Source organism: Sinohyriopsis cumingii, chromosome 3 (genome assembly GCF_028554795.1).
Source record: "Sinohyriopsis cumingii isolate HCF-2022 chromosome 3, ASM2855479v2, whole genome shotgun sequence".
Lineage (NCBI taxonomy): Eukaryota > Metazoa > Mollusca > Bivalvia > Unionida > Unionidae > Sinohyriopsis > Sinohyriopsis cumingii.
The window spans coordinates 63,370,000-64,401,759 of record NC_142963.1 but is presented as its reverse complement, the minus strand read 5'-3'; the positions used below and the strand labels follow the sequence as shown (position 1 = coordinate 64,401,759).

The window sequence follows — 1,031,760 nt, the reverse complement described above, 5'->3', positions numbered from 1 at the left end:
GTCTCCTTAGACGTAAAAAGATATCTTTTCAGTTTGTGTGTGACCTGTGCAGTTCTAAACCTGAGGTAAGATCTCATTACAAACAAATTATTTTAATAATAAAGACATCTTACAGTAGCTGGTTCCCATTAGCAGCAGAGAGGGCGAACAGACCATAGAATTCCGACAAAACAAATAAAACAAACAAAAAAAAAAAAACATCTGTAGAAAGGTCCAGATTTTTACAAATAAACGTTTCCTGGGAGGTTTTTATTTTTTGTTGAAACGAACCCCATCAATAAAACCCCAGTTCGAAAACGTAGCTGAAAAATAAAGTACTCTACGTGTTTATTTATTTTTTTTTGTTTAATTACTGGACGACCAACGTTGGTAGGCGCCCTCTCTGCTGCTATTAATTAAAAAATTGTTATATTAAAAATAATGGTACATCCAGAATCTCATACTGCAAGAATAGCACGAGAACGATTAGAAGCAATTAAAAAATTTCTTCCCGTGCGAGATTCATTTAGAAAAAAATCTACAAGCGCGGCAAGAAGCACGAGTTGAGTACGAAGAGGACACTAAAAAGCTGTTTAAGCCCGTCACTGCAGCTACTGAGAAAGTTACAACAGTCATCAAAGAGGATCTTCTTCCGGTATCAAAACAAACAGCAGAACAAACCGAAAAAATAGCAAGAAGAACTAAACAAACAAAGAAGATTTTACGAGATCTTTCACCTGACACAGCCAGGGAAATAGCTGCGGCTCAACCTTCACCTGTTGGTGAGGAAACACTTGAAGAAATTGGAAAACTTCGTACTGAAGTCGCCGACGTGCAAAAAGAGCATGCACCTGAACCCGAACTACTAGAAGTAAACGCGGAATTGATTGCAAAATTTAGGGAAGGAGTTGTTGAAGAAATTAGAAATACTAAAAAAGAACAATTACCCGAGGTAATATTAAATAGTATATTTAATAAATCTAGTATTTTAAAACCCCGTCATGAAAAAGTAAATGATGATAATCTTATTAAATATATATATATATCGCGTATATTACAACAAAAACAAGCTAGAGGTCAAAAATATGAAAGTAGTGAAGGGGGATATTATAGGGTCTATGGGACTTATCATTAAAAATACCCTTGGGACAATATAGGGTCTATGTAAATTTAACATGGAGAAAAATCGTGGGACAATATAGGGTCTATGGGAATTAACATGGCCAAAAACCCCTGGGACAATATAGGGTCTATGTAAATTTAACATGGTCAAAAACCCCTGGGACTGTATAGGGTCTATGTAAAATTGAAACAGGGAGGGTCTCTATTTTTTTAAAAAAACAAAATAAAAAAAAGGGGTAGGCAATGGAAAGGCTATCTCTTTTCGAGAAATATGGCTGGCCCTGAAAAGGGCCTTTGGGTTTATGTTAATATTAATATTAACATAGATGGCATCTGTTACATCTTCTTCTTCTTAAACTCCTTCTAACTGCCGGGCCATACACAAGTACCCTCTTGAGACATCCTTGTCTTTCTATATAAACTCTCCTCATCCATAGACTTGTATCTGTCCTATCAACAACAGTCCACTTGGACCGGACATACATGAGCATGTCCGTCCTGAACATCATTGTTGACACAAGGGTTGAAGATTGAACGTCGGTCCACATCTTGAGGCTACTAGAAACAGGTGAATCAATGCACTGAACTGCGCTTATTTATAGGTATAGGTAGGATTGAAACGGATTGAGTTCATTCACCAATCCGAACACGCGTTACAAAATTCAGCCAGCCTCATCCAATCCGAAGAGAGCAGTCTGTGACGTCACGTAGTCAATATAGATCTGATAGCGCTTTTGTGCAGTCAATCTATGCGACAGTGATTCAACATGACGGAAACTCAGAAAGCGATCCAATGGGGTGCACCAGCAGCGGAGACCGCCCAAGGGAACCCGGACTTACTTTCAGAAGAGGTGAATTGGGATTTTGTGGATTTTCTCTCCTCGCAAGAATTTGTTCCGGAACCTTCGTTACCTTCTTCATTACCGCAAGTGGAGAATTTTAGACAGAGACAGAAAGAAGAATTGGAGAAATTTATACAACGACAAAAGGAAGCGGAACAGGCTTTTCTCCTACAGCAACAGCAACAAGAAGAAGAGGTAAGAAAAAAACAACAGCAGCAACAGCAAGAAGAAGTAGCAGCAAAGAAACAAGAGGGTGAGAATCAAACGGTCACGGTACTGTTGGACATTTTAGCGGAGTTAAGAAGTCTGAAACAAATGTATCAGACTTCTTTATCACGACCGAAGAGAATACGACCTTCCCGAGCTAAACACGTCAACCCTGTGACTAAGCCTACCGTACCACCCTTAGTGATTTCAACCCAATCATTATCATCATCATCAACATTACGCAGTCCAGAAGTAGGCCTTGGCCGTGGCAAAGGCATAAGGCAGTTAAAGTTGATTGCTTAAACTTACCCCTACCCCTACATCATAAAGAGAAAAAGGCCCTTTTCAGGGCCACCCACATTTCTCGAAAAGAAATACAATTTCAATTTGCCAATAACTCAAAAAAATAAACCCCACCCATTTTACCCTTATAGTACGTGTCTGTGTATGAGTGCGTGAGTGTAACTTCTTATTTTAAAATCAAAACTCAAAGACACTTACCTTATATCATTAATTTATTCTTTTATCCATTTTTTACAATCCAATTCACAATTCACAACACAAAACTTTAATAAAAAGTTCATTGACTTCTTCTTTCTCCTTGTTTAGTCTCTCTGTTTTTTAAATTTCTTCACCGTCTTTTCCTCATTTTCTTCCCTTCTTCTTTTCTTCTCCTGTTTCTTTGCCTCTTCTAAATAGAATTGTCTTCTTTCTTCCTCTTCTTCCTCTGAAGAATCCCTCTCTTCTTCTGAAGAATCCCTCTTTTCTTCTGACTCCTCTTGTTTCTTTTTTGGGCAATCTGGAGACCAATGTCCTTTTTCTTTACAATAATAACAGGTATCTTGACTTTTGTCTTTTTTAGTCCCTGTTTTTGTTCTTTTTTGACGGTCTGGACACTCTGAAGACCAATGCCCTTTCTTCTGACAGATATAGCAAGTATCTTGACTTTTATCTCTAAAGGAAGGAGAGTAGTCCGTAGGCTGGTCTGAAGAGAATTTTCTAATGACCCCTCGCAAAGCTCTGACGAAACGTTCCATCTGGTTAGTCTCTTCCATCGTTGTGCTCGGCTTGAGAGTGAAATGAATAGTGAAAGGACAAGACACACACCCTTTTATATACGCTGGTCTGCTATGACTATAAAGAAGCTCATGGTGTTTGAACTTGAGTCATTTGACTTTTTGCTTTCAAGATGAAACGATCTAATTCATTCGAGAAGAAAGAAGAAGAAAGTAAGAGGCAGAAACGTGATCTATCGCCTCGAACCAGGGCTGAAATCTTGGCACAAATTCATGCCAGTGATTTTGAAGAGGACATGAGTGAACCAGAATTTGAAACCTCTAAACCAAGTTCACCACCCTTAGTCAGCCCTGAAAAATACTATTCCATTCGAGAGACGGAAAAGCGTTCCTCTAGAAAATTTAGAACCACGGCTTACAAATACACGGTGAAGTTTAAAGATTTCAAGTCCGAAGTACCGTTAGAGAAAGCAGAAGGGTTCATCACCGGAGTGTGGGATTCTCTGCTCACTGCACTCAAGCGACAATGTCAACCCAAAGAAGACGATCGCTTGAGACTTTCCATACAACACGACGGTTTGAAATCCCCTGTTTGGATCGAGTTTAGCACCCCTGCAGAATTGACCGCTTCCAAAGTCATGGACAAGATTCAACACGTGCAACAATCTAATGACCAGTTTGACATCACCGATGGAAAAGCCACATTGGACATGACCCACGTCTCTCCTCCTCAAGGGACCGGACGCAAAAAGATGTTATTGGTGAACGACCTTCGCAGCATTAAGCGTAGCCTTGTCCAAATTCACAATCCTCATGACCAGATGTGTTTAGCCCGTGCCATCGTGGTGGGACGAACCTATGCCAACAAGAACGACACGGCAGAATGGAAAAGAGACTGGGAGAACATTCGACAATCGGACCGAGCCAAACAACGAAGTGAAGCAGAACTCCTGTTACGACAAGCTGGCATGTCCAAAGACACACCCTGTGGCATTCCTGAGATGCAAAAATTGCAAGATGCCCTAGCTCCACGATACACTTTGAAAGTGCACCCTCAAGAAGTGCGCGGGTCTCTGTTGTTTCGAGGGCAAGATTTTAAGGACGGAAAATACATTCACGTTTATCATCACGATGACCATTTCGATAGCATTACCAGTATCACCGGATTCCTGGGATACGGTTATTACTGTGAGAAATGTGACCATGGTTATAATAATCGAGAGCAACACAAGCATTATGGATCTAAATGCACAGGATGTTTGGCCTCTTCACCCTGTCTGAGCGAAGAACCAGTGCCTTGTTCAACTTGTCTGCGCACGTTTGTCAGCCCTACCTGTTACCAACAACATTTGAAGACGCAAGGTTCACAGAAGAAATGCGCTTGTCAACTGCTGAGATTGTGCTCTACGTGTGAACAAGTCATACGAACCAATAATACCAAGGCACACGTATGTTCAAGAAAGAAAAAATGTCACATTTGTCACCACATCGTGGACTTGGAACACCAATGTTACGTGCAAAAATACCAACCCCCACCAGAGAAAGAGGACGGTCACAAGAAGAAAGGCAATTTCATCTTTTTCGATTTCGAATGCATGCAAGAGACCGGCATTCACATTCCTAATTTCTGCGTGGCTCATCGAGCGTGCGAGAAGTGCATTCAAGAACCTATCTTCAGTCATTGCCCTCACTGCAGCAAGATTCCCGGAGGGCGTGAAAAAATCTTTCGGGGGCCGAACACGTTAGCCGATTTTGCCCAATGGGTCTTAGACCCCGTCGACAAGACGTGGAGCCAAGAGGATATCGAACGTTACGGAGATTGTCATCGTCATGCCACGGTGATGGCTCACAATTTCTCCGGATACGATGGACAGTTTCTTTTGAGGTACTATACGGAACAAGGCACCGAGCGTCCTAAAGTGACTTTGAACGGAGCCAAAATCATTTTCATGCAAGTGGGACAAGTACACTTTAAAGATTCGATGAGTTACTTGGCCATGCCTTTGAGTCGAATGCCTAAAACCTTTGTCCAAACACCAGAAACAATGCTTAAGCAAACATCGTCACGTTCTTCGCCAAATGGTTCGAAAGAAAATTCCCATTCGTCAAAAAAAGATGTTGGTCCAACGTGGAGGCATTTTGCCTCTCTTGTTAGGCCCCATACTGAAAGGAGTCTTGGGAACCATGTTGGGAGGACTAGTGGGAGCAAGATAAAAAGGCCTTCGAAAGTCCCAAGATCTCAGAATCGACCCCTGACAACCCCATGGAAGGACGAAAACTAGCTTTAGTGCCTTACAAACGATGGATGGAATACCATCGGTGGCAAGAACAACGCACCCCGCATTTACCTCCCAATCCCAGTTTGAGCGAGATGTCCCAGTTACAACACGAATTGCAGTCCTTGATGGATCGCCAAGATTTGTCCGAAACAGAAAAATCGCAAAAGTACGGTCAACTCTTGCAACGATTGCAACTCTTTCACCAGAAAGCTTTAGACGAAACAGCTCTACCCACTCTGAAAGATTTTAAGACCTTGATGAAAAGTCCAGCACCATCACCAGTACCAGTACCAGTACCAGTGGTCAAGACAGAAAAAGAAGAAGAGGAAGGGTTTCAAACTCCACCAGAAAAAGTACGCAAGTTAACAACACCACCTACCTCCAGAATTGGATGGATTAAAAAGATGATGGCCACCCCTTCTTCATCACAAGAGAAAAAGAAAGTGAAGACAGAAATGAAGAAAGAAGTGAAACAAGAACCGATATCCCCCGCTCAGACATCCTTCTCCTCTTCGACACCTATTGCTGGCCGCACACGCAAACCATTGCAATCCAAGAAAATACCCCAAGAGAAAAAGAGTAGCCTCTTCCAAGAGTGGGTGCCTTATTAACACACAAACACAAAAAATGGAAAAAGTCTTAGCTAGCATTTACTACGATCCCTCGCATCCTGCAGGTTACGCAGGAGTTCAAAAATTGTATCGTGCTGCCAAAACGCGACTGAAAAGTCTCCGTTTACCTCAAGTGCAACGATGGTTACAAGAACAAGCTACCTACACTTTACACAAACCCATTCGACGCAAGTTTGCCAGAAGTCGCACCCGAGTGGAAGGCATCGATCATCAATGGCAAGCCGATTTAGCCGATGTCAGCTACAATCGTGGCTACAAATATTTGTTTTGTGTCATCGACGTCTTTTCCAAATTTGCCTGGGTCGTGCCCTTGACTTCCAAATCCAGCAGCGAGTTAGTGCGAGCCCTGCAACGGGTGTTGAAACAAAGCGGTCGTCACCCTCTTCGATGGCAAACGGACAAAGGCACCGAATTTCTAAACCAAGCTTTCCAAAAAGAATTAAAGAAACGTGACATTCATTTTTTTACCACCGAGAATCCCGAAACCAAAGCCAGCATCGTGGAACGTTTTCAACGCACTTTGAAAGAACGCATGTGGAAATATTTTACGCATCACCACACTCTGAAGTACATCGACATCTTACCGCACCTGGTGCAAGCGTACAACCAATCTTACCATCGAAGCATCGGACGTGCCCCGCAAGACGTGACTCCCGACAACGAAGTGCTGGTGTTCGAGCGTCTGTTTGGTACGTCCCCGACGAGGGCTGTCCCCAAGAAAAGTGGAGAGTTGACCGTAGGAGATTGGGTGCGCATTGGCAAAACCAAACGCACTTTTGACAAAGGTTACTTACCTAACTGGACGACCGAATTGTTTCGCGTCACTGGACAAGTGCATGGCCGTCATCCTGCCGTCTATAAATTGGAAGACATGAACGGAGAAGTGCTCAAAGAAACGTTTTATTTGCCCGAGTTACAACGTGTCACTAAAAAAGAAGACGACGTGTACGACATCGAAAGCATTCTGGAACGCAGAACCCGTAAAGTGGGCAAACGACGTGTCAAAGAAGTCAAAGTACGTTGGAAAGGATATCCACCCAGTTTTGATTCTTGGATCGACGCTTCGCAAGTCATCGACTATAAAAAGAAGTGACCATCATGCCCTTTCACACAGCAGACGCAGCTACGTCGACCACTCCTCCTTCACCTAGTTCTTCTGTGCAACATTTACAAAAACAACCCTTGTGGGTGTGGTGTGGAGAACGTGTGCCTAAAACGCAAATCGTCTTTTTCTGCCAAATCTTCGTGGTGTATTGTGTCATCGGGGCAGCCATTGCCAATATGAGTTTGCAACAAGGAGACAAACAATTGTGGACCATTTTATTGAGCAGTTGCATCGGTTACCTGCTTCCTAATCCCTCCCTGAAATTCTCCTCGAACGGGAACCTTGTGTCCAGTGCCAGTGTCAGTCACCACTCCAACAACAACCACAACCCCATTTTGAGCGGAGACACGCCTCTAACGTCCAGTAACCCCTCGGACAGCCACAGAACTCTGGAATTATGAGTCACCAAAACCAATTTTACTTAACCTTACCCAGTGACAGTTCCATGGAGGTGTTTCCCCACAACAAGTTGTGCTGTTACACAGCCAAATTACCTCAAGCCATCCCGTTAGATCACGAAGCCCATTGGGAAGTGGCTTTGGTAGAAATGATTCACCCTACACAAATCCAAAACATCACTGAAACGCAAAACACTTTTGAGGTGGAAATCATGAGCGAACAATTACAAAACTACATGAATGACATCGGGTTTTCAGGGATCACAAGACCAGCCAACAATCCAGCCTTCAAAATCTACACCTTGAAAATTCCGGCAGGGTTTTACTTTAGTGGTGAACATTTGGTGGACACTATTGCGGACAGGTTCGAGTTAGCCTTTGGCAAAGCCCTGAACAAACTAACTAAACGTGTCACCCTGGAGTACCATAAAGTGGCTCGTCGCTTACTGATGAAATTTCCGGATACCCAAACGATGTCCATCAGTTTCAATCGTGACTTGTTTGATATTTTAGGTGGAGACACAAAAATGGCTCCAAATTTTAATCCGAAGATCAACAGCAATATGGAATTTTACAAGTATTTTCGATTCCCTGTAGAACTGAACCAAGGACTGAATTTGATGTTCGTGTACTCCGATGTGGTGGAGTATAACGTGGTGGGACACACCTCCGTACCGTTACTGCGTGTCATTCCTTTCAAAGTGGATAGTACCACGACCAATGACCAGGAAGGTGGAAACACTTACCACGTTCACCGCGAATTTGTCCATCCTCACTATTTGCCTGTCAGCAAGTCGTATTTGGACACGGTCAACATTGCTATAAAAGGAGATTTGGGACAAAATATTTCATTCACCAAAGGAAAAGTCACGGTGAAACTCCATTTTCGAAAACGGTTCTCTCACGATTCGTAAGTCATGTATCCAGTGTACCGAGGGGTTGCACGACAGCGAGGACACGGTTTAGGAGATATGTTAAAATCGGCCTTTCGTTCGGTGGCCCCTGTGTTGAAACCGATGGTGACACGCGTATTGCACGCCTTGAAAGATGCAGCACTGACACAAGGCAAAGAATTTCTCCAAAATGTCATCATCGACAAACAAAACCCTAAAGAAGCCTTCATGAGGGCAGGCAAAAATGTCTTGCTGCAAACGGGCAAAGACATTTTGGGTCGCCGAGATACACCTATAAATGCCCTGCACGCTACCGAGTCAGGTATTCAGCAAGGACAAGGCAGAAAGAGACGACGAAGAAAACACCCTTTCACCAGACTTCAAGCTAGAAAGGCCAAGAAAAGAAGAACCTTTCGAGACTTAGACGTTTTCGATTATTGAGAAAGAGAAAAAAAATGATGCACCGAGAGTCATGTGCTTGTTCCAAGTCGGAACTGGATCTGTTTGCCATGCCCCCCACCATGATGACCATGCAAGAATCCCAGTGGGTGGAATTTCATCCCGTTTCCTCATTGACAGATTCAGCTCCCATCGAGTTTGAAATCAAGGGACAGCCCGAAGATTACATCGATCTGAATAGCAGTTACTTGTACTTGAAAGTCAAAGTAACCGAAGTGGACAATGACCCTCTCATTGATACGTCCAGAGTAGCTCCCGTCAACAATTTCATGCATTCCTTGTTCAGTGGAGTGGACTTGTATTTGAATAACAAACTAGTCAGCAGCAGAATGGATACTTACCCTTACCGAGCGTACCTGGAAAATCTCTTGACGTACGGAAAAGAAGCCAAGAATACTCATCTGGATGCTTGCGTGGTATGGAAGCCTGACGCATTAGGTGCAAAGTTCGACAGCACTACAATTGCTGGGGATGAACAAAATTTATCGGGATTTATAGAACGAAGAAAGAAAATTGCACTAAGTCGTAGTTTAGAACTGATGGATCGTTTACATTTGGACATGTGGTTGCAAGAAAAGTTTTTGCTGAACGGAGTGGATGTCCGCCTGAGACTGAATCTCAGCAGTGCCGCTTTCCATCTGTTGTCTAATGCTAACGATTACAAAACTGTCATCCAAGAAGCCAGACTCTACGTGCGACGTGTGGAAGTGTTACCTAAAGTAGGTAACGACATCAGTCAGACGTTGAGCAGAACGACCGCCAAGTATCCGATCCGACGAGTGGAAGTGAAAACCTTCACCATTCCCGCTGGACAGCGATCCATGAACGAAGATCATCTGTTCCAAGGACAGCTACCCAAACGTTTGATCCTTGGTATCGTCGAGAATACAGCCTTCAACGGAGCTATCGATAAAAATCCTTTCAACTTTCGACACTTTGGCGTGTCCAAGATCGAAGTCAGTCGCGATGGCAAGACCTTGTGTACCCGACCTTTCGAACCTAACTTTGGTGTCGCGAAGAATTACTTGAGATCGTACTTGTCCCTGTACGAAGCCACGGGACAGTTAGGAACCAACACCAGTCACGGTATTACGTACGAGGATTATGCAGGAGGCTATGCTTTGTGGGCTTTCGATTTCACTCCAGACCAAGGCAGCGACGAGGGACATTTCCACCCTATAAAATCTGGCCAGATTCGTGTGGAAATTCAGTTTGCAAACCGAGACCCTGATGTAACGGTGAACGTCATCCTGTATGCAGAATTCGATAATACCATAGAAATCAACAGTTTGAGAGAAGTCATTCTAGATTACTAGAAGCCATGGAAGACTGTTATCCCTCTTTACCTAGTGGAGAAACTTTGGAGATGAAATGTGAGGAGACCGTGGAAGAAGAAGTGATCATGATGAAGTCGAGATGGCCAGAACAAGAAGCCCATTTAGTCTCCTGTTTTGCCAAACACTTGGTCGAAAAAATGACGGAATTAATCAAGAAAAATTGCTATGGATGTCAAAACGATCATCCCAGTCAAATTCAACACGATAAATGCCTAATGTTAAGTCAAGAAGAAAAATTGGACGAGTATCTGGACGAAGCTTGGAGTCTCATCTCGGACAAAGACGTGTTGCGCCAGTGGTATAAAGACTTGCGTGAACATTCTTGTCCACCATTAACCACTCAAGAGATCCATCGTATCGAAGCTCTCCTGAATCAGAGTGAGGAAACAGAACGAATAACCGTTTATTCGTCAGACATTTTCAAGCAAAAAGTCAGGATCGAATTGACGACTTATTATTACCTGTGAAGAAGAAAAAAACCACACAAATGGATACCTGGGAACTTTATTACCTTTTGAACCACAGTTCGTATACAGCTTCTTGGAATCCTGTCGTCTGTGCTAAAGATGAACTCCCTCATCGCAAACCTAAAGACCATCAAGCTTACGTGATCAACACGGACGACAGTCATCTCCCAGGAACCCACTGGGTAGCCGTTTACTTTCCTCAAGAAGGCTGTGTGGAATATTTCGATTCGTACGGATTGCCCCCTTTGGAAGACGATATCATCGACTTTATGAGAAGAAATGCTCAAACCACCCGATTCAATAATGTGAAATTACAAGGCACAGATTCCTTGGTGTGTGGACAATATTGTGTGTATTTTCTGCATTATCGCAGCCTGGGCTATTCCTTAGAACATTTAGTGACTCATTTTGATCCTCGTTCTTCTGCTAGAAACGATGTGAAAGTAGATCGATGGTTTTGTGACCATTATGCTTATCTTTTGTCTCAAGCTAGGAAACGTAGTGTCCATCAATGGCCTAATGATTTCAAACAGTGGAAATCACAATTTCATTCACAACGTTGTCAGCCCTGTTTAAAGTAGGTTGTAAATTGAAAAAAATGTTAGTGATTTGAAAAAAAAAATTGTTTGATGTTATAGTGTTGGATTATTGTTAAAAAATGTTAGAGTTGTTGTTTAGTGTTAAGTGATTTTTTGAATAAAAAATGTTGTGTTATGAAAAAAAATGCCTTTGTGGTTTGTTTAGCTATAAGAATGTTGGATTGATGCTCTTTTTTCTTACTATCCCTCTTATGACACTCACTAAACGTTGCGGCTCGAAAACCGTGTGGGGGATGTTTTCCTTCACGTCCGCGCTTTGATTTTAAGAAACGGTTTGTTCCCAGTCTAACCATCCATTGTCGACTCATCCTCCTACGAAGATGTGCTCCAAACTAGCTAAGCTCAACGAAGCCTACGTGAATTTGCATAGGGTCAGACACAGTCTGATACCAAAGCCAGAAGAAATAGAGAATGTGAGAATGTTAAAAATCACTGAAGACCTGATAGAAGAACTCTTCAGAGAAGAAATGAACAGGGAGAAAGAAGAATGGAAAGAGAAGTACAGACTTCAGAGACAGCAGCAACAGCAGCAACAGCAGCAACAGCAGCAACAACAGCAGCAGCAACCTGAAGCTGACAGAGGCTTTGTCGATTGTCGTATCGACACCAAAGAGTTCTTCTTCTCTTTCCGAAGAAGCAGACCTATCGCCAGAAAGTCTATCCTCAGAGGACATCGCATTCTTAGAAACTAAAAAAGAATGCCATAGCAAAACAAAAAAACAGCCCTTTTCAGGGCTACCCAATACTCTAGAAAAGAAATAACTATTAATTTGCCAATGTGTGTAGGTAGAGTAATGTGAAAATAAACACTAACTCTTGCTTTTAAAAATGTGAGGGTATGAGTTGGTGTGTTTGTGTTAGTAAGAGCTAAAGTAAGTTGGTGTGGATAGTAGATTAAAATGATATCTTTTCTTAGTGATTGAGGTGTATATTTGGGGTTAGATTGGATTCATTTGCGTATGTGGATAGTCTATTGAAGTGATTTATAAAAAATTTTAAAATAGTAATGGGCAGCATAAAAAGTGAGTGAGTGTTTCTTTTAGGTCCGCGCGTTGTTGTTGTTTTTTGGTCATGATCTAGGTAAGATGAATTTTATGTTATTAGGGGGATGTTTTCCTTCACGTCCGCGCTTTCAGTATAAATTGAAACTCGTTCGGCAGTCCAGCTACCCTTGTTGATTGATCAACACCAAAAAATGAACACGAGACTTGAGAAACTGTTGGAGCTTCATGTGCATCTGGAATATGCCAGGCGCATATTAAATGAACTGGCCGCGGAAGCCATTGTCGAGGAGGGAAGGATAAGAGAGGAGGAAAGAAGAAACAAAGAAGAAGAAGAAAGAAGATATAAAGAGGAAAGAAGAAACAAAGAAGAGGAGGAGGAAAAGGAGAGAAGAAATTTCAAAATCCCAGAGAGCGAAAATTGGGATTCTGAAGCGACATATCCTGCCTCTGCTCTCTCCCCCCAAAAGGTAAAAAGTAACTGGGGGATAAGATGTGTATGTGGCGCCAGGCCTGGAAGGTGCCACCATTAACCAGGTGTCCATGAAGTTCCAAACAAAACAGCCCTTTTCAGGGCTACCCAATACTCTAAAAAAGAAATAACGATCGATTTGCCAATGTGTGTAGGTAGAGTAGTGTGAATATAAACACTAACTCTTTATTAATAGTGGAAGTGTATGTGTTTGTGTGTTTGTGTTTGTAAATGATGAAGTAAGTTTGTGTGAATAGTAGATTATGGGTTTATTTATTGATTCTTAGAGTATGTAGAGAGTAAAGTTGTGGTTGTATTATATGAAATGAGAAAGTAAGGGGATGTTTTCCTTCACGTAAGCGCGATGTTCGGTCATGATCTAGGTAAGATCCATTATATGTTTTAGGGGGATGTTTTCCATCACGTCCGCGCTTTTACTATAAGAACCCACCATGTTCGTCGTTGGAACCATTCTACAAAGAAGATGGCTTCGAACCACCTCGATAAATTCCAATAATTGCAAGACTCCTTGACAATTTGGGAATGATAGAACAAATGCTCGTACGACTCAATGAAGACCATTATTCTTATAGTCCGCATAGAGTAAAAATGGAAATTAACAATTTAAGAAAAGCAAAGGATATGATAAGTGGTGTAATGAAGGAAATAAAGGAGGAGAAGGAGGATGAAGAGGAAAAGATAAGAATAAGAACATGGAATGAAAAAATTGAAAAAGAAGAAGAAAATGAAAAGAGGAAGAAAGAAGAGGAGGAAGAGAAGAAGAAAGAAGAGGAGGAGAAGAAAAAAAAGAAAGAGAAGAAGAGTGTAGGAGATAAAATAAGAACTTGGTGGAGGAAAAGAAGAAATTAGAAGAAGAAGAAAACCCAAAGGCCCTTTTCAGGGCCAGCCATATTTCTCGAAAAGAGATAGCCTTTCCATTGCCTACCCCTTTTTTTTATTTTGTTTTTTTTAAAAAATAGAGACCCTCCCTGTTTCAATTTTACATAGACCCTATACAGTCCCAGGGGTTTTTGGCCATGTTAATTCCCATAGACCCTATATTGTCCCACGATTTTTCTCCATGTTAAATTTACATAGACCCTATATTGTCCCAAGGGTATTTTTAATGATAAGTCCCATAGACCCTATAATATCCCCCTTCAATACTTATGAAATTATTGATGAAGAAGTAAAAAGACTTTATAGAGAGAGGCTGAAACAACTAGAACAAGAACAACTCTCCCAGTATCAGCTTCCTCCACCTATGCGACAAATAGAACAACAACAATCTTCTTCGCCGCAGCAGAGGTTGATGTCAAAACTTAAAACAATTGAGCAAGCAAGAAAACAAAGGGAAAGGGAAGATCTGGAATTGGATGAAATTAGACGAAGGAAAGGATTATACTCACCAGGTAAGGAAGAAGGAGCTACTGGCAGTGGTCTGGGAGATAATTTTGTTTGTCCTGATAATATCATTAATGATGTGTCACGGTTAGAGGTTCTCATAGGAGGAAAACGTGCCGGAAATAATTCACCAGAAATAATTAATGAAGCATCTGATATTTGTCGGCGATTATTTCAAGGTGGTATCATGGACATCGGCGTTTACCGAGAACTTATCGATGAACTTGCTGATGACTAGTTGTTAGATAAATGGTAAATAAAAATAAGATGATCATACATAATAATCATCGCAAACCTGTACAGGTCAGAGCGGTAAACTCACGATTACCAATCTACAGAGCTACTTACGGAGATGGACTTGGTGATGTTGTACGGGGATTATTTACAAGGATAGCTCCAAAAGTAGCACCCGTTGCAAAACAATTATCGATGAAAGCTATTGATATTGTTCGTGATAAAGCGCCTGGTGCAATTGTCAATGTTGCTGGTAAGGCGTTCTCGGCGATCAAAGAAAGATTAGCACGATTATTGCGACGAAAATCACAACCACCAGTAAAATTACCAAGTACTGAAATTATGCCAGCAGATGTCAGCAGAATAATAAATCAGGCTGCAAATCAAAAACTAGCGGCGTTAGCAGATCAAGGACCCGGTGAATCAGGGAATAATATTTCAAGCATGATATCAGGGAGTGGAATTTCTAAACCCGGTTTTCGTGTTAGACGAAAATAATTATAATAAAATGTTTAAGCGTGAATCAGACACAGCATTTGACATGGAAGCACCTGTCCTTAAAGATGAATCGGTACGTGATTATCAGTTTTATTCTTATGAAGCACGAATACCAAATCAACGTGGAAGAATTGAACTACAAGTTCATGATACAAGTAGATACTTTTTACCCGCTGAGGCTTTTCTTGAGGTAGAAGGTACAATTATAAAAACGGATGATACTAATTATGTAGATGTAGTAAAAATTGGTTTTGTCAACAACGGGATCATGGCACTGTTTGATAGCGCCACTTACATGATCGATGGAAAAAATATTGAATCAATTCAGAAAGATGTCGACGTTGCTACAACAATAATAGGATTAACAAGATATTCTGATGATTATACAAGATCAGCAGGTCCTACAATGATGTTTGTGAAAGATAACTCCAATCACCCTGAAAGCGATCCGTATAATATAAGACGACCAAGAAATTTTGCCAATAACGCGGAACACGACAGTGTGTACAAACTTTTGCGAAAGGTTTTCGCGCTCCCCCTATTACCAGCAGAAGACATACCGCCGTCATTTGCAGAATTACAACGAAGAGTTGATCCAGAGGCAGTGAATGTGCAGTCATTCCTACGATATGTGGATGACACCTGGATTCACAATGACATATGGACTGTTGACTCCTGGTTAGTTTATGGCAGAAGCATCCGAACCAATAATGATGTGGAAGGATGGCATAATCGTATGAACAGGAGAGCAAGAAAGGGAAATTTGCCTTTCTATCTCCTCATAACTTTACTTTATAAGGAAGCCAGAGAAGTTGGATCTGTAGTTCGTCTGTTGCAAGAGGGGAAGATAAGACGACATCAAAAGAAACAGACAACAAAAGTTCAGGGTCGCCTTATCAAGTTATGGGAGAAGTATGGAAACCACCAAATCAGCACGAACACCTTGCTTAAATGCTGTGCCAGATTGTATGGTCCGACATAGCAACAGTAAAGCTGGACGGAGTAATGCTTTCCAAAACTGGACATATTTTATATACACGTGCCTTGTGCGTTGTCCATATGTTGAAAACGTTATACTTCAGTAGAGATAATATGTATATTTGCATTTCAGTTTCGTATAGCAGTAGCTGATGTTTTACTTGCATGCATTAAAAAAGAAATCATAGATAGTTACTGTTTAGAAGTATACTTTTGCACATCATAATTTGACACCTATACCTTGTCATGAGATGTAATTTTGATTAGTGATGTGTTTTGATTTAAAAATGCAAATACATGCTTCATATTTCAAAAATATAACTCTCTGAAACCATTTTTATATCTCTTTATTGTTAATTACAATTAACATTCCTCGTCCCTCCTCCTGTATTTTCATTGCTCGCGATATGTCGGGCTATTCTGTTCACAGCTTTGAAAAGATGTAATGTATAACGATCGGGATACAGAAATGAAATACATTAATTTGGACTGTTTCTGTCAGCAGTTCAGTCGAGTAATTAGGACCCGATTTATAGCTAGTTTTACAAAATTAAAAGTAACAATACCAATAAATGACAGGAGATAAAAAGTCAATTAACCCGAGCTTAAAAAAAATGATTAAAGTTCAACATTTAGAAAAAAGTTATTTTGCTGGCGACCACAAGTCTTTAATCATCGTAGCTTTTGTTTCGCGAAAGGAATATATCTAACTACATATGTACGATCGTGATATTGACTGTTAGAATTACAAAGCCCCCTTTTAAGTTGTGTCTAATGTACACTCGCTGATTGGGTAAACGAACATCATGATAAGTGGAGATATGCCAATTTCCTACAAACAGTAAAAGTGGTTTTCATCAGTATGTGTAACAGCGAAAATAAAAGTACTGTAAACGATAGATTAATTTTCTGATCAGTCTTATTACATAAATGAAGAAAGAAAGAAAGGAAAATATTGTCTGATATAACGGCACGCTGAATGTAATTGAAATGGATGAGAGTGATGGGATTATGGGGCATGAAATTAAATCATAACGACAGGCCCCTAAAGTAAAATGAAGATAATGGTGTAATGCTTGTGAATTTCTATAAATGTCCGATATTTCCAATGATGTGGGGCGAAACGTCCATGGGCCGAAACGTCCATGGGGCGAAACGTACATGTACCATGTGGGGCGAAATGTCCATTGAAGTGGGGCGAAACGTCCTGGGCCGAAACGTCCATGGGGCGAAACGTCCATAATCCATTTTTATTGTACGGACTTAAATACATAAATCATAAATAACAAATGTGGTTGTGATATTGTTTTATTAGTGCACATAATACGCTTTAATTGAAATAATGCCAAAACTTGAACAACTCTCTCTCTCTCTCTCTCTCTCTCTCTATATATATATATATATATATATATATATATATATATATATATATATATATATATATATATATTCTTCACTAAAACTGTCCACCTTTATTATTTTGTTCTCGTCTTACTCCGTTCAGCTCTCATCCTTTTCTCTGGTGAGTTCTTTTCCCCCTCCTGAAGGTGTCTTTGGTATAGTAATTTTACCTTTTGTCGACCTTCCTGTTAGTTTATATTAGTACTAATATTAGTACCCTTACTCGTACCTCGTGGACAGGGTACTAACATGAGCATATACGTGTTAATGGAGCAAGCCGGGTGTGATTCACACCCGGCGCTCTCTTAGCCTAATAATATCACATTTTAAACATATTCTTTGCATATAATCCAATAAATTGAGTGGTCCTCTTATTTAATACCGGAAATATCGAAAATCATTGTAGAAATAGTTGAAAAATCTCGTTTACCTTTTTTAGCCGATATTTTCGTTTAGATCGTCCTCCATATTATTTCAAATAATGATTACTTCCGTTATCAGCCTCGTTTGTTTGTGTGCCATATAAGGACATTGGCGCCTTATTTGGAAATGTAAACAAATCTTAGTAAAAATTTGGCGCCGTTTGGATCAGAAATTCTGCGCATTAAAAGTAAATACGGTTTATCGGCAACTTTGAAATTCACCAAGAAGCGATTATTCGCACTTGATTGATAATAATATAGCGTAGAATATCCAAAATATGGTCTGGCAAGCCTTACGTAGAAAAGGGGTCACGGCGAGAGTCTCGCGTTATCTGTCATGGCGTACAGTATAAGGTTAGAGTAACCATGCCAATTTATTTTATCGTATAAGGGCTTAATAAATTCAAAATAAGCCAAACTTCTTTCACAGCATGATTATACTTATGTAGTTGATTTCTATACTGTTTGTTTTCTGACTTTAATGATGATATTTTTTGCTCCATTACCTGATATGGGATCAGTTCGTAGCCTCAACCACAACAAAATCAAGTTGAGGCTACGACATCGTAGCTAAGCTTATATGTACCCTTGTCTTTGAGAAACTTTCTTTAAAACAAATGCTTCTCGTTCAGTTTCTATTTCTTGACACCACACGTCAAAAGAAACTGTGGTGCATATAATTTGATGCCAGCTTGAAACTGCCTCTTCCAATCAATGATATGTTAGCGCCTATATACTGGGAACTGACAATCGATTGTAGTACGTCTATCAGATCGGATATATGTTTTTGCTTCCAGCCGGTTCCAGTCATCATGATATTATTGGCAGACTCGGCATTATTATTTGTCCAGTGGGTGTCCACATTTGTCACCCTCGCAAGAAGTTAATATGATCTTTCCGAATTGGTAGCATTCGTTTTTCAAAGCATGACTGGAAACCCGACGCTTTTTCCGAAAAGAAAAACTGTTGCAATTTTTATTCATGTTTCTAATACTACAGAATTATCGGCCTGTGCAATTCCTTCGTCACCAAAAAGGGTGTTTACGTTGACGCCAACCCTATTTTTTAAATAATCAGTGACATTTTTCCTTTAAGTGAAGTGTACAAACAATCTGTGTCCCTACAGGGAATGACCACTTTAAACTGTTACGAATCGCAGTTTCGTCATCTGAGCCGACAATCATGATTTCTATTTCTTCGTCTGTCAAATTACTGGCAGTTTGTGAGAAGAAAGCATTGTAAGTTTCAAAGTCAGTTTTACCGTGTAATAAAGAGGGGCCGACAAAAATAGGACACTCTCCGGTATCGTTTTGTAAAAGTGCTCTGTTTTTTTAACACTGTTGGTGTTAAATACATTTCTCCAAGATTATGTTGTTGTTGTTGTTGTTGTTGTAGGGCTTAACGCCATTTTTCAGCACAAGATAGGCTATACATGGCGGCCAGTATTAATGGTGGAGGAAGAACCCAGGAAATCCCCGGAAAGAACCACCGACCCACGAGAATCTCCAAGATTAAATGTTTTGTCGCAACAATCGACGTGGGACCCTCGAAGGCTGTCGGACATTTCAATCCCAAGACATTTCAACTCCAAAGACAATCGGCCCATACAGTTCGACCCTAAGGACAATTCGACTCCAGCTTCATTACTGTGTTTATGTGTGGGTCATATAATAGTGATGCACGGTCAATGGCCTACAAACAAGGTCAGTCAAATATAATGAAGACAACTGGGGGTAATCAAGACACCTACAATCCTGGAAATCGTGGACATCCGAATTATCAATAGGATCAAAACAGGATTTTGTTAAAACTCCGAAACAGCTTTGGGAAACATCTCAGGAAGGAATTGAACCAGACTACTAACTGTCCACATTGATCTGCTGCAGAAACACTGGACCGCGTATTCAATACCTGTCCCAGATACCATAATCAACGAGTCTGTTTCCAGGATTACCAAAATAAATTTAATTCCCCATCAACATACCCTGAATTTTTGGACAAGGTACGCAACAAAAAATCGATACCACATACATGAACATAATAAGGTACCTCAAACAAATTAACAAACATGGCAACATATAAATACAACCACAAGTAATTATAATACCAATTAATACAAAGGCTAAAGCAGTAAGGTAAGACTGCTAGCTGAAGCGTATGCCCATGGTTGTTGTTGTTGATGAGTGCTTTTTTTCTTCTTCTTTCTTCTGCATGTAGGCATGCAGCTAACACAATACTAACCATCATGGTCTGAGAAAAACAACATATATATTCCCATAACTATGCATACATATTATAAGGGTGGCAAACCCCCGCCATCAGGCCCAGATACACACGACAACAAGAGTGGTAAGATATAAATAAACACACAAAATCCTTAGACCCCAACCATCTTAAGACTATAAGATGACCTAAGCCCAGTCATCAGGCCCCCCACACAAGGCGGAACTAAATAAACAATAACACAATCCCCATTAACACGACATGTAAATCCAACACTGATGCTCAGACCAAACATGCTAATTTGTACAACAAAAAGGGGCACAATATACCTTCCAAATTCAATATAGCTATTAAACAAAGAATCGTGGCGATAAAAGACCAGTCGCAAACCTCGGCCGGACATGTTCATGAATTAAAAAGTGCGACATTCGCACATAACAGCGGGACTGTAGTGGTTCCATTCCTACAGTCCCGATCAATTGAAAATCTCGACCCTCGAGACTTAACCAGTCGCGAAAGCACTAGTTGCATAAGCGACTTAAATCCTTTAATTGATTGATTGAAGACAACTGGGACAGTCATTCAAATTCCACACAAAAAAAGCAAAAATGTGTCGCTGCATGCATTTTGGGAGGAATTAAAATGGAGCTAAACATTAACAATGTTAATGGTTAAAGAAACGTATGTTCGTTTATGATATATAATTAAAAGAAGAAAAATTACCATGCAGTTCCAGTACCATAGAGACTACTAGCCTACACTTTTCAAGAAATCAATGTAACTGTTGGAAAGATATTCTAGCTGTAGTATACAAGTAAGGTGTAAGAAACAGCAAGGTATTTAATGGCTTACGTAATTCATACCTCGTTAATGTACAATTAACACAATTCAGTTAGTATTATACCAAAGTATACCTCATCGAAATGTCACAATATCAAATTTATTTAATATAGATTAATATTTATATAAAACAATACATACAAGTATAACAAACACCCTTGTGAAAGCCTAGAATAAAAATTAGTATGGAATGAAAATCTCCGGCTCTTTCATAGTAAAATAATAAAATAAAATAGAGGCAAACAGTTATACATATAGTTTTATTGTTATAAAGTATATACAATATATCAATTTAAATTATACAATTTTATTTAGTGCAAAGGCATTAAGTCCATTAGGATACAAAATATCTAACTTATGAATCCAGTCAGTTTCTTTTATGAGTCTATTCATGTCACCATGCAAAATATCTATTGGCATGAAAGAAAAATCGAGTTGAGAGTGATTATTGGTGCCTGAAGAAGCATAAATTAAAAGCGAAACTAGTTGCACAGAATTATCGGTGTTTGTGTTGTTGTTTTTTATCACTATTCGGCTCTTTCATACAAATTACCAGTGTCTTTCGTTTGATTTTCATACATCTTTCTTTACATTCAAATTAGCGTACTAATTAAAGTAATTTTAAGCATAAGTAACTGTTGACATCTTTTTTTTTTGTCGGCTTAACAGTTTTGTTTTAATTACGATTATCAAAGTACTAACTTGAGATTAAAGACCTCAGTGGTGTCGGCATCTTCTTTAATGACAGAAATAATAATAATAATGATAATAATAATAATAATAATAATAATGAGGACTTTGTATAGCGCCTAATCTTTAGAAGCTCTAAGCGCTTTACAACATTAGACAACACCTATAAGATAAAAAAACATCTAATAATATTATTACAAAAACAAACACCATGAAATTAGAAAAAAACATTTTTAAAAAATAAAAAACATGCTGAGAATATTTCAGGTAGGAAACATTATTAAGTCTTTAAGTTTGTTCTTGCAGTGGAAATAAATGAGTTTTGAGAGCACTCTTGAATGGGATCACTGTGTCTAAGTTCAGTGGGCAATTCATTCCACGTTGCTGGGCCCTGGTATGCAAAAGAACGCTGTCCATATGACTTTGTTTTCATAGTGGGAATAATGAGTATACTATTGTCAGAAGAGGAGCGTAATTATCTTGCTGGTGTGTACACATGGGTGAGGTCGGATAGGTATGTTGGACTAGAGTCCGACTGTGAAATATAGCACAGAGAACAAATTTTGTGTTTGATTCTGGATCGAATGGATAGCCAGTGTAGGGTACAGAGCAGCGAGGAGGTGTGCTCTGATCGTGGTACTCTAAGTATGATCCGAGCAGCTGTGTTTTGAACTTTTTGAAGTTTCTGGAGTAGATATTGAGATGAACCAGACAGAATTGAGTTACAATAGTCCAGTCTTGAAAGTACTAATGAACACACAAGTGTTTTAGTGGCATCAGCTGAAAGATATTTGCGAATTGAGCTGATGCGTCTCAGCTCAAGATATGCAGCCTTGCATATGTTCATGACATGTTGGTACAATGTGAGAGTACTGTCCTGAGTAACACCGAGGATTAGTACTGATTGTGTGCATTTAATGTTGGCGTTGCTGATATTTATTGTTTGAGGAAAAGGATGTGAATGAGAAAGTCTTTTTGTTGTGATCAGAATGGCCTCAGTTTTATCATCATTCATCTGCAGCTTGTTACATGTCATCCATGATTTCACATCAGAAATGCACCTCTCTACACCTTGGATGGTAGCATCAACTTCAGCTGGGTGGCTAGATTTGTATATTTGGGTGTCATCAGCGTACAATTGGTGAGACACTGGATCATGAACTATGACACTTGAGAGCGATTGGGTGTATAGAATCAAGACAACAGGTCCAAGAACAGACCCATGTGGAACACCAGAACATAGATCAACTGGGCTGGAGTGTATTCCATTTGCAGATACAATTTATGTCCTGTTGACCAAGTAGGACTTGAACTACAGTAAGGCTGTATCATGAATGCCAAATACATGCTGGAGACGGTGAAGTAATATATCATGGTCTATTGTGTCAAATGCTGCAGACAAATCAAGGAGGGTGAGGACTGTAATCTTTCCGCTATCCAAAGCAGAGAGAATGTCATTAACTACTTTTAGAAGAGTAGTTTCAGTACTGTGGCAAGGACGTTATGCATATTGTACATTGCTAAAAAGACTGTTTGAATTCAGATGAGATACAAGCTGGGATAGAACAACCTTTTCTAAGATTTTTTTTTATATGAATGGGAGATTAAAAACTGGGCGGTAGTTCTTTAAATCGTTATGGTCTAGTGTCGGTTTCTTCAGCAGAGGCTTTACAATGGCAGTTTTGAAAAATGATGGAAATTCCCCTTATGAGAGAGAGGTATTAATAACATCAGTTAGTGAAGGCAATACTGGATCTAAGCACTCAAGCAGCAGTGATGTTGGAATTGGATCAAGTTCACATGACTTTGGTGCACTCTTCATCAGGATTGTAAGTACGAAATCCATAGAGACAGGTTCAAATGCTACTAATGGTTGCCACTCAAATTCTGTATCCCAACTGTATGGTGACGACGAGTCAATTAAAATTGTGGTGTCAAGCTTGTCTCTAATGGTTTGTACTTTGTCACGGAAGAAATTTGGAAACATGTCGACTGGAGAGAAGGTAGTTTTAAGTGGTGTAGATTTATTCATTGACATTAGCTTGTCAGTAATCTCGAAGAGCTCTTTGCAACTGGAACTTTCCATGATCTTAGTAGTGTAGTGGGTTGATTTTGCTGCATGGACTATATTTGTGACATTCTTCTTAGCGGCTTCATAGATTTGCTTATGAATAGTGAGTCTGGTGGAAAGCCAAAGCCTTTCAGCTTTACGGCGGTCTCTTTTAGCAGTGCAAATCTGGTCCCTAGCACTGCTATACAATGGAGAACACTTTTGAATTGATACTCTGCACTTGGTAGCTGAGGCATGTTTGTCGAGCAATGAACGAAGGCAGTTATCGAGTTGTTCCGCTGTAGGAGGTAAGCAAGTTGTTAGGTTTGCGTGGATGTCATGCATTAGTTTGATTCTATTTATCATACAGAGGTTTCTCTTAGTAGCAGATAAAGGTGGAGGGTTAGGGTCTGATACGTCAAGATGGCATATAATGCATAGGTGATCTGATGCAAGTTCATGGGATACCAGGGAAGACCGTACAATGTTAACATCAGGTCTATGAAAAATTCAGTCTAAAATTTGACAATGTTCTGTTTGAGGTTGAAAACATTAATGGAATCTATGAGTTTTAATTTGCTTGGGACAGTCAAAGTGAAAGCTGAAATCTCCAAGAATAATCAGATTGCCACCTATCGAATTTCCATACTCCAAGGAATTCGGAAAATGCCCCAAAAAGAGAGATTCAGTCAGCGTGTTTTTTCTACTACAAATATATATATATATATATATATATATATATATATATATATATATATATATATATATATATATATATATATATATATATATAAACAACGATTCAAACAAAGATCAAATGCAGGTGGCTTATGATAGGCTCTATAACTCCTTGTGACAAGGCATGTGTAAACGAATTCTACGATATCATTTACAAAGTGTACGGAGAGGGAGTTTAGGACCTAAACCGTATCAGAAGTATGGTGTTGGAGTTAGAGGAAATAAGCAGTTATGTGTGAAATGTGGCAGTATAAAATACAGAGCTCAAAAGATATTATGATAAAAAAAAACCAACGACAATAAGTTATAAGAAATGTGAAAGATTATCTAGTTAGATTTTAAAAATAACGATTTAGACAAATAATTATTTAAACAAATGATATTATATATAAATGGAGCATACAGAATTTGTGAGACCTCCCATCATCAAGAATTATGAAGCATCTCGTGATGGTATCATTATGCACTGTCGACTAAAAAACCAGTCTGTTATGTCACTAATACTGATTATCTCATGATCAGTACTGAAGATAATAAACATTATTCCAGTCATAGGTTCGTCTACGAATGTTTCGAGGGGTACTAGAAGACGGTCTTGTGATCGATCATATTAGTAAAAAGAAACTCGATAACTCTTTATATAATTTGCGAGCTATTACACAAAGCCAGAACAGTAGATTTGGAAATACTGGTAAACATTCTAAAACTGTTAAGACTTGTTAAATCTGTAAATACAGAAACTGTTGAAGAAAATATATTTCAGTCAATGAACGTAGCTAGCAGATAGTTTGATATTTGCCATCTCTCGGTTCAGTATGTAGCGAATAATATTACCAAATTGGCCTTTTCGAAAAAAATAAACAGAAAATAAGTTTTCATTACTGTATCTATCTATCTATCTATCTATCTATCTATCTATATATATATATATATATATATATATATATATATATATATATATATATATATATATATATATATATATATATATATATATATATATATATATATTTGACCTTGTCAAGGATTATTATGTAATTTTGTTTAATTTTTTTTCTATTTTTGATTAGATTTTTATTATTTTGAGTAACATTTACCCCATTAATATAATGAAATTGACTAATAATCTGGTTTAATTTGGGTAGTATACCCATCAATTTAATGAAATTGTTTGATAATCTGAAACATTATGGGTATATATCCATCAATTTAATGAAATTGTTTGATAATCTGAATTAATTCGGGTAATATAACCATCAATTTAATGAAATCAGATTTTTTAATTCAGTATTAGACAATATTTTTTAAGCTGATCAAATTTAATACAAGATAGTACATAATTCATAATCTGATCTCTATCACACGTGATCATGATAATATGTTCTCGCCACAGTTCATTTAGTTGTTCCTGCGTCAACAAAAAGTCTTCGTTGCAGTATTCATCATAATTATATTAACACTAAATTGTTCTGTATTGACTGAGGGCTGTGTCATCATTGTTCTGATGGCTTTTTCAAGTACGTCTTTGTCGTGCAAACTCTCATATGTTGGTACATTGTATAATACCTCTTGATTAAATAATTAATTGTAAAATACTCTACAAAAATATCTCGTTCATAGTTTACGTATAGATTAATATTTTAAAATTCTTCCGTAAATCGATTAAATAACAGGAATGGTCAGTAAGTTTGAAATGTATTCTTGACAATAAATTATTATGACATCGTAGATAAACCGGATTGAGCAGTTCATGTACAATCAAATATCCAGGAGGCACTTGCGGTGTAAATGCATATAAAATACATCCTTGTTGAGCCTGACTAGTTTTTCATGATCTATTTGATAGCTGCCATCAATTGCGTCACGTACAAGATTGACTGCGATTTTTGATGTTATATTTACAATTCCTGGTGAAATATGTCTGCCGCCACCGTACGGATTATTGTCACGGTTGAGAAGAGATGCTGGTGGGGCTATTTTTCTCCATGACTCAACAATTTTAGGAAAGTTTTCGTTGATAAGATCGTTAAGTGATTTTTTTTTAGCTCATCAGCGTTAAGTCCTGGTAGTACAAATTTCAGTTGACCTGCCTCGGTTATGTTAAAATGATTAAGAAAATACTGTTTTAGCGTTATTGTATTAAAGGAAGGATCAATAAATTCACCACCACAGAAATTTACCACTTCAACGATAATTTTATTGATATATTCAAGGTCTGATGTAACATGGTTTAGATGGTGTATTGTTTCAATGACCTGTTGTTTTATACCATCATCATAATACTGAGATAGAGAAGAAAGAAAACAGATTTTGAAGACCTGAAAGTGATTTAGAGTGTTCAGACATAATATCTTCGAAAAAAATATATTTTAGTATAATTTTCATCAATGATTAGTTTTCTCCTTTCATTTGTTGCACACACAAAAAAAGTGCTCCTAAATCAATAAGTTTTGTACCATCAGAAGCAATGAAAGTTCTATTAATTCTCTTTTCCGATATTCTGGAGTTGTTATAAATTTCTTTTCGTTAGTGGAAAAATCATTTAATATTGGTTTGGTGGTCCATGATACTCTAGTGGAATTTCAGGCCACCCTAACATATTTCGGATCGATGATTGATAAATATCAACGACGTAATCTTGCGAATTTATTTCTATCGCAGCTGATAACGTCGGTTCTTAAATTGTTATAGCTTTTTTGGATTCTTTTTCGATTATAGATTTTATCCTGTGCTGGAATTCATCGTTGCGTTGTTCGATTTGATAACTACCTGTGGGAATTATAACAACATTCCATCTTTATTTTTATTTGCAAATACAAGCGAATTATTCGCCCGTAATCCACCGAATGATTTTAATCTGATATTTGGACAATTATGGTATAGTCGTAATTGTGCTAGTACGATTTCTTTCACTGGAATTGCAGTTGAAAAATTAACATTAAATTTAGGATTAGTTGAGCTCACTAATATCGTGATAGTTTTTGACGGAGTTGTATTAGCGACAATCTGCTGAAGTAGCTCCCCTGACGACGACAGTGGAATTGACATTCTTATTTAAATCCTGATTTTCTCAATCAGGCGTGGATTCTATCAGAGTCATTACTTACTTGTAGATTTTAATCATCTCCGTGAACTCATAATCTGATTTTTTCCATCACTAAGACTTGTTGATAATAACGAGGAAAATTTGGAGTATGCTAACGTCGCTGTGTGTAGTTTTATTATATAATCATGCAATTTTGCATTTGTACACGTGCATATTTTTTGCGATTATATTAAGAATACCGGCAATTGTTGTTGCAGCTGAAACACAAATTGTTACAACTCATGGTGATGTCATTGTTATAGTTGATAATAATACACCGGTTCCAGCAATAACAGCAGACCTGAATAAACAATTATGTTAACGGTAACTAATACACGTCTGCGATACTGGTTTTACTTTTACTGTATACTTGTCAACGATATTTTTTAATTTTGTTTGCCAATCACGTGCTTGATTGTATCTAAAACGTTGAACGTTGATCGGAAGGCTCATTATATTTTATTTAGTAATCATTTGAGGTGTTTCAACTACAAACTCCAGACACCACCAGCAAGACGCTGCGATTACTTTTTTTCAAATAATTCCAGCACAAACGTTTCTTCGTCTCCTTTATTTTACACAATAGACACGTTTCCAGAAAATTATCGGTTGAATGACGCCAGGGATACGTGGTAAATATACTAAATTTTGCACCGCTGAACACGGACAGCCTATACACACCAGTGACTTCTGCGGTTTGTTTTATAGTGTTATTTTGCTCTGACCATGTTGAGAATCCTGTTGACACTGTTTATACTATGTTGGTAATCTGTTTGTGGGGAATTTTAATCAGATTACATTTTTTAACGATATCATGAATTCCACTTATAACATCTTCTAATTTTTTTCTAATAACTGTTTTAATATCGCCGAGGTTTGTGTTAATTTCAGAACGTTTTACGTTAGCAGTCAACGGACTTCCAAAGAAAGTTTCTACGAAGATTTGAAAACATATTTACGTGAAGATCATAGTCAGCTGGCAGCGTGGTTAAGTTAGTATCCACTGTATTATAGTTATTTTCTACATATTGTGTTGTTGCGGCATCTTCATCAGATTTTGGATCTTTTAAAACAACTATTTTATTTCCATTCATGCTGAGTTCACCTGTCATTGTATCACCGTTAGATCGTAAACGATTGGCAACACTTCTTGCAATTTCATTTTTAATAGTTGCGATTGATATATTTGAGTCTCTGAGTCTACCGCCGTCAGTAAATGCTGGAATATTATTTCTAGTAGCACCGAGAACTCTACGAACTATGTCATTCCATTTGATATTACCCGTCTTTAAAACACCGTATATATCCTGAAAATAACAACTTCATATCAGTCAACTCCAGAGCGGTTCATAATATAGGAAAGTTCATCATTAGTCGCGTAATTTGACAAATCAATATCATCTTTTTTCTTGTCTTTGATAGAAGATCTTCCTTAAATATCACCCATTATACTTTAAGATCTGTTTAAAACGATTAACGGCTACTTGTATACTCGTGCACGACTTTATGAGGTGGTAATGTTGATAAAGATATAGCATTTAATACAGCAATTGATTCTCGCCCGCATATTGGCATATCGGTCATTGTCTGTGTTTGTAATGTTGAATACCAAATTGGAGTTTTTATTGTTCTTACGTAACTTATAAATTCTTTTGATGGAGCCAACCCATACGAATCAAAATAAACAATTCCATGCGGATCAGTTGCGTATGCCACCGAATGAGTTCCTGGACCAGAACTATTATCGAGATTAATAATGGCTGTTTCAATATTGTTTGGTTTGAAAGGTAACTGATCACGCATAAATGCACCTCTAAAATATTTTATATTTAATTTTTTTTGCAGCATCAAGTAAATCAAAATTTTACATTGGAAGAATTAGCGAAGTGTTCCTGGAAGTCTCAGATCTTTTCCGTACCAATAAGAGGTTCCTGGTCATCTTGGGCCTTTCCCCCTTTTTAAAATTCCTGTCCTGTTGCTATCTTTAATGCCATTCCAGCGGCGTTTCCAACAGCACCAAGTGCAGCTGCTTTTGCTACAGCTGGAGCTACAGCGGCTATTAACGCTGGTGTAGCCGCAAGAAGTGAAAATATACCGCCTGTTTTAATTGTCTGTAATGGAACTCGGAGAAAGATGAAGTTGAACTCATTTTTTTATATTCTAAAGCCTTATTAAAATGTTTGAGTTGAGTCTTGGTTAATGATAATTGTTTGTACCGCCACTAGAAATTTTATCTTTTTTAGCGTTATTTTTGTTCCGCATTTACTTGCAAGTTTTGATTGCAATTATGTCACCTGACAGGAAGTCAGAGTGACATTAACGTGACTATATGACATTATAAATATCATGAGCGATTTAATTACATGTTTTCTACTGAAGCGTTAATAATTCTCATTCGTCCACCAACACCTTCAAGTAACATTGATTTGTCGCTGAGTATAAGAACGATTGCTTTATAGCCACCAGTGGGCAGTCGAGCTACACGAACTCGGAAGTGTATATCAACGACAGATTGTCTGAATAAATATAAATGTTCCAACGAAAAGTAATAGATAGGATATAATATTGTGAAATCCGGCTGAAATATTTGTAAACCAGTGTCAACATTTTGAGCACACCCCATAAATGTCATTAACCGACGATAAGCACGTGCAACATGATTTTGATCAAAATTTAACAAAACTTCTTCAGATGGTTCTTGATGTCCGTTTGTCATCAAAGCAACTTCAGAAACTCCAAGTGTGTCAAATACCACTGGATTTCGTTCCTGTGAATATATTCTAGCATTTTCCTAAAATGCGATGAATATATGTTGTGCTGCAGAAACTCCTTGCTGTGATGCTATTTGCCATGTGAATAAGCCAGCCGCATTACTTTGAATGCTATCTGTAGTTATCGTCAACCATGATAATAATGATTTACCACCTGAATTCAGCAAAGCAATTAGTTTTTCTTCAGCAAACAATGGAGTCATTACCGGCATCCATAGTGACAGTTTTGCTAGTATTACTTTACCAGCATCAACTGCGTTAGGTCGCCAGATTGCATCATTGTCAGTGGCTTTTCTCACAAGTACCACAGTGTGGTTAGCTCCAAATATAACTTTTCTAACATTTCTACAAAATCCAAAAATATGTGATAAAAAGGAATCACACATGAACGAACAGTTTTCTTCTCCATTTAACATTGATCTACGTGCGGCAAATCCTAAGTTGAAATTTTCATTCATCGATGCAACTTCAGTTCCAGCTGCATTTAGTGTTACGTTATTACTCTCAGGATGATCAGTAGTATCATTTTCCTACAATCATAATTTCTAATATATCTACGTCAGAAAGAACATTGTTAGGACAAGCAATTAAACCACTTTCTTGAGTAAAAAAAAAAAAAAAACACTTTCGGTTGCTCCTTCTTCGTCACTTATTGTTTCATCCGCTTTTTTCTTCCATAATCTTAAGAGCGATCTTTCTACTTTTCTTTTTTTAAGTTGTTGCTTCATTTCTTTTTCCTTTTGTCATGTATCTTTTTTTTTTTACTTCTTTAATACACTCATCTACTTTATTCTCAAAGACCTCAAAGTTTATAAATATCTTCCTTAGATTGGATTCGCGGAGTATTAGTAGCGACATGATATACATCTTTTCTCCAATCAGCAGCTTTTAGAGTTTTAATATACTCGGGTTTTACATACTTATCGCTTTCATAATATCCAAACGCGGTAATATCAAATATTTCTTTTGGGTCTTTGATAGCGGCAATACCTTCAGGCGAAAATTTATCCATCATTTTAGTTTTGACTCTTGTTAAAGGTTCAGGTTGAACTTCAGGTTGTGGTTGAGGAGGTTGCTGGGTGGTGGTTGAGCTGCTTGAAGACGGCCAACAGTATCAACAGGTAATGTTTCAAGAGCGTTTTGAGTCGCCTCAGTTGCTGTAACGATTTTCTCTGTTGGTTCGACAATTAGTTTAAATAATTGTTCTGAACCTTCTACAAATTCAACTTGAAATTCTTGACGTTCTTGCAGTTTTCGTCTATCAGAACCACGAACAGGAAGAAATATTTTTAATTGCTTCTGATCTTTCTCTAGCTAATCTAGCAGTATAAGACTCCATAGCTGGTGTCATTATTAATATAATAATGATTTAATTATTGCAGCAGAGAGGGTGCGACCTCAACGAAACGTCCCGGTAAACGAAAACACACATACAAATTTAGAAGAAAAAAAACTAACGACAAAAATAAAGTAACAAAATAAACTAATCCAATTAGAGAAACTCTCGGTGAAGTTAGAGGCTTTGGTTTAGCGTTATTACGCTTATATATTTTATTTTTTCGTATGAGGTCTTAGTTTTCAAAATAACGTTTCAGCAAAAGGTCTGTTCACCTCTCTGCTGATAACAACCCTGTGATTAGTGGAAAAGACCATTAGCAATGTGCTACTTATTGTTTTAAAACTTTTCGGCTCTTTTGTACAATTGTACAGTGTGTGGTACGTTTGATTTTTTTTTTCTTCATTCAGATTAGAGTGCATTCATCAACTTAATAAAAGTGACTTTGATCATAATTAACTAACGAAATCTTTTTTCAGTGACTTAGCATTGTGTCTATATCTTCTTTAATTGCAGATATAAATGAATAACCTTGTGATTAGTGGCAATGACCGTTAGCAATTATTATTTTTAAAAATGCTTGAGTTGGGGTCGAATTGTCCCATGGCTGCAGTTGAACTGACTTTGGGTCAAAATGTATTGGGCAGTTTCTTAGGGTCGAAATGTCTCCCCCCACCACCACCACCACACACACACACACACAGTCGACGCTGTGCTAAACAGAGCAGGGAACAGGATTTATGGGCCCTAGGAAGAACTTTAAAGTAGGCCCCTATGAAGAATTATAGATTATAACAGCGGTGAACCCCTGACTGTTGTGGTCCCCATACAATTTGTCCTAGTTGTCCTACCATGTTCGCGACCACACACACACACACAACTTAAATCTATTTTACTCGGAATTATGTGAACACTGTATTTAAGTACTTCATGGAAAACATGAAGAGATTTTAAAATGTATGTGCCTGTTTGCAGGCGAAGCTGTAAAATTAAAAAGTTTTATTCAGTCCTACGTGAATGTTAAAAATAAAGTGAAATTGGATCTTGAAAATTACTTGTATGTTGTAGAACCTGTACATTTCCTACATGACTAGTATCATGAAATTTATATAATTATCGTTCAGAGTATATGTAATATACCGAATAACTTAATTTCATGCAAAAAGACACCAAAAAACACAGATAAATTAGTACTTACGAATTAGGAAGCTGTCTTCTGTCACTTATTACTTATTCCTTGTTACCGATTCAGTAAGGAATAATCAGTTACCGATTCATTAAATAAGTAATTAGTAACCAGGTACTTATTATTGATGGAATATTTCTGACACCGAGATGGTTAATGGTTCTTTATTCTAGATTCAATAAAGAATAGGTTAGTCTTTTCTTATCGCCGATTTAAAACAAATTGGAACACCCAGCAAAATATGCATAGCTTATGGTCCACACCGACCCCTACAATTTGTTGAGACGACATAGTTTGTTTAACCCCATCTTGTCTCTACAATCACAACTCTTTCCCATGCCTCCAGTCTCAACAGAGCTTGACGTGTCTTACAATTTTAACTGTTTTTGTAGCGATTACTGAGACACTCCTGACTGAAGGACCCGATACCTAAGGTATCAAATATGGTACTTCTGCCTCTTTCTTCTCTTCACTCATAACGTTTTATCCATCTTCATTTATACCTTTTTTCCATTTCATAATTTTTTGTGATCTTTCCTTATTATCCGTTTTCTGATATTTTCAATATCTTTTATATGGATAATTTATGTATCTTTCAAATTATTGTTTGGATTGAAACGTTTTCAGCGTTGATTTCATCTAAGGGTTCAGAGTCTGAAAATACTGACCTTGAATTACTCCAGTGGGAGGAGAAAACGTCTTTCACGTGACCTTTTGTCTACTCCCACAAGGTATTTGCTGCATGAGGAGTAACAAATAATAAGATAATTACAACACGAAATTCGTATATAAACGGAAAAATCTTTACTGGTGATCACTGATTCAGGTACTTCTGATTTATTTGTATATTACCAGTATTACAACCTATTTATTTTATTTTTAATATTTTATTGATTATTGTATTGTCTTCTTCAACCTGCTTTGTAAAATTTATCTCAAATTTTTGGTAGCTATTGTTTTTTCTTGTTTGTCCGTAATCTGTTTCCCATACACGTCTATTAATTTACTGAGACTTATAAAAAGATAAGCGATCCGTATGATGGCGTATATTCAATGTGTTTATTGTAATCGGGAAGTTTGGTTACGACAGCATACGATTGCTTTTGACGAGTGTGGTTATTGGCAACATCGCACATACAACACTGGTAAGCAATTTTTAATATATTCATAAAGTTTGATATTGATGAATGTTTCAACTCTAAAAGTCATATCCAATATTACTACCAATGTCAACAATATTTTATAACATATATGATTGAATTCTTTATTTTTTAATGGGTTCATTTTATCACCTTTTTATAGCTATGCTATTTTTACATTTATTCTCTGCAGTAATGCAAAAGTAATATATGACATGCTGTAAGTTTAGATTTGTCAGCCAATTGTGCAGTAGCATGTTACAATTAATTTCTCGATCACTAACGTACGGATGTGCCATACTGCACAATAAAAGGTAAGGGTTGATATTTGTATTATTTTTATTTGTATTTATGATAGTAGTAATTAGTAATTGATGCAGAAATGGAACTTTTTGGGCCGGGCATTTAGGACCGGCACTAGTCCGTTTTGGCCAGCCATGGACCTTTTTTGGTAGCAGACCGATTTGACAGTGAACCATCGGAGAAAGATCAGTTTTAGAACAGTCTTATTTCAGTCTTAAATCTCGAATAAGTAAACAACGAATAATCAGGATAAATTTATTGGTTATTTTCATTACCTTCTTTTCTGGTTTCTCTCGACGAACTTTGATAATACTTCATCTGAAGATCGAACATAACCTCGATACAAAATATCATAGAACGATCCATGTTGTAATCATACAAGGAGGGGTCATTACGGCCGGTACAAAGATGTAAGATTTAATCCACTTTAATCCACTTAAAACCTGTGTTATATTCTACCCAACCCACCCAAACCATATATTGAACCCCACCCCACCTCCATCCCGATTTCTCGAAATCCGTTCGACGAATTTTTATCCAACTTTAGCTTTTGTTTAAGCAGATCACTAACTAGGAAGTCTTAAACAGGTAATGAATTATAAATTCTCTAAATAGGGGTTCATCTATTAAAAGTTTCGGATATAATCGATCCAAACTCTACCAGTTTAATACTGCCAGTGCAAATAAGATCCATCCTATTCCATAAGTTGCTCCCAACACGCTTCCTCAATACATCATTTGGGGTCAAACATCCGTAGGTACAAAATATCAGAAATAGTCATGTTAAAGTCATTATTAACAGTCGAATTAGCAGTTCATCTATGGACTTAAGAGGAAATCTTCCAGATTTACTAGTATTAAAATATGTGGGTATTGGGAATCATATAATTATACAGGAGCCAATAGACTTAGATAGAGGGGCCCCGAGTGACCGAGTGGTCTAAAGCGCTCTCCGTTACGGATCACTGCCATCTCACCTCTGCCTGCGTGGGTTCGAGTCTCGGATTCGGCTAATGTGGGTATGTGAGAAAGCCTGCCAGTAGCTTCTCGTGGGTCGGTGGTTCTTTCGGGGGTTTTCCGGGGTTCTTCCTCCACCATTAATACTGGCCGCCATTAATGGCCTATCGTGTGCTGAAAAATGGCGTTATGTTGTTGTTGTGGGGTTTAACGCCATTTTTCAGCATACGATAGGCTATGCATATCAGCGAAACAGTATCGATGAAGAAATTCAAAAGGAGAGACAGAGTGAAAGAAGACGAAAATGGACTTTAATGATGCGTTGTCAAATTTTCACTGTGACTTCAATAAAAAAAAAATAAGTATACCAAAGTAAGTTGCTCTTTATCTTGACTTTTTATAATAAGAATAAACACACGCACACGCACTCACGCATGCTCACCACTTCATCCACTCTAAGCTAACATAAATGGTTTTGGATAGTGTGTGTATGTGATGTGGAATGGTATAGACGATGTTTGATTGTATGTTTGTGAGATTTCATGTTCTTCTTTTACCCTTTAAGTTAGCACAGGACGTTTTGGATTGTATGTACATGTGTAGGAGGTGTTGGATGGTTTAGGTGGTGTAATGGATAATATGTTTTAACCCTTGTTGGTTTGATATGATAGTTTGTGTGTGTGCGCACGTGTGTGATTGTATGATTTTGAGATGTCATCTTTTTTTCTTACACTACGCTAACCCATGGCGTTATGGATAGTGTGTGTGTGTGAATAGGGTGATGGATGATGTAGGTTCTAGCTATAAATTTATGCGACGACTTTCATACGAGACAAGACTATAAATAGATACTAGGGTTTCTCCATAGGATTTTCCTACAAGACGAGGCTATAAAGTGATACTTGTGTTTTTCCATAGAAATGTTCTACAAGATGAGGCTATAAATAGATACTATCGTTTTTCCATTTCTCTCTTGCCTAGAAAAGATATAATCATTATTGCCAAAAAATCTTGATGGTGTATACGTTATTGTTTGTTTGTTTATATATGTCTATGTTTTGTATGTCCCTATAAAGCCCTTCTACCCAACCAAAAATGTTGTCCCTATAAACATTTCTCATAGTCTTTTCTATACCTACCTAGAGTAGCGCGTATTGAGGTCATCTCGAACACTGTTACTATGTTTCCGTCCGAATGAGGTCGGCCACTTGTAACACTGTTGCAAATTTTCTTCAGTTTCCAGTACCGCGAAGTCACCAATGTCAAATTCTCGTATGACTCCCAAGTGCCATTCCCATGTTAATTTCCCTTATGTCCCCCAAGTGGCATTCCACTGTTAATTTCTCGGAAGACTACATCAACGAAACAAACAAAGAAATAAGCGACGTTATTTTCCACGAAGAACTAGATGAAGATCCAACACTGGGCTCTGCAAAGACTATTACAAATATTATTGATGAAGCGTTAAAATCTGGATACATATGCCAGCAAACCAATACTACTTATCTCCAGAAAACTTAAGAGCTAGAAGGTTTTATCTTCTTCGTAAAATCCACAACCATGAAAACTCGTGTAGATCAATAAGTTTTGGTCATGGGCATCCCACAGAAAGAATATCAGAATATTTGTATCATTTCACGAGACATCATATTCACACATTACCATCCTATCTCCTGGACATAACATATTATCTCCAGGACCGGCTTTTGGACAAGGTGAGCAAGGCAGTTGCCATGGACCCATCGTCTATGGAGTCCGGCGTTCCAATTCATAAAAGAAAATTAGGCATACTACAGTAACTCCACAGGTCGGGTCACGCTGCCAGCGTGACGCCTTGGTCATGCAAACTGTAAGGCCGAGTCTGAATATTTCATTAGAAGCAAAGCAAGTGAATCATTACCGCCAGATACAACGCCTGTTTCTTTAGACATCAGATAATTGTATACTGGACAGTGACGGGATACAGGGGTGTAAAGATTCGTAACAAGAGCTGTGCAAGAGACGCCCTTTCATTTCCTGCGTAAATTTCTGGAGCTGAGTCTTAAAATTCAAAATATTGTTTTGAATTTTTTTTTAAAAAAATACCACCAAATCAATTGAACTGCCATGGTTACAACGATGGTCTCTTTACAGGCTAATATCTTTATGGGGAGACTGGAAAGCTAACTTTTGGTATCGGTGAGACTTGCACCATATGTTTAACTGATTACAGAAATGAAAATAAACTCTTGGTGATATTTAGATCAAAAGCAAGAAATTTTCACCCTTCAATAAACAGCAGAAGTCTTCAATCAAACCACATATTTCTAAACACAACAAGCTTTTTTTCAAGAAAACAAACCTCGCTCAGACACCTGTCAAAGCCAACTGAAAACAACCAGTATTGTTTCCTAGTCAACTGTCACACAGAGCAATGCATTCGGACATTCAGTACAGCCAGGTACTTGGGATACGTATCTTTTGCTCCAACGATGAAACATTCTTAAAAAGGTCTAAGGAATTGTCTGAACATTTGACAAACTCAGACTACGACAAAGACCTGATAGCGGATGCAACAAACAAAACAAAACAAAAAGCAATAGACAGCATCATCTTAATCAGAGTCGAATTCACACCAGGCACAAACCAAGAGCATACTGGCACATCTGAGCTACGTGGTGTTAAAAGGTGCAAAACATGTCAACATATGTTAGAGACAAACACATTCTCTTGAACTGGGAAGGAATTTAACATAGGTGGGCCAAACAAAACATGCAGAACAAAGTATGTAATTTATTTCATCACATGTAAAATTTGTGGCCTTCATGTCGGAGAAACCTTAAAATATCATCCACACAAAAAGTTCAGTGTTCACAAATCTGACTGGATGACATATATTTTTTTAAAAAAGTAAATAATTGGTTAATGTGGTTCGTAATTTATTCACTTCCCTATGCTTACTAATTCTTGTTCTTGTTCTTTTTATTATTATTATAATGTCACAATATTTGATGCAGTACCGGTTAGAATGCAGTAGACGGTCCATATTTACGTATCCTAACATGTCACTTTCACCACTTAACATTAAATTGTTGCCATATTCATTAGAAAAAGGATTTGCTGGATGCAGAAATTCCCATATTTACTGTAATGTATTTGTAACCGGATATTTTCAGTATTTGACTTGGAACAGCTGACTACAGAATATGTAAATAAATTTCATTTTCGCTCGGAATTGCATCACATATTTACTGTGTAAATATGCAGTGGTTGGATAGGCTTCTGTTGGATAAGCTTCGGTTTATGGCCACGTTCTTCTGTGAACAAAAGTGAGTTTATGTACTTTTGGAAGCTAACATTTAAACCACGCTTGTATATAGGATGGATTCAATGCTTCAGGTTTAACTCCCCTCTCCAACCCCAAGTTACATATTCACTATGAACTGAACAATATCTTAAGTTTTTCTTGTTGTTGTTGATGTTTTGTCTTGGAATTTCATCCATTTTTCATATTATGGTATGTTATAAATGACATAGCAAGCCCATGCGGTGGTAAATTGCCCACGATCGCAGCCAGCTTTCCCACGATCTCAGCTAATCAGTAAAGAGAATACAGCACAATAAGTTCATGGGTTTATTTGAGTCAGTCAGAATCACATCAAGTGATATGTTCACATGTTAAAATATCGAAAGTATGAAACTAAACACATTAGAAAAAGTGTACCGACTACGTGACGAATCTTAGTTATAAATGAGATAACTCGTATTTTAATCTAATATGACATATGAACAGTATAATATTATATAATATAAACAATATACAGTACGGCCATAAGAAATCCACTAATAAAACATTCAGCAAGCTCAGACCAAGTTTTGCCTTTATGAGAGAATAAGCTGTTATTTTGGACACGTGCGGCACATTTTCTGACACTCCCTAAGCAGAGAACTCAAATCAAAATAAGCTTAGGTTTTTCTTAACATCTATGTGCTTACTAAATATTATGTTAACGATTTATGTTTTCTTTATATTCATATGTGCTAATGCTAACGATATATTTTAGTGTGATACTTGATATCGATACGACTAAACTTTTCATGACCAAAATGGAACATCACCACCATTAATAGATTTTGTTATGTAATACTCTCCACAATACCTGAATAGTTTTTTTTTTATTATATAAATTTTATTCCAGAAATATGGATATCATGTGATTAATAATTTGCCTTTAAAATTGAAGAATATACCTTTGTTGCTGATTCTCATAAACAGAGTTTAGAGTTTAGTTTAGGCTCAAAGGGTTGTAGCGGGACTTTGTAATAAGATATTCAAATGGGGTTTTCGACTTCTTGCAGTCACCATTGAAAGATGTTGAGCCTTTATGAATGGCATAACTGTGTAGAATACAAGGGAACCGGACACGTTGGATAACTCTTTGATTTGCGGTGAGATTTATTTCTACAGTGATTGTTGGTGTTCCTTATTTCTTTATTTTTATTTATTTTCGTAGGTTAGATTTATTTATTTATTTATTGTTGTAGGGTAGACATAAGTGGTGGCTATCCTTATATGTTTAAGTACTGATTCCATAATTGCCATATATATATATATATATATATATATATATATAGAGAGAGAGAGAGAGAGAGAGAGAGAGAGAGAGAGAGAGAGAAAACAAATTTTCTTTTCATCCAATTCATGCATCTAAATAATTTGAAAAAGTCACATTTTCACTTCTATCGAATATAGCAGAAGGCATATCATCATAGTCAAATAACTGAAAATCCTCCTTGTAAATTTTCCTTATTTTCTCTAAGTTAGATAAAGGCACAGTTCGATACAGCTCTTGGAAAGCTTCCTTTTTTGCTTGATTTCTTTCCTCTGGTGTGGATTTTGCACGAGCTGCAAGTGCAAGTGATTTGAACTCTTCTTGAGTGGTATTAGCCCCCATTCCCATAATAACAGGAAAGTGTTGCTTTCCAATAATTCCTCGAATCTGAAGAATTCTCCAGGACCTTTTCAATGCTTCTTCAACAGAAATGCATTTTATATATTTATGTTGAAAGAAAAAGGGATGTTTTACAGTTTCCAAAAGTGCATCCAGTTCTGCAAGAGAATTACCATTCTTTTTCAGGAATTCCAAGGTCGAGTTCAGACCAAGCTTAGACACAACTTCCAAATGATCTGTAGAGAAACTTTCCATCTTCCCAATCATTGTGTACTTCATTTCACAAGGATTACACAGGACGTGCATTTTTTGAAAATGAGGATCGACTGCCTGCTTGTTTTCGAAAGTATTTATGACATGCTTGATGAATTCTGAAAATGTCAGGTCGCATCCACATTGCAAGCTATGTTCGTTTGGCTTTTCTCGAATGGAGCTGATTGCAGCCCTACCCACGATTTTCCAGTAAACGGGATTTGGCGAGAGTAATTTATCAACATAAAAAGAAAGTAGACGCGCGTAGGGATCCCTAGTAAACATGACCTTCGTCATCGCCTGGGCAATCGTTGGATGTTGTATATAATACACTTTCGCATAAGAATTCGCATCAAAAGGAAATGCATAGGGGTTTATCGTGTTTTTTAGATGCGGAGCATTTTCCATATAAAATACTCTTCGCCAAAACGTAGACCCAATTTTGAATATTGGACACAAGATAACAGAATTATCAGAACTCTTTCTCAGAGTCACTTCTTTTATTCTCCTCGACTCTAGAGTCATATTTGTACATACTTTCAACATCCTTCTGGCTCGCTCATAACCCTCAGTCTTGGCGTCTTCTCGTCCTTTCTGTAACGAGAAAAGAGCGGAAAGAAGTTTTTTTTTGTTGTTGACTGCATATTTAATGGTGTGAAATATAATAGGCGCACCAGCTAGCAAGGATGCATTAGTGAGGTTAAAATTCGATTGAAGTTGACTTACGTGCATGTATTAATTGACTTAATTCCTGCCGTGATTGCCATCAGAACATCACGCTTTTCTGTCCTGCATCAGCCAAGTCAGATCTCTCTCGGTTCATATAAGTTCCTTTATTTCATTTACCCCTATTTAAATTGGGGTATATCCCATTGCTCTGCATGAATGCAAAGTAGTAGTATATAAATTGACGTTAGGTACAGTCGCTATTCATTTCTTTGATTACTTTTTCACTTTAAAAATGTAATTACTACAGTTAAGTTACAACTTTTGAAAAACACTGACGCTTTACAATTGTGTAAATGCAATAAAAATAAAAAAATTACTCGTTATTAAAGAATGAAAAGCAAGAGATAACCTTTGAAAAATTAAATCATGAGATGATAATTTCAACTTTGGAATGATATTTACGCTTTAAAAAAAAGTTCAAATGCAGCATGTATCAAATAAAAATAATAAAGTTACACTTACTATTCAAGAATTGAAACCCATAAAACTGTCTTCAAAAACTTTTGGAAAACATTGTAATATTAAAGCTGTAGTCCAGGGAAGCAGTAGACTGCTGATAACTATAATTACATAACGTGGTGTATTTATAGATATCCAGGAAATTATATTATCGGGTTGTGAACATTATTTGTACTTTAAATTAGCACCATATAACCTTCACTGTGCTCATAACCGTAACGAAAAGAGACAGGGATTAATTTAGTATGTATGTATGTATGTATGCTCATGTATGACATACGTTGTTGATGTATATACAAAGATCACTGTTGGTTACATTTTGAACCTGCTATTAGCGATTAAACATATCAAGTACACACAATTACGGTCGTTACTGTACAAAAAGAACAATCAAATGCAATTCCAGAAGAACAGATAAATAGAACTGCAACAAGCAAGGATCTGGAATTTGATGATTTTTGGAATTCTTGCCATTAGTGTCATTATAGAAGCAATATTAGTATTCGATTATATCTACATATTGAAATAAATACTTGGAGTAAATATTGATTAACCTTTACACTACAAAGATACACCTAAACCTAAACTAATTTAAACATGGGAATATATATTTTATTAGAAGAAAGTACACGACGAAGGCTAATCTTTTTTAGAACAAGAAAAAAATATGGAAAGTTGAACAAAATACACTGACCAAAGGTAACTGGAGCAAAACATCGAATTAATACAATTTATCAATCGACATTAAGTTTCACGATAATACATGGTTACATTTTTATGATTAAGACGTTTTTAAAATAACAGCAGAGGCAGAGAGCAAATTTAATTTGCTGTTAATAAACCTATTTCAATTTTACTATCATAATTTACAAGTGACTACATGACAGTATCGAAAACATTACCAGAAAAGACTTGCTAGCTACAGATATACTAATGTACCTAAGGATAAATATTCATTTATAAAAAAAATGTAACTAATTCAATGTTAGCTACCCATTTCTTGCATATAAATAGAAGGTAAAATATCTACACGTCCGACATGAAATTGTATGAATTCCAGGTTGCAAAAGATCGACGAATTTAATAATGACATGCTTACAAGAGATCGAATATTACCGAGGTGTCAGAGAGAAATACAGAATAGCGTGTAAAGTTTTAAACTGTGTAGAGGTTAGCACTGTTACAGATTTTGATGGAATGGGTGCAAGAGCTATTGGTTTAGAATAACCGCATGAATATCAATATGAACTATTATCCATCTGGCTTTTAGTAGGCTTGGTGCAACTTCGTTGGTTGTTTTTGATGCAAAACTTTAGAAGCAATAGTTAAATTACAACAAAATTTTTAAACACGATGAGACAGTGATGTCTACCATTGGCCAGCAAGACAGCATCGACGATGCCTTGAACAACAACGAAGCTAGTCTGATAAATCAGACCCCCCCCCCAAAAAAAAAAAAAAATCTGTGTTGATACTGATGGACGAAAATCCAAATCATCACGGATGAAGGGCTCATTTATCGGCCTACAACGAAGCTAGCTATGACGAGTTTAATTTGGTAGTCAACGATTATACCAGATATAATGATGCAAAGAATTGCAGTTGAGAAGGAAAAAAAAAAGAGTCTAATCACTGAAGCTATAAACAAATACTTTTCTTTTATATGTGGGATCTCCATATCGTCAGGTCAGTGTTGTCTGAATTTAGTCGGAACGTCTGCTAGTATTAAAATATTTCCCAGTTTGTGACCATATGAGCAAATGAATATCTGCGAGTAAACATATATGGTGATTATGTGTGAGGCCTTCAGTTCCAAAACACGAGACATGTATGCACCAATCAATGTTTTTAAAACAAAAATGCATGCCCCAACGAAAGGGAGTTTCGCATCGTAAGAGTATCGCAATTAAGTTGCAGGCAAAGCAGCTATTTACTTCCGTACCATGAACATTAAAGTTGACCCCAAGCTATAAACAACATAAATGATATCTGCTTAAAAGGTATTTGCATACCAGCATTACCGTAGTTTTGCCCATGATACAGAGTTCTTATTATGCAGCCAGCAAATAATCACCCAATACAAAAACAAAACCCAGCGGCGTGTAAACCAAGTACAGTAGAAAGACAAGGACAGAGAAAGATGGTACACTAAGGAAAAATATGCAATAATTTCAGTGAAGCAAAAGGTTCCGTCAGATTAAACTGCCTCAATGCTCACGTGTGATTCAATTGCATAGAATCACGTCACCTGTTCAAATGAATCCTAGTCAATAGCCCATTTCATACCGAATTTAACCGAGTTGCTCCGTAATTATCCGAATAACCTCCCGAGTTACTTTATACTCCAGCCAATCAAACGCTGGGGGGGGGGGGGGGTACATGTACATAACAAAATAGCGTCCATTGATTAGAAATATTTCAGAAATAAAATTAATTAAATGATTTAAATTTATATGTAATTTATCCACAGACTTTCGAAAACAAATCTGATAAACTCAGATGAAACGCATTTTATTATAGTGACGTTTCGGATGCACATAAATAGTTTGAACAACTTGCTCTCTGACTGTCAGGATTAAATTTGTTCACTTCGACACCGTTTCCTTACTTACATGTACATATCCAGATGTAAACAGTTCAAAGCTACTCTCTCCGCCCTGGCTTCCAGAAAATAAGACAGGATGGTTCCAATATTAAATTTCGTTCCGCAGAAATGTAACATTATGTCCCACCCAGTCACATTATCTTGACACCAGGAAGACCAGTCCTAACACTAACCCCTTAATGCTGAGCACAGCTGCTTGTACCATTTTTATAAGCCTTTGATATGACTCGGCCGTGGTTCGAACACACGACCTGCCGCATCCGAGGCTGACGCTTAACAACTTAGACCACCGGAATGGTCCACTATAGAGGAGATTTTCAGCTTTAGAATCCTTTGTGAAGAATATCTGCAGCTTTAACAGGACCTCTATTATGTCTCTGCTGACTTCAAGGAGGCTTTCGACAAAGGTATGGCATACAGCCTTGTGAGCCACCATGCGGATATGCAACATAAACGCAAAACTAATCAACACGATAGAAAACCCGTATGACAAGGAGACTAGCGCAGTTCTCGTAAATGGCAATATAGTAGATTGGTTAAAAACCACAGTCGGAGTTAGACAGGGGTGCCTGCTCTCACCCACTCTCTTCAAAATCTGCCAAGAAAGGATGTCTTGGAAGACCACGAGGGCTGTGTCAGTGTTGGAGGCAGAGCAATCTCCAATCTGCGCTTCGTAGATAATATCTATGGATGAACAGGAGATGAACAAAAACTGGAAACCTTAGTGTATCATCTCATTTAAACATCACCAACGTATGGGATAGAGATGAGTTCTGAAAAGACCAACCTAGTAACAAACAACTCTAGTGGGATCCAGAAGGAAATAATAGTGAATGGACAGAAGCTGGGCATATTGACAAGCTTCAAGTACCTAGGTGCTATCGCCTCTGATGAAGGTTCAGAACCTGGGGTTGTATACAGGATTGCGCAGACAACATATGAACTGGCTGGGCTGAAGCCCATTTGGAAGGACAGCAACATCACGCTTGGGTCCAAGATCAAGTTTATGCGCTCCATCGTCATGTCCATATTCCTGTATGCATGTGTTACGGACCCTGACAGAATAACTAGAGAGATGAATCCATGACTTAGAGATGAAATATTATCGAAGGATCCTGAAATACCATACTTAGACCACGTATCCAATGAGGAGGTGCGCATTAGGTGCAGTTGGACCATATTAATTGAACCACATTAAGATCTGCTCTCCACTGTAAAGAATTGTAAACTAAGATGGTATGGTCACGTACCACGCTTATCTGGCCTATCAAAGACAATCCTACAGGGAATAGTGAGAGGAAGGAGAAAACGAGGATGACAGAATAAGAGATGGAAAGATAATATCATGGACTTTGCAAAGTCCCAAAGAGCAGTGGAGAACATGGCAAAATAGAGAGAGATTGTCGCAAAGTCATCAGTTACGCCCCTACGACCAGCCAGTTTACCGGAAAAACGAAATAAAAATGAATGATTGGTTCATTTCATTTTAAACAAACTATTTTTAAAATAGAATTTCCATTACATTTACTAAAAACCAAAATCCCGAATTCGTTCATCAATAATATTTTTTTCTTTATTAGTCGTATCTTTAATAATTTTTCAAAGATAGCTATTATTCATAATAACAATTTGATTTTTCCCATAGCTATAATTTCAATTATAATGGGAAAGACTGTTAAAGTTATTTAAAATTGTGCTAACATTATTATTAAAATTAAATGCTTTTCCCCCATGTAAATTAATTACATAGTATAAAAGATAATTATCGTATTTGAAACAGAAATGAAATTATCAATAGATTTCACAGATTATTTCATCTCTAATTTGAAAAATGACAATACAGTATTCCACATCCAGCTGTTGGCATATACATTGTCCAGTCAAATTGATTCTGCCCGACTGCGCACTTGCCATCAGAGTTAACACTGTCCGATTTTAAAGAATAGTTATGAAAAGTGTTTTATGGTTTGCATGTGAAATATTTATTTACAGTGTTATGAAATGTGTGTATATTTAATAATTTTGCAATAATTATTTGGAGTGTTAAAATTGTGGTGGTGGTGGCGTGTAAAAATAAATAATTTTTTTATTTTATATATGGTATTTTATATATGGTGACCTAGAAAAACATTACTAAGTATATGTTTTAGAATTTAGTAGTGCTTGAAGCATAAATAATTTGTGATTTCAAAAGAATAATCTTTTGTTTATTGTGCCTGTCTTACATACAACTTACTTGCAAACATCAACTGATTAGACAAATAAAAGTAATATACAGGCAGTCTCTGATGGAAATGATTATATCTTATTACAAATGGTGTGTTTTTAAAGTTTGAAACTGATCAAATATGCCATAATCGAACGAAGAGAGAGGGAGGAAGAGAAAATTTTCATCGAAAGTAACCAAATAACAATTTTCTTCAAATGAAACCCTTCCACGAACAGAATTTGTTACAATGACATGTACAGTATTTGCCGTTATCAACATATCTGGTTAGGATACGTTTTTCCACAACATTTCATGTCAGCCCTCTCAGTACAATGTATATCGTATTTCAGCCTTCTCAGTATAATGTATATAGCATTTCAGCCCTCTCAGTACAATGTATATGTATATAGCATTTCAGCCCTCTCAGTACAATGTATATGTATATAGCATTTCAGCCCTCTCAGTATAATGTATATAGCATTTCAGCCCTCTCAGTATAATGTATATAGTAAAACACGTACAGAAAGTGGCACACAAACAGCTAATTTTATACATTAATGACTTACCAATACAAAATAATGAAAATAATGTAACATCAAAAACAGGAAAAAATGAAAATATAAAAGGAAAACAAGATGGTAACTTTTGCTTACCTTAGATATATTTAATACGAATAAACAGAAGAAGCACAAACTGAACGTCGTGAGGTACAGAATCCTGCTGTTGTGGTATAAGAGGATTCTCGTGCGAAAACGTTTAGCACGTGACGAAATATGCATGATGTCTGTGTAACTGACGAAGTAGTAAAAAAATCCTGTATATCTGTTGCTTCTATGTAGAAGGCAAAGTGAAGACTGCTTTCCGCAAAGGCAATTTTAATTTTCTTGTCTAGCACTGCGAACCTTTGTTTTAGATAAAACAAATTGCCCAGCTTACATGTCATAAATACTAGGATTCGAATCACAGGTTAGCAGGTAAAAGAGTAGTACATGTGACTATAGTGCAGAACTTGAAGGACATGAACTTTGTCACTGGTATACTGATTTTTCACATTAGACTGGGACACTATCCTAACGCCTTGCCCTGGTGACAACAACATATCATGTTTGTACATAAGCGATATAAATGTGCTCAGGAAGTCAGTTTTACGGAAAATATACTTATACTTCTAATAAAATGCCTGACTCATCATGAATCATAAGTCAACATATTATGCTGTGTTTGAACTTTCTGAATAATTTGCTTTGAAACACTCTAGTATGGAATACTACATCTTGAGACGTTTTAAGAAGGAGGAACCTGGAATCATTCTACTTCCATTCGGAGGACTTCGCCACAAAAATGGTCGTTTACTTCCTTCTTTTAAGTCCGAAATAAATTATCTATACCAAAGAAAACAACCACTTCCTCTTCCTGTATACATGCCGCAACAATTTGTCTGAAGGCAGGGAACTTAAGTGAATCGTGTTCATGCAAATACAAAAGTCTCTACGATCCTGGTGGATGTAGATCTTTTAAAAATTAGATGAGCAAATGGCTCTGAATTAACGTTCAAGATTAAATGTTATTTTATCCCCCTTATATATATATATATATATATATATATATATATATATATATATATATATATATATATATATATATATATATATATATATATATCCTCGAGTCGATATCGATGTTAAAAATGCAGAAAACATACATGAACATAGTTTAACTAATTTTCTTAATAGCTGTATTAAGATAGCCACAGGCTAAACAGCAAATATGAACTGTAAACACCATATCTAATATGACGAAACCTGAAATGTTTTCGGTTCACCTTTCATCCTCTGTATGGTAAGCGATCATCTGGTGTTAATTTATTCAATGACCACCCATCGCAGTCGGTAAGTGGCATATTGTCTCATTTCAGACAAGGGGTTCTAAACACACATTTACGGGAAGGCCTTTATTGGACAGTGATCACAACGGGATATAGGCATAGGTCAGCTAAGCCCCTACTGAATTATCATAGTTTTATTAGACACGAGACCCGTCCATCATAACGTTTCATTTAGTTCCAAACCTTATTCAATAATATTTTGATCAATCTGAATAAACTGCATTGCGAAGTAACACACTACGGCATCCAGCCAGAAAACTTTGAACTGTTACCTCTCTTGTATCGGTTTGTCACGTTAACCAGAACGAGTACGGCCCCTGTCCAATTAGAAATGTTGCGCAGTTGTATTTTTGGATTCTGAATTAATTTCAATATCTAAGATAACATTAAATACTTGAAATGCCGAGTAAAACGTATTAGACCAGAATAAATATGTAGTAAGAACTATACCAACCAAGATCAAATTAGAACTGAAAGACATAAACTACCTTCTAACTGAAGTGCTTGTCATCGTGTAGTGTTGTATCCAGCAAGCATGTCGCCTAGTCATCAGGATCGTCTTGTGTGATATTCAGTTTCTTTTTACACTTATAACAAAATTTTGAATTTTCGTTTTACAAAGTGTAAATAATAAGTAGTTGAATATATATTTAAATATTTATATTTTAAAGAAATAAAAATAAATACTTCAATGCTTGATGAACCAATATCGAACCAAACGAAAGAAAATATTATAAGGACCATTATAAATAAAGCTAATTTGAGATATCCGCAAATGTGGATGAGATATAGAAACAGAAAGACAATGGATTGCAGCCGAGATAAATACGACAATACTGTTAGAATTGAAACAGTGGGAGAAATACGCGTTGAAGTGTTATTTATATTTCAGCATGGTGGACCTGATTTCTATAAAGATATCAGTTGACACTATTTGAATGCAATGTCTTTCAAATTCGCTCTCAGCACTTCCAACAGAAGAATATCAAATACTTTTTTGTTCATAATTATTCTTCCTTTTCACAGTAATCCATGCAAATATCAGAACACAAGAGACTATGTTACCACATAGATAATGCTGTAGATATAAAGCTTAATGAAGGCTCAGTTTGAAAGTGTTAAAACCGTAAATGTCAATGAAATATTTCGTAAGTATTTATTGTGATTTCGAAAGTATCATCATACCACATACATAAACGATTACTAATCAACCTGACATATTGGACAACTGAAACAACTAAACAAATTCCATCCGGGTTTTGTTTGTACACCAAATCAATATACAACAGATAAACCAAATACTGGTTACGTCGTATGACGGATGGGCCGGGTGACGTGTCGTCTGCATTCATGAAAAGCATGTTACTACGTGGATATTTAGGAGAATCCATTATACTTCCATGACTATTTCATGAACTACCCATAAGTTGAGAGAAACTAATTCCATATAAAAATGATTGATCAGTGCTGATGATAAATGATTTATAGGGATACAACACCAACTTATCAAAACTATTATGAGTCTTTATTCATTCCAATAACCCAGACGGACTGTGAGGATACAATTTTCGATTCATTGAACTGATTGGCGGATATTACAATACACAATAAGATAACATAATCTATATTATACAATATACAAAAATAAACATAGTAAGAACCGATATTACATATGGATGCTGATGCAGGTCATTGTAAATGACGTAAGCAGGTTAGTTTACAAAATATCCCCAAATATCAAACGACAGTACATTACTGAGAAGGGACTGAGAAGCAATAACATAATATATTAAACTACAGCCACCGTGTCCAACATATATATATATATACTTGGCAATATTCTGATCATCAGCTACATTACCAGCACGCCCATTCATTACACGTTATACATAAATATGTTTGCTTGCAAGAATCAAGTAATCTAATTCCATTCGAGTCTAGCTGTACATCTTGTTAAACACGTTGTTGAATATTATAATCATCAACAATATATTCGTCGGGTAATTCACACACACACACACACACACACACACACACACACATACATATATATATATATATATATATATATATATATATATATATATATATATATATATATATATATATATATATATATATCATTGTCGTCAACGTCAAACACTTGGCGTGCTGACGTTCAAGCACTAAAACCAACACATATAATAAATTTACTATCTTTATTTGAATCACTTCCAGTACTTACCAATGTCTAAATTAGCGTGTAAAACATATTTATATCCAGTAGAGAGTGCCTACCACCAGTACAATACAGCATGTGCGTTGGAAAGACAAGAGTTACTACAAAAACGTGAAGCTTTACATACGACTAGGCTTTTAACAAAACAGTAAGCAAGATTTGTTTATTTTGATAATAATCTGGTCTTAAATCGAACACCGAACTTAATACAAATTTTAGACCAAAAACAACAAACAAATTTGAGAGAAAAAATTTCAAATTGATGAATAACAGTTTGTTTGGTAAACAAATGGGAAAGTTGCAGAAAAGAACAACAGTGAAACTATGTAAAGACGATTCCTTTAAGTATCAGAAGGATCCTTTATTTGCCAGGAGGGCAGTTATTGAGGATGATTTAGTACTAATTTACAATGGATTTACGATGTTTCCCAATTGGTCTATGCCTGTATTTTACTACAACAAACTTAAAAACAAATACGGCGATAGAATGAGAGTGTTAACAATTGATATTGTTTCACAGTATATTACGTTGAAACAGTACATGTGACATGGACAATCACACGAATTTCTATGACAATAGTGCATATCGAAATGATAACATATTTAGTATCCCACAAATGAATTAGAAATTTGCCGGACTATTGAAGGAATAATTGAATGGTGTTCAATTAGATTTTTGAGTTAATGTCAAAAATGTGTTCATTCATGACCGCCTCCTAAATACAAATATAGTCAGTTGGTGAATGGGTAAAATAAAGCGCGGTCAAAACAAAATTAAAATATACAGAAATGGTTTATTTAATAACAAGAAAAAATGCAATAAAATTAATTCAGTCAGGTCATCTGGTCACAAAATATCTGAAATCAAAATGAAAAAGCAGCTTGATATATTTGTTGACAACTTATCGGCACTCTGCAGCCAAACGGAAATTCGAAATGCATTAAAATTTGTTAATTTGTCTCTTTTTGGCTTATCTACAATCTCCCTTTTGTTCTTCATCTGTGACGATATCATTTGTATTGAAGATAGTTTTAGTGGCGTTTAATCTTATCCATAAAATCGTAACATTCTCATAGAGGTACTTCACAGCAGAATTGGCCTTTTGCAGGTCATCCAAACTGATATTTCGAAAAGTCCGACCATAAAACCTAACATTGTTAGGTTAGCTTCTTTCTGTCAAGATCACAAGTCATCAATTATAAATAAAGCCTTTTGCGCTCTGACAGATTTCAGCCAGTAGCTCTTACCACTTATTTAAATTATCATTTGTGAATTAACACTGTTACCATTTTATCAAGGAATGACCAGTTTACATCAAAAGTATTGTTGAACAGAAAGTTTGACAGATAATAATTACGTACTTGGATGTTTCTGTATTAGGCCTAAGTGTCTATCAAATTTAGTGTAAACATTGTTTTTACTGGACGTTTTCTCTCGACAGACTATCATACTATATACATGCCAAAACATACATATGAGTATTCATTGTTTTAAATGATTATCTGAACATCGGAAACAAAATAATTATATACTCTGTGTGCATCTACGTTTGCTTTTCTGTGTATTGGAAAGTGACTACCATGTAATCTGTTATCATGTGTACATCTCAGATCAAGCCAGATGCAGTTATTTTTAGTAATCTCTGTTCGTGATTTCTATCTGCTTTTGTCGTCATCAAAGAGATGCTTAGTGACTTTCCTATGCAAGGAATACTTTCTAGTGCAAACTATTTCAGATGGTTAATATATGTACAACATTATTATGAGGGCGATATTGAACAGATATAATGACGTAAAAGTTAAAGTGTTTGGAAAGAGAAGAATCTTGATTATATGGCAAAGAGACGTGAATAGATTCAAGCACTGGTCAGATTTAATTGTTTCGTAACTTTAAAATATTTATGTACAACCAAATATGTCAATTATATTTACTACTTTTCACGTTTTCTAAAAGATTTAATATCGTCATATGACATTCCCAAAAAGCAAAATATTTCGTTTGAAGACAATCAGATTTTCTATAAAAATTGGAAGAAAATATCGAGAATGCTGAACATTCAATGCAGTGCGTGCATGTAACACTTTGGAATCGGGTCATTAACTAGAATATCGATGTTCTAACCTTATTTCAGAAGTCAACGTTCATTTAGTTCTATTTACGGATATCTCTTATTTGTACAATGTAGAATGTATGCCTTGCTGACATGGATCTTGACTTCAACTTTTCACTCTAATGGATCTTGACTTCAACTTTTCACTCTAATGTTATTTTTAATATGTATGATTTGCTCGTGTTATTTTAAATCTAGGAACATAAAGCATCTTTACGTCTGACAAACTTTCTAATAAAAATCTATCATTTGTGCTAACAACTAAAATGTCAGTAACAGCCGAAGATAAAGAAAACAAAACAGAGAAAGGGGAAGGTGGTCGAGCTTCTTTTCTCTTACGATTAGTTTGTGTTTGTGTTTGCTTAGGGAGGGGATCGATTGTTTAGATGTCGTTAGAGTCATTGTTCACGAGGAGGCTGAGAAGAAGGCAGGGCGGTGAAGGAGGACGATTTAATTAATAAGTATTCTAAAAGTGGTAAGGAAAATGTTGCCCATAGAGATGTCAGTTTTCGCCGTTAAAGGTTTCAAACATTTTTAATTCACGTGAACCACGCCATGAGAAAGGTTTCCATCCAATTGCCAATAACTTCATATAAAGGGTACTCGTACTGTTAAACTTTGGCGTTATGCCGACAGCACACTCTGTACCATCGCCGCTGTAGTAAATAATTTTGTATCTAGAGATTTACTATTCAATTTTCGATTTTATTCCTACGACGACCAGCTCAGAGGTCACGTTTGTATGTTGAAAGTAACAAAATAGTTAGAGCGTCCGCCTCGGATGCGGTAGGTCGTGGGTTTGATTCCCGGCCGAGTCATAACAAAGACTTACAAAAATGGTGCTAACAGCTGCCTCGCTGGGCGTTCAGCATTAAGATGTGAGTGTTAGGACTGGTCGGCCTGGTGTTAGGATAATGTGACTGGGTGGGACATCATGCTACATGTCTGCGGCATGATTCCCCAGTGCTAGACATTACTATAAACTGCCACACTGCAGACATCGTAGCGATATGACTGAAAAATCGTTAAAGCTACGTTAAAAATCCAAATCATATCACATCACATCACAAAATAGTTTCAAACACTTGTTCCTATTACTTAGCTTATAATCCCCCCCCCCCCCCCCCCGTGTCCATATGGTCTAAAGCGCTCGCTTTTACCGATCACAACCATTTCACCCCTGTCGGCGTGGGTTCAAGTCTCGGGCTCGGCCAGTGTGGATATGTGAGAAAGCTTGCCAGTAGCTTCCCGTGGGTAAATCAATAATTTTCCCCTGACTAAGCAGGTCTCATTTGCTATTGAGAAAACGACACGGAGATTCGTCTCAATTTTTGTTATTTCACTAATAAGAACCGCTTTTCACAACTAATGTTTTTTTGGTTCTTTTAGCAAAGACTGGTACATTTTTATGAGGTCATGACATTTTTTAGAAGACCAAAGCACGGCTTGAAAAACTAATTAATTAAAGGGTTTAATATAACAATTATTATATTATATATGAAGATTCATATTCTTGGTATATTTATAGTCATTTTACGTAAAATTCTCCTGCCTCATTTTACTGGAATTATGGAAGCAAAAGCATACAATATTTTTATAAAAAGTAATAACGTATAATTTTGATCACAATGTAGCAGGTTAAAAATGTATAATTATTTTTCAACTGTGTTTATCTCCTATTTATCGATTGAAATAATTCAGTGATAGACAAAATTATGCAAGCACCCGTTGCAGCAATAAGAGATCGCAGTAAAAGATTTTCTTGGAACACAAATGACGTCACACGTTCGTCATGCCGAAATTTAACATGCACTCCTGATTCAGCCGTCTGTAAATTACTGTGTTACAAACATGTTTTATTTTTAACGTCTCTACCGTTCGATGAATGATACCAGATCAGGACAAATATAGAATATATTTAGAGCCCAATGAGTTCATATAATATAGGTTGTATTTACAATGAATTTGACCTTTAAACAAATTCTTGCTGTGTTAAAATGCGAGGGCAGATTAAGTTTAGGTTGTAAACAATATAATTTTATTTTACTCGACATTTGTCTGCGGGTAAAATCTGTGGTATTTATTAGCTGGCAGAAAGTTAAAGCAACTCTAGCATTCTTTAGGGTCTTCTTATTTTTCTTCCTTAAATGCTCAGTTTTGGCTTTTAAAATAATTCCTTTAAACATTTTCCAAGCTGTCTGCCAGGTTCAACTCTACGAAGATGTTTTATCCTTGGTGAAGTTACCGTTTCACGTTCTTCGCTAAACATGTTTTCATGTCCATTTTTGTCTTCTTCTCCTTCCATTTGTTTATTTCATACAGAAATGGAAAGATAACCAAACATGATTTTAAGCTGCTAACAGTTTATTTTTAAACTGACTTACAATGTTACTTACAATCAGTATAAATACTTTTAGTATAATTACTTAAATTGAAACCTGAATTTAAAGGTATGTTTAAAATGCGGAACAGAGAAAGACAAAACCAACCTTTACATCAATCAGTTATTATAAACCTTTTCATTGATACCACTAGAAAAGTGGTTAAAGAAAATACATTGCACTGTAAACAATACAACAAATGGTGGTATAGAAAAAAAGTCAATAGCATAATAAAGAATATATTAACAAATGGAAAGTTCAAAAGAGAGTACTACAAGAAATAGTTAAATACAATAGTTTATGTCATTAAGAAAAGTACTATACATCTACGAGAATTTCAAAATAATCACTATAAGAAGAAGAATTATACCTCTATTAGGAGACAACATTCAATTAAATACGACACTGAAAATAGCTGGTTTATTGTCTACGTACTTGTATCCAAGAATGCTATTTTTATTTTTTAAAAATCTGAAGGTGGGAGTCATGGTGTTTTAGATATAGATAGTTTCATTATACGCTCCACTTAAAATTTTTTCGACGCAGAGCAACAAAGTAAATATTTTCATTGGCCGGACGCCTAGCTTCATCATTGAGGACATTTGTTAAAATTGGTGTCAATTTTTTATGATTTTTTTACACGGTAAGCAGCCACTTCTAAAAAGACAGGTATTGTAACGATTGCTGAAAGGCACAAATAGATCAACAACTAAGCAAACCTTGTACTTTTTATATATACAACTTTTTTTCTCTCAATATTTTCTATTCTCTCCTAGTCCTCTACTGGCTTTTTAAAATTAATATTTCGGATTGTTATAAAAACAGCAGGCATGGCAGGTAATGGCAAACAGCTTTAACAAAAAGGAAGGAAACAAAACTTCTACTGAGGTAGCAAAATCCTATTGATGTCTTATACTTGTCCTTTATTTTGAAAACATAATTATCAATCCAACAAATATAATAACCAATGATGCCAGAGAATAAATCGCAACATCTCACGACAATCTGGACGTTTGAAAAGCTCTAGCATTGAATAAAGTTATATGCGTCCTTTTTATTTATTTTTCAATCAAGTTTTTCAACAAATTCTTTACATAAATCTGAACCGTTATCTCTCTGTATATTCCATCTGCCATATCCTTGCTTTATTACCGTGTGTGTACTTTATTTTAGTATAGGTGAATTTATCCTTTGTCTTCTATTAAATCTAATTCTTTTTTTTTTCAAGCAATGATTCGTTCATTTCATTGTTATTTAAATAACTGAATCCGGGGCCTTCGTGGAAATAAGTTCACTCACATAGCTTCACCTGCCTAAAACAGCCAAACGTAAGAGCAGATGGCCATGAAATATAGCTACACCTGCTTAAAATAGTCACATGTAAGACCAAATGGTCAGGAAATCTAGATCCACCGGCCTAATATAGCCAAATGTAGGACCTGATTGCCATGAAATCTAGCTGCACTTGCCTAAAATAGCCAAATGTAAGACCAGATGGCCATGAATCTAGCTACACCTGCTTAAAATAGCCAAAGGTAAAACCAGATGGCGAAGAAATCAAGCTACACCTGCCTAAAATAGCCAGATGTAAAACCAGATGGTCAATAAATCGAGCTACACCTGCCTAAATAATCAAAGGTAAAGACCAGATGGACAGGAAATCTAGCTGCATTGCCTAAATTAGCCAAATGTAAGACCAGATTGCCTAGAAATCAAGATTAGTAGGATGCTTTCTATTGAAATTTATTCCAGTTCTGTTCATTCCAAATGTTATGAAAGGAATGGTTTCAATGTTTCTCTGTTCTTTTTTATATTTATCCACATCTGATGCCACATCGGCATCACTTTTTCCAGTATTCAAGTGCTAGAACGCAAGAATGATTTTGTGTCAAAAGTTGGTGAAATTATGCTCAGGTTTCTTTTTAGCATCATTATTATAAATTTGTAAAGCTCCTAAGATCCTAATGGTAATTTGATCAAATGATGACGAGTAGTTACCGAGACGTCGTTAATGTTATTTTTTCTTTCTATTTTCAGTTATGGTAGCCATATTTGATGGTGGACTACCATCATTTGTATAAACTTTAAAGCCATTATTGTGCCATGATTTTTTTTAACCAAAATTTTTCAAATTCTGTAAAAGATTTTATTTCTTTTAGTAGAAGTTGTGTTTACATTTGTAGAAGTTGCTTTTATATTTTAAGTACAGATGGGCATATTTAAAGTCAGATAGGCACCAGTTTTAAAAATTAGAAAACCCTTTATATCAGGATGCTTTTTGTCAGATTCAGTAAAATTCTGTTGAGTGGTTTATGTTGAAAAGTCATTAATTTTTTGTTATATTTTTAGTAACGGTGGCCATATTTGATGGCAGATCATCATCATAAAATATACAAGGTCTTAATACCTGAATAATATCTACTGTCAAGTTTGGTCAATATTTATACTGTTATTAACTGTGACCATATTTAATGGCGGAATTACACCCTTTGCATAAATTTGAAAGAGTTCTAGGTCTATATAGTTTCTGTCCGTAGACCTTTGAGATTTCAGTTACAGAGGATCCCAAGTGGGTAATGATTAACACAGAATTTATTAGACTTGGCGGGCAAAAGCTGGACATTATTCAACGAGTTTTATAAATTTATATTAAATCCTTGTCCATTTGAGATTTTATTTATCACATAGTTTTATTTTAATGGAAACAGTTTAGAGAGAACGAAGAAGAAATAATTTAGTTCATACTGGTCCAAACCTGCACCTTTCATGTTAGCGCGTAAAAAAAAATTGCATTAATAAATGCGTAGTTTTATAACAAGTGACATTGAAAAGTAGATGTTTTACAAATTATAATTCAAAGAGCAACTGTCTTTCCAAATTAAAGGAACAATTGACAAAGCATAAGTTTTCAACACTGGATAGAGACTCCTTTGTGATGTTACATAGTTGACCCGGGTTAGATTAGTCAAGCCATATACATAGATTTCTATGAATATATTTGCCAGGCCCGGCCCTAGAGCAAAGCGAACAAGGCAACTGCCTTGGGTCCCGCGCTTACAGGAAATCAACTCCGCAATGCATTTTATTTGCTTGGGGCCCCGGTCATTGCTTGCTGCCTTGGGCCTGATTTTTGCAATGTTTCTACCTAAAGTATGTCAGTTCTGCTACTAATGATTCTATTTGTTGGATATTCATAAGACGGGATCTTTACTGGAAGCAGAAATTCCAGATTTACTGTAATGTTTACGTGACTGAATGTTTGCATTATTTGGTTTGGAAAATTAGATATAGACAAATTTTATACCGAGTCGGAATTGCATCACACAATAAGAAACATTAACTCGTTGCAGCCATTTTACTGCCTAAAAAATGATGTGGTTGGATAACATTCTGTCCGTTGGAAAACCGCATATGTCCACATTCTCTTCTAAACAGAGGCGCGTTTACTATTGGTATGCGGAGAACTCGCCCCATGGAGAACTCGCCCCAACGTATCTGGAGAAGTCGCCCCAGAGTGGTTGGAGAAGTCGCCCAATTGGTTGGAGAAGTCATCTCAAAACCTGTCACCCAAATAACCTTTTTATAACATAATTAAGTCATCTTTTACGTGATTCATATTTAGATTATATATATATATATATATATATATATATATATATATATATATATATATATATATATATATATATATACGCGATCACAAAAGAGATATTAACTGGTAATCATAAAAAGCAATATCATAGCAATATTTCTAAGGACGAAATTAAGTCATTATGTAATCTAATGAATGACGACAGTATAGTGATTAAAAAGGATAAGTCAAACACTATTATTATTATGAATCAAGATGATTATGTTAAAGAAGTTGAACGTCAATTAGAAATTAAATAAAAATTTCAACATGCATTAATGAGATCGCTAAAAAAAAAATTCCGTATATGAGGAATTTGATACTTTCCCTCTTAACATACGTACACCTCAATTCTACATATTACCCAAAACTCATAAAAATCTTGACCATAATTTTCCTTTAAATTATCCAGGATGATCCATTATATCAGTTTGTAATTCATATACTGAAAACCTATCAAAATTTATTCATAGTGTTTTACAACCTTTAATGAAATCACTTCCTTCATACATTAAAGATACAACTACTTTCATTAAAAAGTTGAAGTCTATTCCACAGCTATCTGATAATTTCAATCCTGGTATCATTAGATGTAACATCAGTAGTGAATAGGGACGGTCTAGGGACTAGGGGACTTCCATGTTAAAAAGGGTATATCCACTCTGGGGACTATGTAAATTTAACATGGGAGAAAAAAATATCCACTCTGGGGACTATGTAATTTAACATGGGAGAAAAAAAAATATCCATTCTAGGGACAAGCGGAATTTAACATGGGAGAAAAAAAAACAACTGTCCACTCTAGGGACAAGGGGAATTGAACATGGGAATAAATCGTGGGACTGTCTAGGGACTAGGGGAAATGGAACAGGGTCGGGACCCTATTTTAATATGGTCCCGACCTGATGGGTCTATGGAAATGGAACAGGGGAAAAAAATTGAAACAGGGAGGGGTCTCTATTTTTTTAATTTTTTTAAAAAAAAAAAGGGGGGTCTAGGCAATGAAAGTCAAGGTCTTTTCGAGATATAGGAGTGGCCCTGAAAAGGGCCTTTGGGTGTCTTCTTCTTCTTCTAACTCCTCCACTTCTTCCACCAAGTTCTCACTTTTTCCATTATTCCTTTCTTCTTCCTCTTTTCAGTTTCTTTTATCCAGTCAGGATGACCCATCGCTCTGAATTTCTGTTGGATCTTCATCCAGTTGTTATTCAATCTTTCAAACTCTAATTTCTTCTTCTTATTCTCTTCTTCTTTTCTCTCTTTGCTCCATTTTTTCTTTTATCTTCATCACTTCTACTTTCATTACCTCTCTAATTAGTTCTTCTGCTTTTATCAACTGGTTAAAACCCCACTTTACGTACCACCAGTCAGTCCAACAAAAGCTATTTTCTAGGAAGCTCCTGACTTCTATGACATGATCCAAGGCTTCCTTTAAACTACCTACTCTCACGTAAGGTGGGTCGATGAATCCTCTGGTTCTTTCTACTTCTTCCTCAATAATTCCCCTTATTAGATCTTTTGCTACTCCAAGACTCTTCACATTGTTCAGGCTACCTTCAAATCTTCTTTCCTTATTCAATCTTTCTACTACATAAGTCCCATCCATGATCCAAAAATAGCTATGTCTCAATCGTTAAATAATTTTGTCACCTCCATCTTCTTTGTTTATTCCGTGGAATGGTGTGAACGACGAATACTGTGGGTTCTTAGAGTTCAAGCGCGGACGTGAAGGAAAACATCCCCTAAGACCCAAAACTTACTTACTTAGTTGGATTATAGTGGTTTTCGTTCTTTTGAACATGTACCACTTGTTTATTCACGCACTGCGTGATTTTTAATTACTCCTGGAGGAAGGAAAAGGAGCCTCATCCACAAGGCTTTTATGTACTCAAAGAGTACTTTTTAATTTAGCCACTCAGGTGTAGGACTAACTAGTCCTTAACAACCTGACTGAAAGTTGTTGTTGTTTTTCTAGGGTTTAACGCCATTTTTCAGCACAAGATAGGCCATATATGGCGGCCAGTATAATTGGTGGAGGAAGAACCCTGGAAAACCCAGGAAAGAACCGCCGACCCACGAGAAGCTACTGGCAGGCTTTCCCACGTACCCAGCTAGCCGAGCCTTGGACTCGACCTGACTGAAAGGCTAATAAACATGAGTGGGAATAGTCACACCACACACTCGTGTTTCTTAGTTGGATTGAAATGCCCCAGGTGTCAAACCAAGCAGCATGTGACTCCCGCTACGATTGGTCGGCGGCGATGACGTCACATTAGGACACCTGGTCTTGTGGCATTGACGAAGTGGCCCGCTTTTTTGATATCATCAATTGCCTTTCCCAGTCCCATATTCCGGTAGACAGAGCCTTCCTTTTTTCCACTCTGTTTAGGTGGTGCAGGTTCGTCAGCTTCATCGCCGCTGGATGATGATACTTCCAGGGCCGCTGCCAGCGTGGAAGTTTCAAATTCTTCCGGGTCGTCTGCCAACATTGCCTGGATTTGGCTGAGTATGTTAGTAGAAATAGCTGTGGAAGCTTGATTTAAAAGTTCAGCCAGATGTTGTTTAAGAGACAAGGTTACGGTTAGGAGTATTTTTTTTTCTTTTTCTTTTTTTCTTCTTCATGAATTCCTTATTTATTTTGATTCCTTCTCTTATTGGTTTGGAATGAAAACTTGTTTTATGGTTGTTTGTATATTATTATGGAGTCCTGTTTTAATTAATTCCTATTTTCCTATTTTAATTTTTTGTGGCCTTAATTGGTTTTTATTATTCGGGCTATGAACGGCTGTGTCAGTTTGTGAACCTACGAGACCTAGCAGGCCGTCATGATTCCCAAACAGTGATTTTGTAATATTCGTCCTTAACTGGTTTTCTATTATTCGGACTATGAACGGCTGTGTCAGTCTGTGAACCCACGAGACCGAGCCGGTGTAGTGTTAAATTTTGACCCTCGTTGAATTCTGACCCGCCGGGTCATTTTTCAACGACCGTGATCAAAATTTCACGTTAAAATCTGACCCTTTTTTAAATGTTCTGTTAAATAACGACCCAGATGTAGTATCACATTTTGACCCTCGTTGAATTCTGACCCGGTCGGTAATTTTTCAACGTGATCAAATTTCACGTTAAAGGCACAATAGTGCAGAGTAGCTGTAATTTTGTGAATGTTACAGATCATGTAACTAGTGAAATGTGTCGACTTATAAGCTGAAATAATAAAAAAAACCCTAGAGTTTGAGAAGATTAAATTGGGCAATTGATAAAAAAACGAGAGAAAATGAATATTTGTGGGGGCCCGCTTTAATTGGAACTTGTAGGTCACGAACTGTTACGGAAGCCTCACGTGACCACATAAACTTATACGTCATCTTCGTCCAGTGGGCGGGTTATGAGTCACGTGGTTGTAATTTAAATATCTACTATAAACAAAAATGGCGGACACACGTGAGAGTCAAAAACGTAAAGGTCGTCCGCTCTTGTCGCTTTCCGGGAAGAAACCGAACGGGACTTATCAAGGATTCGTCTTGGGGACCAGTTTGTTCAATGGAGAGCATTGATGTAAGAGTTAGGACTGGCATCAGACACTGAAATGGCGAAGTTGTTGTTGGACAGGTAGGCCAATGTCTGTGTTATATGATAGTGATACACATTAGTTTCCCCAGAATCAAGTGCCTTTGATGTCTATGTATAAGTGTTCTCCATTTTTCAATATCTTGTTCCTACTGTATGTTTGAAAGCACACTGTTTTATTAATTCAATGTTTGCACAAGGACTTGCTTTGTAATATTTCCAAAATAGATGTGATCGGCTGATCAATATTTCACTCGATGACTGTATTGTATGTTGGGGTGGAATATATTTTTTTTATTTTTTATAACAGCGTGCTCATAAAGGTCATTTTGTACACCGGTCAATTATCTTCGTGAGACATGTTTTTTAAATTCAGCGAGGGAACTTAGATAAATTTACAAGCGTTATCAATATTTATATCATCTCTATCCCTCTCTCTCTCTCACACACACACACCTTAGGTTAATGTGACATGCACATTACTTGCATAAAAGTTTAATAAGCTTATCATGTAAACGTGATGGAACAATTAATAATATTTTATTGTACATCTTTCAACTACTAGTAAATCTATTATAAAGCACTCTATTGACTACAATTACAAAAGGATCTCTAGTCATGATAGGAAAGGATGTTGTAGTGCTACCAGAATATATGGCTGGCAGATTGTTATCAGTTAAAGTTATGAGTTGCAGTCAAGCTAGTTTTACTGATGTGATTTTTTTATAGATCTATAATGTATTCTTGCTTAAATGAAGTATTTCAGTTCTAATTGTTTAACACAGTGCACAGAAACAGATTTAAAACATAACTTACAATACAAATGAATATTTAATTCATATTTTTAGTTACAAAGTTACAAAGAATATAGCAAAAGATGAACCCAAGCATACAGAACCGATGGCCAGTACATTTTCATGCTTCACTTCAACACCTGCCAAGTGCTTTTGCAACATACTGAGAGAATGAAGACACCTTCAGTATCTGAAGTATTTCTACTGAATCAGGAAGGTAAAAATGACAAATTTCTTGCAGATTTTGTGTGTGTGTGGGTGGGGGGTTGTCTTACAATTGTCATTCTGTTGAAAACAATGATGTAACAAATCCAACACTGATAAAGGACATTATTATAACTACCAGCATGTTGAGTTCCCACTTCATGCTTTTCTTAGTTTGAGTTTGAGTTCGAAAAAGGCCTTTAATTTCGCTTTCTCAGAAGTGGGGTTGGGTATTTCAACTCTGCCACTTGATGCATAGAAAAAGGCATAATTTGAACTGTCATTGTTTTGGTTATGCAAAAAAGATCCAGTATACTGTGCTGGCTAACCCAAAAATCACAGCTGTTTTTTCCCCCCACTCAATACTTAGAGGACCAGTGATTGTATATTGAAATTGTGTCTACATGCCTCATATGTTTTCTTTATGCCATTTCCCATTTATACATGTATCCACATGCAGTTCTTGCTAACACCCTCTTCCCATCTATCCACTTAGCTCATGATGAATGCACATAAGACAAATTTAATTTAAAAACAAAATACTGAGATAACAGTTGAAGTTTGTTTTTGGAAACCACTGGCAGTTCATTAGGACTGGTGATATAACTTTTTTGGGATTTAATTTATAATACTGTAAGTTCTTTTTAAATTTCATTTTTTATTCTTGGGAATTAAATGACTTGTTGGTTTTCACTCATTACTGTTATAAAACTTTTGGAATTGAAAAGCTGTTTTTGTTTTGATGATTGCTCTTCATGCATTTTTAACTTTATTTTATCTACCTACTTTTCAAGGTTGCCAAACAAATGGATAATATGGCTTTATTACAATGGTCCCAGGACATGAACCAGTTTTGGTTTTCATGCAAGATTGCTAGCAGCTATGGACAATTTTTTGTGAGTTTTCAGTCCTTTTATTTGAAACATACATGTAAACATTTGCTATTGTATACTTTTGTATGAAATCAAAATTACAGTGCATAATACTTATCTTCTGATTTCTTTTAATGTATATTTTATCCATATATATATTCATCACCAAATCTTCTAGGTATGTAGTTTATTAAAAGCAATTTGTTTGAAATGTCAGAGTAATGAGGAATATTGAAGGAACAATGATCTGAGCAAAATTTAAATCCTGCTACGTTAACTATTAGCCAGTTCTACAATGTAGCTTTTGCTTTATGATCACCATGACGAAAGAGACCAGCTTTAGGTGCTAAAGGTATTGATTGTGGCATTCTTTCAGAGTATCTTGAGAAGTGTCCTACATCACATCACCAATACACATGAGTAGAGCCTCTGACATGGCCAAGGCATTAATAAATGTCTTCGTGAACCTTACCTGGAGAATGGAGAGTAGACAAAGCCTTGGCTTGATGAAGTTGATCCCAAGAAGGAAGCCAAAGTGCTGAAAACCTTGGCACAGGTGCTCTTGGACCAAAGGTTCCTAAACAGTGGGTATTACTTAAATTTCAGGTATGCCATTTCAGGATTGCAACAATTGCATGGTATTTAAAAGAAAAATGTGAAGACCACGTTAAATGTTTTTATTCTCAACTTAATAATAAATTACTGTATATATTTACCTTTGAAGATCTGAATAAGTTAGAATTCATAAGATGTGTGCACATGATACATGTATAGTGAATCTCCTTCTCAAGTCTTTGGTAATTTCAGGTATAATACATGCACATCAGGTATAAACAATTCCATGACACTCTATCAATAAACACTTCAGTAAAGATTTTATGTATGCAAAAATTACCAACAGTAATGATTATTTAACAATTGTATTAATCTGTTAGCAGATTACAAATAACACCTGTTACAAGATACATGTTTTTGATAATTGCTGAGCTTGAAAGTTTTTCATCAGCAGATCATGATGTACAGTGCCAAGAGATTTTCATACATCCCTCCTGTGTACAGGATTAGGAATGAGCTAACTGCTTTGGATCACAATATCCATAGTGGCTGAGGTGTAATGAGAAACAAAGAAGGGGAGATAGTGTAAGCTTGTTTCACTACAGGAAATTAGAAATAATTTTATATATTGATTGTACATTATGATCCCTACCTGGAGATCAGACGAATGGAATATTATTCACATGTACAAGTCATGAAAACTTTGTATTAGATACAAATCATTTTGCAACAATCAGCACACATTTATATATGTGGTAAGGAATCTTAATATTTTCATGCATACAGATCTTGTAATTAGTATTGTTATCATTCTAGTGGATATTTATTTTGATTTGAGCAATGCAAGTCTAATAATTAGATCCAGTGATATGTATAGCACTTTCCCAGGGGACTGACACACTTTATTAAGGATATATTGGGTTTATGGAATGTCCTCAGGACATTTGGGGTAGATGCTGTCATCATGATGATTACTAGCTAATACCTGTTCATGAAAACATGTTGCTTTCTGAAGGAATGGGCAAAAATGCATCCTGTCTCACATAGTATTTTGTGGATAGAACAAATGAGAGCAAAAACAACATCTTGGGAACTAATCATGAGGCTCTAATATTAGGTAAAAAGTTAATATGGGTTAGCATGGGGATGCTTGTCACAAATGTTAACAAAAAAATATTTTCTATAAAACAGGCATCGATGTTACAACAAAGAAAAGCAGCAGATGGTCCGTCTACCCTCGCAAGGAAAAGGAAACATCCCCGCATCAGGGAGCTTATATAAAAAGCACTCATCTGTCAACTTGAGGGAAAGCAGGGTATGCAGAGGAGAAGAGAACTAAAGGAAGATGATCCCAGGAGAATTTGTAGAAACCTGGCACCTCAAGAACCACCATCAACTATAGTTTTGGTGTGGGGAAGGAGATTTCTCTATTTTAGTTATGTAAAATATGAAACAGTGTCTGATATATGGAGGTGTCTGCTAAGGCAGGTTACACTTTATATAATATCCTGAAATAGCAGTAGTTGAAAATAAAATAATGTATAATATTGTATCTGCAGTTGCTGAAAACTTTTTATAATGATTATTTATGATCTTCGTGCCCACATTGTTTATAGGCAGAAATAAACTGCTGTTTAAAAAAAATCTGAAAGCATTATTGTTTGATGCAATAGTATGTGCATTTATAAGAAAACAATGAATAAAATCAATTGTATTCATTATATACAAACTCATACATGCAAGAAAGTGTTTAAGTTCATGCAAGCCTAGAGGGGATGAAGCCAGTGTATTGTCCATCTGGATATTTGTCATGTATCTGCAAGAAACAGCAAGAGGGAATTACATGAATGTTTCTGTCTAAAACCTGATTGAATAGGGTGTAACAGCAACTGTTTCATTAAATATGACATGAACGAGTCATGGACATCTTTTTCAATCAATTTTGACAAGTTTTGGTTGTATTGAAATTGGCTGGTAGTTATCAGCATCGTTCTTAGAACCAGATTTGTGCATATGCATTACTTTTGCAGTTTTCCATATTTTGGGGACAGATGAGGTTGCAATATTTATATTGATTATGAATGTTATGCTATCTGAAATAGCTGTGGCAGAAGTTTTAATGAGTGGTGGACCAATCTGATCAAGTCCTGTAGCTTTCTTGATATCAAGTTTACTGAGACATTTTTTTTAGCAGTTTTGTTGATACCTGTGGGATAGAGAAACATACCTCCTTAGGGATTTTTTCAGTTCATTATAGTTGTTTTCTATCACTGGTTCTTTTAACTTAGTGGTAACATGAGTGAAAAAAAATCACTCAAAACATTTGCAATGTCAGTGTCATCAGTGACTTTTGTGTCATTTACCAGAAGTGAGTGAATTTTATTTGTCTCATCTTCGTGTGTTACCCCAATGAGTTCACTGAAGACTTTCCAAATGGAGTTTGTGTTGCTCTTTGTGTTTTCAAGCATTGATTGATAAAAAGTTTTTGTTTGTTATTTCTCCATACTTGATATTGTGCATGGTTTCCCATAGCATTCAATTGGCCTCATGTCTTCATAGTATCTAGAATTTCAGTAGTCAATCAGTTAGGTTGGATTTCATACTTTACTCAATGTACTTTTAGTGGTGCATGCTTAGAGACTACATCCATAAATCAGTCCACACCTTAGAGCTTCACATATTTTGGATAATATTCCATGAACTTTATATAGGTCATCTTGAAATTGTTATTTACTTCAATTTTGGAAAGATCTGTAAGTGATAGTTTTGTGTGTATTTTTCCTATTTCTGTTGCATTTAACCTTTGTTGTCAAAAAAGTAGGATAGAGGTTACTAAGACCAACATTTGGTACATTAACATAAGCCACATTGTTTGGTAGCTTGGTATAAATGTGATCAATAAGAGTGCTTGATATTTCTGTTACCCTTGTGGGCTCATTTACCAGCTGGACTAGGCCTAATGATTCAATAAATTCCATCCAGTTACTCCTTATTTGAGTATTGAGTAGGTCCTTATTTATTCTTGCCAAGTATATGTTTCTTTCTCCTGTGCAAGAACATTTTCTATTTGTTTCAAAAAGTTATCATTCCAAATTGCTCTGGAGGAAGGTGGCCTATAAATGAAACCAACTAGGAATGATTCTGCATTATTTTGTGAAATTTCTACCCAAATACTCTCAATTTCATGTGACCCCAAGTCAGGTCGCCTTTCTGCATTTACATCTTGTAATGTATACAAGACCACCCCCACCCACCCCGTCTCTCTGTCCCTGCATAATGGTTTATTGTAGCCTTGACAGTGAAATAGATTATCATTGTGGTTAGCATTTAATTTGGTTTCACTGAGTCCTAAAACATGCATATTATTTTCCTTGGAAGACAACATTAACTTAATCTGTTCTATTTTTTCCACTATACCTTGTACATTTAAATTTTAAGTGACCCATGTTAAAACCTTTTGTATTTAGTTTCATATCAATTATATGTATGTCATCATGCAATGGGGTACTCAATGAGATTGTCTCCATATTACTTTTAAAATTTTGGTATTATATAAGGTGGCCATATAAATGAGGTGGCCTCTGTATTTTCTGTGGTATCTGTGCATGGTCTTCCTTTATCAAACCATATTGGGGTGGGGTGTTGAGTAGCAGCAAAAGGTAAAGTAGTTTAAACATACATTGCTTGGTAAAATAACTAATCCTTTAATACAAGTATGCATTTTCTAAGTTGTGCAAAACACTACTGACAAAGATATTAGAGTCTTTGCCAAGTTACTTAGTACCAAACATTTTTCAATATCTATCAATACTTGTTTTGCAAGATATAAATAAACAATTACCCTCATTCTTGTCTGCCTTGTCTGAACTAAGTGTAGAGCTTGGTCAGCTCAGTTTTTAGGCTGCACAGCATGTCTTCCTCCTCTCCCCCATCTGGTTTTTCAACTTCTTGCTCCATATCTCATCTGTCCTCTCCCTCTTCCTCTTAAAGGTCGCTCTAGAATTGAGCATGAAAGTGAGCTGATTTAAGTCTATCTAATGAATTTTAATATGTAAAAGTATTTCATAATTTGACAACTAATATATTCATGATTACTTATCAAACGTATAGGAATATAGTGCTAACTTTGGATCAAAATTTAATACATGAGAGGTTGTGATTTGATGGAAGTTTTTTGGGGCTGGATCAGGTCAAGTGTTGTGTGGGGTGGGGATCCAAAATTTAAAAAGGGCCCCTGCTTTCCTCGAATGGGCACCAAAGCAAAGTCTGTGTGTCTATTTACTCAGTGTGCATAATACCCAATAAACATGTGCAAGAATAAAGCTGTGGTCAAACTTCAACTGACAAGTGACTGTACGTTTGTGTGTGTGTGTACTTTTTTATGATCTGGCCCCGAATTTTGAACCTGGATTCCATATTCTAGTCGCAGATTTTTTTTAAAAAAAGCTTATTTAAAACCTTGTGTATGTAAAGTAGTAACTTGGAGAAGCACACAAATTCTTTTCCGCTTTGTTTGAAACGTGAGAAAGATGGATGTTAGGGGTCCACTGGTGACAATCTGGTTAGAATTTATAAATTGATGAATGAAATTACTCAGTTTTTGAGCATTTTTAAATATCCTGATGCTTTTCATTTATAAATTTGAGTGGTGGGGACGTGAGGGAGTACGAATTCTACTGGGCAAGAAATAAGAGTACCTGTGGGTTTTTGCAATACTGTACAGAGCACGTCGATTTAAATTATTCTCGTACCACAAAAACTTTGAAATATAATTATAAAAGTAGTTCTACATATATTTCATTGTTTCCTCTCAAAATTATAATTAGAAAGGACAAGGATAAGAAGAAAGAACGAGATCAGAAGGAGATCGGACTCACCGTTGTTGACATTATGGGCGGTCTCGAAGCGTGGTTGTGTTTTACGTCATCATCTTCAGTGTTTACAATGTGGCCTATAATTATGCAAATTTCGGTCACCGGAATTATGTGTGTTATTCATTCGGGATCTGCCGATCACTGCCGAGCGGGATTTCAACATGGAGACGATATATTCGTTACTCTACGTACGAAGATCTCAGAGAGCTTGTATTTCATAACGAGAACCCCTACGTACTTTATATTACCCAAGAATTGCCTTTTAAATAGTATTTAATCAGTTGATATACATAAATGTCCCAACATTTTTGCAAGAAAATTCACCCTCAGCTGCACTATTGTGCCTTTAAAAACTGACCCTTTTTTAATGTCCTTGTAAATAACGACCCGTTCAGGTGAAATTATGACCTTAGGGTAAAATGTTCTGTTATCAAAACTCAACGTTGATTTTTGAACCTCACTGAGCTGTGTCTTTCTTAATTTTCTTTTTTTTCTTTTAAGGAAACAATTGTGTGCAATAGAATGTTGTTAATCTGTCACTATCGTAATTCTCTCCGTTATACTTTTTTTTTTTTAAATGTCCCAAAATGCGGAACATTTTCAAAATAGCTGAACTTTGCTTTGGACAAATTGGACAAACTGATAAATGAATGACTATGTTTCACTTCGGTAAAGTCGCATGGTTCAACAGGGTAGGTAATCAACTGAACAGTATATTAGCGATGATCAGGAGCGTAGCTGCCTACAAGGCAGCTGCCTACACAGAATTTTGACGATTTTTTTCAATGGTTTAAGTTTCACTCACGAAACCGATATGAAATCTATATTTATATAATACAATACATACGGAAAAGAGGATTCATTAGAAGCAAAAACACGACCAAGATAGTAGCAAACTCGATTTTATTGAGTCTGTTCATAAGAATTTGATGTTTTCTTTTTATTTTTACAGTATTAAAACAGAACCAAGGTTCAGAAAGTCTCAACAAGATGCATGAAATGCTATCTCAGAGTCTCTAGATTGTAACAATGTTTCCCCGTACCCACACACCCACACTCCTCTAGCAGTTCGAGGCTTCGCCGTTCAACATGCCTAATCATCAATGATATACTAGCTACGTCACTGAGGATAATTATAACAGTAAATAAGAACCCGTGAATAATGAATAAACCATCTACAGTCGGTTTAAAGATGCATACTAATGATCGACTTTGTCTATTTGTTACTGTAGGTAAATCGGGTAAAAATAGGATTTTATTAAATGAAAATGCAGGTTATAAATATATATATATATATATATATATATATATATATATATATATATATATATATATATATATATAATAATTAACGTTCAGTTTAAAGTTTGTGATGGATCAATTGTCAATTGCCTAGGCGGTTCAGCGTATTATTTAAGAAAACCATATATATATATATATATATATATATATATATATATATATATATATATATATATATATATATATATATATATATATATATATATATATATATACATACATACATACATACATACATACATACATATGTTTAGTATGTGTATAAGCGTTCGAATCCCTGTGAGGGCACTCTTTTATTAATTTATTTCAAATCGAATTTTGAAGTATTGATATGCAATTTGTTCTAACGTTTTCTAGTTTATAATGTATTTTTGAAATTATTTTTGGGAAATGCATATTATTTTATTTTCATAAACATCCTGCATTTTAAATTACAAAATAATATTCAAGCGATACAACAAAAAACGCGTGGCGATGTAACTCTTGTTAGACCTAATATGCCGTGTATGTTTCTGAAGTGACCGCGCCTTCGCTTGCGGTTTATATATACGTGCATTTAAGACATTTTGATACGATCATAAAATTGCACACCGGTACTCTTAAAATCGATAGTGCTAACTGTTTTGTCATGATATTACATCAAATAAAAATCTCAGATATGCATCGACATGTATTATGCATCATATATATTTTTTTAAAAATCATATCGATTGGGAATAGAACCAATGACCCTTTCTTGATAGACAAGATTTTAAAAAGCTTACAATGGCATGCATCTTAATGCGAATCATTTCAACTGTTATCAATATACATGGGTATAACTTATCTCCCTATAAATACACCAATGTTTATAACGGTTATCATGTAACTATCGGCCGACAATACAGAGAAGCAGAGATCAATTGACAATGTTTACGTTTAGACCAAATGTAAACAATATATATATTTAAATTTTAAAAATACATTTCTTAATTTTATTACAAGAAAAACGTAAAACCCGCGGCCGTAAAATATCGCTAATTTAGCACGATTTACCTGTATTAAAAGATTTCCAAAAATGGCTTCCTTCACTTGGAATTAAATTATATTGTGCTTGGGTAGCGAACATTCCATTAATCTTTTAAATTCTGACGAATACAATTGAATAGTTGGGAGCAATCAAGTTTCCAAAAAGCAAGCAAAATCTCTTAAGTTTTTGCAACATTCAAACCAGTATTATGTGTTATTTGTTCAAAATCCCTCAACATCTAAGGGTGATATGGAGCGGAAACCAAATATATAGTCTACTGGACCATCACTAACAGGTGTATGTGGAGTTCCAAAAAACAGACCTTTTCAGGGCTAACCAAAAACTCTAGAAAAGAAACACTATTCAATTTGCCAATGTGAGAATGTGGAGTAGTGTTTATATAAACACTCCCTCCTTTCCTGGTGTGTGTGTGTGTGTGTAAGCGCTCACGTACGTTTGTGGGGATGATAGATTATTGGGTTTTGTAAGCGCTGAAGTACGTTTGTGTAGATACTAGAGAGTATGATTTTTAAAACCTTCACGTTTATGGATAGTATATTATGGTTATGTTTCTGCTTTTCCGTGTGTGGATAGTGGATTGTGGTTATGTTTTTAGCTTTTCCCGTGCGTGGATGGTAGATTTTGGGGTTTGATTTGGCATCTCTGCGTGTGTGGATAGTAAATGGTGGGTTTGTTTCTGCTTCTTGACGTGTATGAATGGTAAATTTTGGGTTTGATTTGGCTTCTTCTCGTGTGTAGATAGTATATTGTGGTTATGTTTTGGCTTCTCAGCGTGTGTGGATAATATATTATGGTTATGTTTCTGCTTCTCCGTGTGTAGATAGTAGATTGTGGTTATGTTTTTAGCTTCTCCCGTGTGTGGATGGTAGATTTTGGTGTTTGATTTGGCATAACTGCGTGTGTGGGTTGTAAATGGTGGGTTTGTTTCTGCTTCTTGTCGTGTGTGGATGGTAGATTGTATGGCTTGATTTGGCATCTCTGCGTGTGTGGATAGTAAATGGTGGGTTTGTTTCTGCTTCTTGACGTGTGTCAATGGTAAATTTTGGGTTTGATTTGCCTTCTTCTCGTGTGTGGATAGTAGATTGTGGTTATGTTTTGGCTTCTCAACGTGTGTGGATAGTATATTATGGTTATGTTTCTGCTTCTCCGTGTGTGGATAGTAGATTATAGGGGTTTGTAAACGCTCACGTAGGTTTGTGTGGATAGTAGAGTGTGTGGTTGTTTAACTTTCCTTTTGTGTTAATAGTATAATTAGGTTTTGGTTTTGCTTCCCGGTGTGTGTGAATAGTATAGTTAGGGTTTAATCTGGCTTCTCCCCGTGTGTGTATAGTATAGTATGAGTTTGATTTGACTTCTCTGCGTGTGTGGATAGTAGATTTTGTGTTTAATTTGGCATCTCTGTGTGTGTGGATAGTAAATGGTGTGTTTGTTTCTGCTTTTTGACGTGTGTGAATGGTAAATTTTGGGTTTGATTTGGCTTCTCAGCGTGTGTGGACAGTATATTATGGTTATGTTTCTGCTTCTCTGCGTGTGTGGATAGTAGATTGTGGTTATGTTGTTAGCTTCTCCCGTGTGTGGATGGTAAATTTTGGGGTTTGATTTGGCATCTCTGCGTGTGTGGATAGTAAATGGTGGGTTTGTTTCTGCTTCTTGGCGTGTGTGGATGGTAGATTTTGGGGTTTGATTTTGGCATCTCTGCGTCTGTGGATAGTATATAATGTGGTTAGTTTTTGTCTCATTATCTTTGTGTGAATAGTAGATAATATGAGAAGACAAAAGTAGGGGATGTTTTCCTTCACGTCCGTGCTTTAGATATAAATGTAAAAAGGGCCCGTCTTTCGCGCCATTCTACGGAATAAGCGAAAAGAAGATGGTAGCAGTATCTGACTTGTTTAACCAGTTGAAGGAGAGTTGGTATTGGATGATATCTCCGGAGCATGTAGTGGAAAGACTTGAAAGAGAATGGAAGTTCCCTACAGCTTGGACTTTGCAAACAATCTGAAAATAGCCAGGGAGAACATTAAAGGGGTGATAGAAGAAGAGGTAAAGAAGTTGAGAGGTTTCATCTCGCCTGAATATGTAAGAGTCGGAACATTGAAGCAGTCTCTTGAAATTTTTATCAAAGTCAGGTGTTTTTTGGATGATATCTTCAATTTGACAGAGTGGGCTTTTGTCAAAAGGGGACGGGACCAAGTCCATAAAGCAGAAGAAATTATGAAAAGGGTCTTGGAAGAAGAAGTCAAGAACGTTAAAGACACATGGGCAAAATATAGGAAAGAATAAGAGAACAGAAAGAAAAAAGAAGCATTTGAGAGAATGAACAAAAACTGGATGAATGTCCAGGAGAAATGTAGAGCGATAGGTCATCCAGACTGGATTCCTGAGTCGGAACACAAAAAGAAAGGAATTTTTGGAAAATTTAGGAGATGGATAAAGAAATGGAGAAAGTAGAAGAAGAAAAAGCAGAAGAACCAAATGACTGTCATGCCTAACCCTCAAAAAAAAAAATTTTTTTAAATGTGGTATCAGTGTTTATAATGCACGATATATTCCCATGTTTATTTCCCTTTGATGCTAGGCAGGCCCATGATATATTCCTATGTTAATTTTCACTTGACGCTATACAGGCCCAGGTTGTACTTCAAAGTACTTGTCGCTATATCGTCCCACGGGACCTTGTAATGGTAATTCCCATTGTCGCTATAACTCTTGTCTCCATATCGTCCCAGGGTGGTTTGTAATGCTAATTCCCATTATCGCCCTATCGTCCCACTATACTACTCTCATGTCTTTCTTTAAATGTTGGTCTACATCTGAAAGTGCTCTATAGGCGTAGGCAATAATCTTTCCATTATTAGTTAAGAATGTGCCTAGACCGACAGGAATTGCATGTACAAGTAATTGCGTTTCCTTGTTAGGATCGAATTACGCTATTATTGCGTTATTTTATTAAATTCTCTTTGAGTTTTTCAAACGCTTTATCGTTTTTCACTCCATTCCCATGATTGATTTTGTTTGGTTAAAGCTCGAAGAGGGTCATTGATTGTTTGATGGAACGCAGCAGGCGAAGTACAAACAAAATTACATTATATCCATTTCAAATATGGAAGATAACTATATTCATAATTTCATTACTACATGTACTGCATTACATTGCTTTTGTTGATTGTATACATACGAAGCATTTCCTTATTGACGATTCATAAACTCATGTATGCATGACTTAAAACAATATCCGTTAAAAAATGACCCTGAAATCTGATCAAAATTCAACGCTGCGATCAGTTTTCAACGACTGTGAAAATCAAAATTCAACGTTAAGAACTGACCCTGGGTCAACTTTCAACGTTAAAAGCAGACCCGGAGGGTCAGAATTCAACGAGGGTCAAAATTTAACACTACACCGGCCGTCATAATTCCCAAACAGTGATTTGTAATATTTTTAACTGGTCTTTGATTTACTTTCTTAGATTTTTTTTATTAGATTGGATTCGTGTATAAAACTTATGATATTTTTGAATGTTAGGTTAATATTGGGGTTTGTGTTCATCAAGAATTCTGGGTATGTTGCAGGGGATCCAATATTATGCTGTTTAACTTTAAACTTAGCCCTTTCTTTTTCAAGTGTATGGCAGTTGTTAAAAATATGCTCTATGTCTTATGGGACCCTGCAGTGGTAGCAGTTAGGGTTATGCGGTTGTGGTCCTATGTACTGTCCGAAGCTCTTAGCCAGCTTGGTTTTGCCCGTGAGTATTCTATTTATGAATTTTTGTTCACTGCCTTTTGTTTTGGGTGGTTTCCTATTTCTACATACTTCTTTAATGATGGTTTTAGTTTCCTGCCTTGAGTGCTTGTGTTCCATAATTCCTGCCATTTATTATCAATGAGGGTTTTAGATATGCTGTTGAGTTCGCATATGCTATAATCTAGGTTGATATGAGTGGTTTCGTTTAGTTTTTGTTTAGCTGTTATATCTGCCATATCGTTACCTGGTATGTTAATATGGGATGGTATCCACATAAATTCTACTTGTAAGTTATTATTGTTCAGTATTTTTAACAATAAATTGGTTTGCCTAAGATAGTTTTCTCTTGATTTGGTGTTGTTATTAAGTATTGAGTTTATGACGCTTAGCGAGTCACTTATTATTACCGCTTGGGGTATTTTGTTCTCTTTGATCCATTTGAGTGCTTCATGTATGGCCCAGAATTCAGCTGTGTATATGGAGCAGAGGTTAGGTAGTCTTCGTCCTACTTTAATATTAAGTTCGGGGATTACGTAAGCTGCTGCTGTTCTGGGTGGTTCTGTAATTTTGGATCCATCAGTGTAAATCTTAATGTAGTTGCAATATTTTGAGTTGATTTCTTCTGTACAGATTGTGTTTAGTTTGAGTTCCTGTTCGTTTTTATTGCCATATTTCGTAATGAGGGTGTTAACTGAGGGGTTGATATTTATCCATGGTTCTTTGTCATAGTGATTTGCAATTTCTGCTTGGAGGTTGTCTATAGGAAGTTGTTCAACTAATTGATGGACTAATTTCCCTGCTTGTATGTTTTGTGCTAATTTAGTTCTAAAAGGTATGTTGCATTTATTTATAGCTAGCCGGGTGGGGTGTGTGTCGGGGTGTGTTGTTAGCCTGGCTGCATATCTGAGGGTGAGTTCTTGTCTTCTAAGGTGGAGCGGCAGTTCTCCAGTTAAGATTTGAAGTTCCACTAGTGATGTGGATGGTAGTGCTCCAGTGCAAATAATTAGGACCTTTCTTTGTATACTATCTAGTTTCTTGAGGTTATTTTAGGGTGCCGAGTTGTAAATTTGGCATCCGTAATCTAGTTTAGATCTAATTAACGATTTATATAATGCTAGTAAAGTTTCTTGATTGGATCCACAGGTGGTTCCTTTAAGGGTTGTAAGGTGGTTAAGGTCTTTATTGCACCTTTTGACTAGTTCGTTTATGTGGTGTCCCCAGTTTAGCTTGGAGTCATAATGCATTCCTAAAAATCGTGCTACTTTTACGAATTAATTTCTTGATTTTGGATGGTGAGTTTGGGAAACTGATTTTGTAATTTACATTTGGTGGTGAATAATACTGCTATGGTTTTTTCATGGGATAATTTGAAACTCCATTTATCAGCCCATTTCCCTATTTTGTTTAAACTTGTTTGAATATCGCTGATTACTTTGTGGTTGGAGGGGTTTCCTGCTCTAACCCAAAACTTATATTACCTAGATCATCACTTAAAACGCGCGGACGTGAAGGAAAACATCCCCTACTTTTCTCATTTCATATTATCTACTATCCACATACGTGAAGCAGCAATAAACAAACCCAAAATCTACTATCCACACGCGCAAAGCATTAAAATGAAACCCAAATCTACTATCCACACAAACGTACGTGAGTGCTTACAAACACAAACACATACACTCACACTAGGAAAAAAGAGTCAGTGTTTATATTCACACTACATACACACATTGGCAAATGGATTACTATTTCTTTTCTAAAGGTTTGGGTAGCCCTGAAAAGGGCTGTTTGTTTTGAACTCCAGGGCACCTGGTTAATGATGGCACCTTCCAGGCCTGGCACCACACACACATCTTCTACTCCAGTCTCCTTTCACTCTTTTTGTTGGGAGTGCAGAGGCGGGATGAGTGGCTTCAGAATCCAATCTTCTGTCTCTGGGATTCTGAAATTTCCTCTCTCCTTTTCCTCATCTTCTTTTTTTCTTCTTTCCTCCTCTTTCATCCTTCCCTCTTCGACGATGGCCTCCGCGGCCAGTTCATTTAGTATGCGCCTTACATATTCCAGGTGCATCTGGAGTTCTAGAAGTTTAGCTTGTCTGGTGTTCATTCTCTAGTGTTGATCAATCAACAAGGGTAGCTAGACTGCCGAGCGATTTTCAATTTATACGAAAAGCGCGGACTTGAAGGAAAACATCCCCCTAAGACAAAACTTATATTACCTAGATCATGACTTTCATTTTTGCTTGACTTGTTTACTGTTTAAAACCGGCTTGGTGTATAATTTTAAAATTTCTACTGAGTGCGGCCACCACCAACACCAATTAATATAGAAAAAAGGAACAGGACAACTTGTGCAAAGAAATAATGCTAAGAAGAGGAAACGATTAGCAACCCGGCAAGCCGTGAACAAAGGAAGTGCACAGATCTAAGGAACTCTCACAAAGGAACGATAGGAACACGCAGTAAGATAGTAATATATCAGACAAAGGAAATCCAGCCAAGCAGCCCGCCACGCAGCCATTTTGGATCATACCACCTCGTATAAAAGCTAAGTACTTTAGTACAAGGTAGGAAAATTACTAAGCCTGCGGGCAATTAAAACTCTATGCTGTTTACATCTCACTATAATATATTTTACCTTACTTGTACTAAATTCCGTATCTACTCAATTTGCCGCCTATTCTCTTAAACAGTCTCTAAGAAACATACTAGAACCGACTGGATTGAACCCACACATGATACAAGCACCAAATATCATTGTGTGATTTTCAATCATAGAGAATAAATTCGACAAATTACACAACTAACCACTACCTTTTTCTTATAATAACAACTCTAGCTGTTAGCACTGTTCCCGAAAACAGGCACTAGGAAACACACTGATACCACGCCTGGTCAGAATCTCACAAATTACAAGCACAAGCTAACCGCTGTGAGATTTTCCGATTCACGGAACGTAACATAATCTCATCTCTCATTGTTTCTTCATAACCACAACCACTATTAACAACAATAAGTAACCTAAACCTTATTCAAAACCAAAGTAGGAATGTCTCAATCAATCCCAAACAAACTTAACTTTAACACTAGAAAACAAATTCTGAGAAACAATAGGCTTGAAAAGGAAATGAAATCACATAAACCTCCCACCCCTATGACACCAAACCCGCAAATAATCACGGGGAAATTGGATCTCAGTGAAAACTCCAAGCACCTTGAACTTTGCGAGAAGAATCTCAACTTCTCATCCACTCCTGAAAGGAAAGATTTAACAACACCGCATCTAACCACCCCTGAGAGAAATGAACTAATTCAAATATCAGCAGCCGACTTAAGTATCAACTCAACTGTAAGTTTCAAAAACTTACTAGATCCATCGGCAAACAAGGACCTGCATGATACAATACCTATAGAAACACCAATATCGCCACTCCAAAAACAAGACCAGCCACCCACCCCCAAATACATGGTCATTGCACAATCCCCGGAAAAAAAACATATAGCCATGATAATAAGAAACCCACCGAAAATAGGGCCCAACTCATGTAACAAAGGAAAAACTACACCCAAAATGGGGCCCATGGTAACGATAACTCCACCCATTCATATCAGTAACAACAAACCGAAATATCATAACAGTCAGACCCCTGGACCATCAAAACCCTTAACTGAAGAACAATTACTCAGCAGCCGAAACAAAACACAAGCTAACCCAACCACTAAATCAAAACCTAACAGTCAGACCCCTGGACCATCAAAACCCTTAACTGAAGAACAATTACTCAGCAGCCGAAACAAAACACAAGCTAACCCAACCACTAAATCAAAACCTAACGTGTGGGATGGCAAGGGTAAAGGGAAGGGACCCATGTTTACCAAGAACAAACCTGCCCCCCAAAATAATTCAAACTCACACCCCCACAAAGAACCAAAGAAACAGGCCAAATTTTCATACCACCCCATAGAACACACACTTTATATCAGTAGCAACTCCAATAAACTGATAAACTTAACTGTTAACAGTCTCACACAGGCCCTCCTTAGGGTTCATCAAGGACAATTCAAAATATTTAGGCCAAACACAAGATACATAATAGTACACTGCAGCACTCGCAGTCAAATGGCCAAATTCCTAGAAATTGAAATTATTAACAACATTAGGGTTAACGTCGAAAGACACAAACAAATAGGGACAAAGAACATAATAACCAAAACACACAATAGCAACCAGACCCTCATGGCAATAAACAATAACACACGAACAAATGACTTAGCCACATACTCCCGCACGAACACCCCCACATTTAAAGCAGTTCTAAAACTCACAGGACAAAATAAAGGGATAAACAATGAAACCCTCACTGCCAAACTCAAAGACAGTGGTACCCCCATAAATAGGGCGTATAAACTCAAAAATCATTTAGGACAGGAAACCAATACAGCGATACTAGAATCAAATTCTCCACTCTCAACCATGATAAGACTAGATCACTCTGGGGCACGCCACCGCCTTGAGACATACATAAACAAACCCAGGTTCTGCAGCAACTGCCAACACTGGGGACATTTCTCTAACAGATGTAGATATACCCAACTATGCTACAAATGTGGGGGAAACCACAAAGATGTATGTTGTAGAACCACACCCAAATGTACCAACTGCAGGGGCCCGCACCTACCTAAATCCCACGAATGCCCCAACACTATCAAGGAATATCAAACCATAGATATCATGAACAACAAGCAAATCCCGTATCATGCGGCGAAAAAACTAACCCCCAGTAATAAAAATTACCACATCATGACCCCAAACAAACCAGCAACTGAAGCAACCACAGCCCAAACACCCAACCTACCAAGGTCAAACAAGGTCAAACAAGATCAAACAAGATTAAATAAACAAGATACATTCTTAATCAAATCCCACAAAGACTCACAACTCCACCCCGAAGAATCAGATAACACTAACACCAAAAACAAATCACTGTCAAACCCGACAATAGAAAAGTTACTCACAGAGATCAAAGCCGAACTTATCAACAACCACCACTACATCGTGAAAAAAATAACACAGATAATAAGCATAATAAGCAAAATCGAATCAAATTTGAAGTTAACATAATAACCCTCAACACAAAAGAATCAATAAATGACCACCCCAATAATGGATTATACAACAAACCGGAACATTATAATATGGCAATGGAATGCTAGAGGCTTAATAAGTAATATCAGTGAACTCAAAGCCAAATTACAAAGCTTAGAACACAAACCAGATATTATATGCATTCAAGAAACAAAAATAACAAGTAGAACCAAACAAATACCCAAACTCCCAGGATATGCCCCAGGTCACTTCAAAAATCGAACCACGGGACAAGGAGGTGGGGGTTTAGCCATCTATATAGCAGATAACATCCCGAATGTAACAACAATAACCATAACACCAACCCCAGGTAGCAACGAAGCATTCGAAATTCAGTCCCTCATAATTCATACAGGCAAGGGTCAAATACAAATATTCAATATTTATGACCCAGGGGGAACATCAGGCACAGCTAACTTAATTACTTACAAACAAATAAATGATCACAAACGAGTAAATCAGATCGTCATCTGTGGAGATTTCAATGCCCATAACGAGCTATGGGGGGGGGGGGGCGGTGTGACGGACAAAAGAGGCAAATTGATTGAAGAATGGACCGCAGAATCTAACTTAGCCATTTTAAATGACGGTACAAAAACACGCCTTAACCCAGAAAACGGTCTCATGTCCGCCATCGACCTCACCATTTGCTCGCCATCAATAACCCAGGTGGCGGACTGGAGAGTGGATCAAACTGACCCCTTGGGCAGTGACCACTTTCCAGTAATAGTCACCCTGCAGATGACGGTCCAATACAACTCGCTAAAAAGAACCCCTAGATGGATATATTCAAAAGCAGATTGGACCTCATTTAATGAAACACTAAGCAAAATAGACACCAAAAACATAGAAAATGATAATATTAATAAATATTACGAAGACCTGATTGATACCATACTAAAGGCAGCCACCACTAACATACCCAAAACCAGTGGTAACCCACATAAACAAGGAGTCCCATGGTGGAATGATGAATGCAAACAAGCCATCACTGATAAGAAAAAAGCCCTCAATAAATTCAAACGCACTAAAAACTCTATTGATTTCACTATATATAAACAAAAGGAGAAAAACCTTAAAAACATAATTAAACAGGCAAAGGAATCAACTTGGCATAATTACTGCACGAATATCAATATCACAACTAGTACCAAACAAGTCTGGGATAAGATTAGATCAATTAGAGGAAAGACAACTAACACCACTCCAAAAATAGCTGGAGCCATTACTAATAAAGAAAAGGCTGACCGACTAGCTCAGCATTTCTCAGATATGAGTAGCAACACCAACCACACCCCAGCATTTCAATTACATAGGGACAAAGTAGAAAGAACCTATAGTAATCTCTTTAAAGACCTCGGTCCCAAAGTCTCGAACCTAAATAAAGACATTACAACTTACGAATGGGACCTAGCATTGAAAACCAAAAACGAAACTAGCCCAGGGGAAGATCAAATAGGATACACAATATACAAAAATATCCCAAATAACATTAAACAAACAATTATTAAATTACTAAACCAAATATGGACCTCAGGCAAACTACCCGATAAATGGAAACACGCAATAGTAATTCCAATACCCAAGCAAGGAAAAGACCCTAACGATATTAGCTCCTACAGATCCATTTCCCTAACAAACAACATTTGTAAGATCATGGAAACCATAGTCACCAACCGACTCAAACACCACCTAGAGAGCAATAATTTAATCTCCGATAATCAATGCGGATTTAGAAACAAAAGATCCACCACGGATCAACTAATACGATTAGAAACCCCAATTAAATTGGCGTTCAACTCCAAACGCAAAGCTGATAGGAATTTAATTGCAGTATTTATTGACCTCGAAAAGGCATTCGACCTTGTATGGACCAAAGGCTTATTAGCCAAACTCAACCACTACGCCATCACAGGTCGAATGTTTAAATTCATTGAAAACTTCCTCGCTGACCGTAAAATATCAACCAGAGTCGGCGACACCTACTCTGAACCACACACACTTGAAAACGGTACACCACAAGGGAGCGTACTCAGCCCAACCCTTTTCAACATCATGATTAATGACTTGGACACCAACTTAACATCAAAACTAATTGAACTCTCACAATTTGCTGATGATAGTGGATTATGGAGAGCAGGAAACCCTTCCAACCACAAAGTAATCAGCGATATTCAAACAAGTTTAAACAAAATAGGGAAATGGGCTGATAAATGGGGTTTCAAAATATCCCATGAAAAAACCATAGCAGTATTATTCACCACCAAACGTAAATTACAAAATCAGTTTCCCAAACTCACCATCCAAAATCAAGAAATTAAATTCGTAAATGTAGCACGATTTTTAGGAATGCATTATGACTCCAAGCTAAACTGGGGACACCACATAAACGAACTAGTCAAAAGGTGTAATAAAGACCTTAACCTCCTTACAACCCTTAAAGGAACCACCTGGGGATCCAATCAAGAAACCTTACTAGCTTTATATAAATCGTTAATTAGATCTAAACTAGATTACGGATGCCAAATTTACAACTCGGCACCCCAAAATAACCTCAAAAAACTAGATAGCATACAAAGAAAGGCCCTAATTATTTGCACTGGTGCACTACCATCCACATCACTAGTGGAACTTCAAATCTTAACTGGAGAACTGCCGCTCCACCTTAGAAGACAAGAACTCACCCTCAGATATGCAGCCAGGCTAACAACACACCCCGACACACACCCCACCCGGCTAGCTATAAATAAATGCAACATACCTTTTAGAACTAAATTAGCACAAAACATACCAGCAGGGAAATTAGTCCATCAATTAGTTGAACAACTTCCTATAGACAAACTCCAAGCAGAAATTGCAAATCACTATGACAAAGAACCATGGATAAATATCAACCCCACAGTTAACACCCTCATTACGAAATATGGCAATAAAAACGAACAGGAACTCAAACTAAACACAATCTGTACAGAAGAAATCAACTCAAAATATTGCAACTACATTAAGATTTACACTGATGGATCCAAAATTACAGAACCACCCAGAACAGCAGCAGCTTACGTAATCCCCGAACTTAACATTAAAGTAGGAAGAAGACTACCTAACCTCTGCTCTATATACACAGCTGAATTCTGGGCCATACTTGAAGCACTCAAATGGATCAAAGAGAACAAAATACCCCAAGCGGTAATAATAAGTGACTCGCTAAGCGTCATAAACTCAATACTTAATAACAACACCAAATCAAGAGAAAACTATCTTAGGCAAACCAATTTATTGTTAAAAATACTGAACAATAATAACTTACAAGTAGAATTTATGTGGATACCATCCCATATTAACATACCAGGTAACGATATGGCAGATATAACAGCTAAACAAAAACTAAACGAAACCACTCACATCAACCTAGATTATAGCATATGCGAACTCAATAGCATATCTAAAACCCTCATTGATAATAAATGGCAGGAATTATGGAACACAAGCACTCAAGGCAGGAAACTAAAAACCATCATTAAAGAAGTATGTAGAAATAGGAAACCACCCAAAACAAAAGGCAGTGAACAAAAATTCATAAATAGAATACTCACGGGCAAAACCAAGCTGGCTAACAGCTTCGGACAGTACATAGGACCACAACCGCATAACCCTAACTGCTACCACTGCAGGGTCCCAGAAGACATAGAGCATATTTTTAACAACTGCCATACACTTGAAAAAGAAAGGGCTAAGTTTAAAGTTAAACAGCATAAAATTGGATCCCCAACAACATACCCAGAATTCTTGATGAACACAAACCCCAATATTAATCTAACATTCAAAAATATCATAAGTTTTATACACGAATCCAATCTACTCAAAAAAATCTAAGAAAGTAAATCAAAGACCAGTTAAAAATATAACAAATCACTGTTTGGGAATTATGACGGCCGGCTCGGTCTCGTGGGTTCACAGACTGACACAGCCGTTCATAGCCCGAATAATAAAAACCAGTTAAGGACGAATATTACAAAATCACTGTTTGGGAATTATGACGGCCTGCTAGGTCTCGTAGGTTCACAAACTGACACAGCCGTTCATACCCCGAATAATAAAAACCAATTAAGGCCACAAAAAATTAAAATAGGAAAATAGGAATTAATTAAAACAGGACTCCATAATAACATACAAACAACCATAAAAACAAGTTTTCATTCCAAACCAATAAGATAGGGAATCAAAATAAATAATGAATTGATGAATAAAAAAAAAAAAAAAAAAAAAAAAAAAAATACTCCTAACCGTCTCCTTGTCTCTTAAACAACATCTGGCTGAACTTTTAAATCAAGCTTCCACAGCTATTTCTACTAACATACTCAGCCAAATCCAGGCAATGTTGGCAGACGACCCGGAAGAATTTGAAACTTCCACGCTGGCAGCGGCCCTGGAAGTATCATCATCCAGCGGCGATGAAGCTGACGAACCTGCACCACCTAAACAGAGTGGAAAAAAGGAAGGCTCTGTCTACCGGAATATGGGACTGGGAAAGGCAATTGATGATATCAAAAAAGCGGGCCACTTCGTCAATGCCACAAGACCAGGTGTCCTAATGTGACGTCATCGCCGCCGACCAATCGTAGCGGGAGTCACATGCTGCTTGGTTTGACACCTGGGGCATTTCAATCCAACTAAGAAACACGAGTGTGTGGTGTGACTATTCCCACTCATGTTTATTAGCCTTTCAGTCAGGTCGAGTCCAAGGCTCGGCTAGCTGGGTACGTGGGAAAGCCTGCCAGTAGCTTCTCGTGGGTCGCCGGTTCTTTCCTGGGTTTTCCAGGGTTCTTCCTCCACCAATTATACTGGCCGCCATATATGGCCTATCTTGTGCTGAAAAATGGCGTTAAACCCTAGAAAAACAACAACAACAACAACAACTTTCAGTCAGGTTGTTAAGGACTAGTTAGTCCTACACCTGAGTGGCTAAATTAAAAAGTACTCTTTGAGTACATAAAAGCCTGGGGGATGAGGCTCCTTTTCCTTCCCCCAGGAGTAATTAAAAATCACGCAGTGCGTGAATAAAAAAGTGGTACATGTTCAAAAGAACGAAAACCACTATAATCCAACTAACTAACTAAATAACGCGCGGACCTAAAAGAAACACTCACTCACTTTTTTATACTACCTATCCCTATTCTAAAAAAATTTTATTAAACAAATAATATACTATCCACATACGTAAAGCAGTGAAATCAAACCCAAATCTACTATTCCCACACTTCAAACAACAAAAAACATTATCATAACCTACTATCCACACAAACGTACGTGAGCGCTTACAATGACACAAACACACACGCATTTTTAACTAAGAAAAAATAATTCATGTGCTTATACACTCACTTCTATCTTTTTAACTTATTATAGGCAATGGATTGTTATTTCTTTTCTAAAGGTTGGGGTAGCCCTGAAAAGGGCTGTTTTTTTCTGTGCGAAGTTGAAGCCAGGGCGATCTTTTATATTCTAAGAATGCGACGTCCTCTGACGATAGGCTTTCTGACGATAGGTCTGCTTCTTCGGAAAGAGAAGAAGAACTCTTTGGTGTCGATACGACAGTCGACAAAGCCTCTGTCAGGTTCAGGTTGTTGCTGCTGTTGTTGTTGCTGTTGCTGCTCTCTCTGCTGTTTCTGAAGTCTATACTTCTCTGTCCATTATTCTTTCTCCCTGTTAATTTCTTCTCTGAAGAGCTCTTCTATCAGGTCTTCAGTGACTTTTAACATTCTCACATTCTCTATCTCTTCAGGCTTCGGTATCAGACTATGTCTGACCCTATGCAAATTCACGTAGGCTTCGTTTAGCTTAGCTAGTCTGGAGCACATCTTCGTAGGAGGATGAGTCGACAATGGATGTTTAGACTGGAGTTTGCCCCCGGTTTTAAAGTCAAAGCGCGGACGTGAAGGAAAACATCCCTACACGGTTTTCGAGCCGGAACGTTCAATGAGTGTCATGAGAGGGATAGTAAGAAGTCAAAGAGCATGAATCAAGATTCCTATAGCCAAACAAACCACAAAGGCATTTTTTTTCAAAACAACATTTTTTAAAATTCAAAATCACTTAACACTGACAAACAACTATAACATCTTTTAACAATAATCCAACAATATAACATCAAACATTTTTTTCAAATGACAAACATTTGTTTGAACTAACACATTATTTTGGACAGGGCTGACAACGTTGTGAATGAAATTGTGATTTCCACTGTTGGAAGTCATTAGGCAATTGATGGACACTACGTTTCCTAGCTTGAGACAAAAGATAAGCATAATGGTCACAAAACCATTTATCTACTTTCACATCGTTTCTAGAAGAAGAACGAGGATCAAAATGAGTCACTAAATGTTCTAAGGAATAACCCCGGCTGCGATGATGCAGAAAATACACACAATATTGTCCACACACCAAGGAATCTGTGCCTTGTAATTTCACATTATTGAATTGGGTGGTCTGAGCATTTCTTCTCATAAAGTCAATGATATCGTCTTCCAAAGGAGGCAATCCATACGAATCGAAATATTCCACACATCCTTCTTGAGGAAAGTAGACGGCTACCCAGTGGGTTCCTGGGAGATGACTGTCGTCCGTGTTGATCACATAAGCTTGAAGGTCTTGCGGTTTGCGATGAGGGAGTTCATCTTTAGCACAGACGACAGGATTCCAAGAAGCCGTGTACGAGCTGTGGTTCAAAAGGTAATAAAGTTCCCAGGTGTCCATGTTTTTTCTTCTTCACAGGTAATAATAAGTGATCAATTCGATCCTGACCTTTTGCTTGAAAATGTCTGACAAATAACCGTTTCTTCGCTTCGCCTCCCCACACTGATTCAGGAGAGCTTCGATACGATGGATCTCTTGAGTGGTTAATGGTGGACAAGAATGTTCACGCAAGTCTTTATACCACTGATGCAACACGACTTCGTCCGAGATGAGACTCCAAGCTTCGTCCAGATACTCGTAAAATTTTTCATCTTGACTCAGCATTAGGCATTTATCATGTTGAATTTGACTGGGATGATCGTTTTGACATCCATAGCAATCTTTCTTGATCAATTCCGTAATTTTTTCGACGAAGTGTTTGGCAAAACAGGAGACTAAATGGGCTTCTTGTTCTGGCCATCTTGACTTCATCATGATAACTTCTTCTTCTTCCACAGTCTCCTCACATTTCATGTCTAAAGTTTCTCCACTAGGTAAAGAGGGATAACAGTCTTCCATGGTTTCTAATAATCTAGAATGACTTCTCTCAAACTGTTGATTTCTATCGTATTGTCAAATTCTGCATACAGGATGACGTTCACCGTTTCATCAGGGACTCGGTGTGCAAACTGAATTTCCACACGAATCTGACCGGATTTTATAGGGTGGAAATGTCCCTCGTCGCTGCCTTGGTCTGGAGTGAAATCAAAAGCCCACAAAGCATAGCCTCCTGCATAATCTTCGTACGTAATGCCATGACTGGTGTTGGTTCCTAACTGACCGGTGGCTTCGTACAGGGACAAGTACGATCTCAAGTAATTCATCTTCGTGGGACTAAAGTCAGGTTCGAAGGGTCGGGTACACAAGGTCTTGCCATCGCGACTGACTTCAATCTTGGACACGCCAAAGTGTCAAAAGTAGAAAGGATTTTTATCGATAGCTCCGTTGAAGGCTGTATTCTCGACGATACCAAGGATTAAACGTTTGGGTAGCTGTCCTTTGAACAGATGATCTTCAATCATGGATCTCTGACCCTTGGGAATGGTGAAGGTTTTCACTTCCACGCGTCGTATCGGATACTTTGCGGTCGTTCTGCTCAACGTGTGACTAATGTCGTTTCCTACTTTAGGTAACACCTCCACACGTCGTAAGTAGAGTCTGGCTTCTTGGATTTTGGTTTTGTAATCGACACTATCAGCCATTAAATGGAAAGCGGTACTGCTACGATTCAGTTTCAGGCGAACATCCACCCCGTTCAGCAAATATTTCTCTTGCAACCACATGTCCAAATGCAAACGATCCATCAGTTCTAAACTTTTGTTGACTCCCATGATTCTCTTTCTTCGTTCTACAAATCCCTCATTGTGTTCATTCTTTGTTTCAGTTTCGATTATGTCAAACTGGTTCGCATCGTCAGCTTCCCATACCACACAGGCATTGAGATGAGTGTTCTTGGCGTCTATTCCGTACGTCAAGAGATTTTCCAGGTAGGCACGATAAAGGTAAGTATCCATACTGCTACTGACTAGTTTGTTATTCAAGTACAAGTCCACTCCAATAAACAAGGAATGCATGAAATTGTTGACGAGAGCTACTGCTTCAGTGTCTATATCACGTCCTGTCTTATTTAGAACTTTGACTTTCAGGTACAAGTAACTCCTGTTCAGATTTATGTAATCCTCGGGCTGTTCTTTGATTTCAAACTCGATGGGAGCGGAATCCGTCAAAGAGGAGACGGGGTGAAATTCCCCCCATTGGGATTCTTGCATGGTCATCATGGTGGGTGGCATGGCAAACAGATCCAGTTCCGACTTGGAACAGGCGCAAGACTCTCGGTGCATCATTTTTTTTTCTGTTTCTCAATAATCGAAAACGTCTACGTCTCGGACGGTTCTTCTTTTCTTTGTCTTTCTAGCTTTAGACGTGTGAAGTCTGGTGAAAGGGTGTTTTCTTCGTCGTCTCTTTCTGCCTTGTCCTTGCTGAATGCCTGACTCGGTAGCGTGCAGGGCATTTATAGGTGTTTCTCGTCGGCTCAAAAGGTCTTTACCCGTTTGCAGCAAGACATTTTTGCCTGCCCTCATGAAGGCTTTTTTGGGATTTTGTTTGTCGATGATGACATTTTGGAGAAATTCTTTGCCTTGCGTCAGTGCGGCATCTTTCAAGGCGTGCAATCCGCCTGTCACCATCAATTTCAAGACTGGGGCCACCGAACGAAAGGCCGATTTTAGCATATCTCCTAAACCGTGTCCTCGCTGTCGAGCAACCCGTCGGTACACTGGATACATGACTTACGAATCGTGAGAGAACCGTTTTCGAAAATGGAGTTTCACCGTGACTTTTCCTTTGGTGAATGGAATATTTTGTCCCAGATCTCCTTTTATAGCAATGTTGACCGTGTCCAAATACAACTTGCTAACAGGCAAATAGTGAGGATTTACAAATTCGCGGTGTACGTGATAGGTGTTTTCACCTTCCTGGTCATTGGTTGTGGCACTATCCACTTTGAAAGGAATGACACGCAGTAACGGCACGGATGTGTGTCCCACCACGTTATGCTCCACCACATCGGAGTACACAAAGATCAAATTCAGTCCTTGGTTCAGTTCTACAGGGAATCGAAAAAACTTGTAAAATTCCGTATTGCTGTTGATCTTCGGTGTAAAATTTGGAGCCATTTTTGTGTCTCCACCTAAAATATCAAACAAGTCATGATTAAAACTGATGGACAACGTTTGGGTATCCTGAAATTTCATCAGTAAGCGACGAGCCACTTTATGGTACTCCAGGGTGACACTTTTTTGATTCTGTTCGGGGCTTTGCCAAAGGCTGACTCGAACCTGTAAGCAATGGTATCCACCAAATCTTGGCCACTAAAATACAACCCTGACGGAATTTTCAAGGTGTAGATACTGAAGGGTGAATTGTTGATTGGTCTTACGTCGCCTGAAAACCCGATTTCATTCATGGCTTGTTGCAATTGTTCGTTCATGATTTCGACCTTAAAAGTGTTTTGCTTTTCAGTGATGTTTTTGATTTGTGTTGGGTGAATCATTTCCACTAAAGCCACTTCCCAATGGGCTTCGTGATCTAATTGGATGGCCTGAGGTAATTTGGCCGTGTAACAGCACAACGTGTTGTTGGGAAACACCTCCAATGAACTGTCACTGGGTAAGGTTAAGTAAAATTGGTTTTGGTGATTCATAATTCCAGAGTTCTGTGGCTGTCCGAGGGGTTACTGGACGTCAGAGGCGTATCTCCGCCCAAAATGGGGTTGTTGTTATTGGAGTGGTGACTGACACTGGCACTGGACACAAGGTTCCCGTTGTTCCCGTTGGAAGAGAATTTCAGGGAGGGATTGGGAAGCAGGTAACCGATGCAATTGCTCAATAAAATGGTCCACAATTGTTTGTCTCCTTGTTGCAAACTCAAATTGGCGATGGCTGCCCCGATGACACAATACACCACAAAGATTTGGCAGAAAAAGACGATTTGTGTTTTAGGCACACGTTCTCCACACCACACCCACAAGGGTTGTTTCTGTAAATCTTGCAGAGAAGAACTGGGTGAAGGAGTGGTAGCAGTAGTAGCTGCGTCTGCTGTGTGAAAGGGCATGATGGTCACTTCTTTTTATAGTCGATGACTTGCGAAGCGTCGATCCAAGAATCAAAACTGGGTGGATATCCTTTCCAACGTACTTTGACTTCTTTGACACGTCGTTTACCCACTTTACGGGTTCTGCGTTCGAGAATGCTTTCGATGTCGTACATGTCGTCTTCTTTTTTGGTGACACGTTGTAACTCGGGTAAGTAAAACGTTCCTTTGAGCACTTCTCCGTTCATGTCTTCCAATTTATAGACGGCAGGATCACGACCATGCACTCGTCCAGTGACACGAAACAATTCGGTCGTCCAGTTAGGTAAGTAACCTTTGTCGAAAGTGCGTTTGGTTTTGCCAATGAGTACCCAATCTCCTACGGTCAACATCGGGGACGTACCAAACAGGCGCTCAAACAGCAACACTTCGTTCTCGGGAGTCACTTCTTGCGAGGCACGTCCAGTGCTTCGATGGTAAGATTGGTTGTACGCTTGCACCAGGTGTGGTAAGATGTCGATGTACTTCAGAGTGTGGTGATGCGTAAAATATTTCCACATGCGTTCTTTCAAAGTGCGTTGAAAACGTTCCACGATGCTGGCTTTGGTTTCAGGATTCTCGGTGGTAAAAAAATGAATGTCACGTTTCTTTAATTCTTTTTGGAAAGCTTGGTTCAGAAATTCGGTGCCTTTGTCCATTTGCCATCGAAGAGGGTGACGAAAGCTTTGTTTCAACACCCGTTGCAGGGCTCGCACTAACTCACTGCTGGATTTGGAAGTCAAGGGTACGACCCAGGCAAATTTGGAAAAGACGTCGATGACACAAAACAAATATTTGTAGCCGCGATTGTAGCTGGCCAAATGAGAGACATCGGCTAAATCGGCTTGGCATTGATGATCGATGCCTTCCACTAGGGTGGGACTTCTGGAAAACTTCGTCGAATGGGTTTGTGTAAAGTGTAGGTAGCTTGTTCTTGTAACCATCGTTGCACTTGAGGTAAACGGCGACTTTCCAGTTGAGTTTTGGCAGCACGATACAATTTTTGAACTCCTGCGTAACCTGCAGGATGGGAGGGATCGTAGTAAATGCTGGCTAACACTTTCTCCATTTTGTGTTTGTTTGTTAATAAGGCACCCACTCTTGGAGGATGCTACTCTTTTTCTCTTGGGGTATTTTCTTGGATTGCAATGCTTTGCGTGTGCGACCGGCAATAGGTGTCGCAGAGGAGGATGCTTGAACAGGGGATATCTTTTCTTGTTTCACTTCTGTCTTCACCTTCTTTTTCTCTTCAGATGAAGAAGGGGTGGTCATCATCTTTTTAATCCATCCAATTCTGGATGTAGTTGGTGTTGTTAACTTGCCTACTTTTTCTGGTGGAGTTTGAAACCCTTCTTCTTCTTCTCCTTTTTCTGTCTTGGTCACTGGTAGTGGTGGTGGTGGTAGTGATGATCGTGCTGGACTTTTCATCAAGGTCTTAAAATCTTTCGGAGTGGGAAGAGCTGTTTCGTCTGAGTCTTTCTGGTGAAAGAGTTGCAGTCGTTGCAAGAGTTGACGTATTTTTGCGATTTTTCTGTTTCAGACAAATCTTGGCGATCCATCAAGGACTGCAATTCGTGTTGTAACTGGGACATCTCGCTCAAATTGGGATTGGGAGGTAAATGCGGGGTGTGTTGTTCTTGCCAACGATGGTATTCCATCCATCGTTTGTAAGGCACTAAAGCTAGTTTTCGTCCTTCCATGGGGTTGTCAAGGGTCAATTCTGAGATCTTGGTACTTCAGAGGGCCTTTTTATTTTACTACTATCAGTCCTCCCAACATGGTTCCCAAGACTCCTTTCAGCAATGGGCCTAGCAAGAGGGGTAAAATTCCTCCACGTTGGACCAACATCTTCTTCTTTTGACGAATGGGAATTTTTTTTGAACCATTTGGCGAAGAACGTGACTATGTTTGCCTAAGCATTGTTTCTGGTGTTTGGACAAAGGGATCGTGCCTTTCAAGACGTTCAAACAACATTCGCACACGGTATCGATAACCTCTTTGGAGGCTGATTGAATGAGTTTTTTTTTTCGTAGGGGTAGAGAAGCTTTGGACATGACAGATAACATGTCCCCATGTTTGACTAAACGAGGAGGCAGTCCTTTCCTTTTCTTTCCTTGGGTTTTAGAAGAGGGATGTTTTCTGGAGGAAGACATCTTTGAGTCTTCAGCACCAAAAACACTAATACCCCTACTTAGTCACAGGCCTTTTTTATACTGGAACGCGTCGCCACTGATTGTCTTTACGTCGTATCAACTTGAGGACAGGCATCACACGTCGTGCAGGGGTACGCAACGGACTAAATCGAGCCAGTTCTTGCTTGGACAAATCCAGTAAACTTTGTAACATGCCCGATCTCTCTTGGACTTTGATTTTGGGAGAAGGTACTTTGTGAGCAGCGGCCGCTGCCGCTAAATTGGAGGGTCCTGCCACTGGGGAAGCTCTTAGGGTCATCAACGGAGATGTTCTTGGTGTGATCAACGTCTCCATGTACTTTTCAGTTCTTGGTGTCATGAACGGAGAAGTGAATGAACCTGAGACTACCTGAGACGCGGTTACCGCCGTTGCAGGTCGTGGTTTGCGAGTGTAAGGTTGCGTCCTGGCCGAAGTGCCTCTCTTGCGACTAGTTTTCTGTGGGCTTTTCTTTTCTGGGGACTTTTTCTCTGCTTCTTTTTCTGGGGACTTTTATTTTTTCCGGGGTGGTGACTGGTAAGAGGAGGGTCCCGCCACTGGAGAAGTTCTTGGAGACACGGGTCTCCTTGGGGACCTGGTCTTGACACCGTGGCTCTTTTTCTTCTTCTTGGAGCTTCGTTTGACTTTCTTCTTGGGGAGAACTTTGGGAGCATTAGGATCCCATCTTAAGAGGGAGCAAATGATGACCCCTCCTAGAGTACCGCTCCCTCCAGGTTTCAAAATGATTTGATTTTTGGTTTGAGTGTCGATGCGGGGATCGGCCAGTTCGGTCAAAGCTACTTTGTTTCGATCAAAAAAGCGTTTGGTTTGATGAGGAATCTGAATGATCCCTTGCAGTAATTGACGTGCGGTCACTGTGAACCATCGTAAGACTTCTTTGAGACTAGCTTCTAAGACACGAGCCCGTATTTGTGGATTTTTTTCTCGACTTATGCCATACAAGGCACGAATCAATTTGACGGGAAGATGCGACTGAAGGGACGTCATGTTCAAAATGTGTGTGAGACAGACGAAAAGTGTCTGAGGTTTTTATAGATTTTTTTGGAGTGAAATTAAGTCGAGGACGGAGTCGTGTACAGGACAGGCCCTCCGTCTTGGCACCAGTGGTGAAACAATTGGGTACGAAATATCAAATCATCGGGGGTCGTAGGTTTCAAATCGACGAGGAAATAGGCGTATGGAGTTTGAGTGGCATCGTCGTACGCCTGAGTTAGCCAAGGCGTTCCTAACTGTTTGGCTAAGACTTGCACTTGCGATTTATCTCGAGGGCTTTTAAACAAGACTACGTAATGCGCATTGAGACTGATGGTGCGATGGGCTTTGTTGAAACAAATTTTGGGTGATGTAAACGACACTGGCATTACGATGATGCCTTTTGCGCGTAAACCACAGTTTAATTTCTTCTTCGTCTTCTCCTAACATGTCGAAAATGACCAAATGGGTTTGACGGGAGTCAGAGACGATTCCGTCGTCTTCTTTAGGAATGCCTTCCACAAACACGATGGAATCGCCTTGACTTTCTCGCAAGAGGCTGTACGCCGATTGCCACTCTTTGTAACACCACACGATGCGTTGAGGTGGACGATCGATCAAATGATGTTTATGTTCGATCAAACGTTTGACAAATTCGGTTTTGCCTGAACCGCTAGGTTCAGCAATGAGCATGTTAAAGGGATGGCGAAGATACAAAGCCTCCCAACTGGCACGATCTAAGTGTTCGTCGATGACTTTGACAGTAGAGGAAGAGGGAGCAGAGACAGCAGAGGTAGCCATAGTGTTAGGAATGTCACTTGTGACACGAAAACAGACAAGACAAGAGTTTATATACCTTTTTCAGGACACGTTTATTGAATGTTTTAAACATGAACACGAAAGACAAAAATGCATAAAAGCCAAAGGCTTAAGTACAACGATAAAAGGCACATGAAAACCATCAACGTGGAATAAACACAAGTGTCTGTACAACATGTTTTGGGTAATGTTCTGACCAGTTCTATAGGGGGTAAGGTGACACAAGTGTCCTCCCGAAAGGGTCTTTCAGGCATGTTCACGACAGTCCTGTCCTGGGTGACGGGTTCTTCTTCTGGTACGGTCACTAACACAGGTTGAAAAGTAACTTTTTTCCTTGAACAACTCTCGTGCATACTGGGCCACTTGTTGGGTCCAAGCCTCAAAACCCCCTTTTTTCCAGTCACGGACATCTGTCCAATGGGGGTGTAAGTCACAAGCTACACACACATCGTCATACGCGTCTTCGGTAGCTACAAGTTGACAAATCTTTTTTTCCCGTAGAGGTCGAGAAGTGTCCAGATGAAAACGCAAGGCTTTGAGCAAAAGGAGTCTTTCGTGACCATTTAAGACCATTTGGATGGTAAGTACTGTTCGTAAAGAGTCCACAAGGAATCGGCTGGTAAACGAAATCCAGAAAACAAGTCACTAAGACACACACTATGCGTCGACCCAAATTGAATGGATACAGTTCTTGTAATAATTGATGGTAACACTGGTCAACAGTGAAATCATTACTGACTTGAAAAGGCCCTAATCTGTAGTATTTTGGTGTGCCGAACACGAATATAACCGTGAAAAATTTGTATTGGCTCTCGTTTTGAAGATATTCATATACCTCATTTTCTATGTTTCACTGTGTAAATTTCTCCAGTAGGACTGCAGCAACATCCGGAATAATGATGTAACATTGCATAATACCATCATGCTCACATCATCCACAGTTGATTGCATCATTTTCTGATGCAATGCAATACTAATGCCATGCGGCTGCTGAAGTAAGTTGACGTCAGCAGTGTACTATACATGTGTAGGCCTATTATACTAATGCCAGGCGGCTGCTGAAGCTGACGTAAGCAGTGTACTATATAAAGCCCAATCAGATAGGTTCAGCATTTAAAATATTTTAGACGTTGTGCGAGACAGTTCAAGCTACTGTTACATAAAACTTATTATTTTATCCATTTACGTACAATAAAGAACAGTAATGCCTCGAAAGTGTGTTAATACCGCGGACAATTTTTGCTATATTTGTGGGGAAGTGACATTTGCCAACCAGAAGAAAAGTATCAATTCTCAAGTGAAGAAGGCATATCATCTTTACTTCGGATGCAAGGTTGGTGACCAAGACAAGCCTTGGGCTCCGCATATATGCTGTGCTACATGTACAACACAGCTTTCACAGTGGTTGAATTGCAAAAGGTCATCAATGCCGTTTGCAGTCCCAATGGTGTGGAGAGAGCCAAGCAACCACCTAAATGACTGTTACTTCTGCTTGGTTCCTCCTCTTTCCGGCGGAATAACGAAGCGAAAGAAGTCGAGAATAGTCTACCCAAACATTCCGTCTGCATTGAGACCAGTTCCACATGGTGAGGGACTTCCTATTCCAGAACCTCCAGCAGAATATTCTCTTGATTCATCTGACGAAGACAAAGGTGAGTCGACCTGTTCTTCTCCTGGTCCATCAGCATGCAGTGATCCAGATTTTCACTGTGGTGCATCATCAACCCCACACAGAATAACACAGGAAGAACTAAATGACCTGATTCGTGATTTGGACTTATCAAAGAACAAGGCAGAATTGCTAGGATCAAGACTCCAACAATGGAATCTTCTAGAAGAAGATGTCACAATTACTGCATATCGAAAGCGCCACCAGCAATTGGAGCCTTTCTCCAGAAAGGAAAGTAATCTGATATTCTGTTCCGATATTGAGGGCCTCATGAATGCTTTAAAAATCACTCATGACCCACAAGAATGGAGACTATTTGTGGACTCTTCGAAACTGAGTCTCAAGGCTGTGCTTTTGCACAATGGAAACATTCTTCCATCTATTCCAGTAGCGTATGCTGTCCACATGAAAGAGACATACGATAACTTAAGGCAGCTACTGAATTCCATTGAGTATAACAAGTACAGCTGGCACCTCTGTGGTGATTTGAAGGTAGTTGCCCTTTTAATGGGACTGCAGCAAGGATATACAAAATACATGTGTTTCTTATGCGAGTGGGATAGCCGAGCAAGGGAAATGCACTACATGAGGAAGGAATTGACTCACAGGCAGAATGTAGCCATTGGAGAGAAGAATATCCAACACCCAGCTCTGGTTGAGGCTCAGAAAATCTTGCTACCACCCCTTCGCATCAAACTAGGTTTGATGAAGAACTTCGTGAAAGCCATTGACCGGACTTTGCCAGCATTCCGATACCTGCATGAAAAATTCCCTCGACTCAGCGAAGCAAAGATTAAAGAGGGAGTTTTTGTGGGTCCTCAGATTCGAGAGCTTTTCAAAGATGACCGGTTCAACAACTTGCTGGAAGGTGACGCGAAACAAGCATGGAATGCTTTTCGCCTAGTTTCTACAAACTTCCTCGGAAATGTTAGGGCAGAAAACTATAAGGAACTAGTAGAAGACATGTTGATGAAGTATAAGAAACTTGGCTGCAATATGTCTCTAAAGATTCACTTCCTTCATTCCCATTTGGATTTCTTTCCTAGCAACTGTGGTATTGTTAGTGATGAACACGGCGAACGTTTTCATCAAGATATCGCAACAATGGAACAAAGATACCAGGGAAAATGGTCCACTACAATGCTGGCTGACTACTGCTGGACACTCCTCAGAGATGCTCCCGAACAGCTGTACAAGAGACAGGCGAAGAAATCTAAGATGTAGTCAGTGACTTGATTTTTTATAGGTAGGCTATTACAGTTGACCTTTTACTATTGGAATGCATTTCGTTATGTAAACATTAATTTCTTGCAGATTACAAAAAAACTAGAGCCAATTTTGCAATTTGACTGTCATATTCGTGTTCAGCACATAAAAATTGATAAGAATTGACTAATTTTATTTCAGTAACATGACTTTTGTAAAAATTTGTTGTCCAGTGTAATGATCCACGGTTTGAATATGGTCATTGAGTTCCTTCCACCGAATCTGTTCAATCACATGTGATAAAAGTCGTGGCATGGATTCCTGTTTTCATAGTCTCTTTCTTTCGGAAGCAATACACGTACTTTCTACCCAGAGATCTTCGTTCTTCAGTGGGTAATTTAAATGCTCCAAACTGTAACCTAAACTTCAGAGTTCGATTAGAAGTTTCCTCTTCCTCTAAGTAGATTCCACGTAAAATATGTTGGTAATCCTTTAACTTGTCTTCCTCAATGCGTTGCACTAGGTGAATCTCGAAGTAACCAAAATGATGAACATTTCGTTCATTCATTAACTCAAAGTGTTGAACAAGGTCTGACCACTGAAACAATTTCTGACGAATCAGTTCTCTTATACCATTCAGGTACCAGTGGTTAAACATCTGGTGACGTAACGGATGCAATTGTTCTTTACGTTTGACTTGTATTTTGACCAGTTCTCGGTAAATGCGTTCTCTCAACTCCACAGGCAAAGCACGAATGTTCTCTTGTAAAGTATCCATGAATAGGTCATACTAAATTCTCTTTCTGACACAAGAAATGTACCGTTTGCACAGACATGGTTTTAATTCATTGTCGAATCTAAATCGTTTAATCACTAATTTACACATTACAATTCGTTCAGAAGTTTCCTCTTTCACTAAGTTGACATTGTGTAAAAGATGTTGGTAATTCGTTAATTCTTCCTCTGGAATTTGATGCAGTAAGTTTACAATGTAGTAGATAGAATCATCAATAGCAAACCAATCCTTTTTATCAATGTCTGTCCAATGGAACACTTTCAACTGAATAAGTCCTTGTATAGCATTCAGGTACCAGTGGTTTGAACACCGGTGACGTAACGAATGCAACTGTTCTTTACGTTTCACTTGTATTTTGACCAGCTCTCGGTAAATGCGTTCTCTCAACTCTACAGGCAAACCACGAATGTTCTCTTGTAAAGTATCCATGAATAGGTCAGTCCGTACAATTCACAATCTTCTCCTAGAGCAAAAGTAATCCACATAGTGAGTAATTTCTGACCAATGCCACTCAGGGTAACGTCCAAGAATCTCTTTGAACTCTTTTGATGTAAACGGTCTAGAGTGATATAATAGGTTGAATGCACACTTGACCCAGAGAAATCTAACACACTGGTTGACTTTTTTCACTTTCCTCTTGTGAATTTCTCGACACAAAAGTTCTACAGTTACTCATTGAGATTTCACTCTGGCAAGTCCCTGCCAAACTTCCTTGTAAATCTTCTCTTGCAGTTCTTTAGGTAATGATTCAATATCGTTTTTGAAATGGAGTTTAAATACTGGTCTCGGTGATGTATAACATTTGACTCCTAACCAATCTGGTTTCTTCTTCAACGACATGGTAAGTTATTTCAATGTCTCGGTCCCACTAATGGTAAGTAATGACAATTCGGTGACCATCGAGCATGTTCTATGTAGGCCGAATCTTGTGGTTCCAGTGGTGAAGTGACACACCGCAACTGAAGCACTTGACTTTATCCCCTTCGCCCATGTAGAAAAATCCGGCTCTGGCTAATTTTTCGGGGGTCGGTCCTCCCAGATACTTAGGCCATTTTCCTTTGAACGATTGAAGACGATTTTCAAAGTCGCAGAATTCCGACAAACGCACAGGAAACGAATATTCGTCTTTCACAGGTTCGTTTCGATGAGGGTTGGGTGACATGGACAGGAGTTTGCTCAGGGCTGGATGACATCCGTAGGGAGGTAGACGTGAAGGTGGACATGCACAATTAAAACGAAACCCAGTAAAGTATCCAAGAGGACGAGCGGCATCGCTTTCGCATCTCTCAGGTTTGACACGCACAGCATCACTTTCCATGATAGGGGTAGTGACACTAAAGTTCCCATGATGCTTTACGGCATCGCTAAGGTCACAGCGTACAGCATCGTTCCCATCGCAAGGCTCACAATCGCATTCCACTTCAGAGGCCCCAAACTTGAATTGTGCCTGTCTGAACTTGTTTTGTGTTTCTCTGAAAGTATTCATCTTGTTCGCTTGGTCTTGGTAGTCACAATGAACTATCGATCTTGACCATAGCCCCCTTTTTATACTAGTCGCAATGAAGTCTCAAGCTTGTACATCATTCCTTTTTTATGTCTAGTTTTGGAAGGTACCATCTCTAAGGTACCGTCATAATTGTACCGTAGTGTAATGGGTGGAAAGGCCATAGAAAGGTAAGGACAGTGCGGAGACCATCGAGTATGTTCCAGAATAGCTGAATCTTTATAGATACATAGATCCATTCGTAACTTCAGGCCACAACTGAAACACTGTACTTCGTATCCCAATCCAGTCTCAGGTCCCAAGTAGACAAATCCTGTTCTAGCTAAAACATGCGAAGTAGGTAATCCTTTCCTATCTGTAGGCCATTTTTGAAACGTGTCCAATCGACGGGCACACTCACAATAGTCAGGCAAGAAACGCGGAAAATGGTAGGGTTTGAACTTGGAGTTTTCACTGGATTCTTGCTGTGGCGAAGTCATCCTTCTGGTGAGTGGCTATCCTCTTACAACCAATGTTTTATACCGACATGTCCATACGGCAATGTAAAGTGGTTGGGAAGCCGCACTCGCTTCTGGTACACGATTTGATAGACTTTTTCCAAGGGTCGACTGACGATGTGGTGAGTGGGTAAACGTACAATTTTGTTGGGCTGATAGGTGGTCACTTTAAAGTGTTCATCTTCTCTAGACTGCAAGGCTTCTTTCAATACGTCAAAGTTGACCACTCGACTGGTACAATAATTCAGAGTCAGTCCTTTCACTTTGCACTTCGTGTGCACTTCTCCTTGTTTGTCCCGGTATTGGTAGCCGTAATTTTTAGGACCGCCACTGGCGAAACTTAGAATCTAGTCGTCGGGGTGTTCGTCTGTCCAGGCTCCTAAACGGTCTCCTTCGATGTCAGGGTGATGTTGACTCGGGTGATCGATGTAAATGCAACTGTCCGTGTCAAAGTACAGGACACGTTCCCCTAACAGTTCTAAAGCTTCGTACAATTTTAAGCGAGCATGAGCTGTCAGGTAAGCCGCAATGATGACATTTCCAAAGGGGTCGTCTTGTACAAAGTCCAGATCTTATTCGTAATTGACTAAGACCAAATTCTCGCGAACGACGTCCACGTGTTTCATGAATTTGGTTTTGTCGTCAATCATCTGCAAATAGCGGGAAGGTTCGGTCAAATATTCCGTCTTGGGTAAACACGGTCGTTGTGCCATTTTACCCCACAAGCAATTTAACATCACTTTGGCAAACGATCGCCTGCCTTCGTTTTTCTCGATGTGATCTAAAGTAATGCCTTCTTGTGCCCAGTATTTCTCTTTGAATGTCTTTTGGTCATCGGGAGTGTGACACCAGGACGGATAGCCACTGGCTTCTTGCTTCAGTTTCAAAAAGGCATCCACGTAATCTGCGAAAATGCCTTTCTGCGTGGAGTCACCCTTGTGGTATTGTTCTGTCTTGGGAAAGTGGCAAATTTCGTACACTTCTAACAGTTGGTATCCCATGTCCAGAGCTTTAAACAATTCTACGCTGACCCACGTCCCCGTCAAGGCCCGTTCTTCCTGGGTGTGATGACAAGGTTGATCTTGGTTGCACGTTTCAGCACAAGTACGGCACAAAGGAAACATCAGTTTGCCTTGGCAATGGTGAGGTAAGACGGGATGGTATAGGTTCGTGGGAGGCAAAACTTTGCACTTGATCAAGCCTTCGTATTGTCGAATATTTTTCAGGTCAGTGTGTTCCGTTAGCAATTGCGGGTGCCCTGCAGGAAAGTGACAATATTTGCACACGTAGGGATACAGCGAACACACGTCCAAGTATTTGATTTCTTCTCCTTTCTCTTCGTCGGCTTGGTACAGCAAACAGGTGGCATTGGTCCTTCCTCCGTACAAACTATCCCTCGGGTTCAGGGGATCCATGAACTGGTAACTTTCCACGAGGCGTTTAAATTCCGGATCAGTTTTCAAACGGTGATCGTATTCGTGTTCCCACATTTCCACCACTTGGTATCCTTGCTGTTCTAACTTTAGGCGTCGCTGACAAGTGGTCTGGTACAAGTCTTCCATGGTTCGTTGTAAAAACTGATTTTTATTGCCACGGTCAGGGTAACAGACGGGACATCCGTGAAATAAGCAACCGTTAAACTCGTACACGATCTTGGGGTTTTCTAAGTCCCAGCCATCGACCGAATGCGTTCCGATGGTCTTTTCGCCTCCTCCGTTGCGGGCATGCTGATTCCATTTGTCTTCCTTGTCGCACAAGTAATGTAACCAGCGTAGGGCTTTGACCGAGTATTGACGTTTGACATAGTTGGTCTTTTGAGGACTGATGACAGCCACGGTGTTTTCAGGCATGAATCGTTGTCGGTACACTAAGGAACACGCTTTGGGAATGGTGCAAGCTTCTTTCAAAGGATCGACCCCTCCGTGTTCCATGAACAGTTCTCGAAATTTTCCACAGCATCGCCGTAAAATGTCCACGTCGGAACGACAATACTTTAGCATTTTTTCCTGAAAGTCGAAAGGGTCGGAGGTGTGATCCTGCTACCAAGCGTAGAAAGCTTCTCGTTGTTCGGTACGCATGTTGTCAGGGTCGTAATAGTGAGCCTCAAGCAAATGGGGTAGAACGGCGTGTTGATTGGCTTCCGTACTGAAAAAGTGTGGAAAGTACCCTTTAGTCATTTTTGTCATTCCAAACGTTTTAGGCATTCGACTCAAAGGCATGGCCAAATAGCTCATCGAATCTTTAAACTGCACTTGTCCCACTTGCATGAAAATGACTTTGGCTCCGTTCAAAGTGACTTTAGGACGCTCGGTACCATGTTCCGTATAGTATCTGAGAAGAAACTGTCTATCGTATCCGGAGAAAGTATGAGCCATCACCGTGGCATGACGATGACAATCTTCGTAACGTTCGATGTCCTCTTGGCTCCACGTCTTGTCGATGGGGTCTAAGACCCATTGTGCGAAATCGACTAGCGCGTTCGGTCCTCGAAAGATTTTTTGACGCCCTCCAGGAATCTTGCTGCAGTGAGGGCAATAACTCAAGATAGGTTCTTGAATGCACTTCTCGCACGCTTGATGAGCCACGCAGAAATTAGGAATGTGAATACCGGTCTCTTGCATGCATTCGAAATCGAAAAAGATGAAATTGCCTTTCTTCTTTTTCTTCTTGTGACCATCCTCTTTCTCTTGTTGGGATTGGTATTTTTGCACGTAGCATTGGTGTTCCAAGTCCACGATGTGGTGATAAAATGTGACATTTTTTCTTTCCTGAACATACGTGTGCCTTGGTACTATTGGTACATAGACCTTGTCCACACGTAGGACACAATCTCAGCAGTTGACAAGCACATTTCTGCTGTGAACCTTGCGTCTTCAGATGTTGTTGGTAACAGGCAGGGCTGACAAACGTGCGCAGACAAGCAAGACAATGCACTGGTTCTTGCCCTTCGCTCAGACAGGGTTGAGAGGCCAAACATCCTGAGAATTTCGATCCACAATGTTTGTGTTGCTCTCGATTATTATAACCATAGTCACTTTTCTCACAGTAATATTTGTATCCCAGGAATCCAGTGATAGTGGTAATGGTATCGAAATGGTCATCGTGATGATAGAGGTGAATGTATTTTCCATCCTTAAAGTCTTTCCCTCGAAACAACAGAGACCCGCGCACTTCTTGAGGGTGCACTTTCAAGGTGTAGCGTGGAGCTAGGACATCTTGCAATTTTTGCATTTCAGGAATGCCACAGGGTGTGTCTTTGGACAGGTATGCTTGTTGTAACAGAAGTTCTGCTTCACTTCGTTGTTTGGCTCGGTTCGATTTTCGAATTTCTCCCAGGCTCTTTTCCATTATACCGTGTCGTTCTTGTCGGCATAGGTTCGTCCCACCACGATCGCTCGGGCTAAACACACATGGTCTTGAAAATTGTTAATTTGGACGAGACTTGTTTTGGTAATGCGAAGGTTGTTGACCAGTAAGGTCTTTCTGCGTTGTCCGGTCCCTTGAGGAGGAGAGACGTGGGTCATGTCCAGTGTGGCTTTTCCATCGGTGATGTCAAACTGGTCATTGGGTTGTTGCACGTGTTGAATCTTGTCGATGACTTTGGAAGCGGTCAATTCTGCAGGGCTGCTAAACTCGATCCAAACAGGGGATTTCAAGCCGTCGTGTTGTATGGAAAGTCTCAAGCGATCGTCTTCTTTGGGTTGACATTGTCGCTTGAGTGTGGTGAGCAAAGAATCCCACATGTCGGTGATGAACCCTTCTGCTTTCTCTAACGGTACTTCGGACTTGAAATCTTTAAACTTCACCGTGTATTTGTAAGCCGTAGTTCTAAATGTTCTAGAGGGACGCTTTTCCGTCTCTCGAATGTCATAGTACTTTTCAGGGTTGACTAAGGGTGGTGAACTTTGTTTAGAGGGTTTGGATTCTGGTTCACTCATGTCCTCTTCAAAATCACTGGCATGAGTTTGTGCCAAGACTTCAGCCCTGGTACGAGGCGATAGATCACGTTTCTGCCTCTTACTTTCTTCTTTCTTCTCAAATGAATTGGATCGTTTCATCTTGATAGCAAAAAGTCAAATGACTAACGTTTAAACACCATGGACTAATTTATAGTCATAGCAGACCAGCGTATATAAAGGGTATGTGTCTTGTCCTTTCACTATTCATTTCACTCTCAAACCGAGCACAACGATGGAAGAGACTACCCAAATCGAACGTTTCATCAGAGCTTTGCGAGGGGTCATTAGAAAATTTTCTTCAGACCAGCCGAGGGACTACTCTCCTTCCTTTCGATATAAAAGTCAAGATATTTGCTATATCTGTCAGAAGAAAGGGCATTGGTCTTCAGAGTATGCAGACCGTCAAAAAAGAAAAAAAGGGGTTAGAAGAGACTAAAGTCAAGATACCTGTTATTATTGTCAAGAAAAAGGACATTGGTCTCCAGCTTGCCCAAAAATGAAACAAGAGGAGTCAGAAGAAGAGAGGGATTCTTCAAAGGAAGAGGAAGAAGAAGAGGAAGAAAACAGACAGGTGAAGAAAAAGAAACAGGAGAAGAAAAGAAGAAGGGAAGAAAGTGAGGAGGAAAAGGCTGTGACGGTGAAGAAATTTAAAAAAAACAGAGAGAGTGAACAATGAGACAGAAGAAGTCTATGAACTTTTTAAAGTGCTCTGTTGTGAATTGTGAATTGGATTGTAAATATTTATAAAAGAATAAATTAGGTATAAAAAGGTAAGTGTCTTTGGGTTTTGATTTTAAAATAAGAACCTACACTCACACACGCATACACACGTACTATAGGGGTAAAATGGTTCTTTTTGAGTTTGAATGGATGTTGGCAATTGAAAGTCTATCTCTTTTCGATAGACGTGGGTGGCCCTGAAAAGGGCCTTTCTGTTTGTTTTTTTTTTGTTTTTGGTGTAGGGGTGAGTTTAAGCAATCAACTTTAACTGTCTTAAGCCTTTGCCACGGCCAAGGCCTACTTCTGGACTGCCTACTGTTGATGATGATGATTTGGTTGAAATCACTAAGGGTGGCACGGTAGGCTTAGTCACAGGGTTGGAGTGTTTAGCTCGGGAAGGTCGTATTCTCTTCGGTCGTAATAAAGAAGTCTGATATATTTGTTTCAGACTTCTTAACTCCGCTAAAATGTCTAACAGTACCGTGACCGTTTGATTTTCACACCCTTGTTTCTTTGCTGCTGCTTCCTCTTCTTCTTGTTTTTTTCTTACCTCTTCTTCTTGCTGCTGTTGCTGTAGGAGAAAAGCTTGTTCCGCTTCCTTTTGCTGTTGTATAAATTTCTCCAATTCTTCTTTCTGTCTCTGTCTAAAATTCTCCACGTGCGGTAGTGAAGGAGAAGGTGACGAAGGTTCCGGAACAAATTCTTGCGAGGTAAGAAAATCCACAAAATCCCAATTCACCTCTTCTGAAAGTAAGTCCGGGTTCCCTTGGGTAGTCTCCAGGGCTGGTGCACCCCAATTTATCGTTTTCTGAGTTTCCATCATGTTGAAAAACTGTCGCATGAACTGACTGCGCACAGGCGCTAGCGAATCTATAAAGACCAGGTGACGTCACAGACTGCTCTCTTCCGATTGGACGTGGGCTGACTGAATTTTGTAACGCGTGTTTGGATTGGTCAACGAACTCAATCCGTTTCAATCCTGCCTCTCCCTATAAATAAGTGCAGTTCACTGCATTCCTTCACCTGTTCTCAGCACCCCAACATGTGGACCGACGTACAATCTTCCACGCTTGCGTCTTCGATGATGTTCCGAACGGACATACCAATGTATGTCCGATCCAAAGGGCAGTTGTCCATAGGACAGACACCAGCCTATGGATACGTAGGATATATGTGGAACGTCAAGGATGCCTCAAAAGAGTGTTAATCTATGGTCCTGCAGTTAGGCGCAGCCTAAGGACAAGAAGAAGATGTCACAGATGCCCTTTACGTTAAGGGTATATTAACATAAACCCAAAGGCCCTTTTCAGGACCACTCCTATATCTCGAAAAGACCTTGACTTTCATTGCCTAGATACATTTTTTTTTTTTAAAAATAAAAAACTAGAGACCCCTCCCTGTTTCAATTTTTTCCCCTGTTCAATTTCCATAGACCCATCAGGTCGGGACCGTATTAAAATAGGGTCCCGACCCTGTTCCATTTCCCCTAGTCCCTAGACAGTCCCACGATTTATTCCCATGTTCAATTCCCCTTGTCCCTAGAGTGGATAGTTTTTTTTCTCCCATGTTAAATTCCCCTTTTCCCCAAGAATGGATATTTTTTTTCTCCCATGTTAAATTACATAGTCCCCAGAGTGGATATTTTTTTCTCCCATGTTAAATTTACATAGTCCCCAGAGTGGATATACCCTTTTTAACATGGAAGTCCCCTAGTGCCTATTCACTACTAACATCACAATATACCAACATTCTGCATGCAGATGGTATTGAAGCGTGTAAATATTTTCTTGATAACAATCCTAATAATAGCACACTATCTAGTGAAGATATTTGTAAAATAATAAAACTTATCTTGGAAAAAAAAATATTTTCAATTTAATAATACGAATTACATACAAATAATGGGTATTTCAATGGGTATTAATATGGTTCCTTCATACTATTCCCTTGCATGTGTAAATTAGAAAAGGATTTTCTTCAAAACGAAAAGTTTAATCCATCTCTTTAGTTCAGATTTTTAGATGACATATTTATGATCTGGAAGCATTAAACTGAAGAACTGAAAAAAATGTATTGATCGCCTAAATCATTTTCACCCGACTATTAAATTTACTTATACTGCATCTAGTACGCATGTTTCATTTTTAGATGTAAATGTAATTTAATAAAATATTGATAACACTATCTCTGCAAATATTCATATCAATGAAACTAATATCCACCAAAATGTACGCGTGATCATGGTGTTTTTATATATAATAAAATAACGTAATCTTGTTTAGTTTGCATCGGTAATTTAGTAGTGAAATATTTTTTAAACTCCTCGTTCAACTTGAAATAGTTTGGTATTATTGAGAAATAATAAAATTACGAACACTGACAAAAAAGAAGAAATAAACTAAATGATGGGCATAGTACAAGTGATCTTTCAGAAACCGTTAGAATTCTGCGCAATAGCCATGATGATGATGAACTCGGTAGCGACCGCATTTCCTGAGTAGGCGTCAATGATGCTTTTTATCGAGTTCAAGTATCATTCGTCAATGGTTAGCAAATCTCAATGAACAATCAGATTAAATTGTTCAGTTAAAGAGATGATAGTATAACCCTTTGGCTTATTTACGGTCATCGCCAATTCAGTCGATTTCGGGTTATAGAGGTCCATGCCATAAAGTCACCTCAGGATGACTTAGGTTATTAGGTTGAAACCCTTACTTATATAAAACTGCAGACATCACATCATGCTTACACCCTCTTTATTTTTCCAAATAAAATGCGTCTAATGATTTGAAGAGCAGAGCAAAAGGGACAGATAACACTTACTTTTCGTTAAGTACAGAAGCGGAGTACATCAAACGGAAAAGTTGAAAAATTGCAAATTATATAGATTTAATAATTTATTAAGTTGAAGAAAAACAACAATAAATAAAGCCTTAACAACCATGTGGCGATATCTCAGAATTACTATATATGATCCTTGGGGCGACTTCTCCAGGCGAAGTGGGGCGACTTCTCCGAACACCATGGGGCGACTTCTCCTGACACCTGGGATGAGTTATCCCAGGGCGAGTTCTCCATGGGGCTAGTTTTCCGCTATCCTTTAGTATTCCTGCACAGTGTTAACATTTAAACCATGCTTGTTATATGGCGGGGGCCATATTACAGCCCCACCTCCGATTAACAGATACACTTAGTTTTATTTGTAACAAGCCCCGGTCATATAAATTGGGCGTATTCTGACAGATGTAACCTTTTCTTCTCATGCCCCATGTGCAACCAATTTGAAAGATGGCGGTCAAAATCTTGCTATTAATAGTTTTAAAAAAATTTCAGAAGGCGAGGTAAGGAAAATTCCCACAATCGAAGCTAATCAGCAAAAAGAATACCAGGCAACAATTTCATGGGCTTATTTGGACTGATCAGATTCACATAAAGTGATATGTTAACATGTTGTCATGTCAAAATTATTAAACTGCACACACTATACGTAAAGTGTATATACTATATGATAAAAGGAATCATTAACTTTTAGTAATGCATTTGGAGGCAGAACAGTGTAATTTGTACACAAATTTTTAGACCTTCCAGCCGGATGCCCTGCGCTATGTTTGGTTGAAATTACTTTGGTTGTTTTCAAGTGGTCAAACACTGCTTTTGTTGGATTACCACAAACATGTTTTCTATTTTTAGTAATGATATCCTTCTTTGATGGTGGAACAGCATTATATGTACATATTTGAAAACGTCTTCATCCTGAGTGCTTTCTTTAATCCTGAACGCTATTAAATTTGGTCAAATTTTGAAGGCAAGTTTTTGAGAAGAATTTGTTTAAATGTATTCTTATTTTTACTTAAGGCGACCATATTTTAAGGCAGATCGTTATCGAAAACGCTTCATGCCAAGATGCTCAATGAAAAAATTTTGTTAACACTGGTCCAGTGTTTTTGAAAAAGTTACACAAGAGGAATGATGATGTTCTATGTAAATGCTATAAATTCAAAACTAGAATCTATGTAATATGATGCTTAAATGTATGAGAAAGTGACTGAAGATAAAAAACATGACATGAGCAAAGAAATAGATCTAAACAAAAATGCTGTATTAGTTATGCAGCTTACATTCAATGGAACTAGTCAACGGATTGGAATTCAATTTAGAACATTAATTTTGTCTTGGAATTCATGATAAAACCTGTAAATGTAATACCTGCAAATAATAACCCCTGGCATGAAGACAATATCTGCATTACCAGTTTGTTTTTACTGTCCTTGTCATATGTACCATTAAGTGCCTTACTGTTACCTCCTTTCAGTCTAAGGTAGGCTAAATGTGCATTTCAGCATGTTTTTAGTCCGAAATTGGTGCTTTTGTTTTAATTTAAATTTAAATTTTACCAGATATTTAAAATTATCTATACATTTTTGGCACCCTTCAGGTCCTACCCTGTTTTTTTTTTACTTACTGTATTTGCTGGCTGTAAGTCGATGTGGAGTACAAGTCGAATCAACAAATTTGTCAAATTTTCCATCCTTCATCCATGTGCAAGTCGATGCTGAGTATAAGACGAGGCCAGATCAATACCTCGGATTGTCTTTTTAACTTTGTTCCACACAGCATCGCAAATTTTATCTATCTGTAACTCAGTAACCTTTCCGGTCTGAATCATTAAATGTAATTAAAAGTACCTAATTTGTTTCACACATAGAATTTTAAATGTATTATGTTCTTTTAGCTACATATAATGTTGCTGACCTGAAAATTTGGCGAGTTATATATAGGATAAACTGATGATGCTGTACAGAATTAAACTAATAACTTCCGGTTTAATAAATATTAAAAGTATCACTTTATGCTATTTCAGATTACCAGCAATAGGGCAATTGCATCATTAATGCTAAAATGCTTATTCCAGTTTCTTTTGGAGAGCGATATTAAGGTAATAAGGTCTGATATATATGAGAGAGAGATTTCAGCTCTTTGTGTGCGTTTTTTTTTTTTTTTTACCTTATTGCCCACGTTTAGGTGAAGCTTTTGTCAAAGAGAGAAAACATTAATAAATGAAACAGTTAATGTAAACTATGAAAATACATACCATATTCCTTCAATGTTTAATATTCACAATAGTTATATCCATATACACACCATGTAGTTTAAATCCCAAGAACGACTATTTCGCATGCTGTCTATGCTATTCTTTGCGACTATAACAACCTCTCCAATCCCAACAAATAAGATGTTTTTTAAAAGTGCATGTACTCTTCCTGAACTTAGGCGGCAATTGTTTTTTTTTATCTTTGCTCATGCAAGATGTTACTTTAAATTGCTGTCAGTTCCATCACCAAGTTCAAATGATGTCACTGGCTGGCATTTCTTTTCATTATATGGTATCGTATTCATAATACCCGGATAGCCTCATTTCCCTATTGGCAGCCTCGCTAATCTGATCTGGTCTGCAGAATCTTGACCTCAAACAGGTGTTAGCTTGGAATGACTGAATACAGCTGTAGCATGTTTAATTAGCATGTAAATACCACTACAAAGCCATGTAGGATAATACCACTAAGCCATGTTGGATAATGGAAGTGGCAATATTAACTAGAAGAAACTGCTTACCTAGTGTTATTAATTGATAATGGAATATGGTACTGCATTTGTCCATGATTAAGATCAATCAGACAAGTGAACAATAAAATACAGATTTACAATCTTGAAGATATCTTGCTTCCTCTCTCTCTGTCTGTCAGACTGTCTCTTTCAATGGGGCATAAGTTTCATTTGATCATTTGGTGCAAAAAGAAAATTGGGAGGGAATACGTCTTTGTCATGGTTATAATCTTCTAACTTGTCAATTCTAATGCACATATATGTAATCAAATTTAAACAACATCTATTACAAACAACATACATTACTGGTGCATGCTGCTTTAGCGTGATGTATATTAATTTTTAATACTGATGATCATGTAATTGTTTAAAATACTCATTGTGGGATCCTATGTTTTGTCATACATGATCTCTTCCCCAAAATGAAATATTTTTTACACATTATTTTTGGAGAATTTTTTCCATAAACAAAATACGATAAAGCTATTCAGATGACATAATCCATATATAAGTCCATTCAGAGTACAAGATGAAGCAGAGATTTTCAGGTCCAAAATTATCGTCTTATAGGCTGGCAAATACGGTACCTAAATACTAAATTCACTTTTGATTACTGCTTTTTTTAAATGCCTTGCTTCCTTATATTTAAAATTATGCACTATGTGATTTGTCCTATTATATCTATGTATTATGCTATGTTGTTATGTCTTGCAAGTCATGATAGAATGAATGACTATATTGTTTTTTTTTTGTCAAGCCAATGAAAAGATCATTGAAGATTACGTTGATTTGTTTTAAATCAAGTTTGTCCTAAATGAAACGGGTACCAATCTTACATCCAACATGGCTCCCACAGTTGCTTATTTGAAAATTCTTTTGTTGCTCAAGTATATCAGATATGGTTTCAGTACTCAGCGATAAAAAAGTTGTCTTATCTTGAATTCCAGGAAATCCTTTCTGGATAGTAGAACAGAGATTCTTGTTTAAACATTGTTTCATCTTCTCATCTAATGATTTTTTTTGGTCTAGCTTTTTAATTTTTTTAAAAAATATTTCTCTTAAAACCATCCACAACTGTATGTATGCTTTGAATCTATTCCAACTGTTCTTAAAATAAGATTTACTACATTTACTAACTTTGTCTTTCCTCTTTTCCTGTACAGTTTCTTGCTCTACTGTCAAAAATTGTATATCCTATGGAATTTCACCCACAACATGTATCGGGCTTGGAAGAAGGAAATCAAAATTTTGGATTTTTTTAAAACTGATCCAACAATACTACTCATTTTCATAACCATGTCACTTGTTAATAAAACAAGATGCCCAAGTGGGTCAGATATTGCTTACATGACTTGCATAACTGAACAGATCACCTTTTCATTAAGCTGACTTATGTAGTTTTATAAGAACACATCCTACGGAACAATCTCGTAAACATTACTAAATCACGATAAAATTCTTTCTAATGATAAAGGCATAATTAATATTCAGTCTCCTGTTCAAAATTAAGCTATCCAAGATGTTTACGATAAAACCCATTTAGCAAATTTTATTTTGTCTCTTTATCTAGAGAACATCTTTACCAATCAGATGCACGGTATCCTTGATATATACTGATCTCACTTCTTACAGAACCTGTCTCTGGTAATATAATATAAGCTTTAGGTGGAACAAATTTGATTTCCAGAGTTGTCACAACCTCAGCGAATGAAATATGTACAGATCTTGTTTATACTCAAACCCATCCAACATCTTAATATAAAACTATTAAACAAATTTAATCCAAATGTGACCAAAAATGAAACTGCCACACTGTTGACAAGCTCAAGTGATCTGATGTAAGGTCATATCATAAATATGCATGAATTTCATAATCAGACAGAGATATGATAGACAGGTGAAAGGATACATCAACTGATGGACAAAAGGGTGGACATATAGGTAAATGGTGTTAAGGTAGAAATCCCATTATAAAAAAGTTTGTAAATGTTTACTATAACACAGGTCAGGTGCTCTTTATGGTAAATGTGTGCATAATGAGAGAGGGAGAAAGAGAGACAGAAAGAGAAGCAAAACTTACCAATCACTAATCTGAGATCTTGTTAATGCAGATGTATATATCATGTCTTATTTCAAATATTTCCAAAAATAAAGCTTTCACGTTGGTAATAAGGTTAGTCAATCAGATGCCAGATCAACTAATCAAAGTCTGGCAGCAAAGTCAGTCAATCTGATGCCAGATAAACTCATCAATGTGGTAGCAAGGTCAGTCAATATGATGCCAAAAACAACTCATTAATGTGGTAGCAAGGATAGTCAATCTGATGCCAAAAACAACTCATTAATGTGGCAGCATGAATAGTCAATCTGATGTCAGATCAACTCATCAACGTGGTAGCAATTTGTCAATGTCAATAAAGTATTTTAGGTAGGTAATAAGGTCAGTCAATAAGAAGACAGATTAACTCATCAATATGCCTAGAATTTGCTAGTTATCAATCTAGTCCAAGATTAATATGGTGGTAATCCAAAAAGCAAGGTTTCTCTGTATTTCTAATCTGGTTATGAAGACAGTTGTTAACTCAAGTCTGCATTGATTCACTATATGTTCGACTTTCACTAGTTATCAAAATCAGGCAAGATATTGTTGATACAAGTCCAAAATCCAAGTTAGTTCCATCTACGTATGTTTATAAATAAAGCCTCTGGAGCATCCATATGATAAACCAACCACAGACTAGGTCAACAACTTAATATGCAGTAGTTGCTAGTTACAAGAGTAATCATACTACCAAAACAAATGTCATGGTGCCACCATGTTGGTAGACAAAATCATAATGAGTTGATGACACTGGCTATAAATAATTCTCAAATTTTGTTACAATGAATGATTTTTTAAAATCTAATCCATTCAATTTTCCAAAAGGAAGGTTTTTTAAATATGTCATCAGATAAAGTACCATCATTATTTATTGGTGTTGTGTGTGTGATTTTTAGATTTTTAATGTAGCTTTAACAATTCTAGTCATATTGCTATGTCTGCAGTGTGGCATATTATGGTGATGTCTAGCACTGGGGCATCATGCCACGGGCACATAGCATCATTTCCCATCCTATAACATTATCCTGACACCAGGCCAACCAGTCATAACACTAACCACTTAAAGCTGAGCACCAGTAAAGCAGATGCAAGTACCTTTTTTGTAAGTCTTCGATGGATGGTATTGATTTTGAAAAATCAAAGTGATTAAGGAACTTCAAAATTCAAAACTGTCCATATTTATCTGCCCATCACCTATACATCCAAATGACCAATATGTGACCACATGACACAGTTACTGATTACTCTTACTGGCCTCATACAAGAACTTGCTGACATAACTCACTTAGCGAGTTTCATCACAATATGTTCATGATTAAGTCTATACAGCATAAACAAGCAATTGCTGACTGGTGTTCAATAAATGCTGGGTCACACCATAAATTCACTTTGTCAATGGTCAAAGCTAGCTACTGGCCATATGAGCTAAAAACAACTACACAATTTGATCATATGTGATTATATTCTTTTCCACTGATAGGAGACAAATAAAAATTGAGATGGACATTGTATGCAACATAAAAATACAGCCAGACTAAGATATAATAATGATACTAGTACAACATGTAAAACAACTGTAAAATAAGATACTTTTTAAATACAATTTTAAAATATTTATCAAAGAAAATTTTGAATACACTTCATTTTTATAGAAAAAAAGTGAAAAAGATTCCATGCAAATATTCTGACATGGTTTCATTTTCATAAAAATTCATTAAATTTTTTTTATAAGCAAGCTTAACCTAGCACAAGAACTACACTGATACCTTAGAAAAGTACCAAGAAAGAATGCAAGTAAAATTGCATTAAAACAGTTATTCTTCATTTCCCATCAATCCATTCCATTAAATCGATCCCAAAAAATAAAAATTCTTTTATGCTTGAAAATGATAAAATTCTGTCTCTTGCATTAATGAAAAGAGTTTTAACAGGTCCTATTTCCAGAATATTTTACAAGGTTTTGTTTGTCAACTTCATTTTTGTACTTCCTGTGCTGCATCTTCATCTCTTATTTAAGGTACAGTTGGAGATATGCTCAATTTTTGGTACAGTAGAGGACCATGCTGAATTTCAGGTACAGTGGGGGGAACATGTTGAATTTTAGGTACAGTATGGGGATATGCTGAATTTTAGGTACAGTGGGGATATGCTGAATTTTAGGTACAGTGGGGATATTCTAAATTTTAGGTACAGTGGGGGGAACATGTTTAATTTTAGGTACAGTATAGGGTTATGCTGAATTTTAGGTACAGTGGGGGAACATGCTGTATTTTAGGTACAGTAGGGGATATGCCAAATTTAAGGTACAGTAGAGGATATGCTGAATTTTTAGGTACAGTGGGATATGCTGAATTTTTGGTACAGTGGGGGAACATGCTGTATTTTAGGTACAGTAGGGGAACATGTTGAACTTTAGGTTCTGTAGGGGATATGCTGGATGTTAGGTACAATGGAGGAGCATGCCAAGTTTTAAGTACAGTAGGAGAACATGTTGAATTTTAGGTAAAGTGATGATATGCAGAATTTTAGGTACAGTGAGAATATGCTGAATTTTAGGTACACTATGTGAACATGCTGAATTTTAGGTACACTGTGTGAACATGCTGAATTGTAGGTACACTATGGGAACATGCTGAATTTTAGGTACAGTGGGGACCATGCTGAATTTCAGGTACAGTAGGGGAACATGTTGAATTTTAGGTACAGTAGGGGAATGTGTTGAATTTCAGGTATAGATGGGGAACATGCTGAATTTTATGTACAGTAGGAGAACATGATGCATTTTAGGTACAGTATGGTAACATGCTGAATTTTAGATACAGTAGGGGAACATGCTGAATTTTAGATACAGTAGAGAACATGCTGAATTTTAGGTATAGTAAGGGAACATGTTGAATTTTAGGTACAGTAGGGGAACATGCTGAATTTTAGGTACAGTAGTGGAACATGACCTCCATGATATTAGCCTGCAACCAGTATTTAAAAACAGTAAACAATCCTGCCTAGAGACTGAGAATGCATGTAAAACTATCCCCAGCCTTTGTCACTTAGGCAATTAAAAGGTAAGGAGGTCAGGGATAAACCAACGCCACCATTTCACAGATTAATTAAGTGGCTGAAATAATAGCATGCACACATCAAGTTTTGGCCTATGGTGATTTTAAATTTCATGTGTACATAGACAAAAGTGTCTGTGATTACAGTGACCTACTTTCACCAATAGTTACAAATATATATACCCAACCAGGACTGACCAGAGAACTAGAGACTAACTTTTCAAGAATATGTCACATACTTGGCAGCCCATTTTAACACTGCTGCATAGATTCAAGTCTAATTAAGTCAGACTATACTTTGATGTCTTTTTCTCAATGGAATTAAATTCAGCCACAACTAAGTGGATGCATTTTAAAGAGCTGTTGACAGTGATTTGAGTTTACTGAAATGCGATCGTAGCTAAGGAATGCAGGAGTTGGTTGAAAAAGAGGTCAAGTTTCTTTAACAAATCTAGGCAATGGTGTAGTACCAAAAGTGATTAGGCAGTTCTGTTTGTGCTGGCAGCAAAATGTTGACCCCTCTCTATCATAAATATCAGGGTTCCAGTCTTACTGTCAAAGACTAGCGATGATCGTATTTACCAACTTCGATGACAATCCATCAAACACCGCAAAACTAGTTTGTACTAATGAAACTATGTCATGGTACAATAGAACAAGGGCAATAACTCAAAAAAAAAAATTCCAAGAACAAAGTGATTTGTTAATTGGATAAGTTCAGGTGATAATCATAATACTTAACATGTTTCATAGCAATCCAAGAAAAAGTGCACTTACGAAATTAACCTGAACTCAAATAAACATTACCATATACTCTTGCTTACAGAGGCAAAGGTATAAAAACTAAAATAAGAAAATATAGTGCATTCTATTGCATTAGCAAAGCCACAGCTGGCAAATGATGTACATTAATATTTTTAAACTTATATAAGTCACAAATAGAAAATGATTATACCAAGTGCTTATCTTGGTCAAAAATTATTGCTAATAACTCTTTGTGAATAGAGAATAAACTGTATTTAACCAAGATAGAAAAGAATGGAAACAACCTTATTGTGTTGCCTTTTAGCTTGTCACATCATTTTTCATCAGGTTTTATTTGATATATATGATGCAAGTATTTCTTTTTATAGTATTTGCACTTCCTCACATTTGTCTGTACCCCATAGAACAATCCATTTCAATAAAAAAAACTGTCCCCTGATTATAAAAATTGTTATGTCCAGCTTCAATATTTCTAAAAGAAATGAACAAATAAAATGGAGGTACACTTGTATACATGTGTGCAAAGAGATTTAACTCCATAACTTATGAAATAAATTGAGATTATCATTGACAGTAATCTACAGATCATCTGTTGCTTGAAAACATTGATGAAGTCTTGTTTAATACATTTTAGATGTACAATTATATGTATGTTGAACAAAATCAACTGGAAAAAATCTTTGAATATGTAATAATTAAAAGTCTGATCAATTTTCTTTTCTATTTGTGCTTTCCTTCACATTTATAAACATTAAGTTAATGTCTGTTTAGCTAAATTAAATATAAACATTTTTTGGGATTTGTCATTCTGTAGGACTTCACATGTATTAGATATATTTAAAAAAAAAAAATTCTTCCAATTTTTAATGCAGTTCCCATTTTTAACTGACTCTTGTCAATAATAAAGCATTTTATTGCATTTTGCTTGTTGAACAGACCAGAAAGGCATCTTTATTAGATTTAATTTAATAGATACTTGTATTTTGATGGTAATTTTGATTTCTTGTAAAAGAGTAGTACTTCCTTTTAGGAATGACTTTCTCATATTTATGCAAGAAAGGTTGACTCTTAATAGGAAAATGGTATACCAGGAACACAATGTTAATAGGAAAATGGTGTACCTGGCACACATAATGTAAATAGGAGAATGGTCTACCCAGCACACATAATGTAAGAAGGAGAAAGGTGAACCCGTCACACATAATGTAAGCCGAACAGTGTGCCTGACAATATTGGACTGTCAGAGTTAGCTTGAATGTCAAATGCTGTCAAAGTTAGCTTTAATATCAGATATGGAGAAAATCTTCATTTATCAAACTTTTATTGCATTTTGTACAGTGTGACCCCGCTGCAGCGCGCTCCGTTATAACATGAATTCGGATATAACATTGTTGTGGTGTGGCTCCTGAAATTTCATATACATATATTTTTCTTGTACACAAAAAAAAAATTCTTTCTTAAAAGTACGAAAAAAACCCTGTAAAAAGTTTGTTATCATTTTGGGGAAGAGATCGTGTATGAATGATACAAGACGATCGTGGCGTGGCTCCTGAAATTTTATATGCATTTTTCTCATATATGAAAAAGTAGTTTTTTCTTCTAAAAAGTACAAAAAATAACGCATAAAAAGTTCTATCTGGGGTCGCGTAGGTCTTCACCAATGTCACAAACTTGGATTTTTTTTCCTTATTGGTGGCAAAGTATACCATGTGGCGATTTTTTTATTGGCCACATTGTTGGCTGTTTGAACTTTTATATACAACCATTGGTTTGGAGTGCAGAAATTCAGAGGCCCCATGAAAGGAAGCCGCAAACTGGATATAAAATACACTGAAATTTATCTATTGTTACATAAACAAATTCTTTGTCCATATTGACAAACCATCTAAACAGTGCATTGTTATAGCATAATCCACTTATCTTGACATCCAGCATGAGTACTGTATGTTGTGAAATATCTGCTTTTGCTGCTGACATTTCTGGTAACGTAGATCAACCGGACCGGGCATTATCTCGTACTCTTTCTTTCCTCGGATTTTTGGCCGCTCGCTAGTAGCTAATATATTTGCAAGATGGATGGTAAGTAAAATTCCTCTTCTTTTCACTCAGAATTAAATCCTACAGAACACTCACATTTTCTGTAATAATCCCTGTCATCAGACCAGAACACCAGCATCTCTATCGTCCGCTGACCCTCTGTTAATTTTTAGACACATGTGTGGAAGGCAACATCACGCTGCTACCACAAATGTATAAAAAAAATAATATTAAAAAAAATACATCTTATTTATTGGTTTCTTCAATAGGCATGGAGGGACAGTACCTAGAATAGTCCAAACAACAGCGAATTCCTTTTTTAAAATGTACCAAGATAAAATTGTTTACTGAAATTTCAAAGGAAACAGAATACCTTTGAAGCACTGATTGTTATAAAAATGTACTCAGCAAATGGGAAAAAAATCCATCTCAATCATGCAATACAATTATCTGACGTTGCCGCCACAATAAGAAATGGGCATTTGTTTGGTTCTCCAAAGCTGTCCTTTAGCGGTGACTTCAATAATGCATGCACCCTTCATCAAAGAAAGTAGACTACAATCTTTCAATAGATGCTTCCCGATGAGGTCACTAGCAGACGATATTCTGCCCATTTTACCTAGACGACAGGCAACCTGGCAATTTCTCCTATATGGGATTACCAAAATTTACCATATTTAACAAGGCACACTGAAGCAAGGTTAACTTATAAATCACAAATATAGATATTAACAGAAAGACTGATTTGCATTCTGTTTATGTATGTAAATTTTGTAAAAGTATCTAGAGATTCAGTGAATTTATTTCAACTTCCAAACGCCATATAAAGTCAATGGTCAATCTGCCAAATGACCACAAATATGGTGGCTGATGACATCATTCGGGAACTATCTATAAAAACAAGAATTTTTCTTCAAAGGAAGTCAGTACTAAACTTAAATAAAAGTGATGGAATCTGATGGATTTTTGCATTTTCCAACGTGACTGGAACACGTTAACTGTGTCGTGAATGTTTCCTTTTTGTAGGGAAAAAGTTTATGCTTACGAACACTACATATGGCGGCTTAAAACGTAAACTAACTTTTACCGACTTGGGATGTACTGAAAAGTAAATGTGCTTCGTCATTCGTTACGTGATTATGCTATGTTTTTCTACTTAATTCAGATCAATATGACCTGTGACAAAATTATTGAATATTTTAAAGCTGTGTGTGTGCATATTTTCGATGGAATCACTTGTATTGTGGATTTAATGTATATGATGAGGTTTGCAGATGAGTACACGATGTTGATACTCTATTCATGCTATACATTAGACATGTATATATAAACAGTATTCATGTATATGTACCAATTCGTGGTTCTCTAAATAAAGTAAACTATTATATATGTCTTCTCTGTTTTCACTAAAGGTGTATTTCTCATATAATATGCATCAATTTAAGATGGTAACTGCCGATGAAGCACGTATTTCACTGCCCGCATTTATTACCTACACACCCCCATCACAATTTTTTGGGGGTACATGCATCATTTTCTTTAGCTAATTGACCTGGTTGCCTATAACATGGTTCGGTCTATAACGCGGTCTGGTCCTATGGCTTCCAACTACCATGTTATAGTGGGGTCACACTGTATATATAAAAAATTTAAATTACTAAAATTATAATGTCGAATACTAAATCCCACAATTCTCCACTTTCAACACTAACTTAAATAGGAAATATTGATATGTGATAGATCACCTCACCACCTCCACATTATGATACACTCAATATAACACAAATAACTTTACCATATATACTCAAGAATATGCTGGATCCAACTGCAAACAACACACACACACACTAACGTGCCAGCACTTTATATGATGACAGATTAGGATCTGTGCTGCTTATTCAACTGATTAGAAATAACAAACTGCACAGAACCCAATCTGCTACTGCATTGTGCAATGGCAGATCTGGGTCTATGCAGTTTGATCCAACTTGTGAGTAAATATGGTATACGTAATTATGTAACATGTAAAACTGTTGACACCATGTTATCTCTTCTTTTCAACCTTTAGAAATATAAGCGTAACTTCTGACAATGAACATTTCTTAAACTGTCTGAGAAGTAAAAATGCAAAAATAAACTGCGATGAAAAATTCCAGCATTTATTTCCAGAGTGAAAGTCAATGGACAACAGAACCCCTAATGCTGTCAATTAGCAATCTGGCTCTTTTAAAGCTGCATTTTTCCCCAAGACCAATTAAAATCTAATATTCAGAGCATGTGTTTGGCAACATCTAGAAATGTGAAAAGAAAAGGATGGACTTAGCAAAATCCACCCAGATTGTCCAGTTTGGGATGTTTGGTCTTTGGAAATCTTTATGTTGTGGTCTACAAATAGCATTATTTGCACTAAATGATGTAGGAGTTTGATATAGTTGGAATTAACTCAAATTCTGAAGTTCTGGTAACTGACATAAAAAAAAAATTATGATTAATTAGGAAATAATTTCTTATGCAAATGTGTGTGAATGGAAGTTGGAGTAAATCATGGAACTGTCAAAATAATAAGATCAGACTGTATTCAGGTTGTGGGCAAATGTGAACCTGATATTTGCTTTGTTCCAAAAAATACAATTATAGATGTGTTTATTAAGTGTGAAAATATGGCACACCAAGTTCAATAACAAAGTAATGGTACCAGTATCAAATTATATTAGTCAAAGCTGTCAAACTTACATATATCATAAAAATGTTGCAGAGACAAACTTTCCCAGATTTAATAAAACGGAGAAGCTTGCCAATGCCATTTGTTGCACAAATCTATTGCTATATGTGTATCATCGTCAATCACAACCTTTATAATGAAAACCATTTTCATAAATTCACTTTCCTCATTATACTCTCGAACTTTTACATTTGATTGACAGTCCACTGCATAAAAGCATTCCTATTAATGTTAGTTACTAAACACTAATTGATTCCTATGATGACATGTTGTTGTTGTTGTGGGGTTTAACGCCATTTTTCAGCACACGATAGGCTATATATGGCGGCCAGTATTAACGGTGGAGGAAAAACCAGGGAAAACCCCGGAAAGAACCACTGACCCACGAGAAGCTACTGGCAAGCTTTCTCACATACCCACATCGGCTGAATCCAAGACTCGAACCCACACAGAGGTCAGATGGCAGTGATCCAAAACGGAGAATGCTTTAGACCACTCGGCCACTTGGGACACCCCTAAGATGACATGGAAGTCTAAATAAATAATTATAAAACTGCTTCATCAACTGAAAATCAAAGATGTACATAATGTATTCAACAGAATCAATGATACTAGATAAAAAGTCATTCCCCATCCCGATTTAGTGTAAAAAAATCAAAGACATTGGATTAAAAAAATCACCCATTTTTATGTAATAAAAAATAGAAGATATTGGATGAAAAAAGTCATCACCCATTTGAATATGATAAAAAATCGAAGATATTTGATGAAAAAGTCATCACCCAATTTAGTATAATAAAACATCAAAGATATTGGATGAAAAAAGTAATTATCCTTTTAGTGTAATAAAATTCAAAGATATTGTATAAAAAAAGTCATCACCAATTTTAGTGTAATAAATAGTCAAAAATAGTAGGAAAACCAGTCAAGATTGCACAATGTAGCAAGACTTGCCAAAGAGAATAAGAGGTTCATCTGTTCTTACTTTGTCAAAATGCATGTCATCCCCCACCCACAACAATTAACATAATGTTACCACAAATAAAAAAGCAGGCCATAAAGAGGTCCTGTGTCTGCATTTAGAATTCTGCTACCAAAACCAAACATAACTGCTGGAATTAAACTATCAATAATAAAGTCACTGCTTAATGCAAAAATAGTAGGCAACCATGACCTATTTTATCCTGAAAAGGTAATAAAATGAAATAAAGAATATTCTGACAAGTGTCTGTAACTTGTCATGCCGGGAGATTAAAAATGTAAAAACATGATTAATCTTAAACAGCCATGTCATTAGAAAATGGGGCCAACATTCTTTTAAGGCCGGAGTAAAATGATACCAGAAACACAATGAAGAAGTTTAATAGCAACTCATGCCCAAAGCTGGAGGCAGGGTTGCTAAACAAAACTTTAACACCTGACTGTGGATGACAACAATGCTTATAATTAAGGATATTTTTATGTATGACAAGGCACAATGTAGGCAAGAAGAGAAATGAGGTAGAATAAAACAGTCAACTTATTCACACATCAAAAGAACTACACTAACTAGAATATCTTTAGCAAGTAAACTGAAGCTAAAACACACTGACCCACTTTTGTTAAAGTAAATGTATCAATAATTTCTCTTCTAACTGTATCTTGTTCTTGTCATGTAAAACCTCATCAGCCGTCACAGGATGGTTCATGATGGGTACAACAGTTTTAAGAAGTAATTCAGGTTCAATCACATTTTGATACATCCCTGCAACAAAAAATGACATTAGCTGCATTTCTTTTATTCAACTATCTACTCATCTATTTATCTATCCTTCTGTTCATCATCTATCTATTCAGCTATTTATCAACCCTTCTGTCCATCATGTATCTAATCTTCTGTTCATCATCCATCTACCTATCTATCCTTATGTCCATCATTTACTCATCTATTTATCTACCCTTCTATCCATCATCTATCTACTCATCTATTTATCTACCCTTCTTTCCATCTATCTACTCATCTGTCTATTTATCTATGCCTTCTGGCCATTATCTATCTACTCATTTGTCAATTTATCTACCCTTCTGTCGATCATCTATCTACTCATCTATGAATCTATCCTTTTGTCCCTCATCTATCTACACATGTCTATTTATCTACCATTCTATCCATCATCTACCTACTCATTTATCTATTTATCTACCCTTATGTTCATCATCTATCTACTCATCTGTCTATACACAGTGTTCTGTCCATCATCTATCTATTCATCTGTCAAAATATCTTCCCTTCTGTCCATTGTCTATATATGTCTATGTATCCACCCTTCTGTTCATCATCTACCTATTCATCTGTCTGTACTTCATCTTCCCTTCTGTCCATCATCTATATGTCTATGTATCCACCCTTCTGTCCATCATCTACCTATTCATCTGTCTGTACTTCATCTTCCCTTCTGTCCATCATCTACCTATTCATCTGTCTGTACTTCATCTTCCCTTCTGTCCATCATCTATATATGTCTATGTATCCACCCTTCTGTCCATCATCTACCTATTCATCTGTCTGTATTTCATCTATCTCCTCATATGTCTATTTATCTACCCTTCTGTCTGTCATCTATCTCCTCATCTGTCTATGTATCTACTCTTCTATCCATCATCCATCTACTCATGTGTATCTGACCATCTATCATCTATCTCCTCATCTGTCTATTTATCAACCATTCTGTCCATCATCTATCTACTCTTCTGTCCATTATCTTTTAACTCATCGATCTGTCAACCCTTCTGTACATCATATATTTCCTCATCTGTCTGTCTAACCTTCTGTCCATCATCTATCTCCTCATTATCTACTCTTCTGTACCTCATCTATTTCATCTGTCTATTTATCAACCCAATGTCTGTCATCTATCTACTCTCCAATCTATCTTTCTGTTCATCATCTATCTACTCATCCAGTATCTACCCTTCTGTCCATCATCTATCTACTCATCTGTATATCTACCCTTCTGTCCATCGTCTATCTCCTCATCTATGTATTTAACTACCCTTCTATCCTGTAATCTATCTACTCACATGTCTATTTATCTACTGTTCAGTCCATCATCTGTTTCCTCCTCCATCTATTTATCTACCCTTCTTCCATCATCTGTCTTTTCATCTGTCTATTTATCTACTCATCTGTCTGTCATCTGTCTACCCTTCTCTCCATCATCTATCTACTTGTCTGCCTAAGTATCTACCCTCCTGTTCATCATCTATCTTCTCATCTATGTATCTACTCTTTTGTCCAACATCTAACTACTCTTCTATCTACTTATCTACCCATCTGTCCATCATCTGTCTACTCATCTAAGTATCTACCCTTCTGTCCATCATCTATCTTCTCATCTGTCTATGTATCTACCCTTCTGTCCAATATATATCACCCATCTGTCTATTCATCTACCCTTCTGTCCATCATCTATCTACTCATCTGTCTGTTTATCTAGTATTCTGTCCATCTATCTACTCCTCTGTCTATTTATCTACCCTTCTGTCCATTATATATCTACTCATCTGTCTATGTATCTATCCTTGTGTTTGATATGGCAAACCAGCCAGCTAGGTGGCCATCCTTAAATAAAACAGTCTTTGCCTTTGATTACTACTGCAAAGACAAACACTTCTATATCCTACAGATTATTTTTATTATCTATTTTATGAATGGATACTGAAATGTGTCAGTGCACAAAATATTAATACCACTGCAGTATCCATAAAAGTGGTCCTTCCACTGTGGCAATGTCACTTCTGAAACATTTTTCGCCCATTTGATATAAATGACATTATGCACATTTCCATGTTTATGTAATCAATGAGGAGGTGCCATAATGAAATACCTAAAACAAACTACATTATATCTACTACAGTAATGTACGTGTACTCTGTATCCCAAACAAAAGTTCCCTTCTAAAGGAGCATACAAAGCTAATTCATACTTGACTCAGGGATGTGGCTGCATTTGTTCTAAATCTTCAATTCTTTGGGCTGTTCCCAAGGAAATTCTGGTCTTCCAAAGTGTCCATAGCATGCAGTTTTCTCATAGATTGAGTTTTTCAAATTTAGATCTCTGAAACCAAAACAATATGATGCAAATAATCAAAAGCTTATGGATGACATGTTTTGTTTTCTTCTAAATATTTTTATTAAATAGAAATATCTGACCCACTAGTATGTGTGTGTGTGTGATCTGGATTTTTAACACAGCTTTAACAAATTTTCAGTCATATCGCTATGATGTCTGCAGTGTGACATTTTATAGTGATGTCTAGCACAGGGGCATCATGCCGCAGACATGTAGTATGATGTCCAAACCAGTCACATTATCCTGACACCAGGCCAACCAGTCCTAACACTAACCTCTTAATGCTGAACGCCAAGTGAGGCAACTGTTAGTACCATTTTTGTAAGTCTTTGGTATGGCTCATCTGGGGATCAAACCCACAACCAACTGCATCCAAGGCAGACACTCTAACCACTAGACCACTGGAGTGGTCCTGACCCACTAATAAATAAAAAAATTATAACAAGAGTATTTCAGAGAGACTGATGATCTATTGGCATTTCTGTAAATGTTATACATTTTGTTAGTGAAGGCAATCTTGAATAGTTTAGGAGTTATGCTTTCAAAATTTAAGTGTGAATGATGAATAGATGGATAAACCAACAAATGACAATGTTAAAAGTAACAAAACTGAAAAACTGTGAATAGCAAAAGGCATATTTAGACTTCTCATACGCCATATATAACAATGGTCATAGCAATACCATCTAAACTCACCAAAAAGTCAAATCCAATTACAAACTGCATCAACCTGCCACTGCATGATAATCCAGATCTAGGTCTATGCAGTTAGTTAGGACTAATCAGTAGAACAAAGAGACCATGATTTGTGAGCACATTATGATATGACAGACCAAGGTCTATGTTGTTTGCATTTGGACCTGACCAATAAGCAAGCATGAATGGTACTTTGAATGGTTTAAGAGTAATGCTCTGGAAAAGAATGTGTGGATAATGGACAGATTATTAGACATCAAATAGTGATCCATCAAAAACTTTGGGACTAGTTGTATTTACAAGGTTCTGCAATACACTGCATTTAGCTGCAAGATAAGAAAAAGCATTAGCATTTAGCTGCAAGATATGAAAAAGCAATAACAAAAATTCCAAAAGGACAGTAATTTTTCTATATGCACATCTTTTAAAGAATAGCCATAAGATGTACAAAGCTTCATGGAGAGCCATAAAACAACGTAAGACTAGTTGTGTTTATTTTGTCATATACATCAGACACCATGTTCAAAAGAGCAATGACTCTACAAACAATAAAAGCAGCGAAGTGATTTGTTGAAATGTATATCTTCAGTCAATGGTCATAACATTTCCCAAGTTTCACAGCCATCCAATTTAGCAAGTAAGAATACTTGACTCCACAATTTTTTTTTCATAAACTGCATTCAGCTGCAAGTTCAAAAGAGAATAATTTTTTTTAAACTGCCTGAGGAGAGCGAATAATCAACATGCTTATCTTCAGTTGATGACCATAACATCTACCATCACTATCCATCAAAACCTGTGTAACTGTCTGCACTAACAAGACTGTGTGCTTGAAAAATGGATGGTCAGAGAGAGTGACACAAGAATTCCTATATACTACCAACTCTAATGTGGCTGTTTTTTTTCTCAGGACCCATCAATATAAAACTGCATGCCAGATATAGTTGAAATCCAACAATACTTGTTAAAGTAATACTGATGAAACCTGAGTCATGCTTGATGAACAATAAGAGCCCAAAACTTCTTTAAATGATGTCAATGAATATTAGAAATCAAACCTCGCTTAAACTCTTATGAGCATAAAAGAAGCATACCAAATTTGACTGAAATCCATCAGTCCTTGGTAAAGCAGTGCTGCAGAAACCAAAATTAACATGATGAGATCAAAGGCCAGGTCTCCTATAAAAGACACTGTGAAAGACCTCATCAATATATACCTGCATGCCAAATAACATCTTAGCTGGCCAAGGTTCCAATATGTTAACCTACCTACACCTTGGCAGATCAATCAGATACTTCAGCGCTTTGCACTAGTAACATCTACTGGATTTCACAAATTGCATCTATTAGTATGTAATGCCAACTAAGCTATAGCATGTAGCTGTGGTGTACTGCACACTGGCCGAAAATGCTTAAGGCAAGTGACTTCAAAAGGATACTTTGTAAATTTAATATTAAAAGTCTGACTACATATCAGAAAGAAGCCATTAAAGATGTATTTGGGGGAAAAGATGTATTTGCGCAAACATCTACTAGCAGTGGAAAATTGCTTATTTATGAGTACATTCCAGTTGTGTGTACCTCTTTTCTAGATCATGGAGGAACAGTGTTGCAGTGGCTTGTCAATAACATTAACAGACCCAAAGTACTGAAATATTGTATCGGTCCACCAAGATGTAGATAGGTTATCATATATTGGCTAGCAAAAATGATCAAATAAGGTTGAAATCCAACAATCCTTGGTAAAGTAATGCTGCATCAGCCAATGTCATGGTGAACAATCTATCATGAGACCCAACTTCTGTATTAAAAATGAGATCATTCAAAGTCTAAATAATATAATGCAGCATACCAAGTTGGTTGAAATCGAACAATTCTTGGTCAAGTTAAGACATGGAAACCCGACTGGGAATAGAGGACCATAAGACATATAAGGCTGTAAATAAACCTATCTGGAGGTCTATTTAATATATAGCTGCAACACAAATTTGATTAAAACCCAACAACTCCCTGTTTAAAGTTATTATGCAGAAATCTAACTGTTAAATGGGAGGATGACATAATATATGAACCTGAAGGGTTGCATCGACTTCATCAAGCATATGTCAGAAAAAGTGTAGTGGTATATTCAAGGTATGAATACAGAAAATATATTTTCAGTTTTCATTCATTGGAATATGCTTGTGAAATCTGCTGAGTGTGATTTTCAATACATTTGTCATATTCAACACTGATGCTTATCTTTTAGAATCATGTAAGTGAACAATGCACAGATTACCAACCATTCCCATGTATTCCTCTTTCTCAAGGATGACCAGAGAAATATAAAGACACAGAAGACCAATTATTCTCTCTTTCTAATGATGACCACATTGACATTTTGTTACTTTTAATTCTGAGAATTTATCCAATAAATGGAACTCATGCAAAATCAACTCACTTAACAATTTTTCCAGGTCTGAGATCAAATTTTTTCTGAATTATCCTCAAAAGTTCAACATCAGAAACTTGTGATGTTCCAAAACTGTGCACATTGATAGACAAGGGCTGGGATATACCAATGGCATATGAAACCTGAAAGCAAAAAACATTCAGAACACCAGTAAAGACCATTGCTTTCAGAAACAAATGAAGCGAGAGCATGACATAAAGTCAAATTCAGGATACAATAACATAATTATATTATGTCAAGTCATGCAATAAATATAAGTATCCTTCTTACTTCTGAATTCAAAACTAAATACCATAACTGTTAATTCAAAAAGCTCATAGCAATCTGCCACAGATTTAACTTAAATGTTAAAATGTGAAATTCCAACTGGCCAATATCCAATCTCATTGCTTGATACAAGTGAATTATTATCTAATCAAACCTTAAGTGCTCCATTTGTCTAACTTAAAGCAGCATCATTAGGGACCTATGTTGTTTTCACTACATAACAAGTACATATCAAATTCCAACTTCAGTTTCTTTCTTCCTCTATAAGTAAATTTTTAACTCCAAAAATATATTAATAATTGCACAGCAATATTTTTAACTGAAAAATATTTATTCTAAAAATAAAATGCAATGCATCAGAGTATAGGTCATAATCATGGTTCAGGCAATTTTTTTAAATGCACTTGTCATAAATGGTCAATTTCCAATGGTCAATTTCCAAAGTTCTTATTTCATCTAATTCCAGAAAAAAGACAAAATTCAAATTGGTCAGAGTTATCCACCCACAGACTTTTTAACATCAATAATAGAAACTTGACAATCTGACAAGTCTGGTAGAAGACCAAATTTACCTGTACTAGAACTCTTCTACAAAGTCCAGCATGGACAAGAGACTTGGCCACCCATCTAGTTGCATATTCTGCTGATCGATCCACCTGAGAATGCTCCCCCTCCATGTGAACCCCATCCACCATAGGTGTCCACAATGATTTTTCTTCCTGTCAATCCTGTATCACTCTGAGTTGGAAAAGAAAAGGAAACATTAAGACCTTCCAAGGCCTTCTAGCTGCTAATGTACTGTAAACAAGAGAAGCACAAATAGCACATAATATGCCCAGTTTGTTTACTTTTTCCCTTCTAATAACACTGACCTCTGAGCTAGGGACTTGATCAATGTGTGTCAAGATTTGGATATGGGAAAGTTTCATCCATATATCTGTCAAGGTTAAAAAGTGACAGCCTGGATAAGTAAAGAGGTCACTGCCTTACATTGTTCCTTCTTGTGACCTTGACCGTTGGGAAGAGTATGGCTGAATATGTGAGATGCTTTTAAGTCAGGATATATAAAAGATTAAAGTTCCCCAAAGAATCTTTGTTGATTGAAAGGTTATACATGGATACAGATCATGGGTTTATATTTTCTTTTGCCATGACCTTGGTCTCGAAGCAGAGGACATGGCACTGGTAATTAACTCACTTTCTAGTCATGACAAGTAACAGTTTATCAAGTTATACTCTAGACAAGGATACAAGTCAGAGTGACATTTCACACCTTCAAGTCATGATACATAAATGGGATAAATGGGATAGTCTCATTAAAATTTCTTCAGCAGTTCAAATGTTATAATCTGACAAGGATACAAAAATATACAAAACAAAAGTACCAGAAATTGCACATGATACACCCTGTCTTGTGACCTTTTCCCTACTAATAACCTTGACCTATGATGCATGAGATTTGACTGCTGCATGACAAGATGTGGACCATGGTTAATATTTCATCAAAACATCTATCTGGGTTAAAAAACCAGAGTGCAATCAACAATTACATAGCTCACCTAAATTAAGCTTTTGGTAGTCACCAGTAGCCTTACAATCCATAATTACTGTGCAGAAAATAAATTTAGACTAAAGTGATCCTGACAATGAAATGCTGGCCTCTGTGACTTGTCTGGGGGTAAAATAAAAACAAAAAAACAAATCAAAAAGATATTTTATTTATGATATAACTGGCCCTAAAAATTATGATGGTCTAAGGTCCAGGACCGATTTTTATTTTAGCAGCAGTCATATGTAAACAGAACTTGAATGCCTGACCTTTAGTACTTTTTAGTTGTTAACATAAATTGAGGAAAATGTGTTTTTTAATCTTTATAACATTTGAAAGTGCAATGATATAAGCAGAAGTTGATCGATAGCAAGAGACTGGTACTGTAAATTTGACAGAAAATCTGCACATTTAGCATGCAATCTGCTAATCACCAGTCTAATCATGATCTTCCTCAAACATTTGTCTGTTCTCAACCATAGCTAAAACTAAACTTCAATAGTACTGGATTACTGTATGTTCTAGATTCTGTGAGTGTGTTAAGTATGGCTAAGTGCCAGAATCAATCACAGGAAATTCATCTGTTACAGGACATGTTGCACTGCTGGGCTTTAAATGTCCCAAGTTCAGAAAGGATGGAAATTATGATAAAAATAAATGTTATCAGACTTTCAAGGATCACCAGAAAAAGGCTTTGCCATGGGCTGAACATGATAAAAAGAGGTTGTTTATATTTTGTTCATCATGTATGGCATACCCCAAGTCAGACAATTGTTCGAGTGCCTTATTTAAAGGCACATCTAATTTTATATCTAATCCATTGATAACACAAGAAACAAACAAAAATCATATTACTTGCACCGGACCAAGTTACTGATAGTAAACAAACATACCTCTCTCAATTAAAAAAGGCCCCTGATTCCCTGAGCCTTCACAAAGTTGAGTGCATAATGAGTTATTCACCATGTCTGAGGGATTAGAATTAGGATTTTTTGTCCTGATGAGACCACTGCCCAGTCTTTTATTCTGTGAAAGCATGGCATGTGACACATATACTCTGAGGACCAAGGCAATGCTCACCTGATGCTGAGCAATCTGTCAAGCAGTCTGAGTTTTCCTGATCTTTCCCATCCCATTTTAGATATTTTGACAACAAAAATGTTACAATATCTCCAGTGGGATATGAAAGGTCAGAGGAAACTTTGAGTCTCTGCCAAGTGAACTGTTACCATTGGAGCTAGTGACTGCAAACAGATTGACTTTATGGGTGTTTTCCCTACTGTTTCACTGAACAAACTTTGAATGGCAAATGTGTTCTATATTTGAGGGTGGGTAAGTGTTTGATATCTTTTATTTTTGAAAACAATTAATTTGAAGTTTAAGCCTATTATGAGATAAGGATGAAGTATTCAATCAAATGCATCCCCTCACCTAGTTTCAAGATTCTAGATATAACTTATATAGGCATACAGGATGAAAAGAAAAAATATTTTGTCGCCAGCTAATGCAAAGACTTAACCCAAACCAGTCAAATGTGAAATGTTGATCACTGTGACCTTTTTTGTATGGGTATAATGCTAACAGAAATATATGGGCTCATCTAGTTTGATGACTCTAGCAATGAACATAGCTTTTGAAAAATAGACTTAAACACAAAAGTTAACCAAAGATACTGAAGTGTGAAAAACTGGTCATGGTGTTTTTTGTTAAGTTCTTTTTTTTAATTTTAAGTAACGGTGGCCCAAGATTTGATAGCAGATCTGCATCTTCTGTATAAATCTGAATGCCCTTCAAATCATGATGCTTTCTGTCAATTTCATTCAAATTTTGTAACATTTGTACAAAGTTTAAAACCCTTTAAGCCATAAAGTGTTGTATAGAATTTGGTCAAATTCATACATGCCAACCCCTGGCAAGGAAAAAGTGTAACCCAAGTGGACAAAAAGAGTAATCCGAGCAGAAAAAGAGTAATCCACATATAACATGATAAAAATTCAATGAACATATGTACAAAATGACTTATTTATCCATCTGGACTTTTAACGTCAATTACTGCTTCATGTTTTCGTATATAATGCTTTGAGCTTTAAAAAGCAACAGACTCTCATATTGCATTTCAAAAGACTTTGTACCAGCTGAGACTTTGAATGTTTTGCACACCAGTAGAGCACCAAGTGCTGGGTTACAGAGCCTGGATCTGAATTCAGTTTTAGTTTTGTTAACAATACTGAACAATCTCTCAGTCAGCATTAGAATGGTAAAGAACCAATATTCCTTTCATAACCTGACAAAGAAGAGGAAAATGTATCTTACAGTTATTGGGTCTTTAAGCTGTAAAATAAGATGAAAACAATCAACTCTGTCTGCGTGAAGTACATTGTCAGGTAGAGTGCCAACTTGATACTTCAAGAGTTCTCCTAATTTATCAGCAGCCTTTCCTGCAGCATGGTGCATCATACGACAGAGACAACCTGATATGTACAATGATGGAGACATTTTTGAAAATATAGAATGCAACTCCTTTATGAATTCCAGTCATCACTGATGCAGTATCAGCTGAAAACCCCATACAGTTCTGCCAACTTATGTTTATTCAAAGCATTATCAAGCAAATAAAAAAAAATGTTTTTTCCAGTGGAATCTACTGTTAATTCTGGTAATGAAAGAAGAGCACTCTGGCTTTGCCCTTTTCCTTGTCAAAGTCTCTTACATAGACTGGGTACAACTTTTTGTCATAATCACGACTCCTGTCTGTTGCAATACTAAATGGCCCAATTTTCATGGCTTCTGCAATTTTAAGTGAAGTATCTTCTGCTAAACACCTAACAATATTAGATGATTTTGTTCTTGCACATGCATATTATCTGCAATTCTGGAATCGGGAAACATCCGTTTGAACAAAGGACCAATGTAGTCTTCTACCGCTAGGGGTAGCATGTGCTCTATTAAGAACTCAGTAGATAATGCCTCTGCATTCATAAAATTCATGTCCACAATTAAGTTCTGCTGTAAAAAAGAAGTTACCTTAGTAGTGGAGTTAGTAAAATGAGTTAATTCAAGTTTTCTTTGTTTTACCACCATGACAAATATTAAAATCCTTTCCACGTAGCCTGCAAGGGGTGTGAATCTGCCCCAGAATGGAACGCTGTATTGTGTAATTCATGTATTCATCTCTGAATCCATTTTTCATTTTTTCCTAACCCATCTGTGAAATTATTTGAAAAATATTTTTGCTCTAACACGCATCAGCTAGAATAATTCTGACTTGACTTTTAGTGCCAAATACCTACAGACTGGTTCTGTACCAGATATGAATTAGAACAAAGAATCTGCGAGCAAAGATTAAAAGTAAGAAAACCAGTCTGTTCTCTCCTAACTAAGCCATAGAAGTTCTATAAATAGAAACCGAGGTCAAAAGTAGAAACCAGCATGTTTCTTGGAAATAGGGGCAGCTGCTATAACTAGAACATAATACTGTCAGGAAAGTGCATGCAAGTCTTCGGACAAGCGTACTCTTATGTCGTAGTTACATAGAAGTCGTCCTTTCTAGAATACGGTCTGTGGGATTAATGGGATGTTAATAAAATGGAGAAAACAAATTATTAATTTTATTTGGGAGGGGGATATACCAAAATCACATAGTCCGAAAACGGTTACGTGTAAGGCGTAATTTAGTGGCATAATTTAGTGAAAAAAGCGTAATGATTGGCATGTATGCAAATTCTGTTGAGCAGTTTTTGACTTGTTAAAAGGTTTTTCTATTTTTAGTAATGATGGCCATATCTGATCACTGTCATTTGAATAAAATGAAAGCCCTTCTTGCCCAAGTACTTTCTGTCAAGTTTGGTCAAATTCAATTTAGTTTTTTTTTTTGAAGTAGATTAAAAAGGCTTAGCTATTTTTAGAAACTGCAGGCATATTGGATGGCAGAACAGCATGAGCTGTACAAATTTGCAAACTTTTCATACAAAAATGCAATCAGATGTAATCAGCTTCTGCTGAATGGCTTTAAGAACTTCTTCAAACATTTTTCCATTCTGGCAACAGTAGGCATAAATGATGGCAGGTCAGAATCATTTGTAGAAACGTGAAGGTTCTTCTTAACTTGATTCTATTATATCTGGTCACATTCTGCTGCGAGGTTTCTATGATGAAGCCGACTCATTTTAGTAATGATAACCATATCAGTTGGCTGATCAACATCATTTGTAAAATGTGACAGCTTGCTTGCCAGGCTGCCTTCTGCCAAAATTGGAAAAATTCTGTCTAGAGGGTTTTGAAAATTATTTAAAGGGTTTCTATTCTTTGTAATGACAGGTATATTTGACGGTGGATAAGTATCACTTGTAAAATCTGATAGGCCTTTTTGCCAGATTGTATTTTGAAGAATTTGGTCAAATTATGTTGAGTGACTTTTAGAAAGAAGTTGTTTCAATGTATTCAATTTTTTGTACCAGTGGCCATATTTGAAGGCAGATAAACATCATTCATATAAAACTGAAACCTCTTGATACCAGGATGCTTTGTCAAATTCTGTAAAGTGTTTTTTGTCAAGAGTTAAAAAAAAAGCTTTTTCTAGTTTGAGTAATTGCAACTATATCTGATTACAGATTGTCCTGGCATCATTTGTACCCTTTGTGTCAGGATGTGCTCTGTCAAATTGTCAATTCAGATCGGTGGATTGTGAGAAAAGGTTTAAACTAGTAAATATTGATGGACAACGATGACGCTTTTTACAAATTTTGTGAAATCATGTTAAATAGCTTTTTTATATAAAAAAATGTCATTTAAACATTCATCTATTTTTAGAAATGATGACCATATTTGATGGCTGATGCATATCATTTTGTACAAAATTGAAAGCCCTTTATACCAGAATGCTTTCAGTCAGATTTGGCCAAATTCTGCAGAGGGGTCTTTGATAAGCAGTAATGTAAAGGTTGTTTATTTTTCTCTTTCTATTTGAAAGCCATATCTGAAAACAGATTGGTATCATTTGTACAAAAGTGAAAGCCATTCAAACCAGGTCACTATCTGTCAAATCTGGTCAACATTAATCCAGTCGTTTCTTACAAGTTTAAAACAGATAATGTTGATGGATGGACACACAACAGGCAATGCACAATGGACAAAGAACTATATCATAAGCACACTTGGCTTTTTGCCTGACTGAATTAAGACTTTAACATAGAATCATAGTGTTGATTTTGCTGCTATAGAAATATATCACCTGTGTCACACAATTTGCTTTTACAAGACAAAAGTGTTCTTTCATAGTTCCTTAGATTCTTACCTGTGGTCCTCCAATGATGAATTTCCCTGATGGCTGCAGATGATAAATGGTCTTGTCATCCAGATATTTACTTGGTACCACCACTCTGATGACCTTCTCCATTAAGTCCTGGCGAAGCTGCTTTAATGTAACATGCTCATCATGCTGGATTGATATCACGATCGTGTGAACACGGAGTGGTACACATGCACCATTGTCATACTTGTACTGAACTGTTACCTGTAGTATAATATATGAAGATAAAGAAAGACCAGTCTGTGTATTCTAAAGCAAGTCAGAAGTCATGCAGGGAAAATATATTTCATATTCTCAGTGGGTTGGAATAGAAAAATTATACCTGCAACATTACACATGACTTTTTTTCATGACTTGTACACAATATAGTTACATTATAAGATATTTTCTGCCTAATGGCAACCATAACAAAATAAGTTTAATTTCAGAATGAAGTAGCCTGAATTACTCATAGTTTGACCCAAGAGTAACCTCTAACCTTAACTATTCATTAAGACTATCTTTAACCTAACTGCATAATTTTGCTTGTTCACAGCTTACTCCAGACTGGCATAGCTTTTACAAGATCAATAATAATGTCCACACTCACAGTCACACAGACACTTGGATCTGCAATTGAAACATGATCATGTCATTCCACCAATGACTGGAAAAACTTCCTGGAATACTGGACCCTAAATTACACAAGTCCACATTAGCCAAGGAGTTGAGCAGAGGTTGCCACTGGACCTTGGTGACCAAATTACATTATGTACAAATCAGAGCTTTGTCATGTATCTGTTTGCCTAAATAATATACCCTTCTTATCTAGAGTTCTGTCATGTATCTGTTTGCATAAATAAATATACCCTTCTTATCTAGAATTCTGTCATGTATCTGTTTGCCTAAATAATATATCCTTCTTATCTAGAATTCTGTAATGTATCTGTTTGCCTAAATAATATATCCTTCTTATCTAGAATTCTGTCATGTATCTGTTTGCATAAATAAATATATCCTTCTTATCTAGAGTTCTGTCATGTATCTGTTTGCATAAATAAATATATCCTCCTTATCTAGAATTCTGTCATGTATCTGTTTGCCTAAATAATATATCCTTCTTATCTAGAATTCTGTAATGTATCTGTTTGCCTAAATAAATATATCCTTCTTATCTAGAGTTCTGTCATGTATCTGTTTGCATAAATAAATATATCCTTCTTATCTAGAGTTCTGTCATGTATCTGTTTGCATAAATAAATATATCCTTCTTATCTAGAGTTCTGTCATGTATCTGTTTGCATAAATAAATATATCCTTCTTATCTAGAGTTCTGTCATGTATCTGTTTGCATAAATAAATATACCCTTCTTATGTAGAGTTCTGTCATGTATCTGTTTGCCTAAATAATATACCCTTCTTATCTAGAGTTCTGTCATGTATCTGTTTGCATAAATAAATATACCCTTCTTATCTAATAATAATAAATACAGACAATCTTCAAATCTAGAGCAATGCCATGTATCCAGTTGAATAAATACAAACTTCATATCTACAGCTATGCCATAACCATTTAATAAATACACAAACTTCTTATCTAGAGCTATGCCATGTATCCATTTGAATAAATACACAAACTTCTTATCTAGAGCTATGCCATATATGTTTGCATAAATGTCAACTTATAGTTTATCTAAAACTATGCCATGTATTGGGTATTAATAGCAATGGGTTTATTTTGGCTTTTTTAATGGACAATAAAAGAAAATCTCAATATTAAAACCCCAAAACTTTCCTCATGTAGGTTTTAAACAAATCACTTCCAAATATGCCAAAATAAAAACAGCTAAAATAAAACCAAAACTTTAAAAAATGCACACACCATGATAACCCAATATGTGCTACCAAACAAAGAAGACATCAATTCAAGATCTACTTGAAAGTGCACAAAACTATTCTTTTCAAACAAATTTTATCAATCTTTTAAAATTTCTTGTGGGCAAACAAATACTCATATTTAAGGTGCAACTACTGCTTTGATCAAAGTAAATGCCAGGTATTTACCGAGTTTTAGAATCTGGTCTGGCCCATGGCAACTCCCCACTTCTGCGAAGTTCAGTCATCTTGGCATTTAGTTTGTGTGAGAGAATCACAGTCAAGGGCATTAACTCTTCAGTCTCATCTGTGGCATAACCAAACATCAACCCCTGCATTTATAGAATAAAATCTTCAATAAATCTCATCATACTACAGTGCTCAACAGGCGATACCACCTTCTGGTCTCAATGACCTTGACCATGGATCCAGGTATGTGGTCTTAAACTAAATTCTTTCTGTAGAAAGCACAATTTTTTTTATCTGACTTAACAATACTGTGACATCTGACCTTTAGGCCCCAAAAATCTACGGATTTATCTCTTACCCAAGACATTTGTTATTTGCTGTTTTATTTTAAGTGAGAAGAACAATACCAAGGACCTAAATTAAGATCAATTACAAATGATTATTGTAGAGTATCATTTCCCTAAACAAATACTTTTAAGATATCATTTGCTCACTCTTGGGTCCTATTTTGTATAGTGATCACCCCAAAACCATAAGAGAAGAACAAATCTATGTGTTCAAAACAAAATTTTGTGAGAATTACATGTATCTCAAAAGTCAGTTTTCAATGCATAACCTGTATAGTGAAATATACGTATTTCTATTCTGTTAATGCATAACATACACTCTTCATACTTTTATATCTAATGTATTTAAAACTCTATTATTTCTTATTTACAACAATTTATCAACCGTGAGGACCTACAGGGGAGAATATTGACAGAGTCACCTATATAAAGTTATTATTATTATTATTATTATTATTAAGTATGGACATGGAAATTACTCATGAAGAAATTTTACTGTGAAGAAAGAAATAAACATTTTTGAGTTACAATGTCCCTGACCTTTGACCCCAAATTCAATAGATTTCTTCCATATCTTAAGTGTAAGCCATCCACAAACTTTGGTCAACATACATGTATTTGGACTGGAAGTAAAGTTCTTATGCAAAATTCATTTTTCTTCTTTTAGTCACAGTGAATTTGCCATTCTACATTTAAACTCCAAAACTGATTCCTTCACAAAAGTGGAGATAAGTTGATGGTCAAATCTGCATCATTTTCATTCAGAACCAATGAAATATTGCATGAAAACTACATTTCAATGCCATTATTTCACACAAAAGTACATTTTCATTCAGAACCAAAAAAATATTGCACAAAAACCCCATTTCAATGCCATATTTCATACAAAACCAATGAAATATTGCATGAAAACTACATTTCAATGCCATTATTTCACACAAAAGTATATTTTCATTCAGAACCAAAAAAATATTGCACAAAAACCCCATTTCAATGCCATATTTCATACAAAACCAATGAAATATTGCATGAAAACTACATTTCAATGCCATTATTTCACACAAAAGTATATTTTCATTCAGAACCAAAAAATATTGCACAAAAACCCCATTTCAATGCCATATTTCATACAAAACCAATGAAATATTGCAAGAAAACCCATTTCAATGCCATATTTCACACAAAAGTACATTTTCATTCAGAACCAATGAAATATTGCATGAAAACCCATTTCAATGCCATATTTCACAAAAAAGTACATTTTCATTCAGAACCAATGAAATAATTGCATGAAAACCCCAATTTCAATGCTATATTTCATACAAAAGCACATTTTCATTCAGAAACAATAAACATTGCATGAAAACCCCATTTCAATGCCATATTTCACACAAAAGCACATTTTCATTCAGAACCAATGAAATATTGCATGAAAACCCCATTTCAATGCCATATTTCATACAAAACCAATGAAATATTGCATGAAAAACTCATTGCAATGCCATCTTTCATACAAAACCAGTGAAATATTGCAGGAAAAACTCATTTCATGCCATATTTCATACAAAACCAGTGAAATATTGCAAGAAAACCCCATTTCAATGCCATATTTCACACAAAAGCACATTTTCATTCAGAGCCAATGAAATATTGCATGAAAACCCCATTTCAATGCCACATTTCATACAAAACCAATGAAATATTACAAGAAAACCTCATTTCAATGCCATATTTCATACAAAACCAATGAAATTTATGCGGGAAAACCCCATTTCAATGCCATATTTCATACAAAACCAATGAAATATTAAAAGAAAACCTCATTTCAATGCCATATTTCATACAAAACCAGTTAAATTTTGCATGAAAACCCATTTCAATGCCACATTTCACACAAAACCAATGAAACTGTGCCTGAAAACCTCATTTCAATGCCATTTTTCATACAAAACCAATCAAATATTGCATGAAAAGCTCATTTCATGCCATATTTCATAAAAAAAACCAGTGAAATATTGCAGGAAAACCCCATTTCAATGCCATATTTCACACAAAAGCACATTTTCATTCAGAACCAATGAAATATTGCATGAAAACCCCCATTTCAATACCATATTTCATACAAAACCAGTGAAATATTGCATGAAAACTCCAGTTCAATGCCATCATTCATACAAGACCAATGAAATATTACATGAAAACTTCATTTCAATGCCATATTTCATAAAAAAAACCAATGAAATATTGCATGAAAAACTCATTTCATGCCATATTTCATATAAAACCAGTGAAATATTGCAGGAAAAACTCATTTCATGCCATATTTCACACAAAACCAGTGAAATATTGCAGGAAAACTCCATTTCAATGCCATATTTCACACAAAAGCACATTTTCATTCAGAACCAATGAAATATTGCATGAAAACCCCCATTTCAATGCCATATTTCAAACAAAAGCACATTTTCATTCAGAAACAATGAAACATTGCATGAAAACCCCATTTCAATGCCATATTTCACACAACATCACATTTTCATTCAGAACCAATGAAATATTGCAGAAAAATCCCATTTCAATGCCATATTTCATACAAAACCAATTAAATATTTCATGAAAAACTCATTTCAATGCCATATTTCATACAAAACCAATAAATATTGCATGAAAACCTCATTTCAATGCCATATTTCATACAAAAGCAGAACTAGCCAGATTACTACAGAGCTATCAAAAGCCCAATGTTGATATGATCATCTGTTCAAGAGAAGCAGCAATATAAAGATGTTTGAAATGGCCATCAAACAGCCATATTAGAGGTCACAAAACTATGAAGTTCGATCAAAATTAGATCCATAATAGTAGCCTTAGATTGGTACCAAGCTGTAGTTGACAGATGCACAACAGGCACATGACCAAGCAATAAGCTGACATGGTCTTATTGGTCACTGAGTTGATAATTACAGAAAATTTTCTCATGTGCAATACCTTTGATGAAAAGAAGGGTTGGTTTCTACATCATGAATATTTATTTTTTGCTTATTTTTTTGTCTTGTTCTTCAAAATGTAGATTATTATATAAGATCAAGAAGCTATTCCCTAAAGCCATGGACATTCTACCTATAATTAGGGATGTAAACTAACCATGAACTTGTGCATATAAATTTCTAGATAAGCATCAAAGCACCACTATTTACATTGGAGATAGTACTCTTAGGGCTTTTAGGTTGTTGTTTTTATGACTAATGAGGGAAAAGCTGATTATGCTGTGAAAATGACTGACAGTGTGAGATGCAAATCAAAATGGTCAGCAGACAAAATTACTGGCAGCAATCACCAAATGTGTAGTTTTCATGGAATTAATAGCCATATAAAAATATGAATTAGCTATTGCAATTCTGGTGATTGCCAATGCCAAAACAGAACATACATGCATGGCAATGTCTTGCTTACCCTTAGTCATTATAAGTAGCAACAGAGCTAATTCAGTGCTTTAGTAATGCACTAAAAGTCTAACTGCACAAAGGTTAGCCCTCAATAGCACAGACAGGCATACAGCCTATATTTAATAATGATTTTAAGGTCAGATAATAATTTATTTAGAAAATTCATGACAACCTGATCTCCAGCTCCAATTTCATCCTCTTCTCTGCCCTGATAAACACTCTGAGCAGCAGCAGGGGGGGGGGGGCGAATCCGACATTTTGTCCAATCGTCATTTGGCTTAATTAATACTTTTTGCACTCAGCGGATCCGGTGTCGTCAGCGCCCGGTAAAAAAAAAACGACGTCGGTCCATCCTACACGACGGTGACGTCATTTGGTTCTGCGCGCCGATCCCAGCGTCGTCAGCGTCCGGTAAACACAGCGACGACCGCGTCGATGTCATTTTCCCCCCTGCTGCTAAGAAGTTATTTACAATGATCTCACAAATAGAGTAACCACTAACTCCTCCTCTTGTAGATCAATTAGGTTATTTGACTGATCGGTAAGTCTAAAATTAATTCTCGTTAAAAACCGATTATGGCATCGCATATAGACCGGATTAATCGGGCTCTCAACGATTAAGAATCCGGGAGGGGCTGTTGGCGAAAATGAATAAAGGATATACCCCTGTTGAGCTTGATTTGATTGCTTGGTATCTACCTGGTAACTCCCTTCGATAACATCACACACCATATTGATTGCTATCACCGATGCGATATTTACGTTGTATGGAGCAATATGCCTACCACCATCTCCGTTATCGTGTCTGAGGATAATTGATGGACCGAGAAAATCATTAAGAGACTTTCTTAGTTCTGGCGCGTTGTATCCTGGAAACTTGAAATCGGGTAAATCGGCTTCTGTGATATTATACTCGGTTAGGAATTTTTGTTTATTACCATCGCTGTTAGCGGATATTATTTTAACGATTCGTTCATTGATATATTCCATGTCTGATATAAGTTGATTTAACACCTCAACGTGTTTTCGTGCTTTTGTTTTCCGTAGTTGTTCTAGTTGCAATTGGTAATTACGATTAATCTCGATAAAAAAACTATTGATATCATTTAAATTAACTGTTAATATGACGTGCGATTCAGGAGTTTCCTTATACTGAAAATACCACTGCATGGTATTCCTGTCTTGAAATATAAACCAACTGGGTAATAACGTGTTTTTCATAATAGACAAACTATCTCGATAACTGGGATTAATTTCATGATACGATTGCGCATTCGTGTGCAAATCCGCGGGGATTTCATTAGGTGGATTCATGGGCCAACCTAGTATGGTTCTTATTGAACTGTTATAAATATCAACCATATACCCCGGTGTGCTTATTTCAATCGTCGACGATAACGTCGGTTCATGAACCGTAATAGCGATTTTTGATTCTTTTCCTGTGATCGATTTTATCCTGCGTTGAAATTCTTTATTGATTTGTTCTACTTGGTATGACCCAGTTGGTATTGTAACCTCATTCCAGTCTGGGGTCCCATCGGGTTTATTTGTCCATGCAAAAACCAGCGAGTTATTAGGTTGTTGTCCGTTAAATGCTTCCGCTCGGATATTAGGCCAACTGTGATATATTCGCAATTTTGCCAGCGCTATTTCCTTCACTGGAATCGGAGAAGGGAAGTTTACACTGAATTCTGGCTTCGTTGATGTTATCGATATCATATTTGTTTGTACCGGAGTGGTGTTCTCCGCGATCCGTTGAAGTAATTGAAACCCTTCGGGGTTCAGCGACATTATTATTATTCGTCGTTTCTAGTGTTTAATTTCAACACCGAATATTAACAACCTGCTTGTTTTCAGGAAAATGTTTTAAGCCCATTGAAGTGGTTTCAGGAGAATGTTTTAAGCCCATTGAAGTTGTTTCAGGAGGATGTTTTAAGCCCATTGAAGTGGTTTCAGCGACGTGGTTTCCAGCTTCCAGTTGAAAATCCTCGATTTTTGACATCGCGGAGTCATACAACTGGACCATCGTGGAGAATTCAGCATCGGATATAAACGAATTATCTATCGCCAACGAGATCAACCCGGATAATTTCGAGTACGCGTCGGATACTATTTGATGTTTTACTGTATACTCGTTGAGTTTTTTCTGAGAACACGATGATATCTTTCTAGTGATTGCGTTGGCGACTCCAGCAATTGTTGTCGCCGCGGAGATAGCGATTGGAACAGCGATCGGGGCCATCATGGTCACCGTGGATAAAATAACACCGGTACCGGCTACTATACCCGACACCGAGTACACGACCGCGTCGATGGTGGTTATTTTTCGACAGTATTTTTTTATTTTTACACGGTATTGTTCGGAAAGCGTTTTCAAATTCGCGGAGAATTCTTTTACGGTATTGAATCGATATTGATGTGACGTCGGTGATACCTCTGATTCAATTACCTTGGTGGTCATTTTTATTTTAAAAGAGCTAGTGTTTTTAATTACTTAGATCCGCTACAAATTCCACACACCATGTAATGTCTGCCCTGGTTAAATTTCTATCAACGGCTTTAATTGTAAACGGTTCAGTTGCGTCCTTGTCTATAATTGTTAATATTGTATTGTTAAACCCGAATGAACTTGACGATGTTATATTAAATTGCATTATTGAAACCAGTGTCAATCGATAAATGCCCTTAACAGTTGCGGTGATATTTACTATATTCTGTGTAGGAGTCCAAGTTAATAGTCCATGCCGAATCGTGTATACTGTGTTGATGGTGTTCCCATGAGGGATTTTTATTTTTGTCATTTCCGGTAGTCTGTTTTTAATCGCTGCAACATCATTTTTGACTGTTCCTATTTCCAGTGTATGCACGTATAAACCCCTTTCGTTCGTTGCAACATTAGTTTTGATTGTTCCTATTTCCTGTATATGAACGTATAACCCCGCTTTGATCGTTTCAACATCAGTTTTGATTGTTTCTATTTCCTGTCCATACGCAGTGATATCATAGTTATTGTAATTTCATCCGGTCTGGTATTTTTTTTACCAAAGAATTTATCAATGGTGTTATCAGCCCTGTTAAAATTTTTTCGTAACATGTAAAATTGGCCCGACAGCGTTGTAAACTCCGAAATAGTACTTTTTATCCCCACAAGATTCGGTTCGGTTACCGTCGGGGTTCCAAAAAAACTAGCAGTAGTGAGTTGTATATCGGTGACAGACTTTTGTATCCCCTCGAACTGATTTGCTTGCGCGTCAAATTTATCATAGAAATTTTTTAACGAATTCGACATGGTTATATAATTGTCGCCAAGTGTACTTATTTTTCCATTTATCGTCAAGATGGATTCACCTGATTTAAGTCGTCCGTCATCGGTATACAACACGATATTGTTCTCGGTGGCATCACGCTGTCGTATTAAAACGTCATTCAGCGACACATTACTGGATTTCAATTTACCCTGGCGGTCTTGAAATACAACTATTTCGCCCGGGTCAACACTGGTTAAATTTAACGTATCAGCGATTTCATCCTCGATTAGTTTTTTTATGTCATCGGTGGCGAGCGTTTTCGTGGATTCTTTCAGCGCCGAAACCGGTCGTCCCCAGATATCAATCATTATTATTGTAAAAAAAACCAGTGTTTTTAATTAACCCGCCGGGCCTCTACGACCCCACTAGTGTATTCGTTTACAACCACATGAGGTGGTTTCCGCGATGATGAAATCGCCGCGAGTACGTTCAATACCTCACGGCCGCATATCGGTAGGTCACTTAATTGCTGTGTTGGCAGCGTGGAATAAAAAACCGGGGCTGAACACGCCCGGATATACCGCATGAACTCGTTTGGCGGGGCTAACCCGTATGAATCAAAATAGACGATCGCACGCGGATCAATTGCGTATGCAACCCAATGAGTCCCCGCTCCGGAGGATTTATCGAGGTTAATTATACCGGTTTCAATATTCCTTGGTTTTGTCGGTAATTGATCCCTCATAAAAACACCTCTGAAGTTTTTTATCGCTAACGCGTTTGCGGCATCTATTAAATCAAAATTAGACATAGGAGTCATTAAACGGTTCCCGGTAGTCTTAGACCCTTCCCCCAGTACCATGAATACGGGGTTCCCGGTAGTCTTAGACCCTTTCCGGCTACGGGTCGTTTTTTTTTTATAGCCTTTCCCGGTTGCCTTCTTCAATGCCATTCCCGCCGCGGTACCAACGGCTCCTAACGCCGCCGCCTTCGCCACTGCTGGGGCCGCCGCGGCAATCAACGCTGGAATCGCAGCTAACAGCGGAAATATCCCACCGGTCTTTTCCATGTTTTTAATCGCTGCGGCCGAAAAATCTATTTGAACACCCTTTTTATTCTTCATCGCATCGTTGAAATGTTTTATTTGACGCGCCGTCAACGATATCTTATGATTACCACCTGCCATCTGTGACGGCTTCAGCGTTATTGTGGTTCCGCATTGTTTAGCCGACTTTGATCGTAATTTCTTGACTTGACCATCGGTTAACTCTACATCGACAACATTATACGACATTTTTATTGTAAACGCGTTTATGTTTTCAATTACATGTTTTCCACTGGCGCATCAACGATTCTCATTCGTCCACCAACGCCTTCTAGCAGCATTGATTTATCGCTGAGAATGACAGCAACCGCTCTATAATTGGCAATAACGCCGCGAGTTACATTAGCTCGGAAGTGTATATCAACGACGGATTGTCTTGTTAAATCAAGATGTTCCAGCGAAAAGTAATAGATCGGATATAGTTCTTTGAAATCATGTTGTGATATTTGCAAACCAGTGTCGACGTTTTGATCACGACTCATATACGACAGCAACCGATGGTACACGCGTGCAATATGGTTTTGACCGTAATTAAGTTGTATATCCTCAGATGGTTCCTGCTGGCCGTTTATTCTCAGCGAGACGTCAGTAACGCCTAATCGATCAAATATCATATGGCTGGATAGTTGATTATCAACTCTCGTCATATCCTGCAACGCAACAAATATATGACGCGGAGCCGAAATGCCTTGTTGTGATGCCAGGTTCCATGTGAATATACCATTGATATTTGATTGCTTAGTATCTGTTGTTGTTGTTAGCCAACTTAGTAATGATTTTCCTCCCTGCTCCATAAAGGATAGCAATCGTGCCTCTGTGGTAATGGATGGAGTCATTACTGGCATCCACAATAATATTTTAGTTAAAACGACTTTACCAGAGTCATTATTTGGATTCGCAAGATCCGCTGGAATTCTCCAAATTGCATTTCTATCATCACCTTTTCGCACAAGCACCACGGTATGCTTTGCTCCGTAGATAACTTTTCGCACGTTCCTACAAAATCCAAATATATGATGCAGTGGAATCGCGCATGAGAAAGATCTACGCGGCCCTGTTAACATTGATATGCGTGTTGCAGCTCCGATGTTAAAATTAGGATCGCTGTTTATAATCATATTCTCAATATCAGCGTTAGCGTTATCAGCACTATTTCTTGGTCGTCTTACCACAAATTGCGAGTTTCCAGCAGTGTTTCTAGTATCCTTTGCAAACATCATAGATGGACCCGTTGATCTTGTATAATCGTCGGAATATCTTGCTAACCCGATTATTGTTGTAGCCACATCAACATCGCGTTCTATAGACTCGATCTCTCTTCCATCAATGAGATATTTTGCGCTCTCAAATAGCGCCATTACGCCGTTATTGACTAAGCCAACTTTGGTATCATCTGGATACGGTGCTGGTACAGCAGGAGTATCGGCCTCTGTTACAAGTTCTCCTTCGATTTCAATAAACGCTTCACACGGCAAAAAGTATTTACTGGTATCATGGACTTGAAGTTCAATTCGCGATCGTATGTTGGGTTGTACTGCATGATAGGAATAAAATTGATAATTACGGACAGAATCATCCTTGTGCACTGGTGCGTCCATATCAAACGCCGGATCAGCTGTTCGTTTAAACATTTTATTTAATAATACGTTGATGCATCTAAATCATCGTCGTCGTTTTAAATTCTTCGAATTTTGTCGTGGTTTTAAACCACTTCCCGCTATTATGTTTGCGATGTCATCTTGATTATTGTTTACCAACGACGCTAGTTTTTCTTCCACGGCGTTATTTATTACTTTACTGACATTTGCAGGCATCACTGTCGTTGATGGCATCACCGGTGGTTTCTGTTTTCTTTTTCGTGAAAATCCCTTGGATTTTACCAACGACATTAGTTTATCTCGTGCTGCAGAAACCACCCTTCCGGCAACATCTCCAATAGCGTTGATTCCCTTATCACGAATAACATCAATAGCCTTCCTTCCTAATTGTTTGGCTAACGGCGCTACTTTTGGAGCCATTCTTGTAAATAACCCCGCAATGGTGCTACCGAGACCGTCTCCGTACCACGCGCGGTATACGGGCAATCGTGAGTTTACCACGTAGACGCTGACTGGTCTATCATGGTTGTAGTGTATAATCATCTTTATTATAAAAAAACACCAGTGTTTTCCAATTAGTGATTGATCACCAGTGATTGATTAATCGCTGTAATGACCGTGGTCCACGAGTTCGTCTATGAGCGTTCGATATACACTAATGTCCATGATACCACCGGCAAATAACCGCCTGCAAATATCAGCGGCCTCATTGATTATTTCCGGAGAGTTATTTCCGGCTCGTTTTCCTCCGATTAGTATTTCTAGCCGTGATATATCACTGAGAACACTACCAGGACAAGTAACGTCTTTACCAACAGAGTATCCTTTTCCGTGCTTTGGTCTTTCACTTTTTACTTTATTGTGGAATATTATATAATTATTATCACGCGGTGGTAATTCATTTTTATATTTATTTGCCAAATACACTATTCTTGTCCAGTCCTTTAACGACCTTATATTTTTCTCGTAGCCGCTATTGATATGCTCATCTCGTGTGTCCTTAGCAAAATTTGTAACAGTAAAATTAACTAATTCTTCGTAGCCAAGATTTCTAATTTTATCTATTGTGCTCTTTTTAAGCACATTACGGGGTATATTCCCCTCTTTCTCTATTTCTTCCGGTATTTCTTCCGGTATTTCTTCTTCTGGTTCTCTTGCGGTGGCGCCTAGTTCTTCTTCATCGGCTATTGTAACATAAGGTTCTTGTGGGTCCGTTATAGCGAGTGGTGGCGGCCTCCGTGTTGTAGCAACCGCTATTTTCGCAGGGAGTGTTTCCAGAGACTCTTTTGTTTGCTCGGTCTGAGCCGCTATCTTTTCAAGCGCACCGAGGACGGGCACAGTTGCCGCCGTAACATCTTTGGTCGCTTTAGTTACCGGAGCAAAGAGCTGTTCGCTTCCAACAGCAAAATCAGTTTGTAGTTGTTGCCGCGTTTGAAGTTGTTTTCGGACCCTGTCTCGTAACGGTATGAACTTTTTAAGCGCTACTAGCCGCTCTCTGGCTAGCCGAGTAGTAAGTGATTCGCCTACCATTATTGCAATTGCTCCGTAATTTCTAATTTCCCGCCGAGTGTGGCGGGGATATGTCCCAGGGGCTCCACGGAGTTTTCGTCTATAATCCTTCTAATGTTTTTAATTTTATTAGAGATTTCTCGACGTCGTTCAAAAGCCTATCAGAGTTTTTTTCGTACTGTCTCAACGGCAGTAAATAGTCCAATAAATGCATTTACGTCATTGCCATACAAGTTTTCATTGATCGTATATTGTAATCGCTTTATAAAAGAATACTCGCGTGGCAAGGTATATCGACCTTTCTTTGATTGCTCGTTAATAATTTCATAATCGGACAATATTTTTTGGTTATCAAGCTTATCAGATAATACAATTCCTTGATTTTTTAATTTTAAAATCTCGGTTAATATATTATTGATGTCTTCGATATTCATATTCTTATAAAACATCTTATTTTTAAATTACAAAAAAAATTATTTTACAAAATGAACCCCGCGTATCAATCTCGAGGTGTGTTATCTAGTATGAAGTATTTCGTCATGGCGACTTCGTCACGGTGACAAGGATTTATTTATATACGAAAATCGAATTCTGTGACCCGTCTTTTTTGAGATCGCTGAATTCTGTATTCCTTCTGCAACAAATTGTATTGAGGCTCTACAAATATCGAAATATTTTCCTGCCTCATTCATCGACTGAAATATTTTTTCCTCGTGAGTTGTTGTATCAAACGATTTGACACCCCTTGCTTTTTTTGCGTGTTTCCCTGTTTTTCCAAATTTGGCATTTTGACTCGGTGTAACAGCTCTTAAATTACACAGTCTGTTATTTTGAGGGCATCCATCAATGTGATCAATAACGAGACCGTCCTCGATTAATCCGTTAAATACTTCAAATACCCCTGATTATTTACGGTACCAATCGGCTTCTTCAGTCTACAATTTCTAACAACGCCGTCGCGAGATGCCTCGTAATTAACGAGTACAGGATGCGGCTGAAATTCTTGGTTCATTTGTATAATAATACTACTTGTCTAATTCATTATTTGGTTTAATTATAAACCTTGCAATGTAGTCCTGAGGAGTTTTGATGACGAAGTCTGCGGTGGGGTCAATGACGGCGTTTTTTATTCGCTTGTCGTAATAGCGTTTTAACTCTCTGTATTGCTTTCCGCCACAATTGATACACAACTGCGATTTTCCTCTTACACCAACGTGGCAAACCAAGCACGGTAGGGGGCCAAGAGAACCATTACGAACGCTTTGTAAATGATACCCGCAGAATTCACCTCTACATGATTTATTGCACGGGGTTGTCGACCCAATCATCAACCATTTGCAGTGATTCATTATACTATATTCTTTCATTTAAATACTTGTTTTAATTATATGGAAGAGTTTGAGAGATTAGCAGCAATTAAGCCCTGGAAAAATATTAAGTTCAATCTCGATAGAGTCCTCAAGGACGCACCAAAAGCGTTAATAAACGATAGAACCCTGTTGAATAAAATACGCGACTGTATCAATGAATTCAAGCGTGATGGCGCATCTCATAGTTGGTCAACATTTCGAATTGATGGCGTTGTTGATGCTACCATGAACGACAACCGCGCAGCAACGATAATATCACAACTTGACGGTAAAAAGTATTTCTTCAGAGTAAAATTCATTGTCCGGGTGGAATCAGGTAATTGGATCATACGTGATAAGTTTGAACCGGTTCTCAGCGACAAGAAAACAGTTATTGTTAGCCGCGACTCCAAGCCAGGGCTGTTAACCGGAATTGACAGACCATACTATGAACGAGCGTATCCTGAAACAGCAGTTGTCTATGGAATATACCCGTTAAATAAGAAACCTGATATCGGAAAACTAGCGCCGATGAAACAGTCAACGGGGATAAATTGTGTAGCAGAACGAGTAATAGAGCATTTTACAAATGCGTGTCGAGGAAACAAACTGACTGATTTACGACGTAGTAAAATAAACCAATGGGAGGAGACAGTGCGTGAGCGAGGAGCAACCATCAGCGACATAGCGAAATTAGAAACGTCGCTGAGATTTCCAATAACCGTTACAACGATAACCGGTGAAGTATTATATGAATCAAAGTATAAATCAAATGGAGCCCCAATCAAAATTATTGATCATAACGAACACGCGTGGACGCCCGCGGTCACAATATTTCCACGGGATAGAACAGTAAAGTATATCCCCGGGGAATTCCTGGGAGAGGATGGTTTTCTCGCGGAGAGGAAACTATTTGATGCTATTGCCTGCTTGTGTAAAAACGACCCTGTATCAGTGTGGTTACTTCGCAGCGCTGAAAACGATGTGGATACCTTTGATCAGTTTGTAAGACCAAACGGTGAATTATATCGCACTGAAGCGTTTCACAACAAGATGAAAAAAACCGCCATGGAATTTGAAGAGCATGATGAACAACTGCTAACAAATTGTTTTACGATTCCATCGGTTGCGGCTCATGTTGCAGCAAGGAAAAATGCGTGGAGACCAACGCGCAAGGAATTTCTACCGGATGTACAATCCAGTTGTTTGGAATATTATCACGGTGGACTATGGAACACTGAATACAACCGCGACGCTATGATTTCCGTTGATATGGTTGCCTGTTATCCAGCGAGTTTTCTCGGGTATGGATCCGCCGCTGAGTACTTCAAACGATTTGGACACCCCAGACATGAAATGACTCGTGTTGCTATTAATGGACCACTGCCTGATTTTGATTTAACCGGATTCGCTCGCATAGTATCATTTGAATTCGCGGCAGGACTTCATCGCTGTTGTTATATTTGGATCGGTAGACACATGGCTGAAAAGAAGTGGCTGCCAATAGCGCTGCTACGGTATATGATTGATTGTGAAATGCTAGTTTTGTTGATTGTCAGTGACGCGATTATATCATATCGGGCGCAGACTGAAGTCTGGTTACCAGAACCGGAGCGTCTAGATAGCATAATTGACGAATCCAGAAAACACATTGATGCCGACGAGGAATATATCATCGAATGGTCCAAAAAGATATTCAACCAACGAAACTGCGAGGCAAAAGATCTCGGTAGAAGAATAATCGGTAAGTTCACACAAGGTGGAAAAAACTGCGACTACAAACGATATTGCTCACGGCTGATTATAGATGACACAGAATATGATTTCGTAATCAAGGACGCAGTGGCAAAAAATAGATACGTGAACTGCAAAACAGCTTTCTTGTCCAATGGAACAAAGTTGGGTACAGTTGTTACCTACTTCGATGGAGACAGCCCCGCGTATCCACATTTGAGGGCGTCTACGCTGGGTTACGCCGCTATCAATTTATTCTCGATGATAAATAGATTTCCCGACACCGCGGTTAGAGTAGCCGTTGATTCATTTTACATAGACGTAAAGTATAAGGGAAACATAGCCGAGTTTACTAGTCCCGACGAGAGTTGGGGTATATGGAGAATTAAAAATGAAATACGACGCGATTATTCCCCATCAGCAGATGTCACCGCTGAAAACAATTACTTACGCGGTGATAATTTATCAGAATGGTCTAATGCACCACCGTGTTCTGATCCAATTTGTAGATACAAAACAGTTTATTTAAGCGGCTGTGGCGGGTCAGGAAAGACGACTCGGGCAATTGAATTATTTCAAACGCGGGCAAGTATAATCGTGCTTACACCGACCCATAGACTAGCGCGAGAGATAAAACAACGAAATGTTGACGCCGTTACTTATCACAGCTTTTTTCGATACAGCGGCGGTGAGTGGACTCCTGATCGAATGGGGGAAAAATTTATTCCTGAGGTTATCATCTGGGATGAGATATGTACTGTTTCGTTAGATACTTTACAAATGTTTCTTGAGTGGTTGTTGCGCGCGAATACAGCGGTAATCATGTGCGGAGATCATGGCCAACCACCACCATTTGTCGGCGAGGGTCCACATGATTGGTTAAAGGGTTTTGTGGACTATTATGAAGAAACCGATACTGATTACCGAGCACTTGATGAACAACTGCGCGAGGTTAAAAAATTAATCAGATTACAGCCGGATAGAGTTCAATGTGAAATAATCCGCGAGGTGATTCCGGAAACGCCGTTAAATGAATTCTGGGAAACATGGAGACCAAACGATTTGATTGTAGCGAGTAGAAAGATAGTCAGAGACACACTTCAGCGGAAGTTGTTTGCGTTGCATAAGGAAAAGTTTCCAACGCGTCCAGTGCCGTTATGTTATAGACCCACGGATACACGGCGGCAGAACATTGAAGTTGAAATCCCGGGCCCGACAGCGTCAGGGACAAAAAAACAAATTCTTGTGCTGAATGATATCGTGCTCGTTGATATCAGCGTCGTCGAGGACGCGCTACGTGCTGATAAATCCCCGTGGACGCTAGGATACGCAACGACAATACATTCCTCGCAGGGATTGACTATCACGGATACAATTGTTTGGATGGTTGATAATCGCATCGAATGGTCAAATCTAGTCTATCTTGCAGTGTCCAGAGTACGGAGAATGAATCAGCTTCGAAGAATTGTTATTGACGAAGCCACCGACGAAGCCAGTGACAACGATGACATTATTGATGCTAGCGTCATTGATAGAAAACTCTCGGGTTACCGCCAACAGGATAAAAAAAAACAGCGGCGTTTTGATATTGATGCCGAATTAATAATTGCGTTATGACAACAACAGAATAATCACTGCGCGAGTTGCAATTGTGTAATGCGCTGGCGTTATTCGGATAAAGACGCTCGCCAATTTACCGTGGACAGGATCGATAACAGTTTCGGTCATATCCGTGGTAATGTGAGGTTAACTTGTCTTGAGTGCAATAGACGCAACGGCGCTAGTTAAGGCCACGTGGGGGCAATTGAGTATCATCAGGTATCACTTGTAGTTGCTCGCGAGTAAATCCGCGCTGAGGAGCAGTTGAATCCAGTCTATAGATCGGTGGTCTACCAGTTGATCGTGTTATCGTTGATATGTTATGTGTGGTAACACTCCAAATAGGATCAGTAGCTCTTGCTCTGCCGCCTTCAAGCTCTCCTGGTTTATACAGATATCTGACAGTGACATTGCCGAGAATCGGCTTGGAAACGCTATCTATTTTTGATCTTCCGGGTATATACTTTTTTTTAATCGCGTCGCTGGGCTTCATGTTGATTGCTCAGGTAATCTCGTTATTTAACGCTGCAATTACGCCTGGCAACCTTTTAACCCATTCACGAGATCGTTTTTCCTGGATGAATTCCTTCGCGTATTGATACCCAAATAACCGTTCAGCAAGAGTCCGATTGAATCGTTCAACAATTGCCTGATCACGATGTAGCGCAGTATGACCTCGTCGTATCGCGACGCTATGATGTTTCAGCGTTGATAAAACAGCGCCGCGAAATTCATTGCCAGGATCAACTTGTAATAGATTTGGCCAGCGCAGAGGACCCCTTCGGTAAATCCTCTCAAACGCATCGGCTACTTCAGTTGCTGACTTTGTTTTTAACGGCTCCGCTTGTTTGTATCGACTCGCAACATCAACTACGGTTAGCGCGTATTTGTAACCGTTGTCATGCGGCAGAAATAATATGTCAGCTTGATGAACTTCATTGGGTACGGTAACATCAAAGCGCGAAAAGTTGATTTGTTTAGGCGGTGGTAGATAAATTTGCCATATAGCCTGTTTGGATAACCAATTAGCCGCAACGGCCTTTGTTACCTTTGCAGCGCTTGCGAGTTTACCAATTGCGGCCTTCCCCTTCCAGTATCCTCTCGGAGAATAATAGATGGATTCCATGTTGTTATTATAAACGCTAGCGTTTTCAATTACCAGCGCGAGAAGCTCCGCTTCCAATCATTAATTTACCTTTCATAGCCGATTTTACCAACCATGAAGCCAATTTTTCTTTGAATGATTTATCAGGAATAGCATTTAACGCGTGAATTAATTTTACATCCGCGATATGACGCTGTTGCAGATCGCTACTTTTGTAGTAAGCAACATCATGAGCATGACACGCCTTATCGATAGCGTTTATTGGATACTCACCGGGTTTGGGCTGATTTTGATCATCGAGTCTGATATCTAATCGTGTTCCGGGGCCACAGTAGCTATATCCTGGGAGGTGCTTTTCTCCTGGATACTTTGCCCACGGTGTTCCGGGGAGTTTTGATAACTTGGCTGCAATATCACCTCCTCGCTTTTTTTTAAAGCATCCCCGGGTCTAATAGAAATAAATCTAAATTTCTTTGTACCGCATTGTACACACTTACCAGTAAGCGCCGATCTGTTATTTCTTGTTGTAACGGTTGTCATATCATTTGTGCCAGTACGCACTCTACACTTCACACAATATAGATCCATAATTTATGTATAGAGATATGAATATAATTGATTTTTCGGCGACTAAAACGAGAGAACCAGTTAAGCATGTTGCAGCGTTACCAAACTCGATCCGGATGATTATCATCGGACCATCTGGATCCGGCAAGACGCAATTGTTACTCAATTTAATAATGAGATGGATGAAGTGGGATAAGTTGTATTTAATCGCCCCTAGCGTAGATGATCAACGATGCTACGAGGTGTTGAAAGATTTTAACGAGAATGCATCAGCGATCGCTGAAAAAAATGTTATTGAGTTTATTACAGATATCAATGATGCACCAGGCATTGATGATATTGATGGCGACGTTAACAATCTAGTCGTGTACGATGATGTTATGTTAGACAATCAAAAAAACCCAGCTAGGATATTTTCCAGAGGCAGGCATAAAAACACCGACGTGATATATGTCACTCAACGATACACTCAGATTCCAAAAGTAATCAGAGACAACTGTAATATTCTTGCTGTATTTAACGGTGTTGATACACACACGCTACGAAATATCTGGCAAACTTGGTGTGGCGGTGACATGGACTTTAATGGTTTTCGAAACTTTTTTAGTCATGCTCAGTCGGCCCCACATGGATTTGTAACGATAAATTTACATGATCCTCGGACACGATATCGTATCGGACTTGACCAAATATTCGGTTAAATTGTAACTAATTTTCATTGTAAATAACTTCTTAGCAGCGGGGGGGGGGGGGAAATGACATCAACGCGGTCGTCGCTGTGTTTACCGGACGCTGACGACGCTGGGATCGGCGCGCAGAAAAGTGTATTAAACCAAATGACGTCACCGTCGTGTAGGATGGACCGACGTCGTTTTTTTTTTACCGGGCGCTGACGACACCGGATCCGCTGAGTGCAAAAAGTATTAATTAAGCCAAATGACGATTGGACAAAATGTCGGATTCGCCCCCCCTGCTGCAAAGGTTAGCCCTCAATAGCACAGACAGGCATACAGCCTATATTTAATAATGATTTTAAGGTCAGATAATAATTTATTTAGAAAATTCATGACAACCTGATCTCCAGCTCCAATTTCATCCTCTTCTCTGCCCTGATAAACACTCTGAGCAATGTCAGGGCTCTGTTGCTGCATCGCAATAATAATGTTACATGTCTTGTAATCGAACCCTGGGAAAAAGAAACAATTACTATAATCAAATCTGCAGATATATCAATACAGTATAAGCCCATTAATATGATGTGTCGCCCCAAAAACTGCTTGACATATATGATATAAATGATATGAATGATCTGTTTCAACTCATTCAAACTCTTTCTTTACCTGTGGCCATGAAAGATGGCAATTACCTGATCCAACTACATGTAGCTCAGAAAAACCTACATTCATTCCTGGGCTAATTAAATTTGTTTAACTTAAAAGAAGCCCAAGTTTTAGACAGAAAAAGAAAACAATAATTCTGTTTTTAATTCCCTTTTTCTGTACCATCCAGGAGCTGCAGGTGGCTCAGCAGTTAGCAAGCCAGACTTGCAAATGAAAGGACATTGCTTCAGATCTTACCATCAGATCAGTCCAGCTCAGTGGTGTGTACACTCTACACCAATTCCTTTGTCATCAAATAACTCATTACCGTCACTGTGCTGCAAAACACCAACCCACATCTGCAGCAACCATGTCTGGCTAATAGATAAAAATTGTAATTTTGCTCCCTGGAAGATGTATGAGAACTATGGGTGATTGTTTAGTGTGTCCTCGGACAAGGCACATTACTCCAATTTCTTTGGCAAGAAATAATCTACCCGTGTTACTGTGACAAACAACACCAAAACAAACATGCACCATCCTTACTGAGCTAGTAGATTAAAATTGGAATGTTTTCCCCTGAAAGATCTATGAAAATCAAGGTGCATTGTTGTTGATGATGTTAGTTTAGTGGATCCTGGAACTTAATCTTGTAATCAAGCATTGGGACAAAAAAACATCACAGCAGTGTGGGCTCAAACCACCACCACCCAATTTCAGACTAAGTCCTTCTGAAGCAATGCTCTAAACCTCACAGATATCAAAATTATGTCTTAAGAAAACACTGTATACCGTATTTTCACGTATATAAGACGCGTCTTATACCATATTTTACTTACCCCGCACCCAGAGTGCGTCTTATATTAATGGGCGTCTTATCTAAGTATTTTTTAACACAAACGAATGGTACAGTGTGTGATATTGAAGGACGATTATTGCGGTCAATATTCACGTTTCACGATTTTCATTCCTAGTTGTAAAAACAATTGGGTAAGTGTTCAGTAATTACCACGTGTACCAATCCAATGCAGGCCACTTCAAATTTCAAATCCTTTCATTTCAATGTTTTGTATACTTATTGCAGATCTAAGTTTAGTAGGAGTAAATGTTTTAAATTTAAATTCATCTTCTTAATCTCCTCTTCCTCCAACCTCCAATCACGTACATTCTTCTCACTGCAGCTAAATTCTCTTCCAGCAGCTCTGTTGCCACGCTCCTTGGCAAGCTTGATGACATCTAATTTAAAGTCGGCCGTATATGATTTTCGCTTTGGCATCGTGACAATTTTATAAATTTTAAAAATGCTAAGCAAATTGATCACGCATTTATATATACCGGTAATAAGAGACTGTTCCCACGTTTACCGGTATATATGCTAACCGCATACATCGGGCATTTATTGGTCTATGTACGGTACTAATCCCACCCGCTGAAGACTTGGCCTAGCAGATCAATGAAGCCGCCTTTACATCTGGCGTTTATTGTTCCAGAATCTAGATACCAGGTACTCAACCCATCCGCTATTGGCCCAGTGGGAGATAAGAATAAACGATAACCGTTGTGGTCCTGCCTCAGACAATTCTTTGATCTCAACTAAAAATGGTAATGAAGCCTTGTTTACATCCGATGGGTGATGAAACAGTGGACAAATTTTCATTTATGATAAAGGAAAGGAAACCACTGGAGATAAATTGCTCAGTGCGGCAGATGGCTAGGCCGCGTACGTCTTATACTTGTGGGCGTCTTATGTAAAATATTTTTTACACAAATCGTCAAAACCCGCGTCTTATATATGGGTGCGTCTTATAATTAGGTCCGTCTTAAATGCGCGAAAATACGGTACTATGAATACAGTCATAGGCACTATACAGTCTGTGTCTTCCATACTTGGTACTTAACCTTCCTTGTTATACAATTGCTTTAACAGTGATACTGAGTTCCCACATGTGTTGTGAAAATTCACTAAATTTAGTACACAAAAAGGTCACATGGCAATTATCTACAACTGAGGTATCACTGATGGCTCTCTCCCTTGGGTTTCATGAGGTCAGAGGTCAAATGTAAAAAAAATGCCATAATGAAACTTTGCTCATGCAGAAATAACAGTAGGACACATACTATTTGATGAAATCTGGGTAACGATGACACTTAGGTCACTATCCAGGGGTGGGTAGGCCATGGTGGTGGTGGTGGTATATAATGCAAAACCTGGGGATTCAACATTGCAAGCTATGGAAAAAGGTCTTGTCCTATGTTGTCATGGCAACAGTTTGAACTGGATCAAAAAAACTAGAAGGAATATTAAAAAATAATGAAATTCATGTGCTCACAGTTAATTTTCAAAACAGACTGGTCAGTACAAAAAGACAAAAGCAATGACAGTGTGTATGTTGTGGCCATACAAAAGGTCTAGCTTTGACTGATGAACAATTTCAGCAGAGTCTGATTATTTTGAAGTTCCAATGTACAGAGACATTATTTTCATTTTCAAGACGCTATTCAAAATGACAACAGAATGTACAATAAAATCAGAATAAAAATTGAAGAACTGTCGACTTTTCATTAAACATGACCCTATAAATAAAACTGCAAACACAGTGAAATACTTAAAAACAAGTTCAAAATCAAGAAATTCCAGTTTGCTTTTAGTTTTCTCCATTTTACCATTTTGATTAGGCATCATTCTGTTTTGATTTAACAATAGTTGAAGGATTTAATGGCATATCAGCACAATACTGGCCATATGGTTTGAATGAGAAGTACAGCTCCAAAAATGCAAATATGAAAAACTGCATTAAAAAAATCATATAGGGAGAGATAGTCTTCTGTACACAAAACAAAACCATCAAGCATAAGATAATAAAAGTTAATGGGTAAAGAAAATTCTGTAAAACATACATAAAAGAGACAGATAAAACATATTTAATATTAAAACTTTAGCATTATTCTGCCTATTTTTGGAATAGTGTCTAGTTTTCCTGAGATATTTTCATATACTATTTAGGAGATAAATGCCTGCTTTTTGTGTCAGGTGTCAAAATAACCTGGTGACACTACAGATTTTGAAATGTAAGAATGTTTGTGAAAAGAATTTCTTGAAGAGACATTCGACCTTGCTTATACACATATGATGGAGCCTGCACATTTTTCAATGACACCTCTCCTGGCAGAAAACAGGGTCATGTGCTGCTGCATACAGCACATTCCTTAATTAGGACTTATCATTAATCGATGATCCCTACATGAAGAGTAGATGCCATCTAGATGAATAAATATTCTGACTATACATAGAAAATGTTTATTACTTAACTCCCTTGGTACATTTTGCTGCTGCATGCAGGATGGCATTCTGTAATTCACTGTTATATGCAACAAAGTCAAAAAGTGTGTGTACAGGATAAGGACATTTTAAGTATTTGTACAATTTAACAGCTGTTGATTCAAGACTTTTATTCACCAGGATAACTGTCCATTCTTCAGGACATCATTTCCTCCACCCTTCCCACCACTTACATCCTCTAATGGTGTGAATGGAGTCAGATTGCTGACAAATTCCCCTAATACTGATTCTCCAGCATCAGGTTTGTCATTTGAAGTTCAAGTCTATTTCTGATTATGTTAGTTTTATCATGGTAAGTTGCAACTTCACTTTCTGAGTCAAGATGGCCCAATTTGTTTTACCTTTTCTGAAAGAGATGACTCCTTAATGACTCAGTTTTTAAGCCAAGTTTCCTGAGTTTGTTGAAGGCAAAACCAAGTCTGTGAAGGTGTTCTTTAAATGTCCCTAAAAATGCCAAAATGTCATCAAGATAAATCAAAGAATAAGAAAATCTGCATCATCAAAACAAACTTCTGTTAATACAAACTTCTGTTAATCTTCTTAATATAGCTGGACTATTGCAAAGACCCTTTGATAAACTTATGTATTAATATTAGCTCCCATTCTGACAACAGCAGCAGTAATTTAACTAGATCATTCATCTACAGTAACCTACTAGTAACTCTGATAGCCCTCAGCTACATGTAGATCATTGGCAATAAAGAATTTTGAACCATGTAGTCCATCCAAAGCTTCTTGAATTCTTGGTAATGGATATGCATCTTTGATCGCATGTTTGTTCAAATGTCAATAATCAATGTAAAATCCTACCAGTAATACTGTGGGGCCCCAAGTGGCCAAGTGGTCTAAAGCACTCTCCGTTACGGATCACTGCTATCTCACCTCTGTCTGCGTGGGTTTGAGTCTCGGATTCGGCCAATGTGGGTATGTGAGAAAGCTTGCCAGTAGCTTCTCGTGGGTCGGTGGTTCTTTCTAGAGTTTTCCCAGGTTCTTCCTCCACCATTAATACTGGCCGCCATGAATAGCCTATCTTGTGCTGAAAAATGGCGTTAAACCATACAACAACAGCAACCAGTAACAGTGCTGTCCTTTTTCTGAACAATAACAACTGATGATGCAATAGGACTGGTTGATTTCCTCATAACATTTTGCCTCAGCAATTTCTGAATATAGTCACTTATCTTGTCCATTTAATGGGGTGGTGTTGGGGCATTGTTCTACACAACACTTTATTTGCTACATCATCAGCTGCATGTATACAACGTGAAATGGTAGACTAAAATCCAAGACCATTATAATTATACAGTCATTCTGCAATCTGATCCTTTTTTGCTCCCTACTCATATCTCCATCATCTATACTATTAAATACCATTCCGTGAAGCAGACTAATCAACAAAACAAAAAGCAGTAATGTAACACACGTATTTGAGTACAAGTGATGGTTGTTGAAACCAGTTGGAACGATCTTTCACATGTTGGACATTTTGAAAAAAAATGTTATTTATAAAGAATAATGAACAACTTGATTAGAAATAGAACATTAACAATTATTATCGACATGATTGTAGAACAATGATTCAGTCACTAAACAGTTCCCTTCTAACCAGCATGGTTTTGTTGATGTCTAAGTGGATGTTTTAAATTTTTGGAGATGCCTCGGTAACTCACGTTTTCATATATAGTGCGGTCTACTTTCGTGGACCCTGTTGTGTGTGGGTTATCAAAAGAGAGGTGTATGAATCTCTACCTATGTATGCTTTTTCATGATAATTTTCATTGAAAGAACCACAGTAAAACAGTATTAAGAGGGGGACCTTGCAGCAAAGTCTTAATCAACAAAATGTCTGCTCCTTAAATTTTTTCATACAACAGAAAAATTATAATTGATCTTTTAACCCCTAGTTACTTGTACACCTAATGTAAAAATAACTTAATAAAAATTCAAAACTAGAGATAGAAGCAATAGTCAGTATCCACATTATGTTTGATTCAATTTTAAACTATGCCAAACACCACTTGGACTGCATCAATGATCAGATTGCTTTACAGACGATGCTCTCAATTCTCTTGAAATGCCAATGTTGCCAAAAGTTTAAATTATCAAACTTCTTGCAGAAATTGCTGCTCTTGGTTTAACCTCATTTTTCAAGGAAATCTCAAAAAATGAAAGAAAACCATATAAATGTTTTGATTTTAGGCCAGCAACTCTTGCTCTGTCATTGTTAACTTCTTCTATTTTCATCAAATTTCAAAATAAATATATATAAAACGACAACTTAAGATGAGACTGACCATGGGGTTAACCGGTCTGTGCAGGCAATAGTATTGTTTGCCTACCGTGTGCAACCTAACCTGGATCCGAAATTTTAACATTTATCTTATCTGTCTTGTCAAACATCATGCAAAATGTCATAATCCACTCTCCAACAGTGCACATGGAGTTCAGATTACAAAGAGAACTAATAGACAGACCAATGGTTGTAAAAATAATATATCCAAAAATATGCAGGTCCATATTATATGTTATTTACCTTTGCTGGAAGAGTCATATCCGATGCGCTTGACGGTGTCTCGAATGATCTGTGGATAGTTGACTTCAGCAGTTAATGCAACCTCACCACATATTAGGATCATACCAGTTTTGGTTACAGTCTCACAAGCAACCTTAGCATTTGGATCTTTTCTAAGGAATGCATCTAATACAGCATCACTGACCTGATCACAAATTTTGTCTGCAAATAAAAAGCGCTGACATTTAAATTTTTTGGATGCTTGACGTGTTCTTGGGAAATGCACTTAGTTCCCATTTCTTTTGGGGTCTTTCCACTCCTACTTCTGGATTTCACATCTCCCGATTTTTGCAGAGAATTCCTGATTATTACATTATGTCTACTGATTTACATTTCTCAAAAAAATTTTATACATAAATAGGTGTATCTTATGCAATCCATAGAAAGCATGTTCTATTTTATTACCATGAATACTGTTGTGATGAAAAAATTCTTATCACACTACAAAGAATTTTTTTTCTTCAGTAAACAGAATGTTAAGTTTAAACATTATTCACATCAACTTATAAATTTTTGTAACCTTACAACAATACTAAAATCAGAAAATAAACCACAAAAGTAAAACTGTCACCAATTATTGTAGTTTCAATCCCAAGAATCATCAAAATCATCACTGTGAATGCTGTAGCATCTCCATTACCACCAAAGACACTTACACGAGTAAACACCTGGCATTACTCTATGGTATATACAAATGTTAATTTCCATTGTTAAATTAAAAGAAGGAACAAAAAAACATACCAAGCAACTTATGTGCCCTCAAGAAACTAATTCAGAATAAATATATTATTTAGTAAACATTGTCAAATGCCTTTCAATTTGAGAATAAGAAAATAAGATATTATATAAAACATGGTAAAAACAGTTGCCACACGCACAGTAGCTTGAGAATGTATTTAGGCACTGTTAGTTGCCCAAAAAATAGGGCCAATCAATTGCTGGCACTTCATAACACACAATGCAGAACATGGTTTCTTTGAATTATGTCAGAAGGCCAGTCCTTTTCACAAGAAAACTGAGAAAAAAAAGGATTAAATGTTAAAGAATCATGATGTCTTTCTTGCTTGCTTACTTATGACTAACCTTTAGCTATTGTGCAGTTTGGCCACAGCTGACCAGAATATGAAAAGAGGGGACAACCTGGGGGAAACAAGACAAGTCACATAGAGCAATGATGCATCCTTTGAGCATTTCATGCATATTAGACCCAGATTATCAGTCAGTATTAGTGAAAACAGGGCTTAAAAATGCCACAACAAAATCCAGATTTTAGGTAGTAATCTCCCTACTTGGCTTTTGAAAAGATGGCAAGTAAGTTCGTTTATAAGATAGAAATATCTGAAATCTGAAAATACTCCCTTTTTGAATTTTTTTAAAAATCTCCCACAAAATGGGCCAGAGGAAAAAAGCAAAACATTCAAACTTTTAAAGCAGCATGGGAGATGAAATATCCTTTTTCCACAATTTATGAGATTCCTCCAAAATGGACCAAAGGAAAAGAAAAACAAGATTTATGCACATCTACATCAAACCACACATCTACCCCTTCACAGTTTGAATAAATTCCTCCAAGTGGATTAAAAGTCATGATGAACTCAAGATCATTTTGATAATTTTGGACCAAAGGAAACCAACAAATCTTTCTTGTGCCCATATTGTGTATCTACTTCAACCACACATCTAGCCAACAAATTAAATGTCTTTGACTTAAAAGTAAAACAAATACTAATCTCCTTCCAAAAATGTCCAAACTCAATCATGATAAAAACACCCCACCTACCATAAAACTGATTTTGAATGCAAGCTTTAACAATATTTATGTTACTGACTGATGTGTTTGTTCTGCATTCAATGAACAATGAAAGGTGTTTAAATAAATGTAGCTAAAAGTACCTAATTAGTTTCATATGATGTAAATAAAACGAATAATAATATTAGGTACTTTTAGCTACATTTAATGACGCCGAATGCACACCTATGATGAAATTTGTAGCCATGGTGGGTAATTGCACATATATTTGCGGTAGATGACAAGGGCAGCAGATATATATATATATATATATATATATATATATATATATATATATATATATATATATATATATATATATATATTGCAATTCCAGGATCTAAAATGTGAAGGAAGAGTTTCCACACATAGGAACGTTGTATGCAAGTTATCTCCCTTGGCCGATTTCACGCTCTCTTATCCTTTTCCGTTCTGAACTGTAAATGGTAATTTGTTTATGAAAAAATAAAATCGACGATATTATATTTTAATACCTAACTGAAACAGAAAAATATATAAGAGCTAAAATGTTAATATGAACTATATGAACAAATAAATTGTACAAATTACTGATACCGGGATGACCCTCTCCAACTGATTCGACGTAAAGAGGAATGTATCTCCGTCTTCAGAGTGCTGAATTTGTACGGGGAACTACATTTGCCACAAATAAACAGCTTAAACTCACCGTGAATGACGCTTAATACTTATTATCTTTTTTTAAAAAAGAAAATTTGCGTTACATTCACGAAACTCACTGTTTTACGGTTGAGGTGGCGCTCACCAGATAATAAGTACTTTTGAGAGAGTGACGTATGTAAGGTGAAGTAGTTCGCATTTAAAACATGCACAGTGGAGAGAATGTTTGCATACCTCTATGCTACATTAATGTAATGTGGATGATATTTCTTTTGGATATTGTACTTTTTGAAATTTTACATGATTTAAGCACACTGCTAACTAAAATGACTGCTCCCTTGTGTTAAAAAATCAGTCTGAATTAGTCTAAAGTACACTATACATAGCAGCTATTAAAATAGGGAAAATGAATTTTGCCAGACTAGACAATACCAGCTTCTGAAAGTGCAATGAATGAATTACCAAATATATAAAATGTAAAAAAAGTTATCGGCTCTTTTTTATACAAATGACCTCTGAAGTTCAGGAAGTGAAAATGACCAAGTAGAGCTAGCACTTTTTTGAAAGGTGCACATTTGAAGTAAGGCCAAGCTGTATACTCTATAACCCATAGTACACCCATCAATCATACACCAAAATAAAGGGAATTAAAGGTTCTTTGCATTATACCTAAGATATACAAGGTCTTTTTTAAATAGCCAGTATAACCAGTGAGGAAAGCCGGGGACACTCTTTTTCTTTAAATTCCTAACCTATGCAAAATGCGAAACTGTATAGCGCCACCTGAATAGATGGTGCGACTAACTTATTTCCTGTTTTTATGTGTAGAGAGAACAGTCACGTGATCTTCCATAAAGGCACAGACAGTATATGTTTAAGGTAGGGGTTCGTTGCTTGAGGCGCCGTGGCAGACAAAAGCCGGTCGAATGAAGTTGCAGTTGAAATTTCAGTATCATACGTCGAAAATTCCAATTTTGCACGTTCATTCACATTGTTGGTTCATAGCGATGGTTGAGAGTTCCATTTTCTGTGTCAAGTTATTACATTTTATCTGTTGAATTACATAGCGGTGGTTACACTTTCAGTGCTGCATTTTGAGAATTCCACTTTCAAATGTTGAGTCAAAGTGTTTGTGTTGAAAAATCTATTTCATATGTTGCGTTTTTAAATTGTATTGTTGAATTAAACAGCGGTGGTTAAAAACTTTATTTTGCATGTCGAGCTTTTAACATTTCAAAATTGAATTACACAGCGTCTTTTTTTTTTAAATTTTAATGTTGTATGTTGAGAATATCAATTTCACATGTTGAGCAACAGAGGGGGTGAACAGACCACTTAATGGAAGGTCCATTTTTGAAAACTAAAACCTTATACGAAAATGAAAATAAAATCAATAACATCAAACCGAAGCCTCTAACTAATACCGAGAGTTTCTCAAGACCTATACGATATCGCGATCGAGGATCGTGCAAATTTATTGCTATAAACCCGTGTGGAGCAGATTGTGCTTTTGAAAAGAAGTTTTTGAACTTAATCATGTCCATGTCTCCTGAACACCAAGTCTGATGAATGTTTCGCTGAGTATGTGTATCAACTCCATCAAACACAACCAAACTATTACAGTTACTTCTGATCACTTAGGTATTTGTCTATATCGCTGAGCAACATAAATCACATCTGTTTTTGAGTCTGCATCGAGAAAATATTCTTGCTGGATCTGAATATTTTTCCATCATTACATCATCGTATACTACTAGATTATTAATAAATACATCGAGGTCATCTATAGATGGGGCTTCATCAATATCGGTAATAAAATTAATAATATCAGTAGTGTAGTGGGGCGATTCAGCGTCAAGGGGATTCTCGTGTTAAAATAGTGTCCCGGCCCTTTGGCGTCTATGTAAATTTAACATGGGAATTTTTTTTTATGGTTTTTGGCGTCAAGGAGAATTTAACATGGGAATATATTGTGGGCCTGTATAGCGTCAAGGGGAATTTAACATGGGAATATATTGTGGGCCTGTATAGCGTTAAGGGAAATTGAACATGGTGGGTCTGTATAGCGTCAAGGGAAATTGAACATGGGAGATGGATATAACACAGACAACATTTAAAAAGAAAAGAAATTAGGAATGAAAGTTAATTTCTTTTCGAGGCATATGAATGGCCTTCAAAAGGGCCTTTGGTTTCTTCTTCTTCTTCTAATTTCTTCTTTTTTTCCCACCAACTTCTTATTTTTTCTCCTTCACTTTTTCTCTTCTTCTCCTTTTTTCCTTTCTCTTTTTTATCCTTCTTCTCCTTCTCCTCCTCTTTCTTTATCTTCTCATTTTCTTCTTCTTTTTAAATTTTTTCGTTCCATGCACTTATCCTTATTCTTTCCTCTTCATCCTCCTTCTCCTTTTCTTCTTTTAGCAGATCCCTTAGCACTTCCTTTGATTTTATTAAATTATTCACCTCCATTTTTACTCGATGGGGACTATACGAATACCTATCCTCCTCTAGTTTCACTAGCATCTCCTCCATCATCCCTAAATTGTCTATCACCTCTTGTAGTTTCACGATCTTGTCAATTTGGTTAGAAGCCATCTTCTCTGCGCTAATTCTGTAGAATGGCGCGAACGACGAACGCTATGCGTTCTTATATGAAAAGCACGGACGTGAAGGAAAACATCCCTTACTTTTCTCTTCTCATATTATCTACTATCTACAGTAATGACTAGATAAATAACATATCCATATTATACTATTCACACACGCAAAGCATCAAAATCAAACCCAAAATATAATATCCACACACGGTAAGCAGCAAAATCAAACCCAAAATATACTATCCAAATACCCCAAAGCAGCAAAAAAAGCCATAATCTACTATTCACACACGCAAAGCAGCAAAAAGAAAATATAATCATAATCTACCATCCACACAAATGTACGTGAGCGCTTACAAACAGATAAACACACAAACACACATAATCACACCAGAAAAGAGTAAGTGTTTATATTCACACTACTCCACACTCATACATTGGCAAATTGAATAGTATTTCTTTTCTAGAGCTTTGGTTAGCCCTGAAAAGGGCTGTTTTTTTTTATATCTAACTCCAGATGCATCGATCTAATGCTGGCACCTTCCTGGTCTGGCACCGCACACGCATCTCCTATTCCAGTCTCCTTGCCAATTCACCCTTGTCACTGGGAGCGCAGAGGCGGGTTGAGTGGCTTCACTATTCCAATCTTCTGTCTCTGGAATAGTGAAGATTTCCCTTTCTCTTCTTCTGTTCCTAACTCTTTAATGAATTGGTATCCTTGCCTCCTGTTGTGGTTGTGGCTGTGGTACAGCTACTGGTTGTGGTGCAGCCATTGCTTGTAGAGGTTCCATCACCAATGGCTTCACCTCACAACATGGTCTCATTAACAGGTGAGACCGGATCCCTCTCTTTTTTCCTCATCTTTTTTGTTCCTTTTTTGCTCCCCCTCCTCTTTTATCCTGCCTTCTTCGACGAAGGCCTCCGCTGCCAGCTCATTCAGTAGACGCCTGGCATATTCCAGGTGTATCTGGAGTACTTACAGTTTCGCTAGCCAGCTGCTCATTTTTACTGTTGATCAATCAACAAGGGTAACCAGACTGCCGAGCGTTTTCCAATTTATATAAAAAGCGCGGACGTGAAGGAAAACATCCCCTAAGACCCAAATCATGGTTGGTTGGTTAGTTGGATTATAGTGGTTTTCGTTCTTTTGAACATGTACCACTTGTTTATTCACGCACTGCGTGATTTTTAATTACTCCTGGGGGAAGGAAAAGGAGCCTCATCCCCCAGGTTTTTATGTACTCACAGAGTACTTTTTAATTTAGCCACTCTTGTGTAGGACTAACTAGTCCTTAACAACCTGACTAAAAGGCTAATAAACATGAGTGGGAATAGTCACACCACACACTCATGTTTCTTAGTTGGATTGAAATGCCCCAGGTGTCAACCCAAGCAGTATGTGACGCCCGCTACGATTGGTCGGCAGCGATGACGTCACATTAGGGCACCTGGTCTTGTGGCAGTGGAAATCGTTCCACATACTGCCACGTGTACGTTGTCCGAGCGTGGTAAAGGAGGAAAGGTACTCGGAAAGCCAGCCATAGATGTCATGTACTCCCCAAAACGCTGAGCGAGTCGTTATTATTAGTGTTTGGGGTGGATTGTTCTTTTCTACCCATTCTAGTGCTTTTATAATTGCCCAGAATTCTGCTGTATAAATGGAACAGTGGTCTGGTAATCGGTGACCATTTTGTATATTTAGTTTAGGTATTACGTATGCAGCTGCTGTTTTTGCAGGTTCTGTGGTTTTCGATCCATCTGTGTATATTTGTAAATGGTTTGGATAATTGGTTGTTAATATTTCTGCTGTTACAGTGCACAGCTGCAGTTCTTGATTTGTTTTATTGCCGTGTTTGGTGATGGTACTGTTGATATTGGGGCCTTGGTTAGACCAAGGTTCATTATCGAAGGTATTGATAGTTTCTGTTTGTTTTATTTCTATGGGGAGTAGTTTGGCTAGTTCGTGAACTAGTTTTCTTGTTGGTATGAGATGCTTGAGGGTGGTTCTGAATGGTATATTACATTTCTCAGTTGCTAGTAGTGTAAGGTGTGTACTGGATTGAGTTTGTAATCAGGCTGCATATCTCAGTATTAGTTCCTGTCTTCTGAGATAGAGCGGTAGTTCTCCTGTTAGTACCTGGAGCTCGACTAGCGATGTTGATGGTAGTGCACCAGTGATTGTAATCAGGGCTTTTCTTTGTACTTGATCTAATTTTTTTAGATGGTTTGTTGGCGCTAGGTTATATACTTGGCACTCGTAATCAAGTTTACATCTGATCAATGCCCTATATAATGCTAGCAGAGTTTCTTGATTGGACCCCCAGTTCGATCCTTTAAGGCTTTGTATGAGATTAAGGTCCTTATTGCATCTTTTAACTACTTCTTGTATATGGTGTCCCCAATTTAGATGTTCGTCGAAATACATACTCAAGAATTTTTTGAATTTGAGATATTTTATTTCTTGATTGTTTATAGTAAGTGTAGGTCGTGGTTTGTTTCGTTTGTGTTTGGGTGAAAAAATGATTGCTTCAGTTTTGTCCTGTGATAGTTTGAAACCCCATTTGTCAGCCCATTTTCCTATGTTATTGAGGCTATCTTGTATGTTTTTGATAGTTTTTTGACTGTTAGGGTTTCCAGCTTTCCATATTCCGCTGTCATCTGCGAATTGCGAAATTTCAGTTTGTGTGGTTGCCAGGTTTTTGTCAAGATCGTTGATCATTAGGTTGAATAGAGTGGGACTGAGTACACTGCCTTGTGGAGTTCCGTTTTCTATGGAGTGTATTTCGGAGTGTGTGTCGCCAACTCTGGTTATTATTTTGCGGTCTGTTAGGAAGTTATCGATGAAGTTGAACATTCGACCTGTAATGCCATAGTGATTTAGTTTGACAAAGAAGCCTTTGGTCCATAAATAGGTTGAATGCTTTTTCTAAGTCTATAAATACCGCTATTAGGTTCCTATCTGCTTTCCTTTTTGAATTAAAGGCTAGTTTGATCGCAGTTTCTAGTCTTAAGAGTTGATCCGTAGTGGATCGTTTGTTTCTAAATCCGCATTGGTTTTCGGATATTAATTTGTTTTGCTCTAGGTGGCATTTCAATCGATTAGTTAATATGGTTTCCATGATTTTGCATATGTTGTTGGTTAAAGAGATAGGTCTGTATGAGCTGACATTGTGGGGGTCCTTATTCGGTTTCAGGATAGGGATAACTATAGCAGTTTTCCATTTATTGGGCAGTTTACCAGTTTTCCATATTTTGTTCAGTAATTTTATTATTATCTGTTTGATGTTATTTGGTATGTTTTTGTACATATTGTAGCCTATTTTATCCTCTCCAGGGGAAGTTTCCTTTTAGGAGCTTAATGCTTTGTCCCATTCGGCAGTTGTGATATCTTTATTAAGGTTGAAATCTTTGGTTCCAAGGTCAGTGAAAAGTTTGCTATGGATGAGCTCTACCTTATTTCTGTGTTGTTGGAATGAGTTGGTGTGGTTTTTGTTACTACTCATTTCAGCAAAGTGTTTAGCTAGTTGTTCAGCTTTATCTTTGTTGGTGTTAGCTCCTGAGATTTTTGGGATGGTGTTGGATGTTTTGCCTCTAATTGCCCTGATTTTATCCCAGACCTGCTTAGTGCTGGTTTTGATGTTAATACTTTTGCAGTATTCTTGCCAAGTTGTTTCTTTGGCTTGTTTTATAGTTTTTTTTTAAGTTCTTGTTCTTTGGTTTTGTAGCTGGTAAAATCCAAAGAGTTACCTGTTCGTCTAAATTTGTTAAGAGCTTTTTCTTATCTTTATGTGTTTGTTGGCAAAGTTTGTTCCACCACGGGACTGGTTGTTTGTTTGGGTGGCCACTAGATTTGGGTATGCTACTTGTTGCGGCTAGGTTGATGGTATTAATCAGATTGTCATAGTATGTGTTCAGATTTTCATTTTCTATGTCCTTTTAATCGATTGCGCTGAGTAAAGTTTTGTACATTTCCAAATCGGCGTTTTCGTATTTCCATTTGGGGTGGTTGTGTTGTGAATTGTACTGAGTAGTCATATGCAGGGTGGTTATCAGTGGAAAGTGGTCACTGCCTATGGTATCAGTTTGATCCACTCTCCATTCCGCCACCTGTGCTATTGTTGGAGAGCATATGGTTAGATCGATGGCGGTTAGGGTTCCATTTTCTGGATTGAGGCGTGTTCTAGTGCCATTGTTTAAGATGGTCAGGTTGGATTCAGCTGTCCATGCTTCGACCAACCTGCCTCTTTTGTCTGTGAGCTCACTACCCCATAGCTCGTTATGTGCATTAAAATCGCCGCATATGACTAATTGGTCCACTCGTTTATTGTCGTTAATTTGCCGATATGTATCTAGGTTCGAGTCCTTGGTACTGCCTCCTGGGTCGTATAGGTTAAATATTTGAAGGTTTTCTACTCCTGTGCTTATTATTAAGGACTGTATTTCTACTCACTGATTTGTGTCTGCTTTTGGTGGTATGGGTACTGGTGTTACATTTGGGATGTTATTTATGACAAACGTAGCTAGCCCCCCTCCTTGCCCTTTAATTCGATTTTGGAAGTACCCTGGGGCGTAACCCTGTAGTTTTGGTAGGGCCCTGATTTTGTTGGTTATTTTGGTTTCTTGAAAGCAGATGATGTCAGGTTTTATAGTTAAGTTTGTAATTTAAGTTTTAACTCATCTATATTACCTGACAGTCCTCTAGCATTCCATTGCCAGCTTGATAAATTTCTATTAGTTGTACTACTCATGTTTGTGTTGGTCGTTTATTATCTTATTATGTTGTATTGGTGTGAGTCCTACTTTTTTTAATATTGATCGTAATGTTGTATCCAATTGTTTGATCTTATTCTCTAGTGTGTCTAGCTTGTTTTTTAGCATAGTTACTTGTTCTTCTATTTGAGGGGTGTTAATGATATTTGACCTATGTGGGGAGGGTGGGTTGTGAGTGTTCTATCTGGCTGGAGTTTTTGGATTGTCTGGTTTTGGATTTGTTGTTGCGGTGGTGTTTGTGCTGTTAGATTATTGTGGTTTGTTTTTGAGTATTTCCTGTTTGGCTGTTTGATATCGAATGTTTTTATGTTCATTAGGTGGATGATTTGGTTTTCTCTGATAGCATAGGGGCAGTTGGGTGAGTGGGGTAGGTGGTTACCTTTGCAATTGGTGCATTTTGGGGTTAGCCTTCTACATTGCCCCCTTTGGTTCCCCCCCCCCCACACACACACATTGTTTGCATATAGTTTGATATTTGCATTTGGAGCCGTAGTGGCCCCAGTGTTGGCAGTTGCTACACAGCCTGGTTTTGTTTATGTACGATTCCAGTTTGTATCTAATTCCAGTGGGGTTTAATTTTATTATTGATGTAATTGGCAAGTTCGATTCTAGTACTGCCGTGTTGGTATCGTATCCCTGGTGATTTTTTAATTTAAATGCTCTGTTTATTGGGGTTCCACCTTGCCTGATTTGTGTGGTTATTTGTTCATGATTAAGTTTTTGTAAGTTTCTAGTTAGCTTGAGGACTGCTTTGAATATTGTTTGTTGTGGTACTGATTTCATTTGTTTAGGGCTGGTTATTTGGTTTGTGTTTTTTGTAATTGTTTGCTGTTTAGCACTTGAAATTTGGATATTACTTTGAGTGGTTTTTGTGGTTTTGTGGTGTTTCTCTGCTTGGATAGGTATTGAGTTGATATTATTAATTTCCAGGTATTTGGCCATTTGTTTTTTGAGTGCTGCAGTGCACTATTATATAGCCTGTTTTTGGTCGTATTATTTTGAATTGCCCTGAGTGGTTTCCTTTGGAGGGCCCCTACAATACTGTTGGTTGTCATGTTTAAGAATCTAGGGTTTCTGCTTTTGATATATATATATATATATATATATATATATATATATATATATATATATATATATATATATATATATATATATATATATATATATATTCTCAATTCGATTGGATGGTAGTCATTTTTTGATGCCTGATTTTTTCAGTGGCGTCGCTAGTGGGGTGCGGACCGCACCGGGTGACACCATCTCAGAGGGGTGACATCAAAATGAAAAATTGCAAATTTTACAGAGCACACACTGCTCGGTCTAGTCGGATTTCATAAGCGGATAACCGATCATAGTTAAATACATGACTAGCAGGCACAGCAGTGGCGTCGCTAGGGGGATGTGGGGGGTGCGGACTGCACCGGGTGACACCATCACAGGGGGTGACACCAAAATGACATTACTAAGGATTCTGTATGGTCTGTTACGGAAGGAGGACCATGAGGGTGACACCATGAGCTACCGCACTGGGTGACACCAACCCGAGTGACGCCACTGGAGTTTTTAGTTGGGTTTGTTTTGGGCTGTTAATTGTGGGGTAGGTGGTTGGTTCTTGCTTGTTTAGAACTTTTGTTTGAGGTTTTTGGGTTGTTAACGAATTGTTTGTATTTTGTTTGTTTGTCTGGTTGTTGTGGATGTTTGTGTTTTCAATTACTGGTTTTGATTAGGTTTTCTTATTGCCTGTTTTTGAAATTTGTTTTAAGGGGCCTTTTCCTTTTCCTGAATATTCCCTTTTGATTTTTGCTTTGTGATTGGGGGTGGGGTTCCTATCTTTGTTGTGGCTGTTATCTGTAACGGTTTGACTATATAGTAAATCTTCTTCCGTTAGTGGTTTTGTTGGTCCCCGGGTTTGACTATTGTGGTATTTGTTTACATAGCTTGTGGTCTGAATTATGGTATTGTTTGAGTTTGTGCACTTAGGCGTCATGGGCGAGTTGCTTTTGCCTGCCTGCCTGTTATCAAGTTGTGTTTTCCCGCTATAGACTTCCGGCCCTGCTTTTTTGCTCTCATTGTGTACAGTTAGTGGTAGCTTTCTAGGGGATTGTGCCAAAGTTAGGAAATTGGGGGTTGGTGTTCCATGTAAAGTTTCGGTTGTGGGTCGATCGTTATTTTCCATTGCTACGGTCATTTCTAGTACTTCTTCCACTGATTCGTCATAAAGGTTAAATTGAATTGGAGATGCAGGGTTAAGTGTTTTTGCCTGTTCTCTGATTAGTTCAAAATCTGGGGTTGAAGATGGTCAGACTGGAGACTTACTTACTTACTTTGATTAAAGTGATTTTCGCTCCAATGGAGCATGTATCACTGTTTAATGCACGCACAACGTGCTATTTAATTACTCCTGGGGGAAGGAATGAGAGCCACATCCCACAGGCTTTTATGTGTTCATGGAACACTTATTAATTAGGCCGTTAGATCGAGGTACAATTTAGTTCCTAGCGATCTGGATGTATGGCCGGGGTGAGTGGGATTGGATCCAGCACGCACTCATTGCTTAGGTTGCATTGCTTTGTTGATTGAGACGAGTGGGATTGGACCCAACGCGCACTCGTGTATGGGGGCGTGCACTGCACGCGTGAAGTTTTGATGTCCGGTCGTGGTAGAGGAGGAAGAGGCTTATGGATCGGGAGGCGGTTCATGGCACATTTTTGGCGTTTCTAAGTTCCAGAGTATAGTTTCTAAAAGTGTCGTCCTGCATAATTTGGAGGATAACTCTGTGCTGTTTTTAGAGCAGGTTAAGGATAGATACCCAGGTTGACAGCCATGGGTTTTGATGTTGCCACCTTGTGTAGCGGGCCCTGATGGTCTTGGGTATTTGAGACCACCTTGATTGGTACTGGTGTTTAAGGTCTTAGTATTCTAATTAGTGTTGTTTTTCGTTGCAGCTTTGTGCTGCTGGATCTGATGGTCTATGGGTTTTAGATCACCTTATACGTGTTAATTTGGGGTTATACTTCCTTAAACAGAGAGTTTATTATTTTGCAGCCTTGTGCTGCGGGATCTGATAGTCTTTGGAGTTTAGACCACCTTATATATTGATAATTTGGGGTCGTATTGTTCCTGATCTGTTTTAGTGAGGACGATCCTGATGGTCTGTGTTCAAGACCACCTTATATGATCTGATTTAGGGTCCTGTCGGTAATTCTAGTTATTTGTTGATTGATGGCTGTCACCTGGGTTAGAATGTGGTCGTAGAGGTGTTAATTTTCATGCCAAGAGACTATAAGATGGTTAAAGAGTAAGGTATGAAGAAGGTATAGATAATTAAAAAATATTGTTATTATTTTTTTTTATTTTTTTTTTAATTTTTATTTTTTTTTCAATTTTTTTTTTTTTTACTTTAATTTTACGTCTTGAATTCCTTATTTATTATGATTCCTTGTCTTACTGGTTTGGAGTGAAAAATTATTTTATAGTTATTTGCATGTCATTATGTAGTCCTGTTTGAATTAATTCTTATTTTCCTATTTTAAGTTTTTGTGGTCTTAATTGGTTTTAATTATTAGGGCTATGAACGGCTGTCAGTCCGTGAACCCACGAGACCTAGCCGGCCGTCATAATTCCCAAACAGTGATTTTGTATTATTTTTGACTGGTCTTAATTTATTATTTTTGACTGGTCTTAATTTACTTGTAGACTTCCCCGTTTTTATTGTCAAAGCGCGGACGTGAAGGAAAACATCCCTACACGGTTTTCGAGTCGGAACGCTAAATTAGTGTCATGGGAGGGATAGGGAGAAGTCAAAGAGCATGAATCATGATACCCATAGCAAAACAAAAGACAATGGCATTTTTTCAAAACACAACATTTTTTGAATTCAGAATCACTTAACACTAACAAGTAACAAATTTTTAACAATAAACATTCAATATAACATTAAACATTTTTTCAAATAGCAAACATTTTTTCAACTAACAGTCTATTTTAAACAGGGTTGACAACGTTGTGAATGAAATTGTGATTTCCACTGTTGGAAGTCATTGGGCCATTGATGGACACTTCGTTTCCTAGCTAAAGACAAAAGATAAGTATAATGGTCACAAAACCTTCGATCTACTTTCACATCGTTTCTAGAAGAATGACGATCAAAATTATTCACTAAATGTTCTAAAGAATAGCCCAGACTGCGATGATGCAGAAAATACACAGTACTGTCCACACACCAAGGAATCTGTGCCTTGTAATTTCACATTATTGAATTGTGTGGTCTGAGCATTTCTTCTCATAAAGTCAATGATATCGTCTTCCAAAGGAGGCAATCCATACGAATCGAAATATTCCACACATCCTTCTTGAGGAAAGTAGACGGCTACCCAGTGGGTTCCTGGGAGATGACTGTCGTCCGTGTTGATCACATAAGCTTGATGGTCTTGAGGTTTGCGATGAGGGAGTTCATCTTTAGCACATGCGACAGGATTCCAAGAAGCAGTGTACGAACTGTGGTTCAAAAGATAATAAAGTTCACAGGTATCCATGTTTTATGTTGTTTTTTCTTCACAGGTAATGATAAGTGATCAGTTCGATCCTGACTTTCTCTTGGAAAATGTTTGACAAGTAAAAAGCGTTTAGCTCCAACTTCTTACTCTTGTCCAAGAGAGTTTCTACGCGACGGATCTCCAGAGGCGTTAATGGAGGGCAAGAATGTTCACGCATGCCTTTATACCACTGATGCAACACGACTTCTTTCGAGATGAGACCCCAAGCTTCGTCCAGATACTCGTCCAATTTTTCTTCTTGACTCAACATCAGACATTTATCGTGTTGAATTTGACTGGGATGATCATTGTGACATCCATAGCAATCTTCCTTGATCAATTCCTTAATTTTTCTGCCAGGACTGTAGCAAAACAGGAGACTAAATGGGCTTCTTGTTCTGGCCATCTAGACTTCATCATGACTTCTTCGTCTTTGTCTTGGGATTCTTCTTTCATGGTCTCCTCACATTCCATGTCCAAAGTTTCTCCACTAGGTAAAGAGGGATAACAGTCTTCCATGACTCCTAATAGTCTAGAATGACTTCTCTCAAACTGTTGATTTCTATCGTATTATCAGATTCTGCATACAGGATAACGTTCACCGTCTCTGTTAGATTTGAAGCAAACTGAAGTTCCACACGAATCTGGCCTGATTTTATAGGGTGGAAATGTCCCTCGCCGCTGCCTTGGTCTGGAGTGAAATCAAAAGCCTACAAAGCATAGCCTCCTGCATAATCCTCGTACGTAATGCCATGACTGGTGTTGGTTCCTAACTGTCCCGTGGCTTCGTACAGGGACAAGTACGATCTCAAGTAATTCTTCTTGTCAAAGTCAGGTTCGAAAGGTCGGGTACACAAGGTCTTGCCATCGCGACTGACTTCAATCTTGGACACGTCAAAGTGTTGAAAGTGGAAAGGATTATGATTGTGGACTCCATTGAAGGCTGTATTCTATACCATACCAATAATCAAACGTTTGGGTAACTGTCCTTGGAACAGATGGTCTTCGATCATAGATCGCTGTTCAGTGGGAATGGTGAAGGTTTTCACTTCCACGTGTCGTACTGGATACTTGGCGGTCGTTCTGCACAAAGTGTGACTGATGTCGTTTCCCACTTTAGGTAACATTTCCACGCGTCGTACGTAGAGTCTGGCTTTTTGGATGATGGTTTTGAAATCGGCACTATCAGCCAATAAATGGAAAGTGGTACTGCTACGATTCAGTCTCAAGCGGACATTCACCCCGTTCAGCAAATACTTTTCTGGCAACCACATGGCCAAATGCAAACGATCCATCAGTTCTAAATTTTTTTGTCTCCTATGATTTTGTCTCTTCGTTCTACAAATCCCTCATTGTATACTTTTTTTTTTATCAATTTCGGTTTCGTCAAACTCACCCGCTTAGTCAGCTTCCCATACCACACAGGCATTGAGATGAGTGTTCTTGGCGTCTATTCCGTACATCAAGAGATTTTCCAGGTAGGCACGATAATGGTAAGTATCCATGCAGCTACTGACTAGTTTGTTATTCAAGTACAAGTCTACTCCACTGAACAAGGAATGCATGAAATTGTTGACGGGAGCTACTTTCTCGTCACCGTCTATAGCACCTCCATTCTTATCTTGAACTTTGACTTTCAAATACAAGTAACTGCTGTTCAGATCGATGTAAGCCTCGGGCTGTTCTTTGATTTCAAACTCGATGGGAGCGGAATCCGTCAAAGAGGAGATGGAATGAAATTCCACCCATAGGGGATTCTTGCGTCATCATCATGGTAGGTGGCATGGCAAACAGATCCAGTTCCGACTTGGAACAGGCGCAAGACCCTCGGTGCATCATTTTTCTGTTTCTCAATACTTTAGTAATCAAAAACGTCTAAGTCTCGAGCAGTTCTTCTTTTCTTTGTCTTTCTAGCTTTAGAAGTGTGAAGTCTTGTAAAAGGGTGTTTTCTTCGTCGTCTCTTTCTACCTTGTCCTTGCTGTGGCGTCAGGGAAGTAGGAATGCCTGACTCGGTAGCGTGCAGGGCATTTATAGGTGTTTCTCGTCGGCCTAAAAGGTCTTTACCCGTTCGCAGCAAGACATTTTTGCCTGCTCTCAAGAAGGCTTCTTTAGGGTTTTGTTTGTCAATGATGACATTTTGGAGAATCTCTTTACCGTGTGTCAATGCCGAATCTTTCAAGGCGTACAATCCTCGTGTCACCATCGGTTTCAACACTGGAGCCACTGAACGAAAAGCTGATTTGAACATATCTCCTAAAACGTGTCCTCGCTGTCGAGCAACACCTCGGTACACTAGATACATGACTTACGAGTCGTTAGAGAACCGTTTTCGAAAATGGAGTTTCACCGTGACTTTCCCTTTGGTGAATGGAATATTTTGTCCCAGATCTCCTTTTATAGCAATGTTGACAGTGTCCAAATAAGATTTACTGACGGGCAAATAGTGAAGATCTACAAATTCGCGGTGAACGTGATAAGTGTTTCCACCTTCCTCGTCAGCGACCGTGGCAGAATCCACTTTGAAAGGAATGACACGCAGTAATGGTACGGAGGTGTGTCCCACCACGTTATACTCCACCACATCGGAGTACACAAACATCAAATTCAGTCCTTGGTTCAATTCTAACGGGGAACGAAAGAACTTGTTGAAAGAAGCGTTGTCGGAAATGACTGGTAATTTGTTTTTCTTGATCATGGCCATCCTCATGTCCATGTCTCCACCCAACATGTCAAACAATTCAGGACAAAATAAAAAAGATAATATTTTGTTTCACTCAGGAAATTTCATCAGGAGGCGACGAGCTACTTTATGGTACTCAAGGGTGACACTTTTTTGACACTCTCCAAAGCTTTAAGAAACACGACATTAAACCTGGAGGCAATGGTGCTCACCAAATGTTGACCACTAAAATAATAGCCTGAGGGAATGATCAAGCGATAGATGGACTTTTGAGTTTCTGAGTTATGTATTTTGTTATCATATTTTACATGGGTATCCAAGTACTGCTGCATTTGCTCGTCATGAACTTCCACTGAAAAAAAATTTTGATTGGGAAGGACATTGAGGACTTGGGTCGGGTGAATAATTTCTACCAAAGCCACTTCCAAATGGGCTTCGTGATCTAATTGGATGGCCTGAGGTAATTTGGCCGTGTAACAGCACAAAGTGTTATTGGGAAACACCTCCATGGAACTGTCACTGGTAAGGTAAAGTAAAATTGGTTTTGGTGACTCATAATTCCAGAGTTCTGTGGCTGTCCGAGGGGTTACTGGAAGTCAAAGGAGTGTCTCCGCCCAAAATGGGGTTGTTGTTGTTATTGGAGTGGTGACTGACACTGGCACTGGACACAAGATTCCCGTTGTTCCCGTTCGAGGAAAATTTCAGGGAGGGATTGGGAAGAAGGCTGTACCGATGACACAACACACCACGAAGATTTGGTAGAAAAAGACGATTTGCGTTTTAGGCACACGTTCTCCACACCACACCCACAAGGGTTGTTTTTGTAAATCTTGCAGAGAAGAACTGGGTGAAGGAGCAGTGGTAGCACTAGCTGAGTCTGTATGAAAGGGCATGATGGTCACTTCTTTTTATAGTCGATGACTTGCGAAGCGTCGATCTAAGAATCAAAACTGGGTGGATATCCTTTCCAACGTACTTTGACTTCTTTGACACGTCGTTTGCCTACTTTACGGGTTCTGCGTTCGAGAATGCTTTCGATGTCGTACACGTCGTCTTCCTTTTTGGTGACATGTTGTAACTCGGGCAAATAAAACGTTCCTCTGAGCACTTCTCCGTTCATGTCTTCCAATTTATAGACGGCAGGATCACGACCATGCACTCGTCCAGTGACACGAAACAATTCGGTCGTCCAGTTAGGTAAGTAACCTTTGTCGAAAGTGCGTTTGGTTTTGCTAATGCGTACCCAATCTCCTACGGCCAACACTCCACTTTTCTTGGGGACAGACCTCGTCGGGAACGTACTAAACAGGCAATCAGAAACCAGTACTTCGTTGTCGGGAGTCACCTCTTGCGGGGCACGTCCAATGCTTCGATGGTAAGATTGGTTGTACGCTTGCACCAGGTGCGGTAAGATGTCGATGTACTTCAGAGTGTGGTGATGCGTAAAATATTTTCACATGCGTTCTTTCAAAGTGCGTTGAAAACGTTCCACGATGCTGGCTTTGGTTTCAGGATTCTCGGTGGTAAAAAAATGAATGTCACGTTTCTTTAATTCTTTTTTTTCTTTTTGGAAAGCTTGGTTCAGAAATTCGGTACCTTTGTCCGTTTGCCATCGAAGATAATGACGACCACTTTGTTTCAACACTCTTTGCAGGGCTTGCACTAAACCGTTGCTCGATTTGGAAGTCAATGGCACGACCCAGGCAAATTTGGAAAAGACGTCAATGACACAAAACAAATATTTGTAGCCGCGATTGTAACTGGCCAAATGAGAGACATCGGCTAAATCGGCTTGCCATTGATGATCAATACCTTCCAATTCGGTGCGACTTCTGGAAAACTTGTGTCGAATGGGTTTGTGTAAAGTGTAGGTAGCTTGTTCTTGTAACCATCGTTGCACTTGAGGTAAACGGAGACTTTTCAGTCGAGTTTTGGCAGCACGATACAATTTTTGAACTCCTGCGTAACCTGCAGGATGGGAGGGATCGTAGTAAATGCTGGCTAACACTTTCTCCATTTTGTGTTTGTTTGTTAATAAGGCATCCACACTTGGAGGATGCTACTCTTTTTCTCGTGGGGTATTTTCTTGGTTTGTAATGCTTTGCCTGTCCGGCCAGCGATAGGTGTCGAGGAGGAGGATGTCTGAACAGGAGATATCGGTTCTTGTTTCACTTCTGTCTTCACCTTCTTTTTCTCTTGTGATGAAGAAGGGGTGGTCATCATCTTTTTAGTCCGTCGAATTCTGGAGGTAGGTGGTGTTGTTAACTTGCGTACTTTTCTGGTGGAGTTTGAAAGCCTTCTTCTTCTTCTCCTTTTTCTGTCTTGGTCACTGGTAGTGGTGGTGGTGGTACTGGTGATGGTGCTGGACTTTTCATCAAGGTCTTAAAATCTTTCAGAGTGGGTAGAGCTGCTTCGTCTAAAGCTTTCTGGTGAAAGAGTTGTAGTCGTTGCAAGAGTTGACCGTACTTTTGCGATTTTTCTGTTTCGGACAAATCTTGGCGATCCATCAAGGACTGCAATTCGTGTTGTAACTGGGACATTTCGCTCAAATGGGGATTAGGAGGTAAATGCGGGGTGCGTTGTTCTTGCCGACGATGGTATTCCATCCATCGTTTGTAAGGCAATAAAGCTAGTTTTCGTCCTTCCATGGTGTTGTCAAGGGTCGATTCTGAGATCTTGGGACTTCAGAGGGCCTTTTTATCTTGCTCCCATCAGTCCTCCCAACATGGTTCCCAAGACTCCTTTCAGCAATGGGCCTAACAAGAGGGGTAAAATTCCTCCACGTTGGACCAACATCTTCTTCTTTTGACGAGGGGGGATTTTCTTTTGAACCATTTGGCGAGGAACGTGACGATGTTTCTGGTATTTGGACAAAGGGATCGTGCCTTTCAAGTCGTTCAAACAACATTCGCACACGGTATCGATGACCTATTTGGAGGCCGTTTGAATGAGTTTTTTCGCAGGGGTGGAGAAGCTTTGGACAGGACAGACAACATATCCCCATGTTTGACTAAACGAGGAGGCAGTCCTTTCCTTTTCTTTCCTTGGGGTTTAGAAGAGGAATGTTTTCTAGGGGGTGACATCTTTGCTTGTTGGTTACGGGACATTCACCAAAAATACACTAACGTCGATGTCTAAGCACACGCCCATTGATCTTTTTTTTTTTTTTGGACTATCGCTTTGTCATAAAGGTGACAATGTGTTTTCCAAAATCGCCAAGGAATCCTCCCCTTTGGTGACTCTTTTTCTTTGAACGACTGTATCTGTTCTTAGGGTAACGTCGATGCTTGGGTAAGCGTTTTGTCGGATGACGAGTCTCTCTTTGTCTCTTTCTTTTTTTGGACAGGAGAATGACGATAGTGCACTTCTTTGAGGTGACATTGTTTGGGACTTCACTGATACCCCTGCTTTGTCGCAGGCCCTTTTTATACTGGAGTGCGTCTCCACTGATTTTCTTTACGTCGTATGAACTTGAGGACAGGCAACACACGTCGTGCAAGGGTTCGCAACGGACTAAATTGAGTCAGTTCTTGCTTGGACAAATCCAGTAAACTCTGTAACATGCCCGATCTCTCTTAGACTTTGATTTTGGGAGCAGGTACTTTGTGAGCAGCTGCCAATGTAACTAAAGAGGAGGGTCCGCCACTGGAGAAGTTCTTGGAGACACGGGCTTCCGTGGTGTCATCAACGGAGAAGTGGATGAACCTGAGGCTACCGGAGGCGCGGTCACCGTCGTTGCAGGTCGTGGTTTGCGCATGTAAGGTTGCGTCCTGGCCGAATTGCCTCTCTTGCGACTAGTTTTCTGCGGACTTTTCATTTTCGGAGTTCTTCTCTGTTTCTTTTTCTGGGTACTTTTTTTCCGGGGTGGTGACCTGGTCTTGACACCGTTGCTCTTTTTCTTCTTGGGGCTTCGTTGGCTTTTTTCCTGGGGAGAACTTTGGGAACATTAGGATCCGATCTTAAGAGGGTACGAATGATGACACCTTCTAGAGTACCGCTCCCTCCAGGTTTCAAAATGATTTGCGTTTTGGTTTGAGTGTCGATGCGTGGATCGGCCAGTTGGGTCAAAGCTACTTTGTTCCGATCAAAAAATTGTTTGGTTTGATGAGAAATCTGAATGATACCTTGCAGTAATTGACGTGCTGTCACCGTAAACCATCGTAAGACTTCTCTGAGACTAGCTTGTAAGACACGAGCACGTATTTGTGGATTTTTTTCGCGAATGATGCCATACAAGGCACGAATCAATTTCACAGGAAGATGAGACTGAAGAGACGTCATGTTGAGACTGTGTGAGGCAGACGAAAAGTGTCTAAGGTTTTTATAGATTTTTTTTTGGGGGGGGGGTTAAGTTGATGACGGAGCCGTGGACAGGACAGGCCCTGTGTCTTGACACCAGTGGTGAAACAATTGGGTACGAAATCGCAAATCATCGGGGGTAGTAGGTTTCAAATCGACGAGGAAATAGGCGTGTGGAGTTTGAGTGGCATTGTCGTACGCCTGAGTGAGACAAGGCGTTCCTAACTGTTTGGTTAAGACTTGCACTTGCGATTTATCTCGAGGACTTTTAAACAAGACCAGTAATGAGCATTGAGACTGATGGTGCGATGGGCTTTACTTTGTTGAAACAAATTTTGAGTGATGTAAACGACACTGGCATTACGATGATGCCCTTTGCGCGTAAACCACAGTTTAATTTCTTCTTCGTCTTCTCCTAACATGTCGTCGAAAATGACCAAATGCGTTTGACGGGAGTCAGACACGATTTCGTCGTCTTCTTTAGGAATGCCTTCCACAAACACGATGGAATCGCCTTGACTTTCTCGCAAGAGGCTGTACGCCGATTGCCACTCTTTGTAACACCACACAATGCGTTGAGGTGGACGATCGATCAAATGATGTTTATGTTCGATCAAACGTTTGACAAATTCGGTTTTGCCTGAGCATGTTTAAAGGGATGGCGAAGATACAAAGCCTCCCAACTGGCACGATCTAAGTGTTCGTCGATGACTTTTAAACTAAAGGAAGAGGGTACAGAGACAGCAGAGGTAGCCATAGTGTCAGGAATGTCACTTGTGACACGAAAACAGACAAGACAAGAGTTTTTATACTTTTGAGGACACGTTTATTGATGTTTTAAAAATGAACACGGAAGACAAAAATACATAAAAACCATAGGCTTAAGTACAACGATAAAAGGCACATGAAAACGATCAACGTGGAATAGAAACAAGTTTCTGTACAACATGTTTTGGGTAATGTTCTGACAAGTTCAACAGGGGGTGATGTCACACAAGTGTCCTCCCGAAAGGGTCTTTCAGGAATGTCCATGACAGTCCTGTCCTGGGTGACGAGTTCTTCTGGTACCGTCACCAACACAGGTTGAAAAGTGACTTTTTTCTTTGGACGTTGAAAGGAAGGATCACAACTCTCGAGCATACTGGGCCACTTCTTGGATCCAAGCCTCAAAACCCCATTTGTTAAAGGCACGTACATCTGTCCAATGGGGATGTAAGTCATAAGCTACACACACATCGTCATACACGTCTTCGGTGGGCTAAAAGTTGACGAATCTTGTTTTCCCGTAGAGGTCGAGAAGTATCCAGATGAAAACGCAAGGCTTTTAGCACAATGAGTCTCTCGTGAACATTTAAAGGCACCACTTTCATGTTTAATTGGGTGGTAAGTACTGTTCGTAAAGAGTCCACAAGGAATCGGCTGGTAAACGAAATCCTAGAAAACAAGTCACTAAGACACACACCACTTGTCGACCCAAATTGAACGGATACAGTTGTCGTACTAAGTGATGGTAATCATCCACGGTTTGAATTCCTTGCACGGAATCTGTTCAATCACTTGTGATAAAAGCCCTGGCATGGCAGCCTGTTTTTATACTCTCTTTTTTTCGGAAGCAATAAATGTACTTTCTGCCTAGAGAGATTCGTTTTCCAGTCTGGAATCTAAATACTCCATGCACAAACCTCTAGTCCGGAGTTTGTTCAGAAGTTTCCTCTTTCGCTCAACGAATGTTGCATAAAAGATGTTTGTAATCCTTCAATTCGCCTTCCTCAATTCGTTGCAGTAGGTCTATCTCAAAGTAACCAAAATCATGAACATGTCGATCATTGTGACCTGGAAGTATTGAACAAAGTCTGACCACTGGAACACTTTCTTACGAATTAGTTCTCTTATAACATTCAGGTACCAGTGGTTCAAACACTGGTGACGTAACGGATGCAATTGTTCTTTACGTTTGACTTGTATTTTGACCAGTTCTCGGTAAATGCGTTCTCTCAACTCCACAGGCAAAGCACGAATGTTCTCTAGCAAAGTATCCATGAATAGGTCATACTAAATCCTCTTTTGTCTGACACAAGACATGTACTGTTTGCACAGACATGGTTTTAATTCATTGTCGAAAACCACGAATGTTCTCTTGTAAAGTATCCATTCAGGGATTACTGATATCGTCCTACTAAAGGTAAATAGTGACAACTGGGAGATCACCGAGCATGTTCCAGGTACGCCTAATCTTGTGGTCCCCAGTGTTGAAGTGACACGCCGCAACTGAAGCACTTGACTTTATCCCCTTCGCCCAAGTAGAAAAATCCGGCTCTGGCTAATTCTTCAGGGGTCGGTCCTCCCAGATACTTAGGCCATTTTCCTTTGAACGATTGAAAACGATTTTCAAAGTTGCAGTATTCCGACAAACGCACGGGGAACGAATATTCGTCTTTCACAGGTTCGTTTCGATGAGGGCAAGGTGACATCGACAGGAGTTTGCTCAGGGCTGGATGACATCCGTAGGGGGGTAGACGTGAAGGTTGATATCCACATTGACCATGAAAACCAGTAAAGTGTCCAAGAGGACGAGCAGCATCGCTTTCGCATCCCTCAGGTTTGACACGCACAGCATCCCTTTCCATGATAGGTGTAGTGAGAACAAAGTTCCCATGATGCTTTACTGCATCACTGAGGTCACAGCGTACAGCATCGCTCAGATCGCAAGGCTCAGCATCGCATTCCACCTCAGAGGCCCCAAACTTGAATTGTGCCTGTCTGAACTTGTTTTGTGTTTCTCTGAAAGTATTCATCTTGTTCGCTTGGTCTTGGTAGTCACAATGAACTATCGATATTGCCCATTGTCCATTTTTATCCTAGTCGCAATGAAGTCTCAAGCTTGTACATCGTTCCTTTTTTATGACTAGTTTTGGAAGGTACCGTCTCTAAGGTACCGTCATAATTGTACCGTAGTGTAATGGGTGGAAAGGCCATAGAAAGGTAAGGACAGTGCGGAGACCATCGAGTATGTTCCAGAATAGCTGAATCTTTATAGATACATAGATCCATTCGTAACTTCAGTCCGCAAGCGAAACTCCGTACTTGGTATCCCAATCCAGTCTCAGGTCACAAGTAGACAAATCCTGTTCTAGCTAAAACATTTGAAGTAGGTTATCCTTCCCTATATGTGGGCCATTTTTGAAACGTTTCCAATCGACGGGCACAATCACAATAGTCAGACAAGAAGACAGGAAAATGGTAGGGTTTGAACTTGGAGTTCTCATTGGGTTTCTCACTCGAATCTTGGTGTGGCGAAGTCATCCTTCTGGTGGATGACTATCCTCTTACAACCAATGTTTTATACCAACATGTCCATACGGTAAAGTGAAGTCATTGGGAAGTCGCACTCGCTTCTGGTACACAATTTGATAGACTTTTTCCAAGGGTCGACTGACGATTTGGTGAGTGGGTAAACTTACAATCTAGTTTGGCTGGTAGGTGGTCACTTTAAAGTTTTCATGTTTTCCAGACTGCAAGGCTTCTTTCAATACACCAAAGTTCACCAGTCGACTGGTGCGATAATTCAGGGTCAATCCTTTCACTTTACACTCCGTGTGCACTTCTTCTTGTTTGTCCCGGCATTCGAAGCCGTAATTTTTAGGTCCGCCATTCGGGAAACTTAAAATTTTCTCGTCGGGGTGCTCGTCTGCCCAGGAACCTATATGGTCTCCTTCGATGTCGGGTGATGTTGACCCGGGCACTCGATGTAAATGCAACTGTCCGTGTCAAAGTACAGGACGCATTCCCCTAACAGTTCTAAAGCTTCGTACAATTTTAAGCGAGCATGAGCTATCACGTAAGCCGCAATGATGACATTAACAAATGCGTCGGCTTGTACAAAGTCCAGATCTTCTTCGTAATTGACCAAGATCAAATCCTCGCGAACTACGTCTACGTGTTTCATGTATTTGGTTTTGTCGTGAATCATCTGAAAGTAGCGGGAAGGTTTTGTCAAATACTCCGTCTTGGGTAAACACGGTCGTTGTGCCATTTTGCCCCACAAGCAATTTAACAACACTTTGGCAAACGATCACCTGCCTTCGTTTTTCTCGATGTGGTCTAAAGTGATACCTTCCTGCTCCCAGTATTTGTCTTTGAATTTCTTTTGATCTTCGGGAGTGTGACACCAAGAAGGATAGCCACTGGCTTCTTGCTTCAGTTTCAAAAAGGCATCCACGTAGTGTGCGAAAACGCCTTTCTGAGTGGGGTCACCCTTGTGGTATTGTTGTCTCTTGGGAAAGTGACAAATTTCCTGCACTTCTAACAGTTGGTATCCCATGTCCAGAGCTTTTAACAATTCCACGCTGACCCACGTAACCGTCAAGGCTCGTTCTTCCTGGGTGTGCTGACAAGGCTGGTCTTGGTTGCACGTTTCGGCACAAGTACGGCACAATGGAAACATCAGTTTGCCTTGACAATGGTAAGGTAACACGGGATGGTACAAGTCAAAAGGCAAAACTATACATTTAATCAAACCTTCGTATTGTCGAATGTTTTTCAGGTCAATGTGTTCCGTCAGCAATTGCGGGTGCCATGCAGGAAAGCGACAATATTTGCAGACGTAGGGATACAGGGAACACACGTCCAAGTATTTGATTTCTTCTCCTTTTTCTTCGTCTGCTTGGTACAAGAAACAGGCGGCATTGGTCCTTCCTCCGTACAAACTATCCCTCGGGTTCAGGGGGTCCATGAACTGGTAACTTTCTACGATACGTTTAAACTCGGGATCGATTTTCAAACGGTGATCGTAATCTGTTCCCACATTTCCACCACTTGGTATCCTTGCTGTTCTAACTTCAAACGTCGCTGACAAGTGGCCTGGTACAAGTCTTCCATGGTTCGTTGCAAAAACTGATTTTTAGTGTTACGTTCAGGGTATCAGACGGTACATCCGTGAAATAAACAACTGTTAAACTCGTACACGATCTTTGGGTTTTCTAAGTCCCAGCCATCTACCGAATACGTTCCGATGGTCTTTTCACCCCCTCCGTTGCGGGCATGCTGAATCCATTTGTATTCCTTGTCACACAAGTAGTGTAACCAGCGTAGGGCTTTGACTGAGTTTTGACGTTAGCCAAAGTTGGTCGTTTGAGGACTGATGACAGCCACGGTGTTTGCGGGCATAAAACGTTGGCGGTACACTAAGGAACACGTTTTGGCAATGGTGCAGGCTTCTTTCAAAGGATCGACCCCTCCATGTTCCACGAACAGTTATCGATATTTTCCACAGCAACGTCGTAAAATGTCCACGTCGGAACAACAATACTTTAACATTTCTTCCTGAAAGTCGAAAGAGTCAGAGGCATGGGTCTGGTACCAAGCGTAGAAAGCTTCTCGTTGTTCGGTACGCATGTTGTCGGGGTCGTAATAGTGAACTTCAGACAAATGGGGTAGAACAGCATGTTGATTGACTTTGGTATTGAAAAAGAGAGGAAAGTACCCTTTAGCTATTTCTGTCATTCCGAACGTTTTAGGCAATCGACTCAAAGGCATGGCCAAGTAACTCATCGAATCTTTAAACTGTACTTGTCCCACTTCCATGGAAATGATTTTGGCTCCGTTCAAAGTGACTTTAGGACGTTCGGTGCCTTGTTCCATATAGTATCTGAGAAGAAGCTATCCATCGTATCCCGAGAAATTGTGAGCCATCACCGTGGCATGGCGATGACAATCTCCGTAACGTTCGATGTCCTCTTGGCTCCACGTCTTGTCGATGGGCTCTAAGACCCATCGGGCTAATTCGGCTAACGTGTTCGGTCCCCGAAAGATTTTTTTCACGTCCTCCAGGAATCTTGCTGCAGTGAGGGTAATAATTAAAGATAGATTCTTGAATGCACTTTTCGCACGCTCGATCAGCCACACAGAAATTAGGAATGTGAATGCCGGTCTCTTGCATGCATTCGAAATCGAAAAAGATGAAATTGCCTTTTTTCTTGTGGTCCTCATTTTCCTCTTGTTGGGGTTGGTATTTTTGCATGTAGCATTGATGTTCCAAATCCACGATTTAGTGACAAATGTGACATTTTTTCTTTCCTGGAGATACATGTGCCTTGGCATTATTGGTAAGTATGCCTTGTCCACACGTAGGGCACAATCTCATTTTGTAAACTAGCACCTCGACGTTGATTACATTCAAGACAGGTCAGCATTACATTTTCGCGTGCATGACCAATATTACTATTAATTCTGTCTACAGTAAATTGTATTGGATTATTATTTGAATATTTCCACAACATTACTGTGCTACAGCTCGCACAATGATCATTCTGTCGTTGTTTTAATGTAATGATAAGTTCAACATCAAGATTGAAGTCACCATTATTTGTTTTGTCACACTGTTTATAGCTAATTTTTTTCTTACCATATCATCGTTTGTTTCCTGAATTAGATTATTATTTTCTGTGAAGTATATGATAACCCTCCGCAACTGAGACATTTTTCTGACTCGAGACACTGCGAGATAAACAAAGTTTGACCATTCGATACGATCATCGACGATCCAAACATTTGTATCAGAGATGGTTAATCCTTGTGATGAATGAATTGTCATTGTGTATCACAGCGTCCATGGAGTATTTTCCATAGTTAACGGCCTCTCAACAACACTGACAGGAACTAAGACAATATCATTTAATACAAGATTGTGTTTCTCTGACGATCCTGGCATATCAAGGTTGATATTTTGTCATCGCATATCTGCTGGTCGATAACACAATTGTACGGGTAGGCTTGAAACTTTTTCTTTATGTCACATAAATAATTGTTGTTAAAGTGTATCACGAACTATCGTTCTACTTGCAACTATCAAATCAGCTGGTTCCCATATATTCCAAAAATTGAGTATCTGAAATTATTTCACGTATTATTTCACACTTAACTTTATTCGGTTGTAATCTGATTAATTTCTTAAACTCTCTTAATTATGGATCAAGTGCTCAATGATCATCAGTTATTTCTGCATACTGATCTACAAAATTCCCCAGCCATTTATGTGGAGATAATCCAACAAAAGCTGGCGGCTGACCATGATCGCCGTACACTATTACAGCAGTAATTTTTGTCAACAAGCAATCCATACATATTTTTAACTTTTCTAATGAAATGGTACAATTTTTCATCCCAGACAATAATCTTTGGAATATATTTCTCGCCCATTTGTTCAGGAGTCCATTTATCTCCATTCCATAGAAACATTTAGTGATAAGTACATGATTTAATATTTCTTTCTTTCATTTCTCTTGCAAGTCTGTGTGTATATGTTAATACAACTATTTCTGAATAACTTTTCACACGAGTGTTTTAACAGAACTCCAGGCCCATTGAGATAAACTGTTTTATGTCTAGCTACAGAATCATATACCGATGGCGCAGATGACAATTTTAATATTTCTTTTTTGTTTGTTAATTAATATCCTTAATTTCAACGTCGGCGGATTCAGAATAATTCAGTATATTTTCTTGTTTTATTCTCCATTCACCCCATGATGCATACGTGTCAATATGTGGTTGTTCTAGCAATCTTGTAATTTTTCTTGGTATAAAATGAATGCGTAGCGACTCTGACAGAAAACTCAGAAACTTAATTTATCACCGATGGTATATTTATCGAAGCGTACGCAGACATTGAAAATCTTAAATTGGTAAACTGCGGTGACTCACTATCAATATAACTCACAATTGTATCTAATTTAGTTCCGTCTGATAAGTTAACATTACTTCGACTTATAAATGTGTTTCTGTTCGTTGTATCAGCAATTATAAAATCGAGTTCAGCATCATCTATAATTAATCTTTTACAATGTCATTTATGATCATATGATCATCCTTGGGTAAATTTACCAATTATTTTTCTGAAAAGTTCTTTTGCCATATTAGTCTCAAAATCAGTCATATCAGGATTTTCATCATCGGAATATTTCTTTTGTTGTGGTAACCAAACTTGTTTCTGCGAACTATATTATATAATTGCTTCACTTACAATCAACGATATTAATATTTTTACATCGAGCATATATAATAAGTAATAATACTGTTCTCACCCACATTTTTCTGAAAAATGTTTGCCAAACCAGACATAACAAATCCGATGAAGACCTTCGGAAGACGTAAATGACTCGATACGAGTGAATCCAGTCAAATCAAAATATGGTAATGGTCCATTTATCGATACTCTGGTCATCTCGTGTGTTGGATGTCCAAGTCGCTCAAAATAGTTCCAACATTCTCCCATTCCAAGAAAACCATATCAACCAAGATAACATCTTTATAATTGTATTTGGTATTCCATAATACACTGTGTCCGTATGTATGTTTATATATAGATTCTGTTGCTATTTTCCTTGTGTAATTTTTTTAAATGAAATTGTTTGATAGTTTGAATGTACCCATCAATTTGATGAAATCATTAAGATTTTAAGTAGAGTTTTATATTCAGATTTTCATTTCTGAAATCAATTAAGTGTCGTGTCTGGTCAGTAAGTTTGAAATAAATTTATTCTTGATAATAACGGATTATGACAACGTAGATAAACATGATTAATAGACTCTTGTACGATCAAATATCCAGGACTTATCTGAGTTGTAAATGTATATAGAATATATCCTTGCTGGGCCTGATTTGATTTTGAAGATCTATTTGATAGCTGCCATCAATTACCTCGCATACAAGATTGACTGCGATTATTGAAATTATAATAACAATTCCTGGTGGAATATGTCGGCCGTTACCGTATGGATCATTGTGACGTTTGATAATTCCTGTTGGTGGATTTATTTTTCTCCATGACAACGATTGTGGAAAATATTCATTGATAATATCATTGACCCGCATTTTAGTTCGTCCGTACTAAATCCTGGTAATATAAAATTTTGTAAATCTGCTTCAGCTATTTTATAATGTTCAGCAAATATTTGCTTAAAATATATTATTTTCCCCACGTTTCCTAACTGAACACAACTAACATTTACATGCTGAATAATAATTTGATTAGCATACTCAAGGTCTGATACAATTTGATTTAAATGTGGTGTTTCAATTATTTTCCTATTTAGATTATTATTACTATACTCCAAAAATTAATTTTAAATAATTGTACTAATGTCGTGGACATTATTATATGTGACATCATTTTGGTCCACATTTGCAAGACTCAAAAGATTAGCGAGTTCATACTTGACCTCATCAAGGGTTGCATATTTAGAATAGTCGCCTTGCTGAGTCTTACTCAGGCGAGAAGATCTTCCATAAATATCTACCATTATACTTTAAGATCTGTTTAAAACGACGCGTCTACTTGTATACTCGTGTACGACTTTATGAGGTGGTAATATTGACGATGACACAGCGTCGAGTACATCAATTACTTCATGGCCACATGTTGGCAGATCAGTTATTGGTTGTGTTAGTAATGTTGAATACCAGTCTGGAGTTTTTATTGTGTTTACCTAATTTAAAAATTCTTTTGGTGGAGCCAGGCCATACGAATCAAAATAAATAATTCCACGTGGATCAATTGCATATGCCACCTAGTGAGTACCAGGACCCGAACTTTTATCGAGATTAATGACACCGGTTTCAATATTGTTTGGTTGTTTTGGTAATTGATCACGCACAAAAACACTTCTGAAAATTTTGTCATATTTAATTTTTTAGCAGCATCAAGTAAATAAAAATTCTACATCGAAAGAATTAACGAACCGTTCCCGGAAGTCTCAGACCTGTTCCATATCGATAAGGGTTCCGGGTATTCTATGACCACTTCCCCCTTTTTTAATCCTTTTCCTGTTACTTTATCCATTGCTCATTTAGCAAGTTTACCAGCAGCACTAAGTGCAACTGCTTTTGCAACAGCTGTGGCGGCAGCGGCTATTAAACCTGGTATAGCTGCAAGAAGTGGAAATATACCACCAGTCTTGATTGAATCTTTAATGGCTCTCGCAGAAAGATTGAGTCTTACACCGGCTTTTGATTTTTTGGCGCTATTGAAATGTGTGAGTTGACGTTCTTACAACGATAGTTTATTTTGACCACCTGTGAACTGATCCTTTTTAGTGATATTTTTATTCTTTTCTTTGTTGAATTTGATTGAAGCTTTTTAATCTGACTAGGATTTAGACTGACACTAACATGATGATATGACATTTATATATTAATTAATTGTTTTAATAAATGCAAAATACTCTAGTTACATATTTTCAACTGAAGAGTCAATGACTCTCAGTAGTGAACGGGGATACTTTAGCGACAATGGGACTTTAATGTTAAAATATGGGGGTTGTACCCTGGCGACAATGGAAAATTTGACATTAGAGAAAAAAGTTTTTACCCTGGCGACAAAGGGAATTTAACATGGGGAATAAATCGTGGGACTGTTTAGCGCCAAGGGGAATTGAACATGGGGAATAGAGTTTGGGACTGTTGAGTGACAAGGGAAAATGGAACAGGGTCGGGATCCTATTTTAAAAAAAAATAAAAAAAAAATAAAAAAAGGAGATAGGCAATTGAAAATCTATCTCTTTTCGAGAGATTGGAGTGGCCCTGAAAAGGGCCTTTGGGTTTATGTTAATGTATCCATTAACATAAGGGGCACCGCATTGGTATTCTTCTTGTCCTTAGGCTGCGTCTCACTGTAGGACCGTAAATCAGGACTCTTTTGAGGCATCCTTGTCTTTCTACGTAGATCCTACATATCCACAGACTGGTGTCTGTCCTATGGACAACTGTCCAGTTGGATCGGACACACATGGGTATGTCCGTCCGGAACATCATCGTTGACACAAAGGTGGAAGAGTGTACGTCGGTCCACATGTTGAGGCGCCGAGAACAGGTGAATCAATGCAGTGAACTGCGCTTATGTACAGGTGGAGGTAGGATTGAAACGGATTGAGTTTGTTGACCAATCCAAACACGCGTTACAAAATTCAGTCAGCCCGCATCCAATCCGAAGAGAGCAGTCTGTGACGTCACTTGGTCTATATAGATTCGCTAGCGCCTGTGTGCAGTCAATCTATGCGACAGTTATTCAACATGACGGAAACTCAGAAAACGATCAATTGGGGTGCACCAGCAGTGGAGACCACCCAAATGAACCCAGACTTACTTTCAGAAGAGGTGAATTGGGATTTTGTGGATTTTCTTACCTCGCAAGAATTTGTTCCGGAACCTTCGTCTCCTTCTTCATTACCGAGCGTGGAGAATTTTAGACAGAGACAGAAAGAAGAATTGGATAAATTTATGCAACAGCAAAAGGAAGCGGAACAAGCTTTTCTCCTACAGCAACAACAGCAAGAAGAAGAGGTAAGAAAAAAACAACAACAACAAGAAGCAGCAAAGAAACAAGGGTGTGAAAATCAAACGGTCACGGTATTGTTAGACATTTTAGCGGAGTTAAGAAGTCTGAAACAAATGTATCAGACTTCTTTATTACGACCGAAGAGAATACGGCCTTCCCGTGCTAAACACGCCAACCCTGTGACTAAGCCTACCGTGCCACCCTTAGTGATTTCAACCAAATCATCATCATCATCATCATCAACAGTACGCAATCCAGAAGTAGGCCTTGGTCGTGGCAAAGGCTTAAGGCAGTTAAAGTTGATTGCTTAAACTCACCCCTACACCAAAAAAAGGCCCTTTTCAGGGCCACCCACATTTCTCGAAAAGAGATAGACTTTCAATTGCCAATAACTCAAAAAAAATATTTTAAAAAAAACCATTTTACCCCGATAGTACGTGTCTGTGTATGAGTGCGTGAGTGTACGTTCTTATTTCAAAATCAAAACCCAAAGACACTTACCTTTTATACCTAATTTATTCTTTTATAAATATTTACAATCCATTTCACAATTCACAACAGAGGACTTTAAAAAGTTCATACACTTCTTTTGTCTCATTGTTTAGTCTCTCTGTTTTTTAAATTTCTTCATGGTCACATTCTTTTCCTCCTCTTCCTCCTCACTTTCTTCCCTTCTTCTTTTCTTCTCCTGTTTCTTTTTCTTTACCTGGCTGCTTTCTTCCTCTGAAGAATCCCTCTCTTCTTCTGAAGAATCCCTCTTTTCTTCTGACTCCTCTTGTTTCTTTTTTGGGCAATCTGGAGACCAATGTCCTTTTTCTTGACAATAATAACAGGTCTCTTGACTTTGTCTTTTCTAGCCCTTTTTATCTTTTTTGACGGTCTTGACACTCTGAAGACCAATGCCCTTTCTTCTGACAGATATAGCAAGTATCTTGACTTTTATCTCGCAAGGAAAGAGAGTAGTCCGTCGGCTGGTCTGAAGAGAATTTTCTAATGACCCCTCGCAAAGCTCTGATGAAACGTTCCATCTGGGTAGTCTCTTCCATCGTTGTGCTCGATTTGAGAGTGAAATGAATAGTGAAATGACAAGACACACACCCTTTTATATACGCTGGTCTGTCATGACTATAAATTAGTCTATGGTGTTTAAACTTGAGTCATTTGACCTTTTTCACTCAAGATGAAACGATCCTATTCATTTGAGAAGAAAGAAGAAGAAAGTAAGAGGCAGAAACGTGATCTATCGCCTCGTACCAGAGCTGAAGTCTTGGCACAAATTCATGCCAGTGATTTTGAAGAGGACATGAGTGAACCAGAATCCGAACCCTCTAAACCAAGTTCGCCACCCTTAGTCAACCCTGAAAAATACTATTCCATTCGAGAGACGGAAAAGCGTTCCTCTAGAAAATTTAGAACCACGGCTTACAAATACACGGTGAAGTTTAAAGATTTCAAGTCCGAAGTACCGTTAGAGAAAGCAGAAGGGTTCATCACCGGGGTGTGGGATTCTTTGCTCACCACACTCAAGCGACAATGTCAACCCAAAGAAGGCAATCGCTCGAGACTTTCCATAGAACACGACGGTTTGAAATCCCCTGTTTGGATCGAGCTTAGCAGCCCTGCAGAATTCACTGCTTCCAAAGTCATGGACAAGATTCAACATGCACAACAATCCAATGACCAGTTTGACATCACCGATGGAAAAGCCACACTCGACCTGACCCACGTCTCTCCTCCTCAAGGGACTGGCCGCAAAAAAGTCTTATTGGTGAACGACCTTCGCAGCACCAAAAAGAGTCTCGTCCGAATTCACAACCCTCAAGACCAGATGTGTTTAGCCCGTGCCATTGTGGTGGGACGAACCTATGCCAACAAGAACGACACGGTAGAATGGAAAAGAACCTGGAAAACTATTCAACAATCCGATCGAGCCAAACAACGAAGTGAAGCAGAACTCCTGTTCCAACAAGCCGGCCTGTCCACAGATACACCCTGTGGCATTCGTGAGATGCAAACATTGCAAGATATTTTAGCTCCATGCTACACCTTGAAAGTGCACCCTCAAGAAATGCGTGGGCCTCTGTTGTTTCGAGGGAAAGACTTTAAGGACGGAAAATACATTCATGCCTATCATCACGATGACCATCTCGATACCATTACCAGTATCACCGGATTCCTGGGATACGGTTATTACTGTGAGAAATGTGACTATGGCTATAACAATTGAGAGCAACACAAGCATTGTGGCTCGAAATGCTCAAGATGTTTGGCCTCTCCACCCTGTATGAGCGAAGGCCAAGAACCAGTGCATTGTTCAACTTGTCAGCGCACGTTTGTCAGCCCTGCCTGTTACCAACAACATTTGAAGGCGCAAGGTTCACAGAAGAAATGCACTTGTCAAATGCTGAGATTGTGCCCCGCGAGTGGACAAGGCATACGTGCCAATAGTGCCAAGGCACACGTATCTCCAGGAAAGAAAAAAATGTCACATTTGTCACTAAATCGTGGACTTGGAACATCAATGCTACGTGCAAAAATACCAACCCCAACCAGAGAAAGAGGATGGACACAAGAAGAAAGACAATTTCATCTTTTTCGATTTCGAATGCATGCAAGAGACCGGCATTCACATTCCTAATTTCTGCGTGGCTCATCGAGCGTGCGAAAAGTGCATTCAAGAACCTATAGTGAGTCATTCCCCTTACTGCAGCAAGATTCCTGGAGGGCGTGAAAAAATCTTTCGGGGGCCGAACACGTTAGCCGATTTCGCACGATGGGTCTTAGACCCCATCGACAAGACGTGGAGCCAAGAGGACATCGAACGTTACGGAGATTGTCATCGTCATGCCACGGTGATGGCTCACAATTTCTCCGGATACGATGGACAGTTTCTTTTGAGATACTATATGGAACACGGCACCGAATGTCCTAAAGTCACTTTGAACGGAGCCAAAATCATTTTCATGCAAGTGGGACAAGTACACTTTAAAGATTCGATGAGTTACTTGGCCATGCCTTTGAGTCGAATGCCTAAAACGTTTGGAATGACAGAAATGGCTAAAGGGTACTTTCCACACTTTTTCAATACGGAAGCCAATCAACACGCCGTTCTACCCCATTTGCCTGAGGCTGACTATTACGACCCCGACAACATGCGTACCGAACAACGAGACGCCTTCTACGCTTGGTACCAGACCCATGCCTCGAACCCTTTTGACTTTCAGGAAGAAATGCTAAAGTATTGTCGTTCCGACGTGGATATTTTACGGCGTTGCTGTGGAAAATTTCGAGAACTGTTCATGGAACACGGAGGGGTCGATCCTTTGAAAGAAGCTTGCACCATTCCCAAAGCGTGTTCGTTACTGTACCGACAACGATTCATGCCTGAAAATACTGTGGCTGTCATCAGTCCTCAAACGACCCACTTTCTCAAACGTCAATACTCGGTCAAAGCCCTACGCTGGTTACATTACTTGTGTGACAAGGAAGACAAATGGATTCAGCATGCCAACGGAGGGGGCGAAAAGACCATTGGAACGCATTCGGTAGATGGCTGGGACTTAGAGAACCCCAAGATCGTGTACGAGTTTAACGGTTGCTTATTTCACGGATGTCCCGTCTGTTACCCTGATGGTGGCACTAAAAATCAGTTTTTACAACGAACCATGGAAGACTTGTACCAGGCCACTTGTCAGGGTCGCCAACAGTTAGAACAGGAAGGATACCAAGTGGTGGAAATGTGGGAACACGAATACGATCACCGTTTGAAAACTGATCCGGAATTTAAACGCCTCGTGGAAAGTTACCAGTTCATGGACCCCCTGAACCCGAGGGATAGTTTGTACGGAGGAAGGTCCAATGCCACCTGTTTTCTATACCAAGCCGACGAAGAGAAAGGAGAAGAAATCAAATACTTGGACGTGTGTTCGCTGTATCCTTACGTGTGCAAATATTGTCGCTTTCCTGCATGGCACCCGCAATTGTTGACGGAACACATCGACCTGGACCACATTCGACAATAGGAAGGCTTGATGAAGTGCAAAGTTTTGCCTCCCACGAACCTATACCATCCCGTCTTACCTCACCATTGTCAAGGCAAACTGATGTTTCCTTTGTGCCGTACTTGTGCCGAAACGTGCAACCAAGACCAGCCTTGTCATCACACCCAGGAAGAACGAGCCTTGACGGGGACCTGGGTCAGCGTAGAATTGTTCAAAGCTCTGAACATGGGATACCAGCTGTTAGAAGTGTGCAAGACAGAACAATACCACAAGGGTGACCCCACGCAGAAAGGCATTTTCGCAGACTACGTGGATGCCTTTTTGAAACTGAAGCAAGAAGCCAGTGGCTATCCGTCCTGGTGTCACACTCCCGAATACCAAAAGACATTCAAAGAGAAATACTATGAATAAGAAGGCATCCCTTTAGATCACATCGAGAAAAACGAAGGCAGGCGATCGTTTGCCAAAGTGATGTTAAATTGCTTGTGGGGTAAAATGGCACAACGACCGTGTTTACCCAAGACGGAATATTTGACCGAACCTTCCCTCTACCTCCAGATGATTCACGACAAAACCAAATTCATGAAACACGTGGACATCGTTCGCGAGGATTTGATCTTAGTGAATTACGAAGAAGATCTGGACTTTGTACAAGACGACCAATTTGGAAATGTCATCATTGCGGCTTACGTGACAGCTCATGCTCGCTTAAAATTGTACGAAGCTTTAGAACTGTTAGGGGAACGCGTCCTGTACTTTGACACGGACAGTTGCATTTACATCGATCACCCGAGTCAACAGCACCCTAACATCGAAGGAGACCGTTTAGGAGCCTGGACAGACGAGCACACCGACGACAAGATTCTAAGTTTCGCCAGTGATGGTCCTAAAAATTACGGTTACAGTTACCGGGACCCACAAGGAGAAGTGCACACGATGTGTAAAGTGAAAGGATTGACTCTGAATTATCGTACCAGTCGAGTGGTGAACTTTGGCGTATTGAAAGAAGCTTTGCAGTCTAGAGAAGATGAACACTTTAAAGTGACCACCTATCAACCGATCAAGATTGTACGTTTACCCACTGACCACATCGTCAGTCGACCCTTGGAAAAAGTCTATCAAATCGTGTACCAGAAGCGAGTGCGACTGCCCAACCACTTTACATTGCCGTATGGACATGTCGGTATAAAACATTGGTTGTAAGAGGATAGCCACTCACCAGAAGGATGACTTCGCCACAGCAAGAATCCAGTGAAAACTCCAAGTTCAAACCCTACCATTTTCCGGTTTTCTTGCCTGACTATTGTGATTGTGCCCGTCGATTGGACACGTTTCAAGCATGGCCTACGGATAGGAAATGATTACCTTCTTCGCATGCTTTAGCTAGAACAGGATTTGTCTACTTGGGACCTGAGTCAGGATTGGGATACGAAGTACAGAGTTTCGCTTGCGGACTGAAGTTACGAATGGATCTATGTATCTATAAAGATTCAGCTATTCTGGAACATACTCGATGGTCTCCGAACTGCCCTTACCTTTCTATAGCCTTTCCACCCATGACATTACGGTACAATGATGACGGTACCTTAGAAACGGTACCTTCCAAAACAAGACATAAAAAAGGAACGATGTACAAGCTTGAGACTGCATTGCGACTAGTATAAAACGGGGCTATGGTCAAGATCGATAGTTCATTGTGACTACCAAGACCAAGCGAACAAGATGAATACTTTCAGAGAAACACAAAACAAGTTCAGATAGGTACACTTCAAGTGTGGGACTTCTGAAGTGGAATGCGATTGTGAGCCTTGCGATGGGAACGATGCTGTACGCTGTGACCTTAGCGATGCCGTAAAGCATCATGGGAACTTTGTTCACACTACCCCTATCATGGAAAGTGATGCTGTGCGTGCCAAACCTGAGGGATGCGAAAGCGATGCCGCTCGTCCTCTTGTACACTTTACTGGGTTTCATTTTAAAGGTGGATGTTCACCTTCACGTCTACCCCCCTACGGATGCCATTCAGCCCTGAGCAAACTCCTGTCCATGTCACCCAACCCTCATCGAAACGAACCTGTGAAAGACGAATATTCGTTCCCTGTGCGTTTGTCGGAATACTGCGACTTTGAAAATCGTTTTCAATCGTTGAAAGGAAAATGGCCTAAGTATCTGGGAGGACCGACCCCCGAAGAATTAGCCAGAGCCGGATTTTACTAATTGGGTGAAGGGGATAAAGTCAAGTGCTTCAGTTGCGGTGTGTCACTTCACCACTGGGAACCGCAAGATTCGGCCTACGTAGAACATGCTCGACGGTCACCGAATTGTCATTACTTACCCTTAGTGGGACCGAGACATTGAAGTAACTTACCATAACCTGTTTATGGATACTTTACAAGAGAACATTCGTGCTTTGCTTGTGGAGTTGAGAGAAAGGATTTACCGAGAGCTGGTCAAAATACAAGTCAAACGTAAAGAACAATTGCATCCGTTACGTCACCGGTGTTTGAACCACTGGTACTTGAATGCTATACAAGGACTGATTCAGTTGAAAGTGTTCCATTGGACAGACATTGATCAACGATCCCCTAGTTTTAAAAAGGATTGGTTTGCTATTGATGATTCTATCTACTACATTGTAAACTTACTGCATCGAATTCCAGAGGAAGAGTTAACGAATTACCAACATCTTGTACACAATGTCAACTCAGTGAAAGAGGAAACTTCTGAACGAATTGTAATGTGTAAATTAGTAACTAAACGATTTAAATTCGACACTGAAGCAAAACCATGTCTGTGCAAACGGTACATTTCTTGTGTCAGACAGAAGAGGATTTAGTATGACCTATTCATGGATACTTTACAAGAGAACATTCGCGCTTTGCCTGTGGAGTTGACAGAACTCATTTACCGAGAGCTGGTCAAAATACAAGTCAAACGTAAAGAACAGCTGCATCCGTTACGTCACCAGATCTTTAACCACTGGTACCTGAATGGTATAAGAGAACTGATTCGTCAGAAATTGTTTCAGTGGTCAGACCTTGTTCAATACTTTCAGGCCCCCGATGATCCACGTGTTGATCATTTTGGTTACTTCGAGATTCACCTAGTGCAACGCATTGAGGAAGACAAGTTAAAGGATTACCAACATATTTTACGTGGAATCTACTTAGCGGAAGAGGAAACTTCTAAACAAACTCTGAAGTTTAGGTTACAGTATGCAACATTTAGATTCCCCACTGGAGAACGAAGATCTCTGGGTAGAAAGTACGTGTATTGTTTCCGAAACAAAGAGAGTATAAAAGCAGGCTGCCATGCCACGACTTTTATCACATGTAACTGAAACGATTCCGTGGAGGGAACTCAATGACCATATTCAAACCGTGGATCATTGCCATCAATTATTACAAGAACTGTATCCATTCAATTTGGGTCGACAAGTGGTGTGTGTCTTAGTGACTTGTTTTCGGGGATTTCGTTTACCAGTCGATTCCTTGTGGAGTCTTTACGAACAGTACTTACCACCCCAATGGCCTTAAATGGTCACGAAAGACTGCTTTTGCTCAAAGCCTTGCGTTTTCATCTGGATACTTCTCGACCTCAACAGGAAAAAAAGATTCGTCAACTTTTAGCTACCGAAGACGTGTATGACGATGTGTGTGTAGCTTGTGACTTACACCCCCATTGGACAGATGTCCGTGACTCGAAAAAAGGGGGTTTTGAGGCTTGGACGCAACAAGTGGCCCAGTATGCACGAGAGTTGTTCAAGGAAAAAAGTTACTTTTCAACCTGTGTTAGTGACAGTGCCAGAAGAACCCGTCACCGAGAACAACCACTCGCTTCAGGACAGGACTGTCATGGACGTTCCTGAAAGGTCATTCCGGGAGGACACTTGTATGACAATAACTGATGAAGAGACTGTAAGAACATTACACACTGTCCCTAAGACATCTTAGTTACCCAAAACATGTTGTACAGAGACTTGTTTATATTCCACTTTGATCGTTTTGATGTGTTTTTTATTCCTGTACATAACTATTTGGCTTTTATGTATTTTTGTCTTTCGTGTTGTTCATATTTGAAACATTCAATAAACGTGTCCTGAAAAAGTATATAAACTCTTGTCTTGTCTGTTTTCGTGTCACAAGTGACATTTCTAACACTATGGCTACCTCTGCTGTCTCTGCTCCCTCTTCCTCTACTGTCAAAGTCATCGACGAACACTTAGATCGTGCCAGTTGGGAGGCTTTGTATCTTCGCCATCCCTTTAACATGCTCATTGCTGGACCTAGCGGTTCAGGCAAAACCGAATTCGTCAAACGTTTGATCGAACATAAACATCATTTGATCGATCGACCCCCTCAACGAATCGTGTGGTGTTACAAAGAGTGGCAATCGGCGTACAGCCTCTTGCGAGAAAGTCAAGGCGATTCCATCGTGTTTGTGGAAGGCATTCCTAAAGAAGACGATGGCATCGTCTCTGACTCCCGTCAAGCCCATTTGGTCATTTTCGACGACATGTTAGGAGAAGACGAAGAAGAAATTAAACTGTGGTTTACTCGCAAAGGGCATCACCGTAATGCCAGTGTCGTTTACATCACTCAAAATTTGTTTCAACAAAGTAAAGCCCATCGCACCATCAGTCTCAATGCGCATTACGTGGTCTTGTTTAAAAGCCCTCGAGATAAATCGCAAGTGCAAGTCTTAGCCAAACAGTTAGGAACGCCTTGGCTAACTCAGGTGTACCACGATGCCACTCAAACTCCACACGCCTATTTACTCGTCGATTTGAAACCTACGACCCCCGATGATTTGCGATTTAGTACCCACTTGTTTCACCACTGGTGCCAAGACGGAGGGCCTGTCCTGTACACGTCTCCGTCCTCGAATTAACTTCATTCCACAAAAAAAATCTATAAAAACCTCAGACACTTTTCGTCTGTCTCACACAACGTCAACATGACGTCCCTTCAGTCGCATCTTCCCGTCAAATTGATTCGTGCCTTGTATGGCATCAGTCGAGAAAAAATCCACAAACACGAGCTCGTGTCTTAGAAGCTAGTCTCAAAGAAGTCTTACGATGGTTCATGGTGAGAGCACGTCAATTACTACAAGGGATCATTCAGATTCCTCATCAAACCAAACGCTTTTTTGATCGAAACAAAGTCGCTTTGACCCAACTGGCCGATCTCCGCATCGACACTCAAACCAAAAAACAAATCATTTTGAAACCTGGAGGGAGCGGTACTCTAGGAGGGGTCATCATTCGCTCTCTCTTAAGATGGGATCCTAATGCCCCAAAAGTTCTCCCCAAGAAAAATGTCAAACGAAGCTCCAAGAAGAAGAAAAAGACCAGGTCCCCAAGGAGAACTTCTCCAGTGGCGGGACCCTCCTCTTACCAGACACCACCCCGGAAAAAGAAAAGAAGCCCCCAGAAAAAGAAACAGAGAAAAAGTCCCCAGAAAAAGAAAAGTCCACAGAAGAAAACTAGTCGCAAGAGAGGCACTTCGGCCAGGACGCAACCTTACACTCGCAAACCACGACCTGCCACCGCGGTGACTGCGTCTCCGGCAGCCTCAAGTTCATCCACTTCTCCGTTGATGACACCAAGAACTGAAGAGTACTTGGAGACGTTGATCACACCAAGAACTTCTCCGTTGATGACCCCAAGAACTTCTCCAGTGGCAGGACCTTCCAATTTAGTGGCAGTGGCTGCTGCTCACAAAGTACCTTCTCCCAAAATCAAAGTCCAAGAAAGATCGGGCATGTTACAAAATTTACTGGATTTGTCCAAGCAAGAACTGGCTCGATTTAGTCCGTTACGTACCCTTGCACGACGTGTCATGCCTGTCCTCAAGTTGATACGACGTAAAGACAATCAGTGGCAACGCGTTCCAGTAGAAAAAAGGTGTGTGACCAAATAGGGTATCAGTGTTTTAGTGCTCCTGAAGACGTCACCCTCCAGAAAACATCCCTCTTCTAAACAACCACAAGGAAGGAAAAGGAAAGGACTGCCTCCACGTTTAGTCAAAGCTTCTCCACCCCTACGAAAAAAACTCATTCAATCAGCTTCCAAAGAGGTCATCGATACCGTGTGCGAATGTTGTTTGAACGTCTTGAAAGGAACGATCCCTTTGTCCAAACACCAGAAACAATTCTTAGGCAAACATCGTTACGTTCTTCGTCAAATGGTTCGAAAGAAAATCCCCCTTCGTCAAAAGAAGAAGATGTTGGTCCAACGTGGAGGAATTTTACCCCTCTTGTTAGGCCCATTGCTGAAAGGAGTCTTGGGAACCATGTTGGGAGGACTGATGGGAGCAAGATAAAAAGGCCCTCTGAAGTCCCAAGATCTCAGAATCGACCCTTGACAACACCATGGAAGGACGAAAACTAGCTTTAGTGCCTTACAAACGATGGATGGAATACCATCGTCGGCAAGAACAACGCACCCCGCATTTACCTCCTAATCCCCATTTGAGCGAAATGTCCCAGTTACAACACGAATTGCAGTCCTTGATGGATCGCCAAGATTTGTCCGAAACAGAAAAATCGCAAACGTACGGTCAACTCTTGCAACGACTACAACTCTTTCACCAGAAAGCTTTAGACGAAACAGCTCTACCCACTCTGAAAGATTTTAAGACCTTGATGAAAAGTCCAGCACCATCACCAGTACCACCACCACCACTACCAGTGACCAAGACAGAAAAAGGAGAAGAAGAAGAAGGCTTTCAAACTCCACCAGAAAAAGTACGCAAGTTAACAACACCACCTACCTCCAGAATTGGATGGATTAAAAAGATGATGACCACCCCTTCTTCATCACAAGAGAAAAAGAAAGTGAAGACAGAAGTGAAACAAGAACCGATATCCCCTATTCCGACATCCTCCTCTGCGACACCTATTGCTGGTCGCACACGCAAAGCATTGCAATCCAAGAAAGTACCCCAAGAGAAAAAGAGTAGCATCTTCCAAGAGTGGGTGCCTTATTAACACACAAACACAAAACGGAAAAAGTCTTAGCCAGCATTTACTACGATGCCTCCCATCCTGCAGGTTACGGAGGAGTTCAAAAATTGTATCGTGCTGCCAAAACTCGACTGAAAAGTCTCCGTTTACCTCAAGTGCAACGATGGTTACAAGAACAAGCTACCTACACTTTACACAAACCCATTCGACGCAAGTTTTCCAGAAGTCGCACCCGACTGGAAGGCATCGATCATCAATGGCAAGCCGATTTAGCCGATGTCTCTCATTTGGCCAGTTACAATCGTGGCTACAAATATTTGTTTTGTGTCATCGACGTCTTTTCCAAATTTGCCTGGGTCGTACCCTTGACTTCCAAATCGAGCAGCGAGTTAGTGCGAGCCCTGCAACGAGTGTTGAACCAAAGTGGTCGTCACCCTCTTCGACGGTAAACGGACAAAGGTACCGAATTTCTGAACCAAGCTTTCCAAAAAGAATTAAAGAAACGTGACATTCATTTTTTACCACCGAGAATCCTGAAACCAAAGCCAGCATCTTGGAACGTTTTCAACGCACTTTGAAAGAACGTATGTGGAAATATTTTACGCATCACCACACTCTGAAGTACATCGACATCTTACCGCACCTGGTGCAAGCGTACAACCAATCTTACCATCGAAGCATCGGACGTGCCCCGCAAGAGGTGACTCCCGACAACGAAGTGTTGGTGTTTGAGCGCCTGTTTGGTACGTCCCCGACGAGGTCTGTCCCCAAGAAAAGTGGAGTGTTGACCGTAGGAGATTGGGTACGCATTGGCAAAACCAAATGCACTTTCGACAAAGGTTACTTGCCTAACTTGACCACTGAATTGTTTCGTGTCACTGGACGAGTGCATGGCCGTCATCCTACCGTCTATAAATTGGAAGACATGAACGGAGAAGTGCTCAAAGGAACGTTTTACTTACCCGAGTTACAACGTGTCACGAAAAAGGAAGACGACGTGTACGACATCGAAAGCATTCTCGAACGCAGAACCCGTAAAGTAGGCAAACGACGTGTCAAAGAAGTCAAAGTACGTTGGAAAGGATATCCACCCAGTTTTGATTCTTGGATCGACGCTTCGCAAGTCATCGACTATAAAAAAATGTGACCATCATATCCTTTCACACAGACGCAGCTACGTCGATCACTCCTTCACCTAGTTCTTCTCTGCAAGATTTACAAAAACAACCTTGGTGGGTGTGGTGTGGAGAACGTGTGCCTAAAACGCAAATCGTCTTTTTCTGCCAAATCTTCGTGGTGTATTGTGTCATCGGGGCAGCCATTGCCAATCTGAGTTTGCAAAAAGGAGACAAACAATTGTGGACCATATTATTGAGCAGTTGCATCGGTTACCTGCTACCCAATCCCTCCCTGAAATTCTCCTCGAACGGGAACAACGGGAACCTTGTGTCCAGTGCCAGTGTCAGTCACCACTCCAATAACAACAACAACAACCCCATTTTGGGCGGAGACACGCCCCTGACGTCCAGTAACCCCTCGGACAGCCACAGAACTCTGGAATTATGAGTCACCAAAACCAATTTTACTTAACCTTACCCAGTGACAGTTCCATGGAGGTGTTTCCCAAGAACACGTTGTGCTGTTACACGGCCAAATTACCTCAGACCATCCCATTAGATCACGAAGCCCATTGGGAAGTGGCTTTAGTATAAATCATTCACCCGACCCAAGTCCTCAATATCCTTCCCAATCAAAACTTTTTTGATGTGGAAGTTCATGACGAGCAAATGCAACTGTACTTGGATACCCATGTCAAATATAACATCAAAACCCCCGGAACACAAAATCAAAAGTACACCACCTATCACTTGTTCGTTGCCGCAGGCTATTATTTTAGTGGTCAACATTTGGTGAGCACCATAGCCTCCAGGTTTAATGTCGTGTTTCTGAAAGCTTTTGAAAGTGCCAATAAAGTGTCACCCTGGAATACCACAAAGCAACTCGTCGCTTCTTGATAAAATTTGACGGGAGTAAAATCGTGTCCACTTTATTTTGTCCTGAAGTGCTTGACATGTTGAGCGGAGACATGGACATGAGAATGGCCATGCTCAAGAAAAACGAATTACCAATCATTTACGACAACGAGTCTTTTAGCAAGTTATTTCGTGCCCCGGTAGAACTGAACCAAGGACTGAATTTGATGTTTGTGTACTCCGATGTGGTGGAGTATAACGTGGTGGGACACACCTCCGTACCGTTACTGCGTGTCATTCCTTTCAAAGTGGATTCTGCCACGGCCGTTGACGAGGAAGGTGGAAACACTTACCACGTTCACCGCGAATTTGTACATCCTCACTATTTGCCTGTCAGCAAGTCGTATTTGGACACGGTCAACATTGCTATAAAAGGAGATCTGGGACAAAATATTCCATTCACCAAAGGAAAAGTCACGGTGAAACTCCATTTTCGAAAACGGTTCTCTCACGACTCGTAAGTCATGTATCCAGTGTACCGAGGGGTTGCTCGACAGCGAGGACACGGTTTAGGAGATATGTTAAAATCGGCCTTTCGTTCGGTGGCCCCGGTGTTGAAACCGATGGTGACACGCGGATTGCACGCCTTGAAACCGGCAAAGACCTTTTGGGCCGACGAGAAACACCTATAAATGCCCTGCACGCTACCGAGTCAGGCATTCAGCAAGGACAAGGTAAAAAGAGACGACGAAGAAAACACCCTTTCACCAGACTTCACACTTCTAAAGCTAGAAAGGCAAAGAAAAGAAGAACCGTTCGAGACAGACGTTTTCGATTATTGAGAAAGAGAAAAATGATGCACCGAGAGTCTTGCGTCTGTTCCAAGTCGGAACTGGATCTGTTTGCCATGCCCCCCACCATGATGACCATGCAAGAATCCCAGTGGGTGGAATTTCACCCCGTCTCCTCTTTGACGGATTCCGCTCCCATCGAGTTTGAAATCAAAGGACAACCCGAAGATTACATCGATCTGAATAGCAGTTACCTGTATTTGAAAGTGAAAGTGATCAAAACGGACAACACCAATCCAGGAGGCGATGCAAGAGTAGCTCCTGTCAACAATTTCATGCATTCCTTGTTCAGCGAAGTGGACTTGTACTTGAATAACAAACTGGTCAGCAGCAGCATGGATACTTACCCATATCGTGCCTACCTGGAAAATCTCTTGACGTACGGAAAAGAAGCCAAGAATACTCATCTGGATGCTTGCGTGGTATGGAAACCTGACACGGCAGGTGTAGCCACGTTTAGCGACACAGTCCTGACAGAAGATGACAATCCTCACAATGTGGGGTTTAACGACCGTCATAAGAAAATTCTGCAAGGGCGAAGTTTAGATCTGATGGATCGTTTGCATTTGGACATGTGGTTACAAGAAAAGTATTTGCTCAACGGGGTGGATATCCGTCTGAGACTGAATCGTAGCAGTGCCGCTTTCCATTTGATGGCCCATGCCAATGCATACAAAACTATCATTCAAGAAGCCCGACTTTACGTGCGTCGTGTGGAAGTGTTACCTAAAGTGGGAAACGACGTCAGTCAGACGTTGAGCAGAACGACCGCCAAGAATCCGATACGACGCGTAGAAGTGAAAACGTTCACCATTCCCGCTGGACAGCGATCTATGATCGAAGATCATCTGTTCCAAGGACAGTTACCCAAACGTTTGATCGTTGGTATCGTCAGGAATTCAGCCTTCAACGGAACCCACGATCAAAATCCTTTTGAGTTTCAACAATACAATGTGTCCAAGATCGAAGTCAGTCGCGACGGCAAGACCTTGTGTACCCGACCCTTTGAGCCCAACTTTGGTGTCGCGAAGAATTATTTGAGATCGTACTTGTCCCTGTACGAAGCCACCGGACAGTTAGGAACCAACACCAGTCACGGTATTTCGTACGACGATTATGCAGGAGGCTATGCTTTGTGGGGTTTTGATTTCACTAAAGACCAAGGCAGCGACGAGGGACATTTCCACCCTATAAAATCGGGTCAGATTCGTGTGGAACTTCAGTTTGCAAATACATCTCATCTCCAAATCACACAGTGAACGTCCTCCTGTATGCAGAATTTGACAATACCATAGAAATCAACAGTTTGAGAGAAGTCATTTTAGACTATTAGAAGCCATGGAAGACTGTTATCCCTCTTTGCCTAGTGGAGAAACTTTGGAGATGGAATGTGAGTAGACCGGGGAAGAAGAATCTCAAGAAAAAGACGAAGAAGTTATCATGATGAAGTCAAGATGGCCAGAACAAGAAGCCCATTTAGTCTCCTGTTTTGCCAAACACTTGGTCGAGAAAATGACGGAATTGATCAAGAAAGACTGCTATGGATGTCAAAACGATCATCCCAGTCAAATTCAACACGATAAATGCCTGATGCTGAGTCAAGAAGAAAAATTGAACGAGTATCTGGACGAAGCTTGGAGTCTCATCTCGGACGAAGTCATGTTGTATCAGTGGTATAAAGACTTGCATGAACATTCTTGTCCACCATTAACCACTCAAGAGATCCATCGTATCGAAGCTCTTCTGAATCAGAGTGGGGAGTGGGGAGACGGAGCTAAACGCCTTTTACTTGTCAGACATTTTCAAGCAAAAAGTCAGGATCGAATTGATCACTTATTATTACCTGTGAAGAAGAAGAAAAAAAACCACACAAAACATGGATACCTGGGAACTTTATTACCTTTTGAACCACAGTTCGTACACGGCTTCTTGGAATCCTGTCGTCTGTGCTAAAGATGAACTCCCTCATCGTAAACCTCAAGACCATCTAGCTTATGTGCTCAACACGGACGACAGTCATCTCCCAGGAACCCACTGGGTAGCCGTCTAGTTTCCTCAAGAAAGATGTGTGGAATATTTCGATTCGTATGGATTGCCTCCTTTGGAAGACGATATCATTGACTTTATGAGAAGAAATGCTCAGACCACCCGATTCAATAATGTGAAATTACAAGGCACAGATTCCTTGATGTGTGGACAATATTGTGTGTATTTTCTGCATCATCGCAGCCGGGGTTATTCCTTAGAACATTTAGTGACTCATTTTGATCCTCGTTCTTCTTCTAGAAACGATGTGAAAGTAGATCAATGGTTTTGTGACCATTATGCTTATCTTTTGTCTCAAGCTAGGAAACGTAGTGTCCATCAATGGCCTAATGACTTCCAACAGTGGAAATCACAATTTCATTCACAACGTTGTCAGCCCTGTCCAAAATAATGTGTTAGTTGGAAAAAAATGTTGTGATTTGAAAAAAATGTTTGATGTTATATTGTTAAAAATGTTATAGTTGTTTGTTAGTGTTAAGTGATTTTGAATAAAAAATGTTGTGTTTTGAAGAAAAAATGCCTTTGTGGTTTGTTTGACTATAGAAATCTTGATTCATGCTCTTTGACTTCTTACTATCCCTCTCATTACACTCATTGAACGTTCCGGCTCGAAAACCGTGAAGGCATGTTTTCCTTCACGTCCGCGCTTTGACCTTAAAAACCGGGGCAGTTTCCAGTCTAACCATCCATTGCCGACTCATCCTCCTACGAAGATGTGCTCCAAACTAGCTAAGCTAAACGAAGCCTACGTGAATTTGCATAGGGTCAGACACAGTCTGATACCGAAGCCTGAAGAGACAGAGAATGTGAGAATGTTAAAAGTCACTGAAGACCTGATAGAAGAGCTCTTCAGAGAAGATGTGAACAGGGAGAAAGAAGAATGGACAGAGAAGTGCAGACTTCAGAAACAGCAGAGAGAGCAGCAACAGCAGCAACAACAACAGCAGCAGAAACCTGAACCTGACAGAGGCTTTGTCGACTGTCGTATAGACACCAAAGAGTTCTTCTTCTCTTTCCGAAGAAGCAGACCTATCGTCAGAAAGTCTATCGTCAGAGGACGTCGCATTCTTAGAAACTGAAAGATTGCCATTGCAAACAAAAAAAAAAAACCAGCCCTTTTCAGGGCACCCAATACTCTAGAAAAGAAATAGTAATCCATTTGCCAATGTGTGTATGTAGAGTGGTGTGAATATAAACACTGACTCTTTTTTATAGTGTGAGTGTATGTGTTTGTGTATATGATTGTGTGTTTGTAAGTGCTCACGTACGTTTGTGTGGATAGTAGATTAAGATCATGGTTTTTTTTGCTGTTTGACGTGTGGGGAGAGTAGATTTGGGGTTTGATTTGATTGCTTTGCGTATGTGGATAGCATATTATTGGTTTAATAAATTTTTTAGAATAGTAATGGGTAGTATAAAAAAGTGAGTGAGTGTTTCTTTTAGGTCCACGCGTTGTTTGGTCATGTTCTAGGTAATATCAATTTTGTTTTGGGGATGTTTTCCTTCACGTCCGCGCTTTTAGTATAAATTGAAACTCGCTTGGCAGTCTAGCTACCCTGTTCATTCGTTAACAAGACAATGAATACCAGAATAAGCAAACTTCTTGAACTCCAGATACATCTGGAATATGTCAGGCGCCTGTTAAATGAACTGGCAGCGGAGGCCATAGTAGAAGAGGGAAGAATAAAGAAGGAAGAGGAGGAGAGAAGACAGAAGGAAGAGGTTGAAAAGAAAATAGGAGAGAGGATGGCTTACAAGATACCAGAGACAGAAGATTGAGGTGCTGAAGCCAATCATCCTCCCTCTGCGCTCTCAAGAAAAAAAGTAAAAGGAGACAGGAAGAAGATGTGTGTGTGGTGCCAGGCCTGAAGGTGCCATCATTAACCATGTGTCACTGGAGTTCAAAAACAAACAGCCCTTTTCAGGGCTACCCCAATCTCTAGAAAAGAAATAGTAATCCATATGCCAATGTGTGTATGTAGAGTAGTGTGAATATAAACACTGACTCTTATGTGGTGTGAGTGTATGTGTTTGTAAGAGCTGACGTACGTTTGTGTGGATAGTAGATTATTGGGCTTTGTAAGTGATCACGTATGCTTGTGTGGATAGTAAATTTGGGGTTTGATTTTAATGCTTTGTGTGTGTGGATAGTAGATTTTGGGTTTGTTTATTGTTGCTTCAGGTATGTGGATAGTAAATCATAAGAAATGAGAAAAGTAGGGGATGTTTTCCTTCACGTCCGCTTGTTTTAAGTGATGATCTAGGTAATATAAACAAATACCCAAACTCCCAGGATATGCCCCAGGTCACTTCAAAAATCGAACCACGGGACAAGGAGGTGGGGGTTTAGCCATCTATATAGCAGATAACATCCCGAATGTAACAACAATAACCATAACACCAACCCCAGGTAGCAACGAAGCATTCGAAATTCAGTCCCTCATAATTCATACAGGCAAGGGTCAAATACAAATATTCAATATTTATGACCCAGGGGGAACACAGCTAACTTAATTACTTACAAACAAATAAATGATCACAAACGAGTAAATCAGATCGTCATCTGTGGAGATTTCAATGCCCATAACGAGCTATGGGGGGGGGGGGGGGGCGGTGTGACGGACAAAAGAGGCAAATTGATTGAAGAATGGACCGCAGAATCTAACTTAGCCATTTTAAATGACGGTACAAAAACACGCCTTAACCCAGAAAACGGTCTCATGTCCGCCATCGACCTCACCATTTGCTCGCCATCAATAACCCAGGTGGCAGACTGGAGAGTGGATCAAACTGACCCCTTGGGCAGTGACCACTTTCCAGTAATAGTCACCCTGCAGATGACGGTCCAATACAACTCGCTAAAAAGAACCCCTAGATGGATATATTCAAAAGCAGATTGGACCTCATTTAATGAAACACTAAGCAAAATAGACACCAAAAACATAGAAAATGATAATATTAATAAGTATTACGAAGACCTGATTGATACCATACTAAAGGCAGCCACCACTAACATACCCAAAACCAGTGGTAACCCACATAAACAAGGAGTCCCATGGTGGAATGATGAATGCAAACAAGCCATCACTGATAAGAAGAAAGCCCTCAATAAATTCAAACGCACTAAAAACTCTATTGATTTCACTATATATAAACAAAAGGAGAAAAACCTTAAAAACATAATTAAACAGGCAAAGGAATCAACTTGGCATAATTACTGCACGAATATCAATATCACAACTAGTACCAAACAAGTCTGGGATAAGATTAGATCAATTAGAGGAAAGACAACTAACACCACTCCAAAAATAGCTGGAGCCATTACTAATAAAGAAAAGGCTGACCGACTAGCTCAGCATTTCTCAGATATGAGTAGCAACACCAACCACACCCCAGCATTTCAGTTACATAGGGACAAAGTAGAAAGAACCCATAGTAATCTCTTTAAAGACCTCGGTCCCAAAGTCTCGAACCTAAATAAAGACATTACAACTTACGAATGGGACCTAGCATTGAAAACCAAAAACGAAACTAGCCCAGGGGAAGATCAAATAGGATACACAATATACAAAAATATCCCAAATAACATTAAACAAACAATTATTAAATTACTAAACCAAATATGGACCTCAGGCAAACTACCCGATAAATGGAAACACGCAATAGTAATTCCAATACCCAAGCAAGGAAAAGACCCTAACGATATTAGCTCCTACAGACCCATTTCCCTAACAAACAACATTTATAAGATCATGGAAACCATAGTCACCAACCGACTCAAACACCACCTAGAGAGCAATAATTTAATCTCCGATAATCAATGCGGATTTAGAAATAAAAGATCCACCACGGATCAACTAATACGATTAGAAACCGCAATTAAATTGGCGTTCAACTCCAAACGCAAAGCTGATAGGAATTTAATTGCAGTATGTATTGACCTCGAAAAGGCATTCGACCTTGTATGGACCAAAGGCTTATTAGCCAAACTCAACCACTACGCCATCACAGGTCGAATGTTTAAATTCATTGAAAACTTCCTCGCTGACCGTAAAATATCAACCAGAGTCGGCGACACCTACTCTGAACCACACACACTTGAAAACGGTACACCACAAGGGAGCGTACTCAGCCCAACCCTTTTCAACATCATGATTAATGACTTGGACACCAACTTAACATCAAAACTAATTGAACTCTCACAATTTGCTGATGATAGTGGATTATGGAGAGCAGGAAACCCTTCCATCCACAAAGTAATCAGCGATATTCAAACAAGTTTAAACAAAATAGGGAAATGGGCTGATAAATGGGGTTTCAAAATATCCCATGAAAAAACCATAGCAGTATTATTCACCACCAAACGTAAATTACAAAATCAGTTTCCCAAACTCACCATCCAAAATCAAGAAATTAAATTCGTAAATGTAGCACGATTTTTAGGAATGCATTACTGGGGACACCACATAAACGAACTAGTCAAAAGGTGTAATAAAGACCTTAACCTCCTTACAACCCTTAAAGGAACCACCTGGGGATCCAATCAAGAAACCTTACTAGCTTTATATAAATCGTTAATTAGATCTAAACTAGATTACGGATGCCAAATTTACAACTCGGCACCGCAAAATAACCTCAAAAAACTAGATAGCATACAAAGAAAGACCCTAATTATTTGCACTGGTGCACTACCATCCACATCACTAGTGGAACTTCAAATCTTAACTGGAGAACTGCCGCTCCACCTTAGAAGACAAGAACTCACCCTCAGATATGCAGCCAGGCTAACAACACACCCCGACACACACCCCACCCGGCTAGCTATAAATAAATGCAACATACCTTTTAGAACTAAATTATCACAAAACATACCAGCAGGGAAATTAGTCCATCAGTTAGTTGAACAACTTCCTATAGACAAACTCCAAGCAGAAATTGCAAATCACTATGACAAAGAACCATGGATAAATATCAACCCCACAGTTAACACCCTCATTACGAAATATGGCAATAAAAACGAACAGGAACTCAAACTAAACACAATCTGTACAGAAGAAATCAACTCAAAATATTGCAACTACATTAAGATTTACACTGATGGATCCAAAATTACAGAACCACCCAGAACAGCAGCAGCTTACGTAATCCCCGAACTTAACATTAAAGTAGGAAGAAGACTACCTAACCTCTGCTCTATATACACAGCTGAATTCTGGGCCATACTTGAAGCACTCAAATGGATCAATGAGAACAAAATACCCCAAGCGGTAATAATAAGTGACTCGCTAAGCGTCATAAACTCAATACTTAATAACAACACCAAATCAAGAGAAAACTATCTTAGGCAAACCAATTTATTGTTAAAAATACTGAACAATAATAACTTACAAGTAGAATTTATGTGGATACCATCCCATATTAACATACCAGGTAACGATATGGCAGATATAACAGCTAAACAAAAACTAAACGAAACCACTCACATCAACCTAGATTATAGCATATGCGAACTCAATAGCATATCTAAAACCCTCATTGATAATAAATGGCAGGAATTATGGAACACAAGCACTCAAGGCAGGAAACTAAAAACCATCATTAAAGAAGTATGTAGAAATAGGAAACCACCCAAAACAAAAGGCAGTGAACAAAAATTCATAAATAGAATACTCACGGGCAAAACCAAGCTGGCTAACAGCTTCGGACAGTACATAGGACCACAACCACATAACCCTAACTGCTACCACTGCAGGGTCCCAGAAGACATAGAGCATATTTTTAACAACTGCCATACACTTGAAAAAGAAAGGGCTAAGTTTAAAGTTAAACAGCATAAAATTGGATCCCCTACAACATACCCAGAATTCTTGATGAACACAAACCCCAATATTAATCTAACATTCAAAAATATCATAAGTTTTATACACGAATCCAATCTACTCAAAAAAATCTAAGAAAGTAAATCAAAGACCAGTTAAAAATATAACAAATCACTGTTTGGGAATTATGACGGCCGGCTCGGTCTCGTGGGTTCACAGACTGACACAGCCGTTCATAGCTCGAATAATAAAAACCAGTTAAGGACGAATATTACAAAATCACTGTTTGGGAATTATGACGGCCTGCTAGGTCTCGTAGGTTCACAAACTGACACAGCCGTTCATACCCCGAATAATAAAAACCAATTAAGGCCACAAAAAATTAAAATAGGAAAATAGGAATTAATTAAAACAGGACTCCATAATAACATACAAACAACCATAAAAACAAGTTTTCATTCCAAACCAATAAGATAGGGAATCAAAATAAATAAGGTATTGATGAATATAAAAAAAAAAGAAAACGAAAAAAAAAAAAAATTAAAAAAAATAAAAAATAAAAAAAAAAAAAAAAAAAAATACTCCTAACCGTCTCCTTGTCTCTTAAACAACATCTGGCTGAACTTTTAAATCAAGCTTCCACAGCTATTTCTACTAACATACTCAGCCAAATCCAGGCAATGTTGGCAGACGACACTGAAGAATTTGAAACTTCCACGCTGGCAGCGGCCCTGGAAGTATCATCATCCAGCGGCGATGAAGCTGATGAACCTGCACCACCTAAACAGAGTGGAAAAGAGGAAGGCTCTGTCTACCGGAATATGGGACTGGGAAAGGCAATTGATGATATCAAAAAAGCGGGCCACTTCGTCAATGCCACAAGACCGGGTGTCCTAATGTGACGTCATCGCTGCCGACCAATCGTGGCGGGAGTCACATACTGCTTGGTTTGACACCTGGGGCATTTCAATCCAACTAAGAAACACGAGTGTGTGGTGTGACTATTGCCACTCATGTCTATTAGCCTTTCAGTCAGGTTGTTAAGGACTAGTTAGTCCTACACCTGAGTGGCTAAATTAAAAAGTACTCTTTGAGTACATAAAAGCCTGGGGGATGAGGCTCCTTTTCCTTCCCCCAGGAGTAATTAAAAATCACGCAGTGCGTGAATAAAAAAGTGGTACATGTTCAAAAGAACGAAAACCACTATAATCCAACTAACTAACTAACTAACTTTTGGGCTTTAGGGGGATGTTTTCCATCACGTCCGCGCTTTTCGTATAAGAACCCACAGTATTCGTCGTTCAAACCATTCTACAGAGAATAAAAAAGAAGATGGCTTCAAACCAACTTGATAAAATGAAAACATTGCAAGACGTCCTGGACAATTTGGGTATGATGGAGCAAATGTTAGTTAGGCTAAACAAGGATCACTATTCTTATAGTCCCCATCGAGTGAAGATGGAGATCAACAATTGAAGAAAAGTAAAGGACATGATCAGTGCACTGATGAAATAAATAAAGGAGGAGAAGGAGGATGAAGAGGAAAGGATAAGGATGAGAGAATGGAACGAAAAAATTGAAAAAGAAGAAGTAAACGAGAAGTGGAAGAAAGAAGAGGAGGAAAAGCACAAAGAAGAGGAAAAGAAGAAAAAGGAGGAAGAAAAGAAAGAAAAGAAGAGAAAAAGTGTAGGACAGAAAATAAGAAGCTGGTCGAAAAATAGAAGAAATTAGAAGAAGAAGAAAACCAAAGGCCCTTTTCAGGGCAACTCCAGTCTCTCGAAAAGAGATAGACTTTCAATTGCCTACCCCTTTTTTTTATTTTTTTTATTTTTTTAAAATAGGGTCCCGACCCTGTTCCATTTTCCTTTGTCACTCAACAGTCCCAAACTCTATTCCCCATGTTAAATTCCCCTTGTCGCCAGTTTACAAACTTTTTTCTCTAATGTTAAATTTTTCATTGTCGCCAGGGTACAAACCCCCTATTTTAACATTAAAGTCCCATTGTCGCTAAAGTATCCCCATTCACTACTACTCTCTTTCGTCCACCAGTGCCTTCAGGTAACAACGCTGTATCGTTGATTATAACTGCAATTGCTCTGTAATTAACACCACCTTGGTTTATACGAGCTTTAAAATGAATATCAAAACAGGTTGTTTAAATAAGTCTATATGTTCCATTGAAAAGTGATAGGTCGGATACAGATTAGTAAAATCTAACTGTGATATTTGCAAACCAGTGTCTATATTTTGATCACGTCCCATAAATGTCATTAAACGATGATATGCACTCGCTACAAGATTATTTTCAAAATTTAGCAATATATCTTCAGATGGTTTTTGATGTTCGTTTATCCTTAAAGAAACTTCACTAACTTCAAGGTCGTCAAATATCATATGACTATGTGTTTGTGAATTTAGTCGTACAACATATTGTAAAGCAATAAATACATGTCTTGGTGCAGAAATTCATTGTTGTGATGATATATGCCATGTAAATAACTAAACAACATTACTTTGAACACAATCGTTGTCATTGTCAGCCATGATAACAATGATTTCCCACCTGAATTCATAAAAGTAATTAACTTTTTTTCTTCCATAATCGATGTAGTCATTACTGGCATCCACAATGAAAATTTTGTTAATATTACTTTACCATCATCAGCAGCAGGAGAAACTTGTCTCCAGATTGCAGCATTAGCATTGCCCTTTTTAATAAGTACAACTGTACGTTTCGCTCCAACGATAACTTTTCTGACATTTCTACAGAATCCGAAGATATGTGACAGTTGAATTGCGCATGAAAATCTTCTATTTCCACCTTTTAACATAAATTTACGTGCAGCAAATCCTAAGTTTTTTTCTGGATTGCCTCTCTGAACCACCGGCCACACAGCAGAATCAGCGGTGTCGTCATTGGTTCTTGGTCGCCTTATACTAAACGGTCTATAATAAGGAATGTCAAAATTATCTTGTGCAAACATCATTGACGGACCAGCTGATCTTGTATAGTCATCTGAATATCTTGCTAAATTTAATATCGTTGTGGCAACTTCTATATCTTTTTGAACTATTTCAATATTTCTTCCGTCAATCATGTACGTAGCACTGTCAAACAACGCCAAAATACCATTATTAATAAAACCAACTATGTCATCAGCTCCATATGGTGTATTAGCGACGACATTTGTTACAATGCCACCTTCTACTTCAATAAACGCTGCAGCAGGTAACAAATATCTGCTTGTATCTTGAACTTCTATTTTCAATTCGACCACGCTGATTTGGTACACGTGCGTCGTAAGAATAATACTGATAATCACGAACAGATTCATCGTTGAGAACTGGTGCGTCCATATCAAATGCTGGATCGGATATACGCTTGAACATTTTATTATTATTGTTATCGTCTAACACGGAGACCACTTCCTGCTGCCAGACTTGTATTTCTATTTTTTTTCTGACTGGGGTATACTAGCCAACTCTACTAGTTTCTGATTTACAGCTTGATTTATTATTTTACTGGTATTTGCAGACATAACTTCAGTGCTAGGGAATTTTACTGGCTGTGTTTTTTTCTCTCTCGTACTAATCGAGTTAATCTTTCCTTAATTGCTGAAAATGCTTTACCGGCAACATTACCAACAGCACTGATACTTTTATCTCGAATAGCGTCAATAGCTTTCATTCCTAATTGTTTTGCAATCGGTATTACTTTTGGAGCTATTCTCTTAAGTAAACCTTGAACAACATCACCGAGTCCATTTCCGTAGATCGCTTTGTACGTTGGTAATCGCGAATTTATGAATCTGACTATTACAGGTCCACGTTGAGCATTATGCACGATCATTTTTTAAAATAATCAGTCTACTGATCAAATTATTCTCAGTCACTGTAATCATCATCGGATATTTCATTAATGAGAGAATGATAAACATTACGATCCATAATACTGCCCGTAAATAATCTTCGGCAAATATCAGATATTTCATTAATAATTTCTGGAGAAGTATTTCCTGCTCGTTTTCCTCCGATCAGAATTTCTAATTGTTCAACATCAGAAAGAACACTGTCAGGACATGTAATCTGATTAGAAAAGCCACTTCCAGTTTTTGGACCGGAGCTTTGCGTCTCTTTAATCAAGCATATTAAGGTTTTAAATAATTATCTCTTTCATCACAATTTACCGCAAGATCTATTGATTTTTCATAAGAGAAATATTTTAAATTGTCTAAAGCCTCAGGTGTAAATATACTTCTTATTTCAGTTTCGGTTACAATTTTTTGCTTAGGTTGAGATTGTTGAGGTTGTTCTCTTTTTCTTACTTCTTCTTTACATTTTTGAAAATCAGGATCATCAACTTTGAGAGAACTTTGTTTAGTAAAGAGCAGATATACATCTTTGACCCAATCATCTTTTGTCCAAGATTTAGCGTGTTTCGTTCTTACATATTTTCCAATTTTATCATAATTTTCAGCAATATGATAAATTTATTCTGCTCTTGCATTCGCGATAGCATTAAAACCCCTTATCGTCAAATTATCTTTAAGAGCAACTTCATTTTTGGGTTGTTTCTTTTCTCTTTTCTTTCGGTTCAGTCTTAGGAGGTTTGGCTAATCTTTTAGATTTAAAAGGCCGCTCTATCTCTAAATAATAATTATTCATTTCATCTAAATATGTATATAATCAAGATCATCATCCCTGACTTGTTTGCCTCCCTTTTTATTCGAAATATCCATTTGAACCAGGTGTCTTTTGACAAGTTAATCCTGATACTTTTTGATATCCTTTTATTTTATCCATACCTTCTGAGGTAAATTTATCAAGCAATTCAACTCCTTCTTGTGCTGATTCTGGTTCAGCAGGAGGTGGTTGAGCTTCGCCAACAGCACCTTCAAGTTCTGGTTGAGCAGGAATTTGTGGTTGAGCCGGTTAAGCAACAACTATTTCGCCTGGAAGATCTCTTAAAATCTTTTGTTTGTTTAGTTCTTCTTCTTCTTCTTCTTATCTTTTCAGTTTGCTCAGCTGTTTGTTTTAATGTTGGAAGAAGACATTCGGTAGCTTCTGCAGCTCTTTCAGTAACTTTCGTGACAGGCTTAAATAATTGTTCTTTATCTTCTACATATTCGACTTGTGCTTCTTATCGTTCTTGTAGTTTTTTTTTGAGAGCATCACGAACAGGAAGATATCTCTTTTGATTGCTTCTAATCTTTCTCGAGCTAATCTACTTGTATAAGATTCCATTATTGATATAACAAAGATTTAATTACTTATACAATACCGAAGCAGTGTCACGGTGGATAAACAAAAAACACACAAATTTTGAAAAACACAAACGACAAAGATGAAGTAACAAAAAACCTAACAATTAGAGAAACTCTCAGTTTTAGTTAGAGGCTTCGGTTTGACGTTATTGACTTTTTATTTTCGTTTATCGTATGAGGTTTTATTTTTCGAAAATGGACCTTCCAACAAATGGTCTTTTCACCCCCTCTGGGGCTTGTTGAATCAAAGTCTTTGTATTTAAAGTTCTATTTCATATGACGATTCTATTTTAGATTTTCTCTGTTGAATTACACAGCGGTGGGTGAAAATTAAATTTCAATATGTCGAGAAATTCCTATAAGTATGGAAGACATTGCTATATGTGTACTTCTGTATTTATTCTTTCACCTTTTTTATTTAGTTGATTACATTACAGATATTTTTAATGCTGTCATGCGATAACTATCTGATCTTGGGCGAAATGACCAGTTCCCTTCACCACCAAAAATACTTGCCGACACAAGGTCTCCAATTACATTATTTTTTTAAATTTCGTACCTGAAATCTTTATAATGAGTGGCTACTTTCATTTCCTTTTTGGAGAGTGGGTGGGGTAGGGGAGTTCCTTTTCCATTGATAGTCCTCGAGCAGTAAAACTGTGTATGTAGATGCATATAGGTGAGTACCACAAATATCAACTAAAAGTAGGTCACTGTAATCTTTTTTTTACCTTTCAGAACTTAACGTGATTTCTATTTTCGAGCCCATGTTAGTTTGGAAACGAGACATAGAAGTCACTTTTCCGAAGGCGGCAACTACTTTTTCAACAGTTAAGGGATTTTCGCTACAATTTTAAATCTGCGTACATTTTCTAATTAACCTGTGCGGGAAATACGATATTACCAAAGCTGAGTTCACCGAAGTGCTGCATGTTTATTTTTAGGCTGGTTTTTGGTTTTATTCTCGCTAGCAGCATTTAACGAGGAAAAAATCGCACATTCCAAACAGCTGTTGTCAGCGATATGTAACAACGATATGATTCCAGGAATCATTGGTGTTAACAATTCTCGACCTGGTTTGTATGTGCGTAAAATAATTGCCACCAGATTTTGTAACTCACCACTTCGCGTATGAAGTTTGAATTCATGTACTTTTGATTCCTTTGCTCGGTCAAGAACATACACAGCATATGCAGGAAGTTTTTATTTATCTTTAATACGATGACGGCGTTTTTCATCCTAAGTAGACAATACGGTGACAGTTTTGTTCAAACGCGTCTACTATCTGAAGTATGTCAGCTTTTCCTGCACATCTTGTTGTACCGTTGTTACTGTATAAGCAGCATCCGGTGGTGGATTAGTGACCGTTGGTGGATTCAGTGCAAGTACGGGTCTCAATAATTCAATTATGTGAGCCTTTCGCATACGACTTGGTATGCGTATTCTATGTTGTTGTGTGATAGGCATTCTTATATTAGGGAAAATATTCTCTAACTGAGAAATCCATCAATAAATTGTTTTAGTGTTTGTATTTTACTAGGATCCAACGCTGCAATTGATTTGACCGTAGTTATTATGTCAATTATATCTTCAGGCCGTAGAAACCGATCACGGGCCCTGGGGTAAGAAACACGCAGGGGTCTCCTAGTTCTTGTTCAAACAAAAAGTTTCTTTATAAAAAAAAGTTATATCCCGGGCCCCAGGGATATATCCCTGGTTATCCCACCCTCTTGTCGGCCCTGTATATCTGTATCAGTTTGTGCAACCACCAGGGGCGTATTAACCATTAAGCAGACTAAGCACGTGCTTAGGGCACCAGGGCCAAAGGGGGCACCACAAAGTTGAGAAAAGGGTGAAAAGAAAAAAAAAAACGAATGAAGATTTGTAAAACAAATTGATAAAACTAGTGCAAATTGATCATAATGTTCCGTTTTTTAATCATGGTGCACCTAGGGTTATCTTCCCAGGTGTACGTGGAAAGGAGGGAGGCACCAAGATTTGTCAGTGCTTAGGGCACCAGTGAGCCTTAATCCGCCCCTGGCAACCACAGATGTTGATGCAACCACAGTGTTTGAAACAGGTACCCGTATTTTGACCGGTAGAACTGATTACGTGATTTACAATTAAGACACAGCCTAACGCCTATGTATGTATGTATGTATGTATGTATGTATGTATTGTTGTTGTTGTTCTACGGTTTAACGTAATTTTTCAGCACATGATAGGCTATACATGACGGCCAGTATAACTGGTGGAGGAAGAACCCTGGAAAACCCAGGGAAGAACCACCGACCCACGAGAAACTACTGGCAGTATGTATGTATGTACGTATGTACGTACGTACGTATGTATGTATGTATGTATGTATGTATGTATGTATGTACGCACGCATCAAAGTCTTTTTTTGTATATAAGACGTCGTTGTCGTCAAGGGATCATCATTCTCCTTTTAGTTTTCATTAGTAGCAGAAATATTACGAATTATGGTTCGGAACAATAATGATATTAAAGACATATGTATAAATTAGACATATGTATAAATGGATATGTAAACTGACACAATATTAAATGGATCAGGGAACTCTTTGTATGCCTTTGGTGGAAACCTTAGACGTATGACATTAATGTAGGGACTAAAAGTGAATATCAACTAAACAAACGTTATATATAAGAATTCATAGGCACAATTGTGTAATTTTTTTTGATTTTATTAGGTTTATTGGGTCTTAAATTTCTCTTTACAAGGAGTTCAGTTACCCGTGAATACAGAATAGATTGTGGAAATGAATTTTGAAAACAAAAAATTCATTTGGGAAATTTGTTCTAAAATCAGTGACTTTTTCGAAAATGACACATTTATTCTTAATGTTACTAATTCCAACAGCATGTGTTCTAAAACAAATTAAAAATGTGTCATAAATTTGTGTGGAACAACGGTCCTGATAAAATCAGAACAAGAACACAGTAATGAGCTAGAAGAAAGTAGATTGGTAGAATTAACCAAAATATACCGACTGCAAATAGCTTCCTATTCAAAAAGATTTTGTAGCTGATAAAGGGTGATCTTTCTGTAATAGTGAGGAAGAAACAGGGAAACGTTTATTTTGCAACTGAGTTGTAAAATAATTTTGGCGTCGTGTTTTACATTTTTGTAGAACTGGGATTGGAGTGGATTTCAGTATTTCTGAAAATCTTAATTTTCGAATAATGTCATATTTTGTATGTGATCACTGAATGAAGTGTTGACTTTGAGAAAATAACACCTTCTGTCTCACTCTCCTGTAGGTATGCGCATATATGTATTTGTATATATGAATATGTGTATGTATGCGTATGTGCATGTTTTTGTACATGAGTATGCCTGTATACACATGCTCCGATATTCGTTTAGCAGAAATGCTAATATATATATATATATATATATATATATATATATATATATATATATATATATATTATCTCGAAAATATATATGAAAACAATATTTCTTTTCATATTCTCCATTTTCTCTCTTCTTTATTACCTTCCCTCCTTCCTTTCATCTTTTTCTTGCATCTTAAAGTGAGGAAAAATCATTGTGTAGTTAATTTTTCATGCTTGTCTTATGATTGTAATATTGAACCCTGTATTACATGTCCGTATTATCTATCATTATGTCAAAATCTTATAAAAAGCATATTTGGAATAATATAATTTCTAAATACATAAGTTCTTGTGATATCTTCATATTTACGAACAAAAAGTGTCCTTAAACAACGTATGCATGATTTTCAAACAATGTCAACACACATGACTCGATATAGGAAATCGAAGTTCGAACTATCGCTGTGTAAAGAAGCAGATTATATATAACCTCGACATAGAAAATATAACTTTCCACCACCGCCTTGTAAGTGAACAAAGAAAATCTAAAATCTCAATATATAAAATTAAATGTCAGCACAAGCAATTTCATTCAACATGCGAACGTGGAATTTTCGATATACAACATTGAAATAATAGAATTTTCAACCACAATAGTGAGTGGGGATACCGTGGGACATATGAGAACATAGTCTATGGGAATTGAACATGGTGGGACTATCTGGGACACTAGATATAAATTGAACATGGATGGGACTGTATAGGGACAAGGGGAATTGAACAGGGGCGACGTCACGGTGCTGGACACTGGGGAAACAATGGTAACAGTGGCTGACCTCAATCGGGCGGAGAGACATAGACATAGAGACTTAGACGCAGAGACAGGGTTAGATACATATACATATTACACATAGATTTATAAACAAAATCGACTAAAATGTTTTAGGCCAGAGATTATAGGTATCTTTTCGAGGCCTTTGTTATTTGTTTCCTTCTAAACCATTCAGTTAACATAGAGGGAATCGCACGGATCTGCTTCTCTTCCTCAAACTTCGTCTGACCTCTGGATCGTAGATTACGACTCGCTTCAGACAGCCTTGTCTATCTACATAGATCCTTCGTTTTCAAAGGGTCGTCTCTGTGATCTGGGTAATTGCCCATGATAATCTGACATACATGAGATAGTCGCGTTGAACAGCATCGACGATAGGAGGGTAGCCGATTCAACGTTAGTCCACATCTTGTGACGAGAACGGGTGAATGGAATGAAGTGAACCGCGGTTATTTATTGTGGAAGAGCGGATCGAAACGGATTGAGTTTTCTCACCAATCCTAACACGCGTTACGAAATTCAGTGACAGGGCGGAGTTTGTTTTCCAATCCTAATAGAGCTACCCGTGGCGTCACATTCCCTATATAGGTGAGCTAGCGTCTGTGCACAGTGAATTGATGTGACATTGTTAGAACTTGACGGAAACTAGGAAGACGATCATTTGGGGTACACCGGCCGTGGAGACGAGAAGTGATGGCACAGCAGCGGCTACCAAAGCAAACAAAGTCCTACTTCCAGAAGAGAACGATTTTATTTTGGACTTAGTGGATTTTCTCTCTTCTTCACAAGAATTGGTCAGGTATCAACACCTTCAGCGGCTCCTTTTTCCTTACCGTACGTCGAGGATTTTAAACAAAGGCAGAAAGAAGAATTGGAGAAATTTTTGCAAGAGCAGAAAGAAACAGAACAAGCCTTTCTTATTCAACACAACAGCGAGAAGAAGAGGCAAGAAAGAAACGACAGAAAGAAGAGGATGAAGAGAAGAAACAAGGTTTATGAGAGAAGGAGGACAGTGAAGGTCAAATGGTGACGGTACTCTGAGACATTTTGGCAGAGTTAAGGAGTTTGAAAGAAATGTAACAGACTTCTTTAGTACGACCCAAGAGAAAAAGACCTTCCCGAGCCAAACACTCCAATTCCGTCCACACTCACACTACGCCTGAGATACCAACACTAGTGATTTCTACCAAATCATCGACAGTAGCAGGTCCAGGAGTAGGCCTTGGCCAAGGCAAAGGGATAAGGCAATTAAAACTCATTACTTTCCGTTCCTGAGTTTGTTTTCTTTAAACGAAAATAACACTTTACGGTCCATTTCAGGGTCACCCACCTCTCTCGAAAAGAGACTACTCAATGTTTGCCAGAACTAAATAAAATTCAAATCCCTTTTTTCCCTATGATGGACGTGTGTGAGTGCAAGAGTGTAGGTCCTTACTATAAACCAAAACCATGAGACACTTACGTTTTTCTTTCTGTTATATTCTCTGTAAAATTTCACAATCCACAATACATCACTTTAAAAAGTTCATAGACTCCTTTGTCTTTCACTCTCTCCTTTTTTAAATTTCTTCACTGTCGTTTAGTCTTCTTTTCTTCTCTTTCTGAACGTGACTGGGTTCTTTCTTTTCGGAGGTTACCTCTTATTCCTGTTCGAAACCCCTCTCCTCCTCCCTGCTCCTGAAGACCAATATCCTTTCTCTTGACAATGATAACAGGTATCTTGACCTTTGTCTCTTTTGACGCTTGTCTTACTTTGACGTTGTGGACATTCTGAAGACCAATGCCCTTTCTTGTGACAGATATAGCAAGTATCTTGCCTTTATCTCATAAGGGAGGGGGAGAAGTCCGCCGGCGTCTCTAAAGAAAACCTTCGTATGACACCTAGCAAAGCTCTGATCAGAAGTTTGATCTGTGTTGGCTCTTCCATCTTTCTAGTAGGATTGAGAATGAAATGAATACTTTGAGGGAAGACACTAACCCTTTATATAGAGAAAACACTGGCCTTACATCGATATATAGGGGACCATGACATTTAAAATGTAGTCATTTGACATTTTGCAATCAAGATGAAACGATCACATCCTTTCCAAAAGAAAGGAGAAGAAAGTAAGAGGCAAAAACGTAGCATAACGCCTCGCACAGTAGCTGATGTCTTGGCTCAAATCCATGCCAGCGATTTTAAAGATCACATAAATGAGCCAGAATCCAGACCTAGAGAGACTACGTCAAGCCAAGATTCACCACCAGTAACCCCTGAAAACTACTACCACATTCGAGAGACGAATAAACGCTCCTCTAGAAAAAATTACAACCACGGTCTACACGTACACGGTGAAATTTAAAGATTTCAGGTCAGACGTACCGCTGAAGAAAGCAGAGGGGTTCATCACCGATTTGTGGGATTCTTTGTTAACCAAACTGAAACGGCAATGTCAACCAACGAAGACGATAGCTTGTCACTTTCCATTTATTACAACAGTCTGAAGTCCCCCGTTTGGATCGAGTTTAGCAGGCCATCAGAATTGACACCTTCCAAAGTCATCGACAAGATTCAACACGTTCAGCAGTCCAACGATAAGTTTCATATCACTGATGGAAAAGCGACATTGTACATGGCCTACGTTTCTCTTCCCAATGGGTCCGGTCCCAAAAAGGTATTACTGGTGGACGACCTTCGCAGTATTAAGCGCAGTAATGTTCAAATTAAAAACACTAAAGACAAGATGTGTTTAGCCGGTGCCATTGTGGTGGGACGAACGTATGCCGATAAGAACGACACGGTAGAATGGAAAAGAGCCTGGCAAACTGTTTGAAAATCGAACCGAATCAAACAACGAAGAGAAGCAGAACTCCTGTTACAGCAAGCTCGCCTATCTAAAAAATACCCTATTGCATTCCTAAAATGTAAAACTGCAAGACGTATTGGCTCCACGCTACACGTTGAAGGTACACCTCAAGAAGTGAGCTGACCTCGAGGCAAAGCTTTCAAAGATGGAAAATACATGCACGTCTTTCATCACGATGAACATTTCGAGGCCATTACCACTATCACCAGATTCCTTGCATAAGGATATTACTGTGAGAAATGTTGACTATGGGTATAACATTCGAGAGCAACACAAGGATTGTGAATTGAAATGTCCAGGATGTTTGGCCTCTAAACCCTGCCTTGACGAAGGACAAAAACGAGTGCATTGCTCAGCTTGTCAGCGCACTTTTGTCAGCGCTACATGTTACCAACAACATCTGAAGACGAAAGGTTCATAGCAGAAAAGTGCTTGTCAACTCCTGAAATGTTGTTCTGTTTGTGGACATGTCATACGTACCAATAGTGCAAATGCACACATTTGTCCAGGAAACGTGCAACCAAGTCCAACCTTGTCAACACACCCAGGAAGAACGCGCCTTGACAGGAACGTGGGTCAGCGTGGAATTGTTTAAAGCTCTGGATCTGGGATACCAATTGTTAGAAGTGTACGAAATTTACCACTTTCCCAAGACAGAACAGTACCACAAGGGCGACGAGACTCAGAAAGGCATTTTCGCAGACTACGTGGATGCACGTTTTGAAACTGAAACAAAAAGCTAGCGGCTATACTTCCTAGTATCACACTTCCGAAGACCAAAAGAAATTCAAAGAGAGATACTTGAAGCAAGAAGGCTTCACTTTAGACCACGTGGAGAAAAACGAAGGAAGACGATCGTTTGACAAAGTGATGTTGAATTTTGTTGTGGGGAAAAATTGAACAACGACCGTGTTTACCCAAGACAGAGTATCTGACAAAACTTTCACGCTACTTCCAGATGATTCACGACAAAACCAAATACATGAAACACGTGGACGTCCTTCTTGAAGACTTGATCCTGGTCAATTACGAAGAAGAACTGGATTTTGTACAGGCCGACGAATTTGGAAATGTCAACATTGCAGCTTACGTGACATCCCATGCTCGCTTAAAATTGTACGAATCTTTCGAACTGTTAGGAGATCGTGTACTGTACTTTGACACGGACAGTTGCATCTACATCGATCGCCTTGGTCAAAGTCACCCTGACATCGAAGGAGATCGTTTAGGAGCCTGGTCCGACGAGCACCCCAACGACAAGATTCTAAGTTTTGCTAGTGACGGTCCCAAAAATTACGGCTACAAATACAGGGACCCACAAGGAGAAGTGCACAACGAGTGTAAAGTCAAAGGATTAACTCGCAATTATCGCGTCAGTCAAGCGGTAAACTTTGGCGTGTTGAAAGAAGCATTGCAGTCTGGAGAGGATCAACATCTTAAAGTGACCACCTACAAACCGCACAAGATCGTACGTTTACCCACACACCAAACTGTCAGTCGACCCATAGAAAAACGGTATCAAATCGTGTATCACAAGCGAGTGCGGCTTCCCAATAACTTTTCCGTACGGACATGCCGATATTGGTCAGCATATAAAAAGGGAAAACGTCCAAGACCGATAGTTTATTGTGACTACAATTGCCAAGCAAGAAAGATGAATATTTTCAAACAGACACCATTCAAGTTCAGTGATTCTCAAGTGTAGTGCGATGATGTGCCTTGTGATGACGTATGCTGTGACCTGAGCAATTCAGCAGGACATCGTAGAACTTCGCTATGACTACTACAAAATCTACCATGGAAAATGATGCTGTGCTTGTCAAACCTTACCGATGCGAAAGATATTGCCACTCGTTACAGTACACCTTATCACTTTACTGGTTTTCATTGTCATTGCCATCCTCAACGTCATACCACTGTACAGCTACCACCCTACGGACGTCATCTATGCCTGAGCAAACTACTGCGAGTTTCACCGCCGTACCCTCATAAAAAAGGGCCCGTGAAAGAAGAATATTCGTTCCCTGTGCGTTTGTCTGAATAATGCGAGTTTGCAAGTCGATTCCAAACGTTCCAATGAAAATGGAGTAAATATCTGGGAGGACCTACCCCCGAAGAATTCGCCAGAGCCGGATTTATCTACTTGGGCGAAGGTGATTAAGTCAAGTGCTTCAGTTGCGGTGTGTCCATTCACGAGTGGAAGCAGAAAGATTCAGCTTACCTAGAACATGCTCGATGGTCTCCGCACTGTCACTACCTACCTTTAGTGGGACGACCTCAATAATCTCTTGATCGATACTTTACAAGAGAACATTCGTGGTTTGCCTGTGGAGTCGAGAGAAATCATTTACCGAGAGTTTGTCAAAATACAAGTCAAGCGCAAAAAATTTCATCCTTTACGTCATAAATGTTTGAACCACTGATACCTGAATGTTATAAGAGGACTGATCCTGATGAAAGCGTTCCAGTTGTCAGACATTGAACACCTCCTCAATTACCAAAAGGATTGGTTTGCTGCTTATTCTATTTACTACAAGGTAGACTTACTGCAACGAATTCCAGAGGAAGAGTTAGAGGGTTGCCAAAATCTTTTACACAGTATAAACTTGGTTCAAGAGGAAACTTCTGTATGATGTGTGATTTGCAAGTTAGTTACTAAACCATTTAGATTCGCAATTGGAGTACGATCAACAAAATAGGGTATAAAAACTAGCTTCCAAGCCACGAATGTTATTGTTAGTGATACAACAATTGCTGTGGAAGGAAATCATTTACAGTATACAGAATGCGGAGGATTACCATCACTTTTTACGAGCACTGATTCCAATCAGTTTTTTGCCGTCGTGTGGTGTGTGTCTTAGTGACTTCCTTTCTGGGATTTCGTTTACCAGCCGAATACTTGTGGGCTCTTTACGATCTGTTCCTCACAGTACCACCCAAACATGAGTGGTTTCTTTAAATGTAAACGAGAGACTGATTATGTTAAAAGCCTTGCGTTTTTTTCTCGATACTTCTGTACCTCTGCGAGAAAAAAATATTCCTCAGCTTTTAGTAACTGAAGATGTTTACGAAGATGTGTGTGTAGCTTGTGACTTACACCCTCACTGTACAGATGTACGTGACTAGAAAAGTCTTGGTTTAGAGGCTTGGAAAAAGAAGCGGCTAACTATGCCCAAGATATGTGATCATAAATTCAAACGTTCAATGAAAAAAATAACTTTTAAACCAATGTTAGCCACAGTGCCAGAAGAAGAACCAGACACCGAGAAAAACCACCCCCTTCAGGATAAGACTGTCATTGACATGGACATCCCCTGTGTGACTGAAGCAAGTGTAGAGACTCTAAGAAAATTACCCTTATCCCTTGCACACCGCACCTTCGTCACGAAAAATGTTATACCGTGACTTGTTTATATTCCACTTTGGTCGTTTTGATGTGTTTTATCGATGTTCTTAACATTCTGGCTTTTATGTGTTTTTGTCTTTCTCTTCCATTTTAAAAATGTTTTGAAATAAACGTGTCCTGAAAAAGTATAAAAACTCTTATCTTGTCTATTTTTGTTTCAAAAATGACATTCCTGTGCTATGGCTACTTCTGCTGAATCTGCTCCCTCTTTCTCCATTTTCAAAGTCATCGACGAAAACTTAGATCGTGTCAGTTCGGAGGCCTAATATCGTCGTCATCCTTTTAACATGTTAATTGCTAGACCGAGCGGTTCAGGCAAAACCGAATTTGTCAAACGTTTGATCGAACAGAAAAATCAATTGATCGATCGTCCACCTCAACGTATTGTGTGGTGTTACAATCAGCGTACATCCTCTTGCTAGAAAATAAAATCAATTCCATTGTGTTTGTGAAAGGCATTCCTGGCGAAGACGACTGGATCGTGTTTGACCCCACTCAAACCCATCTGGTCATCTTCGACGACATGTTAGGAGAAAACGAAGAAGAAATTAAACTGCGGTTTACGCGCAAAGGGCATCATCGTAATGCCAGTGTCATTTACATCACCCAAAATTTGTTTCAACAAAGTAAAGCCCATCGCACCATCAGTCGCAATGATCATTACGTAGTCTTGTTTAAAAGTCCTAAAGAAAAATCGCAAGTGCAAGTGTTAGCCAAACAGTTAGGAACTCCTTGGCTGACTCATCCGTACGATGATGCCACTGAAACCCCTCACGCCTCTTTACTCATGGATTTAAAGCCCACTACCACCAATTATTTGCGATTTCGTGCCCATCTGTTTCACCACTGGTGCCAAGACGGAGGGCCTGTTGTGTACACATCCATGTCGACTTAAAATAAAAACTATAAAAACCTCGGGCACTTTTGGTCTATCTCACACATCGTCAACATGACGTCCCTACAGTCTCATCTTCTCGTCAAATTGATTCGGGCCTTGTAAGCACCAGTCGCGAAAAATATCTACAAATACGTGCTCGTGTCTTAGAAGCCAGTCTCAGAGAAGTCTTAAGATAGTTTATGGTGACAGCATGTCAGTTACTACAAGGCATCATTCACATCCCTCATTTTGAGAGAAACAAAGTAGCAACTGGCAGATCCCTGTATTGACACTCAAACCAAAAAGCAAATCGTTTTGAAACTTGAGATAGCGTTTCTCTAGAATGAGTCATCATTCGCTCCCTCTTAAAATTGGATCTCAATGCCCCCAAAGTCATCCTCAAGAGAAAAGCCTATCCCCGACCCAAACGTACCCAGAAGAAAAAAAAAGCAGTGGTGTCAAGACCAGGTTACAGCCCCAGAAAAAGAAATGTCCCCAGAAAAAGAAAAAGAAAAGTCCCCAGAAAAGACCCCAGAAAACAGTTTCTACCAACAAGAGAGGCACTTCGGCTAGGACGCAACCTTACATACCCAAGCCACGACCAGCAGCGACAGTGACCGCGTCTCCAGTAGCCTCAGGTTCTTCCACTTCTTCGTTACTGGTGATGCCAACCAAGCCCAATTTAACACGCGTCTTTCCTAATTTGATGAAAAAAATGGAAACTCGTGTCTCCAGGAAGTTATCTTACAGCGGTGACACCCTCTACCTCTTTAGCTTCTGTGGCAGATGCTAACCAAATACCTAATACCAGAATCAAAGCCCAAGAGATATCGGGTATGTTACAGAGTTTACTGGATTTATACAAGCAAGAATTGTCCCGATTTAATACGTTGCGAACCCCTCAACGTCGAGTGATGCCTGCCATGAAAACGATACGACGGACCGACAATCAGGGACGACGCATTGCACTATGAAAACGACCTGTGGTAAACGATGGATATCAGTGTTTTTGTGCTCCGGAGCAATCAAAGACGTCGCCTAAAAACAAGTGCACACCACAATCTTCGTTCTTTTGTCCAAAAGGAAAATGAAAAAGAAAAGGACATTCTCATTGTTTGACCCCGCATCCGATAAAACGCTTAGCCAATCATTGACGTCTACCCAAGAAAATACCCAGTTATCCAAAGAATAAGAGTTTGTTGCAAAGAAGAGGATTTGTATGCCTGTTTTGTTACTACAGCTTTTCAAAAGTTTTCCTGGTCTATTACCACCAGTAAAAAAAAAGAGAAAAGGACACATGTCAAGCAACAGACTTCAGTTTTTTTTATCCTGAACCCAAAAGATGCCCCCTAAAAGAAGTGCACACCACCATCACTCTCTCACCAAAAAAGGAATGGAATGGAAAGGACTTCCTCCTCGTTAGCCATCCACTGGGACGTGTTGTCCGTCCGTCTAAAGCTCATCCACCCATGCGAAAACAACCTTCAAAGATGTAATCGATACTGTGTGCGAATGTTATTTAAATGTCTTGAAAGGGACAATACATTTGTCTAAACACCAGATAGAACGCTTCGCCAAACACCGATTCGTTCTTCGCCAAATGGTTCAAAAGAAAATCCCCATTCGTGATAAAAAAAGATGTTGGTGCAACGAGGATTTTTACCCCTGATAGGTCCCATTGTCCAAGGAATAGCGGGACCCATGCTGGGAGGACTCCTGGGAGGTGTTTTACCCATGGGTCGAAGATAAAAAGGACCAAGAAGATAAAAGGGATCTCTGCGCTCAAAAGATCTCAGATGTGACCTTTGGAATCTGATGGAAAAACGAAAACGGACTTTTGTGCCTTACAAGCGATGGGTGGTAAGAAAAACACACCCCACATTTACTTCCCGATTCTCATCTGACCGAGATGTCCCAGTTACAACACGAATTTCAATCGTTGATGGATAGAAGAGATTTGTCATAATCGGAAAGATCCAAGTAAGAACTGGATCTCTTTGCCATGCCACCCACCATGATGACGATGAAACAATCCCAATGAGTAGAAGCTTTAAGAACCATCGAAAGAAAATCCTGCTAGGACGCATTTTAGAACTGATGAATCGTTTGCATTTGGACACGTGATAGCAAGGAAAGTATTACCTGAACGGGGTAGATATCCTCCTGAGACTTAATCTCAGCAGCACGGTTTTCCATTTGATGGATACTGCCAACGAGTACAAAACCAACATCGAAGAAGTCAGACTCTACGTGCGACGTGGGGAAGTGTTACCTAAAGCGGAAAACGACATCTGTCACACTTTGAGCCGAGCGACCTCCAAGTATCAGATACGACGCGTGGATGTAAAATCTTTCACCATTGCCGCTGCACTACGATCCAAGATCGAAGATCATCTGTTCCAAGGGCAGTTACCCAAACGTTTAATCATTGACATCGTTAGCAATGAAACCCTCAACGGAGCGGTCACTGCCAATCCTTTCCAGTAATAATGAAAGAAGAAGAAAACGAGAAGAGGAAAAGATAAGGAGGAAGAATAGGAGGAGTAGGAGGAGGAGGAGAAGGAGGACAAAGATGACAAAAAGAAGAAGAAGAATGTAGTGGAGAAGATAAGGTGTTGGTGAAAAATAATTAGAGAAGACAGAAATTAGAAAAACAAGAAGAAGAAACCCAAAGGCCCTTTTCAGGGCCCCTCCATTGCCTCGAAAAGATATCTATTCTCTCTTGCCTAAAAATTATTAGTCGATTTTTTGTGTGATAGAGTTCATAAATCTGTGTTTGTGTAATATGTCAATGTATCTAACCCTGTCTCTATGTCTGTGTCTCTATTGTCCCTAGAGTAACGCGTATTCAAGTCAGCCCCATGCCACACTGTTCCGCCGAATTGAGGTCAGCCACTTACAACACTGCTGTCATTGTTTCCCCAGTGTCCAGTACTGTGACATAACCCCTTTTCAATTCCCCTTGTCCCTACACAGCCCCATACAAGTTCAATTCCTATATAGTGCACCAGATATTCCCACCGTGTTAAATTCCCATAGACTAACCCAGGGTAACACCCCTGTTTTTCCTTATATGTTCTCATATGCCCCACTGTATCCCCACTCACTACTAACCACGGTTGTATAATTCAACAGATAAAATGTAAATAAAAGAACGACATATGAAGTGGAACTTTCAACGCAAACAGTTTGACTCAGTATGTGAAACAATACTGAATTTTCAACTACCTCTGTGTAATTCAACTGATAAAATGTAAGAACTCAAAATAGAAAAGTGAATCTTCAACTGAATTCAACATATAGAATTGACAAAACTCAACATACAAAATATAACTTTCCACACCAATACTTTGATTCAGCGTGTGTTTCAACGTGTAAGTTTGAATTCTTGAAATGTGAGATCGAATTTTCAGGTATTGCTTTCTAGCTAAGCCAAAAGCGCCTCAAATTATCATGTTATTTGTTTTGTTAAACCCGTTGTCCTCTTTTCTTAACCCAGTTTAGTAACTGGCAACCATTGTAAACGTCCATAGCAATCAATAATTTTATTCTGGTAGAGTTTTGATGACATTTAAATGTACAAAGCATCACCGATCAGGATTGAATTCACCTGGGTTAATGTATATATATATATATATATATATATATATATATATATATATATATATATATATATATATATATATATATATATACACATACATATATATATACACACACACACATATATATATATATATATATATATATATATATATATATATATATATATATATATATATCAGTATTACATTTGAATACGTTTGACATAAACTTTAATTAACTACAAGAGAAAACAGCTGACAATAAAAATCAAATGTTACATTTTTTCCTTTTGATTTCATGGTGTGTGTGTGTGTGTTGGGATTTGTAACGTAGCTTTAACGATATGAGTCATATCGTTATGATCTGTGCAGTGTGGCAGTTTATAGTGATGTCTAGCACTGGGGCATCATGCTGCAGACATGTGGTATCATGTCCCACCCAGTCACATGATCCTGACGCAGGCCAACCAGTTCCATTACTAACCTGGTTCATATTTTGTTCGTCAACAACTTTACACTAATTTTCATTTATCAAAGTGTGTCATTGGGAAAAGCAATTAATCGGCATGATATAGCCAATACAATGTACTAAAAGTGCAAATAAAATCCACAAAATTCAACAAGGACATGCAAACCACTAAGAAAGGTTATATGCATCATACATTACAAAATTTACATTTTTTGCTCTTGGTACATTGGGAAAAACCGTTCTAATAATTTTAACTCAGCCATGTACTACTTTGACCCATTTTGATAAATTTATTACATTTACCCATTCTAATAACTTTATTACATTGACATATTCTGATAACTTTAAAATTGAAATTAATGTTAACTTAAGCAGCAATAATAAATCTTGTCAATGAAGGTATGATTATCCTAATTAGTAGTTCCATCTTGTTCATGCGTTAATTGACGCAGCATCTCTTAGTTTTTCACTTTGCTTTTTCCTATTTCAAGATCATGTACCATCCTGAATTTAATACACGTAATGTAATATCTGTTTAAGAGGAAATAATTTCAGTCATTCAGTAATACCCTGTCAGTCATACCGTGTGTGTGTGTGTGTTTGTGTGTGTGTGTGTGTGTGTGTGTCTAGTTGGTGTATGTAGCATTCAGCTCAAGATAGCTGTTCTTACCTGACCTCTAAAATAGAACAGTAGAGTTATCGAAAACAGTACACCTTTTTGGCAAAGAAATACAAGTACTAGATGTCAAAGGGAAAACTAGGCAGCTGTCATAATTTGCATAACTTGACTTATTCGACAGTAAAACTATATCCAGACTGTTCCAGTATCAACAAGGACAGTATAGATCTAAACATCGCTCGGCGAATTCCAAGAGGTCGTGAAATGACATAACGGGGATGGCCTAGCGATATTCCGATTGGGACAGTATATGGACATAGAACACAATTAATTTTCCTATATGTTCTCTACATTTATTTCTCATTACTGACCTTCCCACTGTGCGACAATCAATAAAAACCATGTGTTAATCTAAAATACCTTCAAAGATGACTTCACGGTGAAGTTCTTGTCAAAGGTTCACCTGCATTTATTATTTTGAGAGGTTGGGCTGTAAACAAAGCTGCTTGCAATGGAACACAGATTTCACTTCCGGATCATCACCAAGGCTTTATTACTCACTGTGCACTGTCGCCGAAATACACACAGACAACCACACCATAAGCTCATATTCTCAATAATAAACAATTACCTTTAAATCCCTACCAAAAATGCATAAATATAACTCTTCTATCACCACCAAAATGAGAGAGGAAAAAATGTTCTAAAAGTAGACTAGAACTAAATTCATGGGTACTGAACTGGAAGTACTAATTGTGACCTGATTCCATATAGGTGGCAAGGGGTAGTTTTATCAGCTGTCCTTGGCTATGCGGTGACTTTTTCATATATTATTGTTAAATAATCAAAATGTGGATATTTTTCTGGATTAGGTGTTTCGGGCTTGTGTTAATGAAATTGATGTAAAACATTACACCTCCAATAGCAGGCCGATAAATCAGCCCCTCTCCCGTGCTGATATTGACTTTCGGTGTACGTGTCATCCATAAGTATCAACACAGACTGAGGGACGGATTGATTTATCGGACTACTCCCATAATTACTTCGCAGTCAAGTCAGGCATCGCCTCCTACCGTGAACATTAAGGTGGAAGTATCTGTGGTTGTTGACCCAGAGGTCATGGTCTCGTATCGTTGCTTACAATGTAACTGTCATACATATATTATAAAATAATACCGACAGTAACAGTGTAAGCAACGATACGAGCCACCATGACCCAGAGTGGACAGCTACATCTGATTCCCTCTGGTAAGTTCTTCTAGTGGATCAGGCAGCCAACCAAACATGCTCATCCTCCAAAAGTAATGGCAGATGGCAAGAGCTGAAAAGACAGCACATGGCATCAATTCAGGGACAGGAGGATCTGCTGGCTATCCATTACATGCGGGCCGGTCTCCAGACGTCTCGACACTATCGTGCCACTGGATTGAGACAGGACTGAACAAGAGATTGAGGGCGACTGGGCAGCTTTGCTTCACGTAACTCCAACTCATGCACAAGCATGACACTACTCCCCTCCTGCACCATATGTTTCCTTTAAGTCTTCTGGCGATGGGCGAGCGGAAAAGCAGGAGGTGTGGATACGCTGGGAGCTGTAGGTGCAGTCCTGCATACAGGCGACTCGATGCATTGGGTCGCCTTTCACTTGACTGAACCAAGTGGAACTCGGCAGCCATCTGGGTGACTGATCAGCCCTTTTTAGGATCATAATGCTAGGCTGAGGAAGGGCTATGCAATGTGTCCTATGCATTGCCTAATTCACGTTAACCTTGACCAGTATACCGCTGCTGACGGGAATCCCTCCTAAGCGGTCAAAAACCTTACAAAAAGACAAAGGTGTCGAACTCATCATTGGTGTGTGAAACGTTCGCTCACTAATCGACCGTGCGACTACTCCTTTTATGGAGTAACAAAAGTAACGAAAATCTCAGCTAGTTAGAAAGCTAACAAATCTTCCAAAAGGCGTAAATGACTACTGCAAACGAGACTCCAACAATCAGGAATACTTGCAACTATCATTAACGCCAATGCACCTACAGTGAACAATCCAGATGAGCTCAGGGACAAATTTTATAAAGAGCCTTTTTATAGAACCCTTTGTCACATGTACATGGTAACGTGAATGAATCAGCCAATGCACGCGCAGAATTGATGTCACTGTTAATAATGGAGTACAACAAAATTAGAATGGCCCTTTCTCTTTCACGGGGAATATATAATTTTGTGCAAATCAAAATGTTATTGTTCATCTTCCATCGCAAAATTGCTTATTTTAACAGCTATTATTTTAAATAGGAGTTGGATTAAGCCAGATATATTCATATTTTCTATGCTGTATGGAAAGACAGTTATACTGTTTTGTTGATGTCTCGAGATATTATAATCATACTTTAGTAGCTCGTCCGATTTTACAGTACATTTCCGAAACTGAACAATTTTGTTTTTCATAAAGCTAAAAATGTATAGATATATCTATCACAAAACACCTATATTGATTAATACACTGATTTTGCTAAAATCAATAGTCCGTGTTTGTGTTATGGTGTAACTTTTAATTTCCTGGTTTGTTTTCTTTCATATCACTTCAGGCAACAATGGATGAAGTTTTAACTTTATAAAAAATGCATTGAAAAAAACTAATCATTTTTTTATAAGCTAGATTAATTTTTTTTATTGGAACATAAATAAAATTAAGGAATAAATTACCAATTTTCTGAACCATTTCCCATTTTCTCTTCTTCAAAAATGTCTAATCTCCAAAACAAAAGTTACTTGCAGACGAAAGAACGAAAAGGACGGACAAACAAAAAAGACCGACAAACAGACTGAAAGATGGAAAAGTCACTGATTGTCAGAGTGATCTTATGGATATCATTGCTTGTTATGACATGAATAGTCAATGACGGGCAAATTGGTTGCCACCTTTTTTTCCCCGTACGAGTACCAACTTATGTAGTATGTGTAGTACACTGCCAAATCGTATTAGATTAAAAACTATGATATATTCCAGCAGACCAGACCCTGCTGAACATAATTTTCTTCAATCGATCACCTTCTCTTTTTCGAGTGCTTCCAGACGCTTCCATCGGTGACTATGAATACTCTCGAGTGTATAGCAGCATAGTTTGAATGTTATTTATTCAGAAGATTACTTACCGTACAATAACGAATAATCGGAAAGCAACAAGAGATATTGCATATAGTTTCGGTATCATTGGATATACGCTGTAAGAAAACCATCATGGAGTACCTTGTAATGAAATCATGATCATCAAACAATACATGCAAGTCCCCTTGATCTGAAATTTGCTAGGATTACGTAGGGTACATGGTAAGGTGAACATGGAAATGGCGCACGGTTTTCGATCTTATTCTCCCCAAAACTGCAAATCTTTGTAAATGAGGACAATTTAAATGGCACAGATGCCAACTCATTATCAATTTTACAACATAACAACGAGGTATGCATCATTAAGGTAATTAAAATAGAAAGATTTACTCTAATCTTGTGTCTATTAACATATAACGGTTATTTGAATGTTCTGAATATCGTGCTATAACGCTTTTATTTTCTTTGAAGCTGTGACAAGCTGTCAGTATATTAAATGCCAATCGATAGTCGAAATAGTGTTCTATAAAACGATATGCAGCAGCACGTACCGCACGCAGAACAACTACAGATATATGCACGTGACGCAACATAGGCAAATGAAAGTAACTTAAAAATGTCAAAGGGGAACATTTCTGCTACTGAGCAAAAAACATACTGTAAAATTCAAGCGCTCTTAGGATAAAGATGGTCGCAAGTACAAGGAAGACGACCCATCTTCTGGAAGAACGTAATCTGCGACAGGTCAGCAGGCAGAGGCTGATGTGAAGGGGACAGTTGATGAAGATATTCGATACGCAGTGGGCGATGTTTCTATTATCAAGCGTAATCATCTGTAAGCAGCTCTTAACATGCTGAATAATAATCTGAATCTCAGAAAGGTTTGAGCAAGACGTGTCACGCATTGTTGACTGCTCATCAAAAACATTTTGTTTAAACTGCCAAACAGCTTCTCATCAAATATGAAAATAGTGACCACTAAGGTCTGAATGAGATGTCACAGGCTGTGAAACATGGCTTATTTTTTTAAAAACCGACATATGAGAATAAAATTTGCGTCGGAGAAACGAGCACTGATTACAAATCGCTCGAGGTAGTCGGCTTTTTTCTACGTATCATTTTTCAATGAAATAGGCCCGATCGTTCATATACACATGCTGGACCCTACTAGACATGTTTATGCTTCCAAAGTGTCGTCAAATAGCATGGAACACTGTCGAACCACCCGTCCAAGCAGCGGTACCCGAGCCACCCATCTATTTCATGGCAATGCACCAGCGCATTTATCCACCGTCATGACAGATTTCTTCCAGTACGACGTCCAAACTTAGCCACATCCCCCATACAGTCCTGATGTAGCTCAGAGTGGTTTTTAGTTCAATACCAATATTAAACATTCACTGAGATGAAGATGACTTGAAAGCAGCAACGCGGTTGGAAGTGCAGTTACCACTGCATGAACAATACATGCAAACAAATGTAATACAAAATGGCATTTAATAATTGGATAAGCAAACTGAAAAGGTAGAGATGTATGTGCCTGACCATGCATGTGTCATTGGACATGCTTATGCCTCCAAAACGAATGAACTAATGTACATGTTCACTATTACCACTATTTTCTTCGTCGTTTATTTGTGGTACAATCGTTACCAGTGCATTTGATGCTTAATGACCGTTATGCTCTAAAGTTAGCCTAAGGTGTCATTACTTGTAGGCAGCGAGCATAAAGTTCGTTGTTTTTAATGGCTGGGGACTTCAGCATTAGTGACAGTATGGTAATATGGACAGTATGGAAATTATAATAGGGTGGACAAAGAAGACTTGGAGACAGACAAAGAGACACCTAATTACTGGTAATACTAATGTTTATAATCCCACGTTCCATTCTTACCATCCATCACACATTTCTTACCACTGAACACCCAAACATAAATACAAACCGGAAGAAACAAGCTGGAGGGTATGTAATTGCCAGTATCTCACTTTTATAAAGACAAGGGTGCAAACAAACTTATGTGAAAGGTGGGCGTAAATTAGAAGGTAGAGTTATGACTAACACCTATTTTATGTACGGGCACGCACACTGTTAAAGACGAGCACCCACACATACAAACGAACTATGTGGGAATGGAGAATTATGTGACTGTTACTAACATACCTTATTACAATCCAACACCTACAGCTACCTTCTAACACCCATCCTTGCAAAGCAATGGAGGAGATAAAAGTGAGCTTTATGATGGTCATTAACACACCTAATTTAGAGTCCAACTTGGATCTTTTAATGTAAAATCCACTCTTGCAATAACAAATGTGATAGTCACTAAAGCACATATATACAACTCGTCACCTATATCTTCAATTCCTCACCCACCGTTAACATACAATACTTATCCTTGCATACAAGACGGATGAAGGAATGGAGTTTTGTGTTTCGGTCAGTAACATATATCCCTACTGACCTACATTTTCACACTTAAAGGTGTAGATAAGGGTTGGAATAGGGAGAAGGAGTGGATACTTGCATACTCACACATGTATACAAGCACTGACGTTTCTATAGTCCCCGATGTGTACCAATGCTTGCCGTCACATTCCATAAAATTGACGTGGGGAAATGTGATAGAAACAATGACTGAAAACAGCGATGTACTATATGCTTGCTGTTTAAAAGTCTTTGACAGGTTGCGCCAAAACTAGAATTTGAAAGTTTATTTTCACAAAGTGTAGCAAAACTTACCTTCATGTTCTTTGAAATCGACCTGGAGAAACATTAAGAAGCAGCAATATATTTTATACTTGCTGTTTAAAAGTACACGAACCTTACACGGAATTGAAATCTTGCGAGTTTTTTTTTTTTTTTTTTTTTTGTTCTCAACAAAGTTTTGAAATGCTTACTGTCAGGTTCCACTATAGCGACATGGACAAACAGAACAACAGCAGAGATTGTACAGAACAATGTACTTTTGTTTGCCGTCTAAAGGCACAAAGTGTAACAATGCGTGATGTTGCGTACCGTAATATCGCCGTGTAGAAACATATTAGAATCAGCGGTTGAAAACAAGTTACTTTATGCTTATTACTCGAATATGCTCAATATCTTTTTATACACAATTGTGACCTTGTTTTTCACAAAGTGCAAAAAAGCATGCTATCGTGTTATAAACAGCCAATGTTAAATTATAGTAGTTGGACCATATAATTACAGTGGCTAATTCTCCCAATGGCTATATATCGCTGCTTTTAAGTACGACAGAAAGCTAATGTTACTTTCCTGGGACCCATAGTGTCCCAGGAATATTAATTTTTATTCTAAAAGCGCTAGCGCTAAGTTGTCGTACATGTTCATGGTGCCCTATAATGTTAATCCCCATACATCTGCATAGTAGCTCATATTGTAAAATTCCCATACATCTTCGTAATGGCCCAATAATAGTTATTCACATGCATCACCAAACCTTCCCAATAAATGTTAAATTCCCACACATTGTATCGTGGTCCAGTAGTTTCAATACATCCCAGTAAACTGCTGGGTGTAGACACACTGGTCAGTCAGAACGTAGTGGTAACGATGTCAACGAACCGATAACAATTTTCCAACGCACAAGCAATAAAAATATGGCCTAAACTGAAGACAGAGAAAGAGCATGTAATAAAGTTTCAGTTTTAGTCATATACAGAAAGCAGTAATGCCGTAGTAATAGTCACTTAGAATATATCTGAACTTATAATTTCCGTAATTATAAATGTACATATCTAAGATTTTTATTGTAAACCTGACCCGATCTGAGTTTTAGATCCATGCTTTTAAATTGGCCGATTCGCTAAGATTTTCATTTTTCAGCATTTTTTCAGCAATTTTTTCGAAACCTATGAACCATTTCCATCTGTACTATGAGCGAGTTCATGACTGCATAATCCTAAGCAGTTTTTGAATACTGATGACTTGTATAAATTGTTTGATGACTGTGTTTTCTTATAAGAGTAACGCTGATTCAACGATGCTCACATTTTATACGAAATATATCTGGTTACCTGTCTATCATTTGTCATTATAAAGTAAAGAAATCTTTCAAAAGAGCGATGTATACGGCCATACTCATGGGTACTTCTAGTCACTAACGAGAATCGCATGGCAGCACCAAGTAAAAATACTGCAAAATGGCCGATAGGAAGGAAAGTTAAGTTTTAGCAGGGTCTTCTCTAACAGAATACATCACACAATTTTCCGTTAAAGTTGAGTATGGTATTACAAATTATATAACACCAAAAAATTAAATGCAAAAAGATTAAGAACAGTTGCTTCTGATCGTTTAATGTTTTATATTACTTTTTTGCTAATTTAAATTCCTAGAAATATTTCATATTTCAGAAAGCCTACTTATGTATTGAACTGTCGCTGCGAATATATTATGCAGTACAAACTTTATCCAGTGTTACCTAAATGCTATTAAGGGAAAAGAATACCAGGAAGTCAAAGCCATTCCCTGAGTTGTCGGGAAACCGGGTGGCTGCATTGTCTAATGCGCTCGCCTTTATAGATCATTCACACATTTCACCTCTGTCTACGTGAGTTCGAGTCTAAGCTCGACCAAAGTGGGTATGTGAGAAGCTTGCCAGCAGCTTCCTGTGGGTGGTGATTCTTTCCGGGTTTTTTTCTTTCACTGCATCTACAAATATACTGGCCCCGATATACATCAGACATGTCCTGAAAAATGTAAAACCACACAAAACCAAACTCTGACCTTCCATTTCGAATCGTGTCTGATGAAAACATCTTATGACTAACCAACATCCAGACCTATGTTGAAGTGAGTATGAAGTATTATCATCACATGCTCATTGTTTTCTCCGTTAACTTTACATTGTCAGAATTGTGCAGTATTTTTCCATACTATCACGGCTTATACTGCACGACACTTTTATCTAAAACAGTGGAATGTATTAGGAACTACTTTGTAAACAAGCCATGTACACTCATGAAGTAGAAGCTTTACCTTTTGGTTGGTTAGATTTGCTTGTGAATGAACTAAGCAAGCCAAGGGCTGTTACTTATCTATCAGAGAAGTACTATTTTACAAGTCAGACAAAACACTAAATTGTAGGGGAAAAATGCAACTGAAGGTTTTGGTTGGAAACTAAGAACAATAGAGGCAATAAGTCAAGACGCGATAAAGTATTTTCCGTTGGCTAAATGGACTGTCATACAATAGCTGCTGTGTCATTTCTCCGTTTAACTATTTTGATGCATAAACATATGTCTTTAGCTAGAAATAAGAATGGCAACAAATATACTTACATTTATGTATTTTGAATTTCTTCAAAATGTACTTTCTTAGTTCTGCAAACCCGAATGGCATGACCCATGTCATTCGTTCCAAGCTTGATATTTACAGGGAAATTTTACTGTAATTTCGATAACATTTACAACTGAAATACAATTATCCTTACTGCACTAAAACGAAATCAATGTGGTATTCCATAGCGGCTTTTTGACAATTTCAACTAAAAGAATTAATATGCTTTGCATGTTATGATTCCATACAATCAATGACAGAATAGAAACAGAGGCGCTGTTGATTCAATGCCAGTCCACTGTTTAAATCACGCGTATATCGTCCGGAATTAATGCAGCTATTTAAAAAAAAAATCATCTCCATCACAAGCAGAAAATCAACATTAAATTGGATCAATCAAAATATAAAATCCATATATTTCAGACCAAAAGGAAAGGTCGTTTCAATGCGCATTCGTTGACAATATGAGTCTATACTTATATTTTAAATAGACCAAAACAATAATTTTTTAAAATAATGTCGAGCGTGGGACGAAGTTCAAAGGTCGCTGGGCAGTGTTATATGCACATTAATATTGTAACTGTGTATTGATGAATCTACTATTTTTTTGGGTGAAATACGTCATAAATTCAATTACTGTGTTTCATGTAGTGTATTTTTTTATTTTCAAGCCTTAGGTAGAAAATCACAATGAGTATATAATAAAAAGGTCGTGCAGTATTGTTCATAAAACATCATTCATAGTTATCCATGTTACCCATACAAAGGCAGTTATCTATAATTGTCAACCAGTAAACATATCATACTGACGTCCGCTTTATCTCAACAAAAGCCAGTACTTGCACAATGGTGAAATCAATGGGGATATCAAAAGACATATCACATGTTTAAAATAACTCATACTTTACCTGTTATCAATAGTAACCATTTGTTCTATCCAATCATCAATAAATGGTGTTCCAGGTTAAGAAATAAATTTTAAACAAATACAAAATCTGTACTTTAAGCAACAAATATTAATTTTAAAAAGTTTGATTTCTTAATGCATAGTTGGCTTGTTGGGTTTTAGTGGCATGTTTAACACAGTATTGGCTATAACAATCTGGTACAATCGCACATCATAATTTCACATAGATATATTGTCTTAAATTAATTTTGTTTTCGCACGAGTTTAATATCGGAGCTTTAGTGTCAGTATCTTGAGACAATGCGTATTTGGTCTCAAAAATAGATGGGCAAAAATACTATGGTCAAAATTAGCTGTGTTGAAAAATTGTATACATGAAAATATATATATTAGTTTGTCGATATCAGACAAAAAGATGTCATACGGTGCTTACAAAGTAAGGGGATTTGCATATCACTGTGAATGATGAAGTTGTTTCTCTAGAAGATTTTGACACATAAGCTTAATTACCAAGTTAATCAAAATTTTATCACGAACATTGTCTCTAGAGCTGTAATAAGCGCAGGCAATCCGTTACAAAATTTCCTCGTTAATATGTATAGTCTCACTCATAATAAAACTCATCCAACATCTCAATAATATTAGCCAATTACCTACGTCTGATTAAAATTCGGTCAGAAATGTCGTTTCTTTTGTGTAAAGGAACTCAGTTTAAGATCAAGTTGTTGATATTCTGAAATCTCGCTCATGGACGAAATAAGAATGTTTGCCACTTTTAATCAAAACATAGGACCAGAAAACACAATCTCAAAAGTGATAAAACAAACGTAATGAGATCACAATCACCTTATTAGAATGCAGTGACTTCGCTTTTTTGTAAACATGGCTTAGTTCTTGATAATGCAAGCTAAAGTTTCAAGTTCGATAAAAATCGGATGAAAATATAGCCAGAAGAGCTGTACAAAGATCAACCAATCAGATCACCTCATCTTCATGCCTAGATTTCTCTCACTATCGATCTAGTACGAGATATTGAATGAGATAAACTTATATTAAAAGTTTAATACAAAATAAATCAGAAATATGTCCTCCAGAATGGGAACATGTTCAGAAGATGAGATGCATTATTACCTTGGATCTCGCTCATTATCAAGTTGTGCTGAAATCTCGATGCCACAAGCTTAGATGCCAGGTTTGGTCACAATCATTTAAGTATGTTGATTTCAGGATGCTGGGGGAGAGGGATGTATTGATTAATTTGGGGCAGAAGCGGTTTTTCATCATGTTCCTCTTGCAAATATACTGTTATAAACAAGTATATGATCTCACGTGTATCAGTGCTTTAATTGCATCCATAGTCAGTGATTACCGTTTACCGTGAATGTGTCAGAGTGCCTTATCACCTAATTTTATAACACACTTCCCATGCCATACCCATCTCAAAAAATGCCAAGGAAACCACATTATATACAGCATTGATACAAAACTTATTGCATATATTTTTATTGGAATATAGGATAGATGAAAAGTCTAGATTTGCTTCAAACGTTATATCTGTGCATTTTTAATGTTAAAATAAACAAGACAACGAACTTCTTTGGGATTTTTTTTTATGAGCCAATGTGCACATTCCCCAATTCTAAAATTCACGGCACACTACTGTGCAGACAGCATAATGCCAGTCGATGTTTCATGGCTAAATGCAAGGCCAATTTTGGTGTACTCCAATCTATGCTTCACGTTTTGTGGAATACATACATTTTTCCTTGGAGGTGAAAACATTTTAAGTGTAGTGTAGCTTAATTATGGAATGGTATTAATCCAGAAGATGAGACGTCAAACGGTTAACAATTTGTGGTGTCGGTGCATGTGCGAAAAAATATGAACTCGATCAAATTACGATATATGCTAATTATTCAATATCTGAAAAATTCCAACATTCGAAAAAGCTGTCTACATTTAGTGTTTGTTTAAAAAAATGAGTTGCTATGAGTATGTAATGTGTATATATATATATATATATATATATATATATATATATATATATATATATATATATATATGTGTGTGTGTGTGTGTGTGTGTATGTGTATATATATATATATATACATTACATACTCATAGCAACTCATTATATATATATATATATATATATATATATATATATATATATATATATATATATATATATATATATATGTGTGTGTGTGTGTGTGTATATATATATATATATATATATATATCAGTTGGGCCCCAGGTTTCCTCAGGACTAATTGTAAAACTTATGTTCTAAATATGGAGTATATACTTCTCAATGCATGCTACAGAGAAAACGGTAACAACTGGATAAAAGTTATTTTATTTCTGATTTAATCCGGTTGAGAATTCGGGAATTCGTGATTTTGTGTGTGTATGCGGCGTGAATCCCTGAATCGCTATCGAGAGTCGTGAAATTGACGCCAAAATCGTACGGACTGGCAGGTTTGATAGTGGTCATAGGCCCACATTGTAATACCATCTGGGCCAATCCACATTTTGGTGTGCAGCAGACTAAGGCTTGTCTTTATGCGATACATTCCCATTTTGTGGTGGTTACTGGCGTATGGTGGTCATGTAGTGTCAAAACATTTTCTCTTGTAGGGAATCTAGGTAGTGATGGTACCTAAGTTCGGTCTTTACAACTGCTATTGAAATGATAGTACTTTTGCCTTGCATATCTCGGTTGTTCCGACCAGTGCTGAGTACATCTTGGGACGGAGGCGGACGAACTCGACGATGGGCTTTCCTGAGCATTTACAAACATTTTGTTCGCTGTTCCGTATATTGGATGTTATTTACGGCAGTAGCTCATGTCATAAAGGTGAGCGTTTTGAGCCATATCACATCCACTGTCTTTAGGTTAAGCAGCAAAGTGTCAGTGTCCATGATGCAGCAAGTAATGAGCTGAATGTTGAAGTCATGCATAAGGTGTTTGCTCAGGTCAAGAATTGTCTACTCAGTACAATTGGACAGTGCTCACTGGGCCTGTGATCAAAATGCCTTCTTTGGCTTTCTGGCAACAAGCTTTATGAGGTCTGTGGATACATGCTGGGTATTTTCGCCTGTACTACTGTAGTCTTTGGATAGAGATTCCAAATATGCATGCCTGAATGAAGACATTGAGACACTGGCAGCAGATATGCTTTTCCTAATTGTGCTTTTTGTGAAGTCATTCTAGACAGCTTAGGTTCCATGTCCAAACACAGCAGCTCCATTCAAGCATCTCAAATATTGCCTTTTGTTTTGCGACCCACGTATGCATAGTGGCTATATGCCCTTTTTCCAGTCAAAGCCATTAACTGGCAGCTTGGTCGAGATAACAGGAAAACAATATCAAAATGACAGATAGCAGAGCAATAATATAAAGCATATAAATAAGTGAAAGTGTCAATCCAAGTTTTCATTTCTTCATATTCAGCCCAACCTCGCTACTGTGGTGGCAAAAGAGAGAAATGTACTTCAGCTATCATTGCCCTGAGAATCACTAGGTCCTATTTGTAACTGCCGATTGCATTAGCAAGTGACGGTGGAAAGTTCCTGTTTGCGAGATACCAAGTTTGGAGCTTCTGTAATAACACATTACATATAAGCCAATACAAAAAGCCAACTAAATCTTTACCAAATGACAGTTAATTTACTGCCTGTCATAAAACCTGTACTATCATCGGTTCCATTGTACTTCGTCCTAAAACACATTTATCCAAGAATCAAAGAGGCATCTGATTTTCCAGTGTTACATCCCCAACCAATCATCATTATAGTTACATGCCTTCCATCCACAACCTCCAATGATTAATCTTTTTAATAAGTTACACTTGAACTTTTAGATCTTTCTTTTATTGCAGCAAAGTTAAAAACCAACAAAATTTGCAATGACTTTGTAATCCAGATAACACATTTGTCTCTTCAAGTTTACTGATTTCTTTGTTGTGAAAGAATATCTTGGGTGATAATGTGTTCTCCAGATATCTTGTGGCAAACAAGGGCAGATTGTTTAAAATTTTTAAACCCTGTCACATAAGGATTATTCACTTTTGCAGTCTTTACGATCACACAATCAGAAGTCACATCTGTAATCCAAGTGGATGTGCCGTATTCCAGTCAAGGCAATTATTTTCTCCATTTTTCATTAAAGTTAAATCCACTGTTACTTTTATGTGTTCTACTTCTTTCACTTTCTTGGCTAATGATTCTAGTGCAAGTCGTTTTAATCTGGAGATCACTTTCTAGCGCAACAAGCATTGAGGCTAAACATCTGGACAACATCTTGCTGAGCTCGATGGAAATCGCATGAAAGCCCACAAGATCAGAGGAAGATGCTCCGTAATAACATGCCTATGCTAGTCTGGTTCCCGGTTTAGTATGCTCCCTGTGTTGCACTTTGCTATACAAATAGTGGAGAGCAAAGCAGGGAGCTTAATTAGCAGGGAACCCAACTATGCCTATACTCGAAGTATACACAATGCCATCCCTCATCCAAAGGATTGGATGTTAAATCCTGAGTGCATTATGAGACTCCTTTGCATTAAAAAAATCCCCGCATGTTAGCAAAACATGTACATCAATTTTCTCCAGCATGCTTCCCCCTATGCATAATTGTGCATAAAGGGAAACACTGCAGGTACACTTATATTTTGTCCCACAACAATTTAAATCTGCAGGCATTATATCAAATCAAAACCAAAACCTCCCATTTAAGCTGGCCTAATAACCTCTGATTTTCCACTGTTACATCCCCAACCAACCATTATAGTTACATGCCTTCCACCCACAACCTCCAACTTGCCTTGCATCTGGCCTCACCAGGAGTGGATTCAGAAAGCTCTTCTACAGCTACTTTCTTTATATACAAATATCTCTATTTTCCTTTTCTTAAATGCATTTCTCTTTTAAATAATTACAACAAAAGGCATTTAAAAAATAATTCCCCATCTATCAAAAGTTCTCATTTGCCACATAAATAACATTTTTAACGATCAAGTGGTAAACTGCTGGATCACACATTATGTTATGTATTCTTGCTCAAAAATTTAATATGATCTTTATAATATATACAGCAACCAGTATCTGCTGCAGAAAGAACGAGGGAAGACCCCCCAACAACCATCTACCCACAGCAAGCTGCTCAAGCCAAGACTGGAACCCCAACAGACTGAGGTGAGATGTCAGTGATCTGTAAAGACACTCCTTAACGCAACCTTGAGCTTCAGACAGGTGCATGTCTATGGAATGCGAAACAACTAATCATGATAAAGACTTGGGCAAAGTTACATTGAAAAATATCTTCAGTGGTGCACAAGTTTTACTCTGAACCTTGCCTTGCCCTTAACCTTGAGGCATGTGGCAACAAAGTCTAGTAATGATATATGCATTGGCAAAGTTTCATGAAAATCTCTCCAGTACTACAGTAATAGATGGATATATGGAAAGACTAGCAATGCCACAGCATAATACTTGACATGCGACAGGCATAAAAAGGGGTTATGAAAAGCACAAAACAAGGTATCGGATATTGATTAAACTAATTACTAAGCTCATCAAGAACTATTTTAATTGCAGTATTCCCTGTAAAAATATTGTTTGAAAATGTTTGAATTGGATCAAAGTCATGATACGGGCAAATGCCACCATAAAACTGAAAACTTGATGAAGATTTTTAAATGCTCTTGAACTTGCCAGAAAAGGTGGGAGTGTGGATGATTTTTTACATGGCTTTAACAATTTTTCAGTTATATTGCTATGATGTCTGCAGTGTGGCAGTGTCAGCATTGGGGCATCATGCTGCAGACATGTAGCACCATGTCTGACCCAGTCACATTATACTGACACCAGGCTGTGTCTTTGATATGACTTGGCTGGGGTTCAAACCCACAGCCTCCTGCAAGGCAGATGCTCTAACCACTGAGGTCAAGGAAGCAGTCCTGAGAAAGAAATACATGGAAATGAAAGGATAATGCATACTTTGTGTATGCTCTGGACAGGCCAACAAACCCTGCAAGTTTTCATCTTCCAATGAAATAGGAATCCTTCAATCAAAGCCACAACTTCTGTCAATGCAAAGGAAACAATTATCTTATGATCTAAGAATATTTTTGTGTGTATGCAAGCCTTTGCATGCAAGAAGACACAGGACTGAGAAGGAGAAGAGTACTGACCCTAAAGGTTGGATAACTTATATATAAAGATAAAACAGACCATTTGATTGACTTTATTTACCATTTTATTATTTGATCCATGGTTTATTATATAAATGGAATTCATTACAAAGTGCATTGGTCATGTAATATGTAACATCTATATCTATCACTCTCAGTCATACAATCTCTCATAAGCATTTCAAGTACAGTAACTAATATCAAAACATTAATAGCATCATAGGACAAATATCGCGGCAAAATCAAACATGCTTCTATGTAAAATACAGAAGAACCCTCTGAGGGCATCATGAATCCATGAAATATATACAACACAAAAACATGTGACAATAAAACATCTGTAAGGTCTTGCCTTGAGCACAATGTTATGGAAAAAGTAGGCCCGAGTGTTTATAAATAGTGCTCTTTTCCAATTAATTTTTATAAACACAAGACAAGAACGCTATTTCAAAGATTCACGTACTTGCACTAGCTAAAGGGTGAGCAGATTAAGACAAGCTGTGACATGAATCTAGTCCCTAAAGTGGACACGTTTTCAAACTAGTCCATCAGTGGTCATGACAAATCTCTGTGTCAATCTATCCCTCTAACTACTGTAGCCCACTTGGAATGAATGTTGTTTTCCTTTCTCCACAACATGTTTTAAAACCATTTTTTATACAGGGTGTTGTTGTTGTTGTTGTGGGGTTTAACGCCATTTTTCAGCACGATAGGCTATACATGGCGGCCAGTATTAATGGTGGAGGAAGAACCCGGAAAACCCCGGAAAGAACCACCGACCCATGAGAAGCTACTGGCAAGCTTTCTCACATGCCCACATTGTATACAGGGTGAAAAATCAAATAAAAATTTAATTGTGAAATCATTTGTGTCACATAAATAGTGGTAAAAGTGATATACAATGAAACCCATCAACACCTTTGGTATACAGAAACTCTCAAATCAAAACCCCACAACTCAGAAAACCAAAGTAACTTTGTCCCAAATCTTAACTTTACCCTAAATCTGCCTATATAAAACCAAGAAAATATATTTAGGCTTCTAAGTTCCAAAAAATGTTACTAGTTAATGGGTCAAGAAAAACACCTGTCACATCCTGGGCTAAATTATTAATTATCAACATATACTGTAGTAGGCTAATTAGCATCTCGATCTCGGGGGAAAAGTCACATGCGCTTGCCAAATAAAAATAATACTCTATAAGCACAGACAGATTAATGCCGACAACAGGCTAATCTCGTGTCTTTGTATGTTAAAAAAGCCCAGCTTTTAAGGTAAATTAAAATAACAAATTGCTTGTAGATGAGTTGATAATAGGTAATATTTTGTCTGCTTATTTCCTACTCATATTGATGTTTCTTTGCATAAATGAACAGAACTTTTTTTTTTAAAAAAAAAAAAAGAAAAATTAAATACCTGAGCTTTAATAACCTTGCCTGTTGCCTTCACTTTCAATACTTTACCAATGGAGACCAACAAAAAAGTATTTGTAAGGAACACATTAAGCTAATGTTTCATTAAATATAAAAAATAAAACAGTATTCTCAGTTGTTTGCACTTGTACAGTTTAAAAAAGTTGCTAATTTTGTTGTCTTAAAATTTATGCCTTGTACTGATGATGATGTACTTGTACATCAACACGTATGTATATAAAAGACATTTTTTCATGCACGTGATCTAATCAGTAAACTGAAAATATCTCAAACTGAAACTTAAATCTGGGCTATAACAGGGTTTTGGTTTTGAGAGGTTTCACTGTAATCTAGTCCCCACATTCAGAAGATCAGTTTCTTGGGCTCTTCCCAAGTGAATCCAGGTCTTCCAAAATGTCCATAACAAGCTGTCTTCTGGTAAATCGGATTCTTCAGGTTCAATTCCCTGTGAAATTGAAAAGAAAATGTCATGTAAAGTGGGATAAACGTGGGTATGATCAAAGCCAACTTGCACACTATACCCTGCCCACTTCATTTCACATGACAGGGCTTTATACAGAGGAAATGGTCCTGGGACACCAAAATCAAAGGAAGATGTACATTCAGATATTCGTTTGAGGTCTCATCAATAAAAGTGGCATGTCAAATCTGCTTAATATACAATAGTCCTTGGTGAAGTAATGATGCATAAACAGAAGTCTGGGTGATGGACAATAAGGGTTAGAAAGCTAGAAATCCAACTCATTCATGGTCTTATTAATACAAAGGTGCATTTAAAATATGGTTGAAATCCTCAGCTGAGTTATGCCATTGAAATGAAGTGAAGAGGGAGGGGAATCGATAGCCACAACTTTGCTAAATGACATTTTGAAAAACTAGAAATTGAACTAGTTCAAGGTCTTGTTAATGCAAAGCCACAAGACCTTCACAGTTGATGCCAACCCACATACATTCTTATCAGGAATTATAGTGTAGATCTAGTCTGCCGATCACAATGGATAATACATTCATTAAATTTTAGATTCCTAAGAGCAAATATATACCCATCTACAGATGGTAACAATTAAGATCCAACAATGATGCTTATCCATTCATATAATTCTACCTTTGCAGAGATGCTGGCAGGATTTTATTTAAAGGCGGGACCTGCCCCCACCCCCCGTAACAAAATAAAGTGGGGGTTGAGGGGGTGTAGAAAATAAAAGGCAGGGGAGGAAGAAACAGCTATAGTTCAATATTTACTTAACAAGTAAATATCTTTCTTCATGTTGGACTCTTAAGAGTGCTATTGAAATCACAACTGTTTAAAGTTGCTTTTAGTTGTACTAGTATTAAAGAAGCACTACTACTGCATAATATGAATAAATTTAACATTCCATCCAATAAAATCAAAAAGTGTTGTCATTGTAAAAAATGCAACTTTATGACCAAAAAAGTACATGTGAAACATTTAGAACTGCACACAGATAATCCAAGTCAAACATCCAAGATTGGAAAAACAATGATGAAAGCACAGAGTTCTATCATTAGCACACAGGACTAAAGTATACATATCTGAACAACTGCGATTGTTACTGTAGCTCAAGATTCCATATTAAGAATGAGATGAGATTAGACATAAAAAACTAAGACACAAAAGAAGAGAAAGGATGTAAGACAAAAGTTCAGTTCCAGAACAGTCCAAGCTAAAATCAGACAAGGTCTCTTACTAAACTATGTGGTAAACATCAGCCAGACCCCCCACGGCAAAGGTAATTTCCAATGTTGAGATAAATGTTCACAAAGCCAAAATTGATAATTCTGATTAGGTAGAATATGAACATGATTATGGACAAGGTCAGCTACAAGACAATTTTACAGAACCCACAGCATATACTAAATAATAAAAAAAGGCAAATGAAATGTACATAATACAAAACCTTTTAAAACATTCACATCAGCATGATACAACACCCTTCAAAATATATTCATACCTTTCTGATTACAATGACCTTCAAAACATTCAAAGCTTGAATAGCATTGGCAAAAAACACTAAACCTAACAGAAAAAGTTTTTAATTTCCAAGGACATGACTCTCAGCACTTGTACGAAGTAGAAAATCTGATACAATGCATAGAATGCTCATTCCATTTTAAAATTACAACAAACATAGTAACTCCTAAAAAGTGTGTATACATTTCAAACTTACTTGACAATTTTTCCGGGTCTCAAATCGAAGTTTGCTTTCACGATGTCAAGCAGTTCTTTCTCCGACTTCTTTGATGTACCATAGCTGAACACAGTTACTGACAGTGGTTCGGCAATTCCAATGGCATAGGCAACCTGCAAATGAAGCCAGCAGGTGTACTTTGGATATTCAAGGAGCAGCTAGGCTCACCAAATGATGGAATACGACTTTAAAAAGGATTTATTAATGCATAGCGACTCAAGAGGAACAAGCTTCTTTAATGAATTTTTTATTTCCTGCAATGCTACTAGAATAGCTGGAGATGGAAAGCTCTCTTGGTTTATAAAAATTCAAGAGTCAAGAGATTTTCAGGGTTAAATAAATCTTACCCACCCAAAACACCTGGACATGTACCAGAAATTATGTTCTAACAATCTGTACTGCCAACACCATGACCTTTAAAATTCAAATTCATATGTATCTTCTTCTTAGATCAGCACCATTTTAATTTAGGATTCTGATGACATTACTTTCTGTTTTGAGGGAATAATAACTGGATTTTCCTGACTATTACCATTGTGGCCATATTGGATATCAAATCAAATGGACTGTATTGAACAGCCATCTAGAAATATCAACAAGATTTTACAGATGGTGGCCATATTTGTATATTTTCATTTACAATCAACCAGACAGCACAGAAAATGTTTCAGTGAAAATCCCATGCTGATACAATGATTTCTTCAGGAATAAATATCAACTATTTTCATGATGGCCACTGTGGTGGCCAAAGTGGCATCATTTTCATCTAGGACTAACTAGACACAAATTAGTCTTTTAGACACAAAAAGTATTTTACCTTTAACCCAATGTTAATATGACCATTCATTCAACAGTAGCGATAACAACTTTGTCATACAACTTTCTCTTCAGGAGTAGTTGTAACATTTTTACAATGACCAACTTCAAGGTGTGGCATGCAGACAGATAAATATAAAAATATTTTTCATAACCAGTCTTGGTGGGACATAATAAGTAGAATTTCAAAAAAATAAAATATTTGTCCTGTTTGGTTTGACCAGGATGATTTCTTTCAACAAGAACTTGGTTACGTCAAGAAATCTCTTAACAGACTATTTTGGTTGTAGTAACAGACTCAACCCTTTCTGCTGTACTATCAAATGTGCTATAGAAATTCTACTGCAGTCCATTTACCTGAACAAGGACCCTCTTGCAAAGTCCAGCCTTGACCAGTGACTTGGCAACCCAGCGAGCTGCATATGCTGCAGAACGGTCCACCTTGGTGTAATCTTTTCCAGAGAAAGCACCACCACCATGTGCTCCCCAGCCTCCATATGTGTCAACAATGATTTTTCTACCAGTCAAACCAGCATCACCCTACAAGACAAATGAAATTTATCATGGTTCCACTGATCTCCAAGTCTTGCTTCAAAAACAGTGCTTCTCTATGTATATCTCTGTACAAGGCTGATGTTGAATCTACTGTAAGTGTTGGAAAGTGCTATAGCAGACATGCAGTCTAATGTATGCATAGTGCTTACCAGTATATCAGTACAAACCTGGCTGAGATTAGGCATGCTCTATGAAGTTTATTGAACAATGATAAACAATAGGTTCACAAATACACGCCTGATTCCTTTGCATTCCACCTATATCAATGATGGAGACACGTCTGAACTTGAAAACAGAGGTCATGATGTATAAATTAAGCTGATAAGCAGAATGTGTACGAAGTGTCACAAAAATCCACCAGCAAATGAGATCACTCATCTGACAAACAGCCATCTGAAAACCAAATGCAAAAGCAGCTGGCTAATAAAACTATGTACTCTCTTGCCTGTAAACTGAAAGCTTCCATGATCATGATAACTAATAAACAGGTCAAAAATCAAGATCACCCCAATAAAATTTATTGATCCTGCTTACTTTCAAAAATGCCCAAGATCTAGATTATACAACATATTCTAAGTTTGACAGAAATATGATCAAAATTATATCTTCCAGTCTGTTATCAAATTCAACAAATCACAAGAAAGATCAATTCACAATAATGTAAGGCTCAGGCTCATTAATGAAACAGTTCAAGATCCTGAAGTTACAAGCACATACATTGGTTCTCCTCTAATTGGCCAACCCTTCTGCTTTGTGAAGTGGACATGTTGCCTTTCCAGAGAGGACTATATTTGTGAAAAGTATGTTTATGTATATGCAACCGCATGCAGTAAGATAGCTACATACAACTTCATTTAAAAGTAACATTAATTATCAGATGGTGATTCTTGTACCAAGAACAGACTTATTTCAAGTAAACATAGATTAATAGTTCTTATTCTTAAACGTGAAATGTGTCTGGGGTATTGTTGGCATGTGCACGGCAAAAACATTAAAAAATATCATTTAAATCTTGGTACACAGACTGCTTGGCATTTAAAATAAATTATTTATATTTCCTCCATTCTCCCATTGCTGCAGAATATTCTCCTTATCTGTGACAATGTTGTTTGTTCTAGTCTTTCCAAAACAAGATTTGTTTACCAACAAATCTTGAACTCTACCCGTTGTCAAGTTCAATCATTTTTACTTTTTCTTCAGTCCAACAGTCACATTATCCCGACAGAAGGCCAACCAGTCCTAACACTAACCTCTTGATGCTGAGCGCTAAGCGAGGCAGCTGTTAGTACCATTTTTTTAGCCTTTGGTATGACTCGACCGGGGATTGAACCCAAGACCTCCCGCATCCGAGGCGGATGCTCTAACCACTAGAGCGGTAGACAAAGAACTTGATACTATAACGATTATAGTGTTGAGTTTTGGGACAGGTCATGAAATAAACAATGATCTTGTGGATAATGGCAAAATTAAACAGACCTGTGGTACAACTATTATCAATACAGATCTCTTGGAGGGTTCTTGGATGATGACCATTATGAGAGAGAATTGTGAAAAAACTGCATTTGCTTGGTGTATTTGCCAACTTTTATATTATCCAACTCGCATTTAGAAAATAAATCATTTGATATTTATTTCAAATCCAAATTGGAGACAATTCTTTGAAAATGGTACATGGGGGGGGGGGGCCATACCTCCTTGAAAAGAAACCACTTCTCTCCTAACAAGCTGGGGTTGTGGGGGATAGTGGAGGCCAAAATTTAATTATGTAATATTTACTAGCTTAGCAGTATCTCTTCCAAGCATCTATTGTGATCAAACAATGTAAAACACAGAATATACATTGAAACAAAAAACAAACCCTGCTCTACCATAGGATACAATTCATTTCAAACAGATGCGAGAATTTTGCAAATGGATAAACTAACTCTTTCAACTGCATCATTCTAACTCTTTTACAAAGACACAAACTGAATCATGACATACATCTTTATCATCAGAAATATACCTGTGGTCCACCGATGACAAATTTGCCAGAAGGCTGAAGATGGTAGATGGTATTATCATCCCTGTATTTCTCTGGAATGACTGGAATAACAACTTTCTCCATCAATTCCTTGCGCAATTCTTCTACAGTGATGTTCTCATCATGCTGAACAGATATCACTACAGTGTGAACACGAATGGGAACACATGATCCTTTCACGTATTTGTATTCCACTGTCACCTGTAAAGAAGATAAATAAACACTTTGCAAAACAACAAAACCTGAAATGAATTTTGTAAGTAATATTTACTTTTTTATACATATTTCTGTAAGAACCCCAATGCCTTCTAGAATCCAATGTAAATGTATGTGTTTGGACCAATGGTTCATGAACTCTTATGAGGCCCACTTTTGGTGAACATACATTTACACATATCCACAAAATAGGCTTGAAAAAAAAAATCCATTCATACTTTTTATGCTTACAAGAGTAGTAATTATGTCTGTTGAACTTGCAATCAGTGTTGTAGGTTTACTTTCAACTAACAAAATCTGCTCAAAAACAAATATTGCAGGAAGAGTTTAAAAAAAAAACCCCATGTCAATGCCACCTTCAGGCAAGATTTTCTGAGATGGCTACAGTGCTGTGTTGGTGGTCAGTGAAATCACTGTACTAGATACATATTGCTTTAATTTTTAATGAAAAACTAATGCTGTTCTATAGAAGCTGTCCATAAAGATTTTCAGGTTGACCATCAAAGCAGCCATTTGATGGTTCAAATGACTTTATTTTTATACAGGAAGAACAACATACTGGAAGGTGTGCATGTGCGTGTGCACAATGTGGATTTTTAACCTATCTTTAACAATTTTCCAGTAATAATGCTATGATGTCTGCAGCATGGCAGATTTTAGTGATGTCCAGCAGTGGGGCATCATGCCATAGATAAGTAGCATCATGTCCCACGAAGTCACATTATTCTGACATACCAGTCTGACCAGTCCTAACGCTAACCTCTTAATGCTGAGTGCTGATCAAGGCATCTGCAAGTATAATTTTTGTCAGTCTTTGGTATAACTCTGCCAAATTTAGAACCTGTGACCTCTTGCATCCAAGGCTAACACTCTTACCACTTAGGCCACTGGAGTGGTCAACAACCAGAAAAAAGTAATTTTTAAAAAAATTGTGGGAAAGTCATTCATTATGGAACAGTAGCTTTTACAAGATTTATTAAATTCTGGCATCATTTCATCAAGTTTTAATTACATCAACAAGAACATGCTTTAAAATGGAAACCATGGCAATTTGATGTGGTCTGTAGAGCTGTAACAAAATCATCAAGATGACCAACAAGCTTGCCATACTGTATCTCAGCTTAGCATCTCATTTGTTTAGTATTAACAAAATCCCATGTAGCTAGCGCCATCCAGTTAGGGGAATTAATGGCAATTTTTTATATTAAAAAAAAACACTAATCAAATGAAAAATTGAATATTTACATGAGCATAGTTTCTTTTGTCATCATTTTAACCCTAAAATAACCTGGATTGTCATCACAGGGTGACTTTAAAAGTAACAAAAACATGTTACATGCATGACAGTCAAACACTGACAATGTAACTAGTTAAGACTACCAAAAACCTTGAATGTTTTCATTGCCAGATACATTGTTGTAAAATGTATATTCTTTGCTAACATCTTCTGTGACTTTGGCCATGCGTCTGTGTGCGTCTACAATGATGTCTACACATGCACACACAAAATGTGAGCATATCTGCCGAGTATAAAACTTGCAAACAAAAAGGCATCACAAACTCCCTTAATTTTACAGACTTGCCTTTAGGCAAGCACTGCTAACTTCGGCTTGTTAAAGGCCCAGAATTTGCCTTCTGGACTAAAGAAACTAATATTTTATAAACATAATTTTAAACCCATTTCCAAAAGTATGCATTAGAATATGCTGAATGATTTCTATGCTATGCAGGTTACAAGGATCTGCTAGAGTGGAATTTAATCCCAATGGAAAAAGGGCAGCAGCTCTATCAGAATTGGACCCAAAAGTTTAAACCTTTAAAAGGCATATGTAGATATGATTGAGTGAACAGATGTATAGGATTATGCATCCTCATGAAATACAGTGCAACCTCGCTATAATGCAAATTTGGAAATAACGCGATTGTGGTGTGGCTCCCTGAAATTTCAAATATTCATTTGCACATGGAAGAATTTTTGTTGTTCAAAGTATGTAAAATAGTGTATAACAAAATTATCATTTTGGGGAAGAGATCATGTATGAAACTGAATATAATATGAACATGGCGGGGGCTTCTTGAAATTTTAAATACACCTACATGTGTTTTTCTCGTACCCAGAAAAATATTTTCTTTCTTAAAGTACGAGAAATGGTGTGTAAAATGTTTATTATTATCTTATAAAAGATTTCTCATATGAATTTGAATATCATATGATTGTGGCGTGGCTTCTGAAATTTAACAATTTCACCAGGTTCTTGAAGTGTTATGCCAAAATAACATTATTGGAAATGTTATTTATTTCTGATCTATGAGTAAAGCCAGTAAATCATCTTTGTGATTGTCTTCAATTAATTCTGTATACAATCGTTGTTCAAACAATAGCCGACATGCGTTTCTTCTTTAACTGCATATACAACCAAGCAGCAGGCAATGCGATGGTTGATAAAAGATTCTCACAATTTAATAAACGTCAAAAAATGAAAGCTGCCAACATGTTTGCTGGGCTTGGCGGTGTTATTAGATGCAATCAGTTGACAAATAAATAATGTCCACTTTATTAGCTGGAAATTGAAAGGGTATGAAATTGTACACGTGTTCAGCCTTAACAAATCTTTATAAAAGTATTTTTCACATTTCTTTTGACATTCACTAAATCTGAAGCAAAAGTTGTATGCACACCGAAAGCATGTGTTGCTTGTTAATTATTCTTGCTGTAGTCATTCAAATGAATAGGCGTACAAGTGTTAATTACTGGGAATTTACAATGGATAAAGGTACACAGAAACACGAGAAAAAGTTTAGCAGTATGAAATTTTTTACAGACACTGTTCATAGACCCTGGAACGTAATGAACCCTACACGTGCTTAACCTAATTTTGCTGTCAATTTTTCCCACTGAATTCAGTCACATAACGATCAGTGTCAAAATTACTGGAAAGTTTAAATATGTATGCAATTTTTGCAATGGAATTATTATATGTATTATGGATTAACTGCATGCCATGATGGTACAATATCAGACAGTAAGTAAACGGTGTAAATACTCTATTCATGTTATATACGAGATATTGAATTCAGACAATGATCGGTGACAAAATTATTGAATATTTTAAATATGTGCAATTTTTCAATGGAATTATGCATTATGGATGAATTGCATGCCACAATGGCACAAAAGTAAATGGTGTTGATACCCTATTCATGATATACATTAGACATGAATAAACATAAAATACTGTAAAACCCAGCATTTTTTTGTATGTAATAATCTTGTGCCTGGGATGTGCATTATTGTCCAACTGTTTTTATAATCAAATGTCTCAACTTGCTATCTTTAAATTCAAAATGTAAAGAAATATAAATATATATAACTAAATTACTGTGATCATGGATTTATATTTGTCAGAGTAATGTCTTTGCTACCTGTGTTTTAGAGTCAGGTCTGGCCCATGACAACTCTCCACTCCTTCTCAACTGTGCCATCATGGCATTCAGCTGGTGAGACAGAACCACTGTGAGAGGCATGCATTCTTCAGTCTCATCTGAGGCATACCCAAACATCAAACCCTGCAAAATCAGCAATAAATTAAATAATATTCAGTGACATAAAGATGTGGATACTAAGACACTCTTTATTACAGTTGTATCTGTGTGTGTGTGTGTTTGTTTGAATTGGACTTCGAATGCAGCTTTAACAATTTTTCAGTCATATCGCTACAATGTCTGCAGTGTGGCAGTTTATAGTGATGTCTAGCACTGGCGCATCATGCTGCAGACATACTGCATGATGTCCCACCCAGTCACATTATCCTGACACTGGGCCGACCAGTCCTAACACTATCCTCTTAATGCTGAGCACCAAGCGAGGCAGCTGTTAGTACCATTTTTTTAAAAAGTCTTTGGTATGACTCAGCTGTGGATCAAACCCACAACCTCCTGCATCCGAGGTGGATGCTCTAACCACCAGGCCACCGAAGTGGTTACAGGTGTATCTAACTGTAACAAATTCTCATCCTCTCCATAGTAATTGCATGGAGTCAATAATCAAGTTACTGAACTTGTTTGTGCTTGGAAAATTTTCATTTTGCAACTTTTGCCCTGTGTCTGACTTCAAACTCATTTGCAATGCATATATTTTATATGATTTAAAGTAAATATAAATTTGAAGACTAAAAAAGAAAACAGCTAAAAAAAATTATGTGACGCTTCAAATTCTGTGCATTCATACACTCTGATGACTTCCATGCTCTACATGCTGAATGTACTTCCAAATTTTAAAGTCTTCCCAAATTGTCTGCACTAAGGAACTGTGGTATCGGTACCAGTCCAAGATATTGCTGGTCAAGTACTTTCCTCTCTACCTGTATCCACACATCAAACTTCTGTCATAATGAGAACCCTGGCAGCACAGCAATTTAGCTCCATTAATGTACTTGCACACAACTTTCCACTGCAACATTATTCGTTACTTACAAATTGTTGCACAGATATTAGAAATGTGGTTCTTACCTGATCTCCAGCACCAACTTCCTCATCCTTTTTATCAACATGAACACTCTGGGCTATATCTGGACTTTGCTCCTCAAGGCCAACAAGAACATTGCAAGTTTTGTAGTCAAATCCTTTAAAAATTTGAAAAAAGATGCTGTTTTCATTTCTCTTCTTTTAAAATCTTTAAAGCAAAAGAAATGCAATAACATGAAACTGACATTATGTCATGAATAGTAACTGACTGCTTAAAGTGCTTGCTAAGGCATGCTGTTTTTCAGGCAAACTATTTACATATCCAAGTACTTCATCTTGCCATAAATGGTTGTAAAACTAAATTTGACTGGTACATTGGAGCCTGGAACAACTATTCATTACAATTTTACCATAATTTTAGCAAAGTTTTATAAATGATGGATAAATCATGTGATATCTGGACAATTCAAAATGCCAGACTCCCACACGACAATTTAATCTGGCAGACACTGGTTGATGATTGTGTGCGTGTTATTGGGATTTTTAATGTAGCTTTAACAATTTTTCAGTCATATCACTACGATGTCTGCAGTGTGGCAGTTTATAGTGATGTCTAGCACTGGGGGCATCATGCCGCCGACATGTAGCATGATGTCACACCCAGTCACATTATCCTGATACCAGGCCAACCAGTCCTAACACTAACTTCTTAATGCTGAGTGCCAAGTGAGGCAGCTGTTAGTACCATTATTGTAAGTCTTTGGTATGACTTGGCCGTGTTTCTAACCTACAACCTCCCACTAGGCCACCTGAGTGGTCGGCTGATGATTGTAGTACCATTATTGTAAGTCTTTGGTATGACTTGGCCGTGTTTCTAACCTACAACCTCCCACTAGGCCACCTGAGTGGTCGGCTGATGATTGTAATGATTGTTAAAGCTTTTTAGACATAATTTGAGCTGGTAAAGGGTTCATGGAAATACCAATGAGCAACTTCTAGCCTGTAAATGGTGCTGAATATAATGTGCATGCAAACAGTAGGCTGGACATCCCTCCATTCGCTGCTCTAGGCGCTGTCACCTGTGATGCCAAGCAGGGTTGGAGGCACACGCTGGTTACTGCACACTGAACGAGCTCTTGACAGCTTTTGGATACAATATATAAGAACCACCTCGAACAGATATTATTCTTTAATTTAAAATTTAAATACCCATTGAAAATATAAAATGCAGCTTTAAATGCACAGCTCTTTCACTCACATAAAATGCAATTAAACTAATGTAACAACTTTTAATATGAAAATATGTTCCATCCATAAGTTTAATTGTAAAAATTGCTTTCATTTTATTGCATTAAAAGGGCATGTTTATTACTGCTGCTTTTTTTAATCCAAATTATATTAATTCGTCCATAATTTTTAAACTAGTATGTTTATCAACTTCCTTCGCAGAAAGGAGCTATATTAGAGATGCACTTGGAAAGGCCAAATGTTTATTGAAAATAATGACAACCTGCTGTGTTGAAATTTATGCTGTTCATGACATGTTATATCATTTCTGTCCAAACTGTCACTAATGCAATAAGACACAAGTGCTTCAGTTGCTGACATCTAGAAGTTGTGTGCCAACATTTCGAGTTTGAAGATGTACAAATTCAAGTAAGTCAATTTATCTTCCTCATCGGCACACTGTTACATTACTTGAATCATACTGATTAGATTATATGCAAAATTAATTTTATAGTTTGTCTCAGTGTTTATTATATTGATCTTTACATATTGTAACTGCAATTTTGTAATCAATAAATATAAACATCATTAGGTAAATACAAACAGCTATGGTTTTAATATTCATATCATTCCAGCTGTTCTCAGATTATAATTTGTCATAGCACACTTTTACATTTTTATCAGAACAGTCAAGTACGTTGCTAGGTCCTGCATACTTTACAGGGATGGCCCTCGACTTAGACAGCTTGGCAGTATTTCTATGCTGGCAGGTGTAGACCTCAGTGAAGATGATTTGATCCAAATTACCAGGAAGGAAGTGACATCCTTAATCTCATGTCTTGAGAACAGATTTAGTGATGCTCATGATGGTGTTACAGGTGCATGCAAGATAGCAGACTTCAAGATATGGCCAGCTTCACTTGACAGTTCAGGTAATCTCCAATTACAGTTTTCATCAGACAGTTGATGTTTTGCCCATTTTCATATATCGATTTATGCAATTATTTAGTTTCTCATTTATGGAGCAAGTGTTTTATATTTACTGGCTCTCTGATATTATCTTGCAAGGGTCTTGGCATTCCACTAAAGTTTCCCTGTCCACTATATCAACAGTGTAATAAGTAAATAGTAGGGGCGAGTATTGCCAGGAAAATATGTATTGCAATATATTGCAATATGGCATGTCTGTATTGTGATACATATCAATACGTATTGGTCATTGATAGCATTTATGACTGGAATGTTGATATTGTATATTTTGTACTGAAATAATGAGCAATTTCCTTGCATTTAAAATAAAATATGAAGAAGAAAATGAAACCATCTTGCTTTTAATTCAACCAAAACACCCAGTAACTGTAATAATCACATCACTAGTTTAGAAAATAAAAATTATATCAACATCTGAAAACTTCTACAAGCAAGAAACAAAATACTGGAAAAGAGTTGTAGAATTATTTTGCCCGATTAAAAAGTCTTCAAATCAAAATGATTCTAACGATTCATTTCTTGTAGTACAAAACATGACAAGGGATAAACACAAGAAAAACAACACATAATCACAAATTATCACGTTGATAAATATCCTACTTTGATTAGAAAAATGAATAATATAGTAAATTAATAACATCAGTGATTCCCAACCTTTCTTGGTTGGAACCTGAGAGACTAATTACTTAACACCGATGCCATGTTTAAAAATCCTTTGTTTGATACAACACGGTATGGCCGCAAATCGTGAACGATGAAACTAGCAATGGCACGAGTGATAGCTGTGGACCTTGGTGATGAAGATTTGTATTTAGTCTGTGCACCCAGCATAACAGCAGTCTTTGGTTGTCGATCTGAAACAATGCGTACACTTTTAATGGAACCTTCCACTGTTGCATTAGAGGTTGTGTCACTCTGTTGCACAGTACTTATGGAAAGTAATGATCGATGGTGACGCCGTAAATGAGTCGAGAGTTTCGTCGTACCATCTGCGTGCTTGATTTCAGTTTTGCACATATTACACACAGCAACAGTTTTGTCAATTATATTAGGGCCAAACTCCCTTTTTAGTGAAAAATTATTCCAAACAGAACTCTTTGCTCTTGGGTTCTTCACTAGCTCATACACAGAAGTCGCCATTTTGGTAACTACATTAAGACTAATAAAAGACATTGGTGTGTTCAAAGCTAGTTATGGACTGGCTAATGTTGGTGAAGAAAATAAAACCGATATACTGGTATTACTAAACTCGTATCGCAATATACTGTTTCAGGCATTTTGTATCGCAATTTACCAGTAAATCAATACATCGTTACACCCTTAGTAAATAGTAGGCTTCAGTTTCAAAACTTCCTTTTTTAAATAATGTCAGCCCAATGTCTTTCACATGGTGTCACCTATAGTGTAGGCATAATTATCCATTTGAGTTTTAGTTTTCAGGTTACAACTTTGACAAGTAGACATAGCAAATTCATCTACTATTACCTAATTTTAAAGAAAGGAGGCTAATATTTCTTTTGAGCTGTGATATTTTAATTTCTTTTATGTCTAGATAACTTTTTTCAAATAATCTAGTGGATATAATAAGCTGTTATTTTATATTAAATCAGTTCAAGATTTTTTCCACAGCTACTGACGGATTCTCTTTTATATTAAATAAGTGTCAGAGCCAACCCCCAGAACATCAAATTGTTGGTCTCTAATATAATTGCAGTATAATATGGTACATATTGCCGTATGTTCTGAAATGCTGCAGTATACCAAGGTACAAAGTTTTGCATCATACCAAGTTGTAGTATATATTCTGGAAAAATCAATGCTCTCACAAAAACACTTATTTGTGTTACTGTTAGCAAAGCATAAAATGTAGGTCACATTGACATTCTTTAGTTGTAAGGGTGTAGTACTAATAGTGATGCATTCAATTATCAAGCTTCATGAACTTTTAACTCAAAATTTAAAGATAGCTAAACAAAGCATAAAGAAAGCACAAAATATAGACCACAAAGACCTATTTTTCTATAAGAATACAGACCTCATCAAGATGCATCTACTCGCCAAGTTTAATGATTCTAGGCTGTATAGTATGCATTTAGCATGCCAAAAACTTGTGGTCACATGGGTGTGTTGGTAACAGATGCATGTTGTCATGAACTCCATAATTCTGGTATGAACACAGTACTTGAGAAATGAACATGAACTAAAATATTTAACCTAAATGAGAAGCACAAAATATGAGCTATAAATGAATGACCTATTAAAATCAAACACTGCTCATCGAGATTTCATTATTTTAGATAGGGTAAGTATAAAGGATGCAGCATACATGTGCTCATGAGTTAAATGCAAAAACTAGATGAAAGCCAGTAAAACTAAAATGAAGGTCACTGACCTGTTTGTATGGGTGTAGTACTAAGAAAGATGCATACAATCACGAACATGAAAAACAAAAATTTAATAAAGCTAAATGAGGCAGGAAATATGGATTACAGCAATCTTTTCAGATGGCAGACATGATTTTGGTCCTCCATAAAACAAAAAAGCTGAAAATATTTTAAGGGGGGTTTGAGGGTCCTCCCCCAAAAGGGCCTTGAGGGGCAGTACCACCGATCTGGGGGGGGGGGGGGTCAAGGCCCAAAATTGCACTTTACACTCATGAAAAACTGCTCCTGGTGCAAGTTACCAAAAATGCTCAACTTGACTTCAATAATTTCACAATATTTATTGTCACATGAATTTGTTCTCCAATAATATTGATGTTAAAAGTTATTTCATGTGCAGATCAGTGTTCACATTGTAATTAAGATGCAATAATTGCACTTTACACTCATGAAAAACTGCTCCTGGTGCAAGTTACCAAAAATGCTCAACTTGACTTCAATAATTTCACAATATTTATTGTCACATGAATTTGTTCTCCAATAATATTGATGTTAAAAGTTATTTCATGTGCAGATCAGTGTTCACATTGTAATTAAGATGCAATAATTTCTAAATTTTTGCAGCAAATATATTATACTCACCTCTTTTCATAACAAATCTGTAAAATAAACACCCAAATACATCAACTGTATGCAAATAATCCCATACATTCACTTGTCTTTTTCTCCAATGGACACAACCTGTTGATATGCCAGTTGAGCTATTTTTTTGCAGCTTTATCAAAGATTTCTTTAGCCTTTGTTTTTGTCACCGTTGACTTTCCTGGCTCAATGTGCAATAGTTTCTTTTCCTTCTCAATGAGAGCCTTTTTCCTTTCAAGCTGGTGCTTGTATTGGCAACATGCAGTGCACATATTCTGACAGGGCTACATATGTTGTCTCATGCAAATCTTTCTTATAGTAATTAACTGTACTTTTTCCAGATGCCTTCTGAGCTTCAATTTTTCTGTATGCAGCTTGCTGTAGGTGCTGTTTCAAACTTTTCCAATCATGATTACCATAGAGAAGAGGTCACAAAATCAGTCCTCTAGTGTTCAGTTTTCTTATAAACTGACCAACTAAATTTCTGTCAACTTTTCGCTTCAGCCATTCCCATTTCCACAGGTTTTTTAAAAAACCTTTATCTAAACTGTTTGTGTCATGGTCTCTCTAAACAACTCAGGACGCTATGTTTTGCAAGCATGTTTCTTCTTTCAATTGCCATCAGTTTCCATTACTCAAAGATTCATTGGATGAATTTGAACTTTTGACCAATCAGAATACTCCTTACGAGAGTCATGTGCTAATATATGGAATGAATAAGGGTCGTTGCGGAATGGCAGCAGACAGTTTTTTAAAAACTGGATCAGAGATACAAAGCAAAATTCCACTTTAAAACTGAGAAAAATCATGTCTGATGTATAATGAAAACCAGCTACAATAACCAATTCTTATTAACTTTACCCACCTTTTTTGGAATCGTCATATCCAATCTGTTTGATAGTATTTCGGATGACCGATTGATAATCCACATGACCTTTGGATGAGATTTCACCCACCACCATAATCATGCCGGTTTTGGCCACTGCCTCACAAGCAACCTTAGCATTTGGATCCTGCTTCAGATGTGCATCAAGGATTGCATCACTGACTTGGTCACAGATTTTGTCTGAAAACAGTCAAACATTAGTCATTGAGAACACAAACTGAAGAGAAAAAAGGGTGAAAGAAAGGTCAAGTGAAGCAGGGACTATTCTAGAATGCAGTTGAAGGATTCATGCATATTTCTTAAATAATGTACAAAAAAAATCATCTTGATTGTATTTTCGAGCTCTAAATTACTGTATTACAAAATCTATTTGAGAAACGTATCATATTCATATGACAATCCATTCAAAAAAAGCTATTGTTTTGGGGGTTTAATGCTATTTCTCAGCATAAGATAGGTTACATAAGACAACCAGTACAAGTGGGAGAAGATCCCTGGAAAAAAAAACTCAAGAACTACCAATCAATAGGAAGTTACTGGCAGCATTCACATGTATCACAAGACTCAAACCCACACAAACAGGTGAGATGGCAGTGATTGGTGAAGGCGAACGCACAATATTTTGATAAAAACCACTATGGTCGCATACTGGATGTCAAATTGGCACCATTTTAATTTAGGACCAACTGGACAGACATCACAAACCTAATTCATGACTGCCACAGTGGATATATTGATCGTCAGAACTGTGCCAGTTTAATCAAGACCAACTGGATATAAAGTCTTCTGGAGACCATCTATCCAGGGCAAGTAACATGTTTTATGAAAAGGCTAATGGTATGGCCATATTGCATGCCTATGCAGCGCAATATTGTTGTTGTTGTGTGGTATAGCGCCATTTTTCAGCACACGATAGGTTATACATGGTGGCCAGTATTAATGTGATATATTGTGCAATATTGTGACATAGGAGCAAGCAGACCTGGGAGTGAATGCGTTTGTGTGAAATATCAAGACAACTGGTAGTTTACACACAGTTTTGAGAAGAAATCTGTGCTTATGGAGATGATGTATAACTGGCCATCTTTGTAAATATATTTTTCTATGTAGCCAGAACCACACATTTCTTAATTTGGCTCAAGCTAACTTTTTTGGCTACATCATCTAAAGTAAATTAAATGGAAATGTTTATACACTTAATAATATGGGCTAGTAAATTCTGTTGTGGTTTAGAATACATTAGTGGCTTGTCCCCACCCCCCCAGGACACCCAACGAGAATAGCTATCTGTACAATTCTGTGTTAGTTCAGAAGTCCTGACCAACTTGTGTGCTACTCCAAATATCAGTCCGTTTTAAATTCGCTATTCCATGGTACATCTTGACTATGGCATTAATGGTGACAATCAATATGTGAAAATATGAAATTTTTTAAAACCCCAACCTGTGTCATCATTTACTAAATGGCTGCAAGACCATCAGTTCAGCTATTGGAAAGCAAAGCCGGAATGGTTCTAATGATCATTTTGCCATAAACCTTCTGAAACTGAAGGTTTGTCAAGATTCAAAATGGTTGGATGTTTGTTATGCATGCACTGTTAAAGCCCAACACAATAAAAACAGTCACTCAGTCCTGAGGGTGTCGATTTGTGCCAAATCTTATGAAAGTTTGCTCTTGTCCCCATGTAGAGATAATTTAACAAACTTTGTACAGAACTCCTGTGTTGTTAGTCTCCGATGTCTCACAGAGCTGACATCCGTAATCAATAAACCAAGCAAGCAGAAAAAAATGTAGTGTAGCAAAGTCATAAAAATACATTTCCAAAGGCAGAGGAAACTGTCAAATCAAAACCTTTCTTGTGACGTTGAGATCTGGAATATATGAACTTTAAAATTCTGTGAAAATTAAATGATCACGATCAAATGCACAAAACATGAAGAATTCAACTAAAAACATTGTCAGTGAAGCATTTTAAACATAACAGATGTCTGAACTTGCAAAATTATTTTTAGCAAATTCTAAAGAGGATTTGCAACTTCAATTTATCATTACCAGGTGATACAAAAATATGAATGACAACTAGCTGTGCCAAGGGGGGGGGGGGGGACGACTTTAGGCAGCTATCGGAAAATAACATTGGATCCAGAGTCCAAAAACGGTTTTTTTTTATGCATTTTCTTCTCTCTTGGAAATGTTGGTATCTGCTAAAAAGAAAACCTGAAACTGTGTACCTGGCCTTGTTATACTTTTGGTGCAAGTTTAAACACGAAATTACATTGAAACCTCTAAAATTTGCCAAAGTCACACTCAAAACCTACATCTTTAGAAAGAAAAATAAAATTGAACTTTTATTAAGACACTTAATTGATGCAGCCTTGTCAGAAATTTAGTTTTGAATGAAGTGGATCAGACGGAATCAAAACCAGAAGATGCATTGCCAACATGGCAGAAGTAGTACAGTTATGTCATTTTAAGACTTTGTTGCATTATAAAACCGTTTCACAAGTTTTCATTTACTAAGAATGTAAATAGATTTGATTGCCAGCTCAAGATAAACATGGATTAACCCCTTGATCAATGCAAGGAGTGTTGTCAACTCTTGTCTACCTTTTTAATTTACTACCATTTTTGGGTACAAGAATATGTGAAATTGAAACTATGAAAAATGCATTTTTATTCTTTGATTTGCCTCGTACTTTTAGTTTGGAGCAAAAGTGCAAAAGTGAAACGAATTCCAATGTACAAAAACGAACAATTTTATCCCAAATTATTACATACCTTTAAATGGCAGTTATTCACCTTATTCTGGATCCTCGTACATCCATATTCCTTTGGAATGTCATTATTTAAACACTCCCGACAAGTACCTACGGCCAAAATCAATGTAAAAATGCATCGTCACTTTGGACGAGACCAACCTACAGGTGTAATCCATTACAATCTGGATTGAATTGTCGCGCGCTGTGATGCCACAATGAAAGCCACGTATGTTGATCAACAAAATATGTACTACCTTTTACTGCGACGATTAGACGTGTTCTTTTTACTGACCGGTTTAGTACCTGGCCACTATTGTAAGTCATCTGCGATCGATAAATTTCGTCTGGACACTTAAGGTACAGAGGCATTCAATAATCAGGATAGACTTCGTTTAATCAAACTTAGTATTACATTTTATAACATTTTTATATTCAATTTAAGACTAATAAAAGCGCATACACGACCTGTATGAATTTTACTTGTGCAATTTGAACAGTAAGTTATAATAACAATTGTATATCAATAGTTTAATTAGAAGAAATGTTTAAATTTTGAGCAGAAGAATTAATGTTTAAAACTGATAATAATAATAATGATAATGATAATATGAATAATAGTAGCTTAGCAGCTCAAGCAATTAGAAAGCGCGTCGTAAAATATTAAAAAAAAGTACCGAAACTTAATATAGCAGTTTAATACCGTCGTTACAAGTTGTGAAAGGTATATGGCACTGCCTGTGACGTCATTTCGAAAGAACGAGTGCTCTATTTAGGATGTAAACAAAAGCACGTGACCAAAACTTCATCGCATCCGTAACAAATCTAACTTGCTGGCTGAACACTGTATGCAATTACCTGGGTGACCCTCTCCAACTGATTCAGATGTGAAAAGAAATGTTCCAACATCATCTTGGCTGCATTCTTCTGCATAATGGTCATTTATTTTTTTATAGTGGTTTCCATTCATTCCGGTTATTAATTCGTTTGCCATAGCTTTTTCCCTGTCCTACTCACAACCAAGTATAAATGGAAAAGAGGCTGTTTTAAGTAGCTGTGGAGTTTTATACTCTATATCACGTGATATCGTGATATTACATCTGCTTTGTGATTGGACAACCGATTGGAATTTTCCACTGTTAGGGATAGGCATATTGTTGTTTAAAACGAAATGTTTTTTCACCCTTTGAAACAGATGATTGACAAGAAGATTAGATTTCAATATTATTTATTTCGTATATTTATTACTTACTTAATAGAAACTGAAATGAAAACTTGTATGTTTTTAAATAAAATGATTATATGTAAGAGAGATCCTCCCTATAAGGGTCATACCATATTAATACAGTCGTGTACAGAGTATTCGGGGATAAGAGAAGATGAGTTATAATGTCTTTACAGGGTGGACATTGTTTTTTGCCAGCTCATTAGGACTTGCTGGCATGTCATATTTGCAAATTGGTAAATAATGTTATTTTTTTTATACAGAAAAGTCATTAAAATTGACCCATTTTTCGAGATTCAAGCTCTCGAAGTGACTACTGACACATCGTGTCACACGGCATGGCACGTGTTTTCGACTATAGCCTAGGCACTGAGTTCTTTTAATTAGTCGCGAATGTTTTCTTGTATTGATGAGCAAAGCCCATCTTCGTCTTAATATAGATTAAACTTTTAAACTGCCAATATAGCTAATATGGCTGACATTTGCGATCATATCACAGGTCAGGCGTGTTTAGGGAGAAATATTCAAGATGTGATTCATTTCACGAATACTAGGAAAAGCAGGTCTCTTCATAACTGGATCTATTTAAATTAAATGTTGGGGTTTTTACGTTTTAAAAAGAAAGAGGTGGAAAATCGATTTCCTCAGCATCTTCAAAACATGGGTGATTTTGTCTTGCATTATCCCTACGTTTTTTCTTAATTTCTAATAGGTATTATACATGAGGTAAAATACCATTGCTTCCACTCTCTGTCCATTCTTCTCAGTGGTAGATATGCTAAATGGTATAGTATCTATAACTGAAGATACATCAAACTCGTCTATTCACATATTAAGGTGCAAAAGAAAATGGTAAATGGTTTTATTTATAAAACTGAGTACCCCATTTAATAATTTCGACATGACATTATTCCTGACATTCAACCAAACATCACTATCTGACTCATTTGAGTAACTGATTCTCTCAGTTTTTATACTTTTATACCTTTGGCTTTGATAGCGAAGAAAATCATTCTATCCTGCTAATTTTTTTATTAAAACTAAATAATTAAAACCAATAACAAACTCCAATGTATTCACAAGACGTTCCAAGATTCATTTTGAGAAATTCTTTGATGACGAAATTGGACACTTGTAAGGCAACAGTTTATATTATAATTATATGTATGACTGTTTGTCTCTGTTTTATTTTATTATAGAATGGAACCATAATTTTACCATTTTCCTTACCAGAAATCCTCTTAGTCTTACAAAAGCATGGAATAGGTTGTAAGTGTATTTAATCATAATATCTGGATGAAATTACTTCTCAAGCCAGAATTGGCTATGTTGGCAAAAATAGGGTTAAGTAGGTGTAGAAAGTTAAAACTAGCTGAAATAGACTAATATTTTGTAATATTTTCATGTGAGATCATTAAAATGGTGATGAAATGTTATTGAAAGTTTTATTAATGCTTTTTATTTTTAACTTCACCACGGATGACATGTTGTATAACGTGAAATGTGAATCTAGAAAATAGGAGATAGTCTAAAATTGGCAACATCTGCCATAGAAGAAGTCCTTATTTCATTTGTTTGTGCAGTGAACTATTTGATAGAATGGTTAATTTTCTGAGTAATGAACCTGGATATATCTACTGAGTCATATGCTTCAGAATGGGTAACCAGGGGGCCCTAAGTGGCCAAGTGGTCTAAAGCGCTACCATTACGGATCATTGCTATCTCACCTCTGTCTGCATGGGTCTCTGGTTCAGCCAATGTGGATATGTGAGAAAGCCTGCCAGTTGCTTCTCGTGGGTTTTTTTCTCCCAGGTTCTTCGTGCAACATTTATACTGGCTGCCATGTATAGCCTATCTTGTGCTGAAAAATGGCGTTAAACCCTACAACAACAGCAAAAACATCAGAATGGGTAACCAAAGTTCCATTTTGCAATTTTTTTAAAGGTGTGTTTATATGAATTTGTGAGTGGAATTCTGTAGCATGCAATGTTGATTCTGGGTATTTGTGATCATACAGAACATAAAACTTTATTTTCTGTCTTTATACTTTCCTGTTTAAAGGAAAAATGACACAAAAGTCATCATTTTACTTTAATCATTAATGCATTGCATTGAAACAAAAAAATGAGGTTCGGGTACTGTCCTGGAATCAATCCAAGGCAAATTTTGGGGCAGTTTAGGGAGACCATGACACGAATGATGGACTGGAAGGTGACCGTTTTGCCAGGATCACCCCCTTGCTTAGACCGTGTAAGTGTTGGGATTCTCCAACATACATGCATTATGAAAAAACTGACAAGAGAGTAGACATCTCCCCATTTCTATAATGATGTGCATTCCATCCATAATTAGGAAATTATTGTTGACTAGCTGTTGGAAAGTTGACAGTACATATTGGTAATGGTTCACACGCAAGTTTTGTTCTTTGATTTGCCTATTTTATCAGGGTTCCTGCACAGGTTTAAAAAAATTGAAAAGGTCTAAATTTTGAAAATTGCTTTTCCAGGTCTTGAAAATGTCTGGAAAAATTAAAAAATGACTAAGTCTTAATTTTGGTTATATCAGAAACTGGTAACATGATATTCTTTTGCATTTGGGAGAAGTTTAAGTATACAGATCAAATTTATTATAATTGTTCATCTCTTTTCATTTTACTGGCTTCTCATGGGTCGGTGGTTCTTCCCGGGGTTTTCCTGGGTTCTTCCTCCATCATTAATACTGGCTGCCATGCATAGCCACAACAACAACAAAAACATTTGACCTGCAGGTTTTATGTATTTTAGCCTCCTGAGGTCATTCAACTTGTGGCATTGTTATGTCTGGAAATTTGTATTTGCCTGGCTGATAAAATTATCTGTTATGGTAATAACATTTGGTACCAGAACATGACCCCTAAGCAGTCGCTGTTAGATCTTGTAGGACAGTGGAGATCTGATTTTAATCAGAATGTGAAATACACAGTTCTTTTACAGTTTTAAAAAAGAAGAAGATTCCAGCCCTTTTCCAGACCAAACGCAGATGAAGTCTTATATATTCAAGTTTGGGAAATTCAGAAGTGTGGCTAAATAGCATCAGTGTGTGCAGAATTTGATTTATTTTCAGATTTTTGAAAGCTGCATTTCCATTGACTAATTCAATGGTCACCAGAACATGATCCCAAAGTGGTCACTGTCAGATCTTCAGGTAGGACAGTGGAGATCTGATTTTAATCAGATTACCTGTATTCACAGCATAAACTGCGATAGATCAGCCACAGTATAATAATAATAATAATAATGCTTCATTTATAGAAGGTGACTCAATAGTCAAGGACTATTCTTCCTTAAGGCCCTCGTAAGGAGAGTATAACAATGCACATTATATGAAGATAGCAATAATTACTGTTTTTTTTAACATGTTTAGTATTAAAATACTAAATTCCATTATTTATTAGAAACACATACATGCTCATGATATCTCTTCTTAAATACTCTAATATTTTCAGCAGATTTTACATGTAGTGGAAGCTTATTCCACAGAACTGTATCAGAGTATTGGAAACTCTTTTTAAATTGCTCTTTTCTTGGTTTTGGTGGTAGAAGGTTTCCATGTGATATTGATCTCAACTGGTATTGTGTTGAAAAAGGCCTGAATAAGTCCAGAAGATACTCTGGTGCAGTTCCATGTAGACAAAAGAACTGCCTTGTGAAAATCTATCCTGTCATGTATTGTTAACCATTTGAGTTCTGTATAATGCTTCTGAGGGATGATCAATAGACGCATCTAAAATTATGTGTGCTGCTCGTTTCTGAAGTTTATAAATCCTGTCAGGCTCAGATTTAACACAGTTTCCCCATACATTAAAACAATAATCCATTGTTGGAAGAATATGACTTGTAGTATAGATTTCGAGTTTCAATAGGTAAATGTTTCTTGATTCTGCTGAGAAGGGCAATTTTTTGATGACAGTGTTTTACAAAGCTTATCAATATGGTCATTCCATAATAAATTATTAGTATTCTTGGTCGCACTTATTAGTATTCTTGGTCTCGTGTGAAACAGAAGATCTCTTTTCAGCTGCTTTACTTTTAATGAATCAGATGTTTTTTTTTATGACATTCTGTTTCATGCTTTTTTATATTGAAAATGGAATATAATTTTATTATGCTAACTTAATTTCTATTATGGTAGCTGATTAAACAGATAAATTTGTTTCATATGAATGAGTGGTGAGGCTTAGGAAGTTAGGAACCAAAAGTTTGTGTTTAAAAATTCCTCAAAATGACATTGTTTCACAGTGAGAAAAAAATTCCAACGATGCCAAATTTTGTTTTGTTGAAATGTGCCAAAACAAACCAGAATGAGCTCATATTGTACAGTAAACAGAAACTTTTACAAACATGTGTACGGTTCTGCTTATATTAGTATATACTTACACAAAAGTGCTTCTAAACTTGACCGCTCAAGTGGCCCTAGTGGTTAGAGCATCCACCTCAGATGTGGGAGGTTGCGGGTTTGAACCCCAGCTGAGTCATACCAAAGACTTATAAAAATGTTATTAGCAGGAACCTTGCTTGGCACTTTGCATTAAGAGGTTATTGTTAGGACTGGTTGGCCTGGTGTCAGGATAATGTGATTTTTGGGATATTGATACTACATGTCTGTGGCATGATACCCCAATGCCAGACATCACTATAAACTGCCATACTCGAGACATCATTGTGATATGACTGGAAAATTGTTAAAGCTACATTAAAAATCCAAATCACACATGCTTCTAAACTGTTTTCCCAGGTGACATCTGAACTATTCCATAGGGACATAACTCAAAAATCTTTTAGGGCAATATGTAGGTTGGTCTATTAAATGACTATTTTAAATGTGTTCAAGAGTAGTGCACATGGTCAGGTGGACAGATACATGCCTTATTTAGACCTGAATGGCAGCTAATCTTGTCTTTAAAAGTAAACTATGTCTTAAAGTTTGGAAGTCTTTCTGATAAAAAATGAATGATATTTAAAAAGGATATAAAATTTTACAAAAAGAATCAAAGCTTGTGATATAAAGGCAAAATGATTTTATACTATTATGAGTTTATTGATGTAAATAATAAAAATGTATTCCAAACACATAATGTTTCCAGAAATATTCTCAGCATGTTTTTATTTTATTTTATTGTTTAATGTTTTTCTAATTTCATATTGTTTGTTTTTGTAATAATATTATTATGTTTCTTATCTTATAGGTGTTGTCTAATGTTGTAAAGCGCTTAGAGCTTCTAAAGATTAGGCGCTATACAAAGTCCTCATTATTATTATTATTATTATTATAAATAGTAAAACGGCACCTTGTGCAGTATATCTTTCTACGCAAAGTGTATGCTAAATATGTGAAGGGGAATTCATGAGTAATTGATAGTGTTAAAGTTCTTAAATTGGGCTTCTAAGGAGGGAGGACAATAATATTCTTATTAACTTATTTGGCCTTGGAAGTTTTTGTCATTTTTGCCTGAAATGCGAGTAGGAAAGACATTTTGGGGGCTATTTCTGAATACATTCTAATAGTAATACATTGACTTTCAACAGATTTTCCATTAGAATAATGCCCAGTTGTATTAGAAACATTGTTTTCCATTGTAAAAGATGGAGTTCTTTTATAATTTTTTTTTTTTTTGCTTAATGGACCCATTATTTTCATATAGAGACCACTCTTTATTCCAGATGCCCACCTTATTCTAGTTTTTGCAAAGGTTTACCTGTCAGTGTATTTCAGACTGGTCTGCCTTAGATCTGAGGCCAAAAGGTCTAAAAATCCTGACACAAAATCGAATTCTGACCATGAGCAGATTTTGGGTGAGGAAAAAACCGGGTAAAAACAATTGTTTTTCCCTCTGTATTTTGAAGTGCAACTAGAACACCCAGATTATTTGGAATTATTGTAGAGCTATATCTGTCTGCTTTTTTTTGTAATACCACCCACTTTGGTGTATCTTAAATGACCTTGATGCTGCAGAGCTTGGAAGTAGGGTACAGCCTCGGCATGCCTACAGGCAGGATTGGGGCTGAATGAGTTAAGCAGATTTTAATATTTATGATTAACATAATAAGTAGTATAAAACAATGTTAATCTCTAGTTTTTATCATCTCTTTATAAGTACATCATCTTTGAAAGAAAGAACATAATTTTTTTAATTGTTTCATGAGTTGTTTTTAATGTTTTCTCATAGGGGGTCATTAGTTTTGTAGGTAGGTACTGGATATATATTGCCAATGTAACATTTATAATTTTAATAGATTAAAAAGTTAAAATGTAAAGTGTAAAAATAGAATATATTGCAGAGTGGCTGATATTTCATTATTAAGGTCCCTTTAATCGGAACTTACTACCTGCATAGAGTTGAGCTATGTAACAATTGATTACACTTGTTTTATCTTTTTACTCAAATAAATTTATGTGTTTCTGTTCACATGAAGTGACTTTTTATGTTGAAAGTAAATGAAGGATATACTTGTTGAAACACTCACACATTAAAACAGTAAATTACCAGTAGGGCAGATTTATCTGCAGAAATATTGGAAGGGAAAGTTTATTTTACAGAATTGCCCAGTAGGGCAAGTTGTCTTCAGAATTACCGGTAGGGCAAGTTTATCTACAGAATTTTCGGTAGGGCACATTCATGTAAAGTTATAACTTTTAATGATAAATCACAATGCATTCTCTGTTCAGTTTGCAAGTAAATATGTACTATTAACATATTTTTTTCACTTTTAGATTTTGGGACCCTCTTTCAGTTTGGTCTCAAGACACTGCTGATGCTGGGATTGCTGACCTTCATCATCCAGTATCTTGTGCTCCCTCTTTTGAAGAAACTCAAAACTAAGAGTACATTACAGCAAGGTAATTTCATGTAAATGCAGATTGTTTTGCAAATTCAAAAGGGCTTTTTAAAGTTGTGTCCTGCCTGCAGTAGCATGATGATGCATAGGCATGTTTTTTTTTGACATGGCAGTGATAATGTCATTGCTGTCAATGTTTAATTTTTAATTTTTGTGTTAATGACATGTACAAGTCTGATATAGTTGTGATAGATAAGTGTAATTTAAAAGAAAACTGACCTGCCTACCCGAATTTTAAAGCCAGTGCCATAGGAAGCACAAAAATATATTTTTAGCATTAATGGTCCTTGTAAGACTAATAAAAAAAATTGGTTTCTGCAAAGTAATTTCATATTTTGTGTAAGACCACATATTACGGAATAAAGACCCCAGTCATTTAATACCCACTAGTCAATAATCTTGTGAGTCAAATAGTGCATATACACAGGACTGTTAAATAGGACTTAAGCATATAATGTACGTTTGACAGTACTCTGATTTCATTTGTTAATAGTGAACATTTTAAATTCATTTATAAGTAAGCTCTGTTGCTCAGTTGCAGACAGATCCAGAACATTCACTGAACTTAGCTGATTGTGTTGAAAATGTGGTACTGTTGATTTATGCACAATTTTAAACTTTAAAAATAAATAAATAATGTTGTAACATCTTTGCTTTTCCAAGTATTTATGTCAGTGCTTTTCTGTTTTATGTCGGAAATTCACTCAAACCCCTGAGCTCTTGATAAACTATATATTTACATAATTGATGAAAATATATTGACTAAAAATGCGTACAGATTTGTTTAGTTGCATTCAGAGAACACTGACCAGTTAATTAAAATGTTATCTAGAGCTTGTAAGATCTTTTCAGTATACTTCAGTTGGTATTTTTGCATCATTGCCAATGTTTATCTGATGTACAACTTTCTTTTAATAGAATAATTCTTGTTTTTAGCTCTATTTTCAATGATATGAAAGACTCGTGTGCTGAGAAGAAAGTAAATATAATCTATATAATTTAAGTACAATGCTGATAGGTGTTCTAATTTGCATCATATGGGAGAATATGTTACCTGGAGTTGGGAAGGGTACTAGGCTAAAATGGCCTGCAATTTCATCAGAGAGCTGAAGCTTGGGCATGATAAAATAAAGATTTGTTGTAAAACGTCTGGTGTGACAATGCTGCTGATATCTCAGAGCCTGGAAATAGTGGTGGCCCAAGAGCATGTTTTCCCTGTCAGACCCAAGAGATATGTCAGACCTCCCACTGTTCCAAAAATTGGAAATTAAAAGTATTCCTCTGCAGTCACAGAATTGTTTTTAAGCAAATTGTAAATTGGCAACAAATATATATGTTACTCAAAGTCTAGTAACACTTTTGCTGTGTACATGATAGAAGACTAGAACGTGTATAAAGAAGTGAACCAGTGCTATTTTATCTCAAAATTCCAGTACCCTTCCACATCAGTACCATAGTCTCAAGGCCTAAAGTGTAATTTCATTGAAAGGGGCTTCACCTTATTACTAGGAAAGAGACAATTCCAAAGTCATCCGCTTGAAGCATCATTCAGTATTTCTGATGTAATGGCTGGCTGAAAAAAAACAATGGAGCTCACATGTATTGCATGATTGGTCCTTACCATAAGGTTGAATGGGCCACTGACTACTACACTAAAATGCAAACCGACTTTCAACACTTTGTTTTGCACCAATGAACATAATAGATGATCAGTAGGATTCATGAACTTATTTATTTTAACTTTTGTTTCTCGTTGATCGGCAAATGAAAAGCTGCAGGAAGCAATAAAATGAAGAAATGGACCCCCAGCAAAAAATGATACGCCAAACAAGGATGCAAAGTATGATTAACATTTAAAGAACAATGGAAAACAAATTGGCCATGGGTCGAATATGATCAGGATACAGGAAAAATGTTTTTATCCTTTTTAAAGTTCCTGGTTTAGCAGATAGATCCAGTGCCCAATACCATGGTTCAACAAAGTTGAGGTTGATTTGATCTCGCTTACCATAATATCCAGTCCTGTCAGCGTGAAAACAAAGGCCATTTAAGACTACTGGATGTTTTTTTCAGATCAGTAAAGAAAGGAAACTGCATGGTTTAAATAACTTCTTTCATTTAAAGCTTGTACATATAACTATGCTTTGGTATTAATTTGATGTTCCTCACAACAGCTCAACAACTTGGATATGTTTATATTCATGTTGGACATGGCTCCCTCAAAAGGCCACTCAACACCACTATATCAAGTCCTGTATTTTTCACAGGTGAGACAAAAGGGATACCATGACATCACATATAGGGATAGAGTTACAAGGAAAAAGTATTTTTGTAGGAAAATAATACAGTTTACTTGAAAAAAAAATACGCAAAAATTCCATTTGTTCAGATTGTTTAAATTTAGACTGGTATTATCTACACATGACTCCTGTATGAACACACACACACATATTATCCAGCAATATATATTATATACATTTGAAACACCCTCTCAGCTCAGTTCAGAGTACAAGTGAATTCTCTTTATAGTAGCAATGCTTCCACCTTCCCGTCATTGTGTAAAATCTATCATTTAAAGAAAAATCAGGACACTTTCTATGTCCCAGCTATATACGCACTTAGTGTTTGTACTGGTTACTGAAATTGCTATGCTTCTTAGATATTACTTGGTACACTCTGATCAATCTGACACTTGCATGCCACATGTATAGCATATAGATGAAATTTATTCAAAGCATCTTAATGATCTGGCAGTCATAAAAATAGTGGGTGCAAGATATTTCATCAACAAGGAAATTCTATGAGTACTTAAAAACTTGACAAGTCTAGAAGACAGAGAAATTATAGCACAAGTGACAAGAATCTACATATTGCTTATGATTTGTTGAAAGATTATATAAATTTGTTGATGTTGGAAGAGTTTAGGTGTTTGTGAATCTCACTTTTAGAAAATGAGATGGTAAATAATTTACTTTACTTCTCAAAGTTCTGCATTTGTACAAGTATGATGTTGTTTGTCGTATTTCAAATGGTTATATCTTCAATCTGTCGTAATTTTCATTGTTATTGAGGTACAACACTCCCATGATAACTCGCGCCCTGATAACTCACGAACCTGCTCATAATGTGGGGTCAGGCATGAATCCCATTTTTTTAAAACCAGTAGATACAAAGAAATGATCCCTATTTCTTAAAACTTGAAGATCAAAATTGGTAACTGAAACATTGATATATCGCTTGTTTTATAGTTGAAAACGGTAGATAGGACCTCAAAATTTTAATCAACAGTTTGAATTTATCATCTTTTAAGAATAATTCATGTAAGTGGTTACATTTTCTTTCCAGACGACATTCTTAGTACACCATAATAAAAAATATTAAGGAAATTTTGATCAATGAAAATGTCACTTATGCCTAGTGTATGTAGTACAATAATACTTAAATACCAATTACATAATTTTTTTATAGTGAAATTTGTTTTAATTGTATCGTTTAGTTCCTCTTAAGTGTAATCATCATAAATGCAATGTGTATTTAAAAAGCAAAATGTGTCAATCTGCCGTAACAGCTATGTCCACAAGCTTTTCCTTGAGAAACTAAAACTAATAAGTGCCGACCATGTTTTGATAACTGACATGCAGAAGTATTTGTTGTAGTGTTGCAGTGAATCAAAATCTGGCCTCCTTTGTATTGTCACGTTAATTATGTCTTTTGAATCAAATAAAGGAGGTGCATTAAAAGAAAAGCTAAAAGGCGTGCAAATCCTACAAACTTGTATCTAGCAGCCCCTGTTGTATGTCGGTTGAACTCACTTTATGGATCAATCAGACACTGTTAAAAATATTATTGTGTATGTAACATAAACTACCTTAAATTAACTGACTCGTTCATAACTGTGATCAAAGATAGCAAGACAACCAAGCTAAAAGAATACTTCGTTTAAAAAAAAGAGCTTGCTTTCACAGATAAAGACCATTGTGGGCAAGCAAGTTTCCGAAAAATCCTGAACTGGCACGAAGAGATATCCTCAAGGATGATAAGAAGTTTTACTGTTACTTCCAATGAAATCATGACATCAGTAATGTACTAATTGAACAAATCGATGTAGATGAATCTCATGAAATAAATGTCGCTTGTTTTTTAAGAAAAAAAGGAATCTTGTTTGGTGGTGTATCAACAGTCAGTCTAGTTCCCTGCTAACAGACTCAAGATTTGGCAGGATACTATTAAATACCATTCTGGGAACCAGACTTAACAACAAAGCAAAAAGTAGTGACGTAATACCAGGATGTTTTCATGTACGCGTGATGTTGGTTCAAACCAATTATAACGACCTTTCACATGTTGGACATTTTGAAAATAAATGTTATTTATACAGAATAATGAACAACTTCATTAGAAAAAGCATGTTATTAACAATTATTATCAATGTGATTGTAAAATGAGGATTGTCATTAAATAGCCCAGTCCCCCCCCCCCTTGCAGTTTTCTGCAGATCTTTAAGCAGATTTTTTTCAATTTTTGGATGTCGGCAACTCACACCCTGGCTTATAGTGAGGTCAATGTTTGTAAACCCCATGGTGCGCACATTATCGAGGGAGAGGTGTACATTGTTATTTAGATACCTTGACATGCTGACATGCTTTTTTTCAGACACTGTTGTCTTAATGTCTTCATTTTGATGCCTAAAATAAAAAATCCTGAGGATAGGTATTTACTGACCCAGTCTCAAATCAAATATAGTAGTTATTAGATATGGGTAGCAAAATAATGTTTCAAGATTATTCCCTGAGTGGACATGTGGGTTCAAGTCTCGGGCTCAGCCAATGTGGGTATGTTAGAAAGCTTGCAGGCATCTTCTTGTGGGTCAGTGGTTCTTTCCAGGGTTTTCCCAGGTTATTCCTCCACCATTAATATTGGCCGCCATGTATAGCCTATCTTGTGATAAAAATTGGTGTTAAACACTATAACAACAACAACAGTACAGTATATCGAAGTAGAATGAATATATATATATAGAGAAAGGGACCAATATTATATTACTTTCTGGTATGAAAGCAACAGGTAGAAAATAATGTTATGTTCTTTACTGTGCATAGATAGTCGTAGTAATTGGATTATGCTCTTAAATTATGTACATTTATGCTAACTAGTCATATACCTGTCAAAATTCATGTAATTATTACTCTTTTGATATGCCCGTACATTCATATTTGCTTGTCTAGCCCATATCTTTGTAATGGGTGGAGAGATTTTGATGAAATTTTGTCCAGATATACTTCATATGTAGATAATGTGCCACAGCACATAGCCAAGCTCTCTTCCTTAAAGTTAAGGCGACAGCAATGGAAAATAGAATGTTGTGGCTTTTATCCTTCTCTGAAGTATAACATTTGAACCATTGAAGATATTTTGATGAAACTTTGTCACATATCACATCCATGCATCCCCCATCAAGGTTAAAAGTCACAATAAGGGAAATTATAATTCTGAATTGTATCCTTGTCCAGAATATAACTTTTGAATTGCTGAAGATAATTTAATAAAATATTGACCAGTTATTGTGACTAGATAGTATGAAGCAGACTGTATTCGTACCTCAAGGTCAAGGTCATGGGAAGGTAAAATATAAATAACTTTCAACCAATGAAGATATTTTAATGAAACTTTAGCATGTTATGACTTCACTCTGACATTTTTAGTCATAACCCCTGCACCCAAGGTCATGGTCACAACATGGGATAATGTAAGTCATTGGTCTGTTTTTTTTTATACAAGCTCTCAATGTTTAACCCCTATAGATATCGTGATGGAATTTTACTCACACCCTCAACTTATCATACAGTAGAGAAGTACCTAGTGTAAAGTTCAAGGTCTTAAATATGGAAAGGTTACCAGACTGTCATATCATTTGCTTCTTGATGTGTATATTAAAATTTTAGTCATTAATATTTTCACATTTTTAAGTTAAATCTGCTAACATAATATTTTGACCATTCTAGGCTGTCATATGTAACATGTTTAATGTTATAAAAAAAATTATTGATGGGTCAAAATGTTAAAAATGTAAGATTTCATTTTAGATTGAGAGAGACTGCACATATTTGCCAGATAGTTTGCTTTTTTCCCTCAAAATACATAAAGTGAAAAGACATCTTTTTGCTATTTTAGACACACCTGAACTGGAGCCAGGAAATGTCCAAAAGCTAAACCAGGCCAGAAAAACTGTACAGGAGAAATATTCCTTAGAGGTACATAGTGTTCCAAAGCTTTTTCTTACTTCCCTTCATAGTTTGACAAGAGTGAAATGGCCACTTGAAATTTATTAAATTTAACAACCAACATCACATAATGTGTAGTTCGGGAAGAGTAACTGATTGACGATTTTGAAAAACATACCACATCTAAGGCATGTTTTTACCTATAAATTTACTTGGTCAGTGTTTTGTTTAAATGGCTGAAGACACTGAAGTAGCAGATATTTATTCATGCTAGTTTCTTGTCTGTGCAGCTCTTGATTATAATACTTTGATCAAATGGTGGATCAAATAATCTACTCTGAATTACATCCAGTGATGTATGATGTTGATCTAGCTTATCACTGATTTACCTTCTCAAGACTTGGGGATACTCTGGTCTTTGGTATATTTGATATTGACAAGCTATCCTAGTACATGGCTTGTGATCATAGAATGTCTGAGCCATAAATAGCTGATTGACCCACTAAATAAAATTATCTATGTCAATCTGATGTAAAACTGTTGTACTTTGTATATGTTGAAATTGTCAGTTTTTATTGCTATGGGGGGTGTGTGACAGAGGCTTGTCCTCCCCTAGGTGCCAGATTCATCAAGAAAATGATATATGAATTAGGTGATGTTAGCAGATATCTCCTTTCAGGTAGAAGTGTTAGGACTGGTTGGCCTTGTGTCAGGATAAAAAATGTGACTAGGTGGGACATCATGCTACATGTCTGCAGCATGATACCCCAGTGCTAGACATCACTATAAACTGTCACACTGCGGACATCATAGTGATATGACTGAAAAATTGTTAAAGCTACATTAAAAATCCAAATCACACACACTCACTCTCAGGTAGACCACATGTCTGTCGTGTTTACAGCATTTAATATGCTTCGAAAAAATAGTAGACTTATTGAACATCATCACCATTTACATCTGTGTACTCACTTAAGCTCAACGATACTGACATTAAGTAAAATATACACACAAGTTCTGTCCTTAAAATCAATTGGATGGCAAAATATTGGCTTAATTAGATGCAGTCTTTGCTGCTGTCAGTAGTTCAAAAGGGTGCTTGAAGGTAACGCTAGCATCATTAGTGTTCATCATTGCACTCAGTAGAGACTGGATGGTACCTTTGTCAAACCGCCCAGCTTGAGTTATTGAGCAAATCACAAAATAGTTGTTCTTGATGAATATAACATAAGCAATGTCAGCACTGTATCTGATGTAATTTGACCATGAGATGTGTTTGTCATCATAGAAAAATGAATATTCATTACATTTAGGACTGATCATTTAATTGGGAGAAGGGTAGGGACATGATATTTTCAGGTTTAATGGGGACAGCTTTACAGATAATTTAGCAGTAATAAATGTCTTTGTCCAGTATGGGTATTAATGCTCAGTCAGCATGTGCTTTAATATTATTGTCTTTCAATCAGTCTTTTTCATAGTCCGAATCATCCTGAAAGACATTGGTCAATTAATATTTTTTAACAAGATTAAGATGATGAATAATAATAAAAAAATAATCTGAATGTTCAATTCATTGTGTTGGAATATGTTACATACAGGTGGATAGGGGATGTCACACATTCTAAAATGACTTACATACTTGCTGTATGTGTTAAGAATGAAGTGATCTTCACAAAGTAAAACTCCATCAATCTACAATTTTCAAATTTAGTTTTGCTGTACTTCGCTGATAGCTTATAGATTACTGAATCAGTTTTAAAAAATATATCATGCTCAAACCCTATTCCAACAACTAAAGTAATAATTCATTTTTTATATAGAGTATAAATCCAACTTCAAAGAAACATTGCCCCTGTTCACAAACTTGCCAATAATCTTTAATAGATGGCTGAAAAATTCTATATCAAGGCAATGATGTGTAACAACATTTTCTTCAACAATAACTTTTGGTTAACATTCATCTAGCTTTTACATGATTTATCTAGAGCTTGAAATGAATTTGGTTGTTCCACTTTGTGAACATAAAGACGATGGGTTCCCTTGCAGCAGTCTTCAAAGTAATTAATACATCACCCCTAGCTGTTGTCAGCCAATTAGGTAATACATAAAATGGTGGTTCATGAAACATTTCCCCTTTATCTTTAATTGCCTCTATGACAATCTGCTGTATAAACTGCCATAAGAATAGTTTTACATAAGCTCTAAGCAGGGCTGTTTACTGTAAGTGTTAATGAGTATATGTAGGAGTGGTGTTTCTTTTTTCTTCTTTTTTTAGAAGAGAACTGAACATCATGATTTTGTGTTATTTGTCATGGGAGGTATGTGACCTCTGACACTGTTTTAAAAGATCTGCTTTTATTGGCTGTAGCACAGATAAATTCGGCACTGACAGGTTCCTGAAAACGCACACTGGTGTCCTCCAAGAAAACTACTCTGATTATATGAACAATTACATTTTAAAAACATCTCTTAATGCGGGTGTAATGAGGATTTGTTATGCATGCCAGGAAAAGTTTGTTGAAAATTTATGTATACAAGAACAGGGAAAGAAACTTGTATGTTATGCTGAGTAGATGATAATTAAAGTGAGTTTCAGAGATCAATGCTTGTTGGAAATAATCACTGAAATCATCAAAGATGATCAAAGTTTTGAATGGCATTGTCATAGCAAACAAAGGGTTTTCCATATTCTCCAGTTGTAAGTAAATTCTAACATTTCTGCTGTGGAAAGTCAGTCAGCTGCCATTGTAATGTATTTTCACAATTTCCACACAATGCACTAATTATGTATAAAGTAAAATATTTAATGCATGCAGTTTAGAAAAAAATGGTTCATGAGCATTAATAAATGTAGGGCAATAAAAATGAACAATGGTATGCCTGTCCCAAAGAAGTAGGCCACTGAATAAGAAGCAGTTCACTGTATGTCGTACCTTATGATCTGACAGCCATGTTAGTGCCAAGGTTCTTTATAAAAGTTTGGGTTTAAACTCGTCTACTGTAGCTGTACATAATAATGTTCCTTGCAAGTGAGATACAGTATTCTGTGAAACTCCTGCTCTTAACATTTACTGCAATAGACTCTAATTTCTGGTACATTTTTTTAATTTATTTAACTTTTGTGTATAATTGCAGCCTAAAAAATACCATATACACTTGCCTATAACTTAATTCAAACTGCAGACAACAACGATCCTGCTCTGCCATAGCATAATGCACCTGCAGATCAGGGTCTGTTTGTTGTTCTGTTGATTACTACTAACAAACTGCACAGACCCAGATCCACTGCCACATTATGTGCTGGCAGATCTGGGTCTGTACAGATTGCAGTTGAATTCATCTTATTAGCGAGTATAGATAGTGAAGAGGTTTCTAGATTCCTGACCTTCCCTAATTTGTGCATTTGGACTCTTATGTGTTGCTTTCCTGTCTTTTAAAATAAGGTTTTTACTGCATGTTGTGATCAAAGTAGATTGAGTGTCATTGGTTCTGATTTAAACTATTAATTGGCATCATCACTAAGCAGCTTTTCATTTATTGCATTGTCTATGAAACCTTCAGTATGCAAAGTCTTCACTGCAAGATCCAAATAAATTGACTTCCTGGCATGATGTGTATGAATCATTATCAACTTTACGTGATCAAGCAGTGCAGTAATAGATATGACAACGATTTCATTTGGCATGTAAAGACCTTGTTGAACTTGAACATTGGGCTTAGGAATACTGCAAACAACTGTTGAAGGAATAGTTGCAGTTAAGAAAAGTAAGTTTAGTTTCCCTGCCAAGTGCTACAATTATTGATGAAAAAAAGACACGGCAGAATGAAATGTTAATCCACGACTGATAATAATTTTGTACAGTATAAGAATTAAACTTGAAATACACAAATTACTTAGGCCTAAAGGTTGAAATAAAAATAATAATATTTCACGGGGTGACATTGTAGATTTCGTTTAGCCCAGGTCCATCAGAATATTTTTTAGACCCATTTAACCTTTATTTCAGGAAAATAGGTGTGCCTGCTTCTAGCTTTTCTGGATCCATAGACACATAATTATTAAATTTTGTGTGTTCAGATAGCGTGCAGTCACACTTCATTCAGCATTGGAAGTTGATGGTCCTGGTTTGGGTGAGACAGACATATGTACTCCTGAAGTGAGAAATTACCATTGCTACTGACCACTCCGGTGGCCTAGTGATTTGAGCGTCCACCTTGAATGCAGGAGGTCACAGTTTTGAACCCTGGCTGAGTCATGCCAAAGACTTATAAAATGGTACTAACAGCTGCCTTGCTTGGCACTCAGCATTAAGAGGTTAGTGTTAGGACTGGTCAGCCTGGTGTCAGGATAATGTAACTGGGTGGGACATGTCTGCGGCATGATGCCCAGTGCTGGACATCACTATATGACTTAAAAAATTGTTAAAGCTACATTAAAAATCCAAATCTCACACACACACACACACAAACTGGTTTGCCACAAATTATTATGCCATAGTTGTAAAAACAAAAATGTGTAGTTTGGAGGTGGGGGTAGGTTGGGTTGCTGCTTGAAACAGACGAAATATGATAGGCTAGCAGATGCTTACATGTACAATATACACATGTTATGTTGAACATTGCGCTTACATTTTTGACAAAACTCTTCAGGTGAGGTAAAGGCACATGATGAACATAGATTTCAGCCAGATTTGGTATGAGACGTTATTTGAGTTAAAAATGCATGTACTCCCATTTTGACCAAGGTGTTAATCCCTACCGGCTGTAGAGTATGTAATTGTTATATCCAATAAAGTTCTCTATCTTTCCTAAAGATTGTGCTGCTGGAGAGCTCAGGATCAGCTTTAATAATTTCTATTATCTGATATTTAACACAATCTCTGTTGTGGTCAGATAAATTAAAATGCATAGACACTGGGGAATCTTTATGATTATGGATATCCCTCAAGTGTTCTTTTATTTTCACATGGAATTTCCATTTAGTCTCGCCTACATATATTTTGTGCAAGTGAGTAAATATATGACTTTGCATGTAGTACAGTGTTCTCTTAGTTTGGAGGCTTCTGGGAGGATGGTGTTCCAAACACTGATGAAATCAGCAGAATTAGGGAATCTCGGACATAGATTAATGTCAAATCCTCGAGCAATTTTTCCTTTTTAGGCCACACTCTTGGGGGTAGTCAGACATCTGTTTAATATCACATATTTGGAAAGAAGTTTTCTCACTTCTTTATAAAGCAGAATTGATTGGGGATAGTAGTAGCAATTCTGGGTGTTCTGTAACTAGTTTTCTCATTTTGTTTGAAGTTTCATTTCTTCTGACGGCTGTATGTGTAGAAGAGCTGGACAAGAGTACTGATGCACTCTCATATAGACTCATTAGGCTCTCATTGGTTTTGGGATCTTGTAGGCTGGATTCCCACAGAGGGTTGCCTTCACTTCCGAAACAATATAAACTTAGGGAAGATCATGCCAGTTTGGATATGGGTTGAATCATTTGTTTATTTGATCAGTTGAACAAACCAATCAACCCATATTATTTCCTCTGATGAGTTACAATAGTAACAAAAGCAGTCAGGGTCAGGGGATGACAGGGCACCCAGCAAATGGGTTGGTTCACTTCCACATCCAAACAGTCATTATCTTCCCTGAGACCTTGGTTGAGTTTGTTTGCATTTTTTGTCATGTAATAGTTATAGCCCATAATTGTTGGATCCACCCACTTTTGCTTCCATATTTCACCTTCATTATATAATTATGGATTTCTACCAAATGTGTTATGCAGCTTAATTTTTTGAAGTAAATATCAGCCTTCTACATACATTTAGCAGGTACCAACCTGGATTGTCAGGCCCACCCACATTCTTTGCCACATAGTAGATTCCTGAGTTGTCAGGTTTGAAGCGGATTTGATGTGCTGTTTGATATTGACAAGGCCTTGTGTGAATTTATTTGTCAGAATTCAGCATCATCATTTCAAGGAGTTGTAGGCCTAGATTGTAAGACCCACCCACTTTTGTCTCCATAATAACTCCTTTAATTATTATTTGATTTCATCCAAATTTGCTATGCAGCTTGATTCTCATGACACCATGGTTGATCAGTTTTCAGCAAAGTTACAACTCATGAATGTTAGACCTGACCACTTTCATTTCTGGACAATAACTTCCTGGATGGCCAAGAGGTAAAAACCGCTTGCCTTGCAGATATCTGCCCTCTTACGTCTGTCAACCTGGGTTCAAGTCTCTGGCTCAATCAATGTGGGTATATGAGAAAGCTTGTCAGCAGCTTCCTTTGGATAGGTGGTTCTTACTAGGATTTTCCTGGGCTCTTTCTCCACCAGTTATGCTGGCCTCCATGTACATGTATAGGATTCTCTCATGTGAGGGAAAATGGCAACAATAACTACCTTAATTATTTGATTTTAGCCAGACTTTATAGGCAGCACAATCATGATTAGTTCGATTGTCTATATTTGGCATCAGCATTCAGCAGAATTATAGCCCTTGATGGACAAACCCACCAACTGTCTAACATGGACGAGTTTGTTTATCATCATTCTGCATCATTTAGTATAGTTAAAGTGGTTGTCAGATCATTTCATTCTAACTACTTAATTGGATTTCAACTAAATTTTGAAGGTAGAAACCTCAGGGAGGTTAAATGTCATCATTTTATATCTTCAAATAGTGGAATTAGTGACCCTAATTGACAGGCCCACCCATAATCTGTTTTGCACAACATCTCCAGTATTTACTACCCATCAACACAATATGGCAGACAATTTGACATTGATAGGACTTGTCTGAGGTTGATTACCAATCATGTAATTATTTAGCCCAATTTAACCCCTGGTTATTGGATCCATTCCTTTCATTTCTGTACAGTTAAACTGCATTATTTTGGATTCAACCAAAAATTCTGTATGCAGTGTGATACTAATTAACGAATTAATATTGCTTGTAATAAAAAGTTTGCATCAGGCATTTCTTACATTATTTAGTTGTATTTAATGGTTTACATTGATCTTTGGTTTGCTCATTACAGGACAAAACTGTTAGGTCCAGCATAAGTAGTGAAAGATTTTCTCCTGCACAAAGCCTCCTCCCCTAAGCTCTGTCATCCCCCCATCCCCCAAAGAGCCTGAATGGTAGGGTCGATTAACCAGGATCGTACCTCCATTGTATGCTGATAGCTGCCATTTGGATCACTTTAACTATTTACAAAACAAGGATTGACTACGAAGATGTGAATGCATTGAGATCCATTTTTTTATTCATTATATTTATGATAAACAATGCATGGTTTTACTGTAAACATACTGCGGACAATAATTCTGAAGCATATTTCACAGAAATAGCTGAGGTGGTCCAGATGTGATAGGGACATATAGATACATCCATTCTATCTGTCCATTTGTCAGTTGATTGATCTCTCACTCCATGGTTTAGTTGTGGTAAGGTCATTCATCATTATATGACATCAATATTCCATGAACCTATTTCTAGTTGTCTGTTATTACATCCATCTATATTTATAGTTATTATAGGATCAGTGTTGGCTATTTATCCAATTGTACATGAAAAAAACATAATGTCAAGAAATACTTTGTTAGCTTTGTGAGTAATTAGGTAGAATTGACACTTCGATAAATACAAAACCATGAATTATATCTAATTTATTGTATTGATCTTTGGTTTGCTCATTACAAAAACATGATGCCTCCGATAAATATGTAGATAAACTTGTCTCTCTAAACATAGACGCAGTTAGTGCTGTCAGCTTACACATGTAATTCCAGTTGTTTCTCCACTCATAAATCTGTTCCATTAACACATTTGGTTTTAGGCAACATTTAGTTTTATTTCTTTGGTATTTTCTCATGGGGCCAGAATCTACACCCTCACTAGCCAAGGGTCATTGATCTACTTTTTCATCGCTGATGTGGAACTCTTTGCTCACTAAGATGATTCTTGAGCTATCTAGTCCCATCTTCTCAGCCAAGGGCCATCAATCCAATTCATACATCACTGATGTTGAACTAAGTATATCAACAACACTGTGTCATCTAGAATGGCCAAGTCTCTGTAGAATCACAACAGTATTATTGATTGAGCAAATATATTTTACATGTTTAGCATTCATTGTTCTTGCTTTCTTACACATTTTGATCTTTCAAGACAAATATGACCAAACGAGATCCTCAGCTCCTTGCAGCATATGACCATGGTATTGCACAACTGATCTAAGCACATTAATGAAGCAAATGTACAATAATTTATGAACATTAAAGGTGCTCATGAAATGGCTACCGTGTGTTTTGTTTGGCTACAGAGATGAGTATTGGAGTGCAGGAAGTACTTTGTGATTGCAATTTGAACTTATTATATATACTTGCTTGTAAGTCGAGTAAACTGCAAACAACAAAGATCTAGATAAGCTGTATCATAATGTGCCTGCAGATCAGGGTTTATGTTGTTTGTTCTACTGATTACTCCTTATGAACTTCACACACCCAGATCTGCCAGTGCATGATGTGAGAGCAGATCTGGGTCTGTGAAGTTGGACTCATATTAAAAGCGAGTATATATGGTACAGTTTTATGTTTGGGGTTGCAGATTTTGAACTGAACACACAGGGGAGTGGGGGTGTGTGCATTTTTGATGATGTTACTACGGAGTTGATGTGGACAAATTGTGTCCTTAATTACAAAGCAAACCAGCTGGGACACAAAAGTTATCCCAAGAATTCATCATTATCAGAGCAGTATGATATGACAGTTTACAGTGGTCAATCACATGTCAGAAAATAGCCATTTCATAACAGTTGGAACTATTTAATGTTCTATGAAAGTGTAAACGCATGTTAATAATTTACAGCAAGCAAATCACATGTCTGGAAACAGAAAATTCAGAACAGCTGGAATTGTTTAATGTAATACGAAAGTGTGAATGTGTATTGATAGTTTACAGCAAGCAAATCACATCTGAAAACAGTAAATTCATAACAATTGGTCCTGTAAGATGCATGTATGAATGTGTATTGATAGTTTACAGCAAGCAAATCACATCGGAAAACAGTAAATTCATAACAATTGGTCCTGTAAGATACATGTATGAATGTGTATTGATAGTTTACAGCAAGCAAATCACATCGGAAAACAGTAAATTCATAACAATTGGACCTGTAAGATACATGTATGAATGTGTATTGATAGTTTACAGCAAGCAAATCACATCTGAAAACAGTAAATTCATAACAATTGGTCCTGTAAGATACATGTATGAATGTTTATTGATAGTTTACAGCAAGCAAATCACATCTGAAAACAGTAAATTCATAACAATTGGACCTGTAAGATACATGTATGAATGTGTATTGATAGTTTACAGCAAGCAAATCACATCGGAAAACAGTAAATTCATAACAATTGGTCCTGTAAGATACATGTATGAATGTGTATTGATAGTTTACAGCAAGCAAATCACATCTGAAAACAGTAAATTCATAACAATTGGTCCTGTAAGATACATGTATGAATGTGTATTGATAGTTTACAGCAAGCAAATCACATCTGAAAACAGTAAATTCATAACAATTGGTCCTGTAAGATACATGTATGAATGTGTATTGATAGTTTACAGCAAGCAAATCACATCGGAAAACAGTAAATTCATAACAATTGGTCCTGTAAGATACATGTATGAATGTGTATTGATAGTTTACAGCAAGCAAATCACATCGGAAAACAGTAAATTCATAACAATTGGACCTGTAAGATGCATGTATGAATGTGTATTGATAGTTTACAGCAAGCAAATCACATCGGAAAACAGTAAATTCATAACAATTGGTCCTGTAAGATACATGTATGAATGTTTATTGATAGTTTACAGCAAGCAAATCACATCTGAAAACAGTAAATTCATAACAATTGGACCTGTAAGATACATGTATGAATGTGTATTGATAGTTTACAGCAAGCAAATCACATCTGAAAACAGTAAATTCATAACAATTGGTCCTGTAAGATACATGTATGAATGTGTATTGATAGTTTACAGCAAGCAAATCACATCGGAAAACAGTAAATTCATAACAATTGGTCCTGTAAGGTACATGTATGAATGTGTATTGATAGTTTACAGCAAGCAAATCACATCTGAAAACAGTAAATTCATAACAATTGGACCTGTAAGATACATGTATGAATGTGTATTGATAGTTTACAGCAAGCAAATCACATCAGAAAACAGTAAATTCATAACAATTGGACCTGTAAGATGCATGTATGAATGTGTGTTGATAGTTTACAGCAAGCAAATCACATCAGAAAACAGTAAATTCATAACAATTGGTCCTGTAAGATACATGTATGAATGTGTATTGATAGTTTACAGCAAGCAAATCACATCGGAAAACAGTAAATTCATAACAATTGGTCCTGTAAGATACATGTATGAATGTTTATTGATAGTTTACAGCAAGCAAATCACATCGGAAAACAGTAAATTCATAACAATTGGTCCTGTAAGATACATGTATGAATGTGTATTGATAGTTTACAGCAAGCAAATCACATCAGAAAACAGTAAATTCATAACAATTGGTCCTGTAAGATACATGTATGAATGTTTATTGATAGTTTACAGCAAGTAAATCACATCAGAAAACAGTAAGTTCATAACAATTGGTCCTGTAAGATACATGTATGAATGTGTATTGATAGTTTACAGCAAGCAAATCACATCTGAAAACAGTAAATTCATAACAATTGGACCTGTAAGATGCATGTATGAATGTGTATTGATAGTTTACAGCAAGCAAATCACATCGGAAAACAGTAAATTCATAACAATTGGTCCTGTAAGATACATGTATGAATGTGTATTGATAGTTTACAGCAAGCAAATCACATCAGAAAACAGTAAATTCATAACAATTGGTCCTGTAAGATACATGTATGAACGTGTATTGATAGTTTACAGCAAGCAAATCACATCTGAAAACAGTAAATTCATAACAATTGGTCCTGTAAGATACATGTATGAACGTGTATTGATAGTTTACAGCAAGCAAATCACATCTGAAAACAGTAAATTCATAACAATTGGTCCTGTAAGATACATGTATGAACGTGTATTGATAGTTTACAGCAAGCAAATCACATCTGAAAACAGTAAATTCATAACAATTGGTCCTGTAAGATACATGTATGAACGTGTATTGATAGTTTACAGCAAGCAAATCACATCGGAAAACAGTAAATTCATAACAATTGGTCCTGTAAGATACATGTATGAACGTGTATTGATAGTTTACAGCAAGCAAATCACATCGGAAAACAGTAAATTCATAACAATTGGTCCTGTAAGATACATGTATGAACGTGTATTGATAGTTTACAGCAAGCAAATCACATCGGAAAACAGTAAATTCATAACAATTGGACCTGTAAGATACATGTATGAATGTGTATTGATAGTTTACAGCAAGCAAATCACATCGGAAAACAGTAAATTCATAACAATTGGTCCTGTAAGATACATGTATGAATGTGTATTGATAGTTTACAGCAAGCAAATCACATCAGAAAACAGTAAATTCATAACAATTGGTCCTGTAAGATACATGTATGAATGTGTATTGATAGTTTACAGCAAGCAAATCACATCGGAAAACAGTAAATTCATAACAGTTGGACCTGTAAGATACATGTATGAATGTGTATTGATAGTTTACAGCAAGCAAATCACATCGGAAAACAGTAAATTCATAACAATTGGTCCTGTAAGATACATGTATGAATGTGTATTGATAGTTTACAGCAAGCAAATCACATCGGAAAACAGTAAATTCATAACAATTGGTCCTGTAAGATACATGTATGAATGTGTATTGATAGTTTACAGCAAGCAAATCACATCGGAAAACAGTAAATTCATAACAATTGGACCTGTAAGATACATGTATGAATGTTTATTGATAGTTTACAGCAAGCAAATCACATCGGAAAACAGTAAATTCATAACAATTGGTCCTGTAAGATACATGTATGAATGTGTATTGATAGTTTACAGCAAGCAAATCACATCTGAAAACAGTAAATTCATAACAATTGGTCCTGTAAGATACATGTATGAATGTTTATTGATAGTTTACAGCAAGCAAATCACATCGGAAAACAGTAAATTCATAACAATTGGTCCTGTAAGATACATGTATGAATGTGTATTGATAGTTATACTGTACAGTAAAATAATAGGATCCAAATTTGTGCCTTCAACTGTTCATTCCTTTGTCATAAAAAATCCTATTGTATTCTAAACAAATTTTCATGTGGTAAAATGTTGCCCACTTTCCAACTCTTTCCAGAATTTCCTAGTTGGAGCAATGCAGACATTTTTAATAATACAAAAGTTTACAAGTTAGATGATTTCATAAAATATGTCATATGACTAGATCTTCATAAAACATGTCTTATGAGTAGATTTTCATAAAACGTGTCATATGACTATATCTTCATAAAACATGTCATGTGACTAGATCAGAAGGGTTTTCTTACAACATTTTAATCATCTTACTGAGCATAAATTTCAGTTAAAATGTTCCGTATTGTTTTTGAGCTTTACCATGGTATTGTGGAGAACTGAGGTAATAAACAGTATGCTCTACTGCATTCAAACCAGTAGTGCGTATGAGATATATGTAAGATACCATATACACTTGCTTATAAGTCAATCTGACTCTTAAGCCAACCACTCCCCCAAATTTATCTGTGACCCTCCTCTAAGTCAAGATGATTTTTGCAATTCAAACCAGACTGCAAGATGTGACTTGGAGTCAGTGTGTCAGACTTGCACTTGTGGAAAAATAAACAAGTCAAATTTGATAGATGGACAGATTGAGATAGGACAAATAAAGACAAAGCCAATGCTGAATAAATACATTTGTATTATTGATCTGAATATATATAAATAAATTGACAACTTACATTTTGCCTTTCTTCATTTAATAAAATCCATGACACTTAACATTATTAATCCGTTTATGTATAGTGTTTTATCTACCCATGCATCATGCATCAAATATGCAAACTTTTCCAATTTGATGCACAAAAATTGTTGCCGGTATGTAAATTGATGCACCTCAATGTTGTTTCTCTGATTAACACAAAACAGAAGTTTGTTCTAACTACTTTAATGGCTAGGTCACAATTCTCCCAAACAGAGAAAACATGTGCACACCAGTTTCTTATGTTAATGTTTATCATAAGACACAGGGTTATAACTGAGTGTAGAGCCTGGAGTTGACATTATGTAACCTGTAACTGTCAGATCATTTGTAGAAACAGGATGTTAGAACCATATATTACCACACTGAGGAAAGAGTCAGAAAATAAACACATGATTTTAAAGTGATTCTTATGAGAAACTGTTTTTTATGTGCACCCTTGTCACGCAATAAAACAACAATTTCTGTTCACACAGTTGTATGCCTTGTGTTGTTCCAAGATACTGTCAGCGTTTGACTGAAATGGCATCAAAGGTAAAAAGTAATCAAAATAGATCTGAAACAAATGAAATTATCTTTTGGACCCCATTTACGACTGACCAATGATAACAGTAATGTTATTGAACCAGTGAAGCCATCATCATCCAAAGATATGATAATGGTTACTTGTCAGATAAAACATAATTTTGTGCAGCAATGGTTGAAAACATACAGCTGGCTACATTTTCAGAAAGAAGTGAAGTCGATTCTCAGTCCAGAACAGGACCTTAAACACCTTTAGGAATTGGCTTGGGACTGAGAAACAGAGAAATCTGATGCCTATCAAGATTGATGGGGAAGACAGAAATACCTTCAGTTTTGAGGAAGCTTTGAAGAAATGGAAGAAAACAGAAGAGAGAAGAATCTATGAACTTAAAAACATGAAATGATTTGTTAAATTGTGAACAGTTTACTAAGTCAGTTACATTCAGAAGACTTCCTCATTGAAAACATGGCATGATGTGTAGGAAAAGCTCTCTTCTTTGCCAGCTAGTCAGATTAATACATTCCAGTCACTTCAACCTAATTTAATGTTTTCTTGTATAAAAATATTTAGTAAACATGCCTTCGCTTTACTTAAGTTATATAATTAATATTTTTGTCATGTATTTAAACAATATAATTATTTTTAAAAACTACTGAAGACTGGCCATTGGCTTGAATAAGACTTATAGGTTTGGATTTTGACTCACTGTTTTTTGCCTTGATGAGTCAAATGACGTGCATGAAGCCATTTGTAGATAAAACACTATGTTTTATATTCACGCATTGAATTAAATGTCATATACAGGTGTAAAAATGGTAATCCAGAATGATGCGATTCTCAATATCATGTAATACGTTAATTCCAAAAGTATTATCATAAACAAAGTAAAGTCTCCACTGCCTAATATTGCCTGGTTCAAAACCCAAGAATTCATCATGATATCATAGTTACCAAATAAATTTCCAAATTCTTCTACTGTCATCCAGTCATTGTAAACATCAGCTGACTCAGATTCCTGGTAAGATTATCATGAATGAAATCACTAAAGAGTTTGTCCTCCTCCATCTCAATAATTGCATTGGAAATACCGCATTTCTTAAACGATTTACCACCACCTCATTTGGAATTTCATCCCATGCATTATACACCCAATGAGATTCTAACTAAATCCCTGGATGCTTCACATTTCCTGCCTTTGTAAATTCTTTGGCTCCATCTACAGTCTACTTGTGCCACTATTTATGCATATTTACCTTGATCAGCTTGTTTAGGCAAAGATCAGTCAGTTACAGTACCAATGTAGTGCTGCCAGGTATTGAAGCTTTGTATGCCCAGAGACAAGCCACAGTAACCTATATGGACTGATCATAAGGTGGGAAAGAAACCTGCACCACATCTTGTCATGAGTCCAGTGCCTTAACATTGAGTCAGCCTGGCATGTGGAACAAGTGGGATGGGAAAATAATAACAATAATAATAAAAATGTCTTGTTGATTTAACCTTAATTAGGTGTGTATAACTAGGGTAATATCTTTTTGGCCCACTATACTATTCTAAAATTTTAGCTAGCTACAGATGAACTGCTTATAAATTAACTGTCCATTTTCCAGTTAAGTTTTAATTTATCCAACTAAAACATGAGTGCAGTAACTAACGTTTTGAAACAAGTTGTTCAGTATGATTGGTATCAGGCATTACATAAGTCAACATTTTTAATTGTGCTGAGTGGAATTTAAAAATTCACAATCAATTACCATGTATGCTGCACAGACACAGATCTGCTGTCGCATAAAACACAGCTATTTATTTGCATTGACTTATAAGCAAGTACAGATGGTACTTCATAGTTAGTCTAATTTTGTTTTCCTCTTTTCACTGAATTTAATAAAGGCTTGTTTCTGTCAGTTATCCATAACTGTAAATGTTGAGCTTTAAGGTTTGCAACTCCATCTCAATTTATGTGGCAGGATATGGATAGCATTATATATATATATATATATATATATATATATATATATATATATATATATATATATATATATATATATATATTTAATCTTCATGGAATATTCATTGAGGGCTTGCATTTTGCTTGAAAACATAATGGAAAAAAATCAATGACACTTACAGTAGACATCATTAGCCTTGTCAACATAGGTATGGCATGATCAAGTTCATATTAGCTATTGATTGTCCTAATATACTGTATGTATGCTTGTATGAAATGGGAGAGAGTGCCAGCCATTATTGCATCTAAGACTTGCCACCTGTACTTTTGATCCAATTTACTGTATATACCTGCTTGTAAGATGAATCAAATTGCAAACAACAAAGATCCTGACCTGCTGCATCATAATGTGCCTGCAGATTAGGGTCTGTTTTATTTGTTCTGCTGATTACTCCTTACAAACTGCACAGACCCTGATCTGCTGGTACATTATGCATAGGCAGATCTGGGTCTGTGCAGTTGGACTTGTCTTATAAGCTAGTATATATAGTAGTGTTTGACCTCTAACATTCTGGATCAGTTCTGATCATACTTTATGCATAATTAACTTCTAGGCAACCACTGTTCCATGGATTACCATGAAACTTGGTAATATTTTTGGTCAGAACCAAACGTAAAGAAGCACATATCGACATATCCTTTTTTTTTCATGCATTTTTTATGAGTTGTTGCTGTTTTTTACTACAAGCATAATGCAGTGTATGCCAGACTTTGTGAATGTAACTAGTCTTTCAGTTTTCAGTGGAAGACTATGAAATATAGTAAATGGTATGTGCATGTCAACAAATCACCTTGTCCCTGCAATTTTTGTTAATGTAATTAGTCTTTTTGTCTCAGAATGTAGCATATGACATTAATCTTGTGAACACATTTCAGTTTTGATGGTTCACTGGAAACTTATTGCATATTAAAGATGCACACATTGACAAATCTCTTTGCTCTCATGATTTTCAGAAGAGTTATTGACCTTTTTGACCTCACAGCTGATGCTGTAAATGTATTTGACAGAATTTTCTGAACTAGGTTCATATTATGGTCGCCATCAGAAGAACTGCATGTTGACCAATTGTTGTATTCTATGTGATATTTATCAACTTCTTTTATGATAGATTTATCTCCATTATAAAGGTAGATATGGTATGTGGGAGAGACTTTTCTCCCACATTAAGTTGCTGTGGAATATGAAAGAGACTTATTTCCATGATGCAGTAATTGTGGGATGTGTGTGGAGAGATTCATCTCCTTCATGGAGATGGCTGTGGGATATAGGAGTGGGCTGTGTCCATCATAAGTGGTCTGTGGGATGGGGGAGACAAAGGGTCATATTTATCAGATTGCTGACCATGCCTCTAGTCATTTAGATGAACTTCAGCCCTTCACCATGGGTATAGGACAAAATCCCCATAGGACAAAATTCCGCAAGGATGAAATCACCCCAGGACAAAATCCACCTTGAACAAAATACCCTCAGTGAAATGAAAGACAGGAAATAATCCCCTCCCCTAGTCTGATTTTAGCCCTTTTTAACCTTTTTAAACCCTAACATATATGCAACTTTGTGTGTCTGCTTTGGCCCTTTGAAGTTTTGTGTTGGCTTTCCTTCAGTAGATAAAAGACATCTAGTGTGTGGGTTAAATATTAGATATAGAAGGAGATTAAGATGCCTAATGATCAGTTTGATCGATAGACTAAAAACTTGACCGTAGTAGGAGATTTTGTCTTTAGAGGATGTTGTTTGTCCCCCCATCACCTTATCATGGACTGAATTTCTAGACAGTTCCACTGCTGATAATATTGCATAGCAATCTGTCTTAGAAAGCATCCACATATACCTTCAAGGAACATGAGTTCATAAAGAACAACATTTATTTATTTCATTTCATATATAACCACTGCATCAATGACTCTCACTAAAAAAGACATTTTTTGTGATTATTTTAGTGTTCTTTATATTCAGATTTTACAGCACTTTAGCTCCATTTTTAGTTTTATTATTTAATTTTTAAAAACCACGGAGATAATATGGAGGACACAGACTCAGCATCAGTGTCCACTTTACCTTATTTTCATAAGAGTGGCTGAAGTGAGTTGATGTGTCATACCATATATATTTACTTATAAGTAGAGTCAAACAAAAAACAAAGATCCAAATCTGTGTTATCATAATGCACCTGTAGATCAGGGTATGTGTTGCTTGTTCTACTGGTTACTCCAAACATAATGCACAGACCGAGAGCTGCCAGTCGATTATATGATGGTAGATCAGGGTCTGTACAGTTGGCAATTTGTCTCATCTTATAAGCAAGTATATACAGTGGTTGAGATGCTTTGAATCTTTCCTTGAAAGATAAAGAATGAAGTCAGGATGTCTACAGACTGTGAGGAAAACTTGTAAAATTTTCCCCTTGCAAGGACTCTAAATATGTGATGACAAGTTAAGTACCACTGAGTACACCATATTAACCTATTTTTGATGACCTTTTTTCATTAGTTTTTTGTAATAGTGGTGAGGACATTTGGGACAGTGAGGTTGAAAATAAAGCTATGAATATTTGCTATGGCAACCATCTCTTGTGTAAATTACATGCACCACCAAATGTACAAGTGATGCGAAAATCATATTTCAAGATTTGCATTTACATCTCTTACTGTGGGAGTGGATACCATAGGGGTCGTCCATTAATTATGTCAACAAAATGGGGGGGAGGGGGTTTGATGAAGTTTGACAATTGTTGACATGGGGGACGGGGGAGTTCAAGATAAATTGATGTCAACAGTGTTATTTTTTTACAATAAATTTAATAAATCAAACAAATAGGAAATTAGTCGGTGCGTTGGTATGGCACACACGCGCTCGCCCGTCAACAGCCCACCAGTTTAATCCTAAACCGGTTGAGCTCTTGCCAAGGAAGTCATAGTCTTGCATCATCATATTTTGTTTTTATTCAATGTAGATTGTAGACTGTTGACAGATTTTTAAGGGAAGCTGTTACTAAATTCAAAGACTGCACTGAGCCATAGACATCTAAATAGTATAGCTATCCATGGACTTCTATTAAATAGCATCTATGTTATAAGTATAGATGCTATATATATTGAAGTCCATGAGCTATCTCTTCAAGGATGGATAACTGAGCCTAGGAAACTTGAGAGCTTGACTATTATACAGTCATCTTTAACATAATACATAAAATAAATTATGTAGCCTACACAAGCATACAACTTCTTCAACCATATGCAGTAACCTTAATGCCTTACAAATATTGTACACTTTGATATTAGGGGGGTCACTGAAAGTTTGACAGTTGTTGACAAGGGGGGGAGGGGGGTAAAAAAATTGCCTAAAAATTGTTGACATAATTAATGGACGTCCCTCAAATATGTATACTTTATATAGACCTTCACAGTAGTTTACATGAATAGGCAGCATCATGTATATTTCTGACATTTTCCTTGAAAAAAATGGCAGGGACAGAAATAACCTTGTCAACATAGGTATGGCATTGCATAATTAAATTCCTATAAGAGTTCGTCTACTCTGTTATAGTACAGTCTGTCCACACTTAATTGGGTGTGGTAAAAGTATCTATTTTTGACATCCTGGATTCATTCTGTTCATAGTTCTGCCTAATTAACCTCTGGGCAGCCAAAATTTCATAGCCTACTGAACTGACTAAGCTTGTTGTTTTCATAAAATTTTTGTTTACATATGTAAATTTGTTCATGTGTGTAATGGGTCACTTGTATGGGTTATGTTCAACACCATGTACGATTTCTTTTCTTCATAACCTCAACATCACTATTTTTTACATAACATTTTCACCACATACAGAAACCTCCAGAGACTATCATGTAACAGAATTGAAACTGAGTGGGCTTTGGACTAAATGAATAACACAAATACAATGTGTGTGAATTACGAGACTTGTGTATTGTACGATAAGATGATGGCACAAAAATAATAAATGAAACAATCTATGCAATGCCCTACTCTCGCACACACCCTACACACATTCACAAAAGATATATATATATATATATATATATATATATATATATATATATATATATATATATATATATATATAATGATAATGACAAGGATTGAGATGACAACATAGTGCTGAAATTATCAATGATAATGATGACAATGGTTCATATAACTGATACGCTATATAAAATGAAACAAAACAAAATATCATGGTTCCAACCTATGCCGGGTGCACTGTGGTTCAACTTCCCACTTTGAATGAAGAAAAAAACTACAAAATATGACAGTTCCACTATGGCCCAACTTCCCAGACTCATACTGGCTCAACTTCACCATCCACCAGGTTCAGTCTGACTCAGCTACACCCTCCACCAGGTTCAGTCTGGCTCAATTTCTCTCTCCACCAGTTTTAGTCTGGTGCAACAACACCTCCCACCAATTTCAGTTTGGTGCAATAATACCTCCCACCAGTTTCAGTCGGGAGCAACAGTGCCTCCCACCAGTTTCAGTCTGGTGCATCACCACCTCCCACCAGTTCCAGTCTGGTTCACCTACACCTTCCACCAGTTTCAGTCTGGCACAAAAACACCTCCCACCAGTTCCAGTCTGGTTCACCTATACCTCCCCCTCCACCAGTTTCAGCCCTATGGCTGAAGTTTTGTGGTTCTAAACCAACACTCCATAACAAGATCCAAGCAATGATCTAACGTTTGTAGTAAAACCTTACTATTTATACTATTTAAAAACAAGATATTCAAGACCCAAGGGTAAAGTACCAGTGCATGTCGAGAAACATGGGCATCACACTACGAGCGACTACGAGATGTACTTGTTTAGTAATTATATGTCAAGGTAATAAAAACAAGCTACTCTAGTTAACGCTGTACGCGTTGACAAAGTCAAATATACATTGTCATCATTTAATGCAAAGCCAAATTATTTTCTTACCTTATTCCGTGACATATCATTCACCAAGATTTTCCAAGGAAATAATCTGAATTAAAAAAACATGACTATGCCAATTAGTGTTTGGTGCATTCTCATTAAATGCAAGAGATCTGTTGGTATTAATTATTGTACCTCCCACCATCTCTGGAGAGACTGGGGTATATAAGAATACCGTACCCTAATACAAGCATACATTCAGGAGGAAAAGCAAATAACAATATTTTCAAGATGGCTTATCTTTCTGTCCATCCATCCTTCCATCTGTCACATAATCTTGTGAATGCACCTAGTTTCACATTTAATGCTTTTAAATATGAGTAAAACCAACAAATAATATTTCTATATATTATTGGCAAGCAGACCATTGGGCCCTGAGTGGCTGAGTGGTCTAAAGCACTCTCCATTACGGATCACTGCAATCTCACCTCTGTCTGTGTGGGTTTGAGTCTCGGATTCGGCCAATGTGGGTATGTGAGAAAGTTTGCCAGTAGCTTCTCGTGGGTCAGTGGTTCTTTCTGGGGTTTTCCTGGGTTCTTCCTCTACCATTAATACTGGCAGCCATATATAGCTATGCGCTGAAAAATGGCATTAAACCCTACAACAACAACAACAACAACAACAAGCAGACCTTATTTCAGTCATGTGATAAGTCATATCATTTTGGAAACTGACCGCTTCGGTGGTGTAAGTGGTTAGAATGTCTGTTCGGATGCTGGAGATTGCGGCTTCAAGCCCTGGCCAAGTCCTATCAGAGACTTGTAAAAATGGTACTAACAGTTGCCTCGCTAGTCTCTCAACGTTAAGAGGTTAGTATATGGACCGATTGGTCTGGTATCAGGATAATGTGACTGGATGGGATATCAGGCTACATGTCTAGCATGATGCCTTAGTGCTAGACATCACTATAAACTGTCACATTGCAGACATCAAAATAATATGACTGAAAAATTGTTAAAGCTACTTTAAAAATCCAAAATATCATGCACACACACTCTATTTGGAAAGTTGAGCATTATATTTATATGGAATACAGTGTATTTTTATGATACATTTAAGGTACATTTAATTATGATCTAGATAGTCCTGATCCAGATCTGTCTGAATTGCAATAACGTACGGTACATAGTTCTGGTGCTATGTACCATGTACATGCCTATAAGATGAGACCAACTGCAAACAACACAGATCCAGATCTGTCATCACATGATGCATCGACAGATCTGGGTCTGTGCAGTTTGTTAGGAGTAATCAGCACAACAAAATAGACTGATCTGCAGACATGTTATATTGTGGCAGATCTTGATCTTTGTTGTGTGCAGTTTGACTTGACTTATAAGAGAGTATATACAGTACCATTCCTTGAAAGATAAAGCATGAAGTCAAGTGGTCTACATAGATATGTTGCTATGATGGTAACTTGTACTCTTGTCCCCTTGTTTATGACTAAATTTAAGTGATGGTAAGTTAGGTACCATAAGGTACACTTTATTCAACCTACATCTGGGACATGAAAGGTGTATGAAGATTAGATTCCAATAATTGGACTGTGTATGTGCACGTATCTACAATGTACACACAAACAAATACAGTATTTTCCATAAATACTATGCACTTTAAAACATAATTTAAGCAAATTTAATGAATTTAAAGTTAATTGTGATAATGCTATAAAATACTTTGTTAGCTGTCAGTATTAGATGTTAAGTCTACAAACGACATAGAAGATACAAGAAACTGTGTGTAATGTTGGTAGTCTGGGTAACATATAAACACAAGCTCCAGATGAGCTTTCTTGCTGAAGTGAAATAAAACAAATGTGACACAAATTAATGTAGCAAGAAAGCTCAGATAATCTAAAATACCAACAATTATAACACGTCCAAAGACAAAGCATGTAGATAAAGATTGAATTTTTATATTTTAAATAAAAGCTAATGACACATCAAAGAAGGTCATCATTTAAAAATTTAAATAATGGCTATGATAAATTTATTATGAAAATGCACATGCAAAATTTGTACATATTTGTATTTAAGATACTTGGAAATGAGATTGCTAAAAAATTTAAACCTTAACTAAATTAAATGAGCAAAAATAATAAATGAAGCAGTAAGGAACAGAATTTCAACCAAAGAAGCTCATACAATTACAACATAAAGCTGATTGCCACTGACCAGTCTATGGAAAGACACAACATTTAAATTGAAGCCCTGACCATGTCCAAATCAGTCAGCCTGCGGAATTCTTTGGGAAGGCTGTTCTAAACTCTCTGGGATCATTAATTTCAAAGAAAGCTCATTGTACCTTTTGATCTTCTTGGAATTGTTGCCAGATTTTGGTATCTGAAATTATGGTTGTATTCTTTGAATATGACCCAATTATTCAAGTAACTAGTTAATAAAGAATTCTGTAAGTATCTTGTATAATCTGTTAATATGCTGGTAAATACATGTGATTCTACTTGTGGTAGGACAGAAATGCCATTTTAAAGACTACCTACTACACACAGTTTTATAATTGAAATCTACCACTTCTAAAAATGTAAAGAGTTTAAAAGTTGGAGAAAAAAATTGCATTTTTACATGCTATATCCAAACATTATAGAAACCCTTTTACCTTTTCATTGTAGTTTGGAGTGTGTAAGGCCAATGGTAGAATATTTATTAAGGTGTTATAACTAACAGAGGGATCAAAGATGATCCAAGATTGTTTATAATGTCACTGATATGATGTCATATTTTAGCTTGGTGTTTCATTGAGATATAAACTCCTGAGAAAGATTGGATATAAAATGGGATAGTAATGGGTTGTGCTCTTGTCTCATAAATATTGAAAAAGAAACATTCATCTTTAGTTTAAATGAAAAGTATATGAAACCTTGGAAAATATTTAGTGATTTATGACCTGCCATTATTTGGTACACTGAAAAATAATAACTTGACACCAAGTTGTGTATTTCTTAAGTGGACTGTTTAAGTGCATTTTTCAACCTGATTGAATTGATGAATATTTAAATACTTATTCAGCTATTATTTTATAGACAGTAAGTGGCAAGGTATTTTTTCCCATACTTTTGTATGTATTAACCCTTACTTTAGAATACATATTCGGCTAAACATTTTAGTGATTTTAGATTGCTTGGACTGTTACCTATATATAGAATAAAAGTGTTTACAGAAGTAAATACTCCAAGATTGCACAAGTAACTTTCCTCAGAAACTATTTAATTATCATATTTGCACATTTATAGCTCCTTACATGGCATACACCTGACTGCCACAGGATATTGCCTCTTAGGATCATAATCTACTGTACTCACGGGCTGTTGTTTTTGAAAATATAATAAGCTTTTAAATGACTTCTCAAAAGCTTCTCAACAGAATTATACCAAATTTGAAAGAAAACATCCTGTTCTGAAAACCTTTCTAATGAATACAGACGAGGCAGATCTGCGATTGAAATGTGCCATCATTACTAAAATACAAAAACTTTTAAACACAACTTCTTAGAAACTGCTGAAGAGAATTTGACCAGATTAGACATGAAGCATCCTGTAATGAAGGGCTTTCAAATTGTTAGAAATTTTGCCAAATTGCCATCAAATTTGGCTGCCATTACTGAAAACATAATTTTTTTTTATAAGATTTATTCTCAAAAATCTCACATTGTAATTGAACAGAAAGCATCCTGACATGAAGGGCTTTCCATTTTATAAAAACTGATGCTTCATCAGATACCGTCAGTGTTATTAAAAGGAAAGGGAAAAAATATTTGAATGACTTCCTCAAAACCACTCAAAAGAATTTGAACAAATATCACAAAATTTATCCTGGCATCATGGATTTTTTTTTTTACATTTGTACAAATGATGGTAATAAGCAATCAAAAAGGCCACTTCTACAAAAAATTTAATTTTTTTAAAGAAACTTGTCAAAAAAGATCACTAACTGAATTATATAAACTTTGACAGAAAACATCCTGTCATAAAGCTAGGCCTTTCACTATTGGGCAAATGATGTACTTTTGATAAAGATGTGGGGAAAAAAACTTGAAACAACTGTTTTCATAATGTATGCTGTCAACAGCATTGGAAGAAATTTCTTCAGAAGCCCCATAGTGACCCAGATTTCTTGGCCAGCTGCTCTTGTATTTGTTGGTTTGACAGATATAAGTGAGGTGGAACATTTGTTTAAATAAACATTTCTTTAACTTAAGCATTTTCTTGAAACATTAATAGCCAGTACTTCTGCACAAACTTCCCAAATAAGCTGATATAATTTCAATTTCATTATTTTACAATACACTAAATAGAACCTGTGTAAACAGAGTATTAATTAAACAGTTTAAAGGTGTATTGTGCCTTGGATTAAACAGTTTAAAGGTGTATTGTGCCTTGGATTAAACAGTTTAAAGGTGTATTGTGCCTTGGATTAAACAGTTTAAAGGTGTATTGTGCCTTGGATTAAACAGTTTAAAGGTGTATTGTGCATTGGATCTAGATGAGTAGACTACTTGCTTTTGATGTGGGGTCTCATTTCTAGTGGCTGATCAAGGTAATTACTCATGTATAAACTATGCTTATAATACAGCTGTCTAAGGTAATTACTGTTGTACAAACTATGCTTATAATACAGCTGTTACTTTACTTTCACCCTGTAAAATCTGACTTCTAGGGGTGGACAAGGATCTATATATATATATATATATATATATATATATATATATATATATATATATATATTGCCAAAAGAGAATTGTTTGGAAAGGGGCCAGCATTTTGCAGTCAAGATATATATGATAATTACTGCACGCAGTAGTTTTTGTAGACTCCTGAAAGCGCTAGAGGCAAGCTTTTTAATCATTTGATTACATTCCATATTCGAGGCATTGTTGTGGGGCATCTTTTTCTGTAAACACATTTCTAGTTTTAACTTTCTATAAACATTTGTTGCTTTTTTTAATGGCTAAATTTTTTTATAAAAATTAATCTGTTTAAATTATTTCATATTTTAGGCCATTATAGTCACAGGAAATAAGCTTAGTGATAATTTCTGACTTTTAGCTCCATATCCAAGGGATGGATGCTGTAACCAGGGTAACTGCCAGCCATCCAACCAGTGTAGTCAACCAGGAGATGGAATATTCATCTACAAGGGAAAGGAATGGACACCTTTCAACCTGCGACTATGGAGCATGGCTGCAGCATTTTGCTGAAGACAGTGGAGGTCATTACTTCTCACAAAGAACACCTTTGACTGCTTTCTGTCATGATTTGCATTGTATTGTTCCAGTTAATTTTGAAGCTTCCGGTGATTATAAAAGAAACACTCATTTAGTATGTGAAATTGAAAAATGTTCACGGTTGGTGGGTGGTGGTGGTGATGGTGATGAATTGGTTGAGAATGCAAAATCTGCAAACACCATATCAGGAACAAAACAGTTTGGACTCAACGCAACTTTTGAAACCTTTGAAGAATTTCAAGAAGCTTTCGAGAAATGGGCACGAGCTGGATCACATAGCATGAGAATCAAGGACAGCAGGAAAATGAAGCCATTCTATGAGAGCACTCCCTATAGTTACTGTACATACATTTGCAAGCGCTATGGCCACCCTAGAGTTAGGTCAAAACTGATTAGACCGAATCAAAGGTATATTGCTTGCAACTGTCAGGTTGTCGTTGGTATTCACTTGAATAGTGATGGAATTTACCAGGTTTTTAAATTCTTTGACCAGCACAATCATGAACATAATGCGGAAACATTTAGAAAACTTAGCCAGCCAAAAGTGAATGATGAAGACAAAGAAACCATCAAGAGGCTTTTCCAAGTGGGATTTGAAGCAAAGGATATCAAGAAAATGATAGGAAAAACTGGAGTACATGTTACATCAAAAGATCTCAGCAACTTGAAGAAGAAATTTTTGACAGAAGAGTTACAGGGTAGGACACAGGGACAGTTGTTACTTGAGGAGATGCAGTTCTTTCTGGAACAATATCCTGGCTGTTGCTTTCATATGGACACAGAAGATGGTGGTTTGGATTTTCTATTTATTCAAACAACAGAAATGCAAGGAACTTTCAGGGAATTTTCAGAAACTGTATTTTTGGAGGTTACATACAGATTGAATTCTGAAGGGTACCCCTTGTATACTATTTTTGTGCAAGACCAAGATACGGTCATAAGACCTGTTGTGTATTGCTTCCTTCGTTCAGAGACAGAGCATATCATTGACAAATTCTTTAATTATTTCTGTGAAACAAACAACTGTACAAATGTAAAAGTTGTAATGGTAAAGAAGGATTTCTCTGAAATCAACAGTATAAAAAAATGTCTTCCGAATGCCAGGATTCTTTTGAACACATTTCATGTTATCCACTATCTGAAGAACAAAGTCAAACGTGAAGACGGACTTACCGCAGATCAGAAGCATCACATAATGAATGTCATTAGACAACTGATTTACTCGCCAACTGAAATTGATTACACCTTTAAATATGCAGAGTTGACAGCATTGCTACCAGAAAGGTTCAAAGAGTATTTTGACTCCATTTGGCACGAGTGTCGGGAACAATGGGCATATTATTTCAGAAAGGATTTAATCAATATAGGCAAAATGAGTAACAGTGTCAAAGGAATTGACTTTCATTATCAGAAGTTGAGATGCTGTTCAGATGATAAAAATCGTTTCGCCAGATCAGTACGAAAACTTTCCATACTTATGAATAAATGGTACACAAATGAGGCAGTAAGCAGATTTAAAGAGGAAAGGACACGAATAAATAATCAGTTTATGGATGAAGTTTTCCATGACATAGGACAGTTCATAAATCCTGAAGGCCAGGAGGTGTTAAGGAAAGAAATCCAAACTTGTCTTGATCATTCCTATGATTTTTACAAGAGTCGAAATGGGTTAACTGTTGTTTGTGGAATGGATGGTGAATATTCTATTAGTACAGATATATGCCAGTGTACCTGTTCTTTCTACAAAACACATTTCTTGCCATGTCAGCACATTCTTGCATATCGAAAGGAGCATGGAAAGTCCATAGTTGATAAAGATTGTATTCCAAAACAGTGGAAGCAAGAACCACCAAAGTTTGAGGAATGTGAACCAACACCAATGAAAAGAAAATTATTAAGATTGGAAGAGATTGAGCCTCCATCAAAAAAAAATGCAGCTATTCATTTAAAAGATGATGCAAGTACCTCAAACAAAACAGACAAAATGGATAAGATTCTGCAAGGCAATATTATGTCAGAACATCAGAAATACAAGACTGCAATCAACTTCTTAACTGATTTTGCTGATTATCTCTCAACATGCGAGCAGTCTGAATTTAACAGGAAAATGAATTTCTTGAAATCCATCCAAGAGAAGTGGATGAGGAACGATCCCTCTGCAGACTGGAAAAATAGTGAAGCCAGTGTTGGTTGGGAATACCAGCAGCTTCCTGCTAGAGAGTCCATAGAAATTGAAGTTCATCTGACCAACAGTCATAGTGTGAAGGTGCCAGTCAACATTCTGTTAGATGATCACAGCTACAGTTCAAATGACAGAGAGTATGAGGCACAGGAAGCTTGTGACGCTGGGACAATCCGACTGGACGACAAATCAAAAGAGGTATCTACTGGAGCAAATTTTAACAAGGATGATCTGACCAGGTTAGCTTCAAGACAAGATGGAACGTATGGACCTCTCTTTAGGTTGGCAGTTCGAAAGCGAAAAATTACTGATATAAAAGATGACAGCTACAGAAACTTGAAGCCTGTGTCAACAGTTTCAAAAATTGAGGAAGAAGATGTTGTCCCATCAAGTGAAGAAAATGGTGTCCAAACGAACAGTGGGAATGATGACATCTGGATGAAAAAGAAAGAATTTACTTTGAAGAAATCTGCCAAAGAACAGATATTGCAAGGGAAAGCACTGACAGATGAAATCATAGATGCTGCACAGATATGCATGAAGGAGCAATTCGGGATAAAAGGGTTTCAGTCAACAGTTTTCAAATCCAACCCAGGTAATTTTACTGTGGAGAGAGATGGAATGGTACAGATTCTTTTTCAAGGAAATAACAATTTTGGTCATTGGGTTGTGGCTACTACCTTGAATTGCCGGCCAAAAACAGTATCATATTATGACACTCTAAAGAAGAACATTAGTAGTGATGTATTGCAACAGCTGTGTGCCATCTTAAAGCCAGAAGATCCTGTATTAAAAGTTAGACATATGCCAGTCCAGAAACAAGTTGGCATGGCAGACTGTGGCCTCTTGGCAATTGCAAATGCTTTGGCAATATGTACTGGACTTGACCCATCCAATATACTTTTCGATCAATCAAAACTGCGGGGTCATTTGATAAACTGTTTCGAGACTGGTCACTTTAGCATGTTTCCTCATACGCCACACAAGAAGAAAACAACTCCTGGCACGATTGATTTTAAGTTGTTTTGTGTGTGTCGATGTCTCGATGATGGAACCAAGATGCTAGCTTGTGACAGTTGTGGAGAGTGGTTCCACCTCAGCTGTATCGATGTTGACCAGAAAATTCTAACTAATGAAGCTTTGAAATATTATTGTGACAAATGCAAAGGAAGATACAGCAGTGTAAAATGTAAAGGAGAAATCAGTGAATAAGAGTGACAGAAAGGGGAAAATGTTTTAATAACATTAATAAGGCATCATCCATTGCTTATCATTAAAAAAAATGCTCTGACAAAATAAGTAGCCACCTTTTTTGCAGATTGTTTGACTTTGCTTACATTACTTGAGTCAAAGATATCCTTTAAGATGTGAATTTGTGAAGAAAAATGATATTCTTAATATAACTGACAATTGTTCATATTTTTGCCTCTACTGACTAAAAGAAGAAAAATGGTTTCAGAACAATAGTATCAGCCCTCTCATCTTAGATCTCTCCACCAAACTCTCTGGCTGGCTTGCACATAGGGTAAGGAAGATGTCTGTCAGTTTGGGGGTCAGAAGTTGAGCTGAAATATTTACACTTTGAAATGGCTTTGTTTAGTGTACTGCCTGTAAACATTTACAGAATTGGTAAACATGTAAACAAACATGCATGTGACTATTACTGAACCATTCCAGTTTAAATTGTATATTTCCACCTCACTGATTAAGACAGCATTTCTAAAGCCTCAGGTCGCAAGGCTGTTCTGGAAGGTCATGGAGGATCACAAGGAATGTTTTTTTTTGAATAGCAAAACAGATTTTGGAAACGGGATCATGAAGTTCAGAATAACTATTTTTTTACGGTTGTATTCAAAAATGGTTGGGAATCACTAGTTTATGATGACTATATTTAGTAAGACTTTTCTGTAATTTCTTTTCTTAAAGTACATATAATTTTCACACCAACTGTGGCATCTCAAGGAAATAATCAGAGTTGACACGAATCTACTATATTACACATCATACAACATTATTACGTTTGGAAAACATCGTCTTTCTAGAATCTTCTATTAGTAACATATTTTTAAAGAAACCTTGTTTCAAGTTTTCAAACCTCTGAACAATTTCTTAATGATTGTAGATATTACAAAAGCATCCCATGTGCATGTCTACATGGTACATTCAGTTCCATTACATATTAGTTTTATTATGTACATGTATGCACCAATAGGAAACAGCATGATGATCCTAGGGATGTTTTACCTAAATTGTTGAATATGTTCAGCAAAGACATCAGACATACTAAATCCTGTCATCCTAGGTGGTAAATGACAGGGCAAATGAAACTACTGCAAGCATTATAATAGCAGTAAACTTTTCAGTAAGCTTAAAAAGTAGACTGTTGGAAAGGTTGAATTTAAGTTCTTTGGTTTCTGTACAATAGGTTTTGTTCAAGACTCCATATCTTGACCAAAGGTCAAGATTATTCAGACCAGTTGGCCAATAATCTCAAGAGTCAGCAATGTCTATCTAGTTCTTGTACAGAGGACCATTAAAAATGTTGTTCGCTGTACACTTTACAGTTGAAAAGGGAAATGTTTATATGGATGAAAGTGAGGAGGGATGGAATGGCAAATATGTGTTTCTTTAATAAACAGCACATCAGCAATAAAAGAACAACAACAACAACATTATCAAGTCAGTTCTGACGTTAGTACAGAAAGGAAAGATTAACATCGATGGTTCAAAGTTTCAATGAGCTGCATGAATGAAAAATATTCCACACATACGAGTTGGTGCCATGGTCAGATGCAATATATTGGTGCATATTGTTACAAAATGCTTTGATTGTTACATGATAGTCACTGATTTACACGAGTATCTCGTTTATTAAATTTGTTGCTTAGATTTGGTTTTGGATTTCTTAAGATGTTAGTGATATTAAGCTTTTCATACATGACTTTTCTCAATATATCAAAATTTGCAGGAAAACAGAAATCAGTCAACAGTATGTATGTATTATAAGGAATATAAGTCATTGACTTTTTTTAGAAATATCTATGGATAGCACAAGTACATTCTTACCTTTGTAGGGCATTCAGTACTTTGATATTCTCCCTATAAAGACAGGTTTAAATGTAGGTGATGTTTTTTGCTACATAATAATAATAATATTAATTGACAACATATTTCATGCATTTTTTAGAGAATAAAAAATGTTTGTATACGTGTACAACTTTAACAGAAAGCTTATGAAGCTTGTATTCCTGACGAAATCTGCATTTTACATTTTATATGAGGCATTTTATAAACTTGACAACAGTCTGTACTTAATACGTGAAAATTAAGCTATAAAGGTGTATTGAATTCCAGTATAATCACATTTTTAGCTCTGTTGGTCCCAGACCAGAAGAGCTTATGCAATGATCTGGCTTGTGTTGGCACCAGTTTATTGTTGTTACTTCTCCTAAATTATTGAGTGTGCATGATATTGGGTTGTGGGCACTGCCAGTGTGGGTATGTGAGAAAGCTTGCCAGTGGATTCCTGTGGGTCGGTGGTTCTTCCTGCATTTTTCCCAGGTTTTTCCTTGACCATTTTACTGGCTGCCATGTATAGCCTATTTTGCATTGAGAAATGTTGTTATATCTCAAAACAACAACAACCTAAATTAAAATGGGACCAATCTGATTTCCAGTATGACCACAACAGTGGCCATCTTGAAAATCTTGTAATTGTTACTCATCATACATGGATGGTCATATCAACATGGTATTTTAACTAAAAGGCTTATTATGATGCCTAGTTGAGCCAAAATAAAAATAATGCCATTCTGATATCTAATATTTCCACAAAGTCAGCCATCTTGACATATTGTTATCACAATGCCATGTTAACAGAAAGTCATTTTGATGTGGAATTTTCACCACAAGATTACTTATGATGTCCTTTTGGTCTGGGACAAAAATGGTGATGATTTGACATCCAATATGGCTACCACAACAGCCGTCTTTAAAATATTGCCACTCCTTCTTAATGGAAAGTCATATTGACATGGTGTTTTCACAGAGGACATCTTATGATGTCCATTTTGACTAAATGAAAATGTTTCTGATCTGATGTCTAATGTTGCTGCTAGAATGGCTTGTGGGTATCACAAAATATTATGTACCATGGTATTTCTGAACATACTGCGATATGTGCCATTGTATTCAGCAATTATATTAGAATGTTTTGGTGCGGGGGTCTAGCACTTTTTTAATAAAATGTTTCAGTCTTTATAGCAGGAAAAATATATTTTGCTGATTTGTAGCAAAAATAACAGCACATTTATACCTATTTACATTTTGGGAAAAAGAATATCTTTAAATAAAATAAAATGAAAAGTGCTACCCCCACCATTGCCTAATAGTAGATGAATTTGCAATATGTATGGTAATAGTTGTACAAGTTGTAATGTAAAAATTGTAACTAAAGGGGGATGAATGCACTATTGCAGTCACCCTTTAGTTACAATTTTTACATTACAACTTGAAAATCATTGTGCCTATATTAGAGAGCTTGTTGATAAAAATGGGAGGCATGACAATAAAGCCTACAGTTTACTGTCTGTACTGTTGATGAAATAGAGAGGAATCTGAGATGGATGTCAATACTCAGACATGATTTTTGTCAAAGAGAGCAAGTAAACATCCAGTAAACAGAAAACACACTCAGCAGACAAGAAAATATGTAGTCAACTTAAGAAATTGTGCATAATATTCAAACAAAAAAGTGCTCTATCAAAATCCCAACATGATTTGCATTCTTACAAGGGAGTCCGTGTACTTCACACATTAACATATGCTTGTAAATAACTATGAAATGACTTTGTTTTTTCTAAATCCAAAATATTTCCAAAAGTTGCTAATGGTCAAAATATCTTCACAACAACCCATTTGACCATCGTGTTTCTATACATGACACATGTCAAACTTGTGATGAAAATATCATAAATATAATTATATTTGTAATATTTCACATCAATTTGTGACAAATACAATTGTAAAAATAGAATCTTTCAATATATTTTGTCATGAAAAATAAAACCATGCATTTAATATAAATAAATGCGTAACAAGATTAAGTAGGAATTTCCATGTATTCCGTACTGATGGAAACTACTGATCTACTGGTACATTGAAAAAGTACTGTGGTATGTACCACTGGAAAAATTACCTTGGCATGCCAGTATACCGGCAATACCACATGCCTCACGAGGCCAGCTTGAAAATCTTGTTATTACTACTTGTGAATGATTGGCCATATTATCATGGAGTTTTCTCTAAATGACTTATTTTAATGTACTGCTGATCCCAAATTAAAACGGTGCTGTTCTGACATCCAGTATGTGGCCATCTTGAAAATCTTTTGTTTGCAACATTTTTTTTAATTGAAAAATTATTTTGACATGGGCTGCTTCATCAGAAGAGTTCTTACAGTGTCAGTTTAATCATAAACAAAAATGACTAAGCCATAATATGGGCACTGTGTTGGTTGCCTTGAAAATATAGGTATTTCTGATCATCCCTGAAATGGATGACTATATCAACATGGAGTTTTACCAGTAGACTTATGATTCCTCGATGGTCTTGAATGAAAGTGGTGCCAATCATACTTCCATTCTGGCTGCTATGAAGACTGACTTCAAAATTAATCTGTCACTACATCCCTTGAATGGATGATTATTATGACATGGTGTTTTAACCAAGACACTTCTAATGGTGTCTGCTTTGTCTTAAATGAAAATGGTGCCAAGCTGACATCTACTATTCAGACTGCAGCAGCTAATTTGAAAACATTTTTATCGTTGAAGAATATCAGATGATTTCAATGCTCAGTAGTTAAAAGGAAGATGGGGTCTTTCTTATCGGATGGCAGGGATTGGTCAATACAGTTCACAGCTGGGTGATTGTTTTATAAAATCAAATTTGGGCTTTATTACTGACCTAGATGTCACCTCATTACCACACCATATGGCAATAGATTTAGCCACAGTAATATGCTCAAAATCTTTTAAAATGGGACAAAATTTCAGATATTTTTGTCAAAGTGCCAGAAAAAGTTGGGCTTTTAAAACATTTCTACCCATTAGAGAATTTGAAAATATTATTAGTGTGTTTTAAAGGCAGAGACAGCTATAATGTGTGTAATCCAAATTGGTAACTTCAAAATCTAAACATAAATCCCACTTATCCTAAGTCTTTATACCTGCTTCCCAGACATTGTTTGGAAGGAGTGGTCAAAGATCAAATATATTAAACAAAAATTGTAGATATGGTGCAGTGTTAGTTCTTTAAAGCCACTAATGTGATGTAGCAAATAGTTGGGTGGGAGATATCATCCCTACTGTAGGTCATATTATAATTATGGTACACATGTACATTGTCCTTTCCGACTACCTATATGTACACCATGCAATGTCAGTGATAGATAAACATGATCTAGGTTATCAGCTAGCAGTGTAATACCACTGACAGCTGATTAACAAGCTTTAAATTGACCCAGATTTTTTCATATTTAGACCAGTGACCAATAGTCAGAAATTGGTACTCTAAAATATAACACTTTCTTAAAAGAAAATTCAGGGGAGCTCATGCCTAAACCCACTTTAACTGTATATTATAAAATTGTTCTCATTATTGTTTTACATGATTAGTTCTTGTGTTTATGTTACTAGATATAATTCTCCATTATAAGCCATGCATGGTGATAGATGCACCGCTTTCCTCCTTTAGAAAACTTGGACAGATATTTCTGTAATAAATCTTATTCAGTTATAAACCCATCCCCATTGTTCATGTAGTTTACAAGACATGCATTTTGGACATGTTTTTTGAAAAATACTGTATTCAGACATTGATACATGTGTTTGCATGCCACTTGACTGAGCACTTTTGTCCATGGTGACGAAAGAAAGTCATTGTAACCCACTTTTCATGTCCGAATGGCAGTATTTTAGTTTAATTATATTAATATTTCCCATATTTGGCAATGTCATCATAAAGTTTGATAAATGCATCTAACCTGAAAGATAGCTTAAAATTCTACCTGAAAGAGGTCTCTGTGACCAACTTCCAAGTTCAGCTTTTATTTGTACAAGTCCTTTTTAGCAAATGTCAACATAAAACAACATTGTGGTCTGTGGAAATTGAGCATTGTTTATCACTGGAGCATTGTAAGCATGCCCATGTAAGCTTATGGTATGGCCTTTGTGCAGATTGTATTGTCTCTAAAGCACCATGAATCTGTCTACATTCACTATTTTGTATTCCTGAAGAAATAATACCAGGGCAATTTTTTATACATCTTAAGACATGTTATACCAAAAGTTTGGTGGGCTGGCCAAACTTTTGATGGGATGGCCTCTCAAATGGTGGCATACTTACATACCAACCAATCTTATCTTGAATTCATGGAGATTCTTTTTGAACAGCAGTATCAGCCCCTTTGCAGAACTCTTGTACAAATAATTTCTTTAAGAGGAAAGTAGTCAAACTTCTTAAGTTCTAGTGTTTCTCAGAACATATCACTTTTGTTTGGGCAGTATGGATTTGTGGATGACAAGCAAGATTTAAGTGCATTTAATCATAAATACAGGCCTCAAGTTGGACCCTAATATCTGAACAAAATGACCTTTTCTCTAAAATAGGCAAAGTTGGCAAAAAATAAAATTTGAAGTGCATGTAGAAAGTTCACAATTGATTCTTGTGATTCTCATGTCACATTATTAAAATGATGAGGAGGAATTATTGAAAGTTTAATAGAGAGTTAAAACCTTTATTTTGCTTCACCACAGTTGTAATATGACATAAAACAGCCACCTCAAAACTAGGTTACAATAAAAAATATCAGCAACATTTCCATGGCAAAGTCTTTTTGTATGTTTATATGATGAAATATTGGGTGAAATGATTAGAAATGGACCAAGGTACACTGTGTGTCCAGAGTCATAACTTTCCTCAGATTAAGTAAAACAAATTCAGTGCTTGTTTTTCAAGGTATCTGTATAATGTGTTTGGCCAAATTTTGTACAATAGCAGTGTAATTTCAGTTATTTATGAACATCAAATTAGTACCACAATGAACAACAGGACATAAGACTTCCATCTGCCACCTTCCTCTTTGATGGCAAGATTGACATAAAAGTTGACATTTTACTTTAATTATTAATGCACAATATTGAAACAATGGGGTTGATGGTAATATCATGAAATCAGTGCAATGTGCAGTGACAGACTATAGCCTGACTATGTAGCCAGCACCACATCCTTGCATGGATGTCTAACCATTTCCATAAGGACAGAGAGGTATTTCTTCCATAATTATATTTTTGTTTGTTCACTAGCCATTCTATAGTTGACTATACATGTAGGTTATGGTCAATACCCAAAATTTGTTCTTTGAATTATATTCAGCACATGGCCTGAGATTCATTTACCATGATATGCTACGTCTTGTGTGAATCACTAAATGTTTTTATATGACATTCTGTTTCATGTTTTTAAAAATTGAAAATGGAATATATTGACCAAAGATGCAGGGGATTATAGTGATGTCTCTCCACCCATTCACCAAGAAGTCGATTTCTGCAACAACTTACTTTTGCTGTCATTTTTCTTTCTAACTTCATATGTGTCCTTAGCATGAGTAGAGGAAGAAGCCTATTGATTTTGGTGCTGCTACATCCAGCGTCAAAGTCAGAGGAGCTGAAAATGTGATTTTCCTTTTTGCAAGATAAATCTAATTTCATTGGCTGATTCTTCATTTGACTTTGTAGGCAGACTACATTTGGACAGAGGCTGCCTGTCAGGTTTTGAGGCCAAAATTTTGGGTTTTATTTTGTGGGATTGATGCTATTTTTCAGCACTTTATAGGCTATACATGGCCAATATATTTGATAGAGGAAGAACTTTGGAAAATACTGGGAAGAAGCAACGACCAATGTAAAATTAATAGCAGGGTTTCTCACATACTCACATTGGCAGAGTTGAGACTTGAACCCATTCGGGCAGATGTTAGATGTCAGTTATATGAATGGATGAGCACCTTAGAACTATTTGGCCACCCAGTCTTCAAGCCATGAGGTTGAAGCACAATGTTAATAAAGCAGACATTGTAAGATTTTGGTTTCTGCTCAACATTTCATTCCAATTCTTATCAATCTCTAAAGGATCACTACACTTGGGTAATGGCAGCTTGCTATTGATTCTTATCAATCTCTAAAGGATCACTACACTTGGGTAATGGCAGCTTGCTATTGATTCTTATCAATCTCTAAAGGATCACTACACTTGGGTAATGGCAGCTTGCTATTGATTCTTATCAATCTCTAAAGGATCACTACACTTGGGTAATGGCAGCTTGCTATTGATTCTTGATATGAGGTCAAAAGGAGCAAACATTTTATCATTTTGTGTTTCTTGTGATAAATAAACTTTTTTTAAAAAGTATCCTGCAGTTATTTATTGTGAATTTCATAGTTGCATTACATTTGAGAAAGAGCAGTTCTCTATCTATTAATAGCTCAAAGGTGAGGATCACTAGACATTAAATTGCTGTTAAGTGATGTTAATTTTAGATTTATAATAGTTTTGACCTGTCAGAAAGATCAGCCGTTCTTCTGATTTTCTATGGGTAGGTGTAGGAGGTAATAACTTTCATGGTTATGTTGGTATGTCCATTCATAGTTGTGGTAGAAGTTCCATTATTTCCACAAAAGGATCATTGTTCATGGGGTCTTTACATTCTTGGTTTGTAGTAATCACAAAAGTTGGTATCCCAAGAAAAAGAGTAAACTTGAAATATCTGAATGTAATATTTGAAAAGTGTAAAGAGGATCAGAATCTGGAAGCACTTTTAAAACAAGAAATTATTACTGTTGTCATAGTTATTGCCCTGCTTAATGAAATCTGCAGAGCTTTATAATACTTACATTGTCCATCCATCCATGTAGCAATATGCAATTGAGTTTCCACAGAAAATTTTCACCAGGAATTTTTTTAATTTTTAACCAGATTTGATATGTAGCATGTATTGTGGTGGAGACTTAAGCGAATTTGATTTCCTGCCTTCTGTGTCATCACTGAGAAAAAGTATGGCTGCTAATTGCCTGTCACCCAAACTTTTCATTTGCACAGCTTAATTTTACTTAGAATTGGCATGCAGCTCAATATTGATCCATGTTGAGAACTTGCTTTATTTCCAGAACATACACAAGGGGTATTCTCCCTGATTTTCCATTTTCCTGCCTTTGGTTTCTGCAGAGTAACTTTACCAAGGTTTCTTCGATTTCAACCAGATTTATTTTGCAGCATAACTTTGCCATGGTTTGTTGGATTTCAACCAGACTTATTTTGCAGTATTATATGGATACTTGGAAATAATTTCTATTTTTCTAAAGTTATTTTAGATTATTTGCATGAGTCATGCCCTGTGATTGCCTGTCATGGCATACAATTTTACCTGGATGAGGTCTTGAATGGTTTTAATTGCTAGTGTTCCATATTATCATTTACAGAAGTCATGCCATTTGCTTGCCTATCATTGCATACAGCTTTAACTGATGAGGTCTTGAATGGCTTGAATTGCCAGTGTTCCATATTATCATTTACAGAAGTCATGCCATTTGCATGCTGTATGCCTATCATTGCATACAGCTTTAACTGATGAGGTCTTGAATGGCTTTAATTGCCAGTGTTCCATATTATCATTTACAGAAGTCATGCCATTTGATTGCCTATCATTGCATACAGCTTTAACTGATGAGGTCTTGAATGGCTTTAATTGCCTGTGAGACATTATTAATTGGATGGTTTAATGTCTTGCTTGCCTGTCTTCCTTACCTTTGTTTCCACAACATAACCTTACCAAAGAAGGATTTTAACCATATTTATCTGCACCTTCATATATGTAAGACCTTGAATGAGTTGGATTTCCAGCATTCCACATCATCATTTAGAAGAGTTATGGCCCCTGATTGATTGTTCTGTTGATGGGGGTTTCCCATTACAATTTCCTTTGTCTAAGGCAAGCTTATCCATTTATTCAACCATCCTTCTAGGCATCTTTTCAAACATGATGCATACACATATTCATTCTCGTCCAATACACACACACACACACACACACACACACACACACACACATATATATATATATATTATGGTTCAGATGCAAGCCAACTATATGTATTTGTATACACCTATGCATTATAATACAGATATACACCCAATTACAAATGCTTATATACCCCTATATTTTAGTATTTAAAAAAGAAGAAGCAAAATCACCTGTTTAGATGCATGTGTTCTGATACACATGTATACCAATTATCACACATAGGTATACATGCTGGTGTGTGGGTATATATATATATATATATATAGATAAACATAATGCATTCAGGTGCAGATATATGCTAAATATTCATATGCATTCTATTACAGACATGCATCAAGTACACAGTATCTATATGCTCAAATACTATCATGACCTTATGATAAGACCAGAACCCAGATTTATAATAGTTCTGAAAGTGAAGTGGTGGGTGTTATCATTTTAAATGGATTTTTTAAATAAATATTTCAAAAGTTTCAAAATGTTAGGAATGTACTAAATGACACATTGCCTCATCATTTAGAGAAACAGACATCGCTGTTCACATCTACGTAGTAGTTGCAAACATGAAGCATATCATGGCATTTTAGCAATGGAGATATTTTAGCAAGCTAGCCACATGAAATTGAGATTGAAAAAATAAATCCTATCAAATTGTAATATCTACGGAAACAAATATGAGCAGAAATTTGCCCTTTTCATGAAACTTTGAAATTCAAGGTAAGAAAAGAGTCACCCTGTCATTTTGGTCAATGAAAGGCTTTGCTGTTGGTCTCCATTCACATACTTATGAATAGTCTCAGGTTCAAATGTTGCTTTTATTCTGAGAGTGCCTTACCTTTGCTACAGATACATAAATTACAACAACAAAAAAATGTCGTGCCTGCATGATAATCAAGCAGATTTCCTTGATGCTGTGCATAGAGTTGGAGGGGGGATGAAAGTGGCTGCAGCCCTTAATGACTGGAAAATATCAAGTCTAATTATGCCATGTGCTGTGACTGATATTTGTCAATACACAATCTCAAAAATTCTTCATAGTCCCACTCAACAGATTAGCTTATTTTTTCATCATTGAACCACTGTGAATTGTTTGCCCATACCACCATGAGGCAGATGTTGTCTATCAATTCATTTGTCTGCCCTCCATCTGCATTTATCAGTCTTTATGGACGGCTTGCATGGGAGGTGGGTGGGTAAGGAAGAACCCTATCAAGTTTGCAGTCAGAGATCTAGGTTACTGTGACTAAAAGAAGGAAAATGGTCTCCACACATTAACAGTAGTTATCATCACTTATGTGGACCAAACTCTTGGAATTGTTTTGTACTTGGAGTTAGGAAAAAGCCAATTGATTTCAGGTAAAAAGGTTTAAAGATTCAAAGAAGATGGTTTCCGAGTATAAACACTTATTCTACATTGCAGACCTGGACCAAATTGTATTGATAGCTTGCACTTGAGGTAAGGAAGCCTGGTGATTTTATGGTAAAAAGGTGAAAGGTGAAGTTCATTGTGACTAAAAGAAAAAAATGTTTTCAGGACACAACTTTCAGTTCTTGACTGTATACCTTTACCTTAGTTATCCAAAATTAAAGCCCATTTATTTTTGGATTAAATGGTAAAAGGTCAAGGTCACTGACAAAGAAGAATGCTTTTTTTGCATAATGACTTCAGTTCTAGACCACATATTTTGACTAACGTGTGTGGTGGGCTTGCACTTTCAAGGCACCGAAGAGGCCTTTTGATTTTGTGTTCAAAAGGTCAGGTTCACTGTGGCTAAACAACAAAAATCTCTACTGTTCAAAGGTTTATTGGCCAAACTTTGTTGATGGCTTGTACTTAGGGTTAATAAGGAAACCTATAGACCAGAAAGCAGTGGTTTCTGCAAAATCAAGTTCACTGTGTTACGTGTCTGTTTAGAGGATTATTTTACGTCGGTTGGGTGTATGTTCTGTTCACAGTACTCTTGTTCCTAATTGGACAGATTGACGATGATTTTTAGCTCTATTGATCGTCGAGTAGAAGAGATTACGGGATAGTCTATTGTTCATTCGTCCGTTACCACAAGCTTCTCATAGTTTACTGCTCTGAAACTACTCGGAGGATTGCCACGAAACTATGCACGCACATTCATCACATAGTCTAGTTGCTCCATATTGGCTGCCGCAGTGGTCATCTTGAAAGTATTGTTATCGTTATTTCTTCTGAATATATGTACATATGGAGTTTTCACTTGACTTTTTAAGATGGTCATAAATGAAAATGGGGCCGACCTGATATCTAATATAGCACCCAAAATGGCCATTTAAACAATCTTGTTACTCCTACTGAACAGTCATATTGAAATGGATGTTTCACTTGAAGACTTTTTACGATGTCTAGTTGGTCCCAGATTAAAATGGCGCCGATGTAATGTCCAAAATCGCCGCTACGGTGACCATTTTGAAAATCCTGTTTTTGTTAATCCTCCTGAATAAAAAGTAATAGTTTATTTGGTGTTTTTTTTTGTACGAGACCTTGAATGAGTTTTATTTCCAGCTTTCCAGAACATCATTTGCAAGAGGTATTCCCCCAGAATTCTTATAATATCTAGTTGTTCGTAATGATGACATGCAGCATTCATTCAGTATGCCTGAAACAGTGGCCATCTTGAAAATCTCGTTAGCACTATTTCTCCTGAATGAACGGTCAAACCAATATGGGTTTTTTTACCGAAAGACCTCATGATGTCTTGTTGGTCATAAATGAAAATGGTGCCAGTGTGACTTCTAATATGACTACCACAATGACCATCTTTAGAATCTTGTTATCACGAATTGTCGTAGCTTGCTGGTCATATCAACATTGTGTTTTCTCCAGAAAGCTTCTTAAGATGACTAGTTCGTACTGAAAAGAAATGGTACCAGTCTGCGCCATCCACGCATAATTACGAGGCGATGTTGCATCTCATTGGCTGAGCTGGTGAACATTCCCAATCAGATTTGTTCATATTTCTAATCAGATTTGGTATGTAAGCTTGTATCTGATGAGTTCGATTATGAGCGAGATCACGTAAATTAATAAGGATCAAGCTTAAACAGATGGTGGCAATTTAACCCACATCATTCTGGTCACGAGTCCAAAGCCTCAATCACTGAGTCGCCACGGATCCCTTTGGTGGCGATCTAAATGGTTTACAAGTTACGAACACCAGGGGTTGACCCTAAGGGTTAACTAAAGGTCAAATCCATGAATCCATGCTGCCTGTATAGATTATGTCTCCTTGAAATCCAAGTAATTGTGTATTCGTGGGCTATGGTATGGTTATATATATATATATATATATATATATATATATATATATATATATATATATATATATATATATATATAATAATAATAATAATAATAATAAACATCAACATAATAGATCAGGAGTGCACAACCTTTTTCGACCAAGGGCCAGATTGCATTTTGTAAGACCACTCAATGGCCGCAAACACGACGCGACATGTTCTATACAACAACGACTTGTTAAACGAAATTAACGTTAATAAATGTTGTAATAAACTACTGCTTGACATGAAGGTTTGATATAATTTTAGTATTAATAGCCCAATCGATTTCTAATTTCTTTAATATAATTACTGTTCACGGGCCAGATTTCTGTGTTGTTTTAATTTGCCCTGAGGGCCGGACAGAACACGTTCGCTGGCCGGATCCGATCCGCGGGTTGTGCACCCCAGTAATAGACAATGCAGCAGCAGTGTGCTCCAAGCGTTTATTTCCTCACTACAGTTTTAAAATGTTTGCAAATTTGCAAGTCACTAGCTGGCATGTTAACTGCAAAGGTGCTCTAGTTTATTATTAAATTCATTTCAGCTTCCAGGGGTAGCTAGTTGGAAATGTCGTATTCGTAATCAGAGGGTCTTAGGTTCGATACCTGCCCAGTCACAGTCCTAGAATTTAGCATAATTTCTTCATAGCCAGAATGTTTAGTAAATTGTTCTCCTGCTAAATCTTCGCTATAGTATTCGCACACCTTCTCAATTGTTTGTACTCCACTATCGATTTAAAAAAAAGAGAAGCATCAAGTATAACGAAAAATACTCAACATTTAGTACTTTTCATTCATCAATTTATAATTTATAGCCTGTCTTCCACCAGGGATGGCTTCCAGAATAGTCAGTTTCAATAAAAACGGTGTCTTCTGCGTCTAATATTTGAATGTCTAGTTTTAATATTTCTAAAACAAATTGAAGAAATAAAAACGAGAAAATCTTGCTTAAATATGTTCAAATAGATTAACTCCAAAATTTAATAAATGATTGAGATTATCCAAGACTGTGAACTACATCACATCTATTGCTTGAAAACATAGACTCGCCCATGCACATATGGCGACCGCATTACTAAGAAAATCCCGTTTGATTCTAAACAACAATAAGCTGACTTTGTTTGGCATCCCATGGCGACAATCAGATTAGAAATTATAAATTGATGGATGAAAAATAACTAAATTTTGTACATTTTTTTATATCCTTGATGCCGTTTGACTTTTAAATCGGGGGGGGGGGGGGTTACAAACAAATGGGAAAATTTGTGAATACTATAGTCCTTCCCACAAAACAAGGTCAGACACATTTTGAGATTACCTATCCATTTGGCTTTCGAAATTATGAGAACTACTAGTCCGGCAGAAAATTTATAAGCTTGGGAGTAGCGGACTTCCGTTAGTTCCCAGTCCTCAGTCTGATCAGCTGCTTGGTGTGTCTTTGGGAAAGGCACATGCGTGGTAGCTTCCATTTCGTCCCGGGTGGCCGAGTGGTCAGAGGCACTCACCTTTTCAGATCACTGACATCTCGCCTCAGTCCGCGTGGGTTCCAGTCTCAGCTCGGTCAAGATGGAAATGTTAGAAAGCTTGCCAGCAGCTTCCCTTGGGTCGGTGTTTTTTCCCGGGGAGATCCCCCCTTTTTTTTTCCTCCAGCCAATATACTGGTTGCCATGTATAGCCTATCCTGTGCTGAAAATGGCGTTGAACCCATAACAACCACAACAGCAGCATTTCGTCAGCATGGTGTAAACAATAATATGCTATGAGTGTCGTTAAACAACAATAACAGCAACAACAACAACAACAGCAATAAACTATCCAAACTATTATATTGATAATGATTGGACAAATTGTTTTGAAATGAATAAATTCCACTGAAGTGTTTTAGTATGCATAGTATTGATTGAATACGTTGTAATGAAAAAAAGAGTGCGGTCTTAAAAATGATTTTCGAAATTTGATAATGAAAAATTATGTTGTTTATAAAGCCGAGGATATGGAGTTCAGTGCCTTCCCCAATGACACATTGAGGCAGTCTACCTGGGCGGGTATTGAACCAACGAACCTTTTATTACAAGCCCGACGCTCAACTGAGCTATATGCCTCATCTCCTTCATGAAAAATGTGGACACCCCCCCCCCCCCGTAATAAATAATTCCTGTTCAAACTTGATTCGCTAATATAATTAAATTTTGTGCCCATTACATCCATGAGATGCTACATTTTCCTTATTCAGCTGTGTCGGGGCAAAAGTTAGAGCACCAATCCTCACTCTTGCCGTGCCCTTAAGCCACTTTTCAAAATAATAATAATAATAATAATAATAATAATAATAATAATTAAGTACAAGTTACAGTATATAAATACAAGACCATTCTTTCATTTCGAGGGAAAAGATCATTTGTGTCGACACATTAAGGCTGACGTTATATGAATACAGTACCATGCTTTTACTTTGAGGGATGGTTCATTGGTGTCAATACATTAAGACTGATCAACAGGTTCTTGTTATTTCTGAGGTCAACGATACCCATTAGTGGTGCTTTGAGGTATTGTATGTACATACATGCAGTTATGTGGTCATTGTGGTGAATATTTGTTGTCAAAAAAGGAAATTATCCTAGACTTTATTGGTGTGGCTGTAGTAAATTGTCCGCGACTTTATTGGTGTGTCTGTAGTAAATTGTCCCAGACTTTATTGGTGTGTCTGTAGTAAATTGTCCTAGACTTTATTGGTGTGTCTGTAGTAAATTGTCCTAGACTTTATTGGTGTGTCTGTAGTAAATTGTCCTAGACTTTATTGGTGTGTCTGTAGCAAATTGTCCTAGACTTTATTGGTGTGTCTGTAGTAAATTGTCCTAGACTTTATTGGTGTGTCTGTAGTAAATTGTCCTAGACTTTATTGGTGTGTCTGTAGTAAATTATCCTAGACTTTATTTGTGTCTGTAGTAAATTGTCCTAGACTTTATTGGTGTGTCTGTAGTAGAGTGTTGTATGATGGATAGGCAGATTGCTGTATAAAACTGAATATGTTTTTGTAATGTTTTCCACACAACACCACACCTTTCTGGAATATGTTTTTGTAATGTTTTCCACACAACACTACACCTTTCTGGAATATGTTTTTGTAATGTTTTCCACACAACACCACACCTTGCTGAAATATGTTTTTGTAATGTTTACCACACAACACTACACCTTGCTGAAAGAAGTTTTTGTAATGTTTACCACACAACACTAAACCTTACTGAAAGATGTTTTTGTAATGTTTACTACACAACACTGCACTTTTGTGCAAGATGTTTTTGTAATGTTTACAACAAAATACCACACCTTTTTGCAATTTTCCAGATCACACAGTGTGTGTGTGTGTGTGTTATTTTGGATTTTTAACTTGACTAGGAGGAAAAATATCAGTCATATCGCTACGATGTCCACGTTTATAGCGATGTCTAGCACTGGGGCATCATTCTGCAGACAAGTAGCATGATGTCCCACCAAGTCACATTATCCTGACACCAAGCCGAATAGTCCTAACACTAACCTCTTAATGCTGAAAGCCTAGCTAGGCAGCTGCTGGTACCATTTTTAAAAGTCTTTGATATAACTCGGCCGGGGTTCGAACTCGCGACCACCCGCATCTGAGGCGGACGCTTATACCGCTTAGGCCACCGGAACGGTCATATATTTTTGTTCATATATACTGTGTATTTCATACAAAGTCCTGATTTTAGCTAGCTTTGTTTGAAATGAATTTAAATATACACCTGCCTAGCATGGACTGAGGTCACAACGTTTCCTCAATAATTTATTTTATTGCTTGTAGAGGACACAATATTTTATCTCAAATTAAACCTAACTTATTGAAGGACCGCTCCGGTGGCCTAGTGGTTAGAGCGTCCGCCTCGGATGCGGGAGGTCGTGGGTTCGATCCCCGGCCGAGTCATACCAAAGACTTACAAAAACGGTACTTACAGCTGCCTCGCTTGGCGCTCAGCATTAAGAGGTTAGTGTTAGGACTGGTCGGCCCGGTGTCAGGATAATGTGACTGGGTGGGACATCATGCTACATGTCTGCGGCATGATGCCCCAGTGCTAGACATCACTATAAACTGCCACATTGCAGACATCGTAGCGATATGACTGAAAAATTGTTAAAGCTACGTTAAAAATCCAAATCACACACACACACACACACACACACACACACTTATTGAAGTCTTAGATGCGTGCCTTTCCATTTTTCGACTACAGTTCGCTTATAAGACGAGTCCAACTGCAAACTGTACAAACCCAGATCTGTTGTCTCCTTACCAAATACTTTTTTAAGAGGTCAGTTCTTACGCTAATTCTTATAAATGGATGAATAACATAAAGAGCACTGATAACTGTTGGGAGACCTGGCCTCCTATACTTTGAATGTATTAATAATCAAAAAGGAACTAAACGCATGATAACAGAAACTTAAAAAGACTTTTAAATACAGGTAACCTTACCTACCAAGTGGAAATATGCCATTGTTTAAAAGAAGACCTAAATATAGAAAGTTACTTGTTACTGTTACCTAAGAATCAGTATTTGCCATTGATAAAGTTCAGGACTTTCAATCACTGACTCCCCGCTGAAATCGGTCGTTGCGACAATACACCGTTTGAGGAAAGAAAATGTAATCATTATGATACAAATGACAACGGGAACAAATGCTATGATTTATTTATTTGTCCAAAATATCACAAAAAGGGGTATGTTTTAAAACCGTTCTATTACCTTTGGAAAGTTACAAGCCTTATTTGCCACCAAAAATAGCAAAATTCTCAAAGATCTTACAAAATTTATTACCGTAATAGTTAAACAATTTCATAAACTTTCTGCTATCTGGAGAAGCTTATATGTATGTATGTATGTATGTATGTATGTATAGGGGCCCCGAGTGGCCGAGTGGTCTAAAGCGCTCTCCGTTACGGATCACTGCCATCTCACCTCTGTCTGCGTAGGTTCGAGTCTCGGATTCAGCCAATGTGGGTATGTGAGAAAGCTTGCCAGTAGCTTCTCGTGGGTCGGTGTTCTTTCCGGGGTTTTCCCGGGTTCTTCCTCCAACATTAATACTGGCCGCCATGTATAGCCTATCGTGTGCTGAAAAATGGCGTTAAACCCTACAACAACAACAACAATATATATATATATATATATATATATATATATATATATATATATATATATATATATATATATATATATATATATATATATATATCTTGTCTTGGCATCCGTCCGTCTACGAGAGACGATGGCATAGCTCCAAAGTACGCTTTTGCTTATCCTTCTTTTTAGCTCTCTTTTCAGCTTGCTTTATTGTTCTCTTTTCCTCTGCGTTTTGGACTCCCTGCCTGACAGCTAGACGCCAGCTGGAACGGTTGTTTGCACAGCTCTCCCAGTCGTTGACATTGATGTTTGCTGTCTTCATATCCTTCTTGCAAACATCTTTGTAGCGCAGATGTGGTCGTCCAGTTGGTCGTGCACCTTCTGCTAACTCCCCATATAACAGGTCCTTGGGAATGCGACCTGGGTCCATTCTCTTGACATGGCCGAGCCAGCGAAGGCGCCTCTCGCTGAGTATGGAGAACATGCTGTTCATGTTGGCGCGTTCTAGAACCTCTGTGTTGGGTACTTTGTCCTGCCACTGGATGTGCAGAATGCGCCGCAGACATCTCAGGTGGAAGCTGTTGAGTTTCCTCTCGTGTCTTGCATAGGTGGTCCATGTTTCGCTGCTGTAGAGAAGTGAGCTGAGCACGCACGCTTGGTAGACACGCAGTTTGGTCTTCTCTGTGAGGTTGGGGTTGTTCCAGACCCTCTGGTTAAGTCTGGCCATCACTGCTGCTGCCTTGGCAATCCTGCCGCCCACCTCAGAATCAATGGAGAGTGAGCTGGAGATGTTAGACCCGAGGTATGTGAAGTTCTCGACAACTTCCAAATTGTACCCATCGATGGAGACAGAGGGAGGGGAGTCTGTGTCCTGTGCCATGACATTTGTTTTCTTCAAACTGATCGTCAGTCCAAATTCATTACATGCATGGGAGAGGCAGCATACCAGCTGCTGAAGTCCATCTTCCGTGTGTGATGTCAAGGCTGCATCGTCGGCAAAGAGCAATTCACGGATGAGTACCTCTGTGACTTTAGTCTTAGCACGGAGACGGGCGATGTTGAACAGCTTGCCGTCAGCCCTGGTATGGATGTACACTCCCTCGCTGCAGTCCTTGAATGCGTACTGGAGAAGCATGGAGAAGAAGATGGCAAAGAGCGTCGGTGCAAGGACACAGCCTTGTTTGACTCCGCTAACGACTGGGAATGCTTCAGATGTTGCGCCATTGAAGCACACTGTGCTGTGCATGTTCTCGTGGAACGACATAATGACAGCAAGCAGACGTGGGGGGGCAGCCGATCTTCTGCAGGAGTCTGAAGAGTCCACTCCGACTAACCATGTCAAACGCCTTCGTCAGGTCTATGAAGGCAATGTAGAGGGGCATCCGCTGATCGCGACACTTCTCCTGCAGCTGACGTAGTGAGAAGATCATGTCTACAGTTGACCTGCCGGCTCGAAATCCACACTGGGATTTTGGGTAGACGCGGGAGGCTAGGATCTGCAAGCGTGCCAAGGCAACACGGGCGAAGGCCTTTCCGACGATGCTGAGGAGGGAGATGCCCCGATAGTTGTTGCAGTCGCTACGGTCTCCTTTGTTTTTGTACAAAGTGACGATGTTGGCATCACGCATGTCCTGTGGGATGTATCCCTGTTCCCAGCAAAGGCAGAGGAGTGTGTGTAGGGGCTGGAGCAGTGCTGGTTTTCCGCTCTTGAGGACTTCAGGCGGAATGCCGTCGCTTCCAGGAGCCTTCCCACAGGCAAGGCAATCGATGGCTTTTCCGAGCTCTTCCAGGGTGGGCTGTGTGTCTAGCTCCTCCATGACAGGCAGGTCTGGAATGGCGTCCAGGGCAGTTCCAGTGACATTGTTTTGGGTTGCATATAGCTCAAGATAGTGCTCAACCCATCGCTGCAGTTGTTTCCCCTGGTCTGTGATGACTTCGCCCGTCTTGGACTTGAGGGGGGCGATCTTGTAGCTGGGGGGGCCTGTCGCTTTTTTGATACCCTCATACATTCCTCTTGTATCCCCGGTGTCAGCAGCTGTCTGTATACTGTTGCAAAGGTTCAGCCAGTAGGTGTTGGCACAGCGGCGGGCGGTCTTCTGGGCGTTATTCCTTGCAATCCTGAGGGCTTGTAGTGTTCTGGGGCTAGGTGCAGCCTTGTATGCCAGAAGGGCTTTCCTCTTTGCCTCAGTCACGGGCTCCATCTCCTCCCAGTTTGCCTCATACCAGTCGACATTCTTTCGCTCCCTCTTCCCGTAAGCTGTGATGGCTGATTTGTACACAGAGTCACGGATATGGGACCACTTGGAATCAATGGTGTCATCAGGTGTCACTTTGGTGAGGGCTTCCTTCAGTTTGCTGATGAACTGCTGTGTTTTCTCTGGGTTGCTTGCACAGTAGGTGTTGATACGTGGGTGACCCTTCTTCTTGGCGTGGTGCAGCTTCTTGGGTAATATTCGCACCTTGCTGGCCACGAGGGAATGGTCCGTGTCACAATCGGCACTGTGGTAGCTGCGGGTAAGGAGGACACTGGCCAGTTCTGCACGCCTGGTGATGACGAGGTCTAGCTGGTGCCAGTGGCGTGAACGTGGGTGTCTCCACGACACCTGGTGGATCTCCTTGCATTTGAAGAAAGTGTTTGTCACACATAGGCTGTGGGAGCAGCACATCTCCAGCAGTCGCTGACCATTCTCGTTGATCTTGCCCCTTCCGTAAAAGCCGAGACAGGTGGACCAGGCCTCATGGTCAGCTCCCACTCTAGCATTGAAGTCTCCTAGTAAGTAAAGGCTTTCATTGTTGGGGATACTGGATATTGCCTGATCCAGAGCCTCATAAAACTTGTCTTTCTCCTCGTAGGTGGAGTAGAGGGTTGGGGCGTACACACTGAAGATGTTGACCGGGCCTAAGGATGTTGACAGCCGGAGGGCAAGGATTCTCTCAGTACCTGATGATGGAGGTTCAATGAAGGCGATTAGCGTGTTCTTGACGGCAAAGCCTACACCATGCTGCCTAGGTTCATCCAAGGGCTTCCCCTGCCAAAAGAATGTGTAATCGGCTTCCCTGATGGTGCCGCTGTCAGCCAGTCGGGTCTCCTGGAGGCAGGCAATGTCGATGTTCAGTCGGGAGAGTTCTCTGTCAATGACGGCAGTCTTCCGTGCATCGTCGATCTGCTGTAGGTCAGTGGTCAATCCAGGACACATGGTCCTGATGTTCCAGGTTGCAAAACGAAGAGTTGGAGTCTTTTTATTTCTTCTTTTAGTCTTTCCTGGTGCAGAGTTTTGTGGCCCACTTGTCGAGATGGTTCTCTAAGCTCCACGCACCCAGTGAAGCAGGCAGGCCATGGCGGGCAGCACCTTACTGACTGGGGGCTGCCCAGCTTGAGGCGGGCGGTAGCTGTCCAGTGAGACCTGATGATCTCTCCCACCGTCAGAAGTAACCCCTGGCGCCAAGCTCTACGCCAATCGAGCTTTGACTTAGAACCGGTAAACTGCTACTTCTCGTGTTGTGCCGACGCCGTACGACGACGCTGGAGTGTCCTCTCCAGTGGAGCTATGAAGCCTGGGCAGGGTGGTATGGAGAATCAGCTGTTGCCCATGCAGCAGATCCCCCCTCTCCACGCAGCTGGTGTGCCCAAGGGAACGACGAATGCCGATACAGCTTGGCACCAACGGCATCGCAGGAGTTGCCGGAATGACATTGAAGTCAATGTCATACCGCCTTAGGGACTCCATCTCCGGATTTTCTGTCGGGGTTTACTCCCTTAGCCTTTCCCATGAGTGGGTATAGCCACAAGGCAGCAGAGGTTTGGAATCGGAGTTTTCCTTCTCCTAGATGAGCTACCATCCAAGGTTTACGAGTCCCATCTACCCGAAGCAACTGGTTTTAAGGCGCCAGTGGGCCGCCTTCACCCCTTCTCCTGTTAGTAGAAAACATGGTCTGCCGGGCTTCAAATCTAAGCCACTCGCGAAGGCCAGGAGCTGGATTTTAGTTGACAGAGGCAGTAAGAGACGCAGGCCGTATGGGGCATTTTGGAGGATTGGGGCGCTTGTCTCCCACTCCCACCCCGGGCAATGTCAACCTTAGACCATATATATATATATATATATATATATATATATATATATATATATATATATATATATATATATATATATATATATATATATATTCTGTCTCAACTATCGTACACATCAAGAGAGATATTGTGATGTGCGAAAACAATGTTATATTCATATACCCAAATGATGTCACAAACATCCGAATGTTTACTCTTTCTTTGATTGTAAAAGTTGACCCATGATGAGTTTTATCCCCATATGTTAGTTACGTCGCCTTACAATGTTGTAGCAGTTGTGGCATTCTCATATGCCGCCTATGTGTGGCCTTTGATTTATTTTCGGTAGTAAGAATTTTGTTATGTTCAGTATTCAGTAGAACAAACAATGTAGACCCTGATGTGCAAGCGCATTATGCTACGGCAGATCGGGATCTTGGTTGTTTGCAGTTTGACGCGACTTAAAAGCGAGTATGGACGGTATTAACATTTTATAGAATCACGTAGCGTATAGAGTTAAAAAAAATATACAATCCTTAAGAAGATTTTTTAAAATTAAAAACTGAGTATCGGACAATAACACACAATATACGTGTACATGTTGAGATATAATTTTGTTTTTACAAGAGCCTTCTCCATACAGAGGGCACATGTCTTACCTTGGAAAAATGTGTCGTGCCTCAAGAATTTTGTTTATATTCTCAGAAATGTATACAGGTTGTACAGGTGTTTAGAACCAGTGGAATATCTTTGTACATGTGTTAGGCATCCATGCAGTATCATGAATTGTACTCGTGTTAGAACCAGTGGAATATATTTGTACATGCGTTAGGCATCCATGCAATATCATGAATTGTACTGGTGTTAGGACCAGTGGAATATCATTGATTGCATTGGTGTTAGGAATCAATAAAATATCGCTGTTTGTATATGTTAATAAGCAGTGGAATATCATGGATTGCGTCATCATGCTACGGATAAATATGCAGGGGAAAGTACTTATTTGTGTGTGCTAGACAGGAGGATACTTCACGATAGAAGTGATAAGTACTCAACTACAGTCAAACCTGCCATAAGTGTCCCCTCTAGCAATCACCGGCCTAATAATAACCTTTATTAAAGAAAACAATGAAATTTCCGCGAACTGTGTAACCTTGGCCTTGGCATTATATCTAGTATAAACATTTGTGATATTATTGCGATGATATAATAAAAAAAAATGTTGCTAAAACGCAGCCCCCCTCCAAAAAACCCCCCAACAAAATAAACATTGACGTCAACGTTTTGCTGACAAATAAAACCTACTTACCAAACACTACAATACAGGTATGTTGACTGTTTTAAATGTCTGTTTTCGTTCATTTGCAATATCCGCGACACTCCCCTAAAAAAAAAAAAAAAAATGTAAATGAACGATTTTAACACTTTTGTCACGGTGGGTTTTGGATTATTAGCATAATAACCTGTTTCGAACCTAAAAATATGTTCCCAAAACACGCTGACCGATCCCATATAAAAAGGCGTGATCTTATATACCAGTTGTTTACACGACAGTGTATAGTATAATACCAAGAAATTGCCCCCCCCCCCCCTTTCCGGAATGAGCACATAAATAACAATAGAAAAAATGGTGGATGTTGTTTTCTAACACGTTTCTTTTATGGAATAATTCATAAGTTAGCCCAATGCATGACCTCAGCTTTAATATTATATATTATGATAAGCTTGGTAAGTATCGCCATTTTCTTTTATATATACGTGTGGGTCAGGATGGCAGTCTGCAAAGGACTTGAAAATTTTGAACAGATCTGAAGGGTATGTTGAATGAAGAAAAAAAAAATAAACAAAAGCAAATGCGAAAAAATAATAGGCAAACTCATTAGCGCTTTTTTTAAAACAATGATTTTGAAGAAAAAATGCTGAAAAACATGAAAGTAATGAAACGGATCTCAGATCCAATCTATTTGCTGCTGAATTTTATTTTTAGGTCTTTAAACATTGGATGCGATATGAAACATTTTTCAGAATTTCATTGATGAGGAATCTTTACCTGGATTCCAAAACAAGATAAACTCGAGATTTATATTTCAAACACGGATTTGGAGACAAGTCGCACTGCTAAATGTTGATAACTAGGTTGCTACATGGTCGGATGCTTCTCTATTGTTTGTCACTGACCGAAGAGTTTTATGAACGGGAGAGTTATTGGTGTCAGTGCAAACATTTTGTGTGACCTAATGCACTGTTTTTCAAGAAAACCATAAATTTGGTCTTCTCTATTTTAATAGACTGACAAAGTTTTTGATTTTCTTAAATGGGACCTTGTTTAAATACATCATATATATATATATATATATATATATATATATATATATATATATATATATATATATATATATAATACTGTAACAGTTTGTAGTATTGGATACTCCATTTTTCACTGGTTCAGTGTATTTTGCAAGAAATAAGACTTGTCATTAATAACGAAGACTTATCTCCATCTATTCGTTGCGAGAGAGTTTGTAACCATGGAGAACCTTTTGCAACCTACTTATTTATAATAGGAATTCGGCTTCATGCAACGGGCCTTACAAAGAATACAAGTAATACGTGCGTTCTTTTATCATGAAAACAAATTTAAATTAGGGAAGTATGCTTTCCTATTATTAGCTGATTTTCTGTTGTCCTTCAAGATAGCCATGCGGATTTTTTTAATGACTTTGCCTTGGTATATGGTCCGTACAGTACTGTTTTTTTATATTAAATGCTGTTTAGATTGTAAATTTAAACTATTATAAATGAACTAAAAGGTCCAGAATTTGATATTAATTGGTTATATAACTGAGGGTTGACTTCTTTTGGAACTTTGAATTATATATATTCTGGTCGTTGGAGGAAATAAACAACCTGATTACCTGGTGGAAAAGTAATTTGTGTTTAAGTCATTGGTTTTGCCTAAATTCATTCATTTTTTTCCCCTTCTCAACCAAATCGTCCATCCGATATAGAATATGAACTGAATAAATAATTGTTGCCCATTTCTCAAAGATGTAGTGAAGTGGAAAAGGAATGCAGTGAGGTTTATTTTGAACGTGGAAACAGTTTTCATGTACTTTACGACAACACATCATGTCATAGGGTTTAAAAAAAAAACAATACTTTATAAAGACATGATAAGAACTAAAATACAAATGGTAAACGTGAAATTTGGTCCAGTCAGAATGTGCTGTTGGTGCAGATAAATGGACCATCCCTTTCGTTTGGGCTAAATTTTACACAAACTTCACAAACTCATTAGCATTAATTTTAGATTTATTCATAGAAACAGCACGAAATGGTTAATGAAAAAAACAAAAAACACACAACAAAACATTTAAGTGACCACAATATATGCTCCGTTTGTGAGGGAGGGAATAGAAAATGTTAAGTATTTATTCTATGACTCAAGTTATTGAACGGTTTTGGAGATTATTTGTGGAATGGATTCAAACTTATCACCTGAGTTTCAGAATTACACATGTTTGTTATTTTGTAAAAAGGAAATAACAATTATGCTAAGCTTATTAATTATTTTTTAATTTGGCTAAACCAAATACAATTCATGTTTGCTGTCTTTTGAAATTCCCAGTCAACTTATTTTTAAGAGCCTATCAGATAAATCGTTACAGCTCCGTGTTATGGAGACTTTTCGTCGTTGTCGTTGGTAACGATATGTTCCGAATGACACGTCACTTTTAAAACTTGTAAAGTTGTGATTGGTTGTTGTTGTTGTTGTTGTTCTAGCGTTTAACGCCGTTTTTCAGCACAAGATAGGCCATACATGGCGGCCAGTATAACTGGTGGAGGAAGAACCCTGGAAAATCCAGGGAAGAACAACCGACCCACGAGAAGCTACTGGCAGGCTTTCCCACGTACCCACGCTAGCCGAGCCTTGGACTCGAACCCACGCAGACAGAGGTGAGATGGCAGTGATCCGGAACGGTGAGCGCTTTAGACCACTCGGCCACTCGGGGGCCGTTTGTGATTTGGTTGGTGAACTAGAAGGTCTACTGAACATGACCTCTTATTGCGGTCCATCAGATCACGACGTAGGACTCGGGAGATATGATTTTAATCAGATTGGGGTGGTGGTGTATATTAAGCTGTTTCACGCATATATATATATATATATATATATATATATATATATATATATATATATATATATATATATGCAATGGAAAGAATATCTCATTTTAAGAAAAGATAAATTTTAATACCACCTAGGTTTTCTGTGTTTGCGTCTGTGTCTTTAAGAAAGCAGAAATACGTAACGGTGACTATACGAAATAATCTGAGTTAATCCCATGTACTGCGCATGTGGTGATTTAGGGGAGTAGAAAATCTGACAAGTGTTGATAAATAAAAAAGAACACATTTTTGATTATACTTTTAAACATTACTTTGCATACGTCTTCTGTAGCCATTACACGTGAGAAATTGTATTTTTTAAAAATTCTTTTTAATTTACATTGTATTGTGCTCTCTCTCTCTCTCTCTCTCTCTCTCTATAGATAGATAGATAGATAGATAGATATAGTTTTGTAATAAGAGAGCGTTATTGATACTACAGATGATAAATATGATTGACGGGGAATACAAAGGGTAATATCTTGAAGTCCACTTAGTATGTAAGCATTAAAGTCCCACGATATTGAATAATTTTGTTGAATAGCGAAAAATAACATAGTTCGTGTAACTCACGATCGATGAATCTGCTATAACAAACAGTTGATCTAGTCCATCTTAAGTGTAAATAGGAAGTATGCAAATAATTTATAAAGAAATTCACCGTTACAAGCCAGAGGCAAATCCCCGCTACGCTCTATCGAGTCTGTCTTCTACTTTGTACACATACATCGAATAATGTAGGACTTGTTTGTTAAGGGTTATGTGTCAGTCTCTGTCATTGCGCCATGTATTTTGGCCATGTGACTTCAAATGAACACAAAAGGAACTAGACATTATAATTTATTCTGACACGAGTACATAAATTACATTGTTGTATGTACAGTAAATCTAAATAGTTAATTAAATAATTTATTAACATTTTTCAAAACCTTACAGAATACTGACTTAGTCGAAAACGATCAAGACATTGTTTTGAAGTTTTCCCATAAACATATAGTTGAAAAGTTACTCATTCATAACGTCGGTGACCATTATGATTTGGAAACTTTAAATAGATGAGCAGTATGGTATGAACTGGGAGAACAACTGTGCTTTGTGCTCTCATCATATCTATTAAGCTTGTTTCAAAGGTAGTTTAAATGGTTCTCTCGATTTTATCATATTCCGGTTAAAGTTTTAGAAACTAGCAAAACAAAATGCATGTTTACGTGGCATTTGATTCAATATTGGTGCCTATTTGTAATTAGACTATTGTAATCTATGTGCTCTTATCAGTGACAATTAATTACAGTTCATAGTTTCTGCTGCGTTTATTGAAAGTCATATGGCCAAAATAAACGTTGCAATGTCCAGAAAAGGCACATCAATCTTGACCATGGCTCACCTAAAAGTTGGATCACATGACCCTGTGTTTACAATATTGATATTCATGACTCAGTACACTCAAGTGGGATTTCTCCACTGACGATTTAGAACAATTTGGGGACAATCGCGAATAACATCTAAAGAAGTCTCGACCTTGTTTGTTTTTCATGAATAATTATTCTGTTGCCTCATAACATTTTAATTTGGGGGGGGGGGAGATTCAACTGAAAGGGAACTATTACATTAGAAAGAAATCCTGACAATCAGTATTTGTGTACTGACTTGAAGTGGTTAGATCACTAACACATATAAATAGATACATAATCAGAAAATATCTTCAATATTACGAAGAAATCCTGACAATCAATATTTGTCTACTGACTTAATGTGGATAGATCAGTCACACGCGCGCGCGCGCACACACACCAACACATAAATCAATTCTAGCATATATAATTAGGGGTGATCGCAGAAAGGGGGGGGGGGAGCATGTAGTAGTCAGTTACGTTTACTAATGTATACCGAAAAACGTATACAGTTGCAGGATTAAAACCTGTGGAGGCCATTAGGAAGTCGAAGTCTTGGGGACCCACTCGCAAATTATCTCCCAATATGTTTTATTAATATTATTTTGATCCGTTGTCGCGGGGCCCATATGGCCCGTGCCTACTCTGCCTGTTTGATAATCCGGCACTGCACTTTTAGAGATTAAATTTACCATTTTCCCCTGTGTACGGGCCCCCATATATGTAATAATTAATAACAAGAATATTATATATGTTGTGTGTTATAATTGTATCAAGGGTCTGCACTATAAAAATTAGAATACGTGTAATTACCGAATAACAGTGTCTTAATTGTAAACCACTAAGGTAGTGTAAAAAGAATACGCTGTCCTTAGCGAGGTAAAATGGTGTTCAGATGAGGCATTATGCCCGGATGTACGGTGCTTACTGCTATTTTGTTTATGTATGTTTATTTGATTTAATTATATCTGATGTAATATATATTTATTTCAGTTATATTGTCAGTTTTTTATTTTATTTTTCATTACATGATATTGTAATGTAAATTTATTCACTAGAGATGATACTTTTTTCAGAAAATAGTTTGACCTTGACTGTTAGTTTATAAACACCAGATGTTGATCTAAATCCTGACCTTGTTTCAAAATTTATGGCAGCCACGTAAACAAGTTCTGTCTTTATTTTAAAATGATTGGTTGTTGTCGAGTAATGATGGGACTTCGTGCTTAAGATATAAACAATTTGTTTTATTTTTTATTTCTTAGAATAAAATTATTGGTTTTCGTCAGGTCACACTGGGTGTACGTGATCTTTAATAAGTATCTAGTTTCTATGAGCTTCAAGAACATGATCACTTGACCCCCTGGTTACGTTTAGAAGACGTTATAATCTATGTTTTGGAGAATTATTCTCAGTAAAAACTGGGCATTTATACTGGAAGTTGTATATTGTGCAGTCTGGGTATATTTCAATTTACTTGGATTGGAATTATTTCAAATTACTTGGATTCAAAAGGATTAATTCTGTTATTTTACTGGAAAATACGTGTGCTGATGTAAAATTGTTGAACAAGGACAGTTTTAAAAAAAAAAAAAAATGTATTCAGCAATCAGAAACCGGAGTGATCTTGTTTCTTCAAGGAACTGTAGAATTCAACTCTACAGATTGCAGCATACGTCATCGTCTTCCATCTTGGATTTTTCATCTGGATTCGAACTTGAAATCAGTAGAACATTTGTTTTTAGGACTACTAAAATTTTATTCTTGGATTATTCTTGGATTATTTTTGGATTTGATTCTATAAAACCGTAGGTTGATTTTGTTTCATTTTTACATACTTTTTCCCAGGGAAATAAATTATTGTATTTTTTTAAAGCTTGTTGTTTTCAATCTTGTGTTACTGTTTATTCGAGCCTAAACACGTGATATAAGATATGATAAAATAAATTTCTACCCACTATTATCCTAGTTTTACTACTACTACTACTACTACTATTTGCTGAGGATAATTCATTTGGTTCAGAATCAGCAAATCATACGTGTAGTCATGGAAAAATAGAATATTACAACTATAAATACAGCGTGTATATACAAATAAAACTATTACTAGTGTCTGATGCACTCACTTGTAATTATAAAGTATACACACACACACACACACACACACATTAAATTAAACAACGTAAGATATACATGTAGGAAGATGGGAAAGTAATAAAGACATCGAAGAATTAACTCAGTCGACCAATTGTTGTGACATCATTGAGACATGGTTTCGAACTTACGCTAAAGGCAGTAAATGGAATGATTGTATGGACAAAGGCATTGCTAATAAGTCTAAGCTGTGAAACGATTTGTACCATCTCAACTAACGTTATTCAGATAACTTGGTAGGTGATTGAAGGATTAGAAAAAGGTTTTAACGAATCTAAATAACTTAGTAAAGTAGACGATTTAAAGATAAGTAAGGGGTTATATTTTATACATATTGACTTAAGTACACATCTACTGTGGATTATCCATAAAAATAATAGTTGAAGAGTCCATTACTTACAGTTTATTTAATTCCATTAACAAAGCGGAATGCATACATTTATAACCACAACCAATTATCGTATCCGTACTAAGTGGAAATAATAATGGTGTTAGTACATGGTTTAGAGTGTTACAAATTAATGACTGTACTATTATAGCGGATAGTAAATGCTTGCAAGAGAACTTTTTTGTTGTTGAAATAATTAATTAGCGTTTATTATAAGTTAACAAATGAGCGAGCTCCTCAAACACATACCCGGGAGTTATAGAACATAAAGCTATACATATATTTTGTTGATTATACATCGTGAGTGAATATAGTTAGACTATTTCAGTGTTATTTGTAAGGAAAATGTTATAGCATATTCTTTTTACATTAGGCAAATGAATAGTTAGCACATTTGTTTCCACGCTAGTCTAATGAGTAGTCAGCAAATTGTTTCCACATTAGGTTAACTAATAGTTAGCAAATTGTTTCCACATTAGTATAATGAATAGTTAGCGATTGTTTCCACATTAGAATAATTCATAGTTAGCAGATTGTTTCCACATTAGATTAATTAATAGCAAATTGTTTCCACATTAGTCTAATGAATAGCTAGCAGGCTGTTCCAGTATTAGGCAAATGAATAGTTAACATATTGTTTCCACAGTAGGGAAATAAATACGCGCCTCGCGGCTTGTATTATTTCAAATAGTTTAGAAGATTCTTTCCATATTAGTCTAACGAATAGCTTGCAGATTGTTTCCGCATTAGGCTAATGAATAGCTAGCAAAGTGTTCCAATATTTGGCAAATTAATAGTTAGCAGATTGATTCCACAGCAGGCAAATGAATGCGCGCCTCACGGCTTGTATTATATCAAAATAATCTTTCATAGGGCGATATGTTAGTTTGAGGAGTATGAAATGAACGCATATAAATGGCAAAAAATGTAACGGAAGGATAAAACTGTTATATACGTTTCTAAGATCTTATGGTGTTTCGCTACTAGTGCAGATTAAAGGCCGGCAGGAGCAGTACCCACTTATAAACTATGAGTGTGCATAACGACAACAGTTATGGTGCAGATTAAGCGTAAGCAAAAGCTGTACCCATAAATACACAATTATTGAGTGTGCAAAGCTACCAAAGTTGTAATTTGACCGATACTGGCGAATATGTTTATGATTCTTGAGGTGAAGCTAGTAGCGTACAAACGGGGTGGGGTGGGGGAGGGATGACGTACAGGGCGCCAGAGGTCTTGGGGCAGCAAAACCTCAGTCGTCCGAGGTCTTGGGGCGCCAAAATCCCTTTGGGCCATCATCGTCGTCCCAGGCGACATTTACCCTTGGTACGCCACTGGGTGAAACTCAACAAAATTTAACGTTTTAAGAAACCAACAATGTGTCAAGTTAGGACGTCGAGGACACACACACACACACACACACAGAGGCATACAATTTGTACCCGGGGTTCAGTCCAGGGATGTGAGTAGAATAGGGAAAACGGGAAGTATGTGACGACCCTGCACCTGGCCTCGTGTTTATACCGAAGGACATGAGTACTATATGGAGAATGCAGCGCCGGATTAGGGCCTTCCATGGCCATAAGCACTGAAATATTATTGTGCCCCCTTCCCACAAAATGTGAAACTCCCCCAAAAAATATTAAAGATAACATGTGGTAAAATACAAGTGTTGCCATCATTCCTAATCAAAATACTTGTACATGCAGGTCGAAATGGTTTCGCATAATTCATTCAAATTTATCATCAACAATTAATTTGAATTCTGGTGCCCCTGTTGGGCTGGTGTCCTAAGCACGTGCTTAGTGTGCTTAATGGGTAATCTGACACTCGGAGAATGGGAAGTATGTGATGACCCAGTACTTGTCCCAAATGGTTCTACCCAAGGATTTGATTGGTTTGGTGGGGGGGGGGGGGAAGGGGGTAACACAGTTTTTCAGCATACATGGCTGCCAGTATATTTCGTGGAGGAAGAACCCGGGAAAAGGACAAGTTGCAGTTGGGTATATGAATGGTGCTTCCAACATTCTAAGTACAAACTAGCACAAGTTTATAGTCGTACTGCATAGCTTATACGGAAAACTCAGACAAAAGTTGAAAATGTTTGTCCTAAACTTTAGTCTATGACAACTTCAACAAATATTTTCTTACCGTTCATCAGACAGCCTTATTTATGACCATGGTATAGTACAGCCGCTATTATTCGATTTTATATTGCTTTTCAGTAGATATCCGAGTAAAGGATGAAATAGGAAATTCGTAGTTTACATTTCTTAGCACAACAGTTAATACATATAAAATTACGGATCAAAGCACTGAATGTCAGTAGTAAATGGGGCCACCCTAGCGTCAAGTGGGACTTACCATGCAAAGGGTTTTTAGGGACAAACATAGACATACAGAAACAAACAAATACACATCCAAACACACAGAAAAGAGGACAGAAATATTCTTAAGAAAGACACAGATAGAATAGAGACTCTAAAAAGAAAAGTCTGTTGTATGGGTTCAAAACATTTATTCAAGTATATACATGGGCTCTCTAGCCTGTGCTTTGGTCTAAGCACTATCCATTTAATCCATAAACATTTGGACATAAAACAAACCTATTTACGAGTTGTTTAATTACTGACTCTAGTAAACTAATGTTTAAAATTAACGTTCACGCCTTTCTAAAATCACTTCATACGCAACAAATTTACATTAAAAGTTCGTTTATAAGAAAAAGCTAAAACAAAACAAGTAACAAACAATCAAATAAGAGAAAGTTCATGTTTGTCTCTCTATCCATCACACACGTTGTTAAAAATCTGGTCAGCTACCACTTCTGTCCCAGCATAGATGTTTCCCATCACGTACTCCCTTTCAGTCGTAAATCTGCTGTTACGTCCATCGTGCTAGGTACACTTATCGGTAAGCAGATCAAGAGCAGTCATCGTCTTCTTCCCATGGAGGTACAACATATGCCATATGAATAGTCACTTTTCCATTGGTGATGTCAAAGTTTTCTCTCATCGACTGCACGTCTTCAATAGCCCTCAAAAGTTTGGAAGAAGTTATTTCTGCAGGTGTGCTAAATCCGAGACATACAGGCGAGTTCAAATTGTCGTGATACATAGATGGGCTCAAACGACCTCGATCTTTGACTTGGCAATGACATTTGAGTTCCTCTAACAGTGAGTCAAGTAGATCCGTAATGAAACCTGATACTTTCTCGGCTGGAACGTCATACGCGAAGTCTTTAAATTTCACCGTGTAGGTGTAAGTTGTCGTTCTAAATTTTCTCGAGGTCGCTGTCTGAGTCATTTGGATGCTAAAATACTCCTTTAGGTCTATTGAATCCTTTCCCTTTTTGAACGCACTTTGCTCTGATGATATGGTGGTGAAAGAGGTCAATGATGTTTGTTCCTTCTCTGTTTTCTTCTGTGTAGAGTTATTCATCTTTCTCGTCGCTTGTCCTCGCAATGAAGTGTCGTTCTTGGAAGTTGTCTCTTTTTATATGCTGACCAATATCGTTGTGACCGTACGGCAACGTAAAGTGATTGGGAAGTCTCACTCGCTTCTGGTACACGATTTGATAGACTTTTTCCAGGGATCGACTGACGATTTGGTGAGTGGGTAAACGTACAATCTTGTTCGGTTGGTGAGTGGTCACTTTAAAGTTTCCATCCTCTCCAGATTGCAAGGCTTCTTTCAATACCCCAAAGTTGACCACTCGACTGGTACGATAATTCAGAGTCAGTCCTTTCACTTTGCACTCCGTGTGCACTTCTCCCTGTTTGTCCCGGTATTGGTAGCCGTAATTTTTAGGACCGCATCTCGCGAAACTTAGAATCTTGTCGTCGGGGTGTTCGTCTGTCCAGGCTCCTAAACGGTCTCCTTCGATGTTAGGGTGTTGCTGACCCGGTCGATCGATGCAACTGTCCGTGTCAAAGTACAGGACACGATCCCCTAGCAGTTCTGAGGCTTCGTACAATTTTAAGCGAGCATAGGCTGTCACATAAGCCGCAATGATGACATTTCCAAATGCATCGGCTTGTACAAAGTTCAGATCTTCTTCGTAATTGACTAAGATCAAATCCTCACGAACGACGTCCACGTGTTTCATGAATTTGGTTTCATCGTGAATCATCTGGAAGTAGCGGGAAGGTTCTGTCAAATACTTTGTCTTGGGTAAACACGGTCGTTGTGCCATTTTACCCCACCAGCAATTTAACATCACTTTGACAAACGATCGCCTGCCTTCGTTTTTCTCGATGTGGTCTAAAGAGATGCCTTCTTGTGCCCAGTATTTCTCTTTGAATGTCTTTTGGTCTTCGGGAGTGTGACACCAGGAAGGATAGCCACTGGCTTCTTGCTTTAGTTTCAAAAAAGCATCCACGTAGTGTGCGAAAATGCCTTTCTGAGTGGGGTCACCCTTGTGGTATTGTTCTGTCTTTGGAAAGTGGTAAATTTCGTACACTTCTAACAGTTGGTATCCCATGTCCAGAGCTTTGAACAATTCTACGCTGACCCAGGTTCCCGTCAAGGCGCGTTCTTCCTGGGTGTGCTGACAAGGTTGATCTTGGTTGCACGTTTCCGCACAAGTACGGCACAAAGGAAACATCAGTTTGTCTTGGCAATGGTGAGGTAACACGGGATGGTACAAGTCGGTGGGAGGCAAAACTTTGCACTTGATCAAGCCTTCGTATTGTCGAATGTGGTCCAGGTCGATGTGTTCCGTCAACAACTGCGGGTGCCCTGCAGGAAAGTGACAATATTTGCACACGTAGGGATACAGCGAACACACGTCCAAGTATTTGATTTCTTCACCTTTCTCTTCGTCGGCTTGGTACAGCAAACAGGTGGCATTGGTCCTTCCTCCGTACAAACTATCCCTCGGGTTCAGGGGGTCAACCCACTGGTAACTTTCCACGACACGTTTAAACTCGGGATCGGTTTTCAAACGGTAATCGTATTCGTGTTCCCACATTTCCACCACTTGATATCCTTGCTGTTCTAACTTTAGGCGTCGCTGACAAATGTCCTGGTACAAGTCTTCCATGGTTCGTTGTAAAAACTGATTTTTAGTGCCACGGTCAGGGTAACAGACGGGACATCCGTGAAATAAGCAACCGTTAAACTCGTACACGATCTTGGGGTTTTCTAAGTCCCAGCCATCGACCGAATGCGTTCCGATGGTCTTTTCGCCTCCTCCATTGCGGGTATGCTGAATCCATTTGTCTTCCTTGTCGCACAAGTAATGTAACCAGCGTAGGGCTTTGACCGAGTATTGGCGTTTGACATAGTTGGTCGTTTGAGGACTGATGACAGCCACGGTGTTTTCAGGCATGAATCGTTGTCGGTAGACTAAGGAACACGCTTTGGCAATGGTGCAAGCTTCTTTCAAAGGATCGACCCCTCCGTGTTCCATGAACAGTTCTTGAAATTTTCCACAGCAACGCCGTAAAATGTCCACGTCGGAACGACAATACTTTAGCATTTCTTCCTGAAAGTCAAAAGGGTCTGAGGTGTGAGCCTGGTACCAAGCGTAGAAAGCTTCTCGTTGTTCGGTACGCATGTTGTCGGGGTCGTAATAGTCAGCCTCAGGCAAATGGGGTAGAACGGCGTGTTGATTGGCTTCCGTATTGAAAAAGTGTGGAAAGTACCCTTTAGCCATTTCTGTCATTCCAAACGTTTTAGGCATTCGACTCAAAGGCATGGCCAAATAGCTCATCGAATCTTTAAAGTGTACTTGTCCCACTTGCATGAAAATGATTTTGGCTCCGTTCAAAGTGACTTTAGGACGTTCGGTGCCATGTTCCGTATAGTACCTCAAAAGAAACTGTCCATCGTATCCTGAGAAATTGTGAGCCATCACCGCGCCATGGCGATGACAATCTCCGTAACGTTCGATGTCCTCTTGGCTCCACGTCTTGTCAATGGGGTCTAAGACCCATCGGGCAAATTCGTCCAGCATGTTTGGTCCTCGAAAGATTTTTTCACGTCCTCCAGGAATCTTGCTGCAGTGAGGGCAATGACTAAAGATAGGTTCTTGAATGCACTTCTCGCATGCTCGATGAGCCACACAGAAATTAGGAATGTGAATACCGGTCTCTTGCATGCGTTCGAAATTGAAAAAGATGAAATTGCCTTTCTTATTCTTCTTGGGGTTGGTATTTTTGCATGTAGCATTTGTGTTCCAAGTCCACGATTCGGTGACAAATGTGACATTTTTTCTTTCCTGAACATACGTGTGCCTTGGCACTATTGGTACGTATGCCTTGTCCACACGTAGGGCACAATCTCAGCAGTTGACAGGCACATTTCTGCTGTGAACCTTGCGTCTTGAGATGTTGTTGGTAACAGGCAGGGCTGACAAACGTGCGCAGACAAGCAGGACAATGTACTCTTTCTTGTCCTTCGTCCACACAGGGTTGAGAGGCCAAACATCCTGAGCATTTCGATCCACAATGCTTGTGTTGCTCTCGATTGTTATAGCCATAGACACATTTCTCACAGTAATATCTGTATCCCAGGAATCCGGTGATGGTATCGAAATGTTCATCGTGATAATAGACATGAATGTATTTTCCGTCCTTAAAGTATTGGCCTCGAAACAACAGAGGTCCGCGCACTTCTTGAGGGTGCACTTTCAAGGTGTATCGTGGAGCTAGGGCATCTTGCAATTTTTGCATCTCAAAAATGCCACAGGGTGTGTCTTTGGACAGTCCGGCTTGTTGTAACAGGAGTTCTGCTTCATTTCGTTGCTTGGCTCGGTCGGATTGTTGAATAGTTTTCCAGGTTCTTTTCCATTCTACCGTGTCGTTCTTGTTGGCATAGGTTCGTCCCACCACGATGGCACGGGCTAAACACATCTGGTCTTGAGGGTTGTTAATTCGGACGAGACTTGTTTTGGTGTTGCGAAGGTCGTCCACCAATAAGACGTTTTTTGCGTCCAGTCCCTTGAGGAGGAGAGACGTGGGTCATGGACAGTGTGGCTTTTCCATCGGTGATGTCAAACTGGTCATTGGATTGTTGCACGTGTTGAATCTTGTCCGTGACTTTGGAAGGGGTCAATTTCAATTCTGCAGGGCTGCTAAACTCGATCCAAACAGGGGATTTCAAGCTGTCGTGTTCTATGGAAAGACTCAAGCGATTGTTTTTTTTGGGTTGACACTGTCGCTTGAGTGTGGTGAGCAAAGAATCCCACACCCCGGTGATGAACCCTTCTGCTTTCTCCAATGGTACGTCGGACTTGAAATCTTTAAACTTCACCGTGTATTTGTAAGCCGTGGTTCTAAATTTTCTAGAGGAGCGCTTTTCCGTCTCTCGAATGTGGTAATACTTTGCGGGTGATACTGGTGGACTTTGGTTTGGAGTAGGCTCTCTATGTCTGGTCGCAGACGTGGAAGGTATTGGTTCAGGTTCGCCCATGTCTTCTACTTGGGTGAACACTTCTTCTCGTGTGTGAGGCGATACGTCACTTCGCTGCCTCTTACGTTCTTCTTCTCTCTCACTGAAATCGTGCGATCGTTTCATCTCAATTGCTGATTCAGAAATGATTTAACCAAGTTCATTCTCTCCATATATACCCTCTATACCTCTTGTTGTCACAATGACTTGGTATATTTCACAAGGGCAAGTAAAAGCCAAGCATATAGGAACCCAACGACAGCGGTGCGTCTTAAACACATCATGCATCTTGACGACCCTTCGATTCAAACCCTACCACGAAAGAAAAAAGTTGCAAGAAAAAACCCCAGACAGTTGGTGTCTTCAAGAGAGCTAGAGACGGTGGCACTGTGTCGCTGGGACACGTACATACTCCAGAAACTACGCCACTCGACAACGATGTCTCCTTCTCTCAGTCACTTCTACTTTTGTCGCTGACTACGATTCTACCAACCCTGTTTTAACACACGTTTTTCTTCATCTGATATTTTTAAAAAATATACTAAACTCATTTTTAAAAGAACAACCCTTTTTCGACAGCAGTGATGGCGTCTCCTCCTGCTGTTACCACTGTTGCTGCACAAAGGTGATCTTTCCTTAAGATCAAAATATGAGACAGAGCAAGTAAGTTGTGAAGTTGAGCGGAGGTGTCCAAACAACAATTGTCAAGCCCCTATGTTCCATTTCTGTTTGTGATAATAACTTGTGATACTTCACATTTTCTAAAGTGGAAATCTTTACAAAACGTACAAAAGTTATATGACTTCGGCTTCTGACAGTTGCACAGACTCTTCACTTTATAAGCGTCAATTGAAAATTGTGTAACCAATTTTTACCATTTTCCAAAACACGCACACACTTGCAACGTGACCAGAAATCTGTACTTCTTTATTTGTGGATATCCCACAGACCAGTCCCAGCATATAAAGCTGGTTAAGAACTGTGGGAATATCACCTCATTTTTTCAGAAATATCAAAGCTTTTATGTGTATCTTCCCTGTTCCACCCTTTATTAGTGCTTATGTTCCCTAAAGACACAAGCAATTTGGAACAAAATTAAATTTTGAATTAAGGTTTCTCTCTGTTCATACATTTTTTTCAAGTTGTTGGTGCATGTCAGATTACATCCAAATACCTTCTCAGAGTGAGAGGCATTTCTACACATGTCACTGCCTTTGTTAAATTCGGTTTTGTTGGTTAATCATCGTTAATCTTTAATTCTATATTTTGACGTATTTCTTTTTTTTTTTTTAATAGAAGATGCAAGATTATTTATTGTTGAGGTTCACTGTACTTTAGTTTATTTACTTCATACAAACCCCAAATTCACTAGTTTGAATGGGGAGAAAAAAAACCCCAACAAAAACTGACACCCGGTACTGTAACACTTCTGTCTCTATTGATGTGAGTGTGATTGTCAAAATGTTTGAGGAAGATTAAAAATGTTTGTCAGTTTCAAAAAAAAAAAAAAAAATACAGCACCATAACGCTCGTTGTTCTGTCCACAGTCTAAATGAGAGAACATGGTTACAATTTTTTTTTCTTCTGAACCCATGTTTTGGCTTTAGAATTCAGAGTTAACCATGGGCAGGGTTATACAGTGCAATGCCACTTGCGTCATTCTTGAACATTGTTACATTTTTTTCTGAACATGTTGGTTTTAGATTTCAGAGTTAACCATAGGCAGGGTTATACAGTGCAATGTCACTCGCGTCATTCTTGAAAAAGCCTTGTGCTTGTTTCCTTTCTTGAAAAACGGTAGATCTAATGTTAGAATTTTTTCCGTGACACATTGCAGTGCCAAAATAAAGAGAAAGCTACGATGCCTGAATTGTACAAGTTCGTCAACTCAGAATTTTATTTCATCCAATGATTACATTTTTACAATTTGTAAGGATGTAAGTGTTTGAAGAAAAAAAATTAAATGAAAAACGGACAAGTTCACAGAAATAGGGTGACTACTGATCACAATTTTGGAGAGGTATCTTCAAACAGGAACAGATACCCTTAAGATTTCAATCAAAACTACAATGACGGAGAGAGAGAGAGAGAATGTATTTCCTACTTTAAAAATATCACGACACGTACGTTTGTTTTTATGGTATATTTTCCTTATGAAAGTTTCAAAGAAACACTCATTCCACTTACGTATAATAAGATAAGAATTCTTTATTTCAGACTTCATAGTCCATACATCTAAATTAAAATATAGATATAAAGTAAAATCATTGAAAACATAAAAGAACATATAGAACATAACATAATCACATCCATAAAAAATACACCATTAAAAAAATATCACAAGAGTGAACTGAAGACGCATGTGATTAAAAAGTGACCACAGAATAGTACATCCAAACAAGTGATGTATTTCGTAATATGACTAACATAATTTCCATGAGTCGCCCATGGCGTGATCGTTTGTTTGTTAGTTTTATTGTTTGTGAAGTGACTAGTGGTCAGGTACAGGAAAACGCGTCTAATCATCTCGCGGTGCGAATACTGTAACAACTGAAACCAATTTGAAGCTAAAGCGGTGGAAAATATCAGTTAGCCAATGAAGTCACTTACAATGTGTAACACATTGTTTGGTTGTAAATTCAGGGCAAGTAGTGTAGCGGCCAGACGCAGAATTAGAAAAAAAAACACAAGTCCGAACTTGTCCCTGTGTGAAAAGGTACTGAAGTCAATTCGAAGCGAACGCGGTCAGAAAATAAGTCTAGCCAATGAAATCGTTTATGATGAGTGATGCATTGTTTTTTTCTAAGGTAGTGTGGCAAAATAATGCCAACGCAAGAGCATTGATAGCATTGCAGTGCAGACTGACTGGAGTGTGAACTTGCAAGCCTGTGTTGTGTACTGTACCATTTTTTTCTTGCCACATCAAATATTAAACGACCAGAGTACTGGTTCGCGTTTTGAAACTGACAAACATTTTAAATCTTCCTCAAACATTTTGACAATCACACTCACATCAATAGAGACAGAAGTGTTACAGTACCGGGTGTCAGTTTTTGTTGGTTTTTTTTCTCCCCCTTCAAACTGTCGTTGGGTTCCTATATGCTTGGCTTTTACTTGCCCTTGTGAAATATACCAAGTCATTGTGACAACAAGAGGTATAGAGGGTATATATGGAGGGAATGAACTTGGTTAAATCATTTCTGAATCAGCAATCGAGATGAAATGATCGCACGATTTCAGTGAGAGAGAAGAAGAACGTAAGAGGCAGCGAAGTGACGTATCGCCTCACACACGAGAAGAAGTGTTCGCCCAAGTAGAAGACATGAGCGAACCTGAACCAATACTTTCCACGTCTGCGACCAGACATAGAGAGCCTACTCCAAACCAAAGTCCACCAGTATCACCCGCAAAGTATTACCACATTCGAGAGACGGAAAAGCGCTCCTCTGGAAAATTTAGAACCACGGCTTACAAATACACGGTGAAGTTTAAAGATTTCAAGTCCGACGTACCATTGGAGAAAGCAGAAGGGTTCATCACTGGGGTGTGGGATTCTTTGCTCACCACACTCAAGCGACAGTGTCAACCCAAAGAAAACAATCGCTTGAGTGTTTCCATAGAACACGACAGCTTGAAATCCCCTGTTTGGATCGAGTTTAGCAGCCCTGCAGAATTGAAATTGACCCCTTCCAAAGTCACGGACAAGATTCAACACGTGCAACAATCCAATGACCAGTTTGACATCACCGATGGAAAAGCCACACTGTCCATGACCCACGTCTCTCCTCCTCAAGGGACTGGACGCAAAAAACGTCTTATTGGTGGACGACCTTCGCAACACCAAAACAAGTCTCGTCCGAATTAACAACCCTCAAGACCAGATGTGTTTAGCCCGTGCCATCGTGGTGGGACGAACCTATGCCAACAAGAACGACACGGTAGAATGGAAAAGAACCTGGAAAACTATTCAACAATCCGACCGAGCCAAGCAACGAAATGAAGCAGAACTCCTGTTACAACAAGCCGGACTGTCCAAAGACACACCCTGTGGCATTTTTGAGATGCAAAAATTGCAAGATGCCCTAGCTCCATGATACACCTTGAAAGTGCACCCTCAAGAAGTGCGCTGACCTCTGTTGTTTCGAGGCCAATACTTTAAGGACGGAAAATACATTCATGTCTATTATCACGATGAACATTTCGATACCATCACCGGATTCCTGGGATACAGATATTACTGTGAGAAATGTGTCTATGGCTATAACAATCGAGAGCAACACAAGCATTGTGGATCGAAATGCTCAGGATGTTTGGCCTCTCAACCCTGTGTGGACGAAGGACAAGAAAGAGTACATTGTCCTGCTTGTCTGCGCACGTTTGTCAGCCCTGCCTGTTACCAACAACATCTCAAGACGCAAGGTTCACAGCAGAAATGTGCTTGTCAACTGCTGAGATTGTGCCCTACGTGTGGACAAGGCATACGTACCAATAGTGCCAAGGCACACGTATAATCAGGAAAGAAAAAATGTCACATTTGTCACCGAATCGTGGACTTGGAACACAAATGCTACATGCAAAAATACCAACCCCAAGAAGAATAAGAAAGGCAATTTCATCTTTTTCGATTTCGAATGCATGCAAGAGACCGGTATTCACATTCCTAATTTCTGCGTGGCTCATCGAGCGTGCGAGAAGTGCATTCAAGAACCTATCTTTAGTCATTGCCCTCACTGCAGCAAGATTCCTGGAGGACGTGAAAAAATCTTTCGAGGACCGAACACGCTGGACGAATTTGCCCAATGGGTCTTAGACCCCATCGACAAGACGTGGAGCCAAGAGGACATCGAACGTTACGGAGATTGTCATCGCCATGGCGCGGTGATGGCTCACAATTTCTCAGGATACGATGGACAGTTTCTTTTGAGGTACTATACGGAACATGGCACTGAACGTCCTAAAGTCACTTTGAACGGAGCCAAAATCATTTTCATGCAAGTGGGACAAGTACACTTTAAAGATTCGATGAGCTATTTGGCCATGCCTTTGAGTCGAATGCCTAAAACGTTTGGAATGACAGAAATGGCTAAAGGGTACTTTCCACACTTTTTCAATACGGAAGCCAATCAACACGCCGTTCTACCCCATTTGCCTGAGGCTGACTATTACGACCCCGACAACATGCGTACCGAACAACGAGAAGCTTTCTACGCTTGGTACCAGGCTCACACCTCAGACCCTTTTGACTTTCAGGAAGAAATGCTAAAGTATTGTCGTTCCGACGTGGACATTTTACGGCGTTGCTGTGGAAAATTTCAAGAACTGTTCATGGAACACGGAGGGGTCGATCCTTTGAAAGAAGCTTGCACCATTGCCAAAGCGTGTTCCTTAGTCTACTGGCAACGATTCATGCCTGAAAACACCGTGGCTGTCATCAGTCCTCAAACGACCAACTATGTCAAACGTCAATACTCGGTCAAAGCCCTACGCTGGTTACATTACTTGTGCGACAAGGAAGACAAATGGATTCAGCATACCCGCAATGGAGGAGGCGAAAAGGCCATCGGAACGCATTCGGTCGATGGCTGGGACTTAGAAAACCCCAAGATCGTGTACGAGTTTAACAGTTGCTTATTTCACAGATGTCCCGTCTGTTACCCTGACCGTGGCACTAAAAATCAGTTTTTGCAATGAACCATGGAAGACTTGTACCAGGACACTTGTCAGCGACGCCTAAAGTTAGAACAGCAAGGATATCAAGTGGTGGAAATGTGGGAACACGAATACGATTACCGTTTGAAAACCGATCCCGAGTTTAAACGTGTCGTGGAAAGTTACCAGTGGGTGGACCCCCTGAACCCGAGGGATAGTTTGTACGGAGGAAGGACCAATGCCACCTGTTTGCTGTACCAAGCCGATGAAGAGAAAGGTGAAGAAATCAAATACTTGGACGTGTGTTCGCTGTATCCCTACGTGTGCAAATATTGTCACTTTCCTGCAGGGCACCCGCAATTGTTGACGGAACACATCGACCTGGACCACATTCGACAATACGAAGGCTTGATCAAGTGCAAAGTTTTGCCTCCCACCGACTTGTACCATCCCGTGTTACCTCACCATTGCCAAGACAAACTGATGTTTCCTTTGTGCCGTACTTGTGCGGAAACGTGCAACCAAGATCAACCTTGTCAGCACACCCAGGAAGAACGCGCCTTGACGGGAACCTGGGTCAGCGTAGAATTGTTCAAAGCTCTGGACATGGGATACCAACTGTTAGAAGTGTACGAAATTTACCACTTTCCAAAGACAGAACAATACCACAAGGGTGACCCCACTCAGAAAGGCATTTTCGCACACTACGTGGATGCTTTTTTGAAACTAAAGCAAGAAGCCAGTGGCTATCCTTCCTGGTGTCACACTCCCGAAGACCAAAAGACATTCAAAGAGAAATACTGGGCACAAGAAGGCATCTCTTTAGACCACATCGAGAAAAACGAAGGCAGGCGATCGTTTGTCAAAGTGATGTTAAATTGCTGGTGGGGTAAAATGGCACAATGACCGTGTTTACCCAAGACAAAGTATTTGACAGAACCTTCCCGCTACTTCCAGATGATTCACGATAAAACCAAATTCATGAAACACGTGGACATCGTTCGTGAGGATTTGATCTTAGTCAATTACGAAGAAGATCTGAACTTTGTACAAGCCGATGCATTTGGAAATGTCATCATTGCGGCTTATGTGACAGCCTATGCTCGCTTAAAATTGTACGAAGCCTCAGAACTGCTAGGGGATCGTGTCCTGTACTTTGACACGGACAGTTGCATCTACATCGATCGACCGGGTCAGCAACACCCTAACATCGAAGGAGACCGTTTAGGAGCCTGGACAGACGAACACCCCGACGACAAGATTCTAAGTTTCGCGAGATGCGGTCCTAAAAATTACGGCTACCAATACCGGGACAAACAGGGAGAAGTGCACATGGAGTGCAAAGTGAAAGGACTGACTCTGAATTATCGTACCAGTCGAGTGGTCAACTTTGGGGTATTGAAAGAAGCCTTGCAATCTGGAGAGGATGGAAACTTTAAAGTGATCGCGCACCAACTGAACAAGATTGTACGTTTACCCACTCACCAAATCGTCAGTCGATCCCTGGAAAAAGTCTATCAAATCGTGTAGCAGAAGCGAGTGAGACTCCCCAATCACTTTACGTTGCCGTACGGTCACATCGATATTGGTCAGCATATAAAAAGAGACAACTTCCAAGAACGACACTTCATTGCGAGGACAAGCGACGAGAAAGATGAATAACTCTACACAGAAGAAAACAGAGAAGGAACAAACATCATTGACCTCTTTCACCACCATACCATCAGAGCAAAGTGCGTTCAAAAAGGGAAAGGATTCAATAGACCTAAAGGAGTATTTTAGCATCCAAATGACTCAGACAGCGACCTCGAGAAAATTTAGAACGACAACTTACACCTACATGGTGAAATTTAAAGACTTCGCGTATGACGTTCCAGCCAAGAAAGTATCAGGTTTCATTACGGATCTACTTGACTCACTGTTAGAGGAACTCAAATGTCATTGCCAAGTCAAAGATCGAGGTCGTTTGAGCCTATCTATGTATCACGACAATTTGAACTCGCCTGTATGTCTCGGATTTAGCACACCTGCAGAAATAACTTCTTCCAAACTTTTGAGGGCTATTGAAGACGTGCAGTCGATGAGAGAAAACTCTGACATCACCGATGGAAAAGTGACTATTCATATGGCATATGTTGTACCTCCATGGGAAGAAGACGATGACTGCTCTTGATCTGCTTACCAATAAGTGTACCTAGCATGATGGACGTAACAGCAGATTTACGACTGAAAGGGAGTACGTGATGGGAAACATCTATGCTGGGACAGAAGTGGTAGCTGACCAGATTTTTAACAACGTGTGTGATGGATAGAGAGACAAACATGAACTTTCTCTTATTTGATTGTTTGTTACTTGTTTTGTTTTAGCTTTTTCTTATAAACGAACATTTAATGTAAATTTGTTGCACATGAAGTGATTTTAGAAAGGAGTGAACGTTAATTTTAAACATTAGTTTACTGGAGTCAGTAACTAAACAACTCGTAAATAGGTTTGTTTTATGTCCAAATGTTTATGGATTAAATGGATAGTGCTTAGACCAAAGCATAGCCCATGTATATACTTGAATAAATGTTTTGAACCCATACAACAGACTTTTCTTTTTAGAGTCTCTATTCTATCTGTGTCTTTCTTTAGAATATTTCTGTCCTCTTTTCTGTGTGTTTGGATGTGTATTTGTTTGTTTCTGTATGTCTATGTTTGTACCTATCAACCCTTTGTCCCTACAAGTACATTTCACCCTATAAAAGGTTTTGACCCTATAAACCTATGACGTCACCAATGTTTAATTCCCATTGATCCCCAGGTGACATTCCCATGTTCGATTCCCACTGACGCCAAAGTGCAAACCCCATATTTTAACGTTAAAGTCCCACTGACGCTAAAGTACCGGTCCTGTTCAATTTCCATGCTCAATTCCCCTTGACGCTCTACAGTTCCTTCCATGTTAAAATTCCCCATGTTAAATTCCCCTTGACGCCAGAGTGCATGGACCGTTTTTGCATGGTAAGTCCCCCTTGATGCTAGGGTGGCCCCATTTACTACTAATGTCATATAAATTATATGTTATCTATTTGAACGGAACATTAAGTTAAACACTTGAGAAAAGTCCATGCTCACTCTAGTGGAATTGTATAAATATGTTAAATTATACTTGAGAAAAGAAAGGTATAGATATATATGCGTTGCTTATTTAAATATGATCAGACTTGTTGTTAGCGTTATTTGGTAATCAATCTCATAAAATGTGAAAAAGTGATGCATGTTAACACTATAGGGATCTCCAGTTTCATAAAACCAGCGCATAATGCACAGCTTGAAAGGCATGATAATTGCATATCATGTCATCAATATTGCGCCACTTGGTAAGTAACTTATTTGAATCAATGGGAGTCGGAAAGGGGTGTGTAGATGAGGTGTAGTGGACAAATTAAAATATATAGAAGTAGAAATCAGCTACACCTTCTTCTGGAGTGGTGGAAGTAAAGAAAAGTGACATGTAACTGGTGTTGCAGCTAATTACGAAGATACCATGAAAAAAGCAATGCTGATAAGACTTTCACTGTTGGGAAGAAGACACGCAACTACCATCAGCGCGTATGCACCCATCATGACCAACAGAGATGGTATCTAGGACAGATTTTATGAAAACCTTAAGTCTTTTATTGCAGAAGTACTGCAGGCAGACAAGCTCATCATGGTGGCACAGATCACCAGCCATGGCCTGGTGTCATCGTCAAAATTAGTGTTGGCAAATGCAACTACAACAGACTACTCATACTGAGGAATTCGCTGAACATTACATCAAAATAACCGACACAGTCTCCTTGCTGCCAAACCAGAACAAATTGACTTGGAATCCTCCACGCTTCAAGCACATGGCATCTTATTAACTACTTCATCGCCAGGAGAAGAGGCAGATGTGATGTCCGAGTGGCAAAGGCCATGAGAAGTGCAGAATGCTGGACTGAGCACAGGCTGATAAACTCCAAGCCCATCATCCATATTCAACCTAGCAGAAGACCACAAGACGAAAATGATTAATGTCACCTAATTAAAACAGGAGAATGTAAAACAGGCACTGTCAAAAAATTGTGCAGCCAACTTGATACAATCGATATAAGCTTCGACAATATTGGAAAAACTTTGAATCCTTTTGAGACTCGTTGTGCTCAACTGCATATAAAATCACTCTGTCCCACAACACGTAAATATTTGAATGAAAAATATCAGCTACAGACTGCCAGCTCAGAAGACAGCACTTCATCATCTAAGAAGGTTGCCTTCAGCAGCATCAAAAAGACTGTCCAATGCAAACTCAGAGTTACAAGACTCGTGGCTGGGCAATAAGGCAGATGACATCATTCAGTCATACGTAGATAGGAATGACATAAAGAACTTATGTGATGCTTTGAAGACAATCTACGGACCAGTCATCATGAACATCTCTTGTACTGAGAACTGACAGTGCCACACTGCTCACTGACATAGTAAAGACACTTCAAAGATGGACAGTTCAATATCATTCTCAATCAGCAGTCATCTATCAGCAAAGAGGCAGTTCATGGACTACCTAGTGGTATGCTAGCAGAAGTTTACAAAGCTGGATTTTTGTACATGGCACAGAAATGTACTAAACTCGTCTAATAAATATGGACTTGGGGACCCAAAGAGTATAAGGATGCAGCCATCATCCACTTGTGCAAGGCAACAGGCAATCATGTGACAACCATAAGGGTATCTCTTTGCTGTAACAAAAACCCAAATCTTTGGCACAATTCTGCTGAATCATCTTGTGCATCACATTGATCAAGGACTACTGTTAGAGAGTCAGCATGGCTTCAGAAAAGGATGAGGAACCATAGACATGGTATTACAGTTCATCAATTCCAGAAGAAATGCCATGAACATAACTCCATCCTGTGCATGACATTCATTGACCAGAAAAAAGCCTTTGACACAGTCATCCATTGAGGCATAGGAAAATCATGGCAAAATTTGGTTGTCCAGAGAATTTCTTTATGATCATTCAGCAGTTCAGCGATGGCAGGCTAGTCGTGTTAACCATTCCCAATCACCAATAGAGTCAAGCAGGACAGGGTGTTAATGGCTCTTATCTTCTTCAGTATGATGTTCTCCACCATGCTTACTGATGCCTTCCACGACTATGATACTGGGATCAACATTAGATACTGGACTAATGGAAAGCTCTTCAATGTGAGGAGACTACAGGCAAAGACAAACTTACAGGAAGTGACTTTGTGTTCTCCGATTCTCTGTTGACTGTTACCTGAATGCCAAATCTGATTCTGACATGTAACACAGTATGGACCATTTCTCTACCATCATTTGTGTCAATTTCAGTCTCACAATCAGTATCACAAAGACAGAGGTGATGCACCAACCTATACCAGGAAAACCTTAAACAGAGCACACCATCACAGTCAATGGCCAGACCCTTCTGGCAGTGGACACATTCACTTATCTTGGCAGCTTGCTGTCATATGCAGTCCACATTGATGATGACACCAATGTCAGAATTGCTACAGCAAGCGTAGCCTTTGATACACTATGTGCAAATGCATGAGAGCACAGAGGGATCAATCTACAAACAAAACTTGAGGTCTACAAAATGATTTTGTTGCCAACATTGCTGTATGCATGCATGTACAGATGCCATACCATGAAGCTGAATAATTTTCACATGGTTTGCCTGAGGAAACTGACAAGGATATAAAATCACAGATAGTTCAGAGCACAAATTGCTTGATTGGGCATTCACATACTCACAGAAACCAAAAACAGCTGGTAATGTCATTGTCATCTTTGAACTCAAAGGATAACAACAGCACAACCCACTGCAAATCAGATGCACACACTTCCTGGTGTGATAAACTGATGGTGTCTTAATAACTGTTTTTTTCACAAATTCACTAACCAATATACACATTTATTTGTGCATTTGATGAGAGAATTATATGAATTTCAACTTGTACATATTGATAAATTTTAAATACTTATTCAGGATTTTAAAAGAAATTAATTTACAATCCATTACATTTTGTATTGATATTGAATTCTTGGGACTCTTAGCATAGTAAAAATATAGATATTTTAGAAAGTTAAATACTCTAGCATATCACAAGCAATCATCCATAACACTTATCTGTAGTCAAATGATACGACACGTATGTTAGCTACATGATCCTAATGGATAGAGGAGTACAAGGGTTTCAAAGCAAGTATGTAATGGTTCTATATTATTTTTAGCTCACCTGGCTGTAAAGACCAGTGAGCTGAAGATGGGAGCATTTGTTGGCCGTTCATTGGTCCATCAAGACTGGCCTTTTAACACTCCATTTTCTAAAATACAATTTTTTGCAAACTTGGAATATATCATCAATGTATGAGATGATTTCAAATATTAGCAAGATCTACTGTATGTACTCACATATAAGTCAAGTCAAATCTAGCATCCTTATATGCCATAGCAAAATGCACCTGCAGACCAGGGTGTATATTCTTTGTACTATTGATTACTCCAAACAAACTGCACAATCTTGGACAGATTTGATTATGAGCAATATCCTTGCATATTAATGACATTATCTTGCACATGATTATCTGGGCTTGTTGCCACTCTGTATTTCTGATCCAGGTTTGATCAGAGTTAGAAGATCTCAGATAGATTAATTAATGAGGAAGACTGGCCAAGCAATTGAACACTCTAGAATCCATATATTTGCTTAGATTTTGGTCAAACATGGTCTGTAAGCTTATGCCATTGAGATCTTGGATAAATTTGATTATGATTGATATCTGTTTCATATTAATGAGATGGTCTTGCTTCTGATTGGTGAACACTGTAGAAGAAATAATTTTGATCATATTTTGATTAGATGTGGTTTGTTAACTTATGTCATCAAGATTTTTGATGGGTTTGACTAAGAATATTCTTAGTACAGTAATGAGGTACTGTATATATAGCTTATTTATGGTCAGGTTTTGATCAGATTTGGCCTGAATTGTTCATGTAAAATTTGTATTTTCAAGATTTCACATGAATTTGGTTTTGAGCAAGATGCAGTTGAGACCTTAGTGCAGTGGTGGTTTTATCTGTTAATTTGCATCATATGGTATGGTTTTACAAATCACTTATCAGGCCTGTGCCCTGAAGGAAAATGTCCATGCCTACTATAGCTTGAATCCAATCCACAACATTCTGGTCGTGAGTCCAGTGCTTAAGTACTGAGCCACCACATGTCCCTTGGGTGGGGTCTTTATTGTTTCCATGTTATGACTCCAGGAACTGTTCACAGGGTTGGGGGTTGGGGTGGGGTTGGTAAACATAGACCCAGTTATCTATGCTGACTCAATAGATTAACTCCCTTTATAAAGTCAAGTAGGTTGTCATACTTTAAAGATTGGGATATAATTAGTTACTAAGTTATAATCAGGGTCTTTCCACAAGGGCAGTGAGGGATCCAATGGAGAATACTGGTTTTAAAAATGTATTAATGACCTGTCCTTTTATGTCAAGATAGTGATCATATAACGAAGATACATGTACATTATATGATAATTTGCAGGCATAATAAGGTATAAAAACTGATTTTACATGATTGGCACAATATTGTGTACTATTTGATCAAATTTTTTCTGTTTTCATCCATGTGGAAACTGTCATGATAGATCATTCATAAGCTTTGTTCTTTTTGCTTAGCTATAGTTTACTGGTTGCTCAGGACACGTGTCTAAAACTATCGTCTGCAATGTTGGAGTAACTGAGCATGTTCAAACTCTCCATTTGTTATTTGTTACTCTTTCAAATCTTAGTCAACAGGTCTGCAATCGGGTGACTATTCTTGTTTGACTGGTCTATATTCATTTTTTGTGTTAAGGATGATCGTTTGCGAAATCTTGGAGTATATGATGAAACTAAGGGTACAAGTTTTTTAAATTCACAAAAATAACAGGTTGGTGTGCATTTGTGCTACTCTTAACTGAATATTAATCACCATGGAAAGGTCATAATATAGAAAAGTATGGAGAAAGAATTATGGGAAAAGTACCACATGGGTAAGAGGAAATCCATTGCCCAATAGCCCAGGTTAATTTAAACTTATAAATAAACCAGCTTTGAATGACAATTATTTAAAATAAGTGTCTTTGTTCTGATGAAAAATCAGTCAAATGGGTTTCTCTGCATGAAATAACAGATTAAAAAAATGTTTTGGCACTAATTTGCAAGAACATCTGTGGTAAATGTGAAAGTTGAGTAATAATTTGTTTCTTAAAGAAGAATGCATTAATTTTTGTTATTTCTTTTTAACAACCAAATGTTTTTGCTAGGCAACCATATTTTTCAGTATTTGTTATCCAGTGGGCATCAGTGCTTTTTGAAAATCTGACTAACTGTACCTGTACCCTGTCACTAATTGCCCATAAAATAATAGCTGGATGAGTAATGATTAAAGTCCCATTATCAAGGACACAAATAAAAGGGTATTGATTAAAGTTAATTATCAAGGACACAACTTAAAGGGTATTGATTAAAGTCCCATTATCAAGGACACAAATAAAAGAGTATTGATTAAAGTCCCATTATCAAGGACACAAATAAAAAGGTAATGATTAAAGTCCCATTATCAAGGGCACAAATAAAAGAGTATTGATTTAAGAAATAAAAAGGTAATGATTAAAATCCCATTATCAAGGACACAAAAAAGAGTATTGATTAAAGTCCCATTATCAAGGACACAAATTAAAGAATATTGATAAAGTCCCATTATCAAAGACACAAGAATATTGATTAAAGTCCCATTATCAAGGACACAAATAAAAGAATATTGATTGAAGTCCTATTATCAAAGACTCAAATACAAGGGCAATGATTAAAGTCCCATTATCAAGGACACAAATAAAAGGGTAATGATTAAAGTCCCTTTATCGAGGACACAACTAAAATGGTTTTGATTAAAGTCCCATTATCAAGGACACTACTAAAAGGGTATTGATTAAAGTCCCATGATCAAAGACACAAATAAAAGGGTAATGTTTAAAGTCCCATTATCCCATTATCAAGAACACAAATAAAAGAGTATTGATTAAAGTCTCATTATCAAGGACTCATAAATAGGTATTGATTAAAGTCCCATTATTAAGGTCAAAAACAAGAGGGTTATGATTAAAGACCCATTATTAAGGACACAACTTAAAGGGTATTCATTAAAGTCCCATTATCAATGACACAAATAAAAGGGTCTTGATTAAAGTCTCATTATCTGGACTCATAAAAGGGTATTAATTAAAGTTCCATTATCAAGGACACAAATAAAAGGATAATGATTCAAGTCCCATTATCAAGGTCACAACTAAAAGGGTATTGATTAAAGTCCCATTATCAAGGACACAAATAAAAGGGTATTGATTAAAGTCTCATTAACAAGGACTCATAAAAGGGTATTGATTAAAGTCCCATTATCAAGGACACAAACAAAAGGGTATGTAAGTGAGTAAATTTTTTTCAGTATCTCACAATTATTAGGATCATATTTGTTTCAACTACAGAAAGCTTGCATAGCTATTGCAGGTCATAGAGCTATAGATTCCAAATGTTTTGTTTACTTTTCGTTAACTATAAATTTTCTTTCCTCTCAATGCTATTGCAGTTATCAAAATTGTTTAAGAATGTTTAATTTTCATTAATTAGTGAGAGATAGAATTAAAGACCACACATATTGTGCTCAATCTCTCCCAGAGTACATAGCGCTATGATATGCTGACCATCAGTACTCGCTTATAAGTTTAGTAAAACTGCAAACTGCACAGATCCAGATCTGCCAGTGCATTATGCAACAGCAGATCTGGGTCTGTGCAGTTTGCATTTGAACTCATCTTATAAGCAAGGATATAAATAGGTAAAAAGTGATGCCATTTCAGTGATGTCATATATAATGTTCACATCATTTCAAGCTGTACAGTGAGTGTTGATGATTCAAAAGCAGACTATGTTAAAGTCATTTTTTAAACAGGCAGCAATTTTATCCGCACTGTTATTACCATATATAGTTGTTGATAAATCAAGTTCAGTTGCAAATAGCACAGACCCGGGTCTACCAGCACATCATCAGGTCTATGTCTATGCAGATTGATAGGCATAATCAGTAGAACAAACAATATATCCCCTGATGTGCTGCCTTGACCTTGCAATTGCAGACCAGGGTCTGTGTTTGCAGTTGGACTCAATTTGTAAGTTAGTATATACAGTATATATCTTTTTTGACCTTTAAAATTTGACCTTTTATATCAGGCAGGCAGCTACAAAGAGAGAATACTGAAACCAAGAGAAGATGCAAAGAGAGCTCAGAATGAAAGGGAATTGTACAGATTGATGGGGCCTGCATGGAAAGGCAAAGGAGATGTACTAGGGGTAATAATATTCTCTTTGATCGCTGTCACCCTAAGATTTATCGACATCGTTTGTCAATATGCATTGAAATCTGCATATTAAGGACACTAAAGCAGCCTTGGAAAATAAATAGTTTGCATTGTGGATATGTGCATAGAGAATAGTGAAATAATATTTTTTGCAATATGATTAAAATCAGATCTCCACTGTCCTACATGAAGATCTGACAACAACCACTTAGGAGTCTTGTTCTGGTAACCTGTGTTTTTACCATAATCACTATTTTATCAACTAATCAGATGAGGTCTTATATCTTCACATTTGGAGACTGATGAAGAGCATGAATGTGTACCAAACAATTTGATTCATTTTCAGATTTCCGTTGGCTTAATTCAAAGGTCACCAGAACATGACCCGTAAGCGGTTGTCGTCAGATCTTTACAGGCAGCGGAGATCTGATTTTAATCAGATTGTATTTTATTGTAGATGTCTGTTATGAGCAAGAGTCCTTTATATGGTGTGTCTGCATAGGTTTCACTTTAACATAATCAGACATTTTCATCGATGTGTCTGTGTACTCATCAGTGAACTTACTAGTTGGTTAGTTCCTTTTGTAATCTGAACTCTGTAAGCACTGACTGTATGAGAGTGATTCTATGTAGTATGATGTTATGGGTTGATGACAACAGATATCTAAAATCATGATTAGATGCTTCATAGATGGTAGTAAAAGATTATCCCCTCCACCAAAGATAGGATATTTGCAGTGGCTTCCATTTAGTTTTATATGCATACCATAAGGCAGAGTGTATTATGTTAAGATGTTGTCTATTTGTCTGGCTGGCTGGCTGGCTGGCTGGCATCTAACCATCTGTCCATCCAATCATCTGCTTACCAGTCTTGTTCCTGTACAATAAATCAAGTTGTCCATCTGTGGTTATCAGACTTTGTGGACAGCTGAACCCTATCAATTTTAGATTAAAAGGTCAAGGTGACTGTGACTCAAAGAAGACAAATAGTTTCTGCACAATAAGTTAAGTTGTTTGTCATGAACAGTTACCATACGTTTTGGATTTGGGGTCAGGAGAAATGTATAGATTTCTGGGTTACAGTCCAAGGTCACTGTGACTGAAAGAAGACAAATGGTTTCTGCACCATAACTTGATTTATAGACCATGTACAGTTACCAGACTTTGTGGATGGCTTGCACAATGGCTAAAAGAGAAGCATAGCGATTGTTGTTTTGTTTTGTTGCTTTTTAAAACAAAATATCAATGGTAAAGGTTGCTGCAGCTGAAAGGAGAAAAATGGTTCAAGCACAGTAAGTCAAATTCAACACCATCTACAGTTATCAAACATTGTGAATGGCCTCAACTGGCATAATGAAGAAGCCTGTTGAATATAAAATCAAATGTTCAGGTCATTGTGACTGAAAGAAGAAATATGGTTTCTGCAAAATAATCTTAATTCTACATCACTTACTTGGACCAAACATTGTGGATGACTTGCACTTCTGGAAAGCAAGAAGTCTGTACATTTTTATGGTTCTTCTTGGTGTGGGTTTAATGTCATTTGTTAGCACCTGATCCATGGCATCTAGTATATCTGGTGCAGGAAGAACCCAGGAAAGCCCCTGGAAGAACCATTGACCCATGGCAAGCTACTTACTGGCAAGCTTTCAGAAATACCCATATAGGATAAGCCTGAAACTTGAACCCATTTGGACAGAGGTGAGATGTTAGTAATCAGTAAAGACACGCACCTTAGAATACTCTGCCACCGAAGACCCCTAAATTTTGATGGAAAGATGGCGCTGTGTAAAAATTCCATTAAGTAAGCACCTTGGTAATTTTGGATATTATTTCTTTGCTGACTCTCTTGGTAGACATAAAAGTATCATAAGAACGTAAAAGTTGTTCCAGAAACTTTGCTCATTTACTTGGTTTGTTAAGCTCATCTGTTTTGAAGGTAAGGAAATCTTGCACGTCATCTGTCTTTTTTATGCTGCCTCAATGGAAGTGATTGGTTTTGAAAAAGACTGGAACATATTATGTTTTCAGAAGAAACCTATCAGTTTTGGGGTTGAAAGGTCATATGTCAGTGTGTGTAAAAGAAGGCAAATGGTTTAATATTAGGTCTACAACACATAACTGGACCATACATTGTGGATGACTTGAACTTGTGGAAAGAAAGATGTTGATATATTTTTTATTGGAATAAGCCTATCAGATATTGGAATCACAAGGTCAAATTCAAGGTCACTGGCTGAAAGAAGAAGAATGGTTTCTTCACAGAATTTAAGTTATGTACCATTCACCTTCATCAAAGTTTGTGGATGACTTATACAAGCATAACTGGCTGGAACTGTGTCCCTGATGTCATCAATGACTAGAACTTTGTTCCTGATTTCATCACAGCCTGGAAGTGTCACCGATTTCATCACTGACTGGAACTTTGTTCCTGATTTCATCACAGCCTGGAATTGTGCCCCTGATTTCATCACAGCCTGGAACTGCTTCCCTAATTTCAGCACAGCCTTGAACTGTGTCACCGATTTCATCACTAACTGGGACTGTGTGCCTGATTTCATCACATACTGGAACTGTGTTCCTGATTTCATCACTGACTAGAACTGCGTCCCCAATTTCATCACTGACTGGAACTTTGTTCCTCATTTCGTCACAGCCTGGAACTGTGTTCCCGATTTCATCACTGACTGGGACTGTGCCTGATTTAATCACATACTTGAACTATTCCTGATTTCATCACTGACTGGAACTGTTCCCTGATTTTGTGACTGACTGGAACTGTGTCCCTGATTTCATCACAATCATCACTAACTAGAACTGTTAACTGATTTCATCACTGACTAGAACTGTTCCCTGTTTTCATCACTGACTGGAACTGATCCCTGATTTCATCAGTGGCTGGAACTGTGTCCCTGATTTCATCACTGACTAGAACTGTTAACTGATTTCATCACTGACTGGAACTGTTCCCTGATTTCATCACAGACTGGAACTGTGTTCCTGATTTCATTACAGACTGGAACTGTGTATCTTTTTTCACCACTGACTGGAACTGTGTCCCTGATTTCATCACTAACTGGTACTACGTATCAGATTTCATCAGAGACTAGAACTATGTCCCTGATTTCATCATTGAATGGAACTGTGTCCCTGATTTCATCACTGACTGGAACTGTGTCCTTGATTTCATCACAGCCTGGAACTGTGTACCTGGCTTCATCACAGCCAGGAACTTTGTCCCTGATTCCATCAGCTGCATTTTTCTTAGGATTTTGGGACTGGGAGTCTCTTCAGGGGGCCCACTGCTCTTTCTAATGCTACAGTGCTTTTGGAAAAATGAGTCCTAATTTGTTTTCATATATTTCAGAGAGTTAGGAACTCCTCTTGAGACAATTGAGAGAAACCTTGCATAGCTGCTGAGAAAATGCTTGTTTCAAGAAATTAAGTTTTAAAAAAAAATTATACCTATTAAAGAAATTACTTTTATGGTTATATATTTGTGGGTCATATGGATTTCACTTGCTTTATTCCCATTGTGTCCATTAAAAGGTATATTTGCAGATTCATGAATGCTTTTTTTATATTTAACAGGGTGAAAATACACCAAAGTCTCCAGATACAGACCGGGCAGATCGTGATGCTGCTGTCCACAGACAGCTACCAGAACCCTCAGATGAGATCAGCAGAAATATTGCAAACCAGCTCAAGCAAGCAAGGTCTAACAAAAAGACTAAAAAGGTAAGTTGTATGCAATCTGACAGGTAGAGACATAATCAGCTCTCATTATGGCACTCTGATTGGCAAAGACACAGTCTACTATTGTCATGGCACTCGGATTGGCAAAGACACAGTCTACTCCTGTCGTGGCACTCTGATTGGCAGGGACACAGTCAACTCTCATTATGGCACTCTGATTGGCAAAGACAAAGTCTACTCTTATTATGTCATATCTGAGTGGCAGGGACACAGTCAACTCTCATTATGGCACTCTGATTGGCAAAGACACAGACAACTCTCATTATGGCACTCTGATTGTCAGGGACACAGTCAGCTCTCATTATGGCACTCTGATTGGCAGGGATACAGTCAACTCTCATTATGGCTCTCTGATTGGCAAAGACACAGTCAACTCTCATTATGGCACTCTGATTGGCAGGAATACAGTCAACTCTCATTATGGCACTCTGATTGGCAAAGACACTGTCTACTATTGTCATGGCTCATTGAAATTGTTGAAGCTCTATAGTAATTATATCCATTTATCAGCAGTTTAGTTTCTTTGTGATAACTCTTCTGGATTTTGTGGATTTTTACCAAATTTAGCATGCAACTTGATATTGATGAAATTTTGAAAATATTTCATTTTCAACCACGTCTTTAGAGGATTCACAGCCCCATATTGCCTGTCACCCTAAATTTGGTTTCTGCAGCTTAATTTTTCCAAGGTTTGTTGGATTTTGACAAGATTTGGCATAAAACTGTGTTGGTGAGACCATGAAAGAATTTTTTTATTTATAGGTTTTATTACCCCTGATTGGTTGCCAATCTGACTTTGGTTTCAGCAGCATAACATCAAAAAGGAATTGTTGGATTCAACTATATTTGATATACTGGTTTATGTTGAATGAAGGGACCTTTAATGAATTTCATTTCCAGCTTACTACATTATTATTTACAGAAGTTATGCCTCTTTTTGCCTGTCCTCCTGACTTTGGTTTCTGCTGCATTATTTTTCCCATGATTATTGGATTTCAACCAAATTTTACATCTTGCTTATGTTCTTGACATTTTTAGTAAGTTTGATTTTCAGCATTCCATAAGATCATTGTCTTCATTTGAGGAGTCCTGACCCATGATTTTGTATCCTTCTGACTTTGTTGTCTACTTTACAACTTTACTAAAGATTTTTGCATTTCAATCAAATATAACAAGTACCCATGTATTGATAAGACCTTGAAATAGTTTGATTTCTAGCATTGTGCAACATCACCTGCTTGAGTTATGCCCCCCCCCCCCGATTGTCAGTTTTCCTTTGACTTTTGCAAGGAGTTTTTGCTTGTAACCTAATTTGACATCCAGGTTTTTATTGAGACCTTGAATGAGTTTGGTTTTCAGCACTGGCATTATCGTCTTGAAGAGTTATGGCCCCTGAGTACTTGTTCTCTTGATGCTGGTTTCTGCAGCATTACATTATCCAGAATTGTTGGGTTTCAACCAAGTTTTGTGTGCTATATTGATGAAGCCTTAAATGAGTTGAATTTTCAGCATTTCTTGTCATCATATAGGTGAGTTACAGCTCATGAATGCCCATTTCGAGTTGCTACAGTCATCTGCATAGCCAGGCTTTTATTCCTAACACAATTTCCTCATTTTAAGGCCCAATGGAACAAATTGTTGTGAGTGGGGTCCTTTACAATGCACATATTGGCAATTTATTTTGCCATAGTATATAAAGCCTTCAGGGTAGTGAATCTTGTAAGTGATTTAATAACTTAACCGTTTAGCCCACAAATGAGTTTGTTTTCATTTATTTGATGTGAATGTTTCATTTAGGGAAAATATTACTTGACTTTTAACTAAATGCCCCGAATGTTGATTCATGGTAAAGTACCACATGAGTTTATATCAGATCTTATTTTCAGTGGTTTTTTTATGTTGTGCCATGTTGTGTCAGGTTGTGCCATATTTGTGCCATAGTTGTGTCACGTTGTGCCATGTTGTGGCACTCCTACTTTTTAAAACTTTTAGCTCTACTGGAATGATCTGTTATCCATCATCCATCTGTCAGCAGAAGTTTGTTCTCTCTACTCCTACCTTCAGGATTGCCATGATAATTGTATGCACATATTTATCTCATGGTCTAGATAATCCTAAATGAAAATGGCGGTGCTTACAGATCTAATCCAGCCACCACAGTGCCCATCTTGACTATTGTGTTATCACTACTCCTTCAGAAAAGATGGTCATTTCAGCATTGAGTTTTTACTGAGGTCTAGTTGGTCCTAAATGAAAATGGCTGTCATCTTACAGTCAGTATGGCCACAGTGACATGCGTCTTGAAAATCTTGTTATTTCTACTCCTCCTAAACACAAAGTCATATTAACATGATGTTTTCTATGCTGTTGAGCTAGACCTAAAGGAAAATGGTGTTGCTTGGACATCCAATATGGCCACTGTGGTACTCACATTGGAAATCTTGCAATTGCTATTTCACCTAAAAATGGATGATCACATCGACATAGTGTTTTCATTTAAAGATTTTGTTGATGTCTAGTTGGGCTAAATTAAAATGGGGACAGTCTATTGTCTAAACTAACCACCAAAGCAACCATCTTGAAAATCTTGTTATCATTACTCCTTCTAAGTGTAAAGTCAGCATTGGGGTTTTTACCAGAAGACTTCTTATAATGTTTTGTCTGTCATAAATAAAAATGGTACTAATCTCACTTTCAGTATGGCCACCATGGCAGCTACCTTGAACATATTGTAATCACTGCTTGTCCAGGATGGAAAGTAATATTGACATGGGGATTTTGCCATAAGACTTCTTATGATGGAAAGTTGCTCTCATATGAAAATGGTCATCTTGAAACTACTCCTTCTTGATGGATGGTCATATCAACAAAGGGTTTTTACTAAAAGACTTCTTGTAATATCTAGATGGACCCAGTGAAAATGCTGCATTGGTGACATCCAATATGGCCACCACAGTAGCCATCTTCAAAGTCTTGTTATTGCTGCTCTTCCTGAATGAAAAGTCATATTGACATGGGGTTTCACAAGAATCCAGATGATATCTAGTTGGTTCTAAATTAAAATGTTGCCAGTAATCATCCATTTGTGTCCATTTTGAAAATCTGAAAAGCTTGATACTGTTACTCATTCGGAATGGCTGGTTATATTGACATGGGGATTTTCAGCAAAAGACTTATAATGATACTGTAGCATCACTAATTTTCATGAGGTAACAATTTTTGTGGATGTCTTTGTTGCCTCAAACCACAGATTTAAAGACTCACAAAATATTAGTCACATATGACTGATTAAGGGCAATGTTCCTACTTTCTTACTGTGTTTCATTCCTAGAGATCATCAAAGTTATTATATAAATCGATATAATTTCTGTAATCTGGTAACAAAATATTAGCATATACATATGTTTGTTTCATTTTAACACTTTAGTAAAAAAAAGAATTATAATGTATTTTATATAGTTTCAATGCATACATATTTGGTAGATGCAGTTTCCACTAACTGCCTTAAATCAGCATGTTATGATATAAGTTAGGTTGGAGAAACAAGAAAAGCATAAGGTATTCATCACTAGTATTACTGAAAATGAAATGAAGAATAATAAATGATTCTAGTACAGTATATCAAAGTTATATCTAGTACTTCTTCAAATTGATTCTGCATTCAAGTGAACCTGTTGTTGAAATATTTAAGTCTTTATGAAAACATGTCTGATTTTACCTATGCATGCTTAAGTATGCTTGGAGCACAATTACTAATGAAACACTAGGTATGAATTGGTTTACTTTGGAGCACAATTACTAATGAAACACTAGGTATGAATTGGTTTGATTGAAAAACTTTTTTGTAAAGTCCTGTGGTTGAAATTAAATTTGTACATGAGGTATGGCCATTATGGCAGCTATTGCTACAGTTCCTGAATAGAAAATCATTTTGACATGAGGTTCTCATTAGAAGACTTCTTATGATGTCTTGATGATTCCCATTGATAATAATACTGATTAGATATCCAATATGGCCAGCATGGCAGCCATCTTGAAAATCTTGTTGTCACTACTCCTGAACAGAAAGTCTTATCAGTATGGGAGTTTCACATGAAGATGATTGTCTAGTTGGTCCTAAATGGCAATGATGTTGATCTGAGATTGAATATAGCCAACATAGTGGCCATCTAGACACTTTCTCATCCTAAAAAGTGTAATCATTATGGGACTTCCACCAGAAGACTTCTTATGGTGTCTAGTTCTGCCTAAATTAAAATACTACAGGTCTGACATAAAATATGGCCATGGTGTTGGTCATTTTGAAAATCTTGTTATTGATACTCCTCCAGAATGGATGGTCATATTTACATGGGGTTTCACCAAAAGATTTCTAATAATGTCTACTTGATCCTAATATTATGTGCTGCTAATTTTAAAATCTTGTTATTGCTAAAAATTATCAGTGATGGTTTAGGCACTCAGCAGTTAAAAGGAAGAAATGATCCTGTAAATTCTTTTCAGTCAGTAGAGCATCAGTCTCTTCAGGGGACTCTTGTTTGGTTAGAATTTGTTTAACCTATCCTCATTTCTGTCCATTGTTGTATCTTATAAAAAATATTAGATCAATAAAGAGATTTTAAAAACAATGGAAAAAATGTAGTATACTGTTCCAACTATTTTATTCTGAGAGATTTGTATCTATGATTAAAAGGGACAGTATTAAGCTTGGTCTACATAATAATTCTGGGAGATTTGTATCTATGATTAAAGGGGACAGTATTAAGTTTGGTCTACAATATAATTCTGAGAGATTTGTATCTATGATTAAACAGGACAGTATTAAGCTTGATCTACAATATAATTCTGAGAGATTTGTATCAATGATTAAAGGGGACAGTATTATGCTTGGTCTGCAGTATAATTCTGAGAGATTGTATCTAACTATGATTAAACGGGACAGTATTAAGTTTGGTATACAGTATAATTCTGAGAGATTTGTATCTATGATTAAAGGGGACAGTATTAAGCCTCATCTACAGTATAATTCTGAGAGATTGTATGTGTGATTAAAGGGGACAGTATTAAGCTTGGTCAACAGTATAATTCTGAGAGATTTGTATCTATGATTAAAGGGGACAGTATTAAGTTTGGTATACAGTATAATTCTGAGAGATTTGTATCTAACTATGATTAAATGGGGAAGTATTAAGCTTGGTCAACAGTATAATTCTGAGAGATTTGTATCTGTGATTATAGGGGACAGTATTAAGCTAGGTCTACAGTATAATTCTGAGAGATTTGGATCTAACTATGATTAAAGGGGACAGTATTAAGCTTGGTCTACAGTATATTTCAAACTGAAATGCACTAAACCCAGACATTTCGTATCAGGATTCTAAAAGAATTTTAATTTATTTAATTATTTATTGACTATAACTGAATTATTGAATCATGAAAAATAAACCTTGAATCTGATTGTTCTCTGTTGTTTTATCAGTTTTGTTTTAAATTAATAGTTTTGTTTCGTTAGTAAGAGTCTATTTATTACACCATGTCTTTTGCCTATACCATTTCTACTTGTGTATAAGTTGAATCAAACTGCAAACAATAAAGATCCTCATCTGCCATAGCATAAAGAAAAAAAGCAGAATAGGAGTAAATCCTTAAAAAGTCAGAAACAGAAAATGAAATAATGAACTTTTAGTTCAACCACTGTGCAGATGATATATGTTTTATGTTGCTTCACTCACTTTTAACTGAATCTGTGAAGGCAAGCATAGGATCCACATGAAACTGGGAAGCGTGATCAGTAGTTACATTTCACTATTTTGTTATACACTTATACAGTTGGAACTTGGAAGTGTGATCAGTAATTACATTTCACTCTCTTGTTATACACTTATACAGTTGGAACTTGGAAGTGTGATCAGTAATTACATTTCACTCTTTTGTTATACAGCTATACAGCTGGAACTTGGAAGTGTGATCAGTAATTACATTTCACTATTTTGTTATACACTTATACAGTTGGAACTTGGAAGTGTGATCAGTAATTACATTTCACTCTTTTGTTATACACTTATACAGTTGAAACTTGGAAGAGTGATCATTAATAACACTTTACCTTTTTAAATTTGAAAGATAGTCCTGAAAATAAGAGTTTATTGTTCTGTCATGTGGGGATGATTATATAATTTTTAAAAATCTAAATGATCACTTTTAAAGCCATGGAAACCACACACACTGGAGCTCTTGATTTCACCTTGCAGGACAATGTGATATGGTTTCGGACTTACACACACTGTGTATAGCATTGCAAAACAGATTCTAGAAACCTGACTTTTCATCATGTATAATTTGCTGACGCAATGAATAGTCCTTGGTTTGGCCATTTCCATTGACAGAATTGGATATGGACTTAAAATAAAAATAGGGCTATTTGGTAAAAATAATGGTCAAATGGGATATCGGAAACCTATTTTTTTCATTGGCCTTACTTAACCTTAGAGTGATGTGTTTATGTAATGAAACATAAAGTTATTTCATATGATAATTATATGAAATACAGAAAATTATAAGGTATTAAAACATGATAATATATGCAAAATCTCTGATGAATGAATGATACACAATAGGCCTGTTTGTATTTTGCCTTCCCACACACACACACACACACTATCCAACTAGATGAACATATTTTTTAATCTCTCTTAGTGTGTTTTCCTTACATAATCATTTAAGCCTTCACATTTACTAGCCATGGCTGGAGAATGCCAATACATGGTATGTTGATTGTAAATCTATCCCATAATGCATTAATTTTTCAACCACTTGCTGGAAACTTGCCAACTTTCATTTGATTTTGCAATACAGAATTGAAAAAAAAAATACTGTTAAGAAAAAATAATTCAATGTAATCAAGCACAGTGAATCATATTTTTAGGTGATTGTATTGCCAGATGAGCCACCAGATGGCACCACAGATAGCATAGTTGTGGTGCTAAGAACTCCTATTGGAACAACACACAGGAGGAGATTCCTTGTCTCACATACAATTCAGGTACAATTACTTAATATGCATGAGATTTTGTATGTCCCAACTGCTTGATGCAGGGGCATCTTGATTTAGTCCTGTCTGTCTGTATGTCCATGTACCCCTCCTTTTGTCTGTTTGCCCATCCCACAAAAATTCTTAGTAATATCTTACCCTCAAAACTTAACATAGAAAAATGAAATTGTCCTAGCTTATTTGGATGCATGTAGAGATGGCCTAATGAAATGTTCAGGCTTGTTTTTATATAGGTATGACTGGCTGAAGAAAAATGTTCTTTTCATGCCATAACTCTAGTTCTGGATCACTTTGTGAATAGTTTCCACTTGGGATAAGAAAGAAGCTTCTTGAATTTAGGATACAAAGGCAAACAGTCATGGTCCCTGTGACTGAAATAAGAAAAATGTTACCTGCCCAATAACATTAGTTCCACATCCAAAAATACCTGGATCAAACTTTGTGGATGGCCTGCACTTTGGGTAAGGAATAAGCTTATACAGTTTACAATTAAAATATGTCAGAGGTCATTGTCATTGTATCTCAAAGGAAAAATGGATTTAGCAAAATTTCTTTTATTCTAAAGCATGTTTCTTCACCAAACTTTAGGAAAACTGACACTTATGGTAATAAAGCAACTTATAAATTCTGAGGTCAGGGATCATAGTCATGGTATGTCACAAAAATGGTTTTGGCACTGTAACTTTCTTTAAGATGACATACCTTGACCAAAAGTCAAGGGCCCAGTTTTGCTATACATCTAAAAATGTCTGCCTCAAATTGAGATTTAAAAATTGTTTTCTTATTGCTTGGTTAGCTACAATGATTTCTTTTTGTCTTGCTCAATAGTCAGCATGCTTCAGTGTGTAAAAGACAGTCATAGAATCATGAAATTTCATTCAAGGAAATTTTGAGGATTTCCTCACTTCTTTCTTCAAGATTAAAATAGTTTCAGGGCGCTAAACTTTAGAACATGAAAGTGATTTTATTTCCATCTCTGACTATTGATATTGTCATAAGTTTTGTTGGCAAGATAATGTAAAATCTCAATCTGGGAAAAATGTTCAGAACTGTAAAATCAGGTCCTTTAGACACGTTGGTCATTAATTTAGAAACCAAGGCCAGGTCATGTAGACTTGTTGTTCAGTAATTTAGAAAATGGGGACAAGTCATATAGACCTGTTGGTCATTAATTTATAAACCAGTGCCAGGCCATTTATATCTGTTGGTCAGTAATTTAGAAACCAGGACCTTGTCATTTAGACCTTTTGGTCAATAATTTAAAAACTGTGGCTTGGTCATTTAGACCCATTGATCAGTAATCACCAGAGTCAATCTTGCCCTATGAGTTGCTATAAAGGGACTTATTAAATATTATTAAATCTGGGGTGGGCATATAATGTGCTGTTCATGGTACTCTATTTTATGTTTTTACACATTTTTTAACCTACAGAACTTCAGACTTTTATGACAAAAATCTTTTTAGCACAGCCAACCAATATGCTCTTTTTTTGGTGGTGGTGGTGGGGCACCAGACAGATGCCCCCCCCACTTCCAAAAACAATAAAAGTGGTTTTATATGTTTTTACCCCCTAATGTCTGTAGTGATGTGCTTTTTATTAAAAAGAATTTTTGTTCAAAAAATTTATTTAGATATATTTTCGAATGGGATATTTTTGGTCCCTAATGTGTGAAGAACCCAGGCTGATTCTTCTTAGGGGTTGTTCATCAGACCTGGGGCTTCACTGACCGAGGCGGAGTCCCTTCCCCTGTATTATTCAGTGATCTTTGCCAAGGATCTCCTAAGTCATATGTTTGCTATGTGTGTGTTTGCTACATTGTTTGTATGCTATATATGTTGCTGTAAGGACAGCATATTTATCCAATTTCACCCAGGTTGTCTATTTATATTATTGTTATTTTAAAAAGAACCAAAGAAAAAAAGGAGAATTTTTTTTAATTTGGAGTTTTTTCCCCCACATTTTTTCCCCCTCTCTTCCTTACTTTCCTGGGATGAGTACCATTTATCTATTCTGCAAAATTAAAGAACAACCTAATTTTTATCCTACTTAAACCATTAAATGGTATCTCATTCCTTGGATCATTTATTTTGACGTGATTTGACTACACCCTGCATATGGAGCTGCATTATCTTTATTGTATTTATCATGCTACTCCTTGTTTGTGTGCTTTAGCATAATATATAGACATCTACAGATATAAAAAGCCAAAGATAAAAATAAAGAGTAAAAAAATACATGTGCTGGTTAGGGAAACCAATGGTGTTAGTATTAGTCCTTTGTTTCCCATGTTTTTGTATTGTCTGTCCATATACTATGTCAGCAGCAGAGGGGGTGAACAGACCAAGGTGAATCCCAAATTTAAAAGCTTCTACAAGAAAATTCTCCGTGGAAACCTTTATTTTCAATTCCAAAGGCTGCTACGGGTGGTTATTTTTGATCAGACGGACTACACATGACCATGCGTGTATCATAAAAACATAGGTGCGCAGGCAAATTTATTTTTTAAAATATTTGGTCAAGACCAATCCGATATCGTGATCGTGGATCATGCAAATTTATAGTTATAAATCCATGTGGAGTTAACTGAGCACGACTAAATAAATTTTTAAACTTAACAATATCCATGTCACCATTGCACCAGGTTTGATGAATATTCCTTAGCGTGTGCGTGTCAACGCTGTTAAATACCACCAGAATGTTACAATTATCCCTGATAACTTTGGGAATCTGTGTATATCGCTGAGTTACATAAATAATGTCTGTGTTTTTATGGCGCCCGCGAGAAAATATTCTAGCTGGATTTGCTTGTTTATCTAACATCACGTCGTCGTACACAACTAAATTATTTATTTCTCCGTTAAGATCTTCAACAGATGGTGCCTTGTTGATATCTGTGATAAATTCAATGACATTTTCGCTTATCTCGGACGCGTTTTCATTAAAATCTTTTAGTACTTGATAACATCGCTGATCGTCAACAGATGGTGCAACTAGATACATTTTGTCCCATTTTAACCATCTCATTATCAAATTTAACAATAACTGAGTTTTACCTGATCCTGATGGGTCTATTATTATCATTCTGATCGAATTTGGTAATGCTGCGTGATGCTTAACCTGTTCACATTTTTTTGTGGCTGAAAAATCAATTACATTTATGATATAATTATCATGGATCTATATTGTGTAAAATGTCAATCACATACTCCAATGATAGGACTAAGTGAGGTTGTTACACGCAATAATAAACCAGCAATGACGGGTGCATGTGCGAAATGTGGAACAAAAAAATTTTGATTTGTTTCAAAAAAAAGTACGGCGGTGATATTGCATCAGCATTAGGAAAATTACCAGGTCTTCCTTGGGCAAAATATCCCGGAGAAAAACATCTACCTGGATATAATTATTACGGTCCTGGTACTCGATTAGACATTAGACTTAACGGCGATGATAATCCAAAACCAGATGAAGATCCGATAAATGCCATCGATGATGCATGCCTTATTCATGATATTGCTTATCGAAGTGGAGATTTACAACAAAGGCATCTCGCAAATGTAAATTTAATTCACACGCTAGATTCTTTTCCTGATAAATCTTTCAAAGAAACATTAGCTACTTGGTTAGTCAAAGGTTCAATGAAAGGTAAATTAGTGTTCGGCACTGGTAATAAATAACATGGATGTAATTTATTATTCTCCGCGGGGATTTTGGCGAGGAAAATCAGCAAGTAGCAAAGTTGCAAAAGCCGCTAAAGTAAAAAATCCCGTGGCGGCGGCGTGGTTATCAAAGCAGGCCGTTTGGCAAATTTATCTTCCTCCGCCTAAACGAATTGAACACGCACACTTGGATGTTAGTGTACCTAACGAGGTTCATCAGGCCGATATTATGTTTCTTCCTCATGATACCGTTAACGGCAAAACTTACAAATACGTGCTAACGGTTGTTGACATCGCTAGCAGATATAAAGAAGCAGAGCCGCTAACAACTAAAACAGCTACTGAGGTCGCAAACGCATTTAACAGAATTTATCAACAAGGACCCGGACCACAACGTGGTCTAACTTGGCCAAATCTTCTTCAAGTTGACCCAGGTAGGGAATTTCTTGGTGCTGTTTCGTCGCTGATAAAAAAAAATAATACAAATATACGGCGCGGTCACACTGGAATTCATTGAGATCAGGCAATTGTTGAACGTTTTAATAAAACATTAGCTGAGCGATTATTTGGATATCAATATGCGAGAGAATTTATCTCCGATGAGCGATCTCAGGAATGGGTAACAAGATTACCTGATGTAATTGATGCAATAAATAACGAAATAACAAGAACAATAAAAATGAAACCAGCAATAGCAATCACAAAAACAAATATACCGATAATAAGGCGAGATTTTTCAACTAGGCCGATATTAGGCAGTATCATTGTTAGGTATTTATATAAACCCGGTGAGGCTGAGGGTGGCAGAAAAAGAGCAACTGACCCCGTTTGGAGCGTTACATCACATAAAATATCCGCAGTAACAAGGTCAACGGGAAGACCGGCAATTTATATTCTTGATTCATTAGCTCCTCAACGTTGATTTACTCGCGAAGAATTACAAATAATTCCCGCTGATACTCAGTTGCCACCTAATTCACTTAGATAACTAATTCGTCATAGTTGAGATAATTTTCTAACTCTAGATACGGCTAAATAAACTAAATTTGACCATTCTATGCGATTGTCGACGATCCAAACAGTTGTATCTATAGTTAATCCTTGCGACGAATGAATCGTCATAGCGTAACCTAATTTCCAAGGAGATTTTCTGCATTTAACGCCTCTTCGACGAGATTAATATCAACGGCAATGATGTCATTTAATACTAGATTTCTTTTTTCTCCTCCCGGTATATCAACGTCGATATTTTGTCGTCGAGTATCTGATAACACAACGGCACTGGCAATAATGGAAATTTTTCACGTTGTAGATTAAATAATTGTCGCTGAAGATCATCACGAACAATTTTTCTACTTGCAACTACAACTTGATCAGGTCTCCATAAATCTAAGAAATCTTTCATCGATGTTTCGTTAATTACCTTTCTCATTACGTCACATTGGATTTTATTTGATTGTAATCGAATTAATTTTTTAAATTCAGTTAATGATTCATCAAGAGATCTATAATCGGTGTTAACTTCTTCGTAATAATCAACAAACTTCTTTAGCCAGTTATGCGGCGATTCACCATCAATAGGATTTGGTTGACCATGATCGCCGTACATTATCACGGCGGTGTTTTTCAACGACAACCAGTCAAGGAATAGTTTTAACGTCATTAGATTTACCGTGCAAACTTCATCAATAATTATAGTTTTATTTATATATTTTTCACCCATACGCAAGGACGTCCATGTGCCGCCGCTATATTTAAAATAACTGTGATAAGTACAAGAATTAACGCCGCGTTGTTTCATCTCTTTCGCTAATCGATGTGTTGGCGTTAGCACAATCAAGTCCGAGTTTTTAAATAATTCGATTGCTCTGGTAGTTTTTCCTGAACTACCAGGTCCATTTATGTACACGAATTTATGTCGTGATATCGGATCATGCACGGACGGCGCTAAGGAAATTTCTAGTACTTTACTACGATGATATTCATCACTATCTGCGACGTCGGCGGATTCACAATGACCAAGAATATCTTCATCTTTTATTCTCCAAGTGCCCCACGCACCGTCACCAGTTAAATTTTCTAACAACAATGAATGTTTTTCGTCGATGTAAAACGAATCAGTAGCTACTCTGACTGTAGTATCAGGAAATATATTTATCATTGAAAGTAGATTAATACTTACATATGCAAGCATCGATGATCGTAAATGAGTGTATTGAGGTGATTCTCCATCAAGATAACCAACAACGGTGCCTAATTTTACTCCATCAACGTTAATATTTTCTCGGTTACAAAATATACCCCTCGATGTTGTATCGGCAATTATAAAATCTAATTCAGCATCGTCCATTATTAATCTACAATGATGCCGTTGATGATCATACGCGCCACCTTGAGTAAATTTACCAATAATTTTTCTACCTAAATCTTTAACGGTTTTTTCATCAAGGTCAGTTGGCAACCAGACGCTACTTTGTTTTTTATACGAAATAATTGCCTCACTGATTATCAACGACGTCAGCATAGATGAATCTAACATATATCGAAGTAACGCCGTGTGAACCCATCGTTGATTTGCAAAGTGTTTACCAAACCAAACATAGCATATTTTATGTAAATTTTCAGCAAATTCGAATGATGTAACGCGAGCAAATCCAGTTAAAGGAAAATCTGGTAATGGACCATTTATTGACACCCTAGTCATCTCGCTGCAAGGATGACCAAATTGAGCAAAATATTTAGCACACTCGCCTAATCCTAGAAAACTTCCAGGATAACACGCTGCCATGTCAACATATATCATATTATCGCGATCATATTTAGTATTCCATAATCCGCCATGACCATATTCGACACAACTGCGCTGGACGTCTTTTAAGAAACTCATTTCTAGTTGGTTTCCAGAGATTTTTCTCTCTAGCAGTGTGAGCAGCAACAGAAGGAACAATAAAACAATTAACAAATAATTGTTCAGAATTTGTCGAATATTTATCTGCTAATTCACTCATCGAGTCATGTAATGATCTATTTCTATAAACGTCACCGTTGGGTCTCACAAACTGATCATATTTATCTTCGCTGCGAAATAACCACACCGACACCGGATCAGATTTACTTATTTTGTGAATAAATTTAAACATCTCCGTGGAATTTTCCGTAGAAATTTCTGCCGTAGAATTCTCTACGGGATAACATTTAACAGTACGGTCTCGTGGAAAAATTGTTACCACGGATGTCCAAGCGTGCGAATTATGATCAATAATTTCTATAGATGCTCCTCTGGATTTATACGGGGAATCATAAAGAATTTTCCCCGATAACGTTTTAACTACCATTGGTAATTTTAATTTACCTGATAACGCAGTAACGTCATTCATTGATGCGCCGTTAACGACCGACCGCGCCCAAGTATTTATTTTTTCCAACCTTAGCGCGGTTAAACCGGATCCACGTTTTGTATTTTTTAAATGTTCCATCACTCGCTCAGCTACGCAGTTTATCACCGAAGAAACTTTCATTGGCGATAATTTTCCAATATCTGTTTTGTTATTTAGTTTGTAAATTCCATAAACAACTGCACTTACCGGGTAAGATCTAGCGTAGTACGGTTTATCTATGCCAGTTAATAATCCAGGCCGGCTGTTCGCGGATAAAATAACATTTTTCTTTCCATCGATTACGGGGTCGCGTTTATCACGGATAATCCAAACGCCGTCGGGCATCTGTACGATAAATTTTATTCCAAATATAAACTGCTCATTTTTATGATTATCTCGAATATAGTCAATTATTTTTTTAGCTCGTTTGTCCGTCATGGTATTATCGATAGAAGGAGTTTTCAAAGTTGACCAAGTATGTACCGCTCCATCGTCGAAAAACTCCTTCTTGGTTTTATCAGCGTCAGGTATATCGTATTCAACCTCATCAATGTCAAATAGTTTCATACTATATTTTAAACAAATATTTAAATAATAATGAATCAGTGCAAATGGCTATTGGTTGGTTCGTTAACCTGCTGCAGTAAATCATGCAAACGTGAATATTACTGCGAACATATGCCAGCTATCCGTGGTGGTAGTTTAGGACCACAAAGATGTATAAAATACCACGTTGGAGTTCGAGGGAAAACTCGATTGTGCATAAAATGTGGCGGTAAACGCTATCGAGAGCTAAAGAGGCACTATGACAAAATAACTAATGACAGTGACAGAATAATTAAATGTGAAGAAGATTATCTTAATAGATTTCCAACAAACATTAATTTAGACAAATGATAATTACTATATGGATTCAATATTCAAGAAGCATCCAACTATTGATAACAAACGAGGCATCGTGCGACGGCGTGGTTAGAAACTGTAAAACAAAAAATCAAGTTGGTATTGTTAGTAATACTGGTTATCTCAGATTTAATACCGTAGAGAAACATTACCTAAATCACAGATTTATATATGAGTGTTTTAATGGTCTAATAAAAGACAGTCTTGTAATTGACCACGCTGACGGAGAAAAACTCAACAATAAGTTATCTAATCTTCAAGCAATTTCTCAAAGCGAAAATTTAACACGCGGAAATACCGGTAGGTGTTCTAAAACTCTCAAAGCTGTTAAATCAGTAAATATGAAAACTAATGTAGAAATAATATTTAAATCAATGAAATCCGCTGGAAAACATTTCGGTATTCACACCCCTTCAGTGCGATTTATTGCAGAAAAAATATATAAATCGGCATACTCGTTCAAACTTGATACGTGGATCAAATTTTTCTACATAAATGAATAAAAAAAAATTACATTTTTAATTTCAACAAATAAAATATTTACTTTATTAGAAATATAATATTTACTATAATGAATGAAGAAAATATCAATAATGTCATTGACACCATCGAAAAATTGAAAAACAAAAAAATATTACTATCCGCAAAGTTAGATACTGATAAAATCGTCTCCGACTTTGAGATACTCGCACAAAATAAACACGAAGGTAGATACATTTTACCAGGCGAATATAAATTTATAAAGAGAATTCAGTCAGCGATGTATCAGTCGTTGGCATCTGTTAACGAGGCACAGATTAAAGATTTTATTGCGTTATCTACCACTGTCGAGAAAATCAGATCAGAATTATCTGACGAGTACGAATCAAGAAAAGTAATAAATACTCGAGCAAGATAAGTAAGAAAAATGGTAAATGTAAATGAAAATTAAGAATTTTACAAATTCTAAAAATTATTTATTATTTTACTGAAAATATTTTTTTTTACTGAAATTATTTATTATTTTACTGAAAATATTTGTTTTTTTACTGAAAATGTACAAGTTTCCTAACTTTGACTGGTAAATACCCCCTCAAAAACAATAAATTCTATAAATTTCAGATTATTCTGCGAAATTGTACAAATTTCCTAACTTTGACTGGTAAATACCCCCTCAAAAACAATAAGTTCTAGATTATTTCAAATATTCTAGATTATTTCAAATATTTCAGACTATTTTAAATATTTCAGATTATTCTGCGAAATTGTACAAATTTCCTAACTTTGACTACCAAATACCCCCTCAGAAACAATAAATTCTATAAATTTTAGATTATGCTGTGAAATTGTACAAATTTCCTAACTTTGACTGGTAAATACCCCCTCAAAAACAATAAATTCTAGATTATTCTGTGAAAATTATACAAATTTCCACTGAGAATTAAAAAAAATATATTTTTTGCTAATTTTTATTGTTTTTTATCTATTTTTTCTGTCATTTTTTTTACCGTGGCAAGGTTTAAAAATCTCAGGATTTCACCAATAAATTAATATTTAATGTTTCTCCGCGCATATCAAGTAAATTTCCATCCTGGTTGGTTAATCTAAAATTAATTCTTGATAATAATCGATTATGACACCATAGATAGGTTGGATTGATCGGTTCTTGCACAATCAAAGATCCTGGTGGAGTTGTTGGTGAAAACGAATAAAGAATAAATCCTTGTTGAACCTGTTCTGACACTGACGTGTTTGCGCTATAGCTGCCATCGATGACGTCCTCGTGAAGATTAACCGCGATGACGTCCGTTATATTTACGACATCTGGTGAAATATGTCGTCCTTGTCCGTGTAGACTATTATTATGCACAAGTAGGTATGCTGGCGGTAATATTTTTATCCATGCGGCGGGTAATTGAGGAAATAACTCATCAATGGTGTAAGTGGTAGATTTTCTCAATTTGCCAGGTTCAGTATAACTAGGAAATCTAAAATTTGGCAACAACGCCTCGGTCTGTTCATATGCAGTCATAAATTTTTGTTTGTTGCCTGATTTATCATCAATTATTATTTGAATTATTTTATCGTGCACATACCCAATATCGTGTGCAGTCTGATTCAACATTTCTACGGTCTTGATAATCTCGTCACATGAACCTGATACGTTAAAAATACACTCATGAAAATATTGTCGTAGTTGATGCAATAATTCCTTATGTTTTTGATCATATAATTTTGATAATTCATTAATTAAAGTTAGCTCGTACAATCCTGCTACTAATCCTGACTTAGAAAACATCCATATCATGTCATCTTTTTTCCTAAAAATAAAAGTAACTTTATCTGAATTCACCATGCCAGATAATATTTCCTCGTATTTTTCATTTCTAAGCTTATGATAAGATTTTTTGTCCTTGACATAGTCAGATTTTATAGGTGGTAGTGATATTGGTAGATGATCCAGCGCAATCTCAGGCCAACCTAATACGGATCTGATCGAAGATTGATAAATGTTGACGACGTATGGTGATTTTATCTCAATTATCGAAGTTAATGTTGGTTCATGTGCAGATATTTTTATACCCGGTTCTTCTCCGGTTATATTTTTTATTCTAAGTAGTAATTCTTCATTGATCTGTTCAATCTGATAACTACCTGTTGGAATGCCAACAACGATCCAATCATGTGTACCATCTGGTTTAATTTTATTAGCGAAAACGAATGAATTATTTGATAATGAACTACCAAATGATTTTGATCTGATATTGGGCAAACTGTAATAGACTCGTAATTGTGATAACGCGATTTCGTCGACGAAAATTGCTATTGGAAAATTAATACTAAATTCTGGCTTAGTCGAGCTCACCGAGATCATTGTTGTCCTTGACGGTGTTGTGTTCATCACAATCTGTTGCAGCTCCGACATTATTAATATCTGTAACTTTAATATCGGCTTGATCATAAATTTTTATCATCGACAATAATTCAGAATCAGATATATTCCCGTCGTTGAGACTTTCTGACAATAACGATGATAATTTCGAATACGCCGCCATTGCCGTGTGTAATTTATTTACGTACGAGGACAATTTCTCATTCGTGCATGAAGATTTTTTTTTACAATAATGTTAAGGACGCCTGCGAGTGTCGTAGCTGTACAGATGGCAATGGTGACAGCGACCGGTGCCATCATTGTTACCGTGGATAATATTATTCTGGCGCCGGCAACTGCCGCCGATACTGAATAAACAACTATGTCAATGACAACTAATCGACATTGATATTTTTTATCGTGTATATATTTATGATATTTTTTAATGAATCCTGCCATGATCGTGCGAGAATATATCGGTAATCGGACGCGGTCATTATTATCTTATTAATTAAATAATTGAGGTGACTCAGTGATAAATTCAATGCACCACCAATAATCTGTTGACGCTGTTGTCGCTCGCTCAGATGGTTCTAGCTCGAACGTTTCTTCGACGTCTTTATTTAGGAAAAGATTTAAAAATCCAAGAAATCTATCTGCGGAGTGTCTCCATTTATATTTTTTAGTAATTATTCTGAATCTCACCGAGGAAAAAATATATAACTGATACACGCCAGTAATCGGCGCTGTGTATTTAAAACTATTATCTTCTGGTGTCCACGTCGCTGATCCACATGCGATTGTAAATGTTATATTAATGACTTGTTGCAGTGTTATTGTTTGTGGAATATTAATAAAATTAGTTTTACCAATAATTTCTGGAAACTGTCTTCCAATACCCTCAAATAAATCAGTAGCAGCTTTATGTTAACGATTTTTAGGTTAATTTCATTGATTTTTCTATCCACTTCGGTGGTTTTTAGATTCATTTTTACTATTTCTCTATCTGCTTCACTAATTTTTCTATTTATTTCGACGTTTTTTTCATTAAATTTTTTAACAGTTTCCTGTAAACCAGTAAAATTGCCTGCGTGAGTGCTGTACTTGGTTCGCTGGATTATATCAGTTAATTTGACGTTACTTGTTTGTAACTTTCCGTGTTGATCCTGAAAAATAACAACTTCGTCAGGATCTATTCCTGATATTGCCAATAAATTATTAAGGTCATCTTTTGTCGCATATTTAGATAAATCAATATCAGCTGGAGTTTTTTTTACTCTTAGTAGAGATCTTCCATAAATATCAACCATTATTTAATCGAGATTGATTTAATTTATCAGACGTATAATCAAGTACGACTTTGTGATATGGTTTGACTGATCTCGATATTGCATCAAAAACATTAATTTTTTCAACGCCACAAATCGATGGATCAGTTAACGTCTGCATTGGTAACGTTGAATACCAAATTGGGATATTTAATTCTTTTGCATAATTTAAAAATTCTTTCGGCGGCGCTAACCCATATGAGTCAAAGTAAATTATTTCGCGTGGATTTATCGCGTAAGCGACCCAGTGTGTTCCTGGACCAATACTTGAATCTAGATATTTTATGCCCGTCTCGTTACGGTTTGGTTTGACAGGTAATTGATGTTGCATAAATACGCCTCTAAAGAATTTTATTTTTTTATTTTTTACTTCGTTAGATAAATCTAAATTTGACATCGGTGTCACAGGTATGTTCCTGGTTGCCTCAGGCCGCAACCATGTTGTAGATATGTTCCTGGTAATCTCAGGCCTTTTCCCAGATATGTTCCTGGCAATCTCAGACCACGTCCTTTTTTTTTACTATATTTTCCTCCTACTACTTTCTTTAGTGCCATTCCACCAGCTGCACTAGCAGCACCTAATGTGGCCACTTTTGCTAAGGCTGGCGCAGCTGCAGCAATTAATGCTGGAATAGCAGCGAGAAGTGGAAAAAATCCACCAACTTTGACCATGTCTTTGATGATGCTCGGACTAAGATCAACGTGGACGCCAATATTTGCCGATTTAGCTTTGGTAAAATGTTTATGCTGAGTTTTAGTTAACACTGATTTATTTGGTCCACCTTGAATCTGCGCATTTTTAACGTTAATTTTACCCAGCAGGTTTTTGTTATATTTGATTGAAGTTTTTTTATTTGACCCGGAGTCAGAGTGACACTAACGTGATCGTATGACATTTTATAGTTATCAGGTTGATGTAAATTTAGATCACATTTTTTCCACCGGTGCATCAATGACTCTCATTCGGCCGCTAATACCCTCAAGAAGCATAGTTCTATCTCTAAGAATAACTGCGATTGCCCTAGCTGCGCCAGCCGTATTAATTCTAGCTTTAAAATGTGTATCAACGACAGATTGTTTTATCAGATCGAGATGTTCTAGTGAAAAATAATAGATCGGGTAACGAGTTATACAATCTAACTGCGATATTTGTAATCCTGTGTCAATATTTTGATCTCGCCCCATAAAACTTAACAAGCGATGATATACATGAGCTACTGAATAATGCTCAAAATTTATCGATATTTCTTCAGATGGTTCTTGTCCATTTATTCTCAATGATACTTCGCTAGCGCCAAAAGCATCAAATATCATGTGACTATGAAACTGATCATATCTGTTAGCATTTTGTGTCTGGGTGCGGAAACACCCTGTTGTGATGCAATACGCCAAGTAAAAATACCGTTAATATTTACATCAGCAGGTTTAGCCACGACATTACTGATTTACCACCTTGATCCATAAAAGAAAGTAGTTTTTGTTCTTCAATTATTGATGGAGTCATTGCTGGCATCCACAGGGTAAGTTTAGATAATACTACTTTACCGGCTTCACCACCTGTTCGCCAAAGTGCTTCATCACTGTTACCTTTTCGAAAAAAGACAATTGTGTGTTTGGCTCCAAAAATTACCTTTCTAAAATTTCTGCAAAATCCAAATATATGAGATAATGGAATTGCGCAGGAAAATCTATTATGAGCACCTTGTAACATAGCTTTGTGTGTAGCAAAACCTAGATTAAAATCTTTGTTAATATTTTTAACCACTGGCTCCACATCAGCGTCAGCGTCATTAGCATTATTTCTTGGTCGTCCTACAACATACTGCACATGATCAGCCTTATCAATATTATCCTTGGCAAACATCATACTTGGACCAGCCGATCTAATAAAATCATCTGAGTACCTAGCTAGACCTATAATTGTCGTAGCAATATCAACATTATTAGTAATTGATTCAATTTCTCTTCCATCAATCATATACGTGGCGCTTTTAAATAACGCTATAATACTGTTGTTAACAAATCCAGTTTTGAAATTTGTGTCATAGGTGGTATTGTCAAGTTTTAAAATTTAACCTACAACCTTGGTAAATGCCTCAGATGGTAGAAAATATCTGGTTGTATCATGAACCTGAACTTCAACTCGATTTTCAGTGTTTGGCGTCACCGCGTCGTACAAATAATACTGATAATCACGCACTGACGTATCTTTGCTTATTGGTTCATCTATGTCAAATGCCTCATTAGATGTCCGTGCAAACATTTTATTATAAAGATCATCTTCTAAAACGAAGACCGCTGCCTGATATAAAGTTAGTATTTATTGGTTGATTGATTTCTCGATTTACCATTTTATTAACTTCCTGATTTATTATTTTATTAACTTCCTGATTTGTTAATTTATTTGTTTCCTGATTTGCTAATTCTACTAATTTTTGATTTGCTGCACCATTTATTATCTTACTAACGTCGCTAGGCATTACCGCAGTGCTAGGTAATTTAACCGGAGCTGCGATTGGTTTTTTTCCTTTACCTACTAAATTCATTAATCTGTCTTTGATGGTACCAATAGCTTTACCAGCAAAATCACCAACAGTAGAAACAACCTTATCATGAACAACTCCCATGGCTTTCATGGCCAATTGTTTTAGAAAATCTCCAGCTTTAGGAGCTATTCTCGTAACAAAACCTTTAGCAACTTCACCAAGTCCATTCCCGTGAGTAAATTTGTACATGGGCAACCGAGCATTTACCACTCGAGATTGTACTGGTCTACGATGATGCTTGTGAATGATCATCTTTATTTAAATAATTCTTTATTTAACAATTAGTCGCTGTAATCATCGATGATTTCCGAGATAAGATTTCTATAAACGTGAACATCTACGATGCCACCGCGAAATAATCGTTGACAAATATCAGCTGCCTTGTTGGTTATTTCTCGTGAGTTATTTCCCGCTCGTTTTCCTCCAATAAGAACCTCTAACCGAGATACATCGTTGACAACACTGTCGGGGCAGATAGAATTGTAACCACTGCCGGTAGCACCCTGTGATTGTTCTTGAAGAATATCTCTTGATAAATCATAAAATTCTTCTTGGGTTTTATCTGGTGCATCTTGAAATTCTTCTTCCTTCTCAGGTTGTTTTTGTAGCCCAATTACTTTTTCTTTAAATTGTTTATAACCTGGATCATTTGGGTCAACAGTTTTCCTCATAGCAGCAAAATATGTGGCAGAGATCCAATTACTAGGTTTTACTTTTTCACTATATTCTGATTTTAAATATTTATCTTTTTGATCATAACCATGCGCGGCAATTTGAAGTAAATTTTCCCGATTTTCAAAAACGTCTAGAGCATCTTCGGTAAAATATTCTTCGGGGTTAGGTAGTACTTTTCCAGGTTTTAATATTTGTTTTCGTTGGATTTATACAGGTGGAGGTACTGGTTTTGGTAACGATAATGGTTGAGGTTGTGATGAATAAAAATTTACCGCATTGATAAAACCAACGTATTCAGGATCAGATTGAGAGACACGATTAACACCTTTATACACATAATATATCCATCTTGCCCATTCTTCACGAGATACATTATCGGCTTATTCAGATTTGAAAATATCTTTTCGTTTATCATGATCATAATTATCTCCGATATATTTAATTAAATCAGCAGGTTTTAACGATCTTATTTTATTAATAGCATCATCGGTAAATTTTTCGATTCCAGAAATTTTACCAGTGGTTTGTTCCTCTATATCTTCAAATTCTTCTTCGGCCTCAGCTTGAGGTTTACCAGATTTAGGTTTAAGTCCAGCCTTAGGTTTAAACTTAATTTTAGGTTTAAGTTTAACCGCTAGTCCATGCGCAGGTGCAGGTGCAGGTACAGGTGCAGGCTGAGGTCGAGTTTGTTCTTCAATTTGTTTTAACACCGGAAGAATACCATGTTTTCTTACTTCAGGATCTTTGACATCTCCAAGTAAAACTTTTTCGGTGGTTTCAGTTACTGGTTTAAATAATTCTGTCGATAGTTCTCTGAATCCATGTTTTGTATCCTCAATTAATTGTATTTTTCTTTTAACTGACTCTCTCACATGAAGGTACTGTTTTATTGCTTCTAGTCATTCTCACACTAATCTAGCAGAATGTGGTTCTCTGACACTCATGAGTATTTAATATGCAAGTGATTTTAATTCAATAATGATAAAAAAATTACGGGTCGGTCTCGATCAAATATTTTAAAAAATAAATTTCCCTGCGCACCTATGTTTTTATGATACACGCATGGTCATGTGTAGTCTGTCCGATTGAAAATAGCCACCCGTAGCAGCCTTTGGAATTGAAAATAAAGGTTTCCACGGAGAATTTTCTCGTAGAAGCTTTTAAATTTGGGATTCACCTTGGTCTGTTCACCCCCTCTGCTGTTCTATGTGTGAGGTTTTCTAGAACTTCTCTCCAGGCCTTTCCACTTTACATAGTGCCATGTGACATAGCTCTGTAGTATCTATGCTCTATACTTCTCCCAAGGTTGCAGTTCCCTGTAACCCATCTGTATTTTGATTTAGAGAAAAAGAGAGGGAAAAATAATAATTTTTTAAAAGTTCTTTTGGTTAGCATCTTTGGTTTCCCTGTTTGTTGTTGTTTTTATTTGTTAGTGTTTTAATATTTATAGTGAGACATAGAACATTTACTATATTTTAAAATTTCTATTTTCTCCTTGGAAGTCCTGAACTCTCTGCATGTGAGGAAAGGGCCTCGGCCCATGCTTCGGCTGGTACTGCCCCTAAACAGCCAGTCAACCAAGTCCCATTGCCCACAGCGGCCCTCTCAGGTCCTCCTAGGTATAGGTCCATATTGTTTTTATTTGTCTTTTGAATTATTTATTGTCTTAGTCTTATCACTTGCCCACATTTAAACATTGTCTTTACTATCTAATTTATTACCTCTAAATTCAAATTCTTATCTTTTAGTCCATCTAGGTATAACAAATTGTCTCTTCGATATCTCCTTTTTGACAAATTTTAATTATTAAATTTATCCTTTCCTCCTTTCTTACTTCACATTGTGTTATTGTGTGATATTTTGTGAAATTGGCCATTTTGTACACCTGGGCATTGTCCATATCATGTGTCTTGTTATTGCTACTTCTCCAGTCAGTCAAACATCATGGGGGTATTTGTACATAATACTTCATATACCTTAAGGGACTTAATCTCTGCCTGTATCTTCCATGTGTTTGGCCAATCTATTCTTGGTTTTTTTCTTCAACTTTGCATTTGCTATTTTTACTTAATTCAGGTCTTATAACTTCAGATGCTTTTCATTTTTTTTCTCCCATATTTCTTTTTTTGTCCCTCATTTTCATTATCATTTTTTTGTATTCTCTATGTATGTATTTCCTTGGGGTTTCTAATTTTTTGTTAATTGCTTATTTCTGTATATGTCAGGGCATTTCCTTAGAGTGAATCCTAGCCACAATATATACAGTGCCTCCCAAGCAAAAGTTGGGTTCATTTTTAATTTTTTAATCCTGTCATTAATATTTGCTGTTTTAATTATTATGGGGTCAGGTATTCCCAAACTTCCCCTATAGGTAGCCTTATATAGTGTCTCTTTTTTCAAATAGTGCATCTTTTTATCCCAGATATGTTGCATAATTTTTTTGTCCAATTTCTTTTGTTTATTATCGAGATCTAATGATTTCATTATAAAATTGACATTGCTAGACATATATGTTTTGACCATTTGTGCCCGCTCTATTGAACATAGTGGCATAAGTGCCCAGTTGTCTATGTTTTCTTTCATTTTTGTTTTCATATATTTATAGTTTTCTATATGTGCATGATGGCTGAAGGTTATCCCTAGGGCTTTGACCTTTTCTTTGATCAGGTGGGGAGGGAGACCAGTGTGTTTCCCTCGCCAGTTTCCTGTTGTGAATATTTCTGTCTTCTCATGGTTAATTTTTGAGCCAGAGGCCTTTCCAAATTTTCCAAATTCTTTTCTTAAGTGTTGGATTGAGTTTTCATCTTTGATAAATTTTCTACAATCATCTGCATGTTGGATCATTTTTATTTTATATTTTAGGTTTTGGATTTTAATTCCCTTAATATTCTGGTTATTTCTTATTTTATGACTTAAGATTTAAATTGCTATTATGTATAATAGCATCAATAGGTGGCATCCCTGTCTCACCGATCTTTGTATATCAAATTCATGCATTATTGCCCCATTTACCTGTACTCTAGAGGTTATTCCACTGTACAGGATTTTTGTCCATTTTACAAAAATATTTCTGAAGCCGTATTTTTCAAGACCCTTCTGTACATATTTGTGTTCAGTTCTATCAAATGCTTTCTCCTGATCAAAGAAGACCATTGCCCCCTTTTGCCATCTCGTCAGTTAAGTTTTTCTGAGTCCATTGTCAGCTAACCAAACTGCAAGCTAAAACTGACAAGGTGATTTATCAATCAATGAGGATCATGCTTTGGTCATTTGTAGTTACAAACAAAAAACAAAGCCTGGTGACTTGGTCACTTCCTATTATCACTGTGTTAAGTTATGATAGGTAAATGCAGAAAATTGCCTTCAGGATTGGATGAGGTACCTCTCAGTCAAATTTGTGTTGTCCAGAGATAATACATACCTGCCACATTCCCAGATAGTGTCTCTGTGTGTGTGTGTGTGTATGTGTGTGTGTGTGTTTGGGGTTGAGATTCAAAATGTGTCCCAAAAAATGTGACACCGTTCCATTGAAAATACACTTTTATTTTGTATAATCCTGTAGAAAATGACTGGAAATTCAAATCAGAAAATAAAAGAAATGACTTGTCTGTTTTCTTCAAAGCATTTAATACACGTACAAAGAAAAAAAATAGATGGCAGTCATAGTATCATTACACATCATCACAATATTCAAACACTGTATAATTGCAACCACACTGACATTAACTATAAAACACACACCAAGTTCTGTCATTCTAATTCATTGGACATTATATATATACACACACACACACACACACACACACACACACGCACACACACACATACATACATACATACATACACATGCATGTAGGCTTAATTAGATGCAATCTTGGCTACTATCACTAGTTCATTAGGGGGTTTGGAGGCAATGCAAGCGTCATTAGTGTTCATCTTTGCAATCACTGAGAATGGAAAATACTCATGTTCAAACTTCCCTGTGGATTCTCTGAGCCAAACCTGTCCAGAACTGTTGCTCTTGACTACAATAATGTTAGCATTGTGGGTACTGCATTTTGATGTATTAGACTGATAATGAGATTTCCATGACATTTGGCACTGACCATTTCATTTGGGGAAGGAGGGAGAGGTGACATAATATTTTCATGTTTAATGGTGGATTTACAGGTAATACATCAGTAATAAACACCTCAGTCCAGAACTGGTGTTAATGCTTTATCGACACAAATCAACTGTGCCAACATGAGCATGTGGTTATTTTTATCTTTCAATCAATCTGTTTTAAATTCATCCTGAAAAGCATGCATCTGTTAATAGTTAGTATTTTAACAAGATTAAGATAATGAATAAAAGTAAAGAGAACTAATCTGAACATTAAATTCAGTGTGTTGAATGTGTTTTATACAGATGGTATCACGGTACCAATTGTTTTTCCATATACCTCAATGCTAATGTTTTGTGAAATAAATATACTTTCTGTCCTACTTGGGCATGCATGTCACACACTGTTATATAGAACAATGCTAGATTGTCAATTTGACAATGACATAACCAGGTACTCCATTGCATTTAAGAGAGATAACTCTACTGGAACTAGACAGGGGTAAGAGTTATCTAGTCACAACAAGCACATTTTCAGCCATGTGTACCATATTTTAAAAAAATCATAAAAAATACAAAATATGATCTAGATAGAAATTAACACAAACTCGCATGTTGCCAAGAGGCTCAACATTTTTTTAAGCCAAACAGAAAGTACAACTCTTACATAATGCACCAATCACAGCTAGTGTTGTTCTTTAATTCTGAATACAATGTTCCATACACCTTAAGCTCCGCCCACCTGGACTTGCGCAATTGGTACCGTTATACCAGATATTGTTGCTATTTTGATGGACGCCATATACTCCAGAATGTGTTAGATCAATATTTCCAGATGTGCAAAGAATTAAATGCTCCTCTTTACTACTTTGCTTCACAAAGTAAAACTCCATCAGGCAGGAGTTCTAAAATGTATTGCTGTTCTTGCCTATAACCTTGAATACAGATGACTGAAACATTCTCATTCAGGTCGATGATGTGTAATAACTTTTATTCTTAAGCACAGAGCTAGCATCTCATTGATTTACCTATAATTTAAAATAAATTACATGTAGGTTTGTTTTACTTTGTGAACTTCACAATTAGGACAGTTGGCTCTCCCCCTACCTAGTGTCAGCCAGGTGGGTAATGAATGAAATGATTGCTGTTTATATCTCGTTTTCTTGCCTCTTAATTGCTTCAGTGACAAAGTGCTGTATAGCCAGCACCAATACTAGTTTTAGATGACCTCTAAGCAGGACTGTTTACTGTTTATACATGCAATGGGCATTTGAAGTGGTATTTTGTCCCCCCAAAGATTACTGAAAATCATTTATTTTTAAACATACCTTTCAGAGGGCTTGGGAGTAAAAACAATCATGTTTTTAGTATGACACACTGTTATGGTAGGTATGATAATAATATCCACATCAAAATCTTGTTTGATATATCGATTTATTTTGAGAAAAGTTGTATTTAAATGGTGTTACATCAGCAGTCACCTTAAGATGCTAAAAAGTGATCAAATATTCATCCAGAAGTATGCCATTTTATTGTGTCTAACAAGGGATTAGCTCTTTTTCCTGAAGTATACCACTTTATGATGTCTAACAAGGGACTGGATGTTTGTCCTGAAGTATGCCACTTTATGATGTCTAACAAGGGACTGAATGTTTGTCCTGAACTATGCCACTTTATGATGTCTAACAAGGGACTGGATGTTTGTCCTGAAGTTTGCCACTTTATGATGTCTAACAAGTGACTGGATGTTTGTCCTGAAGTATGCCATTTTATGATGTCTAAAAAGGGACTGAATGTTTGTCCTGAAGTATGCCACTTTATGATGTCTAACAAGGGACTGGATGTTTGTCCTGAAGTATGCCACTTTATGATGTCTATCAAGGGACTGGATGTTTGTCCTGAAGTATGCCACTTTATGATGTCTAACAAAGGACTGGATGTTTGTCCTGAACTATGCCACTTTATGATGTCTAACAAGGGACTGGATGTTTGTCCTGAACTATGCCACTTTATGATGTCTAACAAGGGACTGGATGTTTGTCCTGAAGTTTGCCATTTTATGATGTCTAACAAGGGACTGAATGTTTGTCCTGAAGTATGCCACTTTATGATGTCTAACAAGGAACTGGATGTTTGTCCTGAAGTATGCCACTTTATGATGTCTAACAAGGGACTGGATGTTTGTCCTGAAGTTTGCCATTTTATGATGTCTAACAAGGGACTGAATGTTTATCCTGAACTATGCCACTTTATGATGTCTAACAAGGGACTGAATATTTGTCCTGAAGTTTGCCATTTTATGATGTCTAACAAGGGACTGGATGTTTGTCCTGAAGTATGCCACTTTATGATGTCTAACAAGGGACTGGATGTTTGTCCTGAAGTATGCCACTTTATGATGTCTACCAAGGGACTGGATGTTTGTCCTGAAGTTTGCCACTTTATGATGTCTAACAAGGGACTGGATGTTTGTCCTGAAGTTTGCCACTTTATGATGTCTAACAAGGGACTGGATGTTTGTCCTGAAGTTTGCCACTTTATGATGTCTAACAAGGGACTGGATGTTTGTCCCGAAGTATGCCACTTTATGATGTCTAACAAGGGACTGAATGTTTGTCCTGAAGTATGCCACTTTATGATGTCTAACAAAGGACTGGATGTTTGTCCTGAAGTATGCCACTTTATGATGTCTAACAAGGGACTGGATGTTTGTCCTGAAGTATGCCATTTTATGATGTCTAACAAGGGACTGGATGTTTGTCCTGAAGTTTGCCACTTTATGATGTCTAACAAGGGACTGGATGTTTGTCCTGAAGTTTGCCACTTTATGATGTCTAACAAGGGACTGGATGTTTGTCCTGAAGTTTGCCACTTTATGATGTCTAACAAGGGACTGGATGTTTGTCCTGAAGTTTGCCACTTTATGATGTCTAACAAGGGACTGGATGTTTGTCCTGAAGTATGCCACTTTATGATGTCTAACAAGGGACTGGATGTTTGTCCTGAAGTTTGCCATTTTATGATGTCTAACAAGGGACTGGATGTTTGTCCTGAAGTATGCCACTTTATGATGTCTAACAAGGGACTGAATGTTTGTCCTGAAGTTTGCCACTTTATGATGTCTAACAAGGGACTGGATGTTTGTCCTGAAGTTTGCCACTTTATGAGTCTAACAAGGGACTGGATGTTTGTCCTGAAGTTTGCCACTTTATGATGTCTACCAAGGGACTGGATGTTTGTCCTGAAGTTTGCCACTTTATGATGTCTACCAAGGGACTGGATGTTTGTCCTGAAGTTTGCCACTTTATGAGTCTAACAAGGGACTGGATGTTTGTCCTGAAGTTTGCCACTTTATGATGTCTACCAAGGGACTGGATGTTTGTCCTGAAGTTTGCCACTTTATGATGTCTACCAAGGGACTGGATGTTTGTCCTGAAGTTTGCCACTTTATGAGTCTAACAAGGGACTGGATGTTTGTCCTGAAGTTTGCCATTTTATGATGTCTAACAAGGGACTGGATGTTTGTCCTGAAGTATGCCACTTTATGATGTCTACCAAGGGACTGAATGTTTGTCCTGAAGTTTGCCACTTTATGATGTCTAACAAGGGACTGGATGTTTGTCCTGAAGTTTGCCACTTTATGATGTCTAAAATGTGGTCATAACTTTTTATTTCACAGTGATAATTATGTATTAACATAATTCTTATTTTCTCTGTCAAGTTGTAGCAGTTACCCCAATACACACTAGGTTTAATTATGTATTCCTTAATATTTTGTATTAACATTAGATAAAAACACACATGAGAAATTGTCATTTTTAAAGTAATTTGATCTTTTTCTGGACTTTATAATGAGATCAAGTTTGAGTGATGAAACCATTTCACTTTGAAAATACCTTCTGCTTCTTTTAAAAATGTAACCATAGGGTTTTTCTCCCAATTTTAAGGGTATCTCCCATCCATTCTGTCAGTCAATGAAATCTCCCAAGGATGCAAAATTATATGTGAAGATGTAATTTTTCCACATTTTTTTTTCTTCACATTCTGGTTACATTGTGGTATATTTATAGTAATACTGCCTGTGATCATGTGACTGAATTTGCTTCAGCATGGCAAAATAATGTAGTTGCTATATTCACCCTTTGGGGCCCCGAGTGGCCGAGTGGTCTAAAGCGCTCTTTGTTACGGATCACTGCCATCTCACCTCTGTCTGCGGCGGTTCGAGTCTAAGATTCAGCCAATGTGAGCATGTGAGAAAGCTTGCCAGTAGCTTCTCATGGGTCGGTGGTTCTTTCCGGGGTTTCCCGGGTTCTTCCTCCACCATGTATAGCCTATCGTGCTGAAAAATGGCGTTAAACCCCACAACAACAACAATATTCACCCTTTGATCCTGTTGGCATGGTCAGCAGGCTTCATTGTTTGAAATTCATCTTGGTGGATTATACTGTATGTGAGCAGAGTAATTCAGAAGGATTAAAGACATTAACTGATTATGATTGAGTTATAAAAGAACCCAATCAGCACAAAACAATAAACATTACAGCCACAAGGTATGTTATGCTTTGGTGCTTAAAGGTTTTAAGATGGATTAGAGTCTGTACTATATATAATGAAAAGTAATTTTGACAGGATTAAAGATGTTAATTGATTTCGCTTGGATTACTCAGGAGCTCAAGAGGTATAAAATTAAGTTGGTTTCACTTTGAAAATTTATCTTAGTATGCCAATGTCATTTTCTGGAATTTATTGTCATTATTAAAAAGTGATAGTGATGATAATGATAACAACAAAGGTGTCTGTATATTAGGCTTAAAGTCACAAGGGTATGATGGTATTATGTTTGTACATCATATGAGGAATCTAACTGACATTAAACCAGTATTAGAATTAGACCCAGACAGTAACAGTATTGAGTGGTTCTGGCAAGCAGTCATCAGTCTGAATCTATGCAATGGCTGGAGACAATTTAAACTTACACTGAAATCTTGTTTTGAAAATTTTCAAAATCCAGACTGTCAGAAATACTGAGGGTCAGTTATGGTTAGAATGCTCCCTGGCTACTGTCATGAAATGGGGTGGTTTGTACCTTGAACTAGATACTGTTAATAGTTACAAAATAGCAATAGACAGATAATTAAATTAAGGAACAATATCAAAAGCTACATTACTTTAACTTCAGATAGTTTGCAGATTGTCACAAAGTGATGAATTCTGGGCACAATGACCTTAACAAAAAGGTCTATGAAACCAAAGAACAAAACCTTCTGAACTTTGCACCCATTGATCTCTTTCCCACACAGAGAAGAGATATTGTACATATAAAAGTCCTAAATGGCTCATTTCTGCTTTAGAGTTTACAAAATATGGTCTGTGGATTTAAATATTTTGTATAAGAAGCAGGTTTAAATGGAGGAAGATTCAATTTGAGTATTAATATTTCTGAGGAATAAGGATTAAACTGATGAAACGTGTGCTGCATAAAGGTAGATGTATCACAGAAAGCAACAGCAGCAGGATGATTTAGAAGAATTAGATATCATTATGATGTTGTTGGGACTTATTCATCACTGAGACTTGAACACAGAAGTGTATATTTGCATAAATTTGAAATGTTTCCAACTGTTCAAGTAGAAGATAATATGTTGCCATATTCCATTTGGGCTACTGTTATATTCCATGTGGACTATTTTATTGCCATATTCCATATGGACTACTGCCATATTCCATATAGACTATTGTACTGCCATATTTCATTTGGACTACTGCTGTATTCCATATGGACTATTGTACTGCCGTATTCCATTTGGACTACTGCTATATTCCATATGGACTTTAGCCATATTCCATATGGACTACTTCATGGTTTAAAAAATCCCCCTATGTTCCATTTCGTAAATAAGGAAAAAATCCATTTGCCTGTGACTAGTTTAAATCCATTCATCTGTCCCATACAACGTTGTTTTAAAAACTCAAACACCATATCAACAAATCAGGCAGATCAATGACACAACTGCAAAATATATATGCCTCGATCAAGTTATGTGCCTCACATGGAGATTTTTCTCAGGGATTTACAATATCTTAATTCATAAAACACCAAAATGCCTAATTCCTTTTTTAAAAGTAAAGATTTTAAAAAATGAAAATAATGTAAAAAAAGGGAATATGTAATAAATAAAAACCACAGAAGTACTTTGTTCCATGTTGGGTGAAAGAAGTCATTTGATATTGTATAGGAACATCTGAGTCTGATGGCCTTGGCTGTATCAAACTTGTTCTTTCTGTCCAGTCAGAACAAAACACATGTAGTTTCATCTATGTATTGCTCAACATTTGTAATATGTATGCTATGTTGTTGTATCCATGTTCCTTGAGTGTGCCATATCACTGTATCACTCAAAATGTTTGTAATACGTATGCTGTCTTGTTGTATCCATGTTACTTGAACGTGCCATATCTGTGTATCACTCAGTATTTGTAATATGTATGCTATGTTGTTGTATCCATGTTACTTGAATGCACCATATCAGTGTTTGTATCACTTAGTATTTGTAATATGTATGCTATATTGTTGTATCCATGTTACTTGAATGCACCATATCTGTGTATTACTCAGTATTTGTAATATGTATGCTATGTTGTTGTATCCATGTTCCTTGAATGTGCCATGTCAGTGTTTGTATCACTCAGTATTTGTAATATGTGTGCTATGTTGTTGTATCCATGTTACTTGAATGCACCATATCAGTGTTTGTATCACTTAGTATTTGTAATATGTATGCTATATTGTTGTATCCATGTTACTTGAATGCACCATATCTGTGTATTACTCAGTATTTGTAATATGTATGCTGTCTTGTTGTATCCATGTTTCTTGAATGTGCCATATCAGTGTTTGTATCACTCATTGTTTGTAATATGTATGCTATATTGTTGTATCCATGTGCAATGAATGCGCCATATCTGTGTATCACTCAGCATTTGTAATATGTATGCTATGTTGTTGTATCCATGTTCATTGAATGTGCCATATCAGTGTTTGTATCACTTAATGTTTGTAATATGTATGCTATGTTGTTGTATCCATGTTACCTGAATGCACCATATCTGTGTATTACTCGTTATTTGTAATATGTATGCTATCTTGCTGTATCAATGTTCCTTAAATGTGCCATATCAGTGTTTGTATCACTCAGTGTTTGTAAGATGTATGTATGCTATGTTCTTATATCTATTCTTGAATGTGTGATATCAATGTTTATATCATCCAATATTTATTATATTTATGCTATGTTGTTGAGTAAATGTTACAAACATGTACTTGACAACATGCTTATGAGAATGAATTATTGAACTGAATTTCATTGATTTTATGTCAATATGCAATACTGTAGACAGGTAAATTGGTAGGTAAGTAGATAAACATTCATGCACATTACACATTTATATGAAGTACAAGCAGGATATACAGACATAACATACATTTACAGGCAAATCAACACACATAAGGCAGATACATAGCTGAAATATGATTTGTTGGGCTTATATTTTTAATAAATTTCTATATATGTGGAGCAGGCAGGTCAACATACATATGGACAGACAGATAGCTAAGATAAGATTTGATGGCATAATATTTTTAATGAATTTTTTTATCTATGTGGAGCAGTCATAACAACAGAAACACACACACACATATACACAGAGAGAGAGAGAGAGAGAGAGAGAGAGAGAGAGAGAGAGGTCAACGTAACATGCAGGCTGACAAACAAATTATCAAAATTCCCAGCTGAACAAGATAAGATTTGTTTATCCAATATTGTCAGTGAATTTATATCAAAGTGGAGCAGATTCCCGACTCTCTGGGCACATGGTATGATAGGCTGGATGTTGATTATTGGTTTGTAAGACAAACGTGATCTCATTAATGATGCTCATGATAAGCTGACTTCTTCCGTCAGGTGTTACACTTGTATATCAAATTCTTCCATCACTTTGTGTTGATGACATACAGCCATACTTTGAATATACTCTCATATAAGAGATACTAGGTGACCTTAATTTTATGGGCAAGGTCCAAGATGAAATGAAAGGGTATAACTATATTTTGGTTGGTTTGATCCAACTTTTCATACTTGCATCCTATTAGTCACATTGTGGAGACAAATGAGCTTATAGTGTCATGAAGTTTTTATACGTAATGAATTTCGTGAGTAAACTCGAAGATTTGGAAACTGTATGCAACCTGTCCATTTTCAAAAAATTTGCAGCTTGAGTACTTATGCAACTCCAAAAATGTGTCCATTTTGTAATGTTTTTATAAAGATATTTTTAATGTCAGCATCATGATATCAAAACCCCAAATAAACAGTTTGTTCCAAAACAATCACTCACTAGTTTTAATAAATATTTCCTGTTGTACTTAACAAATAACTAGCATGCAAAATTTTAATTGTATTTTGAGAAGTTGTATTAATGTGATACTTGGATGATGCAGTAAACTCATCCACTTAATGTGTGACCATTCCATCGAATGAAGGTCAAAATAGGGATATTTAGGGTCAACTTCCAAAATTATTTCATGCTTTCTGTTTTGACAAGGAAGTTAGATGACAGTATCATTTGTTTGATTAGAGTTGACATATTTACAGTCAAGATTTTATAGGTACTTTCTTTTTTGTTTTGTAAATTACTTTTTACAGGGCTTAAAATGTATCTGACATAGATGTATATGATACCTCCAAATCTAAGCACAATATTTTTATTCAGCTTGTGATATTTCCATATAGAATGGACCAGTTTAGAAAGTTGACGTAAAAGATCTATATTTTCTCAGTAAAAGAATTGCTGAATCACCAACTCACTCCACTTTGGGTAAATCAATCACGACACTGGGGGGGAAAAATGTCTGGATTTTGTGGTGCTGCCTGTACATACATAATGTTGACCAATTCCTCCTACATCATTTATAATGGTTGGTTGGTTGGTTTTGAATGGCATTTGAACACATTTTTTGCGATATCATCCAAAAGAAAAGGAGTTTAGTGCCTTTCCCAATGACACACTATGAGGCAGCTGACCCTGACTGGCCTGCATGGGTCTACTTACAATATGTAACCCTTGATTATGAGCCTGATGCTCTGACAACTCACTACAGCAGCTTCCACCACTGAAGACAGATTTCAAATTTTGGGATTTAATGATTGGTCTATACATGAAATTTTGGGAAATTTTTCCACTACTCCTTGGGGTACAACCCTGGGGGTAGGGACACATGTACATATATGCATAATTTGGGGGAGTAATTAGTGATAAGTGAGAAAAGCAAGGAAATAAATACTGCTTTGCAGCAGACTTTATTCTAGTTTCATGATTTTAGTTCCATCAAACTGCTATGTATTTCTGTTGTAGGCATATTTTTTTTTTTATGGTGGGGTCACGACACCAGATTGTTATTTTGGTTGCATAACAAACACATTCAATTTGTTTGTAACATTAGCAGTGATTATTAATGGACTTTAATGCATCCTTTGTAACACACTTCTTTTGCACCTTATAGCTTCTGGGTTCAGTCCTTTGTTTTCAGCACGCATTTAAGGTAGAAGTATATTCATGAACATAACCAGATTGTGACAGGCTTTACAACAGCAATATAGTGGACAAAACAATGCCATTTTTATCTTATAGTTTTGGACAGAAATAATCTTTCTTGGTAAGATATCAATAAATTGAATTTATCTGTTTTAAATAGGTTTTTAAAGGTCACTTTATGACATACTGTAAAATGGTCTATGGCAAGTGTGGCTGCAGTCTATTTCTCTTTGACACAGAAATACATAATTATGGAATCACAATGATACACTGGAGTAACTGATTTTTTTATATTTCTCTATAAAATTTTGGAAATGGGTAACAGAATGTAATAAAACTTATGATTTTGGACCTTGTTCATGAATGGGTTCCCCCACACATTGCTGGTGCTGCAATGGCAGTAGCTATGCCCATGGACTTATACGAATGTAAAAGTTTACTAAATGTTTCATTTTCAAAATGGCATATTATGATACTGCATGTGGTGAATTAAGATTATGATATTTCCATATGTTTACTATACTTATGTTAATATTATTATACATTAAAAATTGTTGGTTTATTTCAAGCACAGTGATCTATTAAGTTTTTGTAATTTCAAAAGCTACATAATAATTTTTAATATCTGCAAATTTCAAAAATCAGTATAAGGAACAAGTAAAATATTGTAAAAGCATCTTAATTAGTACCGAAAATCAGTTGAATCCTTTGTAAATTTGATTGAGATGGTTATGGTATCATAATGATCATTGTTATAAAACTTAGTATGGTGACCACCAGCTTTGTTCCCAGCTAATGTATTTTCTATGGCAAAATTGAATTAGTTGAATGTGAACACTACCTGGATTTAAAATAGTTAAGTTCTCTTAAGTTCAGTCATTTTCTCAGACTGACTGGTTCCTCTGCTAATTTCCCCTTCAAAGTCAACTCATTTCACTAACAGGAGCTGGAAGTATTTGGTACAACAGGAAGTTGTCAGACTCGGCTGTATAAAATCAATTTTAAATGAATCAAGTTTAATGATCGTCTTTTTTTTAACGAAACATAAGTTTTTTTGTCGTTTTTTCACATACTTGAAACATATATAAAACTATTGGCATAATAATTTCCTAATAAAATATGTAATAGAATGGAATATTCTTAGTGAGGTTTGGGATATATATGTTATTTGCAAGTAGTTGCCCAACTGTAGAATATTTAATCAGCAAATCTGTATTTTGGGATATGTGTGTAATTTATACAAGTAGTTATCTGCCTGTAGACAATTTAATCAATATCTTGAGATATGTGTGTAGTTTTTACCCAATGGTATGACTATAGACTATTTAATCAACATTTTAGGATATGTGTGTAGTTTGTACCTAGTTATCTGCCTGTAGACAATTTAATCAATATCTTGAGATAAGTGTTTAGTTTTTACCCAATGGTATGACTATAGACTATTTAATCAACATTTTAGGATACATGTGTAGTTTGTACCTAGTTGTCTGACTGTACACAGTTTAATCACCATTTTAGGATATGTGTGTAGTTGTCTGAATGTAGACAATTTAATCAGTATTTAGGGATATGTGTGTAGTTTGTATCTAGTTGTCTGAATGTATACAATTTAATCAGTATTTTGGAATATATGTCTAGTTTGTACCCAGTTATTTGAATGTACACAATTTAATCAGTATTTTGGAATATGTTTGTAGTTTGTACCCAGATGTCTGAATGCAGACAATTTAATCAGTATTTTGGAATATGTGTGTAGTTTGTACCCAGCTGTCTGACCATAGACTATTTAATCACATGTGGTCAGATTGTGTCATCATTATGTTGACATTGTTTAATCGATAATTGTAGTCAGTTTAATTAGATGTGGTCAGGCTGTGTTAGCATTATGTAGACATTGTTTAACAGATAATTGTGGTCAGTTTAATTAGATGTGGTCAGACTGTGTCAACATTATGTAGACATTGTTTAAGAGATAAATGTAGTCAGTTTAGTTAGATGTGGTCAGACTGTGTCATCATTATGTTGACATTATTTAATCGATAATTGTAGTCAGTTTAATTAGATGTGGTCAGGCTGTGTTAGCATTATGTAGACATTGTTTAACAGATAATTGTAATCAGTTTAATTAGATGTGGTCAGACTGTGTCAGCATTATGTAGACATTGTTTAAGAGATAAATGTAGTCAGTTTAATTACTGTGTCAGCATTATGTAACAGATAATTGTAGTCAGTTTAATTAGATGTGGTCAGACTGTGTTAGCATTATGTAGACATTGTTTAACAGATAATTGTAGTCAGTTTAATTAGATGTGGTCAGACTGTGTCAGCATTATGTAGACATTGTTTAAGAGATAAATGTAGTCAGTTTAATTACTGTGTCAGCATTCTTGGCATCCGTCCGTCTACGAGAGACGATGGCATAGCTCCAAAGTACGCTTTTGCTTATCCTTCTTTTTAGCTCTCTTTTCAGCTTGCTTTATTCTTCTCTTTTCCTCTGCGTTTTGAAGTCCCTGCCTGACAGCTAGACGCCAGCTGGAACGGTTGTTTGCACAGCTCTCCCAGTCGTTGACATTGATGTTTGCTGTCTTCATATCCTTCTTGCAAACATCTTTGTAGTGCAGATGTGGTCGTCCAGTTGGTCGTGCACCTTCTGCTAACTCCCCATATAACAGGTCCTTGGGAATGCGACCTGGGTCCATTCTCTTGACATGGCCGAGCCAGCGAAGGCGCCTCTCGCTGAGTATGGAGAACATGCTGTCCATGCTGGCGCATTCTAGAACCTCTGTGTTGGGTACTTTGTCCTGCCACTGGATGTGCAGAATGCGCCGCAGACATCTCAGGTGGAAGCTGTTGAGTTTCCTCTCGTGTCTTGCATAGGTGGCCCATGTTTCGCTGCTGTAGAGAAGTGAGCTGAGCACGCACGCTTGGTAGACATGCAGTTTGGTCTTCTCTGTGAGGTTGGGGTTGTTCCAGACCCTCTGGTTAAGTCTGGCCATCACTGCTGCTGCCTTGGCAATCCTGCCGCCCACCTCAGAATCAATGGAGAGTGAGCTGGAGATGTTAGACCCGAGGTATGTGAAGTTCTCGACAACTTCCAAATTGTACCCATCAATGGAGACAGAGGGAGGGGAGTCTGTGTCCTGTGCCATGACATTCGTTTTCTTCAAACTGATGGTCAGTCCAAATTCCTTACATGCTTGGGAGAGGCAGCATACCAGCTGCTGGAGTCCACCTTCCGTGTGTGATGTCAAGGCTGCATCGTCGGCAAAGAGCAGCATTATGTAACAGATAATTGTAGTCAGTTTAATTAGATGTGGCCAGAGAGTGTCAACATTATGTAGACATTGTTTAACAGATAACTGTAGTCAGTTTAGTTAGATGTGGTCAGACTGTGTCAACATTATGTAGACATTGTTTAACAGATAATTGTAGTCAGTTTAATTAGATGTGGTCAGACTGTGTCAACATTATGTAGACATTGTTTAATAGATAAATCATAGTCAGTTTAATTAGATGTGGTCAGACTGTGTCAACATTATGTAGACATTGTTTAATAGATAAATTGTAGTCAGTTTAATTAGATGTGGTCAGACTGTCAACATTATGTAGACATTGTTTAACAGATAATTGTAGTCAGTTTAATTAGATGTGGTCAGACTGTGTCAACATTATGTAGACATTGTTTAACAGATAATTGTAGTCAGTTTAATTAGATGTGGTCAGACTGTGTCAACATTATGTAGACATTGTTTAATAGATAATTGTATTCAGTTTAATTAGATGTGGTCAGACTGTGTCAGGTTATGTAGACATTGTTTAATAGATAATTGTACTCAGTTTAATTAGATGTGGTCAGAGAGTGTCAACATTATGTAGACATTGTTTAACAGATAATTGTAGTCAGTTTAATTAGATGTGGTCAGACTGTGTCAACATTATGTAGACATTGTTTAATAGATAATTGTAGTCAGTTTAATTAGATGTGGTCAGACTGTGTCAACATTATGTAGACATTGTTTAACAGATAATTGTAGTCAGTTTAATTAGATGTGGTCAGGCTGTGTCAGTATTATGTAGACATTGTATAACAAATAATTGTAGCCAGTTTAATTAGATGTGGTCAGACTGTGTCAGTTTATGTAGACATTGTTTAACATAAATTCTAGTCAGTTTAGTTAGATGTGGTCAGAGAGTGTCAACATTATGTAGACATTGTTTAACAGATAATTATAGTCAGTTTAATTAGATGTGGTCAGACTGTGTCAGCATTATGTAGACATTGTTTAATAGATAATTGTACTCAGTTTAATTAGATGTGGTCAGAGAGTGTCAACGTTATGTATACATTGTTTAACAGATAATTGTAGTCAATTTAATTAGATGTGGTCAGACTGTGTCAGTTTATGTAGACATTGTTTAACAGATAATTGTAGTCAGTTTAATTAGATGTGGTCAGACTGTGTCAACATTATGTAGACATTGTTTAACAGATAATTGTAGTCAGTTTAATTAGATGTGGTCAGACTGTGTCAACATTATGGTCCAAACTGTTATTAGATAAGACCATAGAGAATTTAATTATGTAGGAAATTATTTTTAGATAATGCTGTAGACTATTTAACCTCCTGGGATTAGAATATGCCACCATTAGGCAGAAAACAGTCACTTCTTTACACTGTTTAACCAGCTGTGGCAGACTGTGTCAACATTATGATCCAAGCTGCTATAATATAGATTTATCTGATACATTGTCTTCTTGATGACATAATATGACCACATTCAGTTCAATAGTGTACAGTCATATTAAAATCAGTGTGCTTGTGTACATATTAAAGCCAGTGTGAATGTTTCCATATTAAAGTCAGTGTGCTTGTGCCCATATTAAAGTCAGTGTGATTGTGTCCATATAAAAGTCAGTGTACTTGTGTCCATATTAAAGTCAGTGTGCCTGTGCCCATATTAAAGTCAGTGTGCTTGTGTCCATATTAAAGTCAGTGTGCTTGTGTCCATATTAAAGTCAGTGTGCTTGTGTCCATATTAAAGTCAGTGTGCTTGTGTCCATATTAAATTCAGTGTGCTTGTGTCCATATTAAAGTCAGTGTGCTTGTGTCCATATTAAAATCAGTGTACTTGTGTCCATATTAAAATCAGTGTACTTGTGTCCATATTAAAGTCAGTGTGCCTGTGCCTGTGCCCATATTAAAGTCAGTGTACTTGTGTCCATATTAAATTCAGTGTGCTTGTGTCCATATTAAAGTCAGTGTGCCTGTGCCCATGTTAAAGTCAGTGTGACTGTGTCCATATTAAAATCAGTGTGCTTGTGTCCATATTAAAGTCAGTGTACTTGTGTCCATATTAAAGTCAGTGTGCCTGTGCCCATATTAAAGTCAGTGTGATTGTGTCCATATTAAAGTCAGTGTACTTGTGTCCATATTAAAGTCAGTGTACTTGTGTCCATATTAAATTCAGTGTGCTTGTGTCCATATTAAAGTCAGTGTGATTGTGTCCATATTAAAATCAGTGTACTTGTATCCATATTAAAGTCAGTGTGCCTGTGCCTGTGCCCATATTAAAGTCAGTGTACTTGTGTCCATATTAAATTCAGTGTGCTTGTGTCCATATTAAAGTCAGTGTGCCTGTGCCCATGTTAAAGTCAGTGTGATTGTGTCCATATTAAAGTCAGTGTACTTGTGTCCATATTAAAGTCAGTATACTTGTGTCCATATTAAATTTAGTGTGCTTTTGTCCATAGTAAAGTCAGTATGCTTGTGTCCATATTAAAGTCAGTGTGCTTGTGTCCATATTAAAGTCAGTGTGCTTGTGTCCATATTAAAGTCAGTGTGCTTGTGTCCATATTAAAATCAGTGTGATTGTGTCCATATTAAAGTCAGTGTGCTTATGTCCATATTAAAATCACTGTGATTGTGTCCATATTAAAGTCAGTGTGCTTGTGTTCATATTAAAGTCAGTGTGCCTGTGCCCATGTTAAAGTCAGTGTGATTGTGTCCATATTAAAATCAGTGTATTTGTGTCCATATTAAAATCAGTGTACTTGTGTCCATATTAAATTCAGTGTGCTTTTGTCCATATTAAAGTCAGTATGCTTGTGTCCATATTAAAGTCAGTGTGCTTGTGTCCATATTAAAGTCAGTGGGCTTTTGTCCATATTAAAGTCAGTGTGCTTGTGTCCATATTAAAGTCAGTGTGATTGTGTCCATATTAAAGTCAGTGTGCTTGTGTGCATATTAAATTCAGTGTACTTGTGTCCATATTAAATTCAGTGTGCTTTTGTCCATATTAAAGTCAGTGTACTTGTGTCCATATTAAATTCAGTGTGCTTGTGTCGATATTAAAGTCAGTGTGCTTGTGTCCATATTAAATTCAGTGTGCTTGTGTCCATATTAAAGTCAGTGTGCTTGTGTCCATATTAAAGTCGGTGAGCTAGTGTCAGTGTCAGTGTCAAGTAAAATGTACAGTACAGTCACTGTGGAACTCTGATGAGACACAATACTCAATGTATCAAGAATTTGGGCAGAAAAGTTCATCTCATGTTGAAAATTCATGTATCTTAAAATCATAATTACTGTTTCTAACAATGAAAGGATTGAATTTAAACATTGTTTTCATGTTGGCATAACATGATGTAGTTAATTGTTTCAAGAAAGTAAGATACTTTCAGTGAAGATCAGTAAGTTTTGAGTAAGGGATTAATGATCATAGTCATTGTGGATCAATAAGTTTTGAGGAAGCAATTAATGTTCACAATCATTGTACATCTACAAGCTTGAAGGAAGGGATTCATGTTCACAGTCATCGTGGTGATGAAAAAATGCTGTAGCACCCACCCCCCACCCCCCGCAATAAACATACTGAAAAATGACATCAGAATTATAAGATTGTCTGGCATTCAAAATTGATTTCTTGTATTTCACTACATTTTCATGAAATGATAGGTTTTATTTATTTATTTTTTGTTTAATGCTATTTCTTTTATAATTCTGATGTCATTTTTGCAGTACATTTTTGGGGTGGGTGGGTGTGCTACAGCATTTTTTCATCACCATGATGACTGTGAACATGAATCCCTGCCGTGAAGCTTGTAGATCCACAATGATTGTGAACATTATTGTCTGGGAGTCAAAATTGATTGCTTGTTATTTCACTACATTTTCATGAAATGATAGTTTTTTTAAATTTATTTTTTGTTTAATGCTATTTCTCAGCAAAAGAGAGGTTATACAGGTACAGCTAGTTAATATGACTAAGTTGAGGAAGAACCCCAGTAAGAACCACTGACCCACAGGAAGCTACTGGCAAGCTTTCTCTAATACTCAAATTGGCCGAGCCCAGGAATAATTAGCATAAGTGCTGACAGAAATCATGTTCTCATTTCACAGGTACATTGTATATAATACAGCTTAAATGTCTCCATGGGTGAATGTTGAAGAGAGCGAATAGTGCAGGCTGGTTGAAATCAATAAAACCCACATACACCAATGATGTAGGTAGATGATTGATGAGGTTGTTTCAATTTTATATCCACTGACAAATAGTCTTAGAGTTAAATAATTCAGTTAAATGAGAGATTAAATGGATGAAACGAAAGCAACCTCAGACACACATACAACTAATGTAGGTAAATGACAAAAAAGGCATTTTAGATTTATTGTAAACTTGAAAAAAGTCATGACATTATGCAATCCAGTTAAATGATTGGAGGAGAAAGTGATGGGTGAAAGACGCTAGATAAATGCATACATGGATCAGCTCACCCAGCGACACAAAGACAACACTATACCATATATACTCTATTACAAGTTGAGTCCAACTGTAAACTGCACAGACCCAGATCTGCAACCACATAATGTACTGGCAGATCCAACCCACTTGGTCTGTGCAGTTTGTTTGAAGTCATCAGTAGAACAAACAACATAGACCCTGATCTGCAGGTGCATTATGCTATGGCAGATCAGGATCTTTGCTGTTTGCAGTTTGACCTGATTTATAAACAAGTAAATGTAATTGCTTATAGTACCTAAATGAGTGAGAGAGAAGATGCATGCATTGTAACTATGGTAACATACTGTCAATGTAACTGGTACTTGTAACAAATATATATCAATGTTTCATGCTCGATTTTCAAAACAAAAATTTTGCTTTACATACATGTAAGTATGAAAAAAGAACATGATTTTAATCAGCATTTTGCATTAATTGTAAAATGTGGCACCTTGACAGATAGATGCTTAAATAATGAAATACAAATTTTATGGGGATTATAAAATTATATGACAATCAAAGATTTCTACAGCACTTGAACCAGAGAATAAATGCTTAAGTAATGCATGCAAATTATGGGTGAACTATAAGATTACCTGGCAGTCAGTACTTCTACAGCACTTGAACCAGTGAATAAATGAAATACAAATTGTGAGTGAACTGGTATAAAATTATCAGGCAGTCAGAATTTCTACAGCACTTGAACCAGTGAATAAATGAAATATGAACAGTGTGAACTAGCATAAAATTATCTGTCCATCAGAATTTCTAGAACAGTTTAACCAGTGAATAAATGAAATACAAATTGTATGGGAACTATAAGATCATTTGGCAATCAAAATTTCTGCAGCACTTGAACTAGTCTGTGAATTACTTGACTTATGAGGCATGAGGTGGAAGTTTATTTTGTAGACAATGAAACTCAATAAAATATAAACTGAATTGCTGAAGTCTTGTTAATTTCTGTCATGGAAAAATGCTCTGTGACACAGTGTTTATAATCTCATAATCCTTGATATTTACATTAGATTTTACAAAATGACTAAGCGTGTTTTGGGTTAAAATCAACACCGTGGATCATGTACCATAAAAGCTCCACTGTGACCATACTTGTACATCTTCTTAGTACCGGTAAGTCTGATCCAGAGTATTTGTCTTTTCAGCTATTTCTTTGTTACTTCCTCAATATTTGGGACCCTATGTCGCTTACATGTATACAGATTTTTATATGGAAATATCTCGATGACAGTAATTCAGCCATACCAAACGTAGGTCATAGTAACTTACTTTTGTATACTTGAGTGACTTTCATATTTTCAGTTATCTTTTAATTACACTATCAATATCCTGAACCCTATTTTACCTACACTCATGAAAATTGGTGTGTAGATGAATCTACAAGAGAGTAACTCAATCAGACCACTGTGGTCCAGTTTGTTTGGTTGTATGTCATTTGTTTTTGTCCATTTGTTTGTCACATTTTTTTGAGGGAATGTAGCATGTAAAACAGATTTTGACCAAATGTATCAAGGATTTCATACACTTTTTAGCATATTTATCCTTTATATTCCATCTTGTTGTACCTGGTACTTCGTTTATTTGAAGGGTTTATCTTCCTAGGGTTTTTGTGCAGTTCTTCATTTTTATATTTTTATAATTTTATTGGTACCATGTCATGTTTACTATGTCATGTTTAACCCCACTACAGTGGTTTTCCTGCATGGCCATTGTTTCTGCACTGATAAACTGTCTTATAAAAAGGGTATCCTTTCCTGAGGGGGACAAAATGATAAACATATATTATTTTGATGTTGGGGAACATGGCCTTTAATCAGGGGTGATCCGTCTTGAGAAGTGTCTCTCAAGTTTAAATTCCCTCTTAACCAGCATGGATCAACAGTCATGCATATCTTTTAAAAAGTCTCTTAACTTCCTCTGCCACTGCATTGATCCCCCATGTCAATCTCTATATTGTCGGCTATTTCAAATGCACACCTGTTGGCAAAGAGATTCTTATTTATTAATAGACACCTTGTTTAGAAGCTAAATCCTGAATATGGCAAGTTTTATCTTAGATTGCAAAGTATGGGTGTCAGACATGGGTATCTTTTCTGCAACAGCATTGTTGTTGTTATAATCATTGTTGTTGTTGTTTTGGTTATTGGTATAGGCCTCAACATACAGGTTTTCCATTTTGTTCCATTTTTGATGCAGTGGGTACATTCATCATGAGCTGTTTCAATTAAACAGGTCACAGTTACCTACTTTCATAATGCATTAATCAGGTTACATTTTTGTATTCATCCTATTTATTTTATATAGTTGCATGTATAGCTATTAAAATTGATGGGTATTTTTTCATCTCAAGGAATACCATTCACCACTTGCACAAGAAGGTAACAGTGACTGAATTTTCATTCTCCAGTGATTGCATTTAGTAGACATTCATTAAACTTGATAATTAAAATGCATTAATATGGGGGACTTGTGTGTTTACACCCATGCAAAGGTTACAGTAACCTGTTTTGCTAGTTTATACTAAATATTTTGGATAATGCTATAAAAAAACAGCCATAACAGAGCCTTCTAAAAAACAAAAAAAATTTCTCATTGCAGGTACTGTTAGATTTCATGACAGTCATTGGTTTCCATCAGAGTGTGTACACCATTGCCACGTCATACCCCAGACAATTGCTAGGCAATCAAGCAGATTCCACCTTTGAAGAACTGGGTTTCATCCATCAAGTTGTCTTAAATATAGAGGAAATAGAACTGTAAATAAATATTACGGCACTAAAGTTCAGCTTTTCATTGAATAGTTAACAAATTAAAAGCCACTTTAAAATATTATAAGCTTCATGTCATCCATCTTGTGAATCATGCTGGGATTTACTTGAAACTAGTGAGGTAAATATTGTGATTCCACAACAGTCAACAAACTACCTTTCACTATTTGTTGGTCAGTGCTGTATATTTTAAACCCTGAATGGCAGTTGACTAGCTTTTAAAGAATCATTGCCATCACACCTGAATTCATATTCTTAAAACTTTCTAAGCAAGCTCACACTCTGAATTTATTTTGTAAGTCTCATCACAAAAATTCTCAGCACCATGGAACTTGTAGGCTGTTATTAACTTAGTTGCTTCTACTGGCATGCTTAATTTCAATGATAGAGTTAAATAGGGTGATATGCAGGGCAGCATGGTTGTATCACTGGATAAATTTGATTAGACAGCATGTACATCCTCAATTTGTTATAATTATACCATCTTTCCAGCAATTAATAATGGCTTCATATTGTCCCTCAACAAAAGCCATCACATATTGATCTAAGCATTGTGAATCTGGTTAAAAAAACAATGGAAGGTGGTTTCCCAAAACAATAGTCTTTTATGTTTTGCTGTAAACTATTAATGCACATGAAAATTAGTTTCGAAATGACATTAGCAAATGTTTCCATGTCTTGATGTTTGGGTATCTCAAATTTATTCAGCTAAAACATTTCAAGAGTTGAATGGCAAAATTTCTTAGTATTTTGTTTTGGATTTGTGAGGTGGTTGTGGTTGGGTGGAAGGGAGAATGGTTGTTGCATGCAAATAGTGCACAATTGGAAAATAAAACTGTCAAACCTTTTCATAGCTTCCACCCATGGGAATATTATTATTATTATTATTTCTCCAGGAAATTAGCATAATTTCCTATTCCAACAATTCAACATATAAATTTATCATTGATAGATTCCAAATAGAAAATGGTTACATGCACAAACATACTCAAGCTCTTTATCTATTTTCATGTAGAACATACTGTCTGTTATTATATGGTCAATTTTTTCTCTGTTAAATTCACATTGTCAGAATCATTCATTATTTTACAATATTGAACTTGTGCGCACTTCATATTGCACTCATAAAGGAACCACTTTCTATTGTAAACAAACAAGGTACGCAAATGCCAGCACTTTTTGTAAACAAATCATGTACACTCACATAGTAGGCGATTTACATTTTGGTTAATTACATTTGTTTCTGAATGATCTTTTGTGGACTGTCACATTCCAGCTGCTTTTCTCATTTCACATTAACTTTTTTGATACAATGTTTCAGATTTAGGTGGAGGATGCCAGATTTAATAAAATTGCTGGGTACCTACAAATAACATGCAAGTGACAATGCATAAACTGTCTTCTTTAGCTGGTAATAAGAATGGCAAAAATATACTTAGTTTTACATACTGAATTTTCTTTTCTTAGATCTGCAAATCCGACTTACATGAGCCATGTCATGGGTTCTCAAGCTTGATTACACATTTCAAAATTGTACTATAATTTCGACTATATTCCAATTGCAATTACATCCTCCTTACCTCACTCAAAATGAAATAAACATTAAATTCCATAGCATCTTTTTGATAATTGCAATTGAAAGACTTCATATTTTTCCCACATTATAATTTCAGATATTCAATGACAGAACAGAAACACACTCACAGATATCAACACGCTTCTCCCTCACTTTTTTCAGTCAGATGTATTTCATGTAGAATCGACAAAAATACCAAAATGTATTCTTTCCAGATCAGATGGAGAAGTTGTTGCAATCCACATTAATTCATAATAGGACTCCAAATTTAAATTTTAAGTAGACCAAAATGCCATTTTCTTTCGAAAGGGAAAGTTATGTCTAGCATGCGACTAAGTTCAAATTTATCTAGCAGAGTTATGTGCACATTAATAATGTTGTTGTGTAATGATGAATCTGCGCTTGTGTATTTAGTTTGGAATATGGCATACATTCAGTTACTTTGTTTCTTGTAGTGTATTTTTGTTGGTATTATTAAGTCTTATGAAGAATAAGAAGATGAGCATATAATAAAAAGGTTATTGTATTGGTATGGGAAAATATGAACTCGTTTTGTTGGATGGATATACTGCACTCCCAAGTTTGTGCAGTATTTCCATCTGAAAAACTCCTTCATATTTTCCCATACAAATGCAGTAACCTATAAATATACATGGTAAGGAGGTTGCTGGCTTATCTCTTTATATATTGCATCTGGAGTCAGCTGTCTCAGAATTAACAGACAAAGGCAAGATATTTAAAGTTAAAATTAAATGATAAGACAGGTCACCTTTTTTTTAGACTTGTGATGCGTTTTAAATTGAACACTGTTCCCATCAATGTGCTTGAGTTTTTGTCCTTAGTTCTTTGTTTATGCAGAATTTGGCACAGCATTCCTTGAACATTGTTAACCAACATAATAGCTTGTAAGAAATAGTGACTTTATAGTTAGTCCATTATCCATTATTGGATCAAATGCCTGTTAACATGGATGGATATTTAATGATGATGTGGTATGAACATTGTAAGTACATGTATTTGTTTTTTTCTCAGACCACAAAGCATTTTGTACATATCGATTTCTGAAGACTTTTCTGTGTTATTGTAATACTTACCCTTTCTTTGAAATTCTTTTGCTTACAATAATTACAATCCACTTATCTGACAGAAATGAGATTGAAAGCTGAACTTTATATTTCATATTATAAAGTATACACAGTAAGAGCTTACAACAGTCTTGATTCCCAAGCTACCATTATCCAGTAAACACTGGCAGAAAATGTTGAATGGGTAAAATTTGATAAACTCAAGCAAATTTGGTGTAAAATTATTTTCCTATTAATATTTTGGATTAATACATTTAGTAATGGTAATCAGTGAATCTGTCCAACCCCCACCCCCCCCAAAAAGGGGAGGGGCCTGTAAGAACATAATTTTATCTTAAGTATTTACTACAGCAACATGTTTCTTAAAATTATAAGCAAATGCATTGATATTCCAAATTTAAAGTTACACTTTTTAGTGACGGACCATTGTATACAGTTGTTTTTTTAAAGAGTGAAAGTTCATTTATCCAAATTGACCAGGGACACCAATATGCAGAATGTTACTAACATAATTGTTCAAGTTGAAGGACATGGCTTCAGTTTGGATCAAAGGGCAGTTCAGATAGCTTGCCTAACAATAACTCTGCCTTCAAGCAATAAACAACCAGTGAAATCAGTCCATTTCATGCACTTAGTCCTTATCAACTGGCCGAGTCTGGTATCCTTATCATAACCTCACGTTATTACATTGTTCAATAAAGCAGCATTTCTGTGGTTACAAATTATTGAGAAGGAACTATTGATTTCATGCATTTATTATTAGAGAATAAGATGATCAATTATCCAATAAAAACCCTATCATTTGTTAGCACAGTTTATTATGCCAACCAATTGTTGCTCAGGTCTGTGTACCATGGATGGTCAATAAAAGTACAGATCATGTGGTGTTTTTAATTTTCATGCTGGGCAATATATAATTATGTTCTTGATCCAATGAATCATATGAAATTTAGTAAATATACCTGTATCAATTTCAATATGTGCCTAAACTGACAACTGCTAGGGATATGTAAGTAGGTTGAATATGTAGTATTGTTAGTTTTTAATAAATATGTGTATTGTGGTAAATTTTCTACGTTGAACTTTGTAAAGAAGGCTTTTTTTTTGTATCTTTGTACACTGTATGGGGTCAAGGATGCATGTGGTCTGAAGTGAGCAATACATATTCAAATATGTATAACACATTTTTAATGGGAAAGATATTATATACATGTAGATACATGTATATAGGTATAAGCTTGGAAAATAGGTCATCTGTTTAAGAAGATGACAGGTGAATGTCAATAAGATGACAGGTAGATATTGGGAGGTACACAGCATAAGGTGACAGTTTGCTAGCTGGTTTTGCACATGGTAAAAGCTCTTGTTGTTTGAGTCATTGTAAGTGAGGTATCACTGTCTTAAGATTGTAATGTATGTGTGTTGATGAGAAAGTGAAAGAGAGAGAGCAAGATTAAATATTGCAGCTTTCTAAATCCTCTGTAAATTTTATTTCACTCAAGGTTAAAATATTTGATGGTAGAAAGGATCAGCATGGATATTAATCAATATATTATTTTTTTAAATTCCTAAACTCATAAGTAAAATTGCTCAATTTGTGACACATAACACACCACATACATTAAAAATAACACAGCTTTCAAAGTGTTGTTATGAATCAATTTGATATACCAAATCTGGTATATCAAATTGTGATTCGCCCATGACACTTAGCTGGTGTCACCTCTGTTGATTATCCAAGAACGAAACTTGTAAACAAGACTTAATCATCAACACCTTTATTATCTGACAAAGAAACACTACGTAAACTAGTCATAGTGACCTCTGGATGTCTGCGTTGAAGTGTTTGACAGATGGATAAACAAATCAAAGATAATCCGATAAATGGATACTTGGGATATCTTACAATCAATGTCAGGTTGCTCAGAGTATGTGTTTTTAACAAATTTGGAAGTGCCAGACATCATCTAGCAGATACAGCGACTTTATGATCTTGATATATATCAGTGATCCTGAAAATGTAATGGCTTTTGCCAAACATTTTTCTGAAACTTAATATGACAGCTATATATGTTAAATTTAATAATAAAGCAATCAAAGGATATATAACAATATGTGACAAAAAGAAACTATTTACATATCTAATTATTACATATATTGTAAAATATGTCAGTTTCATTTCTGTATCTTCTGCTGTATTACTTTTGATCCTTTTTCCTTTTAAACACTTCACCATAGAATTTCACCCAACAATAGTATTTTATTACCCTATACTGTTTTACAAATTCATACTGACAACAAGCAGACTTGTTACCTTGGAAACCTAACTGATGATCATATTCTTGATAGTCAGAGGGTGAAGTTTTCTTTTCATCATGTCCCCCAAATACAGTAAGTCTTGGACGAGGAAGATAAAAATTAGTTGTTATTGCTAGTATTTTTTCTTCTTTGTGCATCAAAATATAGTTAAAAAATATAAATGAAAACTTGTGTGATTCAATATAGATAAAAAAAACATGGTATGAGGGAATGATGTATAAATGTCTATGGTACAGACCTTGTGGCAATTGTTAAATGATAAGGTTTTCAATGTGTCCAAGAGATAACCTTTCACATCATGTTTGACACCTCCTGATTATCCAACAAAGAAATAATGTGTAAACAAGACCTAGTCACCTTTGAATTTAACTTAGCCAGCAACACCTTTATTGAATTTCCAACAAGGAAAACTAGACCTTGTGACCTTTGAATTTTACTTTGTTATTGTGCTTATTTGACTGTATAGATGTGTGTGTGCATTAAATACTTTCTTCACTATTATGACACATCTATGTTTGGCCTGGAATAAGAAAATACACGTCTTAATTAATGAGAACTGTTGATACAGCAATTACTATTTTGTCACATTATAATGTATGATTTTATAACTTTTTCATTTGTTTCTTCATTGATCTTTGACTGTGCTTCCTAATTATCAACCATGATTCACTTTTCCTACTTACAAATTGTCGTTACATGAACACACTGGTCATAGTTTTTTAGTGGAGTATATCTCTGCAAATACAGATTTTATGCGAGTTTGTAAATAAGATTTTAAAATGCTTCTTTAAGTATCATTTTATATTGGTCTTACGCCATGCATATGAAAATCCAAGTGTTATAAAGCAATCAAACATTTTAAATATTTTGTGATCTACAAAATTTCAACTTCTTGAGAAATTTTAAGATTTTTTGTTTTTGATGTTACTAATAAAGTTATTTATACAATCAGAGCAACCTGTTTTTATATTTTCCTTTACATGATCTTCAGACAGAACTGGTAACGCAGGAAGGATATTAATGATCTGCAACTTGAGTATAACAAATTCATTTGTCAATTTAGCTTTGGACTTCCACATAAATTTAGAAGCTGTCAAAATAAAAATAAAAATGTATATATTGTGGACAGGCAGTTTGGCAGTACAGGTAAATGGCGCTATCACGAAAGAATTTGACATACAAAGATCGTTGAGGAAAAGCTGCCCACTGTCAATGCTATTATATGCAATAGCAATTGAAATCTTAAGCCACAGGATAAGAAACAAGAAAGAAACTGAAGGGATAAAAATCCTCAACTTACGGTACGAGTTCAAGATGCTCCAGCATGCAGATGATTGCACCAACTTTATGAGATACCAGATCCTACAAATACCTAGTAGAAGAATTTGAAAATTTGGCAAAGCATCTGGATCTAAGATAAACCATGATAAAACTGAAATATTAAATTAGGCAACTGGTGGGGTAACCACCCAGGACTACCACCACACCTAGTGAAAAAGAGGGTAAAAGCACTAGGAGTTCACTTTGGGGAAAATGATGGTGAAGAAAACTATAAGAGTATGCTGAGGAAAATAAAAGAAAATATAAACTTCTGGGCACAAAATGCCATTATGCATAATGGAGCGGGCCCAAGAGACCAAAACATACTTCTACTTGAACATGAACTGCATCATGAAATCTGTAGATATAGAAAATAAAGTATAGAAAAAAATAAAAAATAAGGAAGTAATAAACTTTATAGGGGCTTTAAAACACACTATATAATAAAGGAAACTCTGTATAGATCAAACAGAAGGTGGGGTGGGTGGGGGGGCTAGCACTACCAAGCCTGCTACTAAAATGCACAAATATACTGAACAGATTAAAAACGATAAATGTAGAGCCAAAGACTCCATGGGAAGTCATATATATATATATATATACACTGGTTTGGTTTTAGCATAAAAAACAGATCAGATATTTGCAAAAACAATCAATTAGTGAAAAAACTGGAGGCACCCAGAAAATTTTGGAATATTAAAGATATAATTAAATCTGGAGAAAAAAAGGATTTGTGGAAAAAAAAGAAAGAGGAAACATATAACTGGATAAGGGAGGAAATCACTAAAAACAGATGTAAAATAGAACAAGAAAACTGGGGGGGTTAACTGGCCAAGAGTGTGGTGGCACTGGTCCCAAAATCAAATCACTAAGATTACAAAGGCTAATTTTTAAATACCTTCACAGTGCATGGCTAACTGGGGATGTTGCATTAATGATACATATAATAAAATCAATACCTAAATGCCCTTTGTGCAAAAGAGCTTATTTTACTAAAGACCATGTAATCACACAATGTGAAAAAAGGAGAGCTCAAAGAATACAATCAATTATAGAGATCTGCAAAAGAGAATGGTACCTAAGGAATTACATACTCTTCCTAAATGGAGATTTTGACAAAAGCACAATTTCTAATGTCATTGAATACATAACTGAGATCATGATGGCATGCAGGCAAATAATACTAATAAACAAGTAGGCTAAATAAATCGATGTATAACTTGTATGGAGGGGGTTTGAGACACCATGAGGGGAAGGGAGCTTTGGTTTGCTACCCATTATGGGTGTGCTACTGCCAGTGTGCGGGCCAGAGTCCCCACCTCATCCCTCAACTCGGACATATGTTCTCACTCTCTTCAAGTAACCAAAATATCAGATTAAGAGCAAATTTGAATCCCGATGGTAATATCTCAAATGATAAAATTACTGAAATAAAGAAAAGGAATAGGAGGGGGGATGGGAGGGGGCTTCGGTTTGCTACCCATTAGGGGTGTGCCACCGCCAGTGTGCGGGCTGAAGCCCTCACCCCATCCCTTAACCCGGACCTAAATTAAAGTTTTATTAGGTTAAAAGAAAAGAAAAAAATGGATGGGACAGGGAATCTACATGTGGGAAAGTATGAGGCAATGACATCATGGGGCTATGTCACATGGCACTGTGTGAAGTAAACGGGCCCATGAAGTAGTCTGGGAAAAACACCCCAAGTAGAACACTAGCAGACCATACAGAAAAACCAGGGAATAAGCTAGTAAGCAACTAATAATCTTCTATACGTTTCCTATCTAACTATACAGCTCTCTTACTTTATAGTTCTTTTCCTTCCTATGTAAATTTCTTTAAACCCTTTTGGATCTTTTGGTTAATAGGTTAAATAATAAAGAGGCGGCCAAACTCAAGTCAGAAGAAATACAATTAAATAAAGAAAGTGTGGACCCCCACTCATGCACAGATGGCCTCATTCTAGAATTTAACTACTGTGAGGAACGACATATACCAACAATATATCTTTTTTAAATGACTCGCCTGTAGCACACCATTCACTTGCCGAAATTCATAATTAATTGAATAAAATTTTAAATATCTACATTTTATCAAAATTATCAAATGGATCTGTGATATCCAAATATATATATATATATATATATATATATATATATATATATATATATATATATATATATATATATATATATATATTAAGACAACTGGGGTGAATTGAAAAAGTCGTGCTGTCCCTACATGAAAGCTATATAGCACACACATAATACAGCATATATACACATAGCATATACAGGATGTAGGAGACCTCAAGCCAAGGTCAACTAAGAACTCAAACAGGGATTACGAGTAATGTGATAGAAACTGAACTCGGATGAACAACCCAATAGATAACATGACGACATGAAAAATTTTGATCGAAATTACTTTTTATAAAAATAAACAAACAACATACCTGAGGGAAACAACTCATAAAACCCCTTTTCTTTTTTTTGGGATGGGGGCATCTGTCTGGTGCCCCAAAAATGATAACAACCTTCCATTCCTATAATTTTTTAAAATCAAACAATTCCAAAACCTTACAAACCATCATAAAGATGTTGGTGAGCAGCAAAAATTAGATATAAATACAAAACAAAGAAACAAAGAGATCAAACCACACTGTTTATTCTCTTATTTTGCTGGTCAATATGTAATGCAAGTCATACAATCTTAGCTTACATGTACTGGATTGATATACACCTACATGTATTTTGTTAACCATCAAGAAAGCTGATGTTAATCATTACATGAAGTATGACAGTGTAAATAGAACTGTACACATACAAATTCAGGTCTAGTTTTTACTGAGATTCAAAATAGAAGATAAGCACATACTCAACAAACAATATTAATTTCAGCAGTCAAGTCAGAAATTAAGTACCAGTAAACATGACCAGATCATCAACAGTGTTAAGAGTACCAAGCATGTATTTTTGTTAGTCCTTTGTTAAAATATCATGGCTTTATACATGTACCCACACATACTCGCTTTTAAGTCGAGACAAAGTGCAAACAACAATGATCCTGATCTGCTGTAGCATAATGCACCTGCACATCAAGGTCTATGTTAAATGTTCTACTGATTATTCCTAACAAACTGCACAGACATTATGTAATGGCAGATCTGGGTCTGAGCAGTTTGCAGTTGGACTTGTCTTATAAGCGAGTATATACAGTAGTTTTAAACAAATGTTATTTGTTATAACAGTGTCAGTGATTTAATGAATCGTCTAAACATCATTCTCCCAATTTTATTAGAATCCAATTCATAATGTAAAATGTCACGATTATTCCCAATGATGATAAGCGTCCTATTCCTCTACTTCTAAAAGTGATCTTAGCCTGCCTTTACAGTCTTATCATTGCAGAAAACTAATTGTGTCTGACATCAATGCATAAATAAAATTTTCAATTATGTTCAAAAGTTACAAAGTGTAAAAAATTATTTTGGCATAAAACATCTTTATCTCTGAAAACTTTCTATAAAGACCTGTATAACATGGTAATAGGTCCGGTATGAGTCCTGCTACCAAAGAATCCTCTAACAATGTAATATGTAGTTTATATCATAAGTAACATGCAGCTGATTTCTGTGCCTGAAAGCCACATAAAATTATTGAAAAATGTCTTTTTACAATATCCATTTTGTAAATCACAAGTCTGTTTAATTACTAGCATGAATTGTTTCGGGCAAAATAATTATTACCTTACCATTTGAGGATTTTACAATAATGCCAATAATTAAAAAAGGTATATTTCATTTGAAAAAGCATCAAGTGTTTTATTTTTAACACTTTTGAATCAATGAAGAACCTATGTTACCAGTAAACTGAAATAAGTGGGGTGCTGTAAATCCAACTTAGCCAAAACTCTACCTTTATAAGGCAAATGCATGGGAATAATGAGCTTCAAATTGTATTTATTCAAGGACAGTGTTCACTAGGTTAGCATGTTTGCGAATGGTATCGGTAATTTATCACAAAAAATCATCAGACAGATCACCTGCAAGTTATCTAAAAAGTTTAATCACTGTTTCTGGGACAGAACTAAAGCATTTTTAAAAAAAGTTTTTCTTTCTTTGTAGTTCCCGTGACTCTGACATTTGACTCTGAAGTAAATAGGTATCTTCCGCACCTCAAATACAGGCCCTGTACAAAATTTGGTCAAAGTAGGTAATAAAGAAATCAGTTGTGTGAAAACAATTCTCTTCTTAGAGTCAATGTGACCTTGATCTTGACATTTTTACTCCAAAATCAATGGGTTCTTTCTTAAGTTGAAAAAGGTATCTGGTATACAATTCAAATTATTGTATGGACAGGTTTCCTTCTTTCAGTACCTGTAACCCTGACCTTTAACCGTTTTGGTCCCAAATCAATACTACTTCCAAAGATAAGTAATGGTGGATGAGAAAAGCTTGAGTTATACTGAATGGAGATAAGACGGATGATTGTTGGAACTGATAATTTGGGGTTTTATGGCACACCAACACAAACATATTATTTCGTGCATAGACTATTAAAGTGACTTGTCCAAGAACACGCCATGGTAACCAACCCAAGTTGATCAAAAGGTAGGATTCAAACCAGTACTCCTTCAATTGTAAGTCAAGCATGCTAATCAATGTGTTGCTATGCTTCCAGGGAACAAATGGACAGATAATGAACAATAATTATGCTCCATATTATAGTGGGTTTATAAAGAAAACAACACTCTTACAATAAAAAAATTACTCTTTAATAGTACTCTTGCAACAAAAAATTGACACTTTTAGAGGACTCTTGTAACTAGAAAATTACACTTTTAAAGGACTCTTACAACTAGAAAAATAAGAATTTTAGAGAACTTTTACAGCTAGAAAATGACACTTTTATGGTACTCTTGCAATTAAAAAAAGGCTGCTAGTCTAGTACTCTTGCAGCTAGAAAATTACACTTTTATAGTATTCTTGCAACCAGAAAATTACACTTTTATAGTACTCTTGCAACTAGAAAATTACACTTTTATAGTACTCTTGCAACTAGAAAATTACACTTTTATAGTACTCTTGCAACCAGAAAATTACACTTTTATAGTACTCTTGCAACCAGAAAATTACTTTTAAGGTACTCTTGCAACTATATAATGATACCTTTATAGTACTCTTGCAATGACAAAATGACACCATTAATGCCTTAATATTACTGTTGTAACTTGAAGAAGACGCTTTTTCAGTAACTCTGCAGAGGGTGCTGGTGTACAAAAGACACAACACCACCATCAATAATCCTCTTTAAGATAACTACTAAGTGAAGCATTCCAGACAGAATATTGTCTATAGTGAGTTATTACAAGTGAAAAGACCAGTGTATGTTATTTGCTAGCAGCAAGCATAGTTGTAAGCATGTCTGTGAAAACAGATAAAGCATTATCATTCCTTTTGGCTTTCTTATGAGGCAAAGCAAACAAATGTGGCAAAATTAGGTTTTCATAAAAGAATTGGAGAAACTAATGTGCAACAAAACCAAAGCCATTTATGTGCAAAACAGTGGTCAACAATTCACTAGAAACATAGGTATTGTGAGATATGGAAGCATGTGATCATTTTTGTTAATTAGCATGTTGGCAGGTAATAATTTTACATGTGTTAACTAAATGTAATGATACCAATTTAATTTAAAGTTATTGATTTATAGCTGCAAATTTATACCAGTCTGTTAAAACATATGCCCTTAAGAATTTTGTTATGATGGAATTACACTTGTACTTTTGTTTGGAGGTTCATTCTGGCAGATTCTTATTTATTGGCCTGTTGTATCTGGTATATACAAGACATTTGCAGCCTTGATTATAATACATATGGTATATGATTCATGTGAAAATATGAATATAATTGATTTGCAATTATGTTGAAATAATGTGCTTGACAAACCAGTAAATGTGATGATCACAAAACAAACAAAAACGCTCAAACACTCAAAACATATTTTTTTTAACTTGACTCTAAAAAGTTTCAAATATCCTGAAATATATCCACATATCCTCTCTTTTACATGTAAATATTGTGTTTCATTTAGAAATTTTAATACCTTTGCTAATTTGTTTTTATTTTGATGGCTTTAAATATTTTACCTAATTATAATCTTTACTAACATTCAACTGGCAGAAATAAATCTCAAATATAAATTTTGTGCAACATTTTGCTTAAGCTATGGTGTAAGATAAAACATATTTATGAATATTTCTATTATTAATATTTAATTTATGATTTCATACACAATGATCAATATCAAAATTAATTAGTATAAAGGATGTTCATACAAATTAACAAATATTAGTATTAATTACTGTAAATCTACTTTAAGCATACTTGTGTAAAATATAAAACAAACACGGATAGGAATCCTATATTTTCCTCAGACATATGTTAAATAAAGTTGAAGCAGTTTTGCTGGCAAAAACATCACCTAGTTCCCCCTGGTGGCTAACACGCGTATCTATCAGCAGCAGTAGCTTTTCACAGACCTCCTGAAAAGAAATCAAGTGTAATGTAGGGGAAACAACTTCTTGTTAAATGATCTTAAACAGAAAAGAGTTCTGCAGAACACCATGCCTTGCCTATAAACCATGCTGTTTAGTACCCCACCAGTGACTTAAAAAATACTTAAACAAACAATATATCTTTACACAGAAGTTTAACACTGAAAGGTGATAGCTATGTTCTGCTATCAGCTAATGTAGACAAGTTTTTATTAAAAAAAACAAACATTCAGAAATAACACATTCACTTTTATACATGAATCAATACTGACTAAAATTTTGACCAAGCCTGCTCTTTATTCATTGAAGAGCTGCAACAGTCAGAGGTCATTTGGGGTAAAATGATCTTCATTTAGAAGTCAGTTCAGCATTTATATTATGAAACAAGCAAAAGTTTGGGACAATATTTATAGTGAAAAGAGACCAAATTCTTTAACATTTTGTGCATTCATGCATTTTCTGACATATGAATGAAAAGATTATAGTGCCAAAGCATTTTTGAACCAAAATGGCCTTGTCTATTGCAAACGTTGAAAGTTTTATCTATACATCAGTAAAATATCTAACCAATACATACATGTCATCTTTCATGGCATGAAAAATGAGAAAAAGCAACTACTAACAGGATGCCATTAATATAATGTTTCATTAGCTCTAATATTTTCAGTATTACATGTATGTAATATCAAGTTATAATCTCACACAAGGTGGAAATATATAAACTAATTGTGATTAGAATTGTACAACAAAAGAATTTTTTTGCAGTTAGTTAAACAAAATATGAGCATATTTTATCATGTCATGAAAATCTTATATCTTTGCTACTTTCCTTTGAAATTTATGCCAAAATCATTCAATATTTATAATTTTATTCCACTCCTTTCATAATTTCATAAACAAAATCTGTTATTTTCTATGACTGGTGCAATCCTTGTTTATTACTTTCCCCATGGATGTATATTTCACCAGTTTTCATATATAGACATGCAATCCACTCAGCAATCAGTAATATATTGAATAAATGAATACAGTATATACTTGCTTATAAGTCAAGTGCAACAACAGCAATACAGACCCTGATCTGTCAGAATGTGCTGACAGATCAGGGTCTATGTTGCTTGTTCTACTGAACACACCTAACAAACTGCATAAATGGGTATCAAGATCTGCCAATGCATTACGCAAGGTAGATGTGAGTCGGTGCAATTTGCAAGAGAACTTGACTTATATGTGAGTAAATACAGCTGATATATACATTTGTAAATTTGATTTTTAAGGAAAATGGAAGACAGCAAATATGATTAATAGCAAGACAACAAAATAGTGGCTTTGCATGTACAGTAGAATCCGTCTTGAAAGATGACTCCTTCTGCCAAAAAATAATGGTCTGTCAAGACAGGTGGTTTCTCATAACACTATAACCAATATATCTATGCAAGGAGAACCTAGACTCTCAAGACAGGTGGTCTTTCAAAGTAATGGACTCACTAAACAAGTTTTACTGTAGAAAAAAATAAACCAAAGTAAAGTTTGGTAAAATATACAGGTAAGTGATGGAGACAAGGATGAGAGGCAGTAAGATGATATGGCTTTCAATGTAATCTCTTTAAATTATGGGTTTCTACAAATAAAAAAATTTCGTTAAAATTCTTTTTAGTTACCCAATATATAAAAGCTAAGCCGGAAAGACAATTTCCTCAGAAAAATATTTAAATACCCCCAAAACATCATTATGCAAAGCCATGAAAAGTACTAAGCGAGAAAAAAAAAAGCGTTGCTGCTTCTTTTCCAAAAGTACTCTACGATATGCATAAAAGATACTAATGAAAAGTGTACCATACTTTGGTCTTCATGACTTTAGTATGGGAAATGGTATCATAAAAGAAAGAAAAACAGATCAATAAAAAAGGCTGCATTAAAAGAAATAGAGCATGCAATTGATATATATCAACATCCACGCTTAAAAACTAAGTATCAGCATAAAATGAATAAAAACTACTGACTCATACCGTGAATGTAGGCATGAAAAAGTGCGCTTAAATAATTTAAAAAATGTATGAATTGAAGAAGAAAAAAAATGTATATAAAAGATTTGACACTGTATGATGCATCTTATGTACAAACATGATTGTATAGTATAGGTAAATTAAAAAATACAGATATATATCATTTACACCCAGCACTGCCAAACTTACACTAGATTGCTCTAAACACATAGAGTATAAACATACAAAATTAAGATCTACTTTGTCTACTGTATTTTATCTATCTTAATCTCTTGTGACCAGTCTAATTAATTTGTGTAATTAATTTTTTTACAGATGTTTTGGTATTTTTGTTTCTCTTTTTCTTGGTGAGAGATGAAGTTACCACTGATCATCAGCTTGTCAGAGGAAGTTTATGACACCTATTTAATTCAAAATTTGTTTCTTCCTGAGATGAAAAACCAGGAAGATCCCAGGATTTAAAGACTCAAAAAAAATTCTCCTGCAGTCACAGTCTGGATGTTGCACAAGAAGGGATATATTGTCTAATTAAGTTTCACAACCATGGTCAATAATGTATACAAAACTAGATACAATAATCAAAGGCAAACAATAAATCACAGGTGGGCTGCTCATATATAGGGGTGGGTATAACCTAAATGTGAAAACTGACACAATCCTTATAAAATTTATACAACGTTTTTCTTCCATATGTCATGGTTCATAATACATAAAATATCACACCCTGTTAAAACCATGTATAACATAATAAAATTCAATGCAGCATACCTACAACTCCACCATTTCAAACTGAATTGTAAACAAGAGGCAAGAATGTGACACATTCACTCACAACATCTTAGGTAACACTTCAAGAATATTTTTTACAACATAGTTCCAGGTACGCTGAAATTCTGATGTATTAAATGCTGCATAGCCTCCTTGAATGTAAATAGCACATCTCTAAATTAATTACTTTTCAGTTCCTAAATATATTGCAAACAGAACAAATATCTTAAAAATAGTGTGAAACACTCTTGCTTTTATGTACTGCACAGCTTAATATAACCTACCATATATACACACTTATAAGTCACATCCAACTGCAAATGGTACAGACCCAGATCTGCCTTCACATAATGTATTAGGAGATCTATGTTGCTTGTAGTACAACTTATAACTGAGTATATTTGGTACTTATGTTGTACAGGGTCCAAACATCTCAACAGAATGTAGTTGTAGGTATTATCTCTCCTTTTCAATAATGGAAGAGCTTACACTCTGGCAATCAGCACACAAATGTAGTTTTTCCAAGAGAAAACTGAAGTCTACAAAGGAATATTTAGCTTTTGAGTGAGATATCATGAAACCACAGATTTGTGAAAAAAATAATTCTAACAAAAAATAGCTGAAAATTACAAATATTATTTCATATACAAATTAATAAGATGTATATATTTCTAGGCTGCAGGAATTAACATAATAAATGATGCCTCATCAATAAAACCCATGTAAACTTTGCAGCAGTTATTACATTTGTGGTTAAATTTAAATAAAATAACCAGAAAGGTGAGTTATACAAAAACAGAAGTTAAAACATGCTTAAGATACATCAAAGTACTGATAGGATTTTTAAAATTTTAACTCATTAACCCCTGGTGCCACATTTATGCATCAGGAAGTAGTACTCTACTTTCAAGCTCTGTAGCATCAAGGTTATTTAAGATGGGTGTTATTACAGAAAAGTAGATGTAGCTCTATAACAATACCAAAAAGTCTGGACTTTCTACTCACATTACAAAATACTAAGGAAAAAACATCTGTTGAAACATGATATTTTTATTAAAAAAATTAGCCCATTGTTGGAATTGGATTTTGTGTCTGGATTTTAGACTTATGGCCTGAGATCAAAGGTAGACTCGTCTGAACTGCACACAGACAGGTGAACCTTTGCAAAAAGTAGGATAAGTTGGGGATAGGGAGTAAAAAGTGGCCAGGACACGAAAATGATGGGTCCAATAAGCAAGAAAAGAAAAGAACTCCAACTTTACCCTTTTGCACATGCATGAGCAAAATAATGACTGAAAAACAAACTTTCTAACACAACTAGGCAGCAGGCTAAATAAAAATCTCTTGGCAGCAGATGTATTTGGATGTATTCAGAAATAGCCCCAATATGCATTTTCCTACTCCCATTTCAGGCAAAAATGACAAATCTCTCCAGGGTTAATGAGTTAATGGGTGAATATTCTTTGCACATTTGATCATTTGTGCATCAATATTTGCATCATATTCACATAAATTACAAGATTACCCATTCCTTGACAATTTGTGAGAAATTTCCAAAACCCTTGTTAACTATTTCGCCCCTGGCACCATGTTTATGCATCAAGAGCTAGTACCCAACTTCTGAGCTCTGCAGAGTCAAGGACATTTAAGATACACCTAAGTGAGTGGTATTACAGAAAAGTATATAGATTTAGCTCTACTATGATACCAAATAATCTGGACTTTCTACTTGTGTTACAAAATAATGAGGGAAAAACATTTTTTGAAGCCCAATTTTTTAACACAAAAAATGTGCCTGTTGTTGGAATCAGATTTTGTGTCCAGATTTTAGATTTTTGACCTGAGATCAAAGGCAGATCAGTCTGGCTGCACATAGGCAAGTGAACCTTTGCAAAAAGTAGGATAAGTTGGGGATCTGGAGTTAAAAGTGGCCAGGACATGAAAATGATGGGTCCAATAAGCTATAAAAAAATCCAACTTTTATGCTTCTGCACACGCATGAGCGAAACAGCCAATGAAAAACAACATTTGTAACAGAACTAGGCATCAGGCTAAACGAAGATCTCTTGGATGCAGATTATTTGGATGTATTCAGAAGCAGCCCAGAAAATGTGTATCCTACTCCCATTTCAGGCACAAATAACAAAAATCTCCAGGGTTTAATGAGTTAAAATGAATTTTATGTAAACACAAAATGCCAGATTAATGTATAGAAAATATGTTTTGTTGTGTTAAATAGTGAAAATCTAATTTAGGTGACTAAAGTAACAAATATGATTTATAACAATTCCCTTTTGGTAACAACCTGATTTTATCCTGATTTTGGTACCAGTAAATGTTGGACAAAAAGGAATCAATAAATCTGCCATGTACACAAATGAACATTGTCTAATATAATGTTTCTTTAAAGTTACAGTCAATTTGATCATTTTGAAATTGACAGAAACCTTGTTTAATCTTTTAAACAACTGTTTTAAAAGAACATTAGATGAAAAAGAATGATACTAGGTTAAGAGCTATATAGTATCAAGTATGGTGAATAATTTATGATACAATAGAGCTGCAATATCGTACATGACACATAACGAGTATAGTTATTTTTGTTGACTTGGAGGGATGGTAATACTAATAGTAATAAAGTATAGATCCACTAACCTTTTAGATTAATTGTATGTCAATTAAGGCATGTAAAATAAAGAAAATTAAGAATTTTTTTTAGAGCAGTATGTTTACTATAGTAAACAGGGCTATCACTAGCAATGTATCTGGAATTATGTTCTGCCATATGATCTTATTTCAAGCCACCATCAGTATTTACCTGGTGGGAACAAACTTATCCTTTCTCCTGACCTTTTCCTCATTTCCCAGTAGCAATGGAACCCTGCCATTCATGTAATGGTGCTATCTCTCAGATTTAATAAAATTCTGTTGAGTGGTGTTGAGAAGTCATGCCTTTAATATTTTTCTATTTTTAGTAATGGCAGCCATATCTGATGGTGGATCATCATGATCTATATAAATCTGAAAGACATTTATGCCAGCATACTTTCTTTAATATTTGGTCAAATTCTGTTCAACTGTTTATGAGAAAAAGTTTGTTATATTTTTATTATTTTTAGTAATGGTAGCCATATCAGATGGCAGCTGAGCATCATTTGCACAGACTATGAGGGTTTTTATGCTAAGCTGTTATACATCAATTTGGTTGAATCCTGTATAGTAGTTTTTAGAAATTGTTTAAAGGTCAATTATAGAGGCTTCTGTTTAAACTTATTGTTTAATCTTCAATACATAAAACCTCTATATATGTTATTATTATAAATTTCTGTTCCATTATTTAAGAAAAGCTGTATTACTTAATGCTAATTTGTATAAGTGACATCACAAGAACAAAGAACTTAATAATATATATACTACAGGGCAAGGAATTTATGACAGGCTATGATATTAACAGTGATCTAATGGAAACTGAAGAAAATGGGTAATGCTGCATCTACATTTAAATATGGCTGTTGACAGATCAAGACAAAAAAATGCAAAACAAATGATGACAATTGCTGTAAAAGAATTCAGAAAATACTGTGCATTCAAACACAGAAGCATGATCTTGGCATATTTCTTCACTTTTATATTATATAAGCCACACTGAAAGGACAAATACATCAGTTCCACATTTGGAGTTAAAACTTGTTGGTAATAACTGTAAATTTTTTTAGGAGTTCTTGAAATTGGTACGTGGGGAGTCCAACCCCTTTAAATGCAACCTTAATCTCCTAAGATAATATACCATGTTGTACTTGATATATGATGTTCTTATTTCTCTATCATAAATCTATAAAGCAAAGATTTAATGAAGATATGTGTCCACATTTCACATTTCTGTAGCCTGTGAAAAGGATGTTGTATTTTTCATGATTCTTCTTCTTTGTTTCTCATTCTCTCTCTTTATGACCATGCAAATCTCACAGAATTTACAAAACTCTCATAAAATATTTTGTAAGAAAGCTGAATGTCTGAATATTTTGATGTGTTTCAGATATATCATACTAAATCTACACAATGATGCTGGACGTATAAAGGAGGTTTACTGCAGTGAAAGATTTAGCAGGTATATTCAGATGGAAGCAAAGCAGAGTAAAATCATCTTGTCTCATCTTCAGATGCCATATTTAAAATGCAGCTGTTGTCTGCTTCTTGTTCTTTGTACACTATCCTTCCTTCATTCTCTGAATCATCAACATCATCCACATAGACATTTATTCTGTGCTCAAAGTACACAGTCTGCCGTGTGGGAGATGAAGGCGAGACAGCAGCAATATCATCTGAAAAAGACCGCTCTTGTTCAGCTAGATGAGAGATAACAGTAACAGGTTCGATACCATTATCTGGAGTGTTGGACTCCAAATCGACTTCCTCCATATCCCGGATATCCACATATGGAAGTTCCTTTGCAGCACGGATCAGCTGCTGACAGTACACATTGGAAAAGTCAATTGGTTCTTGGTCATTCTCTCTGCAAAGAAGAAGATGAAGACAGGTTATGGTGTGTTCAATATGGCATATCATTTTAGTCTGAAACGTAATGGAATGGTATACATCAGAAGTCCCGAAATTGTAACAGCTCTTGGGAGACATTTTCTCCGAAAATTAACATGGCATCTAGGTATTTTAGAAATTTAAAATAAAAATATTCAAAAGGGGTATAACAAGTTGTAACAGAAAAGAAAACATTTATATATGCAATTATAGCATGTTCCAGAAACTGTGTCATTTTTGGTTCTGGGTTTGCAGTTGCTTCATTTGTAGCATTATCCTTCTTTGCTTCAATGATTTTCTTCAAACTATTTATTGATAAAAATGATTTATTCATTCAGAAAACTATACCAAAGAATTTCACCGGAAAAAAAGGTATTTTATGCCTCTCAGTTTTTTAACATTTTTATGAACTGTCAGCAAGCTGCCTTACTACCTTGAAAATATACAGCATTTAAGTAATGGGCATTTCTGGACAAGTCTGATTGTAAAGTGTTGGCAGATTACAGTAGAAGTTATTGCTGCTGACATCTTTTTGCTTATTTAATTAGGACAGAGTGTAGACAAATTTTGTTCTAATGGACTTGTATGTGCTGCCACACTTTAACACGAGATAAAAGTCCATGGTGTGTGGGACTGATGTGATGTCACTCAATCATAAGGTTGTGGCAAGTCATGGTGACAACTTTCTTGCTTCTTTTTCATTCTACTTTGTGGCTATACTGTGTTTAAACAACTGAGAAAATATAATGATCAAACTATTGTATGGAATAATTATGGGCACCTTATGTCCAATGTCCAATATGCCAAGCTAGCTAATGGTCATGTTATTTCATTTGTCAGTCACATCTGGCAAATATGTCAATTTTAGGATCTATGGCGTGTATATGCTTGTTCCTTATCATCACTGATGCTTATCCTGTCATCTTTATAAAAACCAAATTGCTTAGAGTAATATGCTTAAATCATACAAAAACATTGTCTTAAAAGACACTAATGTGAGTAAAATATTGAAAGTACATAAATAAGGTAATCCTTATTGGTAGAGATGTTGAAGTTAAAAATCAATTTCAAATTCTGCAAATTAAAGTCCTTTAGAGTCCAGTGCTGAAAGAGCTCTCAACATGTTCAACCAAATGAATAATGAATAAGCAATTTCAAAATCTAAAAAAACCCATTATTTTAGCTTACTATATTGAATTTAACTGAAACACAAACATTGTAAAGAAGACAATTCATGTTTATAAGTATGCTCATAAACAAGTTTAGCCTCACACTGGTTATCATACAGGTAAATCAAAAGGTAAGTTAAAGGCAATTTTCATGATATTCAATAAAAAATAGTACATGAAGCATTTAGAGAGTAGTATGCGGTGTCTGTATTTGATCAAATGTCATACTGTTACAAATCATGCCTTGAAAAAATGTAACAGTATGTCACATTCACGAAAAGCCACATGTAGGTAAAAATACATGTATTTTTACAGGTGTTAAAAAAAACATTGTTTTATGGTCTTCTTTATGAAAATAAATATGAATAAAAACATGTGCTTTGACTCTGATTACACTAGATTAATTTAACAAATGTCCAAGGTAGTTCTTTGGGCAGTTTGGCTGGCAAACCATTTACCAGTAACATCATTGAAATACACTTAGCATTTTACCCTGACAAGTATATCACATGACAATTTCTCCCAAACTGGATCCAACAAGCAAGAGTTTTTGGTCACTTTTTGACTAATATAGTTAATGCTCTTTCAAAAATCATAACTTATATCAATATATAAATGCTATAAAAAGCCTGTATTTCAGCTAACATGACAAAAGTTCAAGCACCTTTGTGTTGTTTTGGGTCAGTCTCTTTCTTTTGGTGTGCATTCATGTTTAAAAATCGTGCTATTTTTAAATTATGCAATAACTATAAAATATCTTAAAATATTCAAGAGGTGTTCATGATCCAGAAATACTTGTGCTGGGCCTATGCATTTGGAAAATGTGAGAACATTACAATCCAACTGAGATTTAGACCACTGATGAAATTCAGGTATACTACACATCTACAAGTTCAAAGCCTTTGAAGTACTCATTGTCATCACTACTGTCAACAATTTCCATCCACATTCTTATTGCAAATGTTCCATTTCTTCTTTGTGTATATTTACATGACCAGAATTTCTGTATTTTCAATTATTTCCTTCCCAGACAATTCAGATTCATCAACCGACAATTCTGCCATTTTGGATGTGCTAGGGTGACTTCAAAGATTAACACTTAAAGATTGGAAAACGGCCCTTTCTTGTTAACTTAAGTTAACTTATCTTAAAGTTTGAATATATGCAAACAGCATACAAATGAATCATTTTACAAAATAATTATTTACTTATGGGGGTCCCCTGATACTGACCAATCTGAGAATACATCGTCAAAATGAAACATGTGAGATGGAATACTGGTCTGCAATGTTGAGAGGAGTTATTGTTCATGGACTGCTTTACTGGTTAGATGCTATTCTGTATGGGAACTTGAAGATCAGAGAATACTGGCCAATGACTAAAAAAGTAAGTCTAATCTGACAATCAGTTTTAGGGCTGTGCACTTTATGTGGTAGCATCAATTATTTTTTCAAAAGCATACAGACAAACTCAACACATCTACTGTCAATATCCTCAAAGTGAAAAAAATTAAACTGATGATCAAAAAGCATTACAGAACTAATTGCAGTCAGTAAAAAAAGTCTGGAAAAAGTACAGGACAGGAAATTCTGTCAAAATCAATTGCAATATTAATATGACTGTAATGACACTGCAATGCTATAAGCAGAGACAAGGGCCAACAAGCACCATGTTGATGCAGGATTCTTACTTCTGACATTACAACTGAAGGCATTACTTCAGCTCAATGATCTCCTGTTTTGGTGGGAGCACTTGCTCCCAGACACATTCCTCTAAACCTGTTGCATTTTCTTCTTCTGAAGGAAATGAAACTTCCTGTTCTTCTCATCTTTCTTCTTCTTCTTATGGAATTCCAGTACAGCCATCACCACTCCTTAGAGGAGGCTCTAATTCCTGGAGGAAGCATCTGCTCCTAAACTATTTTATCTTATCCCATTATTTTTCTTTCTTCTGAAGGAAGTGCAATTTCCTGTTCATCTTCTACCCTCTCTTCTTTTTCTGTTATTCCTCTCCATTCATCACCACACATGGGGGGGGGGGGCTCTGTATCCTGCAATAACACCTACTACCAGACAATCCATCTGCTCCAGAGATACATACAGTAACTGGCTGAGGACCTAATATATAATGCCTTGTCCTCCCTCCGATACCAGTATATCAAGTGGCACTACTTGTTTACATCAAATGGGTTAAGCAAGGACAGGAATGATTTGCACTTCAAACTGCCCTGACACATATGGCAAGCAATGAGAGAACAGAATCCCAGGACTACTCTAAGTTTAATATTTCTGTCCCCAAAGATGAAGTGGTGGAATTTCAAAAACAACCTGATTGAACTCTCTATGCTGATAGACATTTGACAATGGGAACACTAACATTTACTGAAAATCTACCCAGGTACCTACTGGAAACTTACACTCTGATCCAGGACGAATAAATGAATCAGTGACATCAGGTATCTCACATGACTTCAGGTACCCCATAGAACCTTACACCCTCAGCCTGGATGAATAAATTAACCAGTGACATCAGGTACCACATTGAACCTTACACCCTGATCCAGGAGGAATAAATAAACCAGTGACATTAGGTACACCATAGTGCCTTACACCTGATGCAGGAAGAATAAATGAACCAGTGACATCAGGTACTCCATGGAACCTTATACCCTGATCCAGGAAGAATAAATGAACCAGTGGCATCAACAATAACATCTGATGAATTAGAATCTTGTTACATTTCTCCTGCTGTTGAATATGTGGATTTAATTATTTTGTTTTTTAATGGATTATACAGTTTTACTTCAGATATTATTTCAACTTCTAAGACTGTGCTCACGTTATTCATCTCAATGTAATTTTTTAATAAAGTCATAATGTGTAAATATAGTCATGAAGTAATATCAGGATGTAAGTAAAAGCTATCTGAAGTAATTTACACATATTTAATTTTCAAGTATAAAGCATTCCTGATATAACTGGTAAAGTGTGTATTAGGATAGCACACATGTGATATACATCCATCCCTTATAATAATTTACAATAGCATTAGTGTAATTCACAATCTTCGACACTTTGAACCTTTGTGTGATTCTTGAGTCAGGGAACATTAGACTAAATCTGAAAAATAATCAGCAGTAAATGGGAGGTTATTGCTGCTGATTTTGCAAACATGGATTTCAGTAATGGTGTCCTTGCGTTTAATAATCTTTATTATGCAGCATTATGTGCAATGAGATTCTTGCTACCATAGCACATTTTTAAATCAGTTTCATAGGAATGACAGAATATTTATTCATATCCTTTGAACTTGATTCCATCCAATGAAATCACTGTTTCAACCCATCACTGAATTTCATGTGATATTTTGGTTGCTTAGATTTTAGCATTCTAGCATGTGGAGATAGTATACACTAAGACATTTTGACAAACTTTAAACACCAAAGCCAAACTGTACCTGTTTTATGCTGATTGAGCTCTTTAGTAATCCAATCAAAATCAATTACTCCCTTTAATCCTTTTGGCATTACTTCTAATCACATAGTATAATCCCTGCCAATAAACTTCAAACACTGAAGACAACTGAATATGCTGACAGAATCAAAGGAGTGTTTATTGCTCTATACTGTCTGAAATTAGCAGCTAATAGTCTTGCTCAAGCCAGTTCTGTCATGTGATCACATGCAGTATTTTTATAAATTTGCCACAGTGAAAGTAAGATGTAAAACAAAATGGAATAAGAAAATTCATTAATTATCTTGTGTATACAGGCGATTTCTGGGAGTCAACCCAAATCTCTGGAGCCAACCACCCCACATACCCCCAACTTGGGAGATTCAAATGTATGATCAGAACCCCCACTGATTTCAGTTAATCATGTTAATTGCTTACTGGGGTGAAGATAAAGGAGAAAGCCCTAAATATCAGTTTTATGAAGAATTGTTCCTCCCCATTAAAAAAAATCAGTATGTACTTAATTCGTCTCTCTAGCTCAAATATACTCATTAAACAAAAACCACCTGCAGTATAAAGAGCAAAGTTAATGGGAGGGGATCCAAACAAAGAAAACAAACAAAAACATTGTGGAAACAGCTGATACTTCATAATTTACATATTTATATTATAAAAACTAGAAATATGTCATATCACATGGATCGCTCAACCAATATGACAAGTGAAGGGAAAATTTAAGTAAAAAAACCTGGGGCAATAACTCTGAACAATTACATCAGAAAAAAGTGAAAATTCAACCTGATTTAGATCTTATTTTAAAGCCTCATACTCCTCAATTTGGTTTCAGTGATCAAAGTCCATGAATTGAGCAGAAACAAAAATTCTGATGCAAATGAAGAGCAAATTTCTGTCAAACTGGAGCTATAATTCAGTAGCATTTTGTTGGAAAATTGTAAAAATAAAGCCTCACCTACTTTTTCTTGATGTAAGATCCTCATACCAAATTTAGTTTGAATCCATGAAGTACTTCAAATTTTTTTGAAGCAGAAATTCAATTGCAATTAAAGAACATAATTCTGTCAAACAGGGGAAATAACTCCCTTAAATTTAGTTGGAGAATTGTGAACATTTAACTTACCTATGTCTTTTAATTTAAAATCTCATTCTCAGATTTGGTTTAAATTCACTAAGACCTTCAAATGTTACTCTGTGGATACAAAATTATAATGTAATAGAAGGTCAAAATTCATATAAAAATTCTCAGTTAAACAGGGACCATCACTTCATCAAATTCTGTTGGAAAATCTGAGTAATGAACTTGATGTAGGTCTTTGTAATGTAAGGCTTCATAATAAATCTGATTTGAATTCATTGAATCTGATAAAAGTTACTGAGCAGATCTGAAATTATAATGCAACAGAAAGGCCAAGTTCTAAATAAGGGCCACTGCAATAAAAAGGCCATGTTCTAAGTCAAAAAAGGGCCATAATTCTCTTGAATTTGTTGCAAAATGGTTAAACATGAACTTGATCTAGTGACAGACATGGATAACATGTAATATGCCTCACCATAAATATGGAGTCAAACTCTTCAAATTAAAAAATGGGGAATACCGTAATTCCACTAGCAACCCTACCTGTTGTATATGGAGACTGCAATGAATGCTGGGTGAGGGATAGGCAGTGGGATTTCTAGCTTGTCAAAATAAACCTCATCACTGACTGGTTTCCACGGAAACTTCCTTCCCCTGGAGTAAAAAAATTCTAAATTAAGTACAGGGCATACGAAACCTTTAAACCAGTTCTATTACTGTTCTATAAAAATGTAATCAAATAATGTCTTAGTCAAGCTCCACTAAGCTTTTTCTAGCCTAAATAAAAAACAATGTTTAGAATCTTTTGGTAAAGATGGAAATTATTATAGAAACATTTGGATTTAGGCACCACTAGTCAAATGATTTACCACCAATATCACCAAGAGAATAGTAAAACGCACATTATAAACCTGCCCAATGTTTACAAATCTTAAATGTAGGCATTTCAAAGGCATGGCTGACTATAAAGATTATTGACCAATGGATCTCAATGACCTGGACCTTTTGTCAGGGTACATGTTTTTAAACTAAATTTATTGTGCAGAAAACATTATTTTCTTACCAGATGTACCATAGCCATGACCTCTCACCTCAAGATCCCAGAATCTATAGGTTTCTTTATTACCCTAAATGCAAGCCATTTACAAATTCTGATCAAGGGGAACTTACTCTAGAACAAGTCATTCTGCAAAACCCATTTTTCTCTAAGCCTCAATTAAACTGACCTTTCATCTTTTGATCCCAAACTCAACAGTCCTCTTTCATATTTTTAGTGCAAGCCCTCAACAAACTTTGTTTATGGTACACAGTCTAGAACTAAACTTACACAAAGACCATTTGTCTTCGTTCAGTCACAGTGACCTTTAACCTTTGACTCCATAAATGAAAGACTTTTTCCTCATATCAAGGACAAGCCATCCACACAGTTTGATCCACATCTGAGATATGAAACTAATGTTATTATGGAGAAACAGTTTTTCTTTTTTCAGTCACAGTGACCCTGACCTTTGACTTTTTGACCTCCCAATCAATAGGTTACTTTAGCCTATATACATGTCATCCACAAAATTTGGTAACTGTAGAAGGTAGAGAACTCAAATTATTATGCAGAAATGACCTTTCTTCTTTAAGTAACTAACTATGAACTTAAATCTTTTAAACCCACAATTAATCCAGTTTTTCCTTAATGCAAGTGTAAACCATCCACAAAGTTTGGTAACTGAAGATGGTGGACAACTTGAGTTGCAGAAATGAAATTGGTGGTAGACAGAGAGAGAGAGATAGATAGCCAACATAATAACACTGTATGCTCTGCCTCATGTCAGACATGTAAAAATGTGTCAAATATACAACAAAACTGCTGCCAATGGCTGTATGGTCATATTGTAAATCTTTAAATAGAGATCAGTGTGACCTATATTTCTCCAATGACTGCAGTACCCCTAAAGACAATCACATACCATGTTATCTGACAACATTTGGAAATGGTGTCTTAAAAAAAGCTAAACACTGAGGAAACATAAATCAACTGTCCTGTGAAATATAGTCAGGGACCTTGCTTTCAATGAAAGATGCAGTATGCCACATGATACATCTAAATGCTAGATTATGTGACCCTATCAGCAACAGTGTTTGTGAAAATGAATTAAACATAAACTGCAACCTAAAAAGCTAAGCTAAATGTTAGGGAAGCGAAGATCAGTGATCCATGAACTGTAAGTCATAGTATAGTAGTTTATGCTGATGGCTGCAGTAATCTTTATGCCATAATTACATGCCAAGTTATGTGACTTCTGATTCAACAGTGAATGAGAAAAAGAGCTAAATGTAAATGTTCACACAAATCACCTGACCTTTAAAAATTGACCACAAATATCTAATTTTTACTGAAATGTGTAGTAATCCACACTGCACATCTAAATTACAAATTATGTGATTGTACCAGCAAAGTATGTCTGAGAAAATGACCTAAACACAAACCCTAAAATCAGTGTTGATGCAGTGACTTGCTTTGCAATCTGGACAATTGTTTTTCCAATAACCTGAAAACCTAATCAGGTCATTTACATACAAATACCAATATGCCAACTGAATTTCATTTGTGTACCTCAAGTGGTTTATGCTGCCACTATTGAAAAAGTGATCCTTGTGTCTCTATCTCTTCCTATATGTGTATGATACAATTTGCCCATGTGAGAAGGCATGTGAGACAGGCTTATCACACATGAGTGCATGCATGGATACTGTAGATAATGTCATTATGCTTACGAACCATGACAATCTGCAATTTTTCAGTTGTCTGCCATCTGCAGTTATCAAAGTTTGTAACGAGGAATGACAGGGTTACAAACAGAGACAGATGCAGAGCATCATAAAATTGCTGATACTAATAACACTGGAAACCAACTGGAAGTTAGTATTGGGATAGTCAATGCACAGAAAGACCTGGGTGTAAAGAATCTGCTTGTAGGCATAATCTTCTGGTCAGGGTTGAAGTAAGCAGCATCCAGATGTGGGGCTCTGGTCTGAACATCTCCTGAAATATGCATTCATAAATAAGCATAAAAACCAGGTAAAATATTTTGGTGAAGCACTTTTTAAACAAAATATATACTTTTTGAACAGCATTTTTCAGAACAAAAAGTCATGTTAATGTGGCATAGTGTATGTCCTTCTACATGAAAGAACAACTTAATGATTCTTATAAAATGTTCATTACTTTAATCACTGGTGGCAAAGAATACTACAGGTAACCTTTGGAGTTTTAACAATTAAACACAATAATTTGGATTGGAAGAAATCAATTTTTTTTAAATAGCAGAAACTTTTTATTTTAAATGACTAAAAGCAATAACTATTTTTTACACTCCTGTCAAAAATAAGAACTCATTGTGAATAGTGGCTACTTAAAAGATACATCCATTTCTGTGGCATAAAGCAGTATCTCTGAATCCGTGTTATAATACCTTGATAGTATGGCAAACCAATATAGTAACCTTGCAAACCAATGTGAGACACCCCTTTATCCCAAGATACATACCAAATGCAAATTTGGTGGCAACAGGTGAAATTTTATTTCAATAAGAGTTTGGCAAGAATTTTAAGAAATAATGAATAAACCTTGGAAATTGGTCGCAGTGACCTAGTTTTTCTTTGTGACTTATATTTACCAGAAAATGCACCATACAGTCCAAGACTGGTGACAAGAGATGAACAAAAGTCTTGTGAATGGCATATTATATGCCTGCCTTGTGATTAACATTCATGTATGTCAGCACTGGTAGGGTACTGAAATGCTGATGCTGAGGGCATGATTGAAGATTGACAAATAGGTCTCAATGCCCTAGACTTTATGTCAAGGTATATGAACGTAACGTAACTAAACTTAATATGCAGAAACCATTATCTTATTAGACTTACCATGGCTCTGACCTCTAATTTGTAGACCCAAGAATGTAATGATTTTTTTATTAACCTCAGTGTATGCCCTCCCCAAATATTTGGTCAAGGAACATGCTTTCAAACAAATGTTATTCTGCACAACCAATTTTTCTTTGAGCCACAAATGATCCTTACCTTTTACTCCAAAATCAAGCCATTTTCCATACCTTAAGAATATACCCCCTCCACAAACCTGATCAAGGGATATGGATTAAAATTATAGTTATTACAGAAAAACAATTTTTCTTTTATTAATCAGTGACTTAACCTTGACATTTTGATCCCAAAATCAAAAGGCTTCTTTTTTACCCAAAGTGTAAGTCATCCACAAACATTAGTGAAGGAAGATGGTCACTAACCAGAATTTGTTTTGTTTAATCCATTTATGTTCTTTTAGTCCAATCACCATAATGTTTGACCATTTTATCCCAAAATCTAAAGGATTCTTCCTTACCCAAAGTGCAAGCCATCCAAATGGGTTGGTCCAGGTATGTACATGTATATAGAACTAATGTTTTGTTTGAAACCATTTTACTTCTTCCATTCACAGTAACAATGAACTTTTGACAATAACATCAACAGTGCAAGCCATCTACAAATTGTGGTTCTCATATGTGATGTAAAACTAATGCTATTTTGTGGTCTGTGTGTGTGTGTGTGATTTGAATTTTTAATGAAATGGTAACAATTTTTCAGTCACATTGCTACAATGTCTGAAGTGTGGCAGTTTATAGTGATGTATAACACTGGGGCATCATGCCACAGACATGTAGCATGATGTCCACCCAGTCACATTACCCTGACACCAGGCCAACCAGTCCTAACACTAACCTCTTAATGCTGAGTGCCAAGCGAGGCAGCAGCTAGTATCATTTTTATAAGACTTAGGTATAACTCGGCTGGGGTTTGAACCCACAACCTCCCACATCCAAGGCAGCTGCTCAAACTACTTAGGCCACTGGAGCAGTCCGTTATTTTGTGTAAGAAAATTTTGATCTTTCAGTCACACTGACCTTAACCTTGGACTTTTGACCCAAAATCTAGGGGCAAATGCAACTCACCCACAAAGTTTGGCAACTGTAGGTGGTGAAGAACTTGAGTTATTGTGCAGAAACCATTTTTTTCTGTTAGTTACAGTGAAATTGACCTTTTAAGCCCCAAATCAAAAAGATTCTTACTTTACCCAAGTACAAGCTATCCACAAGTTTGTTAACAAATATGGTGGAGAAAGTGAGTTATTCTGTGGAAACCATTTTTATAATTTACTTTAGTGACGCTGACTTTTGACCTTTTACCTAAAATGAATACATGTAATACTGACACAGATCTGCTGTATCATTATAAAATGGCATATGTGAGTACATGGTGTTTGCAGATGTGTCCACCTTATAAATGAACAACAAAGTGAAATTGTTTGATCCAAATAGTTTGCTGTTGTTTTGTCAAGACAGATTGCTGCTTAAAGAATAATATACCAACTGCATTTGACATAATAAGAGTCTACAGCACTTATTTTATTTGTTAATACAGGCGGTACATTGCTGTTGTTTTAGGTCCCTTCCAACCCAAAACTTCAGCTGCACTGATGATTGTACAATATACAATCATCAGTATAGTTTTATAGAGATCTATTTCTACCTTGAAAAATTACTTTTGTTAGTGTGTAATGTTAGATACACCACTTGTTAGTCTGTGCCTGGACAACTTATGAATCTGCTTGTAACAAACTAAGATCCATTTCTTAACAAAAATCTGACCCAAAAAAATGTAATAGACAATAACAAAGTAAAATTTTATTTTCTAAAGTCCAACCATCCTCAGCATACAATATTCACACATATGAACATATAAATGTTGATAATGACACTAGACTGCTTGGTCTTACATCTAATGTCACGGGCATTGAGAACACTGTCATGTCAAAAGAATAAACTGACACTAGACTGCTTAGTCTTATGTCTAATGCCATGTGCATTGAGAACACTGTCATGTCAAAAGAAAAAACTGACACTAGATTGCTTTGCCTTATGTCTAATGCCATGGGCATTGAGAACACTGTCATGTCAAAACAATAAACTGAATTTGACTGCTTGGTCTTATGTCTAATGCCATGCACACTAAGAACAAACACTGTCATGTCAAAAGAATAAACTGACACTAGACTGCTTTGCATTATGTATACTGCCATGGGTACTGAGAACACTGTCATGTCAAAAGAATAAACTGACACTAGACTGCTTGGTCTTATGTTTAATGCCATAGGCATTGAGAACATTGCCATGTCAAAAGAATAAACTGATACTAGACTGCTTGGTATTATGTCTAATGCCATGGACATTTAGAACACTGTCATGTCAAAAGAATAAACTGCACTAGACTGCTTGGTCTTATGTCTAATGCAAAGGGCATTGAGAACATTGTCATGTCAAAAGAATAAATTGAAACTAGACTACTGGTTTTATGTCTAATGCCAAGGACATTGAGAATACTGTCAAATCAAAAGGATAAACTGACATAAGACTGTATAGTCATGTGTCTAATGCTTTCAGCATTCAGAACAACAACAGAGCAAACTCACTGACTAAGCGTTGCTTATTTTCACAATTGCAAAGGGTTTAATGGTATTTGGATACGACACATGCTAATTATCACAAGCAAATCATTCCATAGTCAGGAATTTGGTTCAACTACAATAGCATTACATTTTAGAAGAACAATTAATATTTCATCTAAAACCCATAATGCAGCTGCACTAGAGTTGGATAATGTGAAAAATTCTGTATAATGGTATACTGCAGTATTTCTGAACATGATGCAATATGTACCATGGTATACCACAATTATATTAGGGACTAACAATTTAATGTTATTGGCAGCGGCCTGTCACTGTTTTTAATGTCCATCTGTCAACAGCTGAAAAGATATCTTGCGCTAATTTATAGGAACATAATACCATATTATATCCATTATATTGTTTGTAAATTTTTTTGTAATTATTAAGAGATTATGGAAAATAAAGAGCTCAAAATTAAATGGTCAGTTCCTTATAGCAGATGAATTTTCTATGTATATGTTAATTGTTGAATAAGTTGTGATTTAAAAACTGTAACTATAGTGGGATGATTAAGCTTCCACTACAGCTGACACACTGTGAAAGACATCATGCTGACATTAGAGTACATGTTGATAAAAAATAGAAAAGTGTGGACTTTAAAGCCTACAATGTACTAGATACACTGTTGATTTAATAGGCAGGGACAAGATATTTATCAGTGAGGGCCACTAAACATAAACACACTCACTCAACAAATGAGAAAATATTTACTGGACTTCAGAAATTGTGTAAATTCAAACAAAGAACACCTGCTATCCTGAAAATCAAAGGAACACGTGTGCTCAGAATAGTAACATACACTAATAGATAACCAAAAAATATTACTTTTTTTAAAAAAAAAGCCAAAATTAATCTATAAATTGTAAAATATCCAGAATATCTTTCACAACATCCCATTTGGCCACCACACTGAAATATGTGAAATGTGTCAAACATTTCGTTAAAGAATCATAAATTTAATTATACATGTACATGTATTTATATATTTAAAATTAATCTGTGACAAATTCAATTGTTTTGTAAAAATAATAATAATTCTCAAAATTATTTATCACAAATGATGAAAAGATGACTTTAATATCATTCAATTCATAATAAAATAGAATTTCTGGATATCCTTTGCTGATGGAAAACAAACAAAGTACCGGTAAAACTATATACGGGTAAAACCATGCATCTCTAATGACCATTATATACATATACTATGTTTATTGTTTGTAATGCAAAAAATAGAATTAAGATTTCAGACATTTTACAATTGCTCATTACTGTTAGATAAAGGCATTAGAATTAGTGTACGTAAACTAAAAAACCAACCAAAGAAAATCAAAAATAAAACAACTCCACAAGGACTAAAACTTCCCAACACTATGAAAAGAGTGCAAAAGTCTTTTCCATTTACGATCTTCATTTGGTTTCATTTATTTAAAGTAATTATATGCCCCATTTGTAAAAATAATAAAATGGTAAGGAACACATGTGCACAGAGGAAAACCCAGTTATAACACACATTGCTATAAACATGAATTCAGATATAACACAGTCATGGCGTAACTCACAATTTTTTTTCTTCTCTTTTAGTTTCTAAAACTTCACCCAATAAATGACCAATCACAAAATATTCACATACACATAGAACTGCCCCTTCAAAATGTAGTGGTAAAAAATTAAGGTAACTTGCTTATAATAACATCAGTGATTACAACTCAGTATGGTCTTAATACGTTCACACTACAGTGTCAAGACATTTGTGCATGTACTTTCCTTAACATTTAATAGAACTGTTAAAAAATAACTCAATTTCTTGGTGAAATTTCACAAAAACAAAAATTACAGATTGTTTGGTCTAGTGGAAGTTAGATATTTTTTTATTATTTTTAATGACCATAATATAATCTAGGTACAATTAGAATTCATGACATTTCATATACATTTTGCTGTGTTCATCTGAAGCAATAGGGCCAAAATACATTGTGTAATGACTAAAGTGGTATTACAAACCAAGGGGTGGATATTTTCAGGTTGACTGAGACCTTATGTGATAGTACGTCTCCAATGTCCTCCCATTCATTTAACTGATCAGTCATGACAGCAGGATTTGAGTGCTTTCTTGGAGAATGTGAAAGATTTATCTGAATGTTCCATGCATGTAGCTGGCATAGTGGTATGATGCTGTTTTCCGTTAAATAGATCAGCAGCCATTCCTTGCAATATGCCTTAAAATCCTCAAAGAGAGCTACCATTTTCTGTTCATACCAAGGGGTGCCAGTCATGTACATAGTTGATAAAGTATTAGGATCCAGTCAAAAAAACTGATGACTCTAAAGGCAATTAGGCAGATCCACAGTGGTAGGAGATTTTATTTCAAGTTTCCAGCTCTTTGAACTTGGTGAAAACAGTCTGTGAGAGCTAAGAGAGTAAAAAATGTAATTGTTTATATACTCGAAAAAGCCCATCTTGCTGTCAACGGCTTTTTATTACTTAACTTTTAATAACCAAGAGCTTTATGTTTTGATAGCAATCTTTCTAAGAAACCTAACTGCAATTTTAATTTGTAACTGCTGTGGAATTGAATATCTGGATTTTAATGGAATCTAGCACAGAAAATTCTAGAGGTATGAAATGAATGAAGTGACTCTGACACATAAATGTACATGCTGAAATGTAATTGTGTTAAAACTATCCTGATGTTTTTTTCAGATTAATTACTGTAATTGGTCATTTGATCAGTACACTATTCATGTTATTCAGTTGCTAATTTTCCTATACTTATTTCTAATGAATGGTACTAAGATAAAATATTAAATATTAACTAAATAATAAATGTCTGAAGTATTTCATATTTAATATGCAACCACTGAGACTGATTTATTTCTTGTTTAGTATGAAATAATAGTGTTTAACATACTTCTTGTTTAATATTAAATCACCATGTTTGGCATGTTTCTAGTTTAATATGAAATCACTGTGATTGATGTATTTCTCATTTATTATGAAATAGTGATTAACATACTTCTTGTTTAATATGAAATCACTGTGTTTGACATGTTTCTTGTTTATTATGCAATCCTTTGACTGGTGTAATATGACATCACAGTGATTAACATACTTCTTGTTAAATATGAGATCACCATGTTTGGCATGTTTCTTGTATAATATGAAATCAATGTGATTGACACATTTCTTGTTTAATATGCAATCATTGTGACTGACACATTTCTTCTTTAATATGCAATCACTGCGATTGACACATTTCTTGTTTAATATGCAATCATTGTGACTGACACATTTCTTCTTTAATATACAATCACTGCGATTGACACATTTCTTGTTTAATATGCAATCATTGTGATTGACATACTTTTTATACAATCACTGTGATTGACACATTTCTTGTTTAATATGCAATCACTGTGATTGACACATTTCTTGTTTAATATGCAATCACTGTGATTGACACATTTCTTGTTTAATATGCAACCACTGTGATTCACATATATCTTGTTTATTATGCAATCACTTTTTGAAGTATTTCTTGTTTAATAAACAATCAACTGACGTTGGTAACTGCATCAATGAAGCCTGCCATTTTGTGCCCACCTAACCCCCAACTGGTATAGCCAGCAGGATAAACATTCAACATTTCTTTCAGTTAAATGACTTCTCTGAATGTTATGCAGAGCTGCCACAGGGCAATACATTTCAGCATGTACATTTATGGGTCAATGTCACTTCATTCATTTCATACCTCTAGAATTTTCTGTGCTAGATTCCATTAGAATCCAGATATTCAATTGCACCCTAAGCAAACAAACATTTGGACCCCCCCCCACCACCATTATCAAAATATTTGCTAAGAAATAAGAAACTGATGAAAGTTATGACCAAATAAAAAGATTTTCATAAGAAGAAGAAACAAAGGTTTTGTTTCAGTTTATCTCCCATGTCAGATTTTTGGACCTCTTCTCTCCTCCTATTTGATGCCCATCTGAAAATGGCTCCCTAAGCAAGCATACTCCTCACACATACCTTGTTCTGGCCCTGATATTATGCAATGTGTTCATTACATGTTGGCACTCTGTGACTCTGATCATCCCGATAAAAAGATGCCAACCATAAACAATTTTATCAGAAATCTCAGAGTCAATTTTGCGGATCAAGTCAGACTATCTGAAATGGTTAACATATTCATTAAAAACAAACACCCATACAAACATACTGCATCTTCTTATGAGTCTATACATACTGGTACACATGCAAAAACAACAGATCTAACAATAATAAATGGTGAATCCATCCTCCAATTCCAGAATCTTGAATTTCTTCAACATTTTTATTCAAAACAATAACCATAAACATCAGTCCTCATTAATTATCTGCATCTTTATTATGCTCTTCATCTCCACCACCATTTTTCACCTAATTACAGGCTAATCGACTAGATTTTTGTGATGTACATACTGTTTTTCAGAGAAATTACATTATGTGTATCAGTCTATCCAACTGATGTTGAAATACGTGAGTCCCTAACTGTGTCTACATAGAAAATGTGTTCACAATTTTATGCCCCAAAATTTAGATTTTCAGGAATTTCATCAATACAAATTGAAATGCAGAATATAAAAAAAAATATTCATATTAATTCTCCACAATCCTTAATAGGCGGTATCTCTGCATGTTATAGTACCTGACAGCAAGTACATGATCAGAACTGTGTTTTGAGTATATTCCTCTTGAAAGATCTGGATTGACACTAACTACATGTGACCTAGGACTGTTACCTCCGAAAAAAGTATTTACAGTTGCAATACACAATCAAGTTAAAGCTGCCTCCTTTGCCATATACATGATCCAAAGACACTACTTAAAAAGTTGCCAAACCCTGAAGAAATCAATAAGCAAAACCTATTTTGCACTGTAATCATAAAATTGTAAATTAATGTTTTGGACTGGAATGTATGCTTACTAACTACAAAATTTGACAAATGGGTGCAGGGTACTTATAAGGGAGAAGGGTTTATTAGGCAGAATTCACTAAAAATAAGCAAACCAGGTGTCTTACAGAAATGTTCTAAAATGTCTGCTGCTGTCCTCTTACCTTGTGGTGTGTGTATCTCTGTCACAAGGTCAAGGTCATCATGAAAGTCGGCTGAATTCAGCATGGCAACATACTTCTTGAGGTTTAGATGATTAACCTGTGGAATGGATTAATACCACATTCATTCAAATGTGTCACAGAAAACAGCTTTAATGGTGACAGTTAATAATACAAAATGGTGATGATATTCCCAGTGCTCAACCTTTATGCATGTAAAAGTTCAGCTAGTTTTTGCACAGTAAAATTTCTTCATCGTCAATGATCAAGAAAAAGGCAAATCAATATTTGAAATCTTTCAGAATTAATTTTGTTTTTACACTTTTCAAGCTGGTTATTTTATGTTCAATATGTTCTGGGAATGTTTGCCATCTTAAATGACAATAAAATTACTTTGTTTGGAGTCCTCCATATAAAAAATAGAACTAAAACAGATACCAAAGCAATGAAATTAGCAGCTAAGATAATGTGGTACTCATTAAGTAAATAATGACTAATTTTTCAATCTTTCTTGTAGAATAATGAATGAAAAATGTACATTACTTGCCTAGTTGTTGCATCAATAAAAAAAACACTGCCATACATGTATCAGAGGCATAATGTTTCAACAGAACTGCCATGTTAGCAATCTCCCAATACCCTCCACTATACTGAGTGTGGAAATCTAGCCAATAAACTCATTCAGATTTCATCATTGTTTTAAAGAAGAAATGAAAACAAACTAATTATGATTTTGACATGAAAATGTATTATTTGGTATCAAGAGTAAAAATACATGTATGTTGGTCAGTAATAAGCAACAGCAGTGATAAGACTCCTTTGGCGTATGTGCTGTACACTGATATGGGAAGGTTAAATATCACAAGCAACTAGTAATATATAATCAGAATTATGAATATGATCATGGTAACATGTGAAGATTATAAAATAAACATGACCAACAAGTTGTCATTCCTTTTTTCTTTTCTATTGCTCTCGTTTTTAAAGTTTACATGTTTATCTATTAAGACCTGACTACTACCATATACACTGGATTGTAAGACGAGTCCAACTGCCTACTGCACTGAGCCAGATCTGCTGCCACATAATGTGCCGGCAGATCTAGGTCTGTGGAGTTTGTTAAGAGTAATCAGTACAACAAACATATACCCTGGTCTGCATGTGCACTATGCTAATGCAGATCAGGATCTTTGCTGTTTGCAGTTTGACTTGACTTATAAGTGAGTATATGTGGTAAATCAGTGGACAATAGCTACATTTAATTCATTTAACATAATAGTTTCAACAAGGATAAATGTTTGTTCTATTTCAAGATTTATCTCAATATACATGCCTGTACCCACTTTTTGATGTACTGTTTAATGAAATACATTAGGGGATCATGGCTGCTAACTATAATACATACACATGTTACTGTTAGTTGTTGTGAATCAAAATCATAACTGTCACAACCAATTAACAACACCTTAATATCAACTATAGTGTAAGTGTTTTTGTTAAATTTATTATCTTGTTTCCACTATTTGATGTACTGATTAATGAGAAAAAATAGGCGATCATGGCTGCTAACTATAATACATACATGTTACTGTTTGTTGTCATGAATCAAAATCATAACTGTCACAACTGATTAACAACACCTTAATATCAACTATAGTGATAGACTTTTTAAAATTTACTAACTCGTACCCACTCTTTGATGTACTGGTTAATGAGACAAAATAGGCGATCATGGCTGCTAACTATAATACATACACATGTTACTGTTAGTTGTTGTGAATCAAAATCATAACTGTCACAACCGATTAACAACACAAAAATATGGACTATAGTGTAAGTGTTTTTGTTTTTTTTAAATTTACTAACTCATATTGACTTTTTGATGTACTGGTTAATGAGACAAAATAGGAGATCATGGCTGCTAACAATAATACATACACATGTTACTGTTAGTTGACTTAAATCAAAATCAGAACAGATCAACAACACATTGATATGAACTATAGTGTTACAATGTCTACAATGACAACTTATCATATTTCTACTATCTGAATCAATCAATTAAAACAGAAATAATGATAAATAATTGTCCAATAAATTTTGATAACCATTTATAATACTGAAATCTTCCAGACATCATTGCGCATTCACTATGATACACATATTTTGTACCTCATACAGAGCCTTGCTGCTTGACAGAAATGCTGTTACAAGATGGCCTGCACGAAATGGTGGCCATAACAAAAAGACAATGGGGAAAATCATTTACAACCAGGAAAACAAAAGATTTACAATTATGTCACTTATGAGAAAGTTCAGGATGACAGTAAATATTTCTTGCTTAAAGTGTTTTAAGAGATAATTAGGGACCAATTCATGAATGACTTAAGTCTCACCTCTTTTTTAATTACCAGCAAAACAAACTGAGACTTTTACTTCAAAACGATATAATATATCATGTCTCCTTAGATTTTGACCATATTAATCATAAATTCAGGAAAACATATTATAATAAAACAACGTCTAAAAATTACAAGGTATTAAACAATGATTCTGGCAAACAGTTTTTAGGTCTAAAAACAAACTACTGTATTTCATGTATTTATGTATATTTGTTAATTTTTCGTACACAATCCCATATCAAAATAATAATTATTTAAATGTATGATAATTTGTCATTTATATCACTTTGTATTTTTTTATATAAAAAATCCATTAAATTATTGGACATAAAATTTCTACTAAGAAAATTTACGTTTGCAAAAAATGTTTTAAAAAACCTATTGCCATTTTGTTCAGCATATGTCATGGGGAGGGTCACATGACACTCCCCCCCCCCCCCCCGGAAATCATACTGCAAATATATATAAATTCTGACAAGTTTAATCATGCAAATGAAACTGAAAATATGTCACAAAATTCCGTTCAAAACGCTTAGCAGATATTAGCTTTAGTTTCAGACTGCTTACTATACTAACTCTCCCAGCCTAGACCGACTGACCCCCCCACTGCAAAAAATCCTGCAGGTGCCCATGTGCATAAGCTCTCTTACTGTCATTACATTATATACTGGTGTTTATTAACAACTGGACAAAGGAATTCACATACCATACCTTTAAAAATTATCGTTTATTAGTTCTTCTTATTAAGTCTGTCACCATAACAAAACACCACGTGCATTTTAAAACTAGTTTGGAAGCCCTTTGATGTTTTCTTATCCAACAAAAGTTACGTTTCAGTACATGCTAAAGTGAAGACCAAAGACCACTGGTCAACTAGTCTTATTGTTCATTATAGTCATACAAACATAAAATATAAAAACTTTGTCATTTTCCATCATAAATTTAAAAGTCAAGAATTCCCTCTGTTAAATCAATTTGTATATATACATATACTATCTTTTAAGTGCTTGTTCTATTTTGACTTGGATATAATTAACATTTTATTGCAAATCTATTATATGATATACCCTCCTATTATCTTTATTGGCGAGTTCAAATAACAATGCGTATGATCGCTTGTCCTTTTAACATCTGCTGTATGGACAATGGCTTCAATAGCACATTGACAGATTTTCATTTCTCTAAAGAGAGACTACTGGTTGCCTTGCTGATTTGACCTCTTCTGTCCATTCTTGCCCTCAATCTGGTTTCAACTGGAATAACCAAAGCGCTAAGCATGTTTAATTAATATGTAAATAACACTGCATAGCCATGTGGTTGTTGTGACAATGTACATCATAATTAAAACAAGAATGAATTGTTGATTTAGCTGTGTTTATTGATAACAGAATACAGTAGGGTCGTAATACCAGAGTATTATCCAAATCATCAGATAACTGAAAATAGTCTTTTTTCTCTTTGCAAAAGCTACAAATAAAAACCACCCTGAATAAATATGGTCTTGTACACTGACAAAATATTTTTTCATCTCTTACTCTCACACACATGGGTGTGCGCATGCATGCTCATGCACATTAATTAAAACGTGACTTCAGGTTCTTTATTTTTTTTTAGCAATTTGATAATGAGATTATTGTTGCTGTAAAAGTACAAGCTGCACTTAATTTCTTGACAATGTGGTCTCGTATCGTTGCATACAATTTACCAATAAATAATACCCATAACTAATACATGTTCAACCATCTTAATCATTTTGCCAACATTACACAACATAACAGCAGCATATGCTCTAAATGCAGACAAGCTTGCACACTGAGACATAATCCTCTCTCTCTCGTTCATTAATAACAACAAAACAATGAGACAGAAAATACACATTTACTTTAAACATTTGTACGATTGCTGAGTAGCTTGTGTTCCGTAGAACTTGTTCAGGTAGATCCCTTTATTTTTTGTACATGGTCAGTACCAACAAATGATAATAGTTTATTTTACATATAATTTTTTGTACATTGAAAGTAATAATTATTTTTTTGTGTACATGAAAGACAGTAGATTAGAAACCAAAGGAAAAAGGAATTCATGAAATTAAAATAACAAGCACATGTATAATGCTAAACTGTCACTCTGAAAAAAGTGATTTATCCCCATCTTTAGAAATACTGGCATAACTAAGTTATCTTAGAAATGCTGGCATGACTATCTTCAGAAATACTGGCATAACTAAGTTATCTTAGAAATGCTGGCATGACTATCTTCAGAAATACTGGCACAACTAAGTTATCTGTATAAATACCAGCATAACTAAGTTATGTTTGCAGGAAAAAGTGTTGAATTTCAGTTGAATAATCCAAAGATACCTGTAAGTGAAAGTGATTATCTGCCTCTTCCAATGGGACAAGGAAAGATGGTGAAAAAATTTCGGACAGCAGCCTGCTTGCAAGACCTGCAATGGAGTGAATTTTCATTCAATATCTATACATGGAATAAAGAAGGCAAGAAAAAAAAAGAGTATCTGAAGTTCTGCCCTGACATGTTGGAAAAAGAACTTATAGCTGAATTGCAATAAATTATCTTTGGCTTTCCCTTTTTTAATTACTTACATGTTTTTCGTGTAGTAAAACCCATCCTTTCTTCTATGAACATTGAAACAACTACAAATAGATCACTGTCATCCACTTTAAATTCATGGAGTACCAATTTGTATGGTTTTCATGGGTAAGTTAAGCCTCAAATTTAAAGTCACAATGAAATATGAACCAAAATGATTTTCAAAGTGCACCAACTTACCCCTCTGCCTTATGTCATGGTAAAGCATCTTTATTCAATGTGCCCCACCTCACCCCTCTGCCTCATGCCTTAGTAAAGCATCTCTATTCAAAGTGCCCTCCTTACCCCTCTGCCATATGTCATGGTAAAGCATCTTTATTCAATGTGCCCCACCTCACCCCTCTGCCTTATGCCATAGTAAAGCATCTCTATTCAAAGTGCCCTCCTTACCCCTCTGCCATATGTCATGGTAAAGCATCTCTATTCAAAGTGCCCCACCTCACCCCTCTGCCATATGTCATGGTAAAGCATCTCTATTCAAAGTGCCCGACCGCACCCCTCTGCCTATTGCCATAGTAAAGCATCTCTATTCAAAGTGCCCTCCTTACCCCTCTGCCATATGTCATGGTAAAGCATCTCTATTCAAAGTGCCCCACCTCACCCCTCTGTCTTATGTCATGGTAAAGCATCTCTTTTCAATGTGCCCCACCTCACCCCTCTGCCTTATGCCATAGTAAAGCATCTCTATTCAAAGTGCCCTCCTTACCCCTCTGCCATATGTCATGGTAAAGCATCTCTATTCAAAGTGCCCCACCTCACCCCTCTGCCATATGTCATGGTAAAGCATCTCTATTCAAAGTGCCCGACCGCACCCCTCTGCCTATTGCCATAGTAAGGCATCTCTATTCAAAGTGCCCTCCTTACCCCTCTGCCATATGTCATGGTAAAGCATCTCTATTCAAAGTGCCCCACCTCACCCCTCTGTCTTATGTCATGGTAAAGCATCTCTTTTCAATGTGCCCCACCTCACCCCTCTGCCTTATGCCATAGTAAAGCATCTCTATTCAAAGTGCCCTCCTTACCCCTCTGCCATATGTCATGGTAAAGCATCTCTATTCAAAGTGCCCCACCTCACCCCTCTGCCTTATGTCATAGTAAAGCATCTCTATTCAAAGTGCCCTCCTTACCCCTCTGCCATATGCCATGGTAAAGCATCTCTGTTCAAAGTGCCCCACCTCACCCCTCTGCCTTATGTCATGGTAAAGCATCTCTTTTCAAAGTGCCCGACCGCACCCCTCTGCCTTATGCCATAGTAAAGCAATTCTCATTTGTTCTCATTTTACAAAGCAGCATCAATTAAAATAAATTTATAAAAGTTGTGTAACAATGGAAATACATGTATGTTATTTATGATTTATCTGCATTCATAATAATGTTAATTTTGCAAGCTCTGTAATGACTCTCTGGTGCTATTGTAGTAAATGCAAAATTAGTCACAGTTCACCTTTCTTCACTTCATGAAGTATATATTGTACCATTTAAAATGCTATATATGCTCGCTTATAAGATGAGTTCAACTCAAACTGCACAAACCCAGATCTGCTATAGGTAGGACTGTATTTTCTGAAAATATATTACCCTGGAGGTTTACTTCATTTGCAGAAAATTTGCTTGTTCCCAGCATTCTGAATTTGCAGAATTTTTTTCATGCATTATGGTTACTCTGATAATGCTGTAATAAGTGTTTTTCCTTTAAGTAAAGTGGCAAAATTATCTGCTTGTTAATTATCTTCTTATCAACTTGTTGGATTCCTCATGCATAGCAATATCTATACATATGATATCATTAAAGCCATATTCACCTCTCCAGTCTTTGTATTCTAAGAGTTTATCTTCCCAGAAGTCCTCTTCTTTCACGCCACTAGGCTTGATCACATGATCAGGATAAAACTTCTCCAACATTTTGGCAGTCTGGAGTATAGTTATCTGAAAATACACAAATTACTTGGTAAACAGCCTGTCTCTATAGATTTGATCTTGAATCTGCCTTCTTATTATATTTTGAAAATTAAATGTATACGGCTAAGTCAGAACAACTAAATAACAAAAAAATGGTCCAGTGTTGTTAAGTCAGACACTTACAGTGCAAGTTTTTGAGTTAGCTGTTGGCAGCTAATGAGAAGGCTGTGAATTACTGTGACTTATTTTCTATCCTGAAACTATGCTGGACTGTACATCTCTCTAGAAAGAATTTTTTTTAGAACATGATGCTTCCCTGATAATACGTACATGATCACTTTACACTGGGATAACTTTCTCTGCTACCTATGAATCCAGTGCTCCCAGAAGAAAACATATCTTTGTGTTTATATATTATATAGACAAAAGGAAGCAACTCATACAGGTAAACTCCCCTTTCAACCTGCTAGATGGTTACTATTATACCTGGATGTACCAGCTTTTACTTAATAAGTGAAAACTTTTTAAGGATGCTTGCATAGCAGGCAAGGGTGGATGGGATTATTTGTAATATCTAAGTATTATTGAAGAAACATAATTTGCTATAAACATTGCTTTGTTCGTCAAATACATTACCTGACACATTACATTAGAAGAATAGGTAAGAGAAGGAGGAAAAATGTTCAACACCTTACCTCTCCCTGTGTCACCCAGTAGGAACATGACTAATCTACTAAACTGATGAACTTCTAACATTGGTTTAGCACCACAAAAGATAATTTGTTTTATACATGTGTACAGGAGATCCCATATGGATTCCACATTTGGTTATTGTCTCACCATCAAAAGTGTTCCAGTGAAGTCAAACAAAAGTGACGGATTCATACCTACGGTTGTGCTTTCATGAATGGGGTGTGGTCAGTGTCTGTGCAGCTGGCACACTGACAAAAGAGCACCAACAAAAGAGCAACCTTTAATTGCCGACAAAAGAGTGCCAAATTACAGACAAAACAGCACCAGACACAATAGCGCAGGTAATACAAATAATATAATATTAAAACATTCTAAATAACTTAGATGAAGTGTAAAAAGTTTGAAGATTTGAAAACACTTTAATAACATATACATACTTTGACTCATAGTTAAATTTCTAAATTGTGGGCAATGCCTCGTAGATAATCCATCACGTTATCATTAGCATATGTTGGAATAAGCGCTTGTAACCTTCTGTTGAGCTGGACATATTTTTTCTTAGAAGCTTGTGGCTGATGACATTCCATTTCTATTTCGACATGATCTTGCTCCAATTTGAAAATCGATGGATGATTGCAGTCAACAGTTTGTTGGAATGCCCGATGCCAGGCTTCAACAGAGTTATTTGTACATGGAAGATTTTCATTAACGCGATCATGCACATTCCACATATCCACAGCGAAGCGAGGATTAGCTCTACGGTTTCTCCTTCACCTTCCTATGTATGTATCATCCCAATAATCTGCAAGTGTCATAATTTCTTCCGGACTAGCCTCCACCAAATCGTCAAATGAAGCAACGACATCATTTGCAGGCACAAAACTCAAGGCCAGTATCATCTTCACTGCCATATGGAATTCCTCACTGCCGTGATAAAGTTGGGAGAGACCTAATCCTTGCACTCTTCTCCAGATACATTGCCCGAAGTGAAAAAGACAACCGATGAGATGCGCACTGGGAAAAATGTGCCGAATAGCATTATGTGTCACTTTTTCAAAATCACACATAATGTTTGCTGGATTCAAAGCAGGGTTGAAGTTCCTTAATTCTTTCCAAAACTCATCTATATGTTGCTTCTGCTTTATTCTGGATGAGGCAATAAATCAATGGAACTGCCTTACTATCACTTAGAACACGGATTGTAAAAACCTGATAGAAAAGTGCTGGTGCGACTCTGAAAGTTCCATCCACAAACCAATGTTCGTTTGATTAGAGACGATTTATATTTTCCATTGTTGCAAACATCAGGATTCTGTCTTCATTATTCACTCCCGAATCCCACAAGATAAAATTAGATCCTTGTGTTGACATTTTAAGAGTCTCAGGAATCGTTATTTCCGCAACGTTCTGTGGATTAGGGTATGGCAGCTGTTTGTGTTTCCTTATTGTACACTGCGATGCAGTATATGATGGTAAATGACGTGCAACTTCCATCGACGTTCCTACTCTTGTCTGTTGTATAATCTGCCTTGGTTTATCCACCCCTTCCACTGCTCGTCTACGTATAGCAGACACAACCTTTGCTGCTTCGTTTCTAGCTGGATCCGGAGCGTGACTGTGTCCCAATGATGACAGAACATTGTCGTTTTAACACTTTCATCCTTCCACAGCAACCATCTTTCCTGCAGCATCTCCATGACATACTTCCATCAGCATTTTCTTTGTCTTTGTGATATCTGTAGCCGTCAACCAATAACATAATCTTTCCTTTCTGTGATTCGATCTTATCCATGTTTCTTTATTAATAAACTTTTTACAAATAAAGTTTGTACTACACTTTTCACTATATGTGCAAAATGACATCGTTAATTCTTAGCTCAATAATTAACTTCTACTCAAAACTTTGAAAAGAAACTACACTTTATTGCGCTTAATTGTCCGCGCTCTTTTGTCGGCGCCCTTTTATCGGTGTCCTAATGTTGGTGCTCTTTTGTCGTGTGCTCTTTTGTCAGGTCACCTGTGCAGCTACCACAAACCCCAAAAGATTCATTTCTCTGTGAGGACATGCCATACAAATGAAACTAGAGAAGGCACACTGGGCATGGTGGTCAACAGACTCTGCTATATGCTGAACTGATATGTTATGTTCAAGGCTAGGTTGATGGAAGTCGCTCATATTTCATGAGCTGAAATTTTCATTAGTGTACCCAATCCTGTGAGAGTTCAAAGTACACTGATTTAATAACTCCTTTAGTCAAACGACCAGTGCTTGTGGTGCTGTTTTGCATTCCTGCCTTCAGTGGTAAGAATAGTCTTTACACAGTTGATGTAGATGTTGTCTGTGTATCTCTGGTAACATATGTGGGTATTACAGGGTCCTGAAGCTGTGTTTCTCTTTAAAGATTTATCAAGGAAAGGGAATTTTGTTGTTGTTGTAGGGTTTAATGCCATTTTTCAGCACAAGATAGGTTATACATGGGGGTCAGTATAAATGGTGGAGGATGAACCCGGAAAGAACCAATGACCCACAAGAAGCTACTGGCAAGCTTTCTCACATACACACATTGGCTGAACCTGAGACTCGAACCCAAGCAGAAGTGAGATGGCAGTGATCCATAACGCTGAGCTCAGAATGAGAAGTTGTTATTGCTTCAATAGTAATTTGATGGCCACCTGTTCTTTGGAAGGAAACCAGGTTGTGTCATGAGAATGACTGAATGCCTGAATCGTCAGGACAAAATTGTGTGTAATTTTGATCTATGGATATCATATGTAGTTCATTCACTCTGTATGTCAACTTTAGCATCATTATAAATTGCAAGTCACAAATGATAGCAGTTTCTGTGAGAGGGGAAGACAGTGGCTCAAACTCACATAAGTCTGGCTATGTCAAAAACCCAGGAGAGATTACATATGCGAAAAATGTGAATGAGCATGGTCATGGCCAACATCTTCTCATCTGTGAAGTCTGAATGTGTTGAGACCATGGAACAGTATCCAATGACTGTGAAAAGGGGCTAACTTCTTGTCTTCGAAGAAAAAGAAGTTTGCCACCAGGGAATGGGTGCTGAGAGTGATATGTATAATTCCATTGATGTGACACCAGTCACTGACAACACATAGTTTCCCCTTGTAAGTCCTAAAGGGGACACTCTTCAGCTCTTGTGACCCTCTCTAGGACTGAGGCTCCAAACTCCTTTTTGATCAGGGCATCTCAGAATGGTTACCAGGCACAAAGGAAGAGGTTCTTGGACATGGATGAGTTAGGGGCAATCCCAACTGCTTGAGCAGAGTGGAAGTCATTATCACTTGTCTGGGTATGCTTGTCACTAAATCTAGAAGACTGTTGATCCAGGATGTTCCATTTTAGTGGGGCAATCAGAGCTATTACAGTCTGTGCCCCTCATTTCTTAATTATATTCATAATAAAAAATGATGGAGGGAAGATGGATACCCACATTCCAAATGACTGAAACAGCATCTACAGCTCATGCTTCTGGGGATGAAAGGAAAACTGAAAAAGAAATCTCAAGCATCAGACAGCCCCAAAGGGCACAGACCTGATGGAAGGTTCCTGGAGGGACAACTATTTACAAAGCAGTTGTTATCCTTTCATAATGAGTTAAGCCAGGACACTAAGCCAGCCAGGAATGTGTTGGACTTGAATATTACCTAGTACTGGAGGTACTGAAGAAGGTATTCCCATAAAATGAGGCAAAAGTTTGGTGACTGTCACCCCTCCCCCCCAAAGAAATACATCTTCACAACCAAACTGTTCAATATTATCCAGACCATATTACCATCAATATGTTCCACTCATATATGGAAGTCATGGACAATTTCATTCCCAAGAAGATGACATGAACAGGCTTTTCTTGCAGTATCCACATATCACTGACCATCAAAAGTTCAGTGGTAAGCGTGTTCAGAAAACCCAAGAAACTGGCATTGTAACAGTTCAACCCCTTCATTGAGTTACAACTTTAAGAAAATTCTTGACTTAAATAACACCTTCTTTTATGGTTTCTCAATCCATCTGAGAGTAGTATGCCAAGTTAATGTGTTAAGAGTTCCATGTCTAGATGGACAAAATTACAGACTTCTCTACATTGACTATACACCCTGAATCATGAATAAGAGAAGTAAGACTGTGCATGTCATGAACCAAAATCCATAGTTAACAACTGCTTTTGAAGAATGTCATCAAGGAGCACTGCCTTCTCCATGGAGGTCATTTTAAAATGGGACATGATGTTCTCTAACATCTTAATGAGAGTCCAACTTCAATGTCTTTGCTGATGCCTTCTCTGACACATGAATAATGCTCTTGATGCATTTGGGAAGACACTAAGCTGTTATGTTTTAAGGGTTTCATACCTAGAGGGACAAGGTCACACTTCTCTACATTAATTATCCACCACACAATCAGGGAGAAGTATGGTTGTCCATGTCATGAACTAAAAATAACTTACTGAATATGTTTGTGACATGTTGTGTGTTGTGGATGAATGTTGCTGTCTCTGCAGCAGATAGCCTAAACTCTTCTTAGGGAAGGCCCAAGAGCTGTATGAAACAACTTCCTTGATGGGACCACCTGGGAGTTCCTTCATGAAGGTAGGGGCTCAGATGACAAACTCCAGAGACCATCTCACATAGTTTGGACCAACCATTGTTTTCCAAGAATAGTTGCTCCAAATCTGATGAAAAATGAGTAGTTAAGTACCTAAGGTGGGTTGACAGGTTGAATAATGGGTGACAACGTATCATTGATGACTGATGGAAGACATGGAGAGAGAAAAAACTTTGTTCCTCCCTTTTCCTTATCTGCCTGTCTGTGAAGACTGGGCATATGAATGCCTGTAAGTTGCTTGTCAAGGCACTGCTGAAAGGCAACTCGCATGCCTGTTGCTTTCTCACCTCCTCAATTCAGTGCCCTAACAGAAGTGGAGAACTGAATGGAAGGAAGTGCAACAAAAAACAGACATCAATGTTAGTGGCATTTTCGGCTAGATGACAAAAACCTTTAGAGTTGGGAAGAAGCTGACACAAAGTTCCTGAAAAACTTTGACTTATAAGTGAGTAAAGACAGTAAATCTTCCAAGACCATTTAATAAAACTTTCCCAAATTTCAATAAAACTGTTACATAAAACCTTTTCACTTGTTATATTTCCCCTGTATCATCACTGATATCACATACTGATTTAAGGCAGTTAGACTGTTTCTTCATTTTAACTGCTGAGTGCTGAAAACATCTCTGCTATTCTTGCTCAAAAACATTTTCAAAATAGCTTCTGTGGCAGCAAGTTTGGATATGATATCAGTACCATTTCCATTCAAAACAAACTAGATAACATTAGAAGACTTTTTGTGAAAACACCCATACCAATATTACCAACCATTTATGAGAATTAGTAACAGGATTTACATTATGTTCATTATGGACATTATATTCATTATGGTGGCCTTATTAGATGTCTGCAGGGAACCATTTTCATTAGGACCAACAAGAGATAAGTCTTTTAGTGAAAATCCTATGTCAATATATACTGGAAGAGCAGTGGTAATAAGCTTTTTAAACTAGCCAGCATTTTTCCATAATGAATGTCATATCAGGTTCAGGTTTATTTAAGACCAACATTTAGGTTGACCTGATTTCCATTTTTCAGGAGTAGCTAGCATTAACATTTTCATGCTGACTGTCATGTTGTCCATATTTGAGGTCAAATCAGCACCATTTTCATTCAGAACCAACCAAAGATCTTAACTGGTCTTCCGGTGAAACCTTCATGTCAATATGACAGTAAGAAGGTTTAGCAATAACAAGATTTCAAAATCTTTGCCAAGCTGGTCATACTGGATGTCAGATTATCAACATCAGTTTCAACTGGAATTATTAAAAAAATCTTCTGGTGAAAACCAAATGTCGTATAACTTTCAGTATATGAAGAGTGGCAAATAGAATTCCAAGATGGCTAATGTGGTGACCATATTGGTTAACAATTTAGCACAATTTATTTTATATCAGCTAGACCTCATAAGAGACCTCCTTAATGCTGATAAGGCTTCATGTTTAGAAGGAATATCAATAACAAGATTTACAAGAAAACCCCATGTTAATATGACCATCCATTAAGAATAGCAATAACACAATTTTTCAAGATGGCCATTATGGTGGCCATAATGGATGTCTGAGGGAAACCATTTTCATTTAGAACCAACTAGATATAATATTCAGTCTTCTAGTGAGAAAAAAAATGTTGATACAACTTTCCATTCAGGAAAAGTAACGAAAAAGGTTTTCAAGTTGGCTGCTATGGTGTCTATACTGGAGGTCAGATCAGCAACAGTTTAATTTAATTTTAGCAAAAACTTCATGCTGATATGACCATCCCTTCTGGAGGAGCAGATTTTCAAGATGGTCACTTTGGTAGCAATATTAAGTATCTAGGTGGTACCATTTTCATTTAGACATCATAAAGAAGTATTCTGGTGAAAACACCACTGTCAAAATGTCTTTCATTCATGGGGAGTAGTGATAATATTTTCAAGATACTGTAGTTGCTGTGGTGGCCATAGTGGATCAATTAGCACCTACCAGACCTTGGGATAAACGTATGTTCTCCAAGTAATTTAGAAGAAGTAGTAATAACAGATGACGGACAATGGAAGACGGATAACTGGCCATCCTATACGCTCTTCTGGTCTGTGACCAGTTGAAATAAAAACACATTTAAAATACATTATTATAGTAACATAATGAAACTGAATTATCAAATAGCTGAGCTCTGTTGATTGATAGGAATGTAACTGAAAGAAAATGGAGTGAGATCTTTCTGTAATATGTTACTTATTTTATGTCTGGTCTACACATTTGTGGTTCAAAGTGACCACACAATCCAAGAAAACTGGTACCCTATTTAAAAAAGTCAAATCACAGTATTTTAAACATGGGTTTTCATTTTTTAAAAACACCATCCCCAACTCCAAAATTTGTATGGAATTTTTCAACATTCCATTGATTCTTAATGTCATTTTAGCTGACTAAGGACATCAGCTCAAATAGACCAGGCAGCTAAGTATCTGAAAATTGTGCTTTTCGAGAAAATACTGTGTTGAGGGGTGTGGAAAATTATGTTTTATGCATGACACACCATGTTCTAGCAGGTTTCCCAATAGTTTAGATGGTAGAGCACCTGTCTAGTGATGGAGAGACCCTTGATTCAAGTATCACTCTGGTAACTTCCTGATGACAACTGGCAACAATTGTGAAACCATATTTTGACCAGTGTTTACTAAAATTGATATTGTCTTGGTTTCTACATTATGGATTGAGAGAGACACATGGACATGTTATTGAAAGGGAGGGAGAATCACATAAACCAACTCAAAGCTCTGGTGTGATTCTAAGTTCAAATGACAGAGTACCCACCTACAGCTACAGTCATCTCAGTTTTAAGCTCTGGTCCAGGTTTTATATGCAGCATTAATAAAATAATTTCTGAAAGTCACTGATTCATTTTAATTTAATTCACACATTTACAAAATCAGATTTCTCAATATAGAAAGCCTTATCTAGTCCATTTAGAAAGACTTGCTTATTACAAGTACAACAAAAAGTTTGACAAAATTACCTTCAGCTCTCTTTCTGGAAGTTTGATTTTTCCCTGAACCTCTGGATGCAGACTAATTTTCAGAACTTTTGCTTTGCTGAAAGAATAGAAAAGTGTATGTGTAAATGTGACTTTGCATGCTGTGAGAAAATGGTCTATCTTCAAATGTTAAATACTTGCAAAAACAAACATCTTTTTGGGAACCAATACTTACTGCCTGACAGGTATTAAGTGTGTTAAAGTTCTTACGAAGATAATCATCAATTTAATCCTTGGGTATTACTGACACTAACCAGGAAAATACAAAATCATTAAATCCTTGAAGGTTTTTTTTTTGCTTTTATAATAACTATTTTCAAGATAATCTACAACATTGAATAAAAATAATTTAAATGTGCATTATTGGTTAACATTTCATATTTTTAAGTAGGCCATAGGCTCTGGTTTACATTGCATATGTCATTATATATTGTATGAATGAAGCAAGATAAAAAGGAGTTAAATAAAAATTAAATTGATTCAAAACTAAAAAGATATGAACAATCAAGTAAAAACAGAATCAAATAATTGTGAGCTAAGCAGATCAATAATAAAAACAGGGCCTTGATAACAGCTCAGGTATGTCCATGATGGCCACATGAGACAGGCATCATAAAAATTCAGTTTTGACAAGAAGACATTTAATGGGTTTATTTTATACTATTTTAAGAAATGGCATCCATTATTTGATGGCAGATCAGCATTCTTTGGACAAATCTGTAAGGATGCTCTGGTCAAAATTGGTCCAATGGTTTTTAGTGAAATTTTAAAATAAATGTTTTTGATAGATACACAACAGATGATGCATGATGGATGCCCATGTTTCATGGCAATCCATCAAAATCTGTGAGACCAGCTGCGCTAAAATAATTGTCATACACTGCATTAAGCTAGGAGAAAACAAAGGTAATAGCTATGAAAATATGCAGAAGCAAAGCAATTTGTTGATGGTGATGACCCCAATACTTACCAAGTTTTATTGAAATCCATAAAAAGATGTAGAACTAGTTGCACAATGAAGATTGTGACATATTCTTCATTAAGCTAAAAGACCCAAGCAATGACAACACTAGCAATGTTTGCAAGACAAAAGTGAATTATTGATATGTACAACTTCAGGTAACAAATATAATATTAATCAGGTTTTATGACCAGCAATAAATAGAAGAGGGACTAGTGGTACCAATGTGACTGTGATGTACACAACATTTAACCAGCAAACAAAATGGGTAATAACTCTTAAGAAAAATTGCAGGAGCAAAGTGATCTGTCTCTACAGACATCTTCAAGTCATGACTATAATATTTACCAATTTCATGGTAATCCATCAAAAACTGCAGGACTAGTGCACTAATGAGATTGTGTCATATACTGCATAAATTAAAAGATGAAAAGAGCACTGACTCTAACAAAAGTTGCGAAGCAAAGTGATTTATTGACATGTGCATCATCAGGTAATGACAACTGCTGTTGTTGTTGTTGTGGGGCTTAACGCCATTTTTCAGCACACGATAGGCTATACATGGCGGCCAGTATTAATGGTGGAGGAAGAACCCGGGAAAACCCCGGAAAGAACCACTGACCCTCGAGAAGCTAAGGTAATGACAAACATTCATGGCAATTAATCAAAACATGAAGGACTAGCTGCACTATCAAGATTGTGTCATACAACATGAGAAATGGTCTAAAACTTTAACAAAAATTGCAGGTGAAAAGTGATTTGCTGACATAAACATTTTTGGATGATGACCATAATATTTACCAAGTTTCATGGTAATCCAATAACAAAGTTTTTTGATGGGGATATAATTTCTACCATCAAAAACAATTTCAAGGAATTCAACCATTTATTCTTTTTAACCAATGGGTATTGAAATCATTGCTAATATTCTCAAGCAGTAAGATTTTCTAACTAGCCATGGCGACAACTGTATTAGATGTAAGAATGGTACCATTTTCATTTCGGACAAACTAGACACCATTAGAAGACTTCTGATGAAAACTTCATGTTGATATGACCATCCAGTCAAGAGAATTGATGTATATGTCAGATCAGGACATTTGGGACCAACTAAACATCATATGAAGTCTTTGAGCAAAAGCTCCATGTTGATATGTCAATTTACTCAGGCGGAGTTGTGATAAAAAATTTAAGATGGACAGATGGAGATCTGAGCAGTAGCATTTTCATTCATACCAACTAGATTTTTTGGGATGTGAATGAATGTATGAAATTTCATGGCAATCCTAAAATAAGTTAAGGAGGAGAAGTGAAAATAAATTTGTACTAACAGATGGATGGACATTAGACAAGAGATGATGGAAGAATGACACTAGACCAATTCATAAGCTTTTCTGGTCTATGATCAGTAGAGCTAAACACTGTGTGTGTGTGTGTGTGACTAGATGTATTAATGGGACTATACCATACACTGCTACAAGATAAAAATGGCAATAACTAAAATAAGTGATTTCTCAATATGTGCATTTTCAGGTGATGATTACAATATTTTCCAATTTTTTAAGACAATCCATCAAAAACTGCTGACTATAGTAGCTGTTCCAAATGAAATTGTATCAAACACCGCTATAAGACAAAAAGGGTGATAACACTACAAAATAACTGCATGAGAAAGTGCTTTGTGCTTTGCACACCTTCAGGTCATTCATATTTAACAAGTTTTGTGACATCCATAAAATTACTGTGGGCCTAGACATAGTAATGAGTGCCTTACAAAAGGATTGATGGACTGACAAAATAACACAAGGAGTACCATACATTCCTTGCCTTCAATGAAGCAGGGATATAAAAATCTTACTCATTGACTTTCTGAGTCAGATGTGTGTCATATTCAGCTGTCTCCTCTCTGAGACGATTGAAGACTCCCTCAGTAATAAGTCCAGCTGAGAAGGGCTTGAAACAGCTACTGACAAATGACCTGAAAAAGAGAGAGATTATCAATCTAAATTTCTGTTGCAAAAGTCCAGGAGATGTCTGGCTGTGCAGATTTTACCAAACTTGGTGTCAAAAAGTTGGGGATATCATGGTTCAGTTTGGATCAAGGCATTCTGCTTTTTCAATATTCTGGGGAAAACAGGTCTCTACTGTATTTCATTTACATAAGGCCTCCAGTACGCTAAACATAATGGAAACATAATGCACATATCCTGCATGCATAAGAGTAAATATCGTTAACATAATTTACAGCAGTCATTGATATATACATTGGCTGCTTGCATATATGAAATATCTGCCTGCGTGTTCAAATAATGTATGTATGTATGTATGTATGTATGGGTAATCCGTATGTATGAATGTATGTATGTATGCATGTACATGTATGTATGTATGTAACAGTATATAATGAAGATGATTGAGAAATGATGGTCACTATGAGAACATGGTTATTTTTTATGCCAGCAATTCTGAGTAAAAGTTCAGCACTAAAAACGTTTAAAATAAACTGCAACAGCGGCTACGAAACATTGAAAGGGATGTGAATATGTTACCCCAAAAGTAATATCAATTTTGAGTTGTCTCCCATGCAGTAAACTTAATTAAGATGATGTACTGCACGTTTGTTTTAGGATCCATTAAGCTGATCATAAAAAGTCTTAATGCATCAAACTTTTCGGTCCAAACTCCTAGTTCAACGTTATAACTTTCATAAAATATTATGTATATCTGTATGGAAGTATCCCATCAAAATGGAAAATAGTCATTAAAAAAGTACTGAGCAAGTCATCATGGGCATTCAAACAAAATGGCGGCCTATTCAAATGTATGATCCACAACAACAATAGAAAAATGTTAACTAAAACAGTACAGCATGGTTTTAAAGACAACATTTCATATTATGACTCTCTCTGCTTGGGCTCTATTTACTCCAGCAAGGTAGGTAAACATTTTGTATGTGACAGATGACTTGTATGTATTAAATACGTACTGAATTAATGTCAATATTTACATTACAACCTACTCGGTAAAAACAGGCGTTTGTTTCGGGGAGGGGTAATAATAACACACTCCCAATTAACACTTAATAATTGGGACTGCGTTATCATTGGTTTACCCCTAATCAAGTACCTGTATTAGTAATTATAGCAGCTGGATCAATTTAGGTATGATTCAAAATAATTAAGAAATCAATGACTATGATTACCATTGTAATCTGCCCCATGCCCCATGCCTGCTGAGACCAAAGTTCTTGAAGACTCAAATTATTTTTTTTGTTGTGATGTCTGAAGTTTAGTCTGTATTATTTTTTTAAATACATACCTGAGAACTATCCGAGCATGAGTAGTCAAAAGGGAGACCGAATCAAGGCAAACATAGTTTTTTCTTTGAAGGTGAGACAGTTGCAATGTCTGTAACGAAATCTCGGACACGAACTTCCTTTTTAATAATGTTATGGGTTGTAGTTTCCCCCATTTTAATGTTATGTCAGCACAATCCCTGTTAAATTGTGCTGACTCAAAGTTTACTTATAAAAATATAAGAGGAAAATTAAAAACAGCTTCAGGAAGAGACAATGAAAACCAACTCAGATAAAGAGTAACTTTTTATCTGTCTTTGAAATATATCATTTGTGCGTAACCAATGTTTATGGTAAAATTACAGGCAAAACTATGCCTCAGCTGGGACGAGTTTTTAATGAATTCATCACATCCCATGAAGAATGTTTTTAACATTGATTATATTAAGGCAGAAGACTGATCAAAATTATATACATCTAGAAATGCTCACATTGATATAAAATGAAGGCTAGACAGTACTAAATTCATCAGTATGAAAGATGTGGATGGGCATGTCACTAAACAAGGTTTCTTACTATGGAAATAAATGTAAAATGATTTTCTTGACCTGATTTTACATACAAGTTCATGGGACTTTGCTTTGAATTACACAATTTTCCAATATCATATCTATTTGTCTTATACAGATTGTATAAATATTTTGCAGAAATACTGTACTTTGAACAAAATTTGCTGTTGAAAAATGCACGAAATTCAGCAGTCATCATGGTGAAATAAACTTAAAGTAATCTTTTTATTCAGAATTACAAATGGAAGTACAGGTATATACTGAATGTTAAGGGCTGAACCAAGACACAGAGTAGAACATTTTATAAATTTCATCAGGTACACTTGACCTGATGAGACATTTAATTTTGAAAATGAATCTGTGTTAAAAAAAAAAGAAATTACTAACTGTCTCAGTCTGATCTTTTTCATTAGGTTGTGTTAGTCTGGAAGTCATACTCACTGTCATAATGGCATGTGATGCAGCATGATGCTTCCCTTAGACCACTTTATGACTGTTTTTAAAAAGACAGGCTTGACTTGAAATCATGAGGCGAATATTAATTTGATTTTTGTATGAAATAAATTCCAACAATGACACCAAGGTAAACAAAAAGTATGTATGTTCATTTTTATTAATGTTGTAAAATCTGCAAACTGGCTGTCCATTTATGAATAAAATCTGCACTGAAGGAAGGATAACAACTGTTTTTGGACATTAAATGATGCCATTTGCACAATGTTATGTACTTCAAACTTTATTGCAATTTATTATTTTATAATAGCTTTAATCTATATGACGTTTGCACACATTGGGGTGGGGTTCTTCCAATATATATTAATTAAATTATGATGAAAGTTCCACCCAGGCTCGTGGGGTTATAAAGTTAAATTAGTGACGAGGTAGATTTACAGCTCTGAGCCCCCAGTCAGCAATGCCAACGGTTAAATTATAGAGAACACAAAGATGAAATTCAATTAATAACAATTTAATAAATTCGATAATTTAAAACAATAAACTCTCAATCACCCGTCTTTCCCTCAACCAAGTGACAGCCTAATTGATCCCGTGATTTACAGTGTGAGTTCGATTTCCCCCCGTCCTTGCGTCTACTCATCTCTTTCTTTCCCGCTAATTCCTTCCTTCCTTCTGTTCCTCCAACACTCCTTCGACTCCGTTTCCCTCTTGACTATCTCCTCCTCCAATTTCCTCTTCCTCCCTTCTCTCCCCTTTTCCTCCTAGACTTCAACTTCTCCTGACTTCTCTCCTTTCTTCTCCTTTCCTGTGTCTCTCTATCTGAGACTATGGGACCAAACTGTAACTGGTCTGCCCCTCAAAGCTTCCTTATTTGAAGCTGTCTGTACTTAGAATTTCCTGTTCTAAGATATTCCCGCCAATAACGAATTGCGGTTCGGAGTTGTGCTATTTTCCTCTGGGCAAACTTTCTAGCGAACTAATTCTTGCCGGAAGACGCGGAGATATCATTCTGGCCAAATCAGGGTCTCTCCCCATCTCGATTCTGATTGGGTGGCGCTGTGACCCTGTCCAATCGTCTTAGCGGCCAGTTCAACCTGGCTGTCTGTCTGCAGGGAAAAAATGTTAAGACACTCCCACTTCTTCGGGCAACTTCTTTTGATCTGGACAAACGTTTTCACATCTAGGTGATAATTGACTATCTGGCGGCCTCGCAGCTCCTAGGTCTGGCTCTCCACTTCTAGCCTTGGCAATCTTACATAATGGATTAGTGGTATCCTGCGGCAATGTTTAACATCAAACAATGGCTTGTCAGAATTACCTTGATTATACATGTTTCAAACTGGGGCTACTCCGGGTCGGGGTAAACGTGACAATCTATTACATTTTGTTTAGAAATCATTATTAACAAAAAACTGTTTAATGATATGGGTAATCAAATACTTGCTTGAGAATTACAATCACTAGAAGTATATGAATTGTTAATATTCTTTGAGAAGTTTTAGTATTTCTTAATTGTCAACTCAAGAACTTGTTCAGCTTAACCAAAAAGTCCCATGGCCTAACCCCCCTTTAAAATGATGACATTGCAACATAAATATTAAATGAAATCAAAAATATGATTCTCTTTATTAACATGATAAAACTCATACTTTGTTCAATACATTCTCTGACAATTAAATAGTTTCAAAGAGGCTTTAATTTTTACAGAAGTACAAATTGTGACATCATAATATGATGCCTTTATTGATATGACACATTTTACTTGTTAAAATATGTAATAGATGATAGTAAAGTCATACTGATGACATATTGTAACAAGATTTACATTCTGAATCGTTGATCAAAGAATAATACTGGAAAATAATCATCATATGGCAATCCTAACATGTTGATTCAGATTGAACATATACATATACTGATACAATCCTACACATTTGTTTTCTTCTTCTCACTGATCGAATTTGATCAAGGCAAAGTAAAATAAATACATAGCAAGGATGATTAATGGAAATCATTTTTTTTAATGAAGACTGCTTAACTGTAAATAATCAAAAGGTGAACTGCATGAACTGAAATTACAAAATATTGACAGTGTCCCTAAGTGCAAAATACCCTTTAATTACTTCTTTAATTCTCAAGTGTTAGCTTTCATGTTAATGACAGACTACTGGCCAATTACTGGCTATTAAGCAATTTTTGCAAGAGTTACCTCTCTTAGCAAATTACAAATTACATAATTTGCCCTCTGACAAGACAAGTTTCATGGTTAATGTTTCAGGCACCAGTTGAATTTGTGATGTACATTAACAGCTATATGAATGTTATACTGAGTATGTTACATAATGTAAGCATAAATTTTCAAATGTTCCCAGTGTCTGACAAAAGTGGCTGCCTGAAAGGAAATGAAGATTTTTTCCCTACTTATGGGCAATATCTTTTGATAAAAAAGGTTCATGAGAACAATCACTCTTGTAAATTTTTCTAAATTATCGACTGGTGCCTCAATCAATATACAGTTGTCTTTATCTATTCTTATCTGCCTAAAGCCTTTGGATACCAAAGTGCCAAAATGAAGGGTGAAAAACAAATTATTTCAAATGTTATTTTTACAGTCAAGAGGTGATTCCTTTGCCCTGTGTGGCAAGTTTTAATCATCTGTTGTGTAACTGAAATTCAGATCAACCACCGACCAATTCAACTGCTGGAATCAGGTCACAATTAGTTCTTCCAGTTTAGTCCCCACTGATGTAATTTTAGTCTATATTTAGAGCATTTTTTCCTCTCTCATTTTGGTGGTAATAGAAGAGTTATATTTATGCATTTTTGGTAGGGATTTAAAGGTAATTGTTTATTCTTGAGGATATGAGCTCAGGGTGTGGTTTTCTGTGTGTATTTCGGTGACAGTGCACAGTGAGTAATAAGGCCTTGGCGATGATCTGGAAGTGAAATCTGTGTTCTGTTTACATGCTGCTCTGTTGACAGTCCAGCCTCTCAAAAAAGAGGCAGTTCAACCTTTGACAAGAATTTCATCATGAAGTCATCTTTGAAGGTATTTTAGATTACCACATAATTTGTATTGATTGTCACCCAGTGGAAATGTCAGTATTGAGATGTCCTGCATGCTAGGTATGAATCAGTATGTAGTTACATCTACATTGTAACTGTTCATGCGGTTGGACAAGACTGAGTGGGTAACCTAAGTGACTTTTATTACTAAAATAAAATGTAATTTCTTTGTCACTATGAAATTTTTCATCCAATTTCCTGAAAAAAATTGTATTATTTACCTAAATAATAATTTCTTGTTCATTATGATATTATTCAACAAGAAAAACACTAATTTGAAAGGAGCAGTTTATGCTACACTGTATGCAGAGCAATCTGCGTCTATCATGGGGATCAATTTGACATGGTTCTTAAATTGTTTGTCAAAATATGGGGTTTTGATTTACCATGAGCTGTACTTTATGCCTTTTGTATTGGTAGCTAAATTGTTTCCTCTGCAAAAAGGGGTTAATTTAAGTATTTATCATAACCAGAAATATCCAGGGAAAAAAATACAAGTTTCAAATTTACTAACAGATGCTATCAAACTGGAACAAGTTTACTACAGCAGAATAACATTAGCAACTGATAGATTGTATCAGCTTGAGTGTTCTACTGTTTTGGTTTATCCTAAGTAGATGCAGGAGGGCTGTTAAACCAAGTATGTCAAAGTGTGTGGTGTCTCCAATAGGATTAATGCAAATCTACAGTCCAAGTACTTATCATACTTGTTTGTGAATCTTGCCACACCCACTCCACTAATGGTGTAGACCCAGATCTACACATGATTTCAAGGAATACTATAGATGATGGTATATGTCCATGCAGTATACAATATCAGATCAGGATCTGTGTGCAGTTTGTTACACATATAATTTCAAGTGAGCATTTACCATATTACTTGACAATAAGTCATGACTAACTACAAAAATAAACAAAGATCCTGATCTGCCATAGCATAATGTGCCTGCAGATCAGGGTCTGTGTTGCTTATTTTACTGATTACGAGACACAAGGAAATCTTAAAAGATAGTGTTGCACATTTTCGCTTATGGCTTGCAACCATGTTTGTGAATAAGTGTTTTTCGGTTTGATGCTATATGTCTCAACACAAATAGGTTATCTAGTGCCAAGGAAATTAAAGTCAAGTGCCAAGTACACACCAAGGTAGCTGACCAGTGTTGTCCAGTGGTATGATTCAAACCTGCACCCTACTAGTTGAAAGTCAGGCACACTAAACACTGAGCCAGTGCAGCTGTGGAAATCAGTGTTAATAAGTGGTGCACAGTCACTCTGATATTTTAAGACAAAATGTTTGAGCAATTATGCAACATTCCAAATTCAGTTAAATTTGATTTGTCAGTTAGATTTTGAGACAATGTTTTGTGCTCAAATGATTTCATTAAGGATTCTTTCTGTCTTATTCTCTTTTTACCCATGTTTACTAGTTCACGTAATAACTTAAATTTGTTTTCAATGCAATTTAGTAGGTCATTTTTCAAAATAAAAAACTTTTTTTTGAACAAAATTCCCCAATGCTCTAATTTAATTTGCATGTCTGCCAGTATCTGTTTCTCATGACATGAAATGAAGGTCTTTTTTCAACAGAATTAGGGTTACTGGTCTGACATCCAGCCTTTTGATCACCATTCTCCATCTTCACTAAACAGTTTTATGTAATCAAGTAAAAGCTTGAGAACAACTAACATTCATTCATACTCCCACAATCAGAAAATCAGCTTTAAAAAAACATTGAAAAAAGCACGCAACTTTTTCCTTTCAACACAGCTTTTTTGGTACTAAACATATTCAAAAGCTACTATTGTAAATTTCTCATCAAATTCATAATGCAAGAGATATGGATTAAAGAAAATCCACACAAAACAAGTACCATTATGTGATATGTCTGTATCCTGTAAAGCATCTTCAGTCAGAAAATTGAACTGCTGTAACTTGAAATTCATTTAGCCTGTGTGTGTGTGTGTGTGTGTGTGTGTTTTGACACCTATCTACCCAAGAGGAAAGTGCCTATCCCTATGTCCCAAATTATATTTTGGGATACATGATTATATGAAAGACATTAATATATAATTACACCAATATGTGTGATTTTTATTTTAAACATAGCTTTAACAATTTTTCAGACATATTACTACGATGTATGCAGTGTGGCAGTTTATGGTGATGTTTGGCACTGGGGCATCATGCTGCAGACATGTAGCATTATGTCCCACCCAGTCATATTATCAAGACACTAGACCAACCAGTCCTAACACTAACTCTTAATGCTGAGCATCAAGCGAGGCAGCTGTTAGTACCATTTTTATAAGTCTTTGGTATGACTTGGCTGGCGATCGAACCCACGACCTCCTTCATCCACTAACAGGCAAGAAAGTTATAATTTGTTCCAAGCAGGTACTGAACCCATGCCATGAATAATGACAACTATTGCCTAGCTCTCGTGTACCAGCACCCAAATCCAGTGTTGTTTAATACTGATTCTCTTAAAATCCTTTAATATTTTTTTCCTTAATAACGGTTAAAAGTACTAATAAGTCTTGATGCACAAATTCCTTATATTCCCCATTATTCTTTATCTACCATTCAAACCTTGAACTATATGCTATGTGTATTATGTATGCTGAACAAGAAATATCGAGTCATATTCCATATCAAAGTTACTAAATAACTACCCATAAATTGCTCTTATGATTTCTACAAATCTGCATGGAAGTATTACTGTGCCAATAACGAATCTCAGAAACAGTTTGCATGGCACATCATTTGGTCTCAAGGTGTTTTCAAGGCAAGGAGTTTGGTATCTCAAGGTGTTTTCAAGATGACAAATTTGATATTTAAACATCTGTAAACTAAACTAAGTACTGCCTTAAATGCAACAGCACAGGGGTACTGCAACACGTGTTTGGTATGGCAGCTTTTAAGGGAAGGTGTTTATAAATTGTATATCCATTTAACTATAAATTCATGATTTCTGAAAAAACTTGGGCCAACTTTGGATGCCCTGGTTGCCTCATTCTGATTGGCTTAATTCATTACACTTGATGGCATCAGTGTTTTAGGTGTCAGAATAAGTCAAGTTTGCATTAACCACTTAATGGCAAAGCATTTCAAGGTTTTACTCTGCAGGCAATAAAATTCAATAAAATCTTAAAGGCAGCTAATGCTGGGAAGTGACAAACGTGGTCTCTTTAGATGGGTGACTTCTTAAAAAAATTCAATAAAATCTTAAAGGCAGCTAATGCTGGGAAGTGACAAACGTGGTCTCTTTAGATGGGTGACTTCTTAAAAGTTTATTTCCTATATATATATATATATATATATATATATATATATATATATAATAGTACAATGGTAGATAATAGATACACTGCACAAAACTTGCTTGTATCTAACTGATGTAAGCAGTACTTGCTTGCTTTCCTACATGTACATTCTTTGATAATAAGGACACAATACAAGTTTGCTTTCAGCACATATAAAGAGAAACACTGGAAAATTTTCATAAAACATTCAACTTGTTTTGCCTCAGACGTATGTTCTCACATGAAACAGGCTAAAGGAATACAGTCCTTCATTTCTTCCAAGAGAATGACTGACTTTGATACTTACTGGCTGGTTTCATATATGCAAGTTTGGGATTACGGCAACTTTGTCGTGACAAATACAGAGGAGTGAAAATGAACCAAGTGTTTTTTAATTTGTGGTAGAAAATATTGGCTTTCTGGTCCCAACTTTAGACAAATGTGAAAACTATCTTCTTTTTTTTGTTGCAAAGCTCAATATGTGTGATAATGTTGGACTAAACTGATCTAGATTTTATTAGGACTGTCTAAATTCTAGACCTGCAGTCTGATCCTAGATCTGCAATTGTTTTTTAACTCTAAAAATTTGGTCTAATAATTTGGCTTTTTTGACTGGAACTTTGTAAAATACACAGAAAATTAACATTACTTATCATTATTGAAAAGCATAGTCTGCAATTGTTGCAAATGTCTGGAATATGAGAAACTGTTGCCATGAAACAGCACTTGGAACAAGGGTTCTATGTACTGCCATGTCATGCAGTCATCATGCTGGTTGCATTTATTAACATGTCTCTCAGGTATTCAAAAGTTGTAACTTAATTTGGCCTAGAGTTTTACACCTTTAGAAATATTTCTCAGAAAAATTCCATAATAGGATTATTTTCGCTCTTTTCACATGTATATTATATATTAATGTCAAGAAGTTTCATTAACAATGAAAGTATTTGGTATGGAAAGGATGAAAAATATCACTTGGAAAATAACCAAAATGAGTTTATTCTGAAAGTCCTAAATCCAACCTACCTGATCTCTCTCTACCATCTGAAAACTGGAAGCTTGAATATAAAGACCGTTGTTTTTTTTAATAGCAATTCAAATGTTTTATTGTTGGGGTTAAACAAGACTGAGGATAAAATCAAACTCAAAACAAATATTCCTCTTGTAAAAGAGTAATTAACTGCTAAAGATGTATTGGTACTTTGTTTGCACATTTATTTTCACTGCAGTTTTATGGTAGTAAAATTAATTTTTTTTAGTAATTAAGTTGCAGAAAAACAAATTTGTCTTGTTTATTGCATTTTGTGGTGTAATGATACATTTGCTGCAGCATGTTGATAGTTACATCAAAGCAATATGTACTTATAGTAGTTTGCATTGGCAAAATTTAATGAAAAAAATCATTGACACAAGAGACCATAAAGTCTTCTATCCAAGAGGTGCCGCAGAGCAGTGACTGCCACATTTTATTAGCAATTTAACTTATGCCATGAAAATGAGTTTTTCCTTTAGAAATTCTGCCAAATAATTTTAAAGCTTGTGTATACCAAAAAGTATAATGAGCATTGGATGAAATATACTTGGTGTTTTTTGCAGTTCAAAATTGTATTAGTTACATTAAAAAATACTACCTATGTGTCAGAGCTACATCCACCAGTACAAAGTCTGAGTGTACAAATTTGACTATGATCTGATATGCTACTTGCTCGAATGTACAGACTGTCTTCGGCGCATAACTGGCCCTGTATTCTCATAACATTTTTAGCACAAAACTCAAGCTCAAAATCTTTAAATTTTGGCATTAAGTACTTTACTTAATAAAGCATGATTTCAGTCATTTTCAAGATTGTCATAATCTCCTATCATGCTTAATTGTAGTGATGCGGTTGGTTTGTTTTTTGGGACTTTCAGCAATTTATTTGGCTGTATCAAGCCAAGGAACTACAGTGATCTCTCCCTATAAAGACCCTCAATTATACTGACATCCCTCTTGCAAAGTGAATTTGGTCATGAATGCCAATAAATTATATTGTGTGTTGATGTGGTCATGTAGGCACATTTACTTATTGTAAATTTAAGCACTGATTGTTGTTCTAAAATTAACTACCAATATAGTTTAACCAAAGTCTATTAACAATCCTGATTATTGAATGCTCTGACTGCACATAAACTGTCATCAAGAAAGTTCCAGATGCTTTATTTATTATTTCTATGGACTTTTACAATGCTGGCTGAAGATGTCAACGGGTAGCTGGGTAATCAGGTACCTGCCCGTTAATAATAACCCGGGTAATAAAATGAACAACTGCATACCCGTTTAAAAAAGTATTTAAAGTTCAGATTGAGACACAAAATAATGATTACAGTTCGAGGCTCGTGTTTTATGCACATTTATTCACCATCACAGGGGCTCATATAATTGCTTACAATTTACTTGTGATACGTGTACTATATAATAATACATGGGAAGACACTTCTCGTGCAACCTATTTAAGAATCAGTGCTGATATTTAAAGCTAGACCATCCTAACTTAGTGCCTGCCCATTGTTCGTGCTCCATATTTCTCATGACTTAAACACGCTTGTTTTGAGATCCTGATGACATTAACTATGTCAATACCTTTTGTTGACAGCAACAATAAGTACTGATTAAGAAATATTCAACAAAATAAAATTTAAATACATACTACCATTCAGATAAAAGAAAGGACAATATAAATTTCTGGTTTAACTAATGCCATTTTTGCCTCAAGTTTGAATCCCTGGAGCTAGTATTAGCTGTTCAAGTCAGGGCCGCTATTCATGTTTGTTTACAGGACTCTTTTTTTAAATTCTTTTTTTTATTAGCAGGATAACCCAAGATTAGATATTTTTGTCATGGCAAAGGCAATACAAAAACTTGGTTACTATAACATTCACTTCTTATACCATGTGAACGAAATGGACAACTATACAGAATTAAAGTTTTCAGTGAAATATAAGGGAAATCTTTGTTATTTAATAACACTGGGAAAAAAAACTAATAAAAATTGACCATGTATGTAAATATGATAATTTTTCCATTAGCTTTATTGAAATAGTTCCAAAAAAACAGACAGGATTCTTGACTGAAACCACGTTATAGATTCGTTCTAGTTTGATACTACATACATGTATGTAGCAGACCAGTCTAAACTGAAAATAAATGGTACAAGATATCATTAAAAAATGGACTGTATTGATGTGACTGTTGGATGTTATATATGTTTGAAAATTGTTAGATAAGAGAGATTTTATTAAACTTATGTATGTCAAATAAAATAAATGCGTTTTTCATACAGTTATCTGTAATTTATAGCATGCAATTTACAGATTGCCCTTTTTATGCCCAGATTATGCTTTTTGCCACTTATATTAGTAATAAATTACGCTTATACTGTACCTCTTTTGGGAGTTGGCATGTGTGAACCTACAACAAAGCAGTTCAAGTTCACATTTAAAACAATTTCCATTTGATCGGGTAACCTTTAGGATTGATGGGTACCCAACAGATAGTTGCAAAAATGTTGACATCTCGGGTACTAAAATGGGTTGGGAAAAGAGCATGTTGGGTCTAATAATCACAATATAGGGTATAATATTTGCACACTCTCCTGTTTATTTGTAACCGACCCTTACCAATTTTAAAAATGAAAAGCATCCAAAATATATCCAATGCACAAAATTTAGTCAGTTCATTTACCAATTTATAATTTCTAACCTGAATGTCACAAGGACATTCTTAACACTGTCATCATATTCATATTTCAAATGAAATGAAAGCTCTCTGTGTAAACATGCAGAATGACTGCTCACTGATCTTTTCTTGTTTCTAGAATGGTCCAGATTTAAAAAAAAACTGTGCTGTCTGTGTCCAATATGTGTAACGTATAGTTTTAGTATTTCTAAAATAAACTGAACAAATAAAACAAATTCTTGTATCAAAGAGATGCAGCTCCAAAATGTACATAATTATTGAGATTATCAAAGATGGTCATCACATATGTTGCTTGAAAACAGACACACCCATGCAAATATGGCGATTTTCTTACTAAAGAAACTCCCATTCAGTCTTAAGAATTGCCATTTAAAGGTACTGTAATCAAATATTAAAAACAAAACTCATCGATGACAAAGCTGGTACAATATGCATACATTACCTGGATGACTTTATTACAGTCAATTTTGTTTTTTGATTGATGCTTGATTTATTCTGTTTCAATCTAGTTTCTGGCTAATCTGACCCAATTATAACTGTCCTAACATTGTAACTGTCCTCATGTCACTAAATATGTTAATTAGAATTTGTGCACTACACTTACTTATCTCTCAGAATAATACTTCCTCACTTATAACATCACTTTTCTGGCTCCCATTAAAAGAGAGAGAATTGTACTAAGATTTGCCTTGTTTTACAAATGCATTTATATGCAGATATTGTATTTCCACATAATCAGAAAAAACATCAAAAGTATCTCTGCAATGGTCTCTAATCATGGTCTTCAAGATTTTAGTATCAACTCTTATGAAAGATCACATTCCACCCCCCACCATCCCACACAAATGTCCTTTTGAAATCGCCACGGTGCACATGTAATATCCAAGATACAAGAGCACTTGCTAAGACTATAATTGAAAATCTCTTACAAGCATTTCTGGTCAACAAACTATGCTGGTGCTAGTGATCACCAAAATCACAACTGATAGTCAAAATTATCATTAGTAGATTCATCTCAATAAAATCTTACATATGGTGTTTACTGAGATCTGATATTTAGTTGACCAGTAAGGGGGCAGTATTCCATTTAGTGTATTGCACTTGCATAAGAGGGTGCAGCTAAGACCATGTCAAGTGGTAGTACTGTAAAATGATCTATCCTTTAAGGTATCAAAACTCTGTGTACGCATACAAAGTTGAATACCTCAGCTAAACATGGGTATCAGATTTATTAGGCTGCGCAGGGCATAACTTGTAATATCAGAGTTGATTCTCATATACGCTGTGCAAGAAAGAGAGTGTCCTCCCTTGTAGGATTATATAGTACTGTATATATATTTTTTTTAAGTCAAAATGGATCCTAGGAAGTTAATTCTGGTGACAGCATTTTATTAATACACATATCTGATATTTTTCACTACTGTTATATAAATGTCCAACCTATCATCATTTTAACAAATACTGAAAGAAACCTGACTAATGTTTATTCGGAGAGTTCATCCTTCTTTTTTTTTTTTTTTTTTTTTAACCCCGTAATAGGTTGACCAATGGACATTTCTGGTTATCAGATAATCTAGGGATAATAAATATAATCTACAGAGAAAGTAAAAAAGAAAACACATACACATACACACGCATATACACATGCATATGGCACACAATCTAGGTGACATGGCCTTTGTGATATTACAATATTTTGTTCCTGTTTACCATCAAGTCAGAGACAAGTTAAATGTTCATTGCTGAGGTCCATTTTTGAAGAAATTGGTTCTCTTTTTTATTTACCTTAGCATTGTATTTTTCAATGTTCTTATGCATTGCAACTATTTGCTTAAAGGCAAAAATAGAAGGATTTTTCATATTGAATCTGCAAGTATAAATATAATATTTTGCCAAAATAAGCAGAAAATTACCCAAACTGTCCAGTTGTTCACTTCCTAAAAATGTTTCTTTTTTGGACAGATGTACAATATTTGGGCAAAAAGGTGCAAAATCTTCAATAAAACGGTACCAAAACTGTCAAGTAATACTGCAGACATAAAAGAGATGCTCAATACTTTCAGTTTCACTCTTACAGAAAGTACATTTGTTGTCATCAAATATGTTAATTCTTTTAAGAAAATCATTAGTAGCGATTATTCTATGGATTAATTTAAAGTTAAAAGAGATCAACTTGGTATCCTTGGTACAGCATTTTGCTCGGCTATATATATCAGACCACTCCTCACTACTTATATTTTTATTAAATACTTGCATCCAAGCTTCGCAGTGTGTTGCCTTTTAGTTTCCTGTAAAAGATCTTTGTAAACAAACTTGAGTGAATCTTGTTTTCGCAAGTTCGTTATTTTATCCTCCTGCTTATGAAAATTATTATGTACTAGGTGGTTTTTTATGGCATCTTTCCATGCTTTAGGAATTCTGGATATTAAGGAGAAGTATTTCAAGAAATCATCACTTCCAGTTTTTTGTTTTATTATCTCAAAAGGTATTAAATTACCGTGATCATCTACTAGATCGTTCTGAATTTCAAAACCAGCTTCTGTCCAGGATTTGTATTGATAAATCATTTTTGGGGGGACAAAATTTAAAATACTCATGGATATATACTCGTAAGGACTTTGTGGTTCTTCTTTCCATTTAGATACTGCCAAAATTACATCTCTCCAAAAACTGTTTTTAATGAACTTACTAAATTCTTCTAATTTCCTTCTCCCTAAATTCCAAATATCCTTTTTATTTCTGAGTATAGTTGTATTGATTAAGTTCTGCCACGTTCCATCTTCCTTTTCCAGCAATCTTATGGATCCTAGGAAGTTAATTCTGGTGACAGCATTTTATTAATACACATATCTGATATTTTTCACTACTGTTATATAAATGTCCAACCTATCATCATTTTAACAAATACTGAAAGAAACCTGACTAATGTTTATTCGGAGAGTTCATCCTTGCTGCTGGAATTGCTTACAAATTCATCAACACTCGTCCGACAGGTTATCATTGAAAATGTCTATTAATGGTGCAAGATGGGCAACAATAATTTCCTTATTTCCTGCATCATCGTCATCTTTGTCATCTCAAACATCCTCAGACTGCTGCTAAAGTTGTTCATTTTACTGAAGTATTCCAACCTTGATAAATTCATTGTGAATGGTTGCTCTCATAATTTTACTCCAAGCAGTTATAAAACATTTGCACTTCCATGTACATTGTGATGTGGCACTTAGTGCATGTGGTTGTTTCCCCTAATATTGTGTCAGAGTTTGCGTGGGGTATAAGCATGGAAGGGGTATGCTAAATATGTTTTACAAGATTACCGGTAGTGACTTTGTGTGGGTTATATGCGTGGACAGGTTATACACATTGGCAGGGTATATATGCATAAAAATACAGTATGAAATAAAAGATAAAGGTAAAAACTATAACATCCACAAAAATGAACCACATTACATGAAAAAGTCCACACTTTTCTTGGGTAGTATATCATACAAGTTTCTTAATTGAATGTGGAAAAGAATGTAATCTGGTTGAGGTTCATCCATTGGCATGTTCATGTATATTTTAGTTAGATATAGGTGTCCTATATATTATCCTCACACAATACCACATTATCTGTGATTTGTTCTATATGAGGGATTCCACTTTACAATAATGGGTACGATGCTACTAAGTTTTAATTCTGCATATTTTGCCATGTATATATAACATGTACATTTATACAATATTTAAGTCACTTTATGGTATAACAGTACCAATTGTACAAGCCCAGGTGGAAGGAGCTTAAGGTGTAGGGAATATTGTATTCAGAAATAAACAACAACACTAGCTGTGATTGGTGTATTATATAAGAGTTGTACTTTCTGTTAGGCTTAACAAAAATTGAGCGTCTTGGCAACATGTGAGATTATGTTAATTCATCTCTAAAACATTTTTTGTGATTTTTAAAAATGCTGAACACATGGCTGAAAATGTCTGTTGTGACTAGGTAACTCTTACCCCTGTCTAGTTCCAGCAGATTTATCTCTCTTAAATGCAAAGGAGTACCTGGTTTTGTCCTTGTCAAATTGACAATCTAACATTGTTCTCTATGCCAGTATGTCACATGCATGCTGAGGTAGGATAGAAAGTATATTTATTTCACAAAACATTAGCATTGAGGTTTATGGAAAAATAATTGGTACTGTGATATCTAATAGTCATCCATTCAGAAATAGGTGTCTGCAGAGCAGCTCAGATTGCTTTAACTGCTGTTTTATTACCTTAATATCAATGTGACAAGGCAACCAACGGAACAAAGTACTTTATCTAGATTGTACACAATCATGTTTTATAAGATCTGGGATATTAATGGGTCTTTGGAGCTGATATGGTGTGGAGAGAGCTTCCACTCTGCAGAATACCATTTCATTTCATGGGGGACTGGGAATCAGCTAACAGACACCAGATTAGGGCAGGAGATCAGATCATCATTCCTCCCTTCTCTATTATTCCTCTGCAAGGAAACAATTGGCCCATTTTCTACACGCAGCCATGTACTTCTGGAGCTGGTCTGCATAGTAGTACTGATAGACCTTCCCTAAAATACTCTAGGTTGGTGTGAAATCGCCTTCTGTCATGATCAGAGGATACTGCTTTAAACAGTTGGTTAACCTCATGGGAGGAGTTACTGGATCAAGTTTCTTTTTTCACTAAGTCTCCTCTTAAGCAGAGAGACACTGGATCACATAGTCCAGCCTCACGGGACAGAATGCAGGATGATGTCCTTGCTGAAGCCAGTGAATCAGACACAAGTGCATGCCAATGTGGTATCCCCTTCTTTTGGGTCCCCTACCCTTTCTCATCCTTTATTTAAGGAGGCAGAGGAGCAGGAATCCTGGTCATACGATAAAGCAGTGAATGAGGTTTATAGCCTCTTGTCTGACAATCTCTGTCCCAAACCTTTAGGTTCAATTGATCCAAAATTGTTTCTAAACTGGAGAAACTTTCTAGGGTAAACTCTCAACCATATTTTTTGCTTCTTCTTTACCTGGTTACAATTAAGCAGCTTTCTCAACGGTTTAGTAAGGGCCAAGCTTTCACAAGATAACATGGGGGTTATTTGTCCCTCCCTCTAAATTGTAGCTGCTTTCAGCACTAGAACCTCCAATTGGACACAAAAGCATCTCAAGTGTGTATTTCTATGGGTTCTGGGCTTGCCTTCCATACATGCAATGTGCATAATGATAGCTGCATCCTAAACAATTTCTTGGCAGCAAAACACAGATTGCCTGGAATCCTTAGAACAAAAGCTTAGGCCATTAATGACCATAGCCTCATACAGTGATCAGCAGCCTAGTTCAACCTCCCTTTAAGTGCAGTAGCTGATTTTCATCTCTTCCTTTTTTGAAGAGAATCAATGCTTGGTTTCTACTGTTAAGGACTCTTGTACAGCTCTTTCCAACATGTTAAACTTGTCAAAAGGCCCAACTATCAGGAAGGATTCTCATTTAGCAGACATTTGTGTGAAGCTTCTTTTGAGAATCTTTCAAAATGGTTTGTTATAAATTTTTTTGCTTGCCTCATTGTCTGCAAGATGAAAGAGCGAGCTCCAATTGCCCCATCCATAGAGCAGTGCTGTATCAGGTTCACTGGGAATTATGAGTCAGTTTCTCACCTTTGCTAATCAAGTTTTTTTTAGGAAAAAAATCAGCTTCCTTCATTTGCTCCTCTCGAGACTGAGACCCCAACTGTATCTGTGCTGGGGATGAACAATATAGACTCTTATGTTCATTTAGGTCACACTTGGCAGCCTCTCAAGGAAGAAGGAAGGGAAGGAAACATCTTTTCCTACCCATTAAAGGTTCAGCTGATATTTCAGCTTCCACCATTAAGAGGTGGAATGCATTAACTGTAAAGAGAGCTTATCAGTCCCTTACTGATATGGACCTTTCATTCATGAAAATTACAGCCCACGAGGTTTGTGCCACTGCTGCGCTGCCTCGTGGGCCTATCTAACTCATCCATCAAAATGACTGCATTTCATCACTGAGCCCAACTGGTATTGCTCAAAGAGTGGCTCATGTGCCTTCCAGCCTGCATTAGTCTCCTGGATGTCTGTGAGGGTGAGTATTCCTTGAGTTCGTTGTTTATTCGCCAGATTTGCAATCATCAGACCTCAAATCAAACTAACAAATTCAGCCATGCAAAAGCAAGTGAGGTATAGTAAAATTAATATTAAAATGCAGTTCGGTGGGTGGTTCAGGAAAACTAATTTTGATGATATAATACTTGTTGCTATTGCCAGATCCATCCTCCCTCCATGCACTGATGTCCCACTAAATTAGGCTGCTCCAGAAAAATAATGACCAGTGCCTACATGCATGCCCAATTTGCCTGCGGGGGGTAGATCCAATGTTATGGAAGATTCTGGTTCACCCTTATGAGAAGACATAATTTCTGTCATTTGATCTGCTAATTTTCTCCTAGAAAATTACTAGCTATGCAATAACAACAGTTTTTTGTTGTTGTTGTTATTGTGGGCTTAGTGCCATTTTCAAGCACAAGATAGACAGTCAGTATATATGCTGTTGGAAGAACCTCCAAACCAAGGAAAGTTACTGGTGAGCTTTCTCACGTATGCAACAGATAAGTATTACATCATTAAAATTGGTTTTCACCTCTCCCCAACCCCCAACATTTTAGAATACAATGTATATTGCAAGCACCTATAGTTCTTATTAAATGAACCTATCTACTTTAAAGAGGGAGTGACAAATTCAACATATATGTCTATAATCAATCTGCAACTTGCCTTTGGAATGAAGTCATTTGTTTGAATAATGGGGCCAGAACACAAACTGTTGGGACCAGCTGACTCATTTCAGTTTGCTAAACCCTCCAAAATCTGGAGAGTCGTGCAGGGAAAAGATCTTTGTCCTTTTCTTGTAAAAACATTGTATACCATACTGCAGAATCCATGAATATGATCAACAAAAATGTGGCTGCATCAGACTGGCATGCAGGAAATGTGGGTTTCCTAAGCCGATTATGGCTGTTAAGAATACTTTAGCGTACTTATAATGGTAACAAGGCAAATATTTATTGATCAGTGATTATTGTTAATGGGTGTTTATCCCTGTCAAGTGATTGTGGAAAACTCAGTCCACCAAAAAAGTGTGGTTTGATTGTGCATGCAAAAGAACTTTTTCTCAACATTTTGTGCATCTATGAAAGCACAATACATCTTCATTATTTGCCAATAATCCTTATCTGGCCATAACATAAAATGTCTGTTCATAAAATAAAATGTCTGAATTTAAATTATGAAAATAAAAATATATTATCAGAACATTCTATGTGATTTATTAATCATTAAATTTGAAGGTAATGCAATGAATGTAATACTTGCATATACTCGCTTATAAGCTGGGTTCAGCAGCAAACATAGACCTTGATATGCCGAATGTTGCATAAAGCACTGGTCGATCAGGTTTTTTTTTTTTTCTTTCTGGTGATTGCTCTTAAAGCATTGCATTGACTCAAATCTGCCTGCACATTCAATGGCAGATCTTGGTCTATAAAATCTGCAGTTGGATCTGACTTGTACATGAATATATATGGTACTATGGTAGATTTGAAAAAACAAAAAGTTTACTTTCTATCAAGAACTAGATCATCATAATATAAGTTATAATCTAAATGTTTGGAGTTTTACTGTTCTTACAACCTAGTGAACAACTGGGTAAATTTAACTTCATGGAAACTGCATTATCAATGAGCCATAATGGAATAAAATAATTTGCATATTTTTAAATAAAAAAATTAAATAAACTATTCAAAACTGGTTTGTTTGCTAAAATGTAACAACACAGAAATTTCTGTCTACAACATTTCTGTGGCTTTCACAAAGTATAATCTTAGTCTGAACCTAAAGAGCGATTAGATTTTTAAAAAAAGATTAGCTAAAATAAGCAAATACGCTCCTTATCTAAGTCTCAGGACTAATGGCATCAGTTTGGGACAGGTGCACTCCTCCAAATGAATTAAGGAAAGATAAACAAACCTATCTTGAATGATGAGTCACCCACATATCTGACACAAATATATTATCTTGAGATCCCTATGTCTTTTTATTTTTCCTTTCTTTTTAACCCTCACTATTTTCCAAAGGAAAAAAAGCTATGACTCAGACCATCAACTTTTGGTGATATAGTTTCAGTTTGGTTAATCTGATGATAAGATGGTGACAACTGCTATTTCATAGCATGCCAAGTTTTAAAAAAAATAAATATCATTTTTGGAATTTAAGTAACAATTTACCCATTCTCAGTTCCATACCCATGAAAATAGAGGCAGTTTTCTGTAGATGATACCAAACAAAAAATATGGATTACAGTTATACTTGGGTGATGGCTAATGAGAGTTCTGGAACACTGAAATTTCAAAACATCTGAGTGATATTTAAAATACTTTAGTGAAATTTGAAATGTGAGACTACTTTTCTCCAAACTACTGAAAAAGGAAGAAAACAAAAACAACACTGGAACACTTTCGAAACTACTGTATAAAAGTAAATAACACGAGTCCATTTCCCATGCATACTACTTTATGAAAGAAAGAAAGAAAGAAAAAAAAAAAAAACACCAAAAAAACCCACTGGAAAATTTCCTAAACTACTGCATAAAAGCAAAGAAAAAAAAATCTACGAATAAATGTACTGCATTAAAAATGTGAGACTACTTCCATCCCATACTACCGGGTGTCAAAATAAAAGAAGAAAAAAAACCAAACAAACTGGAACACTTTCTAAACTACTGCATAAAAGCAAAGAAAATGAGTCCATTCCCCTTACTACTTTATGAAAAAGAAAACAATTAAAACAATCCACAAGAAAACTTCTTCAACTACTGCATAAAAAACAAATTACTTTAATTACTTCAGTGTGAAAAATGAACAAACAAATATGGTAATAACCACTAGAACGTTTTCTAAACTAATGCATAAAAACAAAAATATGTACAGAATAGGAGCCTACTTCCCTTACTAAAGTATGAACAAAAACCTCAAAGAAACAGTTTAAACTAGTCGAAACTACTGTCACTCCCAAACATGATCTCACTCTCGGTATTATGTGTCAAAGACAAAAACAAATGCTGACACCTGCTTTTAAAGAGGGAAAAAAACACCCATCCACCCACCCCATACTTATGTTCCTTGACCTTATTACTGGATTTTCAGATAGTTGTTCCAAAGCCTTGGGACACCTTACTACTGAAACATACAAATATGTGAATGATAGCACTGGGCCAGAGACTTTTCTAGAATGTAATGGTATAAGAATTTATACATAATGGAGTGTCTTCATGTACATATTAAACCAGTGATTCTCAAACTGTGTGCCTCGACAGATTTGCTGGTGTGGTGTTTGAGTTTTGAAAAATATTTAAAATTGCTAGCGTTTTGAAACCTTCAACATATCCAAACATTAAATGGTAAATCAATGTCGCAAAAGTTAAAAAAGTAACATATATAAAACGCAATCTCTGTCAGTCTGTCATTCATTGGTTCCTTTCGTAATGCGAAACTTGTGCGAGATCTCGAGAGAACTCGATCGCTCTAATTATAATAATAGTCTAATAATAAATACATGTAGCCCATTATACAATGTTCTCGAATTTTCCATGCTAAAATAATAAATACACGACGTAGCAAATCTGGCCACTAGGGGTGGCAGATATACAATGTTCTTGTATTTTCCATGCTAAAATAATAAATACTCGACGAAACAAATCAGACCATTCCATTCCAACTTTGATGCTTATAAATAAAGTTTGTTCATTGTTTAGCCATGGAAAAATACTTAATCAAGTCTGGAACTTTGAAAGAGAAACTGTTAAATGAAAAGCAAGGAAGCAAGCGAAAGTACAAAGAAGATTACATTGAGCATGGTTTCATCGCTTCGGGATCTGAAGATGCTCAGTTGCCATTCTGTCTGATCTGAAAGATTTGTTGTCTGTTCTGAACCAAGTTATTCAAGTTGTAAACTTCATCAAATCTCGACCGCTTCAATCTCGACTTTTCTCTCAACTCTGTGAAGCGATGGATTCAGACTACAAATGCCTGCTGTCCCATACTGACGTTCGTTAGCTTTCAAGGGGAAAAGTGTTAAAGCGTCTCGTCCATCTCAAGATTGAAGTGATTTCGTTCTTGGAGGTTGAAAAAACAGACTTTGGATTCTCTCTTCATGACGAAATCTGGTGGCTGAAGGTTCATTTTCTCTCCAATTTATTCAACAAATTAAATTTGCTGAATTTAAGTCTTCAAGGACCATCGGAAAACATCATCACTGCAACATCAAAACTGAAGTCATTTGATGAAAAGTTGTCACTGGGGCAAAGTAAGGTCTCGAAGGGAGTCCTCGACTGCCTTCCTACTGTCAACGAATCTCGTTCAAAGAAGAAAATCATCCCCGAAGTTCTGGACACACTGAGACCTACAATCGGCACTGCAGCATTACTTTCCATCACATGCAAGCGATGAACATGGATGGGTGATCAATCCATTCGGAAACAACGAAACTACAAATCTTACAACCAAAGAAGAAGAACAGCTCTTTGATTTAAAAAATGATAAATTTTTTCAGTCATTTCCCGAAAAGAGCCTGGATGAGTTTTGGATCTCAATCAAAAAGTCATATCCTGCAATCAGTTCAAAAACAATCAAAGTAATTCTGCCATTTGTGTCTTCATGGTTTTGTGAGTTTGGATTTTCAGCATTGACTGAAATCAAATTGAAAAGGAGAGAAAGACTTCTTAAAATCGACGATGAAATGAGCGCTTGTTTGTCGACTTTGGAGCCTCGCTTCAATCTGATTTGCTCTCGAAAGCAGGCACATCCTTCACAATAAATTTAAAATTAAATATGTATGTAAAAATAAATAAGTTCTTCACCACAAAAATTGTTAAATCTTTTCAAGTGTGCTGTGAAATTTTTTGGATCTTTTTGGTGCGTCGCAAGACAAAAAGTTTGAGAAACACTGAATTAAACAGACAGAAAGGTTTTATTCATAACATTATCAATATTTATTGCTGAATTTAAATTGGCTGCTAATATGTGAGACAGGTAGTCATGTACTAACATCAAAACACTGACAGCTTAGGAATAAATAATAGCATTCATTTAGACACAGATATAAGGCAAACAGAGAAAACCAATCTTCATTTATACACTTGTTGCAATATTGAAAATGAATGAATGAGCTCAGTGGTATAACTGTTGGATTTGTAAACCCAAAGTCGAAGGATCATGTCTTACTTTTGCCAAAATATGTTGCATACCACCTAAGTACCAAAATGCAGTCACAAAAAAAGATCAAATAAATACCCCCATATTTGAAAAGCTCAAGACAGACTCTAAATACAATAATACAAATGACATATTATAAAGCATAACATAATCTCATGTATGCAAAAATAATTTATAAAGTTGAATGGCATGTAAAGACAAAATTAAAATCATTCTGCTTTAGCATCATATAGAATCTCATGTATCAAAAGCCCCCCAAAATAAATGGAACACAAATCTCAATACTGGTAGGAGTGTAGGAAACAGATCTGCAAATGAAATGCAGACACCCACCCCACCCCCCGAACACTACCTCCTTGTGGGAGGTGACTTTTTTTTCCTATCTACTGTCCACAGTGGCAAGGGCTTTACTAAAATTGATGGCAAATATATCTTTTTTCATGCACACCTATTTAATTTTAATGTACTTTAAATAATAGAACAAATTTTGGGAATAGGTAAATCATCTACACCATATCAGACAAAATTGCAATTATTTCAGCAAATATCATTTCAACATCATATGCAAGCAAGACTGTGAAAGAAAAGAATTCATATGTTGACTAAATGGAACATGGGCAGTGTACAATACATGATGTACTCTTGGCAAGAAGTTAAAAGATGCGAGCACTGCAACATGGGCTTCAGGAATCTGGACTATTTTTAATTTTATTATTGTTTTAGAACTCCCATTATCCATCTACTCCAATTTTCAGTTCAGGGTCTACACTATCTGCATTTACAAAAATTCTTTTTTTAAATTGGGTATACTGGGGCTGAAAGCTGGGTTAAGTCCCAATGCAAATATGCCAAATCCTAAAATGAAATATTTCAAATTATACAGAATTCCTAATTTTAGTAACTCAAAATATTTACTTTCCAACTGATGTGATCTTTCCCAGAAACTGACTGGCCCTATCCCATTCTTGATTGTGGAAAATATAAATATACCCCCAAAACCCAAATCTTGTTAATAAGTTCATACAGAATCAGTTCTTTGGCACATGGGTAATGAAAAGCCCAGTCAATTTACAAGATTATATTTCACAGTAAATCAACAGCTCCTGATAATGTCAAGTTAATAATTACCACATACTTTTATGAACCAAAAGTCTGATCAGTCTGCATGGTGGAACAACCACATGTACCCACATATAATTGTCAGTATTAATTGCTTGTATGAATTTAAGACAGTGCTCGATATAAATTTACGATACAGTTCTCCATATGAATTTGAGATACTTTGTATACATTTAAAATACAGCGCTATTTAAATTACTGTCTGACAATTATAACGAGAACCTCAAAACAAAAAATCTATTTCCTGCAGTGGTTATTTTAGGCCCTTAATAAGCATATCTATGAAACCTTCCCACATACACAACACTCTAATAACTTGTCTATCACCTAAAATCTATTGAATTGTAAATAATACCTGCAATGAATACATGCATAATTATTATTCTTGTAAATTTCATGAAGCTGAACCATATCAAAGTAAGTACACATAGACTATGATGTAACAGTTTCTCCTCCATATGTATGTACATAATAGAGAGATAATGACCTTAGTCTCCACTTTTAAACACCTGCCATATCATGGCATGGCATATTAAACGTTTTTACTCCCAGCATACCAGAGTTAGTGCCCTTAGTCCATGTTGAGAACTCTGCTTTCATACCTGCTATATCACAGCCTGTCACATGAAAACACAAAATTTTTGCTCCAAACTGCCTTACATGGTTGTTGTTCTATTGGTTGTGCTTATAAAAGCACGATTTCCAATGAATCTTATGAAACGAAAAATGAGAGAGGGCCATGACTTTGTGATACATGCCCTTAACTTGTGGCCTGTATAAACAGTTGCTATTTGCCTAACTTCAAACCTCTCTAGTTAACTGTCATAGAGAGAGTTAAAGGTAAAGGTGGTCAGATACAGACAATCATCATAACACAGATTATTTCATTGACAGTCAATAGTGATTTTATTTTTTAGGTCCTTTGAGCATTAGAATAATTTGCAAAGGTAAGGTATATGAAGTGTTTGAAGTTAGGTAAATCAGAGATGCATGTTGAAGAAACAAGAGTTATCACACTTTGTTGCCTTGAATGAGAATGTTTAAAGTCAGCTGTATTAAAGATTTGCTGGCTAGTTTGTGATCAGCACCAACATTTCTTTGAAACCAGTTTTATGATTATTTTGATGGTTGAAATGGCAAAGTTAAAAGCAGTATGGAAGTACGATTCATTTTTGAAGGTAAGATGACAAAACAACTGTGATTCAGGGAAGGATGAGCTTCTGCAAAGTGAACAAAGCACCGCAAATCTGTTTACTTGTCTGACTTTGTGAAGTACAGTAGAAAGGGGAGAATTTTAAATCTGCACATACTGAAAACACAATACTGACATTAGTTATTCTGGGATATAAAAGATCTGTCGATACTATCATACCACCATGCAACAAGCCAATGCATGACTGCAGAACTCAATTTCAAAAGTAACTAATATATTTAAGCAACAAATTAAGAAACACTTAAGGTCCAGGGATAGATAGTTCCAGGAATATTGTAATGTGGGGGGGGAGAGATAAAAACAAGTAGGCAAGGTATCAGTGAGATGGATCCCGGGGGGGGGGGGGGGGGGCATAAAGGGGAAAGCCCTTGTAAGTTCCTCCATTTTAATTATTTCCAGAGCATAACTTGAACCATCTAACTGTAAGGAAAACACATTCTGCAAACACTGTGGTTCATTCATGCTCTTGGCTGGGGGGGAGGGGGAGCACCAGGTTTGCAGCCCCAGCCCCTCCCCAGATCCATCCCTGCAGATGAATCACGAGAGCTAATGTGTTTTTTTTATATATACAATACCATCCAGTCTTTAATGAGTACAGAGATGAACAATGAAGATACCTGCCTTGCCTTTAGACTATCCAATGAACTTCTTTGCAAGCAGCAAAGTCTACAAGCCAACAATGCATTCCACTGTCCAACTGAAATATTTTTATTAAATGCTACAAGAAAAATATATTTTGTTTTCTGTTATTCAAATATGAATTTCCAATCATTTTCTAAAGGCTATATTAGCAGGCAGCTTGATCTCAATTGTACAAAGTTGCTTATTTGGGTCATAAGCTCTGATTTCCCTTAGGACCTCAAAACACTGTCTGAGCTCCCCTTCCATACCCCACCCCCTTGCAAAAACATGGAGGATATTTTGTGCAAGTTTCAACTCTAAAAAGGATTGGTGGGTTCCTAATAAGGCATACAGTATACACTTGCTTAAAAGTCAAAGCCCAACTGCAAAAACCCAGACCTATCAATGCATAATGTTGTTGTTGTTGTTGTGGGGTTTAATGCCATTTTTCAGCACACAATAGACTATGCATGGCGGCCAGTATTAATGGTGGAGGAAGAACCCGGGAAACCCCCAGGAAGAACCACTGACCCACGAGAAGCTATTGGCAAGCCTTCTCACATACCCACATTATCCGAATCCTAGACTCGAACCCACGCGGACAGAGGTGAGATGGCAGTGATCCGTAACGGAGAGCACTTTAGACCACTCGGGGGCCCCATTGCATAATGCAGTTCGTAATAAAAAGAAAGCATAGACCCTGACCTGCAAGGGCATTATCCAATGGCCTATCAGGGTCATTGTTGTTCATATCTGGGCTTGACTTATAAGCGAACATATACCATATACAAAGATCGTGTCTAATATTATAAATATCACTTGAATGACAAATGGCATACTCAGTACTAATGTACATCCATCTCTTGTTTTCAAGGCTGAAAACTTGAACCAACTGAAAACTTCAATATATTTAGCCCACAGCACTGAGTTTTTGAAGTCTACAACTTCTACTGTATATACCAGAGTCTAATTTCCTTATCTCAAGTGGTGTCAAAAGAGTTGCAGAAGAACATTATTCCTACTTGCTAATGCCTGTATATCTGCATTAATGGTTATTCACTCATATTTTAATAGGCAGTCCAATATAATGTCTTGGGATTCTTTTTATCAAAATGAAGACAAACATATACAACAAAGACTCTAGCCTGACTTGCTAAAATGCAATGCAAATCATGGTCCATTCCAGTGGTTCCCAACCTGTGGGCCATTCACCCCTAAGGGCTCACAGGGTTATTCTATAGGATCCTGGACTTACTGACTAAATAATGTTTTGCATATATGCTACTATTTTTCAAATGTGTGTATTTGCTGTTGTGATGAATATAAAAAGTGAATTCATTTACAACGGTTACCGAGTTCATAACTGTTTTTGTCATTATGTATTTTCTCCGTTAATGGATTATGAAAGTACAGTTATCATGTGGAGGTCAGTGAAAGTTTTTGATGTTAAGAAGGGGTCCTCATCCTTGAAAAGGTTGGGAACCACTGGTCTATTCCATTCACATCTCGTTTTTCAAATGAATGTATAGGGTGAACTTGACAGACTGAATTACTTGACTGTCACACAATACTGCCATCTTGGTGTATCCGAGGCTGTGATCAGTTCCTGCCAAACTCATTATTGTTTAAAATATACATGAAAGTGTCACTGACTGGCCCTACAGACAACAATAAAATCTTCTATGCCCTCTGGACATATTTTGCATGTTGTGCAGCACTGGACATAAAATGCATAATCTTGTTCTGGACAAACATGTCAGTGCTAACTGACATTTTTATAGCTGATGGCATTTTTACAGCTTTAAATAATTTTCATCTGCTGCAATTACCCTATATTATCTGATAAGGATCAAACTGAATCATAATATAGACCTCTTACATATATATATTTAAACAATTATATTTTATCAAAGGCTAAAAGTTAGAAATTTCAAAAAGTCAATTATATATCCTTATTATAATTATATATTAGGAATAAAAGGAATTAAATTGACAAGAAGTTAAATATACTTGTGATTTTGTTATAAAAGAAAAGCTGACTGTAAACAAATTATCTAAAAATGTAGTTTCTCTTTATTTCTTTGCATCTTAATCAAATGAACTGTAATATGTAATTAGAAAGCTTATTTAGAAAAAGTATAACTAGTATTAAAGGTTAATATAACAATATAAATTATTACAATACTGCCATACAGTGTCAAAAATGTACAAACAATTTAAAATACTATATATCTGCACTACAAATAACAATTTGGATTAATCTGAAAGGCTCATGATTGCTGTAAATCAATATTTAAAAGCCATTAAATGTTATTTAAAAAAAAAAAAACAACATACAACACATCTGGGGGAAAACATACATATAAACACTTTCCTTTTTTTGGACAAGATGGGGAGGGTGATCTGTCTGGTGCCCCCCCCCCCAATTAAATGTTAGTGAATTGTAAATTTTGGCATATTAGCAACATTGAATCTTAAGGATTAACAAAATGTAATTTTTTGGTGCTGGTTTTTCCAATGTATATGCTATATATTGCATAATTTTTAACAGATCAATGCAAAAAAATCAACCAAATGTACAAAAATAAAATTTCATTTTTTCAACCCATATCTTAATTCTTTATTAGTTAGCTTCTGTATTTGAAAAATTTCCTCTTTTTTCAATGGAGAAGAGACCCCCCCCCCCATTTTAAATTCTAGAATAAACCAAAGAAATGAAGCGTGATTTCTGTTTCAACACAAGGAATTATCAAACAACATATAATACAAAACTCTACCAGCTTTATGTCCAAAACAAAATTACAAACAAATCATTAACTGGAGTATTTTTAAAAGCACAAGTCCACAAACCACTCTATTCACTCATTGCAAAACATCCTTATTTTCATATGGCACTTAAGAACAGTTTTGTTTGGGTTTCATTGGTTTTAATGGCATATTTAATCCATTATTGGCTATATCATGCTGACAAAATGGTAGGTAAATGCCTTTACCAGGATACACCGAGGCTGCCTATCTGGGTTGACCTGAATGGGTATTGAACTCGCAATCCTTAAATTAAGAGTCTGATACCATACCAAATGAGCAGCTGTGGTCACTGGCTACTAATATCTCATTAAAGGGTCCACAACCAACCATCCTTGTAGATGCTGGTATTTTAATTATATAAAGTTTCAGTACACACAAAGTTGTAGCAAAAATATGCTTCCTTGCTAATTTTACTAAATTTATTTGAATACCCCACCCCTAAAGTATGCTTGCCAAACTTACCCAATTTACACATCAAAAATTGTGCAATTACTTTTGAACATGATACCAAATTTTCAAAAATGTGGCTTTTGTCTGATGTGAAATTTTAATATAATTACATTTACAAGTTTGATGTACACACATTTTTGCCAAAAAAAATTTTTTAAAAAATTGCAACAGTAAACCTTTCTGTTCTTCTGATAAGGAAAGAAAAAAAAAACAATACAAAAGAGAAAATGCTTGAACATTCCAATATAAATATTTTTTTTATCTGCTGTTCTTTTTCTGTAAAAAAATAAAGTTTATCAAGGACCTAAAGTATCCAAAGTTTTGATTTTAGTCTTTTGACTAAGTTTTTATTACCCACTTAATATGGTCATTGTTGTAGACACAGTTGTTCCCAACTTGTTCAGAATCGTTGACTGTCTTAGGTCTGACAGTGTGTCTGCCTGAACCAAACCACCTGAGTCACATTTTGATATTTTATGTTTCAAGAGTCTCTTCTGTGACCCAAAGTATTGTGAGTGAGACTGTAAGGTGTTAAAGGAACAACGTGTGTCTACCATGTTGGAGGCTTTGTATGAATGTAGCGGAGCCAACTGTCTGTCCACGGCTTAGTGGACTGTTCCTCTAGTTATTTTTATCCATTTGGGCCTTATCTATCTACCTGTATGCTTTCCACTGACTGTTTGATAGTGTTCGGCATTGTAGTAGCTCAACAGGCATGGAATAATTCAGCTCAAGAGGAAACACCACACAATTACAGGGAAAAAAGAAAAGACTTTTGCTGTTCACTTCACTCTATAATTAGTTCCAAATCAAACTGAATGACATTTGTGAGGAACATTTATTTGTGACTTTGCAAAACTCCAGGAAGAGAAGGGATATAATTTGTCACAGAAACAAGGCCTGTCAGTAAGAAAGGGACTGTGATGGTTTTTATCATCCATTAGCAGAGAAGAATCTTGTGGTAGCTGGGAAACTATGGACTTGGTAGGTAGGTTGAATGGTAACAAGGGCAGTGATAAGACTGAGTGAGTACAAGTTAAAGGAAGTAGTTAAAATCACAATAATGTCAGGCTCATTAATATCATAACACACAATTTCCAGAGTGAGACCAACATATATGTACTGCTGCTGGTGTACCATAATTTCAGCTGTCAAACGGACATTGACCATCATTTTTTATTCTTTTATATGGACTACAAGGCTTACATATAACAAAAGGCAATCAGTGATAAAGTTATATATATATATATATATACATATATATATATATATATATATATATATATATATATATATATATATATATATATATATATATATACCTTTTCTAAGGTAATGTCTACCATATGCTCATGAACAAATTTTCTACAACATATTTTGGAAATATTAAGGTCAACTATACTAAAATCATGTTTTGAAATTAGATGAATGATAAAGCAAAGTGTTATATGGTTATATAGCAAAAAAACAGTTATGTGTCACAAAAGAGAGTTGTTAGTAAATAGTATCAGGTACAAGGAAACCAACGTAAGGATTGATTTTTCTTAAAGGATGCTAAATGTTATATGTTGTTCAAACAAAGTTGTGTGTGATTTGAATTTTTAACACAGCTTTAACAATTTTCCAGTCATATTGCTATGATGTCTGCAGTATGACAGTTTATACTGATGTCAAGCACTAAGGCATCATGCCGCAGACATGCAACATCATATTCCGCCCAAACACATTATCCTGACACCAGGCTGACCAGTCCTAAAACTAAACTCTTAATGCAGAGTGCCAAGCAAGGCAGCTACGAGTCCCATTTTTATAAGTCTCTGATTTGATTTGGCTGAGGTTCGAACCTGTGACCTCCCACATCTGAGGTGGATGCTCTAACTACTCAGGCCACTGAAGTGGTTCTGTGTGTGTGCATGTGAATATATAATTTATATCATATGTAATATATACTTACTTATAAGATGGATTCAACTGCAGACTGCACAGACCCAGATCTGCTGACACATAATGCACTGGCAGATCTGGGTCTGTTCAGTTTGGTAAAAGTAATCAGTAAAACAAACAACATAGATCCTGATTGTTATGGTAGATCATGATCTTTATTGTTTGCAGTTTGACTCCACTTAATAAGCAAGTACAGATGGTATGTGATTTCACATTATATGCTTTTTCTGTTTTGAACTATTTATATACTGCTTAGAAATTCACTGCAAAAGTTTTAAAATGTCATACCGGAATGATTGATGATTTGGTTTTGGAACATGCCTGATCAAACCATAAAGGTTAACAAATATTTAAGGTTGACAACTCTTGAAGCTCATGTAAACCTATTAATTTCCTTTTATCTGCCCTTGTAAAAAGCATACATGTTACAGTCTTGTAAGGTCAAATCAGTAGATTTACCAAATTTAATCAGGAGAATTGACTTAAATTAGGAGGAATTTCATCAACCCATATTTCTAAAACCCAGTAGTAAAAGGGACAAAAGAAGCAATAATGATATGAAATGTTTATTTGATTAGGTACCATATAACCACAGCAGTAGGAGTTAATGAGCATAATAAAATTATCACTGCTCTCTGTCTACTGTAAAACACAAAATTCCTGCTTTCTGAAATAACTTTGGTCTCTGCTTCTATTTAAACATGCTACCATAGATATAATTATTCACAGATAATCAATCATATCTCCATTCTTCTAAAACAAATATGCATTACTTCAACTTTCATACTAACAGGGCACTTAGAAGGCATCCACTCAAGCATTTAAGGGACCAGCCCAATCTGATTAAAATCATATCTCCACTGTTAAACATGAAGATTTGACCAGTGACCGCAAAGGGGTGATGTTCTGGTTACCTGTTATAACCATAACTGCTAATTTTATCAACCAATCAGATGAAGTCTTATATCTTTGCATTTGGAGACTAAGCAGTGCAGATGAAGAGCATGAATGTGCACTGAACAATTTGACTTATGTTCAGATTTTTTAAAGCTGCAATTCCACTGGCTAATTCAAAGGTCATCAGAACATGACCCTTAAGCGGCTGTCGTCAGTTCTTCAAGTAGGAGAGTAGAGATCTGATTTTCATCAGATTGGGGACCAGTCAACCCATTTAAGGGGGGGGGGGCTAAAATTTTCTCTGAAACCAGGATTAACTTACTTTTGTTATACCTCAATTGCTTTTGCCAACATAATTAATAGACAAAATTTGTTTCTCTAAAAGTCAGAGCAGTATTAATTTTTTCAAGTTATCTGGGGGCTGGACATTTAATTTTTCCTTAAAAAATTGCTGCCTTTCCTATCCCCCTATCCTCAATAAAAGAAAAATGATAGTGTCAGTCCCTACTGTCAGAGGAAGAAAAGCAATTCAAACAAACAAAAATCTGATCAGCTGATTTTGCTTTATCCTGCACTGCAAGCTGATGAAACAGATTGAAGATACAGTTCAAACAACAATAGCAAGAATGGTATAATACAATATGAAAGAAGCAAATAGTTCTAATTATCATGTCCTGTTTTGACACCATGATGCACTAAATTGATGCAACACTAAAACAAATTTCATTTTGTGGATAAATTTACATCAAAATCTTGTTCACCAAATTGTCAAGTTTCTTACTACCATACTTCGCTTGTCATCCACACTCATGCCAAAATACTGTCTTTTGGATTTAGTAAGTTTTAGTTGAAACATCACCCAGTTTGAGGCTCCTTCACTTATGTATGAAGGGTGCATTATATAATATATATATATATATATATATATATATATATATATATATATATTGGATCATAGGATAGAGGTTGTTTACAATCTGTCCACTCATAATATTGTGTTATCTAACAAACACACTATAAACTGCACTATCTGTGTATGTGCACTAATTGAAAAATAACTCACTGAAATGAAAACGTTAAGTGACCTCAAGATCAAAACAATTTATATTGAAGTAGTAAAAAGTTTATGTTGCCTTTCTTATAATGCTTGCATCTGCCCTTGACTACAAAAAAGAAATTTATGTACAGATTTGACTAATTTAGTTTCACTATGCTTACCTGTTTGGACTACCCTCCCAACTATTTAAGAACAATGGCTGCTGATGGAACTCAAGAATGACACTTTTCTTTTTGCACAAACACAAAAGTAATCATATTAAGAAGGGACTGACCAACTGAAAACCACATGAATGGCCACCCTAAATTTAAGCCTCTTAACTATACCACTAAGGGTAAGGATGTACCCAGGGGTTAATGATAGCTGCATGTGTGTTAACTAGGGAATACAGAAAGACACTATGACCAATAGTTGTTGCTTTTCTTGACGCTCAGTAATTGTGTAGGTATGGTTTGCTTTGGTGTTTTATGGCATAACAACACAAGAAGCCTACTTAGTGCCAAGGCAATCATAGCAAATAACTTGCGAACACTCTAGTTTCTAAAATATCCCCAAAGGGCTAGTTCCTGGGGAGGGGGGGGAGTATTTGCTCCCAGTTGCACATTTTAATTTGCCTTTTCATACTCAGTGTTTGTATTAATATAGGGTGGGGATCTCAAATAGTTTTCAAATTAAAACCAAAGGGCCAAGACAAACTCAGAGAACAATCTTATTTGCACATCTGGTTTGTCTTTACATTCCCACTAAGTTCATATGATTATAGGGTAAGGATCTCAAACAATTTCCAAGGTTGACCATGGGACAAAGTTCCAATGAGCAAGTAGCCAATGCAAACATCAAACATCGGCTGCATATCTCAATTTGTCTTTCATGAATGAAAAATTTTGTGTACATGCTTGTAAGTTCCATGTAAAAGTTATAGCTGGAAACAAGACCAGTACTCCACCATTGTAATATATAAGGAGACTATTTCTCTCAGTTTTCCTGAATGTTTTGTCAAAAATTGTTGGAGACAGAAAACTTTGAAGAAGAAAAACTATCTTATCTGACCATCTAAGCTAAGATGGTCTCGTCCTTGTTTGTAAATATGGGCACACGTAGCACTGTCAGTATAGCATTATAAACACAGCTTAAGCTGATTGATAAACAGACATTCCAATCTGACACCTTCTCTTCTCTCATTTCAGCACAGATCCAGATACAACTGAAGTACCTGTGATGGATCACAAAAGAGAAGTCCTTTACTGAATACATGACACATTAGGTGAGACAACAGAAATCTAATGCTATAGTGTGCTAAGAGTTGAGTTTCAAACACTTTGTCACTGCTTCGAACAAGCCTATCCAGTTACTTTGTAACAAATACACCTCAGAAACATGCCCCACCCCCACCCCACCCTGTTATTACTATGTCAATGAGATAAATATTCTTATCCTAAAGGGTACAGACTCAAATATCAGTTTTATACACCAGTAATCCAGTTATGATCAACACAACACTGGCAGCAAAAAATTAGTGTGTTTGTGATATTTAGATATTCAATGTAGCTTTAACAATTTTTCAGTTGTATGGCTATGATGTCTGCAGTGTGGCAGCTTAGTGATGTCTGGTACTGGGGCATCATGCTACAGATATGAAGCATCATGTCCCACAGAGTCACATTATCCTGACACCACGTCAACCAGTCCTAAGACAAACCTCTTGATGCTGAGTGCCAAATGAGGCAGCTGTTAGTACCATTTTTATAATCAGCAAAATGATTTCTATGGCAACATTAAGTACTGCATTAAGCACCCTATCAAAGAAATTTGCATATAAAATGTATGCATACAGAAAAAATGCATATTCATCAGTAGTTGATAAAGCATCTTAAGTTTCAGTATCAGTTGATTTGTTTATATATTCACTTATAAGTTGAGTCCAACTGCAAACTCCACAGACCCAGATCTGCTGATGCATAATGCGCTAACAAATTAGGTCTCTGCAGTTTGTAAGGAGTAATCTGTGGAACAAACAACATTGACCCTGATCTGCTGGAGAATTATGCTACGGCAGATTAGGATTTTTTTCATCTCAATTGGACTCGTCTTATAAGCAAGTACATATATGTACAATATCTATCTATCCACCTACTTGTACAGGGAAATAAATGCTTGAGATAATTCATTTCAACGCTACCATTGGTCTCAAGTGAGGATGTCTACAACACAGTGACAAGACATTTTAAATTACTATATGATTGACATATTGATGTTAAGTAAACAACCTATAATGATACCTGCTGCAATGAAAGCAAACAAGGAATCCATTTCACGAATCTTCATAATTACAGAAGAGCAGTCGTGGATAACATTAGTAAAAATCTGATCATCCCTTTGATCTTCACTACATTCTGGATCAGACTATGATGAAAGAAAATTATCTCATCTTAAATTATCAATCCATTAAAATACATTTTTTTACAGGGTGTGCCTTAATTGATGTTATAAATCAAAATTCACATTTTGAAACATGAATGCATTCTTTTCGTATGCATTTTGAATACTGAACTTTTCATTAGTCATACTGTAATGTACAGTTTAGATTGTCAGATCATTACAATATGAATCAAGGTAGTAAATGCAATGAGTAAACACTTTATCTTCTGTTTGGTGCTTTGTAGCATAGCAACACAAGTAGGTTACTTAGTGAGGAAATTGGAGTAATGTGCCTTGCCCAAAGACACACCACAGTAGCTGACATAATGAGGCTGGTCCAATGGTAGGATTTTTTGGCCTTGGGTCTGGCATGCTAACAGTGTAGCCATGGCTCACTCAATCTTTATATTGAAATGAATCAGAATTTTGTTTGCTTGCAACATGGCAGCTTTACTCAGTTTATCTACTCAAGTCATAGCCTTTCTGAATCATAATTTTTGGTCAGATATTTTGACTTATTTATTCATTAGTTTTTCAGAGTTATACTTTTAGCTTCACTTGCTATGTAAATTATTCAAGGTTTATTTTTTTAATTGTTTATCTTTAATTTATCGACAATATGTATGTATCTATGTATGTATGTCTGCATGCATGTACATATGTGGATTAGCAGCACAATCCTGGCGATATAGTTCTATGTAAAAGATAAGTATCAAAAGTGGTAAAGGCAATAACCTTGTCAAAATCCTCATACAGAGCCAAGATAAGGCAGGAAAGATAAAATCCTTAAAATGTTTCTATATAAAGTGCAATCTTTCAAAAGAGTTTTGACTTTCTCATTAGAAATATCATGGGATGCATCTGATGTCAATGAAGTTGCCTCCATTATTGGCCTCTAACAGTTTGAAGGAAGACGCGTTGGACTAAATATCCCATTTATTTGATATACTGAATCTTAAAAGGAACTCTGTATTTGGAAACAATGAAAAATGTATTATGAAAAAACACTAAAAGAATGCACAATATGCAAGACCAAAACACTTTCTGAAGTGAACTTGTTGTATACAAGGTTAAATATTGTATTTTATTGGACTAATTTTACTTTCATTAGTAATCAGCATCATCTTTTGTTTCGAATATGACAAATCCAATTTTTTTAAAAGAACTAAAGTATACCAATTTATATCAAATATAATCATTTTGTTTTTAGATTTAGACAGACTTTTGAAGCTTTGTAATCTAAAATGAAACTACAGATTAAAAAATAGCTCATGCATAACCTCTCAAACACTGCACATTAGTGAAGCTGTCTAATTCATGTTTGACTGGTTTCAAGCAATACAAGGTCTTATATTGTGGCCTGCTTTATTTAACACTGGCACTTTCTGATTTATAAGATCAAGAAAAATAGGCACAAATTATTTTAGACATCAACTTTTCTTGGAAAAGCATGTATAGTATATTTTTTTTTTACTTTGAAACTGAAATCATGGTCAAGTAATGAGTGAACAATCTACTGCCAAAGTGTGAAATGAAGGCCTCATCACAACTATCTAATTTGTGAAGCTCATAAAATTAAGTATCTATGGCAGACAGCTTAAGGATGGGGAACAATAAAAAGGAGCCAGGAAAGTAGATGAAATAATAATGAACACAATACAAAAATACAGTAAAGTAAATCAAGAATGGTTCCATCTTTGATAGGGCAAAACTAGGCTAATTTGGAGTAAAATATAATTTGAAAATAAATAAGAATTTAAGTAATTATACAGAAAATGTCAAAGGCAAAGAAATTCTGCCAGGTTTTATCAAGATGAAACTTAGATCAAGCGACCCTGCTTACTGACTGCAAAATAGGATCTGATAAAAAGACATCAGACCCTTCAGGGGCTACTCCAAAGTAAGAATACATACAATATTTTTAACCTCAGTTACTGATGTGACCAAATATATTTAGTTCTTAGAATCATGACAAATACGGTAACACACATCATCAAAAGCTGCTGTAATCACCAGCTTCCTTCTTTTCTTTAATACATTTCAGAAAAAGAATTTTTAAAAATGGAATTTATCTTTGAGAAATCGTCCTTGAGAAAATAGAATCTACAATTTAGCTAGAGAAGTCTTTATACTCTGGCATATTTAAAACTAACAAAAAAAAATTGCCCAGGGGCAGGGGCTCAAGTTTCATATAACTGTTCATTAGTATACCAAGGAAAATTCTTGATGTAATTTGTAGACTGAGTGATTCATTCCTCCTGTGCAAAAATATTTTTGCAGTGTCCATTTAACGCTGCACCACTGATCGTATCATATATATTTTATATTTGCTTGCGCAAGAAAATTGTCAACAGAAATCTCTTACCAGTACATAAAAGATCTGGAATCAAGTATAAAAGATTGTTATGGTTGAGTGTACCACTTGCCAATAGTATAAAGAATAAAATGTGTTCCATACCAAAAACAGTGCATGACAATGTTTTATTGGCTGAAAGAAATTAATACAGATTTTGATTGGCTTAAGTATTAATTTATAACACACAGTCTATTATCATGGATAGGAAATGTAATGACCAGCAAATGAAACCTTCACTGAAAATGCTGTTCTGTTTCTTTCTAAGCAGTGTAGATAGATGAAAAATGCTAAAAATATTCACTTGAGTGTAAGAAATTTGATGACCGGGAAAGTCAGTCACTCAGTGGTTAGTGTACATGACTAGCAACCAGAAGGGTGCAAGTTTGAATCTTACCATCAGCCCTGGTCAGCTACCATGGTTTGTTTATGAATAAATCACTTTACTCCAATTAATGTACATGTGCCATGGCATTAGTTAACCTTCATGTGTTGCTGTGCCATAAAACACCAAAACAAAACCACATAAAATGAAACTAAACCAATCAATGATCTGGGGCAAGGGGTGGAGATGGGGTTCAGATGGGCTGAGACATGAATGGATTACCACTGAAACATTTCTGTTGCTGGACAAGATCAATTCTTTCAAGAATAAGAGTAAGCTAGATATTACTCACCTTTTTTATGTATGGCCAGAAAACACTGTGTTTCCTATTGCACTGGTTTTTAAAATTACGGTACATAAGTAGGCTTTTTTCAAACATATTATAATGATTAGTATATATAATGTACTAAGCACTTCAAGTACTGGGCTAAACCAGCTCAGGGTAGATGCACAAACCAATTTTGGGAATTTAAAATTATTTTTTTAAACATTATATATATTATAATGATTAGGAGATACGTACTAAACACTTCAAGTACTGAGCTAAACCAGTTCAATTAGATGCATAGATCAATTTCAGGAATTTGTTTGGAATTTTTTTTTAATGGGGTGGGGGTGGATTAGGGGAGTACTAGGGTCGGCAATGAAAAACAGGGGAGGTTGGCTGACCAGAAACATTTTAAATTTTTGACTAACTGTGACCCACTAAGTGGGCTTATGATGCATTGTAAAACCATAACCTTATGTAAACTATCCACCAACCTTTATATAATGTAAATCTGACCTATTTTAGCAGTCCAAAAATAATTTTTTGCATAGATAAAGGTAAATGTCACAACTGAAGACCATGGTGATATATCAACATATTAACCAAGATTTGTCCAAATCAGATGAAAAATATAGTCTCTTGAAAAGTAACAATCACAAACTGTCAAAGATCATGATGATATGTAGTTATTTACTAAATCTGAAGCAAAAGCCATTTAAATTTGATCTCCAGGAGGTAACAAGCTAAGTCAGATACAAAATTACCTCACCAATATTTGTAGATCATGCTCACTCTAAAATTCATCAAATAATAAAGGACTATTAAACAGCTTTGATCAAGATCTAATTATAAAGTTTCCAGTGTTGAGCCAATCGGATAATGATATCACCTAATTACTGTATTTATCTGACTCGTCAAACTTGTCCCAGATCATGATGATATAGCCCATATTCCAAGTGTGATAAAAATTAGAAACCAAATATGGCTTCCAGAATGTTAACAAGCTCAGCCAATCAGATGCAGGATCATTACACTTGTATGCGTGGATCTTGCTCATTATCAAAATCATCTGAAATCCTAATGAAATAAGCCCATGTTTAAGTTTGATTCAAATCAGACCAGAAATATTACCTCCAGAATGGTAACAAGCTTAGTCAATCAGATACAAAATCACTTTAATTTTAGGCAAGGAACTTGCTAATTATCCAGATTGTTAGAGATCATAAAAATCATCAATGTTAAGTCTTTGTTTCAGATTTGATTAAAATCAGATCAAAACATGGCCTTCATTGTGTTCTGAAACATGGCCTCAAGAGCGTTAACAATCTCAGCCAATGAGATGTTAGGTCACCTTAATAAATATGTGTGGCTCTCACTTAATATTAAACTCATCTGAGACCTTGAAGCCTGTATTCCAAGTTTGATCAAATCAGATAAAATATATGGTTTCCAGGGTGGTAAGAAACTTAGTAAATCAGATACATTATCACTTTATTAACATGCATGGCTCTCGTTCCTTAATAAATTCATTCAAGATCTTAATGATTAAAGTATTTTCAAACTTGATCAAAATCAGATCAGAACTGTGGCCTCTCGAGTGATAACTAATTCAGCCAATCAGATTTAAAATCACCTCATTAATATACGTAGATTTTGCTCATACTCAGTCTTGTCCAAGATATTGATGATACAAACTTTTATTCCAAGTTTGGTTATACATATCAGAAATACAGCCTCCAGGGAGGTTAGAAGCTGTCAGACACAAGAACACCTCATCAATATGTGTGGATCTTGCTTATTATTACCTCATTTGAGATCTTGACAATGTAATCATACATTCCAAGCTTGATCAAAATTTGACAAGAAATATAGCTTCCTGGGACTGGTAACTCATTCAGCCAAACAGATGCCGGATCACCTCAATAATATGCATAGATGTCTCCCATGTTCAAACTGATATGATTCTGATGATATAAACTTAAAGTTTGATAGATCAGAAATAAGTCACTAGGGTGGTAACAAGCGATTGTTGAATGACGCTGCATGATGGGTGCTGGACCAGGTATGGTAAAAATGGCTACAATCTTACCTATGGTTGCATTACAAACAAAAAAAATATTTTGTGACCTATGGTTTTTCATGAATGACCCTAGTATCTGACTTGGTTTGTTACCCAAGACTACTCTTTTACTTTGATTAATGTAGAATCATCACTGTTCTGGTGCAGTATTAATAATATTGTTTTGTAAGAATAAACCATAAAAAGAAAACAACTATTCCCACTTTTTTCTTGCACATAATACATGTACCTCCTACTGCATCCCAGAAATACGGTAAATATAAATTGGGTGCCCTTGGTGGTCAAATCTGTCTTTAGTTAGTGTGAATCATGAGATGTATTTACATGTAGTTTTCTCCTCCATTACTGGAGTACAGAAAATAACAAATTTTAAAAAAATACATTAGGTGTGTTCAGAAATTCGGAATGAAAATCACAAAGCTATTCTTAGGACTTATTGATAACTAAATTCTCCATTGAAGCTTCTATTCTAATTATTACTACCTATTTATCATGATAGATGCTTTAATAAAGGGCAAGTTGAAACTGATTAATGTGGATGACAAGATAACAATGAATTAGGCAGCAGATCAAGATTGATTTTGAAAATAACGTGTGTGTGTGTGTGTGTGTTACCTCCACTGTACATTTAAGCAACATTTTGAAGTTTTGCAGCCTTTAAGGTCAGCCTGGTACTGTATTTAATCACTTATAAGCTGAATCCAACTGCTAACTGTACAAACCCAGATCTGCCGGTGCTGGCAGATCTGTGCCAATGCAATTTGTTATGAGTAGTATCAGTAGAACAAACAACACAGACCCTGATCTGTATGTGCATTATGCTATGGCAGATCAAGATCTTTGTTGTTTACAGTTTGACTCGACCTATAAGTGAGTACATACAGAATACAACTAATACACTGGGATGATTGTTTAAGTTCTCCTCTTAAAAGACTTATTGGGAGGTTAAGTATCAGCAAGTCTTTGTTTAATAGTAATATGTGTAGACATGCTGGCTAGTTGGGCTCTTTACTACAACCTACTGGAGTCAGCCCAGTAACACTGGCTTGTTGTGCCTTATCTCTCTGGCTCCAACTGTCTGACCAGACATGAACTTTTCATGCCTCTAGGGAGGGGCAACAAAAAAATATCCTTGGAGTGTGCTAATATATGGGAGGGGGTCTTTGTACTTGGCTTAATCACACACAGTGAGCCTACCTTAATAAAGGAGTCACCTGTCATGGGAGAAAATCAAGACGGAATGCAATTTTTATTATACATCTATACATACCTTTGGTTTAGCATACAGAAGGGAGGAAAATTGTTTTTTTGTCGCTCTATGACAAGAAAGCCTTCAAAATAAAAAGGGAGCTGTACCTTGGCTATGTGGTTAGATTGCCACACTCAAAATAATTTTATTGCAGGTTCTTATCTTGTCCATACAAGCCAGCTGTCATGTTGTGCATCTGGACAAGGCACTCTACTTCTTCTGACATGGCACCAAATCATCTTCCATGTGTTGGGTGCAGGAATCTTGCTGAACCAAAAATTCTGTTTGAGTTAGTACGACCTTGACTTTCTGACCTGTGGGCTTTGAAATCAATAGGATGGTGTCTCTGTCCATTATGGGACCTTGGGTAGCCAGGCAGTCTAAGGTGCTTGCCTTTACAGATCACTGCAATCTTGCCTAGGTCCAACTGGGTTCGAGTCTTGGCTCGGCCAATGTTGGTATGTGAGAAAGCTTGTCAGTAGCTTCCTGGAGATTTCTCAAGCTCTTCCTCTTCAAAATATACTGGCCGCCATGTACTATTCTGAAAAATGGCATTCAATGGACAAATCCACAAATGTCTGCCCAGGTGAGGATTTCCCAAGAATTTGGCTTGAAGATCCAAAGACTCTATGTCTTTTGCAAAAACCTTCAGAATTACATCACAAGCTACAGTGACCATGACCATTCACCTCATGGATACAGACTGAAAGGAAGCTGGACTTGTCCAATTGTTGTGTTAACAAATAGTCTGATGAAAAGCAGTTCTGGGAAATTTTACTTAATGTACAAAAAGGAAATCGAATTTCAGCTCCAGTGACCATCGATAGGCTTCTGCCTCTATCCATGGGCAATCCGCAAATGAGGTTTCGGGTCAGGTGGGATTAATGTATATTGTGGAATCTACCCTGCCTACAAATAGACTGGCATCACTATCGCTATATTCTACCCACCACCATAAACACCTTTCCACACCTTCAGTGGGGATAACAAAGAAAATATTTAATTCATGTGACTTTACAATAATCCTGTTCATCATCTTGAAAGTACTGAAAAAATTACAAATGCATGCAAATGTTCTATAAACCTAGACATAAAAAAATGTTTCTCTGGAATTAGATTCCAGACTGGATAAATTACAATGCCATGTATAGGGACTTGTCATTTAAACTTAAGAGGAGAGACGAGGGGGGGGGGTCTGGGATTTTCTTTCCAACCGGAATACTTCTCTATTGACTTTTTGATAATATTTTTCTTCAGCAAAATTATTTATAAATTATGTTTTTTTTTTCTCTCTACAAGACAGGACTATTAATATTTTTGTTTTCTTTATTTAGGAGGTAAATATAATTGAAACGCGTCAGCTGAGTTTTCTTTTAATTTTGTTCCTCAATTTCTAATAAAAGTTTGCCTTAGTTTTAATGTCTTTCACTAATTTACCCATTTAAACAAAAATGTATTTCTGCAAAGTGCTACAAAAGACGTTTATACTTTTTTGCTCCAAATACCAGAGAAGAATCCTGCTCCGAGGCAGTGACACGTCAGCATGGACCACCCTAAAACACAAACCTTAATTCGCCTATAAATGTTGAAATTTATGGTGTTCAAAAAAAATTTTTAAAAAATAAAATAAAACCACACGCTTTTGCGTTTAGGACCGGTAGCCACCATAGCTCATTTATTAGAATTCCAGATTTGTAGTCCAAAGGTCGGTGATTCGATAACTCCCAAGCCATCCCGGGCAGGCTGCTTCGGTTTTACCATGGGCAAAGACCTCTACCCCCATTCCTCGGCAAGATCTTTTAGAAGTGTATGCATACTACTAAAGTATTAGCTGTTTTTATATACATGTATATATCATATCATACACACGAGGGGAACACTGTAGATTACTTAAACGGGATTTATGTGAGATATGATAGTTTTTGGTTGGGAAACGAAGCTTTTTCGTATAAAAAATTTAGGGTTAAGTTTTATGATGTGGGTGCAAGGTCTTAACAGTCAGCATGTACTGAACTATCACAAGCGAACAGTGATAAAGATGTTGAATTCTTTGTGTAAATGATGCATTTTTTTAAAAAAATAATATGACCAGGTTTTAAATGTATAAGTATATTCCACACTTTTCTTTTTCTTTTTCTTATGCTGATTTACAAAACAAATAGAATCAGAAAACGGATATTAATTTCAAAGAACACTCCCAAAACAATTATTCGTGTGATCTGATAACTCCGCCGAAAATGAATTCAAACACACACGAACAATTATATAACTCATTCTCTGTGCCCTTTTACGTTAGAGTATACTAATTTTCCTTCACCGATACTTTAGAACTCTACTGAAAATACTGAAAGCGAAATCGTTACGTTTCCTCTCTCTTTGGATAGGATCCGAGGTCAACCAAGTCCAGATACTGTATCAACCCGTACACGAGGACCTCACACTTGTGAACACCAGTGACCTCAATAGCGGTACGTTTGAATATTCAATTCAAGGTCCTCAATATTACAATTTTGTATATAAAAATATGAAGATTTACTCAACATTTCATCAAGGCAGCAATGTGAAAGCAAAATAGTGTACGTATTCCAACTGCAAACACAGATCCTGATCTGCAGTCGCGAAATGTGCCTGCTGACCAGGGTCTATGCTGCCTGTCCTGCTGATTACTCCTATCAATATGTATATACCCAGATCTGCTAGCGCGTGACGCGACGGTATATATCGGTTCGTGCAGTTTATAGTTAAACATGACATATATGCGAGGATAGACGGTAGAAATGGTAGTAAATTTACATCTACTGCCTTAGGCCGCAGTTAGTAGGGCGACTCTCAACATGCTTATCATGATAAGAAAACAATAGCCGAGAGGCAAAGTGATCTAGGTTTGACATTACTCTCTGTTTAAATACACATCATGCAAAGTTTTTTTGAGAATAATGCATTGCAGTTGGTTTGAATCAGGTGGGTAAATATTTAGGTATGAGCAGTTCAAGTTTTTCTATCACTGTATTTTTGTTAAAGTGACTGGTATTGTAAAGCATGCCATAGTGAGATAGATGGTCACAGCTGGACATTATACAGGTAGGTAATATTAAAGGCGGGAGGGGACACTTGCTAAAAAAGTATTCTTTTAAAACCAAACTAAAAGATAAACTTCTGCGATGAGTAAATATGTCTACATGAACATCGACATACATTTTGAGTGAAATTATCACTGTTATTGTCGTCAGCATCTCATAATCTTTGATTAGCATTAATCACAGTGTTATGGCATCTAACTACTTGTATATAAATTATACTACTAAAGCCTCCTCCTCCTCCTCATCATCATCATGACCTTTAAAGTTATCTTGACCAGACAGATTCATCTGTCCAAAAGTTTTTGGGAATGAATGTTCCTAACCTGGCTACTAAGTCATATTCTTCACTGACTTGTAATCACTATGTCATGACAAACGACTAGTCGTCAGTAATAACTAACCAGCGACCTAACGACTGCCAATAATGATAACTTGTGAATGCCAAGCTTCCCTCATCGTTAAACCATGGGCTATTAAATTTTGTTGACAGTTCCGTCTGCAAGACAGGTTCTATTTTCAACTGATTGTGATCAGTTTCCTGGAGTGTGCCAAAATGCACGAGTTTTTCACCCACTAGATGAAATATATCCGTTATTCACTCGGAACAAGAAATTTTTAAAAATGTTTTTATTATATACTCAAGCGTACTGGTAAGCAGTATGTACAACAGACTGAAGTAAACGATATCCCACGCGAAAATATAAGCTGTTTGGTGTTATGTTTTGTTTTGTCCTGTTTATTATACACACACATAAAACATCTGTAGTAACATGTTTCCTTTTCCTTTTTTAAGGCAAAATAGCATATAAAACACTAAAGGAAGAACAAACACAAAACAAACAAAAAGTAACAAGCATGTTATTGGATCTCATACGGATACTTCTTGATAATAATGTTATTGGTAATTGAACGCAGTGGGGAAAATATTTGCAATTATTTAATTTAATTAATTATCAAATTTATTTCTGTTGGAAAATCCACTACTTCACGGGTAGCATAAAATAAACAGTATTATTAGCAATCGTATGCGTCTGTTTCAAACAAATAACGCTAACATCCGTAGTTTTGACTATTATAACCAATTTCAAAGAGTCTCCTTTTTCTCCAACAAAAACGAAAAATCTGTTGTTTCTGTAAGGTATATATAGTTTATATTTTAGACCAAGATTCTCAAACTCAAACCATCCAGAGGGCCGCATGAGGGCATTTTCGATGGCCCAAGGGCCGGACTACCTTTGTTACCTCAAGTCAGTTTTGACGCCAGTCATATTGCAGGCCACATAATACGGTTTGGCAGGCAGCATGCAGACCGCGGGCCGCGTGTTTGAGACCACTGTTTTAGACTTGAAAGAAGACTTTGAATCCATGTTTAAAATTGATCAATTTTAGCCGTGGAACAAGTATAACACGTTTAACAAGGATATTCCATGATAGCAAAGACATGCATGGAGTAGCCGAGTGGTCTAAAGCGCTCTCAGTTACGGATCACTGCCTTCTCACCTCTGTCTGCGTGGGTTCGAGTCTCAGATTCAGCCAATGTGGGTATGTGAGAAAGCTTGCCAGTAGCTTCTCGTGGGTCGGTGGTTCTTTCCGGGGTTTTCCCGGGTTCTTCTTCCACCATTAATACTGGCCAACAACAACAAGAAAGACATGCATGAGATGTGTCTGTGTTTTCTGCACGTGTATTTGTCCACGGGTGAATTGTAGCATCAATCAGTATGAAAAATATATTTCCATTGCAAGATGTGTATTTTCTCTATACTTTTTTGTTTTAAAGATAAATCTCTTTTTGAGGCAAAAGATGTAATGCACCAGTGCTATGAGTCTATGAATTATAGAACGAAATATCAAGTCGAGATATCAATCTCGTCATTATACATTATACAGGATACTTTGGTGTTTTTGACAGTGTCTTTATGCCTCGACCAATCTCAACAACTAGCCCTGGTGCGTGAAGAAATCACAACCGCTTAGGCAAGAAAACCGTCTGCGATAAATAAGCCGTTTAATGTTTTAGTGTCTTGGGTGTGATAGCGTTTTTGCGAAATATTTCTTTCCGCAACATTACCAAACTTGCTTCAAATCGGAGACAGCCGTACTTTTAAAAAAAAAGTCCTCTTTGAGGTAAGTTTTCGCCTGCAAGTTTGATTATAAGCAATGATTTATGAAAACAATTTAGCATACCAACGACGCTGAAGTAGCATCTATTTATGTCGGCTTGTTTTCTTGTCTGAGTGGCTGTTTTATAGTTTTTTTTTTTTTCGCCAAACACATCAAATAAATGTATCAATTGGCTGATGTTTAATAAGTCTGGCTCCAAATTAATAAGAGTATACACATTTTTACATTCTCTAATGCATGTTAGACAGTCATTTGTAATTTGGTTAAGTGTAGTGGTTTGTGTCTGCCATTCAGGTTTTTGATGATTGACTAGTACACTTAGTATTTATGTCATTTGTGTCCATACTGGAGTCTTCTGATGTTTTATGATGTGTTATGGTCTGCCAGATCAGAGACAGACTTCTTTCAATGATCTACTTATTCTTACTTCAATCCTCAACCGTATATATCCACTTAAAACCAAACCCTAAAACTTTCTTCGATCATATATATATATATATATATATATATATATATATATATATATATATATACACCCCTCGAACTATTTGCTTAATTTCTTTACCTCAAAACTCTACATATTCGCATGGAATCTGCATCACAAGTTACCTCACTACTTTACAGCACATGTCCACATAGACTTGCATCTGCTTTGGACACACTACCCTCCGCAACTAGTTACTTTCCTACCTCATTATTATACCGTATATATTAACCAAAAGTTACATTTCTACTTGCCTTACTCCTTTATATATCGGATCATATATTGACTTCTATCGCCAGTATATTGATTACCATGGTTGGGGTATTAGTGGTAACCGATTTCAAACTCTGCTATCTGGTCAACCGCCCCCTCCCCCCTTAACACTGAGCATATTTAGTAAGCTGGGATAATAAAATTGAAAATGTAACTTGATCACTCCCAGTCTCTTTTGTTTTAAAGTTTAAACATAACTGAAACTTTTTAACACACATGCAGGTGCTGCCCAATGCCGCAGGTACCATAAGACATAATACAGAAGGTACTATGAATTGCATTATTTCTTCGCGTAGTGTCTGTTATTTTTACGCATGCAAAGAACTAGTTCAACACTTTTAATTTGAGTGACCCTAACAATTGACCTGATTGGTAACGATTAATGCATGAAATGACAAAGAACATATTTAAAAAAATCAAGTGGAATGTATACGTTTAGTTCGTGCCAAAAAAAAAAAGAGCGGAAACTCTCCATATCAGGTCGTCGAGGAAGATCTTACAAACATGAAACTAACTGATTGCCCAAATTTATATTCCCAAAACTCAGATGACGTTTATATTAATTAAACTCACATCACGCGTGCACGCGCACAGTGGTTAGCACTTTTTCCTCGATTTAAAAAAACAAAACAAATATAATAAAAAAGCTTTTGCATAATTAGTGGTAAAATTAACTCAGTGTATTGAAGTTGTTCTGCTTGTGGTTCTAATATGCATCTACCAATCACCAGTTTGGCTAGATCAGTACATGGGCGTATACGGCTACATAGTTCTGTCCACACAGATGACAAATGGGGATCAGTCAATACATCATACAGACGAGAACAGGCTGTTGGTAAGCATAGGACTAATGAAATGTGATTATAGTATTTGTTGTGCACATCGAGATAGCATTAAGGACTAAAGGATGTTCAAACGTAACAAATCTGGGTAAGTAAAGATCACACAGAGGAATTAAACAATATTTGAAAGAATGAATCATTATACAAGATAACTTAGTACCTCTCCCGACCAAACTAAAGTTAACGTTTACATAAAGAAATGGAAAATACCCGAAGTATACATTTCATCTGAAGTGGTTTGAACCTCCCATACTGATAGCGGAAAAAAGTTTATCGATCACAAAATGCTACACTAATTAGGAGTGCAGTCAAGATTTAAAACGTCTTGGACCAGTTGTAGTTATATTGAATTCATTCTTGTTGTAATGAATATCGGAAACCATAGCCCACCTTTCGCAATTTATGATGGTAAAAGTAATAGCTTACAGAAAGACTAGATTTTAATTTTATTTTAATATGAGGGGTGGGTGGATAACATAAAACTGGATGTTTATTTGCGAGTTTAATTATGTGGCACATATTGAGTGTTTGTGGTCCTATTTGCAGTATATAAATTCACACAAGACAAAGTACAGTAAACCAGCCATAATGACCTACTAAATACACAGACACATACATATTGATGCATTATGCGATGGTAGATCTGGGTCTGTTTATTTTGCAGTTGGACACAAAAGCAAGTAGCCCCTATATACCGTATATAAAGGACAAGTTACATGGGCTGCATTCTTACCACCAAGCATTTCAAAGCTTTCCTGTATATAAATTTGCAATCATATACCAATCAATTAAATTGCATTCTTGCATATAAAGATGACCTGTGTATTAAGATCGCCTTACAAGGTAACCCCCCCCCACAAGTAATTTATATACTGTATGTAGATTTGACTGTAATTGGAGTAAACCTTTAGCTCATGAATAATTAATTTAAACTTTGACGGCGTTCAAATTTTAATTTTCAGAATACGATATATGGAATTGTTGTTGGATGGGATTGGCTTTTATTATTATTATTATTATTCCAATTAACTTTACCTACCTCAAGCATCATGGTCTTAAGCAGTAAAGTATTCCTTTATATTGGGTGCTTTAGTATTATTATTATCAAACACTTTCTTTTAATAAGTAGGGAAGTAAGTGTGATTGTGTATGTGTGTGTGTAATATATATATATATATATATATATATATATATAGTTGCTATCGTGTTCCGTTTTTTTTTTCTTTGCATCCTTATTGTAAAGTTATGAAATGATGCCAGCATTTAAATATAAATAATTACTGTAATTAACATACTAGGTAATGGGTCTGCAGCCTGACATGGCCATATGTATGATCTTAATGAACTGTGTGTCTTTGGGACAGGATTTAATAAATCAGCTGAAGGTTATCTTTGTTTTCCATTAGATTAATTAACAGACCTAAACAGCCCCACTTTCAAAGAGGGGGGTAACATTTTGCATGAAACTCCAATTTTTGTACTTGTTAGAACTTCCTTTGATGCTACTGGTTAGACTGTTGTGTGTCTTTACAATATTTGTTACCTGACCTTGCCCAAAGAAATAAGTGACCTGCAGTAAAACATCCGAGAGAGATGGTAATCTGTATGTACATATTTTTAGATTTTTTTTATATTTAAAATCATTATCTCCCATAGACTGGTGCCTCCCTTAGTTGATCTAGTCAAAACAACTTAGACTGTATCTCTAGTTACAAAGAAACTGTATATGGTTTGTCTCAGATGGGTAGATAAAATGTATTCCCAGATTTCTGCCTCATTTGAAGGCCTCTGGAGAGGCCAGATGAGGGATCTACTGGCCTGCTGATTACATTGTGGGAGGATTTAGACAGCACAATTGTTTTGTACCACTATGGTACCAGGTTCAATTCTGTCAGATTTAAGGGTAAGTGCCTGACCATTCAAGATAGTGATTTCCTCCATTTTTTTTTTTTACCCTACATCTTATGGGCAAGTGTTTGGCAAATTGGCATATCGCCTGTAAACAGGATAACTATTACCAAGTTTTCTGCTTAAGCAGGCAAAACAGGAAAGCTAGATTTTAGACTATCTTTTACTATATTAGTAATAATGGCCAGTTCCAGTTGAATACAGAAACTGATGCAAAAGTTATGTAACTTATAAAAGTAAACTTGAAAATGCATTCTTCAATGGATGCTAAAGTTAACATGAAGTTCCATAGATAATTTTGGAATGTAAAATCTGGGCATAAGAGAATCTTGAAATGAAAAATTATATACATGCTTAATAAATAAATTTGCCACTTTTTATTAATGTGAAAAGTGATTCTACGCATGAATTCTTTTATGTCAGTCACAACTAGTAACTTGGACAGCCACAAATTTAATTCCAAACATTTATTGTCATTGGCTGTTGAACCCATTTATGGTTTGGTTTGGTTTTGCAAACATAGCAAATTAATATTGGGAATATCTTTACATTTTTAAAAAAAAATTTATGACGAGTACATCAGAACTGACCAATCATCGACTTTAACTGGTTAGATATATTTTCTCTGTTTTACATGGAAAAGGTCATTTTCTGCATACTTGAGAACATTTCTTTGTATCCTTAAAGTCACAATTTGTCACTGTTGCCAGGTAATCTTAAAAAACCTCTGGATGGATAGTCCTGGTAATCTGTGATCAATCACAGTACACATCTAAAATTGTTTATCATGGATCTGAAACACACTGGATTGTGATGCAGGGAAGCCATTCAAATTAATGGTGCAAAAATATTTCAAAAAAGAAAAACATCAGGCCATTTATAATTGATGACTAAAAATCATAATCAAATGCTAGGTCATTTAGTTTTTCTGATTGATCATCAATGATCTTGATCAACTGTCACACCACTGCAGCAAATATATTAAAGTCATTTAGTGTTAAGGTAACTGAGGTTAAGTGCTATGCCCTGGGACAAACCATGGTCCACAATTGGGACTGGTCAAACTTGAACCGGCACATTGCTGGTCAAAGGTCAGCAACACTAATGTGAGCCACTGCAACTCATTTGTCAAACCATTCATGTACATTATTAATAGCTGATTCTGCATTAACATATTGATTCAAGTTTTATGATTAAATAATTTGTAAAATTTGATAAACACATATGGACCCCAGACTGTTTATGGGTAGGCATGTTAAAGTTAACCTGTAACTATTCTGTCCACCATGCAGTATACATTTGGTTAAACAGAAGAAGAAATTGGTAGAAACTTACACCACCCAGTTATTTCTATCACCCAATTTACTTCAGTGGTAGTCAATACCCATAATTATCACTTTGTTGGAATTCCGAAATCCAAAAAGCTGTCCTGGATGAGTTGTTAATGCTTTTGTTGAAACATATATAATCAGCTGCATACACTTCCATTTCTAGTTTATAGTAGGTGATTTATGAGCGTCTTTGACCAGTCACTTGTTGGAAAGAAATGAATAGAAAATTGACTGGGTATTTTCACAAACAAAATTGATGACGTTATTACTGGCTGAATTAAAAAAAAACCAGTCACTTTCCTTTGACTGTGCTTTTAAATGAACAAAAAAGATTGGAGGTATAATGTTTCTCACAGACTGGGTTGAAGGATAATCATGTTACATTCTACAGCTGTGGTTCCCAACCTTTTCGAGTAGGAGGACCCCTTATTAACTTCAAAAAATTGTGTGCAGACCCCCACATGCTAATAGTTGTGCTTTTAGGCTCACAAGGAATAACCACATGGCCCACAGATTGGGAACCACCCCTCCACAGTATACGACAGCTTCACCGAGACAGGTAATCATGGAATACACCTCAAGTTTATGGTATTATAATTAGGACTGCAGAGACATTAGAATATTTTGAATAGTATATATCTCCTCTGAAAGTAGTTTAATCCTAATTCTTTTGCTGTCCAAGTTTTAATACTGTACATTATATTGAGATAATTGATTTGATACACACCATGAATACTAAAGAAAATGGATGCCTCTCTCTCTCTCTCTCTACACCCCCTCCCACGTTTTTTCTTTCTTACAGTTCAGCTGAACTATTTATGTTTTGATGTTAGATAGAGTATTGAATTTCCAATTAGCAAATAATCCTTATTAATGATTCTTTAAAATACATGGCAACTTTTTTTTAAGATTTGTGTAACATAAACTGCCTGTTGTTAAAAAAGGGACTGAAGACTATTCCTCTCTCTAATTTTCTTCTCTCAACTTTGTACAATACATACATACATACATACATACTAAATGTAAATAAATTAATGCAAAATGTCCATTCAACCAGACCAAGTGGTTTTTGTTTTAAAATACTTGTATCATTAGTGTCACCTTTATCCCCAAGCCCTTTGGGTACATTAGAGAACCATATCTGTTAATCCTTGCAGGCCTTGAAAACTAATAATTACACATTAACATCAAAGGAAGCCCTCCAGAACATATTCTACAGACCTTAAATGTAAAAAGCAGACACCAACTATTTTCTATTCAAGCTTGTCATGCTTTTTGTTTCTACAGGAAACAGTCCATATTACATTTTTTTTAAAATAAAAAAGATAATCACCAAACAATTCCCTCTGGACAAATCTGAGTGCTGATATATATAGATTACTTATGTCCATTGCTTTGGCATGCATTTACATACAAACAGTAATAGTGGTGTGATCCCTAGTTTTCTTCCTAATTTATACATTGCAAGTGATAATAAGGGTGCAGCCCCTCTAGGCTACAACAGAAATACCTGAAATAACTAAATTCTAATTTCCTCTCTCATACCCACTTTCTGTTTCTACTCAAAGGAACATGTTTTGCTTCATCCATTATGTAATCTGTGTGTGTGAGTATAACATGTACTCACTTGTATGATGAGTCCAACTGCACAGACCCAAATCTGCCACTACATAATGCACTGTCAGATCTGGGTCTGTACAGTTTGTTAGAAGTAATCAGTAGACAAACAGCATAGACTCTGATATGTAGGTGTATTATGCTATGGCATATCAGGATTTTTGTTTGCAGTTTGACTCATCTTACGAGCAAGCATAAATGGTGTGTGTGTGTGTGTGTGTATACATATATATATATATATAGAGAGAGAGAGAGAGAGAGAGAGAGAGAGAGAGTGCAGTTAGCAGATGCCTGATCACACCTACCAAGGAATGAATACGTAACACATTGCCAAACTGTTTGGATCAGTGTAAATTAGGTGTGTTACTAATACAAGAGAAATCCGTTGAGAAAAACATTGAAGACAGTATTTAATACCATGCTTCTGATGTTGATAAACTGATTTGCTCTTTTATGTTGAACCTTGCTGTAGCAGCCATTCCCAGTGAGTGAACTTGGGCATACATATTGACAAACAATTTTGAATTGTGCAGTGTTAGTACACATCAGATACACCTGTTGGGAAAACACTGGAGCCAGTGTTAGAAATGCTGCTGATGCTGACAGCCTGATTCAGCATGATTTTGGTTTTAGCTGTACATCTGAGGTTGCAGATGTACATCAAAAACTATGGATTACACGAAAATGAAAACATTTATGTAAAGTCTTTCTGGATTAACTGGAAATGGAGCAATTTAGTAATGGATTTACAAACTACTGTGCACTGCATCTGGTAAGATCTTTTTGTAAATACAAATGTATGTAATTTTAAGGTATAAGTTTTGTAAATATTGCTTGTGAAATTTGTTCTTGATAGATTGATATCCTGGTCAATGATATATAATGCAAGGGGGAAAAAAAACCCTATGTAATGGCAGTTTATCATTTTTTAAGAAATTTGTCGGAAAACATCTCTTGAAATGTTGCAAAGCATTAGGTTTCAGAAACAAATGTTTATCTCAGGTCTTTTAATTTTAAATCTGATTTTGAAGCTTTATCATGCAATTTACTCTGAAATGTGAATGAACATCAACAATCAATATTATCACGGTCATTAAAATTTGAAATGGGTACTTCTACTTCTGCTTTGACTCTGTTGCTTACCATATTTCTTGTTTGAAAAGACCACTGTTTGATGATGAGCCCATTTCTCTTACTGATATAAACTTTAGTCATATTTTGACTGATGAAAACTTTAGACAAGCCTCTGTTCCTGCACCTATTCAAATTTTTTTTTCAAGACATCCCCACCCCATGTTAATCACAGCAGAAAAACAAACCATCATATCTTTTTAGAGAAGATACATAACAGTAAATCTATGTATAACATTCCTTAATGTGGAATGACTATCTGCTAAATCTGGTGTACTTTATCACACTTCTGGGGAAACACATTTGTAAACCAAAGACCTGACCTGGCTTAGAAACCACTTGAGATCAATCAAAAGGAGCACCTCTGTGTTAAATGAATATGTAATAGCATATAAGTCATGTAAGTGAAACACAAACAATTATATGTAGAAAAAAACTGCCATGATTGCAAGCTGAGGGTGGGGGAGTAACCACTCTTTTTATTTTAAAAGATCAATCAGTATAAGCCAAACAGAAAATCAATATTATTTCTAAAAAGACCAGGCAGACGTTTGCTTGTGCCTTGAGAGGATGAAATCTTCATTCTATAAAAATTTCGGGGGGGGGGGGGGTAAATGGAATATCATTCTTAGAAAGTGTAATCTTTCAGAACAGTGACAAATAGCATTCAATCAAGAACATGCCAGCCTGATATTTTTCACAATTATTCACTTTATATTTGCAGAACTTAACTTTGAATCAGCGCTTTGTAGCCAGAATTGTGTTGATATGCTGTTAACCCTATACATATTTACACAGTACACTATCTGGGCATGAGGACATACCTGCCCATTGCCAACTTAAATGACCCCTCGAGCGTCTTTCAACTGACAGTATGGAAGTGCTGTTTTCACAAGCTCATAATTTCCTGTGTATATTTAAGTGAATAAAAAGGGTGACCAACCTAAGCTTATAACAAGTGATAAATGGAGACGATTTACTGTTCCTAACATGACTTGATAGTTATGTGTGTTTCTTGTCTAGTGAACAACCTGTTAGCTGTCCCTTCCCTATAATTTATGATGGAAGTCATATTGACCTCTGTAGTGTCCTAAATAGCACTTGTGTGAGAAAAATGGTGGCAATTCAAGCATATTAAGAGAGTTATTAGAAAATACCAGGAAATGACAGCTGGCTCACTGGATATAATGTTTAATCTAAGATCAAAGTAGTTATATTTGTAAAGCCTTCTGGGCATGGGCATTTCCAGGGACTATTTAGCTCCTCACTTTGGTTATGTCTATAGCCACTAGCTTCCATGCATTGTGTTCTCATTCCAGCAGATCAAAGTTAATGTTTCTTCTACCTAGGAATATTAGCAGACTGCATAGATCCAGATTTGCTGGTGTATTATGCAACAGCAGTAGAGTTCTGGATCTTTGCAGTTGGACTGGACTTGTAAGCATGTATATGTGGTTTGGTCAATCTAAATTCAACTCTGATGATTGATATACTGTTGCTGATGAAAGGTGATGACAAAATCTTGTATAGGGTCAAGCAATTTTTATACATTCCATGTAAATCCATTATATTAGTAGCATTATTGTGAAAAACTTTTTCCCACTTTTTAATCTGTCAGTATCAGATTCCTGGGGTGCCTTTAGTACTAAATTTTTTTGAGGTGCTGAATAATTTTGTATTTCTTGACAGAGTTAAACTTTATGAACTTAATAAGACAGGCATGCCAGAATGGCAGTTTGTGAATTAAAGATGGGTGTCATAAAGCTTATATCTCACTGTTGATGTTTTGAACTAAATCCCTTGCTAACTTTAACCAGTGGTGTGTTGTTGAGCCTATATCAAACTGCAGACTTTGAATCAGTGTTGTGCTGTAAGGCCTATCACTGCTAACCAATCTGAAACAAACAGTCAAGGATCCCATTAGTTTCTACTAAAAGATAAATATTTACTACAGAGAAAAACTTTTAAATTGTGTTGCAAATATTCAGTGATATAGATCGTCATTCCCATTGGGGAACTTATTCAACTTAACTGTATGTGTGTGTGTGTGTCTGTTGTACAGGTAGTTCTGAATATGGTTTGTAATCGTAGAGGCTTATCTTAATTAATTCAAGCCTTCTAACTAATTCATTGCACTCTGCTATACAAGTGACATGTCTGTGGCATTCATTTGTCTTTCTTGAGTACAGGTACATTACTGTCACCTTTTCCTACTCAAGACCAGTCTTGAAAGTAGCTCATTTTCCATCTCCATATCTAATGAAGTTTCTGTATTCCAACAGAACTCCATGTGATAAGTTTGTTATTATTATCATTATTAAATAGCAAATACATCAAATTCGTGCTCTCTTTACAGATGATGTCGAAGAGCTAACTACAGAATCCAATTCTGATGCAAGAATATTCTGAAGGCAGCACATTCACCACTTTAGAGATCAGGTTTTCACAGTTCAACCTTGCTGATGCCTTTAAAATGTGGAGTGGTAGATCAGAGAATGAAAAGATTCAGCCCTAGCAGAAGCCAATACCCCGATCCTTCAAAACCTCCTGATGGTGAGGAGACAGATGAAAATCGTACGGAAGGCAGCAAGAAGGTAAAAACCAACCAGTCATTTGAATCTCTTTTTGACAACGAGACACTCAGTGATGTAATAATTAAGATTAATAATGGACAGTATGTGTTCAATGCTCACAAGATGATTCTGGGAATGAAAAGTGATTTTCTGGCAGCTAAGCTGAATGAACTGCCGCCATGTGAGAAGGATGAGAAGCCTGTCTTGTGCATTGAGGAGCCTCCCGAGTGCAGTGAAGTGTTCAGCAGATTTCTTTATTTTATCTATAGTGGTGCTGTATGGCTTCACCGGGATTATGTGATAGCGTTACAAAGACTGGCTGATAAATACGCTGTACGACCACTTTTACAGCATTGTGAAAGCTACATTACACAAATTCTTAATGATACATTGTGTGATTGTGATAATTCGCAAGGGTTTCCAATGGAAGTTATATGTGACATACAAGAGGGTAACTTTCAGTCAGAGGAGGTGAGGAATCTTGCATTCCAAGTGCTATGTGTTCATTTTCGTCGTCTGGTACGATCTGATAGATGGAAACAATGCAGCTTCAATCTAGTCTGCAATCTATTGAAAAATGACACTTGTCAAGCAGAGGAAAATGTGATACTTACTTCTGCAACAGACTGGATGAAGAAAAATAACTTAAATGATAAGTCACGAATTGAGGACATTCTCATCAACATTCGTTACCCAATGCTAAATCGACGAGTTCTTTATCATCTGCAAAAGAATGGTGCTTTTAGTAATTTTCCCCGTGTCCAAGAACTTGTGAACAATGCAATAAAATATCATTGTTTCAAAGATATTCCTGAAGCTATGGATGAATTTGTTGGTACACAATACCAAGCTCGAATACATATTGCGCCAATGACAACAACAAGCAATAACAACCATCCTGCATCCCCAGCAATGCGATACACAAACTTGGACACAACAAATTCCAGGAGTCAAGAAAATATGGAGTTGCTTAATGGTAATGAATCTGTAAGTGAAAACACAAATGTAAAAGATAGGTGATATCTAACTTGTGATATGTGCTGGGACAGAGAACAGCATTTGGCCAACACAAGTCAATGGCTGTCTGTAAAAATTTATGCATCCAAAGTGATTTAAAAAAGAAGAAATCATCAAAATTTTCTAAAGAATTGTCTTTCTGCTAAAACATCTTTAGTATGAATTTTTGCCAAGAAATATATGTACTACATTTTGACAAAATATTGAGGGGCCTGAGTTTGAAGACAAGTCAATTGGAGCCAAGGAGACGAGATGGAAAAGTCATTGTATGCTGTTTAAAACTTGTGCTGTGAGTTTATGATGGACACACAATATTGTGAATTCATTAATTTTTATGGGTATCTATTTTTTCCTGATTTTTCACAAAGAAATAGTTTTTTATTAGTACTGTATATACTTACTAAGAAGTCAAGTCCAACTACAAAAAACTTATCCCCTGATCTGCCATTGCAAAAATCACCAGCAGACCAGGGTCAATGTTCTTTCTGTTCAACTAATTATTCCCAGCAGAGTCAGATCTGCCATGCATTATGCCATGGCAGATCTTGCCAGTTTGCAGTCAGACTCAGCATATAAGAAAGTTACATATTAAAAATGTGGATTGGGAAATGGGCTTCCAAAAAATAATCATTGTTCGTATAGTTTTTAAATTTGTGGATTGCAGCAAGAATGAAGTAAAAAAAATTGTGTTCCTTTAAAAATGTAATGAATTTGCAGTACATTGACAAAACTATGACATCAATACATCACTCGTTAATCCAGGACCAGATAACATATGAACCCACGTAAATGTGACAAGGTTTTTGTTTTAAAAATTGGGAATAAAAATAAAGAAATGGATTATGACAGAGTAAAACTCTTTCTTTTTTTTTGTTTTGCCCAAAACCATTTATCCTGAATATCTAACATTCACTGACATTAATTGTTAAATTTCTCATTATCTTCTGATAATTATGGTGAATAATAGAGAAATTTATGAACACAAGCATATAATCATTTATTCTGACACAAGACTGCCAAGTTGCTTGTCTAAGAACCATGGCATTGAAAGCATTGTAAAATTAAAAGAATGGTGTTTTTTTTAATAATTCTACTGAGTGGCTAATTTGGCATTTTGACAATGGCTGAGGATCTTATTTGTCTGATGATAAGATCAAGAAACCTGCCTAGTATATGTTTCAGAAAGTAGGGGACATGCTTATTTTTGAATATGACCTTGTCATTTTGGAGAGAAATTTTAAAAAATTGGGTGTACCATGCTTTTATGTTCAGTAGGTTTCAAAAATAATAGTAAGCCTTTCCTGCAAACTGCTATGTAACTATCAGACAAAATATCTTCATCACAAAAATATTTAGAGAGCATATAACTTTTTATTTAAAGGAATATTCTTCAGTGTTGCATCTTGATTATGAGTTCTTGGGTTTCCTGCAAATTTATTTTGTCCTAATTGTCCCCCAAATCATAATCCTGTACAACCTTCTGGACACACTTTAAAACATTTTAAAAATAAACATTTTTTTCTTTAGTGCACATCCATCCACATCTAGGTTGGTTCCAACAATGGCAAATGTTGTTAAAGACAATATAAATGTTAAGATGATAGTTAATCTCCATTTTAAAGTAACAATGTTGGCAATCAAAACATCAAGAATTTGGTTTGTAGTTATCTGCCAAGTTTAAATTCTTCATGGCCACTAGTGTCAAATATTTTTGAGGTTTAAATTGGGGGGTGGGGGTAAAAAACTTGGAGAAAATTTGGCGTTCAATCAATAAATTATTTGTTTGAAAAGAAAAATAATGTTAAAAATGGGAATTATTATAATTAAATGCTGATAATGAGTGAAGACTACAGTTAAATAAGAGCAAGATCCAGAAATAAAAATTCCATAGTCTAATGATTCTGGTAAACCATGGGGGTGTTTACTTCTGCACTTGATAAAAATGTTTTTAACAGTAATATAGATGTACAAGGAAAAGATGATAGTGTAGTGCTGATGAAAAGTTATGGTGGCAAAACTCTCAGAGCAAAAAATATTGTCTTAATTTTTACCATTTCTAGTGCAATTATTACAATCCAGTAATTTTGTTAGTCTCTTTGAAATGATACATCCCTCAAACATGGAAAAGTGAGGGACACAAATGTCCCTAGCCTTGAAGATCCTAGGGTCAGCACTGTCCTTTCAAGTTCCCAGGCCATGGTCATGAAAGCTGTGTCCAATCCTTCACTGAGGAAATTATTTAATTAATAACCAGACTTTAAAATCTCCTCTCAGTTATGTGAAATTTAGAATTTTTGAATTTACAAGTTTTGGAATGTAATTATTTTTTTTCATTAAACAAATCAACCAGAATAGGCTGGCATGTTAACTATGAACAATCATTGTTCTCCAAGACTCTCAAATGATTTTAATTATAAATTTGACATTTCAGGTATGACGACAGGAAGCTCTTGATAGTCCTTTGAATAAAGCTGAGATGAACTAATTGCTAGAATTGATCAACAGGTTGTTTAATGCCAGCCTTTTGTTGTTTTTGAAATAATTGCAATTTTCCTCCTAGAAATAAACAATACAGAGATTACTGACATGTTGCTGTTTTGTGCTAAAACTTGGTGATACATATTTAATTCACTTTTAATAAATTCTATACTGCAGACAGGTTTTGAAATTAAATGTTATTTTTTTTACTAAAATCTTTTTGTTAATATAGCAGTGTTAAATAGAACGAAACATTTGTAAGCAGCTTTTGAGTGATTTAATGAACAAATATTTTCATGCCTACAAGAATACCAAAAAGCAAGAAAATTGTTTGTTCCCTCTCTTGAATTAAATTACAAAATATTACGAATACCTCCCATGAATAAAAGTTGGAATAAGTTCACTTTTGGGGACCATACTGTCTTAATACAATATGCTAAAATATTCTCAAAGTGCAGGGTAGGCTTTTTTTTGATCATGGGCAAGTCATCAGAGGAATATTGTATATGAATGTCACTAACACAAGATTATTTACTGACTCAGTGTCTCCAGCCAGAAACAATTTCAAAATGGTGATAACACCACAGTAACATGTGGTTATAGGTAGGGCTTGTCGGATTTCTTGTGAAAATCACATACTTACCAAGTAGTTAAGCTGGCATTTTGATAACTGGTAAGGACTGAAGGATCCTTTGATGCTACAACTCAAAAGTAATTAACAGATTGTCTCTAGTCAGTAACAATAAGAAAGGTGCCACATCACAGTAGCATCCAGGTGTAGGATCAGCCTAATGTTCTGTGAAAATCGTAGACTCATAAGATTTTACAGCTGGATAATCCCTACATATATGTAGCCCTTCAAATCTGCAGCGACAAATTAAAAGTAAGTTCTAATAAAATTAAATGCACATATTTTTGTCTTCTTCCTTTCTGGTAGAATTTTTAAATGTTCTGGGTGTCATATTGTGCGACAGTATGTCTACCGCATGTGTTTATTAGTACATAAGAAACATTTTATTTACTCTTTATCATGTGCTGCCAACAAATATATAAATACGCAAACATTTAATCTCACTATGTTAAGTAATTGACCAGCACATGTGCATTTATGGATTTCAGCTGCAGTGCTTTCTGAGTATAATCCAAGTTATGAAGCTTTTATTTGCTTTATGATGGGTTCACGAGTTCTGACCTTAAAGGGAAGCAACGCCTAACTTTAACAAGAAACTAATTTGTGAGTACTGCATGTCAATGTCATCTATATTAACAATCATCAATTTACTGATTTTAATTAACTTCTTAAGATCTAATATCCATACATTTTAAAGCCATTACTTATTTCTGCAAACCAATGAAGATTACAATTTTCATATAATCACTCCACCCCTCTTTCCCTCATAGTTAACCAAAATTTGTGTCTTCACTGTTATATCGTGCCCTCACATGTTGCACAGATGATTTGTTTTATGGGCCCCATCAGTCATAAGCTATTTAGGAGAAATGTAATAACAGCTTAAACAAAGCTGGAATCATCAGATTCATTAAAAAGAATATTTTGTTGGCTTTTCATGCTTGATGAAAAGTACAGAATGATCAGCTGTTTTTAATTTCTGCATTTTTCAAGTCCGTCAGTTTATAAATTCAGTAAATCTAGTCTATATTTGGATTTAGAAAAATTATATTCTAGGAATTAACCTCAGAGAAGTTTATACGGGAACTTTTTTTTTAGGGTTTGTTGTTTTTCCTCCACATCTTGTGTGTTCAGTTAATCACTGCAGATAAATTTTAGTACATGTATTTCAAAAATGATAATACAGTAAAATCAATTTGTGACACCTGATGTTTCAATACATGAACTAATCTGTTGTATAAATAAATTAATTCCAGTACTGTACCACCTGTACTAAGAAGCCATGTTTTGTTGGCAGAATGTGTGGTCTGCTAAAACTGGCTCTGCTGTACATATTTCAAGTTAGTACTATAAAATGTGGATAGTAAAAACCAAAATCTGTCATCACACATTATGATCTGGCTGACTGGGCTATGTACAAGCCAGTACACCATGAAATTGGCACATGTATTCTACTGTGACAGACCTGGGTATGTTAAGTTTGTATTATGGGGCACTTTTTTTTAAAATGGATGACCTGATCTCAATATATTAATAATATTTGTATACTGATGAGATCAGATAATCCCTGGATACTTTACAGGGAACATTATTTATGGCAGTGATGCTAAAAATCAAAGTTAATGAACTGCAATTTTTATGATTGTTAAGAAATATAGCAATACAAAGTAAGTTATATTAATAGTGTTTTCAAGAATCTAAAAAGTCTATTAACCAGAGCCAGATGCATATCAAGTTATTAGTAAATTGGTATTTTGGTGAACATAGCAGTCAAAGTTTCACATTATTATGTGATCATACGAGTCAAAGATTGCATGAAAATTATTGTTCATACTGATGCATTTTCATCTGGTTTTTGTTGTTGTTAGCATTGGCTGCAATAAACATATCATTATTATGCTCTTTCTTGTTTTATTTAATGAGACCTTTATACCAGAAACACAAATGTTTATTTTCTAATTGTTTCATTGATATTTCATTTATCCTGAGACACATTTCAATGCAGTACATGACAGCACTAATACAATCATCTGACATGTAAAGAGTGTACATACATGAAATATTATACAAGGTATGCACATCACACAGTGAAACTAATAATAGAAGACAAGTGACACCTGGCAAGTGCAAATTCTTCTTCTCCTGATCACCTCTGTCTGCATGGGTTCAGCTAATGTGGGTAGTGAGAAAGCCTGCCTATAGCTTCTCGTGGATCAGTCCAGGTTCTTCCTGGGGTTTTCCAGGGTTCTTCCTCCACCAGTTATACTAGCCACCATGTATAGACTATCCTGTGCTGAAAAATGACATTAAACCCTACAACAACAACAACTCTTCTCCTGAGTGCAAATGGGTGAAACTAAAAACTCTGTGCAACAAAGTATATAATTCTTCACGAGTTATGAATCATATGTATCCATATGACAAGAAATTGCCACTGCCAGTATGATGCAACTGAACGGCACAGATACAAGTGAAACTGGGGCCATAACTCCATATAATTTTATAGGAAATTGATTAAAAAAATCAAACTTCACCTAGCTCTTCTTAACTCAAAGCCTCATAAAAAAATTGGGTTTTAATCCACGAATTTCATCAAATGTCATTGAACAGAAACAGAACGGCAGGTTTCAAAATAATTAATGGGCCATAACTCTATAATTTTGCCAAAATAAGGTAAAAATCAAACTTGACTCAGTTTTCTTCATGTACAGCCTCATACAAAATTATTTTTCAATCCATTACCGGTAAGTCCTTCAAAAGTTACGGAGCAGAAAGGAAGTTCTAAGTTAAACAATGAAAATACCGGTAACTAGTTTTGCCAGAAACCTGTTAAAATCATATCTGAGCAAGGTTTATGACTGAAAAGTCTAAAATCAAATTTAACTGAATCCTTAAATTCCTTAAAAAAATTAATGACCATAAATGCAACTGATGGGCCAAGTTCAAAAGACAAACATGGCCACAACTCCATAAAATATTAATTGAAAGCTCTGAAAATCATGCCTAACATAGGCCTTCTCAAGCTTGGATTGAATCCAGCAAGACCAAAAATTTTTTTATTACTGAACAGAAAGAAGAAAAAAAAACATTGGGGGATATGACATGACAAGGCATGAAGAGATGGGGCAGACAAACTTGGATATCTCTATCTGCCCCATAATACATAGATATGGCTGGGGCATTAAAAACTTGAAATTTCATGCACAATTCAAATAACTGAAAACATGGTACAAAACATATGGGATTAAAACACCTGTATCCCACCTTGTTTATTAAAAATATGAAATCAAAGCTTCAGTTGTCTCAAGAAAGGAAAGCGCTGTTTAAAAGTAGAGTAAGTTTTTTCAGTGTAATATTACTATCCACATCTCCCTCTATACTTTAAGACCTTTCTCCCTACCCAGGTTACTTGATATGGTTCCACATTCTCTTCCCATGCCAGTTTATTACTAAGTGCCACTTGCTAATTGCCTACAAGCAGAGCTTTAAAACAAGCTTCAAAATGGCTATTGAGTCTGCATATATTTTACAGCTAATTGGCTGTGAAATTAGGCACTGATCCATTACACAAATTCCCACAGTTGCTAGTGGAACCATATGAACTCACTTATAAGTCAAGTCAAACAACAAAGACCCTCATCTGCTGTAGCATAATGCACCTCCAGATCAGGGTCTATGCTGTTTGTTCTACTGATTACTCCTAACAAACTGCACAGTCTAAGATCTGCTGGTACATTATGTGACAGCAGATCTGGGTCTGTGAAGTTTGCAGTTGCAGTCATAAGTGAGTGTATACAGTAGTTAATAAACATCAACAGCTCCTCCACAGAAAGCTTCTGCATGATAATATGATCCATTAGTTATAGTTTTTTTTTCTCTTATCTTATGGCTCATTAATCTGCAAGAAATAAAATAATTCAATTGGAAGAATATGAACACTGCAGAAGAGTGTATATCTCTAATTTATAGAAGCTTTGTTCAATGTGCAAATGAAAATAACACATGAAGTAAAACCAATTAACCAAAAAGCATGGTTCCAGCATGCACAGATTTTGCTTCTTTAACATGCTGGAAAAGAGTCCCATATATTTTCCTCTAGAATATCTGAAACTATCTCAAAGTTGTTCAGTACTGGACTTTTGAAAGATCCAAGTGACCTTTTAAGGTTGACCTTAAAGTTTAGGATCAATGAATTTTTTTCTTTATGTATTATGGCAAATTACAGTTAACATGTGTAAACAATACTATATAAACATTCATCTGGCCACTTTCATTTATTTTGGGCCTTTTCAATTTATGGAATAGTTTCAAAAGGATCATCAAAGATTAAGCAAACAGCATCTGAATAATACAGTTAATTTCAAATAATTCTTTGGGGCCACAGGGGCCAAGCAGCCTAAAGTGCTGTCCTTTACTGATTAATGCAATCTCACTTATGGGCTCAGGTAATGTGGGTATGTGAGAAAGCTTTCTGGTGGCATTTTAATGGGAGTTTCCCACCCACCTAAAGTTTATCATGAACCTGTTATACTGGTCACCATCTATAGCCTATCTTGTGCTGAAAAATGGTATTAAAGCTAACAACAATAACATCAAGTAATTATGTATACTTTCAAGTCTAGTTTTTTGTGGTGTAAGAAATCTGATTGTGACCTTTTATGCCTGCGTTTACAACCAAATAAATTTTATCCTAACTTTTGAAATGAACACTACTTTGTTTGGTCACAAAAACAAGCATCTTCAAATCTGGCAAAGCTTGACCCTCCCCACCCCCTGTGTACACATACATACTTTTTTTACTACCCTGCACCTGTGTACATATGCTTGATGCACCCCTCTCCTGAATTCTATAGAATGATCTTTATTTAATCCATGCAGAAACGATCAAGGATTAATAATATTAACGTGTTTAACAAAACAGTCCACATGATGTTGAATGTCTGGCTGCATCAAAGAAATAAGCTGCATAATTTTAAAAAGTTTATCTTGTGTTTGCATAAATTCAAATGCTAACTGAACCCAGTTGAACAGGTTATGTCTTAGACAAATTATTACAGAGGTTTCACACACACACATTTCCTATGCATACGTACATTACCAGTAGACCCGCCATACGCAAGCGTATGCATTTGGGTTACCCCCCTCCCCCCTCCGTGCATACATACTAAATGGATGGCCCCTTACTTTAAATAGAAGACACACTGAAAAATTGCAAGCTGGAGTAATGATTTTGCAAAGAAGTATGTATAGTTTATATGTAGAGAAAAGCTGCCAGCCCCATATTTTGCAATGTGATTATACTGATTTATAAATCCATTACTAAAAGCTGGCTGTTGTAAATCCTCATGAAAGACACAATTAGCCATGAAGACTCAAGATGCAGGTGCTCTTGGAAGCACTGACAGCCAAATGGCTGTGAAACTAGTCATTAACCCTTTTCCTATATAATCTATTGGAAAACAAACAGATAAATTTGAAGACTGGTGAGCAATTTGTTCACATAAATATTCATGTGTCAAATGAACCCCACCCCTATCGCAGAATGGGGATGAGTCCATAGCAGGGGTTCACAAAAATTTTCGGCCAAGGGCCAGATTGCATTTTTCTAAGATAACTTAAGGGCCGTAAACACTAATTTCTTTAATGTAATTACTGTTCACGGGCCAGATTTCTGTGTTGTTTTAATTTACCCTGAGGGCCTGACAGAACATGTTCGTGGGCCACAGGTTGTGCACCCCTGGTCTATAGTAAACAAAACGTCATAACTTGTGTGAAATGTTTTCGTAATGGCAATTGGTTAAAATGCAAATCCTCAGATGATGACCTTAATATATACTAAGTTTCACAGTAATGCACTAAAAGTTGCAAAAGTAGTTGCATTCACAAAATTATTTTTGTCATTTTCGCCTGAAATTCGAGTAGGAAACACATTTTGAAAGCAAAAAATGGCAGAATCCCTTATAAAAATCAAGGAGTCACAAAGATTGTCAATATGTGCATCTTTAAATGTGACCATAGCATGTATTAAATTTCACAGCAATCCATAAATAAAAATCCATTGTAGGCACTGATTTTCTACTGGCCAGAAAAAAATTCAGGTAAGATCATTTCTTCCTTTTAACACATTAACCCCTAGCGCTGAGTTAACGTGGCAGGAGGCAGTACCCAACTGCCGAGCTCTGGAGCATCAGGGTCATGCATGATACACTAAAGTGGGTGGTATTATAGAAAGGTAGACAGATGTAGCTCTACAATGATACCAAATAATCTGGAATTTCTAATTCACTACAAAATACAGAGGGAAAACCTCATTTTTTGGAACCGATTTTTTTCTACCCAAAACTGGCCCATGGTTGGGATTCGATTTTGTGTCTGGATTTTAGACTTTTTGGTCTCAGATCAAAGGCAAACCAGTATGAGCTGCAAACAGACAGACGAACCTTTGCAAAAAGTAGGATAAGATGGGCATTTGGAATAAAGAGTGGTCTTGTTACAAAAATAATGTCTCTGTTTAGCCAAAAAAATTATAAATAAATAAAAAAAGAAGTCCAACTTTTACCCTTCTGCTCATGTGCGAGTCAAACAGCCAATGAAAAACGATGTTTCTAACACAGCTAGGCAGTATGTTACTGAAAGATCACCTGGGATTAGGTGTTTTCGGATCTATTCAGAAATAGCTTTCAAAATGTGTTTCCTACTCGAATTTCAGGCGAAAATGACGAAAACCTCCAGGAGTTAATGTGTTAAAGAGTGCATTTTGATGACATCACCAAATCTGAATATTACTTGCATATTTAATCACTTGTGCATCAACATTGCACATAAATGACAAATTTAGCCATTCCTTGACGATTTGTAAAAAAATTAAAAAATCCTTGTCTAGTAGTGTTGAAACCATCTAGTATATTCTTCAGTGATAACAAGATTTTCAAATTGGCTTCTGTGGTGGAGATAATGGGTCTAAGAGTCAGACCATTTTCAGTAAGGACTTAGTCAACAAGATTAGACCCTATGTCAATATGACTATACATTGCAGGAGGATTAGTGAGGACATGATTTTCAGGGAAGTCATCATGGTGGCCATACTGGATGTAAAACTGGTAACATTTTCATTAAGGACCAAATAGGAATAATACAAAGTCTTTTGGTGAAAATCCTATGTTGATATTGCCTCCAATTCTGGAGTACATGTAGTAGCAAAAACATTATTTTCAAGATGGTAACTATAGTGGACATATTGAGGGTCTTAATGAAAGATATTCTCTGGTGAGCAAATAGACACCATAAATGATTTTCCCATTTATGAGGAATATTGATAACAAGATTTCCAAGATGGTCATTATTGTAGCCATATTGGATGTTCGAGTTTCACGGTTTTCATTTATAACCAGCCTGAGTTTGTAAGAAGTCGTTCAGTAAAACACCCATGTTGATATGACCCTTCATTCAGAAGAAATAGTGTGAGCAAGATTTTCAAGATAGCCAATGTAGTGGCCATACTCCATGTCCATGTAGCACCATTTTTATTCTGGACAAATTACACCAGAGGATGAATGTGTGTGTGTAAAGTTTCATGACAATCTTCCAAGTAGTTTAGCAGGAGAAGTGATAAATTTGTGCTGACAGATATACAATGGTCAACAAGCCATCCTATTAGCTCTCCTGGTCAATGGCTCGTAGACTTAAAACTGCAAGACACATTATATTCACAAGATTCTGTGTTACACACTACATACAACTAATTACGTGCACCAACTTTAATGGCAATCCATAAAAAATGTGGGGAGTAGCCGTGCCAACAAGATGTGTTGTGCTACAAAATGGCAAAAAATCAAGGTAATGACCTTAATACTACCCAGTTTCATGTGAATCCATAAAAAACTAGGGGTCGAGTTGCACTAACAACAGTGTCATGCAACACAATGAAAAAGGGAATAGCTCTTACAAAAAATTTTGGGAGAAAACTGATACTGTCAAGGATCTAAAGCTGACTACCATAGTACTTAGGTTTTAAAACAATCTATTAAAAACTGTTGGACTACTTGTGCAAATTAAACTGCCAAATGGAAGGATGGCTACATGGGCAGATGATCACAAAGATTATCATTACCCCATACCCCCATATAATAAAAGGCCCAGTTGGGCCTGATATATTTTGCACTGGTTACTGGAATGCTCAGAAGAAAGCAAATGTAGTAATAAGGCAGTTGCATTGTGTTGGAAGCGATTCATATCAGAAGAATTGCAAGCTATTTAGTAGAAATACTAATTTTTTTTATTTTATATCTTAACTGTTTTTATACTCTGAGTAACTTCTGCTGGTATCTTTTGTGTGAATGTGACTGATCCTAATGCAAGGTCTGATATGGTAAGGCAATTCTTCAAAGCAAGTCTTCGATAATTTGTTTTAAATATATTTATTAGTAATGAAAACCATATATTTGGGGAGATGGGTATCATTTGCTATTGGAGGCCACATAAATGATCAAAAGTGGCTATCCAGCTGATTGCTATGGTAGCATCACTGCTGCTAAGGTGGCCACCCAAGCAAAATTTTTATTGAGAATATCGCAAGAAACATTCCTACCAATCAAAATTTACTAGGCTATTCATGGTTGCTATAGAAGCCACACTACTGTTAGGGAGATACCTCTGAAACCATTTTGATGGTAGTATGTCCAGAAATATATTCCTACTAAGTCTGATAAAAAAATCAGTCAAGAGAAGAAGTAAAAAATATGTTTTCCTCTCAGTTACTAATTAAATCAAACTATTTCATACCAAAGACATATAACAATGGTACAAACAGCTGCCTAGCTTGGCACCCAGCATTAAGAGGTTAGTGTTGTGACTGGTCAGCCTGGTGTCAGGATAATGTGACTGGGTGGGACATGATGCTACATTATTTGCGGTGTGATGCCCCAGTGCTAGACATCATTAAAAACTGCCAAACTGTAGACGTTGTAGTGATATGACTGAAAAATTGTTAAAAGCTACGTTTAAAAAAAATCTAAATCCAAGTCCAAAACCAAACTATTGCTTGGAAAGATACCCTACACTATATTTTGATAAAGCATCCTAAAAACAATCTTGCCAAATCTGATCCCAATTACCCACCTCCACCCCCTTTTCCAATAGCACATGTCTTCACAAACATTCCTACCAAGTCTGATTGAAATTGGCTCAGCCATTCTGGAGAAAAAAGTAAAAAGATGTTTGCTATTAGGAACACACACTGTTGTTATTGGAAAGACCCAAACACAAATTGATATAACATGTCCTAAGAAAGATCTCTACCAAGTATGAAGCAAACTGGCAGCTTTTTCCAGAGAATATGCTGAAAATAGGTTTTCCATATGGTTGCCATAGAACCCATACCATTGTTTTGGGAACCACCCCTGATCTAATGTTGATCATTCATATTCTGATAAACACTCCTACTACCTTTGACTGAAAACAGCTCAGTCAACTAGAGAACTGAGAACAAGTTGAAAATAGGTTTTCCAGTTGGCTGCTAAGAAAGCAATACTGCTGCTATATAAGTCAACCTGGAAAACACTTCTAACAGGGCAATCATTCCTACCAAGTTTGATCAAAATTGGCTTAGCAATTCTGGAGAAGACATTTTTTTTAAAACCTGGGCCTAAGGGTCAGATTTGCTAAATATGAATGTACCTGAATACCTTGTTTAAACAATTTCATTCAATACCCTGTTAACATTTTATCAACAGAGGCATATGCATTATATGAAATTAAAACTTCATTTATTTTACCTTAAGTGTAAAAAAAATTCATTTACATAAATCATAAAACAGATAGTGACCACTAATGCCATATGATAATTAACTTTGGATTAATTGCAGACACTTACTTTAGTACATGTACTTAAACATCATCTGGATTACAGACTACTTAGATCTGAAACATTCCAATGCTATTTAATTGCCCTTTTTCAAATAAACTGGAGAGTTAAGCTAGTTAAATAAGTAAGCCAAATAAATGTATTTGCATATTATCTCAAGCAACTTTCATAGTTAAAAAGGCAACGAACTCTGCCTTACCTACTCTTCACACAGCCAATGTTGCAAGAAATGATTGTAGAATGTAAATGTGCAGTTATTCCTGTTAGTACATCTCATTTTCATGTTTCTTTAGTATCAGAAACTTATTTTTTGGTAATCCTGAATCCTCTAAAACTATGAAACATGTTGGACACTGGTTATAATGTCATGCATCTAAAACTAGAGGTCGGGTTGACATTCAATCTAAAGGAATCATTAGCTGCCATTGTATATAATGCTGGGTTAGGAATAAGGCTGTCCAATAAAATAAAAAAAAATAATGTACACATTTACACAACAACTGGAGCACGAAAGAATTCCATTTAGATTTTTGTAATAAGCTAGAAAAAAAGTATTTTTTACAATAATTCTGATTACTTGATAATGCTATCCACTTATGCTTCTGCTTGAAATTTATTTACAGAATGACAACTGCTACATATATAAAACAAAAACTCTGGTAAAATGAGGTGTCATTATATTTATTTTGTGTGCTTGACCTTTGTCCATGACTGGGGACAGTTTTGGTGAGTAGCTACTTTTTGTCTTGTTGCAAAGTTATAAATAGCTGTTTACTCAGGATTGAGTTCAAGACTTAGCCTAATTAAGACCTATGAAGGTTCTACAAAATGAACTTATTTACAGTTTAGGATAATTTTCTATTAAGATGACTGATTTTTTTCTTAAGAAATGCTAATGCAACATAAGGTCAAGTGGGGATGTATATAAAGTTGAGATTATTCATTCTTCCTTTAATTTCAGTCTGATAAAGTATTTATTGATGTGTTTAGACATAATCTGAGAGGAATAATTTATTTAAAAATATTATTCATTTGAATTACAAAGTGCTCATTATGTTTTGGAGTAAAACACTTTTTGGGGAATACTGAAGACTCATTCAAAGACATACTGGATTTTATCATTGTGATACATCTAGACATCGATACATCAACACTTTCAAGATTGGAATTAATTTGTAATACTAATGAAATTCATTTGGAACACTCTATACTTCTGGTCTTGTGAACTTTACGGATTATTTGGAATTTAATTCACAATACTGTGAGTTCATTTTAAATTTTCATTTTATATTCTAGGGAAATAAATCATTTGTTGAACTTTATTAAACTTATTACTTTTTCCAGTTACTTAGGCTAAGACCATAGAGTTGTAACATAAGTCTATTACAGAATACAGACTGATTCATTGCTCTAATGACTCCCTAAACAGTATTAGTATTATCAGAATTAAAGTAAGAATCAAACTTAACTTGCATTTCCAACTGAGCTGGATCTGTCCTGGTGCATACATTCCTTTAAAAAATAACTCTACATATAGGCAGAAAGTTAAAAAATGTGTATCAGATTACTACACTATAATGCCTTCCACAATACTACCTCACATAATACAGACGTGCAAATTCAGACACTTGGAATTTACAAGTGAAATACTGCCAACATTTTCTTCATTGTCCCTTTTATTATTCATGAAGCCAGTCTGAATAAAAGTCAGTTAGCATTATGTTCTGTATATTTGATTTACTTGTATCTGATTTAATATATATTTATTTCAATTTAATTGTTTGTCAGTTTTAATTTTTTTATTTTTCATTACATGATATTGTAATGTTAATGTATTCACTAGAGATGATACTTTTTTCAAAAAATGGTTTGACCTTGACTGTTAGTTTATAAACACCAGGTGTTGATCTAAATCCTGACCTTGTTTCAGAATTTGTAGCAACCATCATAAACAAGTTCTATTTTATTTTAAAATGATTGGTTGTTTTCAAGGTCGTGATGGGACTTTGTCTTTAAGATGTAAACAATTTTTTATTTTTATTATTTCTTAGAGTAAAATGGTTGGTTTTTCGTCAGGGTCACACTGGGTAAATGTGATCTGTAACAAGTACTTGCTTCCATAACCTTCCAGAAGATGATCATGTGACTCCTTGTTTACGTTTTAGAAAGACCATATAACCAATGTTTTGGAGAATTAATCTCAGTAGAAGCTGGGTTGTTAAACTGTTAGTTGTAAGTTGTGCTGTTTGGAGTTATTTCAAATTACTTGATTTGGAGTTACAAATGTTTATTCAGCTATCAGAAACCGGAGTGATAATTCTTGTTTCTACAAAGAACTGTTGACTTAAACACTACAGATTGCAGCATATGTCATCGTCTTCCATCTTGGATTCTTCATCGGGATTCAAACGTAAAATCAGAAGAACATTTTGTTATTAGGACTACTAAAATTTATTCTTGGATTATTTTTGGATTTGATTCTATAAAACTGTAAGTTCATATTTTGTCATTTTTACAGAATTTTTCCAGGGAAATAAATTATTGTATTTTTTCAAAGCTTGTTGTTTTCACTCTTTCTTATGTTACTGTTTATTCAAGCCTAAACAAGAGACATATGAATTGCCACATATGCAAAAACAGCATGCACAGCATTAACTTTTTCCCCAACAAGTAAAGTCATCACAAGCAGTGGAGGTCATCACACCAATTATGCCCTGGTATAATTGGTCACTGCAAACAGAAATCATATTTGGAAATTGTTGATTCTCCTGGCATGCTTCATAAAGAGTTTAACTGAGCACAACAATTTCAGATTTGAATACTGTTGTTACCACTGATGATTTAAATGTAGTCATTGGTTGTCGTGTGATTAGTTTTTTGCTAGAGACTACATGCTTGATTTTAAGAGACTTGTTTATATGTTTCAAGTAGTTGGTCATTGCATTTGTGGCTACCACCACTGTAGGAATCCTATGTCAAGTGTAGGTTATATTCAGCAGGTTCTGCTGCTGGCATCAACAATTGTGAAATTCCTCCAAACTGGGGATCATCTGCCATGCTTTCTTTCAGTAATTTTTAAAAATAAAATCAAGATACAAACTTACATCATGTTATTAATGGAAGGCAGCTTTTGCAAACTTTTATGGGGCTAACATGAAACAATCTTGCTTACAAATGTAAATATGACAGCCTTAGATGTTCTCATGGATGGGTCAAACTGGAGAAACCTGAGAAAGTCATCAAACTTGGAACAGTGATCAAAATTCTTGCTTTTACTGGAAGCAGGGATCAAACTCGGAACTAGAGGTGCAAAGTAAGTATGCTGCAGCTACCTACACTATCCTGGGGTGGGTACAGGTATTTAAATGTAGTTCCACAAAATGCAGTCATTACTGTTGTGCCTTTGAAGTAAAATGCAAGGCATTAATGAAACTGAAGTAATCAGGTGCACTGTCAAGTCAGTGTCAAAGTATTTGAACAAGCACAGTCAAGTCAATGTCAAAGTATCTGAACAAGCACTGTCAAGTCAATGTCAAAGTATTTGAACAAGCACTGTCAAGACAATGTTAAAGTATTTGAACAAGCCTGTAACTTGGAAACTGCTTATATGAATTTGATGAAACTTGCGATACTCAATATTCAGGAAGCTGAGAAAGCTTATTTTCATTGACAGTAATGGTCGACTATCACCTTCTAATTTCAACATATTTTGACTGAATCCAATGCACATTTGCTATAAAGTATGCTTTTTAAAATGGTTGTAATGTTGTATAATAGGAAGATAACTTTCTTTAAAACTAACACTGTCCGTGGGATGTGGAGGCCACTAGAAAATTTATTTTCAACTGAAGCGATGAATAGAATAATTTCTTTTTTTCTACAAATTAAAGCAAGAGAACTTTTTTCAAGCTTTCAGTAAGTCAAAAGTAAAAATTAAAAAACACCCACACAGACCTCCAACCCCTAACCCCCATGAAAATTAAATGGTCTGCCACAGTACAAGCACTGACCCTGGATCTCATCCTATCCCTGGATCTTTAGGCACATGGGATGTTTTTTCAAAGGCTTTTTTGTGGATTTAATGCCATGTTTCAGCACATGATTGGCTATATATAGTGGCCAGTATATTTGGTGGAGGAAGAACATGGTAAAACCCTGGCAAGAATCACCAACACAATGGAAGCTCTGCACATGGGAACAAATTTGAAAACTATTTAGAATCTCATCCTGTACACTAGAAAAGTCATTTCATAGCAACCTGCCTATAGGCAGTAGACTGAGACTGGAAAGTAGCAAGACACAGCCTGTTTCATGGAACCCCTGTGGTCTGCTATTAATCTAGTACTAAAAGCTGCATGTTGTAAATTGTTATGGAATACACAATTAGTGAGTAAGATTCTAGATGCAGGTGCAATAAGACTGACAGCTAAACTATTCAAAACCAACAATTAACTCTCTTCACTAAAGATCTATCTGAAAAAAGAGATGGAAGCAAAGTTATCTGACTCACCAAACTTTGACAGTAACATTTATAACCCTGTTAACATTGTATTTATAGAGGTATGTATATTTTTTAAAGTTTAAATTTTACTTCTTTCAGGCTGCTTATTCAAGTTGTAACAATGTATGACAAAGAATATGTTAAAAATGTCTCGGAGATAGAAGTCCTAAGAAAATCTATCAACATTATAGGGGATATCACTTATCCTTGCACATGTCAGAACTGGGATCAAACCAAAGATTGCAGTGGTGCAAAGCAAGCATTACTACTGCATTATCCAGCCTATATACCTACCTGTGTACAGTGAAATCTGCTTTATATGATACCTCAATATGATATTCAGGTTATCAAATAGGATATTTGTGTTCTTTCACTTGTTTATGATTTTGGTCTCTATATCAAGAAAGCATGTCCATAAAGGACAAAATGTACAGGTTCCTTTTATGTATATGATTTTAACTTCCATGAAAGGAACACGTCCATAAATGACAATACTGATCCATTCTCTAATGTTTATGATGATTTTCCTTGCAATATAAAGGACACTTGCTCAATAAGGACACCATTTATATGTCCTTTTTCATATATTTATGAAGGTTTTGACCTCTATATAAAGGACATCTGTCCAAAAAGAACAATACTGTATGGTTCCTAGAGTTCTTTGAAGACAAGCTTCACTTTATTTATGTTACACAACAATGACCTTTATTTAAATTACAAATTAGATGTGTATTGTCGAACTGCATGTACTCAAAATGAAATAAACTTAGGATAAATAATGAGAAGCTGTCAATAATAAATGCCAGGTTTCTACACAGTCCATAGAGAGACAATGGAGTAGAAACACACAAGGAACAGTGATGCATCCCTAACATAATGTTTCTGACTCAAATTCAATATAGGGCATGAAAAGAATAAACAATAGTACCCTAAATGCATACATGTTACATTTAGGGTACTATTGTTTATTCTTTATGTTATGTTATGTTTATGTTATGTCCCATGTTGAACAGTCCTCTAGGTAGGCACTAGTGTGTATGTGTATGTGTGTGTGTGTTTTGGATTTTTAATGTAGCTTTATCCATTTTTCAGTCATATTGCTATGATGTCTGCAATGTGGCAGTTTATAGTGATGTCTAGCACTGGGGTATCATGCGAGGTAGCTGTCAGTACCATTTCTGTAAGTCTTTGGTATGACTCAGCCATTGATTGAACCCACGACCTGCATCCGAGGCAGACACTCTAACCACAAGGCCACCGGAGCGGTTGTAGGCACTATTAGTGATTGAAAGACTCTGGGGCATTACTGAGCATAATACCATATGTGGTTTTAAATGAAATTTACTCTGCAGAAATCATTAGTTTCTTATTAGAGTCTCAGGAACCTTGACCTTTGGTCTTTAGACCCAAACATTGATAGGTTCTTTTCTCAGCCTAAGTACAAGCAATCCACAAAATTTGTTCAAAGAGCATACTCTAGGACAAATATTACTGTGTAAAACCCATTTTTCTCTGAGTCACAATGACAATGACCTTTTATATTGATATCCGTAATTCAACAGGCATCTTCCTTAAGTGCAAGCCCTTCACAAACTTTGGTCAAGGTAGCCGGTTTAGAACTATATTATGAAAAATAACATTTCTTCTTTCAGTTGGTGACCATGACCTTTTGACACCACAATCACCAGACTTCTATTTTACACAATGTGTAAGCTGTCCAAAAATTTTGGTGAAGGAGCATGGTTGAGGAATGGAATTTTTGTGCAAATTCAATTTTTCTTTATTTAGTCACAGTCACAGTGACCTTTGACCTTCCTGATCCTAGCAATGACATCTTCTTCCTTATCCCAAGTGCAAGTCATCCACAAAGATTGGTTTAGGTCTGTGATGTAGAACTAATGTTATTGTGTACAAACCCTTTTCTTCTTTCAGTCATAGCAACCCTGACCATTGACCTTTTAAATCTGAAATTGTTAAGCTTCTTCCTCATTCACAACATGAGAGTGTGCGTGTGATTTGGATTTTTAACATAGCTTTAACAATTTTTCAGTCATATCACTATGATGTCTGAAGTGTGGCAGATTATAGTGATGTCTAGCACTGGGGTATCATGTCACATGATATCCCACCCAGTCACATTATCCTGACACCAGGCTGACCAGTCCTAACACTAACCTCTTAATGCTGAGTGCCAAGCGAGGCTGCTGTTATATATATGTCTTTTTATACAAGTTTTTATAAGTCTTTGGTATGACTTGGCATGGGTTGGAACCTGCACCCTCCCTCATCTGAGGAAGATACTCTAACCACTAGGCCTTATTCACAGTAAGAAAACTATTACTGAGGACTGGTTACAATACATAGTAGTGAACATGAATTATTGTGCAGGAACAAATGGATGGACATCATAACATAATATGCTCTGCCTTATGCCAGGTGTCTAAAAAACTGGCAGGTGAAAAGTAGATTAAGTCAATGTGTTCTGTCTTTGTGTTATTGTGTAATCTGCCTTATGCCAGGTGTCTAAAAAACTGGCAGGTGAAAAGTAGATTAAGTCAATGTGTTCTGTCTTTGTGTTATTGTGTAATCTGCCTTATGCCAGGTGTCTAAAAAACTGGCAGGTGAAAAGTAGATTAAGTCAATGTGTTCTGTCTTTGTGTTATTGTGTAATACTCTGCCTTATGCCAGGTGTCTAAAAAACTGGCAGGTGAAAAGTAGATTAAGTCAATGTGTTCTGTCTTTGTGTTATTGTGTAATACTCTGCCTTATGCCAGGTGTCTAAAAAACTGGCAGGTGAAAAGTAGATTAAGTCAATGTGTTCTGTCTTTGTGTTATTGTGTAATACTCTGCCTTATGCCAGGTGTCTAAAAAACTGGCAGGTGAAAAGTAGATTAAGTCAATGTGTTCTGTCTTTGTGTTATTGTGTAATGCTCTGCCTTATGCCAGGTGTCTAAAAAACTGGCAGGTGAAAAGTAGATTAAGTCAATGTGTTCTGTCTTTGTGTTATTGTGTAATACTCAAAATGAATTGAAACCCTGTGTTTCATACTTGCAAATGCAACAATCATTTCAATTCATTTTGAGTATTACGTAAGTGTATCGTTGTACATCCCTATACCTCAAATAGCTTTTAAGATATCATGCTGAAAGAAAAGAAACCTTAGATTATAGACCTGTGACTTTGATGATGAGACCACAAATATTCAGTGTAATACATGTTCTGGTGACAATATATAAGTACATTTATCTTATACAACTCTTAAGTTGGAATGCAGAAGAGCAAATATGAGTGAAATATTTTGTGCAACTTTGACCTTGAAGATAAAACCCCAATGTTGAAAGTGACACATCTTTTAGTGACATATAGTTATACTGAGTTTCATTTTTGATGACTCCAAATTATAGAGTGGAAGGGAAAGTGTAATGGAAAAATCCATCGTATAGCACCATGATGTTTAAGATAATATCTCAATGTGTTGTACAATACACCTGTTAATGAGGACATCTGTGCATACTGGAGCTGCATCCTTTCATCCCTAACAGCTGTAAAGTTAAAAAATTTCAACCGATGAACTGTCACTGTATCCTATAAGCCACATGGTGGTTCACAGCACATCTTCTAAGATATATATAGTTTCCTACATTCATCTGAACGACTCTAAAATTATTGATGCTGAAGGGAAAGGAAGATGGAAAACTTAATACTAACAAACAACACTGACCTTCAAGATAGAACCTCAAAGTGGTAACTGACATACCTTCCATTCCTGATGCATAGGTATACAAATTAACATACCTTAATCTTTGATGACTCAAAAGTTACAAAACCACAAGAACAGTGTAACGGATTGCACTGTGACCTTGATGATAGGAACCATATTGTCACTCATGACATACTTTCTAGAGATAATCTCTCTCTTTCTCTTTATATATACATGTATATACACATACACTAGTAGACAAAGTTTGACTCATTAATCACAAATGGCTTTCAAGTTAGAAAGCAGATCCAAAAGGATGATGGAAACTTAAAATACTGAACCATGACCATGACCCTGAAGACAGAACTCCACCCCGAATGTGATACATGACACACCCTGTGATGATGTACAACACCTTGATCTGAAATAGGTTTAAAGTTATACAGTAAAATGGAAAATACTAAGTTGTGAATTTGATCTTGATGATGGGACCTCCAATTTGACATGCAACTTGGCTTCTAATAGTGATTTATAAAAATGACAAGTTTCATTCATTAATCACAAACAGTTTTAAAGTATTAGAACATACATAGGGGTGTGATGGCTGTGCAGAAATGTAGATACTATGACTGCAACTTCTTTTTAAAAAAATGGCAGCTGACAATAGCATCAGAGAAATATGATGGGGGGTTTAATGAATAACATCATTTTGATGCTGCTGATGCCAACCAGCCGATGATGATCAAGCCATCAGAATGAGATACTGCTGTCTCACTTAACTGTTTCACAATTGAGACTGAAAAATCTGCTCTTTGCTATACATTCTTTTCGATAGGGAGAATTAACAATTAAACAACATGTTTCTTTATTCCATAAAAATGGAGATGATGCATGTTATGCTAAGAATGTCTGTCATTATTATCACTCAACTAGTAACTTTAAAATAACTTCATAAAAAGCTTTCACACAAGTGTCACACTATTGGCTTTAGCTGAATGGGACTTTGACTGGATCATGAAGCAAATACCTAAAGCACTTCTGATGGTAATACAACTGTGAAGTATACCAATGGATTTACTTATCAGTCTACTAACAGTGATCAAGGCATGACTTCAGAAGCTTGGACACAAGAAGATTATAGGCACTAATATTCTGATCAGCTATTCACAAATAATGTGTGCTATAAAGCAGACTGATTTGCCTCCTAGACAGACTGTCTGCATAATAAATATCCTACTTCAGAAGTTTGGATCTGTAATCATAAATTGGTGCCAGTCTATGAGACACACTGACTGATTAAGTAGGGAAGGGCTGATTTTTTGTCCAGTGGCTGAAGATTAATTGGAGAACATGCATTATCTAAAATGTCAAATTAATGGACTTGGCACTGTGTCTAGGCCAAGCTTTCTGAATGTCAATTATGATGAATGATGGACTGGTGCTCTTTTTAGATACAAGACAAACATAATAATGCATTCTGACAGAAAAAGATAGAGGACAGTCAGCCATTACACAAAATAGTAGTCTTGTCTTAATACAAGATAACATATCATAAAAAGGGGACATTTGAGACTAATTAATTAAAACATTAATAAAATTGAAATATTAAAACAAATGTATCTTCTTTAAGATAAAATGAAATACAATATTTCAAGATAAAACTCTCAACCAGTTAAGCAATCAAAACTAAATGATTTGTAATCAATTTTCATTGGACAGCCTTTTTACTTAATTCCCAAAGCAATTCTCTCAAATTAAAAAAGCAAAATGCCTTAAAAACTAGCAGTCAGAAAGCAATCTGCAATGCAAGTCGAATTGTGTTTTGCTTTCTTTGGATACAGTTCTTAAAATGTTTGTTTACTTCAATTAACAGAGGCCATAATTGACAGCAGACTGGCATCATTTGTAAAAATGCTAAAGTCCTTCAACACTTTCTGTTAAATTTAGTCACTGGATGTTCTTGGACAAATTTAGTCAAAATCTTTTGAGTGGGTTTTGCTTGGGTCATTAAAAAAATTATGTTACTGAGTAACAATATACAGTAATAACACTTGCATAAACTGGACAACCTTTCATGTCGTTGTTGTTGTTGTTGTTGTAGTGTTTAACGCCATTTTTCAGCACAAGATAGGCTATACATGGCGGCCAGTATTAATGGTGGAGGAAGAACCCTGAAAAACCCAGGGAAGAACCACCGACCCACGAGAAGCTACTGGCAGGCTTTCCCACGTACCCACGCTAGCCGAGCCTTGGACTCGAACCCACGCAGACAGAGGTGAGATGGCAGTGGTCCGTAACGGAGAGCGCTTTAGACCACTCGGCCACTCGGGGCCCCGCTTTCATGTCTAGATGCTTCAGGTCTAGGTTGGTCACATTTTGAGTGGTTCTGAGAAGAACTCATTTTAAAAAAATTCACTGTAGTAATGACAACCATATTTGATGGTGAATTTGTACCATTTCCATAAAGCTAAAAGCCTCATATACCAGGATGCTTTCCATCAAACTTTATCAGATTAAATCGGGCGGTATTTGAGAACAAGTCCTTTAAAGGTTTTCTATTTTTAGTAACCATTAGTGACAGTATTTGGTTTCAGTTAGGTATCTGTATAAATCTGAAAGCCCTTCATGCCATGATGCTTTGTGTCAATTCCGGTCAAATTCTGTTGAGTGGTGTTTGAAATATCGATTAAATGTTTTATAACTTTAGAAATGGCAGCCATACTTGATGTTGAATTAGCAGCATTAACATAAAAAAGCATATCAGGATGCTTTGTGTCAAATCTGATTGAATTATGTTCAACAGTTTTCAAGAAAAAGTTACTTCAATGATTTTCAATGTTTAAGGAATGGCAGCCATATCTAATGATGGTTCAGCATCATTTGTATGAAACTGAAAATCCTTAAGCCAGGATGATTGCTGTCAAATTTGGTCAAATTCTGTCTCTAATTTATTTTCAGAAGAAACCCTTTCAAATGATTTTCTTTTTTTAGTCATATTTGCTATATTTAATGGCTGATCAGTTTTTGTAAAAATCTGATTGTGCTCAGCATGAGGATACTTTTCTGTCAAACTTGGTCAGATTTTGTTAAGAAGAAAGTTGGAAGAAAAAAAAGCAGCCTGTTGATGTATGCAGAGCCACATAATTAGCTCACTTGGCCTTACAGCCAATTAAGTTAAAATTTATGTGGTACATTACTATCTTCTCATTTGTTAGAGATATGATTAAAAAGGTTACACAGGGGCCCCGAGTGGCCAAGTGGTCTAAAGCACACTCCGTTATGGATCACTGCCATCTCACCTCTGTCTGCTTGGGTTTGAATCTAGGATTCGGCCAATGTGGGTATGTGAGAAAGCTTCCAGTAGCTTCTCATGGGTCGATGGTTCTTCCCGGGTTTTCCCGGGTTCTTGCTCCACCATTAATACTGGCCGCCATGCATAGCCCATCGTGTGCTGAAAAATGGTGGTAAACCACACAATAATAACAACAAAAAGGTTACACAACAAGGTGTCGAAAAGTAAACATAGTTTTAGCCAGTCTGGGTAGTTTTTGGGATCCCATGTTTAATGGCCAGCTACAACATAAAGAAGCAGTATGCACAGAAACTCACAATGAACAAACAGGTATCAAACAGTTGAAAACACGTTCCTTGAATATGAGGGCCCCAGGGGCCCAGTGGTCTAAGGCGCTCACCTTTACAGATCACTGACATCTCACCTCTGTCTGTGTGGGTTTCTCAGGCTCTGCTAACATCAGTATTTGAGAAAACTTGCCAGTAGCTTACTGTGGGGTGGATGTTCTTACCAGGATTTTTCTGGGTTCTTCCTCCACCAAATATACTGACCACTATGTATAGCCTCTTGTGTGCTGAAAAATGCCATTAAACTGAATGCAGCAACAGCAACAACTTTGGTGTGGGATCATAATCAGCAGTCTCTCTTTAATTAGACTGGTGGCAGCAGTGCAGTCCAATATTACTTCTGGTTGGTTTCTATGTCACAAAGATTCATTAGAATCCTGATCTTGCTTTAAAAATGTCTCAGTCTTACAGATCATAGACATTATTGTCACTCAGAGGAGTTTTAAAAAATTGAAGCCAATGAAGAGCAAATTATTTGTTTAAAGGAATTAATTGATTGGTAGGTATATATAAAATATAATTATTGTGGAAAATGGAAATCACATATTCTGACATCTGCATAAAAATGGAATATGCATTATTTTTGTATTATCTGTTGGTTCTTTTACAGAATTATGTTTTCAATAGATGCATTTCCATAATCCTTGTACTATACAATGATTTATTGTTAAGAATTCCTTAGATATCTGGTGGGTTGTGTAATTTAGTCATTAAACATGACTTGAGGAACATTTGGGTGATTCTGAGACTGGTACTAAAGTTTCTGTGACTGGTACTAAAATTTTTGTCATGACATACTACTTTACAATGTACTCACAATGATGACTAGCCTCTTTTGTTACCTCTGTGCCTAAAATTGTATAACAGGATATATTTAGCCCTGAAATCAGCTAAGACCTTTATCTTTCAGTGAAGTAATATTTGCCAAGGTTGATTTTACCACTATGAAAAACACAATTGTGATTCTGAGACTGGTACTAAAGTTTCTGTGACTGGTACTAAAATTTTTGTCATGACATACTACTTTACAATGTACTCACAATGATGACTAGCCTCTTTTGTTACCTCTGTGCCTAAAATTGTACAACAGGATATATTTAGCCCTGAAATCAGCTAAGACCTTTATCTTTCAGTGAAGTAATATTTGCCAAGGTTGATTTTACCACTATGAAAAACACAATTGTGATTTTTTTTTTAATTTTTAAGACTGATTAATAATTTTGACTTTTTAAACAAGAATACGTATACATACATAAGCCAAGATATTAATCAATAATAAGTACATACTGAAAACATACAAACTGAGAGAATGGGCAAAATGTGTTCATACAACGTTGTAACAGTTCAGTACAGAAATAGAAATGTGTCATGAGAACGATGATGACAAAACCAATATGAAGCATTGATTGCAAACCTTACAAAGTATTTTAAGGGAAGCATTTATTTATATAACCTAATACAAAATTTCTTGATATCTAGCCTCACATTAAATTTGTTTCCAATACATTAAATCCTTCCATTGCTATTGAGCAAATAATGCATGTACAGTTAAAATCAACAGAGGCCATAACCAAGGTTAATCTTCATGGAAATGCCAGTAAATGTAAATCATATTTAACCCAGACATAATTAATATTAATGCCACCTACCAAACTTGATTTCAATTTATCAAGGCCATAAAAAATTACTGAGTGATAATGAAACTGACGATTTATAAACAGACATGGGCAACATTGTATGCACCACCACCATGCCTCATTTAGGAGCAGCATTGACTCAATGATTATGGTGTTGAATTTGGACGAAAAGAGTGTCGGTTTTGTTTCCCACCATTTGATAAGCCTGTATAAGCAACCAAAGTGTGTCTTTATGCAAAGCACTTTACTCTGCTTGCCTCATCATGATATAACCTTTAAAGTGTTGATATGCCATAAACTCCTAAACCAAAAATCAACTACATCATCTGGCAGGGTGATACGAACACTCTTAAATAAATTTAAAAAAACAACAACTTTCAAATGCATGACATACAAGTATTTTCATTTGAATCTGAATACAATTTTCTACAAGACTCTTTTGGACACTGCTTTTTAATGTTGTGGCTGACAAAAGTGTTGTGCTTTGTTTTTGGTCAGTTATTACAGTGCTTTCAGTTGCTGAATTGGACTTTTGTACCCATCTATTCTTCTTATTAAAATCTCAACTTCCCAAGGTAAAACCATAGTCACAAGCCACAGGTGATATTATCCTTCATGCAACTTTTGTCACCCATGGCTGCTTATGCTGCGATTTCATAGCTTTTAATGGGTGCATATAGACAAAAATACATCAGCGACACAATGTAACAGTCTCCTACACTTAAATGAAAGTGCTCTTTTATCAATCGATAAGTGACTGTTAGATGAAAAACTCTGAATTGTTCATTCCAATATGAAAACGAATTAGATCTCTGCATAGGCACTCATAAATGATAAAGAAATGAAGCGGGTTATCACCCATGGTTTGCAACAATGAAGTTAAATTAGACACTGAAATTAAGAGCATTTATACACTTCAGTCTTCTTACTTTTCATGATTTTTTTATTTAAAAAAAGTTCGAAAAATATAATTAGCTCTAAATGAATGCCAAGTTGTATTTTTTCTTAGTTTAACATTTTTAGAAAAGTTTAAATATGCATACAATTGGTTCCATATGGTTCCCAAAACTGATCTGCCATTAATTTTTATGACTTTGCAAACAAATGAAATTTTTGTTGAAATGTAATTATTTCTGGTTATGTCCTCTGATGGGAATGGTGGCAATCATTTTCTAACAAGATGGATCATATTATTTTTTTTCTTCTTTTGTTTGGTTGTTTGGTTTGTGTTTTGGTGCCTTATGGCACAGCAACCCAACAAGGTTATTGAGTGCCAAGGCGACTGGAGTAAAGCGCCTTGCCCAAGGAGAAAACAGAGTAACCGACACAAGCTGATCCAAGAGAAGGATTCAAACCTAATTCCTTCTGGTTTCAAATCCACTATGCTAGCCACTGGTGCACTGCACCTTATGCATTCATTAACTACCTTTTCTAACATACAGGAATTTGTATGACCTATGTGTACCTATATTGTTTTTCCTCAGAAGTCATCAGAAGGCAAACAGAGCATAAATAAACTGTATCAAAAATTATAATCTCTTTTCACAGTCAGACACCGAGATCTGTGTACCCTTTAAACTGATTGATTGTCTATGCTAAAAAGCATTAAAACAAACTCAACATGACTTTATAATTAGACACCTTCCTCTCAGGTGATAGATTCTGACAGGCAGATAAGTGATCATTAATTCAGCTATTCTTGCCCCAGCAAACAGTCATTAATCATGAATTTTAACTGCATTTAAGGAAATTTACAAATCATTGCATGGGGCAAATGTATACATTCATGTCTTAACTTTGACATAAATCTTGAAAAAAGAAGTGGAATGTTGACTCATCAACCTTGAAAGTGTTATTCATGAAAGTAAACACACATTTTAAAAAATACAAAATTAATTAGACACCCGATGGATTTTTCATTTTATATCTCAATTTACTTCATCAAGTGTCAGACTTTCCTTAAGTTTTCAATGTTTTTGTCCCTAATACAGTATTTATCCTGCGGTAAGTCAAGAGGCCTAACCTTAATACAGTATTTATCCACAAGTCCAGAGGCTCAAACTTAGTGCAATATTCATCTTTTTATAAGTCCAGAGGCCCAACCTTAATGCAGTATATATTTTGTCATAAGTATCAAGGCACAACTTCAATACAATATTAATATCCTGTGCTATGTCCAGAGGCCCGACCTAAATACCGTACTTATCCTTAAAGTTCAGTGGCCCAACCTTCAATACCATATTTATCCTTAAGTCCAGAGGCCCAACCTTCAATACAGTATTTATCCTTAAGTCCAGCGGTCAAACCTTCAATATGGTATTTATCCTTAAGTCCAGGGGCCCAACCTTCAATACGGTATTTATCCTTAAGTCCAGAGGCCCAACCTTCAATATGGTATTTATCCTTATCCTTAGAGCTTCTAAAGATTAGGCGCTATACAAAGTCATCATCATCATTATTATTATTATTAAGTCCAGAGGCCCAACCTTCAATACGGTATTTATCCTTAAGTCCAGAGGCTGAGTATATCTCATGTGACACAAAATTACATATAGGCTGATTTACTGATAATGCTGATTATTATTTATTAACTTCTAAAGAAAACAACAGATTTTATTTTCGAGCAACAATACCAAAAAGAAGACCATTTAGCTGATGTAACCCATATCCTGGTTAAAAAAGGGAAGCAATCCAATATTCATGGTAGAAATAAAGAATAATAGGAAAATGTGCAAACTACCTACATGGTGTACTTCATTAGGTAAAATCTAAATTAGATAAATGAATCAACTTAAAATTATTTCGACTATAAATGGATTAAATAACTGTCAAATAAATTTAGCACAATAAAAACTTAATTTGTTTCTCAATCTTTAAACACTATTTCCCTGCATTATCTTAAACTTCAAATTTAACAGTTCTATTCACTATTATTTCATTACTGGGTAAATGTTGTGCAAGAATGATTCGTCTTGTACTATATCGTCACTATCAATTGTAAACACTCCCCACCTCTGTTAATTCCTAGAGTACTTGAGTTTAATTTAGACAATTTTGAAGATTTACTTATTTGTGATGTTATCTGTGTCATATGTAGTTAATTCCTTTTATATCTTTCTGGTTATTCATTCAGGAGAAGAAAAAAATCATCTGATCCAACAGTAACACAGAAGAATGCATTGATTATGCAGATATATAGGCAGATACATGTTGATAGATGAAACATTTTTACCGCACACATTAATTATACAAATCATCAATATCCTCCTTTAATTATGTACTGGACATACCACAGTTATTCTAAGCAGCCCCCTCTTCTAATAAATGCTCTGTCCCCCCCATCTTTCACAAAAAAGAGAAATTCCTACATTACTCAGACTAACAAATCCTTATATATTCATTATGGTATGTCCAAATAATTAAAACAGTACAGGAGTAATGCAACAACTCTAGAAAAATCGAAACAACTTAATTTACAATCATTTTCAGTTAAACAGTGATATAAAGTATTTACCCTCCCCTTTGGGAATTGTACCACCCCCGGGGCATCTATTAGAATAACTATGATATTAAACATCAATAATGTTAACAATCAGCAACCTTAATGTCTCCTGTATATTCAAAAGAACACAGTTATTAAACTGTGTGAATTATGCACTGGATGCAGACAATCCAAGGGTGAGAAATTTGTGTATGGAGGATTCATATTATGAACATTCAGGGACGTTTTGTGGAGGGTACAGAATGGAAAAGAAAAAGGTACTTAGCATGTAAAACTGGTTTCTGTAATGTGCTGATAGAATGTGTAAAAATACCATTTTTGTTTCTTAAAAATTTAAAAATAGCATTTTTCAAAACTGAAAAGAAAAATCTTTTTAATTTTCAAAAGCGGTAGATTTCAACAATAAAAGTGTATGTGGAGTAGACAGCATTAAAAAAGGTATTTTTGTCCTACCACCAGTAGAATCATATGTAAAATACTGAGTCTGGTCTTAATAAAACCTATGAAAGATAAACATCAGTGAAACAGTGACAAGTCAATTATACCCGAAAAAGGTTGAGTTTCTAATCAAATCACTTACAGTAAACCATTTACACATAAACACTTCAATCATAACTTTGGGAATCAAAGAAAATATTATGATAGGTGTCCTCTATAGAAAAGGCAGCCAATATTGTGAGATGACACTTACATGTTACAAATATACAGTGCTCCCTCATTATAATGCTGTCCATGGAATTCATGAAGTATATACTGTGCTACAGCAAGACCAATTCAAAATAAAGTACATGATTGATATAATTTTACTCCTGCTTAATGAAATGGGATTAATGACCATACATACTTTATAATTGGAACTGTGTTGTAATGAAGGAAATTATAGCAAGGGAGTACCGTATATATTTTACTGCATACACTGTCACCAAATAAAATCCATGAACTATCAAATATAGATGATTTCTTTTAGCTCTTTTTGATATTACTGTATAAGTTTAGTTTTGGGACTTGAATGATGTGATGAAGTTTTGTCAAAGACAATAAAACAAAATTTAAATTGTATATGTGAAGTCAAAGTGCATTTAAAACTTCTTTTGTATTACATGACACCTGTCCATAACGAACAATTATTTCCATGAAACTTGACTGTTCTTTTAAGAAAATTAAAATAAAGTTAGAATTTCAGAATCTCACAAGCCTTGGTTTATTCTACATTCTACATGCTAAACTTTTAGAATGTAAATTTACCATATACATTCACGTACATATCAAGTTCAAGTCAAGACCCTGATCTGCTGTCAGATAGTGTACTAGCAGGTCAGGGTCAGTGTTGTTTGTTCTGCTGATTACTCCTAATAAATCTATAGACCTAGATCTTCGAGTGCATTAATGATGGCAGATTTAGGTCTGACCAGTCATCAGTTGGACTTGACTCATAAGCATGTATATATATATATATATATATATATATATATATATATATATATATATATATATATATATATATATATATATATATATATATATATGGTACTCAAAGTATCATATCTAGTTTTGTAGTATTAGGTTTGAGTCTTAGTTTCCTCAAATTGTTGCCTGTGATCCAGACTCATAAATTTGTTGAAAATGAAGCAGACTGCCAGGCCAGTGACCAAGTCTTTCCCCAATAAAATATTTGGCAAACTGCTCTTTAATTAGAGAATAGGACTATTGTTAAGCATGGACATACCATTGGGAGATCTATACAGTACAATCTCAATTTCCATAATTTAGCATGTAACTATGCCTAGGGATTTAAATATCCTTTTTTTTCCCTTCAAATTTTATACTGTAAACCTGCTAGCAACATTTATTGGGTCAATAAAACGTTATCTGGATAATTGATTATATATATATATATATATATATAATTCAATATACAATTTCCAGTCTGAGGGACATTCAGTAATTTAAAAACTACAAAAGTATGCATAAATAGGTAGAGTATTCATGACTTCTAAAAAAATGACAACATTACTATACTCATTACCTATATGAATCATATCACCATGTACTATGGAAGAGATCTGACATAAAATGACATGGTTGTGACATCTCTTATTAAATCAAAGTATTGTGAAAATGACGGCTTGGAGGGTTGGAGTGATCATAATTTACATAGATAACATTATATCACATGGCAACTAACATAACTCCAGTGATATTTCTATTTATGATACATTTTACTATCACTAACAGACTATTCTTAATATGTGTAATATTTTTCTCTATTTACTTTTCTTTATATTTCACTAGGGATTTGTGTTATGTTAAAATTTGAAACATAATCTCCAAATTATTGTGACTTACTTTCAAATGCATTATTTAACTATTACCATCAGTATAATTTTCCACAGGGTGGGTGGTGGGTGGGGGACTAATAAACTAATATCAGGACTAGTCAGTTACTTAAATATGAATTGCTTCCCGTGATATATAAAATCAACATACAATGCCAGTGGATCTAACCTCTCTGGTTAATAATTTTAGTAAAATCATAAAGTTTGTTGCTATTATTAGCAATGCAAACTGTATCTAGGACAAAATAATGAAAATGATGCCATAAGCATGGAGGGACTGAATTTCCTCCAAATTAAATTAAAAAAAGGAAAAATGCTCATACAGTTTTAATGATCTCAATTGTCCTGTAAACAAAAATGACGAAATGTATGTGAGACCTTGGGACATATTTAGCACTGTATGACTTGCCAGGAAAAGGACTTGCAAGCTCTCTGTTGTGAAAACCAATAAACCAATGTAATCTAAAAAATGTACTCACCAACATAACTTTTTTCTTTGTGCATTTGATAATAGCTGCATATGATCTTCCATTTGAGCTAATTTGATGAATTTTATATATCCTCGTTTGGCTATCATTTGATGGTTAATTTGTTAGTAAATACTTTTTCCCCATAAATTTTTAATGTAATATCATAATTGCACATATTTATTGGATTTTACAAATCAAAGTAATTCTTTCTGTATCCAGAACTAGTCAAATATTTTTCAGCCAAGCATTTAATGACTGGTCATGTGACCATATGTAAGGTAGTTCAGGATTACTCATATTATTGTATTTTCTGAGGTGCCAATGACCTTTTGTTGACCATGTGATCACCAATTCCCATGAAATCTGTGAAATTATAATCGAAATGTATTTGAAATTCTGAAAGGTCATGGTGATTTTACTCAAAATAAACATCCGTAGTAACACAGTCTTTGTACATGACATAAGAGTCTACATATAATGTCTTAAAGCTCAAAAAAGATGTATGATCTGTTTGTTCCAAGGTCAAGTGTTAAATGATACAAAAACATAATTATGATAATATTGGTGATGATTATATGCCAAGCCCAAGGCAATCAAAAACCTCAGATGGTGATTAGTGAGAAAAACAATGAATATGGAAATTCAAATTTGTGAGACCTATCCAGGTATCTACTGATTTATGTCACTGAATGCCACTGCATCTACCGCAACATATGGCTAACTAATTCCATAAATTCAAGTTGCAAACATGAATTATTTAGAACAAGTCCAATATTAAATGGTTGTTAAAGAAAAATGTAACAGATAGAAGGCAATCATTAAGGTAATTACTATAGGATAATGGGTAAGGACTAAATGTACATGTGAACAAGATCTATAATGAGTAATTCCAATTAGCAGCCATTTTCTGGTACACTAATCAAAAACATTTAAGGCAAAATCTGTTGACTATTTTGAACATTCTAGCATCATCCTTCCTAGCAATGACTGATTAGTGAAGTGCATAGAAAATTAAATTAATTTGTGTACAGATGATTATAAATGTTTTACAAACTGTAAATCTTTAAAAACAAAAATTTAAAGTGACAAAATAAAAAAAATAAGGTATTTGTCACAACAAAAACTGGCACACTAGTTTCTGGATGCTTTATTACTTTTAAATTTAAAATTTTAGACTTAAATAAACTTTTATCCATTTATTATTTTCATTCCATGATAAGCTCTTGGTGTATGAGAAGTGAAATCTTAGTTTTACAAAAAGTAAATTCTGATCAAAGAATGATTTTTGCCAATTATAAGACCACCTTCCACTTCTTCTAAAAATTGACAGGCTACATGGGCTTATATTAAAGAAGAAATACTGTACAACAATTGCAAAACCTGAATGCAAAGATCTATCAATAGATAATTAATGTTGCACAGACTTAAGGCAACTGGAAAAAGATTGTTGGTCCAAAAATGGCATCAGATGAATGGTTGTTTTGCTAATCCTGGATTTAATCAAACACATGGTGTGAGAGTTTGTCATATTATATGTCTAAGTTAGAGACAGAAAATTGATATTTCCTTATGATATGATCATGCACAAGACTTCATGGAACCAGCTGTTACACAGATAAACCAAGACTTAATTCAGAGTATTGAACTACGATTTCCACCATTTTTTTTCCACAATCAAAACGAAAAGCAAACCAAACCCACTTTGTTGTACATCATGCTGTACAATTTGTACTTTTCAAGTTTAAAAGCAATACCTCTAAGAACTATTCAGTGAAATGGGAAACTCGTATAAATACACCATTTTTTCCCCATACATTGTTAAGCGATATTGATAGGGAAGGATTTTCTTTGTGTGAGTGTCAATGAAACACACTATTATCAAATTTGAACAGCAAATCTTTGGCTTGACAAAATGTTATCAGATTTTGTTACACTCCTGGCTCATTAAAGAACAGCAATATCCACATAAAAACACTGCCAATTGTACAAACCATTCTGTATTACCATATTTGCCTATGTGGAACATGTGCTGAACTGCAAATATCAAAGATCCAGATCTACCTCTGCATCGTGCAACAGTGTATAAGGTTATCTGCACAATGTTTTATGCAATAGTACTTACAATTTAAAAGAAACAGCCCAACAGTAGACCTTGACTTGTGGCATATCTACAGTGATCTGCAGTTGGGCATATACTATATATCATAAATATGGTTAAAGAAATTGTGATATCCTTATAATAAGGCCTCCGTCTTTAATTATAAATTATACTGTATGTAATCACTTATAAGTCAATTCAAAATACAAGCAACAAAACTCATGATCTGTACTAGCATAATGTGCCTGCAGATCAGGGTCTATGCTGCTTATTCTATTCTACTGATTTCTTCTAACAAGCTGCACAGACCCAGATCTACTGTTGCATTATGTGATGGCCTCAAGTAGGAATTTTGACTAAACTTTGATGGTCACAAAAGTGGGGCATCTCTCTAATTTTCATAGGAGATCACCAATTTTAAAAATGAAAAACGTATTGAAAAGTAAACATGTTTATGCAAACCTTTTGAAAATGGAAAATTAATCTTTCTTTATTCTATACTTTTAATTTAAAAAAAGTTATGTCTTCCTTCCAAATGCACAGTTTTCTTTCATTTATCCTTCACCATGTTGGGAAACATAAAACTTAAAGTACAGATGCACATAACTGATTACTATTTAAAATACTGTTTGTATCCAATGACAGGTCCATGTGAGTGTATCATTTAAAGACAAAAAAAATTAGTTAAATTTACAATGTGTTATGTCAGTGAATTTTTAAGTACTTTACAACTCTTGGCTCTTCTTGCCCACTAGTCACAAAAACAAAAAACATCACTTAACTTCTGGGAAGCAAACATGCTGAAATGATTTTATCTTCCAAATAAACCCATACAGTAAGTGAGTTGCAATGGCCAAGCCACCTAACACAACTTGTACGATCATGCTTTGTTCTTAAATTGTCCCTTTCTGTATATCATAAATATAATAGAATCTAAAGTACTGATATTTTTCACATGTGGATGTCTAAGGAAGGAACTATTCTATTGTGTAAAAAGCCTAATGCAATACCCATATGTGGATTCTGCTATGTAACACACACACATACAGTTTCAGATCTTTATAACTTCAACAGCTTTTATCCAATTTTACCAACAGTTTCATCACAGATGTACAAGAATAATTCTGATTTGAACAAATATTTTTTCCATGCCCTCAATTTACCGTAAACAAATCACTGCAATATATCAAGACAATTTGTGAAAGAGTCTTGGACACCAGCTTAGACAAATGACCTGTAAGGCTGTCATTGTCCTCTGAATGCTTGCACACATTATGACAAAGTGAAGGGAGTGGTGGGAGGGACATTCCGGGACAGTGACTGCATTCTTGATCTCAATGTAAAATCAAAACAAGCAGTGTAAACTGATTTCTCTTTTAATCATTGATCCTACATTAATGGGATTGGTTTGGTTTGGTGTTTGAAGACAACTGGAGTAAATTTCCTTTTCCAATGGCACACCAAGATAACTAACATACACTGATCCAATGGTAGGATTCGAACCAGCACCCTTTCAGTTGCGAGTTCAGCATGCTTAAAACTGAGCCACCATGGATCCAACATAAAGTGAAAATCCAGCTTTCAACTTTGTTATCACTAAATTAGTCCTCAAACATTTCAAAGCTATTAATTCTCAAACATTTCTAAGCACTTATACCAATTTCCAATGTTATGATCAATCAGGAAATCAAGATACAGGGCAAAATTTAATTATCACAGGGCCATGCCGTATCAACTCTATCCAGGTACTCCAAAACGAACTGAATTAGCTCTGAAAAGAACTATAGCTCCCCTGCTATTCTGGTGATGTTGGACTGGCATGTCACGCTGGTATTAATAGCTGGGATTTGTGTGCTTTTGCACAAGTCTATTTTCCTTTGATAGCTTTGATATTTTTGCATTTACTAAATTTGTGCACACTACATTTATTACGATGGTTATTAAAATAGATATGTAAGCATAGGATTGCACATTTTTATAAGCAGTAAATCAATTCTTTACACACAAGTCATGCAAAATCCATACAAGATCCACTTTACTTGTTCAAAATCCTGTAAATGTTGGTGACTGAACAAAATCAAAACTAGACAAGTTCATTTATGCATGAATATAACAAACAGTTTTAATACTATCATCTATGCTCATTTACAAGTCTAGTCAAACTGCAAACAACAAAAATCCTGATCTGCATAGGCATAATACGCCTAGAGGCAGAGGCATAAATTGTTACATGTATTAATTCTACTGAATACTCCTTACAAACTGCACAGACCCAGCTCTGCTAGTGCATTAAGCAACAGCAGATCTGGGTTTGTACAGTTTGCATTTGAACACATAAGCAAGTATAAACAATATTTTTCCTTCTTTAAAAAAAAAGAAGTTATGATCAAGGATAGAACTGTTCTTTTGACATGGTTAATTTCTATAATCATATGTCCCTCATCAAAATACAACTTTATTTTAATAATTATAGGAAATAATGTACTCTATCCCTTTCTCTTTTTCTCACACACATGAACTGGGTCAATTTCAATAGACCTGACAGTGCTAACAAAGCATTAACAAGAATTGCCACTTACAAATTACAATGTTACAAATGCAGTGACTTAGAAAAAATGGTGAACCTCCATCTCAGAAAAGAATGAGAAGTTAAAGGTTGATCTGTTCTAAACTTTACAGCTGTTAAAAATAAAATTAACTAAATTAATTAACTATATATTATATGCTTGCCCTGATATTCCCTTTAATATAGCTACACAAAAGTAGACACATCTTTTAAAAAAAAATAAATTAAAACAAAAATACTGTAGCTCAAGTACAACTTCCCTAGATCACATTAGTTGTATCAAGTGCTATTTGTCATGTCAGTGAAATCTGAAATTTAGTATGTTGGTACATGTTGTCTGATCAAGGATTAGGAATTTATCAATGTTACACGAGTCCAAGTCACTTAGTATCAACATTTTCAGTCTGAGTTTGCACCTGATCTATGAGCTTAAAGGCTTCGAGTTAAAAAGGCTAGACCTGATGTAATTTAACTCTTCATGTGTTTGTGTGTGTGTGTGTGTGTGTGTTTAAAATTGTCAATTTTTTAAAAACTGTATTTACAAATATCTTAAGATTAAAGTATTCTTTTAGAACTTTTAGATAAAATTTTGTTCATTCATTGCATAAGAAAAAGTTATTATATGCATTTTGAAAACTTTTAAAAGCAAATGACACAAAAGAAACTGAAGCTTATAATTTTTTCCCTTCATGAAAAAACCAACACGAAATAAACAAACACTAGCTTACCCCCAAACTTATCCTGTAAGATGGGTCTGATGGTACAATGCCAAAGATGGTGTTAATGGTTAAGTGCCAAAGATGGAGCCAATGGGTACTGTGTTAACTTTGTAAGATGCAGACATCTCTTGTGAACAGGGTCAGAAGAGATAGTGCTGTACTTATACTATTTCAGTTCAATTCATGGACCAGCATGTACAAAGTCTGTGACTGCCACCAATGGCTAAAGTATTATCAGTTCTTCCACTGTCACCACACACAAGGGCTTCAATCATAAGCACAGAAAAACAAAAAAAAATTCCACATTAAATGAGATAATGTATTTATTTTCAAGTCTGACTATTGCTATATCCTTTTTCTTATTTCCATTTGTTTTGAAATTTGGTCTTAGCTTTCACATGACTAGTAAATTCAATTGTGGTATTTTTAGTAAACATATTTCATTAAGATTGTTCAAGGTTTTTGCTTGTTTGCTCATTTTTCAGCTATACTAGACTTTACTTTTCTTTCTTTAATAATTATCAGTATACAGTTTTCACTCGCTATAAAGTCCCTCCATATACCATTTCTCTTTATAACACAAATATGGTCATTGATCATATTAAATTCATTTAATTTAAACCTAATGTTGTTGCTATTTTATTAATTTTAATTCATTGTTATCCTCCAGTATGTAATAGTGGGGGGATACAGTTATTGATATAGGTTCGGTCAGGATGATGTCACATGCTTAGTGACCTACTTTCCACCATATTGCAAGGTGAAAACAATATTTAATAACAGTACTGCAGCGTTATATATGTTCAATATTGTAAAATGTTTTATTTTACATTTATTTTGTTTATTATTTCTTTTTTCAGTTAGGAACTGCTGTAAAGTCTTCTTTAAAAGCAGGATATAAAACCACAAAAAAATGTGTGTCTATCTAATTATTATTGTAGGTTAAAAAGGTGTTGGACCGCAGTGGTGTGTACGTGTCGTGCACATTTGTACATGACAATATCGGTCAATTAGTGTCACTCACGACAGTTTGAAGACTGTTATCAGTATATTAGTTGGTATATTCTACAATTTTCATTAATAAAATGATGACTATAAATACAGCGATCATAAGATCAATTAGTCATTCTTGCAATATCTTATGGTTACAAAATATGTATGTGCACGCTATTTACAGAAACTTAATGTCGTTGAATTTAAAGAATGTCCTTATAAATTTCCAGCAGATATTAGGATAAATAATTAAATAAAATGGCCTAAAGTGACGTGGCCTGATGTGTACAACTATCTCACCGACACACCTGTTTAGTTTTTTTTAATTCTTTATTTATAATACTTTATTGAATTAACTATACACATTTTTGTATAACCTACTTTTCTCTAAATAAGTCAACTAGATCAGATTTTTTAAAAATTAAGTTGTTATTACTTATCATTCTGAAGATAGAAATCGTTTTAAAAAAATGCTATACTGTTACTACTACTACTACCAATAATAATAATAATAATAATAATAATAGTAATAATCTTTATTTGTAGCTTAGGCCATTGGCCCAAATTACATGCATTTATTACAAATATACTAAAAATTCTAGGATTAACAAACTGATTATCTCACTTTCAAAGATTTTGCTAGATAAACAGCAAAATTACATAGGATATTAATGTTAATAATTATTCTTTGGATATGTTATTTGTATTACAATGAATATATGAAAGCATGTAGGCCTCTCTCAAATCATCATAAGTTGGACATTTGACAGCAAAGTAAAACTCATCTTCTATATCTCCAGAAAAAGGGCACAATCTATCAACACAGTGGACATTTAATACCTACCAATATTTGCCATTATGGGAAAGCTTCCATTTTTTAAAAACATGCATATCAGGAGAAAACTGTTCAAATAATATATATAGTATTGACAAATCAGATTGTTCTTGATCTTATTATAAAACTGTAATCTATCCATGGAATTTAGCTCTCCATTTAGGTCTTGTTGAAAAATATCTGTACAACGTTGTTTAAATATAACAAAAAAGTTTCCTCCCCCCCCTCCCAATTAACCCAAACTTCTAACATTCCATATGAAAACAGTCCTAACTTTATTTGCCCAACAGTCGCACTGTTCACTGCATGTCAGTTGCAGGTTATAACTTTGTTTTGGGAATTTATCATCAGTCATCTTTAATAATTTGAACCAGTACTTAAGAATTATTAGATATCTTGCTACTTGCACTGGCATTCCACCCAACTCATTATAGATAAAAGCACTCTGTGCGTGTTTTGTAGTATCAATAATATATTTGCAAAATGACGTGTGTACAACTTCAATGTCAACTGCATTGTACAAACCAGACTTGCGACCGATATTTAAAAATTGGTGCTATTTTAGTATCAAATAATTGGAATGGAGTTTCCGTAGCTACTGGTTTACTAAACCGATTAAGTCTAGTCTTCAGATTATAAGCTGACTTTTCTGCTTGTGTCGCTAGCATTTTTTGATTTGTACCATGAATATTTAGAAGAAAATACAAATCCAATCTATAATCTATATCTATAATATAATAGCAATAACATCAACACTGTAGTAGTAGTCTGTTGCAAAGTTTTAATCAGATTATTATGAAACATGTTACAATTATGTTCTGCAAATCTTTGGCACATCTTAATTTTTTAAAAATAAATATATCTCTCACATGCTATGCATATCACTTAGAATAATGGCAGCTGTTTTCAACTTGGCGGTCGTAACTATGCACTGAAAATGCTCGGACTGAAAAAGTGCCAGGATTTCCGATCCAACCTGTCAAGTTCAACTATTTGTCTTTCAATAAACATTTTGATTCCAAACACACGTCTCAAGCTGTTAAAGGTAATTCAACCAAACTTGGTGCCCATGTCTAGCAAGCTGCATACACATGCCTTTTCATACTCAGAGATTTCCATGAATAATATTTTTTGTATGTTACCATGGAAGCAAAGTGCATCAGGAGTAGAACATAAATTAAAGGTATTAGACCCCAGAGCACTTAAGCATACACAGTGTACCAAGAATGTAAATAATAATTACATAGCTGGTTTGTTTGGAAGCTTAGCAGACCTCAACAGGCATTGCTAACATTAATTATCATGCAGAAAATAAATTCAGCCAAAAGTGTTCTTGTCAGGGCATAAATGATATAAAACAATAAATGAAAGAAATCACATGTACTAAAATAAGTTGATAAGTCTGTGATTAATTGTAGTTTTCTTTCATTATTTTATAATTTATTGTTATTACATCTAATTCGAAGCCAATATTTACCCTAGGAAGCCAGATATTACATGATGATGGCCAAAAGCTTTGAGTAACCTTGGAGTCACGGTATAACCACTATTACAAACATATTCATGCCTCAGAATTTACCTTGATGTACCACTATAGCCGAGTCCTCACATGCAATGCAGGCAGTTAACTCATCTAATTCTTATTCTCATTTACAAGTATAATATACAGCAAAACCTGTTGAGGGTAACTATCACTATATATATATATATATATATATATATATATATATATATATATATATATATATATATATATATATATATATATATATAGAAAGTTACCACCAATGAGGCAATTAATTAATTGATCAAGAGCTAAACACAAATACCTTATCTATATAAGTCTGTAAGAATGGTACTGACAGAGATGCACCAATTAACAAGTTTCAATTTTCTAATATAAATAGCATCCAATAAATGACTTAAACAACACTGTTAAAAGGTAACTGATACAGGAACCACTTTTAACTGCATATCTGAATTCACGTTATCATTTGTAGTTAGTGTCACATATATGGTTAAAAGCTTTGAATCCCTATAATTTCCAGGTTATGGCTCAGGCTAAGTCCCTAAGGGTCAGGATGGACACCAAGTCTAATTTCAGTTGCATGCACAAATTTGTCTTTTCATGCTCAGGTAATGCTTGTAAGGTTATTGGAGTGGGGAATCTTAAGGGTTTATAAATTATGACCAGAGATAAGAACTAAAGGCCTCATTCTAAAACTACTGAAAATGTGTTTACACCTGGGATGGTGATCACACACATAAATTCTGAGACATGCTGATATTATTATTAAGGAATTACTTAAAACATTTTTTAAAAAATTCAGCCATCATGCTCCAACCTCCTAGATGTACAGAAATTCTAAGCCACCTGTATAGGCATCATAATAGAAAAACCCAAATCATATCCAAAGGTTTGAAGTTTCTGTCTGGAACTGTTAAGGGGTTATGTGCATTACACACGCACGCATGCACGTACGCGCACACACACACACACACACACACACACACACACACACACACACACACACACACACACACACACACACATAATTCCTACCCTTATCTATAAAAATGCAATAATAATAATAATAATAATGCCCTGATTCATCATTAAAGGAGCTTAAAGGATAAATATATAGCAAATCAGTTTTTCAAATGCACAAACAACCCATTCTAACTCGTAAATTGACCAGGGTTTACTGTTGATAAAAAAACTACAGATATCAGTAGAAAGAACTGAGCTCTATTTAAACCCACAACAGATGAAAGAATGTGTGTGATGACAATGATAGATAGATTAAAGAAATTAAGACCCTTTCTCAAGCATGGGCAATTTCCTCCAAGGCACATTTCAGATAAATGATTTTTCAAGCCCTAAGATGTAAATTAATGAATAAAACCAGGTCAGGGCCAAATATTGCCACATAGAAAGTCTGACATTACAGTTTCACTAATTACTGATATTTTAACTTTTAAAGATACTTTTGAGACTGTATAATTCACCCCCCAACCCCCCCAAAAAAAACCAAATTGACATTGCCAAATCCAGATCTCTTATACAACACCTCAGGAACAAGTCAGTGTTGTAGTGACTGAATCGTGATCAATACATTGAATTTTACATCTGTTCTCATTTCATACCTAATCTGGAAATGAGCTAAGCAATTCCCATGTTTTACAACCCTTAATTTAGAATAAATTCTGAAATTATTGACTGCATTCCACTGACAGAAATGCAGGTGTATAAAAATGAGAGTGTGCGTGATTTGGATTTTTAACGTAGCTTTAACAATTTTTCAGTCATATCGCTATGATGTCTACAATGTGGTAGTTTATAGTGATGTCTAGCACTGGGGCATCATGCCACAGACATGTAGCATGATGTCCCACCCAGTCACATTATCCTGACACCAGGCCGACCAGTCTTAACACTAACCTGTTAATGCTGAGCACCAAGCGAGGCAGCTGTTAGTACCATTTTTGTAAGTCTTTGGTATGACCTGACCAGATAAAAGTGTGTGTGTGTGTGTGTGTGTGTGTGTGCAAGATTTCTTTAATTGTGGTATTTGAATGACTGGTAGCTGACCTTGTGATACTATCTGCTTATTTTGATTTTTGAATTTATGCTTTCATCATAAATTAAAAAGGTCAAAGGTTATTAATATCAGGAAATTAAAATCATTGACCACATAGAAAATAAGCATGTTTCATGCCCTGCAATTAAGCAAAAGATAATAATAATAATGATAATAATAATAATAATAATAATAATAATAATAATAATAATAATAATAATAATGTTTTAATTGATAGAGGGAATCTCAATTAGCTTATAGCCCTCTAAACCATACCAAATTTAGACAATATTATCATCCATATAAGGTAAAAAATACTAGTGTATTCTCTCTCTCTCTCTCTCTTTCTGTATTTACAAGTAAAAACATATGCATAGATATTATAGAAATATATTTGGTCAGCTGGAGGGTTTAACTACATCAATAAATTATTTTTATCTATATAATACCAGTTTTGAAATGCAGCAATACAGACTGCCTGTTTAATTACAACATCATAATATATTAACATGACTGGATGGAAAACATGAGCAACTTATTCCATTTACTCTTTTTATGTTTTCACAATCTGAGTCCACTTTGCATTTTTGTGCATTATCATTTCCATGATCAAGCAAGTTTTTATAAATTCTCTTCATATATCAATTACAATCAATTAATGTCCTATCCGCAACCTTATAATGGGATAAATGCAAATGGATAAAACATCTGCACACTGTTAAATTAAGCATGAAATATGAAATTATCTCGACAGCATTAACAATACTGCCATTACCTCACGCTGAGGAAATGTGTAAGAGGCTTTCAGGGTGCAATAATTATAATACTGAACCACCGTGATCGAGGATACATGGTAAGCCTACTCAAAATTAGATATTTTTATTTTCTTTTTTACAAATATTAGGCCAGTTACATGATAGTGTATAAGACCAACACTAATTTTAAGTTTTCTAGGCTACTGGGGCACAGAAATGTTATCCTAAGGCTTTTAAAGTTGGCAGGGTACTAGAACAACAATAGTTAACTACCAGAAGTCTCAACTGACAGAAATCCCAAAAATGTTTCCAAAGAATAAACAGCATCACCTGTAGGCCAAGTCAATGGTTTCAACACTTGCAGGGCAATGCAACGATTTATGTTAGCCTTCATTATGTGGGCAAATGTTCAGTATATAAGTGATTACCATATCCATATATATATATATATATATATATATATATATATATATATATATATATATATATATATATACTCATAAGTTGAGTCAAACTGAAAACAACAAAGATCCTGATCTGCCATAGCATAATATGCTTGCAGATCAGGGTCTATGTTGTTTGTTCTACTGATTACTCCTAACAAACTGCCCAGACCCAGATCTGCCATCTGCCGACACATTATGTGACAGCAGATTTGGGTCTGTGCAGTTTACCATAGAACATCATCTTATGAGTATATATTGTAACATCAGCTTTATTGCCAAATAGCGGCACAAAATACATGTTTGGAGATTTAGATGTACTGATGAAACTTCATTTAGACGGGGCATTAATAGAAAGTTGGCAAAACCATTTGTAGAGGATTAAGCTACAGTCTATCCCCCTGTTGGATTGGGATATTAAATAGACCCAACATGACCTCCTGGATGTCATAAGAGGCAACTAATGGAGGCACAGATGCAACTTTGTTTGCTGCTGGAAGTGTTATATTTTCTAACTGAGGTCTTAAACTTCTAAAAGTGCAGTTTATATATAATATTTTGTTCTACTCATTTTAGTCCTTGGTTTGTATCCCAATGTGAAGTTTTTGAAAGATCTTTAGTTCATTGTTTGTTTGTTAAATGGTGCATACAGTATTTGTTTCTAATTGTAGGGTGTTTGTCAGCCAATCTTTGTCTGTCTGTCTCTATGCATAGTGCCTATGCACCTTCCTTCAAACAGCTTCAACCCATTACATAATGCTGAGGCAAACAAGGGTCAATGGTATTTGTCAGCTTACAAATTCATGTGAATATGGTAGATACTGAACTGGTGGCACATAATGCATGGTCAACAAAGGTCAAAGGTATTTGCTGGTTTAATATTTAATATCAATATTGTAGACCCCAACCTGCCATCAAAAAGTGAGGGTCTATCGTACATCAAGTCTTAATGAAAGGTAACTCTTTCAATTTAAACAACCTTGTGTTCATGACTTCGGTTTTTTAATTTTGTTGATGCACATAACAATAAATACTGCAGTGGACATAATAAAATGTTGTTGTGTTGGGTTTACCACCATTTTTCAGCACATGATACATGATGGCCAGTGTATCTGGTGGAAGGAAAACCTGGAAAAAGCTCAGGAAGAACCACTGACCCAAGGGAAGCTTTTGGCAAGTTTTCTTACATACCCATGTTGGTGATCTGTATAAGTGAGTACTTTAGACCTCTTGGCCACTCTGGAACCCTCAAAACAAAACATGTATGACTGTACAACTCATGATTGTGTCAAGTATAATGAGGTGAAAAAAATACAAATAAAGGCAAATATAAAAAAGATCTGCATATCTGGCTGGAAGATAATTTTAGTCAGGAAAATAAATTAACTTATCAAGTTTGATGACTTACCCCAACTTCACTAGCCAAGAGTTATTGTTATTTTCTGGGTTTAATGCCAGTTCTCAGCATAAAATAAGTTATACATGGTGGTCAGTAAAATGGGTGAAGGAAGAACCCAAGAAATCCCTGTAAGAACCAACAACCCATCGAAAGCTAATGGCAGCTATACCTAGACTGACTTTGCCTGTGACTCAAACTCTATCACATACCTAGACTGACTCTGCCTGTGACTCAAACTCTATCACATACCTAGACTGACTTTGCCTGTGACTCAAACTCTATCACATATCTAGACTGACTTTGCCTGTGACTCAAACTCAAGTGGACAGAGATGAGATGGCAGTGATCAGCAAAGGCATGCATTTTTGCAACTATTTGGTCACCCTCTAGCCAAGAGCAGTTGATTCAATTCATTTCACAAAAATGTACAACAAAGCAGATAAAAGACTCTTGGTTTGCAAAGATGGATATGCCCTTTATGCAGCAGTTTCAGATAGATTAAGCAACATGAAAAATGATAAAATTATCACTGGAGTGAAAAAAAGCAGGTCAGTGTGTGAATATCAGACATCAAAATGAATGCATTTATAAAATTTCCTGACTGCATGCAACAGTGTACCCCCAAGAGATGGACCTAAATTTATGCACTTTATGTCAAAAAAAAGAGTAACAACACATCAATGAAAAAAACAAGGCCTTTACCTATGTCTAACCTGTTCTGAAAGCACAACAGAAACATAATCAAGCAATTCTGAAATGTCTATCATGTGATTTCCTCTCTCTGCATCAACCTGGCCCATATAGATCTATTATTATCAGCCCATTTTATACCAAAAAAATAACTGAGGCAGGGGATGGAGATGTGATTTGGATGGTAGCTGAAGACAGTGCACAATTCAAGTTTTGAATGGTAACTTAAGATGGCTGACAACTCAAGTTATTGTGCAGGAAAAAAAATGGTAGGTGACAGAAAGATGAATGGACAACAACATAATATGCTTCATCTTAATGTTGGAATATAGAAATTTCCTATTTAGTTTGCATACAATTATAACCAACACCTGCTTGATGTAATGTTTTAATCCCATGGAACTTCTTGTATTGTGCATACAGCAAGTGGTTATTATTAGAGGTGAATGTCTACCTTATCCATATCTATAATAAACAATTGAAAGATATAATCTCACCTAAGAATTGTACATAAGCATCTATGTGACATCTACCTATATACTTAAACTTCATGGTTTCATTTACATAACTTGTACCTGTATATAGAGAGCACCCCTCTATAAAGACCATTTGTGTGTGGTCCCCTTAGTGGTTGGTTCTACACCTTTAATAAAATGCTAAATCTGGCATGAAAATCTGCAGAATCTCCATCAATGCCACTTTATAATTCTTGGATGGGTAAAAATTTATTTCAGGGATGTGAATCTTCTGTCCAAGGCAAAAATTCCCTGTACAATGTTTATTCTGGTAGAAATGGACTGGATAATGAACTTAATTACCCATGGGAAGTCTACTTCTAGCTGAAATGTCATACTCCAGTTATCTACCACAGACTTCAACTCTCTGCATACAAAAAATGACCCAGATTACATCAACAGTGGAAATGAAATTTATATAAATTAAAATTTCATGTGATGGGATAATTGCTTCATCTGACTGGAGACAGGGATCTGTATACCAGACCTTTTGGTAAATTCCCACAACTGATGAGCTCCTTAGCTTTTAAAAATAAGCCACATTTCATACTATTGTAAATTCTAATTTTCAACAGATGCCTTCAAATGGATGGTTTGGTGTTATATGGCACAGCAACACAAGTAGGCTATTTAGTGCCAAGCAATTAAAGTGACAGATATGGTGGATAAAAGTTAACAAGAAGATTAGTTTTAAGGTAACCTAAACTATAAGACTGATATGATATATACTGTTTACAAGAACACTAGTTTTACTCAGTTGGTTGTCATGAATGCCTTTATCTCTCAATGAAAAGTACTGCCATAATCAGTAATTTATATTTTTATTTCCTTTATCATTTTTCCATTACAAAATTCTGGTAACTGAAGAATTTTTAACATAATTAAACCAGAAGTACTGGTGTGCATAATTGGTGAGAGGATTCTTTCTGTTAAAGCAGTTTTTATTTGCATGTAATTGAAACTTAAGGTGTACTTGCTGTCTTTCCCAGCAAAATGAATGAAGGGTCAACAACCAATCTAAAGGGTCAGTGCTAATATTTTCATTTTGATTTTAAGTTTTGTTCCCAGCTTACAATTAATGTTTCATTTATCTAACACCAGTTGTCTCATTCAAATCTACACATCTGGTAATAAATTTGTTCTATAACTTAGCAAGTAGATTAATTTTTACATTTCAATGCCAATTTTATACTTTATATCAATTGTGTTTGCTTCTCGACATTTATAAACCAATGCATGAAAGTTCTCAAGTTGCATTTATTTGTAAAGGAACAATCCATACCTTCACTTTTTTATATAAAGTGGCATTTTCATAAGTTATGTAATTACTATAAAAATTCAGCATACCAGCTGCTTAAGTTAAAACTACCAACCAACCGTTTCCACCCACCACCAACCTGAGAAAACTACTCAACACCACCATCAATATATCAACTGAGGGCAAATTTTATGTCTGTGTAAATTTATAATCTTTGGTCAGGGGAACTGAGAGAATTTTAAAAAAAATGAACATATTACTTTTTATCATTCTATAATTTAATTTCTTTACAGTTTGTGCCCTGCAACCATAAAAAAGGAAAACAAACACATTTTCCATATTTCTTAGATGTCAAAATCTTGAAAATATTTTAAGCTAACCTTAATTCCACACTTAATTTCCTGTGACAATTGACACACAAAATGCACTTGGGTGTTAAAAAAAAAGAGGTTGGCACTGGAATTTATTAAGGCAAACAATTTAGTAACACATTATCAATTCATCTGTGAAAATTTATAAAAGTTTTAAACTCTTATAAAAATATAAGCAATACAGAAAAATAGCAACATTTTAAAGATTAACAGTGTAATAATTAAGCAAGAAAACTAATATTATGAAAATATTTTTGTGTGTGTAAGACTAGGAGGCATGTTAACAGGCATATATATATTTATCTTTGATCATTAATTAACACAACACCATATTTATAATTGCAGAATGTGTAACAAACTGTGAAGGTTTGTAACATAGACACATTTTTGGCCCATGGTTAATTCTTGAACTTGTGAACAGTATAGACCATTATCTGCTGTAACATAGTGCACCTGCTGATCAGGGTCTAAGCTGTTTATTTCAACAGTAGAAATAGTAGAATGAAAAGTGTAGACCATTATCTACTGTAACATAAACACACTAGCTGACACTGTTTACTTGAAATCATGAAAAAGAAGTGTGCGTGTGTGTGTGTGTGTGTGTATGATTTGAATTTTTAACGTAGCTTTAACAATTTTTCAGTTATATTGCTACGATGTTTGCAGTGTGGCAGTGATGTCTAGCACTGGGGCATAATGCTGCAGACATGCAGCATGATGTCCCACCCAGTCACATTATTCTGATACCAGGCCGAGCAGTCCTAAAACTAACCTCTTAATGCTGAGCGCCAAGCGAGGCAGCTGTTAGTACCATTTTTGTATGTCTTTGGTATGACTTGGCCGGGGATCAAACACACGACCTCTCGCATCCGAGGTGGACGCTCTTTTCACAAAAGCCACCAGAGTGAAAAAGAACTATTTAGACCACTATTTGTTGTAACATACTGTGCCAGCTGTTTAGGGTCCTTACTATTTACTTCAAATCAATAGCATAGTGAATGATTTAGACCAATGTCTGCTGTAACATAATGTACTGGCTGATTAGGGTCCATGCTATTTATTTCAAATCAATAGCAAAATGACCCATTTAGACCATTATCTGCTGTAAGATAATGTGCCAGCTGTTTAGTTGAGGTTTCACAATATGATTGTTTTTTCCCGGTGGTACGTACCTGACGGTACTTTTTCACTTTACTGGTACAATGATAGTCTCTGTCAGCAATGATGTACAGAAATTGCCAAGAAATCTTCTTATGACTTCAATAATATTAACAGCATAATTTCATTATTTGTGACCAAATAGTGCCAAACATTTTTTTTTTTAAAACTGTTGTTATCTGTCACAAACTGATGGGGAATAGTACAAACATAATTATATTTTATGATCCTTTAATAACATGTTTGACACATGCCACTTATGCCAATGTGGTGTCTGAATGAAATGTTATGAAACATATTCAAGTTAAATCCAACATTCTGGGGAAAAAAATAGGTCCCCCCCCAAAAAAAACAAACCCAATAAACAACATGTGTCATGTTCCTTATTTATTTCTTAGTGTATGTGAATGTGGCAAGTATATGTATTCCTTTGTAAGACTGCAAATCATCCTACAATTTTCAGGAGTGCACTTGTTTTCTAACTGAAATTTACATAATTTCTTGAGTCCACTAAAAATGTTCTTATCTATTCAGTGTGTGTTTACTGGCCCTGTCTGTCAAATATCTTGCCCAGATGATGGCATCCCACTCAAAGTTTCCCTGCCTATTGTATCAACAGTGTAGCTAGAACACTGTAGCATTCAGTATCAAGACTTCCCAATTTTATCCAATGGCTTTTGAATATCAGCAAGATCTTTCACAGTATCAGCTATAGTATAAGCAATCATCCCACTTCAGTTACAGCTTTTCAATTACAACTTGTACAACAATTAACATACAAATAACAAATTCACCTAAAACAATGTACTGACCATTTAATTATCAGTGGAGGGGACTGCTCTGGTGGCCTATTGGTTAAAGCGTCCACCACAGATGAAGGAGGCTGCAGGTTCCATAGGAGGCCTGCGGCATGATGCCCCAGTGCTAAACCTCAGTATAAACTGCCACACTGCAGACATTGTAGTGATATGATTGAAAACTTTTTAAAGCTATGTTAAAATTCCAAACCAGATGCACACACACTCAGGGAAGGGGGGGCTGTGATTTTCTCTTGAGCTGGAATATTATCCTTTCTTTTATCACAAGATAATAAATAAATATTTTTCCCATATATATATATATATATATATATATAAATATATATATACACATATTTACTTAGGATCATGGATACAAGGAAAATTAAAGACTTTTGATTTACTAACATATCATGTGATGTCTGATCTGGTTCTATGCTTTTGCAGTTGGGTGTGCATTATGTTTATTGTGAAATTTAATAATGCTTAAATATGATTATCTGTTGTTGTTGTTTTTTTTGTTTCCTGGCTCTGTTAGAAACATGTATGTGATTTAAAAGATAACTATAGCAATGAGACTAGAAGACCGCACTTTAGCACAGCTGACCTTTACCAATCTAGCTTGTAAACCTCACACTGGACAGTAGTATTTGATCTCAATGAACATCAAAGTCCCTCTGGATGAGTAATCTGCGTTTCTTCCCTAAACTAAATTTGAAATTAGTGAATGATCTTAAAGCTGGTCAGAAAACTTTCAAGCAAAATTTCTACATCTCCAACTGTACTCATAGTCCCTATCCATATTCTCATGGTAAAAATAAACGTAATTTTGGCACAGAAGACCAATTAAGATGAAAGGTTATAGTGATGTCTAGCACTGGGGCAACATGTGGCAGACATGTAGCATGATGTCTCACACATGTCTGCGATGTGATGCCCCAGTGCTCGACATCACTATAAACTGCCACACTGCAGACACTGTAGCGATATGACTGAAAGATTGTTAAAGCTACGTTAAAATCAAATCTAAATCACATACTAGTATTAAGTAACTGTAACCTCTATAAGGGTTTTGTCTACAGCTGTTCTTTAGGGCAATTATATTATTTTTTGAATATGTATCTTGTTATTGACTGTCTGATGAATTTATTGATTGACTGATTGTCCTGCAATTAGATTTTAGTACGACGTAACATGCTTCAGACTAATCCACTGCTTTGGAGATCATACTGTAATAAATTTGGATTATTGGAACTTGGTGCAATGGAAATATTCCTTAGCCCAAAATAATTAGCCAATTAGTAGGAGCAAATGTCATGGAGTGAAGTGTTAGTGAGTTTCCATGATGCCATGGTTGACTTTAAGTGAATTAAGGTAAAAACCGCATAAGTGTCCCTTGAATAATATAGTCCCTATTAAAACCTAATGGCATACATTGGTGGTGTGACTGCAGTGGTAGTATTTATGGTAGGAGACTGGTAAAATCAACAAGAAGGGACTCAGCAGATACCATTTATGTCGCCATGGTGGCAAATATGACGCAGATGTAGGGGCGAAATGTGCCTTGAAACCATGAATTGACTGGCCTAAGGTGGCACAGTAAAAATAGTTCACTGTGTTAGGGAATAGTTGTATAGTTTCTACGGCATGAACTGCTGATGGTATGGAAAGCAGATGAAGAGAAACCATGCAGATGTGCAGTTTTGATTGATTAGCGAAAAATTATATATAGAATGGACACATCAGGCTTTCAAATTTACAACTTAAGTTGTATAGAAGTCTGCAAATTTGGGGTAAACTTATGACTTATAGTGGAATCGTACCAAGGTTTGACACCGCTCGGTCAAGCAAATAGTCCCCTGGCATGTAACAATACTATTTTACTGAATTTTAGCATTTATGGCAGGTAACTCACCTTACTGCCAATGGATATTCGCTTTTTGACAAAATAGTGTAATATCTTCGTTGCATAATACACATACAAATCTTCTCTCTCTCTCACTTGGGCATGTGCAGATGTAATGTTGAAATTAAGAACGAATGTTTGTGTTACCCATATTGTGTATTTCACATAGACTTTCTACTTTTCAAGTCACTTTGGCTGAAAAAATTGATGATGCATACAACATTATTTCTGTTGTAATCCGTTTAGTGTTTTATCTCAACCTCAACACATAGAATAATGATAGACTAAAAACATCGATAACAACAATAACAACTTATCTATGTTAACTAAATTGAAACCTCCTAAACACAGTAAGACACTGCTAAAGCACATTCCGTTATAACACAAATTTGGATAAAACATGGTATTGGCATGGCTCCCAAAATTGTATATGCATGTATTTTTCTTGTACACCAAAAATATTCTTTCTTAAAAGTACAAAAAAAAACTGTAAAAAGTTTATCAATTTGGGGAAGAAATCATGCATAAATAATATAAGACGATCGTGGCGTGGCTCCTGAAATTTTATATGTATTTTCTTGTACACAAAAAAATAGTTTTTTCTTCTTAAAAGTACACAAAATAACGTGTAAAATATTTATGCTGGGATCGTGTAGGGCTTAGCCAATGTCACAAACTGCAATTTGTTTCCTTACTGACAGCAAAATATACTATCTTGTGATTTTTTTTATTGGCGACATTGTCATAATTTGCTTATGTTGACATCGAGCATGAGTACTGCATGTTGTAAAATCTCTGCTTTTTTTGTTGTTAACATTTGTGGTAGTGGAGATCAACTGGATGAGGCATTATCTCATAATCATCGTAATTTCAGCCACTCGCTAGTAATTAATATATTTACACAGACTGACATTTGTGTCTCGATGATAAATAAAATTCCTTGTCTTTTCACTCAGAATTAAATCCTTCATAACACTCACACCTTCTGTAGTAATCCATGTCATCAGACCAGAACACCTCTGTTCTATTATCCGTTGACCCTTTGTTACATTTCTGACGCATGCGTGGAAGGCAGCATTACTCCGCTACCACAAATGTAAAAAAAAAAAATCCCACCCCCCAAACAAACAGCATCTTACTTGTTGTCTATTCTCTATTCATTAGACAGAGAGGAAGGAATCGACCAAGCAACGGCCAATTCCTTTCTAAAAAATGTACCTAGATAAAATAGTTTGCTGAAATTTCAAAGAAAACAGATTACCTTTGAAGCACCGATTGTTATGAAACTGTACTAAACAAATGGAGAAAAAAAAATCAGTCTCACTCATGCAATACAATTATTTGATGTTGCTGCCACAATAAGAAATGGGCATTTGTTTGGTTCTCCAAAGCTTCTGTTTAGCAGTGACTTCAATAATGCATGCACCCTTCATCAAAGAAAGCCAACTACAATCTTCAGTAAAAACGAAGAACTTGTCATCAAAGGAAGTCAGCACCTAACTTAAATAAAAGCAATGGAATCTGATGGATTTTTTTTGATTATCCAATGTGACTGGAACACGTAGACTGTGCCATGAAAGTTTCATTTTTGCAGAGAAAAAGTTTTTGCTTACGAATGCTACCTTATAACACAAACTAACTTTTACCGACATAGGATGTACTGAAAAGCAAATGTGCTTCATCATTCATTACGTGTTTGTGCTACGTATCCCACTGAATTCAGACCTATATGACCTGTGACAAAATTATTGAATATTTTAAATCTCTGTGTGTGTATATTTTGATGGAATTGCTTGTGGATTCAATGTATGTGATGATATTCGTGGGTGAGTACACAGTGTTGATACTCTATTCAAGCTATACATTAGACATATATATATAAACAGTATACACGTATATGTACCAGTCAACGGTTCTCTAAATAAAGTAAAATATTATATATTGCCTTCTCCGTTTTCACTACTGGTGTATTTCCCATTTAATATGCATTGATTTAAGATGTTAACTGTGCCAATCAAGCATGTATTTTACCGCCTGCATTTATTACCTACACCCTCTTAAAAATTTTCGGGGGTAAATGCATCATTTTCTTCAGCTAACTGACCTGGTTGCATAACATGGTTCTTTCTATAAACACAGTCAGGTTCTATGGCTCCCAACAACTGTGTTATAGTGGGGTCACACTGTAGCTTTAAAGTTCAGTAATTGCAGAAGTGAAAAACAGTTCTATGAGTACATGTATGTATAGAGTTAGTGGATGGGATAATTTTCTAATACCTTTTAACAAACAGTTTATCCTGTTTTATTGCTTTGGATTTTTAAATGATCATACATATAACCATCTGTATGGCGCTAAATAGTCTAACAGTGCTGGTGTGCTGGAAAATAACAATCAATCAATCATTGTTTTGGAGCCATGAATGAACAAGAATATACTTAAATGGTACAACACTCTCTTGGTTCACCTTCCAAATCACTAAGTTTATACATTTGCTAATTCAAGGTACCATGTAAAGGTGTTTTGTATCACTGATTGGAAGTTTGAAAGTTTTTTTTTCCACGTCGCCTTCTGTATAAAACATACTGAAAAAAGATTAAATGAGTAAGAATATTACAGTCTAATGCAGCTCTAAATAAATGTTCTTTTAAGTTAAAAATACAAGTTAGTCCAGTAGAACATCCTGAGCATTTTGGCTATTGTTAAAAACCTCTTTAAATTTGGGAAAACAGTAAAGATTTATGCCTTGTTTTTACATTCTGTGTGTTGTTTTAATAAGACTTTGTTTACAACAGAACTATCAATGCAAATATAATTCATGATATGTTAAGCAAAGTCATCAAATCATCAACTGAAGCAAGTATATACATTTAAAAGAACAATGAATGCATTCAACAGTTTATGACTGTTTGCACATGTAGTCACAGGTCTTAAAAGCACAATAATGAAAAACATATTGCTGTAATTGTTTCATTTTGGGACTGATCATCTTGATGATAAATGTTTGACCTCTGTATAATATATTTATCATTTTATATATTTATTGAAGTTCTGTGCATGTAACTTCTAAATTCGTTATTGATAATTCGATCTCATGTTAAACAGAATTTTTCACTTGATTCACATCTCTCCTGTTTGAATGCTAAAGAGGCAGATGATGAAATAGGGGTGGATATAGCTCATTTATTAATCATAAAATAAATTTTGCATATCAAGGATGTCTTTTCAATATCTTTATGTGTAAAATCTTGCTGCAAACATGACGCTTTAACTTTACAGATGAGTTGGATAATTAGGCAATTTCATTACAACTCTACAATGAATTCATGCATATTTCCAATAGCATTTTTATGTACCTCTTTCGTACATGTCATAGATTTATTTGCCTGTACTGGACATGTAAGGTATGAATGTATCATGAGTTTCCCAACACAATTGTCTCACATGTATGAAATATTAATAAATAATACCAGGGACTGTTATAAGTACCAGCTTATCTTCTTAAAGTATAGCTAAGTAGTTGGTATCTGATGCTGAATCTAAAGGGAGATAATACATTTTTTTCAAAGTGTAATTTGATACCGGGGATCTCTGTACAAGTTTTCCACCAGGCAATAGAGGACATGGTTTTATGTGTGTGTATCACCAGCTTTGGAAGAAAGACACACTCCAAAATCGCGAAATGTACCAAGCGTGCAAACGGAGACCTTCCTACAAATCATTATTTTACATTATTCTTGGCTAAAATAGTTGGGAGAAGCAAGATTTTACCATTTTTCCAACTGAGGATGTCTTCAGTTGGAGGTGTGTCCTCAGTAAGTTGGTGTGTTATCTCATGAATGTCCTTGGTTTACACCAAATACAAATGTACACTCACACAGACACACAATGGAACCAGCTGCATTTTGTACCGAGTAAATTTACTGCAGAGTAATCTTGGAGTGTCTGGTAACTGGTCTAAGATTCAATTTTAAACTAAATTACATTCAATTAGAATTAACTATTCAATGACCTTTTCCTAGTTATCTTTCATCTTAGCTGGCTCCATTTTAGTTTTCATTTATCAAAAGCTATTTTCCTTATCCATGCCATGAGGCAGTGTGGGGTAAACTTTTATTTGACCATTATTGTACACAGCCAGTTTATCTCATCACCACCACCCTTAAATTACACAGGTAACAGTGTTACAGCCCCAAACTGACCTATGTGCCTCAAATGAGAGCCCAAGAAGCATCCAGGCACACTGAGGTCAAGCATTACTCCTTACCTACTGTTCTCAAAATCTATCAGCCTGAATCCATCTCAAAGGTTAATAATTTCCACGAGAAGAGTGGGTCTTCTTTAGGTATTTAGCAAAAACAGTACTGTTTTATGACTGTCACTATCAAAAGATTATCCTGATAGTTTGACTTTGACAAAGAGACAAATTATTTTTTTTGGGTCTCACGGAAAATGTAAATTTGGCACAAAAAGGTCAGACTCTCAAATGAATAAGTTGCACTGAATTCTACCAGTGGAGAGACAGATATCTATGACAGTAATTGTTGGAATTACAAAAGGGGCCCAGTAATACTGTCCAAAACTATTACCACAAGCACTGGCTTGTGTAGCCCACTACTTGTGTGTGTGTCTGATTTGGGTTTTTAATGTAGCTTTAACAACTTTTCAGTCATATCGCTACGATAAATGTAGTGTGGAGTTCATGATGATGTCTAGCACTGGAGCATCATGTTGCAGACATGTAGCATAATGACCCACCCAGTCACATTATCCTGACACCAGGCCGACCAGTTCTAACACTAACCTCTTAATGCTGAGTGCCAAGCGAGGCAGCTGTACCATTTTTATAAGTCTTTGGTATGACTCGACCGGGGATCGAGCCCATGGTTTCCCACACCTGAGGCGGACACTCTAACCACTAGGCCACCAGAGTGGTCACCCACTACCTGTGATTACTAATAACACATGCTGGAAAGTTATATGAAAATACTGTGATTCAAAAGTATATCCAATTACAAACAAGCACAAAATCATATCTATCAGCATGATAAACAGCATTAGATCAGAATCAATGGTTATGGATCAGTTACTGATTAACAGATCCTGATCTGCAGGCACATCATATGACAGGAAATAATAACAATGGACATAAGTTGACTGCAATAATCCTTATCCTATGTTTTCTCAATTGTTAAAATACTTTACAGCCACATAACAACAAAAGATTTGTGAAAGCATATATACTGGACTTGAGAAACACTATGATTGCCTCAGGGCCTATACTAATAGACTTTACAATAATTAACTCTGTCCGCATGGGTTCCAGTCTTTGGTTCAGCCTATGTCAGTAGCTTGCAATTAGCTTCCCCTGTGTTAGTACGTTTATTCTCAAGGGGAGGGGGTGGGGTTTGTGGGGTGTTCTTCCTTCACCAGTTACGCTGGTCACCATGTATAGCTATCATGTGCTGAATAAATGGCCTAAAGTCCACAACAGAAACAACAATAATCAGCCCCTCACACCATGGCAAGGGCTGTTTAACTGCGTGGTGTGTTAGTACCCATCAAATCTAAAGAGCAAAATATGTGTAGCACTGGCCTTAATTAAAATAAACAATTATACAGGCAACAAGAACTAAGCTTTATTTAAATCTTGTAACTCATGTATGGGCCTGGTTATTAAAAAACAAAACATTACCATGTGACTTGACCTGAAATGCCCATCAAATGGATGTTGCATATTTTAAAAAAAGAAATATCTTTGTGTAAAGTAGAGTGTGAAAACAAAATATTTTTAGACCGGTATAAAAAATGTTTTCAGATGAAATTTCAAAGCATACATTTTTGAATTTTTTAAATACATTTAAATAAACACAAAACAGAAAACAAGTGAAGTACATAAGGATTACGAAACTGAATCAGCAGTAATCCAGAACTGAAATAACAACTTTCCAGTACATTAATTGTGCAATTAGATGTTTTCTTATTTATAAAAACATTTTATGTCATTTGAATGTTTTTATGTTAAATATCTTGGACATAATAAACACAATGTCATCAAGGACAAACAAGAGAAAATGATCCAAAAACAGTAAAAGTTAATTTCTTGATCATATAATAGGCTGAACAAGTGCCATTTTGAATAAACACACACACACACACACACACACACACACTCAGATTCCATTAGTAAGTAATGGCAAATGGAGATGGGGAGATACGCATTACCTTTACATATAGCGGTATTTTAAAGTGGCTAGCTGAAGGGGACTTGAATGGTTCACTTTTTAATGGGACTAAATTTGTGGTATAGCTTATCAATGAGAAATACACAAATGGCACTGTCAGGAATTGGCAGTGTCCTCCAACAGAAAAGAGTGTCCTTTTTGGTTTTCTAATGTTTTGTAACAAGTTGAAATTAAATGTTTACCCCCAAAGAATCTTACTGCAGACAGACAGACAGACACACACACACACACACACACACAGACACACACACAGACACACACACACACATAAGCAATACCAGTGAGTGCATACAGTGCAAGCAAACGCTACATGTTTTTCTCAGGCATAATAAACACAATGCCACCAAGGACAAAAACGAAAAAATGATCCAAAAACTCAGATTAAAACTAATTTAATTTCTTGATCATATAATAGGCTGCACAAGTGCCATTTTGGCATGATTTTTTTTCTTTTGGATCTGATTTTTCAGGCAAAGTAATCTGGCTTTGTTAATGCAGTCTGCATACAGAATGGAAACTAAACCCAATTCAAAATTACACAATCTATTCAATATCTTTTACTTAATAAAAAAGGTGTTGATTTCAGTTGCTTTCTCTCTTGACTTGATTGTGCTGAATTGAAGGCAAAGTGTTTTATATTGCATCAATTAAAGAGCGACTTAAACAATGTTATCACACCTTACATCTTGATTTATCTGCAATCGCTGCAGGAGTGTTATTTAAATTCAGATCTTCAATTACAGTGGAAACAAATACCCATATCTGCTAATGTATTTGTCCCAGTGTGACATCCAACTACCGTACAAACAGTGTAGACCCAGATCATCATAGCATTAATGTACAGTGTAGACCCAGATAACCATAGCATATTCTGCAGTGTAGATCCAGATCTCCATAGCATAATGTACAGTGTAGACCCAGATCAACAAAGCATAATGTACAGTGCAGACCCAGATCAACAAAGCATAATGTGCAGTGTAGACCCAGATCACCAAGGCATTAATGTACAGTGCAGATCCAGATAACCAAAGTGTAATTTACAGTGTAGACCCAAATATACCTAGCATAATGTACAGTGTAGACCCAGATAACCATATCATTAATGTACAATGTAGGCCCACAGCATAACTTACAGTGTAGATCCAGCTCACCATAGCATAATGTACAACCTAAACCCAGATCACCATAACATAATGTACAGTGTAGACCCATATCACCATAGCACAATGTACAGTGTACACCCAGATCACCATAACATAATGCACAGCATAGACCCAGATCAACTTAGCATAATGTACAGTGAAGACCCAGATCACCACTGCATTAATGTACAGTGTAGATCCAGATCAACACAGCATAATGTACAGTCCAGACCATGATCACCATAACATAATGTACAGTGTAGACACAGATCACCATAAAAAGCAGTGTAGATCATGACTGGCTGCCACAAAATGTGCCAGCAGATCTTAGTCTATGTAGTATGTAAGAACTAATGAAATGAATAAACAGCAAAGGACCAGGCCTGCAGGCCATTAATGCAATGATGGATCAAGAGCTCTATTATTTCAGCTGGGTGCCTCAAACACAAGTATAAACTTAAAGGACTTTGATTTTCAGGCATGTTATGCAATAACAGATCAGGATCCAGTTAGATCAGACTTGTACGCAAGTATATATGTAACAACTTGATCTGCACACATATTAAGCAATGACATATCAGGATTTGTTGTCCTGCAGTTGGGCGCCTCACAACTACACAAAAAAAAATGAGTATTTCCATACGAGCACCTCGATGATTGGAGTAAGTTTTACGAGACGGTTACCTGACTTTAATCTGCGTGTACCTTATGTTATGACAGATCTGAATCAAAGCTCTTTGTAGTTTGGTGCATATAACACACTGATAAATACAGTAGCAAAATGCTGACTGTTATAACTTTCTTCCTATGCAAGAAAGCTTGCCAGTAGCTTCTTGTGGGTGGGGTCTTCCTCCACCATTTATACTGACGTCATGTATAGTCTATCCTGTGCTGAAAAAATGGCGTAAAACCCTATAACCAGAACTTTCTTCGTTTATAATTTTAAATTTAAATGAAATGGCTGCCTGCTTGAATTGTTAGGACTTATAAAATGATCACAAGTTCATACATTTGAGCCTTGACTAACTTAATAAAGTAATGAAGCAATATATAAGACACACTGAATACCATACTATAAGCAAACAACAAGATCCTAATCTGCCATAGCATAATGCACCTGCAGTTCAAGGTCTATGTAGTTGCTGCTACTGATAATACCTAACAAACTGCACTTTGTGATTGCAGATCTGGGTCTGTGCAGTTTGCAGTTGGATTCAACTTATAAGCTATTATATAAGGTACCCATTTTTTTCTTCTCCCTGTGGTTTAATATGGGTTGATCATATGGGGAGGCAAACTGTATGTGCATACAAATACATAAAATTTGTCAGGAAGTAAGGTAGGTTTAGCCTATATAAATCACACATATACTGACCAAAGAAAAAAGAAACATCAATCTTTTAAATTCAAAACTTTTTTATCCAGAAAGTAATTAATATAAGAAATTTACTGTCATTTGCAATTTTTCTGAAGGCTGTGGGTGATTTTCTCTCCTAGCATTGAAAATCCTTGCAACAAATTCATTATGGTAGAAAAAATGATTTGTCCAAAATGACACATTTCTTTCATGTTGGTTTCAGTAAAAGGTCAATGATCTGGATTAAGATTTTCTGGATTATCTCTTGTACAAACCTCTGGTATGTACTCCTTAAATATTTACTTATTACGAAACCGCACTTTAATATTTTCTTAATTATAAAATATACACCTGATGGGTTTAATCCAGTTACTTACAGTTGACCAAAATTTGATCATCTGGACGACTGATTATTCTGGATAAAATCCATCCCCCAATGGGTCTGGATAATCAATGCTATACTGTATATATCTGAACCAGGTGGAATATTGTTTTATTTTTTTGAGACAAGTTTCTTATAGCTAATCAAAATTTATCAGCAGTCATGAAACACTTAAATATTTTGTTTACTTCATAATCTTGGTTGAAAATCTGGCCTGGACAAATGATATTTAGGGGAAAATTTTTTACAAAATGGGAGTACTTTAAACTTCTAGCAGTATAATGCTACATACTTAATTGTAAAAATGATCTTAATATATATCACACTGAGGCAAGAGCTCCCTGAACATGGTATAAAAATGCTCCAATGAGTATCAGCAAACTTTTTATTGATATAAATCTGGATCAAGTTTTTATCCACCTCTGATGTAGACTTAAGCAAGAAAATTCCAAGTTGAAACTTTTGCTGCAGGGAAGAAGATTTATTTAATACTGCAGAGAAGAAAAAAAAAGATTACTGGCAACAACAAATCAAATCTATCAACGTCTGTTAAGAATGAAGTGTTTATGTTGAGTTTTTAGATTAGGTATCTAACTCTAAAGACTAGATAATATTTGTACTCCAAAATTAATTTCCTTTACTGTCATGGAGGCTTAGGAACAAATTGCTGTGGAGATATGCATTTACACAGGGTAGTTTTATGTCAAAACATTGTTAGTGCCAGAAATAATACACAAGTCAAGCTTGATAAAAATGTTTACCTAATATAAGGTACACAAGAAAACAAAGATAGCTACAAAAGAACCAGTGTAGGAAAACTTCATGATTTATTGTTTAGATCTGCTGAAAAGCAGATGAGACATTGTAGAATTGAGAAGAGATTTTTTTTTGTTCTTCTGTTTCCATCATTAAAAGGAGCTTAAGACAACTTACATAAAAAGTAAATTGTGGAAGCAGAAGTTTTATGCTTAGCCCCATATATCCTCCCACCCTCATAAATTTATCATTATACCTGTGCCAAAGTGGCTCTAACCCTAGTAACACACAACCTGTGACCTTGAAAACACCTTATTCCCATGCTAATATGTAAGACATTTGATGATACATGTATGGAAACAAAAGATATGGTCTCTTTATACTGATCTTTGCAATATATCAGAAAAACTAAACAACAGTTCTGTTAACCCTGACATTTGATGTCTGAATCCATTATCCCCAAGAATGTGCCAAGTACATTTGTGAATATGGTAAAAAGTCTCAAGATTTTCAACAGATGTCAAAACTTTATCTTACCAGAAAATATCTTAGAAAGAAACTGACTACTGTAACCTTGACCTTTGGTCTTATGACCTCCACAACGGCAGTATTATTTATTTTCCATATTAAAAACCTTTGTTTTGTTTGATGACAATTCATCTAGATAACAAAATCTAACCACTGACCATCCATTAGATTTACACAACTGCTCTCTGCAACCTTGACCTCTGGCCTCTTTTAATTTCAATCTCTTGTGATATTTCACTCCTACCGACCCCAACACACACACACACACACTTCTAAAGCATTTATTTTGCAACATCTTATAATGATCCACATGTAAAAATAGGAGATAATGTCCTTTAAATTTACAGGAGTTCCATAAAAGGCACATTATACACCAACCTTCTTTACCCAAGTCCAAGACATCCACAAAGTTTAGTAAATGTACATAGTTGATGACTTGAGTTATTGTGCAGAAACAAAATTGTTAACAGACAGCTTGATGGACAGATGGACACACAATATAACATGATAGGCTCCACCTTTTGACAGGCATCTTAATAAGTTGATGAAAGATGAACAGACAGACTCATGGTTGGACAGTGTTACCACTAAGTCTTATGCTTGTGATATTCTGCTGCAAGCAAGATAAAATTAAATTCAGATTCAAACCCTGAACGTTTTGACTGTCTGGAACCTACATGTATTTTTTTCATGTTAGCCAAAATCATAGGATTTTAACAAATACATGTCCTTGTTTCACTTTGATGCCTGTGCATTCTTAACTTCTGTGAAATGGAGAGACCCAGGATTGTAATTTTCAAAAAATAAACTTTCTCAGCTTTTGAAATGAAAGAACTTGGAATCAAATATGTGAATGAACCCCCACCTTGCACACTACTGCCCTGGTATGTTAAAACAGAGCAAAACACTAATTCCATGCCGTCAGTATGTCTACTCTATATAAACATGTACTTAACTAGAAGCATAACAAAGATTTATGAACACAGCTCAGGAGTGTGTGTGTGTGTGTGTGTGTGTGGTTTAACAGCAAATCAGCACAATCCTGGCTATATACTGCCAAGTAATAACTTGCACTGAAGACACATTCCAGTCAGCATTCTGACTACAGACAGGATTAGGATTAATTTTTTTTTCAGACCTTGGTCTTCAAAAATTTCAAATGGTATGGTAGAAAAATTAATGTGGTATTCCTTAATCCTCAATATGAAAAGCCATAAACCATGCTTAGGACTTTTATAAAAATTAATGTTTTTTAAACAGCTACTTAACACATTATTGGCATTATCATGCTGGGGCATTGGGAGCCAAGTACTTATCTCAAGAACAAAGTGAGGCAGCTGCCTTGGCTGGTCTGGGTAGGTATTGAACATGCAACCTCTGGACTGTGAGTCCAACACTCTACCAACTGATCTACTTTTGCTCCTTAATGTTTACATGAATAAAGACCTTTTGAAATCTGAACTGACTGGTTTAGTATGTCTTCAGTTAACTTTCACTCTTCAGGGATTTTTTATAGATTCTCAGGCATAAAACAATGGGTCCCCATGTAAATTGTCCATTACCAAAATTTAAGTATTTTAAAACTATGTAGAATTCCCAGTATATCAATAAGCAATTTACTTCTAGAAATTGTAACCAGAACTGATCAAATTTTTACCCCCCAAAAGACAGCCAAACATCATTCCAAAAATCCATCATATGGAAACTGAGTTAATGCACACAAATATGTGTGTATATATACACAGTATACACACACAAATATTGATTTATTGTATCATTTTCTCATAAATTACATTCTTTGATTTTATGTGCACGAATCAGATTTTTTTGTTCCAAATTAATGCCAAGAAATGGGACCAACTCAAAAATTAAGTGTGACTAATAATTTATATATACATTTAGTATACCTATCTGCTAACAAAATCATACATACTCACATGTATGTAGATTTTAACTGCAAGCATTCAAGATGTGACAGCAAAATTATGGGTCTGTGCAATCTGAAGTTAGACTTATAAATGAGTATATATGGTAATTTATTAACAGACCAATAATGTATGCATGCTTTCAACTGTTTTTTCCTCCAATGACATAATTTCTTCCTTTATATTCCAAATAGATCCACCTGTAAAATTTTGGAAGTTGCTGTTGTTGTTGTTGTTGTTGTTGTTGTGGGGTTTAATGCTATTTTTCAGGCTATACATGGCAGCCAGTATTAATGGTGGAGGAAGAACCCGGGAAAACCCTGGAAAGAACCACCAACCCATGAGATGCTACTTGCAAGCTTTCCCACATACCCACATTGGCCAAATCCGAGACTCGAACCCACACAGACAGAGGTGAGATGGCAGTGATCCGTAACGGAGAGCGCTTTAGATCACTCAGCCACTCGGGGCCCCAAATTTTGGAAGAAATGGTCACCAATGCAGCTGAAAAATGACCTAAATGCAAAATTGCAAAATTTACCTATACACATATGGATAGACAGACATAACATTATATGTCTCAGGAAGAAATATGGACTTTTCATCATTCATATATATATATATATATATATATATATATATATATATATATATATATATATATATATATATATGTGTGTGTGTGTGTGTATCACTGATAGATAAACATAAAAGTTCTATTCATTCAAAGGCAAATTGTTTACATATGTTTGTAGGTGATTTCTCCTATTTATATCTGTGTGTAACTGGCTTGCTTTACTTGTCAGATTCTCTGATTTATGTTTTTTTTCTTCTTCTCTACTATTGCAAATGACATTAACATGCAAAACTGCAGAGACTGGATAACTTTGATATACAGAAGTTTAAATCTTTAGTAAATATACCTTTTTACTGTTTGTTGACATCAAAACGCCATATTTTGTGCATGTTTATCTCTCATGATGACACAAGGACACAGAATTTTGATGAGATTATATAGGTACATGTCTGTTATGTTTACCTATTAAGAACTAACTATAATACTATGCCTTGACTGCTCTGCTGTAGGATCATCAAAAAACCTAGTTTTTACAGCAAAAGTATGTCACTGTGATCTTTTTTTCCCTACGGTGAGTAATGTCCTTCAAGATAAATATACTAAAAAAGCTTCATGAAAATACATTCCACAGTGTCAGAGAAACTGAGATAAATGCAACACCTTTATACTGATGCCTATGAAAATGAAAGCAATAACAATGCATGTGTTGTCAAAAACATGATCTATATGTCTCACCTATGTAAAGATATACTTAAAATAAAGTCTAGACATGAAAATTGAAGAACTTTAACAAAAAGCATTAAAAGACTTTGGAGTTGTTCTTTGGTGTATTATTATCCATCTGCAAGACATTGGTTATCAGACTAGTTCCCCAAATAATCACCATCTCAGTAGCAATAGATAGAATAATTTATAGTCAAGTATGGCTAAACAAACTGATGCATACATTATATGCTGAACATTCTACTTCAGGTACAAAAAAGAGCATAGTCTTGCAATACTAATATGCAAAACATCTGATCCCATAATGCTTTGCTGAATCTAGTACAATACAATGACACAAACATTGCATACAAAGACAAATGGAGAACAGTAAGACTCTGTATCATCAGACATACTGTATCATCACTCCTGTACCACAATATATGTTTCATTGCCTACTGTAAAATAACATATCATAGTACTATATACAGTGTAACACATCATGGGTACCATACTATGAATTATACTGCACCAAGCAGGTGATGCACACCTCTACCACTGACATAATAATGGATTGCTATCCTAACACTAACATTTTTAAAACAAAAATTAATATATCTTCTTTTATATCCTTCATAACAAGAGATACAATTTCATCAAAATGCAAAAAACAAACACTGAAAAAGACATCAATGGTCTCTATGAAACTGTTGATGGATTATTTATTTGCAGCATCAATAACTTCCAAATGTCATATTGCAAAGTGACTCTGACATTTCTGTGTCTCCACAGTGCCCATAGATACCATATTTATCTGTACAGTGGACTCACCATTATATTCTTCAGGAGAACCATACAAACATACTGTGATATAGCAAGGTCACTTTATACTGGAGCACATTAAATAGAAAGGTACAATTCAACTGATAAAATGGGATCCCTGATCACACCCATGTTAGACTGAGACACTTTATAATGAAAGACTACTGTACATAAAGTGTACCGACATGCAAGTGGTATAGACCCACATCTGTGGCTGTGTTATGTGCCAGCATATTAAGTTCTATGTTGTTTGTTCTCCTCACTATTTCAAGTAAACAGAATAGACCCTGATCTTACACTGTATGATATGACAGATCAGGGTCTCTGCTATTCGCAATCAGATGCATGTGACGTCCAACATACTGGCTGCTGCAGTTCATAATCCAGTGTTTCAGTTCAGGGGCTCTGCTGTTCACGATCAACTGTATTATGTGACAGCCAACCTGACTCAGCAGTTCACAATCAGGTGCATGAAGTGACAAAAGATCTGGCTCAGTGCAGTTCACAGTCTGGTGCATAATTTGATGGTAGATCTGGGTCTCTGCAGTTCACAATCTGGTGCATAATTTGATGGCAGACCTGGTCTCTGCAGTTCACAATCTGGTGCATAATTTGATGGCAGATCTGAGTCTCTGCAGTTCATGATCTGGTGCATAATTTGATGGCATATCTGAGTCTCTGCAGTTCACAATCTGGTACATAATTTGATGGCAAATCTGAGTCTCTGCAGTTCGCAATCTGGTGCATAATTTGATGGCAGACCTGGTCTCTGCAGTTCACAATCTGGTGCATAATTTGATGGCAGATCTGAGTCTCTGCAGTTCATGATCTGGTGCATAATTTGATGGCATATCTGAGTCTCTGCAGTTCACAATCTGGTACATAATTTGATGGCAAATCTGAGTCTCTGCAGTTCGCAATCTGGTGCATAATTTGATGGCAGACCTGGTCTCTGCAGTTCACAATCTGGTGCATAATTTGATGGCAGATCTGAGTCTCTGCAGTTCATGATCTGGTGCATAATTTGATGGCATATCTGAGTCTCTGCAGTTCACAATCTGGTACATAATTTGATGGCAGATCTGAGTCTCTGCAGTTCATGATCTGGTGCATAATTTGATGGCATATCTGAGTCTCTGCAGTTCACAATCTGGTACATAATTTGATGGCAAATAAGAGTCTCTGCAGTTCGCAATCTGGTGCATAATTTGATGGCAGATCTGAGTCTCTGCAGTTCACAATCTGGTGCATAATTTGATGGCAAATCTGAGTTTCTGCAGTATTATGTACGGCAAAGTGACCATCCAATGAATAATGATGCAATGATAACATAAAGGTAGGCCATGCTACACAGAAAAAATTGTTGCCAGATGAAATACAAATTAAATTTGTTACGAACAATCAAATGAATTTGATGAAAGCTTAATTTTAAATAAAGTTTTTCGCTTCAGTGATATAGCGCATATTGGTACATTCAATGTGATAGTTCCAAAATGATTTTAAAAATTTTAACAATAAAGATCAACATATCAAATTTTATACAAGGATTGGGGGATGATGGGTATATATCAACAATTAATTAGTATCATTAAATTTTCAGTTTCAATACATTCAGAACATTTTTTGTAACATAAGTTCTGTATAGTTATCATTATGTAATATATAATTTATAACATTGCAGCTAATTATATCTATAAACATTTATGCATAAATTTTAAATCATTTGATCAGCAAACATGTTATGTTTATGAAAACTAATTTTACAACTGATTTTCATGAAACACATTATGAACAATGGATACAATTAGGTAAAAACATTCTTTCTCCTTAGACACATATAAACCTTAATGTGACATTACTATTTATAGGAAGATGTTACTTGTCACAAGGAGCTATAGTGACTCAGTGATCTAGGCACTGACCTCATCACCAGAAGGGTGGAGTTCTATTTCGACCAACAGATCTGTTACTGTGGTGTGCCCTTGAGTTAGACAATTTATTCTACTTGCCTCTGAATAATAAAACTTTCAAAAGATGACAAACCATACCAAATCACTCATATCATTAAGTTGAAACATGTTACCATACTTGCTTTGTAAATAAACCCAACCACGATGATGTGCCAGCAGATCAGGATCAATAAAGCTCATCTAAAGTAATTACCATATGTATTCACTTATTATACTAGCCCAACTGCAAACTGCACAGACCCAGATCTGCTGGCACATAATGCACCAGCATATCTGGGTCTGTGCAGTTTGTTAAGAGTAATCAGTAGAGCAAATAATATATCCCAGTGGTTCCCAAACTTGTCAAGGTCCCCGCCCCCTTGGTTATCCTCAGCACCCCATACCTTACCGTGTAAAAAGCATTATTCAGCATTAGCTCACCCCTCGGTAATCCCACTGCTCCCTAGGTGGCTGTACCGCCCACTTTGGGAACCACTGACATAAACCCTTATCTGCAGGAACATTATGCTACAGCTGATCTGGATCTTTGCTGTGTGTAATTTGACTCCACTTATAAGTGAGTATAGAGGGTAGATGAATTAACACTAAAAATCTTATCACTGAGTGTGTATTATGTTATGGAAAATGTGGATCTGTCGTGCTTGCAGTCTGATCTACTATATCCATAGATACGGCAATGATGACATTACATTCAATATACAGGTAATAAACATCCCTTTGTAACTTCAAATAAACTGTGATAGGATTTATGGCCAGCAACTAGACTGGTTGGAGGCAACCATCTACCTAATTGATCAATCAAAAGCTTTCAGGAACAGTACAATGTCAATGCAGCAAAAATCTTTATTGAATCTGATTAAATCCTTTGTTTTATTTATGTGAGGTACCACCTGGTAACTGTCTCCCTGTTATTGTTGATATTATTTAATGCATTCAAGATAGACTGAAAGTCTGAAAATAATAAATTATCACAATTTTAATGTCAGGTTAAAACTGAAGGTCAACAATGCACCTGAGATCATAATTGAAGCAGGTCAGAGAAATCAATTTAAGGATTAGCAAATTAACATTTTAAGGATTTTAATGTTCTACCTTTATTTTTTGTTTAGTATGTCTGTTCACGTAGTTTTGAAATATTTAACTACTAGTATACTGCAGACGTTTATGGTTACCTTTTTTTAAAGGGTTTATCTTGTTTTGTGCAATTCTACACTTGTATATGTTTTGAACTTTACTACATTTGATTGATATCATATAACTCTTATTTAACGACACATTTAAGGCTGGAGTGAATTTCTCAATTATATCTGCTTTTCAAATGATGTAATCTTTAATGTTATCCATCCACACTGACCTAGTCACCAAGAAGAAGAAATCAAAGTGATGACAGAAACGTGAGATGGCAACTTTTCTACAGAACATGACACTTACATTTTGAACAGGACATGTTTTATCTGGAATCTGTATAATTATGTAAATTAAAACATCATGCAAGAGAATACAATGTTTATTATAAATAAACAAATTAACCACAAAATAAAATACAAAAAGACTGCCTTAGATAATGAAGTAATTTTAGAATAGAATTATCCACTTTTGATAGAAGTGCACATAATAATAATAATAATAATAATAATAATAATAATAATATTAATAATAACTAAATTACATGATTCTAGGTAGCATAGACAGTAAAAAGCATGCTAAAAGCCTATGCAGTCGTGAGCTCAATGCAAACATTTAACTAAAGTTAGTGGAAAGTAAAATATAAGTCACAGTGACCTTCCTTTGTTGTAATGGTGTGATGATAACATATACATCAAATTTCATCATCATATTGTGAAGTTTTATAGAAACGAATTTCAAGCGCAAAATTTAACCCAAATCAGTGAAGCTTCAAATCTGGGCCATAGTGACCAACTTTTGCAATTAGGATGTAATACATATCAAGACATAAACCCTCAAAGAGTTTCATGATTCTAGGCAGGACAGTATGTATACAGAATGCACAAACAACCAATGTAATAATGAACTGACTGTATGGACCTGTCAGTCAGAAGAACTGAAAAGAAAACTGATATTGACATAAAATAAAGGTTGGAAAGTATCTAAAATATAGCAAATATTGGAAATTTTTTGAAAAGAATAGGAGTTTTGTGGCATCCTATAACCTATATAGCAATGATAGGATGAATATGCTTTATGAAATTGGCAGATAGTAAAATTATTAATATTGGTTTGACTGGCATTTTGACTATCATCATCCTACCCCAAGTACTTGTACATGCATCCACCTACTTGTACTTGCAGCTCAGTAAATAATGTGGTCAGTGGTTCTGGACCCTAACTACCACATCAAAGCATGGTTGTCTTTGTAGCCTTCTACTTCTTTGAGGCAGGCTAAAGAGATGACATCTCTTTATTCCCAGTACCATAACTTATGTTAAGATTTTTCACATCTAATTTTGTAACTTTCAAAGAAAGAGACATTGGGATGAGCCACACAGGCACATATTTTCTAATATCAGAAAAAAAGAAAAATCTGAACTATGGGAAAATGGTTGAAGTAGTGACCATACTGTATGTCAGATTGGCACCATTTTCATTCAGGATCATCTGTACAAAGCATAAGAAATCTTTTAGTGAAAACCCTGTGTTGATATTATCATCCACTGTGGGAGAGTAACAAGAAGATTTTCAAGCTGACCACTATGGTGGCCATAACAGAAGTTTACCATCTTCATTTTGGATCAACTGGACTGCTGGATATAAACATGTGACAAGTTTTACAAGCTTAGGCAAAGTAATCATAAACAACATGTAACAGGCAATGAATGAAGGACCATGACAGAACTTTTGGTCTTTGACCAGAATGGGTCGAAGACCAAAAGTTCTGTCATGGTCCTTCAACAATAAGCAAAACCGAGACTAAATTAACCAAATTTTACACTCAAGTTTCCTTCCTTATTCTTGCATAGTATTTTCTGATTCCAACAGTAAAATCTTCTAGTCTGAATGAATTCCTTTCACACTGCACTGACAAAGTCAACACTGTGACAAGCCACCTTGTTTAGAACAAATCATCATGGAAATTACTGGTCATAGGTAGTAAGATTGCAGAGCATTTTGAGAACATAGCATTTAATGGTTTAAGTATTAGCCCACAAGCAATAAATCATAGTTTTCTTTTTCTTATTTCTTCAATGGGACACAAAGGCTTAATAATGAATCTTACTAAATTTTTCTAATATATTATGAACACCTGAGCAAACATATTGCCATACTGCTCTGGTGGCCTAAGGGGTTAAATCATCTGCCTCGGATGCAGGAGGTCATGGGTTTGAACCCTGGCAGAATCATACCAAAGACATAAAAATGGTACTGACAGCTGCCTCACATGGTACTCAGTATCAAGAGGTTAGTGTTAAGACTGGATGGCCTGGCATCACGATAATGTGACTAGGTGGGACATGATGCTGCATGTCTGCAGCATGATGCCCCAGTGCTAGACATCACTATAACTGCCACTGCAGACAGCATAGTGATTGACTAAAATAGGTTAAAAATCCAAAAACAAAAATTGCCACATACACTAAGTCAACAACATTTTTAATTTGTAATAATTATTTAGGAAAACCGAGTTTTAAATCAATTCATGGGTATATACATGCCAATTCTGAGTAACAAAACTAACATTTGTCTTTCATATTTGATGTGCCCAGCATTGTTATCCATTAACCTTAAAATAATGGGCTAACTTTATTAAGTCTGTTTGACTGTTCAATTTAAGTACATATTATCCTAATGATCAGTCGAAATGTTAATAAACCCATAGTGAATGTTAATGAATTCATGAGCCATTGTAATCGTTGGTAAATTACCTTTGAATTAATATGTAATTGGCAAATAACTCAAACAGTCAACACAACTGGCATAATGGTTATTATACTGAACCTGACAGAATATGGGTCATATGTAAAATGCAGTTTTTGACATTAAACATGTTTTTTTAAAAGATCCTTTTTTGCAATCATGGGGAATAGGTGAAAGAGAGGAACATTTCTTGATAGCACAATATGGTACGAGTCAGTAACATGTATAAACAGTAATCAGCATTTCTTAATGCACATGGAAAACTATCATCATTGGTCAGTTTAAACAGCTATCACAGAGAAGTGATCAAAAAGGCAAGGCAGTCTCACATTAACAACCACCACTGCATTGATAACTCATCTTACTGACAAAAGATATAGTGGTGTTGCTGTTGGAGACAATTAGGGGTTAATAAGGGCAGTTAGGGGTAATTTGTATGGTAAGGTACATGAAATGAAACAACCTAATTCACTTAAATGATAATATTCAAGCCATCTTTATGAAAGATTATTGGCAAGTTCAAGATCAGTGGCAATGTTTCTCTGATGTTAGATTTTACTCCATATTTCTTAAACATGGTTATTTCAGTAGATGGTATACTGTCCAAGTATAATTAAATTTTAACTCTGAAGGCAGAATGTCAAAACTCAGCTGTAAATCAGAGAAGGATCAGAGATCAAAGCTGAGTAAAACTAAATTTTAGAACTTCCAATCGATTGGAGTCTTAATTTGTGAAGTAAAGCAAGAAAAGCATTTTATTCTTTGCCAACATTGCAAACACCATATAAAAATATAGTAACTCTGGAGTGAACATCCCTCAACATGGTAACACCATCCAGCAAGACAATGCATGAATGCAGAGCTCAATCACAAAGTAACCAACGGAACAACTATTTACTTATCTAGAATGACCTGTGATTTTCTAAAAACACACTAATTGGGCCCTCAAGTAACTAGAAAAAAGTATCCTTTCTCTGATGTATTTTTAAAAAAAGAACATACACACTCATTATATTTGTTGCAGAAATTATCTGGAATTAAATTAAAAACATATCCTGGCTTGAGAGAGCAAACAAAGATTCCTATACTCCCACCTCCACACTTCCAACCACCTGTAAAATTGAATGACTGGCCCTTAACTTGTTTAAATATCTTATTTAACAAGATCTTTGGTGATGCACGAACAACTACTATCTGGTTTCCAATTAGTGCAGAGTGCAACTTGAACGGCATTTGTATCATCTTCAATACCCCAATGAACTACTGACAGCAGCATGGTCTGCATCTAGTTCAGACTATATTCCAGTGTTGGATAGATTTGAAAGACAAACTTAATGTTAGGTGCACCTAAACCTTATTTATTTTCAATGAGAACATTTTTATTTTCCTTTATTCAAATGTAATAAGTAAATGAATTATTCTTAATTACACAACAATGCTTTTTGTCATGTGCAATGACCCCATTTGGATCCCACAACACTTTTTCAGTCTTAACTCCTCCCCTCGCCCCACCCAACACCACTGGGAGGTTAGCAGCAGATGTAAAAGCTCAGTCGAGCATTAGTGACAGCATGATTGTTACGAGTCTATGCTCTTGAAATAAATAACAGAAAAGAGTGAAGACAGCAAGCTTGGTAAAATTAAACAAATAATTTATTGCCCTAGAATACAAGTGAAAATGATTAAAAAGAACTTACGGCATTGCAAATTAAATCTCAAAATAATCCAAGAATTACATACACAAATCCTAATAATATAAAGTTCTGAATAAAACTCAGTACAAGTCCTGAAGAGATCCAAAACTGAAGGTGATGACGTGTCTGTTATAGCTTATGAAGTGCTGATGTGTCAGCAGTCTTTTGCTGAATCACAGTAATATAATTCCAGGTTTGAATTTAGAATAAATTGAAGTGAATGTCTTTATCCAAGAATTTGATCAGAGCACTTATGCATTTCTAGCAAAAATATTCACATGAATTCAATATATTGAACAAAACAAAATTCAGCCCAAACTGGCCACAACATAATACAACTTGAAAGTGTTTAATATTAAAGCATGATTGACCAAGTCTTCACAATTACAAGATTATATAGTTCTCTACTTGACCTCAGGTCACAATTAGCATTTTCTAAAAAAAAACATTACCTACTGGAAAATAACCTTCTAGAATGATCCTGATGTTTACAAAATCAAAACCATAACCTGTAAAATTCACTTAGGAAACTCCAAAACTTTGACCCAAATCAACATATTTACCTCTTCTATTAATAATGATCCTGATATTAAGCCCATAAATATAGAGAATAATTTAGGTATATATTAGTTGTTGACATAAAATGAAATTTAATTTTTTAAAAAAAAAGTCAATCAGATCAAGAGGAAATGAAATCAATTTGGTACAAGGTTAAGTCCAGCATACAACGTTACATTACAAAGCATGTAATGAAAACTTTTTAAAAAAACTAACAAACAAACAATTAAATTAAATATTCATAACAATGACTAGGAGTAAAAAGTTATAACAGATTGTAATCATTGTCAAATTCATAAATTTCATGATGTATTTTCACAAATTGCTAATTTAGTGACTGAAAGCAAAAACACTAAATATACGTATTCCAGATGCACTGAATCTGCAGATCATTTTATGAAAGAAAAATTATACAGAAAACAAATGACAATTCAGGTGTAGCATGTTTTAAAAACTGGCCAAGTGCTTTTCTAGATTGGATCAAAGGATACTTTTTCAAGGCAGATGACAGTAACAAAAAAACAATTACAAATACAAAAACATGGAACAAAATATGCATTTATGTGTTGTTTTGTTAAAATGGAAACAAATGCACTCAATCTATAACACACTGAAGATTTAACATCATGGAGAAGAAGACTATATTACTGCAACCTGCCCAAGGGTGACCACTAATACCTATCTTGACTAAGTGAAACCAGCCAACTCAGGTTGTTGGAACTTGACTGTATACATGTCTTGCTGGTTAACATTTTGTACTTCGCACATAAACTAATACCTCAACAACAAAAAATAGGTTAAAGTAGAGGCATTCCATTCAGCAACACATGCTCCCCATGCAACAACAAAATTACATACCAGTTTATTTAAATGAAATGGTTTGTAAATTTACATGTTTAGTTCTTGTTTTTTCCTTCACGTATAGAGTATAGCACTCAAGAATGACAGGTAGATGGCATACCATACTAACAGTTATACAAGAGTTGCATCTTAATACCATTTCACTATGCAAATATCTTCACTATTTATTCTCTTACTAAACTCACACACAAACACACACACGCACACATACATACAGACAGACAGACATACATACATACATAAACACACACATACAGTGAAATTCCTCAAGTTCAAAACCTAAAACTTACCTTACAATCTCCTCAAAAATGAAACTTTTTAGTTATAAATTTTTCTTTAATATCATCATATTTTCCCAGTAAACCGAAACCTTTCAAATCTAAATACCAAACCAACTTTCATCCCAAATTTCAAAAAGATCCCCATCAAACTGAAACTCAATTCAAACATGGAAATATATTTTAGCTGCTAAATTTCTGACACACACTAGACAGATTAATTACATTTAGCAATCACAGCATTGGGCTGATATGTGAGACAAAGACCCAGAAAATGTCCCAAAGGCACACCAGCTTAAAACAATAGGTGTACTTGACATGCATGCTGACAGATTAGGCTTGACAATAAGCTAATCTGAAGTCTTTGAACCACACAAACAGGCAGCATGAATTATTAATAACTAAATGGTTGTAGATAATCCATTTAAGAAACACTGTCTTTATCTGCTGATTATCTAATTATAATTGATGTTATTCATTCGTGTACATGATCAATAGAACATTGTTTGCTTGTTTTTAAAAAAATTAAATATTACGACTTTATTAACCAGGCATGTGGATTTGCTTTTGAAACTTTGCTGCCAGAGACCAAGACTGACAAAGCAGTTTTTAAAGTCACATTCATTCAATGACATATCCTTAAGTTTGAGGTCTTATAAGGAGATTAACAACTGCTAATGATGAGTGTTATTTCGCTATGGTACACGAATAAGAGTCATCAACACCAGCCACATTAATTAAAGAAGATGAAAAAAGGGCAGACATGAATTATTCAATCCATGCTTTTGAAAAGTGAACTGGACTTATTAAGAGTAATTAAACATTGTGGACTATTATTCATATTTCTAATGGACTTCTAGAAACAGTTTAAAGGTAATCTCATTCTTTAGATGTTAATTGTAGCAAGGAATGATTTCTATATTGAAGATCTGTATTTATGTGACAGGATGTGATTTTCGAAAGGAACATATATTATTCACCTAATTCTTCATTAAATACATATATTTAAAAAGAAAATAGCTTTTTCAGTTCTGTGTACCCTTACAGACTGAGACACTGATGCTCTCATAATACATTCTCTATCTTTCATCACAAAAGTACAGAGAAAAAGACTTTTGTCCTCAGTAAACCTCAGTAAACCAAAAACTTCTCAAAGACAGAGATTTTGGTGGGGTCCCAAAGGTTTGCTGTTTAAAGGTGTTTGTGTGTGTGCATCTGCATGCTTTTGTGTGTGTATATATATATTACAGAAAAGGAGAAAAGATGCAGTTCTACAATGACACCAAATAATGTGAACTTTCTACTTGCATTAAATACTACAAGAGAAAATACATAAATTTCAAGACAATTCTTTCAGGCCAAAGTTTAATGATTTCTGAACCCCGATTTGTGTCAGGATTTTAGACATTTTGACCTTAGATCTAAAGCACACCAGTCTGACATGGACTGATGAACCTTTGCAAAAAGGTTTGATATGTTTGTATTTTGGAGTAAAAATGGGCCGAGACATGAAAATCATGGGTCCAATATTCAGGTAAGAAGAAAAAGAAATCAAAATTTCACCCTTCTGCATATGTACAGGTGAAATATCTACTCAAAAAAGGTCTTTCACACCAAAAGCTACCAGCTAAATGAAAATCTTAGAGAGAGAGATGATTGGAAAGTATTCTGAAGTAACCCCAAAATGTGTTTCCCACCCCTATTTCAGGTGAAAATTAAAACAATCTCAAGGGGACATTGAGTTAGCAACTGACTGGGTTTATTTAGCATTGATGTAGTCACATGCAAATTCCATAAATCCTGACAACCTATATTTACATTCAGTTTTACAAATAATTTGAAAGTACGGAAATTATTTCCACAGTGTGTGTGTTACAGAAGATAGGCAAATAATGATATAGCAATAAGATTGCAGGCCATGCTTTCACTGATGTCTGTACTTGAGAATGGTCTGGTAATGAATCCTATCAGCATTCAAAATAATGTCTGGTAAAGTTAAATACAGCGGCAGCAAGCTAGGTCTGAAAACAAACAAGATCACTTCTTGCACACTTTTAACTGCACTTAATGAACATCTGAACTGCAGTTTTTGTTATCAACGTTATACAGATAAATATCTACCAAATGTAAAGATTTAGTCACGTAATACCTTAATTGTCCATCAATCAATATAAATTAAACACTGAAATGCTAGCAACAGTTATAATAGTTAGAAATTAGGATCTCAAACAGGAAAATCTGCATGAAGATTATATGATTCATTTATTCTCATTTTACATGACCATGCAGTGTCCTGTTCATATCAGTGAAAAAATCTCCACTTAAATGTACACTATGGGACGATTTACATTATTTATATGCAGGTTTCAAATGACTGCATAAATGTTCATCATCAGTCCATGCTGCAACTTGTAATAAATCCAATTTGGGTTCAGAGTAAATCACTCACACAAGACAGCTTTAGTCTCCATAGTGAACAAATTAATTACAGCCTGATGTGGGGGAAATTAGTGGGAACAAATCTTGTTGACCTTAGGAAGGTTTTGACCTTGTAGATTACAATATTCTTATAAAACAAACTGACGATAAATAATGTGAAACAGCAGCATCCAAATGTTTTGCCTGCTACCTTACAAACAGGTCAAAGTCTGTCATGGTAAATGGCAACCTTTCTGAAAAGGAGTCAATAACATGGAGTACCACAGGAGTTTATACTCTGTCTTCTTTTTTGTCTATTCATTAATGATCAACCTTTAAAAACTGGCAACTTCATTTCCTCCAATGATCTGTATGCAGACAATACCTTTCTGATTTTAAACAATCCACATCATACCTAAGGATATCTTTACGACAGGCTGTGGTTAAATTTGATTCCTGGTGTAAGGAAAATGACAAGAAAATAGATACTTCAAAACACCCAAGGTTTACATGATTACAAAACAAAGAAGAGTAAATGGTACTTTAAGTCTTATACTGAAATATACATGCCTACAAAGTGTAGCCGATACAATATCCTGAGAGCAATTGTTGACAGTGATTTGCAATGGAATAAACATGCCCAAAATCACTGGAGAAAAATAAATTCTTTGCTGTGTGCAAGTTTGTGTGTTTTTGGATTTTTAACATAGCTTTAACAATTTTTCAGTCATATCACTACGATGTCTGCAGTGTGACAGTTTATAGTGAAGTCTAGCACGGGGGCATCATGCCGCTGCCATTTTGCATCATGTCCCACCCAGTCACATTATCCTGACACCAGGTCGACCAGTCCTAACATGAACCTCTTAATGCTGGGCACCAAGCGAGGCAGCTTACAGTACCATTTTTATAAGTCTCTGGTATGACTTGGCGAGGGTTCGAACCTGCAAACTTCTGCATCAGTGGCAGACACTCTAACAACTAGGCCACTAGAGTGGTCCTTCTTTGCTGTGGTTATTATACATAGTTTATTTCTTACTGAAACATACAAAAAAAACTAAACTCAATCATATATAAATTACTGCAATGTTTTCAGGGAAAACAAGTCTGATACAAAACAAGCACAAGTTATTCTACAAAACAAAAAGCAAGTAAGTTTATCACTGAAAAAATCAAGGATATTCAGTAAGAAACAAATCAAATGAAAATAATACAAGTTATTGAAAGAATTGTCATGACAAAAGTGAAACTCATATACAATGTATCTACAGAAGTTGTTTTTTGACAGAGCAAGACAACATACCTAACTGAAGGTCTTTTCTGCCAAACATTTTCTTGTTCCAAAACAATGAACTATTCAAAAAAGATTTCACTATTCAGGCTCATTAATTTGGAATACAGTTCTAAGAGCAATAAGGGAAAGTATGACAATAAATTCATTTAAGTTAAACTTCATGTTAAGTACTGGTAGTGACCCTCATTAGTATGAACACCAACACATTAGTTGCTGCTTCTAAACTATACTGTATAAATAATAATGTAAATAATTTCATCACAGTCTCATTTATACTTAACATATTGTTGTCACTAACATATGTAATGAGTAGTATTTTATTTTGGTTATGTTCAAAACAGCAACAAAAACAAACCCATGATGTGTCTTTTTTATGCTAGGAAATATACTTTCAATTTAGCCAGAGAAAATGTATGAGATAGACAGAGAGGTGTTTAATGTATACATACGCATTCATATAAATAACACAGGGCTAAAATGTTCTACAAAATGAACCGTGTCAGCCCCTATAAAGCCATGACTATTATTATCATTATTATTATTATTATCATTATTAAAGCCAACCAATTATGGACTAAATGAAGTTAAATAATCAGTATTACATGGATTGATATTCATGTTACTGAACACAATTATCTGTAACAAAAGTACCCCAAACCTTGAAAGATTAAAGTACAAAGAGAAGAATGCAGTAATTTGTCATAAAAAAAAACAATAACTGTCAGAGAACAATTAGCACAACAAAACAACTGCACCCAAAATTCATTTTTGCAAATTAAATAAATACCATTGTAAACGCTTTGCAAACGTGTTTTATACTTGGTTCATAGCAAAAACCATTTTGTTGATGATGAAAGAAAAGTGTCAGTGACAAAGCTGAATCATGACAAATGTCATAGACTTCTCAAAAATGTGAAGTATTAATGTAAGATTATTTAATTTAAATATTTTGACATTTGATTGAGGTAATAAAATAATTCCCTCTTGATAAGCCTGGCAAGTTAACCTTATACATTTTTTCTACAGTTGGTGTACTGTATATACTCACATTACTTGAGTCAAATTGCAAACAATACGGACCATGATCTGCCTCACATAATGTGCTAGCAAATTAGGGTGCATATTGTTATATATTGTGATTACACCTAATAAACTGTGCAGACCCAGATCTGCCAATGCATTATGCAACAGCAGATCTTGATATATGCACTTTGTATTTGTATCTGACTCATAACAGTCATTAGTGAGTATATATTGTAGTATATATACTCACTTATAAGTTGAGTCAAACTGCAAACAACCATGTCCCTGATATGTCAAAGCATAATGTGCCTGCAGATCAGGATCTATTAGTTTGTTCTTATGAGTACTCATAAAAAACTGCACATACTTAAATCTGCTGGCACAAAATGCACTAGCAGATCTGTGTCTGTGCAGTTTGCAGTTAGAAAGAGGGGTGGGTGGGCTTATTATAGGAGAATCGTGTTAATCAAGCCCAATATTTGTATAGGCTTGAATAAATAAACATAAATATATGTTATGGTCAAACCTGCATGCATGTTCAAATCATTGAATAATGTTTCATCTGGAGGGGACTATGCAGGAATTTCGTTATATTTTATTGTTCTTATTTTGAGCATAAATGCCATTTAGTCTGTGACGAAAACTGCTTTCTATTTATAATATTAATTATGTAACATTTCTCAATCAGCATACATATCAAGATTAAAAGCAAAGCTAATTTGATTTATTTGACATCTTGAACAAATGTTTATTCCTGTAACAGGTTCTCCTGATTAATGACCATTTAACAGCATGTGGTATTGAAGCAAGTTAAGGTGGTTTCTTTCTTATCAGAATGTTCTCATGTGCAATTTAATCACAATTGATAAAATTGAATACAAAGAATACTTCATATACCATATATACTCACTTATAAGTCAAGTATAACTGCGAACTGCACAGACCCAGATCTGCCAATTCATAATGTGCTGGAAGATCTGGGTTTGTGCTGTTTGTTAAGAGTGAACAGAAGAACAAAACAACATAAACCTTGATCTGAAGGCACATTATGCTATTACACTATAACAAATCAGGATCTTTGCTGCTTGCAGTTGTACTTGACTTATAAGTGAGTACATCTGGTGTTAATTTTTTTGCACATGATGTCCACATGATTGGTATGGAAAGTAGTTTGTAGACTGTGTTTCTGCTAAATTAACACATTTATCCCTTCTTGAAATCTGATTATTGCAGTTAGTTGCCATTCTAACAAAACTGAAACTTTTTGAGAAGTTTGTGCAAGTGGGTTCTGTATAAATGATGTTTAAAGTGGCCACCTCCTTCTGCGTGGGGGGCCACGAGTGGCCGAGTGGTCTAAAGCGCTCTCCGTTATGGATCACTGCCATCTCACCTCTGTCTGCATGGGTTGAAGTCTAGGATTCGGCCAATGTGGGTATGTGAGAAAGCTTGCCAGTAGCTTCTCATGGGTTGGTGGTTCTTTCTGGGGTTTTCCTGGGTTCTTCCTCCACCATTAATACTGGCCGCCATGAATAGCCTATCGTGTGCTGAAAAATGGCATTAAACCCCACAAGAACAACAACCTTCTGCATGGGTTCGAGTCTCAGGCTTGGTCAATATGGGTATATGAGAAAACGTGCCAGTAACTTCTTATAGATCAGTGGTTCTTTTTGGGGTTTTCCTGGGTGTTTCCTCCAATTATACTGGCCACCATATACAGCCTATCTTGTGCTGAAAAATGGCATTAAACCCTACAACAACAACAACACCATACTGAATATATAGGACTGAATAAAAGTTCAAAATTCAATGTTTATTGTCGGTTGCACCCTTGTGCCAATGACCCTTATAATTTATATTTAGCACACTAAAGTTCCCTATATTATGCAGAGAGCACATCAAAAATATTTGGTTTGATTTTCAACTGACAAAAGTGACTGCACCTCAAGTTTACTGAATAGCATGTACTGACCAATTTCACAGAAATGTCTGATTTATTTTAATTAGCTTAAGCACCAATCAAGTGCACATAAATGATGGATACTGACAGAACATGTAAAAAAAGAAAAGTTCAGCAAATTAACAGCTGCATTCATTTTCAAAGTCATTTACATTGAAGAAATATGTAGAGTCCACTGACCAAACTAAACTATTGAGGGGAATGGTAACTCAAGTATTAAGAATTCAAACAGGTCATGCCATTGGAGGCTGAGAATGATAAAAGATGCTTGGGTCATGTATTTACTTATTTTTTATTTGTGCAACAAATATTCACTTTTCCACCATTATATACATTAAGTCAGTCAATGATTCTGACTATAGCATGGTTTGCTACAGTTTCCTTGTTCATTAAAATAACCATGTTCTGAACAGTCTACACAGTATTTAGCAGATTTGGAAATCGTAGAAAATCGCAATTGATCTGACTCAAAACAATCGAGTCAAAGCGTATAACGATGGAACATTTAAGCATGTGCTGAGTCCAGGCATGCTCGAATGGATACCCAGAAGGTGACTTAATCATGAACCATTTCTCTATTTCATGTACGCATCATGGACAACTAAATAAATCTAAACATTCGAAAATTAACTAAGCAATATATTATGTGTATTGCCATAAATACTCACTTATAAGACAAGTCCAACTGCAAACAACATAGATCCTGATCTGCCATAGCATAATAAGCGTACAGATCAGGATTTATGTTGTTTGTTATACTGATTACTCGTAACAAACTGCACAGACCCAGATATACCAAATCATTATGCTAAGGCAAATCTGGGTCAGTGCAGTTTGCAGTTGGACTCATCTTATAAGCATGTATACATGGTAACTGTATTTATTCCATGGATAATGTCAACATATTTTGACATCAGCCTGTTTGGGTAAATCTGGACAGCAATGGATGCAAGCTGTGATGTTATTTCTGGCTCAATTGTGCACCTTGAAATAATTATCACCACCAAAATATCTGGCTTAAAAATGTAAAATGAAAAACTCTCACTGAAATAATAAAAATCACTTAAATAAGTATACTACAGCACTGTAAAGGTGGATAATCTGAACTGGTTCAGCAAGGCATGCATTACTGCTCCGATTATTTTTAGAAATAGAAGCAGCATGCTATTTGCGGTATTTACGGTTGAAAGATTTAGGTGGCAGTTTTTTTTATGGAAAGAAGTAGACTAATTTAATGTTGAGGTATTGAAAATATATAAAAAAACTGATTCTGAAAACAAAAATAATGTTTGCTTTATTGACATGAACTGGTAGGACAAACGATTAAGATAAGGGTTCATATGAATTGCCTGAACAAGGAGTTCACTACAGCAATGTATACTGTGTGTGAGTGTACATAGAGAGAGAGAGAGAGAGAGAGAGAGAGAGAGAGAGAGAGAGAGAGAGAGAGAGAGAGAGAGAGAGAGAGAGAGAGAGAGAGTCTTTTTGGACATAAAAAGAATTGGACACAAAAAGAGTGAAATACTACACAGTAAAACTTATCATAGCAACAACATGCACATAAGGACCACCTGTTAAGTTTAACAATGACAATAGGCTATATGGTACATGTACTGTTACACAATGGTCAATCAAAGCGTCAAGAATCCCATCCTCTTTCTTTTATCTCACTGTCTAGTACAAGCCAGACAAATTGCATGCTAATGGATTCATGCTAATTAATTCCTAATATTTCTGATTCCAGGATATATGAATGAACCCTTGTCATTCTAATACCCAAATCAATTAAGCTGTTAAACAATTGCTAGAACAAATTATTACGAACAAATCTGTATTCTCTGCGATAAAGTATAAAAACCCATTTCTTCTTCGATTCTGTAAAAAGTATTGTTGACCATAAATACTTATGAAGAAGGTCAGGTCATGCAGAGCCTTTCAACAAGTTTTGAAACAATTAATGACGAAATACAACAAAAACAATACTTTTAAATGAACGATTACTAAGATGGTCTCAAATTGTGAGTAAAGCACTGCAAATAATGCTGTCTGCATGATAAGTTCATAAAAACAAAGTTATGACATCTAGCTTCTGAACCATTTTGAACTGTATTTTTCTCAGCAACATAATTTTATTTTCTTCATAGATTTCCAAGTTTCTATAAAATAATCAAACTAATTAATAGTGTAAAATTGATAATCGAATAACTACAGGAGGAATAACAAATTGTATTATTTGTAAAGTTTAATTCTCTGACCGACATCAAAGTAATGTAATGCAGACTACCAACAATCCTACAACGGATAAATGCTTAATGTTTCTTGAAAATGCCCAAAGAAATGTAGTTTTGGGGGAAAGGGGAATTAATTTTAATTATGCAATACTTACCCATTGCTATTGAGTAGCATTTACTTTATTGTTTCAGAAAACTTTATCTGTTCAATCTGAATAAGTCAATAAGACAATGTCCACATGTGTGCACCTCACATTTCCATGAGCAAAACAGTCATCTTTTTCATGGATGATGATTATGTAAGGATATCAAAGCAGTCAATGACCAAACAGGCAACACAGATATGTCTATGCCTAGTTCACCATCATTGTTCACCATGGTACAGTGCTGCATGTCTCATTCAGTATGGTACATTATGCTAACCAGGAAGTGTTGAGTTTTGTGCATTTCCTCCCACATGGGCTGAATGACACGCTACTCAGGGAGTGAGGCAAGCAGTACACATTCTTCCTTGCAGAAGGCAGCAACATACTAATGTGAATGTAAGTAGAGTCTGACATTTCCTCCCTTTTGGTGGGAGGCTATCAACTCCTCCAATGTTCATTTGCTGTTACAGCAGGGGTCTTACCTGTAACTGAAAACACTTGTCCCATACATTCCTGGGACCTGGGAGTGTTCTTCTAAACTGAAGAACTATACATCTTTCAGTGGACTACATATATATATATATATATATATATATATATATATATATATATATATATATATATATATATATATATATATATATATATATATATATATATATATATATATATATATATATATATATAATCAGCCAGATTCAAGACTTCATTAGTCAATAATGTACAGAAAGTAAAATTATTCTTATGTGTGAACTCAGAATATATGAGGCAGTCTTGGGGTGCATCCAAAAGTGATTCTCATGGTTATGCTAAACGTATGTCCAAAGGACCCTTCTTGTGCCTATGCCAAGGATGTGTCCAAAGGGCCCTTCCTGTGACTATTCCAAGGATGTGTCCAAAAAGCCCTTCCTGTGACTATGCCAAGGATGTGTCCAAAGAGCCCTTCCTGTGACTATGACAAGGATGTGTCCAAAGAACCCTTCCTGTGACTATGGCAAGGATGTGTCCAAAGAGCCCTTCCTGTGACTATGACAAGGATGTGTCCAAAGGACCCTTCCTGTGACTATGACAAGGATGTGTCCAAAGAGCCCTTCCTGTGGCCCCACTTTCACCCAGACTGTCCAGACAGTGTTCTCTGAAATAAAATGTGTCCGAGAGTGATGTCTAGCACTGGGACATCATGCCGCAAAGATGTAACATAATGTCCCACCCAGTCACATTATCCTGACACCAAGCCGACCAGTCCTAACACTAACCTCTTAATGCTGAGCATATAGCGAGGCAGCTGTTAGTACTATTTTTATGTCTTTGGTGTGACTCGGCTGGGGTTCAAACCCATGACCTCCTGCATCTGAGGCAAATACAAGCTGAGGTAGAGGTTATGTTGCATCATTATTTAATGCGAACAGACTTGCCTGTAACCAACTGTACCTTAAAAATAAGAAGTGTGTACCCTAACCCATAAAGGGTGAGATACAACATGGTAACCAAAGAGGTCCTTTCCAGAACTAATTTCTAAAAAGAGGCAGGAGTCATTAGCATATGATGAGAAGATAGATGGGTGAATTATAACGCTAGACAGAATATTGTTGAAGAGAAATCTGCATCGCTGTCTTAGCCTCGCAACAATTTTTCTCTGGTCATATTAAGTATGACACAACCATCAACATGGCGTCCTTGAAAAAAAATGATGACTGTTCTGTACCTGCACATGTAAGGTAAGCCCACGGTGTGTGTCTATGAATGTGAGCTAAGACCATGCCTTATTGATAATTCTCTCATTTATGGGAGAACGTATTCACATGAAAAAGGATGAGAGTTTTGAACACAAAATATAGCAACAGTTACATTACAGCAGCTATTAAAGTCAATGTTTACTATTGCAACCATTGCAATGAACATGATTTAGTTTGTAAATGTGGAAACTGAAGCATTTATTACAGATTAAGGTTTCCTTTCCAATTCAATAAATAATTATTTTTAAAGCCCAGTACCACCCTGATGAAAGTATGTCAACATCAATTACAAGAAAACACAAAATAAGCAGTCTGGCCACTGTGGGGACAAAAAGTTTGGTTAAGTGGACAGAATTTATGAATATTTGATGAACAGAATAAAACAGTAACCTGACTAGATACTTTTAAAACAGCATTAGCCAATTTTAATTGTTTTAGTCACATGGGTCAGAAATCAGAATACTCAAGTCCAGAAGTACTGTATAATATAAAGTGACAAATTGTGTCGTTAAAAACATCATTTAAATCCAAAGTAGAACATTAATTAACACTATATGTATATGATATTACCTAATTAAAAAAAATAATGGGTTCAATTCAGAACTGCTTTAAGTGAAAAAAAATTCCCATCATGGCCTGTCAGATACACAGACTCTGGATTAACATGAGTATATTGCCCTTCAAGGCCTTCTCATCTAGCAACCATCGTCAGATACACAGACTCTGGATTAACATGAGAAAATATTGCTCTTTAAGGCCTTGTATTCAAGCAACTGTCAGATACACAGACTCTGGATCAACAGGAATATATTGCCTTTCAATGTCTTGTACTCATACAATTGTCAGAGACACAGACTCTGGATTAACAAGAGTAAATTGCATGTCAAGAACAAGTATTGAAGGAACTGTCAGGTACACAGACTCTGGATTAACAACAGTAAATTGCATGTTATGACTGTGTACTGAGCAAATGTCAGATACACAGACTCTGGATTAACAAGAGTAAATTGTCTGTCAAGAATGTATACTGAAGCAACTATCAGACACACAAACAGAATAACAAGAGTAAACTGTCTGTCAAGAACATGTACTGAAACAACTGTCAGGTACACAGACTCTGGATTAACAAAAGTAAATTGCTCATCAATGCCTTGTACTCAAGCAACTGTCATATACACAGACAATGGAATAACAAGAGTAAACTGTATCTTATTCTATCAGATAGAATCCAAATATGTTCTTACTTGTACTCCTGAACTGGTTGCTCTATCAGCTTTACAGTATTGACTCTAAACACCTCTAGCTCATCCAATTCCATGCGAGCCTCCACAGCTGCAAGTGTTTGTTCTGGGTTAATCTGGGAACAAAAATTGAACATAATGCATGTTTGTTTAAAAAATGTTTTCAATATACAAAATCATGTACAACACAGTGTTTAGTTATAAACATGAATCCCCTCACCTATAGAAACACCGTTGGAGTAGCCAGCAACATGCAAATAGGTATCCAGGAAAATACAAAGCTCATTCAGGTATGAATATTAAGCCACATTGACCTATTTTGGTAAGGTTGAGGTCCTTTCACTGACATGCAGTAGGCACCTCAATAAATAATTCAAAACATGAAAATCCCTCAAGCCTATTCTAATGAAATGGTTAGCAATTTGCACAATATACATCTGCCTCTTCAGCATCCCACCTGTACCACAATGATGGAGATGAATTTACAGTCAAAATAGTGCATAACTCTTTTAATATGATGTAAAAGGACCAGTAAACGTGTATATCTTCTTCTGATCAGCACAATATGTACTAAGCTGAAAATGTAAAATTTAAATGACTCTTGCCAGACATTTTTTCCACAAATTAATGTGACAGCAACATATTAATGAAATTTGATATCAAAGCATTCAAAGTTGTGATAAAATAATGAGAACACTTATATACCTAATTCTTAAATGTACCAGAAAATGTGTTGTTTTCAATTCCAGATTTGGTATTGCTTTGGCATTAGTGTTATCCTTCCATGATTAACTTGCTTTCTATCAAACTAGTCATTTATAAAAATAAGTTTCCCTTTTACTCAAAAACATAAATTTTATCAGACTGGGTCACATAATAAGTTTGTTCTTGTTTTGTGGGTTTAACATTATTTTCAGTACAAGATATGTTATATGTGGTGGAAAGCATATCTGGTAGAGGAAGAACCAGGGAAAACACTTGAAAGAACCAAGGGAAGCATCTGGCCAACTTTCCCACATGTCCACATTGACTGAACCAAGACCTGAACCATGCAGACAGATGTGAGATGTCAGTGATGGTTAAAGGTGAGTGCCTTAGATGACTATACTATCTCTCCCCCCTCACCAAGTTTTGGAGGATGAAAATAAAAGGTAATTGTTGCTGCTTTTTATTCAGGTCAAGGCTTTGCATATTTTGTTGCAAAGACATCAATTAATAACATACTGCAACACAAACCATGTGGCTGAGGAACTGATGTTTAATATGTAAAGTATAATGTTATGTATATTTGATTTAATTTATATTTGATTTAATTTACTTGTTTGTTTGTTAGTTTTAATTTTTTCAAATTCCATTACATGGTATTGTAATGTAACTTTATTTACTGGATTTGACATTGTCCAGAAATTCAGCTCAGTTCTGTTTGACCTGACTGTTTTTCACAAATAACTAATAATAGAAACTTTGTATCTAATGCTGATCTAGTTCCTGACCTTGATTCAGAACCAGTGAGAGCTGAAGTAAACAAATATTTTTAAACATTTTTTTATATTCTTTCTAAGATTACGATTCATAAAGTGAAATCAAGGCCATACTTGGAGTACATGACAAATAACATGCAGCAATTGTCACAAACTCTGGTTTTTCCAGTGGGTTGACCCACATCCAGGCATCTGTTTTGCATCACAGCTAGATTTATTATTGATGTTTTGAGAAAGAATAGTCATTACTTGCCTTAACAATGGAGATGTTCATGTGTTTTATGTTGTGACCAGTTTTTTGGGCTAATTATTTTGTTTTCTTAAATTTACAAAGAATTCAAACATTGGAATATTATTTTCTGTGATTCAACAAAGAACTGTTGACACATCAGTATGATGCTGTCCACCACATATGTCATCACCCTCCATTTTGGAATTTATCAGGATTCAAACTCAGTTTCATTAGGACTTTTTATTACATGTACTAGGACTTCTATTTTTTAATTCTTGGATTATTTTTGGAATTTATTCGTAAAACCTAAAGTTCTTTTTCTAATTTTTACCTTGCTTTTTCTAGGGAAATAAATTATTTTTTAAATTTTACAAAGCATGTTGTCTTCATTCTTTTCTTATTACTGTTAGAAAGGGCCTAAACATGTAAAAATAATATACTGCATTCAACTTTTTAGTTTATAATATCTCTTACAGAAATTTGAGAACACAAGGAATGGTCATTACATGAATCTTTAGATGACAGCTATAGTATGTAGCAAGCTTCATGGAGATCAAATAAAAGCTGCAGAAGAAAAGAGGAAATAATGCTAACGACATCTCCAAGAACGAGGCGATTTGCTGACTTATGCATGCTCCAGCTAGACATATAAGAAGCCTTCCAATGAAAAGACCATGCTGTTATTCAGGAGTAGCAATAACAACATCTAAAAACAAATGACTGCTGTGGTAATCATATTAGATGTTTAATCAGTACCAATCATACTTAGGATCAGCTAGACATTGTAAGAAGTCTACTGGTGAAAATCCCATGCTGATATGACCATCCATTCAAGAGAAGTGATACAAATATTGTCAAGATGGCTGCCATAGTAGCCATACTGGACTTCAGATCAACACCCTTTTTACTCAGGACCAACTATATATCATGGAAGTATTTACATGCTGATAAGACCATCCATATAGAAGGAGTAACAATAACAAGATTTACAAGATCGCCACTTGGGTAGCCATACTGGACATACAAGCAGACCATTTTCATTTTAAACCATATAGACAATGGGATGAATATGTGTGGTAAGTTTCAAGGCAATCCTGCATATAGTTAAGGTGGACCAACATTACCAAACTTGTGCAAACTGATGGTTGAATGTCAGAGGACAGATAATGGATGATGGACAACAGACCATAACATAAGCTCTTCTGGTTGATGACCAGTAAAACTAAAAAATGGTAAAGTGTTAAAATTGGGCCAGAATTGCCAAGTTTTAGTACGACTGAGTTACTTTCATTAAGATGCATTGGCATATGTATTTTTATGAGTTTAGGTGACATAGTGTTCAAGATATTTCAAGTATAAACAATGCATAATAAAAACAAAAAGTCACTCAGGTATGAAAATTTGAGCAAATAAACAGAGTATTGGCATGGCTGAGTTACTTGTTTCAAGATGTATTCACATACTAAGTTCCATAAGTGTAGGTGAAACAGGGTCCAAGATATTGAGAGCATAATGAACAAACAATGGAAGAAAAAAAACAGGTCATACAAGTGTGACGTTTGGGTTATGCTGACATAGATTTGGCATGGACGAGTTACATTTCTTGAGCTGCATCTACATACACATTTTCATGAATGTAAAACAGAGTCCAAGATTATGAAAATGTAATTAACAAATAGCTCAAAATATAAAAATCACCTAAGCATGAAAATTTGGTAGTAATGACCATGTTTTGGAATGGCTAATTCATTAAATGAGTTGTATCCATATACCAATTTTCATCAATGTAGATGAAATAGGGTCTAAAATATTGAAGGGATAACTGTTATGTATATCTATATTTTTTGGTAACTCCTGGTACATGAACTTGCCTAATTTTTGCAATTTTTATTCATTGCTGTAAATTGTAGTGATTATCTATAGCTGGATTTAGTGCAAAGAATGTAAAATTGCACAGGATGTATAAACAGATGCTTATGTGCTGACATTTTACAATAACCATAGTAAACTTAGTTCTCTATAGGGTGTGATTTTAACAAGAAATTAAGCTGGCCTTACAACCAGATGTTACTTTGATATTAGTACAATTCAATAGCATCTAAATTTAGGTAAAGTAGTCCATGATCTTTCAGAAAGTGGGTCATCTATTGGTTTGCATATAAAAGACAACTGAAGGTACAATTATTAAATAATTATAGGTTACTGCATTTGTATGGGAAAATATGAACAAGTTTTTCTAATGGAAATACTGCACGATCTTGGGAGTGCAGTATATCCATCCGACAAAATGAGTTCATATTTTGCCATACAAATGCAGAAACCTTATTATTATATGCTAAAAAAATTATTCCACCTAATGCTTAATTCTATTAACAAAAAACACAACACAAAACAAAGTAACTCAATGTATGCCGCATTCCTAACTAAATACACAAGCGCATATTCATCATTACACAACAACAACATCATTACTGCACAAAGAACTCCACCCAGATAAATATGAACTTAGTTGCGCGCTCAACATAACTTTCGAAAAAAAATGGCATGTCTAGTTAAAATTGAAATTTGGAGTCATATTGTGAATGAATGCACATTGCAACAAATTTTCCATTTGATCTGGAATGAAGATTTTGGTATTTTTTTCGATTCTATGAAATTTCATGATTATGGGCTGGATTTATATGTGACAATTCCGCATGAAAAAATACATGGGAATGAAGAAGTGAGGGAGAAACGTGTTGACATCTGCAAATGTGTTTCTGTTTCTGTCACTGAATGTTTGAAATCATAATGTGTGAAAAATATGAAGTCTTTCAATTGCAATTATCAAAAAGATGCTATGGAATTTATTGCTTATTTCATTTTGGGTGCAGAAAGGAGGATGTAATTGCACTTATCATCGAAATTACAGTAAAAATTTTGAAATGTGTAATCAAGATTGATAACCTTTGACACGACTCATGAAATTCGGATTTGCAGAACTAAGAAAGTACATTTTGAGGAAATTCAGGATGTAAAACTGTAAGTATATTTTTTGCCATTCTTATCACCAGCTGAAGAAGACAGCATATGACTTGTCACTTGTATGTTATTTGTAAGGACCTTTTCTTGCATCTGTTATATACTGTATCAGGCCTATTTGCACACGAGTTCAGTATTGGGTAATACTGAACGATTCTGACAATGTAAAGTTAATGCAGAAATAAATGAGCATATAATAAACATATTATCTGTGTGAAACAAAAACAAAATATATAAATAAAAACAATCATATTTTCCAATGAAATGGAATGTCCTTGTAGTATGTGAGATTGATCCTTTTTGCTAATATAATAAAAAAGTTATTGATAAGACAAGATATTCTTGTCTGTGCCATAAACAAAGCAATAACATGATGCCCATGTGCAGCTGAGATTATTGACACTATTATTTTCTGCACAAAAGCCAAATGCAAGAGTAACGACAACAAAGACCTTGACCAGCAGGATGCCCAATTTCTTCCAATGTTGCTGCTTGCATAAGTTATGAAACCGACTGTTTAAAGATTTCTAAAATTTGTAAAAAAAATACCTTTATCCTTATTTGATACTAAATGACACCAAAGATCCAATAATATTATAAGCACATCCACAGGTTATATGATTAATGAAGGAGTGGTGTACTCGAGTAAATTATTCACATGGATGATTTATACTGGGTATCCAAAATTACATTAGGATAGGGTCAGTAGCCACGCATGCGGGTTAATTAAGAGGAAGTAGTTGCCCTTGTCAATGAAATTTTCCTTCAATCAAAAAGTGAAGCTGACTTTAACTTGTCGTGAATTAGTACATAGACTTCTCACCCCAAATGAACCCATTATTAGTCTGCCCATAGTGAATCTTGCATGGTATTTAATGACAAAACTTATACTTAAAGGTGTACAATAATAGCAACATACATTGAAAAAAAACTTCAGTGCTAATTTAGTAGCTTTTGTTGCCCTCAAATATACAGAGTTAGTTTTACTACTACCTATACAAATGTAAATCTTGGGGAAGAAAGTGAAATCGTAAGTATTTTCATCCCCCAAACATAACATTGTATTGTTCAACAAAGTTTTTTAGACTAAAATCAATGACAGAAATCAATGAATTTATCCATAATTTCATCTAAGAAAATAATGAGATGGGATAATTAGTCATCAGTGAATATTAGACACCTATTTTAGGGAACAGTTACCTACAGCTGATGCTATTAACCATGTGACAGAAAAGATATTTTTAAAATTCAAAATAGAAAATTATAATATTTGTATAATGTATGATAAGCATACTGAGTACTTAAATACTGTTTATTTTGTTTATTTAAATACTATTTATTTTGTTTATTTAAATACTGTTTTATTTTGTTTATTTAAATACTATTTATTTTGTTTATATAAACGCTATTTATTTTGTTTATTTAAATACTTTTATTTTGTTTATTTAAATGCTATTTTACTTGCAGAGCTAGTAAAACACCAACTGCTGACAAGCTTGTTCCAATAATACAAAATCTGACCTAAAACTTCTCCCAAATTTCTCATCACCTTACCTATTTTAGACAGGCAGGAGGTTAAATTTTAAGTCCTGTCAGATAGGTTTTATTTGAAATCAAATTAAAATAGGTTATAATCAGGTATATGTTAAAATTAAGTAAAATAAAAAAGAGCAAAGGAAATTCAAAATTAAACTGCTCACTACAGAACCAATCCATGACCATGACCATGTTTTATAAGGTACCTTGCCGCATTATGGCACTATACAGTTAGTATTGTTGAAGTAATATAATAGATGTATTGGAGGTTTTGTTGACTCATGTTTCACTAAGGACTGAAATCTAATGAAAAGTTAACTGCAAAATACCCAAACATGGAATCACATAATTACATAATCACCAACTGCCTTGATAACACATCTCAATTTTCTATAAACACATAAGCTGACTATGAACTTGGTCATGTCGTAATAGTGTTTTACATTTGATCCCATCTCCTCTGGCTCATCCATACTCTAACAAAGCTCTATTACCAATCAACAGAGGATATTACATGTGTTAATGAAATATTAAATTTATCACACAAGACAAGTTGGTTGGTTGGTTTTAATGGTACGTTTAACACATTGGCTATGTATTGCCAAGGAAATGAGAGGAAAGTGCCTTTGTCATGGCATACAGAGGCAGTGGACCCAGGCTGGCCTGGACAGGTATCTAACCTACAACCTTTGGATTACAAGTCAAAATCTCTATTAATCTACTGTTTCTCCCAAAAAATAAAATCAACACAGTGTATCATGATCTATTTGTATTTTAAAAGACATTTCTTCACTTTAATTTTAAATTTGATTCTTTTTTATGAAATAACAGCAAAGACTTTGCTTTGTAAACGATGTTGATATGTGACATTGCAGAGTGTGACATCTAATTTTGATGGCTGTAGTTACACTAATAAATTAAAACAATTTATGATACATAATCTTTTGGGGTAGAGTAACAAAATATTCATATACCAGGGTAAATGTTCCTTTAACTGAAGAAAAGAGTTGGATCCAAGACCTGGTCCTTTTGGGGTACAGTAACAAAATAGTCATTTACCAGGGTAAATGTTCCTTTAACTGAAAAGAAGAGTTGGATCCAAGACCTGGTCCTTTTGGGGAGAGTAACAAAATAGTCATATACCAGGGTAAATGTTCCTTTAACTGAAAAAAGAGTTGGATCCAAGACCTGGTCCTTTTGGGGAGAGTAACAAAATAGTCATTTACCAGGGTAAATGTTCCTTTAACTGAAAAAAAAAGTTGGATCCAAGAGTTGGTACTTTTGGGGAGAGTAACAAAATAGTCATATACCAGGGTAAATCTTCCTTTAACTGAAAAAAGAGTTGGATCCAAGACCTGGTCCTTTTGGGGAGAGTAACAAAATATTCATATACCAGGGTAAATGTTCCTTTAACTGAAAAAAAGAGTTGGATCCAAGACCTGGTCCTTTTGGGGAGAGTAACAAAATAGTCATTTACCAGGGTAAATGTTCCTTTAACTGAAGAAAAGAGTTGGATCCAAGACCTGGTCCTTTTGGGGTAGAGTAACAAAATATTCATATACTAAGGTAAATGTTCTTTTAACTGAAAAAAAGAGTTGGATCCAAGACCTGGTCCTTTTGGGGAGAGTAACAAAATAGTCATTCACCAGGGTAAATGTTCCTTTAACTGAAGAAAAGAGTTGGATCCAAGACCTGGTCCTTTTGGGGTAGAGTAACAAAATATTCATATACTAAGGTAAATATTCTTTTAACTGAAAAAAAGAGTTGGATCCAAGACCTGGTTCTTTTGGGGAGAGTAACAAAATAGTCATATACCAGAGTAAATCTTCCTTTAACTGAAAAAAAAGAGTTGGATCCAAGACCTAGTCCTTTTGGGGAGAATAACAAAATAGTCATATACCAGGGTAAATGTTCTTTTAACTGAAAAAAAGAGTTGGATCCAAGACCTGGTCCTTTTGGGGAGAGTAACAAAATAATCATTTACCAGGGTAAATGTTCCTTTAACTGAAAAAAAAGAGTTGGATCCAAGACCTGGTCCTTTTGGGGAAAGTAACAAAATAGTCATATACCAGGGTAAATCTTCCTTTAACTAAAAAAAGAGTTGGATCCAAGACCTGGTCCTTTTGGGGAGAGTAGCAAAATATTCATATACTAAGGTAAATGTTCCTTTACCTGAAGAAAATAGTTGGATGCAAGACCTGGTCCAGCTACCCTTCTGGCAACAAATCCATCACTCATTGGTACCCGACCACGTGGCTTTATTACTGCATAGAACATGAAGGTGTCCCAAAGTCCTCGAACACTTCGTCTCACTGCACTAACTAGAAAAAAAAATCAAAAGGGTTCTATCAAAAAGTTTTGTTTCATTAAACTTTTAAGTTCCCAGTTCTGTGGACTAATTGGTAATAAAAGGACAGCCATTACTCCCTCTAACACCTGATTGGGATTCACTTACATGAAAAGTATAATTAGATTATATCATGCTTTCCTAGAGGAACAGAATAGTACTGGGGCATCATGCTGCAGACATGCAGCATCATGTCCATCCCAGTCGTGTTATCCTGACACCAGACCGACCAGTCCTAGCACTAACCTGTTAATGCTGAGCACCAAGCGAGGCAGCTGCTAGTACCATTTTTATAAGTCTCTAGTATGACTCAGCATCTGAGGCAGACACTCTAACCACTTATGCCACTGGAGTGGTCCTAATTTCATGTGAAAATGATATACTTACTCAGTGCAAAAGCATGAATTTTAACAACTGTTGAGGAATGAATGGTAACTGGGTGTGATGACATAAGTTCAATGACTGATTAATTGTTTCCACCTGATTAATATACATTAATGGTGCTATCATCACCTGGGTGTATGGTAAGCTAAATTTCCCAAAAAATCAAACACCATACACAAACAGCAAAGTTTTTGCCTTTGACTAATCTGCGAATTATTCTTCAAAATCTGCAGTGATATATTAAAAAACTTGGTTTTTCAGTTGACTTTGTTGTCAATATTCGGTGACAATGTGACTGCTATGTGCTGTACATATAATATGGAGTTGTACTCCGTCATTGCAATATGCTATTCAATAAAGATGTGTATATAAAGATGTGACATTTGTGCAAACCTATTTACTGATTAAAGCTCTGTAGGTTTATGAGTGCAAACTTTAGTTTACTCTGTCGCCTTGCTATAGATACACATTACACATGTCAGACCTTAAAGGGAAGCAACTCGAACTTTACTGATACAAAAATATGTGAGTATTGCATGTCAATTTAATTTGTATGAATGTGTGAATGTGATTGTATTGCTTTATGGCACCTTAGTACAAAAGTGGTTATGTAAAATGAGCGAAAGGCTCAGTTCCAAAGATGTAAAACTGAATTGCAAAAATTTTAGGAAGTTAAAGCTTTCCAAATAAATGTATATTTAAGTAAAACAAGATAAAATATAAAACTTAATGATGTTAACATTCTGTAAAATGTTAATAAAATAACAGATAAAAGTAATATATGCAAAATCATTAAAAAAATGATTAAAATTTCTTTTATAAACTGCACTCCTATAAAAAGTCCATGTCTGTCTCAGGTGTACATCCTTGTACAGTTTCTTCAAGCAGTTCATGCAAAAAAACTCAACACACTCAACTGATTTGCATAAAAAGTTTGTTGTTGATAAATACAATTCTACTCACTACCTCTGAGCTAATATCCATATATATTAACTCTGGTAATGCTGCACTGTTTTTGCATGACCTTGTTACCTATTGCATGCCCCAACTATGCATGCCATTTATATTCAAAACAGGTGAAACTACATGAGTGCATACACACACACATGTATGTACATGCATGCAGATTGCTAACACCCAAAATGTCAGTAAAATTGAGGCTTGTTCATGGTTACCACTGTAACAATGTAGAACAATGTTATACACACTATCATGTTGTTTGCATAACTATGCATATCTACATTGTAACTCCTGGTCTATTTCAGGGTATTAAAGAGCATAAAATTGAATAAGATCTATAAATAGATGCTACATACGTCTTGATGATTACTAACAATAGAATTATTAGTAAATATGTTTGACATCTGGCCTTTGTTGGATGGGTCAGTCTGGTGATATCTTAGAAGAATTAAGTTAATTCCTATTGGATAATTTAGGTCACACGAATATTTATTTTAAAATATTAGATTGAGTATACATATAGACATATAGATGTAATAGACACTTTGAAAGTGTATATAAGGAGAGAACTGAGAATCATATTTCATTCTTACTTTGGAGTCATTCTTATTTCTTGTGTTCCCTGTTGTACAGTAAAACCTGTCATGAGCGACCTCTGCTATGAGCGACCACCTGTCATTTCCGACCACAATCGTAATGCACGGATCGATTTTACTATATAAACGCTCTGTTATGAACGACCACCTGCTGAACGCGACCAGCGACCGCAATTTCTTGGCAAAATATGCATTTTGACACTGCTATGAACGACCGCATCGCCAAAAAAAATAAACACATTGACACCACTGACCTTAACTTAATCCTTTGTAAACACTAGAGATCGGGATAAATGTAGTATGCAAACAAAGTGCACATTAAATAACACTACAGTTGAACAACCATATTTCGAGATAAACACCTCTAACCATCATTTAATCCTTTGTAACAAAGACTGCATAAATAGTAAAGATTGCTCCAAAATAGTAAAGATTGCTCTATTTAAAAAGAATTTGTCTTGCTACAGTACCAGTTTTGTGAAATTTACAACTCCAGCGTACGGTGTCATTCGTAAACTGCAGTAAACCAGACTAAAGTACATGTCAAAAACCGCCATTGTAGTGCCAAAGTCATGTGAATAGCCAGTAAGAGTAACATCAAAGGGAGTAATGATGGATATACGCAGTCAATTTAGAGGTTTGTATTTCTTCTTTATCTTTATGAAAACTCACAAAACGCCGGTAGTCCTTATGTCCCAGTGAGAAATCGTTTGAAAGGGCTTCAGTGTAGGTTTGAGTACATCGTTTGTCCTTCCAGTTAATCCATAATGCCTGGAGGGTGAATGAGCTCATTGTCTTTAATACTAGTAAGCGTGCATCATTTCCGGATTTTTTTTAAATTATTTTTTATTTCTTTTGTTTGTGTTTCACAAAGCCACCGTCTGTTTACCTGGGTGCAGATGGTCGCAACCTTTGTTTATCTAGCTATAACGCTGTTGATTTAAACTTCGTCTCAGAATAAATGTATTCTTTCTTGATGAGTTAATTATGTCTTTTGGTTTCATTCATTGGTACATAATATATATATTTATTCCACATTTCCCCAAAACCTGATCAAAACCGATAGTCTTTATAACGTCAACACTAATAACAATGGCAGAACCTCCGCTGAAAAAAAGAAAAATTTTAACACTGGAAGAAAGGATTGATGTCATTGAAAGAAATGAAAAAGGGGAGACCGCTCGCAAAATAGCAGTCAGCCTAAGCGTCGGTAAAACGCAAGTTCAAAATGTTATCAAAGACAAGGAGTCCATTAGAAACGAATGGCAGAAAGGTGCACAAGCACAGAGGAAATATGCCACGGCACGACGGACAATTTACGGAGATCTGAACGAGCGAGTATGGGAGTGGTTTTGTGTTGCAAGGAGTAAAAACATACCAGTAAGTGGAAAGTTGATTCAGGAAAAGGCAATAATTGTCTCAGCAGAACTGAATTATGATGACTTTGCTGCATCAAACGGATGGCTGGAGAGTTTCAAAAATAGATACAATATCACAGCAAGTGTGCTCAGTGGAGAATCAGCTGATGTGAATTTACAGACAGTTGATGACTGGAAAAAAAGACTACCGACCATCACAGAAGGGTATAACCTATGTGATATTTTTAATGCTGATGAAACAGGACTCTTTTACAGAGGACTTCCTGACAGGTCCCTAGTGGTGAAAGATGATGTTCGCAAAGGAGGGAAAAAAGCAAAGGAGAGGTTGACACTATTGTTAGCATGTAGTGCAACTGGAGAAAAACTGGACCCATTATTTATAGGCAAATCGCGCAACCCAAGATGTTTTAGGTCATTTAATTTACGATCTGTGGGTGTTGCCTATGAATCCAACAGAAAGGCTTGGATGACATCAGACATCTTTAGTAAATGGCTTGTAACTGTCAACAATAAAATGAAAAGGAAAAATCGGAACATTTTAATTATTGTAGACAACTGCAGTGCACACCCAGATTGTCAGTTTAGCAATGTAAAACTGGTCTTTCTGCCCCCAAATACAACATCTAAACTACAGCCTTGTGATGCAGGGATAATTCAGACTGTCAAAATTCATTATCGGAAGAAACTGCTGCGACACATTCTTTCCAAAATGGATGAGTGCTCTACAGCAACTGAAATATCTAAGACTGTCACTGTTCTAGATGCCATTTTATGGATCAAGTCTGTGTGGGATGCTCTGTCTTCATACACCATTGAAAGGTGTTTTGCCAAGTGTGGCTTTTCTGTAAGTGTTGAAGCCATAATGCCAGAGAGTGAAGAGAGCGAACAAGATGTGCATCCATCAATGGAACCTCTCCTCAATGGCATGACATTGGAAGAATATGCCAATATGGATCACAGTCTAGAAACGTCTAATGTATTCCTAGGGCCTGACTGGGAGAAGGATATTCTTCAGAGAGGTAAATCTGGTACTTCTCCAACTGCAGACAGTGATAGTGACAATGAGTCATCTGTTGGTGAAATTCTGCCTCATGTTATTTCACATTCTACAGTCACAGAACATTTAAAAGAGATTAAAGAATATGCTTTAAAACATGGTGATCCCAGAATTTTGCTTCTTTGCTCAGAAATGGAGATACATGTTCAGACCAAACAGCTGAGTAAAACATGTCAACAAAGAAGTATAATGGATTTCTTAAAAAACAAGTGAATAAGTGTACAGAATAAGATATATACATCATATTTAACTGTTCATTTTTTGTATATATTAATGTGATGTTGAAATATAAATTTTATTATATGCATGCAGTATTTAACAAGATTTATGAATAAAGGATATGATACATGTACATTGAGTATGGGTATTATTTATTTTTCAACAATGCTAACTATTGATCCTGAAAACCAGTCCATTTTCACACACCTCTTATGAGAGACCACCTGTCTTGAGAGACCGCTTTTGGTTGGCAGAAGGGGCGGTCTCTCATAACAGGTTTTACTGTACGATCAAGTCTGCAGGCACAATTTATGTTGTACTTTGATATTATTTGAGAGAAAAAACATTTGTTTGGATTGTTTAGTGGTAATAGGAAGTGTTTATTGGCCTATATTATATTTTTGTATCTATTGTGAATTACTCAAATGAGTTCTGAACAATACCATTTTGACAACATCATGATTTTTGGCAGACCAGTACATTTCCGGATCTGAAATTTATACTTAACTTTTCATTCTTTTGGAACTTCAATAGAACTTTTTCAGGATTATTTTGGATTCACTTCATAATACTCTAAGTTCCTCTCACATTTTCAACAGGAACTCTGACAATTAAATTAAAAATCTTGTTGCTTTTGTTTCGTTCTGTGACTTAGTTCATGACCAGAGAGTCGTAATGACATAATTAAAGCATCTAACATAGGTGGTTTATCCTACTAATTCGCAAATGTTATCAATGATAGCAAGGGACACAAGAAATATTGGAAAGCATTGTTTCACAAATATGGTTCACTTGGGAGAAGTGAGTTCCAAAGTTCATAGTAAACTAGAAATTCATGGCATCCCTGCATGTTTTGTCAGACAAGTGGTTTGAAATTATTTCAATTTACATCTGTAAAAATAAATATAAGAAAAATAATAAGATTTAAATTCCTAGCTATGAATGTCTAACAGGAATATTTTGCAATCAGTCAAAATATCGTTACCATTGGATATGTTCAGCATATACAAAGGTTTATGTAGGCTTGCTCCACTGATATGGCTGGGGTATAAAAATGTTGCTTCAACATGTTTGTTAGATAAAAGTTAAAAGTTTTAACTTTAAAAGACTCCATACAAATTTCTCCTATTCACAGTCAATGTTAGAAAATTGGACTACACAAAGTCTTGACACCAGAACAATTTTCTCATTAAAATTTCTCATCATTACAACAAAGGTGTGAGTGGAGCAGAACAAAGACTGTATAACAAACAGAATCATTACTATAAAGATGACTTCTGTCCTAAATTCTGTTTAGGGCAGAATCAAATGCAAACAACTAAGAATATCTCTTTGTCTTTGGGTGAACATCTGAAAACAGTTTGCCCAAGAAGGTCTGTCCAGTACTTACAGATGCTGACACCAAGGGCTGCCAATGGACAACCAATACATCCCACCAGTATGGCTGCCAATGGTTGCATACAGCCTTGTATTAGCAACCTCCACACCAAAGCCTCAAACAGTATGCCCACTTTGTTGCTGTTATCATCTGAAATATAGACAGATAACTAATTCACTTCCCTGGAATATTGTCTTGTCACCAACAATGAATTTAAATGGTGATCTATTCTGATCCACAAAAACATACAATAAGTCATGGTTAAATGAGGTATATAGTGCTCCATTCTGATCCACAACTTACAAATTGCAACCTATTTGTACTGAACACAAATTCTAACTTTCATGGCTTGGCTTAAACACATTTTTCTCATAAAGCAAATGATGAGCAAAAGCTTACCTGAGCATTATGAGACAAAGAACACTTACCTGGACAATCAAAATCATAAATTACGAAGGCTATCAGGTGAGCTCCAAGAGTAACCAGTGGTATCCTGTAAAGAGAGATAATGGGAAACTGCAGTCTTGCCTCCTTCATCTGCTATCTGACCTAAGCTACAAAGATGATTGATAGTGAAATGTCAGTATTAAAAAAAATGTTAAAAACATATTTAAACAAAATATAATCTGGGATCCAAGCAATCAAAAAAAACATAAAATTCTATTCTATACATTGTTTTGTACCATGATATATTAGAATAAGTACAAAATAATGGCACCTCAAATAATAGCACCATATCACTGATGGATGGATGGATGATGTTGTTGTTGTTGTTGTGGAGTTTAACGCCATTTTTCAGCACACAATTGGCTATACTATACATGGTGTCCAGTATCAATGGTGGAGGAAGAACCCGGGAAAACCCCGGAAAGAACCACTGACCCACAAGAAGCTACTGGCAAGCTTTCTCACATACCAACATTGGCCGAATCCAAGACTTGAACTCACGCAGACAGGATGGATGAATGGATGGTTGGATTGATTCTATATGTTTTGTACTGTGATATACCAGAATAACTGCAAAATAATGGCACTTCAAAGAGCACCATATCACTTATGTATGTATGTGTGTGTGTGTGTGTGTGTGTGTGTGTGTGTGTGTGTGTGTCTGTCTGTGTATGTATGTATATATTTATGTATGCATGCATGAATGAATGAATGTATGGATGCATGTATATATAAGACTTAACAACATATTAGCACAATCACGGCCCAAAACTGAAAATTAGAAGTTCCAAAAATGCAGTGGTGAAAAAGTGAAACCTTTCTAAAGGTAAGTCCTGCCCTTCCAAATAAACATTAATTATGTGAAGGATTTAATGGCACTTTTGCACAGAACTGGCAATATGATGCCAAATAAAAGTTAAGTTCTAAAAATGTAACAATAAAGAATAAAAAACAACTTTAGGAAGATAAAGCCTTCCAAATAAATGTAAATGTACACAGCTCTCCCACATCTGAATGTGCTTTGCTATAATGCAGTTCTGGATATAACACTATAGTAATAGACCCCATAATGAAAATTATAAAAAAATATAATTTTTTAATAAGAAACTTTAAAATAATTTTCAACATTTATCAACTTTACAACAAAACTATTATACCTCATCTGGACATTATGAAAACATATTTTTCCAGTCCTAGTTTAACTCAGATTAGCCACATATTTAATTTAGGTAATGTAAGATACTGTATTCCTAACACATTCCTATTCCTATTACACACCCAAATTTAAACATGTTTCTAATAAGCCACAATTGTCATTGGTCCGTGTCAACTACAGAATCTGGCTGAAATACACAGGACTGTAAAATTTACCTTTAGCACCAAAGTAAGCCCAACAGATCAGTGACTTAATCACTGTAAACACAGCTTGCATATTATACAGAATACCAGCTTATTGTCGATGATTGTTTACAGACACCTGGATGACCACAGATTACAGAAAGGATTAGTGGTGGTGTGTCTTTCATACCTGCCAATGCTTTCTGAAATCTGCTGCAGTGCAGCCCAGAAAAGACAGATGCTCATTTGCATAATGTATCTACAAACAAATCCATTCAAACAATTAAGCATCACTTTCTGGTGATATCAGTTAGACTGAAAAGTGAGGTCAACATTACCAGTACTAAAGCCATTGAATCTCTCAATGGAGATGTCTAGAAAAGGAAAGCATAATCTGTGAATAGAATTGTGATTCAGAGGGATCCACGATCTTAAAAGACTGAAGATGTGCTATGGGGACATTTTAACTCGTTTAACAATGTTCAGTACTGCATCAAAATTGATAAGGACAGACCCACTGTTAAGTGTCAGATTGATGCTGACATCATCCAGTTCTTCCAAGAAGCCAAAAGAAAACACTTAGATCCCAATCAACAGGAAGTAGGATCTACTGACAGTGACCAAGAGGATCCGCCAGAAATACCACATGCTGTTTCCAAAGACATATTTGCATTTGAGAAAGGACACTGAGCCCTTGAAAATTATGTAGCTGAGAAATATCAATGACTCTACTAAGAAAATCCCAAAAAGAAACGATCAGATCTCAAACAGCATAAACTCATGAAATACTTTTTGTAGGGAATACACATCATGTGAGTGAACATTGTTTATTCTATCTGGATTAGTACTTTTTGTGAAATGTATTTGTCTTGGACATCTCAGGATTTTAACTGGATTACATATACATGCATGTATTTAAGATTATTATTTTCATTTTTTCTTCTTCTGTTATTATGTGTTTTGGGATCGCAAAAAGCATGCTGCACATGATGCGACACCACAGTCACAAATCATCATATTTAACTGATGTTTTGAACTGATGATGACATACTTTATTGATAAAAATGACCTGACATTAGTCAATGCCTTATTACAGATAGATGTTCATTACTGAATTGCAAAATGGGTGTAGAACTGGCAACCATGCAACTGTGAGATCTTAGTTAAAAATGAATGAAGCTCTTAACATCAGGATGGCCTCAAGTGCGACCAAAATGTAATCATTTTTTAGCACGTGATGATATATTTTCATCATTTTAAATCACTTTAAACTTGATGTACCTATAGACAGAAATTATAACTGACAAGTACATGTATTAAAATGAGGTGCTGACATCATTGTTTTAATGTTACTCGTGACCTAATCTATCATATGTACAACAGTATGGATCGAAAGAAAACAGCCTGAAGCTTGGTATTATACTTTTGTTTTCTATTAAAAATGTTATTACTGAAGCTTGGAATTATATTTAAAATTATTATAGGACAAAATTAAATGTATAAATACCATACAGTGAAAAAAATACCTAATTCACATATACAGTATTATCGTATTTACCATATACGTTGGGACACCATATTTGTAAAGATTTGTTGTTGTTGTTCTAGGGTTTAACACCATTTTTCAGCACAAGATAGGCTATACATGGTGGCCAGTAAATCTGGTGGAGGAAGAACCCTGGAAAATCCAGGGAAGAACAACCGACCCACGAGAAGCTACTGGCAGGCTTTCCCACGTACCCACTCTAACCGAGCCTTGGACTCGAACCCACGCAGACAGAGATGAGATGGCAGTGATCCAGAATGGTAAGCACTTTAGACCACTTGGCCACTCAGGGCCCCGGTTTGTAAAGATACCGTATATTAATTTTGAAATTATTTTTTTTGTGCACTGTATGTTCTGAGACACATCGTTTTCTTGAATCATAAGTTGAGGGACACCTTTCAAATCATTCGAAAATCACATGTCGCAAAATGCACTCCAACTGAAATTTTATTTCAAAAATATAAAACTGTGTACTTGAGATAAAACTCTTTAATCCACTGCAGCAGCATCTCGTCAACACACCCTTCTCCTGTACATGTATGATCCATTCTTGTGGTAAATGAGTATTTCTTTTAGCTTTCTCATAAAATGAAAAATTATTGTTAGAAGCAACACATCACCTGAAGTGGAAACTGCAAGGACTAAAGTCAGATTTTTTTCAAATCTATTCTTTTTGTGCATGAATATTTATCTTAGCTTTCTCATAATTTCTCATAATTCAATCTTGTTTATTTTGCACCTAACACCATGTCATGCGTGAATGGTGGTTGTCTTCAAGATATCTGTTGATTATTTCCCTCTCAATTTGCATAATCATCTGCTTCTCTTCTGGCCTTTGCAAATTCATCAAATGATTTTATTTTCTCCAAATCTTCTGGGCGATGTGGGGTCATTGATGTCCATCCAGGAAGAACTATATTGTCTCACTTTAAAATTTAAATTTAAAATTAGTTCACTTGTTTGAATTTATTTTCAAAATTCCCATGAATACCAGTGAAAAGGAATCACAGCTAGGTTCCATATCTTGGCCTTCTTTGTATATATAAAATAAAAAAATTGGCACACTTAAAAGAATCCAAAGTCGGCTTCCAAGGTTGGCTTGCTTTGCAATAAAATAACCTTTGAATTGATATCCTTTAAAAAATAGAAAAAATGGCTTCAAAGCATCTAAAGTGAGCCTTGGCAAGTTCAAATAATGAATGCACTGCTCACTGCCAGTTGTGTTTATTCACCAACTGGGCATCTATGTGCTTAGCATCTGTAGTTTAATTCATACAAACGGACAATGATGTCTGTGGGTAAATACAATACACAACAATAACTTGCTTTAACTTTTTACCTTCTGCTAACGCATATATGCGACCATAAAAATAGCCTTGTAACCCAAGAGACGCATATACAAGCTGCTAATAATACTCTCTCTGTCCCGGCTGGCTCATACATGCGTTTCCGGCCAAGGGTTGGGAAACCCCAGATACGCATGTACACGTTTCATATTAAAGCTTTGTATTGGATGAAATTACAAACGTCTGTTCTCTTTTATAATATTTAGCCAATGAAAATAGTCCTTACATAAAATGATGAACATATTCTATTAGTAGTTTTACAACATATAAGCAGGAAATTCTATTGAAAATGAGGTCAATGGTGACAGTAAAACAAAATGTCAACATTCATGTATTCCGACGACGATCATGATGGAAGTTTTGAAGGATTTGAAAGTGATGATATTGATTTTGACCAGATTCAAGATGAAGTATAAGTCCTGTTTCGACACCTGACATTTCAGATTTATCTGAAAAGCGAGACAATCAAATCTGGTCGGAACACATGAGACCGGTAAATGTGGATGACTTTACAGCAGTTTCAGGGCCAGCATTTATTTTATAAGAAAATGCAAGAGAAATAGATTTCTTTTTATGTGCTTCAGGAAGTATCATAAAAAATTACCAAATCTGCAATAAAATAGTGGACACATTGGTGTGCAAAGTAGTGGTGAGAAAAGTAATCTAATATACATTATAAACACAGATATATTGAGGTATATTTTTTATTATAAATATGTGAATATAAACATTGATTCCTGTGGATTATATGTACTTGTTGGTGGAAATGATTGGCACAAAACATTGGTAAGTGTTTAAAATTTTATTTTTCATTAAATTACATAGTTTGCATGGGACAAAATTGATACAGAAAATGTAAATAACTCAAGAAGTTCTCACTCAGGTAGCTATTATGATGCTCTGGGGCTTCAGCCTACAAACTGCTGCTAGAAGGCAGGCTGCTTATCAGGCTTAGTAGCCAGGGCAGCAAGTACTTGCAGAAGGTAAAGAGTTAATGATACTTTTGTAACCTGTGCTAGCAAAAAGATTGTCACTTGCACTCAAGTAAATGTGTTTTAAAATAAAGATTTTTATTTGCGAGATACTGTCCTATAACTGACCTGGAAATAATTCAATCTTGGTTATTTTGCACCTAACACCATGTCATGGGTGAATGGTGGATGTCTTCAAGATATTGGTTAATTATTTCCATCTCTTGTGCGATTTTGCTGGATCCCGTTTTCAGTCGGATAACATATTCAAACCTTTGTGCACAACCAGACATGATTTGTTTCTCAATGGTCATGTCAATGAACAACATATAATGTGCTATCAACATAAGTGATACACGCTACAATATGGAAGCTTACGCTACATACCGCCGCACATTACCAGTATATGGAGTTCGTGGATATATTTAAAGCTCATGATGAACAAAAAGGAATAAATGATAACAATACAAGGTTAGTTTCTTTCTTTTTATTATCAAATAAGCGTTTTGTTTATCTACTTTATTGCAATGTGTGGTGGGGAGGGGGTACAAATTCAATATAAATTTATTTTGTTTCTTAAGTCTTGGGACATATGACCTAGGCGAAAAAAGTTTCACCATAAGTTCTGGGGCAGGAAAAAAAATATTTATTGTATCTTGTCCCAATATATACAGTAAATATGGTACTATACATTTGATGGGTATTTTGTTTACCCCCCATCCACAACAAGTAAACTCTTAATCTTTTATCATTTTTGCCATGTTTCATTCTTCCAAGTATATCAGAACAGATAAAACACCAATGTGGTCATGATCTAAATTGCAAAAACTAAAACCAGTAAAATGTTAAATGTAGGTCAGAATGACCTTTTTGTTGTAAGGGTGTGATACTAACTTGGATGCATACAATCATCAAGTTTGATGATTCTAGCATAAATAGTGCTTGAGACTGACAGCAAAAAAGTGAAGCATGAAATATGAGTCACAATGATATACTTCTGCAATGAATGTGAGGCACTCGAGATACATCCACTCACCACATTTCATGACTCTTAGTACAGCAATATACATGCTGGGTACTAAAACTTATTTGGTCAACCCGAAACTTGACCTATGCCAATAAAATATGAAATAAAGGTCAAAGTGACATTCTCTGTAAAAAGAGTATGGTACTAACAGAGATGCACACATTCAACTAGTCTGATGATTCTAAAATGAACAGAGTTTGGGAAATAAACTTAAAGCACAACATTTAACGAAGTCAAGCTTGACTTACATTTGTGATGAGGATATAGTAGTCACCTAGATGCATCCCCTCATAAACTTTCATGAATCTAGGTATAACAGTATAATACTGCATGCCATTATACTTAGTTGGTTGTAAGCTAAATACAAAAGCTTAATCAAATCCAGTAAAATGTTCAATGGTGTTGGTTTGGTGCTCTAATGCACAGCAACACATGTAGGTTATTTAGTGCCAAGGCAACTGGAGTAAAGAACCTTGCCCATGGACAAACCATAGAAACTGACTCAGTCTGATCTAATGGTAGGATTCAAATCAACACCCTTCTATTGTTTGTGAATCTGGCATGCTAACCACTGAGCCACAGCAGTTCTAATGCGAAATGGAGGTCACAGTGACCCACCTTTGTGGTAAAAGTGTTGTACTAAAAGAAATACAAACAATCATAAATTTGATTATTCTATTATGAACAGACCTTGAGAAATAAATGCAACATAGAGAATCATGAAATATAGGTCACAGTGACCAATATTTGTGATGTATGTAGTATTCATCAAGATGCATCCCGTCACCAAGCTTCATGATTTCAGGAATATCAATATATCAATAGTTATACAGTGTGCAACAAATTTAACCAAGTATGTACAACTAATTTATTTGCTTGTCCAAGTTTAGGCCATAACTGCAAAGAACACTGGAAAAAGGAATGGTTGACATTCAGTGAGGGCGTATATATGGACACATTTTATCTATGCAGACAAGAACTATGATGCCAATGGCAGGGGTATTACAATAGCTTACCTCTACTTCATAAGGGTAAGCTAAAAATCACTTGCCCAGACTTAAATTCCATCCATCCCAAAGGACCATTTTTAAAAAAAAATTGACACAGCACAATAATTTCAATACTTAAAAAAAGTGTATATATATATATATATATATATATATATATATATATATATATATATATATATATATATATATATATATAATGCCTTAAATTGACTCATTTTCTGTGTTAATTTGCTTTTTAAAATTGTATTCTTCAGAAGAAAAAACCTTATTTAATAAAATTTTGATTTGATTTGATTTTTGTCTTGATGTAAACCAGTACTCTGTAACAGAATAAGTTTTGCTTTTATAGTATTAATTTAAATACAAATTACATCCATCTTTATTTTCTCAATTTGTATTCCATTTCTCTTGCAGCAATATTTTTTCTTTTGGGCCTGAAAAATACCAACCAGTATCCAGTTGCTCTATTAATGTCCACCATAATGTTCATAAACATTTTAAGCGTGTCCTGCTTTATAAACAGTTTCTCTTTATACTGTTTATATTGTTCATGAGACTGAACCAATATCATTCACATTTCGCTGCAGAAGGGCTCACAAACAACATGATTTGAAACAATTTCACAATTTCTGAGTGTTCAGGTGTGGAATTCAAAATAACTGCTGCATACATCTTCAATATTGGGATCTCTGACTGTACGTCTTCAGCTTGCCTTCAGAAGGACATACTGTCCATATTTTCATAATGATTTATAGGGAAGATAATTCATGGTTAAGGAAATTCATTTCTTAATGCTGCAAAAATCTCCACATGTCGACTGAACAAAGTTGAAATGGAAATGAAGATGAAGAGGCATATAGTTTTAAATTTTCACTCGTTAGCAACAACAGCTTCAGATTTTATAATTAGTTCACATAATAGTACAGTAGTTGCATCACAGAAAACACTTCATTTATCAACAGAATCATCAATTACCTACTATAATTAAAAAAGAGTCAAATAAAACATTATTACCTCTGTTTTCTAAAAGTGAAAGACATTCTTGTGCAAACAGATGAACAGATGGATACCAAGCAACAGACCGTCACATAAACTATTTGATCAACACAGTTCAAAATAAAGAAGCAACAGAAGGCACCCACCACTCAAAGGTTGAAGCAATGTGAAACAGATTTATCATGTACCATATTTATAGGTTACTGCATTTGTTTGGGAAAATATGAACGAGTTTTGGGATGGAATACTGCACGAACTTGTGAGTGCAGTATATCCTTCTGACAAAACGAGTTCATATTTTCCCATACAAATGCAGTAACCTTTTTATTATATCCTCATTTTTTTATTCTACCTAAGGTTTAATTATATAAACAAAATACACTACAAGAAAAAACATAAATGAATGAATGCCGTATTCCAAACTAAATACACAAGTGCAGATTTGTCATTACACAATGACATCATTATTAATGCGCACTGAACTCCGCCCAGATAAATTTGAACTTAGTCGCGCGCTCGACATAACTTTCGAAAGAAAATGGCGTGTCTAGTTAAAATTGAAGTCTGCAGTCATATTGTGAATGAATGCGCATTGCAACAACTTTTCCATTTGATCTGGAATGAATATATTTTGGTATTTTGTTTCAATTCGACGAAAGTTTGTGATTTTGGACTGGATTCATCTGTGCAAATTATACATGAAATACATCAGATTGAAGTGGCATGGGAGAAGCGTGTTTACGTCTGCAAATGTGTTTCTGTTTCTGTCATTGATTGTTTGAAATCAAAATGTGGGAAAAATATGAAGTCTTTCAATTGCAATTATCAAAAAGACGCTATGGAATTTAATGCTTATTTCATTTTGAGTGCAGTAAGGAGGATGCAACTGCACTTATCATCGAAATTACAGCACAATTTCGAAATGTATAATCCAGATTGAAAACCTATGACATGGCTCATGTAATTCGGATCTGCAGAATTAAGAAAAAACATTTTGAGGAAATTCAGGATGTAAAACTGTAAGTATATTTTATTTTGCCATTCTTATCACCAGATAAGACAGTATATGCCTTGTCACTTGCATGTTATTTGTAAGGACCTAATCTTCCATTTGTTATATAATGTAGCTAGCCTAAATCTGTAACATTGTATCAACACGGAATGTGCCAAAACAGCTGGGTTTTTTTGCAGTCCACGAAACATGTTTTAATTCATTCAGAAACAAATTTAAAAAACCACAACGTAAAGGGCCTCTTACGCGAGTGTATATGATTTGTTTACAAATCAAAAGTGCTGGCGGCTGCATCATTGTTTGTTTACAATAGAAAGTAGTTCCTTTATTCACGTGAATGCTATATGTGTATTGTCGTGCGCGTTCAGTATCAGGGAATATTGAACGATTCTGACAATGTAAAGTTAATGGGGGAAAAAATGAGCAAATAATAATTATAAATACTTCATGCTGCACTAATTAAGCAGCCATAAAATGGATAACAAAATTTGAAATCACAGTAATTACTGACCAAACTGGTGTAGTGATAGCGGCAGCAAGGGAAATTCCCGAAAATGTGACACACAGGACTGGGAAAACTGACACAAGCAGCATACTTCCTAAAGCTCCCTTCAGGACATAGTTCCACAGTCGGTTGAAATGGCGTGTGCAACTCTTTCCAAGAAATCCTGAAATAAAGTTTTTTTTTCTTCAGTCCCTCACTTTTAAAAAGTCTTGATAGAATGAAAGCACTCCAAAACAAATTTATTTGCATAGGAAACCTGCTGGAACTGACATGCTGCAATAAAATACATTTTGTATGGATTTTTTTTTAGTCTTTAATTCTCTTTATAGTATCACTTGTAAATTATTGAAGATTTAGTGAAGTAAATGCCATTTAATTTCCAAGGCCTACTATTAGACACAAATTAATTTTTTTTATCCATTACAAAAGGTAGGTTATATTTTTTCATATATTCAATCTGACAAAACATCATCTTAGCAAAAGGATAAAAAGTCACAACTGAATCATCTATGGTAATACATTAATAAATTTAGTATCACTCCAATTAATGTTAATAGAACTTACACACACATCACACTTGCACACGGCATAAGTGTACAATAATTGTTTTATTCCCTGCTTCTCAAATTTAGTTCTTATATAAAGACCTGTGAAGGACAGTCCTAAACTTCCAAAGTACACATGTCATCTAGCGACAGACAAGAGTTATAAGTGATTTTCATCATTGTTGGGTAAGCACTTTCTGAGATTCAAAAAAGTGATTCAGAAATCGTCAAGCTGTTTCAACTGATTTATAGAAAATAATGTAATAAAATTATCAAACAAAATACTACTGACCAAAATTGTTCTCTTGCTATTTAGTTCCAACTTCTAAGTGACTGCTTTTATGGAACTTCTGTCAAGACTACTACTAGCAGAAACTTGTTTTGGCCTAATTCTCTGCATAATGTATTTAATAATACAGAAGAAACATTTCTAACAAACCTGTCTATATGCTAATTATCAGTTTATTTTATAGACCGCTCTGGTGGCCTAAGAGGCTATTTCCTCACTTGGCACTCATCATAAAGAGGATAGCACTAGAACTAGTTGACCTGGTGTCAGGATAATGTGATTGGGTGGGACATGATGCTACATATCTGAGGCATGATGCCCCAGTGTTAGACATCACTATAAACTGCCACTATGCAGATATTGTAGCAATATGACTGAAAAATTGTTAATGTTTAAAATCCAAGCACATAACACAACACACACACACACACACAGAGTTTTTTATATACCCAAACTGGCTATATGACTTTCAACAAACATTGTATTGAGCATAAAATAAATGTCATCCACTTAACATCAAAATTTATCCCAAAAACTTTAATAATCAGTGGGCATATATATCAAGCAAAGTAAATAAAATATGTGAATAATAACTAGTTTCATGTTTTATAGACTGAAAGCAATATCACTAATTACTTAAGTGACTCATGTGGGTTATCATTTGAACGGCCTCATCAACATGGTCCATGACATTTTAATAGAGAAAGTGGGATGTATCTAGTATGGACTCACTCCACACTATTGTTTAACTTCAACATTTAACTCTAATTAGGGACAAGTTATTACAGGTACAGTAATTGGGTTCAATGATAGCTAGTGCATGCTCTGTCCTTTTATGATTGGTGGGATAGCAAGTTTCTCTGAAATGTCAACTTTGTGGATTTTTCCTTCTTCTTCAATTGTGAGCCTATAATTAATTGCTAGATCTATCGATCCCTACTTATCAGGGTCAGAGAGAATGTAACAAACCTGTGTCGGCTGTCTCCTCAAATTTGTTCCTGGCTGAAAAAACATTAGACCACAGGGCTCTCAACCTTGACAGCAGGGTATGGGTTCTAGAGGATTCATCAGGATACAAAACACCCTAGAGAAAAGAAGAAATCCAGATGAGACCTGTTTCTATACTATATTTCTCTTATGCTAAGCACAGGGGCCCATAAATGTAATGAATAGTCTTAGCATTATACCAGGCTCTGTTTCTATAATGTATTTCTCTCATGCTAAGCACAGGGGCCCATAAATGTAATGAATAGTCTTAGCATTATACCAGGCTCTGTTTCTATAATGTATTTCTCTTATGCTAAGCACAGGGGCCTATAAATGTAATGAATAGTCTTAGCATTATACCAGGCTCTGTTTCTATAATGTATTTCTCTCATGCTAAGCACAGGGGCCTATAAATGTAATGAATAGTCTTAGCATTATACCAGGCTCTGTTTCTATAATGTATTTCTCTCATGCTAAGCACAGGGGCCTATAAATGTAATGAATAGTGTTAGCATTATACCAGGCTCTGTTTGATTAAAAAGAAATTTAGGTAACCATATCATCTACTGTAATGATGGTAAGTCTTGGACATAAAAAGTCTTGGGATACAATTTCTTTCAAAACGATTCATTATGACCAAAACATTGGGATGTAAAATTATAGCAACTTTGTCATGTACTATAAGGCTTAGGATTCCTTAGGCATAATTTTCTACTGAGTAATCAGTGTATTTCTGTACTTAATCAACTGTAACATCATTTAAATAAAAAAGATTTTGTGGTTATTAAGGAATTATGAATTATTAGATGAAAATATTATCAGTTAGTTAAATTTGTTTGAAAAGTCGATTAATATATTTAATTTTCCTGTTTTCTTATCTTTTCTACCTATCTCAAATACATATAAATTGATCAGACAATGATAAGAACTCAGCATTAGCAAGATGTTGTACCCATGTTAACAGTTTACTAATGTCAGCTTAAATATTAGTCCATTAAAATTGCTGAAAGTCAACATTAAATATATTTTTTGGCAGTACATATCTACGCCATTAAATTGTTATACCAGTGTGACAATGCTTGGTTCAATTCTTGATTTTAGTTAGCTTGTTTACAACATGGCATCACAACAAGCACATAAAGATTTTAACTTGCGATGAATGAAGTACATCCCTTAACTCTGGATCAAAGGTACCATTGCATTAAGTTTCAATTAATATCTCTAAAATACAAAAACAAGATTAAAAATAATGTTTAGAATATAATTGCAATATAGTGTATAAAACTCAGTTGCAGTTTCCTTTGATGTCAATGACTTTAAATGAGTACCTGTTTACTCAGATAAGGTATTTCAGATAATTTGTGATAATATTAAGGTATAAAATGCAACTCTGTAATGAATAACTACACCAGTGATGGCCATATAGATCAGTACATGATAATTTTTTTACAAAATGATGAAATTCAGGAAAAAATTTCAATGCTGATGGTGTATATAACTTACTGCTTATTGCATATTCCCTGTCTCTATGCACAAGACATAGAAGTCCAAATAATTTAGTGCTGCTTTTATACATAGCACCTTTTCCTTCTCAATCCACTTTAGCTTTTAAAAAGTTAATTAGTGTGGATAAATATCGAGGAGCAAACTGGGGCCAATATTGCCACCAGACAAAATCCCCTCTTTACAGAAGCCAGTTTCCAAGGTTTAAGCAAGTAAATGACTTAGAATGCTGTCAGAAACCCAAAAAAAAATCTGCCAATTATAAACAAAAGGAGATGGTGAAACAACCAGCTTGCCAAAACCAAAAGTGGAATGAATAATGTGTGGAAAATTAAAATTTCGTATAAAGCCAAAACATAAAACTAAAATTCATCGATGATGATCTTAGTTGATGTATATTCAAATTTTAAAAAGTGATGATTGAAAGGATGTGGAGGCACACCCTCCCATCTGCTGGGGGATCTAGTCATGCCCTGGACCCTGACCAGTTTCGTTACTATTACAACTCATCAGAGGAAATTGATATGGTTGATACATTTGTTCAACTAATCATTTTATTTTGTCAGTGAGAGGTTTATATACCCCTTTGTCTCTGGTGCAGCCAGTGCTACTACAAGTTTGGTTATATGACTAATATTGCAGCATCTGGTTTCAAATGATACCTTTGTCTTGCTGCTGGGAATTTGCAAAAACAGTGTATAAACATAATTTATAGAAAATAAATAGTGGTATAAACAAAGTAATGACTAGAAAACTCTTTTGAAGTTTTATTTAGATTATAAATGCTTTATTTAGATTATAAATGCTTTATTTAGGTTATAAATGCTTTATTTAGGTTATAAATGCTTTATTTAGATTATAAATGCTTTATTTCGGTTATAAATGCTTTGTTTTTTTATACTGCTAATAAACATAGTATGTTTTCATGATGCTAAGCATAAGACTGCACAAGAGATTTTTCCATAGTGTTTGGAATATTAAAAAACAGTTGGATGTAATTGGGCTGGATCACAAATTCTATCCATTTCTCCAAAAGCTCCAATTTTGGGTCGAATAGAGGGCATCAACTGAACTGTGCTATATTTTATCATGTTTCAGGAGATCTTCCTTTTTTGAAGATTTAATTACACTGTTGTGCTTAAATACTGTTGCTGCAGCACATAAGACCTATCAATATTCATTTTTTGATGTGTAGTGGTTGTCACACCAAAAGGACCACATCATGGCTTACGATGTAATCAGTAAAAATCTTCTAATCTTATACAAATCTCTCTTGTAGCAATATTAATCAGAACGCTTTTGACTGGATTTACCACTTGCATACTCTACAGCTGGTAGGGTTCAACATCTCTTTTTAAATGGGAGTCTAGGCATTTGAAACTATGATCTGGTAAAAAAAAAAACCCACTGTCATGTGAATAGTTTAACTGTGTATAATAATAATAATAATAATAATATCTAAAGTACATGCTCTTTAAAATGTAGCCAAATCACTGAAATTTTAAATGCACCTTAAGTATGAATTTACAAAAATATCAGCCTAGTCATTAGAGCATCCGACTCAGATGCAGGAGGTCGCAGGTTTGAACCCTGGCCAAGTCATACCAAAGAGGTTCGTGTTAGCACTGGTCAGCCTGGTGTCAGGATAATGTGACTTGGTGGGACATCATGCTACATGTCTGCAGCATGATGCCCCAGTGCTAGACATCACTTTAAAACTGCCATACTGCAGACATCATAACGATATGACTGAAAAATTGTTAAAGCTACATTAAAAATCCAAATCACACACACACACAACGATATTACAAAGCCATTTTTGTTCAGACTGCATTATTTTGGAATGTGTGGCATGTACTTGAAAACAATCATTTATAAATCAATGTTCTAATTACATTCCATTATTATGATTTGGAGAATGTTTTTACCGTCGTTTCATCACCTTTAATTTTACTGTTCACTGTGGTTGGTGAATTGCATGCTGTACATAGCATATTGGTACTGAATTTTATTTTACCTGTGAGCACATCCATGTAACAACCATGTACCTAACAATGTACATTAGTCTAATCCATCCACTCAAAACAGCATTTCTTTAACAATGCATTTGATGTCACTTTATTTTTCCAAACAGTAAAACGATTTAAGGTTTGAAGGGATTAAATAATCCCCAACTAGATCATAACTGTGCCAGGTAAATACTTTTAATGACAGGAAGTGGGATACAATTAATTATGGACCTTCATCAGACTATAGTCATATGTGCATGGCTAATTCTTTTATACCCTTAGCTATATTACAAGCAATATGATAAATCCTACATAATTTACCTTGCACATTGGACTAACCCTGTTAGAAAAGGTAGCAATACACAAAAATGAACATTTTATTTTTGATAATTAATCTTGTATAAAATAATAACTCATTGTGTCTATCTATAATACATACATCCTCCTGGCTGATCTTTAGATCTGGAACAAATGGATCCAGGTAGAAAAGAGCCCGCAGACTGAGAGGGCTACACCAGGGTATCACCACCTGTCACAGAAATCATTATATTAACAATACTTCTTAGTGACGTTGTGAATTCACCTTTATCTGAATGGTACTAACTGCATATATTTCAACAGCGACCACAAGCCACACATTTTGGAAACTGGATAAACTATTATTCATTTGTGAAATTAACAGGACTTTCTTTCCAGACTGAAGCATAATCAGAAGAACTGAACATTTTTTTTGAGATCCTGAAAACTGATACCCACAAAAATAAGACACCCAAGTTGGCCTTATATTGCTCACTTGGCTCAGGTAAGATGAGATTATATGTGCTGTGCCACTCAAACTCATTCGAGATCTTAATGATACAAGCTTGAAGTACATGCCAATTTTGATAAGAATCTGATCAGCTATAGTCTTTAGTGTAGTAACAGCCTCAGCCAATCAAAATGTTAAATATAATCAAAAACTTTATTCATACTCAAACTCATCCTAGATGTTGATGACAAAAAAATATAGTTTTCTGGGGTGGGTGGGTGGGTAGAGAACTAATTTTAAAGATGTAATGCTTACATGTTGCTAAACATAATTTTTTTATCTATATCTGATTGGACATACTGCCACAAGTGTGGTACCAGGCCCAGCCAATTTGCCAAAGTAAGTTATTAATATGGGCAGCGGTTGCTTATAATCAAACTTGGAAAATTGTCTTTACCTGTCTATTTCAATAGACAAAGGGCAATATCTCTTGCCCATTAGCTCCTCTTGGCACCAACACGTGTTGCTCTTTTTATGCTGAGTGAGATTTTAATGAGGGGTGGTTGGGAGGTTTTTAAGTAATGTAATTGGGTAAGTATTCTCAGAGAAACATAATTTACTTAAAAATGTGCTTTCTCCTTTTAATACATTACCCAATCACATTATGTTAGGAGAATAAAAAACAGGAAGAGGGGATGCTGAGCATCCAACCTCTACCTCTGGTATCCTTATAGGGAAGAATAGCTGAATTCCCCAACATGACCAATAACCTGTTCTCCTAATTACATAAGCTACACTGCCTGGGTCACTCGACCTGGGACCCTATGATACAGCTATGAAGATAAATACTGAAATCTTCTTACCTATAAAATTTAACCGACGATTCAAGCTAAGTTAACAGGTTGTGTTGATTTACCTAGTTGGGTCTGGTGGCTGGCTGTGCTGCTACCACTGGACCTAAAAAATTCAAGGTTTGCTGCTGAGATTCTGAATCTCTGAGAACGTTGATTCAGCATGCCAGCCAATGGCTTCTATTATATCTTGGATAAAATGTTGCATCCGAATGTGAGACTCATGGAGATAGCTTGAAACTTCTGCGCAGTAATCTTTGTGAGGAGACTCTGATCTGGTGAGACATCAGAGTACACCAAGGGAACAATCTACTTCAGCCACAAAGAAAGGGCTTGAATGGTGCTATCCAGTGTTCCAGCTCACACCAGAAGGAAGAGGCATTTGCATGTGCCACAACTTGTCTATGTGTGCTTCAAGTAATGCTTGAGAGCACGAACAGGATCTTGCATGCTGTTCTCGACCTGTCTATGGAAGAGAGTGAATGAGTGACAACCCTTTGATTACTGGTAGACAGTAACCTATTTTGGGACACAAAGTCTGGTTGTGTCAAGAGAATAACCGAACCCTCTGATCTGAACTGAAGAGAGTTCAGGTGGACATAAAGGGCATGCAGCTTGCTTACCCTGCATGTAGACATTAAAGCTATCAGGAAACATGACCGGTAAGATAGTGACTTTAGCTAAATGTAGGCTAGAGGTCTGAATGGATTCAAATCGAGCCATGTTAAAACCCAGGATTGGTTCTATATGGAGACAGAATGAGGGGTTTTGGTTGATTGAGATAAAAAATGTGTAAAAGATTTTATAAGCCTATAACCTGCCCAAAATAATGGCTGCCATTATACCGGAATGTGTCCAATATCATGGGGCAGTAGCCTTGATAGAGACTGGGTCCAAGTGTTTCTCTTCAAACAGCAAGAGAAAGAAGGTAGGCCAGTTTAGGTTGGGGGCCCACAGAAGGACGAAGATGTTGGTGTGACAACAGTCTCTAAAAAACACTTTTCCTCATCAGCCTTTAGAGTGATGGGCCTTCTGTTCTTGAGAGCCTAGCAAATAGAAGAAGAGGACAGTCCTGGCAGGGAAGAGCTACCCCATGGTTGCTGAAGAAGAGTTGGGTTGGACAGAATCTTCTTTGGAATATCTATCACTAGAATGAGTAGATTAGTGACCCAGGACTTGTCCCATCTAAGAGCAGCAATCAAAATCATCTTGCCATTCTGACCCCTTAATTTCTGGGTTATTTTCAGTCTCAACACTGTGGGAAAGGAGGCAAATGCACCCCTCTCAATTGATAGAGAGTGCATCCACGGGCCAAGCTTTTGGGTCTGGAACTGGAGAGATGATGGTAGGTAGCTTGGGATTCCATCTCATCACAAAGAAGTTGATAACTGGTCACCCCAAAAGTGCACAAATCCGAGTAGAGACCGATTGATGGGAGAAATTTCGTGGACAGAGTGTTGGCCACAACACACAGGATGGGTGATTTAGTGCCTTCCTGTTTGAGGAGATAGGTCATTACCAGTGAGTTGTCCAACCTAATGAGACCCATTTTCGCTGCAGAGATGATCGTTTTAAAAGTGAAAGGCAACTGGTGGACACCCCCATCGTGCACACTAGCATCAGTACCTAACATTATTTCCGCTTGGGGCTTCTCCGGCAGGATTCGCTAGGCCAGCCAACCTGGGTTGCACCACTGATGCATGTATGATCGAATCTCAGTTGTGATCATGACTGTTTGATCAAAGGGACTTGAAAAGGGGTGCTACTCTGCTCACAAGTCTGCTGCCACAGTGAATAAACCAAGATGCTGCAAAACTCTCACTGAAATCGATGTGCTGTTGGAAATGGACTCAATGAGTTTGACGATTCTGATTACATAAACATGAGGATGCTGCACTTGATTCTGGTTGGTTAAAATTCCAAGTCCAGATGAACAAAATTCTGGGATGGACAGAGGTCCAACCTTCCCAGTTCACTAGAAAGCTTGGATGATCTAAACAAGAGAGGAGATCATTTCTGCCTTGGGGTAGGATAGAACATTTCTGGAGGAGGGCATTCAGATCCAATGCCATCATTGTAGAAGATGTAGATTGGATCAGGTGATGATGGAATTCATAATCTCAGTTAAAGCCCAAGGGCTGATGCTGAGACCAAAGGGAGAAGTTGAACTGATAAACTGTGTTGTGATAAGCAATTGAAGAAAATGTTCGTGACACAAGATGGATAGGGATGTGAAAAGGCCTTGAATAAAACTCCACGGATTGTGGTCTTTGCACAAGCTCTACTGTGTGGCTTGGATGAACTACCATATGTCCTTTTGTACAAAGGTATTCTTTTCCTGATCTGACCATGAATCCATGAATAGAGGGGCAGGGGTTGGATGAAGTAAAAATGGAGCCCATCCAAAATAACCTGGATCTCCCACCCAGTCTGACGGATGGAGGAGGTCCAGTGAGCCCGAAAAAAAAAGGTGTCAGCCACCCCCAGATAGGCTTCCTGCAGGTTGTGGAGGGTGTCAAAGTTTACAGTTTGGAGGCTTAAAGGCAGAGCAAGTCTGTTTCTTACTGCCTCTCTATGATTGCCTCCTATGTTGCTTTGATTGTGGTCCCCTAGCATTGGGTTTTGATCAGTACTGATGTATATCTGACAGAAAATCCTGTCTCTGGGCCACTGATCATCCTGTCGCACTGGCAGGGGCTGAGAGGGTCCAAACGCTTCTGCGGGGGGAGCGGCAAGTTGGAGGGGTAGTTCTTGCACTGCCTGCCCCTGAACCTCTTTGATTAATCCTCCAAAAAGCAAAAGAGACCCAAATGGGTTCATCCGTAATGCAAGAGTATGGAGTGGTTTAAGTGATGTTGACCACAGAAATGTGTCCCCTCAGATTAGGTCTATTGGCAGAAGCCATCAAGACAATGACCATAATACGGTGAACTGCTCAATTAAGGACCTCAGTGATCCTGGCCATTTCAGCTGAGCCCATTTTTGGATCTTTTTGAATGCCGCAAGATTGCCAATGAAGCCAAGTCTAACAGAGAGGATGTCACCACAATGTTTCGAACCAGCTTTGACATGGAACAAGTTCTTACCCACTTTGTAGTATAATGGAGCTGACATGTGAATGGTTGCTAAATTCTTGGTATGAACCAGAAGGTTCATAATGAAGGTGCTGGAGTGCATCTGATACCACCAAGAGGAGGAAGTCACTGAAATCTGGCTTTCTAAGAATGCCTTAGAGTTGCCTTGGCCACCATCTGACCAAATGCCATCCATTAATCTCTTTAATCTTGCTGACGGTGTCTCTTCTTCCTTCCATAAATCAACCAACACCCTGACTTTGTAACCTGGGTAGTGGTAGGGGGTGGAGGGTGGAGGGCATTCTGAAATGGCCAACACCCAATAGATTTTCTCGATGATGGATTGAAAGCTGATCGGATCTGAATAAGGTGGGTTTTGTTGGCTTCTCATCACACTTGTCTGGGTTGCCTTGTAGCTCTGCACAAGTCCTGCTGGGTGGCATCAATGACTCTGGCTAGTCTTTTTTGGCAGTGGCACTAGCTCTCCCTTGAGGGTAAGCAGATGAAGTCCAACATAGCTAGAACTGCCAGCTGGTATGAATAGTGTGTGGTTGGCCCAGGTGCTGGCAGTGTTTAAGACAGTCCACCAATCATCAGTACTGGCTGCTCCAAAGAACTGGCTGAATGGACAGAAATCTCCAGAACAGTAGTGATAAGATGCCAATGGCATGGCTAGATGGTCAGATCTTTCACCAAGATCCCTGTATTTGCTATTTCAATGAAAAGGTCCAAATACTGGGTTGCCTAAAATTGGGGAATTGGATGACAGATCTCGGACGGAGATAAAAGCTAGACAATGTGGACTCCAATCTCCATCCCATAGCCTCAATAATGTTGGTTAGGGAACAGTTCCAGTTGAATGCTAGGCTGGTGGCAACTGCTCTAGTTTCAAGAGCTGAAATGCGTAATAGGTTCATTTGAGGTGGATTTATTTCTCTATATGCCACGTGAATAACCTATTTGAGATAGTCTGTGTTGATATATCTTCCTGTCCTGTCTTGACAGGTAGAAAGAGGCATGATCTTCCTCACTGCCACAACAAGGTACCACTTCAAAGCCCAAACTAGGTTTTGTAAGGTGGCCTTCAGCTGACGTGTCAAGACAAGACAGAGGTTTCAAGAAGAAAGTCTGGTTACCCATGACAGGAAGGCAGTTCATGGCGATGAAAAAGGATGCCACCATAAGAGTGACCCATCATGTTGGAACTGCATGTAATTTGGTTCTGCTGATAGGGCATGTATTTTGCTAATTCTGCCTGCTGTCACTAACACCTTGAGGAAGCAGGTCTTGTAGGAAAGGTGTGTAAGAGATGCACCTGATATTAATTCAAAAGGTGTTTTGTTAAGCTAGGTTATTACCTATGATAGGTTCCACTTGGGAACTGGGTTAATGTTTTCGCCTTCTATACTCTAAGTAGGTGAGTAGGTTGGATAAGTCCTTGTTTTGTCGGATATCCTCTCTTTTGTCATGACAAAAGGTGTCAGTGATCGTGGAGCGGTAACCTTTTATCGTATTCAGTGTGAATCTTTCTTTGAAGAGCCAGAGGAAATAAGCTATTTGCAGTATAGATGCCTGGAGAGGTATGATGTGCTTGTGCATCTCTGGGTAAAAACATATGTTGTACCTTTGTATACATTCAGAGTGAAGGGCATTCTTCCTAGAGTGATTCTCTCCACAAATGGTTGTGAGAATTGTTCATTGGTGAGGGCCTCTGTTTAATATGATCCAGACATGCAGGTTGCACAGCTCTGAGTGTGAATGAAACAAACTGCCATTATGGTTTTTTGAGTAGATGCGGGAAAATCTAAATTTTCCAAGAAGTTCCCATTGCAAAATTGATGAGGTCATTGATCCACAACTTCTCCCATCCGAGTGGTGCAATGAGGATAAGGTGACACTCTGATTCTTTTGCCTTCTGTATCACTTTCGGAATCAGGTGTTGGAGGGTAGGCATATGCATCCAGGTCATTTCCAATCTATCAACAGCGTATCAACTGCCCAGGCTTTGATTCAAGGACTACAGATACAAAGGTTGGGAATTTGGTATTCCAACTTGTGAATCACAGGTATATCCTGGAAACCTTGTGAATAGGGGCATGAAGGTTCACACTGATGGCGAAGTCTCCCTCATGGATGGCATTCAAAATGAACTGTGGTGTGTCCCTTGAAAACCAATGGTTATGTATGAATTGATTGAGGGCGCTTATGTTTCACCTGCTGGAAGACAGCCGTAGATATGAAAGTTCAACATCAAATTCATGGCAACATTATAGCACACTAACTGCCGAATGTCATCAAAAAGCTATCTAGACTATACATATGGAGTGTGGCTTTGTCATCCACAAAGTGGCCATATCACTGTCAACTGGTGGGGTTTCTAAATGAAAGACTGGTGTGTGGCAAAGGTTGAACTGTCGACAAACTGATGATGAAGGCAGGTGAGAATGTCTGTAACTCTCCCGGACTGCAGAAGTAATTGAAGTAAGACTCTTCCATTCCATCATAAGATCAACAGATGCTGGAGCTCTGGTCCAGGTTGCTGACAGAGTGGGAGGAGGAGGGCAAAACTCCAGGGATCAAAGGTGGAAAATGTACTCACTGGAGGCTCAGAAGGCTGACTCTTCCCGTCGGACAGTGTAGAATAGATGACAGCACTGGAGAACAAGCAGCATCATCTTGGTTGCATGAGGTGAGGCTAAGGTCACCTGGAATGCTCAAGACTCAGTTGGCAAAGAGCAACAAGGTATGTTGCTCATCAAACTCATAGAACGCCCTGAATTGGAAACCATGTCTTTGCGACAGTTGTGGAGTAAAGAGTCTCTTCTTGTGGCAGAGTGTAGAGAAACTGTTAAGTGATATCTGTTTAAGCATGAGGATATTCATGGTATCGTGCCAAATGACTGTCTGGAGGTGGTATGAGGGTCAGACTGGTCTCTGCACAGCTGCAAAAGTCAGATTCAATGTACTTGAAGCAGGGCTGTTCATGATTGAGCCTTAATATTGATGCTTTGTTGCTTCATGATCCCTAGTATATGGCTTAGGCCAGTCACAACAGAAATAGGCCATCCGTAAGGGGAGGCTATCATTAGGATCATCAGTCTGGGATGGGTTATGAGATGTTTGATTCATGTAACCGGTCTACATGTCTGCTGAGTGAGAGGGAATTTTGCTGTCTGTTCTGTCTGTTAGCTCTGTCCCTCACTATTCCACAATACAAATCAAGTTGAAGCTGAGGAGGCAAGGCAGAGGGAGTTGCAAAAAATGCTGAGTCCTGTGGTGTGACTTGGGTGCCTGAGCTGTTTCAGAACATGTAAATGTTTGACGCTTCATGGCTGAAGCGTAAATTGATTAATCTCCCTTGTCCACCAGAAATTCTCACACTGAGGAAAGGTTAGCATGCAGACTTGTTGCACTTTGCCCATAGTTCTGTTCTGTAAAATAAATAAAGCAAAATGTAAAAACATGTCGCCCTATAGCCCTGCACCTGTCTTTTAGAACGCATTGTCAGAGCAGAGCTAAATCTTTAAAAGTTGACCGAGAAATTGATAATAGTCTAATAAAGCAATAAAATACACAGGAAAAATATAATGACAATACCACCTGCAAGGAGGAGAAATATAAACATGTGGGCCTGCACATGTGATGTTTGAATACAGTGTAGGTGCAGAGCTATACCAAATGATAGTTACATGGAAAAAAGTGATAGCTGACAATATCATATACAATGTTACCTGTAGGGAAGGTTAAGGATGGTATGGACATGTAGAATCACTGAAGCTAGGTGTTCCAAGGCTAAGGACAACGTGGTAAAAGAAACTCACCTGTATGACCATATATAACAGAATTATACATATATAAGGAGTTTTGTAAGGGCATAAAGACATGCACACATATAAATATTATTGCCTGAACCCATCTTGCAAGGTCGTATAGGCTGCCCATGCAACTGACTATGTGCTCTTTAAATATCATGGAATGCTTATGCAGATAAACATTGCTCAAGTGTCTCCTACAGAAACATGCATGAGCAAGACACAGCTGAGTAAACCATGTATATAAAGCTGACCTGTACTTGTCCAACCAGAGTGGAAGCAATACAAAAATGTATACATTACGCACAAAGAACCTTCACATGAAAGGGAACTGAGGCACCATTATAGATATGTACAAAGTAGGTGTTACAATATCTATTATGATGCAATTATGGCCCACAGACCACCTGTACATGCAAAAAACATTGAAGTTGGTGCCTGGACTCTACGAATGCCTTGGAAAAGAAAGTCACTGACATGTACCTGTTCATAATGGAATTACACATATAGTAGGAATTTTTATTAGTGCTAGAGACTTGCACATACAAAATAATTAAAGCCCAAACCAAATGTAAAGTCACTTAGGCTCCCCGTGTACCTAAATGTGTGATGATGACAAAGTGTTACCAACTGTAAAGGTGGAACTTTGCCAGGATAGGAAGAAAAATTTGGAAATATAGCTGGGATATACTCCAACTTGTAACAGTATATCTTCGATGAAGGTTCTGGCTCTTGTGAGGTTTTTTGAGATGACAGCATGCTTCTTGGCATGAGTGGAAGTAGTAATTAAAGGGTCCTTAGACTTTGCCAGTAGGTCTTATTGTGGAGATCACTCTGATTGACTGCCATATAGATTGGCAGACTACTTTTAGCTCCTTATAGCTAAAAGTAGTATCTGGGAGGGCTGGATTTGCAAGGTAGTAGTAGAGTTCCTAAGGTAATATATATAGGTTATTGACTGAGTATTGAAAAATATTGGTCCCAAGTGTATATGGCAAAGGACGCCCAGGCTTGTGAGGGTATTCTACGCCATGAACGAGGGACCAATATTTTTCAATACTCAGTCTATAACCTTTAAATTATATACTTCAAACAATCATCTTAATCATTCTTTTATATTAAAGGAATAACATAATTGAAACAATAAAATTTAATTTGTTTTGTTTTATATTTTACGTGACTTTCAATGAATGAAACCTGAGCACTGCGCATTAATATGCACTTTTTTAATACTATGAACATGTGCGTCAATGGTGGAAAAAACAGCTTGATAATGAGAATGGAATGTCATGTTGCCAAAGAAAAACTACGAAACATTAATGTGGTCTTTGTTGGTGACTTGGTCATATTTAGATGATGCTGTCATAACTGAAGAAGTACATATGGTAAGGGGGTAGATTTGGAACAGCAGTGTTCATCAGGATTTAAAAATATTCCTTCTATTCATTTACAATTAGTTTAGAGTTGTATGCCGTGACTGATGAAATACTTTTGTGTCCTGTAAGCTCTATGATTTTATTTGACGACACTCTGGCATTTGAGAGTGTGGTAACTGTTGTTTTCCTAATGGAATGATTCATGAAGCTATTCTGAAATTCCCACATTTTCAGCAGCAACTTTCATCAGGGTAATGTGTCCCATAGGTCTTGAGTAATACCTCAAAATAAGGATTGATATTCCTTTTTAACACGCTATTTCAAGAGATTCCAAGTATGGGATAAAACAGTGTTATTCTGAGTGTCTAAAAGTGCACCATTTATGTGAAACAGAACATGCTCATGCATCTGCTGATTGATATCGTATCCAAGGTTAGTGTGACATGCTCTCTGTCTGTCTGTCTGTCTCTTTCACACCCTCTCTCCCTCTGTTTCCATTTTTTTCTTGCAATTTTAAGTCTTTGAATTTTGGTGGTGGCTATAGTAGATATTTTTTAAAATTTCATTTTGGAAGAGCACTATATCCAGCCATCACATAAAAACAAAACGTTCACTAAGATAGTTATTCAATTGGTGTGGAAGGGTCTTTTCTATTGTCCTAGGCTCTCCCTTCACATCTCGTTGCGTCACCACTTTGTTTTTTTCTGATTTTCAATTAAATTTTTCATGTCACCTAGATTTATGTGTAGATCTCTTGCCACCACATTTATTTCTTCCTCAAATGGTTAAAGAAGCAAAACATTGGAAACCTCAAAATTTTAAAAGTGGTAAGCGTTCATTGCCATTTTTATTTCCATGTAGACAAAAGTAATTCTTCAAACATGGGCACAAAATTACCATATAAGGAAGCAGTGAATATTTTACTTAGCTCTAGTTAATATTGCTGGATACTGACCTGACCCTTAGCAACAATGTCAAACTAATGAGACTTTTATGAATAAGATTGGATAATGTATTTAAAGAAGAATCACATCTGTGTGAGATTCTGATAGTACAAGTTAAGACAGCTCTCCCAAGCTAAAACATGCCTTGTAAAAATGCGATTTTGGATATAACAAATTACTATTATGGACTCCATGACCAGAATCATGGAATTGCATAACAATAAGATTTGAGAGAAAACAAGGTGAAACTTGGTCTTATATCTTCACTTCCTTTTCAAAACACCATTATTTAAAAAATTTTGATTGTCCCAGCTATACCAGGTTTCTGTATTCTGTGCTGTTCTTAGGATATCATGTTTCTGTAGGCATCACAGTTTTCTGTATATTGCGATTCAGTACATATTGTGGTTTGTAATAACGGACCATGACTACAACATTGTGTGATGGAGAGCTGTACTAAGCTGGATCATAAGTTGATAAAAAAATATACTGTCCCAAGAGTAGTGACAAGTTTGTCAGCCAATCAAATATAAGATCATTTCATTAATATGCATGGTTGGTGCTCATCATCAGTCGTCCAAGATCTTAAATACAAGCCTAAGTAAATTTTGTTAAAAATACAGCTACTGAACCAATCTGAAGCCAGATTAGCTCATTATAATGCAATGATCATATTCTTAATGAGAAAGAAAGAAAGAAAGAAAGAATGGAAAGAAAATGTCTATGAATCTTTCCAACATTAGAAAAAAATATTTCACTCATTAAGTAATGAAAATTCATCTCAAAAGAATTTAGTTATAAAGTTTTCCCTGTAATTTTCATTCAGAGCTATTATTCTTTGACAATTTCATCATCACAGACAAAATAAATCTCAAAAATGACCACATAAAGAAGCCCTGACTTGATATGTTCAATGAATCTGAGATCATGTTTGGATTTTATCACTAGCCCTAGATTTTATGTCTTACCCCAAAAACAAACATCGCATTCCACATCCAAGACCATGTCCTGTAAAGGTAATTCCACCATCTCCAACAGGGATATCTTGTAGTAGTTTTCTGGTTAAGGTATTTCTCAACCAAATATGCAGCCTGTATGAATATAAACAACAAAAACTTGTGTCTTACTGTGCTAATGTAATGTTGCCTCTCAAGAAATGAATAAATGTGTTCCATGTAACCTGATGTCACACCTGCAGCCATGTAATTGTCTTCATGCACACACCCCACATCCCCACCACCATAACAGACTTTTCCATGTGAACTCTTTAAAAGTAAAACCATGTTTTCCTATAATGTCAGACCATTGTGACTTAACCTGATTACTGCACATACTTTGCACAGATTGTCGTAGTCTGAATATACCTCTTCATTTATTTGTACCCACCTAACAATTTGAAAAACATAAAGGATGAGATATAAAATGTCATTTCATTTACTGATATATAATTTCAAACCTGATTATGACCTGGGGTGTCCTAACACCATTATTTCCTGGGTGTTTCATACCAAACAAAAGTTTTTAGTGTAAAAGATGAACTTGCTCACAGGTCATTTCCAGTTCCTGGACAAATCCATTTTCAGCAAAGGGGTGGATGGATGCACGACTACACATGGATGTAAACAGAAGGTAAGTACTATGTCATCTGTTTCCAGGTCAGGTGTCCTGGATTCCAACTTATGAAATCCTACTGAGCACACTGTTATAATATGTTATAATACACATTATTTCATACCATGAAATAACTGAATTCATTCAATGGAATATTATTGGAACAGAAATATTAAACAGCTATTTTAAAATCAGAATATTCTAAATTTGGATACCAACTCACAAGGGTTTGTAAATTCTTCCCAAGCGTTTGTAAATTTCTTCTCCCTTCTAAGTGAAAATGTATCATCATGAAGCAAATATTTAAATAACTTGACTGATTGGGAAAGTTCCAATTCAGAGCTGAGAAATGTTTATTTATGACAAATAATATCTGGACAAAAATCGTGCATACTTTATTAGCTTTGAAGTCCAATTTTTAATAGGAAAGTTAGTCTTTCATCTGAAAGCTAATCTTTCAATGGGAAGCTAATCTTTCATATAGAAATTAATCTTTCATATGGTTAATCTTTTAAATATAACTTAATCTTTCATATGGAAGTTAATCTTTCATATAGAAGTTAATCTTTCACAGTGAAATTAATCTTTAATAGGGATGTTAATCTTCCATAGAGAAGTTAATCTTTCATACGGGAGTTCATCTTTCATAGGGAGTTCAATCTTTCATAGGAAGTTCAATCTTTCATAGGAAATTCAATCTTTCATAGGGAGTTCAATCTTTCATAGGGAATTCAATCTTTTATAGGAAGTTCAATCTTTCATAGGAAGTTCAATCTTTCATAGGGAGTTCAATCTTTCATAGAGAATTCAATGTTTCATAGGGAAGTTAATATCTGATAGGAAAGTTAATCTTTCATTTGCTGTCATCCAGCTCAGATTTGTACTTCTCTCTCCATCAGTGTCAGTAAGTGCCTACCAAAGGTAGAGAAGACTGGTTTCATTTGTAACAACTAGAAGTTAGTGTCAGATCAAAAAGCATTCACATTCAGATCATTAACATGGCCAAGTTTAGAAAATGATAACTGTAAAATTTAAACATTTTTACAAACAATTTCAGATTGCACAATAAGGATATCATGAAAAGTGCTTACATTATCATCACCACCATAATCATCACCATTGCCATCATTATTGTCATCATCACCATTACCAACACCTCCATCATCATCATCATCAATAAACACCACCATCATCATCATTCATGGCTGGTACTATCCTGTTCAACCCAAACCATAAGTTGAACACACAGCACAGAGAATTATTTCATTATTATATTTATGTGACTAAAGATCTCAGTCTATAATGTTTGCAGTCAGCTGTACATATACTCAAACAAAGAATGTATACAGTAAAATGTTTGTACTTTATTTTGCTTTGACAGTGATGAAGTTGGTGCAGTTTGTCCCTTTGCTGCCAACACAGTTGGGATCACTTCAGTCTCCTCCTCATAGACTCGACTCACCAGCCAGTTGCTAGGAAACCAGATACGTGTGGAGAATGTAAAGACCTTATTTGGTATCTTCACTTTGCTCAGCTCTTTCAGTAACACAGGTTCTCTCTGTTAGAAAACAAAAATCCATAAAGCAAATTTCAATGCAAGTCAACAACAATAAAAGAAGTTTAACCTGCACACTTGGAACAGTCACTGCTGATATGATACAATGGCTGTGGAAGGCAGGGTGAAACCAGTGCTTGGTTATTCTTTAGCCACTGACTGTTGAAGTCACAGAAAAACATTTAACAAAGTACTTCACAAAGACTTTTTACATAAAATAAATTCATGTGACATAAATTCAAAAGCAATATCTTTGGTTTCTGACTTTCTACTGGGCAGGACATTGACTGCTGTCCTAGAATAAAAACCATCAGGCTGAATCAGCCTTGACTCTGGTGTCCCTCAGGAACAATCCTCTGCCTGATCTTCTTTCTAGTCTACATAAATGACTTTAGTGACTGCCTTCAACACAGCACTCTAACTGCTGATGATAGTATTATCTACCACAAAATACAATCCCATGACGAAACCCTCAAACTACAGTCAGATATTAATACTGCAGTCACGTGGGAAAATGGCAGGCTTTTATGCTTTCCACAAATACAACCTTTTAAGTTTTTACCAACAAGAAAAATCCAGTTAAACAAACATCCAAACAGTATACGAGGGCTCTCAAAACTCACTTATTTCGACTACAAGAACAAACTTAAAGACCTAATAATGTTTCCTACCTGAAATATTCTCAGCATGTTTTTTATTTTTTTAATGTTTTTCTAATTTCATGGTGTGTGTTTTTTGTAATAATATTATTATATGTTTTTTATCTTATAGGTGTTGTCTAATGTTGTAAAGCGCTTAGAGCTTTTAAAGATTATGCACTATACAAAGTCCTCATTATTATTATTATTATATCTAGAACAGACTCTGACTTAAGCAGATTCCGCTAATTACTTAGAACTATACAATCAGATCTTAACTGGGACAAATACATAAATAACATAACATCCAACAGAAACAAATCACAGGGATTTTTCAAAAGAAACTTATATCTACATGATCTAAAGTATAACACAGTAGAAGTGTGTGGGACCCAAATAAATCAAACCAATAAAATCAAACTGAACAAATTCAAACAGAAGCGGCACACTACATATTAAAATGGAGTTAGAAACCTGTAGAAAAGGTCCCTTTTTTGAAAGAAAATCACAAACCTTTTAATCAAATTACATTCTTCTTGCAGAAATAACCTGCAAACCTCTTGCTAAAAACTGAGGTCCTTGTGATAAACCAATTTTTGGAGTAAAATATATTTCTTTAACAATGCCATACCTGCCATATTCCCAGACAGTCTGGGGTGGGGGTGGGGCACTTAGAGTATGTGTTTTGAGGTCCATAGGAGGATCAGTGTGTATGGCCTAAGAAACAAAATCCAACTGAGACTAAGTTATCTTTTCAGATAAGCCTATATAAAATTACTTGAAATTCAAGTTTGATTTATAATGAAAATGACACGTTTTCTTTGCAGCATTTAATATACTTAAAAAACCAGAATAGTTGGTAGGTTTATTATAGCATTATCCAACAGCATCACCACATGTGTGTCCACATTCACATCAGGGTTCCTGCCACAAATTTAAAAACAATTCAGGACCTTTTCCATACAACAATACAAATTTCCAGACCTCCTGAAGAGCTCTAAATTCATATACTAAAACTTCTCCCAAACACAAAAGAGCAGTCACATTATTAGTTCCTGACTGAGACAATTATAGTATAAAAAAAATAAAGTCTTTTTAAAGACTTTTTAGTCATTATTAAACTTCTGAAGACATTTTTAAGACCTGGAAGAGCAATTTCAAATTTTTTAAAACCTTTTCCAGAATTTCAGACCTGCACAGGAACCCTATAAAATAAACACAACCAAACAGACATTAAATAAAAACATATGTATTTCCAAATTTCAGTCTTTAAATTCCTTACTGTGTTATATTATTTACTACTCTCAATAGTTCGGGTAGGGGGGCCTGTTTGAAGGTCATACAAATGTCATTTGTGTTCATCTTGGCATTCATCTTAGACATGATGGTACTGTTGTTCAAACTTCTCTGAAAATCTTCTTGAATTTTTCTCTGGATAGAAAATTATTTTACACCATCTGCATTCCAGTCAGGACGTGGCAAACATAGTAAGTAGTGTTGCTAAGTTGACAATGTTGTACAGTAAAAGAACGACTAATGTCAATATGGCATTTGCAGTGTGTACCAAAAATAAAATGCCCCCCTTTGCTGCTGCACTTCACAAAGTTTTAATGCACTCTGCTCCTTTTGCAGATGGGTCATTTTTTCCTAAATTAAAGCTACATTTTGACATTCTGCCATTAAAAATGCATCATATTTGTACACTATTTTTGCTACTAAAATAATCATGCTTTGTGTTTTATATAAGGAACAAAATTCTACTTCAAAGAAGCATTGCCACTGATAAAAAAATTGCCAGCAATCTTTAATAATGAAGGCTCAAACATTATCATTAAAGGCAATGATGGGCTCTCACACAGCCATGTTCAAAACACTTGAAGTGGCATCATCCTAGCTATTCTCAACCATTAGGTAATCAGTGAAATGAAGGGTGTTTATCTCCAACCACCTTACCTTTAACTGACTCCATGATAATCAGCTGTATAAACTGCCCCAAGCTCTAAGCAGGACTGTTTGCTGTTTATACAGACTACATGCTTCAGACATGTAAAGTATTGGTAAAACAATTCTTTTGGGTTTTATTTCTCCCTTGAGATTAATGAAAATCATGTTGTCCCGAGAGGATGGGGTGTCAAAATTTGTCTTCTGCGTGACATTTGTTATGGCAGGTATGTAATACTTACCTAATCATAATACATAGGAAGTACAACAATTAACTCATAAATTCAGTCCTCTCAGGCTAAAATTTCAGCGATGACAGCTAAAAGTTGTCTGTCCACATAGGTGGTGCCAAATGCCCTCTACACTTCAGTTACTACTGGCGTGAATGCACACACTGACAGTAGGATGTGACTGGGGGATACATCTGTTATGATTGGGTAAGTATGTTTGAAGAAACACATTTTACTCCCAAAAATTGATATTTTCTTCAAATACTTTACCTAATAATTCCTTAAGAAAAAATGCAACAGGTGGAGGGAATTACATTCCCTTACCCTGGAGAAGGACCATATCTGGTCCCTAAAGGTATGTCAGGCAGCTATTAACTCTTTGATATAAACAAGCTGGAGTAATGACTCCATATGAATAAACAATGATATTGACACAAAATTGTCCAATGCAAATCCAGTGGAAGTCATAGTGATGCATCACTAAGAAGCTGCCAACTAACCTGGAAAGATAGCCTGTTGACTGTTGCAATAGGCCACTTGGTATGATAGATCTCAGAGGCAAAAGCTAGAAAAAGTCAACTCTCACTGCCGTACCATGGCTTGTAAATTATTGGTTAAAGGAAAGTTGCATTCAAATGCAATACTGATGGCAAGTGCCCAAGCCTCATAAGCTGAAATGCATAATAGCTTCTCTTGGTTGTGGGTTATATTCTGCATGCAGAGCAAATAGTCCATCTTATCCAGGACAATAAAGCCATAACTATGAACCTTTCCATCCTTCAAAGATAAAAATAAATTAGATTTCTCTCTTCACACTGGCTTAGTTCAGTTCAGGTTCCACTTCAAATTCATCACCAGATCCCGTGGATGACCCTGCAGAAATGGGTCCACTTGGAAAGGAGATTTGCCACAGGACTGATTGCCCAACAGCAACAACCTGTTCTTGACAGTGAAGGCTGGGATCATGGTGAATAAAACTGAACCATCCCAATGAAACTACAGATAGTTCAGGTTGACTGACAAGACATGAGTTCAGGTTGACTGACAAGACATGCATTTTGATGATCCTGTTTGCTGTAACGGATGAATAGGAAGCAGGTCTTTTATGATGAACCAACAACGCTCTGAGCTGCTTAGGAAAAAAAAAACTAAGATGAAAAGCTACTACATAAGTGCCTTTGGTCTGCTGCAACTTTTTCCTGTAATTACTTTTTGTATACAGTGGTCCCCTCTTATACGGACACACCCTTTTGCACCGGGGAAAGTGGCCTTATCAGACAGGTGGCCTTTCCAGAGGGGGACAATACTTTTTGTGAGAAATGTATGTAATGTATGTAGTAAAAAACTACATGCTTCAAAGCACTTAATATCTTCATTTAATATCTTCGTTTAAAAGTAACATTAATTATTAAAAGGTTCTTCCTGTTATAATAAAATACTTATTTCAACTGAATATACATTAATAGTTCTTATTCTTGGCGTAAGTGTGATATGCGAGTCAGTATTGTTGTCATGCACATTGCAAAACCATTCAAAAACATCATTTAAATCTTGGTACATACATAATACACTTTCCATATGCTCCATTTTCCCACCGCTGCTGAATAACCTCCTTATCGGTTACTTGTTTGAGTTTTTTCAACATAAAATTGTTTTATTCCAGACTTTTCTACATGAAATTGTTCGGCAAGTTCCCCCTCCCCACCTCACCCAATGTCATCGAGTAGAACAACTGGCTTTCTTCTAAAATAATACGTCTCCATTTATGTGATGACATGTTAATGTTTGGTAATGATTTATTCGGATGTTGCTAACAGTATGCGATTTAATTATCCAGACGAAAGATTTTTTGAGCAGACGAAATGCCTTCTTCATAAAGGAAGTGACAAACGTGTTGTTGTGTGATTTTTTGGTCTTTGTCTGGTACCCTGTTTTGTTCATGGTTAATTTATGTGTGTGTGTGTTTGTGTTAATGTACAAAATCTATTTTTAGCCTATGCTGACCCTGTTTTGATCTTGACAATTGCATCCAGTTGTAATCATCAAAGGGAAGAACTCAACAGATATGTGAAGCCCAAAACTCTATCATAACACTGCTGAGCCCATTTCCTGTAAACGTTGGCTTTTAAAGACAATGATACCATATTAATCTTACTGTTACATGTACTTTAGTCAACACTTCTTTCAGTAACAGAAACATGACATTGGTAGACATGTATTGACAATAGAGATAATTTCATTACTTACCTTATGTCATAATATGAACTAATTATTGGTTCTGGATATATTTTTTAAAAAGTGGCCACTAATGAGGGGAACATTTTACATTTTTATACTAATATGCTGGCTGCTGGTTGTGTTAGAGGGGTGGCCATTCTTGAGGGGTACTTTTGAATATAAACTCATTGATGCCAAGGAATTCTGGCCGTAAGAAGCGGGTGGCTGCTGGTCAGAGGGGCAGTTCAAGAGAGGGACTACTGTAATTATTGGCAAAAATTTGTTTTAAATAGGAAGCGGTCATCTTGAAAAACATATAGTCAAGGTAGGTTTTTGCCTGCAAATTTACTGCATGAAATATTTAGTGCAGTAATGGGTACCAAAGGTAAAAGCTATATCAACCAGTTCCTTAGCCGAAAAGAATCAAGTGCCTATGATGTAAAATGGTGAGACTGAGACAGAGTCTAATACCTCTTTGATGAAGTTGAGGTCCCTTTTAAGGAAGTAGATGGACTGGTGCAGGTCCTCCTCCTCACACAGACTGATTGCCTCTTCATGAGCAGACCACAGGTTCTGTTCCAAAAACTCATGCTGAAATGGACCAGATGGATTGACAAAATATGACTTTATTCTGTTTGTTGTAAATAGGGACAATGAATTTTGAAAATGTGTTAATAGTTACCTACCATGTTTGAAATGATATGAATGGCTGGTTTGATATGGAGTTCACAAGGACTAAGACAATGTCAATATCAATGCTGACCTGTACAGAATTCTTTAAGCTAAGAAAAACGTAAAATTACTGAATTACATTAACAATCATTTCATACATAGAGGACATCAACATATTTTGAGTGGATAGAAGGAAATATTTTATTAGTGAAGTGAAACATTGTATTGTCAAAGTGGAAAAGCCACAAGTGAAAATAACAAATGTGTCTACTTTATAAATGAAATATTTCCTTACATTTTTTCAAAAAACATTGACTTAATTTTTATTATTATTTTTTAAAGCAAAAACCTTCAATTAGCATGGATATCTTTTTCCATTTGCATCAATGCAATTAATGGCTGCATTATTACATTAATATGAAGAAGTTCCAAAGTTTTACAATAACTCTTGGACAGAGACATTTAAAGATTGTATCTAAAATTGTGTATTTTGTCCAAAATAATGACTTTTCACATACCAAAATGAAGAGACCTTAGTTTCATATAATACATTTCTTGCATAGATTGATACACTGATGGGGTAGGGGCAGAATACTGTAGAAATATGATACAGTCCAATAAACTTCAGAGAGTAACGTCATTAAACAACAGATATTAATAATTGCGAGTTAACTTGTATGGACAGTGCCTTCTCATTGATTATATAAATGTAAATTAGAGGGTCAACAGTCTAGACACATTTTAAGTTCTGTTCATCTAAGAGACAGAGGAAGGGAAGGAGAGGGAGAACGAAAAAAAAAAATGGGTTAAATATGGAAATACAAGTCTGAAAATAATACATAATGGCAGATATCCTTCATAAACAAAAAAATAAAAGTAATTCTAGAACATCACCACTGGCAAAAAAAGTGGTAGTGCCAGTGTCAATAACATTTTTCTTCAACTGATATATCTTAAATGTCTTATTATGAAATATTTAATAAATGTCCAAAGATACAAAATGCTTGTGTCCTTCTCCTTAATGGAACAAATCAAATGTACTGAACAGTAAGACAACCTGGGCCTGACGTGTACAGCCAATTATGAATTTCACCATGACAATAATTTTACTGTTTACAATTTCTGTGCAAACAACATCTCTCATGACTGATGCACTTTGCTGCCGATAGATAGGAATTTTAGAACAACAGTCATCAGAACATCCTTTGTTTTTTCCACTGCATGCTAGAAAAAGCCTTGGATATAAATAATGGCCAATTTGAACTACCATGAAGACCATAGCTGTTCTATTCTCATGTCACACTAACCTCACAGATGTCACAATGGCGAAAAATAACATGTCATCACCAATGGCAACTTAAGAAACAGATTCAGGCTACTGAAATTAAACGATTTTTGCAATGTTTCCATTACAAGTTGCAGAAAAAACATTAACAATTATAAGTCACTGATTGCTGAAATATCCTAGAAGTGCTATTTTCAACATCATTTCATAAAAATCTGTTCTTCTCACATCTAACCAGATGTCTGTCTGACAAAAACGTAGCAGTTAGTATTATTAAAATAACCACAGTTTCTTTCAGAATTGCATCTAAAAGAGACGAGAATGTTCCAAATGACTAGCAATACAGAGGATAATATATTTTGATGGATGTGAAATACTTCATATCATTCAGTATAAAAAAGAACATATCTGAACAGGAACTAACATTGCTCATAGAACACACACAAAGAATTTAAAGGATTTTCAACTTAAATCTAACAAGACTTACCATACTTATTAAGATAATATCCTGGGGACTAGATGACTTATTACAGCTTATTATTATATACTTAATTGTGAAATAGGTACTTATTGGTGAAATAATTTTCACATTTTTTTATTCCTACATCTCCACATGTGAAAAATATATCTTTTTATAAGATTTCCCAACATGCCATATGATGATTCTGTGTGCCAACAAAAATTGTACCTACAGCAACAAAAACAAGTACTTTGTAAGCTAGAACAAATAAAAAAAAACTGCCTTATATTCTAGACATGCAAACCAATCTTTGACAAAGAAATCTGACCTAACACCATTCACGTCTCTCTGAAGTTATTTCCCCTTACTGCTTTGACAACAATGAAGCCACTCAATAAAATATAATGCTTTTGGAAATATATGATGAAATATATCCAGTATTAACATACTAAAAGAAAATATCCTCAATATATTAATTGGGAATGAACATGGCAGTCTTTGTTTTCTACAGAGGATGACTGACTGTACCTCAAACGCTGAGAGCTGTTTGTTCTCCCATGCACCGATTCTCGACTTCACTGGATATCTTTTCTTTAGGTGAGTTTGTAGCTGCAAAAAGACATAGTTTGAAGTTTTATGCATATCAACAACTAACGAATGGAAAACATGAAAAATGTAAGCATAAGATTCCTTGTTGGAAAATTCCTGCAATTTTAAATCATATTCCATGTAGTGTCACTTAATTTCACTATTGGAAAGCAAATAAAATGCTTGTCATGTAGCTTTTCCAGGAAACTGAAAATGCGTTCAAAATGTTATATCTGCACACTCAATAAAGAGATTAAAACTTGCAAGTGGAACTTATCCAAGGGATGGTCTAAATCCATCCATGTTAAAATAAAAACTGTACTGGTATTTATCTCTTATGATACTAATTGACAAAGACAAATATGCATGATAATTTCAAATATGTTATTTATAAATGAAAACTGAATCTCAAGGTGAACTTGCACCAGCTTTTTAATTTATTCTATCTTTTGTCATACAAATTCATCTTACCTTAGAAGCAGCAAAAATCAATGCAAATACTGCATAATTTTGTATTCCAAAATCCCCACTGTGGTTATCAAAACATCTCAAACTAATATTGGACATTAGCAAATTCAAACAGTACACAACAAAATCATTTATTTTGCAGAGTAATTTCCATGAAAACAGCCTCTTATCATGGCTCTAGTCCTTGCATACGGATGGTCTGAAAGCAAATTCTGAAGTAAATTTTGTTTCTCAAGGATACTTACCCGATCACAAAAAAATTAGGGATGTAAGCCTGCTACATCCTGAATCAAGCCCAACCAAAATAACAAGAAATCGTCTTTTCGGTCTCTCATAAAGTAAAATGGCAATATGCCCATTACCTACCCTTGCCTCCACCAGGGGGGCCCAGAGTGGCCAAGTGGTCTAAAGCACTCTCCGTTATGGATCACTGCCATCTCACCTCTGCGTGGGTTCGAGTCTAGGATTCGGCCAATGTGGGTATGTGAGAAAGCTTGCCAGTAGCTTCTTGTGGGTCGGTGGTTCTTCCCAGGGTTTTCCGGGTTTTTCCACCACCATTAATACTGGCCGCCATGCATAGCCTATCGTGTGCTGAAAAATGGCATTAAACCCTACAACAACAACAACAACAACAACAACAAAAGCCTCCACCAAGTGTCAGTAGAATTTAAGCAGAGCAATATACCAACCAGAATGCTCACATTATGGGCTGGTTAAGGGGGGAGAAAGTAATGTAATCAAACAAGTATTCTCAGAACATAATTTAAATAAAAATCTGCATTCTCCTTCACATGTGTTCCGAGGCCATGGATGGACAAGGAATCTAAAAAGCTTGCCTTCACAAATCACTTCCATCTCACCTCTGTCCACATGGGTTCAAGTCTCAGGCTTGGCCAATATGGGTATGTGAGAAAGCTTCCCAGTAGCTTCATGTGGGTCAGTGGTTCTTACAGAGGTTTTCCTGGGTTCTTCCTCCACCATTTATACTGGCTGCCATGTATAGCCTATCTTGTGCTGAAAAATGGCATTAAACCTACAACAAATAGGAGAAGGGATGCTGAGCATCTTACCAATACCTAGGGTATCTTTTTAGGGAATAATGACTGGATTCCCCATGCGAATGATTACCCATTCTCCCAATCTGATAAGCAACACAGATAATTATTGAAATCTTCTTGCTGTCCAATTTTCCATGGCGAATCCAGCGAAGCTAATAGTCTGCATTGACTTTTAACTTGGTCTGGTGGTTATTTGGTCTGCCACTACAAAATCTTCTATTATGTCTTGGATCGAAATCTTCATAAGGCTACTCTGATATTTAGAAAGATCAGAGTATGCTAAGCATATAACCAACTTCGCCTATGAAGATAGCACTTGAGGGGTGATGTCCTGCATCCTGGATTTCATTGGCAGAAGGAGTCGTTTACGTGCACCAAAACTTACCTCTGTGTGATTTGAGTAGTGCATGGGGATCCAAATAAGGTCTTGAATGGCTGCTGCTTTTGATGGATGTCTATGATTGCAAGGGAGCATATTATGACTCTCTGTTGACTAATGGTAAGCTATTTTTTGCTACAGAGCCTGGTTGCATCAAGAGGATCACCAAACCATCTCATCTGATCTGAAGATAGTTCAGGTCAATGGAATTTGCATGGAACTTGCTCACCCTGCATGCTGAAGCTAAGGCTAACAGAAAACTGGTTTTGTAGGATAGCAGCTTCAGTGAAGTGCAGGCTAATGGCACACATTTATCTGAATTGAGTCATGTTAAAATGTGGAATAGATTCTATTCTGAAAGCAGAGTGATAGATTTTGGTTTATTTAGATCAAAACTGGCAATAGGGAAGGACATATCTTTATCTTGACTGATATTAAATCTGTCATAATGCCATGATGTGTCAGATATCATGGAGCAGTAGTCTTTGACAGTAACTGGGGCAAACTGTCACTGAACATATGCTAATTCCCTCTTAACCTTCAAAAGGGAGGGACCACTTGCTTGCAATATTATCTCCACATTCAAATGTTTAAATTCTTTTTCTCACAAGGCTGTCTGGACAAGAGCCAAGTATGAAGAAGATGGTCGAAACACTGTTGTTGGAGAAGATTCAGACTGGCCAGAATCTTTCTGGGCAGATTTACTGCTAGATCATGCATTTTGGGTCACCCAGAATTTGTCCCATCTGACAGGGACCATCAGAATCATCTTGCAGTTCTGACCCTTCAACTTCTGGATTATTTTTGGTACAAATACAGGTTCACAATCCCTCCACACTAATTGATGGTGTGTCTATGGTCAAAGCTTCAGTATCCAAAACTACAGAGATGAAGGTGGGTAACTTGTGATTACATCTTATGAAAAGATCAATCTTCAGATACCCTCAAAATGAGCAAATTCAACCCAGACTCATTAATGGAGAGACCACTCTATATCAATGCCTTGACACTTCTAAATAGAATTTTGGCAAGGACAATGAATCTTTCTTTAGTGTGCCTAACTTGTATGTTGATAACAGAGTTGATCGCACCAACATAGAAATCAGAATCCCTATCATGAGCCAACCTGGGATACCCAACTGAAATAATCATACGTCATGCATGACTTTTTGATCGAGGGGACTTGAAAAGGGCCATCATCAGGCAAGCAGGGTCATCCGTAAGGGGCACATAAAAACATGGCCGAGTGGGATCGAGTCCACTGAAACAATGAATAATTAAGGGATTTGCAAGAACAGAAAATGGCTCAATGAGTTCATTGATCAGACCTACGTGAAAGTGAGAAAGCCATACCAGATTAAGATTGTTGAGAAACTCCACACCCAGATAAACAAAACACTGGGATGAAGATCAGAATTTTCCCCAGTTAACAAGATGATCCAAAAGTGACAGATCATTTCTGTTCCTGAGGAGAACAGAATTTACCATATGTGTCTAGAGGACTTTGCCCCAGTGTGTTGACTGGAACAGGGTGACAACACAAACCATGATTTGGGTAAAAACACAGATCTGATGTTTACACCAAAGAGTAGAACTTTTAATGGATACACCATGTTGCATTAAGAGAAATGGAGAAAATTTCCATGACAAATGGTGGATAGTGCCTTGAAAAAAATGTGTTGGTCAGATTCAGACTTATATCATACTCAGCCCTTCTAATGGCGAGACATACTGATCACTGCATCTTCATCTTGAATTTTGATGGCAAAAAATGTACTGGTTGAGGCAACTCAGGTCGATGATTGGCCTCAATGTGTTGTTCAGCTCCCAGATAAGAAAAAGCCTGTAATAAAACCCGGAAGACTGTGGTTTTTTGCACAATCTCCACCCACTGTTTGTTGATGAGCAACTGTTGTAGAAGAGTGTCCTTCACCCAATGAAAAGGGGAGAAGAGAAATAAGGGGGCTAGGTAAATTAAATCTGATGCCACTCTGGCTGCTTTCTGTAATACTGCATTCCAGACTCCTTCAAACAATGCAGCACGCATGCTGCATGAAACAAGATGAACTACATTTGTTACACACTAAACATGACCTGTGCATATCTTCCCGTACCTTAAATTTCTTACATTTAATGCACTTGGTTCATATGTTAGTACTGAAACAACACAAGAAGAGAAAATAAAGCATTAATAACAACTCAGCATTTTAAGAAGTCATTAATAAAACACTAATATGAAGCCTCTCCTAAATGACCAGAATCACCCATTCATCATGAGGAAATGCATGATCTAGTGAGACTGGAATTGTAAGAAAAGATGCTCTATCCAACTGAAGTAATATAATTCAAAATCAAATCTGGCATTAAGGGTAATCAAATGGCAGATATTCCAGAAAAAGCTGATATGATATATACAAAGATGTTTCAAAATGAAAAATCCAACATACTGACTGCAAATATTATATAAATAAACAAGTTCTTCATATTTAAGAAAATATGTGGAATGAAAACACAAACATGCTTAAAATCATCCAACCAAAACTTGATGAATTGCTTTTTCCTTGTATATAATATGTGAAAGAGATGACATAGTATTGTGCCAATCATGTATCAGATGCATATATGACAAGTGCATACCTCTTGAAGGGCAAGCTTCAATCAGTGTGCATACCCTGCCAGTGTCTGGTGACAGTGGAACACAATTTTGTGAGACTGAAATATTCTGATGTGAACATATTGAAGAAACTTTATGATTATGTATCAGAGAGAAAATCTTAGACTTTTCAAGAGTATGTGGTTTATATAACAAATTTTAACTGTGTAGTTGAAAGACTTCACACATTTTAGCCTTATCTTTTATTTTTAAGTAACTTTAACAAAATTGTAACATCTTTACCTTGAAACTGTTATCATTTAATACCTCATATTTATATTGTCTTGAAAAACTTGATCTTCCTGTATGTTTTTATTCAAATTCTTTTTCTTTTTATATTTAGAGCTTTACATTTAATCAGCACCATATTGTCAGTGTTGTGCTTACATGCACTGAACCCTATAACTATTGTTACAACTCACACTCAACATGTCTAACAAAGTAAGCACTATGCAAAAAATGGTTCTGAAGAGCTCTCTAATTGGAAACCCGGTGGTAGTCAAATAATGTTGATGATGATGATGAAACAAGAACAACAATTTAAGATATAAAACATACACATTATGTTACTCATGCAAAACTACTCAATGATCTCAGACTGTGCACTTTAACCTTAAATAAAACCTTACCTCTGCTTTGTGTTTTTGCAATTTCTGTTGCACGTTCATAGTGGCTTTCTGCATGGCTAAGACTGACTTTGCTTGGTTCACCAGCAACTGGCCTGGAATTGTTCATGAACTGATTATTTTTTTAATATAATTATGAATCCTTTAGCAACAAAATTTATAGGACAGGCACTCTTGAACCGGACATATTTTTTCAAGGTTTTTAATGATATAGGCAGAACTGGTGTAACAATAATATATTTTCTTACCAAAAATACAGTAAATAATAAAATAAGTTATTCACAGAGCCATTCCATCTGATGATAATCTATTACTTACTATGCCTGAATTACTTAATGCTGACAAGTTGTTAAATCTATTGTGTAAAATTTGAAATTGAATATTACTTGACTATTTCAAAAATCTCTAGAGGTTTAAACAGACACATAACTACATATCAACATTCTATATGTATTCAAAACAGCTCAATGTAATGTAGGTCTTTGCCAAACAGTTACAAAATAAACAGACAGTCACACTAGATACTGGATTCTGTGATCCAAACTAAACAGACAGTCAAACTAGTTACTGGATTGGTAAACAAAATAAATGGATATTTAAACTGAATTTTGTAATCCAAACTAAACAGTGGATTGTGTAATATCCATTTTATCAACAAAAGAATGATCTTCTTCTTATAATAAAATATCAGCTGTAAGTAACTTTATTTTCTTTGAAATAAAAGAAAATCCCAGCAATAACGACAGTTCAAGGGAGACAACTTCATGTTAAAGCAAAAAGGACAGGGCCTGTACATCAGTGTTTCAGTCAACATAATAGTGTACCTTTGAGGGCATGAAATAAACTTTGCTAAATGTCAAGATGATCTGCATTAATTTTTTTCAAAATGCACTGTACACCAATAGTAAATATGTGTCAACTCAAACTATTCTAATTCAATGATAAAGCAAAAGAGAAACAGCAAAATCTACTTGCAAAAATTCCTTCATAAAAGAGTATCAATATTTTCCAATTATCACTACAAGATTTAGAAAATAATGAATAATGAACATTTAAAGCTCAGTGCAGTGCTCTCAATTCGTAAATCAACTCAGTAGAGAGTTGACAGTCATATAACAGACAATGAAAGAGTCCTTTTGTGGAATAAACAGTTGTCAAACTACCTCAGTATAACAATGGACTGTCATAAACAGTATAATGTTGAAAGTTGTGTAACAGACACTACCAAAGAATCCATTTGTGGGATAAACATAGTCTGTTTTCAGATTACCTCCATGTAGAGTGTACTGTCATATAACAGGCACTCCAAAGATTCAACTGTGAGATAAACAGAGTTATGATATCAAGCTACCTCTGTATCGTGTTGACAGTCATATAAGAGACACTGCCAATGATTCCATTCATTCGAGGGATAAACATATCTCTGATATCAAACTCCATCAGTAAAGCGTTGACAATCATTTAACAGACACTGCCCGAGTCCATTTGTGGGATATGCATAGCTTTCATATCAAGCCACCTCAGTATAATGTTGATGGTCATACAAAATATAGCCCAAGATTCCATTTGTGAGATAAACATAACTTTGATATGAAATTACCTCAGTATAGAGTTGACAGTCATATAACAGACACCTCCAAAGACTGCACTTGTGGAATAAACATTGTTCTGATGTTAAACTACCTCAGTATAATGTAACCTTGCTTTTAACACAACACACTTCTTGGGATCACCCTAGAACATTATAGTGAGGGACCCCTTTTTTTTGTTACAATGGTAGGCTTTTCCATTGAATCTGTTTGTTCCCATAAATTCTCTGCTGAAACCTGAAAATACCACTGCAGTCAAAGTCATTCTAACAAGAATGAATTGAACGACAACAACAAAGTCACCACCAGAGAAAAGTGGTATCTTTTTGACTTGACAAAAAAACAATAACTGGCATTAAAACAAGTGCAAATTCAAGTTTATTAATCAATGAAATCTATCATACCTATGCCTGGTTGCAAGTTTTCTAATTCCACATTGTGAATTATTGCTGAGAATACACGGCGAAGGTATTCCTTCATCACTTCTTCATTTACTTGCTAAAACATCAAACAAAAGATCATCTTCAAAATAACTTTAGCAATTTTTACATGAAAAATTGTGCAAATAAAATCAACAGCAATTAAAAAGTAATGTAATACTCAACAAAATTTTATTATGTAATAATTCATTTAAGTCATGTTCAATCAATTTCAATGACAAATGAAACTTTATTTTTGTAACATTAAATAACAGTATAATTCTCAGAGAAAATAATGTCTCACTTTGTCAGGTTATACTGAGACATGAACAATTTAAATACCGTGAGTCTAGTAAGGTCCATTTAATAAATTAACAAAATGAATTTTATGATTGCAAAATTTTTCAGTACTGATAACAGTTGTGTACTGACTAAATACCATCTTTCAACAAGTTTTGAGACAATGAAGATTTTCAAAAAGTCTAAAGCTTTTCTTGGAGTAATTCTTTATGCATCACAAGTTTTTGGACAGTTATGGTCTGTACTTGTATTCTTGATCCTAATTTTTGGACATCTAAATCAGACTTCAGTCAATACAGCTTGCATAAAAAAATAGAAAATTAATTTCATTCAAATCAATGACCAATATTTGAATGTCAAACACAAAGAAAATTTACACTGCCTACAAAAAAACCTGTAAAGAGTTGTGTGGTTCTATGATTAACAACCATAGTTTCACAAATATGTACCAGTATTGTTGACTAATGTCTGAAAATTACAATCTCTTCAGTTTTATAGCACATATAGTTTAAGTTAACATTGATCAATTTGTGCGATAAAGAAAAATTTGTTTCTTTTTCAGTAAGAAGTGTCATTTTGAAATTAATAGTTGCAAAGTGAATAATGCACAACATTCCCTAAAAAGATTTCAAAAATTGTTAAAGTGGAAGACATAAGCTTTATTTCCCAATAACATTTAATTCAATGCTGAAAATCATTTGAATCCATAGCTAGCCCCTCATTAAGTCACATGATAATGCTAGACTTAATCCTAAAAGGCCTTTACAAATGTTATAAAAATTATACACCGACTGATTTAGCAATTTATAAAAAATATACACTGACTGCATTAGTAAGTGTACACTGATTGTATTATCAGTTTCTAAAAAGTTCATACTGCATTAGCAATTTATAAAATGTATACAGTGACCACATTAGCAAGTTATAAAAGTATATAATGACTACATGAGCAAATTATAAAAGTATACACTGACTGGATTAGCAAGTCATTAAAGTAAACACTACAAAAGCAAGTTATAAAAATATATATTGATTGCATTGGCAATTTATAAAAAGTATACACTGACTGTATTATCAATTTATAAAAAATCTGCACTGACTGTATTATCAATTTATAAAATGTTGACACTGCATTAGCAATTTATAAAATGTATACACTGACTGCATTAGAAATATTATCTAACAGATGTCGTTCATTATTCCAATAAAACTATATTGGTTTCATAAATTACTATATCTGAGTATTGTTTACCTTTACATATGCCCCTTGTTTAGTTTTTCTACAATCCCATTCTGAAAGGTCAAGTTTTATACTGCTTTTCCATTTATGTAAATGAAGTTAGTTTTGTACATTTACCCAAGAAGGTCATTTCTCTTTTAATATTCAAGCTGGAGAGTAAGAGGGAAAAAGAGTGAGCAGTTTGATTTGTAAAAACAAGACACTGCTTAAATACAAATAAATCATGTTGACAATGTATGCTACTTTATGATTGGTTCACTACAAATCAAACACTGATTAATTATTTAGTCTCTCATACCCAGCACTACTAGAAAGAGAATATTTTGCATTAAGGTGTTAGTTGTCTATTGATTAAGCTGAAGCAGTTTAATCTCATAAAAATTAGATCATCATGCATGGTAATTTAATCTTATAAAAATTAGATCATCATGCATGGCAATTTAATCTCATAAAAATTACATCATCATGCATGGCAATTTAATCTGATAAAAATTAGATCATCATGTATGGCAATTTAATCTCATAAAAATTAGATCATCATGCATGACAATTTAATCTCATAAAAATTAGATCATCAAACATGGCAATTTAATCTTATAAAAATTAGATCATCATGCATGGTAATTAAATCTTATAAAAATTAGATCATCATGCATGGTAATTAAATCTTATAAAAATTAAATCATCATGCATGGCAATTTGATCCAATAAAAATTAAATCATCATGCATGACAATTTAATCTTATAAAAAATCAGATCACCATCCAAGGCAATTTAATCTTATAAAAATTAGATCATCATGCATGGTAATTAAATCTTATAAAAATGAAATCATCATGCATGGCAATTTAATCCAACAAAAATTAAATCATCATGCATGACAATTTAATCTTATAAAAAATCAGATCACCATCCAAGGCAATTTAATCTTATAAAAATTAGATCATCATGCATGGTAATTAAATCTTATAAAAATTAGATCATCATGCATGACAATTTAATCTTATAAAAATTAGATCATCATGCATGGCAATTTAATCTTATAAAAATTATATCACCATGCATGACAATTTAATCTTATAAAAATTAGATCATCATGCATGGCAATTTAATCTTATAAAAATTATATCACCATGCATGACAATTTAATCTTATAAAAATTAGATCATCATGCATGGTAATTTAATCTTATAAAAATTAAATCACCATGCATGACAATTTAATCTTATAAAAATTATATCACCATGCATGACAATTTAATCTTATAAAAATCAAATCATTATGCACGGCAATTTAATCCAATAAAAATTAAATCACCATGCATGGCAATTTAATCCAATAAAAATTAAATCATCATGCATGGCAATTTAATCTTATAAAAATTAGATCACCATGCATGACAATTTAATCTTATAAAAATTAAATCACCATGCATGACAATTTAATCTTATAAAAATTAGATCACCATCCATGGCAATTTAATCTAATAAAAGTTTATTCTTAAACAAAGGAGATCATCATGCATGACAATTTAATTATATACAAATGAGACCTTCATGTGTGGCGGTTTAATCTAATACAAATGAGATCATCATGTGTGGCACTTCTGACATGAATTTGGATTTCACCAACATTGACAAATTGTGGTTTCAATGCAAATATTTTTTTGTTTAGAAATATCATTTACATCAAAGATGTGAGGAACAATTGATATGCAAACAATAAATATTTATATCAAAAGCTGTCAGGATCAACTGATATAATGACTAAAATTGTTAATCTGTTATAAATGCATTGTAAACACATATGTTAATCAATCAACTACAGAAACAGGAAGAAAGGTTCATCTTGCCCCACCCTAATACCAAATATGAAGTTTTTGACAGTATTGCTGGGAATCATTTATTTATCCTAAATCTATGGATGTTGAAAAAGATAATTAGCTTAACCATCCAAAAACATGATTGTACATTCCCTGCATTTGAAACTGTACTCCTGAAAGAGTTGAGTAAATTCAGTACACCACAAGCAAGTACACTTTTGTAATTGACATTCAAACAACATACCTTCAAAAGTTCTTCCTTTGACAAGCCTTCACCTGAAAGATTAAATTAGTAAATATGTTAATATTTGTTCAAAAAATTTGAAAGGTAAAGAAATCGGTGGAATTTTATCTTTACATGAAAGGGGCACACATATAGGCAAACAGGTAGACAAATGCATACAGAAAATTCTAAAATGTAAGTATCTACGATACTCATGAACATGTTGAAAGAGGGTATGTGCTTGTAAAATGCTTGCTACAAATTGAGACACTAACCCATTTTGACCAATTTGAGTCTTTTAGATAAGTCACTGAATGTCATTACAAACCAAGGGGCACATTTTAGCTGCATATATGCAACTTACCCTTACATATCAAGTAAATACATACATTTCATACAGTTCTTGATAGTTTCCAATTAATGTTACAGGGGTAAAAATACCAATAGGGCTGGTGTTGGTTCATCAAAAGACCATCATGACCATCAAGTAAATATATGGTTATAGAGTTGGAATCTCGACAAATGCTAAGTTATGACTCTGAGATTATGTACCTGGAGGTACAGGATGGACTTTGGGGGTTATGTCAGCTGCATATGTGCATTTATCTTTGCATGCCAAGTTATTATTTATATGGTTATAATCTGGAGATTTCAATACGTTCAAGTTATGACCCTGTGGCTAACTAATGGAAGAGATAGAAGAATATGTACAGACCCAGGAACAATGTCAACTGTATTTATGAATTTGAATTTTTTTGCATCCAATAAGTTTTATATAGATAAACTGGGTGCTGACCTCTAAAGTTTATGACACAGGGGCCAAGTAATGAGCTCATCAACATTTATCTTTTAATTCACAATATGTTGCATGATACAGATGCCAAAAGTTTCCAAGTTATGACCCTGGGGGCAAATCTTTTGAGAGGTAAGGACAAACCCTAGGCCAAAGTCAGCAACTTATCTGGATTTGTCCTTCTAGTCTGAAAATTCCATCCATGGTTGTCAATTTCCTATATAAAATATTAAAATATACTGCAGCAGTAATTGCACTTTTTGATCTTTTCATCCCTCCCTAGGGCCAAAGAGGTGTGTGTGGGTCAGAGCTTGAAACAAAATACATGTCACATCACTTTAAACAAATGAGGTAAGCATTGCACCCAGGTAATATAAATGTTTTGTCAAGAACTGATGAAGGAAATAACATGACAGATGGAAGTAATCACAATATCCGCAACATTTGTTTTAAGAAGTGGGGTGGGAGCTCGTTAATAAACAACCCAAGGTATGCCATGTAATGCATCTTTTAATATATAGCCAAGCTTTGGCACAACAAAGATATACCAAAGTGCACATTTAATACCTTTTACTTTTAACTGCTCAAATAAGGCATAAAAAAAAAAATTTCATTCAAGTAGTGCAAACCATTCTGCATAGCTCAATGACCTACTTGATCTTGACCACCAATTAAATGAAGCTGAGAAACACTGTCGATAGGAGCTTTGTAACACACATTGGTAGTTGTTCTTTTAAGTATTTGTCACAGTAGATAGGGCTACTGATAACTTGTAATTAAAGCAATATAATTTACAGATGTATTTCAGTCTTGAAAAAGCTGATTTGAAACTGAGATTTTATATTTTACCTTTAAATCTGAGTTAGAAAGCTGCAATTGTCTAACTTTTTCATACTAATCAAAACTGACTTGTTTCCAATATGACCCTAAGAAAGTTTCACTGCCAGCAACCTGACCAAGAATTGCACTCAAACTGATGTAGGATAATTGAGTTTGTTCAGATTTGATTTTCAAAGAAAATATATAAACAATTTATGATTTATAAAACACTTACCTTGCCAAAACTAATAATTACATGTATTTCATTTTTCCCTATTGAACCTCTATGTAAAAATGGTATATTTGCCCTAGCAAAAATAGGGTCAGCAATATTTCTATTTTGAAGCTTTATTCATTCTAGACTTGCTACAAATAATACCAAAATACTACGTAAACAGTTATTACAAAAGAAAATGTATTGTATAAGTGGCAGATTTCAGAATGATTCAGAATTAATCCAAAACTTTCTCCAAAGCTCATGAACTGTAGCCCCACCCCATCATTTTTTGTGCTGTCATGATTCAAAAAGTAAAACTCCATCAACCAAGAGTTCTGAAATTTATTTTTGTTGGGCTTTGCTGATAGTTAATTGCTTCCTAAATTGGCTTCAAAAATTAATTACACTTGAACACTATTCTGACAACCGAAATGATCATGTTTTTCATTTTATATGCAGTAAAATCTGTCTTCAAAGAAATGTTGCTGCTGTTCATAAGTTTATCAAAAATATAATTCATATGGCTTAAACATTCTCATTCAAGGCAACGATATGCAATAACATTTGTTCTCCTACACACATCTCTTGATTACCTATAATGGGTTGTTCCACTTCCTGATCCTACCTATGTAAATTAGCACAATAGGCTCATCTACTGCAGGTTCAAACACATCTCACTAGCTATTGTCAGGCAATTAAGTAATATGTGAAATGGTGCTTTATAACTGACCTCTTTGACTTTAATTGCTGCTATTTAAACAGCACAAGTGATAGTTTTACATTCACTGTAATCATGACTGTTTGCTATTTATACATGCTACATGTAATGGACATACACTGAAAGTGGTGGGTTTTTTTTCTTTCTATTTTTGAAGATTACTAAAAAGTGTGTTTTCTTGAAACATGACCATGTCAGGGGGTATGGGAATACAAAATCATATTTTTAGCATGACACACCATGCTTCAATTTTATTAAAATCAGATCTCAATTTCACGTACGACAGATGTGATCTGATTTTAGATTGAGCTGTGTTATGGCAGGTCTGTCAAGACCTTGAAAAAAACATTTACACATTTCATTCTGTTGATCAAAGTTTCCTCAGGCAATTTAGATTTTTTCGACAAGCCCAATGGAAATCTAAAATTAGAGGGGCACCAGTGTCAGGCTATCAGATTTTGTTTAGCACTATAACTTCTCTAAATCATTAATTAGTACAAATTGTTTTTTAAATAATTTTATTACATGACATTCACATCTATAAATTATAATCTCAAATCAAAAATAATTCTAAACTGCTACAAAAAGGATATCAAACACCAACATCCTTCAGAAATCCCAAATATTTGCCTTCATGTGATAAGAAAAAGTTACAAGACGTGAAATGTTTATGAGTCATTGAATAATACCATATGCCACTCATTACTTCTTGCTCATGTTACACACTAAGGCTATAACCTACATGTCAAGCACAAACAAAAGCAACACTACCATAAAGTGGTACATTACATACCCACCATGTTAAATTATTTTGCTGAACTGTGATCATGGTCTGTAGCGTAGGACTGTATGTAATTTGTGGAAACTATTTTCCATTTTGGATTTCTTCCAACCTTGCTCTGTGACCTTTTAATATTAAAATCAATATGTGTCTTCCTTGTCTCAAATGCAAGCAATCAACAAGGTCTGGTCATATTTTGTGGCATAGGAATTAAAATGTTTTGTGGAAATCATATTTTCCTTCCTTTAATCACACTGATATAGACATCTGACCCAAAAAGGAATAGTGTCTACCTTGTCTCAAATGCAAGCCACCTACAAAGTGTGGTCAATACTAGTTTTCAAGAACTCAAGATTTTATGCAAAAGCCATTTCTTTTCTTACAGCCATCATGACCTTGACTTTTGACCTTCTGATACAAAAATCCATAGCTGACTTTCTCATTTCAAATACAATCTATCTACAAAGTTTGGTCAAGTTTATCTGGTTTACATGTCAAGATGTTATTTGGAAACTGTTTTCCTTTTTTCCATCCATATGACCTTGACCTCTGAATCACAAAGTCAGTGGGGGGTTTTCTTGTCACAAACACGTGTTTTATAGTTTCATAATGACTGAAGGTGGAGAACTAAAGTTATGTGTTAAGACAAAATAGGGAACTGAATGGACAACATCATGATATACTCCACTTGATGGTGGGTGTTTATAATTCTAAACAAAACTGAAGATAATGATAGTGCCAGTAATGCAACCACTAGAACAGTAATGCTCTGTCTCACTTTTTGTACATAGTACTTTGCAATAATATTCTACACCCTTTTCATAAATTTCATGAACACTTACATGAGATATTGTATGTAACTGTGTGTTTATACTGACCTTTTAGATCCCTGACAAGCTTCTGTCTAAATGGGACGAACCAACCCCTGGCCTCCTTCTCAAGTATGTTACTCAGGATTGGCAAACAGTTGTTGATCAGGTCTGTGTGAAATGGAGATGACATGAAATTCTAATAATAAATTTGTCCCTCTTCTGTATCAATCACCCAATAACAAGAAAATGTTCAAGATATCTCTATGAAACTTGGTACATATATTGAAGTAGTGGTCCATGCATCTTTTGGAATTCACAAATCAACAGTTTCTATATTTTTCATATTTCAGCTATGCTTCATTTCTGTAAAAAAACACAACTCAAAACCGTTTAAGATATCTCGGCAAAACCTGGTATTTATATTTAACTAACGGTATTTATGTACCTTTTAATATGCCTAGCTATTCAGTTTCATTATTTTAAAAAAAAATTCTCTCTTAATCCATCCATACATCCACCATTCACTCTTGTTTCCTGAGCATAACTCCAAAACCATTCAAGATATTTCTATTTAACTTGTGTACACATATTAGACTAAAGGTCCAGATATGCCTTTTAAAAATTTTCAGTTTCCACTTTTTTTCCCCTCCATTTGTCTGTTCGTTAATTTTTAAACTATCCATGCTTCAGTTCTGTGGCAAAATACCAAAACTGTTTATGAAATCTCTTTAAAATTTGGTACACATATTATACTGGTACAAATATACCTTTTGCTATTTATACTTCTTCATTTTCAATATTTGTTACATTTCCGTCTATTTTTCTGTTCATCCAGCCATCCATCATTCACTTTTTATCAAGAGTACAAATCCAGTTTGGTTCTATGTGTCTTCCCTAGTCAAGGGTAGTCAATCCACTTTGTTCCCTGCCCATAACAAGTGAAATCAATCAGAGACCTCATTGTGACCTGTTAGATATTCAACAAGGCAATTTTCATGATGTCCACATGCAATCACTCAGAATTAAAAGTTGCCTTAAATGTTTCAATTGGAGAACATTACATACAACATGCATGTCATTATGTACAGAGGCAGCTATCATGATTATTCCAAATAATCTCCCAATTTAAATGTAACAAGGGATCTGATTGGACCAGTTTCCTTCAGCTGCATTCAATCAAACTGCATAGCAGTAGATACCATTTCAGTTAGCTAATATGCCAAGGGGTGATGTAGAACAAAGTGGAGGGCCAACCCTTGACTAGCTAATACAAGTTCTATACATGTCTAAAAATCTTGATAAACATATTAGACTAGAGGTCTAGATGTGCCTTATAGTATTCACAATTCTTCAGTTTCAGAGCTTTTACTCTGTTTCCATTTATCTGTCCATTTATTTATCCATTATCCATAATTTTGTTTCCAGGGGCAAAAATTTCTCTTGAGAAACCACCCCTTCTGCCAACAAAAAGTGGCTTCTCAAGACATCTGATCTCTCACAACAGGTCTGTCCTGGACTGCCAGACTTCAAGGTCAAAATTCAACTGGGTTTAAGAAGGGAATATACCCACCATTACTGTACACATATTTTATTCTATAGTCAAAATTCTTGTCAAAATATCACATTTATTCATCTCGAATAATTTGATAAGCAACAATGATATGTATCAATTATAGAACAATCACATATAGCACATGCTTTTTATATATGCTTTTATTCATTTATATATATAAAAATATGTCACACACTGTTATCGAATGATCCTGATTAGTGCTTGGGTAAATATAAAAGTACCAATTAAATCAAAAGACTAAATTAACTCTTCCAAACACAAGAAATAATCCAAAGGTTAATTTCCCGCACGACTTAAATGGGTCAACTTGATACAAATAAACATAAGCCACATGTTGGGATGAAATGATGACAAGATCTCTGACACAATTACTACTGGCTTGTTGTGTGAGTTTTAAACACTGTAATATATAATTTAAAAAAACAACAGCTATGTTCAGCCTAACGTATTAACATACCCAGAAAAACACCAGTAACTGATTAAGACACTAAGACCTCATTCACCTCAAGCATTATATATTAACTACAAAACCAAGCAATGTGCTTTTCCTGTGAAACCAGGTAAAAAGATATCTCATTATAATATTATCAGCAGAGTACAGGTTACCACAACAGAAAAAAATATGACCTCTGGAAGTGACTATTACATTCATGACTGCTTAATCATAATGGAGGTTTACATGACATCAGCACTAAAATGGCTCCTAGTGTCATGGACTAGTTTATGGTCTGTAGCATACAACACTACCTGTAAAGACATCAGAAGTGAGACTAGAATCATTCATTCCTTCTTTTTTTTATTTGGGGTCAAAACAATAAGTACTCCACCTGCAGACCCTCCTCAATGATAGCAATGATAAAGGCTTAAAAAATGGTTCGAAGTGTTTCTTATATTTTTTTTCCAATCTGGACAATTATAATAACAGTACTGAAAAACAGCTTTTGCCAAAAAATCATGGCTACTGGTCATATTCAGCAGGTGGTTACTCATGACAGTTAAATAATAAAATCAATCTGTGCATCATGAGTTTAGTCACAGATGACAGGTGCTCACTCTTAAAATAGATCACTCTAATCAGGCTTTACTGTATCTCTATAAAATATGGTACCCATATTAGACAAGTGGTGTAGAAAGTCTCTTGCTTTCTTCAGTTCCAATATTTTTAATATTTTCAACTTTTAATCTGATCATATCCATTCATCACAATTTTTTGTTCCCTAAGCAAACTTGTAATTCCTATCACTTCCCTGCATATCCTGCAAATATTAACTTCCTATTTATGAAATATTCAAAATATAATTCTGAATCCTGACAGATATTTAGGCAGGGAATGGGGTACTGAGAACTCCGTCTTCTTGTATATTTTCCCATGTGTCTACAGCATGATGTCTCAGCTTCTTATGGTTTTTATGGACTTGACTAGGAATGTTTCAGCTTCTTATGGTTTCTAAGGACTTGACTAGGAATTTTTTCAGCTGCTTATGGTATCTACAGATTTGACTAGGAATGTTTCAGCTTCTTATGGTTTCTACAGACTTGACTAGGAATGTTTTAGCTTCTTATGGTTTCTACAGACTTGACTAGGAATATCTCAGCTTATTGTTTTGACAGACTTGACTAGGAATGTCTCAGCTTATTCTGGTTTCTACAGACTTGACTAGGAGTATCTCAGCTTCTTATGGTTTCTAAGGACTTGACTAGGAATGTTTCAGCTTCTTATGGTTGCAACAGACTTGACTAGGAATGTTCCAGCTTCCTATGGTTTCAACAGATTTGACTAGGAATGTTTCAGCTGCTTATGGTTTCTACAGACTTGACTAGGAATGTTTTAGCTTCTTATGGTTTCTACAGACTTGACTAGGAATATCTCAGCTTCTTATTGTTTTGACAGACTTGACTAGGAATGTCTCAGCTTATTCTGGTTTCTACAGTCTTGACTACCTGATTCCTAATGAGTTTTTTTATTCACAGTTGTTCAGAACTTAAAAACTAAAAGTTTAGTCCTGAATGCTTGCTCTGCTTAGTGGCTATTTAAATTCACTTCAATTCGCAAATATTACTACTTTTTTCTTCTTTGAAAGACCATCCTTTTAAAATGCTCTTTGATACATTTAAAGCACACATGAGCATATCCACACACATCTCTCAACACACATACACAACACTGATTACTACTCCCAAATTCTGATACCAGGAAAATCCATATGACAGTGTGTGTGTGTGTGTGTGTGTGTGTGTGTGTGTGTGTGTGTGTATAAAAATCCTGTATTGAGATCCCTGCTCTTTGAACTTAAAAGCTTAATTTTGTGACTGTGACAACTAGATGAATATTTTTATGAATATTTTTAACCATATAAGAAGAATAAAATACCACATACATCACAACAGTTTCCAAGTTATGACCCGGGGGAAGTTCTTGTAGGTTGGGATGGAGACCAAAGCCAAAGTTAGTTGCATAAATAAGTTGTTTATTTTCATACCTAGTAAGTGTAAATATCATTACAGTTAAATGGAATTGTGGCATTAGCTGGGCAAAATCTAGCTACGATGTCGTAGCCTCAACCACAACAAATCAAGCTGAGGCTACTGATCCCATATCATGTAATGGAGCAAAAAAAATCATCACTAAAGTCAGAAAAACAAACAGTGTAGAAATCTACTACATAATCACATTGTGAAAGAAGTTTGGCTTATTTTGAATTTATTAAGCCCTTACAAGATAAAATAAACTGGCATGGTTACACTAACCTCGCCCTGTCTGCCATGACAGATAACGCGAGACTCTCGCCATGACCCCTTTTCTACGTAAGGCTTGTGAGACCATATGTGGATATCCTATGCTATGTTACTATCAATCAAGTGGCAAATAATTGCTTCTTGGTGGAATTTTAAAGTTGCCGATAAACCGTATTTACTTTTAATGCATGGAATTTCTGACCCAAATGGTGCCAAATCTTTACTACAATTTGTTTATGTTTCCAAATAAGGCGTCAATGTCCTTATATGGCACACAAACAAACGAGGCTGAGAACAAAAGTAATCATTATCTGAACTAATATGGCCGATGATCTAAACGAAAATATCGGCTTAAAAAGGTAAACGAGATATTACAACTATTTCTCAATGATTTTTGACACTTCCGGTATTAAATAAGAGGACTACTCAATTTATTGGATTATATGCAAGGAATATGTTCAAAGTGTTATTATTACGCTAAAAGAGCACCGGGTGTGAATCACACCTGGCTTGCTCCATTGACACTTATATGCTCATGTTAGTACCCTGTCCACGAGGTATGAGTAAGGGTACTAATATTAGTACTAGGCAAAATCCACCTTAGTGTAGGGTACTGTTGCAAAATGAATGCATGCTTCTGTCCTCCAGCCTGAGAAAATGGATAGAAATAACTCAGTAGCCAAGAATACAACAATGATACTGTTTTGTATCAGATACTGGACAGCTTTACAAGAAAAGGCATTTTGATATTCATAAAACCCAGTTCTACTGTATTTCTGATGCAGTTTATCAATACAGTCAGCATATGGATCTAATTCAGGTCTGCTACACAGGTAGACCTCACAGAAGAGGTTTAGAATTTGGAAAAGGTCTTACGAAATTCAGATATAACTTGTATGCCAGCTTAACAAGGTCATTCCCTTTCACCACAATCTGATTTCTATCCTGGTCATATTTGTTTCTGAGCAAAAATCCATTCCAAGGATTGGGAAAAAGGCAATATATATGTGCTTAAAATTGAATATGTCCTTGCGCACATGGCTGGGTACAATGTCCATCAGCAGGAATTTGTCTACAAGCACTGCATATAGCTATGTATGAGAAAGGCATGTGTGCTGGCATCCCAGCACCAAGAAAGGGCCAACTGAAGGCTCAAATCACTATTGGCTGAAATGTATCTATAAAATCCAGACTCAATGAAGCTTGGCAAAATGTTGATTCTCTCAAAAACACAGCATGCACTTCCAATGATTTGTCAGTGAAGCAACAGACATGTGTAATTTGGCCAACTGTTGCTTGATAACTACAATGTCTGCTATGTTCATGTCACATGATACACCAGCTGTTTTGAGGTCATGTTAAGATGACACTCTACCATGGATGAATGTTGCACATTATCTTTGTGTTGCTGAAGAAAATGCTTTTTTAAAATGAATCAGATACGCTAATGTTCCTTGCAACTAACTTAAATGAAAATCCAGTTTTCTGGGATGTCAGTCCATGTCAAAGCTGCAGTAGTGATGAAGTCTTGGATATGTTCTCTTCTGGTCAAATGATTGAGAGTTCTTCTCAATCTATGAGAAGCCATTTGTATCTAAATAAATGTATGATCCAATAACTTGGAAATAAACATGAAGTAGAGGAAGAGATGATAATATTATGCAAAATAATGTTAAGTTAAATATAGCATCCGCATCAAAAAACACCTCTAGTGTCATACTAAGTTCACTGTATGAATGTATGTGTGTATGTGTGTGTAATTTGGATTTTTAATGTAGCTTTAAACATTTTTCAGTCATACTGCTGCGATGTCTGCAGTGTGGCAGTTTATACTGATGTCTAGCAATGAGCCATCATGCTGCAGACATGTAGCACGATGTCCCACCCAGTCACATTATCCTGACACCAGACTGACCAGTTCTAATACTAACTTCTTAATGCTGAGTGCCTAGCGAGGCAGCTGTTAGTACCATTTTTATAAGTCTTTGGTACAACTCAGCCTGGGTTTGGTCCTGTGACCTCCTGCATCTGAGGTGGACACTCTAACCACTAAGCAACTGGAGCAGTTGTGTTAATGAATGTAAAAAATATTCATGAAGTCTTTGATAATGTGCTTCTACCTAGTTATCTAATTGGCTCTAATGAGCAACATTTTTAAATTTAGTTACAAGCTTGTTAACATGTACCAGTTGGCAATGTCATTGTGTCTGGGCAGAGTAAAAGAAGGGCTTTCAAGGGGCCTGAGAAATGTTGTTGTTGTTGTTGTTGTAGGGTTTAACGCCATTTTTCAGCACATGATAGGCTATGTATGGCGGCCAGTATTAATGGTGGAGGAAGAACCCGGGAAAACCCCGGGAAGAACCACCGACCCACGAGAAGCTACTGGCAAGCTTTCTCACATACCCACATTGGTCGAATCCTAGACTCAAACCCATGCAGACAGAGGTGAGATGGCAGTGATCCGTAACAGAGAGCACTCTAGACCACTCGGCCACTTGGGGCCCCCCTGAGAAATGTGCATTGTGTACTGTTTAAATTACATTTATTCAATTATATTATTTTACATCTTTTAAAATAAAAAAATCAGTATTTTGATTTAACACAGTTCATAGTTCATTCAGCATATTTATCTTTCTGATCACCTTTGTTCCATAGCCTCAGGTCAATATCAGTCCCAGTTGGTGTCTGGTATATATAGGGTATTGGTGGTGGTCGCACATCTTGCATCTGAAAAGAAATGTACCTGACATAAGAATATGGAAAACAACTGATAGCAAACACACAAACTGTAGCAAGAATCCAATCTGAGAAGAAGAAAAAAATCATTATTTAATGAGTTTAGAAATGGAATATCATACTTATAAAAGACCCATAACTCTGTAATACAGTTCAAGAATAATAACTCAAATACTGTGATCAATGTAAAACTGTATCAAAATTTTGATCTGAATCCAATGAGATAAGAGATAAAAGTTGTAAGTGAAGGCAGTCTGACAGATAAACAGATGGAAAAAATGATGGGTAGAAAGGTCAAATTCAATATATCAGTGGAACATGCTTACACCAATTTCTACAGACAAGTAAACTTTAATTACTGTGGCTCCACTATTATTGATGGGTTATTGCTTCTCATTGATTATGTGATCTGTACCAGATACAAGTTTCAAGGTCCAATGAACAATGATCTGTGAAGACAATGGAACCTGTTTATCCACTACATACATCTAAGAACCAATCAAAATAGCATTTTGCTTTCTAAAACTACAAATATTAATATCCACAAAAATAAACAAATTCCCAATCAAAAACATGAATTGATTAAAAGGTACTGGTATTAAAACATGCATTTAAATCAATACTTTGTAAAATCTAGAAATTTGTAAATTCTGATTTCATAAAGGTTTTCTGTTTGCATATACAGTAAGCTACTTATTCAGTTGTTGGTACATTCTAGAATATTATTGTTTTGAAATAATTATATCTTACCTTGTATATTTCTGAGTTAGGAAGGCGACATTTTTTCAGGACAAATGTGCAAAACTTGTAGAAATTTTTTCTGAAGATTGACTGAAATTGAAATAATTTTTTTGTGTTCTGTTTTGTCTAAGTAAAAATAAATCTGTAACAACAATATATATTCACTTACAAGTTAGGTCTAACTGCAAACAACACTGACCCAGATCTGTCATCATACAACACACAAGCAGATCTTGGTCTTTGCTATTTGTTTTACAGATTACTCCTAAAAAACTGCATAGACCAAACTGTCCATGCATTATATTACAGCATATCTGGGTCTGTGCAAAAGGACTATATCGAAAGCCTGAGAGAAGACAGATGTCATTTCCACAATACAATCTTGACTATGAACGTTGATCATGCATAGTACAATGCTGATTATGCATAGTGCAGTGCTGATTGTGTACAGTACAAGATTGATTATGCACAGAACAATATTGATCATGCACAGTACAATATTATTATGCATAGTACAATATTGATTATGCACAGTACAATATTGATTATGCACAGTACAATGTTATTATGCATAGTACAATACTGATCATGCATTGTACAATATTAATTATGCACAGTAAAATACTGATTGTGCAAAGTACAATATTGATAATACATAGCAAAATATTGATTATGCATGGTATAATATTCATTATACAAACAGCAATACTGATTATATGTAGTACAATATTTATTATGTATAGTACAATATTGTTTATGCACAATACAAAACAAAAACTAGAAAAACTAAAAGTATGCAACTAGCGGCATATCAATGCAGTTTTCTAAGTTATTCCAACCTCACTTTCCTGCTATGAAAGATTTATGCCTTAGCGTCTCCATCCCCATGCTCTGAATGCATGGGTTGGATCAAAATTCTAATAATGGTGTGCATACAGTAAAAACCTCTCTCGTGAGACCACCCCTTCTGCCAGCAAAAAGCTGTCTCTCAGATAGGTGGCCTCTATCAACAGGTACGTGCAACATTAACAATTTTCAAGGTCGAAATGATGAAGGTATAAGAAGGGAAATTATCTACAATTGCTGTACATGCATTTTATTGGTTATTCACATGTTTTGTAAAAATATTTTAATCATTTCATCTCTAGCTAATTTTGTACAGCAAAAAAGATATACATCTATCATACAACACTAATCAATTATATATGAAGTTGCTGCGTAGATGTAGGTTAGCATATTGAAATTAATAGCGTAATATTTATTTTCCTGTCCATTAGTTTAACTTGACATGTCGATAAATTTCAGGCTCACTTCAGATGTAATATAAAAATTGCACAGTTAGCTATAACACTTACCCATTCTGGATATGAATAGCAGCTTTAATCAAACTTTAGGTAAATATGGAATGTATATGTATAAATGAATGAAATCAAATGAGAGAATTAACCCATCCAGAAACAAAATAAGTTTATTTAAAGACAAAACCAAAATGCCTAATTCACCAAAAAAAAATAAAGAGATTTAATCAATAATCAAAGAGTGTAACAGGTTTGCATGACAGTTAACTGATGATGACTTGTGTGGATTTAAATAACAGTAACATAAAAAAATAAACAAAAGTCACAAACCTTTGACAATGACAATCAAATCTGGAAAATGATAACCAATTGTTATTTACCCCAAGTCATTATGGATCTACTCCAATGGCAAATGTTATATTCGACTGCTACATTGAAACCCTTTCAAAAGAGTTCTGGTTAGGGCATTATCAGGGTTTTTAAGTTTTTCACAAAGATAAATACACAATACAAACCTGTGAACTGGCTATGTATATCCACGACAGCTCCTTTTAGAGACTAAAGGTTAATCAATATGGGGATTTACAGGATTTAGGCACTACAATGGTGGTTAGTGACATGAACTCTGACCTGGTTTATGGTCTGTAGCTTATGGCAGTTAGCTGCATCTGACAGCCAGATTCAATTATTGCTTTTATTTGTTGTTTTTTCTTACAGCACAAGCACTTGTCAATGGTCATGGCTTCAAAGGATTAAATAGGTCAGTCGTATTTATCTGTTTTTGTGATGCAGCCATGCATAGTAATGTTGTGTTAGAATAATCTAAACATCAGCACACTGTGGTCATGGTTATAACAGATAAAATAAATGTCATCACAGTCCATCTGTTTATAGCAAAACAATGGTTCATAGCAGTGTCAAAATACATTTGTCTGCCAGAAATCATAGTTGCTAGTCACACTTTGCAGGTGATCACTGACAACAGTGCATTCAGATAATAAAATCGATCCCTGCATGATGATTGTGGTCATAACTGATAGGTGGCTGCTCATAGCAGAGGCCACTCAAGACAGGTTTTATAGAATATTCCCAATTGTTAAAGCTGTTGAAGGGTACACAGGTACTCCCCCTGTTCATAATTACCCAGGTATATGTGTGTGTGTGATTAGGATTTTTTAATGCAGCTCTGACAATTTTTCAGTGATATTGCTACGATGTCTGCAGTGTCGCAGTTTATAGTGATGTCTAGCACTGGGGCATCATACCACAGACATGTAGCATTATGTCCCACCCAATCACGTTATCCTGACACCAGGCTGACCAGTCCTAACACTAACCTCTTAATGCTGAGCGCCAAGCGAGGCAGCTGTTAGTACCATTTTTTAAAGTCTTTGGTATGACTGGGCCATGGTTCAAACTGATGACTTCCAACTTCCAAGGCAGATGCTCTAACCACTAAGCCACTGGAGCGGTCAATTACTTAGGTAAGAAAAAGTTAGCCATAGGGTACCCATTTAGTTCATGTTAAATAAAACATGTTTCATAGTTCATATCAAAGATTATATCTGGTTATATCAGGAGCAAGCAAGACACAAAATAAAGAAAACGGCTTCAAGCACATGTTGTGTAACTACTGGCTGCTGTGCATTTATCCATCATAGACCTCTATCTACTGATCTAATATTTTTGACACATGTGACCATTTGGCAACGTAAGCCAAATAGCTTCCTTATTTATAGTAACTGTACATTAAAGATTTCCAAGAAAACAGACAGGTTTCTTGAATTTGAAACCATTCATCACAGATTCATAGTTTGATAAAATCTTAAGTAGCAGACCAGTCTATATTTGAAGAAAAAAAACCTGTGCCAAATATTAAGTGTAATGGGCTTTATCAATGTGACTTGTGGATGTTTATATGACTGAAAAATGTTAGAGGAGAGCGATTTTGTTAAACTAAACAACTTGTTGCACCAGGAAAAGGTCAAACCCACAGTGCCTTACAAAGTCTGAAAGAGGGATTTGACAGTGATGTTAACTTGTTAAATAATTTCCCTTTGATCGGGTACCCAGGTAACCGATTATTAGGATCAATGGGTACCCAGATGACTTTTTCTAAAATTTGGACGTCTTTAATGGTATGGCCCTGTGACTGTTGTGCATCATCCATCATATACTTTTTGAAATTTTTAAAAGACAGTGGACCAGTTTTTACCAAATTTTACAGAGAGCATATTGTTTGGAGGGGCTGCCAGATTTTTTATAAATAATGATCAATATGGTCACCATTACTAAAAATCTTTAAACAATTCTTCTCAAAAGTTGCAATATAAATTGTTAGAACACAGCACCAAAGTGCGAGAGATATTGTGCAGTGCCATAAGAAGTTGTGAGAAAAATAAACCCCATTATGTTGAGGACAGCTGCTTGAAATAATCTGTCAACTTGCATTTGACATGTCAATTTACCATATGCATTCTGGAACAGAGATATCCACATGACAATACCCATGAACTGTGGAAAATTCTCCCAAACAACCATTAACAGAATATTTTCCAAACTTTTTCAAGTTGCTAATCTGGCTATGCATATACCCCTTTAGATTGCAGATTGTGAAAGGGGATTCCCAGCACAGAACATTAATCATGCACAGATAAGAAACAGAATAAGCTCAGAAGCAGTCAAAAGTTTAATGCTTATTCAACCAGAGAGGAGCATCTTATGAGGGTCTGAGCTTAGGTGAGATCTAACAGAGTGAAACAGGAAGAAAGATAGGTATTTTTAAGTCATGTAAATAATAACTAATCTAGCAACCCTCACTATTTTATACTCACCCCTTTGTCATAGTGACAAGGGGAGAGATCCCTCCTTTTCGATAAAATGTCAGAATCTCTGCCTTTCTAAATTTGTTCCAATGATGCCAAATTCACCATAAAATGTGGCTACTAATACTAAAAATAGAAAACCTTTCTAATTACTTCATTTTAAAAATTGCACAATAGACCTGGATCAAATTTTAAGAAAAATGTCAAGGCAGAGAGGGATTTATTATTTATACAAATGATGCTCATCTGCCATCAAGTGTGGTCACCATTAATAAAAATAGAACAAATATTTAAATGACTTCTTCCCAAAATATTCTCAACAGAATTTAAACAAATTTCACAGAAAGCATACTGGATTAGAGGACTTTCATTTTAAACAATGATGCAGATCTGCTGTTGCGAATAACCACTGTTGCTAAATGGTAGAAAACATTCAAACAATTTCTTCAGAAAGGCTCAACAGAATTTGATCAAACTTGATTAAAACAAAACATCATGGCATAAAGGGCTGTCAGATTTACATACCCAGATGCCTATCCATCCACCATCAAATCTGATCACCATTATTTGAAATAATAAAAACTTTTACACAACTTCTTCTAAGAAACTGCTCTGTACAAATTGACCAAATTACACAGTTAAGATTTGGGATTTAATGGCTTTCAGTTTTGTAGAAATGCCATTAGATGTGGTTGCCTTTCTTAAAATGGCTTCTTCACAAAAGCCACCCAACAGAATTTGACCAAATTTTACAGAAAGCAGCCTAGCTTGAGGAGCTGTAAAGTATATGCAATTAATGTCAAAAAACCTAAAGTAATGTCATTTTTAAAAAAAACATGACAAGTATTGACCAAATTTAACCAGAAGTGTCCAAACTTGAATGCTTGTCCGATTTATACCAATGATGCTATTCCACCATCAAATATGACAACCATTAGTAAGTGTAGAAAAATATTTAAATAACTTTACTAATGTGACTAACTTTGATACAAGCATCCTGTCATAGAGACCTTTTACTATTGGACAAATACTGCTTATATGCCATCACATAAGAATGATGATACAAAAACTACAGAAATGGTTAAAAATTGTTTTCATGACATATGCAGTGAACAGCATAGGAAGAAAGTTTGACAAATTGTGTTCTAATGACCCACATTTCTTGGCTAGTGGATCTTGCATTAGGCTATATTAGGCAGGTATCAAGCAGGTGAGTGATGTTAGGCCTTAAGCCTCTTAATATTTTGCATGAAACCTCTTTGACAAGATTTTGTTAGTGCTGTGACAGATTTGTCTTTCACTGGTGACACAATTTTTGGATCTGGAAGAATGCTTGCTTTTCCTGTAAAACTATTCATAAAAGTAGAAATTTACCTAGAACTTTTTGCTTTTAAGATCACCCTGCTGTGGCAAATGAGACCAAAAAAACCCAACCTTTCCCATTAAGTACTTTATATATTTGTTTACAAGTTTAATCTAACTGTAAACAACAATGACCCTGATCTGTCATAGCATAATTTACCAGCAGATCAGGTTCTATGTTGTTATTCTACTGATTACTCCTAACAAACTGCATAGATCAAGATCAACCTGAGCATTATGTGATGGCAGATTTGGATCTGTGCAGTTTGCAGTTGGACTAGACTTATAAGTGAGTACGTACAGTGTCTTATATGTTTCATTAGTTGTTATGTTATAAATAAGAAATTTCATGATAAATTCTGTCAAGTCTGGTCAAAAATTGATCAGCAGTTTTGGGGAAGTAATGTAAAGGTTTCTTCTAACTTGTTAGTCATTTAATAGTAGATCAGTATTTTTTAAATTTAAATCTTAAACATCTTCATGATTTCTGTCAAATCTAATCAAATTCTGTTCAGTGTTATATTTTTGAGTAGTCATTTTACATTTATTGTTCAAATTTCATTAGTGGTGGCCATATCTGATGGCAGATCAAAATCATATGTATAAACCTGAAAGAATTTTATGCCATGATTGCTCTATGCCCAGTTTCATATTTTTGGAAAAGATAGCTACATTCGATGTTGCAATGGCATCATTTGTAAAAACCTGAAAGATCACAAATAATTTTTGTTTGAGGCTTCCAATGAGTTGACTCTGTTTGGCAAAGATTTTGTTAAGTGTTATACAGTTGATTTGATTATAAACATGAGGTGGAAGTGTTAATCATGTCATTTTTTAAATATAACTTGACTTGTAAATATCTGTTGTAATGACACATTAGTAAGTAATAAATTACACATATACTTACAGCTCAGTGTGATATTTAGTATCCGTAAAAATGTAGATGTGCATTATAGGATAATCCATCTCCACTGCCAAACTCTGCTTATGTTCAAAATTTATCTCACTGCCATACTCTGCTTATGTTCAAAATTTATCTCACTGCCATACTCTGCTTATATTCAAAATTTATCTCACTGCATAGTTTGATAAAAACTTAGTAAATAAACCATGGAGATGCGCAATGAAGACTGAGATGAAATTTTTATTTAGTTCATTCTACTATCCAAGTAATTATAAGTAGAAAATCCAAAATATATTACCTTCACAATCAGTTCTGCTACCAGGTAGCGCATGTGCTCCCCTTGAATCTTGGACTGTAGATCTCCTGGGGATGTGGATGGCATTCCTATGATGATATCTGTAAACAGGAGAGCACCAGAGTTATTAGCAATGTCCTATTATTATAGCTTTAAACAGGAGGGAACCAGTGCAATTAGCAATCTGTAAACTGAAGGGAACTAGAGCAATTAGCATGTCCTATGATGATATATGTAAATAAAAGGAATTCAAGCTATTAGCAATGGTACCTGGAGACAGAAGGGAGCTAGAGCTATGGTGTTGTTGTTAAATGCCATTTTTCACCACACAACAGGCTGAACATGGTGGTCAGTATAACTGGTGAAGGAAGATTCCAGGAAACCTCCCTAAGAACTGCTGACCGATCAGAAGCTACTGGCAAGCTTTCTTATATAGCCAGCAACACTGGCCAAGCCCAGTGGTCTATCCTTGAACCCACAAGGATAGAGATTAGATGGCACTGATCAGTAAGGTGGGTACTATAAACCCCTCAGCTGACCAGGGTTCCAGAACTAGAGCTATGTGTGCATTCTAAAGGGCTCCTCCCAGTACAATTTGCATGGCATGGTCTCAAAGTGAGGAACCTGTATTAGGAAACCGAAGTTGGGAAAAGATGGGCATGCAGAGTCCTTAAATTTCCAACTTAATATCCTGGAATGCTGGAAGTTCAACTCAAACATTAACAATAAAACGTTATATGCTAAATTTTATTTAAATCCAACAATCCTTGGTAAAGTAATGCTGCAGCAAATCTAAGTCAAGAAGATATGCAATCAGTGAACAATAATGACTGTAAATGAAATCAAGGATTGCTGAAATCAAACTCTTTCAGGGTTCTGTCAACATAAAAGTGAACGCTAAAGTTAGATCCAGTTCAAAAACTTTTAGTAAAGTAAGATATAGAAACCGAAACATAATTCCTGTAAAGGACACTGTGATTATGCTACAAATCACATCATGTCAAATTTGGTTGAAATCCAACTAACCTTTGTAAAATTTTGCTGTGGAAACCAAAGCTAGAAAGTGATAGGAAATCAGGGCGGTATAACTCTTGTAAGTGATGTTGAAGACTGCTGGAAATTGAAATCATTCATAAATCTGGTTGAAATCCTGCAACCCTTGGCAACATTATGCTCATTTGGCTCCATCAAAAGTTTTAAAAATGTCATCCATTTATATCAGCATTTTTCAGAAGCACTGTCAACAGCTGACAAAGTTTGGGTTAGATCTAAACCCAACATACCAAATATAACAACTTATTTAATTCTGCCTCAAAAATAGTAGCAACAATCATATAGAGATCTGTACACCTGTAATACTCGTACATCAAGTTATTAAGTACATCAAATTTACAAGAAAAGCGAAAAATAATAAGCAAACAGCAACTGAAGTGGTTGGATTATTTAATTTTTAAAAAGACAGGAGATTATATAATAATTGGTAGCATAATATCTTCATTAGGTTCTTTTTAATATTTTCAAAAGCATTAAAAAGGGCATTCGACACCCTCATTTTTGTTACCTAGAATTTTCCAAAGCCCAAGTCCACAGCTTTTGACGGACTCTGACAAGCTGAAGAAATGAGAACAAAACCGGTTCTTGGCTGTAATTATCAGGATCCTTAACGCCAGTGCACAGTCCTGAAATAAATAAAAATATTCAATAAGATGTAGATTAATAGAATCTATGTTGTGTTGGCTAACTGAGACAAGGAGTTTCCTGACTTCTGACAAACACTACATTCATAATATGACACATTTATTTTTCAAAAGAGAAAACACAAAAAACCAACTGTTATAATTGTATTCCATCATATAACTGAGAAGGCTTGAAACAGACCAGAATTATTGTAATTTCATTTGAAATGAACACTAAGATCATCAATACAAGTTACCCTAGTGTTTCCTGATCTCATATTTTTTAAAAGTATACTTATCTCTCTCTCTCTCTCTCGTATCTTTCTCTGTGTGAATGACAAGTGCATCATGCTAGAAATTTACAAAACATGTTCCCAACTTGATTTGTCTTCTTCAGCACAAAAATCCAAAATATGCTATCTTGCAGCATACTTAACAGTAATGTCAAGTGAATATTGCATTTTTGACCATACAATTATGTTGCCAATGAAAGTGGTGCTTAACTCCAAATTACCCATCTTGAATATTCTGAATCCATTATTTTTTTTATCTTGGGGTACCATTTTTCATGATTTTTGGTGGGGTAAGCTAGACTGCAAATTTAAAGTCAAAGTGAAATATTAACCAAGCTGATATTAAAAAATCACCTATCAAAACTGAAGGCAATTGTAATATATCCGTCATTTTAATATGAATGTTATTCATAGTGCCAAAGAAACAGTGATAAGGACATGTGAATAAAAGACGAACAGTGAAAACTGACTGATCAATTGCATACACAATCTCATGGACATGAAAGCTCTGTGTTAAAATAATGACTATCTGATGCTATAAATGCAATACTGCTCAGTTTGCATCCTTTGTTACTTCCTAAAGGGTGGGAAAGATTTTGAATTTTTAATGTAGTTTTAACAAACTGTGTCATATCGGTAAAATATCTGCAGTGTGGCAGTTTACAGTGATGTCTAGCACTGAGGCATCATGCAGACATATGGCATCATGTCCCACCCAGTCACATTATCCCGACACTAGGCCGAGCAGTCCTAACACCAACATCTTAAGGATGAGTGCCAAGAGAGGCAGCTGCTAGTAACATTTTTATAAGTCTTTGGTATAACTCAGGCAGGGTTCAAACCCGCAACCTCCCACATCCAAGGCAAATACTCTAACCTGTTAGGCCACCAGAGCAGTCACTTCATAAAGAATATATCCATCAACATACATTACAGAAAGTTAACTGAATAACCCACCTACAAACAAGAGGTGACATGAAGGTGAGAGTGGTCTCACATTACCTGTCACTGTCTGCACAAAAAACATAACACATGAATAGATTAACCACCCACAAAGTGGATTCTATAAGGTGAAGGGATTATCTAATTTAAAATAAATACTCACTAAAACCTGCTGCAACTCAATTAAACATGGAAACATTTGAAAAATATGAAATCATTAATGTTCAAGATAAAAGAATGTCAAAAACAGTTTGCATCTTTCTGAATAATGTAGCCACTATTAATCCATGAAAAAAGCCAACATAATGTATGGATCACAAATATTTTCTTCAAGCATTGTTTCATACTGAATAGATGTGTTAATGTGGATGACATTAATGTGTCTCACTCAAACATTGTTTCATAAATAAATCACTGCAGTTTTGTTTGTTTTTTATCACAAGCACCATTCACTATTCCACTGAAGAAAAACAACACAAGGGTAAATTGCTGTTACTAAACAGGCACATAACAACCAGCTCAATAAATAATCAGCAGACCAGTCCAGCTAAAACCCACTCCAATCAGGTCTATTGGAACTGACACTGTCATATAAATGAGTTCAGGAACTCCCCATAAACTGTGACATATGTAAACTCACAGATACATAATGAACCTTAAGCATGCACACAGACTGTCTTTGATCTTCGAATCAAGTGCACCCACAGTATATTTATCAGCTTCTAATTTCGGGTACATTTGTAAATCATTTCTGTCACATTTTTTCATAATCTTAAGGATTTCTATTGTGTTTTGTTCAAGTAAACCTTCACCATGGTGTAAAAGCCATATTTAGCCTACTAAAACTCAACTTATTGTTACAGGTCTTTGCTCTTAAAATAAGTAACAGAAAAGAGTGAAGACAAGCTTTGTAAAATTTAACAAGTAATTTCTTTCCCTAGACTTCAAAGTAAACAAAATAAGAAAAAAGAACTTACGATATTGCAAAATAAATCCAAATTGTAATCCAATAATTAAAACACAAGTCCTATCAATGAAAAGTTCTAAGTAAATCACAGTTCAAATCCCAATGAAAATCCAAAATGGAAGGTGATGACATGTGCAATAGTCAGTTTTGGTAAACAACTTTTGTCAAAAACATTTTTAATTCTTTCTCAAAGTAAGAACCATTAAAAGTTGTTTAGTAACATAGTCACTGATTTTGGAACAAGGTCAGAAACCAGATACAATGTTTCAATTCTGGACAATGTCAAATCCAGTAACAATAGCAAGTAATGGAATATAAAAAAAATTAAAACAGCAGACAAACAATTAAATTAAATATACATAACATTATATAAAAACTGACATGTACGTCGATGTCCCAGGCACAAACTCTTATATATCTCAGGGAATACCTGTAATCACCTGAGCTGAATTCCACTCACAAAAGATTAATTTGAGCTCAACATCGCAGAACTTATTGGCAGATAAATTCAGGGGTTGCAACCTATCTGTGAACACAGCTGGCACAAACAGTGCTAAGATGCCATTGTCCTTATGTGACCAAAACATCTGTCCATGATATGGTTTAAAAATATCAAAGGGTGTTACTACTTTATGAAGGTACTGAATAAGGGACAGAAAGTCATGTACATAGTTTAAACAAGATATCAGAATCTGGTCAACAAACTGAATCTAAACATCTCACTGCTCAGGTGAATTTCCATAAATCTCATGGTCCAAGTCACAATGGAATTCCACATCTTTCAAGCAGGAACTGATCCTGCTTGAACATGGTTTGCAACCATATACTGTATACTCCCTGATTTATGCCCCCACTCTAATTAATCCCCCATCCACTTTTTTAAAACAGAAAATGTAAAAGATGCAGTGTAACACCAGTACAAAAGATCTGGGGGTTCAGATGTGGCATTACAATTTACAATCGATCAGGTTCCTGGGAAAATGCATTGATCTATTGATCATTTTAACTGTGCTGATATTTACAATCACTGAATTCAGTGGCTGTAGAGTTTTCTTTTCTGCATCACTTTTGCACTGCTATGTGAGTCAAAAGGTATTTTAAAATTTTTTGGGGGCAATAAGGTGCAGAACTAAACTGTAATCCAACATCCAGACTGTCAATTTAGATAAAACTTTCTAATCAATATCCAGACTGTCAATTTGGTTAAAACTTTCTAATCAACATCCAGACTGTCAATTTGGTTAAAACTTTCTAATCAACATCCAACCTGTCAATTTGGTTAAAACTTTCTAATCAACATCCACACTGTCAATCTAGAAAAAAACTGTAAAGCTCCTAATAACTTTAAACTGAGCTGATTAATCATAACAAAAGAAAATGCCACATCAGCTGATGCTATAATTAGCCAAACATTGTGCAACTACCCTTCCTCATTTTATTTCACACATACTTACATCGAGCAGTGAATTATGGGCTCTGTTTGACCCTTTTTGGAGAAACTGGGTCAGTCTCCATCGATGGGTTTGGCCTGGGAAGTTAATGCTGTCTACTTCAAACTCACTGCAAAACATATTTACAACATTTAATAAAATAATTATGAACTTTGGATTAACATCATAGTCAAATATGAATACCAACATGCTAGATTCAGGAAGATATCTTTACTATGAAGGGAGGTTACTTTTTCACAAAAACTGCTTATGTGGACAATAAAGAGGCTGACAGTCTGTAATGCCCAAGTACCAATATTTCATGTCAATGGGAAATTTTGGTGGTGGTATATAGCATCAAAGATGTAAATGCTGCTCTTGAGATGTTTAGCATTAACCTCTCAGCAAATGTGAAAGCAAAAATATATTTTGGAATAGATGATCCATATTTTCATTTTGAAAATTAAATTGTTTTAGACGGCACGGGATGGAGTAAGGAAGCACGTGAAAATTTATAAAAGAAAGATGTCTGTTGAAATAAACTAGTGTTTTTATGCATGAATGTGTTCCAGATACAAATGGCAACTCGTTTTGAGATGTTTGTTTATAAAATTTCAAACATTCTGTAAATTTACTAGGGTGTATCAATAATCTAATTGGTATGCACTCTCTCTATAAATGTACAAACAGCTGACAAATATAAAATGAAGTTCATTTTCAAAAATGTTACAAAGTGTGCATTTCTATTTTCATGATTTTGTAAGTTTCAGCATCTATCAATTTAAATTTCAAGTTGATGTGACAATACTTTAAGTTCTGCAAGAGAAACTCTAAATTTTAAAGCAGTAATGGTATCTAGGTATGGCTGTAATTTCTAAACGAAATATATTTCTAGGTCAATCAGTCAATTCAGAATTCCAATTCTGTACAAAATCAAATAACCTTTTGTTGTTTTACAACATAAATAAAAGTACCCTTCTCTACCACACATTGATTTAACCAAGCATGACAGAAACACAGTGATTATAACAAATTTCAAATAAGAGAAGCCTAGTACTGTGTGACTAAAAATAGATTTATGTCTCTGTCAGACATTAATAAAGATAGGTTCAATGTATCAAAACAATGTTTTTAAAATGAATAAATAAATGAGGGCTATAATTATTGTCCACGACTTGTTTCTAATATACTATATAGGAAGCTGTCAGTTGTGGTGGGAGATATCTGTTCCTATCTTAATCTAGTCTGGAATAATTCCAGTTTTCTGTTTATCTGACACTGAGGGCTCCCCGGTCATAAAATGTAATGTACATTTTAAGGACTAACCCATTGTTCCAGATGCTGTTTAGTTGCTTCTCATTCAGCTGCTTCAGTTTCCCTGCAGAGTTCTTGGACACTTGCTCCAACTCATCAAATGTCGGGCCAATAATAAGATTTCGAAAATCAATCACAACCTAAAAAATATAAACAGATCTTTGATGAAATCTAATGAATATCTGTAAATCAGAAAATGTTAACATCACTTTTTACAACAACAAAATTCAAAATGCTCATATGTTTAATTAAAAAAGATCAAATGTAACCTGTCTTTACCAGCCACCAACAGGTTGGTACACTATGGCTTCTTAAGGGAGGTGATTATTATGGGAGTTTACTGCAAGAAAATACAATAAAATAAAAATTGGGAAAACAAGATATAGGCAACTAGCTGTTTAGAGTAGGTGACGATTATGGGCAGTTGCACTTGACTCCTTAGCTCCCATAATCTTTAGGCAAAACTAAATCTTCCATACCCTAATACCAAATGCCTTTTTGACACTATATTTTTCAGTCAACAGAATGAGCTGTGAAACTTTATTCCTTACTTTTACTTCTGACTGTATAATGTTTTAATATTTACAGCATGACTAAAAAGTATATTTAAAAAGAGGATTATATCCAAATATCAAAACCTTATATAATAACAATCATGTGATGCAATAATACCAAAAATGACTTGCCCATTGTAGTAACCATGCTTCGTGCAACTTTTACCAATTTTGTATAAATGGATGTCAGAGTAGCTGGCACACCCTTTATATATTTATTTTTGCTCAAAATGACCATTTTCCTTCAGATACAAAAATGTACTGAACTGGAAGAGATTTAGGTCTGGTATTTGGATCAAAGAGGCCAACCTTTGTAGTGTTACAGTACTCTTTAGGAATAACAACAACAGTAATAATAATAATAATAATTTACCTAAAACAAGTAAATCAATTAGAATACAGATGCATCTACAGTCTGTCCAAATAGATAGCTGTACATTTTTCACACGTAATGTTTGTAATATAGAGGAAAACTGCCAATAACAAAGTGCATACAGGATGATTAAAACCAACTTCTCACCAAGAGTACCATAACAGTAAATTACACCTTGTCATGTAGTAAATAGCATTATTATACTGCCTGTATTTAAAACCTTTTCACACTGGTCAGATACTTGGTCTTGAATCAAACATCAATTGTGTCTACCTTATCTTCAATGCAAGCCAACCATAAAATCTGGTCAAGATAATGGACACAGAATTAAACTTATTTTACAGAAACCATATTTCTTCATTCAGTCTCAGTGACCCTGACCTTTAACCTATTGTATCCAAAAGGAATTGTGCCTTCCTTCTCTCAAATGCAAGCCATCCACAAAGTTTGGTTAAAGTAAGTTATAAAGAACTAGAGATATTGTGCAAAAACCATATTTCTTCTTATAGTCACTGTCACCTTGACACTTTACCTAATAACCAATAGGTGTCTTTCTGATCTCAAATGCAAGTTACTTACAAAGTCTGATCAGAGTACCTGGCATATAAGTCCAACCATTGTGTGAAAAGATTTCCTTCTTACAATCAATGACCTTTGACATTTTGAGCCTGAAATGAACATGTTTTTTATTAGTCACAAATGCAAACTCCTCAGAAAGTTTGGTAAAGGTAGCTGGTGGAGAACTAGATATATTTTGTAAAAATGAAATATGGAACTTGATGATACACATTTGGACAGATGAGCAAGCAGACAGATGGACATCATTAAAATTTGATGCATAGATGTCTATGTGTGTGATTTGGATTTTTAACATAGATTTAACAATTTTTCAGTTATATCACTATGATGTCTGCAGTTTGGCAATTTATAGTGATGTCTAGCACTGGGGCATCATGCCACAGACATGTAGCATGATGTCCCACCCAGTCACATTATCCTGAAACCAGGCTGACCAGTCCTAACACTAACCTTTTAATGATGAGCATCAAGCAAATCAGCTGTTAATACCATTTTTATGAGACTTTGGTATGTTTCAGCAAGGGTTTGAGCCCCCAACAAATCCATCTGCTTTTGTATCAGGTTTGCCCATATCTCCTTTAGGATTATACTTCACCATGCTCTTTTTGGGGTACACCATAGCCTTCCTTGGGGACTGCCCTCCCTATGTGGAAGCTGTCCTTGTCTTCAATATCCCAAGGTTTAAAACATGGTAGAGATTGAAAGATTCTATTGTATCTATCATTTCATCATTCAGTTTAATCACAAACATTCATACACTTCCAGCACATTTCCTATAGTGCTGTATGGTTCTACTTAAATTTACTAAAATTGTAAAATGCTTTATATTTAGGTGATTTGGTCTTTTATCCATGACTTACCTGCAAATCACAACTGTTCAACAGAGCATCATGTGCAAACATCAGTCTGCATACAGCTCTTATGACGATCAAGAAAGGAGAGATCACACCTGGCTTACATATGCCTACCAGCTAAATGCAAAAGCAGTTAGAGTTGGCCAAGAAATCTGGGTCAGTAGGAAGCTTGCTACTGAAATCTTGACTGCATATGCTATAAATACAAACATTTCAAAGATTGTTTTTTTATATATCTTTATCAATGCTTGTACAGTATCACTGCAACAGTATTGAATGATCTTTATATAGGATGCTTACTGTAAAATTTTGCTTCTACGCCAGGATGTTTTCTGTAAAATTTTGCCAGATTCTGTTGAGTGATTTTTTAAATAAAGCTGTGAAGATGTTTTTCTATTTCTAGTAACGGATACCATATCTGATGGTGGACTGGCACTGTATCATTCTAAAAGGTTTTCAAGCAAGGATGCTGTCAAATAGTAAAACTCTGTTGAACATGCTTTTTTTAAGAAAAGTTACTAGAGGTTTTCTATTTTTGGTAATATTAGCCATACCTGATGGTGAATCAATATAATTTGTACAAAACTATAAAACCTTTCTACCAGTATGTCTTCTGTCAAATCTGATCAAAGTTTGCAAAAACATTGTTGAGAATAAGTAATTTAAATGTGATTGTATTTTTTAATCACAATGACTATATTACTGAGTAAATCAGCATTATTTGTTCCAATATGACAGCAATGATGTTTTCATCAAATTGTTTAAAATTCTGCTGAAATGGTTTTTCAAAATATGTCATTCAAAGGTTTTCCTATTTTCCATTATGCTGCCATATTTGATGGTGAATTGGCATCATTTGAAAAACTACCTTTAATGCCACCATGCTTTTATTAAATTTAGTCAAATTATGTTCATCAGTTGTTAAGATAATGTCACATAAAATTTGTCTCTTTGTAGAAACAGCTGCTATTTTTGACAATGGATTAGAATCATTTGTACAAACTTTAAAGTCCCTTACACAAAATGCTTTATGTAAAAATCTTTCGAGTGGTTTTCAGTTGTTCAAAAGTTTTCACCCATTTTTGTGGCCAGATCTGATGGCAGATTACCATCATCTGTACAATGTTTCAAGTCCTTTATGCCATAGTATTTTTTGTACAATTTGTCAGATTCTGTTGAAAAAGTTTTAATAAGTCAGATTATGGTTTTTCCTACTAGTTGTAATGGTGGTCATAATTGAAAATGGATTGGTAGACTGGTAAAATTAATGCATGTAATATACAAACATGCTAAAGAATATTATAATGTAACAAAGAATTGGGCATTACTCAAAGCAAATCTTTGGTGGAGTGTGACAATGAAACAATATCACATTATGTCAGCAATGTTTGCAAAGCATTAAGGCAACTTTTCAAAAGCTGTAGAACTAGCTGCCAAAATAAGAACTCTCAAAACACAAAATATAAATATTTAACATCATAAAGGGGGCATAAATCTGTCAAAACACATTGGAGTATGACAACAGAAACACATGTACAATATCATCTGATGTCAGTAATATATGTCATATTTCACAGCAATTCATTAAAAGACACAGGATTAGTTCCACAATTAATAAATGATATATTTATTAATAACATGGGATACAACTCTGGCAGAAATATCAGCATAACAACAGAATAGGACCCAGCTGACCTCTCATGTCAATAAATGTCAAGCCTCATGACAATTCATGAAAATACGTGGGACTAGAACATGACAACATAATGATTATGGACTTGCTGAACATGACAATAAAATGATTGTGGACAGGTTGACTCCATGTCAATTACATCTGCCAATGTCCAGGGCAACTAATGAAAAGCTGAAGGAAAAAATAGGGATGACAGAATATGTACATATTAACCTTAGGTCAATTTAGCCTGCCAAATTTCAGGGTACGTATCAAAAGCTGTCAAACTATCAAACTGCATACACTGGAATTAACATATATAGTACATTCATTTAATACCAAAAACAAGCATAGCTCTGAAATGAGGTATCAGAGAATGATGACAGAACAATATATGCACATGCTGACCTAATACCACAATCTCACTATTTCACTCCAAGAATGTGAATTGTTTATGTCAGGTCCTTGGGTATATCACACTGCATGATCATATGGACATGGCAGCTGTTTTTACTGCAGACTACTAACAATGACCTTCAGTAAACCTTCACAATAGTCAGTCTTTTTGCAGATGACAGCCAGCTGTACAGAGTAATTGACTTGGACTAGGATGAAGTAGTTACAAGCAGATCTAGACCACCTACAAAGATGGGAACATGACTGGCAAAGTTCAATCCTGACAAATGTGAGGTTATCCAGATCACCAACAAGTGATGGATCGTCCCAGCCATACTATCCACGGCCAAAAACTGATGATGACATCCAAGGCCAAATATTTGTAAGTCACCACTGACAGCACCTTATCATGGAAGGGCCACAATGACTCTGCTACAAAGATGACAAACACCACCATAGCATTCCTTGTTAGAAATCTGCCTACATGCCCCGAAGAAGTAACGGCTACATACTATAAATCCTTAGTATGCCCAGAGTTGGAGTATGCGTCAACCATTTGGGACCCATCAACCAAAGCAAACATTATCAAACCTGAAGCAGTAAAACAAAGGGCAGCACAGTTTACTAATGGGGATTATTGAATAACCAGCAGCATCACCACCATGCTCCAACAGTTGGGATGGGAAGAGCTTCAAGCTCGATGCCAACAAGCTAAAGCTGTTATGATGTACTGGATTATACACCAGGTAGATGATATCCCAGCAGCACCATACCTCCAATGGGGCCCCCGAGTATCCGTGTGGTCTAAAGCGTTCTCCGTCAAGGATCACTGCCATTTCACCTCTGTCTGGGTGGGTTCAAGTCTCGGACTCGGCCAATGTGTATATGTGAGAAAGCTTGCCAGTAGCTTCTCGTGGGTCAGTGGTTCTTTCCAGGGTTTTCCCGGGTTCTTTCTCCACCATTAATACTGGCCACCATGTATAGGCTATCTTGTGCTGAAAAATGGCATTAAACCCTACAACAACAACAACCATACCTCCAACAGACAGGATCTAACACCAGAGGACATTTATGCAGATTTCTCATCCCCTTCACCAGAGTCAATGCATATAAAGACTCCTTCCCATCAGGAGTCTGCCTGTGGAACTCCTTACCAGTCTCACTAGAAAACGCCAATTCTACTGATGCTTTTAGAGCTGGGGTTGGTGTTGGGATTAGCTCCAGACATGGGATGTATTTTAACCTGTTTTTAGCTGCACTTGGGCCTCCCATCACATGAACATAGTTCACACCATATGCGAACATGTTCCAGAGGAACCCTGCACATTATTGGAAGAAGAAGAATAATAAACAGTTTCAGCTGGATGATCAGTGGTTCAATTACATGCTTCTGAGAACAGTAAAATATTCTTTAGTATACATGCTAAACTGAATTTGATTCATTTTTATCGGCTTTATGAGACACAACTGGTTTCTGAAAATTTTAAGTATTACTGAAAATTATTAAAAACATTTTTTAATACAATTTCCAGACAATCCCGATATTTAGGTTAATGGTGTTTGTGGATCAAATCATAAAAGTAGCAGCTTTTTTTTCTTGGCTGGTTTTCTTGTTTGAGCAGCATTGATTTTTCCATGGCTCTGACCAATTGTTTCAATCAGCACTAATGCAGGAAGGCACACAGTTATTATTACCTGATGTATATAAATTTAACATGAAAATGGGGCATAACTATAGTTTAGTTTGGTTCTGGGGAGGGGTAGTACCATTTTTCAGCGCATAACAGGCTACATGGTGGCCAGTATATTTTGTAAAGGAAAATCCTGGGATGACCCTGGAATAAACCAAAGAGTGACAGAAAACTACAGGGAAACTTTCTCACAATATCCACACTGGTCAAGCCAAGCCTCGAACCCAATAAAACTGAGGTCACATGCGAGTGATCTGTAAAGGTGATCACCTCAGACCTCTTGGCCACCCAGGGCCCTGGTATAAACCTGGAACAATATGCACACATTGATATCATATGACATATCAACAATGCCTGCCAAGTTTCTGGGCAATACATGAAAAACTGCAGAACTAATGCAAGACAACTGAACACAATGCATATTGTTGACTTTGTATTAGTAATATCTGCCAAGTTACAAGGCAAGTTCATTAAGAGCTGTGAGACTATTTACATACACTGGAACTACCATATGTAATATTTATATTTAACACCAAACTGGGGAATAACTCATGACAAATACTTTAGAGCATGACAGCAGAATACTGTTGACCAATGTCAGAAATATAAGTGTTGGTTCAACACAGTCCATGGAATGACAAACCTAATACTATATGCCCTGATCATGATAATGGTGGAAATTTTAAAGACAGGGTTGAGGTATAAAAGGAGGATTAACTGAGTTGCGTCAGTTTCTGTCTGTCTGTGGTAGTAAAAAGACCTCAAACAGGCATCAGGTTGATCAATTACATGCCCAATTGATCAATTACATGTCTGATTGACTGATTACATGCCAGAATGATCAATTACATGTCTGACTGATTAATTATATCCCTAATTGAAATTGATCAATTACATGCATGATAGATTAATTACATGGAGGAATAAAGCTGTACAGTTTCAAGGTGACATGTAATTTTAATGATTCTATCGTATCAGGGAACCCAAAGATCTAATACTGTTTATACCTAAGTCCTGTCCCACTGCAAACTGCACAATACACTGGTAAATCTGGTTCAATGCAGTTTGTTTGGAGTACCATATATACTCATGTATAAGCCAGATAATTTCAGGAAGAAAAAAAAGCCAGGAAAGGGGGGGAGGGAGTTTGGCTGTTCCATGGGTCAAGGTCTAAACCTGAAATTGTTTTATAGTTTTTTTTTGACTACCGTAATGGCTGTAAATCTTGTGACGCAAAAAATAATTATTTTCTTCAGTGTCCCATGACTTATATGCATGTAAAAGAATACATTTTCAGTCTCCCAGCACTTACTAAACTCTTATAAACTACTATGAATGTTTCAGCTATTATTTTGCGTGTGCATACTGTCTGATTTCTGTAACATAAAATTAAGACTTCACAATTCATGGGTCAGTTTGAGGTTACCTGGAAGACCAGGCTGTACTATAATGTAAAGTACTTCCACAGTGCATGTCACACTTAGCGTCATTTAAATCCTTGTTTATTCCCAAAAATATTAGATGTAGATTTTGCTTTATTCATTGTTTCTACCAAATTACTTTCTCCCAGATCATATTTGACTTAGATGTACATAGCTGTTTCATTTACACTGATCCACATGCTCATGAGCTACTCTTTTTCAGTGATATAAGCATTCCTACAAATTGAGGTAATCTTTATAGAAAGGTATTCAAGTTCATTTATGCATATATTCACATAAATGGTACATGTTCATGAAAGAATGGTAATAATAAAGACTAAAATTCTGAATCTAGATCGACTAAGATCATCTTCAATCTATTTTAATTTTGTGTTTTGTCTGAACAAAATCGTAACTTTTCACACACTGGAAGGCTGGTTGTTATGGCATCCCACTGTTTATAATTAGTGGATTTTTTCTTTTGTTATCCAAAAACAATCCAGACCAGTTAATTGTTAAAACCTTGAAACTAGCCTGGGTTAAGAGGGAACTTTATCAGGTGGCTACAACAGTACTTTGATGTGTAATTGTCTTTTGCTCCATAATATTTGCACAATTACCAAAGCTGTGTAAAACCGTGTGTAAGGCCACTTACAAGAAAGCAAACGATAACTCAGTTATCATCATATTACAATATTTTTCAAAGCATAATTTATAAAAATTCATCACTGTATTTGGGTTTAGTGCAGTGGTGTCTATGATTCCAATCCAAGGGATGTACTTCAGCCAAATGTGCTTCATTCAGTGCAAGTTCAAACTTTCCATGAACATACAGTGGTGCCATTATGTAAATATGCTCATTAGCCTAAATCTGAGCATTGAACTGAACCATATTGTTTTTTTTGTTGTTGTTATACTGGGATCATATTTTAAAGGAGTTAGGTATTTACAATTTCAAGGCAAAATAAAAACATAATTACTGGAGCAATGATACAAAATTCAAATGCAATAATGCATAATCAAACAATAACTGAGTCAAAAGAGATAGGTACTGTTACAGCAACCTGCATATACTCAATTCTGGTCATCATCCAATCAAATTATACACAAATCTAAATTAGGTAGAAACAATGAAGAAAAAAAAACAAACAGAAAATTAAATAAATTTATTGACTTTTAAAACAAATTATATTCACTTATAACATGTGCCAACCCCAAGAGAGGTATATGCATAATTTTTACCAATATAAGTTTGCCTAAATAACTTCATTTAGAACTTACCACATGCATCTTGTGATGTCCTATTGGAGTTGTGAGCTGGCTTATGCACAAGTCATGCACAGTTTAATAATTTTTACCCATTCAGGTTGGGGGGATAGGCATATACACAAATGAGCTTATATATAAGTATATACAGTAATCAGCAGAACAAACAACAATGACCCCAATCTGTTAAAGCATCCACAGTCAATGAGAAATTTACATGTCCACAACTGGCCATTACATAAGGAGAGTGTAACAAGTTCTTTTGAGTAAAATCACGTACCTTTTCTTGTCCATCATCACCAGTTGCTGCAGATGACATCCTGTTTTTTGTGCCTGTCACTGATTGAGGAAGTTTGATAGGAAATTTCTTCCAGTGGTACAACATTGTCTCAGCCAACTGTAATCAATCAAACAGAAAACCTATATACCAGAACAATTCAACTCAAATAAATTAAACAATACACTTTCTTTATCAACTTATATATTTTTGAAAACATTAATGTCATGCTAAGAATTTGTTTAATAAAAATAAGCATACAAAATGAATGAGAAATATGCATGAAGAGATAGGATGCAACTGATTTTGTAAATACAACAGTGAATGAGATGTGTGTGTGGAGAGACAGGACATACTCATGATGAAAAAAACAACAGTGACTGAGAAGTATGTGTGGAGAGACATAATATACAGATGTAGTAAACACAATGAATGTGAAGTATGTGTTAAGAGACAAGATATACTGCTTTACTGCAACCACAAAATACCACACAATAACAGGTACTTCATGATAAATATATAATTAATTTTCTAACTGAATATATAAGAACACAGGTATCCTGACTGCATCATGCCTACTTGCAACTAGGATGACAAACATGATTTAAGATAAATCAAAGTATTACAAATAACAATGGCTTGGACGATTTGATAACATGGGACATTAAAGTGGATGAACATAAATTGTGATATTGCCAATCAAGTCTTTATTTTGACCTCTGTGAAACTGCTTTCTCTTGCAACAGTTCACTGTAGAAGAGATTCTTTGGACATCATCGATCTGACAACATGGTGGTGTGGCTTGCCCATCTCATTCATGATTTCATGAACAGAGCATGGATGTTTAGAATGCATGCCATGCAAAAACCTAAATGTCAGGGACCTTGTCCAGTCATCCTATCTTCATCAGTTTCCAAAGGCAGCTCATGTGAAAATGTTTTAGCTTCTAAGAATGGCCTCTGTACACTGTTCAGGCTTCACATGCATACAGCTGGGCTGGCAAACACAGTGGCTTTGTAGACCATCAGTTTTGTCTGCAAAGCTGTCCACTGCCTGGAGGATTTGGTAATTCACCATAATCATAACTATACAAAGGCTTTCCTGGTGTAGGATGGTGCATCACCTGTCTTCTTGCTGCTGACAAGACCAAATTTTGTCACAACCTGAAGAAAAATGTTTCATACTTTGAAGCATGACATACTCAGATTTGGCATTCAGATGACAGTCATCAGTAAACAGGTGACCATGTACAATCAGTTCCTGTAATTTTGTACCTGCCAGTAGTCTCATACTGAAGTGCTTGCCATCAGTCTAGTCTCTGATATAGATCCCAGTGTCACAGTCAAGGAAGGCATCTGTAAGCATGGCAGAAGATATCATACTCAAGGGGGTTTGGACCAACACACAGCGTTGCTTGACTGCAGTGGTGATGAACTGGTTCAGATCATGCACCATCCTCCATGCCATCATGGAATAAACGAATTATGATGATGAATTTCCCTTGGCAAACAGATTTCACCATGATTTTTCTGAAGCCTCCAGTGCCATGGTTTTTGTCAGATCAACCAAATGTTATGTACAGGTTGGAATTCTGATACTGGCATTTCTCTTGGAGTTGACCTGCTGCACACCATGTCTATGGCCCCTCATCCTTCAATGAAGCCACACTAACTCTCTGGCAGGAGCCTTTGATTGGTGGTGCTTTCGCAGAAGTGTGATGAGCTGGCTACTAATAGTAAGAAGAGTCCCCTGATTACTACAGGATTGTCTGTTGCCTTTTCATTTGTAGAAGTGGATGAAGAATACATCCTTGCACTTCTGGGGTTGAATTCCTTGAGTCCACATTGGAACAGCTTAGTCAGTTTCAGAGCCATGTGCAAGCCTCTATTGTTGTAGAGTTCTGCTAGTATAGCATCTGATCAGGTGCTTTGCCATTTGTCAATCAGTATGTCAATTACCTTCTGTTTCAGTCAATGTTAAAAGATCAGCAAGAGATGTCCACTTGAGGCAGTCAATCAGTTGCCTCTTCACTAACAGATGATTATTGACTGAGGATGCTGTTGACGAGTTTTGCCCTTCTTTGTAGTATCTTTTCTTGTCAATGCAATCAGTACTCAGTTCTGGAGGTGCACCTGATGACTGTGGCCCACAGATGATCTGCATCATAAAAGTTCATCATGTCATTCTTATCTGCATAAGACTGAATCTTATTTGCCTTATTGCTTAGCCGTGAGTCTCACATCTATCTAAGTTTTGCATTGAACAGCCCTCTTATGTTGTTGAAAGCTGGCTTCTTCTTCTAAATAGGCTTTTTGAAACAACCATAAAATCCTGAAAATTAGCACTAATTATATTCAAAATGAATCCATGAAAATTAGCACTAATTATATTCAAAACAAGTTTAATGTATACCTCAGGGATGGACAAATCCACTTGCCCAATGCCTGGAACAAACTCAAATTTACCTCAAGCAACCGCATGTTTGCAAGATACTTGCCTGTCAGCAAGTCCATACCATTCCCCTTGATGAGAATGACATTCTGTTGGCCTGTAAGAGTTTCTCAGAATTCAAGATAAGACCATTTCTTCAGTTTGACTACTGAGTGCTGAAACCAATTATGATACTTTTGAGCAATAGCAAAATTTTCAAATTAGCCACTGTGGTAGTCATATTGAATATATGATCGGCACCACTTTTATTTAGGACCAACTAGATGTCACACAAACCCATCAAATTAACAATTAGAGTCAAATATGTTGCCAAGAGTGGACATAGGATATACAGAGCAATGCTGATATTGAGATTTTAAGGAAAAACTTGTGTCCCTGCAAGATATCCATGCTGCATGGCAAGCAAGTTGACAAACATTGATGTGTTTTGGAAATATAAAGCAGTCAGAGACAGGTGTGGCAGAGAGAGGCCTCACCAAGCATCTTGGCCAGTGAAGGATAGATTCACACTGACATTCTTTGACTGAAAGGGTGTAGTACTAGCAGAGATGCATCTGATTATCAATTTTGATGATTCAACATTAAGAACAGAATAAATAAACTCTAAATATTTCAAGTCAATGAAGCATAAAATCTAGGTCACAGAGACCTTCTCTTGCAATGAGAGTACATTACTTTTCAGGATGCATCCCCTCACCAAGTTTCATGACTCTAGGTTGGACAGTATGTACATAGCATGCCTGAAACTTTATGTGGTCATGAGCTGAATGCAAACACTTTTAAAAAAAAAACAGTAAATTTTTTTAGATACTGCTTACAATGAGCTTCTTTTGCTGAATGGGTGTGGTACCAGTACATCTGTTTTGTTTGTTTTTGTTGGTTTAAATGACACTGTTCATTCATTACTGGCTATATTATGCCAGGGAAATGGAGCTATGTACTTTTCCCAAGGACACACCAATGCAGCCAACACATGCTTGCCTGGACAGATACTGAATAGCAGACATCACCATCTGTTCCATTATTCACAAACAGTGACTGAGAAATGAACATCAAACAAAAACGTAAACCAAGTCATGAGTCAATAAAGTGTAAACTATGCACCTTAATGACACACTAGTGAAATGAGTAAGTAATGCTCATCAAGATGCATCCCCTTACCAAGTTTCAGGACTAAAGAAAGTATGCACAGAGCATGCAAAAAACCATGTGGTCATGAACTAAACACAAAAAACATAACCTAAGTCAGTAAATACGAAATGCAGGACACAACTACCTTTATTTGTACAAGTGTGATACTAACAGAAATAAATAATAGTTATTTTCATTTCCTGATTAAAGCATGAACAGTTAAAACAATTTAACCAAAAAAGTCAAGGTCACAATGATATACTTCGGTATGAAGGTGTGGTATGTATCAAGCTGCATACTTTCACTAAGTTTCATTGAATCGGGTATAACAGCACGCTTACAGGCTACAAGCCTATGAGAAAATGAGATAAATGCCAAAATTTAATCTTAACCAGTAAAATGTCAGTGTGACTTTATTTTGTTGCTAGATACTAACAGATGCATAGTCACCTATTGTGATGATTCTAGCAGTAACAAAGATTGAGAAATAAACTGAAAACACAAAAGTTAGGCAAAGTCAGTGAAGCATGAAATATGGGTGACAACAACATTGCTTTTGTGATGAGGGTGTGGTAGTGTCGAGATGAATCCCTTTTCCAAGTTTCATGATTTCTGGCATAACAGTATGCATAAAGAGTGCGAAATACTGGAGCTAAATGCATCAATATAATCAAGAATGTAAATGTATGTACAAATCTAGCCCCCTTAGCCTCACCTGGGTGTAAGTGCTATGAAACCCACTCTAAACTTTTGCCTATGGCCTAGGAAGAAAGAACGACTGAGATATATATGTTTAAAATACCGACAACACAACACCTGCAGGTAAAACATTAGTTCTCCCCTACTAAGCGGTAAGCTAGTTCAGAATTACACAGTGGTTAATAAAGTTCATAAGCAGTTCAAATACCTTTTTGATGTTGTCCATGACTTCTGCCATTTCAGGAGAGACAGCTGAACGGTCATAACTGAAACGCAGAGGCTCTCGCTATATAAAAAAAAGAAAATCAAGAAAAATTCAATTAAAAAAAGAAAATCTAATCAAATTTTAAACAAGAGCAAATGCTTTGGCTGGCTGTCACAAATCCCTCCACCACCTTACCTACACCTGGCACAGAAACACAAACGTCATAATGTGCAGTCTATCACATACATGTTGCATCTTCCTGATATGTTTGCATATGCAAAGTTTGGTCAACAAATATTTAAAGATGTCATTGTAACAAAAATTTCTGTACATCTGACCTCTGACCCACTCCGAGGGACCCTACTGGTGAGGGCCAACAATAATACCCTTTGTGAACATGGTAATCCATAGGGCAACAAATTTTCATCAAGCAGTGTAGACAGATAGGTGGTAACAGATTGATATTTGGATGGACAAATGGATAATAACACAGTATCTCTGAATTCCTTAAAAATAAGTCATCTAGTGTGACATACCCCACCCCCAGTCCCATGCTCATATAAAGATTCCAAATCAAAGTACTCAAGGGTCCATCACTCTCACTGTTTACAATACATATTGTTCACCACTCTCAGTGTTTACACTATATATGGTCCAGCACTGTAAATGTTTAAACTATGTATGGTCCAGCACTGTCAATGTTTACAATACATATGCAGTCATGCCAACCCTAACAAGATCTCAATAAGGCAGTCTATATTTTTCTGTAAGTTGGACCAGATTTCAATAAGGCGTAACAAATATTATGTACTGAGTATGTGAGCCTGGAAAACATACATTTAATAAGTTCAGAAGTGTGATTAGAGACTGATGCAGTGATGGTAGACAATATCCAACAAAAAGTTTGTAAAGTACACTTAGACCTCATTTACCTCAAGCACAATTTCACAAACTGCAGTTCCAACCCATATGGAGCTCAATGGCTTCTTGCTATCTCACAACTTGACATAATCTGTCATATTTCAATTTTACATGGCAGCAGCAATCATCTCTCCTGCCATAAGACATACTCTAATCAACATAGGATATCCAATAAATATAACTGTTGCTCTTTCTGCTTTTCCCCCAAAGAATCTGAATATTGCATTTTATTCTTCTGTGCAATTTAAATTTTTGAGAGGCTAATTGTCCGTTTTTCATCTCGAACATACATCATTTATTGGATGCCATGTTTAGAAATTCTGTCAGCCAGTTTGACCATGCAGACATTTTGCATGAAAATAAACATGCTGGTTTCCTGACCAACTCCATTAAATCTAATATGAACCTGGATCTGAATCAAACATGGACAAGTCAGTATAAGGACTTTTCTAGAACAATCAGATTTCTGTAATTTTTGCTAATAATCCATTAAGTCCATGTTTATTGGTCATTTCTGTAAATTATGGTTAAATAGTACATGCTGGCAGGCCTGCACATTGTCCAGCACTCTCAATGTTTAAACTACATAATGTCCAGCAATCTCCATCATTACACTACATCTGGTCCAGCACTGTCCATAATTATGCTACATCTGGTTCAGCCATCACAATGATTATACCACATCTGGCCCAGCTCTCTCCATGACTACACTACATCTGGTTTAGTACTCTCTATGATTACATTACATCTGGTCCAGCATCCTCTATGATTACACTACATCTGGTCCAGCACCCTCTATGATTACACTACATCTGGTTTAATACTCTCTATGATTACACTACATCTGGTCCAGCACCCTCTATGATTACACTACATCTGGTCCAGCACCCTCTATGATTACACTACATCTGGTTTAGTACTCTCTATGATTACACTACATCTGGTTTAATACTCTCTATGATTACACTACATCTGGTCCAGCACCCTCTATGATTACACTACATCTGGTCCAGCACCCTCTATAATTACACTACATCTGGTCCAGCACCCTCTAAGATTACACTACATCTAGTTCAGCACACTCTATGATTACACTACATATGATCTTTCACACTCCACGATTACACTACATTTGTTTCAGCCATCACAATGATTACCGTATATACTTGTGTATGAGCCAAATAATTTAGGAAAAATAAAGGCCTGGAAGAAGGAGGTCAACTTATCTGTGGGCCAATGTCTAAACTTTGCAGTTATTAGGTCGTTTTGGTTGACTACTGTAATGGCTGTAAATCTTGGGACACAAAAAAAATAATTTTTGTCCATGTCCTAAGAGATAGGATGTAAAAAAAATAACTTCTGGTGACCCGACAATTATTAAACTGTTATAAAGTTAAAAAGTACTATGACTGATTTTGTTATTATTTTGCATATGCATATTTTTTGATTTCTCCAACATGAAATTAAATAAAGGTAAATACAAACTTCATAATTTGTGAGCCGGATGAGTTTACCCAGGAGACCAGGCTGAACTATAATGTACAGTACTTACACAGTGCAAAACATCACTTAAATCCTTAAGAGGGAACTATACCAGTACATTGATGTGTTATTGCCTTTTATTCCATAATATTAGCACGATTACCGTAGTTTTGTAAAACAGGGTGTAAGGCATACCTATGAACTTTTCAAAAGCCTAGTAGGGAGACTGAATAAAAAATAGAGATTGGGACCTAAAATCAGGAGGTTTTTCGAGGCATTTTTAAAGCTTTGTTTTCACTAAATATTAATCAATCTTCCTGGCCCAATATGCATGAAACTTGCAAAAAAACTTGCTATTTCTCTCTGACACACTCTTTTTTTCCACAGGACGTGCCATATTTACATAATCTGGTCAGTTGTGCCAAACTGCACAATAGCTAAAGATTAGTCTTAAATAAACAAGAAGAAAGACAGCGTGACTAATTAAACATTAATCCTTATCAATGTAACTATTTTGTGAAAATGACTGTAATTTTTTAAATATAAGTTAGACTAAATAAATGCATTTAGATCTTACTTTGTGCATCCTGAGATGTCTCAAAGTTGTGGGTCAGCTTATACGTGAGTCAAACACTTATTAGTGTTTATACCTGTTCAGTTTGGGGATCAATTTATATGCGAACAAGTTTATACGCGAGTCAATACGGTATATTACATTTGGTCTTTCACTCTCCATGATTACACTACATTTGATCCAGCATTCTCCATGAATATGCTACATCTGGTCTAGGATCCTCTATGATTAAAAACATCTTTCACTCTCGATGATTACATATCTGGTCCAGCACACTCACTGATTACACTACCACTGTGATAGTATGCATTAGAACATGATACTTATGGACATGGTACCACTGTGGTGGTATGCATGAAAACATGACATTACTAACATGGTATTAATGTGGTGGTATGCATGAAAACATGACACTTATGGACATGGTACCACTGTGGTGGTATGCATGAAAACATGACATTACTGACATGGTATTAATGTGGTGGTATGCATGAAAACATGACACTTATGGACATGGTATTAATGTGGTGGTATGCAATAGAACGACATTACTGACATGGTATTAATGTGGTGGTATGTATTAGAACATGACACTTATGGACATGGTATTAATGTGGTGGTAGGCAATAGAACATGACATTACTGACATGGTATTAATGTGGTGGTATGCATTAGAACATGACACTTATGGACATGGTATTAATGTGGTGGTATGCATTAGAACATGACACTTATGGACATGGTATTAATGTGGTGGTATGCAATAGAACATGGCATTACTGACATGGTATTAATGTGGTGGTTTGCATTAGAACATGACATTATTGACATGGTATTAATCTGGTGGTTTGCATTAGAACATGACACTTATGGACATGGTATTAATGTGGTGGTATGCAATAGAACATGACATTTATGGACATGGTATTAACGTGGTGGCATGCATTAGAACATGGCATTACTGACATGGTATTAATGTGGTGGTATGCATTAGATCATGACATTACTGACATGGTATTAATGTGGTGGTTTGCATTAGAACATGACATTACTGACATGGTATTAATGTGGTGGTATGCAATAGAACATGGCATTACTGACATGGTATTAATGTGGTGGTTGCATTAGAACATGACACTTATGGACATGGTACCACTGGTGGCATTCATCAGAATGTGGCACTTGCAGACATAGTACCACTGTGGTGGTATACATTAGAACATGACACTGACAAGGTATCACTGTGGTTGCATGCATTATAACACTTTAATTTATACAACTGTTCAACAGAATACAAGTTGCCAGAAATATTTAGATATGTCCAGGTTTTATCGTAAAGATATAATACTTAGAACAAGACTAAAAAATGTGGACTGTAAACTGAATTATATTCTCCATGATTCAAGTCAGAAAACAGCCCTGAAAGTCTCTAACAGTTATACGAATAATTATTGACAATTTACACATTTACAAAGTCTTGATTAACTCCTAGTGTTCATCAGAAGAGTATTGAGAAACACTATGTGGCTTTACATTCAAATTTTCACATATTATTATTATTATTAGTATTATATATCACTGACAGTGTACTAGGTTTAACTAAATTTTATGTAGTCATTTTATTACAAGGTCTGAAAGAATCAGATGGCTTGACCTCACAAATTCAAAAAATTAATGCCTGCATGCAGTTTAGATGCTGAGGCAAATGTTTAAGACTTAAATTGCTTGTTTTTAAATATCAAGCTCAAATAACAGACACTGGAAAAAAAAATCTGATAGTAATGGGGTCACATTGTTAATTTGTGAAATAAAATCATGAATTTAAACAGTTCTGGGAATTAATTGTGAACCATTCATATGCAAAAAGAAATCAAAATGGAGATCAGACAAAATATAAATTAATGCTGCTAAACACTGAAAGCCAAACTGATGAATCGACTGTAATGATCTAATTATTTCTCATATGTTGAAAAGCTTATTATTTCAGATTTAAACAAAATAAATTTTTTTTAAAGTGAAGGTAATTAATGAACCTCCAATAGCATGTCTCTAAGTACACAATATAGAAGGAATATAACAATGCTAAATACTGCTGACAAACAGCTGAAAAATAAATCCTAACTTAGATTATACTGATAGAAAATTGTTTACTCAGTCTTGAGCCTGATCCAACAAGCCACTTGGCTTTTATGTATAAACTTAAAATGGGGCTCTGTAAATGAAAGTGTACACTGAACAAGGGTAAGAAATAATTCCAGTGTCTTCATTAACAAATAAGGGTATGCATGAAGCTTGAAAGGGATGCAGTGACCTGCCCCCAAATCTGAACATCCTGCCTTGCCAAGCCCCTAAATTCTTTTGTTTAATGTGTCCTGCCCCTAATTACATTTGTTCAATTGCCAACCCTGCTTTCTTCCAGCACTTCCAGGCTGGCATTTTTTCTCAAAACTGTGTCAGCTAAAGTGTACAGTCTGAAAAACATTTTGTTGTTAAAACCCCTAGCAACGACTTTACGTGGCAGGAGGTAGTAGCCTACTGCTGAGATCTGTGGCATCATGGTCATGCATGATACACTAAAGTGGGTGGTATTATAGAAAGGTAGACAGACGTAGCTCTACAATGATACCAAATAATCTGGAATATCTAGTTGCACTACAAAATACAGATAGAAAAACCTCATTTTTTGGACCTGACTTTTTTTAACCCAAAATATGCCTGTGGTCAGAATCTGATTTTGTGTCCGGATTTTAGACTTTTTAGATGAGCCTTTGCAAAAAGGAGGATAAGATGGGCCTTTGGAATAAAGAGTGGTCTCCATACAAAAATAATGGCTCCGTTTAGCAAAAAAAAAACAAAACAAAAAAAAAAAAACAAATCCAACTTTTACCCTTCTGCTCATGCGCGAGTCAAATAGCCAATGAAAACTGATGTTTCTAATACCACTAGGCAGTATGTTATTGAAAGATGACTGGTGATTTGGTGCTTTCAAGTCTATTCAGAAATAGCTTTCAAAATGTGTTTCCTACTTGATTTTTAGCAAAAATGACAAAAAGCTCCAGGGGTTAATGTGTTAACATGCATCAATACAATGCGACTTTCCAACTCAAAATGACAAGAAACGTTTGTACATAAAAGTTCTATTTTATAAAGATTGGAATAAAATAAAGTACTATCTAGAGTTAAATAAATCATCCAACATGATGAAAATCTTACCTCCACTGTCTTACATGAGAGGTTTTGTTCTGGTGACCTTTCGAATTAGCCAATGGAAATACAGCTTTCAGAAATCTTAAAGTGAAGCAAGTCACTGGGCACAAATTGATGCTCTTCAGTCATAATAATCAGTCTCCAAAACATGAAAATATAAGACTTCATCTAACTGACTGATAAAATTAGCAATTATGGTAACAACACAGATCACCATAACATGATCCCTAAGAGGTTGGTGTCAGAACTTCATGTAGGACAGAGGAGATCTGATTTTAATCTGATTGATAAGTCATAAATATCACTTATTGTAAGTGATATTTATTTGAGGTCATACATTCTTTTACAGCATATGTAATAGATCAAATTGGCAATAAACTGGTTTCATGCAAATGTGGAAAAACAAGGTACCAATTAGTGGGAGTTATGATCCTGAAAACTCTCCACTGATTGCAGAAAATAAGTTAAACTGAACTAAATTCTTCAAAAAGATGTCTGAATTAAGTTAAAATTGAAGTAGATTGTTGAAAGCAAACAAAATTAAGTGATTATTTCCAAAAGTTTTACATGTTTGTGGACTATTTTGGTGACTAGCATATTGCCCCTTTCACATTCTTGTTGTAACATTGACATGAATGAAAAACATTTAAGTAAAAAACATATAACAAACAAAGAAAAATGTGCAACTCCAACATGTCCATTAACAGAAAAAAAGAACATTTAGTTACCTCTGGAGTATCTTCATCATCAAAATCTGTCATTGCTCGGGATATTTTCTTTTTTCTCTCCTGAAAAGGAACTGCCAAATCAGCAATATCATGGCAATAATTGTGAGGCTAGATCATTTGATGTCTTTAAGCAGACAGCTGTACATTTTGCTCACAGATGTGTTTGCTAACACTAAAAAACAAGTAAAAGTATCCTTATCACCTCAACATAACTGATCAGTATCTATCTGATACAAGCGGTTCAATATGAAAAGTAAGGAACAAATATATATGCAGCTAATACTTTGTAACTCGTATTGGTATATTTTGATCATACATATGAATTGACATACTTCTAAATTTCTCCTTTATAAAATCAGTCAACATCTACAGGAATGAAGTTGAGAAAAATGAATCTTGTATGGAATTTGAATAAAATGTGTTTTAAAAACTTATTTACTGCTAATAAAGGTAGAATTTTTTATCTGTATGTATTTATTTCATATCCATCTGAATAAATATCTTGGGTAGTATGACAAAATTTAGTAAATATAAACATTTAGAAGTAATCTGAGGAATGCAGACTTTTATAAAGACATGTACATCCCAAACAGTATCACCAACTATACGTTCCAGTGCAACATCACCAGAACATAAAGGGAGTTAATAAAGTTTGTCGTAGTGTACCAGGATAGAAACAACATGCTACCATGTGATAACTAATTTTCAGCCTATATTTTTATTATCTGGTTGAAGAAGCTGTCTGAATGAAGGTGGAGAACTACTTCCCATCTTCCAGGATGGTCTGGTCACCTCCACCCCACCCAACCCCCACGATTAGTTTTGTTAATGTTGAAACTCGGCAGAGGAAAAAGTGCTTGTTGATACATTAGTTCAGCAGATCACTGTGTTCTGTCAACATGTAGATTTTATTTCCCCTAGCTGCTAGTGCTCTCACCTTTAGGTCATGTGACCCAGACACAGTCTACTGGTAATAGGATATGACATAAAAAATGAGATGATGCAGCTTGTTCAGTTTTTTCAAGTGTTATCATAATTTATTGGTCAGGTTCTGATTGTTTTTAAAAAATAAAAATCTTATTTCTATCAGTGACAATGTGCATTATTGAAAGTTCAATACAGGATCACAAAGCCACTGCTATGTTAAACAAATTCTTGGCTGTTTATGATTTAGCCACAGTTTCACATTGATGACGGATCTTGGTTCCTGGTAGGATGGTCAGACCATCTGCTGGATTGACAGATGGAGTCTGTCTCAGTCAGTTCCTGCAAATGAGGCTTGCCTGTTCATAACTGATCCCCAATTCCATTTGTCAGTGGTGAAGGTCACTGAGGTGTGGTGCAGGTCAGACTTGATTCAGTCCTATAGTCAATTTTGATGTTTACCCAAATATGTCTTCATATGAAATTACATAATCAAGAATATTGATTATATTGTCATTACGAGAATCCACACCATCCAGAAAATATTCCAATATCTGTCAAAAGTGTCTGCATTTATACTGCATTCTACAAATATCACACTGATAAACCATTTGTTTTTTTACACCTACATATTTGTGAGATGATCTTATTAGATGGAAATAGATTCCATGGTATTAAATGTCAGTCTCACAAAGCAAGATATGGTAGGGTATTAGGAGCAGGATTAAGAAATTCCAATGCAAGACAAAAGGGCAGAAGAAGCCAAATTATCATACGTGGAAAAAATAAAACAAAACAAAAATTGTTGCTACATTTAGCATTGCTACTGTGTTGTTGTTGCTTGTCCTTCAAGTTCAAAGATTCGGCCAATGTGGGTATGTGAGAAAGCTTGCCAGTAGCTTCTCGAGGGTCGGTGGTTCTTTCTGGGGATTTCCTGGGTTCTTCCTCCACCATTAATACTGGCCGCCATGTATAGCCTATCTTGTGCTGAAAAATGGCGTTAAACCCTACAACAACAACAACAACAACAACAAGTTCAAAGATGGCATGACATCACTATGTTTGACTCTGTGAGTATGTGTGTGGCTGATCAACATATTTGTGCTCTTAAGCGTCAATGACACACTGGATAGAAGATGCCCCTTGTGGTTGCTTGATCAATGGAAGACATACAGTATTGTAGTTCTGAGATTTATGCTGGTTGCAATTCTGTACTGCCTCTATAATTATCCTCCACTCATAGTCTGTACTGTAGCTCCAGTATGGATGAGGTGAAACAATCCTGTACAAGCTCTTCCCAAGACTCAGGGTCAATGACGAAGTGTTGCAAGGTTGACTTAAATCAGTGTTTGAAGCATTTATTCTGACCTCCCTGAAACTGTTTTTAACCCTTCAGCTCATCATAAAAGATCTTCTTTGGCAGTCACTTGTGTGACATCCTGGTGACATGGCCAGTCCATCCCATCTGTGATTTCATGAACAGAATGCAAGCCCATAGGAAAACCAGTGCCATCGTATTCTCATCAGTTTCCTAAGGTAGCTCACAAGAAAACTGTTCCAATGACGGGCATAGCATCTGTGCATAATCCATATTTCACTTGCACATATCAAGGTCAGCAGCACAGTGGTTCTGTACATGTTGACCATCACTTTTGTTTTAAAACTGATTCCTCTGTGCTCCCACACATTTACACATATCATTCCAACAGTTGCTTGGGCTGTTCTGGCATTGGTTTCATCATCGATGTGGACTGCACAAGACAGTGCTCTACCAAGGCAGGATTCTGGAGTTTTTGCTTTCACAGATTATGCTTAGATACATTTTAAATACTGATGCCAAACATACCTGATTTATACCACAGTAATGACCAATCCAACCATAACCCATTCAGGTCTTTAATCCTTTCCAAATTACCTCTGGTCACACAGAGTATAATCCATGTCCACAAACTTCATTTAAAACTGAACACTGAACATTTGAAGCCAAACCATTCCTTGGTGGAATGCAAATAAAGTTATTGGTTTCATGCTGTTTGAGCTCTTTAGTAATCCATTCAAAATCTGTTGTTGTTGTTGTTGTTGTTGTTGTTGTAGGGTTTAACGCCATTTTTCAGTACACAATAGGCTATACATGGCGGCCAGTATTAATGGTGGAGGAAGAACCCAGGAAAACCTCGGAAAGAACCACCGACCCATGAGAAGCTACTGGCAAGCTTTCTCACATACCCACATTGGCTGAATCCATGACTCGAACCCACGCAGACAGAGGTGAGATGGCAGTGATCCGTAACGGAGAGCACTTTAGACCACTCGGCCACTCGGGGCCCCTCAAAATCTGTTAATCTTTTTAGTCCTTTCCAAATTACTACTGATCACAAATAGTAAAATCCATTGATTAATTTTAAGTTAGTGTCTGTTGAATTAGCAATTAAAGTGTTATGAACAAAGGGTAAACCAGGCCACTGTCATATGATCCCAAGAAGTACTTACCAGAATATGATACATTGCAAGTAATGTGTGAAGAAAAAAATGGAAAAATTTTGTTCCTAAATATTGTAAATAATAATTTTGAGTGTGCTGGGAATTTCAATGAGAGGCAGAAGGGAGACAACCTTATTGCAAGAGTGAAAACCTTCTGGCCAGGTTATTTCCATGTATGGAACTACAATCGCCAAAAGTGTGATTGAGTAGATTGGAGCATCTTTGGGGTCCTGCTTTATGTGTCAAATTTGAGATGGCTAGCCTCTGTTCTCAAAAAATCTGATGAAATTGGGGTTGCATGTTTCTTAGCCTGATTGTTTAGTACTAATATATTTCATATGTACATGTAGTAATTTATTATATGGACCTGATTCCTTGCAGCAGAAGAAATGAATCTGGATGTTTGCAATATATAGATCACACAAGAGTTTATTATTTTAACAAAGTATTGATGTATGCAACTTTTTCATTTAAGTATTCACTATAAACCTACTGCATTTGTTTCGTGGTAATTGTTGCAGCACTGATGGAATTGCTATGTATATTTAATTTGTATTGTTAGTTGGCTTTTTTCTCCATTATTATGTTATGTACTTTGTATTTGACCTTAGTACAAAATCAAGTCCACTCCCTGTGCACCTGACTAAAGACATTAATTAAGTAAACAACATAACATATAACTAATATTCCTCTCTGAAGGTAGATTGAATATTACAATCATTATTGATGGAAGTAAACATGTTTACCTTAATCTGAGTCTAGGACATTGGTATTCCCCCATGGGAAAATCTGGTGTAACTGATGTAACTGATGTTTCCCATGTCCTTTATTATAATTTGAGTAATAGACCTAACCTTGTTGACAACTTCAAACTTTTGACCCTCATCCTGATTATATTTTTATGTCTTAGCTTTCTATATAATATTGTTTACTTGAGAAATTACACATTCTTGCCTTAATATCTTGAGGTAGAATCAGTCATATTGTTATGTTCAGTTTATTTAAACTGGGTGGAATTATTTATTCAAATTATTATTCACTGGAAATACAAAGTACTAATCGATAATATTCTTGGACTGGAGCAATATTTGGGAATTAATGAACGTGTTTGGATTTTATTATGTGATACATCAAAAGTCTGTTAGCATATCATCACAATTCATGCCATTGGCACATTTACCATGTTTGAGACTAAAATACATCTACACATTCAATACCAAAACTTATCTGGAATACCACTGGAGTTCAGTTGGAACTTTATACATTTGGACTTGTGATACAACTTTTAGGACTATTTGGGATTTAATTCACAATATTTTAAGTTCTTTTGAAATTCTCACTTTGCATTCTATGGAAATAAATTATTTCTTGAATTTTGCAAAATTCTTTGGTTTTCGCTCCTTTCTGTTACTTAGTTTAAGACCACAGAGTCAAAATTGAAACCATCTAGTTCCATTACAGTTATGGTTCAATTGATAAAGATAACATCTATAAGTTCAACTACTGATAAATGAAATGTTTATAGCATTCCTAAGTAAGCATTTTCCATCCTAAATCACCCACAAAGATATTATGAGTAGCTAATGTTCTAGTTACTTAAGTTTATCCCTTTATCACTGGGGATGTTAGTGCAAAAACATCCATTGTGACCAAGAGGAATTGATCCCCTAAGTTGTCAATAGCTTGAATTTTATAGATATAGTCTGTGGTATCTTTTAGATATGAGAGAACAGATTTAAGGAAATATGTTCATCAACTAAAGTAATGACTTATCAGGAGTTAAGTTGACATCTTGCTTTCATGAATAGATCTTTCACAGATAAAGTCTACAATGGAAATTCCTTCACCCACACAATTTACAATAAAATTCATCAATCCAAAATTTCAAAAGTTTACATACAAAAACCTCATATTTCACACCTGAGAGATTATTGTACCACACATAATGTAGTTTAGTTACCTATTCAGCTAACAGTTAATAATATATTGGTGAGACAGAATGTGAATTTCAAGTGAGAGATATCCACACCCTAACCATCCACAAGAAAGATTGTGTTCAATATAAAAGAATAGAAAATATTTTTCATGACTAATATCTATACATGTAGTACCATTTTGTGACACCTCAGCCAAATAGTGGCTATACTGTAACTGCTAAAGGTAAAGATAAAAATTTCAAGACCCAGATTTAGCATGTATTGTAGCAACATTAAACATCAACATAAATAATATATCTGGATACAACAATTCAATTACATGATCTTTATCCAGAATGGATTAATGCCCATGTTTAAATAGGATTATCTAGGAATTTTGCTTTTTATCTCAATGACGTAATTAGCCACAACTTAAAAAAATTATTATAAGTAAATTAACTTAGAATTTAACAAAGATTAATATAGTGATTTTAAGTTTAAAAAGACTAGATTTTCCATATAAATTTAGAACTTAGAAAGAAGACCACTCAAGTGGCTTAGTGGTTAGTGTCCACCTCGATGTGGGAGGTCATGGGTTCGATCCCCTGCCGAGTCATACCAAAGACTTAAAAAAATGGTACTAACAGCTGCCTCACTTGGCACTCAGCATTAAGAGGTTAGTGCTAGGACTGGTTGGCCTGGTGTCAGGATGATGTGACTGGGTGGGACATCATGCTACATGTCTGCGACATGATGCCCAAGTGCTAGACATCACTATAAACTGTTACAATGAAGACATTGTAACAATATGACTGAAAAATTGTTAAAGCTACATTAAAAATCCAAATCACACACACACACACACACAGAGGCTTGTAAAGAACTTTTCAAAGCCATTAATCCATAAGACATATAGTTTCAAATGTTAAACTCAAACCCTGATCTACTTCCTTTCACTGTCTATCTCTATCTCCAACAATCTAACCTGAAACAATGTTGCACCTAGGACCTACTGAGCCAGAGGCATTGTGTGCCCATCTCCCAAATCTCTGAAAACAAACTTATATGGGGAAAATTAATCTTTACATTAAACAGTATAGTAAAAAAAAGGGGCGAATAAGGGCCAAAAGGGTGTTAATGGGTCGTTCACATATGATGTCACACAGTGAGGGGGGTCAAAAGTTTGTGATTAAGTGTGACATGGGAGGAAGGGAGGTTGAAGAAATATGAAATCACAATAAGTATGAGTGTGGAATGCATTTTTCAAAAATAATGTCAGAACAAAAAAGATTTTGCGTCCAACACCCTCAGTCCATTTTTATCGGCAAAAGATAACAACTCTCTCATGGACGATTTATATTAATATTGTTATCTCCCTGCTAATTAAACGCCGCCTTCGATGGCTGTGTCATGTCCGACGCATGGAGGATGGAAGGCTGCCAAAGGACATCCTATATGGACAGCTGGCCACTGGCATAAGAAGAGTCAGACACCCCTCACTCCGTTTCAAAGATGTGTGCAAGAGGGACATGAAGGCATGCAACATTTCACCCGATGGCTGGGAAGAGCTGGCCGAGGACCGAGGCACCTGCAGACTGATGGTAAACAATGGCATATCAGTCGCTGATGCGAGGAGAGGCCAGTTGGCGGCAGAGAAACGTAAGAGAAAGAAGAACGCAGCAGCAACCACAGTAACGCAGACTTCCCAGTATGTCTGCTCCAACTGCAATTGGGACTGTCACTCACGTATAGGCCTGCACAGCCACAGCAGATGATGCCAACAGAGACAGACAACACCCCAAGGGCGCTATTTGCATGGTCTTTCGAGACCGAGTCGCCAATGATGATGATGATCTCAGTTGAAATATTGGTTAATTGTTATAACCTTTAACTGGTTTAAACTGTTTTTTTTTATTATAATAATTATGTCATTCTTTCTTTAATATAATGTAATACACACATTAAAAACAAAATGTACACTAAATAAACTGCAGGCCTACTGGTGATTAAACTTAGATTTTAGAAAAGTAAAACAATACGCTAACAAGTTATCACCTCTTTACAACAGTCCAACGAGATCAAAGACACACAAGTTTAACAAGTTGAAAGACGGTATTCGGTCCACACAGAACATTTAATCTTTTAATATTTTTTAGGTGAAAAAACAACAAATGTAATTAGTTGAGTGGCGCCAAGGTTGGGCCCTGTGTTGCACTGGGACATCACACATTAAAGGGAATAAATATATCAAATGTTAGTTTTCTTTCTTTCTTTTTCTTGAAAATGTTTTGTTGACAACACTGAAGTGCTAGATTATAAACAGTCCTACTAGTAGAAAGAGTCTTTGAAGCTTGATGACATTTAAAAAAAGCAGTCTAAAAAAAGCAGGATGAATTGAGAGAAGAACTTCGAAGATTAAGCCAGTGTGCGGCAATAGTAACATTTATGCTATTGAAACCGTACTAATAATAATATTAATAATGAGGACTTTGTATAGCGCCTAATCTTTAAAAGCTCTAAGCGCTTTACAACATTAGACAACACTTATAAGATAAAAATCATATAATGATATGATTACAAAAACAAACACCATAAAATTAGAAAACATAAAAAACATGCTGAGGATATTTAAAGTAGGAAACATGATTAGGTCTTTAAGCTTGTTCTTGCAGTCGAAATATGTGAGTTTTGAGAGCACTCTTGAATGGCATCACTGTCTTTGTGTCTAATTTCAATGGGCAATTCATTCCACGTTGCTGGGCCCTGGTATGCAAATGAACGCTGTCCATATGACTTTGTTTTCATAGTGGGAATAATGAGTATACGATTGTCAGAAGAGAAGCGTAAGTATCTTGCTGGTGTGTAAACATGGGTAAGGTCAGATAGGTATGTTGGACAAGAGTCCATCAGTCAAACGTAGCACAGAGAACAAATTTTGTGTTTGATTCTGGATCAAATGGATAGCCAGTGTAGTCTACAGAGCAGCGGGGAGGTGTGCTCTGATCGCAGCACCCTAAGCATGAACTGAGCAGCAATGGTCTATTGTGTCAAATGCTGCAGACAAATCAAGGAGGGTGAGGACTGTGATCTTTCCGCTATCCAAAGCAGAGAGAATGTCATTAACTACTTTTAGAAGAGTAGTTTCAGTACTGTGGCAAGGGCAATATGCAGATTGTACATTGCGAAAAAAGACTGTGAATTCAGATGAGATACAAGCTGGTATAGAACAACCTTTCCTAAGATTTTTTATATGAATGGGAGATTAGAAACTGGGTGGTAGTTCTTTAAATCGTTATGGTCTAGTGTTGGTTTCTTCAGCAGAGGCTTTACAATGGCAGTTTTGAAAAATGATGGGAATTCCCCGGATGAGAGAGAGGTATTAATAACATCAGTTAGTGAAGGCAATACTGGATCTAAGCACTCAAGCAGCAGTGATGTTGGAATTGGATCAAGTTCACATGGTACACTCTTCATCAAGATTGTACATACTAAATCCATAGAGAAAGGTTCAAATGCTGCGAATGGTTGCCACTCAAATTCTGTATCCCAACTGTATGGTGATGACGAGTCAATTGAAATTGTGGTGTCAAGGCTAATCTCTAATGGCTTGCACTTTGTCATGGAAGAAATTTGCAAACATTTCCGGAAGGTCAGCTGGAGAGAAGGTAGTTGGAAGTGGTGTAGATTTGTTCCTTGACATTAGCTTGTTAGTAATCTTGAAGAGCTCTTTGCTGCTGAAACTTTCCATGATCTTAGTAGTGTAGTGGGCTGATTTCACTGCATGGACTGTATTTGTGACATTCTGCTTAGCGGCTTCATAGATCTGCTTATGAATAGTGAGTCTGGTGGAAAGCCAAAGCCTCTCAGCTTTACGGTGGTCTCTTTTAGCAGTGCGAAGCTGGTCCCTCACACTGCTATACCATGGAGAACACTTTTGAATTGACACTCTGCACTTGGTAGCTGGGGCATGTTTGTTGAGCAATGAACGCAGGCAGTTATCGAGTTGTTCTGCTGTTGGAGGTAAGCAAGTTGTTAGGTTTGCTTTGATGTCATGCATTAGTTTGGTTCTATTTATCATACGGAGGTTTCTCTTAATAGCAGATAAAGGTGGAGGGTTAGGGACTGATACATCAAGATGGCATATAATGCAGAGGTGACCTGGCAAGTTCATGGGATACCAGGGAGGACAATAGAATGTTATCATCAGGTCTATGAAGAATCCAGTCTAAAATGTGACCATGTTTATAGGTGGGTTGGTTAACCGACTGTTTGAGGTTGAAAACATTGATAGAATCCAGGAGTTTTTATGTGTTTGGGTTTCCAGGACAGTCAAAGTGAAAATTAAAATCTCCAAGAATAATCAGGTTGCCACCTATCAAATTTCCATACTCCAGGTAAGGTGTCCAATGTTACATTAGTTTTAATTTTCATGACTTTTTGGCAGCCCAAAGCAACGGCTAAAAATAAATTATATAAGTCTTTATTTAATGCTTATGTGCTAGCATATCCTACCAAAACCAAAAAGATGTGCCAAGATGAACTTATAAAGTGGAATAGTATCAAGAATGATACAGATCTGGCTGAAGAAGTTAACCACATGTTGCAAGAGCTAAAGGCAATCACCGTTACAAAAAAAAGGACCACTTCTTTACTTTTGGATAAAACAAACACCATCAGTTTCAAAAAAAAGTTTCTACTCAGGATAATTTAGAGTCCAATAAACAAACAGCTGTCTTGAATATTACTTCTGAAATATTGCCTTCTACAAGCCATTTGGCTACTCCGAGAAATGCCATTGTTCAATTACATTTGAAGTCCCAGATTGATGTCATAAATTCTGACCTCATTGGTTTGTATAATCAGCAAAAAACAAGGAATACTTTCAAATGAGCAGAACATAGAGTTAAAAGATTAACAATAAATAAAAATTGAGTCAAAGAAGATCCCAGAAAGCAAGGGATTTGAAAAAAATCAAAACTGAATGCTTTATTGGAAGATAATCCTGAACTGCGCACAAAACTGAATATCAGGGCCAGATGTGGTCAACCAAAAACTGAAGAGGAACAACCATCGCTTTTGCAAACTATACTAGATATCGCAATGCATGGTTCAGCTTCTCATGAAAAAAAAAACAGAAGTCTACAAAAGTATCAAAACCTTAGATCAATTAACAGAGCATTTAAAAAAAGATGGATTCAATATAGGTCAAAGTGGATTATACCTTCGTCTACTTCCTAAGCATAGTTCATCATCAGAAGGTAAGTATCATGTAACCACTGTCCCAGTAAAGTTAATTAGAGCGCAAAATGATTATGACACTAAACATATTGATAGCCAGTTCTGCACAGCTATAATAAGAAATTTGGAAGAACTGTCTTCATTGCTTGGACCAGATGAGGTTTGTTTTCTCAGCCAAGACAATAAATATTGTGTCCCAATCGGTCTGGTTGCTGCCAATAAGCATATAATGCACGTTGAGCATAAAGTAAGCCTTCCTGACCATGACTGGGTAGTTGCTGCCCAGCACAAGCTTATACCCTTGGTGTATGCCGGCATTGAGATCCGTCACAAAGGTCTTGGAAACAGAGATGCTGTTGGCTTTTCGGGCCCAATGTTTATAGGCATCTGATCTGGAAAACACTCCGCATCAACAGCACTCAGCCATGGATTTGACTTTGAAAAGTTGCTGTGTCTGACAGAGTTCAATACCATAACCAGGACTGGTATAAATTGGTCAAGCTGATTCTCGTGTTTACTGATGATGGTGGGCCAGATGAAAACCCTTGGTATCAAAAAGTCATTAAGGTTGCAATCCACCATTTCTTGACACATGATCTTGGCTCTGTTTTTGTTGCAATAAATGCTCCAGGACAAAGTGCTTTTAACAGAGTGGAGAGAAAGATGGTGCCATTGAGCAGGGAACTGAGTGGATTAATATTACTTCAAGACAACTATAGCAGCCATTTAGACGACCAAGGTACGACAACTGACACTGAGCCAATGAAGAAAAACTTTGAATTTGCCGGAAAAACGTTGGCCGAAATATGGTCACAGTTGACTGTAGACAGTTACCCAACCATTGCTGGATATATGGATCCATTAAATTCAAAGCTCATGGAACAGTATATATTGTATTAAGATCAAAATTGGTGTGACACCCATGTCCACTTAAGCCAATACTTGCTGCAGATTGTTAAGTGTGATGACATGCTATTTGAAAACACAAAGCTCATACTTCGGTGTGATAAATGACATTTTTCTTCCACCTTCTTTACCCCTTATTCAAACATGTTAGGGGCTTAAAGTTCCAGAACGAGCAACAGATGGAGCCTTGCAAAAATTTCCATCCTTATTTGCAACTCAGTCTCAAAACAGAAGACCTTCTACCTCGGTCAGCAAACACATTTCAGACAATTCCCTATGATCTTTATTGCCCTTCACTTCAATCTGTGCTGAATAAGAGAATTTGCAAGATATGCCACTTGTACTTCAACTCACTGGTCATGCTGCGCAGTCACTCAGTCCTTCACAAATAAACAGCAGTTCCATCGAAGTGCATCAGACCATGAGAGTCGCTGCAGGAAGGCAATGCGAAATGATGGTCAAACTAGCAGATGCAGAGAATAGTGAAGTGTGGATTGGATTGATGAGGAGGAGCTTGATTTGGAAGGAAATATCCCTTCCAATAAATGATGTTAATCTAGAAACAAATGAATTTCTTGTTCGTTCAATGGAGAAGCAACTTACTTTGCCTTGGGATAAATGAAAACTATGAAGAGAAATAATTAATTTACAAATACTTCAGATTTTAAACCCTTAGAATTTTTTTGGATTTCTTAAAACTTTAATGTTAGTAAGAACTGAAATGACTGATGTGTTTAATTTACCTTTCATTTTTGGGGGTTTAAAATTAATTAAATTTTTAAAAATAATTTTAAAAACATTTAAGTAGCCAAGGAGTCGTTGTAAATTACCTGATTAACTAAACACTATTTTACATAAAAGAGTGCTCTTTTGTCTGTGTAATTGATTTACATTATACATACTTTTCAGTATTACAAAAAATTGTGGGGAAAAAAGAGGAGAGGTAAAGATTTGTGACATCACATAGAGGGGTGAGTTTGGGTTTTTGTGACGAAGTGTGACAAGAGGGGAGAGGGGGGCAAAAAAATAGCAAAAATTGTGTGACATCATATGCTGATGACCCCTATGATCTGTTGGACATGGAGCTAAAAACTGCAGAAAACCCGCTATCCTGCACTCAAGGTGCAACACTGCTAAGATATTCATCAATATTCACATAATCCATCAATGCAAATGAGCCCTTTGACGCACTAAGTAATATTGTGATATGACTCATCATTCGGATCAGGCCCTGGATTGCAGGATTATCAGGTGTCAATGCAGACACAATATATTATTGCTCACATCTATCATTACCAGTGAAATTTTGTGATTTTCTGATTTTCCAATGCATTCAACAAAACAATGGTAAAACATTCTTATTTGACAACATTGGAAAAGATGTGAAAATTATTTCAGTCTCTGAATCAATGAGCATAATTAATCACTGTCATTCACTGAACATATATGTATCTGCTGTCCACTGCAATAGTTTTGTGATGTCATCTTTGTAAATACATTTTTTTAAAACCTTTATTAACAAAAAGTTGGCCTTTTACTTAGAAAGTAGTGCTTGATAAGTATCTCAGAGCCATTTTAAATAAGGGTAATGTTTATTATATCATCCTGGAACTGTCACTATCATACTTCTGCAAGCGATAAAAGACAGTGACGAATCTTACAACATGATCACAGACATCAGCTGCTGAAACTGAAACCGGAAGTTAGCTTCACATAACTACACACCTGGGATGGACTTGCAACTGTACGTATACTCCTGAGAGCGAGATCCGTTCAAGAGTCAGTATCAGAAAAAAATGGATAGGAACAACAGAAATAACGAAACAAACGAGAGAGAGAGAGAGAGAGAGAGAGAGAGAGAGAGAGAGAGAGGGAGGGAGGGAGGGGGACAGGGACAGATTAATATACCAGTACGACTGTGTTTTATAAAACTGCAGTAAAGTTTTATATATCTAGACGCACTGGGAATGCATTGCAATAGCAACGGGTGTAAAAATTACAGGCATCAGTCATTAATTTCCATGCAGTGCAATTTTTGACATCTCGCAGCAAACAAATCTTTTCCTCTCAAGTCTCGCGGTATCATAGACGATAACGCAAACTTCCGCTTCCGCCTTTCTTGTTAAAATCACGTAAGGATTCGGACATGTCTCTTTATACATCTCCAAAAATCTTTCCTAATCGTGTTGTTTTTCTTATGTAAACAATAAATTGCAATAATTCATAATTCTTTAATAATATATATAAGCATTTGATTTGCTATTTTAGAACATCTTTACGTATTGACGCTGATTACTAGAATAATGTAGGTTGTAAGGACTGGAAAAAGGGTTTGTGAGGCAATTTTAAAAATGTTTGTTGGACACCTTACTTATGAAAATGACTGGTTTTGATGTTTGACACGTTGTACTAGACTCCTATAATATTGGAAAAATGAAGGATTAATTACTTGGCGTAATATTATCTGAAATAGTTACTTTTAACACTACCATTTGTCATTCGACATTAGATCGCATGAACCAGTTTTATTTTTATTTGAGAGATAATTGAAGTATAATTTGCACACCTATAATAATGTTACATAGAAGTATAAACTTTATTTTATTTTATTCAGCTTTATCTTTTTGTGATTTTTTTATCGTTAAAATCGTACTGGTTAACAGTTGTTTATTTTTTTGTCGAAAGTGGCATGCCTAGTCCTTCTACATGTAAGACATAGCACATGTTGATTTTGTTTAGGTGCTATGCCTTACTTTAAAAATAGCGACCTTGTATAGCATTTCTACAAAGTAAAGATATAATGTTTTGCCAGACTTTACTTACTTTCTCCAATAAATTCAAATTCTCAAAAAGAAATGGACCTGTTTTAAGTTATGTTGACCTACATTTTGGTTGGCTGGAAAGCAGTGAAAGCCAGTAATGCTGAAATCATTTTAAGTTGAAATATTATTTAACGAAACAAAAAATATATTATGCCTATTGGAACTGTAAGCAAAGTTTTGTTTCGTTCAAGAAACGTCTACCCCATCATAACCTACTTAAACATACTTCTGCATATCTTGACTACTGTCGCATTGCAACAAATTCAAATGTATGTCAACGGAACATGAAAATGCGTCCATGTGCTTGTGTCATATTTGAATTCCGCCAGGATAAAAAGAGCACCATAAGGATATTGCACATAAATTAGTAGAAGAGTGTCGATATAGGCAGCCAAGTTTGAGATATTCCTGAAACTTTGACTACTCATTCTGATGTCAACCTAGTACTAATATTAGTACCCTTACTCGTACCTCGTGGACAGGGTACTAACATGAGCATATACGTGTTAATGGAGCAAGCCGGGAGTGAATCACACCCGGCACTCTTTTAGCCTAATAATAAGACTTTAAACATATGCCTTGCATATAATCCAATAAATAGAGTAGTCCTCTTATTTAATACCGGAAGTATCGAAAATCATTGTAGAAATAGTTGTAAATTCTCGTTTACTTTTTTCAGCTGATATTTTCGTTCAGATCGTCCGCCCTGTTATTTCAAATAATGATTACTTCCGTTCTCACCCTCGTTTATGTGCCATATTAGGACATTGACGCCTTATTTGGTAATGTAAACAAATCGTAGTAAAAATTTGGCACCGTTTGGGTCAGAAAATTGGCGTATTAAAAGTAAATACGGTTTATCGGCAACTTTGAAATTCCACCAAGAAGCGATTATTCGCACTTGATTGATAATAATATAGCGTAGAATATCCAAAATATGTTCTGGCAATCCTTACGTAGAAAAGGGGTTACGGCGAGAGTCTTGCGTTATCTGTCATGGCGGACAGGATAAGGTTAGAGTAACCATACCAATTTATTTTATCATGTAAGGGCTTAATAAAGTCAAAATAAGCCAAACTTCTTTCACAACATGATTATACTTATGCAGTTGATTTCTACACTGTTTGTTTTTCTGACTTTAGTGATGATTTTTTTTTGCGCCATTACATGATATGGGATCAATTTGTAGCCTCAACCACAACAAATCAAGTTGAGGCTACGACATCGTAGCTAATGTCAACCAACAAGGAATAAGCAATAGAATGCAGTTATTTGGGTAGTAAGACATGGCACTAAAACAAAAACGTGCTATGTCTTTGCTGTAGGACTACGAGATATACCTGGATGAAATCGAAAGGAATGATGTATTTTCTATTTAAAAAAATCCAGTGCATAGCATTCATCGTGTTTTTGATCTACTGACAGATGAAACGAAAGTATGTCGTTGCTGAAAGTTGACCTGGATCTGGCCATTTGCATCCTGAGTCACATGACCATACAAATCTCACAACATACAAGTCAATGCATCACAGGTCATATAGTCACGTGATATCAACAATAAACAAATTTCCCAAGTTGTTGGATATATTACATAGAAGTCACTTAATGTTTGTAAAATAAATATAATTCACATTTAATTCTCAACATATTTATTCTGAGTACAATGACCAGAAACCTGTCGGCATCACAGCAGGGTGGAGAAACCTATTTTCAAGAAGTACTGAGCACATATCAGCGATGTTTTTGTTGGTGTCACATTACCACATTGACGTGCACTCTGTGTAGTGAATCGGGTTTTCTTCAAATTGTTCCCACATTTACAGATTTTTGGTTGTTTTCACAATAAATATTTTCAGAAGTTTATGTGACTTTCATTTATATACATGTATTCAATTTGTTTTCCTACAGCAACACTAGAAATACATAGCTGCCAACCCTCATGAATTTGGTCTGAATTTCACGACTTTTTCAGCGATTCACTGAATCACGCCGCAAGCCAAAAATTCACAAATTCTCCAATCCTCAATTATTTTAAATCTTTAATAAAATAACCGATTTCCCGTTAAGCGTTAGTCGTGATATTCGCAGTTGCCGAAACGGTCCGGTACTGCTGGACGCGGCCCGGTAGCAAGCATTTTAGCCTATTTGAATTTATATTTATAACAGTAGTTTTACAAATGCTTTTGAGAGAAACGGGGGCCTAACCAGAATTTTGCTCCGCGTATGCGTCACCAACACTGATTTGAAGTGTATTTGCTCTAGTGAGGAAAAATAAGATTTTAGGGCCTCCTTAGCTGCAGAAAATTTGTAGGTAATTTTAGTCACCAAGATCAACCAGCCGGCAAGAAGTCTGAAGTGTTTAGAAAACAAATATACGATCAAGCAGTTGAGGAAGTTCAAGTCTGCTACAGTAGCATGTCTTGATAAATAAATATTTCTGCATATATGTAGTGTTTTCGTTTTATATTGCGAACTTGATATAGTGTAGTATTGATGGTCAGAGTGGATGGAGTTATTGTCATGGTATTTTTCACGAATTCTTGTCCAAATTCACGAGTTTTTATCCCTATTTTCACTAATTGTGAGCCTGGAAGGTTGGCAGCTATGGAAATAGTGTATTGTTGATATCACTTGACTATGACCTGATGTAATTGACATGTAGGTTGCGAGAGTTGTGTAGTCGCATGACTAGGAATGCAAATGGCCAGATCCAGGTCAAATTTCAGCAACGATGTACTTTTAATCTCTTATGTCAGCGGATTAAAGGCATAACGAATGCTATGATTGCAATTTCTGAGAAAATGTATCATATTCCTATCGATTTCATGCAGGTATATCTCGATGAAAGGTTGTTCACGTTTGCTGTGGCACCCACCCCATGCCAACATCAAATGGTGTTGGCAAATTACAACTTTTTGATAGGGTATGGACCCTGGCCCTTCACCCCAACATAAATGTCCATATATCAAAAATGGGGTGGCAAGGGTCTGAAGAAACTCTGGCTTTTCTGAAATGTGCTTTTTTAAAGAGTAATATTAACAATTTTGATCTACAGGGGTCTGATTTTTTCAGTTTTGGTTTTTTTTTAAACACATAAACTCATAAAATAATACGCGACCAATTAATCAAAATTTCTGACATTTTGTCTATCAGTTTTCTCATCAACAAAGTGGGATTTTGCAAACATGTCAAATCTCAATTATTTTTTTTGTTCCTTTAAGTAAATGTTATATTCCTACCTTTCTTTTCAAGTTAATACTGTTAAAACTTGTATCCCCATATTTCTGCTATCTAGAATAATATTTTGGTCAATAGTTCTCAATTGTACTTTAGAATTCACCTTGTTTTTTATAACTCCAAAATCAAAACATCAAGGCAAACCAGATAATGTAAATGCATGTTTGTATTTATTGTTTCATCTACACATATTCTTGTACCTGAAAACTGAAGATGAAGTTAAAAGTTGAGACAATACTTAATTCTCCACAAATATACATAGGGGTTCATCCATGATCATGAACATAGTTTGGCACTAACAGTTGCCAAAGGAGTAGCCCAGAAGTTGTATCTCTTGAGCTGGTGATCAGATTTATTTAATTTACATGCCTGGCAACTGAAAAAATTGTGAACTTGTTCTTTGGTATGCAGTGTTTCCCTAAACCCTCGTTTGTGCTTCAGAGCCCCCAAATGTGACCCACAGTTTTGACACCAAGGAGATTTCTTAATCATTATTGCACATCCTAGGGCATACACTGGCTATGCCAATTTTGGCTCAGTAGTTGATGTACTTCGGCAGTGTAACATTTTCGAGGAATAAGAATGACATCACTAATGATATATACTATTTCTGCCAGTTTGACAATGCATGCTCCAAGTTTAAATTACAAGCCTGACCCACTTAATTCAAAACTATTTCAGGCATGGCACTTCATTTTAATTTTTCAAGAATATCTTAGAAAAGGGGAAAATCTGATGTTCTTTCTAAACAAGTTCGTGTTGGGTGCGTGTTTGGACAGATAAATGGATCTAATGCAATTTTAACGTTTTGTTGTGCGTTTACTTGCCTTAAATTGCATGCTAAAATTATTTTTTAAAAATCCAGAAACGCAAGATTATGGTTTGGTTTTCATTACAAAAAATGTAATAATTCCATGTAAGACTTTATCAAATGACCACAGGGTATGAAACTAAAAGACCTGTTTTCATTTCTGCGTCAACTATTTTCCAACAGCGGCTTAGTTTTCTTTCCTTCCCTTCCCCCCCCCCCCCAAATGCTTGAGCATAGCTAATTATAGCTGTTGTTTAACCTTCTTTCTTTCTGGTTTTTTTAAATTTATTACTTTTTGTTGTTTTGGGCAAATAAGTTTGAGATAAAATATTATGATATGGAGAGGTAATCAAATAAATTTTGCTTTACATAAACTTTACCAAAGGAAAATAATAATTTACAGGTGCCTTTAGTCAAACAATGTAAAACTTGACAAAAATATTTGAAAGTCCCCCATTTCAGAGGTTGCAGTATCGGTACTTGAAACTGCATAAAAAAGCAAGGAAATAGTTTATAGTAATGGAATCCTTTTTCTTCCTCTTATCTGACCAAAGTTTGTCATTTCCTGTGCATGCTATTGTAAAAGAAACCCATCATGTTTATAGTGGGAAACAAAAACTAAGGCATTTTATATTGATACCCAAAAAATCAGCTGAAAAGGTTGGTTATTATGTGAATACAAATCTGAATTTTTTTTAACCTTATCAGTATTCAACCAACCAGATGTTCTGAAGCTTGAGCCTGTGTCCATATGGACTGAAGCTCTCGTGGGGGGCTGCCGTCTTTAATATGTCAACTTCGGTTTTTAATGGCCGAACCCTAGACCAACAAGTTCTAATTAATATGATTACCTTTAAGATTTGTATCATCATTTTGTATACATTTTTATGTGCTTGTATTTTCTGATTTCTCCAGCAAGAAATAAAAGAAAGTAACGAGCTTAAAATTCATAGGGTGCATAGGACACTTAAAGTCCATACCCTATAGTGTATCTGTACTTGTACAAAGCACATCATTTGTCCCTAAACAACGCGTGCACAAATGGTTGACTTTTATATGGGTGAAGGGAATAAAATTAGCAAATTTTACTTCTGCACCACATCGAATTACATGCTGGAAAATAATGGTATTTTGTGATTTGACTGAAATGCCAAGGTTGTAGGCTTTAAGCCTGCTGTTGGGCAAGTATGGGTTTGGTTTTTCTTTCAGAATAAAATGCCCCTGAATTTTCTTTTCAAATAAAAATTTATAATTAATTGCCCAAACTTTCTAAACAGTATTAAAATTTTAGGGAAAGAAAATGTTATTTAATTAAGAAACAAGTCTTGGACATGATTAAAGCTAGAAAAAGCATTGTTATGCAATCCAGGAAAGAAAAGGACTTGTTCTACAGCATTGCTTGAATTTCCTGTGATTAGTTTCATTGAAATGCCATATTTTTCTTTATTGTTGTCTACAGCAATGGCGGACGCAGCACCAGCCGGTGGTAGTGGTAGTGGTGGCAGAGGTGGACGTGGTGCATTTGGCTCAGGTGGGCGAGGACGTGGCAGGGGTAGAGGACGTGGTCGCGGCCGTGGGAGGGGCAGAGGACAGAAGGAGGACAAGGAATGGGTTCCAGTAACCAAATTGGGAAGACTTGTAAAGGATATGAAAATCAAGTCTCTTGAAGAGATCTATCTTTTCTCTCTGCCCATCAAGGTACATGTTCAGTTGCAACATTTAAGAAGAAAAAAGGTTAACTAATGGCTTTGACACTAAATTGATGTGCCATAAAACACCAAACCAAACCGAAATTCCAACTAGAAGTGGGAGAAAATTTATGAAATGTTTTGGTGACCTTTGGAATTTCCAGTCCAATTATTTTTTGTATCCTGTCAAATTTACCATTACAAATTCATGCTTGGGAGAATTATTAGTAATCATATGATCCATGTGACATGTCACTTTCAGAAATTTGAAAGTTGTGACCACAAGGTGTACAGAACTTTACCTTTTGTTGGTGTCCATCTGATCACACATGACCTGAGATATGATTTTAATCAGATTAAGATGCGAGATGACCAGGTATTAGCTCCATTGGTCATAGACCAGAAGAGCTTTTAGGATTATCTAGTCTGTCATCATAAGTTTGTTATCGTTTCTCCTCCAAAACCACTTGAATGATAGTTTTGAAACTTAAACATGCACATTCATCCTGTTAACAAGTTGGTCCTAAATGGAAATGGTGCTGCTTGAACATCCAATATTGTGGCCACACAAGTCATCTTATTTGCTATTCCTGCCTAGTCCTGTCACCATGGGGTTGTTGCTTCAAGACTTCATCTGTTTAGTTGGTCTTAAATAAAATTGGTTCCAATCGGACTCCAATATGGCTGCTATAGCAGACATCTTGAAAATCTTATTGTTGCTAAATATCCTGAATGAATGGTTGTATCACTGTGAGGTTTTCACTAAAAGTATTAGTCCTGAATGAAAATGGTGCTGTTCTGATGTCCAGTATAGCTGCATTGGCAGTAGCCTTGAAAATCATATCGCTCCACCCTCAGAATGAATGGTCATATCAGCATAGGATTTGCACTAAGAAATAAAATCTAGTGATGTCTAGTTGGTCCTAAATGAAAATGTTGCCCATCTGATATCCAATATGCACACCACAGCAGCCTTCTTGAAAGACATGTTATCATTACTCCTCTTGAATGGATGGTCATATCCACTAGAAGACTTCTCATGATGTCTAGTTAGTTCTAAATGAAAATGTTGCCCATCTGATATCCAATATTGCCTCCATGGCAGTGATCTTGAAAATTTTGTCACTACATAGTAGATGGTCGCATCAGCTTGGGTTTTTCCCTAAAATACTTCTTATGCTGGTTTTAAATTAACATTGTGTCTGTCTGATATCCAATATGACTGCCGTTTTAGCTATCTTGAGAAGCTTGTTATTATTGCTTCTGAGTGGATGGTTTGTATGAGCATTGGGTTTTGTCTGAAAGGCCTTATATGACAACTGGTCCTAAATAAAAATGACAATACGACATCCAATTTGGCCAAGATGGCAGCCATCTTAAAAGATCTTGTCACAAGTCTACTTGAATAGAAAGTCAAATTGATGTGCGGTTTTCACCAGACTTATTGTATTGTCCAGTTGGTCTAGAAAGAAAAACTTTCCAGTTTGATGTCTAATATGGCCACCACAACGTCCATCTTCAAAATTTTATAATTGATACTGTTATCTCTAATACTTCAATTTTTGGCTATACCAACATGAGGTTTTCAGCAGTGGACTTCTTGATGCCTAACTTGACTGAAATGAAAATGGCACCAGATTTCATCTGCTATGGCTGTCCCATGACGAGTGTCTTTATAAAAAAAAAGTTGTCACTATTGCCTCCTAAATGTATGGTCATTATGTCATGGGGTTTTCACCAAAACACTTCAATTGATAACTATTTTGTCCTGAATGAGAATGATGCCGTGCTGACATTTCAGTACATGCACCACCGCAGCTAATCAAAAATATTTGTTAATGCAGAAGAATAAGATGGTTTAAAAACTCTATAGATAAAAAGAAGAGATGGACTTTTCATGAATTCCTGGAAATTCTTTTTGCTTAATACAGAGCAAGTCCCTTTGTGGGACTTTTGTTTCTTTCCTGTTCATCTTTTACAATTTATTATAACAGGACTGAATATGTGAGATAGGTCTTTGTCGAGTATATCTGGCAATTTAGAACCCTAAAATTGTTGTGATATTGTTTTCTTGGTTACCTGCACGAGGAAAAAATCTTAACATGAATGCAGTCGTATGTACTCTGCATATGGGATACTTTTTTTGGATCAGCAAGGACTAAGAAACATGGATTGACCAACTTAAAATGATGTTTATTTGAAATAAAGTATTGCTAATTGAAGAATCTGTTAATAAAATTGTTTTCCATTGGTAAATGGTGTAGTTTAAATAAAATGATATCAGTGGATGAACCTGATGAACAATGTTCTGCAATGTGCATAACAGCCAATTATCATTACTTTTTTGTTGATACCAGAGTTTGAAAATCGTATGCATTTTAAGAAGGGAATTTACTGAAATATCCTATTAATCAATTTTAAACAGATGCGTGGAACTTGTTGGAAAGAGGTAGTTCTTCAGCAGTGACAGTCACGGACATATTCATTGGTTCTTTCCTGATTTTGTAAACATTTACAGCAGTCCAATGCCAGCCAATTACATAGTGGAATGGGGCTAAAAATGAGTATCCAACCCATCTGGCTTGTTGAATTTTTAGGCATATCAAGTAAATTTAATCCACATTTTTTTTCTTGTGAAATAACACAAATATTATAAACCAAGTGGGAAATAAATCCAGGTGAATTATTTCTGATGACCACTCGTAAATCTTGGTATTACAAGAGGATAAATGGCATGCATTTAATGTGAGTTTACTAGCTTGCATGTAGTTCCAAATAAAGACTTCTCTCTGTTGCAATATCTGATAATACGTGCTACATCCGATTCCCAATTTCATCTTCTTTTGGATGCATGTGCTCAAGCAGAGGCTAAAAAGTAAACACAGCAAAGAAAAAGTGAACTCTTAAAAGGGATATGACACTTTGAATATGGAAACTAGATGCATGATAATGCTCTTATAGTTTCTACAGCTCAGCATCACAGTCGATATCTGAACTCTGAATGTTCATGTGAACCACTCATAAAGTAGCTTAAGCTATTGAATTTTGTTTCCTACGTGAATGGTTTTAACACCATTTGTATCACCATACAGAGCAACACTACACGATCAGTATATCATGAAAAAAGGGTGGTCTTTACATGTAATGAGCCTTGATGACCCTGGCGTTATCATGGAGTTCATGTTTGATACATGTTACAACTCTTTAGTCTTAAATTAAGTAAAAGAAGGAAGCAAAACCAACAGATTTATTAAAATTAACCAATAAATTTACTTTTCTGAAAGTTAACTGAAAATGTCAAGTTGAGAGATAGCAACAAGCCATTGAGCTGCATAGGCTTTGGAACTAAAGTTCGTGCAACTGTACTAGTAGTAAATAACGTCTACATGTACTTTACAAACTTTCAGTTGAAAATAATGTTTATTGTCACTGTGTCAAAATTTTAATTGCATTTTCCAGCTTTGTAATTGTTACCCCTTACTGAAAACTGGTCAATCTTACGGGGAAAAAACCTTGCTGAGACGAAATCATCAGAGTTGGTAGGTCTGTAATGTTTTTCAATGAATTTACAATAATCCCAAATTAGTGTTTTAGTATAAATTATGGTTGATCACTGATTTCAATGAATAATTAAAATAGATGATTCCTCTTAAAATATATTTGAACATAACTGAAATATTCCCGCAGACCGATCATAAGATAAGAATGTATAATTTTGTTTGCCTCATTCTTAGTCACATGACCTATGACGATAGTATTTTCTGGAAAACTTCACTAGTAAATAAGGTCAGATTTCTATGACATTCTAAGTTTGTAAACAGGTCAAGCAAAACGCTGCTGGAACTCATCTTCCCACAAACCTAATATCATGAGCAGCTTACATTGGATTCCACAGACAGGGTCTAGTTCTAATGCAGTGATGACAAGTCCATGGGTGAAGATCCATATGCGTATTCAGACTGGTCATCAGTGGTTTGGTGTACGAGGCCCATCCTCTAATAAGTTATATAGAGATCTGGATCAGCTGGACAGAAGCATCTCTGACCTGTTCAGTAAATGGTGGCCATGTTACAAGTGTGCTGAATTTAATAAATTGGACATATATAAATATCTTGTTTTTATTAAATGTTTTCCATGTTTCATTATTTAAATGACCTTAATAACGTCTGATATTCATGTCCACCCTAATTTGCCACTGAGTTGTTGAATGCATTTTGTCTTGTTGTATGATGAAATAAAGGACCATTTGGTTATGGACAAGACCAGTAGTATTTTCTGGTTACTGGTCCTGGGGGCTTTCAGGATTCTTTGGCATGTCTCACACACAATGATGAGCAGTAAAGTAAACTGAGCCATCAACACTGTAAACATTGCAGCCATTTTGGGAAGAGTTGCTTAATTTGATGCATTCATGATTTCTTTCAGGAGCATGAGATTATTGATTTCTTCCTTGGGGCCTCTCTTAAGGATGAGGTTTTGAAAATCATGCCTGTCCAGAAACAAACAAGGGCCGGTCAGAGAACTAGATTCAAGGTAATAATATTTATCATAGCTTATCAAGGTTAGATGTTTGACTTGTCAATAGAATATTTATTAGAGCCTGGTTCACTGTAGGTTCAAAATTCAGGGTTTTGTTTCCTCCTGTGGCACATTTATGTTGTTGTAATTGTAGGAATGTAGATTTTGTACGGAGTATTTGTAAAACATAAAAAGAACCAGTAAACTTAATTTTATAACATTAAAATTAAGTTTATACAAAATTTAAATGCAGTGACAATAAAGATTTGTGTTCTGGGAAGTATATTGACACTAGTGTTAACTTTATTCTTGACACGTCTATATATTTTTTCCTCCCTTTTTTCCATTTTTTTTTTTGTGTGTTTTTTTTTTGGTTTTTTTTTTTTTCAAAGTGGGTGCATAGCATCTCTGTTTCTGTCCATTTATTAATCCATCGCACTTTCATTTCCATTCTGTAACTTCAAAGCTATTTCAATTGAGATATAAAACTTTGTATAATAGTACATCATGATTTGGCATTGTGTTATGTGTGCCTCATTGGGCAGCCCTGTCGTCAAGGTCAAGGCTGGATATTTCATTATTTTTTTCATCACACTACTTTCCACTCTTGAACTTTCAAGCAATTTGAAGTTAAGGGATGAAGCTTTGCGTAATTGCATCATTAGATGGTGTGTCACATAAACATTGGGGAGTTCTGTTTCAAAGTTGGTGTCATGTCTCAATATTTGAAGTTTTTCATTACACTTTACATTCCACTCTGATTTTGGTGCTATTGGGGAGTACAGGATTAAACTTAGTTTACATTTGCAACATCATTGGAAGGATTGTTTCCCACTACATTGGGGATTACATCTCCAAAGTAAATGTCACAGCTAGATGTGTTTAGTTTTACATCACCCTTTCATTTCCTACATGTCATTTCATAGCTGCAAGTGATTAAGGGTTGAAACTTCGTATCTTATATATCATATTATAAGGCAATCATATACTATATTGGTGGACATCTTAGGATCAAGGTTACGGGTCTTCTCCATCACATTTTTTTCCCCTATCTTTAACTTCAGATAACTTTGAGCTTTAGGCATGAAAATTGGTGGTATACCTCATTTGGGTCATAACTTTACAGTCATGGGTTGTGTTTTTCATCAAATATGTTACCCAATTTCATTGCCTTTGGAGGACCTTAGGCAAAGTGATGGCACTGAAAAGCTAGAAACTATGTCATTGAAGAAAGAAAGAACAGAAAATTGGAAATTTTGATGGAGTATACTTCTCTTCAGAGAGATCACACCAACTAGCTTTATGGTAGAAGTCTTTCAGTATGCTTATATGTGGATTTATGAGGCCTCTCTGCACATCTCATGCTACTCTGATCAAGCAGAAGTAATAATCACTCTAACTGCCACCTAGGTTGGCAGGTAACTTTTAGCTTTTAGCTAAAAAGGTTTAGCCTGGGAGGACTAAATTTGTTAGGTAGTATTAGTAGTTCCCAAAGTATTATGATTGAGTAAACACAATTGAAGAAACATTTTACTAGAAAAGGTTTGTTTCCATATGACCGTTTTATTTATTATTTAAGAGTCTTTTTTTAATCGAACAAAAGATTAAATATGGTGTTCATGTACATAGTCATTAGAAGGTGTGTCAGATGCCAATTGGGGATCCTATCAAACTCATAGGTTACCTCCATGTTTTCCTTTTCATTGTATAACTTAAAATATTTTGTCATGTACTATATTGAGGGTTGAAGTTTAATTGCCATGGTCTCCAGTTTACATTTTAAGTTTCAGTATCATTTTCCCATCCACTATGTAACTTCAAAGCATTTAAAGATAAGTTAATGAAATTTGGTACACTTGGATATTTTCATCAAAGGGTGTGCTGCATTCTACATTTGTAGTTCTCTGTTCAAGGTAAAGAAATGCCGTATTTCATGTATATTTTTTGTACCCTTTAATTTTTCGTACACAATCCAATTATCAAAATAATAATTATTTAAATGTATCATAATTTTTCATACATATCACTTTGTATTTTTTTTTTAAATCCATTAAATTTCAATTAAGATTTACATTTGCAAAAAAGATCAAAAATAGCGTATTGCCATTTTGTTTTTACAAACATTAATAATTGTTGGTGAGAAAATATAATGATTGATGCATAAGCATGGGTGCCTGCAACACAAGGCAATTGCCCCCCCCCCCCCCCCCCCCCAATCATCAAGCAAATGAAGCTGAAAATATGTCACATGATTCTGTTCACAATGCTTGGTAAATATTAGCTTTAGTTCAGACTGTTTACTATACTAACTCTCCTGGCCGTGACTGACTGACCCCACCACCACCCTGCAAAAAATCCTGCAGGCGCCCATGTGCGTAAGCTCTCTCACTGTCATTACAATATCTACTGTTTATTAACAAACAGACAAAGGACTTAACTGATCATGCCTTTAAATATTGTCATTATTTAGTTCTACTTGATAAGTCTGTCAATGTCACAAAACACCTTGTGCATTTTAAAATTGAAAGACCTTTGTTTTCTTATCCAACAAAAATTACATCTCAGTACATGCAAAAGTGAAGACCACAGACCATTGGTCAACTAGTCTCATTGTTTCATTATAGTTATACAAATGTAAATATAAAGACATGGTTATTTTCTATTGTAAATATAACAGTCACTGTCTCCGTTAAATCGATTCATATGTATACATATACGATCTTTTAAGTAATTGTTTTGTTTTGACTTGTATATAATTAACATTTTATTGCAAATCTATTTTACGATATACCCCACTATTATCTTTATTGGCGAGTTCGGAAACAAGTAATGCATATGATCGCTTGTCCTTGTAACATCTGCTGTATGGACAACGGCTTCAGTAGCACATTGACAGATTTTCATTTCCCTCAAGAGAGCCTCATTTCCCTACTGGAAGCCTTGCTGATTTGACCTATTCTTTCGATTCTTGCCCTCAGTCTGGTTTCAACTGGAATAACCCAAAGCACTAAGCATGTTTAATTACCGTGTAAATAACACTGCATATCCATGTGGTTTGTTTTGACAATGTACGTCATTAAAACAAGAATGAATTGTTGATTTAGCGGTGTTTATCGATAATGGAATATAGTATGGTCGTAATACATGAGGATTATCACAATCATCGGGTAACAGTCTTTTCTCTCTTTGCAAACGTAACAAATAAAAACCACCCTGAATAAATAAGGTCTTGTACACTGACAAAATTTTGTTTTATATCTCTCACACACACATACGTGCACATGATCTCGTGCATTAACTAAAACATGATTTCAAGTTTTTTTTATTGCAACTTGATAATGAGATTATTGTTAACGTAAAAATACAAGTTAATTTCTTGACAATATGGTTTCATATCGTTGTGTACAATTTATCAATAAATACTACCCATAACTATCATATGTTCAGACCATCTTAATCATTTTGCCAACATTACACAACATAACAGCTACATGTGCTTTAAATGCGGACAAGCTTGCACACTGAGGCATAATCCTCTCTCTCCCTCTCATTCACTAATAACAACAGAAATCTTTGAGTACTTTTATTTTTATTGTAATTAGATTCTTGAGTTGAGAGTAGAATGAGACAGAAAATATACATTTACTTTGTATGTTTGTACCATCATGTTGACAAGTAACATGTTCCGTACAACTTGTTCAGGTACGATCCCTTTATTTTTCGTTTCAGTACCACCAAGTGATAATTATTTGTTTTACATATAATTTTTTGTACATTGAAATTAATAATTATATTCTCGTGTAGAAAAAATAACCTGAAATACGGTATATTTCCGTATTGCTTTTGTTTCCACTTTATTTCTTCTGTTTGAGGTTCAGAGATAAACCAGGGTGTACACATTTTTTTTTAACGGCTTCTCATATTACAGGCCGAGCTGTATCTTAAAGACCAAAGTCAGTGCTCATTTTCTCCTTTCTGCACCTTTTGTAAAATAACTTTCAAGATCGGGACAAAATGGTTGGTTATTTTCAGTATCTTCCTAGTAATTCTCTAGCTGTTTAACAAGGTTACAGCTAGGTTTCACCATTGTGTACTTTTACTAACTTTAAAGCAGTGGGCAGGGGTAATTTTTTGTTACTGAATTTGCTTGGAATTATAATTCATGTGAAATTTCCTTATGCAACCAATTTAACCAATTTATTTAGATTATATTTCTAATGAAAAGTAAATTTCACTCTCAGGCTTTTGTTGCCATTGGAGACCACAATGGGCATGTTGGACTTGGCGTGAAATGCTCAAAGGAAGTGGCCACTGCCATCCGAGGAGCAATTATCCTGGCCAAATTGTCAGTGATCCCAGTCCGTAGAGGTTACTGGGGTAACAGGATCGGAAAGCCCCACACAGTGCCTTGCAAGGTATGTAGCTTTTCTAAGGTATGTGCACTTCAGTCTGCATTGCTGATATGTTTCTTTCTTGGCGGCCTGTAACTTGACCTCACAGAGGTAAACATTTACTGAACCGTATAATATCATGTAATTCAAGTTTTAAAATGCTCAGGATAACATTAACAGTGGTACTATTCAATTATCTTAAAGTTTTGGCACTATAACAAGTTAAAATTTAAAAGGAAATCATCATCTGTGGGATAATGATTTTCAGCGACAGGTTTCTATAGACATAGGATTCTCTACAGCTGCTATAAAGCTATTTTACTAAAATTTAGTTTTTAAATTACTTTCTGATGCTTCTTGATAATATACATCTTGAAAGCATACTGACCAGTTGAATATATTTAACTCCCTTTAATCTAATAGAGGATAGCAAGTACACTGCATCTTACTCTCCCATACTTCACACTTCACTGACTTCTTTTGTTTAAAGTTTATTGCTGTTGCTATGTTTATTATAGAATCCTCAAATCAGATGATGTTGCGCATCTATACAAGTATCACACCTACAACATACATGCCATCCATTGCTTTTGGTGTAATTGTATGGTTGAGCATATATTAGTAATGTCTGTTCATGTGTTGCCTTTTTCCCCCACTTAGTAACTCAAGTTCTATAGCATCTGCAGACTCACTGAACTTTACAGTTTGACTTTAAACCTTGATGAAATGGTCCTTTAAGTGTGGGCTGGACTTGTGGAATAATAGCATATATCATCAGACCTGCCAACTCTTAAGATTTTGTCTTATACCCTTAAAATGCAGACTTATGGCATATTAACAATAACTATGGAAAAATGATTGTTGCCGTAAAATCCGGATAATTGGTTCATCCCTGTTTTATTTGGATCCAGGTTTCATCTTAGGATCAGTGAAATTAGGGAACCAGACTAACTTTACAGCAGCACCCCAGACGCTTTAAAATGCACCTATTTGTTCATGCGAATCATCTGCATGATCAGACTTGATTATAGAATTTTTAATGGTGACCAGAAAGAGATGCATGTTTAAGATGAAAGGGAAAATAAGCTTCTAGAAAAGTGTTAATAATCAACACAGAAGAATAAAAAGGAGTATTCAGATTCTTGTGCATAAAAGCTGGAAAGGACAACATACTTTTATTGGACATCACATGCCAATTTGAATATGTCTCTTGGCAGGAGAAGTGATTGCTGTCTTCATGTGAAACAGAAAAGAATTTCCAAGAATTGTGTCAGGTTGACAGATAGCAACGAGCCATTGAGCTGCATAGGGTTAGGAACTAGAGTTTGTGCAACTGTACAAGTTGTACATAAAGTCTACGTGTACTTTACAAACTTTTCAGTTGAACAATGTTTGTCATCAATGCGTCAAACTTTTAATTACGTTTTCCAGCTTTACAGTAGTAGTTATTGATATTTTGTTACACTTTACTAAAAACTGGTCAATCTTATGGAAAAAATCAACTGCCTTACTGAGACGGACTCGTCAAGGTTGGCAGGTCTGTAGCATGAAGAGCTCAAGTCTCTGATTGACAGGAATGGGTTTGTAGCTTTCCAATAGCTTCCCATGGGTTGATGGTTCTTCCTCAACCAGATATGCCTCTCATGTGCTGAATCGTGATAAGCATGTTTATTATAGATTTGTATCTCGGTTCTCTTGAGAAGTACTACACCCATACTGAAAAGACGGGCATCTGTGATCTGTATTTTATGCTTCCATGCCTTTGTTGAAACTTACGTTTAAAGGTAATGATTGGGTGCTGTTTATGTGCAAATCCTGAGATTTGATAATTTAATGCATGTCTATTAGTACTACATCCTTGCAACCAAAGAAGGTTACTGTGAGCTACATTTTATGCATTTACTAACATGGGTCATGTATCCATGTTAAGCTCATGACCTCAGATTTTTCCAGCTTTATGTATCCCTTTATGATCATTGTACTTGGATTTAGGGAATAAATAAGTTACGTTCACAGGTAAACTTTCCATAATAATTGCTGTTGTTGTACATGTGAATGAGTGTACAAGTTACGTGAATGATTGCATGCATTTCATTTTGTGGCTGTTGAAGGTAATTGCTGATGTATGAATATTAGTTCCAAGTGTGGTCATACAGTCTGTTACTTGAAGATTACTTGAGGCATGCTGCTTTCACCCAGTAGAATCTAGTTTGTAAGGGTGCCAGTGATAATAGCTTCCGATGCAGACTTTAAGACCAATGATTATTTTCAAATTATCAATTGACTTCAGCTTTTAATTAGTCAAAATTTATTTTTCATGATAATGTTTACAATTGCTGCTGGATATTAAAGAAGCGTTGTATAGACTGTTGTCATTAGATTACGTTCTTTTCTTTTTATTCTCAGCATTGCATTAGTTGAGAATGGGTGTTGCCCTTTTCTGTCAGGATGTTTTTATGTCGCATAGCTTGTTGTTTTCACCAGATGATTTGTGATGTTTAGTTGGTCCTAAATGAAAATATTGCTAATATGGTGTCCAATATGGTCAGCATAGCAGTCATCTTTAATGTCTTTTTATTGTTCCCCATCTTAAGAGAAAGTCATATCAGATCAGTGTTTTCACCAGAAGACTTCATGTGATGCTAGTTGTTCTTAATAAGTTGTGGTGCCTATCTGACCTCAAATGGGATAATTTGGCAGCCATCTTGAATATCATATCACCACTCTTCCAAGATTGATAGTCATTTGGGATTTTCAGACATCTGATGTCGTGTTAAGACTGAACAAATATGCTGCTGATCTTACATCTAGGGGCAATATTGAAAATCTTGCTATTCATACTTCTCCCCAATGTGGTTTTCACCAGGACCTGTAACAATGATATTATCTGACATCCATTGTAGCTATCGTGACAACCAACTTGAAAACCTTGTTGCTCCTTCTCCTAAATAGAAAGTCATCTTGACATGGTGGAGTATTCACCAGAAGACTTCTTTGGCATCTGGTTTATCCTAAAAGAAAATGGTGCTGATTGGAAATCCTGTCACTAATCCTTCTGAATGGATGGTTATATTAACAAAGGGTTTTCAGCAAACTTCTAATGATGTTGTATTGCTCCTAAATGAAGAATGTTGCTGGTGTGACATCTAATATGACCATGGTAGCAGTCAATTTGAAAATCTTGTATTTATACAAGAATATCGAAGGTGATTTCAACTGTAAAAAGAAGAAATGGTCTTATCTTGCGTTTCAGAATGTAGAGCACAGCCCCTTCAAGAGACTACTGTTTAGGTCCTTTCCTATCTTAATCTTGCTTAATGATAATGCGTCTTTCTTAACAGGTGACTGGTAAATGTGGTAGTGTAACTGTACGTTTGATTCCCGCTCCAAGAGGTACAGGCATTGTCAGTGCCCCCGTTCCCAAGAAGTTGCTTCAGATGGCTGGTATTGAGGACTGCTACACATCAGCCAGAGGGTGCACTGGTACTCTAGGGAACTTTGGTAAGCTTCAGAACCTTGTGCATTTTATAAGAATGTCAGATGTGAGAATCTTCATAGGTCTTATTGCATTATTGTAACTTGAGATAAAATTTGTAAGAATTATTTTCCATACAGAGTTGCCCATATTAGTTATGTGGGGCTGATAAACACTAGGGAAAAACGATATAGCTTTAAGGACACAATATAATTGGATAATTGTAATCTTTGCTTTTTACTAATTTTAGAAAGAAAAACCAGATCCTTATTTGAAAATTAAATTCTGCTACCATTGTTGTTTAGCCGTTTCTGGAATCTGGTGTTTTAATATGCACTCCATAGACAAATCTTATTAAGGGCTATTTTGTTAGCTTCTCGTCCTCACTTTAATTTGTTCCTATTTCACTGGTATTAAAATTAAGGTTAAACATATTTATCATAATTATTAGTATATGTATATATGTCATATACTAAGCACTTCAAAGTCCTGGGCAAAGCCAAGTGAGTTGGACAAATCAATTTCAGCTTTTTATTTATTTATTTATATATTTTTAACCAATGGGGGGTGGGGTGGAGTGCAAGGGTTGGCAATGAGAAACGGGAACATTCAGCTGACCGGAAACAATATTTTGTGTGCGGCCTTATTGAAATTTCGTTAGTGTGATGGATTCCTGAATTCATAGGCCATTGTATTATATTACCGGAACCACTGTCCAGTCCATAGATATGCTTAATTGAGTAACTAAAAATGGAAAGAACAACCTTTTTGGTCTTGATAAAATTACTAATCAAATATAGACTCTTTAGAATTTTTTAAAAATAAGATTATATGGTATGTTTATGATAGCATTATAGTTTTGTTTGTTAAAGGAGTTCTTTCATCTATTCTTTGATAAATTGATATATCTTCATTCTTCAGTGTTGTCAATACTTTGATAATAGTATTTCTTTAAGAATTGGAATCCCTAAAAATACCATTTACATGTATATTTTCAAAGTTCTAACAGTTGATCAAAGCATCTCCACATGTCCAAACTGACTGCCTCTGTTCCCAAAGAAAAGTTCACTGGTAGTCATACCAGGCAAATCGTGCTGGCAAATGGAACTTCTTCTACTTGCCAGGAATTGTATATAACGTGAAGAAAAAAGTTTGGAATATTGATCAGTATCATTAAACTCTCAATGCCTGTGGGAAGTTATTTTAACCCATTTTGTACAGTTTTTATTTTGTTGTTGTAAATTATTTTTAAGACGTGCATTTTTTGTTACAGCCAAGGCAACATATGCAGCTATTGCCAAGACCTATGCCTATTTGACTCCTGACCTCTGGAAGGAGACCGTGTTCACCAAGTCTCCTTACCAGGAGTTTACAGACTATTTGGCCAAGACACATACTCGTGCTGGCGTACAGAGACAAGAGCAGAAAGTTTATTAGAAGGACATGAAAAATCTGCCAGGGGCATCAGCTGAAATACGTTGAATTGTCAAGTAGCTAATGAAAATAATAAATTAAATACCCAATGGTTTTAGTGATTGTTCTTTGTTTATGTAGCTTGCATTTTCTTTGTTGCTTCTTCAGCACAAGCTCAGCTTTGCAATCACAGCATGTCCAACTCTCCGCACATTAGATTAAAGCCCTTGTACAGCAGATCAATCACCAGGCACAAGTAAACTGACTCTTTTAGTCTGCAAGATAGCCACATTAATGACTATCCCACTAAATCATTCCAGAACCCTATTTTACTGTCCCTGCAGGCACTCTGGTAGCCCATAGTCTCATTTTGATCCCCCCGCAAGTCATTTAAATCTAAACAATACAGTTTGTCAGGTACATAGTAATACCAAATCCTCTGATAGTCCTATTGATTTGTGTATAAATTGATGTTGCCACTGATACCCAAAAATATATTTTGCAAAATTTAAAATGACTTCTCAAACACTGCTGAACAGAATTTGACCACATTTGAAAGAGTCTAGGAGCCCACTTGTCCACAGTAACTATGTAGAAGGTATTGTGCACCACCAAGTTCAGACTGAAAAATGTTAAGTTGCATCCCAACATAACGGCTACATCAAAAGGGAAATGGAATCCTTCAGGATGGCCAAACAGCCAGTGGGAGTTCTCTTGAAGGAAGAAAGGGAAAGTGAGATGGCGTGGGGGAGCAGCAGAATTTACTGAACTTGACGTGAACAACAGCAACTCTCCAAGGAGCAATACATGTTTCAACAAGGACAGCAACATCCACCTAGAATTGATCCTCAATGTCCAGCTTGCAGATTCAGGTCTGAGAGGTTTAACGACTAAAAACTCCCTTTTAGCACCACCACCCCCATTTTTGTAACCAAATGTATTCATTGTCATCCGTTTTTTTTCTTTCTTCTTCTTTCTGTCTTTGATGTGTATTGCATAACAAAAAGTTTAATAGCCCCACTCTTCTTTGACATATGCAATAATTGTACATGTGGATGTGTGTATGCACGTTAGTAATCACACCTGTTCTGCTATACCTCCATTGGTATCTGTATGATTAAATGTTTCCCTTACCATTTCTGCTTTGTGGTTTGGTTGTGATTGTATGTATTATCATAAATAAGTCTCAACCTCACTTTTTCGTTGTGTGATGATACGATTGTGAAATAGATCTTAAAGAATGTTTGGTTTTAAAAATAGGTGATTGTCTGAAATTAGAATAGTATTTTGTCTGTCAAGACTGGATTTTTTCTCCAAACTCTTTAATCCAGTGAATTTGTTACAGATGTACATGCATCTTTTTTCATAACTTGGGTTTTCTGTGTGTTTTCAGGTAACTTTTTTTATTCCTATTAAATTCCCTTATGAGGCCAGTGTTCCGCTAATGTTAAATTATTAGAGTGGACCTTGTTAAATATGAAATAGAGGCCAAGTGCCACCAAAAGTTCAATTGATAGAGGGTCAGAGTGGACCATTGTGTTTAATGGGGTTGTGGGCCAGAACTCTACTAATAACTGCTCATAGTGAGTCAGTGGGCTCCCCCCACTCATAGCTACTGTTCGTGCTTCTCCCTTGTATGTTATGTTGAAAATGAATTTATGTTGTATGCATAAGGAGAACATTCAAGTGCAGAGATGTATTAAGTCTGGGTTTTGGCAAGTAATGTGCTGCTGAATTATTATTTTATAATGCCACCTACTAACCAAATAAAACTTAATGTATGCAAATTCAAACTCGTTAGAAAATGGGGAAATTGAATAGGTAAAATAATTGGCATAGTAGTGGGGTTTATCGCGATAATGCTCATAAAAAGTTGCAGTTGTATTTAATATAAATTGAGCATGGATCTTGTTGCCAAGTAGAGCATTACCCATGGTGTGTGTTGTAGTTCTGTCAAATGATTTTGACATGGATAGTTTTACTATCTTGTCGACTATTTTACTGTGATGCATGCAAGTGTTGATAGTATGAGCTCAGGGGTCATCCATTTTGTCGAACAGGTTGCATATTAAGACAAATTATTATAGTATTATAAAGGTTTCAATTGTCGGTAGACACACACCCCATATGCAAGCATATGCATTTGGATTAACCCCCTTTCATGTGTACATACTAAATGGATGGCCCTTCACTGCACGTTTTTAATCTGTGGTTTACATCTGAAACCAGTACATAGAGTTCTTGTTTTCTAAGTAGTAATATTGCTGGATGTCTTGCCAAGATGCAGTATGTAGTATTTTGTATATACAGCCAAGTACACTTGTATCAGAAGATTCCTTGGGAGTTTCTTTTTGTGTGTGAATAAAAGATCCATTAAAATTCAACATTTGTGAAGTCTCGATTTTTGCTCTCATTTCACCTTAAATTCCTTGTCAACACATTTCCTGTATGATAGTTGTCATTCCACTTCTGTTATGATGATAATCCAACAATTGCCAGTAATCGTATGCAGGAAGCTTTTCATGACATAATTCAAATTAGGCTGGTATACACCATTTGTATAAAGTAGACATTTAATGTAAATTGTGCACCAGATTGCAGCTTAATTTTCTAGCCAGGTAGTGTCAGAAATGTGCATGTTAGAGTAGGTCTTCATTGTAAATAAATGTTTTAAAAAGTGGTCTTCGTTTCATCACTGATTGGGTTAGATGGAGTTGGCACTCAACAGTTTTCTAGCATGTACCTTTGAAGCACCTGTTATCAAACTAAAACTATACCCAGCAACATGTATATTGTCAGAAAATGGAGACAAACAAGTGTAAAAATATTGTCAGCAGACACCGACTAGGTTTGTGCTACAGGTTTACCCTCCAGGAGATATATACATGTACGGTAGATATGTCCTATACGTCTGAATCACAGTGTCACTTGAGCTTTGCAATTGTTTTGCTCAAGGGAAGCCTTATCCTGTGATGGTTTGATGTTGCAAATCTGATTTATAGTTTTTGATTCAACTGTTTTTCAAATATATAAACGTGCTAATTTACTTTGTAATGACTTTATGAGCACATACTGTTGCTTCAAACTACTGAATACACAAAATATCAAAAGGCCTGGCCAGAATCTTACCAATGTGTATTAAAAACAAGTCCAGATTTTAGATGTTGAATTGGTCTATTCTAAGTTAGACTTCAATATTATCAGCAGAGTTTGCTATATTAAAGACTTATGTTTAAGGTCCATACTTAAATTTGGTGAAATCCACCCCTGGTGCAAATGCACTTGAAGCTCTGTGAACACAAACTTTTTGCTCAAGTGTAAAAGTAGAAAATACTGCAATCTGTATCTTAAGAATCAAGTGGGAGCCGCAGAATTTCTTTGAATATCTTCACGTTGTTTCCAAAATCAATATTCCTAGTTAAGTCAAACGGATACCCTAAAAGCATTTTCTTTTATTGTAGTGTTCAAGCTTGACTGTTATACATGGAAAATTTTGACATTCAGTGGCTGGTCTGAATACAACTTTTTTAGGGTTGTACCATTTGTATTAATTTTGTGCATGTCACAGTTGTGCATCTCTGTAATGGTGGGTGAAGTTTAACTTGTGCCCCCAAAATGATTGGTGAGATTGATTTTCTTTCCAGACCATTGTTTTATGGCCAGGTATTTTTTAAAAATGTTTTCATGTTCTTTACCATCAGCATGAGTTTGTTGCTATAATGTTCTTCCTTTAACAGTATTATGACCTGCATACCGTATTCTATGCTGTGGTCAAACTGACTGAAGGGGAAAAAACTTCAAAAAGCCCCTCAGATCACCCTTGAAACACTTAAGCACTGACCCTGGATCTTTGGAAGATATAGAACAAGATTGCCCAACCTGTTGCAGTCATTTACATATTGAAGCTAAAGACTTTAAACTGAGAAGTGCAGAATCGCAAGCAATGTAGCTATGAGAACTGCAACATGTCCCATTTTGATCAAGCAAGCACACGCTACATCTCTTTTCATTCGCATTACAGATTATTCCAATCACAAACTGGCCTGATCAGCAACTTAAGAAACCAATCCACTTGGTCATGTCATGGTTATCTTCAAACTTGCAACTACAAAATCCACAATCATTTGTTCTGACTCGACCCTTAAGACAAGTGTTTAAGACAATAACAGTTGGTAATGGTATGCTTTTTGCTTCCATTCTTTTCTTCCTTTTCTTTAAACCATTATATAAATGGGTTTTGCTTTTTCTGGAATGGCAGACTAATGCTTCATTTTGCCACAAAATGCATGAAAAGCAAAGGCATAATCTCAGAGTTATCGGTATGTCATTTCACTGCAATAACAACAGCTTCATCGAATAAACTATTTTTCGTAATGTTATCCGTATAATCTATAATTTCTGTTTGGAAATGAAATTTTCACAACTCAAGATTATTTAAATATTTTTGCTCAACAAAGCTTACAGAAGAGAAATTATTTTGCACATTTCAATGACTTGATTTGAGATCCTCTTTATATCCATAAGGTGACAACATAACATTCATAAATTTCAAAATGTATGTAAAAACAACTATTGTACATAAGACTTGGATTTTTTATTCTGCACTTTGATGGGTATATTTCTAATCATAAAAAAAAGCACGTTTGATGTGTAACACTGCTGAAGTACATATCAAAAAAGTAATACAAAACTAGGTGTTTAGGTTTTGCTAATGCAGTAAATAAAAGAAATTGTTAGGCATATATTACAAATAATTCTACAGAAACCAAACGAATGACTACCTTTGAAAGCCCAAACCGTTTTATTAAAAATTCCTACATTTGCAGATACAGCTGCAATAATCCATCACTTTCCTTTCATTACATCTATTGGAAACTATGTGACAATTTGTGTGGGTGTTTTGGTTTTTCTAATGCACACTTTGTGAGAGAGAGAGACAGTGAGTGTTCATGTGTGTTTGTGTGTGTGTGTGTGTATATATATATATATATATATATATATATATATATGGGTTTTATAATACTGGAAATGGTAAATGAAAAAGTCGCACAGCATACAATTTATTTCCAAATGAAACCAGTACAAAATAGAGACATTTTAGACGATAAAAAAGCTTTGCAGACTACACAGGAAGCATAGGGAAGATATATTAGAGAAAAATGAGTGTCCAGCAAAACAAATAGAAATACCAGTTTTAGTAGCATTGGCAAAAGTAAAAAAAATTAGATAAACTCTGGTCTTCACTGTCTGTAATGGGCCTACTAATAAAGTTTCATAGTATCACAGATGCATAAATATACAAATATTAACAATCGTTCCTAATACGGTATAAAGCATCACATGCGTTTTATAAATGACTACATGAACACAATGCCATAAAAGACCATTTAAGGTGCACGCCAATAATACTGTCAAGGTGAAGGGAAGTGAAATGTACACAGTAATTATATCATCAGCAGAGAAGGGGCACAAAATTGCATAGTCTTTTGCTTTCCATTTCATGATCTAGTAGATCAGTGTAATCACTTTGTTAAAGAACTCTAAATTATAAGTGTCAACAACTTTTGTTTGAAAGATCACAGATATGTTTTAACAAGTAATACTGATTATTTAAATTAATGCACACATGATTTAAAGACATTATGCAGATTATATATGTTTGCACATTAATTATTTCAAACATTGGAAACTCAAATGTGGAATATTTATGTCCTTGAATATGTACTTGAATTCTTTTGAAGAAGAACTGGAATAGCAACGTTTAAATTTGATGTATTTAAAAAGAATGCAATCTCCAAATATTTATCATAATTACAACCAGCCATTTCATTCTTTGTAACCACATTTGGTTAGAAAGCTCCACTGAAAAGAAAGCATGTGAATGGTACTGGCTACTACAGCTGAATTTTTTTTAAAGGGAGACAATTCTAGGAGACATTGGGAAAGTTTTCCTCATTCCCATGCATTTCTCCCTATCAATGAAAAGACTGTTGTTCTTGATGGAAAGATCCTGTTCAAGGGCTGCCTTTGTACGCAGAAGTTCCTGAAGAGAGTTCTCAGCTTGTCTCAACTTGGCCTGTAGATTTTCAATTGTATCGGTGATCTCATAAACTTCCTCAACCAGCCTGCAAAGACACAGTGCAGTTATGATAAACATTCTCCATGTATTACAACCAACACTATTGTGTCAAAACTTCAAACTGACCTGAACTATATATAATATCTTTATGAAATCACTTTTTTAAAAAGCTTCTTCAGACAATTTGCACTGTTTATTCAAGTATGACTTAAATTTACTGGGTAAGTGAAGTTAAATAATGTGTTGCCTCCTCTTGTATGTTTATGCGTACAAAGCCATATATATATATATACCTTTTTGTACTACATATTCTTACATGCATTAAGTCCCGTTTTTAAACAGGCATTGAGAATGGTTCACTGACCTGTGTTGGACAGGATCACGGCACAACTCTACATTGGGACGTCGTATTCTGGTATCAAGACGAGTCTGAGCCACCTGCATTGGCGCCTCTTTGTCCTGAATGGCCTTCTTGAGAAACTCGATGTTCTTCTCCATGTCGAAAATCTCCTGCAGGACCTGCAACAATTACGTAAATTTCGTTGATTAGAAGCCTTTTATAAGACAGATTCCAGTGTATTTATATTATTTCAATGTTTGTTTGCCAGTCACATGTCGAGTGCAAATATTAGGGAACCTGTTTTGAAAGAAATGAAGACGCATGGGGATGTCATCACCAATTTGATCTATTCTGTGTATGTACAGATCATTTCTGAAATAATACAAATCTGAGTGTCATTGTCCGGAAAAGACTGATGATGCAAGCAATACATAAGTAAATTATTTCCACAAATATACGATATAATATTGAACTGAGTAATTAGGTATAAAAAAAAAAAAACCTGCAAACCCAACCTCCACACCCATGGATATTAGGCTGAAAATAACTGGCTCAATGGATTCCAAGCCTTTGATTGTTATAGCTGCAGCTTATATATATATATATATATATATATATATATATATATATATATATATATATATATATATATATATATATATATATATATATATATATATATATTGTGTGGGGGGGGGTTAATTAGACCATGGTACGTTTGCTGTGTGCCTGACCACCATATAACCGCCATATATATATGTATACTGGTCACAATCAGATATTAACCTTTTGATTTGAATTCACATTATGATGTTAAATTGTTAAATGTTGACAGACTGGTTTTAATCTCGGATACTACACGGAACAGTCAAACTATTTCCATATTAAGTAATCAATGTATCTGAGTTGATCTCCAGAAGTGACGAGTTTTCCTCGCTTCCACTGGCAGCACATTTCTTTTTAAATGCCTTTTTTCTTTTCTTAAGAAAAATAAGTGCTGAAATTAGAAAACATCTGGACACCGAAATATTTAAAACAGTTAAGTTATTGTAACCCTGTTGCAATTTTTTTGTATGATATTTATTCTGGCAGTTTTTCATGGCATGATCACATATACGAAATGAAATAACTGCGAATAAACACGTTAGATAATTTGACGAACAAAACAGATGGACTAAATCAAATCAGTACTAAACTATTTCATACCAGCAAGCTACAAAAACTGATTAGCCACAAAAGAAATTTTGATTTATAATAATAATAATAATAATAATAATAATAATAATAACGTGTGACTTGAATCGAGAGGCTTTTTGTTAAAGCATTTAGCATTACTACCATTAACAATGAGAAATTATGTATACTATTGTTGTATATTATTAAAAAGTACGAATTGTCCCCCCCCCCTTCTCGAAATGAAAATATTGTTGTGTCATTGAACAAGAGTAATAAAGGATGTAAATCGAGCGTGAGCATGCTCTGAGTAGGGAAGATATATAATCGGGTCATGAGCCATTGGACTCGTTAACTTTTACTCAGTCTAACCCCGCCACGTCCTCCCGTCGCACAAGCCACCCCTTGTTACAAACTGAATAAAGTGAGATAATTTAAAAGTTTCTATAAGTTAAAATCAGCGCCGGATTAAGGCCTTCCTGGGCCCTAAGTACTGAACATATGATGTCTCCCTCCTCCATAAAAAAAAAAGAGACCAACAATATTAAAAGCTATAAATAGTTTTTAAAAAATGTGTGAAAATACCAGTATTGCCATCATTCCAAATCAAAATACTCATTCATGCAGATGACAATGGTCATATAAAATTCATTCAATTTTATCATGAACAATTTGAATTTTTTTCTGGTATCCCTGTTGGTGTGGTGCTCTAAGCAGGTGCTTAGTGTGCTTAATGGGTAATCCGACATCGATTAAAAGTCACATTAGTCAAATTTTAACAAATGCCGGGTTGTTGTTTTTTGTGGGTTTTTTATTATTGTTTGGAGGGATCTTTGTTTTTACCTTGGACAGATGAGTCTGGAGACGGTTTCTGGCGTCTGTGCTCTCTTGTATTCTCTGGGTCAGGTTTACGTTGACGGCGTTCCACTCCTGCCACATCTCATTGGCGCAAGAATTGAGAACGCTCTCAATCTCGTTTCGCATATGTTTGGAAGCGGCTCTCTCACTCTGAGACCTCTGGATGTTGTCATTGCTGAATTTGGCCCAGGTCTCTGGTACAGACACTCTGTTTGTCAGAAAAATTCTGATATTTATTTCACTTTTTCCAAATCATTACTGCTCAATGGTAAAAGCTCAAAATTTGTATTTTTTATTTTTTTTTATATTTGTGCGGAGAACAGCAGTCTTCGAAATTAATCAAAATAGTTTCATGACTTGGGATGCAATAATGTCTAAGAAAAAATGACGGCGATAAACGCTGTATCTGCTAAATAAATATAAATACAGATATTTCGCCATAATCAACTCAACGGATCTACATGTGGTTTTTGATGTTATCATTTTTTAAGATGAATGCTTCCAACGATTTTAACGATGGACATTCAACCGTGACAAGACAAATCTTCATGTTTATATTGAAAAGTTGTCAAGTGACTGTAAAAATGGGTCAAGGTCACTAAAACCTTCATGGTTCATAATGTCATTCCAAGAATCTCTTATCAAATTTTCTGGATATTTAGTCAATTAGCTCCAGATATATACGCTAAGCAAAGTATGCTACAAAGCAGATGAACTTTAAAATCCATAATAACCTTGAAAATTCATAATGGTTGCCAAAACCAATGGATGCTTCGATACACAGTTGAAAGAATGTTGCCAGAGGACCTCAGATATATACTGTGCATTACGTATATGCTGAGTGGTGTATTACAGGAAACCAGTGCTGCATGAACGTTGCATCCAGGTCACGAAGATATGATTAACTCGAAAGGATTATTTTTGCTCTTGACAGAAGGAAAATGAAACACGAGCAAGATAAACAAGATTGAATCGGGCTACAAGTTTGAAATATAAAATCACTTTTTTTAAAACCCGGATTTTAGTTTTCTCCACAAGCCCAGTTTGGTCAATGTAAGTATGTAAGTAACAAAGAGAAATAGAGAAAGCTTCAAACTTGCAAAAATTTGGATATGTTGTTTCTGTGAAATATTGTGCACATGGAAGTCTAAGTCCCCGGAATTTAAAAAATAACGAAAACGTTGAAAATTCCTGCAATGATCAGATCGTCTCCCAATGCCTAAAAACATGCAAGATAGATTTCATTAATCTACCTCCAACAGAGTGTGCTAAATCATGATAACAAGATTTTTGTAAACAAAAAGGTATGTGTTCAAAGGCTGTAATGGCAAAAAAAAACCAATGTGCTGAAGCAATTTTTGCTTGATCGTGCGTACAATGTTAAAAGTTTACGAAATAAAATAACTATTTTTTTTAATAAATGGAACAATTTTTATAAAGGCATGAAAATCTAGTGAAATAAACAATAATAAATTTAATTTATGTCAAATAATTGTGTTTTTTAAACTGTGTTTACAAGCTTGTTGTTGTTTTGAAAGTCTAAGTAAAAACGAATTAACAACATTTAAAAATTTCATAATTTAAAAATAACAATACTAAAATAAGGATAAAGAAGTTAGAACCTAACCAGTCTTCAGACCAACTCAAGGTCTCTAAAAGTCTTAGTTTGTTTGGGTACACTCAATATTTGTTTAACTTTCTTGCACACAAGAAAGTGTGATGATCAGACTGACGGACATAAAGAAAACAATGTCCCCTCTTTACGAAGGCAATGATACATGAATCCGAAAGAGTTAAATAAGAAAGGTTCTACTCAAGTTTCAATATATTTTTAATACAAATGCAGAATTAAGCTGTACACAAGAGTGTTGACTTGATGAAGGCTCGAACTGTCCGAAAAACAGTGTGTTCCCCACCCAACACCATCCCCAAACAACCGCGCTTTATTGTTTATTTTTATAATTAGTTATATAAATGTAGAAAAAGCACATAATTTTCTTTCCAGTAAGGCGTATACTTTATATTCCCATATGAAAATTAATCTTTATTAAGCTTAGGCCAAAATAGCTCAAGAACATACAGTGCAATACCATACCAAATATACATACAATCTTGGCATGGTTGGGGAAAACGCCTTGCTTTGATTATATTTATTTGATCACATAAACTACGATTTAAAAAATCTGTTCCTACAGAATGCATTCATTGTTTTGGAAATCTAAAAATTTTAGGATAATTCCTTTCAAATCCATGTTCGTGTATTAAGAGTGCTCATACTTTAGGCGTATAATGAAAGAAAAGAAAGATTTCTGTATATAATGCGAAGTGAAAAATTAAATATGGGCTGAAAGTGATCATTAAAAAGTGATATATGTTGAAAAAACTCTACAAGAATAACGGGTTGTAAAGTAAGTATCGCCTTTTTCGGGTTTTCGCATGAGATAGTGTATTTAAATTTTGGAAGCTAAAGTAAAAAATTTTAAGTCACAAGACCAAAAGGTTTAAATTATTTTCTTGCTACGTTACAAGCAGAAAATGACAAACAGAAGGTGTTCTACTAGAACACTTCAAGCTTACTTATCCGGAATTCTCAGACAAGGCAAATGTTTTTTGCCCTTTTGGACTGCTAGACTCCCAACGTTATACAATATACTTTTGAAATATTGGACACCATTTTCAGATCATTACTCTGCCAAAGGTGAAGAGCTAAGAACAATTACTTTTCCGTTTAATTATGAAGAAAAAACAAATCACTTTTAACTTGGAATATGGACAATTGTAGTATATCTTTAGTGTAACCAACGTATTTCAGTGGTTATGGCGTCGCAATGTTTGTATTATATCTGATCCGTTTATGCAACAATCGACGACAACATTCGAAGCAAATGAATAGTTTTGAGTAAACTTCCTCCGAAAAAGGCGACAAAGCAACAAAAACGGGTGGAGTGGACATAATATAGGATTTTGCAGTCGTAAAATTAAAAATAAATTGTGGAAGAGGCTGGCAAAGAATATATAAATAGCAAAACACTCATTTAGGTGAAAGAAGGAAGCTCAAACAGGATGATCAAAGTATCGCAGTAATATAAAGCAAAAGTCACTGCAAACGCCTGAAAGTTATCGACCCAACATGTGGCAACAATATTCGCAAACTGTGCACTCCTAACTCACGTGTTGTCTACTCTGTCCACTCCATTGTGATAGGCAATACCACGAGAAGCATTACGGAGGCCATGGCAGGTTTCATCGAGGGTCTGGGCCGTGAATTTGTCTCCGGAATCCCTCTCCAGTTCGTGTTGAGCAGCGCGGTTCAAACTGTTCAAATTTAAAGGGATTCATAAACATACAATTATACTGTAAACAGAAACATCTTCACTGTACTTACGTGTTATCTATTCTCTCTACCCCGTTATGATAGGCTATGCCACGGGATTCATTGCGCAGAGTATGACAGATTCCATCTAACTTCTCGGCTCTGAACTTATCCTGCTCATCTTTCTCTAGTTCGTGCTGAGCTGCACGGTTTAATCTAAGCAAACAGAGGTGATGGATGCACAAAGATCAGTACACCGTACCTTTTAAAATTAAAATGTAAACTGCAAAAGTAAACATTATGTCTATTAACCGTTTCTGGTGCGTGCTTATTTAATTACAGGTACTTCAGTATTTGAATTGTTATTTTTTTAAATTAAAAACCAATAACAATCTCAAAATATACAATATGCCTTTACTGAAACACGGAAGTAAATACACAGTGATATTATGTAAACAAAGCTCCAATAAAGAACTAAAACAATTGATAGGGATTTAATCAAAGCTCTTCTATGAAGCACAGATAAATTTAAACACATTTTATTTTAAATCAACTAAACTAATTGAATGGCTCGCAATCTGAAAGTATATGCCATTCTGGCATCAGTGTTGTATGTTTTGTGGTTCTGAGTGCAGATGAAAAACAATAATAGAATTTTGACATTTAGTCGACTGATATCTCCTGCTTCAACATTTAGGATATTGACAAAAATCAACATTAATTATCTCGTTGATATCGAAGGTTCTTGGCACAGATTTTGAATGTGTCAAAGGCTGTCCAAACGTCATTCTCATTTTCAAGAACCCCTCAGGACGAATGTTCCTGAAGAATAAGAACCTATTTTTTCTTACCCTAGTTGAGCATTGGCTTTATCAATAGTGTTCCTCATCCTTTCCTGGCATCTCTTGATGATGTCTACCTCCTACAGAAGGAAATTTGGGAAAAAATAATTTTTGAACAAAACTTTATTTCGTATTTAAGATTCCAGTTTAACTCCATTAAAATTGTTTGATCTTTACAGAATCGTTGACGAATGCTACTCTAAAACTATGAGGATTAAGGAAATTGGCCTTCTTGCCAACAGGCAAGAAAGAAATACGGCGGAATAAAACGATAACAATACAAGTACAAGGAGGAAACAAATGAACGTCAAATAAGGGATTTTTATAAATAGGATACAATTAATGGTCACGGCGTAATATCAATGACGATAATGACAACAACCGAAAAGACAAGTGAAGACTGAACTAAAGGAAATAACAACAACAACGACAACAACATAACATAAACTATGTTAAAAGTGGCACTAGAGGTGACTTATGATACATGACAACACATATGATATGGCAAAATGGTGCAAGGACAAACTGAACTGAAACGGTAGTTTCAAAGATTCTTCAATTAACTTCGTTCGAGCAACAATATTTTAACTACTGAGACGTAGTGTAGGATTTAGTGTCTTAATTTGTTTAAGACAAATATACTATGCAAGGCAAATTCGAGATTGCAGCTATACCCGTGCTGAAAGACAACACAAGGCATATTCCATAAAGAAAAGACGTGAGAGAAAAGATTAATGAAAAAGAAGACATGGAAATCAAACATAAAGACTACAAAAATTATTGTTTATATGCTAAATGTTAATTTGTTAGATAAATAATTGGAAACACATGTCGACCCTCTTTCAACTTTCATCCCAAAATCAAGCTCAACGTTTGAATTGTATAAAATGGAGTGATGTATTAAGTACTCCTAACCTCGATGTGTGTTACAGTTACCTGGAAGAAACTGTTTCCCTTCAATAATGATCAACAATGGCTGTTGGAGATCAAACAGAAAAAAAGAGCTATAACTGATATGGCGAAATCAATTACTTAGAACCTATAATACAGAATAATTAAACCCCTGCAGGTTCGTGAGGTGTAAATGTTATTGCCTGGAATTACGGTTCAAATGAGGCAATCGATCTAGTGCTGTGGAATGTAATTAAAAGCCTCTAAAATACCAATAGAAGCTGTAGAGATTACATGAAAGATTGTTTAGTGCCATGAATCAATGGGAAATATAACAAAATCTATCGGGAACAAAAGTCTAAAATAACGATTGCCAAAATCATTGTTTCTATTTTATATTTATTTTTTATTTTTTGTTTTGTTTTCCGTAGTCATTGCTTTTTATACATAATTCATTTAAAGCAAAAACTATTAAACAAAGGCTACATTTTTTGTTTTGGAAGGAAGCTACCTTTTCATACTATCTAAATTTCTTTTAACAACGCTCAATTTTTTATGGGTGAAACTCTAACGTCATTCAGTTACATTACCATGCGTTTCCTTTTTCAGTCAATCAGTCATACATACATACGTACGTACGTGGCCAATGTTGGTATGTAAGAAAGCTTGCCAGTAGCTTCTCGTTGGTCGGTGGTTCTTTCTGGTTTTTTCCGGGTTCTTCCTCCACCATTGATACTGGCCGCCATGTATTGCATATTATGTGTACAAAATGGCGTTAAACCCTACAACATACATACATACATACATACATACATACATACATACCTGAGTAGCCAGTCTTTTAATGTATTACTATCAGTGTTCAGTGAAAGGACAATGCATTATTATTTTTTTTAAATTTTCCTTCTCATTTTTAATGAGCAACATGTTTCAGGATTTTTAAATATTCACGAATATCAATTGCATCAGTTCTCTCAGAGCTTTTTATTCAACCAGCCTTATGATCTGAACGTAAGTTTATGAATGCGTGTTTCTTTTCTGTGTATCGATAGTGAATACGTCTGACACAGTTTGTTCGCTGTAGAATGACCAATGTTGTTTCGTTAATGTGTAAAGAACACTTTTAAAGTTAACTCTCGTCATTTCCTAGTCCGAGTTTCCTCTGACCCTTGCAACCCCATTTTTGATATTTGGACATCTACGTTGGCGTGTACACCCCAATATAAATGTCCAAATATCAAAAAAGGGGTGGCAAGGGTTAGAAGAAACTCAGACCAGTCATTTTCTTCATACCAATTACAAATGTATGTATACAAGCATGTATGTATGTATGTATGTTAGGTAAGAAGGTGAATATATATATATATATATATATATATATATATATATATATATATATATATATATATATATGGACCAAAGACGTCCATACACTGTTTATTTTATGTTAACGTCATTTTAAGTATATGTTATGTTGTCAGATAGAAGAAAGAAACAAAATGAAGGGTGTGAAGGGATAAGGTCAATGATGACTGGGAACATCCGACATCTTTCAGATTCTAACATACATTAAGTAGAAATAAACTATCAATGGGAAACATGTAATCGAATTTTTTTTTTAACTGGAGAAAGGACAAAATTCTTATTCCTTGCAATGTTAACATGTAAGTATTTACTCTTATTTTTTTTAATTACAAATATTGACCGTCTCCTTGGAGACTGGCTTAATCACAAGAAGTTAAGACCTCCACTTAAACCCAAATTTTACAATGGCTTAACCTTACGTGCGACAAATTTAAATTTAAGACCTTGTTGTTCGAGTGCAATATACCCTTAAACAATCGTATCGACTTAAAAGATAAGAAGGTGAACGGCATGTATAGGCGCTGTTTATTGAGTATGGTAAAGGATGGGCAAAGAATATGATAGATTAAAATGACGATATCACCATGCATTGGAATATTTGGTGCGATTCCAATAAAAGTCTCCGAATTGAATTTCTACTTATCGACGCAACAAAGCTGTCTGATATTCATCTGTGTACCATATACGTTTGGCTTAATAAGTACTGTATGCCGATAGGTATAACAATTTTGAGGGTGCCATACAAGTAAGGCTTAATAAGAAGTCTATATTGATAGATACAGCGTGTTGACAAATGAACATTAGGGTATGTTATACATTTTAACTCCACTCCTTTGTTCCTGAAACTCGGAAATTATCTAAATTTTAATTTGAACTATTCATATGAAAATGGACTATATTTCCTCTGGATATAACGTCGAGATTGTGACTAAAATAATTATATTACTTCCAAAAGCAGTTGGATTATTGACAATTTCTTGCATCGCACACTTCAAATATGAAATTCTATTAAACGATTTATTGCAACTTATATCAAATACATTTAACATGAATGGAAAAACTTAATGTATTCTGGTACAAAAGTATGTAAATGTTTTCTCGACCGCAGCAGCTGACAGCCAACTATTCGGCGAAAGTTAAAAGACATTACAATGAACTGCGGCGAATGCCATCGCACGACAGTTTAAATCATTACGCAATGTTTGCCAACTCGATGTACTTTGCATTCAAACATGAACAAGTGCGAAACTTAATGTGGTTTTCACCCCATGCCACCACATACAGCAAAGAAGCGTGTCAGCTTCAACATTTTGCGTCCGATGTTTTTCAAATGTTCACAGTATACTTAAAACTTATGTGTCTATAACAAGGCATTGAAAATCTCTGATTATAAGAAAAAGGAATACTAATGAGTCATCGGAGCACTGACAAGTGTTTTCTTAAGTCGGCTGGAAAGCAAGAATGGAACTTTCGAATATTACACGAGTCATGGCTAATTACATTATTTGTTTATTCTACTCTCGAAGGTGCCGAGGGAGTCAACATTATTTAATGAAGGCGCATATCGTCCCAGCATTCACCACTGACAAATCACATCACTGTTTTGGTGCCCTGTCATTGGTTTTGAAATCAAAGACCCAACCAAAAGGCCAATTCTATCCCCGTGCGTATTAAAGTTTAACTTATTTTGACAGTTTTATCTGTTATCTAGTCAACTGGGTCAAATGGGAAGGGGGTGGGGGAGGACTATCGGGCCACATAATGCTACTGAAAAACCCCACAGTAAGAATGGGCCTTCCAACCCTCCCATCACATCTTCTCTCCGAATCGTTACTTTGTTAGATGTTGCATGTACAGGGAAAATAATTCAATAGTCTGTTTTTTTTTAAAACCCCAACAAAACAAACAATTTGCAGCATTCACAATAGCTCACAAACAAAACTCAAAGTGAATGACAAGCCAGTACACTCGAACAATCAGTATATTAATAAACAAGATGTAAAGGCAGTAAGTATAATTAGTAAGTTACATTACCTTGATGAGTTCCCTCTCAGGGTTGTCGTGGACCAGATCTATGCCTTGCCTCTTTTCTCTGTGGTATAAACACTCTTGTGCGATGTGAAGTGGATTTTCTGTTTCCTGCAGAGCTTTTTCCAGTATCCTCTTAGCTTCTTGAAGGGCATTTATCTCGGCGATCATGTTATCTGTTTCATTGTTGATCTCTGTCTTCCAGAACTGTATATCCCCCAACCTCTCACCCAACTTCTTGCCGACGTCGCTCTGAGTTCTTCTGGTTTTGTCGTCTGTTTCTCGACAGAGGCGAACTGTGTCCAGGCGCAGACGTTCGGCAGTTGTGCGGACCCTATCGGAAGCTAGATAATTACTTTGGTTACTGCTCATCCAGTCATTCGGGGTGTATCTTGTGTACAATGCATTCCTAGCGGCAGCGAAAACAGGTGGAACCTTAATACTGTCCAACTCTGAGAGCTGATTTTTAGGTGAGAATGGTTCCGGCATACTTCTAACTAAAGCAGAACTTGGACTAATTCTTGCCGTCTGGTAGTAAGTGCCGGGTCTCCATGGTAGCGTTGTGAGGGACCTTCTAAGTGGAGAGGGAGCAGGATACGTGTCGTATGACTTGTATGGGGATCCCATAGTTCCGATCGAGGGTAAAAACGTTTGATTGTTGCTACCTCCTAACCTCGGACCAGTCATGTACGTGGCAGTTTGAGTATGACCCAAAAACTCCATGGCTGGATACTTGGGGTAACAATATAAAACTGCCTCTGAAAATGAAAACAAATGGAGCTTGCAAAATGTTTGTCCTTACGAAAGAGTACCGAATCGATTTTCATTATATCAAAAAGCCCTGTTGCACACCACCTATGCTGATCATATGACATTAACAATTATTATTGCACAGCAAAACTGAGGAAGCAACGCCTTTCTTACAGAATGATGAATCCATGCAAAAGCCTACCAGATGATGTTACCTTATCAACACTGATTGAAATCAAGAAACATAACCCACGTTGAAAGTATTTGTTTCTTAAATTTGATTCTGATTGTGACTGACTCGTAATATTCCACGTGTACCCTAACAATCCTTCAAGCTACGGTACAATTATATGTCTTTGAAAGTTTTCAGAACGTACACGTAATTTTCATGGGCTGGGTTTTGATTTGCTTTGATCTCATCTTTTATGGTATAGTAACACAAGTAGGTTATTCTTTATTTAGTCAATTGGAGTAGAGTGCTTTGATCAAAGACAAGCCACGGTAGCCGACCCAGACTGATCAAAAGGTAGGATTCGAACCCGAACTCTTTCGATCGCGAGTTAGGCACACTAACCAACTGAGCCATCACAGTTCCTCTGCCTCAATTAGTAATCTTTTACAACATGCAGGAGAACGCTTCGTGCCTATTCTACTACATCACCGGATTCAGCAGGGTTATAATGACTTGGGTTGGGTACAGTGATTGAATTGTCTTTGAAGCCAGATTCCGTAGATTATTTTTTTGTTGTTGTTGTTTTTTTTTTGTCTTCTGTTTTGTCCCTTTGTATAATTTGTTTGTTTGTTATTCTGTTTTGTTCTGTTTTTTATCAGAAGACATAAACCGTCATATAGATTGGCTCTTTCAAGGAAATTGTTTGTCAGAGGATCTCGACCTTCCCGGTCAGTGCACAAGCCATGGGAGCACAGAAGATGATAAAAGATGTAAAGGAGGCATAAGGAAGGGATTAATAATTATAAGACCAGCTTACATTTCTTATTCATACTTCCATGACAGATGAACAATGTACCGATATAATTAATTTAAAAAGTTTGTTCTGAATGAATATTTTGTTGGTTTTAACAGCACTTTTAAGTTATGTGCTTTTCCCAACGATCATACTTTGACAACCAACCTGGGCTGGCCTGGGCAGATATTCAAACTGCGACCTACCGCCTGACTCTCAACAAACTGAGCTAATATGACTATCTTTTTCAGAACAGAGTTCCTTTTGATAGGAAGCAATTTTGGAAAGTGAGTCTATGCACAGAATATCAAGACTTTAACCCGTTGGCAGAAAATAAACACATTTCATAAGACAGGGATAGAGACTTTGAATGAATATTCTAGGCTGCATATTTGTTATGGTGGGTGGAGGTCTTAACATCATTTACAGTTCAAAATTATGTAATTATTTATTTGTTTTACATATTTTCAATGTAGATTTATGACAAAAGCAACTATATATTCTTATAATAACAAAGGTTAACACCAGAAAATTGGGGGCCCCGAGTGGCCGAGTGGTCTAAAGCGCTCACCGTTACGGATCACTGCTATCTCACCTCTGTCTGCGTGGGTTCGAGTCTCTGGTTCGACCAATGTGGGTATGTGAGAAAGCTTGCCAGTAGCTTCTCGTGGGTCGGTGGTTCTTTCTGGATTTTCCCCGGTTCTTCCTCTACCAATAATACTGGCCGCCATATATAGCCTATCTTGTGCTGAAAAATGGCGTTAAATCCCACAACAACAACAACAACCACAAAATTGTTCTTTGAAAACGTCCGTGAAAGACTCTACCTTATCGAGATTGCAAGGTCCGATCCCAATTTGTTAGGAGTTGTTAAAATAATTAGAGTGGAACAGGCGCGTGTGGAATCAGAAGATGTAGATTAATATCATAAAATTCACAGGGTGTCGAATATCTGATAGCAATAATAATCTTGATTATGTCACATGTCGTTCACTTTTGTAAGTGAAAATAATTAAATAGATAATTAAATAAATAAATAAAAAGTTGGGCGTAGAAGTGCTGGTTCCTGGTGTACACTGACTGTAGCGTAGTAGAAGCGAAATATTTACAAGAATATCACTAAAGACGTTAATATCTGTATATTATATTCTTATTTTAACTTGGACGACAAAAAAAGTAAAGTTTAATTAAACAGCACATTTCCCATACACTAATATGAAGTTATCTCTTTACACCATCGTACAAGACGAATGAACACAATAACCAGTGGTCTAAATGACGATCTTGTGGCACACACTATGAAAAAAATACGTCCCTACTTACGTGTTTATACTCCCCAAACTTCTGCTCAGCACCTAGTGTATATCCCTAACAGACGGACATACAATAACTATGATGCTTTTTGTGGATTTTTAAAAGCTGAACAGAAGCTCTGTTTACCGGCCTGCTGGTGCCTGGCGACACTTAGCAACGTCAGGCCGGTTAAGAAAGTGGATCGCTGAGCTTATCGATTTTCATTCGGTTACCCCCTGTATGAACTAGATGAATTACTCAAGCAAGGGTTAAGTGTATTAAGCTTGTTCGGACGACTGAATAGAAGGAACAATGAAAAACAACACCTTGCATACTATATTATTTAAATCGTCCGGCTTTTTATTTTCGATTTTGTTTTAACTTCGGCATATTTTTTGACCATCAGACTGCAGTATATTCACTCAGTTCCTTTATCATTAAACCTATATCGCCATTATCATAATTTTGTTAGCGCAAAAACTAAAAACCTTCCATCGCACTCCTATCGACTTAGTCAGGTCTTTCAAAGAGCAAATTATGCTCATATCAATACGAATGAATAATTGAACTAGGTACGACAAGGAAGATTTAACTCGGAGATAAAAGTTGTATTCTTTTCCAGACCGGAATTTTATCCTAACCAGAGTAGATACATGAATAAGTGGTATTCAGTGGTATTAGGTCAATAGTCTAATCGTCTACCTGCACGATAATTCATTTAAAAGATAAATGGGCATGTGCTTGTCATGGACTGGTTTGAAATACCACGGGATAACAATGCTGGATTGCTCGATTAGTACCGACGGCATTGCAAGTCGTGGATTTAAATTAACTTAAGATTTAAAAAGAAAACTTAGAGTGATAACCATCAGTTTACGTCAGAAGGAACTTATAAGGAATATGTCTCCAAGATATTTTCTTCATTAAATTTGTTCCTTGGCTTGTATTAGAGGATTACACATACAAGTTGTCAGACAAACATAATATTTGCATAGCATTATGGAACAGAATTAAAATATTTGAATTCAAAGATGACATATTCGGAAACATTGAATTTTTATATTGTAGTATCATAGATCAAATTTTCGTTACATGTCGAGTGAATGTTTATGAAAATTTAGCATGTAATAAATGATAAAGACTCTCATTACCGTACAAATTAAGAGTAACAAATCTTGTAAATACGGAAATATAATACCGTTTGATTTTTTATAATCATTATTGTCAAAAAGGAGACACACAGGTGTAATTCCTTATGAATTTGAAACTTTTATGGGGGTAGAAATAAAACATATATGTCTAAGTCTGGTGTTATGAGAACGTTTATAACATTTTTAAAAAAAAAGTTCTTTGGTGTGGTGTAAAAAGAAATCTTGAGCGAGAATGAGAAGGGGTGGGGCAATAAACAGTTGTAAATTTAAGAATTGGATTAACTTAAAAAGGAAGTGTGTGTGTGTGTGTGTGTGTGTGTGTGTGTTTGTGTGTGTGTGTGTGATATGCTTTACTGTTTACCCAACCCTTACTTTCTCTGTAAATTTTTTATAATTGTTAAACAATTATGTAATCAAAACTGGAACAAATCAATGTAAAATAGAGAAGCAATAAGAAGACAATGGAAGGGGTAAGAGGTTCACTAAATGAATTTTTAAAAAGCTAAACAAATACACTACACTGTACTGAAAACAAAATACCAACATTTTAAAAATAAGGAACCAAAAATTCGTAAATTTAAACTCACCTTCACCATTTCTTAATTGTAATCCACCATAGTTAGGCCTAGGAGCTATCTGGGTAAGTCCCATATGAACCATCGTGCAGTTTGTGCTTGCGTATGTGTGATTTTAGTATTCTGGGAATAATGATTGATACGTTGCATGGTAACCTAATTTTAATTCCCATAATGCAGCTTTAATTTCGAAAGCCGTTATTACATTACATTATTCTTTCTTAAGAAAAATGTTAGCAAGGGAAATTAATTTTTAAAAATAAATTTGTATTTGTTTTTTATATTTTATTTTCTAAATTCATTTATCTATTATCTAGTTAAACTTTTTCACTGTTGTATTTGTCACTGGTAAGTCGCCCTTAATTCAATGCGAAACGATTGCAATGCATGTTGACAACCAGTCAAACAAATCAGAAGTAGTGAAGGGGGAATAATTCTGACTGTATTGCAACAATGGCGGATGTTCCAGGCAACGCACCTAAACGTGAGTATAAAACTGCGTAATTTTAGTGTTTGACTTTAAATATTAGACTCTACAAATGCTAATTTAATCAAACATTTATAGACGAGTAAGTGTATTTCATAATGTATTCAAATAGCAGAATTCAGTGAAGGATTTAAGCTGCTTATAGCGTCTTACGAATAATGGTATAGTAGAGTGTCAGTACTTTTTGCATATGCCGGCATAGTTCATATAGATTCAGGTTGTAGCCTATGTATTTAGATTTGGGCAACTTGCCAGGGTTGTTAAAATCTAAAATACTGACAACTTGTCGCCGGGATAGTTAAATTAAAGAGGATATACTATATTTTGATACAGTTTCAAAACGTTAAGAATTAATATATTTTCCGAGTTTTCAATTATTGTATGTTTATCTTCTAAATGAGAATGTTTTCAATCAGATGAGTTAAAAACACAAAAAGACCCACTAGAATAGTACTACAGCTTTATTTCTTAGTAGTCGATTAGCAATTTGCATGTTTAAAGGGTAAAATCATACTTTTCGCTTACTAATATTCGCACACCATCAATTTGTTTGAACCCCGATAACAAATTAGAAAACAAAAGGCTCCAGTGACAATAAAGATTCGCAAAATGTATTCATTTTTTTCATTAATTTACAAGTTTTAACCTTATTGTTGCCATGTGGTCCCAAACCTGTCAGCTTGTGGGCGTTTTGAATCAAACAAGAGTATCTTTAGTAACACAGTTGCCATATTTGTATGTTCGAATCTTTGTTTTCTTCTTAAGTAATCTCAACAGTTTCATAAATTTTGGAGTTACGTCTTTTGAACACATGTACACATTAACTTCTCCATTTTTTTTTGTTGTTAAGTTTGTTTTATAAATATTAAATCTAGACATTGTAGTATTGCATGCAGATGACAGAGTTAGAAATTGTAAATCAGTGACTGAAATTACCAAGTTTTATGCATTTTTATATTCTTGATACTTTTTGTTTTTAAACTATGAAAGGGGTACAAACAAACAGGAGGGTGTGCAAATACTAATGATCATTTTAGTGGAAGTTATACACATATAGAGGGTATCCTCAAACATACTTAAGTAACCAACATCTTTATGGCAACCAGAACACCAAATAAGTTTCAATTTATGATATGAGAATGAAGTGGGTGATTGTAATCTCTTTTTCTACCAGATCAGTGATTTTTATGGCTACATAATTTTTGGCCCCTAAATTGACATAAAAATGTTCGTCTCATTTCAAACACCTGATCTTGTCAATACTAGCATGTATAATGTATTGACACGTATCCCTACCTGACCAGCAATAAACATACAGTCTATCATCAACCGTGGTTGATATGAACCTCACCTCCATATAATCATGAACTTCCTTAATCAAGATTGTTGAAATGGTGTGAATAAAATCAGTACATGTACCCTGGTTAATTTTGTTAAAGTCTGGATGCCAAGCATGGGAATACACTTTATGTACAAGTATTAGCTTAGTAGTAAGGGTTGTAACATTTAACAGCATGACATTGGGTATATGGTATAATTTATCCCATATTTATTTAGAAGATTTCAAAGATTGTTGGCCTTATATATTTAACAGTTTCTGCAGTCAGTTTATGATTTTGGTGTTTTGAACAAGAAACATAAAAGGCAAAGTAAATATTGTGTAAGTGATCTAATAGATAATTTTGGAGGAGTTGGACCTTAGAGCTAAATGACTATTTCAGGTACTGTTAACACCCTGCTTAAGCAGAGATTGTTAGTTTTTTTTTATATATTTACTGAAGAGGGTTGCAGTGAAGTGGTCAAAATATTTGGGGCCACTTACCACTTACTAACTTAGCATATGAAATTACAATTTAAATACAGTTCATGCAGTTATTTATTAATGTGTTGAATATTATAAAGACATTGAATACATTTTTAATTGTATTATATAAAAAATATTTGGAATATTGAATTGAGAATTTAATAATTGATTTGTTTCTTTCTACTTGCAATTTGAAAACATTCAGCAAATCATTCAGTGAATTCATATTTGCAAGGTTTTTCAGGAATACAGTATAAGCATCAGTTGGGGTTTACTGTACTTCTTGATACTGTTGCATATTTTTAACTATAAAAAAATATGACAATCAGTATTTTTAGTAAAAAGAGAGTTAAATGTTTACAATAAAACAATATATCAGATTCTTTATGTATTTGTTGAAGATTTATTTCCTTTTTATTTCAGTTTGTCCAGGCACCAGAAGTGAGAATGCTGGGGAAGCTGAAGCCTGTTCAGGGTGTCCAAACCAATCTGTATGTGCCAGTGCACCCAAAGGACCAGATCCAGGTAAAAAAAAGAATGTGTCATCATGGCAGAATAAACATTAATGATTCTAATAAGTGGAAGATGATTTTTTTCTTGTCCTTTTTAAGAGATACTGTAAAGTAGCTGATTGAAACAACAGGCCTTGAAACAGTCATTCTTATATGTATTATGTTGCTAGGCATTCTCAAACCAGTGATACCCATGAATCTGCATTGATTGGAACATTTTTGCAAGATGCTGAGATTTTAATCATTGCAAAATATTCTTTAGATTTATTTGTGAAGCATTGCCAAATTTCTGTTTCTTCTGCAATAATATGATAACAGACTCCTTCCTTTATGACATTTTCCTTCCTTCATCAATGAAAGCTTGACTTTCAGTAAATATTGCAATGATTTTTTTCACACCTAAATGATTTGAGAACACCAGACCAGTTTTTTAAACATAATTATTTACCAGATTGTTGTTTGATTTTGTCTCCCATAATCGCAGTTTAAATTATAGATGATGAACACTACTTATTGGTTTTGGTATACTTTTGGGGAAATTCAAGTGACTGATAAGTGGAGATGAGTACCTTTTATTTCCATGTGTGCCAGTGACATTAATCTCAAAAGTTATATCATTAATGAAACTATCATTCTGTCACCATGAAATTGGTGACATGCATGAAAACAATCTCTGACAAGTCAACATTTGAGAGTTGGCAAGCTTGGTACATTGTAACAGAAAGTTGGCCTGCAATATTGATGGCCAGCATGATGAATATGTGGCCCTTCCCACCCTCCACATGTGGCTCGACTAGGACACAAAGTTGGCAAATCCAATATATGTATATGTTATAATAAAATTATAACTGATGTTAAGTTACAATATAAATTTTCCCAGTTTGTCCAAGTTTGATTCCAGTAGCAAGCATTCACATTATCATATCTGCATAAAAAGATGCAAGACTGACCTGGACATGGATAACAATATGGAAGTGATAGATGAATAAAATTTTAGACGAATATCTGCCAGAAGCTGGCAGTACAGATAAATGCTAAATAATGGTGCTGATATTTACAGAGAATAAAACTTGAAGAACAAAACATTCTGAACTGAATATGACTATTCTGTCTCACAACTTGAGCTCGCCTGAGCTGAATTTGAGCTTGACCCTGGCATCAGGCTATGAGTTTGTCTTGGCCTGTGTTTCTTGAGGCACAGCTGTAAATTTAGTTTCCAATAAAACCCTCGCCTCATAAAACAAATAAATTCATAGTAAAGTGTCCATATGTTATCATTCTACATGGATTTTTGTAGGGTAAGGTGTCCTCAGAACTAATGAGACTTATAATAGGTTCTTTCTCAAGTAGGAATATTTAACATCATACTGATTTCCAAATTTTAGTACATTAATAATAAAAGCTTTGTTTACACTTGGTTATATTTTTTCCCTAAATGATGGTCTTAAGCTCTATTTCCAGTCACTCAGAAAATTTAAATGGTATTTTGTTTTTAAGGTACCCAGCCTTTTAAAAGAAATGGGGTAGGGGAAGATAGTACATGTACCCAAGTTAATGTCAGTCCATTAATCTGTCTGTCAAACTTGTTTTCATTTGATAACCTTGAAACTGTTTAAGATTTAGAGATGACATTTGGTAAAATATTTATTCATCATCAGTAGAAGGTGCATCATGTAACACATTGTAGGGAGTCCTGGCTTCTTCAAGGCCAAGGTTATATGTCAACATTTTAGATTTCAATCACATTTGTCCTACTGCTTTCCAACTTAACAGCTAGGTACATTGCATGTTTGAAGTCTCATCATTTGTTTGTTTTATATCATATAAGCTGTCTGAGGTACTGATATGAATCATGGAGCATGTATGATTTTCTTTTTCATGGCATCTTATGTATCAATCGAGATTTTATCTTCAGAGTCAAGGTCACTGATCAGTTTATTTTTCTCCATATACTGTGTTTTTTCTCTAATGCTCTTTGACATAGGGCAATGAAACTTGTTTACTTTCCACATCAGCCCAGTAATTTTTCAGCTTTGTTTTAAATGTCCAAGTCAGATTTCATTATTGTGAACTTTTGTAATCTCCCCATGGTAGGCAGGGAACAAACATTCATTGAATATATTTTTTACTTCTTTTTATACAGCTATTCAAGAAGTAAAGGAGAGGCTGTATGGTGTGAAGCACAAAGTAATAGTTTTGTCAGGAAAAGGTGGAGTAGGAAAAAGCACATTCACTGCACACCTTGCTCATGGTCTAGCTGCAGATCCAAATAGACAGGTAAGAATATATGTATTTAGATACATGTAGTGATATACCAATGAGGCCTATTTCAGATAAATTTTTATGATAAAGATATTGGTTATATGTAGAGCATTTTCATTTTTATCTGTTTTTTAGGGGTCAGTTTGACTACAATTTAGCAAGAAATATTGAGTATGATTTGATAGTAACTGGACTATAAAACCACCATTATCCATCGAAAAATGACAGACCCACATGCCATGAATTTCAGGAAATGTCCCCTGTAGAGGTTGTGCTCAATATATGGCATAGATGAGTTCCAGAGGTTATTATTTAATTCAAAATTGGCATAATTTGAAAGTAATGTGACTGCACATACCATATATGAGCTGCATGTGAGTCACAGCACTTGTTGCCAGCATTGGCATAAAAACAAGCACAATGGCATATATTGAATATTTCTTTATTATAAATTGTGTTAAAATGACTGTGTAAATTGAATTTAACTAAAACGATTGTCACCTGTACAGCTTAACCTAGGTACAGCACTGAATTTTCATCTAATATAGTTAAGCTCTTTTTTATTGTGAGTTTATTTCTTTTCCTGGCTTCAGTTTTCTTACTTGTGGATTTGGGAGAGGTCATGATACTATTGTTTTGTTTTAACAAGTAAGCATTGTTGGGTCATTAAATGATTTGTTCATGGGAAGCACAAATCCCATGAAAAGGCTTTTTTTGATGTCATTTATCCCAGCGACTTATGTTGGACAATTTATGGCAACATACTTCCTTTGATGTTCGTGGATCTGTTTCTAAATCTGAGGCAAAAGAATCAGCTTGAACGGGGTTCTACATCAAACTATGCAATGTTTGACTTGACTGTAAACAAAATTGTTATAGGTCAGTGATTGTCAGAATTACTGAAGTGTCCACTTGCACAGGTTTTATAGAATGTTGATTGCTAACCACTTCAGATAATCATGTCAGCTGATTTCTTCTGTGTTTATTGGTTTTGATGTCACATTTAACACATTATTGGCTTTTCATTGCCAAGGAATTGAAGAAAATGTGAGCTAAGTGCCTTTCCCAAGCATGCACTAAAGCATCTGACCTGGACTATCCTGGGCAGGTATCGAACCTGTACCTTTGGATTAAGGTTAGACCAACTGAGTTGCCATGACTCCACCATGTAAGCTTGCATGGATAACATTAGCAAAAACTTTGCTTTGTCATTTGTCTCATCTAACTGAAAATTGTGTGCAATCAGACTGAAATGAGAACTTTTCCAACACATGAAATAAAAATTACTGGTCTCTCATATATTTTGTTTGTATGGTGATTCCTTTATCTTTAAAATAAAGTCACACATATTTCATAAGGAATCTTATGAAAATATTTCCTTTCTGAATTGGGAATGTGTAGATCAAGATTTGGGAAAATAAACAAACTTTTTGGGATTGGGAATTGGAGACATATTCTGCCCCAAATTGATTTTGGAAAATCCATGATTAAACCTTTGTTTAGAAAGTTTTTGTTGAAATTTTAGGCATTTTCTTTTATATAAAATTTTGAGAAAGAAAAATTGCACTCTTCTACAGTGGACAATATTTTTTCTGAAGGTTTGGACTTGAAATACTAGAGTTTCTTCATCAAAATGGAAAGCCTGTGGTAGATTCTGTTTCCATTTTTAAGGCTGCCTCTAACATCATTTTCATAGACAACAAATACTGACTTCATAACTGCATTTGAGCAACTTCCTATAATATCATCCTATAGATATTTAGCATTGAGAATATAGACTGTGGAGTAGTTACATCACTATTGTTGCCATTTAACTGCTTATACAAACAATATGAATAATGCAACTAGTCAGCTTCAATATCATATATCATTGCATGTTGAGGTTTATCATTACCCAAAGTCAATACAGTACACTTCAAGATAGGTAAATGACAGTAAAGAATGGATAATGGAAATATCAGGAGAACCGTATAGCAAACACACTCTTCCTTCTCCTTGTTTTTCTTAAAATGAAAATCTTTGTTAGGTGCTAGGTTTATTTATCAGATTGATAGTCATTTGATATTGGTTAGAATAACAGTTGAATTTTAGGCAAAATCACTGTCATAGAGATTTTCATTTATCATTTAAAATAAATACCATATTGTTTTGTGTGCATTGTGTGCCTGTAAGCAAAAGTCATAAACCTTAGAATGCTGTCACACAATATGCCAGCACATCAAGTATAAGCTAATCTGGAAATAATAAAACTCATGAGATTTTGCTATTAGCCAATCAAAAAAGGTATTTCAAAAGTAAAGTACTTTGTGCTTGGTCAGCAAAAATTTTGTGCTCAACAGTCTTTGTGATTTACATTTTCAGAGGACATCATTAGTAGAATGTGTGCGTATGATTTGGATTTTTAACATAGCTTTAACAATTTTTCAGTGATATCGCTATGATGTCTGCAGTGTGGCAGTTTATTGTTATGTCAAGCGCCAGGACATCATGCTACAGACATGAAGCATGATGTCCCACCCAATCACATTATCCTGACATCATTCTGACCAGTCCTAACACTAACCTCTTAATGCTGAGTGCCTAGTGAGCCAGCTGTTATTACCATTTTTATGTCTTTGGTATGACTTGGCTGGGTTCAAACCCACAACCTCCCACATCCGAGGCAGATGCTCTAACAACTGGACCACCGAAGCGGTCCAGTAGATCTTAAATTATAGACCCTGTTCTATCATTGCATTATGTGATGCCAAATCTGTGTCTATGCTATCTGCATTTAGATCTAGATTAGACAAGTAATTGCAGCAATCATTTGTTTCCTTCTTTCTGTTGTTTATGTAAAATCTTACAAAAAGATTATGCAGTAGTTTCAGGTTGAAAATTCACTTGCCCAATTTGTAATAGCAAGTGAAAATATCTGGAAGTCTAGTGAATTTTTCAGTAATTTGCCTGATAAGGGCAAGTGCTAATTCACTATTTCTTTTTAATGAAAAGAATATTCTGTCAAGAATATTGCTGACTTTGTTCATTGAAAGCTGATAAGTGCTACTTGAAGTTTTATGTTCCATTTGGTGTACTCAAGATCATACAGGCACGTTACTTTCACTTTTGGTACAAAATAAGCATTTACTAGACTGAATGCAGACTGCTGTCTTTTTGTAATTACTAAAAGCTGGCATTAGACAGTAAAAGAATATTTTTGGATGAAAAAGCTGGTCAAAGAATTTTCTTGTGGCACAGAAGTCAAAGGCTTCTTTCAAGTGTCCAGTCATCAAATTCCCAATATTCAAGATAAATAGTGTATGTCGAAATACTAATATATGGCACAACTCACTGTAATGAGACTCTTACTTAAGAACCTCAAATTTTGGGATTCTGAGTATTAAACTTTAGTTGACATGTTTTCTATATACTGGAATTTCATTGGAGGTGGGGGGGATGATGTGGACATGGACTTGAATTTCAAAATCCAACAGATCACTCTGTGTCTTTTGTAAAAGTTTTTTTTCTTCTTCTAATTATCTGAACATATTCTGCTTTATTCAGCATTTCATTTTTATGTTACCATAGTTAAAGAGGTCATCATTTTGAATTTGCTATTTTATGATGAGAAGGAGTTACTTTTGTGAGAAAAATAATTTGAATGCTTTCTAGTACATAGGAAACTCATTTCTATAGGTACAATAGGGAGAAATACTATAGTTAATCAAATAACTGTTGGATATATGCTAACTTTATTGAAATAACTACTTCCATTGTGGTATTGTTCATGCATTCTTTGTCTTCACATGGAGACTCATTCTTTTGTGTTAGTAGCATTATTTAAAGATTCTATTGATATTTTCTGGAGAGCGTGAAATTTTCATTAGAGGTATAAAACTGATCTCTTGTTAGACACAAAGGGATTTGGGAAGGTTGTGTATTGTAACCATGGTCAATCTATTATCTATTCATATAGTCACTGGCATTAATCATTACACTTTCTTGTCAATTATTGAACATATGAAACTGACAATACAGGGACAATACATTTGGGACCTTTTATGAATACCTCCTGTACATGTATTGTGTAAATCAGGTGTACAAGAAAGATGTGTAAATTCATCAAAACCAAGTTATAAAGGTGCTTGTGTAATGCATCCACCCATGAATTTGATTGCATAATTAAGTTTCAGACTGGTCTAGTAGACCATAAAAATTTCAGCATTGTGTTGGGTGAGTAAATATTTGTGTAATTGCCCAGAACTTTATATAACGTCTGAGGGAAAGATTCTGAATTTGTTTGGAAAAATGTGTTTTGATTTGCTCTGCTGATTTTAAGTTCCAACATTTACAAAACTCCCAGCTTTTGTAATGTTTGAGCTGAGACTTCTTGACACTTTATCAAAATGCTCAATTATTCAGGCCAAATGAAATTTGGTAAGTTTGCCAATATCACATGCTAAGAAGTTTATTTAAGTATACCAAGGTTGAATCATAACTAAGTAACCCCTCCCCTCAATATTACTGGTACCCCATAAAAACAGAAAAGACACTGCATTGATGACTCTCTTTCAGTAATGGGCTTTATTGTGAATTGCAGTAACCACATGCTCTTTTGACATAAATGACCTCATATAATATGCACATAGAAAAAGATTTCTTTTCTTTTTCCAAGCAGCAATTAGAAGAGTTTATTGCGGCTGCGGTGGTTCATTTGACTCAATTTATTTAAAAAATTTTATAGCAGTTTCAGATTCTTATAGAAAAAGCCAGACTGATACATTATCAGTTTAAATGCCCCCCTCCCCTCCCTCCCATTATCAACTCCTAATGACAGTACAATAAATGCCTGTTTGGTTTTTACTTTTTAGAAATGTATTTTTGCTCAATAACACTTCAGATAAACATATTTTTGTACTTTAGACCTGTGTAAAGGTGTCAGGTTGTACTACTCCATACATGTACTTGCAATAGGAGACCTTGAGTGCTGTACATTTGTCATAAGTACCTGGGCTAGACATTCATACATAGCAACCCAGTTATTCAGTAATGTCATAAGTTTGATTGATCAGCATTATTAAATATTTGATGACCAAAAATCCTTACATTTGTTTTAAAAGAGGTATCACCTGCCTCTGTTGCAGATGTTTTAGTTTCCTATCATTCTTCTTTTTAAACAGCACTTGGCCAACCAAAGGTTGACAGTAGCTGGCCAAGTCGGATGTTGTTTATAATGTGCTATACCTGTTTTTGTTTCCTTCCAACAGAAGTCAATATAGTTTCTGATATCATTAGTCATTAGGATGTTATGAAGGTTATAAGGTTAGTACAAAATCAAACTTAAATATGTCAGCACATGTAAAATCGCTGAGTCATTTTGAAAATGAATATAATATTAATATATGATTTATTCAAAGCGGAATTGAAACAAATGATTGAGCAAAGTGAGGTCTAATTCTCATTATCTCTAAAACTATACATTAATGAAAATGTATTATATATTACAATGTTTACCACCACCCCCACCCCCCAACATAAATTAATTAGCACAACCTATTATTAAAATGTCTATGACTGACAGCACGATGGCTCAATATATTGAATAACATAATTCGCATATAATACACAGTATTGTTATGGAATACTGGGTAAATATTATTTTCCCTAAATTACATTTCATGGCTTATTATCACCGAGTATTGTAAGATTTCACAAGAAAAATATTGTATACTGTCCGAATATGGTTCTGCATAAAATATGCCTAATGTTAAGATGTCTGATAATAAACAATATAAGGTGTCACCCACCAACTCCAGTACAAAACACCTTTATGGCACATGAACAGTGCTATAGACTTCTTTTATTGGAACATTTGGTTTTCTTTAATATTGTCTGTTTAGTTACCTATTGAATGTAATATTTGTTTAGATGATAAAGCCAAAAAATTAATTTTATTCCAGAAATCAGATTGATAGTCATTGTATTCTTTTCAAATAATTTTTAACATAAAATACTATCTTTATACAGCATGTTCTGAAAGTTCATAATCTGTAATTTTATTAGATTTCTTTAAAATCTTTAAGTAATTAACTTACTTTTAAAATATAAAAAAATGTATTGATCCATTTTATAATGAGTAGATTTGATAATCTGTTGAAACCATCCATTTCTTTGCAGTAGCAGTTTTGTTGCCACCTGATAAATATCATTCTATTTAGTACTGATCTTTCAGAAAAGGACTGTACATTCTGGTCCATAGCACTCAAATGGATCTCATCACTTTACACTACTCCTTACATGTGGTCTTTGGGCATATATTACCCTGATACTTTTTGTTTGGTCTTTATGATAAAAATGATTTTTTCTTTAAAAAAAACCCATTTCTGTACATAAATATAGTCATGTGAACCCATGGCCCATATAAGGTTGATAATTGATGCATTTTATGTTATATATTTTTGTCTTTATTTCCATACTCACAAATATAGGGTATAGGTTGTGTAAATAGTACAGTCATACAAATCAAACAGTTGACATTTTTCTTTTTCAATTAAATAATTACAGGCAGCAAGAGAATAACTGATAATGTGTTAGATAAGCCTGTATGCTATATGTATGGGAGGAAATGCTATTTTAATTGTCAGGCAATACTTATTTGATAATAGTGTTTGTAAATTTTAGTCTCTAACCTCACATTTGAAGAAAATTGTAAGGCACATGATACATAAAGTATAAGTATATATAGGTAAAGTATAATTGTATAAAAACTAAGTTGGTACATTGGAATAAATTTAATCCTTTTACCAGTTGATCAGGCATTTAAATAGGTGACAGAATAAAGATATGGCATGTTTATCACATACAGTGTTGAGTAAATTTGTGTTTGGGATTTAGAAAATTCAGTATTTATTTGTGTAAAATTTATCATTAACTTTATACAACTACAGATTGGATTCAACAAGTTGGTTATCAGAGTTTGTTATCCTGTGTAAACACCCTACACTCAAGAGATTTAAGCCACCTCGGTTTCATAAATTTGTTCACTTTTAATATTTAAGATTCTTGTGGAATCTCAGAAATGGTATAGAACAGGCTCCTTATCCCAGTGAAAGTGAGATTTATTTATTAAGATTAGAAATACAATCATGACTTACCAATATACTTGAATGGCTGTGTCCTTTCAGTTGATTGTCACCATTAGCTACCTACATTAGGCTAAACTGCACATGTCCCAGGTGTCTCAGTCAACATACACAGGTGCCCATGACAACACCATGGCAGGCCTACCCATAAGCCCCTCTCATATCAAGACTGGTTCTCCACTGTAGTTAAGCTGAGCAGACAGCTTTTTTAATTCTTAATTTTCAAGCCATTTTTAAGGCAGCTTACCTTATTTTGGAGTTGTTTTACTATCATGTATAGCCACTGTGCAAAAGAATTGAATAATATTCCTGGATGTATGCTTAGTGGGCCATTGTAAAAGATTATGATCAAGCATTAAATGTAATTCAGCATGTATGTATGGGTGTTATTAGATTTAGAATTGCTTATCTAAGTTTAATAAAAGCTTGGGTAAAATAGCATTTACATGTACAGTATAGTTATAAGCAATAGGATTTACTATAAGTACAGGATTTTCATATGCATTCAAGTAAGAGTGTACAAGTAATTTTATAATGATAGTCAGGTTTTAATTGTACTAAATGGACTGAGTACATTAATTGTGGGAGATTGTATCCTTCTGAATCTTTGTTGAAGATGTCACTATGACTTTGCAAATAATGTATGTCAGGGATTTACCAATTTTATAAAAGTGTTTAAAAACACAACAAGAATTAATATATTAGGTAAAATCAAATATGGGGTGTTTTCTACAAATTGCATTATATTTTATTATACTAGATAAAATAATTTTTGGTAGCTTTTTATCATTGTTGCACCTTAATACCATATGCAGATAATGAAAGTGAAAGAAGGTATATGTAAATAATATATGTAGATGAATATGTAGATAAGAAATAGAAGGAATGTTTATAATACATGCATGGATGCATACATATACACACACATACACCTGCATACATATGTGCATACACACACACACACACACACACATATATATATACATGCACACACATACATACATACATACATACATACATACATACATACATACATACATAGAAGAGCAAAGGCAAAGACAGACACATACATGTATATATAAATGTTTGGATAGAAAAGAGTTTTGTAATTAGCTAGAGTTTTTACAGAAAGAGAATGAGATATTTATGTTAAAGATCTTGAACTGAAATTTAAACATAGCAAAGAGAAGAAACTGTGTTAAGTTAAGTTTAATGATATTTTAACTCATTAACCCCTGGAGGTTTTTGTTGTTTTGTCTGAAATGCGAGTAGGAAACACATTTTGTGGGCTATTTCTGAATACATCCTAATACATAGACTTCCAAGTGATTTCCCATTAAACTAATGCCTAGTTGTGTTAGAAACATCATTTTTCATTATCTTTTTTGCTCATGCATGAGCAGAAGGGTAAAAGTTGGAGTACTTTTTTTTTTGCTTAATGGACCCGTCATTTTCGTATCAAGACCACTCTTTATTCCAGATGCCCATCTTATCCTACATTTTGCAGAGGTTCATCTGTCTGTGTGTAGTTCAGACTGGTTTGCCTTAGATCGGAGGCTAAAAGGTCTAAAATCTGGACACAAAATAGGATTACAACCATGACAAATTTTGGGCAAAAATAATTTGGGTCCAAATGTTTTTCCCCTCTATATTTTGTAGTGCAACCAGAGCTTCCAGATTATTTGGCATCATTGTAGAGCTACATCTGTCTACCCTTCTATAATACCACCCACTTTAGTTTATCATACATGACCTTGATGCTACAGAGCTCGCAGGAGGCTACTACCTTCTGCCATGTAAATGCAAAGCCAGCGGTTAATTAGTTAATATATTCAAGCTTTTTCCTGGATCTACTTTTCCATCTGAAGATTTTGATAACCCATCCAGTAAGACAGCAAGGTAAAACTGAGCTTATCACTGAAATATACCATTATCAGTTGCAGCAGAACATTAGATCATTCTGTTGGCATAGATACTTATTAATCCATTGAGTCATTTTTTTGCAAAGGATACTCATTAATCCATCGAGTCATTTTTTTGCAAAGGATACTCATTAATCCATCGAGTCATTTTTTTGCAGAGGATACTCATTAATTCATTAAGTAAATATTTGGCCAATGATACTCGTTAATCTACAAAGTCATCCTTATGCTAAGGATAGTCATTAATACACCAAGTTATTCTCAGTTGAAGGATACTCAGTCCACAAAGTCATTCTGTAGTCTAGGCGTTTGAGTCTTGAGCTTGGCCAGTGTGAGTATGTGAGAAGTTTGTCTGTAGCTTCCTGTGGGTTGGTGAGTCTAACCTTAATTTTCCAGGGTTCTTCCTCCATCAGTTATACTGGCAACCATGTATAGTGTATAATGTGCTGAAAAATAGTGCTAAGCCCAAAACAACAACAACAACATTCTCTAGCCAAAGATACTCATTGCTCCACAGTAAGCGGAACTGTCTTGCACATTTTTTAGCATCATAGTGACTAGATTTCTTTGAAACAGTTTCATCAGATCTGTTTGTAGAAAATTCACCAAGTTTCCTTTACCTGCCTAGATATTCAAAGAGACTCATCTATTTACATCAACAATAATTACTTTTTGTAATGTTCTTTTGTACTCACAACTGCATGATTTGAGAATACTCATTTCTGTTCCATTTACTTAACAGTTCTCGTTTAGTCACCTTGAAATTGGCAACATGCGTCAGAAATGTCTCTGACAAGCCAGCTTTTGAAAATGATTTTTATCCATTTAATGACTTGCCATACAGTAAGTATGTATTGATCTTCAGTGATTATTACATAAAGAATAGTGATAATCAATGCTTTGGGGTATTAGATGTTTGGTACATTGATTACTCTTTTCCATGTCTATTTATGCAGTTAATAAGTTAATGATACAGATATTAGCTTTCTTGAGAGCAGGCTTAATGAAGGATTTACATGTGTGATGAAATGGATGTATGGTTAGAACCCTGTAATTACAAATAATATGCAGAGACTATACATATTACAGAAAAGAATCAACAACTTTCTTATTTTGCACTCCTGCACACACATATCGACACATACATACTCTCATAAAAACATTGTCCCTACTTACTGTCTTTCTCACAAGTGACATAAATGCATTCACAATATCACTTGCACACACAAACAAAATTCTTTCTGCACCAAATCACATGAAAAACATTAAAATTTCTTGGCTCTTGAAATATATGCTTTTTAGGAGTTCTTAAAAATTGAAGACTGGTATCAATGATGTGCCTATACATCTACTTATGGTACATATAAACAGTTTTTCTTTTTTTTCACATTTTTGATACTTTTAGTAAATGGAAAACCAGTCTAAACAGTAAATTGAATTATAAACCCAAGGATTTTCAGTTTTGAGGAGTTACACCATAAATCTATTACAATTAAAATGTAACTGATTAGTTAAAATATAAATATATAATACTGAAAGTATTTGTGAAAGCATGTTTTCAATAAAAAATATTCACATTATCATGTCTGTCGGAGAAAATGCAAGACTGACTTTGACATCAAGTATAAGATTGAAATGTCAAACTTTGACTGTATCAGAAAGAAACTATGGCATCTATGTAATGGGAGAAGACAGTAGTAAATGCTAAATGCAGGTGCTGATATGTCCTGTGCTGAGATTGCATAGTACAGTATAAAATATTACAAATTGTAATATTTCCCTTATCTCTCTCTCTCTCTCTCTCTCTCTCTCTCTCCCTCTCTCTCTCTCCATTCCAGTGACCCTGTGGTTAGAGTGTCCACCTCAGATGTCAGGGGTTGCAGGTTTGAACCCCGACCAAATCATACCAAGGACTTATAAAAATGGTACTTACAACTGCCTCGCTAAGCGCTCAGCATTAAGAGGTTAGTGTTAGGATTGGTCAGCCTGGTGTCAGGATAATCTGACATGGGTGGGACATGATGCTTCATGTCTGCAGCATGATGCCCCAGTGATAGACATCACTATAATATGCAGAGACTATGCATATTACAGAAAAGAATCAACAGCTTTCTTATTTTGCACTCCTGCACACACATATAGACACTTACATACTCTCATAAAAACATTGTCCCTACTTACTGTCTTTCTCACAAGTGACATAAATGCAGACATCGTAATGATATGGTTGATTTGTTTTTAAAGCTACATTAAATTCAAATCACATGTACACACATACGCACACACAGACACATGCACACACACATCATTTTTCTATTTTCATATTTTAAGCTGATATTAAGTACTTTAATTGAATTAACATGGTATGTCTGTGACATATGTTGTTCACATTAAGTAAATAGCATAAGACAGTGGAGATATCAATTCCTTTGTAAAGTTATTGTAAATATATGGTTGCAAACACTGATCCTGACTTTTTTCTCTTCAAATTATGTTTTTGCTTTGGTATCCTGATTTTCATTTTACTCAAGGTGGCAGCCGGCACTTAGAGCAACATCATAGGATTGAAAAGAAGTATTGTATGGGTCTCAATTTTAGCATCTATACTTTTGAGTTAAAACCGACAAACCAAACCAGTTGAAGATGACTGCCTTATTGCATCTGATATGATATTCCATATGCATGTTCATATTAAGAAAAATGAGTGTAGGATGAGGATGTAGTACTTGAAATGGGGTTTGAAAAATTATAATCTCACACTAGCATGAATCTCTGTTTATAGAACCACTATTTTTTTTATTGGTACAGTCACCCAGAGTTTTATCTCATGTTACAGAGATCCAATTTTATTTTAACTCTGGTTACAGTGACTTATTTTTATCTCAGGTGAGAGAGATGAGGTTTTATTTTATCTCGTATTACATTGGCTTATTTTTATCTCAGGTTAGAGAGAGTTTTATTTTATCTCTGGTTACAGTGAAATGATTCTGTCATGTCAGTTTTGTTTGATTATAGAGACCCAGTTTTGTCTCTGGTTACTGTGATCCATTTTTATTTTATCTCTTGTTACAGCATCTTATTTTTTGTCTCAGGCTACAGAGACAAAGTTTTATTTTGTCTCTGGCTTATTTTTTTATATTTGGACAGTTTTATCTAGTTAGGGAGACCGAGTTTTGTCTCTGGTTACAGCTATCCAATTTTATGTCTGGTCAGCATGATCCAGTTTTTGAAAGTGGCTCTGGTCAGTAGGCTACATACAAGAGGCACATTTCATGAGGCTTAACCAGCACAGAATGAAATTTATCTAAATAATACAAATTGTTTTCTTATAAAAGGATACACTCAAACCCATATATAAAGGGACCATAAAATAACCTTTACGCATGGGTTACTTTATATAGAGCTTAATTATACAGTGGGCTCTAAATATTTAGGTCAGTGGTTCCCATCCTTTTGGCTGCGACCCCCAAAAATAGTTTTTCTGATCCTCATGACCCAGTTTCCACATTTTGATAAGTTTTGCTACCCTTCAAAAAAATTCCTGTCGACCCTCTAGAATGTCTTAATGATCCTGATTTGAGTTGTGACCTAGGGGTTGGGAACCACTGACTTAGGGGGTCAGAAAGATGTACTTAGTTATAGTTGAGGTCACCTTATATAGAGGCAGGTTCAATATCATGAAAATGGATCCATAACCATATTTGTGTAAGATTTGGGAATGTGGTATAATGAGGTGGCCTATATAGTGAGGGACCTCTGTATAAAACAGATTTGAAACTCAGCCTTTCCCCAACCTGATCTGCTGTTTACAGCTAATGGCTATATATTTGTCAGCTGTTGACAATATGCTTACTGTATCTCACTGACTTTGAGATGGGTCATTTGCTGTACGTCTTTTACCATTTATAATGACCAAATTCAGTTTGTAAAATGTCTTTGAATATTTCTGATAATTTAGATTAGACATCATTAGGATCATCACAATATTGTTTCATACTCCTACTTATATGTACATGATGAAACAGACTGAAATGAAACTGGATGAATTCCTTAATATTTTCTTTGACTAAACAGATTGCCGCATGCATGTTCATTTGCACCAGTTTTTCCCAACTCCCCAGGTAGCGAGCCAAACCAGGATCATGACGACATTCTGGAAGGTTGCAATGTTGCCTTTGTAAATATTTACAGGCAGTAAACTAAATGAAGCAGTTTACATGTGTAACCTTATTGCAACCTTATTAATGTGAGACATTGTTTTGTTACTTCACTTCTCAAAATGCATGCAAAACCAGGGTAATTTTTGTTGTCAGCATATTGAGTTTGTTACATATAGTTGTGGTGCAGAAATAGTGGACTCGTATGGCTTTAACACATAACTAGGGTTTGCTGAATTAAAAAGAAAACATTTTGTATTAACTACTATTTATCATCAGATATTGTGACAGATTAAATGAAAACATTAGACTAATTAAACATCGTTGTAAAAATGATTTAGTGAAGCATTTTTTATTTTATATTTACAGATTGCTGTGCTTGATGTTGATATATGTGGACCATCCATGCCCAGAATACTGGGTGTTGAAGGAGAACAGGTTAGTTCCTTGTTTCCAGATCATAACAGTGTATCCCCCAGGGGTGTAAAATTGAGGGTTAAAAAAAACCCTTGGTGTCAGAACTGGGGGTCAAATAAAAAATGTGGGGGGTCAAAAATGAACTGACAAATTTTCATATGACTCGTACTTTTTCAGCTTGAAATAGGATACTGCAACTTGCACAACATACTCTTTCTCTCTCTCTAAACATACAAATAAATCAACATGCACAATTAACAAACAAACTCATTGTCCATTCAAAATTAATTTTATTAGTTCATTTTTCTTTTAAAGTCGTACTTTTAACAGTCTCCTTATAATTAATATGAAACAATAGTATATCCCAACACAGTACATACAAGCCAATACAGAAAGCCAAATAAATCTTTTTTTAAAAATGGCAGTCAAATTACTGCCTTTCATAAATGTGTACTATCATCGGTTTCATTGCACTTCGTCCTAGAACATATTTATCCAAATATCAAGGAGGATAATGATTCATCTTTCTAATAAGTTACACTTGAACTTTAAGATCTATCTTTTATTGCAGCAAAGTTAAAAACCATCAAAATCTGCAATGACCCGCTGACTTTGTAATTCAAAATAACACATTTGTCTATGCAAGTTTACTGATTTCTTTGTTGTGAAAGAATGTCTTGGGTTATAATGTGTTCTCCAGATATCTTGTGGCGAACGAGGGCAGATTTTTAAAAATTCTAAAACCCTGTTAAGAAAGGATTATTCACTTTTGCAGTCTTCGCAATCACACGATCATAAGTCACACCGGTAATCCTAATGTATGAATACCGTATTCCAGTCAAGGGCATTATTTTCTCACATTTTTAATTAAAGTTAGATCCACAGTTACTCTTTTGTGTTCTGCTTCTTTCATTTTCTTCACTAATTATTTTTAGTGCACGTCGTTTTAATCTGGAGATCACTTTCTAGTGCAACAAGCAATGAGATTAAACATCTAGATGATGGCTTGCTGAGCTCAATGGAAATCGCGTGAGAGTTCGCGAGATTAGGTGAAGCTACTTCGTCATAACATTGCTTATGCTAGTCTGGTTCATTGTTTCGAATGTTCCCTGCATTACACTCTGCTATACGAATTGAGGAGTGCAAGGCAAGGAACAAACAAAGCGGGGAACCAGTCAGTGCCTATGCTCGAAGTATATATGATGCCATCCATCGTCCAATGCATTGGGTATTAAATAAATCCTGATCACATTATGAAAATCCTTTGCATCAAAAAAATGCACAGCAACAAAATGTGTGTGTCAATTTTCTTCAGCGTGCGTTCCTGACGCACAAATGTGCGTAAAGGGAAACACTGTCATAAACACACACACTTTTATTCAGGGATAGCAACTGTTCCAGATTTTTACACAATTAGTTTAAGAAATTTAATGAAATGGCAAAGAATACAAATTTTAAAGGAATACAATTTTGATCAGACATTTTTGATATGGATACATTGGTAGGGAGAAAAGCAGTTAAACACCAGCATGATAGACTGGTACATAGAAAATAGTTTCTTAATGTAAAAAACTGTTCTGACTCTAGATCTTAAACTATGTAATAGAAAGAAGCAAAACAAAAGAGTTTGGTAAAATTAGCAAATATTTTATTTCTATAAGTCACAAATTGAAATTTAACAGACACTTACAATTTAGTGAATTAAATCCATAATAATCCTTGATGCCTCATCACAAGTCCATAATTATAGAATGTTCCCTATGAATTCCAGTTGTCTTGAATGTTTTGGTGTACCACAATGATATTATCCAGAATGTATTCGAATGATTTCACAGTTTAATCCCGAAGTAGTGTTTAGTCCAGAAAGTCACTTTGTAATCCAATGAATCATTTAAATAACTACTCACAAATTATATCTGAACAACTCTGTCAGTTATTCTGTAGACTAGTCTTAAAACAAGAATGAATAAATGTTTACCAGGTCTCTACTTATACATATTTCATTTGACTTGTGTTGCATTAGAAGTTCTGGAAAACTAATCATATCAATGGAGAATTTTAACTCGTGAACTCAAATTCTATTAAACACCTTGTTACCACTTATATTCTTGACAAAAGTCAGGTATGCAAAAAACTATTCACAACCCTCAGTCACAGACAAAAGTCCATCACACATTATAAATTTAACGTACATTAAAAAAAATTAAGTGTAGAAAACAAGAAATTGGTCAGGTGAAAAATAGCAGCAGAGCTGAAGAGGAAAGGAAGATGCAAGGTATTTGTGAATAAACTTGATACTTATTATTGGTTTGGCTAAAACTATTGAAGGAATTCAGGAATCTGGTTATTGGAGCAATGTATACATAAGATGTGGTCATTGGACCTTAACTGCTACCAACTCTGTTCAGGTATATACAGGCTCATAGGTAGACGTAGTCAAGAGATTGAAATCAGTGTCTTTGCTATGATTACACTATAAAAAGGAGAACACTATTTGCATGGTGGGTAAATGGTTACGTCTAAGAATAAATGCTATCAAGATGGTTTTAGTGTTTTATGATGTACTTAAATTGCCATTCAAGTGTCTTTATTGGATCATTCCATTTAATGGGTGAAAAATAGCTGTGAAACATCCAGATCAGTGCAAGGCATGATTCTTTTACTCTACTTTCTGTCACAGTAAAGCTAAAATAGATTGAAACCTGCACATGTATGTAATCTTTTAGACTTCTAATCAGATTCTTCATTGTACATGATACATCCTTGAGATGATGAATCAAGGCATCAGAGGTCAAGGCTACATGGGGAATTGTTATGAGCTTGATGAAGGAGCTATATATCATGGTTTAATTAATGTATTATCAGATTTGCCACATATTCACAAACAGTTGGAGTGGTTAAAAGGTCAGAGGTCAAGGTTGCATGGATTGTTAGTCATGAATTGCTAGGATTGCAGTAATGTCATCACAGGTGGGACAATTAATGTATGGATTTTGTTTCAATCTAGACTTTAACATTGGAGTGTTATGTGTTTAGGCTCTAATAAACAGTAACAGAGAAAGTGAAAACAACAAGCTTTGAAAAATTTAACAAATAATTTATTTCCCTGGAAAAACAATGTAAAAACGAAAAAAAAGAACTTATGGTTTTAAGAATCAAATCCAAAAATAATCCACAAATTAAATTTTAGAAGTCCTTGTAATGAAATGTTCTGATGAATTAAAGTTTGAGTCCCAACGAAAATTCCAAAATGGAAGATGATGACGTTTGCTATAGCTTGTATTATGCTGTTGTGTCTACAGTTCTTTGTTGATCCACAAACAATCTTCCAGTGTTTGAATTTCTGAATAAAATTTAAATAAGTGTCTTTGTCAAAGAGTTCTGTATGAGCACTTAAATACACCCAGAGAAAAGAATTAATCTTTAAGAATTCAGATAGGTTGAAGAAAATTTAAAACATAACTGGTCACAATTAGAAAAAACACAACACCTTACGTCCCATTGTTTAGAAGCCGACTGACTAATTTCTCTATAGACAATGGTTATAGAGTAACTTGAGATGCAAAACAAATTCCTGGATGAGGGTCAGCCCTCCAGAATTTTCAAGAACAGCGAAGAATTATTTATGTTTGAAGTCACGTAGTCCCAGTCAGCCTCGATTTCACTATTATCATTCACACATTAAGAATGAATTAAAAAAAAGTTGTTTACTTGATTCTCAATAAAGGTCAGGAACCAGGTCAGCAAAAAGATACAAAATTCTATTTTTAGGTGTTTTCAACTAAACAGTCAGGTCAAATTAATTTCTGGAAAGTATCAAATTCCTGGTAAACAAAATTACATTACTTTGACATGTAATGAAATTTTAAAAAATTTAAAACTTACGAACAGACTTAAATTAAATCAAATAAAAATTAAATCAAATATACATAACAGGAGATTATTTTCTGCCCTTTGCTTGCCCAAATTTTTCTTTTCCTCCAATTGTTAGTAACTCTTTTGGCTTCTAAGTCGATTAGTGGAAATTTAGAAAACTTTATGCCAGATAAGGATGCTATTTTTGCTTGCTTCCCTGGGTTCCTTGAAGGAGGTCAAAGGTCAAAAGAACATAAATTTCAGTTACCTAAGATTTTTTTAGATCTATGGCCACTCTTTACACAGTCGAAGCATGGAGGTATATCAAAATGTACCAAAGTTGGATTATCTGTGGGATGTGGAGTCTAAAATAGTCCTGTTTTAAATTATGCAATTTGTACTAAAAGTGTTTTTTTAATGGTGAGCCATTAAAGTTGCTGAAGTTTTATTGTGTTTTTGGAGTAAATATTTTTTTAAAAGTCAATTTCATTGTATCTAGAAAAGATTCTTGTCTTCCATGGGAGGAAAATGGACTGTAGGTTTTTTTGTTATAGTAGCAACAATCTTTTTTCTTTGTTCTATTCGTTGTCCAGTATCTCCACATCATCCATGATATTATGTCTAGCTGTTGTTTTGGACAAAAAGAAAACTTTGTCAACCAATAGAGCCAAGACAGGTGTAAAATTGATCTTTTTTGTACGTGTACTTGTTTATTGTGTGCGGTGCATTTACCAATGTTGCGAAGTGCAATGGTGGTGTTGCAGTCTGTTAATGTTGTATGACTGGAAGGTTCTTGCCATCTCTGCTTCGTGGCTTTCCAGTACTTGTATTATTGGGGCCCCGAGTGGACGAGTGGTCTAAAGCGCTCTCCATTACGGATCACTGCCATCTCATCTCTGTCTGTGTGGGTTTGAGTCTAGGATTCGGCTAACGTGGGTATGTGAGAAAGTTCGCCAGTAGCTTCTCGTGGGTTGTTGGTTCTTCCCGGGCTTTTCCTCCACCATTAATACTGACCGCCATGCATAGCCTATTGTGTGCTGAAATATGGCGTTAAACCCTACAACATGAATATTTATGAAGTAATACTACAGCAAGATAAGTATGTTTGCATCATTCCATCAAATCAGCATTAGATAAGTGAATAGATACAGAAGCATTCCAGCATTGGCATATTCTTGCATTGAGATTAAGCTTAGTCTTAAATGTGAGTCATGCATTTCTGAAGAGCTTGCCATCCTTGAATTCACCTGCTAGTCCAGTATTCATCCTGTTGGGAATCAGACCAGATGCATTTGATTCAGTTTGTTTGCTATTAGAATAAATGCTTCTTGCCAGCACTTTGGTGAAAGCTTAACTGTGTAGTAATATTTATATTTGACAGTGTATTTAACTTTTCAATTACATACACAAAAATAGAGAAAGCTAGCTTCCTTATGCTAAGGACTTCATCAGCAGATTGATGTGATCTCTACTGGCTGTCAGCATAGCGTAAAAATCCTAGATTGAGAACAAGCCTGGTTCGAGTGGGTTTTTTAGGAATTTATTTACATCCATGCACACAAAATGACGCTAAACATGGACAGGGGCCATTACAACCGGCCGCATATCTGGGACAATCTGTTAACATCACTCATCATTCCATCGAGTAATATTGACAATCAGCAGAGATCACATCAATCTGCTGATGAAGACTTAGCATAAGAATGAAAGCTTCAGGTTAGCTTTCTCTATTTTTTTGTGTATGTAATTGAAAAGTTAAATACATTGTTAAATATGGCCAGTACTGTTTGAAAAACGTATGTTTATGTTTCTGAAAACACTCAAATCAGCTTTCACCAGCAACATTGCCTCTAGCACATCATTGTTGTTCACTAAGCTTTACTGAAACTATATCGTTACAATGCAGGTATCAGTCAGTTGAATAATCATCAAGTGACTTGAGGAAAGCCATTTCATAGTGTACAAGTGCGTCACAGGTATGTGATTTTATCACATTTAGATCACAGCATATCAGCTAATGTTTTCCTCATGGATTCATCATCACAAGAGAGAGCAGAGGTAATGTTGCCATCTTTTGTTTAAGATGTCCAGTACCACAGGGTCATAGTTTCCTAAGTTGTCAAGTGTCAGAAAAGAACTGGACTGTTGTTTTTCAATTTCACCCATTGAAAACATCTTACACATAAATGTTCAAGTGTTCGCTGTTGGCATGTGGTCTCAGAAACTGGATGAGCAACCGCTTGTCACTACAATGGCCTTGACAAAGTCGCCATCAAGTCGGCAAACCACTCGTGTCCATTTTCCTGCATGCTGCAAAGTGCCTGCTCTACTTCCTTCAATGCAATAAGGTCATTTACAATGTTGATCAGGTGGTCAAGGATGCATTGCACTTTAGATTGATTCTAAAATTGGTAATTTCTGATAAGCATGATCTACTTGCTGTTTTTTAAAAATATTTTATGAAGTATTCTGGCCATATTGGTATTAATTTCCTCAACTTGATTTTCTGTGTCTTTTCCCCAATACAATGTTTTGATTGCCTTGACATTCCGTCGTGTAATGTGATGTGCTTAGCCACTGGTAAGCAAGTTCTACTGAAGGAAGAAACCAACAAATATCCCAGTGACATTTATGCTTTCTGGTAATGGTCTGTTCCAATGATTGATATGCGTTGTGAACAAAATTGCATCTGTGCTGAGCCATTCTGAGTAAACCAAAACTGACCATTGTTCATTGTTACAGGAATACTTAACTCATTTGGCCCCAGAGGTTTTTGTCATTTTCGTCTGAAATGTGAGTAGGAAAGACATTTTGGGGGCTGTTTCTGAATACATCAGCTTTCAACAGATTTTCCATGAGACTAATGCCTAGTTGTATTAGAAACATTGTTTCCCATTGGTTATTTTGCTTGCACATGAGCAGAAGGGTAAAACTTGGAGTTTTGGGGTGGTTTTTTTTGCTTAATGGACCCATCATTTTTGTATGGAGACCACTCTTTATTCCAAATGCCCACCTTATCCTAGTTTCTGCAGAGGTTCACCTGTGTGCAGTTCAGACTGGTCTGCCTTAGATCTGAGGCCAAAAGGTCTAAAATCTGGACACAAAATCGTATTCCGACCATGTGCACATTTTGGGTGAGAAAAAAAACAGGTCCAAAAAATGAGGTTTTTCCCTCTGTATTTTGTAGTGCAACTAGAACTTCAAGATTATTTGGTATCATTGTATAGCTATATCTGTCTGCTTTTTTGTAATACCACCCACTTTGATGTATCTGAAATGACCTTGATGCTGCAGAGCTCAGAAAAAGGGTACAGCGTCATCACGCCTACAAGTGGGATTGGGGCCGAATGAGTTAAGTAAATCTGATGGAATAATTTTAACAATCAGCCTTCTTGATCATTATAAAGTCTTTCACGCAAATGAAGGTCAAAACTGACCATGCATTTCGCTCTTTGCAATTTTTGGAGCATATTTGTTGCATCATGGAACCATGTTGTTGGATTAAAAAAAACATTCTAAATTTCTTTGTGACTTTTATAGTGCCAGTCGGCAATGTGCACCATTTGCCACTAAGTATTTGCCTCTGCCATCTGGCAATTTACCATCCAGTTTGGGTTATTATCCTTATGCAAATCAGCTTGATGGACACATGTATATTAAAAATCTAACAGAATAGTTCCAGACAATTGGCCTCTTTACATATTTTGTGGTGATGACTTGCTAAAGTCAGTCTAATATATTTCTTGATTATAGTTTATATGGAGTAAAATTCTGTGTAAAAATGTGTTAGTATGTTTTTTGAAAAAAGATAAAATTGCCTATGCTCATTGGAATACTTCCATTATCTTCAGTTTTCAAAGATATATAGTTTTGCACATTGTCAATATTATCAGTTATGGAGGTCAGCAAATCTTGCTTTTAGTCTTCAACCTCTTAATGCCTAAATAGAAGTGATCAGTTTTTAAAAACACTCATTTAACAGTTGTTGATGCAAGGGTTGAGCTAAACTCTAGTTGGACTTGAAAGTGTACTGCAGATGTTGAAAGAACCATTGTAAAGTCATCAGTTTGGTTTCCCTCATCTGCAGTCCTGAATGGATGGTCATAGACGGTCATATCATAAAAGGGTTTTCACTACCGGAAATACTTCTTATGATGTCAAGTTGGTTCTAAACAAAAATGGGTGTATAATATGGCAGCCATGATAGCCATTTTTAAAATCTTATTATTATTACTCGACCTGAATGGAAAGTCATTTGCATGAGGTTTTCAGCAGAATATTTGTGATGTGGGGGGTGTATCCTAAATGAAAATGATGCTACTTGGACATACAGTATGCCATTGATGTCTGGTTGACCATCTTGAAAATCTATTCTACAATTCTTTGGAATGGATGGTCATATCAACATGGAGTTTTCACCCAAAGTCATCAAATGATGTCTAGTTTGTCCTAAATGATGTCCAATTGGTCCTAAATATAAATGGTGCCAGTGTTACATCCAGTATGACGCCACAGTGGCTAATTTGAAAATCTTGTAGCTCAAGAATAACAGAAATGGTTTCAGCACTCAAGTAATTACAGTACAAAGAAGAAATGGTTTTATCTTGAATTTCAAGAATTTATTTTCAGATAGTATCACATTGGTGTTTTTAAGGGATTCTTTTTGGTTTATGTCATGGTTGCTACCAACAAAAAGAGGTATGTGTATGTGGAAGCAATAGGTCCCTATCCCCAATCCATGAATTGAAGTACAAATACAAATGTTCTGTCATGCAAAACATTGAAAATTTATGTCCATTAAAATAATTCAATCACAATGTATTATTTGGCATTTTCTGAGGACATTTCCAGTTAATGTCATTGTTAAGTACATAAATATTTAATAATTTTGAACTTTGTAACAAGGTTGATTAAACCAGTCACTAATATCTTTAAAATTTCCACAACTATCAATTTCTGATTGAAACATTTGTGTCAACTTGTACAGTTACATATAGTTCTAAAGTGGCTGAAGGGTAACACCTCCACTTGAAACTTGTTAGGGTTTAACCACCACTCTAATACAACTTGACTTTGACTAGACATTATATTTAGTTGTTTTTCAAGAAACAATTTAGCACTTGCATTTTTTTTCAAGGGCAAAGGTTTTGTTTCAGATTTTTTATCTGTCATAGATTGTGACCATGATAATACCAGTACATATGAATCAGTTTGTATCACGCCCAATTTGTGGATATATCTGAAGAATAATTTGAATGTTGCCATTATTGTAATATTGATGCTTTTAAAAAAAAGAATTATGGATAAATCCAAATTTGGCATTTAGATATATCTTGATTGCATCTGATCTTGTATCAATGATATCACATTCAAGGTAAGAGGCCTTGTCTTGTAGACATGTAAACTCAGACATACAAGAAAATATTTTGTTATCAAATTTCTTATGTGTAAACCTCAGTAGAATGTTAACTTAGATGATTTTAATACTTGTCAGATAAAACTTAAAAGAAGAGAAAAAGTTTGAGATACACTTGTGTAATAAAGGCGACTAGACTAAACCCACCACTCATGAGCCTGAAGGGAACCGTGGTAGCTTAGTTGGTAGAGAATTGACTTGTGATCCAAGGGCTGCAGATTCCATACCCCACTATGCCTAGCCCAGGTTGGCTGCCTGACTGTTTCCTTGGGAAAGGCATTATGCTCCCATTTCCCAGACTTGATGTAGCCAAATATGTATTTGTCCCAGGGATTAACACTTTCCAAAGTCGTGCCACCCGTTCATTTTCTAAAGAGAACTTGAAGTTTGGCAAGAAGTTTTTTTTATGAAATGGGGGAATCCATGCACTATATTTATCATGATTAATCAGTAAAATAGAGAATTTTCATTTTATTAAAATCAATTACCATATGGTATTGTAAGCCATGTGTTCCAGTTAGACCCTAAAAATTAATGAACTACTATTTGGCTTGGTTTCTTGTTTTATGACACAGCAACACAAGTAGGTTATTTAGTGCCAAGACAATTGGACTAAAGTGCCTTGCCCAACACACACCATGGAGACAGGTGGCATAAATATAATAACCATGAAATGATTGAACTCTTTTAACTCTAGTTATAATGCAGTATTGTTGCCTGTAATACATTGTATCATACTGTACTTATCTGTGACTCTAATTATTCCACATGTATTTCGTTCCCATGGACTTAATTGTCTCATTGTGTTTTTGTACAATTTTATCAATGAAGAAGCATTTTCACCAGGATACATTGATTGTATGAATTGAAGCCAAAATAAACAACTGTCCCATTCAGTATGAGTGAGTAAGAGTGAAGTTAGGCATACATATTATGTCATGAAAGGAAATACACATGGCATTTCATTAAATTTAAATAACTCACAGTGATCATTTATTCACTTGACTTTGTCCCAGAATAAGTTTTCCTGAATATTTGTGTTGCATATTAGCTGCAAGACACTTTTAGGTCAAGAATACTTTTTAAAATGAATCTTGCCAACTTCTTAGAGATCGTTGGAATAATGGAAATTAGTTTTTGATTTACCTGGCTGTAAGGCCAAGTTTTTTTGTGGTATAGTGCTGCATTCAGTATGCAGTGTGTTATCTATCGGCTATTTTTAACTTCTCAAAGGCCACTGGGAAAATTTAATTAAATATGGTAGGATTGTTCCTCAGGATACGCTCTGCTAAATTTAAGTTTGGTGTGGGTCCAAGAGCATGGTTTTCATTAGCAATCAAAATGGAAATATATTTTTGACACTTGGTAGCAATATTTCTTTGTATATACTGAATCAGTAATTTTGCCAGGGTGACTTCCCAAACTTTTGTATAGTTTTTTTTAGCAAAGAGTTTGAAATCTGATGATTGGCTTCTCTAGAATGGCTGAACCAATTTCAGTCAAACTTGGTAGTAGTGGTACTGACAACAACCTTTGTGAAAATTTTGACCATGTGGCTTGTAAAGCAATGGGGTTGGTTCCATAGAATCCATGGAAAACCTTTCTTCAGCTTATTTTCCAGAATGGCTTTGCCATTTTAATCAAATTTGATTGGAAGTTTTGTTAGGCCATCCTGTATATAAATTTTGTCAGGGATGGCTCCCCTGACAACAGTGTGACTTATTTAGCACCGAGTTGGCAAATCTCTGAGTTATCTGGGATTGCTGAGACAATATTAGTCAAACTTGGGTGGTTCTGCTAGTAATGGTGTGGCTTCCATAGGAACCATATGGAAAACCTTTCATCAAGTTCTTCTTCAAAATGGCTGAGGCAGTGTCAGTCAAAAATCTCAGGAATGTTTGTTATGATGCTTTAGGAAAATTGTATTATGGATGGCACCCTTTGTATTTTTTTTGTTGCTTCTATAACAACCAGGTGGAAAACATTTTTGGCATTTCTTTTAGAATAGTGAAGCCAGTTTTTATAAAACTAGGTAGGAATAATTGCTTGTTCATGACCTGTTAAAATTGTGAGGCAGTTCCACTACCATTTGTTGGTATCCTTAGCAACCATTTGAAAAACCTATTTTGACTTTTGTCTTGAATGGCTGAGCCTGTTTTAATCGAACTTGGAATGTCCCTTTTTACATATCAAAACAGTGGCTCTCTTAGCAATGTTTTGGCTTCCATAATAGGAAGGTGGGGAAGCTTTTTTCTGACTTTTTCTCTTAAAAGTTGGAGCTAAGTTTGATGATTCTTGTAAAGAAATGTTTGCCAGTCCATGATGTGTATTATTGTCTGGGATAGCTCCCCAGGCAACATGTGGAAAATCTTTTATAAGATTTCAAATTATTTTTCAAAATGGCTGAACAAATTTTGAGCAAACTTTGCATGCATGCTTATTGGGACATAGTTTGTCAAAATTGTGTCAGAAGTAGTTCCCCTAGCAAGAGTGTAGCTTCTCAGCAGTGAGTTATAAGCTTTTTCTCTTGAACATTACACTTAATTGTGATCAGACTTGGTAAGAATGTTTTCAAGAACATGCTTTTTACATACTTTGATAGCTCCCCTGGCAGTGTTGTAAGTTCCATAGCAACTATATGGTAAACCTGTTTTTCAACTTCTTTTCCAGATCAGCTGACCCATTTTAGATCAAACATCATAGGAATACTTCTTAGGGTATGATTTATTATCAGAATTATATGTGGGGTGGCTCCCCTTGCAGTGGTGTGGATTTGTAAGCAAGCAGGTGTAAACCTTATTTTGAACAATTTTTGTTTTGTGCAGCTGAAGTATGTGCCTGATGAGCATTACTAGCTCACCTATGTCTCTTGCTCCATTTGTATTAATCTCATTAACACATTAACCCTTTTATGTTTTTGTCATTTTCGGCTGAAATTCGAGTAGGAAACACATTTTGAAAGCTATTTCTGAATAGATCCGAAAACACCAAATCCCAGGTGATCTTTCAATAACATACTGCCTAGTTTTGTTAGAAACATCGTTTTTCATTGGCTATTTGGCTTGTGCAGAAGCAGAAGGGTAAAAGTTGGAGGTTTTTTTTTTTTTTGATAAACGGAGCCATTATTTTTGTATCGAGACCACTCTTTATTTCAAATGCCCATCTTATCCTACTTTTTGCAAAGGTTCATCTGTCTAATTGCAGTTCATACCAGTTTGTCTTAGATCTGAGACCAAAAAGTCTAAAATCTGGACACAAAATCGGATTTTGACATTCACATAAATGAATAATTCAGATGGTACTACATCTCACGTTTTGCTGTTTACAATGTGTAGAGATGTCTCTATTCCTTGGGACTTGAATGCAATTTAGAGTTTGAATTACTTAGGAAAAGTCAATGTTTACCTATGAACTGCCTATCTGGTACCAACATAATTATGAAAAGCTTTGCCCATTTACACCCAGTTCTTCAAGTGCTTGTTTGGCCTTTGTGTGGGCTGTTTTTCAAATGATAAGTGAAAGTATTATTCATAGGGTGCAGTGTATATTTAGAACAGAGAGAGTTTACAGCCTGTCTGATAAAGGGAATATTGATTTAGAACTTTGTATGAATCAAATCTGTAAAGACCTGCAGTGTTAACTTTCTCTATCATGCTGAAGAGTTTTGGTTCTTGCTGTCCTTATTTTTTATAAAACACAAAATGTTTCTTGTCCTGAATGATATTCCATTTAGCTTGGTCAGGTTTGGAGTTTCAGAGTATCAGCACATGAATAATTATTTTGTAAAGAAGCAACTGAAGTAAAATGCAGTGGCAGACCCCACCTGATCTTGGTATAATTGAACATGTACCTTGTTAGTTATGAGCCAGCATGCCAACCACTGAGCCAATGCAGCTTCCATAAAAATATATTTGAACCTCATGAACTGGAGGACAGATCTCCCAGTATCAGCAGTATCACTCCCATCTGTATTTAAAAAGCAATATGCTACAAACTTTCAGGATTCAGCATTGTCAATGTCCCTACCAGTAATGTTGTTTGGTTATTAGTACAATGTGACAAACCTGACGCTTGCATGGTATATATATACTGGTATATACCATAGGTAAGAAGTTCATTCAGAGTGCCTTAATCTGGCAGTTTCAAAAATGGATGCATGCAAGAGACTTTATTGACAAGAATCCTTTTTGAACACTTCAGGTACTGTTTACCTCGAATCAAGAAACTTGGTGAGGAGATCCATCTTGATGAATAATACACCCTTATAACAAATGCAGAGCACTGTGACCTATATGTTATGTTTTTCTGACTTTGGATAAGAAAAGCGAACTTTCCTACTCAACACATTAGTAGATTATGATAAATGGTAACTGAAGTATATAAGATTCTTAACAAGAAAATGCATAATTACTTAAGTGATCAGATCATGTTCAGATACTGCAACTGTAATCTTGGACACCCAGATCTGGCAACACTGCCAAGGATAAAGACCATAAGGTAAGGTAAGCTCTCTTTCAAATTGATGCCTGCACAGTCTGGAACAGCCCAGTCAACTGAGAACAGTACCTGATTTCCAAGAATTCAGCTGGCTGATTCCGACAGGGTCCAGGCCTCACTGTAAATTTGCTTATGGTAATGGTCAATAGTAATTCATTTATAAGGTTACTAACATAACTGAGATACTTCAGTTTAAATCCTGCACTCCATATTGCCTATTTGCATTACTCAACTTCTGATAATTTTATTTTTTAATATTTTATTTATTTTATTTCTTTTAATTGGCATAAGTGTTTTCTTTTAGCACATTTATTCTCTGGATGTCATGTTGCATAGGCCCCCCGCAAATGTGTGTTCCTTGCCAACGCTAGCACTTCCCTTCCCCCGAGTAATAAAAAATTTGTCAGAAATTGATTTGTGCATAATTGAGCTGCCTTTGCCCACTTCATAGAGTGCTTTGTGCATTTATGTATACTAACCATTATATCTTTTGTTTGCCTTATCCAGTATGTTTTTCTGTAGTGTAATCTACTGTTACTGTTAGCAGTGAAATATTTAGATCTGTAATGTTTCTGTGTAAATATGTACTGTGTACCTGACTTGAAGTATCAAGTGCTTTTGTTGACTTGTCAGTAAAATAGCTTGAGACCATTTGCAATATCTTTCTTGTATCTTGTATTAACTTATCACCTCTTTGATCTTGTTTTTTTGTGCCCTGTCACAATAGGCAGGTAGATAGGTGGGTGGGTAAGTAGATACGTGTTTCATAGTACGTTTGCACAATCCTATCTTTGCAGTGCATAATCAGAGTTCAAATTTTAAAAATTATTTAAATGCAAAGATAATAGATTGGATAATATCTTTAGATATATAAGGGTCCTAGATCACTGTAGGCAGAACATATTTTCTGCATGATAATATTTACAGTGGCTACTGGACACTTGTGAAAGCAGAGGTGAGCTTTGTAATCACTGATTACTCTCTTGTTTTCCTTCTATTTGATAGGTTCACCAAAGTGGTTCAGGATGGTCCCCTGTGGTAAGTTATGTTTATTTATAATTGAAAAATTAAATAACATGTTAAATACCAATTTCATTGTTTAAATTTATCGCTACAGTCATCTTTTCTAGCCAAGGTTCTGATATGTCAACCTATCTACACCATGGTAGATTGATCTCATATTTCAGGTGTTGGGTCTGTGAATTTCATTGGACTTGCATCCAGTCAAATTCAAGCTGTTTATATTTGAATACTGTTCCTCTGTGATTTAGATAAGGGGTGTACACAACTGGAATGGACTCGTAAATAAGCGATTTTCCAATGCTGGTCTGTATTTGCACAAATACATCCTTTCCATCAAATACACCTGTAATGGCTCCTTGTTATATAATCAGACTTTTGATATTAAACTTACAATACAACCTTTAGAAATCAATTGCCTCCACCATTTTTGGCCAGTGTACATAGCACCGCTATTACACACTGTTGGTTAGTTGGCATTACTTACTCAGGGATGCAGCTCATGAAATCCAATATATGTCACTGGTGCAAAGCAATGAAATATTTGATTGATCCACCAAGGTGTAGATAGGTTAACATATCAAAGCCTTGGCTAGTGAAGATGGCCTGCAGTTAAAACCCAAATTACCCTAATACAGTGTATGTCTAAGAGATACCTATGTTGTTTGCATGTTTAAGGTTTGCATTTCACGTACATACATGTATACTAGATATTTTCTTTGTCAGAAAATACATGTACAACACAACCTCGTTTTAATACTGTCCTTGAAACCCACTGAGCATACCAGCTTATAGTGAGAAAACCCTATATGAAGTACATAATACATGTACATATAATTTTACTATTACACAATAAAATGGGATCCATGATCATATCTGCTATATAACAGGAAATGTGTTATAATGATGGGCCCTAGTATGCTATTCTCTTATCTTTCTTTCCTATTACACTAACTGCAAAGAAGCAGCATCTATAATGCCAGGTGTAGCATTCACAATCAGTTGTACTATCAGATGCATGTGTCTAAAAATCTTTTTCGTTAAAATGATTGACCAAGCCAGTAGCCTAAGTGGTTAAAGCATCTGCTTTGGATGTAGGAGTTCTCAGGTTCAAACCCTGGCAGAGTTGCACAAAAGACTTGTAAAAATGGTACTAGAGGCTGCCTCGCTTGGTACTCTGCATTAAAGGGTTAGTGTTAGGACTGATTGTCCTAGTGCCAGGATAATGTGACTCATTGAGACATGATGCTATATGTCTGCAACATGATGCCCCAGTGCTAGACTTCACTATAACTGCCACACTGCAGACATCATAGCGATATGATTAAAAATGTTAAAGCTGCATTAAAAATTCAAAAATCTCTCTCTCTCTCTCACACACACACACACACACACAATGCTGTTGGTCTTTAATGAAAACAGTGCCTCTTGAGGCATCCAATATGGCCAATCTTGTTATCACTACTCCAGAAGAATGGTCATATCAACATGAACTTTTCACTGAAAGACTTCATATGTCTAGTTGGTCCTAAATGAAAATGGTGCTGATACGAAATCCAGCAACTGAGGCAACAGCAGCCATCTTGAACAGCTTGTTATTTCTACTTCTCTTGATCAGAAATTCATATTGACATTGTGGTTTTCACCAGCAGACTTCTTATGTTGGTACTGAATGAAAATGGTACACCGCTCCCTCGATAACACGCGCCCTGATAACTTGCGAACCCGCTTATAACGCGGTGTCTGGCGTGGATCCCGTTTTTTTTTTAAAGAAAATATTTTTAAAAAATGAAGAAAATCATGATCAGAACTGGTGAATGAAACCTTGATATAGCGCCCGTTTTATCGTCGAAAATGGCGGTTAGTGCCCGAAAAGTTAAAATCAACATCGTGAAATTTTCAGGTTTTAATAAGGAATCACATATCTTGTTAGATTTTATCGGAAAAAATATTTTCTCAGTTCACTGTAAATAATAATACTGTATATATATACGGCAAAACAGCGATCAATGAATTATAGTAAATGCTAACAGGTGGCAACACTGAATGAAATGAACACTAATTAAATATGTCTTATCAGGGGAAATTAGTGTTTTAATCTTCTCATTGTGTTGCAGTGTAAGCAGTATAATCGTTGTATGTTCTCTTCTATTCAGACATGAAAAGAGTCAATTGACCGTCACATCGATGCCCGTGAGCACATCTGTAAGAACCTAATTAAGTGCCGGCTGCGTTTTGATCGACGACTTGGGGAAGTGTTTGTTGCATTGTAAAAATTAATTAAAATAGACCTGCTTTGTTTTATCACGTTAAGTTGGTCTTTTGTATCAAATCAGGTAAAAGACGTACAAAAATACAAAAGTTCAAAGGAATGCAAATCCTGCATGCATAAACTCTTGTGGTCAATATCGTGTCTCAGCATCAGTCAATTTAATTGGACCAATTGAACATGGTTTCAAATAGTATGTACTTATTGTCATTAAAGTATATATTAATCAGTAATTTATCCTAATCATTTGTAAATGTGATCATGGAGAGCAAGGGAATCAAGCGAAAGGCGTACTCGGTGAATGAAAAGCTTACTGTCATAGAGAGGGTTCGTAATGGTGAATCAAGAGCAAAAGTTTGTAGTGAACTTAAACTTGCCGAGTCGACACTCAGAGGTTGGCTCAAGGATGAACAGAAATTTCGGGATTATTTACATGAAGTTGATTCTGAAGATGGATTTAAACGGAAACGGGCACGCACTGCAAACGACACAGAATTAGATGATGCTGTTTACACCTGGTTCACACAGCAACGTGAACAAGGTGTTCCGATTTCGGGAACAATTCTCAAGGCCCAGGCAGAGAAAATGGCCAAAACTATGGATACTGATTCAGATTTCATGGCAAGCCATGGATGGCTTTGGAGATTCCAGCACCGACATGGAATAAAACAAAATTCGTTGTCGGGAGAGATACGCTCAGCAAATCAGGCGGCCGCATCTAGTTATCCCAACCAACTCCGAGAGATACTGACCCTTGATGGATATACAGATGACCAAGTTTATAATTGTGATGAGGCTGGTCTTTGCTATCGGATGATGCCAGACAAAACTCTAGCTACCAGAGATGATACACACAAAAAGGAGGGTTTCAAGCTGAACAAAGAGAGATTAACACTTTTGATTTGTGTTAACAAAACTGGCACACATAAAATGAAACCATTATGTGTTGGCAAATACAAGTCTCCCCGTTGTTTTCATGACATGAATATGGACACCCTTCCATTTGTATACAGAAATAGTGGAAATGCATGGATGACTGCAACAATATTTACGGAGTAGTTTTCTAAGATGTTTGTCCCCGCCGTCAGAAACCACCTGCGATCCAGGGGCTTAGAGGAGAAAGCTCTACTGCTATTAGACAATTGCCCAGCAAATGTTGTCGTATTCTCGCATATTTGTATTCAAATATTATTTTTTTTTTACATGTTTGACGTTTAGACCCATTAAATTCATGGTTGGTAATGGTTTATCTTTGTGAATTTATTTTTTTACATTTTACTCTATCTATCTATCTATCTATCTATCTATCTATCTATCTATCTATCTAGTGATAGCAGATTTGTTTTTTTTAGAGCAACACAAGTTTCGACGTTGTCGTTTTTCGATATGAATGTTATCTTTTTTGATAAAAGAAATCTTGATTTATTTTGAACAAACAATAAAACTAGAATGTATCCAAATCAACACACAAAGCAGTGACGTAATACACAATGTGCTTAGCGATACACATGTTAAGAGTACTGATACCTCGTGGAATAATGTTTGTTTTTACGATCTTTTCAAGATACTTTATCCAGAAATTAAAGGTAATTTATAAAGAAAAACGAACAACACCTTTATAAAGAAATATTTATTCACAGTTATTTTCAGCACGATTATAAAACGAGTATTTAACAATGCAAACCCCCCCCCCTTTCGCCTCTCTCTGTCGATCTCCATCTCTTTATTAGTTTTTTTTTTATAGGTCCCTCAGTAACTTGCGCCCTCGCTTATAGTGCGGTCGATGTTTTTGGACCCTGTTGTGCGCGAGTTATCGAGGGAGCGGTGTACTAAGTCCAATATGGCTGCCACATTAGCTTCTTGAAAATCATGTCATCTCTACTCCTCCATTATGGTGGGTCAAATTAAAATGGTATTTTCATTTAAAGACTTCTTATAATATTTAGTTCCTCCTAAAAGAAAATGGTACTTCTACACATCCAGTATGGCCATCATATTAGTCATCCTTAACATCTTGTTGCTATTCCTTCTGAATGGATGGGTCTATCAGCATGGTGTTATTACTCAATTACTTCTTATAAGGTGTAGTTGGTCCAAAATGAAAATGGTGTTAATCTGATAGACAGTATGACCATCATGGCATCAGTCTTGAAAATCTCTTTTTCATTCCCCCCCGCCAAAAAAAAAAAACCATGGAAAGTCATGTCAACATGGGGTTTTCATGAGAAGACTTCTTATGATTACTTGTTGGTCTTAAATGAAAATGGTTCCCATCTGACATCCAACATGTCTGCTACAGCTAATTTGAAAATCTTGTTATTGCTGAAGAATATTAGATATTTTTTCAATGCTCGTTAGTTAAAAGGAAGAAATGGTCTTATCCTGAATTGCTGGAAATTAATTTCAGCCAGTAGCATCAGTCCTTTTATAGGTTTTTTTGTATCTTTTCTTTGATTTCCTATTATGTTTCTGTGCCTTAGCGTTGAAGATACGATACCTCCTTTCTCTGTCTCTCTCTTTACATCTTTCCATCACAGTCTTTGTCTCGGTTTATTACATGGCTACATCATACCCACGAGCAACAGAGTTTATATTTTTGTCTGTTTCTCAGGAGTGCTACAAGACACCACATTTTGGGGTTGGGTGGTAATTTGGTTGGTAGGGCCATGGGCTCATAATGTAAGGTTTGCAGGTTTGATACCCACCAGACCAGTTTGAGTTGGTTACCTGAGTGTGTTTTTGAGAAAGGCACTTGGCTTCCATTTCCTCAGCTTGATATAGCCAATCATGTGCTCAAAGTGCTGTTATAAACCAATCAGCAACCAACAACTGTGCTTTCAAGCTGTATTAACCAACACCCAACAACTGACTTTGCTATTGAGCTGTATTAACCAGCAAACAGCAACTATGCTTTTAAGTGTATTAACCAACACCCAGCCTTTTAAGCTGTAATAACCAACAACCAACAAATGTGTCTGTTATTAAGCTGTAATAACCAACAACCAACAAATTTGTTTGTTATTAAGCCCTATTAACCAACAACCAACAAATATGTCTGCTATTAAGCTGTATTAACCAACAACCAACAACTATGTTATTGCTGTATTTTTTCTAAAGTTAAAGGAAAAGCATCATTGCAGCTACTTGTCCAAATTGAAAATTATCCAGTAATTTGTGGAATAGCGGATTATTTTTGCCCATGGTATTTTTTACTTGATTAGATCACTTTTCATCCACATAATGCAGATCTTTGTTCATTTACAGTCGTGTGTAATAACAAGACACTACAAGAGCAGAAGATGAACATAGTGTGTTTTACAATCACTTTTGCATTCAGTGCACTAAAGCAGATTAAATAAACAAGTTCAGGATGCAACTTGATAACATAAAATTAACTTTCTGTTGACTTATTCATGTGTTACTGTTTGATTTACTTGCTCTCCTGGTTTCAGCAATTTTCCTCCATCAATATTTCAAAACTTGTTAATGCCCTCTGATTAATACGCAGTTGCGAAGCAATTATCTTTCATGGACTGGTTTTTATTAATTTTTCATTGGATTTTTTCAATGGCAATACTCCATACAAACTATATTTCAACAGCATATTGATTAAGGACTGGGTGTTCTTACTCTTTTAGAAGTCCACCTCATAATACAAACATAGGCATGATTTACAAGTATTTTCATTCATTTTCTGTACAAGTCTAATCATGTTACATGAGTATATCCAAATCATTGTCACCTAAGTAGTTGTAGTTAACGTCTTTATGTAGCAGGTAGACTGACTGTTATCATTTGTATAAATTAGGTTTCATATATACTGTAATATACAGTCATGTATATATAATCATTTCAGATCTGTTTTGTAGATAAAACACCTCTCTCCCACACTGCATTTATTATTTATTATCTTGGTCATGCTTTATAGATACGTAAAGGTTCATTATTGATTATCAGCAATAAATGGCTTGACATCAGTAGTGTTAATTTGAATTGATCATAACAAAATTTCTTTTATAAATGCATCAGTAGCTGAGTACAACAATACTTGAAATATGAGTATATATTAAACAGCAATTACTTTACAAAAAAAAAACATTTAACAGTTTTAGAGACCTTGTAGTTTGTGTGTGTTATACATTGTAAAAGTGTGTTTTAATGTTTTATTTTACAGTTAATATTGAAAAGTTTTTATATGTTCATTTATGATAGCATCTGTTATTTAAGTTAGACTTTAAACGTAGCAATAATTGTCAGAAGATCTTGTTTACATTGTTTCCTTGGAAAATGTATCGTATTATATGAAAATCAAAAATAGAAAAACCTCATTCCAAATTCTTTTTAAAATTCTTTTTTTTGCGTGGAAAAATACCCAATACATCAATCTAGAGTGGACAGAAAATAACAGACAATAAGCTTTTGGAATTTTGACGAGCTGAATGATCATCTTTAAAATGCCAGCCAGTTCTATGCGTGGGATGGGGCTGTGCAATGTCCACAGATAAATGGCTTAGAGTTGTCCATTTTAGTTATAATTCACAGACTTAATATAAAATTGTTTTAAATCATGCCACAACAAACTGCGACAGGGTACATTTCTGAGACTTTCCTACATGAATAACATTTTTACCACTGTGTATAATATGAACCTAACAGCAAACAACATAAACCAAGATTCTGTGGCACATAGTGCACTGTTCATTTGAAATCATTATTAACATGAATATTAGATGCAGATCTCACATTAGATGATGGCTGATGGCAAATAACATTTCAGTCTTATATAGATATATAAACCTCTCCCTTGATAACTTGCGCACATCGGGGTCCAAAAACATCAACCACACTATAAGTGTGGCATGAGTTATCGAGGAACCTATAAAAAAGCCAAAACTAATAAAGGTATCGATGTAAAGGCAAAAAGGGGGAGGGTTTGGCAGGTTATAGTGTTGAATACCTAATTTATAATCGTGCTGAGATTAACTGAATAAATATCTCTTCATAACTGTGTACTTTGTTTATTTTCTCCTCATAGATGAACACTAATTTTAGGATAAATTGCAGTATATTGAGATCATCAAAAACATTATTCCACATGGTTTCAGTTCGCTTAACACGTACCACTTTCCACATTGTGGACTACGTCACTAATTTGTTTGTTGAATTGGATACATTCTAGTTTTATTGTTTGATCCAAATTAGACATTTTTTTTCATATAAAAGATCAACACTCTTTTCGAGCAACATTGTTTTACATACATACATACATACATACATACCTACCTACCTACCTACATACATACATACATATTTACATAGATAGATAGATAGATTTTATTGTGGTAGAAGTAAAATGGAAAAAAATCACGAGGGTTAATCATTACCAACATGAATTTAATGGGTCTACAGATTTAAAACAACATAAATTTGAACACAATAATACTTGCCGTTTGTGACATGTTTCACCAATATAACTTCGCATTTTGAAAAAATCAGTTACTTTTTTGTGTGTTACTCCTTGATTTCTCTACCGCCGAGCAAACTCCTGCAGATTTCTCAACTGTATGATCCTTACATAATCAAACTTTTGGTCTCCAGCCACCGTATGAAAAGGTGAAACCAATTTCAATTGGTCAAATAAAATGAATTTTGATAGCGATAGTGACCGCAAGAACTTATTCTCAGATTTGCATGCCTTTAAATTTTTTCTTTGTACCTCCCTTGCTTGATTTGATACAAAAGACGTATTCAAAGTGATAAAACAACACGTCTCTTTTAATCGATTTTTTTAATGCAACAAAACACTTCCCCAAGTTGTTGATCAAAACAAAGCTGGCATGTAATTAGGTTCTCACAGAAGTACTCACAGGTTTCGATGTGACGGTTGATTGACTCTTTTCATGTTTTCATAGAACAGAATATGTTGCGATTATAATGTTTAAACTGAAACAGAATTAAAGGATTAGAACGTGACTTTCACATAGCAAGACATTTAATTGGTGTTTATTTCATTCTATGTTATCACCTGTTAGCATTTACCAGAAGTTTTCATTGATCGCTATTTCACCAGACTGTTTATTTACTGTGTATTGACAACTATTTATCATAACAAAATATAATATATAATATATTTTTTAGAACTTGCAAATTTCATAATATGGATTCTATCTTTACAGGCATTAATCACCATTTTCAATGATAAAACGAGCGATGTATTGTATCAAGGTTTAATTTGCTAATTCTTATCATAATTTTTTCACGTTTAGCTGTATTAAAGATATTTAAAATATACATTCTATGGGAAAAATCGAGAGCCACACCAGACTATTAGCGGGATCGTGAGTTATCCAGGCACGAGTTATTGAGGGAGTGGTGTGTATATGTGTGTGTGTATGTGTGTGTGTGTGTGTATATATATATGTGTGTGTGTGTGTATATATATATATATATATATATATATATATATATATATATATATATATATATATCCCCCTCTCCAGCAGGTGCCCATAGCAGCAGAGCAGTGTTTGCAGTTTGGCATGTGACATACATGCACAAATGATGATTATTGGAGCTTAAGCAGTAGAAATCACATCTTTTAGATGTGCTGTACATTTTAAGATCTTGGACATACCCTGCAGCTAGTAGTCATTAGAGCTATACAATGCTACAAAGAGAATGCTTTACTGTTGATTTCACATCAATCAAGTAGCTATAGACACACAATACAAACATTACATCTTTTGTGTTCCAACTTAATCCATAGCTTTCTATTATGTTATCTGTGGCATTCAACCAAGCAGAGACCACTCCTTGAATTTACTTTTAGTCTTTGAAAATGTGACTGAATTTTTATTTACTTAGAATAACACTATTATTTCAGAAAAATTACTTAGCAAGGATGCATGTGAAATTGAAAATAAGACAGGGTTGTTGCAGTTTTTTCAGTGCAGGATATCAATCCAGAATAAAGATTTTTCTTTTCAATCACACTTATAATTGTTAAAGATTTAAAAGTTTGTGGTAAGAATGAAAAGGAAATTTTGTTGAATGCTGTGTCAACTCTGCCTTTATAGTGGGTAGTCCCAAAACTTGTCTGCTTTTGCAAGAATCATTAAAAAAAAAATATTCTAATAATGTAAAAATATAGAACTGGACACAAACTTAAATTCTGTAAAAGGTATGTAAAATAGATGATAAAAGTAACATGTAAAATCCTAAAAGCAGATTGTCCAATTTGTTAGATAAACCACATTTCCTTAAGTAGTCTAATATTTTCTCAGGTGGTCCATCATCATACAGTTTCTTTATTGAGTTCATGTCATAATGCTTCAGTTGCACAAAGTGGAAGTTGACACTCCTCAAGAATGCATTTCAGCGTTAGTAGAGGATCAGACTATGACCTGCTGAGACGCAGCATGTTGTCACATTTGGGTCTGCTGGTTTTTTTTATCGATCTGTCATCATATGAATGGAAATCTGCAGCTATTGTTCAGTCTGCTGATGTCATATATTATTTATCACATGTGATTGAAAAGTACATTGATAAATGAATTAATAAATTGGCTGTACATTATGGCCCACATTATACAACTCAGACCAGGTTAAAACAAATGCATAGAAAAATGAACCTTTTAGTGTAAGGCAAGGTAATTTATTTAGGCTGAAATCCTGAGTAAATCAGTTAAGAATTTTTCGAAAGGAGAATTAAGATTAAAACTAAGTTTGTTAATGTTTTTCACCTTTAAACTCTAGCTGCTTTTTGAATGTCATGATATGTTGTCAAGCATTTATTGTTTGGATGCAGATTATCAGATTTTTCACATACACTACTTAGAATGTATGATTTACTCTTTAAACATTGCAGTAGTGTCTTATCATAACACTGTATATGGGAGCCATAGAATATACAACTTAGAGGCTGCCCATAATGAAGTAATGGAGTTAATTGTTCTACTACTGTATATGCTCACTTATGAGTCCAACTGCAAACTGCACAGACCCAGATCTGCCAGTGCTTAATTTACCAGCAGATCTGGATCTGTGCAGCTTGTTAAGAGTAATCAGTAGAACAGACAACATAGATCCTAATCTGAAGGTTCATTAGATCAGCTGATCAGAATACAAATATTAAATGGGTTTGTTAAGCTAACTGCTAATAACATAGTTAACAAATCATATATGCAAGTAATCTAATTATCTGTAACAGTATATGTAACAATATTGATTGCAGACAATAGATATTTTCCATGTAGCAAGGTGCATCTATTTTTGTCATCGAACTGCACTTAGTAAGAGCACTTTGTCAAAGCTGCTTTGTTTTCATTGATTGCCAATACTTGCTAATGTTATTCAGACACGATATCTGAATGTCATAAATTGGTTACTGTTGATCAGCAGATTTCTGTTTAAAGATGTGTCTGCGTTTATTCTTACACTGGAGTTATTAGGAGCACTAAAACTGCTTTTTTCTTAATCAATTCCATGTACTTGTTAATCTTATTCAAGCATGATGTCTGAAATTAAACAAGGAAACTACATGTCGGGCCACATCTTAATATATGTGAACCTCATGGTCAGGAGAATTTTCTTCCCAGGATGAGGGATATCCCCACTCCCTTGTGCCACTGATTCAAATCTTATGTTTACACAAAAATTATTAAAAAGTTAAGAAAACACTATTCAGGTTTTTTTCACACCATGCGTCCATTGTAGTATGTTTACAGTAAAGACTTCCAGTGATTATGCGACTGTGAACTGGCATACCCTTCAAACATGACATATTAATTGTTAATTTGACAGACAATAACCTAAAAGTAATCATTAGATTATGCTATGTATGATCAGCAGTAATTCATAATGGATTACAGATGTTAATGAATTAAGGTTGGATTACTAAAGAGTTCAAGCAGCATACAACAGTTAGGGCAAAAAATGTGTTATTTCACTGGCTTTAAATTAGGCATGGTGGGTAATTTTTTAAAAACATTACATATATTATATTGATTAGCATATATAATGTACTGAATTAGATGCAGATCGCTCTGGTGGCCTAGTAGTTAGAGCATACATCATGGACACAGGAGGTCGTGGGTTCAAACCCTGGCCGAGTCATACCAGAGACATACAAAAATGGTACTAACAGCTACCTTGCTAGGTGCTCAGCATTAAGTGGTTAGTGTTAGGATTGGTTGGCCTGGTGTCAGGATAGTGTGACTGGGTGGGACATCATACTACATGTCTGCGGCGTGATGCCCCAGTGCAAGACATCATTATAAAATGACACACTGCAGACATCGTAGTGATGTGACTGAAAAATTGTGAAAGCTTCATTAAAAATCCAAATCACATGCACACACTCAATTAGATGCATAAATCAATTTAGGATTTTTTTATATCTTTGTTTTAATTTTGTTTAAATCCTGGAGGAAAAAAGTGTTAGGGTTGACACTGAAAAACAGAGATCGTCAATCAACTGGAAACACATGTATTTTTTTTGTGGCCTTAACATTACTTGGACTCTTTTGGAAAGCTAGGATTGTAGGATTGGTTTTGTTGTTTAACATTTATTGAGATGGGTCTACTATGTATGATCAGAAGTAAATCAGAAAGGGCTAAAGACATTCAATGGATTATGGTTGGGTTAGTCATTACTAAGGAGCTCAAGTGCCATAGATACTTTTGGCTTTGTTTTTAAAGTTTGTTGAGATATTTAAGTGTATTTTCTCCCAATGCTGAAATCTGAAGAACGAAGCACACACAATTCAGTAATGTGTTGCGACTGCTGTTAAACTTAGAAACAGAAAGAAGCAAAACCAATAAGTTTATTAACATTAACAAATAATTTAAGTTACAAAGTGAATTTGAGTGCTCCTCCTTACCTATCACTGCCATCTCATCTCAGCCTGTGTGGCTTTGTGTCTGGGCTCGGCTAATGTGGGTATTTTAGAAAGCTTGCCAATAACTTCCTTTTGGTCGGTGGGTTTCACTGGGGTTTTCCCAGGTTCTCCCTTCAACAATAATACTGGCTGCCATGTATAGCCTATCATGTGCTGATAAATTACATTAAACCAAAAACAGCAACACCTAAATGATTCCTCTCAAATTATATCTGAACATGTAAATGATTCTACAGACTGAACTGAAAAGATGAATGAATACTTTTGATTACCTCATTCTTATATACTAATTTCACTTGACCTAATACACAATGCCCATGATGTGGGTCACAAGTTACTTCCAGAACGTTCAAAGTTTGTAAATAATGTTAGGCTTAAATTAAAATCTAAGTACATGTCTTTAACAAAAGTCAGGCAGACACAACACAACCCTCAACCAAGACAATAGTCAGGCAGGCCAGAGGTCCACCAGCCCACAGGAAGCAATACTGGTAAGTTTTCTCCAGTACACATGTTGGACAAGCTGAGACATGAACTTGTGACAACAGAGGTGAGATGTATAAATGATCTTTAATGGTGAGCACCTTGGACCACTAGCTCACCTAAGGCCCCAAACCTGGATCAGAACAATAGATCATCTTCTAGTGTTGAGATCAAACAAATGTGAGGATTGCCACAATGTTGGTGCTAAATATAAGGACAGTATGAAAGGCAACAAGTTACTGTGGAAGGACTGATATGATGAGATGATATACATATTTTAATGCTGGGAAAGTAAATTTGTTCAGTAATTGTCATTTTAGTCCATCTGCATGCCAAAAATTGAGTCTCTGAAAATCCTTCTGATTTGAAGTAAAACTCGTGTCCAAATTTTACAGATCTCCCAATCTGTCCTAAGCTGATCTCCTTGTTCTCTCACATGTATGCATCTTGTATGCTGATAATTTGAAATTTATGGATGGATCTAATTAGGTATATGCACAACAATTGTTCAGATTGGATAAAAATTGCTTTATATTTCCAAAGCTTTCCAATATAAAACCATTTTTTTTCAGGCACCCCTCACCCAAAATGATAGACTTTGATAATGTTGAAACCCTGTTTTCTCTTGGCTTGCTAGTCTGTTTGGTGCTTAGTAGCAAATCAACCCATTCAATGTTTTATTATGCAGAAGCAATTGGGAATAAAGTACCTTGCCCCCAGTAACACACTACAGTTGCCAAGTCAGCCTGGCATGGGCTGGATTTGAACCTGCACCCTTCAGGTTGTGAGTTCAGCATGCTTACCACTAAGGCTAAGCTATTGCTGCTCTTGTTTCCTATTGGAAACTAGAAGAGTTTTGGATGAAGTACTTACTACCAAAGAGTAGTTACTTTTATGTGTACTTGTGACACAGTAAATCTGACCATAGTAAAAAAAATGCAAAAAACAGTCTGGCTGTTTTGAACAATGCTGCTCAGTAAAGAGTGCTTTCCCTTTATCTCAATATAAAATACACTGCTCCATCTTTATAATGCTTGTATTTCTTGAAAACTTGAATCTGATGTCTGGTCTGATAAAACCCATGAATATTAGAAAAGTGGTAGAAGTTCTAGATAAAGACTAAATTGGCATTGACAGCCCATTTCATGCCTTTGAATTTCACAAATACTTGATGTATTACTATTGGTTCATTTTCACCCATTTAATTTTTGAAGGAAGAATTGAGCATTAATGATTAGTTTGATCCTTCCTTTTATTACATGTTGCATTTAGCTGGATACCTTTGGTATTATCTCTTACCATTGGTAAACCAGTAAAGGTAAATGCTAACTAAGCATAGTACTATGCCATCAGCTGTAATGATGGGAAAACATGTTCAACTGAAAATGGATTATTAATCTGAAACATTGACGGTTTAGAGAGCTCAGAGAGGATAAGTCCATGGCAGTAGGTGATTTGTGTAATAAGTTAATAGATTTGGGGAAGATGGGGGAGTATGTCATTTCCTCACATAAGAAACACCAGCCATTAGCAAGCACTTTAGATTCCTCAGAACAATCATTCATTTCATTTTTTAAAAATGGATTCTGAGAAAAATTATATCAGTCATCTTCAAATACTCCTCCCCATCATGCTGCAGTTGCTAGATCCAAATCTGTGTTTGGCTCAGATCTCCTTCCCAAGCAATCACAGTGGAAGCTGAATGTTTTTGCATGAACAATGAATGATGTATGGACATCATTATATAATAATTTTATTATTATTTTTTCATAAAAGTGACTCATGTTATAAGTTAGGGTGTTTCCTCATAGTGCATTACAACAGAACAGTAGAGTATCTGACAACTTAAATCATATTAAAATTGTTTTTTATGAGCCAGGAATGAAGAGAAACGGAAATATATTAGTGGACAGAAAATGTTATCAATTTAATGGCATCCATGACCATTCCAAGTCATAAGATGGGTTGCAGTAGACTGAGGGACTTTATAGTGAGGGTGCACTGTACTAACAAGCTGGAGCACTGGTCAGTGTGTATTTCACCAGGCATTTGCAAAAACTAATCATATAAGTTTATTTCTTTTCAGTATGTGGATGATAACCTGTCTGTGATGTCAGTTGGCTTCTTACTCTCCAGTCCAGATGAGGCTGTCATTTGGAGGGGACCCAAGAAAAATGGCAAGGAATTAAAAACCATTTCAATTTATACTTTGCTTGGAGGTTATAACATTTCTGAGCATGAAATCAGGCATATTATTTTGTTCAAAGTAAGGAAGATGTGAACATCTTAAAATATAATTTTTTATTTTCTCAGAGCCCTCTGTATAACCCTTGACCTCATGTAAGCGCCTTTGGATGCCTCTACCCGATTCACATGGAAGTGAGTTTAGATGCCTCTACACCATTCACACTGAAGTGTGTTTGGATGCCTGTTGTTAACATCAGTCATTTTGAGTTGGTTTTCATAGCACCACCTTCAAGGAAAAACCCCTATTAGATACTGCATTCATTGATGTGAATGGCCATTACATCAGATCATGTGTTGGCTGTTTAAGCTCAAGTTGTAATCTGCAATTTAAAGTACTGGGTCGGATTCTCCACAACCTTCATGACTTTACACATATATCTTGCAGTTGTAATCTGCAATTTAAAGTACTGGGTCGGATTCTCCACAACCTTCATGACTTTACACATATATCTTGCAGTTATTGATGTGATGATATATAAGAAAAATCAAAACTTTTGGTTGTGAAAGTAAATCATTTTGTTTTGGTTTTTTGGTTTTAACCACAATTTAAAGATATTAGTTGCTATATCATCCCAAAGAAACATGATTTAAGTGCAGTTTTCAAAGGAAGCTCCGAAGTAGCCAACCTGAGGTAGCCTGGGCAGGTATAAAGCCTGGAACCCTTGGATTATGAGTCCATTGCTCTTCCAGCTGAGCAAATACATTTCCATTAGAAAAGTCAAATGACTAAACATTTGATTATGATTTTTTATTAGTAAAATGAAAATGTTTAAAGTTTTATGTAAAAGCAAATAAAAAAAATTCTTCAAACTTTTTGACTTTTTGTGACAAAATATTCTGGGAAAAGCAAAATATTTGAATAACATCTCACAGTTATTAAGGCATTCTTTTGATAAATACCAAGTGCAAACAAAATTGCAGATGACTTATATGCCGGTAAACCATTTCGCTTTAAAGAACCTTATAAACTTGCCTATAAGATGAGTCCAACTGCAAACTGCACTGACCCAGATCTGCTGTCGCATAATGCACTGACAGATCTGGGTCTGAGCAGTTTGATAGGAGTAATCAGTAGAACAAACAACATAGACCCTGATCTGCAGGTGAATTATGCTACAGTAGATTAAGATTGATTTTTTTTGTAGACTCATCATTTAACGAAATATATACTGTATTCAAGTAGCTTAACTATTACCATTTACTAGTAGTCTAGGAGGGATTTCCTACCAAGATGAGGGGTGTATCCTTTCCCTCCCATCACTCACTGAAATCTCCCAAAGTTATTATTAAAAAATTTCCAAAACAAAAATTGCCATTTTTATTTAAACGTCTTACTTCAAAAGTAGTGTATTTATGAGCCAGCCTGTATTCACATGCCTGTGAGCTGGCTTGTACAGGCAAGCATGACATTTTAAATGATAATTAAACAGATAATATCCTAAAAGTAATCATTAGATTATACTATGTGTGATCAGAAGTGATTTGCAAAGGATTCAAGCTGTTAATGGATTATAGTTGCTTAAGAACTTTCATGGTATAAAACAAGGGTGGTTTGATTTTGGTTTAAAATAATCTTCAGTTTCTTGTAGTAGATAATGTTTCAGATTTAATCAAAATATTGTTCCCTGATTCAGAAATTCCACAAACATTCTCATCCAAATGGCCAGAAGCCAATCACATAGGGAGAACAGGCTCATGGTTCTTTTTGGGATAAAGTCGAAAATGTGCACTGTGAAATATTTGCTATTCTCATTGATAAGTCAAATGATCGAGGGACAATAAAATGCTGAGAATCCTGAGTTCAAGTTTTTGACAAGGATATTAACAGGATATCTACATTTTAAACTTCTTATTGGACTCAGTAGATTATATTACCATTGCCACATTTCAGTGCAGCCACTGAAAAAACATTTTTCATTCTGAGGAAAATTCTGGCTGACTTCAATAACAATATATCATCTCAGGATTGTTAAGATCAGCATTGATGAGGACTGCACAAAATATAATCCAGTCATTTATCTAATAAGAAAGGATAAAATAATACCTGTGATAAATATAAGGGCAGGATAAAAGGCAATAAGTTACTGTGAAAGAACTGATGGGATGAGATGATGTGCATACAAGGTTAGAAGTGGACCTCTAAAACCTTGAAAAATCTAAACTTTCATTTTGACCTTAGAAACCTTGCAAAATCCTTAAAAAAAACTAAAGAAAACTTAAAAAAAAATAATAAAAACTTAAATTTTTTTTGAAAAAATGGTGAATGGCTCTACCCATACCCCACAAAAAGTGCCTTTTTTAAACATGGATTTTTGTTAGTTTAGCTTAGCAGTATATAAAGTGAATAAACTATGCAATTTAAAGACATGTGGTAATTTTAATTATTTATTAATTTTTACTTTATTTTTATTTAGGAACAAACTCCCAGCATACTTTGTCAGAGTTGTAATATATGCTGTGCTCACCAATTGACCAATCATTGATCTATGAAATTGAGCCTGTATCCCAGACTACTTCAGTGAATTCACCATACCCTGCATGCTACATATACCCTTATAAATAAATGAAATATATATAAATATATAGATATAATTCCTTTTGTTTACTTTTATTTCTTTCACAAAAGAAAATCTTGTCCTCTGATTCTTTATTCACAACTGTTGTTATGTAAAAAGAATCAGTCCAGATATCTTTGTTCGCAAGGTCAGAAAGTCAGATTGTTGTCAGTGTAAATGTGTGGGTTTGTAAGTCTACCTTGGGGTTTATTGAATTAGAGAGAGAATGTGTAAACCTCCAGGTTGATATATAACACTTTTTGTCACTTCAAGTGCAGCCATGGATTAAAATTCTACTCCAAATACACAATTGAGTACACCAAAGGAGTCCTGTCACACGACATAAAATTTGTCTTTCTGACAGAGAATCTGTCATTTAATACCTGGGTATTCTAAAATTTCTAAAGTAACTTTAATGAATAGAACTAGTTTGTCCTTTCTTTGCAACACTTCAGTTACAGTTAAACACATTTATTCTTTTTAACTACCACATTATTATCTATGATATCTTGCAAAAAAAATGAAGATGCTGGAAAAAAATATTAGTGACTTTCAACCAAATGCAAGTTGCTTATGGACATATATTCATTTTGTCTCCTCATTCTTGGAGTTCATATTTTATTATTTGGCTGTTCTTTTTAATGAAATTGTAGACTGTGAGTCATTTAAGAACATGCTATTTTGACTGGTCACAACCATGATTTTGGTCACCAGAGGTTTCTGTTGCCTACCTCCATTTAAAAAGCAATTTACTATTTGTGCTTCATCAGTCGAGCAGGGATTTCTATCTCATTCATCAGCAGTTGTTGTTATTTATCTATTGCAAAGAACTGTATTGAATAAATACCATCATTGTCCTCCCTTTTGTCCTCTTTTAAATTTTCTTTATGTGATTTATTTCACCTGTATGAGATGGTGTTGTTATTTTTGACACAAACTCTGGGTTCACATGCTGTTTCGATGGAAACAGTTTGTCAAGATAATGTCATCTAAAATGTATTGATTTTTTTTACCACTTCAATTAATTTTCATTTATGTGGCTGTATTTATATGGCTGATCTCTAAAATATTCATTAAATTTAAAATTATATTTGTGGGCAGTAAAAATGCATTTAAAAAGATTTACTTATAAAAGAAACTGAAATGGCTTTTAGGAACCAGTAAGAAGTATACTAATTTTTAGTTTCATTGCAGAAATAAAACTCATTTAGTTTTAGTTTACATTTACAAGAAAAAATATATTCTGCTTGGTAGGAATTGAAAAAGAATGTCCAGCATTGGAGATGATTGCTTTACTGTTTGAGCTCCTAACCACTGTCTGTTGCTGAAGAGGGAGCTACTGTAGCTCACATGGTAGAGCCATTGATTTCTAGGTATATGAGACCATTTACTAACCAGCCTAGCTGGTCCAGACAATTTAGTCTTGTGTTATGTGCAACCAACTGTGAGACAGATGAACCACGTTTGATTCCTGACCACGATTGTTGGAATTTATCTCCCTTCCTATTGCGGAGCATTGAACTCGTAATCAAATGCTCCTGTGTTTGATACCTGCCACATTGTGTCCATGTGAAAGGTGCTTAGCTTCTTTTACCTCCACTTTCTACATCCAATAATTTCTTAAAAGTATCATTAAAACTAATAAAAAACTATAGTGTTCATTTGCACTAAGGTCTTACTTTTCAACCTTTCCATTTTTTACACGTGCTGTTTCTTTCCTAATTGTTTTCATCAGTTTATTTGGAAACATAAAATACAAACAATGTTCATATACGTTACTGACAAAATATGACTTTATAAAATGCATTTTAGTTTCTTATTGTTTATTCATTCTAGCACCTCTTCATGAACTTGAGCATGAGAGATAATTAATAAAAGGAAGAAAAAAATATTGATAAAAAAATTGATATTATTTATTTCCAAGCAGATCCAAGAAAATAGTCTTAGGTAGGTATGATTTTGATTTTGATACATGGTTAGATATTGAAAAGAAATACTTTCTGGGGTTGGCGACCACTCTGGTGGCCTAAGTGGTTACATTGTCCACCTTGGTTGCAGGAAGTTGCATGTTGGAACCCCAGCCAAGTCATACCAAAGGCTAATAAAAATGGTACTAGGAACTACCTTGTTTGGTTCTCAGCATTAAGAGTTTAGTGTTAGCACTGGTCAGCCTGGTGACATGATCATGTGAATGGGTGGGACATGATGCTACATGTCTGCGGCATAATGCCCCAATGCTAGGCGTCACTATAAACTGCCACTCTGCAGGCACTGTAGTGATATAACTGATCTTTTTTTTAAAGCTACATTAAAAATGCAAATCTCACACTGTCTGTCACACACACACACACACCATTCTCTAACTCTTTGGGATTAGTTGTTTCTTAGTAAAATCTACATAGCATTAAAACTTGGACTATATGTTTAGGGGTGGGGGTGGGTTTGTTGGTACTTTGACTGGACTTATTTAGCTATTACTAGAGGAACATTCAAACCTGGTACCAGCAATTATTTGTACTATGAAAAATCTTGTCTACACATTTTTTTCTTTCTTTCCTGGCTGAATCTTGATAAGATACATTTGAGTCTACATTATTTGGTATTATTTTAAATGTTAGTCTTCACTCTGTCTCCGGACACCTTCTGTATGAATATGTGATAATTGAAAAACAAACATCCCCTGGAAAGTGTTTACTACCTCAGGCCACAGAGTCATTGCTAGGGTTGAGTATGGTAATACATTCACTCAAACAGGTGGGTCATTTAGATTTGATCCTGTCCCTCTAGTCTTTTTTTCGGAAGCTTGTTAGTATGATTAAACAAAAAACTGTTAGTCAAAATAAAGTTAGAAGGCATGTTTCTGTCCATTTGCAGAGGACTTAGTTAAATTTGTATGCTTTTTTAATGACATACAACCATCTGTGTATACATCTGTTCCATTTTGTTTCCATTTAACTAGAGCTTTTCATCATCCATCATTACCTTGCATTTGGGAAGAGACCTGTAGATTTTAGGTCAAAGGTCAAGGTCAGATGGATTGAAGGAAGAACAATTGTTTCTACACATTAAGTTGACTTATGTACCAGGTACCTTGACCCAAATGTTTGAATGTTTTGCATTTGAGGTAAGAATCATACAAATTGGATTGGGGATCAAAAGATCAAAGTTCAGGGTCATAGACTCACACAGTAAAAATTGTTTCTGCACAATCTCTTCAATTCTTTATCACATACTTTTATCAAACATTTTGGATATCTTGCGTTTGAAAGAACAAGATACCTGTTAATTTTAAGGTCAAATGGTTAAAAAGTAAAGATTACAGGGATTGACAGAGAAAATAAATTTCCACAAAACAACTTAAGTTCTGTACCGTGCACTTACCTTGACTATACATTGATGGTTTGCATTTGATCCAAGAAAGGTACTTATACATTTTGGGGTCAGAAGGTTATGGTCACAAGGACTGGAAGAAACAATAGTGTTTCCACAAAGTAACTTTATTTCTGTGTCTTTTATCTTTCACCAACTTTTGTGGATGGGTTGTATTGGAAACAAAGATTCCTATTGTTAATGCAGAGTGGATCATTTAGTAATGCAGGTCAATGTTACTGAGCAATAGTGACATAGTACATAAGTTAAATGGGCATAACATCTCTTTTAAATCAAAAAGTATAATAATACTATTTACCACATGGTGTGCAAATCTGCTATTTGCAATACTTCTCAGATTTTAAAATGTTTTTCAATACTATTTTGCCACATGGTGGGCATATAATGTATCATTTGCAATACTCTTGTTTGATTATAAAATTGTTTAGTCCTGTTGTTGGCATAGACCTAGTGTAAGGTCTGTTGTTCACTTTATATTCTCAGACAGTGTGACATGTTTCTTTTCGTAGGTAGCTTTGTTATCATGCCATGAATCTGCTTACATAATTTGACATTGAACAGTAACAATTTCTGTCAGAGTTATAACACTTTTTCTACAAGGTTTTTATTTTTTTCAATGTGTACTTTATCATTCAGGTCTTATCAAGCAGTTTCTCCGTGATGTAGACTGGGGAGAGGTGGATTATCTGGTGATAGACACCCCCCCAGGGACATCAGATGAACACCTGTCTGTTGTACAGTATTTGAGTGAAAGCAAAGTGGATGGAGCTGTGGTTGTCACAACACCACAGGTAATAAGGTTGTTTTTATGTCCCAGCTTTATTTAATGCAGAGGGCAGATGGTGTTACACTTAACGATATGTCTGCACGACGTTCATTGTGTTTCTGTTTTGTAGTATTATAAGGACTTAAGGGTCTGAAACCTAATTTGTTAAAAGGCTTATGGTAGAAGACTGCTGAAATCATTTACATCCAGGAATCATTCATATTGGAATAAGTTAAAGATACAACCCTAGGATGTATGTCAAAGTAAAAAAGGTTGGTTGTCCCTGAATTAGTTTGTCACTCTGGGCATCATTGCCATGCAATCCCATGGATTGGTTTTATTTAGGATTTAATGAGATTGTGGCTTGAAGGAGAAATCTCAACAAACTTTTATTAGCTTCTCTTATCCAGATTTTTGTGTCGAGCCTGCTTTGGCTTAAGTTTGACACAGCAATCACTTTTGGATTGGTGTGTGCCCATCCATTTGGATGTGCATCAATCCTCAGTGTTAAAGTTTTTACTTAGATTATCAAAAGGTAGACTCCACACAAAGGGGTCTGTTTAGTGGTCAAATTTATATATTTCCTCAGTCTACTGGCATAGCAATAAATTTTGTAGTCAAAATCATGGATTAATTGCAAGCTTCATTTTTATACCGATTTACAGCTTGATGCAGCTGACTTGAGGAACAGAAAATTACATTTAAAGCAGGAAATGTATGATACGTATATTTGATCCTGTAAGTAAGGAATTCTGGCAACTACTCTAGGTTAAAAATTGCATTTCTGTCCTTTTCATTGTGGCATGAATCCTGCTTGGAACTGGTGGTCCATTTTTGAGTATACTTCAACCATTAGATCGTGAAGACCCAGTTGCAGTTCCTTTTTCTAATTAATTTTGACTTGTATATTGCTCCTTGTTCAAGTTTGACACTTGCCTTTCCATCGTGAGTTTCTTTTTCTCACTTTTGAAGGACTTAATTCGTTGAAACCAAGTTAATTTTCAAAAGGCCTGGGTCAGGTTTAAGTTGTCACCTTTACCTGAATACAGGTAACTGAACAAAAATAATTAAGATATAAATAAATTTGAATGTATCCAAAAATTTTGAGGCTATGAAAAGTACCAACAATACCATTTCCCCCCATGTTTGATTTTAAGTTTGTCTTGTATGAACAGTCTCATTTCTACATAATAACAATTAAAGAACTGCATGTAATTTAGCCAGATTTTGGTATGGAAATCAATGTCACAAATTTATTACAGGATTAAAATGATTATGGTTTTTTATTTATGTAAATTTGTGCTAATCACTCACAAAGTAACCAATGTCCAAAGCTCATTTTGAAATATGGATAAAGAAGACAACATTTTCTACCATCTAGACATAATTCTCGTTAATTTATTGTTGGGTTTTTAATTATATGAAATTAAATCATTAAGAATTTGTATCCTTCAGCATTTAAATTTTTCAGATTTATTTCTTTATTTAAAAAAATGTAGCAGCCCACAAGTAATGTAATTTCATTTTCATTGAAATGAATGACCACAAATCTGAATAATAATTTGACTTAATATCTTCTTCTTCTTGTAGTTTTAGCATTTGAAACATTTCCATTTAATTCATTCTTTGAATAATGTTCTTAAATTATTTTTGTTTGTTGTGAAAGTGGTTTGATGGACATCATCTCTCTCTCTTTCACTCTCTTTTTCTCTCTCAGAGAGAGAGAGACATACACACAGACACACACTTAGAAAAACTAAATGCAGAACTATTTGTCATTGAAAATGCCAATGTACCATTTTGTGTTACATTTGGTAGCCTCAGAGTTCATTTCGGTAGCTTTTAATTCCTCTTAAGATAATTTTTTTACTCTTGTTATATGCCCCTCAGTAGCCTCAAATTTGGCTGACCCAGATCCCATGCTATTATTATTATTGTTATTGTGCATGGCTTGGGTGGCAGAAGTCATGGGTTGCTGCTCGAGGTATTCAGTCTGTTGCTGTTGTTCTGTTTTATTTTCAGTGCTTTTAGTATCCATTCAAATATCATCAAATCCATGCACATATTCCTGTATGGCTGCTAGCATTTTTTCTAGTTCATTGTCATTTAAAATTGTTTAGAATTTTGAAAAATCACCATAAGTGGCCATATTGCTGGACACTAGCAGATGAAAACCAATAGTGCATAGTACATTTTGAAGTTGAATGAAATTATATTGGAAAAAGAGAAAAAAATACATTTATTTGTGGAATTTCAAATCTAAAAGCATTATGCTGTCAGCAAATGTTTGCTTACATTGCAAGCAGTACTTAAACCGAAAGTTGTCCCATAATTTACAGCTGTACAAAAATATTCCAGACCAGTATCATGTGACCATTAAAATTCCAATCATATTGCAGAAAAGCTGTTTAATTCATAATAATTGGAATTATTCAGGTTTAATTTTCACTTGTAATTGACTCCATTTCCTTCAGCTGGGACATATTCATTTTGGTCCTGTCCATCTAAGCATCTTTCAGCTTTTCTTGGAAAGCTTTTTAGCATGATTATGCAGAAACTATATTTTGTATCCAAAAGAAATTTGACAGGTGTGCTATTAGGTATCTGACCTGATTGGGTTGTAATGAAATGGTAACTTTTTTCTTTTTCTCTTTGTTGCTTGGTAATTTTTGAATGTTGAACAATTGATGTCTTGTGTGTTTTGTCATTTTCCAAATGATAAATCTTTGACAGTTTAAACTAGTATTAAAATTTAAGATTTATAACAGCAGGGAAATGCATTATACTACAGTTAAACTATTTGTAGTTTAATAAGAAGCAAAGAGTAGTACTTGGGTTTTAAAATTTTTTAAATATAGTCTATAGCAGTAGTTTTCAGCCTTTTCAAGGATGGCGATTCCTACTGAACATCAAAAATTGTTGTGGACTGCCACATAATAATAGTTGAACTTTTAGGCTCTGTTCATTGACAAAATATGTAATGACAAAAAACTAAACGAAACTCTTAGAATAACCCTTGGGGGGTCCGCGACCAACAGGTTGGGAACCATTGGTCAACAGAATTATTGTAATGTCAGCATTAGCATAGTGAGAAATTGATGTAATGTTTTCCTGTAGAGGTAGTGGGTAAATGTTAAATTATTTTACAGATGTATTTGAGAAGTTTGGTGAGAGGTGCACTTGAGCTACTACAGCTCCCAAAAGCATCTCTCAACATATGTTTTTAAATGGGAGTTAAGACATTGCTAACTTAATTTATTGTATTTCCTCCCATGAGAACTTAGATGTTCAGGCCCCAATGTTTCTTGCTGGAAGTTAATTAAACTCTTTTGAAGAAACACTTCCCCTCCAATTAACAATCTTGCATTTGAATGAGTGCCTTATAAACTGTAACATGCTCCAGTTGTATCATGACTGCTATATATCAAAATAAGCATCAGTGTGTCAGGTGCAGCAACATTTAAACATTGCCAATCTTTGTGGCAGCACATAAATATTACACATTGGTTTAAGAGTCATGCCAACAGTTTAATAAAATCTTCAAAAAGAAGGAAGATCTCAGTAGCGGTAAAAACATAAAAACCAAAAGTATGTTTCGATGTAAAAATAGGGGTAAAAAAGAAGTAGCAAGAAAAACTCTTTTGAAATCTTTATTTTATAATTAGACATGCAGTATATTCTTTATTACGTATATAAATGTAGTCAGTGCTTGTACTGCATAACATAAACTGCCATGGTTGTGTTTATTTTTGTGTCAACTAGGGTATAATATTATATAATATCAATCCTGGTGGGATTATGAGATTGTCCACAGGATTAATAAACAGATGAATTGTAAAGTCATTGAACAGATCCCTGAATGGCTTATCGGTGTCCCAAAGCTGTCGGGGGAAGGCACAGGCAAAATCAAGTAAAACTATCTTAACTGGCATTAGCTGAAACATACTATGTCAGAAAAGTATACTTCATAATTGATGATTTTCATAGTGTTTAGAATATAAGACATGGTTAGATGTAATTGAAATGGATCATAAATTGTGTCTATCTTCACTAAAAATAATGAAACTGAAAAATGACTCCATATGTTTGTTAACAGTTATTCAAGCTATAGTCATTATAATTACATACTGTTTTCAGATTCATACAGGCTCTAGCAGAGAAAATTCTGTTTGAAATTACACAGACAACACTTAATTACCTCAACTTGTGCATGCATACTGAAGTATGATTTTCAATCTTTCCTTGCATTATTTTTAGATTATCTTTTGGGCATTGAATTCAGACATCACTATCTAATTGAAATGAATAGCACATTTGCTTCTTTATATTTATTTTCAATGGAATTATTATGGATTAATTGCTATGAATGCAATGATATTGACTGGTGAGTACATTTTGTTTACCCATTCACACATTGCTAACAAAAATCAGATTGCCATTCACCCTAGACCCCACTAAATCTAGTTCTTGCCCCTTCCATATTCTAATTGAGTTTTCCATTATGCTTGTCTTAATAAAAACAAGTGTTATCTAATTTGCCCAGTGGAACATTTAGCATCTGACATGGGCACCCCCAGAATTCACCTCTGAACAGGTTTTGGAATACATATGTAAAACTTAATAGTTGACCACTACATGTAAGTTACATAACACAGTGGCACTCTGTGGACACTGATTGTCATGTCATGTACAGACTTTCACTATTTGGTTTTCATATTTGTCCCAAAAGTTGGTAAGGGGAAATAATAATTTAGTGTCATAAAATTAGTAGATCACAATATTTCAGTGTCATTAAATTTTAGCAATTCTAATTCAGCATGTTGTTGACATGAAATGTTAGCAAATGGCCAAAGTTCAAAAATATAAACTTTTAGTGGTTAGATGTTATAAAAACAGAGGGATCTTGTTCACTGTTGCTACACTTTTATTATACTAACACAGAAAAATGAAGTGTTGTTACTTTATATAAACATTAGAAAATATAAAACTTATGATAGTGATGGATGCGATGCACCCACCCAAAATACAGATAAAACATCAATTTCAGAATTTATTATTAACATCCGCAGGGTTGTCTACTTACCATATGTATTCACTTGTAAGTCAAGTACAACTGCAAACAACATAGATCCTGATCTGCCATTACATAATGTGTCTGCAGATTAGGGTTTATGTTCTCCTGTTTACTTTTAACAAACAGCATAGACCCAGGCTAGATCAGTTTGGAGTTCTGTTTATAAGCAAGTAAATATGGTACTCATTAGTATAACATTGCATGCAGTGACTGTGTTTAAATCTCATTCCAGAACTGTCCATGTGGATATTTGTCATCATTCATAGCAGATGCAATGTGATATTTCTGTGCAAAGTTTAAATGTGTTGTGATACTTCCATTGTAAAGTTTAAATACATTATGATATTTCCATTACAGATTTTAAATGCATTATCGTCATCTTCTCATTGCAAAGTTTCAGTGCATTATGATCTTCCCATTGCAAAGTTTAAACGCTTTTTATGATTTTTCCATTGCATAGTTTCAGTGCATTGTCATCTTCCATTGTAAAGTTTCAACATAAATGAAAATTTTATAAACATTAGTGGCTAAATTCTGTTTGCTTAATAATAGATTAAGATTTCCAAGTATACAGATTTATATTCCTCAAAAGAGTAAGATAGTGATCTTTGATTTGGAAAAAAGTGGAGAAACTTGAGGAAAGTTCTGACTATGGATGGACAGCCTATTTTTCCTGTTACATATCTGTACATGGAATTAAATCCAGATTCAAAGATGGACAGAGTGATACTGTGGCAAATGCATAACTAGAACACTTTATCATTTTAAATAGTTAATTTCTGATTACATTTTGTAAAAAAAAGCTGATTGTACCTTTGTTTCTGATTTTTAGGAAGTGTCCCTGTTGGATGTGAGGAAAGAGATCAGTTTCTGTAGGAAAGTAGGACTCCCTATAATTGGTGTTGTAGAGAATATGAGCGGTTTTATCTGCCCAAAATGTAAGGTAAGACTTTTGTATCGATATGTTTCTACCACTGCTTATAAAAGTGGCCAGTATATACAATTCAGTTTTTCAGGACATGTATGGATCTGTGTAAGCTTCCATCCTCACTGTCCATGCTTTAACTTTGTATTTTAATACTTTAGTTAAGACCACACATAAGTTTTGGACATCTTAGGGTGAAAATCATTGCACATTAAAACTTTGCAGTTAATGATTTAAAATAGTGTGATACCTTTATTTCCAAACCTTTTAACTGATTTCCAAACGAGTTGCAGTATGGATGTATTTTGTGATGATTGTGAGTTGCACAAGCACCAAAGCTTGGTCATTGTGACCTGCTTTACAGGGTTCATTTACAATTATGAAGGAATCATGTCTGGGCACTAATCCAAATACCTTTTTAAATGTTGGTAGCAAAACTGCAGCTGTATATGTTGCCATTTTCTCTTACACACATCTGACAGACTTTTTGCATTTACATTTTATCTTCTACTTAATGTTTTCATTTGTTTGGGAGGCTTTCTCTTCCTAAATACTTGTGCATTACATTTTATGATTTTTTCCCAGGTTTTACCTTTATTTGGAAATTCATAGCCACATTTTTGCTGTTGAGTCATGAATCACAACTACATATACTGTTTTACAGTCTTAACTATCAAACTAACTACAAAAAAGTAAGCTCATTGATTCACAGCAATCAGAGATCCAAACACACAGTATATACAATGATATCCTGTTACAGGATGCAGTCAGAGACACAGTAAATACAATGATATCCTGTTACAGGATGCAGTCAAATACTCATTAAATACAATAATATCCTGTTACAGGATGCAGTCAAATACACAGTAAATACAATGATATCCTGTTACAGGATGCAGTCAATTACACAGTAAATACAATGCTATCCTGTTACAGGATGCAGTCAAATACACAGTAAATACAATGATATCCTGTTACAGGATGCAGTTAAATATACAGTAACACAACTGATGTCTTGTTACTGGATTCAGGCAAATATACAGTAAATGCAACTGATATTATCCTGTTCCAGGATGCAGTCAAATACATAGGAATACAACTCATGTTATCCTGTTACAGGATGCAGTCAAATACAGAGTAATACAACTCATATTATCCTGTTCTAGATGCAGTCAAATGCATGGTAATACAGCTCATATTATCCTGTTCCAGGATGCAGTCAAATACACAGTAATACAACTCATATTATCCTGTTACAGGATACAGTCAAATACACAGAAATACAACTCATCCTGTTACAGGATCCAGTCAAATACACAGTAGTGCATCTTGTATTATCCTGTTACAGGATGCAGTCACAAAGACAGATTAGGATCACTAGGGATAAAGTGAATTTTAACTTGAGCTTGCACAATAATAGCTGTTAAGCATATGACATATATAACCCATATTATTAAGTAACCTCCTATTAATGTGGTTATATGAGTTTTATATAAATACTAATGTCTTGCAAAATATAAAGATGCTATATGCAATGTTATTAGGTATTGAAAATAATAACAGTATGTAATAAAATCTTCTAATGGCCTTCAAAACTTTTATTTTTTTATCATCTATTAATAGATGCACAGTAAAATATTTACTTAAATACAAAATTTCAGAATGAGTCTCAGATCTTCCCACCCACAACAGGAGGAGGAGAAAAGATGGCCAGCGATATGAATGTCCCTTTCCTAGGAAGATTGCCTCTTGATCCAAGGATAGGTAAAATGCTGCAAATTGCAAGATTTTAGCAGCTAAAACGTTTATGGGTTAAGAATATTTGCATACTTGCTTTTAAGTTTAGTTCTACTCAGATAACATATACCCTGAGCAGGGTCATTGTTGTTTGTTCTACTGATTACTCCTAACAAACTAAATAGACCCAAATTTGTTGCCACGTTATGCAACAGCAGAATAAGGTTGATGCAGTTTGCGGTTGGACTCGACTTGTAAGTGAATATTTACAATGTGTTATAAATGCAAATAAAATTTTGTGATTATCATTTAAATTTCATCAAAATTTAAGCAGAATAAAGTTTAATTATATATTTTATTGTCATTGACTAATATTATCCATAGTGTTCATCAGTCTTTAGTACTCATCAAATGTGAAATTAAGGAAACTTGAATCTGCTCCTAGCATATTGTGTTATTAACTTGTATCATTTTTTTAACTTGAATAAATATGGATTTCGGATTCTGTTAGTCACAAACTGCATTTCTACATGATTTCACAAAGTAATTTGGGTTAGTGTATGCCATAGTTTAGCATAGAGTGTTTTTATATGTATTGACATGATTGTCAATATTTAATGGTTGAAGATGCATTCATTGCATCAAATTTTTGTTATACAGTACAAGTGATGCAGTGGTCACATAATGTAAATGATATATCCAGTTTCTACACCATCTAATTAGTATCAGACTTTGCACTGAATTAGTGTGATTGACATATCAAAATATCAAAGGTCAGGTAACCTGTAACATAGACTGATAAATAAATTTTGTTACCCATGAATTCATCATCATGAAAACTATTTTAGAAGGTGTTTGCCATTGTCACCATCAGGGACCTCAAACGTTGTTGTTATATTTCCAGGTAAATGCTGTGATGAAGGGAAATCTTTCCTGACCACAGTACCCGATTCTCCAGCTACCCATGCCTTTATACAGATTATAGATAGTAAGTCTATTCTAGGACTCAGAAGCTGTATACATTTGACAGTTTCTTAATATACTGCTGCAAAAGTGTTATGCTCTTGAGCTTTGTCTGTGAAAAATATTTAAAACTACAATCTTCCCAGTCTTTGCTCTATGCCTGTAGTAGCATCAGCATGATTATGAGGTAGTTGTCAACTTGTCCTGCACTGTGTTCAAATTAGGACCTTACAAGTAGAGATATGATATGGGAGGTTTGAATATGTGTACATGGGTCTTAGGGCCTTGAGCTTCTGGAGGTCAGGTGGATATTGATGGAATTTGAGGTTAATGTATAGAGAAATGATATATAGCTTATAATCATTGGGGCATTCTTAGTTAGTTTAGAACTCTCTATCAAATCCATTACCTGATCACAATTACATTAGGGATTACTCTCTGTTACCTTCAAATCCACAACTTCCTGAATGATGGAAAAACATCTTGCTGGCAATATATCATTTATTTGAAGGGAAGTAACTCTTACAAAATAAACAACACTCTGTTCTTCACCATAATAAGTTTAAACTTTCTCTTGCAAATGTGAACAGTGAACTGTGCCTCAGAAAAATCCATTGCAATTTATATCTAATTTTGATCATCCAGCATTTATTTTCAGTGGCATATCATGTCAGAAGTTTGAGATGTGGTGCATACAACATTTGTATGTTTTACAAGGTTGATTTACTGGTATATTTGCATTTTTTTTACCAGTTTTTATTGCCCATCTGCTATGAATCACTGACACTAAAGTTTTTACTGGTGTGATTGTATTGTGCTGATAAATGTTGATATATTGCACACTTGGGTCATCTCAGTAATGCAAATTTGCCTGTTTGAACAGTTTGTATATTCATCATATGCACATATTTTTTTTCTTCTTCTTCTCACGTTAGAGATGTAAGTCATGTGCAGAAAGTGCAGATGCTTTAAATTCACATAATATAGCCACAAGACATGCCTGGCCTGCACAAGATGTTCTTTTTTAAACCCATGTAGCAAGCATGAATAATGGGCAGAATCCTTTTGATCCAGCATCTTGAAAAGGCAATTAAAGGTCCACATAAAGGGCTCACTCAAGCTCTTGAGTTACATAACATTCATCCAGATTTAAATCATTTACCAGTTTTAAGGGGAATGTTGTGATGCCACCCCCAGCCCTCATGAAGATACCAAAACAGTTAGATGTCACAAGTCCCAATCCCCATCTGTGCATGGATTTGGTAATATTGTAATTGAGGTGTGTGGGAATTAATTTTTGTACATTTCTGGGTGTCTGGCTGGCAGGTTATATATATTATTTGCCATGTGGCATCATGGCTGCTGATAACGGGTCCAGTCATGCAGACAATCAGTGTACAGTTTAGGCAATTAAGAATATATAGCATCTTGAACTGGCAGAGTGTTGCTTGATGGTTTCTTTAGTGACAGCATCTTATTCCTTGGCCAATCAATCAGACCAGCTTCCACCAGTTTCAGCTGGATGCCTTTGCCAATCTTTTGCCTAGCCAAGGTCAGAAGTGACTACGCTTGATAAAAGTTATGCCTTATTGTCAAGTTGGTCAGGTTAACCAGTAAGGCTGCTTACCACATAGTGGAAAATGCACTAATGGCCTCTTGTAACCTGAACTTTATAAGGAGAGATACAGTCCTGTGATCTTCTTCTCTTGCACCCATCACGCATTGACCCTGCATTTCCTCCCATTTAGTTTGAACATATAAGGTAAGAAAGCAGGCAGCACAGGAGTTGCCTTTTCAGCCCCTATCTCAGCAGGTCCCTGTCATGGGGTGTACCAGAGAAGTTATCATAGGCAACAGATCACAGGAGTAATTCTCAGCAACAGTGACAGTGAGTTATAGGTGGGCAGGTAGGAAGAGAGAAAACAAGGTTTCTGCTCCAGATAGCTTTTTTACCAAACATCACTGATTTGTGGTGGCTCGCTCACTTACATCCCTACTGTGGGCACCAGACTCATCCTATTCTGCCAGACTTAGATCAGCCTATTTCTTAGAATTGATTAGGCCATTTAAATCATTTTGGAGGGGCTCATCAAGCCCACCCCCATTCATCTTCCCTCTTTGTGACAGAGATCTCAAGAAGGTAGACACTTTACTGGAGATAGTTTTGCTCATAAAGGAGGTGGTGGAGGTAGTCTGAAAATGCAACTTCCTGTGTTTCTTGTCCAGAATTCTTTTGGTTACAAAACTGAATGGTGGTACTAGCAGATGCCTCGCTTGGTACTCAGCAATAAGAGGTTAGTGTTATTACTGGTCGGCCTGGTATAATTATAATGTGACTAGGTGGGACATCATGCTACATGTCTGCGGCTTGATGTCCCAGTGCTCGACATCACTATAAACTGTCACACTACAGACATCATAGCGATATGACTGAAAATTGTTAAAGCTACATTAAAAATCCAAAAACACATGCACCCAAAACTCAATGGAAAATTTAGTCCTGTTGTAGAAATGAGCATGTTCAGTTTGTTTATTACTGCCCTGAAATTCAAGATGGAGATAGCAATGTCTATCTGTCTGTCTGTCTGTGTGATGCATAAATATGTGATCAGTCTTAACCTTTGTGGCATACATTTTCATATACCTATTCACGTAGTAGCACACATACCTGTGCTTTGGCTACCACAGGGTTCTGTACAAATTCCACACCTTTGCATTTGGCCAAAATCTCCTGGGCAGGCAAAATTTCCTGACTGACTCACTACGAAGGAGAGGTCAAGTGCTATATATGGAATGCTCCCTCTGTTCATTCAACTTTGATTGAGTCTTTGATTGAGTCAGCATCGTATGAGGCCAACTATGCTTGACCTGTTCATGACAAGGTAGAACAACAATGTGCCTACCTTCATCTCTTTATTTCTAGACTTACTAGCACAGGTTGTCAACACCTTATTTAGTATCTGGGAGGAAATATACTCCAGCAGTTTTGATATTGAAACTATTTCAAAAAATGAGAGGCAGAGCCTGCAAGAGAGTTGTGATTGCCCCTCATCGATGGGACATCTGAATCAATGATCTTTTCAATTTGGCAAGAGTCATACCCAGGAAAATATATTTGATTGTAGAGAAGAATCATCCAGCTGGCCAACTTCTTTCTTTTCCTCTTTGAAGACAAGAAGCTACCCCTTGTCACAATCATGGGATACCGTTCCACGGTCTCAGACATATTCAGACATCATGGAAAAGAAATTATTGGCAACATTTCTGACTTCTTGTCCAGTTTTGACATATCCAGGTCACACTGACTTTGTTTCCAAAATGGAACCTGTCCTGGGCATTAATGTGGCTCTATCGTCAATATCACTGAAATAGCTGTCATACAAGGCATGCTTCCTGTTTGCATAAGCTTCAGTTTGCCGAGTGAACACGGATCTGAACAACATGCATTTTCATTCTAACAATTCAGTCATCCTAATGATGCCACCCAGTTTCAATTAAAAAAACAGGTTAGCATCAATAGACGACCAACAAATAACTGTCCACTCTCCTTGACTGATCAATCAAGAGACATGAAGCTGCAGGAACAAACAAGTACATAGAGAATATCCATGGAGGCTGTCAAGAGCTGTTTCTGCCATATAAGGCAGGAAAGCTGAATTTAACCCACAAGCACTAGCTGCTTGGCTAAAGGGGGTTATTAGATTGGCATACTCTGAGCTATCACAGAAATGAGTACAACTCCAGGAGATTTTGGATCATGAAATATGAGTGGCTTTCATGAGCCTGGTCTTCGAATGTTGTGTCTTAATTTGTGACATTGTGAAGACATTTGGCTAGCATGCTTTGTCTGTTTTCCCCAGCTTCTATTCACATGACATGGCATCCCAAATGAGAGAGATGAATCTTGTTAGGCTATTATTTATTAGCTGCCCAGGCAGTTACTATGCCCCATTAATGGGCAGCACAACCTCATCCCCAGGCATGACCATGCAACTTGTGCTATAAACTTTTAAATGTAAAGCAACTAGCCAGGTGATGGATTCCATAGGGATTGTTCTCATACATGTATAGTTGCAGGTGTGCTAACCTAAGTTTAGGAGAAGCTCATTCTTTCAGTGGAGTAATCCTCTTACAGCATAACATAAGTAGGGGTTTGATGCTCAAGCATTTCCTCCATGTACCTGTTTTCCTAAAGTTAATGTGATCAGGTAATGTATTTCACTGGGAAAGGATATAATTTTTTTTAGCAAATTACCTTTCTCAGAAAATACTTACCCAATCACATTACTATCAATTCCTCTGACACCTACCTGCAAAATGCAAGTATCCTGTTACAGATTTCACTTAAGCTGAAACTGTTTACCTCTGGGATATGGGTGTCCTCTTAGTGGGAAGGGGAATTGATCTGTAAGAGTTACTTCCCTTAGTCTACAAGCTGTGAAAAGACAGCTCTCTTTGGTCCTTCAAGGAGGACTGGATATGGAAGTAGTAGAGACTAATCCATAATGTCAGTGTGATCAGGTAAGTATTTTTGATAAAACATAATTTACTGAAGAAAAAATATGTCCTTTCTTGTTCATTTGCATTGAACTCTACAACCAACTTGTACAAAGTCCATATAGCTCTGGAATCTTAGTTCCATCATAGTTAAAGGTATATCATTCGCCCAGTTATTGTCTGGGATTACATTATATGTTTGTTTGTTTTCACAACCTGTAAAACATGCTATCTGGATGAATTCCAACAACACAAGTCCAACTTACAAATCTAAGTCAGCTAGTGCTCCTTGGTATCATAGGGCAGGGGATGTAACTCTTAAGTTTTGTCAGCTCAGTTTTGTGCTTAAATGAAATGTCATTGGAACTTTAAACAGTCACATTGTTACTTTGCAGGAGTGCTAGCTCTGCTAAACTCCATTTATACAATTTGGCACCAGCTCATCTTTTATTCTATTTTATGAACATGCATCCCTTTCTATGGTTTTAAATATAATGTTGCGTTTTCATGTTTGATAAGGAATCAGTGGTGAAAATGCCTGGAATGATTAGATACACTTAGATTTGGAAGAACCAGCTAGATTCCACTTTGCAAATTTAGCAGTATTTTCTGAGGATTTTGTGCATGCTGTAATGGATGTTCTTTTCTATATTTCTTTATTTATGTACAGTATCTGCATTCATTGTGTGAGATCTTTGTTTGCCAGATTATGATAACTGATAATGATAGGAGACAGCAATACAGTTGAAACTGTCTTATGTGACATCTCCATATTAAGAATTTAAGCATATGTAAGGCATTTAAGGACTTTTCAATGATAATTTGTATGTAATTGTTTTCTGGATTTGTGATGTCTCCACATTATGACGGTTGCCACATAGGTTAAATTGTCCATTCCTGATACATACAAATGACAATTTTTTATTGTGTCAGAAAATGATTCAGTTAAACAGTCATGCAGTTATTATTTTGTACCACTATCTTTGCTTACTATAATTTGATGAGAATTTTAATAAACATGTAAAATGTTGCATTAATATCCATTTTGACTCCATGGTCTTTAAATAAATAATAAAAAAGAGAGAGGTTTGTAAAATTCTACAAATAATTTTTTTCCCTAGAATACAAACTGAAAGTGTGAAACAAAATGGAACTTACACTATTGTGGATTAAATCCCAAATCTAGAATTACAGACACAACTACTAAACATTAAAGTTCTTAATAATCTTTAGAAGTCCAAATTTAGTCCAATGCTGATGGTGTTGATGTGCCTGTGGTGGTCTTATAGTGGTGTTGTACCAATATTTTTTTGTTGAATCAATTCACTGTTAATACCTTTTCAAGAATACTATTTTTTTATGAGCAATCCATTTTCAGAGAAACACAGCTTGAATAAATTTGAAGAAATAAATTCCAGCCCAAATGAATTAATGGACAGAACAATACAATTGATTCTGCTTGATCTTAAAGTATGAAAGAATAATATTTCAAGTAACAAGAGACCAGGTCACAATTAACATGTTCTAAAAACAATTCCTAATGAAAATAACATTCTGGAAGGTTCAGAATGTTTAAAAAATAAATTTTTTATTGCAATTAGAAGTCTGTTACTAAAATTATAAAATGTGTAGTAAACAACAGGTAGATGTGGTAATTCATAAGAATGTTTTGCAGTTCCAGACACAGATTGAGATAAACATGTCAACTGCAAAACCAAAATCAATAATCCAGGCCAGGTAAAAAATGAACTAAATTTTGGATAAGGTCAAGACCAGCATACAGTGTAACATTATCAGTAGCATATAATGAATTAAAAAAATTAAAAAAGAAATACCAAACAATGTAAATGAAATATACATAACGCATAACATCTTAATGCTCTGAAAAAGAACAAAACAACATTGCATATATTTGTATGTAAAATGTGGGGGTTTTAGGTGAACACTATTTAGGGACACCTTTCCATCTGAAACCCCACTAAAAAAAAAAATATTTCCTTCAAACTATCATGCACAGAAAGTTTTAGCATTGTTTATTGGTGGTATTCTCTGTTATTATTATCAAAAAATCTTCAAATTGATTGCACCAAGCATCAATTTCATTGTAGTTATCTCAATAGCATGATTTTTTTTATACATAAAATTAGTTATCCGTGTGTGTGTGTGTGTGTGTGGTTTAGATTTTTAACGTAGCTTTAACAAATTTTCAGTCATATCGCTACGATGTCTGCAGTGTGACAGTTTATAGTGATGTCTAGCACTGGGGCATCATGCCGTAGACATGTAGCATGATGTCCCACCTAGTCACATTATCCTGACACCAGGCCGACCAGTCTTAACACTAACCTCTTAATGCTGAGTGCCAAGCGAGGCAGCTGTTAGTACCATTTTTGTAAGAATTTGGTGTGACTTGGCTGGGGATCGAACCTGTGATCTCCCGCATCCAAGGTGGATGCTTTAGCCACTAGGTGACCGGAGCGGTCTTTTGTTATCTGAATAGCATGATTTTTTTTTTATACATAGAATGAGACACTCATTGCTTATGGCTTTTTTAAAATCCATAACATGCTGAAATTTTCATTTCATAGTTAAAATTTTTATTTTTCTTTCTTCAGAAATAGTGAAACACTGCCAGGCTAATGAGGAAAAGACAGAGACAGAAACTGGGGAGATGGACTGTTCTTAGTGCCAAATACAGTAGCTTTATAACTGTAGTATTAAATTTACCTACATGCCCCGGCTCTTTGTACCCCACTTGCAATTTAAAATGAAAGTATGAAGGATATAAAAAATGAATAGAACTTAGTCATTTCATTGATTGTTTTATAATTTCTAACCTGATTGTTGCCAGAGGGTACATAACACTGTCATTTTCTTTGGGTTTCAAAAACCAAATGGAAGTTTTATTGTAAATAACCAGCTTGTTCAGCATGTTTTTGGGTTCCTGGAAAATTCATTTTCATTGAGTGGCTAAGGTTTCTTAAACTACACATACATGGAAGGTAAAAACTGTGTAATTGCATACAATATTTGCAATATCTAGTTAAAATACTTCTCAAAAAATGTAACAAAATTAAAAGGGCAAGAGGTGTAATTCTTATGTACCTGGGTTCAGAGTAATGTAACTCCAAAAATTATGGAAATTTGCTGAAATGTTCAGAGCTTATTAAAAAAAAGTACATTACTCCTGTAGTCTGAAAAATAGAATTGTCAATGTAAATATGGCAGCTGTGTTAGTAAACTCACATTTGGTTTGAAATGTGGACAAGATAACAGTGTTAGAAACCCCTCTCCCAGTGACAGTAGAAGCTACTGCCTGAAAGAATGCAGAGACATCCGATTAGGTTTAGTGAAGGTGACCCTCTTTGGGATATCATTCACAGACCCCAAATCCAGTGAGAGCCTGATGAGATTCTGCAGAAGTGCATCACTGCTTCTGTCCAGCTTTTCCATACCCACAGCAATTACAAGAGATGTTAACACCAACAAAAGAAATAACTGAATGACCTGTTTTCAGAATGCTAGGAAGTCAAGTGTCTGCTAATCCCAAACCACTTACTCCTTTTCTAAAAAGAATTAGAAAGATACTATCAAAGTTTGCCAAACTACAGAGAGTAGCTGTCTTCAACACTGTGGCCAAAGAGGCAAAATAACGAGAGGTCTAGAGATCAGCTTGCATACATGATTTACAAATTGCCCTGAATTTATATCCACATGGAAGACCTTCCTTCATGAAACCTCATAAGCACTAATTAGCCAAGCTTTGATGTATGCACTCAACAAAGCTGATGAGTGTGAAACAGCCTTTCAGAAGGTTTGAATGACTGTCAGCTTCAACAGGCCACCTAATCTACTTGATGATGTCAAAACCACATTTAAACAAATCTGTGAAAGACTATCGAAGTTTTACCAAACAAAATATGGTAAACTACTCGACAGAAATACTCATGTGGTCAAGGAAGGCAAATGATCTGGACCCAAACAACATACATCTAGAAACTGAAGCATAGACTGCAGGGGAAAATAGAGAAGGAACAACATCCCGGCAAAATTCTCAAAACCCAGAGATTTACAAACTTAAATAAATAATTCTACCAATAGACACTAATCGTTATGTTTCTGACTTTATCAAAAATCTTTATTGTTTTCCTTTAATAATTGTCATATGAGTGTCTTAAATAAGGGATTATCCATTCATTTGTCTTGAATAAGGGATTATCTTTTAGTTTGTCTTGAATAAGGGATTATCTTTTAGTCCGTCTATTAATGAAAGTAACCCTAGTAAAGTTCATATAGACTTGGAAAACACTTTTTCAATAGGTTAAATTGAAACACATTTTTTAATCATTCATCAAAATTGGATGAAGCAATGAACTTGTTTGAAGATGAAATAGATTGTCTTCTTAGCCAAAATAATACATGGATGCCGCCAGACAACAATAAACATGTTGGAGCCTTCAATAAACTTATAAAACTATAAATGTTGAATTAAAAAATTTTAAATTTTAAATTTTGAACAAGAAAGGAAATATTGCCTTAACATCACAACAGAAGGAAAACAGGTCATCCTAAAAAGAAGTAATAACAAAAATTTATTGACTTTTACAAAGCTTATAAATTATCCCCATGTATTTCAGGTATACCACAAATTTTAATTAAAAAAATTCAAGCCATCAAGATTTACTGATGATATCCTTTTGGTTTTAAATTAAGCAATCATTTAATAAGAGCTATATTTTCAAGTAAACACTATGTTTTTATTGGTGAATTGTTCATAAATAAAGTACTAGATTGAGAATGGATCCATCTGAAATATTTAGAAGTACATGTACATTTCCAACCCACAAATATACTTCTAAAAGGTCATTGTACTGCCTGTAATGTTATTTACTTACCTGCCACTTCATTGGCAAATAACATTCAGGTGAGATTAAAAGGAAATTCTAAGTGAGAATAAAAGAGATCCCTGTGCTTAAACACTTGAACCACCATGACCACAATATAAACTATGTTCAGTATCTGATAATATAAATTATACAATCTGATCCAGAGCTCACTTTCAGAAACATAAATATAATAATAGAAAACTTTTTTGGATGCACCAATTACATTACATTATGGGAAGTTTTGTGTGTGTTTTAATACCTCTGATGTATTTCGTTTAAAAATCAATAAGGGTTATAAACTGCCAGGGAGGTAGGTGAATACTATAGTCTTTAATTTTTTTATTACCATATATTCTTGTTTGATATAGGTAGCTGTGTGGCTAATCGAAACAGCTGTGCATCTGGATTTTAATTAGAACAGATACTTTGTTTACAATATTTAAGGCTCAGTTATGATATTTTCTTTCATTGGATACTGCTTTTATTATTATTATTTTTTTAAAATACCAAAATCTTTTTTTTTATGGCTTGTAATGTTCAAGCACTGTTACAAAAAGTATTTTATTTAATGCAGATATGATCTAAATTTACAGAAATTGGGAGAACCACGTGTCACTGTTTATTAGCTCTGTGACCTTGATATAATGAATAACAGCTGTTTAAACCAAATTACCTGTGGATGAAAAAACTGAGATATAATTGCATTAGAAGACTGTCACCCTTTATTAAAAGAGAGATGTAATTGTGATAGAATTGTCAATTTTCAAACAACATACATCTGTATACATGTTATCATGAAAAAAAGTGATAAACCAGTCAGCTGTTTAATAACTTGAGAACTAATAAGTTAGTCCTTTATTTATTTGGATGAAAATTGTCAACGCTAATATGTATTTTTTGGTAGCTACTCAATTACTAAACATACAGGTATAAAACAAAAGCTAAAGCCAAATAAAAACAGTATTTTTCATTCTTTAATTGCATTGAACCAGCAACTCAAGATTCTAAGGTACTGATTATGAATGAGGTGTTGCTATCAGTTGTTGCCTGGCATCTTTGTTATGAATTATGTGTGATTATCATGTTTTTCTTACCTGGTGCCTTTCTTATGCCTTTGTTATTTAAACAATTTTCATTGAATATCTGGCTTCAGGTGATAAGAATGTTATAATTGAGCTAATTTTCTTAGGTGAACCATACAATCAAACTATAACTAATTAAACTTGGAATCAAAGGAATATTAAAACGAAGCCTTTGGAATAAATAGCAATTAGTAATTTAATTTGATGGGGGGGATTAAATGTTCTAACCCAGAAAACAATGTAATGAAATAAACAACTTATATATATATATATATATATATATATATATATATATATATATATATATATATATATATATATATATATATATATATATATATATGGGGATCCATCTTGGCATCAGAATAATTGTAATATGTTTCACTATATTGCTTAGGCATATTTCTTCATTTAGAGATTGTGTTGAAACAGACCTGTGAAACTCATGATTCTTGATTGCTTTTCTTTTGGAAACATTGACAGCTTGGTTTTCTGTAGGTTTCATGTTTTGTAAGCCATGCATTGGTAATACAGTCTGCTATAGTTTGACATGGGTAAATTGAGGTTTGTAAACAGTGGCAGTGCAACCAGCTGCTGTTTGACATGGATGACTTGAGGTTTGGAAACAGTAGCTATTGTTGTAAACAGACCTAATAATTGCCCTTAGTTATACAACCTGCTATAGTTTGACATGGATGACTTGAGGTTTGTAAACAGTAGCTATTGTTGTAAACAGACCTAATAATTACCCTTAGTTATACAACCTGCTATAGTTTGACATGGATAAGTTGAGGCTTGTAAACAGTAGCTATTATTGTAAACAGACCAAATAATTACCCTTAGTTATACAACCTGCTATAGTTTGACATGGATAAGTTGAGGCTTGTAAACAGTAGCTATTATTGTAAACAGACCAAATAATTACCCCTGTTTGGCATCATAGGATAGTTCAAGATTCTCACATGTCATTTCAAAGGCAATTGCTTTGAAAACCTGATGCTATACAGTTTGCCTATTTACCTTCTGAAATGGACTTGTCAGGCCTGTATATTTATATTATTGTGCCTGTGTGGACCAAAAGAACATTGATCAGTTTTTTACACTGCTTAAAACGCAGTTTCATATTATGGGGACAAACCTTGGTAAAGATGCAGTTTCACTAAACAATGCATAAGGCAAGTGGTAAAATTATTTCAGTTTCTTAAGATTGTTTTCAAGTTGAATTGATGTCCTATACAAAGAAAAGGTTTATTTAAAAATTTTGCTTCCAGGAATTAAGCATGTGAAATTTACAACTGTACTATTAATGAACAGCATGTCTTCCTTTTTGTTATCAGAACATATGTACCAGAAGAATATTCTGTTTGTAATAATAAATCAGAAGTTTGTTCAAATTGTAAACAAAGTGGGTTATTTTATGTGAAAAAAATATCTTTTTAATAAAATTATTTTTTTGAATCTGCAGCATTTGTCATTTCATTTTTTTTATGGATATATTTCCCATCATGCATATAATCAGCACTTTAGACTGATTTGCATACCTGTTCATTCAAATTGAAGTTTTCAATATTTGTTTGGGTAATTTCAATTTTACTTGAGCTGTTGCAAGCCAAGGGCTGAAGGGTAACAGTCTTGAATTGGCGGATTTGAGGATGTCAGTGCTTTTTTATATGTCTTTATCTTTCTTATACTCTTGTATTTATTCAGTATGTCAGTGAAGTTAAAGGATGCTAAAATCATTAAATCCTTAAACAAAACTTACCTAAAGCATGAAAGATTTTGGAGGGTTTGGTCCCAAAATTTAATTCTCAAAAGCATCATGTCATAGGAATATTCATAAGATCACAATAACTTATGAGTTTCTAATGGGATATGATAGATTTTATTGCAGTAGATTTAGATGTTGAGCCAGTCAAAAAGTATGCTAGATTTTCAGCCAATTAGAAAGCATGTTTTGCAGCCAATAAGAAAGCATTTAAGATTTGCTTCAAGTGTGGTACAATTTTTCATGGAGGGCAAGCAAAAGATTGCACTATTTCCTTAGTTTAATAAATCTCATCTGAAATGAGCACAGATGTAAGATGCTATTTATCACATGATGAAATTGATTTTTGTCGTGTCTAGAAACCATAGGCAAGATACAGGGATCCCTTTATTGACTGCATTCTTGTGATTGCTTTGCTTGTTGAAGGCTCCAGTGTTGATTATTTAGTTTAAATGGTCATACACCAAAAGCACTAATGTGATGGCCTATTGTCTGTAGTCAGTCGATCCATTAGTACAAGCTTGTTATTGGTGCTTCTTGTAAACTACTGGGATAATTGCCCAGAAACATTTCACACACATGTCCCAATCTAGCTGATCCAAAATGAAGACAGAAGGGAATATGCCCTTGGGGTTTTCACTAGAAAACTTCTTATAATGTCCTGTTGGTTCTAAATAAAACGGTGCTGATCTGATGTCCAATATGGCCACCAATGTGGCCATTTGAAAATATGTGTTATCACTTTTCCTTTTAATGGAAAGTCTTTTGACATAAAGGTTTTCATCAGAAGAGTTCTTATGGTGTCTTGTTGTTCCTAAATGAAAAAGATGTAAGCTGACATTCATATTGAGAATATTGTGATTGCTACATAAGCATGGGGCTTTTACTAATAGCTTCCTATGATACAGTGTTTTCAAAAGAGGTACTCGTACTACCAGTGGTACTCAAAAGCGTTTCGGGGGTACATGGCAGAAAATAATAAATCACTGAAATTCACACTGAAAAAACCCACTATGGCACTGGGAGAAGGGGTATGCCAATAAGACCTATGTCCCAAAATGGGTACACAAATTTTATAAGATTGGAAAAAACTGCTATGATACATAGTTGGTCCTAAATGGAAATATTGCCGCTCTGACATCCAATATTTGTTCCACAGCAACTAATTTTAAAATCTTGTCATCACTGAAGAATATCACAAATGATTTCAACACTTGGCAGTGGAAGGGAAGAAATGGTATTATTTTGAATTCCAGGAATTTTGTTTGACCAGTAGAGCATCAGTCCATTCAAGGGACTCTTGTTTAATTATGATATCGGGTTCAAGGTTGAAGACCATGGCAAATGTCCTGCACTTACAAGTATTTCGTGAAGATGATAACTTGGATATAAAGTATTTTTGTTACCAAATGTGGTATGTTACCAGACATGGTTTCAATACTCAACAGTTAAAAAGAATAAAAGGATAGAAGAAACAGACTTGATTTGCAGAGATTCTTTCTGCCTAGTACTAGAGACTTTTTTATTAGTGTTAGCAATGTTTTTCTTGTATTTCCCCAAACTATATAACAATTGATGCTTTGTTACAACTTGTACTCACAAAAACATGAGACAGTTTCTCAGAAATTAAAAATCACTGAACAAAAGGTATCAAAATGTTATGAATGAGTCAAATTTCAAACTCATTGGCAGAGTAGTGATTTATCACATGGACTATTTCAAATTTTTTAAAACAACATTGTGGTTTAGCTGCAAATTTCTTCTCAGTACAGTATAGTACATATTCACTGTAGCAACAACAGTCATTCTGCTGGGGTTAGATAACACATGAATTATATCATCAATGAGGTTTATAACTTCTTTTCTATGACAAACATTATGGATTAAATTCAGAAAATATACTGTATACATTACTGGGCTCATTTAAGCTGTTATTTCATTATGTTTCAGCTATACATGTGCTCTTCTTAGGAGTTATCTGTTGATCTATATAAGTATTATAAATGATTATCTCTATACACATGTTAGATAATTCATTCCTTAGAAAGATTGTTTTTACTGCCATGAAACTTAACACTTTTACATTGAATTTAGAACTGCACTTTATCTAATCCCTACTATGGAAACTTGACATAAGAAAAGTAATTGATCACTCTATGTTCTCAACAAAAGAGCAAGAGGATTCCATGTTTCTGACCAAGGTACTAAATTTCATCCACTACCACAGATGACTTGTCATTGACATGGTGGATACTTAGACTTAAATATTACAAATTGTCTAATTGCACATGACAAACAATAAAAATTAGGTGCATACATTATTGGGCTTTATTTCAAAGATGTGCAAGTGAAACTTTGTTGTGGTTGAGAATGGACTAATTCTACAATAGACAAACAATGATGGCAAATGTCCTTCTGTGTCTTACAGTTATATAAACTGCATGGAATAAATCATCATTAGAAATTATGGAAAATATTATGATTATAGGAAGCGAAGTTCCTGTGATGTCTTGTAACAGGATCGTGTATCGCAATTTAGGATAGTCTATTGCACAGTGCAGGCTCGTCACCACAATTGCTTTCATTCTTCTTGGGATCCTTTTTCAATATATACCAAAAGTTAATTAAAACACAACTGTTTAACAGGACTTGTAATTTATAACAATTTTGAATATTGGTTTCAATTAGCAATTAGCCAGTCATAATTTTTGACAACTTACCGGTATAGTGTGTGAAAGAATTATCAAGGGAAACAATTCCAGCAGCTAATCAAGATTTGATGATTCCCATCTTGGAGTTGTCTCATAGATTGATGATGGTTTCATACACCTCCATGAGCTTGTATGAGACAAATTTTACTCACAAGAACAGTTTTAAAACCTCTAATTTTGCATTTTTGTTCTTTATAGGCTTGGTTTTTGACATTATGACTAGCAATAATTTGTTAGAAGATACTGTAACTAGTTTAATGTGTTTTTGGGAGAATGTGTCTTCGACTAATTAATGCATGAGCAGCTTGCAGTTAATTTCTCTGACATCTATTATTTAATTTTAGTTTCATTTATGATGGAGAGCTGTTTCTTTATATTCTTGTCATGATAATGTCTCCATCATTTTTTTCTTGTGTCTTGTTTTCAGAATTTTTTGGGACAATTAGCCCACTTTATCATTAACACCTCTCTCATTTGGGGGAATTTCCATCATTTTTAAAAACTGCCATTGTAAAGCCTCTGCTGAAGAAACCAACACTCGACCATAACGATTTAAAGAACTACCGCCCACTTTCTCATCTCCCATTCATATCAGAAATCTTAGAAAAACTTGTTCTTTCCCAACTTGTATCTCATCTGAATTCAAACAGTCTTTTTAGCCATGTATAGTCTGCATATCGACCTTGCCACAGTACTGAAACTACTCTTCTGAAAGTACTTAATGACATTTTCTCTGCTTTGGATAGCGGAAAGATTACAGTCCTCACCCTCCTTGACTTGTCTGCAGCATTCGACACAATAGATCATGATAAATTACTTAACCGTTTCACGCATGTATTTGGCATTCATGATATAGCCTTACTGTGGTTAAGTACTTCTTGGTCAACAGGACACAAATTGTGTCTGCAAATGGAATACACTCCAGCCCAGTTGATCAGGGGTCTGTTTTTGGACCTGCTCTTTTCATTCTATACACTCAGCAGCTCTCAAGTGTCATCGATTATCATACAGTGTCTCACCAATTGTACGCTGACGACACCCAAATACACAAATCTAGCCACCCAACTGAAGTTGATGCTACCATCCAAGGTGTTGAGAGGTGCATTTCCGATGTGAAATCATGGATGACATGTAACAAGCTGCAGATGAATGATGATAAAACTAAGGCCATTCTGATTACAACACAAAGACTTTCTCATTCACATCTTTTACCTCAAACAATAAATATCATCAATACCAACATTAAATTCACAGTCAGTATGCAACATAGGTGTTACTCTGGACAGTACTCTCACATTGCACCAACATGTCATGAACATATGCAAGGCTGCATATCTTGAGCTTAGACGCATCAGCTCCATTCGCAAATATCCTTCAGTTGATGCCACTAAACTACTTGTGTGTTCTTTAGTACTTTCAAGACTGGACTATTTTAACTCAGTTCTGTCTGGTTCGTCTCAAAATCTACTTGAAAAAGTTAAAAACACAGCTGCTTGGATCATCTTTAGAGTACCACGATCAGAGCATACCTTCCCCTGCTCTGTACTCTCGACTGGCTATCCATTTGATCCAGAATCAAACACAAAATTTGTTCTCTGTGCTACGTTTCACTGACGGGCTCCAGTCCAACATATCTATCCAACCTCGCCCATGTGTACACACCAGCAAGATACTTACGCTCCTTTTCTGACACTCGTATTCTGATTATTCCCACTATAAAAATGAAGTCATATGGACAACGTTCTTTTGCATACCAGGGCCCAGCAACATGGAACGAATTGCCACTGAACTTATACACAAAGACACAGTGATCTCATTCAAGAGCGCTCTTAAAACTAACCTATTTTGATTGCAAGAACAAACTTAAAGATCTAAGAATATTTCCTTACCTTAGATATTTTCAGCATATTTTCTGTTTTCTAATTTCATGGTGTTTGTTTTCTGTAATCATATTATGTGTTGTCCAATGTTGTAAAGCGCTTAGAGTTTCCGAGGATTAGGCGCTTTACATAGTCCAAATGGTTTATATTATTATTATTATTATTATTATTATTACTATACAAAGAAAAGAGTCCCCACATTTTGAGAATTGAAAGCTTTCTTTTTCTTCTTATATTAATACTTATTTTTCTCCAAATCTGTATGGAAATACAAATGCTGCAGCAGTTGTCAGATTTAAACTTTGTTATCCCTAACGTCCATTTTTGTGTCACTGAATATTCTTCATGGAACAATGTAATACACAGGGCCGTAGAGAACGATCACATGCCCCGGGCTAAGATACACCCGGGCTTCTCCTCGTTCTTTTTCAAACGAATTTTTCTTTTATGAAATTAAAAAGTGTTGTTCGGCCCGGGCTCCCTTATAGGTCTGGGCCTCGGGGATATGATCCTGGTTGCCCCCCCCCCATGTCAGCCCTGGTAATATTCTGGGCCCCGGGGATATGATCCTGGTTGTGTGCCCCCCCCCCCATGTCAGCCCTGGTAATATACTGACTTTATTTACATTCCCACAGGAAATAGTAGTAGGATTTGCTGAGTTGGGTTAGATAACTGCATAGATAGGTGTTAATGAAATTTAACTGAGTTCCCACAGAAACACTTCATTATATTGGTTCTCCATTATTGCTCACTCAGGGCAAATTTTGCTCTTGCAGAGCAATCTCTCATCTGTGCCAGTCCAGGTTTTCTGACAGTGAATCAGCCACCTTTGGTAGCTTCTGAACCAATTTAGATATCATGTCTCAGTCACATTTGTGCCATGGACGATACAGTCATACTTTTTTCCTGATGAGATCCTTAAGCTTCTGTTGGGCTAAATAAAAAGGGAAAAGAATTGGTCGAACAAGTCTTTCTTCTCTAATATATATATATATATATATATATATATATATATATATATATATATATATATATATATATATATATATATATATATTACTCTTATTTCTTTCAGATTTCATGTCCTGAACAACACATGACTAATAATCGATCATGAGAGTCACACATATTGTGTAATCTTATATATTAACACTCACGTTTTCTTTGTCACGGCTGCTAAACAGGAGGTTGCGAGTTCGGAACTCGCGGCGGCCTCCTTAAGTTTTTGTTATACTTTTCTTGGTATTTTTATGTTCAAACTTTCTTTTAAGCTCGCTGATCCCAATTTTTTAAATTTTTAAATTTTGTGAAATACTTTTTCTCCGTCCTGGGGCGGGCCATTAGATTAGTTCATTCATAATTAGCAATCATATAAACATAGTTCTATACATAGGGCAGACAGGTGGTCTTGCATATCCTCTTATATGTTTTCTGCACGGCAATGAGCTCATAATCAGTCACCCGATTCACTTCCTTGATTCTTTTTCTTCTAAGGATCTTATAATAATTCTAAAACATTTAGTTAAAATTCACTTGAAAATAAAAGTTACGAAAATAACGCATTGCTTTGCATTCAGTATATCAATTAGAAAACGGCATGACTATCACAATGGAAGATTCAGAGGGACTGAATGGTGCACCCCCACCCTGCGGACATTAAAATATGCAACCATTAATTTTGACGATTTTTCTTCTTCTTCCGTCTGTAGATCAAACCAGTGTATTTATAGCTGCCAAAAATTTTTGTTTGCCAGCTGTACATTAACTGCCGGATAGGAAGATTCACTTATCCCTCCCGGAACTAGTTGCTCTATTGCATGACTTTGCTGTTCCTTTCGGAAATATGGTTGACCTTCTCGAGTGTTGCTATTGTGTTTTGTTACGTTGTCTAAAGGGGCGTATCTGTTGTATAAATGTGTTAGATTTATTGATAGAATGTCAAGTGCCTGTCCTTGAATACAGACCGGAGAGCATCAATAAACGCGTGCTTTGTTTTATTATATAGACCATTACATGTGTATTCTCATTGATTGTCTTCTTGAACTGGGCATAATATGCTAATTTATCACTGACTCAGTAGGTCTTTTTGTTTCTTGCAGAAGTATCTATCGTATCTATCGATCTATCAATACACACACTCAGATATATATATATATATATATATATATATATATATATATATATATATATATATATATATATATATATATATTCTTTTCTTCTTCTTCGCCCCATGTAATGTTTGTTTTAGGCCCAACTGAATGGATGAGGAAAATGTGATTGTTCACCAGCGTAATTGTCCCTCTTTTTCATCAGATTTCGTCATCTCACGTTTAAAGTGACTACATTTTTTTAATTTGATATACAAAACTAGATAGAAAACGAATATATCTTTAAAAAATACACCTTTATAAAGTTACAGGTTTTGATGGACACTTGTAAAGTGCTCTGTGACATGGTTTTGGTACTTAGATGATACCTGTTTTCCATCAAGCTTTTTGTGCTGTGATGTGATTTGGATTTCTAACGTAGCTTTAACAATTTTTCAGTCATATCGCGACGATGTCTAGCACTGGGGCATCATGCCGCAGACATGTAGCATGATGTCCCACCCAGTCACATTATCCAGACACCAGGCCGACCAGTCCTAACAGTAACCTCTTAATGCTGAGCGCCAAGCGAGGCAGCTGTTAGTACCATTTTTGTAAATCTTTGGTATGACTCGGCCGGGGATCGAACCCACGGCCTCCCGAATCCCAGGTGGACGCTCTAACCACTAGGCCACCGGAGCGGTCATCAAGCTTTTTGTGTCAGTATTACTGAAAAAATAAGTAAACAGGTCCATTTTAGGCGAATTACTTAATTTTTCAACTGCATAAATGACTTGACAGTTACTGCTGCCTTTTTACATAAAACCCACACATTAAAAATATTTACCATAACTGTGTGTGTTAGTGAAAAGGTGCATGTTTTGGCCTACATCCGTAAAACTTAAATAGCTGACTACTACATGTTTGCCCTCCTACCCCCGAAATTAATTCTGCGGGCGACCCGGCAAAGGTGACGTCACAAAATTCGTTATCTTATGCTACATCTGTCGGCATTTAAGGGAGAAAGTACCTTGGCATGTAAATTCTGTTACGGAGTGAAGCAATAACTCCCAGATGCGAGCATGAAAAGCATACTGTATATACTATCCTTTATTGACAATTTGCAGAAATATGCAAAACTGTTCATAAGGTATTTATGTGGAAGCTTCTGCACATTCTGTTTTGAGAGATAATAAATATATGTACATGTATTTATTTTAACTACGTATTGTACTAATTTTGACCAATGAGACAAATCGAGTACTGAAGTAGGGAAGCTACTTCCTATATGATATATATGTGAGATATCGCATAGCATTTGACCTCGCACAAAATGGATAACACCAAGAAGACAATACCACCAGTTACCCGTACTTTATTTGTTTTTTTATTGACTGTCATTGCTCACGCCAAAGTCTCACCAGTGCCTGTTGTTATATGGCATGGAATGGGTAAGTAGTGTGACATTATAGAAGTCTAGAATGAAATTTTCAAGGAAGAAATGATAGTAGCTCTGTCTCGGATGTTTCGTTTGCAGTTAACCTTATTGTTTACAAGTTGATTTGAAAATTTACGTTTTGACTTTAATGTTTTGCTTCCTTGTGCTGTTTAATCATTTGCCTGTGCTATTAGTCGTGTTTAAACAACGTCTTTCTATTTAGTAGCGTTCAAGAAAGTAGGACATACAGTTAAGCAGGTTTATCTGAAAGACAAGGACGTACAGTTAAGAAAGCGTCTATGAAAGCAAATGATACTACGTTAAACCACGCGTTGCGACAAAGTGCCATTTCGAAACGGTTTGTTGTTGGTTCAGGGCCAGATAATGTCTCAGAACGGCAGTAGTAGAAAATAGGGGTTTTGTCCTTTGTGGTTCTGTATGTGACACAGCCTGTATACCCGAAAACGTTTGCTCATTTTAGAAAGCAAACCACAAACTATGTGCAACCCGTAAATTATTAGCATTAATAATCCAATAAAGTGAAGTGGTCAGCAACTTATACAGTGACGCAGAGTAAAACCACACTTGACACTATCCCACTCACGTCCTCAACCGTAATCCACTTCACATTGCCAGATTTTCAATCACATAATGAAACAGTCGCTGTTGAGTGGCTTCAGCAATAATTTTACCAACTGCAGTTGGCATAGTTTCTGTTAATATTAGTACAACCGCTTTTGTTAGTTCTCGAGTGTAGCCACTTGTAGTTCCATGTTTTCCCCTTCCGATCCAGGGCAACGTTTTTGATGCTCTCAACGACTCACGTTGCAACCTTTTTAGCGATTGGTGCAGCTTGCGATGACAATGCCGAAAGCACTTTGGTGCTTTGCAAACCATTCACGAACAACGTCACCGAAGCCAGTTCCATGATATGTCGCGCAAGCGGGTTTTCTTGCGTTAACAATTTGCACGGGTTTCACATGTCCACGTACGACGGTCATTATATTAAATATCAGGTCGATCTCTAATTTTCTTTTGCACCTTGAAGATCTATCGAGTGCACAACTTGATCAACAAGATTCAAACGAATATATATGAATCGATTATTATGACATGGAAAAAGCATAGGTACCGCGGGAGTAATCGTTATTAAATCACTTGATTTCACAGTTGTTTCCGACCTGCCTCATAGCTGTCACTGACAGCGTCACAGGTTAAACTGAACTGCGTTGTTGAGGTAATTCTGACAATGCCAGACACAATATGATATCCAGGTCCCGATGTAAGAGATACACGCATAAATTGTTGTTTTTCGAGAAGATCTCTATGCCGACAGTCCCTAACGCCGCATCTTTTGCAACCGCTGAAGCAGCAGCTGCTAACAACGCTTTAATTGCTGAAATTCCATTGGTCTTTTGCATTTGTGCCATCTCTGACTTGGATAACTTTAATGTCACTTAGGTGTTATTCTTTTTGGCCACATTAAGCTGAACTTGTGTTAGCGTTAACACCACGGAGACATTTCCAGTTAATTTCTTTAAAAGAAAAGTTTCAATGTGTACAAGTGTATTGTTAAAAAACATGTTCAGAAGAGCATGTGTACCCTAAATTTTATTTCAAGAGCGTATCACTTTTTCCTTGTCTATCTTCTGTATCGTGATCTTAGAAATAAATATTTTACCCTGATACTTTTGCCGTTGTCCTTCAGTGTATAAATTTGAATCTCTCAGGTCTTCTCATTGAGGAAGATACAATTATTAGACTTGCTAACCACATTTATTTTGCAACGAAATTGCGAGATAGAATACTGTCATGGTTACTTTTGACTTTGATCTTTACTAATTTTGTTATGTTGATATATTTGTAATTACAGTTATTCTGCAGGCACATCATGCTATTGTTATGAGAACATTAAAAATCAAAACGTAGAATTTACTCTGACCACTTATATCTTTGTGTATTACCACAATGTGGAGATTTGCGACCATTACTCTTAACTAGCATTTTTGAAAATCATTATACTTGCTCGACCAATCACACAATGAAGACAATTTGTCAAGCAAGACACTAACGTCTGAATTATCTTTCTACACCACGCACGTAATGGTACTAAGGTACAGTGTATATAATTCGAAGGTTTCTAGAGGTGTTCTAAATATCTATCAGCTTGGCACGAAAGCAACAATGTAGGTATACAGAATAATATGAGTTTGTTTCCTTTAATTGGATATGTTAAAATGAGTAGAAGCTAATTGTGCTACAACTTAACATACCACATTACGTAAATATTGATTTTTATTTCAAAAAGATATTCTACTATGCTTTAGAAGAGATGTTGATTTCATTTTACATTTAATGTAAACGACATTGAGATATACAACATAATCCCAGACAGCAAGATTGATAAAATGGTACGGTATGATGAACGAACAAGTTATATGTTTTATGATGATAAATACACATCATACAACTAAAACAATCTTGTACGTTTTACACGGTCAATCTATATAAAATCAAAATAAAACAAAACAACATCTAAAATTGACGGAGAACAAAGATACAGAGACATGAAACAACTCTTTGGCAAAAATATACTCATTTATTTATTTAGTTGACCTGAAATTTATCAGAACACTGAAGACTATTTTATGACGTGTACATCACAAGACGGTTCAAATGTGAAATTACAAAAACCGAACCAACTAGTAACATCAGTTTAAAGTTTCCTGTCATGTTTTGTTGTTGTGATGTTGAAAGTATAACGCCGCAGTATGCAATAGGAACAACGCTCACATATAGTGTACAGCATATGCACGAACAATCAAACAGCCAAGGTTGTATAGTGCACATCAGATCAATCCACAAGAGAGACAAAATGACAGTTTATGGAGGTTGTTGTTGTTGTTATGGGGTTTAACGCCATTTTTCAGCACACGATAGGCTATGCTTGGCGGCCAGTATTAATGGTGGAGGAAGAACCCGGGAAAACCCCGGAAAGAACCACCGACCCACGAGAATCTACTGGCAAGCTTTCTCACATACCCACATTGGTCGAATCCTAGACTGTTTACGGAGGTACATATTGTATTCAAGTATTTTTCGATGCTTTGGTCATGACTACGAAATTTGTTGACTGTCATCATATTGTGTATACTAATTAATAAAATGATTGGTCTATAATGTCATACATGTTCAAGATGTATTATAGATGGCAGTACACAAAGATATGTGTAGTCTAGTAAGTTTGAAATTTGAGTTTATGTTCTGTTATACCTCCATATGTTTTTTTCTCAAAGGTTAAATTATGACCGTTCATTATAAACTTCTTAAATATAGTCAAGGGAGGAGCCTGGTGGATTGTGTTATGACAAGTGACTTGAAATAGGGAAAGACTGAAGACTTCACTATTCGTGAGCCAAATGGATGTTCAGACCACTAATACATTTTGTTTAGCATTGATAATGATGGTAGTGGCTTCAACTTGTGCCCCTCTTTCACTTTCAAGCCTCAAAATCATACATTTATTTCATTTTGAAATTGTAATTCAATTATTGATAGTAGTTACAAATAATCAGGATGTAAAATCTTTGTTAAGATTTTACTTCAAGTTTTAATGTTTTATGAATATGAGACCGGGTCATACGGTTGCAAAATGTTCTCAGTGTTGGCCAGTGATTTGACGTTAAACAACTACGCATCAGACAACTGAGTTGAGGCTGAGTTTGAGTGCTGTAACTATTCGTAAGTTTGGAGACTGGTCGTCAAATAGCCAGGTCCGTTTCGAAACGGGGCAGATCGCGAAACGTCCCAAAACAAGTGCAGGTGAATGGGAAGACAGCTATTTTCTGCGAAAGACAAAACATAACGGCACTGGTTGCAAAATGTCCTCCAAAATTGTAATTTTTCGCAACGATACGTCATTTCTGTAAACATTGGATCACGCGTTATTTTGGGTAAAAAATCCATTTTGAATCAAGAAAGAACGATCATACTTTAATTACCAAAAGTTGTGTTCATAAAGTATTTAAAATATCTCACATTTCGACTCGAAATGCGTATGGAAATGTGATTTCTAAATGTCAACATGAAGACCCACATCATTACCTTCTTTAACTTGTGACCCAGAATATCTTATTTACTATGTATCTTTTAGAATCATACAAATAAATACATTATTTAAAGATGGAAATGTTTACCTTGAAAAACTTCTGTACCTTAACCCAAGTTTCCAATTTTGCAAGAAGTTGTCTCACATGTACAAAATAGTCTGCTATCCAACGTGTCAACTTGCCGCTAGAAAGGGATTCTCAAGAAATTCCCCGGGATATAGTGTTTCTGAACACTTTATTTTTCCCCATAAACAAGACGTTCTAAACACATTAAATCCGATTCATTGTTGTTTCTCTTCCACATTTTGTCTAAAATATTGAACTTTACTAATTTGTTTACAAGGTCGGTTTAGTTTGCTTAATATCTCTTGTCATTTATTGGCATTGTTACGTTGAATTTCGTAAAACTAGCTATAAACCTGACTTAATTATTCGACTGAACTGCTGACAGAAACAGTCCAAAGTAACGTATTTCATTTTTATAACCCGATCGATAAAAATGACATTTTCAAAGCTGTGCGCAGAATAGGCCCACATATCGCGAATCATGAAAACATGTGGGTGGTATCCCGTGCATCCAAAATTAATATTATTTTGAACAGAATATTCTGGTGACAATTGCCTCTTTCAAATGGTAAGCATTACAGAATCAAATTTTCGTCGATCGGTCGAATTCGTCATTCGTTTTGCTTTAATATTGGTGACGGAAACCTTAGGTGCGCAGAAATGCCCGACAACATTGTATATATATATATATATATATATATATATATATATATATATATATATATATATTATACTGAGGAAAACCTATGTTTCCAACAGATGACAATATCTGCTTTCCTCGGAATTTGTATCTTTATTACACACAGAGTGTCTCAAAAAACATTTGAAATAAATAAATTAATAAAGGTGATGTTCGTAAATTGGAAAGAAATTTTGTTATGTTATTTTCAGAAAATATATAGTCTTAAAAAGTTCATCAAAAAGGATTTCATTCATTATCAAAGTTCATGGACTTAAATGTTAAAACGGAGTAAATTGGGGCCCTTGGTATCCGAATGGTCTGAAACGTTCGCCTCTACAGATTACTGACACCTCTGTCCGCTTGGTTTCGAGTTTTGGGCTCGGCCAACGTGGGTATGTGAGAAAACATGCCAGTAACTTTAGTGAATCGTTGGTTGTTCACAGGGTTTTCTCGGGTTCTCCCACCACCAGATATATTGGCATCCATGTATAACACATTATGTGCCGAAAATGGCGTTAAGCCCATAACAACCTACGAAACATCCAAGCAACCGATTAAACCACCTCTTCAAATAAACCAAATTGTATTTTAGATTGGTTAAATAATAGTAATGACATAATAATACAATTATGCATATTGATTAGAAATTGTATATTTGTGAATCTGAATGATTTTGATGTATATATTAGCAAGATTTATGATCATGCCTCCCACAGAGGAAGAGCGTTATTGGAGACCGATTTGTATGTTTGAATATTATAAATTAATTTTATTATTTCTACGTCGCACCTAAATCAGTTGATACTGACTTGCAGGTTCAAGTCAGGAGATAGAATACCAGGTGGTCATATTACAAAATAATAATTCTGAAAATAGTATAAACACGGATGCGCAACAAATTTACAGCGTGCACAGAGAATTCGCACTGCAGTTGAATTATTTTATCTCCATTATGGATACATCGATTTACGGTTATATAGTGAAGAAATTTTGGGTGAGGTATGCATGGGGTGGGGATGTATGAGAAGCTGGTTATAAACCTGTTTTACTGTATATCTGCTGCCTAGCTCAACAAGTATATTATTTGGTGAACATAATCGTTCTTATGCTTAAGTCTCAGAGTGGGTGGGTGGGGAGTAAGGAGTAATCCCACCCTTCACTTGGTCTTTCACTAAATGAATTATGTTATTTTGCCCTCAGTGATTCCTTTGTTACCTTTATTGCAGGAGATTGCTGCTGTAACCCTTTTAGCATGGGGCATATCAAGAAGCTGATTGAAGAAAAGATCCAAGGGATCTATGTCATATCACTGGAAATTGGAAAGAGTGTAGTTGAGGTCAGGTGATGCAGAATAGATCAGAGAGTTATGTTTCCTTTCACACAGAAATTCTGACGCCATATTCTACACAAAATACGCGAAACAAGCATTACGTATGGCATATAAAAACTCTTTGATCTCATTGTACATTCAGAGAGTCCTGGTTGAAACATGAAAGGTCCCAGGAACAGGGACTTTCATTACTTAGAGTTTCCTGGATGTGACTAAAGTTGTTCCCCTTTTAAGGTCTTCCAGGACCGTGACGTGTGTGTGTGTCTGTGTGTCTGTGTGTGTGTGTGTGTGTGTGTGTGTGTGATTTAGATTTTTTACGTAGCTTTAAAAAAATTTCAGTCATATCTGTACGATGTCTGCAGTGTGACAGTTTATGGTGATGTCTAGCCCATGTAGCATCATATCGCACTCAGTCGCATTATCCTGACACCAGGCCGACAAGTTCTAACATTAACCTCTTAATGCTGAGCACCAAGCGAGGCAGATGCTAGTACCATTTTTATAAGTCTTTGGTGTGACTCGGCGGGGTTCGAACCTGCGACCTTCCGCAACCGAGACTCTAATCATTTAGGTCGCCGCCGAAGTGGTCCGTGACTTTCATTGCAATATAAACTTCAAAAGGATGTGGGAATCACGGGACTGGATGGAAATGAGAGGCGATTTGTTTAAGGTATGTAACCATTATTGGAGTTTTAAATGTAATTTTAATGCAATTATTCAGACGTAACACCTCGGATGCGGGATGTCATGGGTTCGATCCCCGGCCGAGTCATATCATAGGCTTATAAAGATGGTAATAACAGCTACCTCGCTTGGCGCTCAGCATTAAGAGGTTAGTGTTAGGACTGGTCGGCCTGGTGTCAGGATAATGTGACTGGGTGGGACATCATGCTACATGTCTGCGGCATGATACCCCAGTGCTAGACATCACTATAAACGGCCACACTGCACACATCGTAGCGATATGACTGAAAAATTGTTAAAGCTACGTTTAAAATCCAAGTCTCTCTCTCTCTCTATCTCTCTCTCTCTCTCTCTCTCTCACACACACACACACACACACACACACACGTAACGAGAATTAAAAGTGCCGTAGTTTTGTTATCTCCCTTTATGTGATTTTAAAAAAAACTCGGGATGTGTCAACATTCTCTATCGATTTAACTGTTTCTCACATTCAATATTGGCAATATTCTTTTCAATGTTGTAGGATACTATAAATGGTTTCTTCATGAATGTCAATGACCAAGTTAAGATGGTATGTGAGACACTGGCCAATGACACCAAACTTCAACAAGGATACAATGCCATTGGGTTTTCACAAGGTGGACAATTCATGTAAGTCTCAGTAGACAATATCGATAAATACAGCATCAAAAATACAAATAAGAGTAACAACAGCAACAACGGTAGCAGCAGTTACAGCAACAGTTTAAAGAACAAACCATTTATATAAACTGGTAGTCTACTACATATCAGTGCATTTGAAAACCCATCCTTTTTGTATTTGGATACATTTAAATTATGGAACTGTGAAAAGTTTCATAATATCTCAATTGCTTAGTGTTATTTTATTGACCGACAATTATTTGGGCTACTATTGCAGGAAATAAATAATAAAATAATAATAATTATTTTGTAATTGAGGTCTGGCCTATTTCTCATGATTTTCTTGCCCCAAACAATAAACCACCTATTAAAGCTACAGTATGGCTGTCATAGTCACGAATGTTCGGTCGGAACTTAGGTATGAAGAGGAATGGGCTTCACATGCACATAGTCAATGTGGACGATAAAAGCAAAGCTTTTGTTTTAATGAAGATACAGCAGACGAGCTTTGACATTTCAACCATGACGGCATGGGCTGTTTGTACTTTTACTATTGTGCGTGGCATAGCGTATTCACCCACTAAACATAGAAACAATTTTCTCAACGTTTGTTTTGTTTTATCGATTATAAAAAAAAGATATGTGCAAATTTATCCTTCTCACAATCATAGAATAAAGAATCATATAACGAACCGCTCCGGTGGCCTAGTGGTTAGAGCGTCCGCCTCGGAAGCGGGAGGTCGTGGGTTCGAATCCCGTCGAGTCATACCAAAGACTTACAAAAATGGTACTAACAGCTGCCTCGCTAGACGCTCAGCATTAAGAGGTTAGTGTTAGGACTGGTTGGCCTGGTGTGAGGATAATGTGACTGGGTATTTCATCATGCTACATGTCTACAGCATGATGCCCGAGTGCTAGACATCACTATAAACTGCCACACTGCAATCATAGCAGCAATATGACTGAAAAATTGTTAAAGCTACGTTAAAAATCATAATCACACACACACACACACACACACACACACACACACACACACACACACAATTATATAACTATGCCTCTTTCCACATTACTAAACTAAATTATTCACTCCTATCTCTTCCGAAGGAAGTCTCTAGTTTACTGGGCTTACTTGTGACTTCAGTGAACATTGGTACAGAATAATTATTGCAAATATTGGAAATATGTGTTATCTTCTATGCCAGTATTAGTATATGCTGATGTTTATAGATTTGGCAGTTGTCTGCCCCTGTTATAAACAGATCTTTGTCTAAATATTGCTCAGGACTCTAGTTCTTTATGCCTTAAATTTGTTTGCATTTGTTAATTATCCACACATTTTGTAATGAAAAGTCGGGTATTGTTTAATGCTACTGGTGAGTGTGCATGCATAAAGATGCGCGAATCATTCTATAACGTTAAAAAGAGAGAATTAAAATCTTGGAATATGTTTGGGGTTTGACTGTAGATATGCGAAACAGTTTTAGAGTTGTTATCCCTTTCCTGGAGGTTGAGGCAGTTTGTATCGCTGTAAAAATTGTTAAAACGTGTATTGATCTCGTGAGTTGTGTCATGTTGCGCATGTCCTTCACGGTTCCTCCTCCTCCTCCTTCTCCTCCTCCTCATCATCATTAATTCCATAATCCAAGATGTCGTTGGGGCACAACAATTGAGTTTACAAAAATTTATCTCCATCCGTCCCTGTTCCCCTTTGGGAATCTCCAAACTCCATGCCTGTCCACTCTTTAGTGATTTCTTCCCACCTCTTTTTCTATCTGCCTCTTCTTTTGCCCACCCGCGCTGTGCCTTGCAAGCTTGTTTTTGCCAGTCCAGGTGATCTCGAGACATGGCCTTACCACTTCAGTTTGCGTTTTTTTCCCACAGTGGTTAAGAGGTTTTTGAACGGTCAAATGGCTCGTTTGTTCCCGTTGTGGACCTTTTTGTTGGTTGTATGGTCAATGTATGAGATGCCCAAGCACTTGCGAAGGTCTGAAGCCTTTGCAGATCTGATGTGAGCGTCCATGTTAGACAAGCATATAGATAAATGGATATAACAGTCAAACGCATCGGCTATTTTTTGGGAATTAATAGCAACGTTGGTGTCTTTGCATATTGGTATCAACGTTGTTATTACTGATCTTGTCTGAGCAATCCTGCAAAGTAGTTCTCATTTGGAGTTCTCATTGGTGATAATTGATCCCAAGTACTTGAAGCTTAAGACTGTTTCTAGTTTCTGTCAACTGAACTTTATTTCTGCGCTGATGCCATTGGTGTTGTTTTGTCGTCAATTTGTTTTTTCGGCGCTAATCACCATACCGTATGCTGTGGAGGTTCTGTCGAGGCGCTCAACCAAGTCAGCCAGTTCTTTTCATATTCCTGCTAAGCCATGAATATCAACTGCGAAGCGAAGGTTGGTGATTGTTCTTCCTCCGATGCTGACAGTGCCCTTGTGGTCTAAAAAAGTCATTTTCATGATCCTTTCCAGGAAAATATTTAAGAGTGTAGGTGACAGTATAATATCCCCGTCTGACTCCAACTGTTGTTCGGAACCAATCTCTCCTGCTGCCATTGATGAGGACAGTACTACTGGCTTTGTCATAGAGGTGCTCAACAACCCGTACCAGGTCTGAGCTGATGTACTTTCTCATAGTTGCCATAAGGCCTCATGTCATACCCTAAAAAAGGTCTTCTTCAAATCTATAATGACATGGTATAGATTTTGCTGATACGGAAGGTATTTCTCGCAAAGGAGTCTGATATTGAAGGTTTGTTCTGTGGTGGTCCTTTTTGTTCGGACGTCTGCTTGCTCTTCAGCAATAATTTTCTCTGCTTGAGGCTTTGGTCTGTTGAGAATTAGCATAAATTTGCTTGGGTGGCTGATCAGACTGATGGTTTCGTAGTTTTGGCATAGCTGTAGATTTAATTTCTTGGGGAACATGATGACCAAAGATTGAGTCCATGTGGTGGGCCATTCTCCTGTCTGCCATATCGTCTTGCAGATTGTGATTGTGTTTTGAAATGTGACTGTCTTTTCTCCTCCTGCTTGAATGAACTTTGCTGGTTTGTTGTCAACGCCAGCTGACGTTCCTTCTCTAATGAACTAACTGCAATTTGTTTCCTCGCGAAGAATAGGATTGTCATCAATTTCTACTGCTTGAGAGCAAGTTAGTACTGCTGGTTCTCCTTGGGTTTTATGATTGTACAATTCTGAGCAGTATTTTGTCCATCGCTTGAGGATCTCTTGATCTTCTGTGAGTCATTTTCCTTAGTTGTCTTGGATTGTGGTTATTTTTCCTTATTTATGAGGTGTGAGATCTTTCACCAAAGTTTATATGCCATCTTGCTGTAGTTTCTGCCCAGAATGTGTTCGATTTCACAGCATTGTCTTTCTATCCAGGACTCCTTTGCTCTTTTCATGCTTTTTCTGATTATATTGTTTATCTCTCTGTATTTTCTAGCTCCTTCATGATCTATTTTTCCCCTTTTACAGTTCTCTTCGTTTGTTACATAGTTCAAGGACATCTGTTGTGACCCAAGGTTTCTTTTTTCGACGATTTTTGCCAATGGTTTCGCTGGCTGTGATGGTCACAGATGTGATGAATGGGGATGTTAAGGACTCTAGGTCAGTGTCTTTGTTGTCCTGGGTTATCAGTGGTGCAAATTTGCCACCTATCATTGCTTGAAAGGCTTTTGCGACATTTGGATGTTTGAATTTTTCACGGTCAAATCTGATTCTTGGTTGGTTAGGCTTTTTGATCATTTTCAGTTGGAGGCGAAACGTTTTCATTAATAAATCATGATCTATTCCAATATCTCCTCCTGGGAAACTTTGTGTTTTGGCGATGTTCAGTCCTGTGCTGAATCGTCTTTTCACCAAGATGTTGTCAGTTTGTTTGTGATGTTGTCCATCTAGTATGTGCCAGGTGCATCTTCTAGGTACTTTGTGGGGGCCGTGTGTCTGGGCCAGCACAAGATTGTTGTAGACGGCAAACTCAAAGAGCACGCGGATCAATATACACACTCCAAATCTTGGACTATCTATGGGAGTTGTCTTTGTACCCTCAGAACGGTTTTATAATTTTTGGTTATTACCTGATGGTGGAGATAATAGGGCTCTTTGCATATACATATTCAGTTGTTTCATAAAAACATAGAAAATATTGTGTTGCTATGTTTCTTTGTGTTATTTGTTGTATTATGTGTTTGTGATTTTTGTTCTTGTTTATTTTTGACAAATTGACCTGTAGGTCCCCATAGCCATGAGCCTGCTTTGCAATAGCTTTATACTGATATAAACATATAACCACTATGCATTTTATATCCGAAAATACTGATATCTACCGTACGATTTGTATTTTAAGCATGTACACGTTGATGTCAGGTCAGGTTACGCCAGTCACTGTAAAAATGGTAGTATTATCAGGTATATCAGATGGAAGAGCAGATACGCTCCTCTCCCAGTTTTAAATACAGACGACAACAGATGTGTTGAATGCGCTTGGCATCAACTCATGTGCAGTACGAACTGATGGTCACACGCCTCATCCAGGCATTCTTATACTGTCGTGGCACTGGATTAAGATAGGCCTAGACGATATAGTGAGGTTGACTCTGTGTAAGATTCCCTTACTTACATCCAACTCACGTGTTAGTCAGGATAATGTTCCCCTTTCCCACCAGATACCCTCAAAGTCATGTGGCGATGTGCGAACGGCAAAGCATTTCGCCTGAGAACTGTAGTTGCACCCCTGCATACATGTGTTGTTGGGCAATGGGTCGCTTTTCAATGAACAGAAGCAGCAATGGAAATCGGCACCCCCAGGTGACTGAACAGCCCTTTTAGGATCACGCTTCTCACCTGCATAGAACGAGGAAGGGGTTAACCCTGGTCGGTGTACATAGGCTTACAGGTATCCGGCCTTAGCAGTTGAAAATCTAGCAAGTAGATATAGATGACGTAACTCACCAGTACTGTTTCCTTCAAAAGTTTTAAATATAGACTTGAAATTCTGGGATATGAGGTATACAAAGGTTTCAGAATTTCAATTCACTTGCTGCTTGTGCGGAATGGGTGGTGGGTACGTTTGCCTATATGTAATGTACATACAGAATGTAACGATTTACTGAGTTGTGCAATATCTTGTAACTTGTACACAATTTACTAGAGAGACTAGAAACTCTGGAGAATAACCAGGATGGTCTTTCGATGTGATCTACAGATTTGGGATTTCCGTCTATCCCTTGGGTGCGGAGTCTAGAGGCTGAGTGGGTGGGGACACTTATGTGTATGTCTCAGGTGATGATGTTAACGATAAGTGAGAAATGCGTGGTGATAATGCTGCTTTTACACAGACCTCCAGTGTAAAATATACATCCATCTGCAAACAGCATAGATTCAGATTATCCGTAACATAATGCTCCTGCCGGTCTGAGTCTACATTGCTTGCAGTTGATGCTACTCTATACTTGAATATTTTTTGATGCAGGCGAGCTGTTGCACAGAGATGTCCCAAGCCTCCCATGTTGAATCTTATATCAGTTGGCGGACAGCACCAAGGTCAATATTTCTTTTTAGTATGTTCATTATAAACAGTGCCATTCTGCAATCTTGGTGGTTTTATATAAGAGTATTGACCACCATACACTTACTTTTCTTTCTCATTTCAGAGCTATATCTTTGATATGCCTTTGCTAGTGTTTTAAGAAAAGAATAAGGATGCAATTACTAAAAGTCATTTTCACAGAAATCTAGATGATCATGTTCTTCCTCAATCTATCATATTTTCTTGATTTTTCATAAATATGTAAAATTACCCACAAATGTGCGTTGTATAGCTTGACATGGGCAAAAGGGCATTTTTGTCCATTATGATAACCCATTGGTTTTTAATTTCCTAACCCACGAAAATCTATGAAAGTTTCTCACATGGTAAACTGATGCCCATACCTAAAGCACTACTTATACTTACGTTACAATACCAGTTTCTTTCACTAATGTCGTTATTTCGGCAAGCGCTAAACTAAAAAGGCACGGAAACATGACACTTGTTGAATAAATTTCAAAGGCATTTTATCTGTCATTCTAATGCTTAGCTTGTAATATATTCATGTTGTGATAATGAATAAATGTGTGTTTTATTGTATGTATTGTATGTTCTGGCATGCAAATACATAGAGCATTTCCAGAGTCTGTGTGCTCAGCAATGCCGATTTGTGTTAAGGTCTTATGGCAATATTTTTGAAAGTTAGATGGCTTCTAGAAACGTTGCCTTAATCAACTGAAATTTTTAGATAATGTTACAATTTTTCTAAAATTTGAACTAAATAATAGGAAAATCGAAAAGAGAGTTGCGTCCATACAAGACATCAGCTTGATAATATCATCTTGTATGATATCAGTTATATCACAGTGTAGGGGGCTAAGATGGCGTTGGCAGAAAAAACGCGGCCGCTCAAGCACCGTAAATTTCTTTAACAATACCCTTTTTGTCGACTCACTTTACGATATATCTGGTTTTCCACATGCTTATGTGGTCTTCGTTTCAGACAAAATAACATATGTTTATTTTTTATTTAGGTGTGTACGGTTTCCCAGGCTGCGCTGGAAAGCAAAACATTGTTTGCAATATAGCCCGTAGGATGCTAACTGTTGTAGCCTATACTGGGTACAGTATTTTTTAGCAACATTATAATATTATATCTTATTCAAAGCAAAACCTACTCACGTCTTTATAAGCCCCCCCCCCCACGCTTTTAGTTATTTTCTCATACTTTTAAATGCGTATAGTTGTGCTTTCTAGTGTAAAACACTGGTACAGGATAGCGCCAGACGACCTCTCACGTGACTTTTATCCTGACTCGTGGACTATTTTGATCGTCTGCTGTCAGCATGGTGCAGTCAAAGTAACAAACACATCCTGAATTGTTTCATCACCTGAACATCCTTTTCCAACAGAAAAGATAAACATTAATCGCAACACATTTACGTACTAAAGCGATCAGTGGTTTAAGTTAAACTGCATAAGAAACCGACAGTTTCGCACTGATTAATCGACCTATACGGCTTATTTAGTGAAAGTGGAAAAGCCGTCGTTATAGATTTTTAAAAGTCTTATTCTCATTATTATTTCTGAGGGTTATATCAAGTCTATATCATAGTTGAACCGAGAACGATTTCCTTATTTTCTGTGTCCGTCTCGATTAATCTTATTGATAAGAGTGTTTACCTTTGGAACTACCCTTTAGCGAATGCAATTTTCAATGGATCTTTTGCATTTCAAAGTTACATCAGAATTCTTTATTATGTTTCAGTGTAGGACAGGAAAATTCCATCCGCTCGGGATCATAGCCTGGATTCACCTCAACAAAGATCTATAATTATCTTTCTGCATAATTTAGTTCAAAGATGCTGCTACATCCCGCATAAAAGTATTTATTAGTAAGAGCACTTATCTCGATCCCAGCATGCCTCACGGCTGAGAAAAAGCTGCTTGCAATCTGCCTAAACAGCACGTTTTCTTGAGCTTATCACATCCCAAGCACCTAGTGGTTCATACTGTTTCAGAGAGTATATAGACCTTTGTTGAGGTGAATATGTTCCTTCGTGAACACGTTAACTGTTATATTGACTTCTACTTCGTGTGGACCAATATGAAAAATATTGGTTCATAAAACTGCATAGTCTGTAATTTTATACCAGCATGTATCATGCCACAGTTTTTGTAAGTAATGTAACATCGCTTTCCTTTTCCTTTTTTCAGCTTCATCCAAAATCAGTAAGTCATGTATTCTCTGTCCCCATGTTATTTACTTTTACCATATTCCAATCATATATATTTTAATCAGTGATCAGTCTAATATTAACTGACCGAACCTATCCAATATATAGCTTAATATAATTTGATTAGCTGAACGCGTTACGGCCAAGAACTATGACGTCAATTTCTCATTATAGTTCTCTCCATGGTTCTCTGACATGGTCAGCTATATTTTCACAACAACTTCTACAACATTTTTCAAAGCAAGTTAGAAAATTGGATGGTTGTCTTGTGATTAGGCTGCCTCTATGGAGTGTAGGAGAGCTATTGTACAAGACCCGTCATCGGCATCGACTCGTGTCAAACCCTATGCAGAGATACTGCCTCGTAGTGTTTCGACGATTATTGTATCCTTGTTCAAAGGCTCGATTTCGTTGTCTGTCTCATGGTAGATAATATTGTAAATAGGTAACACAGTTCTTAGTTATGTTTTTGCGTTTAGCTCAGGCCCATATATATTTTGCCCTCTATTTAGACAATAATTTACCTGAAATAATGAAGGGGCCTCGAGTGGCCGTGTGGTCTAAAGCGCTTTCCGTTATTGATCACTGCCATTTCACCTCTGTCTGCGTGGGTTCGAGTCTCGGATGCAGCCAATGTGGGTATGTGAGAAAGCATGCCAGTAGCTTTTCGTGGGTCGGTGGTTCTTTCCGGGGTTTTCTCGGGTTCTTCCTCCACCATTAATACTAGCCGCCATGTATAGCCTATCGTGTGCTAAAAATTGCGTTAAACCTTACAACAACAACAACAACCTGGAATAATGAAACTGGATGACGAGATGCATAGTGATAAGTACCATTTTCTTATTAGAAAAGAACATCACTGTAACTCACATTTCACACTACATTATTTTTTATTGCGTTTTGTCTTAGAAGTTAATGAAACTATGTTTCAAATTATTCCAACGTTACTTTTCTCAATTGTGTCGTCTTCAAACTCAGTAGAAGCTAATTACTTTGATATGCGTTACCTCCCTTTGAAATATTTAAATGGCATAACTTTTAAACTATTTTCCAAAATTTTAAAAATCTTTTCTTTCTTAAATCTTTGTCTTCTTTAAATTTATCTTGTGCCATTTTAAAATTCACTTTTGATTTCCTATAGGAGTTTCTCGCGCAATCATACAAAAAAATGTGTTTTTCTTCTCTGAAAAAATCTAATTCCAAAAAGTGATCCCCCCCCCCGTAAATAATAAATAAATAAAATTATAATACCCAAATGAACAAGATCAAAAGAAAACATTTTAAATGGCATAAGAAACTTGTAACTGTATATAAACACATATATACCAAATTTCACGAATTAACAACGTTTATTTAAATAAACTCCCCAAAATATTATAATATTAAACCATCCAAATCCGACTATGGGAACTTGTCTCTCCCATTGGCCGTATTAGCTTCACTTTAAAGGCTATACTCTTTGATGTTTGCATGGCCTCTACCCTCACCCCCGGAAAAATTGCTACAAACTCCTACGCTCGCTATGATAGAGTCCATGCATTTTACAGATATTACCTGAGCTAAAAATGCCATACACCTGGACTATATTTTAAAAGTAGCATATATAAAAGAGGGTATGCACATACAATTTCATTCCTCTGACGCTGTATTGTTGTAATGGAGAATATATACGGGCATTTAGAGCAGAAAACGAACGTTTCTAAGAATGGATGACTGTGGATAACATCCGTACACATCTGTGTAACAACATCGTGCCGTGCACACTCAAGTGGCATATCGTGGTAATGTACTCTCAAGAGATTTACTGGTGATTATACGTGTGTGTGAGCGCCATATAACTGTGGTGTTAATCTTCTTTTGGACCTCAGATGAAGTGGTTAATTAAAGTGGTTAGTCATGCATGCCATAATGACCATGGTAACTTTAGTACATGTTTGCCCAAAGCTTGTAACTCCCACCAGGTCAATCCATTTTCTTGAGATTTAGAATAATAATTAAACCTAAAGTACCTAACCTATAGTTTGAAACAAAAACGAAAAGAAAACTATTACTCCCTGGTTTCTATCAACACATTGTAGTTTCCCTGCTTTAAAATGGCAATGGACAAAGATTTATATTATTTGTTTCTTTCCACCTTTATGCGCATTCACTGGGATCAACGTGTCAATATTTATTTAGTCAGAATGTATTTTCTGCATCATTATTTCCCAAAGTGTGGTATTCGTACCATCGGTGGTATGCTAATGGGTTTCATGGGATACGTGGCAGAAAACAAACGAAAAAGAACAGAAATACTACAGCACTGGGAGAAGTGGTACGCGTATAAGACCGTTGTCTCAAAATGGGTCAGCGAATGTTATAAGTTTGAGAAACCTCTTCTACATCACAGTTCATGCTTACGATAGCTATTGGATCCTATAGTAAAGCTTTGCAGATGTGAACTATAAGATGAATGATTAAAATTTGGTATCAGATTTGCTCATATATGGTGATTTGACTGTCACAAATTGCTTTATCATCTCTTGCATAACAATAACATTTAACTTGCAGTATTAAAGCCCATGCTACATGTAAACAAATCTGAAAACAAAATTCTTTCTTGATGCTTTTTCTTTCAAAGTCTGTATATTTAAAATATTGATTATTATTAAATGCTTATGTACTAGAATAATATTGATAAGTTCAACGTTTTAGATTCAAACTGTTAATGTAATTCTTTTTTCGTTTACATCTTTGCGTGGCACGGACTCTATAACTGTTATTGATTCCTGTTCTTAGCATAGTTCAAGCACAGTACTGGCACGACCCAATGAACGAGGCAGAATACAGAAAGGCCAGTGTATTCCTAGCAGATATAAATCAGGAAAATGTAAGCAGATTATGATTTTATCATTTAACTTCTATATCATAGTGTTTAGTTCGTGCATTTATTGATTATGAATATTTTAATGTGCCTATGATTAAGGAACTTAAGAGTGAAGGCCAATAAACGAGTTAATGTAAAGATTTTAAACATAATAATTAACTGTTAAAACATAACCGCTATGCAGACATACATGTAATTGATCTAGTTATATCGGACTTTAGTTATTAAACGATGCCATGATATATGAAAACGTATTGCGGAGAACAAACTGATACTATTAAACAGTTTTATAGAAAACAATCTGATGACATAGACTAGACCCTACAAATATTTATGAAACACCGAAATAACATCTCACACCACTTCCATTCATATATATTGCAAGGAGGCCAGTTTTGTATCATACACTGCACATATATATTTTTAAATCAAAGGTTCTCTTCTAACAAATAAATGCTCGGTATACAAATATTCCAAATTACAAATAATATATGGAACATTCGATTGTAGCAACCAATAACCTTTTTCAAGCTTGGGTGTCTTGATCAGTTGATAGAGGAACAATTTGTGTCTAAATTACTAAGCCAGGATGAAGCATTACAAAACACAATTGGTCTTCAATTAGGAAAACGTAATACAAAGGACATGCTCGTTGGTTGATATGGATGTTCACATGTTTACTGTACGATAACATAAGTTTACGAGGAGAAACATAAAGCTTGTCCATATTTGTCCCGCACTCCAATTCGGTGATAGAATTTTAGACGTCTAAGATTTAAAGTATCTGGAATGGAAACCTAATTAAATTCGGACATATCCTTTGATATATCTGGTAGCATATTACCCATGATGCATTGTCTATAATCTAACAAAAATAAATCATTAGCATATTACCCATGATACATTGTTTATAATCTAACAAAAATAAATCATTTTCATATAGTGAATACTCCGTCATATCCATATTTAATAAGAAATGTTTAAATTTAACTACCCAGTTCATTCTCCTAACGTATTTTAACATAAGATAGTACTGTGCTGGATATCGCATCCTCAAAACTCCCACTGTATTACTATCTTTCATTAGATCGTAGAAAGCCTCCATTAAGATATAACACTTATTTTATCACAAAATTCTTCTAAAACATTCAATTGTGACTGCAGATTTCAAACTGTGTTTGCGCATTGTGCTACATCATCGGCTTACTGTAAAGCATGCCTGTTGGAAATATCCTGTGTAATAAATATACAATGCCAAGAAAACATCTTCACATGATCATTCGTGTCAAAGACCTTGATGTAATTCAAATCATTTATAGAATCTTACATTCGAACCGTCATAAAAGTCCTTTTCAAAGCATCCGTTAGTAAATTGCTTCTTTTGTGATATGTACCATTCAGAGATCTTTTCCTACTGGACATATAATTATTTCGCCCAAAGATAACATGTGGCAAAAATATTGTTATAAACAACATGTAGAATAGTTAAAATATCGCTAAGGGTTTACTTAATTATTTCAGGAAGTATATCGTCGGCCCAACAAAGCACACACAGATCTTAAATTTAAATATTTTGAACCTATGATTCTTCCATTTGGAAGATTGAATATTTCATCAGCTTCTCACACAGGTTGCTTATTTTGTTTGTTCAATAAATTGCTTGAATGGGCATATCATTTTTGAAAAGATATATAAAGATATGTTATTTTTAATACGGCGACCCCTTTTCGATGTCTTTACATTGAATAAGTTTGTATCTGTTCTGGCATCAAAATTTAAGTTTTTAGTTCTGCTCATTTTATAGATCTTTTCAAACTTTTAATATTCTTTTAAACATATTTTTGCTTTCTAAAAATGTTGGTAAATATTCCTTTGAACTAATTTTCCTAAACTCTTGCAGCGACGTCCCTTTTATCTGATTCAAACGTTGACGCTTATAATTCAACCATCTTGGTTGGACATTGTTTTATCATAAAGTTTGTTTTAATTCCAAAAGTTGAAAGTAACAGAAAATAATACCATTTGCTGCCTAAAATAACGCATATAATGTAATGTACAAAAGGATATTTATACTCTAAACTTACATGAAGAAATTAAACCACGTTTAAGAAGTAGTGACTAAAATATACACCAAATACAGAAATTTAAAACATTGGGTGCAGATATATATTAACATATGTGAAACAAATTGTACGGACATATGCAAATTGAAGCATGATACAAGATACACGTCTATAGTTATAATTATGAGAGATAAATTAACACATTAAGGATGTCAGTTTAAAACAAAGCAAGCTAAGTTGGGTTTAAAATTTACGCTATATAAATACATATATAACATAAAATATTTGAATTAAAGCAACTCATAGCAAATTATACAAGAAGCTACAAAACTAAAGACAAGTTATGTAATCTAAACGCATGCTTAAATGTGGCATCGGCAGTGGAAAGATTTTTGTGGCGTCGGCGTTGGCAAGATTTCTATTTCATCATTACCAATTAAATGTTTACATAAAATGTATCCACACAAAGTCATTAAAAGAAATTTAAACTGGTTGAAATCTTTGGCAGAGATGATGTCGTTTGGAAGAGAATTTCAGTGTTTTGCTGATTTTGCTGATGTTATAAGTAAAATATTGTCACCCATACCTTGCTGTTCTTACATATAAATTTCAAAATTAGTAACATGCCTAAAAAATACATTTTTAAGCTACTCAATTATTTAAAGCTACAATGCCGCGGTTTTTCGTAAATGTAACCATACTCCCAATGGATCTAAAGTTTAGAAGGAAGTAAATGATTTATTAAAAAGCTATCTGACATAAACCGTTCTTTGAAATAATCAAGATGTTAGGTTTGAACGACGTTCAAATTTTCAATTTTTAATTGAGGTGCAACTTCTTAATTCAGTCCCCGAAGTTGCTCGTAATTCCAATCTTTTTCCGTAGTACTCCAAAATTAGTGATGTGATACATTCGACACAATCCATTAGTGACTAATCAAATAACAACAAGATTCGTACGTAGTGAACAAATGGATTCGAGTGGGAATGAAGGCAGGCAAACTTTTTTAAGCGAATCTTTGAATAGAAAGCAGACATGAAATAGAAATAAGACGCAGTTGAATATTGGAGATCAGCTGGGGCGAACATAGGCTGAAGACAAATCCAGTTGTTGCGGATTTCCACATTAATTGGTAAGCATACGATGCGGGCTTGCAAAAATAATGTGTCAGTTATGGATTTGAAGAAAAAATACTCGTAAATGATAGGTCGAGTACTGTATCATATGAAACGCAAAAAGAGAATAGCGTATCACATGCTAAATCACCTACTGTATCCGACATAGCAAAATGTTGGCTTGTTATGTTTAGAACGGTGATGTCATCAAATCTTGTGTTCCAGCTTGCGACTGAAATGGGTTGACCCAAGGATATCGCCGATCAACATCGGGTTAATTAGTAAGCTTATGAAAAATGGTTTTGTTTCTCAGTTCGAGAGAGAAATTACATGGCTCATAATGTGATGAAACGTCGATATTATCTGGTTTTTAACGGCACCCAACGATACTTAGGATCAAGATGTCTCAAGATTCAGTATTATTTAGATGATTCGGCACATTCGACTTTTTGCACGTAACGGCGACATTGGGGCTTTAAGTTGATCTGAGAATGTTTGCTTTAAATCTTCAATGTTCTGTCTTCGCAAATAAAGACTTAAAACAACTGCCAAATCTGGCACTTCAAATAATGCAGTTTATTAACGTTGGTGAATATTGTTGAGGCTGCAGAAATGTCAAGTTACATGACAGCAGTTTAAATTGTAATGGATGTATAAGTAACACTGCAAGTCGTCGTTCTCTTGTAGGATAATTTCCAATTTCTTTCAGCACATTTTGTTATTTATATGCTTTTCGATATGCCATTCAGATTCTATATAAAGTCTAAAGTATCTCTTAAGACTTTAGCATAATTTGCACATACAGTCTTGAGCTCATTAATATAAAACGTCTCCATTCGTTCTTTAGTTTCGTTTGCTACACAAGAGTATATTTTCTGAAAACTATTTAATCAATTTTAACAAACAGTTTTTCAGGTAGATTTGATAACGCCGAAGCCACGGTGTTGTCATTGACATAGTTATATAAATAAATAAATAAATAAATAAATAAATAAATAAATAAATGCATTACTCTGTATGTACCGTATGCTGCTATTTTATTGTGAGGAAATTTAGAATGCGTGTTATAGAATTTCCATCAATTTTTGTCATGTATAATTTATGTTTCCATTTTAAGGAAAAGAACCCTTCGTACAAAGCAAATATGTTGAAGCTGAAAAATTTTGTAATGGTGAAATTCCTGAGGGACTCAATGGTGGAACCTATGGAAAGTGAGGTTATTATCTTCCTGTATATTGCTTGCTAAATCAGTGAGAAACAGATAGAGATCCCACGACAAAACACTGATTTTGAAATGTTTTTCCCCTTCATTAAAAAACAAAATGCACAATTCAAACTCTAAAGAAAGGTCAGGACTAATTGATTACAAATTTGTTCATATATGCAACCATTTTCATGCATCTCTTGAATAAGTGTTTCTATTTCACCAACTGTTTAATTTTTTGATGGTCATTATCTTGCTCTCATCGATGAATAATAGAATCAGATTCTCCAATAAAGGTCAAAAGGTAAACGCGTAACGCGTGACTTTGACAGTGTCAAGAAAAAATATCTTTTACAGCTGCAAATAAGAGTTCAACACGGCAAAGCAGTTGACAATAAAGACGTTTTGATGAACTAGGTAAAACGTAGAGAAACATTATTGTTTAGTTCCTAGCGCGTATAGCGTGTTTGCTAATACCTTTTAGATGTGAATGTAATAAATATTAATTTTCTCCTACAGATTTTAAAATCTTTATTTCAGTTCTGAACATAATTTAATGTTAAATCCATGTTGAAGTACACTATTTGATTTTTTGTTAGATTAAGTTGTTTTACTGCACGTTTAAACTTTTGCTGTTGTCTTTCTAGTGGTTTGGTTTCTACAAGGCAGGACAAGCGAAAGACGTAAATACTTTGTTTGAGACCCCGATATACACAGAGGTAAAGCCATAAACATTTTGTTTGATACCTCAGTGTACACAGAGGTAATTAGTTATATATGGACGGTATACCTGGCATAATCGTTATAAAATATTTATTAGAGTAAACATCAAATTAATTGTAGAAATTAAAAAAGGTAATTGTCAATGTTCATTTATTTTGTATATAAAATTAAGAGCAATTTAAATTGCATTCCCTTGAATCAAATTGGAAATTTAGATAATGGCATGATCTGACTGGGCTCTCCAAAATTTAAGAAAAGGAAACAAGAAGATAAAATGTTTTGTGAAATTGACACTAGAGTAAAACAAAATATCCAAAATCGAAGCGCAACATTGTTAACTGTGCGCAACCCATTCATATCTGACTCAAGGTGTTGCCAAAACAAGTGTGGAACAAAATGCCTTTACAGTCTTAGTGATATGATCAACTTAACAAAACGTGTTCTACATCAAAACTATATGATAATCAACCGAAGACCATTACAATAAATTAAGAACAATCTATGTTTACAATCTTGGGAAAGCAGCTTTACAAAGTTCATGCATGTGATATTAGTGTTGATGCATCTTTACGAGTACAGTACATGGATATAAGTTGTACATTTATTGCTGGAGCTGCTTATAGAAGAGTGTTTTTAGTCGTGTAATAGCAAATCTCATTAAAAATACGTACTTGAAAAGCAATGTAATGTTCAGGCATGGAGTCAAGGAAATTGTAGTTCATACTAATAAATAGGATTGATGGTTACATCCATGAAATATGTAAAGGAATTGTAGGTATTGGTTGACTGGTTTTAGAATTATGTCTAGCATTAGTTGTCCAACCTAAGAAAACAACAAATCATTCTAGGTTTATTGATGATAGCTTTGTCTACAATAAGCTTGGGAAATTTAAAAGTTTAATCAGGTCATCTGATTAGAAATTAACGTTCTCGGCGGTTTACCCTTGCAACATTTTAGTTTGTGATGAGTTGATTATTATGGACCTTATTTCGGACAACACAAATAGTTGGACTTGAAAGTATGATTAGATCAATTACCTAATGAATGGTTTCTGATAGCAATTTAATTTCATATTGAACTAATTATAATCTCTTCTTTCCAAACTGATGCGGTCAATCAGCCTAATAAGAACTGTCGATCTGAGGCTATCAATCATCCAAACAACGACTATAATCCAATGACTGCTTCTCGTTTACCCCTTAGGAATTCGATTGCTTCATTAGCTCTGCATTTGCTGTTTTTCAGAGCACGGACAGATATTTATACCATTGAAAAAAGTTTTTACTATATATCATTTGCAATTCCTATCCTTATTAATAGTATTACTCATGCTCTTCTTCTTCTTCTTTTTATTATAATTATTATTATTAAGCTATTTTCTACCAATTATGACATCAGTTTCAATTTATACTTATAAGTGCTGTTTAAATATGCATGCAAGTTTTGTACAAAAAGTCTTTCATTGTATACACTATTCTGATAAAGAATAGGAACAGCCAATTACACATATATTCTGTTGATTTTAGGACTGGCTTGGCTTAAAGAAGATGAACAACACTGGTAGACTTCACTTCCTCAGCTTGGACACAGACCACCTTGAGTTTCCAGAATCTTGGTTCATCAGCAACATTATCAACAAATTTTTAATATAATCAGAGCTTGTGACAAGAAAATAACGCTCTTGACTGTTGGATTAATATGGAACTTTTATATTAAAAATATTACATATAACAGTTTTAAATGAATCAGGATATCTTTTGTTTTTATAAGGGAAGGACATAATATTCTAAACTTTAGTGACACCAAATTTGAGAGAATCCTTAATATATATACATATATATATATATATATATATATATATATATATATATATATATATATATATATATATATATATATATAAATTTTGTATGAAGATAGGCCTTTTGAAATCACACACACACACACACACACACACACATGATTACTCGCGCAGCATTAGAAATTACGATTTCTTACAAAAGAGGTACAATCTATAACTAAAATATCTCTTATTATAATTAAAATTACGTAACTGAGAATGTAGATTGTGTCCTTGGGCTTTATTGTGTGGATATAATTAGTTGTACTGATCCTAACTTGTATGGTGCAGCACTTCATATAGTAATAATTTATTGCATGTGATTTGTGCAAATGATTGATAAGTAATCAATATAAGAATTGTTGATATGCCGGTAATCATGTATTTCATTCTTTTGGCTCCATTTAGTACACAGTGGCATTCATGAGTTGTTTAGTTGATTTACTTAATATAAATTTACTGTTCAATATAATTTTATGTTACTTGTTTAGGTTCGAATAAACAGTAACAAACGAAAGAGTGAAAACAGCAAGCTTTGACGAAGAATTCAAAATGGAGGGCGATGACGTATACTGTAGCCTTTATGATACAATATCGTCTACAGTTCTTTTTTATTCTACAGTCAATAACATTCCGGTGTTTGAATTTCAGAATAAATTTAAATAAATGTCTTTGTCCAAGAATTCTGTATGAGCACTCAAATATTTCCAGGAGAAAGAATTAATCTTTTTTTGAATAAAAATTAAAATGTAATTCCCAAAATGGTCACAACCACACTCTTTCCAGTGTAAAGGAAAAGCCCCCCCAACTGACGAAATAGCTCTATAAGCAAAGATTATACATTAACTTGAAACGCAAAACAGATTCCCGGATGAGGGACAACTTTCCATAAGCTTCGATAATTATTTATGTCTGAAAACACGTAGTCCCAGTATGATTTTGACAAAAACAAATAATTTTACTCAATGAATAAGATAGAAGAAGCTGTTTACTTATCTCAGAGATTTCTGAATTAAGGACAGGGAACTAGGTCAACATAAAATACATAGTTCTGTGTTTACTATTAACTCTAAGGTCAAACTAAATTTTGGAAAATATCAAATTCATAGTAAACAAAATTACATTATTTTGACATTAAAAATACATTTAGAAAACTTACAAACAATTAAATTAAATCAAATATAAATTAAAGCAAATATATATAACATAAAATATATTTTAATATCCTTTTTCTTGTCAAGACCATTGCCACACGCTGTTTGACACTGGCCTCGTAATTCTCCAATCACATTATTGATATAGGTTGTGATGTAATATAATATTCTTTTAGAAACATGCAGCAAAACCATATCTGATATTAAACTGGCAATGGCTCCTGTTGTACCTATTCGGTAAGTGTATGTGTGTGTGTGTGTGTTGGGAGTGGCTAGACGATTGTGAGTTAGACGTATTTCATACTTAAGCATTAAATTTGTACAAATGGTACACCCATAAAGGAATCAGGACACTACAATCCATTGCTGAAGTCACTCAAGATGCACTAACGCCCAGAATTTATTAAAAGTAGCCCCACATTCAACATCTATTGGTCTAATATACTTTCAAATCATTCTACATTCACGTCCATTTATATTTTAATATCTCAGCCTCGGCTAACGTTGGTACGTGAGAAAACCTGCCAGTAGCTTCTCGTGGGTCGGTGGTTCTTCCCGGGGTTTTCCAGGGTTCTTCCTCCACCAATTATACTGGGCGCTATGTATAGCCTATCTTGTGCTGAAAAATGGCGTTAAACCCTACAACAACAACAACAACATATTTTAATATTGTGGCATATTCCTTCAACGTTTGCGAGACAAATTCTACGTGGAGCGAAATGTCTATAATTGATCATTAACATAAGTATTGTTCCTGTTTAGCACTTTGTACAAGAACTATATTAAAACGTCCACTCATGAGTAATATTCATATATGTTTTCAGGGCACAACGGATTTCAGAGGGTGTTAAATCTCGATTAATTCTAGTTGTCTTATTTATCGTCAGTCAAGGCCATATACATAACAGTTGTGTACGTTGATTTCAACAGTGTATTATGTACTTAAAAGGCAATATGCATGCCAATAATGAACACACTTTCTACAAAGCATACGAGAGTCATGCAATTTATCAAATGCTTATACCGTGAAGTGCAATTAGGTTTGCTCTTAAAGTAAATGTATTATTTAGAACATTTATTTGTTGCTTGTGGCATATACGTTAAAAAAAGCACCACATTCATTTAACTTGATTATAAAAACAACAAAATGTTTTATTCTCTTTAATTGCAAAAGAGCCCAAAACGAAGTAAACATAAATATAAAAATCTGTGTCTGTTAGTTCAAGACGCATTAAGAGTTTTACTTTCCATTTCATTCAACAGATCTGCGTAAATTGTACCGTTGTGCCTAATTTCACACGATAGATGTATAAACATAGCTATTATGGCAGTATTCCAATGGATGTTGTTTGAAGTTTATGAGAGATTTGCCGGGTTTTCATTTAAATGCCTATCTCATTATGGTCTGTAAGTTTGTCACAAAACAACTCATTAAAAATACTTTTTGCTGATTAAAAAAATGTCTCTTGGACGAAAATGAGTTTTAGTAGAATTCAAGAGTTTATTTAACAGGATTCGTGATGAGATGGGCTTGAAAATAAAGTACACACTGTAGTAGTGTACATTTCGCTTGAATGGCTGTAGTTTACATACTGCATGAATCTTTTAGTGTAAAAAAATGCATGCTTTGTTGTAGTGAAGCAAAGAGCGGTTATTATCTGTAATTAGTCTTCTGAAACTTCATGGTTTCTAGAAGCCTGAAATATGAATATAAATTCATATAATTACAAAGAGCTATATAAACCAACAAGGAATTTCAAGAAATAAATAACAGAACTCTTTTAGCCAGTGTTTACAAATATTGTACAAACAAATAAGTTTCATGAAAACACAGGTAACTCCTTTCTGGTGCTATGAACCATTTTTTTAGTTTTCTGTGTCACATGACGCGATTGTTCCATATCTAAATGGTTTCGCACAAAAGCTTGATAAAAATGTGTAACTATATACCAGTATCAATGTCACCATCTCATTCGTTCTATAGGTATCATTATATAGAAAACACTATCTCATATGTTGATTTTCTTCTGCAAAGAGGAACTATGAATATATGTCTCTACAAGCAATCTGCTTGAATTCTCAACTTAAAGGCGTGGTTAGGAACATCTTATCAGCCATTAATGTCGTCATATTCTATCTAGTAAATTGGCCAGTCTCTGAAAAAGATGACAGAATTGTAAAAGGTAAAAATTGCTTTAAATTTACATTAAATAACAAGGCATCAAATATCTAGATGTTTTACTATTTTAATTCCATCAACCAATCAATCAACCAGTGTATCAAAACCATGCATTCAAACTCTGAATATTTGTTGTTTCTAGGCATTATAACATTGATAATATTCTGCGTTGATTTAGAATTTTAAAATTATACAAAAATATTTGTTCCAGATGGTTTATGTATAAATATGTCCGAGAACATATCCTACAAATATCACTGGTAATACCAAACACTTCATGCTGCGCGTTGTTCCGTTTACTTATGCCCCATCTCATAAAACTCACTATGCAGATGACGTGGATAAAAACTGAGTCAGCTTTGAAGTAAAGAAAAATAATCGAATAATTTTGATTATTATGTAGGATTGTCATTAATACCAATGCTACTAGGATTCTAAAAGACAACCACTCCTGATTGTATATTTATGTACTAAGTCCTTATACATGTTGATGAACATAACAATGGGCTGAAACTTACCTAGGTAAGATATCTTTTTTCTGGCCTTAGTAGAACACCCTCTTCCTATGCTCTCCATTCATGCTTTCCACTCCGTGTGAGATCTTCAATGTTCTTCACCGTAAATTAGTTCCGTAGTACTCTCCACTCTATATTAGCTATGCAATGCTCTCCGCGCTATAGTTCTGGAATGGTCTCCAGTCTATATTAGCTCTGCAGTGTAGAGGATGATAACTTATAACCATGAATGCATGTACTGGTACAGGATTGTACAAACAATTTATAAAAAAAAAAACAAAACATTTGCTTGCAATATATGGATATTATCTTTCCGTTCTCATGTAAATTCTATCGACTTTTGAACATTTTCTGGGACAATTTAAATTTCATTTATTTCGCTACTTTCTTGACAAATTCAATTTCTGATAAACATTAAGCTACAAAGCATATTATTTTGCACTATTCAGAGAACAAATTTAGCATTTCCTGTGAATGGTTTTGGACTCGATCTCAAGAATAAGTCCATGCAAGTTGTTTTCTGATCACAATAAAGATATATAGATTACATTCTATCACAGAGCTTTATGAATGGCCCAGTTTCTTACCGTTGTACTTGCTTTGTTTGAGGTAGCATTGTGATTAAAATAAGTTATTTATAAAAGACTTCGAATTTTGAGTTACCAAGATAATTTGTATTCCTACTGATGGTCCAACGTTGCTCTAACTACTTTACTATACTAAAATACAGGAAAGACAAGAAACAAAAAGAAACAAAAAGAGAAACAGATTTTTTTATTTGGTTTTATGATATTGACTTCCTGTTGTCTTTCTTGATTGAATTAACACGTGGGCACAACCATTACCTATTGTCTCTAGAGGTGATTGATAGGTTTCATATTTTCAATATTCTGTAAGTTGTATGAAATCTATTTGCTGTACTAGTCTCTTTTGCCAACTGGGTTGTTCTTTACTGTAATGAAATGATTTAAGCATAATGCTAATGCCAAAGCATAAAGTTCATGACATGAATATGCACGAGACAGGCTTAATAGGTAATATTGTGTCATGAAACTATTGCTTAGAACAAGCACATGCAACTTGTTTCAGTGCAGAAGCCGCATAAGCGATCTCTCAAGCAACACACTACATTGTAAATAGGTCACAAACCGCAGGTTGCTCATGCCTCATTTTGACCCCAAAGTCTATATGAATTAGTTGGAGTGAAACTAAATGAATTATTTGGATTGAAAGTGACTTCGTTCGAACACAAAATATCATTTATCTCTTCAAACAGATGTCGCATGGTATATATATATATATATATATATATATATATATATATATATATATATATATATATATATATATATATATATATATATTCTCGTTAATTCGTAGTCGATTTATCAAGATTTCTTCACATTTGTAGTTATTAGAAACGAATTTTTCTCAGGGATTTTAAGCGAAGAATTCTCTTTAATCAGAAAAACGGGTGGAAATAGAAGTCCATATTAAGGAGATTTCACAGAAAACCAGTATTTAATCGATTCTTTCAACACATGATTCAACTTAGTGTGCACATAATCTATTGTGATACTAATACAACTAGTGCTAAAACAGTCATTAGTAATGAGCATATATTCTTGTTTGGTCTACACATTATGCTGCTGAGATATACAATATCTGCACTTTCCATATAAGACCTTGCCATTTACAAATCTATGAAACTTTACATCTAGGGCACTTATTTTCTCCATTGAAAGTCATATTGACCGACGTAATTGCTCACTATTCAACCAGTTAGACGGACACAGATTGGTCCAAGAGATATTGCACATAAAAACATGTAAAAGGTTACTAACTTCCCAGGTTCTCCGGACCGTGTATGTGTTTTCATTTCATGGTCGATCGTAGTCCAAATTATTCTGCTCCTATAGTATAGTATAGTATAGTATAGTATAGTATAGTAGGGTATGGTCTTAGGGGTGTAACGATACATCCTAAACCGTATTGTGATATACCAATCTCATACTGCAATACAGTAACACTTAATGAAAACAAAACAATGAAAACAAAAACTAATCACGATAACATTTACTAATACAAATAAGATCTCTAGGTGATACCTTTCGTACCTCGCTAAGGCCGCTACTGAAGACAGCTGATGAAGGTATATACAAAATCTCGTTTCTTTACTTCGCCTTTCGTTTACTAGACGTATGACTTGAATAGGATGTTTTATTTAGAACTAATTAAGATCGGAAATTTAAATTAAAATTGATTTGTCTAGCTGTCTCGTAATCTGATGCTTTTATTCACTATACAGTTTGTTGGAATATGTTGAGAAGACTGTATGTCTATTGTACTGCAGTCACAGCATTTGTCAACTGGTCAAGCCATGAAACGATATATCTAAACTGTTTTGAAGCATAACTTCCAATGGTCTTCAGTTATTTTAGCGCTCTCATGTTCTGAGGATAGTCTTATAATCTTATGTACTTGTTTTCTTCCTATTGTATGCAATCCACGTCAGAGATTTGCTATAATCTCTAGATTCTCTATTTAGTTCTTGAATATTTGTCCTTATATAAACTTTATTGACACATTTTGTCCACATTTATGAAGGTCTGAGATGAAATTCAGAAGAGTGACAAAGGATATACGGTATGAAATCTCTTTAAAATTTCTAATGCTTCAAGTTATATGAAAGAATATTTGCTCAGCTTATTGCCCATTCTTGTCTAAGCCAACCTAGGTTACAAGAAACCATCCATATTAAAACTAAAATATCCTGTTATATTCGCTTGTGTACATCAATATCTTGTTATCTAAACTCTCCATCCAGATGAAAAAGCTGAATTACAGCTGTAGAGCTAAACCAGCCAATTTAATTGTACTTTTTTTAAAAGTGAAATTCAGCTGACATTATTACATAACGCAATAGCATATCATGGAGTAACATAATGTCGTCTTAGAAACATAATGAGAGACAAATCTTACTTTGAGGATGGGTTGTTCCAATCGATAGTTCATTCTTGCCCACAGTAATCTGATTTATACATAAAAACACGTTGCACTTTTCATTTAATCTCATTTTTGTATTCAGTCTGTGCAACTTCAAGTCATTAAATGATATCTTAACAGACAGGATGAAAGGTCGTAGGAATAGCAGTACAGCAAAATGGATCTAAAATACGATTTTTACGTTACAATGCAATTCAGTTGACTAAATATAAAGTAATGTATCAACCTGTAACATATATCGTTGATAATCACCTTAGAAACATTATAATGAGAAACGAATCATACTCGAATTATAATAGATACATTCATCATCGTTAATAAAAAATATGTAGAATATATAATAACCTTACCCGAGAAGAAGACGACAAAATATCTTCATGAAGCTGTAAACGCCGAAATCAACGGTATTTTCGCGGAAGCGGGAGAAATTAAGTAAAATACTAACAAATACTTTTATAAAGATGTGGTAAATTGGTCCTCGTTTGTTTATAAACTGACATAGTTCCATCAAATACACAGTTTCATCGATACTGCAACAAAAAGGCTTAACATATATAGTCTAATATTGTACCTTCAGCAACTTGTCAAAAATATTTTTGTTCACAATGACTATTTAAGAAAAAAGCTATGAAGAAACGATGAAAAAGAAAGGCGAATCTCTGGAATTCAGGTATTACTCCGACGATAAGAGTGCTGAAATGGAAAGGTACTTAATGAGCGCAGTGGCGTCACTGGGGGTTGCGGGGGGTGGGATGCACAGGGTGACGCCATCAAAGGGGATGATACCAAAATGACTGTCTATAAAGTTTAGAATTTTTGTGCAGGAAGGGAGTCCATGGGGGTGACAACGTGAGTTACCGCACGTGACTGTCTATAAACTGTTTGAATTTTTGTGCATGAAGGAGGTCCATGGAGAGGACACCATGAGTTACCTCACCAACCCTAGTAACGCCACTGAATGAGCGATAAATTGCTTCACTTATATGCAGTAGAGAAGCAACTGCAATTTTCCTTCTTAATATAAACCTGAAGCAGAAAATATGCTTTTCTTGGTTACTAATTAATAAGAATATTTTTTAAAATAAAATTGCACTATATAATACAATAAGGTGATTTAGAATATATTTTTTAGATAAAAAAGTTGATAATAATAAATTTTGGCATAAGTCTGCATCTACAATTGTGACAAACATCATAAAATTATTGTTAACACTGCATTTAAAATACAGAAACTTGAAGACTTTGTGCAATGATGACTTTAAAAAATCAGTAATTGGAAACCATTCCTTAAATACTCAGACGTAGAGGCTAGATTTACAACCTGCTAACGTTGTTTTGAATATCCGAATGATTATGCTTACGCATTTATTTCCAAGAATGTAGCGAAATTCTGTACAGAATTAAGGAATCTTCTTGACTTGACTCAGGTTTTACTTTAAATAGATATTGCTCGTATTAGACATATTGCATCTTTATTTCATGCACTCATACTTCATCAATTTATTTGTAGCAAACGTTTCATGTTACACTGAAAGAGAAGCTATGAATAAAATCTACATTAAGATGACATAAATCAAATAAAAAGAATGAGATTATTAAGTAATAACCACGGTAAAATATTACATTTCGAACATTACCTGTGGTAGTTCGATGGCTTTCAATATGTGGCGCCTGGGTGTTGGGTTGCAGTATAATCACTGTTACGGTTACATTTGACACTGTTTGTCCTCTCTGATTCTCTGGATGCTTGTCTATTTCTCTGGCCTGCAAGACAATACTCTGATCAGCCTACTGCCCATGCGTAGATCAGGACAGTTTATTATAATTTTCATTGTATTTATTTGTAATCCATATTGGTGGTACGTTTTTATTATCACAAGTTCTATGAATGTTATTCAATTCATCGATTAGAAATCAGTTTACATATTTGTATCGATGAAAAAAACAGTGCACAATACGTCATGTGTATGCCAATGCAGAAGGCAAGGAAACTGCTAGGTAGATATATAGTTCGAAGAGCTAACTTTCGTAAATATAACACTTATACGGGCCTTATATGCATACCAGGGGCACTATATAATTCAAGTTTTTTTATCATTCGAATATACAAATTCAATGATAGAAGAAGCAAGTGGAAGATAATCATTAAAAAAAATTTGTATAAGCCATATAAAGCATGACAAACACATAGATTATAAAATTGCAACATTTTAAATACTTCCATTTTCCTAAACCTTGAACAAGAGCTGAATTCAGCGAGTAGTTCAAATCTTATTTGTTAGGAGCACAATATTAAGGTTTAAAATTACTAGATAATTATGTATATATAAAAAAATCTCACCTCAACTATGAAGTTACAAACGCCATGTATACGTTTCACTTCATCCATTTCCCAGTCAATTCTTCCTGCAACTACTACTTCACCCGTCGATGCATTTATTGCAAAGTGTTCCTGGCAGAATCTGTCGTCTGAAACATAAAAGAATATAATAAAATTACAGTGGAAATGTACAAAACGAAACAAATGAGTTAAATATTTTGTTACGAATCTAATACTCAAACGTTCCAAACCGTCATCAATAAAATGTACTGTTCGCCGTATATTCGTCTAGCGTACATCATGCATATGTATATATGCATGCATATCTCTGAGCAGAGGAACACATTCATCTCTCACTTTATTCTATTTGTTGACAACAATACAACTGTACGATGTTAAATATGCTGAATTTCATTTTCCCCATTGTCTTGTAGGAGCCACGCTTATCGGTTTTTGTTTCAAAGAAGTACATACTGTTATTGTCTGCAATTTTACACATTCCTTTCGATGTATCATATATGCATAGCTTTGAATTAAGATGACAGAAAAATGGAAATATTTTGCAGGATTGAGGGATCTACATTTGAAGAGATATCAGTAGATGACTTTATAAATGAGACTGGAAATACTATTCAGTTTGGTTTATATTAGTATTAGTCAGAAATGTTATAGTTTTGTAAGAACATTATTTTAGTCGCATCTAGAAAACGTGTACTTTGAATTACAAACGTGACTATTTTGTATGATTTAATTTACCTTACTTTTTCATAGTTTTATGTTGGTTAATGTGTTTTCTAGCTTGTATATCTTTGTGCATGGTGGTTATGGCTTGACTTGTCAAAACGTCACCAGTAAAGGAACATTACTGCATGGTTTTAAGTTTATATGTTACTACTTTGGTACAATAATATTGTAAAAATAGTACTCTTTTCTTTTTTGTTTCATATTGAATACTCATGCTAAGAACTTTTAAATCTTTTTGAGAAAACCCTTCTTGTTTTATTTGTGTTTAGATGGACGTTTAGAAATATTGTTTTTCCATCTTTCCACCCTTGAAACAAACTTACTTGGAATAAAGAGGTAGGAAATTGGGTTTGAAATACCAAGGTCTCCATCGATCGCTGTTACTCGAAGCACGAATTCATGCTGAAAATTGAATGTTTTAAATTTCGTAATAATTTGTTCATATTCGGACATATGATATAATATTCTCACTTATATAATATGTGTGATGATGTAAATTGAACGTTCGCAATTCCTTCGTCAGCAGTTGTATCTTTTAAAATTTATTATAATGATTAAACAATCTGAATAATGCAACAGGTGCAATTCAGAGAAAATCCAAGACAAAATGGTATGTCATTACTTCTTCAATTTTAAATATATGTAATGATAATTTTGTTTTAGTTGTACGTTATGTTAGTGATATGCACAGAGTGCCTTTTAGGTTTCGACCATTATTATCTTTGACGACACACGATGCTATGAGTAGTTGTTATAAGTATTATTGACAATAAAAGCTAAAGTGCACACAATTTTATAATCTTCTTGTTCAATTTTACTATGGCAACGTTTGTGACAAGAAGAATGTAGAAGGTCACTGAATCAACCAAAACCTTAAGTACAACAATATGTAAATTTTTTTAATAATAAAGAAATGATATCATTATAAGATTTAAAAATGGCGACAACACAAATAATTTAATACAATGAGCTATTGATCCACGATTGTTGGTACTTTCTGCATACAAGAAAGAAAACAGAGCAAAAAAAAAAAAGATGACACAATGAGTTTCCTGTAGATATGTCTATTTAAAAAAGCATGGACCAGTTTCCAGCTTGATTGTGTAATGATAGAGTTTCTTGCTAATGAAAGAATACAGTGTTTTTCTTTGAATTTTGCTTGAGCCAATGCTCTTTCACATTCCCTTTGACACAAACTTTTCCACAGGTAAAGTTCTGGTAGATTTTTTAAACATGTAGTTTTTTAAACATCGGTAAAATTATATACCGATCTATCTAAATAAAATTAGATGGAACACACTATAAAATACTAAAGCACTTTATGCATACATTCGATAATTTTATCACAGAAGGGTCCTTGTCCCACATAAATCTCGCAGCTCACACGAGCGTTCAATCCAAACTCGCCCTTGATTCCTCACATCTGAGACTGTAATCGAATTATGCGTTAGAAGAATTCTATACAATTGACGCCTTAAAATAGAGTACATGTTTAACAGTGGTAACTCTTATGAAATCTCACTAAGAAAGACCAAGTTCAATAGGGAATTTGCAAACATTCTATTTTCTTGGTGATTTTAATGAACATGATACATTTACCAATGTTTAGACAATTTCTCCATGCACTTTTGAAGGAAGGATCTTTAGCCTTGTTAGATTTGTTTTTCGCAAACGTATACAAATCGAATGTTAGCATGTATACTTTATATTTAATTACTCTTTATAATACCATGTAATTTCCCTCGGATATACTTTTCCAATAAGGTAACCCTACAAAGAACGGGGGCTTGTCCTGTACGTCCATGACGATGACTTTCAGATCTGCCGGGTCCGACGAAAAATTGCATGCATCCTATTACAAAGATAAAATAATCAACAGATAAGTTTATTTCAACACATTAAAGATATCATTATATATATATATATATATATATATATATATATATATATATATATATATATATATATATATATATATATATATATATATATATATATATATATAGTTACAATGATCTTTTTGGGATTCCATACTATGTCTTAAAATGTTTATTCGGAAAAAAATTAAATTGATAAATTGAATGATAAATTTGTATAAATAATATATATTAAAATTTAATATCTTTGTTAGAGATTGACCCATGATCGTTTAATCATAATCCTGTTGCAGTGATAATCTTTGACCGTTCAAGGATATATATCAATTTTATCTGAAATACAAACTTAATTCTTTTACAGTTTTCTTGCGCATTATGTTCGTGTGATACTACCTGAATCAGCTGCATTCTTATATCCAGATTTATGTCAGAGATATAAATTGTTTCATCCATGTTAGGGACTGAAGTTATGTATTTAAGTTGTTACGACTCTTAGGTCTTAAACTTAGTAAAAGAGTGAAGTAAATCCAACACGTATTTTTAAATCAACAAATAATTTTATGGGAATATTAGATGCTCTTTCAGTATTGTGAATTAAATCTCAGATAATCCTAAATGTTCTATTGTTATTGGCATCCGTTAGTCTCGAGAGACGAAGGAAGTGCGCCCATGAGAGATGTCTCGGTTGGTGGTTGTGCATCGTCTGCAAGAGTAGTTTGTCCTCGTCGGCAATCAGACCAGTGATCAGAACATGTCGTCAGCTGCACCTGTCTAGAGCGAGCTCTTCCCAGGTGTTGACATCGATGTCAAGGGCTTTCATGTCGCCCTTGCAGACACTCTTGAAGAGGAGATGTGGCCGTCCGATTGACCTTTGCCAGAGGCAAGTTTCGAATAAAGAATGTCTTTGGGGATCCGCCCGTCAGCCATCATACGTACATGGCCCAGCCATCTGATGCGACGTTGGCGGAGGAATGTGACCATTCTGGGAATCTTGGCACTTCAAGGATCTCGCTGTTTGTTACTCGATGGCTCCAGGTGATCCCGAGTATGCGTCGGAGGCATAGAATGTGAAAGGCGCTCATTATTTTCTCTTGTGAGGCATGCAGAGTCCAGGTTTCACTGGTGTACAGGAGAGTGCTTAGCACGCAAGCACGGTACCTGTAGATCTTAGTGTTCAGGGTCAGCATGCTGTTGTTCTACACTCTCTGCGACAACCTGGAGAGAGTTGTTGATGCCTTTCGATCTGCTTGTTGAGCTCAGCATCGAGCGGGAGGTTGTTTGTGATGGTAGAGTCAAGGTACGTGAACTGACTGACCACATCAAGTTCGTAGTTATTGATGATGATGCCTGGGGAGCCCGCGTCCTTAATCACGTTTGTTTTCTTTGGGCTGATGGTCAACCCAAACTCATCGCATGCTTTACCAAAGCGGTCCATCAGGCGCTGTAGCTCAGCTTCTGTGTGAGTGGCTAGAGCAGCCTTGTCTGCGAAGAGCATGTCCTTGATGGTTGCTTCACGCACTTTGCTCTTTTCTTTCAGTCGTGCCAGGTTGAACAGTCTGCCGTCTGATCGCGTGTGCAGTTAGATCCCTTCTGTGGACGTACCAAAGGCGTGCTTGAGCAGGACTGCGAAGAAGATGTCGAAGAGCGTGGTGGCAAGGACGCTGCCCTGTTTAACTCCACCGCGGATGTCAAAGGGTCTGGATGTTGAGCCATCGTACTGGACTGTGCCTTTCATGTCATCGTGGAAGGACTGGATCATGCTTAGCAGCTTTGGAAGGCATCCAATTTTAGCTAGGATTGTGAAGAGTCCGTCTCTGCTGACCAGATCGAACGCCTTGGTGAGGTTTATAAAGGCCAGAAAGAGGGGTCTGTGTTGTTCTCTGCATTTCTCCTGCAGTTGCCAGACGGAGAAGATCATGTCGATTGTGGACCTCTCTTCGCGGAACCCGCACTGCGACTCTGGATACACACTGTCAGCAAGCGTCTGCAGTCTGTTCAGGATGACGTGTGGGAAAAGTTTACCCACGATGATGAGAAGGGATATGCCCCTGTAGTTGTTGCAATCGCTTCTGTCGCCCTTGTTCTTGTAAAGGGTTACGATGTTGGTGTCTCTCATGTCCTGAGACACTGCACCTTCATCCCAGCAATGGCAAGGAGGTCGTGCAGGTGTGTGAACAACACGCTACAGCCGCACTTGATGACTTTGCTGGGATGCCATCCTTCCCTGGGGCTTTACCTAGGGACAGTTTCTCTAAAGCCTTCTTTAGTTCGGTTACAGTAGGTTTCTCGTCCAGTTCGGCCATGAGAGGGAAGTTTTCAATGGTGTTGAGGGCATCGTTGATCACGTGGATTCCACCCAACGCTCCATCTGCTTGCCCTTGTTGTGGGTAATATCGCCTGCGGCAGACCAGTGGTGCTGTCACTTTCGTCGTGGGACCCATTGCTTTCTTTATGCCATCGTACATGCCTCTGATGTTTCCGATATGTGTTGCTGACTGGATGTTCTGACAGAGCTGAAGCCAGTATTCATTGGCACACTGCCGTGCTAATCTCTGCACTTTGCTTCTGGTAGACCTGTATGCCTGTAGTGTCTTCTGGCAGGGTGATCACTTGTACTGCAGGTGAGCACTGCGAAGCTCTTGTATGGCTGGCATGAGTGTGGAGGAGTTAGCCTCAAACCATTCATAGTTCATTGATTGCTTCTTACCAAAAACCCGTGTGGCTGTGCTGTACACAGTCTCTCTGATGTGATCCCATGGCACTGTCGTTGGGAGGTTCTGAATCAAACGTCTTGGAAAGAGCATAGATGAATTTTTCTGCCTTGTCTGGATATGACGTTTTGCTCACACAAATGCGTGGTTTACCCTCTTGCCTAGAGCGGTGAATCTTCTACGGCTGAATCTTCATTTTTCAGCACACCAGCGAATGGTCGGTGTCTCTGTCAGCGCTGTGGAAGGTACGGGTAAGAAGCATACCCTTCATGGCAGAACGTCTTGTAATGATCAAGTCCAGCTGATGCCAGTGTTTAGACGGGGATGCCTCTAAGGCACTTTGTGCTGTGGCTTTGTTTGAAAGAATGAATTGGTGATGCCGAGGTCGTGGTACGAGCACATCTCAAGCAGGCGCTGACCGTTCTCATTCATCTTTACAAAGCCAAACTTGCCAAGACAGGAAAGCCAAGAGTCATGGTCAGCACCCACCCTAGCTTTGAAGTCGCCCAGCAAAATCAAGTTCTCTTCCTTAAGAATTTTGTCCATGAGCGAGTATAACTCATCGTAGAACTCATCCTTGGTATCTGTGGTGGCGCTTAGTGTGGGAGCGTAAACGCTGATGAGGTAGACAGGCCCGGTTGTGGTGTGGAGGCGGAGGGATATCAGTCTTCCATTTCCTTGTTGGCAGGTTCTATCATCCCCAGCAGAGTGTTCCTGACAGCGAATCAAACACCAAACTCTCTGGCGTCTTCGACGCTCTTTCATTGCTAGAAAAACGTGTAATTCGTTTCTCTGAGGAACCGGGAATCTGGTAGTCGTGTCCCCTGTAGCGAGACGATATCGACCTGGAGTCTTGCAAGTTCCTCGTTGATGACTGAAGTAATTTAGTACATCACTCATTGTCTGGAGATCATATGAAAGCCCAGTCAGCACGGTCCGGACATTCCAGGTACCTAGCTTGAGGATTGGAGGTTTCCTTGTTGGTTTTCTATTGTTATTTCTTGGTGCAGTAGTTGCAGTCCGCTTGTCAGGTACTCACGTACCTTAAGCCTTACGCACCCAGCAAAGCAAGCGAACTGTGGCGGGACGGCACCTTATTGGCTGGGGGCTGTCCAGTTTGAGGCGGGCAGTAGCTGTCCAGTGAATCTGTTGGTCTCTCCCACCATCAGAAGCAACCCCTGGCGTCTGGCTCTACGCCAATCGAGCGGTGACTTGTAACCGGTAAACTGCTGATTCCCATGTTGTGTCGACGCTGTAGAGCGAAGCTGAAGTATCCTCTCCAGGGCGCAAGCCTGGGCAGGGTGATATGGAGAATAAACTGTTGCCCATGCAGATGATTCCATTCTCCACGCAGCTGATGGATCCAAGGGAAAGGACAAGCCGATACGTCATGGCACCAGCTGCGTCTCAGGAGTTGCCGAGATGACACTGACATGTCCTACAACAAGTCCAAAAGTATACAATATACCGAATGAATTCCAATAGTCTCGAATATCCTGATGTAACACAATGATGCAATCCAGAATATGTTTGAATGCCTTCAGAAAATTCAAAAGTAGTGTCCAAATATCAATGATTCCTTTAGTAATTCCAAACAATATTTTAAATAAATAATTCATCTTGAATAATATATGACGTCAACAACATTAACTGCAAACTCTGATAACGGATTCCCACAGCCTGGTATAGAACAGGAACGAACTATTTGTTTAACAAGTGGATATTTATACACATTTCCACTTGACCTATAGCGTAATAGAATGTGAAGGTTTCCAATGGAAGAAACCACATTCAAACGGTTGAAAAGTTTGTCCTTGAACTCGTCCTACATTCCTACGTGACATGCTGTTTACATCTTACAACCAGGGGCATATTACACAGTGCCAAGGGACAATGAACTTATTAGTGAAGGCATTGGTTTAATTTACGTTGTTTTTATATAGTAGAAATACCATCAGGTTTAGCCTCTGTATGCTAAAGCGAAGTCGTATAGAGTTTTAGAAACTTCAGATGGCTTTTGTGTTCATTATTTTTCGTGCTGACCCATGGGCCCTTATAAAACGGAGACTGACTCTGCTCCATACATCAAAGTGAACAAAATGATATCGCCACAGTGGCGATACAACGTTTATCGCAACAGTACCGATATCACTTTCGGAAATAATTTCTTTGTCTATATTGGAATGTTATCTGCTCTTATATATGAAATTCAGACCTGTATTTTCATATTTATGCATATTTCATTTTTTAGTTCTTTTTCTTCTCTCACTCTCACTCTCGCCTCACCTCTTTCCTTTTCTCTCCCCTCCACCAGGATGAAAAGTTCTTAAATTTATGTCAAGACCATCTTGTATACATTTATATAATCAATGAGAAGGCGCAATCAAGAAAGTTTAAAATGATCGCCAAACAACTGTTATGTATATCTGTTTGTGTTTAACTTTTATCCATGATTGTAGATTGCAAGGGTCAGTTGTAAACAACATAATACCTATTTATTTTTTGTCACGATTATAGGTTATATTTTAAGAAAATGATCATTTGTAACCACGATGTTTACTTGGAAGTGGTTAGGACATTGGTTATTCCCTTGGAGAAACCATAGTCTACTTGATATTGATGAGAATGATTCGCTAACATTTAAATAAATTGACCTGACCTTGTTAGCGAATTTGATGGGAAAAGGAGTGTTGATTGCACCCGAAATTAATTGATAATCCAAATTCAAGTATTGCGTCTATTACCTAAATAGACATCAAGCTTGTCAACACACACGCACAGACACACACACACAGAGACACACACACACAGACACACACACACACACAAATTCTTGTAGGAATACGGGAGCAAACAAAATCAAAAATATTTTTTTATATCTAAATCCCACGATCATTAAAATTTGTTGTTTACTGCATCAATCCGTTCAAGAAACGTGTTATAAAAGAAAAATAAATCTTCATTTTGGTATGAAAACAGTCATTAGTTTACAAAATACACAATTTATATCCACAATGTAAATATACAATGTACAATCTAAATTTGCAAAAAATCGTTGTCTATTTCGGGACTTCTTTTCATTACTGTTGTAATGAAGTCACTAATCACATTGACACAAATAGGACAAACACATCCAACATAAAGGTTTGCACCATAACATAAATAAAATAAAATTAAAATCTACAGTTTTCCAGTAGATTAAAGGAAATATTTCATTCGTAAAGTGGAAACATTTTGTATTATCACTCGTGTCACACTTGACAAAACAATATTTCCAATTCACTCGTGAAATATTCATTAAATCAAATCAAGAAACGTAGATATCCTCTATATACTAAGCTATCTGTAACAATTAGGATGCTATGGATGCTAGTGATTTCATTTTAATATTCGTTTTCAGGGGAACTGCAGACCTAGACGGTGATACATTTAATCTAAAAGAAGAATGAATAATGTAATACAACTCTAGGAGGAGAGATAACTGTAATTTACAGAGAAAGAGAAAGAGATATTTACATACATGCGCATAAAGAGTAAACTGGTAGAAGTGATTTTCCTCGTAATCAAGATCTTGAAGAAGGTATATACTGCCACTTTGCGGATCTATGCTGAACGTCTTGTTGTACTTTTCCCTCCAATAGCTAGACTAAAATCAGAAATGTGTTCAATACATTTCATATAGAAGTAAACTTCTGACGTAGATTAATGTCATTGTGAAACATATTTGATTGTGTGAACTAAAAAGATGTTTAAGCAAACGTTTGCTTTTGAAATTGCTTTGCGATATATAATTATAGTCCCCAGTGAATTAGATAGAAGAGCGCACAAGAGAATGCCATCTCATGAAGCATACACGTCGTTCAGAGAGAATACTGATTCTAATAATATCAATAAGCAAGATTGTATAATTTGTATCCAGATGATATACGGCTAACACCCACTACTGTAAGAACACTCAAAGTTCGGGTGGTTAAACAGTTTTTAAATCTAAGCCATATCGTCTGACCTTCATATTAAATACCCTTATCATGTTATCCATGAATGGAGCAGACTATTAACCATTTAGTTACCACTTAATTGCAGCTACATATGTTATTTCCTTAATTTTTGCGCATTCCGAATAATTATGAGGCTGACCGGTGAGATAATAAGATTATTAATGGAAGTCTAAATAATATGTTTTCGATAATAAAAATACATCAATCACCAAAATAAATCTTAAGTCACTTGGCTATATTCAAATTATACAGCCTTCGTGGAAAAATTGCTCAAGATTATTTGATTATTTCTCGTGGGAAGAAAATATTCAGAGAATTGCAGGAATTTAAACCGTAATGTTTAGTAACTTTGCACACTATCCACCTCCACGCCTCCCTCCATTCCTCCCTTCTCCCCCCTTTCTCTCTCTCCAATAGACAATGCATATGCCGGGCAGCCATGTCTTATTAATCAATGAGAATACTATATGTAGGTCTATCTTAAGTTTTATCCTCTTCTCCAGAAATCGCTATACACAACTAACATAATTTCTCGCGATGACTGTTTCATCGTTTTGGAGAGGGAAATACTGTTTAGGTCATACTACATTTTAACAAATTCATTCTAGGTTTTATATTTAGTTTTACTTAAAGGAATTATCATAAATGTCGTTATTTTGAAAGATTCCTATTCTAAGGCAACTGATCACCAAGTGAACTCACTTGAGAGATCAAGTGTTTCTTAAAAAGGTTTGGAAGGCAATACTGTCAAGCTTTTGGGGCAGAAATTAATCAAATAATACCAACGGTAACGCAAGCAGGATTCGTGGCAACTTTTCTTTTCGATGGGACATGTCGTACATCAGGTAAATGGACGGTGATTGTTATTCAAACGTTATTTATGTAGCTGAAAAATAATTTACCTTGGTTCGTTTGAACTACGCAAGTCAAGCAAGACAAATCATTACTCTTGTAAAGTGATCAAATATATAATTTGTTTTGAATGCATATTTGCAGGTTGAAAATATTCTTCAACTTTTTACACCATTTTACCTATATCTATTGTAAGCTTACTTACTAAAACCAAAATCATGTAACTTTCGAATGAAATATGAATTCATTATTTCATTCATTTTGCGCATTCCCTCAGCAGGATTCATTTGAATAATTCCCCTTTAAATTCATGTCCTCTCTTGCGAAGAGTAATAAGTGGAGATAACTCAGTGAAAGTCTTCTTTAGTCACCAACGCCCGAAATGTGATAAGGTAATAATTACTGGTGTTTATGACATGTACCTGCTCTTTCATCGCCGGTAATTGTCACAATGCTACATTTACTGTTGACACAAGTATTACATATTGATACCATTGCTGCGACATTTATGCTGACACTGAACCTGTTTGCGTCATAAATTGTAATAATTTCTGTAATGTTAAAATAGTTTCTTCCGTATATGTTAGAAAAATTTACCAATTTCTCTATGTCAGAAATTTAAATTATTGTTATATTTTATCAGAACATTTGCGAATAAATTGATAACTGTCATGTCTTTCTGTCCTTTTCCGCGTGTCCATCTGTCAATGCGTATATTCCCCATGTAATATTGTTATATATATTCAACTTACATTGTTTGTTAGTTAGTATTTTATTTAATCTTTTCTTTTTGTTTCATTATATGCTAATACATATCATATAATTTCCTGTGAGTATGGGTTAGCTATTAGGGTTATAATCTCAGCCTATGTCAAGGACATTGTGTTTACCACATTTTATATTCTAATTATAACCAAGATTTTATTTTGTAAACATTCGGAACCTTCTAGAAGGTTATTTTCCATTAGGTAATATTTGTTTAAAAAAAATGCTTATTGCGACCTGAGGCTATGTTGAGGAATATATAATCTTGTTTTTCTAAAACGTATTCGTTCGTACTTTAAGCACTGATCAGAATAAATTGTAATATTATTGTGTCCAGTAGTTCATTTGTGCTGGAATTTCATTTACCAATATTATTTATTCCCTGGAAATACAAAGTGCACATAAAAAATAACACTATGTGAATTAAAAACTTGAATATATTGTGACATTTCAAATAAGGATATGTTCTTGGATTGTGTTATTGTGATCCAACAAAAGATTGTTGGAACATCACCAATACACTGGCCACCACAGGAACATCAACGCTTGCATTGGACTTAACCTGGAGCTCAACTAACGTTTATTCAGAACTTCAATCATTATGAGTTGTTTCTGTAATTTCTATGATTATTTTTTATTTAATTTGCAATACCGTAAGTTCTTGTAGTTTAAAAAAATACATTTTCGCTTCGTATTCTAGGGAAATAAGTTATTTGTTTTACAAAGGTTGTTGCTTCTCACTCTTTTTTTATAATCATTTTAAATATAGAGTCATTATAAAAAAATTCGCATTATACTAACTGAGAGTGGGTGAAAACATTAGGTATGATCTTGTACGCAATTAATTAATTGACAACGAAGGTTTTGGAATTGGTAGTGATGTAATCAACTTCTCACTTTCGTCGGTAGGTACTATAAAATCTTGATTTATACTTTGAACTTCGACTGAGGAAGGATAGTCATTTTGATAAAATGCTTTTCGAGATGAAAATGCAGATCTACTCATCATCGACTTCATAGAGATATACAAGGGTGGGTTTTAGCGAGATATTTGGATGAAAGAAGTTAAACAATATCTAATCCCGAGCTTGAAACTTTTCTATTTATTTTGATAATCTTCAAGGCAAGATGAATACAATGAAATAAACTTAAGAAACAATGCTAGAGTGTTCAGTCGTTTACGAAACGCAGAAGCAGACAAAGACCGCCTAGTCCGTAATTTTTAGGCTGGGGGCGTTGAAGGAACACAAACATTTACAAAGGAGACTAAGACTGTCACAAACGTCAGTAAATCACAAGTGAGATTTTATTGCAGTACAGTATGCAAAGTTGTTTGTCAATGTGACATTTGCAAGCCACATCACTTGCATACACACCTGTACAAGTCTTAAACAGAAATTGTGACATTCATTGGCAGTACTGTTATAGAGAAAGTAAATATCACAAACGCATATAAATTCGAATAAGAACCATGAAACCTAACCATACATTTTTAAAATGTGTTGTTCCTAGCGGCATAACACAGAAAAAGTACGTATCCATATATTCCTGAATTTCGGAACCCTCTGAACAAATATATGCATAGAGAAAGAAATATACTATTCATTCTCATAAAAACTGACGCAACTGAAAGGCTGGCGTCCGGACTAAAAAAAAAATCAGAGTACCACATACAACGGTCCATTGATCGCAACAGGGTCTGATATAACGACTGGAATTTCCAACAGAGAGAGAGAGGAAAATTGTTCTCTGAATTTTAATGATATTTGCTGTTGAAATTGTACCAATTGCACAGCAGTAGTTGTCGCAATTTATGGCTTTTAAAAGGTACACCGTCCACAATAATGTCACAACAAAAGTATGTCGCAAATGTGTTTTTATTTTTATTTTATACAAAAGTCAATGCTTCTTTCGTAGTCGCCATTTATTTGTGATAGAGTGACCGGCACGTGCGATTACAGTCAGTACATGTCCGAAACGTTATGACATTTACTGGTGTCTGACATTATCAAACGGTTTTATATGCATTCTTGATCAATTAATTTTCTACCTGCTAGAGAATCAAACATTACTAGTAAGACACACATGACTCAAGGCCGATAATTTAGTAACAATAACGTCTAACATTTTCTGCATAGCAGTATCCCCGTTCAGTTATCACACTTGCGTTTGAAAATGAAAACAGCGAAGAGAGACAGAATATGTTGGAGCTTTAAGTCCGGTAAAGATAAAAAGACAAAGAATTTCAAACAACGAGAGAGAGAGAGAGAGAGAGAGTTCTTCTTCTTACCTCTGTCTTCGGCTGTAAAAGTATAATGTTATATGAGGAAACTGATAAACTTTAAAGGATCAATTCTAATATTTATTTTTATAAATGCTAAAAAAATATATACAACTGTATTAAGCCATTGTTATTACCATTTATGGGTGACATATATTAATGTACTATCACTTGCATACGCTTTGTTAGAGGAATTCCAGCTAATTACATTACCTGTATGTCTTGAACTGTAAATTCAGCAAGTTTATTCAGAAAGTAAAACCATTAGGAAATCAAAGCGAGAGAGAGAGAGAGAGAGAGGGTCCAACTGTACGTAAAAGGCAGCATATCTATACACACACACACACACACACACACATATATAAAGAGGGCGACCGATTTTGGGGGTGATGGACCACATTTTAGAATCTGAGAATTTTGTAGCCAAGCGATGTTGATTATTAACTATCCAACTATATTAACTATCCAAGGCCAATCTGAAGCGTGTATGTAAGCATGGTTAGTATTCATAAATGGGGCCGACCAAAAAGATACGCGTTCACCTTAAGAGGGACCCACCTCCACCAAGGCCCCATTACGCAATCTGGACTTTGTCGCAATGCTGATTATTTAATCTGAGACTAGCAAACAGGAATGACTGCGACCATGTTGATTGACTTTTTATATCTTTTGCATGACTTTCTTGGGTAATTATTATGGTTTTTATTCTTGTTGCATGACCCCCCCCCCCATGTCGAATCACTAAGTGCAATCGGAATTTAAGAACTAAATTTTAGAGATTCAGAGGGCTGTCCAGGCTGATTTTCAATTTTGTTAATTTTGTAATCAAGCACACACACCCAATTGAACCCCGGGTTGTATAAGATGAACACCCTTATTTGGGTTCGGAAAGGAGGCCCATGCAAGTACACCTGGGTTAAGTTTCATAGGTTTGCCCATTCAACGATATTTCATCTTGTTTTCAATGCATTGTAGGCACACACACCCCACTATAAGAGATTTTTTACACGCCGACAATATGTCAGTCGCGTGTCCCTGGGATCGAACATGAGATAAGTTATCACAGGTTGATCGAAAGATTTTGCGCACGCACTAACCACTCGGCAACTGTCTCTGTTAAGAATATACGGCTAAAATAATTTACATCAACTATACCAGCGGTGCTTGTTATATAAGTACACTGGCACTTGCAGATCAAAAATTAATAGTATACACACATTTATATAGCACTAAACAGAGAATTTATTTGGTATTTTAAATCAGTCCTGTTCTATCATCGCAACAGGTATTATTTTTTTCCTTAGCCTGTGAAAACATCGTGTTATTACCAGCAGTCAATTTGTCGCATGTAGTTTTTGTGGCTTGACACGTCATCTGGGCAATGTCTAAATTGTGATTCAAATTGGAATTCCGGCAATTCGCTGTAGCTGAAAAAATACGTTGCTGTGCACACTGAAATATGTTATGTTGGCTGACTTGTAAGTAGGTCCAGTATCAGAGATAGTTATTGTGTAATATATGTGAATTTTAGTTTTTGGTTAAGTGGCTTCGAGATAGCTGAGTTATGTATACAGTTTGCTACGTACTGGAAAGCTCCAGGATTAATATCAAAATATTTTCTTGCAGCTGATATTGATGAAAATTCCTTTATTTCTCCGGTTTCCGGATTAATTAATTTAACAGGTCCATGAGTCTCTTTAAATTTACCAGTTTTTCCTCGCTTTTTATTCTCGATCGATGTGATCTTTTGAAGATTTTGATAATTGATAGCGTGGCTTTTTACACGGCTAATTTTCTTGGATACGGCGAATGTCAACCATATTTTCAACGATTACGTCATTGAAATGACAAGTGTCGCAATAAATGGCCTACCAGCTATCTACTTTGATCTGACTGTATTTTCCGAAATCGAATCATTCGAGTTTTCAGCGAGTATTCATCCGGTTGTACCTGCCTGGTTTGGTCGCCATTTCCATGCGACAAATACTATTGTAAATCTCAACGACTGTGCACAAAACATCAAAGTGGCTGGGCTCCAATAGTGCTATTACGATATATGTTGGAGGCCAAGATCCTTACATCGCTGACTGTAGCTTCTGCGATAATTTCGTGCAGGCCGGCGAGGACAGTTTGGTTACCACACGATGATAAAAATAGAAACAGAAACATTATCGGTAAGATCACGTTCTGTGCGTCATCTGATAACAAATGCCACTTTACAATATTAATCATGGATCTGGCAGAACTAGATTTTGTGATCGCAGATACAGCGTTGTTAGCTACTACGATGGTGATTCCTTGCAGTTAACTCATCTGAGATCTTGATGCTCTTTTATTCGTCAATAAACCTATTAACGAGGACTAACCGTGTTTTCAGCGGATGCTTTTAGAGTCTCTACGGATTCTTTTTATATAAGTCGATCGAAAATGGATATTGTGAAACCATGTATCGACGCAGCTCCGCTGTGTACAGACGCAATGCGTCACGACGACGAAGCTGGTCTCGGAGAGACTTGTCGGGATCATTGGAGAATAAAGTGCGAACAAAGACGTAATTATTCTGAATCGGCCGATGTTAAACCAGTCGGCGCCTATTATCGAAAGGATAAATTATCAGAACCATCATCGTCTCCGTCAATGAATAATCCAATCAAGAGATAGCACAGTTTATCTTAATGGTCTTGGTGGTTGTGGTAAAACAACACGTGTAATAAGTTTTTTAATTTTTAATTCAGTGAATCGGCAGCTTGTCTGGAAAGCAGCGATGATACTACGTCCGTCGAAGATCTTGACGGGGATGTCAGCAATCTAGTGATATCATCCGTGACAAACAAGCAAATCCAGTCAGAATATTTTCACGAGGGATGGCATTAAACACAGATGTTATTTACGTTACACAGCGGTACACTAAAATCCAGAAAGTGATCAAAGATAACTGTAATTTTGTGCTTCACTTTAACGGTGTTGACACGGATACGCTGAAAAATATTCATCAGACTTGGTGTCCCGACGATATGGACATAAATAAGTTTAAAAATGGTTTTGCACATGCTCAGAGAACTCTGCATGGATTCATCATAAGAAGTTTACACGATCCAACAACACGTTATTGAATTGGTTTCCATAAAATCTTTTATTAAAGAAAAGCATTCTGTCGTATAATGAACCAGAACAATTTTAACGAGATTATCTCTGAGATTGAGAAATTACAGCAAGATGGTCGCTCGGTTCAACTTGATGTTGAAAAAAACGACGATTTTGAGATGATACAGCAGTTACGTGAGGAGGGCAGATATACACTAGCGGTCGAATATAGATTTATCAAATTACTTCAGCGAGAAATGGAATGTTATTCACGGATTATACGATTAACATGAAATAGCTTAGTTTATTTTACTGGCAAGCGCCATTGAGAAAATACTATCAGAGCAATCTCGACAGAACGAAACTGGTGAGGCTGTAAGTGCGCGTGCAAGACAGCTAAAGAAGCTAGTGCTGGATTCCCGAATCCGCCCAGTTGGAATAGCAACGTCACCTGACCCCCCAAAAATAATTAACAAAAAAAAATATTTGCTTTATTGGTAGTGGGAATGTGCTATTTCTTTAGCTCTTTTTTTGCAGTGGGCTGTTTCAAGGCCTGTCATTCACATACAAACTAATTTTCAATTATTTACTGCTCGTGTCCAATACAATACCGTCTTGGTCTATTAGATGAAAACGTATTCGTGAGAGCGATCGATTATGACATCGTAAATACAGAGGATTAACGGGCACTGATACAATCAAAATAACCCGGCGTGACCTTCGGAGAAAAGCAGCAAAAATACATCCACGCTAGACATGTCCTTGGGATGCTTGTCCAGACGTGATATAACTACCGTCGACTGCGTCACTGACTAGATTTACAAAAATCGTGAACGTGATACTTACTATACCCGGCGATACATGATGACCGACACCTGTTGGATCGTTGTTATGTCGGAGAATATCTAGAAGGCCTCTTATTTTTCCCCATGCCTCAGAGAGTTTTGGAACATATTAGCTAATTATGTAATCGAGACGATCCTGTATTTTATACACATTGAACCTGGGTAGTTTAAACGTGGGCAGTCGGTATTCCCTGATCTTAAAATGATCCAGAAATAACTGTTTGAATGTTACGCGGCTTGCGTTCCTAATATGATCACCTCTGTTAATTACTTTTTCTATCATAGTTTTTCGAAGTTCTGCATCAGATTACACCTGGTTCAGATGTTGAACTGTCTCTGTTATTCTTCGTTTAAGATCATCATTTGTACATTGAAGTTTATACTGCTCAAGCAGCTTTATCAGAATGTCTTGCGTATTTTTAAATTTCTGAGATTTTATTTTGGTAATAACTATTTAAGGAGAAATTAATCGATTCACTTACCGTCCATGTTACATGATCATAAAACATTACCATGTAACTACGGCCACTAACCTCTCCAGAGACGTTTAAGTCAGACACTCCAAGCATACTACTTATGTCATTGTTTGTCAGAACATACCATTTCCAGCTGTATCTATATTCTGCCTTACTTATGAATGCTTGTTTGTCTGTCAAATAATCAGATCGCGCTGGTTGTGCTGGTCCAGTATAAATCTTCGCACGCAGACGCCATCTCAGCATGATTACAATCGACGACTTATAAATTACAACGGCATAATGAGGCGTTGATATTTCAATGGTGCCACTCAGCATTGGCTCATGTACTTTGAAAGCGACCTTTGATTCTTTTCTTGTTATCGATTTGATTCTTCGTTGAAGTTCATCATTGATGTCTTCGATTTGACATGATCCTGTTGGTACGCTGACGGATTTCTAGTACGGGACGGTGTATCCACGCTCATCAAGGTTGGTTTCATGCGTGAATGTCAGAAAATTGTTGACGTTTAAACAACCAAATGATTTTTTCTCATTTGATCAACCATAACAAAGTCGTAATTGTGCTAGTGCGATTTCAAATGACCGATTGGACCCTCCCGGTCCTGTGGGCGCTTTTATCGGAGTTGGAAAACCAGTATCAAATTCGGGCTGCGTTTCTGTTGCTGATATCATTTTGGTAGTCGGTGCTGTTGTGTTAGCGATGATCCGTTCCAGTCTTGTGGTTATTTATGCGGTCATTAATATCTATACGGCGGATTCTAAATGTGGCGTTGGCAACGATGGTGTTGGTATGTTTGCGTTCTTGTGATACCGATAATACATATCCCTAATCTCTGAGAATTGATTGTCCAATATTGCACCGTCGTTTAAACCCATCGACAGTAAGTTATTTCTGTGTGCTCATTTAAGATTTTACCGGCACATGTAGATATTTTTTCGCAATGATATTGAGGATTTCAGCAACGCCGACAAAAGCACCAACACCGATGTCGTTGTTCCAGAGATCAGCGAGGAAAGTTACCAATTGAGGTGTTTGCGCGACGAATTCCAGACACCAACAATACGTCGTTGCGATTAAGTCTTTATCTGCTGGTTCCAGTATGAATGTTTCCTCGGTATTTTGTTTTAACACGACTGACACAGTTCCGGAAAATCTATCTGTGGAATGACGCCACGGATATGTCGTAAATGTCCTAAACTGTGCAGAGCTAAACACGGAGAGCCAGTACACCCCGGTGACCTCATCGGTTCGTTTGATGGAGTTGTTTCGTAGTGACCATGGTGCTGATCCAGATGCTACTGTGTATACTGCGTTTATGAACGGAGTCGTATGAATGACACTAGACACTAGCGGAAATCTTGATTTTTGCGGTACTGTCATTGGGTCGAATGTGAACTTATGAGAGCTTAATGCCAACGACCGTTGGATTTACAAAGAAATCCATTAGGAGTTTATTTATGAGTCTGCGATTATTCGTAAACGCTGTCACGTGATTGCTATATTCAGTTCTTGATATGGCCAATTCTTCATTGATTGTTGTTAACCAGGTCCTTATCGTAACGTCGTTGTTGTTTACGTATTTCTTCGTTGCAGCGTTATTGTCCAATCCTGGTTCTCTCAAGTTAGCGATTCTATTTCCGCTCATGTTGAGTTCACCATTCAATGTATTGCCAGCTTTAACAACACGTCTACTGAAACAACTGTGAATAATTGTGAGTGATACGTTGAGTGTTTGATTGTAGCATCGCCGGTAAATGCCACGAAGTTATTGATGGTTTCACCTGAAACTCGCAGGATAATATCGACCCATTTGATATTATTACTCGTCTTTAGCCGCCATTGTTGATCCGTAAGAAAAATAACCTCATCCGAATCAACCCCGTAGAGACGTAAAAGACCGACAAGTTCATCTCGTGTTGTATACACTGACAGATCAGTGCCACCCGAGACCTTGCTTTTGGACTATCTTTAGTAAATATCTACCATTATAAACTATTAACCTGTTTAAAACGATGTTGGACGGCTATGTCATCTGTTGGTATATTCGTGCATGGCTTTATGTGGCAGCGCTGACCTTAATAACGTTATTGTCCGTGTTGGTAATGTTGAATACCATATTGGTATATCACTGGCTAAACCATATTATTTTAAAAATTCTCTCGACGGTGCCAGTCCGTACAAATCAAAATAAACAACACCTCGCAAATCAATTGCGTATGCGTACCACTCAGTACCTGGACCAGCACGGCCATCAAGATTAATGATATCATTTTCAACAAGATTTAATTTTTCAAGTAACTGATCACGCAAGAAAACACCTCTGAAGCTGCATCGAGTAAAATTGGACACGGGGAGCTTTAACGAAGAGTCTTCGGCAGTCTCAGATTTTGGCCATACTGGTAATCTTAGACTCCGTCCCTTTTTAAGGTCTTTAGACCCTATACTGTTTCCTTTTTCTATACCATACCGGCAGCTGTTCCAACGACACCAGATGCAACTGATTTTTCAACAGCTGGAGCTGCAGAGGCATTGAGCGCTGGTATCGCTGATCTTATTCTTAGTACGATCAAGCCAGTTTCCGATTTCCTGGCGTCATTGTAGTGTTTAAGTTGACGTTTAGTCAGCGATCATTTATTTTGGACCTTGCAACGCCGTTGGTTTCAGAGATAATTTTGCCTCAGAATTCTTCTTTGATGCCGATTTCAGATTTTTAATCGAATCTGGTGTCAAAGTAACCTTGACGGGATTACATTATAATATTACAAAATATCTAATTATATGTTTTCAAATCACATGTTCTCAACGGGCGCATCAATGACTCTCATGTGTCCACTAACACCTTCAAGCAGCATTGTTTTGTCTGACAGAATGACAGCGATTGCTCTGTAACCACCAGATGGTAATCGTGCTACACGAGCTTGGAAGTACATGTTGATGACTGATTGCCTAAACAAATATAGATGTTCAATCGAAAAGTAGTAGATCGGATATAGTGTTGTAAAGTCCTGCTGAGATATTTGCAAACCAGAATTAACGTTCTGATTATCCCCCTTGAATGTCATCAACCGATGATACACACATGCAACATAATTGTTCTCAAAATTCAATAGCACTTCTTTGGATGGTTCTTGATGTCCATTTATTTTCAGAGAAACCGTGAGCGTGTAAAAGACGATTGGGTTTCGTGCTTGTGAATCTACTTGGGAGTTTTACTGAAGCGCTATAAATATGTATCGTGGCGCTGACACTCCCTGTTGTGATGCTACCTGTCATGTAATGAAACCAGCAACGTTACCATGGACACTGTCCGTGGTCATCAGCAACCTCGATAGCGTTGACTGTCCTTCGCTATCCATGAAACAGAGCAGCCGTTGTTCCTCTATGAGCGATGGTGTCATTGTTGACATCCACAGCGAAATCAACGCTTGAACATTTATTATATTATTTGTTAATTAAAATGGCCATTGAGCCAGATCACTTCCCGCTATCAGACTAGTGGTTATTTTTGTTCCATCTCGGCTGTGGTTTGTTTTATGAGAGATGGCCCGCCAGCTAATCCTTTGAACAGCTCATTTGCAGCTTGATTTATTAGTTACTGACACTTGCTGGCATCAATTCGGTGCTGGGCAGTTTTATTGGAATGCTTATAATCTGCTGTGCTTTTCGTCTTACTAATTGCCAGAATCTGTCCCTGATTGCTGAGAATACTTTACCAGCGGCATCATCACCAGTGCAAATACTCTTATCACGTACAACTTTGATGGCTTTTATGCCCAATTGTTTTGCAATCGGAATATCATTTTGGGCTATCATTCTAAATAAACCTTGAATAACACCGCCGGGTCCATCTCTGCAGATCGCCCTATAAACCGGTAAAACTGAAGTTATCACGCTTCATTTTCAGGTCCACGTTGGGTATTGTGTATAATCATGGGGTTTTGTTATCGCAGATCTATTTGATAAATTAATGTTGTGATCGTCGGTAATTTCATCGATCAGTTCCAGATAGACGCTGGTTTCCATGACGCCACCGGTAAATAAACGCTGACAAATATGAGCTGCTTCATTGCTGAGTTCGTGAGAACTGTTTCCGGCTCGTCTTCCACCAGTCAGGATTTCCAGTCGATCAAAATCAGTGAGAATGTTATTTGAACAAAGTTTATATTGAATTACCGGCGAGGGTTTTTTTTACGTCATCAAGTGGTGCGTAGTTCGGCTCTGGTTGTGTTTCCGGCGATCTGCTAGGTCTCATTTGGCGACGTAACCTCTTCTTTCCCATTCTTTATTCAGATCGAATTTCTAGACTTGATTTTTTCTTTCTTCTCTACCTTTTTCAAGTTTACGCTTTATTTCATTATTTACTCTCTTAGTATGCTCATCTACTATAACGGTAAATTTTTAAAAAATTAGCATCATCACCTCTGACCTGATGAGCACTGGAATAAATGCAATATAAATATATACGCCTCGACTTAAATTTTTAATTTGTTCAGGTTTAATATATTTTTCTTTTTTATCCTACCCAAAGGCGACAATATCAAGTATTTGGCTTTTATCCACGATAGCGGCAATACCTTCCTCAGTAAATAATTTTATCACGTCGGTGTACACTTTTGGTTGTAGTGGTAGTTAAACTTCGGGTGGTGGCTGAACTGGTGGCGAAAGGCGCTGAAGAAGGCCAGCAATATCAGTAGATAATGTCTCACGAGTTTTTTGCGTTGCCTCAGTTGCTGCAACATTTTTATGTTGGTTCGCCAATTGGTTTAAATAACTGCTTTGTACCTTTTGTAAATTCCACATGGCGTTGTTGTGGTTGCTGCCTGACAGAATCATGTACTGGAAGATATTTCTTAATTGCATCTAGTCTAGAGCTAATTTAGATGTATAAGAGTCCATAGTTAGCGCAAAATGACTCATTATTATTATTATTATTAAACAATGATTTAATTACATATCACTAAGTCAGCTAGCATGAAAGATTTCAGTGTGCACAGTAATCGGTTATAGTCTTTATTAAGAATATACGGCTGCAAAAATTTCCATGAACTATACCAGCAACGCTGGTTGTATCAGTACATTTACATTTGCAGATAAAAAATTAATAGTATAAACGTATTTATATACCACTAAACAGAGAATTTATTCGGTATTTTAATTGTGAGTCGAATTTGAATTTTGGCAATTTTCTGTAGCTGAATAAATACGTTAGTGGTTAGCGCGTACGGACATTTTTTTTTTATCAGCCTGTGAAAACTTACCTCATGTTCGATCCCAGGAACACGTGACTGAAATATTGTCGGCGTTTAAATAAAAACTATTATAGCGGGTGTGTCTGCCTGCGATGCATTGAAAACAAGATGAAACAAAATTGAAAGCTTCTTGGACAGCCCTCTGAATCTCTAAAATATCATATCGCACTTAGCGAATTCGACGGAGCGGGGGGTGGGTCACGCAACAAGAAAAAATCCCATTACTATTACACAAGAAAGTCATTCAACAGACATTCAACATCAATCAACATGGTCGCATTCATTCCTTTTTGCTAGCCTCAGATTAATAAATCTGCTTTGAGACAGGTAAAATCAACGCTCAAATTGTGCAATGGGGCCTTGATGGAGGAGGGCCCTTCTCAAGGGTCGGCCCCATTCATAAATACTAGCCATGCTTACAAACAAGCCTCTGATCGGCCTTTGGATGGACAATGAGTCAACATTGCTTGGCTAAATAATATACTTTTTATTAGCCTCAGATTCTAAAACAGAGCATTGATTGTGGTCCACTACCACCCAAAGTCGGTCTCCCCTTTTTATGGTCAGCCCCCTTCCTTCTGCTGCTAGTACACATGAGATTGTCCGAATGTATAGAATGAATATTACTTGTCTCGGAACAGAACTCTGTTGACACATAGATCAGCTGAGAAATATTTTACACTGACGGACACGATTTGTGTCTTTTCGACTCTTTTCGACTAAGTATGATTTGAACTATAATAACAATATCACGAATGCCAAATATATGCTGGATTAATATATGATGGTAAATCGCATCAAATGCTACAGATAAGTCAAAGACGGTGTGGACTATACTCTTTCCACTATCCAAAGCTGAGAGGTAATTAACTAAATTCAAGGGAAAGTTTCTCTACTGTTCGAGGACGGTATGCAGCTGTAAATTGCTAAAAAGTCTACTCAAATTCAGATAAAATATAGATTGGGACATACAAACGTTTTCGAAGTTTTTAAAATGAAAGGGAGGTTAGAAAGCAGACGGTGGTTCTAAATTGGTAGGGTCTTGATTTCTTCAACCACGGCTGTACAGAGCAGAGTTGAAAAATGATGGGAATACCCTAGATGAGAGAAAATTATTAATATCATCGGCTCGTGAAGGCAATATCGAATCTGAACACTCAAGCAACAGTGATGTCTCAATCAGATCAAGTTCACATGACTTTGGGAGACTCTTCTTTAGAAGTGTATGTAAACAATCGCTAATGATAGGCTCAAATGCTGTTAAAGGGTGCTTTTCAAATTTGTATCACAACTGTGCGGTGACAAGGACTCGCTTGCAATTGTGATGTCAAGTTAATCTCTAATGGGTTTTTACTGTCCCGGAAGAACCTGTAAACAGGTAGTGAAGTTTGTTTTGTGACATTCGACTTGGCGGCTTCATTGATTTGTTTATGAATATGAAGGCTGGATGAAAGCTAAAGCCTTTTAGCCTTACGGCATTCTCTTTCAGCAGCGCAAGGCTGGTCCGTAACTCTGTTATGCCATGGACAATACTACTGAATGGATGCCCTTGCATTTGGTTGCTAGGCATGATTGTCAAGCAATGAAACAAGCTCTTATCAAGTCGTTCATCTAAAGTACGTAACACAGTTGTTTTTAAATTTGCTTGGATATCATGAATTAATTCGGTTCTTTTTATCATACGGAGCTTTTCTTAGTAGTAAACAACGATGAAGGATTATAGACTGATATGTCGAAATGGCATATGACGCAGATGCTAACCGATGTAAGTTTGTATGACACCAATGGTGGAGGTATGTACAACAACAATGGCGGTTGTAGCAGTGGGGTAAGACGACTGAGAAAAATCTAATAATTTTAAAAACAGACAATGAAATACATTTCAGAGTAACAATGAATGCATGATGAACACAGTAACGTAGATAAAGATAGTCAACAAACACATATACCATGAAAAACAGCAAAAGCCTCGAGATCAGCTGCTGCAGTCCTGTTAGGTAATGGCAGATATTTTCCTTCTCAACATTTGACAAAAGCAACATTAAAACACTTGGCTCTTTCATGTGCTTCAGATTTCAACTGGGGAAATATAGCTGGATCTGTTTGACGACATTCTGTAAGGTTAACATTTTTTAAATGCCAATCAAAGTCCATATTTTAGTCCTTCCTATACTACTTCGCGTATTTAAGGTGTTAGCCAATGGATCTCTGCTAAAATGTTATAGCAAATAATTTACTTAACGTAGCGAAATTTACAAGACGCATGCATTACATGCCAAGCATTAGAACTTATTTGCATCATCAACTAAACACTCAGATCAAAATCATAATATCTGAATCACTTGTGTTAGTCCGATATTTGTGTATTTTTGTGTTTGATTATATTGCTGGGTAATATTTTTTCGGCTCAAAAATAAAACAAATGTTAACTCAATGAAGCTCAGCTAGATGGTAAATCAGCTTTTGACAATAATAAAACAGTAATTGCTGTTGACGACGGATTCCGTAGATTATTTATATGACACAATATACATCCTTATAATGTTTTCATTCAAATGAAAAGTTTATCCAGTGTGTATAACTGGCTTCAATACAGTTTAGTAACTGCATATTTTTATTTCGCAAGTTTATCAATTTTAAGTAAAGATTTGTATTATTGCCAAATTAATTAGACTGTAATCTAGGTAGCCATAACGAATCATGCTGTACATATCTAATCCTTACACTCAAAACATCTCACATTCTCATCGTTTTTTATCATTGTCTGATCTTGTACTCATGCATTAACACACTGGTGCATTTCCTTGTGTCCAAATACAGTACCAAATGTAATCCGGGCATTAGAAATTTCGATGAAATGGAGTTTGTTTTAATAATTGTGATAGTTATTGTAAGTTACTTATGTGGGATATTATTTGTGTGGGGATAGTTACGTACGTGGCCTTTTATTATATAATGCCACCGTCACAGTTTTTCTGTCTGTTTCAATTTCAAAAGCACTCGTTTGAATGAATTATTACAGGGTGTAAGCATATTGCTATTGTATTCTCACTTTCAAACATGAACGACAGAGCTCAGTTTTAATGGTTTCACACCCAAAATTATTCCGAATAAAGCTATTTAAAGCTGTCTCTTCATGAAAGAAAATCTCATAGGCCTATAGAACAATACAAAAACCCCGTTGCTCTGTATCAGTAATTACGACATGCTTTTGTCATCAGAGTGGTAAATTAGTGTAGGTATTGGTGCCGTTTAATTTGACCGAAACCCACAATTTTCATAGCACTTAATCTTACAAACATCAATTTAGTATCTAGTTTAGTGTCTATAAAAGATAATTTCCTTTTGCTGCACACAAATAAATATAACCAGTATTCAAAGAGAAACACACACACACACACACACACACGCATATATCACACAGACGGTACACTTTATATATTAAGTGTGCAATTTATTATTTATGATATGTCAGCATGTTAACATATCGCTTTATGGGAATTTGATTAATCCAAATAACCACATTAAATTCTTATTCTTAAATTCATTAAAATCTTATTACTGCTTGGCTGCGAACATGAGAATTTTCCTTGGCCCTGCTTCTAGAACATTTTTTTAAGTATTACTATAAACAATTTGGCAGCCACAGTTCCAATCGATTGCCTAAGAGGCACTGAGAGAAAAGTCACGTCTATTTAGAATATGGCCAATTTACTCCACTCGGTGTATGAGATAGACCGCTGGTGTGTGTGTGTGTGTGTGTGTGTGTGTGTGTGTGTGTGTGTGAAACCTGATATTGACACCTACTGCTTTGACGAGTATAATTTAATTGTTTACGTAAAGGCGTAAATGAACGCCATAATTCATATATTTTGTAAACGATGTCGACAGATGTCGGTCTCCCAATTGACAGACATTTATCTAACCACGGCATATTTTCAAATCAAATAATTCAAATATCCTGTCAAAACACATTAACTGTGGAATTACTACACTCAGCAAGGCATTTCATGTAGGTTTAGTACAACTTTTGTATTCAATAAAATCGCTTCACATAAATTTTCAGCATCTGAAGTGCTACTTCTGCCTTATCCCTAGCTGTATATATGTGTGTCGTCCGTCGAGGCGCTATAAATCGAAATATTGTAAATATTTTCAACGAAATCCATGTATATGGCAGGTCTAAGCTAACCCGAGTGAAGTATTTGACATCACACAGGGTTTACATCGGACTTCCAGTGTTAAAAAGTGATGCTTGTGTCAAATGCTCTATTGATTTTGAGGAACAGTTGCTCCTTGAATAATGATTTGTGCAAACAAATCTACTTTCAAATTAAATTGGTGATAGAACTTTAACTTGTGTCTGGAACAATTTTAACGTGCAACAATTGGAAAGTGTGTCATCGGAGCTTGAATAAACTAAATCATTTCTTGTTTTTACTCTCAAAATTATTTCCATTAAAATAAACACTATGTGATAACAGAATATCGAAATGGGCAAGGATTTAATATTAAATTTATTCAACCAGGTTTTAAAACAGTACACATTTGAGACACTACCACTACTGACTACTATCTTACCTCCATGTAATAGAAGACAACGGCATAGTAACCATTGTCCTTGTCAGTGGCGTGTATTTCTGAGTAGACAGACAATGGTGCATTAATTCTATTCATGTTATTCTGAAAATAAGCATTAAAGATTAAGTTTGGGTTCCATTCGCCAAGAATAGTTAGATCGTTATACAAGCACACAATAAGAATGACACTCTAATGTATGTGATTAAAAATGCAAACAAAATGCTTATTTCCTGAATTTTAAAAAGTACATTACTTTTTTCAAAGACATATAAAAAACAGTGCATTTATATAATTATATGCATTTGGTTAGACTGGAAGAGTTAAAGTCAATACCAACACTTTTCAATACATTATTCTTATGTTCTGTTTGTATCCCTCTGTCATCCATAAGTACCATGCCACTGCATATTTTGTTTTTATGTGTTGTGTGCTTAAAGCCATGAATACCATGTGTATGGATATTGTGCTACGAATGTTCTAATATATACCCTTGCAATACGTGCCAAGTAAATAGAAATTGCCACAATAATTAATAAAACTTCAAAGTATTCAGTATAATACATAATGTTTTTATTATAATTTACTGACCTTGTCGACTGATTATTAAATCTAAATTTTTACCTCATGTATATCAAAGGTATATGAAGGCTTGTCAAAATGAGGGGATTCGTCACAAACATCCAAAATGTACAGACGAACGTATTTAGCAGCCTGTGAATAAAACAAGATAAATATCAAAGAAGTAGTATGACAGATTCTTCAAATTCTGTGAATGATGCATCCTTTAAACAATGTGTATTCTTCGATTGCGTATTTATTTAAAATGAAATATTAAAGATTTCAATCGCACATTTTAGAATTTATATCAATTGAAAATATAACTTGTATTTTGCCAATGATTGTATGCAACTCATAAGTTAGATACTAATGATTATCAATTAAAAGTGTACTTAAAACTTTAAATGCAATTTTAACTGACTTGATTCATCAACAAACGTACTTATGTATGTATGTATGTATGTATGTATGTAGGAAGGTAGGTAGGTAGGTAATGATCAACCTACCATAAAAATTCAGGAATGGGCCTTTGCAATTACATTATTTTATCAAGTATATTCCTGTGCTTCACTCTTCTGTATTTTAATAGCATTGCTGTAAATGGGTTTTTCGATATATTGTTTTATATTTTGTTTTCTTTACTATCGCTACTCGTTGGTTCCATCTAATAAATGAAAACTAATAATGACGTATGTAAATTTGATGATGAAATCGAAGCTTTTTTGTGTGCAAAATGTTCTCTTCCTTAATCGTATATACCCAATATTTTATAAAATTACTTCAATTCCTAAGGAATAATTCCAGAATCGTTTTGCAAAAGTGTGAACATTCTATAACGTCGGGGATAATTGGAATTCCACCTTTATAATCGTAATCAGTAACTATAAACAATTGTAACTGATTACTTATTTTATATGTATTCACAAATAATTATAATCATTCTTTCTTCAATAAAGGAAATAATAGAGATAATGGTAATTTAATAAATTACATTAAGGATGCCGAGTAATCAAGGTTTCTTTCTTATTTTTTTTATTTTATTTCTTTTTCATGAATATGCTTACAACTTTAATTGGATTTAAATTCTTTATTAAAAATTGAATGATAAAGAGCCATGTATTTCAATCCTGAGGATTGTTTAAGTTTTTAGTTTGTCTTGTACATTTGGCTTCTATTGCCTTGTGTTTTTCAGCATATATTAAATTTCTTAATGGCATACCGTATATTCATAATAATAAAGTTACAGTCCATATATTTACGCCTAAAACGAAACTATAGCTGTTAATCGCAATTGTAAATTATAGATCAAAGGTGCCATGAGTGTAAAACAAGTCTCTTGATGCTGATATTTCTGTAACAACTACCGTGTTTCCTCGGGCGTCGGTAAGGTAAAATTTCAGCTCTATTCCACCCTCATTCTGGAAGCAAACATTTATGTATGTCACTGGATGTAAACTATGAAGCATCATGTAACAGTTACATTTGAAAATATTTCATCAGTGCCGTGTGAATTCAATTGCAAGTCATTTCAAAGGTGACTGAAACACGCAGGATTTTCGCAGTTAACCTATTATTCTAAATTTCTCCAATTCAATTTGCTTCTGTCCTTGCATGAAGTTCTCTTTTATATTTAAAACGGATAAATGTGTCAACGATACTTTCCATACTTAGACAATAAGTTTTTCCAGATGAACGCAGAAAGTGTGTTAGTTTCAAAATAAACAAGAAAGAACAGGCTTTAACTTCACCAAAAACTTCAACAGTTACGTTAAAATTTAAAATCATTGGTTTGGTAACTTTTATGTTAGACTTCAAATTTAACTGTATCCAAGAAAACTGCTTTAGTCACGATTTAAGGTGAAGTCTGACCTATTTTGTTTCGGTGATATTTAGACCAAGCTAATATAAATTAGGAATTAGTATAAATGCTCACACATGGACACTGCCAAAATTTTACATCGGACAAGCACTTACCGATTCTCTGTCTAGTTCATTCTTCAAAGTTATGTTTGCCATTGCCGGGTTCATTTTATTCAGCTGAATGATATTGACATAAAATGCTGTCACTGAATCGTTCGTGACAATAGTCATCTGGTTCAGCGGATCAACACTATCACTTGCTCTCAGTAGAAACAAGAATGTACCTGGTAATGTGAAGATCAAATTTCAGTCAGTTTATTTAAAAATAGACCAATATAAATTACATCTTGAATAAAATTATTCCTTACCGAGACTTTTCCAACAACAGCAACTACCCTTCACTACACTACATCAGCATCATTGGAGCAAACTCTGTGCTTAATGATTAAGACTTAAAGACATCTTATGTGCTCGATTTATTTACCTTACAAATCAGAATATGTCATTCCAAATACCGTTTAAAACCTTATCACCCATGAGCGGAAACTATCAGAATCAGAATTAGATTCCCTTTTTTAAATGATCAAGATATGCGTCTAGTCTAAAAACAAACAACTGTGTAGTAATTGTGAAGAAAAGGAGAAATGCAAGCATACAGCATATTGTTATAGACTTATGTCAAGATTTTTTTCCCTATCGAAAGCGAACCGTAAAGAATCACATAGCCATCTTCGTGTTCTTTTATACTTTATTTGTTTTATATCTCTATGCAGCGAAAGTGCAGATTTTACAATTGTATTTAGAACCGAAAAACATATTGAAGGTGCTTGCAGAAATATATATCGTCTAATCCTGAGATTTTTGTACCATAGGCATTATATAAAAGACTGTACAATGGACATAATGAAACAAAGCAATACTGATCAGGATTTTTTTTATATTATCACAAACACATTTCAACATCACATTGTGAAGTCCTTAAATTCGTGTATAATCAATGACCCTGTCCAACCATCTCCATTCTTTGCTTTCCCTAAGCAATATTGTGATCAAATTGTCTGGTATTTTGTTGCAAAGCTTAAGGCATCTAAATTATTACATTATTTTCAGTAGTAAAATCATTTATATTGTAAATATTCATCTCTTACTATGTTTGCCCTCACTATGGCAATTGAACTGAATAATTACAGATAAGAACAAAATAGACAAATCAAAATAAATCACGCCAGCTAAAGAATGCACTGCGTGTCTTGCAGAACACATTTGTGGGCCATGTGCCTATTTTTCGCACGCTTTTGTGCATTTCAGTTCTACTTAGGTACAAATATCGTAGAACGTGTATTTGGGCAACCGATGATTCATAATAACTTTAGATAGATGTAAACTCAATACTGATCTAAACGTGTCATGAAAAATACTCAGAGAGATTAAACTTAAGAAAACTAGGCATTTACATATAAAACGAATTTCATTTTATGTGGCAGGTTTACCTATTGGTGTGCTTTTGTTTTCCGGAAACTGGGCAAATCGCGGTTCAGAATCAAACAGCGGAGATGCTACGCAGCCATGTAAGAGCAAACCTGTAAAACACGAAAATGATAGCTCGTCTTGAAGTAACATTTTGATACATTTAGGTGAGGGAAATAAATTGCAAGTATGTAATGTATAAATTGTAATAAACCATCCCCATTTAAAACACATTGTGATAGGTATAACAAAAATCTTTGCCTATTTATAACAGCAGGATGACGAAGAGAAGGAGAAGACCTGGTGGTCTTAAGAGCGTTCGCATTTATAAGGGTGCGGTTTATAATCTGAAGGATTCATAAGATTGTCTACGTTCCTTAAATTGTGATCGTAGTCAAATATCTTGGAAACCAAGTATTTTGACAATCTCAAATGTCATTAAAACAATAGCATGTTTTTTATAATACAAGACAAAGACGACTTGTGGATCGCTGATCTCTTGCTAGATCTATACTACTGAATTAAATGGGTAATCATCGTACAAACCTGTAATTCCGATGACCAACATATATACCAAAATTATACTTTTCCGTTCATCTGTGTCCATTTTTCAGCTGTAGAATAAAAACATGAGAATACGACGTTAGACATAAAATATACACATAATTAGAGATAAACAACTTCTATTAAGATACGCATTATTAATATACTAGTGTATCCTACAATTTTGTATGATTAGAAAATGAAAATGCAATCCATGTTAACGCGTCATGATATACATTATCAGATTTCAATATTTGGTTTAACGATATATTGACAAAGCTTATCAGATTTCGGATAGGACACCGATAACCTTTTTTCTTCTTGATTTCAAATATGTTCCACTGATGCTTCAATTTCTAATTTAGCATGATCAAATTTAGATATCTTATCTACTTAAAATACATATTTGTATTAGCAAAATAAACAGAAAGAAAACATTGCACTCATTTGCCTTTTTTCAAGCAATGGTATTATATTACCTATCAAAATTTAAACTAACTTTTGAAATTCTTCCATTCTGTGAGTTTTACTTGTCGAAGAGTCCGCTTGGCTTGATTGTAATGATACATACATCAATTTATTTATTGTACATATTCCATCTATATTTAATAGTTGATGGTATTTTAATAAATATATATCCGACTTTTGTATTAAATCAGGGTCTAGTTGGCTTCACCCTTTGGCTTAAATATAGATTGCTGACGATGTTAATAATAACTTGACAATATTTCATCCCAAGCTCGATCCTGAAGTAAAGAAAATACAACTCCTTGCTTAGCATTTTGCAGTTCATTTCTATTTTTCTAGTATTATCTTAACTCCTTGGTTGACGCTATATCTTGGAGGAATATTATATCGCAAGACCTGAATTTAACGTTACAGTAATTGAAATATTGAAATTCTACCTTATCAGTTTCAACCTATAGTTACTGTACAGTTTGTAAACATACTGAACAAAGTTTATAGCTTATCATTTGGAAGTAGTGAAATATAAACTAGAAAGAGCATATACAGCTTGGATTCGACAAAACGAAAGTAAAAAAGTAAAGAAAAGCGATATATGCATTGACTGATGTATAGATAAACCAATTTTATATCGTGCCTATAATATCTGTTCCTGGTGGTTTCTAATTTCAGGGACTTATTGGCTAAAGTTTCATTAATGTTTCTTTATTTACATGGCATTAAGACAAAAATTATCATACAAGATTTTAATTGCTAAATATTATCACTACGTTAATTTCAATATAAATATCAGAGTCTGTAAATCTCAGTATACACTGAAATGCACGACCATCCTGGCACGGAGACCGATGTATATCCGAAATTGCATTCAAACCTTTTCATGAGTGTATTATATTCCCCATGTCTCTAATATGCATGAAATGTGAGCAATGCTATAACACTGCCAGAAGACTCCAGTCAAAATGATAACATTATTATATCGGTATTTGTATGTGAAAGGTATTTCTTTAGTAGCCTATAAAGCCCTACGATATGGGAATATACAAGGGGAACATGTCTAAGTAGTTGTGTATACTGGTTTCTGTGTAATGTTTCAATAAAATGACATTTCCTTGTGTCTGTTTCACCGTTGCTTCTTCGTTTGTCTCTGGGTTCATTGCAAAGTATGTTGCATTACTCTGATATACCAGCTGTGTTATGATTAACTTCTACATGTGGATGAGTCATAAAAATCATAGCTTTTTGACTTGTATTTTTATTATCAGAAATGTATAAGTTAATCATAACGATTTATATTTGATGTCATTTTCCGAATATATTTGTTCTATTTTTTACGATTTTAGGTTCAGGTTAAATATTTTTCATGAAAATGTTTGATCTCTTTGGATATTTGATCATACGCCAGCAGCACACACCACACATTCGAGGCTGTACAATCTTTGTACAACGCACAAAATGAAAAGATATCAAAACATCGTATTCAAACCAGCTCCTCTATCGATTCAAGTCGTATGGCAATGCAAGTTTAAGCAACAAAGGTCAAGGATACCGACGAAGACATGATTACTGTAAATATTAAAATGCTTACTTGAATATGAGTTCAAAGCCTAACCTTGAATATGACCTTAGAATGTACTGGAACCTTACTTGTTAACAATAGATTGGAATCATTCTATTAGAAATTACCCACACAGAGGATATTATATTGTGTTATAGTCAGGAGACAGTTTGTATATAAATAGAAGTTGTAAACAAAGTCTTCATTCCTAATTGACGATAGGTGTATGAAATCGTTTTTAGTTGTCTTCAGCTATAATTTGATAGGACTTGAATTGTTGGACTAAAACACTCCTTTGGATTATCAAGAACTCATTTGAAGAAGACATTTTGAATTATATCATTGTAGTATATGAACACTAGCAGTGCAGCAGTACATTTTGAATATTCTACACTTTTGGACTTGTAATTGGACATTTAGGATTATTTAGAATTTAATTCACAATACTGTAAGTGTCTTTTGAATTGTTCGCCTTGTACTCAAATGAAATAAATTGTTAGTTGAATTTACTCAAATTATCGGTTTCCTTTCCTTTCTGTTATTTAGTTTAAGACCACAGAGTCGTAACAAGAGAGAAATATACACAGGCATAGAGAGATTTGAAATGGAATGCGTTATTAATATACCGGAAAAAAGTGAACGGTGATGTTGACGTTATTAATATACCGGAACAAAGTGAACGGTGATGTTAACGAGAAAGAACCATCATCAAACTCCTTATTTGTTTTAGAGCAAATTTGTTCAAAATTAGCCAAGATATCGCATCCTGAGTCTTTTTCTATTATTAATACAAATATTTATGCATTGACGAAATAAAAATAATTAATAAAGCTACACCGACAATGTCATTAAAATCAATGCATAACACAACAACAGGCGAATAATCAATGAAAATAATATTAAAAGGTTCTTGGTTATATCTGATAAAAATATAAATCTCTATTGGGAACTAAAGAAGGATAAAACATAATTTCCTCGCAATTTACTTTAAATCCAGGATGTCATCAACATGGCCCGAGGCAAATGAGGCATCTAAATTCTGAAACCAAAATCGAGATATAGGGTTGGTTAGGTCTTGCTACTTTCCTTTGGTTGTGGTCTCTCTCTGCCAAGCTGTTCATATATGATAACATCAAATTTGCTTTTGAGAGCGGATGGTTGATAACACCTTTATCATCCCCACCCCTACATATTCTAGAGGGATACTTGAACTATGGACAGTCAATATGCCATATTTAGCAACAAAGCTTGGATAAACAGGTTTAATTTTCATGCCATTTGCTTCATGGAATACGTCTGCTTGTTTCTTTAGCTTTATGTAGAGCTAGAATATCGCCGCCAAATTCATTAAGGCAATCTTCGAATCCCTTCGTCTCCTTATGGTATCCGGAAGACAGCTCCATCAATAAGGTTTCTTCTTAGTCACACTTGTCGTAGTCCAGGCAGGTGAACTATACAGGTTATGGCATGACCTGCCAAAAAATCACCACCAGCTGATGTTTATTGCAAGAGGCATTGTCGAGTTTGGCTATGTGGCATATGCATATTTCAAACTTAGCAAGTGCAAGCGCAATGTTTCTTACTTTGACAAACTGGAACGACAGCTGGTGGTTTGTAGACCTACAGTTGAGGTGATCTGCTGTGAAAACTCGATGGATACAAAGCTCAAGGCAATATACTGCAGTTTGAGAGGCTACTGGAAGGTCGTGGCAGCTATAAAAAGCTGGCAGAAACCGCCAGTGTCTCATAGAATGTTCCTATGGAATGGCTCAAGAAGTAGAATATGCAGTATATTTTCATACCCGTGACGCATTTTTAATATTTTTTAATAATATTTCAATCCCAAAAGAGGTGCACATGTCCGACCTCTTTTTTTCGGCTTCAGGTCAATGCTGGACAAACAAACGCAAGTATGTTCTGACTGACTAATGTATCAGACTTTACAATGGGGCAGAGCAATTGACCACCAATTAGGCTTCCATTGTTGCATACGCGTTGGCACCTATGTTCAAGCGGAAGCCGCTAAAGGTATCCAAGATTACTGCAGGTTGACCCCCGCAGAGAGTTTACAATTGTCGTGTCGCAACTCTTGGGAAGAACGGCTTGCATACAATTTTCATGGAGGCCAGTATCCACCGTAGTCAGGGTATTGTAGAGAGGTTCAAACAGAATCTGGCCCAGCTACTGTTTCGGCACTAGTACGCTCAGAAGATGTTGCTGTCGAGAGCGAGAGAGCAAAACATAACACTGATTGGGTATATGTTGTTTCTGCGACCCTAAACAACGACGGAACACATACACAGTATAGAGACCTGCTGCTGTTATTCGTAAATGGATCTGCTGAGGATATAACCTACCTTCATATACCATGGTGTGGTACCTATATCTGTTTGGAGAGCTGTACGATGGGCAACGCCGTAATGCCGACACTGCGTCGTCTCTCGGAGTGCACAGCCTGGCAGAGAGGTTTGACATCCCAGGACGCCATCAATACATCATCTTTCGTTAGCACTGAACTACAGAGTGTGCTGTGCCTGAAGGTACTCAGCTACAACCTAAGGGCATTCTTGGCAAAAATCTCGTTGATTCACGGAAGGTGCTTCGGTCGTCTCAAATCATACAAATATCGACTGGAATTCGAAACATTCCTTGGATCTCCATTAACGTTTGATGTTGTAGATGAAAGTGGCGACAGCCTATTTGCTTTGATATAACTTCGATTCGATCGCTCCTTCGCAGCTGAGATTACGTAGGAGAAGATACATGGGACTTAGCGATTTTCTACGCGTCGTTTTAGAGTCACGTTTAGTTCCTTTGAATTCCGCACAGATGGTGCATGTAGACTTATCGGTGCTGGTCATGAAAGGCTAGGATGTTCTTGCATGCTTCGGGCAATGTTACGTGCTGTTCGCCTATTTTGCGGCAGTCTTTTGTGTTGGTTTCCAACAGATCGTTAAGGCAGAAGATCCGTATCAGGGGCGCCCAATCGTTTTTTATTTGGGGCCAAAACAGATAAAACGATTAAGGTCGCGGACCGCACGAACAATAACAGTTCCTTGTCAATAATTATGCATGTTATTAAAAAAATGAATATTTTTTTAAAAGGACTGACTACATAGCCAATGACAGCACAATGTAAAGGATTGTGCCATATGTGGCCAGCAGGCCGCGGGTTGGGCACCCGGATCTAGAGCCCTTTCGCGCAAATACTCTTCGAACTGCTGCTTAGGCCAACCGGCTACACGACCTCATCAACGCGTCGCAGACGTTAGGGTGACTTTTTGCAGGTCTGCACCATTCAACAAAGCTAAAATTTAGTCTATTGATTGTTTTCTTTTCTTTCGTCTCTTTGGTACCCGTGAGAAAAGCACCTTACGACACGCCCGTCCTGCACCAGTGACGTTATTAATCAACATTTCACTTGGAAATGCCCATCTGTTGAATTATAGTTAATGGTATCCTACGGCCTAGCCCTTGGTTACCAGAATTTGAAACATTATAAACGTCAGAAGCAGAAATAGAATAAAAGGAAAAATAAAATAGCAATTGAGAACGGACAACGCACAACGGATCCCGGAACACGGACCACGGACGAATAGGTATAATAACTTGGACTTTGCCAAAGCGAACTAAATTTATTGTTTTATGCATAATTTTGAGATGATTAAGTCGAAGTTTTTTTCAGTAAAGTAAGGTAATTTTTAACATAATATGAAGATTTTAAAATCATAATTCGTCAATAATATCAGGTCGAGTACTAAAACTTAATTGAAGAACACGGCAAACATCAGGTAGACCATAAATTCCAGACGGGAAAAAATAATGTCCTGAAATCAAATCCAAGTCAACATGTTTACCTGCAAATAATAATGATCTTGAAATATAACATGCAATCATAGGGAAATATTAGCTATGTGATTTGTTGTTTATCGAAAAGACATTAGTCAGGTAGGCTCAACTTCTACTCTCAATTTTAGACAAAGGTCAATCACACAAAACAAATTAAATATACATGACCTATAATCATGGAAAAGAGCCAAGACACAATACAAATAAAATATACAATTACTATTACTATTGTTATAAATTCTATTTACTGTAGGCTTTAAAGCTTTATTCTTGAAGTAGACCAGAGTAAACCTTGTACACATCAAAGTTTGATTTATTACGTGCTTTAAAAGCAATATTCTTACAGTAGACCTGAGTACGTCTGTCTCTGATTAACTGCTTACTTTGAAAGAATTTGTAGTAGAGTACACCAAAGTAAACCTTATTCACATCAAAGGACTTTGACTACTGTAATTGGTACTTTAAATCACATCGCGATGTCACATATGTCAATTGCCTTGATCAAAGATTGGTGTAAATCATAGGATAAGGTTCGAGTTCAATATTGAGTGTTGAGAACAATAACTATTACTGTATCAGGGAAAGATTCTGTAATATGCCAGTGAATTAAGTCCATCTAATTCACCCACTCATCTGAGACATTAACAACTACAGAATAAAACCTCGTCAAGCAAAAATTTCCCCCAACAGATGTGTGCTGATAAGATATATGAAAGTCCTCTCATCGACAAAAAAAACAGAAAGTAAAAAAGAAACACGAAATAATAACGAACCACATGCTTGTCGATAAGACAACGATAAGTAATTGCAAAATCGAAATGAGCAGAAAGTTGTTGTTGTTGTTATTTTTGTAGGGTTTAACGCCATTTTCAGCACACGATAGGCTATACATGGTGGCCAGTATAACTGGTGGATGAAGAACCCCGGAAAACCCCGGAAAGAACCACCGACCCACGAAGGCTACTGACAAGCTTTCTCACATACCCACATTGGCTGAATCTGAAACTCGAACCCACGCAGACAGAAGTGAGATGGCAGTAATCCGTAACGGTGAGCGCTTTAGACCACTCGGCCAAAATATGCAGAAAGAACTTGCGGATGGAAGGGAATAGTGATTCATTCTAGATAAATAGATTTTTCACGTCTTGAACTTGTAGGATCGTCAGAAATGCAAACGAGTTTCTGAGTTTAATGAATTTAAGATGGAAACTCCCAGTTGAAGGAAATGCATTATTATTTGGACCCTATGAGATATATCCTACAAAGTCACTGTATCGCTGCAAATTGGCAGAAAGAATAAGTTTACTATAACGTAGGAATGCTTTATATATCGTTCTCTCTTTACAATGCGACCGGGATTCAAAACAAGTTGAGATACAAGCTTCATTCGTTGTATTGAAACATACTGACAAGCCTATGTTTGTGAAACTCCTTGAGTGTGTGATACAGAAATTAAATTCAACATCCGTATTGAATAGTTATGTAATACTTTTTGAAATCACACTAATCCCTCACCCTCCGAGACACACTCCCCCTTTTCAATACAGACTCAGACAACAGTAAGAAACCATTAGATGGATAATTATTTATAGATCTATTATCTCTGTTCAATGTTAATTCGAAGCTTTTCATGTAAAATGGATAAAAGATACCCGTGGTTAAGATTTAGATGTTACATAATTGTACCATTTAATAAAATGCTTAAACTAAATTATATCTTTGGACACACTTTGCGAACTAAAGAAGATTGAAATTACTGAACAAGTTTCGAAACTTGTACACGAAATAAACACAGATGCAAGAATTTAATTATCTTCTGATAAAATAAATGCATTGAAAACATCGCAAAATTAATTTAGCTAGAACTTTCGCAGGGTGTTTCATAAGTTACGAGTTTACATCGTGAGACGTCACAACTTTACATTTTCCTTGTGTCATGTTACTACGTGATATTCAATTTGAAAAAAGTAATAATTGCGTCATGTAAAAAAACCCACAAATAATTACAAGAAACGTGTTGCATTGATAGCTAAATTGTAAAATGTTTGACTCTTAACACTGAGTGTGGTGAATTTTATCACTAGATGGTAAAAATTTTCAGGAGACTAGAAATTAAGACAAGTGCAGGAAAAGATGGAGAGTGGCAAACAAGAATAAATTCAAAGATTAAAGATCGAAGGCACAACTATACTCTTATGACTCAGTGGAAACTTTATTTTTAACATTATCAAAAATAGGATGTTTGGCCTTCTTTGTTATCTGGATTAAGAGTGATAAATATGATGACGGGTAGAAAAAATGATCCTTAAAACCACAATAATCTCCGTCTATGAGCAATTGTAAACAGAGTTTACATTCCAGGAATGATTGCATAGTTGTGCTTGGTATGGAGGGCTGAAGAGCCGAGATGATGAAACTGCAAGATATACCACGGAGGGTAAAGGAGAGTCCATACTTTGGATCTGGTTACTTTAGCAAAAAAAAGATATGGATGAAATATTTGGAAGTCATTCGTAGATAACAAATCTTCTCTATACTGAAGGGAAAACCATGTTTCAGTAAGTTAATAGAAATTGAATAGCAAGCCAATAAAATCTGCAGGAGGACATCGTAACTTTGGAGGGCATCAGAGAATAAAACAGTCGTCGAGCTGAAGGCGATTAAAACACGAACCTTGAGTGTACCTGATGAAAGCATGAGGAAAAAATAAACTATTATTAATGTTCAGAATATGTGTGCTTACAAATGAAGCAGTAGTTACAGCAATAAGCTAACTTAGAATTTGTACAGTGAAGTGGGTTACCCAGATCTATGCAGACAATATGCAGAAAAGTGCACAGGGAAGAGGTTCGATTACAATGCACAAAAGTTGCCGAGAATTTTGACAAGCAACAGTTGAGCTTCAATATCATGACAGATTTCAGGATAAATCTTTGCTTTTTTAAATGGATATCCTGTCCACACATCATACATTTGGCAAATCAGGTCAGGTCTGTATAAATTGTTCTTTTTTTTGACTGTCCATTCAAACAGAACCGAAGCAAAGTATTCAGACCTGACCAACTGACCAATGAAATGACGAGAATAATGAAAATAACAAAACAGAAGGCACGGAGATCGGCCGTACAGTGGTTGAAGTGATGCAAACAGAAACGTTGATATTTGCATGGACAATTAGGGATAAATATGAAGTTTTCCTTTTCAAACATGACATAAATGGAATGGAGGGTGAAGGATACTTTATTTTATGCAAGGCAGTGAATTACTGGATTTTCCAAGTAAAATAATTGTGATAATAAACAGAAGTTAATTACGATAAATAATTTCGCTACCGCATCGATAACAAGATAACCATTACAGTTGTTGTTATTAATAGATTCCTACGTGGATGAGGGGTCAATATGTCCGCTTCTCGATAAAAACGACTAGTATTTAAATCCAGCAAGAAGCAAATTATTATTTGTATTATTTTACTTTGAGTTGGGAGGAGAATTAAGTAACCGTTATCACTGAATTGTGTATATTTAATGTTTACGTATTATATCTGGAATAAAATGTACTCGGGTTTCATTTCTGCATATATTGTTACCAAATAGTGGTTTATTTACACAGTACATTATTTTCCATGTAGTGAATTCGATTAATTCCATGCTGCACGAGCAATTTGCTTACGATGAGAAAAATGAGATACATTGAGCTCACTGGCCACAGATTGCACCATAACCAGGGTACTTACAGACTCAAGGTATTATTCTAACTTTAAAACCTTAAAAATCTTGTCACTGTCAAGTACACTTTACGGAGCGAATTTCCAGCTGTAGAGGTACTTGCATTATAAAATTTTATTCTTTTCCTGTCCTTATTATAGGATAGAATGTTTATTGTTTTAATATCTATTATGAATTTTAGCTGGTCCGACTCATGACATATAATTTAATGTTGTTAGATTAAATGTAGTCTTTTTTCAACATTGCTAGTGTGTATAACTGAACAGAATAATTATATTCTCATAAATGTTGCATGTGTTAATGGACGAGAAAATGTTGCTTCATGTTGTGTAAGATTCTCGCCAGATGCAGCCTAATAGACAATTCTGATTATTATGATAATCTTGTACAGTAGTCCTGATGAAATCATTTTCTGTGAAATAATTAACTCCACGTCAGTGCCAGATTACAGTCTTCCAGGGCCCTAATCACTGAAAATATTTAGGTGCCCCCCGAACACAAATGTGAAACTAAAAAACAAAACATAAAAACAAACAAAATAAACAATATTAAAAGCTAAAAAGGTGGGAAAATACCAGTATTGACATCATTCCAAATCAAAATACTCGTACATGTAGATCGAAATGGTCATATGTGATTCATTCAATTTTATCATAAACAATTAATTTTAATTTTCTCTGGTGCCTCTGTTGTACCCGAAGTATGTACTTAGTATGCCTAATATGTAATCTGACACTGCTTTTGTACGCGCATGAGTCACATACGTCACTGCATATTATTCACGACACATTTATCACACTGATTTGGATATTATATTTTCAGCTGTTTTTCGGGGAGGGGGTACTGTGTGAACTGTGCTGTGTCTGTGCTTTGTTTGCTCTGTATGGATGTGTGGTCTTAGCCGCGGTGCTGATTTGGACCAGGGTGGTGAAACTCGGTTGGTTGGTATATACCTGGTGTGTTGCAGTTTGTGGTGATGTTGTCTCGGAGGAAGATGGTGTTTCTCTCGTGTTGAGGGACCAAAGCTTCGGGACCAACGGGTCTGCAGGAAACGTAATGTTCTACGGATCCTTAGGCAGACTGGTAGGGGCGGACCATTCATGGTGGCTTCTTGACAGCCGGCAGATGGGTGGGTTGGAAGTTACCTTGTGGTAGTCAACTGGACGCGACAATTTATTTTCCCCAATTTTCTCAATTATCATTGTCACTATTTGAGTGAAAATCGTCTATCACTATTTGTGTGAAAATAAACATTATCATTTGTGTGAAAATCAACATCATTGATGGTAAACCTGGCCACGTCATTATTTGAGTGATTAATCATTGTTCATGTTTGTTTAATTTCTGATTTAATTTCTAATCATTGATAATCAGTGATGATATTTCCATCAACAATATTGTTCAATTTCTAATCATTCATTGTTCTTGATTATTCGTTTTAAGTTACATGTTATTATCCGTTCCCGTTAGGAACAATATCGTTTTAACTTATATCAGTTGTTTAACTCGGTGTGTATCATTGTATTAGATCCATTGTTGGGATTTATGCACTTCTTAGTGTCTTCACTATGATTTGACCTCGCCTCGGATGCGGAAGGTCGTGGGTTCGATCCCCGGCCGATTCATACCAGAGACTTACAAAAATGGTACTAACAGCTGCCTCGCTTGGCGTTCAGCATTAAGAGGTTAGTGTTAGGACTGGTCGGCCTGGTGTCAGGATAATGTGACTGGGTGGGACATCATGCTACATGTCTGTTGTATGATGCCCCAGTGCTAGACATAACTATAAACTGCCACATTGCAGACATCGAAGCGATATGAATGAAAAATTGTTAAAGCTACGTTAAAAATCAAAATCACATCACATCACATAATCTGATCTCATTCCGGATCATCATGTTACAGCCGTTTATATTTTATATGTGAATAATCACAAAACACTGAACAAAAACGGTAATGTGCGAACATCGCACGAGATCCAGTAAGAAATCTGCTACTTCAGTATGTTATACAGTACACATTGCTAGCCCTTACGTTTGAGCATAAAATAGAAAGAAAATTTGCTTGCTTCGAGTGAATAACAGATACATTTCATCTCTTGGGTTTTTCACCCACTTGATGAATTATATCCGTTATTCACTCGTTTCACGCAAATATCATCAATATAACAGATCATTGATATTTAAAACCAAACGAAAATCACTCGAATCAAGGAACAAGAGACATTCAATTGTTATATACTATCAAATGTCAACAAGATCATACTAATAAAAAGAACACTAATAATCATTATAATGACGTTATAAATGACGTTTATAATAATAATAATAATAATAATAATAATAATAATAATACAATTATTTCGAGCAAGAAAAAGAAACAATATTTTTTAATTCACATTGTTTGTGTTGTTTTTCGAAAAATAGTGTTGCTATTTATTTTGACATTATTCCTGTAATATATATTTTTATATTAGAAAACAATGATTAGTATTAAAAGTATGAAGATTATTACCATTCTTAATCTGTAACGAAGAGAAATAATGTTCCGTGCATATATTATTAACATAAAATTGAAATAACTATACTTGGAATAAAATATTCCTATGCTAACTCATATCAGCATGTAATAAAGAATAGCGTTTCTTTTTAAATAAAAATGTTCTGTGTTCGTAAATGATAGCACATGAGTGAGGTGCCATGATGCAATATTTGTTGGTCATAAATGATATCACATGAACTGGATACAATAAGAGTAAAATAGTTATGGAAAGAGAAAATAAAACCATCTCAAGCACATTTGAACATAAAATTTCACTGAGATCCAGAAAATTTCAGCATATTCATACACTAATTTTATTTAACTTTTTAGATACGTTGACACATTGGTTGAGCTCGTAAATGATAGTTCAAATCCATTTCCGTTAAGGTTTCATTTAATGCTATGAACAAAGTTTTAAAAAGGTCTTACCACTGATCAGTTCCTTCAGCGCTGGGGTTTGAAAAAGTTGATCTTGATGTCAATTATGCATCATGTCATCCGCTCCTCAGCTTTTCCGTCTTCTCTATAGAGGTGCCTTATATAGGGAAAACTTTTTAATCTCCTAAACTTTATTGAATTGATCTGGTCAGCTACTCCGCCCATGTCTGCTAACTATCAATAATCAATACGGTTAAATCAAATGCCAAATTTATTGTTAGTCGTACTTCGTTCTTATGAACAATTGTACTCTTCTGAAGTCTTTTGATGATTGTAGAATCAAAGAAATAAATCCACTTTGTTGCTTAATCAACGTGATATCCCACCAAGAAATCCAGTTTCGAGACACGCTAGAAAGTTAACATTAAACCGTGTCGCCTGACGTCACGGACTCTCTTTGAATTTTTTTTTATACAAAGAAATAAAGAACAAGATTAATAGATTTTTGGTAAGGTTTGTCTTCCTGTTAAAAAGTTTTGAATACCATGATTAAGAGTAATTAAACTTTCCTCGAAATAAATTATTAAGAGATTACAACAACGTTCTTGAAGCGTGCCAAGGATATAATCCCTTCAGCGTTTGTCTTTTGTGTAAATAATTGTTGCATATGCTTTAATTTCACCATTTATAAGATCCATATACGAATAAAGCTCTCATTTAAATCCAGTATAAAGTCCTTAATGTTAATTGACGAGGAAAGGACACGTGGTGACCAGACCAAATAGTTATGGTACCTTTGCTAAACATTTTTGATCTCGCAAAGACTTCATATTAAAGTGATGCTGTACTATGCTTCAGTGCACATATAAGATATAATTAGAGGATCAAAAACGCTTTCAATGATATTTCCTGATTTCTAGCTATTTTTGTATCATTCCTAAAACATTCATACTTATCTGTTGATATAGTTAAATTCCATTGATTTAAGATATTCGTACTGATATCAGAAAAATAAAAAAAAACTTCAGTGAACATAAAATGCGATACCTACATCTCTTTGACTGAGGAATTTTAAGATTCCATTTACCATAGTTATTCAAATGTAGGCTTGTTTGCGTGCATCCTTAGTTGAAACGAGGACAGGACCCCACAGCATCAGCGCCGCTGTCATTGTCGACCCAGAAAAGCATGTCTCCGCACTCCAGGCATTCTACTCTGAAAAAAGTTTGTTTGTATTGCAAATAACATACATTTCCTTTTTTTCAAGACGTTTGTGGCATTGCAAAATCACTGCATATGTATCAAATAAATTTGCTGAATTCTGAAAATTCTCAACAATGTTTCAAGACATCCTCGAAACTTGGCCATAGGAGAAAGTAAAACTTATGCGCATTTACACTAACTACATAGCTTAATAAGTTTAAATAAAATCATCCAAACAGTGTGGGAGGAAAAGCGATGACGATATAAATTCTACAAATACAACTTTTTCGACAATTTTTCAAGAAATATGCTCATCAATGGTCTAGAGGATGAATGTAAATACGTTATTGCTCATCTAAAGCTATCATAAATCGAGCCTATCAAGTTTCATGAAAACCATCTAAGCAGTTTGGAAGGAGAATCTATGATGAGCTGAATTCACAACATGCTCCCTTCTTTTTAAGACAAGTTTTCAATATCCCAATCCGCCAATAAATAAATAAAGAAAGAAAAGAAAATGCGCTTGAAAAAAAAAGTAAGACCTTATTGCGCATATACACAATCACAAATCTAGCCGACAATATTTCATTAAATTGGTCGAGCAGTGTGCGAGAAAAAAGAACTTTTTGACACATTTGTCACAGACGCACAGAATGACACAACGACAATATTCCAACTCTTCCGGGAAAAAAAATACAACATTAAAAAATCTACCCAACTAAACGATGTCTTCAAGGACGATGGGAATACTTTATCCGATCAGGATGAGGTTTGTAAAATTCTGTTGATGTCGATAATATGAAAAAACAAATTTGTGAATTTTTTCTGAAAACATACACACAAGTTAACTTTACACTGTAATTGTAATAAGGCACTAGGAAGGTTTTGTTAGAAAAGGAAAGTAAATATAATTCATTTTTGAATGTCTCTTTTAGGAGTGGATTTGGAAGCATAACTGTAAGCATCGACCAATCCGCTCTAGAAATGAATACATATTATAGGGCCAAATGTAAATGTCCAAGCAGAACATAATGCTGTTTCTATTTATTAGAGTGCGCATTGAAATCATTCTCATTCATCCTCCTCCTCCTCGTCTTCTTTTTATTCGTCAATTATTTCAATAGCAACAATATAAACAAGATCAGCAACATCAATTACTACTTTCTACAATTGCTGCTGCTGCTGCAAGTAACTTGCATAATACGGCGATACATGCAAGAGGGTAATGCTCTGTCGACCCATACGTGTTTTATGTGATAACTGTTTTTGAAAATAAGATTATTTTGAGAGCTAAGCGGAGTCGGAAAACTGAGGTCAGATTGTAGTCTTTCATATGGCCAGTACATTTTTTTTTTACAGACTTCATATTGCTTGGCCACAAATTGTGAATAATTTTTCAGTTCCATATTGTATGGAACGAGGTGTTAACGTTGTATAATCAAAATCAGATCAACCTAATCACAAAGCTTTAACGGATCTTTGTGCAAACATGTACTTGTAATGATGTTTTTAGAGTTGATGAACTATTTGAATTAGTAATGCATTAATATTTGACCTGCTCAGAGAGTGTTGATAGAGATATTATCTAGGAAGGACATAAATGATGTTATGCTATAATCATATTGTGTTTGCTTAACCTTTTTGGAAAATAACATTTATTTCGCTTTGCGGTATCTCCAGATGGATATTAAAAACATCATTGATCAACTGTATTGTGGAACACGAGGACAATTATGTGTCGATAACAACTGGCGGGAATTCGTTAGTTGCCCATAAAAGCACATACTACTTCGCTCGTAAGCATTTATCTGAGCACAAATATTTCTCGGTTACCTTTTCTTTTATAATGTTATTAGAATAATAAATTCTAATTACAATAAATCAAAGCAGCTGGGATCTTTTGTTTTTAGTGAGCATTAATTTTCAGACAATTATTTAACGTCTAATATTAGGTTGTGCTGCATGTCAGGACTTTCCGTGTTGTTTTAATTCTTTAAAAGCATTCTTTTTACCTCAAATTAATTTTCAAAATATTGACTGATAAAACATCAGCCATATACGAACTCTGTCACAGAATCTATATCTATCTATCTATCCTTATATCTATCTATCTGTCTATCTATCTGTCTGTCTGTATATCTATCTATCTATCATACAATTTTAACTCTCTAGCCAGTATAATTCTACAAAAGAAATTTACCTCTTTGACTTATTATCTATCTATCTATCTATCTATCTATCTATCTATCTATCTATCTATCTATCTATCTTAGTTTAAACTCATCTCTAATTTCTTGTACATGTACCATACAAAAGGACGTGGGTAAGTGAGATAGCTTTCCAGTGGCTTCTCGTGGGTCGTTGGTTCTTCATTTGGTTTTCCCGGATTCTTCCTTCACTTGATATACTGGTCGGTATCTATAGCCTATCGCGTGCTGAAAAAAAGGCACTAAACCCACATCGTCACCAACAATAGTTTATATGTCTTACAGGCAAACGTTGCCTGCGTTCTCTTTATAAATGCTCGTTATTGCTCTATAATCGACCGTTTTTACAGCTCAATTACGACCAGTCTCAAGCTGGCTATTAACGATATTGAAGTGATAAGTAAACGGGATTTATGCTAAATAAGATAACATTTGAAACCACTGGATAACTGACACCCAACGGTAGATTCGTTTGCGTAGCTTTCTCATGAAAAAAGGGGTAAATGTCATCGAACTAATATATTGCCATAACATTTAATTGTATTTTTCATTTAATTGCTATAGATGTTTCTCACAATCGATATTGAATAAATCTGTAATCGTGATGCATTAATGGAGACTGAAGTATTCATTTTGGTATCGTATTAGCATTGATGACGTATGTTAAATATGACAAAGAATTAATGATTGATTTGTTGGGAAGGGTATTTCAGCAATGATGTACTAAGCTCTTGGAATAATTATGCGGTGTAATTTACTTCTGTTTGCTGAAAAGTTTGGACAGAAGATTTAGAACAATACTTTATCGGTATGAACAAATAGAAAACGGGATAGGTTTTTTCAGGTCACCTAATAACAATTTAAAAAGATCAATGAGCACATTAATTTTAGAAGATAAAGAAGAGTGACGTCATATAATTACAATATGGACTTGGTTAGGCGTTCAGCTACCATCGCAGCAAAATATTATATTATTTAGAACGGAACTATTGTCCCCGACAAGCATGTGTTTTCCATTTCAGTATGCATCATTGCTTTTGATTAGAGTGGATTTAGAAGCCAAAGAAACAGCTTAGTAAACGCATTTGTCGGTGTTAAAAACATTTCCGACAGGTAAAAACAATGTGTTATTGTAGGTGAAATTTATTAAAAAGAATATTTGCTTTGGACAACTGGTGATTATTCAAATGGACACACCTTCACCCTAAGGATTCCGACCCTGAAGTTACACAAAACTGGTGTTTTCCTCAGTGTGAAGGATAAAGTAAACCTGAATTTGTGCCACAGTTTTAGACTAGATTGGTGTTCTGGGATTTTATGGCAGGTATGTATAACAACTTTCTATCATATAACGTTTACCTTAATTGGTATCCAAGCGTCAATAACAATCGTTCGACATACTATGGTATGACACGTACTAACATCACCACATTATGCAAAATCCTAAATTTTAGGTTCATTATGAACTGAGATTTATGAAACTCGTCGAATATTTCCATATGACATTTGCTACAAATATCAGGTATCACGTACTATTATACAATTCGTTTGATACATTTGATATGAAATAAACATTTGAGTAAGATTATATATATATATATATATATATATATATATATATATATATATATATATATATATATATATATATATATATATATATATATATATATATATATATATATATATATATATATATATATATATATATATATATATATATATATATATATATATATATATATATATATATATATATATATATATATATATATATATATATATATATATATATATATATATATATATATATACACTGGCCATGACGGTAAAACCAACGATCACTAAATCTCCTGCAGGACTCGCTGGACACATATTTAACAATAATAACAAAGATTAACTTCTTAACAAAACCTTCAAATAATTCAAAAGAATAGTTTTCTCTGGAAAAAGAGGAAAAACTATATATTTTATGAAAAGTGTGTCAAGAATTCTATCCATCTTTGCTTATATTGTGCAAAAACTCGCACAGCACAAGGATTTACAAATTATAAACACAGCAAAATTAACTTTCATAAAGTAGAGACAAAAGTGAAACCCACCGAATGGAGGTCAGAAAGTAAATTTATGTATAGTAAATGCACAAAAGGAAGATACAGAAAAGATAACAAAATGACAAGAATAGTTCGTTTATTAGGACATCTTAATCTTTTGAAACAAAAACTTTATACAGATAAACAATGCAATATTTATCAATCATTCTTGTTTTGTTCACCATATTTATGAAATTCAATATGAAATGCTCTGTCAGATGGTTTGGTACTGCCGTGATATGCTCTGTCAGACGGCTTGGTACTGCCGTGATATGCTCTGTCGGCTTGTTTGCTGTTGCCGTCAAATACTCCTGTTGGTTCGTTGAGTATTACCGTGAAAATCCCTGTCGTCTTGTTTGCCCTATCATATGGATTGGTATTACCGTGTGATGCCCTATCTGCTTGTTTTTTTTTTTCATTGCCGTGCGATGCCTTGTCGGCTTATTTGGTATTGTCATGAGATGCCCTATAGGCTGTATTGGCATTACCGTGAACAAACAAGAATAAGTATCAAACTTTATTTCCGGAAACACGCAACTTCAAAATGTACGTACACGTGTATAATGTTCTTGAACTCCTTTTACACCGCTGAGATAACCACATGAAACATGGGTCAGTGCTAGTCTTATGTGTGTAGATTGTGTCAACGCGTTTGGCCAGAGTGATCGGCAAAAGGTTATTGATCATTTTACGTACATTTTTCCACGAATTTTATGTCTTAAATATCTGCTATATCTGAAATATTCTCCGGGGTATATATATATTTTATTATCAAGACCTTAGCGCCCGAATCATCATGCAGCTCACATTGACCCTAGAATTAGTACTTTCTCGAATAACGTAGCCCCTGATTCATAGCTACGAACCTATTGATGTCCCCATCTTATAAACATATACGAAGTTATTAGGTACGCAACCGACTTTGACCTTGAGGTTCATTCTTATCCGCAGGAGCATAGTCCTTGGCTCATAACCTGGAAACTATTGATATCCTCACCCTATAACTATATATACACTTTCTGAGCTTGAAAAGACACATGTATGCAAGCCACTAAAATTGGTTCAGGGGTACATCCTTACCCCAAACCCTAAGGACTTAGCCATCGAGTCATAGATTGAGAATTCTCAACATCCCCATCATATACATACCTATTAAGTACGAAAAGACAAATTTAAAATATAAATAGTTTTATCTGTTCACGGCAGACACTATACAGAATTCTTGATATACAGAGTCACTCCTGTTATACAGCAAAAACTATACAGAATTCCTGACACAAGTTTTATTTTTCTATTGGAAAACTGGCGCCTGTATCAGATAGTGTGATTTATCATGTATTTCCATCGATTAAGATTACAGCTGAAACACAGGTGTATATATACAATTTTTTTTTACAAGTACACTGCAGAAAATAGTAACAGATTTTGTCAGAAATTTTAATAAAATATTTTGTGGATGCAGTTTTAAGATCAGTATAACTAACTGAGAACCGGATTATTGTCAAAGGCAACACATTGTAAATGTTGTTATTTCTCTTTTAGGTCTGCATACCAGCCACAAAATGCGACATTTTTGTTTGTGCCTTGTTATATGCATTGAACTAGTATATAATTTCGCTGCTGTGGGGGCAGCGTCGCTTTCACAAACGCAGAATTTGTACGATCACCTATTTCAGAATTATAATCAAAAGTTGCTTCCCGTACTGAATCAAAGTCATCTGTTACAAGTGAATATTTCACTAAACCTCGTGAGCATTACAGACTTCAACGAAATTTCAGGGGAGTTGGTCTTAATCAGTTATTTCAGTCTTACATGGACTGATGAGCAACTTTTGTGGGACACAGAACAATATGGCGGGAAAACATCACTGGTTGTCCCTCCTGAAGATGTATGGAGACCAAAACTGTCTCTTATTTATCCATTCCAGTCAACACAATGGCTTGGCAACGGATCAGCACAAATTAGGATCTTTCCAGGTGGTATGGTCATCTGGTTTTTTGGGGAAGTCATAAGTGCCCTGTGTTCATACGACACGACATTTTACCCTTTTGATTCACAATCATGTAAACTGGAATTAACAGCTTTGGGTTGGATCAGCACAGAAGTCGAGTTACAGTCACCTGATTCCAAAATTCTTTTGAATTACTACAAAGAAAATAGCGAATGGAGCCTTACTCAAAGCATCGTTGAAAGCTATACATTGAAGGAAATTTCAGTTATAGGCTTTACTTTGAAATTACAGAGAAAACCACAGTTTCCGCTGATCTACATTATTATTCCAGTAATACTTCTTGGCGGACTTGACTACTGGATTGTTCTCCTTCCGGATGACTCAGAGGAGAGAGTCTCTTGTGCTATGACAGTGTTTCTATCGTTTTCCGTCTACATGAGCATAATAAGTGACAACATGCCTAAGAGCTCGAATCCGATATCATATTTATATTATTACCTTCTTCTACTGATGGTTTTGAGTGGTTCCATTGTGGTGTTACTTGTTTTATCTAGTAAACTTCACAAAAAGAATAACTCTCGTCTTGTTCCTCTATATATCAAATATCTCGTGTGGATTTTGAGGCTTAGATTTCTGCGAAAAAGGAAAACCAAAGTGTCTACCTTTGCTCATCCGAACATTGTTCAGCAACTTTCATATGATGGTACTGTTCCTGAAAAGGTCAGAACGGAGACGAACTCTGTAAGTGATAGTAAGGAAAAGAAAGATTATTCTTCCGATCCTTTTTATGCTGAATGTTCCTGGCTATTAGTGGCGCGCACATATGACTTAAGTTGCTTTGTATTTTTTGCGATTGCACATACGTCGACTACTGTCATATACCTGGTAATTTTGAATCAAAATATTGCTCTTGTTTAATCGTCTGCGTATACCAGCTGTTAATGAGAACTGTATTATTAGAAACGTTTGTTGGAGGCTTGTCTTTTTCCACATATAGATTTTTGTGGTTTCACCTCTGCCTCCATCTTGTCTTAGTAGCAGGACCGAAATTTAAGATTATTGGTAAATATTGTACTTAATAATAATAATAACAATAATAACAATAATCGTCATCATAATAACAGTATCAATAAAATAAATAAATAAATAAATGAATAAATAAATAAATAAATAAATAAATAAATAAATAGTGTTACCTATATACCGTATCGGTCCAAAATAGTTGTGTTTATGTTTCTAAGCACACATTCTGGCTATAAACTATTTTCCTTCAATGAACGAAATGGAATATTAAATCGATATACAAAACGCAAACATTTTACACATCATTTCAGCTGTATGTCTTACTGGAATTTATGCAATCACACGATATTTGATGACAATTCCGATACGCTTATTTTGGGCGATCGATTAGTGTTGATGACGATCCCGATACACATATTTGGGGCTTTCGATTGGCAATGATGACAATCCTTATACACTTGTTTCCACTGGCAAAACGTTTTCTTTATGATTTGTTACGCAGCGACTTGCAGTCGAATTACGAGTCGATGACGGGAATTATATTAATCGTATATCAAAGAAACAAGAACCTCACACTAATGCCATGCAAGAAATATTAATTATTTTTTAAGGAAATATAATAGGAGACACAGAGACTGTCCGATACATAACTGTCTATGGTTCCAAGCGAAAATTACATTTCTTATATAATTAAAGGCAATTTTATAATAATGCATATGCTTTTTAATACAGCAATCATATGAATCAGTGAGTTGATCCCAGAAGGTGAACTTCAGTCTTCGAATTTGTCAAACAAGAAGTCTTTTGCTCTTCACTGGTGAAATAGGTAAACACCTATTTTGATCTGGCAACAGCGGGAGATATTGCCACTTTAGCTAGTCACATAAATATGCTGACGCAGCAGAATATTAAAATCATAGGTGCCTTTTCTCGACATGGAGGCGATTTTTCATCAAACATATCGCAGGATGATGATCGATTTCAGAACATGTTAACGGTTATTGGTCGAAATTCAAAAAAAATGTTTTGGCTGAAACTGTTGTAAACGTACGTAATCAATATCGAAAAGCTTAAGAAATCATTGCTGCTCAAATGGTTTGTCATGATGTAGTTAAATTACAGATTGCAACATCAGAACTAGCGGCAGGCAAATTACCTCCTATACTGATTCCACCACACATTTTAACAGAATATGTCAATCCAACTGAGTCAGTGATGTCAAGGGATTATCCATGTTATTCTATAATGCCTAAATATACTTGTCATTATTGTCAGTATGGGTCATGTACATACAGATCCCAATGTCGTCATGACGGAGACACTTCCACTCAAATCGAATTCATTCATTTCCCTGTTCAGAGTAATGCATCTTCAACAAATGTTACACAGTTACTTGACTACCTGGTCGTATTGGACGACCATCGACTATTTATAACGACCCGGGCCTCCTGTTGCAGTTGGTAGATATTGCGGTCTGCCTTAAATTCTCCGAAGAAATGTTGGCAAACTTAGTCTTGGGCCATATATCTACTGAAGCGATGATTTGGAGTTTCTTTTGATTTTTCAGTGTCCATTGATTCGTGAATACTTGCAACTTGTTGAATTGTATATTCGTGTAGCCCAGCTGCCCCTTTCTCTTTTAAAAGATCATAAACTTCAATCATGAAACTGTACAGACGCCCGTAACCTACACGAATGGTCAGGGAAACGAGTCAGAGCAAATTGTTCATGCTCCGATTGTAACCAATATCACATGGAAAGTTTTCACTCTCCCCCTAAAACAATCAGCCCCAACGTATTTATGCAGGATGGATAATCATACTTTCCACCATTGCCACTCTAAACCCTGACCCAACTTTCAAATATGCCCCACACACTTTTCCAGAATTACCATCAAAGCAATCTAAATACTAACAATTCATTTTAAATGGTTAAGGTTGCTAAGACTGAAACTGTCCAGCATCATCCTCTTATGATGATGATCATCTAAGAGATTTGCATGCAGATTTATGCTAATTAATATGGTAAATGCATATCATACAGTTTATATTGTTTCTCTGTAATTTAATTTCCCAGTGGTCTTATGTCTTTTCTATCAATATAAATTTGTTTTTCTTTCATCGAGCCTCAAGGACTCGACTCATATGACCAAAAGGTGTTGTTACGATTGAAAATTTATAGAATGCAATTCTATTGTATAACTTTAATTTGTCTTATTCTCATTAAAATAGGAAATTTAGTACTTAAATACAGTATTTATCATTGTCGACATATTTTAGCGATTCCCCCTACATTTGAGTTCAGGAAAATTGCACATATCAGCAGCTGTATTAGCAACTTATGTGATTGAAAACACATACAAGTGTTAGAATGGTATTGGGTTCTGGAGTCAGTTGGAGTGATATTTATCTAAAGGACAAACCAGTTGTTGGAATGGATGGCCTATGTGCAAACGTTGCCCTTCCGAAACTGGATATATATACACAGCGCAAAAAGCTCGATTAATTTGCTACGCGACTGGGGCTCATAATTCTTACTTCCATTGGCAGAAAAGAAAAATAAATCTCATTATAGTTTCATTTTTTAAATTAATACCTCGATGCATTTAATCGGTGTTTAAAGATATTGTGGAAAGTGAATCAGTTTTCTGTTGTTACATGCTATATTCTTTATTCTATAATATTAATTATTTATTATGTTTGTGGATTGTTTGAGCATATCATGAATTTATGTACATTGTAATTGTAGTCTTGAATTATTGTAAAAACGACTTGCTGCCAACTTCATACCTAATAGTAATTGATTTAGAAATGAAACACCTTTGAGGCGACCACACATGATATTTCAGCATCTAAGATCAATTATTTAATAATTTGTCACTACGACAAAATTATTTCGGTATTAGAAATATTAAATTCTATATTTTAAGTATATTTTGTCTTTCTTTGGTTCATTTGATGTTTAGTTATTTCCGTCAAACTCAAAATGACAGTGATTTCAGAGTCGTATGAAGTTGGTAAGTTTTAAATAAGTATAATAATTTATTTATAATTCTATATCTTGAATGCATCACTTGACATGTGTGAACTTGTATATTAAGCATTGTTTGACTTTATTAAAAACGTTACTATGCCACTGGGACTTCATAATTCAGATTTACTTCTGCGATTCAAACCCAGTGCCTCTCTGCACTCCAGCGATATAAAAACACCTTCTTCGCGGTGTGACACCTCGGCAAAGGGAGGCTAGACTGACATCTTCTGTCTCTACCGATCTGGAATGACCATCAATAAATGGGAATGGAAAATGGAATCAATAAAAAGAATACAATCCAAATCCCAACATCGCATTAAAATGTATTCTTCGCACAGACATTCAAATATATTTTATTTTGCCTTTTATTTTAGTTTCTTGAAACGCTGAATGTAATCTCCATTTGAAACTTCATCAAAACAAGTAGCTCTAAAAATCTCCAATGAGGGAAATGCATATCATAAAGAGAAAAGTAATTCGTAGCACTTGAGAGTAAAACGGGGGCCTTGTGTTAAATATGGTAAACAAATTAGGCGCCATATGGGATATTTAACAGAGGCGCCATCTTGAAAATTATGGTTTGTAACCGTGTTGCCGAAGTTGACGGTCGAGGCCCCGTTTCAGGAAGCAACGTAAGTTTACACACAAAATGTTCTTAAGTTTTAAGGGTAATAAAATCTTATGTTATTTTCACAAATATATTTGTAGGAACATTTCGTACGTCCGAGAAAAACTTTTGCGTAACCTACATTTTGTATGGGAGGTAGATAATAAATCAGTTAAATGACGAAGATGATGAGAACAACGATATCAACGCATTGACTAAAAATATCGGACAGTACATGCCTTGAGCAATTGGTCATATTGAAAGAAATACTCACGCGCGTGTGTGTGTGTGTGTTTGTAAGTGTGTGTGCCTTGACGGATTTATGATTTTGCCGTCCTAATAACTATTAGATTTGCCGCACCACCTGCCCCTGCCCAAAACAAGGTATTAAAAGTAAAGCCTTTATAGACCTTTCCGTCTTTAAAAATTATAAGAAAATTTAACTATACCTTCTTATATACAAAATAAATACATTTAGAAACAAATCCAGAATTTCATACTTTCAAAAAATGCCCACTTATATTTTCCGCCCGACGAAGCTATCTTCTCCGTCTAAAGGAAACAAACGTAACTCGGTGTTCGTGTGTGTGTGTGTGTGTGTGTGTGTGTGTGAGAGAGAGAGAGAGAGAGAGAGAGAGAACTTGGGAAGTCAAAAGCCGATGAATATACAAAATTTAACTTTATGGTTGAAGGAAACAGCTAAGCCATACTTCTATATTTATCTGTATGTAAATGGTTATGCAATCAATCCGCAATATATCGACTTTTATTTCCTTCAAATACATGAACCTACTTGAAGGTCTTCATGCTGTCCTGTCCAACAACAAATTAGTACCCATTTATATGAAAAGGTAAAAGTGACTGTGAAGTTCTATGTGACCCACTGTTATGCGTTGGGGTGGAATGCTCCCAATATTTATTTGAATTACTATGGAATTCCCACCCTGGCTCGTTTTTGTAGGACGTGAAAGTAGTGATAGAGAGAGGTAAAGCTCCGAGCCCCCAGTCAGCAATACCGACACTTAAATTATTAAGAACACAAAGGTGAAATCCAAAAGAATAACAATTTAATACAAATTAAGTGATATTAATTTCTCAACCAATCTTCTTCCTGTCGACGACATGACAGCCTGTTTCATCACGTGATTATAGTGTGAGATGGTTTTCCCCTGTACTTGGTTTCTACTCATCTGTGCTCTACTCTGCTAATTCCTTTCCTCCTTCCGGCGTTCTCCGTACTCCGATTCTTCCTATCCTCTTCCCCTTTTGTCTCCTTTTCTCCTCCTCCTTCTCCATCAACTAGGTTTGTTCTCGGCCTACTGCCTTGTTCTATCATGTCTCTCTGAGACTCGGGGCTTGACTACCCGGTAGTTCTGTCCCCAAAAGCTTCCTACGAAAAACACAAGGACGTTAGCATTTGTGTTAGCCATCTCGCCTCACACTACATCAACAATCAATCAGTCATCAGATAGAGGCTATCTACATCTTTGGTGCACATCGAAAACCACACACGTTCTTATAGAAAACAACGTTGCAATAAAGAGCGGTAACCTACTTAACATACATACATCATATATATATATTCTTAATCTCATTATTCTCAACAATATCACAACAATCCGACGCATTTCTGTACATTGCACTCCCACAAGTGTACACAGATATTCAAATATCCATATTATTTAAATTTACACACTGCAACCATTTCCAAAGTTATAATTTAATTCAACAATTGCAAATTCTAGAATATCACAAATAAATACACTAGTTTACGACGAAGTTACTAAATAGCGAATTACAATATTAATTCTGACGAGCGAGCAATCTACATAATCATAGCTCATTTTCAAGTACGCATGTAAATTAAACAATACAAAGGTAATTCTACGTACTAACTATTCTAGTAAGTAAATATACATACTGCACATAATTACAATTACAATGCCGTAACATTCTGCAACAATCGAGCAAATAACTCACTGACCTTTACGAAGCTTTCTGTCCTTGAATGTACCAAAGTTTCTTTTCGCGCCAATTCACGAGTGGCTTCCTCGGAGTTATTGCTACAACTACTCAGCACGATGCTTCACAATGACTAATTCGTTCCCAGCCAAATGACTGTTAAATTCTGGTTCGAATTGATGGCCCCACCCTTCCTCAGTTCTGATTGGATATCAATTCTACCCCAGTCGGTTCTGATCAACAGAGGAGCCTCAGGCCATCTGTCAAAGCGGGGAGATTTACAACAGCCTCGAGGGTCCTTTATTCTACAACAAAGCTTCCAACGTCTACATGTGAGTTTTAACACCTAACGAAGAGAACTCTTGTACAAACACGAATCGCCACGGCAGTGCAGGGTCGACATACTCATGGCGCTAACCCCTTCCTTTGTTCCTGACTAACGTAATTGCGGGCAGGCAAGCGTGACAGTGACGTTTTGTGCAATAGTTTGCGTTAACTAAATTATTCCGAACTTATTTAATATTGCGATACTGTCTAGAATAGGCTCTTAATTAGGTTTTAATTTCACCTTTTTCCAATTACTTGTATTGTGACTAAAATACACTATTCATTCATGCTTTAACATCCCCTCTCTGTTTATAGACTCGTTAACACTTGGAATAAAATTATGTTGTATACAATGAATCGTGATGTAGATCCATTGCTTTAGATTCTCTCTCTCTCTCTCTCTCGCTCTCTCACACACACACACACAAACAGACACATATACAAAAACTTAATAAAATCTCTCAATTCAGGATTAAGTTCAATGAATCACTATATCAGATTATTATGTTTTGACTACATAAAAATAGTTTTTAAATATACATTTACGCAAAGAACTAAACCATTACTTTACTCACTAGATTCAGATCCATATAAAAATGAGTACTGTTATCTTCCTATCTATTGCATTCACTATAGTCTACGATTTTTGAAACCTTTACTACTTGGCTGTAATTTGAGAAACTATATTTGCTTGTAAAGTATGGATCCTCTACACTGATGAACGTTATTCCAATAACTAAATAGCAACGAAGTCTAATCGAAGCAGGTACCTAATGTATTGTAGTAATTCTACCTAGAACCATTTAACGTATAGAAATGAATTTTTGCTAGCATATTTTGCATGCTACTCATCTGACCAGAACTGATTAACAGGTAACTACAGCCAAAGTCATCTTCTATTATTATCGTTATTATTATTATTATTATTATTATTATTATTATCATTAGTAGTAGTAGTAGTAGCAGCAGCAGTAGTAGTAGTAGTAGTAGTATTTTCACATTTTAAAACTGTTTAGAATTGAACATTTAAAACAATTAAACATTGTTAGCAAGATTAAACATAAACTGCTTCAAGCAAAATTATATCTAATATCTATAATTCTATTCGTATGCAGATGACCTGATTAAATTTTCTGAAAATTTGGTGAATTGGTTTATTAAATTATTTAGTTTTTACACATTTCAGAAGAAGAAAAAATCGTTTTGGACTTGTACTTTATTAATGTAAGCCTTGTCAGAACAATGAAGCAATGACCACTTGAGGTCGACAAAGGAAAGTCAATGTCTCGCTTTTTCCGTATTTTTGTCTAAGAAAAGCCCAAACAATAAATAAATACATAAATGAATAAATGAAAGCAGCACATATATTCATTATCAGTCCCGAGACATAGAAGTTCTAATGCAAAAATAATAATTTTGTTTAAATATCCCGAAGTATGCACAGTGTGTTTACTCAAATGTCATACAAGATGCATATTTTTTTCTTTCTGTACATATTGTTAATATTATCTTTGTAAACCAACTCATTGAAGAAAAAATGCATATTAAGATCAAATGCCATAGTAAAGCTCTTTAAAATTTTGAAACAGCCAGGAACAACTGTTTCGAGACATGTGAACGTCCTGATTAGAAAATATACAACATATAATCTGAAAATAAAGAGAGATTTATACTAAATCATAACAATTTGTTCAGTAAATACGTCAAGGTTATGGCAACTGCGTAAGAAAAGGGAAGAGCACAATGCTTCTTCAGACAGCAACGAGCTTAAAATAGAAGTCTCAAGAAAATATAATTATGCTATCCATGTAATTAGTGGTTTTTATATGTTGTTATTTTGATTTGCCACAATGTTCAGCCGCTATTTGAGTGATTAACCCGCTTTTAATAATTCATTATTATCAGGGATTATGTTTTCTCGAGTGAGCAGCCATCTACATAAACGTGGACACAGATATTGTAATGTTTAGTTTGAATTATTTCATGCGAAACTGGAATCTTGTACTGTGCACGATATCCTTAAATGTTTACCTGATGCATACAGGGACAGCTTATCTTTGCTTTCATAATAGTGTGCTCAGGTTTACACAGATGTAGCAATGTTTTTAATCACACTATTTGTAGATGTGAAGTTTTGAGGAATCACCGTACATTTATGCAGTTTCAATGGAAATAGGAACATAAACAAGTGGGAATAGTTCATTATTCTCTATGGAATCATACAAACCAGTTGGAATAGTATATTAGTATCTATATATAACTGCTCTGTTGAAATGAAATTTTGTGCAAGATCCATTTGGAATTAAATACTATAAAAATTTTGTAGATAATTTCAACCAAGGCTTTTTAAACTTGATATGTTAGATATTCTTGAATAATACATATTTCTCATTTATAATACATTCTTGTTTTAGCTGACGCGTATTTTTATTTATCTAAGGACAACCGAGTCAGCACGAAAGAATTATTATTAGCCATTTTTACAATATTTATTAATTTCAGTTTCATGAAAATACGACTGATTATGGTGAAACTAAAGATATTGATGACGATGATAGTTTTGTTTATTAAAAGACAGCGTGGTGCCTAGTGGCCGAGTGGTCTAAATCGTTCGACTTTACTTAACACAGTGATTTCATTTCTGTCCGCATACGTTCGAGTTCCGGGAGCAGCCAGTGTGGGTATGCGAGAAAGCTTGCCAGTAGCTTTCCATGTATCGGTAGATCTTACCCGAAGCTGGGTACGAATTGTGAGTCAGCAGGTAATGAAGTTCCCAGATATTCATTATTGTTGCTCTGTAAGTCACATTTTAATTTTTGCTTGAATATACAGGCCAGGTAAGAATTTGAACAGACAGTCTCCATACTGTTGCATGAGTTTCAATGCATTTTGTTTCCAGATAACCAAATGGATACATGGAGAGTCCCTGAAATGTTTACGATACTTTTTGAAAATTTTCTCTTTTGAGACGAGGTTCCATGAGTCTTCCAGATATTCTTCCGACTTGTCTTTGGCACTCTGTCTGTAGTTGACTAGAATGATCTATTTGACAAAAAGGACAATATTCTCTGCCTACGTGATTCGTTCAGCTACCTGGCGATCAAAACAATTCATTCCTCCGCGACATAATCATTGCTGTATTTTTTCTTGTGTATTTGTGAACCGCAACTGCTGTTCGAGATGTAAAACATCAACCTTATTTTGGCTTCCATGACTTTATGTTTCAAACGTTTCGTCGAATGGCTGTCGATTGGTCTTGTACCCAGTATCGCACATCTTTCAATCGTATACATTTAAGTGTAATTTTAGCAGCAAGATACAAGTTTTGAGCTAGGTAACCAGCAGCAGGTGTATCATTGATGCAGAAGCTGATTAAAGTGTCCATATGATGGGGTTAAATATGCTATGGTTGTTGTTGCTCCTCATTACGTTACCCACTGCTCTTAGATTCGTGTGATATTGTTTTGGAGGAGACTTGACGTGTCCTGCGAACAACAGGAGTAGGAGCCTGATGTTGGGTTTAACGTTTTTCTTTATCTCTTTTGTAACATCTCTCTTCCGTCCTTTAATTTTGCCTTCTGCTGAAAAAGGTGCGGATATCATCTTTACGACACAAGCCTTAATTAATTCGGATCTGGGACGGTGTCACCAAAGAAGCTGCACTCCTACTAGGTATTTTTGAAGACTGGGTTTGAGAAACATCTTGTCTGCCTGTATCTTATTCATTTTCCGTGGCTGTGTGGTTTTAGTTTCATGATCGCCTTGAAACATTTCAGAGTAGGTTTAGATGTTTCTTCTAAAGCTTTCTGGTAAAAATGTTGAAGACTTTCAATACTATTCTGTACGTAGCAACGTTTCTGTTTATGACAATTGGTTTGATCCATCAACAGTTATAAATTCTTGTTGTAACTGTGAAATCGCGGTGACATTATGATTCGGAGGTAATTGACGTATCTGTTATTCGTACTTATGATGTAGTTCCATCCATTGTTTGTATGGAACTAAATTAAGTTTTCGTACTTCCATAAGATCCAAAGGTAAATGTGCGATGTCTTTCTAGAAACGGGGATCCTTTTAATCTTCTGTTCTTCCCCATCTTATCTTGTGACCCCTACTATAAATGGTCCCGCTATCGATCCTAACAAAAGAGCAGTCAATTGCAACAACGGTTCAATCAGAATGGGTAGCAATCATACTCACTGACCAAAATATGTTCTCTTTTGACAGATGATAATTTTCTTTTTGATGATTTGGCGAAGAACGTTCAGATGGTTTCCCAATCGTTGTTTTTGTATCTTGGACAAAAGTACCGTCCTTTCAAAACATTTAATAACATAATTTCTTCGGGTGCTCTTGGAATGATATACTTTTACATAAGAGAATTGTATTCATTTAGGACCGACAGAACACCCCTTTCGTTTCCGTTTTTATTGGAAGACGATTTTGTCTTCGGACGTCGATAGCAGTGTGTACTTCTTGGTTTGATCTTTTGTTTCAGACACAAAAAATACGGAAAAGTGAATCCTATACACGCACTTGTTATATCGGAATTCGTCTCCACTGATTGTCAGCAAACCGTATCAACTTCGCAATGGGCAGTACGGACTAAATCGTGACAGTTCTTGTTTAGATAAATGGCTGTATTTTGTATTTATAAATCTATTATTGCAATCTTCATTTCGTTTTATATTGGAGTAATAAAAATTCAGATGCATATTTAACAATTCAGATGTATTTAACTAGACTTATTTCGTTATAAATATTATATTTGGCTGCTGATGTTTCGGTTAATATGAATATAAGAATATTAATAGCGTTAGTATTAATGGCGTGGAAAGAAAGATTAGGATTCATAATTATACTGTTTCCAGTGACATGATAAACAATATAATCTAAGAGAATAAGTAATTTTTATTTATGTCCTATTGCCATTTAGATTCATAATCTAATTGTTCATTATCAGCAAATCTCGGAATTTTCAAAACCCCCAATTTTTTTTTACTGTGTTTGCAGATTAAGATGAAAAACGTATTAATTCTAGAAACACGTTTTGCATTTGTAACTGATAAATGGACAGGTATAAGGCGGATAGCCATTTCCATTTAACGGACAAATGTCGAGATCCATCACATAACGACTACAGTCTGAATTTTAAGTCTGCCGAATTGCACGCCATTGTTTACTCATAACTTCTCCAGTTATGCAAATTGAAAAGAAATGATCCAGATGAAAAGGTACCAATAATAACGAAAAACGACGAGAAACAAATGTCATTAAAACGGGAGTTCAAAGTTTATACATTAATAATAGAAAGAAAATAAAAATTACTAAAAAGACAATCAGGTTTGTTTTATATTATTAGATTCATCGGTCAAGAAGAATATATGACAGGAGTAAGATTACACATAGGGAAACCCACACATATTTACACGAGTTATTTGAAAACATAAAGGCTTACATAAATTTTAAAAGGAAAAGATGGTAGGTGTCTATGTTATGTTCTTGAATATGTCTTAAAACATACAGTATTCAAGTACATTGACTAAAAATATAAAATTGAGATAGTTGTCGTCATTGGTGTAAATGATGTTCGGTGATGATTAGGATATATAAAAATAAAGATATATCTGCAAAATGGTGTATGAGATAGAGAGAAAAAAGAGAAATAGAAGCCAAAAACTAATATCATTTAGAAATTTCCTATGATGCTTTTGTATCGTAGCACTACAGTATCTCGTCATAACAACAGCTGAGATGGATATAGAGCGATCGGTGTTTCAAAGATCAATCAAACAGAAAAAGCTCTACTAGTCAAGGTTTCCTTTTATACCTCACACCAATCAACAACAGATGCAAACTGATAGATATAAGACTACATATTTTAATTAAATATTTTAAAATGCAATTGCAATATTTAATAGTATTGCTGATTTGTTAGATAGTGAAGGGCGTAGTGCGGTGGATTTTTTTTGACAAGTGAATCGATATTAGGCAAGACTAAATCGTTCATTATTCAAGAGCGAAATGAATATATGCGGACCACTGTTACGGTTTATTTAGCATTGATATTGATGTCAATTACTGTGTTGATACTGATACAAGTCTGGAATTAATCATAATGTCAGTTATTGAGTTGAGACTGATTTATTATCTGTTGCTACGCAGTACGTATGGGACAAATCATTAGAGGCTCATTAAAGTACAATAGAAAAATGATCGTTTTCAAATATTAAAGATTAATAATTACATACGTATTAACGATGAAGTTATTAATGATGTTGTCAATGATTTCAACAATGATTTAAAATTGTGTGCAAGTCGCTTCTAATTTTTAAAAAATCAATGTTTACCCTATTCAGATCGGATAAATTGTGATCATTCCAGTCGCTCTGACTGGACTCGTGAGTTTGCCAGGTAACTGATCCCAACATGATGATTCAAACTCGAGTCTGTAAAATAGACAAATTAAAGCCCGTCCGAGAAACCATAACTTGGCTCCAATGATATTGCTAATAATGTGTAAAAGTGGGGGTTAAATAAAACAGTACCCAAGAGCAATTGATCCAGAGTGACCTTATCTCACATGTCATCACATTAATAAAAGACTTTGAAAACACCCACTGACTATATGAAGACAAAAATGTGTTATGTTCTCTCGGTCTGGAAATAATGAAGCTTGAGCCTGACTGAACGTTCGGATTTCTGTTCAATCTGTTGGCCGTAGCTTTACCTAAGAGACTGGTCTGGTTTTCGTAAAGCTTTCTCAGTACGAGCACGTTGTTGGCTACAAATATTTAACCGCTTTAATATTTCTTAGTAGGAAATTCTTGGTCAGTGTCACAATTTTAAGTCTCAAATAACCAGATTGGTATAAAAATAATGGTCTAATGCAGTTGTGATGGGTTGTATACAAATAATAAAGATAATTAATAATAATTATCATAATAAAATAATTTTTACTGGCGTTTCTACGTTTTATGAATGCCTTTCACTAGGATTACAAAATGTTCCCATACTCGAACTCTAGTACACAATCTGGCGCTTGATGTATCAGTAATTTCACTATAGCCAATCCAACATCAGATAACTGAGTTAAATCGGAGTTTGAGTAGCATAACTATTTGTAATCTACGGGACTGATCATCCTACGTCACACAAAAAGTGCATGTGATTTGATCATCCTACGTCACACAAGAAGTGCATGTGATTTGAAAGATTGAGAAGGAGTCTATAAAAGATAGACCTGATGGCACAAGTTGACAAAAATGAGATAGCTATATCATCAGTGTTTTTATTTTTGCTACTTACCTGGCTATGGCTGTGAGGAAAGTTGAATGATTTCGTCAGTCTTTCAGTTTTGTTTGTATGTACATATTGTATAATGATGTAAAGAAGTTGTTTATATGTTTGTCATAATAATGACGTCAAGTTCTTTATTTACCAAACTTCATTAAAATTATGATCTATCATGTATCTACTGAAGACTACTCATGATGATGACGAAAAAAGCTCTTGAAGGAAAAGAGAATGAACCTATTACTGATATCCTGTTGAAACATATACATTTGTCTGATAATGAACCTGCACATGTTCATATTCACTAATAATAAGTTAAATAATATCATGCAACTTCTTCCAAGAGATTATAACGTGGGAATTATAACTTGGTGTTGTCTGTCGCTGTTCACAATGATTCTGGAATTCTAAGCCTTCAAAACTTAGATGAAGCTCGTTAAATGAAGACCATTTTCATAAATTTAATGGTTCAAAATGTAAAGCAGTTTTATTGCATTTGTGGAGAGATTTTAAAATTCAGTAGTAAAATCATTTAGGTTGGACATACAACACGTAAGATCCCAAATTAATTCCCTGCGTGCATTCTATCGTGCGAATGATTATAATATCATATGCCTATATTCATACTGATTTTTTATCTTAACATTTGGGTCTATTCCGCCAACCTTTTTCAAACAAATTCAAGCTGGGGCGAAAACCCAAACCAAGTAAACAAAAACATAACACAGAAAGTTTTTATTTTTGTCTTACATCGATTGTGTAACGAGAGTGACTCAGTGATGCGATTTATGTTTACTATATATGTTAATTATGTTATTGGAAACAACGGTGTCTGTTAGTGATGGTTAAATGTTATCAGGATTTTACTCTAATTTTCATTCAACAAATATGCGTGAATTCCAACTTTTCGTCATCTTTGAAACGATTTTATTCAACACATGATGAATGTATAAACATAATTATTATGACAATATTTCGATGGAATATGTTTTAAAGTTTCGAGATATTATTTGAATTTTCGGAAAATGCACCATGTTACTTGTAATGTTGTTGAAAAACAATTCTTGTAATATTATTGATAGAGATTTTTGTGCAGAACTGCTCTTCGAGTCAACAAGAGTAGCACTCAAGAACTGACCGTAACATTTTACAGGATTCATTAAGCTACGAGACTTGATAATCGATTATACACTGCACGATTGTCAGTATAGTACATTCTGCATGAATGGTCGTAGTGTATACACTGCATGATTCTTTGTAGTGTACACACTACATGAATGGTTTTGGTGTACATACTGCAGCAATGGTAGTAGCATACATTCTGTGTGAATGGTTGTAGTGCAAATCTTTTTAGTGTACAAACTGCATGAATGGTTGTCGTTAAGCGAAAAACGGTTGTGTATATTGTGTAACCGATCTTTTTGAAGCTTCATGATTTCACTAATGCTGCATGATGTGAATTTAAATTCTTTTAATTACGAAAAATATTAAATCTTGAGTAATAAATAAACAGAACATCCTTTTAACCAGTGCATATAAACATTGTCCGAACAAGAAAGCCTCATGAAAACATTGGTAGTTCATTTCTGTTGTCACATGCAGTGATTGTACCAATCTAAATGCTTCTTAGAACGCCTGGATAAAATGTGTACCTATATACCAGCACTAATGTCCATGTCTATCTTTCTGTAAGCACCATTGTAACAAGATAACCGGGTTGGATTTCGAATTTATAACAGAACACTTTTGATTGTGATACAAATACAACGTTTAATGATGAATGACTTCAATTAGAACAGAAGTATGATTAATATGTGCGTGTATAAGATCCAAATATTGGACAAATTAACATAATCCACACGAACTGAATAATGCAACAAATGAAAATACAAATAAATGACCTTACACAGTACAAGGACAAAGGTGAATGATTCACAGTAATTTCACACGACGAAAAGAATGATGTGTTTTATTCAAATAGTAAAAAATGAATTCACTCAAATAGTGACAAATGAGGTATTTTATTCAAACAGCAAAATAATGAAAATAAAGAGACATATATCATACGAAATATCATTACAATCCCAAAACACCGGGTATTACAAACCCCAAAATTAGTCCACGACTAAGATATTACATGTATGGAGTTACAAACAACGTCACCAGCACACTTGGCTACCAGTCACACTGGTCAATCAAGCAGTCAGTATTCCAGGTAGTCACCGGCTACCATTCGATTCCTTGGTCCAATCAAGCAATCAGCGCCCACCAATCGGTCCGCAACGCCCGATCACCTGTTACTCGGCCAGCAATATTATTCACTTAGCTCTACGGCTGCTATGGTTCAGTTTACAACTGTTTTGGTCCAATTCTATGGTTAGCTCTACAGCTGGTACCACATCAACTCCGATCAGCTCTATAGCTACGACTCCGATCAGCTGAAAATACACGTAAACACCGTGTACTATGCATGACACTAGCATATACGATAAAACGTAACAACGTTATATAAGTTAAGCCATAGATCAACAGGTTCAGAAGTGAACCTACACGTGCCCGATAAGAATCCTACAGTACTAAACATTTCTTAAAATGCAAATTTATATTGCTATTATAAATCTCTAGCTATGTCACAAACAAGAATAGAAAATATTTGTATTATACTACGTAAACCGAAGGTACATAGAAAATATACAAAAAGTAAACGTGGTAGTACAATAGTTATAATTTATACACAATATATTAATGAATAACTCATATACCTCTACAGCTGAGGATGTGCAAGTCCTTAAAATAGACCGCTCATAAAGTGAAGATTTAGTCCTACGGTGAGGCATTTATACACAGACGATGCAGCCATACATCGTCTGTACTCTGGAAGTATTCGCTTTTTCCTATCGAAAGCACTTCGCACGTGCGAAGTAGGATGAACCGAACTTACTGTTTCGAAATATTGTACAATATACATAAATCACCCTCGGGTATTGTTGTACACGAAAAACGAAACCCGAGTATATGTATTTAATAAATAAAGGGATTTATACAATTCCTTGACAACCATTCGATACATAAAACATTGTCTCATTTGTCGCTTTTTCTCCGTAAAGAGAAACAATGGATATATTTCTTCCCAAGCATGCTGTTAGTCTCTTTTTTAATGCCGTGGTAATGAACATCTTATCAACCCTGTTGGAAGAAGTAATCTCGCCACATTCTATCCAGTACATTGGATAGTCTCTGGACCAGAGGACAGAACTGAGAAAAGCTAGGATTGCTTCTAATTTACACGAGGTATTATGAAAATTAATGCATTAAGAACAAAGCAACAAAATACTAATGTTTTTATGGTCGAAAATCAAAAGGTTATTCAGTCAGTCAATAAAACCATGTATTCAAACTCTGCATACTCATTGTTTATAATCATTACAATAGTGACAGTCTTCTGCGTTGATTCGGAATTGATAAAATTATTTTAAGAAAACTTATCTGTATCTGGTGAATATTTATAAATAGTTCAGAGAGCAAAATATAATATTATCACCGGTCACAAAGCAGTTAATGCTGCTAGTTGGTCCAATTAAATGTGAACCTATGCCCCATCTCATAAACGTTACTATACAGATAACCTGGATGAAAGTAAAATTATCTTTGAGTAAAAAGAAGCAATTCAGTAATTTCGATTATTATGAAGGATTGTAATAAATACCAATGATTCTTAAAATACACATGATTGTATATATATATGCAGTAAGTACTTATACATGTAATATGCTCTACTAGGAACATAACAATGGACATAAATTTACGTAGGAAAGATATTTTAGTACGGTCTTTGGTAGGACAGCCTCTTCCTGCGTTCTTCACTCTCTGTTAGTTCTGCAATGTAGAGGACGATAACTTATGACTATTTTTATTTGTACTGGTACAGATGTTTGCTAAGAATTTTATAACAATATTTGCTTTCAATGTGTAGAAATTATCTCGTATCTGATGTAAATTCCATCGCCAAGAAACACATTATATCACATTTTCCATTCCATTTTATTTTGGGTACTTTCTTGCCAGATTAAAACTAGTGAAGAAATTTGGAGTATCAAGCATAATATATTACTCATTGTGTAGAGCGAATTTTAGATCTTCATGGAAATGTACTTGAAGGACTAGATCATAAGAACAAGTCCGTGCATTGTTTGTCCGATCACAATATAGTTCAAAGGATTACATTCGCTCAAAGCGAGTTTTATGAATGCCCGAATATTCTACAAATGTAATAACTTTTTTGGGAGGTTAGCAGTGTGATGATGGCACAAGCTATTTTAAAAAGCGCCTCGTTTGCAATCGAATTGATTTTCTGAGGTTCCTCAAACTACTTAACTCGGCTAAGATACAGAAAAACATGAAACGAGAAAACCCACCCCGGTAAAGGTGTTGTAATTTTGGTAAATGATTTCCTGTTAAATTTCTACAATCAACTGACACGCTGGCAGAACAATTACTTACTGTCTCTAGGATAGACTGACTGGTTTCAAATTTGCATTTCTTCTACAAGATAAGTGAAGACTGTATACGTTATACCAGTCTCCTCCATCTTCTAGTTTGTTCTTTACTTTAATAAAATTATTTAAATAGTCTACTCGGGTCAAATTATATAGTTCGTGACGTGCAGGAATCAGCTTTGGAAGTATATATTGTCTCATAAAACTATTCTTTAGACCAGGCATGTACAACGTCCTCCAAGTTGCAGGCCCTATAAACGATTTTTGAAGAAGCCACAACATATGCTGGACATAAGTGGAGACAGCCAGGCAGCACATACCTGCTATAGAACACAAAAATCTACATTAATTTTTTGGAGTAAAAATGACTTCATTTAACACAAAATATAATTCATGTGTGTGAAGTTTATGGTCGTCAAATATAGTGAAGATTCGCTAATTCGTACTCACTTTAGCAAATGTCTTCAGTCTGAATTGTAATTATCAGAAACATATATATATATATATATATATATATATATATATATATATATATATATATATATATATATATAACTAGTTAAACTTTCCCAAGAATGAGTCCGTTAAAACTGGTTTCTTAGTGCTTGCTTACACTCTCTCTATTTGGGTGCAAACCCCCCCCCCCCCCATGATCAGTATGTGACCATATATCAATGTTTGGTATTCACATTACGCTGGTGACATATATAGCAATTGTCTCCAATTTCGATACCAAGATCATACAATTTCTAACTCCATAAAATGTTTTATCTAGTGCATTTATGTTTTGCAAAAATTAATATTAATTGACTTACTGTTCACCATTCAACCAGACTGATGCAGATTGATACAAGAGATTTGATATATAACAACCTTAAAAATGTTACCAAATTCCCAGATTCTTTGGAGATTGTTTGTTTTTCCATTTCATCGTCCATCTTGGTCGAAGCTCTTTTGCTCGTATATAGTATAAAATAATATAGTATGATACAATGGTATGGTATTTTATGGTATGGCATGGCATGGCATTATAAGATCATATTTAAACTTTATTTCTAAATGAAACTATTGTTATCATATTGTAAAGTAAATTAACACGCAAAGCAAAACAATATATAAATAAGTCACACCTGAACGATGAAGTTACAAACGCCATGTATACGCTTCATTTCATCCGTTTCCCAGTCAAGTTTTCCGTTATCTACTATTTCGTCGTCGTTGCATTTATTACAAAGTGTTCTTGACAGAACCTGTCGCCTGGAATATAAAATGACTACAATAGAATTTGCACGCCCAAAGCTATTAATTAAGTATTTTAAGATAGGAATGCGCGGAGTTTCCAATAAAACGCAATATTCATATTATATTTGTCTATGGTCTGTACGTAATACCGTCAACAGTAAAACAACAATGTGTGCACGTGTCTCTATGTATTTACGTGTGTGAGAATGGGAACACATTCATGTTGCATTTATGTTATATATGTTGACAGAAATACAGCTGAATAATATTACGACTCTATGGTTTCAAAATAAGTAACAAAAAGAAAATCCAATTTTACATAATTTAAAATATTAATTTATTTTCCTAAAATAAAAAGAGAAATAATTAAAATAACTTACGGAATAGCAAATTAATTCATGAAGTTTTAAATGTTCTATAGATTCTAAAGTTTCGAATAGTCCGAATGGGTTCAAAATTATGGTAGTTTCACGCAAATATACAATGAGCAAATCCTGAGTAGTACCTGTGACCATATTACCTTTACGTAAATTGTGCACACTCGAAAGACTGATTTCTAATGGCCAAGTGGATCATCTTCCTATATATAAGATGGTGTATCTGAGGCGCAGGGATTACACAAACTCTAGTAAGATAATAGTTCTGGAGAGGATATTTATAAATCAGGCGGTGGGGTCGACACTACGGTGATCGCTCTTCAAGTCTGAATACAAATCTGAGCTTCAATATTAATAAGAATAAACTAACCCTTATTTCAGTTAGACCTGTTTGTCCGCATGTACTGATAAACTCGAACGAAATGTGTTGATGATTAATGTTGATTTTGACACCGGTAAAATCAATGATCAATCGGTTGTTTAGTGGGCACATTAATGCATTCATTTGTATTGTTTTAGTGAAAACCTTGATCTATACCTTTGTGAAAATTGTATGAAGTAAATGCTTTCAGATTTCAGATTTAGTTAGTTCTCAGGATGAGACTTTCTTATTGAGAATGATGTATAATTACTGATATGGAATGTATAGTTTACACAGAAATGAAAATACATAAGAAAGAATAAAATACAAAATAAGTCATCTATTAATATACTGAATACTGGGAAACCTATTATTAGAAACATGGAATGATGGGCTTTGTGCCAAATGAACATTTCACAAAATTACATATAATGTTTCTTCTTTGTCGTATAGTTCCACCTATATCACCAAGATGGGTGTTTACATAGGTTTTAACCAATTAATGATTTCTCTGTGCCTTATATTTTCTGCAAACTAAACAAAATCTATTCATTTTCAACTTCAGTTTTTCAAGATTTATGTCACACTATTTGATTTGTTTATATATGAACTATACCAAGTCCACATGCCTACATCCTCATTGAGTGCATATAGACCCTTAGTTTTGTCAGTGCTGTTCTATGTTTCACATTTACCAGAATCCTAAATTGACTTCTTCAATATTTCTGTAAAACAGTATGTAAGTTTCATTTTTTACAGTTTGATTTCTTTTTAACAGTTTGATTTCAGTTTGTTATATATGCACTCCTTTCTCTGTGTTTAAACAAATTAAGGAACAAATTAACATATTTTTTTTTTATTTTGGAAAATTGTATGCCTTTAAAACAATGTTTACACAGACACCGTATAAAAGAAGCAAGACTAATTAATAATGTTGAATGACTGCTCATGCAAATGGTTATGTCAATATCACGTTATGGATACATCTTATAAATCAATATTGAACTATACAAACAAGCATAGTAAAAACAGAAGAAAACAAATAACGAAAAAAATATCGGAAAAGTGTTTGAGAGAGAACAATCTCTGACATGCATGTGGAACAAATCATAATAAGTACCATTAAGTAACAAAGAAGCCTTAACTACACTGCACACTGCACATTTAATGTGAAGTAACATTTTAACGGTAATACCCTGCTTAAATTATAAACCAATATCAATGTCTGTAAACAATGTCAAGCGTTAAGTTACTTTGTAACATATGGTTTGAAAATCACTGAGCAATGTTTACAATAATTATTTAAGTCACATGAGAACAGTTAATTTAGTCATTTTCATTCATTGTTTTTATCTATCGCCACCTCTTCTGCAACGAACATGCATAATTCTATATCAATAAAATTTATATTAAAACTATTATTGTCATCTAAACTATCAACAACGATTCAGGGACATGATTTGTATTGTTAATATTCACTAGATGAATCTCCATCCAGTAACTATAACTAACTAACATTTTTGGTTTGGAGGTGGGGGTCTGCTTTATGAGGTTTCTAAAATGATTCTTAAAAAGTTATGGGATCTTTGTTTTTCTTCTGTACACTTTGCACTGATTGCGTTTTTTAAATTCATAGATTGACTGATAGTTGATACCAGCAGTGTGTGCGTGTCTGCTGAACTTACTTTGCATAAATTTGGTTAAATAATTGCAAATGGTGGAACTCTTTTGCAATAAATAAACAATGCAAATCATGGTGTATTGCTCAATATTGCAGACATCATTTTCTAGTTTACACCAGATTTATAGATTACCCGTTTTATGATCAAATGTTAAAAACCTTTATGTATATACACTTTACAGTATATAGACATGCACTCACCTTTTATGCTAGCATTTTTTTAAAATAATTGTCGGAATAAGTCGCTTTAGATGTCTCTGTAGTATATAATTAAATGCAATATATAGCCATACATTCTGAGACGGAATTATAAAAAAGAAATAACCAAACTTCAAGACATTGTTTCCAATCTTCATGCAATTTTTGAAACATATTTCATATACAGAAACGTACTTACCGTCGTATTTGGGTAAGAAAAGAATAAACAATACACACGTAGAAACAAGCAAGATTTGAAAAAAAGAACCATCATATATTTTCACATCAAATTAAAGCATCAAACGAGTTCAAATAAATCATGGAAAATAAACCTGTATGACATTATGCTAATACACATTTCCACGTTAGAACAATGAACAAGATACAGCTGGAAACAATAAATACTATAACAATTTCGATGAAATGATGTAGGATTATGTCTATTCAAGATAAAAAAAAGAGTACATTTGAAAATAAAAATTAATGAAAATTTCATCCAAATGAACTTTTAAATTTTGGAGACGTTTAGATTTTAACATAGCAGAGCAGATACATTCTCCTAACGATCGTTAACATTCATAAGATTTGATGAAATTACAAAAATGTTAAATATTTTTAAAAAGATTTAGATTTTTTAATACAAAAATTTATTGCGGTCTTGCTGCAATGTTCGATTGCTCATTTGAGGAAAATGTGCTGCACATTCATACCTTGGTTACAAATTAACAATAATATATTAATAATATAAATGATTTAAATAAACGCTAAATTTTGTTTTGAAACTGATCACTGATTTTGATGATCATATTAGCGGATAGTTTTAAACGTTGTGCCTAAATTAAATGTAGTCAGATTGATTAGTACTATCATGAATTTCTTCTATGTTTTAAAAGCTTCAGTAAGTTTCAATTTCCAAGTAATCATTGCAAATAACTACATTTAATTATGTTACAGTCGGAAGTATGCTCATTATGTTATATTTAATTAATTAATTAATTAATTAATTAATTAATTTATGTATGTATGTATGTATGTATGTATGTATGTATGTATGTATGTATGTATGTATGTATGTATGTATGTATAAGATACAAAAGGTCGGATTGCGATTGGCAACCCTAAATTAACTTTATTTAGTAAGTGTTGTCCTCAAGCAGTCCAGCTGACACTCTAACTTTCTAACCTGCCACGGTTTCTAGAGAGTATAAACTATGAGATCAGTAGGAAAATATCTGTTGTGAAGAACGTGTATCTGTTTGACGAGTGAAAGATGAAAGGGTCTTACCTAGTATTAAACTGGTTATCCTCATGAGTCGGCAATAAATGTCGCAGTCGATATTTATTGCCACACATGTGACTTAATGGCAAATCATTTCACCTAAAAAAACTCTCTCACAGAGAGTGGAAAGACCAAACATTAAAGTATACAGCGCAGATATGTTTTGATCATCTAATATTACATCTCGCGAGAGTTGACTCAAACGGGCATGATGCTTTTTAAGCCTATGCATTTCATGCACCAGTTCCATTTAGTCGGCAGCGAAAGTAGCAGGAACAGCACATAAAGGAATTAACAGAGCTAGCGATGGATCTAATCCTCTCTCTTCCCCCCCCCCCCGCCAGAGACGCCATGAGAAGTCTAGGACTTAGACTGGCCACAGGTTAGAGCTTGCAAGCCCAAGCCAAAAGGACAACACTATTGTTGATATGGGAACGAGAAACAACATCTAGAGAAGATAATAGTTACAACAACTTAATCTAACAAGCGTAAAAGATACTGTAATGGTAGTAACCGTTCCAGGAATCCACGTAGGCCAACTCAACCAAGACGTGACTCCCCTAGAAGGGAGGAGCCAAGACGTGACCTATCTAGAAGAGTTGAGTCCCCGCAGACGAAACCACCTATAATATCAGCACCACAAAGGAGACGTGAACATAACAATGAGATGCTTGGAAAACACACCACCTATTCCACCTCCCGCACCACCACCACCACCACCATCACCACCATGAGTTCCTAAGGTCGTCAAAAAAGAGTTGCCAGCTCTGAGTGTACCATCATTCCCCCCAGTCGCCGGAGGAAGAAGAAAGGCAGAAACAATTAGGTAAAATCTTACTAAAAGAGGCTACTGAAACGGGGGCTGGAACCCTCTATTATGACAAAGACGAAGCCACCAAATTTCTAACTGACCTCAAAACAGTCTTCAGCGCAAGGAACCACGAGGTGCACCCTAACATACCGCTTCCTACCAAAGCGGCCCTGAGGAAAGCCCGTAGAGATATCCAAACCAGAGGAACACAATACACTAGCTGTTCTGTCCTGATTGCCCGCATGACTGCCCACCAACTTATAACCGTTCATGACCTTCCAGACCCAGAATCCTGGTTCCTGACTACTAGTGAAAATTATTTGCACGGCAGCATAGCTAACATGGCAGATCCAGGCTCCACGAGAATCCACCAGCCAACAAGGAAAGTCAATTTCCAGCCATACTTAGAACAGAGTGTCCTGAAAGAGTACGTGCATCCATCGGTGGTGTCCAGTGTGGAAACAGACTATTCGCCTTGAGGTTTTCTATTTGGCTTGAAAACCGTATTCAATAAAATCTTTATTTAAATACTAATTTGACCTGTTTTGGTACCACCGTCAAAATTTATACTAATATTTTACTTATTCGTGATTCAAACTTTTATAAGTCATTTTGACTTAACTGATTGTTTTTTTATTTAGTATATCTAATGTACACTATGTACACTAAAACTCCAACTTGTTCGTAATCAATTTTCAAAATATTATGACTCAATTGATTTGAATGATTGCACAGGTGGCTTACACATTATTGGTATTGCATTGTCCATTATACAACTGGACTCGATTTGAAATAAGTACGGGATGGCGTTTTGGGGAGTACACAACGTCCATGGCTGGCTTGCCGAGTACCTTTTCCTCCTTTACCTAGCTCGGACATCGTACTAGTGATGGAATGTGGGACTATTTCCACCCGTCACAAAACCAGGTATCCTAATGTGACGTCATCGCTGCCGACCAATCTCAGCAGACGTTACATACTGCTTGGGTTGACACCTGGAGCGTTCAATCGCAGACTAAAACTTCAACTGTAACATGAGTGCGTGTGGTACTATTCCCTCTCATGTAACCAGCCTTACATTCGAGTTGTTAGGGACTATTAGTCCTACAACCTGATGGCTGAAATCTACAAGTGTTCTGTGAATACATAAATGCCTGGGGGATGTGGCTGTCCTTCCTTCCCCCAGGAGCAATTAAAAAGCCAGCGGTGCTGGTATTAAACAGTGATACATGTTCCGAGTGAGCGCACATCACTATAATTCAATGAAATGAAAATGCACCGGTTCACTAGCTCGAACGTAATACTAGTAACACGAGAGTAAGGAGAGACCCACACAATTTCAGAAAACCAACTACCACATGGGATTTAGACATAGAACCCAGCGCAGACTGTGGATAGAAATCATAATTTGTTTCCAGTGACAAGTTAGAATTGCTGTAATGCCAATTGGCTAAAGTGTTCATCGGCTACTTTCTGTTTGATGTATTCGTGTTTTTGTCGACTTTGACGATAGTAACCGTGGCTGTGGGTGTGATGGGCATGTAAGCATCAATATCAGCCCACCGAAATGATAACAGCGATATTGATAGTTCACAACTTTCTACTGATGACATGCAGGCCCTATCGACAGCAACGCCATTAGTGTCTACTGTTCTTTCAAATACGGTTTAAAACAAAACAAAACAAAATAATAAAAACATCAAATGATCAGCCCCCAAAAAGAAACAGGCTGCTTTGGTATCGCATTTTTAGTCAACACGTTATTCAAATCCTACATCGTGAGGCGGGAGGGGATAAGTCTCGAGTCAGAATGCCGTTTCATGATCTTCTCGCGAGATTAGGATCCTCCGCGACCTATGTGTATGACTTGTGTGAAACAGTCCCCATTTCATTTTTAAGGCTGTTTTTCGGAGTCGAAATTTCCCCCAGTGCCTTAGACAGGGCGTTTGCAATTGTGTTGAGCTTTCTTACCGTCAAGACGCGGATTTCATCGTGGTTTTAATTGTCGTGAATAGTCGACGGCCGAAATCGAACCAAGGTTTAAAGTTGTAATATTAAGCTCAATTGCAATGCTGGCGGAAACCACACCGGTGCCCAGTCTGGTGTCTGAAATGAAGTTTGAGCGTCCGCAATTTTTTTCACTTAAACATCTTGTGAATCTAGTAGACCTTGGAGTTTTGAGATCGGCAATATTATATTTCCTCTATGGGGAGCGTAATATTTAAGCTTAATTGATCCAGAAGGGGTTGGGGTGATCTCAGCGGATAGACGCACGTATCCAAACCGCATTTTTGTACGGATAAAACAGAGAAATTTATTTTGCTCTAGCCGTAAGTGGAATCTCTTTCAGAGGTCAAACGTTCTGACATATTTTGCATTTCCATCCCTGTCAACACAGTCATCAATTGTTGGTATTGGAAATGAGTCTGTTTTTGTGACACTGTTCACTTATCTATATATATTCTGTGTACATTCGGAAATAATTATCTGGTTTCGTCACAAGAATATACGGTGAACTCCAGTTACTTTTGTTTGGTTCAATAAAGCTATTCTCCAACAAATATTCAAATTCATTCTTCAAACATTCCCTCTGAAGAGGATTCATCCTGTATGGTGTTGCTTAGCAAGTTCAGAATCTACAGTTTTAACATAGTGGTAGATTCGTTAGTTCAAGTTGGAACATATGGGAAGAAGTGCTCATATCATATAGTAGTTGCTTTAATTCATTCGTTTCATGTGGCTGTATATGTGGCAATTAATTGTCCAGATATTTGAATATTTCAGAATTTTTTTTTATAATTCAGAATTTTGAAGACTGGTCGAACAAAACTCATTACGTTCCGGTTGTACGTCAACATTTAAATTGTCATTGTGTGGGACAGGAACAAATAAACTTACTGAATGATTAACATATATATTTATATCAACATACTGCTGTAATAAGCTGCATTTATGGAATGCAGTATACATACATGTATATGGTAAATTCCATTCGTACTAGCCGCCTAATTCGGTTTCGATTTTTTTCATTAAAAATCAGTGCATTTTCAATGAATTGCACAAATGAGTTGACATGAATATATTCTATGATCCTATGTTTTGTTTACTTCGCTGATTAATTGTTAGATGGTACAGTCTACATGTTTTGAGTTACCAAAATAGGGAGTATCAATGCCGGTGGCTGGCAGCCTTGATACATTGATTAATGACTATTTCTAGTTAACCGTTTAAGACTACGATACATACTGAATGTGTTTATAGTGTTGTTTTATTCGTATACATCATTGCATTTAAGTTTGGTTTTCTATTCTTTATTTCTTTGGTACATACACATGTTGACTTTCCTGTCATGCGGTCTACCTCCGTAATATTGTAAGAGTGCATAACACAGTTTCCGAACCATTGCTATGAGCGACAGAATAAGACAGTATGTGCCACGAAATACAAAACTGATTTTTTTATCCTTGGAGCAATATAACCGCAATGTTGTAATGTAAAAAATATTGAGTTGGTAATTTATATATAGAATCATTGTGAAAATTGTTTAAATAAACACAAGCAATACTATCTCATGCTTGTTTGAATATTCCAACCAAAATTGTGGGTTTTGTGGGGTCTGTTGGTTGTTGTTTGTTTTAGAACTGTGGGCTTTGTGGGTTTTGTTGGATTTGTGGGGTTTGTGGGTTCTGCTGATTGCTGGTTTCGTTGGTTTGGTCAGGAGTATAAAAGGTTTTGTGGGCTGCTTGTTGGAAGTCAGTCAGCTAGCAGCAATCAAACTAGGTACAAGACAGTTTTTGTGAGTTGTATTTATTTATTTTAAATTTTGTTTTGTTTAGTTAATTATAAAGTTATATAACTTCAGACAATATTCTGGACAGTTATTTTTTTTAATGTTTTTGAAGCACAAAGCAATGCTTATTTATGGAATTATTATTTTATATTTTTCATTAATTTCTCTCTCCAAATTATATGCATTCTCATTTCTAATTTTTTTTTTTACAAGCAAACTAGGTATTGTTATATCATTTGTTGTTTAAAACTCAGTTATATGGTCAAGTGATTGTTGTCCTCACAGACCAATACTTTTATTTATTTATTCATTTTCATGTTTAAATTAGTTTTATGAAGCTAAAGACAAACAGAGAAGTTTCTTTACACCACAAATATATAATTCTTTTTCTTAATTATAGATCCAACACAGTTCTTAGGGAAATATCATATCTAAGTCATTGTGAGTGTTTTCCTCACCGACTTGACATTCTAAATTCAATTCAAGAATACTTGATTAATCTAGCAACCTATAAAGACATAATTTATTTATGTTTCTATTTTATAATTTAAAAGTTGTCTAAGTCATTGTGAGTGTTTTACTCACTGACTTGCCAGTCAATTTAATTCCAATTGTATCAATTCACTTCCAAAAAATATTAAGCTACAGTTGAAGTGTCAAGTCAATCAAGTGTTTTCATTGCAGATTTTACATTTCACATATTACAATCAAGTCATATTTTCTCTTCTGTAGTAAACTTTATTGTAATTAAATCCAACTATGGGAACTCTTATAATTTTCATTCATCAACAGAAGTAATAATATAATGAACTAATAGTATAGTGCTAATGTGTACCCTGATCATGTGTGAGATTGTCATATACCATACTGCACCTCAAGACAATGATAGTATTCTGGCCTTGTATAAAAACAACAAGACTGTCATGGTTGTGAATGTTGACTTTGTTAAATGTTTTATTAATAAATGAATGATCTTCTGTAATGGTTGAAAAGAAATCAAAGTTCTAGTTTGCTCCATTCTCCCCTCCATAGTCAGCTGATAAGAAGCATACTCATCCCTGGTGCCTTACTCAAACGTAGCATTATCAGGACCTAGCTCGGCCGTTACACTACTTTAACATATTGATATAGCAGAGATGCTTCCCTTTCCGCCTCCCAGGAATATCGATGATATAACTTAAATTACTTACTTTATTGTTAACTGCATACGGATCATAATACTTAGCATGAAGAGGACTCTGAGGTATGGGCAAAAGAGTCAGAACTCTATCAGTAGAATGAAATGTTCTTTTCTTTGTAGTTTTATCATACCTCTGTTTCACTGTGATTGGATAGACTAAAGATTATTTCTTGACCTTTTACTAGCTTTTGATAGTTTGTATTTAAGATCAGAGACATCATCAAGTAAACTGATCCCTTATTCTTCTGTTAAAAGAAGTCTATGTTTCAAAAACTTCAATAATCCACGAACAGTGTGACCGAAATAAGTTCCAAAGGGCTAAATTCAACGGACTGTTGAACCGACTCCCTAACAACAAACAACAATAAGTGAGCACCTTCTTTCCCATCTTCTCTGGTATCAAAGCAATACGACCTTTTCATATTCTTTAAAGTCTGACTCGCAGAGGACTTAAACTGTTGAATACCTAATTAATACATCACTTGTTGGAAGATTCCTGACATAAAATTAGAACATTGATCAGATTGGACGGACTTAGGAAGGCCAAAAATGTATCAAAAAGAACTTTATTAAGGTTTTGTTTATGGTCCTAGTCTTAATATTCCGAAAAGGAATTGCCTCTAGAAACATTGTTGACGTACACATAATGTTTAAAAAGTATTGGTTGCGTGACTTGTTCTTGGGTAAAGGAGCAACGAAATCTATCATTATTACACTAAATGGTTTTTAAAATGCAGGAATAGGTTGTAAATTAGCTTTTGGTATCTATTAGTTAGGTTTTGCTACCATGTGACAAGTGATTACACACATCACCCTTAATATGAGGTCAATACAAATGATGAAAGATCTTGTGGTAGGCTTTATTGACTCCCAGATGACCAGCCAAGGGAGTTTCATGGGCTAAACTTAGAATGTTGTGTCTATATGACTTAGGTGCCACAACACGATAGCTAACTGACCACCATCATCAGCGGGAACCTCAGGTGGTCTCCATTTTTCATAATGACCCCATTTTTGCAAATAAATAGCAAGTTGGTACCATGTGCTTTGCTATGACATGATTTATTTAATGCCACCATGATTAAGATATCCCAATACATCAGCTTCGAGAGATTTAATAAAATTCTATATAAACTTAACATATGTCGTTTTCATGTGTCAGATCTGTACCTATTTATAATGGCTATGTACGTCACAGAGACGTCTGCTGTAAATACAACAATTATTTGTTTTGTGTTAATGCTTCAATTACATAGATTGAAAAGTACACAGTCGAAACAAATTGTACCTCATCTATTTCCACAGTATAAGACCGTCTGTTAAACACCGGGGCTTCGTCGCATACGTCAAGGATGTAAAGCCGAACAGATTTAGTGACCTGCAAAAGAATCTATAATGAGAATAATAATGTTATTATTATGTTTATTATTATTATTATTATTATTACCTTTATGGCCAAGTTGTCTGAGCTCTATTGTTATCATGTTATCTCTTTATCTGTCAATTATATGGTGCTCACTATAACTATGCTAGAAATTGTTTGATCTTTGTGAAATCAGTCATTCAGCTTTTATTGACTAGATGTGTGTTTGTTTGTGCATGTGTGATTTGGATTTTTTTTATTATAGTTTTATTTTTTTTCTCACTCATATCGCTACGATGTCTACATTGTGGTAGTTATAGTGATGTCTAGCAATGGGCATCATGCAGCAGACATGTAGCATCATGTCCCATCTAGTCACATTATCCTGACGCCAAGCCAGCTAGTCATAACACTAGCCTCTTAATGCTGAGCGAGGCAGCTGTTAGTACCATTTTTATATGTCTTTGGTTTGACTCGGTCGGGATTCAAACCCGCGACATCCCGCACCCGAGATGGATGCTCTAACCACTTAGATTACAAGCTCGGTCTATTGACTATGCATTGAACTCGTTCAGGTTCTAGCATTCCATGAATCATTTACCAGAGGCATTACCCATAGCTGACTGTCCTTCTGCCTAAATTTCACACTTGAACTTTAATCAGGTTTGTTGGATTTCAACCGAGTTTGACGTGTGGCTATGTATGCATGAGACAGCGGAATAACTTGATTTTCAGCGTTCCTTGATTTCATTTACTAGAGTAATGCACTGTTATTGCTGTCAATCCTTCTTTTTTTACACAGCAATTACTTTGCTACGGATTGTTGGTGATTAAACAAATTTGTCCAGCTGATTTACAGTTGATAAGAACTTAAAATAATTTGATTGCCAACATTACAAAACGTAACTGAAAGTAGGTACGTCCCCTGAACTGTTATTCTACTACTTTTGCTTTCTGAAGCATAACTTTAATAAAGATTCATTGAATCTGAAACAATTTACAAATTATTCTTGCATTTTAAATTTATCGTACGCCTTTATATTGTTAAAAATTTAAACAAGTTTAATTTTTAGGATTTCTTGGCATCATTTACAGAAGTTAGGGCTCTTGATTGTTCGCCCTCCTGTCATCGGTTTCTGCAGCATTAATATATAAACTTTTATTTGATTTCAATCAAATTGTTAGTGCAGCTTTTTCTGATGATATCTTGAAAGAACATGGATTACAGGCATACAGGCTCTGCTTAAAACCTAGCTGAAGATACATTAGTCTGCAGGATCCATTGTGATGCACTCATCACTAATAGTTCTGGATATATATATATATATATATATATATATATATATATATATATATATATATATATATATATATATTGATTGATTGATTGCAGCAGTATCTTTTATTCCAAGGAGGAATCCAACCCGTGCCGCGAATGACATCGAAATTTAAAATGTACCGAATAGTAAATGTTCCTAGGACATAGAAGTTTAATTTGCAATATAAGTTTATTATTAGAGTTAGAATATATGATCATCCTGCAGAAGGTGGCCGGGTTACAAAGGAGCCAGACTGGGTAAATTTCACTGTGTATGGAGAAACTAAGGAACCAACTTTTCGAGATAGCCAAACAGTTCATGGGGGGGGGGGGGGTAAAGATGCTTTCTTTGTGCTGCTATTACTGTACATACCATGTTGCCTCTCGTATCGATGAGGTAAAATTTCAGCTCTATTCCACCTTCGTTCTGAAATCAAAGATTAATATATAAAATTATGATAAGTCGCATAAATGTTACGTTGTAAAATATTTCATTGGTTTCAAAATAATTAATTTGCAAGGCATTTCAAACGTGCTTAGAACAGTTACGATATACGCAACTGACTCATGTGACGTATTATCTCTTCGTTTCTCTACATTCATAAGTTGCTTTTAATACTTTAAACTAATAAATATTTGAACAATTCAATATAAACTTTGGGAATAAAAACAGTCTTGTACAATTAAGCATTGTTTCTCTCTTAATGTTCAACAGGAGCTTATAAAGTGTGTATCAGTCTCGAAGGAAACTAGAAAAACGGGCTCAAACTTCATCAACACATGTGGTACAATTAAGTTTAGAATGAAAAAGTAAGAAATCTGTTACTTCAATCTGTTATACAGGACATCCTGCTGGTCAATGCTTACTACGAGCGAATAACGGATATATTACATCTCTCGTGAGTGAAAAACTCAAGTACACGTATTTTGACTCCTGCTTCGCCACAAGCGAAAATGCAAAGTTTTTCACATACTCAATAATGGTGTTGTTGTTATTGGGTTTAACGCCATTTGTCAGCACAAGATAGGCTATACATGGCGGCCAGTATATATGGTGGAGGAAGAACCCGGGAAAATCCCAGAAGGAACCATCGATCTTGGAAGACAAAGAAATACATGCAAAGAACATGCTGATATAGACTTACGCCTGGATTTATGCCAAAAAGAAATAACGAAAGACTCACATAACCGATTTAAGGATTTTTCCCCCCTTTGATTTGCTTTATAATTCAGCAGCAAACGTACAGATCTTACCACGAGATTTTGAACTGAGACGCATATTGATGGCTTTTCCAACATATTTGTTTTCTTTTATCACGTACATCTTCCTACGTCACTTTACGAACTCCTAAAGTGTATGTGCTATCGATATACCTGTCGAAACACATAAAGCCTTTGCTTTGCCTAAAATCTATTGTGAAAAACATGTCTGGCACTTTCTTCAGACGTGTAAAACACACATAAATACTGAGATTATTACATCATTTTCGTTAGTGAAATCATCTTAATATTAAATGTTCGTAACCTAATGTTCATGCAACAAAAATGGTCACTTAATTTAATACATGCCATTATAATGAAATGACGATAGCAAAATATATCACGCATGCTAAAAAATACTACACTATGTATTTTGCAGAGGACATTTAAGTCAGTCATATGCCTCTTTTTCACGCTTCTTTTTATTTCAGGTCTTTCTTAAGTACAAATATTGCAATGAGTTACAGGTATTGGCAGGGGCGGATTAAGGCTCACTGGTGCCCTAAGCACTGACAAATCTTGGTGTTCCCCTCCTTTCCACGTACACCTGGGAAGATAACCCTAGGGTGCACCATGATCAAGAAACAGAACATTATGATCAATTTGCACTAGTTTTATCATTTTTTTAAATACAAATCTTCAATCGTTTTTTTCTTTTCACCCTTTTCTCAACTTTGTGGTCCCCCCTTTGGCCCTGGTGCCCTAAGCACGTGCTTAGTCTGCTTAATGGCTAATACGCCCCTGGGTATTGGCGTAAACAATACGCTATAATGACATCGGATAGAGTAAAAATTAATGATGACCTAAACCAACAACGAAATTTACTGCGAGAAAGTAGTCTTAAGAAAACAATGTATTAAAATCTAAAGCGAACTGCATTCATTTATATGGGACCGCAACAGTGGCCTAGTGGTTAGAGCGTCCTCCTCGGAGGTCGTGGGTTCGATCCCCGGCCGAGTCATAACATAGACTTACAAAAATGGTACCAACAGCTGCCTCGCTAGGTGCTCAGCATTAAGAGGTTAGTGTTAGGACTGGATGGGACATCATGCTACATGTCTGTGGCATGATACCCCAGTGCTAGACATCACTATAAACTGCCAAATTGCATACATCGTATCGATATGACTGAAACATTGTTAAAGCTATATTTAAAAATCCAAATCACACACACACACGCACACGTACACACATTGTATGACTGATTTACCTATTGGCGTGCTTTTGTTTTCCCAAAACTGGACAAACTGCGGATAACTATCGAACTGTGGACTTCCTACACATCAACCAAAAAACAAACCTGTTAAATACAAAACTTATCCTGATAAATGCGTAGGGTGAGGAAGATGTCAGTTATCTGATACGTAATTGGTAACAAATGATCCAATTTTAAAGTTAAATGTTTGAAGAAAAACAAATCTTAACATATCTCCAGTAGGAGGAGGATGAGGAAAAGGAGGATGAGGATAGATGGTCTTATTATAAGAGCGTTGTTTATAACTTATAACATTATTTATCATTAGAACGGAGTCTAAGAGTATGTTCAAGTATATGTTCCTTAAATCTTAGTAAATTATCCTCGAGTCCAAATATTTCGCACCAAATTTAATGTCCGCCAATTATTCTTGCCCAGAATGCATCTAGGTCAGAAAGTATTTATAATTCTGTGTGTATTTTTAAAATTTAATTTACAATATGATATTAGAAATTATCTTTATAGACATAAATGTTACCAATAATTGAGTAAGTTTTACAGCAATACATTGAACTTATTGTTATATGCATTCCATTATTTGCAAGCACAAATTAATATTAAAATATCGTTAATATGGTGTTTTTAGAAATAATGTAAAGACGCCAGGTGGATCCCTGATTCATTATATATATATATATATATATATATATATATATATATATATATATATATATATATATATATATATATATATATATATATATGTTACAAACCTGTGATTCCAATGGCTATCATATGTACCAAAGAAGTACGTATCCATTCATCTGTGCTCATTTCTTCCGCCGTAGAATATAAACACATGAATAAGAATATAAAGATAAATTACAAATAATTAGACACAAATAACTTCCAATATAGCATGGATTATTACCAGTCTTTTGAATATTTTCATATTAATAGAAAACGAAAAATAAATTAGTTGACCAGGTTAACCCTTCATGGGAAGTATTATCGAAATCCTGTAGTTTGATTGAACATATTGTATAAACCTTGTAAATTTCAGATAGGACAAGAAAAGTTTTAGTATTATTTCAAAATATTCTCGATTTGACTATGTTAAACTATTCAGCTGAACAGACAATCATGCAAAACAGATCACAAATGTGAAGCCCTCCCTCGAATTGCGAAAGAACAAACAACAAAATACAGAAGATTCAAACAAGCTGTAAAATAATAGTTTGGTTAGGATAAATCATTATATAATTGTGTGAGAAAGAATTATTACCCACTAGAAAATGCCTTAAAGGATGAGATCAACAGTCAGTTGTTGATAAATATGTAAACAAAACTGTAAAGGCTAAGATCTTTCTTCAATTTCTACGTTTGTTTTTAAAAGCCACCCAATTTAGATTTCTTTAGTACAAAAACATATATTTGTGAAAATATCAACTCAAATAAAACAATGCACTCATTTGCCTATTTTTTCAGCAATGAGATTATTTCTCATATAAAACTTGGGAAAGAAAAGAAAACATTGAAACTATGCCATTTTGTCGAGTTTTAGGTTTCAAATAATCCTTTTGGCAGAGGTAAATACATTAATTAATTTATTGTAAATATGCCATAAACTTTGAAACACTTGATGGCCTGTCAACTGCACTTTTTGATACTCCCGTGCTTGATAAAATAGTTCATATACTGGAACCCAGCAGCTTACTTAAGAACATCCCACGATGCTATCATGTAACATTATTTGGTAATATGCACAACAAATGTCAAATATTCACTTTAAATAATATTTATTGGATAAAAATTGACAATCAGCGTACACCAAAATTTGGGTATGTTTTCTTAACACAATTATCATCGTCTTGTATTTCTGAATCCATTCCAGTACTCAACAATACAGACATATTCAACTTTTGCATTTAATTCCTAATTATATTAGTTCATTATCTGTCATGAGAGAGAGAGAGAGAGAGAGAGAGACAGACAGAGAGAGAGAGAGAGAGAGAGAGAGAGAGAGAGAATTCAACACAATAATTAAATATAAATATTAATTACTAGAAGCTATAAACCATCTTATTCCAGTCTCTACCTTAAAGTATGAAATAAAAGCTCTCAGCACAACATATGTCCGCTTATTTATGGCGTTTATAACAATGTTTTGATATTTTCAAACGGCGTATATCTTATGAATTATCATATTTAAAGACTTGAACGTCTGCGTTAAAATACATTTGATTTAATTATCGAAATTTAATTAACAGTCATTACAATCATTAAACACACTAAGTAACTTGTGTGGATCAAAAGTTTAGCAATCGTAAAAAGAAAAATCCATGAGATAAAGAGTATGCAGTGTTGATGCCGTAAGAGAAAAAGGAATGAATCTCTAAAAAGCGCTTGAGATATGGATGGAGGATGTGATTGCTTTTAATATACAATCGTTTTAAATTGAATTATTAACGGTTTATTTTATATTTTGCAAATAGAAAATTACATGGTAAGTTCTCAAAGAAGATTATATTCTTCTGAACCTCTCCATTATGTTAATCTGCGTAAATGCATGATAACAAAAGGTTGGATTAGTATTAGCACTGAAACTAGGACAGACATATTTCAGAAGAAAACAAAAAGGCAGAAAGTTAGGATACGAGACAATAATTCTTTTACAACTGAAGGTGTCTCCATTCTTAACACAAGTCAACATTTGCCAATCGAGTGATAAATACAAGCGTAGTAGTTGAAAACAATTTCGAAAGCAACACAACAATGTGCTGCCATCTTCATTGAGGGGTGGGTGAGTATACCCAAAACAAAATTGAGACCTTGTCATGAATCTACTGGTGTCTCTAATATGCACGAAACGGAAACAATATGATACTATTACCAGGAGACGCCATCCAAAATGACGATACTATTATATCGATATTAGCATGTGACAGGTATTTCTTTGGTAGTCTCCAAAGTCCTAAATTTCTTCAATATCCGATGGAAATAGTTCCCACTGATAATGAATGAAATTTATCTATAGGAGTGTCTAGACACTAACAATTCCACGTTGCTACAACGTTGCAGCAACGTTGTGGTAAGGTTGTGGCAACGTTATCAAATATTGTTGTGGCAACGTGATTTGGTGAACAAGTGGGAACGTTGCTACAACGTTGTTGTCTAACGTTATTAAATAACCTTCCTACAACATTCTTACAACATTCAAATCCTATATGGAAATCCGATGAAACCGGTAGGGCCTTCCATTAGATTTAAATGGGACATGTGAGTTCACAAAGTAGGCAGCGGTTTGGGGAGATCTACTCCAATGGGGATAAAAAAAATTTTTATAGATAGCAGGGTGTAAAGTAAAAGTAGATGGGTAAACCACACTGCTTTTGCCTGATAAGGAATCCTCTAAATTTGCAGACTGAAGGTTCAAACATTTGTTTTTAAAAGACAAAAAGACAAAAAGGAAACAATACAACATATATTTTGATATCACTTTTTGTTTATTTTCTAGATTTAATTAAGATTAGGACTCAGAATTAGTCTCCTCCTCCACTCTAAACAGTATCTATTTCTTCTTCTGCTCAGGCACCTGCAAATTAAAAAATAATGTAAAAGTCACATATCATCTCAGCACCGCTTACATATGCAGAAATCACATTAACTAGCATTATTAACCTTTATGAAACTTTCTTCACTGCACTTGTGCTTCCCTTAATATTGTTAAGCCAAGTTACAATATAATTTTGTACTTATGTGTCATTTCAGGCAAGTGGATGGTGAAATCAATTTGCGCAAAGATGAATTTATTTTGTCCAAATATTGTATGTGAATAAAAAGTCCAAGTGGAAGCACTTGTCCTTCGACAAGATGGATGAAAATTGTAGTTAGCTGTACTCAAGCTTTAATAGTCCTGGAAACTATGATAAGCTGATTTTGTCTGCAATTTATATTGATGAAATAAGAGTCAGATGGCTAACCTTGTATTTTATCCCTCCGCGTTGGTTGGGTGCATATTTGAGGGTCTCCGATATGGCCTCTTCAATTTCAATTTCTTTCGCTTTGCCATTATTTTTCAAGCAAGCTTCTGCAAGAGTAACACAATATTTTAAAATAAGTTTCACAACAAACAATGCATTGCAGTTTTCTAAAAGCCAGCAATAATCAATGGAGTATTTATAAAATATGTACTTTGAAATGTGGTCTCAGGTTCTTTCATATAGATGTAATTGCAGTATGCGTGAAGAAAGATGTAGTACCTTATCCATTCATGGAAAAATCTCTGGCGAGTCATTTTAAAAAATAGACAATTGAAATCAAGTCATACTTACTTATCAAAACTCGGCACCTCACAAGGTCTTGAAATGATTTTTTCCCTTTGCGTCCCTTTAGACTATACTCTGACCAGAGTCTTTTTGTTCCTAGACGTTTCATCATCCTGCGGACACTATCCCTCATATTACACATGCCTAAGGAGCTCAAGTAGTATATCTGAAAATAATAATAATAATAATAATAATAATAATAATAATAATAATAATGTGATAAAATATGCTTTAATATAGTTCTTTTTGCCATGATGTTGCATCCAAATTTGTTTGCTCTAACTTAAAACAATTTGCCAACACCAAATATGCAACACAATGTACTAACAGCAATTATAAAACAAATTAACCACCGTGAATCATTTAACTTCATAAATGACATTCGCTCTAAGACTGAATTAAAATAGCCAAAACATATCTAATGGTGTATATGTAGTAAAACACCTGTAAATGTTCATCTCTATACATGTTTTGACCTACATCCATAAAACCTAATAGTTGACCACAACATCTTATCCACCCCACCCCCACGAAAATAATTCTGCAGGGCCCCAGCACTTGTACAATGCATATTGAGGTTCACAACAGCAAAAAAAAAAAAAAGATTATAGACACGATAACAGTTTGCTATGAGAAAATGAGGCCCCAAATTACCATCTTCTTGGAGAGTTCGGGATTCTCCTCCAACCTCTGGCAAAGACCCTTTAGTTCCTCCACTGAATCAGGTGGTGTTGCAATAATTTCGTCTGTATATTCTGTGTCTGGGCCTTGTGTAGTAAATATAACCTAGTCCTACAATGTAAGACATAACACATGTTTTTGTGCTTGACGCCCACAACATAAATCAGCATAGAGGTCTTACAGGTAGGACTAACCTAGACCCATCGCTTCAAATGTAAACAAGTTCTTCCATCTTATTAATTAGTAAATATACTGTATAGCTGATGACAGATGTCTTTCATATGTGCTGTGCTTATAACTCACAAAAAGATCATGTCTATAAGTTATCACTGAAAACATACCTATATTATAGATTATTTACAACCATGTCTGTAATTATCACAATTTAACTTTAATATGCATTTTCTTTTTTCACATCTATGTAAATCAGTATATGTATACATATGTCTAAACATAAATTCATTTGAATTTCACTTGTGATTGAAATCAATTTATATTACTTGGTATTTTTTTTAAAAAAAGTTTTGGTCAAGAATAATAAATCTTACGCTCTAGAGCTAAGCGCACGTAATTCGAAATGCTAGCCTAACTGAAGGCATTTTATCATGGCAGCCTATCCTATCCTCGATATTTTTCATTCCAAAAATGTGCCAGTGTAACAATATAATTTACTTAATACGAGTCGGATAAAAGTCACAGAAACATGCCAAGCAGTTAGATCATTTTTACAAGTTGAACATGTTGGCCGATATATCCCATTTTCTTTGTTTTTGCTATTGAGGCCATGGCATTGCCTCGTGCCTAGCTCGTAGCAGTTTACAAGCGCTTGATTGCATCAATAGACATCGACCAATAAAAAAATCCGTTATTTTCTGCAACTAAATATGCGAATATACGTTAACTATTTAATGTTCATACCTTGGTGGTTCAAAATAGCGGGAAACAGGAGATACGTCTCTGCCTCAATTGCGATTCGGTCGGTACAGAATGAGCTAGCCTTTGGTTCGTTGATACGTAAAATATTGTTAAGGCAATGACAGTACCTCATGTTTGTAATAAAAAAAAGCTGACGAGTAAAATGTTTTCCTACAAAAATTGCAACCTCCTTTAAGTTATTGGTTTTGAAAATAAAAATGGATGAACTACGAAACTATGAGTATTCTCCTTGATAATGTAAAGTTAACCACAACATTGGTACAACGGTGTAAAAACGTTATATAATTTCTTTGGAATAATTATATTAATTCTTGTCCATAGTATTAGAATCAATGCATATACATACCATTTGTAATTTACTATATCTTTTAGATCAGAGGACTATTTAATTTCATTTTCATGTGTAACGTGTTAGCAACGTTGCCAAAACGTTATTTTCCCACGTAACCAAAACACAACCATATAGCAACGTTGTGAAAACGTTGTGTGTTAGCTGGGCTGTAATTTGTCTCAATACCAAGCGATTTCCTTAGATCCGTTTCACGACTGAGAAACGAATCATTTTTTAATTTTGATTTTGAGATTCAAATAAATAAAATTGTTAATTTTCTATACTAATAATTAATATTCTTATGCATTGATATCATTTGATTATATCAATTGTACAGTGCACAATATTTTGCTTATCGATATCGTACATATGGATAAGACCTACACTCTGGTGGTTTTGGGAAATTAGCATCGCTGCCGTTTGGGTATCGTTAAGGTTTGGAGGTTATTTGTTTAAAATTATTTTGGAGCCATTGTTTTAACACATGGATAACTTGTTGTACTTAGGTTCGTCTAAAAGTTAAAGCGCATAATTGCAGAATGAGTCAATATTTCAGGGTATATTGTGTTGGTTTCTTGAAATTTACGGGCTAATTATTTTGTGTTCATGTTATAGACGAGTAAATAAAGAATAGACGGTTACTGGTATTGACACTGACTACGATGATGTTAAATTTTATAACATTAAAACTATAAAATAAAGGGGTAATATGCGTGATACTGTTTCCTTCATTCTACTCGGTAAGAATGTTATCACCTTCATTATTACCGTTCCGGTGGTCTAGTGGTTAGAGCGTCCGCCTCGGATGCGGTAGGTCGTGGGTTCGATCGCCGGCCGAGTCATACCAAAGACTTACAAAAATGGTACTAACAGCTGCCTCGCTTAGTGCTAAGCATTAAGAGGTTAGTGTCTGGACTGATCGGCCTGGTGTCAGGTTAATGTGACTGGGTGGGACATCATGCTAAATGTCTGCGGCATGATGCCCCAGTGCTAGACATCACTATAAACTGTCACACTGCAGACATCGTAGCGATATGATTGAAAAATTGTTAAAGCTACGTTAAAAATCTAGATCACACACACACACACACCCTTCATTGTTATATCTAAACTAATTTGTACTATTTACTGTTTATTTTACTTTATTTTAACTTGTAAGAGTATATTTATTATATGACGAACTATACTGATTTTATTCAGTAATACAGCAATTGAATAAACAGAATTAAAACTTAAATGCATTCCGATGATCAACAGTTAAACATTTGCCATATGTCATGTCCTGACCATAAGACTATTCTGTGATATAAAAACATTGGCCTAAATATCACCGTAGACGTGTTAGCACAGTTTTGTTTCCAAGTGGTCATGTATTAGGTCATTTGAAAGAAATGTTTGCACTTACATTTTTTTCAGTAATATCAAAAAACTTTAAAAGATCTTATCGAGAAAGCACCCGTCAACTAATTATTATAACTATAACTCGATAGTTAAACTCAGATCCCCCTCCTTATCTGTGTCGGAGCAGGAATCTTGTTTTGCTATAAAAGCTGTTAAGGAACCATTTTGAATTGGTCTTTTTGAACAGGTAGTCTTGACTGAAAATACAGCTTTCCTAGGTAGTAACACTGTGATGACGCATTATTCAGGTAATTAATAGTCTGTTGGAACATGTGGGCATATATTGTGATATGGAGGCTAAAATTTGGCAAGTTTCATCAACCATGCAAATGTAAATGAAAAGTGCCAGTTCCGACTGTAGCGACATTTGCAATTTCAGTAATTCTGAGATTTGCAGTCGATATGTCATTATAAACAGCAAAGCAGAAAAACCCTTGGGCCTTTGACAGGTGTGGGAGATTGTTTAAATTGTCTCTGTACACGAGTGGTGAGGGTCGTGTAGCCCACTTCATTGTCAAAACGTATTGAGAAGTCAGAGGTTAGACATTTTCTAGAAACGATGGTGAGCATGCTGTTTGAAATAATGGATATGAATACACACTTCAGCACACTGAGTGAAAAAAGTTGAAAACTTTGGTATCGGAATTTGAAAAAAGAGCAAGTCCAGTATGCTAATGAAATTAGAGAAGCATATTGGTAATCAAGGAGCACAGTCAAAGTGAAATAATTTAATTTTTCCACAGGATTATTTTTTTCAGACGATAATGTCAGTTATATGGAATCCATCTTATAGACTGTTTTACCTGTTTAATTCATATAGGAACCATTATTAGATTATGTTGCACTTATGACGTACATATACTGAATGGTAGAGTTCATCAAGATATTGATAGTATTTACACTTGTATAGCTGATGGTAATTACACCTGTATAGGTGATGGTAATTACACCTGTATAGCTAATAATGGTGCTCGTGTTGCTGATTATATCGCTGCGTCATTGGAATTGTTTTATGTATTCACGTATCTTTCTGTTCTCGTTGAATCTCATCACATTCCTTTAGCATCTACAATGAAATCGGTTATGGATGCTCTATATGCCGAAAATATCGTAAACGGAAATGATTATACAGTACTTTAAGGAAACATTTATGTGGAACCTTTGTGATAAATTGTACTCTGAACTGTATAACAATCTTGTAAATATAGAAAGAAATGAGAACAAAGCTGTTGAGACAGTGCTTGATATAGTCTGGTTAATGTTTACTGGTTCAAACATTGGTTATATCAGCAGAGTACTCCATATCCTTGTGGGATGTCGAATATGACAAAATAAAACAGTTCATATATAGACTTTGAGAAAAAGTAGTCTCTAACAATCAGGAGGACTTAAAGCATATATCTGCATTGAACCGATTTAAACAATATTCAAAAGAAGAAAGAGTTATACCAAGTAAGCGGACGACTAATGCTTGTACAAACTGTAAATAATGTTTGGCTTACTTTGTAACATTTAGGGCAATATATAAAATAACCGTTTATCAGTCTTTGAATGGTTCCAGTATTTTAAACACCTATACTTAACGTTTCTGATACATATGATGAAATTTATAGTTCGCCGGATCCTTCTAGAATTTGATAAATATTTATGTAATGATACATAATGACACGTCACTGGACATGCTTAACATCGACATGGATTAAAAACGAATTTCAGACCTTGATAATTTGTTAAAATATTCAGATGTAAGACAAAACCTTTTACACCATACCTGGTTTAATCAGGCAATAAAGAGAAATGCTATCAAATTATGTCAATTAATATTCTATATATTATTATTTGTATCAAGCAATAGTCCATATGTTATTCATTGTATCAAGCAATATTCCATATGTTATTCATCGTGTCAAGCAACAGTTAAATGTTACGTATTCTGTCATCCGATAGTCCATATGTTCTTCACTCTGTATCGAAATTCGTTCAGTGCATTTTTCAAAGAATCGATTCAAAGAATCAAAGAATCAAAGAACAGCACTCAGATGTAATTTATATTAAGTGGCATAACTGACGCTAGGATGTTACCAATTCTTGTATATAATACCGTATGATGGACTGGTGAACTACCTGAATTAATACGTTACTGAAAGATTTTATATGTATAGTGTTCCTATGCTCAAGACATTGGGTTGCTCAGATTTGATCAGATTATCAGCTTACAAGCTTAGGATTAAGTCTAGACTTAATCTGATTCTGAAAAACAGTCTAGGTCTTTAGAAGCGGTGTTCATGTATGTACTAACAAATAAATGAATAGGATTGTCAGAGCACTTTGTCATATGTTTCATGACCATCTTATTTCTAATATAATTGTCCAATCTAAATAATCAAATAATATTACAAATGCACATTCGATGTGGTATCCTTATGTCTCAACATGTATGTCTTCACACACACACACCCTGACAAATACGCACAGACACACTTTTATCGACATTTGTAGTTTTTGTTGTAGAATGGCCAGGACAAGAAAAGTAATCTGTACATGGACTTTGTCCACTTTCTTTGTAATCCAATTGGAGCTTCAAATTCAACACTTTATTTTTCATTTATTGTTTGTCTTGTTTGCGTCTATTTTGTAATTGCCTTCGACAAAGACTGATCAAGAGTCGAAATCAGCAGACCTGTAAACTTGGTTTTCCACTGATCTCTGTTAGTTTTACGCATTTATCTTTATATCAAGCATTGATATATATGACTCCTTGAATTTAGGCCTTGGAAAAGAATGACCTGCGGTGCCAGAATATATGCCTGATCTCACTTGTAATCAGGCATAGAGAATTAAAAACAATTACAAAGTTATCTGTCGATTTAATGTGGGAGAAAATTACGTCATGACTTTTGAAACCACATAGGCATTCGCATGCGTATATATTAATGTATCATAAAGAAAGTTATCTAAGTTATCTAATATCGATCAAACGTATTATATCTTTCCAGGGCTGATGGAATGCGTTTTTGTTATTGAATACTATTTATTTGTTTAAATTTCAAAGTGTTAAACAATAATGCCAAATGAAAGTAAACGATAAAACGACATATCACTAAGTGGGTTTTATTTGTCGAGCAAGAAGATCGATACATCATTGATTTTATATTAACTATACGTTGTTTTCCTCTGTCTGTCAGCTTACAACTTACCAGTATATCGATAATGTTAAAGCACGTGGAAATATTACGAAAATTGCATCTATGAAACATCGATCAAACCCAACATTGCTTATTGCCGTTTATATAATAAAGCTATTGAATCAGTGGCGTCACTCGGGTTGGTGTCACCCAGTGCGGTAGCTCATGGTGTCACCCCCATGGTCCTCCTTCCGTAACAGACCATACAGAATCCTTAGTAATGTCATTTTCGTGTCACCCCCTCTGATGGTGTCACCCGGTGCAGTCCGCACCCCCCGCATCCCCCTAGCGACGCCACTGCTGTGCCTGCTAGTCATGTATTTAACTATGATCGGTTATCCGCTTATGAAATCCGACTAGACCGAGCAGTGTGTGCTCTGTAAAATTTGCAATTTTTCATTTTGGTGTCACCCCTCTGAGATGGTGTCACCCGGTGCGGTCCGCACCCCTCGCACCCCCATAGCGACGCCACCGTATTGAATTGAAATTTATATCAAAATGTTTTCGTTCAAATATTATAAACACAATATTCAATAACTTAAGCAAAACTCATATTAGTATTTCAAGCTATATGAATACATATAACTATCTTAAATGGATCGGCCTCCTGTATGCTGACTATAACATATGCTTAAACTAGATAAGAGGTAAGTATTGTCTTTCAAAAAGTACAACCTCCTCCACACAAATAAACACACCAAGGAGATTAACTCGATTTATAAGCACAAATCTCTCTCTAAATCGCAATTACACAACGAAACAGTAACGATATTGTTATTCAGCTTTGCCTATTGAAGAAGACGATTATAAATGTTCAGTATACACAATGTTTGTCTACACATTTTAGTACGATGATGTTAATTAAGCTTACAGTTGCCACTACACGATTTTAAGACACTCATTTGCATACACTTAACAATTCCTACGCCATATAGTATACAACTGCACAAAGTTTAAACGTGTCTTGATAGAAGTATATTCTTATCTCCGACAAAGCAATAATTCACATATAAACAACTGTCTAAAAATACAGCTGCACCTCGCATCAACCTGTCTCATGTATTTGGATATCGTCCGTGTTCAACTTCATGGAAAGACCTTTTTCTCGGATAAAACGTATATTATTTGAATAAGGTATGACTGCAGTGTTCACCAAATAATATCGACCATCACCTGACAACGTCTACATTCATTTTGTTCTATACTGTCTATATATGTTCTCGTCAATTTGCAATTATATATGGTGGTTTATGACAAGCTATGTTCTTATTGCGATGATTTGTTCAATTTATGCTAGCACTCATTTGTGAATACACCTGACCATCTGTTCAAGAGCACCCAACTCTTAACTGTATAAACTTTTGGTTCCCTGTTTTAACTTCTGATGTACGACTACTTGGAAACAGACACTTTCTGGGCATTAATGTAAAAATATGCATTGCTGTACACGTTACACGTACTTGATAAAGCAACTGGTATAACATGGCCCTACTGTCCCCATGTAGCAAAAGAGTAAACAACAATAGATTTTAAGAGAAGACAATATTTATTTACAAAAATCAATACGTTAAATCAACTGGATTCGCAAGATATATCATCCCAGCATTATATATATATATATATATATATATATATATATATATATATATATATATATATATATATAATATAATGCAATATAATATAAGCCAGCAAAGCGTTTTGAAATGGCAGTATATTTAGGTGCATAAAAAAGACAGCAGAAAACCATAAGTTAGAACTTGAAGGACGCTAACAATTTAAGCTTCACTTAAAACAGAAAGAAAGAAGACAAGATATAACGGTACGTCACTTTATGGTGCATACGACAAAGGCAGTAAAAACAAAACTGTAGCACGGATATTAATTGCTTCATGTCTGCATGGCAGGAGATTGGTGCGTGTATATGCGTATGTTTGCGTGTGTTTTTATGTGTGTGATTGTCTGTGTTTGTGTCTGTGTGTGTTTGTATGTGTATCAGGCGGGTAAGTGTATTACTTGCAGATGTTACATTTACAGTCGTTACCACTCAAAGTACATAATTAACGATCTAAATGAATCGAAACTAGATTCTTCTCTAAAGGGATTTGATAACGCATTTCATACCTGCATATCTAAAGGACTCACGGTACTAATTCAGCTCCCATAGTAAACATACACCAACACCATATATATATTAAAAATTCAATAACATCAAATTTTTGAGTATTTATATTTGCCAGTATAGAGACATTTTCTGAATGTACATGTATTTGAAACATATGCTTTCCATACCGCAAATAAGGGCCAGGTGCTGATTTCAATAATGAGTCCTCCAAAACTCAAGTCTGTAAAGGAAATGCAATTATATCAATTAAAACTATGATAAGCTCCCAAAAGATTACGTTTCATTAAATCTTACATTCACTTTTAACAAATACTATATTTTATCTTCACCCATTTGCTTACATTTTGCTGGCAGTGAAACGGTCAATCAAAACATTGGACTCCTTTTCAGTTTGTCAATCAGAGTGTCAATGTCCGTCCAGATAAAGGGCAAAGTGTTATCATCAATATAGTTATATAGAGAACCGTACTTACAAAAATATGAGTGATACAGTCATTATATAGCACAGGTATGAGGACTGACCCGCTAACGAACATCCTTTTTGAATTCCAGTCCAACTACTCATGACACCCTGCATTTTAATTTGCTTCTTACGATTCGACAGATAACTCAAAAATATTTTACTTTAGGGTTTCGTTAATTAGACCTCTAACATGGCTAACAAGAACTGGTGCTCCTTTTTGACAAAAGTTTGATTACTTCGCCTTCCCTGCACATTTTGTCGAATTCAAATTTCGTATCATTTTAAACACTTGTGATGGCTCACCTACATAAAGTCGAAAACTGTATATATGTTACTATTCTCTTTAATAACCCTGATCCTTTGAAGAGCTAAGGGATAAATAGGAATATTCTTACCAGTGTCTAAGGTCTCATTTATATAAAAATGATCAACGATTTCAGATATTTCGGTTATTATTTGCAATTTGTATGTCTTCAACAAGAATGCTATTATTATGAAGAGATGAAAGTGGATTCGAAAAAACGGTTTAATAGTTTACCAAAGTCCATACATTTAGTCATCCCAGCACGTTTCCGAAACGTATGTTCTCAGAGACTTATTCTTGTATTTCTGTATCATGTTTCCCTGATTTCTATAGTTTTCGTATGTTTTGCATTATCTGTACTCATCATGTGCTTACTATATACAGCTTTCATTAGTTCTCTGTTTAAATAAGGTAATGGTTTCCTACGTGCACATGTATACTTATTTTGAACTTGTTTGTTTATAGCATTCAAGAGAACATTTTCAGAGTCATTGTTGCCAGAATTGCAGAATTGACGGATTCTGGATCACTACTTGAGAGGCAAGGTAGCAAGTGGATTATTTGGTTCTTTATATCACCATGTATACAACTTCTGTAAAATTTATCTATTCTGGTTGCATGACTGGCAACAGATCAATTTTCCCTTACAAACTTTTAAAGTTCTTTAAAGTTCTTTCCTGGCATAAACACAACAAAAAAATCATTGTTGACTTTGCCTTTTTCTTAAAATTCAAGTTCAGCAATGGACTAGCTATAGTGTCAAAATTCAAAACAAACTCTCTGTAAAATCCTACTAACCTAAGAAATGATCAAATCATTTTCTTCGTTTCTGGTCTAGAATCTAATTGCATCAGTTTTATCCTGGTTCGGTTTCAACTGTCTTGATTCACTTAGAAAATGTGATACTACACTTGGTAGGTCTCGTCGTGAGATTCACATGGCATAATTTTATCGAACGGTAATATGCTCTTCCTTGGTAAGCGTATACATTCGAATATCATCCACAAAACTATATGCGTTTCTCATGCCTTTAAACAGTTTGCGCAAAAGAGGATAGCACGATGCGCCAGTGCTGACCCAACAAAATGGCATGACTTTAAACTGATATAGCACCTTCTAGGTTCGCAAATACCATTAATATTCGAGCGTCTTCAACAATGGGCACTTGACAGTATCATTTGGTGTGATCTAATTTCGATATAAATAGGTGCCCTGCTAATTGTGAAACATGCCATCGATACCTGACATTGGTTTAGCATCAAATACGGTGCTTATATTCGAGCAAAACAGCTATAACGAAACAAAGTACACATATCTGGCGCAATTAAATAGGGAGAATGAAAGAAAACTACAGAGAGCCTTAGGTATAGTGGTTGCAGTGATGGAGCCAAAAAATATGTATTTGCCTGGATAGATTAGAGCTTTCCGATGCTTTCCTCTTCCACATAACAACAATTATGTAGACGGCAAAGGATACTGTAACAGATTCTTGATATTTAAAACCTAATAAAAACAGCCCGATTGTTGGAACGAGAGAAATAAACATCTAGATAGTGTCAAACGCCTATTAAGAGAATATAAACAGCAATAATAATAATAATAATAATAAGAACAAGAATAATAATAATAATAATGACGACACTTATTTCCCCAAAAAATCTTGTTTTGAAATAATTTGTTTTCAGTAGTATCGTTTGTGCTTCCTTTAAACAATAGAGTCGCTAGTCATATTGTCAGTATTCATGCTATATATAATATTATGTTAGAAAGTAAAACAGTTTAGTAGTAAAACTATGCAGATTTTATTAGTAAGGAATCTCAATCTTTGTCAAAGAGAATATTTTCTGCCGTACAAATATTAATAACATAAAATTGAAAAAAATATACCCGAAATACAAATATGCGTCTTCTAACTTGTGTATCTAACGAAGAATAGCGTTACTTTGAGATAAATTATTTGGTGTTCATAAATGATAGTACGTGATCGGGATGCCATGAGAGTACAGTGTTCATAAATGATAGTAAGTGATCGGGATGCCATGAGAGTACAGTGTTCATAAATGATAGTAAGTGATCGGGATGCCATGAGAGTACAGTGTTCATAAATGATAGTACGTGATCGGGATGCCATGAGAGTACAGTGTTCATAAATGATAGTAAGTGATCGGGATGCCATGAGAGTACAGTGTTCATAAATGATAGTAAGTGATCGGGATGCCATGAGAGTACAGTGTTCATAAATGATAGTAAGTGATCGGGATGCCATGAGAGTGCAGTGTTCATAAATGATAGTAAGTGATCGGGATGCCATGAGAGTACAGTGTTCATAAATGATAGTAAGTGATCGGGATGCCATGAGAGTGCAGTGTTCATAAATGATAGTACGTGGTCGGGATGCTATGAGAGTACAGTGTTCATAAATGATAGTAAGTGATCGGGATGCCATGAGAGTGCAGTGTTCATAAATGATAGTACATGGTCGGGATGCCATGAGAGTACAGTGTTCATAAATGATAGTACGTGATCGGGATGCCATGAGAGTACAGTGTTCATAAATGATAGTAAGTGATCGGGATGCCATGAGAGTACAGTGTTCATAAATGATAGTAAGTGATCGGGATGCCATGAGAGTACAGTGTTCATAAATGATAGCACGTGATCGGGATGCCATGAGAGTACAGTGTTCATAAATGATAGCAAGTGATCGGGATGCCATGAGAGTACAGTGTTCATAAATGATAGTACGTGATCGGGATGCCATGAGAGTACAGTGTTTATAAATGAAAGCACGTGATCGGGATGCCATGAGAGTACAGTGTTCATAAATGATAGTAAGTGGTCGGGGTGCCATGAGAGTGCAGTGTTCATAAATGATAGTACGTGATCGGGATGCCATGAGAGTGCAGTGTTCATAAATGATAGCGAGTGATCGGGATGCCATGAGAGTGCAGTGTTCATAAATGATAGTGAGTGATCGGGATGCCATGAGAGTGCAGTGTTCATAAATGATAGTGAGTGATCGGGATGCCATGAGAGTGCAGTGTTCATAAATGATAGTGAGTGATCGGGATGCCATGAGAGTGCAGTGTTCATAAATGATAGTGAGTGATCGGGATGCCATGAGAGTACAGTCTTCATAAATGATAGTAAGTGATCGGGATGCCATGAGAGTACAGTGTTCATAAAACGAGAGACTAAAACCATCTCCTCCACATTTCAATTTTGCAACCGTATATAACTTAACAGAAAGGCATAATAAACTTATTTTCTCCATGACTGTGTTAGCATTTTATTTTTAGACATGCAGCTAGTTGGGTTCCTAAATGACAGAACGAATCAATCTCCTTTAAAGTTACCTTTCTTAATGGTTTGAACAAAGTTAATAATCCATACCACATAAACGTTATCAGTTCCTTCAGTGTTACGGTGTTAAATGTATTGATCTTGATGTCAATCATGCATCAATTCATCTACGTCTCAGCCTTTCCGTCTTCTACATTCCTAGGAGTGCCTTATAAAAGCAAAATGTGTAATCTCTTAAAATTTATTGAACTGATCTGATCAGTTACTCCACCTATGTTGGCTAATAATCGATGATTAACTGGGAAAAATCTAATTTCAATGTAATACAAGTCAAACTTTGCATTTATGATATACATTCTACTTCTCCAAAGTCGTTTGATGATTGTATGATCAGAGACATAAATCTGTTTTCTTGTACTGATCAAGATGGTAGCCAATCCGGTTTGGAGACATGCTAGAAATATAACCTAACACCTTGTCACCTATCGTTACACTTAAACTGGAGATCGAAAGACTCACCATCATGTTACTCAAAAGCAATAACGGGGCAGAAAAACAAATATTTTCCAAGGCGTATTATCTTCCTGTTGAAACGTTTTGAATACAATGATCAAATAAAATGTCAATATATCGCACACTATAGCTTCCTTTTTTCATGCTAATTTTAAATAATAAGTCCTCTTTAGAGATTTTTGTGTAAATAGAAAATAACATTTTAAGATTTTGTAAACATTTGTTCATTATGAGTCATTATCGAATGTCTTCATTTCACAAATTATATAATCCCCTTACATATAAAACCGTAAAACAGAATATCGTAACTTGCAATGTTTTTGGTGTTAATTGACAATAAAGACTTCACTGCACACACAAAGACATAGAAGTAGTGACGGGGGGGGGGGGGCACATTAGAGTCAAGGGAAATTCTATGTTAAATTTGGTCGTTTTTATTTTTGGGTCATAACGGGAATGTAACATAGATCAGATTGGGCCTCTCTAGGGTCAACGGAAAATGAAACATAGGGAATGTAGAGTGATAATGAATTGGGTCTGTCTAGGCTCAAGAGGAATTGGAGAGGGGTGACATCACGATACCGGACACAGGCAACAGTGTTGCAAATGGCTGATGTAAATCGGGCGGTACAGTGTGGCTGACCTGAATACGTACTACTGTAGGGACAAATAGAGACATAGACATAGAGACGGTGGTTTGAGACAGAGAGACATTAGAAAGAGACATATACATTTAAAACAACACCCCCAAAAAATACACACACATATATATATATACAGTGGAGGCTCGTTAATCCGGACTCCGTTTATCCGGAAACCTCGCTATCCGGACATAATTCAACGGGAACGGAATTCCTAAACGTTAATTTGCTCCGTTAATCAAAAAATCCGCGTTCCGGATCCGGAAATCAAAATCGGGGACCAAAGTGTAAAATTACATTAAAACTTGTCTCGATAATACGGAAATAATCTGTCCAAAAATAAGAAAATTCGAAAAATCGTATGTGAAAATACAATCAGAAGAATAATACATAAAACACAGTAGTGAAGCCCTTGAGAATCTATGGCCACTATCAATAACTAAGTAGTGTGACCATATTGTAACCAGCGATTGTATAAACAATGTCTGTTTTAGCTAGTCGCCGACGGGGGTGTTAATAATTAAATAAACACACTGTGATCAAATCGTCCACGCTTTTTGACATAACATATGGTAAATAAATTAAAAGTGTCATTAAGCCTCTTTGTTGTTTACCAATTGTATGTAACAATCACAGTTTATTGTTTGCTGTGGAAATACAGTTGACATTTTTAAGCTGTGGACAGTATAGGGCTTCATTTTCGAATAAACTGGGGACGTCAATCATTAGCAACTGTAAAATACGACTTATAAAAATGACTGCATTTTATTAGTTTACCATTACGCATTTAACTGGGAGATAACAGTTTGTATTCGTTGTACTTTTTACATATATTATGGCGACACCATCAAGCAAGCGCAGACGAGTAGAGATACCGGCCAGCATAAAAAAGAAGATTTGCCAGCACAAAGAAGATCATCCAAAAGCTACAATTCAAGATATACGCCAGCATATTATAGCTTACTATTCCTTAGACATTGGCAAGTCGACAGTTGCGGACATTATAAAAAACAAGGACAAATGGTTGTCCGTACCTGCCGACTCAGCAGACCTAACCCGCGCTCGCCATGCCAAATATCAACAAGTCGATGATGCCGTATTCATGTGGTTCTCAGACATATCGGCCCACCACGCCGCCGTTAACGATGAAATACTCATTGCCAAGGCAAAGATACTCGGGGACCAACTCGGCACCACTGACTTTGCCTATTCTCGTGGATGGCTACAACGCTCAAGAATCGGCGGGGCATCAAACGCAAATTGTATGAGGGAGAAGCAGAGAGTGCCGACATGAACAAAGTGCAGGCCGGCAGAGAAGAACTAAAGCGACTACTGGAAGACTACGACCCACAAGACATATTCAACCTGGATGCGACTGGATTGTTTTTCCGACTGGGGCCAAACTACAGTTTAGCAACCCACAACATTAAAGGCCAGAAAAAGTCAAAGGATAGGATCACCGTGACACTCACTGCGAACGCAACAGGGACCATCAAATTGAAACCATTTGTCATAACTAAAGTCAACAGACCTAGGTGTTTTGGCAAAACATATAATCCAGACACATATGTGAGATACAGACACAACAGCAAAGCTTGGATGACGGCAGAACTTTTCATCGACTGGTTGAATGAATTCGATAGACAGATGAGGGTAGCCAAACGCAACGTCATCTTACTTGTAGACAACGCTGCAAGCCACACACAAGGGGACGTTCGATTAAGCAACGTAAAACTACACTTCCTTCCGGCAAATACAACGGCACACATTCAGCCAATGGACGCTGGCATAATACGTGCATTCAAGGCCCACTACTGGAAACAACTGGTTAGACATTACATTGACTGTGCTGAGCAAGGCAAGGTTCAAACTGTGGACATTAGGCAGGCAATACACATGGTAATGACAGCGTGGGGTTCAGTAACACCAACAACAATCTCAAACTGCTTTAGACATGTACAGATCATACCGACAATAACCACTAATGTCGAAGATATTGATGACGGAGATGACATGCCATTAAGTGAGCTCAGAGATCTAATAAGAAGCCTTCCCACCCAGACTGAGATGTCTGCCGAGGAATTCGTACGGATAGACGAAAAGGAAGAGACACGGCAACAACTCAACGATGACGATATTTTGACTCTGGTATCTAAAGATGAGGTTCCAGACAATGATAATGAAGAAGACGATGATGACACTACCGACCCCGAGGGAAAAGACATTACCATCAACCAAGCCAAGGACAGTATAGCAACATTAATTTCGTATTTTGAGCAGACGTCAGCAAAGTTCACCAGTGATGACATAAAACACAATAGCGAAGCCCTTGACAATCTATGGCCACTATCAGTAATCATTGCAGATAGATCCGCCAAAGAATCCAGGCAAACAAAGGTTACAGACTTCTTCAGGAAATTGACATAATAAATGTATGTACAGTACATACATGTACATGAACATAGTGTGATGTGTTCGATGTGTTAATTGTCTAAACTTCTATTTACTGTATATGTACGTACAAGCACATGTTATAATAATGTGAAATAAACACAAATTAATAGATGTATTCATTAATTTATTTCAACCATTATTGAATATACAGTACATTACATTTAAAGCTAGCATATACATGTACATATATACGGTGTTATGATATCGTAAAATAAAAAATGTGCATGATTCAATTATCCGGAAAACTCGTTAATCCGGACATATTCGCTGGGAACGAATGTGTCCGGATTAACGAGGCTCCACTGTGTATATATATATATATATATATATATATATATATATATATATATATATATATATATATATATATATATATATATATATATACACACAAAGACACATAGACTTATGGACAAAAATCTACAACCGACTAAAAATATTTTAGGCAAGTGAGAATAGATCTTTTCGAAGGAACCGACTGGTCCCGTAAAGGGCCTCTGATATTTTTGTCACTATTCAGTTAACATAGAGAGCATCGTACGGATCTGCTTCTCTTCCTCAAACTTCGTCTGACCTCTGGGCCGTAGATTAAGACTCGCTTCAAACAACATTGTCTCTTCACATAGATGCTTCGTTTCGAAAGGGCCGTCTCTGCGAGCTGGGTAATTGCCCATGATGAGTTGACATACATGGAATAATCCGGGTTGAACAGCATCGACGATACGAGTGCAGACGAGTCTCCGTTTGTCCACATATTGTGACGAAAACAGGTGAATGGAATGAGTTGGATCGGGGTTAATTATAGTGGAAGAGCGGATCGTAACGGATTGAATTCTTTCATCAATTCTTCTAACACGCGTTACAAATATCACAGTACAGAGTCTGTTTTCCAATCCGAAGAGAGCGGCCTGTGACGTCTTATTCCCAATATAGATGTGTTAATCATTTTACTGTCTGCAGTCAAGATGAAACGATCGCATCATTTCGTGAAGAGAGGAGAAAAAAGTAAGAGCCAGAAACATGACCTATCGCCACGCACAGTAGCTGATATATCGGCTCATATCCATGCCAGCGATTTTGAAGATGTAATGAATGAGCCAGAATCCAGACCAAGAGAGTTATAGTCAAACCAAAGTCCACCCCCAGTAACCAGTGACTATGAAACGCTTGGCCATGCTCTTGAGTCGAATGCTTAAAATATTTGGAATGACAGAATAGCCAAAGGTTATTTTGCCGCACTTTTTCAATACTGAATTGAACCAACATGCCGTTCTATCACATTTACCTGATGTTCACTACTTCGACCTCGACAACATGCGCACCGAACAGCGAGAAACTGTCTACGCTTGGTACCACCCTTAGACCGCGGACCCTTTCTATTTTCAGGACGAAATGTTAAAGTATTGTTATCGAATGTGGTAATTTTACGGCGTTGCTGTGGAAAATTGTGAGAATTGTTCATGGAACACAGAGGGATCGACCCCTTGTAAAAAGCCTGTACCATAGCCAAACTGTGTTCCTTAGTGTACCTCAAACGATTCATGTCTAAGAAGACCCTGGGTGTCATATGCCAGGATTGATCAGTTGTAAAGTCTTGAGTCCCAAGAAGGTGTACCATCCCGTTTTACCTCACCATTGCCAAGGAAAACTAATGTTTCCCTTGTGCCGTACTTGTGCCGAAACGTACAACCAAGGCCAACCTTGTCAGCATACCCAGGAAGAACGCGCCTTGACACGATCGTGGGTCAGCGTGAAATTGTTTAAGGCTCTGCACTTGGGATACCAAGTGTTAGAAGTCTACGAAATGTACCACTTTCCCAAGACAGAACAGTACCACAAAGGTGAAGAGACTCAGAAAGGCATTTTAGCCGACTACTTGGATGCCTTTTTGAAACTGAAACAAGAAAACAGTGGTTATATTTCCTGGAACCACATTTTCTAAGACCAAAGAAATTCAAAGATAAATACTTGGAGCAGGAAGGCATTACTTTATACCACATCGAGAAAAACTAAAGAAGGCGTTCGTTTGCCAAAGTGATGTTGAATTGTTTGTGGGAGAAATGGAAGAACGACCGTGTTTACCCAAGACGGAGTATTTGACAGAACCTTCCCGCTACTTCCAGACGAATTTGGAAATGGCATCATGGCGGCTTACGTGACAGCCCATGCTCATTTAAAAGTGTACATAGCATTATAACTGTTAGGAAATCGTGTGCTGTATTTTGACACGGACAGTTTCATCTACATCGATCGTCTGGGTCACCATCGCCCTGACATGGAGGGAGATCTTTTAGAAGCCTCGACGGACGAGTACCTCGGCGACAAGATTCGAAGTTTTGCTTGTCGCGGTCCCGAAAATTACGGTTACGAATAGCGGAACCCCAAGGAAAAGTGCACACCAAGTGTAAAGTGAAAGGAGTGACTCAATTATCACACCAGTCAAGTGATAAATGTTGGCGTGTTGGAAGAAACCTTGAAATCTGGATAGGATCAACATTTTAAAGTGACCACCTACGAACCGCACAAGATTGTACGTTTAACTACACACCAAATCGTCAGTCGACCCTTAGAAAAACTGTATTAAATCGTGAACCACAAGCGAGTGTAGCTTCCTAGTCACTTCACTTTGTTGCACGGACATGCCGATATTGGTCATCATATAAAAAGGGAAAACGTCCAAGACCGATTAGTTCATTGTGATTATCATTGCCAAGCGAGAAAGATGAATCTTTTCAAACAGACACCATTCAAGTTTGGTGATTTTCAAGTGGAGTGCGATGCTGTGCCTTGCGATGACAGTGAGCCGTACGCTTTGACATCAGCTATTCAGTACCACATCATGCGAACTTTGCTATGACTATTACAATACCTACCATGGAAAGTGATGCTATGCGTGTCAAACCTGCAGATGCGAAAGCGATGCCACCCTTTACGGTACACTTTATTACTTTACTGGTTTACACTGTCAGTGTCGTCCTCAACGTCATACTACCGTATAGCTACCCCCTATGGATATCATCTATGCATGGGCAAAATACTGCTGGTTTCACCGTACCCTCATCGAAATGAACCTGTCAAAGAAGAATATTCGTCCCCTGTGCATTTGCCTGAATACTGAGACTCTGAATGTCAATTCCAAATCTTCCAAGGAAAGTAGCTAAATATCTTGGAGAACATACCCCCGAAGAACTAGCTATAGACGGATTTATCTACTTGGGCGAAGGAGATAAAGTTAAGTGTTTCAGGTGCGGTGTGTCACTTCACCAGTGGAAGCAGGAAGCTTCATATTACATAGAACATGCTCAATGGACTTGCACTGTCACTACTTACATTTAGTGGGACGTACTCTGTACTCTCTTGATGGACACTTTACAAGGGAACATACGTGGTTTGCTTGTGAAGTTGAAAGAACGCATATACCGAGAGTTGGTCAAAATAGAAGTCAAAAGTAAAGAACAGTTGCATCCGTTACTTCACCAATGTTGGAACCGCTTGTACCTGAATGAAATAAGATAACTGATTGATTCGAAAGAGTTCCAAATGTTAAAAATTGATTATCTGGATGAGGACCAGAAGACTATGGTTGCTACTCATCCTACGTCCTAAAGCCTATATATTATACTACCACGAATTCCAGAGGAAGATTTAGACGATTACCAAAATCTTATACGCTATCGAATTTTGTCTGTAGAGGAAATTTTTGTGAGGTGTGTAGTGTGTGAGCTAATGGCTAAACAGTTTGGATACACCACTGGAGTACGATCAATTCTGTGTAAAAGTTACACTTATTACCTCCGAAAAGAAAGACATTGTTGTGAATGTCTAGTTTAGAAGAGTACATTCAAAATCTTCCTCTGAAACTGAGAGAACGTATTTACCAAGAGTTGGTCAAAATACAAGTCCAACACAAAGAACTATTGCATCCGATACGTCACCGATGTTGGAACCAGTGGTATCGGATGATTGATTCATTTCAAAGTGTTCCATTGGTCAGACATTGTTGAATCACGTAAGATTCATACAATTGTGGATGCTACTCATTCCATTTACAAGGCGACCATAGTACACGAAATTCCAACGGAAGGGTTGGAGGATTACAACAAATCTTTACAATAACTATTCTTGGTTCAAGACGACACTTCTGTGCGACGTGTGGTATGTGAGTAATGTACGAAACCATTTGAGTTCGGTACTGTAATAAACCCGCTTCTGTTCAAAAAGTACAGCAACAGAGGGTATAAAAACAGACTTCCATGCCACGATTCTTATCATTAGTGACACAACAATTGGCGTGGAAGGAAATCAATGGCAATTACCAGACGTTTATCCAATGAATTTGGGGCAACGTTTGGTGTGTGTCTTAGTGACTTCCTTTCTGAGGATTTCGTTTACCAGCCGATTCATTGTGGCCTCTTTACGATCTGTACCGTGAGCTACCGCAAAAAAAACAAAAACACAACAAAAACAAACAAGACAGTAGTACCTTTAAATGTACAAGAGAGGCTTATTCTGTTAAAAGCATTGAGCTTTCATCTTGACACGTGTCGACTCTAAGGGAAAAAAGAATCGTCAACATTTAGTAACTGAAGATGTGTACGAAGATGTGTGTGTAGCTGATGACTTGCACCCTCAATGGACAGATGTACGTGACTGGAAAAGGTTTTGTTTCGAGGTTTGGAGAAAAGAAGCAGCAAACTATGCCAAAGATTTGTAATCATCAATTCAAAAGTTCAGTGAGAAAGGTAACCTTTAAACCTGTGATAGCCAAATTATCAGAAGAAGAATCCAACACCAAGGACAGGACTGTCATTGACATGGGTATCCCCGAAAAGCCATTGCGGGAGGACCTCTGTGTGACTGTGACAAGTGGTGTAGAGACTCTAAGAAGATTACAAAGTGTTCCTTGGACGCCACACCTTCGTCCCAAAAAAGTGACTTGTTTATATGCCACTTTGGTCGTTTTGATGCTTATTTTATCGATGAACTTAACACTTTGGCTTTTATGTATGTGTGTCTTTTGTATTCAATTTTAAACATTTTGAAATAAACGTGTCCTGAAAAAGTATAAAATCTCTAGTCTTGTGTGTCCCCGTTTCAAAAGTGACATTCCCTGCACTAATGGCTACCTCTGCTGTCTTCGCTCCCTATTCCTCCACTTTCATAGTCATCGACGAAAACTTAGATTGTACCAGTTGGGAGGCCTTGTATCGTCGCCATTCCTTGAATCTGTTAATTGCTGGACCGAGTATTTCAGGCAAAACCGAATTTGTCAAACGTTTGTTCGAACATAACAATCATTTGATCGATCGGCCACCTGAACGTATTGTGCGAAGCTACAAAGAATACAGTGTTCTGTAAGAAAGTCAAGACGTTTCCATTGTGTTAGTGGAAGGCATTCCTAGCGAAGACGTCGGGATTGTGTCTGATCCCAGGCAAACTCATCTGGTCATCTTCGAAGACATGTTAGGAGAAGACGAAGAAGAAATTAAACTGTGGTTTACGCGCAAAGGGCATCATCGTAATGCTAGTGTCATTTATATCACATAAACTTAGTTTCAACAAAGTAAAGCCAATGGGACCTTCAGTCTCAAAGCTCATTACGTGATCTTGTTTAAAAGACCTAGAGATAGATCGCAAGTGCAAGTGTTAGCCAAACATTTAGGGACACCTTGACTGACTCATGCGTGCTACGATGCCACTCAAACCCCTCACACCTATTTAATCGTGGATTTAAAACCCACTATCCCAGATTATTTGCAATTTTGTACCCATCTGTTTCACCACTGATGCCAAGACGGAGGGCCTGTTGTGTACACGTACCCGTCGACTTATAAAAAAATCTATAAAAATCTTGGACACTTTTGGTCTGTCTCGCACATCTTCAAAATGACGTTCTTTCAGTCTTATTATCACATCAAATTGATTAATGCCTTGTACGGCATCAATCGCGAAAAACTCCACAAATACGTGCTCGTGTCTTAGAAGCCAGTCTTAGAGAAGTCTTAAGATTGTTTATGGTGACAGCACATCAATTACAGCAAGGCATCATTCACAGCCCTAATCAAACCAAACGCTTTTTGAAAGAAACAAAGTAGGCTTGACGCAACTGGCAGATCTCCGCATCGACACTCAAACCCCAAAACCAGTCATTTTGAAACCTGGAGGTATCGGTTCTTTATGAGATGTCATAATTTGCTTCCTCCTAGAATGGGATCAAAATGCCCTCAAAGTCATCCCCAAGAAAAAAGTCATTCCCCGACCCAAACGGACCGAGAAGAAAAACAACCCTGGGGACAAGCTTAGGTCAAAGTCACAGAAAAAAAGTCCCATGAATATATATATATATATATATATATATATATATATATATATATATATATATATATATATATATATATATATATATATATATATATATATATATATATACATACACACACACACTGCCAAACGTTGCCCACTTGTTGCCCACTTTCTCTTTGTACGTGGCCGATACTAGTCTATCATCGGTATTTTACATCACAAATATAACCAATGTCGCCAGTCGCTTATGAAAGAAATTGAAATGATAATTAAAAAGGAATTACGAGAAATCAGATAGCGTCAGAAAGCATTGGATAACTGACAATACACTGTAAATTCTTTTGTTCAGTTTTATCATGTAACGCTTCTTTTTTCACGTGTAACAGTAACTCAAAAAAGAGTATAAAAAACAAGCTTTGAAAAATACAATAATTCATTTTCCTGGAAAAATTCTGGAAAAATGAAAAAATATGAACTTACGGTTTTATAGAATCAAATAAAAAAATAATATAAGAATTATCCACGAATAAATTTTGGAAGTCCTAATAACAAAATGTTTTACTGATTTCACGTTCGAATCCCGACGAAGAATTCAAGATGGAAGACGATGACGTAAGCGGTAATCTGAAGTGTTCAAGTCTACAGTTCGTTCTATAAACAAGAATTATCACTCCGGTTTCTGATAGCTGAATAAATTTTTATGAAAACTGTCCTTGTTTAACAATTTTACATAAGCACACGTATTTTCCAGAAAAATAAGAGAATTAATCCTTTTGAATCCACGTAATTAGAAATAACTCCAAACAGCACAACATACAACTTCTAGTGTAAGAAAAGGCCCAGCTGCAACTGAGATTATTTCTCCAAAACATGGGTTAGATCGTATTCTAAATGCAAACAAGGGGTCACGTGATCATCTTCTCGAAGGTTATAGAAAGTACACACTCATTTTGCTCTAAGAAATAAAAAATAAAAAAATTGTCTGCATCTTAAAGACGAAGTCCCATCATGACCTCAACAAGAACCAATAATTTTAAAATAAAATAGAACTTGTTTACGATGGTTGCTACAAATTTTGAAGCATGGTCAGGATTTAGATCAACACCTGGTGTTTATAAACATGCATTGACGAGAAAATTATTTTCCGAAAAAGTATCATCTCTAGTGAATAAATTTACCTTACAATATCGTGTAATGAAGAATATTTTTTTAAAAAACCTGACAAACAATTAAATTGAAATAAATATATATTAAATCAGATATAATTAAATGAAATATGTATAACACGCTAAATATCGTTGAACCAAAATGTCGTCACTTCATTTAGCCGTATGTCTGTCATTTAATGGCTATAGATTTTTTTCACAATTGAACAATTTGTCTTTGCAATCCATTAATGGTCACTGAAGTTTTGCTTTCGGTAATGTTGAATATGGCAAATAATCAATGTTTGATTTGTTTGGAAACGTGCTGCTGAAGTCATGCACCAAGCTCTTAAAAGCATTTGAGATGCAATTTGCTGGTATTTGCTGAATAGTTGGATACGACTGCTAAATAAATATGAATAATTTTATCAGATAATGCCGAAGGACAAATCGTAAACGGTAAAGCTTTGAAGGATCACCACTTGCATTTTAATAATCAATGAGTACATTAACTAAAGAAAACTTCTATAATGTGATCACCATATGTGACTGGTTTGGTGTTCAGTTATTATTACAGCAAGTTTTAGAATATTAACACTCAACTATTGTCACAGACAAACAAAGTTTTCTATGGCTTCGTAGGTCATTGCTTCTGAATAGACCGCAATTAGAAGTTGAAGTGGCATCAGAACATAGGGATTTTTTATTTGGATTTTTCAGTAATAAAAGACAATGTACTACAGGTAAGTGATGTACGATTGTAGATGAATTGCATTAATACAAATATTTGTGTTGTACAGCTGCTGATTATTCAAACGGATAGATCTTCGTTCGATGGATTGGGACCCTGAGGACACAATCAACTGGTGGATTCCTCAGTGTACGAATCACGGGTAAATCTGTACTTGCGTTACAGTTTTAGACTAGAAAGGTGTTCTATGATCTTATAAAAGGTATGTATAAATTGTTTCTATCAGATAACGTTTGTCATAGTATGGCATATCATATATAAACAATGCCAAAACGCCACCACATCCGCTTAGGCAAAACCCTTAATATTAAATAGTTCGTTTGAATGGCAATTTATGAAACTCGTTGAATATTTCTATGAAACTTGCTGTACATAGCAAGTATTGCATAATATAATGTAATTGATTCGTTTGATAAATTACATATGAAATGAACAATCATTTATGATTTTCTTTGTAATTAGTTACTATGAAGGGAAAACCTTTACTCATTAAATTTGTTACAGAAACCACAGAACACAAATATTCATCAATCAGAAAAAGCAAAGAGAACTCCCGTCTTTACGAAATAACAAACAAGTCAAACAATTCAAAACAATAGGTTGCTCTGGACAGAAAGAAAAAGTTACGTATTTTACCGAAAGTTGAATAAAGAATGTACAAAACAAAATGTATTGTTCGCTGTAATCCTTACATCTTGTCGTAAAAGAGATAATTAACTGAATCACTTGCTTTTTATAGAACCCCAGCCATCTTTGTATAGATTATGCACAAACAAGCACAACAACTTACATAATATAAACACTTCTAAATATCTGAGGACTGGGATGGGAGTCTTGTTCACATGGAATTCAGAACGAGAACTTCAGTTTGTGTTTAAATAAGAAGAATAGATGTAGTTTCAAGAATGAAACAATGGGTAATATTTTCGTCGATGAGAACATGATTGAAGATATCGAATCATAAATCAGTTTTATTAATGTTGTGTAAATTAAGCCCCGTTTTCCTCCATGATGCATCGGCTTCGGATGCGGAAGGTCACGGGTTCGAACCCCGGCTGAGTCATGCCAAAGATTTATATTAATGGTACTAACAGCTGCCTCGCTAGGTGATTAGTGTTAAGAGGTTACTGTTAAGACTTGTAGACCTGGTGTCAGGGTAATGTGGCTGGGTGGGACATCATGCTACATGTCTATAGCATGATTCCCCAGTGCTAAACGTACCTATAAAATATCACACTGCAGACATCGATGCGATATGACCGAAAAATTGTTAAAGCTACGTTAAAAAATCCAAACCAAATCCAAACCACCATGATGCCACCCTTGTAATATGTATACTATACAAATAGCTTTAATAGAAAACAGATACAAAGATGAACCCTAAGTAGCTCGCGCCCACTAGATGGAATTTAGATAATTATACAAGTACAGTAAAATGCATGAAATAAATAAATAAAGACATAAAAGAAGACAATAAAGAGAATTCTTTTATTAACATAGCCTCGTCTTTTAAAAGAAAGCTTACATACATTGACATAGTAATGTTTATCAGTCAGTCTTGCATTGTAAATCCTATATTTGCAGCTGGTTATATACTGTCGCGAAATGCCCATTCGACGTGATTGATATTGTCATGCTATGCCCTATCGGCTGGATTGTTATTGCTATCTGATGCCATATCGGCTGGATTGATATTGCTATATGATGCCACATCGGCTCGATTGGTATTCTTATGTGATGCCATATCGGTTGGATTGGTATTGTTATATGATTCCCTATCGGCTGTATTGGTATTGCTATATGATGCCCTATCGGCTGTATTGGTATTGCTATGTGGTGCCCTATCGGCTGGATTGGCATTGCTATATGATGCCCTATCAGCTGGAGTGGTATTGCTGTATGATGCCCTATCGGCTGGATTGGTATTAATATACGATGCTCTATCGGCTGGATAAACAAGTATAATTATCAAACTTCTATTTCCGGAATCAAAATAATACGTGTGTACTGTTCTTGAATACCTCCTACACCGTGAAGCTAAACCACATGAAACACTGGTCAGTGATAGTCTAATAGGCGTATATTTTCTGAATTGTTATTAGGCATCAAGGGGCGGGTCAAGGGGGTAGGAGTGATTTTACATATGTTTCAAATAAGGTCTTAGCTGTATGTCTTGAATGCTTGGAAATTGGTATATCGCGGCAGTGACCACGTCTCTACACATTTCAAACTGAAAGATGCCCTGAGATTTATCCCTACTGCCAGGAACTTAGTCCCTGTCTCATAACCTGGAATCTATTGAGTTTCTGACCTTATAACCATATATACACTTGATGAGCATTAAATAAGATCTTTTTATACATGCAACTGATATTGGCTCTCTCTCTCTCTCTCTCTCTGTGTGTGTGTGTGCGTGTGTGTGTGCATCATCATCCCAAATGGAAAGGTCTTACCAGGATCCCTACCATGTGAACATAACATACCTGCTGGGTATCAAAAGAGAAATTTAAACTATAAAGAGTGAGAACTGTTATGCGGTATGAACTCTACAAAATTGCTGATATATGTTTTTTCTTTTTCTAATGAGCAACTGTCATCTGTCAAATCAGATATTGTTCATGTATTTCCATCGACTATTGTAATTACATCTGAAACACTTGAATATATAATTGTATACAACTAAACCGTTGTTGTACGTTCACTGCAGGACATCGTAAATATTTTTTCGTAAATTCTAATAAACGGTTTCCGAAGACAGTTTTTGGATAAATATGGGTTTAACTTATTAAGAACTATATTAATGTCAAAGGTAAGCCTGTTTAATAGTTATTATTTCTATTTTAGGTCTGAACAGTAGCGACAACATGCGACATTTATGTCTGTGCCTTTTTATATGTTTATCACTAGGATACTGTTTCCGAGTTGTGGAGACGGCGTCACTTTTAGAAGCTCAGAATTTGTACGATCACCTATTTCAGAATTATAGTCAAAAGTTGCTTCCAGTATTGAATCAAAGTCATATAGTACAAGTGAATGTTTCACTAAATCTCGTGAGCATTACAAACTTCGACGAAATTTCAGGGGAGTTGGTCGTTGTCGCTTACCTCTCTCTGTTATGGATTGATGAGCAGCTTATTTGGGACACACAACAATTTGGCGGGAAAACATCACTGGTTGTTTATCCTGAAGATGTATGGACACCAAAACTGTCCCTTATTTATCCATTCCAGTCAACACAATGGCTCGGGGACGGATCAGCACAAATTAGGATCTATGCAAATGGATATGTTAGCTGGTTTTTCGGAGAAGTGATAAGTGCTCTGTGCTCATATGACACGACATTTTATCCATTTGATTCACAAGCATGTAAACTGGAGTTCACAGAATTGGGTTGGGCCACTACAGAAGTCAAGTTAGAATCACCTGATTATAACGTTTATTTTAATTATTACGTAGAAAATGGCGAATGGAGCCTTGCTCAGAGCGTTGTTGAAACTTATTCAATACATGAATTGTCTGTTATATGCTTCACCTTAAAATTACAGAGAAAACCAGAGTTTCCGCTGATTTACATTATAGGTCCAGTAATCCTTCTGGGTGGACTCGACTATTGGATTATTCTCCTTCCGCATGACTCAGGGGAGAGAGTCTCTTGTGCTATGACAGTGTTTCTGTCATTTTCCGTCTACATGAGCATAATAAGTAACAACATGCCTAAGAGCTCGGATCCGATATCATACATATATTACTATCTTCTTCTGATGATGCTTCTGAGTGGTTTTATTGTGGTATTCCTCATTTCATCCAGTATACTTCACAAGAAGGTTGACTCTCATCTGGTTCCTCTATACGTCAAATATCTCGTGTGGCTTTTGAGGCTGAAATTTCTGAGGAAACCAAAAAACAAAGTGTCTCATGTTGATGATTTTAAAATTGAAAAACTTGCAAATGATGGTACCATTCCTGAAAAGCTTAGAATGGAGACAAACTCTTCAAATCATCTTGGTGAGGAGGAAAAGAAGGTCTCTTCGGATCCATTTTATGCTGAGTGTTCTTGGGTATTAGTCGCAAGCACTTGTGACTTAAGTTTCTTTGTAATTTTTGGGATTTCACATACGTTGATTACTGTCACATACTTGGTCATTTTGTTTCGCAATATCACTGTTTATTAATTGTGCATTGCCAATCGTTAGCTTTACAAGCTGTTAACAAGTATTGCATCACTAAAATGTTTATATGATGCCGAGCTTTTTCTCATACGCTTCTGTAGGTTTTAGCGTCCCTATTGACTGTATTATACACAATACCTAACCTTTAGGTTATAAGTTAACACTGGTCGTGATAATAATAATAATAATAATCCTCCTCCTCCTCCTCCTCCTCCTCCTTATCATCATCATCATCATCGCAATAAAGAAATAGATGTTGTTCATTTTGTGTATATTTCACTTGTCTTGTGTGTTGTCTTTTGTGGATGATTATATGATATGTATATAATTTGTAATGTGTGACTGACCTTCGTCCATTATTGAGAATAGGAGTTTGGGTTTATCTGACTAATTTGTATTGTAAACAACATAAACGTATCTAATTTATTGTTAATGATTGTTTCAGATAATTATTAGTTGTGGGCGAACAAGTTTTCCTGTATTTGACTTTAGGACCTTGGTATTCCTCTCTGTAAGCATGGTCTCTATGATCTTTCCCAGGTAGCTACCAAAATAAAAGTAATATACCTGATATTATTGACAACTTAGAATGTTCCGGAAATGAACTTTTGACCTTTATCCTGTTCGTCATATTGTGTCTTAGTTTTTTTAAAATATTTATTCCTAATAATTATTCTTAATGTAATGTCTATCTAGTAAAAACAGTCTATTAGTTGTGCTTTAGTTATATTTGAGAGGATTTATTGATTTTAATTATTTATTGGAACTACAAAGTGCTTATTGATACTTTCTGACTAAATCATTGTTTTGGTAATATTATAAATTTATTTAGAGACATTTTGGATTATATCATTGTCAGTTATCAAGACTGTTCGCACAACAACTCTAGTCAAATATATTGTTACATAAAGAGTTGAGATCATTCGGAACTATACTTGAATTTAATTGGAATACTCTATACTTTTGGACTGGTGATGAACTTTTAGGCCTATTTGGGACTTACTTCACAATACTGTAAGTTCTTCTGAATATTTCACTTTGGATTATAGGCAAAATAAATTATTTGTTGAATTTTACTTAACTTGTTGGTTTTTGCTCTTATTTGTTACTTAGGGTAAGAGCATAGAGTCCTTACAGAAAAAACGGGGCGTTCATTTGAGATAAAAATTTCTTTAAAATGTCAGAAAACTAAAATTTTGTTTCGAAATTTAAATTCACTTCGTTTCGGAATTTTTTAGTTCCTGGTATTTTAATGTGATATGTTAGAGAAATCTAAGTGAAACAAACAAGTTTTCACAATAACATCTTAAGTGGAGAACATTATTTTAAATCCTACCTAGGAAGGGTAAGCTTCATTAAAAAGGGACGAATGGCATCAACTTGCCAGAGAATATTATCCTTGTGAAGTGAAGGCTTTTTTTATAACGAAGCAAGAAATAAAAACATTTGCTAAAGTATTTCATGGAAAATACTTTTTTTTGGGTAAAAGTGCCTTGGGTTAGATTAGAAAGTCTCTCTCTGGCTCTGGAAGGACATTAAAAGAATTTAAATACAAAAACGGACGGAAATAGAATTAAGAAAGCTTCAGCTTGATAAAGAATTAAAGGAAATCCAAAATAAGAAAGAGTGAAGAGAAATAAAAATACAAAAAAGGATTAGGAGATGGAAAAGGGAAATAACTGCGAATTAAATAGAAAAATAAGAGAATACAAGTACAGAGAGAAGAAGGAAATGCAAATCAAATTTAAACAGTTTACATAGCAAGCGGTAAACACCACTCCGTTTACACACAATATCTGGTTTTGGTGTTTGTAGAAACATTATGTTAGTACTCCGTTTTAGAGAAAATGAAGATAATTTGTTTCCTTAATTTGAAAAAGATTGCTGAAGATTTTATATGGCCAAGGGAATATTAGACTTTACTATTACAGAGTGTACTTATTGACAAAGCTCGTGAAGTCTATACTTCACTGTCAGTACAACAAAGTGTTAGTCATGATGTGGTTAAAGAATATATTTTGAGTTGGTACCCGAGGCATATTGACCAAGGTTTAGAAGCTGTAAGAAAATGCAAATATCGAGCTAAGCCAAGAAAGTTGATCAAGAGTATAACCTTGGGCATTGCAGAGTTCAAGAATTGTATTCATGGTGATGTCAAGACCTAATTTGATGAGCAGAAGGTCGAACCTCTAGAACATGCTGTCAGCACAACTAATTATGATTCAGATTCATTGGACTAAGTTTCAATTGTCAATAGGTCTTCATATCAGAACTTATTTTGGTGAACAAAATCATCTGAGTTTCATGCGAGCACTTTCAAATCTCAATCTATGAGATCATTTAGGAATCAAACTTCTGATAAGACCGATCAGAAATCCTTATCTCTTCCTACAGGCCATTATTGTAAGAATAAACGCCAAGTTATTTCTGATAGATATCAGAATGAAAAAAGCAGCATAGCAAAGATGGAGCTATTCCAAAATCCTCTTTGTTTTCTAAGACGTCAAGGTATCGGTCATGTATCGAAAGCAATACATTTGTTGGGTCAAGCAAACTCCAGTGTCATTTTGTTATGGAGAATTATGCAACATTCATGTCTAACGGTTATATATAACTTATTGACGATATTGCCGAGCCTATCTCTATTAAAGTTTTAAAAGATGCAAGAGCTCCTCGGAGTCTTTCATTGTTATATACTTCGCCTTTTTCTGAGAAGTCCTCTTCTAGTGAAAATGTTCATATTCAGGTAGTTGAGTGCGGCTTTGTCAATGGTCCTCTCCACTTTGTAAATCTGTCATCAGATTTAGTCTCATGACACATGACAGAGGAAAAACCGACATCTTTACCCATCGAGGGTATTATTTATTACCAGGAAATCATCTAACAGGAGATTAATGTTATGTATATATAGTTTGTATTTGTTAGTTGTAAGTTATGACTGTAAGATATAATAGTATTTTGTACTTAACATTGTCCAAAATCAAGTTCATATTGTACCTGATCAATAGTTTTTATTGTTGTAAACAAATTATACATGCTTCACAGTTTTCTATGAGTGTGGGTTTAATATTAAGATCATTATCAATTGAAGTAAACATAGTTTTTTTTGGTCTGGGTCATGGCTATTAAAATTCCGCCGTAAAATACCTACCTTTCCTGAAGTTTACAACACTCTATATTAAAATTTCACCAACGAAATCTTCTAGAATGGAAGTTTCCATTAAGTAATTTTTACAAAAAATGAAAATGTTTTTTCTGACCTAGGTCAAGTAGAGGGTTTAAAATATTCTTTACTGGAACAATTATTTATTCCTGTGATATTATCTGAAGCAGAAATAATTCTTATTGTTGTGTTCAGCATTTAATTTTGACAGGAATTTAATTATTAAAATTATTTATTGAATGGAAATACATAGTGGGCATAAATAATATTCTTGGATAGATACCTTAAATGGGAATAATAGTGAATTCAATAAAGGACATCTTGGATTATGATTGTGTCACATCAAAATATTGTTCCACTTCATTACACTTCTGGCCATTAGTACATTCGAAACTACAGGCCACTAGAGGCCCCTCAACTCCTTCAGCATTTGAAATATCACTTAAGTTTATTTGCGATGTTATTCGTTAGGGTTTGTACTAGCAATTATAAGACCATTCCGGATTTAATTCTCATTTCTGGAAGTTTTTATTAAACTTTTCACTTTGTATTCTATGGAGAAAAGTTATTTGATGAATATTACAAAACTTTAGCTGTTTTATATTATTTAGTTGTAACCATGGAGTAATGATAATACGGTTTTAGTTAATCCACTTGTAACTAACAAACTTTGTTTGAATCAAAAGGTTTATCCTCCCGAAAATAAAAATCCGGATTTATACACTGCTTGTGCAGTTACTAGAGATAAGGGAAAGAAAGCTATTGAGAATGATTTGATGAGGAAATTAATCCTTTTAGCTGACACATGTATTGGTGTCTTTAGATGAGGTCCATTTTGTTCCTGGTATTG

General features: G+C 35.9%; 12 protein-coding genes, 1 long non-coding RNA gene and 1 pseudogene across 28 annotated transcripts; 7 read left to right on the top strand and 7 right to left on the bottom strand.

The window, feature by feature from the left end:
- Window positions 1–38,662: 38,662 nt before the first annotated feature.
- LOC149802996 (carbohydrate sulfotransferase 8-like) lies at window positions 38,663–70,133 on the bottom strand. Of its 2 annotated transcripts, XM_089952540.1 has the most exons (3): window positions 69,344–70,133; window positions 68,308–68,462; window positions 38,663–40,840 (listed from the first exon to the last, which is right to left on the bottom strand). In XM_089952540.1, exons 2-3 carry the CDS (start codon window positions 68,311–68,313, stop codon window positions 39,743–39,745), a joined length of 1,104 nt encoding a protein of 367 aa, XP_089808666.1. In that variant the 5' UTR covers window positions 68,314–68,462; window positions 69,344–70,133; the 3' UTR covers window positions 38,663–39,742. The 2 variants fall into 2 exon arrangements, with proteins under 2 accessions (XP_089808666.1, XP_089808665.1); XM_089952539.1 differs by lacking the exons at window positions 68,308–68,462; window positions 69,344–70,133 and adding an exon at window positions 46,902–47,223.
- Window positions 58,598–65,651, top strand: LOC149802997 (uncharacterized). Its single transcript, XR_016420121.1, has 4 exons — window positions 58,598–62,083; window positions 62,890–63,052; window positions 63,834–63,935; window positions 64,288–65,651. It is a non-coding gene; the product is annotated as an uncharacterized LOC149802997 (long non-coding RNA).
- Window positions 70,134–114,404: 44,271 nt separating the features above from the next.
- On the bottom strand, window positions 114,405–167,822 carry LOC149802995 (S-adenosylmethionine synthase-like; annotated as a pseudogene). The gene is made up of 10 exons (XR_016420286.1): window positions 167,691–167,822; window positions 165,171–165,230; window positions 162,767–162,967; window positions 156,648–156,760; window positions 137,971–138,110; window positions 135,910–136,132; window positions 129,640–129,805; window positions 128,789–128,922; window positions 125,507–125,637; window positions 114,405–123,285 (listed from the first exon to the last, which is right to left on the bottom strand). The product of XR_016420286.1 is annotated as an S-adenosylmethionine synthase-like (transcript).
- Window positions 167,823–255,260: 87,438 nt separating this feature from the next.
- LOC149802994 (S-adenosylmethionine synthase-like) lies at window positions 255,261–275,500 on the bottom strand. Its single transcript, XM_089952538.1, has 8 exons — window positions 275,325–275,500; window positions 271,690–271,890; window positions 265,630–265,742; window positions 264,544–264,687; window positions 260,887–261,105; window positions 258,684–258,866; window positions 257,490–257,623; window positions 255,261–255,745 (listed from the first exon to the last, which is right to left on the bottom strand). Exons 1-8 carry the CDS (start codon window positions 275,458–275,460, stop codon window positions 255,643–255,645), a joined length of 1,233 nt encoding a protein of 410 aa, XP_089808664.1. The 5' UTR covers window positions 275,461–275,500; the 3' UTR covers window positions 255,261–255,642.
- A 309-nt stretch (window positions 275,501–275,809) lies between these two features.
- LOC149802993 (uncharacterized) lies at window positions 275,810–326,171 on the top strand. Its single transcript, XM_089952524.1, has 4 exons — window positions 275,810–275,927; window positions 282,442–282,567; window positions 288,738–288,817; window positions 314,340–326,171. Exons 1-4 carry the CDS (start codon window positions 275,846–275,848, stop codon window positions 317,910–317,912), a joined length of 3,861 nt encoding a protein of 1,286 aa, XP_089808650.1. The 5' UTR covers window positions 275,810–275,845; the 3' UTR covers window positions 317,913–326,171.
- Window positions 326,172–341,711: 15,540 nt separating this feature from the next.
- LOC149802992 (UBX domain-containing protein 8-like) lies at window positions 341,712–428,266 on the top strand. 4 transcript variants are annotated; one of them, XM_089952535.1, is made up of 5 exons: window positions 341,712–342,068; window positions 371,802–371,917; window positions 375,517–375,663; window positions 382,607–382,723; window positions 422,164–428,266. In XM_089952535.1, the coding sequence occupies exons 1-5, from the start codon at window positions 342,026–342,028 to the stop codon at window positions 422,323–422,325; spliced, it is 585 nt and encodes a 194-aa protein (XP_089808661.1). In that variant the 5' UTR covers window positions 341,712–342,025; the 3' UTR covers window positions 422,326–428,266. The 4 variants fall into 4 exon arrangements, with proteins under 4 accessions (XP_089808661.1, XP_089808660.1, XP_089808663.1 ...); XM_089952534.1 differs by having other exon boundaries at window positions 371,798–371,917; XM_089952537.1 differs by lacking the exon at window positions 341,712–342,068 and adding an exon at window positions 342,088–342,155 and having other exon boundaries at window positions 371,798–371,917.
- A 3,015-nt stretch (window positions 428,267–431,281) lies between these two features.
- Window positions 431,282–747,738, bottom strand: LOC149802990 (uncharacterized). Of its 2 annotated transcripts, none has more exons than XM_089952526.1 (34): window positions 747,565–747,738; window positions 734,192–734,251; window positions 727,283–727,360; window positions 722,797–722,913; window positions 713,723–713,850; window positions 712,421–712,526; window positions 708,650–708,767; window positions 707,092–707,189; window positions 700,414–700,494; window positions 699,570–699,654; window positions 692,685–692,786; window positions 688,500–688,531; window positions 684,879–684,972; window positions 682,889–682,980; window positions 677,642–677,722; window positions 675,168–675,287; window positions 669,479–669,673; window positions 667,473–667,595; window positions 656,139–656,228; window positions 652,170–652,284; window positions 650,373–650,529; window positions 640,597–640,661; window positions 640,181–640,318; window positions 634,021–634,169; window positions 625,582–625,694; window positions 477,937–478,056; window positions 475,100–475,175; window positions 466,678–466,801; window positions 464,626–464,711; window positions 459,867–459,963; window positions 451,159–451,249; window positions 448,756–448,866; window positions 442,342–442,475; window positions 431,282–435,176 (listed from the first exon to the last, which is right to left on the bottom strand). In XM_089952526.1, the coding sequence occupies exons 2-34, from the start codon at window positions 734,222–734,224 to the stop codon at window positions 435,166–435,168; spliced, it is 3,360 nt and encodes a 1,119-aa protein (XP_089808652.1). In that variant the 5' UTR covers window positions 734,225–734,251; window positions 747,565–747,738; the 3' UTR covers window positions 431,282–435,165. The 2 variants fall into 2 exon arrangements, with proteins under 2 accessions (XP_089808652.1, XP_089808651.1); XM_089952525.1 differs by having other exon boundaries at window positions 747,657–747,725.
- On the top strand, window positions 478,887–542,028 carry LOC149802991 (BTB/POZ domain-containing protein 17-like). Of its 7 annotated transcripts, none has more exons than XM_089952531.1 (3): window positions 478,887–479,012; window positions 513,082–513,158; window positions 535,791–542,028. In XM_089952531.1, the coding sequence occupies exon 3, from the start codon at window positions 535,897–535,899 to the stop codon at window positions 537,025–537,027; it is 1,131 nt and encodes a 376-aa protein (XP_089808657.1). In that variant the 5' UTR covers window positions 478,887–479,012; window positions 513,082–513,158; window positions 535,791–535,896; the 3' UTR covers window positions 537,028–542,028. The 7 variants fall into 7 exon arrangements, with proteins under 7 accessions (XP_089808657.1, XP_089808655.1, XP_089808654.1 ...); XM_089952529.1 differs by lacking the exon at window positions 478,887–479,012 and adding an exon at window positions 508,680–508,980; XM_089952528.1 differs by lacking the exon at window positions 478,887–479,012 and adding an exon at window positions 508,680–508,984.
- A 6,224-nt stretch (window positions 747,739–753,962) lies between the features above and the next one.
- Window positions 753,963–768,129, top strand: LOC149802989 (small ribosomal subunit protein uS5). Its single transcript, XM_089952523.1, has 5 exons — window positions 753,963–754,224; window positions 758,640–758,747; window positions 762,974–763,147; window positions 766,465–766,624; window positions 767,872–768,129. Exons 1-5 carry the CDS (start codon window positions 753,988–753,990, stop codon window positions 768,033–768,035), a joined length of 843 nt encoding a protein of 280 aa, XP_089808649.1. The 5' UTR covers window positions 753,963–753,987; the 3' UTR covers window positions 768,036–768,129.
- A 4,929-nt stretch (window positions 768,130–773,058) lies between these two features.
- On the bottom strand, window positions 773,059–801,968 carry LOC149802988 (tektin-3-like). Of its 3 annotated transcripts, none has more exons than XM_089952520.1 (7): window positions 801,833–801,968; window positions 784,907–785,658; window positions 780,626–780,696; window positions 779,633–779,776; window positions 776,447–776,669; window positions 774,455–774,609; window positions 773,059–774,136 (listed from the first exon to the last, which is right to left on the bottom strand). In XM_089952520.1, the coding sequence occupies exons 2-7, from the start codon at window positions 785,621–785,623 to the stop codon at window positions 773,923–773,925; spliced, it is 1,524 nt and encodes a 507-aa protein (XP_089808646.1). In that variant the 5' UTR covers window positions 785,624–785,658; window positions 801,833–801,968; the 3' UTR covers window positions 773,059–773,922. The 3 variants fall into 3 exon arrangements, with proteins under 3 accessions (XP_089808646.1, XP_089808645.1, XP_089808647.1); XM_089952519.1 differs by lacking the exon at window positions 801,833–801,968 and adding an exon at window positions 789,647–789,751; XM_089952521.1 differs by lacking the exon at window positions 801,833–801,968 and adding an exon at window positions 787,939–788,085.
- Window positions 790,037–865,335, top strand: LOC149802987 (cytosolic Fe-S cluster assembly factor NUBP1 homolog). The gene is made up of 11 exons (XM_089952522.1): window positions 790,037–790,118; window positions 792,349–792,450; window positions 794,581–794,714; window positions 808,269–808,337; window positions 823,090–823,122; window positions 837,842–837,932; window positions 844,584–844,738; window positions 850,620–850,730; window positions 852,374–852,476; window positions 853,354–853,437; window positions 860,525–865,335. Exons 1-11 carry the CDS (start codon window positions 790,088–790,090, stop codon window positions 860,593–860,595), a joined length of 984 nt encoding a protein of 327 aa, XP_089808648.1. The 5' UTR covers window positions 790,037–790,087; the 3' UTR covers window positions 860,596–865,335.
- Window positions 865,336–873,616: 8,281 nt separating this feature from the next.
- Window positions 873,617–898,777, top strand: LOC149802986 (palmitoyl-protein thioesterase 1-like). Its single transcript, XM_089952518.1, has 10 exons — window positions 873,617–873,774; window positions 879,845–879,954; window positions 881,159–881,286; window positions 886,767–886,837; window positions 887,858–887,945; window positions 889,041–889,055; window positions 891,839–891,929; window positions 896,222–896,320; window positions 896,956–897,027; window positions 898,559–898,777. Exons 1-10 carry the CDS (start codon window positions 873,657–873,659, stop codon window positions 898,682–898,684), a joined length of 918 nt encoding a protein of 305 aa, XP_089808644.1. The 5' UTR covers window positions 873,617–873,656; the 3' UTR covers window positions 898,685–898,777.
- A 620-nt stretch (window positions 898,778–899,397) lies between these two features.
- LOC149802985 (cadherin-related family member 1-like) lies at window positions 899,398–952,593 on the bottom strand. Of its 2 annotated transcripts, XM_089952517.1 has the most exons (16): window positions 952,512–952,593; window positions 939,945–940,012; window positions 939,422–939,511; window positions 938,046–938,215; window positions 937,436–937,489; window positions 936,135–936,224; window positions 935,514–935,615; window positions 921,284–921,295; window positions 916,899–917,024; window positions 910,520–910,642; window positions 909,114–909,192; window positions 908,068–908,195; window positions 905,703–907,490; window positions 904,565–904,633; window positions 902,724–902,915; window positions 899,398–902,182 (listed from the first exon to the last, which is right to left on the bottom strand). In XM_089952517.1, exons 2-13 carry the CDS (start codon window positions 940,003–940,005, stop codon window positions 907,245–907,247), a joined length of 1,281 nt encoding a protein of 426 aa, XP_089808643.1. In that variant the 5' UTR covers window positions 940,006–940,012; window positions 952,512–952,593; the 3' UTR covers window positions 899,398–902,182; window positions 902,724–902,915; window positions 904,565–904,633; window positions 905,703–907,244. The 2 variants fall into 2 exon arrangements, with proteins under 2 accessions (XP_089808643.1, XP_089808642.1); XM_089952516.1 differs by having other exon boundaries at window positions 904,565–907,490.
- A 45,608-nt stretch (window positions 952,594–998,201) lies between these two features.
- Window positions 998,202–1,007,706, bottom strand: LOC149802984 (uncharacterized). Its single transcript, XM_089953862.1, has 5 exons — window positions 1,007,701–1,007,706; window positions 999,697–999,828; window positions 999,049–999,208; window positions 998,698–998,804; window positions 998,202–998,309 (listed from the first exon to the last, which is right to left on the bottom strand). Exons 1-5 carry the CDS (start codon window positions 1,007,704–1,007,706, stop codon window positions 998,286–998,288), a joined length of 429 nt encoding a protein of 142 aa, XP_089809988.1. The 3' UTR covers window positions 998,202–998,285.
- Between the last annotated feature and the right edge of the window lie 24,054 nt (window positions 1,007,707–1,031,760).

What these genes read in the sequence shown, in the direction of transcription:
- LOC149802996 (XM_089952539.1), bottom strand. Translation starts at nt 47,027, where the DNA reads ATGCATATTTCGTCACGTGCTAAACGTTTTCGCACGAGAATCCTCTTA. An exon ending in TCGTATTAAATATATCTAAG is followed by an intron (nt 40,841 to 46,901) that starts GTAAGCAAAAGT and finishes TTCTCGTTACAG; the next exon opens with AAAGGACGAGAAGACGCCAA.
- LOC149802994 (XM_089952538.1), bottom strand. Translation starts at nt 275,460, where the DNA reads ATGGCAAACGAATTAATAACCGGAATGAATGGAAACCACTATAAAAAA. An exon ending in ATATGACGATTCCAAAAAAG is followed by an intron (nt 265,743 to 271,689) that starts GTGGGTAAAGTT and finishes AAATTTTTAAAG; the next exon opens with GATTTGACTACAAAACTTGC. An exon ending in AAGTTGGTGCTGGAGATCAG is followed by an intron (nt 264,688 to 265,629) that starts GTAAGAACCACA and finishes CTGATTTTGCAG; the next exon opens with GGTTTGATGTTTGGGTATGC.
- LOC149802993 (XM_089952524.1), top strand. Translation starts at nt 275,846, where the DNA reads ATGAGTTATAATGTCTTTACAGGGTGGACATTGTTTTTTGCCAGCTCA. An exon ending in CATGTCATATTTGCAAATTG is followed by an intron (nt 275,928 to 282,441) that starts GTAAATAATGTT and finishes TTTCACTTTTAG; the next exon opens with ATTTTGGGACCCTCTTTCAG. An exon ending in TAAGAGTACATTACAGCAAG is followed by an intron (nt 282,568 to 288,737) that starts GTAATTTCATGT and finishes TTGCTATTTTAG; the next exon opens with ACACACCTGAACTGGAGCCA.
- LOC149802992 (XM_089952535.1), top strand. Translation starts at nt 342,026, where the DNA reads ATGCATGACCTCAGCTTTAATATTATATATTATGATAAGCTTG. An exon ending in TATATATTATGATAAGCTTG is followed by an intron (nt 342,069 to 371,801) that starts GTAAGTATCGCC and finishes TATATCAGGCAG; the next exon opens with GCAGCTACAAAGAGAGAATA. An exon ending in GCAAAGGAGATGTACTAGGG is followed by an intron (nt 371,918 to 375,516) that starts GTAATAATATTC and finishes TATATTTAACAG; the next exon opens with GGTGAAAATACACCAAAGTC.
- LOC149802991 (XM_089952531.1), top strand. Translation starts at nt 535,897, where the DNA reads ATGCCTTTAAAATGTGGAGTGGTAGATCAGAGAATGAAAAGATTCAGC.
- LOC149802990 (XM_089952525.1), bottom strand. An exon ending in CAACCAGTTCAGGAGTACAA is followed by an intron (nt 478,057 to 625,581) that starts GTAAGAACATAT and finishes TCTCTTTTTCAG; the next exon opens with GTCATTTGTCAGTAGCTGTT. An exon ending in TTCCAGAAAGAGAGCTGAAG is followed by an intron (nt 466,802 to 475,099) that starts GTAATTTTGTCA and finishes GTGTATTTTCAG; the next exon opens with ATAACTATACTCCAGACTGC.
- LOC149802989 (XM_089952523.1), top strand. Translation starts at nt 753,988, where the DNA reads ATGGCGGACGCAGCACCAGCCGGTGGTAGTGGTAGTGGTGGCAGAGGT. An exon ending in GTCAGAGAACTAGATTCAAG is followed by an intron (nt 758,748 to 762,973) that starts GTAATAATATTT and finishes TTTCACTCTCAG; the next exon opens with GCTTTTGTTGCCATTGGAGA. An exon ending in CCCACACAGTGCCTTGCAAG is followed by an intron (nt 763,148 to 766,464) that starts GTATGTAGCTTT and finishes CTTTCTTAACAG; the next exon opens with GTGACTGGTAAATGTGGTAG.
- LOC149802988 (XM_089952519.1), bottom strand. Translation starts at nt 789,719, where the DNA reads ATGGTTCATATGGGACTTACCCAGATAGCTCCTAGGCCTAACTATGGT. An exon ending in CTGAGAGGGAACTCATCAAG is followed by an intron (nt 780,697 to 784,906) that starts GTAATGTAACTT and finishes TTCCTTCTGTAG; the next exon opens with GAGGTAGACATCATCAAGAG. An exon ending in TCCAGACTCATCTGTCCAAG is followed by an intron (nt 774,610 to 776,446) that starts GTAAAAACAAAG and finishes TAATTGTTGCAG; the next exon opens with GTCCTGCAGGAGATTTTCGA.
- LOC149802987 (XM_089952522.1), top strand. Translation starts at nt 790,088, where the DNA reads ATGGCGGATGTTCCAGGCAACGCACCTAAAC. An exon ending in CTGCAGATCCAAATAGACAG is followed by an intron (nt 794,715 to 808,268) that starts GTAAGAATATAT and finishes TTATATTTACAG; the next exon opens with ATTGCTGTGCTTGATGTTGA. An exon ending in GCCTCTTGATCCAAGGATAG is followed by an intron (nt 852,477 to 853,353) that starts GTAAAATGCTGC and finishes TTATATTTCCAG; the next exon opens with GTAAATGCTGTGATGAAGGG.
- LOC149802986 (XM_089952518.1), top strand. Translation starts at nt 873,657, where the DNA reads ATGGATAACACCAAGAAGACAATACCACCAGTTACCCGTACTTTATTT. An exon ending in TGTTATATGGCATGGAATGG is followed by an intron (nt 873,775 to 879,844) that starts GTAAGTAGTGTG and finishes CCTTTATTGCAG; the next exon opens with GAGATTGCTGCTGTAACCCT. An exon ending in AGTTGGCGGACAGCACCAAG is followed by an intron (nt 886,838 to 887,857) that starts GTCAATATTTCT and finishes TTTTTTATTTAG; the next exon opens with GTGTGTACGGTTTCCCAGGC.
- LOC149802985 (XM_089952516.1), bottom strand. Translation starts at nt 940,005, where the DNA reads ATGGACACAGATGAACGGAAAAGTATAATTTTGGTATATATGTTGGTC. An exon ending in GTTGGTCATCGGAATTACAG is followed by an intron (nt 939,512 to 939,944) that starts GTTTGTACGATG and finishes CGTGTTTTACAG; the next exon opens with GTTTGCTCTTACATGGCTGC. An exon ending in ATACCTTTGATATACATGAG is followed by an intron (nt 935,616 to 936,134) that starts GTAAAAATTTAG and finishes GCTTATTTTCAG; the next exon opens with AATAACATGAATAGAATTAA.
- LOC149802984 (XM_089953862.1), bottom strand. An exon ending in GAGGTGCCGAGTTTTGATAA is followed by an intron (nt 998,805 to 999,048) that starts GTAAGTATGACT and finishes TTACTCTTGCAG; the next exon opens with AAGCTTGCTTGAAAAATAAT. An exon ending in GCGGAGGGATAAAATACAAG is followed by an intron (nt 998,310 to 998,697) that starts GTTAGCCATCTG and finishes TTTAATTTGCAG; the next exon opens with GTGCCTGAGCAGAAGAAGAA.